Genomic DNA, 1,050,034 nt, shown 5'->3' with positions numbered 1-1,050,034 from the left:
GGGCCCCCCCCCCCGCGGCCCGGAAGAGGAAGTGGAGAGTATCGGGTGTCTGCGCGGCAAGAAGAGGCCACGCTAGTGCGCTCGGCATCGGCCCGAAGAAAAGAAGACTGCAGCGCGGCTCGGAGGAAAATGAAGAGGTTCAACTGCGGCTGATGGGACTCCGCCTCCGCGAGGGCTGAAAATGAAGAGGTTAGCGTTGGGAGGAGGCTGCTGCTGCCGCGAGTTCCCGGGGTGGGGGAGAGAGAGAGTGAATAAGCGAGCAAACACAGCTTGCTCGCTCATTCACTCTCTCTCTCTCTCCCCCACCCCGGGAACTCGCGGCAGCAGCAGCCTCCTCCCAACGCTAACCTCTTCATTTTCAGCCCTCGCGGAGGCGGAGTCCCATCGGCCGCGGTTGAACCTCTTCATTTTCCTCCGAGCCGCGCTGCAGTCTTCTTTTCTTCGGGCCGATGCCGAGCGCACTAGCGTGGCCTCTTCTTGCCGCGCAGGCACCCGATACTCTCCACTTCCTCTTCCGGGCCGCGGGGGGGGGGGGGGGGCGGGAAGAAGAGAGCACGCCCGGTGCCGCTGACTCCAGCTGTCCTGCCGCGTTCCGCCCGGGCTGACAGCATTTTAAGCCCGGGCGGAGGAGGACCGGGGAGCAGCTGGGTCAGCGGGAAAGTGTGGCGACTGTCTGCGAGCCAGATGCAGCCTCAAAAGAGCCATATCTGGCTCGCAAGCCATGGGTTCCCGACCCCTGGTGTATAGGCTTGATCCTGCTGGTAGTTGAAAGGAGCCTAATCACATACCACTCTGTCCCCTTCTACTAAATATTACAGCCAGTGTATGCTGTTTGGACTAAAACTAATTAAACTAAGTTACCTCTGTGCCTTTCCCAGCTCAGAAGGACTTTTTGCCTCTTGAAATCTCTAGGGAGGTGGCGGGGGTCTCAACAACATTTAAGCCACTGACTTATCTCATTAAAGCTTGGCACAGTGGGACAGAAGAATTTTCATACGGCATTTTCAACGGACCTGCAATTAAACTTTGCTACAACAATCTGTGGAAGTGGGTGACGGAGTGGGTCAGACAGAGAGCCTGTATAGCGGGCCCCGAGCTACCATGAGCTATTAGCAGCAGTTGGGAGGGGGGCACTGGTGGATGCTACTATGAAGTGAGCACCTAAATGCCGGATGATATCTCCTCCCCCCTTCTGGGCCCCCTTTCGTCTTCGTCAGACTCCATGAAGCTTCCTTACTGAGCCTTTGCATCTCGCTTCTATACAGATAAATCTTCATCAAGATACATTTCAGATCTATCAACTCATATTCGAGGCAGCCTCAAGCATCCTGTGGTTGGAATGGCCTCACACAGAAAAGCAGCAGACTTAAAGCAGTTTGCTTTCAGCAAATTAGCGGACGAAATTGTGCATGAGACTACAATAACTCCTTCTACTTCTCAGGGTCTATGGAATATAGGAGAAGAAACAGCTGACGTGGGAATAGGAGGCTCGGAGATTGCCCCAGGGGACCCAGTGCCAGAATTCCCCACGCGGGAAGAAATGCGTGGATGGTTTATTGAACTCCGGTCGGAAATGCGGAACCATAAAGCAGAAATACTTGCATGCATAGAGAATATGAAAGAAGATATTGCATCCCTGGGCTACCGTGTGGATGAATTAGATGGGAGAGTGGATGGACAAAGTGTCCAGATGGAGGCTTTGACAGCCCAAGCGAAGCAGTTCACGACGGAATCTTTGGGGGACAAGGTGGAAGATCTTGAGAATCGATCTCGCAGATCTAACATACGTATTAAAGGTGTTCCTGAGGAGGAGCAGTACGCGGATAGCATGCAGACGGCGTTGGCCATTTGTCAAGATCTTTGGTCCTGTTTCGGGACCCCGTCAGAGGAGCAAGATCGCACCTTTCAAGTGGACTTGGAAAGAGCACATCGAGCACTAGGACCCAAACGAAACAACCAACAACATCATAATTAAATTTCTTCACTACAAACAAAAGAAGAGATTGTTAAGCTGGCACGGGCCCATCCCCAATGGTAATGGCGCAACCTGGATATTCTCATCTACAACGATTTGGCGCCCTCAACGCTGCAAAAGAAGTTCTTACTGCATGAGGCGACAACTGCCTTGCGCCGTGCCGAAATTCGCTATCGTTGGGCCTTCCCATTTGCTCTGATTTTTCAGCATCAAGGCATCTCATATAGGTTTAAAATGCTAGAGGAGGCTGCCGAATGCTTCACTCAGGCCAGTATCAGCTTTGCTTTCACACCAGCCCCAAGGCCCGGTTACAAGCAACACCGGATATGGGTCTGCAATGGAGGAGACAGGGGCCGGGCCGTGGCAGGCTCCGCAGACGACCAGCGGACACCGGGAATTCAGCTACCGACAAAGGCTGACGGTGGCAGATAGTTCTCTGGAACTTTTCCAAAGGCCTGGGGAGCAGTGTTTAACAAAAAGTAGTTCGTGTTATGTTTAGAACCAGCAGTTCTTGGGGTTACATGTAACTGTTTCAATGTTGATGATTCTTTCAAGTTTGCGACTATTATTGGAAGCTGTGTTAAGTTCCAGGCAAATGTTATGTTAACTTTTGAAGCACATGGGTCTGGTGGGGGGGGGGGGACGGAGGCAAGAAAAGTAGCGGTACCTAACTAGCGCCAGGGGGTAGATTCGCAGATGAAGGTGAGCGAATCTTTAGTGGTTCAAGCGAAGGGGATAGTGGAGTCAGAACACCTAATTAATTCTTTCAATCTAGGTAGATCCAGCACATTCTTTTCTCATCGCATGGGGGCATTAATACATTCTTACTGTCTATCACATACCCAAGGTCCTTTAAAAGGAGGATTTTCGCAGAACAATCTCCATAAAGCTATAGCGATGACTCCGTTACTAATCGATAAGAACATAAGAAAATGCCATACTGGGTCAGACCAAGGGTCCATCAAGCCCAGCATCCTGTTTCCAACAGTGGCCAATCCAGGCCACAAGAACCTGGCAAGTACCCAAAAACTAAGTCTATTCCATGTAAACCATTGCTAATGGCAGTGGCTATTCTCTAAGTGAATTAATAGCAGGTAATGGACTTCTCCTCCAAGAACTTATCCAATCCTTTTTTAAACACAGCTATACTAACTGCACTGACCACATCCTCTGGTAACAAATTCCAGAGTTTAATTGTGCGTTGAGTAAAAAGAACTTTCTCCGATTAGTTTTAAATGTGCCCCATGCTAACTTCATGGAGTGCCCCCTAGTCTTTCTACTATCCGAAAGAGTAAATAACCGATTCACATCTACCCGTTCTAGACCTCTCATGATTTTAAACACCTCTATCATATCCCCCCTCAGTCGTCTCTTCTCCAAGCTAAAAAGTCCTAACCTCTTTAGTCTTTCCTATAGGGGAGTTGTTCCATTCCCCTTATCATTTTGGTAGCCCTTCTCTGTACCTTCTCCATCGCAATTATATCTTTTTTGAGATGCGGCGACCAGAATTGTACACAAGGTGCGGTCTCACCATGGAGCGATACAGAGGCATTATGACATTTTCCGTTTTATTCATCATTCCTTTTCTAATAATTCCCAACATTCTTTTTGCTTTTTTGACTGCCGCAGCACACTGCACCGACGATTTCAATGTGTTATCCACTATGACACCTAGATCTCTTTCTTGGGTTGTAGCACCTAATATGGAACCCAACATTGTGTGATTATAGCATGGGTTATTTTTCCCTATATGCATCACCTTGCACTTATCCACATTAAATTTCATCTGCCATTTGGATGCCCAATTTTCCAGTCTCAAAAGGTCTTCCTGCAATTTATCACAATCTGCTTGTGATTTAACTACTCTGAACAATTTTGTGTCATCTGCAAATTTGATTATCTCACTCGTCGTATTTCTTTCCAGATCATTTATAAATATATTGAACAGTAAGAGTCCCAATACAGATCCCTGAGGCACTCCACTGTCCACTGCCTTTTCTGTTCTCCACTTTATGGCATATGGCATTTGGGCCCTTCTTTCTGCAATGGCTACAGCAATTATTGTTACGGGCGCGTCCGCCACGCCGCTGACAGGCCGAGGGTTTGGGCGCCCTCGGGTACAATCGTAGGCGCGAGGAGCACGGCCGTCTCTAAAGCAGGTGGTGTGAGCCCTTGGGCCACGGCAAGAGCTAGGGAGGAGCCCCAGCCACACCGTGGGAGGGAGCCGTGCTGGCATGGTGAGCCGGGCGGGGTACTGAAGCAGGGGTTAAGGAGCGGAGTCTGACCCTCAGCCGGACCTGCACGCCCATGACAACCAAGCAACGCAATGTTGGTTGATGAATGGTCCTCCGACTGTTTCCAAGCCTTTTTGGACCTGCCGCTGGGGGTAACGGCAAAGGGCGGCAGGCCAGACAGAGGACGAGGGCAGACCAGAGTCCTTAGTACACGGAAAGACATCTTAGACGAAGGCTAGTGCAGACATCGTAGACAAGGCTGGTGCAGAGACATCAGAGGCAAGGGCTAGTGCAGAGACATCAGAGGCAAGGGCTGGTGCAGAGACATCAGAGGCAAGGGCTGGTGCAGAGACATCAGAGATGAGGGCTGGAAGGAGACATGGGCACTGTCCCTCAGGGTGTCCTAATCAGCCCACCCGCGGGACCTGAGTCGGCGGACCACCCTGTCCCATACGCGCCTACACAGCCCAGGAAGGCTGATCGCGGACCACGCTGAGAACAGGAGAGCGCAGGGAGATCCAGCGCGAGAAGGAACTCGATGCCGGGAGCAATGACATCCGAAGCCCCATCAGCTGGCCAGGAAGGGAAGCTCCAGAGCACAGGGACGAATCCCTCTGTTGGCCACTCCCGGGCCCCAACAGGACAGAAGGCTCAGGAGCCTAGGGCAGGAACATCCGGAACTGGATCAGGTATAGACATCAGGCAACACATCAAGGCAAGGTCAGGAACAGACATCAAGGCAAGGTCAGGACAAGGAGCCATCAAAGCAAGCAAGACCACGGAGGACCTGGATCGGGAGAGGCTACAGGCAACTGTAGAACCCAATCCGAAGGCCAGTAGCAAGTGAAATGACAGTCCTTTTATACTGCAGGATGTAGGCAACTCCCTGGGAGGAGTTTGCCAGGACCGCCCCTTGCTGGCCCTATAACTGGGGTGGAGAGCTGCGGGCCGGCCCCTAGGGAGAAGGGCGTGGCCAACCAGGAAGTCCAAACGCAGCCAAGCAAGCCACAGGCAGGCCTCAGGAACAGCTAGGCCTCCCAGGCCCTGGAGCAAGTCCTGGATGGTGCACAGGCGAGGCCCTGGCTTCGGAGCGGCCTCCGGAGGGAAGGTAAGATACCTCCTGTAGCGCAGCAACAGGGGGGATCGTAACAATTATATGATAAACCTACAGCCAGGGACAAAGTGAATAACGGTTATGGCCCCGTCTTTCCTATAGGAAGGGGCACTAGACAGGGGTATCCATTGTCACCCTTGTTATTTGCCTTGTATCTTGAGCCCTTGGTGATGCGGATCCGCAAAGCCAATGATATACATGGAATTCGACTGGGATCTGCAGAGTACAAGGCATCTCTGTTTGCTGACGACATTTTATTAACACTAACAACTCCGACTTTGTCACTGGAGGGGGTTACCAGAGAACTAAATAGCTATGGCAAAGTAGCCGGTCTTAAAGTGAATTTCGCTAAGTCAGAATTGCTTAATGTGACCCTGCGCCCGGACGAAGTGCAAAATATTCGCAGTAGGTTTCCATATAAATGGGCAAAATCCCAATTAAAGTACCTAGGAGTCTTTTTAACAGCTCGATTACCTGACCTGTACAATCTCAATTACACTCCCTTGATAAATATTTTAACCCTGGATATGAGTCGATGGAACAGGTGCACTTTCTCATGGCTGGGAAGAATAGCAATTACCAAAATGACCATTCTGCCTAAATTTCTTTATTTGTTTTCCTCTTTGCCAGTGGGCGTTCCACCGCCTATGATACGTCGGTGGCAAAAACGGATTTTTGATTTCATATGGCGCAGACGCCCTCCACATTTAGCACGTCAGGTGTTATGTCTCCCAAAGTCGCAGGGAGGACTGGGGGTTCCCAACCTCCTTTGGTACTATAGAGCAGCCCAGTTGCGGGCCTTAATGGATATTCACCGAAATACAGAAATTAAGCAATGGGTGTCTATTGAACACGAAATTTTAGGTCCAATGGCTTTACGGGCTATATTTTGGCAACCATGGAACTCCTGGTTGCCAATCCAGGGCATCGCATGGTCTCTACGGGTCACTCTGAATATCTGGAAGCAAAGTAGCAGGCAAATAGTCGGGGCATATAAATATTTCTATCAAACGTCCCTTCTTTATACTAGGCAGGTTCCTCAGTCAACTGTATGGAAGAAAGTGGGTGTTACCACAGTTGGCCACATGATGTCCCAAGGGTCTATCCTTTCAATGCAGGGATTAATGGATATCTCCTCCTTTAGTTCGAAAGATTTCCTGGCGTACGCCCAAGTAGTCCACTTTATTCGGGCTCTACTGCACACCAAAGTGTTACGACCAAGTCGCTCATTGTTTGAGGCTTTGGTGCAATATAGTGACAGAATAAAGGGGCTCATTTAAAAAATCTATCATGCTTTCTTCCCCGACAAGCAGGAAGCTAGCACATTTGAGAGACACTGGGCAATGGATTTGGGAGAGCAACTGAGTACTCAGACTTGGGAGGCCATACTATATTATGCCAGGAAATGCTCGATTTCAGCGGGATTGCGTGAACACTGCTATAAGATGATATATAGATGGTATCTCACCCCAGACAAAATCCACAGGATACCCGGCTGCGCCAGATTCTTGCTGGCACAGCTGCGGAAATAGGGGAACGTATTTTCATATATGGTGGAACTGTTCGAAAATTCAGCCCTTTTGGGAGACTCTTTTCACCTGGTTAAGTGCCCTGCTCCATGTACCTATTCAGGCTTCTGCTATTATGGCTCTACTGCATGTATACCCGGATGTCATACAAAAGTCTCAGCAGTGCTTTTTTTCTCATGCTTTTATTGCTGCTCGTACTTTGATAGCAGCAAAGTGGAAAACAGCTCAAGTGCCGCAATTGTCAGAGGTCATTGATAAACTCCATACGAACTACAGGCTAGCTTCCCTAACAGCCGCCAAATATGAGAGAATACCTTCGATGATTAGGGCTTGGAAACCGTTTGTGGAATATATAGATCAAATGTAAACTCACATGGGGTTAAGAGATTAGGTATCTAGGGAAAGATATTGACCCTTAACCATACTGAACGAGATTGTTCTCTTCTGTCTTCTATGGTATTTCAATATGCCTTTATTAAGCATTGGGTATACGATTGTTATAGTATAAAAGTGAATAACCATTGCATATCATAATTACTCCTAGATTTTGTAGCTGGGAAGCTATAACTCTACCGATATGGTGAGGGGAGGGTGGGTGGGGGGACTGTGGGAATGTATCCTGTATCCATATTGATATTGTAATAGCACTGTTATATTAAAAAAGTTCAATAAAAGTGTTAATTTAAAAAAAAAAATTCATCACAGGCCAAATGCACATTTTAACTCGGGAAGATATCCCTGACAGGCGCAGCCACTTACCTGGATAAGTACAGATTTTCACTGCCCCAGTGGGAAAAAAAAGCAAGAAAGAAGGAGCAGCAGTGAATGTGAAGAAAGCAAGGCATAGGACTAGGCTGTTTTCACCACTCAGTGGCAGAAAGCTGACAAGGATATTTTAGCCTGCCCCAGTGAAAATAATTCCAGAACCTTATCCGGGAAAGTGGCCAACTGCTGCTTACCCGATTATTTGCATTGAATTTCCATACAAGTGCGCTAAGTAGTACTCATATTTAGGAATACCCATTTTCTGTGTGTAAAACTCATTGCATTGGCTATGAGGTTTGCGCACAGAAAGTGCATGTTCAAGCGCAGGCAGAACGGTGCATTTAGTTTCATCAGCCTCTCAGGAAGGTACAGTCCAGATTTTTATTTAGACTTTTGGTACCTTTTATATAAAACTGCAACATCTTTACATATTCTGTGGCAAAAAAATCTTTGTTTTTTTTAACCCTGGCTTGCCTGCTCTTCTTGATATTGTAAAGATGCAGAATAGATCTCAAGTATTTTTGCCATCTATGTCTCTGGTCACCTCACTTTCTCTAGATATGGCTTCCATAATCAGCTTAATCCTTGAGCAGACAAAGCAAAGACTTTGTGTCAACAGTTAGGAGCTGATGTAATAAGCTGGCGCTAAGCCATCTGCATGTTTTTACTCCAATTTATGTCCTTTTTTTTCCAGAGCTAATCATTCTCATACATGTAATATAGGTTTTAATGCTGAAACCCTCCCCACACACACACACAAATCTGAGTAAAATCACGTGGATGAGCGGCTGCAGAACATTTTTTGGTTGGGGGCCAACCAAACTCTGCCCAAGCTCCATCGCCAGCTCTGCTCCAAGCTCCACCCACATTCCCACTGCCAGTCTTTTACTTTACATTTACAGTATTCTACCTTACATACATTCTTTGCATAAGCATAGGGGTAGAGTTTCAAAGACGCGCGGGGGCATACATGTACGCGCGCTACCCGGCGCACACACATGGATGCCCGATTTTATAACATGTGCACGTCCTGCCCCACCCCTGGATCACCCCGCCCCCTCCCCTTTTTCGAAGCCCCAGGACTTAGACATGTCCCAGGGTATTACGCGTGTCGCTGGGCCTTTATAAAGTAGGCCCGGCGTGCATACGGCTTTTAAAATACGGCCCATAGAGTATAATTATTCATTCCCAGATCAATTCAGTGCTTGATGCTAGAAAACCAGATGTAGTGGTAAAGGTGAATATATTATACTGGTCCCTAGAACACCAATATACTTCCTGTTGGGAAAGCACAATGAGCAAAACTCCTACAGATCCCAACATAGAAACTATATGCTAGCAGGAATATCACACCTTAGTCACACATGCAAAATGACCCTCAACAAATATAAAATAAGTGATTACAAATTAAAAACAGAAATGTGCAAAAACTAGAATGATAACCTCAAGAAGCCAGACTGCATGCAATGTCACACTGGAGCACTAGAAAATGCATTTCCTCCTAGTCTAAACCAAGCACAGTCATTGTTCTTGTTGGAGGGCTGTTATATTACATGACACCCCTTACAAGAAAAATGACAAATTCTTGGCAGTACTCACATAATATGGTATATTGGGACCACTGAACCTTTGTTGTTTTTCTTGTGGAATGTGGATAAGGGTGGAGGCAGGAGGGAGAGAAAACAAGAGGAGGGGGGACCAAAGGGAGAAGAGCAAGAGAGAGTGGAGATGAGGAAGATGTGGGGTGCTGGGAGGGGATGGGGCAGTGGAGTACCTAAAGTAATTAGCACCTGAAGTGGATACTTCCTTCGGCACCCCATACATCATTTTAAAATTTAAATACACAGAAAAATATACTATGTTTGCAAGTAGATTTTTTCTTTTTTCAATTTATAATTTTTATTATTTTCAATGTGAACTACAAGGGGCTCCTTAATTGCCCGCCACTATCATTGAATAAGTCACACATGTTCTTTTATCAACAAGTTTTTATTGCAACCAGGATGGCAAAGCAAGTCATTGGAAACAGACTGAGTTACTATCCCTACGCATTGTACAACAAAAAGTACATCTTTATTGCAAGATGGCAGCGATTACAGCAGAACTTCTCGATTCATTATCTAAGTTTCAGGCGATCTGGACACCGTATCTACATTGGGAGAAACAGTAGGCAATTTAGGTGTTTCTCCTAACACACTGGTATCATCCCGATATACTCTGGGACTTTTACTCCATTCTGCTCCATTGTTACCAGTGTACTCAAGGTACTGAGTCAGGCATAGTTTATAGTTTATATGAGGTCATGGATAGGAGGGAGGGGGAGAGTTGGGGGGTAACGGGGAGACGTGGGTCATGTTTTGTTGCGTGTTATCTATGTTATATTGTTATGACATGTTTATGGCTCCCTTGTATGTTCACACTGAAGATTTTTAAGAAAGATGCAGGACAATAATTCAGTGAACAGGTATTACTGCACATGTACCAAAAAATATTGTACAAAAGCTTTCAAAACAATATAGGTTCCTTCTTCAGATGTCAGATCAGAGACATTCATATCTAAAGATGGGTCCTATATTGTCTCAATAGCTCATGTACAGTAGTTTTGGATAATATTTACACAGAGCAATAAAAGCATTTAAGAATAGTTTACTCAAGAGACAAATATGCTATATTAAAAGAACACAACACCCAGGACTCAAACAGCAAGAATCCTACAACAGGAAAGAGCAGCATTGCAAATATTACAACAGGCCCTAGAAAACCAATGCACTCTTATTGACAACCAAACTATAGAGCCCTACAGAGAAACTAAACTAGCAGAATCCCTCACTTTGATCACACAGAGAGGTTCATATTCAATAGGCCGGGTAGTGGATAAGTTATCCAGCTAAGGATAGCCGGATAACTTGTCCCATATATTCATCGGGATAAACATTCCACTGAATATACCAGCCTAAAGTTATCCAGCTATATGTAGCTGGATAACTTAAAAACCTAACCAGTTATGGTTGAATATCAACGGTTAGATTTTGAAGTTATCTGGCCTCTAACTAGCTACTCACCCCGATATCTTCAGAGATATCAGGGTAAGTAGCACATTCCACAAGTTTGGTGGCCATTTTACTCCTTTGTTGCTATTTGTATGGCTGTGTGTGTTAGGATTCATGAGTTTGTGGCCCTTGGCCCAAGGTGAGGATTGGTACCACCTGTGGGGATGAGCCCCACACGTCCCCACCATCGGGAGGTGATAGGAGATTCAGTAGTGTAGAGGAATGGGGTGTCCTGCATCACTGCCATGTAATCGAAGGTGCAGTAAAAGGAGTACTGTGGGGGATCCCGAGGAGCGGGATGAAAGATACAGTTCAGGGAGAACCCACAGTATACTCGCTGAACTGGAGAACCACCTACCAAAGTAGGGTCCTCCGAGAGAGAGAAGTGCTGGGCAGGCCCTGAGGAGCGGGGAGCACAAGACAGGAACTTCTGGATGTCCGCTGCGCAGCAAGAGAGCCTCTGGCGTGGTGATGTAGAGTAATCCGCGGAGCGGGGAAGCCCGGGTGAATCTCTGCAATAGTGATGAAAGCAACCCCGGGGAGTGGGGCTGCACATGATGGAATCGCTGGCAAAGAAACAAGGCACTATCCCGAGGAGCGGAGGTGCCGAATAGAGTCACTGAAGCAGAACTAAGACGCTACCCTGAGGAGCGGGGAAGCACGGGTCCAGTCTCCAAGCAGGAGGTGTTTCCAAGGGGCGACCTTGAGGAGCAGGGAGGCCATTAGACCGGAGCTCTGGGAGGCACAGGGCTAGCCGAGGAGGAGGGGGGAAGCCAGGAGACGGGGTCTCACATGAGCGCAGCAGGGCCCCCAAGGAGCGGCTACCCGAGGAGATTCCAGAGGCAGGTAGAATAGATACAAGAACCACAGGTTCGAAAAGCCAGGAGCAGGTATCAGTAGCGAAGGAACTCGTTAAGAATCCCGGCCTGGTGATGTCATCAGCCGGGGATGGTCCTTAGGTTCCTGCCTTTGAGTCTTCAAAGGAGAGGCTGGTGATGTGCATGGCGTGCCTAGGAAGGCCCGGAGTCGGCATGGGTAGTGGTGGCGTCCCGGACGCCATGAGAAGTCCTGGGAACCCGGAGGAATGCGGCGATAGCAGCTAGCCTCAGCCGTGAGTAGGCCCAGAGACGAGAGCAGAGCAGTATATGAAGTGAGTTGCATTGGTCGCAGTTGTCTGCAACCTACAGTCATAACAGTACCCCTCCTCTTAAGGCTCCCCGGGGGTTTGAGTTTTCGAGGATGTGTAGCATGGAACTGCCGGAAAAGGTCTCTGTCCAGGATGTTGGCGGCAGGTTCCCAACTGTTCACCTCAGGTCCAAAACCCTCCCAAAACAGGTGGTACTCCCATTTTTTACCACGTTTTCTTACGTCCAGGACCTCGTGACTATGACAATAGTTAAGGCTCCGGTGGCTTTTTAGGGAAGCCAGACAGTATCAAGGGTTTTAGTAGAGAAACGTGGATGGTGTTGTGGATTTTGAGAGAGGAAGGCAGCTGGAGTCTGTAGGTGAAAGAACCCAAACGGCGGAGCACCAGAAAGGGACTAATGTACGTGCGAGCGGAGGGCAGCTTAAGTCGGATAAAGCGGGTGCTGAGCCACACTTTATCGCCGGGTTTAAACTGAGGTGCTTCGCGATGGTGTGCATCAAAGGCCTTCTTTGATCTCTGGGCAGCCTGCAGGAGAAGCTGCTTAGTGTTGTTCCAAAGTTGATGCAAGTCCTGGGCAGTTGACTGTGCTGCTGGAGAGGGCACAGAAAGTAGTAGCTGCAGTGGTGGTAGAGGCTGTCATCCATAGACCACTTGGAAGGGGGACGATCCCTTGGAGGTAGATTGATGAGAGTTCAGGGCGAACTCCACCCAAGGAAGGAGGTCGGACCAGTCGTTCTGCCATAAATTCATGTAGGACTGCAGAAATTGCTTCAAGGTTCTATTAGTCCATTCAGTTTGCCCATTGACTTGTGGATGGTAGGCTGAGGTGAAATCCAACTAAATGTTGAATTTTTTGCAGAGAGACCTCCAGAAACAAGCAGTGAGTTGAACTCCACAATCTGAAAGGATATGTTTAGGGAGGCCATGGAGCCAGAACACGTGTCGGATGAACAATTTAGGAAGCTGCAGTGCTCAAGGAAAACCAGGCAGGTCCACGAAATGGGCCATTTTTGAAAAATGGTCGACGGTGACCCAGACAGTGTTGTTGCCATTGAAGGCAGATCCACTATGAAATCCATTGCGATATGGGTCCATGGCTTACTCGGAATAGGCAGCGGTTGCAAGAGTCCCTACGGTCGACCCACAGGAGGCTTTCTGGGGGGCACAAGTGGGACAGGACTCTGCTTAGGGCTGTGTGTCCTTTCTCATGGTATGTCACCAATAAAACCGCTGGAGCGTGGAGAGTAAGGCAGTTAATAAGCAGTAGTTAGTGTGTTTATTTTTAATAGTCTGTAAGGCAGCAGAACTTAGAGTGTTTGTATATTTAAAAAAAAACCCAAAGTAGCCAGAAGCTAGAAATAAGCTAGGAGCAGTGTATACCTAAGTAAAAGGGTTGAAAAGTTCAGCACTCACCTTGGAAAGGTGTTAAGGTAGTGTGATTTGGTTTGATTAGGTACCAACATTTGTTAATCAAGAAAGCAGTGAGTCACTCTGGCTGACTAGCTGAAGTGTTAAGGTTGTATGATTGATTTGAATAGGTACCATCATTTGTTAATCAGAACAGCAGTAAGTCACTCAGGACAACTAAGGGTAGTGTAAATCTCCAAAGGTATTGTTTTGCACTAATTTACCTTAGAAGCACAATATATATTGCAAAGGAATAGCTCAGTAACCCACAATCCAGTGGGATCACTGAGAGGAGATGATTACCTTGCTGGTGGCTGAAAGGAATCAGTAAGTTTTTTCTTTGGGAATATTTACTGTGTTTGTGTGTGTTTGTGCTTTTAATAGTCAGTAAGGCAGGGAATAAACTGAAGTTATACTGTTTGTATTTTTAAATAGTCAGTAAGGCAGTTAATAAGGAGTAGTTAGTGTGTTTATTTTTAATAGTCTGTAAGGCAGCAGAAGTTAGAGTGTTTGTATATTTAAAAAAAACAAAGTAGCCAGAAGCTAGAAATAAGCTAGGAGCAGTGTATACCTAAATAAAAAGGTTGAAAAGTTCAGCACTCACCTCGGAAAGGTGTTAAGGTAGTGTGATTTGGTTTGATTAGGTATCAACATTTGTTAATCAAGAGAGCAGTGAGTCACTCTGGCTGACAAACTGAAGTTAGACTGTATTTCCCAACCCTTCCACCCCTCGCCCACCCAGCCCTAGCTCATCCGTTAATTTACAGGCAGGTGCCACTTTCACAAAAAAACCAACTTATTGAGAGTTTGATCATTCCCCTGTAGGCCACTACCAGACATATAGTGAATTCACTAATTCATTTAAAGGAAGTTAGGTAAATTCCTACTCCCATAGCAACCTAAAATTTAACTAGGAACTGAACAAATTTGAGATGAAGGCAGCAGTCCAGCAGCAAGAGGGGGGTTTCCTAGTCTTTTGCATCGAGTGTCACATGTATGATTTTTAACCCACCGGTGAGAAATTGTACATGTGCATGCGATGCAAAGAGCTCCTGTCTCTCAGAGAACAAGTCCGATCTCTGGAGGCTAGAGTGGCAGACCTGAAGGAGCTGAGACAGAGACCAACTTCAGACTGGCAGCCCTGGTGCTGCCTTGGAGGAAGAAGGTCTCATGATCGGAGAGCATCAACCTGGTGTAGCAGGAAAGGATCCTGCAGCAAGGACCTGCTCTCCAGGTGGTGCATTGTCCTTTCGCACCAAGGATGTCTCTCCCAGGGCTACGTCCCAGGAGGGAAGGGTTAGGTCAGCCATTGGAATTTCAATTATTAGGAATGTAGACAGCTGGGTGGCTGGTGGGTGTGAGGATCGTCTGATATCATGCCTTCCTGGTGCGAAGGTGGCGCACCTCACACGTCACCTAGATAGGATTTGAGACAATGCTAGGGCTGTCGTGCTAGGGCTGTCGTGGAACATGTGGGCACCAACGACACAGGAAAATGTGGGAGGTAGGTTCTGGAAGCCAAATTTAGGCTCTTAGGTAGAAAGCTTAAATCCAGAACCTCCAGGGTAGCATTCTCTGAAATGCTCCCTGTTCCATGCGCAGGTCCCCAGAGGCAGGCAGAGCTCCGGAGTCTCAATGCGTGGATGAGACGATGGTGCAAGGAAGAGGGATTCAGTATTGTTAGGAACTGGGGAACCTTTTGGGGAAGGGGGAGTCTCTTCCGAAGGGATGGGCTCCACCTTAACCAGGATGGAACTAGATTGCTGGTGCTAACCTTTAAAAAGGAGATAGAGCAGCTTTTAAACTAGAACAAAGGGGAAAGCCAACAGTCGCTCAGCAGCGCATGGTTCAGAGAGAGGTATCTTCAAAGGATACTAATGATGCATTAGAATTAGGGCATCCCAACAGAGAGGTTCCAATAATAAGAAAAGTAGTCCAAGTGCCTGTAACTAAAAACTCATCTGAGCAAAAAAAAATTCTAACTTAACCCTATCAATTAAAAAGCAGAATGAAAATACAAACAAAAAACAAACTTTGAAATGTTTGTATGCTATTGCCAGAAGTTTAAGAAGCAAGATGGGAGAATTAGAATGTATAGCAGTGAATGATGACAGCCTTAATTGGCATCTCAGAGACAAGGTGGAAGGAGGATAACCATTAGGACAGTGCTATACCGGGGTACAAATTATATCGCAATGACAGAGAGGAGCACCCAGGAGGCGGTGTGGCACTTTTATGTCCAGGATGGCATAGAGCCAACAAGATTAACATCCTGCATGAGACTAAATGCACAATTGAATCTTTATGGGTAGAAATCCCTTGTGTGTTGAGTAAGACTACAGTGATAGGAGTATTCTACCATCCACCTGGTCTAGATAGTGAGACAAACAATGAAATGCTAAGAGAAATTAGGGAAGCTAACCAAATTGGTAGTGTGGTAATAATGGGAAATTTCAATTACCCCAATATTGACTGGGTAAATGTATCATTGGGACATGCTAGAGAGATAAAGTTCCTGGATGGAATAAATGACAGCTTTACGAATCAATTGGTTCAAGAACTGACAAAAGAGGGAGCAATTTTAGATCTAATTCTCAGTGGAGCACAGGATTTGGTGAGAGAGGTAACGGTGGTGGGGCTGCTTGGCAATAGTGATCATAATATGATCAAATTTGAATTAATGACTGGAAGGGGGACAGTAAGCAAATCCACGACTCTCATGCTAAACTTTCAAAAGGGAAACTTTGATAAAATGAGAAAAATAGTTAGAAAAAACTGAAAGGAGCAGCTAAAAGGTAAAAAGTGTGCAAGAGCCGTGGTCATTGTTAAAAAATACCATCCTAGAAGCACAGTCCACATGTATTCCACACATTAAGAAAGGTGGAAAGAAGACAAAACGATCACCAGCATGGTTAAAAGGAGAGGTGAAAGAAGCTATTTTAGTCAAAAGATCTTCATTCAAAAATTGGAAGAAGGATCCAACAGAAGAAAATAGGATAATGCCTAAGCGTTGGCAAGTTAAATGTAAGACATTGATAAGACAGGCTAAGAGAGAATTTGAAAAGAAGTTGGCCGCAGAGGCAAAAGTTCACGGTAAGAACTTTTTAAAATATATCCGAAGCAGAAAGCCTGTGAGGGAGTCAGTTGGACCATTAGATGATCGAGGAGTTAAAGGGGCACTTAGAGAAGATTAGGCCATTGCGGAAAGATTAAATGATTTCTTTGCTTCGGTGTTTACTGAAGAGGTTGTTGGGGAGGTACCCGTAATGGAGAAGGTTTTCATGGGTGATGATTCAGATGGACTGAACCAAATCACTGTGAACCTAGAAGATGTGGTAGTCCTGATTGACAGACTGAAGCATAGTAAATCACCTGGACAGGATGGTATACACCCCAGGGTTCTGAAGGAACTAACAAATGAAATTTCAGACCTATTAGTAAAAATTTGTAACCTATCATTAAAATCACCCTTTGTACCTGAAGCCTGGAGGGTGGCTATTATTTAGAAAGGACTCCAGAGGTGATCCGGGAAACTACAGACCAATGTAGGAGTAAGAGTGGTTCTAAGTTAGTACTCGACTACCCATACTTTACACCCATGTTCATTCTTCTCCAGGTGTTTCTCCCCAGCTGAACGAAATTATGGTATCGGGGATAAGGAGCTACTAGCCATCAAGTTGGCTTTTGAGGAGTGGCAGCCCTGGCTTGAGGGAGCTCAACACCAGATCACAGTATATACCGATCACAAAAACCTCGAGTATCTGCACTGTGCTCAGCATTTGAACCATCGTCAGGCCCGATGGTCCCTCTTCTTCACCATATTCAATTTCCTGCTGCACTACCGACCTGCCAATAAAAATTGCCATGTCTATGCTCTTTCCAGATCCTTCGTCACAGAGGACGTTCCCGACACTCCACGGCATATAATTGACCCTGCTAAGGTCCTTCTCTGCGTTACATTTCCAGTGCCAACTGGGAAGACTGTGGTTCCTCGCCAACTACGCCAGATCCTTTGGCGAGCTCACGACTCCTTGACTGCAGGACTCACAGGTCAACCCATAAGAACATGCCATACTGGGTCAGACCAAGGGCCCATCAAGCCCAGCATCCTGTTTCCAACAGTGGCCAATCCAGGCCATAAGATCCTGGCAAGTACCCAAAAACTAAGTGTATTCCATGCTACTGGAGCTAATAATATCAGTGGCTATTCTCTAAGTCAACTTAATTAATAGCAGGCAATGGACCTCTCCTCCAAGAACTTATCCAATCCTTTTTTAAACACAGCTACACTAACTGACTTACCACATTCTCTGGCAACAAATTCCAGAGATTAATTGTGCATTGAGTGAAAAAGAACTTTCTCTGATTAGTTTTAAAATGTGCCACATGCTAACTTCAAAGAGTGCCCCCTAGTCTTTCTATTATCTGAAAGAGTAAATAATTGATTCACATTAAACCATTCTAGACCTCTCATGATTTTAAACACCTCTATCAAATCCCCCCTCAGCCGTCTCTTCTCCCAGCTGAAAAGTCCTAACCTCTTTAGTCTTTCCTCATAGGGAAGCTGTTCAATTCCCTTTATCATTTTGGTCGCCCTTCTCTGTACTTTCTCCATCGCAACTATATCTTTTTTGAGATGCGGCGACCAGAATTGTACACAGTATTCAAGGTGCGGTCTCACCATGGAGCGATACAGAGGCATTATGACATTTTCCGTTTTATTTACCATTCCTTTTCTAATAATTTCTAACATTCTGTTTGCTTTTTTGACTGCCGCAGCACACTGAACAGACGATTTCAATATGTTATCCATTATGACGCCTAGATCTCTTTCTTGGGTGGTAGCTCTTAATATGGAACCTAACATTGTATAACTATAGCATGGGTTATTTTTCCCTATATGCATCCCTTGCACTTATCCCACATTAAACTTCATCTGCCATTTGGATGCCCAATTTTCCAGTCTCAGAAGGTCTTCCTGCAATTTATCACAATGTGCTAGTGATTTAACTATTCTGAACAATTTTGTATCATCTGCAAATTTGATTACCTCACTTGTCGTATTTCTTTCCAGATCATTTATAAATATATTGAAAAGTACAGGTCCCAATACAGATCCCTGAGGCACTCCACTGCCCACTCCCTTCCACTGAGAAAATTGTCCATTTAATCCTACTTTTTGTTTCCTGTCTTTTAGCCAGTTTGTAAGCCACGAAAGGACATTGCCGCCTATCCCATGACTTTTTACTAGAAGCCTCTCATGAGGAACTTTGTCAAATGCCTTCTGAAAATCTAAATATACTACATCTATGATTCACCTTTATCTACATGTTTATTAACTCCTTCAAAAAAGTGAAGCAGATTTGTGAGGCAAGTCTTGCCTTGGGTAAAGCCATGCTGACTTTGTTCCATTAAACCATGTCTTTCTATATGTTCTATGATTTTGATATTTAGAATACTTTCCACTATTTTTCCTGGCACTGAAATCCTGAACCCTTGACTAGAAGCCATGTAGCCAAAGAAAGGAATGGTCTCTTGCTCAAAAGAACACTTTTCGAGTTTAGCATAAAGCTGATTGTTCCGCAGACCCTGGAGAACTCAGGAGACATCCTGGCGGTGGCTTGGTAAATCTTGGGAGAAGACTAGGATGTCATCAAGGTACACTACCACACATTGGTAAAGCATTTCTATGAAGACCTCATTCATAAGATTCTGAAAAACCGCAGGGGCGTTGCAAAGGCCAAACAGCATCACATGGTATTCAAAGTGGCCATCACACATGATAAACGCGGTTTTCCATTCGTCACCCTTGTGAATATGGACCAAATTTGGAAAAGATTTTCGCCCCCTGAAGACTATCGAAAAGCTTAGAGTTCAAAGGTAACGGGTAGCGGTCCTTTTGGGTGATCTCTTTTTGGCCTCAGTAATCAATGCAGGGACAAAGAAAAATCCCGCTCCTGCAGGAGACTTAGAGGGCCGAATAAAGCCTTTGGCCAGATTCTCTCATATGTATTCCAACATGGCCTGAATCTCTGTTAGTGATAATGGATAGATCCTATGCTGAGGAGGAGGCTCTGTGTTGGGCAACAAGTTGATTGCGCAGTCATAGGAGCAATGTGAGGGTAAGGTGTCCGCGGCCTTCTTTGAGAAGACATTAGCAAATGAAGCGTATTGTGGTGGAGGGCCGGGAGGAGAGAGTGAAGCATTCCGTCAAGGCAGGGGCGAGATGGACTCCAGGCAGTGATCATAGAAGGAGGAACCACAACGCGAGAGCTGTAAGGTGGCCCAGTTGAACTGCGGTGTGTATTGCTGCAGCCATGGCAGTTCCAGTACAACCGGATGGATGGCCTTGTCCAGAATGTGAAATGAAATGGTTTCAATGTGCAAAGATCCTGTATGGAGCTGAATGGGAGCCGTGGTGTGAGCAGGTAGAGGTTCTCCATGGATGGACGAGAGGGAACTGGGGAGTGGATGGTGGAGATCCGGAAATGCTCAGTAAGTTGTTTTAAATAAAGTTCCCGCCAGTCCCAGAATCCATCAAAGCCAGAGTGTGGAATTCCTGACTATCCATCTTAATGGAGACAGGTACTGTCAATGGAGGAGAAGGCGAAGTCAGGCCTAGGAACAGTCCTCCCACTGGACCTAGACCTGGGAGTTTCCCAGACAGACAGGGCAGGAGGTTATGGCATGTCCGGGTTGGCCACAGTACAGGCAGAGGCCGGATTGTTGGCAACTGTGTCGTTCCTTGGCTGAAAATCAGCTGCAGCCCATCTGCATTGGTTCATCCTCAACTTTGCTCTGGGCTGCATTCAGCCTGGGTGAAAGCGAACGTTGAGTCTGGGACAAGCCTGGCGAATATTTCTTAATTGCTCTGGACTCCTGTGAATGCTCTTGCAGACGACAGTCGATGCGACCAGCTAAGTCTATCAAAGAGTCCAGTGATACTGGTAGTTTGCGAACCGCTAACTCATCCTTAATCCGCGAACTTAGCCCTTCGAGAAAGATGGATCATAAGCAGTTGGAGTCCCAGTGAAGTTCCGACGCAAGGGTCCTGAATTCTATGATGTAATCAGTTAATGGTCGAGAACCTTGTTGGAGATGGAGAAGAGATGTTCCGGAGACAGCTCTACATCCTGGATCATCGAAGACGGAGCGAAATAGGACGAGAAAGCTCGGCAGGTCTCGCAGAACCAGGTCAGCACGCTCCCAGAGTGGTGACGTCCAGGCCAAGGCCTTACCATCCAGAAGGGATAGGATGTAGTTCGTCTTGGTGATTACATTTGGGAAGTAAGCCGGTTGCAGGCAGAAGTGCATATTACATTGATTAAAAAAAAACCTGCACATGAGGGGATTCCCCGAATAGCGAGGAGGTTCCAGCAAGGACATGGTGGGAACTGGCATAGAGGTGGAAGAAGTGAGCTTGGTAGACGTCATGGTGGCAGTCATGGTAGCGTCAAAACGAGAGCTCAAGTTATCAATGGCTGCTGCCAGTGTTTCCAGGAACTTTTGTTGCTCACTGATCCTCTGTGCCCGGCCAGGGATGGCCTGGATAGCTGAGACCTCTGCCGGGTCCATGGACTTGGTTCTAATGTTATCTAAGGTATTTACTGTAGCCTTACTCAAGATCCGTCTCTGAAACCGGAATGTGCACTGGAAAATTTTTTTTAGAAGGACGGGGGATGATTTCATATATTTATTATCCGCAACCCCCTCGGTGCCTTATCGTTTAATCATCAACACACCCTCCAACCTCCGTATTTTTATTTCAAATGAATTTTTTTAAAAGACTTTTCAGAGATAGGCATCAGTAAATTCCATTCTTTATTCTTTTTTATTTTTTATTTATATTATGTCCATTTTCTTCGTGTAAAGACACTACTGATTAATACTCCAAACCGTCAGAAATTAAGTTGTTGTACTTAGCTTTAAAATGTCTTGAATAATCCGGTTTCAGAGACGGATCTTGAGTAAGGCTACAGTAAATACCTTAGATAAACATTAGAACCAAGTGGCGATTTTGTTATGTATTAGTTATACACTTGGTGGGAATCTCTGTTTTGAAATAGGGTCCATGGACTTGGCAATCTGTTAGGATTCGTGGGTTTGTGGGCCCTTGGCCAGAGGTGAGAGTCCCCATTGTCAGGAAGCGAGGTCAGCTGTGGTAGGAGATTCAGTACTATAGAGGAATGGAGCGTCTTGCGTCACTGCCACGTGATCGTAGGTGCAGTAAAGGGAGTACTGTGGAGGATCCTGAGGAGCAGGGTGAGAGAGACAGTTCAGGGAGAACCCACAGTATCTTATTTACTTCAACATGTCCCATGCTTTCTCCCGCAGGAATTTTTCACTTCTATAAATAGCACTCTCTTGGACTTTACATGGGAAGGGAGAGTCATAAGGGTTGGCTTTTGCACCTTATGTAGGCACAAGGAGTGGGGTGGGATGGCTCTTCCTGATCTCCGGGCATATTTATGGGCAATGCGCCTTTCTGGAATTTTTACATGGTTGTATAGGGATCTTGCCTCTCCCTGGCTTGCTCTCGAGTGGCACCTAGCTGATGGCTTGGACCTTATGTCCTTGCTCTCTTGTGCCTCTATGACGCTTGGGGGCAGGAGAGCTTGTCGCAATTGTCCCCTTATAGCTTGTACAGCTAAAACATGGAGAGTGATATGCAGGGGATTGGGAATTTTGGGTGGGGGGCCTTTTGCTTTCACTCCTCTTTGTAAAAATCCTGCATTATCGATTCACATATTCAGTCTACCTGCTAAGCATTGGTGGGAGGCTGACCTTCACTGCCTGTGGCACCTTTATGATGGCGATGGGTTTTTAACTTCCTCTGATTTGCAGGATGAATTTGAGATTCCTGACTCTTTCCAATCCTACTATGATTATCTGAAGCAGGAGCTAGCAAGGAGGGAGTGCGAGGGTTGGTGCTGGTCTTCTCCTATGCCTCTGGAACTTGCTTTTATTAAGGGTCTGGTCAGGAGAAAAACATGCTCTATCCTGTACCATGCGAGAGGCAATGGGCATTGGATCTGAAGATCTCTAGAGGTCCAAAGGAATGGAAAGGGATATGGCACAGGGAGCATAAATCCTGTCTCTGTGCTAAAAGGGCAGAGTTGATGGTCTGCTGATTATGCGCACTTATAGATATCTGTTGTTTTTCTCCAGGTTCTCGGCCTCTGCCTCCCCCTTATGTTGGCTTAGCTGCAGTCAGTCTGGTTCTTATGTGCATGTATGTGGGAGCATCCTTTTATTTCTAATTTTTGGCACAGAGAGGGGCATCTCATTGGGCAAATTGTAGGCTGCTCTCTGTCAGTTAGCCCAGGGCTGTGCCTTCTGGAGCTTTGGAAGAATCAGAGGCTTGGTAAATACCAGAGATTGCTAGTGCAACAAATGCTGCATGCTGCACCTTTTATTATAGCCTGAAGATGGAAGTCGGTCCCTACCCTCAAAGACTGGAGATCCCAGGTCCATTCCATTGCCCTCTTGGAGAAACTCACTTTTATGTTACGAGACAATATACAGTTGTATAAGATTTAGGATCCATACTGGAAATTCTTCAATGCATGATAATTGATATTACCTATTGTTGTACTAATGTATTTTATTTTAGTTTGGTTTTACAATTCAGTTCTGTCCTGTACCTATTATGACACAGTTACAATAAACAGTTAAAAAAAAAAGCATCATGGCTTTTTAGTTAAGGATAGTATTACCCATGCCTTCTGTTAAGTTTAGTAATTGCCACTCCATGCAGATTACCTCCATACCTATCAGTAGTCCAGACCATAAATGTTGGGGCCATTATTGGTTATTGTCTGAATCCAAGTTCCCTTTTCCCCCACTGCCATTGAAGTGGAGGGCAATATTGCAGTTGCATCAAAAGCATTAAGGGTTATTGGTTAAGGGTAGTAATCCCCATGCCTTCTGTTAAGGGTAGTATCTGCTGCTCCAGCAGGTTATTCCCACGCACTGTAGAGATTACAATGTTTATCCCATTTAAAATTTTTAATTATTTGCATGGGAATAACCTGCCGCTTCAAGCAGGTTACTCCCATGCACTGTAGAGATCTACAGTGTTTAATCCATTCCTCTTTGAATTCTTTGACTTTTTTTGTCTTCATCACCTCCAGAAGGACATTCCAGGCATCAACCACCCTCTCTGAGAAGAGATACAGTTAATCTAGCAAACGTATTTTGCATATCTTCCTTAGGACTTTCTCAGTTTAACGCATGCAGATAAGCGGATTTTAGGAAAATATTTTTAATGAGGAAGAATAGAACATATTCCTATCGATCGACAAAGCAATTATCTGTATCGGCAAATAATATACATGACACCTCAATAAGAATGAAAGTTTCATGTAATCCTCTCACCCTTCTGGTATATTTATTTATTTATTTATTTATTGTTTTTATATACCGACATTCGATCGAGATATCACATCGGTTTACATGTAACTAAAACAAATAAGGCATGACTTGCTTATTTTACATTATAACATGGTAACTGTTTGTAACATGGTAACAGGGGGGATGGAACAAGATTATGCATGGTATTTGAAGAGAACAAAACAATAGGCTGAACATGTGGCTAACTATGTAGCAAAATCTACTTATTTACAATGAAAGCAGGAAACTGCTAACGACTAGGAAAGCGATATTTACAGGGTTGCTTTAAAATTGCATAGCAGTGGTGCTGTAAGGTGAGGCAGGGAGAGGGGGGTTGTGGGATGCTGTGGGGGGAGTTGCTTTCAGGGAGAGTTGAGTGCGGAGGGGGTGAGTTAAGTGTCTGGTGGGAAGGTTTTTTTAAAGAGCCATGTTTTGATTTGTTTTTTGAAGACTTGAGTGGAGGGTTCTGCCCCCCAAACCCCCACAAACAACCAGAAATGGGTAATTGTTTCAGCTTCAATGAGTTAACAATTAAAACTGTGCAGTCTAGAAGATAATGATATCAGATATAGGTGCCAAATATCCAAAAACCTCTTCTGATTCCTACTAGGCTTTTGTTGCACAGAGAGCTTTTCCAGAAGCAAAACTTGATGCATTTGGATCTGCAATTGCTGTAAGGTAGGGGGGATCCTCACTCATCCATTGCACCAAGAAACTTTTTAAAATTATATAGCAGGCCTTCCTAACAAATATCATAAAAAATATTGAGTAAACCCAGAGCAACATCTAACAGAACTGGGCTCCCTAATCAGGTAGAGATATGATTGAATACAGTTGTCCAAAAAAAGTTGAATGGTCGCACACCCCCAAAAAGAGTGGAAAATAATTCCCGTCCAAAATCCCACACTTTAAACATTTTGTTGGGGGAGCGCTATGGAGCAATCTCGATTCCAGAGAGATGTGTGCCCTTGGACCACGGCGCAACTGCAGAGAGGACCTCCATGGAAGCGCTGCGGCAGGCTAGACGTGTCCAAGCATGGGAGGAGCAGGCTGGCCACCGAGCTCCAACCTCTGCTGAACCTGCATGCACCGGTAGAGACCCAACAACGCAATGCTGGTCTCTGGGGTAGCCCTCCGGCCACTCGATAGCCCTTTAGGACCTGCCACTGGGGAGCGGCAGGATGGGCAGAGGTCAAGGACAGGCGATGGTCCTGGAACTTGGAACAAGATGGGGCCTCGTACTAGGCTCAAAGACTTGAACTAGAGGTTGTGGTTAGTGCAGTTAGTATAGCTGGGTTCAAAAAAGGTTTGGATAAGTTCTTGGAGGAGAAGTCCATTAACGGCTATTAATCAAATTTACTTAGGAAATAGCCACTGCTATTAATTGCATCAGTGGCATGAGATCTTCTTAGTGTTTGGGTAATTGCCAGGTTCTTGTGCCCTGGTTTGGCCTCTGTTGGAAACAGGATGCTGGGCTAGATGGACCCTTGGTCTGACCCAGCATGGCAATTTCTTATGTTCTTATGCTTGGAGACTCAGATGAGATGAGGACATGTGGAGCTTGGGACTCAGATGAGATAAGGACGCTTGGAGGCTCAGACGAGGCGAGGATGCTTGGAGGCTCAGACGAGGCGAGGATGCTTGGAGGCTCAGACGAGGCGAGGATGTTTGGAGGCTCAGACGAGGCGAGGACGGTACTTGGGAGCTCAGATGAGACGAAGACATGAGGTAACTTGGAACTCAGACGCAAGACGCTCAGATATGGATGAAGATCAGAGGTGGATTCTAGAGAGTCAGGTGAGGATCCGGATACTCCGAAGAGGACTTGGAACTTTGGAAGACTCAGACGAGGAAAAGGACTCAAGATACTCGGAGATTTAGAAAGGCACTGACCCTCAGGGTGCCCTACACAGCCGACATGGGCTAGTCGCGGACCACCAGGGACAGATTCCAGGAAAAGATTGGCCCGGGGAATTTCGGCAAAACCAGCCCAGGAGATTCCCCGTGGTCTGCTGAGTGCGGCTCTGTCATGGCCGCGCTCGGCAGACCACATGATCAGACTGGCCCACCGGGGAATGCCTAATCCCCCGCTAGGCCAATCCGACCCTGCAGACCACCCTGTCCCACTGAGCACCCTACACAACCTGAAGAGGCTGGTCGCAGACCACGCGGAGAGCAGAACACGTGCAGGACTAAGGCTCAGAACAGAAGAGGAATCCGGGGGGTGCTCGAAGACAGATCCAACCAGAAGAGGTTGGATCAGACTCAGACACCGGATAGATACAGATTTACTCCCAGGAAGGTAAGCTGGAGATGAGGACTGGGGCAAGGCAAAGCTGGACCCAGAGCTAGGGACTGACGGTACTTCAGGATCAGGACTCAGAACATCAGGGCTGGAACATAGGACATCGGATACGAAAGGACACCAGTACCTCATGACATCAAGGCGCCTGGACATATATGGCATCTGGACATCAGTGACCTCTAGAGAGGAGGACCTCAGGGACGTGTGGAACATGATGGACGAAGACATCAGAAGACAGGGACATCAGAACATCCGAAGACAAGGGAAACGTCTGGACATCCGAAGATAAGGGAGACATCTGGACATCTGGAGGCAAGGGGACATCAGGACATCTGAAGACAGGAAGACATCTGGAGACAAGAGGACGGGATCCGATGAGAGACCAGAACATGGAATGAAGACGAAGATTTAGGAACCATGGACGAAAACAAGGAGTACCAACAAGGAACAGAGTGCCTTGAAGAAGTGAAGAAGAATCACGGAGGACTCCTGGAACTGAAGATCCAGGAGCAGTCCGACTCCATGACTAAATCCTTGTGAAGGCGAAGACTGAGTGAAGGAAGGCCCTCTTTATACAGCTGAAGAGAAAACGCCTTGGAGCGTCAGCAGGAGCCCAGGAGGACAGCCCACTGCTGGCCCTTTAAAAAAAGAGAGTAGGCGTGGCCATGAGCACAAGGAAGAGGCAGGACCATGGAGAGTGGCATCCTGCTGCATAGGAGGAAGCAGGCCCTGACAACGGCGGTTCCCAGCCGCGAAGCAGGAAGATGACGGCCTCCAGGCCACATGAAGAGAAGCTCCGGGGCAGCCTCCTGGCGGCGTGGAGAGGAGCTTTGGGGTGGCCTCCAGGCCACTGAAGAGGAAAGCTGGCAGCGGCCTATCCGCAAAGAGATGGCTCTGAAGTCGGTGGCAGCTCCGGTGGTGATGGAAGGACAGCGGCGGCCTCCTGGCTGCAAAGAAGGACAGCGGTGGTGTCCAGGCCGTGAAGAGCAACAGAACTGGTGGCGGCCTCCAGGCCATGAAAGGATGATGGTCGGGCCGCCTGGAGGCCGCCACATTCACCGCCGCCCGGCGGTGGGAAGGCAGGCGTTGGCAGCCTCCAGGCCACAAGGGAACTTCGGCGGTGTCGGCAGCGGAGAGGTAAGAGGTTGCTTGTGAGCTAGTCTCACAAACAGAATTGTAACAGCACTCCCTCCTCAAAAGACCCCCTTCCCAGGTCTGTTTTTACAACAGAGATGGGTCGATGAACTGAAGCTGTAAATTCTTGATGGAGAACTGAGGCAATGAAAAATTCAAAGCTGGAAGACATGGAGCTGAAGAAATGGAAGATCAGGATTCAAGAAGACGTAGACAGACACTAAAGGCGCAGATCTAGCAGGATACGAGAATTGCAGGACAGCAAGGCAGCATCTCAAATTCTATCAGTTCAGGGTGGAAGAATTTGAAAACAAGGAGTCCAGGTTGAACAAGCAGCACAGATGAGTGGTCACATCTTGGAGTATAGTCCGGTACTTGGTTCTTAGCTGATCAAGACGGAAGTAGAAAGCACACACGCATCATTCTTTTGGTGGTAACAATGATGAAGACCAATCGAAATTCAAACTGGAATTTTGAATGCGAAAGGGATACCACTGGAGAATGGATAGATGAACTTGCAAGTTCCCACATGCCCTAGGGTAGGCATGGGTATGAGAAATGCCCAGTGGAACAAGGAATCCCATGAATATTGTCAAGGAAGGAGAACCCATCGTGGAGGCATGGATATTCCTTTCGAAGATAGGTGGTATATGGCGGAGATAAACAAGTGGAAGGAACTTCAAGGTTATTGATTCCAGGCACATGCAAAGCCGGATGGTAGAGAAGTCCTCTTAACTCAGACAAGATTATCTCTCAGAAGCGTCTGTATTTCGCATAGACTTCCAATGGTGGCAAGGCTCCTTCCAAGAGGAACTTGGTAATCAAAAGATGTCATGGCAATACTTTAATCAAGGTGTTAATTAGTTGTAAGGGATCTCCCAGATGACAGCAAGGATGAGTATTCCTCAGGTTAGAACCAGAAGAGCTGTTTAAAATAGCAGATAAGCTCTGGAGATAAGACTCAAGGATATCAGCGGGTTCTGGTGGATAATCAAGAACACTTCTCCATGGAGATGGATGGTTAAGAATATAGCCAAGGAATACCTCCAGGCAGAGGCTACTCATTGATGGAAGACACAGAGAAGCTGGTGATTGCTTTTTGTTATCTTATAGAGCCATCCAGAAGCTTCTCTGGGATGATTGACTGAAGATAGTTCCCAGCAGTTCGAGGGATGGAAAACCTGTGGAGAAAATGCTTGTAAGTGCTCTCAAGAACTCAAGGACAATGAAGTGGAATCTTGCTGGTGGCCTTCAAGGAAGACAAGGTCCTTCCTGGTGGATAAACTGCAAGGCTATACAGGCTCACCAAATTAGATGGAGAGTGATAACTGCAGTCCTTAGCTTGGCAGCTCAGAACGTTGAATGAAGGACATTGAGGACTGATGGTGGTGAGTTCAGGATATAGGACAACTCGCTAAGATGAAAGATCACCAAGACGACATCTTAGGAACTTGGAATGATGGTAAAGTTGAAATCCTGTATACACAGCAATCTGGAGCGTAGCTGTAGACTACAAGGTAACTCACCATGTTGAAGTCACGGAACAGGAAGGACAGTTAGATGACGTCTCAGAGGACCTGGAGTAGAATCCAGGGCTGGAATCACTACTTGCAGAGGCAATGACAAGGTCTTGACTGAAGATGGTCCCAGGTAGGAGCCGGAACAGGGCAAGCAGGAACTGAGTTGGAAATGCCGAGATGGAGCCAGGTCTAGGGTGCAGGCGCCTCCTGCAGGTCGTACAAACCCAAATACTTGGAGTTGCTGTGTAATACACGCGGATTGATGATATACTCCCAGAAGCTTGGAAATACTTGACGATGAAGTCGTAAGTGGTACTGGATGTGGAAACCTGGGTGCAGGCGCCTCTTGCAGGTCGTTTGGAACTCAGGAAGTAGAGCCATCATCACAGTGAGAAGAACGGAGATGGTCCCTGGAATAGTAGCAGGCACCTCCTGCAGGTCGAGGAGGTTCCAGGACTGGACTGGACTTGAAGAAGGTCTGGACGCAGGCACTTCCTGCGGGTCGTGGAATCCAAACAGCTGAGGAAAAACAGATAATGAGAAAAAAATCAGCTAGAAGTTAGATATCGAATGTCCAGGAAACTGGGAACAAACAAGCTGGTAACCAAAGCAAAAACATTTTTAGGAAAATTGGGACCAAAAAATTCTTAAGAAAATGTTCTGGGGATGAGCAGATGCTAGTGTTGTGGATCTCTTCCTGAGGAAGGAGGATTTAGCAATCTGTAATAAAACTGCTCCTGTGGAAGGAGGAGTTAGCAATCGTAATGATCTATTCCTCAAGAAGGGAGGAGTTAGCAATCTGATATGCTCAGCTCCTGTAGAGGGAATAGATAACAATGTAGGTTTTAGACTGCGGAGTTAGCAATCTGTTATGAATCTGTTGCTGAAGACTGCTGATGGGGAAGGAGTAGCAATCTGTACCAGTGGAGTGCTTGGAGAGGGCACTCAGCTATAGAGGAATGTAGATAGGTGAATCCTTAGGCCGATGGCAGATGACAGCGCCCCCAGGAGGATATCCTGTTTCATCTCAACACCTTCCACCTACCTTACAAGCACTTTAAACATTATCCACGTTGCTCTGCCTTATCCATGATGCAACTCTTCTAATTCCCTCTCCATGTCCTATCCTCTCTTCCTCCTCCCCCCTCTTCCTCTCCCTCCCTTCTCCTCCCCTCTCCCCCTTTCCCTTTAATCTATATTCTACCGTTTAAACTACCTAGTCTTTCCCTGTTCAAAATTATTATAAACTTGTTATATGTACTACGTTTCTATTTTCATAGTTATTTTATATTAGTTCATAATTATTTCTTCCATGTTCTATGTACAACGCTCTGACGTTTTGTTTTGTTTTCACTGTAAACCGACGCAATATCCTTGGATGAACGCCGGTATATAAAAACCATTAAATAAATAAATCCTGAGAGGGACCACCGGTTAGGCTCGGGTATGGAGACAGACATAGATAGTTCTTTTATTAGACAGGTTAGTAGAACCACCAGAGGTGGCAGTAGTGAGCTGATATGCCCGGCAGGACTGAAGTCCCTCAATGGTGTTCCCCATGCCGTTTTGCTTCTTTTACAGCCAGCATCAGCACGTAGCGTACTACAGCTTGCTAACTCAGCTAAAGAGACAGATACTGTTGCAAAATTTAAGCAGTAAGTAGTATAAGCTTTTGTTTTAGTTTTTCTAAATAGTACTTATAGATCTTTAGTATGTACTTACTTTAATATAAACCAAGTTTAAAACAGTAATAGTAAATAGGTGAGAAAACTGTGACCAGGTTGCAAGTTTGTGTGTTAAACTTTTTATTTCCTCTAATGTAACAAAGTAAAATGAAATAAAGCACTTCATTACTTTATGCTACTTTAGTGAAAAAAAAACAACAAACGTTTAACACAGAAACTGGCATCATGGTCACAGGTTTTCTCACCATTTATTAATTCCACTTACCTCCCCTATTCAGTACAGGTACAGACATTGCACCAATTACAAATTTCTAGTGTACCCTAAGTCCAAAATTAAGAAAACTAGGGAAATACTGCCCATCCACCCCCTCCCCTCCCTCATATACCAACAGTGAATGAATGGTGTGTGGGTGTGGGGGGGAGTGTCGTGACGGGTGAGACAGCCCCCTGAATTAAGGTGTAACCTTCTTAACAGTCAGCTGTCCTAAATCACATACTTTTTCTTCATCTTCTTTTTTATTTTATCATGGTAGAATAGATCATGAACGTGAACACGAGTCCCCACCGACCTCCTCGAAGGGTGGCAGCTGAGGAGAGGACTCCTCGGTTCAGGAAGCCCTGTTTCACGGAGGCAGATGTGGACCTCCTGGCCTGGCTCATCCTCCTGGATGAGAGGAATCTATTACACCCCCAGGCTGCAGGCCGAACCTGCAAAGGGAGACTGCAGCCTGGGCCTCTCCTCCAGGAGGAGTTTGCCAAGTGAGCTTCTTACCCTCGTGAGATCAAAGATCTCAAAGGAAGATGAGAGATAATAATGTTGTGCATATTATTATTATATTTATACAAGCCGTTAAGCCCGTTAAACAGGCTACATTAAATTTTTTTTCCAGTCCATTTTCGAACACAGCACCCTTCTACACTTTTTCTCCCTCACTCCCCCTTCCCCTCGTTCACTCACCCCCTTCCCTCCACTCAGTCTTACTCACCCCTCTGTCTCCCACTGCCTCCTTCCCCTCACTCTCACCTCCCTCCCCTTCCCTCAGTCACTCCAACCTCTCTCTCCTTCCTTCAGTCACTCCCCAACCTCTCTCAATCCCATCCCCTCTCCCTTTTTCTCTGCTTCCACAACTTCTTACCCTTCCCACTTACATCCCTCTGTCTCTCACCTCCCCCCCTCATTCTCTCTCCCCTCACTCTTCACCACCCCCTACCTCCCTCCCTCCCCACACCCTCACCCACTCCTCCCCACCCTCCCACACACTCTCTCTCCTCTCACTCAGTCCCTCCCTCCCTCTCACTCAGTCCCTCCCTCTCACTCAGTCCCACTCACTCCCTCCCCCCTCCCTCAGTCTCACTCCCTCCCCCTCAATCCCACTCCCCTCCCTCCCCCCTTCTCACTCAGTCCCACTCCCTCCCTCTCTCCCGGTCCCACTCCCTCCCTCCCTCTCCCTCTCACTCAGTCCCACTCACTCCCTCCCTCCCTCTCACTCATGTCCCACTCACTCCCTCCCCCCCTCTCACTCAGTCCCCCTCCCTCTCTCTCCTCCCCTCTCACTCAGTCCCTCCCTCCCTCTCCCTCGCTGCTGCCGCTCCTAGTCTTCGCCGCTGTGCCCGCTCCTCATCTTCGCCGCCGCTGCTGCGGCCGCTCAACGCCGCCGCTGCTGCTGCCACTCCTCATCTTCGCCGCTGCCGCCACTCTTCATCTTCGCTGCTGCTGCTCGACGCCGCCGTTCCTCGTTGCCGCCGCCGCCGTGTTGATAAACTCAGCTGACGCTCGCTGAGACCGACGTGTTTGCCCGCACATGCGCAGTAGAGCTGCTCTCTACTGCGCATTTGCGGCACGTCGGTCAAGCTTCGTTTATCTAGTTAGATTTTTTATTTGAAAATGTAATACAGCAGTAATAGTACTAGAATAGAGTAAGTTATATAAAGTTATAAGTACTGCAGTATTATACTAAAATTAATATATTTTGGAAGAACAGAAGTACTGGTAGCACCACACTAAAAAAGAAGCAGTTATCCGAAGTATTATTTGTGAAATGGTGGTATTTGAAATTTTGAATACCACATTGAAAGATAAGTAAATATAAAATAGTATTTTATATTTACTAACTTTTCTATGTGGCATACAAAATTACCTAGTAGGTCAAGGTAAATCTCGGGCATGTTTATAATTATTAATTAATGTTATTCCTTTATTTCTCTAATTCTAAGGTCATCATCTGCGACTTCATGAGGGTAAGTGGCTCAATGAGGTCCGCAGAACCCTGTCCTTGTCTTATAAGTTGTTTTCAGAATATTACTGTCACACAAATATTATTCATTCAATGTGTGTTGCTGCTGCTGTACTAAATTTTAATTGTAATGGAATTTGATATATGTTTACTAAAACAGTCATTGAATGCAATTGCCTGTGGCTGTAGTGTTACTTAATACTTACTACTAGTACGCATGAGCTCACTCCTGTGTTTAAATTTTTAACTGTTATTCTCTTAATTTGAAACTGTCTTGTACAGAACCGCATAGCAGGCGCAGCAGCAGGGATGAGGTGGGGCTTCCTGGACCTAGCTGCCACCCGAGGAGGACAGAGGCAACAACCTCAACCAGGGGGCCAGGTAATATATAGGGTGGCCCATGGAAAAGTAGCATGCCTCCAATACCAGTGCATTGGAGGCAGGCTACTTTTCCATGGGCCACCCTGTAGTAGTATATCTGTCTGAGGCTGAAAGACAAAATCATTTTTTTATCACTGTCTGAGATCAGTCAGTTATAGTGGCTGAGATGGATGTGTGTATGTAGTGACTACGAGTAGTAGTACATTGAAGTAAGGCCTAGATTTTTCATTTTGTTATAAATTTCACACGAATAATGCTTGCAATAGGAGAAGGAGGTGTGGTTAGGGTAATTTCCAAGATAGCACAATGCATGATATTTTACTGCCCACAAAACTATTTTACTGCAATGTGCGTTTCAGAGAGAGAGAGAGCCTATGTAGAAGTTCTTAGAAAAACTGAACTATATTATTTTTTATACCACTGTAAAAGTAATTTGGGGTGAGGTTTGTGTGGCAAGTTTGGGTTTAGGGGCCACTTTAAGATGCACAGTGAGACATACGAATAGCATAGCTACCTTTAGTGAAGTTTTATTGTGCTTTTGAAGAACAGAAGGAGAAATGTTGAGATTACTTACCTGATAATCTCATTTTCCTTAGTGTAGACAGATGGACTCAGAACAAGTGGGTATAGTGTGCTCGTGCTAGCAGTTGGAGACGGATCTGACGTCAGCACGGGTACATATACCCCCACAGGAAGTGAGGCAATTCAGTAATCTTCCTTGCAAAAGCTGTTATGGATATATGTGTACTGACGATCAATGAAATAGTGAAACAGGATTCCCCTGACCGATTGGTAGTAGCTGGAGACCGCCAGCATTCCCAACCGGAAGGCGTCGACACCTGGCAAAGAGGACGCTCTTATGTAAGAAAATGACATGGCCTACCTTGAATCGGTGAAACCCATGTATACCGGCAGCCGGGCGGGATGCTGAGTCCATCTGTCTACACTAAGGAAAACGAGATTATCAGGTAAGTAATCTCAACATTTCCTAGCGTGTAGCCAGATGGACTCAGAACAAGTGGGATGTACAAAAGCTTTACTCCCGGACTGGGTGGGAGGCTGCCTGAGGACTGCGTAGGACTGCCCTTGCAAATGCTGTGTCCTTCCTGGCCTGGACATCCAGACGGTAGAACCTGGAGAAGGTATGGAGGGAGGACCATGTCGCCGCTTTACATATTTCTGCAGGCGACAGCATCCTAGATTCTGCCCAAGATGCTGCTTGGGCTCTGGTAGAATGAGCCTTGACTTGTAGAGGCGGTGACTTCCCGGCCTCTACGTAGGCCGCTCTGATAACTTCTTTAATCCAGCGGGCGATGGTGGGCCGAGAGGCCGCTTCTCCTTGTTTCTTCCCGCTGTACAGGACGAACAGATGGTCCGTCTTTCGTACGGCTTCTGTCATTTCCAGATATCTGGGCAGCAATCTGCCGATGTCGAGATGGCGTAGCAAACGCCCTTCTTCTGATTTCTTCAGACCTGCCGTGGTTGGCAAGGACATGGTTTGGTTGAGGTGAAATTGTGAGACTACCTTAGGCAAGAAGGATGGAACTGTGCGAAGATGAATAGCCTCTGGAGTGATTCTAAGAAAGGGATCATGGCAGGACAGCGCTTGTAGTTCCGAAATGCGGCGTGCTGAACACACAGCCAGCAAGAACACCATCTTCAGAGTTAGAGAACGGAGAGACAGGCCCCGAAGGGGTCTGAAGGTGGATCCCGCGAGGAAATCCAAAACTATGTTGAGGTTCCACAGGGGCACTGGCCACTTCAGTGGCGGACGAATGTGCTTGACTCCTTTCAGGAAGCGGGAAACATCTGGGTGCATGGCAATAGTCTTGCCATCCCTCCGAGGACCATAGCAAGACAGCGCAGCCACCTGGACCTTGATGGAGCTGAGGGAGAGACCCTTCTGAAGTCCAACTTGCAGAAAATCCAAAACAATAGGGATTGTGGTCGCATGTGGATTGGTGCCATGAGTGTCGCACCAAGCTTCAAATACTCTCCAGATTCTTACGTAGGTAAGGGATGTGGAAAACTTGTGAGCTCGGAGGAGTGTATCTATCACTGGCTCTGAGTAACCTCTTTTCTTCAGTCTAGCCCTCTCAATGGCCAGACCGTAAGAGAGAATTGAGCCGGATCCTCGTGGAGGATGGGACCCTGATGTAGAAGGTCCCGGAGAGGAGGCAGGGGAAGGGGCTCCCCCGCAAGCAGTCTTCTCATGTCCGCGTACCAGGGTCTTCTTGGCCAGTCTGGTGCCACTAGAAGAACTAGGCCCTGGTGCTTCTGAATCTTGTGGTTAAGGGTGCCCAGCAGGGGCCACGGAGGAAAAGCGTATAGCAGGGTCCCTGGGGGCCATGGCTGAACCAAGGCGTCGATCCCGTGAGAGAACGGATCCCGCTTGCGGCTGAAGTATCTGGGTACTTGAGCATTGGACCTGTCCGCTAGTAGGTCCATGTCCGGAATCCCCCACTGATCCACAATCATCTGGAAAGCTGTGGGCGACAGCTGCCATTCCCCCGGATTTAGGCTTTCTCTGCTGAGGAAGTCTGCCATGGTGTTGTCCTTCCCGGCAATGTGGACGGCGGAGATGTCCTGTAGATTTGCTTCCGCCCAAGACATCAGGGGGGTTATTTCTAGGGACACCTGTCGGCTTCTGGTTCCACCCTGACGGTTGATGTATGCCACCATTGTGGCGTTGTCGGACACTCTGACTGCCCGGTTCCGCAGTCTGTGAGCAAATTGCAGGCAGGCTAACCGGACTGCCCGTGCCTCTAGACGGTTGATGTTCCACCCTGACTCTTCTCTGTTCCACCGCCCTTGTGCAGTGAGTTCTTCGCAGTGTGCTCCCCATCCGCTCAGGCTGGCATCTGTGGTGAGCAGAATCCACGTGGGGGAGGACATCTTCGACCCCCTGCTCGTGTGGTTGGACTGCAACCACCACCATAACTGGGTCTGCACTATGGCTGGCAGAGGTAGATGCACGGAGTAATTCCGGAAGCGGGGGCTCCATCGAGAGAGCAGGGAGCGTTGTAAAGGTCTCATATGGGCCCTTGCCCAGGGTACCACTTCCAGGGTGGATGCCATGAGGCCGAGAACCTGCAGATAATCCCAAGCTATGGGCCGGCTGGCTCCCATCAAGGACCGGAGACGCGTCTGAAGTTTTAACCTTCTCTTGGTGGTGAGACTGACTTTGCCTGGGTGTCGAACTGGACTCCCAGGTATTCCAGTGATTGGGAAGGCTGTAGGCAACTCTTGCTCATGTTGACTACCCATCCCAGGCTTTCCAGAAGGGAGATCACTCTGTTGGTTGCCCGATGGCTCTCCTCTCGTGATTTCGCCCTGATCAGCCAATCGTCTAGGTAGGGATGGACAAGGATTCCTTCCCATCTGAACGCCGCTGCTACCACTACGATCACCTTGGTGAAGGTCCGCGGCGCCGTGGCTAACCCAAAGGGCAAAGCCCGGAATTGGAAGTGGCGTCCCAGAACTTTGAAGCATATGTAGCGCTGATGATCCGGATGGATCGGGATATGCAGGTAGGCTTCTGACAAGTCTAAAGCCGTAAGGAATTCTCCTGGCTGTACTGTGGTCTTGACTGAGCGCAGAGTTTCCATGCGAAACCTCGGGACCCTTAAGTATCGGTTGACTGACTTGAGGTCCAGTACGGGCCGGAAAGTGCCCTCTTTCTTGGGTACCATGAAATAAATGGAATAATGCCCAGAATCCATTTCCCATGCAGGTACTGGGATAATGGCTTTCAAGGACAGGAGCCTCGCCAGGGTAGCTTCTAATGCTGCCTTCTTGAGGATTGGACACGGAGATTCCACAAACCTGTCCGGAAGGAGGTGATGGAAGTCCAGATAATACCCCTCTCGGATGATGGCGAGGACCCACTGATCCGACGTAATCTCGACCCATCTGGGGTAGAAGAGGGTTAACCTGCCCCCTATGGCTCCGTCCCCCGGATGGATCGGCTGATTCTCATTGGGAGGCGCGGCCAGGCCCTGAACCCGAGCCAGCTCCCCTCTTATGCTGCTTGGTCCGAAAGGACTGGTTCCTGGCCTGTGGACGAGGTGCCTGGTAGCGACTCCTATAGGGAGTGAAGCTTTGGGAGCTTCTACCTCTGGAGGGCCTCGAAAAGGCGCGCTGGTTCCTTTTGAACCTATCTTCCGGCAGTCGAGGTGCTGGAGAGGTGCCCCATGTGCTGGCCAGTTTATCAATGTCGCTGCCGAACAGGAGAGAACCCCTAAAGGGCATTCGGGTGAGGCGTGTCTTCGAAGGAGCATCGGCTGACCAATTCCGTATCCAGAGCTGCCTCCTGGCAGCTACAGAGGATGAGACCCCCTTGGCTGTTGTATGGACTAGGTCGGATGCGGCATCCATGAGGAATGAGAGAGCTGACTCCATGTCCGCTGCCGGAGCATTGTTCCTGACCTGTGACAAACAGGAACGCGTCACCACTGTGCAGCAGGTTGCGATCCGCAAAGATAGAGCTGCCACCTCAAGGTCTGTTTCAGGATGGCGTCCAGTCGCCGGTCATGAGGCTCCTTGAGGGCCGCCCCCCCCCCCCCCCTCAACTGGAATGGTAGTGCGCTTGACCACAGCACTAACCAAGGCGTCCACCTGAGGGCACGCCAGCGTCTCCTTGATTGCCGGGTCCAGGAGGTACATGCCCGTCAGGACCCGACCCCCTTGAATGAGGCCGCTGGTGCAGCCCATTCCAAATCTATCAGTTGCTGTGCTGCTTGCAATAAGGGAAAATGGTGGGCTGTAGGACGAAGACCTTCCAGCAGAGGGTTCTGCGTAGATGGCACCGTAGTGCTGGGGCCTGTAATAGCCAACTCCGCCAAGCAATGAGATACCTGGTCAGAGAGATCTTCCTTGGGAAAGAACCACCTCATGGTTCGGTATGGCTCGAACCCCGAGGGAAGTTCCCCATCCTCGGGGGGTTCGGACTCGTCCTCCGAGACATCAGGGTCCGCATGAGCCGGACTGCCCGGAGGCGGGAGCCCACGATAAGGGCGCGAAGGACCAGGGGCAGGAGCAGCTGGAGCAGCAGCAGGGTCTGGACTGGAAGCTGACTGCATCTGTACAAAGGCATGGATCCCCTTAAAGAGATCCACCCAGGAAATGGAAGCGGTCTCTAGTCGTCGGGGTACCAGGTCCCCTGGGATCCCAGGTTGTTCAAGACTGCCCGCTAGATCCGGGGTGGCCCCTGGGGAACTGTCAGCAAACCTTGGTTGAGACTGATCCTGGCCCGAGGCTTCCACTGCCTCCTCACATTGGGCACAAAGGGAGTCTGGCTCCTCGCTGTGCGTGGCTCTAAGCTGGCATGCTGAGCAGAGGCCGAGAGCTTTCACGCCAGAATCAGGAGGCGCCGCTGCAGGAGACGCCGGGGCGTTTGAATGTTCCATCGCGGCTTGCGAATGCAGCGCTGAAGAATATACGCTTAATATAATATGCGGCAGCAATATACGCTCAATACAATCTGCGCTCAATAATATGCGACAGCAATATACGCTCAATAATATACAATATGCGCTCAATAATATGCGGTCAGCAATATACGCCCAATGATATACAATATGCGCTCAATAATATGCGGCAACAATATACGCTCTATAATATACAATATGCGCTCAATAATATGCGGTCAGCAATATACGCTCAATGATATACAATATGCGCTCAATAATATGTGGTCAGCAATATACGCTCAATGATATACAATATGCGCTCAATAATATGCGGTCAGCAATATACGCTCAATAATATACAGGCGCCTATCATGGGCACTCAATACCTGAACAAGGCCGACAAAATGGCGACCTCCATGGCGTGCCGCATACAGGCAACGCCGCCGATCCTCGTACCTCGGAGACCAAAAGTAAGAGATGTACGCCTTACCTGATCCTCGGCGCTTCCCGGCTGGAACCTGGGCGGTCTCCGGCTGCGGGGGAGAGGGGAAATACCTTCACCGCCGCGCTTGAGGAAATGCACCCGCTGCCTCTAGGTCCACGCCGGGACCAAGGCGCCTCTCAGCCCGGCCCAAGCCCTTCTTGCTCGGGGGCTAGATCCCTGCCGCGATTCGGCCACCAGACAGAGGCCTAGACCTCCGAGGGATCGCGGAAATCACCCCGGGAAACTCAACTGGGGGAGGGACCCGAGGGTATCACCGCAGGAGTGTGGGGCTCGATGTTCCTGTAGAAATTTAGTAAGTAGAATATAGAAAGTAGAAAATAGAAAGTAGTATTGGAAAACACGCTCAGCGAGTGTGCAGGCTCTCCAAACTGCTTTGGAGACGGAAATTACTGAATTGCCTCACTTCCTGTGGGGGTATATGTACCCGTGCTGACGTCAGATCCGTCTCCAACTGCTAGCACGAGCACACTATACCCACTTGTTCTGAGTCCATCTGGCTACACGCTAGGAAAGAAGAGATTTGTAGTGTGTACCATCATATTCTGTCTAACTTGATGTCAGCTAGGTAGAGAGACTCCTTTAATTTCTCCTTCCAATCTTTCAAATTAAGTACTATCTTCATTGATATATATCCCTCCCCTCTCCCCCTCCAGTTATGGACTCCTCATTTTCCTAAAACCCTCTAAGTTTGTAAACTAACTGTTGTGTATGATTGTGTGTTTAATTAGATATACAGACTATGTTATTGGAATATTAACACTAATATTCCAATATTTGCTTATTTATTTGACATATATGTATTGTTCTATGTCTCGTGTTTAAATTTATTTTTTACATTTCCTTACAGGGCAAGAAGCGGCGACAGCCAGTGCCACAGCAGCCAGCACCAGCACTCAGTACACAGGTCCCCACTTTCCTGTACTTCCTGCAGGATCTCCTGCCTGCGCTTGTGCTGTACAATTTTCTATTTTGCAGGAGATCCTGCAGAAAGTATGGCAGTTTAGGGCAACGTATGACACATCCAGCTGCCCTCAATGTGCTGTTAGAGACAAATATGCATGCATTGCATTCATTCTAGTCCAAACATCAGTGGTGAGATGGATGCTCCTCTTTTTTGCCCTTGCCATCACAATCTGCATTTGAGCACGGCATTGTGTGTACAGGGAAGGAATCACCCGACAGCTAAATGTAGTTCTTGAAGGAGCTTTGTAGTAAGTGGAAAAAAATTGCATCAGTCGCTTACATCCAATATTCTCTACAATCTGCAGTGGCTGATCATCCAAATCAATCATTTCAGCAATATGCCATGTAGCCACTATGGATACTGCCTGTCTGGGACATTGCAGACACCACCCCATCTGCTCAGTGGTAGCTTGCCGCTGATGCCGGGGAAGAGGAGCAGACTCCTACTGCAGATGCACACAATCATCTGTACTATTTTCCTTCTGTGGCTTCCCTGTTGCTTTATTTGAAGCCTGATGTACACTAACAACAACAAAACCTCTATTCCCTTATTACAAAACTCATAAACTACAAACCACCAAGAGAATACCCTGATGTGTGGTGATGTGCGGTGACTATGTCTGAGATAACCACTCTGTGATTATCCCATTATATAGCTGCCATCTTTATTCTCCAAATAATGTTTTTTATTTTATTGCCTTTTCAAGTCCTTGATTTACCCTGTCCCTGGCGGTCAACCCGACCCTCTCAGACGATTTTGCTTCGTGTAAACAGTACTTATCATTATCTGTGAGTGTAGATCAATTCCTGCCACTTCTGTTGGGTTGAAGCTGCCTGCCCAACATCGGCCATGTTTCAACAACTGTCTGCCTCAGGGACCTCGGGGAGATATTATCTTCTAGCCACCTCACGGTTTCAAGGGCTTTACAATGCATTTCTTTAAAAATACAACAACTGTCATTACTATTTTTATTCTAATTGCTAACTAAAACATATGCCATACCAGATAAAGGGTTCTTTTTTTTATTTACATTTTTCCTTTAAGAAGCATTCTTGTAAGTATAGTATATAGTATAAGAATAGTATATAGTATAAGAATAGTATAGCGAAGGCGTCACTTACAAGAATGCCCTGCAAGTAACCTTGTGCTTCTACATCCTCACAGGTATTAGAAGGAGAAGCAGTATCATTCTTATTCTTCTCAAACATTTTCAGTTTCTTTCTAGGGTCTAGCAGATTGCTCTTTCTGGTAGCACTAGTATTACTAGTACTGCCTTGTAGAGGCCCTCCTACCACCAGTGCTCCTACCACCAAACATTTGCCAGCCAATACCAGTACTTTTAGTACTAGTACTTGTAGTAGTACTAAATATCAAATTTTCTTCCAGAGGGGAGTGGCATGATGATTGATTTTACTTCCTTTGCAGATCACCACGTAGACTCTGCACAGAGACTCTAAGATTTAGACCAATGCTTATTTGGCTGCACAGTGAGTGCAGAAAGACAGAGCATACACAGTACAGTACTCAGCACTGTTACAGACAGACCTCTCATGCTCAAGTTGGCTGCACAGAGAACACACACACAGCGGTCAGGTGGCAATTGCTGTAACCTCTGGTGAGTGAGTCACTGAATGACCACCAGTGCTGTACTACTACTGTCTGCCTGCTTGGCTAACCTGCCAGCCAGGAACAGTCAAAGCTGCAAGTGCAAGTCCAGCACCAACAAGCAAGCAAGCACAAGCAGCACACACCTTATAAAGAAATTATGAATATAGCTGGCATAGCAGTGCTATAGTGAGACACTACTGCTAGTTAGTTTGTTATTTTTAAAACTTTACTTAGCTAATAGCTATAAAATCAAATGTTTTATTTTGTTATTAAGTTATAACAAGTTGTTACTGGCTAGCTAACTACTAATGGTGCTACCACCCACCACTAGTGTTGAAAATAAAATAAAATCCAGAGCAGTAGACAATCAACAATAATTTTACTGAACTCTTATTTAATTTTGAAATTTGGCACTGGTCTGGTAATGTTATTGGTCCAGATGCCTCAGACCAGTGGCAACTGGAGACAGATTGTATAGCCCAGACCACAGAACAGAGGATAGGATATAGCTGATGATAGTCACCTAGTCACAGGCCACCTTGCTGTAACTACTGGTGAGTGAGTCACTGAATGACCACCAGTGCTGTACTACTAGTACTGTAATGTCTGTCTGCTTGGCTAGCCTGCCAGCCAGTCACAGTCAAAGCAGCAAGTGAAAGTCCAGCACCAACAAGCAAGCGAGCAAGCAGCATACACCTTATAAAGACACTACTGCTAGTAGTTTGTTATTTTTAAAACTTTACTTAGCTAATAGCCTAGACCACAGCACAGAGGATAGGATATAGTTGATGATTCTTGATACTAGCGATCTGTGTGGCAGCACTACTGATGACTGAATCTACAACACTAGCACCTCCAGTCCAGCAACCAACACACTAATACCTGTAAAATATTAACTCTGCAGCAGCACTCACACACTCACTGAGATGGATCACAGATCAGTATTGCATGCACTGCACAGAAAGTGCCTACCTTACAAGCACTGCTAGTGTGGGACTGGTGCCTAGACTAGGCTAATGCTACGTAGCAGTGGCTAGTAGCCAGTAGGCTAGTAGCTACTAGCTAGCTAGCTACCTAAGGGGGTTATTTTCTAAAGCTTTATCGCGTGCGTTAGGGCCCTAATGCACATGATAAGGCTATATTGCATGCGAAAAGGGCCTTTTCGCATGCGATATAATGCAAATTAGGGGGAGGGGAGGAGTCGGGCGGGGAGAGGCGGAGTCGGCGGTGTCTTCGCTGCCGTCTATATTCTGTGAAGAATGATGAATCCAGCCCTATGCTAGTAGCACTATAGCTAGCAGCTCCCCTCAACAAGACAGACTGATATTTTAGTATCAATCATCAGCTGCAGCTAACATTGATTGATTGATATAATAAAATATAATTTTTATACTCTAGTAGAAACTCGAATGGACTGAACAACGAGCTATTGTTTTCTCCTCAAACCCCACAAACCAAAAGCAACACATGAGCAGAGAATTCCTTATTATCAAGGCTGAAGGAACCACAAGGCGAGCTAGGCCTGTGCCTAGGGCACAGAGACTTAAGGGGCGCCGTGGCAGGCAGCAGAATTTTGAAAGGGCAAAAAGTGCCCTTTCAAAATTCTGCCAGCCCCCGAATCGCCCTGCCTTCTCCCCAGTGCCACCCTCCCGTCGCCCCCCTGGTGGTCTAGCGGAGGGCCCAGGAGCGATCTGCCGCTCCCGGGGCCTCGGCTGCCACTAAGCAAAATGGCGCCGGTAGCCTTTAGCCCCTACCATGTGACAGGGGCCAACCAATGGCACCGGTAGCCCCTGTCACATGGTAGGGGCTAAAGTATCAATAGCTATAGTGTATCCCTATGGGAGGCCCACCTAGTAATTCTAGGTGGGGATTAGGTTTGAGTGTAGGGGGGTTGGGGGCCACTTTCACATTCAACATGAGACGAACGAACAGAACAGTAGTCTCTTGTGAAGATTTGCTGGCCTTCGGAGTGAGGAAACTCACTCCAAGATGAGATTTGGGCAATGTTCTCTCCCCCTAGCTTGTTGTTGCCCAGGTAGAGTGTCCATCAAGCTAGGGGGAGAGAACATTGCCCAAATCTCATCTTGGAGTGAGTTTCCTCACTCCGAAGGCCAGCAAATCTTCACAAGAGACCACTGTTCTGTTCGTACGTCTCATGTTGAATGTGAAAGTGGCCCCCAACCCCCTACACTCATACCTAATCCCCACCTCGAGTTACTAGGTGGGCCTCCTATAGGGATACAAATACCTGTCTAGGGAGGAGGCACTATAGCAAGGCACTCTCTCTCTCAGCCTGCTGACATAGGCTGTCCGGAAACATTGTGAACTGCGATATATACTAGCAATGTAGCCCAAATTGGGGTAATAGTGCAACTTGCGCTAAGAGCGTTTTGCATAGCTGTTATCGCAATTTGCGATACACATGCTTATTAGCATAAGGTACGCCCCTTTTTGGTATCGCATGCGATACCAATGCGATATTGGAAAATGAGGCCCTAAGGCTTGGATTTATCAAAATGTGATAAGTATCGCATGCGATAGTAAAAGGGGCATGTTTTATGCTAATATACAGTTTATCGCAATTTGCACTAATTACCTATGTGAAGAGCTAAGTTAGCGCAAATTGCGATAACATTTTCAGACTTTGTGATAAGTGCCATACTTGTTGTATTTCTGCATTCAACCACTGGGGGACCATTGTTAATGGTCCTGGGGGAGGGGGAGGGGGAAGAGAGAGAGAGAGAGAGAGACTAGCCATAATGTCCTCTCCCTAGTTAGGTATTTGTATCCCTATGGGAGTCCCACCTAGTAACTCGAGGTGAGGTTTAGGTATATTAGTGTAGGGGGTTAGGGGCCACTTTGACATTCAACGTGAGACATACAAACAGAACAGTGGTCTCTTGTGAAGATTTGATGACCTTCGGAGTGAGGAAACTCACTCCAAAATTATATTTGTGCAAGGTTCTCTCAACCTAGCTTGATGGACTCTCTACCTGGGTAACATCAAGGTAGGTGGAGAGAACATTGCCCAAATCTCATCTTTGGGTGAGTTTCCTCTCTCCGAAGGTCATCAAATCTTTACAAGAGACCACTGTTCTGTTCATATGTCTCACGTTGAATGTCAAAGTGGCCCCTAACCCCCTACACTAATACCTAAACCTCACCTCGAGTTACTAGGTGGGCCACCCATAGGGATACAAATACCTATCTAGGGATAGGACATTATGGCTTCTCTCACTCTCTCTCTCAGCTAGGCTGGTGCTCCGGGAGATTCAAATCTACTAAAACAGGCCTTTCAGGAGACATGGTGAAATGCGCTAAAACCGTACCGCTCTGTAACGCAAGCTATCGCACAGCTTAACGCTACTGAAAAAGGTGTAGTTAAAATCGGCGTTAAGTCTGTGCGATAGCACTTCGCAGACTAGCAAACTCAACCCACTCCCCGCCCCTAACTCCTCCTCTTTTAAAAATTTGCATCGCACCATACAATACGGTGCTATCGCATGCATTAAAGACATTTTCACATTCGGTAAGGGCCTATCGCATGTGTAAACGGGGCTTTTCGCATGCAATAAGCCCTTAATGCATGTAAAACAAGAGAAGCTGTACGGTGTGGTTAGCTGACCCTTGGGAGGACAGAACCTGAAGGAAGGGTGTCATTTCGCCTTCTGATAGGAATGTGGTTTTCTTATTTAACAGTTGGGAGCATCATTTTCACCTTTAGTAAAAGTGAAAAATCATGCGGCAAGTCTGAAAGCAAGGTGCTTCTATGAGAGTGCAATGTGTATGTGAGACAGGGAGGGTGCTTCAGTATGTGTGTGGTGTACATGTGAGACAGGGAGGGTGCATCTGTATATGTGTGGTGTATATGTGAGTCAGGGAGGGTGCTTGTGTGTGTCAATGTATGTGTGCGAGAGAGATGGAGCATGTTTTTGGCTGGCTTATGGCTGTGAGATAGAACATGTGTGTGATTGAGCCTGTTTGTAAGTGAGATAGAACATGTGTGTGATTGAGAGCTTGTGTGTAAGTGAAATAGAGAGAGCATGTGTGTGATTGAAAGCCTGTGTGTAAGTAAGAGAGAGCGAGAGCATTGTGCGATTGAGAGAGACTGGCCAGAGAGGTGACGTGTGTATGCATGGGAGAGACTGATCAGGGAGATGACGTGTGTGTATGTGTGTGTGAGAGAGAGAGAAGAGACTGATTGTGGTCCCTAAGGAAGAGGACTGTGAGGACAGCTTCAGCAGCTACTGTTACTTCTGGTGTGGCCTGCAAGGGAAAGGAGTAGGAGAACTGCTGGAGAAGGTAAGTAAAGGTGGCTTTTTAAGTTCATTTTTCTTGATTGACTACCATTCTAATTATTTATTTATTTATTTATTTAACATTTTTCTATACCGACATTCGCACGAGACATCACATCGGTTTCCAGACAACAGCAAAATCAGCCAACAGGGCTTTACATTGTAACTGATATTTTAACTGGGGGGGAGGAGGGGGAAGGGGCAGGGCAGTAACTTGGAGCTAATGAGTATGCTGGGAACAGGGGAGGGGAGTACAGGGTTAATTTACAAAAAGCAGGAGTAATGTACATGCTATATACAATCTATTATGTACGTTCTATATACAAGACGAGGGAGTGGGGGGAGGGTAGGTTAAGGAGGGAAGAGGAAGGATGGGGGTGGGGGGGAGGAAGGAGTCAGGGTGTAGGGTAGAGTGGATTAGGAGGGGGGTGTGGGGGATGGGGGAAAGGTACTGGGATGGCAGATTAAGAGTAGGCGTGCGTGAAAAGCCATGTTTTAAGTTTCTGTCTAAATTTCTTTGGACAGATTTCAAGGCGTAGACTGGTGGGCATAGAGTTCCATAGCTTGGGACCAGCTAAGGAGATGGAGCGTTGTTTGGTGGAAGCGAGGTGGGATAGTTTGGGTGTAGGAGTAGGTATTGTTGCAAGGTATGGTGATCTGGTTGGCCTTGATGTCGTACGAAGGTGTAGGGTGTCAGAGAACCATTGCATGTTTGGGTTGTGGATGGCTTTGTGTATGAGAGTTAGGGTCTTGAAGATGATTCTTGAAGATATGGGGAGCCAATGTAGTTGTTTCAGAATGGGCGTGATGTGATCGTTTCTGCGTGTGCCTGTTAGTATGCGCGCGGCTGCGTTTAGAAGAAGTTGTAAGGGGGTTGTGGTATTTTTGGGAAGGCCTAGTAGTATGGCGTTTGCGTAATCTATTTTGGATAGGATGAGAGCCTGAAGCACAGTTCTGAAGTCGCTAGGATGCAGGAGTGGTTTTAGTTTTTTGAGTGTGTGTAGTTTGAAGTAGCATTCTTTAAGGGTAGTGTTGATGAATTTTTGCAGGTTGAATTGGGAGTCAAGAATTACACCAAGGTCTCTTACGTGTTGAACGAAGTCTGGGAGGGGGTGCAGAGATCTGATATTGGTGGGAGAGGGATTGAGTTGTTGGGGGGCGATGATCATTAGTTCAGTTTTATTAGTGTTTAGTGCTAGGTTGAGTTGAGTGAGAAGGCTGTTGATGGAGGAGAGGGCACTTCCCCATTTTAGAAGGGCATTGGGTAGAGAGTCTGTGATGGGAATGAGGACTTGTACATCGTCGGCGTAAACAAAATGTGGGAGACCAAGTTTCAGAAGGAGGTGGCAGAGGGGTAGGAGGTATATGTTAAATAGGGTTGAAGATAGGGAGGAGCCTTGGGGAACTCCGCACGTGATATTGATGGGTTTGGATTCATGCTTTCCGATTTTGACTTTGAAGTGTCTGTCATTGATGAAGGATTTGAACCATAGGAGGGGGATTCCTGAGATTCCAATTTCGGTCAGCCTGTCGATTAGTATGGAGTGATTGATGGTATCGAAGGCTGCTGATATGTCTAGTAGGGCTAAGATGTATGTGTGACCCATGTCTAGTCCTCTGATGATGTAGTCTGAGAGTGACGTCAGGAGGGTTTCTGTACTAAATTGTTTGCGAAAGCCGTGCTGTGAAGGTAGGAGGATTTGATGCTGGTCTAAATAATTGGATAATTGTGTGTTAACAGTTCTTTCTAGGACCTTCGCAATAAACGGGAGATTGGAGATGGGGCGAAAGTTAGTTGGGTCTGTAGGATCTAGTTTGGGCTTTTTTAGAATGGGTTTTACAATGGCTAGTTTTAGTTGGTTGGGAACGTTGCCGGAGGCCAGGGATGTGTTAATGAGGTCAGATAGGGGTTGTGCGATGCAATCTGGTATAGATAGAAGTGCTTTGGTGGGTATTGAGTCTGAGGGGTGGGAGGAGGGTTTCATTTTACTTTCATTTTACTTTATAATTATTTACTTTATAATTTCATTTTTACTTTATAATTATTGGGTAGTATGTGATGTGTCTGCTGTTTGAAATATTTTATTGGTGTTTGGTAAAGCCTTCAAAATTTGCATGAGTCTTTAATTATTTAATATTCTATTCATCAGCTGTTTTGAAATTATTGTATTTGTATGATTTTATAATTATGATTAATGATTTATATATCTTGATTGTATTGATTTGTTTCACGAGGAACGGTGAAATTTTTGTTTTTCCATTGTTACACTGTACAGAGTCTGGTGTAATGCGTTTTACAGTTCAGTTTTTGTCTGCACATTTCTATTTATACTTTATGTGCCTTTATTCTGTATTTGGTGAGGGTTTGTGTTCTGCATGCAAAGATTGAGATGAAGCATTCTTTTAACATGTGATTTCTCTGTAGGGATTTCTCTGTAGTAGCATGGCCTGTTCTGTTTTTCTGATAGGAGGTGTATTGATATTTTAGATTCTGGTGTAATAATTGTGGTATTCTTTTTCATAGGTGAGGCTGTTATTCTTTGAGTTTTGGCAAATAGTACTGTGTTGATACGGGAGGACCATACCAAAATATATCACAATAGGTATGATGCCAATGAATTCCAAGATGCAAATTTTTCTTGTTGGCATCACAACAGTGCATGAAATTATCATAACAACTTGAATATTAATTTACCTCAGAATGTCAATTTTCATGTAAAATATGTTAGAAATGCATAATTTAAAATTGTGTATGGGGAAGGGGCACCAGACTGTAAGGTTTGCCTAGGGTGCCTAATACCCTTGCACCGGCCCTGCTTATTATATAGTTACTAGTGAGAAAAAGGAGGGAAAATAAACCTATAATTGGCCAATTAAAAAATACACTTACCATGTACCTCATAAAAAAATTAAACAAAGCAGGACTGGAAAATTAAAAGTATGTGTGTGCATATACTATTTCAAAATGCCAGGACCTCCTTTTCTAAAATGTACAGGGATTGGCAAATTCAAAACATGCACTAGCATTTGATCTGCCAGTGCCTGGTAACACAAGAATAAACAATCAAATTCTATTCATGTGACGACAAATCATCACAGTAGGACTAGAACTTTTTGTCATGCCACACCATCCCCCAATAAACACAAAATTAAAAACACACTCTGTAAAACAGCACCTCAGTGAGAACCTTGGCAACATGAATAAATAACAAGACAGACAGCCAATGGGATTACATATATTCATTCCTGTTGCCAACAAAAGACTAAAAAGTGTCATTTTAATATCATTTTCTGTTACTGTGCACTAATAGCTGTTAGTGCACATTGACACAGATAGGGGCAGATTTTAAAAGGCCGGCGCGCCTATTTTGCATAGGCCGCCGGCGCGCGTAAAGCCCCAGGACGTGTGTAAGTCCCAGGGCTTTCGAAAAGGGGCGGGAGGGGGCGTGCCCGGGGGCGTTCCCGAAACGTGGCATTTCGGGGGCGTGCCCGGGGGCATGGTGCTGGCCCGGGGGCGTGGTCGAGGCCTCTGGACCAGCCCCCGGGACCGGGGCCTCGCAAAGGTAGGGGGGGTTTAGATAGGGCCGGGGGGGTGGGTTAGGTAGGGGAAGGGAGGGGAAGGTGGGGGGAGGGCGAAGGAAAGTTCCCTCCGAGGCCGCTCTGAAATCGGAGCGGCCTCGGAGGGAACAGGCAGCTCGCGCTGAGCTCGGCGCGCGCAGGTTGCACAAATGTGCACCCCCTTGCACGCGCCGACCCTGGATTTTATAGGCTACGCGCGTATCTTATAAAATCCAGCCTGGTGCGCGAACAAAATTACGCGATCGCGCAAGTATTTAAAATCTACCCCATACTGCGCACTAACGGGGATTACTGCGCAGTATGCTTCATTAGTGCATACTGCACAATAACAGTTATTAGTGTGCAGTAATCTCTGTTAGTGTGCACTAATGGCAAGTACTGCACAGTATGCACTAACGAAACATACTGCACACTAATCGTTTACAAAGAATGCACATGCCTAGTAATACGAGTCTCTTTCATTGTTCTAAGCAGATGTACTTCTATCACAGCCCAGTGGAAAAAGCGCTCCAGAGTGGAAAGGATTTGCAGTCTGAGAATCTTAAAGAACTCTGTCACAAAACGTCGGGGTCAGGAATTTTGTGACACTTAAGACTCTATATCACCTGTAAAATATCCCCTCCTCCCAAAAAAAATAGGTTGATTCAAATTGTTCAGCTGCTCTTCAGTCACCCGAGGTAAATCTATTCCCTCACAAAAGAATTCCAGACTAGCTATGTCAGGTTCTTCCCATGAATATAATTGACCATAAAACCATTCAAAATATCAAGAATCAATTTATTAGATTTGTGTCTCATGCCCTGCTCATCCTGCATCATGGGAATAAACCTCGATCCCTCCATAGATCTAACCTTGCCAAAATTTTCCCAAAGCGAAAAAATCTATGCTTTTGGTATAACAAGGTATTGAAAGTGCATTGGTGAATCAGAGTATTCCCTGGCCCTGTACAGCAAAAAATTTAACATGATTTTCTTCAGTCCTATCTCTAGCCAAAACATGATGCGCTCTAATGACTTCTCTAATTTAAGAATCTCCTTAGTCCTTTGTTTTTTACAATAAATAGATAAGAAATAATATCCCCCCCCCCTTAGCACAGCTTTCACTGTCCCTCAATAAAACTACAGTGTATCTATGTGTTGGGCATTATATCACGAAAATTCCTCCCATCAAGTGTTCAAAACTTTTTTAAAGTCAGCATCTTCCAATAAGTAGGTAGGTATAAGCCATGCATATATTTTATCCCTTCTACTAAAAGAGAAACCCAAAATCACTGGGGCATGGTCAGAAATTGTGGGGAGCCCAATCTCCACTGATTGCACTTTTGAAAAATATGTCTCTGAAACCAAGATATAGTCCAGTCTTCTCTGACAGTTATGAGCCCTAGATGCATGCGTGAACTCTTTAGCCCAAGGATGTAGGGCCCTCCAAGCATCCACCAGCCCCAATATTTGACAAAAGGAATTTTCATTGCCCAAAAACCATTCCCCAAGTCAGACTCTCGCTATCAAGGGAGGGGTCTGCTACACAGTTAAAATAATCCCCACCAATAATGAAAGGCACATCCCACACTTCCATAAGGATCACCACTAAGTCAGAAAAGAATTTATGACCATACAGATTGGGAGCATATATAGAACAAAGTATAACAGATTCCCCAAAGATTTACCCTATTCAAATAATATAATCTCCCATCTTCATCTTTTATTACTCAATGTTCTATAACAGGCAAAGATTTATATATTAGAATAGCAACTCCTGCTTTCCTAGAAATCTGAGCAGAGGCCGCATAATAATAGCCTACCCAATCCCTCTTTAACTTAGTATGTTCAACATCAGACAAATAGTTTTTTTTTTTAGTTTAATTTCTTTATTATTTTTCAACAAAGTACAAAGCAAATTGTCTTTGTAAAGAAAGTAAATGAGATCTTCACCAAATAACACAATTTCAACAAGAAAATTTCAGAAACAAGAAAAAATTAACAAGAGTCTAAACTCTGCCATCTCAATCTGGTTACACATCCAATTACAAGGGAATGTAAATACTGGAGCTTCCAAATAGAAAATATTTTCAATCCAAAAAATTTAAGAAAAAGTCGTATATATCACCCTAATTTACAAATTTACCTAGATCAATAAGGGATATCTTAAGACTTCGGACTCTGAGTTTTTCAAAAAACTAATCAATTGCTCTGGACTAAAGAACACATAAGTACTGTTTTCTTTTTTCATAAGACATCTACATGGATATCTCAATAGGAATGAAGCCCCACTGTCCAATACCTCTTTTTTCAATTTTAGGAAAGCTTTACGGCGATCCTGTGTAGATTTAGAAAAATTGTGATAGACATGAACTTGTCCACCATAAAAGGAAGTATTCAGGTTATTGAAATAGTGCTTCAATACCATATTGAGATCATGAAAAGAAGAAAACGTGACTATGAGAGTTGCCCTCTCTAGGACCTCTTCTGATGAGGACTCTAGGAATGCTGTCAAATCTCCCAGTTCTTTTGAATTAGTTGGATTCACTATTATACCTTGTTTCTTTTGGACTGGTAGAAATACATTTTTACTTAAAACAGGTATTTTCTCAGCTGGAATTTTTAAATTTTCTAAGAAATATTTTCTCACTATTACTAATATTGGTGCACTTATTACTTTAGGAAAATTTGTCATTCTTAAGTTCAAATGATGTGAATGATTTTCTAAGGATTCAATTCTTCTAATTATATTCAAACGTTCTCTAATCATTAAAGCATTTGCATCCTGTAACTTTTTTTTATATCGGTCCCCATATTTTGCATAGTGAGAGTATGATTTATTAAAATTTTCTGATGATCAGTCGCTACATAGTCCAATTTATTAGAAACCTTATCCAGAAGGTGTGATAAGTCTGACAACTCGCATAAGATCCGTAGACATATCCCAGAGTGTGTCTTATGTCACCACCGATGGTCTCTTCATAGTCTTAGGAGTATCTGGGACCGTTACTATAGCTGATGTTACAGTTCTCAAATGTTGACCTATACCTCCCAAGGGAGATGGGAGTTGTATACTCACTGCTGTTCCTTTATCCAATACAGATGTTAATATTGGGGTACTTCCCTCAGATATTCCAACCTGGTTTGATGCAATGCTTCCTTCTGTCAATGAGACAACAAATTTATTAGCTGCCTCATAAGTCAGAGCATCATCCTCAGGGATTTTTAAAAGTGGTGTTCTAGGTTCAGGTGGTGTAAGTGAAATATCCTCTGGCAAGAAAGGTACTCCACTACCTATACCGCCAATGAGGCTTACACTCTCTGGGTCTGGGGTAGATACTGGAAAATCTGTGATAGGTCATGGATCTGGAGGAAGTGAGGATTCAGAAGGAAAGATCCTTACTTTTTCCTTCCTTTTGTGAGGCATATTTTAAATAATATACAATACAAGAAAGTCCAGGAAGTAACAACTAATTTCACAGATATTATACTTCTTAAATATACTTACTTAAATTACATTCCCTTGTGGAGACTGAGTGCTGGAGGAGCCGAGGTTTCTTCTTTAAGGAAAAACTTTCAAAGTTCCAAATATAATTTTTCAGGACACTTTTTCAGGTCAAAGCCATGCACCCCTTCGGCGCGCATGGCTTAATCAGTGGGCCGGCATTTACTGCGCGCCGCTGCAGTCCAGCTTTTGTAGGCAAGTTCCCGACGTCAGGCGGATATGATGTCACAACGTCTCCGCCTGCACCCGGGATCAATGAGTCAGGTCTTTCAACTCTTTCTGCAGGGAAAAAATGTCCTCGGCAAGGAATCACCTCACCTCCCTCCGAACGGGTCAGTCCCGGTTCTCTCACCACTGCAGTCCAGCTTTTGTAGGCAAGTTCCCGACGTCGGGCGGATATGACGTCACAACGTCTCCACCTGCACCCGGGATCAATGAGTCAGGTCTTTCAACTCTTTCTGCAGGGAAAAAATGTCCTCGGCAAGGAATCACCTCACCTCCCTCCGAACGGGTCAGTCCCCATAGTTTTGTTTTTTTTTTTATAACAAAGCAAATCTTGCCTTTTATCTACACAAGGCCTGTAATATTTTTCACACACCTGCCACATTTCATGCTATGATTTTATCCTCCAGATCTCCTATTCAAAACAAAAAAACATCTTAAATACATTGAGAATACAGAAGGTTGTCGTTCCCCATCTTAAGCAACACCCCACTACAATAAGCATTATGTAGAATCCCATTTCTTCACCCCTCGATGATTACCCATCGATTTATACCTAAATAACTATCCCCATCCCAAAACTCCAACTCTATCTGTTCCCCTCCAAAAAAATCACTTAAATTTCCTTCACCCCAAGACTCACATGCACACTTCGCACATCCATACCATACAATCACAAAGATGCATTAAGGTGCCACCCTCTCTTCCATCCTTGAAATCCCTCTCACGCATTGAATCCATTTGCTCCACTTATATGTCAGCTATTGTTGTGACTGTGGACCCTTGGACCGGGACGAGGGTTAGCACTACCATGGAGGGATGGCCCTCAATGGTTCTCGTCACCAGCTGGTGGTATAGGTGAGGACAACCCAGCTAGAGTGTGGTAAATTTTGAATGGAAGTATTGAGGCTTCTACCCTTAGCAGAATTTAAAACCAGGGAATCCTGCCTTGATAAAAAATCCCACTTCCACTTCTATTTCCCTACCCTTTCTGCCTTGAGACAAAAAGTTTACTTTCAGAGGTGTGTTCGAATCTACCACAGAAATTTATTAACCATTAATTCATGCAGCATATCATGCAAAAATAAACCAGTCAGTTTATTGTAAAAATATTTTCTTTATTTCAGATAAAGAAAGGTATGAATAAATATCTCTAAATGACTAAGAAACACTTTTATGTTCAAATCTTAACTTTACCAGAGTATATCCTACAATCAATGTAAGAGCCATTAAAAAAGTAATTGAAATTATTAATATCAGATAAATGTCTATCAATGTCATCTTTTTAGAAATTAATACATTTCTAATACATCTGCCAATCTAGAAACAATAGCAATTTAAAGGTTCTCATATACTTGAATAAAAGATTATATTTACCAATTATCTGATGCACCCCGCTCTATGTCTCTCTCAATCACGTGCAAAGAAAGTCAAAGTAGCACTCCCACTTTCCCTCAGACTGCCACTGTTTTATACACTTAAGACCCTTTGATCCAGGGTAGCTGTTACTTTTCTATCAACACATCTATCTTTTAGCCTTTGAAGAACTTCATTTCTAGGGACCTTGACTGAGGTTCAATCAATTTTTCATATCAGAACATTAAAATTTAGGATTTATTCTCATTCTGTTTATAGCTTCGCCCATATTTGATTTTTAATTGGATTTCTTTTGTAGTTCTAAGAGAAAATCTTTTTCACTCCCTTCTGTCACAAGATTGACCGTCCACCTGTTTTTAGGATGCTCAATCATGCCACCTGTTTTTAGGATGCTCAATGTCATAAAATGCAGGTGTTTTCTTACTTGAGATAAGAGAAAGTGGTAAACAACTTTCTCTCAAAGTCTGAAAGTAGGGTAAAGGTGAATGCTCGAAGTCTTAAGTAGGGTAAAGGTGAATGCTCGAAGTCTTAAGTAGGGTAAAGGTGAATGCTATGTGCTGGAGCTTTTTCAGCACAGCCATGACTGATGTCATGGCTTTTAAAAGTAAAGGCTTATGGGTATTAAATGCTAACATGTTTCTTTATGGCTAATTGATTACTGACTTCACTAAATATAAGTAATTATCAATAAAGCCCAAAATATTAAGATATTTTCTGACAGGAGCTTCACCTCTACTAGCCCTCGTTCCCTGCAGGTTGAGCTCTTGGGTGCCGGGGCCGGCAGGTCTTAGGTGCGGATCACCTCGACGAGTCGGAAGTGATGGTGGGCGAAGGCAAGGTCAGGAGTCTGGGTCAGGGCAGGCAGCAAACAGACGAAGATAAAGAACCAGGCCAAGGGTCAGGACAGGCAGCAGACAAGCGTGGACGAGGGGCGAGCCAAAGTCAGAACCAGGAGATCAAGCTGAGATGGGAAGCACAGGAACTGGAGGACGAGGAGAGGGATGGAGTCAGGAACACAGGCAGGTAATCAGGAACTGGAATGCTGGGACTGGACTTTAGGAATGAAGGACTGGAACAGAAGCAGGATCAAGACCAGGATCAGAATCAGGAACAGGTTCAGGAACTGTAGGCAGGAACCAGAAGACATCAGGATACAGCAACTAGTACTCTGAGGAGATGACCTGCTGCTAAGGCAAGGAGCTGGAGACTGAGGCTGGGTTTAAAAACCCCTCAGTCTTGACGTCATCCATTGGGGCCAGGCCGAAGTATCCCACCATGCTCCCTTTAAGAGGCGGAGCCTCCCGCGCATACATGCCTAGGGAGAGCCCCACTGGAAGGAGGATGGCAACGTTCAGACCCGCGTGGGAGGCCACGGTTGGCTGGTCCCAGAGCGGGGCACGCCGCACTGGCTAGAAGAGACACTGGCTCATGTTGGAGGAGGTAGGGGGGACCATCCGTGGCCTGCCGCGGCCAGGAACCACAACAGCTATCAATATCATGAATCATTACTATACATAAATTAACTCAGAAATCAAGATTATCAAATAGCAGCAGATCACAAGAACCCAAACTTATTAATGAATATGTCGGCAGAAAGGAACAATGTCACAGAACTTGATTTAAAATATAAGAAAACATTTAGTGGCTTGTAGCGTCGGTCTTCTCTCCATGCTGAGAAAATTTTTCCAATATTATTAATTCCACTACTGAGCTCTTCTTCCAGATGGTATACTCTCATCACACTGAAGAAAGTCAGTCGCAGCACTGGAGTCCATGCTGGCATAACTAAACATAAATAAATAAACATAAAGATGACGAGACTCTAGGAGATCCAATATGGCGCCCAAATTAGAGGTCGGCGTTTTTTGAGCTCCTCGATCGTGATTTTTCTTCCCTCAAGAACTATGACCCATACCAAGAGGAAGGGCAAGGTGAGGTTGGATACCTCCATGCCCACCACATCAACCCCTTTGCAACCTCGTATTGAGGGTTTTTTTATGCCGACGAGTGTTTTCAGCCCCGGGAGACTGTCTGCTGAGCGACCGGCTATAGGACGAGAGCCGGCCCTCCAGGACGAACAAACCTCATTGAGCCCAGGAGCACCAGATACACCATCCCCTCTGAACCAAAGCATAAGCCTGGACCGGTATCTGCGACCACGGGAGTTGGATACCGAAGTGGGAATGATGTTGGAGGTCAGTTCGGGAGATATGGCAGCAGCTCTATATCCTGTTCCTGCGGCGGCCGGAGCAGGCAGGGTTGGAGGTGTGCCTGCGAATACGGCGGAGACGAGCGAGCAGAGGCTGAGCAGTGTGTCCATGCTACAGGGGAGAGGAGAGGCTTTGAAAGACGAAATCATTCAGATAGCAGAGGTCTACCGAAAAAGTGCGGTGAGTCAGAGTCTGACTGTACAGGAAATGATCCAACCCAAAGTTATCACTCTTGCCTCAATTTGGACGCTATTGTAATGTTAAAAAACTATTTCTTCGTTGGTATCTGTTGCAAATTCAACACAAAATACCATGCAATTATTGGAATCATCAAAAAAAGAGCAAGAAAATAAAATAGTGGAGGTATCAGAGAAGGTAACATCTATCAAAGAAGTACAAATAAAGTTGATACAAAATGAACAGCGAGAAAAATTGAAAATCTGGAAAATAAATCTAGATATTTAAACCTGCGGGTTTTTAAACTTTCCAAGTACAACTTTCCAAGTAAGAAATATATGACTGATATTTTGCTAATACCTGATGAAGTGATACCACCAATACCAAGTATATATTTCACTTTAACACCTAGAAAAAAGAATGATCAGCCTCAGATAGGGCCAGATTTTAAGAATTGTGTGCAGGCGTAGATTTGTGCGCGCAACCTGGCACGCACAAATCTATGCCTGATTTTATAACATGTGCACGTTATGAAATCCAGGGTTGGCGCGCGCAAGGGGGTGCACAATTATGCAACTTGCACGCGCCGAGCCGCGCAGCCTTCCTCCATTCCCTCTGAGGCCGTTCCAAAATTGGAACGGCCTCAGAGGGAACTTTCCTTCCGCCCCCCTCACCTTCCCCCTCCCTTACCCTACCTAACCAGCCCTACCTAACCCCCCCCCTTACCTTTACCTTCTAAGTTGTGCCTGCGATCCCGGGCACAGCAGCAAATGGCCGCTGTGCCTGGAGGCTCCGGCCTCACCCCGCCCTGCCCCCTCTTTCAAGCCCCGGGACATGAGCACGTCGCCGAGCCTATGCAAAATAGGCTCGGCATACGCAGGAGCGGGTTTTCGGGGATGCGCGCATAACCCTTTGAAAATCCGCCCCATAGCGTGTTCCCAGGATATTGGAGCTGACATCACTTTTTCATGAAATGTCTGTGGAAGACCAGATAGAGTTCTATGGAACTTTATTAGTATCTTTTATATTTGCTACAGATAGGGACACCGTACTTAGGCTGTTCTTACGGAATAGAAATAAGTTGTAATTGGGTCAAAAGATCTGGATTTATCCAGATTTGACAAAAGAAACACAAATGCGTAGAAAATGCTTTTTGAATATGAGCCAAGAGGTTAGAAATTTGGGGGGTCAAATGATTATTCGATATCCGTGTAAGTGTAATTTGAAATTGGGTGAAAATAAATACATTTTCTTTGACACCAACAAATTAAGACAACTGTTGGATAACCGTGCAGTGGATAACTGAGAGACCTAACTTACTAGTGCTAAATACTAAGGAAAATACTATCCTCCCCTTTTCTTTTTTGGAATTTAAATTGTAGGACGAAATTATGTCCTAATTGAAGTATTGGATCTCCCGATTTCTTTATGTTAAATTCAGCAAGGGGAATGTTGAGATTACTTACCTGATAATCTCCTTTTCCTTAGTGTAGACAGATGGACTCAGAACAAATGGGTATAGTTTGCTCGTCCTAGCAGTTGGAGACGGATCTGACGTCAGCACGGGTATATATACCTCCACAGGAAGCGTAGCAACTTAGTAATCTTCCTTGCAAAAGCTGTTATGGATGTGTGTACTGACGCTCAGTGAAATAGTGAAACAGGATTCCCCTGACCGATTGATAGTAGCTGGAGACCGCCAGCATTCACAACCAGAAGGCGTTGACACCTGGTAGAGTGTACGCTCTTATGGAAACAGATGACATGGCTTACCTTGAATCGGTGAAACCCATGTACACAGGCAGCTGGGCGGGATGCTGAGTCCATCTGTCTACACTAAGGAAAAGGAGATTATCAGGTAAGTAATCTCAACATTTCCTGTCGTGTAGCCAGATGGACTCAGAACGAATGGGATGTACAAAAGCTTTACTCCCAGCCTGGGCAGGAGGCTGCCTGAGGCCCATGTAGAACCGCCCTCGCAAATGCTGTGTCCTCCCTGGCCTGGTCATCCAGACGGTAGAACCTGGAGAAGGTATGGAGGGAGGACCACGTCGCCGCTTTACATATTTCCGTAGGCGACAGCATCCTGGATTCTGCCCAAGATGCCACTTGTGCTCTGGTAGAATGAGCCTTGACTTGCAGAGGCGGAGACTTCCCGGCCTCCACATAAGCTGCTCTGATAACTTCTTTAATCCAGCCGGCGATGGTGGGCCGAGAGGCCGCTTCCCCTTGTCTTTTCCCGCTGTGCAAGACGAACAGATGGTCCGTCTTTCGTACTTCTTGTGTCACTTCCAGATATCTGGGCAGCAATCTGCCAATGTCGAGATGGCGTAATAAACGCCCTTCTTCAGATTTCTTCAAACCCGCCGTGGTAGGCAAGGATATGGTTTGGTTAAGATGAAACTGTGAAACCACTTTAGGTAGAAAGGAGGGAACCGTCCGAAGATGGATAGCCTCTGGAGTGATTTTCAGAAAGGGATCACGGCAGGACAGTGCTTGTAGCTCTGAGACGCGGCGTGCTGAACATACAGCCGGCAAGAACACCATCTTCAAAGTGAGAGAACGGAGAGACAGGCCCCAAAGGGGTCTGAAGGTGGATCCCGCGAGGAAATCCAAAACAAGGTTGAGGTTCCACAAAGGTACTGGCCACTTCAGTGGCGGACGAATGTGCTTAACTCCTTTCAGGAAGCGAGACACATCTGGGTGCGTGGCAATGGTCTTGCCATCCCTCCTGGGACCATAGCAAGACAGTGCAGCCACCTGAACTTTGATGGAGCTGAGGGAGAGACCCTTCTGAAGTCCATCTTGCAGGAAATCCAACACAATAGGGATTGTGGTCGCATGTGGATTGGTGCCATGAGTGTCGCACCATGCTTCAAATACTCTCCAGATCCTTACGTAGGTGAGGGATGTGGAAAACTTGCGAGCTCGGAGGAGTGTATCTATCACGGGTTCCGAGTAACCTCTTTTCTTCAGTCTAGCCCTCTCAATAGCCAGACCGTAAGAGAGAATTGAGCTGGATCCTCGTGGAGGATGGGACCTTGACGTAGAAGGTCCCGGAAAGGAGGCAGGGGAAGAGGCTCCCCTGCCAGTAGTCTTCTTATGTCCGTGTACCAGGGTCTTCTTGGCCAGTCTGGTGCCACTAGAAGAACTAGGCCCCGGTGTTTCTGAATCTTGTGGATGATGGCGCCCAGCAGAGGCCATGGAGGAAAGGTGTATAGCAGAGTCCCTGGAGGCCATGGCTGAACCAGGGCATCGATTCCGTGTGAGAACGGGTCGCGCTTGCGGCTGAAGTATCTGGGTACTTGAGCATTGGACTTGTCCGCCAGTAAATCCATGTCCGGAATCCCCCAGTGATCCACAATCATCTGGAAGGCTGTGGGTGACAGCTGCCACTCTCCCGGATTTAGGCTTTCTCTGCTGAGGAAGTCTGCCGTGGTGTTGTCCTTCCCGGCAATGTGGACGGCGGAGATGTCCTGAAGATTCGCCTCTGCCCAAGCCATTAGTGGGGCGATCTCCAGAGATACTTGTCGGCTTCTGGTTCCGCCCTGACGGTTGATGTATGCCACCATGGTGGCGTTGTCGGACATCACTCTGACTGCTCTGGTCTTCAGTCTGTGAGCAAATCGAAGGCATGCCAATCGGACTGCCCGAGCCTCTAGACGGGTTGATGTTCCACGCTGACTCTTCTCTGTTCCACCGCCCTTGTGCGGTCAGTCCTTCGCAGTGTGCACCCCAGCCGCTCAGGCTGGCATCTCTGGTGAGCAGAGTCCACGTGGGGGGGGGGACATCTTCGACCCACTGCTCATGTGGTTGGGCTGCAACCACCACCGTAACTGGGTCCGTACTCTGGCAGGCAGGGGTAAGTGCGTGGAATAGTTCCGTAGACGGGGGCTCCAGCGGGAGAGCAGGGAGTGTTGTAGAGGTCTCATATGGGCCCTTGCCCAAGGTACCACTTCCAGGGTGGATGCCATGAGACCAAGAATCTGCAGATAATCCCAAGCTATGGGCCGACTGGCTCCCATCAAGTACTGGATACGCGTCTGGAATTTTAACTTTCTCTTGGTAGTGAGACTGACTGTGTCTGCCTGGGTGTCGAACTGTACTCCCAGGTATTCCAGCGACTGGGAAGGCTGTAGGCAACGCTTGCTGAGATTGATTACCCAGCCCAAGCTTTCCAGAAGGGCGATCACTCTGTCGGTTGTCCGATGGCTCTCCTCTCGTGATTTCGCCCTGATCAGCCAATCGTCCAGGTAGGGATAGACCAGAATTCCTTCCCGTCTGAGTGCCACTGCTACCACGACAACCACCTTGGTGAAGGTCCGCAGTGATGTGGCCAACCCAAAGGGCAGAGCCCGGAATTGGAAGTGGCGTCCTAGAACTTTGAAGCCTAGGTAGCGCTGATGATCCGGATGGATCGGGATATGCAGGTAGGCTTCCGACAAGTCTAATGCCGTGATGAATTCTCCTGGCTGTACTGCGGCCTTGACGGAGCGCAGAGTTTCCATGCGAAACCTCGGGACCCTTAAGTATCGATTGACTGACTTGAGGTCCAGTACGGGCCGAAAGGTGCCCCCTTTCTTGGGTACCATGAAATAAATGGAATAATGTCCAGAATTCACTTCCCATGCAGGTACTGGGATGATGGCTTTCAAGGACAGGAGTCTCGCCAAGGTAGCTTCCAAAGCTGCCTTCTTGTGTATGGGACATGAAGATTCCACAAACTTGTCCGGAGGGAGATGATGAAAGTCCAGATAATACCCCTCTCTGATGATGGCGAGGACCCACTGGTCCGACGTAATCTCGACCCATCTGGGGTAGAAGAGGGTTAACCTGCCCCCTATGGCTCCGTCCCCCAGATGAATCGGTGGATTCTCATTGTGAGGCGCGGCCAGGACCCGAGCCCGGGCCTGCTCCCCTCTTGCGCTGCTTGGTCCGAAAGGGCTGATTCCGGGCCTGAGGACGTGGTGCCTGGTAGCGACTCCTGTAGGGAATGAAGCGCTTCTAGCCCTGGAGGGCCTTGGAAAGGCGCGCTGGTTCCTTCTGAACCGACCTTCCGGCAGTCGAGGTACTGGAGAGGCGCCCCATGTGCTGGCCAGTTTATCAAGGTCGCTGCCAAACAGGAAAGAGCCCTTAAAGGGCAATCTGGTGAGGCGTGTCTTTGAAGGCGCATCGGCTGACCATTTCCGGATCCAGAGCTGCCTCCTGGCAGCTACGGAGGATGCGATCCCCTTGGCTGTTGTCCGGACTAGGTCTGATGCGGCATCCGTGAGGAACGAGAGAGCTGACTCCATGTCTGCTGCTGGAGCGTTGGTTCCTGACCTGTGACAAACAGGAACGCGTCACCACTGTGCAGCAGGTTGCGATCCGCAAAGATAGAGCTGCCACCTCAAAAGTCTGTTTCAGAATGGCGTCCAGTCGCTGGTCATGAGGCTCCTTGAGGGCCGCCCCCTCTTCAACTGGAATGGTAGTGCGCTTGACCACAGCGCTAATCAAGGCGTCCACCTGAGGGCACGCCAGCAGCTCCTGGATAGCCGGTGCCAGTGGGGTAGATGCCCGTCAGGGCCCGACCCCCTTTGAATGCGGCCGCTGGTGCAGCCCATTCTAAATCTATCAGTTGTTGTGCTGCTTGCAAGAATGGAAAATGGCGGGCTGTGGGACGAAGACCTTCCAGCAGGGGGTTCTGCGCAGAGGGTACCGTAGCGCTGGGACCTGTAATATCCAACTCCGCCAGGCATTGATCCACCAGGTCCGAGAGATCCTCTTTAGGGAGCCTCATGGTTCTATATGGCTCAGTCCCTGAGGAAAGTTCCCCTTCGTCCAGGAGTTCGGACTCGTCCGGTGAAACCTCCTGGTCCGACTGATCCGGACTGTCTAGCGGCGGGAGGTCCCGCTCACGATAAGGGCGTGAGGGTCCCGGAACAGGATCCGCTGGAGCCGCAACCGCAGCAGCCGCCACAGTCGCAGCCACAGCAGGAACAGCAGAAACAGCAGGAACCGCAGGGCCTGGACGGGAAGCCGTTTGCATCTGTACAAAGGCATGAATCCCCTTAAAGAGATCCACCCAGGAAATTGAAGCGGTCTCTAATCGCCGGGGTACAAGATCCCCCGGGATTCCAGATTGGTCTAGACTGCCTGCTAAATCCGGGGTAGCCCTTGGGGAACTGTCAGCAAATCGTGGCTGAGACTGGTCCTGGCCCGAGGGTCCCACGGCCTCCTCACATTGGGCACATAAAGAGTTTGGCTCTTCACTGTGCGTGGCTCTAAGCTGGCATGCAGAGCAGAGGCCGAGGGCTTTAATGCTAGAGGCAGGAGGCGCCCCCGCTGAAGACGCTGAGGCGTTCTGTTCCATTGAAAAGTATGCGCTTAATGATATGCAGCAGCAATATACGCTTAATACAACAGGCGCAGAATAATATGCGGCAGCAATATACGCTTAATACAACAGGCGCACAAAAATAAGCGGCAGCAATATACGCTTAATACAACAGGCGCACAATAATAAGCGGCAGCAATATATGCTTAGTATAACAGGCGCTTAATAATATGCGGGCAGCAATATACGCTCAATGATATTCAATATGCTCGCAGCAATAAGCGGTCAGCAATACACGCTCAATAGTATTCAATATGCTCTCAGCAATATGCGGTTAGCAATACACGCTCAACAGTATGCAATAGGCTCTCAGCAATATGCGGTTAGCAATATACGCTCAATGGTATGCAATATGCACTCAGCAATAAGCGGTCAGCAATACACGCTCAATGGTATTCAATATGCACTCAGCAATAAGCGGTCAGCAATACACGCTCAATGGTATTCAATATGCACTCAGCAATAAGCGGTCAGCAATACACGCTCAATGGTATTCAATATGCTCTCAGCAATAAGCGGTCAGCAATATACGCACAATGAGGGATACAATATGTGCTTAGTCATAAACATGCGCCTATCACGGGCGCTCAATACCTGAATAAGGCCCACAAAATGGCGCCCTCCACGGCGTGCCACGCCGCCGATCTTCGGTTCCTCGGAGACCAAAAGTAAGAGATGTACGCCTTACCTGATCCTCGGCGCTTCCCGGCTGGAACCCGGGCGGTCTCTGACTGCGGGGGGAGAGGGCAAGTACCTTCACCGCCGCGTTTGAGGATATGCACCCGCTGCCTCGTCCACGCCGGGACCAAGGCAACTCGCTCGCCACGCCCGAGCCTCGCCCGGGGGCTATGTCCCTGCCGCGATTCAGCCACCGGACCGAGGTCTTAAACCTCCGGGGGATCACGGAAATCACCCCGGGAAACTCTACTGGGGGAGGGACCCCAAGGGTATCACCGCAGGAGTGCGGGGTTCGATGTTGCAGTAGAAATTTAGTAAGAAGAAAGTAAAAAATAGAAAGTAGATTGGAAACACGCTCAGCGAGCGTGCAGGCTCTCCAAACTGCTTTGGAGACGGAAATTACTAAGTTGCTACGCTTCCTGTGGGGGTATATATACCCGTGCTGACGTCAGATCCGTCTCCAACTGCTAGCACGAGCATACTATACCCATTCGTTCTGAGTCCATCTGGCTACACGACAGGAAATATGCTTTTTCTACTTTATTTTTTATTTTATGTATTATGCATATAGAAATGATTGCCGATATATATGTTATGCACAAGAAATTACTTAATATGCTGTAAAAGACTTAATATTCCTTGTTTGTAATTATGAAAAAGAATAAATAAAGAATTAAAAAAAAAAAAAGCAAAAGGAATTTGAACTCCGGTCCTTCTCTCAAGACAGAGGAACCTTCATTAATATTAAAAAATCTCAATGATGTCTTTTCTTCTTCCAAAGATATAGCCCACTATACTCAATAGGCAATATTGTCAGCAATAATATTCAAAAGGCACCTTGGAAGCATAAGTAGAATAGAGAGTTAATATAGTTCTCTCAGACGGGAGCGCAAATTTCAGAGTCCTGGCAGTCAGCTAAACTCCAGCCACCAATAGCGCCATTTGACATAAATTATATATCTATCAGTTGGAATTTAGATGAAATTAGTTCTCCCAGGAATTAAAGAAAGTATTACTTTTTGGGCCCAGTTCCATTAAGCTTTTCTTCAGTGACAAAAGAAGAACAGCCAAATGCAGCTCTTCTCCTTTTATGCTAGATACACATAAGTGACCACCGTAATTATACAGCGACATAGATTAACTTCTTCTCATTAGCAACTCATACCAATCCCCTAGATTCATCAAAATGCTATAACACATAGATAATGCCCACGCTAAGAAAAAAGGGCATGTTTATGGAAACATACCACTTCGCATCGGTAGTATTGCGAGGTTCAGTAAACCTTTTGCACCGAGAGAGAGAGAGACTATCCATAAGGCCCTCATAATAGTATTTATATCTCTATAGTTCGAGATGAGGTGTTGGTGGTGGTTTAGGGTTAGGTGCCAGTTTTCCATGCAAAGGGGCAGATACAAAAAACTTGAGCTGAAAGCGGGCGCTGTGTATTCAGGGCTCACTTTCATAATGCTCCCCCAGGCACCTCTCCTGGGGGCGCAATGCAATATTTAAATTAGGGCTCACGTTGTTAAGGAGGTGCTAGGGGCGATTGCGCTCTCCTAGCACCTCCTTGACAGCGCAAGCCGGAGAGAGGTTTGCTGTTGGTGGCTGTCTGCTGGTTAAGAAAACAGACACTGAATTAATCAGCGTCCCATTTTTCTAACCAGTGCACATGCAGGGGTTAGGAAAATGGACGCTGATAAATTCAGCATCCATTCTCCCAAGCTCACTACCAGCACCAGAAGGAGTGATTAAAATCAATATTAAAGTGTCCGGCACTTAATATTAATGTATTCACTCCTTCACTTATTGCAGATTGGTCCCTTTACTGTCACATGTCAGTGAAAGGACCAATCCCCTTTCAGAAGGGGATTGCAATAGCAATGTGCAATAGCAATGTGTTACGTTATTGCACAGTGTGATATTGCCCCTCATTTTCATAAATCCCACTGAAATTCCTCCCTAATTCCGCCCTTCCCAAATTTGTATTTGCAACATTCGCTAGCATTATCGCATGCATTATGGCGTTAACGCATGTGTTAAAGCTTTATTGCATGTGTTAACGCCATAACGGATTTTGATGAATGACCCTGACAGATAAATTGAATCTGTGAGCTCCATATTCACATTCTTTCAACCCTGTCCTTATAACTGCCAGGTCAAAACTATATTCCACACAATCAAAATAAGAGTTAACTGGCTCAGAGAGCTGTATTCCAAGTCAAGTCGCTTTCCACATTGGGTCTCGCTCATCCAAAAACTCTTGCTGCAACCGCCGGAGGAAGTGGTGAAGACTAAAATTGTGAAGGATTTCAAAAGGGCATGGGATAAACACTGTGAATCCATAAAGGCTAGAGGATGGGAATGAAGAGAAGAGCCATGGGGGTGGCTTTCTAGAATGGTGGCTACTACCTAGTGATTACTACCCTTACTTAATAAGCCTTCACACAGTTAATGCAACTCCAACATTGCTTTCTGCTTCAACAGCAAGGAGAAATGTGGAAAAGAGGATTTGCATTCAGGCAACAACCAACAAGGACTGAACTACATAGTCTGGTTAGACAAATAAGCGAGGGGGTAGCTTGCTTATTGCAGTGGTTACTACCCTAAACAAATTAAGCCTGATACTTCACTTTGAATGCATATACAAGCTCTCTGCTTCAACAGCAGGGGGAAATGTGGAAAAGAGGATTTACATTTAGACAACATCCAACAAGGCATTGATCTGTGCAGTCTGGGTAAACAAGCATCGGGGTAACTTGCTGGATGTGGCGCATACTACCCTTAACCATTAAGCCTTACGATTCACCTTTGATGCAACTCCAACATTATTCTCTGCATCATCAGGTGGTGGCAGGAAATTTGAATCAGTTACCAACAAGGGCCCTGAACTTGCTGGTCAGTGAAACAATAAGTATGGGAAAATAAGAACTTTGACGACATAAAATAATCTGCCGGAACAACAACCCACCCAGGCAAAACAGTGAGTCCAGCCCACTCTACATTACAATCTGTATATACTCCACATCCTAAACTCGATCTGAGCGGATATTAGGCAGCTGCCTCACAGACCCCAGAACCAAAAAGGTGACACAGCAGAAATACCTTACCTTAGAAGAATCCCTCGTAAGAATAACTGTTTGAGATCCAACCAAAGTCATATAATATGTCCCCCAAAAATCAACCAAAGACCACCTCCACATCCAGCTACCACCATCCCAATAGACTCAAGCATTTGGTGTATATTCCAACCAAAGACACCTTAAAAAATTGACTCTACTCATCTTCCTACTCATTAAGGCCCAATCGCTAACAAAAAAATTTATACTGATCTCGGACTTGCTACAGGATCAAAAAAAAGACTTCATAGCTATAATTGAAACCTGGTTTAAAAAAACTGACACTGTATTAACTAATCAAATATCCAATAAACAATATGACCTCTTTTTCCTACCCCGAACATTACGACGATGAGGAGGAATAATGTTATTTAAAAAAAAAATGTGCTATGAAACTAATCACACACACTACCACACCAATATGAAGTAGCCCTCTGCGACTCTCCTGATCTACATATATGCCTGGTATACTGTCCACCAGGAATACTAGAAAACAATATTTCTCCACTAATCGAATTTTTCATAACAAATATCGATCACAAGAAACCCACTATAATTCTTGGAGACTTCAATCTCCACACTGATGAGACACACCTATTACACTCATGCCAAACCCTCATAGACGTCTTATCTGTTCTGAATTATTCATTAGCAGTTAACGAACCAACCCATAAAACGGGCCACACATTAGACCTAGTCTTTACCAACGACATCTATCTAAGCAACACCTTAGTATCGTTCTCACCAGTCTCTTGGTCTGATCACTACCTCCTAAACTGCCAAACTGAAATCCACTCCAAAAACAAGCTAAATGAAATCAAGAACACCAGCTTCAAATACAGACCACCTTTCCCAATAGAAGTACTACAACAAAAACTCGAAAAACATCAATCCAAAATAGACCTCTCAAATATTAACAACGCTATGCAATCCTGGATACAAATAACTTCCGAAGTCGCCAACACCATCAACCCAGAAAAAACTAAACATCTCAATAATAACCGAATAAACTCCAACCCATGGTACAACAAACAGCTGAAAGACACCAAACTCATCCTAAGAAAAAAAGAAAAAGAATGGCGCAAAAAGAAATGCCAGGTAATGCTAGCCAACTACTGCATATACTTAGCATATTATAAAAACATAATAAATAAAACCAAGTGAGAATACTACAGGAAAAAAATTAAAAAATTTTCCCACAATCCAAAAACACTATTTCATATTGTGAACAAACTAATCTCTGATAATAACCCGACTTCTACCTTCACAAGTAAAAACCTGAGCCAAGACCTGGTTAACTTCTTCAAACTCAAAATCAGCAAAATAACCGAGAACTTAAATATCCTGCAACATAACATTACATCAACCAGTAAAGTCACTGCACCATGGTCTACCTTCTAACATATCTCTTCCACCGAAGTTGAGAATTTAATTAAATCTTTAAAGCCTGCCAACCACAAACTCGACAAAATACCAACACACACACTAAAAGAAATTACACAAACCATTTCCCCAACAATATCAAAGATCATCAACAAATCCCTGGAAGAAGGAACCCTACCTGACACCCTAAAATTAGCCATAATTAAACCCATCCTAAAAAAAAAAGAATCTAGATTCTGCTGAACTTAATAACTACTGACCAATCTCCAACTTATCTTTTCTTGCCAAATTAACCGAAAAAGCTGTTCTCAAGCAACTGAACCAGCATTTAGAAATGAATGACATTCTGTACCCAACACAACAAGGATTCAGAAAACACTTCAGTACAGAAACCCTCCTCCTTGCTCTATCTGATACAATAATAAAGGACTTCGACAAAGGTCAACGCTTTATCCTTATCCTACTCGACTTGTCCACAGCCTTTGACACGGTCGACCATAAAAGCTTAATCAGCAACTATCTGAAATAGGACTCGCCGATACAACACTGAACTGGTTCTCATCCTTCCTAAGCAATAGATCTTTTCAGGTAAACATCAATAATACTAGGGATGTGAATCGTTTTTTGACGATTTAAAACAATCATCAGATATATTTTAAATCGTCAAAAATTGTTAAGAGTCGCGATACAATAGAAATTCCCCCGATTTATCGTGAAAAATCATAAATTGGGGGAGGGCAGGGAAAACCGGCACATCAAAAAAAACCCCTAAACCCACCCGACCCTATAAAACGAATTCCTTACCTTCCCCCACCCTCCCGAACCCCCCCCCCCAAACTTTTTACGAGTACCTGGTGGTCCAGTGGGGGCGCGGGGACTGATCTCCCGCTCTCAGTCCATCAGCGCCATTTTGGCTGCCACTCAAATGGCACCAATGGCCCGATAAAACCCCCCCACCTGACCCTTTAAAAACGACCCCTTAGCTTCCCCCACCCTCCCGATCCCCCCAAACATACCTGGTGGTCTAGTGGTGGTCCCGGGAGCGATCTCCCGTTCTCAGGCCGTCGGCTGCCACTCATAAAGATGGCGCTGATGGCCCTTTGCCCTTACCATATGACAGGGTATCCGTGCCATTGGCCGGCCCCTGTCACATGGTAGGAGCACTGGCTGGCCGGCGCCATCTTTAAAGATGGCCACCGCCTTCATAAAGATGCCCGCCCCCATCTTTAAAGATGGCGCCGGCCATCCAGTGCCCCTACCATGTGACAGGAGCCGGCCAATGGCACGGATACCCTGTCATATGGTAAGGGCAAAGGGCCATCGGCGCCATCTTTATGAGTGGCAGCCGACGGCCTGAGAATGGGAGATTGCTCCCGGAACCACCACTAGACCACCAGGTATGTTTTGGGGGGCTCGGGAGGGTGGGGGAAGCTAAGGGGTCGGGTGGGTTTCTTTTTTATCGGGCCATCGGCGCCATTTTTGAGTGGTAGCCAAAATAGCGCCGATGGCCCGAGAGCGGGAGATCGGTCCCCGCGCCCCCACTGGACCACCAGGTACTCGTAAAACGTTTTGGGGGGGTTCGGGAGGGTGGGGGAAGGTAAGGGGTTAATTTTAAAGGGTCGGGCCTCACTACAAAAAAAATAACGATGTGAATCGGAACCAATTCCGATTCACATCACCCACGATCAGATTTTTCCCCCCTCTAGCCGAACCCGATCGTTAAGACGATCGGGCACACGATTCACATCTCTAAATAATACCAAATCTGAATCAACCATGCTAGAAACAGGAGTCCCCCAGAAATCGGCCTTGTCAGCGACACTGTTTAACATATATCTCCTACCACTATGTCAATTACTTTCCAGTCTCAGCATCACGTACTTTATGTATGCTGATGATATCCAACTACTAATACCAATCACTGACCCACTAGAAACAACCCTCAAACTACCAGCCACATACCTCAACTCCATTAAACAACTCCTAAATAGTATGAAACTCTGTCTAAACATGGATAAGACTGAATACATCCTACTTGAATGAAAATCCACAATAAACAACCCACCGAATACCAACCACAACGAAAAACCAATCATCAAACTAAGTGAAAAGGTGGAAGATCTCGAGATCTGGATTGATCCAGAACTATACATTTCCATGAAGATAAAAAAAGGTTTCAACAAACTACTAAGTCTAAAATGCATTAAACCACTCCTAAATCCACAAGACTTTAGAACCATTCTACAATCATTGATCTTCTCGAGCTTTGATTACTGTAATTCCCTTCTATTGGGCCTTCCCAAATCAACCACACGACCCCTCCAAATACTGCAGAATGCAGCTGCAAGAATTCTAACCAGCCATAGAAAAACAGAGCACATCACGCCTGTCTTAAAAGCCCTGTACTGCCTTCCCATTGAAAAAAGAATTGAATTCAAAGTACTCTCCATATTACACAAGTCAATGTATGGAAGAGAAATCGGATGGCTAAATGCTGCAATCCAAATATACACCCCACAATGCAACACAAGATCAACAAATAAAGCACTACTATCAATACCCACAATAACATCTGCTAGACTTACATCAGTATGGAACAGAGTGATCTCTCTAGCCGGACGAAGCCTATGGAACACTCTACCAGAAAATCTACGAAAAGAGAGCAACTTAAAACTATTTAGAAAACTCCTAAAAACTTGGCTCTTCAAGCAAACATATAGAGACAGCGTAGGATAAAATACATTACCATTAATACAGTTCCACATTATCCCAAACCCCCTCATCAATTAACATGGACCATCACATATGATTTGCCTTGAGCCAAAGCAATAACAATAAGAATTCCTACACTTACAGCTTATAAAGGTTATAACAACAATTAACTATGTATCCACATTTCTATTTAATATTTTCTTACGACTCACCATAATAATACTCTCTCCCCAGTTAATCACTCACCTATAGTTCGATATGTCAACAAATAACTTTCTCTCTCATCTCCCTATAATATTCTCCAATCTATATACCCCTAAGTTTCTTGTTATAATGTAATCAATTTGTTGTTCTGCTTTATGTAAACATCTGTTATTTATATACACCTACAAGCCGTTAAGCCCGTTAAAACGGGCAACATTAACATTTTTTTTGGATCATTTCCTTCCCCCTCATTCTCCCTCCCACCTCCCCCACTCTCTCCCCTCAGTCACTCCTCTCTCTCCCCCCCTCCCTCCCTCCTCCCCTCAGTCACTCCCCCCTCCTCCCTCCCCCCTCCCTCAGTCACTCCTATCTCCCCCTCCCCCAGTCACTCCCCTCAGTCACTCCCCCCTCCTCCCTCCCTCCTCCCCTGAGTTACTCCTCCCTCCCCCCTCCCCTCAGTCAGTCACTCCCCCCTCCCCCCAGTCACTCCCCCCTCCCTCCCTCCTCCCCTGAGTCACTCCTCTCTCCCCCCTCCCCTGAGTCACTCCTCCCTCCTACCCTCAGTCACTCCTCTCTCCCCCCTCCCTCCTCCCCTCAGTCACTCCCCCTTCCCTCCTCCTCCCTCCCCCCAGTCACTCCTCTCTCCCTCCTCCCTTCAGTCGATCTCCGCCGAAGACCCGGAGCGGCGGCGGCATGCGCGCGAGGGAGGGACAGACTTCCAGGAAGTCTGTCCCTCCCTCGCGCGCATGCCGCCGCCGCTCCGGGTCTTCGGGCCGGGGCCGCTGCTGCCGCCGCTCCGGGTCTTCGGGCCGGTGCCGCCGCCGCTCCGGGTCTTCGGGCCGCCGCTCCGGGTCTTCGGGCCGCCGCTCCTGCCACTCCGGGTCTTCGGGCCGGTGCCGCCGCTCCAGGTCTTCGGGCCGGTGCCGCCGCCGCCACCGCTCCGGGTCTTCGGGCCGCCGCTCCTGCCGCTCCGGGTCTTCGGGCCGCCGCTCCTACAGCGCCATTTTTATTTTTAAGAGGCACACTGTGACCGACGTGCTCGCATGCGCGGTAGAGCTGCTCTCTACTGCGCATTTGCGGCACGTCGGTCAAGCTTCGTTTATTAGGTAGGATGGGAAGGCTTCCTCCCCATTCTATATCCCTCCCAAGTTTTTTGTTATAATGTAATCAGTTTTGCTCTGTTTTATGTAATCAGTTGTTATTTCTGTAAACCGTTGTGAAGGTCTGCTCCAAACAAAGGTATATAAAAACTGACAAATAAATAAATAAATAAGTGTGGGAGCTTGCTGGGCAGACTAGATGGGCCGTTTGGTCTTTTTCTGCCATCATTTCTATGTATCTATGTAAAATCACATGCAGATTGTGATAAATTGCAGGAAGACCTTGTGAGACTGGAAAATTGGGCATCCAAATGGCAGATGAAATTTAATGTGGATAAGTGCAAGGTGATGCATATAGGGAAAAATAACCTATGCTATCGTCGCACAATATTAATTTCCATATTAGGAGCTACCAACCAAGAAAGAGATCTAGGCGTCATAGTGGATAACACATTGAAATCTTTAGTTCAGTGTGCTGCGGCAGTCAAAAAAGCAGAATGTTGGAAATTATTAGAAAGGGAATGGTAAATAAAACGGAAAATGTCATAATGCCTCTGTATCACTCCATGGTGAGACCGCACCTTGAATACTGTGTACAATTTTGGTCGCCGCATCTCAAAAAAGATATAGTTGCAATGGAGAAGGTACAGAGAAGGGCCACCAAAATGATAAAGAGGATGGAACAGCTCCCCTATGAGGAAAGACTAAAGGGTTTAGGACTTTTTAGCTTGGAGAAGAGATGGCTGAGGGGCGATATGATAGAGGTGTTTAAAATCATGAGAGGTCTAGAACGGGTAAATGTGAATCGGTTATTTACTCTTTCGGATAATAGAAGGACTAGGGGGCACTACATGAAGTTAGCATGTGGCACATTTAAAACTAATTGGAGAAAGCTCTTTTTCACTCAATGCACAATTACTCTGGAATTTGTTGCCAGGGGATGTGGTTAGTGCAGTTAGAGTAGCTGGGTTTAAAAAAGGATTGGATAAATTCTTGGAGGAGAAGTCCATTACCTGCTATTAATTAAGTTGACTTAGAAAATAGCCACTGCTATTACTAGCAACAGTAACATGGGATAGACAATTTTTAGGAACTTGCCAGGTTCTTATTGCCTGGATTGGTCACTGTTGCAGACAGGATGCTGGGCTTGATGGACCCTTGGTCTGACCTAGTATGGCATGTTCTTATGTTCTTAGACCTCTCATGATTTTACGATTTTAAACACCTCTATCATACCCCACCCTTAGAATAATCTAAAAAAGTATTGTGATCTGTAGATTTTGTAAATAAAGTGGTCACAACATGTCCGTCCTCACTTTTTTTTTTTACTGTAACATCTAGAAAAGAGATGTGATCATGATGATTCCATTGAAAATTGTATGTGTTCTTCACAACTATTGATCCAACGATGAAACGATTTAAGATCAGCAACCATGCTTCCCATAATAAAAACACATCATCTATAAACCTTTTCCATAATTTATTATTATTTCTGAATGGTGAATAATTGATCCAAACCTCGAATTGTGACATGTATAGATTTGCTAACGATGAGGCCATCGTGGCACCCGTTGCTGTTCCGGAAATTTGTTGATAAAATACATCTTCTAAGATTAAAAAAACCAAAACAAATAATATTGTCAATGCACCACTTCGAAATTTGAATACGATAAAAAAAAAAAAAAAAAAAAAGGTGAATGTTCTATCCAATTGGCTTCAAAGGTAGCCATAAACAAATTTGCCATTGAGAGTGCCATGATAGTACCCATTACAGTACCAGAAATTTGTTAATAAAAACACATCCTTGAAGACAAAATCATTTTGCTTTAAACCACTGCAGCCAATTGTACTATGAAAGCAATGGGTGTATGATAAGGTCTGGGATATGTAGTAAGAACATATCAATTTTCCAACTCAAGTCAGTTGAGCCGCGAGGATTAAATATTTCAGTGTCAGGACTATCAGGGCTTGGTTAACAGGGGCTACACCTGGGACAGGCGATGCATATCTGGAGAGGCTAGGCCCAAGGCCCAGGGGCTGGACAGGAGTCAGGATAGAGTTATAGAGCAGAAACACTGGAATCAGATTGCAGGGAAGGAACATTGGAACAGGATTACAGAACAGGAACTGGACAGCAAGGCAAGACACAATCAGGAATCAGAGGCTAGATGAGGAGAGCTTCTATGGGGCAGAAGCTGAGAAGTTAGTTGGATTAGCACTGTATGCCTTCTGAAAGCTCATTATAAGTGGGTCTCAATAAAGGGCGTACCCACTGCAGGTCCAATAGGAGCCTGCAGAGACGAACCTAGCTCTCTCTATGACTCTCTGGAGAGACAGCAGCCTTTGCAATTCTGCATCTTCCCAGCCTGCAACTTCCAGGGCTGTGGGTCCTGTCATCCCTGACATTCATTATCATCATTGTTTATTTATATTGTGCCTTTCTGGCTAGGGAGTTCATGGTGTGTTACAAGCAATACATGGTTAAAATAACAAAAAGCAATATGTTACATAGTTGTAGCAACCACTATGATTACGGGACTAGTATGTAAAAATAATATGCAGGAGACAGAAAAATGTTGATAAGCTAAGGAGATTACTAAGGTTAATTAACTAATATAACAATTATTTAGGTTATAAAAGGAGGTACTATCAAGTAAGAAGTAAGGGGGCTATCAAAGGACTATAGAAATGTATAAAATATACAGAGATCTAAGTCTTTAAAGTCCTGCCCTCTATCAGTGGTATTGATTCTTTAAACAGGGCTCTTAGAGGAGTCATGTACAAGGATTTTCAAAGGTCATATATCCTTCAATTCAGCTGATAGTCTTGGTGGGCAGGTTAAAGTTGTTCTGAGTTTTAGATGGTGTTTGTGTTATTGATTGATGGAAAAAGCTGCTTCAAAAAGTCAGATTTTCACTAACTTCCTAAAGTAGAAGGGATCTGGGACTAATCTGATATGTAATGGTAGGGAGTTCCATAGTGCTGGGAGTGAGTCTGCAAAGGTTTTCTTCCAAGTGACTGCAAGTCTCATGGTTTTAGCTGAGAGCACCATCAGACATGCCTGAGACTGCGAGTGTTGTCGCCATGTGAGAATATAGGGGATAGGATGGTGCCATACCTTTGAGTGTTCTGTTGACCAGTGTTTTTCAAATGATGTGTCCTACGGCATACTAGTGTTCCAAGTCTGTAGCTCTGGTGTACTGCAAACGTTTTTTCCAATTGATAGCCAGCACTGTGGTGGTCTTCATCTTATCTTTCCCTTACAACAGCTGGCCTGCAGGATATCCACCTGCCAGCAGTGGGAGCCAGGGAGCAGCACTTTGCTGCTGCTTTCTCTGCTGCCTCTCTCTTACAATTGACACCGCACGAGAACTGTAGTCTCACAAATCCTGCTGGCCCCATGCATAAGAACATAAGAAATTGCCATGCTGGGTCAGACAAAGGGTCCATCAAGCCCAGCATCCTGTTTCCAACAGAGGCCAAACCAGGCCACAAGAACCTGGCAATTACCCAAACACTAAGAAGATCCCATGCTACTGATGCAATTAATAGCAGTGGCTATTCCCTAAGTAAAATTGATTAATAGCCATTAATGGACTTCTCCTCCAAGAACTTATCCAAACCTTTTTTGAACCCAGCTACATTAACTGCACTAACCACATCCTCTGGCAACAAATTCCAGAGTTTAATTGTGCATTGAGTGAAAAAGAATTTTCTCCGATTAGTCTTAAATGTACTACTTGCTAACTTCATGGAATGCCCCCTAGTCCTTCTATTATTCGAAAGTGTTAATAACCGAGTCACATCTACTCGTTCAAGACCTCTCATGATCTTAAAGACCTCTTATCATATCCCCCCTCAGCCGTCTCTTCTCCAAGCTGAACAGCCCTAACCTCTTCAGCCTTTTCTCATAGGGGAGCTGTTCCATCCTCTTTATCATTTTGGTTGCCCTTCTCTGTACCTTCTCCATCGCAACTATATCTTTTTTGAGATGCAGCGACCAGAACTGTACACAGTATTCAAGGTGCGGTCTCACCATGGAGCGATACAGAGGCATTATGACATTTTCCGTTCTATTAACCATTTCCCTTTTTTGACTGCTGCAGCACACCGAGCCGACGATTTTAAAGTATTATCCACTATGATGCCTAGATCTTTTTCCTGGGTGGTAGTTCCTAATATGGAACCTAACATCGTGTAACTACAGCAAGGGTTATTTTTCCCTATTTGCAACACCTTGCACTTGTCCACATTAAATTTCATCTGCCATTCGGATGCCCAATCTTCCAATCTTGCAAGGTCCTCCTGTAATGTATCACAGTCTGCTTGTGATTTAACTACTCTGAATAATTTTGTATCATCCGCAAATTTGATAATCTCACTCGTCGTATTCCTTTCCAGATCATTTATATATATATTGAAAAGCACCGGTCCAAGTACAGATCCCTGAGGCACTCCACTGTTTACCCTTTTCCACTGAGAAAATTGACCATTTAATCCTACTCTCTGTTTCCTGTCTTTTAACCAGTTTGTAATCCACGAAAGGACATCGCCTCCTATCCCATGACTTTTTAGGTTTCGTAGCAGCCTCTCATGAGGGACTTTGTCAAACGCCTTCTGAAAATCCAAATACACTACATCTACCGGTTCTCACCTTTATCCACATGTTTATTAACCCCTTTAAAAAATGAAGCAGATTTGTTAGGCAAGACTTCCCATGGGTAAATCCATGTTGACTGTGTCCCATTAAATCATGTCTTTCTATATGCTCTACGATTTTGATCTTGAGAATAGTTTCCACTATTTTTCCCGGCACTGAAGTCAGGCTCACTGGTCTATAGTTACCCGGATCATCCCTGGAGCCTTTTTTAAATATTGGGGTTACATTGGCCACCCTCCAGTCTTCAGGTACAATGGATGATTTTAATGATAGGTCACAAATTTTAAATAATAGATCAGAAATTTCATTTTTTAGTTCCTTCAGAGACCTAGGATGCATACCATCCGGTCCAGGTGATTTGCTACTCTTTAGTTTGTCATTGTGGCCTATTACATCTTCCAGGTTCACAGTGATTTCGTTCAGTTTGTCTGACTCATCACCCCTGAAAACCATCTCCGGAACTGGTATCTCCCCAACATCCTCATTAGTAAACACGGAGGCAAAGAATTCATTTAGTCTTTCTGCAATGACCTTATCTTCCCTAAGAGCCCCTTTAACACCTCTGTCATCTAATGGTCCAACCGACTCCCTCACAGGTTTTTTGCTTTGGATATATTTAAAATAGTTTTTATTATGAGTTTTTGCCTCTATGGCCAACTTCATTTCAAATTTTCTCTTCGCCTGTCTTATCAATGTTTTACATTTACCTTGACAATGCTTATGTTTTATCCTATTTTCTTCAGATGGATCCTTCTTCCAATTTTTGAAGGATTTTTTTTGGCTAAAATAGCCTCTTTCACCTCACCTTTTAACCATGACGAATCGTTTTGCCTTCCTTCCACCTTTCTTAATGCGTGGAATACATATGGACTGCGCCTCTAGGATTGTATTTTTAAACAATGTCCAAGCCTGTTGAACACTTTTAACCTTTGCAGCTGCACCTTTCAGTTTTTTTCTATTTTCCTCATTTTATCAAAGTTTCCCTTTTTAAAATTTAGTGTTAGAGCTGCAGATTTACTTATTGTCCCCCTTCCAGTTATTAGTTTAAATTTGATCATGTTATGATCACTGTTGCCAAGTGGCCCCACCACTGTTACTTCTCTCACCAAATCTTGCGTTCCACTAAGAATTAAATCTAAAATAGCTCCCTCTCTTGTTGGTTCCTGAACCAATTGTTCCATGAAGCAATCATTTATTACATCCAGGAACCTTATATCTCTAGCAAGTCCTGATGTTACATTTACCCAGTCAATATTGGGGTAATTGAAATCTCCCATTATTATTGCCCTGCCAAATTGGTTTGCTTCCCTGATTTCTCTTAGTATTTCATCATGTCTGACCATTTTGTCCAGGTGGACGGTAGTATACTCCTATCACTATACTCTTACCCAACACATATGGGATTTCTACCCATATAGATTCTACTGAGCATTTACTCTCTTGTATGATCTTTATCTTGTTGGACTCTATACCCTCCCGGACATAAAGTGCCACACCCCCACCAAGTTGATCCTCCCTATCATTGCGATATAATTTGTACCCTGATATTGCACTGTTCCATTGGTTATCTTCCTTCCACCAAGTCTCTGTGATGCCAATTATGTCAATCACATCATTTGCTGCTATACACTCTAACTCTCCCATCTTACTTCTTAGACTTCTGGCATTGGCATACAGACATTTCAAAGTGTGGTTTTTGCTTGTTTTAACAACCTGCTTTTCAGTTGTTTGGGATAATTCGGAAATCATTAGCTTTGGTGATTTTTTACATATAGGCATATGAACTATGTTTGCTTTTAATGGAACCTCTCTGTTGGGATGCCCCAACTCTCCTTTTCATTAGTATCCTTCAAGGATACATTTCTCCAAGCCATGCACTGCTGAGTGACTGTCAGCTTTCCCCCTTGTTCTAGTTTAAAAGCTGCTCTATCTCCTTTTTGAAAGTTAGTGCCAGCAGCTTGGTTCCACTCTGGTTAAGGTGGAGCCCATCCTTTCGGAAAAGTCTCCCCTTTCCCCAAAAGTTTCCCCAGTTCCTTACAAAGCTGAATCCCTCTTCCCTGCACCATCGTCTCATCCACACATTGAAACTCTGGAGCTCTGCCTGCCTCTGGGGACCTACACATGGAACAGGAAGCATTTCAGAGAATGCTACCCTGGAGGTTCTGGATTTCAGCTTCCTACCTAAAATCCTAAATTTGGATTCCAGAACCTCTCTCCCAGATTTTCCTATGTCATTGGTGCCCACATGTACCACGACAGCCGGCTCCTCCCCAGCACTGTCTATAATCTTATCTAGGTGACGTGTGAGATCTGCCACCTTCGCACCAGGCAGGCAAGTTACCAGGCGGTCCTCACGTCCACCAGCCACCCTGCTATCTACATTTCTGATAATGGAATCACCAACTATGATGGCCAGCCTAACCCTTCCCTCCTGGGCAGTAGCCCTGGGAGATTTGTCCTCCGTGCGAGAGGACAATACATCACCTGGAGAGCAGGTCCTTGCTACAGGATCACTTCCTGCTACACCAGGGTGATGTTCTCCTACTGGGAGACCTTTCTGATCCAAGGCAGCACTGGGGCTAACAGAATGAATTTGGGACTTGGCTACTATGTCCCTGAAGGTCTTGTCAATGTACCTCTCTGTCTCCCTCAGCTCCTCCAAGTCTGCTACTCTAGCCTCCAGAGATTGAACTTGTTCCCTGAGAGCCAGGAGCTCTTTGCACCGAGTGCACACATACACTCTCTCACCAGCGGGTAAAAAATCATACATGTGACAGTCAATGCAAAAGACTGGAAAGCCCCCCCTCTTGCTGCTGGACTGCTGCCTTCATCTTAGTTTTATTGAGTTCCTAGTTAAGTTTAGGATACTAAGGGAGTTGGAATGAGAGTACTTTAAATTTACAGGTGAATTTAGTAATTAATCAGCTAGTGTCCTACAAGGGGATGATTAAACTTTCAATAAGGGCTGGTACAATATTATGTTTTAGATAAGACCCTGATTGATGTTTAATGAGAAAGTGTATTGTGCCTAAATATCAGGGGGTGAGTGGGTGGGAAAGACAGACACTAGAATTAACTATCTCTGGCTTTCTTATTACCTCAGACACACACAAACTCTAAAGAATATACCCCTTAATTTCACCTTTCACCAAACTTTTATAAGCCCAAAAATTTCTGAAAACGATACTTACCAATCCTCTTAAACCACGGTTAAATTAATCTTCACTTAGTTAATGGAAGGGTTTGAGATTGGCGCGCGCTTCCAGTCCTCCTCTACTGTAAACCGTGCAGGACCTCTGGAAGTCAATCCCTGGATCGCTTGCAGTGACCTCTGGACTCCTCTCCCGGGGGATGCTGGGAGCAGTATGCAGATGAGCCTTCCGGACCTCCTCTACTGCAAACTGTGCAGGGGCTGTGGAAGTCAATCCCTGGATCGCTTGCAGTGACCTCTGGACTCCTCTCCTGGGGGATGCTGGGGGCAGTATGCAGATGAGCCTTCCGGATCTCCTCTACTGCAAACCGTGCAGGGCCTCTGGAAGCTGGGGCTGTGGAAGTCAATCCCTGGATTGCTTGCGGTGACCTCTGGACTCCTCTCCAGGGGGATGCTGGGAGCAGTATGCAGATGAGCCTTCTGGACCTCCCTTTGCAGTTCCATTTGCAAAGGGAAACATGCAGAGGAGGAAGAAACAGCATCAGGTAAGTGCTGCTGGTGACATCTAATGGTTCTAGGACATGAGGGAGAAAGGACAGCTGAATGTGCTAGGAAGCTGGGAGTGTTGGGGGAGAGGGAAAGAAAGAGAAAATGCTGCTGCTAGGGGTGTGTGGGAGGGAGGGCCAGAGTGTCGTTAGCACAGGGCATCTGGGGCTCGCGCCCAGAGTCCAAACTTCAGTGACAAGTCTCAGCCACACCTCCTGCCAGTGCTAAGGACAGCTCTGTAAATTTTGTTTCATTTCTCTGCCCTGTGCTGCTGTGAGCTGGTCCCTTTAAGAGGGTGCCCGCTGATAACATTGCTGGGCCTGCAGGCCCAGCTGAAGCATTTCCATCGCAGTGGGAGCTTCCCAAAGGCTCCCTGCCATTTTTTCTGCCTGCCTGTTCTGGCCCAAGTCCTCCTCCTTCACTATCAGGAAGAAACAAGGCGGCACTGCTCATTCTGGTGCCACCACCCCCCACCCCCAGCATCTGGAAGGACCACGAGAGGCAAAGGGAAGCCTCCCCGTGGCGCTGACACCTCTCCTCTCTGCCACAGCCATGTCAGACACCAAAGGGGCATGGGTGCCACTCCCTCCCAGCCTGCTAAGTAAATCTTTTAATTTTTTTAACCTTACTACATCATCCAATCTGTAGCAGCGTTTGCTGAGCCCACATGGGTTAAGGAGGCTGCAGCAGCATCAACCAGGCCTGCATGGGGAAAGGAGGAAGCTGCTGTGTTGGTGGGGCCTACTCGCAACAAGAGACTGCTGAATCAGTGAGTGGTGCAGCTAAAGAAAGAAGGCTACTGCTTCCTGCACCCTGCACCGAGAAAATGTGTGTGGGTGTGTGTGTTTATGAGAGAAAGAGGATGCGTGCCTGTGTATGTAAGAGTATGTGAGAGACAACATATGTGTATGTGAGAGACAGAGCATGCGTGTTCGTATTTGAGAGACAGAGCATGTGTGTGTGTGCATATGAGAAACAGCATACATGCGCGTAAATCCGGCCAGATTTACGCGCGCCAGCTTGCCTGTTTTGCATAGGCCGCTGGTGCGTGCAGAGCCCCTTATATTATTATATTATATTAATTATATTATATTATTAGAGCACTAATAATATGGGCATTTATAATTTCTTTAGTGGTTTATTTGGGCCTTATAATTTATTTAGTGGCATTGTCCAGTATATTGCTATTATATATATATATCTCTATTTAATTCTATATCTATTTATCTATATCTATATATGTTTGGTCATCATCACCGCCTCCCCCTAGATCAGTGTCTCTCTCTCTTCAATCACTTTCCCATCCCATCTTCACCCTCTCCCATCCAGACCAGTGTCTTTTTCTCTCTCTCCAGAAGCAGGGAGGAGCCAGAGTGCTGCATTTAGCTATTGTGATTGGAGTGGAGATGGTACATACTGTGTCAATGCACCGAAAAAAACCATCAGAAACATTTTGTTATGAGACTGAACTCACATACATTATAAGATTCACTATATACAGCCCCTGAGGCAGCCCCAATGTGGGGGCTCACCTTAAAAAGAATATGTCTCCATAAATAAAAGTTTCTAATCAGATATTTCTTGGCTTCTAATCCACTTTGTTGCCCTCATGGCTGTTTTAGATAGCCTGCCCTCCTGCTTTGTTGGTCTTTAGCTACATTCAGACAGATGCTCGAGTGGGAGCTTGTCACTGTACTTGCAACATTGCTACTGAAGAGTGGGGCCTGCCTACAGTGTGTTCAGCATCTTCCACCAGGTCTCTTGTTCCATTCTCTGCTGGCCACCGCCCTGCCCTAGCCTCCAGTCTGTGTGCTGCCAGGCTGCCTTGGCTCCTCTGTCCAGTTCTACCCCCACAGCTCATCTCCCTTGGCTATTCCTTCTTTCAATCCATGCCTGGCCACCTCCCCTCCAATGAGCTGCTGAGCAACAGAGAGGACAAGGGAACCGAGGCTGAGCAATAAAATATGGCCCTCACCAATTTTAAATTTAACAGTGCTTTACTTACTTTTTCTTTGAGATCCCACAGGGGCAAGCATTTGAGCCACGGAACAGGAAGCACAACACAAGTTACAAGTGTCACTGCAACTTGAGTAGTTACCTGTCTAACTTTGTTTCTGCCCTGCTCCTTATTTCAGTCACGCTCTATTGCACGAAGTAAAACCACCTAGTGAGTTTGCATGCTGCGGTGATGTTGGGACGCTGCACCTCCATTTTTTTTTTAGATGCATGTACTCTGGTAACTGGTTCATGTGAGGGATGCTACAGGAGTGTTTGGGGGCCATTTTTTTGCTGCCTCAAAATTTTGCCGCTTTTGGCCACTTCCTCACCCTGCCTTCATTATAGAACTGCCTCTGATCATCCAAATGAAAATCAAGCATGGCTGTTTTCTCCCAGAAGAAAACCAGTTCTGCTGATGCTTGATCAAGGAAAACAAAGGAACAACATATCCAAAAGAAAACGGAGCAGTGATATTAAATGAAATAGTCTATTGCTTCCCATGGTGCGAAAAACCACAGTCCTGAATTGATATAGAAAGGTAGTCTGCTGTCATTCCCCCTGACTTCAGAGGTAGCAAGGTAAAAGTATGAAATGTTTCCTCCACTGGCAACAGGGGAGTCATAACAGAGTGCAGCCTTGTGCTGTGCAATGTAAATCTTGAATACATGGAGTGTTTGTGATACGAAAGGAGGGTTGTACTAATCTCCTGGGCAAATATGAAAGCAGCTATGATGTAAGCCTTGGCAAGCAGGAGAATGGGTATATTCATCATGAGGGTTAGAGGTACATCTGTGGTTGTGTCCATATTCTGTGGAACATGTCCCCTGATGTGTGGTCCCCACAGCATGAAGAATATGCCCCAGGGAGGTCCACAATTTTATTGTCAACTTGATACAAATAGATAATCATGTTTAGTTTGTGGTCAAAGCATACATAAGAAAACTTCCAATTCATAGACAGGAAGTATTTCACAGCATAAAAGGACCCATTCTTAGTCACTGTCATACTGTCAGTACAAGTTGCCTACAGTGTGGCATTTTTAGATTGAAAACACCAACCTGCCTTTTGGTATACAGAGACAAGGCATAAGTGTTAGAATGGATGAGGGAACAGCAGTAGGTGCAAGATAGGTTGCTCATTTGAGAATGGAGGACTTGTTTTAAGGAACTGGAACAAATACCGAGCCAGCAGACTTCAAATGATAACATAGCCAGCCATTGGAATGGTTCAGAAACTCCTGTAATGTCTTAGGTATAAGCCAACTAAGTTTAGACATGTGGACCCAGATATGGCCATGCTACCATGAAGGGCAGGCAGATTCAGAGAGAAAGCAGTATCATGTCTCTGAAGGGCCAGAATAAATCTATCAAAGGCCCAAGGATAGAAAAGTCAGTGATTAGGTGCTTCCTGCCAATTCAGCACTGTAGGCTCTCTTATAGTGTGAAATATGTACCCATGTAGGATATTTCACAGCAGAACGTGAAGTTAACAGTACTTGAAAGGGCCCCCTCCAGCTGGATGCCAGAGAATTCTTTCATCGAAAAACCTTCAATCAAACAAAATCACCTGTTTGCATGCTTACAGGGTCCACTGGAGGAAAAGACACACGTACCTTGGAACTGAAACTCTTTGGAGCTGGGATTCTCAGGAACCAGAGCCTTGCTGAATATAAGTGCAATTTTATTTTGCTATTTACCTGTGCTTAATGTAATAGAGCTTTATATTTGCCAAATATTGTGCCTTGTCTGTTAGTGTTATTGTTTGTAAGGATTTGGGTGGACCCCTGGACTCTGTGGCTGCTGACCACTCCCATGGGGGGAAGTCCCTTGAGGGGCCACAGGTCAGGCTCAGCTTTAGAACACACACACAGTTAGATCTTTTATTAAACAGTATTGAGGAGCCACCAGAGGTGGCGGTAGTGAGCAGGAATGTAGCCCGGCTGGGCTTGTAGTCCCACAGGCTCTGGAACAGCGATCTCACAATGGCTGTGCTGTAGTGGAGAGAAACTGAGATTGTGAGTACAAGCAATATATGCAGGGTTCAGGAATAGAGCCTTGTTGGTATAGAACTCACACTCTCTCAGTATGGAGCACAGGAGCTGAAGTAAAGGCAGGCCCTCGAGGAGCGAGTACCTGGTTCCACAGAACAGCTCTCAGAGTAGATGGTAACTCACTGATGGTATGTATAGGCAGCGGTGTCCTCCAGGCAGAAGAGAAGTCCAGGTAGCGAGTCCAGGAACATGGGCCCTCGAGGAGCGAGTACCAGTTCCAGACAGCGACTTGAAAGAGACGAGAGAGAGGCCCCCGAGGAGTGGGTACCCCAAATAGAGTAGTCCAATAGTGGAGGCAGAGTAGCTAGGTATGGAGAGCGAATCCCATCCAATAGGAAACCTTTGGTAACTCGACGGCTAGCAATCGCGTAGGCTATTTGTATCCGGGATGCATGACGTCATCACAGGGGGACGCCCCTGAGGTTCACACCAAAAAAGGTTCTTGAAGCAGGGCCACACGGGCAACTGGACAGCATGGCGGAAGGCAGCGCCCAAGCCGGACCGGGGATGCTGGAAAGGACGGCAGGCAGACACCGCGGTAGCCAAACGTCCGTCAACCGCAGGAGGAGTCGCCAGAGAGGTAAAGAGGGTAGAGTGGAGACACTGGGCAGCGACACTCGTAACAGTTAGTAAGGGGCATATATGATATTGAAACCTGAAAGTGAGCTATTTTGTCTGCTTTCTAGGGCTAAGAATTAAAAAAAAAAACCAGAACAGCCAGTCTCAAGCCAGTTGGGGTGGGCTAATTGGATTTGGTCAGCCACAGTCCCTGGTGCTGGGGAACTGAAACTCTTTGGAGCTGGGATTCTTAGGAACCAGAGCCTTGCTGAATTTAAGTGCAATTTTATTTTGTTATTTACCTGTGCTTAATGTAATAGAGCTTTATATTTGCCAAAGATTGTGCCTTGTCTGTTAGTAAGGGGCAGATTTGATTTTGAAACCTGAAAGTGAGCTATTTTGTCCCAGGGGTCAATCTGATCCTTTGTGGGCTGTGCTTAGCCAGGAGACAGGAAGCACTAAAGCTTCTTGTGTCCAGCTAAGAAAAAGTTTAACTTAGTAAGCCAATCAGGGGGAGGGTCTTATCAAACTCAATTGCAGATACAGAGTCCTAAGAACAACCTTGACCAAGGGTTAACTCCCTCCCACCCACCCCTAGGTTTGCTTTTCTGATATAGTTTGCCTAAATACATAATTGGCAACAAGATAAATTAGTAAATTGGTATTTCCTTAGGTGTTATCCATCAAATAAATTTATCAAAATGAGGACAATCCAATGCAACTATTGTGGAGCCTTTATTCTGAGGGAAATCATCTGGAAAGTTAGGATTTGCCCCATTTGTTCAGAACTCTCTTCCTTGAAAAAGGAGCTGGCTGAAGTTAAAGCTGAATTAGCTGCAATAATGTTGAGATTACTTACCTGATAATCTCCTTTTCCTTAGTGTATGCAGATGGACTCAAAACAAATGGGTATTGTGTGCTTGTGCTAGCAGTTGGAGACGGATCTGTCATCAGCACGGGTACATATACCCCCACAGGAAGGGAAGCAATTCAGTAATCTTCCTTGCAAAGCTGTAGCTGACCGATCGTTTAAATGAACAGGATTACCCTGACAATTGATAGTAGCTGGAGACCGCCAGTGATCACAACTGGAAGGCGTCGACACCCGGCAGGGTGGAAGCCCTATTATAAGCAAAACATGGCTTACCGTGAGTCGGCGAATCCCCATGTATACCGGCAGCCGGGCGGGATGCTGAGTCCATCTGCATACACTAAGGAAAAGGAGATTAACAGGTAAGTAATCTCAACATTTCCTAGCGTGTAGCAGATGGACTCAAAACAAATGGGATGTACAAAAGCTACTCCCGGACTGGGCGGGAGGCTGCCCGAGGACCTTGTAGGATCACCCTCGCAAATGCTGTGTCCTCCCTGGCCTGGACGTCCAGACGGTAGAATCTGGAGAAGGTATGGAGGGAGGACCACGTCGCCGCTTTGCATATCTCTGCAGGCGAAAGCAGCTTAGCTTCTGCCCAAGAGGCCGACTGTGCTCTGGTAGAATGAGCCTTGACCTGTAGAGGCGGCGGTTTTCCTGCCTCTATGTAGGCTGCCTTGATAATTTCTTTAATCCAGCGGGCGATGGTCGGCCGTGAGGCCGCTTCCCCTTGCTTCTTCCCGCTGTGCAGGACGAACAGGTGGTCCGTCCTTCGTACTGCTTCTGACATTTCCAGGTATCTGGACAGTAGTCTGCCGATGTCGAGATGGCATAGTATTCGACCTTCTTCCGATTTCTTCAAACCTTCCGTGGTAGGCAAGGATATGGTTTGGTTGAGGTGAAATTGTGAGACCACTTTGGGTAAAAAGGAAGGAACCGTGCGAAGATGGATAGCCTCTGGAGTGATTCTGAGAAATGGATCACGGCAGGACAGTGCTTGTAGCTCTGAGATGCGGCGTGCTGAACATACGGCCAGCAAGAACACCATCTTCAAGGTTAACAAACGGAGAGACAGGCCTCGAAGGGGCCTGAATGCGGATCCCGCTAGAAATTCCAATACTAGGTTGAGGTTCCACAAAGGCACTGGCCACTTCAGTGGCAGACGAATGTGTTTGACTCCTTTCAGGAAGCGTGAAACGTCTGGGTGTTTGGCAATGGAGTTGCCGTCACTCCTGGGACTGTAGCAAGACAGCGCTGCTACCTGAACCTTGATGGAGCTGAGAGACAGACCCGTATGAAGTCCATCTTGTAGGAAGCCCAAAATGATAGGAATCTTCGCGGTATGTGAATTGGTGCCGTGAGAGTCGCACCAAGCTTCAAAAACTCTCCAGATCTTGATATATGTTAGTGATGTGGAGAATTTGCGTGCTCGGAGGAGTGTATCTATAAACGGCTCCGAGTATCCCCTTTTCTTCAGTCGAGCCCTCTCAATGGCCAGACCGTAAGAGAGAATTGAGCCGGATCCTCGTGGAGGATGGGACCTTGCCGCAGCAGGTCCCTGTGTGGAGGCAGGGGTAGAGGGTTCTTCTTGGCCAGTCCGGGGCCACTAGAAGAACTAGGCCTCTGTGTCTCTGAATCCTGTGTACAACGGCGCCCAGCAGGGGCCATGGAGGAAAGGCGTATAGCAGGATTCCCCGAGGCCATGGCTGTACCAGGGCATCGATCCCCTGAGCCCAAGGATCTCGCCTGTGGCTGAAATATCTGGGTACTTGAACGTTGGACCTGTCTGCTAAGAGGTCCATGGCTGGCGTCCCCCAGTGATCCACAATCATCTGAAAGGCTGTGGGTGACAGATGCCACTCCCCTGGGTTTAGGTTTTCTCTGCTGAGGAAGTCTGCCGTCGTGTTGTCCTTCCAGGCAACGTGGACAGCGGAGATGTCCTGGAGATTTGCTTCTGCCCAAATCATCAGGGGAGCTATTTCTAGGGACACTTGTTGGCTTCTGGTTCCGCCCTGACGATTGATGTATGCCACCGTGGTGGCATTGTCTGACATCACTCTGACTGCTCTGTCGCGAAGTCTGTGGGCAAATCGCAGGCACGTTAGCTTGACTGCCCGTGCCTCTAGTCGGTTGATGTTCCACCTTGACTCTTTTCTGGTCCACCGCCCTTGGGCGGTGAGTTCCTCGCAGTGTGCTCCCCATCCGTTCAGGCTGGCATCTGTGGTGAGTAGAATCCAGGTTGAGGAGGACATTCTTAACCCCCGGCTTAGGTGGCCGGGCTGCAACCACCACCGTAGTTGATACCGCACTCTGGTCGGTAGAGGTAGGCATACGGTGTAGTTCTGTGATCGTGGGCTCAATCGAGATAGAAGGGCACGTTGTAACGGTTTCATATGAGCCCGCACCCATGGGACCACTTCCAGAGTGGATGCCATGAGGCCGAGGACCTATAGGTAATCCCGAGCTGTGGGCTGGCTGGCTCTCAGCAGGGCCTGCAGATGACTCTGGAGTTTTGATTTTCTCTTGGAGGTCAGGCTGACCTTGTCTTCTCAGGTGTCAAATTGGACCCCTAGGTATTCCAGCGACTGGGACGGCTGTAGGGAGCTCTTGTTTACGTTGACTACCCATCCGAGGGTTTCCAGAAGAGCTATAAATCTGTTGGTTGCCCGGTGGCTCTCCTCCGGTGACTTTGCCCTGATCAGCCAATCGTCCAGGTAGGGATTGACGAGGATTCCTTCCTTCCTGAGTGCTGCCACCACTACTACTATTACCTTGGTAAAGATCCGCGGCGCGGTGGCTAACCCGAAGGGTAAAGCCCGGAACTGGAAGTGCTGATTCAGGACTTTGAAGCATAAATAGCGCTGGTGATCCCGATGGATGGAGATATGCAGGTAGGCTTCCAACAGATCTAGGGAGGTGAGAAACTCCCCTGGCTGTATTGAATTCTTGACAGACCGTAGAGTTTCCATGCGAAAGCTGGGGACCCGTAGGTGTCGGTTGACTGACTTGAGGTCCAGGACGGGCCTGAAAGTGCCCTCCTTCTTGGGTACTATGAAATAAATGGAATAATGCCCAGAAGTTACCTCTTCCGCAGGTACTGGGATTATGGCTTTTAGGGCCAGGAGCCTCTGTAAGGTTACTTCTAGTGCCACTGCCTTGATCGGTGAGCAAGGAGATTCCACAAACTTGTTCGGTGGAAGCCGAAGAAAATCCAGGTAATTTCCTTCCCGGATGATGGCGAGGACCCACCTGCGGTAGAAGAGGGTTAGCCTGCCCCCTATGGCTGCTACCCTCGGATGGGTCGGCTGATTGTCATTGTGGGTTACGGCCGGGGCCAGAACCCGGGTTGGTTCTCTTCTTGTTGTGCTTGGTCCGAAAGGGCTGGTTCCTGGCCTGAGAACGAGGTGCTTGATAGCGAGTCCTGTAAGGGTTGAAGCGCTGAGAGTTTCTACCTCTGGATGGTCTAGAAACAGAACGCTGGCTCCTCCTTGACCTGTCTTCTGGTAGACGGGGTAATGGAGAGGCACCCCATTTAGTAGCCCAGTTCTCGAGATCGCTGCCGAACAGCAGGGAACCCTTAAAGGGCATTCTTGTGAGTCGTGTCTTGGAGGACGAGTCGGCTGCCCAATGACGGAGCCAAAGCTGTCTTCTGGCTGCCACTGAGGAGGACACTCCCTTGGCTGCCGTACGTACAAGGTCGGAGGCTGCATCGGTGAGAAATGCGAGATCTGATTCCATGTCTGCCCCTTGGGTGTTACTTCTCGCCTGTGATAAACAGGAGCTCGTCACCACGGTGCAGCAGGTCGCGATTCGTAGGGACATGGCTGCTACCTCAAAGGTTTGTTTAAGAATGGTGTCCATGCGCCGGTCATGCGTATCTTTGAGGGCCGCTCCCCCCTCAACCGGAATGGTGGTGTGCTTCACTATTGCGTTAACTATGGCGTCTACCTTGGGGCATGCTAGCAGCTCCTTGGACGCCGGATCCAGAGGGTACATGCCTGTTAAGGCCCGACCCCCTTTGAATGAGGCCTCCGGTGCCTTCCATTCCAGATCGATTAGCTGCTGTGCTGCTTGTAGGAGGGAAAAATGGTGAGCCGGCTGGCGCAGGCCCTCTAACAGGGGGTTCATTTTAGGGTCCCTTGGGGTATCCTGGCCCGGAATGGCCAGCTCCGATAGGCATTGCGAGACCAGGCCTGAAAGATCTTCTCTCTGAAAGAAGCGCCTCATGGTCCGATATGGCTCTATCTCCGAGGGAATTTCACCCTCCTCGGGGGGTTCCTCATTTACCTGGGAGCAATCCGAATCCCCATAAGCGGGGCTGTCGGGTGGTGAGTGGCTGCGCCTAGGTCTCGAGGGTCCAGGGACCGGATCAGCAAGACCCATTCGAGGAGCAGACTGCATCTGGACAAAGGCGTGAATCCCCTTGAATAATTCCACCCAGGAAAGTGAAGCCGGATCTGGCCGTAGGGGCACCAGGTCTCTCAGGTTCCCTGGTTGCTCGCCGCGGCCCGCTAAGTCCGGTGTGCTCCCTGAGGAACCGCTGGGCTGGGGCCGGTCCTGTGCTGGAACTCCCATGGCCTCCTCACATTGGGCACATAGTGAGTCTGCTTCCTCGTTCTGTGTAGCTCTGAGGTTGCAAGCTGAGCAGAGGCTTAGAGCTTTCATGCTCGATTCTGGAGGTGCCGGCTCTGCGGCCGCATGGGCTCTCTTATGCTCCATTCGCCTGAAATTCGGTATCGCCCAATGATGTGCGTTTAACAGCATACGCCTAGAACAGGCGTTTTATGAATGTGCACCTATTCACGGGCGTCTTAGCAATGTGCGCCTCTCTACGGGCGGCTTAGCAATGTGCGCCTCTCTACGGGCGGCTTAGCAATGTGCGCCTCTCTACGGGCGACTTACAAATGTGCATGCGCTTATCGCGTGCGCTAACGTGCGCCTATCGCGTGCGCTAATAACGTGCGCCTATCGCGTGCGCTAACAACAAGCGCCTATCGCGTGCGCTAATAACAAGCGCCTAGCGGCGAAGGAGGGTAGGCAGGCAGAATGGCGACCTCCTTGGCGTGCTGCCTTGTAGGCAGGCCCAGCTATTCACACTTCCTCGGAGACCAAGTCAAGATATGCGCCTTACCTTGTCTTCGGCGCTTCCCAGCTGTGACCCGGGTGGTCTCCGGCTGCGGGGGGAGAGTAACTTCAACCGCCGCGCATAAGGAAGTGCACCCGCTGCCTCTAGGCCGCTCCTGAACTCGTCTTGCTCAGGGGCCAAGCCGCGCCCGAGCCCTTCTCACTCGGGGGCCAAGTCCACGCCGGGACCGAGGCTGCCTCTAGGCCGCGCCCGAACTCGTCTCGCTCGGGGGCCAAGCCACGCCCGAGCCCTTCTCACTCGGGGGCTGGGTCCCTGCCGTGAACCGGCCACTGGACCGAGGCTCTTACCTCCGAAGGACCACGGAAGTCCGTTCGGGAAACTCAACTGGGTGAGTGACCTCCAGTTATCACCGCAGGAGAGCGGGGCTTGACATCAATAGGTTTCTTCTAGTAATTTAGTCGTTAGAATTTGGATACACGCTCAGCGAGCGTGGGGTAGCTCCAAACTGCTTTGGAGACGGAAATTACTGAATTGCTTCACTTCCTGTGGGGGTATATGTACCCGTGCTGACATCAGATCCATCTCCAACTGCTAGCACGAGCTCACAAAACCCATTTGTTTTGAGTCCATCTGCTACATGCTAGGAAAAGAAAGTTTTATCCACTTTACATTATTCAGGAACTAATTCCCCATTATCACAGAAAAATGGATTTACAGTGGGCTCAGGTAGGATAAGACCTGTGACCCACAGACATCCGTTATTGACAGCTGTGCAGCCCACAAGTCTACCCCCCCCCCCCCACCAACTCACATAGGTCATTAAGAAACTAAAAAAAACACCAGGATTACAGTGGGCTCTGGTAGAATTAGACCTGTGATGCGGAGACACACGCTTTATCAAGTGACAAGTACAAAATGACTTCTTTGTATTAAATACCGAAGAAGTTCTTGAGAAAGAGATAGAAGTGGCCAGCAGAATTGCTATTCAAATAGTCAATGACAGTAGGACATTAGAATGTCACCCCTCAAATACAAATTCAAATGCAATAAAAAAGGGCAAAGTGGATAATAATGTCCACTAAATAAGTCACAGAGAGAGTCCAAGAAAAGCATTAACTTCTACCAGAATAGCTGGAAAGCTATATGCACAAATGCTCATAATTTGGGCAATAAAATCCCAGACCTGCAAGCCCTAATGGTGGAGGCAGACTTGGACATTGTTGCTGTCACGGAGACGTGGTTCATGGATTCACATGATTGGGGATACTACCATACCAGGATATAACTTATTAAGGAAGGACAGAGAGGACAGGAAAGGGGGAGGAGTGGCTCTTTATGTCAAAAACAATATCCACTCGAATTAATCTCCGCCCCGATGAGACCAGAAATATTCTCCTCAAACGCCGGCGTTTGAGGAGAATATTTATTCTGTCAAGTTCATGTGATATTAGATCCTTACATATACCTAATCCTTCAAGCCACAGTAAAAGTTTATTTGAGAATCATACAAGATTCAAGCTTTTAGATTAAGAGACTATCTAATTGTATCCAATGAATTAATGAGGAAACAAAGTTTCAAAGAGTAAAGAAGTATTTGGGTTAAACAAAGTAACCATAGATAAAGAAAAAAAGATCACTAGAAAACAGTGAAAAACATCAATAGACAATTGGAATAAGAGCGAAGAACACCTTAGCTTGACTTTTATAAAAAAGTATGGACTAATAGAGTTACATTTCTAAAAAAATTTTTGGAGACATCTTTTTTGGTGAACTTGGGGATATGGATAGAGGATAGATTGATTTACACATAATCACATTTTTAAAATTTCAAAAAAGTTTAAAAAAAAGCGAGTGGGAGGGTGGTAAGTTGATGATTATAATACAATAATTGAATCAAGGCCGTGGAGGCATGCATCAAGATATGAAACTTACCCCATTCCGCAACAAATTATTTTTACAAAAAATCATTCTTTAATAAATTGTTGTTCTATAAAACACATAATAGGGTGAGATTAATTTTTGGGCACAAAAAAATACAAGATCCAAGCATCCGAGCTACAGGGAAGATGGGGCAAAGAAGACGTGTTATGGGCCATCTTAAAAAAAATGATGGGGCATCCATTTTTATTGGCATGGTTTACAGGCCTCCAAATCAAATGGAAGTACTAGACAGAGATCTGATTGAAGACATCCATAAGATGAGTAAGAAGGGAGAAGTGGTGACTGTTGGAGATTTTAATCTACTGGATGTAAACTGGAGAATCCCTTCTGCAGAATCTAACAGTAGTAGAAAGATAGTGGATGCCCTGCAAGTGGCTCTGTTCAAACAAATGGTAATGGAGCCTAGGAGGGAGGGAGCTATACTCGATTTAGTGCTCACTAATGGAGATAATGTGTCTAATGTCTGGATGGGTGCCCACCTCAGCACCAGTGATCATCAAGCGGTATGGTTTCATATCACTAATACGATATGGAGAAGTCGCACAAAGACCAGGGTTTCGTGTTTCAAAAACACAGACTTTGTTGAAATGGGGAAGTACCTGGAGGAAGAATTAGAAGGATGGGAGAAAACGAGAGATGTGGAACAACAGTGGACCAAACTAAAAGGAGCAGTTATTGAATAGACTAATATATATGTAAGAAAAGTAAAGAAAAGCAAGACAAGAATGAAACCTATCTGGTTCACAAAGGAGGTGGCTGATAAAATAAAAGAACAGCGTTTAAGAAATATAAGAGATCCCAAAGGGAGGATCACAAGGTAAAACTGAGGGAGATGAAGAAAGTAATCAAGAAAGCAAAAAGTGAAGCTGAAGAAAGGATTGCCAAAGAGGTAAAGCGAGGTGACAAAACATTTTTCAGATACATCTGTGAAAGGAGAAAAGTCCAAAGTGAAATTGAAAGGTGAAAAGGATCAATGGGTGGAGACAGATGAAGAAATAGCAGAAATATTAAACGAATATTTCAGTTCGGTGTTCACTAAAGACCACCCCAGAGAAGGACTGAAACTTGTTAACAAGAAATTGGAGGAGAGTGGAATGGATGAAACTCCGTTTACAGAAGAGAACGAATGGGAAGAGCTAGGAAAACGGAAAGTGGACAAAATCAAGGGACCTGATGAGGTTCATCCCAGGATACTGATGGAGCTGAGATGTGCTGGTGGCTCCGCTGCGTGACCTGTTCAATAGATCCCTGGAAACGGGAGTGGTGCCGAGTGAATGGAGAAGAGCGGCGGTGGTCCCTCTTCACAAGAGTGGGAGCAGAAAGGAGGCTGGAAACTACAGGCCGGTTAGCGTCACTTCGGTGGTGGGAAAAGTATTGGAGTTGCTGCTGAAGAAAAGAATAGTGAACTATCTACAAGCAGCAGAATTGCTGGACCAGAGGCAGCATGGTTTCACCAAGGCAAGGTCCTGTCAGATGAATCTGATAGACTTTTTTGATTGAGTGATTAGGGAATTAGATCGAGGAAGAGCACTCGATGTCATCTACTTGGATTTCAGCAAAGCTTTTGATACGGTCCCGCACAGGAGGCTTGTAAATAAAATGAGAAGCTTGGGAGTGAGTGCCGAGGTGGTGACCTGGATAGCAAACTGGTTGAAGGACAGAAGATAATGTGTGATGGTAAATGGAACTTACTCGGAAGAGAGAGCGGTGATGAAAGGAGTTTTGCAAGGGTCAGTGTTGGGACCGGTCCTGTTTAATATCTTTGTGAGCGACATCGCAGATGGGATAGAAGGTAAGGTTTGTCTATTTGCAGATGATACTAAGATCTGCAACAGAGTGGACACACTGGAAGGAGTGGAGAGAATGAGACAGGATTTAAGGAAGCTAGAAGACTGGTTGAAGATATGGCAGCTGAGATTCAATGCCAAGAAGTGCAGAGTCATGCATATGGGGTGTGGAAATCCGAAAGAAATGTATTCGATGGGGGATGAAAGACTGATGTGCACAGAGCAGGAGGGAGACCTTGGGGTGATAGTGTCTAACGATCTGAAGTCGGCGAAACAATGTCATAAGGCAATAGCTAAAGCCAGAAGAATGCTGGGCTGCATAGAGAGAGGAATATCGAGTAAGAAAAGGGAAGTGATTATCCCTTTGTACAGGTCCTTGGTGAGGCCTCACCTGGAGTACTGTGCTCAGTTCTGGAGACCATAGCTTCGAAGGGACAGAGACAGGATGGAGGCGGTCCAGAGAAGGGTGACCAAAAAGATGGATGGTCTTTATCAAATGACTTATGAGGAGAGATTGAAGAACCTAAATATGTATACCCTGGAGGAAAGGAGGAGCAGGGGTGATATGATACAGACTTTGAGATACTTGAAAGGTTTTAATGATCCAAAGTCAATGACTAACCTTTTCCGTTGGAAAGAAAAATCAGCAGAACCAGGGGTCACAATTTAAAACTCCAGGGAGGAAGATTCAAAACCAATGTCAGGAAGTATTTCTTCACGGAGAGGGTGGTGGATGCCTGGAACGCCCTTCCGGAGGAAGTGGTGAAGACCAAAACTGTGAAGTATTTCAAAGGGGCATGGGATAAACACTATGGATCCATAAAGTCTTGAGGATGTGAATGAGGAGAAGAGGCATGGGGAGGCTTGCAGGAATGTCGGCTACCATCTGGTGATTAATACCCTTATTCAATAAACATACACATGGTTAATGCTCTATGCTTCAACGGCAAGAGGACATCTGGGAAAAAGGATTTGCATTCACAAATAAGCGTGGGAGTAGCTTGCTTGTTGCGGCGGTTACTACCCCAAACCAAATAAGCCTGATACTTCACTTTCAATGCATATCCAGTGTAGCACTCTGCTTCAATGGCAGGGGGAATGAAGATAAGAGGATTTATAGTCAGACAACTACCAACAACGACTGAATTGCATAGTCTGGATAAACAAATATGCGTGGGAGTAGCTTGCTTGTTGCGGCGGTTACTACCCCAAACCAAATAAGCCTGATACTTCACTTTCAATGCATATCCAGTGTAGCACTCTGCTTCAATGGCAGGGGGGAATGACGATAAGAGGATTTACAGTCAGACAACTACCAACAAGGACTGAATTGCATAGTCTGGGTAAACAAATATGCGTGGGAGTAGCTTGCTTGTTGCGGCGGTCACTACCCCAAACCAATTAAGCCTGATACTTCATTTTGAATACATATACAGCGCAGCTCACTGCTTCAACGGCAGGGGGATGAAGAAAAGAGGATTTATGTTCAGACAACCACCAACAAGGAATAAATTGCACAGGCTGGGTAAACAAATAAGTGTGGGCATAGCTTGCTTATTTCGGCAGTTATTACCCCTAACCAATTAGGCTTAATACTTCATTCTGATGCAGCTCCGGCACTGCTCTCTACATCAATGGCAGGGGTGGAAGGAAATTAGAATCAAAAAGTTACCAATAAGGGCCCTGACCTCAGCAGTCAGAGTAACAGATAAGTATGAGAAAAATAAATGTGAAAGCTTGCTGGGCAGACTGGATGCACTGTTTGGCCTTCTTCTGCCATCATTTCTATGTTACCTTCTGCCAGTGTAAAGCCAACACTCTCTGTAAGGTAAACAAATGATTCAAAATTCCTCATGAGAAAATAAGAGAGCAGTAGGTTTTTGGAATAGGACCAAAAACCATTGGCCTATCTTGAACGAGTAGATGTGAATCGGTTGTTTACACTTTCGAATAATAGAAAGACTAGGGGGCATTCCATGAAGTTAGCAAGTAGCACATTTAAGACTAATCGGAGAAAATTATTTTTCACTCAATGCCCAATAAACCTCTGGAATTTGCTGCCAGGGGATGTGGTTAGTGTAGTTAGTGTAACTGGATTCAAAAAAAGGTTTGGATCAGTTCTTGGAGAAGTGCATTAACGGCTATTAATCAAGTTTACTTAGGGAATAGCCACTGCTATTAATTGCATCAGTAGCATGGGATCTTCTTAGTGTTTGGGTAATTGCCAGATTCTTGTGGCCTGGTTTGGCCTCTGTTGGAAACAGGATGATGGGCTTGATGGACCCTTGGTCTGACCCAGCATGGCAATTTATTATATTCTTATGTTCTTAATTATCTCATATGGAGTGAGACATGTCCTTGAATGTGGTGATGCCCTCAAGGCCATCAATGCTAGAGGGAGAGCTTGTATTCTGGTTAATTTTGCTGAGGCCATTATAATACCCAGCTTTGTTTTTAGCCTACTGTTGAAATTTTCTATAAGGGTGGAGGCCTGTGGCCTATAATGGGTGTGGAACCTAAGGGATATATCCAAGGCCTTACTTAACGACACTACTATGTCATTTACAAAATGTGTCCCCTGATCACTATCAACTGACTCTGGAATCCCATACCTAGGATGAATTCTCTTAATAAAACCATAGCAATGGATATGGCATCTGCTTTATCAACAGGAAAAATCTCCCCCCATCCTGACATCAGGAAATCAGTTAAGGCATATTTATATTTTTGACACAAGTGTAATTTGATGAAGTCAATCTGGATCTGTAAAAAGGGTCTAAATGATGTTTCAAATGTGGAGATGTGACCACCAAACCCTTTGATGCTTTGTATAAATTGCATTGCATATACTGAGAACATATTGCAATGGTCAAAGCTTTGACTACTGAAGACATTCCCCAACAATGGTGAAAAAATATGGTAATCAATCCTGTAGGTGGTGCATGGGAAGTCTAATGTATTGAGAGTAAAATATTGAGCAATATAAATCGGCAGGGGTGGGGGGCACTATGTTACCATTTGGGCCGAACTACGTTTCCATCCTTTATATTTTACTGTAGCTCCTCCTTTAGCCCATTGTTTCCAATCATTCTTATCTTGTGCTTGCCAAATAATCATTGTCAAAATTAAAGTCTAGATTTTCACTAGGTAATTTTTGTAACATCAACTGGTATCCTGTGGTTCCCATAGTGTTTTAGTTAAGGCAGCATATTTGTCTGCCTAATCTGCCAGATTTTTAGCCTTGGTTATGTCTGTTACTTCTTTGCTGTGTCCAGCACACTTAACTACTGCGAATTAAGAGGGAAGCAGAATTACATCTAACAGGTCTTTAACAAATGATCCATTTTTACCCACCTTACCGGAGGCAGTTAGAAACCCCCTTATTCTCGGGGGGGGGGGGGGGGGGAGGGGCTCAAGGTAATCTGCTGTCTGAGACAAGGGAGGAAAGGGTGCCCCTCCTCTGAGATATTCCGCAAGTCAAATCACTGAGGAGACCAAGGTGGAAGTTTCCCCATTGGAATCTGGCCCTTTTGGCGATCTGAAATGCTGAAAGGGGAAATGCAGAGGTCATGGTTCCCAGAGAAATGACAGAGTACCAGTGATAATATTCCTAGGAAGCTGGTAATCTGTCACACTACTAGGAATCCTACCATCTACCTCCCACCCTTCCCCAGTATCTGCCTCCTGGGGATGTGGGAGATGGGTGAATGATGGGGCTCTGTGTGGGGTGCACTCTTTCATGCCAGTGCAAGAGTATTAGGCATCCTACAGAAACCTTATAGTCTACAGCCAACCTTCCCCTCCCTCCAGCCTTCCCACACACAGTTAAAAATTATGCATTTATTTTTAAATTCCCTGACCAAGAAAGACAGACTTTACATGAAAAAGGATATGCAATGGCCTTATAAGGTAAAAATATCAATTATAATAACATGGGTGTAGCATCCATAGTGCACAGTGGTGCATAGGCACCAACTTTAAAACAAGGTGTGCCATGCACCATCAACTGCATGTATATCCAGTAGAAACAGAAGAGGCCTACAAGACAGTAAGCAAACCCCATCCCACCAGTGGCTGAGAAGAGGAGCAGGACCAAGAGGCTGTCGGCAGACCCCACCCCGCTGGTGGACGAGAAGAGGAAGAGGCCCTTGAGGCCATTGGCAGACCCCATCTCACCAGCAGCCAAGAAGAGGAACAGGACCAGGAGGCCACCAGCAGACTCCATCCCACGAGCAGCTGAGAAGAACAGGAAGCCTGTGAGGACACCAGCAGACCAATCTCGCCAGCGGCTGAGAAGAGGAGCAGGACCAGGAGGAAATCAGCTGGCGGCCAAGAAGAGAAACAATGGTACCTAATCAAATCAAACACACAACTTTAACACTTCAGTTAGTCAGCCAGAGTGACTCTCTGCTCTCTTGATTAACAAATGTTGGTACCTATTCAAACCAAATCATACTACCTCAACACCTTTCCAAGGTGAGTGCTGAACTTTTCAACCTTTTTACTTACGTATACACTTGCTCCTAGCTTATTTCTAGCTTCTGGCTACTTTTTTTTTTTTAATATACAAACACTAACTTCTGCTGCCTTACAGACTATTAAAAATAAACACACTAACTACTGCTTATTAACTGCCTTACTCTCCAAGCTCCAGCGGTTTTATTGGTGACATACCATGAGAAAGGACACACAGCCCTAAGCAGAGTCCTGTCCCACTTGTGCCCCCCAGAAAGCCTCCTGTAGGTCGACCGTGGGGACTCTTGCAACCTCTGCCTATTCCGAGTAAGCCATGGACCCATGGTGAGAATGGCGGCCGGAGTGAAAACGGGACGGACCTGCACTTACTTACAGCACTCTCGTCCTGCAGCGAGCAGCACACTTTTATTGATTTAAATTTTGCCTGCGATTCGTGCCCGAGCCAGTGTTGAGCTTGATATCGGGTTTGTGGAAGTTTTGAGAGGCAAATCTGTTGTTCGGATAGAAGTTTCAAATGTGAGCAGCCATCTCTTCTCGCGGCAAACAGTGCCCCCCAGGAAACAAAGGAAATGTTGCTTACCTGCAAAAGGTATTCTCACAGGACAGCAGGATGTTAGTGCTCACATATGGGTGACATCACAGGATGGAGCACAAACACGGAAAACGTCTGTCAAAGTTTCCAGAACTTTGACTAGCCCCTACTGGGCATGCCCAGCATGGCTCTAATCTTGCAGCCAGCAGGGGTCCCCTTCAGTTTTATTTAAAAGCTACAGGCAGTGCCGAAAAATAAAATAATAAAACGTTACGAACCCTACACCACGGGGCAGCGGGTGGGTTTCGTGAGGACTAACATCCTGCTATCCTGAGAGAACACTTGTTACAGGTAAGCAACATTTGCTTTCTCACAGGACAAGCAGGATGGTAGTCCACACATATGGGTGAGTACCGAGCTGAGGATGTCCGAACATGCACCACATGTACCCAAAGGCGTGCAACAGGCACAACAATTGGGGTGGCATTTGGTAGAGGGCATCCTGAACCCCCACGGGGCAGGTAGAAGGGTTTTGGTATGTCACATTGTAAATAGGTTACGAAGGACAGACTGGCTGAAGATGGAATCTTGTCTTCCGGCTTTGTCCAAGCAATAGTGGGCTGCAAAGATGTGGAGAGAACTCCAGGTTGCAGCTCTGCAAATGTCAGGAAGCGGCACCGATCGCAGGTGTGCTACTGAAGTCGCCATGGCCCTCACAGAGTGTGCTTTAACACGGTCTTCAAATAGAATGCCCACTTGCCGATAGCAAAAGGATATGCAGTCCGCCAACCAGGAGGAGAGAGTCTGCTTACCCACAGGTTTCCCTAACATGTTAGGTTGGAAAGAGACAAACAATTGAGTGTTCTCCCTGTGGGCCACTGTACAGTATAGGTAAAACGCTAGAGCCAGTTTACAGTCAAGGGTATGCAGAGCCTGTTCTCTTGGGTTGGCATGGGGCCTGGGAAAAAAGGTAGGTAGTATGATGGATTGATTAAGATGAAAATCCGAAACTACCTTAGGTAAGAATTTCGGGTGAGTGCGGAGTACCGCCCGGTCCTGCAGAAGTTTAGTGTAAGGCGGATAGGTAACTAGGGCCTGCAATTCACTAACTCTGTGAGCTGAAGTGATAGCCAAAAGGAAAATCACTTTCCATGTGAGATATCGAAGTTCACAAGAGTGAAGAGGCTCGAATGATGGTTTCATGAGCTGACCTAGAACTAGATTAAGGTCCCAAGAAGGGGCCAGAGGACGTAGCGGAGGCTTGATGTGGAGCAAGCCCTTCAAAAAACGTGTTACAAGGGGGTGTACTGATATAGAGACATCCTCGACACCTTTATGGAAGGCGGCTACCGCACTGACATGCATTCTAATGGAGGAAGTCTTAAGACCCGACTCTGATAGATGCCAGAGATAGTCTAGAAATTTCGGGATTGGACAGGAAAAGGTGTCAAGGGACTGAGAAGAGCACCAAGACGTGAACCTTTTCCATTTGTAAGAGTAAGCTTTTCTCGTGGAAGGCTTCCGTGAAGCAATCAAGACACGGGAAACTGGCTCAGAAAGGTTAAGTGGTTGAAGGATTAACCTTTCAACATCCATGCCGTCAGGGACAAGGCTTGAAGATTGGGATGTCGTAGGCACCAGTCGTTTTGAGTGATCAGAAGTGGGTCCTTTCCCAAGGGAATGTGCCTGCGGATGGAGAGGTCCTGAAGTATTGGAAACCACACTTGGTATGGCCAGTGAGGTGCTATCAGGATCATGGTTCCCTTATTCTGACGTAACTTCACGAGAATCTTCGAGAGAAGAGGAAGTGGAGGGAATGCTTAGAGCAGACCGGATGCCCAAGAGAGGGAGAATGCATCTGTGGGTTGAGAGTGTTTGCTGCGAATGAGAGAGCAGTAGTTCTCCACTTTGCGGTTTTGTGGGGACACAAAGAGGTCTATCTGAGGATATCCCCATTGTTGGAAGATGGAGTTCGCTACCGAGGGGTTGAGAGACCACTCGTGCGGTTGAAAGACGTGACTCAGCTTGTCTGCCAGGACATTGTCCACTCCCGGTAACCAGGTGGCCCTGAGGTACATTGAATGGGAGAGAGCTTCCTCCCAAATCTGAGCAGCAACAGAAGGAAGGAGCCTGTCCTCCCTGTTTGTTGATGTACCACATTGCCACCTGGTTGTCCGTCTAAATCAGGATGAATTGATTTGAGAGGCAATCCTGAAAGGCCCTAAGAGCATATCTGATTGCTCAAAGTTCCAGGAAATGTATTTGGCTTCCTCTGGAGACCAAGAGCCTTGTGTCTCCAGATTGGCTACATGGGCTCCCCACCCGAGGTTGGAAGCGTTGGTGGTGAAAATGATTTGAGGGTTTGGAACCTGGAAGGGCAATCCCTGGAGATTGGTCTGATTTTTCCACCAGGCGAGAGACAGACGGAGTGAGTCGGTTATGCGGACAATGGCCGACAGAGGTTGAATAGTGTCACGGTAGGGCTCCGGTCAGGAGTTGAGAACACCACTAACAGGGGTGTCTCTGGGTGGAGAGAGGCAGGGTTGCAGACGAGTCCAGATGCTGGCTGGTGCAGGCAGGAATGAATGAACCCTATGGGCAAGTGGGAAGGTGGAATAGGCAAATGGAGTTTCACACTGACTGGGGATACCTAATATCAGATGCATGAAGGTAAGGGTGAACTTAAGTACTGATACTGCATGGAGGTATGTATGAATGTGAATGCAGGTACAGGTGTACAGGAAACTGGAACTGGGTGCTGGTAAGGATGAATTCAGGAAGCGTGCAGGTAAGAGTGATAATGGCTGGATGTATAAGTGACCGAGAAGAGAAAACAAGACTGACAGAGAACGGTACAGACAAACCAGGACAGCACTGACAATGAACATAAAACACATAGGCCCGAAGGCAGCAGAGCAGGGCAAAGGGCCCGTAGGCCACACACACACCCTGAAGGCAGAGGGCCCGTAGGCCACACACACACCCTGTAAGCAGAGGGCCCGTAGGCCACACACACACACACAGAGCAGAGGGCCCGTAGGCCACACACACACACACAGAAGGCAGAGGGCCCGTAGGCCACACAGAAGGCAGAGGGCCCGTAGGCCACACACACACACAGAAGGCCGAGGGCCCGTAGGCCACACACACATACAGAAGGCAGAGGGCCCGTAGGCCACACACACACACAGAGCAAGGCGAGTCAGGTCAGAAGGCCCGTAGGCCAAACACAGCAAGCAAGGCAATACAGAACAGGACAGAAGGCCAAACACCGCAAGCAAGGCAATACAGAACAGGACAGAAGGCCCGAAGGCCAAACACGGGAGGCTAGAGCAGGGAGCCCAAGTGAGCTCGATGCTGAAGCGCCGATGGTACTGCTAGACAGGGTTATAAAGACAAGAGTGGTGTATAGAGTAGACAGGAAGGAAGGAGTGGGCCAGCCAGAAGGACATGCTCGAGGAGGACCTCTAGTGGTGAGGCGGCTACAAAGCAGGCATAGCCATAACAGTACCCTCCCTTCAAGGTCTCCTCCCCCTCCGGGGTCCCAACTTTGCAGAGAACACCGCAGGATGGCAGATCCAAATTCCTCCTGAGGCAATGCAATAAGCCCAAACTCCTCCTTGAATCGGGAAAAAGTCACAAAACCCCCCAGGGGTGGCAAGGTAGTCCATAACCCCAGTCGAGGCAGCAAGGCGGTAGTCACAGACCCCTCCGGAGATGGTGCAACCAGTCCAGACCCTTCCTGAGGCAGGTGTGCAGGTCCAAACCCCTTCAGAGGCAACACGGTAGGTACAAAGCTCCCTAGGTGCAGGAGGGCAGGGTTAAATGTCTCCTGGGGTAAAGAAACAGTCTCGAACCCCCCCAGGGGCTCAGTGGTAAGTCCATACCCCTCCTGGGGGAACACGGCAAGGTCAAGCCCTTCCAGGGGCACAGTGGGAAATCCAAACACTTCCAGGGGCGGCGGCAGAACGACGGGCACAGGCCCCTCCAGGAACGGCAGCTGGGCGGCAGGCACCGGCCCCTCCAGGGACGGCAGCAGGGCGGCAGGCACCGGCCCCTCCAGGGACGGCAGCAGGGCGGCAGGCACGAGCCCCTCTGGAGATGACGCAATCAGTCCAGTCCCTTCCTGTGGCAGTGGAGCAGGCCCAAACCCCTCCCGAGGCAACCCGGCAGGTACAAACCGCGCTTGGGGCGGGAGGGCAGGGTCAAACCTCTCCCAAGGTAGCGAAACAGTCTCGAACCCCAGGTGTGGTAGTGTGGTAAATCCAAACCCCTCCTGGGGCGGCAGTAGCAGGTCCGGTACGGGCCCCTCCGGGGGCGGCAGCAGCAGGACCGGTTCGGGCCCCTCTGGGGGCGGCACGGCAGGTTCAAACCCCTCTTGAGGCACATTGGTAATTCTAAACCCCTCCTGGGGCACAGTGGTGAGTCCAAATCCCTCCAGGGGTACAGTGGTGAGTCCAAACCCCTCTTGGGGTGGTGGAGCGGGTTCCAGCCCCTCCGAGAGCAGCAGATCAGGCTTAAACCCTTTTTGATGCTCACTGGTAATTCTAAGCCCCTCCTGGGGCACCGTGGTGAGTCCAAACCCCTCCTGGGGTACAGTGGTGAGTCCAAACCCCTCTTGGGGTGGTGGAGCGGGTTCCAGCACCTCCGAGGGCAACAGAGCAGACTTATCCCCTTTTTCATGCACAGGAGTGAGTCCAAACCCCATATCATGGTTCCCTGAATCTGTGGTGGAAACTTGTAGTTTTGTGAAGACACAGGCAGGTTTGGGCCGTCTTGGGAAGGTGCTTGTTAGCCGTGACTGATGAGCAGCTGTGGGAAGCAGAGTTCTATTACGCTTAATTAGTTCCTCCTGCTTCTGAGGCTCTAGCGTGGAAGACAAAGACGTCTTTTTTATCAGGTGAGTTTTTGGTTTTTCTGAAAAATGACTCACCTCTTGGTCATAAGTTTTATGAAGTAATGTGTTGGAAACCTGAGTTTGCAAGGTGCCAATAGTGGAAACCTTGTTAGTTGTGCCAGAAGTAGAATGTAGTGTAAACGAGCTGGCTGAGGTATGGAGAGAAACGGATGGCCCATTAGCTGTGCAGCGGGGGCAGGGTTTGCCTGGAGGCAACAAACACGGAAGGCAAGGGCAAGTCCACCATCCTGGTGTAGGAGCAGAGCAATTTAAGCATTGCTGGTAGACGGAAACATTTCTTTTCAAACAATTACTGCAAACCCAATGTTCCTGGTCAGAAAGCTGACAAGCTAAGCAGTTCTGGTAATGTGGATAATTTAAGGTTTGACAGAGGGTGCAGGTAAAAAACCGTGGAGACTCACCATCTGCATACAGAGTCCTTTCTCTCTCACCAGAAACTGATGGCTTCAGCATACTGTCACGGTAGGGCTCCGGTCAGGAGTTGAGAACACCACTAACAGGGGTGTCTCTGGGTGGAGAGAGGCAGGGTTGCAGACGAGTCCAGATGCTGGCTGGTGCAGGCAGGAATGAATGAACCCTATGGGCAAGTGGGAAGGTGGAATAGGCAAATGGAGTTTCACACTGACTAGGGATACCTAATATCAGATGCATGAAGGTAAGGGTGAACTTAAGTACTGATACTGCATGGAGGTATGTATGAATGTGAATGCAGGTACAGGTGTACAGGAAACTGGAACTGGGTGCTGGTAAGGATGAATTCAGGAAGCGTGCAGGTAAGAGTGATAATGGCTGGATGTATAAGTGACCGAGAAGAGAAAACAAGACTGACAGAGAACGGTACAGACAAACCAGGACGGCACTGACAATGAACATAAAACACATAGGCCCGAAGGCAGCAGAGCAGGGCAAAGGGCCCGTAGGCCACACACACACCCTGAAGGCAGAGGGCCCGTAGGCCACACACACACCCTGTAAGCAGAGGGCCCGTAGGCCACACACACACACAGAGAGCAGAGGGCCCGTAGGCCACACACAGAAGGCAGAGGGCCCGTAGGCCACATACACACACAGAAGGCCGAGGGCCCGTAGGCCACACACACATACAGAAGGCAGAGGGCCCGTAGGCCACACACACACACAGAGCAAGGCGAGTCAGGTCAGAAGGCCCGTAGGCCAAACACAGCAAGCAAGGCAATACAGAACAGGACAGAAGGCCAAACACCGCAAGCAAGGCAATACAGAACAGGACAGAAGGCCCGAAGGCCAAACACGGGAGGCTAGAGCAGGGAGCCCAAGTGAGCTCGATGCTGAAGCGCCGATGGTACTGCTAGACAGGGTTATAAAGACAAGAGTGGTGTATAGAGTAGACAGGAAGGAAGGAGTGGGCCAGCCAGAAGGACATGCTCGAGGAGGACCTCTAGTGGTGAGGCGGCTACAAAGCAGGCATAGCCGTAACAAATAGCTTGAGTCCATTGAGACCTCAGAGTCCAGTGCATGAGTCTCATGGCCAAGCGGGCCATTGGTGTGACATGGACTGAGGATGCCATGTGTCCGAGGAGGACGAGAAATTGGAGTGCAGTCGCGGAGTGCTGAGACTGCAGCTGGTGAGCAAGGGATGCAAGAGTCAGTGCTTGTTGTCGAGGTAGGAAAGCTTTTGCCTGTAAGGTGTCCAAGTCTGCCCGAATGAACGATAAGGTTTGAGATGGGACTAAGTAGGATTTGTCGTAGTTGATGAGAAATCCTAGTGAAATTAGAGTGTGTAAGGTTAGATTGAGGGACGACAGAGCAGCTTGTTGAGTGGGAGCCCTGATTAACCAATCGTCCAGGTAGGGCTAGACGTGAACACCTTGGGTTCTGAGGAAGGCTGCGACAACCACGAGGCATTTGGTAAAGACTCGTGGCGCAGACGCTAGGCCGAATGGGAGCACTCGATATTGATAGTGCTTGGGGCCTACTAGAAACCTCAGGTACTTGCGATGAGCTGGAGTTATTGCAATGTGGGTGTATGCGTCCTGGAGGTCCAGAGAGCAGAGCCAGTCTCCTCTTTGTAGAAGAGGTAGAACGATTCCAAGGTGACCATCTTGAAATTTCTCATTGAAGGTACTTGTTGAAGGCCCGTAGGTCTAGAATAGGATGGACACCTCCCGATGTTTTGGGGATTAGGAAGTACCGGGAATAGAACCCTAGGCCTTTCTGAGAGTATGGAACAGGGTCTATTGCTCTTGACTGGAGGAGGAGGGAAACCTCTTGATCCAGAAGAATAGTGATCGGATGTTCTCCACGTCTGTAGAGGTGGGGAGTCCGGTGGCAGGGCGAGAAATTTCAGATGGTAACCCTGAGCAATGATTGCCAATACCCATTGGTCGGATGTGATTGAATGCCACAAGTTGTGGAAGTGGCACAATCGACCTCCCACTGGTATGTGCGACAGAGGAATCTGGCTGCTGCTCTCTAAGTGGAAGTCAAAAACCTGAAGCAGGACCTGGTTGAGGAGCTGCTTGTGGTTTTTGTTTACGGGCTTGACGAGACTGTGGTTTTTGATTAGGTCTCGTGGCATGGGATCTGGATGGTGGCGGGTAAGACTTGTTTGGGTGGAAGAATGACTTCTTAGAGTCCTTTCTGAAAAGCTGTTTTGAGGAGAAGTCAGAAGGCATCAAAAAGTTGTCTTAGGGTCTCATGATGGTCTTTTAATTCTGCTACCGTCTATTGAATCTGCTCGCCAAACAGATTATCTCCGACACAAGGCAGGTCGGACAACCGGTCTTGTACTTCTGGGTGAAGGTCAGAAGGCTTGAGCCAGGCCCACCACCTCGCCGAGATGGCAGCTGCAGACACTCTGGTAGAAGTGTCAAAAATGTCATAAGATGTTCTAATCTCATGCTTGCCTGCCTCAAAGCCCTTGTTGACTAGGGTTTGTAATTGTTCTTGAAATTGCTGAGGCAGGGAGTCTGAGAAGTCCTGTATCTGCTCGAGGTGTACTAGCCCGACACTGACTGTATTTCGGCGCTTGCCTTCATCAAGGGGCCGAATGTATGCGAGATGATTTTTGCGGCATTTTCACCAACATGGAAGTAATGCGTTTCCTCACATTCCTACATTATCTTAAGAAATTGAATGTTGTCAATCCTATGATGCGTTAAGAAATTCTGCAACAATGAATACAATGAGAATTGTCATGCTACATCAACTTTGAATTCTTTTCACTTTGGATTCATTAAGCATATAAAATTCATTTCTGACCCATAATTATACTACTGGTGTAAAAAGTTATGCTGAATAGCATTCACATCTACGCCTATGTATGAGGTCTACTTAATGATACAAAAAAACGTAATTCACTGTGATTTGTTGATATTATGTGGTACTTTAGCCTTATTATTACGAGCAATTTAAAAATGTCATCTTTGGGAATGTGCATTTCATATATTTTTGTATTTTGCTCTTTCTTAAGTATTCCACTGTTCAGAAATTTTAGTTTCTCAGGCTATTTTGGTTTTATCAATTTATAGTCTCTTATTTCTATATTAGGTAAAGATCGGTCTCTGTTTTGCCTGTGTGTGTGACTGAAATGCGGTAATTCTGCTAGTGTGTAGTTTCTCTGTAGTAGTAGTCCAGCTTGTTCTGTTATTCCAGTAGGTGATGTATTAATGTTCTAGGGCCTGGTGTAGTATTCGCATTGCTGCTTTTTCATAAGGTTGCTGTTATTTGAATCCTGAGAGTCAGTGCTGTGACTGTATGGCAAGGTTTTAGATGCCTCTTTCTTTGCAAGAGTTTGTGTTACTTCACAAAATAGCAGTGGAGGTTATTTTTTGCTGAGGTGACACCAGAATTTGAAATGTTTTTTTCATATTAAAACTAAATTCATATTAAAACTAAAAAGAAACGCGCCTAGGCCCGCCCTCAACTAGAAGGCAGCCAACCAGAGAGAGCCCGGCAGGGCTTTAAATCCTACCCTGCTAGGCGCCATCTCTCTCTTCCTCCTCCACGCGGCGACCGAAGACCTGCGCGACCGGCGCCGGAGCCCCACCGGGGGAAGGTCAGGTTAGTGTTCGGCCTCCCCACCCGGGGGACCCCGACGCCAGCCGCGATCGCCGAGGCCGATTCCGGCGAGCGAACGAAAAACTAAAAAGAAACGCGCCTAGGCCCGCCCTCAACTAGAAGGCAGCCAACCAGAGAGAGCCCGGCAGGGCTTTAAATCAGACCCTGCTAGGCGCCACGCGCCGAGCGTCGCGCGCCGAAGGAGCGCGACAAAGGGGCCTGCCCCCTTTGTTTCGCCCCCTTCGTTTTCGATCCTCACTTCCCCTAGCAGCATCGCACCAATGCTGCACTAGTACTCAGCCAGCATCCATCTTGCTTCACGTTCTTCCAGCTCTCTCCCAGCAAGCACCATACTGCACCCAGCCAGTGTCATCTCAGCAAGCTCTCAACAAGCATCCATCCTGCAAGCATTCAACAAGTGCTCAGCTAACAACCAACCTGCAAGCATTCAGCTAACAACCACCCTGCAAACAGTCAGCTAACAACCATCCTGAGCAAACAACCATCCTGCAAGCATTCAGCAAGCAACCATCCTGAACAAGCAACCATCCTGAGCAAACAGCACCCAAGCAACAGCAAAACAACTACCTCTCAGCAAACAGCAAACAGCACTCAAGCAACAGCAAAACAACTACCTCTCAGCACTCTACATTAAAGCAAAAGACTCACAAAGACTGCCTTCTCCCCCCGGTCCATCAACAGCACAAACGCAGCACCACTACAACACAAGCGCTACACACTAAAATGTTCCCCACCTTCCCAATACCTATTTTACAACACAGCCTGTCAGCAATAGGAAAACCTAACAGATCATTCATACTACAACACAAACGACAGGCGCTACACCGAAACCTTAAATCATTCACCCCAATTTTGATAACACCCATCACCCAACTCTTAGGCCTCACTGTATTCTCACTTTCACTATTCAATGCACAATCTCTGTCCAAGAAATCTCTAATCCTCAACGACTATCTCCTTGATACCAAACCAGATATATGTGCTATAACAGAAACATGGCTCAAACCCACGGACACAGCAATTATAAACCAACTTCCCACATCAACTACGAACATCTTCTCCATCCCCCGACTGAAAAAAAAGAGGAGGAGGACTCCTATTTGCTTCAAAAAAAGACCTCGGGTTCATCCAGCACCCATACAACTCAGACTCTAAGCTAGAAATGGGTCTCTTCACCTCGGAACAACTACAAATCCTACTCGTCTACGCCCCTCCGGGCCTCCTTGAGACAGACCCCTCCCCCTTAGTAGAGGAAATCACAACCCTCATCAAACTGGACGCTCCAGCAATTATCCTAGAAGATTTTAATCTGCATGTGGACAACCCCACCCCATCATCCAGCTGTGAATCCTTTCTCTCAGCCCTCTCAGCCCTGGGTTTCAAACAATTAGTTACCAAACCCACACACAAAGCAGGCCACACGCTGGATCTCATCTTTATTAACCCAGGCATCAAACATTCGTCACGCCTCAAAAATAAGAAGGTCCCTTGGTCTGATCACTCACTTATCTCAACCGCATTCTCATTGAATAAACCCTCCACCTCCAAAGGGCCCTCACCATCTTTCCCATACAGAAGATCCTGCTCTACAGAAGACCTCAGCTCCCACCTAGCCTCTCAACTTCCATCCATTGATCTCTCAAACCCGAACACAGCTCTCCGCTCTTGGAAAGCCATCACAGATTCCATAGCCGACAAGCTATGTCCGCTAGCAACCAAAAAATCACTCCCAAACGCCTCCAAAAGACAACCATGGTTCACGGAAGAACTAAGAAAGCTAAAACAAAATCTAAGACAGAAAGAGAGCGACTGGCGCAAATCCCCAAGCACCAATACACGATCCATCTACAAAGCCACCCTCCATCAATACAAGTCAACTACCTCTAAATCCAAAAGGGACTACTATGCATCCAAGATTCACCACTTAATCTTCGACGCAAAAGCCCTCTTCGCCTATGTCTCCAATCTCACCCATATCATCCCACAGGAGATTCCCAACGACCTAGCACAACCCAAAGCTGAAGAACTTGCTCTTCATTTTCACAACAAAGTCAACAGCCTTCTAACTCATCTGCCTTCTAATCCCACCGACCCTGCTCTTTACCAGTCTCTTCAACAATCATCCCTCAACAACAATGGTCTGGAAACACTTGAACCCATCTCTATCTTAGAGACACAAACTCTTATAAGAAGAATGAAACCTTCCTCCCATCCTTTGGATACTATCCCCACCAAACTGCTCCTGGCCATCCCTGACTCCATCGCTAAAACATTGTCGGACATCTTAAACTGCTCACTCTCCCAAGGACTATATCCTGACGACCTCAAATTGGCCTCCATCAAACCTCTACTCAAGAAACCCAACTTGGATCCTAAAGACCCCAACAACTTCCTTCCTATCGCCAATCTCCCATTCATAGCCAAGATTCTAGAAAAAGTTGTCAATACTCAACTCTCCGAATACTTAGAAGAAAACAAAATCCTATTCCAATCACAATACGGATTTCGCAAATCACTGAACACAGAATCCCTCCTCATCTCCATGTCTGACTTCATATTAATGGGCCTTGACAAAGGCCAATCCTTCCTCTTAATTCTACTGGACCTATCAGCCGCCTTTGATACGGTCAATCATTCCATTCTCACTTCCATTCTGGCCTCTATAGGTATCTCAGGCACCGCTCTCTCATGGTTTAAATCTTTTCTCTCCAACAGAGGCTTCAAGGTTAAGATACAGAACAAAGAATCTTCACGAATGGACGCATCCATAGGAGTCCCTCAGGGCTCCTCACTGTCACCTACACTCTTTAACATTTATCTTTTACCTATCTGCCAACTCCTCTCCAACCTTAACCTCAAACATTTCCTCTACGCCGACGACATCCAGATCGTGATACCCATTAAAGAATCTTACACAAAAACATTGGTTCACTGGGAAAACTGTCTCTTTGAAATTAAACATCTCCTGGCTAACCTAAACCTAGTTTTAAACTCCTCTAAAACAGAGCTGCTTCTCATCTCCCCAGATAACAATGCCATCTCTAATCCTCCAACTATCCCAACTACCACACAGGTGAGAGATCTAGGAGTATTAATTGATAACCGGATGAACCTTAAAGCTTACATCAACAGAACCACCAAGGACTGTTTCCACAAACTCCAAGTTCTGAAAAGAATTAGACCACTCTTCCACACTCAGGACTTCAGAACCATTCTACAAGCTATCATTTTTTCTAAGATCGATTACTGTAACTCTATCCTTCTGGGCCTACCTTCATCCTATACTAGACCCCTCCAGATGTTACAAAACGCTGCGGCAAGATTACTGACAAACTCCAGGAGGAGGGACCATATATCTCCAATCCTAAAAGATCTCCACTGGTTGCCTGTTCACTTTAGAATCCTCTACAAATCTCTTTCCATAATATACAAAACCATCCATCAACACACCCCACTCGACTTACAATTCCCATTCCAAATTTATAACTCCGTCCAGACCAACAAGAGACACACTCAGAGGATCTCTTCAAGTGCCCCCAGCCAGAACTACCAAACACATTACCTTGAGAGATCGGGCCTTTTCAACAGCCGGCCCCCTTCTATGGAACTCCATCCCACCGGACCTTAGACAGGAGCCCAGCCTCCCAACCTTCAGGAAGAGACTTAAGACCTGGCTGTTTAAAAAAGCTTTCCCGGACACCGATTAATTCTATTCAGCCAGATTCTACCACTTCCACATGTAAAAATGTTATTACTAATGTAAATACCTATACCTAATGTTATTCTCTCCCTTTTCTTCTCTCCTCCCAGTTCTTTTACCTTGTTATTTGTAACTGCTTCCTTCTACACAAATAGGTTATTGAATTGTTCTCTGTACACCCCTGTTATATGTAAACCGGCATGATGTGTTTGCAACATGAATGCCGGTATATAAAAATTTTAAATAAATAAATAAATAAAATAAATATTAGTTGTAATGTGCATTGCCCTAGTTCTGTGCTGCACCTGTTCGGATGATTAATGGAGAGAGATTACTTACCTGATAATCTCGTTTTCCTTAGTGTATGCAGATGGACTCAGAACAAATGGGTATAGTGTGCTCGTGCTAGCAGTTGGAGACGGATCTGACGTCAGCACGGGGTACATATACCCCTGCAGGAAGTGCAGCAACTCAGTAATCTTCCTTGCAAAGCTTTATGGATATATGTGTGACTGACCGATCGATTAAATGAACATGATTAACCTGACCGATTGATAGTAGCTGGAGCGCCAGTGTTCTCAACCGGAAGGCGTCGACACCCGGCAGGGTGGATGCCCTATATAAGGAAACATGGCTTACCGTGAGTCGGTGAATCCCCATGTATACCGGCAGCCGGGCGGGATGCTGAGTCCATCTGCATACACTAAGGAAAACGAGATTATCAGGTAAGTAATCTCTCCATTTCCTAGCGTGTAGCAGATGGACTCAGAACAAATGGGATGTACAAAAGCTACTCCCGGACTGGGCAAGAGGCTGCCTGAGGTCTGTTTAGGATTGCACCTCACAAATGCAGTGTCTTCCCTGGCCTGGACGTCCAGACGGTAGAATCTGGAGAAGGTATGGAGGGAGGACCACGTTGCCGCTTTACATATCTCTGCCGGCGACAGCATCCTAGTTTCTGCCCAGGAGGCCGCCTGCGCTCTGGTAGAATGAGCCTTGACCCGTAGAGGTGATGGTTTTCCCGCCTCTACGTAGGCCGCCTTGATAACTTCTTTGATCCAGCGGGCAATGGTTGCCCGTGAGGCCGCTTCCACTTGCTTCTTCCCGCTGTGAAGGACGAACAGGTGGTCCGTCTTTCGTACTGCTTCCGACATTTCCAGGTATCTGGACAGCAGCCTGCCGATGTCGAGATGGCGCAGTATTCGACCTTCTTCCGACTTCTTCAAACCTTCCGTGGTTGGCAAGGATATGGTTTGGTTGAGGTGGAAGTGTGAGACTACTTTGGGTAAGAAGGAAGGAACTGTACGAAGATGGATAGCCCCTGGGGTGATTCTGAGAAACGGATCGCGACAGGACAGTGCTTGTAGCTCTGAGATGCGTCGTGCTGAGCATACGGCCAGCAAGAATACCATCTTCAAGGTTAATAAACGGAGGGGACAGGCCTCGGAGGGGTCTGAAGGCGGGTCCCGCTAGGAATTCCAAAACTAGGTTGAGGTTCCACAGGGGCACTGGCCACTTCAGTGGCGGGCGAATGTGTTTGACTCCTTTCAGGAAACGTGAAACGTCTGGGTGTGTGGCGATGCTGTTGCCGTCACTCCTGGGGCCGTAGCAGGATAGCGCTGCCACCTGAACCTTGATTGAATTGAGGGATAGACCTTTCTGAAGCCCATCCTGCAGGAAATCCAAAATGATGGGGATTTTAGCGGCATGCGGATTGGTGCTACGAGTCTCGCACCAGGCTTCAAATACTCTCCAGATCCTTATATAAGTTAGTGATGTGGAGAACTTGCGTGCTCGGAGGAGTGTATCTATCACTGACGCCGAGTATCCCCTTTTCTTCAGTCGAGCCCTCTCAATGGCCAGACCTTAAGAGAGAATTGAGCTGGATCCTCGTGGAGGATGGGACCTTGCCGCAGCAGGTCCCTGTGAGGAGGCAGGGGTAGAGGATCCCCTGCCAGTTGTCTTCTCATGTCTGTGTACCAGGATCTTCTTGGCCAGTCCGGGCCACTAGAAGAACTAGGCCTCTGTGCCGCTGAATCTTGTGTATAATGGCGTCCAGCAGGGGCCATGGAGGAAAGGCATATAGCAGGATCCCCTGAGGCCATGGCTGTACCAGGGCGTCGATCCCATGGGAGAGAGGATCTCGCCTGCGACTGAAGTATCTGGGTACTTGAGCGTTGGACCTGTCCGCTAGTAGGTTCATGCCCGGAGTCCCCCACTGATCCACAATCATCTGGAAAGCTGTGGGCAACAGCTGCCATTCCCCTGGGTTTAGGCTTTCTCTGCTGAGGAAGTCTGCCATGGTGTTGTCCTTCCCGGTGATGTGGACGGCGGAGATGTCCTGGAGATTTGCCTCCGCACACGCCATCAGGGGGGCCTATTTCTAAGGATACCTGTCGGCTCCTGGTTCCGCCCTGTCGGTTGATGTATGCCACCGTGGTGGCATTGTCCGACATCACTCTGACCGCTCTGTTTCGAAGTCTGTGGGCAAATCGCAGGCATGCTAGCCTGACTGCCCGTGCCTCTAGTCGGTTGATGTTCCACCCCGACTCTTCTCTGTTCCACCGCCCTTGGGCGGTGAGTTCTTCGCAGTGTGCTCCCCATCCGTTCAGGCTGGCATCTGTAGTGAGCAGAGTCCAGGTTGGGGAGGACATTTTTTACCTCCGGCTCGTGTGGCCGGGCTGCAACCACCATTGTAGCTGATTCCGCACTCTGGCTGGTAGAGGTAGGTGTATGGTGTAGTTCTGTGATCGTGGGCTCAACCGAGATAGGAGGGCGCGTTGTAATGGTCTCATATGAACCTGCACCCATGGTACCACCTCCAGAGTGGATGTCATGAGGCCAAGGACCTGTAGGTAATCCCAAGCTGTGGGCCAGGTGGCGCTCAGCAGGGTCTGCAGACGATTCCAGAGTTTTGATCTCCTCTTGGAGGTCAGGCTGACCTTGTCTCCCTGGATGTCGAATCAGACTCCTAGGTATTCCAGCGACTGAGCAGGCTGTAGGGAACTCTTGTTTGTGTTGACTACCCATCCTAGGCTTTCCAGAAGAGATATAACTCTGTTGGTTGCCTGGTGGCTCTCCTCCGGTGACTTTGCCCTGATCAGCCAATCGTCTATGTAGGGATGGACGAGAATTCCTTCCTTCCTGAGTGATGCTGCCACTACTACTGTGACCTTGGTAAAGGTCCGCGGTGCGGTGGCTAACCCGAAGGGTAAACCTCGGAACTGGAAGTGTTGGCTCAGGACTTTGAAGCGTAAATAGCGCTGGTGATCCCGATGGATTGGGATATGCAAGTAGGCCTCTGACAGATCCAGGGATGTGAGAAACTCCCCTGGCTGTATTGCACTTTTGACTGACCGCAGAGTTTCCATGCGAAAGCTGGGGACCCGTAGGTGTCGGTTGACTGACTTGAGGTCCAGGACGGGCCTGAAAGTGCCCTCTTTCTTGGGTACTATGAAATAAATGGAATAATGCCCAGAATTTATTTCCCATGCAGGCACTGGGATTATGGCGTTTAGGGACAGGAGCCTCCGCAAGGTAGCTTCCAGTGCCGCCCTCTTGAGGGGTGGACAAGGAGAATCCACAAACTTGTCCGGAGGGAGCCGAAGAAAGTCCAGGTAATACCCTTCTCGGTTGATGGCGAGGACCCACTGGTACGAGGTAATCTCGACCCACCCCCGGTAGAATAGGGTTAGCCTGCCCCCTATGGCTTCTTCCCCCAGATGGGTTGGCTGATTCTCATTGTGGGGTGCGGCCGGGACCCGAACCCGAGCCGGTTCTCCTCTTGTTGGGCTTGGTCCGAAAGGACTGTTTCCTGGTCTGAGAACGAGGTGCTTGGTAGCGAGCCCTGTAAGGGTTGAAGCGCTGAGAGCTTCTACCTCTGGATGGCCTAGGAAAATGGCGCTGGCTCCTCCTTGACCTGTCTTCTGGTAGACGGGGTAATGGAGAGGCGCCCCATTTATTAGCCAGTTTCTCGAGGTCGCTGCCGAACAGGAGGGATCCCTTAAAGGGCATTCTTGTGAGGCGTGTCTTGGAGGAGGAGTCGGCCGACCAATTTCGTAGCCAGAGCTGTCTCCTGGCTGCCACTGAGGATGACACTCCCTTGGCTGCCGTATGGACTAGGTCGGAGGCTGCGTCAGTGAGGAACGAGAGAGCTGATTCCATTTCTTCTCCCGGGGTGTTGTTCCTAGCTTGAGATAAACAGGAACGCGTCATCACGGTGCAGCAAGTCGCAATTCGTAGGGACATGGCTGCCACCTCAAAGGCTTGTTTCAAATGGCGTCCATGCGCCGGTCATGTGCATCCTTGAGGGCCGCCCCCCCTCCACCGGAATGGTGGTGCGCTTCACAATTGCGCAAACTATGGCGTCTACCTTAGGGCACGCCAGCAGCTCCTTGGTTGCCGGGTCCAGGGGGTACATGCCAGATAAGGCTCGACCCCCTTTGAATGAGGCCTCCGGCGCATTCCATTCCAGATCGATTAGCTGCTGTGCTGCTTGTAGGAGGGGAAAATGGTGAGCCGCTTGGTGCAGGCCCTCTAGCAGAGGGTTCATTCTAGGTTCCCCTGGGGTGCCTTGGCCCGGGATAGCCAGCTCCGACAGGCATTGAGAGACCAGGTCTGGGAGATCCTCTTTAAGAAAGAAGCGTCTCATGGTTCGATACGGTTCTATCCCCGATAGAAGCTCTCCCTCCTTGGGGGGCTCGCCCTCTTCCTCAGAACAATCTGAATCCCCATAAGTGGGGCTTCCGGGTGGCGAGTGGCCGTGCCTAGGTCTTGAGGGTCCAGGGGCGGGGTCCTCCGGTACGTATGGGTCCGTTCGGGGATCAGACTGCATCTTGACAAAGGCATGAATCCCCTTGAATAATTCCACCCAGGAGAGCGAAGCAGGTTCTAGCCTTAGGGACACCAGGTCTCTCGGGTTCCCTGGCTGCTCACCGCTGCCTGCTAGGTCCGGGGTGTTACCTGAGGAACTGGCAAGTACGCTGGGCTGGGACTGGCCCTGGCCTGGAACTCCCAGGGCCTCTCACATTGGGTACATAGGGAGTCTGCTTCCTCGCTCTGTGTGGCTCTGAGGTGGCATGCTGAGCAGAGGCCTAGAGCTCTTATGCCTGATTCTGGAGGTGCCGGCTCTGCGGACGCATGGGCTCTCCTACGCTCCATCTCGACTGTTATCTCTATGCGGTGTGCTCCCAGCCGGAGTATGCGCTTTGTAATATGCACGAAAGATGTGCGCCTACTAATGTGCGCTTATCAACGTGCGCCTATGAACGTGCACCTAGCAGCATGCGCCTATCAGCGTGCGCCTAGCAACGTGCGCTTAGCCACGTGCGGCTATCAACGTGCGTCTATCAAGGTGTCTTCAATGCGCGCCTCTATCAAATATGCGCCCAATTATTTTCGGGCGCCCAACATATGTGCCCGTCGCCTGTGCGCTCAGTCTGGCCTAAGCGCTAGAGCGAGGCAACAAACCAAGGCATATGGTGACGGCGAGCAGGCAGGTAAAATGGCGACCTCCTTGGCGGGCTGCCACGTAGGCAGACCCCGCTAATCCTCGCTTCCTCGGAGACCCACAAATAAAGATGTACGCCTTACCTTGTCTTCGGTGCTTCCCGGCTGCGACCCGGGCGGTCTCTGGCTGCGGGGGGAGAGGGTGATTACCGTCAGCGCCGTGCTCGAGGAAGTGCACCCGCTGTCTCTAGGCCGCGCCCGAACTCGTCTCGCTCGGGGGCCAAGTCCTCACCGGGACAGAGGCTGCCTCTATGCCGTGCCCGAGCCCTTCTCACTCGGGGGCTAGGTCCCTGCCGCGAGTCGGCCACCGGACCGAGGCTCTTACCTCCGAGGGACCACGGAAATCACCTCGGGAAACTCAACTGGGGGAGGGACCCGAGGGTATCACCGCAGGAGTGTGGGGCTCGTCTTCAGGTAGGATTCTTCTATGAATTTAGTCGTTAGAATTTGGAAAAACGCTCAGCGAGCGTAAAGTAGCTCCAAACTGCTTTGGAGATGGAAATTACTGAGTTGCTGCACTTCCTGCGGGGGTATATGTACCCCGTGCTGACGTCAGATCCGTCTCCAACTGCTAGCACGAACACACTATACCCATTTGTTCTGAGTCCATCTGCTACACGCTAGGAAATTATATTTTATTGTATTTATGAAGATTTCTGGTTTTCTGTAAAGATGGTTCATGAAAGAATACATTTATTTTTGTTTTATTACATGATTGGATCTGATTGTTTTCTATACTTGTGCATTTATAAACTGCAATAAATATAAAATAAATTCTGATTAATAAGGAATTTCTAATGCTTGAAATAATTGAAGTAAATTATTTTAAAGTTTCATACATTTATTTATTTAGAACTTTTATATACCGATATTAGTGTACAACATCATACCTGTTTACATTGTAACTTAAAAGAGAGGAAAATACAAAAAGCAGTCTAATGGAAGGGGTAAACGAGTGACAACAAAGGCAGGAGGAAAAAACAGGAAAACAGAGAGGAGTAAAGAATGCATCTAACAGTGGTAACGTTAACATAGCACCAAAACTAATACATGATGCATAATGGCTGTTACAAATTACTTAGAAAGCCATTCTAGGGTGCAGTATATGCATTATTTATCAGTAAGAAAACAACTAGTAGTCCTGCATGCCTACAGCCCACCCATGTTAACTTTGGGCCCACCCAAAAAATAAATTCTGGCTACGCCACTGCTCTGGAGGAAAACGCTTCCTACTCTCAGTGGGTGAAGGTGGTGAAGGTAAATCATTGGTGTCTGTTGAAGTATCATCACCCCAGGTATCATAAGGATCAGCACCTGTTCCTCTAGGAACTAGAGGGGGACAGGGTGATTGGATACCTGAAGGTCCCAGTCTAGGCTCCGAAGGAATTGGAGGAATTACCGGAGGCACCGATGATGGCATCGAAGGCGCCGGTGCAGGCATCGAGGGCATCGATGGACGTATCGGCACTGATGGATGGGTCGGTGGCGAGGGACGTATTGGTATTGATGGCTGAGGCAGAACTCCCGATGGAGGGATGCGGAACGGTGTTTCTCCTCCCGATGATGCTGTCAGTGGGGAGGGCATCGGAGACCCGGGATCCATCGGTGGAAAAGCAGCCATAAGCGCTTCCATCCTGGATAGCAGCGGTGCCAGCGCTGCCGGAATTGGGTCGATGATCGGTTCCACAGGCGGTACAGGTGTCGGAGGAACCTGAGGACGTTGCATCGCCTTGTTGATGGCCTCCTGAACCATCCGGTCTAGTTCTTCTCGAAACCTGGAGCAAGCAGCCCTGGCTCCGGAACAGAAGGAGGCAGAGGCATAGCCAGAGGGACCACCGTTAAAGACTGAGTCGAGGCTCTCGATCCCCGATCGGGTGAGGGTTGCCTCGGTGACCTGGTCGCAGGAATGGTCGGTGCCTTTCCTGGACGGGGGGTCTCCGACAGCGGCTCGGACGATGGCGAGGTCGATGATTTCGCTCCCTTGATAGTCCGAGTCTTACGATGTCAATGGCGATGTTTTTCCCTGCGATCCCCTCGATCCTGAGAGGGAGTACAGGGTGTCGATGGCCGAGAAGTTGTCGATGCCGGTCGGTCACCGGTCGGTGGTCGATGCTGGCACGAAGTTGACAGTGCCGGTTCCGATGACGTCGATGCAGTGGACGGAGTCAGGGTTTGAGCACGGAAGAGAAGTTCCATCTTCTCCATTCTGGTCTTGCGACCCTTCAGTGTCATTAGGGCACATTTGGTGCAGGTCAAGACATCGTGCTCGCGTCTTAGGCACATTACACAGACTTTATAGGGGTCTGTGATAGACATGGTGCGGGTACAGTCTGGGCACTGACGAAACCCAGACGCCATGAAAAAAATCGAGCCGCGGTATGGTCGACGGCCAGTAGACCGCAAGGGCCAAACTCGACGGTAATCGACGGAAACAGGTAAAAACTTACCGGAATACCACGGACTGAGAAAAGATAGAGGAGGGACCCCTGTGGGGCAATTTAACTTTAAGTAATTCCGTGAGGAAAATTCCTATCAGGAATCTCTTCAGAGCTCCTTTACCGCGAGGCTACTGCGGCGCGGAAAAAAGAAGACTGAAGGGGGACCCCTGCTGGCTGCAGGGTTAGAGCCATGCTGGGCATGCCCAGTAGGGGCCAGTCAAAGTTCTGTAAACTTTGACAGACGTTTTCCGTGATTGGGCTCCATCCTGTGATGTCACCCATATGTGAGGACTACCATCCTGCTTGTCCTGTGAGAATAGTTTTTATCTCCCATCAGTTTTGTTTTCCACCTATCCCAATTATTCAGAGAATATCTCGTAGTTGGTAACATATGTGGGCAAGGTCACCACGTTTTTCTAGCCTGCCAAGGTGCAGCTTCAAGGGGCATCCCAGACATTTGTGATTGTTCAATAATCGCCCAGTGTTTAGCATCATCTATTTTGTGCCAAACAATCAGGAGTCTCAGCTGTGCCGCTACATAGTACCACGTGAGGTTGGGTATACCCAATCCCCCGTCTGCCTTATTTTGATAGAGGACAAATCTATTAACCCTGGTGGGGGGGGGGGGTGTTCCTTTTCCAAATAAAACTAAATACCCTTTTTTGCCAATGCTTTAGTATATCACTGGTTATGGGTATAGGTAGAGAGTGAAATAGATACAATAGTCTAGGAAGAAAATTCATTTTTATGGTCACTATCCAGCCCAGCCATGATAGAGGAAGGTTACATCACTTATCCAAATCCAATAATGCTTTCTTTAGGGGAAGATAATTCAGTTTAAACAGGTCCAAGGGTAACTTCATTCTTATGGACAAATGGAGAAATTACTTACCTGTTAATTTCGTTTTCCTTAGTGTAGACAGATGGACTCAGGACCAATGGGTATAGTGTGCTCCTGATAGCAGTTGGAGATGGATCAGATTTCAATCTGACGTCAGCCCTAGTACATATACCCTGCAGGACGCCATGCTCTTCAGTATTCTCCTCGAAAAGCAATTGTGGATATGTGTGTGGCTGAATAACTTGACTAACCTAGTTAACTTTAAATAACTTGCATAACTTGGTAAACTTGATTAACTTGAACTGGTTGCTGTGGTTCTAGCTGGAGACTGCCAGTGCACTCAACCGAGAAATGTTGACACCCGGTAGGCATGAGTGTCGAAATTGGAGGGAAGCTTGGCTTACCCATGTTTGTCTTGCTCTCGGGGATTGTCCCGAGGTTTCCGTGATTGTCGGCAGCCATGGGCGGGATGCTGAGTGCATCTGCCTACACTAAGGAAAATGAAATTATCAGGTAAGTAATTTCTCCATTTCCTAGCGTGTAGCAGATGGACTCAGGACCAATGAGATGTACAAAAGCTACTCCTGAACAGGGTGGGAGACTGCCCGTGGCCCACTTAGTACTGCCCTTGCAAATGCTGTGTCCTCCTGAGCCTGAACATCCAGAGAAGGTATGAATGGAGGACCATGTCGCCGCATGACAGATCTCGGCGGTTGTCAGCATCATGGACACTGCCCACTAGACTGGGCTCTAGTGGACTGGGCTCTGGTGGAATGGGCTCTAGTGGAATTGGCCTTGACTTGTAGAGGTGGAAGCTTGCCTGCCTCTACGTAGGCCACCTTGATAACTTCTTTGATCCCGCGGGCTATGGTTGCCCATGAGGCCACTTCCCCTTGTTTCTTCCCGCTGTGAAGGACGAAGAGGTGATCCAATCTTTCGTACAGATTCTCATCTTTCCAGGTATTGGAGTAGGAGTCTGCCGATGTTAAGATGGTGAAGTCGGCGAGATTCTTCCTAGTCCTTATGCTCATCTGGTGATGGCAGCAAGATGGTTTGGTTTAGATGGAAGTGAGAGACCACTTTTGGGAGGAAGGAAGGGACCGTGCATAGCCGTATGGCTCCTGGTGTGAACCTGAAGAATGGTTCTCGACAGGTCAGTGCTTGAAGCTTGGAGATGCGACAGGCCGAGCAGACTGGCACTAGGAATGCAGTCTTCAGTGTTAGTATTCAGAAGGACAGACCGCGGGTGGGTCTGAAGGAGGCTCCTGCTAAGAAGTCTAGGACTATGTTGAGATTCCATAAAGGTACCGGCCACTTCAGGGGTGGTCGGATCTGTTTGACCCCTTTCAGGAAATGGGAGACATCCGGATGAGAGGCTAGACTGCTGCCCCCCTACCTTGGCTCTGTAGCAGGCCAACACAGCCACCTGCACCTTGATGGAGTTGAGAGACAACCCCTTCTATAAGCCGTTCTGCAGGAATTCCAGAATTGTGGGAATTTCGGCTGTCCACGGGAGGATGTCGCGGTCTTCACACCAGGCCTCGAATATTCTCCATATCCCTATGTAGGTTAGAGATGTGGAAAACTTGCTTGCTCGGAGCAGAGTGTCAATCACCTCCCCCGAGAATCCGCTCTTCTTCAGGCATGTCCTCTCAATGGCCAGACCGTAAGAGAGAATCGATTGGGTCTTCGTGGAAGATCGGGCCTTGTTGGAGCAGATCCCTGTGAGAAAGTAGAGGGAGAGGACTCCCTGTCAGTAGCCTTCGCATGTCTGCGTACCACGGCCTTCTTGGCCAGTCCGGGGCCACTAGAAGTATTGGTCCCCTGTGACGTTCTATCTTGCGGATGAAACGAGAGCATCGATCCCTTGGGATTGTGGATCCCGTCTGCGACTGAAGAAGTTGGGAACTTGGGCGTTTGACCAGCTTGCCAGGAGGTTTATGCCTGGTTTTCCCCAGCGGTTTACTATCAACTGGAAGGCTGTGTTCGACAGTCTCCATTCCCCTGGGTCTAGACTTTCTCTGCTGAGGTAATCCGCAGTGATGTTGTCTTTTCCTGCGATGTGGGCGGCTGAAATCTCCTGTAGGTTTGATTCCGCCCACGCAATTAGGGGTTCTATTTCCAGGGACACCTGTAGGCTTCTGGTTCTTCCCTGGTGGTTGATGTAGGCCACTGTTGTGGCGTTGTCTGATATGACTGACTGATTTGCCCCGGAGTCTGTGACTGAACCGCAGGCAGGCTAACCTGACTGCCCGTGTTTCCAGTCGTTTGATGTTCCATCCCAACTCTTTCTTGTGCCATTGCCCCTGGGTGGTCAGTTCCTGGCAGTGGGCTCCCTACCCTCATAGACTCGCATCCGTGGTGAGCAGGATCTAGGTCGGCGGGGATAGTCTTATTCCCTTGCTCAGATGGTCTTCTTGTAGCCACCACTGTAGCTGGGTTTGAACTTCCTCTGGGAGCTGGAGTTGAACGGAGTAATTCTGGGACATCGGATTCCATCGTGAAAGTAGGGAACACTGTAGGGGCCGCATGTGGGCTCTTGCCCATGGGACCACTTCCAGTGTGGATGACATGAGCCCAAGGATTTGGAGGTAGTCCCAAACCTTGGGGCAAAGACTGCTTAACAGGTTTCGCAATTGGTTCATCAGCTTTGTTCTCCTCGTAGAGGTCACAATCGCCTGGTCTTGTTTGGTGTCGAACCGGACTCCCAGGTATTCCAGAGATTGGGAGGGCTGCAGACAGCTCGTTTGTGTTGACTACCCACCTGAGGTTCTCCAGTAGAGGTGTGACTTTGTTGGTCGCCTGATGACTTTTCTCGGGGGATTTTGCCCTGATCAGCCAAACGTACAGATATGGGTGGACTAGGATTCCTTCTTTCCTCAGTGTTGCCGCCATTACAACCATGATTTTGGTGAATGTTCCGGGTGCTGTGGCTAGCCCGAAGGGTAGTGGTGGTCCAGGATTGCGAAGCGTAGAAAACACTGATGCTCATGGTGGACTGGGATGTGCAGGTAGGCTTCTGACAGATCCAGGGATGTGAGGAATTCTCCCGGCTGTATTGCTCTTATGAACGAGCGTAGGGTTTCCATGCGGAAGTGAGGGACCTTCAGGTGATGGTTGACGGACTTGAGGTCCAGGATGGGTCGGAATGTACCCTCTTTCTTGGGGACGATAAAATAGATGGAATAGTGCCCAGTATTTTGTTGTTGCGTGGGCACCGGCATTATGGCCTTTAAGGCGAGCAATTTGGTCAGTGTGGTTTCCACTGTTCTCGACCCATCTTTGGTAGAATAGGGGAAGCCTGCCCCCAATGGCTTCTTTCTGTGGATGGGCCTGCTGATTTTCATTGTGGGGTGTGGCTAGGGCCTGGGCCGGAGCCGGCTCCCCTTTTGTTGTGTTTGTTCCGAAAGGACTGACCTCTGCCTGTGGGGCGGGAAGACTGATATTCATTTTTGTACGGTTTGAAGCGCTGTGATCCCCTGCCCTTAGATGTTAGTGGTGAGAGGCTCTGGCTTCTCTTGTTCTTGTCCTCCGGTAGCAGAGGTAGTGGGGATTCGCCCCATTTGTCGGCTAAATTTTCCTGTTCGCTTCCGAACAGGAGGGTTCCCTTGAATGGCATTCTCGTGAGTCTCGTCTTTGACGTAGCTTCGGCCGACCAGCTTCAGAGTCAGAGTTGTCTTCTGGCTTCCACGACAGATGAAACGCCTCTGGCTGTGGTGCGTACCAGGTCGGAGGTTGCATCCACGAAGAATGATACTGCTGGTTCTAGTACGATGGGATTGGTGGCGTTCCTGGTCTTAGATAAACAGGTGCGGGTCACCATGGCACAGCAGGCAGCAATCTGTAGCGATATAGCTGAAACGTCGAATGACTGTTTGAGGATGGATTCCAGACGTCTGTCCTGGGCATCCTTGAGTGCTGCTCCTCCCTCGACTGGGATGATAGTGCACTTAGCGACGGCGCAGACCATGGCATCCACTTTGGGGAATGTCAGGAGATCTTTGGCAGCGGGGTCCAGAGGGTACATGGCTGCCAGGGACTGCCCCCCCCCCCCTTTGAACGTGGCTACCGGAGACTCCCATTCCAGGTCAATCAGCTGTTGGACGGCTTGTAGCAAAGAAAAATGGCAGGAGGCCTGATTGAGTCCCTCAAGGAGGGGGTTCATCCTTGGTTCCCCTGTGGCACTAGTGCCTGGGATAGCGAGCTCTTTCAAGCTGTCCGCCACGAGGTCTGAGAGTTCGTCTTTGGCGAAGAACCTCATCATGGTTCGGTAGGGTTCCGTTCCTGGGGGATCTCTCCTTCCTCCAGGGAGTCTTGATCCTTGTCAGAGGTGTCCGTGTCCCCAAAATGGCGGTTTTTGGGAGGGCGAGGCACTTCTTTGGGTTTAGAGGGTCCCGGGATGTTAAGAGTCCTTTGGAGGAGGCTGTGGCATCGGAGGCGCCGGTTGCATGTGGACAAAGGTATGTAAGCCTTTGAAGAATTCTACCCAGGAGGATGCTGGGTCTAAATTGAGAGGCTCTGCGTCCCCGCGGAGCCCTGTTTGAAGGAGGCTCCCGGTGGGGGTAGTGAGGTCCCGTGTACTATCGGTGGATCTGGATCCCGGTACCGGCTGGGGAGGACCTTGGGCTGGAGCACCCAGGGCCTCCTTGCACTGTATACACAAGGCCGTGGCCTCTTCATGCTGCTCAGCTCTAATGTGGCATGCTGGGAAGAGGCCCTGGGCCTTAAGCTTCTTGTCCGGTGGTGCCATGGTTTGTGTGCGCTGAAACAAAAACTCCGGTTTGCGCGTTCAAGCGTATGTCAGGAGGCTGAGTTATGCGCTCTGAGTGCGCAGAAGTTGTGCGTGTAGGTCGGATGCGCGCTCAAAAGGATGTGTGTGCTGCTGTGCGCTCGGGGTTTACTTATGCACCCGGCACAGTTGAACGTGTGGCTGTGCGCCCAACGCCCTTGTGCACATCGCTGGTACTTATGCGCGCACAGCTCGTCTCTGTGTGCACAGAATGAATCGGCAGACAGGGCAGCGATCAATGGAATGGCGTCGGTGACCACACGGGCAATATGGTGACCACCTCGGAGAGTCTCCATGTGGAGGGCCCTCGTATCGGGGCCCTCCACAGTAAGTGCTACCGGGGCAGATCAACTCGGTAGCACTTACGCCAGCTGGCGATCTGTGCGGCTATTCGAGCCTTAGAGACTTTAAAAAGGTTTTCTACCTTACCTTGTCTCTGCGTTTCTCGGTCTTGTTCCGGGCGGTCTCCGGCTGCGGGGAGAGGGAAAAGTACCTTCACCGCTGCGCTTGAATTTGCACCTGCTGCCTCTCATCCGCACCCGATGCCGGGGACTAAGTGCGCACCGGTGGCTGGCTGCTGGACAGAGGCCTACCTCTGAGGAATCGTGGAAATCACCTCAGGAATCTAGACTGGGGGAGGGACCCGTAGGTATCACTGCAGGAGAGCGGGGCTCGTCTGTAGAGGTAAGTTTTCTTCTTTGTTTTTGGTTAGAATACTCTAGTGCTGTGCAAGCGTGTATAGAGTCCCGAACTGCTATGGAGATTAAGAGAATGGCAGTCACACATATATCCACAATGCTTTTCGAGGAGAATACTGAAGAGCTGCACTTCCTGCAGGGGTATATGTACTAGGGCTGACATCAGATTGAAATCTGATCAGTCTCCAACTGCTATCAGGAGCACACTAAACCCATTGGTCCTGAGTCCATCTGCTACACGCTAGGAAAATGGACTTTTATTTAATTACTGCAAATCAGTAAACTTTTATTTTAACACGCAGAGCCTGGTCCTGTTTGATTTGTCCCATCATTTCACCCCTTGGGATGCATCTACATTCTATACACACTAGAAGCAAATCACCATTGTCTGAGCCATAAGTGAGAACTTCCCCCCATAAAAAGAATCCATCATGGGATAAAGAGTCAAGCATGGGAGTTAATTGCTAGCCAGAGCAGCCCCAAAGAGAATAAATATGTTTGTGTGCCCTTGGGACTTAAACCCCCCTCAGTAAGGGTTACATAAAGCCTATGATATAGAGTCTCAGAAGGAGCCCTGGTGCATGTTTCTCAGCCTAAGTGCCACTGTAGCAGTGACCAAACTAGGAAAAATAGGAGGGGAGTTCTATTAAAATAAGGGATACAATCTCTGGGTAGCTGCAAATGAAGGATCAGAGCACCAGGATCTCAGAACTGATTCTGAATGAGCTGGAAGGAAAAGTTGGAACTACTGAGTCAAAGAAAATCTTAAATATTTCACAAAGTTTGGTTTATTCCACCCCATGCAACACTTTTCCAAGGTACAGGTTCCATACAAATGTAAGCAAAAACAATGAAGTAATGTAAAAATCACTGGTTACGGGATTTTGTTTATCTCTGCTTTCCTTTAAATTTTTAATGTGTATAGTTTTGACCTAAATATGAAATGCTTCATATTACTTGGAAAATTAAGATGAGAATATTAGGGAGCCTAACCAGAGATTATTACAGGAAAAGATATTTAAAGACATATATCTCTGACATTAAACAAAACCACTGATTTCTTGTTCACAATAAAATGAACTTCTAAACTAAACAAGCACTGGTTTCACATCAGGACAACTTGATGCACAAATTCCATTTTCCAGAATTAATCAACAGCACTGCCACTTGTTGATTTCAATCTTCCACTTTCAACCAGGATCCTGATCACATTTGAGACGTCAATTCCTTAAGTGAAAAAAAAAGGGAGCAGGGAGAGGAAGAAAAATTATAACTTCCTGTCAATTACTGTTTTAGACTAAACAAAAATATAACAGTTTAGTAGATAGCAAAGTCTTTAAGGGAAATTTCATGTTTTGAGCTAGTTTATATGTCAAGTTTTAAGTAGTCACTTAAAGATAACTGGAGTAGGACTTGAACTTCTTTTTTGAAAAGTATTGGGAGCAAATAATGCACGTACTAAAAACCCAAAACTTCTCACCCAATATGAATCTCTTGCGACGCTGCACCAACGAAATACTTAAATAATGACCTTCATAATAGGCTTCCTCGTTTAGGCTTTCGCCGATACAACTCGGCCTTATATATAATCATCGGTCATATTGTTGACAAAATTTTTTCAAGAATTTTTCTTTTGCATATTAAAATAATAAATATTTGACTGACATCATTTCTTGTATATAAAGCGTCATTCAAATGATTGAACTTATCTGATGGTGTTCACAGTTCTAACCCGTTGAAAACCATAACAGAGTTCACGGTGCTGACCCGACACGAAAACGTGTTTCGGACTGCTTTCACCATCTCCCAGTCCTTCATCAAGGGTAATGGTTCTGCGTCAAAAACATTCATTAATCAACTTTGATAACCAATCTTGCACATTCAGTCAATATTTCAGTGGACTTACAATTATAGCAGAGCGGACTATATCCTGGAAAAGTACTTACATGGTTGTCACCTAATTCAAACATGGCGCTTCGGCGTTTTTTACCCATTTCCGGGAAACCTCCCAAAGCCCTTGAATATGATGGAAAAATGACGTAATGTTGCTCCTCCCCCCTATCAGACTTGCTCCGGGTTTACCGTATACCACGTTATATCAGAGTATACCATTCTATAGAAGCATTGAGCCCTGCTGGAATCACAGTATTCAATCTAAATATCCACTGCTGTTCTTTCTTGTTTAGAACTTTATTGATGTCTCCTCCACGAGGATGGTTCATGATTTTTTCCAAAATTCTCCAACGCAAGGAATCAAAAGAATGTTGAAAGTCAATGCAGTGCTGCACCATGGGAGCAGTCCATTTTTTCGTGGTGATGCAACTCCGATGTTCAACCAGACGTGTACGAATCATTCTTTTAGTTCTGCCAACATAACAAAGTCTGCACGGACATTCAATGAGATAGACGACATGCGTGGAACGGCAATCGGTGTAATGATATGCTACATGTTTATACCCTCCAGCAGTAGTCCAAGTTTCACCAATAATTATTTGTTTACAGACTGAACAACCAGTGCACGGCCAAGTGCCATGTGGCAACACATCTTCAATAGGTTCCTGCAGAAATGAGTGCATTACCAAGTCGCCAATATTGCGTCCTCTACTGTATGCAATTATAGGATAGTCATCAAACAAGATATTGTGGGGGCGCAAGACAGCCCAATGTTGCTTGATAGAACGCGCAATGGATCCAGCCCTGTCAGAAAAAGGGATCGTGCAGACTAAAGGCGATTGGTTATCACTCTGTTTATCTAATAATAACCAACATCGTTGGGCATTTGTGGCTCTTTTCCATGCTAACTTGATATATCGTATAGGATAACCACGTTGTAAAAGTCTTTTAGCCAACAGATCTGCTTGTAGCTGAAACTGCCCTGTAGTGCTGCAGATACGCTTCAACCGCAGGAATTGGCCGATGGGTAGATTTTTTAACAAATGATGGGGGTGAAAACTTGAAAAATGCAGCAAGGTATTACGTTCACAGGATTTTCGATAGAGAGTAGTAGTTAACTTGTTTCCATTTTTTGAAATATGTAGATCCAAAAAATCTATTTGCTCTGAATGAAATGTCATTGTAAATTGTAAGTTCCTATCTAACGTGTTTATCCAACTGTGAAACTCTGCTAGCATATCTTGATCACCGTGCCACAGGAAGAACACATCATCGATATATCGGGTCCAATGCCCAACATTTTGAAATTCAATAGCATCATATAAACATGACTCTTCGAATTCAGCCACATAAAGATTTGCCAGACTGGGGGCCATAGTGGCCCCCATCGCTGTACCGTGTATCTGTTTATACCACGTGTGTTGGAACATAAAGAAATTATTGCAGAGCGCCATCTCTGTTAAAGACATCAAAAACGTGGTAGGAATACGATGGGGCCGAACACGTTTATTCAAGGTGGTCTCAATAATGTTCAATGCTGCCCGCTGGGGGATACTGGTATATAATGCTTGGATGTCCATCGTAACCAATAAGTGTTTTGTACATCGTCCATCTCATCTAACTTCACGAGCATATGTTTGGTATCCTTACAAAAGGATTTAGATTTTGACACAAAGGGTTGTAACACCACGTCCACAAATGAAGATAGGGGCTCTAGGAGGGAACCAATGGTGGTCACGATTGGACGTCCAGGAGGGTCCACTATGTCCTTATGCACCTTAGGGACCATGTAAATTGTAGGAGCCATAGGATGTTCAACAACTAGAAATCTAGCTTCACGCGGAGTAAGACAACCCAGATTGAGATATTCATTAACTATTGCCGTAATCTGCGCATATAGTTCACAGGTTGGATTTTCCCTCAGAATTTCATACTTGGTAGGATCTTGTATATGCTGTAATATTTTTGCAACATAAGCAGTTTTGTTAAGGACTACCACTGAACCCCCCTTATCGGCCTTTTTTATTATAATTGATTGATTAACTTCCAAAGATTTCATAGCTTGAAATTCCCCTTTTGTGAGATTGAATTTAGGGGCAATGTGGGTTTCCTCGATTTGAGCCACATCAAACAAAACCAATTCCATATAGGTTTTAATAAATGGATCCACTGGACCAACTGGCATCCAGTTGGAACGTGGATGCACGATAGAGCAATCCATTTTAGGGGGATTAAGCGAAAAAAATACCATGAGTTGGAGTTTACGGAAAAATCTATATAATGCTAATCTAGTATAGAACGCATCATGCCGATGATAGGGGATAAAGGATAGACCTTTTTGCAAAACTGCCAATTGATCACTAGTCAATTGGGTATCTGACAAATTTATGATGTTATGGTCCGATTCTGCGATCTGGTAACTGGTCTCTGTTCTAAATCTGGAGCTGTCGGTTGACGAGTATACCGAAAAAACCGTCTTTGTTGAGGACGAAAAGATCGGTAATTACTTCTACCCCGCATATTCTGTACAGTGCTGGTCCCTTGAGGAACCTCCTCCTCGGAGCCAGACGAGTCTTCCGAAGAGCCGGCAAAAGCTACTTTTCTCGGTTGGTTAGGAGTACGTCGTTGCCAGGGATAAATGCCCCCGGTGGCGTAATCTTTTTCATCTCGTTTAAACTTGCTAATTTTGCTGTTTTTTAATGTTACTTTTGATTGAATCGACTAATAAACTGGCTGATACCATACGTCCCGAATGTGAAGTGGCACAAACTTACTTGCAACAACATTCGTCTTTAGAAGAGTATGATTCTAAGTTACATGAGTTTAATGCTTCTATTGATAAATTTAGAATAGAATTAAAAAACAGCAAAATTAGCAAGTTTAAACGAGATGAAAAAGATTACGCCACCGGGGGCATTTATCCCTGGCAACGACGTACTCCTAACCAACCGAGAAAAGTAGCTTTTGCCGGCTCTTCGGAAGACTCGTCTGGCTCCGAGGAGGAGGTTCCTCAAGGGACCAGCACTGTACAGAATATGCGGGGTAGAAGTAATTACCGATCTTTTCGTCCTCAACAAAGACGGTTTTTTCGGTATACTCGTCAACCGACAGCTCCAGATTTAGAACAGAGACCAGTTACCAGATCGCAGAATCGGACCATAACATCATAAATTTGTCAGATACCCAATTGACTAGTGATCAATTGGCAGTTTTGCAAAAAGGTCTATCCTTTATCCCCTATCATCGGCATGATGCGTTCTATACTAGATTAGCATTATATAGATTTTTCCGTAAACTCCAACTCATGGTATTTTTTTCGCTTAATCCCCCTAAAATGGATTGCTCTATCGTGCATCCACGTTCCAACTGGATGCCAGTTGGTCCAGTGGATCCATTTATTAAAACCTATATGGAATTGGTTTTGTTTGATGTGGCTCAAATCGAGGAAACCCACATTGCCCCTAAATTCAATCTCACAAAAGGGGAATTTCAAGCTATGAAATCTTTGGAAGTTAATCAATCAATTATAATAAAAAAGGCCGATAAGGGGGGTTCAGTGGTAGTCCTTAACAAAACTGCTTATGTTGCAAAAATATTACAGCATATACAAGATCCTACCAAGTATGAAATTCTGAGGGAAAATCCAACCTGTGAACTATATGCGCAGATTACGGCAATAGTTAATGAATATCTCAATCTGGGTTGTCTTACTCCGCGTGAAGCTAGATTTCTAGTTGTTGAACATCCTATGGCTCCTACAATTTACATGGTCCCTAAGGTGCATAAGGACATAGTGGACCCTCCTGGACGTCCAATCGTGACCACCATTGGTTCCCTCCTAGAGCCCCTATCTTCATTTGTGGACGTGGTGTTACAACCCTTTGTGTCAAAATCTAAATCCTTTTGTAAGGATACCAAACATATGCTCGTGAAGTTAGATGAGATGGACGATGTACAAAACACTTTATTGGTTACGATGGACATCCAAGCATTATATACCAGTATCCCCCAGCGGGCAGCATTGAACATTATTGAGACCACCTTGAATAAACGTGTTCGGCCCCATCGTATTCCTACCACGTTTTTGATGTCTTTAACAGAGATGGCGCTCTGCAATAATTTCTTTATGTTCCAACACACGTGGTATAAACAGATACACGGTACAGCGATGGGGGCCACTATGGCCCCCAGTCTGGCAAATCTTTATGTGGCTGAATTCGAAGAGTCATGTTTATATGATGCTATTGAATTTCAAAATGTTGGGCATTGGACCCGATATATCGATGATGTGTTCTTCCTGTGGCACGGTGATCAAGATATGCTAGCAGAGTTTCACAGTTGGATAAACACGTTAGATAGGAACTTACAATTTACAATGACATTTCATTCAGAGCAAATAGATTTTTTGGATCTACATATTTCAAAAAATGGAAACAAGTTAACTACTACTCTCTATCGAAAATCCTGTGAACGTAATACCTTGCTGCATTTTTCAAGTTTTCACCCCCATCATTTGTTAAAAAATCTACCCATCGGCCAATTCCTGCGGTTGAAGCGTATCTGCAGCACTACAGGGCAGTTTCAGCTACAAGCAGATCTGTTGGCTAAAAGACTTTTACAACGTGGTTATCCTATACGATATATCAAGTTAGCATGGAAAAGAGCCACAAATGCCCAACGATGTTGGTTATTATTAGATAAACAGAGTGATAACCAATCGCCTTTAGTCTGCACGATCCCTTTTTCTGACAGGGCTGGATCCATTGCGCGTTCTATCAAGCAACATTGGGCTGTCTTGCGCCCCCACAATATCTTGTTTGATGACTATCCTATAATTGCATACAGTAGAGGACGCAATATTGGCGACTTGGTAATGCACTCATTTCTGCAGGAACCTATTGAAGATGTGTTGCCACATGGCACTTGGCCGTGCACTGGTTGTTCAGTCTGTAAACAAATAATTATTGGTGAAACTTGGACTACTGCTGGAGGGTATAAACATGTAGCATATCATTACACCGATTGCCGTTCCACGCATGTCGTCTATCTCATTGAATGTCCGTGCAGACTTTGTTATGTTGGCAGAACTAAAAGAATGATTCGTACACGTCTGGTTGAACATCGGAGTTGCATCACCACGAAAAAATGGACTGCTCCCATGGTGCAGCACTGCATTGACTTTCAACATTCTTTTGATTCCTTGCGTTGGAGAATTTTGGAAAAAATCATGAACCATCCTCGTGGAGGAGACATCAATAAAGTTCTAAACAAGAAAGAACAGCAGTGGATATTTAGATTGAATACTGTGATTCCAGCAGGGCTCAATGCTTCTATAGAATGGTATACTCTGATATAACGTGGTATACGGTAAACCCGGAGCAAGTCTGATAGGGGGGAGGAGCAACATTACGTCATTTTTCCATCATATTCAAGGGCTTTGGGAGGTTTCCCGGAAATGGGTAAAAAACGCCGAAGCGCCATGTTTGAATTAGGTGACAACCATGTAAGTACTTTTCCAGGATATAGTCCGCTCTGCTATAATTGTAAGTCCACTGAAATATTGACTGAATGTGCAAGATTGGTTATCAAAGTTGATTAATGAATGTTTTTGACGCAGAACCATTACCCTTGATGAAGGACTGGGAGATGGTGAAAGCAGTCCGAAACACGTTTTCGTGTCGGGTCAGCACCGTGAACTCTGTTATGGTTTTCAACGGGTTAGAACTGTGAACACCATCAGATAAGTTCAATCATTTGAATGACGCTTTATATACAAGAAATGATGTCAGTCAAATATTTATTATTTTAATATGCAAAAGAAAAATTCTTGAAAAAATTTTGTCAACAATATGACCGATGATTATATATAAGGCCGAGTTGTATCGGCGAAAGCCTAAACGAGGAAGCCTATTATGAAGGTCATTATTTAAGTATTTCGTTGGTGCAGCGTCGCAAGAGATTCATATTGGGTGAGAAGTTTTGGGTTTTTAGTACGTGCAAGTTTTAAGTAGTACCTGAAAAGAGCAAAATTATAGCACAGTTTTATATAGCAATTTTTAAATTAGATCACATCTTAGAACAGAATTCCTTTCACTGGAGATTTACCAAATGTGTGCCTGTTGTGTCAAACAGTGCTGTGTGATTAGCATTAAAGGGGCAATTTTTAAAATTCCTGAACTAAGGGCCTGCAAGCAAATTTTCAAAGGTAAACTCTGTAGAATTTCTCTAACAATTAGGGGTCAGCCAGCACTGCAGGTATTTCTGTACCTATGACTCTGCAGTGCCAAAAAGCATGCACAGAGATTTTAAAATGTGATTCTTTTGCACTACTAGGAACCTTTGTTTTTATTTTATTTTTTGGGGGGAATTTTAATGTTGTAACAGAAAAAAATCTGTGGAAAAGTAATTTTTCCACAGATATTTTTTGTTATAAAGGTCCCTTATGCATTCCTCCCTCTGCAGCCCAGGCACTTTTATATAAAGAGGGGGAGGGCAATTTTCAGCTGCCAATTATATTTAGAACTGCTTAGTTTGCTGGGTAAAATCATTTAAACATTCTGCTCCCTGTGACAAATGCTGTTCTACAAAGTTCTCATGTGTAATGGTAAGTTTACAAATTCTTTAGAGTTGCATCTATGAACTATATACTCTTGCTATAAAAACAATGTTCTGTCAAAATCACTATAACCTTATATTGATTTTTGGTGCTATTACTGTACACAGTTGACACACACTGAGGGGCTGGATTATGAAGACTTTACTGTACTGAATTAATAGGCATTTTTAAATTTAAAAAATCTTAGTTCCTTGAGAACACCTACAAATATAACATTTGTGGATGCTTTAATAATATGCTCCTTCACCTTGCTCTCACCAAGAGACAGCTGTATGTACAGTATCCCAATTGGGAGACATATAGGATATGGTATGCAAAAGCAACTTAGATTTTAAAAGAACAGAATAAAGAGTTTTAGTTGTGTGTATTAATATTCCAGTGCGTCTGTTTGTTTAACCCTGGTGTACAATAATTCTGCACAGGTGAAGATATTTCCATACATGCTTTACAATTAGGATTTAGGGAAAATTATTATTTGGAAACCAAGGCTCTGAGCTGCCTGCAGTAGCTACTTCCTACTGCGCACATCAGATTCAGCAGCAAAACCAGCCCAAGACCTTTGCTCATTGTGTTCCCAGCAGTAGAAGTAGACACTGCAAAGGTAGTTCAGAGAATTAATTAGGCTTCATGTACTTCCAAATAATAAATTCTGCTGTTTTTAAGTCCTATTTATATGCAGAGAACAAAAGTCAAAGGCGGCCTCACTTCTAAGAAAGCAAAGCTGCTTACCTGCAACAAGTATTCTCTGTAGATAGCAGGACAATTCAGCTAAATATACAAGTAGATGACATCATCCAATCCTGACGTGGAACATATTCTTCATACACTGGTGTTGCCACACAGCTGCTGCTGCATGAGTCTCCTCAGTCTTTTTACAAGCTAAACTTCAACTCTACAATTAGGTGAGTGGGATTTGTCCTGCTGTCTACAGAGAACACCTGTAAGCAAACTTGCTTCTCCATGAAGAAGCAGAATTTTTATCCAGAAAAATGCAGACTCCTGGCATAGGACTGCAAATGTTGAGATTACTTACCTGATAATCTCCTTTTCCTTAGTGTATGCAGATGGACTCAGAACAAGTGGGTATAGTGTGCTCGTGCTAGCAGTTGGAGACGGATCTGACGTCAGCATGGGTACATATACCCCCACAGGAAGTGAAGCAACTCAGTAATCTTCCTTGCAAAAGCTGTTATGGATATATGTGTACTGACCGATCAAGTAATTAGTGAAACAGGATTCCCCTGACAGATTGATAGTAGCTGGAGACCGCCAGCGTTCCCAACCGGAAGGCGTCGACACCTGGTAGAGTGGACGCTCTCGTGCAAGACATGACATGCCTTACCTTGAATTGGTGCAACCGATGTATACTGGCAGCTGGGCGGGATGGTGAGTCCATCTGCATACACTAAGGAAAAGGAGATTATCAGGTAAGTAATCTCAACATTTCCTAGCGTGTAGCAGATGGACTCAGAACAAGTGGGATGTACAAAAGCTACTCCCGAACTGGGTGGGAGGCTGCCTGAGCACCGCGTAGGACTGCCCTCGCAAATGCTGTGTCCTTCCTGGCCTGGACGTCCAGACGATAAAATCTGGAGAAGGTATGGAGGGAGGACCATGTCGCCGCCTTACATATCTCTGCGGGCGACAGCATCCTAGATTCTGCCCAAGATGCTGCTTGCGCTCTGCTAGAATTAGCCTTGACCTGTAGAGGCGGTGGTTTTCCTGCCTCTACATAGGCCGCCTTGATAACTTCTTTGATCCAGCGGGCTATGGTGGGCCGAGAAGCCGCTTCCCCTTGTTTCTTCCCGCTGTGAAGGACGAACAGATGGTCTGTCTTTCGTACTGCTTCTGTCATTTCCAGGTATCTGGGCAGCAATCTGCCGATGTCGAGATGGCGTAGCAAACGCCCTTCTTCCGACTTCTTCAAACCCGCCATGGTTGGCAAGGATATGGTTTGGTTGAGGTGAAATTGTGAGACTACTTTAGGTAAGAAGGAGGGAACCGTGCGAAGATGGATAGCCTTTGGAGTGAGCCTGAGAAAGGGATCACGGCAGGACAGCGCTTGTAGCTCTGAGATGCGGCGTGCTGAACACACTGCCAGCAAGAACACCATCTTCAAAGTTAGCGAACAGAGAGACAGGCCCCGAAGGGGTCTGAAGGTGGATCCCGCGAGGAAATCCAAAACTATGTTGAGGTTCCACAGGGGCACTGGCCACTTCAGTGGCGGACGAATGTGCTTGACTCCTTTCAGGAAGCGGGAAACATCTGGGTGCGTGGCAATGGTCTTGCCATCCCTCCTGGGACCGTAGCAAGACAGTGCAGCCACCTGAACCTTGATGGAGCTTAGGGAGAGACCCTTCTGAAGCCCATCCTGCAGGAAATCCAGAGCAATAGGGATTGTGGTCGCATGTGGATTGGTGCCATGAGTGTGGCACCAGGCTTCAAATACTCTCCAGATCCTTATGTAGGTGAGGGTTGTGGAAAACTTGTGCGCTCAGAGGAGTGTATCTGTCACCGGCTCCGAGTAACCTCTTTTCTTCAGTCTAGCCCTCTCAACGGCCAGACCGTAAGAGAGAATTGAGCCGGATCCTTGTGGAGGATGGGACCTTGACGTAGCAGGTCCCTGAGAGGAGGCAGGGGAAGGGGCTCCCCTGTCAGTAGTCTTCTCATGTCCGCGTACCAGGGTCTTCTTGGCCAGTCTGGTGCCACTAGAAGAACTAGGACCCTGTGCCTCTGAATCTTGTGTATAAGGGCGCCCAGCAGGGGCCACGGCGGAAAGGCGTATAGCAGGGTCCCTGGAGACCATGGTTGAACCAGGGCGTCGATCCCGTGCGAGAACGGATCTTGCTTGCGGCTGAAGTATCTGGGTACTTGAGCATTGGACCTGTCCGCTAGTAGGTCCATGTCCGGAGTCCCCCACTGATCCACAATCATCTGAAAGGCTGTGGGGACAGCTGCCATTCTCCCGGATTTAGGCTTTCCCTGCTGAGGAAGTCTGCCGCGGTGTTGTCCCTTCCAGCAATGTGGACGGCGGAGATGTCCTGGAGATTCGCCTCTGCCCAACGCCATCAGCGGGGCTATCTCTAGGGACACCTGTTGGCTCCTGGTTCCGCCCTGTCGGTTGATGTATGCCACCGTGGTGGCGTTGTCGGACATCACTCTGACTGCTCTGTTCCGCAGTCTGTGAGCAAATCGCAGGCAGGCTAAGCGGACTGCCCGTGCCTCTAGACGGTTGATGTTCCACCCCGACTCTTTTCTGTTCCACCGCCCTTGGGCGGTGAGCTCTTCGCAGTGTGCTCCCCATCCGCTCAGGCTGGCATCTGTGGTGAGCAGGGTCCACGTGGGGGAGGACATCTTCGACCCCCTGCTCGTGTGGTCGGACTGCAACCACCACCGTGGGCTGGGTCCGCACTCTGGCTGGTAGAGGTACTTGCACGGAGTAATTACGGAAGCATGGGCTCCATCGAGAGAGGAGGGAGCATTGTAGTGGTCTCATATGGGCCCGCGCCCAGGGTACCACTTCCAGGGTGGATGCCATGAGACTGAGAACCTGCAGATAATCCCAAGCTATGGGCCGGCTGGCTCCCATCAAGGACCGTAGACGAGTCTGGAGTTTTAACCTTCTCTTGGTGGTTAGGCTGACTTTGTCTGCCTGGGTGTCGAACCGGACTCCCAGTATTCCAGTGATTGGGAAGGCTGTAGGCAACTCTTGTTTAGGTTGACTACCCATCCCAGGTTTTCCAGAAGGGAGATCACTCTGTTGGTTGCCCGATGGCTCTCCTCTCGTGATTTCGCCCTGATCAGCCAGTCGTCTAGGTAGGGATGGACTAGGATTCCTTCCCGTCTGAGCACAGCTACCACTACGATCACCTTGGTGAAGGTCCGCGGCGCCGTGGCTAACCCGATGGGCAAAGCCCGGAATTGGAAGTCCCGTCCCAGAACCTTGAAGCGTAGGTAGCGCTGATGATCCTGATGGATCGGGATATGCAGGTAGGCTTCTGACAAGTCTAAGGCCGTGAGGAATTCTCCTGGCTGTACTGCGATCTTGACTAAGCGCAGAGTTTCCATGCGAAACCTCGGGACCTTTAAGTATCGGTTGACTGATTTGAGGTCCAAGACGGGTCGGAAAGTGCCATCTTTCTTGGGTGCCATGAAATAAATGGAATAGTGCCCAGAATCCATTTCCCATGCAGGTACTGGGATTATGGCTGTCAAGGACATGAGCCTCGCCAGGGTAACTTCCAATGCCGCCTTCTTGTGGATTGGACACGGAGTCTCCACAAACCTGTCCGGAGGGATGTGATGGAAGTCCAGATAATAGCCCTCTCGGATGATGGCGAGGACCCATTGGTCCGACGTAATCTCGACCCATCTGGGATAGAAGAGGGTTAACCTGCCCCCTATGGCTCCGTCCCCCGGATGGATCGGCTGATTCTCATTGTGAGGCGCGGCCGGGACCTGAACCCGAGCCGGCTCCCCTCTTGTGCTGCTTGGTCCGAAAGGGCTGGCTCCTGGCCTGAGGACGAGGTGCCTGGTAGTGGCTCCTATAGGGAGTGAAGCGTTGGGAGTTTCTACCTCTGGAGGGCCTCGGAAAGGTGCGCTGGTTCCTCTTGGACCTATCTTCCAGCAGTCGAGGTACTGGAGAGGCACCCCATGTGCTGGCCAGTTTATCTAGGTCACTGCCGAACAGAAGAGAACCCTTGAACGGCATTCTAGTGAGACGTGTCTTAGAAGGCGCATCGGCTGACCAGTTCCGTATCCAGAGCTGCCTCCTGGCTGCTACGGAGGATGATACCCCCTTGGCTGTTGTACGGACTAGGTCGGAGGCGGCATCCGTGAGGAATGAGAGAGCTGACTCCATGTCCGCTGCTGGGGCATTGTTCGTGACCTGTGACAAACAGGAACGCGTCACCACTGTGCAGCAGGTTGCGATTCGCAAAGACAGAGCTGCCACCTCAAAGGTTTGTTTCAGAATGGCGTCCAGGCGTCGTTCATGAGCCTCCTTGAGGGCCGCCCCCCCTCCACTGGAATGGTAGTGCGCTTGACCACAGCGCTAACTATGGCATCCACCTTGGGGCACGCCAGCATATCCTTGATTGCCGGGTCCAGGGGGTACATGCCAGTCAGGGCCCGACCTCCTTTGAATGAGGCCTCCGGCGCATTCCACTCCAAATCGATCAGCTGTTGCGCCGCTTGCAGGAGGGGGAAATGGCGGGCTGTCGGACGAAGAGCCTCCAGCAGGGGGTTCTGAATGGATGCCTCCATGGTACTGGGGCCTGGAATAGCCAACTCCGTCAGGCACTGAGAAACCAGGTCGGAGAGATCTTCCTTGGGAAAGAACCGCCTCATAGTTCAATATGGCTCTATCCCCGAGGGAAGTTCCCCCTCCTCGGGGGGTCCGGACTCGTCCTCCGAGACATCAGGATCCGCATGAGCCGGACTGCCCGGAGGTGGGTGCCCGCGGTAAGGGCGAGAGGGTCCGGGGGCAGGGTGAGCCGGGGCAGCAGGGCCTGGACAGGAAGCAGACTGCATCTGTACAAAGGCGTGGATCCCCTTAAATAAGTCCACCCAGGAAATGGAAGCGGTCTCTAGCCGTCGGGGTACCAGGTCCCCCGGGATTCCTGGCTGTTCGAGACGGCCCGCTAGATCCGGGGTGGCCCCTGGGGAACTGTCGGTAAACCTCGGTTGAGACTGGTCCTGGCCCGAGGCTCCCACGGCCTCCTCACATTGGGCACAAAGGGAGTCTGGCTCCTCACTCTGTGTGGCTCTAAGCTGGCATGCTGAGCACAGGCCAAGAGCTTTCACGCTGGAATCAGGAGGTGCCGCCTCTGGAGACGCCGGGGCTTTTAAGTGTTCCATCGCGTCTTGCGAATGCAGGGTGCCGGCGCTTATGCGATATGCTGCCAATAATATGCGCTCAATAATATACAATATGCGCTCAATAATATGCGTTCAGCAATATGCGCTCAATAATATACAATATGCGCTCCATAATATACAATATGCGCTCAATAATATGCAATATGCGCTCGATAATATGCGTTCAGCAATATGCGCTCAATAATATACAATATGCGCTCAATAACATGCGCCCAATAAGAGGCGCTCAATAACGTACGCTTACCAATCTATATGCTGCGTTATGCGCCTATCCATGTGCGCCTATCCGTGGACGCTCAATACCTGAACAAGGCAGACAAAATGGCGACCTCCACGGCGTGCCGCATGCAGGCAACGCCGCCGATCCTCATACCTCGGAGACCAAAAAGTAAGAGATGTACGCCTTACCTGATCTTCGGCGCTTCCCGGCTGTAACCCGGGCGGTCTCCGGCTGCGGTGGGAGAGGGGAAATACCTTCACCGCCGCGCTTGAGGAAGTGCACCCGCTGCCTCTAAGCCGCCGAACTCGTCTCGCTCGGGGCTAAGTCCTCACCGGGACCGAGGCGCCTCTCAGCCACGCCCGAGCCCTCGCTCGGGGGCTAGATCCCTGCCGCGGTTCAGCCACCGGACCGAGGCGTAGACCTCCGAGGGATCGCGGAAATCACCTCGGGAAACTCAACTGGGGGAGGGACCCGAGGGTATCACCGCAGGAGTGCGGGGCTCGTCTTCTGGTATCTTCTTAGAAATTTAGAAAGTAGAAAGTAAAAAGTAGAAAGTAGTATTGAAAAACACGCTCAGCGAGCGTGCAGGCGCTCCAAACTGCTTTGGAGACGGAAATTACTGAGTTGCTTCACTTCCTGTGGGGATATATGTACCCATGCTGACGTCAGATCCGTCTCCAACTGCTAGCACGAGCACACTATACCCACTTGTTCTGAGTCCATCTGCTACACGCTAGGAAAGTTTTGTTTTTTTTTGTTTTGTTTTAGTATTGAAAAGATTGCAACACGGAATTTCAATGTGGATGGAAAGAAAGAGAAAGCTGAAGCAATTAGTTGAACAAGTTTTTAAGTACTCTCTGGCCAAAACTACTATCCCTTTAGGAGCCATTTTTTAGGTGGATTTGCATAACAAAAGTGTGAATATAGGACCTCGTGGCAGCTTTGCATATTTCTTCTATAGAAGTGGCGCACAGATGAGCTAAGGAAGCTGAAGTGACTTGTACTTGATGAGATTTCACTTTATTTTGGTGCTTCTGTGTGTGTTTGTGTGTACGTGAGAAAGGAATGGTGCTTCTGTGTGTGACAGGGAAGGTGCTTCTGTGTGTGAGGCAGGGAGGGTGCTTCTGTATGTGTGTGGTGTATATATTAGTCAGGGCGGGTGCTTGTGTGAGTCAGTGTGTGTGTGTGCGAGAGAGGGAGATGGAGCATGTTTTTGGCTGGCTTGTGGCTGTGAGAGAGAGGGCATGTGTGTGATTGAGCCTGTTTGTAAGTGAGATAGAACATGTATGTGATTGAGAGCTTGTGTGTAAGTGAAATAGAGAGAGCATTGTGTGATTGAAATCCTGTGTGTAAGAGGGAGTGAGAGCATTGTGTGATTGAGAGAGACTGGCCAGAGAGGTGTCGTGTGTATGTGTGAGACTGATCAGGGAGATGACTGGTATGTGTGTACTTGTGAGAGAGAGAGAGAGACTCGGTGGGGAGATGATTGGTGTGTGAGAGACAGAAACTGGTCTTGAGGGTATGACTGGTGTGTGTGTGTGTGAGAGAGAGAGAGAGAAGAGACTGGTTGTGGTCCCTAAGGAAGAGAACCGTGAGGACAGCTTCAGCAGCTACTGCTGCTTCTGGTGTGGCCTGCAAGGGAAAGGAGTAGGAGAACTGCTGGAGAGTGTAAGTAAAGGTGGCTTTTTAAGTTCAGTTTTCTTGATTGACTACCATTTTAATCATTGGGTAGTATGTGATGTGTCTGCTGTTTGAAATATTTTATTGGTGTTTGGTAAAGGTTTCGAAATTTGTTTGAGTCTTTAATTATTGGATATTCTATTCATCAGCTGTTTTGAAATTATTTTATTAGTATGATTTTATAATTATGATTCATGATTTATATATCTTGATTTTATTGATTGTTTCATGAGGAATGGTGACATTTTTGTTTTTCCATTGTTGCACTGTATAGAGTCTGGCGTGATACATTTTACAGTTTAGTTTTTGTCTGCACATTTCTATTTATACTTTATGTGGCTTTATTCTGTATTTGGTGAGAGTTTGTGTTCTGCATGCAAAGACTGAGATGAAGCATTCTTTTAGCATGTGGTTTCTCTGTAGGGATCTGTAGTAGCTTGGCCTGTTCTGTTTTCCTGATAGGTGTAGTATTGATATTTTAGATTCTGGTGTAATATTTGTGGTATTCTTTTTCATAGGTGGGGTTGTTATTCTTTGAGTTTTGGCAAATAGTACTGTGCTGATATGGGAGGACCATGCAGAAATATAGGGGTGGGTACATATATATGTAAATTATATGTGTAAATTATATTGTATATGCAATTGGGTACCCATGGGCCAGTATGGAGAAAAATCCCCCCCCCCGGGCCACTATTTTCCCACAATCTGCCCCTGGCCCGATCCCCCGATAGGCTAATCCGCCCCTGATTGGGTGCTGAGAAACTGGAAGACCTGAGTTGCGATGGCATGTTACAATTGAACTTAGGTGGACTGATACAATTAGTCTTATAATCCAGACTTTGAAAGACTGAAAAAATATTGAAGCAAAGTTGTGTTTGGGCAAATGAATGGATCCTCTTTGCAATATATGTACCAATAGGAGAATCATTAGAATCATTTCCATTTAAAGTTGTAAGAATGTTTGGTAGAAGGTTTCCTTGCTGTGACTTCTAACGGAAGAAGCATATTGTGAACTAACTTGCTTTCAATAACCATGCTGTGAAGCTGAGACATCGAAAGTTTGGATGGAGAAGAGCTCCACTGTATTGCATGAAGACGTCTGGGAATATTTTTAGCAGTTGAGCAACAGTTAGGTAATGAAGCCATAAAAACTATATTTGATGTGATCAAAAGAAGGCTATTAAAATCATTTCCCCTTCGTCTTTCTCAACTTGTAGTCCTGGGGAATTCTGTGCTGCACTCTGCAAGAGAATTCCCACAGAATTCCCCTCCTGCACAGCTCTGCAGATTCTGTGCAGAATTTGGCAGGCCCCAGCATGCCGCAAGTGGGATGGCCTCTGCTCGCGGCACACTGAGGACTGTTCCATCTTTGCCATGAGCGGAAGCAGTCCTGTTCATGGCGAAGAAGAAGCAGGCCCCGGCGTGCCGCAAGCGGAGGCTGTCTCACTTGCGGCATGCTGGGGCCTGCCAAATTCTTGCGGCAAAGGAGCAGCAGGCCCCCATGAGAGTGAGGGTACCGGTGGCCTCGAGGGCGGAAAGGGTACCAATGGCAGTGAGGCTCCCGATGGCCCGGGTAGGGGCTCGAGGAACTGAGGCCTCGGTACCAAAGAGCTAATGGCACCGGTGGCCAAAGCGAGTCTTCCTCCTCGGAGGACCCAAACTATGATAATCGCTCCAGAGGGGGGCATCGGTGGATGTTGGAGCATCGAGGAACCCCCCTGACACCGGTTGTGTCGGAAGGACACAGAGAAGGATGTCCAGACGCTCACACAGAGGCGCCAACAGCGCTGGTGCAGGTTCCGGCACTGGTATGTGAGCCAGTGCCGGTTCAATGCCCTGCAGGGCTCGGAGCAGCGCACTCTACGGTCCAACTTCTCCTGGAAGTCCGGTGAAGCTAGGACTGATGGAGGGGGGATGAGGTGTCACTGGTACCTCCTCGGAGCCCCGAGGCTTGGTGCCCAGCACAGATATCGATGGGGAACGCCTGGAATTCATGAGTCTGTGAGATGATGGGGCCTCCTCACCAAGGGGTCACTTTGGTGGCGGCACAGCAGCCACTGGTGCTGCACCGAAACTGGAGCCATGCGCAAACAGTGACCAGTGATGGTGTTTGTGGGATTTCCCGCAATGCTTGGCCCGGTCTTTCCCCAGGGTTGAGGAAGCTGGAGATCCTGATGTTTTTAACAGTGTCAACATCGGAGAGGGCCTATCATCAGCAGCTCTTTCCCTGGACGAACCTGCTGGGGGAGTAGATAGGGAGCGTATCCATTGGTTCCCCTCGGTCTCCAGGAGTTGATGTCTCTGATGCCGACGCAGATGGAGTGGACTTTTGGAACCAAAGAACTTTTCCATCTTATCTAGCCGAGCACGATGGCCCTTGGGGGTCATCTGATCACACATCTGACACGCTCGGACGTCATGCAATACCCTCAGGTAGAGGAAACAAACCTCGTGTGGATCAGAAATGCACATGCTCCAGGCGCATCGGTGAAAACCAGGTGACGCCATAAAAAATAGCTGGCCAGCGGCCACCGAGGAGTGACACGCCAGGAATCGACCGCTAGGAAGGTAAAAATAACCTACCGCAGCGTAGAAGGGATACCAACCAGAGAAATGGGATCCGATGCTGAAAAAGAGAGACTGAAGAGGGACCCCATTTGGACGCGCAAATAGTGGCATGCTGGGCATGCTCAGTGTGCCAGTCAAAGCTTCTAGAAACTTTGACAAAAGTTTTCTGTGTCTGGCTCTATCTGATGAGGTCACCCATCTGTGAGGACTACCACCCTTGCTTGTCCTAGGAGAATGAGCTAACCAAAAATAAAAATTAGATGGTTATATAAAGTAAGAAACCTTATGTGCAATTAAATTACCTTTGAAAGCTGGATTTGTGGAAGCAATTTTATTAAGTGTAGCAGTCACTTCAGAAATCTCCATGTGCTTAATGCTATTAAAGAATTCCAACATGGCTTCATTTTTGTCCTTTGATGCATTTGGAAAGGCAAGTGGAATGCTTCTTGAAATATCTGAATTAGATGATGTGGATGGTTTTTGATTAGATAAAAGACCTTGGGAAGGTGAGGAAGAGATTTGCTCAGTATGTGTTTGGGAGCCTTGGTCCAGAGGTTTTTTTGAAGCAGCACTAAAGATTGAAGAAAGGACATTTTTATTCATGTCTGATGTACTAGCCTTAGCACTAGGGGTCGTGGTTGTGTTCTGTGGGGATTGAGCCTCCTGGCTGATGTTATATTTCACTGGCTGCCCTGCAAAGAAAAAAATATACAAAAGATTATTTACTACAGTACTATTTGCAATGTTAAATATATTTGATACTCACAAAAAAATAACTGAATGGCATGAAAAACAAAACAATGATCTGTATATTTTATAACTAGTGAATAGTTTATGCAGATGATAACGACATCTACAAACACCAAAGAAATGTTTACTTTTGAAAATAGCAAATAGTGCCTGCTGGGTCAGATCAAGGACCATTGAGCCCAGCGCCTGTTTCAGACAGAGGCCAGCCAAGGTCACAAGCATCTGTCAGATCCCAAATAGTTTATTTAAAAAGTCTTATATTATGCAACTTCCAATTAATTCGGTGCAAATAACTCTTACATCCATAAAATATACACATAAAAATTAAAACGCACAATTCACACATAAGTCAAATTATATAATTATATCATAAGATAGTTTTATCAAGAATTAACCTTAAAACATTTAAAGTTCCAACAGGTTAATCAACTTAAATATTGCTAAACAAGATCTGCATACACTTCCTTAAAAAACTTTTGCCTTCAATTTTTTCCTAAAAACCTTAGTATCCCTCTTCAAACATAACTCTGCAGGTAAAACATTCCACATAGTGGAAGCAACAAAAAAAAAAAAAAAAAAGCATGTCCACATGTTATCTGCAGTCTATAGTCATGCGCAGAAGGGTTAATAAGGCAATTAGAATTCTGAGACTGCAGAACCCGAGCAGGAATATGACGAGTCAGACTATTAGCAAGAGAACAAGCGCTGTTATTACTGAATTTGTGGACTATTGATTTATTTTTTGTATCTCATGCCCAGGGATGAGTGCTGGCTAATAACTATGGATTTTTCCTCAGGTACTTTGCTCAGCCCTCAGGTGGAGTATCAAGGGTGGCCAACTGAATCCTACAGAAAAGCAAATGTTGCTTACCTATAACAGGTGTTCTCACAGGACAGCAGGATGTTAGTCCTCACATATAGGTGACATCACAGGATGGAGCCCAATCACGGAAAACTTCTATCAAAGTTTCCAGAACTTTGACTGGCCCCTACTGGGCATGCCCAGCACGGCACTATCCCTGCAGCCAGCAGGGGAACCCCTTCAGTCTTATTTAAAAAGCTACAGGCAGTGCTGAAAAATAAAACAATAAAACGTTTTGAACCCTACACCGCGAGGCGGTGGGTGGGTTTCGTGAGGACTAACATCCTGCTGTCCTGTGAAAACACCTGTTACAGGTAAGCAACATTTGCTTTCTCACAGGACAAGCAGGATGGTAGCCCTCACATATGGGTAAGAACCGAGCTGAGGATGTCCGAACATGCACCAAATGTACCCAAAGGCGTGCAACAGGCACAACAACTGGGGTGGAATTTGATAGAGGGCATCCTGAAGCCCACTGGGCAGGCGGAAGGGTGTTGGTGTGTCACGTTGTAAATAGGTTACGAAGGAAAGACTGGCTGAAGATGGAATCTTGTCTTCCGGCTTTGTCCAAGCAATAGTGGGCTGCAAAGGTGTGGAGAGAACTCCAGGTGGCAGCCCTGCAAATGTCAGGAAGCGGCACCGATCGAAGGTGTGCTACTGAAGTTGCCATGGCCCTCACAGAGTGTGCTTTAATACAATCGTGAAATGGAATGCCTGCTTGCTGATAGCAAAAGGATATGCAGTCCGCCAACCAGGAGGAGCGAGTCTGCTTACCCACAGGCTTCCCTAACTTGTTAGGGTGGAAAGAGACAAACAATTGAGTGCTTTCCCTGTGGGCAGCTGTGCGGTCTAGGTAGAATGCTGGAGCCCGTTTACAGTCAAGGGTATGCAGAGCCTGTTCTCCTGGATTGGCATGGGTCCTGGGAAAGAAGGTAGGTAGTAAGATGGATTGATTGAGATGAAAATCCGAAACTACCTTAGGTAAGAATTTAGGGTGCGTGCGGAGTACCGCCCGGTCCTGCAGAAGTTTAGTGTAAGGTGGATAGGTAACTAGAGCCTGTAATTCACTAACTCTACGAGCTGAAGTGATAGCCAAAAGAAAAATCTCTTTCCATGTGAGATATCGAAGTTCACTAGAGTGAAGGGGCTCGAATGGAGGTTTCATGAGCCGACCCAAAACCAGATTAAGGTCCCAAGAGGGGGCTGGAGGACCTAGTGGAGGTTTGATGTGGAGCAAGCCCTTCAAAAAATGTGTTATAAGGGGGTGTACTGATATAGGGACCTACTCGACACCTTTATGGAAGGGGGCTACCGCACTGACATGCATTCTGATGGAAGAAGTCTTAAGACCTGATTCTGATAGATGACAGAGATAGTTCAGAAACTTTGGGACTGGACAGGAAAAGGGGTCAAGGGACTGAGAAGAGCACCATGACGTGAACCTTTTCCATTTGTAAGAGTAAGATTTTCTCGTGGAAGGCTTCTGAGAAGCAATCAAGACACGGGAAACTGGTTCAGAAAGGTTAAGTGGCTGAAGGATTAACCTTTCAACATCTATGCTGTCAGGGACAAGGCGTGAAGATTGGGATGGCAGAGGCACCCGTCGTTTTGAGTGATCCGAAGCAGGTCCGTCCCCAAGGGAATGCGCCTGCGAATGGGGAGATCCTGAAGTATTGGAAACCACACTTGGCGTGGCCAGTGAGGTGCTATCAGGATCATGGTTCCCTTGTCCTGATGTAACTTCACGAGAGTCTTCGAGAGAAGAGGAAGTGGAGGAAATGCATAGAGCAGACCGGTTGCGTCTCTGGGTGGAGAGCATTTGCTGCGAATGAGAGAGCAGTAGTTCTCCTCTTTGCGGTTTTAGGAGACGCAAAGAGGTCTATCCGAGGAGAACCCCATTGTTGGAAGATGGAGTTCGCTACCGAGGGGTTGAGAGACCACTCGTGAGGTTCAAAGACGTGACTCAGCTTGTCTGCCAACATATTGTCCACTCCCGGCAAGTAGATGGCCCTGAGGTACATCGAATGGGAGAGAGCTTCCGCCCAAATCTGTGCAGCTTCCTGACACAGAAGGAAGGAGCCTGTGCCTCCCTGTTTGTTGATGTACCACATGGTCACCTGGTTGTCTGTCTGAATCAGGATGACTTGATTTGAGAGGCGATCCTGAAAAGCCCTGAGAGCATATCTGATTGCTCGAAGCTCCAGGAAATTTATTTGGTGTTTGGCTTCCTCTGGAGACCAAGATCCTTGTGTTTGCAGATTGGCCACATGGTCTCCCCAGCCGAGGTTGGAAGCGTCGGTGGTGAGCGTGACTTGAGGGCCTGGAGCCTAGAAGGGCAAGCCCTGGAGGAGATTCCACCAGGCGAGAGACAGACTGAGTGAGTCGGTGATGTGGACAATGGTCGACAGGGGCGGAATGGATTGAGTCCATTGTGACCTTAGTGTCGGGTGCATGACTCTCATGGCCAAGCGGGCCATTGGTGTGACGTGGACTGAGGATGACAAACCCCATCCATATCCGCTCCCTCTCAGCCTAAATCCTTTCAATTTCGTAAAGCATGCCCCCTAGACACACTTGCCACGGCTTGCTCCAACATACCAAGTCACATTGACCTGGAGACAGCTGATAGTGCCATATCCTCCTGGACAGAAACTACCCAAAAAATCGCTAACAAGTTATGCCCAGTCATTCGGAAAACAATCACACAAACCAAAGCATCCAAAAAACCCTGGTACACCCAGACACTGAAAACCCAAAAAACCCAGCTCAGAGCTGCAGAAAGACACTGGCGCAAACACCCCACTCCTGCCTCGAAAACCATCTATTACCAACTCATGCATACTTACAGAAATGCCATTCAAAAAACTAAAAAAGAATACTATGCCAAAAAAATTCACCACCTCCAATTCAACCCTAAGGCACTATTCACCCTAGTCTCTAATCTCACCAAACCCAACCTGCCTTCACTCCAAATCCCCCCTTCACAGACACGATGCAATGAAATTGCCCTCTTCTTCAAGAACAAAATATCCAACATCACTGCCAAGTTTAACCCTAACTCCAAAAATTCCCCCAACACCAATAGTATAACCCCCTCCACCCCACGTACTCCCTCCTATCTCTCTTCATTCGATCCCTCCTCTACCCTAGAAATAGAAAACATTTTAAAAAAGATGAGACCCTCGTCCCACCCCTCAGAAACTATCCCCACTAAGCTCCTACTCGCTATTCCAAAAACAATAGCCACCTCACTCTCCAAAATCGTGAACTGTTCCCTGGAACACGGCATGGTCCCTACCTCCCTGAAACAAGCCGTGGTCAAACCCATCCTAAAAAAACCCTCCCTCGATCCCGCCAACCTAGCTAACCTACGCCCCATTTCCAATCTCCCATTCCTCTCCAAAATCATTGAAAAATTAGTTAACGCCCGCCTCTCCGACCACCTTGAACAATCTAACATACTCCCACCAACACAATATGGTTTCCGAAAACACCTCAGTACGGAATCCCTACTCCTCTCACTTACAGACACTATCATCAAAGGCATGGACGCCGGCAACTCCTACCTCATTGCCATGCTAGATATCTCCGCCGCATTCGATACAGTAAATCATAACATCCTCATCAACACTCTCATTAGCATAGGAATCACAGGTACCGCCCTCTCTTGGATAAAGTCCTTTCTCCAAAACCGTACATACACAGTCCTCACTGACAACTTCTCATCCCCCCCGTTAATCTCGACTGTGGCGTCCCTCAAGGATCCTCTCTCTCATCCACCCTATTCAACATTTATATGCTCCCCCTCACAAACCTCCTCTCCAACCTTGGTATTACACAATTCATCTACGCAGATGATGTGCAAATCCTCATACCGTTCACTAATTCTGTACTCACTGCTCTCCAAAAATGGAACACCATCCTCACCTCCATAAACCAACTCCTCACCGATATGCACCTAGCCCTTAACCCGCAAAAAACTGAACTCCTCCTCATCTCCTCCAAACATGCTTCCATACCCTTTCCCTCCACCCTCCACCCCCCTAACTGTCTCTCTGACAAAAGAAACCTGGGGGTCATACTTGACAACCAACTAACATTCAAACCATATATCAAATCTATCCTTAGCAGCTGCTACTTCAAACTACAAACCCTCAAAAAATTCAAACCCCTTCTCTACTTCTCTGATTTCCGCACAGTACTTCAATCTATAATTTTCTCAAAGATTGATTACTGTAATGCACTCCTACTTGGTCTCCCTGCTACCCACATCAAACCTCTACAACTCCTTCAAAACGCTACTGCACGCATTCTTACTAATGCCAACAAAAAAGACCACATCACTCCCACCCTCTTCAACCTCCACTGGCTTCCCATCCGCTCTCGTATAATTTACAAAACCCTTACCCTCATACACAAAAGCATTACTAACGAACATTACAACTGGCTAAACCCACCTTTCTCCCCTCGCACCTCTACAAGACCAACCCGCTCCTCTCTCCGTGGAACCCTTATTCCCCCCTCCATAAAATCCACTAAACTCATCTCCACCACCAATAGGGCCCTCTCCCTCGCAGGCCCCCCCCTCTGGAATTCCATGCCCCTCGACCTACGCACAGAAACCTCTACACCCACTTTCAAAAAGAAACTCAAAACCTGGCTCTTCCTCCAAGCTTACCCCCAATCATCATCATTTCCTTCTAACCCCATAACCCACACACCATCTCTCTCCAACACCTCACCACAGGACCTACACCCTACACCCTCCCCCCCCTAAGGAACTACAAACCTAAAAAATTGCCACTCAGCACATCCGCTTACATCTTCCCTCTTCAACTATTGTCATCCTGCGCTTATACAATTTTGTATATAACCTGTGTACACATCAATTGTTCCTTGTACCCCTGTATATAACCTGTGTACACATAAATTGTTCCTGGTACCCCTGTACATAACTTCTCCTTATGTATCCACCCACCATTCCCCCTCCCCTTATCCTTTGTCTCGTCCACCCCTATCCCTCCCCTCCTTTATCTACTCATTTATTGTATTTTACCTTTATAGTTATTTACTATGTTACTTTGTTTATGTTACTCAATGTTCCATGTAAAGGCTTTGCCTATATATCCTTGGTTGTAAGTTATCTGTAAACCGGCACGATGTGCAAACGGTTGCCGGTATATAAAACAAAAATAAATAAATAAATAAATAAATGTGTCCCAGAAGGATGAGAAATTGGCGTGCAATCGCAGAATGCTGAGTCTGCAGCTGGTGAGAAAGAGACGAGAGTTAGTGCTCGCTTTCGAGGCAGGAAAGCCTTTGCTTGCAAGGTGTCCAAGTCTGCCCCAATGAACGACAAGGTTTGAGATGGGACTAAATAGGATCTGTAGTAGTTGACGAGAAATCCTAATGAAATTAAGATGTGTAAGGTTAGATTGAGGGACGACAGAGCAGCTTGCTGAGTGGGAGCCCTGACTAACCAGTCGTCCGATAGGGGTAGACTTGAACACCTTGAGTCCTGAGGAAGGATGCAACGAATACAAGGCATTTTGTGAATACTCGTGGCGCAGATGCTAGGCCGAATGGAAGCACTTGGTATTGATAGTGCTTGTTGCCTACTAGAAACTTAATGTATTTGTGATGAGATGGAGTTATCGCAATATGAGTGTATGCATCCTGGAGGTCCAGAGAGCAGAGCCAACCTAAGGTTACCATCTTGAACTTCTCTCGCTGGAGGTAAGAACATAAGAACATGCCATACTAGGTCAGACCAAGGGTCCATCAAGCCCAGCATCCTGTTTCCAACAGTGGCCAATCCAGGCCATAAGAACCTGGCAAGTACCAAAAACTAAGTCTATTCCATGTTACCGCTGCTAGTAATAGCAGTGGATATTTTTCTAAGTCAACTTAATTAATAGCAGGTAATGGACTTCTCCTCCAAGAACTTATCCAATCCTTTTTTAAACACAGCTATACTAACTGCACTAACCACATCCTCTGGCAACTAATTCCAGAGTTTAATTGTGCGTTGAGAAAAAAGAACTTTCTCCGATTAGTTTTAAATGTGCCACATGCTAACTTCATGGAGTGCCCCCCAGTCTTTCTATTATCCGAAAGAGTAAATAACCGATTTACATCTACCCGTTCTAGACCTCTCTTGATTTTAAACACCTCTATCATATCCCCCCTCAGCCGTCTCTTCTCCAAGCTGAAAAGTCCTAACCTCTTTAGTCTTTCCTCATAGGGGAGCTGTTCCATTCCCCTTATCATTTTGGTAGCCCTTCTCTGTACCTTCTCCATCGCAATTATATCTTTTTTGAGATGCGGCGACCAGAATTCTACACAGTATTCAAGGTGCGGTCTCACCATGGAGCGATAGAGGCATTATGACATTTTCCGTTTTATTCACCATTCCCTTTCTAATAATTCCCAACATTCTGTTTGCTTTTTTGACTGCCGCAGCACACTGAACTGATGATTTCAATGTGTTATCCCAATGACGCCTAGATCTCTTTCTTGGGTTGTAGCACCTAATATGGAACCTAACATTGTGTAACTATAGCATGGGTTATTTTTCCCTATATGCATCACCTTGCACTTATCCACATTAAATTTCATCTGCCATTTGGATGCCCAATTTTCCAGTCTCACAAGGTCTTCCTGCAATTTATCAGAATCTACTTGTGATTTAACTACTCTGAAAAATGTTGTATCATCTGCAAATCTGATTATCTCACTCGTCGTATTTCTTTCCAGATCATTTATAAATATATTGAAAAATAAGGGTCCCAATACAGATCGCTGAGGCACTCTACTGCCCACTCCCTTCCACTAAGAAAATTGTCCATTTAATCCTACTCTCTGTTGCCTGTCTTTTAGCCAGTTTGTAATCCACGAAAGCACATCGCCACCTATCCCATGACTTTTTACTTTTCCTAGAAGCCTCTCATGAGAACTTTGTCAAATGCCTTCTGAAAATCCAAGTATACTTGTTGAGGGCCCGTAGCTCCAGAATAGGACGGACGCCTCCCAATTTTTTGGGGATTAGAAAGTACCAGGAATAGAAACCTAGGTCGTGCTGAGAGTAGGGTACGGGTTCTACTACCTTGGACTGGAGAAGGAGGAAGACCTCTTGATCCAGAAGAATGGAGTGATCGGATGTTCTGCACGTCGGTAGAGGTGGGGAATCCGGTGGCACGGAGAGAAAGTTCAGATGGTAACCCTGTGCAATTATTGCCAGTACCCATTGGTCTGAGGTGACTGAGTGCCATATGTTGTGGAAGTGGAACAATTGACCTCCCGCTGGTATGTGAGGCAGTGGAACCTGGCTGCTGCTCTCTAGGTGGAAGTAAAAAACCTGAAGCAGGCCCTGGTTGAAGAGCTGCTTGTGGCTTTTGTTTACGTGTTTGACGAGACTGTGCTTTTTGAAAAGGTCTCGTGGCACAGGATCTGGTTGGTGGCGGGTAGGACATCTTCGGGCGGAAGAAGGACTTTTTAGAGTCCTTCCTGAAGGGCGGTTTAGAAGAATAGTCAGAAGGCATCAGAGAGAGCTGTCTTAGGATCTCATGATGGTCCTTTAGTTCCGCCACCTTCCGTTGAATCTGTTCGCCAAACAGATTATCTCCGACATAAGGCAGGTCGGATAGCCTGTCTTGTACTTCAGGGCGAAGATCAGAAGGCTTGAGCCAGGCCCACCTTCTCGCCAAAATAGCAGCTGCAGATACTCTAGTAGAAGTATCAAAGATGTCATAAGATGTTCTGATCTCATGCTTGCCTGCCTCAAAACCCTTGTTTACTAGGGTTTGGATCTGTTCTTGAAATTGCTGAGCCAGGGAGTCCGACAAGTCTTGTATCTGCTTAAAAATGACCCTGTTATATTGGGTCATATAGAGCTGATAGGCGGCAAACCGGGAGATGAGCATTGACCCTTGGAAGACTCGGCGACCAATAGCATCTAGGAACTTGTGTTCCTTGCCAGGGGGAACAGAAGTGTGAGGCTTTGACCTCTTTGCTCTCTTCTGTGCAGACTCCACCACTACAGAGTGGTGATCATAAGAACATAAGAAAATGCCATACTGGGTCAGACCAAGGGTCCATCAAGCCAGCATCCTGTTTCCAACAGTGGCCAATCCAGGCCATAAGAACCTGGCAAGTACCCAAAAACTAAGTCTATTCCATGTAACCATTGCTAATGGCAGTGGCTATTCTCTAACGGCTCGATCCAGTAAGGCCGCGGTAAAAACAGTGAGGTAGTGTCAGGCGCACCCTTCCTCCCCGCACGCACAGTTCTCTTCACTAACTCCCCGATACTCTCCTCTAATCGCATGCAAATGCATGCCGCGGCTGTGAAGCGTTAGGGAAGGGTTATGCCCGCGCAACCCATTTTACTGTATAGGCGCTGTAACAGCGCCTATACAGTAAACAGCTGGTACCTGTCATTTCAAATGACATTTGAAATGACAGGCACCAGGAAGTGTAAAAAAGTTTAAAAAGTGTAAAAAACAAAAAACCTGTGTGTTATATAAAAAAATAAAACAATTTTAAATACCTGTCGGAGGACTGTGGGTCCAGGCGGCCGGCGGGCAGCCATCAGCGGCATCCGGTAGTCCCTTCTCCCTTCCTCCCTCCCTCCCCTGCCTGGATGAGCGCCAAAATCGCACGGGCGGGTCGGCAGCGGGGGGGGCGGCAGCAAGATCCGGGAGCGGCGGGTAGGCGGCAGCGGGGTCCGGGGGTGGCAGCGAGATCTGGGGAGCCAGCAGCGGCAGCATGTTCGATCGGGTAGGCAGCTAGGTGGCAAAGTAAAGATGGCCGCCTGCACGGGAAAATCGTGCAATTGGCCGCTGAAGACGTGACGTCACACCCCGTGACGCCAAACGTCGTGACGTCACGTCTTCAGCGGCCAATTGCACGATTTTCCCGTGCAGGCGGCCATCTTTACTTTGCCACCTAGCTGCCTTTCCGATCGAACATGCTGCCGCTGCTGGCTCCCCGGATCTCGCTGCCACCCCCGGACCCCGCTGCCGCCTACCCGCCGCTCCCGGATCCTGCTGCCGCCCCCCCCGCTGCGGCCCACCCCCCCCCCCCCCCGCTGCCGACCCGCCCGTGCGATTTTGGCGCTCATCCAGGCAGGGGAGGGAGGGAGGAAGGGAGAAGGGACTACCGGATGCCGCTGATGGCTGCCCGCCGCCCACCGGGACCCACGGCCCTCCGACAGGTATTTAAAATTGTTTTATTTTTTTTATATAACACACAGGTTTTTTGTTTTTTACACTTTTTACACTTACCATAGCAGGCCCGAGCCTTGCTACTTTTTCGTTTGTTTTTTTTTGCCCTGGTCCCGTCCGGTCTCCGGCAGTCCCGTCCGGTCCGGACGGGGCTGCAGGAGACCGGACGGGACCAGGGCGGGTAAGCAATGTTTTTACCCTACACTACACTACACTAACTCCTACTAGGGGGAGGCGGTAAACTAGCAGGTTAAGGCCGCGGCAGAACAGCGGGTTACGGAGGAGATAATATCAGCGCCCGTTACAGTATTGCAGGGGAATAGCTAATTCCTTCATTATACAGCTTTTTCGTTCATTTACATGCCGGGTGCGGAAAGGGTTATGCGTCTGTTTTCAGAAGCGATACGGACGCGTGAAACTGGAGACTGTATCGCCGAATTGCCTTGCGCGCCCGAATTGTGCGCTACGAGCACGTTACAGACGGGCAATCCTCAAGCGGACGATACTGGATCGACCTGTAAGTGAACTTAATAGCAGGTAATGGACTTCTCTTCCAAGAACTTATCCAATCCTTTTTTAAACACAGCTATACTAACTGCACGAACCACATTCTCTGGCAGCAAATTCCAGAGTTTAATTGTGCGTTGAGTAAAAAAGAACTTTCTCCGATTAGTTTTAAATGTGCCCCATGCTAACTTCATGGAGTGCCCCCTAGTCTTTCTACTATCCGAAAGAGTAAATAACCGATTCACATCTACCCGTTCTATAACTCTCATGATTTTAAACACCTCTATCATATCCCCCCTCAGTCGTCTCTTCTCCAAGCTGAAAAGTCCTAACCTCTTTAGTCTTTCCTCATAGGGGAGTTGTTCCATTCCCCTTATAATTTTGGTAGCCCTTCTCTGTACCTTCTCCATCGCAATTATATCTTTTTTGAGATGCGGCGACCAGAATTGTACACAGTATTCAAGGTGCGGTCTCACCATGGAGCGATACAGAGGCATTATGACATTTTCCGTTTTATTCATGATTCCTTTTCTAATAATTCCCAACATTCTGTTTGCTTTTTTGACTGCCGCAGCACACTGCACCGACGATTTCAATGTGTTATCCACTATGACACCAAGATCTCTTTCTTGGGTTGTAGCACCTAATATGGAACCCAACATTGTGTAATTATAGCATGGGTTATTTTTCCCTATATGCATCACCTTGCACTTATCCACATTAAATTTCATCTGCCATTTGGATGCCCAATTTTCCAGTCTCACAAGGTCTTCCTGCAATTTATCACAATCTGCTTGTGATTTAACTACTCTGAACAATTTTGTGTCATCTGCAAATTTGATTATCTCACTCGTCGTATTTCTTTCCAGATCATTTATAAATATATTAAACAGTAAGGGTCCCAATACAGATCCCTGAGGCACTCCACTGTCCACTCCCTTCCACTGAGAAAATTGCCCATTCAATCCTACTCTCTGTTTCCTGTCTTTTAGCCAGTTTGCAATCCACGAAAGGACATCGCCACCTATCCCATGACTTTTTACTTTTCCTAGAAGCCTCTCATGAGGAACTTTGTCAAACGCCTTCTGAAAATCCAAGTATACTATATCTACCGGTTCACCTTTATCCACATGTTTATTAACTCCTTCAAAAAAGTGAAGCAGATTTGTGAGGCAAGACTTGCCCTGGGTAAAGCCATGCTGACTTTGTTCCATTAAACCATGTCTTTCTATATGTTCTGTGATTTTGATGTTTTGATGTTTAGAACACTTTCCACTATTTTTCCTGGCACTGAAGTCAGGCTAACCGGTCTGTAGTTTCCCGGATCACCCCTGGAGCCCTTTTTAAATATTGGGGTTACATTTGCTATCCTCCAGTCTTCAGGTACAATGGATGATTTTAATGATAAGTTACAAATTTTTACTAATAGGTCTGAAATTTCATTTTTTAGTTCCTTCAGAAATCTGGGGTGTATACCATCCGGTCCAGGTGATTTACTACTCTTCAGTTTGTCAATCAGGCCTACCACATCTTCTAGGTTCACCGTGATTTGATTGAGTCCATGTGAATCATTACCCATGAAAACCTTCTCCATTACGGGTACCTCCCCAACATCCTCTTCAGTAAACACCGAAGCAAAGAAAACATTTAATCTTTCCGCGATGGCCTTATCTTCTCTAAGTGGCCCTTTAACCCCTCGATCATCTAACGGTCCAACTGACTCCCTCACAGGCTTTCTGCTTCGGATATATTTTAAAAAGTTTTTACTGTGAGTTTTTGCCTCTACAGCCAACTTCTTTTCAAATTCTCTCTTAGCCTGTCTTATCAATGTCTTACTTGCCAATGTTTATGCTTTATCCTATTTTCTTCTGTTGGATCCTTCTTCCAATTTTTGAATGAAGATCTTTTGGCTAAAATAGCTTCTTTCACCTCCCCTTTTAACCATGCCGGTAATCGTTTTGCCTTCTTTCCACCTTTCTTAATGTGTGGAATACATCTGGACTGTGCTTCTAGAATGGTATTTTTTAACAATGACCACGCCTCGTGGACATTTTTTACTTTCTGAAAGCCTGGAGCTGACTGCACCAAATAGATAGTGTCAGCTTTCCTGTGGACTGGAAGAATGGAGCCAGGATGTTCCCAGTTCTTCTTCAGGAGATCCAGAAGAACCTGGTGGATAGGAATATAGGTTATTACCTTGGGAGCATCCAGGAAATGGAGCAACTCCATCATCTGGTGCCTATCAACCTGTTCAGTCTGCAATTGGAAGGGAACCAATTCAGACATTTCCTTCACAAAGTTTAAAAAAGAGAGGTCCGCTGGAGGAGAACGCTTCCTACTTTCAGTGGGTGAAGGTAAATCATTGGTGTCCGGAGAGGAATCATCGGTCCAGGTATCGTAGGGATCAGCACCTGTCCCTCTAGGAACTAGAGGGGGACGGGGTGGTGGGGATACCTGAAGGTCCTGGTCTAGGCTCCGAAGGAATCAGAGGAATTATCGGAGGCACCGATGAAGGCATCGATGGATGGTTCGGTGGTGCCGACGAACGTATTGGTACCGATGGTTGGATCGGTGGTGAGGGACGTATCGGCATCGATAGCTGAGGCAGAACTCCCGATGGAGGGATGCGTAACTGTGTTTCTCCTCCCGATGACAATGTAAGCGGGGAGGGAACCGGAGCCATCGGAGACCCGGGATCCATTGGTGGAAAAGCAGCAATGAGCACTTCCATCCTGGAGACAGCGGTGCCAACGCTGCCAGAATCGGGTCGGTGATCGGTTCCGCAATCAGTACCGGTGTCGGTGCCGGAGGAACCTGGAGTCGTTGCATCGCCTTGTCGATGGCCTCCTGAACCATCCGGTCCAGTTCTTCTTGGAGACCTGGAGCAAGCAGCCCTGGCTCCGGAACAGAAGAAGGAGGCAGAGGCATAGCCGGAGGGACCACCATTAAAGGCGGAGTCGCGACTCCCAATCCCATTGGGTGAGGGTTACCTCGGTGACCCAGTCGCAGAAACGGTCGGTGCCTTTTCTGGACGGGGTTTCTTCGACAGCGACTCGGACCATGGCGAAGTCGATGAATTCACTCCCTCGATGGTCTGAGACTTACGGTGTCGATGTTTGTTTCTACAATCCCCTCGGTCCTGAGGGGGACTAGAGGGTGACGAAGGCCGAGAAGTCGATGCTGGGAAGTCACCGGCCGGTGGTCGATGCTGGCGCTAAGTTGACTGTGCCGGCTCTGACGACGTCAATGCAATGGTCAGAGTCGGGATTTGAGCACGGAAGAGAAGCTCCATCTTCTCCATTCTGGCCTTGCAACCTTTTGGTGTCATTAGGGCACATTTGGTGCAGGTCAAGACATCGTGCTCATGTCCTAGACACATTACACAGACTTTGAGGGTCTGTGATAGACATGGTGCGAGTACAGTACACTGTTGGAACCCCGACGCCATGGCAAAAAATCGAGCCGCAGTACGGTCGACGGCCAGTAGGCCGCGAGAACCAAACTCGATGGTAATAGATGGAAAACAGGTAAAAACTTACCAGAGTACCGCGGCCTGAAAAAAGTTAAAGGAGGGACCCCTGTGGGGCAGATTAACTTTTAGTAATTCCGTGAGGAAAATTCCTGTCAGGAATCTCTGCAGAGCTCCTTTATTGCGAGGCTACTGCTGCGCGGAAAAAAGAAGACTGAAGGGGAACCCCTGCTGGCTGCAGGGTTAGTGCTATGCCCCTGTAGGGGCCAGTCAAAGTTCTGGAAACTTTGACAGAAGTTTTCCATGATTGGGCTCCATCCTGTGATGTCACCCATATGTGAGGACTACCATCCTGCTTGTCCTGTGAGAAATAATGCACCAGTTTAAACCATTCCTGTGGCAAACAAGTTTTTCATGCTTAAAATCTGAGCAGATTCTAGCTGCAACACAGAAGATACTGGCAAATAATGACCACTTAAAGCACAAACAGGCAGCTGGGTGAATCAATAAGTAATACTCATTCCATGGTCTTTTTCCTCCCTTCCCCTGTCATTAAGGACTCTTTGAATCTGCCCTATGCATTCTTGAATTCTGCAACAGTTTTGGTACCTACCACCTCCATTGCAGGTCTGTTCCAGGTATCCCACCACCCTCTTGTACTCCCTTTTCAGACTTATTCCCTTTAGCCTCATATGACTTTTCTCCATGAGCTTTTTATCTTTTGTAAAATACTATCATCTAGTGGTTTGTCATATATCCCTTTTCCATTCTCTCTTTTAAAAGTTCACCTTAAGCTCATTAAACCTCTTTCTGCACACCTTATAGTGCATGCCATACACTATTTTGGTGGCCCTCCTTTTGAATTGCTTAAACGTCCTTTCATAGTTGTGGTCTCCAGAATTGCACATACTAGTCAAGGTAGTGTCTCACCACTTTCTATTAGTAATGCTTTTCTTTATGCACCCAAGTATTTTATTAGTTTTTCAAACTGATTTCATCTAATTGACTTGGTTACCTTGAGGTTATCAGAGATGACTCCCATGTCTCTCTCCTCTTTGGTGACTGGCAACAGTACTTCCCCAAAATGTTACATGTCCCTTGGATTTCAACATTGCAAATGCAGGGTTTTGCATTTTAAAAAAATGTAGTTGTAGGTGGTCAAGAGTTGGCATTCTTCAACTTATATTTCATCTTACTTGTCGACCTCACTGCCCCTCCATCTCAATCTATCTTGCAGACTTTCATATAATCTGGGATCAGGCACACAATTTTCTTTTAGCCCTTCCAAAATGTCACTAATGAGACACCGATGAGAACTGGGCCTGGCACTGATCTCTGTGGCACTCCACTAGTTACTTTCCCTTCACCAGAGTGGACAACACTGACTATCTCTTTGCATCATGTTGCTCAACCAACTTCTCATCCAGTTTTTTTTCTCCAAATCCTAGACAGTCTAGCTTGCTCCCAGGAGCCTTAATGAATCCAGGTAAGTCAAAATTATTGCCCCCTCGAATCCAGTAATAATCTGGTCATGTCATCAAATAAATCATTCAAAACTGTTTGGAAAGATTTTCCCCTTGGGAAAACATTGTCCATGGTTTTATAAACTACAGGCTTCAAGACACTGCACTAATCTATCCTTCAATAATATTTTCATTACTGTACCCATCACTAATAGGTCTATATTTGTTTTTGTTTTCTCATTTCCATCATCATCTGCTTATCTCGTCTCTGGCAGCCTGTTTAGGTGTCCTAAAGGTTTACTTTCCAATCTTTATAAACTTTTACATTTACACCAGGAATATCAAATCAGAAGGGATTTAATGCAACCATGGCAGTGGGATTTGGGAGTGTTGGAGGAAAATATTTTAAAGATGCTTTCCTACAAATATATAAAATGTTGATAAATGTCAATTTAAGGGAATTACAATTTGTATAGTATATAGAGCTATAGTCTCACTAATCCAGGCAGTCCATATCCATCTCAGTGTCATAAATGCTCTTCCCAGGGTACGACTGTTTCACTGTTTATGGTCATGTGTTAAAATACTGCGGTTTTGGGAATCAGTGTCTCATAAGTTAGTGATCATGCTTAACAGACCAGTTTGTCTAACTCCAGTGTTTGCCTTATTGAATTATAGTCCACCAGGGCAAATTTGGGGGTCCAGTGTGCGACAATTTGTTATTAAAGCCTGTTGCACTGCGAAATGATGTATAACTTGTCACTGGTTAGAATCTGATCCTCCTACTTTGGGAACGTGAAATGTACAAGTGTTGGTCCTTTTTGCCATGGAATACAAATTACAGCATTTATAACTAAGAAAAGTTCTGCATGCTTTCAGCAGATAAGGGGTCTGTTCTACAGCAGGCTTTCAGAGGAAATTAAGAGCATCTACCCCTTGCAGGATTTCCAGGCTGCGACAGCTCAACGGATGCCTTCAAGACTGGATTTGTGAATTTTGGTTTCCACTCAGATTCTATTTCTTCAATTCTGCTCTTGCTTTGTATGGTGGTACATTGCATTCTATCTAATTTTTTCTTGTCTCTCAGGGGAGGGTTCGGGGAGTGGGAGACTGGAAAATGCAAAATGTTACTGTTGGATCTCCTAGTGTGCTATTTCTTATGTTCTTTCATAATAAAAAGATTTCTAAAAAAAAAAAAATTGGTACTCAAGGCTGCCATTTTAACTCATGGCAGATCGAGACAAGACTGGCTATTAATTAGTATATGGTAAGACCATTCTATTATTTATCTATTTTTCTCTATCCAAGACTTGATTTTTAAATATTGTTCCTCATATGTGTAATAAAAGTATATACTTTTTTTAAGAATACATCTCTATTTGAGTTACTGAGTTGCTCTGTTCTCATAAAATAATTAATTGTTCTCACCAACACATTATCTCTAAGGAGCACCAACACATTGGGGCAGATTTTAAAACCTAAGCGTACGCCTACATTTGTGCGCACTACCTGGCACACACAAATGTACGCCTGATTTTATAATTTGTGTGTACAGCTGCGTGCATGTTATAAAATCCGGGGTCGGCATGCACAAGGGGGTGCACACTAGTGCATCTTGCGCGCGCCAAGCCCTAAGGGAGCCCTGATGGCTTTCCCCGTTCCCTCCGAGGCCACTCTAAAATTGGAGCGGCCTCGGAGGTAACTTTCCTTCGGCCCCCCTACCTTCCCCTATCTAACCCAGCCCCCAGCCCTACCTAAATCCCCCCCACCTTTATTTTGTAAGATACGCCTGCCTATGCCAGGCGTAACTTGCGCGTGCCAGCCAGTTGCCGGCGCGCGATCCCCAGGCACAGCAGCAAATGGCCACTGTGCCGGAGGCCTCAGTCCCACCCCAGCACTGCCCCCAAACCAGTGCCCCACCCACATCCCTTTCACAAAGCACCGGGACATGCACATGTCGCCGGGCCTAAGCAAAATAGGCTCGGCATGTCACCCTTTTAAAATCCGCCACATTATCTCTAAGTTTGATGTGTTAAACTTGTGTGACATGGGGATCGAAGGAGAAATCTATAAGGGAAATCCTTATTAATTTTTCCCTGTCTTGGTTCTACCTAAGACAGAACCGAGACAATTTGGCACCCAGATGGGACAACTCAATATTCTGACAAACTTAAAATTTTAAAAGAGCTCTTTTTCTTAAAAAACCTAGGTACCTAGAAAGCCCATTAAATGGCTCAACATTTTAGTGGCTGGCTGGCATTTCAACTGGAAGTTACTATGCAAGGCTATCCAGTAATAGGTGATCAAGAAAATGTTACTTTTAGAATTCAGTATGTAGGATGGGGTGCAGGTGAGCAGTATTTAACTGTTGAAATGCATACCCCTTAAAGACTACCCAACAGCTCCCTACCAACTACAAATACCTACTTGGAGAATAGTAGATAAAGAAGCAAACATAATTCTATAATTATTACTGTCACACACAGGCTGGATAGGAGGAGCTTTATATTTTCCTGCCTCAATTAACAGGCATGGATCAGTTGCTGGTGAACCTTGGACTCCGGGAGATCCTTTTTCAGAAGGGTATTTCCCAGCTACTACAGCAGTTGAGGTGGCTAATTTGAATGCTAATCAATGCAGAAATGAAATAGAATTAATGATATTTTAAGAGATATGATTAGGTTTACAGTAGGAGATGCCACTATGAGACCCGTTGCACCAACTGTAATTGCCACTTTACCAATAACTCAGATAAGGGCTGTTATTGGATCAACACCCGCTAATATTAGGGATATTGTGGTATGGCTAGGCAGCAAGATTGCTGGAATTTGAAGGAGTAGTGAATGTAAACAATCTCAATATCTGATGGAAAATAGTTAATGCACTGATTCCCAACTCTTGTGCACTGACTCTATTAGAAGCAGCTATGTGGGAAACAGCCATATCAGCCCTATATACAAGTTGATGGGTGTAGTCCCTATTTCCAGGCTTGAGGACATACTGAGAACAATATATCAGAAGAGTGAGCTAGGCATAGCCTTCAAGATGGGCCTAATCTTTACCCAAGAAAGGTTTGGGATGGTTTGGATATACTGAGAATTATAATAGCATCTCTGCATCTGGTGGCAGAAGTAAACAAGAGAATTGAGGAATATGCCACAGATGCAAAAAAAGTGGGACCATATAGAACAGACACTGTCATAAGTATTTCACATTTATGGCCTTCATCCTTTGGACCGTTCTCATGGCAAGGATCCTGGACAGTAACCATGATCTAGGGGACATACTAACCAACTTAGAAGGCGGGATCAAGAGGCAAGATGTAAAGCTAGACGTGTCCTATGACTGACAGCCTAGAGACCAGCATCAAGAGATTAAAACTCAAGGAAGGGGTACCTCTGAGATGAAACCCTTACCAAGGTATGATGTTTGCCCCAGGGTGTATGCCCACCAGCGATACAAAGCTGATCCTGTGTACCAACCTCCATCATTCAGGCGATATCCAGATAATCGTCCCCCCCGGGAATTCAAACCAGAATTTAATAGCCCGCTTCTACAGGTCCAAACCATCCCCAAAGATAGGCCTGAAGACAGGTACATAGGGAAATACTGGTCCCAAACATACAGTGAAGGTCCAGAAAATTAAAACGAAACCTGAAAAGACTATTAGTGAAGAATAATAGACTAACATGAATAGAATTATTTGTAAATATGGGAGCCATTCAGCCTTAGGACATTATGATACAATGGCAGAAATTACTTGTTTTCCCCGTCATTGGCTAAAAGAGGATACCCTGGTATTTAGCATTTTTAAAGGTTTATATTCCGAATGACATTTTGCTTAGTCTTAAAAATAGATAGGTACAATTCTGTTAGCACAATTTTAAAAGGCAAAAGTTTTTCTGGCTTTTTCACGTTCGCAGCCGTTGATACAAATTACAAGTTACATATTACACAGTCTGTGGGGCTATGCGTATCTTTTTCATTAACCCAAGCCACGTTTTTTAATCAACTCAAGCTACACTTTATTTTGGTTAGTTCATTTTAATGTGATTAGTAGTGTCTTTTGATATTATTAATACAGACTTTAGCGCGGACCCCCCTGTATTTTGATTCACATACAAATCAAGTTTAAATCTTAAGCTGCAATCCCTCACATTATTTAATATTTTACATTGATTTTTATAGTCATTTTTATGACCACATACATATACAAGTTCGTTGATACTTTGATTTAGTTTTGCACATGCTGCTGCATCACATTTCTTTGTTTTTCCATAGTACTGTTTTTTTTAGATAGTCTTGTGTCTTGATACTTTTAATCTTTTAGTGGTTGTTCTTAACATTTAATATTGAATCTAGTGGTTTTACATTTCTCATGTTTATTATTTACCCGATGGTATGAGATAATCATACATACACAAGAAATATTGCATACAGGTAAAATCATTCATTTTTCACATATTTACATCCCCTGGTCGTTAAGCTACAATTTTTATGGTGTATGTCTCAATTTATATGTTTTATTTTATATGGTCCATTTTTTACGTTACCTTTGATAAGTATTTATTGGAGAAATTACTTACCTGATAATTTCGTTTTCCTTAGTGTAGACAGATGGACTCAAGACCAATGGGTATAGTGTACTCCTGTTAGCAGTTGGAGACGGATCAGATTTCAATCTGACGTCAGCCCCTAGTACATATACCCCTGCAGGAAGTGCAGTGCTTCAGTATTCTTCCTTGAAAAGCATTGTGAATATATGTGTGACTGACTGATTGATTAACTTAATATGGATAACTTAAATAACTTTGTTAAAATGTTAAAAACTTGATTAACTTGAACTGCTTGATTGACTATAGCTGGAGACTGCCAGTGTACTCAACTGGAAAGCGTCGACACCCGGCAGGGTGGATGCCCTAGGTAAATGAAAACATGGCATACCCTTGATTCGTTGAAAAACCATGTAACGGCAGCCGAGGGTGGGATGCTGAGTCCATCTGTCTACACTAAGGAAAACGAAATTATCAGGTAAGTAATTTCTCCATTTCCTAGCGTGTAGCAGATGGACTCAGGACCAATGGGATGTATAAAAGCTACTACCGAACTGGGTGGGAGGCTGCCCGTGGCCCACCTAGGATTGCCCTTGCAAATGTGTCCTCCCGAGCCTGAACATCCAGACAGTAGAATCTGGAGAAGGTATGGATGGAGGACCATGTTGTCGCCCTGCAGATCTCGGCAGGTGACAGCATTCTAGTTTCTGCCCAGGAAACCGCCTGGGCTCTGGTAGAATGGACCTTGACCTGTAGAGGTGGTGGTTTTCCAGCATCTACGAAGGCCGCCTTGATTACTTCCTTGATCCAGCGGGCAATGGTTGCCCGTGAGGCCGCTTCCCCTTGACTCTTCCCGCTGTGAAGGACGAAAAGGTGGTCCGTCTTTCGTACTGGTTTCGACATTTCCAGGTATCTGGATAGGAGCCTGCCGATGTCGAGATGGCGTAGACTACGGGCTTCTTCAGACTTCTTCAAACCGTCCATCGTAGGTAGTGAGATGGTTTGGTTAAGGTGGAAGTGTGAGACCACTTTGGGGAGGAAGGAGGGAACCGTGCGTAGCTGAATGTTCCCCAGGGTGAGTCTGAGGAACGGCTGACGGCAGGAGAGTGCCTGTAGCTCTGAGATGCGGTGGGCCGAACACACAGCTAGCAAAAACACCATCTTCAAGGTTAACAGATGGAGGGACAGGCCTCGGAGGGGTCTGAAGGCGGATCCCGCTAGAACTCCAAGACGAGGTTGAGGTTCCACAGGGGCACTGGCCACTTTAGTGGTGGGCAAGTGTGTTTGACTCCTTTCAGGAAGCGTGATACATCTGGGTGCGAGGCTATGCTGTCGTCCTTGCTCCTGGAGCCGTAGCATGACAATGCGGCTACCTGTACCTTGATGGAGTTGAGGGACAGACCCTTCTGTAGTCCACTCTGTAGGAATTCCAGAATCACGGGAACTTTAGAGGAGCGTGGTTTGACATTGCAGTCTTCGCACCAGGCCTCAAAGACTCTCCAGATCCTTATGTATGTTAGAGATGTGGAGAACTTGCATGCTCGGAGGAGAGTATCTATTACTGCCCCCGAGTATCCACTTTTTCTCAGGCGGGCCCTCTCAATGGCCAGACCGTAAGAGAGAATTGAGCTGGATCCTTGTGGAGGATGGGACCTTGTTGTAGCAGGTCTCTGTGTGGAGGCAGGGGTAGTGGATTCCCTGCCAGTAGTCTTCTCATGTCTGCGTACCAGGGTCTTCTTGGCCAGTCCGGGGCCACTAGAAGAACTAGCCCCCTGTGCCGCTGAATCTTGTGAATGATTGCGCCCAGCAAGGGCCACGGAGGGAAGGCACATAGCAGGGTCCCCAGGGGCCAGGCCTGTACCAGGGCATCAATCCCCTGGGACTGCGGATCCCGCCTGCGGCTGATGAATCTGGGTACTTGAGCGTTGGATCTGCTTGCTAGAAGGTCCATGTCTGGAGTCCCCCACCGATTCACCACCAAGCTGTGGGTGACAGCTTCCATTCTCCTGGGTTTAGGTTTTCCCTGCTGAGGAAGTCTGCCGTGGTGTTGTCCTTCCCGGCGATGTGGACGGCGGAGATGTCCTGGAGATTTGCTTCCGCCCAAGCCATCAGAGGGTCTATTTCTAAGGACACCTGTTGGCTTCTGGTTCCACCCTGCCGGTTGATGTAGGCCACCGTTGTGGCGTTGTCCGACATCACTCTGACTGCTTTGTCTCGAAGTCTGTGGGCGAACCGCAGACAGGCTAATCTGACCGCCCGTGCTTCTAGGCGGTTGATGATCCACCCCGCCTCTTCTTCGTTCCACCGCCCTTGGGCGGTTGCTCTTCGCAGGGTGCTCCCCACTTGTGTAGACTGGCATCTGTGGTGAGCAGGGTCCAGGATGGGGAGGATAGTCTTGATCCCCGGCTCATGTGGCTGATCTGTAGCCACCACCGTAGCTGGATCCGGACTCTGGCCGGTAGTGGTAGACATACAGTGTAGTTCTGGGATCGTGGACTCCACCGTGATAGAAGTGAGCGTTGCAGGGGCCTCGTGTGGGCTCGCGCCCATGGCACCACTTCCAGTGTGGATGCCATTAGTCCGAGGACTTGCAGGTAATCCCATGCTGTGGGACGGGAGGCGCTCAGCAAGGTCTGGAGCCGGTTCCACAGCTTTGATCTCCTCGTAGGGGTCAGGCTGACTTTGTCTTCCTTGGTGTCGAATCGGACTCCTAGGTATTCCAGCGACTGCAAGGGCTGTAGGGAGATCTTGTTTGTGTTGACTACCCAACCTAGGCTTTCCAGTAGAGTTATGACTCTGCTGGTTGCTTGGCGGCTTTCCTCTGGTGATTTTGCTCTGATCAGCCAATCGTCCAGGTAGGGATGAACGAGGATTCCTTCCTTCCTGAGTGTTGCCGCCACCACTACTATTACCTTGGTGAACGTCTGGGGTGCGGTGGCTAACCCGAAGGATAGTGCCCGGAACTGGTAGTGAAGATTCAGGACCTTGAAGCGTAGGTAGCGCTGCTGTTCCTGATGGATTGGGATGCGTAGGTAGGCCTCCGACAGGTCCAGGGATGTGAGGAACTCTCCTGGTTGTATTGCACGCATGACTGATCGTAGGGTTTCCATGCAGAAGCGTGGGATTCTTAGGTGTCGGTTGACCGACTTGAGGTCCAGGATGGGCCTGAATGTCCCCTCTTTCTTGGGTACGACAAAGTAGATGAAATAATGCCCAGTATTTATTTCCCGTGTAGGTACCGGGGTTATGGCCTCGAGGGCCAGAAGTCTGGTCAGTGTAGCTTCCACTGCCGCCCTCTTGCGGGGGTCGTGGCAGGGAGATTCCACGAACTTGTCTGGAGCGGTTCGTAGGAAATCCAGGTAGTACCCCTCTCAAACGATGGCTAGGACCCACTTGTCCGAAGTTATCTCAACCCATCTGTGGTAGAATAAGGTTAGTCTGCCCCCTATGGCTTCTTCTCTTGGACGGTTCGGCTGAATCTCATTGTGGGGGTGCGGCTGGGGCCTGGACCCGAGCTGGTTCCCCTCTTGCTGTGCTTGTTCCGAAAGGACTGGTTCCTGCCCGTAGGGCGGGGCACTTGATAGTTGCTTCTATATGGGTTGAAGCGTTGTGAACCTATGCCCCTGGAGGCCCGGGGAAAGGGTCGCTGGTTTCTCTTCGTCTTGTCTTCCGGTAGGCGCGGCAATGGGGAGTTGCCCCATTTGTTGGCCAGTTTTTCTAGTTCGCTGCCGAACAGAAGGGATCCTTTGAAGGGCATCCTTGTGAGATGTGTATTGGAAGATGCGTCAGCTGACCAGCTTCGGAGCCAGAATTGTCTCCTGGCAGCCACAGCTGAGGACACTACGGTGCAGCAGGCTGCTATTTGTAGAGACATAGCGGCGACGTCAAAGGACTGTTTAAGGATGGATTCCAGACGTCGGTCCTGAGCATCTTTGAGCGCTGCTCCTCCCTCCACTGGCATAGTAGTGAGCTTCGAGACCATGCAGACCATGGCATCCACTTGTGGGCAGGTCAGGAGGTCTCTGGTCGCCGGGTCCAGGTGGTACATGGCTGCCATAGCTCGTCACCCTTTGAATGTGGACTCTGGAGCACTCCATTCGAGGTCAATTAGCTGCTGGACGGCTTGTAAGAGAGGGAAATGGCGAGAGGTCTGACGGAGTCCCTCTAGCAGGGGATTCGTCTTAGGCTCCCCCGAAGCACTTGCGCTCGGGATAGCGAGCTCCTTCAGGCTGTGGGTGACTAGGTCTGGGAGCTCGTCCTTGGTGAAGAAGCGTCTCATGGTTCGGTGAGGCTCTGTCCCCGGGGGGAGTTCCCCTTCTTCTAGGGGCTCTGCTTCCTCTTCAAAGTTGTCCGTGTCCCCATAGGTGGGGCTTCTGGGCGGTGGAAACATTTGTCTAGGCCTAGCGTGGCCTGAGGGATAAAGGTCTTCTGGTGGAAACTGTGGCTGTTTAGCCGGAGGCTTCGTCTGCATGTGCTAGGTCCAGGGTACTCACTGAGGAACTAGTGCTTGGTCCTGGGTGGCACTGGCCCTGGCCTGGATCTCCCAGGACCTTATCGCACTGGGCGCTGGCCTCTTCGCTTTGTGCGGCTCTTGTATGGCTTGCTGGGCAGAGGCCTTGTGCTCCGTTCCCGGTGGTGCCATGGTTATAGGTGCATAAACCCTTATGCGCTCCGGCGTATCTGAGATGTGTGTGCGGGTTGTGCACGTAGATGTGCGTCTAAGTCGCAGATATGCGCTCAGCCCGATAGGCGCACGATGCTCGTATATCTTATGCGCACATGTCCCTTGTTCATGTATTTTATGCGCACATGTCCCTTGTGCGTGTAACTTTATGTGCACATGTATTTTGTGCGCCTAGCTGGTCTTGTGTGCCTGGATTGAGACGGCGGACAGAGCGGTGAATAGGGCCAATATGGCGACGGTGACCACGCGGGCAATATGGTGACCACCTCAGAGGGTCTCCACGTGGGAGGACCCTTGAAACTAACCGGGGCCTGGCCCTGCTAGGGCGGTTAACCCGGCGGCACAGGTCCCGGCTGGCGACCTGTGCGACTCCTCGAACCTCGGAGACCGGAGTCTATGCTGAATATTTCTACCTTACCTTGTCTTCGGCGCTTCCCGGTTTCGTCCCGGGCGGTCTCCGGCTGCGGGGGGAGAGGGTAAATACCTTCACCGCCGCGCTCAAGGGTGCACCCGCTGCCTCTCAGCCGCACCCGAGATCGGGGGCTAGGTCCTCATTGCGATTCGGCCGCCGGACCGAGGCTCACCTCCAAGGTACCACGGAAATCACCTTGGGAATTCTCAACTAGGGGAGGGACCCGAGGGTATCACCGCATGAAAGCGGGACTCGTCTTCAGGTAAGTTTTCTTCCGACTTTGGGTTTTCTCCACTGAATTTGTTCTAACGCTGTGAGAGCGTGCAGATAGTCCCTAACTGCTATGGAGAAGGAAAATACTGAGGAGCTGCACTTCCTGCAGGGGTATATGTACTAGGGGCTGACATCAGATTGAAATCTGATCTGTGTCCAACTGCTATCAGGAGTACACTATACGCATTGGTCCTGAGTCTGTCTGCTACACCCTAGGAAACATGGGTTGTTATGTGTAGAACATTGTACAGGGTTTTGTTAGTTATACCCCATTAAGTTTACCTCTGCTAAACACACCTGTGAGGCTCTCAATTCATTAGTTGCACTTGCTGTTCCAAAAATCCTGCTCTCTTACTGGGGAACTGCCTTTACTTCACAAACATTTCGGTCCTGGGCAGAAATTAGCATCACTTTGGAATACAGTGCCCCTACTTCCCCCAAAACAGTGGCAAGGTGGAGTGGAAAAATTCAGATGTAAGAACATAAGTAATTGCCATGCTGGGTCAGACCAAGGGTCCATCAAGCCCAGCATCCTGTTTCCAACAGAGGCCAAACCAGGTCACAAGAACCTGGCAATTACCGAAACACTAAGAAGATGAGCGCTCACTAAATTGTTGAGTGGTCGTGACTTGCAGTGGTTTCTCTTAATTCCTGTAGTACAATTTGGTCTGAATAATTTACCTGACTTGGAGGGGGTTACAACGTATAAGAAAATGTTTGGTGTTGATGCTAATACCTCTTTGGATTTATTGCCTTCCCAATCCCACCCTGATGACACAGTCTGTCTCTCTTGCAGGAGTTGCTGACTTCCTTGACTGACAGTGACATTTTGCAACCCCCCTCTTCACATGTTCCTGGCCTTCTTGTCCAGGAGAGGGTATCTACCTCTTAGACCCCTATGCCCATGTTTTTAATTGTGTAAGTTAATCAAAGAACTGGTCTTCTTCTTTAATTGTGTAGCTCAATTGCTTATAGCTATTTTTTACCTTGTGATGTGATTTAAAATATTAAAATTAACCTCTCATGTAAATTTTCTCTTTTTTTTTTTTTTTTTTTTAATAGATTGACAAGAACGAAGACTGCTCTGCAGGATAAAGTGTAAAACCTGAGCTTTTCTCCTAGATTTTTTTTTTAAATCTGTTTTTAAATCTGCCTACTCTTTGAGCTCTAATGTTTAATAACTGTTTACTGTTTGTAGTTCTATGTCATTATGTGTTCTGTTTGTGTGTCATATGTTGTACATGTTACATTGTGTACAGATGAAGAGAGTTTACTGACTTTAGAAAAGTGCAATGAATAAACAATAGCTTCTGATGTCATTTAAGTGAAACAGACACTGCGGAAGTTTTATGGGCAAAATGTTTTAAATATTTATTTACTTGTTTATTTAGTTTTATATACTGTCGTTCCAAAAGATTACAACGGTTTACAGTAACATCATTTATATAACATGGTCTTCGATCATATACTGTGTCTCCACATTCCACATCTCATTCAACATCATATAATCTTGCTCATAGTTATACATATTCTAGGATATCAAAGTAGCTATTATATGAATTTATTTCATATTTCTAGTTCAACAAAAGAGTAAATACAAATTCTAATTCATATTGATACTTTTCTAGTTCAACATAACAGTGAATACAAATTCTAATTCTGTTAGCAGTACCCTTTCTATCATGCATTAACTCAGGTAATGTCGTTGCAAATATCAGCATATTGGCATTTTACATTTAATCATATGCTCTTCTGAAAAGCCATGTTTTTAGTTTATGTTTAAAATTCTCTCTTTCTGTAATCTGGCGTAAAGGCTCTGGAAGTGAGTTCCTCAGCTTGGGGCCTGCTATTGAAAACATTTGGTCACTTATTTGCATTAGGTGTGTGTTCTGAGTGGAGGGTAACAATGGAAGTCTTGTGATCTTAGGTCTTTCTTCGGTGTGTAGGATTGAAGTGTCACTCCTAATAAGCATGTGTTCTAGAGTATAATATACTAAGGGATGATAATTTTTTTTCTTTTCCCCTGTTAACTTTTGTTAAAATTCAGTCACAATCCATAAACCTGCAGGAAAGGAGGTACTGTGGGGGTTGATTTTTTGCTACTAGTTTTTTTTTTTTTTTTTACAAGTACTTCTGAAAAATTTTTCCCCTTCCCCTTTTTGGGGTTTACATTAGGTGTCATGATCTTATATGTACAGTTTTTATGAATATATGAATGAATGAGAACCTAGGTTGTTTGTCTGAATATTGTGTGTTACCTTATAGAAAAATGGGGAAACAAAGAAGGGATTGGACATTATGTAGCTGCTCCTTTGAACTATGACAAAATATTGGATATCCATATGAATAATGTATATGGGGATTATTACATACAAGAAGTTACTGATGTTTATTCTAGAGTTTATTTACTTAATTTCAGTTTGTATTCATCTCATATCAGATATTAATCCATAAACACAAACATCTGAATTAGTGATGAGATTGCAGAGGCTGGACTTCGAGGACAGGTTCTAGAATACTGTGCTGCAAGAATCGTACATATCATTTGTCATGGACTTCATTACATGAAATCATCCTACCCCTTGCCACAGAAGACATCTTCAATATTTCACTTTATGGACTGAAATGCTCAGAATTTCCTTATTCCATGGGGGTGGCCTTACTTAAGACCCTGTTTTTATTTGTTTTATGAAGCAATATCTATATCTTTTTGAAATGTAATAACTGAATATCATGATGAAATATTTTTATGATACACTTAGCTAATACCTAGTCACATTGTTACTTTCAGATGTTACTATTTTGATTCTCACATTAATGATATAGTCTGAATTGATGATTACTCCTTAGTTGCTGTTCTGTGTTAATGGTCCAGCAGAATATGCTATCTGTATGCCAATCTGACACCCAGATAGTAATATTTTTTTGTAGAAAGAACTAGAATAGATTTTTGAAATAGGAATTGCGTTTTTATTTTTTTGCACCACCGGGGGGTGGGGGAGTATGTGCTACCTGAGTTTAACTGTTTCAGATTCCTAAAAGATAAGGAGATTAGCAGGCTGTATGCTACCAGTGGAAGAGTACATTGAGCAAAGACCTGAGACAATACTTCATTGATGGGTGGAAAGGAACCCACATAACTGCGCATGTGAGGCAGGCTATACTGAGCGCAGTAGGCCTGATAATGGATAAATCAATGAAAGGTAGCCTATATATCCTGATGAGCTGGGTGTCTCCCAGAAGTCAGAGAGGCCAACCACACAACCAGCCCCATCTCACTGTGCTGGTCACACACTTGACCATATATTTCTAAACTTTTCATCACTTATCTAATAGAATCTAAACTTTTCATCACTTATCTAACTTTTCATCACTTATCTAATAGAATGACAATCACACCTATACTACCCTGGTCTGACCATTTCATTATACGTTTTTCTGTTTAACGTAACCAATCACTTACACAACCCAAAATCCCGTATACTACACTAGTAAAGCATAAACACATAGAACCTGATCTGTTTGTCAAAACGTTTTTACCATACTCAATAATAACAGTAGTGACGACCCCGATGCATTAACTAACTGGAATACCTCATTTCTGACAACCCTTGATTGCACTGCCCCTATACATACAGTAAAAGCCAATAGAAATAAATCTGCACCTTGGTTTTCTTACTCACTTATAACCCACAAACGCAAACTACGTTCCCTTGAAACAAAATGGAGAAAAAATAAAAATAATCTCTTTTTATATAAGAAAGAACTTGACTTATATCATACAGCAGTTAATGACACTAAAAAGAAATATTACACATCACGAATCGAAGCATCAAACAATCCAAAAACTATTTAGTGAAATCTATTACCAACCCCAATAACAACTCAACCCAATATCCTAATGCTAGCTCCCAATCCAAACTCTGCAATTTATTTGGCAAATTCTTTTAACAAAAAATCCAAGCCATCGTGGCCACATTTCCCATCATAAACACAATAACTACCCCTCCGAAAATATCAGAATCCTGGGAATCATTTAAAACTGTTGCCAGCACAGAAATTATAAATACTTCCAAAATGAAACCTTCTACTCATCCTCTCACCTTGCCCTTTCAGTCTTTTTAAAACAACTAAGGCTTTCTGCTTCTCTTCACATATACACCACATGTCCTATCACGAAAACTATTAGACTAGAATTCACCAGAGAATGTGCATTCTCAGTTGGCGGACCCATACTCTGGAAGTCAAACCCGCCAGAAATCTGTTTAATCTCAGTTAAAAAAATGTTCAAGAAAGCCATCAAACACTATCTCTTTATTCAGGACTTTCCCGATCTATGCCAAACTTCACAAGCAAATTAGTTATAAGAACATAAGAAATTGCCATGCTGGGTCAGACCAAGGGTCCATCAAGCCCAGCATCCTGTTTCCAACAGAGGCCAAACCAGACCACAAGAACCTGGCAATTACCCAAACACTAAGAAGATCCCATGCTACTGATGCAATTAATGCAGTGGCTATTCCCTAAGTAAACTTGGTTAATGGAGAAATTACTTACCTGATAATTTCGTTTTCCTTAGTGTAGACAGATGGATTCAGGACCAATGGGTATAGTGTACTCCTGATAGCAGTTGGAGACGGATCAGATTTCAATCTGACATCAGCCCTAGTACTTATACCCCTGCAGGAAGTGCAGCTCTTCAGTATTTTCCTCGAAAAGCAATTGTGGATATATGTATGACTGAATAATTTGAATAACTTGGATAACTTGATTAATTTGAACTGGTTGAATTGGTTATAGCTGGAGACTGCCAGTGTCCTCAACCCAGAAACGTCGACACCCAGTAGGATGGGTGTCCTAGTTGGAGGAAAGCATGGCTTACCCATGAATCACTCACTCTCGGGGATGTCACTCGATAATTCCATGAATAACGGCAGCCGTGGGTGGGATGCTGAGTCCCTCTGTCTACAATAAGGAAAACGAAATTATCAGGTAAGTAATTTCTCCATTTCCTAGCGTGTTTCAGATGGACTCAGGACCAATGGGATGTATAAAAGCTATTCCCAAAATGGGTGGGAGGCTGCCCGTGGCCCACTTAGGACTGCCTTTACAAATGATGTGTCCTCTCGAGCCTGCACATCCAGGCGGTAAAACCTGGAGAAGGATGGAGGACCATGTCGCCGCCCGACAGATTTCGGCGGGTGACAGCATCTTAGTTTCTGCCCAGGACACCGCCTGGGTTCTAGTGGAATGGGCCTTGACTTGTAAAGGCGGTGGCTTGCCTGCTTCTACATAGACTGCCTTGATGACTTCTTTGATCCAGCGGACTATGGTTGCTCGCGAGTCCACTTCCCCTTGCTTCTTCCCGCTGTGAAGGACGAATAGATGGTCCATCTTTTGTACGGATTCTGACCTTTCCAGGTATCGGACTAGGAGTCTGCCGATGTTTAGGTGGCGTAGACTGCGAGACTCTTCCGAATTCTTATGCTCATCTGGCGATGGTAGCGAGATGGTTTGGTTGAGATGGGGAGGAAGGACGGGACCGTGCGTAACTGGATGGTTCCCGGGGTGAGTCTGAGGAACGGCTCCCGGCAGGACAGTGCTTGTAGCTCGGAGATACAACGGCCCGAACAGACTGCTACCAGGAAGTCTTTCTTCAATGTTAATAGTCGGAGAGACAGGCCATGAAGAGGTCTGAAGGAGGCTCCCACTAAGAAATCTAGGACCAGGTTGAGGTTCCAAAGTGGCACCGGCCACTTTAGGGGTGGTTAGATCTGCTTGACTCCTTTCAGAAAATGGGAGACATCCGGGTGAGAGGCTAGGCTGCTGCTCTCGCTCTTGGTTTCGTAGCATGACAATGCGGCCACCTGTACCTTGATGGAGTTGAAAGACAATCCCTTCTGTAGTCTGTTCTGCAGGAATTCCAAAATCGCAGGAATTTTGACTGAGCGTGGAACGATGTTGCGGTCCTCACACCAGGCTTCGAATACTCTCCAAATCCTTATGTATGTTAGGGATGTAGAGAACTTGCGTGCTCGGAGCAGGATGTCAATTACTGCCCCCGACTATCCGCTCTTCCTCAAGCGAGTCCTCTCAATGGCTAGGCCTTAAGAGAGAATCGAGCTGGATCCTCATGGAGGATCGGTCCTTGTTGGAGCAGGTCTCTGTGTGGAGGTAGCGGGAGGGGGCTCTCTGTCAGCAGCCTTCGCATGTCTGCGTACCACGGTCTACTTGGCCAGACCGGGGCCACTAGAAGTACTGGTCCCCTGTGGTGGATGATTGCGCCCAATAGGTGCCACGGTGGGAAGGCGTATAATAAGAGTTTCCTGTAGCCAGGTCTGTACCAGGGCATTGATTCCCTGGGACTGAGGTTCCCGCCTGTAGCTGAAAAGCTGGGCACTTGGGTGTTGGACCGGTTTGCCAGGAGGTCCATGGTTGGTGTTCCCCAATGGTTTACTATCAATTGGAATGCTGTGGTCGACAGCCTTCATTCTCCTGGGTCTAGACTTTCTCTGCTGAGGTAATCCGCAGCGACGTTTTCTTTCCCCGCGATGTGGACGGCCGAGATCTCTTGAAGGTTCGCTTCCGCCCATGACATTATGGGGTCTATTTCTAGGGACACCTGTTGGTTTCTGGTTCCTCCCTGATGGTTGATGTATGCCACTGTTGTGGCATTATCCGACATTAATCTGACTGATTTGTCTCAGTGTCTGTGACCGAACCGTAGGCAGCCTAGTCTGACTGCCCGGGCTTCTAGGCGATTGATGTTCCATCCCGACTCTTCTTTGTTCCATTGCCCCTGGGCGGTTAGCTCCTGGCAGTGTGCTCCCCATCCTCGTAGGCTGGCGTCTGTGGTGAGCAGGGTCCAGGTTGGTGAGGATAGTCTCACTCCCTGGCTCCGATGGCCTTTTTGTAGCCACCATCGTAGTTGGGTCCGAACTTTGTCCAGGAGCTGAAGACGTACAGTGTAGTTCTGGGATAGCAGATTCCATTGTGATAGTAGTGAGCACTGTAGGGGTCTCATGTGAGCTCTTGCCCATGGCACTACTTCCAGTGTGGATGCCATGAGGCCGAGGACTTTGAGGTAGTCCCATGCTGTGGGGCGAAGCTCGCTCAATAGGGTTCGCAACTGGGTCATTAGTTTTGATCTCCTTGGTGTCAGGATGACCTTGTCTTGTTTGGTGTCGAACCGGACTCCCAAGTATTCTAAAGATTGGGAGGGCTGCAGACAGCTCTTGTTTGTGTTGACCACCCACCCAAGGCTCTCCAGTAGAGTTTTGACTCTGTTGGTCGCCTGGTGGCTTTCCTCTGGGGATTTCGCCCTGATCAGCAAATCGTCTAGATAAGGGTGTACGAGGATTCCTTCCTTCCTTAGTGTTGCTGCCACTACCACCATGATCTTGGTGAAAGTCCGGGGTGCTGTGGCTAACCTGAATGGAAGTGCCCGGAACTGGTAGTGATGGTCCAGGATCGTGAAGCTTAGAAAACGCTGATGCTCTTATTGGATGGGAATGTGTAGGTAGGCTTCCGACAGTTCCGGGGATGTAAGGAACTCTCCTGGTTGTATCGCCCTAATTACCGAGTGTAGGGTTTCCATGCGGAAGCAAGGAATCTTCAGGTGGCGGTTGACCGACTTGAGGTCCAGGATGGGCCGGAATGTTCCTTCTTTCTTGGGAACGATAAAATAGATGGAATAATGTCCAGTATTTATTTGTTGTGCGGGCACAGGTGTTGTGCGGGCACAGCCTCTAAAGCTAGCAATCTGGTCAGTGTAGCTTCCACTGCCATTCTCTTGGAAGGGTCGGGGCAGGGGGATTCCACAAACTTGTCCGGAGGGAGGTGGTGGAAATCCAGGTAATATCCCTCTCGAACGATGGATCCAGGTAATATCCGTCTCGAACGATGGCTAGGACCCACTTGTCTGAAGTTATCTCGACCCATCTTTGGTAGAATAGGGCAAGTCTGCCCCCTATGGCTTCTTCCTTTGGACGGGTCGACTGATATTCATTGTGGGGTGCGGCTGGGGCCTGGGCTCGAGCCAGCTCCCCTTTTGTTGTGCTTGTTCCGAAAGGACTGGCTCCTGCCTGCGGGGCGAGCCGCTTGATATGTGCTTCTGTATGGTTGAAGCGCTGTGATCCTCTGCCCAAGGAAGTTTGGGGGAAGGGTCACTGGTTTCTCTTATTCCTGCCCTCCAGTAGCTGCGGTAGTGGGGATTCGCCCCATTTGTTGGCTAGTTTCTCTAGTTCGCTTCAGAACAGGAAGGTTCCCTTGAAGGGCATCCTTGTGAGTCTCATTTTGGAAGATATGTCGGTCGACCAGCTTCGGAGCCAGAGTTGTCTTCTGGCTGTCACTACTGATGCCACTCCTCTAGCTGTGGTGCACACCAGATCAGAAGTGGCATCCATAAGGAATGATACTGCTGGTTCCAGGGCTTTCCCAGGAGTGTGATAAGCAGGCACGTGTCACCACGGCACAGCAGGCGGCGATCTGTAGAGACATAGCGGAGACATCAAAAGACTGTTTGAGGATGGATTCCAGACGTCTGTCTTGAGCATCCTTGTATGCTGCTCCTCCCTCAACTGGGATAGTAGTGTGCTTCTAGACCGCACAGACCATGGCATTCACTTTCGGACATGCCAGGAGATCTTTGGCAGCTGGGTCCAGAGAGTACATGGCTGCCAGGGCACTACCCCCTTTGAACATAGTCTCCGGGGCATCCCATTCCAGGTCAATTAGCTGTTAGATGGCTTGTAATAGCAGGAAATGACAGGAAGTCTGACTGAGTCCCTCTAGTAGGGGATTCGTCTTTGGTCCCCCCGAGGCACTTGTGCCTGGGATAGCAAGCTCTTTCAAGCTGTGTGTAACCAGATCTGGAAGCTCGTCCTTGGTGAAGAAGTGCCTCGTGGTTCAGTGGGGCTCTGTCCCTGGAAGGAGTTCCCCTTCCTCCAGCTGTTCTGATTCCTCATCTGAGTTGTCTCTGTCCCTGAAGGTGGGGCTTCTGGGTGTTGGAATCACTTCCCTGGGCATAGAGTCCTGGGATGTTGAGGTCCTCTGTCGGAGGTTGTAGCCGTATTATCAGAGGCCCCAGCTGCATGTGGACGAAGGTATGCAGGCCTTTGAAGAATTCCACCCAGGAGATAGATGCTGGGTCTAAATTAAGAGGTGCTGTGTCCCTGGGGAGCCCTGTTTGAGGGAGGTTCCCGCTGGGAGATGCTAGGTCCCGCGTACTGTTCGAGAAGCTGGAACCCGGTACCAGCTGGGGATGGCCATGGGCTGGATCCCCCAGGGCCTCCTCGCACTGTATACACATGCTGTGCAGCTCTAATGTGGCATGCTGGGCAAAGGCCCTGAGCCTTGAGCTTCTTTTCCGGTGGTGCCATGGTTTGTTGTAAAATACAGTTATGTGCTCCGGTGTGTTGAAGTTGTGTGCGTAGGATTGGTACGTGCTCAGGGAGATGTGTGCGCACAGGTCGAAGTTATGCGCCCGGCACAGTAAGCGCGTGGCTATGTGCGTCGCTTGTGTGCATGGTTCTTGGGCACGCGACGTTGTGCACACAAGGTATGTGTGTGCATGGCTTGCCTCTATGCGCACGGATCGGGAAGCTGGACAGGGCGGCGAACAGATCAAAATGGTGACGGCGACCACGTGGACAATATGGTGACCACCTCGGAGGATCTGCACGTGGGAGGACCCTCGTATCTGACCGGGGTCTAGCCCTGCTAGGGCAGATCAACCCAATGGCACTGGTCCCTGCTTGTGACCTGTGCGACTCCTCGAGCTTCGGAGACTGGAGACTTTTAAATAGATTTCTACCTTACCTTGTCTAGGCGCTTCCCAGTCTCGTTAAGGGCGGTCTCCGGCTGCGGGGGGGGGGGGGGGGAAGAGGGAAAATACCTTCACCACCGCACTTGAAGTTGCACCCGCTGCCTCTCAGCCTCACCCGATGTCGGGGGCTAGGTCCCCGCCGAGGGTTGGCCGCCAGACCGAGGCTTACCTCCAATAGATCGCGGAAATCACATCGGGAATTCTCAACTGGGGGAGGGACCCAATGGGTGTCACCGCAGGAGAGCGGGGCTCATCTGTAGAGATAAGATTTCTTCTTGTTTTGGTTTTCTTTGCTAAATTACTCTAACACTGTGCTAGCACGCATAGAGTCCCGAACTGCTATGGAGCCGGAAAATTCTAAAGAGCTGCACTTCCTGCAGAGGTATATGTACTAGGGCTGACGTCAGATTGAAATTGATCTGTCTCCAACTGCTATCAGAGTACACTATACCCATTGGTCATGAGTCCATCTGCTACACGCAAGGAAATAGCCATTAATGGACTTCTCCTCCAAGAACTTATCCAAATCTTTTTTGAACCCAGCTACATTAACTGCACTAACCACATCCTCTGGCAACAAATTCCAGAGATTTATTGTGCGTTGAGTGAAAGAGATTTTTCTCTGATTAATCTTTTTTTTTTTTTAAACATATGTTTATTGCAGGGTGGGAACAACGCATATGTAGAACAACAATAACATATTGAAAATTGAAATAAAAACAGGTACATATAGCCAACATACAGCCCGTATATTCAACAATTATTTGATGATACATCCTTCCCAGTGTTTTCTTTTATTCTTTTATATCCCAGTACCCCTCCCCCTCCCTCCCCCCTTTCAACTCTCAAAGCTTTTCGGTCATCAGTCAGGTAACCAAAACCTGTCCTTCAGATTCAAGGTATAGTGCAGTTCTTAGCACATTCCTGCATGGGTAAAGATAAGGTATTCCAATATTTGTTCCAAATCCCTTGACATTTTAGTTTTGCCTCTGGCGTTTTATTGTTCGCTGTCATGTAGTCAAACTGTAAAAGCTTGTAAAGCCGGTTCGTCCACTGTTCCACTTTCGGCTGCTCCGCCGTAATCCATTCCACCAAAATAGGTTGTAGGGCTGCTAATAGCGCTTTCCTAAGGAATAAGGAGTCCCACTCCGTGATAGAAGCCAGCAAGTCCTGAAAGTAACGCAAGAGACAGATCTCTGGTTGCAATGGCACTGTAATCTGTAGTATTTGACTTAAAACATTGGTCACTCTCGTCCAGTACTGCGCAATTATGTCGCAACTCCAAAGCATGTGCATTAAGGATCCAGGCAAGCGCTTACATTTCAGACATTGATCCGAAGAGCTGATCTTAGCGACATACAGCCGGGTTCTGGACAAGAACATACAGTGTAGGACCTTATATCCCGTTTCTCGCAACGAAACGTTCTCTGTAGCTGTCAAACACTCCAGCCATAGCTGTGCAATGGCTTTCGTGGGTAAACATATACCAGCGTGATGTTCCCATTTTTGTTGTATTTCATACAGTGTCTCTTCCTCCTTCAAATCTCGCAAGGCCTGCGTAAAGTTCGAGCAGGATTTCAAGGGCTTACCCAGTGACGAGAAAAAATTATTTAAAGACTCAGTATTTTGGTCTCTGCCCCGTTTCTCGCGCATGGAAAAGATATAATGTCTAGCTTGGAGGTATGCAAAAAAGTCCTTCGAATCTATTCCATAGGTGTTCCGTATATCACTGAAGCTCTTCACTGTTCCAAGATGGTCATCCCACAGCTGAGACACCCGTGTGAGTCCCTTACGTTCCCAAGCCTGGAAGGTTGGACTAGATAGGCCTGCTTCAAAGAGCGGGTTACCCCTAAAAGTCAAGTAAGGAAATTGCATTTCCGGGCATCCTAATTTGTCCTTGCATAAGAACTTCCACGCCCTTCTACACTCCAGGATTAACATACTATGCTTGTAAGATGATGGAACCTCCGCCGTCCCAAGAGGTAGCAAGTTTGCTGGACTATATGGATATGTCCACTCCTTGACAAAGGCATAGGGAGTATAAAAGCTTGTAGCCTGTAGCCAATCCTGCACATGTCTTAATAAACAGGCCAAGTTATAATCTCTCCAGTTGGGACAGGCCAGGCCACCTTGGTCATATGGGCGCATCAAAGAGCGTAATGATACTCGGGCCCTCCGTCCTCCCCATATATAACTACGTATAATGCGATTTATCTGTTTCATCTCCCCCCTAGTCAGCCAAAAGGGAATCTGTTGCAATACATAAAGCCAACGCGGAAGCTCCATCATCTTTAACAATCCTATTCTACCCAGGATAGATAATGGGAGAGAAGCCCACAACTTCAGCCTACCCTCCATTCTTGTAAGCAAAGGCCCGATATTTGCCCCGCTAAGGAGGCCTACTTCCCTAGTTATTTGTAAGCCCAAATATTTCATAGATTGCGCAACCCATCGTAGAGGAAATTGTCCTTCCCATCCTTCTTTGACCCCTAATCCAATGTCCATGGTTTCAGACTTCTCTTCGTTAATCTTTAAACCTGCGAACCTACCAAATGACTTCTGATAATTCAATACTTTGTTCAATGAAATTTGCGGGCTCGTCAGGAATACCAAGACATCATCCGCAAAGGCGGAAACCTTAAATTCCTGTGATCTCACCCTGTATCCCGTAATTGAACTATCTCCCTCAATTTTGCGTAATAGTGGATCAATGGTCAAAATATATAGTAACGGAGACAGGGAACAACCCTGTCTCGTACCCCGTCCCAGGGAGAAATCTTCTGATACCTGGCCGTTGGCGATAATCGCCGATTTAGGGTTATTGTATAACAGTCCAATATTGGTCACAATGTCTCCCTGGATGCCATATCTGGCCAATACCGAGAATAAGTACGGCCAGGACACTCTGTCGAATGCCTTTTCGGAGTCAAATCCCACTACTAGTGCCTGGGTACCTGTGTTTTTGCATTCCTCCAAGGCAACCAGCAACTTAGTGACATTTGTACTGATTGCCCTCCCTCTCACAAAACCTACTTGGTTTTGGGTAATGATAGTAGGGAAGACCAAACTGAGTCTATCCGCTAAGATTTTTGCAAATATCTTTGTCTCATAATTTAATAAGGATATGGGCCTATAAGACGAAGGGAACACCGGATCCTTGCTCGGCTTTTCTAAAACTGTGATATAGGCTCTGGTGAATTCAGTAGGGAAATTCTGTTGCTTTTGCGCTGCTTGAAAGAATGCCAGCATATCCGGGGTTATTAGATATAGTAAGGATTTATAATATTCAGCACTAAAGCCATCGGGTCCTGGCGCCTTGCCTCTCTTACTGGTCTTAATTGCCCCTACGAGTTCCACCAGGCTCAGCGGTTTATTGAGCTGTTCTAGTTGGCCCGGGCTGACACTGGGCAGCTTAAGACCCTGAAAGAATTCTGCCTCCTGTTCCATACCCCCCGTGCGATCCTCTGTATATAATTTTTCGTAAAACTCTCGAAAGGCAGCACAGATGTCAACGGCTCGTGTAATGGGGACACCCTGTGTATCCTTTAGCTTAGTGATGTATGATTTTCCCCTGGCTACCTTGACCATGTTAGCCATGAGCCGTCCTGCCTTATTGCCATAACGAAATAATTTATGCTCCCCAAACAAAAGGGCTTGTTGCGCTTTTTTGTGTAGCCAGTCATTTAAGGAATGCAAAATGGCTCGGTATTCCTCTCTAGCCTGTCTAGTATTAGACGTTGCCAGTCGCGCTTTAGCAGTCTTAAGTTGAGATTCCAAGCTCATGATATGCTTGTGCATATTCTTTGATCTAGCTATTTGATAGGCTAAGATCTCACCACGCATGACTGCTTTTCCAGCTTCCCAATATAGGATCGGATCATCCTTATGTAGTTGGTTATGGGAAACATATTCCCGCCAGCGACCCTTCAGGAATTCCTGAAATTTTAGATTCTCCGCCAAGTATCCTGGGAACCGCCACATGGATGGGCCCGGGCTAACCTCCCTGCTTTTTATGTCTATCCAGATAATCGCATGATCAGATATCTCGATTGGCCCAATCTCCGCTCTGCCCACCCGAGAGAAGAGATGCTCTGCTACTAAAATATAGTCAATTCTGGACATAGTAGCATGTGATCTCGAAACGTGAGTATAGTCACGTTCAGTTGGATGCAGAGTACGCCAGATATCCAGCAGATTCAATTCGGTACATAAATATTCAATTCCTTTGGGTTTTTTTCCCATGCCTGAACTTCCCGGTCCCGTCCTATCTAGCAGGGGATCACTTACGTAGTTTAAATCCCCTAACAGAACTAACGACCCCCTAGCAACTAGAAGCAGTTGCGCCACTATATTTTGTAGGAAGGAATGAGAATAGGAATTGGGAGCGTACACCGTGCAGAATGTGTACTCTCTGCCTTTAATTTTCCCCACTACAATTAAACACCTGCCTTCCTCATCACTTTGTTGGTGGGTCATCTCGAATGCTAGGTTTTTGTGGAACAATAATGCCACCCCTGCCTTCCTGTGAACTGCCGGGGTATACAAACACTGGTCCACCCAGCTGCGTTTCAATTTTGTACTTTCTGCGCTGGTCAGGTGTGTCTCCTGCAGGCTTGCAACTCCTATTTTTTTCCGTTGAAGTGCACTAAGGATTTTCTGCCTCTTGATTGGGGAACTGATACCTCCCACATTCCAGGACCCGCATCTAAGTGTCGTCATTATCTAAAGTTGGTTTTCTTCCAGGTCTGAAACTGTGAAATAATAACAATCCCTCGAGGCCTCCCAGCCTAGGCCCCCAGGTACACTGTGGTCTCAGATTATTTGGCCTTGAACCTGGTATTACCTTGTTTAGATGACCCTTGCTAGTTTCCCTTTCCCCAAACCCAGTCCTCCCCCCCCCCCCCCTTCCCAAATCCCCATATTCCCCTGATGCCGTTTGCTCCCGGGTAGAATTACACACCCTGGAGCGTCGACCAACCCCATATCCTGTGGGGTCAAGATCCATAATACGTGCGCTCAGGAGCCGCCCCCCGCCCCACAACCTTGGTATCCCCCTGCTAGGTACTGCTTCCCGTCCGACCGGGCGGATTATGGCTATTTCATGTCTAGGTCCAGTGCCTAGAGAACTATCAACTACGCTATACGGTTAAGCGCCAAGATACTGCTAACAAGAAATAGGGTAAATAATCACTCTGTTGGTAGTACACGCTCGATGCCATACCCTTGCTCTTACCCCAGCAGGCCCCAACCTCCCCCCATACCTGGCACCCTTGAGGGTCTTAACAAATAAACAATATTCCAACTGCGTGATAACAATTACAACTGAGAGGAGCATTTTCCCCATACACACCTCATAGATAACCAGTAGTAAGAAAGACAAAGAGGAAAATAATATTGCTAAAAACTTAGAAACAAAGCTTCACCGAAGCTTCCAAACCTTCCAGGCTTTCCACTGGCGTCATGTAGGTATTAGATTATGAGGTCTAGGATTTCCTCGTTCCTTCGGCAGGACAGAAAACCCATCTACTCAGGTTTTTCCTCTGCCCTGAACAATCCACTCCTCTGCTTTTTGGGGAGTATCAAAAGAAAGTATCTGTCCGTTATGCCATATCTTCAATAAAGCTGGATATTGCAACGCGAAGCGCACCTTCTGGTTAAATAGATCCTGGCATGTTTGGGAAAATATTTTCCTCTTTGCAGCAACAGCAGCAGAATAGTCCTGAAAAATTATAACTTTTTGGCCCTGATATTGCGTTGTTTTTTGCTTCCGGTAAGCGGCAAGTATGAGAGCCCTCTGGCCCCAATCTAAGAATCTGGCTATAACCAGCCTGGGTCTCTTCTCTGAATCTCTCCTCATGCCCAGCCTATGAACTCTTTCAATTTGGAGTTTACCTTCTAGGGCTGGGAGTTGCAGCTCCCGGGGCAGCCATCCTTCCAGTGTACTTCTCAAATCTCCTTCCAGGATTGCCTCCGGGAGACCCAAAAATTTTAGATTATTCCTCCTTGACCTATTTTCAAGGTCCTCTAGTTTCTCTTCCGCTGCTTTTATGGCCGATTCCATAGAGGTGACTTTTGCCGCTAATGCTAGCGTGTCTTCTTCCACAACGGATATTCTCCCTTCAGCGATTTCGATCCGATGTCCTATGTCACCCATCGTTTCTTTCAGGGCCGCTAAGTTCTCCTGCAAACTCGCAAATTTGTGGTCTAGAGCTGCTACCACCGCCGCGTTAAGTTTTTCTATCCCTCTGTCTTCAACTGCGATCGTGTCCACAGTGCTGCTGCCGTCTGCCATTTTGTCTTCGGCTCCGGCGGTTTTGAGCTTGTCCTTCTTCAATGTTTTTGAGGCCATTTTCGGGTGCTGCTTCGCTCGTTTTTGCACCGATTCGTCTCCCCTACACCTACTGCAGTTGGAGTGGTTGGTTCCTGCTCTCGGGGTAGACTTTTTCGGCGGATTTATGACACTTTGCGGGGGTTGGCTCCCGGAGCTCGGGCGAACACGTCTCGCTCGGCTCACCGCATCACGTGACCTCTTTTCTGATTAATCTTAAATGTGCTACTTGCTAACTTCATGGAATGCCCCCTAGTCCTATTATTCGAAAGTGAAAAATAACCGATTCACATCTACTCGTTCAAGACCTCTCATGATCTTAAAGACCTCTATCATATCCCCCCCCTCAGCCGTCTCTTCTCCAAGCTGAACAGTCCTAACCTCTTCAGCCTTTCCTCATAGGGGAGCTGTTCCATCCCCTTTATCATTTTGGTTGCCCTTCTTTGTACCTTCTCCATTGCAAATATATCTTTTTTGAGATGCGGCGACCAGAATTATACACAGTATTCAAGGTGTGGTCTCATCATGGAGCGATATAGAGGCATTTTGACATTTTTCGTTTTATTAACCCATTCCCTTCCTAATAATTCCTAACATTCTGTTTGCTTTTTTTGACTGCTGCAGCTCACTATCTTAGTTTAGTTTTAAATTGGGCAGACCTCTGGGTAAGTTAAACTCCAGGACCATGAAGCTTAGGTATTCTTGATAAGGGCATTCTGACCAATTGACAAGAGGGAGCAATGAGTTAATGGATTTAGATTTTCTTGCAAATATGGTAGTAGCCCTGTTCTTTTATATTTGCTAGTCCTAAGGGGACCAGTGTTTAATGCATGTATATATCCAACAAGTAATATACATTGTTCTGATTAATGCCGACACCAATATAACTATAGATTAGGAAACTTCATCCAGCAGGTATCAGTGTGAATTCTCTGAATCTAGGGGTGGATTATGTTGGAGTCATTTTTTGTTACTTTTGCTGAGAATGTACATAGAGGGTTGGCTGAATGGATTCCGAGTTTTCACCCAGACACAGACTAGTTTTGAAGGCCACAGGTCAACCTCTGAGTGAACTCCTATTTATTGTCTTGCACTGTGAAATGTTTATGAACAGGCAAGTGTGTTTATTTAGCTTTTCCAGTAGGTCTATGATAAGAAAGCAAGCAAGCAATTAACTTATACTAAAGCCTGAGAGAAAGTGAAGGCCACACAGCTGTGCCTCATATTGATAAGAAATCAGAGGGAGGTAACATTGCTGCTTTCCCAAGCAATTTAGTGTATAAGGAGAGACAGTAAGAGAGGCTCCTGGACTTGATAGCACAGGCTAATCCTTTGGAAACATGTAAGCAGTTATTTAATTTATTTGTTCTATATCCTATTGCTCAAATAAACTTACTTTCCTAAGTACCTGGAGCCATGATGTACTGAATCAAAGTTGTTTTTTTTTTAATTGACAATTTTTTTTTATTAGTGATAAAGCGTCAGCAATAACAAAATCAACAAATGATACCAGAAATATTGAAGTTAACAAACTTTAGACAACATGTAAAATGATCTATAATAGATAAATACTAGCTGTAAGGGCTATATATCCAAAGTTGACCTTCCCCAATCTCCCAATTAGCATGACCGTCTCACCCCCCCCACCTAAACCCCGCCCATCCTCCCACTTCTCCCGACCCCTCCCACCCTCACCCCCCCTCCCCATCCTCCGACCTTGCGGATACTCCAACTCCCCCATCCTATCCATACTCAGTCATGAAGGTAAACCTTGATGTGAGACCAAAGTCCTGTGAAATTTAGGAAGTGTATCTCTTCTAATTGCTGTCAGCTTTTCCATTAAGTATATATGACGTAATTTAGAAAATAAGTGGGCGCGGGTCGGAACTATGGTGGCCTTCCACTGTGCCACCACCAATAAACGCACTGCAGTAATCACGTGCATGAACAAGATCTGTTGCTCCTCTGTATACTCCTCATAGTGTATCCCCAATAACCATATCTCCACACGTAGTGGGACCTGGACTCCAAATACTCTCTCCATTAGCCTTTGGCAGTCCTGCCAGAAGGCCTGTATGTGCGGACATCCCCACCTCATGTGGAAAAAGGATCCCTCCTGGGAACATTGCCGCCAGCACAGTAGGGAGCGACTGGGCTGCCACCTAGCTAACTTGGCCGGGGAATAATGCCAGCGATACAGAAGTTTATATCTATTCTCCATCATAGCTGCCGACAGAGATTCGCCCTAAAGTTCGGAAACAGTCGTCCCATTGACCTTGGTCCCAGGTAACTCCCAGATCCCTCTCCCAAGCCATAATATGAGTTGCTAAGGAACAATCTTGCCTTATCAATAATTGATAGACCTTGGAGATAATTTTCTGTATTTTACCTGCCAGGATACAATATTCTTTAAATAGAGAGCGACCTCGTTGAAGATGAAGGTTACCCCCTTCGTGGTGATCAAATGTTTTAACTGTGCAAAGGCCATAAAATCGGTCTGAATGTTATCATAAAGTAACCGTAACTGGTCAAATGCTAATAGCCTGTTATTCCATACCTGACACAAACTAGTAAGACCCCGCCTTTCCCATCTAAGAAATACTGGATTGGATCTCCCAATAACAAATAACAAAGCTACCAGAGAGGGCCAAGAATTGCTTTCCCCTCACTAGCTTAGATCTCCAGCATGTCCATATAGTATACGTGCATTGCAGTGGCAGGGGAAGTGCCATAACCTCTGACCAAAACAGGGAATGTAATGAGGACCCTTCCATCAAGGCCTGTTCTATCTCCACCCATTGTTTAGTCAAGGTGAGATCATGACAATCGATCATATATTTAAGTTGGAACGTGACACAGTAATGCATCAAAGATGGTAAACTACCCCACCATCCCTCCGATGCTGGTACACCACCCTAGCTACCCGAGGTAGTCTCCTGTTCCAAATAAAAAAAAAAACATCTTTCGCTGTAACTGTTTCAGTTCATGTGTGGGGAGTAAACACGGCAGAGCCTGAAAAAGGTAGCCCAGTCTAGTTAGCAAATTCATTTTTATGGTATTAATCCTCCCAAGCCAGGAGAGTGATATACGATTCCACCTATCCAAATCTCCTAAAAGGCTTCGCACCAAGGGCTGATAATTACAACGAGCTAGGCCCTCCAGATCTAATCCTATATTTATCCCCAGGTACCTGATGTGTCCCTTAGTCCATTGAAAGGGAAACAACCATTTCCCTGCCTTTTCTAGTCCGATATCACGATTAACTGACAAAATTTCTGACTTTTCCGGATTCACCCTAAAACCCGAGAGGCGTCCATAGACTTCCAACTGGCGCCATACCTTATGCAAGGAGGTTAAGGGATGTGTTAAAGAAAAAATAATGTCATCTGCGTACAGTGATATTTTGTACTGTTTACGACCAACCGGGATACCATGCACCTCCTGATCTTGCCATATAGCCTCCGCCAAAGGTTCCAGACTGAGGGCAAATAAGAGCGGAGATAGCGGGCAACCCTGTCGAGTCCCCCGCTTAACCGGAAAATTCTGCGTGTATCCGTGATTAATTTTTAAACACGCCAAAGGAGCACAGGTTCCTGAACCCACTTAGAGAAGAAACCCCCCAATCCAACCTTATCCATAACCGCAAAAGAGAAAGAGCCAAAATACCCTATCGAAGGCCTTTTCTGCATCTATAGTGAAAAATAACACCGGATCACCTGCTCGATTGGAACTATAGATCAAGTCTATTAATTTCCTGATATTATCCGCTGTTGTCCGGCCTGGCATAAAATCTGCTTGGTCCGTATGAATTAACCCATCTATCCTCCCCCAAAAATGAAAAGCCAGAATTTTTGTCATAAGTTTCAGATTAATATTAAAGAAATGGGCCTATAGGAGGCACAATTTGCTGGGTCCTTCCCCAGGCTTAGGGAGAATTGTAATTCCTGCCACATTACCATAAGGTAACAATTGCCCCCCATCCCTTACATAATTAAACATTTGTGCCAGGGGACCCCTTAGAATGGCCCTATAGGTTTTATAAAATAATGGGATTAATCCATCCACTCCAGGAGCCTTGCCAGACTTAAGATCCCTAATGGCCCAATCAACCTCAAACTCAGATACGGGTTTCCCCATGAATGCTGCTCGGCTTCTGTCAGTGTAGGAAGATCCATCCCTCCCAGATAGGAGGTAATATCCTCCATTGTCACCCTAACCTCTGGAGTGTATAATTCTTCATAGTAGGTTTGAAACAGAGACCATATGGCCGCTGGATCCGAAAGCAGTCCACCAGATCCAGCTTCCAGATCCAGCTTTTATGTCGTCTTTAAGCTGCTTGGCGCGCAACCTACTGACTAATACAGCGCTTCTCAACCGGTGTGTCGTGACACATTGTGTCGCCAAGCACCGGCTGCTGTGTTGCGCGCTCCCGGTCTCTCCCGCTGCCGTTGCCACCGGGCTATCAGCACGTTCAAGCCCAGTGGGAACGGCAGCGGCGCTAGAAGAAGCTGTGCCACCCGCGGCTGGGCCTTTTCTTCTTCCCGCGCCTGCCCCCCCCCCCCCCCGTGACCCAGAACAGGAAGTGATACGCGGTGCGCGGGAAGGAGAAAGAGCCGTGCCGCGTGATAAAGTAGCAGCGGCGGCTGCAGCATCGGCCCCTGTGTAATCGAAGCAGCCGGTAATCGGGAAAGGAGAGAGCAGCAGGAGCCTCCCGCGGCCGATGGGATTCTTCTTTCATGGCTTGCGGGGGCTGGAGGAGGAGGAGGCTGCAGCTACCATTTGTGCTCGGGGAGGGGCGGGGAAGAGGAAGTGAGTGAGAGAAAGAAGCAGCCAGCCTGTGTGTGATTGAGAGCCTGCGTGTGAGTGAGAGAAACTGGTCAGAGAGCTGATGTGTGTGTATATGTGAGAGACAATGAAAGTGACTGCTCAAGGAGATGACTGATGTGTATGTGAGAGTGTGAGACATTAGTCAGGGAGGTGACGTGTGTGTGTGTGTGTGAGAGAGAAAAAGCATGGAAGTGAGAAGTCTGGGTATGTGAGAAAGCATGGGCGTAAGAAGCCTGCTGTTGGGGGGGGGGGTGGATGTGTGTGAAAGAAAGCATGGGAGTGAGAAGCCTGATTATGTGAGAGAGAGCATGGGAGTGGGAAGCCTGTGTGTGTGTACATGCATGACAGCGAGAGACTGGTTGGTAAGGTGACGGTGTGACTGGTGTGCATGTGAATGTGAGAGAGAGAGAATGTGATTCAAGGAATGAGAAGCCTGTGCACATGGAGAGCAAGCATGGAAATGAGAGAGAGACTGTTGTGTGTGTGTGTATAACAGAGAGCAAGTGATTATGGAAATTAGAAGCCTGTGCATGTGAAGAGAGTGAGCATGGGAGTGAGAACCTGGGTGTGTGTGAGATACAGCATCGGAGGGAGAAGCCTGTATATGTAAGACAGAACATGGAAGTGGGAAGCCTGTGTGTGTGTGTATGCATGAGTGAGATCATGTGACTGGTGTGTGTGAGAGAGAGAGAAAGTGATTATGGGAATGAGAAGCCTGTGCATGTGAAGAGTGAGCATGGGAGTGAGAAATCTGGGTGTGTGCGAGACACAGCATGGGAGTGAGAAGCCTGTATATCTGAAAGAGAACATGGGAGTGGGAAGCCTGTGTGTGTGTGTGTATGCATGAGAGAGATCAGATGACTGGTGTGTGTTTGTGTGTATGTGAGAGAGAGAAAGAAAGTGATTATGGGAATGAGAAGCCTGTGCATGTGAAGAGTGAGCATGGGAGTGAGAAACCTGTGTGTGTGTGAGACACAGCATGGGAGTGAGAAGCCTGTATATCTGAAAGAGAACATGGGAGTGGGAAGCCTGTGTGTGTGTGTATATGCATGAGAGAGATCAGGTGACTGATGTGTGTTTGTGTGTATGTGAGAGAGAGAAAGAAAGTGATTATGGGAATGAGAAGCCTGTGCATGTGGAGAGAACAAGCATGGGAGTGAGAGACTGGTGAATGTGTGTGAGAAAGAGAAAGTGATTATGAGAGTGAGAAGCCCATATATGTAAGTGGAACACGGGAGTGGGAAGCCTGTGTGTGTGTATGGCATGAGAGAAACTGTTCAGGAAGGTGACTGGTGTGTTTGTCAAAGACTGTTTGGGAGATGATTGGTGTGTGAGAGACAGAAACTGGTCATGGGGGCATGACTGGTATGGTGTGTGTGTGAGAGAGACATGGGCACTAAGGAAGAGGACCATGAGTATAGAGCTTAGCCTCTACTGCTGCTTCTGCTGTGTGCTTACAGCCTGCATGGAAGAGGAGTAGGAGAGCTGCTGGAGGGAGTAAGTAAAGGTGGCTTTTTAAGTTTATTTTTCTTGATTGACTGCCATTTTAATTATTTAATATTATGTGATGTGTCTGCTTTTTTTGAAATATTTTATTGGTGTTTGGAGAATTTTTAATAGTTTTTATGAGTTTTTAATTGTTGGATGTTATTCTGTTCATAGTTGTTGTGAAACATTTATTCTGCTTATTAGTATAGTTTTACAATTATTTATGTGTGGGGATCTATAGCTGCTTGCTAGTTCTGTTTTCCTAATAAGAGATGTATTGGTTTTTAGGGCCTGATTTAATATTTGTAGTGTTGCCTTTTCATAGATAGGGTTGCTCCTGTTTGAGTGTATTCCATAATACAGGTGTAACTGTGTGCGGATTAGTTTATGTGCATTACTACAGATCCTGGGAGTATGTTAGGTCGGTTCTGTGTCTGTTACCGAGATGAGATATTTTACTAGCATGTAAGCGTTTGTATCAGTCTTATTTGTTGTGTTTTCTCAAGAGGACATGCATTGGTGGTAAACTGCTGTCTTTTCATAAGTAGGGCTATTGAGCCTGGAAGTAGAAGGAGTTTGAGTTGCTGTTACTGAGATGACACCAGAACCAGAATATCTTTTTTGTAGGGTGAGTTGTATGGGGAATGTCATAATTCTGCTTTACATCCATTATTGTGGGTCAGGGGGGTTCCCGTGGATGCAAACTGTACTTTTACATCTAGCCCTGTGACAATCATGGGTCAGTGTGTCATGCATGTGAGAACCTCTGTCAGGTGTGTCCAGACAGAAAAAAGGTTGAGAACCACTGGACTAATAGCCTACTGTTCTTATCCCCAAACTTGTAATATTTTTGCTTTAGGAGATCCAACCTGTGTGCAATTGCCGCGGTATCTAATGCTGCGATTTCTGCTCGTTTCTTACTCAGGACCCGGCTCGAATAGACCCCGGATGCTAGCTAGCTTCCAATCTGGCCAGTTTGAATAATAGGGCCTCCCTTTGATAGTTCATTTGCTTTTTGTGATAAGAGCCCAGACCCATTAGGTGGGTCCTAAGAACCGCCTTCATCCCTTCCCAAACTGACATGGGAGATACCCCCCATCCTCCTTGTTTAATTGAAAGTAGTCCTCTAGGACCACACCCATCCTGTCTTGATAAGGTTTAAGTTTCAAGAGAGAATCGTTTAATCGCCAGAACCTGCGCCCCTCCTCCCCTTGGAGACCTAATAACGTCCAAAGGACCGGTGCATGGTCCGACCATGTCATACACTCAATATCTGCATCCCCTGTTCTCGCTATAAGATGTTTAGATATTAGAAACCGATCAATACGTGTGCATGAATTATGGGAATGTGAATAGTAGGTGTAATTCTGGCTATGTGGACACCTTACCCGCCAATATCAACTAATTGGCGCTCCTTCATCAATTGTTTTAAAACTTTCCTTGGTTTCCCTTGCCCCCCCAAGTACCTGAGCAGAAGTATCCAACCTTGGGTCCAATGAGACATTAAAATCTCCTGTAAGAACTAAACTATCCATAGGATATGCCTCCAGTCTTTTTCCCACCTCTCGCAGGGTCTCCGCCTGTAAGGCTGGTGGACAATAAATGCTTACTAACACCAAGGAAAAGTTATTTAGGGTAACCCGTAAAATCAGAAATCTGCCCTCTGGGTCCCTATATTGATCCTGGAGATGTACCACAAGGTGCTGAGAAAAAAGGATCCCCCACGCCTCAATATTTGTTATGGGGCGTGGCCAGGGCAAAATACTGTATAGGATATTGTTTTGAATATAGTAATCTTTCATCTCTGCATCTGAGATGGGTTTCTTGAATAAACGCTATTGATACCTTTAATCTCTGGAGCTCTTTAAAGAGCATTTGGCATTTATAAGGAGAATTTAGCCCTTTAACATTCAAGGAAATACATTTGATCTCAGCCATTCATCCCAGACTGCCTTCGTCCGTCCATGCTCGTGTCCAGCTATAAAGCAGCCTTGGCCCAATAGCCCTCCTATCACACATCATACTATTCCCCCATCCCTCCCCCCATCCTACTAGCGTCCCCCCCTCCCTTATCATCTTCCACATAGTTTTCCCCAGCCCTCCCCTCCCTCCTTGTCTCTATCCCCTCCCCCGTCCCCGCAGTCTGCCTCTCCTGATCTCCTCCTTCCCCCCCACCCCCACACATCCCTGTCCACCATTTAGATAAACCTCTAACCAGGGGAGGATAGCCCGTCTATCCCGCCTCCACTGATTATCAATTAAGCTACCTTATTCTAGTTACTAGATCAGTGATCCCTCCCACTCTCCTACCCATAACAATCCTTAAAAAAAACCAGATTAACCATAACAACAGATTAACTACAGCATATGAATTCAAGTCCATTCCTAAGAGAAAGGAAGAAACCCCCTAACGGACTCTGCACTTTACTGTGATGGATCAAACTGGGTGTGCAGCGACCTCTCTCCTCTGCTCCTGGACCAGGAAATGTCGCTGTACTGAGTTATTTGTCCAATTAGAGACTGAGATAATGAAAAATGTCTCAGGTATTACTTCCTCGCCATTTTCTCGCCAGGTATGAGAAAATGAAGTCTTAAGTTGCGATTTCATGCTGGTTCATCCAGAGTCGGGCCGCCAGTACTGGCAAGGTGCCTAGTGAAGAGACGGCCTCCCTTCCCTACCCGTTGCCACTTTGGCAGGGCCGGCATGTTGGTTTTCATCACCGGTTTCTCCCCGTTGGGCATTACTATTCCAGCCGCTTGCAGGACAGGGACCGCTTCTTCCACAGTTTTCACCTGTGTGGTAACACCATGTAAAATAAATGCTAGTCCCCAGGGATAAAGCCAGCGGTATCAAACGTTTTCTGATCGCAGTGTCTGCGTGAGAGGTTGCAAGGCCCTCCACCAGCGAAGGATAGCCGGCGCTAAGTCATGAAAGATCTGTAACTCGTGGCCCTCCCAGCTGAAGGGGCTGACCCGGCGGGCACATCTCATAACGTCTTCTTTGATCAGGAAACTATGCATACAGGCAATATCTTTAGGCGTATTTCGTGGGGAGTTCCCCAGGGCTCTGTGAGACCTTTCAATCATAATATCGGGAATTATATGTTCCTCCATACTCTGGCCCGGGCCCGAAGCTAAGAGGGCCAAGCATATCTTCTGGACCACAGACATTGTATCCGCAAACTCGGGGTTTCAGTGAGGCCGCGGATTCGAATATTGGCCCTCCTGGATCTGTTTTCCAGATCCTCCATTTTTAGCAAAGCTTCTTCCTGGTGAGTTTTTAATTCAGTGATTTCCTCTGTTAATGCCTGCAGTTCCGTGCCGTGCATTTCGAGCGCCCCTTCCATCTCCTCAACCCGATGGCCCAGGACTCTCAAATCAGCCTGAAGGTTGTCTATATTAGCCTGCATGTCATCTTTAAGGGAACGGATATCGCTCCTGATACCTTCGAACCATTTATTAAAATCATGTTTCGTTGGCGTCTCGACAGTCAGATCTGGGGACTCGTCTTCCTCTGGGCTTACCTCCTTTGGTGGTATGTGGCCTACTATGCTGGCATCCGTCGACAAGGCCGCATAGCGCGATCTTCCGGCATCATAGGAGAATTTCGCTAAATTCACAGTTTTTTTCTCCCTGTCATCATCTGTGTCCCTCTCTATGCCAAGTTCGGCAAAGTTTGCTTGGATTCTTGTGGAGCGATTGGTAAAAAAATTCGCTATTGTATCGTGGAGGAGGCAGAGAATCGGGCTTAGAGGTGACGTCACTTCCTCCTGACTGATTCTGCAAACATTTATGAATCATGAAGTGTTAATGAGAAGCAGGTAACAGTGCAAAAGGGCCACCTGGCTGGAGAGTTGCGAGAGGATCGATATGTCACTGTCAGGGATTTCCAGAAAAGTACAGGCCACAGATGCCTGGGAAGGATCCGGCTTTTGTCAACCTTTTTTTTGTTCTTGTTTTTGAACTTACGCCAGCGTAAGTTACACGCGCTAGCAGGCTGCCGGCTCGCGATCCCCTGGCACCCTGAATCAAAGTTTGTGTGTGACTCTTTGTGCAGGGGATAAGCTCCTGTGTTCAAGCCCCCAGATATGGTAGTCCTCACAAGTGGGTGAGTTCTAAGCTCCAGGCTGTCCCCGTTAGCAGAAGAGACAAACAGTTATTGAACAAGGTGCCAATGGGCACAATAATAACTGTGGTGCTTTTGGTCAGTAGGGGACTGTCTGGCTCCCACCGGGGCACAAGGCTGGAAGAGTTGGGTTCAGGTCTGGAAGAGATTGTGCAGGACGGATTGACCAAAGGCACTGTCCTGCGCCCATCCTTGTCCAAGCAATAGTGAGCCACAAACGTGTGAAGAGAACTCTACATGGCGGCCTGGCAAATTTTGACAATGGGGACTGCTCGCAGATGAACCACCAATGTCGCCATAGCCCACACAGTGTGAGCTTTAAACTCTGCTGGCCAACGGAAAGCTAGCCTGCACATAGCAGAAGGCGATGCAATCTGCCAGCTAGTTGGAAAAGGTCTGTTTACCCACCTTCACTCCCAGCCTGCTTGTATGAAACGACACAAAGAGCTGAGTGAACTGTCTATGACTGGCTGTGCGGTCTAAATAGAAAGCCCGGGCCCTCTTGCAGTCCAAAGTGTGAAGAGCCCATTCCCCTGGGTGGAAATGAGGCCTGGGAAAGAAGGTGGGTAAAACAATAGACTGACTGAGGTGGAAATCAGTCACAGCCTTAGGCAGAAATTTAGGGTGCATACGCAAGACCACATAATCGTGAAAAACCTCATGTACGGCGGGTACGTCACCAAGGCCTGAAGCTCACGGACCCTATGAGCCGAAGTAATTGCCACCATGAATATAACTTTCTAGGTGAGAAACTTCATGTCGCAGGAACGTAGTGGCTCAAAGGGAGGACGCATGAGCTGCGCCAGGACAATGCTGAGGTCCCAGGACGCAACAGGAGGTCGAACAGGGGGCTTTAGCTGGAGCAGGCCCCTCATGAAGCGACCTACTAAAGGCTGCACTGATATGGGTGTGCCAGCGATGCTTCGATGGTATGTACTCACAGAGCTGAGATGGACCCTGAATGAGCTGGTTTGAAGCCCAGACTCGGAAAAGGTGCCACAAGTAGTCCAACAGTTGGGGAAGGGGGACATGAGAATGGATTCAAGCTCTGCCCCGCACACCAGACGGAGAATCTCCTCCATTTCAAGCTGTAGGAGTTTCTGGTGGAAGGTTTCCTAGAAGCCACCAGCACCTGAGACACACTGTCTGAGAGGGTCAAGGGCTGAAGGGTTAGGTGTACAACATCTAAGCCGTCAGGGCCAGAGCTCGGAGATTTGGATTGCGCAGGGTGCTCTGGTTCTGTGAGATCACATTGGGTGCTGTCCCCAGCTGGATGCAGGGCCTGATAGACAGATCCCACAGTAGAGGGGAACCAGGTCTGTTGAGGCTAAAAGGGCACGACTAGGATCATGGTCCCTCTGTCCTGTTGAAGTTTCAGCAGGGTCTTCAGGAGGAGTGGGAGAGAACGGCACACATTTTATTTATTTAAAAACATTTCTATACCGTTGTTTAATAGTGCACCATCACAACGGTTTACAGTTAGGCATACAGCAGATCTCTCCCCCGGTGGAGGGAGAAAGCATCGCAAGTGAGATGCCCGCCACCCCCCCCCCCCCCTTGACAACAGGGAGCAGAACCTGCACACCTTGTGATTGTGTGGGGAGGTGAAGAAGTCCACATCTGGTGTCCCCTACCGATGAAACAGTGCGGCTGCTACCTCTGGGCTGAGGGACCATTCGTGCGGTTGGAAGGAGCGACTTAGTCGGTCCACCAGCACGTTCAGAGTCCCCGGCAGGTTTGTCGCATGCAACGACATCCCCTGCGACAGGGCCCAAGTCCAGACCTGCACCACCTCATGACAGAGGAGGAACGAGCCTGTGCCGTTTGTTGATATACCACATTGCTACTTGGCTGTCTGACGGATCAGGACTGCTTTATGCAACAAGCGGTCTCTGAATGCCCATAGGGCATAACGGATCGCCCAAAGTTCCAGGAAGTTTATTTGACAACAGGCTTCATGAGCAGTCAAGAGACCCTGTGTGTGGAGGCCATCCACATGGGCTCCCCAGCCCTGAGGAGAGGCATCGGTAGTGAGGATCACTTGAGGAGCAGATTGGAAGGGAATCCCCCGCTCCAGATTGGAGAGGTGTTCCCACCAGGACAGAGACGCCCGCAGAGGTTCTGTGACTGCAAAGCAAATCTTGAGGTCCTGAGAGACCTGTCGCCACTGTGACCACAAGGTCCGATGCACAAACGGATGAGAGGGGTAACATGGACGGAAGCCGCCATGTGGCCCAGCCAATGGAGCAGAAGACGGGCAGTCATCTTCTGGCTGCTGCGGACGGTGGCTGCCAGTGAGGCGAGGGCAAGATCGCCTTTGCTTGCACCGTGTCCAGTCTGGCGCCTATGAAGTCCAGCTGAGGAGGCGGGCAGAGATAAGATTTTGGGTAGTTGATCACGAACCCCAAGGCATGTAGAACCTGCACTGTCACGGCTAGAGCTCTCAGCGCCCCCGCATGAGTATCGTTCCTGATTAACCAGTTGTCAAGGTATGGGAAGATGTGCACCGCACGATGCCTGAGATACGCAGCTACCACCGCCGCCAGGCATTTGGTGAAGACGCGAGAGGCTGAGGCCAACCCAAAAGGTAGCACCTTGTACTGATAGTGCGCCTTCCCTACCACAAATCGGAGGTACTTTCTATGGCCGGGGAAATTGGCTATGTGAGTGTAAGCTTCCTTCAGATCAAGGGAGCAGGGCCAATTTCCTCTTTTGAGAAGGGGAATCAGCATACCCAGAGAGACTATCTTGAACTTTTCTCTTGAGAGAAACTTGTTCAACGTTCTGAGGCTGAGGATGGAGCATAAGCAGCCGTTCCTTTTCAGAATTATGAAATACCTCAAAGAGAACCCTCTGCCCTGCTGGGGACAAGGGACCGGCTCTACTGCCCCCATAGTGAGAAGGGTGAAGAGTTCCGTTTGAAGTATGACCTGCTGGGCGGACAAACTCCACAATGGACATGGGGGAGAGGTCCCTGGGAACTTTCGGAAGTTGAGACAATACCCTTGACGGATTATGGTAAGGACCAATTGGTCCGAGGTGACATCCTCCCAGCGATGGGCGAAGCCAACGAGCCTGCCTTCCACTGTGGGCTCTGGCGTCAGGGGTGTGCTCAACTGACTCATGCTCCCTTGCTGCCAGTCAAAACCCGATAGCTGGGACTTGCTGGGGGCGGCTCCTGGAGCTGGCACGTGGCATGCGAGCCCAGGAAACCAGAGGATAATACTTCCTCTGCCTGTAGAAAGCCTTCCAAGGAAATGTTCTTGGTTGAGAAGGGGGCGTCTGAAGCACTAGTGGAAAGCTGTTGAAGGGTGTCATGGCGATCCTTCAATTGCGCTACCTCATCCCAGACCTTATCCCCAAAGAGGTTGTCACCTGTACAGGAGAGATCGGCCAGTTTCTCCTACACATCTGGACAGAAATCAGAAGCCCTGAGCCAGGCCATCCTACAGGCATCTGATACCCATGGCGGCTAAACAGGCCACAGTCTCAAAGACATCATGGGTGGAACATACCTTGTGCTTGCCCGCCTCAAATCCTTGCAGGGGACTAGCAGAGAGCGCTGCCTGCTGCGGGAGGGTCTCTGCAAGATCCTGAACTCGCTTCCATGGGTTCTGGTTGTACTGAGTAATGAACAACTGGTAGGCGGTGATCCAGGCAATAAGCATGGCGCCCTGGAAGACCTTATGGCCGAAGGCATAAAGCTCCCTATGCTCTCGCCCTGGAAGAGCAGAGGTGTGAGTGCGGGAGCACCTGGCTTTCTTGAGAGCGGATTCTACACCCACCGATTGGAGGGGGAGGTGCCGCTTTTCAAACCCCACAGCTTGCTGTACCCAAATAGGTGGCATCTGCTTTCCTATTGACCGATGAGAGAGAGATCAGGTGCTCCCACATCCGGAGGAGGTCCTTGAAGATGTCGTGGATGGGAACTGCCACGATCTCCTTAGAAGCGTCGACAAACTGGAGTACTTCCAGCATCTTGTGTCGTGCATCCTCCTCTGTGAAGAGTTGGAAGGGGATAGCCTCTGCCATGGCCCTAACAAACCCTGCGAAGGACAAGTCTTTGGGGGGAGATTGACGCCTTTCCTCTGGCGAGGAAGGCTCTGAAAGGGGGTTGTTCGAGTAATCATCAGGAGAGTAATCATCAGGAGAGTAATCATCAGGAGACCAGAAGGACCCGGTAGAGGCTCAGGGAACCGAAGCCTCGAGAACATGGTACCGGTTGCGTCTTCCTCCACAGAAGACCTGAGGATCAAGATTTCTCCGGTGGGGGGCATCGGTAGCTGCTGGGGGATCGAAGGCCCCTCGGGCACCAGTTGCATCGGTAGGGCGCCTAAAAGGATGTCCAAACACTTAAGCATGGGTGCTAAGATAGAAGGCAGAGGCTTGGGCACCGATATGGGGGGCCAGTGGCACGGCCAGCTCGACGCTCTGGAGAGCTCTGAGCACTGCAGTCTGCACCCTGCGGTCCAACTCCTCCTGAAAGTGCAGAGAAGCCAGGACTGAAGGAGGGGGAAAGGTGTCACCGGCTCTTCCTAGGTTCTCAGAGGTGGCATGGTGCCTGACACCGATATCGGTCGGGAATGCCTGGGACATCGGAGGATGGGGGCCTCTGATGGCTGGGGTCACTTCGGTGGCGGTATGGCCGCCGCCAGTACTGCGCTGGCACTGGAGCCCTGTGCCAACGGCGATCAGTACCGATGCTTATGGGATCTCCCACGGTCCTCGGCCCAGTCTTTCCCCAGTGCCGAGGTGGCAGAGGATCCTGATGTTCAGGATATCAGTGAGACCATGGAGGATGAGTCACCGACCCCATGATTCTTCGAGGAATTGGAGAGAGAAGTAGCGAAGGGGGGCGTATCAAGGGGCTCCCTGCGACCTCTGGGTGTCGATGAGTCCGACAGTGGAGTGGGATGGAGCAGACTTGGTAGAACCAAAAAGCTTCTCCATCTTATCAAGGCACGCACAACGGCCCTTGGGGGTCATCTGATCACACAGGCAACACCCCTGGACGTCGTACGAGGCCCCCAGGCAGAGGATACAGACCTCATGTGGATCTGTGATCCACATGGTCTACGGGTACTGGGGGCACCGGCAAAAACCGGATGCCATAAAAATTACCTGGTGTGCGGTCGATGACCAGCGGTCACTGGAAGTGAAAAGCGAACAAAAATGGCAACTTTACCTACCACGCCAAGGGGGGCACTGACTGCGGAGGGGGACCTGATGATGGAAACGGGAATCAACACTTTCCTACAAAAAACAAAACAGAAAAAGTGGAGCTCTACAAGGGGGACCTCACATGGATGCATGGATAGCAGCATGCTAGGCATGCTCAGTGTGCTGGTCAAAGCTTCTAGAAACCTTTGACAAAGGTTTTCTGTGCCAGGCTCCATTGGATGATGTCGCCCACTTGTGAGGACTACCATCCTGCTTGTCCTAGGAGAAGATAAGCTCCTTAGGTAGCACCCAGGGTAGACGTCAGTGAAATTAGCTCTCCAGGTCAGAGGCTCTGGGCAGAATGCCAGGTGTTCTGAACCCAGAACACCTCTCCCATACGGAGTCACAAAGATGACACAAATGCCCATGATTTGGAAAGCATATTGCTGCATCTTTATTTCTTAACATTAATTCAATTTTGTCCCTAGGGGATTTTTGAAAAATTTGTCCCTCTGGGAATTTGTCCCTCTGGGGATTTTTGAAAAATTTTTGGTCAGCCACTGCCAACTGTTGGAGGCATCCGCTCACCTGAAGAAGAGTGAGAAGTGGTGCAAACTCACCTTAACTTTTCTTTTATTTGGGTAGTATCAACATTTAACATGGGTAAGGAGGCCTCACACGGCTGTTGGGAGGCATGAATGGCCTAAGCTCCCTCCTTTTTCAATTTCATTGTCAAAAGTAAGAAGGCCTCACCCCAACCATCAGAGCAAGTGATGGCCACACTCTCCACCACTACACTTTGCTCTATGTAAATTAATTTTAGATAAACTTTATAAAAGATACTTAATATATATGTCTGCATGGGTTTGTACAAGGCACGCAAACAACTATTAACATGGTATATCATAAAACCCCTACTGGACTACAGATCTTTTGAGGGGCACCCACATTTTTAACCTCATTGCACACTAGCGTTGGGATGTTGTGAGATCAGCCAATTTTTGAACAAGGAAAATGAGAAATTCTACTTACCTGATAATTTCCTCTTCTTTAGTACAGACAGGTGGATCCAGAATAAGTGAGTTATGCACCTCTACCAGCAAATGGAGACTGAGCAATGCCTACATCACAGTATATATATAAACCTCTGCAGTGACATTAGCCTGCCAGTACAAAAGCCAACTATGGAAAGACTAACAAAACTTGATTCCAGCACTCAGCCAATAGGAAACACTGAGCTCTGACAAAAAATGTATGAACACTAGTCTAGGGACTGGATTAACAATTACCAGTAACCCCTGGAAACACGCAATCACGTAGGAGTCAAGGGCGGGGAGGTGAACCCACTTGTCTATAGTAAAGAAAAGGAAATTAGGTAAGTAGTAATTTCTCATTTCTTAGTGTTTAGACAGGTGGATCCAGAACACGTGGGATAAACCAAAGCTACTCCTGATCAGGGCGGGAGGCTACCCGCGATCCAGTCAAAACCACACATGCAAAGGCTGCATCCTCCCAGGCCTGTACATCCAGACGATAATAGCTGGAAAAGGTGTGTAAGGAGGACCACATCGATGCGAGACAACAATCTAACTTCCGCCTATGACACTGCCTGAGCCCTAGTGGAACGAGCCCTAACCTGACTAGGCAATGGCTGCTCAGCATCCACATGCGCGGCCATGACTACCTCTTAATCCAGCAAGTTACTGTGGCTTGCGAAACTGGCTCGGTCTGTTTACTTCCACCAAGGAGGACAATCAGGCGATCTGTCTTCCTGAAAGGTTTACAAACCTCCAGATACCTCATGATATGTCTCTTGACATCCAAGGGTCGCAACAGGCGATATTCCTCTGCATCTCTCTTCCTTTCCGGAGAAGGCAGGGAAATGGACTGATTCAAGTGAAAATCTGAGACTACTTTTGGCAAAAAGGAACGAACAGTACACAGCTGTATCTCTCTCCCGGAATCACTTGAAGGAATGGTTTCCGGCAACAGAAGGCCTGTAGCTCGGATACTCTTCGTGCAGAACAATTTGCCACAAGAAACACCATTTTCAAGGTCGATAACTGCAAGGAAAGGTCATGCATCAGTTGAAATTTATGGCCCGTTAAAAAATCCAAAGCCATATTAAGACTCCACAAAGGCACTGATAACTGCAGGGGAGGACGAAGATGTTTCACTCCTTTCAAGAAACGGGCCACATTTGGATGAGCTGACAAGGGTCTACCATTCACCTGACCTCTGAAACAAGCAAGAACAGCTACATGTACCTTTCAAGGAATTAAGAGCCAACTCAATCCATCCTACAAAACTTCCAAAGAATGGAATCTTAATTGAATGAGGAACAACCCCTCAATCTTCACACCAAGTCTTAAACACTCCCCAAACCCACACATAAGCTAAGGAAGCAGAGAACTTTCTTGCTTGCAGCAAGGTGGCAATCACTGCAGTAGACTAACCAGTGAGCCCACTCAAGGGCCATACTGAAAGACAAAATCGAGTCAGATCTTCATGAAGAACAGGCCATTGCCACAGCAGATCTCTGTGCTGAAGCCGGAGGGCGGATTGTACCAGGAACTTTCGCAGATCTGCATACCATGGTCTCCTGGGCCAATCTGGTGCCACCAGAAGCACCATCTCCCTGTGAACCTCGATCTTCTGGATCACTCTGCCTAACATGGGCCATGGGGGGAGGCATACAGCAGCTTGCCCTCCAGTCACTGCTGCACAAGGGCATCGATTCCCAAGGACTTGGGATCTCTCCTGCAACTGAAGAAAAGAGGAACCTTTGCAGTATAAGAAGTTGCTAGTAGGTTCAGAAACTGAAGGCACCAGTGATCCACTATCAGATGAAACCTCTCCAGGTTGTCCTCGTTTGGCAATTCATATTCTCCTGGATCCAAACTCTGTCTGCTGAGAAAGTCTTTTCCTGCAATGTATGAGGTTGAGATATCCTGAAGATGCACTTCAGCACATTCTATTAAGCTGGGCTATTTCCTGAGATACTTGTTGGCTCTTGGTTTCTCCCTACGACTGATGTAAGCCACTGTCGTTGTACTGTCCAAGAGTATTTGGACCCTGCAAACATGCCAACCGCACTGCATGGACTTTCAGCCAATTGGTTCTCCAGAGAAACTCTTCTGGATTCCAGTGCACTTGCGCTATCAGCTCCTGACAGTAAGCCTCCCCCCCAACCCTGGAGGCTCACATCTGTTTTGAGTACCAGCCAGTCCGGTGACCTTAGGGAAATCCCTTTTCTCAGATGATCTGCCCTCTAATCACCACTGCAGGTGAGTGCAGACCTCCATTGGCAGGTGAAGCCGAATCAATAGGCCTGAGATGTGGGCTCTAATGAGACAGCTGGGAGTAATGAAAAGGACGCATATTCGCCCTCACCCACGGCACCACTTTAAAGGTCGCTGCCATCAATCTAAGCACCTGGAGATAAGACCACACTGTCTAGTATATTATGTTCATTAACAGACACACCTGCGCCATCGTCTGAATACGACCCTCTGAAAGGAAAACCCTGCCCTACTTCGTGTCAAACTGAACACTGAGATACTCCAGCGACTGAGATGGCTGAAGACTGCTCTTGGCCAGGTTCACCACCCTATTGAGCTCCTGCCACAAGAAGAGCACCTTGCGTGTCACCAGGAGGTTCTCTTCCACAGTCTTGGACCGAATCAGCCAGTCGTTCAAGTATGGGTGTACCAGAATCCCATTCTTTTTCAACTCTGCCGCTACCACCATAACCTTGGAAAATGTTTTGGGTACGATGGTCAGACCGAAAGGTAGCGCTCAAAGCTGATGACAATATCTCAAAACTGTGAATCGCAGAAAATGTTGGTGCTCTAGCTGGATGGGAATAGAATGGTACAGCTGGGACAGATCCAAGGATGTCAAACTCCCCTGACTGTATAGCCATCATCACTGAGTGCAAGGTTTCCATATGAAAATGAGTAAATGACGGTTGACCCCTTTGAGATCCAGGATGGGATGAAAAGAGTCCTCCTTCTTGGGTACAATGAAATAAATGGAATATTGGCCCGTATTTTCTTGAGACATGGGCACTGGAACCACAGCCCTCAGACTAAGGAGCCTTGACAATGTACACTCCACTGCCTATATCTCTTCTGTGGGGAGTGGCAAGGAGACACCATGAACACATCCTGAGGAACACTGCGAAACTCCAGCGCATATCTATCTCGTATCACCTCCAGGACCCACTGGTCTGATGTGATTTCGACAAACAGCATCTTCAATGTGTAGGAAATCAGAGCCAGTAACATCTCTATTAAAGAACTGTAACATAGTCCTATACAGTTCCAATCCCGGACGAATTTCCCCATCCTCCAGGGAGTAAGGATTGGCTTCATCATCCGTGCTCCTATCGGGAAGACTGGACACTGATCTAGGTGTACTTTGAAGCTTAACTGCAGCACCAAGGTGTGGGAAGTCACCACCTGCGACTCTTACCTGGCAAGATTGGTTGGGGTCAAGGACTGAGTCTGAAGAAAGGACTGCAATCCTTGAAAAAAAATTCCACCCAAGAAAAGGCAGAAGGATTCATGCCAAAACCAGGAGGCACCTGTCCTCTGCCTACTGAACTACCTTTCCTTGATGATGAAACAGTTAGGGGGTTCCAAAGTCATGTGCTCCTTCTGACACTTCTTTATCCTGGTCCACATCAGGCTGGGAAGAACTGGCTTAGTAAAATCAGATGAAGGCAATTCTCCCTGAGCCTCCAAGCAGCTCTGGCACAATTTAAGGGAAAGCCAGGCTGAGATGCCTGAATATGAGAAGCAGCACAGAGGGTAAGGCACTTAGGTTTTTTAGCTATAGGCACCATCAATCTGTCAGTATGCTTAACAAGCGACTGAAAGGTGTGTGTCCAGCTGTACTAGTGCTGCAAAAAAATAGGCGTCAAATTTAAGCATACAGCCCTGTGTCTTGATGAAAAACTGAGTGACTGTGATTGATTTTAAATGCAAAAGAAAAAAGTAAAAAAATTGAACTAAACTGGTGGAAAACTTTAACACAGTACATGATTATAATAAAGTGGTTTACATAGCTTGGTCTGTGGCATGCACCACCATATATGATACCAGAGACAGCCATTTAAGCTAATAGCCCTTTACCTTTGTTTGTTTGTTGTAGAAAAGGGTGAATCTACAAGGATTGGTTTTGTTAGTTTAATCCTTTATTATGGACAATCTTATTATTCATCACCAGTTAGAAATTCTAGACAATATGAGATTCTTGTAATTTGCGTTTCTTAAATTTTCCCATCTCTAGGTTATCAACACCTAAGGAATTTTTAAAAAAGTAATTGTGTGAAGTTATACTTTGATGAAGAAAAAGTTCCTTGCTAAGATTTCACTATCTTCCTAAGAGGAAAATAATTAGTGGTAAAGAAGGGGAAATAGATCTTTTAGGGAGCCTTGGGGTCTCTACCTTTTTAGAGGCCTCTGTTGATATATCTACTAGCGCTATTTTGTTAGTCACTTTTTCATTTCAGCAAGATGAAGATCTGGTCTTTTATAAATATATTCGATGTAAAGATGTTTCTTTCTGTGGCCAAAAGATCCAGATCTTTTAAGGGCCACTCAGGCCCCTAAGGAAGCATTTTCTCTCTTTTAAGCAGAAGATTAGATATTGGAGCAAGTTTTTTCCTTAAGTTCCCTTGTAAATGCTTGGTTACTTACCAGAATAACAAATTTGTGTTCTCTTACCCATTACATCTGGATTGTTTTCTGAATGATAAGACAGTAGGAATTCCCGAGCATTCTTAGCAACTTTAAGTTTAGGGGTAATTAAATACTGGCATATAAATATAGCTGTTAAACTTAAGGTCTCTATAATGATAATGTATTATTTTATTTCTTATATTTTGTTTCCTGATAATGCTTCTCCTACTTTCTTAATGTGAGCTAGCAAATTTATTAATTGCCTGATGTTTGGTTATATATTTCTTTTATATATATAAGAACCCAAATAGGTGAAAAAGTCAGACACCCAAGATGAAAAATCACCTATTTAACTGGTTGAGATAATGCTTTATTAATTCGTAGTATGAATTAATGGAGAAATTACTTACCTGATAATTTCGTTTTCCTTAGTGTAGACAGATGAACTCAGGACCAATGGGTATAGTGTACTCCTGATAGCAGTTGGAGATGGATCAGATTTCAATCTGATGTCAGCCCTAGTACATATACCCCTGCAGGAAGTGCAGCTCTTCAGTATTCTCCTCGAAAAGCATATGTGAGACTGACTAATTTGATTAACTTGAATAACTTCATAACTTGGTTAAACTTTATAACTTGATTAACTTGATCTGGATATAGCTGGAGATCGCCAGTGCCCTCAACCGGAAAGCGTCGACACCTGGTAGGATGGGTGTCCAAAGTGAAGGAAAGCATGGTTTACCCTTGTATCATTCGAAATTCCATGAGTAACAGCAGCCAAGGGTGGAATGCTGAGTCCATCTATCTACATTAAGGAAAACAAAATTATAAGGTAAGTAATTTCACCATTTCCTAGCGTGTAGCAGATGGTCTCAGGACCAATGGGATGTATAAAAGCTACTCCCGAACCAGGTGGGAGGCTGCCCGTGACCCAGTTAGTACTGCCCTTGCAAATGACGTGTCCTCCCAAGCCTGAACATCCAGGCGGTAGAACCTGGAGAAGATGTGGATGGAGGACCATGTCGCCGCCCTGCAAATCTCGGCGGGTGACAACATTCTGGTTTCTGCCCAGGACACTGCCTGGGCTCTAGTAGAATGGGCCTTGACTTGTAGAGGCGGCGGCTTGCCTGCTTCTACGTAGGCCGCCTTGATGACTTCCTTGATCCAGCGGGCTATGGTTGCCCACGAGGCCACTTCCCCTTGTCTCTTCCCGCTGTGAAGGACGAATAGATGGTCCATTTTTCGTACGGGTTCCGACATTTCCAGGTATCTGGATAGGAGTCTGCCGATGTTGAGGTGGCATAGACTATGAGCTTCTTCCGAATTCTTAAACTTATCTGGCGATGGTAGCGAGATGGTTTGGTTAAGATGGAAGTGTGACACCACTTTGGGAAGGAACGAAGGGACCGTGCGTAGCTGGATGTTTCCCGGGGTGAGCCTGAGGAACATCTCACGGCAGGACAGTGCATGTAGTTCTGAAATGTGACGGGCTGAACACACTGCCAGCAGTAATGCTGTCTTCAAAGTTAATAGTCAGAGAGACAGTCCGTGGCTTCAGGACCCTGCTAGAAAAATCCAGGCCCAGGTTGAGATTCCAAAGAGGTACCGGCCACTTTAGGGGTGGGCGGATGTGTTTGACTCCTTTCAGGAAGCGTGAAACGTCCGGGTGAGAGGCTATGCTGTCGCCCTTGCTCTTGGTGCCGTAGCATGACAATGCGGCCACCTGTACCTTGATGGAGTTGAGGGACAGACCCTTCTGTAGTCCGTTCTGTAGGAATTCCAAGATCGCGGGAACTTTGACTGAGCATGGTAAGATGTTGTGGTCTTTGCACCAGGCTTCGAAGACTCTCCAAATCCTTATGTACGTTAAAGATGTGGAGAACTTGCGTGCTCGTAGTAGGGTATCGATTACAGCCCCTGAGTATCCGCTCTTTCTCAGGCGAGCCCTCTCAATGGCCAGGCTGTAAGAGAGAATCGAGCTGGATCCTCGTGGAAGATCGGCCCTTGTTGAAGCAGGTCTCTGTGTGGAGGCAGCGGCAGGGGGTCCCTGCCAGTAGTCTTCTCATGTCTGCGTATCATGGTCTTCTTGGCCAGTCTGGGGCCACCAGACGTACTAGCCCCCTGTGTAGCTGTATCTTGTGAATGACTGCGCCCAATAGGGGCCACGGTGGGAAGGCGTATAATAGAGTCCCCTGTGGCCAAGTCTGTACCAGGGCATTGATCCCCTGGGACTGAGGTTCCCGCCTGTGGCTGAAGTACTTGGGTACTTGGGCATTGGACCGGTTTGCCAGAAGGTCCATGTCTGGTGTTCCCCACCGATTCACTATCATTTGGAACGCTGCGGTCGACAGCTTCCAATCTCCTGGGTCTAGACACTCTCTGCTGAGGTAGTCCGCCGTGATGTTGTCTTTCCTGGCAATGTGGACGGCCGAGATCTCCTGGAGATTTACTTCCGCCCACAACATTAGGGGGCATATTTCCAGAGACACCTGTTAGCTTCTGGTTCCCCCCCTGACTGTTGATGTAGGCCACTGTTTGTGGCGTTGTCCAACATTACTCTGACCGCTTTGTCCCGTAGTCTGTGAACGAACCGTAGGCAGGCTAGTCTGACCGCCCGTGTTTCTAGGCGGTTGATGTTCCATCCCAACTCTTCTGCGTTCTACTGCCCTTGGGCGGTTATCTCCTTGCAGTATGCTCCCCCATCCTCGTAGGCTGGCGTCTGTGGTGAGCAGAGTCCAGGTTGGTGAAGATAGTCTTGTTCCCTGGCTCAGGTGGCTGACCTGCAGCCACCACTGTAGCTGGGTCCGAACTCTGCCCAGGAGCGGTAGACGTGCGGCGTAGTTCTGAGACAGTGGTAGTGAGCGCTGTAGGGGTCTCATGTGAACTCGCGCCCATGGCACTACTTCCAGTGTGGATGCCAGACTGAGGACTTGCAGGTAATCCCATGCTGTGGGGCGAGGTTCGCTCAGCAGGATTTGTAACCGGTTCCTCAGTTTTGATCTCCTTGTGGGAGTCAGGCTGACCTTGTCTTCTTTGGTGTTAAATCAGACTCTTAGGTATTCTAGAGACTGTGAGGGCTGCAGACAACTCTTGTTTGTGTTGACCACCCATCCGAGGCTAGTTTTGACTCTGTTGGTTGCTTGGTGACTTTCCTCTGGGGATTTCGCCCTGATCAGCCAATCGTCTAGGTAAGGGTGTACGGGGATTCCTTCCTTCCTCAATGTTGCCGCCACTACCACTATGATCTTGGTGAACGTCCGGGGTGCTGTGGCTAACCCGAAGGGTAGTGCCCGGAACTGGTAGTGACGGTCCAGGATTTTGAAGCGTAGGAAGCGCGGATGTTCCTGATGGATCGGGATGTGTAGGTAGGCTTCCGAAAGATCCAAGATGTGAGAAACTCTCCCAGTTGTATCGCCCTTATTACAGAGCGTAGGGTTTTCCATGCGGAAGCGGGGAATCCTCAGGTGGGCGGTTGACCGACTTGAGGTCCAGGATGGGCTTGAACGTCCCCCTCTTTCTTGGGGACGATAAAATTAATGGAATAATGCCCAGATCTATTTCTTGTGGGGGTACTGGGGTTATGGCCTCGAGGGGCCAGTAGTCTTGTCTGTGTAGCTTTCCACTGCCACCCTCTTGAAGGGGTCGTGGCAGGGGGATTCCACAAACTTGTCCGGAGGGGTTCGTAGGTAATCCAGGTAGTACCCCTCTCGAATGATTGTTTAGGACCCACTTGCCGAAGTTTATCTCGACCCATCTGTGGTAGAATAGGCTAGTCTGCCCCTATGGCTTCTTCCCTTGGACGGGTCAGCTGAATCTCATTGTGGGGTGCAGCTGAGGCCTGCACCCGAGCTGGTTCCCCTTTTGTTGTGCTTGTTCCGAAAGGACTGGTTTCTGCCTGTAGGGAGGAGTACTTGATAATTATTTCTGTATGGGTTGAAGCGCTGTGAACCTCTGCCCCTGGAGGACCGGTGGAAGGGTCACTGGTTTTTTCTTATTCCTGTCCTCCGGTAGTTGCGGCAATGGGGACTCGCCCCATTTGTTAGCCAGTTTCTCTAGTTCGCTGCCGAACAGGAGGGATCCTTTGAAGGGCATCCTTGTGAGTCGCGTTTTAGAAGATGCATCAGCCGACCAGCTTCGGAGCCATAATTGCCTCCTGGCTGCCACAGCTGATGACACACCTCTGGCCGCTGTGTGCACCAGATCGGAAGCAGCATCCACAAGGAATGATACTGCTGGTTCCATGGCTTCCCATGGCTCCCAGGGTGTGTTGCTCATGGTCTGTGATAGACAGGCACGTGTCACCAGGTAGGGACATAGCGGCGACATCAAAGGACTGTTTAAGGATGGATTCAGACGTCAGTCATGAGCATCTTTGAGCGCTGCACCTCCCTCCACTGGATAGTAGTGCGCTTCGAGACGCGCCAGACCATAGCATCCACTTTGGGCACGTCAGGAGGTCTTTGGCCGCCGGGGCCAGAGGGTACATGCTGCCATAGCTCGTCCCCCTTTGAATATGGACTCTGGAACACCTCCATTCCACTCAATTAGCTGCTGGACGGCTTGTAACAAAGGGAAATGGCGAGAGGTCTGGCGGAGTCCCTCTAGCAGGGATTCATCATAGGCTCCCCCGAAGCACTTGTGCCTGGGATAGCAAGCTCCTTCAGGCTGTGGGTGACCAGGTCTGGGAGCTCGTCCTTGGTGAAGAAGCGTATCATGGTTCGGTGAGGCTCTGTCCCTGGGGGAAGTTCCCCCTCTTCTAGGGGCTCTGATTCCTCTTCAGAGTTGTTCGTGTCCCGTAGGTGGGGTTTCTTGGTTGTGGAAACATTTGTCTGGGCCTAGAGGGGCCTGGGGCATAAAGGTCTTCTGGTGGAGGTTGTGGCTGTTTAGCCGGAGGCTCCGTCTGCATGTGGACGAAGGTGAGTAGGCCTTTGAAGAATTCCACCCATGAGATAAGACGCCTGGATCAAGCTAGGGGGCGCTGTGTTCCTGGGGGTCCTCGTTTGAGGGGGTGTCCCGCTTGAATTTGCTAGGTCTGGAGTACTGATTGAGGAGCTAGTACTCGGCCTTTGGTGGGACTGGCCCTGGACTGGATCTCCCAGGGCCTCCTTGCACTGAATGCACAGGGTGTTGGCCTCTTCGTTTTGTGCGGCTCTAATGTGGCATGCTGGGCAGAGGCCTTGAGCCTTGATCTCCGTTTCCAGTGGTGCAATGGATATAGTCGCGTAAATCCTTATGCGCTCCGGTGCGTCTAAGAAGTGCGTGCGGGTTGTATACACGCAGGTGTGTGCCCAAGTCGCAGGTATGCGCCCAGTCCAATAAGCGCGCGATGCGCATATATCTTATGCACACGGCACTTGTGCGTGTAACATTATGCGCACATGTATTTGTGCACCTAGCTAGCCTTGTGCGCCTGGTTCGAGACGGCGGACAGAGCGGCAAATAGGGCCAAAATGCGGACTGCGGACCACGCAGGCAATATGTCGACCACCTCGGAAGGTCTCCACATGGGAGGACCCTTGGATCTAACCGGGGGTCTGGCCCTGCTAGGGCAGATCAACCTGGCAGCACTAGTCCTGGCCCGTGACCTGTGCGACTCCTCGCAACCTCGGAGACCGGAGTCTACGGAGAAGATTTCTACCTACCTACCTTGTCTTTGGCGCTTAGCGGTTTTCATTCTGGGTGGTTCTCTGGCTGCGGGGGGAGAGGGGCAAATACCTTCATCGCCGCGCTTGAGGATGCACCCGCTGCCTCTCAGCCGCGCCCGAGATCGGGGGCTAGGTCCCCCCGCGGATTGGCTGCCGCACCAAGGCTTACCTCCGAGGGACCACAGAAATCACCTCGGAATTCTCAACTGGGGGAGGGACCCGAGGGGTATCACCGCAGGAGAGCGAGGCTCTCCTGAGGGAGGAAGACTCCAGAACCAATGTAAGGGAAGTATTTCTTCACGGAGAGGGTGGTGGATGCCTGGAATGCCCTTCCGGAAGAAGTGGTGAAGACCAGATCTGTGAAGGACTTCAAAGGGGCGTGGGATAAACACTGTGGATCCATAAAGTCTAGAGGACATGAATGAAGAGTGGGTGGCTCGCAGGAATGATGGCTACTGCCTAGAGATAATACCCTTATTCAATTAACATACATACGGTTAATGCGACTCCAACATTGCTCTAAGCTTCAACGGCAAGAGGAAACGTGGAAAAAGATTTGCATTCACAAAAAAAGCGGGGAGTAGCTTGCTTGTTACAGCGGTTACTACCCCAAACCAAATAAGCCTGGTACTTCACGTTCAATGCATATCCAGCATAACTCTCTGCTTCAACGGCAGGGGGAATGAAGAAAAGTAGATCTATATACAGAAAAAACCCAACAAGGTCTGAATTATTTAGTCTTGGTAAACAAATAAACATGGGTATAGCTTGCTTATTGCGGCGGTTACTACCCCTAACTAATTAAGCTAGATATTTCACTTAGAGGCAGTTCCAACACTGCTCTCTACATTAATGGTGGGGGTAGAAGGGAAATAGAATCAAAAGGTTACTAAGAGCCAAGAGTAACAGATAAGGTCCATCAGGTCCAGAGGACGTGTATAAAGAGGCGGCAGCAAAACACTGCACGGAGCGGCAGTAGCCACAGACATATTCACGGAGCGGGATGCCAGTGGCCAGTGGTTGGTGATCCACCTTCACGGAGCGGAAGGATGGAGAGCTGCCATCTCCAAATTTAAAAAAAACAAAACCCAGGGGTGGGTAAGAATATGTAAAATTAACGGAGAGTTCAAAGGCTATAGGTATTACCAATTTTTAGGCTTATTCAATATTTGTTGATAGTTAATGTGGCTTTCAATGCATACTTCACTTTCAATGCATATACAGCATAGCTCTCTGCTTCAACAGCAGGGGAGAAGAAAAACATACTTCACGCATATCCAGCATAGCTCTCTGCTTCAACGGCAGGGGAGAAGTAAAACTAATACTTCACGCATATCCAGCATAGCTCTCTGCTTCACCGGCAGGGGAGAAGAAAAACAACCAATAAGGGCTGAATAACATAGTCTGGGTAAACAAATAAGTATGGGTGTAGCTTGCTTATTGCGGCGGTTACTACCCCTAACTAATCAAGCTTGATATTTCACTTGGATGCAGCTCCATCACTGCTCTCTACATTAATGGTGGCGGTGAAAGGGAAATAGAACCAAAGGTTACTAAGAGCCAAGAGAAACAGATAAGTATGAGAAAAAAGAAGTGTGAAGCTTGCTGGGCAGACTGGATGGGCCGATTGGTCTTCTTCTGCCGTCATTTCTATGTTTCTATGTCTGTAGTAGAGGTAGGTTTTCTTCTGAATTTGGGTTTTCTCCGTTGAGTTTGTTCTAACGCTGTAAGAGCATGCAGATAGTCCCTAACTGCTATGGAGATGGAAAATACTGAAGAGCTGCACTTTCTGCAGGGGTATATGTACTAGGGCTGACGTCAGATTGAAATCTGATCCGTCTCCAACTGCTATCAGGAGTACACTATACCCATTGGTCCTGAGTCCATCATGCTAGGAAATACAAATTTCATGATCATTATATAGAGACGCTGATATTACTCACTACTGGAGTACTGCCAAGTCTCCAAATGGGACTGCATCTGTGCTCTAATCGGTCACTGACTGTCTTATTTTAGAAGATATTTTTTCAAATGCAATTAAAATCACTTAGCTTGTATTCTTGATGTGGTTCTCGAAACAACTGCCAGACACTGTGCCAGTGTTTCATCTCTATGAATCTGAAAGAACAGTGTGTGTCAGCGCCTCTGTCTGCACCTTTGGTTCACTAAGATTCCTCATCAATTGATCCAGACCTACCCCAAAAAGCAGCGTACCTTTGAAAGGTAGCTTCCCCAAGCGAGATTTGGACCAGGAATCTGCCGCCCATTTGCGAAGCCACAGCAGCCTCCTGGTGACAACAGATAAGAACACAGATCTGGAAGAACTCTGCAGAAGAGCAAAATAATATTGGCTGATTCCATGTGAGCTGCTTCCACACTCTCTGGAAACTGTTGAATCCAGTGCAAGAGCACCCTAAGCATCATACTTGAACAAATGGAAATCTGGATTGCTAGAACTGAAGACGTAAACAAATTCTTCAAAGGGAGCTCGACCTTCCTGACAGATATTCAGAGAAGTACTCCATTCCACTGATATTGTGGTTTAGCTACTGACCAGTAATCAATGCGTCCCATCTCAGGAAATTGGAAAAGATGGTGAACCGCCATTAGAGGAAGAGGATATAGCTTTTGTAAACTCTTAATCCCTCTAAGGGCTTCAGAGTGGAATGGAAAAGCTTTGATGGGCTTATGTACCCCTTTGCTAATGGGATCTCAAACAGGGGTTTCCTTTACCTTAGAATCTTCTAAGCAGAGGCAAGAAACCATTTCATCAATCAAACTGGACACCTCCTTATGGAAAAACCAAATGATGGGGTTATTCTCTTGATCAGGCTGGAGTTCCCCTTCTTTCAGGGCAGCACAGCTGACAGTTTAAGTGCTTTCAAGGATCCTCCGAATCTTCTTCTCAAATCAGACCAGGAGAATCAGATGCTCTTCTAGGGTGTGTAGGAGGCATCTGAAGCACAAGCAGCACTTGATTATTCTCAGCAGGGGGTTTGGGGGATCCTAGCACAGAACGCCTGGTGAAGGAAGTAAAAGAACTCTGGTGAAAAATCCCCTGCGTCCTTAGGAGGAGAAGGAATATGAATGGAAAGATTCCCAACTGGAATCAGGAGTTGGGAGTCTCAGTGCCCCCTACCTCCTTGCTCCCAACGAGTGCCAAGTGGGGAATGATTGCTGCCTGTGGGAACCATGTACAAAATGGATACCACACCAGTTTTTCCCACTGCAGCCTGTATGCCCAGGCTCTCTCCACCTTCTGCATGCAATGGAGCCTTGGCCTCTGCCTGTGTATGTGGCTCAGCACCTGCTAAAGAAGAAAGCATGATCATCAAAGCACCAGCCTGAGAAGCTTCCTATGAGATTTTCGCTGCCCAAATGCAGGTCGAGTACAAAGGCCCCCATGACCTTTGCTGTGCGCCAGCCTCCACAGGCATCAAAGCGGTGGCTGCAGTCCAATTTTTCTATTGTGCAAACATGTGGGAGTCACATCAGTCACCTCTCTTTCCCACGGAAGTACTTACAAACTGCCCACAGAGCTGTTTCCCACAGAGCTGTTACCCCATTGCCCTAAGTGGGCTACGAAAGCCAGCTCTCCTCTGCTCACATCGGCCAAAGATAAATACTACTAGGATTCTCTACTATAATTTTTTTTTTTAAATTGAAGCCTCTAGACAGAGGCAAGAGGGTGAGGGAGGTAGGAGGATTTTCACCTAAAGGAGAACTTCTCAACAGGGAAAGGAGAAAAAATTATATCTTTTATAAGAGAAGTTTTAAGAAAAAGCTCTCCTCCACAGGCTCAATCTAATCCTCTCTGGTACGGAGAGCATACAAGACAAACTCGCACTGCTGGCTTACCCAGAGGCCTGTCCCTAGCCTGTTTCAGAGCTGATCCAGATATTGCTGCATCCACCAGTTGTCCTACCATCTGCTGGAGGCAGAGAACACTGGATTTCCACAAAGCTGCACCACCTCTATGTACTAATGATAATATCATACTGATTCCATCTGCTGGTAAGATATAACCCACATGTAAGGACTGGAATGCTGTAGCAGGACAAGGTAAGAACATAAGAACATACCATGCTGGGTCAGACCAAGGGTCCATCAAGCCCAGCATCCTGTTTCCAACAGTGGCCAATCCAAGTAGCTATTAAGTACCCAAAAACTAAGTATAACCCATACTACGGATGCTAGTAATAGCAATGGCTATTTTCTAAGACAACTTGATTAATAGCACGTAATGGACTTCTCCAAGAACTTATCCATACCTTTTTTAAACCCAGCTACACTAACCTCTTCCCCTGGCAACAAATTCCAGAGTTTAACTGTGAAAAAGAACTTTCTCCGATTAGTTTTAAATGTGCTACATGCTAACTTCATGGAGTGCCCCCTAGTCCTTCCGAAAGAGTAAACAACAGATTCACATTTACCCGTTCCAGACCTGTCATGATTTTAAACACCTTTAACCTATCTCCTCCTCAGCCGTCTCTTCTTCAAGCTGAATAGTCCTAACCTCTTTAATCTTTCCTCATAGGGGAGCTGTTCCATCCCCTTTATCATTTTGGTCGCCCTTCTCTGTACCTTCTCCATCACAACTATATCTTTTTTGAGATGCGGCGACCAGAACTGTCCACAGTATTCAAGGTGTGGTCTCACCATGGAGCGATACAGAGGCATAACATTTTCTGTTTTATTCACCATTCCCTTCCTAATAATTCCTAACATTCTGTTTGCTTTTTTGACTGCCGCAGCACACTGAGCCGACTATTTCAATGTATTATCCACTATGACGCCTAGATCTCTTTCCTGGGTGGTAGCTCCTAATATGGAACCTAACTGTGTAACTAGGGCATGGGTTATTTTTCCTTTTATGCACCACCTTGCACTTATCCACATTAAATTTCATTTGCCATTTGAATGCTCAATTTTCCAGTCTCACAAGATCCTCCTGCAATATATCACAATCTGCTTGTGAGTTAACTACTCTGAATAATGTCACATCATCTGCAAATTGTCATATTCCTTTTTAGATCATTTATAAATATATTGAAAAGCACAGGTCCCAGTACAGATCCCTGAGGCACTCCACTGTCCACCCCCCTCCACTGAGAAATTGTCCATTTACTCCTACTCTGTTTCCTGTCTTTTACCCATGAAACCCTGTTTCCTGTTTTTAATCCATGAAAGGACATCACCACCTATCCCATTACTTTTTACTTCTCTTAGAAGCCTCTCATGAAGAACTTTGTCAAATGCCTTTTGAAAATCCAAATACACTACAACTACTGGTTCACCTTTATCTACATGTTTTTTAACCCCTTCAAAAAAGTGAAGCAGATTTGTAAGACAACACTTGCCTTGGGTAAAGCCATGCTGACGTTGTTCCACTAAACCATGTCTTTTTATATGTTCTATGATTTCAATCTTTAGAACACTTTCCACTATTTTTCCTGGCACTGAAGTCAGGCTAACTGGTGTGTAGTTTCCTAGTTCGTCCCTGGAACCCTTTTTAAATATTGGGGTTACATTAGCTACCCTCCAGTCTTCAGGTACAATGGATGAATTTAATGATAGGTTACACATTTTTACTAAGATCTGAAATTTCATTTTTTAGTTCCTTCAGAACCCTGGTGTGAAGACCATCTGGTCCAGGTGATTTGTCAATCAGGCCTACCACATCTTCATGGTTTACCATGATTTGGTTCAGTCCATCTGAATCATTACCCATGAAAACCTTCTCCGGAACGGGTATCTCCCCAACATCCTCTTCAATCTCTTATGAGGAGAGATTGAAGAATCTAAATATGTACACCCTGGAGGAAAGGAGGAGCAGAGGTGATATGATACAGACTTTCAGATACTTGAAAAGTTTTAATGATACAAAGACGATGACAAACCAGGTCACGATTTGAAGCTCCAGGGAGGAAGACTCAGAACCAATGTGAGGAAGTATTTCTTCACAGAGAGGGTGGTGGATGCCTGAAATGCCCTTCCAGAGGAAGTGGTGAAGACCAGAACTGTGAAGGACTTCAAAGGGGCGTGGGATAAACACTGTGGATCCATAAAGTCTAGAGGACATGAATGAAGAGTGCGTGGCTTGCGGGAATGACGGCTACTACCTGGAGATAATACCCTTATTCAATAAAGATACACACGGCTAATGTGACTCCAATATTGCTCTAAGCTTCAATGGCAAGAGGAAATGTGGAAAAAAGGATTTGCAATCACAAAAGAGCGGGGAATAGCTTGCTTGTTACGGCGGTTACTACCCCAAACCAAATAAGCCTGATACTTCACTTTCAATGCATATCCAGCATAGCTCTCTGCTTCAATGGCAGGGGAGAAAGACCGATACTTCACTTTTGGGTACTTGCCAGGTTCTTATGGCCTGGTTTGGCCACTGTTGGAAACAGGATGCTGGGCTTGATGGACCCTTGGTCTGACCCAGTATGGCATGTTCTTATGTTCACGCATATCCAGCACAGCTCTCTGCTTCAACGGCAGGGGAGAAAGACCGATACTTCACGCATATCCAGCATAGCTCTCTGCTTCAACGGCAAGGGGAATGAAGAAACGTGGATATATATAGACAGCAACCAACAAGGACTGAATTATATAGTCTGGGTAAACAAATAAGCATGGGTGTAGCTTGCTTATTGCGGCGGTACTACTCCTAACTAATTAACGGGCTGATACAGTAAGGAGCGGTAGGAAGAGCTGCGTTAGTGCCGGGCGCACCCGCGTTTGCCGCATGCACAGTCCGGCTCACCTACCGCTCGATACTGTATTAAAATGGTATGCAAATGCAAGCCGCGTCCAAGAAGCGTCCATGAAGCGTTAGGCTCACGCAATCCATTTTACTGTAAAGAGCGCTATACAGAGCCTATACAGTAACCTGGGTGCGCTGGTACCTGTCATTTCAAATGACATTTGAAATGACAGGTACCAGGAAATGGACGGTTCTCCTACGCTCGGGATTGCCAGTCCTCTCTACCCTCCTCCCGAAGCAACGAAAAGCGAAAAAGGAGAAAAGCGAAACGACATGTGAAGTGTAACTTACTTTTCTTGCAGCCTTCCTCCGGAGACGCACCGCGGCTCCCCTGCCTCCCGGGAGGCAGGGGGCAGCCCTGGAGGCAGGGTAACCGCGGCCGCACTTTACTGTATTGACCTGTAAGCTCGATATTTCACTTAGATGCAGTTCCAACACTGCTCTCTACATTAATGGTGGGGGTGGAAGGGAAATAGAACTAAAAGGTTACTAAGAGCCAAGAGAAACAGATAAGTATGAGAAAAAAAAGTGCAAAGCTTGCTTGGCAGACTGGATGGGCCGTTTCATCTTCTTCTGCCGTCATTTCTATGTTTCTATATGTTTCAGTAAACACGGAAGCAAAGAAATAGAGTAGATAAGGCCATTGTGGAAAGATTAAACTAAGTGCCCCTTTAACTCCTCGATCATCTAATGGTCCAACTTACTCCCTCCCAGGCTTTCTGCTTCGGATATATTTTAAAAAGTTTACACTGTGAGTTTTTGCCTCTATGGCCAACTTCTTTTCAAATTCTCTCTTAGCCTATCTAATCAATGTCTTACATTTAACTTGCCAACGCTTATGCTTTATCCTATTTTCTTCTGTTGGATCCTTCTTCCAATTTTTAAATGAGGATCTTTTTGGCTAAAACAGCCTCTTTCACCTCACCTTTTAACTATGCCAGGAATCGTTTTGCCTTCCTTCCACCTTTCTTAATGTGTGGAATACATCTGGACTGTGCATCTAGGATGGTATTTTATAACAATTTCCACATCTCTTGCACACTTTTTACCTTTGTAGCTACTCCTTTCAGTTTTTTTCTATTATTCTCATTTTATCAAAGTTTCCCTTTTGAACGTTTTGCACTTTGCTTACTGTCCCCCTTCCAGTCATTAATTCAAATTTGATCATATTATGATCATGATTGCCAAGCAGCCCCACCACAGTTACCTCTCTCACCAAATCCTGAGCTCCACTGAGAATTAGATCTAAAATTACTCCCTCTCTCATCGGCTCCTGAACCAATTGCTCCATAAAACTGTCATTTATTCCATCCAGGAACTTTATCTCTGTAGCATGTCCCGAAGTTACATTTACCCAGTCAATACTGGTTTAATTGAAATCTCCCATTATTACTGCACTGTCAATTTGATTAGGTTCCTAATTTCTCTTAGCATTTCACTGTCCGTCTCACCACGTTGGCCAGGTGGACTGTAGTATACTCCTATCACTATACTGTTCCCCAACACAAGGGATTTCTACCCATAAAGATTCGATTGTGCATTTAGACTCAAGCAGGATCTTTATCCTGTTGAACTCTATGCCATCCCGGACATAAAGCGCCACACCTCCTCCCGAGTGTTCCTCTCTGTCATTGCGATATAATTTGTACCCCTTTATAGCACTGTCCCATTGGTTATCCTCCTTCCTCCATATCTCTGAGATGCCAATTAAGTCTATTTCATCATTCACTGCTATACATTCTAGTTCTCCCATCTTACTTCTTAGACTTCTGGCATTAGCATTCAAACATTTCAAAGTGTGTTTTTTGTTTGTATTTTCATTCTGCATTTGAATTGATAGGGCTAATTTGGAATCTTTTAGCTCAGGCGAGTTTTTAATTACAGACACTTGGACTACTTTTCTTATTATTGGAATCTCATTGTTGGGATACCCTAATTCTAATGCGTCATTAGTATGCTTTGAAAATACCTCCCTCCGAACCATAGGCTGCTGAGCGACTGTCTGCTTTCCCCTTTGTTCTAGTTTAAAAGCTGCTCTATCTCCTTTTTAAAGGTTAGTGCCAGCAGCCTGGTTCCACCCTGGTTGAGGTGGAGCCCATCCCTTTGGAAAAGACTCCCCTTCCCCAAAAGGTTCCCTAATTCCTTACACAACTGAATTCCTTTTCCTTGTACCATCGTCTCATCCACGCATTAAGACTGGAGCTCTGCCTGCTTCTGGGGACCTGTGCGTGGAACAGGGAGCATTTCAGAGAATGCTATTCTGGAGGTTCTTTGTTAGAAGCAGAAGCAGTGGCAAATGGGGAAGATACTTCAGCAGTGGTACTTGTTTAAGCTCATCCTGATTCCGAAGATGTCATGGCATACTTAAACTTAAACATGGAAAACTTAAACCAGCTTCCCACCCTTCAGACACCATTCCCACAAAATCCCTCCTCTCCATCCCGAACACTATATCCAAACCCATCGCAGACATCATAAACTCCTCCCTCTCTTCAGGCTCTGTCCCAGATGCTCTTAAACAAGCTATTGTCAAGCCCATCCTAAAAAAACCAACACTAGACCCTAAAGACCCCGCTAACTTCCGCCCTATCTCTAACCTGCCCTTCCTATCCAAAATTATGGAAAAGATTGTAAACATCCAACTTACAGAATATCTAGAAAGCAACAACATTCTGCATCCAGCCCAATACGGCTTCCGTAAATACCTCAATACAGAAACCCTCCTGCTCTCCCTCACGGACCACTTACTCATAGGCATGGACCGAGGCAACTGTTACCTCCTCGCCCTACTCGACATCTCAGCTGCCTTTGATACCATCAACCATAACCTCCTCATCAACCGGCTATCCGAAATAGGCATCTCAGGCCTAGCCCTACTATGGTTTAAATCCTACTTATCTAACAGAAAGTTCTCCGTCAAGATAGGAAACGCCAACTCCACACTCTATCCCTTGTCTCAAGGTGTCCCACAAGGCTCCTCCCTCTCCTCCACCCTTTTCAACATTTATCTCACACCTCTATGTCAGCTCCTCACAGACCTCGGCCTCAAATTCTACCTCTATGCAGATGACGTTCAAATCGTCATTCCCATTCACAACTCTCTCTCAGATGCCCTTGCCTTCTGGAACACATGTCTTGCCAACATCAATGACTTCCTCACCAACATCCACCTCGCTCTAAACTCCTCCAAAACAGAGCTGCTCCTTATCTCTCCTCACCTCCCTCCCAAACCACCGATCTCCAACGATCCAGCTTTCAACGTCATAACACCCCAACCCACAGTAAGAGACCTTGGGGTTATCATAGATCAACAACTCAATCTCAAAAAACAGATCAACTCCATCCTCAAAGAAGGTTTCTTCAAGCTTCACATCCTGAAGAAACTCAGACCCCTCCTCCACTATCATGACTTCCGCACCGTCGTCCAAGCCACCCTTTCCTCAAAGCTGGACTACTGTAATGCCCTCTTCCTTGGCCTACCCTCCTCCACCACCAAGCCCTTACAAATGCTCCAGAATGCCATCGCCAGGGTCATCACCAACTCAAGGAAAGCTGATCACATTACCCCAATACTCAAAGAACTCCACTGGCTCCCCATCGCATCCCGAATTCTCTTCAAAATTCTAACCATAGTGCACAAGTCCATCCACTCGCACAATTCCAATTGGCTGGATGAACCCTTTCGTCCTATACGCACTGAACGACCCACTCGCACTGTCAACAAAGGCACCCTCTCCATTCCCCCTTTGAAAAAAGCCCACCTCTCCTCTACTAGGGACCGTGCACTATCCATTGCAGGCCCTAAACAATGGAACACCCTCCCTACCACTCTCAGGCTAGAGCCATGTTACGCCAAGTTCAGAAAAAAACTTAAAACATGGCTCTTCCGACAAGCCTACCCTGATTAAGTACACCGACTTCCGCAAGTATCTTGCCTACGCCTTGTATATTCCTGTAAATAGTCCGTTGCAGTTTTTATTTATTGCTTTAATTCCTCCACCTCCTGCTCTTTGTATACTCCTCCTTGTTCGCCCTCCCTGTTCATTGTAATTTCTACCTTTAAAGTTACATTGTAAACCGGTATGATGTATGCATACTAATACCGGTATATAAAAGTTTTTAAATAAATAAATAAATAAATACTAAACTGAAGGAGGAAGTTTTAAGTTTTCCCTAAGGAAATTTGTGTAGTAGTTCAAAAGGGGAAAAAGGATATTTATTCTCATATTAAAACTCAATTTAGACTGCTAGCAATATTTTCTTACTCGAAATTGAGATGGGTAGCTTGTGTGTCTCAGGTGAAATATGTTATTACTGGCCTATTTTCTGCTTTAGACCTAGCTATATTTGTGACTCATAGGATTAAAGGGATAACTGGAAAACCTGAGATAATCCTCAATGCAGGAAACTGATGACTAGCTGGGTATTATGAAAAAGAACAGGTGAACAATGCCTTATTTCAGCTGAAACTTCATATATTATAGGATTTAACCCCTCATTTGAAAAAAATTAGAATGGATTCAGATTATTGAGGAAGGAAATGGATAGGGGCATTGTTTCACATCTTTTCTTATGATAAAATATACAATTTTTGATAGTAAATTAAACTAGAAAGAATGTCATGAAAGCTGAGGTACCGTAGAATGCTAGATTATTTTGGGGCTAATGTCCATTCAGTTGTTTTAGGGTTTGCACATAGAGCTTACTCAACTGCTGCTTTTCTCTGGCAGAGATATTTTGGCAACACAGAAGAATCCCTGTTCCTCATCATTCATGTTAGCATGCATGAATATTTTATAATTTGACAAGAAATGTGGTAGGACATCCCTTTATGCAAATTATCAAATGTCTATTTAGGAATGAAGATTTTTTTTATATTGTTTTTGGTTGGGAGTTGGAATTCGTAGGATATGTCACACAACTGTTATACTATTAAGGTGTATGATCACTGGGTTTAACGGGGAGAATTTATTGTACACTCAAAAATAAAAAGCTTAACATTTTTTAAAAATTGAGTCTTTTAAAATATTTTTACCAGTATATACGATTGGAGTAGGACAGCTTAGATTCTTCCTAGCTTGGATTGAAGCTTTCTTCTGAGTAGAACTGTCCATTACTTTACCAATTGGATTTGATGATACCTAAAGAAATACAAAAATGCGTTATTGATTCAATTTCAGACCGATTAAAAGTATACCTTATAAATCAATGTAAATAAGAATCCAAGGTAGTTCTTAAATGAATAAAAAATACAACAAATATGGGCTATAGTAAATCAGCTTCAAATTTGCAGAAGGTGTTGGTATAATAAATGTTGCATTTACATCCATCACGAAAAGATGTACACAGGCTGGGCCAAATCCGGTTCATATCTATGAGCCACTTCCAAAAATTTTAGGAGATTGGGGAAAGCGAAGTTGCTTACCTTTAACAGGTGTTTCATGTAGGCAGTGGGACAATTCAGCCACACAAGTTGATGATGCTATCTGACACTGCCAAAGTGGAAAAAATGCTCTGGGAGCTCAGAAAGACCGAGAATGCCTTTCTGAGTATGAATGAGCCGCCTCAGTTTTTATCACAAGCTAACTTCAACTGTATGGGGAGGAAGTTGGGATTGTGTGGCTAATTTGTCTTGCTGTCTATGGAGAATATCAGTTATAGGTAAGCAACTTTGCTTTCTCCACAAACAAGTATGACATAATCAGTCGCATAAGTTATAAAGTTAGACATAATTAAACAACTACTAAACCAGATGGAAATGGTTATCAACATCGACAAAACTGAATTCCTTCACCTTGAGAGAAAACATACTAAAATCATTCAAACACCAATAACCCTAAGAAATAACCAAAAAATTGAGCTAGCCGAAAAAGTAAGGAATCTGGGAGTAATATTGGACCCAGAAATTAACCTGAAGCAACGCATATCTATAAAAGTAAGAGAAGGCTACGCAAAACTTATGGTCCTCAGAAGATTGAAACCATTACTCACACCTGCCCACTTCAGAACAGTATTGCAAACACTTATCTTTTCTAGCACTGACTACTGCAACGCACTCTTACTAGGACTCCCAAGCACATCGATAAGACCACTCCAGATACTTCAAAATACTGCAGCCAGAATACTAACGGGAAAAAAGAGGAGGGACCATATAACCGAAACTCTAGCAGACTTACATTGGTTACCCATCGAATACAGGATAAAATACAAAGCCTTATGCACCATACACAAACTAATATATGATAAAGAAGCAGACTGGCTAAACACAGCCTTACGAGTACACGTTCCACAAAGAAACCTCTGCTCAGCAAACAAAGCACTACTAACAATCCCTTCAGTAAAGTCAGCAAAATTAACCCAAGTGAGAAAAAGGGCTTTATCATTGGCTGGGCCCATACTATGGAACACGATGCCCCCCGAACTCAGAATACAGAATAATCTCAAAACTTTTAAGAAAAATCTAAAAACGTGGCTCTTTAAAAAAGCCTTCACTAAAGAGTGTGGAGGGTAGAGAATGAAAGTACAGGGTAATGCAGATGAGAATGAATTTACTCAATCCTACATTTAAGAAGTAATATTTCAAAGCGATAGTAACTCAATAATATACCTGGACTTGACCAACATTACTCAAATAATGATTTTATTTATGAAATTGTAACTGAACTTTATTGGCACCTGTTAGAATGTACGATATCCTACATTTACTTACCTTAGTCTATGTGCCTATTTGTAAACTGTTGCGATGGTATATAACTTAGCGACGGTATAGAAAAGTTTTTAAATAAATAAATAAACATTACATGTAATTTGAAAGACTGGCGAGAGAGTTGAAGGCATTAGTTAAACTTTTAAATAATGCTTTCCCAAAATTGCTATATTGACCTAAAGCATTTTGTAGGCAGTAATGTGCAATGAAGGAACAGATGGAAGCCCATGTGGCTGCTTTGCAGACTTCTATGGAAGCAGAGTGAAGATGGCCTAAGGAGGCTGCAGTAGCCCTGACCTGACATGTTTTTACCTTTTTCTGAAGTTGTTGGTTTTACTAAGAATATCAGTAGGAAATACAATTAGATATCCATGTAGAAGGAGTGTTTTGTAACAAACTTCTTGTTTTAATGGGTTAAAAGAGAAATACTTAAGATCTCCTAGTAACACATTTTTGTTCAAACAGAACAAAAATGTTCTTCTCCAATCTAAAGTATGAAGACCCTGCTGGCTTTTAATAGCGTGTGGTCTGGAAAAAATGTTGGTAGAACACTGGACTAATTGGAATGAAATTGAGAAAGCAGGGTTGCTTACCTGTAACAGGTGTTCTCACAGGACAACAGGATGTTAGTCCTCACATATGGGTGACATCATCAGGATGGAGCCCAATCATGGAACACTTTTGTCAAATTTTCTGGAACTTTGACTGGCACCTACTGGGCATGCCCAGCAAAGCACCAACCCTGCATCCAGCAGGGGTCCCCCTTCAGTCTCGTCTTATATCAATTTTCTTATTATTGGAATCTCATTGTTGGGATACCCTAATTCTAATGCGTCATTAGTATGCTTTGAAAATACCTCCCTCCGAACCATAGGCTCAAAAGATGCACCTATACACTATTCCCACAATCAGGAATAAATCAAGAACAAAGATGCACCTATACACTATTCCCACAATCAGGAATAAATCAAGAACAAACATAAACCTGCATCTTACCATGTTGCTCGACAACAAAGGCTAATCTCAATTATGACATCTCCAATTACTCAGCTCCTAGGTCTCTCAGTATTCACGCTAACTCTATTCAACGCACAGTCACTTTCCAAAAAAATGCACATCCTCAATGATTATGTTATAGAAGTCAACCCAGACATATGTGCAGTCACGGAATCATGGCTGAAACCCTCTGACATAGTACTAACGAACCAGCTGCCCATACAAGCCTATGACCTCATCTCAGTCCCCAGACCCAAAAAAAGAGGAGGAGGTCTCCCCCTAGCTACTAAAAAACAATTAGGTTTAACTCTACAACATACAAACTCCACCACGAAACTCAAATTCTCCCTCTTTAAATCTTAACAACTACAAATATGCCTCATCTACGCCTCACCAGGAACTCTAGATTCTGACCCCTCTACTCTAATAGAGCTGATAGCCAAACACATTAACGTAGACAAACCTGCTATTATCCTGAGAGACTTTAACTTGCGCATCGACGCTCATCCACAATCCACAAACTGTGAAACAGTTCTTTCTTCACTCAGCCACTTGGGTTTCACACAAATTGTCAATAGCCCTATTCACAAGGCAGGACACACCTTGGACCTCATCTTCATCAATGACAGTTTTTCCATCTACTCCAATCCCACCTGCTCACTAGTCCCTTGGTCAGACCACCGAGTCATCTACACGACCCTTAAGATCAAAAACCCCCCACCTCAAACCATAACCAAAACCACCATCCATTTCAGGAAACCATGCCCACTGGACCTATTCAGCGAGCGGTGCTCCAAAGAACTAAACCAGCTAGACCTCTCTGACGCTACCACAGCCACCACCTCATGGATTAAACTCACCAAACAAATTGCAGATCAAATCTGCCCAACCACCACTAAAGTAATACAACCTGCACTTGACAACAGAAAACCTTGGTTTACCCCTGAACTTAAATCCTTAAAACAAAAATTAAGAAATAAAGAACAAAGCTGGAGGAAAAACCCCTCCTCTGCATCACATGCTCCCTACAAAGCCATTCTCAACACCTACAGGAACGCCATCCATAAAACCAAGAAAGACTTTTATGCAAAAAGAATCCACAATTTCATTTTTGACTCAAAACTTCTCATCACTTACCAAACCATCAAGCACTCAACAAAGCCAACGAACTTGCCAATTACTTCAAGACAAAAATCTCCAACCTAACCCGCTCTCTTACAAACCACAGCCTCACACCAACACCCCTCCCCACAACCCAGCCTCAACAGAATTTCAGCCTTGAGTTCTTCGGACCCACCTTCGCCCTGGAGATTGAAAATACCCTCAAGAAACTCAAACCATCCTCCCACCCATCAGACCCATTACCAACAAACCTGCTCACCGCTATCCCGAACCCCATCGCACAACCACTAGCGGAAATCATCAATACCTCTCTATCTCAAGGCATAGTTCCTAATCAATTAAAATTAGCAATTCTTAAACCTCTGCTGAAAAAACCAAACGCCTCTCCTACGGACCCGGCTAACTTCAGGCCCATCGCAAACTTACCCGATTGCGAAACTGATGGACAAAACTGTCAACAAGCAACTGTCAGAATGCCTTGAAGATCACAGCATACTCTCCCTGGCACAGTACGGATTTCGCAAATCTCTAAACACTGAGTCCCTTCTCCTTTCTCTCATAGACACCATCCTCCTAAACTTGGAGAAAAAACAATCTTACCTACTGGTGCTTTTAGATTTATCCTCAGCCTTTGACACGGTGAATCACACAATACTCATAGACCAACTAGCAAACATAGGCATCAAAGGTTCAGCACTTAGCTGGTTTAAGTCATTCTTGTGCAACAGGTTCTACAAAGTTAGGATAAATAATAAGGAATCTCAGTCTGTCCTGTCAGACCAGGGAGTCCCTCAAGGCTCCTCACTATCACCCACTCTCTTCAATATCTACCTCCTCCCACTCTGCCAACTACTCTCAAACCTCAAGCTCACTCATTACCTCTATGCGGATGACATACAGATTCTCATCCCAATTACAGAGTCACTTCAAAAAACCATCACCCACTGGAACGACTGCCTTCAGCCAATCAAACACCTACTTTCCAGCCTCAACTTAGTGCTGAATGCCAACAAAACGGAGATGTTACTTATTTCCCACGACTCTCCTATCAACCCATCAAGCTCTGCACAATCCACTAGCTTAAACATCGAGCTTGCCCCGAACGTCAGGGATCTAGGAGCATGGCTGGATAAACAACTAAACTTAAAACAATTCATAAACACCACCACCAAGGACTGCTTTTACAAATTACAAGTCCTCAAAAAGCTAAAACCTCTCCTTCAATGACTTCCGTCTAGTTTTACAATCCATCATCCTAACAAAACTCGACTATTGCAACTCTATCCTACTCGGACTCCCCACCAATACCATCAAACCCTTACAGATGGTCCAGAATGCCGCTGCCAGAATCCTCACAAATGCCAATAAAAGAGAACATATCACCCCCATCCTCCACAATCTACACTGGTTACCCATCAAATACAGGATCCTTTTCAAAGTTCTCACTATCATTCACAAAGCGACTCACATCATCTCGCCCATCACGTTAAGGACACAACTTCGACCGCATACATCATCTAGACCCATCAGAAGCGTATACAAAGGCACACTGTATGCCCCACCTGCAAAAACTTCACTAAAGAAGAGAGCACGATCCACTGCAGGACCTCACCAATGGAACGCGCTCCCCCCAGACCTACGACTTGAACCCAGCCTACCGGAGTTTAAAAAAAGCTAAAAATCTGGCTCTTCAGCCAAGCTTTCCCAGATACTTAATGCTACTAGGATGACATGATTTGATGCCTTAATTTAAGTGCATGATCTGATACCTTAATTTAAGTGCTATCTCCTTAAGCTCACTATGCTGATTCTCTTTATAGGCGGTACTTCTCCCCTTGCCATCCTCCTACTCTCCCCTCTTTCTCTCCCCCCCCCCCCCCCCCCCCCCAAGGTCCTCCCTTCTCTGTAGCTAACGCTGATCTCCTCCCTTCCACGTTAGTCCTTCTTCTCAACTGTCCAACCGGATCTCTCCCACTCTTTCCGTTCCTCCCTTCTACACCTCCCTTTCAATTTTGAATTTCCTTCCTGGTACTCATTCCCTCTTTGCATTCAGCTATTACTCTCCTTTTTGATCCCCCTCCACTACCCTGTTCAATTGTTTTCATTTTGATTTTAACCAGTGGCGAGTTCCTGCTTAATTTTATGTAAAGCCGTTAGGCATGCACTTAATGCCCCAGGCAATTTCCTGTTTAATTGTTAAACTGAGACTTACTGTTTTTAATCATTATATGTAAATTTAACCGTTTTATGTAAAAAGGCTTGGGCGGTTATTTAAACCCCGGGTGATTAGCCGTTCCATGTAAACTGGATTGATTTGCATTCCATACAGGAATTTCGGCATACAAAAATTAAAAATAAATAAATAAATAACAAAACGTACGTGCGAAAAATAAAATAAGAAAATGTAAATGAACCCAGCTCCGCGGGGTGGCGGGTGGGTTTCGTGCTTATCTTGTAAGAAAGCACAGTTGTTTCCCTGTAACAGGTGTTCTCAAAGTACAGCAGGATGTTAGTCCTCACATATGGGTGAGCACCGAGCTGAGGATGTCTGAGCAAAGCACCAAATGCACCCAAAGACGTGCAACAGGCACATTAGGGGTGGAAATTTGGTTAGGAGGGCATACTGAACCCTGAACGGGTCCGGTGGAAGACACCGATAACATTGGTCATGTCCATCCGTGATGGACATGACTTTGCCGCAGGGGCACGGTTTGAAGCCCGAGGGCCGTCCTCCATGTTCCTTCATCGTTGGATGTTTTTTGTAGTTTTTTTTACTCTTCAGAGCTGAGGAGGTCTGAAGCTCCATGTGCGATCCCGTGCACAGAAAAACAGACGAAGGAGAGTCGATTCCAGCCTGGGAACTCACACGTAGCCTCAGAGCAAAGCTCTGACATCACTTTGAAACTCCACCTCCCGGGCCTGATTGACGGTTCCCATGACAGCATGGCTAATTCAGCCCTGCTATCTATGGGAAACAACATACACTTAAAATAAGAATCTCTGAATCCATATTGTTGGAATAGCCAATATAATTCCACTGTACTCGACCAAATGCTTTTCAGCATTCAAACTATCATAACCTAAGTATTATATGAGTTAGGGGATAAAAGAGCCTCTAATATCTTTCTAACATTTGTCACCCATATAGGCCTTTCACAAATCCCATCTGGGCTGGAGTCACTAAGAATGGCAAAATAGAACTTAAATGATTTGCTAAAATAGAGGCTACTATTTTTATATCGATGGTGTTCATGGGTAATGATTCAGATGTAATGAACCAAATCACGTGAACCTAGAAGATGTGGTAGGCCTGAATGACAAACTGAAGAGTGGTAAATCACCCGGACTGGATGGTATACAACCCAGGATTCTGAAGGAACTAAAAAAATGAAATTTCAGATCTATTAGAAACATTTTTTAATCTACCATTAAAATAATCAATTGTATCTGAAGAATGGAGGGTACCTAATGTAACCCCAATATTTAAAAAGGGCTCCAAGGGCAATCCGGGAAATTACAGATGAGTTAGCCTGAATTCAGTGCCAGGAAAAATAGTGGAAAGTGTTCTAAATATCAAAATCACAGAACATATAGAAAGACATGGTTTAATGGAACAAAGTCAGCATGGCTTTACCCTATGCAAGTCTTGCCTCACAAATCAGCTTCACTTTTTTGAAGGGGTTAACATGTAGATAGCAAATGTTGCTTACCTGTAACAGGTGTTCTCACAGGACAGCAGGATGTTAGTCCTCACATATGGCTGACATCATCAGGATGGAGCCCAATCACGGAAAACGTCTGTCAAAGTTTCCAGAACTTTGACTGGAACCTACTGGGCATGCCCAGCATGGCACTAACCCTGCAGCCAGCAGGGGTTCCCCTTCAGTCTTATTTGAAAGCTACAGGCAGTGCCGAAAAATAAAACAACAAAACGTTACGAACCCAACACCGCAGGGCGGCGGGCAGGTTTCGTGAGGACTAACATCCTGTCCTGTGAGAACACCTGTTACAGGTAAGCAACATTTGCTTTCTCACAGGACAAGCAGGATGGTAGCCCTCACATATGGGTGAGTACCGAGCTGAGGATGTCCGAACAGCAGCAAATGTACCCAACGGCGTGCAACAGGCACAACAACTGGGGTGGAATTTGGTAAAGGGCATCCTGAACCCCACCGGGCAGGCGGAAGGGTGTTGGTACGTCATGTTGGAAGTAAGTTACGCAGGACAGATTGGCCGAAGATGGAATCTTGTCTTCTGGCTTTGTCCAAGCAATAGTGGGCTGCGAAAGTGTGGAGAGAACTCCAGGTGGCAGCCCTGCAAATGTCAGGAAGCGGCACCGATCGTAGGTGTGCTACCGAAGTCGCCATGGCCCTCACAGAGTGTGCTTTAACACGGTCTTGAAAAGGAATGCCTGCTTGCTGATAGCAAAAAGATATGCAGTCCGCCAACCAGGAGGAGAGAGTCTGCTTACCCACAGGGTGCCCTAATTTGTTGGGATGGAAAGACTAATAACTGAGTGCTCTTCCTGTGGGCAACTGTACGGTCTAGGTAGAAAGCTAGAGCCCGTTTACAATCAAGGGTATGCAGAGCCTGTTCCCCTGGATTGGAATGGGGCCTGGGAAAGAAGGTAGGTAGTATGATGGATTGATTAATGTGAAACTCCGAAACTACCTTAGGTAAGAACTTAGGGTGAGTGCGGAGTACCGCCCGGTCGTGTAGGAGTTTAGTGTAAGGCAAATAGGAAACTAGGGCCTGTAACTCACTAACCCTGCGAGCTGAAGTGATAGCCAAAAGTAAAATCACTTTCCATGTGAGATATTTTAGGTCACAGGAGTGAAGAGGCTCAAATGGTGTTTTCATGAGCCGACCAAGAACCAGATTAAGGTCCCAAGAAGGGGCCGGAGGACGTAAAGGTGGCTTGATATGGAGCAAGCCCTTTAAAAAGCATGTTACGAGGGGTTGTACCGATATAGGAACATCTCCGACACCTGTATGGAAGGCGGCTACTGCACTGACATGCATTCTGATGGAAGAGGTCTTTAGACCTGATTCCGACAAATGCCAGAGATAGTCCCAAAACCTTGGGATTGGACAGGAAAAGGGATCAAGGGACTGCGAGGTGCACCATGATGTGTATCTTTTCCATTTATAGGAATAAGATTTTCTTGTGGAAGGCTTCCGTGAAGCAATCAGGACACGAGAAACAGAGTATGAAAAGTTAATTGGTTGAAGGATTAACCTTTCAACATCCATGCCGTCAGAGACAAGGCCTGAAGATTGGGATGGCGTAGGCATCCGTTGTTTTGAGTGATCAGATGCGGGTCCGTTCCCAAGGGAATGTGCCTGCGGATGGAGAGATCCTGCAGTATTGGAAACCACACTTGGCATGGCCACTGAGGTGCTATCAGGATCATGGTTCCCTTGTCCTGACGTAACTTCACGAGAGTCTTCGAGAGAAGAGGAAGTGGAGGGAATGCATAGAGCAGACCGGTTGCCCATGAGAGGGAGAATGCATCTCCGGGCGGAGAGCGCTCGCTCCGAATGAGGGAGCAGAAATTGTCGACTTTGTGGTTCTGAGGGGTCGCAAAGAGGTCTCTCTGGGGAAAACCCCATTGTTGGAAGATGAAGTTCGCTATCAAGGGGTTGAGAGACCACTCGTGCGGTTGAAAGACACGACTCAGTTTGTCTGCCAAGACATTGTCCACTCTCGGCAAGTAGGTGGCCCTGAGGTACATCGAGTGGGAGAGCGCTTCCGCCCAAATCTGCGTAGCTTCCTGACACAGAAGGAAGGAGCCTGTGCCTCCCTGCTTGTTGATGTACCACATGGCCACCTGGTTGCCCGTCTGAATCAGGATGACGTGATTTGATAGGCGTTCCTGAAAAGCCCTGAGAGCATATTGCATTGCTCGAAGTTCTAGGAAGTTTATTTGATGTTTGGCTTCCTCTGGAGACCAAGACCCTTGTGTCTATAGATTGTCCACGTGGGCTCCCCACCCGAGGTTGGAAGCGTCGGTGGTGAGAATGAGTTGAGGATCTGGCATTTGAAAGGGCAGTCCCTGGAGGAGATTGTTCTGATCTGTCCACCAGGCGAGAGACAGACAGAGTGAGTTGGTGATGTGGACAATGGTCGACAGAGGCTGAACAGCTTGAATCCATTGTGACCTCAGAGTCCAATGCATGAGCCTCATGGCCAGGTGGGCCATTGGTGTGACATGGACTGAGGACGCCATGTGTCCTAGAAGGATGAGGAATTGGCGAGCTGTTGCTGTATCCTGAGACTGCAACTGGTGAGCGAGAGACAAGAGGGTTAGCGCTCGTTGTTGAGGTAGAAAGGCTTTTGCCTGCAAGGTGTCCAAGACTGCCCCTATGAACGACAAGGTTTGAGATGGGACTAAATAGGATTTTTCATAATTGACGAGAAATCCTAGAGAAATTAGAGTTTGTAGGGTCAAATCGAGGGACGATCGAGCGGCTTGCTGGGTTGGAGCCCTGATTAACCAGTTGTCCAGATAGGGGTAGACGTGAACATCTTCTTTCCTGAGAAAAGCTGCGACAACTACGAGACATTTGGTAAAGACTCGTGGTGCCGATGCTAGGCCGAACGGAAGCACTCGGTATTGATAGTGCTTTGGGCCTACTAAAAACCTGAGGTACATGCGATGAGCTGGAATTATCGCAATGTGTGTGTATGCGTCCTGAAGTTCCAGAGAGCAGAGACAGTCTCCTCTTTGCAGAAGAGGTAGACGCGAACCCAAGGTTGCCATCTTGAACTTTTCCCGCTGGAGGTACTTGTTGAGAGCACATAGGTCCAGAATTGGACGAACTCCCCCGGATTTTTTGGGGATCAAAAAGTACCGGGAATAGAACCCTAGGCCTTGCTGCAAGAGTGGGACGGGTTCTATTGCTCTTAACTGGAGAAGAAGGGAAACCTCCTGCTCCAGAAGGACAGAGTGGTCGGATAATCTCCACGCTTGCAGAGGTGGTGAGTCCAGTGGAAGAGCAAGAAAGTTAGGTGGTAACCCTGAGCAATGATTGCCAGCACCCATTGGTCAGTTGTAATTGATTGCCACATGCCGTGAAAGTGGCACAATCGACCTCCCACTGATATGCTTGGCAGAGGAATCAGACTGCTGCTCTCCAAGTGAAAGTCAAAAACCTGAAGCAGGCCCCGGCTGGGGAGCTGCTTGCGGCTTTTGCTTTCGGGCCTGGAAAGGCTGAGGTTTTTGATAAGGCCTCGTAGTTCGGGACCTTGCTGGTGGAGGATAGTACTTCCTTGGACGGAAGAATGACTTCTTAGAGTCCTTCCTAAAGGGCTGTCTTGAGGGGAAGTCGGAAGGTATCGATGAGAGCTGTTTAAGGGTCTCATGATGGTCCTTTAATTCAGCCACTATTTGCTGGATCTGTTCACCGAACAGATTGTCTCCTACACATGGTAGGTCAGATAGCCTGTCTTGTACTTCTGGGCGAAGGTCAGATGAGCCAGGCCCAACGTCTTGCCGAAATGGCAGCTGCAGACACTCTAGTAGAGGTGTCGAAGATGTCGTAAGCTGTTCTTATCTCATGCTTTCCTGCCTCAAACCCCTTGTTGACAAGGATTTGAAGCTGTTGTTGGAATTGGTCAGGCAGGGTTTCAGAGAAGTCCTGTATCTGTTTGAAGATGACCCTATTGTATTGGTCATATACAGCTGGTAAGCAGCAATTCTGGAGATGAGCATGGCCCCTTGGAACACTCGTCGACCAATATTGTCTAGGAACATGTGTTCCTTAACAGGAAGGGGTAGATGAGTGAGGCTTCGTCCTTTTTGCTTTCTTTTGAGCCGATTCTACCACAACTGAGTGGTGGTCGAGCTGAGATTTTTGAAAGCCGAGGGCTGACTATACTAAATAGGTAGTGTCAGCTTTTCTATGGACTGGGGCGATGGATCCAGGGTTTTCCCAGATCTTTTTGAGGAGGTCAAGAAGAACTTGATGAATGGGAATAGAAGTGATCACTTTAGGGGCATCCAGGAATTGGAGCAGCTCCATCATCTGGTACCTATCATCCTGCTCCGTCTGAAGCTGAAAAGGGACCAACTCAGACATTTCCTTCACAAAATTAATGAAAGAAAGGTCCTCTGGAGGAGAATGCTTTCAACTTTCAGTAGGAGAGGGAGGTGAAGGTAAGTCATCAGTGTCTGTGGAAGTATCATCACCCCAGGTGTCATAAGGATCAGCAGACTGACCTGTAGGACGAGAAGGGGGTTGGATACCCAAAGGCCCAAGCTGAGGCTCCGAGAAAATCGAAGGAATCGCCGGGGGCACCATGGACGGCCTGGAGGGCATCGGTGCGGGTATTGAAGGCATCGATGGCGCTGATGTGCGTATCGCCCCCGATGAATTAATCGGTGGCGAGGGACGAAATGGCATCGATGGCTGAGGCAATACTCCCGAAGGAGGAATGCGGAACGGTGTTTCTCCTCCTGATGAAGCACACCGGAGCCATCGGAGACCTGGGAATCACCAGTGGAAGGACGGTCATGAGTGCCTCCATCCGGGATAGCAGCGGTGCCAGCGCTGTTGCAATCGGGTCGGTGACCGGTTCCCAATGTCTGTGTCGGAGGAACCTGGAGCCGTTGCGTCGCCTTATCGATGGCCTCCTGGACCAGCCGGTCCAGTTCTTCCCGGAGACCTGGAGCAAGCAGCCCCGGCTCCATGACGGAAGAGGGAGGCGGAGGCACAGTCGGAGGGACCACCTTTACAGGCGGAATCGCGACTCCCAAACCCCGATCAGATGAGGGTGGCCTCAATGTCCCGGGCGCAGGAATGGTCGGTGCCGTTCCTGGACGGGGCTTCTTCGATGGTGGCTCGGATGGTGGCGTGGTCGATGATTTCGCTCCCTCAACGGTCAGAGTCTTATGATGCCGATGGCGATGTTTCTCCCTAAGATCCCCTCGATCTTGAGGGGGAGTAACGGGAGTCGATGGCCGTGAAGACGTCGATGGCGGACGGTCACCGGACAGTGGTCGATGCTGGTGCGACTTCGACTGTGCCGATCCAATGACATCGATGCGATGGACGGTCGGGGTGTGAGCACGGAAGAGGAGTCCCATCTTCTCCATCTTTGCCTTGCGACCTTTGGGTGTCATGAGGGCACATTTGGTACAAGTCAGGACATTGTGTTCGCGGCCTAAACACATTACACAGACACCATGAGTGTCTGTGATAGACATGGTGCGAGTACAGTCCGGCCACCAGCGGAACCCCAACGCCATGGCCATAGAAAAAATTGAGCCACGGGACTGACGACGGCCAGTAGGCCTCAAGGGCCAAACTCGACGGTAATCGACGGAAAACTGTCAAAAAACTTACTGGAGTACCGCGGCTAGAGAGAAGTTAGAGGAGGGACCCCTATGGGGCAATTTAATGTTAGTTAATTCCATGAGGAAAATTCCTGTCAGGAATCTCCACAGAGCTCCTAAGCCGCGAGGCTACTGCAGCACGGAAAAAAGAAGACTGAAGGGGGACCCCTGCTGGCTGCAGGGTTGGTGCGATGCTGGGCATGCCCAGTAAGGGCCAGTCAAAGTTCTGGAAACTTTGACAGAAGTTTTCTGTGATTTGGCTCCATCCTGATGTCGTCACCCATATGTGAGGACTACCATCCTGCTTGTCCTGTGAGAAAAAGGTGATTCGGTAGATGAGGTGTATTTGGATTTTCAGAAGGTATTTGACACAGTTCCTCATGAGAGGCTTCCAGGAAAAGTAAAAAGTCATAGGATAGGTGGCGATATCCATTCATGGGGATTTCAAACTGGCTAAAAGACAGGAAACAGAGAGTAGGATTAAATGGACAATTTTCTCAGTGGAGGGGAGTGGCCAGTGGAGTGCCTCAGGGATCTGTTCTGGGACCCGTGCTTTTCAATATATTTATAACTGATCTGGAAAGGAATACGACGAGTGAGGTAATCAAATTTACAGATGGTACAAAACTATTCAGAGTAGTTAAATTGTAGGAAGAACTATTCAGAGTAGTTAAATTGTAGGAAGATCTTGTGAGAGTGGAAAATTGGGCATCCAAATGGCAGATGAAATTTAATGTGGATAAGTGCAAGGTGATACATATAGGGAAAAATAACCCATGCTACAGTTACATAATGTTAGGTTCCATATTAGGAGCTACCACCCAAGAAAGAGATCTAGGCGTCATGGTGGATAACACATTGAAATCGGTTTGGTGTGTTGTAGCAGACAAAAAAGCAAACAAAATGTTGGAAATTATTAGAAAGGGAACGGTGAATAAAACAGAAAATGTCATAATGCCTCTGTATCGTTACATGGTGAGACCGCACCTTGAGTACTGTGTACGTTCTGGTTACCGCATCTCAAAAAAGATATAGTTGTGATGGAGAAGGTTCATAGAAGGGCGACCAAAATGATAAAGGTGATGGAACAGCTCCCCTATGAGGAAAGGCTGAAGAGGTTACGGCTGTTCAGCTTGGAGAAGAGACGGTTGAGGGGGGATATGAAGATGTGTTTAAAATCATGAGAGTTCTAGAATGGGTAAATGTGAATAGGTTATTTACTCTTTTGGATAATAGAAGGAGTAGGGGGCATTCCATGAGGTTAGCATGTGGCACATTTAAAACTAATCAGAGAAATTATTTTTCACTCAACACACAATTAAACTCTGGAATTTGTTGCCAGGGGATGTAGTTAGTGCAGTTAGTGTAGCTGGGTTTAAAAAAGGATTGGATAAGTTCTTAGAGAAGTCCATTACCTGCTATTAAGTTGGACTTCGAAAATAGCCACTGCTATTACTAGCAACAGTAACATGGGATAGACAGTTTTTGGGTACTTGCCAGATTCTTGTGGCCTGGACTGGCCGCTGTTGGAGACAAGATGCTGGGCCTGATGGACCCTTGGTCTGACCCAGTATGGCATGTTCTTTTGTTCTTAATGCTGAGTAATGAAATGGGGCAGTAAGAGCCCAGTTGAGTGAGATCTTTACCCTTTTCTGGAAAGACAGTTGTCACTGCCTGATAAGATTCTATAAGAAATTTACCCTTAGCAAAGTAATCATTACACATATACAGCAAAGGCTTTTGAATATCATCTTTCAATATTTTATAGAATTCGGCAGCATAGCATTCTATACCAGGTGCTTTCGATAATTTAAGCTTATTAATACTATAAACTAATTCAAAATTTGAAAGCAGTTTTTCCATTTCTTCTGTTTGAACCTCTGTTTATTTTGGAAGGGAGAGCCGCTCAAAGAAATGATTCCTAGCTTTTTCAGCAGAGGATAAAACAGAATATAATTTTCTATAGTAATCTAAGAAAACACTAGTAATATCTTTTTGGGATGTGAAACCTTGCTATTCTCAGTCTTCATACATAGTACATAATGTTTAGGTTGGACATCCAAACCATCCTAGCCAGTATTCTGCTGGCTTTATTACCAATAACGAAAAAGATGGGAATGAAAATGCAATATAGAGTGATTTCCCTTTGATACAATAAATAATTAAGGTGTATATTTTAAAATATGTGTGTGTGGTTCCCAGTGTGTGCACATTGATGCACCGATTTTATTTATTTAAAATATTTTCTATACCGTCATTAACTTATATACCATCACAAAGGTTTACATACAGGCACGTTAATTAAAGTGGTTAACTGAGTATGGTAGTACATTCTAACAAGTGCCAAAAAGGTTCGGTTACATTATGTCATAATAAATCTTATTTGTTGAATGGGGTAAGTCTTGGACTTGTATACCTGTCAGTTAATTTTTACAGGTATAAGTCTCATGTTCTATTTAATTCTATTAAGTTAGCCGTGAGGTAAACTAATAAACTACTCAGAGTACATTTTGAGACAGTGCTTTGTGCTGGTGGTCTTCTGCCTGTTCCTGCATACTTTCTATTCCCTGTTCTCTTTGTGAAAGGCTTGTTTAAAGCGCCAGGTTTTTAAACTTTTTAAAAAATGTTTTGAGTTCTCTTTGTAATCTAATCTCTAGTGGCATTGTGTTCCACAGTGTAGGGCCTGCTAAGGATAAGGCTCTTTAACTTGGGTGAGTCTCGCTGTTCTAACTGAGGGAATGGTTAGGAGGCTTTGTTGGCTGATCTCAGGTTTCTGTGTGGGACATGTACCCATAGTGCTGTATTCAGCCAGTCTGCCTTTTCATCGTGTATTAATTTATGTATTGTACAAAGGGTTTTGTATTGTATTCTGTGTTCCATTGGTAGCCAGTGTAATTCTGCTAGAGTTTCAGTGATATGGTCCCTCTTTTTTTTTTTTTTTTAAACGGTCAGTATCCATGCTGCAGTGTTTTGTAGTATTTGAAGTGGTCTTAACGTTGTGTGAGGGAGTCCCAGTAATAGGGCTTTACAGTAGTCAGTGCTAGAGAATATTAGTGCCTGGAGCATTGTTCGAAAGTTTGCAGGTGTTAGAAAGGGTTTTAGTTTTCTTAGAATCATGAGTTTTGCATAGCCTTCTTTTACTTTTAGTGATGTGTGCTGTTTTAGACTGAGTTCTGTGTCCATTATTACTCCGAGGTTCAGTACCTTTTCAGTTAGTTCTATTTTCTGGTTGTTTTTGAGTATTATTGGAGTTTGAATGACCTCGATATTTTTCCGTTCTAAGTGTAGAAATTCCGTTTTTTCAATGTTAATGACTAGTTCCATTTGGTTTAACAGCTGTTTGATAATATCTAAGTACATGTTGGCTAGGTTTAACGCTTTCTCTATTGTGTCCTCAACTGGTAGAATTAATTGAATGTCATCTGCATATATGTAATGTGTGATTCCCAGTCCTGCTAGTAGATGGTATAACGGCAGCATGTATATGTTAAAGAGGGTTGCGGACAAGGCTGATCCTTGCGGTACTCCTGTTTCAAGGTTAAATTTGTCTGATAATACATCATTTATCTGTACTTGAAAGAATGTATTATTTAGAAATGAACTGAACCAGCTTATTGTTTTGCTGTGTAGTCCTATTTCTTTTAGTCTTTTTAATAGTATTTCATGATTTACTGTGTCGAAGGCTGCAGATAAGTCTAGCATTATTAGAATGTAGTGTTTTCCGCTATCAAAACCTCTTAGAATATTGTCAGTTAGTGAGAGCAGCGATGTCTCTGTGCTGTAGTGTTTGCGAAAGCCATGCTGTGAAGGATACAGTTTATTATTATTGTCTCAGTGTTCAGCTAGTAGTTTCTGTACAGTTTTTTTCTATTAATTTAGCTATTAAGGGGAGATTTGAGACCGGGCGGTCATTACTCAAGATAAGGGGGGGTCGCTGTTTTTTTTTTTCTTTATGATTGGTTTTATAATTGCCCCTTTCAATATATCTGGCATTGATCCTTCTTCCAAGGAAAGGTTTACGATCTTAGCTAATATTGGGGAGACAATGTTGGCTATTCTTTTTTTATATCGAAGGTTGGTAATGAGTCAATTAGATGAGGAGCAGGGTTTAAGTTTTTTAGTATGGATTCTACTTCCAGATCTGATATTTCATTAAATGAAGACCATTGTGTGACGTCTCTTTTTTGCATTTTAATTTCTTGTTTGGTGGTTTTTGTAATTTTGGTTTTTAAGTTTGTGATTTTGTCACTAAATAATTTTGCTATTTCATTACATCTTTGTTCCGGTAGGTTATGAGGAGATTCTGATTTGTCATTGGTGAGGTTTGATACTATGGTAAATAAGGTTCTTGGATTATTAGCTAACTTTTCTATTTTATTGCTGTAATATTTTTTCTTTGCATCAAGGATTGTTTGTAAAATGCTAGGTGTTTTCTAAATTTAGCTAGAGTTTCAGATGTTTTGTACTTTCTCCATTCTTTTTCTTTTTTTCTGAGATTTTTCTTTGCATCAAATATTTTTTCGTTGTGCCAGGGATTATTTTGTTTTGTTTCTTTGTTACGTATTAACTTGATAGGATTTATTTCGTCTGTGATTTTGTTAGTTGTGTCTAACCAAGCTTCCGTTGCGGAATTACAATCTTTGTAGTCAAGATCCGTGAATTTCTCTTCTAGTTTGTCTGTTAGCTATTCAATATTATAAGGTGGACAATACTTGAATTCTATAGGATTTATGTTATAAAATTGGGTGGCTGTGTATACAGGGGGGGGGGGGGTGTTAAATTGTTGCAAATTACATGTGGTGACGCAATTGGGCCTTACCCAGTTCCCTCCTACCTAAACTCCCTCCTTCTTCCCTTCCCCCTAAACCCTTCCTATCTATCCTATTTTTTTTTGTTTTAAACTTACTTCAGGGCTGAGCTGAAGAACGTTGTGCATGCTGGCTGGCTGCTGGCAGACGAATCACTGGGACAGCATACTGTGGCACTGTCCCAGCCTGCCCCACCCTTTGGAGCGGCCCAGCACGTGTGCATGTACCGGGGTTTACTCGCATAGCTGGGCCCTTTTTAAAATGCAGCAGCGCGTATAAACCCCCGGTTTTATGCACGCAGACCTTTTAAAATCCAGGCTTAAGATTATTTCTTATAGTTTGCATTTGCTGGTGTACCTTTTCATTTAATGGCTTCACATGTAAAGCTTTCAAATATCTCAATTTAGAGCTTAATTGGAGTATCTCTGAATCTCTAACTTTGTTTTTATGGGCAATATATGCAACATCGCATCACCCCATATAACTACTTTCTCAGCTACCCAGAGCATATCAGGGGAGATATCAGATGTAAAATCATGGGTCATATAAAACTGTTAATTATCCTTAAATTATTTTTTTAATTCTTCATCGCTATAAAGAAAAGGATGCATACACCACTTAAATGCTTTGCTTTCTTTCTACCTTATTTGATTTAAGCTGAATGGATATTGGGGTAAGGTCAGACACTGTAAATAATCCTATGTTTGCTGAATGACTAGAATGTAAAAGCAAAGCTGAAACTAAAAACTAATCAATTTGTGAATAGTTATTGTGTGGTACAGAGAAAAATGTGAAGTCATACTCTCTAGGATGGATTATAAACTAGACATCTAACAGATGTAAATATTTCAACAGGAAGGCTATGCTTTCCCTTTTAGTAGTTAGTCTGCTGGTACTAACTGGTTTGGCATCTTTATCAGCATCTGCCACAATATTGAAATCAACCTCCCATTACTATCTGATACCCATTAATTTAACCAATTTCTATCACCAAATCTACAAAAAAGTCAATGACTATATATGTTAGGGGCATAACTATTACATGGTAAATAACTTTTATGGAATAAATTACCAGCCAAAATTACAAAACAACCTTAGTCAATTGTTTTACACTTCAAACAGAAGATCTTTTTGGATTAGTATAGGCAGTCCACTTTGTCTGCTGGATTAAGAATAATGTTGACATTGTTCTATCTAATCAATTTTTTATGTTCATCTATTAGATGTGTTTCTTGCAAATATACAATATCTGCTTCATCACATTTAAACATAGAAAGAATTTATTTCTCTTAATAAGGGAATGTATTCCATCAACATTTAATGAAACCACTCTTATATCAGACATTATTACACCATGCAATAATGAATGTTAACAAGCTGGATGTCTAGGCTAGGCTGCCCCTAGCCTAGACATCCAGATGTTATACAAAACTATAGGCACTATAACATAGTGATCAATACCCTATATAAAGAGTGCACATCCTTCCTATCCATTCGTACCATATGTAACATTAAACATTATTCCTTCAAACAAAATACAACCTCCCACACAAAGACCACATGACAAACATTAAGAAAAAAATGTCCAAGTCTTCAGTGCTCCTTTATGAAAACCACTCCGTGTTTTCATAAATGTGTCTATTTGTTCTTTTGTATTTAAGACCAGTGGTTTACAATCATAAGAACATAAGAACATGCCATACTGGGTCAGACCAAGGGTCCATCAAGCCCAGCATCCTGTTTCCAACAGTGGTCAATCCAGGCCACAAGAATCTGGCAAGTACCCAAAAACTAAGTCTATTCCATATTACCGTTGGTAGTAATAGCAGTGGCTACTTTCTAAGTCAACTTAATTAATAGCAGGTAATGGACTTCTCCTCCAAGAACTTATCCAATTCTTTTTTAAACACAGCTATACTAACTGCACTAACCACATCCTCTGGCAACAAATTCCAGAGTTTAATTGTGCGTTGAGTAAAAAAGAACTTTCTCCGATTAGTTTTAAATGTGCTACATGCTAACTTCATGGAGTGCCCCCTAGTCTTTCTATTATCCGAAAGAGTAAATAACCGATTCACATCTACCCGTTCTAGACCTCTCATGATTTTAAACACCTCTATCATATCCCCCCTCAGACGTTTCTTCTCCAAGCTGAAAAGTCCTAACCTCTTTAGTCTTTCCTCATAGGGGAGCTGTTCCATTCCCCTTATCATTTTGGTAGCCCTTCTCTGTACCTTCTCCATCGCAATTATATCTTTTTTGAGATGCGGCGACCAGAACTGTGCACAGTATTCAAGGTGCGGTCTCACCATGGAGCGATACAGAGGCATTATGACATTTTCTGTTTTATTCACCATTCCCTTTCTAATAATTCCCAACATTCTGTTTGCTTTTTTGACTGCTTCAGCACACTGAATGGACGATTTCAATGTGTTATCCACTATGACGCCTAGATGTCTTTCTTGGGTTGTAGCACCTAATATGGAACCTAACATTGTGTAACTATAGCATGGGTTATTTTTCCCTATATGCATCACCTTGCACTTAGCCACATTAAATTTAAACTGCCATTTTGATGCCCAATTTTCAGTCTCACAAGGTCTTCCTGCAATTTATCACAATCTGCTTGTTATTTAATTACTCTGAACAATTTTGTATCATCTGCAAATTTGATTATCTCACTCGTCGTATTTCTTTCCAGATCATTTATAAATTTATTGAAAAGTAAGGGTTCCAATACAGGTCCCTGAGGCACTCTACTGCCCACTCCCTTCCACTGAGAAAATTGTCCATTTAATCCTACTCTCTGTTTCCTGTCTTTTAGCCAGTTTGCAATCCACGAAAGGACATCGCCACCTATCCCATGACTTTTTACTTTTCCTAGAAGTCTCATGAGGAACTTTGTCAAACGCCTTCTGAAAATCCAAGTATACTATATCTACCGGTTCACCTTTATCCACCTGTTTATTAACCCCTTCAAAAAAGTGAAGCAGATTTGTGAGGCAAGACTTGCCTTGGGTAAAGCCATGCTGACTTTGTTCCATTAAACTATGTCTTTCTATATGTTCTGTGATTTTGATGTTTAGAACACTTTCCACTATTTTTCCTGGCACTGAAGTCAGCCTAACCAGTCTGTAGTTTCCTGGATCGCCCCTGGAGCCCTTTTTAAATATTGGGGTTACAGTAGCTATCCTCCAGTCTTCAGGTACAATGGATGATTTTAATGATAGGTTACAAATTTTTACTAATAGGCCTGAAATTTCATTTTTTAGTTCCTTCAGAACTCGGGGGTGTATACCATCCGGTCCAGGTGATTTACTACTCTTCAGTTTGTCAATCAGGTGTACCACATCTAGGTTCACCGTGATTGGATTCAGTCCATCTGAATTATTACCCATGAAAACCTTCTCCAGTACGGGTACCTCCCCGACATCCTCTTCAGTAAACACCGAAGCAAAGAAATCATTTAATCTTTCCGCGATGGCCTTATCTTCTCTAATTGCCCCTTTAGCTCCTCGATCATCTAACGGTCTGACTCCCTCACAGGCTTTCTGCTATGGATATATTTAAAAAAGCTTTTACTGTGAGGTTTTGCCTCTACGGCCAACTCCTTTTCAAATTCTCTCTTAGCCTATCTTATCAATGTCTTACATTTAACTTGCCAACGTTTATGCATTATCCTATTTTCTTCTGTTGGATCCTTCTTCCAATTTTTGAATGAAGATCTTTTGGCTAAAATAGCTTCTTTTACCTCCCCTTTTAACCATGCCGGTAATCGTTTTGCCTTCTTTCCACCTTTCTTAATGTGTGGAATACATCTGGACTGTGCTTTTAGAATGGTATTTTATTTTATTTTTTTTTTTAACAATGACCATGCCTCTTGCACACTTTTTACTTTTGTAGCTGCTCCTTTCAGTTTTTTTCTAGCAGTTTTTCTCATTTTATCAAAGTTTCTCTTTTGAAAGTTTAGCACAAGAGCCATGGATTTGCATACTGTTCCTCTTCCAGTCATTAATCCAAATTTGATCATATTATGATCTCTATTGCCAAGCGGCCCCACCACCGTTACCTCTCTCATCAAATCCTGTGCTCCACTGAGAATTAGATCTAAAATTGCTCCCTCTCTCGTCGGTTCCTGAACAAATTGCTCCATAAAGCTATCATTTATTCCATCCAGGAACGTTAGCTCTCTAGCGTGTCCAGATGATACATTTACCCAGTCAATATTGGGGTAATTGAAGTCTCCCATTATTACCGCACTACCAATTTGGTTAGTTTCCCTAAATTTCTCTTAGCATTTCACTGTCCGTCTTACCATCTTGACAGGTGGATGGTAGTATACTCCTATCACTATAGTCTTCCCCGACACACGAAGGATTTCTACCCATAAAGATTCAATTTTGCATTTAGTCTCATACAGGATGTTTATCCTGTTGGACTCTATGCTATCCCGGACATAAAGCGCCACACCGCCTCCCGGGTGGCTCCTCTCTGTCATTGCGATATAATTTGTACCCCGGTATAGCACTGTCCCATTTGTTGTCCTACTTCCACCATGTCTCTGAGATGCCAATTAAGTCTATGTCATCATTCACTGCTATACATTCTAATCTTACTTCTTAGACTTCTGGCATTAGCATACAAACATTTCAAAGTTTGTTTTTTGTTTGTATTTTTATTCTGATTTTTAATTGATAGGGATAAGTTAGAATTTTTTAGCTCAGGTGAGTTTTTAGTTACAGGCACTTGGATTACTTTTCTTATTATTAGAACCTCACTGTCAGAATGGCCTAATTCTAATGCATCATTAGTATCCTTTGAAGATACCTCTCTCCGAACCATGTGCTGCTGAGCGACTGTCTGCTTTCCCCTTTATTCTAGTTTAAAAGCTGCTCTATCTCCTTTTTAAAAGTTAGTGGCAGCAGTCTGGTTCCACCCTGGTTAAGGTGGAGCCCATCCCTTCGGAAGAGACTCCCCCTTCCCCAAAAGGTTCCCCAGTTCCTAACAAAACTGAATCCCTCTTCCTTGCACCATCATCTCATCCACGCATTGAGACTCTGGAGCTCTGCCTGCCTCTGGTGACCTGCGCGTGGAACAGGGAGCATTTCAGAGAATGCTACCCTGGAGGTTCTGGATTTAAGCTTTCTACCTAAGAGCCTAAATTTGGCTTCCAGAACCTCCCTCCCACATTTTCCTATGTCATTGGTGCCCACATGTACCACGACAGCCGGCTCCTCCCCAGCACTGTCTAAAATCCTATCTAGGTGACGTGTGTGGTCCGCCACCTTTGCACTAGGTAGGCATGTTACCAGGCGATCCTCATGCCCATCAGCCACCCAGCTATCTACATTCCTAATAATTGAATCTCCAACTATGACGGCTAACCTAACCCTTCCCTCCTGGGCAGTAGGCCTTGGGGAGATATCCTCAGTGTGAAAGGACAATGCATCACCTGGAGAGCAGGCCTTGCTACAGGATCCTTTCCTGCTGCACCAGGTTGATGCCCTCCAATCATGAGAACTTCTTCCTCCAAGGCAGCACCAGGGCTGCCAGTCTGAAGTTGGGACTTGGCCAATATGTCCCTGAAGGTCTCATCTATATACCTCTCTGTCTGCTTCAGCTCCTCCAGGTCTGCCACTCTAGCCTCCAGAGATTGGACTCGTTCTCTGAGAGTGAGGAGCTCTTTGCATCGCATGCACATGTACACCTTCTCACCGGCGGGTAAAAAATCTTTCATGTGACAATGCAAAAGACGGGGAAGCCCCCCTCTTGCTGCTGGGCTGCTGCCTTCATCTCAATTTTGTTCAGTTCCTAGTTAGGTTTTAGGCTGCTATGGGAGTAGGAATGTAGCTAATTAACGTCCTTTAAATGTATTAGTGAATTCACTATATGTCTGGTAGTGGCCTACAAGGGACTGATCAAACTCTCAATAAAGTTTTTGTTGTTTTTTGTTTGTTTTGTTTTTGTGAAAGTGGCACCTGCCTATAAATTAAAGGATGAGCTAGGGGTGGGTTGGGAAATCCAAACAGTCTAACTTCATTTAGTCAGCCAGAGTGACTCACTGCTCCTCTTGATTATCAAATGTTGGTACCTAATCAAACCAAATCACACTACCTCAATACCTTTCCAAGGTGAGTAACTGAACTGAACTTTTCAACCTTTTTACTTAGGTATACACTGCTCCTAGCTTATTTCTAGCTTCTGGCTACTTTTTTTTTTTTTTTTAAATAAAAACACTCAGTTCTGCTTACTAGTTGCCTTACAGACTTTTAAAAATAAACACACTAACTACTGCTTACTAACTGCCTTACTGACTGACCATTTAAAAATACAGTCTAACCTGTTTATTCACTGCCTTACTTATTAAAAGCACAAACACACAAAATAATATTCCCAAATAGTTAACTTTGCCCCAATACGTTTGAAAAAGACAATGTCCCAAGCAAAAGCTTACTGATTCCTTTCAGCCACCAGCAAGGTGATCCTCTCCTCTCAGTGCTCCCACTGGAATGTAGCACTCAGAAGCGAGCAGAAAATAAAAGGAAGAATTTTATTCCTCTTTTATGAAGCTCTGAGAATGTTGGGGCTAAGGTTTTTCGGGCAGCCATTACCTTTACTGAATAGTCATCGAAGAGTAGAATTTTGGCAATATCATATTCCAAAGCCTTCATTTTCTTGTAAGCAAGCATTATTTTTACTGTGTAGTTGAACAAACAGGCTATTACTGGTCTAGGCTTATTTCTGGATTCTTGAAATATCTCCAGTCTATGTACTTGCTCCACAGTAACTGTTGCTGTTTCCAACGACAGACCTAAAGCCTCTGGAAGCCAAACTTGAACTAACTGCAATAAATCAAAAGTTTTCACTGATTCTGGAACAATAATAAGACAATTATTGCATCTTCTGCGATTCTCCTGGTCATTGATTTTATCTGCCTATCTTCTATTTTCTTTTTGTAGGGCAGCAAATTAGATAGTGAATTAATCTGTTGCTATTTCCTGTGTGAGGACATGGCCCTCCAATTCAGATAAGCAAGTTTTGTGCTTCACTAGGCTCTCTCTTATTCTTCCACTGCTGTTTGAAGTTTACTCATACCATCTACAAGTATGACAGATTTTTTGAGATTTCATGTATAAACTTGTTTTCAAGTCCTAAAATAGTTGTTTCCTTTTCAGCTATCGTGGGTTTCTCTAATATGTTTTTGTCTTTTGCAGAATGCAATGACTTTATCGTCAACATCCCATCAGCCTTAAGAGGGGGACAGTCAGTACGTTAAGCAGTAACAAAAGAGCCAAGTTTGATCCTGGAGACTATAAAACTTTTGGAGATTTGATGAGATCCACACAGAGCTCACAGAAGCTAACCAGTTCACTGGAAGTCCCCCTAGAGCAGAGCTTTCCAAACTGTGTGTCGGGACACGTTAGTGTGTCGCCTGCAGTGTGCAGGTGTGTCGCGCAAGCCCGGTCAACTCTAATGCGAGTTTGGGCTTTTTTTTTTCTAGAGATTCACTTTTTTTTTTCAGTTTATGGGTTGCTTATTATTGGGTGATTTTTGCTGTCAATCGCGTTTTTTTGGGGGGCTTGGTGGGTGGAACGAGCCCAGCCATCCTTGCATTGGCTGCTGCTGCTGCCGATGAGGCCTGGCCATGAGGAGTACTGACTGCAAGCAGCAGTGTCTGGTGATCATGGAAGGGAGTGAAGCACTTAACTGGCAACAATCAAAAAGACGAGGTACATGAGTGTGGGGGCCAGACATGTGCTGGGGAGAGAGAGATGAGTGAGTGGGGGGCAAACGTGCTGGGGGGACAGACATGTGCTTGAGGGGGAGAGATATGAGTGTGTGGGGGCCAGACATGTGCTGGGGGGAGAGAGATGAGTGAGTGGGGGGCAAACGTGCTGGGGGGACAGACATGTGCTTGAGGGGGAGAGATATGAGTGTGTGGGGGCCAGACATGTGCTGGGGGGAGGAGAGAGATGAGTGTGTGGGGGACAGACAATTTGTTTTATTATTGTTTCTCATAAATTATAACAATAACATGAATCTTGGAATATATATTTTTAATATAAATTTAAGGTTTTCATGAGATAGGTTGTGTCGTGAAACATTTTATTTATGTATATATTTAAGGAAACATACATAAATTGTCGAAATATGTTTCGTTCGTTTAACCTTTAACCTCTGGTTTACTAGTAGACTGAATTACCGTGTCGTGAAATTATGTTTGTCTAAAAAGTGTGTCACCAACATGAAAAGTTTGGAAAGCTCTGCCCTAGAGCTATGATTGACCAGAACTTTAAAGCAAGGCCCTATAAAATTCTGCATGGTTAACATTAGGGCCATAATCATTCACCAGAGTTAGTGGCTCCTCATATAACATACCCTCCAGAATTATAAAATAGCCATCAGGATCTGAAAAAGATCTTTGAATATCCAAAGGAAATGTTTTGTGTAGGAAATGCATGTTGATGAGTCTATTAGTTATACCCGTGGTATACTGAAAGTAAAACGTGCTGCCAAGCCGCACATTTTACTCTCAGAAATTAACACCTGCCTAAAGGCAGGCATTAATCAGGGACAACACCAGGAAAGGTGTCCAGAAAAGCAGAAAAAACTGCTTTTCTGTTCACCCTCCGACTTAATATCATGGCGATATTAAGTCGGAGGTCCCAAAAATAAAAAAAAAATTAACCCCCCCCCCCCCCACCCAAAACTGCCCCTTGGCCCGCGGGTTGGAAAATGGACGCTCAATTTTGCCAGCGTCCGTTTTCCAAACCCATGGATGTCAGTGGGTTTGACAACGGACCCTGGTAAAATTAAGTGTCTGTTGTCAGACCCGCCGACAGCCTCTGCGCGGGCCCTAATTTAAATAAAGAAGCGCGCGCCCAGGAGAGGTGCCTGGGCACGAGGTTTATTGAATCGGCCTGTTAGTAATCCACTGCAAACCCAATGCTACCATATACTAAAAGACAAGGAAAGTGTCTATGTCCAATGAAGAAGGCCAGAATTGCAAAAATAAGTCCCAAATAAACTGCAGGTAAAGAAAAGAAATGGAGCCACAAGTCCAAAAAATGTATTCAGTAATGTTCATAGGTGTAAATCAGAGAGACAAGAGACCATTTAAGACTTCAGTAATCAGAGCCACACTGAAAAAAGCACAAGAAAAAAAGAAAAGAAGAAAGTGAGTCACTGCTCATTCCAGTGATACCAGAGCACTATCAGCTGCAATATCATGCACATATCAGCAACAAACAAAACAGGATCCATTGTCAACAGATATCATCTTCACCTTTTTTCTTTTAAGGATCTATCTGAATCGCGTTTCATGATCGTCAGAAGATTCTTAAGATAAGTTTTCTACCCCTGACGCAGGGCAGACCAAAACATTAGCTGATGTCGGGGTTTATTTCATTTGAGGCATTGCAGTGCATGTGTTTGGTTAGAGTACGGGGGACAGATATCTGAACATTATGGCTGATTTTGAACAGTGTACTCTAATTGCAAGAAAAAATACAAAAAACATTTTTTCACCTTTCTTTCACAGTTCTGTGTGGCCTCCCCTCCAGCCACACCAAACCTTTACAACTCCTACAGAACGCTGCTGCATGTATCCTTACCAACACTAGAAAAAGAAATCATATCACTCCTACCCTCTTTGATCTCCACTGGCTACCAATCCAATCTCGTATCCTGTTCAAAACTCTTTCCCTTATTCACAAAAGTATCACCAATGAAAACTACAATTGGCTCTGCCCCCCACTCCTTCCTCGCACATCCACCAGATCCACACGTCCTGCCCTCTAAGGAACACTCGGCTCCCCCTCTATCAAACCCTACAAGCTTAAATATACAATGAATAGAGCTTTCTCCCTCACCGCCCCCACTCTTTGGAACTCTCTCCCTCCAGATCTCCGCACGGAAACATCCACCCCAAAATTCAAAAAGAAACTAAAAACTCTGCTCTTTCAACAAGCCTACCCTCCCGCTACTCCATCCACATGATGTATTATACCTTTTTCCATAAGACTATCTGATTTCTCTTGTAAATATCTTGTACATATAGTTCATGTCTATTATAAAACCTGTGTTTTCTGTATCTTTTGAAATACCTTTATCTCTAATTTTATAGTTACTGTTCCAGGAAATGCTCTGCCTACCATTTGTTTCTTGTAATACCTTTTTAACTCTAATTTTATAGTTAATGTTCCATGTAAAGGCTCTGCCTACCTTTTTTGAGTTAATTGTACACCGATACGATGTGCAAACGGTTGTCGGTATATAAAAAATTGGTAAATAAATAAATAAATGATTGAGTAGACTGGGCAACCATCTTAAAGATGGTCTTACACTGGCTTCCTGACACCCTCATCTGAGAGAAATATATTAAAAGAAAATTGGTTCTTACCTGCTAATTTTCGTTCCTATAATACCACAGATCAGTCCAGACAAGCAGTTTTAGTCATCCCTACCAGCAGATGGAGGTAGAGAACAAAACTTTGGGCTCAGAAATACAAGAGTGCCACCTGCAGTCCCTCAGTATTAATCGATACCCAAAACAAGATAAGTAAAATAAAGAGTGAATGAGGCTCCCAACATGGATACTCCTGACCAACTAGATAACAATGCAGAAAACATTAAACTAAAAACTCAAAGCCAAAAAATGACAAATCTGCTTTGCAAATAACTACAGCAATAGACCAAGCAGTCTTTCAGCAGAGATCCTCAGGGCGGGCCTCTGGACTGATTTGTGGTATTATAGGAATGAAAATTAGCAGGTAAGAACCAATTTTCCTTTCCTGAACATACTCAGATCAGTCCACACAAGCGGGATGTACCAAAGCCCTCTTATACTGGTCGGTAACCCGAAAGACCTGCTCAAAGAACACTCTCCCCAAAAAGGGGCCGACTTCGGGGCCCGCACATAATACTTGGTAAAAGTGTGCAATGAGGACCACAACGCAGCTCTACAGATCTCCTGTGGAGACACCAGCTGATACTCAGCCCAAGACGTCACCTGAGCTTGAGTCGATTAGCTCTAAGCCCCACATTTTACTTTCAGAAATTAACGCCTGCCAAAGGAAGGCGTTATTTTCAGCCGGCACCGGGAAAGTGTACAGAAATGCAGAAAAACTGCTTTTTTGTACACCCTCCGACTTAATATCATAGTGATGTTAAGTCGGAGGCCCCAAAAATTAAAATAAATTAAAAATTAAAAATAAAAATCTGCCTGCGGGTTGGAAGACGGATGCTCAATTTTGCTGGCGTCCGTTTTCCGAACCCGTGGCTGTTAGCGGGTTTGAGAACAGACGCCAGTAAAATTGAGCGTCGGCTGTCAAATCCGCTGACAGCCGCCGCTTCTGTCAAAAAGGAGGTGCTAGGGACACGCCTCCTTTTACTGCAGGCCCTAATTTGCATATGGGCCGATACTGAATCGCACGTCCAGGACACTGGCCTGTGCGCTCGCCGGCTCTCCCGCGACTTTTACTGTATTGGCCCACATGTGATTATGCATGACCTTATGCATATTTATCAGCTGGAAAGTATAAGACGGGGGGAAGGGGGGGGGGGCAAAGAAGGAGGAGAGAGTGAGACTCGGAAAGAAGCAAAGGACCTCCCTGGAAGCTAGGAAGCGGATCCTAAGGGCGAAACTAAGGGTGATATAGGAAGCGAAGGACCCCCTAAAGGCTGCAAAAGCAAGAATCTGGGCCGAAGCGTCCTTGAAAACGAAAGCAGACCAGCACTCCCTGCTACTGAGAAGGGAGAAGACAAGATGTGGCCAGGAGACCGGAGAGAAGCGATGCCCTGCTCAGCTGCAGAGTGGCACAGAGTCAGAGATGGTGAGGGGCGAGAGCACGTCCAAATAACCCAGCAAGTACCAGAGCTAGAAGCAAGTCTCCTTCTAGAACCGCCTGCCGGCTCTGCTATTACCAAGCCCAGGTATCAAGTCTCTCCCCTGCCCTCATTCTCCAGACCTCCAGCCAGCGTCTGCTTCATAGGCAGACCGAGGGATATTGCCTGAAGCTGGGACCAGGGGTAAGTAAGTTAGCCATAATTATTAGTTCAAATCTGTTTACTGAATTTTCAATTTACATACAAAGTATAAATTCCAATCACAACCTGGCAATATGTAAAATCCAGAACTTTACCAATATATAAAGTCATCAAAGATCTAAGACCATAAGCGTTAACCTGTGATTCAAACTGTGTGAATGGCTGAGTGTCGTACTCTTGTACACTTCACCAGTTAGAGGATTTCTATTCTCTTTTCTTATATCCCCACAGCCACCTCCCACACACCCCTTTACCCCCTAACTTTGCACAGAGCTCGTTGCTATTGGTTTTAAAGGGAGTTCAGAATAAGGCTTCTGGCCCGATGGGAAAGAGTTGATGTAGCGTCCCCAAATCTTTAGAAATTTAAGTCTAGTTTGGTATGAGGAACGCACTGCCATAGATATAGCAAATGTTGCTTACCTGTAACAGGTGTTCTCACAGGACAAGCAGGATGGTAGTCCTCACATATGGGTGAGTACCGAGCTGAGGATGTCCGAACATGCGTCAAATGTCAAAGGCGTGCAACAGGCACAACAACTGGGGTGGAATTTGGTAGAGGGCATCCTGAACCCCACCGGGCAGGCGGAAGGGTGTTGGTACGTCACCTTGTAAATAGGTTACAAAAGACAGACTGGCCGAAGATGGAATCTTGTCTTCCGGCTTTGTTCAAGCAATAGTGGGCTGCAGAGGTGTGGAGAGAACTCCAGATGGCAGCCCTGCAAATGTCAGGAAGCGGCATCGATCGTAGGTGTGCTACTGAAGTCGCCATGGCCCTCACAGACTGTGCTTTAACACGGTCTTGAAATGGAATGCTCGCTTGCTGATAGCAAAAGGATATGCAGTCCGCCAACCAGGAGGAGAGAGTCTGCTTACCCACAGGCTTCCCTAATTTGTTAGGGTGGAAAGAGACAAACATTTGAGTGCTTTCCCTGTGGGCAGCTGTACGGTCTAGGTAGAATGCTAGAGCCCGTTTATAGTCTGGGGTATGCAGAGCCTGTTCTCCTGGACTGGCATGGGGCCTGGGAAAAAAAGGTAGGTAGTATGATGGAATGATTGAGATGAAAATCCGAATCTATCTTAGGTAAGAATTTAGGGTGTGTTGTGGAGTACCGCCGGTCCTGCAGAAGTTTAGTGTAAGGCGGATAGGTAACTAGGGCCTGTAACTCACTAACTCTGCGAGCTGAAGTGATAGCCAAAAGAAAAATCACTTTCCATGTGAGATACCGAAGTTCACAAGAGTTAAGAGGCTCGAATGGAGGTTTCATGAGCTGACCCAAAACCAGATTAAGGTCCCAAGAGGGGGCCGGGGGACGTAGTGGAGGCTTGATGTGGAGCAGGCCCTTCAAAAAACGTGTTACAATGGGTTGTACTGATATAGGGACATCCCCGACACCTTTATGGAAGGCGGCTACCGCACTGACAGAAGTCTTAAGACCTGACTCTGATAGATGCCAGAGATAGTCCAGAAACTTCGGGATTGGACAAGAAAAGGGGTCAAGGGACTGAGAAGAGCAACTTGACATGAACCGTTTCCATTTGTAAGAGTAAGATTTTCTCGTGGAAGGCTTCCGTGAAGCAATCAAGACACGGGAAACTGGTTCAGAAAGGTTAAGTGGCTGAAGGATTAACCTTTCAACATTCACGCTGTCAGGGACAAGGCGTGAAGATTGGGATGGTGTAGGCACCCGTCGTTTTGAGTGATCAGAAGCGGGTCTGTCCCTAAGGGAATGCGCCTGCAAATGGAGAGATCCTGAAGTATTGGATACCACACGGCGTGGCCAGTGAGGTGCTATCAGGATCATGGTTCCCTTGTCCTGACGTAACTTCACGCAAGAGTCAGTGCCAGTTATCGAGGTAGGAAAGCCTTTGCCTGCAAGGTGTCCAAGTCTGCCCCAATGAACAAGGTTTGAGATGGGACTAAATAGGATTTGTTGTAGTTGACGAGAAATCCTAATGAAATTAAGGTGTGAAGGTTAGATTGAGGGACAACAGAGCAGCTTGCTGAGTGGGAGCCCTGACTAACCAGTCGTCCAGACAGGGGTAGACGTGAACAACTTGAGTCCTGAGGAAGGCTGCAATGACTATGAGGCATTTTGTGAAGACTCGTGGCGCAGACGCTAGGCCGAATGGAAGCACTCGGTATTGATAGTGCTTGGGGCCTACTAGGAACCTCAGGTATTTGCCATGAGATGGAGTTATCTCAATTTGAGTGCATGTATCCTGGAGGTCCAGAGAGCAGAGCCAGTCTCCTCTTTGTAGAAGAGGAAGAAGCGAGCCCAAGGTGACCATCTTGAACTTCTCTCGCAGGAGGTACTTGTTGAGGGTCCGTAGGTCCAGAATAGGATGAACGCCTCCCGATTTTTTGGGGATTAGAAAGTACCGGGAATAGAACCCTAGGTCGTGCTAAGAGTATGGTACGGGTTCTATTGCGTTGGACTGGAGAAGGAGGGAGACCTCTTGATCCAGAAGAATGGAGTGATCGGATGTTCTCCACATCAGCAGAGGTGGGGAGTCCGGAGGCACAGTGAGAAAGTTCATATGGTAACCCTGAGCAATTATTGCCAATACCTATTGGTCTGAGGTGATTGAGTGCCATATGTTGTGGAAGTGGCACAATCGACCTCCCACTGGTATGTGAGGCAGTGGAATCTGGCTGCTGCTCTCTAGGTGGAAGTCAAAAACCTGAAGCAGGCCCTGGTTAAGGAGCTGCTTGTGGCTTTTGTTTACGTGTTTGACGAGACTGTGCTTTTTGAAAAGGTCTCATGCCATGAGATCTGGTTGGTGGCGGGTAGGACTTCTTCGGGCAGAAGGACTTTTTAGAGTCCTTCTTGGAGGGCTGTTTAGAAGAATAGTCGGACGGCATCAGAGAGAGCTGTCTTAGGGTCTCATGATGGTCCTTTAGTTCCGCCACCGTCCGTTGAATCTGTTCGCCAAACAGATTATCTCCGACACCAAGGCAGGTCGGATAACCTGTCTTGTACTTCAGGGCGAAGGTCAGAAGACTTGAGCCAGGCCCACCTTCTCGCTGAAATAGCAGCTGCAGATACTCTAGTAGAGGTATCAAAGATGTCATAAGATATTCTTATCTCATGCTTGCCTGCCTCAAAACCTTTGTTTACTAAGGTTTGGAGCTGTTCTTGAAATTGTTGAGGCAGGGAGTCCGACAAGTCTTGAAAATGACCCTGTTATATTGGGTCATATAGAGCTGATAAGCGGCAATCCGGGAGATGAGCATTGACCCTTGGAAGACTCGGCGACCAATGACATCTAGGAACCTCTGTTCCTTGCCAGGGGAAAACAGAAGAGTGAGGCTTTGACCTCTTTGCTCTCTTCTGTGCAGACTCCACCGCGACAGAGTGGTGATCCAATTGTGATTTCTGAAAACCTGGAGCTGACTGCACCAAATAGATAGTGTCAACTTTCCTGTGGACTGGAGGAATGGAGCTAGGATGTTCCCAGTTTTTCTTCAGGAGATCCAGAAGAACCTGGTGGATAGGAATAGAGGTTATTACCTTGGGAGCATCAAGGAATTGGAGCAACTCAATCATCTGGTGCCTATCATCCTGTTCAGTCTGCAATTGGAAGGGTACCAATTCAGACATTTCCTTCACAAAGTTTATAAAGGAGAGGTCCTCTGGAGGAGAACGCTTCCTACTTTCAGTGGGTGAAGGTGGTGAAGGTAAATCATCGGTGTCTGGCGAGGAATCATCAGTCCAGGTATCATAAGGATCAGCTCCTGTCCCTCTAGGAACTAGAGAGGGACAGGGCGGTGGGATACCTGAAGGTCCCGGTCTAGGCTCCGAAGGAATCGGAGGAATTATCGGAGGTACCGGCGCAGGCATCGATGGATGGCTCAGTGGCGCCGGACTATCGACACTGATGGTTGGATTGGTGGTGAGGGATGTATCGGCATCGATGGCTGAGGCAGAACTCCCGATGGAGGGATGTGGAACAGTGTTTCTCCTTCCGATGACAATGTAAGTGGGGAGGGCACCGGAGCCATTGGAGACCTGGGATCCATCGTGGAAAAGCGGCAATGAGCGCTTCCATCCTGGAGAGCAGCGGTGCCAACGCTGCCGGAATCGGGTTGGTGATCGGTTCCGCAATCAGTACCGGTGTCTGTGCCGGAGGAACCTGGAGTCGTTGCATCGCCATGTCGATGGCCTCCTGAATCAGTCCAGTTCTTCTCGGAGGCCTGGAGCAAGCAGCCCCGGCTCTGGAACAGAAGGAGGCAGAGGCATAGCCGGAAGGACCACCGTTAAAGCGGAGTTGCGGCTCCCGATCCCCTGTCGGGTGAGGGTTGCCTCGGTTACCCGGTAGCAGAAATGGTCGGTGCCTTTTCTGGACGGGGTTTCTTCGACAGCGGCTCGGTCGATGATTTCGCTCCCTTGATGGTCCGAGACCCTCGGTGTCGATGGCGATGTTTGTCTCTATGATCCCCTCAGTCCTGAGGGGGAGTAGAGGGTGTCGAAGGCAGAGAGGTCATCGATGCCGGGTGGTCAACCGGCTGGGTGGTCAATGCGGGCGCGAAGTTGACGGTGCCGGCTCTGGCGAAAGTCTAATGCAATGGACAGAGTCAGAGTTCGAGTATGGAGGAGAAGCTCCATATTCTCCATTCTGTGGCCTTGCGACCTTTTGGTGTCATTAGGGCACATTTGGTGCAGTCAAGACTTGTGCTCGCGTCCTAGATACATTACACAGCTGTCATCTCCCAATTAAATAAAAAACAAAAACAAAAACAAAACAGGGATGGGATCCATCAGGTCTAGAGGACACATATAAAGAGCAGGTAGTAAAAATACTGCACGAGCGGCATAGCCACAGAGGCATTCACGGAGCGGGATGCCAGTGGCCAGTGGTAGGTGTCCATATAAAGAGCAGGTAGTAAAATACTGCACAGAGCGGCAGTAGCCACAGAGGCATTCACGGAGCGGGATGCCAGTGGCCAGTGGTAGGTGTCCACCTTCACGGAGCGGAAGGATGGAGGGCTGTCATCTCCCAATTAAATAAATAATAAAAAAAACCCAGGGAGGGGATCCATCAGTTCTAGAGGACGCATATAAAGAGCAGGTAGTAAAACACTGCATGGAGCGGCAGTAGCCACAGAGGCATTAACGGAGCGGGATGCCAGTGGCCGGTGGTAGGTGTCCACCTTCACAGAGTAGAAGGATGAAGGCATCCATCTCCCAATTAAAAAAATAAAAGAAAAAAAAAAAAAAAAACAGGGATGGGTTCATGGGCTTATAGGTATTACCAATTATTAGGCTTTTCAATATTTGATGATAGTTAATGTGACTTTCAAGGCATTCTTCACTTTCGGTGCATGTCCGGCATGACTCCTTGCTTCAATGACAGGGGAAAAGAAAAACTGATACTTCACACATTTCCAGCATTGCCCTCTGCTTCATGGCAGAGAGCTATGCTGCCGCTTACCCAACTAATCAACTTAATATTTCACTTGGAAGCAGCTCCAGCACTGCTCTCTACATTAATGGGGGGGGTGAAAAGGGAATTAGAACATAAGGTTACTAAGAGCCAAGAGAAACAGTTAAGTATGAGAACAAATGTGTGAAGCTTGCTGGGCAGACTGGATGGACCGGTTGGTCTTCTTCTGCCGTCATTTCTATGTTTCTATGTTTCTATGTTTATGAGTCTGTGATAGACATGGTGCAAATACAGTCCGGGCACCGATGGAACCTGACGCCATGGCAAAAAACCGAGCTGCGGTACGGTCAACGGCCAGTAGGCCGCAAGGGCCAAACTCGCCGGCAATAGACGAAAAACGGGTAAAAACTTACCCGAGTACCGCGGTCTGAAAAACGTTAAAGGAGGGACCCCTGTGGGGTAAATTAACTTCTAGTAATTCCGTGAGGAAAATTCCTGTCAGGAATCTGTGCAGAGCTCCTTTACCACGAGGCTACTGCTGCGTGGAAAAAAGAAGACTGAAGAGGGACCCCTGCTGGCTGCAGGGTTGGTGCCATGCTGGGCATGCCCAGTAGGGGCCAGTCAAAGTTTCCGTGATTGGGCTCCATCCTGTGATGTCACCCATATGTGAGGGTGACATCCTGCTTGTCCTGTGAGAACATGGAATATATTGCATTGCGCCATTGCCAAAAGGAGGGTTTATCTTCACCTTGCCATACTAGCAGAATGGAACGTTTTCCTTGGGCTAAGAACTTCTTAACCAATACACCATCTTCCGTTTCTTACAATATGTAGTAAGGGCCACTTCGAATAAGATTACCTCCGCTAGTTGCGGAATTAAGCTGGACATTAGATTGTTGGTATAAATTAATATACGAGTCCAAAAAGTTTTTATGTGAGGACATCCCCAGAAGCAATGGGTTAGGGAACCCTGCTCCAGTTAGCATTTTCTACAAGTTATGGATGGCATAAGATGCATTTTGAAAGCTATGGTGGGGGAGACAAATGCTCGATGGAGAAACTTAAATAGCATCTCCCTGATAGTACTGTTGGGTGAGACACCAGGGAGGCTTTGGAAGAAGGTTGGAAGTGGATTATTGTCTGTGTGGAAGTTGCCTTCCTTCTTCCAGTGTTCCCATAAAGGGGTGACCCAATCTGCTGTTGGTATTTTCCGTAGAGCTTTATATAGTTTATAAAGAGTTTTTGTCGCTCAGCACAGAAAAAAAAGTCTATTCTGTCTACTGTGGATGCCTGTAGACTCACTGAAAAAAAGAGAATGGATATAGTGACGAAGCTGTAAGAAAGAAAATATACCTTGGGAGTGAAGGCCATACCTGTTCTTTAACATTTGAAAGGGCAATAAATTCCCCTCCTTTGATAGAACCTGATGAAGGTGTGTAATACCTTTTCCCCGCCAAAGGAGGAAATGATAAGCCTGGTAAAAAGTCAGCATTGCCTTGGATGGGCAGCTGGGATGTATATGCGGTTGGCAATCCTAACCTTTTCATCAGTGATTGCTATGCCCATCGTAGGGATGATAATAGAACATGGTGAGCCTCGATGTCGAGGATTGTAAGACAAAACCCAAGTCTAAGGGAGCAGTGAGTAATTTATCACTTTCTGGGTCTGAGAACATTGAACCTTCAAATAGCCACTCTCTGATCACCCTCAACAGGCTCACCCAATTATATTCTTCTTTCCAATTCCTTTTTTTAGCTTTTTCAGTGCTATCCTGGGCTTTTTCCCTGCCCATAAAAATTTGGACATCATTTTATTCAACATCTGAACATCCTTCCTGGCCAGCCAAAGGGGAAGTAATTGCAAAATATATAGCCACTTAGGGAAAAGTATCATTTGGCAAGATTTATTCTGCCCCCTAATGACAAAGGTAGGGGGTGCCATAGTGACAGTTTATCCCTAGTGTTGCTTAATAGTGGCCAGATATTAAGACTATAAATTCGATCCAAATCGGTGGATATATATAATCCTAGATATTTAAAAGAGCCCTTCACCCAACTTAATGGGAATTCCCCTGCCCATTCTCCTTTGAGAGAGGTTGGGTATATAATCACTTCGGATTTATCCATATTAAGTTTAAATCCTGAAAACTCCCAAAATCTTTAATGACTCGAAGTAAATATCCAAGGGATCTAAATGGGGTTAACAAAAATACTAATAAATCATCTGCAAAAGCAGCATATTTAAAAGTTGAGGTGCCCTTCTTGAGACCTTGAATATCTGTGAGATGTTGTATGGTCCATAACAAGGGTCCCAATGCCAAAATAAAGAGGAGTGGGGAAAGAGAACATCCTTGTTGGGTCCCTCTATATAACCTAAACACTTCCGAAAATTCTCCATTAACTGTAACCACTGCTATAGAGTTAGCATATAGTAATCTTATCCCATTCATAAAGAACCGTACCATACCCATATGTTCTAATAGAGTGAATAGATACTCCCATTCCACTCTATCAAATGCCTTTTCGGCATCAAAACTAACAATCATATACTGTTTGCTGGAATTACAGTGTGCTATTGCAGATAATAGACGGAGCACATTTTTAACTGCATATCGGCCCCTAACAAATCCTGCTTGGCCTGAGCCGATATATTCCGGGAGTATCAACGATAATCTGTTAGCCAAGATCTTTGCCAATAAGTTTTGATCATAATTGAGCAAAGAGATTGGCCTGTAAGAAGTTACTGAGTCAGGGTCCTTTCCAGGTTTGGGCAGGACCGTGATAACTGCTTTATTCATTCGTTGTGGATATTAACCATTCTCAATAAGGGCCATGAATACTTTACTCAATATGGATGGGATATGATCTAGTAGCATCTTAAAGAATTCAGCGCTGACCCATCAGGACCTGGCGCTTTTAATAGCTTTGCGGATTGTATGCCACCTCTTATCTCCCCTTTTTCTACTGGGCGGTTTAGTCTCTGCAGATGTGTTTCAGTGAAGGATGTCACCCCGATTTTCTCTAGAAAGACCTGGCATCGTACCATTTCTACCTCGCCCGAACTATATAGGCTAGAATAGTACTGTGCAAAAGCCTGGAGGCTGTCTGGTGTTTTAGATGTAGTACCCCTATCAGATTTCTTAATCTGTGAAACATATTTCGTGCCTCTGTTTTTATTAGGCAAGATAGCAGTTTCCTCACTTTGTTGGCATGATGGTATATTTTATATTTATAGTAAAGTAAAGTTTTCTTCGCCCGAAGATGGATAACCGTATTTAAAGCTGCCTGCGTAACTATGAATTCTTTCCTATTTTCTATATTATTGGTTCTAAACAGTTTGGTTTTGCAATGCTTTACTGCTTTATCTAATTCTAAGATCCGTTTTGCTAACATTTTATGTCGCCAGGCCAGGAAGGATATTATATCCCCATGCATAACCACCTTTGCTGTATACCAAAACAAGGTTTTGTCATTGACAAAATGACAGTTATTGTTGGTTGCATAGTCCAACCACTTTTCTTTCAGATACTCCTGGAATGCTGAGTCTGTATAAAGGTAGTAGGGGAAGCGCCACCCTTTTAGGGGTGTCCTCCCACCCACTCCACGTAATGTTAACCAAATTGGTGCGTGGTCGGATATCACTAAATTTCCGATACCTGCGCCATCTACCTGTGTAAAGCTTCATTCAGAGATTAAGAAGTAATCCAGCCTGGAATATGTATCATGAGCTCTAGAAAGATGGGTGAAATCTTTTACTGCAGGGTGAAGCGTTCTCCAAACATCTATTAACTGAAGTTCTGAAATAATGAAAGGTATCCCTTTCCGTGTGCTCACTGTTGTCCCTGCCGGGGCATGAGATCTATCCAATAAAGGATCTGCGACGAGGTTAAAGTCTCCTCCCACAATTACGGTACCCTCTAATCTAGGCAATAATTTCAGAATGATATGGCAGAAAAAAAGAGTGGTCATATTGGTTAGGCACATATAAGTTGCAAAAGATATGTTGAGAGCCAGCTTTGGAGCCTTCCAGGATTATGTATCTTGCCTGGGGGTCCGAATATACTTGGGTAAAGAAGGGGAACATTTTTATGTACTAAAATTGCGACTCCAACTGATCTGGTGGTGGCTGAGGCATAAAACAATTGCTCCACCCAGTCTCTATGGAGTTTGGCATGTTCTTTATCGTTCAGGTGTGTTTCCTGTATGAAGGCTATATCCGCACCCTGTTTCTTCAGTGCATCTAGGATTTTTTGGCGCTTTATTGGTGTATGGATGCCACATACATTCCAAGAAACTAATTTCAAGGCATTCTTACTCGGCATGGTAATCTAAACCAATAGAAAGTGTTGGATAACTTAATTGTAAGGTGAACACTCCCCCAGCTAGAGTGGTCACCTATACCATTAGAGGACCAATGAGACTTTGTTTTAGTGCCTACAATACATAGCAATGACTTCTTTATACTAGAGAACCCATAAACCCTTCCCCCCTTCCCGCCCCCTTAATTAAACAAGTAGCCAGCCGGCTAGAGATCACCGTGCCTTTACTTCCCAACCTCCCGCATCTACCTCCACCCCCCCATGAGTCTTTTGCGTTGGAAAATCCCCCCAAATAATAACAGCAAAAAAGAAAATTATTCCTTACCTGCTAATTTTCGTTCCTGTAGTACCATGGATCAGTCCAGACGGTGGGTTATGTCCCCCGTCCAGCAGATGGAGTCAGAACAGAGCTCGAGGGCACTGCCTCCTATACCAGCGCACCCTCTGCTGGAGCTCAGTATCATGAATAACCAAGCCCAAAAGAGCACAAAACAAACAATTTGGATCAAACAACTCTGACGTAAAGCAACATCAAGAACCATTAAGAGGCAAGACCCAGAACGAGGTCGCCCTAGTCAACTTGTGAGGAGCTGTACAACTCTGATAGAGAACCAGAGAGAGAGAGAGAGTAAAAAAGAGACAGAAACACTAACCTAAATCCGAGCAGGGGCGCAGTATCCCAGAGTGGTGGGCATCTGGACTGATCCATGGTACTACAGGAACGAAAATTAGCAGGTAAGGAATAATTTTCTTTTCCCTGTACGTACCAGGATCAGTCCAGACGGTGGGATGTACCCAAGCTTCCCTAAACCGGGTGGGCCCCTGAGAGCCCTGCTCGGAGAACCTGATCGCCAAAAAGCCCAGGGGCTGAAGGCGGCAGGTGTAACCGATAATGCCGAGCAAAGGTATGCAACGACTTCCATGTCGCCGCCCGGCAGATTTCCTGTGGCGAGACGGACTGAGACTCCGCCCAAGACACGGCTTGTGAGCGTGTAGAATGAGCTCTGACGCCTGTAGGCGGAGTACGACCAGCTCCGATATAAGATGCCGCGATGGCACCCTTGATCCAGCGGGCAATCGTTGTCTTCGATGCGGAGGAGCCTTTCTTAGGTCCCGACCAGAGCACAAACAGGTGATCGGAAACTCGGAAATCATTGGTAGCCTCCAGGTAACGGAGCAGAGCCCGTTTGACGTCCAAATGACGAAGTGACCTTTCTTCCCCTGGAGGGAACGCCGGAAGTTCCACCGTCTGATTCAAATGGAAGGGAGAAACCACCTTCGGAAGGAAGGATGGTACGGTACGTAGAGAAACCCCCGCCTCAGAAAGGCGGAGGTACGGTTCCCTGCAGGAAAGAGCCTGTAGTTCCGAGATGCGACGAGCCGAAGAAATTACCACAAGGAAAACCGTCTTCATAGTGAGGTCCTTGAGGGAAGCCTCCTGTAGTGGCTCGAAAGGGGCGCCCGCCAGGGCCCGGAGAACTAGGTTAAGGCTCCACGACGGGCAGGGATCTTGAACCGGAGGCCGAAGATACTTGACCCCCTTTAAGAAACGAGCGATATCCGCTTGGAGAGGTAGCGAAACCGCTGTCTGTAACAGGGCATTCAGGGCCGCCATTTGTACTCGGAGAGAATTGTATGCCAGGCCCTTATCCAATCCGTCCTGCAAAAACTGAAGGATTAGGGGAACCGTTGCTTCCGTCGGACGGGTCCCATGACCGACACACCAGGACTCGAAGACCCTCCACACTCGCCCATAGGCAACAGAGGTCGAGGGCTTACGAGCCCTAAGCATCGTTAAAATCACCGCCTCCGGATAGCCCCGGCGGCGGAGTCGGCGCCGTTCAAAAGCCAGGCCGCAAGACAAAAGAGTGCCGCCTGCTCGAAAAATACCGGACCCTGATGCAGAAGCCGTGGAAGATGACTCAGACGGACCGGACCGTCCACCGCCATGTGTAGTAGATCCGCGAACCAAGGCCTCCGCGGCCATTCCGGGGCCACTAGGATTACGGGACCGCAGTGGTTTTCGATTCTTCGGAGGATCTTGCCCACCAATGGCCAGGGGGGAAATACATAGAGGAGCTGACCTGTCGGCCATGGTAATGCTAGAGCGTCCACCCCTTCCGCGCCCCGCTCCCTTCTGCGGCTGAAGAAGTGTGGGGCCTTGGCGTTGAGGGCTGTAGCCATCAAGTCCAACCGTGGCGGTCCCCAGCGCTGAACCAGGAGGTCCATCGCCTCGGTGGAGAGAGACCATTCGCCGGGGTCCAACCGCTGGCGACTCAGGTAATCCGCCTGGATGTTGTCCACCCCGGCGATGTGGGAGGCTGCGAGACGTACAAGGTGGAGTTCCGCCCATGCCATCAGGAGCGTGGTTTCCGCGGAGACCTGCTCGCTTCGCGTTCCGCCTTGACGATTGATGTAAGCCACCGTCGTCGCGTTGTCTGAGAGAACTCGTACCTCCCTGTCGCGAACCAGGGGGAGGAAATGCTGAAGCGCCAAACGTACCGCTCTGGTCTCCAGATGATTGATCGGCCACTTTGCCTCCTCTGGGGACCACATCCCCTGTGTGGCGCTGCGGCCGCAGACGGCGTCCCACCCCACGAGGCTGGCGTCGGTTGTCACTACTACCCAAGAGGGGACCTCGAGCGAGACGCCGCGGGCCAGGTGAGCCGGAACCAGCCACCAGTTCAGACTGTCCCGCGCCGACTGAGGGAGGGGCAGAATCACCTGATACTCCTGCGACACAGGTTTCCAGCGAGATAGAAGGGACGCCTGCAGTGGACGCAGGTGTGCGAACGCCCAGAGCACCATGTCGATGGTGGAAGCCATCACTCCCAGAAGCTGAAGATAATTCCACGCTGTAGGGTCCGACAAGGCCGCAAAGCGATGGATGTGTTCCCTCAGGGAGAGAGCCTTGTCCGGACGCAGGAACACCATGCCCAGTTGTGTGTCGAAGGTTGCTCCCAGGAAGTCCAAGCGTTGAGATGGAACGAGGAAACTCTTGGGGAGGTTCACCACCCAGCCCAGGGAGCGAAGCACCTGCAAAACTCTGGCCACCGAGTCCTGACCATGCGAAAAAGACTTTGCCCGCACCAGCCAGTCGTCCAGGTAAGGGTGCACTAGTATGCCCTCCTTCCGAAGGGCCGCTGCCACTACCACCATGATCTTGGTGAACGTCCGCGGAGCCGTTGCGAGTCCGAATGGTAGGGCCCGAAACTGAAAGTGTTGACCGAGAATCTTGAAGCGTAGGTAACGCCTGTGGTCCGGACGTATCGGGATGTGCAGGTACGCCTCCGTCAGATCCAGGGAAGCCAGGAACTCGCCCTGATGTACTGCGGCAATCACAGATCGTAGCGTTTCCATGCGGAACCGATTGACCCGCAGCGAGCGGTTCACCTCCTTCAAATCCAGTATGGGCCGGAACGAACCGTCCTTCTTGGGCACTACGAAGTAGATGGAATAATGGCCCGAGCCCACCTCTGCGAAGGGAACGGGTACAATAGCCTCTATGGCTTGCAGCTGGTCTAGTGTCTGTTGAACCGCCACCCTATTGAGGTCGGAGCCGCAAGGAGAGAAGAGAAACCTGTCCCGAGGGAGGCGGACAAACTCCAAGGCGTAACCGTATTGGATGGTGTCCAGGACCCACTGGTCTGTAGTAATCTTTGCCCACTCCTCGACGAATTGTGTGAGTCGGCCTCTGATGGGCGGGCAGGAGGAGTGGGCCGGTCTGGCATCATTGAGCAGATTTGGCGGGGGGGTTCCCCTGCCCCGAGCCCTCCCTCGAGGACCTCCGCCCTCGAAAGGAGCGTGACCACGGCTGCGGTCTACTTGAAGTTGTACGAGAACTTGGCTGCCGGTACGATCTGTAGCGCCGCTGTGCCCGAGCCCTGGTTCTGGTGGAGGCAAAAGGCCGGTAAGGTCTCTGCCGATCCTCGGGTAGACGATGCACCGAGTTTTCCCCCAGGGACTTGATGATCTGATCCAGGTCATTTCCGAAGAGGAATTTCCCCCGAAATGGAAGGGATCCCAGGCTCGACTTGGAGGAGGTGTCCGCAGACCAATTCCGGAGCCACAGGAGTCTACGAGCCGCCACCACCTACACCATGGACCGGGCCAGGACGCGAAAGAGGTCATACAGGGCATCCGCCCCGTAAGCGATGGCAGATTCCAGGCTGTCGGCCTGAGCAGCTTCTTCCGGCGGCAACTGCTGCGACGTTAGGAGCTGCTGGACCCAGACAAGACTGGCCCTCTGGGTCAAGGAAGTGCACATGACGGCCCGCATCCCCAAGGCCGAAACCTCAAACGCCTTCTTGAGGAACATCTCCAACTTGCGGTCTTGCGTGTCCCGTAGGGCCGTTCCGCCAGTAACTGGGATCGTAGTTCGCTTGGTCACTGCCGAGACCGCCGAGTCCACCTTTGGAAACCTGACGAGATCCAGGAAATCCTCCGGCAACGGGTACAATTTCTCCATGGCCCGGGCGACCTTCAAAGATGCCTCCGGGACGTCCCATTCCCCGGTGAGGAGCTGAAGAAACGACTCATGGACCGGGAAAGCCTTAGCCCTAGGCCTGAGGGCAGCCAGAACCGGGTCCCCTTTTTTGGAGCACGTCGCAACCGCTGGGGCCACAGGTGCCGGAGGATCCGGCGGTGGATCGAGATCGAGCTCTTGCAGGGTCCGTTGCAGTAAGTCCTCCAATTCCTCCTTGTGGAAGATGCGCAGAGCTCGCGGATCGTCGCCTTCGGCCTGCCCCTCAGAATGCGCAGGATCCGGAGGGTCCGAGGGATCAGGACCCGAGGGAAAAGCCGCTCCCACCGCAAGCGACTGGGATGGCAGAGCTGATGTTCCTGTGGCCGTCCCAGGTGAAACCAGGGACCCGGGGGCGGGGACCGCGAGCTTGGAGATCTTGGGCGCAGGAGGTCCCGCGGGAGCACCCCCCGGATCCGCCAGGCCCTGTAAATAGGCAGTGTGCATCTTCAGAATGAAGTCCGGTGAAAAAAACGGCAGACCGGGCGAAGCCGCAGCGGCAGGATCCCCCTGTGGAGTCCGGGCAGGCAGGCCCTCCTTGGGGCCCCTGTGCAGGCGGGGGGACTCCCCGAACTGCGTCCTTCGAGAGTGGTCCGCGCTGAACTCCTCTTCTAAAATGGCCGCCGTTCCCGCCATTGCCGAGAACGTGGCCGGCCCTCGCTTCCCTGGCTGCGGAGAGGGGGCGCTGGGCGCGAACCCGAGCCGTGCGCAACGCCTTCCCCGTCGGGGAAGGCGTTGCGCTATGCCGCCGCAGGTCTCGCAACGAGACCAGCGCGGCATAAATAAAGAAACGCCGCCGCGATGGAGCCTCGGGGGGGGGGGGGGAGGCCGAAAATAAAGAAGCAGCGCAGGGGGGCCTGAGGGCCGACACAACCCGCCCGACTGGTCCTTAGGCGCCGGCGGGAAAAACCGCTGCCGGCGCGCCCAGGCCCAAGGTAAAAGTCGCCGGGCCGCAGGACCGTCGGAGGACTGCAGAAACCGGTTGTCCCGGCAAACGAAGAGGAAAACAGCTGAAATGGAAATAAAACAACACTTACCCCAAGCGTAAGTAAAAGCAAGCTGCAAGAGGAGACGGAACAGAGCAAGAGCACCCCTCCTCAAAATTACTGACAAGAAAAATTTCCTTTTTACTTTTTTGTTTTTTGTTTCAATAACTTGATCCAAATTGTTAGCACCAAAAGAAATGACAGAAGAGACTCAAAGGAGTAAAAATAAAACTCAAAATCTGTCACTCTGGGGAAGCACTGATTCCCCAACTCACATCTGCTGGAGTCAGAAAGATACTGAGCTCCAGCAGAGGGTGCGCTGGTATAGGAGGCGGTGCCCTCGAGCTCTGTTCTGACTCCATCTGCTGGACGGGGGACATAACCCACCGTCTGGACTGATCCTGGTACGTACAGGGAACCTGTATTTTGTGCACATTTGACATGTTCACAATTGTGAACCCAGAATCTAGTCTCCGTCGCAATGCTATGCAGAAGGTTCTTCAGCTATGGGCGCCTTCTAATTATGTCCCACAACAGCAGGAGGTCCCGTGAAGTACTTGTACTGCTTCTATTTTGACCAAGCCCAAGGTTCTGTGTTCCAGGTACAGACCTCAGACAGTTTCTATTTGGACCTAGTTCCTGTCCTGCAAATATGCTCTCTTAACTGCTGTCCATGTTGTCTGATCTAGAATCTGTCATCCCAGCAACCCCAATCGGTGGACTCCATATAAATTATAAGGTGGATTCCGGATCGAAGAAGGAAATCTCCATTATATAGTTCTTTATTCGCGGGTTTATTAATCTTGTTATCAACAAGGAAAGATGTTGGGCTGCATGAAAACCATGAGGTAGGGAGTTAAGCTTCCATGGTGATGCCTGGTTGTTCCACTTCCAAGCGGGAGAGCAGAGTCGCCGTCTCAGTCGTTGACTGACACCAGTGTGATCCATTTGGTTGGTGAATCTGGAGTTTTGCTGGATACAACAGCGTGAATTTTACTCCCAGCTTATGGAGCCGGTTGCAGTAGGGGGAAAATTCTCTCCGAAGGGTCGAGAGTCGCGAGGAGTAATCTTGTTATCAAAATCTTAGGGGGGTGGCTGAGGACCTGAAAATGAATTGGGAAGAAGGTGCAAGGCTGAAGGACCTAAGGAAGTGGTTCCTGAACCTAACCTGGGGATCCCTAGCTACTCAGCTTTTCAGAGCACTGCAATGAATAAAGTTTGTGTGGGAGAAGGTTCAGGGCTGCCTAAGGGGCTGTGGGTGCAAGATGGCTCACAGACCCTGTGCTGATTTTAAGTTCCTGCAGTTATTGCTGATGTCGCATGCAGAAAAATCTTTAGCACTGCAAGCCCAAGGAGCATGTGGGGAAGAGAAGGAATGAAAGGGGATGTCTGGGGCTGCCACTAGGCAAGGAGGTGAAGGAGGAACCGATGAAGAGACTGTTGCTAAGCAGGAAGTTGGGGAGCAGGGCTACTGCTGGTGGGTAGAGGGATGGCAAAGAGGGGGCTGCATCTGGATATGGGGATTAAGGAGAGGGGACTCCTGCTGCTGGGCAGAGAGGTGGGGGGAAAGGGGGCTTCTGTTGCTGAAAAGGTGGTTGTGATAAGCTGCTGGGTGTGGATAATGGAAGAGGAGGCTTCTGCTGGGCAGGGATGAGGACGAGAGGAAGAAAGCTTCTAGGCAAGGTATGCTGCAGATGGAGAGAAAGGGGAATGCTGGACAAGTATTAGTGGTGGGGAGAGGGAAAGAAAATGGGGGACCATGGCAAATGGGGTGGAGGAGGAAGAAGAGGGATGCAGGACATGGAATGGAGTGGAAGGATTGAGGGAGAGAAAGAGGGGGATGTAAGGCACCGTGTAGATTCAGGAATGCAGGGGAAGAGTAGAGGGGAAGAGAAAAGAGATGCTTGGCAAGGGTGGGGGAAGAGAAAAAGGGAGATGCTGTTTAGGAGAGGAGAGAGAGTATGGGTTCCCTGCTGGAGCTGAAGGCATCAGAGGGACAGTTGTGCCTTTGCTGCCAAGGAGAAAGGGTTGTGCTGAAGCAATCAGTGATAAATCGAGAGGTGGAGGGCCATAATTCTTAATATCAGCCTTGAGGGCAGAAAACCTGGTCCAGGCACTGTACATCCACTCCCTTTCTGTTAGTTTTTCAATATTTTTATCCACATACCTTGTCTTCTGGGTCATTTGTGGTAGAATTGCTGTCTGCATCATTCTGTAAAATAAGAATACTCAATTTCAGTTAAACGTTTGTAGCTGCACCAGCATCCTGACTCGTACAAAGAAACTATATAACTATCTTGAAAGCACATTTTTGTCCAGCTCTAAAGAGCCATACTCCCTTCATCTGGTCACTAAAGAATGAGCTAAGTACAATGTTGCAGACATATACAAATAAAGTGAGGCTTGGATTACATTATTGGTGTTTGTTTAAGAACATAAGAAATTGCCATGCTGGGTCAGACCAAGGGTCCATCAAGCCCAGCATCCTGTTTCCAAAAGAGGCCAAAACCAGGCCACAAGAACCTGGCAATTACCCAAACACTAAGAAGAACCCATGCTACTGATGCAATTAATAGCAGTGGCTATTCCCTAAGTATAATTGATTAATAGCCATTAATGGACTTCTCCTCCAAGAACTTATCCAAACCTTTTTTGAACCCAGCTACACTAACCACCTCCTCTGGCAACAAATTCCAGAGCTCTATTGTGCGTTGAGTGAAAAAGAATTTTCTCCGATTAGTCTTAAATGTGTTACTTGCTAACTTCATGGAATGCCCCCTAGTCCTTCTACTATTCGAAAGTGTAAATAACCGAGTCACATCTACTCGTTCAAGACCTCTCATGATCTTAAAGACCTCTATCATATCCCCCCTCAGCCGTCTCCTCTCCAAGCTGAACAGTACAAAACAGTAAAGTGTTCTAAGTAAAAGAATGATGATTTTTTTTAAAGGCATGAACTAGATGAGGACTAACATAACAAGCAGGATGGTAGTCCTCAAATATGGGTGAGTACCGAGCTGAGGATGTCCAAGTATGCACCAAATGTACCCAAAGGCGTACAACAGGCACAACAACTGGGGTGGAATTTGGTAGAGGGCATCCTGACCCCCACCGGGCAGGCGGAAGGGTGTTGGTACTTCACGTTGTAAATAGGTTACGAAGGACAGACTGGCCGAAGATGGAATCTTGTCTTCCGGCTTTGTCCAAGCAATAGTGGGCTGCAAAGGTGTGGAGGGAACTCCATGTGGCAGCTCTGCAAATGTCAGGAAGCGGCACCGATCATAGGTGTGCTACTGAAGTCACCATGGCCCTCACAGAGTGTGCTTTAATATGGTCTTGAAATGGAATGCCTGCTTGCTGACAGCAAAAGGATATGCAGTCCTCCAACCAGGAGGAGAGAGTCTGCTTACCCACAGGCTTCCCTAACTTGTTAGGGTGGAAAGAGACAAACAATTGAGTGTTTTCCCTGTGGGCCGCTGTACGGTCTAGGTAAAATGCTAGAGCACGTTTGCAGTCAAGGGTATGCAGAGCCTGTTTCTCCTGGGTTGGCATGGGGCCTGGGAAAAAAGGTAGGTAGTATGATGGATTGATTAAGATTAAAATTTGAAACTACCTTAGGTAAGAATTTTGGGTGAGTGCAGAGTACTGCCCGGTCCTGCAGAAGTTTAGTGTAAGGAGGATAGGTAACTAGGGCCTGCAATTTACTAACTCTGCGAGATGAAGTGATAGCCAAAAGGAAAATCACTTTCCATGTGAGATATCGAAGTTCACAAGAGTGAAGAGGCTCGAATGGTGGTTTCATGAGCCGACGCAGAAGTAGATTAAGGTCCCAAGAAGGGGCCGGAGGACATAGCGGAAGCTTGATGTGGAGCAAGCCCTTCAAAAAACATGTTACAAGGGGGTGTACTGATATAGAGACATCCCCGACACCTTTATGGAAGGCGGGTACCGCACTGACATGCATTCTAATGGAGGAAGTCTTAAGACCTAATTCTGATACATGCCAGAGATAGTCCAGAAACTTCGGGATTGGACAGAAAAAGGGGTGAAGGGACAGAGAAGAGCACCATGATGTGAACAGTTTCCATTTGTAAGAGTAAGCTTTTCTCGTGGAAGGCTTCCGTGAAGCAGTCAAGACACGGGAAACTGCCTCAGAAAGGTTAAATGGTTGAAGGATTAACCTTTCAACATCCATGCCGTCAGGGACAAGGTTTGAAGATTGGGATGTTGCAGGCCCCCGTCGTATTGAGTGATCAGAAGCGGGTCCTTTCCCAATGGAATGTGCCTATGGATGGAGAGGTCCTTGGAAACCACACTTGGCATGGCCAGTGAGGTGCTATCAGGATCATGGTTCCCTTGTCCTGATGTAACTTCACGAGAGTCTTCAAGAGAAGAGGAAGTGGAGGGAATGCGTAGAGGAGACCGGTTGCCCAAGAGAGGGAGAATGCGTCTCTGGGTTGAGAGTATTTGCTGCGAATGAGAGAGCAGTAGTTCACCACTTTGCGGTTTTGCGGGGACGTAAAGAGGTCTATCCGAGGATATCCCCATTGTTGGAAAATGGAGTTCACTACCTAGGGGTTGAGAGACCACTCGTGCGGTTGAAAGACGCGACTCATCTTGTCTGCCAGGACATTGTCCACTCCCAGTAACCAAGTGGCCCTGAGGTACATCGAATGGGAGAGGGCCTCCGCCCATATCTGCGCAGCTTCCTGACACAGAAGGAAGGAGCCTGTGCCTCCCTGTTTGTTGAAGTACCACATTGCCACCTGGTTGTCCATTTGAATCAGGATGATTTGATTTGAGAGGCAATCCTGAAAGGCCCTGAGAGCATATCTGATTGCTCGAAGTTCCAGGAAATTTATTTGGTGTTTGGCTTCATCTGGAGACCAAGAGCCTTGTGTCTGAAGATTGGCTACATGGGTTCCCACCCAAGGTTGAAAGCGTCGGTGGTGAGAATGATTTGAGGATTTGGAACCTGGAAGGGCAATCCCTGGAGGATATTGGTCTGATTTTTCCACCAGGCGAGAGACAGACTAAGCGAGTCGGTTATACAGGCAATGGCTGACAGAGGCTGAATAGCTTGAGTCCATTGAGACCTCAGAGTCCAGTGCATGATTCTCATGGCCAAGTGGGCCATTGGTGTGACATGGACTGAGGACGCCATGTGTCTGAGGACGAGGAGAAATTGGCGTGCAGTTGCAGAGTGCTGAGACTGCAGCTGGGGAGCAAGGGATGCAAGAGTCAGTGCCCATTATAGAGGTAGGAAAGCCTTTGCCTGTAAGGTATCCAAGTCTGCCCCAATGAACGATAAGGTTTGAGATGGGACTAAGTAGGATTTTGTCATAGTTGACGAGATATCCTAGCGAAATTAGAGTGTGTAAGGTTAGATTGAGGGACGACAGAGCAGATTGCTGAGTGGGAGCCCTGATTAACCAATCGTCCAGGTAGGGGTTGATGTGAATACCTTGGGTTCTGAGGAAGGCTGCGACAACTACGAGGCATTTGGTAAAGACTCGTGGCGCAGACGCTAGGCCGAATGGGAGCACTCGATATTGATAGTGCTTGGGGCCTACTAGAAACCTCAGGTTCTTGCGATGAGCTGGAGTTATCGCAATGTGGATGTATGGTCCTGGAGGTCCAGAGAGCAGAGCCAGTCTCCTCTTTGTAGAAGAGGTAGAAGCGATCCCAAGGTGACCATCTTGAACTTTTCTTGTTGAAGGTACTTGTTGAGGGCCCGTAGGTCTAGAATAGGATGGACACCTCCAGATTGTTTGGGGATTAGGAAGTAAAGGGAATAGAACCCTAGGCCTTGCTGAGAGTATGGAACGGATTCTATTGCTCTTGACTGGAGAAGGAAGGAAACCTCTTGATCTAGAAGAATGAAGTGTTCGGATGTTCTCCACGTCTGTAGAGGTGGGGAGTCCGGTGGCAGGGCGAGAAAGTTCAGATGGTAACCCTGAGCAATGATTGCCAATACCCATTGGCGGATGTGATTGAATGCCACATGTTGTGGAAGTGGCATAATCGACCTCCCACTGGTATATGCGACAGAGGAATCTGGCTGTTGCTCTCCAAGTGGAAGTCAAAAACCTGAATCAGGTCCTGGTTGAGGAGCTGCTTGTGGTTCTTGTTTAAGGGCTTGACGAGACTGCGGTTTTTGATAAGGTATCGTGGCATGGGATCTGGATGGTGGCGGGTAAGACTTTTTCGGATGGAAGAATGACTTCTTAGAGTCCTTTCTGAAAGGCTGTTTTGAGGAGAAATCAGAAGGCATCAAAGAGAGCTGTCTTAGGGTCTCATGATGGTCTTTTAAATTCTGCTACAGTCCGTTGAATCTGCTCGCCAAACAGATTATCTCCGACACAAGGCAGGTCGGATAACCGGTCTTGTACTTCAGGGCGAAGGCCTCGCCGAGATGGCAGCTGCAGACACTCTGGTAGAAGTGTCAAAAATGTCATAAGATGTTCTAATCTCATGCTTGCTTGCCTCAAAACCCTTGTTGACTATGGTTTGTAATTCTTCTTGAAATTGCTGAGGCAGGGAGTCTGAAAAGTCCTGTATCTGCTTATAAATGACCCTGTTATATTGGGTCATATAAAGCTGATAGGCGGCAATTCGGGAGATGAGCATGGCCCCTTGGAATACTCGGTGACCAATGTTATCTAGGAACTTCTGTTCCTTTCCAGGAGGAACAGATGAGTGAGGCTTTGACCTCTTCGCCCTTTTTTGTGCAGACTCTACAATGACCAATGATCAAGCTGAGATTTTTGAAAACCTGGGGCTGACTGTACCAAAAAGGTAGTTCAGGTTTCCTATGTACTGGAGCAACTGATCCAGGGTGTTCCCAGTTCTTCTTGAGAAGATCAAGAAGGACCTGATGGATGGGAATAGATGTGATTACCTTGGGGGCTTCCAGGAATTGGAGCAATTCCATCATCTGGTGACTATCATTCTGTTCAGTCTGCAATTGGAAGGGAACCAATTCAGACATTTCCTTCACAAAGTTTATAAAGGAGAGGTCCTCTGGAGGAGAACGCTTCCTAATCTCAGTGGATGAAGGTGGTGAAGGTAAATCATCGGTGTCTGATAAAGTGTCACCACCGAAGGTGGTGACACTTTATCAAACAGCACCTTATCAGATCAGCACCTGCTCCTCTAGGAACTAGAGGGGGACAGGGTGGTTGAACACCTGAAGGCCCCGGTCTAGGCTCCGAAGGAATCTGAGAAATTATCGGAGGCACTGATGGCATCGAAGGCACCGGTGCAGGCATCAAGGGCATCGATGGATAGCTCTGTAGTGCCGGACGTATCGGCATTGATGGCTGAGGCAGAACTCCCGATGGAGGGATGTGGAACGGTGTTTCTCCTCCCGATGATGCAGTCAATGGGGAGGGCATCGGAGCCATCTGAGACCCAGGATCCATCGGAGGAAAAGCGCTCATAAGCGCTTCCATCCTGGATAGCAGCGGTGCCAGCGCTGCCGGAATCGGGTCGATGATCGGTTCCACAGACGATGCTGGTGCTGGTGCTTGTGCCGGAGGAACCTGAAGACGTTGCATCGCCTTGTCGATGGCCTCCTGAACCATCCGGTCCGGTTCTTCTCGGAGACCTGGAGCAATCAGCCCAGGCTCCGGAACAGAAGAAGGAGGCAGAGGCATAGCCGGAGGGATCACCGTTAAAGGTGGAGTCGCGGCTCCTGATCCCCGATCGGGTGAGGGTTGCCTCGGGGACTCGGTCACAGGAATGGTTGGTGCCTTTCCTGGACGGGATCTCTTCGACTGCGGCTCGGACGATGGCGAGGTCGATGATTTCGCACCCTCAATGGTCCGAGTCTTACAGTGTTGATGGCTATGTTTCTCCCTGCGATCCCCTCGATCCTGAGGGGGAGTGGAGGGCGTCGGCCGAGTAGTTGTCGATGGCGGTCGGTCACCAGTCGGTGTTTGATGCTGGCGCAAAGAGGACGGTGCCGGTTCTGACTACGTCGAAGCTATGGACAGAGTTGGGGTTTGAGCATGGAAGAGAAGTTCCATCTTTTCCATTCTGGCCTTGCGACTCTTCGGTGTCATTAGGGCACATTTGGTGCAGGTCAAGACATCGTGCTGGCGTCCTAGGCACATTACACAGACGTTATGGGGGTCTGTGATAGACATGGAGTGGGTACAGTCCAGGCACCGACGAAACCCCGCCATGGGCATGGAAAAAAAATTGAGCTGCGGTACGGTTGATGGCCAGTAGGCCACGAGGGCCAAACTCAAAAGTATTCGACGGAAAAAACAGGTAAAAACTTACCGGAGTACCACAGACTGAGAAAAGTTAGAGGAGGGACCCCTCTGGGGCAATTAACTTTTAGTAATTCCGTGAGGAAAATTCCTGTCAGGAATCTCTTCAGAGCTCCTTTACCGCGAGGCTACTGCTGCACGGAAAAAAGAAGACTGAAGGGGGACCCTTGCTGGCTGCAGGGTTAGTGCCATGCTGGGCATGCCCAGTAGGGGCCAGTCAAAGTTCTGGAAACTTTGACAGAAGTTTTCCATGATTGGACTCCATCCTATGATGTCACACATATGTGAGGACTACCATCCTGCTTGTCCTGTAAGAAAAGAAAGTAACATTTCAATACATTATTTCTATCAGAATGAAAGGCAAAATTCACCAAAAGAGAACCTCTTTTTTTTTTTTACTTCAAAAGATTGTGATAATTCCAAGATAGTTGTAATATCCAATGATTGATATTGAGCTTGAGCGCCATCTTCTATATCTTCAGTGGTAGATGGCAAATAATAAGCATTTGTTATTATCGGCATAGCTTCTTTAGGAACCTTCAGTGCTTGAATAATATAATTCTTAAAGAGTTCAATAGGTGAAATCATCCGTATTATAGGAAAATTCAGAACTCTTAAGTTCAAGCTTCTAAACAAATTTTCCAAATTCTCCAGCTTTTTTGCATGAACTTGCTTTGTTTTTCTACCAGAGTCCGGGATTCAAAAGTTTCCAGGTTAGTTGCGATTTTAGTTATAGAAACAGTATTTATTCGCATTTGATTGTGTCAAGAAAAGCTTTCGTTAGCGAAGTAATAGAGGCCTCCAAGGTAACCAAGGCATCCCAGACCGATTCCAGAGTGATCTTAGATAGTTTTATAAGAGGTGGTTTGGTAGAAATATTCACCAGCTCACTAGTACCCCCCTAAAAACTCTCCACTTGCAATGTCTAAGGAGTACGGATTAGAAGTTGAAAAATTCGAACCAGATCCCAAATGTCCGTTAGAAAGGCTTGCTACACAAGCAGCCCTAAGCTGCTTGTGTAAATTTTCAGGTAAAATTCAGGTAAATTTTCAGGTAAAATTCAGGTAAATTTTCAGGTAAAATTCTTCTACTTTCTCATGCCTTCCGCTCAGAATTCAAATCCCCCCGAATTTCCTCATGGGGGGTTGATGAGCCTTCAGGTGTCATCAGGAGGGAGGCATTGGAGTGCTCGGTGCTCGGGGGATTAAGGAGATGGCCTCGGCCAGCGGAGACGGTGTTCGCTCCCCACCTGTCTCTGCAGCAGCTTATGCACCTGTTAATATTTTTGGCGTTCCTGCAAAAAATGTTTCAATCCGCAGTTGATTGCTCTCCAGTGAGGGAGAGCTAGCTATAATCTCCCTCAGCTTAGCCTTCCGCTTCATATGGGGCATAACAAACAAGGAAAAATTGGCAGTGAGGAAAATGGAGAGAGACGTCTTGCAGGAACTCTCAGTGAGCAGCTGTCTTGTTCCCCCATATTTATACTTTGTTTATAAATGTACAGCTTCATAAATTTATAAACAAGGGCTTATAAACTCACAATTTTTATTATCTACTACATGTACCCGGCCATGCGTTGCAGTGGCTCAGTCTGGTTAAATGGAAAAGAAAGAAAAGAGAAAGCGCACGTTTCGAATATGTTTAATTTCACAATGCTTGTGGGTATACAATATTTTTTGTTGTTCCATTGTCTGTGCAGATATAGAGATTGTCTGGTTTGCAGACTCTAGAACACGCAACATATAATTGTCCATGTGAGAAGCAATCCATGTCTAGATGTAAACCGCATAATTCTAGAAATGAAAAAGAATGAAAAAAGAAAAAACAAACTATACTCACTAAATGAACGGTATGGTAAACGACACAGCTCAATTCCAACACAATGTCACATGAAATAATTAAATCAAAATGAAAATAAATCGAAATCTATGAAAATTCAATTTAACAATGAAATCGGAAACATTGAAATGGAATCGTTAAATATTTAGTCCAAGCCGTTAAGCCCGTTAAAATGGGCGAGATTTTTGTCCCCTCTCCTCCTACGTCTTTGCTCTGCTCCGCTCCTCCCCCCCCCCCCCCGCACCACGAAGGGCCAGAGGCGGCGGCGGTGGTAGGAGCTGCAGCGGTGGCTGAGGGGGATCTCGCGAGGCATAATGGTCCTGCCATCCCAACTCCTTCCCCCCTTTCCCGGTGGCGGAGGGACAGGCTCAATCCCCTTTCACTCTATCCTTACAGGCCCCAACTCCTTTGCTCTCCCATTCCCCTCTACACTGAACCCCTTTCTACTGTAACCTATAAGTGGAGAGCTGGGGGGGGGGGTAGAGAATCTCTCTCTCATAGAGCCCCCTACATAGGCTTCCTCTCTCTCTCTCTCTCGCACATACACTCTCCCTCTGTCCTTCACATACGCACGCACAATCCCTCACGTAGTCTCCCTCTCTCTCTGGCATTCACACTCGCCTTCAGCGCACATTACCACACTTCTCTCTCACACAGTTAAAACGGGCGGGATTTTTGTCCCCTCCCCACCTAAGTCTTTGTACTCGCAAGAGCTTGCAAAGTTCCCATGCCAGTTGTGTCTGTGTGAGGAAAACACTCCGCCCCCCCCCCCCCTTGCAAGGACAGGCAGCAGGCACTGCAACAGATTTGGGAACCTTGTCTAGCTTACTTTGCTTTTTCTGGGAGACCTGTGCCTTTAAGAAATCCAATCGGGGGCTTGAGAGGGAGGAGGGAGCAGGGCTCTGGTTTTCACTTTCGTCATGGTGCTTTGCTGGAGTGGGGGTGGAGTGATGCCTATGTAAACTCTTCCCGTGTCTTTCCCCTCCCCCCCCCCCCCCCCGCAGTTGTGGGATATTTACTTGGCTTCTCCTTATTTGCGTGACTCAGGGGGGCGGGGGAGGAGAGCGAGCTGTTCTCTGTTCAGCTCTTTGCACTTTGGCTGCTGCAGGCTGCAGCTGCTTGTGATCTCTTCACAGCCGCTTTCTACTGCATTTGCTCTGCTCCGGCCGTCCCAACTCCCTCCCCCCCTTCCCCAGCGGTGGATGGACTGGCTCGGCGACTCTTCTACCTTTTCCTCCTCCTGTGTGTAAATTGTCCGGCAGTCCCTACTCCCTCCCCCCTTCCCCAGCGGGGGAGGAATGGGCTGAGCCGTTTGTCGGAGCAGCGACTCGTCTGCCCTTTCCTCCTCCCCTCTGTGACACCCAGCACGTAGCGCAGAGCTCAATGGTCCGCACATGCGCGGTACAGCTGCTCTCTACTGCGCATTTGCGGGCCGGTCAGAGCCCATTTATATTGTAAATAGCGTGTGTTGCTTGTACGTCCAACAGATGGCGCTGTTTTTCCAAAAAAGCATGTTTTTACCTGTCACAGGTGTGACATCTATATAATATAGGTATATAAAAACATGCGTGTATTCGAATGCAACGTTGTGTCAAAATTTCAAAGCAATCGGTGAAGAACTTTCGGAGATTTAAGATTCTGAACAATCGAACATTTACATTTTTATTTATATAGATATATAGATAGAAGAAGATAGAAGATAGATAAATAGAAAGATAGATATAGAAGATTTATGTTAGGCTGGCTGTATTCCCACTCTTCCTGTTCATAAGAACATAAGAAAATGCCATACTGGGTCAGACCAAGGGTCCATCAAGCCCAGCATCCTGTTTCCAACAGTGGCCAATCCAGGCCATAAGAACCTGGCAAGTACCCAAAAAATAAGTCTATTCCATGTAACCATTGCTAATGGCAGTGGCTATTCTCTAAGTGAACTTAATAGCAGGTAATGGACTTCTCCTCCAAGAACTTATCCAATCCTTTTTTAAACACAGCTATACTAACTGCACGAACCACATTCTCTGGCAACAAATTCCAGAGTTTAATTGTGCGTTGAGTAAAAAATAACTTTCTCCGATTAGTTTTAAATGTGCCCCATGCTAACTTCATGGAGTGCCCCCTAGTCTTTCTATTATCCGAAAGAGTAAATAACCGATTCACATCTACCCGTTCTAGACCTCTCATGATTTTAAACACCTCTATCATATCCCCCCTCAGTCGTCTCTTCTCCAAGCTGAAAAGTCCTAACTTCTTTAGTCTTTCCTCATAGGGGAGTTGTTCCATTCCCTTTATCATTTTGGTAGCCCTTCTCTGTACCTTCTCCATCGCAATTATATCTTTTTTGAGATGCGGCGACCAGAATTGTACACAGTATTCAAGGTGCGGTCTCACCATGGAGCGATACAGAGGCATTATGACATTTTCCGTTTTATTCACCATTCCCTTTCTAATAATTCCCAACATTCTGTTTGCTTTTTTGACTGCCGCAGCACACTGCACCGACGATTTCAATGTGTTATCCACTATGACACCTAGATCTCTTTCTTGGGTTGTAGCACCTAATTTGGAACCCAACATTGTGTAATTATAGCATGGGTTATTTTTCCCTTATGCATCACCTTGCACTTATCCACATTAAATTTCATCTGCCATTTGGATGCCCAATTTTCCAGTCTCACAAGGTCTTCCTGCAATTTATCACAATCTGCTTGTGATTTAGCTACTCTGAACAATTTTGTGTCATCTGCAAATTTGATTATCTCACTCTTCGTATTTCTTTCCAGATCATTTATAAATATATTGAACAGTAAGGGTCCCAATACAGATCCCTGAGGCACGCCACTGTCCACTCCCTTCCACTGAGAAAATTGCCCATTTAATCCTACTCTCTGTTTCCTGTCTTTTAGCCAGTTTGCAATCCACGAAAGGACATCGCCACCTATCCCATGACTTTTTACTTTTCCTAGAAGACTCTCATGAGGAACTTTGTCAAACGCCTTCTGAAAATCCAAGTATACTATATCTACCGGTTCACCTTTATCCACATGTTTATTAACTCCTTCAAAAAAGTGAAGCAGATTTGTGAGGCAAGACTTGCCCTGGGTAAAGCCATGCTGACATTGTTCCATTAAACCATGTCTTTCTATATGTTCTGTGATTTTGATGTTTAGAACACTTTCCACTATTTTTCCTGGCACTGAAGTCAGGCTAACCGGTCTGTAGTTTCCCGGATCGCCCCTGGAGCCCTTTTTAAATATTGGGGTTACATTTGCTATCTTCCACTCTTCAGGTACAATGGATGATTTTAATGATAAGTTACAAATTTTTACTAATAGGTCTGAAATTTCATTTTTTAGTTCCTTCAGAACTCTGGGGTGTATACCATCCGGTCCAGGTGATTTACTACTCTTCAGTTTGTCAATCAGGCCTACCACATCTTCTAGGTTCACCGTGATTTGATTCAGTCCATCTAAATCATTACCCATGAAAACCTTCTCCATTATGGGTGCCTCCCCAACATCCTCTTCAGTAAACACCGAAGCAAAGAAATCATTTAATCTTTCCGCGATGGCCTTATCTTCTCTAAGTGCCCCTTTAACCCCTCGATCATCTAACGGTCCAACTGACTCCCTCACAGGCTTTCTGCTTCGGATATATTTAAAAAAGATTTTACTGTGAGTTTTTGCCTCTACAGCCAACTTCTTTTCAAATTCTCTCTTAGCCTGTCTTATCAATGTCTTACATTTAAATTGCCAATGTTTATGCTTTATCCTATTTTCTTCTGTTGGATCCTTCTTCCAATTTTTGAATGAAGATCTTTTGGCTAAAATAGCTTCTTTCACCTCCCCTTTTAACCATGCCGGTAATCGTTTTGCCTTCTTTCCACCTTTCTTAATGTGTGGAATACATCTGGACTGTGCTTCTAGAATGGTATTTTTTAACAATGACCACGCCTCTTGGACATTTTTTACTTTTGTAGCTGCTCTTTTCAGTTTTTTTCTAACAATTTTTCTCATTTTATCAAAGTTTCCCTTTTGAAAGTTTAGCACGAGAGCCTTGGATTTGCACACTGTTCCTTTTCCAGTCATTAAATCAAATTTGATCATATTATGATCACTATTGCCAAGCGGCCCCACCACCGTTACCTCTCTCACCAAGTCCTGTGCTCCACTGAGAATTAGATCTAATATTGCTCCCTCCCTCGTCGGTTCCTGAACCAATTGCTCCATAAAGCTATCATTTATTCCATCCAGGAACGTTATCTCTCTAGCGTGACCCGATGATACATTTACCCAGTCTATATTCAGCTATCTAGCTACATTGCAGTTTTATTTATTTATTTATTTATTTATCATTTTTATATACTGGCATTCGTAGGACACATCATGTCGGTTCACAATTAACTGAGAAAGGAAATTACATAGAACAGGGGGGTTTAAACTGGGAGAAATTGGATAATAATTGGATAAAAAGATTATTTATTTATAGTTTATTTTACTAGCTTAAAGTTTCAAATAATTAAATACTGACTTCTAAACTTTAAAAACTTGTTGCTCTTCATTTATGGCAAATCATAATTTAACTATTAAGAAATTTTACTGGGCTGTAGTCTGGGATACCTGCCAGGTCTTCTTGCTGCATTCAGGTAGTCTCGAGAAAAAGTCACAGTTGTTCCCATTAACAGTTTGTGAGAAATTATATTATCTCCCTATTACTCATCTTTGTACACCTCGGAGTGAAGTGAGATCCCATATCAGAGGTTTCTGTCTGCATTCCTCTGCTCTGTACTAAGGATGAATTAACAGATAGTATTATAGTCTTAAATGGTAATGGGTTTCTTAATATTAATGCTTCAGATTCTTGTGACAACATAATTTACAATGACAAAAACAAAGAAAATTGTGTAGTGGTTGAACAATAAAGAAAAAACATAAGAAAAAACATATAGAGGAGAGACAGCATTACACAACCCAGTCCACATCTAGAAGGGACATTATTCATAACAATCACATTAGTGTCACTGCTTCAGCTGCTATGCAGTCTCCTCATGTCAAGATTCCACATGCTGTGCAACCTTCCCTCCACCAGGGGTCCTCAGTGAGCCTTGCAAATAGCTCTGCCAGTTACTTCCTCGCGGGTCACACCATACCTTAGCCCTATTTAACCCAGCTGCTTCAGTCCCTCTTTATTTAGTCACTTTGGCTTTCTGACCTGACTTCTCTTACGTTGTTATTCTGCCTTGCAGCCTACCTTGGCCTCTTAACTTGCTCTGGGCCCTTTCAGGCCTTCTGTCCTTGCTCTGCGGCCTCTCAGGCCTTCCTGTCTTCCCGTAAAGCCTTCGGACGTTCTAGGTTTGCCTAGCCTGCCTTGTGCCCTGTTGGGCTTTCTTATTTCTATTGCCTGTACTTGTCTAGTCTAGTCTTGTTCTTATCTCATCCAGTCTTGTTCTTGTCCGGTCTCTGTCTAGTCCACCTCTAGCCTATGCTCTGTGACCAAGCCCAGTCCATGCTCTGTACCCAGCTCTGCCCTATCTCATCACCCTGGTCTAACAAAGGCAAATCCTACCAGCCCCCAGAACCCACAGGCTCAACCTGTGGGGGAGGGGATTGGTTAGGCAGAAGATCAGCTCCAGTCCTGACCTGTAGCCCTGTAACACCGTTGTGGGGGTGCTCTTGTCTCCAGCCTGCCAGTCCTTGACAAGTAGAAGTCAAAACTCAACAAGAAGAGGAAATAAGCATTTATAAACCTACTTATAATCCACCGCTGCTTCTAACTAGTTCTGTCTTCCCTCTTTCTCCCTTAGAAAAATCTCCAAATGTGAAGGGTCAATAATATAAATTCATTCTTTTGAAAACAAACTAAGCATTTGCAGGGAAACTTAAAAAAGAAAGCTGCCCTCTAGGTCCTCTATTCTCTGCCTCAGTAAAATAAATTATTTTCTACGACACTCAGTAGTATAGGAAACATCAGGAAAAACTTGTGCCTTCTGACCGCAAAATGACATATCCTTAAGAAAATACTTTTGAAACACCAAATCTGTCAGATTCTAAACAAGGATCACCAGGAGGGTAGCCCTATGTTAGGAAGATGGCTTGTGGGATGGCCCTGTGAGCCTCTGTACTCACCTCGACCACCGCTGAGAGCAGCTCAGGATGCCACCAACACTCTCCCACAGTTGGGATGCCACTATCTTCCGAATGCCGCCAAGCGCAGCATTGCAGACCACCATGCTCCATTACTCTGGCCCCTATTCCTCCTAAGCACGCACCCATCTCACCACAGTATAAAGAGTCTACAGCAGTGATTCTCAACCCTGTCCTGGGGACCCCCGCAGCCAGTCGGGTTTTCAGGATATCCACAATGAATATGCATGAGAGAAAATGTGCATGTTATGGAGGCAGTGTATGCAAATTTTCTCTCATGCATATTCATTGTGGATATCCTGAAAACCCGACTGGCTGGGGGGGTCCCCAGGACAGGGTTGAGAACCACTGGTCTACAGCAAGAAAGCTGCTTTGGCACCTCCTGATGACATGTTCGCCTGATCCCTATTTAAGGCTCCCTCTGAGAAGAAGGCATCACTTCAGCAACGGGTCTCTTGCCTTGGCAGTGTGTGTTGCTTTGAGTTCCTGATTCCTGCCTCATCTAGCCTTCCTTGTCTAGCCTTGCCTCATCCAGTGTCTTCATCCATCCTTGGCCTGACTTATGGATTCAGATCTCTTTCTTGCTTGGACCTGACCACAACTGTCTGCCATCTGGACCTGACCACGATTGCCTGCTGCCTGCCCTGACCTTGACCCCAGAGTGCCCTTGGACTTGCTTATCAGACCGATCCAGGGACCCACCTAAGCCCTGTTGGCCGCCAGAACCCAAGGGCTCAACCTGTGAGGGAGGTGGCTGGTATAGATGAAGCTCCAGCCTGTCCTGCTACAGGGCACGTTCACCAGCTGCTGGCGAAGGCCTCATAGGTCCACCTAAGAGGATGCATCAACTACGCCAAAGCAATAAGGGCTCACAACCACGCCACTCATCACACAATATAAGAAATAACATCTAGGGAAGACTCCAGAAATTCAGATAAATTAGAAGTATCAGAGATATGTAATCCATGGCTCTTCTACAGCATTAACACTTCTTGTGTTCTTAGCAATATAATATAATATATCTTAATACTTAGTACTGGTGCTTTTTGTTCAGACAGGCCAAGAATTTCACGTACATATTTCATAAACATTTTGTTGGGCGATATCAATTTTGTCATATGGAAATTAATAAAACAAAGATTATTCCTTCATTGAAAGTTTTCAATATTCTCCAGTTGGTTATGGACAGACAAACTGTCTTTAATTGAGAGACTATTGTCTCTTGATCTAATGCTACCTGAGGTTTCAATGAAACTATAATCCTTTGCAATTGCCCCCAAACAAAATTCATGATTTTGAAATTTCTTAGTAGTTTCTAAAGAAAACATATTTAGTAGTGGATTGTGCTAGAGTACTTTCCATTCTAGACACTATTCTCAACACATCAGTTAGTGAGATTTTCCTCAACTCCAAGTTGTCATCAAGAGAATCAAATGGTGACTGAATTGGAAATGGTTTAAAACAACTTCTGAAGCTAAATCATTATCAAAATTAGCAACATACTGTCCATCAGCAATAAAATTACCCTTCACCACCAAACTAGCGATAGAAGAACTTGCCAAATTTGTTCCATCCAATAACTGCACCACAGAGCGATTCTCCAGTGAACTCAAATTCTTCATATTCTCAACTTGATTCGGTATGGAGTCCTCCCTGAAATACGACAAAATACCACTGACACCATTCCCACTACTGGGAGTCAGAGTCAATCTATCTGGTAATTCCACATAAGGTGGTAGGCTTTGGCCCAGGCTAAGGGAGGCTCCTGAACTTGAAGGAGACCCCCCCCTTTCCTTGCCCTTGATGGCTTCACTATTGAGCCACACAATGTGAGAGTCCATGGAGCTGTGAGAACGGACAGAAGATGGAAACAGTCTTACCCTTTTTTTTTCTTCCCATAGGAAAAAACAGATGAGATTTTCAACATATTTTCCCAAGGGGCACACCCCTTAGACATTCAGCTTGAGAGCACTGAAGGTATACTGCTTTTAAGGTTTTGGTCAGCTCTGAAATGACATCAAGTAAGTTACAGAGAGAGGGGAGGGCAGAAGTTGCAGCATCTTAGCCCTGCAAAGATTTTTCAGTGGCAGACCTTCTCCTTGCACACACAGATACCCCTTCTCTCCAAGCACAGGCATGAGATTTTTAAGGTCTCAGTTGACGCCAATATGTCAGTGAACCTTAGAGAAGGGGGAGGACAGTAGTTGCAATGTCTTGGCCTGTAAAGATTTTCCAGTGGCAGACTTTCTCCTTGCATACAGAAGGTACTCCCGAGGTCCTACACCTCTGAAAAGCCCGAAATAGGCAGCACTGGTCAAAGAGATACTTATAGGAGATGATATCATCACGGAGGGCAACCAAAATAAAGAGGATGGAACGATTCATCTATGAGAAAAGGCTAAAGAGGTAAGGGCTCTTCATCTTGGAGAAGAGATCACAGAGTGGAGATATGACAGAAGTCTATAAAATAATGAGTAAACTAGCATGGGGAAAGGTTTTGAAAAAAAGTGCAAAGACTAGGGGACACGCAATCAAGTTACAGCAGAGTTGCTTACCTGTAACAGGTTTTTCCCAGGATGCCATGGGCATGCACAGAGCATGCCCAGGATGCCATGATCCCTGTAAGCTGGTATGGGTAGCGCAGCTGCAGGGGGAGACAGGATAGGCATTACTGGCACTTCCACATTAATTTGTGGTGGCTCAGTTCCCAGCACCGGTGTCGGTGGGGAACGCCTAAGTGCACAGGAGCATGGAGATTCGTGAACCCGGGCCCACTTCGCAACTGGCTCAATGGACATTGATGCCGGCACAGTATGAGTGTCGGCACCGAACGAGGAACCACGTCGGTGCTGGCAACGATGATTCCAACGGTGCTTGGCCCGGTCATTCTCCAGCACCGAGGAAGATGCCCTCGCTATCTCGGATGGCATTGGTGACGGACTGTCACTGTGCCTCCATTGCTCCTGGCATTGTTTGTCGCCCAAGGATTATACGGGCTCTGGTTTAGAACCCGAAGTATGGAGCGTTTTCTTTAGTTGAGGGCATTGACTGAGGTATAGATGCTTCGGTAGTATCGACAGTATCGATGGCGGCATTGACGGTATCGGCGGCGACGAGAGTGGCATAGACATGGGCATTGGCGGCACCGATGGAATCGATGTGAGTATCAATGGCATCGACGGTGGCCCTGGCGGCACCAATGGAATCGATGTGAGCATCAATGGCATCGACGGTGGCCCTGGCGGCACCGATGGAATCGATGTGAGCATCAATGGCATCGACGGTGGCCCTGGCAGCAACGAGAACCGTGGACGTCCCTATCCCTCTAGCCCCAATGAACCCGGTGGAAGATCACAGGAAGAATACTCGCGGGCATCATGGGGCGGACCGAGGGTGATAGACAAAGGGAGAAAGAAGGCCGCAATTCAGTTGGTAACCCGGGGAAACCAATAGTGAGGTGACAGGAACCGACCGAAAATCAGGGCATAGTACTCACCAAGCGTCGATGAAATGTACGCGAAGGGAGACCCGTGTAGGGAAAAATTATTTGTGAAGTAAAAGTGTTTCCGTGAGGATAAGTAATACATTTATGATAAACAGGATAATTTTTTTTTTAAATCAACACATAATTAAACTTTGGAATTCATTACTGGAGGATGTGGTAAAGGCTGTTGGTGTAGCTGGGTTTACAAAAAGGTTTGGATAAGTTCCTGGCAGAGAAGCATGGAATCTATCGGCTTTCTGGGATCCTGCCCAGTACTTGTGACCTCAATTAGCAATTATTAGAAACAAGATACTGGGCTTGATGGACATTTGGTCTGATCAGGTATATTTATAGCTTTTTTTATACCGACATTCGTTTGCACATCACATCGGTTTACATGGAACAGATAGATAGCATAACGAAGAGAGAGAACAAGGAGAAAAAAGAAATTACATCAAAAATATTTAAATAAAGAGTTACAATTTCAACATAATTCCCAGTTATGTATTTAGTGTAAAAGTAAGGGAGAGAACAGGAAAACAAGGAAAAGTAAACTATGTACAGGAAAATTATACACTATTTTTATGATTTGACGAAGGATTTGGTGGAGAGGGGAATTATGCAAAGGCCTGTTTGAAGAGCCAGGTTTTCAATTTATTTTTTAATTTCTGTATGCAGGGTTCTAGTCGTAGATCGGGGGGCACTGAGTTCCAGTTATAGGGGCCAGCAATAGAAAGAGCACGTTCTCTGGTGGAGATTAGATGTGTAAGTTTAGGTACAGGTATGTGAAAGGTTCCATTGTAGGCAGATCTGGTGGGTCTATTTGGGGTATGGAAGTGGAGGGAGGTGTTAAGCCAGTGTACATTTTGATTATGTAGGGTCTTGTGTATTATAGTAAGACTCTTAAAGAGAATTCTGAAAGGGATAGGGAGCCAGTGGAGGTCTTTTAGAATTGGAGTGATATGATCATTTCTGCGTGTGTTTGTGAGGACTCTGGCAGTGACATTTTGTAACATTTGGAGGGGTTTGAGGGTTGTTGCAGGGAGGCCTAGAAGTAGTGAGTTGCAGTAATCTATTTTGGAGAAGATTATTGCCTGAAGGAGGGTTTGGAAATCATTCAGATGAAGGAGAGGTCTTAGTTTTTTTAAGACGTGTAATTTGTAGTAGCATTCCTTCATAGTAGAGTTTATGAATTTTTTTAGGCTCAGTTGGCTATCCAGGATGACACCTAGGTCTCTTACCTGGTGCGTGATTGGGTGTGTGGGATTATAGAGGTTGGTGTCAGTAAGAGTAATAGTGTTAGGGTTATGGGATATGAGAAGGAGTTCTGTTTTGGAGGTATCAAGGGAGAGATTTAAATTAGTTAGGAGTTTGTTGATCGATATGAGACAGTTTTCCCAGAGTTGGAGGGATTTAGGAATGGATTCTGTGATAGGGATTAGAATTTGGATGTTGTCACTGTAAATGAAGTGAGTGAGACCTAGATCGGAAAGGAGTTGGCATAGGGGCAGCATGTAGATGTTGAAGAGCGTAGAGGATAAAGAGGAACCTTGGGGTACGCCTCGGGTTAATTTGATAGTTTCAGATTCGCTATTTCCTATTTTGACCTTGTAATGTCTATTATCAAGGTAAGATTCAAACCAGCGAAGGGCTGTGCCTGTTATGCCAATTTCAGTGAGTCTGTTTAGCAGAATTTTGTGGCTTATGGTGTCAAAAGCTGATGAGATGTCTAGCATTGCTAGGATGTAAGAATGGCCATTATCTATACCTTTAAGTAGTGTGTCAGCGAGGGCGATAAGTAGGGTTTCGGTACTAAAGAAGTTGCAGAAGCCAAATTGAGAGGGCGATAAGTAGGGTTTCGGTACTAAAGAAGTTGCAGAAGCCAAATTGAGATGGGAATAGAATGTTGGGCTTCTCTAGGTGTTTGGTAAGTTGGAGGTTTACTACTTTCTCAAGGAGTTTTGCTAGGAAGGGAAGAATGGAAATTGGTCTAAAGTTGGCTGGTTCAGAAGGGTTCAGCTTGGGTTTCTTTAAGATAGGTTTGACTCCTGTGCTGTAGTAAGCGGTGTTGAAGATATATTGATAACCCCTTTTAGCTGTGATCCTGTCATTTGTTCCTGGTTTGTCTGGTGCGACCGTATGGTCGTCTGGTGCTGTTTTGATTGTCCTTTGTTCGTTTGTCGTCCTTGCGGCCCGAAGCCTGCCCTAAAAAATGAGTGTCTGTTTCTGTGCCTGGATCTTCTCTGGATCTCTCAGTCGTGCGTTTCCCTGATCTTCCTCTGAGGAGTCATCTGAGGAACCTGCAAAGGTCACTTTAGGTTTCCGATATCTCTGGTTCGACATCCAAAGGTATACGTTGCCTTTCTTATAGTCGCCTTCATCTCGTGTAAACTTGGTTAGTTTAAATTGTTTCAGTTCCTCTCTGAACTTATCCATTTGTTCTTGAAGGTCCTTCAGTGATTGCTGGTATTTCTCGTCAGGTTCCTCAAGTTGGAGCTCCTCTAAGCTTTTATCAATCTCTTCCTTTGTTTGAACTGCTGTGGTTTGTGCTTTCTCAATTATGAGGATCATAAGATCCAATGAGCACTTGTTAAGTATTTTATTCCAGTTCTGTACAAACTCTGGGTCTTCTGCGTATAGTCTTGGTTCTTTTTGTATGCGTAACCCTCTTGGAATCCGCTGTATGCGGCAATACTCAATCAATCAATCAATGAAACAGATTTTCTTGGGTTACGCGTGTAGCCTTTGAAAATCTGCTCCTAAGTAAACTCGATTAATAGCCGTTAATGGATTTCTCCTCCAAGAACTTATCCAAATCTTTTTTGAATCCAGTTACACTAACTGCACTAACCACATCCTCTGGCAACAAATTCCAGAGTTTTATTGTGCATTGAGTGAAAAAGAATTTTCTCAGATTAGTCTTAAATGTGCTACTTGCTAACTTCATGGAATGCCCCCTAGTCCTTCTATTATTCGAAAGTGTAAATAACCGATTCACATCTACTCGCTCAAGACCTCTCATGATCTTAAAGACCTCTATCATATCCCCCCCTCAGCCATCTCTTCTCCAAGCTGAACAAGCCCTAACCTCTTCAGCCTTTCCTCATAGGGGAGCTGTTACATCCCCTTTATCATTTTGGTTGCCCTTCTCTGTACCTTCTCCATCGCAACTATATCTTTTTTGAGATGCGGCGACCAGAATTGTACACAGTATTCAAGGTGCGGTCTCACCATGGAGCGTTATAGAGGCATTATGACATTTTCCCTTGGGTAAAATCCATGTTGACTGTGTTCCATTAAACCATGTCTTTCTATATGCTCTACGATTTTGAACTTGAGAATAGTTTCCACTATTTTTCCTGGCACTGAAGTCAGGCTCACTGGTCTATAGTTACCTGTATCGCCCCTGGAGCTTTTTTTAAATATTGGGGTTACATTAGCCACCCTCCAGTCTTCAGGTACAATGGATGTTCTAAGAGACAGTGTGGGGCCTTAGGGGAGGCTTCAGCTGGAGCAGGCCCCTCATAAAGTGCCCCATGATAGACTGCACAGAGATAGGTGAACCATCCACACCCTCGGTGGTAGGCCCCAATAGCACGCAGATGGTCTGACGGAGTTGGTCTTTAGGCCCGTCTCCAAGAGGTGCAGAAGGTAATCCAGAAGCTTCGAGGTGGAGCAGAACGGATCGAAGCTGTGGAGCTCACACCAAATGGGAGAACCTTTTCCACTTCAGATCATAACATTTCCTAATGGAAGGCCTCTTGGACTCCACCAGGACCAGAGATATCTCATCCGAGAGATCCAGGGGCTGCAAGGTTACCCTCTCAACATCCAAGCTGTGAGGGACAAGACGTGAAGGTTGGGATGGTGCAGCCTACCCTGATCTTGCGTGATGAGGTCTGTGAAGGTCCCAAGACTGATTGGCTCCAGTGGGGAGAGTTCCTCAAGAGCAGGAACCAAATGCCTCAGCCAGTAAGGGGTGATGAGAATCATGATTCTCCAGGCCTGTTGAAGCTTTAGGAGAGTCTTCGACACTAGAGGAAGCAGAGGATACACATACAGGAGGCCTTTGCCCCAACGGCAGTCAAAGGCGTCTGATGCCGGCTTGCTGCTCCCCCTGAATAGGGAGCAAAACTAACTCACCTTGCTGTTGAAGGGAGAAGTGAAAAAATCCATATCCAGGGTTCCCAAGGGAAGGAAGATCGAATACACAACTTCCTGCTTCAGAGACTACTCGTGTAAGCAGAAGGAATGATTCAGATCATTCGCCACCAGATTCTCTGGCACTGGTAAGTACATGGTGTGGAGCAGGTTGCTCTGGGACAGAGCCCATGACCAGATCTGGACCGCTTCCTGACAAAGGAGGAACAATCTCGTGCATCCCTGCTGGTTCAGGTACCACATCACCACCACATCTGAACAACTTTGTTTGGCAGGCGATCCCGAAACGCCCAAAGTGCATACCAGATTGCTCGGTGCTCCAGGAAGTTTATGACATTACTCCTCCTGCATTGACCACTGACCTTGGGTGTGGAGACGGTCTACATGGGCACCTCAACCCAGGTGGGAAGCATCTGTGGTGAGGATGACTTGAACAAGGAAAAGCTGAAAAGGAACCCCAATCACTCAGTTGGAAAGGGTCCCCCACCACAACAAGAACTCCAGGAAAGGTGGAGTAACCCTGATGAAAGGTGGAGTAACCCTGATGAAAGGAGTAACCCTGATGAACTCCAGGAAAGGTGGAGTAACCCTGATGAAACTAAAGACATGGCTATTCTGCCGAGCCTTCCCCGCCAGTAGCCCAACAGTCTGATTTAGAACTTTCAAATCGCTTATGTAAATAAACAAACGCTAATCATGCTCACAGGTCATCATGAGGTCAGCTCCTTGCCTCCCTCCCATATTCCATTGTATATAGTAATTTATCTTCGTTCTCCCCCTCTTTTTTTTCCTTCTCCCAGTTAAGGCATCCTTGTTATAATGTAACTTTATGCTCCTTTAAAATTGTCACTTGTTGATTGGTTGGTTATAGTTCTGCGTAGTTCGATGTAAACCAAGTTGATTTGATTTGTATCAAGAAAGTCGGTATATAAAAGCCTTAAATAAATAAATAAATAAATGTGCACCCAAAAGTCCTGGGTGGCCTGATGCCATTGGGTGCTTAGAATCTACTGCACCCTGCGCATATGCAGACGAGCAAAGGGAGTGACATGGATAGTCACAGCCATTTGACCCAACAGATGCAGCATGTGGGGTGCGGAATCTCGGTGACTCAGAGATCGCTCTCGCCAGGGACACCAGTGCGAGTGCCTGAGGCTGGGGTAAGAACATCAGAGCCTAAGCCGTGTTGAACCAGGCACAAATAAAGTCCAGCTGCGGGGACTGAACCAGCTGAGACTTCAGGTAATTTGTCACAAAGCCCAAGGACTCTAACACTCCAATGGTGGAGTGTAGAGACTGTAGCGTACCCTGCCTCGTGGTGCCCTAGAGCTAGTTGTTCAGGTAGGGAAAGACCTGCACCCGTAGTCTCCTCAGGTGAGCACCCACCACCACCAGGCACTTTGTGAAGACTCGAGGAACTGATGTCAGGCCGAAAGGCAGCACCCGGTACTGAAAGTGGTCCTTGCCTACCACAAATCAGAAGTATTTCCAATGGGTATGGGAAATTTTGATGTGGGTGTAAACATCTTTTAGATCAAAAGAGAAAAGCCAGTCCCACCTCCACAGAAGAGGGATTAGGGCACCCAGTGAGACTATATTGAACTTTTCCCATTCTAGGAACGTGCTCAAGGCCCTCAGGTCCAGAATAGGACGGAGGCCTCTTGTTTTCTTTGGAATCAGGAAATACCTGGAGTAGAAGCCGCTGCCCCGCTGCTTTGGCGGAACAGGCTCTATCACCCTGTCCATTAGAAGGGTGGAGAGCTCCATGAACAGTATTTGCTGAAAATCCCCACAAGGGGCATGGAGGACAGTCTGAAGGGATCCGCTAGAAATTTAACTGGTACCCCTGAATGATGGACAGTCCGAGGCGATAGCTGGCCAATGGTCTGCAAAGAACTGTAGCTGGCCCCTGACCAGGGGATGCATCGTTAGGGGTACGGGTGGCTGGCTTACACTCCCTTGCAACCAGTCTAACCCCATGGCAGGGCTCTGCTGGGGTGCTAGCTGTGTCCGAGGAGTACACGACTGCTGAGGGCACGTCCTAGGCCCCACCCATTGAGACCTTGCTCTGACCCCCGGAGGGTTGCTTTTCCTCAGGTGGTAAAAAGGGCAACTGGGTCCTTGCCTCAAGGACTTCTTGCCAGTGGACCTAATGTGCTGGCTGAAAGATGCTGAAGGGTCTCATGATGATCCTTCAGCTGTGCCACTTCCTCCTCAATTTTCTCTCTGAAGAGATTATCTCCAGTGCAGGGCAAGTCCGCAAGATGCTCCAGTACCTCTTGACAGAGATCGGAGGTCCAAAAGCCAGGCCATGCACCAAGCATCTATGCCTACTGCAGGTACTCTCACACCCATCTCAAACACATCATAGGTGGACCTGACCTCCTGCATCTCACACTGTAAGCCCTGCTGCACCACATTTAGGAAGTCCTCCTGCAGTTGCTGCAGGAGGCTTTCCACCATATCTTGAACCTGCTTCCAGAGGTTCCTGGACTGGCTCATATACAATTAATAAAAGGCAATATGGGCCGCCAGCATGGAGCCCTGGAAGACCTTTCTTCCCAGGGCAACCAGTACCCTATGTTTGTGGCCTGGGGCAGCTGAAGTGTGGGTCCGAGACCTCTTTGCCTTCTTCAGGGTGGATTCTACCACAGACTGGTGCGGAAGCTGAAGCCGCTCAAAACCCATGGTAGGTTGCACCAAGTATGCAGCATTAGTCTTCCGGTTCATCGGGGGAACCGAAATAGGGTGCTCCTAAAGCCGGACAAACAATTCCTTGAAAATATCATGTAGCGGCATCCACAAATTGGGTGACCTTCAGCATTTTGTGCCTGGAGTCCTCCTCTGTCAGGAACGGGACTGACTCTGCCATGGCCCACACAAAACCAGCAAATGTCAAGACCTCAGGAGGATATCTACATCACTCCTCCATAGGTGATGGCTCAGAGGGCAGGTCTTCGGAATCCTCTGAAGAGGACATGGATGCCTCATCCCCCCAGTGATCATACATAGTGTCGTCCTCACTCAGGCTGCCCGCGTCTCTGGTAAAGGAGCCCTAGTAACACCTTTAGGCCAGAAGCCTGAAGGGCATCGGGGGCATGGAAGGCACCGATGGCACAGTGGGCACCGAGGACACCAATGGCACCGGAGCCCCCAAGGAACCTGACAGGGCCTGCCACAGAAGCGGGACCAACTGCCCTGAAGGCCCTCCCTCATCCGAAGAATCGGCCACAGGAATAGCTTCTGCTCGAGGCACCATCAGTGTCCCTCGGCGCATCGAGGGCATTTGGGGCACTGGCAAGGGCTGTATCGACAGCGCACCTAGAAGCAAATATAAGTGCTCCAATAATGGTGCCAGCATCGATAGAGCGGGTTTCGGTGGCGGCTCAATCATGGCCTGCGGCTCGATGCCTTGTAAGGCCCGGCCAACCACCAGCTGTACTTTGTGCTCCAACTCCTCCTCAAATGCTGATGAAGACAAGACAGCGAGACCAGGTCCCTTTCGGAGACTTGAGGGGAACCGGTACCCAGCACTGGAACCGGTGGGGATTGCCTCGGGCACTCGATGGAGGGTGGCGCCTCTTCGGCCAGGGAGCCACTTCGGATGATGCCTTCCCAAGCTTGGATTCATGTGAGGATGGCAACCGATGGTGCTTGGCCCAGTCTTTTCATGGGGCCGAGGGAGATGGCGATGAATCTGACCTGGACTGAGAGGATATAGAAAAAGGCCGGACCCCAGCACCCAATTCGACCAGGGAACCCGGCAGTGGAGAAGCTAACATGGAACCTGTGGCCACCAGCCCCTCCTTGCTCTGAGGCATCGATGCCCTGATGCCGAGGGCTCAGACTTCCTGGGACCGAACAGCTTCTCTATTTTGTCGAGGTGCATCTGGCGCCCCTTGGGGGTCATTAGGGCACAGAATGCACATCCCTGGACATTGTGCGATGCCCTCAGGCACAAAATATAGACCTCGTGGGGGTCTGTAATGGACATAGTCCGGGGCACTGTTAAAAGCCTGACGCTGCCAGCAGAAAAAAACAGCCTGCGAGAAGTTGATGGCCGGCTACTGGGAGACGGCAAAGTTGGAAATCGACCACTAGGAATATAAAAACTTACCATGACACCCAACCAGGGCTGGAAGATCGAGGGACCCGGTGCGATGAACCAAGAAAAATGTACTTGATTGTGGAAATTTTCCATCAAAAACCGTATGCGCTCCACATCCGCGAGACAAACGCTCCGCAGTTCTAGAAACTTTGACAAAAGTTTTCCTTGCTGGGCTCCATCTGATGATGTCACCCATACATGAGGACTACCATCCTGCTTGCCTAGGAGAAAAACCGATCCTAAAAAATAAGACTGGTGGAACTGACAATAGGGACAATTATCGTCCAATAACCAACTTGCCATTTGGGGGTCATCAGGGCAAAGGGGTCTTGAGAAAGCAGTATTATCCCAACTTGCAAATCACCTGGAAGATCAAAATATTCTCTACCCAAATCAATTTGGATTTAGGAAACATCACACAAATGAAACATTACTCTTTTCATTAATGGACTCGGTTTTACAAGGGCTTGATGTAGAAGAATCTTATTGCCTTGTGCTAACTGACCTAACACCTTTAACACTGTGACCAAAACATATTATGCCATCAGATGAGAAACACAGGGATTGACAGCATAGTTCTCAGATGGTTCATGTCACTTCTATTGATTCCAAGTCAAACTGGGCGATCATATATCTGACACTTTCCAATGTGATATGGGGCCCCTCAAGGCTCAGCCCTCTCGGCAACACCATTCAATATTTACATGCTCCCACTGTGTAAATTACTGACAAATCTAGGAATTTTTCTTGTACAATGACAGTTTTATATCCCACTCTCCAAATCATTTGAAAACACAGCTTCGATACTCTATCTATACGACAGCAATACAACACAAACTATCACAACTTAAACTGACATTAAACCCTAAAAAGACTGAAATCAGTTGGCTAAATAGAAACTCATCAACAGTTAAACCCACCTTCCCTTGACCTGGGTAATTTTCAAATTAATTCCTCAAATCAAGTACGAGATTTAGGTGTACAGCTCGATGAGAACCTCACAATGAAAACGCACATCAGTAAATTAAGACAGGTTACACCAAGTTACGTATACTACATCGGCTGAAACCATTAACTTTTACAGACTTCCGTACTGTATTGCAAACTAATCTTCCCAAACCTAGCCTACTGTAACTCCTTACTACTAGATCTTCCAGCAAGCCACTTAAAACTATTACAACTACTACAAAATGCTGCAAGACTATTAGGATTTAGGAAATATGATCATATTACTCCCTCACTAATAATGTAGGGAGATATCTAATGTTTTGCCCCAGAAAGCAGCAAATATGAATCATAATAGCCAAGAAATATTTTTATTTATTATTTTATTTGCGGTTTTTACATACCGACATTCGTTTAGTAACATCACATCGGTTCTCAATCAACAATGCTTAGCAACAGTGCTATATAAATTAATGACTAGCAGCAGTGCTTTACAATTGAATATTTTAACTTAATAGAGTAATGATAATGCTTTACAATTGAAAAATGTAACTTAATAGAATTTAACTTAATAGAAATTAAAAACAAGAAAAACAAAGTAAAAAAAAAAACAAAATCACAAGGGTAATTACCGCTAGAGGAACTAAATTAAATGGAACTATGTTTAAAGAAACTAAACTAATGGTATTACATCTGGAATTACATCTATAGCAGCAGAGTAAAGCGCAATTGCATATCCTAATAAAAGTGTTAAATGCATACTACAGAGTCCAGTAAAGTGATACAAATATGAATAAAAGATTGCAGCTAAAACAACTCCGGGGCTAGATATAATGATAGAGAATAGAAATGGCATAGCACATGCTAGGAAGGAAAGTGTCAATGCAAAAGAGAAAACCTGAACGTTAGATTGCAGTTATAAGAGCCAAGCGAAAGGAGGAGGGAAAATAGAGTAAGAAAATTGCAGGACTGCAATTGCAAAGACGTTATGTAAAAGCTTGCAAGAAAAGCCATGTTTTGAGTTTTTGTTTGAATATTTTTGGGCATGTTTCTTGACGTAGATAAGGGGGCATTTTGTTCCAATGTGAAGGCCCGGCTATGGACATAGCACTTTTCTAGTTGCGTCGAGTAGTGTGGCTTTATGAGGGCGTGTGTACTGCGGCAGCATGTTGCATTCTGGGTGGTCTGGAGTGTTTGCAGAAGTGTAGGATATTATTGAGCCAGAACATGTTTTCGGTGTGTAGGGTTTTATGAATTAAGGATAGTGTTTTGTACATTATCCATTGAGCAATGGGGAGCCAGTGTAAGTCTGAGTATGGGAGTAATGTGTTCTGATCTACATGTATTGGTGAGTATGCGGGCTGCTGCATTTTGCAGCATTTGCAATGGTAAGATGGTGGTTTTGGGGAGGCCAAGAAGGAGGGAGTTACAGTAGTCAACTTTTGAAAATATGAGGGATTGTAGGACGGTATGGAAATCATGTTGATATAGCAGTGGCTTTAATTTTTTTAGTTTATGTAATTTAAAGTAACCATCTTTTATTGTATTATTAATATGTTTTTTTAAAGTTAAGATGGTTGTCTATTGTGACTCCGAGGTTTTTTATATGTTGCGTGATGGCGACTGTGGGGAATTGCGTATAGACAGATGTATCAGCAGTATTGCCTTTCTGTGGGGAGATGATCATAATTTCTGTTTTGTCAGGGTTGATGGCCAGGTTAATGCTCGTAAGAAGTGCGCTAATAGTTGCAAGGGCTGTGTCCCATGTTTTGAAGGCAGTGTTTAGGGTGTCATCAGCGTATATGAAATACATGAGGCCTAGTTCGGAAAGGAGGTGACAGAGGGGGGAGGATGTATATATTAAAAAGTGTGGATGAGAGGGCGGAACCTTGCGGCACTCCATGGCTTAGATTATATAATTGGGATTCTTTGTTTTCAAACTTGACTTTGTATTGCCTACCTTGAAGGTAGGATTCAAACCAAGGAGTGGGGTGTCTGCTATGCCTATTTCCTTAAGCCGGTTGATGAGTATATTATGGTGTCGAATGCAGCCAATATGTCGAGCATGGCCAGTAGAAAGGATTGCTCTTTGTCTAGCCCAGTGAGGAGGGAGTTTGTGAGAGATATAAGTAGGGTTTCGGTACTGAGATGCTTATCAAAGCCAAATTGTGAGGGTGAAAGAAATTCATGTTTTTCTAGGTGATCCGTGAGTTGCGTGTTTACAATTTTTTCCAGGATTTTTTCCAAGAAGGGTAGGTTGGAAATCGGACGGTAATTGGCCAGATTGGAGGCATCAGATTTGGGCTTTTTCAGTATAGGTTTGATGATGACTTGTTTGAGCGAGGTGGGGACTTCACCAAATGCAAGGGAGCAATTGATGTCAGCAATGGGAGGTGCTATAATTTGAGGGATGGACAGTAGAAATTTTGTTGGTATGGTGTCACTGGGGTGTGTGGCAGGTTTCATTTTTTTATGGTAGTTTCAATTTCTAAGGAGGCGGTGGGTTCAAAGGCACTGAAGGTAGCATGTAGGATTTGAGGAATATTTTTGGTTGGGCGATTGTTAGGAAAACATGTCATGATTTTAGCTATTTTCTCATGAAAGAATTTAGCTAATTCATCACTCCTGTTTCTGGCATCGTTGTCAGGGGTGGGTGTAGGGGTGCTTTTAGTCATTTCAGCTACATATGCAAAGAGAGCATTTGAATTAAATTGTAAATCATGAATTCTCTTTGCATGGTAGTCCTTTTTTGTATTGTGGGTTTGCTCACGGTATTTATGTAAGGTTGCCCTGTATAAATTGAGTCGTGCAGGTGAGGGGTCATTATGCCGGTTTTTCTCCAGTTTTCATCTTATTTAATTCAGGCATATACCAAGCTTTTTTTGTGTGTTGGGGTGGTTGATTTTTTTTGTGCGTAAAGGGCATATTTCATTGGCAATATTATTGGTAAGGGAATTCCATGATGCAACTGCAGTATTAGTGTCTGATAGGTCAAAGTTGTGCAATTCCTTATTGAGCGCATCAGTAAGGTCGTCTCTCGAGCATGGTTTGCGAACCTGTATGGTATTGCATTCTGGGAGTTTTATTTATTTATTTAAAGTCTTTTCTATACCGTTGCTAAGTTATATACCATCGCAATGGTTTACATGTAGGCACATAAGTAATTTTGGTGATGGGGTATGTATAAAGTGGTGATCAAACCAGGGAACAGGAGTGCAGGTGGGGGCACTTGCGGAGATGGTATCATTAATGAAAATCAGATCTAGGGTATGACCTGCTTGCTGTGTAGGGTTAGATAGGATTTGAGTATAGCCCATAAAAAGGTTTCACAGGAGGGTGAGAGTGGTAGTGCATCAACACGAATGTTGAAAACTCCCAGAATAATAGCTGGTGTGTCTATGTTGATGTTTTGTGTGATGAATTCGATGATGGGAGAGAGATTTTTGTCAAATATGCCTGGGGTATATAAACAAGACAGATTTGGAGGTGTGGGGATTTAAAAAGCCCAATTTCAAATTTTGGTGCAATTTGGATAGGATAGGATATCCGTTTTAATTCATTTTTTTGCAGCGAGCAACAGCCCTCCTCCCTTTTTTTTGGGGTCTTGGAATAGAATAGATATCGTAGGTGTGGTTGGGGAGTTGACTGAGTAGGACTGCATCAGTTTCTTTCAGCCAAGTCTCTGTGATAGTGCATAAATCTGGTTTGTCATCAAGTAGCATATCATGGAGTATGGTGGTTTTTTTGGTAACAGATTGCTCATTGAAAAGTATAACGGCTAGGGTCGTGAGGCACAGAAGTTGTGTGAAAAGTGTAAGCATGATTGGGATGAGTTGCCTGGTAAGTTGTTGAAGTTTGGTGGGTGCGCGTATGAAGGGTTGATAATGGTGTTTGAGAATAGGGATAGGGTACCCAAACATGTTGTAGAGGACAAGGGGAAGTTGTAAGTGAAGGATTACTCAAAAGGAGTAGAAGATAGCTATGCAGGATGGATTGTGGGGAAAAAGATGGAAAGGGAGATGGTAAATAAATTCACAGAGGTGGCAAGGAAAGTGATAGTCTGTATAAGGGGAACGCTACGGTGCAACGCAAAGGGGCACAACATGCTAAGGGGCACAACGCTAAGGGGCTCCTTCATGCGCGCGACGCCAGGGGTCCGCTGCACTTTAAATCAGGACCCACCGTTGCGTTGCTGACATCGTCCGGACGACAATGTCTCAGTGGAAAAAGAAGAAAGCTTGCCTTGATGAGAACTTTACACCGAAGGATACTTTATCTAGATCTGCCTGTTTGTATGCTCCTACGTAAATAAAAAGCAAGGCGGAGGGATAATGCAACAAGCTCATAAGGCAGGGACCAGCCAAGGCAAGTAAAGAGGTCGGTAAGACCCCCACCCTTGGAAGAGATGGGGGGGCAATCTGAGATAGAGAAAAACACTTTAGCATAACAGCTTGGCATACAGATGTGGCATTTCTCCCCCCCCCCCAAAGAAGTGGGGAGGGGGAAAAAGGACCTGCAATGTGGCAGGACCCCCCCCCCCAAAAAAAAAATGGGGAAGGAGGAAAGACCTGTAATGCTGCAAAGACCCTCCACCAACCACGTGATTATGCATGTCCTTATGCATATTTTTCAGCTGAAAAGTATGTCAGGGAGGCAAATAAGGAGAAAGGAGAACCCTGGAAGCGAGACTTTGAAAGGGGAGCGAGACACTGAAACCAGAGAAGGGACTCCTGAAAGAAAAGGAACCAGAACAACAAAAGGGGAGTCTTAAGTAGACCAGCACCCCCTGCTATCGAGGAGGGAGAAGACTAAGTGTGGCTAAGAGACTGGAGCAGTAGACCAGAGAGAGAAGACACCCTACTCAGGTGCGAAAAGTAACACGGAGTCCAAGACAGTGAGAGGTTAGAGCAAGCCCCAGACAGCCTGGCAAGTACCACAGCCAGAAGCCAGTCTCCTTCCCTGATCACCGCAAGCTCTGCCAGTACCAAACCCAGGAACCAAGTCCTTCCCTGTATACATTCTCCTGATCCTGAACAGGATGCTGGGCTTGATGGACCCTTAGTCTGACCCAGTATGGCATTTTCTTATGTTCTTATGACCTCCATCCAACATCTGCTTCAGAGGTGAACAGAGAGAGATCGCCTAAGTTGGGACCAGGGATAAGTGAGATAGCCATAAGTATTGATATATTAAGCAGGCTAAGGTTTATGGCACGTCTTACCACCAATGATACAGAATTTTTTTTTTTTAGGGAAAACTGGTGCTTATTGGCCAGGATGTTAGAGACAGGAATTGTTTTTATTTTCTAAATGCTACATCCTGCCAAATCTGATAAATAAAAGTCTGCTTCTGAGGGGAACACATTGTCTTTTTTCTGACTTAAGATCGTGAAGTAAGATGGGAAGGCAATTGGAAGTGTCCTGTAGCAAACGGGTCCCTGCACCCCTAAACTTGCTTACAGTAACACTACATTGGTTACCAGTACTATCCAGAATCCACTATAAAGTATTAACGATAATATTCACTTCAACACCAACAGCTTATTAGGAGTGACATTACTCAATGAACCCTAAAAACTCAAAATAAAGGACTATTGTCTATTCCCACAATTTGGTGCACACATCTGATACAAATAAGAGATCAAGTGTTTTCAAAAGCAGGTCCAAAGCTCTGGAATTCCCTGCCCGAGGCATTACGCATTCTACCAGAAAGAAAAAGATTTAACTATGAACTAAAAACATGGCTATTCAGAAATGCATACCAACTTATAAACATCAGAATATACCTTACCATAAAAATAAGGACAAAAAAATATAACAGAATCATGAAGAATAAATCAAATGAGAGAATGGAAGATTCTCAAAACAACTCACTGACTATGACATGAAAACTACCATTTCATTTATAATTATCCTTACTCTTTGCTCTGCATCCATGTACTTATACCTCTATCCTGCCGTTAAGGATCTCTATGTTCATCTATTGTTGCTGTGTTAACCTTTTTTCCATACTGCACTACCGTTATCCCTTCCCAGTTCCCACCCCCTGTTATAATGTATTTTCTATTCTGCAGTTCAAATGTAAACCGGTATGATGTCCCCACTAACACTGGTATATAAAAAACTTTAAATAAATAAATAATAATAATGTACTAGATCAATTTTAATATGTACTAGTAAATTTCCCTTGATAGATATCAATGCTTGACTGTGAATATCTCCTCTGTAACTAATCTATGGGTGTTTGTTGGTTGTGTTATAATTACAAATGTAAATTTGTAATCCATTGTGATCTACACATGGAATGATGGTATATAAAATGTCTAAATAAATAAATAAATAAATATCTTAATACAATGGCCCCACATTTCCTTTCCTCAAGCTTCTGTTACCATTTCTTTCACCAGTACTGAATTAACAGCATTTTTCCAAATGCACAATTATCCCTAGCTAGAGAATTTAGTACCCTATGTACAAACAGCCTGAGCCATCCCCTCTCATATGGATGGCAATATTAGTTCTGCCATCTCTGACTATACACTTTCCAAAGATGCACTTGCACACTGCATCATTGAGATAATAAAATTTATTAGAGGCATCTGTTCAATAGAAAGGTACCAGAGAGAGCTTCTTGTGATATTTAAAACTACCAAGAGATACCAAATGTATCTCTTGGTAGTTTTAGATATCACATGAAGAGCTGTAAAACATGCATGTCTTCAAGGTTAGTTAGGATTCCCAGGCCATTTAGGGATGCTAATGTTAGCAAATGTCTTCACCTTGTAATCTTAAATCAAAGAAGTGTTTGTAATAACATCCTGGGCAAAAGTGTATTTAAGTGAAGTCAATTGGATACCTGATTAAGTCGGACTCTGCAACTTTAAGAGCACATAAGAATAAAAAAATTCTGAGAAACATACAGTCTCTGTTGTTGTTGTGTCCTTGGTATAACTTTGTATATTACAGATGGTGCATTGGCCAGGAATCGAAGAAGGGAAGATGCCAGCTGACCTGAAGCAGGACAGCACAGCCCGAGAGCCCTTCTTTTGATTCGAATGGAATACAGGACACAGGATCCCTGAAGGCATTTTATCCATTTTCTCCTTGTTCTTTTGTGCTATGCCATTTGTATTGCACTAACATTGAGACCCTTCAAGGGAGATGTGCTTACTTAATATTTTGCACTATTATATGGAGACTAGTGTATTCCTCTGAATTACACGTAAGATTAAGGTCTGATATAGCCGGCGGATTAATTCAGAGAGCAGGACTCCAGGAAAGGAATTTAGGGAGTTTGACTCCTGGGAAAATACTGGGCTTGGTGGATTACAATGAGGTGAAATCCCTGGGAATACAGCCTAAGTAAATAGGCTGGGATAAGTATGGGAAGTGCACCCCTGCTTATGATATAAAAAAAAAAGACAAAAGCAAAAACAGAGAAAAAGAGAAAAATATATAAATAATAATAATGAGAAGGGAACCCCTGATCCCATTCCTGCTTGGGAGATCTTGAATGCATAGAGCGTCTGTGATACGAAAGGGGCTGTTTGTTGTCAAGCATGGAAGAACTACCCAGCAAGGAGCACCATGCTACTAAGGGAGATATTTCCAGCTGAAGGTACTTTCGAAAAACTGTAACAATTAAGAGGTATTTTTTCTGTTAGATGGTTTCTGTACAATCTCCACAGTATTAGTTACAACTCCTGCATACAGGGAAATGGTGTCTATTATGATGCAGGGTATCTTAGATCACTGCTCACCTATCAATTAGGAAAGTGTTGTGCCAATAAAACTAGTGGTTGAAGAATAAAGTGAAATATTTTTCATCTATTAGAAATTCTAGAGTTGCTTCTGCAGTAAAGAAGCGTTTTTACTATTTGCCTTTATTTTGGATAATATCTATCGGCATTCCTGCTCTGCACTACAGAATTGTGGGACATGTTTGTGCAAAATGTGCTCATCTGACGCTATTTTCATATAACAATTAGATTTAGAAAGGCTATGAGTATTTAATTTATCAGAAAAGGATATATTGCTTTTCCTTGTTTTGGAATTAAAAATAATTCCAAGGAGAATTAATGATTGATTGTTAAATAGAGTTAAACATATTCAGAAAGTGACAAAAAAAAAAAAGCACTTCTCCCAGTGACCAGGCTTTTGATAGCATGTTACAAACAGTTTAATGTTCCAGCACAATTACAGAACCAAATAGACACTGTAGATTTAAGGGAACTTATAGCATTAGGACAAAATTCTGATTTGATTTCAGAAATCGTTAACTGTCTTTTCCAGAGAAGGGTAGCAAATGTCAGGAACTGTTTGGGGAACATGGGGGCTCCTCTATTGGGGATATTGACAATTTGACTGCTGAATAATTACTAGTGTTGAAGTTTAGAACTTGAAAGGACAAGGCAGTTAAGGGGTTAGCAGCAGAGATAAAGGGGGGGGGGGGGGGGGCGAGTTGGGGATGCAGGAAAATGTTCCTCAGGTGAAGGCACAAAGGGAGGAGAAAACTCCATTCAATGAATTAATCTTTCAGTTTCAAAACAGACTGAGGAATTAAAAGATATTTTTAAAAAATGTTTAATTTTGTTCACGATGCATTGAAATCTGTATCTTGTCAGTACAGGGAATAAATACAGAATGGAATGAGGTCTTCCTTTTTGGAAAGAGTTTTGTTTTACTTGAACAGAGGGTTACTACTGTAAGTTGTTTTTTTTGAGAGTGCGAGTAAGTAATTGATGGAGTAAGTTATGACATGGTAATGTTATATATATATATATATATATATATATATATATATATATATATATATATATATAGCTAAAGTATTTGTCAATTAAAAATGATGTCATATCCTAATAATACCAGATGTATCACAACCCTGTTTTTCTAAGTGTCTATAATTAGAGTTAATCACACAAAAATGAATCCTGGCCAGTATTAAATTTAAGGATTAGGATTAACCATGACTTATAGTATTTATAGTTTCATATATTCTACTTCAACTGACAGTTATCTCCAGCAGTTAAGATACTTCAATATGTTAATGATCTTCTTGTATTGTCTTACCCAGTTTTGCCTAGCTGATACTGAAGTAGAGCTGTGTTTCCTGCATTCATTAGGTCTTACGGTATTAAAAGGTAAACTTCAAATGTGTCAATTATAAATTCAATATTTAGGTCTGTCTCTGTCTAAGGGGAAGAAACACATGTCCACTGAGCAAGTTGAAGATGTTTTAAAGGTATAGGTCCCTACAACATTAAAGAAGTTACGAACAGCTCTGCAGTTCTGGGTATGGTAAATTTTTGTAGAATGTGGCTTCCTGATTTTACAGCCTTGGCTAAACCTCTGTACCAAGTACTGCCAGAGGAGAGATAAGCCACAAAGCAGTCATTAATCGTATCACCTTTTGCACCTCTGCTTGCCACATGCTTCATTCACAATTTTAACAATGAAAGAATCCTGGTAATTACCTTAGAACGCATGACAAAATATGAACTTCTCTTACAGTCAGGGAATATTATCTTTCACCATTGTTCTGCTCTCACCCCTGCTACTTTATTGCCAGAAATAAATTGACTTAGAAAGTCCCTGACCATGATTGTGCAATGGTAATGGAATATTTATTTATTTAAAAGTATTTATATACCACTTTTAAAAATAAATTTTGTCAAAACGGTTTACAAAGGTATAAAAATAAACGAAATTAAAAAATTAAAGAATAAAATACATAAGTTGGTATATAGCTAATTAGGTAGCTAGTCTTAACAAAAATCTTAATATGAAGGAGCTGTGCCGTAGATCAGTTTATGGAGTTGGGGGGTGGGGTGGGGGAGGGAAGGCTTAAAGGATGTCCCCCTTTCTATCGCTGACACAGTTTATTTTGTAGATGGCTCCGCTGTGCATGATAATACAGGTTCATTGAAGATTGGATACGCTGTATGTACCCAGTGGGAAGTGGTGGAAACTGGACCCATCACTCATGCTCGATCAGCACAAACGGCAGAATTAGTAGCCCTTACTAGGGCTTGTTCTAAGGAAAGGGATTACGTCTCACTGTTTATACAGATTCTTGTTATGCCTTTGGGGTAATCCATGATTATGGGGTATTATGGAGAATGAGGGGGTTCTTAACAACTAATGGGGACATGATTAAAAATGGATCCTTTGTTAAAGATTTGCTGGAAGCAATTCAGCTACCTTGTGAACTGGCGGTAGTTAAATGTGCTGGGCACAACAAAGAAGATTCAAATATGGCCAAGGGAAATAACTTGGCAGATCAGGCAGTTAAGCATGCGGTTCTGACCAGCTATACTCTCGGGGTTGCTGGATACCCCTTAATGAAATGAAAACTTTAATATCGAAAAATTATTGGAAACTATGGGCTAAAGGAGGGGCCACAGTAAAACTTCAGGGACAGAATAAATTGTGGTTTGGCCCGAATGGCGAGGTAGTGGTCCCCCGATTTTGTATTACCCATACATCAGGCATCTCATGCAGCTTCTTCAGCGTTATTTGTTATGGGGTTTTTTTTAGCATTGGAGGGGAATGATTTTAGTGGTCAAGGCTTTGGCCACTACAACTACGCTATGTCCTCAATGCATACAATGCAAAGGTTTTGTTATCACACCTGCACATTTAAAACACCCCCTAGGTCCTTTTTACAAAACTAAATTGATTTCATTGAATTACTTTTATGTCAAAAATAAATATGCATTAACAATGGTTTGTTATTTCTCAGGATGGGGGAGGTTTTCTCAGTGGTGAAAGCAGATGTGCAATATAGTCTATGTCTGATAGTGAAGATCTATATCTTGCTACAAAGGGGAGACTAGATTAAAAGAAAATTCTTCTGGTCCTGAATCAACAGACTGAAATGCCTGTCACGTGACTAAATTTGTTCATAAACTGTTATAAGCTTCCTTATCTTATTGCTTTTTGCTTCAAAAAATTAGAGGGATTTCCTCCTATTATATAATTTCCACATTTTCTTGCTTTATTTTTTTTTTGTGAAGCAATATTTCTCTATTTGAAATGTAATAACTATCATGATGAAATATTTTTATGACACACTTAGTTAATACCTCATTACATACATACATACATACTTGCAGATGCCACTATTTTTTTTAATATACACAACAATGTCTGAATTGATGCAGTTTTATTAGTTCTTAGTTGCTATTCTCTGTGTTCCTGGCATAAGCTGTCTGTATGTACCCAACATTCAGAGAATACTTTTTCTTTGTAAGAAAGAATCAGGATAGATTTTTGAAACAGAGGTTTGCTTTGTTTTTCAGCTTGTATCACTGGTGGGTGGAGGAATATATGCCACACCTGAGTTTAATTGTTCTGCAAAGCTAAAAAGAAAAATTAGCAAGCAGTGGGAGACCGGACTTCATCACAGGGTGGAGAAACATCTAAATAACAGCACCTGTGGAGTTTTTGTTATGCAGGTTGCACTGAGCACAGTGAGCCTGACATTGAACATACAATGAAAGCTGGCCTATGTACTCTGACAAGCGGGTGGCCCCCAAAAGTTGGAATAGGCTAACCATTTGTACAAGTACCTGAATGGAGATTGTAATGGATGACAGAAGAAACTGTGGCGCTCCTGGCAAATTAAAGGTACGCTTCGCAATTTTAAATTGGCCAGTTTACTTAGATGGGGTTTAGGTAATTGATGAAGTCATATGACCAATTACACAGAGATAGCAATAGACTAATATACTGTGCTTTTCCTCTTTAGTTAAGGTACTTTTGTACATTGCAGATAGACATGTTAGATCTAGTTGTCTGTAATCAGAATTAATTCACAAGCGCTAACAAAGTAGAAACACAAAAAGTCCTATGCTGCATATTCTTGTTCCATCTCTATTTTTTGGACTACCTTTATGAACACTCTATACAAAAATGCTTTATTTGATTGCTTTAAAATTTTGATATTGCATTTTTAAATGCTTAGTATTAGAATCATTCACAAATATCACATGGTATGATAATTAAGGTAACATGCCATGCATACACTAGTAAGTGTGAAATAATTCAACCCTTGAGATATTATTGACCTTTCTTAATATTTCTTAATTATGCCATCTCATGTTTGGTATATTATAGAACGTACTATATCATTAGCTCTAATGGCTAATTGTACACATAGGGGCGGATTTTAAAAGGAGCGCGAATAGCCTACTTTTGTTTGCGCTCCAGGCGCAAACAAAAGTAAGCTGGATTTTAGTAGATACGCGCGGAGCCGCTCGTATCTGCTAAAAACCTGGATCGGCGCGCGCAAGGCTATGGATTTTGTATAGCCGGCGCGTGCCGAGCCGCGCAGCCTACCCCCGTTCCCTCCAAGGCCGCTCCGAAATCGGAGCGGCCTCGGAGGGAACTTTCCTTTGCCCTCCCCTCACCTTCCCCTCCCTTCCCCTACCTAACCCACCCGCCCGGCCCTGTCTAAACCCCCCCCTTACCTTTGTCGGGGGATTTACGCCTCCCAGAGGGAGGCGTAAATCCCCCGCGCGTCAGCGGGCCCCCTGCGCGCCGGGACGCGACCTGGGGCGGGTCCGGAGGGTGCGGCCACGCCCCCGGGCCGCAGCCACGCCCCCGGGCCCGCTCCCGACACGCCCCGAAAACGCCGCGCGTTCGGGCCCGCCCCCGACACGCCCCCCGACACGCCCCCTCCGAAAACCCCGGGACTTACGCGAGTCCCGGGGCTCTGCGCGCGCCGGTAGGCCTATGTAAAATAGGCTTACCGGCGCGCAGGGCCCTGCTCGCGTAAATCCGCCCGGTTTTGGGCGGATTTACGCGAGCAGGGCTCTGAAAATCCGCCCCATAGTATTTTCCTGTCAAGGGGATATAAATTTAAGTTACTATCCCTTTTGACTGAAAGGGAAAATGTATGCTTACCTGCACATTGTCTTTCCAGACTTGGAATGAGTTGATAAAACAAGGAGGTAGGCGATCTAAGAAAGCCATGAGGAAAATACACACAATAGATGCCTAAAAAATGTCCGTTGAAAAGCTTTATTAAGGAGATTTACAGGTCCAATGCACAATATGCCCGACTCAGGCCGAGTTTCGCCCCCCTCGCAGGGGCTGCCTCAGGGGCTACAATAAATAAATGTCAATTATTGACAATACAATACAAAAATCACATGACTCACACAAATAATAAAACCAAATAAATACTTAAAAGATAACAAATAAATATGAGACATGTATAAACATTAAAATTTAATATGTTCATTGATCTAATGTTATTGTTTTAAATTATAAGACCAGTAAACGTGATATAAGTATAGATGATTTTACATGTGTAAAAAATCTTTGATGCGTATATGGATGATCTTACTACCATTAGATTTTCTTCTGAAAAAGTATGACTGTATAAGAAATATATAAACAGACTGTGAACTGTGTGCAAACTAACACCACATATATATTGGAAATAAATGAAAACATGGAGAAGGTAAGGAAAAAAGAGGTGGAAATATTGACAAATAGAAAATTACATGAAATGAGAGTAACTATGCAAAAACATGAGAACAAAAAATGTGAAACAAAAATGAAAAACTCTTAAGAGAGTGAATAGATAATTGCATGTGTCAAAAACCAGCATTATGTGATATTAAAAAACAGAGAATTATGTGTAAGAACATAATTGCATAGGTGATAAGACAGAAATAACTAAATAAGCTTGAGATGAACGAACCAAAATGACTCCAATGTCTACAGCTGTCATAATAAATCCCAAAAATGCTTACTTCAAGTATGACACTTAGTAAAATAAATAAGGCCTTCCACACGAAGTGTCATACTTGAAGTAAGCATTTTTTGGATTTATTATGACAGCTAAAGACATTGGAGTCATTTTGGTTCATTCATCTCAAGCTTATTTAGTTGTTTCTGTCTTATCACCTTTGCAATTAGGTTCTTACACATAATTCTCTGTTTTTTAATATCACATAATGCTGGTTTTTGACATATGCAATTATCTATCTATTCACTCTCTTAAGCGTTTTTCATTTTTATTTCACATTTTTTGTTCTCATGTTTTTGCATAGTTACTCTCATTTCATGTAATTTTCTATTTGTCAATATTTCCACCTCTTTTTCCTTACCTTCTCCATGTTTTCACTTATTTCCAATATATATGTGGTGTTAGTTTGCACACAGTTCACAGTCTGTTTATATATTTCTTATACAGTCATACTCTTTCAGAAGAAAATCTAATGTTAGTAAGATCATCCATATACGCAAAGATTTTTTACACAGGTAAAATCATCTATACTTATATCACATGTTATTGTTTTAAATTAGAAGACCAGTAAACATTAGATCAATGAACATATTCAATTTTAATGTTTATACATGTCTCATATTTATTTACCTTTTAAGTATTTATTTGTTTTTATTATTTATGTGAGTTATGTATTTTTTGCATTGTTACACTTGTTCCATTGTTACATCCATCCCATATTGATTAAGGACCATGTTCCATTTTTAAATGTTTATACATGTTTCATATCCATCGCTACCTTTTAAGTATTTATTTGTTTTTATTATTTGTGTGAGTCATGTGATTTGTATTGTATTGTCAGTAATTGACATTTATTTATTGTAGCCCCTGAGGCAGCCCCCACGAGGGGGGCGAAACTTGGCCTGAGTCGGCATATTGTGCATTGGACCTGTAAGTCTCCTTAATAAAGCTTTTCAACAGACATTTTTTAGGCAGACTTGGAATGAGAAATGCACTTTTGTAGTCCTATATGATTCCGATGACGTTCTTTTGCTAGAAGTAGCTAGGTACCTTGCTACCTAAACAGGCTACAATGCAAGGTCATACATACAAAGTGGAAACATGATTTAAGAAAACCACTTATTTTGAGTGTGACAGGAGATTGCGAATCTAATGCAAACAGCCCTCTTCTAGTGCTGAGTTCTAGAATGAGTTGATAGCTTTTCAAGATTAGTAATAAACTGAATGCTAAGTTTTATGAATACATTTTAGTTTGTTGCACTCACATTTTTAGACATGGATGTATAGAAATTGAAAAATAGGATTGAGTCGAGGTTTGTGTCCATAATTTTAGAATTATTTTTGCACATTACAGTGGAATCACAGAAACATATTCAGTTAAGAGAAATAACTGATTAGCACTATTTTTAATGTTAATACCACCATGTGGCTTATACCATAGGGATTTGGGGGTCAAAGGTTACTAATGATAGTTATAACTGTAGTAGTATTCCTTCTTGTTTTGTGTGCATCAATTCAATGTATCTTAATGTTATGTAAGAGAAGCATTCCTAAAATCATGCTCTCGGTGACACTTGCAGTACTCCAGAATGTATTTTCAGATGAAGAATTTAATAGATTAATCACTATGAGTGACTGTATATTAGAAATCTTTTAGGCATTGCCCCTGGACCTCAAGGAGGAAAAGTACCAGAGAGAGCTCCAGGAAGCATTGCTAGGTCTTGAAACAGTCTCTAAAACTGTCTCACATTTAGACAACGAAAAGACAAATACAGTTCTTTGTAGTTTTAGATATCACATAAACAGCTGTAAAAAAAAATACGCATGTCTTCAAGGTTAGTTAGGATTCCCAGCCCATTTAGGAATGCTGTTAGCAAATGTCTTCACCTTGTAATCTTAAATCAAAGAAGTGTTTGTAATTACATCCTGGGCAAAAGTGTATTTAAGTGAAGTCAATTGGATACCTGATTAAGTTGGACTCTGCAACTTTAAGAGCTGACTTACTTATGCGCTTAAGAATAAAAACTTAATTCTGAGAAACATACAGTCTCTGTTGTTGCTGTGTCCTTGGTATAGCAGAATTTGCTTACCTGTAACAGGTGTTCTCACAGGACAGCAGGATGCTAGCCCTCACATATGGGTGACATCACAGGATGGAGCCCAATCACGGAACACTTTTGTCAAAGTTTCTAGAACTTTGACTGGCACGTACTGGGCATGCCCAGGATGGCACTAACCCTGCAACCAGCAGGGGTCCCCCTTCAGACTTGTTTAAAATGTAGAGATTACTTACCTGATAATCTCGTTTTCCTTAGTGTATGCAGATGAACTCAAAACAAGTGGGTATAGTGTGCTCGTGCTAGCAGTTGGAGACGGATCTGACGTCAGCACGGGTACATATACCCCCGCAGGAAGTGCAGCAATTCAGTAATCTTCCTTGCAAAAGCTTTATGGATATATGTGTAACTGACCGATCGATTAAAGAACAGGATTACCCTGACCGATTGATAGTAGCTGGAGACCGCCAGTGTTCTCAACCGGAAGGCGTCGACACCCGGCAGGGTGGATGCCCTATATAAGAAAACATAGCTTACCATGAGTCGGTGAATCCCCATGTATACCGGCAGCTGGGCGGGATGCTGAGTCCATCTGCATACACTAAGGAAAACGAGATTATCAGGTAAGTAATCTCTACATTTCCTAGCGTGTAGCAGATGGACTCAAAACAAGTGGGATGTACAAAAGCTACTCCCGGACTCCCGGACTGGGTGGGAGGCTGCCCGAGGTCCGTTCAGGATTGCCCTCGCAAATGCTGTGTCCTCCCTGGCCTGGACGTCCAGACGGTAGAATCTGGAGAAGGTATGGAGGGAGGACCACGTCGCCGCTTTACATACCTCTGCGGGCGACAGCGTCCTAGTTTCTGCCCAAGAGGCCGCTTGCGCTCTGGTAGAGTGGTGGTTTTCCCGCTTCTACGTAGGCTGCCTTGATAACTTCTTTGATCCAGCGGACGATGGTTGCCCGTGAGGCCGCTTCCCCTTGCTTCTTCCCGCTGTGAAGGACGAACAGGTGGTCCATCTTTCGTACTGCTTCTGACATTTCCAGGTATCTGGACAGTAGCCTGCCGATGTCGAGATGGCATAGTATTCGACCTTCTTCCGACTTCTTCAAACCTTCCGTGGTAGGCAAGGATATGGTTTGGTTGAGGTGGAAGTGTGAGACTACTTTGGGTAAGAAGGAAGGAACCGTGCGAAGATGGATAGCATCTGGAGTGATTCTGAGAAATGGATCACGGCAGGACAGCGCTTGTAGCTCTGAGATGCTGCGTGCTGAGCATACGGCCAGCAGGAACACCATCTTCAAGGTTAACAAATGGAGGGACAGGCCTCGAAGGGGTCTGAAGGCGGGTCCCGCTAGAAATTCCAAAACTAGGTTGAGGTTCCACAGGGGCACTGGCCACTTCAGTGGCGGGCGAATGTGTTTGACTCCTTTCAGGAAACGTGAAACGTCTGGGTGTGTGGCAATGCTGTTGCCGTCACTCCTGGGACCGTAGCAGGATAGCGCTGCCACCTGAACCTTGATTGAATTGAGGGACAGACCCTTCTGAAGTCCATCTAGCAGGAAATCCAAAACGATAGGGATTTTAGCGGCATGTGGATTGGTTCTGTGAGTGTCGCACCAGGCTTCAAATACTCTCCAGATCCTTATATATGTTAGTGATGTGGAGAACTTGCGAGCTCGGAGGAGTGTATCTATTACCGGCCCCGAGTATCCTCTTTTCTTCAGTCTAGCCCTCTCAATGGCCAGACCGTAAGAGAGAATTGAGCTGGAACCTCGTGGAGGATGGGACCTTGCCGCAGCAGGTCCCTGTATGGAGGCAGGGGTAGTGGATTCCAGTAGTCTTCTCATGTCTGCGTACCAGGGTCTTCTTGGCCAGTCCAGGGCCACTAGAAGAACTAGGCCTCTGTGCCGCTGAATCTTGTGTATAATGGCGCCCAGCAGGGGCCATGGAGGAAAGGCATATAGCAGGATCCCCTGAGGCCATGGCTGTACCAGGGCATCGATCCCCTGGGATAGAGGATCCCGCCTGCGGCTGAAATATCTGGGTACTTGAGCGTTGGACCTGTCCGCTAGTAGGTCCATGCCCGGCGTCCCCCAATGATCCACAATTATATGGAAAGCTGTGGGCGAAAGCTGCCATTCCCCCAGGTTTAGGCTTTCTCTGCTGAGGAAGTCTGCCGTGGTGTTGTCCTTCCCAGCGATGTGGATGGCGGAGATGTCCTGGAGATTTGCTTCTGCCCAAGTCATCAGGGGGGCTATTTCTAGGGATACCTGTCGGCTTCTGGTGCCGCCCTGTCGGTTGATGTATGCCACTGTGGTGGCGTTGTCCGACATCACTCTGACTGCTCTGTTTCGAAGTCTGTGGGCGAATCGCAGGCATGCTAGCCTGACTGCCCTTGCCTCTAGTCGGTTGATGTTCCACCCCGACTCTTCTCTGTTCCACCTCCCTTGGGCGGTGAGTTCTTCGCAGTGTGCTCCCCATCCGTTCAGGTTGGCATCTGTAGTGAGTAGGGTCCAGGTTGGGGAGGACATTCGTGACCCCCGGCTCATGTGGCTGGGCTGTAACCACCACCGAAGCTGATTCCGCACTCTGGCTGGTAGAGGTAGGTGTACGGTGTAGTTCTGTGATCGTGGGCTCCACCGAGATAGGAGGGCGCGTTGTAATGGTCTCATATGAGCCCGCGCCCATGGTATCACCTCCAGAGTGGATGCCATGAGGCCGAGGACCTATAGGTAATCCCAAGCTGTGGGCCGGGTGGCGCTCAGCAGGGCCTGCAGACGATTCCGGAGCTTTGATCTCCTCTTGGAGGTCAGACTGACCCTGTCTTCCTTGGTGTCGAATCGGACTCCTAGGTATTCCAGCGACTGAGAAGGCTGTAGGGAACTCTTGTTCAAGTTTACTACCCATCCTAGGTTTTCCAGAAGAGATATAACTCTGTTGGTTGCCTGGTGGCTCTCCTCCGGTGACTTTGCCCTGATCAGCCAATCGTCCAGGTAGGGATGGACGAGGATTCTTTCCTTCCTGAGGGACGCCGCCACTACTACTATGACCTTGGTAAAGGTCCGCTGCACGGTGGCTAACCCAAAGGGTAAAGCTCGGAACTGGAAGCGTTGGTTCAGGACTTTGAAGCGTAAATAGCGCTGGTGATCCCGATGGATTGGGATATGCAAGTAGGCCTCTGACAGATCTAGGGATGTAAGAAACTCCCCTGGCTGTACTGCATTTTTGACAGACCGCAGAGTTTCCATGCGAAAGCTGGGGACCCGTAGGTGTCGGTTGACTGACTTGAGGTCCAGGACGGGCTTGAAAGTGCTCTCCTTCTTGGGTACTATGAAATAAATGGAATAATGCCCAGAATTCATCTCCCATGCAGGCACTGGGATTATGGCTTTTAGGGACAGGAGCCTCCGCAAGGTGACTTCTAGTGCCGCCCTCTTGAGGGGTGAACAAGGAGATTCCACAAACTTGTCCGGCGGGAGCCGAAGAAAGTCCAGGTAATACCCTTCTCGGATGTTGGCGAGGACCCACTGGTCCGAGGTAATCTCGACCCACCTGCGGTAGAAGAGGGTTAGCCTGCCCCCTATGGCTGCTACCCCCGGATGGGTCGGCTGATTGTCATTGTGGGGTGCGGCCGGGACCGGAACCAGAGCCGGTTCTCCTCTTGTTGTGCTTAGTCCGAAAGGACTGGTTCCTGGCTTGAGAACGAGGTGCTTGGTAGCGAGCCCTGTAAGGGTTGAAGCGCTGAGAGTTTCTACCTCTGGATGGCCTAGGAAAAGGGCGCTGGCTCCTCCTTGACCTGTCTTCTGGTAGACGGGGTAATGGAGAGGCACCCCATTTATTAGCCAGTTTCTCGAGGTTGCTGCCGAACAGGAAGGATCCCTTAAAGGGCATTCTTGTGAGACGTGTCTTGGAGGAGGAGTCGGCCGACCAATTACGTAGCCAGAGCTGTCTCCTGGCTCCCACTGAGGATGACACTCCTTTGGCTGCTGTACGGACTAGGTCGGAGGCTGTGTCAGTGAGCAACGAGAGAGCTGATTCCATCTCTTCTCCCGGGGTGTTGTTCCTAGCCTGTGATAAACAGGAACGCGTCACCATGGTGCAGCAGTTCGCAATTCGTAGGGACATGGCTGCCACCTCAAAGGCTTGTTTCAGAATGGCGCCCATGCGCCGGTCATGTGCATCCTTGAGAGCCGCCCCCCCCCCTCCACCGGAATGGTGGTGCGCTTCACAATTGCGCTAACTATGGCGTCTACCTTGGGGCACGCCAGCAGCTCCTTGGTTGCCGGGTCTAAGGGGTACATGCCAGACAAGGCCCGACCCCCTTTGAATGAGGCCTCTGGCGCATTCCATTCCAGAGCGATTAGCTGCTGTGCTGCTTGTAGGAGGGGAAAATGGTGAGACGTTTGGCGCAGGCCCTCTAACAGGGGGTTCATTCTAGGTTCCCCTGGCGTGTCATGGCCCGGGATAGCCAGTTCCGACAGGCATTGAGAGACCAGGCCTGGGAGATCCTCTTTCAGAAAGAAGCGTCTCATGGTCCGATATGGTTCTATCCCCGAGGGAAGTTCTCCCTCCTCGGGGGGGGGGGGGGGGGGGGGGGGCTCATCGTCTTCCTCAGAGCAATCTGAATCCCCATAAGCGGGGCTTCCGGGTGGCGAGTGCCCGTGCCTAGGTCTTGAGGGTCCAGGGGCCGGGTCATCCGGTACTTATGGACCCGTTCGGGGATCAGACTGCATTCTGACAAAGGCATGAATCCTCTTGAATAATTCCACCCAGGAGAGCGAAGCAGGATCTGGCCTTAGGGGCACCAGGTCTCTCGGGTTCCCTGGTTGCTCACCGCAGCCTGCTAGGTCCGGGATGTTCCCTGAGGAACTGGCAAGTGCGCTGGGCTGGGACCGGTCCTGGCCTGGAATTCCCCGGGCCTCCTCACATTGGGCACATAGGGAGTCTGCTTCCTCGCTCTGTGTGGCTCTGAGGTTGCATGCTGAGCAGAGGCTTAGAGCTCTTATGCCTGATTCTGGAGGTGCCGGCTCTGCGGACGCATGGGCTCTCTTATGCTCCATCTCGTCTGTTATCTTCTCCCAGCTGGAGTCTGCGCTTTGTAATATGCGCGAAAGCTGTGAGCCTGCCAATATGCGCTTATCCACGTGCGCTTATCAACGTGCGCCTATGAACGTGCGCCTAGCAACGTGCGCCTATCAACTTGCGTGTAGCAATGTGCGCCTAGCAACGTGCGCCTAGCAACGTGCGCCTAGCAACGTGCGCCTATCCACTTGCGCATAGCTCTGTATGCCTATCAACGTGCCCTTAGTAACGTGCGCCTGTGCGTAGCGACGTGCGCCCAGCAACGTACGCCTATCCCAGGAACGTGCGCATTTCAGCATGAATCCAGGCGACTGCAATTTCTCTCGAATATGCGCCCAAGCATGTTTCGGGGCGCCTAACCTATACGCCCTTTGCCTGTGCGCTCAGTCTGGCCTGAGCGCTAGAGCGCGGCGACGAACCAGGGCCGAAGGCGACGGCGAGTACGCAGGCAAGATGGCGACCTCCTTGGCGGGTTGCCACGTAGGCAGACTCCGCTGATCCTCGCTTCCTCGGAGACCAACAAGTAAAGATGTACGCCTTACCTTGTCTTTGGCGCTTCCCGGCTGCGACTCGGGCGGTCTCCGGCTGCGGGGGGAGAGGGTGAGTACCGTCACCGCCGCGCTCGAGGAAGTGCACCCGCTGCCTCTAGGCCGCGCCCGAACTCGTCTCGCTCGGGGGCCAAGTCCTTGCCGGGACCAAGGCTGCCTCTAAGCCGCGCCTGAGCCCTTCTCACTCGGGGGCTAGGTCCCTGCCGCGAGTCGGCCACCAGACCGAGGCTCTTACCTCCGAGGGACCACGGAAATCGCCTCGGGAAACTCAACTGGGGGAGGGACCGAATGGTATCACCGCAGGAGTGCGAGGCTCGTCTTCAGGTAGGTTTTTTCTATGAATTTAGTCGTTAGAATTTGGAAAAACGCTCAGCGAGCATGAGGTAGCTCCAAACTGCTTTGGAGACGGAAATTACTGAATTGCTGCACTTCCTGAGGGGGTATATGTACCCGTGCTGACGTCAGATCCGTCTCCAACTGCTAGCACAAGCACACTATACCCACTTGTTTTGAGTCCATCTGCTACACGCTAGGAAAGCTATATTAAGTGCCAAAAAATAAAATAGGAAAACGTAACGAACCCAACACCGCGGGGTGGCGGGCGGGTTTCGTGAGGAATAACATCCTGCTGTCCTGTGAGAATTCCTGTTACAGGTATGCAACTTCTGCTTTCTCACAGGACAAACAGGATGGTAGTCCTCACATATGGGTGAGTACTGAGCTGAGAATGTCCGAGAAATGCACCAAATGTACCCAAGATGTGCAATAGGCACAAGGACTGGGATGGAAATTTGGTAGAGGGCATCCTGAACCCTAACGGGTAGGCGGAAGGGTGTTAGTATGTCACGTTGCAAATAGGTTGCGCAAGACAGACTGTCCAAAGATGGAATCTTGTCTTCCAGCCTTGTCTAAACAATAATGGGCTGTAAAGGTATGGAGAGAACTCCAGGTAGAAGCCCTACAAATATCAGGAAGCGGCACAGAGCGTAGGTGCACTACTGAAGTTGCCATGGCCCTGATAGAGTGTGCTTTAACACAGTCTTGAAGTGGAATGCCTGCTTGCTGATAGCAAAAGCATATGCAGTCCGCTAACCAGGAGGAGAGAGTCTGCTTACCCACAGGTTGACCCAATCTGATAGGATGGAAAGAAACAAACAGTTGGGTGGATTTTCTATGGGTAGCTGTACGGTCTAGATAGAATGCTATAGCATGTTTACAGCCAAGGGTATGCAGAGCCCGTTCCCCTGGATTTGAATGTGCCTGGGAAAGAAGGTGGGTAGTATAATGGATTGATTGATATGAAACTCAGATACTACCTTAGGCAAAAACTTAGAGTGAGTGCGGAGTACTACCCTATCATGCAGAAGTTTAGTATAAGGCAGATAGGTGACTAGGGCCTGTAACTCACTAACTCTGCAAGCGGATGTGATTGCCAGAAGAAAAATCACCTTCCATGTATGATAGCGAAGATCACAAGATTGGAGAGGCTTGAATGGTGGTTTCATGAGCAGACCCAAAACCAGGTTGAGGTCCCAAGAAGGGGCCAGAGGGCGCAGTGGACGTTTGAGGTGGAGCAAGCCCTTCAGAAAACGTGTTACAAGGGGTTGTACCGAAATGGGAACATCTTCAACACCTTTATGGAAGGCAGGTACCACACTGACATGCATCCTGATGGAAGAAGTTTTTAGACCTGATTCTGACAAGTGCCAGAGATAGTCTAGAAACTTCGTGGTGGAACAAGTGAAAGGATCAAGGGACAGTGAGGAACACCATGACTTAATCCTGTTCCATTTGTAATAATATGATTTTCTCATGGAAGGCTTTCATGAAGCAATGAGGACACGGGAAACTGGTTCGGAAAGGTTGAGTGGCTGAAGAATTAACCTTTCAACATCCAGGCAGTCAGGGACAAGGCTTGAAGATTGGGGTGGTGTAGGCACCCGTCGTTTTGAGAAATCAGAAACGGGTCCTTCCCTAGGGGAATGTGCCTGTGAAGAATCAGAAACCACACTTGGCATGGCCAGCGAGGGGCTATCTGGATCATGCTTCCCTTGTCCTGACATAACTTCATGAGAGTCTTTGAGAGAAGTGGAAGTGGAGGGAATGCATATAGGAGACCGGTTACCCAAGAGAGGAAGAACACATCTCTTGGTACTGAGTGTTGCCTGCATGTGAGAGAGCAAAAGTTCTCTACTTTGTGGTTTTGAGGTGATGCAAAGAGGTCTATGTGGGGGTAACCCCAACGTTGGAATATTGAGTCCGCTACTGAGGGGTTGAGGGACCACTCATGCGGCTGAAAGGTGCGACTCAGCTTGTCTGCCAACACATTGTCCACTCCCAGCAAATAGGTGGCCTTGAGGTATATTGAGTGGGAAAGGGCCTCCGCCCATATCTGTGCAGCTTCCTGACACAGGAGGTAGGAGCCCGTTCCTCCTTGTTTGCTGATGTAACACATGGCCACCTGGATGTCTGTCTGAATCAGGATGACCTAGTTGGAAAGGCGATCCTGAAACACCCTGAGAGCATATCTGATTGCTCGTAGTTCCAGGACATTTATTTGGTGTTTGGCTTCCTCTGGAAACCAGGTGCCTTGAGTTTGCAAATTGGCAACATGTGCTCCCCAGCCAAGGTTGGAGGCATCGGTTGTAAGGGTTATTTGGGGGTCTGGAGCCTGGAAAGGAAGGCCTTGGAGGAGATTGGACTGATTCTTCCACCAAGCCAGAGATAAGCGAAGTGGGTTGGTGATGTGGACAATGGCTGACAGTGTTGAGATGACTGTATCCACTGTGACCTTAGAGTCCACTGTATGACTCATGGCGAGATGAGCCATTGGAGTGAAATGTACCGAGGACGCCATGTGTCCTAGCAACACTAGGAAGTGATGCGCAGTTGAGCGTTTTCGAGACTGAGATTGATGGGCAAGAAGTGAGAGTGAGCGCTCGCTCTCGAGGAAGAAATGATTTTGCTTTGAAGGTGTTCAAGTCTGCTCCTATGAACGACGGTTTGTGATGGGACTAAGTTGTACTTTGGGTAATTGATGAGAAACCCTAGGGAGATCAGGGTATGCAAGGTGAGACATAGGGACGTCGGAGCAGCTTGCTGGGTGGGAGCCCTGATCAACCAGTCGTCGAGGTAGGGGTAGACATGGACACCTTGAGAACTGAGGAATGCTGCTACTACTAAGAGGCACTTGGTGAAGACTCGTGGTGCAGATGCCAGGCCGAATGGTAGATATAGTATACTTGGATTTTCAGAAGGCGTTTGACAAAGTTCCTCATGAGAGGCTTCTAGGAAAAGTAAAAAGTCATGGGATAGGTGGCGATGTCCTTTCGTGGATTGCAAACTGGCTAAAAGACAGGAAAAGAGAGTAGGATTAAATGGGCAATTTCTCAGTGGAAGGGAGTGGACAGTGGAGTGCCTCAGGGATCGTATTGGGACCCTTACTATTCAATATATTTATAATGATCTGGAACGAATACGACGAGTGAGATAATCAAATTTGCAGATGACACAAAATTGTTCAGAGTAGTTAAATCACAAGCAGATTGTGATAAATTGCAGGAAGACCTTGTGAGACTGGAAAATTGGGCATCCAAATGGCAGATGAAATTTAATGTGGATAAGTGCAAGGTGATGCATATAGGGAAAATAACCCATGCTATAATTCACAATGTTGGGTTCCATATTAGGTGCTACAACCCCAAGAAAGAGATCTAGGTGTCATAGTGGATAACACATTGAAATCGTCGGTGCAGTGTGCGTGCGGCAGTCAAAAAAGCAAACAGAATGTTGGGAATTATTAGAAAAGGAATGATGAATAAACGGAAAATGTCATAATGCCTCTGTATCGCTCCATGGTGAGACCGTACCTTGAATACTGGGTACAATTCTGGTCGCCGCATCTCAAAAAAGATATATTGCGATGGAGAAGAGGTACAGAGAAGGGCTACCAAAAATGATAAGGGGAATGGAAACAACTCCCCTATGAGGAAAGACTAAAGCGGTTAGGACTTTTTCAGCTTGGAGAAGAGACGACTGATAGAGGTGTTTAAAATCATGAGAGGTCTAGCACCGGGTAGATGTGAATCGGTTATTTACTCTTTCGGATAGTAGAAGACTAGGGGGCACTCCATGAAGTTAGCATGGGGCACATTTAAAACTAATTGGAGAAAGTTTCTTTTTTACTCAACGCACAATTAAACTCTTGAATTTGTTGCCAGAGGATGTGGTTCGTGCAGTTAGTATAGCTGTGTTTAAAAAAGGATTGGATAAGTTCTTGGAGGAGAAGTCCATTACCTGCTATTAAGTTCACTTAGAGAATAGCCACTGCCATTAGCAATGGTAACATGGAATAGACTTAGTTTTTGGGTACTTGCCAGGTTCTTATGGCCTGGATTGGCCACTGTTGGAAACAGGATGCTGGGCTTGATGGACCCTTGGTCTGACCCAGTATGGCATTTTCTTATGTTGTTATGTTCTTACTCTGTATTGATAGTGCTTTGGGCCTACCAGGAATCGCAGAAATTTGCGATGAGATGGAGTTATTGCGATGTGTGTGTAAGTGTCCTGGAGGTCTAGAGAGCAGAGACAGTCTTCCCTTTGCAGAAGGAGAAGGAGGGAACCCAAGGTTACCATTTTGAACTTTCCTCTTTGTAGGTACTTGTTTAGGGCATGGTCTACTATTGGGTGAACGCCACCTAACTTTTTTGGGATTAGAAAATACCGGGAATAGAAGCCGAGGCCTTGTTGAGAGTACGGCACTGGTTCGACTGCTCTGGATTGAAAGAGTAGGGAGACCTCCTGATCCAGGAGTGGTGAGTGATCGGATGTTCCCCACATCAGCAGAGGTAGGGAGTCCGGCAGAATGGTGAGAGAGTTGAGATGATAACCTTGAGTAATTATGGCAAGAACCCACTGGTCTGAGGTAATTGTGTGCCAGATATTGCTGAAGTGGCACAATCGACCTCCCACTGGTATATGCAGTCGTGGAGGCTGAATGCTGCTCTCTAGGAAAGTGTCAAAAACCAGATGCTGGGCCTGGCTGAGGGGTTGTTTGTGGTTTTTGCCTGCGAGGTTGCCTGGCCTTTCTGGTAAGGTTTAGTAGAGCGACCTTTGGACGGTGGAGGATAAGATTTCCTTTGGGGGTAGAAAGACTTTTTGGGATCCTTTCTGAATGTTTGCTTAGCAGGATATTCAGAAGGCAACAAGGAGAGATGGCTAAGAGTCTCATGGTGATCCTTGAGCTGTGCCACTGCTTGTTTATTTATTTTTATTTAAAAAAATTTCTATACCGTCGTTTACTTAAATAACCATCACAACAGTTTACAGAAGGGCACGATATAGAGAAATATGGGTGGTATAGATTACAAATTACTCATGTGCCATCATAGTAGGGTAACAATTTAAAATAATAAACTAAGTGTGTAAGTTAAACCTTATTGTTAGGAACAAATTAGGAAGTTTGATTTTAACATTAATATGTTTATGTAGGTTACTAATAACTTCTAGCTTGGTGCATCATTATCAACTATTTTTCTCCTTTTCTTTATCTTTGTAAAATGCTTGTTTAAAAAGCCAGGTTTTCAGATTAGTTTTGAATAATTTCAGATTTCTCTGTAGTCTTATTTCGAGTGGCATGGTGTTCCAGAGTATGGGACTAGCCAGTGACAGTGCTCTTTCCCTTACTTGCGTGAGATGTGCTGATTTGACAGAGGGGACAGTTAGTAGAGCCTTATTTGCAGATCTCAGGTTTCTTTGTGTTACGTGCACGTGCAGTGCCATGTTAAGCCAGTCGGCTTTTTCATCGTGGATTAGTTTATGGATTATACAAAGTGCTTTATATTGTATTCACTGTTCAATTGGAAGCCAGTGGAGTTCAGCAAGTGTTCCTGTAATATGGTCACTCTTTTTTTTTGCCTGTCAAAACTCTGGCAGCGGAGTTTTGCAATATTTGCAGAGGCCGAATTGTAGATTGAGGTAGTCCTAAAAGCAGGGAGTTACAATAATCTGTGCTAGCGAATATCATTGCTTGTAGAACTGTGCGAAAATTGTTAATCGTTAGTAGAGGTTTTAGTCTTCTCAGGATCATTAGTTCTGCGTATCCTTCTTTTATTTTTTGTGAGATGTGTTGTTTCATGTTTAGCTCAGGGTCAATTATTACTCCTAGATTCCTAACTTTTATTGCTAACTCGGCGGTTTGAATATTTTTGATTGTGAATGTTGGTTGTGTGTGGTGTGTGTTTTTACGTTCAAGGTGTAAGAATTCAATTTTGTCAATGTTTATTACCAGTTCCATCTGGTTTAGGAGCTGTTTGATTATTTCTAGGTACATATTGGCTAGTGCTTGTTTTATCTGTTCACCAAAAAGATTGTCACCAGTGCAAGGCAAGTCAGATAGTCTGTCCTGGACCTCAGGTCGTAGGTCCGAAGACTTTAGCCAGGCCCACCACCTTGCAGAAATAGCTGTTGCTGATACCCTGGAAGCGGTGTCAAAAATATCATAAGCTGATCTTATTTCATGTTTGCCCGCTTCTAATCCTTTCTGAGCCAGGGCATGTAATTGCTCTTGAGATTGCTGAGGCGGACTCAGCAAAGTCCTGTATTTGTTTAAAGAGGACCCTGTTGTACTGGGTCATATAAAGTTGGTAAGAGGCAATGCAGGATATAAGCATTGACCCCTGAAAGACACGCCGACCTATGGCATCCAGGAACTTTTGCTCCTTCCCTTGAGGGAAAGCAGAGTGAGGCTTAGAGCGTCGGGCTTTCTTTTTGGCTGATTCAACCACCACTGAATGGTGATCCAATTGGGTTTTTTGGAAACCTGGAGTTGACTGGACTAGGTATGTGGTATCCGCCTTTCGGTTAACTGGTGCCACCGAAACAGGATGCTCCCAATTCCTCTTCAGAAGATCCAAGAGGACATCATGGATAGGGATATAGCTGATTTCTTTAGGAGCATCCAGAAATTGCAGAAGTTTCATCATCTGGAGTCTATCATCCTGTTCTGTCTGAAGTTGAAATGGAACTAATTCAGACATTTGCTTCACAAAATTAATGAAGGACAAGTCCTCTGCATGAGAACACTTCCTTTCAGTAGGAGAGGGTGGTGATGGTAAGTCATCGGTATTCTGGGACGAATCATCGGTCCATGTGTCATAGGGTTCATCACCAGAACCCCTAGGATCCTTAGAGGGACGGAATGATGGTAATTCCTGAAGGTCCTGGTTAAGGCACCGAAGGCATCGAGGGAGTCATTGGAGGCATCGATGGGCGGATCATCGGCACTGATGGTACCGTGTTTCCCCGAAAATAAGACAGTGTCTTATATTAATTTTTGCTACCAAAGATGCACTAGGCCTTATTTTCAGGGGATGTCTTATTTTTCCATGAAGAAGAATTCACATATATTGTTGAACAAAAAAATGAACATTTATCATATTCTGAATAGTTGTCTGGTTATGCTGGTTTGTGATGACAACTAACTGTGAATCCTGCAGGGTAAAAAAATCACTGCTGCATGCTCTGGTGTTCTGTGCGACGGGCATGCTCCCAAATAAAAACTTTGCTAGGTCTTACTTTCGGGGGAGGTCTTATATTTAGCAATTCAGCAAAACCTCTACTAGGTCTTATTTTCGGGGGATGTCTTATTTTCGGGGAAACAGGGTAGCAAAGATGCTATCGGTGACTTCGATGGCTGAGGCATCGGTAGGACTCCCGATGGAGGAAGTAACGATGTTTCTCCTTCTTCTGTCGATGAAAGAGGAATTGGGGAGGAGGGCACCAGGCCCATCGGTGCCCCCGGATCATTCGCAGGAAAAGCGGCGAGCAGCGCTTCCATCCTCGTTAGTATCGGTGCCAGCGCTACGGGAATGGGATCGGTAGCCGGTTCAGAAATCGGCACCGGCATCGTAGGAATCTTGAAGCCTTACATCGCTCTGCCGATGGCCTCTTGATTCATCTGATCCAACTCCTCTCGGAAATCTGGAGCCCCGATGCCGGAGGAGGCGGCGTAGCTGGAGGGACCACCGTTGGAGGTGGAATCACGGCTCCTATCACCGGTCCCAGTGAAGGTTGCCTCAGTGACCTGGAGCCAGATAGGGACAATGCCTTTTCTGGATGGGCTTTCTTCGGCGGTGGTTCAGACAGTGGCGACGTCGAGGGCTTGCCTGCGTCGATGATCTGAGACCTCCGGTGTCTATGCTTTACTTGACGATCTCCTCGGTCCTTATGCTGATGAGGAACAGAGGGTGTCGATGGCCGCGGAGTTGTCGATGCCGGTCGGACACCGATCGGTGCACGATACTGGCGCGACGTAGACTGAGTCGGTTCGGATGACATCGAGGCTATGGATGGCATTGGAGTTTGTGACCGAAAGAGAAGTTCCATCTTCTCCATTCTAGCCTTGCGACCTTTTGGCGTCATAAGGGCACATTTGTGCAAGTAAGGACATCATGCTCGCTCCCTAAACACATTATTCAGATCTTGTGAGGGTCAGTAATGGACACTGTGCGAGAGCAGTTGGGGCATCGACGGAACCAGACGCCATGGCCTTTCAAAAAATGTAGCCGCGGTGTGGGTCGACAGCCAGTAGGCCGCGAGGGCCGAACTCGACGGGAAGCGACCGGAATCGGTAAAAAACTTACCGGACCACTGCGGAAGCAAAAATTGAATAGGGGGACCCCTGTGGGGTAGTAAATTATGAAGTAATTCCATGAAGAAAATTCCTGTCAGGAATCTCTGTAGAGCTCCTTAACCCGCGTGGCTACTGCTGCGCGGAAAAAAGAAGACTGAAGGGGGACCTCTGCCTGTTGCAGGGTTAGTGCCATCCTGGGCATGCCCAGTAGGTGCCAGTCAAAGTTCTAGAAATTTTGACAAAGTGGAGTGATTGGGCTCTATCCTGTGATGTCACCCATATGTGAGGACTACCATCCTGCTTGTCCTGTGAGAAAAACTATTTATATTACACCATCTACACCCCTCCTTTGCTACAGCTCTTGCCTGAGGATAATGGCCTGAGATTTTTCATAATCTGCAGAAACACTCTTACAATTATTTTCTTGTAAAATTAAGTGCCATCCATTTATAAATAATCATCATCATAAAGGAAACTAAACTGGTAGATACAGATTTTTCATATTAAAGTTATCAAGCTTTAAAAACATCATTCAGATGATTAGTCTAATACTATTCCTAACTGCAAACATAAATGATCCAGTTTTCTGAACTAGCTGTTTCCAGGAAATTCCAGCAAAAAGCTTCAAAAACAGAACATGGGATGCTGAAATACTTCACATGCCACACAAACTACATTTAAAATTCAAAAGTAAATCACATAAAAATGCACCAACACAATTGCTTACCTTCACCTTTTCCCGATACTTAATTAATGCATCTGTAAACTTCTGGGTAACTTTTAGGACGAACACCGCATCATCATTGCACGATATCTTAAAGTTTTGCTTTAAAGAAAACCAGAAAATTAGTTTTATTTTTATTAATTTTTCTTTTTCTTTATTGTTTACAATGTAGAAATTACTTACCTGATAATTTCATTTCCTAGTGTAGACAGATGGGACTCAGGACCAATGGGTATGGTGTGCTCCTGATAGCAGTTGGAGACGGAGTCAGATTTAATCTGATGTCAGCACTACATATACCCCATGCACGAGGCTCTGATCCTCAGTTTTTTCCTCGAAAAGCAATTAAGGATATATGTGTTCATTTAATTTTAATATGGATAACCTAAAAATCCATTTAGTTCAACCAAATTTTTTTTTTGCTCCGTTGACCTTCTATAAAAATGTACTTTCATTTGTTTTTTTTATTTTTTTATTTTTATTCTTTATTTATCAAGTTTCAAATTAATACATACAAATATCACTTGCATCTAGAATTACAGAATATTGTGTTAAAAGAATTAAGTAAATATAATATATAACCCCTTACTACCTCACAATAATCTGTATATCTTGATAAGAAAATAAGAAAAGCATTGTCTACTTAATGAGCGCAAACAAGATGTAATACAACTATAGAAACGTAAGGTGCTCACCCCTTATTCATTTACCTACTGCCTGCTCCTCAATCCCCAACAGGGTTCTAAGATGTTCAGGGTTTGTGAACTGATAGTCCTTCCCTTTAAATTTCACATCACACCTGCAGGGATATTTCAACAGGAATTGTCTCCCACTATCAATTACATTTTTTCTAAATGCTAAAAACCTTTCCTCCTAATTTGTGTGGACCTAACTAAATCTGGGTAAATCCAGATTTTTTGCCCATATTCCTATTCCTGAAAAAAATCCAGATTTTTTGCCCATATTCCTATTCCTGAAAAAATACTTTTGAATATTTTCTCTATCAGAAACAAATGCGAAGGTTACTAACATTGTACCTCGATTTTCAATATGTATTTCTTCCTGGGATTTCATCAGGAAATCTGATATATTCATAACTAAATCTGGGTAAATCCAGATTTTTTGCCCATATTCCTATTCCTGAAAAAAATCCAGATTTTTTGCCCATATTCCTATTCCTGAAAAAATACTTTTGAATATTTTCTCTATCAGAAAGGTTACTATCTATCTATCTATCTATCTATGCGAAGGTTACTAACATTGTACCTCGATTTTCAATATGTATTTCTTCCTGGGATTTCATCAGGAAATCTGATATATTCATAGATTGTTCTGTACCTATCTTCAGATCCCTATCTACAACTTCCTCATTGTCTACCACTTTTCCTCTTTTTACTATTGCTTTTGCGTTTACAAAGAAAGCTTTTGTTATTGTGGGTAAACATTGTTCTGGTAGTTTTAACACTTGAATCACATAGGACCTAAACAATTCTACCGGACTCATTTTCTCGATTTTGGGAAAATTTATAACCCTTAAATTCAGTGCTCGTGTATAATTTTCTAGATTTTCAATCTTTTTCTGCCCTTAATTTGCAGATTTTGTATTTTTTCTACTTGATCTACCCTTTTTTCAATACTAAGGATCTGTTTTTGTTGACCTGCTAAAATATCAGAATTTTTTTTCACATTTGTTTCTTGTACTACATCAGCGAGCTTCAAAATAGAAGAATCAAGTTTAGCAATGTAATTCCAAAGAGTCTCCATAGTGATAATACCAGGTTTTATAATTATTTTCTGGGGATTCTTTTCTTCCACATTTCCTTGTAATAAATGTAATGGTCTCTCTTCCAATTTCTTTTCATTTTTTGGTGTACTGCCCTCTTTAGGTATGAACTCTTGAACCTCAGGACCTCCTGATTCAGAAGATATAGTTGAAACTTGTAATCCTTCTGACATCTCTCGGACCTGAAGGGGAGTGCTTGGTAACTCTTGGGGTCTTCCCCCATTTTTACCAGGCGAGGATGGTATCTCAGGCGCCCCCGGACTAAGTGTGATGTCATCAGCCAAAAGGGGAAGTTTCCGCTCCAAATCTTCCCCTATCGCGGCCCCCTCTACAGGGGTATTTAGGGGTGAGTTTAACCACTCAGCAACAGTTCTCTGATTTGAATCTGCATTCATACCAAGAGGAGGCTTAATCTTTGCCTTTCTCTTGGTGTGGGGCATCTCACAAAGATTTAAAATTAAAGGTAATAAAAATCAGGTTCTGAATTATGAATGGTTCCTTATACCATCAATCAATGCTTTACTTAGAAGGCACTAGAGAGATAAACCCAAATCCTACCTGAGGAGTTATCCGTAAAGGTCCATGAAAAGTCCAATAGAACACTTGAAATTTTCAATTACTCCCAGTAGAATCCAGCGAAATCCGGTCGAAGCCGGTGAAAGGCGCACGGCTTTGGCAGCGCGCCGTCGGCAGCTACGCGCTGAAGGGGAGCCCCTTTTACCTCCGCTTCCGGCTCCTCCTTCTTACGTAGCCGCAGCTGATTGGTGTTGGTCCGACGGGGCAGATTGGCGTCTACCCCTGGGGTTTCCCACGGAGCAAATCTCAAAAGTAATATCAAGTCCGCGTGCACAAGAAGAAATTGCCTCCACAGGGTAGGATAGAATTTCTCTCTCTGCCTCGGGTACTTTCATTTGTTATCTATCTATCCTATCATCATTCATTGTAATTTCCTTTCACCGTTACCTGTAAACCGACATGATGTGTCCTACGAATGCCGGTATATAAAAAGCTTTAAATAAAATAAAAATAAAATGTGTGTTTGGATAATTTTGATTAGTTTGGTTAACTTGATTAACCTGATACTTGATTACTCGGATTGGTTGACATGGTTTCTAGCTGGAGACCGCCAGGGCACTCAACAGAGAAGCGCAGACACCTGGTAATATGGTGTCAGAACTAGAGATAAGGGTTGGCTTACCTGTGCTTGTGTTGCTCTCAGGGGGAGGTTCCCCAGAGGATTCTTGATTGCGAGGCAGCCATGGACGGGGTGCTGAGTCCATCTGTCTACACTAAGGAAAATGAAATTATCAGGTAAGCAATTTCTACATTTCCTAGCGTGTAGCAGATGAACTCAGGACCAATGGGATGTACAAAAGCTACTCCCGAACCGGGTGGGAGGCTGCCCGTGGCCCATTTAGTACTGCCCTTGTGAATGCTGTGTCCTCCTTGGCCTGAACATCCAGGCAATAGAATCTCGAGAAGGTGTGGATGGAGGACCACGTTGCCGCCCAACAGATCTCTGCGGGTGACAGCATCTTGGTTTCTGCCCAGACACTGCCTAGGCCCTTGTGGAATGGGCTTTGACTTTTAGAGGTGGAGGCTTGCCTGCCTCTACGTAGGCCGCTTTGATTACTTCTTTGATCCAGCGGGCAATGGTTGCCTGCGAGGCCACTTCCCCTTGCTTCTTCCCGCTGTGAAGAACAAACAGATGGTCCGTCTTTCGTACGGGTTCCAATCTTTCCAGGTATCAGACTAGGAGTTTGCCGACATTCAGGTGGCGAAGAAGGCGTGAGTCTTCCGAGTCCTTATGCTCATCTGGAGATGGCAGCAAGATGGTTTGGTTTAGATGGAAGTGAGAAACCACCTTTGGCAGGAAGGAGGGTACAGTGCGCAGTTGTATGGATCCCGGTGTGAATCTGAGGAACAGCTCCCGGCATGATAGGACTTGAAGTTCGGAGATTCGACGGGCTGAGCGGATTGCCACGAGGAACGCAGTCTTCAAGGTTAGAAGCCATAGGTACAGACCTCGAGTTGGTCTGAACGAAGCTCCCGCTAGGAAGTCTAACACTAGATTGAGATTCCATAGAGGTGGCCAAATGTGCTTGACCCCTTTTAAGAAGCGGGAAATGACTGGGTGTTGAGGGACAACCCTTTCCTCTCGTTGTCCTGTAGAAATTCCAGGATCATGGGGATTTGACTGTCCGTGGAAGGATGTCGCGGTCCTCACACCCAGGCTTCAAATATTCTCCATACTTGTATATATGTTAAGGAAGTGGAGAACTTGCGCGATCGGAGCAGTGTGTCAATCACTGGACCCGAGTACCCACTCTTTTTCAGGCGAGACCTCTCAATGGCCAGACCGTAAGCGAGAATCTCGTTGGGTCTTCTTGAAGGATCGGTCCTTGCTGGAGTAGATCCCTGTGTGGAGGTAGGCGTAGAGGGTTTCCCGCCAGTAGTCTTCGCATGTCCGCGTACGATGGTCTTCTTGGCCAGTCCGGGGCCACTAGACGTACCAGCCCTCTGTGGTGTTCTATCTTCCGGATGATTCCGCCCAGCAGTGGCCATGGAGGGAAGGCGTACAGTAGGTCCTCCTGAGGCCAGGTCTGGACGAGGGCGTCGATTCCCTGGGACAGCGGTTCCCGTCTTTGGCTGAAGAACTTGGGAACCCGGGTGTTGGACCCGGTTGCCAGAAGATCCATGGCTGGGGTTCCCCAGTGGTTTACTATCTGCTGGAAGGCTGCTGTAGACAGAGTCCATTCCCCTGGATCCAGACTCTCTCTGCTGAGGTAGTCTACAGTGACATTGTCTTTTCCCGCGATGTGGGCGGCTGATATCCCTTGTAGGTTTGATTCTGCCCATGTCATTAGGGGCTCTATTTCCAGAGACACTTGCTGGCTTCTGGTTCCCCCCCTCGTGGTTGATGTAGGCCACTGTTGTGATGTTGTCCGACATGACTGACTGATTTGCCCCGGAGTCTGTGACTGAACCGTAGGCAGGGTAGTCTGACTGCTCGAGCCTCCAGTTGGTTTATGTTCCATGCAGACTCTTCTTTTTCCCATTGCCCTTGAGCCGTTAGCTCCTGGCATTGGGCTCCCCATCCATGGTGAGCAAGGTCCATTCCGGTGGGGATAGGCTTGTTCCCTCGCTCAGATGGTCTTCTTGTAGCCACCATTGTAGTTGGTTCTGAACCTTGGCCGGTAGCTGGAGGGGGGTGGAGTAGTTTTGAGACATCGGGTTCCACCGTGAGAGTAGGTAATGTTGTAGGGGGCCGCATGTGGGCCCTTGCCCACGGGACGACTTCCATGGTTGATGCCATGAGTCCAAGGACTTGGAGGGAAGGTGGAATTCAACAATGCTCATAGTTGTTCCATCAATCTCCTTCTCCTTGTAGGGGGAAGGGTAACTTTGTTTCCATTTGGTGTCAAACCCGACTCCCAGGTACTCTAGGGATTGGGAGGGCTGCAGGTGGCTCTTGGGTGTGTTGACGACCCACCCAAGGTTCTGCAGTAGTTCCTTGACTCTGGTGGTTCCTTGATGGCTTTCCTCTGGCGAGTTCGCTCTGATTGTCCAGGTATGGATGCACGAGGATTCCTTCTTTCCTCAGTGTCGCCGTTACTACCACCATAATCTTGGTGAACGTTTGGGGAACCATAGCTAGCCCGAATGGTAGGGCCTGGAACTGGTAGTGATGGCCCAATATCGCAAAGTGTAGGAAATGCTGATGGATGCGATGGATCAGTATGTGGAGATAGGCTTCTGAGAGATCCAGGGAGGTCAGGAATTCTCCCGGTTGTACTGCCTTTGTGACTGAATGCAGGGTTTCCATGCGGAAGCGGGGTACCTTCAGGTAGCGATTGACAATCTTGAGGTCCAGTATGGGCGGAATGTTCCCTCTTTCTTGGGCACGATGAAGTAGATGGTATAGTGCCCAGAATATTTTTGGTGCGGGGGCACCGGTGTTATTGCCTTTAGGGCGAGAAGTTTTGATAGTGTGGTTTCCACTGTCTTCCTCTTGGAGATGTCACGGCACGGGGAAATCACAAACTTGTCCGGGGGGATGTTGTGGAAGTCCAGGTATCATCCCTCTTGGATGATGGATAGGAACCAATTGTCTGACGTTATTTCGACCCATCTTTGGTAGAATAGGGCAAGCCTGCCCCCTATGATCTCTTCCTGTAGATGGGTCTACTGATTCTCATTGCGTGTTGCGGATGGGGCCTGGTCCCGAGCCGGCTCCTGTTTTTTTGTGTCTGTTCCGAAAGGACTGCCCCTTGCCAGCGGGGTCGGGGGCTTGGTAAGTGGTATTGTATGGTCTATGACGCTGGGATCCTCTGCCCTTGGGTGCCCGGGGAGAGGGGCATTGGTTCCTCTTGCTCCTGTCCTCTGGTAGATGGGGTACTGGGGACTCGCCCCATTTGTCGGCTAATTTGTCCAGGTCGCTTCCGAATAGGAGTGTTCCTCTAAAGGGCATTCTCGTGAGCCTCGTCTTAGAAATCGGAGCCAGAGCTATCTTCTGGCTGCCACTATGGACAAGAGGCTCCTGGCTGAGGTCGCATCTGTGAGGAATGATATTGCCGGGTTTAATGCCTCGATTGGCGTAGTTGCGTCCCTGGCCATAGCCAGGCAGGCGCGAGATACCACAGCGAAGTAAGCAGTGATCTGTAAGGTCATAGCTGATACATCGTAAGACTGCTTGAGGATGGATTCCTGCTGTCTGTCATTGGCATCCTTGAGTGAAGCTCCTCCCTCGACTGGTATGGTAGTGCGCTTTTTGGTGGCGCAGACCAGGGCGTCGACCTTGGGAAACCTCAGGAGTTCCTTCATCGCGGGGTTCATGGGGTAGATAGCTTCTAGGGCGACCTCCCTTAAAGGTGGCCTCTGGCGCGTCCCATTCCAGGTCGATCAGTTGTTGTACGGCCTGTAGTGTAGGGAAATGGTGCGAGGTCTGGCAGAGCCTGGCCAGGAAGGAGCTTGCCTTGGACTCTGCTGTGTTGTATGTGTCCGGGATGGCCAATGCCTTCAGACTCGTGGCTACGAGATCTGATAATTTGTCTTTTGGGAAGAAGCGCATCATGGTGAATACGGTTCCGTTCCTGGAGGGATTCGCCCTCTTCCAGAGGTTCTGATTCCTCCACTGAATCATGTGTGTCCCCGAGGGGGAGGTATTTGACCAGGGGAGGCTCATCTAATGGAGGCTGGGAGGGGCCTGGGAGGTTCTGGACCACTGGCGGGGATTGTGGTTGTGCCGCTGGTGGCCCTGTCTGTGCGTGGATGTAGGATTGCAGCTTCGCGAAGAATCCTGCCCAGGTGAAGTTGCCTGGGACCGCATTGGGTCTGATGGTGCTCCCCGAGGGCCCCCACTGTGGAGGGGCCAAGTCAGGAAGAGAGAGGTCCGTGGTAGTCCCGCTGGTAGATCTGGAGACCTCTATAGGCTGAGGGGGAGCTTGTCTCGGCTTCCCCCGAGCTTCTTCGCATAACAGGCACAGAACGGAGGTCACCTCGGGCTGTGCCTCTCCCAGGTGGCATGCCGGGCAGAGGACTGGGCCTTTAGCTTCTTGGACGGCGATGCCATGATTTGCGCGTGAATCCTGTACAGATGCGCGTGCCGGGAGGCCTGGTTACGTGTCCTGGGTGCGCCTACGTTGTGTGCATAGGAACGGAAGATGTGTGCGTGGCTGTGCGCGTGGGCCTAGTTGTGCGCTGTGCACCTGGCCCCGATGTGCGCATACCGCTTTGTGCCCAGCGTAGATGCGCACACCGCTATGCACACGGCTCGGTTGTGCGGACGATGCGGCGACCAGGGGGGAAAAGGCACCGGCGACCACGAGGTAAGATGGCGGTCCTCCAGGGAGTCTCCACATGGGATCGGGGTCTAGCCCGGACAGGGCTGCTCAACCCGAATGTACAGACGCTGGAGGGATGATCTGTGCGGCTGTCCAAGCCTCAGAGACCGGAGACTTCAAAAAAATTTTCTACCTTACCTTGTCTCGGCGTTTCCCGGTCCTCTGCCGGGAGGTCTCCGGCTGCGGGGGGAGAGGGAATTACCTTCACTGCCGTGCTCTGTTATGCACCCGCTGCCTCTCAGCGGCTCTCTTTTCAGGGGGCAAAGTCTAAGCCAGGTCGGCTACCGGACCGAGGCTGCCTCTCAGCCGCACTCTTTCCCAGGGGCTAAATCTACGCCGGGACAGAGGCTTACTTCTGAGGGATCTCTGAAATCACATCAGGAAATCTCGACTGGGGGAGGGACCCTTAGGTATCACGGCAGGAGAACGGGACTTGTTTTGGAGTTAAGTTTTTCTTTGTTTCTTCTTTAAATTTGGAGTTTAGTTTTCTAACACTGTGCAAGCGTGTGTGAAGTCCTGAACTGCTATGGAGACGGAAAAAACTGGGGATCAGAGCCTCGTGCATGGGTTTATGTAGTGCTGACGTCAGATTGAAATCTGACTCTGTCTCCAACTGCTATCAGGAGCACATTATACCCATTGGTCCTGAGTCCATTTGCTACACGCTAGGAAAGATGACAATTTTTCAAAGATTACCACTCTTAAATTAGACATAAAACCAGCATAAAGACAATAGACTTTAGTTTAATTCTTTTCTATCTAAGAGGACATATCAAGTAGGGTGGATTCAAAAGCTTTCAGCTGTTCATTAACTTGTGTGGCATCCTGCAAGGGGCCATTCTTTCACCCACTCTGACATTTACTGTTGTGTTCATAAGTTTACTACATACCCCTCGCAGAATTTATAAGATATGTTTTCTTAAAATGCTACACAAGTGATGAGATAAAACATTTGTTATTTTTAATATGTTTCAAATTAAACTATTATGCATCACAGAATAGCACAATCATTAAACAAACCATTGCAATAAGGGAAATAGTAAAATAGTCCTGTTTAAATGTTTGCATACCTGTAGTTCTTAATATTGTGCATTGCCCTCTTTTGCATCAATGAAGGCTTGAAGTCTTTAGTGATAGTTGTGAATGAGGCCCTTTATTTTCTCATGTGGTAAAGCATTCCTCTTAGCAAAAAGCCTCCAGATCCTGTAAATTTTTTGGTTGTCTAGCACAGTGGTTTTCAACCCTTTTTCTGTCAGGACACATCTGACAGATGGTTCTCACATTTGTTGCACACTGAACACATGACTATCATGGGGCTAAAAATAAACTTACACTCATGTCCATAGGATCCCATGACCCACAACAATAAGAATCTCGAACATCTACATCAAGCTCAGCAGCTTAATACAAGACAGGCCCATTGGTATTTGTTCTTTACTCGCTTCGATTTTGAATTACGGTATCGCCCAGCACTCAAGAATCAATGGGCAGATGCCTTCTCGCATTCTTTCCAGACTGAGGATGTCCCAGAACCTCCCTAACACATCATTGATCCTGCTAAGATACTTATGGCTACTACAGTACCCGTTCCACCAGGGAAGACTGTCGTTATTTCAAGATTCCATGCAAAGGTATTAAATGGGCCCACGACTCCTGTGTTGCAGGTCACCCTGGACGGGCATGAAACCTTATATTGTTTCAATGAAACCAGTGGTGGCCTCAGATGAAGCAAAATGTCATGGCCTTTGTTGATTTGTGTCCCACATGTACACAGCAAAAATGTGCTGCATGGCCGAGCCTCGGGACTGTTACATACATTGCCAGCCATCAGGGAACCCTGGGATCCACTTGTCCACAGATTTTATCATGGACCTCCCCGTCTCAAATGATGACACCATGATTTGGGTGGTGACTGATCGGTTCTCAAAGATGGCACACTTCATTCCATTACTGGGCCTTCCTTCTGCACCAGAATTAGCTTGTCGCTTCACCCTCCATGTAGTTCGCTTGGATGGCCTACTTTAACAGATACTATCAGATAGAGGAGTTCAATTCACCGCCAGATACTGGCAATCTGTTCGCAAGAAGTATGGTATCGCCTTCGACTACACTACAGCCTATCACCCACAAGGCAATGGATAAACAGAGTTCCAACTGTACTCTCAAGACCTTCCTCTACTCCTACATCAATGAGTGCCAGGATAACTGGGTCCCTCTCCTACCCTGGACTTAATTCTCTCATAACACTGCAATGCAGCCACCAGCTCCACACCTTTTCAGTTGGTCTTTGGGAAACAGCCTCTGCCTCCTCTATTACTGCCAGTGATAGTCCCATCTCCAATGGCTTAACTCTCCATCCAGGAATTGCACGAACCATGGGAACGGAATAATCATTTGACTTGAGAAAGCTGTTGCCTGAGCCAAGAAAAAAGAGAAGATGCCCATAGAAGATTGGCCCCTCATTTTAAAGTAGGAGAGAAAGTCTGGCTTAGTACTGGGCCTACAACTCCCATCTATTTGTGCCTGGCACCATGTTATTATTGAATCTTTCTATGTGCTCAGCAACTAGGCCCTGTCACACATCAATTAAGATTACCACCCATGCTGAAGATCCACAGCGTATGTGTGTGTCACTGCTCAAGCCAGTAATACTCTTTTGGCCGTCGAGAGTACCGCCAGTGCCATAAGATGTGGTCTCTGATGAAAATGCCATATATGAAGTCCAGGAGGTTTTGGATTCTTGCCGCAGAGGCAGAAAAATTGAATATTTAATGTCATGGAAGAACTATGGCCCAAAAGAAAATTCTTTGAGCCAGCCTTCAACATCTCGGACTGCAATTTCTTAAGAAAATTTCATCTACGGTACCCCAAGAAACACAGAGCCTCTGGGAGGGGGCATAAGAGGGGGGTACTGCTATGTTTAGTGTTCTGCAGGCTGCTTCTGTGGAATGCCACACTCATTCTCTTGGTCAGGCCACTGGCCCCCTACATACCCGAGACCCTCCTGCTCGTCCCACAGCAGAATGAAGCACTCCAATGTGGCAAAATACGGTCCAACCTCCACATGGCAGGATGCAACTGACCAAACCACCGGCGCTTCCCCTTAGGCACACATACACCTGACACTGCCTGAATTAAAGGGTCTGCTGTGGGAAAAGCCCTGTGGCACCCTGGATGACATCAGACACTGAGGCCTATAAAAGGCCCTTGCTGGCTATGCTTCAATGTCTCAGCAATAGGTTCACCTACTCCAGAGCAAGTTGCTCCAGCATCCTTCAGTTCCAGCCCTGTCTTCAGTCTTCATCTCCTGCCCCTTGCCTGATCTTGGATATGCTTGAGCGCTGCCTGCCTTTGATCACTGCCCAGAACTTGGACTTGCTTAACCTCCTCCTGCCTATGACCCAAGCTATCTAAGGACCACAACTTCTGCCATCAGGAGAAACCTCACCTAAGACTTGCTGGCCCAGCACCCAAAGGCTCAACCTGAGGGTAAAGAGTGCATAGGTAAAGGTCCCACCGGCTCTCTACTTCACCTGGATCCGCTTACTGACACTGGGAACCTGCAGGGACGCTAATCCTGCCTCGGCCCAAGGGTCCACAGACTTAATACAAACTATACAAATTAACATAAGAATAAATAAAATGGAGCAACAATCACAGCATTGGCAATATCATTAAAATCAAAAGGAAGAAAAAACTAATAAGCTAAAAATAAAAATAAGTTCCTGTATTAAATTAACTCATGAAAATCTTGATTTAAAAAAGGTTTTACAGCCTTTCTGAATTTTAAATAATTTGTTTCCATAAGAATATCATTAGGCAGAGAGTTCCACATAGAATCATAGAAGGAGGTGGAACATTAAGAAAACTGATCTGAGAGGAGTGAATGGCGCATATGGGAGAATAGGGAAATAGTTTTGATATACATAATAGCAAACCAGATCTAAGAGCATAAAATGGACAACTTTGAATCTGATTCTAACAATGAGCATAACTGGCAGATATAACAGATAAAAAAACATCTTGTAACTATAGTGGAAATATACATAGTCATTGTGTGTATATTTTGCTTCACCTGTCTGAATCGATCAATAAATGCCAAGTTTGTCCTCATAGTCATGCTTTGTTTCATCAGTTAATACAACCCACAATGAGGAGATCATCCACTATTGACTCAATACTGCTAAGCCCTTCTAACAGTTTGTGATGCTTCTGCTGATAAAATTCTGGTGCTATTGTTCTTGAAAAGTTAAAGTGGTTGCCAATAGAACAACTAATTCATGCATGACAATTTTCAGACTTTTAAGTCTGCCCTCTTGTTCATGGTTTAATGCATTACTTAAAATATATAAACCTTCTCGTGAGTTGCCCGTTTCTCTGTTACACGAGAGTTTGCTTTCTCAGTTGCTGCACCAACACTCTGGAATTCTTTACCTTTTGAACTTCAGCTAGAAGACTCCCTCAAAAGATTAAGACTTTCTTTAAAAGGTATTTGTTAAAGCAAACTTTCTATTAATGCACCTGCAAGATTTTCTTTATGAAAACCTTATCTGCCGTTTAAATTTATGTTTATGGTTTTATTTATATGATTTTTATTTATTTGTGGTTTAATTTTATGTTTTTTATGTTTTTAATTTGTATGTTTATCTTATCCATTTTTATGAATGTGTAATTTGGAAAATCGCTTAGGCCTATTTTGTGTTAAGCGATTAATACATTTTAATAAAATGAACAAACAAACAAAAATGAGATCCATATATTAGTTTGAGCCATTGTTTCTCTGCCCCAGGGAGCCTAGAATATTGCCATGAAACTGCTTTTCTCATCTAACTTGCATTGCAGGAATGTATCCTGCGCATCAACAAGCGTAAACACATGAGCCTTAGGCAGTTTATGTAAAACATCTTCAAATGTTTACATGATGTAATGAGATGATCTCAGTGCTAGGTTAGAAACCTTGGATCAGAACAGTTAGTCAACAGTGCATGGTTCAGAGAGAGGTATCTTCAAAGGATACTAATGAAATAGGAGGCTTAGGGCATCCCAACAGATTCCAATAAAGGAAAAGTAGTCCATTTGCCTATAAGTAAAGAATCACTAGAGCTAAAGGATTCCAAATTAGCCCTATTAACTAAAAAGCAGGTTGTTAATACAACAGTTTGAAAGGCCCTGTTGGTTAGGAGAAATGCCATGGCTAAAGTTGTGTCTAACAGAATATCTGTAAATTCCAGTTACAGCCATCAGAATGGGTAGGCAGTTTAAGGGCCTCATTTTCCAAGGAGTTACCGCGTGTGATAATTCCGCAAACCGCGCTAACAGCAGTTAATGCGATTTGCGAATGCAAATTTTTAATTTCGTATTCAGGGGGCGGAGTTGGGGCGGAGAAAATGTAAAGTAGGGGGGATTTATCGTGTGCCGCAAAACAGCCACACTGTTAGCGCGGCTCCTAACGCGGCCAATAACTACACCTCTTTCATTTGCGTAACGTTGTGCGCTACAGGCCGGTAAAGGGAGAGAGAGAGAGAGAGAAAGACTTGTCATAGTGGCTCCTCCCTAGACAGATATTTGTATCCCTATGGGAGGTGCACCTAGTAACTCAAGGTGAGGTTTAAGTATTAGTGTAGGAGGTTAGGGGCCACTTTCACATTCAACGTGAGACGTACGAACAGAACAGTGGTCTCTTGTGAAGATTTGATGACCTACGGAGTGAGGAAACTCACCCAAAGATGAGATTTGTGCAATGTTCTCTCCACCTAGCTTGTTGTTACTCAGGTAGAGAGTCCATCAAGCTAGGTTGAGAGAACATTGCACAAATCTCATCTTTGGGTGAGTTTCCTCACTCTGTAGGTCATCAAATCTTCACAAGAGACCACTGCTCTGTTCGTACATTGAATGTGAAAGTGGCCCCTAACCCCCTACACTAATATGTAAACCTCACCTCGAGTTACTAGATGGGCCTCCCATAGGGATACAAATACCTGTCTAGGGAGGAGGCACTATGACAGGGCTCCCCCTCCCCCTCCCTCTCTCTATCCCCGAGCCTGCATCATACTGAAACAGGCCTGTCGGAGACATCGTGAACTGCGATATACTGGCAATGTAGCCCAAATTGGGCTAATAGCGCAACTTGCGATAACAGCCTTTCGCATAGCTGATAGTGCAATTTGCAATACACATGCTTATTAGCATAAGCTACACCCCTTTTTGGTATCGCATGCGATACCAATGCGATATTGGAAAATGAGGCCCTAAGATGCTGTGTTCAGATCACAGACTTTTCTGGAGGTGTGGATTCAAATTCCACGTCTGAGCTCCAGCCTCAATGTATTGCTGAGACAATGGGGCACAGAAGAGGGCTTTAGTTTTGTTAGGAACTCAGCAACATTTTGGGGAAGGGGGAACCCTTTGGAGGGAGATGTCTTCGAAGGATACTCAAGAAACAGGGGAGCTGGAGCATCCCAATAGTAAGGTTCTAGTAAAAGCAAAAGTAGCCAATGTACCTATAAGTACAGACTGAATTAAAAGATTCCAAATTATCCTTGTTAATTGCTAGGAAAACTGAATATACAAATTAAAGGCACACCTTAAAATGTCTGTATGCTAATGCCAGAAGTCTAAAAAGTGAGATAGATGGGTGTAGTACTGAATGGAGAGGTAGACATAATTGACAACTCAGAAACCTGGTGGGAGGAGGACAAAGGAAAACTGGTTCTTACCTGCTAATTTCGTTCCTGTAGTTACCACGGATCAGTCCAGACTGCTGGGTTTTGCCTCCCTTCCAGCAGATGGAGACAGAGAAAAACTTGTAGAGCACCCCCCTCTTAGCCCGGTGTGCTACCTGCATTATCTCCTCAGTATAAACAGTATCAAAGCATAAAAAACAACAAGAAATTGCATATTAAAAAACTGCAGATCAAGCAAAAGACAAAACAGGGAACTGTTGAACTGGCTAAAGAAAAAGCCAAAAAACAAAATAAGAATAAACATGTAGCCGCCTTCTGTTTTCTTCAGCAAAATACCACCACTAGAGCAGACTCTGAAGAAGAAAAAAAGTGATAAACCTCCTCAAAGGGAGGGAATCTGGACTGATCCGTGGAACTACAGGAACGAAAATTAGCAGGTAAGAACCAATTTTCCTTTCCCTGTATGTACCCAGATTGGTCCAGACTGCTGGGATGTACCAAAGCTTCCCTACGCAGGATGGGACATTGAGAGTCCCGCTCAAATAACACTCCTGCCAAAGCTGTTGACATCCAGAGCATGGACATCCAAACGATAGTGATGAGCAAAAGTGTGTAATGTCTTCCAGGTCACCACCCTCCAGATTTCTTGCAGCGGAGAGCAAACTGACACTCAGCATGACGCAGCATGAGATCGCAACGAGTGCGCCTTCAAACCCCTCAGGTATCGGCCAGCCACGACAAATGTAAGCAGAAGAAATAGCCTCTTTTAACCATTGGGCAATAGTTGCCTTGGATGCTTGGTGCCCTTTTTTTTAGCGCTATGCCACAAGACGAATAGATGATCCGAAACCCGGAAGAATTTGTGCCTCCGATATTGCAACAGAACCCTTCTGACAACCAAACGCTTCAACTTCCTAGCATGCTCTGAGTTGATGTGAGAAAAAAGCCGGAAGCTCAACAGACTGATTCAAATGGAAGGATGAGACCACCTTTGGCAAAAAAGATGGGACTGTCCGAAGAGAGACCCCCCGAATCAGAATTTGCAAAAAAAGGCTCCCTGCCAAGAAAGGGTTTGAAGCTCAGACAACCCTGCGAGCTGAACAAATAACCACCAGAAACAGAGTCTTCAGTGTGAGGGTTCTTTAATGTAGCCTGCTACGGGGTTCCAAAGGGGCTTCACACAAGACCCTAAACACCAAATAAGGCTCCAGGAGGGACACACAGGACAGACAGGAGGATTCAAATGCTTCGCCCCTCGAACGAAGTGGACGACATCTGGATGCAATGCCAGAGTCCTACCCATGAACCTTGCCTAGGAGACACCCAAGGCTGCAACTTGGACCTGTAGGGAATTAAAGGACAACCCTTTGGTTAAACTTTTTTGAAAGAATGCCAGAATCTGTGCCATGGAGGATCGGCGGGGAAGAATGCCCTGCTCTGTACACCATAACGCAAAACCTTCCATACCCTAACATAAGTCATTGAGGTAGAGGGCTTTTGCGCTTGCAGAAGAGTAATAATCATTGTCCTCCTGATAACCTCTCTTTATCAATTGCCTCCTTTCAAAAGCCAGGCCGCTAGACAAAAGCAATCCGCCTGAATGAAAAATATAGGACCTTGACGCAGTAAATTCGGAAGATGACCTAACCTCAAGGGACCATCCATGGCGAGATTGAGTGCTGAGGCCACTCCGGAGCCACCAGGATCACTTTCCCTGGGTGGACCTCTATCCGGCGAAGAATCTTGCAGGCCAGAGGCCATGGAAGAAAAGCATAAAGGAGTACCATGGTTGGCCACAGAAGTACCAACTCGTCGACCCCCTTCTGCTGCGTATTCCCTTCTGCGACTTGCCTTGGCATTCCTTTGAGTTGCCATCAAATCCGGAAGGGAAGACCCCCATCTGCGAGCGACGAGGTCCACTGCCTCGTTGGAGAGTTCCCACTCTCTGGGATCGATCTTTTGCTGACTCAGATAATCCGCTTTGTACCTTGTCAGTGCCCATAACGTGCGATGCCGCCAGAAGGGCGAGATGCCTCTCCGCCCAGTCCATGAGTTTGCTCCGCTTCGGCGGCAACTGACTGACTCTTGGTTCTGCTCTGACGGTTGATTGTAGGCCCACCGTCGTCGTATTGTCGGATAAGACTCGGACAGCCCAGTTGCGCACCAGCGGTAGAAAGAGCTGTAGCGCCAAACGAACTGCTGTTTCCAGGCGAATGATGGACCAGCTCGCCTCCGATAACGACCATGGTCTTTGGACTGCTCGTGACTGACAGACTGCTCCCCAACCGGAGAGACTGGCATCCGTGGTCACAATCACCCACTGAGGAACCTTGAGGTCCACCCCGCGACCCAAGTGCTCCGGAAGTAGCCACCAGCCAAGACTGGATCTAGCGGACACTGTGAACGGTAATGGGACCTGAAACTCTTCCGACTTCAGATTCCAACGGGAAAGAAGCGCTTTCTGTAATGGTCTCATATGAGCAAATGCCCAAGGGACTATATCCAGAGTGGAGGCCATGGAAACGAGGACCTGCAAATAGTCCGAGACCTTGGGGAGAGGAAGCGAAGACACTGGACTTGCTGCATCAATTTGGAGATCTGGTCCGCCAGGAGGAACACTTTCCCCCACGCGGGTGTCGAACCTGGCCCCCAAGAGGTCCAGTACCTCAGACGGGAGAAGGTTGCTCTTGGTCTGATTGACAACCCATCCTAGAGATTCCAGGAGACTCACAACCCTGGTGACCACTGCCTCGCAAATGGCTCTCGACTTCACTCGGATTAACCAGTCGTCCAGATACAGTTGAACCAGCACACCCTCCCTCCGACGAGCTGCTGCACAACCACCATTTACAACTCGGTGAACGTACGAGGTGTTGTCGCCAGGCCAAACGGCAGGGCCCAAAATTGGAAATGTCTGCTGAGGATCATGAACCGAAGGAACTTGGGATGATCCTTGTGAATGGCTATGTGTAAATATGCTTCCATCAAGTCCAGGGAAGCCAGGAACTCGCCATTGCAGACCGCCGCAATGACTGAACGCAGGGTCTCCATCTGGAAATGCAGAACCTGGAGGGCTCTGTTCACCTTCTTCAGGTCTAGGATCGGCCGCAAGGACCCCTCCTTTTTTGGAATGATGAAATAGATGGAGTAACGCTCCATTGACCACTCCGTCCGGGGGACAGGGACTATGGCCCCCCAGACAAATCAGCTGGTCGAGGGTCTGTATCACAAGCTGTTCTTTCATGCGAGATCCACAAGGGGAGCCTAGAAAAAGGTCTCGGAGAGGCCAAGCAATTCCAACTCGTAGCCATGTTTATGACACTTAGAAGAGACTGGTCCGAGGTTATCCTGAACCATTCCTCATAGAAATCGGACAGCCGTCCTCCCACCCAGGGAACCGAGGAATAGGCTGACCGCATTTATTTATTTATTTATTTATTTATTTAATTAAAGTCTCTTCTATACCGATAGCCGTTCGCACATCGTATCGGTTCACAAAAAACAAAAACTTTTGGGCGGAGCCCTTACAAGTAACCAAAGAATACAATTAACAGGAAGAGTGGATAATACTGAAAAGGCATAACATAACATAGCATCTCATTGAGTGGACCTGGATCCCAGCGGCGCAGAACTGGCACCATCACGAGTGGGTCTCCCGCCCCGAAAGGAATGAGACTAGGCTTGCGACCTGCCCGCCGACTGCCTCTGACCCGAAACCAGCGCCCTACTCTGCCGGAACTTCCGCTGAACCCGAAAATGAAAGTGGGCCGGCGAGAAGCCTCTGGAAGGTTTAGGCTTGTCTTCCGGAAGCCTGTGAACCTTGTTCTCACCCAGCGACTTGATCAACTGCTCCAAGTCCTCACCAAAGAGAAACTTCCCCTTAAAGGGCAAAGTACTCAATTGGGCCTTGGAAGAGACATCGGCCGACCAGTTGCGTAGCCACAGGAGTCTTCTGGCTGAGACTGCCGATGCCATGGTCCTGGAGGAAGTACGCAGTAGGTCATATAAGGCATCCGGCCCCATATGCTACCGCCGCCGCCTCCAAGCACTCTGGCCTGAGCGGATTCCTGAGGCGGGAGGTCCTGTGAAGTTAACTGCTGAACCCAGCGAAGGCTCGCCTGGAGCATAAAGCTATTGCACATGGCGGATACCCAGAGCCGAGATCTCAAAAATTCTTTTTAGAAGAACTTCAAGCTTCCTATCTTGGAGGTCCTTGAGGGCCGCCGCTCCTGCCACTGGGATTGTGGTTCGCTTCGTGACCACCGACTCGGAAGCATCCACCTTGGGAAACCTCAGGAGCTCCAAGGTCTCTTCAGTTAATGGATAAAGCTTGTCCATTACCCGTCCCACTCTGAGGCCTGCCTCCGGTACATCCCATTCCCGAGTCATCAACTACTGAAGCATGGGATGAAAAGGGAAAGTCTTGGACGGGGCCCTGCAGCCCCGCCAGGACCGGATCCACTGAATCCTGGGGGAGGATTTCTTGAGGAAGCTCCACACCAAACTCTGACAAGACCCATGGAATGAGCGGGTCCAATTCCTCCCTGTGAAACAGGCGAACCACTTTAGGATCATTGCCCTCCAAATGTGACGCCTTGCCCAGGTCACATTTGCCCAGGGGCGGAGGGACTGATAAAACATCCGCAGGACCAGTGCCAGCGGCGGCCGGTATGGGGGTCCCATCCCTGGAAGAGCCCCGAATCTTCTTGACCCGAGAGATCCCTTTGACTCCTGACATTTAGGAACTTTACTAGGGGGCCCTTCAGATCACCTCTGCATAGAAACTCTGGGTAGCAAGAAATGCTATTTATTTATTTATTTAACATTTTTATATACCGGGATTCATACAAGATATTGCATATCGTCTCGGTTTACACTGAAACTGAACACAAGCATGAGAGCATGCTAATTACATAGAACATAAAATGCTGATAGAACGCTGATAACATAGAATGCTAAATGTGCATTAAAAGCACAAGTCCAAGGAAAAATAGTCAGGACTGCCCCCCCAACCCCCAGCAGGGGATCAGGCTCGACATCGAAACATCCTGGGACTGATCCTGCAGGTCCTCAGGGCTGCCGGGGACGAGTAAAAGATTGGGCGGGAGATCCCCTCCCCCTGACGTTCTTGACCGCGCATTTGCAACTGTTTCCAAAATGGCTGCCGTTCCTGCGCTCAGTGGGAATGGGTCAGTCTGACTGCCCTGACTGGCTGGACACTTAAGAGCTCCGCGGGACTTAGGCTGCCAATCAGAGGTGCCTTCCCCGCCGGGCAGGCACTTAACACAGAGTGGGAGAGCCATGAAGCGGACTCCCCGCAGGCCACATAGCGTGCTGGACGCAGCATGGGGGGGGGGGGGGCGAGAAAACAGAGAAAAAACGTGCGCCCTTGCAGACTGAGCGATCCCACAGGAAAACGCCACTGCTCTATCAATTTTAACCTGCCCTGAACCCCCCCAGGCTTGACTGATCGCTGCTGCTTCCCTCTTCTGAGAAAAAAAAACGCAGCAGCCACCACAGCAGGAACCCAAAAGAAGGCTAACAGGCTGCTTCTCGAAACTCCTGGGTTGTTTTTTTTTTTGTGATCAGACTGGGACTGAGGGGGAGGGACCGGACTACCGGTATCCCCCCTGGTGCCTTACCGCCCAGGAGCCCCGCAGGGTCACCAACCCCAGCTCCTCACACCTACGACCAGGGGGGATGGCCCCACCGGGACTTACCTACCCCCTGGGAGGTCCTCCTGTTGTCTTGTTTGATCCTGAATTTAAGAATAGTCTTTTCTTTTCTTTTTTTTTTTTTTTTAAGTGAGATTTGCCAACACTTCAAAAAAAGGTGAAGACTGCAGGTTTTGCACTACCTCCATCTGCTGGAGACAGAGAAATACCGGGGAGATGCAGTAGCACACCAGGCTAAGAGTGGGCGCTCTACAAGTTTTTCTCTGTCTCCATCTGGTGGAAGGGAGGCAAAACCCAGCAATCTGGACTGATCCGGGTACGTACAGGGAACCAATGGGATAGAGCTACACAAGAGTACAAATTATATCACAGTAATAGAGTGGATCAACTTAGGGGTGCAGTGCATTATGTTAGGGGTGGCATTGAGTTCAACAGAATAAAGATCCTGCAGGAAACTAATGCACAGTAGAATCTTTATGGGTGGAAATGCCATGTGTTGAGAAACAATATAGCAATAGGGGTATATTACTTTCCACCTAGCCAAAATGAATAGATGGATGATGAAATGCTAACAGAAGTTAGAAAAGCTAATCAATTTGGCAGCACAGTAATAATGGGAGATTTCAATGACCAGAAAACTTACTGAGTAAATGTCACATCAGGTCTTGCTAGGGAGGTAACATTTCTACATTAAATAAATGACAGCTTCATGCAGCAGCTGGTCTGGGAACCAATGAGAAGAGATATTTTAGACCTAATTCTCAGTGGAACACAGGATTTGGTGCAAGAGGTAACGGTATAGGGGCTGCTCGGCAGCAGTGAGCATAACGCGATCAATTTTGATTTAATGACTGGAGGAAGGATATTAAGTAAATCTACTGCTCTAGCATTTAACTTTCAAAAGGGACACTATGATAAAATGAGGAAAATAGAAAAAAAAACAAAAAGGTGCAACTACAAAACAGTTTACATCAGGCATGGACATTGTTTAAAATCACCATCTTGGAAGCCCAGAACAGATGTATTCTACACTTTTAAAAGGGTGGAAGGAAGGCCAAATGACTGCCAGCAAGGTTAAAGGGTGAGGTGAGAAAGGCTATTTTATCCTTAAGAACTTATTTCCAAAATTGGAAAAAGGATCCATCTAAAGAAAACACGAAAAAGCATAAGCATTTGCAAGTTAGACATAAAACACTGATAAGGCAGGTAAAAAGAAAAATTTGAAACAAAGCTGGCCATAGAGGCAAAATCTCATAATAAAAACACTTTTAAATCTACCCAAGATATCGCGTGATGAATAGGGAAGGCTAAATGCTTGCCTTGCTATGGGTGCTGCCCAGCCCTATCCCTCTACATTGGACCTTTTTAGACAAAGACATCTGGCAATATAAGCTGAGAAAATATTTCTTATTAATTTTTTCATCTGCAATAAGACCACCAGAGCCACCAAAAAAAGAAAGAAAGGGAGGCCTAGTCAACAGAAGATGGTGACATGGGTTGAGACTCAGTTCCTCTGAACCCTGCTATGAATGCGGAACTAACAGTGGTGGTAGTAAGGGTCTTGGATGCTACATTTGAGAAAATGTATGATAAACTAGAAAAAATGATGACTGTTGCAACCTTTAATCACTGAATCTCAGAGCTGGTGCAGTATCTCTTGGATGATCAGCAAAATTATACAGAGCCTTTGATATAGCTGCAATCTACAGTGCAAAAATGAAGGAGAAAAGGTCCCATCGAAATAACAGACTTGTTGTCATGTCTGAATCTCTCTTGGAGGCTTAACTTCAGGGATTCCTGGAAGCCTAGATACTGCACATCACATCGAGGAATGAGACATTCCATCGTTGAAGCAGTCTCGCCTTGTTGAGACAAGGGGAAGATATTTCTTAGTTGACGCTCCAATACTGTGGAGCTTTTTCCCTGAACAGTTGCATATCAGACTGCACAAAAACATTAAAGAGTCTATTGAAAACCTATCTATTTAGGAAGGCTTATTTCTAACGGGCTGCTTGAGTTGCACTTTTTTCCAGCATAAGTGTATTGTAGTTTTATGTTTTATTTTATTGAACATATAAGTTGGATATTCTATATATTCTGTTGTACATAACCAATAAAGAAAGATAAAGCTACCTATATACTTTACAACATAACATTCTGCTGCACACAACTATATACACAATGTTTTTATTTTGCTACTCATTGGAAATTATATGCAAATTTTTTTTAAACTATCCAATTACATTTTATATTTATACATATTCACCTCTCATTATTTAAAAAATGTTATGTTAAAATCTAAAGCTTAGATTCTGTCTTAGCATAAAACAGTATGCAAAAATAAAACATAATACATACCACATAATCAAGCAATTCTTTGTTGCTAGTAAAATCAGTAGAAGTGGGGTCCGATTCATTTTGTTCCTACAATTCAGAAAAAGGAATAAAAGAACATGGTTGAAATTGGATAACACTGTCTTTTGGTATATACTTTTCATACATGTGACACATGGTATATCATATATAAAAACATAAGAAATTGCCATGCTGGGTCAGACCAAGGGTCCATCAAGCCCAGCATCCTGTTTCCAACAGAGGCCAAACCAGGCCACAAGAACCTGGCAATTACCCAAACACTAAGAAGATCCCATGCTACTGATGCAGTGGCTATTTCCTAAGTAAACTTGATTAATAGCAGTTAATGGACTTCACCTCCAAGAACTTATCCAAACCTTTTTTGAACCCAGCTACACTAACTGCACTAACCACATCCTCTGGCAACAAATTCCAGAGCTTTATTGTGCGTTGTGTGAAAAAGCATTTTCTCTGATTAGTCTTAAATGTGCTACTTGCTAACTTCATGGAATGCCCCCAGTTCTTCTATTATTTGAAAGTGTAAATAACCAATTCACATCTACTCATTCAAGACCTCTCTCATATCCCCCTCAGCCATCTCTTCTCCAAGCTGAACAGCCCTAACCTCTTCAGCCTTTCCTCATAGGGGAGCTGTTACATCCCCTTTATCATTTTGGTTGCCCTTCTCTGTACCTTCTCCATTGCAACTATATCTTTTTTGAGATGCGGCGACCAGAATTGCACACAGAATTCAAGGTGCGGTCTCACCATGGAGCGATATAGAAGCATTATGACATTTTCCGTTTTATTAACCATTCCTTTCCTAATAATTCCTAACATTCTGTTTGCTTTTTTGACTGCTGCAGCACACTGAGCCGACGATTTTAAAGTATTATCCACTATGATGCCTAGATCTTTTTCCTGGGTGGTAGCTCCTAATATGGAACCCAACATCGTGTAATTACAGCATGGGTTATTTTTCCCTATATGCAACACCTTGCACTTGTCCACATTAAATTTAATCTGCCATTTGGATGCACAATCTTCTATTCTTGCAAGGTCCTCCTGTAATATATCACAATCTGCTTGTGATTTAACTACTCTGAATAATTTTGTATCATCTGCAAATTTGATAACCTCACTCGTCATATTCCTTTCCAGATCATTTATATATATATTGAAAAGCACCGGTCCAAGTACAGATCCCTGAGGCACTCCACTGTTTACCCTCTTCTACTGAGAAAATTGACCATTTAATCCTACTCTCTGTTTCCTGTCTTTTAACCAGTTTGTAATCCACGAAAGGACATCGCCTCCTATCCCATGACTTTTTAGTTTTCTTAGAAGCCTCTCATGAGGGACTTTGTCAAACGCCTTCTGAAAAGCCAAATACTGGTTCACCTTTATCCACATGTTTATTAACTCCTTCAAATAAATGAAGCAAATTTGTTAGGCAAGACTTCCCCTTGGGTAAATCCATGTTGACTGTGTTCCATGAAACCATGTCTTTCTATATGCTCTACGATTTTGATCTTGAGAATAGTTTCCACTATTTTACCCGGCACTGAAGTCAGGCTCACTGGTCTATAGTTACCCGGATCGCCCCTGGAGCCTTTTTTAAATATTGGGGTTACATTGGCCACCTCCAGTCTTCAGGAACAATGGATGATTTTAATGATAGGTTACAAATTTTAACTAACAGACAGAAATTTCATTTTTTAGTTCCTTCAGTAGCCTAGGATGCATACCATCTGGTCCAGGTGATTTGCTAATCTTTAGTTTGTCAATCTGGCCTACTACATCTTCCAGGTTCACAGTGATTTCGTTCAGTTCGCCTGACTTATCACCCCTGAAAACCATCTCTGGAACTGATATCTCCCCAACATCCTCATTAGTAAACAGGGAAGCAAAGAATTAATTTAGTCTTTCTGCAATAGCCTTATCTTCCCTAAGAGCCCCTTTAACCCCTTGGTCATCTAATGGTCCAACCGACTCCCTCACAGGTTTCTTGCTTCGGATATATTTTAAAATGTTTTTATTATGAGTTTTTGCCTCTATGGCCAACTTCATTTCAAATTCTCTCTTCGCCCAAAGGATTACAAAAGACTTGCTATTTGTATTATTATTTAATATTTGCTGCACTGAGTATAAATTAGGATGATCAAATTTACTATGGGCTAGATATATACAAAATTAGGATTTAAAACAATTTCCAACATAATAAAACAAAACTGCATACCTTGGAAAAGTCACAAATCCTCTTATGTGGTGTTTTGGTGCACACACAGCTTTCGGACTACCTAGAGGAACACAAAATCCTATACCCCTCCCAGTACGGCTTCCGTAAGTCATCTAGTACCGAAACCCTCCTCATCTCTCTAACAGACCTCATTCTCATGGGCCTAGACAAAGGGATTTCATTCCTGCTTGACCTCTTAGAAATCTCGGCGGCATTTGACACCGTGAACCATAACATTCTTCTAAATCGTCTTGCAGACATTGGATTATCCGGATACGCCCTCAAATGGTTCAACTCCTTCCTCAATAACAGAAGCTTCAAGATCACAACCAATAATAAAAATCTCCTAATTTCAAATCCACTTTAGGCGTACCCCAAGGCTCTTCTCTATCCCCTACCCGCTTCAATATCTACTTACTGCCCCTCTGCCAGCTACTCACAAACCTTAACCTAATTCACTACCTTTACGCAGACGACGTTCAGATATTGATCCCTATAAAAGAATCCCTTCCAAAAACGCTCTTTTACTGGGAAGACTGCCTTAAGTCGTTCAACCGCCTACTCACCAGCCTTAACTTGGTACTCAATGCAACCAAAACAGAAATCCTTCTTATCTCTCCCGACCACTCAACCAGCCCTGATCAGACTGCGTCAAACCCTCAGACCACTCAAGTTAGAGATCTAGGAGTCATCCTCGATAACCATTTGAACCTAAAGAAATTAATCAACAATGTTACGAAGGACTGTTTCTACAAGCTTCAAGTTCTGAAAAGACTCAAACCCCTTCTTCATCTCCAGGACTTCAGAACTGTCCTCCAGTCAACACTGTTCTCCAAAACGGACTATTGCAACACTCTCCTCTTAGGGCTCCCGATCTCTGCCACCAAACCTCTACAGATGCTCCAGACCTCAGCAGCCAGGATTAGTTAATCCCTTAGTTCTATGTAAACCAGTCTGATATGAAGCTTGTCATGAAGTTCGGTATAGAAAATGTTAAATAAATAAAATAAAAACTTCATTTTCCTGTGGATGAATCTATATAATGCTGGCAACAGAGGCAGAGAGGAATCACCTCAACCATACCCACTAAGCTTATGTTGCAGAGGAGGAAGTATATTAATTAAAACATGTACTTTTCAAAAATGTATAAATTTATTCAGTCTAACTAAAATTTATTTTTTTTAACTTTTATTAAAATTAAATTTTATTAAAATTTTATTAAAAAATTTTTAAAATTTGATATATCTTGCAATAGTGAATCATGCTATTCAGATATAGGTCTGTTGATCTTAACATAGTAAAATAGTAATGATGGCAGTAAAAGACCATCTGGTCTACCCAATCTGCCCATCAAGTTTAAGTTTTTTATGGCCGTAATTGCTGCTCCATGCAGGTTACAGGTTATCCCTATGTTTCTGTTAAGGTAGTAACTGTTGCTTCATGCAGGTTTCCCCCAAGACTTATGTTAAGGGTAGTAATATTAATAATAAAAAATAAGCAATTATCAAACCCATAACAAAATAACTGCTGGCAACATTTTTACAGGGTGAGCAACCTTCTTGATATTTCAGACAATGCTGTTTGAACATGTTTTGCTTTTGGACTTGGCCACAGAAACAGTCCTGCGCTTTTTCCCTAATGTTTGTGTATCAGTACCTCGGACCATAAAAGTCAGGGCTCAGAATTGGCTTCTTCTGAATCCAATTCCCCTCCTCCCCCCATACCATGAAATGGAGAACGAAGTTGCAGTTGTGTCAAAATCATGTAAGCTAATTGATTAATTAATTAATCTCCATGGCTTCCGTTAGGGGTAGAAGCTGCCGCTCCTTGCAGGTTACACCATGCCCTCTTTTCTTAATTTCATCTCCAACCTTTAGTGATCCACAATGTTTATCCCATGTCTTTTTGAATTCATTTACTGATGTCATCTTTACCACACTTCTTCCGGCAGGGAATTCCAGGCATCCACCAACTTCTCCATGAAGAAATATGTCCTGATTTTGGCTCTGAGTCTCCCCCCCCCAATACCCGGAGTATCATATTATGATCCCTAGTTCTACTGTTTGCTTTTCAATGGAAAAGTTTTGAGAACCGTGCACCATTAAAACCTTTCAGGTATATGAAGGTCTGTATCAGGTCTCCCCTGCACCATCTCTCTTCCAGGGTATACATATTCAGATCCTTCAGCCTCTCCTGAAAAATCTTCCAATACAGACCACACAGCATTTTGGTCACTCTTCTCTGGACTGCCTTCATTCTGTCTCTATCCATTTTGTGATACGGTCTCCAGAACTGAACACAGTACTCCAGGTGAGGCCTCACCAAGGACCTATACAAGGGCAATATCGCCTCCTTTTTCTTATTGGTTATTCCTCTCTCTAGCAGCCCAGTATTCTTCTGGCTTTACCTATCGCCTTGTCAAATGGCTTCACCATCTTCGGATTACCAGACACCATCATCCCAAGATCCCTCTCCCAGTCTGTGCAAATTAGACTTTTACCCCCACTTCCTTCACACACAGTTCTTTTGGATTATCATACCCCACATGCTTGACTCTACATTTCTTGGCACTATATCCTAGTTGCAGAGTCTTCGACCACTCTTCAAGCATTTTTCATTCTCTCTAGTCCTTCAGGCGTGTCCACTCTGTTGTAGATCTTAATATAATGCGCAAACAGACAAACTTTACCTTCTAGCCCTTCCGCAATGTCACTCAAAAAAGATATTGAAAGAACTGGTCCCAAACCAGATGCCTGTGGTACTCCATTTAACACCATTATCTCTTCAGAGTAGGCTCCATTTACTATTACATGCTGTCTCCTGTCAACCAGTTTGCAGTCCACTCCATCATCATGACATCAAGTCCCAAGCTTCTCATTTTATTCACGAGTCTCCTATGCGGGACTGAATGGAAAGCTTTGCTGAAATCCAAGTAAATCACATGTCACATGCTTCCTTGATCAAATTCTCTAGTCACTCAATCAAAAAAGTCAATTCAATGGCCTTGTCCACTTTCAGTTTTCCTAGCTCTTCCCATAAATTCTCTTCTGTAAATGGATTTTCATCTACCCCATCTCCATCTATTGTTTTCTCAACCAGCAATGGTCCTTTTCCAGGGTTTTCTTTAGTGAGTACCAAACTGAAGTATAGGTTTCATATTTCTGCCATTTCTTTATCTTTCTCCATACATTACTCAATTTTTCTATACCATTTTGCGCTTCCCTTCTTTCTCTGATATATCTGAAAAATGTTTTGTCATTTCACTTTACTTCTTTGGCAATCTTTACTTCTGCTTGACCTTTTACTTTCCTGATTTCTTTGTCTCCATCAGCTTCACTAGGTATTCTTCCTTGTGTTCCTCTTTTTGAGATCCTTTATACTTCTTGAATGCTGTTCTTTTTATTTTTTCCAGCCACCTACTTTGAGACCTATATCAGTTTCTTTTTTTCTCTTACTTTTGTTTATTTTCTAACACAGATTTGTTGTCTTTATAATAGCTCCTTTTAGTTTGTCCCACCTCACCCATTTTCTCCCAGTCCTAGTTCTTCCTCCAGAAAATCCCCATTTTTAAAAATTCTATATTTTTTAATTTCAAGCCTCAGGTCTTTGTGTGACTTCTCTGAATCTTATTTGTGATATAAAATCATACCGTTTAATGATCACTAATGCTCAGGTGGTCACCTACATGGACATTAGAGACATTATCCCCATTCGTTAAGATCAAATCACTTAGTTAAATTAGCCGCTAAATTAGCTTTCCATGCTAATTAATTGTTTTTTGCTATTTCGCATTAATTTTAGAAGCGTTATGTTAATCTAATTCTTTTCTTTCAATTGTCCTGAATTGTACTCCCTGTTCACTGTAATTTTCTTTCTGTTAATTATGGTTTCCCCTGGTTTTGCTGTAAACCGGTACGATAAGACTTTGTCTTGAGCATCGGTATTTTAAAAGAATTTAAATAAAATAAATAAATTTGTGAGGACTAGGTTGAGTATCACACCATCCCTCGAGGGTTCCATTACTATTTGTTTGAGCAGAGCCTATTGAAAGGCATCCAGTACCTGTCTACTTCTTGTATGTTCTGCAGAAGAGATACTCCAATCTGTAGTCGACAGATTAAAATCTCCAACAAGCAACACTTCTCCCTTCCTTCCCATATTTGGGAAGTCTTCAACCCAACTATGTCTCTGTCCAGCTCTTCTGTCTAAATTGGAGGCCTGTAAACCACATCAATGTAAATGAAAGCACTATCTTCTTTCTTTAGGACAGCCAATAATGCTTCTTCCCTAACTGACGACCCTTGCATTTCAGTTGCTTGGATATTGTTTTTGATATAACGAGCTACTCCTCCCCCCCTTTCCTGTCCTCTCTGTCCTTCCTTAAGTTATAGCCTGGAATGGCCGTATCCCAGTCATGAGACTTAGTGAACCATTTCTCCGTAACAGCAATGATGTCTAAGTCTGCTCTTCCTAGCACCTTTTTGCTTTTCTGAGCTGATTGATTTTATTTTCTCCTCTCACTTCCCTGTTAGGGTACGCTAGGAGAGTGGTCCCATTTCCGAGGAGATTGTGTGCCCTTGGACCTTGGCACAACCCCAGAGGACTCCAAGCAGAACCGAGGCTGGTGAGACATGATGGCCTGGGCTGAGACCAGGAAGTCAGGCCCCTGCCGACCTGCACAGCCTGAGTGAGGCCAACCACGTAAGGTTGGTCTCTTTCGGACCTGCCACTGGGAAAGGCAAAGGCAGCAGGCCGGACAGGAGACAAGGGCGGACGAAGGCTCTGGAACATGACTCAAGACGAGGAACTTGGAGACATGAAGACACAGACGAGAAGCTTGAGCATGAAGAATCAGGATCTAGGTTCAGGAACAAAGTCTAGTACTGGGTTGAGGCTGCGACGTATTACGCCCTACACAGCCCACCACAGGGCAGACCCACAGGACTGGTCACGGACCACGCTTGAGTGCGAGGCAGACTCCAGACGAATACGTGGAAGTTGAAGCCGGAACATGACGAAGATTCAGTAGAAGCCTGTATCAAGGCGCGCCTTACACAGCCGCCCATGGCTGGTCACGGACCATGCTGGAATCACACAGATTTAGTCAGTCTTAGACCTGGACGGAGCAGCCACAAGAACATCCGAGGGTCGAGACGAGATTCAGGATAGGGGATCAAGACGAGACTTGGCTTCAGGCATGAGACACGGGACCAAGATGAGATTTGGCTTCAGGCATGAGACGCGGGACCAAGGCGAGACTTGGCTTCAGGCGAGGATGTTTCTCCGGAGGCTTGTGCTGCGAAAGAGAAGACAGGCCCATGCCACAAGGTGAGGAGACACGACATGGCACGCCAGAAGAGATGGCAATGAGGAACAAAGGGTCCAGGAAGCAGAAACAGAGACGAGGCATCAGGAAGGAACATCACGGAACATCAGGAAGACCAGGGAACATCAGAGACAAGACGAGGGATATCCAGAAGAGACCAAGAACATAGAACAATGAGAGATCCCACGAAGAACAAGGATTGCCAGCAGGACTGAAGATGAGAAGTCCCAGAGAGGACTAACCCCTTGCAAAGGCAACGAAGGACTGGAAGCTGGAACCTTATATAGGGCTGAAGATCAGAAGACGCCCAGGGAGGAGTCCAGGTGGGGCCCGGGGCATATCCGGCCACGGGCCCTTTAAATCTGTGGAGGCGCGGCCCATGCCTTAGGAAGCAGGAAACAGGAAGGTCAGCACTGTGGGCAGCAGCCATGCTGCTGCCACGGTGCAGGGAGAAGCTGAGCCTCTGCGCAGACCCTGATGATAGTGGCGGCATCCAGGCCGCAGAGGACAAACTAAGGGTGGCCCACGCCGCATAGGCAAGGCCGGGCACTGCGGCCTCTGGGCCGCGAAGCAAGACTGGGGTCTATGGCGGCTCCGGCCGCATTAAGGCCCCAAAGTCAGCAGCTCCCTGCCGCGGTGAAGAGAACAGCTGACTGCGGCTCCCGCCTTGAAGAACGTCGGTGGCTCTGTGCTGTGGAGTTAAGCACCTACTCGCGGCTAGGCCCGTGAGTAGGAGCGCAGCACTTCCTGTATCACTTGGTGGTGACATGCTAATTTCATTGACCACCTCCTGCCATCCCCACCCTCTAGTTTAAATACCTGATAATCTCTGATCTGAATTTCCACTTAGCATCCGCTTTCCTGCTGTGACAAATGTAGGCCATCCTTACCATATAACCGTTTACCTCTCCATACAAGGCACCAGCCTCCAATGTATCCAAAACCACTTTCTTTACACTATTTTTTGAGCCACAAATTCAAGTTATCTATATGGCACAGCCTTTCCTTCCACTTTCCATGAACAGGTAACACTTCTGAAAAGGCAATGGTCTTTGTGATGTGTCTAATCTTCTCAGGTTTTGGAAATCTTTCTGTGCTTTAAGGATACAATTTCTAGCAAGGTCAATGTCCCCGATGGATGTTAACATTGATACTGGAGTCTCTACTTGCTTCTGTTATTGCATTGACTATTTATTTATTTATTTTATTTATTACCTTACCACCCTCCTCACCAACCTTGGTATCAAACACTTCGTCTACGCAGATGACGTGCAAATTCTCTTCCCCTTCTCTGACTCCCTCCAATCTGCTCTCCAAAACTGGGAATCCTGCCTCTCTTCCATCAATCACCTCCTCACAGACATGCACCTTGCTCTCAACCCTCTAAAAACTGAACTCCTCATTATCTCCAACAAACATCAGTCTCCCCCTATCCCCCCTCTCTCACTCCACCACTCCTTTCCCCTCCCACACACGTAACCTGGGTGTACTTATTGACAATCAGCTCTCTTTCAAACCATTTATTAATTCCATCCTAAGGGACTGCTATTATAATCTACAAACGATTAAAAAACTCAGACCTTTACTTCATTTCTCTGATTTTCGCACAGTACTACACTCTATTATTTTTCCAAAATAGACTACTGTAAAGCTCTCCTCCTCGGCCTCCCCTCCACATACACTAAACCGTTACAACTCCTACAAAACGCTGCTGCACGTATCCTTTCGAACTCCAAAAAAAAGAGAACACATTACACCTACGCTTATTGAACTTCATTGGCTATCTATACAATCACGAATACTATTCAATGCTCTTTCCCTCATCCATAAAAGCACTATAAATGATAACCTCCAATGGATCACTCCTCCTCTCCTTCCTCGCACATCCACAAGACCCACTCGCCCTGCCCTACAAGGTACACTCCGTACCCCCACCTTGAACAGAGCTTTCTCTCTTGCCGGCCCCACCCTATGGAACTCCCTTCCTCCAGACCTTCGTACATAAACCTCCACGCCTAAATTAAAAAAACCCAACTAAAAATATGGCTGTTCCTCCAAGCCTACCCTTCACTTTCTTCCCTCTCTGAGAAGAATTCCTAAATTCCATGTAGTTGAACCTATTATTTGATAGCTACGTCACTCCCCCTCCCCCCATTTCCCTTTACCATCAATTTCCTCTGATGAACCTTTTCTGTCCATTTATTTATCTGAGCTCCTCCTTGATCCCCCCTCAATTTCTTTATGTCACCTTCCTTTCAGCATAGACTTATCTTATGGCCCTGTAAATATTCCACGAGCGTCGCTCTGGAACGACCAAGAGTTTCTGTATCTTTGCACTTATAGCTCACCGTATCTCGTTCTTATTACTACTCTAGAATAATATATTATAAGTTTTTTTTTTGTTTTTTTTTTAGTATTATAGAATTTTATGTATTATAAGTTCCCCGTATGCTAACATATAGTTGTTTTTACTGTTCCTTTCCCTCATATAATTGTTTACTGTTCATTGTAAGGGCTCTGCCTAATTGTTCTTGGTTACATGTAAACCAATACGATGTGCAAACGGCTATCGGTATAGAAGAATTTCGAAATAAAATAAATAAATAAATAAATAAATATCACACCAATTCTAAAAATACTTCACTGGCTACCCATTCGCTACAGAATTCTCTTCAAGACACTGACCATCATTCACAAAACCATATTTCTGCAATCCTCCCTCCAACTCACCATACCCCTCAAACCACACTCCTCAGCAAGACCAACCAGATCTGCATACAGAGACTCCCTCCAGGTTCCACCGAACAAGTCCGCTATACATAACGCCATTGAAAAACGAGCGCTATCAACTGCTGGTCCGCATCACTGGAACTCTCTCCCGCCAGATCTCCACCAGGAACATTGTCATATCACATTCAGAAAAAAATTAAAAACATGGCTGTTCGCCCAAGCATATCCTTGAAGAAACTTTATGGTAACCCACACGGACCAACACTCCTCTGTTGCGTCCTCTTTCCGCCTCACAAAGGAACTGTTTTCTGCTAACTGCGCTCTTATATAACTTGCCTAATCGACTCTTCGGTGTAAATTGTATATAATTTTACCATGTAAGCAACTGCTCTCTGCTTACATGCATGGCTCTCCAGTTAGAAATTGTTAATCTATCCCTTTTTTTCTAACAGCCCCGTTCTACATTCCCCGTTGTAATGTAACTTTCGCTTTCAGTGTTAACTGGTTTACCCCCTAGTTTATTGTAAACCGGTACGATAAGACTTGGTCTTGAGCATCGGCATATTAAAAGAATGTAAATAAATAAATAAATAATATACAAGATGGTAGATTGGTAATTAGATATTATTCACTAATTTTTCCCAAAGAATTAGGTTAAGAAGAAAACACTCAGGAGTGAGTGGGTGGTAACAAAAGAACTTTTGTAGATACCAGTCCTTTTTAAAAATTAATAGTTACTAAAATATATATATTAGCAAGAATTAAAAAAAACAACAAAAACTATAAATCTAGGACAACTATATAGAGTTTTCAAAACATACAAAAACATAAACGCAGAAGAATAAGTCAGCAAGAAATCAATCTATATTGTGGCGAACAAATTAAAATTCAACTTATCTTGTTACAAACTTAGTGGATTTGTGTCTCTCTGGAGAGGCATCTCTGTGATTTATTTTACTTAAATTCTAGATCATTTCCTAGCATGTAGCAGATGGACTCAGGACCAAAGGGTATAGTGTACTCCTGTTAGCAGTTAGAGACGGATCAGATTTCAATCTGACGTCAGCCCCTAGTACATATACCCCTGTAGGAAGTGCAGCTCCTCAGTATTTTCCGTCTCCATAGCAGTTAGAGACTATCTGCACGCTCTCAGAGCGTTAGACCAAAATTTAAAGAACAAACCGAAATTTAAAGAAGAAACCTACCTGAAGACGAGCCCCGCACTCCTGCGGTGATACTCTCGGGTCCCTCCCCCAGTTGAGTTTCCCAAGGTGATTTCTGTGGTCCATCGGAGGTGAGCCTCGGTCCGGTGGCCGACTCACGGCGAGGACTAAGCCCCCGATCTCGGGCGCGGCTGAGAGGCAGCGGGTGCACCCTCTCGAGCGCGGCGGTGAAGGTATTTGCCCTCTCCCCCCGCAGCCGGAGACCGCCTGGAGCAAAACCGGGAAGCGCCGAAGACAAGGTAAGGTGTAAATCTTCTACTTAATCCGGTCTCCGAAGATCGAGGAGGAGCACAGATCGGCGTTCAGAATCTGTGCCACCGGGTTGATCCGCCCTAGCAGGGCCAGGCCCCGGCTGTTCCAGGGTCTGCCCACGTGGAGACCCTCCAAGGAGGACGCCATATTGCCCGCACGCTCGCCGTCGCCATCTTGGCCTTGTTCGCCGTGCCGCACGATCCGAGCGTACAAATTAGGCTACGCGCACAAAATTATTTGTGCGCATATTCTTAGGCACACATAAAACCTTACGTACACAGTACAAGGCGCACATCTACGGCTAGACGCACACGTGCGCGCACATATCAGATGCAATGGAGCGCATAAGAGCTTACGCGTCCACAGAAATGGCACCTCCAGAAAAGGGAATAAAAGCTCAAGGCCTCTGCCCAGCATGCCACATCAGAGCCGCACAGAGCGAGGAAGCAGACGCCCTATGCGCACACTGTGAGGAGGCCCTGGGAGATCCAGGTCAGGGACAGTCCCATCCAGGGCCCAGTGCTAGCTCCTCAGGGGACACCCCGGACCTAGCAGGCCCCAGTGAGTCCATCCCACAGACGGGGAACCCCAGAGAACCGGCGCCCCTCAACCTAGACCCAGCATCGATCTCCTGAGTAGAGTTATTCAAGGGGATTCACGCCTTTGTCAAGATGCAGACTGAACCCCGGGCGGAACAGCCATATGCGACACCGGAAGACCCTCATGCCCCAGGACCCTCGAGGCCTAGGCACAGGCTCCCACCACCCAGAAGCCCCGCCTACGGGGACACGGATTTCTCCGAGGAAGAAGTCGAGCCCCTTGAGGAGGGAAAACTTCCCTCGGGGACAGAGCCACACTGAACCATGAGACGCTTCTTCTCAAAGGATGAACTTCCGGACCTTATATCCCAATGCCAATCGGAACTCGCTATCCCGGGCCAAGGCACCCCGGGGGAACCTAGAATGAATCCCCTGCTGGAGGGCCTTCGACAGACGTCTCGCCATTTTCCTCTTCTACAGGCTGCCCAACAGCTAATTGATCTGGAGTGGAATGCGCTGGAGTCCTCATTCAAAGGGGGTCGAGCCTTATCGGCCATGTACCCCCTGGATCCAGCAACCAAGGAGCTTCTGGTGTGCCCTAGAGTGGACGCCATAGTTTGTATGGTCGCTAAGCGCACTACCATCCCAGTGGAGGGAGGAGCGGCGCTCAAGTATGCACACGACCGGCGCCTGGAAGCCATACTAAAACAAGCATTTGAGGTGGCAGCCATGTCCCTGCAAATTGCGCCCTGCTGTACCGTGGTGACACGTTCCTGTTTATCCCAAGCCAGGAACAACACCCCGGGAGAAGACATGGAATCAGCACTATCATTCCTCACTGATGCGGCTTCCGATCTAGTGCGCACAGCAGCCAGAGGAGTGTCATCCACAGTGGCAGCCAGGAGACAACTCTGGCTTCGAAATTGGTTGGCTGACACCTTCCTCCAAGACACGTCTCACGAGAATGCCCTTCAAAGGATCCCTCCTGTCTGGCAGTGAACTAGAAAAACTGGCTAACAAATGGGGCGACTCCCCATTACCTTGTCTGCCGGAAGACAAGGCGAAGAGAATCCAGCGCCCCTTTCCCAGGTCCACCAGAGGCAGAAGCTCACACCGCTTCAACTCTTACAAGAACAACTATCAAGCGCCCCGCCCTACGGGCAGGAACCAGTCCTTTCGGAACAAACACAGCAAGAGGGGAACCAGCTGTTGTCCAGGCCCCAGCCGCACCCCACAATGAGATTCAGCCGACCCATCCAAGGGAAGAAGCCATAGGGGGCAGGCAAACCCTATTCTACCGCAGATGGGTCGAGATAACTTCGGACAAGTGGGTCCTAGCCATCATCTGAGAAGGGTACTACCTGGACTTCCTTCGAACCCCTTCGGACAAGTTCGTGGAATCTCCCTGCCACGACCACAGCAAGAGGGCGGCAGTGGAAGCTACACTGACCAGACTTCTGGACCTCGAGGCCATAACCCCAGTACCTACTCGGGAAACAAATACTGGATATTACTCCATTTACTTCATCGTACCCAAGAAAGAGGGTACATTCAGGCCCATCCTGGACCTCAAGTCGGTCAACCAACACCTAAGGATCCCACGCTTCCGCATGGAAACCCTACGATCGGTCATACGTGCAATACAGCCAGGAGAGTTCCTCACATCCCTGGACCTGTCGGAGGCCTACTTACACATCCCAATTCATCAGGAACACCAGCGCTACCTACGCTTCAAGGTCCTGAATCGTCACTACCAGTTCCGGGCACTACCCTTCGGGTTAGCCACTGCACCCCGGACATTCACCAAGGTAATAGTAGTGATGGCGGCAACACTCAGGAAGGAAGGAATCCTCGTTCATCTTTACCTGGACGATTGGCTGATCAGAGCAAAATCACCAAAGGAAAGCCACCAAGCAACCAGCACAGTCATTGCCCTACTGGAAAGCCTGCAATGGGTAGTCAACACAAACAAGAGCTCTCTACAGCCCTCGCAGTAGCTGGAATACCTAGGAGTCCGATTCGACACCAAGGAAGACAAGGTTAGCCTGACCCCCCAAGAGGAGATCAAAGCTGTGGGACCGACTCCAGACCTTGCTGAGCGCCCCTCGTTCCACAGCATGGGATTACCTACAAGTCATCGGACTAATGGCATCCACACTGGAAGTGGTGCCATGGGCGCGGGCCCACATGAGGCCCCTGCAATGCTCAATCCTATCACGGTGGAGCCCACGATCCCAGAACTACTCCGTACGTCTACCACTACCAGGCAGAGTCCGGACCAAGCTAAGGTGGTGGCTACAGACCAGCCACATGAGCCGGGGATCAAGACTATCCTCCCCAACCTGGACCCTGCTCACCACAGATGCCAGCCTCCACGGGTGGGGAGCACACTGCGAAGAGTTAACCGCCCAAGGGCGGTGGAATGAAGAAGAGGCGGGGTGGAACATCAACCACCTAGAAGCACGGGCGGTCAGATTAGCCTGCTTGCGGTTCGCCCACAGACTTCGAGACAAAGTGGTCAGAGTGATGTCGGACAACGCCACGACAGTGGCCTACATCAACCGGCAGGGCGGAACCAGAAGCCAACAAGTGTCCTTAGAAATAGACCCTCTGATGGCTTGGGCGGAAGCAAATCTCCAGGACATCTCTGCCGTCCACATCGCCGGGAAGGACAACACCACACCTCAGCAGGGAAAGCCTAAACCCAGGAGAATGGAAGCTGTCACCCACAGCCTTCAAGATGATAGTGAATCGGTGGGGAACTCCAGACATGGATCTTCCAGCAAACAGATCCAACGCTCAAGTACCCAGATACTTCAGTCGCAGGCGGGATCCGCAGTACCAGGGGATCAACGCCCTGGTGCAGGCCTGGCCACCGGGGACCCTGCTATACGCCTTTCCGCCGTGGCCCTTGCTGGGCGCAATCATTCACAAGATTCAGCGGCACAGGGGACTAGTTCTTCTGGTGGCCCCGGACTGGCCAAGAAGACCCTGGTACGCAGACATGAGAAGACTACTGGCAGGGAATCCACTACCCCTGCCTCCACACAGAGACCTGCTACAACAAGGTCCCATCCTCCACGAGGACCCAGCTCAATTCTCTCTTACGGTCTAGCCATTGAGAGGGCCCGCCTGAGAAAGAGGGGATACTCAGGGGCAGTAATAGATACTCTCCTCCGAGCATCTCTAACATACATAAGGATCTGGAGAGTCTTTGAGGCCTGGTGCGAAGACCACAATGTCAAACCACGTTCCTCTAAAGTTCCGGTGATCCTGGAATTCTTACAGAATGGACTACAGAAGGGTCTGTCCCTCAACTCCATCAAGGTACAGGTGGCCGCATTGTCATGCCACGGCTCCAGGAGCGAGGGCAACAGCATAGCCTCGCACCCAGATGTATCACGCTTCCTGAAAGGAGTCAAACACATTCGCCCACCACTAAAGTGGCCAGTGCCCCCTGTGGAATCTCAACCTCGTCTTGGAATTCCTAGCGGAATCCGCCTTCAGACCCCTCCGAGGCCTGTCCCTCCGTCTGTTAACCTTGAAGACGGTGTTCTTGCTGGCCGTGTGCTCAGCCCGCCGCATCTCAGAGCTACAGGCCCTGTCCTGCCGTGAGCCATTCCTCAGACTCACCCCGGGGACCATTCAGCTACGCACGGTTCTCTCCTTCCTTGCCAAAGTGGTCTCACACTTCCACCTTAACCAAACCATCTCACTACCTGCGATGGACGGCTTGAAGAGGTCGGAAGAAGCCCGTAGTCTGCGCCATCTCGACATCAGCAGACTCCTATCCAGATATCTGGAAATGTCGGAACCAGTACGAAAGATGGACCATCTTTTCGTCCTTCACAGCGGAAAGAGACAAGGGGAAGCGGCCTCGCGGGCAGCCATCATCCGCTGGATCAAGGAAGTCATCAAGGCGGCCTACGTAGAAGCGGGAAAACCACCACCTCTACAGGTCAAGGCCCATTCCACCAGAGCCCAGGCGGTTTCCTGGGCAGAAACTAGAATGCTGTCACCTGCCGAGATCTGCAGGGCGGCAACGTGGTCCTCCATCCATACCTTCTCCAGATTCTACCGTCTGGATGTTCAGGCTCGGGAGGACACAGCATTTGCAAGAGCAATCCTTAAGGGACCACGGGCAGCCTCCCACCCAGTTCGGGAGTAGCTTTCATACATCCCATTGGTCCTGAGTCCATCTGCTACACGCTAGGAAATGGGGAAATTACTTACCTGATAATTTTGTTTTCCTTAGTGTAGACAGATGGACTCAGCAGCCCACCCTCGGCTGCCACCATACATGGTCCTTCAACGATTCAAGGGTAAGCCATGCTTTCATTTACCTAGGGCATCTACCCTGCCGGGTGTCGACGCTTTCCGGTTGGGCACACTGGCGGTCTCCAGCTATAGTCAACCAACCAGTTCAAGTTAATCAAGTTTTAACGTTCTAACAAAGTTACCTAAGTTAATCATATTAAGTTAATCAATCAGTCAGTCCCACATATATCCATAATGCTTTGCAAGGAAGAATACTGAGGAGCTGCACTTCCTGCAGGGGTATATGTACTAGGGGCTGACGTCAGATTGAAATTTGATCCGTCTCCAACTGCTAACAGGAGTACACTATACCCATTGGTCCTGAGTCCATCTGTCTACACTAAGGAAAACGAAATTATCAGGTAAGTAATTTCCTCAATAGTGTCTTCAGGTTATGTTTTTGAGGGACAATCCCAGGTAGGCATTCGGGGGCTTGGAGGGGTCTTTGTAGCTTTCAAATCTGAGATACCATTTACTTGGTGAGCTACAGTAGGTAAAACAAAATATTGTTTAGAAATAGGAAAACAAGGCACTCTCTGGAAAGCTATGTACACTAATGCTAAATAAAGTCTCGGATCCAGAGGCAGTTATGGAAGAAGCTTATTTAGAAGTAGTGGCTGTCATGGAGACTTGGTACACAGAAAACCATAATTGGGATGTAGTTAAACCGGGTTACAATCTCTTTAGGAAGGACCGGGTTGGAAGGAAGGGAGGGAGGGATGGAGAAGGCATGGCATTTTATATAAAAAATATTATGAAAGCAAAAGAACTGCAGGGGTTACGAAGTAAGGAAGAGGTACCTTGGGTTAATCTGGAAAGAAGGAATGGAACATCTATTTATACCTATTGCATCACAGACAGAGGAAATGGATACAGATTTAATGGAAGATATTAACAAAATTGCTATGAAAGGGGAGGTGCTTTTGTTAGGGGATTTCAATCTGCTGTATGTTGATTGGGACACTCCAGCTGCAGTGCCTTGCAGAAAGCAAGGAGATTCTAGAATCTCTTCAAGGAATACAGTTCTGTCAAATGCAGCAACACTGGTAAACTCGCAACCTAAATCAGGGAAACATCAGTTTAATAATAGATTTCCAACAAAGATCACCTGTGTGGTTATATTCAATTAAATGACCTCTGGAACTTCAGACGCTAACACAGCATTGAAAAGGTCTGCCAGTGTTGCTAATGTAATTACATCCCAGCTATTCAAACAGCTCTATATCTCTTCACTAATAGTACATTAGAGAGAATTAGTAATCAAGAGGAAAAGTCCTCAGCACTGGAGGAAAACACAAAGGCTGAGTTCTCAACCAGCAGATGTAATCATAGGTCAACAAAAATCTCTTACATTTAATATTCCTCTTTCAATATTTTTTTAATTTAATATATTTATTCTTGTTTTTAGATTTTTAAAAAATGCTTGAGATTTTTGTTGACCCGTGATTGCACCTGCTGGTTGAGTATTCAGCCTTTGCGTTTTCCTCCAATGCTGAGGTCTTTTCCTCTCAATTAATAATTTTCTCTAATGTACTAATAGTGAAGAGATATTGTAGAGATTACTTACCTGATAATCTCGTTTTCCTTAGTGTATGCAGATGGACTCAAAACAAGTGGGTATAGTGTGCTCGTGCTAGCAGTTGGAGATGGATCTGATGTCAACACGGGTACATATACCCCCGCAGGAAGTGCAGCAATTCAGTAATCTTCCTTGCAAAAGCTTTATGGATATATGTGTAACTGACCGATCGATTAAAGAACAGGATTACCCTGACCGATTGATAGTAGCTGGAGACCGCCAGTGTTCTCAACCAGAAGGCGTCGACACTCAGCAGGGTGGATGCCCTATCATAAGAAAACATGGCTTACCGTGAGTCGGTGAATCCCCATGTATGCCGGCAGCCGGGCAGGATGCTGAGTCCATCTGCATACACTAAGGAAAATGAGATTATCAGGTAAGTAATCTCTACATTTCCTAGCGTGTAGCAGATGGACTCAAAACAAGTGGGACTTACAAAAGCTACTCCCGGACTGGGTGGGAGACTGCCCGAGGTCCGTTCAGGATTGCCTCGCAAATGCTGTGTCCTCCCTGGCCTGGACGTCCAGATGGTAGAATCTGGAGAAGGTATGGAGGGAGGACCACGTCGCCGCTTTACATATCTCTGCAGGCAACAGCATCCTAGTTTCTGCCCAAGAGGCCGCTTGCGCTCTGGTAGAGTGAGCCTTGACCCGTAGAGGTGGTGGTTTTCCCGCTTCTACGTAGGCTGCCTTGATAACTTTCTTTGATCCAGCGGGTGATGGTTGCCCGTGAGGCCGCTTCCCCTTGCTTCTTCCCGCTGTGAAGGACGAACAGGTCGTCCGTCTTTCGTACTGCTTCTGACATTTCCAGGTATCTGGACAGCAGTCTGCCGATGTCGAGATGGCGTAGTATTCGACCTTCTTCCGACTTCTTCAAACCTTCCATGGTATGCAAGGATATGATTTGGTTGAGGTGGAAGTGTGAGACTACTTTGGGTAAGAAGGAACCGTGCGAAGGTGGATAGCCTCTGGAGTGATTCTGAGAAACGGATCACGGCACGACAGCGCTTGTAGCTCTGAGATGCGGCGTGCTGAGCATACGGCCAGCAGGAACACCATTTTCAAGGTTAACAAACGGAGGGACAGGCCTCGAAGGGGGCTGAAGGCGAGTCCCGCCAGAAATTCCAAAACTGGGTTGAGGTTCCACAGGGGCACTGGCCACTTCAGGAAACGTGAAACGTCTGGGTGTGTGGCGATGCTGTTGCCGTCACTCCGGGGACCGTAGCAGGATAGCGCTGCCACTTGAACCTTGATGGAATTGAGGGACAGACCCTTCTGAAGTCCATCTTGCAGGAAATCCAAAATGATAGGGATCTTAGCGGCATGTGGATTGGTGCCGTCAGTTTCGCACCAGGCTTCAAATAGTCTCCAGATCCTTATATATGTTAGTGATGTGGAGAACTTGCGTGCTCGGAGGAGTGTATCTATTACCGGCCCTGAGTATCCTCTTTTCTTCAGTCTAGCCCTCTCAATGGCCAGACCGTAAGAGAGAATTGAGCTGGATCCTCGTGGAGGATGGGACCTTGCCGCAGCAGGTCCCTGTGTGGAGGCAGGGGAAATGGATTCCCTGCCAGCAGTCTTCTCATGTCAGCGTACCAGGGTCTTCTTGGCCAGTCCGGGGACACTAGAAGAACTAGGCCTCTCTGCCGCTGAATCTTGTGTATAATGGCGCCCAGCAGGGGCCATGGAGGAAAGGCATATAGCAGGATCCCCTGAGGCCATGGCTGTACCAGGGCATCGATCCCCTGGGATAGAGGATCCCGCCTGCGGCTGAAATATCTGGGTACTTGAGCGTTGGACCTGTTCGCTAGTAAGTCCATGCCCGGCGTCCCCCACTGATCCACAATCATCTGGAAAGCTGTGGGCGACAGCTGCCATTCCCCCGGATTTAGGCTTTCTCTGCTGAGGAAGTCTGCCGTGGTGTTGTCCTTCCCGGCGATGTGGACGGCGGAGATGTCCTGTAGATTTGCTTCCGCCCAAGACATCAGGGGGGCTATTTCTAGGGATACCTGTCGGCTTCTGGTTCCGCCCTGTCGGTTGATGTATGCCACTGTAGTGGCGTTGTCCGACAACACTCTGACCGCTCTGTTTCGGAGTCTGTGGGCAAATCGCAGGCATGTTATCCTGACTGCCTGTGCCTCTAGTCGGTTGATGTTCCACCCCGACTCTTCTCTGTTCCACCGCCCTTGGGCGGTGAGTTCTTCGCAGTGTGCTCCCCATCCGTTCAGGCTGGCATCTGTAGTGAGCAGGGTCCAGGTTGGGGAGGACATTCTTGACCCCCGGCTCATGTGGCCGGGCTGCAACCACCACCGTAGCTGATTCCGCACTCTGGCTGGTAGAGGTAGGTGTGCGGTGTAGTTCTGTGATAGTGGGCTCCACCGAGATAGGAGGGCGCGTTGTAATGGTCTCATATGAGCCCGCGCCCATGGTATCACCTCCAGAGTGGATGCCATAAGGCCGAGGACCTGTAGGTAATCCCAAGCTGTGGGCCGGGTTGCACTCAGCAGGGCCTGAAGAAGATTCCGGAGCTTTGATCTCCTCTTGGAGGTCAGACTGACCTTGTCTTCCTGGGTGTCGAATCGGACTCCTAGGTATTCCAGCGACTGAGAAGGCTGTAGGGAACTCTTGTTCAAGTTTACTACCCATCCTAGGCTTTCCAGAAGAGCTATAACTCTGTTGGTTGCCTGGTGGCTCTCCTCCGGTGACTTTGCCCTGATCAGCCAATCGTCCAGGTAGGGATGGACAAGGATTCCTTCCTTCCTGAGGGACGCCGCCACTACTACTATGAGCTTGGTAAATGTCCGCGGCGCGGTGGCTAACCCAAAGGGTAAAGCTCGGAACTGGAAGTGTTGGTTCAGGACTTTGAAGCGTAAATAGCGCTGGTGATCCCGATGGATTGGGATATGCAAGTAGGCTTCCGACAGATCTAGGGAAGTGAGAAACTCCCCTGGCTGTATTGCAGTTTTGACAGACCGCAGAGTTTCCATGCGAAAGCTGGGGACCCGTAGGTGTCGGGTGACTGATTTGAGGTCCAGGACGGGCTTGAAAGTGCTCTCCTTCTTGGGTACTATGAAATAAATAGAATAATGCCCAGAATTCATCTCCCATGCAGGCACTGGGATTATGGCTTTTAGGGACAGGAGCCTCCGCAAGGTGACTTCTAGTGCCGCCCTCTTGAGGGGTGAACAAGGAGATTCCACAAACTTGTCCGGCGGGAGCCGAAGAAAGTCCAGGTAATACCCTTCTCGGATGATGGCGAGGACCCACTGGTCCGAGGTAATCTCGACCCACCTGCGGTAGAAGAGGGTTAGCCTGCCCCCTATGGCTGCTACCCCCGGATGGGGGTAGCAGCCATAGGGGGCAGGCTGATTGTCATTGTGGGGTGCGGCCGGGACCGGAACCCGGTCCCGGCCGCACCCCACAATGACTAATGGCGTGTCGCTACCAAGCACCTCGTTCTCAGGCCAGGAACCAGTCCTTTCGGACTAAGCACAACAAGAGGACAACCGGCCGGGACCGGAACCCGAGCCGGTTGTCCTCTTGTTGTGCTTAGTCCGAAAGGACTGGTTCCTGGCCTGAGAACGAGGTGCTTGGTAGCGAGCCCTGTAAGGGTTGAAACGCTGAGAGTTTCTACCTCTGGATGGCCTAGGAAAAGGGCGCTGGCTCCTCCTTGACCTGTCTTCTGGTAGATGGGGTAATGGAGAGGCGCCCCATTTATTAGCCAGTTTCTCGAGGTCGCTGCCGAACAGGAGGGATCCCTTAAAGGGCATTCTTATGAGACGTGTTTTGGAGGAGGAGTCGGCCGACCAATTACGTAGCCAGAGCTGCCTCCTGGCGGCCACTGAGGATGACACTCCCTTGGCTGCTGTACGGACTAGGTAAGAGGCTGCGTCAGTGAGGAACGAGAGAGCTGATTCCATCTCTTCTCCCGGGGTGTTGTTCCTAGCCTGTGATAAACAGGAACGCGTCACCACGGTGCAGCAAGTCGCAATTCGTAGGGACATGGCTGCCACCTCAAAGGCTTGTTTCAGAATGGCGTCCTTGCGCCGGTCATGTGCATCCTTGAGGGCCGCCCCCCCTCCACCGGAATGGTGGTGCGCTTCACAATTGCGCTAACTATTGCGTCTACCTTGGGGCACGCCAGCAGCTCCTTGGTTGCCGGGTCTAAGGGGTACATGCCAGACAAGGCCCGACCCTCTTTGAATGAGGCCTCTGGCGCATTCCATTCCAGATCGATTAGCTACTGTGCTGCTTGTAGGAGGGGAAAATGATGAGCCGTTTGGCGCAGGCCCTCTAACAGGGGGTTCATTCTAGGTTCCCCTGGCGTGTCATGGCCCGGGATAGCCAGTTCCGACAGGCATTGAGAGACCAGGCCTGGGAGATCCTCTTTCAGAAAGAAGCGTCGAATGGTCCGATATAGTTCTATCCCCGAGGGAAGTTCTCCCTCCTCAGGGGGCTCGTCGTCTTCCTCAGAGCAATCTGAATCCCCATAAGCGGGGCTTCCGGGTGGCGAGTGGCTGTGCCTGGGTCTTGAGGGTCCAGGGACCGAGTCATCCGGTACGTATGGATCCGTTCGCGGATCAGACTGCATTCTGACAAAGGCATGAATCCCCTTGAATAATTCCACCCAGGAGAGTGAAGCAGGATCTGGCCTTAGGGGCACCAGGTCTCTCGGGTTCCCTGGTTGCTCACCGCAGCCTGCTAGGTCCGGGGTGTTTCCTGAGGAACTGGCAAGTGCGCTGGGCTGGGACCGGTCCTGGCCTGGAATTCCCCGGGCCTCCTCACATTGGGCACATAGGGAGTCTGCTTCCTCGCTCTGTGTGGCTCTGAGGTTGCATGCTGAGCAGAGGCTTAGAGCTCTTATGCCTGATTCTGGAGGTGCCGGCTCTGGGGACGCATGGGCTCTCTTATGCTCCATCTTGTCTGTTATCTTCTCCCAGCTGGAGTCTGCGCTTTGTAATATGCGCGAAAGATGTGCGCCTACCAATATGCGCTTATCCACGTGTGCCTGTCCATGTGCGCTTATCAACGTGCGCTTATGAACGGGCGCCTATCAACGGGCGCCTAGCAACGGGCGCCTAGCAACGGGCGCCTAGCAACGGGCGCCTAACAGTGTGCGCCTATCAACATGCGCCTATCAACATGCGCTTAGCAACATGCGCCTATCAACTTGCGCGTAGCTACGTACGCCTATCAACGTGCGCTTAGCGACATGCGCTTAGCAACGTGCGCCTATCAACTTGCGTGTAGCAATGGGCGCCTATCAACTTGCGCATAGCTACGTACGCCTATCAACGTGCGCGTAGCAACATTTGCCTATCAACGTGCGCTTAGCAACGTGCGCCTGTGCGTAGCAACATACGCCCAGCAACGTATGCCTATATCGAATATGCGCCCAAGTATTTTCGGGCGCCTAACCTAGACGCCCTTCGCCTGTGCGCTCAGTCTGGCCTGAGTGCTAGAGCGCGGCGACGAACCAGGGCCGAGGGCGACGGCGAGCAGGCAGGCAAGATGGCGACCTCCTTGGCGGGTTGCCACGTAGGCAGACTCCGCTGATCCTCGCTTCCTCTGAGACCAACAAGTAAAGATGTACGCCTTACCTTGTCTTCGGCGCTTCCCGGCTGCGACCTGGGCGGTCTCCGGCTGCGGGGGGAGAGGGTGATTACCGTTACCGCCGCACTCGAGGAAGTGCACCCGCTGCCTCTAGGCCGCGCCCGAACTCGTGTCACTCGGGGGCCAAGTCCTCGCCGGGACCAAGGCTGCCTCTAAGCTGCGCCCGAGCCCTTCTCACTCGGGGGCTAGATCCCTGCCACAAGTTGGCCACCGGACCGAGGCTCTTACCTCCGAGGGACCACGGAAATCGCCTCGGGAAACTCAACTGGGGGAGGGACCGAATGGTATCACCGCAGGAGTGCGGGGCTCGTCTTCAGGTAGGTTTCTTCTATGAATTTAGTCGTTAGAACTTGGAAAAACGCTCAGAGAGCGTGAGGTAGCTCCAAACTGCTTTGGAGACGGAAATTACTGAATTGCTGCACTTCCTGCGGGGTATATGTACCCGTGCTGACGTCAGATCAGTCTCCAACTGCTAGCACGAGCACACTATACCCACTTGTTTTGAGTCCATCTGCTACACGCTAGGAAAAGAGCTGTTTGAACAGCTGGGACCTAATTACACTAGCAACACTGGCAGATCTTTTCAATGCTGTGTTAGCGTCTGAAGTTCCAGAGAACATTTAATTGAATATAATTTTAGATTTCTATGCTGGCTTTATAACCAGTCAGCTATTTCAAAGCAGATCACATTTAAAAATTAGTGGAAATTGACAATTGATATTGAGAAAATTATCTCTATTTGTCCTCCAGAGGCTACAGATATTTAGTGTGAATCAAGCCCAAAGTTTAGGTAATAGATCCGGAATTAATTAGTGTGTGAAAAACAATGAGTCATAATCCATTAATGGACCACCACTCACCTGAATTATTTGGTCTCCACTTTTTTTGTGTGTCATATTCTTATCACTGCAAATAATTAAAAAAAAAAAAATCAATCAACTGTATTCAAACTATCTAAATTATTTCTCTTACAGATACCTAGTTAAAATGCAAATACTTCCATAGTAAATAATGTCAGCAAATATCCCTCAGAGAAATCTGAACTCCAACCCCATGCAAGTATTTCAACGGATGTGGTGAACTGGATTCAGTTTTACTCCTTGAAGATACACATAGTAAAGTTGTCCCTTACACATAAAATCCTATTTTATATTATACTTTTAAACTGTAATGTAGGAGGTCACGTGATGCAATGTACGGGGAAGACGTGATTTCCCTTCGCAGCACCAGCCCTCCATAATCCAGCCTCATCCACCAGCTAAATCGCAGTCTTTTGCATCCGGAATCTTGACGGAGAGTACCCTGACACTGGTCCCCTGGCGGTAAGGGCGATGGCATCCAGACTGAAAAAACCAGAAAAGGAGAAGGAAGCTCCGGAAGCATCACCTAATATGGCGCTGGATCCCCCTGCACTGCCACCAACGGCGGCGATCACGGACATCAAGGCGGCGATTTCTGAGTTGCTGGGCCCAGAATTAAAAACTATCTCGGCGAAACTCACAGAGCTTAATGTGGCGGTCGCAGGCTACTAGACCCGTTTTTCAAAGATCGAGCATGTGTCTGATCTCCAAGATGGCTGCCAAATCTCCTGGGATGACACTGCGGTGATCAAAGCTACACTGGAAAAACACACTGAGAGGTTTGAGGACCTTGAAAATAGGTTGCGGAGGTCCAACCTCTGCTTCCTAGGGCTCCCGGAGACTGGCTGAAAGGGAACTGCCGTCATTCGCCGCTGATGGACTGCGCGGAGCTGAAGTGAGATTTTGAGGGCAACCAGAGCAGGGAAATCCTTAAAGTATCAAAACCAGAGAATCTTAGTCTTTCAGGACTTCTCGGTGAATCTGGCCGCAAAAGTCGCACTATGGCTCTGCTATGCACACAACTCATTGAGGCAGGGTTTCGTGCTACTCTGGTTTATCCAGCCCGGCTCCGGGTCGCTATGAGGGACGGCATGTGCTGGTTTACCGAGGCTGAGGCCATTAGGAATTTTATGCGCTCTTCGCCTTCTTCAGCTCTGCGCAGTCCATCGGTGGCGAATGACGAGCAGGGGTAATGGAATTGGCGGCGGGCTTCGACACAAATTCCGACCTGGTTGCCTGCTACTTCAGATGTACAGCTGCTACTTGATTTTGCGCGGTTTTCTCCCAGTTTTACCCTTCCTAAGATGCCGACGGGACAGTGAGGAGCATTAATCTGCTGCAGCCTATAGTTCTGTCGGAGCCGTGGGACACTGATCCCAGGGGCTCTGCCCTATTAAAACTTTTCAGTGTACTCTGCTGTTTTGGTGCAATGCATTTTGAGGAGCTCTCATCTCATGCATTCAGTATATGCTGCGCTTACTATTATTGTTCTTGTTGCCAAATTTCTTGTTGTGGATGTGGCTGGAAGGGAAGGGGGGGGAGGGTGAGCGTCTCTGTTCATGGTGGTGACCTTCACTTTGTTAACTGAGGAACAAATAGGGTGGGGGGGGGGGGTTGAGGGGGAAGTGTAGGGTTGGGGGCCTGTTTTGGGTTTGTACAATATTCTGTTTTTATTCCATGCTGTGTAGTCTGCAAGCTGCTGTGCTCAGAACCTGTGTTTCAGTGACATGTGGGAGCCTTGGCTGGGTGGGTTCCTACGCTACCGAAATGATTTTGCCGGGTTTGACCCACTTTGGTCGAATAAATTGCTTCTAGTGGTGGCACTAGACTCCTATCCTGGAATGTCTGCGGAATAAATTCACCTATTAAGAAATCCAAAATTCTTAGTCATTTAAAGAGGAAACAAGTTGATATCGCCTTCCTCCAAGAGACCCATCTTACGGACAGTGAACACAGGAAACTGAAGGAGCTGGGTAGGGGACGTATATTTTGCCTCAGCCTCCTCTAAATCTGCTGGCATGGCGATATTGTTTAATAATCAGTTGCCCTTTAAGATCAAAAAAGAGACTGAAGACCCCCAAGGGCGCTGCCTTCTTTTGGTCACTCAAATACATGATCTCACACTGGTGTTATGTAATGTATACGCCCCTAAAAATTATACTCCTAGTTTTTCCCCGAGACCTCCAGTGTTTGTTGCTTCCATACTTGGATGATTTAATTATCCTGGGGGGTGATTTCAATGCAATTAGGGACTTGCAATTGGACAAATCTAAAGCAACTGCCAGAGATGCTGGAGCTAATAAGGGCCTGCTGCAGCTTGAGCGTTCGCTACATTTGGTGGATGCTAGGCGAGTGCTCCACTGTACAGGAAAGGACTTTCTGCATCTTTCACAGGCTCATGACACGTGGTCCCGCTTAGACTGTTTGTGAGTGCGTCCCTGTTTGCAAAGCTTGGTGATGCCTGTATAGGGGAGACACTTTTATCTGATCATGCTCCCATATGGCTGGACCTTCAGCTCTCTTCTATTCAATCTTCTAAACGTATCTGGCGATTTCCATATTTTTTAGTGGATGACCCTCAGTTCCAGGATTATTTAAGATCCAAATGGAAGGCTTAAGTGAGCTTTAGTGAGGAGCATACGATCAACCCCGTGCTTTTTTGGTACACTGCAAAGGTTGTTTTATGAGGTGATATCATCTCATATGAGGCGCAAGGCGCAAAATTCTAGATAAGAGACTTCTTGCCTTAAGCAGCCAATTGAAGAAAGTTAGAGGTTGGCTGGCTCATTTGAACCTCCCCGTAGATCGGGAGAACTATAAGACATTTGAAGGGGCGGTCAACTCTTTGCTCCACCAGAGGGCTAAAGAGAGTCTGCTTTACTATATCAGTTTCGCCTCCATCAATTTGGTAATAAGTCTGGGAAGCTTCTGAACAATATGCTTAAAACGGCACATCATTCCCGTCATATTAAAGACGTCAAGTCCCCAGGGGGACTGTTATTACTGACACCAATGGGATCCTTTCTCAGGTTCGTCAATTTTTCTCCACGCTCTATACCTCAGAGGGCTGGGATCCCGCAGCATGTCACCAGTTCTGTGCAAGATTTACTTTGCCTAGTCTCTCTGCAGCACAGAAAGAATAGCTAAATCGTCCCCTGGGGTGGAAGAGGTGCAATTGGCCATTAGGCAGGCAAAACGATTTAAAGCACCAGGCCCAGACGGCTTCACTGCAGAGTTCTATAAATGTCTGAGTGATCTGGTGGGGCCATTATTGGCCCGCACCTTTCCCGATTTAATCACCTTGGGGCATATCCAGCTCATGTCAATACGGCCCACGTTACCCTTATTGCCAAGCTGGGGAGGGATGCCCTTTCTTTGCCCTCCTATCGGCCGATTTCTTTGCTCAATGCTGATCAAAAACATTTGCTTTCTCACAGGACAAGCAGGATGGTAGCCCTCACATATGGGTGAGTACCGAGCTGAGGATGTCCGAACAGCAGCAAATGTACCCAACGGCGTGCAACAGGTACAACAACTGGGGTGGAATTTGGTAGAGGGTATCCTGAACCCCACCGGGCAGGCGGAAGGGTGTTGTTACGTCATGTTGGAAATAAGTTACGCAGGACAGATTGGCCGAAGATGGAATCTTGTCTTCTGGCTTTGTCCAAGCAATAGTGGGCTGCGAAAGTGTGGCGAGAACTCCAGGTGGCAGCCCTGCAAATGTCAGGAAGCAGCACCGATCGTAGGTGTGCTACTGAAGTCGCCATGGCCCTCACAGAGTGTGCTTTAACACGGTCTTCAAATGGAATGCCCGCTTGTTCATAGCAAAAGGATATGTAGTCCACCAACCAGGAGGAGAGAGTCTGCTTACCCACAGGCTTTCTCAACTTGTTAGGGTGGAAAGAGACGAACAATTGAGTGCTTTCCCTGTGGGCAGCTGTACGGTCTAGGTAAAACGCTAGGATCACGTTTACAGTCAAGGGTATGCAGAGCCTGTTCTCCTAGGTTGGCATGAGGCCTGGGAAAAAAGATAGGTAGTATGATGGATTGGTTTAGATGAAAATCTCAGATTACCTTAGGTAAGAATTTAGGGTGAGTGCGGAGTACCGCCCAGTCCTGCAGACGTGTACGGCTGATAGGTAACTAGAGCCTGCAATTCACTCACTCTGCGAGCTGAAGTGATAGCCAAAAGGAAAATCACTTTCCATGTGAGATATCGAAGTTCACAAGAGTGAAGAGGTTCGAAAGGCGGTTTCATGAGCCAACCGAGAACCAGATTAAGATCCCAAGAAGGGACCGGAGGACGCAGTGGAGGCTTGATGTGGAGCAAGCCTTTTAAAAAGCGTGTTACAAGGGGTTGCGCTGATAATGGGATATCCCCGAAACATTTATGGAAGGCGGCTACCGGACTGACATACATTCTGATGGAAGAGGTCTTTAGACCTGATTCTGACAAATGCCAAAGATAGTCCAGAAACTTCGGGATTGGACAGGAAAAGGGGTCAAGGGACTGAGAAGAGCACCATATTGTGACCCTTTTCCATTTGTAAGAGTAAGATTTTCTCGTGGAAGGCTTTCGTGAAGCAATCAAGACACGGGAAACTGGATCTGAAAGGTTAAGTGGTTGAAGGATTAACCGTTCAACATCCATGCCATCAGGGACAAGGCTTGAAGATTGGGATAGCGTAGGCACCCGTCATTTTGAGTGATCAGGAGCGGGTCCTTTCCCAAGGGAATGTGCCTGCGGATAGAGAGATCCTGAAGTATTGGAAACCACACTTGGCGTGGCCAGTGAGGTGCTATCAGGATCTTGGTTCCCTTGCCCTGAAGTAACTTCACGAGAGTCTTCGAGAGAAGAGGAAGTGGAGGGAATGCATAAAGCAGACTGGTTGCCCATGAGAGGGAGAATGCATCTCTGGGCTGAGAGTGTTCGCTGCAAATGAGGGAGTTGTCCATTTTGTGATTCTGAGGGGACGCAAAGAGGTCTATCTGATGATATACCCATTGATGGAAGATGGAGATCGCTACCGAGGGGTTGAGAGACCACTCGTTCAGTTGAAAGACGCGACTCAGGATGTCCACCAGCATATTGTCCACTCCCGGCAAGTAGGTAGCCCTGAGATACATCGAATGGGAGAGGGCTTACGCCCAAATCTGCGCAGCTTCCTGACACAGGACGAAGGAGCTTGTGCCTCCCTGTTTGTTGATGTACCACATGGCCACCTGGTTGTCCATCTGAATTAGGATGACCTAATTTGACAGGCGATCCTGAAAGGTCCTGAGAGCATATCTTATTGCTTGAAGTTCCAGGAAATTTATTTGGTGTTTGGCTTCCTCTGGAGACCAAGAGCCTTGTGTCTGCAGATCGGCTACGTGGGCTCCCCACCCGAGGTTGGAAGCATCGGTGGTGAGAATGATTTGAGGATTCGGAACCTGGAAGGGCAAACCCTGGAGGAGACTGGTTTGATTCTTCCACCAGGTGAGGGACAGATGGAGTGAGTCAGTGGCTTGGACAATGGTCAACAGAGGCTGAATAGCTTGAGTCCATTGAGACCTCAGAGTCCAGTGCATGAGCCTCATAGCCAAGCGGACGATTGGTGTGACATGGACAGAGGATGCCATGTGTCCCAGGAGGACTAGAAATTGGCTGCAGTCGCAGTGTGCTGAGATTGCAGTTGGTGAGCAAGAGACACAAGAGTCAGTGCTGATTGTCGAAGCAGGAAAGCCTTTGCCTGTAAGGTGTCCAAGTTTGCCCCAATGAACGATAAGGTTTGAGATGGGACTAAGTAGGATTTGTCTTAATTGACTAGAAACCCTAACGAAATTAGAGTATGTAAGGTTAAGACTGAGGGACGACAGAGCAGCTTGCTGAGTGGAAGCCCTGATTAACCAGTCATCCAGATAGGGGTAGACGTGAACACCTTTTGTCCTGTATCTGCTTAAAGATGACCCTGTTATATTGGGTCATATAAAGTTGATAAGCAGCAATTCGGGAGATGAGCATGGCCCCTTGGAATACTTGGTGACCAATGTTGTCTAGGAATTTTTTTTCCTTACCAGGAGGGGTAGACGAGTGAGGTTTTGACCTTTTTGCCCTCTTTTGTGCAGACTCTCCCACGGCCGAGTGGTGATCAAGCTGTGACTTCTGAAAACCTGGGGCTGACAGTACTAAATAAGTAGTGTCAGCTTTCCTGTGTACTGGAGCAATTGTTCCTGGATTTTTCCAGTTCTTTTTGAGAAGATCAAGAAGAACCTGGTGGACGGGAATAGAGGTTATTACCTTGGGGGCATCCAGGAATTAGAGCAACTCCATCATCTGGTGCCTATCATCCTGTTCCGTTTGCAATTGAAAAGGAACCAATTCAGCCATTTCCTTCACAAAATTTATAAATGAGAGGTCCTCTGGAGAACGCTTTCTTCTCTCAGTGGGTGAAGGTAAGTCATCAGTGTCTGATGAGGTATCATCTCCCCAGGTATCGTAAGGATCAACACCCTTTCCTCTAGGAAGTAGAGGGTGACAGGGTGGTTGGATAGCTGAAGGTCCTGGTCTAGGCTCCGAAGGAATCGGAGAAATTATCGGAGGCACCGACGATGGCATTAAGGGCATCGATGGATGGATCGGTGGCGCCGATGAACGTATTGGCACCGATGGTTGGATCGGTGGCAAGGGACGTACAGGCATCGATAGCTGAGGCATAACTCCGGATGGAGGAATGCAGAATGGTGTTTCTCCTCCCGATGATGCTGTCAGTGGGGAGGGCATCGGAGCCATCGGAGACCCAGGATCCATCGGTGGAAAAGCAGCCATAAGCGCTTCCATCCTGGATAGCAGCGATGCCAGCGCTGCCAGAATCAGGTCGATGATCGGTTCCACAGTCTTTGCCGGTGGAACCTGGAGACGTTGCATCGTCTTGTCGATGGCCTCCTGAACCATCCGGACCAGTTCTTCTCGGAGACCTGGAGTAAGTAGCCCTGGCTCCAGAACAGAAGGAGGCAGAAGGAGGCAGAGGCATAGCCGGAGGGTCCACCGTTAAAGGCGGAGTCGCGGCTCCCGATCCCCGATCAGGTGAGGGTCGCCTTGGAGACCCGGTCTCAGGAATGGTTGGTGCCTTTCCTGGACGGGGCTTCTTCGACAGCGGCCCGGATGATGGCAAGGTCGATGATTTCGCTCCCTCGATGGTCCGAGTCTTACGATGCCAATGGCGATGTTTCTCCCTTCGATCCCCTCGATCCTGAGGGGGAGTAGAGTGTGTCGATGGCCGAGAAGTCGTCGATGCTGGTCGGTCACCGGTCGGTGGTCGATGCTGGCGCGAAGTCGACGGTGCCGGTTCCGACTATGTCGATGCAATGGACGGAGTCGGGGTTTGACCACGAAAGAGAAGTTCCATCTTCTCCATTCTGGCATTGTGACCCTTCGGTGTCATCAGGGCACATTTGGTGCAGGTCAAGACATCGTGCTCGCATCCTAAACAGATTACACAGACTTTATGGGTGTCTGTGATAGACATGGTGCGGGTACAGTCCGAGCACAGCCGAAACCCCGACGCCATGGCAAAAATTTAGCCGCGGTACAGTGGACGGCCAGTAGACCGCGAAGGCTAAACTTGACGGTAATCAACGGGAAACGGGTAAAAACTTACCGAAGTACCGCGTACTTATAAAAGGTAGAGGGGGGACCCCCGTGGGGCAATTTAACTTTTAGTAATTCTGAGGAAAAATCCTGTCAGGAATCTCTTCAGAGCTCCTTTACTGCGAGGCTACAGCTGCGCGGAAAAAAGAAGACTGAAGGGGGACCCCTGCTGGCTGCAGGGTTAGTGCCATCCTGGGCATGCCCAGTAGGGGCCAAAGTTATGGAAACTTTGACAGAAGTTTTCCATGATTGGGCTCCATCCTGTGATGTCACCCATATGTGAGGACTACCATCCTGCTTGTCCTGTGAGAAAACCCCTATCTTTTGATCAGCTTTGATGCAGAGAAAGCATTTGACCTGGTAGAGTGGGATTATCTATTCTACGAGTTACGGGCTATGGGGTTTGCGGGTCTGTTTTATGATACTGTGCAGCTCTTATATCAGGATCCCAAGGCGGTAATTATTGCCAACCGGTCGCAGCCTGAGGAATTTTCAATCTCTCGCGGTACCCAGCAGGGCTGCCCGCTTTCAACTCTGTTGTTCCTATTGCAGTTGAAGTCTCTTCTTTTATCTATTTTACATACCCCGAGGGTGAGAGGTATCAAGATGCATTCGGAAGTGTTTAAGTATGCGGCTTTCGCAGATGATATTCTGATATTTCTGGCGGACCCACCCCGCTCCCTTCAACCCTTAATGCAATTATTTTTGGATTTTGGCCAGTTTGCGGGTCTGAGTCTTAATTACGACAAGTCAGAAGCCCTGGCCTTTCCGGATACTCTCAGGGAGTAGTGGCCTGGATCCTTCCCGTTGCAATGGGCGGAAGGCTCTTTTTGATATCTTGGGAATATCATCCCAAGTACTCCCAGTAATTTGTATAATCTGAATATTGCTCCCCTGCTTAAGCGGTCTGTGGAAAAATTGCACACCTGGCGGGGATTGCCCCTTTCATTGGGAGGCAGGGTCAATTTATTTAAGATGCTGTTATTACCTAAATAGTTATATGTACTACAAAATGTACCTTTATCTCATAGATGTCAAGACCTGCTCTATTTTGATAAAGAACTGCGTGGTTTCCTCTGGAGAGGAGGTAAACCTAGAATACCCTTGGCGGGGCTTCAGGAACGATGGGGGGCGGGTGGACTGGGGCTTCCAGATCTAGGTCTGTACAATGTGGCGGAGAATCTTCGTATACTTAGGGATTGGCTTTTGGGGCAGACTAATCATGTACAAATTTTGGCTGAGCAAACCTTGGTAGCACCTCTGGCTCCCTTCGCTGCTCTCCCATCATTTTTAGTTCACTCTCCCTCGATCCAACCCCTATGCCTCGCTTGGAGGGCTGTGATCAAGATATTGTAGATACTTTGGCTGTGCGCCTACCTGTTGCCAATTCAGGACAATGTCTGGCTCCCAAACAGCGGGCTTCCGGCTATGGCAGACGCATGGAATTTCACAATTGGGTCACTTAATCAATAGCGATGGGCAACTTTTACCCTTTTCAGAATTGCGGGTAATGTATCAGTTGGGGATGGACCAGGTCTTCTATCTCCAGATCCAACATTACCCCCTACGTCCCAGTCCTCTGTGGTTTTTCATTCTTTGGACAAAGATATTTATGTTAGATAACCAACATTCTCTTTCTTTGTCCCAATACTATAGAAAGCTTAAAGCCCTTACTCGGCAAAAAACATATGCAGTACTGGTTGATCGATAGAATGGGTATGGAGTGTTTGTTCTTATTGCGATGTGTGTAAGCGTCCTGGAGGTCTAGAGAGCAGAGCCAGTCTCTCCTTTGTAGAAGGGGGAGGAAGGAACCTAAGGTCACCATCTTGAACTTTTTTCTTTGGAGGAACTTGTTTAGGGCCCGAAGATCTAGTATCGGGCGAACGCCACCTGACTTTTTTGGGATTAGAAAATACCGAGAGTAGAATCCGAGGCCCTGTTGAGAGTAGGGCCCTGGTTCTATTGCTCTGGACTGGAGGAGGAGGGAAATCTCCTGTTCCAGGAGTGGCGAATGGTCTAATATTCCCCACGTCAGCAGAGGTGGGGGAGTCCGGTGGAATGGCAAGAAAGTGGAGATGATAACCTTGAGTTATAATGGTGAGCACCCACTGGTCTGTGGTGACAGAGTGCCAGATGTGGCTGAAGTGGCACAATCGGCCTCCCACTGGTACATGCATTAGTGGAGTCTGAATGCTGCTCTCTAGAAAAAAGTAAAAAACCAGATGCTGGACATGGTTGAGGAGTTGTTTGCGGTTTTTGCCTGCGAGGTTGCCTGGACCTGCCTTTCTGGTAAGGCTTAGTAGAGCGACCTTTGGACGGAGGAGAAGATTTCCTTTGGCGGTAAAATGATTTCTTGGGCTCCTTTCTGAATGTTTGCTTAGCAGGATATTCAGAAGGTACCAAGGAGAGTTGGCGAAGAGTCTCATGGTGATCCTTGAGTTGTGCCACTGTCTTTTGTATTTGCTCACCAAAAAGATTATTTCCAGTGCAAGGCAAATAAGACAAATTTAGCCAGGCCCATCGCCTTGCAGAAATGGTTGTTGCTGAAACCCTGGAAGCGGTGTCAAAAACATCATAGGCAGATCTTATCTCATGCTTGCCTGCTTCTAAACCCTTTTGAGCTAGGGCATGCATTTGGTTTTGAGACTGTTGAGGTAGGGACTCAGCAAAGTCCTGTATTTGTTTACAGAGGACCCTGTTGTACTGGGTCATATAAAGTTGATAAGAGGCAATGCAGGATATAAGCATTGCCCCTTGAAAGATACGGCGACCTATAGCATCCAGGAATTTGTTCCTTTCCTGGAGGATAGGAAGAATGAGGCTTGGATCTTTGGGCTGACAACCACTGAATGGTGGTCCAATTGGACTTCTGGAAACCAGGAGTTGACTGGACTAGGTATGTAGTGTCAGCTTTCCGATTGACTGGTGCCATAGAACCAGGATGTTCCCAATTTCTTTTGAGAAGATCCAGGAGGACATCATGGATGGGAATAGATGTTAGTTCTTTAGGAGCATCTAAAAACTGAAGAAGCTCCATCATCTTATGTCTATCATCTTGTTCTGTCTAAAGTTGAAAAGGAACCACTTCAGCCATTTCCTTCACAAAATTAATGAAGGACAAGTTCTCTGGTGGAGAATGCTTCCTGCTTTCAGCAGGAGAGGGTGGCGATGGCAAGTCATCGGTATCCTAGGATGAATAGTCAGTCCAGGTATCGTAGGGATCATCTCCAGCACCCCCAGTATCCTTGGAGGGACGAAAAATTGGTATACCTGAAGGTCCCGGGCGAGGCACCGAAGGCATCGATGATGTCACCGGTGGCACCGATGGTGGCACCGAGGGCATCGATGGATGCGTTGGTGGCACTGATGGAAACAAAGATGCAATCGGTGAAACCGATGATCTAGGCATCGGAAGGATTCCCGATGGCAGAAGGGTGTTTCTCCTTCTTCTGTCGATGAAAGAGGAATCTGAGAGGAAGGCACCGGGTCCATTGGAGTCATCGGATCCAGAGGAAAAGCAGTGATCAGCGCTTCTATTCTCGTAAAAGTGCTAGTGCTGCTGGAATGGGATCTGCTACCGGTTCACGCATCGGTACCGGTATCGGCGTCAATGGAACCTTGAAGCCTTGCATTTCTCTGCCGATGGCCTCCTGAATCATCTGAACCAGTTCCTCCCAGAAACCTGGAGCATGGAGCCCCGATGCCGGAGGAGGCGGAGGCGTAGCAGGAGGGACCACCATTGCAGGTGGAACCGCGGCTCCTATCACCGGTCCCGGTGAAGGTTGCCTTGGTGACCCTGAACCAGATAGGGACAGTGTCTTTTCTGGACGGGCTTTCTTCGATGGCGGTTCAGATGATGACGACGTCGAGGCCTTGCCTGCGTCGACGGTCTGAGACCTGCAATGTTGATGCCGATGCTTTTCTCGGTCACCTCTGTCCTTTTCATGAGGGGGAAACAAAGGGTGTCGAAAGCGGTGGAGTCGTCTATGCTGATCGGTCACCGGCCGGTGCCTGATGATGGTGTGACGTAGACGGTGTCGGTTCAGACGACGGCGATGCTATGGACGGCGTCGGGGTTTTTGACCGAAAGAGAATTTCCATTTTCTCTATTCTAGACTTGCGACCTTTAGGTGTCATGAGGGCACATTTGGTGCAAGTAAGGACATCATGCTCGCTATCCAGACACATTACACATACCTGGTCAGGGTCAGTAATGGACATTGTGCGGGTGCAGTCCGGGCATCGACGGAACCCCGACGCCATGGCCTGTGAAACAATTTAGCCACGGTGTGGTCGACAGCCAGTAGGCCATGAAGGCCAAAGTCGATAGGAATCGGGTAAAAAACTTACCGCGGACGTAAAAATGAAAGAGGGGGACCCCTGTGGGGTAGAAAGTTGAATAGTAATTCCGTGAGGAAATTTCCTGTCAGGAATCTCTGTGCAGCTGCTTAAGCCATGTGGCTACTGCTGCGCAGAAAAAATAAGACTGAAGGGGGACCCCTGCTGGTTGGAGGGTTAGTGCCACCCTGGACATCCCCAGTAGGTGCCAGTCAAAGTTCTAGAAACTGTCAAAAGTGTTCCGTGATTGGGCTCCATCCTGTGATGTCACACATATATGAGGATTACCATCCTACTTGACCTGTGAGAAAAGTTTTTATGGCGGGTATATGTGTCCGCCCATATTGCCTGTCATTCAGGAATTTCCGTGTCAGCTCTGTGTGGCAAGTGTAACAGGGTCATTGGTACTTTGTCCCATTCTTTTTGGGTATACCCGCCTCTATGACGATTTTGGGGTTGTATCGCCATCTATCTTATGGCCTTTACAGGGGACTTCCCTCCCCATCACTCCTTTGTTATTTCTTTTTGGTTGTCTCCCCAGTCTACCGATGAGGAGGAGCCCTCGCCTATTTATTCTGAAAGCATGCTTAGTGGGAAAGAAAGTGATATTACTACACTGGCGGGGTACTGAGTGCCCTTCTTTTGGACCTGGCGTAACCAACCACATGATGCGAATGGATGATTTGAGTTTGCGAGCCTCCCCTCGGCTACGCAGAAAGTTCTTGATCATATGGGATCCTTACTTGCAGGCACTGCCGCACAGGTCTAGGAGTTTGATCCTTAATGACTGATTTGCTATTCATCCTTCGACCTGAACTTGACCTCTTTGCTGGGGACGTCTTGGAGCTTGACTGCGCAGCATGGATTTCTTGAAGTCATTGTTTGGGGTGAGTGGGAGGGGGGAGGGGAGGGGGCATGTAACTGGCTTAGTCTCATGGACAGATTATCAATATTTGTGGCTTTTGTCTGGAGAGAGTCAAGAGTTTCAGCTCTCCCGAACCGTTTTGTTTATTATGTAATCTGCCTTAAAAACTAATAAAAATGTTTAACAATAAACTATAACGTTTGTGTATACCTACAAACAGCATGAATTTTACTGGTTATGTGATATATACATTTTTTTAATAAATTTACTGCGCTCATCATTTCTTCTAATACTCAAAAATAAGATTAAGCAAAGGCAAATTTGCAAACCCTGAATTCTTTTAGTTGATCTTCAAAAATGTACCACACTGTACATATCCTCATTTATTTATTTATTTAATCGTTTTTATATACCGAAGTTTAGCTAAATGCCTTCACTCCAGTTTACATTTGGAACAACACAATACATGTAAAGAGACCATAGGAACGCAATACTGTAAACTGTCAGAGAAGGGAGTTATAAATAATGATATAGTAAATAACGTAAAATTACGTAAAATAAGTAAAAATGTGCGCATTGGGCGCACTTTTTTTTCGGATCGTGGGAATAGATAATAGCCTCATCAACAGGCATTTACATGTGAAGCACTATTGGAGAAATTACTGACCTGATAATTTCGTCTTCCTTAGTGTAGACAGATGGACTCAGAATCAATGGGTATAGTATACTCCTGATAGTAGATGGGAGACGGAGTCAGATTTCAAAGCTGACGACAGCCTACATATACCCGTGCAGGAAGCTTAGCTCTTAAGTATTCTCCACGAAAAGCAATTGTGGATATATGTGCGCTTTAATAACTTGATTAATTTGGTTAACTTGATTAATTACGACTGGTTCAACCGCCAGTGCACTCAACCGAATAACGCCAACACCCGGCAACTATCGGTGTTTGGAACTAGGGGTAATACCTGGCTTACCCATGTTTGTCTTGTTCTCGGGGTTTGTCACCATAGGTTCCCAGATTCTGGGGCAGCCGTGGGCGGAGTGCTGAGTCCATCTGTCTACACCAAGGAAAACGAAATTTATCTATTTATTTATTTATTTAAGTCTTTTCTATACCGTCGTTTAGTAGTTTCCATCACAACTGTTTACAATAGGCACAAACAAATAATGATGCTGAAACGTTACTTTACACAAGTGCCATATCGGTCCGGTACATAGTTTTTTAAAATAAGATAAATGTAGTGTGATAAGATACTGTACAGTGTTTTTTTTTCCGGAATTAAAAAGCAATGCTAACTTTATCAGTGTCACTTTATCTTATAGTGATGGATGATCAAACAAAGTAACAAAATAAATAAATAAATAAAATACAGCTACACACGTATCGCTTGTGGTGTTGTGTGTTTGATTTTCATTTGTTCATATCTCGCACTTCACCGGCTTCACTATTCAGGTAAGTAATTTCTCCATTTCCTAGCAAGTAGCCAGATGGACTCAGGACCAATGGGATGTACAAAAGCTACTCCTGAACAGGGTGGGAGGCTGCCCATGGCCCACTTAGTACTGCCCTTGCAAAGGTTGTGTCCTCCCGGGCCTGGCCAGGTGGTAAAACCTGGAGAAGGTATGTATGGAGGACAACGTCGCCGCACGACAGATCACAGCATCTTTGTTTCCGCCCAGGACACTGCCTGGGCCCTTGTAGAATGGGGGCTTCCCTGCCTCTACGTAGGCCGCCTTGATTACTTCTTTGATCCAGCAGGCTATGGTTGCCTGCGAGGCCGCTTCCCCCTGTGAAGAACGAATAGGTGGTCCGTCTTTCGCACAGATGCCGATCTTTCCAGGTATCGAACTAGGAGTCTGCAGACATTTAGATGGCGAAGACGGTGTGAGTCTTCAGAGTCCTTATATGTTCGTCTGGAGATGGCAGCGAGATGGTTTGGTTTAGATGAAACTGAGAAACCACTTTCGATTCCTGACAGGAATGCACTTGAAGCTCGGAGATGCGACGGGCTGAACATATTGCCACTAGGAATGCAGTCTTCAAGGTCAAGAACCATAGTGACAGACCGCGTGTTGGAAGTTCCCGCTAGGAAGTCTAGTACTAGATTGAGATTCCATAGGGGCAACGGCCACCTTAAGGGTAGTCTGATTTGTTTGACCCCTCTCAGGAAGCGGGAAACATCTGGGTGGGTTGATAGACTGATGCCGTCCACTTTAGCTCTGAATCAGGCCAGCGCGGCCATCTGAACCTTGAGGGAGTTGAGAGACAACCCCTTCTTCAAGCCGTCCTGCAGAAATTCCAGGATCATGGGAATTTTGACTGCCCGAGGAAGATCTCGCGGTCCTCACACCAGGCTTCGAATTCTCTCCATATTCGTATGTAAGCTAGTGATGTGGAGAACTTGCGTGCTCAAAGCAAGGTGTCAATTACTGCCTTAGAGTATCCGCTTTTCTTCAGGCGAGTCCTCTCAAGGGCCAGACCCTAAGAGAAAATTGAGTCAGGTCTTCGTGGAGGATTGATCCTTGCCGGAGAAAGTCCCTGTGTGGAGGTAGGCACAGAGGGTTCCCCGCAAGAAGTCTTCGCAAGACTGCGTACCATGGCCTTTTTTTTTTCATTTAAATTTTATTGGCAACAGTACAAATGTCATGGCAATATAATCCAAAGAAATATACATTTGTAACCTTCAATAAACCTTTTACAACATTTTGGCTTGCCTTTCCATTTTTTCTTTCTTCCCCCCCTCCCTCATGGTGTATGAGAGCTCATTCTGTAGAGGTGAGAGACACCGCTTTCTCAGGAAAATCTAAGAATGTTTGCCATGCATCCCTTGTCCATGCTGGTTCAGTCACAACAGTCCTAGCTCTCTCTTTTATGCCTACTGATCCCAATGGGTCTGTACTCCCATCTACCCGTGTTCTATTTTCCATCATCATCTCAATAATCTTTATACCACTTTAGAAAGGGTTCCCAAATTAAAACATGTCTTGCCACCGTATCCTGCTGTTGAGCCCTCAGATAATACCAAGAATGCATGAGCCATAGCCTATGTATGACAGATAGCGCTGCTGGTGGTCCATCCTGTCGCCAGTGAGCCGCCAACTCCTGCCGGGCAGCACTAAGCACGTGATGTATCAATGTCCTCACTTTCATTGGCCACGTCCCTGGGTAGTCGGACAGTAAAAAAAAACCTCCGGTTCAAAAGCCACTATAATATGTAACATTTGTAATATCAGCTGCTGTATCCACTGCCAATACGGTACGATCCTGCTACAGTTCCACCAAATATGTAGGTATGTTCCCACTTGTTTACACTTCCTCCAGCACCTAGACTCCTGTGTAGGATAAATGGAATGCAGTTTAGCAGGAGTAAGGTACCATCGAGACAGCACTTTATAATTAGTTTCCATTATGTTAGCAGAAATAGATCTTTGGGATAATTGGAGAAAGCATTGTCTCCATCTTGTCGCAGTCCATTGTATATTTAAGTCCCGCTCCCATTCCCGCTGGAACCGATACAGGGTCTGGCCCGGCTTTGACAGCCAAACATAAATATTTGAAATAGTGCCTTTCAAATCCTCCAGATTATTGCACAGACTTTCAAAGGCCGAACGCTGCCTACTCACATTCTCCTTGATATATGGATCCTGGAGACAGTGTCGCAATTGCAAATAATGATAATACTCCACATCTGGAAGACCATGTCGACGTTGCAATTCCTCAAATGCAAGAATGTTGAGTCCTGTATCAATTGTCCATAACCCCAAATCCCCCATTTATTCCACATAAAATAACCAGTACCCCCTTGTTTTACCCAACACCTTTGTTTATAGAAACCAATGGGTAAGAGTGGTGTAACCAACTCTTTCCCCGACAATATGATCCTGCACTTCTGCCATATCCTTCATTTCTCCATTTCCTTGTCCTTGACTTTCAGTGGGAGCCCCCAAACTGTACAATACATGGAGTCTCCACTACCCGTGGTTTGCTCTAACTTAGCCCATGGTTTAAGTGTTCTCCCTGCGGACCATTCTGGGATTACACATAATTGGGCTGCCTGATAATACTTAAGAAAATTTGGAACAGCAAGCTCCCCTTCCTCACGAGCTCTATGCAGCACCTGCCTCGCAATTCGCGGTGGCCTCCTGCGCCATATAAAATGAAAAACCTTGGCCTGTAGGGTTTTCAAGAATTTAGTGGGCAACTCTATCGGCAGCGTTTGAAAAAGATACAGCCACCTCGGTAGCACATTCATTTTTATCACTGCTATTCTCCCCACCCATGATAGCCTATAAGGATACCAAATATCGAGGTCTCTAACCATTTGCTCCATCAATGGGGTATAGTTAAGTGTGAATAACTTTCTCCAGGTCACGCTCATATTAATTCCCAGATATTTTAATCCCTGCTTAGCCCATTTAAAGGGGAACTGTTCTTGGAGTTCATGGATCTGCGTGTCCAGCAACGTAACGTTCAGGATCTCCGTTTTAGTCATATTGACCTTAAAACCAGATATAGAGCTAAACTTATCTAATTCTCGGACCAATACTGGCAAAGTGAGTTGAGGATATGCAACCGAGAACAAAATATCATCAGCAAATAATGTTATTTTGTATTGTTCTCCCCCACTTGCAATCCCCTTAATATCCCCATTTTGTCGTATTAATGCAGCAAAAGGTTCCATAAACAGTGCAAATAGAAGTGGGGATAGGGGGCACCCCTGTCTGGTACCTCTCCCCAAATCAAACTGGGTGGAGTAAGAACCATTGACTTTTATACAGGCTTTGGGTGTGGAATACATGGTCCTAATCCACTGTTGAAAATTATTACCAAAACCGACCTCTCTCAGGACCCCAAATAGGAACCCCCAATGAACCCTGTCAAAAGCCTTTTCTGCATCTACTGCCATTAATACCAAGGGGGTTTTATTCCTTCTTGCAGTCCACATCAAGTTCACCACTTTTCGAATATTGTCCCCTGCTTGTCTACCCTGTATAAATCCAGATTGGTCTGGATGTATAAGCAAAGGCAATACCATATTTAGCCTGCGCGCCAACACCTTAGCCAGTATCTTTAAATCTAAATTAAGCAGGGAGATAGGGCTATACGATCCACATAGCGACTTATCCTTTCCCGGTTTAGGCAACACCGTAATACCCGCTAAACTCATAGAAGCGGGTAAAGTGGATGTCTTGAGAAGATCATTATATACCCCTTGCAGATATGGAATAAGAAGGTCCTTAAATTTTTTATAAAATAACCCTGTAAAACCATCAAGGCCCGGGGCCTTATGAGGTTTCAAGCTAGATATTGCATCTGAAATCTCCCCTCTGGTAATAGGCTTATCCAAAATTCTGGATTGATCTTCATTTAAGGTTGGCATGGTGATCCCTTTTAAGTAATCATCAATTTGTTCTACCTGTATATTATTCTCAGCAGTACATAAATCCTGATAATATTGGGCAAACCTGTTCCGAATGCCTGCATTATCCATGATATAAGTTCCAACTGGATCCTTAATTTTTAGAATGGTACTTTGCGCGATTTGCTGCTTCAATTGCCGCGCCAGCAATTTACCCGGTTTATTACCCTCCAAAAAATAGGTTCCCCGACTTTTATCGAGCTTATCCAAGATTTCCCCATCCAACAGTAGGCGTAGCTCATTACGTTTTTGGTCCAATTCCCGAAGGGTACGCCAGGCCCCACCTCTCTTGTGTTTCATTTCTAGTTTACCAATGGCATTAGTCAACTCAAGCTTAGTCTTCCGCGCCTCTTTTAAACACGCCGCCTCTTTAGCTATCAACCTCCCCCGAATAACTGCCTTGAAGCAGTCCCAAAGCGTTCGGGAGGGTACTTCCCCATTGTCATTACAATCAAAATAATCTACAATATCTGTCCGTAGGGACTCACATATTTGCGCATCCGCCAGTAAGTTATTGTTTAAGCGCCAGTATTTAACCCCCATTTCATCCGGTAGCAAAATAAAGGATCCCTGAATGGGAGCGTGGTCTGACCATATTATTTGTCCTGTCTTAGATTCTAGACATCCCACGTACCATTGTTTACTTCCTAACCACATATCAATGCGGGAATAAGACCCATGAACTCTGGAAAAGAAAGTGTAGTCTCTATCTTTGGGGTGCTGCTTTCGCCAGAGATCCAGCAGACCCCAATGTTCCATCAAAATTTTTAACCTATCTCTATGGCCTTTAGATCCCCCTCCCCTCCCGGTACTATGGTCCAGTTTAGGGTTCAGGATAGTGTTAAAATCCCCTCCCATTAGTAAAGGCCCTTGTATAAAGTCACTTAACGATTGCTCCAATTGGGTAAAAAATGTCCCTTGGTTCTGATTAGGCGCATACACATTAAGTAATGTCCCACTGATGTTAAACATGAGTCCAAAGGGATAGAGCCACCTGTATCTCACATTTTCTGCTCTCAGGGTATCAGTAATATTTTTCATCGCCCGCCGCTTTTGCAGTGTAACTGCGGACAAGTCATTAAATATTTGAATCTCCGACCCCCTCCACTCAATGCGCCCAAGTGTACGCGCCTTATTCATTATTAAGTCCTTGATGGGGAAATTGTGGAGACATGCCACTATATCCCGTGGCTTATTATTAAGGGGTTTACCCAATGCCCTATGGGCTCTATCGATGGTGAATGGCTGCCCAAAAGGTTTCGCCGCCTCTGTATTTAAAATTGACTTACACAGGCCCTGCACTAAGGCCACATAGTCTGTGGTTTCTTCTGCCTCCAGTATGCCTCTGATTCGGATATTAGATCTCCTTTGCCGGTTTTCCAGATCCTCTATTTTATTCATCAGGTCCTCCGTAGTCTGCTGCGTGATGGCTGCCGCCTGCTCATCCACGCTTTGTTCCACCACGTGAACTCTCTCCCCTATCTCTTCCACCTCTATACGGAGAGCCCCCATATTTTCTTTTATTTCTAATTTTAAGGTTTCGATGATTTCTTTCTTAATGTCTTGGAGCCAGGTTTGAAGCTCCTGTTTGGTTGGGCTGGGTTCGTCCTGCCACGCGATTGTAGTCGCCGTCTCTGAAGCCTGCCCAGACGCCATTTTATCTTCTTCCCCCGGAATCGGTAACCTCGGCGCCTCAGTGTTCTCACTATAAGCGAATGCTGATAGATTGATTATTCGTCGCCGCGCAGCCATACGCTTCCCCCCAACCGCACTTGTTTTAATATTCTTTGGGGTGCAGTTTCGCCGATTTTACATGCGTTTGTCTCCCGCGGCTACACGGAGCCGAAAGATCAAGCTACCATTCACGCGGGATGATGTCACTTCCTCCGTACCATGGCCTTTTTGACCAGTCCGGGGCCACTAGAAGTACTAGTTATAGTACCCTGTGGTGTTCTATCTTGCTGATGATCCTGCCCAGTAGTGGCCATGGGGGGAAAGCATACAGCAGATCTTCCTGTGGCCAGGTCTGGACGAAGGCGTCGATTCTCCGGGATTGCGGTTCTCGTCTACGGCTGAAGAACTTGGGAACTTGGGCGTGGGACCAGGTTGCCAGTAGATCCATGTCTGGGGTTCCACAGCGGTTTACTATCAACTGGAAGGCTGTGGACGACAGTATCCATTCCCTTGGGTCTAGGTTCTCTCTGCTGAGGTAGTCCGCAGAGATGTTGTCTTTTCCCGCAATGTGGTAGGCTGAGATCCCTTGCAGGTTTGTTCCCACCCATGCCATGATGGGGTCTATTTCCAGGGAAACCTGTTGGCTTCTGGTTCCTTCCTGCCTGTTGATGAGGGCAACTGTTGTGGCGTTGTCCGACATGATTCTGACAGACTTGCCCTGGAGTCTGTGGCCGAATCGTAGACAGGATAGTGTGACTGCTCGGGCTTCCAGTCTGTTTATGTTCCATCCCGCCTCTTCCTTGTCCCATTGTCCCTGGGCTGTCAGTTCCTGGCAGGGGACTCCCCACCCTCACAGGCTTGCATCCGTGGTGAGCAAGATCCAGTTCGGCTGTGTAGGATGCACTCCGGGACGCACTAAGGGGCGGGCCCCTTTGTCACGCTACTTAGGCGCGCGACGCCAGGCGTGCAACGCCTGGGGCCGTCTCCTGCCCTATCAAGGGCTCTGGGCGGCCGAGGTTACGTCACTTCTGGGGCAGGCTTACAGCCGCATTAGTTTTAAAAGTTGGTTGTGGTCCCTTCCCTTTCCTTTCCTTTCTTTTTCTGTTTGAGTTTTTGCTTTTCGTTTTCCCCGGTTAAGGGGGGGGGGGGGGGGGGCTCCGTCCGCGTCGGGGGGTGGCTGTATGCCTCACCTGCCTTGCGGAGATGGTGGCTGCCGGTCTCGATTCGCCTCCCCTGACCCCGACGGATCCGCGCTGAGAGCGCAGGGAGGGTCGACCGGGTAGCTGAGCATGGGGCCACTGTGACCAACACTAACCATGTGATTGCTGGGACGGTGGCTGATCTGTCCACATCTGCCACAGGGCAGGATGGGATCTCTTCAATGGGCTGGTTGGGATCCCCAGACACCCCCTACACCTTGGCATCCGGAGATCTTGTCCCCTCCCCCCCCTCCACCGCCACTGGTGTGGCTTGCAGAGCATCAAGAATAATCATCTCTCCTTCCTCGCAGTCAGGTGCAGGAGCAGCAGCACCGCCCAATGGCCAGAAGATGCAGTATCGCCCTTCCCTCCGTCTGAGCAGGAGTATAAGTGGCACAGGATGCTAGGAGGAAGAGTATGGTGGGCCCTGGGGCTGAAAGAGAAAGCTGTTACTCATTATGGTATCCAAGCATCTTTTTTGCTTTTCTGGTTGGCATCACAGCACAGCACACAAAAATAAACATGCTATTAGTGATATTTTTACCTCAGAAGGTTGCATTTTGAATTTTCTTTGCATGTATTCCAAACACAATTTTTGTGTGGTGAAGGTGTGACTGTTGGGGATGGGAAGCACAAGACTTTAAGAAGGAGAGTGGAGCCAGCGAGAAACAAGCCCCCTATATTTAACAGAGTCTCCCGGTTCATGCTGTTTAAGCTTTCCTCTGAGCCATAATGAAAAACCAAAGTAACATGAATCTTACCCACTCCACCCCCCACACCTCTATGAGCTGTGAAAAGCCCATAGATAGGGGAGGTACGTTTCCGATGTGTGAGTACCAGCACACCTAAAGTACTAAGCAGTGCGTCAATAACGAGTAACCTGTTGAACATTCTCCCCCCCCCCCCCCAAAAAAACCAACTGGTGAGTTATGTCTGTGCTCGTTTGTCCGCCTTGTCCAATCGTCTCTGGAGAGGAGATTAAGACCAAAATGGAGTTCGGCACGTGTATGCAGGGGATTCCAATATTGGACCTGCAGAGCTGACCCTGCTTGTGAGCGACAATGTTACGATTTGCACTATCTGCTGACTGCCATTAGATCAGTTTTAACCAGCGATGAGTAGATAATTGTCCGGGAATTAAGAAGGAAGGGCTGGAATGTACACGCAGGATCAAATTGTACCTGCGGGCAGGATGACATCATGCCTCACGTTTGTAGTTTACAAGATCGTTTCACCCGCTGCAGATATGGCAAGTCCATGCCTCGTGGACTGGAGAATCGAACCTGCCGAATGCCGGAAGATTAGTTGGCAGAAAGACGGCAATCACTTTAGCGCTATCTCCGCCTGTTGAGCCGAAAACGTAAATGTCTCTGAGGTGGATCCAACGCTGCATTGATGGAATTGGAGGTGGGGCTCCCTCTCTTAACGTAGCGGTTCCATGGTGCCATCTGTAGTTCACATATTGTTACGGCAGAGGTGACATCGGTGAGAGTCCAAATGAGCTTTATTGAGACATCCCATAGCGTAAAATCTAACATTCATAGCAACCAGGCTAATAACTCCATTTTCCAAAAAGTAATTGTCAGGTAAACCTTTTTTTTTTTGTTAAACTTATTATTGAACTTACTTGCGGCCGAGTTGACCCAGTGTCCTTTCCTGCTTCACTTCAAGCCAGACCATCAAAGAAAGGTTTGCGCTTGGGTGGGCTCATCAAAAAAATGAATAGTGTTAGCGTTCCAAACCTTTAATTTAGCCGGAAATTGAAGCGAAAACTTGATTTGTCTTGCAACTAAGACAGAACACACTGATGAGAATAGTTTGCGGCTTTGGGAAACAGTGGCTGATTAATAATCTTGAAAAAGCCGAACTTGGGTACCCTGATATTTGAGCTCCCAATGCGGTCTGTGAGATTTTAATATTTCTTGTTTGTGGGCTCCATTTAGAAATCTGGCAATAGTAATTCTGGATCGGGAGTCTTCGGGCTTTCTGGTACCCAACCTGTGAGCTCTCTCAATCTGTAAAGGGGTTCCCAGCGGAATCAGCTCCAAAGCCTCAGGTAGCCATTTTTCCAGCACAGTAGCTAAGTTAGCCTCTGCAATAGACTCCGGGAGACCTGTGAATCGCAGGTTGTTGCCAGAGATCTGGTTCTTCCAGATCGTCGAGTTTTTCACGGTATGCTTTGAGTTGATTTTCCAGTGCTGCTAGCTGCCTTGCTGCCGAGTTAGAATCATCCTCCAGGATTGAGACTCGTCCCTCCACTACTTCCATTCTCAGTTGCAGTTCATCCAATGAATTTTGTAAAATAGAAACCTGGGAGGAGAGGTTGTCAAATTTAACATTCAGAGCCACCACTACTGCTGAAGTAACTTTTTCCATTAGGACTTCTACTGAGGCTCGTGAGAGAATTGTTTCCACAGGGTTTCCACAGGGTCTCCACGTTCTGGTGCTTGTCTTTCTGTTGCAGGCCTCAATTTTTCTTTGGTCTTTCTTTCTTCCCTTAAGAGACAGTGTGCTTGGCGATTTGTGCATATATTTATCTATTGACATAAGCTTTCAGGGTTCTTGAAGAATTTGGAGATGAATTCTTCAAGAATTCAACTCCCTACCCAGACTTAAAAAAAGAGGAGGCAGAATACTGTTAGCCGCAAAAAAAAGAACTGAGACTATCACATCAAACGTTGAAATCAACGACTAAACTAGAAATTGGATTATTCAAATCCAATCAGCTGCAAATTTGTCTAATATACGCCCCACCTGGGCTTCTAGAGTTTGACCCCTCTCCGCTCATAGAAATTATTGCCAAACACATCAACACGGACTCCCCAGCCATCATCTTAGGAGATTTTAACATCCATGTTGACTCCCCATCACCTACTCCCAACTGTGAAGCCCTCCTATCGTCTTTCCAGGCCATGGGGCTTCAAGCAAATTATAAATAAACCCACCCATAAAGCAGGCCACACTTTGGACTTCATTTTCATAAATGAATCCATTTCGCCCAATGCCCCCTCTACTTGTACCCCCATCCCCTGGTCAGATCACTTGTTGATATCCACGTAACTATCAATAAGGAAAAGACTGACTCCCTTCATCCCCGAATCATCAATACTTTTCAGAAAACCATCCTCCATGGACGACTTCAGCACCAGCCTTGCCAAGGACCTACCCAATTTGGATCTCTCCAACGCCGACACTGCTATGACGTCATGGCTTAACATTACTCTCTCAGTAGCAAATAAAATGTGCCCCTTGACATCCAAAGAAATCAATCCAACTCATTCAAAAAAAAAAAAAACCCTGGTTCTCAACAGCACTGAAAAAGCTCAAACAAGACCTACGACATAAAAAGCAACGCTGGCGTAAATATCCATCCCCCGCCCTTCAAGCCAACTATAAAACCGCCATGAACCACTACAGGACCGCCATATTACGCACGAAGAGAGATTTCTATGCCAAAAAAATACATAGCTTCCTGTACGACCCAAAAACACTATTCTCATATGTATCAGTCCTCACTACACCCATTCCACCAGCCATCCCAGAAGAAGAAGCCCAAAAGAAATTCATAGAATTGGCATTATTCTTTGAGAAGAAAATCAACAACTTACTCGCACCGCTGACTACTTCAAACACCCAGCCTCCACCGATCTACAAACCATCCCAATCCACACACAAACCGCTACTAGAATCATTTGAACTCACATCCTCCCTGGAAATTGAATCCTTAATTAAGAAAATGAAGCCATCGTCACATCCAATTGACCAAATACCTACCAAACTCTTACTGACCCATCCCTAACACCATAGCCAAACCACTAGCAAACATCATAAATTGTTCCCTCGCTCAAGGATCTGTCCCGGACTCTTTAAAAACCGCCTCTTTAAAACCACTATTAAAGAAACCTAATCTAGATCCAACCAACCCCCGCAAACTTTCACCCCGTCACAAACTTACCATTCATCGCCAAACTAATGGAAAAATTAGTCAACAACCAACTTACAGACGTCTTAGACTCTCACAACATTCTCTATCCTTCCCAATACGGTTTCCGGAAACGCTTAAACATGGAGTTACTCTCGTTAACAGACAACATCCTAATGGGCCTAGACAAAGGTCAATCCTACCTTCTGGCCCTTCTCGACATCTCCGCAGCGTTCGACACGGTAAACCATGCAATCCTCATCAACCGTCTGATAGAAATCGGCATCACAGGCTCGGCACTCAAATGGTTCAAATCTTTCCTCAATAATAGGAAATACAAGGTGAGAATAAACGATAAAGAATCCCAGCTCATCCCTTCCAACCATGGCATACCCCAGGGATCCTCGCTATCCCCCACCACTGTTTAACATCTATTTGTTACCCCTTTGCCAGCTCCTAGAAAGCTTAAACCTAATTCACTTCATATATGCTGACGATGTGCAGATCTTAATCCCTATCATCGATCCCACCTCCAGCACCCTGCATTTCTGGAACAACTGCCTTCGCTCCATCAATAGTCTACTCTCAAGTCTCAATCTGGTTCTTAACACTTCCAAAATAGAACTGCTAGTCATCTCCCCCAATGACAACAACCCCCTCAAAACTGACAAACTAAAGAGTAGCAAATCACCTGGACCGGATGGTATGAATCCTAGGGTTCTGAAGGAACTCAAAAATGAAATTTCTGATCTATTAGTTAAAATTTGTAACCTATCATTAAAATCATCCATTGTACCTGAAGATTGGAGGGTGGCCAATGTAACCCCCAATATTTAAAAAAGGCTCCAGGGGCGATCCGGGTAACTATAGACCAGTGAGCCTGACTTCAGTGCCGGGAAAAATAGTGGAAACTATTCTCAAGAACAAAATCGTAGAGCATATAGAAAGACATGATTTAATGGGACACAGTCAACATGGATTTACCCAAGGGAAGTCTTGCCTAACAAATCTGCTTCATTTTTTGAAGGGGTTAATAAACATGTGGATATAGGTGAACCGGTAGGTGTAGTGTATTTGGATTTTCAGAAGGCGTTTGACAAAGTCTCTCATGAGAGGCTTCTTCGAAAACTAAAAAGTCATGGGATAGGAGGCGATGTCCTTTCGTGGATTACAAACTGGTTAAAAGACAGGAAACAGAGAGTAGGATTAAAAGGTCAACTTTCTCAGTGGAAAAGGGTAAACAGTGGAGTGCCTCAGGGATCTGTACTTGGACCGGTGCTTTTCAATATATATATAAATGATCTGGAAAGGAATACGACGAGTGAGGTTATCAAATTTGCGGATGATACAAAATTATTCATAGTAGTTAAATCACAAGCAGACTGTGATACATTACAGGAGGACCTTGCAAGACTGGAAGATTGGGCATCCAAATGGCAGATGAAATTTAATGTGGACAAGTGCAAGGTGTTGCATATAGGGAAAAATAACCCTTGCTGTAGTTACACGATGTTAGGTTCCATATTAGGAGCTACCACCCAGGAAAAAGATCTAGGCATCATAGTGGATAATACTTTAAAATCATCGGTTCAGTGTGCTGCAGCAGTCAAAAAAGCAAATAGAATGTTAGGAATTATTAGGAAGGGAATGGTTAATACAACGGAAAATGTCATAATGCCTCTGTATCGCTCCATGGTGAGACCGCACCTTGAATACTGTGTACAATTCTGGTCACAGCATCTCAAAAAAGATATAGCTGTGATGGAGAAGGTACAGAGAAGGGCAACCAAAATGATAAAGGGGATGGAACAGCTCTCCTATGAGGAAAGGCTGAAGAGGTTAGGGCTGTTCAGCTTGGAGAAGAGACGGCTGAGGGGGGTATATGATAGAGGTCTTTAAGATCATGAGAGGTCTTGAACGAGTAGATGTGACTCGGTTATTTACACTTTCGAATAATAGAAGGACTAGGGGGCATTCCATGAAGTTAGCAAGTAACACATTTAAGACTAATCGGAGAAAATTCTTTTTCACTCAACGCACAATAAAGCTCTGGAATTTGTTGCCAGAGGAGGTGGTTAGTGCAGTTAGTGTAGCTGGGTTCAAAAAAGGTTTGGATAAGTTCTTGGAGAAGTCCATTAATGGCTATTAATCAATTATACTTAGGGATAGATTTTCAAAGGGGTACGCGTACCCCCCGAAAACCTACCCCAAACCCCCTCCTGCGTGCGCAGAGCCTATTTTGCATAGGCTCGGCGGCGCGCGCAAGTCCCGGGGCTTGCATGGCGGGGCGTGTCGGGAGGCGTGTCGCGAGTGACGCGGCCCCCGGGTCGAGACCACGCCTGCGCCGCTGCCCCTTGACCGGAACATGGAGCGCGGCAGCCGGCCCGGTGCACGCAAGTTCCGCCTGCTTCTAGCAAGCGTAACTTTGTCGACAAAGGTAGGGGGGGGGGGTTAGATAGGGCCTGGGGGGGGGGGGGGTTAGGTAGGGGAAGGGAAGGGAAGGTGCCGGGGGGGGGGGGTGGAAGGAAAGTTCCCTCCGAGGCCACTCCGATTTTGGAGTGGCCTTGGAGGGAATGGAGGCAGGCTGCGCGGTGCGCGCAGGGTGCCGATTTTGGGCAGCCTTGCGCATGCCGACCCTGGATTTTAGCGGCTACGCGCGTATCTATTGTAATCCCGCGTACTCTTGTTCGCGCCTGGTGTGCGAGCAGGGGTACGCGTGTGCGCAGATTTATAAAATCTGCCCCTTAGGGAATAGCCACTGCTATTAATCGCATCAGTAGCATGGGTTCTTCTTAGTGTTTGGGTAATTGCCAGGTTCTTGTGGCCTGATTTTGGCCTCTGTTGGAAACAGGATGCTGGGCTTGATGGACCCTTAGTCTGACCCAGCATGGCAATTTCTTATGTTTTTATATATGATATACCATTTCTTATGTTCTTATTAGCAACCCACTCTCATCATTAGTAAACCAAGTGAGAGACCTAGGAGCGACTCTTGACACCAGAATGAACTTCAAAAAGTTCATTAACTCCACCACCAAGGAATGCTTCCATAAATTACATGTCCTAAAACAACTAAGACCCCTCCTACACTTTCAGGATTACCGTTCAGTACTACAAGCCATACTGTTTTCAAAGATCAACTATTGCAACGCGCTTCTTCTTGGCCTTCCGTCTTCATCAACAAAACCACTACAGATGCTTCAAAATGCTGCGGCCAGGATCCTTACAAACTCTCACCGTAAAGACCACATCACACCAATCCTTAAAAACTTACACTGGTTACCCATCAAATATAGAATATTATTCAAGACCCTGCCCATCATCCACAAAACCATATATCATCAATCCACACTCCAACTCAAAGTACCACTCGAACTCCACGCTTCCACAAGACCAATCACATCGGCTTACAAAGGATCTCTCCAGGCTCCCCCTAATAAATCCACTAGTCACACCTCCATTCAGAAACGAGCCTTGTCCACTGCTGGACCTTATCAATGGAATCTACTTCCCCCAGAACTTCGCCAGGAACAATGCCCTTTCTCCTTCAGAAAGAAACTGAAAACTTGGCTGTTCATTCAAGCCTTCCCTTGATGGGTCTGTCCACCACTAGCGTAGACTCTCATCCCTTATCTCACAGTTTCCCCCCCTTTCCCCTGGATCGTTCCTGCTACAGTTCAATATACTTAGCAAACCTTTGTCTAAGCTAGTATCATGCGTCGTTTGTCACATACGTTTCTCTTGTTAGAATTAATCTAATATCTTTCGCTCTTAACTCTCCCGTACTGTAAATCCCTGTTTATTGTAACTTTATCTTCTATTTCATTGGTTACCCCTGGTTATGCTGTAAACCGGTACGATAAGACCTTCGTCTTGAGCATCGGTATATTAAAAGAATTTAAATAAATAAAATTTAGAACGGATGGCTTTTATAAAAGCAGACTGAAGGTTGCTGGTGCTTGGAGCTCAGGAAGGCACGTCTTCTTAGCTCATCACATCAAATGACCTTTCTCTTCGATTTGTTTTAAATGAACTCCTTGCTAACTTCATGGTGTCCACATGGTCCTATTATCTGAGAGAGTAAATAACCGATTTACATTAACTTTTTCAAGTCCTTTGATGATTTTGTAGACTTCTATCATATTCCTCCCCTCAGTCGTCCCTTCTCCAAACTGAACAGCCATATCATTTTGGTCGCCCTTCTCTGCACTTTCTCCAGTGCAGCTATATCCTTTTTGAGATGTGGTGACCAGAATTGCAAACAGTATTGAAGGTGCGATCTCATCATGGAGTGGTACAGAGGAATGACGACATCCTCTGTTTTATTTTCCATTCCCTTCATAATAATTCCTAACATTCTGTTTGCTTTTTTGATCGCCACTGCACACTAGGCTGACGATTTCAATGTATAATCCACTATGACGCCTAGATCTCTTTCCTGGGTGGTAACTCCTAAGAAAGAACCTAACATTCAGGCCAATACAGTACAGGGGGGGGGGGCACACTGTTAGCCCAGGTTTGGACGTGCGTTTTCGATGCGCTAGCTTTACCCCTTATACAGTAAGGTGTAACAGCGTGTCGAAAACGCGCGTCCAACCCCCCCCCCCCCCCCCCCCCCGAAACTAATAGTGCCCGCAACATGCAAATGCATGTTGATGGCCCCATTAGTTATTCCCGCGCAATACAGAAAGTAAAATGTGCAGCCAAGCCGCACATTTTACTTTCAGAAATTAACGCCTGCCCAAAGACTGGCATTAATTTCTGCTGGCGCCGGGGAAGTGTACAGAAAAGCAGAAAAAACTGTTTTTGTACACCCTCTGACTTAATATCATAGCAATATTAAGTCGGAGGTCCCAAAACTAAAAAAAAAAAGGTAAACAATTTTAAAAAAAAAATTAAAAATCTGCCTGCAGGTCGGAAGACGGACGCTCAGTTATGCCGGCGTCCGTTTTTCGAGCCCGTGGCTGTCAGCGGGTTTGAGAACAGACGCCGGCAAAATTGAGCGTCGGCTGTCAAACCCGCTGACAGCCGCCGCTCCTGTCAAAAAGGAGGCGCTAGGGACGCGCTAGTGTTCCTAGTGCCTCCTTTTACCGCAGGCCCTAATTTGCATAGGCCACCCTCCTGAATTGCGCGCCCAGGAGAGTGGCCTGTGCGTGCCGGTACAGCGGGCGCGCGCCAGCTCTCCCGTGCGTTTTTCTGTATCGGCCCGATTGTGTAACTACAGCAAGCGTTATTTTTCCCTACATGCATCACTTTGCACTTGTCCATGTTAAACTTCATCTGCCATTTCATTTGGAAGCACAATCTTCCAGTCTCACAAGGTCCTCTTGAAATTCATCACAACCCACTTGAGATTTAACTATCTGCATAATTTTGTGACGTCCGCAAATTTGATCACCTCACCCGTCGTGCCCCTTTCCAGATCATTTATAAATGTATTAAAAAGCACTGGTCCAAGTATAGATCCCTGTGGCACTCCACTATTTACCTTTTTCCACTGTGAAAACTGACCATTTAATCCAACTCTCCATTTCCTGTCTTTTAATCAACTTGCAATCCACGAAAGGACCTTCGCCTCCTATCCCATGTGAGGAAATGCACGTCTACCATCTGCTGGAGATGGCGAATACTGGCAGGCTGAGGTCACTGCAGGTGTATATGTACTGTGATGTCAGTTTGCTCTATTTCCATCTGCTGGTAGGAGTGCATAACCCACTTGTTTTGGATTCATCTGACTGGACACTAAGAAAGGAAGCTTTTATCAGCTGGGTCAATACCATGTTGAAGACCCATGTCACAGCAGGAGGCTGCAAATGAAGAAAGCCCACATTGATTGGACAACTAAAGGCTGGACAGAGATGGCTCTTCTTTCTATATGATGGCAAGCACCAACTACACTGAGATGGTCTTACGACCAGACTACAAAAGACGCAGAAGATAATCAAACAGTTTTTGTGTGAAGCAGGAGAAAGGATCTAAGGCCTTTCCCTTAAATCACAAGGTAAACTTTTCAGTTCAACAAACTGGACTTCCTCATGGAGTCCTTCCTTTAAGCCAAAATAATACAGGTCACATTCTCAGAAAGATTCTGAGGTTGCAGAGCTACCTTCTCAACATCCAGGCTTTGAAGGCAACGGACCCAATGTTGGAATGGTGCAAGAGCACCAACTTTGAGTAATGAGTTGGAGAATTCCCCAGCCTGACTGGAACCCTGAACAACATTTCCTACAGGAGTGGGAACTAGATCTATTGTGGCCAAAAATGGGTTAAGAGGATAATAGTCCCCTGGTCTTTTCCAAGTTTTAACAAGGTCTTGCAATGAGAAGAATTAAGAAACATGTATAGTAGATCCATGCCTCAAATTTACAGCAAAGTCATGCAAGTATAGTTTGCCTTGTGTCCCCTTCCTACAGCAGATGAGCAGGACCTATCTGTTCAGATGTAATACAAAGAGATCTATCGTAAGTGTGCGCCATATGCAAAATATTTGGTTTTCCACCCCTCTGTCCAGGGATCATTCATAGAGTTCCTGAATTCAACACAATCTGTCCACCAAACATTCTCCTTTGGTGGCTCTGAGGACCATTCCTTCAGACTTGACCTAATCTCCTGACACCGGAGGTATGATCCTATTCCTCCTTGCTTGTTGATGAAAAATATCACTACTTGGTTGTCCTATAAACTCCAACTGAGATGATGAGCTCAAATGGGACAGACAGTTGAAAACTCTAATAATTCTAAAACCCAGATGGTTTTGCCCATTGATTCTGAGGCACCGCCGTAAGATACGCTCTTGACCAACCAATTGTCCAGGTAAGGCACACACGTACCCCCAATTTGCATAGATGCACCGCCACCACTGAAATAAATTTGATGAAACATGTGTGTGGGTGCTAGGTTGAAAGGAAGTATGCAATATCAGAGGTAGTGATTCTCTACTGCATATCTGAGAGGTTTTCTGTGCACTAGAAATATCACTATGGATTCTAGAGAGTATAACCAGTTCCTTTTATTGAGAAAGGGAATCAAGGTACCCAGGGAACCATCTTGAAATTTTGCTTCTTGAGGAACTTCAAGGCCCTTACGTCTAGAATAGGTCTTTACCTGATGTCTTTGGGATCAGGAAATACTTGGAAGTAAAATCTCAACTCTCTTTCCTCTGATGGAAACAGCTTAGCCACTCTGGTCTCTAAGAGCTCTAGCTGCAGCAGTTTATGGTGGATGATTTGGAGGGATGACTTATAGGTGACTTTTTTCATATTATACAGAGGATCCAAGTGTCTGAAGTTATTCTTAAACTACAGCCTTGCTCTGACAGAAAGGTCCTCTGGTATAAGTATTGGGATTTCAGCCATGCTCTCAACAAATCAGTCAAAACACCATCTCAGGTTTTGGCTGTGACTTGGGGGCTCTCTGCTGCCTAGAGCAAACACAAGGACCTGTGTTGACAGGACTAAGAGAGTGGAGGAAAACATCTCCTTGGCTGATAGAAATGCTGCCTTGGTGATCTGCTCTAACTCCTGGTTTAGGTAGGTGAATCTGGAGAGACAGTGGAAAAGGTCTGGAGTGTCATATAAGTTTTTTTTTGTTTTTTTTAAATCTGAGCCACCGCTTACTTCACCTTGTAACCCATGAGATTCACTCCATTGCATGGTGTGTCCACAAATATTTCCTGTATATCTGATCAGAGGTTTGAGGGCCTCAACCAGGCAAGTCTGTAGGTAACTAATCCTCACAGAAGAAATTTTCAATGCCATCTTGAAAATATAAAAGGTCAATCTTTTTGTTTTCTACACTCCAAATCTTTGTTCAGTAGTGACTCGCAGTCATACTGTTTGAGGAAGCTGTTCTACTTCTTCTTTCAGTTTCTTCAAAATGTCCCACAAATATTGGCAATTGAAGAGCTGATAGGACACTATGCAGGCACTGAGAATAGCTCCCTGAAACACATTCCTCTCAAGAGATTCCAAGGTGTGAGCATTCCTCCTCAGGGCACCAAGGAGAACGCTTGGCTTTCTCGAAGGGGGATTAAATTACAACAGATTGGTGTGGCAGCTGTTGCTGCTTTTCAAATCCAGGAGCTTTCTGGATGCAATATATCACATTCACCTTATTTACTGCAGCTGCAAGGAGGATGGCCCTCCCACACACATCTGAACTTCTGGGACTGTCACGATATCCTGAGGTGGCTCTTAGTTCTAGTTGATGACTCTTTCTTCAAGGTAAATGGAATGGCTTCTGCCATTCTCTGGACAAAGCCAGCAATGGAGAGGTCCTCAGATGAAATCACCTCCAATCCTGTCAAGGAGATGGTTCAGAAGGGAGACCTGTCAATTCCTCCTGATCAGAGAAGTTACATTCCATAGCCATATCCACAGAAATATTCTGAATCTAAGCTAGGCTGGAGACATGGACCTGGATCTTGCCTGGCTAACAGACAAGGCCTCAGACAGCAATACATTTGTCTGTTGGGCTGTAGATCCTGATGAACCTTTGCATCTCTGGGAAGCTTCCTTCACCAATGAACTAATAATTATCAACAACAATTTACTTACAGGAAATCTTACTTACAATTTACTTACAGGAAAATCAATTTACTTACAGGAAATCTCAATTTCCTGTAAGTAAATTGATTTTCTTACAATCAAGTAAGAAATTTCTTACTTGATTATAAGAAAATTTCCTGTAAAGTAATTTCCTGTAAGTAAATTGATTTTCTTACAATCAAGTAAAAAAAACAATTTACTTACAGGAAATCTCAACAACAATTTACTTACAGGAAATCTTGCTCCTCAGATGACCTCCACAAACACCTAGTCTTAGAACTCCCCCTCATAGACGTTTCCACTCCTAATTTAGCCCTCCACTCATGGTACAATATAACAGAAACGGTGGCAAACAAACTCTGCCCACTGACAACTAAAAAATTCAAACACAATGCTTCTAAAAGACAACCAAGGTTTAATGAAGAACTTCAAAATCTCAAACTTTTACTTCGACAGAATGAAAGCAAATGGCGCAAAGCACCAACAGCGTCCTCCCTCTCCGCGTACAAACTTGCCCTCCACCGTTACAAGAGCTCCACGTTAAAAACAAAAAGAGACTTCTGCGCTCAGAAGATCCATCACCTTATTTTCAACTATAAAGCCCTTTTTGCCTACGTATCCAACCTAACACAAATCAATGTACCGGACATTCCACTTAAAACAAGCTCAAGTAAAAGCAGATGAGTTGCCCCTCTTCTTCAGCAATAAAATCTCTAACCTTCTAACACAGTTGACGCCTAATACCTTTTCTCCATCCAGCACCTATCTCCACCTTAACAAAGATATCTCTCTCAAATCGTTCGAACCTATCACAACTTCAGGGATCCTAACAGTACTAAAAAAATGAAACCCTCGTCTCACCCATTCGACCATATCCCGACCAAACTGCTTCTGCTAATTCCGGACACCATCTCCAAAGTTCTGGCAGACATTATCAATTGATCTCTATCCCAAGGAATCTATCCAGACGACCTTAAAATGGCCTCTATCAAACCGCTCTTAAAAAAACCAAACCTAGATCCTGAAGATCCTACCAACTTTCGTCCAATCTCCAACCTCCCTTTCATAGCCAAGGTCATGGAAAAACTAGTTAACTCTAAATTATCAGTCTACCTCGAAGATCACAAAATTCTCTTCCCCACTCAATATGGCTTCCGGAAAGCATTAAGTACCGAATCACTTCTCATATCCTTGCCAGATTAGCTCATCATGGGCCTCGATAAAGGTCATGCCTATTTATTGATCCTCTTGGACCTCTCAGCTGCTTTTGACACTGTTAACCACTCTATCCTCCTAAATCAGTTATCGAACATCGGCATAACAGGCACGGCACTGGCCTGGTTCAAACATTCCTTAGGAACAGAGGCTACAAGGTCAAAATACACAACAAAGAATCTCAGCGTTATCCTTCCTCTCTAGGAGTCCCGCAGGGCTCCTCCCTCTCACCTACACTCTTTAACATTTACCTCCTCCCTCTCTGCCAGTTATTAACCAAACTGAACCTAAAACACTATTTATATGCCAACGATGTCCAGATAGTGATCCCTCTTAAAGAATCCATCAAAAAAAACCTAGACTTCTGGGAAAAATGCCTTCTAGAAATCAACTGCCTCCTCTCCAGTCTGAACTTAATCCTAAATTCTTCAAAAACCGAACTTCTTCTCATATCCCCGGATAACAGCAACATCACCACAAATCCTCCAGCAAACTTACAAATAGCTCAAGTAAGAGACCTAGGAGCGATCATTGATAATCGGCTAAACCTAAAATCTTTTATAAACCAAACCACCAAGGACTGCTTTCATAAACTTCATGTCCTAAAAAGAATAAAACCACTGTTCCACGCTCATGACTACAGAACAGTCCCACAGGCAATAATCTTCTCTAAGTTAGACTATTGCAACTCTTTATTATTAGGTCTCCCCTCATCGCACAGTAAACCTCTTCAGATGGTTGAAAACATGGCAGCCAGAATACTGACAAATACACGGAGAAGAGATCACATTTCTCCAATCCTCAAAGACCTACATTGGTTGCCAATTCATTATAGAATCACATATAAGTCCATTACCACAATCTACAAAACTACCCATCAATATGCTCCGCTTAATCTACAAATCCCTTTCAGAAAACATACCTCCTCCAGACCCATAACAGAGTACTATAAAGAATCTCTACAGGTACCTCACCTCACTCCAAAACCTCCCATCATATATCCTTCAGAGACAGGGTATTCTCCACAGCAGGACCACCTCTATGGAACTCCATCCCACCGGATCTGCGGCAGGAACCCTGCCTCCCAACATTCAGGAAAAGACTCAAAACGTGGTTATTTAAAAAAGCCTTTCCAGACACCGAATGAACCCTAATTCACCACTAACCAACTTTCAGTCATTACCCTAACGCAGTAAACTATAACATTGCAAATGGCATAATCTAGTAAATACCATAAATTCAGTAAATGCATTCTGTTAGAGTTTGGTAAATGTATTCTGTTAAATTCCTATCGCCTCTCTCTGCTCCCAGTTATGCATTTCCCTGTTTTATTGTAACTGCAATTGTTTCGCTCTGCACCTGTTATTTGTTCTTTTTTATTGTAACCTATTATTACACCCCCTTGTTTATTGTAAACCGGCATGATGTGATACTCATCACGAATGCCGGTATAGAAAAATGTAGAGATTACTTACCTGATAATCTCCTTTTCCTTAGTGTATGCAGATGGACTCAAAACAAATGGGTATAGTGTGCTCGTGCTAGCAGTTGGAGACGGATGTGACGACAGCACAGGTACATATACCCCCACAGGAAGTGTATCAATTCAGTAATCTTCCTTGCAAAAGCTTTATGGATATATGTGTACTGACTGATCGATTAAATGAACAGGATTACCCTGACCGATTGATAGTAGCTGGAGACCGCCAGTGTTCACAACCGGAAGGCGTCGACACCTGACAAGGTGGATGCCCTATATAAGAAAAACATGGCTTACCGTGAGTCGGTGAATCCCCATGTATGCCGGCAGCCGGGCGGGATGCTGAGTCCATCTGCATACACTAAGGAAAAGGAGATTATCAGGTAAGTAATCTCTACATTTCCTAGCATGTAGCAGATGGACTCAAAACAAGTGGGATGTACAAAAGCTACTCCCGGACTGGGCAGGAGGCTGCCCGAGGACCGTTTAGGATTGCCCTCGCGAATGCTGTGTCCTCCCTGGCCTGGACGTCCAGACGGTAGAATCTGGAGAAGGTATGGAGGGAGGACCACGAAGCCGCTTTACATATCTCTGCAGGCGACAGCATCCTAGTTTTTGCCCAAGAGGACGCTTGCGCTCTGGTAGAATGAGCCTTGACCTGGAGAGGCGGTTGCTTTCCTGCCTCTACATAGGCTGCCTTGATAACTTCTTTGATCCAGCGGACGATGGTTGGCCGAGAGGCCGCTTCCCCTTGCTTCTTCCCGCTGTGAAGGACGAACAGGTAGTCCGTCTTTCGTACTGCTTCTGACATTTCCAAGTATCTGGTCAGCATTCTGCAGATGTCGAGATGACGCAGTATTCGACCTTCTTCTGACTTCTTCAAACCTTCCATGGTTGGCAAGGATATGGTTTGGTTGAGGTGAAAGTGTGATTCTGAGAAACGGATCACGGCAGGACAGTGCTTGTAGCTCTGAGATGTGGTGTGCTGAACACACAGCCAGAAAGAACACCATCTTCAAGGTTAACAAACGGAGAGACAGGTCTCGAAGGGGTCTGAAGGCAGATCCCGCTAGAAATTCCAACACTAGGTTGAGGTTCCACAGGGGCACTGGCCACTTCAGTGGCGGACGAATGTGTTTGACTCCTTTCAGGAAATGTGAGACGTCTGGGTATTTGGCAATGGTGTTGCCGTCACTCCTGGGACCGTAACAAGACAGCGCTGCCACCTGAACCTTGATGGAGCTGAGGGACAGACCCTTCTGAAGTCCATCTTGCAGAAAATCCAAAATGATAGGGATTTTAGTGGCATGTGGATTGGTGCTATGAGTGTCGCACCAGGCTTCAAAAACTCTCCAGACCCTTATATATGTGAGCGATGTGGAGAACTTGCGTGCTCGGAGAAGTGCATCTATTACCGGCTCCGAGTATCACCTTTTCTTCAGTCTAGCCCTCTCAATGGCCAGACCGTAAGAGAGAATTGAGCTGGATCCTCGTGTAGGATGGGACCCTGCCGCAGCAGGTCCCTGTGTGGAGGCAGGGGTAGCGGATTCCCTGCCAGTAATCTTCTCATGTCTGCATACCAGGGTCTTCTTGGCCAATCCGGGGCCACTAGAAGAACTAGGCCTCTGTGCCGCCGAATATTGTGTATAATGGCGCCCAGCAGGGGCCATGGAGAAAAGGCATATAGCAGGATCCCCTGAGGCCATGGCTGCACCAGGGCATCGATCCCCTGGGATAGCGGATCCTGCCTGCGGCTGAAATATCTGGGTACTTGAGCGTTGGACCTGTCTGCTAATAGGTCCATGCCCGGCGTCCCCCACTGATCCACAATCATCTGGAAAACTGTGGGCGACAGCTGCCATTCCCCCGGATTTAGGCTTTCTCTGCTGAGGAAGTCTGCCGTGGTGTTGTCCTTCCCGGCGATGTGAACGGTGGAGATGTCCTGGAGATTCGCTTCCGCCCAAGTCATCAGGGGGGCTATTTCTAGGGATACCTGTTGGCTTCTGGTTCCGCCCTGTCGGTTGATGTATGCCACCGTGGTGGCGTTGTCTGATATCACTCTGACTGCTCTGTTGCGAAGTCTGTGGGCAAATCGCAGGCACGCTAGCCTGACTGCCCGTGCCTCTAGTCGGTTGATGTTCCACCTCGACTCTTCTCTGTTCCACCGAACTTGGACGGTGAGTTCTTCGCAGTGTGCTCCCCATCCGTTCAGGCTGACATCTGTAGTGAGCAGGGTCCAGGTTGGGGAGGAAATTCTTGACCCCCAGCTCATGTGGCCGGGCTGCAACCACCGTATCTGATTCCGCACTCTGGCTGGTAGAGGTAGGTGTGTGGTGTAGTTCTGTGATCGTGGGCTCCACCGCGTTGTAATGGTCTCATATGAGCCCGCACCCATGGTATCACCTCCAGAGTGGATGCCATAAGGTCGAGGACCTGTAAGTAATCCCAAGCTGTGGGCCGGATGGCGCTCACAGGGCCTGCAGATGATTCCGGAGCTTTGACCTTCTCTTGGAGGTCAGGCTGACCTTGTCTTCCTGGGTGTCGAATCGCACCCCTAGGTATTCCAGCGACTGAGAGGGCTGTAGGGAACTCTTGTTCAAGTTTACTACCCATCCTAGGCTTTCCAGAAGAGCAATAACTCTGTTGGTTGCCTGGTGGCTCTCCTCCGGTGACTTTGCCCTGATCAGCCAATCGTCCAGGTAGGGATGGACGAGGATTCCTTCCTTCCTGAGTGCCGCCGCCACTACTACTATGACCTTGGTAATGATCCGCGGCGCGGTGGCTAACCCGAAGGGTAAAGCTCGGAACTGGAAGTGCTGATTCAGGACTTTGAAGCGTAAATAGCGCTGGTGATCCCGATGGATTGGGATATGCAAAAAGGCTTCCAACAGATCTAGGGAGGTGAGAAACTCCTCTGGCTGTACCGCATTCTTGACAGACCGCAGAGTTTCCATGCGAAAGCTGGGGACCCGTAGGTGTCGGTTGACTGACTTGAGGTCCAGGACGGGCCTGAAAGTGCCCTCCTTCTTGGGTACTATGAAATAAATGGAATAATGCCCAGAATTTATCTCCCCTGCAGGCACTGGGATTATGGCTTTTAGGGTCAGGAGCCTCTGCAAGGTAACTTCTAGTGCCGCCTTCTTGAGAGGTGAACAAGGAGATTCCACAAACTTGTCCGGCGGGAGCCGAAGAAAATCCAGGTAATACCCTTTTCGGATGATGGCGAGGACCCACTGGTCCGAAGAGATCTCGACCCACCTGCGGTAGAAGAGGGTTAGCCTGCTCCCTATGGCTGCTACCCCCGGATGGGTCGGCTGATTGTCATTGTGGATTGCGGCCGGGACCAGACCCCGAGGCGGTTCTCCTCTTGTTGTGCTTAGCCCGAAAGGGCTGGTTCCTGGCCTGAAAACGAGGTGCTTGGTAGCGAGCCCTGTAAGGGTTGAAGCGCTGAGAATTTCTACCTCTGGATGGTCTAGAAAAAGAACGCTGGCTCCTCCTCGACCTGTCTTCTGGTAGACGGGGTAATGGGGAGGCACCCCATTTATTAGCCAATTTCTCGAGATCGCTGCCGAACAGTATTTATTTTATTTATTTATTTAGCATTTTTTATATACCGAGGTAGAGCAGAGTAGCCTTCACTCCGGTTTACAATTATAACAACCTGATACATAAAACTATTGAAGACATTGAAGAAACAACAGCATTTAACAATCTGAGAACTGTCATGTCAAACATATGGACAAGGCAAGCTATCCCAGAGGATAGGCATATTGAAAATAAACCAGATAAGGTGTCCCAAAGCAAAGGTACATTGAGTAGACAGAGGTCAAGTATAATGATAAGATAGTCTTAGATATCTGTAGGAAACAGGATGATTAGACAGAGGGGGGTAATAAATGACAAAATATGGATCCCTTAAAGGGATCCCTTAAAGGGCATTCTTGTGAGGCGCGTCTTGGAGGAAGAGTCAGCAGCCCAATTACGTAGCCAGAGCTGCCTCCTGGCTGCCACTGAGGATGACATTCCCTTGGCTGCCGTACGGACGAGATCGGAGACTGCGTCCGTGAGGAATGCGAGAGCCGATTCCATGTCTTCTCCCGGGGTGTTGTTTCTAGCTTGCGATAAACAGGAATGCGTCACCACGGTGCAGCAGGTCGCAATTCATAGGGACATAGCTGCTACCTCAAAGGCTTGTTTCAGAATGGTGTCCATGCGCCGGTCATGTGTATCCTTGAGAGCCGCTCCCCCCTCAACCGGAATGGTGGTGCGCTTCACAATTGCGTTAACTATGGCGTCTACCTTGGGGCACGCCAGCAGCTCCTTGGACGCCGGGTCCAGAGGGTACATGCCTGACAAGGACCGACCCCCTTTGAACGAGGCCTCCGGCGCAGTCCATTCCAGATCGATGAGCTGCTGTGCTGCTTGTAGGAGGGGAAAATGGTGAGCCGTTTGGCGCAGGCCCTCTAACAGAGGGTTCATTTTAGGGTCCCCTGGGGTGTCCTGGCCCGGAATAGCCAGTTCTGATAGACATTGTGAGACCAGGCCTGGGAGATCCTCTTTCCGAAAGAAGCGTCTCATGGTCCGATATGGTTCTATCTCCGAGGGAAGTTCTCCCTCCTCGGGGGGGCTCATCTTCCTCGGTGCAGTCCGAATCCACATAAGTGGGGCTTCCGGGTGGCGAGTGGCCGTGCCTAGGTCTCGAGGGTCCAGGGGCCGGATCATCCGGAACAGAAAAGCCCATTCAAGGAGCAGACTGCATCTGGACAAAGGCGTGGATCCCCTTGAATAATTCCACCCAGGAGAGTGAAGCCGGATCTGCCCTTAGGGGCACCAGGTCTCTCGGGTTCCCTGGCTGCTCACCGCGGCCTGCTAAGTACGGGGTGTTCCCTGAGGAACCGCTAGGCTGGGACCGGTTCTGTACTGGAACTCCCATGGCCTCCTCACATTGGGCACATAGTGAGTCTGCTTCCTCGCTCTGTGTGGCTCTGAGGTTGCATGCTGAGCAGAGGCTTAGAGCTCTTATGCCTGAGTCTGGAGGTGCCGGCTCTGCGGACGTATGGGCTCTCTGATGCTCCATACGCTTTGCAATATGTATCGCCTACTAATATGCGCTTACCTTATGAGTGTGCGCTTATCAACCTGCGCTTAGCTGCATGCGCCTATCAACGGCGTCTTATGAACGTGCGCCTATAACGTGCGCCTATCAACGGCGTCTTATGAACGTGCGCCTATATGTGCGCCTATCAACGGCGTATTATGAACGTGCGCCTATATCGTGCGCCTATCAACGGCGTCTTATGAACGTGCGCCTATAGCGTGTGCCTATCAACGGCGTCTTATGAACGTGCGCCTACCAACGGCGTCTTATGAGCATGCGCCTACCAATGGCGTCTTATGAATGTGCGCCTAGGAATGTGCGCCTATCAATACACGCTTATGGACGTGCGCCTATGCTATCTGTGTGCGCCTAGCCAGCTTGCGCCCGCTTAGCGATGTGCGCCTCTCAGCATGCGCCCAGCAACATGCGTCTAGATAGTGAAGGCGAGTAGGCAGGTAAAATGGCGACCTCCTCGGCGGGCTGCCACGGAGGCAGGCCCCGCGACTCCACACTTCCTCGGAGACCACAGTAAAGATGTACGCCTTACCTTGTCTTCGGCGCTTCCCGGCTGCGACCCGGGCGGTCTCCGGCTGCGGGGGGAGAGGGTGAGTACCTTCACCGCCGCGTCCGAGGAAGTGCACCCGCTGCCTCTAGGCCGCGCCCGAACTCATCTCGCTCGGGGGCCAAGTCCTCGCTGGGACCGAGGCTGCCTCTACGCCGCGCCCGAGCCCTTCTCACTCGGGGGCTAGGTCCCTGCCGCGAGTCGGCCACCGGACCGAGGCTCCTACCTCCAAGGAACCATGGAAGTCAGCTCAGGAAACTCAACTGGGTGAGGGGCTCGTCTTCAGTAGGTTTTCTTCTAGGAATTTAGTTGTTTAGAATTTGGAAACACGCTCAGCGAGCGTGAGGTAGCTCCAAACTGCTTTGGAGACGGAAATTACTGAATTGCTACACTTCTTGTGGGGGTATATGTAACCGTACTGACATCAGATCCGTCTCCAACTGCTAGCATGAGCACACTATACCCACTTGTTTTGAGTCCATCTGCTACATGCTAGGAAAACTCAAATAAATAAATAAATCATTGGTGCAGCAGTTTCCCATCTCAAGCCCCCTTCATAGATGCTGATCCACTGAGCGGCTGCAAAGACTCCAGTATTGGCTGGACAGCTATCTGCACAGACCCCGATGCCATTGATGCCATGTCACCAACATGATGTATTACTCTGTCCCAGACTTGCTAGATCTTCCAATCCAGCTTTTCTCCATAGACTGCCGGATGCCAACATAGTGTAGGAGGTAGTAGGTGAGACACATTCTCCTGGGACACCAGAGGTGTAATAGTGACTGATACTTGCACCCTTTGGAGACTGATACGATTCTCATGATTTAATAGAGGTTGAGCTCTCCTCACCACGGGAGGATTCAAAGCTGCTGCCAGAATGTCCTGGCTCCCATCATCAGGCCTTGACAAAGACCAATGTTAATGCTACTTGGTCTTCATTCAATTCATTCACTCCTCAGTCCCAGAATCAACAAGACTAAATCCTTTGCTTATTTGGGTGGGAGGGGACAATGAATGGTCCATCCACTTGATCCCTCTACTGCTTAATGTCTAGAGGGATCGATGCCCTCGCAATGCCAATGCCCCAAAAGAAGCTGATACAGCTACTTAATCCTTCAATGTCAATCCTCTTATGCAGATTCCAATGGGTTGGACTTATGGATCCCAAAGTGTTTTTCCATGAGGTCAAGCCAGCATTAACATTCTCTAGGGGTCATGGTTGCACAGACAGGAGACCCCCAGAAATCATGGCTGGCACCCAGGCAAATAACATACCTATCATGGTTTCCATTAAAAACATAACCCTCTTGCAGAGGGAGTGCCTGCCAAAGCCACTGGCCTTCTCCAAGACAGATATCAATAAAAAAAAAGTGCAGCAAAAAGAAACAACTCTGTGACAAAACGATGATTGATGCAGCTTAGATGCACCGGTATCGGCGCACAATATGGCTGACAAAAAAAAGAGAGAGAATTTAGAAAACAATCTAAAACCTACCTGCTTTCCTTCCTGGGGAAAGAAGATGGGGCTCCCATGTGTCATAGCATCTAATCTTACCATACGGATATAGTTAGTTGAAGACTCAATTTTCCACTTCTCCATCCCCACCCGGACATAAGACTAGAGGGCCCTCTTTCTCTTCCCCTATAACATTAGAAAGGACCCCCGGTATCTGGTTGCAACAACCCCACATCCCTGTCAGTCCATTTCAAAATATATATTTCTCTAATTTAACCCAAAATTGAAATGAGTTTGACACTCCTGACATAGGATGTTCTCTTGTACAAGAATATACCAGGTTAGGGTTACATTTTTTGTCCTAATAAATGATGACATTCAGAGAGTCAAGACCAGAAAACAGTGGTTTACAAAATCAAAATTAGTAATGTCTTATATTACTATATCTGTTAGTGTAAGTGAAAATAAAAATTTCTTGGCTAAAGCATTTGTCAAGTTTTTTTACTTTAATTTACCTAGCAAAGTCCTGATGTCCTAATATTATACATAATATGGAATAATTAATATTTCTTCAATTAAGGACACACTAAAATCCAAGTAATTTTCATGAAATTTTATGTATTACTGAAAAATTCTGTAAAAACAAATTACTGCAGCCACAAAACTATTTCAGTTTCTTGTTCAAACAAAGAAAATGCTAGAGATTACACTGAGGAGGAAATGAGGGCAATCATAGTAAACTCAGTTGGGTCATAATATATGCTTTAGTCTTTGTCTCAATCTCAACAAAAAGAAAACAAAACTGGAAATATTACCAATATAAAACTTAATAAGCCTATAATGATTTTTCGATATTTCATGTCTGTTAAAAATTCATTTTAGAAATTAAAACTAAGATTTCAAGTTTACCTCATCTCTTTTTCTGTTATTTTTGATTCGGGTAGCAATTTCACCATTTCAGCATAAGCTTCTTTCAGTTCTACAAAGAAAATAACAATGAAAGAGATGCTGTTAGATTTACTACTGAAATCATAAATATTTATGCGATTTACCCTTTAAATGTGAATGTTCAGCTTTCCTGGAATTGAAGCAGTCACTGCTACTGCCTAAGCTTTAGAGAGTAAAACCTGTCCGTGTGCAATTTCATTGTTTAAGGAGAGTTAAGTTATAAAACTGAAGTCATTTTATTTATATGTTTTATATTCTGCTGCCTCCAGAAAATCTTTGGTGTGGATAACAGAGTAGATTACCTGTAACAGGTGCTCTCCGAGGTCAGCAAGATGTCAATCTTCATTTATGGGTGACATGATCTAATGAAGCCTGCCATGGAAACCTTAAGTCAAAGTTTCTAGATCTTAGACTGAGCCTCACCGAGCATGCCCATAGCATGCAATATACCACACATCCATGCAGAGTCCCTTGAGTCCAATAATCCAGCAAAGAAAAGAAAGGGGTGGAGGAGTAGTCTAGTGGTTAGAACAGCAGGCTTTGAACCAGGGACAACAGGGTTCAAATCCTACTGCCACTCCTTGTGTCCTCCTTTATCCTCCATTGCCTCTGGTACAAATTCATCAAAATGCGTTATGCTGGGAATAGGGAGGAGTTTGGGCGGGATTTATGAAAGGAGGGGCAATATCGCACTATGCATTAGCAAGATGTCAGTCTTAAGAGTTATAGAGTCCATCAAGCTAGAGAGAGATAACATAGTAGAAATGACATCTTTGTGAGACTTTACTTACTCCAAATGACATCAAATCTTCACCAAAGTGTACTGTGCTGTTTGTATGTCTCTCTATGCATGAAAAACTAAACCCTGAACCACCACCAACACTTCACCTCAAGCTATTAGCTGCACCTCCTATAGAGATATAAATACTTAACTACTATGAGGGCCTTATAGATTAGGGATGTGAATCGTTTTTCGACGATTAAAATTATCGTCTGATAATTTTAATATCGTCTTAAACCGTTATGGAACACAATACAATAGAGATTCTAACGATTTATCGTGAAAAATCGTTAAATCGTGAGCCGGCACATTAAAACCTCCTAAAACCCACCCCGACCCTTTAAATTAAATCTCCCACCCTCCCGAACCCCCCCCAAATGACTTAAATAACCTGGGTGTCCAGCGGCGGTCCGGAACGGCAGCGGTCCGGAACGGGCTCCTGCTATTGAATCTTGTTGTCTTCAGCCGGCGCCATTTTCCAAAATGGCGCCGAAAAATGGCGGCGGCCATAGAACAACACGATTCCACGGCAGGAGGTCCTTCCGGACCCCCGCTGGACTTTTGGCAAGTCTTGTGGGGGTCAGGAGGCCCCCCCCAAGCTGGCCAAAAGTTCCTGGAGGTCCAGCGGGGGTCAGGGAACGATTTCCCGCCGCGAATCGTTTCCCGTACGGAAAATGGCGCCGGCAGGAGATCGACTGCAGGAGGTCGTTCAGCGAGGGTTCCGGCGCCTCGCTGAACGACCTCCTGCAGTCGATCTCCTGCCGGCGCCATTTTCCGTACGGGAAACGATTCGCGGCGGGAAATCGTTCCCTGACCCCCGCTGGACCTCCAGGAACTTTTGGCCAGCTTGGGGGGGGCCTCCTGACCCCCACAAGACTTGCCAAAAGTCCAGCGGGGGTCCGGAAGGACCTCCTGCCGTGGAATCGTGTTGTTCTATGGCCACCGCCATTTTTCGGCGCCATTTTGGAAAATGGCGCCGGCTGAAGACAACAAGATTCAATAGCAGGAGCCCATTCCGGACCGCTGCCGTTCCGGACCGCCGCTGGACACCCAGGTTATTTAAGTCATTTGGGGGGGGTTCGGGAGGGTGGGAGATTTAATTTAAAGGGTCGGGGGTGGGTTTTAGGAGGTTTTAATGTGCCGGCTCACGATTCTAACGATTTTTCACGATATTTACCCCCCCCAAACGGCAACAATACGATTCCCTCCCCCTCCCAGCCGAAATCGATCGTTAAGACGATCGAGGACACGATTCACATCTCTATTATAGATAGTCTCTCTCTCAGCATGAGATGCGAAATAGGAAGTATCATGGGGCGTGAAAAGTTTACTGCACTATGAGAAGTGCTATTACCGCTTGGTGCTGTAACTCTAAAATTACCCTAAACACGCCCCTTTTTCTTATCAGGGGCATTAGGCCTGTGACATTACAGCATTTGATGAATCTAGGGGTTAGACTGCGAGCCCTTCGGGGGACAGCAGAGTAGCTTACCTGTAACAGGTGTTCTCACAGGACAGCAGGATGTTAGTCCTCACACATGGGTGAGATCATCAGGATGGAGCCCAATTACGGAACACTTTTGTCAAAGTTTCTAGAACTTTGACTGGCACCTACTGGGCATGCCCAGCAATGCACTAACCCTGCATCCAAGCAAGGGTCCCCCTTCAGTCTCGTGTTATAGTAAAAGTACATGCGAAAAATAAAATAAGAAAACGTAAATGAACCCAACTCCACGAGGTGGCGAGCGGGTTTTGTGAGAACAACATCCTGCTGTCCTGTGAGAACACCTGTTACAAGTAAGCAACTCTGCTTTCTCACAGGACAAGCAGGATGGTAGTCCTCACATATGGGTGAGTACCAAGCTGATGATGCCCGAGCAAAGCACCAAATGCACCCAAAGAAGTGCAACAGGCACAACAACAGGGGTGGAAATTTGGTTAGGAGGGCATCCTGAACGGGTCGGTGGAAGGATGTTGGGAAGTTAAACTGAAAACAAGTTGCATAGAATGGACTGGCCAAAGATGGAATCCTGTGCGCCAGCCTTATCTAAGCAATAATGGGCAGCGAACGTACGGAGAGAACTCCAAGTAGCAGCCTTACAAATATCAGCAAGCAGCACCGAACGGAGGTGCGCTACTGATGTCGCCATGGCCCTGACCGAGTGTACTTTTACACGGTCTTGTAGTGGAATGCCTGCTTGCTGGTAGCAAAAGGAAATACATTCCGCCAACCAGGAGGAGAGGGTCTGCTTTTCCCACAGGATTTCCCAATTTGATGTTATCAAAAGAAACGAACAATTTAGTGGATTTCCTGTGGGCCGACAAGCAGTCCAGATAGAAAGCTAGAGCACATTTGCAGTCCAAAGAATGCAGAGCCTGTTCTCCTGGGTTGGAATGGGCCCTGGAAAAGCAGGTAGGTATGATAATAGATTGGTTAATATGAAATCCAGACACTACTTTCGGCAAAAATTTAGGGTGACTGCGGAGCATTATCCTGTCATGCAGAATTTTAGTGTAAGGCGGGTAGGTAACTAATGTCTGTAATTCACTAACTCTGCGAGCGGACGTGATCGCAAGAAGAAAAACTACCTTCCAGGTGAGATAGCAGAGATCACAAGAGTGGAGAGGCACAAACGGAGGTTTCATGAGCTGACCCAAAACCACATTAACGTCCCAAGCAGGGGCAGGAGGGCGCAGTGGAGGTTTTAAATGGAGCAAGCCTCTCATGAAACGTGATACTAAGGGTTGCGTTGAAATGGGGACATTTCCTAAACCCTTATGGTACGCAGACACTGCACTAACATGCACCCTGATAGAGGAAGTTTTTAGTCCTAACTCTGACAGGTGCCAGAGGTAGTCCAGGAACCTCGCAGTGGAACAAGCGAAGGGGTCTATGGACATGGAAGTACACCAGACCGTAAAGCTCTTCCATTTAGAGTGATAAGATCTTCACGTTGAAGGCTTTCGTGAAGCCACAAGGACTTGGGATACAGACTCTGAAATGTTAAAAGGTTGGAGTATTAACCTTTCAACATCCAGGCCGTCATAGACAGAGCTTGGAGTGACGCAGATACCCTTCGTTCTGAGTGATTAGAAGGGGATCCTTCCCCAGAGGAATGTGTCAGCGTACTGATGGATCCTGGAGGATTGGAAACCACACCTGGCGTGGCCAGTGGGGAGCTATCAGAATCATTAATCCCTTGTCCTGCCAGAGCTTCACAAGAGTCTTTGAAAAGAGAGGAAGTGTGGGGTACACATAAAGGAGACTGGTGGTCCAGGAGAGGGCAAAGGCATCTCTTGGTTGTGAGTGGTGACTGCGAATGAGAGAGCAGATGTTGTCTACTTTGTGGTTGTGGACTGACACAAAGAGGTCTATTCGAGGGTAAACCCAATGTTGGAATATCAAGTCCGCTACCGTGGGGTTGAGAGACCACTCGCGTGTGGATGGAAAGTGCGACTCAGCTTGTCCGCCAACACATTGTCCACTCCCGGCTAGTAGCTTGCTTTGAGGCACATTGAGCGGGAAAGAGTCCATTATCCATATCTGTGCAGCTTCCTGATACAGGAGGTAGGAGCCCGTTTCCCCCTTGTTTGTTGATGTACCATATCGCAACCTGATTGTCGTTTTGAATCAGGATGAATTTGTTTGATAGGCAATCCTGAAAGGCCTTGAGGGCATACCTGATTGTCCATAGCTCCAGGAAATTTATCTGGTGTTTGGCTTCCTCTGGAGACCAGGTTCCCTGAGACTGCAGGTCGCCTACGTGTGCACCCCACCCGAGGTTGGATGCGTCTGTTAAAATAATTTGAGGATGGAGGTCATGTGATGTGGTGAAGCTGGAAGGACGTGCTTCGTGCCAGCTCTAAGCACCATCCACCTTAATCCACCGAAATCTGCCTCCATAGACTGGAAAAAGTATTCTTTCTGCAACCGATAAGTGCTGTACATGTCGATCGATAAATTTATGCTTAAATCGGCAACTAGCATGCCCTTGAGAGGGGGAAAAAAAGAAAAAGATAAAGCTAAGGAAACCTCAGACAAGATGGCACTGGCACCAGGCCAAAATCCCCCCTCCCCCCAAGCCACAGAGCAGCATAGAGACATTATGCCAGATTTAACAACTCAAGTTACAGAAGCGGTGGTGAAGGCTTTAGACTCCCGATTTGCTGAGTTGGCCTCTCAGTTTCAGGAACTTAAAAACACCATCAGCGAACTTCCACCTCGCTTAGACCATGCGGAGGCTCGTATTTCCAGTTTAGAAGATGACAATCTTTCCCTGACTACAAAAATCCTCACACTGGAAAAGAAAGTAGAGGAACAAACAAATAAACTTGATGACCTTGAAAACAGGTCCAGAAGAAATAATATCAGGCTAACAGGCTTACCAGAGTCCATAGAAGAGCAAACTATGGAACAGTTTCTTGAAAAATGGTTACCAGAGGCACTGAGTTTAGCAGAATTAGAAGGAAAACTACGAGTTGAACGTGCGCACCGCTTAGGTAAAAAAAAGGATGGGGAACCCCGACCAAGAATGGTTATTGCAAGGATCATAAATTGGTCCCACAAACAAAAAATACTACAAACCTTCAGAACTCAGGGGAATCTTAAGTATCAAACATCCCAAGTGCGCTTGTTTCAAGACTTTTCTGCACCCCTTACTCTAAAGCGGAAAATCTTCAGTCCGATCTGTACAGCACTCTATCTGAAAAACATCAGATTCCAACTTCAGTACCCTGCCACGCTGAAAATATGGCACGCTGGAAAAGCTCACTTTTTCTCCGAGGTAGAAGCAGCAAAAGTCTTTGCAGAAGGAATTGAATAATATATATGCTAATACTGGCAGTTTACCTTAAACAAAACTTTGAAGGAAAGGAAACACCACCAGGGACTCCTCAGCAGGTCACAGTAGAATTAACCGTCAGGAAGATTTCAAGTTATGAAAGTTTAATTCTGATAAAGAAAATGTTTCCTGTTCATTAACCACACAGAATAAAGTTTCAGTGGTTTGTTTGTTTTTTTCCCTATGATGTCAGCACGTTGCAGATAGAGGGAGAACCATGTAATTTGAGAGCATTCTGGGATCCTGCGATGCAGAGGTTTATGCACTGCTTTTTTCTTCGGGCTGGCTGAATACAAGAGCTTGACACTGAGGAGAGACCCCAGCCACCTGGTATCTAATCAGTGACTCATCCAGGAGTGAGAATAGAGGGAGTGTTCAAGCATTTGTTTTGTTTATACCCTCAAGCAGCATCTGAACAGTTGCAGCTTTGGTAACATTTTCAGTGCTGAAGGGATCCTCTCTTTCTTCTCTTAAAGTCTGGTAAAATGTTGTTTGTGGGGTTTTTTTCCTGTTAAAAGTTGTAATAATGTTTTTTTTACCTGGTGGATGGTGCTGAAACACATCAGAACGTGTCCTCTTAACTACCCCTAATTTTAGAGGTAGTAACTTTACTAATGTGTTTTAGAAGGGATGGGAAATGGGAGGAGGGGGGAGGGGGAGAGAAGGGAGGGCAGAGGGGGGGTTCAGGAGAGAGGGGGTGGGAGTCCTAGCTGGAGAATGGAGAGAAACTGGTCTGGCTGTTCAGGTATTGCTTCACTATTATTTAAACTGTCATAACATAGTATGGAGATGGATCTCCAAGTCTGTGAGCCTAGGCTGGGGGGCTCATAGACTCATTATAGCAGACATCACACTAGGTATTACAATTGTTTGTAAAATTAGGTAAGTTAAGATACGATTAGCAAGCTTAAATGTCAATGGGTTGGGGACACCTATTAAAAGAGCAAAAGTTTTACAGGCTCTCCGGAGGGTGAAAGCAGATATAACATGCTTACAAGAGACCCATCTGAATTCAGTCGAGAGTAAAAAATTGCACCGTGAATGGGTAGGTCAAGTATATTTTTCTCCGGCACAAGGGAAGAAAGCTGGGGTTGCAATTTTATTTCACAAAAATGTAAGTTTTCAACTTGTTACCGAAATTGCAGACCCAGAAGGCAGATATACCATACTTGTAGGAACATTAGAGGGGAAAGAAGTTACGATATGTAATCTGTATGGTCCTAACTCCATGTCTCCGAGTTTCTTCCAAAATATAAGAAACCTCTTGCTGACCCACAGACAAGGCTGGCTAATTATTGCAGGGGATTTTAACACAGTTTTGGATCCCCTATTAGACAGATCCACAACACCATATCAGGGAACAGTATGCCCATCCAATACTTGTCTAGCAAACCTCTGCAAGGACCTACAGGTTCTGGACCCCTGGCGGCTCCTACACCCAGAAGAAAGGGATTACACACACCTTTCTAAGGTCCATAAAACCTCCTCCCGTATTGATTACATTTTGGGGGCCCAGGAGATTTTTCCATTTGTTTCCGATGCCAGCATAGGGCATGCGAGTGTCTCGGATCATTCCTTGATATGGATGGACCTCAACATAGGGGTTCGGGCACAGCAAACGCACTGGTGGCGTTTCCCCGCATATATGAAAAATGACCCAGATTTTCATCAATTCCTCCGCTCTAAATGGCTTCTTTTTAAGGAGAGTAATGCACAACACCTGGAAAATGCCCAGCTTTTTTGGGAAACCAGCAAACCGTGCTACGGGGGGAAATAATATCTTACCTGCGACAAAGAAATAAGAAACTAAATGAAAACATTTTACAATTAGAAGGAGAATTAGTACAAGCCAAAAAGCTGATGATTCAACACCCTTCTGAAATCCATATGACGCAATATCATACCATTCTTAGTACATTACAAAATTATTTACATCAGAGAGCAGTTAAGAAACTCCAATTTGCTGAACATAGTTTCTTTCAGTACGGCAACAAATCCGGAAGGTTACTTGCAAATCTGGTCAGATCACGCCGTAGCAAGACATTTATACAGAAACTACGAACCCCTATGGGTACTTGGGCGACTCGGGAGGCGGAAATAGGGGAGACTCTCCGTGCTTTTTATGCCGCTTTATACACTGATGACAGGGGAGGGGGGTAACTAGAGGAAAATGAGTTCTTTAAAAATATTCAGTTACCTCATTTAACTCCCCAACAACTATTAATCTTGAATCAACCCATCATGCCCTCAGAGGTCTCACAGGTCATTAAAAACTGCAAGGTAGGCAAATCTCCGGGCCCAGATGGGTTCTCCTATGACTATTATAAAATACTTGAGAACCAAGTACAAGAGCCTTTATGTCAATTCTTCCAAGCTGGCCTAGCCCAAGGGTTTTTCCCCCCAGACTTTAATAAAGCATATATAACAATACTTCCTAAACCGGGGAAGGATTTGATCCAACCAGCATCTTACCGTCCAATTTCCTTACTTAACTGTGATTTGAAACTGTTAGCTAACATTTTGGCCACTCGGTTGAGTGCTATCCTTCCTCATTTGATATCTAATCATCAAGTGGGTTATGTCAAAGGCAGATCGGCAAGTCTACATATTAATAAACTTATCACAGCCATGGCTTACTGTAACAAACATAAGATACCATCATTAGTGGTCAGTTTCGACTCCGAAAAAGCCTTCGACCGGGTTTCATGGCCTTACCTTTTTTCAGTTTTAGAACGCTATGGCTTTTCGGGGGCAATTATTCAATATCTGTCTCTTCTCTATTCAGACCCTACGTCACATTTGTTGGTTAACGGCATGATCACAGATGCCTTTCTTCCTGGAAGAGGAGTGCGGCAGGGCTGCCCTCTTTCACCACTCCTCTACATATTATCCATCGACCCGTTATTGCGGGCTATTGCTGAGGATAATGACATCCAAGGCTTGGAAATGGGAATACACTCTTTTTGTGTAGCGGCGTTTGCTGATGACGTCTTAATTTTTCTTACTACCCCCCAACACTCATTGCCTAAAGTCTTAGAACATCAGCATAAATTTGGTAGTTTTTCCAGGCTCAAAATAAATAGGGAGAAGTCAGAGGCCATGGCAGTGCACGGTAACCTCCAGCAAAATTGGGGCACGCACTTCCCGCTTAGATGGTCAACTACTCACCTCAAATATTTGGGGGTGATCATCCCTACAGAAGTTGACAAACTTTACCATAGTAATATACTCCCAATGCTGAAGAAACTTAAATCTCACAACAATGGGCATCTCTGCCCTTATCTCTGACGGGAAGAATACATTTTTCAAAATGATTGAGCTGCCCAGATGGTTGTACGTAATGCAGATGCTTCCTCTATGGTTGCATAAGAAGGACCTCCAAGAAATCCACAAATGCCTTCGTCACTTTATATGGGGAGGAAGGAGGGCTAGGCTGGCATTTCATTGGTTAGGAGCACCCTCTCGAGAGGGAGGTTTGGCATGTCCAGATTTTAGGAAATATAATGTTACATGTCTAATGGGACATCTGAAAGACTGGTTCACAGGCACGACATACTGCTCACCACATACCCATCTACAGACTTGGTTCCAGGGCTATGAACTGGCTACTTTAGTTCAGATACCACCCTCCTCGGTACCTAGCGAACTTAGGAATTACATGATTTTGGAATCTGGAAGACTAGCGTGGAAATTCGTGTGCAAGCTCTTCGGGCTAAGGTCCACACTTACACCCTTATTAACCATTCAGGGAAACCCCCAATTTGCTCCCGGATCAGATTCAGCAATATTTCGTCAATGGGCACAGAAGGGGTTAGTTACCATCAGTCAGATTCTCATGCACTCACCAGCGGCTCTATACACTTTTCAGGAATTACAGAATAGGTACCAATTATCCAGCAGAGACTTTTATGCTTATTTGCAACTTAGACATTATGTGATTACTTGGAATTTGCATACTTTCCCTGAAAATCACCTTACCAAGTTAACAAGCATTTTCTCAAATACACGCTTAGGTAAGATATCTTGTTCGCACTATGCTAAAATGTTTAGGGACAATATACCAAATAAACTTTATTCGGAGGTTGTAGCACGATGGGCACACTATCCACTATTCGACCTCTCAGAACATGATGTTAAACAATACATACGACACATTCACAAGGTGTCTGTTAATGCAAACCATAGAGAATTACTATTTAAATTCATTTGGCAACTTTACTACGATCCTGCCACTGCTTTTAAGATGAAAATATGTCAATCAACACTTTGTCTTAAATGTAAAATATCTGAGGGAGATTACCTCCACTGTTTTTGGTATTGTCCAGTGATATGTTCCTTCTGGTCAAAAGTTATAGCTTTATGTTCTACTCTGTATCCTCACTCTATTTCGGCAGACCCCAAGGTATGGTTGTTGGGGCAGTTTGTGGTGGACCAATCAAGATCTGGAAATTCACAAAAACTATTTCTGTGCAAGGCTGCCCTGGAGAAAGCCCCGGAATTTCAACACTGGACAAACAAGATGTTGAAAATGGCTATTTTCGAAAGCAAGACAATTAACCCAGCTCATGGACTTCGTTGGAAAATCACAAGGGAGATATGGACCCCATATATACAAAGCCATACCACGGAGATTCAACAAATGTTTAGGACTTTCTTGGCCTAACTGCTAAGCTACAAAGAAGTGAGGTACTAACCACAGTCTAATGTAAATGATAGAGCGTACTCCTATCTCTATATCTATCTTTTTACTTGTTTCTTCCTGTTTACCACTATGTTACCATTTGCTCACTGCTGTACTGTTGTACTTTGAGGGGGTACACGTGCAGAGGCAATATCACACTGTAACAGATCATAGTATAAATAACTGGAATTTAAAGACAGTCGCAATACAGTCTACATAGAGTCTAAATACAGTTTAAATATAGTCATAAACATAGCCTACAAAACAGACTAGCAACATACCAGCAGGGCGGGGTGGGAGGGGAGGGATGGGGGGGGGGGGGCTAAATGAAGGGGGAAGAGGGGAAGGGTAGAAAAAGAAGCTGGCTCAGAGAAGGTTCAGCTTTCACACTGGGCTGGCAACACTTAATGACTCTAATGACTCTTTTCTGTAATTCAATGCCTCTCTAAAATAGTTTGTTATGCTACTGTTACTGTTTATACAATACGCACATTAAACTATGTATGCATTTCAACTTAATAAAAAAGACATAGGAAAAAAAAATAATAATTTGAGGATCTGGAGCCTGAAATGGAAGGCCTTGAATGAGATTGGAGTGGTGCATCCACCAGGATAGTGACAGATGGAGCTGATTGGTAACCTGGATAATGCTGGACATTGGCTGACAAGCTTGAATCCACTGGCATTTTAAGGTCCACTGCATTACTCTCATGGCTAGGCGAGCCATCAGAGTGACATGCACCAAGGACCGCCAAGTGACCCAGCAGTATGAGGAAGTGACGAGCAATTGAAGATACCAGACTCTGTAGTTGATGCGGCAGAGATATTATGGTGAAAGCACGATCCTGGGGGAAGAAGGCTTTCACCTGCATAGTGTTTAGGTCAGCCCCTATAAAGGATAGGGTTTGGGATGGAACTATCTTGGATTTGGGATAGTTGATTAGAAACCCTAAGGAGATCAGGGTGTTGATAGTGAGACACAGGGAGATTAATGCGCCCTGCTGAGTCGGAGCCCTTATCAACCAATCATCGAGATAAGGGTAGACATGCACACCCTGATTCCTGAGGAAGGTTGCGACCACCACCAGGCACTTGGTGAATACTCGTGGAGCGGACACCAGGCCGAATGGTAGTACACGGTACTGGAAATGACGAGGGACGGCCAGGAATCGTAGGAACTTGCAATGAGAATGAGCAATTGAGATGTGTGTGTAAGTGTCTTAGAGATCTAGAGAGCATAGCCAATCTCCTCTTTGTAGAAGAGGAAGTAGAGAGCCCAAAGTTACCATTTTGAATTTTTCTCTGTGCAAAAATGTGTTTAGTGCGCGGAGGTCCAGTATTGAGTGAACGCCACCTGACTTTTTTGGTATTAGAAAATACCGGGAATAAACCCCCTGCTGGGGTTGAGGGGCTCTGGTTCTATTGCTCGTGATTTGAGAAGGGATGAGACCTCCTGTTCGAGCAAGGGAGAGTGTTCGGCTGTACCTCACTTTAGCAGAGGTGGAGAGTCCACTGGAACAGTCAGGAAATTTAGGTGGTAACCTTGAGTGACTACTGCAAGTATCCACTGGTCTGTGGTGACTGTATGCCAATCGCTGCTGAAGTGGCAGAGCCGACCGGTATGGATGGAAGAGGAGGTTGGCTTACACTCTCTAGGAAGGAGTCAAAACCCTGACGCTGGTCCAGGCTGAGAAGCTGGCTGAGACTTTTGAGGCCGAGTCTGCCTGGATTGACCTTTTTGGTAAGGTGTGGAAGGGCGTCCTCTAGAAGCCGGAGGATAAAATTTCCTTGGCTTGTAGGAAGGGAACTCCACCCCTAAGAGGGGTGGAGTTCCCTTCCACCCCTCTTAGGGGTGGAAGGGAACTCAGATGGCACAGAAGAAAGTTGGTGCAGCATTTCATGGTGGTCCTTCAACTGCGCCACAGTCCCTCGGATCTCTTCCCTGAAGAGATTATCGCCCACACAGGGTAGATCTGCTAACCTGTCTTGGAGTTCTGGTCTTAAGACCGAGGATTTGAGCCAGGCCGTCTTCTTGCACTAATCCCCGCTGCAGACACTCTAGAGGCATTGTCAAAGATATCATATGCAGCGTGGACCTCGTGCTTTCCAGCATCTAGACCTTTCTGAGCTAGAGTATGAAGTTGAGTCTGGAGTTGCTCTGGTAAAGAATCAGAGAAGTCCTGGATCCTCTTAAAAAGGTCTCTGTTATACTGGGTCAGGTATAACTGGTAAGATGCAATGCAAGTTATAAGCATTGAGCCATGGAAGACACGCCTGCCAAAAGCATCCAGGTATTTTTGTTCCTTCCCTGGAGGTATGGAGGAATGAGGTTTTGAATGTCGTGCCTTCTTCTGGGCTGATTCAACGACCACAGAGTGATGATCCAACTGTGACTTTTGGAACCCAGGAGCTGACTGCACCAGATATGTGGCATCTGTCTTGCGATTGACAGGTGGGACGGAACATGGGTGTTCCCAGTTTCTCTTCAGGAGATCAAGCAGGATTTCATAGATAGGTATAGACATGATTTCCTTAGGAGCATCAAGAAACTGGAGTACTTTCAGCATCTTGTGCCTAGAATCCTCTTCTGTCTGAAGCTGAAAGAGAAAGGTTTCAGACATTTCCTTGATGAAATTAATAAAAGACAGATCTTCTGGTGGAGAGCGTCATCTTTCATCTGGGGAGAGGGCTCTGATGGTAGATCATCTGTATCCTGGGACGAATCATCGGTCCAAGGATTATAGGGTTGATCTCCAGCACCTAGTGGGTCTCCAGCAGGGAGAAATGGTGCTAATCCTGAAGGACCAGGTCTAGGCATCGACGGCATCGGAGGTGGCACCGACGGCATCAATGGAGGCACCGAAGGACGAGTCTGTGGTAAGATCCCAGATGGTGGAACGGGTATCGGTGTTTCCTCCTCATCCGATAATGGAATCAGTGTAGAAGGCACTAGACCCACCAATGCTCTCTGTTCCATCGGAGGCAGGGCACCGATCAACGCATCCAGTCTACCCAGCAGCGGTGCGAGCGCTACAGGAATTGGATTGGTGTCTGGCTCGGGGGCCTGTACCGGCGTTGATGGAGGTTGGAAGCCCTGAAGTGCTTTACTGATGGCCTCTTGGATCATCTGATCCAATTCCTCACGGAAGCTTGGGGCGTGAAACCCCAGCACCGGAGTAGGAGGCAGCATTGGCATAGCCGGCGGGTCCACCGAAGGTGGAATTGCGGACCCCGGCACCACTGAAGGTGGGGAATGCCTCAGTGACCCAGTCACAGAAGAGGATGGGGTCTTTTCTGGACAGGGCTTCTTTGTCGGTGGCTCTGTCGACGTCGATGCCGAGGACTGGCCTGGATCGACGGACTGAGCCTTCTGATGCCGGTGTCGACGCTTTTCACGATGTTCTCCTCGGTCCTTTTCTTGAGGAGGCAATCGACACCTTTGGAATCGTCGATGCCGGTCGACCAGCAGCGGTGTCTCTGTGCTGGCGAGAAGTCGATGGCACTGGCTCGGACGACGTCGAAGCTATCGATGGAGTCAGGGTTTTTAACTGAAAGAGAAAGTCCATTTTCTCTAAATGAGCCTTGCGGCCCTTCGGTGTCATTTGGGCACATTTGGTGCAAGTTAGGACATCGTGGTCGGACTCCAAACACATAACACAGACCCCCATGTGGGTCAGTGATGGACATTGTACGAGTACAGTCTGGGCACTGATGAAAACCCAACGCCACGGCTCCGACAAAAATTTAACTGTGGTGCGGTTGATGGCCGGTAGGCCCCAAAGGGATAACTCGATGGGAATCGACCGCAACAAGGGTAAACCTTACCTTTCGACTGCGGAGTATGGATATCGATAGGCGGACCCCTATGAGGTAAAATGTTTTGAAATTTTTGAAAGAAGTTCCGTAAGGAAAATTGTCAGGATTATCAAGAGCTCCTTAACCCGCATGGCTACTGCTGCGTGGAAAAAAGAAGACTGAAGGGGGACCCCTGCTGGATGCAGGGTCAGTGCATTGCTGGGCATGCCCAGTAGGTGCCAGTCAAAGTTCTAGAAACTTTGACAAAAGTGTTCCTTGATTGGGCTCCATCCTGATGATGTCACCTATATGAGGACTACAATCCTGCTTGTCCTGTGAGAAAGAGAAATAACTACAATACCTGAATGTAATCTGCTTTGAAGTGCTGAAAAACATAATATAAATAAATAAATGAAATAAATAAAAATAAAGTACCCATTTCATGGGGAAGCAGGTGAATATTGTGAGGACCAGCATCCTTTTGTCCTCAGAGAACACCTGTTATAGGCAAGCAACTCTGCTTTGTCAGAGGATAAACATTATGGGAGTTCTCATATATGGGTAATCCCTAGTTACAGGTAGCCCCCAACAAAAAAATGGGGGAACAAAAAAGTGCCAACATGCACAACAATAACAATTAATAATCCTTTTTTGTAACATATCTTACACACCCTAAAAAGGGGGCAGCATGGAACAAGAACAGGCGGCCCAAGGCAGGGAGGGAGATGGGTTCCATACCTCAAATAAGCTCCGAAGGACAAACTGGCCAAATCTCCTGTCACATCGGCCATCCCTATCCAAGCAGTAAAGTGATGTGAATGAGTGGAGAGAACTCCACGTCGCAGCCTTGCAGATCTCCTCTATGGGAACTAATCTCAAGTGAGCCACCGACACTGCCATGGCTCAGACAGAATGAGCCTTGACATGGTTCACTATAATCAAGCCCGCCTGGGCATAACAGAAGGAGATGCAATCTGCTAGCCATTGGAGAGCATCTATTTGGCAACAGCGATGTTCATCTTATTCAAATGAAAAGAAACAGAGCTGAGTGAATTTTCTATGGTATTTTGTCTGCTCTAGTTAGAAGGCCAAGGCTCTCTTGCAAGGCTTGTTCACTGTAGTGGACATGTGACCTAGAGGAAAAAAAAAAGGATGAAAGGACTATCAACTGATTAAGATGAAATTCTGACACCATCTTGGGCAAGAACTTAGGATGAGTGCGTAAGACCACCCTGTCTTGATAAAACTTAGTATAAGGTAGATAAGTTACTAAGGCCCGAAACTCACTAACCATGCGCACTGAAGTGACTGCCACCAGAAATACAACTTTCCAGGTCATTTACTTCAGGTTACAAATATGCAGTGTCTCAAAAGGTGTTTCATCAGCTGAGACAACACCACACTGAGATCCCATGACACCGCAGGAGGTATGATGGGAGGATTCAAATGAACAGATCCAACATGAAATGTTCAACATAGTGACTGTATGCACCAATCGCACTAAAATATACTCTGACTTAGTTGGTCTTGCGACCAGCGCCAGATAGATGTAGAAGGTAGTCAAGCAGTTATCGTGTGAAGCAGGAGAAAGGGTCTAGGGACTTTTGCTCACACCACTTGGCAAACCTCCTCCGCTTCAGTCCATAGGACTTTCTAGTGGAAGACTTCCTTGAAGCCAAAAGATCATGAGACATCTTCAGGGAGATCAAGAGGGTTTGCAGAATCCACCTCTCAACATCCAAGCAGCAAGCGAGACAGACTACAGGATGGGATGTCACAACCTGCCCTGCTCTTGAGTGATGAGATCTGGGGAAACCCCCAGCCTGATCGATTCATGCTTCCACAGGAGTGGAAACCAAATCTGTTATATACTCTTTCGGACAATAGAAGGGCTAGGGGGGCACTCCATTAAGTTAGCAAGTAGCACATTTAAAACTAATCAGAGAAACTTCTCTCTAACTCAACTCACAATAGCCAGAGGATGTGGTTAGTGCAGTTAGTGTAGCTGGATTTAAAAATGGTTTGGATAAGTTCTTGGAAGAGAAGTCCATTAACTGCTATTAATCAAACTGACTTAGGGAATAGCCACTGCTATTACTGGCATCAGTAGCATGGGATCTATTTAGTTTTTGGGTACTTATCTGGATTGGCCACTGTTGGAAACAGGGGCTAGGCTTGATGGACCCTTGGCTGACCCAATATGACAATTTCTTATGTTCTCATGTCTTGGCCAGTTGGGGGCTATGGGAATCATGGTCCCTCTGTTCTCTTTGAGCTCCAAAGTCTTCACCACCAGCAGGATTGGAGGATAGGCATACAGAAGACCTTGACTCCAATGAAGGGCAAAGGCGCCTGAGGCTAGCTTGCCTTGTGCATAGAAAAGAGCAATACCTTTCTGTTCCAGGGAGACAAAAGGATCCACCTCCACGAGTGCCCCAGAGGCAGAAGATACGATCCACCATTCCCTGGTTCAGGGATCATTCATGGGGCCTCAAGGACTGACTTAGTCTGTCCGCCAACATGTTCTCCACGCTGACCAGGTAACTGGCTTGAGCAATATTCCATGAGAGATGGCCCAGCTCCACAACTGGGCAACCTCCTAACATAGAATGTACGAACCCGTACTTCCCTGCTTGTTGATGTAACCACCACTTGAATGTACCTCTGAACAAGGACAACTTTATTGGACAGCCAATCTCTGAAAGCCCATAGAGCATACCAAATTACATGGATCTCCAGGAAATCTATCTGGTAAGGACATTCCTAGGTGGACCACGAGCCCTGGGTGCAGAGTCCATCTACATAAGCTCCCCAGTCCAAGGTGGATGCATAATAAGGATAATCTGAATTGGAGAAATTTGGAAAGGAATTCCCCATACTAGATTGGAATTGTCCCACCACCAGAATAGAGAGACCCAGAGCAGCAGAGTGATGCGGATGCACTCCCCCAGGTCCTTAGTGCCTGCAATCAATCTCAACAGGTGCCAAGCTGATGTCTGCAGACTCATCTGGACCTCTTCTGCTAAGTCACTCAAGGTTGCGGCCCATTGCTGAGGGAGGAAGGTTCTTGCCTGAGTCGTGTCTAGCAGAGCTCTGATAAACTCCAATTGAGGTGACGGACTAGTTAATGATGAACCCTAGTAACTCCAATACGTGGATAGTCACGTGCATAGACTCCTCGGCTCCTGCCCAAGACACGCTCTTGACCAGCCAATCATCCAGTTAGGAAAAATATGTGTACTCCCAGCCTGCACAGCTGTGCACCTATCAAAGCCAGGCATTTTGTGAACACACGAAGGGCGGATGCAAACCCAAATGGCAGAACACGATACTGGAGGTGTTAGTTTCTCACCACGATTCTGAGATATTGCTTGTGAAAAACCTTCCCTCTAAGTTGTGTGCATGCTCACCCACACACAACTTCTCACACTGATGCACACTTTTCTCCCTCAGCGCAGGAAGGATGGAGGGGTCATGGTGAAGCTCATCTCACCGTGGCCCACAGAGCTGAGAAGGTTTGCACTGCTACTGTGGAATTCATCTTACCAAAGCCCAAAGAAAAGAGGAGGCCAGAGGGGCTGTGATACAGCTCATCCTACCATGGCCCAAAGAGAAGAGGCAGCCAAAGAAGCTGCAGTGGAGCTCAAATCACGGAGCCCAAAGAGAAGAGGAAGTCCTGAACGTGGGTGTGAGAACCTGTGTACGTGTGTGTATGGGAGAGCCTGTGTGTTGAGTATAGGCTCTCCCAGGAACATTACACACACACACACACACACACACACACTCACAGACACACGTGTATGCAAAGGAGAGAGAGAGGGAGCGTGTGTGAAAACAAATATGTTGGATAGTGTGTGTGTGTGTGTGAGAGCAAAGAAAGTCTGTGTGGTCCTACCTCCCCCAATCCATGACAATCCCCCCCCTCTGCCAGCTGCTAACAAACCTAAAATTAATACATTATCTCTATGTGGACGACATACAGATTCTGATCCCCATAATAGAATCCCTCTCAAAAACACTCATATTCTGGGAAAACTGCCTCCAATCCATCAACCTTCTTCTCACCAGTCTGAACTTGGTCCTTAACGCTGTCAAGACAGAACTCCTTCTCATCTCCTCCGACCACACCGTTCCCCCTCTACAGTCCCCTCACACTAACCAGATCACACAAGTAAGAGACCTCGGTGTAATCCTCGACAACCGTCTGAACTTAAAGAAATCCATTAACACAACCAAGGACTGCTTTTACAAACTACAAATTCTAAAAAGGCTCAAACCCCTCCGTCATTTCCATGATTTTAGGACAGTCCTCCAAACCATGCTCTTTGCCAAGATAGACTACTGTAACGCCCTCCTCCTTGGTCTTCCCATCTCCACCACAAAACCACTACAGATGCTCCAGAACGCGGCAGTCAGATTCTTGACTAACACCAACCGCGGAGACCACATCACTCCCATCCTCCGGAACCTGCATTGGCTGCCAATAATCTACAGAATCTTACACAAGTCCCTCACCATAATCCACAAAACCATCCACAAACAGCTCCAGCTCGACCTTCAGATCCCATTCAGACTCCACACCTCCACTAGACCCATCAGAGAAGTGTACCAAGGAACCCTGCATGTCCCCTCCACCAAAGCCACATGTCGCACAGCCACCAAAGAATGGGCATTCTCGATAGCGGGACCTGCCATTTGGAATACCATGCCCCCTGACCTCAGACTGGAACCCTGCCTGCAAACATTTCGGAAAAAACTCAAGACTTGGCTATTCCTCCAAGCCTTCCCTTAAACGTTCCGAACTATGGAATTCTCCATTTAACCATACCTCGCTATTTAGGTAGCTAGGCACCGCCCATCCACAGTTTGCTAAGTTTTTCTCTCTCTTCCTCTTTCCTTGGTTCCTGCTACTTCAGATTCCAAATGTAACTTTGCCTCTTGTCAAATGATTTGTTAATGTTAACCTCCATGTTCTTTGTAAACCGATATGATATGATCCGTATCATGAATGTCGGTATAGAAAAGAGTTAAATAAAAATCTTAGGGTGACTGGAAATCAAAAGATTACATCTTTGTACTACTTGATTTATCATTAGCATTCAATACCACTGACCATAGACTTTTAATCCACAAATTGAAGGACATTGGTATCGCTGATGCTGGGCTTAAATGGTTTTGCTCTGACCGCCAACCACTCTGTGAAGAAATATTTTCTGATGTTGGCTCGGAGATGTTTTGCCTGAAGTTTCATATCATAAGCCCTAGTTTTGCAGTTTCCTTTCCAGTGGAAATAGCTTGTTTGTGCATCTTTAATACTTTTCACGTATTTGAAGATTTGTATATCTCCCCTACACCTTTTCTCATTCAGGGTATACATATTCAGGTCATTTAGTCTCATCTCATATGGCTTTTGTTGCAGACCCCACACCATTTTGGTCGCTTTTCTCTGGACTACTTCCATCCTGTCCTTATCCTTTTTGAGAGAAGGTCTCCAGAACTGAACATAGTACCTTCCAGGTGAGGTCTCGCCAAAGAACTGTACAAGGGCATTATCACCTTTTTCCTGCTGGTTATTCCCCTAAGTAGCCCAGCATTTCTCTGTCACATTGCTTCATTGCCTTCAGATCACCAGACTTACCCTAATGTCCCTCTTCCAATCTGTGCACATTAGTCTTTCATCCCCAAACTCATACTGTTCTTTTGGATTACTGTTCCCTAAATGAATGACTCTGCACTTCTTAGCACTGAATCCCAGCTGTCAAACCTTCAACCAGTCGTCCAAGACTTCTTAAATGACCTTTCATTCTCTCTACCCCTTCAGGTGTGTCCATTCTGTTTCATATCTTAGTGTCATCTGCAAAAAGACAAACTTTTCCTTCTAACCTTTCTACAAAGCCACTCATGAAGATATTGAACAGAATCAATTCCAAAACTGATCACTGAGGTATTCTCCACTTAACACTGCTCTCTCTTCAGAATGAGTTCCATTTCCCATTACACACTGTCGCCAGTCAGTCAACCAATTTATAATCCATTCCACCAATTTATCACCCACTCCCAGGCTTCTCATTTTATTCATGATCCTCTAAGTGGGAGTGTAACAAACGCTATGCTGAAACTGAAGTAGATCACAATGAGCACTTTTCCTTGATCTAATTCTCTAGTCGCCCAATCAAAAACAAACAGATTTGACAGGACCTTCCTCAGGTGAAACCTTGCTGCTTCGGATCCAGTAAGCCGCTGGATTGTAGACAGTTCGCTATCCTTTCCTTCAGCACAGCCTCCATTAAATTTTCCCACCACCAAGGTAAGGCTAATTAGTTTATTATTTCCCACCACCAAGGTAAGGCTAATTCGTTTATTATTTCTAGCCTCTTCTCCCATTCCCAGTGTGTATTGGAGTTCCCTTAGTATCTAGGAATGTACCTCAAACAGCCCCATGGCCTTTTCTTCCCATCCTCGTCTGTAAATGGTGCTGCATCTACACCACTCCCACACATGGTCTTGTCAACTAACATCGGTCCTACTCCATGGTCTTTTTTAGTGAACATTTAACTGAAGTATAAGAAAATTATTCCTTACCTGCTAATTTTCGTTCCTGTAGTACCATGGATCAGTCCAGACGGTGGGTTATGTCCCCCGTCCAGCAGATGGAGTCAGAACAGAGCTCGAGGGCTCCGCCTCCTATACCAGCTCACCCTCTGCTGGAGCTCAGTATCGTGAATAACAAAGCCCAAAAGAGCAATAACAAAACAATTTGGATCAAAACCCTGACGAAAGTCAACATCAAGAACAATAAAACAGGCATGACCTAACAAAAAGAGGTCGCCAACGTCAATTTGTGAGGAGCTGTACAACTCTGATAGAGAACCAGAGAGAAGAAAGAAGAGACAGTAGATAACAATGAATCCGAGCAGGTCGCAAGATCCCAGCGTGGTGGGCGTCTGGACTGATCCATGGTACTACAGGAACGAAAATTAGCAGGTAAGGAATAATTTTCTTTTCCCTGTACGTACCAGGATCAGTCCAGACGGTGGGATGTACCAAAGCTTCCCTACTATGGGTGGGCCCCTGAGAGCCCTGCTCGGAGAACCTGATCGCCAAATTGCCCAGGAGCCGAGGGCGCCAGGTGTAGGCGATAATGCTTAGCGAAGGTATGCAGCGACTTCCACGTCGCCGCCCGGCAAATTTCCTGTGGGGAGACGGCACGAGACTCCGCCCAAGACGCTGCGTGAGAGCGTGTAGAATGAGCTCGAACGCCCCTGGGCGGATCCCGACCGGCCCCGATATAAGACGACGAGATGGCATCCTTGATCCAGCGGGCGATGGTCGTCTTTGAAGCCGAGGAGCCCTTCTTAGGTCCCGACCAGAGCACAAACAAATGATCGGAAACCTGAAAGGCATTGGTAACCTCTAGGTAGTGGAGTAAGACTCGCTTGACGTCCAAGTGACGAAGAGACCTCGACTCCTCTGGAGAGAACGCCGGGAGTTCCACCGTCTGATTCACGTGAAACGAAGAGACCACCTTCGGGAGGAAGGAAGGTACTGTACGCAGCGAGATCCCCGCCTCCGAAATGCGAAGGTAGGGTTCCCTGCAGGAAAGAGCCTGCAGCTCCGAGATTCGACTGGCAGAGCATATTGCCACGAGAAAAACTGTCTTCATAGTAAGATCTTTAAGCGAAGACTCCTGTAGAGGTTCGAAAGGAGCTCCCGCTAGGGCCCGGAGAACCAGGTTAAGACTCCACGACGGACAAGGGTCCCTGACCGGCGGCCGTAGATGTTTGGCCCCCTTCAGGAATCGGGCGATATCCGCCTGGAGAGGCAGGGCGACCGGTGTCTGTACCAGAACATTCAGGGCCGCTACCTGCACACGTAGGGAATTGTATGCAAGACCCTTATCCAGCCCGTCCTGCAAAAATTGAAGGATCAGAGGTACCGACGCCTCCGTGGGTCGGGCCCCATGATCGGTACACCAGGCCTCGAAGACCTTCCACACTCGCACATAAGCAACAGAGGTAGAAGGTTTGCGGGCCCGGAGCATCGTAGAGATTACCGCCTCCGGGTAGCCTCGTCGGCGGAGGCGGCGCCGTTCAAAAGCCAAGCCGCAAGACAAAAGAGTGCCGCCTGCTCGAAAAAATACCGGTCCCTGCTGCAGGAGCCGAGGAAGATGACTCAGGCGTAACTGTCCGTCCACTGCCATGTGAAGCAGGTCTGCAAAGCAAGGACGACGCGGCCACTCTGCAGCTACCAGAATCACGGGACCGCTGTGAGTTTCTATCCTGCGGAGTATCTTGCCCACTAAGGGCTAGGGAGGAAAAACATAGAGCAGTTGATCTGCCGGCCACGGCAGCGCTAGAGCATCCACCCCCTCCGCGCCGCGCTCCCTTCTGCGACTGAAGAAGCGAGGGGCCTTGGCGTTGAGGGCGGTCGCCATCAAGTCCAGTCGCGGCGTTCCCCAACGGCGAACCAGGAGCGTCATCGCCTCGTCGGAAAGGGACCATTCGCTGGGGTCCAACCGTTGACGACTCAGGTAATCCGCTTGCACGTTGTCCACGCCGGCGATGTGGGAAGCCACGAGCCGAACCAGATGAAGTTCCGCCCAGTCCATCAGGAGCGTGGTTTCGGCGGAGACCTGTTCACTCCTCGTCCCGCCTTGACGATTGATGTACGCCACCGTGGTGGCGTTGTCCGAAAGAACCCGTACCTCTCGGTTCCGAATCAGGGGGAGGGAACGTCGAAGTGCGAGGCGTACTGCTCTGGTCTCCAGACGATTGATCGGCCACCTCGCCTCCTCCGGGGACCACGTCCCCTGTGTGGCGCTTCGTTCGCAGACCGCGCCCCACCCCACGAGGCTGGCGTCGGTGGTCACGATTACCCAAGAGGGAACGTCGAGGGAGACGCCTCGGGCCAGGTGAGCCGGGACCAGCCACCACTCCAGACTGTCTCGAGCTGACTGGGGGAGGGGTAGAACCACCTGATACTCCTGTGACACCGGTTTCCATCGCGACAGCAGGGACGCCTGCAGTGGACCTAGATGAGCAAACGCCCAGGGCACCATGTCAATGGTGGACGCCATCACTCCCAGAAGCTGTAGATAATTCCAAGCGGTGGGTTCCGACAAAGACGCGAACTGACGGACGTGCTCCCTCAAGGAGAGTGCCTTGTCCGCCCGCAGGAAGACCATGCCTTGCTGAGTGTCGAAGGTCGCCCCCAGAAAATCCAAGCGTTGGGATGGGACGAGGGAACTCTTGGGGAGATTCACAACCCAGCCCAGAGAGCGAAGCATCTCCAAGACTCTGGCCACCGAGGCCTGTCCATGCGAGAAGGACTTCGCCCGCACCAGCCAGTCGTCCATGTAGGGGTGCACTAAGATCCCCTCCCGCCGGAGGGCCGCCGCCACCACCACCATGATCTTGGTGAAGGTCCGCGGAACCGTTGCGAGCCCGAAGGGTAGGGCCTGAAACTGAAAGTGCTGACCGAGGATCTTGAAACGTAGGTAGCGTCTGTGGTCCGGACGTATCGGAATGTGCAGATACGCCTCCGTCAGATCCAGGGAAGCCAGAAACTCCCCCTGGTGTACCGCAGCAATCACTGAACGCAGCGTCTCCATGCGGAATCGGTTGACCCGCAGAGAGCGGTTCACTTCCTTCAGATCCAGTATGGGCCGGAACGAGCCGTCCTTTTTGGGAACCACGAAGTAGATGGAATAATGGCCCGAGCCCACCTCGGCGAAAGGAACGGGAACGATAGCCTCTATGGCTTGCAGACGGTCTAGTGTCTGTTGAACCGCCATCCGTTTGAGGTCGGAGCTGCACGGAGAGAAGAGAAATCTGTCCCGAGGAAGACGGACAAATTCCAAGGCGTAACCGTATTGGATGGTGTCCAGGACCCACTGATCTGAAGTAATCTTCACCCACTCCTCGACGAAATCTGTGAGTCGGCCCCCGATGGGCGGACAGGAGGAGTGGGTCGGTCTGGCATCATTGGGTAGATTTTCCGGGGGGGTTCCCCTGGCCCGAGCCCTCTCTCGTGGGCCTCCGCCCACGAAAGGACCGCGACCACGGTTGGGATCTACTGGGAGCAGTGCGAGGATTGGACTGCCGGTAGGATCTATAGCGTCGCTGTGCTCGAGCCCTGGTTCTGGTGGAGGCAAACGGCCTATAAGGCCTCTGCCGATCTTCGGGTAGACGATGCACTGCATTTTCCCCCAGTGACTTCATGATCTGATCCAGGTCGTTCCCAAAAAGAAACTTCCCACGAAAAGGAAGGGATCCCAGGCTCGATTTGGAGGAGGCGTCCACAGACCAATTCCGGAGCCACAGGAGGCGACGAGCCGCCACCACCGACACCATGGAGCGGGCCAGAACGCGAAAAAGGTCATACAGAGCATCCGCCCCGTAAGCGATGGCAGATTCCAGGCTGTCGGCCTGAGCTGCTTCTTCCGGAGGCAACTGTTGCGACGTCAGGAGTTGCTGGACCCAGAGCAGACTAGCCCTCTGGGTCAAAGAACTGCACATGACAGCTCGCATCCCTAGGGCCGAAACCTCAAACACCCTCTTGAGGAATGTCTCCAATTTGCGGTCCTGTGTGTTCCCGTAGGGCCGTCCCGCCCGTCACCGGGATCGTAGTTCGCTTAGTCACCGCTGAGACCGCCGAGTCTACCTTAGGGAAACGGATGAGATCTAAGAAATCCTCAAGCAAGGGATATAATTTTTCCATGGCCCGGGTGACCCTCAATGCCGCTTCAGGGACGTCCCATTCCCCCGTGAGGAGCTGGAGAAAAGACTCATGGACCGGGAAAGCTTTAGCCCTAGGCCTAAGGGCGGCCAGGACCGGGTCCCCCTTCTTGGAGCACGTTGCGACCGCCGGAGCCACAGGCGCCGGGGGGTCCGGTGGATCCAGATCTAGCTCTTGAAGGGTCTGGTGGAGCAGGTCTTCTAGTTCCTCCTTATGGAAGATCCGCAAGGCTCGCGGGTCGTCGCCCTCCGTTTGCCCCTCCAATTGCGCCGGATCCGGAGGGTCCGAAGGGTCAGGGCCCAAAGGGGGAGCCGCTCCCGCCACTCGAGGCTGGGATGGCAAAGCCGAGGAGCTTGTGGCTGGCCCAGCCGAGGACAGGGGCCCGGAGGCTGGAAACGAGAGCTTGGGAACTTTGGGAGCAGGAGGCCCCGAGGGGGCTCCCCCCGGCTCTGTCAGGCCCTGCAGGTAAGCCGTGTGCATCTTTAAAATGAAGTCCGGGGAAAAAAACGGCAGGCTGGCTGAAGTCGCAGCCGCAGGGGCCCCTTGCGGTGGTCGGGCCGGTAGAGATTCCTCTGGGCTTTGGTGCAGGCGGGGGGCACCCCGAACTGTGTCTGTTTCCTCCGGAGCGTGTTCTGAAGGAAAATCCCGCTCCAAAATGGCCGCCGTTCCCGCCATTGGCGAGGACGTGGCCGGCCCGCTCATCCCTGGCTGTGGTGAGGAGGGCGCTGGGCGCGAACCCGAGCCACGCGAACCACCTTCCCCTTCAGGGAGGCAGCGCGGGCAAACTCCCTCCTTTGAAAAACGAGACCCTGCCTCACCGCAGGTCTCGCAGCGGGAAAAGCGCGGCATGAAGAAGCCGCTATGAGAAATCGCCTCAGGGGGGGCCAAAAAGGAAGCGCACCGCGGGGGGGCCGAAAGGCCGACACAACCCGCCTGACAGATCCGTAGGCGCCGGCGGGAAAAACCGCTAGCGGCGCGCCCAGGCCCGAGATAGCGTTCGCCGGGCCACAGGACCGTCAAGGACCGCGTGAGAGAGCCGGGTGTACCGGCAAACGCCGACAAGTGAAGAGAAAAGCTGCAAGAAAAACCACACAGAAAATAACACTTACCCCAAACATAGGAAAGTGACACTGCAGGAGGAGGCCGAACAGAGAAGCACGCCTCCTCAAATCACTGACAGAATAAAAACTTTTTTTTTTTTTCTCAATTAACTTGATCCAAATTGTTAGCTAGCAAACAAAAGACAGGTAGAACTCAAAGAAAAGTAGAAAGAGACTCAAAAACCTGTCAGACTGGGGAAGCATTGTTTCCCCAACTCACATCTGCTGGAGTCAGAAAGATACTGAGCTCCAGCAGAGGGTGAGCTGGTATAGGAGGCGGAGCCCTCGAGCTCTGTTCTGACTCCATCTGCTGGACGGGGGACATAACCCACCGTCTGGACTGATCCTGGTACGTACAGGGAATTAATATTTCTACCGCCACTTCTGGCCTTCCTCATTTCTCCGATATATTTGAAAAATGTTTTATCATCTTGCTTGGCTTTGGCTATCATTTCTTCCGCTTGCTTGATTGTTTGCTTTCTTGATTTCTTCCCTCATCTCCTTCAGCTTTACCAAATATTCTTTTCTGTGTTCCTCTTTTTGAATGCTGTTCTTCTTGCCTTTCTTATCCACCTTTTGGATGTTTTCATGTAGATCTCTGATGAATTCTTCTGTTTGAGTTGAAGCCTGCAGACCATTCCAGTGTAAACTGAAGTACCATCTTATTATTTTTTTTTTTTTAAGACAGCTCATAGTGCTTCTTTTATGCCTCATTCCCCTTGCGTTTCAGTTGCTTGGATATTAGTTTTGACATAAAGAGCTACTCCTCCTCCTGTCCTCCCTTAACAGGTTATAGCCCAGTATGACCGTATCCCAATCACTGAACCATGTCTCAGTAATAGTAATAACGTCTAAGCAAAACAAATTATGCAGAACTCACAGTAAGAAATAAAGCAAGCTATAGTATGACAGGGTTAAAATAAAGACTAGCAAAAGATTCTTAACTTTTATACAATCAAGAAAAAAAAGATTTTAAACCAAGTAAAACACAAATTATGCATAAGCTGGAAGGAAGAAAAAGCAAGCTATGACAGGGTTAAAATAAAGTTATTAGAATTGTTTTAATATTATGATTTTCTCTCTTCCTTTTATTGCTTGATGTTTTGTGAAGAATAATGTCTCTGTTTTCTACCGTTGCACTACATACTATTGTCAAGGCTTGTTGTGGTTTCCAGTATAGTTTTGTTGGCATGTTTCTATGTATATTTTATGGTCTTTCTAATTCTATATTTGGTGAGGGTCTATCTGTATTTTAAAGATTCAGTTCTTGTGTGACTAATACTTGCTGTGAAAATGAAGGTACTTATCACTGGCTTTTACAGCATTATGGTCATCTCTTCCTCATGCCTATTTTAACAAGTTTGTTTTTTTATTTCATTTGCATACAGAAAGCTGTTTTGAATGTTCTTACAGAAAATATCTTTTCATATACAAATTTTATTATAACTGCTGTTAGTAAATTCTTTTTCACTCAACGCACAATAAATCTCTGGAATTTGTTGCCAGAGGATGTGGTTAGTGCAGTTAGTGTAGCTGGGTTCAAAAAAGGTTTGGATAAGTTCTTAGAAGAGAAGTCCATTAACTGCTATTAATCAAGTTTACTTAGGGAATAGTCACTGCTATTAATTGCATCAGTAGCATGGGAACTTCTAGGTGTTTGGGTAATTGCCAGGTTCTTGTGGCCTGGTTTGGCCTCTGTTGGAAACAGGATGCTGGGCTTGATGGACCCTTGGTCTGACCCAGCATGGCAATTTCTTATGTTCTTATGTAAATTATTTTAAGGTATGGATTTAGCCAATGTTCCTCTAAAGATTGGGTTGCTGGTATCATGTACATTTTATGGAGGAGCAGATAATAAATGCTAATAAACAAATAAGGAAAATAAATAAATAAATGGGCATTTTGCATCAAAGAAAGTAATGCCCAGTCACAGGCAGTGTTTTCTTTAGAGGAAACACTGCCTGTGAGTGGGGAATATCTTAATGTGCGTATAGGCATCCTTGAGATGACGAGAGCAGAGCCAGTTCCTTTTTTGAAGAAAAGGAATTAAGGTGCCCAGGGAAACCATCTTGAACTTTTCCTTCTTGATGAACTTGTTTAAGGCCCTTAGGTCTAGGATGGCACAGTTTCCCTCTGTTTTCTTTGGAATCAGGAAATATTTGGATTTAGCCAATGTTCTTCTAAAGATTGGGTTGCTGCTGTGAGCATATACATTTGAATCCCTGCCCCCTCTGTCCTGCTGGAACGGGCTCAACTGTTCTGGTCATTAAAAGGCAGGAAAGCTCTGTGAGAAGCAGTTCCTGATGTGGAGACTGGCTCCAAGATGGGTTTGAGGAGACAATTTGGTGGGACACCCAACAGGTTCAATTTATACCCTCTCCGAATAACGCAGAGGACCCATTAGTCCAAGATTACGTTGGACCAGCGGCTAGTGTAGAACTGCAGCCTGTCACCGACTGGCAGGTCTTTTTACACGGTTACAGAGATCCTGGCTATGCTCTCTGTGGTCTAGTCATAATCCCATCCCAGATGTTGGCTAGAACTCTGTCTGGAGCTCAGGCACCCTCTGCTGCCTGGAACATTTACAAGGGGCCTACTGTACCCAGGACCAAGGGGTGCAGGGATAGTGCTCCTCAAGCAGAAGACATGCTTCCTCTGCCTCAACCTTGGAAACCTCCTAGAGGAAGAAGGTGGATCGGGAATGAATGTGCAGAGCTATTGGAGTGTCATACAAAGATCGCGGATCTGTGCCACTGCATCCTTCTCAATTTCCGAAAAGATTCTCTCTAGAACATGGCACATCAGCAAGTGTTTTCTGCACCTCTGGGCAAAGAGAGGCATGCCGTCAGAAGAGTCTGCACACTTCTAGCCCCATGGCAGAGACTCTCAATGATGCCTCGAAAACATTGTAGGATGAAAGGACCCTGTGTTTTCCATACTGGTCCCTTGGCCACCAGTGGCTGGAATATGTTTTGCTACTTTTGAGGAAGCTGCCCAGCCACCTCCTGCACCTGCTTCAGGATCTCTCATATATACTAATGAAGATCTAGCAGGCTGCTATGCAGGCAACATGTATAGTGCCCTGAAGTACCAACTATAACACTATCAAAGGAAGTGGGGACCATTGTGGTTGTGGCGTGGTTGGTGCCACCTGAGTGCACTAACTAGGCTCACGCCAGTAGCTGATGGAGAAGCCAATAGGCAGGACCGGCTGGAGTTTCACCTATACCAGCTACTACCCCCACAGGTTGAGCCCTTGGGTTATGGAAGTCAGCAGGACTTAGAAGAGGCCCTGGGGCTATGCTGAGTGAAAGTCCAATCTGAGCAAGGGTCATGGCAGGCAGCAGAATTGGTAACAGGCCAGAGGTCGAGGAAGGCAGTAGACAGTGGGAGGTCAGGAGCCAGGCCAGGGTCAGGTTCCAAGTAGCCAGTCCGGAACAAACAGGACAGACAAGGCCAAGAGGACAAGCCAGGAAGGAAACAAGCAGGGCCAAGAACAAGGGCAGACAGCCAAGGAACCAGACAAGGAATAGAGCACAGAGGAGGTAGGAAAACACAAGGAATAAAGACAAGGAACACAGATCAAGGCACATGGCAAGAAAGAGACAAGGAAAGCAACACACAAACGCAAGGGCACCAGGAGACCTATTGCTGAGGCTCTGGCTGGTTGCAAGACACTTCCTTATATACTCTTGGAGGAGGTGACATCAGCCAGTGCCACCTGGTTAGGGCACCTATAAAGGTAGTCCAGAGTTGAAGGAAGTTCTATCCTGGGTCCTTGGAAGAGCATGCTGCCAGAGGTTATGCCAGAGTTGCTTCGGATCAGAGGTGAGAGGCTTAACACTTTCCTCCCAAGAGTATACATGGTTCTAGGACAGGGGTGGGCAGTTCCGGTCCTCGAGGGCCACAAACCAGTCTGGTTTTCAGGATATCCCTAATGAATATGCATGAGAGAGATTTGCATGCACTCTGCCTCAGTTGTATGCAAATCTATGTCATGCATATTCATTAGGATATCCTAAAACCTCGACAGGTTTGTGGCCCTCGAGGACTGGAATTGCCCACCCCTGCTCTAGGATCCCTCCCCAGGGGTACAACAGAGTAGGTCTTAGAATGCTTGGTCTTCTTGAGAGCATATTCTAACACCATACATTGGTGTGATAACTGATGATTGTCGGATCCGGGAGCCTTTTGGACGAGATAGATCGTATCTGCCTTCTTATTCACAGGTGTCACTGGAGGGGTTTCTCCCACATCCTCTCTGGGATTGCCATGATTTCCTCAGAAGGTTTCGCATCTTATTTCTGGACTCATCTTCTATCAGCTAGTAAAATGGGATGGCCTCAGCCAATTGCCTGACAAAACCAGTGAAGGAGAAGTCCTCAGGCGCAGACTTCCTCCTCTCTGGTCGAGGTGAGAGGGGTTGGAGGGGAGACCCATCGACAACCCATCATCAGAAGCATTGGAGTCATTGCTGCACCCTTCCCTGCAGATCCCTCTTTACTGTCATCTGCAGGGGAGGGATTCTCTCAGTGCTCTGTCACTAGCAGGTGGGTCAGTGACAGGTGCAGCTGGCTAGTAGACCCAGGATCCCGAAGACTCCCATCACTTCGGGGAAGATTCCTCTCCCAAGACGTCCGAGATAGTCAATGGGCGGCTGCCACAAACTCCGATGCCCTCCAGTTCTCAGCAACAGGCCAGGTATAGGCATTGACACCGGTGCCAATATTGCACCAGCAAGCACCTGTAGGGAGTCTAGCAGTAGCTTAAGAAATAATGATGCCACCTCAGTGCCGTCAATGCTCTAGCATTGAGGCCTTGCAGTGCCTTTGCCATAGACTGCTGGATTTGTCTCTCCAACTCTTCCTCAAAGATTGCTGATGCTAACCGCCTGGGAGGCAGAAGGGGTAGCCATGTCCTCTTCTGAGAGGAAGGTCGGTGGCAGACACCAGGACCGGTGGGGGCAGGATTTACTCTCCTCATCGCAAGGCCACATCAGGGGGGTTTCTCAGATTCTGCTGGACTATCCTCATGCTTGACACCATCCACTGATGGGGACAGAAGTGTCTTTGGCATCCCTCGATGTCCATCACGAACCTTCCCTGGTGCCGAGGCCTAAGAGGCAGAATCCAATATCTTGTTTGAGCAGGAGGAGCTAGATGATGGCCTTTCTCTGGGTTCCCTGCCAGCCAGCAAATTCAAAGGAACCAATGAACCCCATCATCCCTCCACCATCGGTACAGCTCCATAGTCCATCATTGTCGATGCATCGGTCTTCCAGTACCCAAACAGATATTCTATCAAATCCAAGCAGGACTGACATCCTTTTGGGGTTATCTCAGTGCACTTGTGATAACACCAGATGTCATGTAATGCCCTCAAGCAGAGGATACATCTATTATGCGTATCAGTGATAGACAGTGCTCTTCCATCAAGGGCACCAGCAGAACCCTGAAGCCATGTCGGAGCAAAATAAAAGGGACACAAAATTGAGCTTGATGGCAGCAGTTGGTTGATGTCCAGTGGGCACAGATAGCACCAATGTCCAGAAGGAAACAGCAGCAAACCGAAACTTAGCAAAACCTCAAAAAATCTTATCCAGGGACTACTACAGGGAGACCGCAACACTCCGCAAGAGGTGAGGAAAAAAGATGAGCAAAAAAGCACCAATTTGTTGAGAAAAAATTTAGAGAGGCTCAAACCATGAACGCTATTGCTCAGCAAAAAAAGAAAGACTGAAGGGACCCTTGTTTGGGGGGGGGGGGGGAGGGGGAGGGATATTGTATGCTGTGGATGTGCTCAGTGAGGCTCAGTCAAATTTCTAGAAACTTTGACATAAGTGTTCCGTGCCAAAGTCCATCAGATGTTACCTATGTGTGCGGACTGCTATTTTCCTTGCCCCTCAGAGAATTTAAAAACATTCTCCTTATAATCATATTAAAACATTAAACATACCATCCATGAGCTAAAAACTTTTACAACATAAAATAATTGATTAAATACATACTATTGACAAGCTTGTCTAAAAAGCTTTTACCTTTCCTAAATTTTTTCCAACTCTGTATTATTCTTAAGGTCAGTTGGTAAAACATTTCACAATACCGGCACACCATAAGAGAATGCTCTTGATCTAATTTTTTGGAGTCTATAATTTGCAAAGAAGGAATGGTCACATAAGTATGACCAGATGAATGCAATGAACGAGCTTAAATCTCTTTTAGCCTGTCTTATCAATATTTTACATTTAACTTGCCAATGCTTATGCTTCTTCCTATTTTCTTCAGATAGATCCTTCTTTGAAAGAAAATATTTTGGATAACAGTCACTTTCACCTCACCTTTTAACCATACTGGCAATTGTTACGCCTTCCTTCCACCTTTAAGTTTGGAATACATCTGTCCTGCATGTCTAAGATTTTTTTTTTTAATATCCATGTCTATTGTAAACTTGTAACCTTTGCAGCTGCTATTTTTCTCATTTTATCAAAATTTCCCTTTTGAAAGTTTAGTGCTAGAGCCATGGATTTACTTATTGTCTCTGATCCAGTCACTAATTCCTATTGCCAAGTGGCCCCACCACTTATCTCTCTCACCAAATCCTGCGTTCCACTAAGAATTAGATCTAAAATAGTTCCCTTTCTCGTCAGTTCCTGAACCAATTACTCCATAAAGCTGTAATTTATGCCATCCAGGAACTCTCTCTCTCTAGCATAACCCAATGTTACATTTACCCAGGCAATATTGGGGTAACAAATCTCCCATTACTGTACTACCAATTTAGTTAGCTTCGCTAATTTCACTGTCCATCTCATCATTCTGGCCAGATGGATGGGCTATACTCTTCCAGATCATCAGATTCCCCTGGTCCACACCGATTCTAAGTCAGCTGCTAGGTGTCAGCTGAGGCAGAACACCATCGCTGGGGTAATCCACAGGAAGGATAATGACTTGCAGCCAGAGTCACCAACAGCCAGGGGCAGCACCTCATCCAGCTGCAGCATATGCCCATTCATGAGTCACACTCCAGCCTGACAAACACACCCTTAGAGCACATCCTTATCCCAAAGTAATGGATCTGACTTGTCAACTTCCTTTACCTATGTTGTTCTAACATGCCAGAAGCTGTTAACATTGGAGACCTCCTGTGGATATGGGTACAGACCAGAGCAAATTTACAACCTCTCCCCCGGATTTTCAAGGACTCTTAAGAGCTCATCGGATGCCATCAAAAACACAATGCTTTCTAAGGCTCAGGCTCCTCTCTCGGGGTAAACCTATTCCAGGGCACCCTGCACTTTCCAAAGGAGGAGAAAATACTGCTTAACTAATAATTTCCTTTCCTCTAATGAAGGGAGACCAATTCCCACAAGTGGGTTATGCGCCTCTACCAGCAGATGGAGTAAAGCACAGTTGCTTACCTGTAACATGTGTTCTCTTAGGACAGCAGGATGTTAGTCTCACAGATGGATTCTGGCACGGAGCATGCCCAGCCTGCTGCTATCCGCGCGTCCATGAGAGTTCCCCCTTCAGTCTCATAAGATAACAAAATACAAGCGAAAAAATAAAAAAATAAAACAATAAAATGAAGGTGAACCCAACATTGTGGGGAGGCTGGCGAGATTCTTGAGGACTAACATCCTGCTGTCATAGAGAACACCTGTTATGGATAAGCAACTGCGCTTTCTCCTAGGACAAGCAGGATGGTAGTCCTTACATGTGGGTGGATTACAGAGCTCCAGACTGCCCCTGTGAACAGAGGGACCCACGTTGGCCGAACAAGGTGCCAACAGGCACAATACAACTGCAGCATTGTGTGAAACAGGGACAGTCTGGCTCCACTGAGGCACGACGAGAACGGTTGGGTTCAGGATTGGAATAGATTGCTCAGGACAGACTGGCCAAAAGTGTTATCCTGGTGACCATCCTTGTCGAGACAGTAATGGGCTGCGAATGTATGGAGCGAACTCCAGGTCGTGGCCCTGCAGATTTCGGCGAGAGGGACCGCACGCAAATGGCCCACTGACGCCGCCATAGCCCGCACAGAGTGAGCCTTCACCCTGCCAGCCAGCTGGAGGCCTGCCTGCTCGTAGCAGAAGGCAATGCAATCCACTAGCCAGTTGTATAGGGTCTGCTTCCCCACTGCTGTTTCTAACCTGTTGGTGTCAAAGGACACAAAGAGCTGGGTGGACTGTCTGTGACTCGCTGCACGGTTTAAGTACAAAGTGAGTGCCCGCTTGCAGTCTAGGGTGTGTAGAGCACGTTCCCCCTGGTGAGAATGAGGCCGTGGGAAAACGTGGGTAGGATGAATGACTGGTTGATGTGAAAAGCAGTCACCACCTTGAGCAGAAAATTTGGATGTGTGCGCAGCACTACACGATTATGGAAAACTTTTGTGTAGGGAGCGTACGTAACCAGGGCCTGGATCTCGCTAACCTTGCGTGTGGACGTTATTGCCACCAGGAACATAACTTTCCAGGTAAGGAACTTCAGGGCTCAGGATTTGAGAGGCTCGAACGGATGCAGCATGAGCCTCGCCAGGACGACATTGAGATCCCACGAGGTTGCCGGCGGGCAAAGCGGGAGCTTTAGTTGGACTAGGCCCCGCGTACTGAAATGGGTGCCCCAGCGACCCCCTAGTGGCAGGCACTGAGGTGTACTCGGACTGAGCTGGTCTGGAGGCCAGACTTGGACAGGTGCCACAAGTAATCCAGCAAGTGGGGGCGCGGGCAGGAGAAAGGGTCCAGTCCGTGGCCCCCGCACCAGGTGGAGAAACGCTTCCACTTTAAGCTGTAAGACTTCTGAGTGGAAGGCTTCCGGGATTCGATCAAAACCCTGCAAACCCCAACCGAGAACTGCAGGGGCTGGAGGACCATGCGATCAACATCCACGTCGTGAAGGACAGGGCCCAGAGGTTCGGGTGGCGAAAGGTACCCTGGTTCTGTGACAGGAGGTCAGGGGCCGTCCACAGTGGAACCGGTGCGCTCATGGACAGGTCCTGGAGCAGAGGAAACCACACCTGCTTTGGCCAGGAGGGTGCCACCAGAATCATGGTCCCTCCGTCTTCTCGCAGCTTCATCAGTCTTCGAGAGGGTGGAATTGGGGGGTAGACGAACAGGAGGACATGTTCAAAGTGAAGGGAGACTGCGTGGCAGGCCGGATGGTCCTTCCCCGGGATCAGAACATGCTCACCTTGTGATTGTGGGGAGAGGTGAACAGGTCCATGTCCGGCGTGCCCTAGCAGCGGAATAGGCTGGCTGCTACCGTCGGGTTCAAGGACCACTTGGGCAGCTGGAAGGACCGGCTGAGGTGGTCTGCCAATGTGTTTAGGTGGCTCGCAGATGCATCCCCTTGGAGAGGGCCCAATCCCAGACCTGCAACGCTTCCTGGCAGAGGGGGAAGGAGCTCGTGCCTCTCTGCTTGTTGATGTACACATCGCCACTTGGTTGACCGTTCTGATGAGGATAACCTTTGAGGAGAGCCTGTCCTGGAAGGCCTTGAGGATGTAGGCCATCCATGTGAGCCCCCACCCACCTGAGGTGGGGCGTGCTGGAATGGGAGTCCTATCTTCAGATTGGACAGGGCTTCCCACCAGGCTAGAGAGAGATGGAGAGAGTCTGTGACCGTCACTGGCGCTTCCAAATCCTGGTATGCCTGCCGCCATTGACACCACAAGGCCCACTGCGGGTCCCTCATGCGGAGGTGGGCCAAGGGGATCACATGGACAGGGGCCGCCATATGGCCTAGTAGGCGGAGCAGCAGACAGGCTGGTACTGTGGCTTTATTGAGAAGGAGAGTAGCCAGTGAGGAGAGGGCAACCGCTCAATCCCTGGGCAGAAAAGCCTTTGCTTGTATTGTATCCAACCTGGCACTGATGAAGTCCAGCCATGGAGACGGATTGAGATGTGACTTGGAGAAGTTGATAAATCCCAGAGTCTCCAAGGTGATGACCGTCAAGGCTAGAGCGTTCATGGCCCCAGAGTGTGAATTGCTCAGGATCGGCCAGTCGTCCAGGTATGGAAAGACGTGGACTGAGTGACATCTGAGGTAGGCAGCCACCACCGCCAAGCATTATTGAAGACGCATGGGGCTGATGCCAGCCCAAAGGGCAGCACTTTGCATTGAAAATGTGCCATCCCCACCAGAAAGTGGATGTACTTCCTGTGGCTGGGAACAACTGCAGGACATGGGGGAGCGGTCTCTGGGAGCCTGCTGAAGTTTAGGTGGTAGCCCTGGCGGACAATGGAGAGGACCCAATGGTCTGAAGTAATCGCTTCCCAGCGACGGGCGAAGCAGAGGAGTCTGCCACTGACTGGGGGATCGGCTGCCATGGGAAACGGTGTTTGGTTCGTGCCCCCTCGCCGCCAGTCAAAAACCTGCGGACGGAGCCTCGGTATCCGCTGTCGGCCTCGGCCCCTGGGCCTGGGCTGAGGTGGCAGAGTGTGGGCAGCTGGAAGTATTTCATTGGCTGATAGAAGGGCTTGCGAGGACCCGGCCTGGAAGACCTTCTGGCAGAGGGGCTGGCAGAGAATTGCTGAAAAGTATCTTTTTTTTATTTATTTAAAAACTTTTCTATACCATCGCAACGGTTTACAAATAGGCACATAGACTAAGGTAAGTAAATGTAGGATATCGTACATTCTAACAGGTGCCAATAAAGTTCGGTTACAATTTCATAAATAAAATCATTATTTGAGTAATGTTGGCCATGTCCAGGTGTATTATTGAGTTACTATCGCTTTGAAATATTACTTCTTAAATGTAGGATTGAGTAAATTCATTCTCATCTGCATTACCCTGTACTTTCATTCTCTACCCTCCACACTCTTTTAGTGAAGGCTTTTTTAAAGAGCCATGTTTTTAGATTTTTCTTAAAAGTTTTGAGATTATTCTGTAATCTGAGTTCGGGGGGCATCGTGTTCCATAGTATGGGCCCAGCCAATGATAAAGCCCTTTCTCTCACTTGGGTTAATTTTGCTGACTTTAATGAAGGGATTGTTAGTAGTGCTTTGTTTGCTGAGCGGAGGTTTCTTTGTGGAACGTGTACTCGTAAGGCTGTGTTTAGCCAGTCTGCTTCTTTATCATATATTAGTTTGTGTAAGGTGCATAAGGCTTTGTATTTTATCCTGTATTCGATGGGTAACCAATGTAAGTCTGCTAGAGTTTCGGTTATATGGTCCCTCCTCTTTTTTCCCGTTAGTATTCTGGCTGCAGTATTTTGAAGTATCTGCTGTAGTCTTATCGATGTGCTTGGGAGTCCTAGTAAGAGTGCGTTGCAGTAGTCAGTGCTAGAAAAGATAAGTGTTTGCAATACTGTTCTGAAGTGGGCAGGTGTGAGTAATGGTTTCAATCTTCTGAGGACCATAAGTTTTGCGTAGCCTTCTCTTACTTTTATAGATATGTGTTGCTTCAGGTTGATTTCTGGGTCCATTATTACTCCCAGATTCCTTACTTTTTCGGCTAGCTCAATTTTTTGGTTATTTCTTAGGGTTATCGGTGTTTGAATGATTTTAGTATGTTTTCTCTCAAGGTGAAGGAATTCAGTTTTGTCAATGTGGCTAACCAGTTCCATCTGGTTTAGTAGTTGTTTAATTATGTCTAGGTACATGTTAGCTAGATTTAATGTTTTTTCAATTGTGTCGTCTATTGGTAGAATTAATTGAATGTCGTCTGCGTAAATGTAATGTATTATCCCTAGGCCTGCCAGCAGATGACATAAGGGTAGCATATATATGTTAAAGAGGGTAGCAGAAAGCGCTGAACCCTGAGGTACTCCTGTTTCAAGTTTAAATTTTTCTGATAATGTGTTTTTTATCTGGACTTGAAAGAACCTGTTGTTTAGGTAGGATCTGAACCAGTTTATTGTTTTTTCACATAATCCAATTTCTTCAAGTCTTTTTAGTAGTATTTTGTGGTTTACTGTATCAAAGGCTGCAGATAAGTCGAGCATTATAAGGATGTAATGTTTACTGTTATCAAAACCTCTTAGTATGTTGTCTGTTAGTGAGAGAAGTAATGTCTCAGTGCTGTAGTGTTTTCGGAAGCCGTGTTGTGAAGGGTACAATATGTTATTATTGTCTAGGTGTTCAGCTAGCTGTTTCTGTACTGTTTTCTCTATTAATTTAGTTAATAATGGGAGGTTTGAGACTGGGCGGTAGTTAATGAGGATTAATGGGTCACTGTTTTTCTTTTTGATGATTGGCTTAATCATTGCCCCTTTTAGTGTATCTGGCATTATTCCTTCAGTTAGGGATAGGTTTATGATATTAGTGTTGGGGTTATTACATTGGTCATCTTTTTTATCTCAGTTGTTGGTATTGTATCGATTTTGTGTGGAGCAGGGTTTATATTTTTTATCATTGATTCAACTTCTTGTTCTGATATTTCTATAAATGAGGACCATATGTTAACATCTCTTTTTTGCATTACGATTGCTTGTTTGCTGTTTTTTGGAAGTTTGTTTCTTAGGTTTAATATTTTGTCACTAAAAAATTTAGCTAATTCATTGCATTTTGATTCAGGAAGACTTTGAGGTGATTCTTGTTTGTCATTTGTGAGATTCGTTACTATGGAGACTAAGGTTCTTGGGTTATTGGCAAACTTTTCTATTTTATTGGAATAGTATTCTTTTTTAGTATTAAGGATCAGTTGTTTGTAGAAAGCTAGTTGTTTTCTGAATTTGGTTAGGTTTTCAGTTGTTTTGTGTTTTCGCCAGTTTTTTTCAAATTTTCTGAGCTTTCTTTTTGCATCTTTTATTTTTGCATTATGCCAGTGGTTATTTTGTTTTGTTTCTTTGATAGTTATTGTTTTGATGGGGTTTATTTCATCGGCTATTTTTGTAGTTGAGTCTAACCAGAGTTCCGTAGCTGAGTTACAATCATTAAGTGTTATGTCTTTTAGTTCTTCTTCTAATTTGTCCTTTAGTTCATCGTTGTTATAGGGTGGTCGATATTTAAATTCTATGGGATTAAGAGTTTGTATGGTCTGAGGATTGAGAATAGTAATATTGGACTGAATAAGGAGGTGGTCAGACCAAGGAATTTGTGTGTAGCTTGTTGCTAAGTGTTCTAGATAGTTGCTATTTATGAATGTTAGATCAAGTGAGTGTCCAGCTCTGTGTGTTGGTTTATCGGTTATTAGTAAAAACCCTAGTGCTGTCATGGCATCCATTAGTGTCTGGCATGTTTTAGAAAGGGGTTGGATATCCTTCAATTGCACCATGACCTCTTTCATCTTGTCCTCGAACAGGTTGTCTCCTGTGCAGGGGCGGTCCGCAGGTCTGTCCTGCACCTCCGGGTGGAGGTTGGAGGCTCTAAGCCAAGCCAGTTGTTCCTGGCGGCTAGGGGGGCTGCGGTCTCAAAGACGTCATAGGTTGACCTGTCCTTGTGTCTACCTGCTTCCAGGTCCAGCATAGTGAGGGCAGTCAGGGACTCCTGCTGTTGCTGGGGGAGGTTCTCTGCAAAATCTTGGACCTGCTTCCACAAGTTGCAGACATAGTGTGTCATGTAAAGCTGGTAGGCCGCAATACGGGCCACCAGCATCACTCCCTGAAACATCTTTCTCCCAATGCCATCGAGCTCCGGTGTTCACGACCACGAGAGGGGGGGGGGGGGAGAGAAGCATGTGTCCTGGAGCGTGTGGACTCCACCACCGCTGATTGGTGGGGAAAGTGCCGCTGTTCAAAGCCCACTGCCTGTTGAACCAGGTAAGTCGCATCAGCTTTCCTGTTCACCGGGGCCACCAACATCGGCTGTTCCCACATGCGGACGAGGAGCTCTTTAAAGATGTCGTGGACTGGCACCGCCACTACCTCTCTGGGAGCATCGATGAACTGGAGGACCTCCAGCATCTTATGAAGGGAGTCCTCCTCCATCAGGAGATGGAAGAAGATGGTCTCTGCCATTGCCCTCACAAAGCTGGAGAAAGATAGGTCCTTGGGGAGGGAGTGATGCTGTTCCTCCGGAGGGGAAGGCTCCGGAGAGGGGGTCGTCTGAGAACTCGGACGATGCATCCGAGGAGTCATCGCCCCATGGGTCATAGGGACCTTCCCCCTCACTAAGGTCCGGGCGCAGAGGGTGGGGACCGGGAGGGGCACCAGGCCTGGGCCCCAAAGGCACGGAGGGTCGTGGAGGCACTGACTGCATTGATGGGCCCTCAGGCATAGAGGGGAGCATCAGCCGTGGTATACCGGAGGGGAACCCGTAGCGGCCCAGGGAACCATGGGCATGGGTGCCCGGTCCCCGTGGCCTCATCCTCCTTGGAGGAATCGAGAATGCTCCAGTGGAGGGCATCGGGGGGCCTCTCAGGCACCAGTTGCATTGGTAGGGCCCCAAGAAGGACGTCCAGACACTCTAGCAGGGGTGCGAGCTTGGAAGGCAGTGGCTCGATTACCGGTATGGGGACCGGTGGTGCTGGCAGCTTCAGGCTTTGAAGTGCTTTGAGCACCGCCGATTGCACCCTGCAGTCCAACTCCTCCTGGAAGTCCTGTGTGGTGAGGACTAATGGAGGAGGACGAGGCGTCGCGGGCACACCCTCTGAGAAACCATGAGAGGTCCCGGCGCCCAGCACTGTTGCCGGTGGGGAACGCCTTGGGCTGCCTGGGGCACCGGAGGATGGGGCCTCTAGTAGCCGGTACCGCTTCGGTGGTGGCTCGGAGGCCGCCACCGATGCCGTTCCGGATCCGGAACCATGTCGAGACAGTGTCAATGCTTCTTGAGCTTCCTGCACTCGGCCTGGTCTTTCCCCAGCACCAAGGACGATGACGACCCCGAGGTCATGGGGAGGGGAGTGACCACGGAGGATCGATCTCCCTCTCCGTGATACTTAGGGGTACTGGAGAGCGGGACCGCCAAGGGGAGAGACGGTGACGGTTCCCCATGGTCGGGACTGCCAAGAGGAGACGGTGACGGTTCCCCGTGGTCCTTAGGTGTGGTGGATACTGATGCTGAAGTGGATGGTTTTGGAGAGCCAAAAAGTTTCTCCGTTTTGTCCAGGCAAGAACGACACCCTTTGGGGGTCATTTGGTCACACAAACGACACCCTAGGACGTCGTGCGAGGCCCCCAGGCAGAGGATCCGTGATGGATATGGTCCACGGGCACCGTCAAAAACCAGACGACGCCACTGAAAAAGAATCCGGCGCGTGGTCGAAGGCCGTCAGAGACCCAGAATGGGAGTTGGGAATCAATTGCGAATTGCGGAGGCAAAAGCCAAGGGTACCTACCGGGAACCAAATACTAAGGGGACCTGGCGCAGAAGAAGAACTCCCGAAAAACGCAAATCAACACTGCAAGGGAGCTCCATAACCACGAGGCTACTGCACCACAGAAAAGAAGAGAATGAAGGGGGACCTCATGTGGATGTATGGATAGCAGCAGGCTGGACATGCTCAGTCTGCCAGTCAAAGTTTCTAGAAACTTTGACGAAAGTTTTCCAGGCCGGCCTCCAAGTGATGTCGTCACCCACATGCGAGGACTACCATCCTGTTTGTCTTAGGAGAAAAGCTATCATCATAGACATATAGCCCTGCCCCATCAGCCCACCAGTATTCTCTGGAAAAGTCAAACTGTGGAAAAACTGATTATACTCGACCATGATTATTAACAATCAACCAACCACTCATGCTTCCAACCAATAGGGAATACTGAAGACTCACCAAACAATGAACAGTCACTAAACTGAGGGGTTAGGTAAGACACTTACAATCTTCCAACGAATAGCAGGAACACCACTTTGCATTATCTGCACCTAAAGGGTGAACCAAAGGCAAAAATCAGCAGCCAGGGTAGGTCAGGGATTGGCCTGCCTTCATTAGAGGAAAGGAAGTTGTCAGGTACCAAAGCTACTCCTGAACAGGGCAAACGGCTTCCCGCGGTCCAGTCAATACCGCCCGCATGAAGACAGCATCCTCCAGAGCCTGAACGTCCAAGCAGTAATGCTTAGAAAAGGTGTGTAAAGATAACCACGTCACTGCTCGACAAATCTCCACCCATGATACCGCCAGAGCCCTCATGGGATGTGGTCTGACCTGCTTTGGGAAATGAATGTCAACATCCACATAGATAGCCACGATGACTCCTTATCCCAATGGGCTATAGTTGTCTGCGTTGCTGGTTCACAATGTTTACCTCCACCATGAAGCACAAACAGTCGATCAGACTTCTGGACAGGTTTAGTACCTTCCAAGTACCGTGTCAGATGTTGTTTGACATCCAGGGTACACAAAACATGATACTCACTCTCATTTCTATCCCTACCCAACATGAGCAGGGTAACAGACTAATTGAAATGAAACTCCGAAACCACTTTCAGCAGAAAGGTAGATACAGTGCGAAGCTGTACCACCCCCAGAGTCACACGCAGAAAAGTCTCAAGGCAAGAAAGAGTCTGCAGTTCGTAAACCCAACGAATGGAACAGATTGCCATTAAAAAACTATCTTTAAGGTAAGCAGGTGCAAGAAGAGGCCACGTATCAACCGAAAAGTAGGACCTGCCAAAACATTCAGGACCAGATTAAGATCCCACAGAGGCACCGATAGCCGCAAATGAGGATGAAGATGGTCAACTCCCTTCAAAAACCAAGACACATCTGGATGGGAAAACAAAGGTCCTATAAAGAAGTGAGAGCGGCCACTTGAACCTTTGAGGTTTTAAGGGCCAAGCTTTTACATAATCATTCTGAAAAAAATTCCAGAATTAATAGAATTTCCAATTTGAGAGACTGAGAACCTCGCTCCTCACATCAGGCCTAAAAAACTATCCAAACTCTAATGTAAGCCAGAGATGTAGAAATGTTTCTGGCCTGAAGCAAAGTGGAAATCACTGCAGCAGAATACCCACACTTCAACAACTAAGCCCTCTCAAGGACACAATCGTCATGTAGAATGGGTCCCTGCCGCAGCAGATCCTTCCAAAGTGGCAGTCTGAGGGAACTGCCCATCAGCAGTCTCTGCATTTCAGCATACTAAAGCCTCTGTGGCCAACCCACAGCCATCAAAACTACAGCTTCGACCCTAACTGCAATCTTCTAAACAATCCTGCCTATCAGATCCCAGGGCAGGAAGGCATGAGACTCCCTGCCCTGCGGCTACACCTGAATGAGAGCATCGATGCCCAGCACTTTTGGATCACTTCTGTGAATGAAGAACAGAGGACCTTTCACATTGCCGCAAGTTGCCAGCAAATCGAGATACGAGCGACCCCACTGGTCCATTATGAGCTGAAAGGCTTTGGCCGCTAACTCCCACTCTCCTGGGTCCTAGCTCTTCTTGTCCTTTTTGCCAGTGTGGGAGATGGATATGTCTAGCAGATGGTGCTCTGCCCACACCATGATCGCATCTATCCCCTCCAATAATTGTTGGCTTCTACATATGTCCCGATTATGGATGTAGGTTACCGTATTCACATTATCCTGACTGCCTGTACTTTTCTGTATCCTTAAACAAGATTCACATATACAACTTATAACCTGAGATCTATTTAAACTTATGTGAATGAAACTGTGTATTCATTTAATATATCCCATACAGGTTATAGATATCTGTTTTATTCGGTTATTTTTAATTTAATAATATATTTCATAAATATGTGCCTACACACAAAATAAATTGTCTTACAGACAGGCACCTAATGCAGATGCTTCACTGATCATTAGTGTGCGTCAAATATGACTGACACACGAACAATCTGTGCTTGATTCCTAAAAAGAAAGGTAATTACAACAATTCTATTGATAAAAAATATTTAAAAAATATATGTTTAATTGAGCTTTTGATAAGATATGGGTCTTATTAATTAAAATAATAAAAATTGTTTTCCATTTTTTGATTTTTATAATAGTTTTTTTAATGTGTGCGAAAAAATATATATTTGTCATGTATATAGCCTCCTACACATTTATCCCCTTCTTTGTAGATGCACCACTTTCGATTCTTATACTACTTTTATGCTCTTGTTCCACATTTGTCACCATTTTAATTATAATATTTTAAGTCTGTTTTTATTTGCCTTTTATTGATTTAAGTTATGTTATTTATATATTTTGTTTGTTGTGAGTACTGATATGTATGTATTTATTATTTTTATGTCATTTAGTTGTAGCCCCTGAGGCAGCCACTTGAGCAGTGGCGGGCATTTTAATACATCTCCACCATAATAAACATTTTCAAAGGACATCCGGCATATATCTTTTTTGTTTACACTGAAACTGTTAATGACATCCCAGAATGGCAAACTGCAGGAACAGTTAATGTTCCTGGTGAATGGGAATATACAGATGTGCTTTCTTCAGATCCAGAGACGTGAGATATTCCCCTGATTGTACTGCTCTCATTAAGGAGTGCACAGTGTCCATTAGGAAGACAAACGTCGACTGACTCCTTTGAGCTCCAGGAAGGATCGAAAAGACCCCTTTCTTCTTTGGTATAAAAAACTACATGGAATAGCAGCCCATATTTTCTAGCGATTTGGGAATAGGAATTATGGCCTTCAAATCCAATAGCCTCCTTAAGGTAGTCTCCACTGCCACCCTCTTCTGAGGGGAGTTGCATGGAGAAATCAGAAAGGCATCCAAAGGAATATGAAGGAATTCTACAGCCACCACTCGTTTTCAGGACTCATTGGTCCAATGTGATCTGGACTTACCTCTGATATAAGCAAGATAGGCATCTGCCTTTCTCCTGCACCAGAAGATGAGACTGCAAACCACTGAGAAGACTGAGAGGCTCAGCTCTCAGAGCCCGTATCCTTCCAAGGCCTTCTGTGGCTTAGACACCATTCCCACCCGAGTACTTAAGGAAATTGCTTATCCATTAGCCCCAACAATTGCAGCAATCATCAACAAATCGCTCGAGGAAGGCGAGCTGCCTCCCAAGTTAAAAATTGCCACTATCACAACTTTATTAAAGAAAAAAAACCTCAACCCAGATGACCTAAACAATTACCGCCCAATCTCTAACCTACCCTTTTTTGCCAAAATGACGGAGAAAGCAGTTCTGAAACAACTCAACGAACATCTAGACAATAATAAAATACTTTACCCCACCCAATTTGGATTCAGGAAAAACCACAGTACCGAAACCCTCCTACTCAACCTTTCCAATATCATCCTAAGAGGATTTGACAACAAAAAAGGATACCTTCTGATTCTTTTGGACCTCTCCGCAGCCTTCGACACAGTGGACCACAAAATACTTATTTCCAGTCTTGAATCCATTGAGCTAGCGGGTAAAACTCTTAATTGGTTTACATCTTTCCTTAAAAATAGATATTTAAAAGTCTCCTACAACAATATATCATCAAACCCTATCCCCCTCGAAACAGGTGTGCCACTTGTTACATTTTATTCAACATCTACCGCATTTTATTCAACATCTACCTTATTCCTTTATGCCATCTCCTATCAAGTCTTGACATAACGTATTACATGTACGCCGATGATATACAAATCCTCATTCCAATTTTCTCCTCCATAGAAGATGCAATGTCAAGAGCAGCCTCACACCTTGATGCAATCAGAAACATGCTAATCCATCTCAAATTATGTTTAAATATGAGCAAAACTGAATGTATCCTAATCGCCAGAAAAAACCCTGGACAAAACACGATACCACCCTTCCATTTTGACAATACCCTCATCCAACTTAAAGAGAACGTAAAAGACCTGGGCTTTTGGTTAGACAATGATCTAAACTACAAAAAACACATCTCTACAAGAATAAAAGAAGGCTTTCACAAACTACAAGTAATCAAACACCTAAAACCACTGCTTCACCCCCATGATTTCAAAACTGTCCTACAAGCCCTCATCTTTTCCGGTTTGGACTATTGCAACTCCCTCCTGATTGGCCTACCTAAAACGCCCTTAAGACCCTTACAGCTACTTCAGAATGCTGCTGCCAGAGTCCTAACGGGTAAAAGAAAATCTGATCACATTACACCTGTTCTTAACCAATTACAGTGGCTCCCAATAGAGAAAAGAATAGAATTCAAAGTTCTCTCAATACTTCACAAAGCAATCTATAAAGCCGACTACTCTGCCTTTGATGACATTATACATATACATTGCTCTCAACGCACAACAAGAACAACTAGTAAACTTCAACTAGTGATTCCCTCACTTCCACATGCCAAACTATCCTCCACCAGAAACAGAGCCTTCTCCATCATTGGCCCAAAGTTATGGAATTCATTACTTCATTACCTCACCGCTCAAGAAAACATAAAATCCTTCAAAAAAGACCTAAAAGCCTGGCTACTCAGCCAAACTCTTAAGGACAGCTCTCAATGATCTTAAATTATAATCCCATAGCCTGCTAACATTCAATCTCCCCCTTTGACAATCTCTCCTGCTTCAAGCTACAGATGCCTCCTTTTATGATTAGAACTCAGATATTTCTGTTTACCTATTCAGTGTACCTATCCTGTGTACATCTTGTTCTGTTTATACTATTATATGCCATTTCTCATTTTATTGTTAAATTTAAATTTTAAAATCTTTTAATGTAACAAGTTGTTATAAATGTAAACCGGAGTGAAGGCAACTCTGCTATACCTCGGTATAAAAAATGCTAAATAAATAAAAATAAATAAATAAATAAAGGCCTGAGAGCTAACCGAAGGGATGAGGTCTCTGAGAAGATGCCCCCCTATAAGGACGAAATCCATCTGTAGTCTCAAGAACGGCCACTTGCCTGAAAACACGTGAAGTTGGTTTCTTATCCTCCAGCAAATGAGGGTCCTGAGCTTCCCCGCATCTATTTGGAATCTTTTCCAACTTACTGACAAATAAAAGAGAATCCTTAAAGGGCAGGAGGATGTGACGTCATCCCAGCAAATGGCTGGTTAACCCTGAGGCTCTCGCTTGACATCAGATATATCGATTAACATCGGGCGACCCGCATAGCGTTTTGTGGCACAAAGTCTCCTTTTATCCTCGGGATCGCCGGCAGATGTCGAATCGGCGGAAAATTGTAGACTTAAAAAAGTTTTCCTACAATAAATTGCCGTTGGACGAAGAGCCCCCAGGCGGCAACATGGCGTGCGGCGGACCCGAGGCAGTGGATTTAGGGGCGGAGGATACGGCGGCTCGAGCAGAAGAAAATGAGATTCCCACTAAGGGGGAGATGAAGGGCTGGTTCGCTGAAATCAAATCGGAAATTGCGGCGAAAACCGAGGTAATCATGTCCTCCATCGAAGAGCTCAAAGGAGACCTAGCAGAACATGGCCGCCGCCTTTTTGAAGTTGAAACTAGAGCGGAGGCGAATAGTGTAGAATTGACAGCACAGCAAGGCAAGCTACAGACTATGCAGGAGGATGTGGACCGCCTGCAAGATAAATTGGAGGACTTGGAAAACCGGTCCAGGCGTCACAACCTCCGTTTCAGGGGCATACCGGAGGGACCTGATTACATCGATTGTATGGGCACTGTGGCCAAAATCAGCGCCATGCTTCTCACTGCAGGCGCGGGAACAGCTACTCCGGAGCAGGAGGTGGAGGTAAAAATAGCGCGGGCCCATAGAGTCTTTGGTCCCCGGGTGAATAATCTGCCCAAAGACATCATAGCTTGCTACCACGAATACGCTATTAAAGATAAAATTGCCTCCATAGCTCGACAACAACCCAGCTGGAAATGGGAGGGCCATGAGGTCATGATTTTCTTAGACCTCTCACCTACCACGATAAAGAAGCGGCGGGACTTTAAGCCAATTACGGATCTACTACGAAAAGAAGGCATACGGTACCGCTGGTTATTCCCATTTGGGCTCAATTTTACTTTGAAAGGAGACCCATACAGGGCGAAAACGCCAGCGGAGGCTTCCATTATACTACGTGAAGCAGGGTATCCTGAGCTTGTGGGTTTATCTGCCCCTCCTAAGCCTCACGGGCGGAAGGAGGATCCACCCCGTTGGCAACGGGTGAACAGAGGAGATAAAAGATTGCGACGGCAGCCCGATTCCTCTCCGCAGCGCTGAGATTAGGCTGGATGAGACATTTGGAGACGTGCCAAGGGATCACTACTTTCGTTGCAACTCAGCAGCCTGGCAGTTCTAAAATGGGCTAAACCTGGATAAATGGCACAGGCTTCTGCTTGTGAGGTTCTATCACAGGCTTATCTGTTAGTTGGGTTTCATACTATGATCTATGTTTGTTTGTTTACCTGTTTTGAAGGAATGTTTTGAGTTCCCTAGTTTACAAGTTGGGGCTACCTATTGTGCTCGATACTCTTCTTTCATGATTCTAAGATGTCACAGAGGGAAGGCTATGATGGGATGACTGACTCCTCCCTTATTCAGACGGCATGGCCCTGGCACAGGGGACAGGCTGTGGGGGAGGTGGGAAAGCGGGGGGGGGGGACGTTGGAGAGTAGCACTTATTTTAGATTTCTAGATATAAGGGATGCCAGGCTAATAAAGGAGAAACATAGACATTCTGGCACAATAGAGTGGTTGGGACAGCAGATGACGCTCCAGGGGCTTCATGCACCTGGTTTCCTTCTGCTATGTCAACCTTCAACATTCTGTCCCTAAATGTAAAGGGACTGAATTCACCTTTTAAACGGCAAGTTTTGTTTGATGATTTGAATTTTCATCACACTATGATAGCCATGGTTCAGGAGACCCATTTAAAGCGGAGATATGAGCGCTTGCTTAAACATCCTAGTTTTCCTAGACAATACTGGGCTGCTAGGCCTCTGGCCCGGAAGTACTTGGGAGTGGGCATTCTTATGCATAAGGATTTGATATATGAAGAAATCTTATGCCGGATGGATCCAGAAGGTCGTTACTTATTACTGGTTATTGCCATAGGGGGGGACAGGTATACCCTCATTAGTTCATATGCACCTAATGTGGGGCAGGGTGCTTACTTGGAAGGCCTCTCGCAGCTTATTGATCTGTGGGCTGAGGGCCATATTATCATGGGCGGGGACTTTAATCTGACAGTAGACCCGCGCTTAGATAACTCCCACCCTAACTCACCGGCTAGACGCTTGGATCGCCAGGCATTTCGCCGCTTCCTGCGGCATCATGGCCTGGTAGATGTGTGGCGGGTGTGGCACCCTAAATCCCGGCATTATACTTTTTTATCAACAGTGCATAAAACATACTCACGTATTGACTATTTGTTGGTAGATAAGGGATGCTGCCATCAAGTTCTTAATCCATCTCTGGGTCCTATTACCTGGTCCGACCATGGTCCCGTATTTATGGATTTCCATTTCTCCGGGTATGATAAAGGCCACAAATACTGGAGACTTAATGACAGTCTCCTGGAGGACGAGGAGTTTTGTACCCAATTATATGGGGATATCCAAGAATACTTTCAGCTTAATGATACACCTAACATTGGCCCCACTGTCCTCTGGGATTGTCTAAAAGCGGTGATCCGTGGCAAGCTCATTGCTCGGGGAGCCTTTGTAAAGAGATGTAAACAGCAGGAAAAGGTTGATATTCTTATGCACCTGCAACGGCTGGGGCGTGTACACGCAGTTACTGGGGACGAGCGCCTCTTGGAGCAACTAGATAACTTGCGTAAGCGTTTGGCGGACCTGGAAGCGGCCCAAATAGCGTTTAACTTGACCCGCAGTAAACAGCTTTATTATGAAGGGGGTAATAAGGCGGGTAGACAGTTAGCCCGAAAACTGAAGGTCCAACAGACCCAGTCAAATATTGTAAAGTTAAAAGATGAAAGCGGGAGGCTTTTAACATCAAATACGGCCATCAGGACTCGGTTCCTTCGCTTTTATAAGGAACTCTATGCTCCTAACACTGCCATCCTCCCCGATGACCTTGAGGCCTATTTTCACCAATTAGCTTTACCGCAAGTCTCCCCCGAGGCCCAATTATTTTTAACTCGGGACATTACTGCCGCGGAAGTGACGTGGGCTATCAAGACGCTGAAATTAGGCAAGTCCCCTGGCCTCGACGGCTATACGGCCCTATTTTACAAGAAATTTATGCCGCTCTTGGTGCCCCCGCTGGTTACATTATTTAATTCTCTACAGGGGTCGGTCTCCATTTCTCCGGAGGACAACAGGGCGGGGGTCACCCTGTTGGCAAAGCCAGGTCGAGATCCCACAGTGTGTGGCTCTTATCGCCCCATATCGCTGATTAATCTGGACTTGAAACTCCTGGCCAAAATTCTGGCCCATAGACTTAATGTTTCCCTCCCAGGATTGATACATCCCGATCAATCTGGATTTATTCCAGGTCGAATGGCGTCGGACAATGTCCGCAAGACGGTTGCCGTCATGGGGTGGGCTCGTTCGCAAAATGTCCCTCTGCTACTTTTAGCAATAGATGCCGAAAAGGCTTTTGACTATGTACATTGGCCATTTTTGTTTCATACATTGCGCTTATTTAACTTAGGGGATAAGTTCATTACCTGGATTCAAAAGTTATATGAAGCACCCACTGCTTGCTTAAAAATTAATGGAGGGTACTCCTCAGCCTTTGCAGTGGGTAGAGGCACGAGACAGGGGTGCCCGCTTTCCCCTTTGCTTTTTGCGCTCTTTTTGGAGCCTTTTGCCCACCGCATTCGGAATAACCCATTAATAACTGGAGTGCGGGCTGGAGACTTTTCCACAAAATTATCTCTTTTCGCCGATGACATTTTGTTTACCCTCTCTGACCCGCTACAGTCCTTGCGGGCCGTTTCGGCAGAACTGGATGCTTTTACCAAGGTTTCGGGGTTTTCGGTCAATTGGGAAAAATCGGAACTGTTAAATATCAGTGCCTCCCCTTCCTTGTTGGCACACGTAACAAGGGAATTTCCCTTTAAGTGGGCCAACCGTAAATTAAAGTATTTGGGGGTATACCTGGGAGTGGAGACTGACCTCTTTCAATTGAATTATGTACCGCTGATGGGGAAAATATATAAGGACCTGGAAGAGTGGGATAGGTATCATATTTCATGGCTGGGGAGGTTGGCCGTGTTGAAAATGAACATTCTGCCCCGGATTATGTATTTAATGCAGACCTTACCTGTAGTCCTTCCTGATAAACTGTTGGATAAATGGCAAAAGAGGCTAAATAAATATTTATGGAAAGGGAGACGACCCCGGATTGCCCAGAGGACATTGTTCTTGCCCAGATACAGCGGAGGGTTGGGAGTACCTAATCTTGCCCGTTATCATGGAGCGGCTCACTTGAAAGCCGCGGTGGAGTGGCATGACTCCAAACATAGCAAACCATGGGTACGTTTGGAGCAAGCTCTGCTGGGTCGCTTTCCCCTCACAGCCTTGTTATGGCAAGCCCAGGCCTCCCGGTGCCCCAGCCAGACCTTACCTGAGACAGTACAAGCCACTCTATCCGTTTGGGAGCGGTGGAAGAAAAAATTAGTGGGGTCTCAACGCTACTTCCACAGTACGCACTTATTTTATCACAGGGAGTTCCGGCCGGCTGGCAACCCGGCGGCGTTTAAATCATGGATGGACAAGGGTATTCTGAAATGGGAGCACCTCTGGTCCCCGGGGGGTTTGGTTCCCTTCCCTACCCTATGTTGCAGATACCAGTTGGGCCCAGATGATTTATTTCGCTTTCTTCAAGTACGCCATTTTTTTCTCAGACATGGGATAGAGGTTGATTTAGCCAAGGGTCTCTCTTCCTTTGAGAGCATGTGTCGACAGGCACATGGGTTTACCAAACATATCTCTAACCTTTATAGTTTATTAAGTGATGACTTTGCGCTGTCTGCTTCTCACATACGTGCTTGGCACGAAGATTTACAGTGTGATTGGACTAAAGAGGATTGGTTGCGGATTTTTCAACTTCTTAGGAAGGGACTGATATCCACCCAGCATATTGAAAATGGATACAAATTGTACTATCGATGGTACGTCACTCCCTGTCTCATTCAGCGCTATTCGCCAAATACAACGGGTCTTTGCTGGAAACGTTGTCAGGAGCGAGGTACTTTTTTCCATCTCTGGTGGCAATGTTCCAAAATTCAACAATTATGGTCAGCTATATCGACTTGGCTTTCTACGATTTTGCATACCCACATAGAACTGACTCCACCACAGGCATTACTGAATGAGGAACTCAAAGACAGGTCACGATTCCATAACAATTTTATTAAATTTGTGGTTACCGCGACCAGATGTGCCATAGCGCGTACCTGGAAGGACCCCACTGTACCAACGGTATCAGCAGTACAAATAATGGTCCTCCACACGCATACTCTGGGACAGATCACGGCGTTTCGTAACAAGACGACCCAAAACTTTCATAGGGTCTGGGGTCCATATGAACGATGGCTACGAATTTCTGCTGTTCAGTAATGGCGGATGCCTGCTGCTGCTAGACCCGGGGAACCTGGATGCCCACGGACTCGCTCTGGGATAACAGCATTAAATGGGACTTTTAAAATACTGTTGTGCTGCTGTTCTACCACGGAGCTTGTCATTAACCATGTCTTTCTTTCTCTGTCGCTTGATTGCATGTTCACTGTGTACCTGGTGTCTTCATGTTCTTTATCAGCTACCTCTATGGGGAGGGGGGATTATCGGGGGTAAATATGAGAAAAATGGCTTCTAGCTATGCAATGTAGCGTATCTGCACTCTGTGTTTTATTATGGTTGCATTTTCTTCTGTATCTGGTGCTTTACTGTTACATTATATGCCAATAAAAGCTTTAAATGAGAAAAAAAGAATCCTTAAAGGGCAATCTAGTGAGATTGGACTTATAAATGGTGTCTGCAGACCAATTTTGAAGCCACAACTGACGCCTAGCTACTATCACGGAAGCAATTCTTCTGACAAGGTCACAGCCTGCATCAGTTAAGGTGGTGACTCCCAATTCCATTACTGCTCTGCAATCTGAACTTGTTCCCTCAGACTCCTGATAGAGTCACAGACTAGCTCGAGCCATCAGGGAACAATGAGAAGCAATTTGCAGATTCATCGCCATGGCTTCAAAGACTTGCTTAAGGATAGCTTCAATCCTGATATCCTGATCATCCTTTAGAGCTGCCCCCTCCTACCACTGGAATGGTGGTTTGCTTAGTAACAGAACACACGAGTACATCCAACTTTGTGAAACGCAACTGCTCTCTTGCCCTCATTTGCAATGGATACAAACCTGCCAAGGGGTGCCCTCCTTTAAAGTTTGCCTTTGTTGCAATCCATTCAAGGTCAATCAACTCTTGAATCGCATCCAGGAGGGGAAAGAAAAGATACTTTGTGTAGAATGACCAACATGGGGTTTTTCTTCTGCGCATTCATAGAGTCAACTCCCAGCTACCCCAAGCATCTTCAGTGTCTGAGATAACAGACCCAGCAACTCATCTCTATGAAAGAAATGGAGCAAAGTTTTGTGTGGTTCTAAATCTGGGGGAATTTCCCCTTCCTTGAGATGGGAGAAAACCAAATCATCGTCAGTGTCATCTTGATCTACCATCCTCCCCATCATCATTAGGGACATCTGGACCGCGCCATTTGCACATGGTGGCAGACAAGTGGGGATCCCAAGTATGTGATCTTGATTTAGGAGGCATTACTGTCTCTGAAGGGTGCCCCTGTAGAAAAAGTCTATAGTCCCTGGAAAAATTCCACCCAGGAAAAGGAAGATGGGTCCACATCAGGCCCAAACCTGATGTCCTCTGAGCGAATATCTCCTGAAGACGTGTCTGCCATTGGATCAACCGAAGAAGGGGACACCCTCATTCTGTTGCCTATATTCCCACTTCTCTCTGACCGAAGGGATGGACTAGTGTCAGCAAAATCAATACGTGGCAAATCACCTCAAGCATCCAGGCAGTGCTGACACAGACTCCAGGGAAGCCCCGGCTCTATCGCCCTTATATGATAAGCAACACAAAGAGTTAAGTGCTTAGACTTCTTTGACACAGATGCCACCTATCACCATGTCTCCTCTGGGCCTCCCTAGGTGTGCATGCGTGCTACATGGCTCCTCTTATGGACACCAGGGCGGGAACCTCAGGGGCGTCTCCCCGTGATGACATTACTAACCCTGGACTCTTAAGCTCCATCAGGGCCTGGCCCTAATTGGCTTGGCAACAAGTTCCTTCCTTGCTGAATCCTACGGATCTCTCTATGGACTTCAGCTCCTGGTTCCAGTTCTTCCTGGCGTGAGACACTCTTGGGTACCCGCTCCTCGGGGGCCCTGTTCGTCTCCGGCTATCCGCTCCTCGGAGGGCCCTGCGCCTTGGACTCTGCCTTCCAGCTTCCACGCTTCTTGGGATTGCCCTGGAACTACTCTGCCTTGTGAAGACTCTACGTAAGTGTACCCCGCCCTGCAGGCCACTGCCTTCCTACCCTGCTTCGTGGGATCTACAGAGGTGTACCCTGCTCTGCGGGCCATTGCCTTCCTACCCTTCTTCGTGAAGACCATCGGAGGTGTATCCCATCCTGCGGGCTATTGCCTCACTACTCTGCTAGTGGAGACCACCGGAGGTATACTCCGTCCTGCGGGCCATTGCCTCACTACTCTGCTTCGTGGAGACCTACGGAAGTGTACCCGACTCTGCGGGCCATTGCCTTCCTTTTGTGACTGTGTCGCACGCCCTGCTCCTCGGGGCAGCACGTAGTGTAATTGTGAATGTGCCACGTTTCCCCGCTCCTCGGGGTAGCTCTCTATCACTGCCAGAGGCCTCTGGGCTTCCCCGCTCCTCGGGTAAGCATACGTCATACCTTCTGTGCTGACGCTCTCCATGGCTCTGCCCCTGAGGATGCTCTCTCTCTGCACTCCACCATACTCAGCCTGCATCCCCATGCCTCAGGGCATGCCCAGCTCCTCACCACCAGGGGGACCTATTTTGACAGCTGCATCCACATCCCTCCCTCTCCACTCTCTGGGCTGTGTCACCTGTTGCCGCTGACCTCGCCTCCCAACGGTGAGGCCCTGTGGGGCTCCTCCCCGTGGGCGGTACCATCTCTCATCGCAGGCCAAGGGTCCGCTAATCCATGAGTTCTAACAGATTGCCAAGTCCATGGACCTGGCAAAGGTCTCTGCACTCCAGGCCATTCCTGGTCTGGCACAACGAATTTCTTGGAAACACTGGCAGCAACCATAGATAACCTGAGTACTAGGTTGGACTCCGCCTAGACATCTGCCAAACCTACTCCTGCTACTCACATACCTATTTCCCGGCCTACTGTGCCCTTGCCGGCACCCCCACATTTCTCAGGAGACCCTCTTATGTGCAGGGGTTTCCTAAATCAGTGTAATATGTACTTTTGCCTACAACCAGCATATTTCCCAGATGTGATTACCAAGATATACATACATCCTGTCACTCCTGGACGGTAAGGCCTTGGCATGGGCGTCACCACTTTGGGAGCAAGCAGACCTGGTTCTTCCAGATTTGCTTGGCTTCTTCGCCTTTGACGATCCTGGTCGAAGAACCGTATTGGGTCTTCCCTTCTTCAGCTCCAAAAAAGCGCTAGGTCTTTGCCCGACTATGTCATTGAGTTCAGGACCCTCTCGTCTGAACTGCATTGGAATTTGGACTGCCTACGTACTATCTTCCTTGAATGTCTCAGCCCACGGATCAAGGACGAGCTGGCGGCCCGGGAAGTACCTGAACCCCTGGACTCCTTGATAGACCATTGACCGCCGCCTTCGAGAACATTCTCAAGAGGCAAGGGCATCCAGAAGGATGGCACCGAGCTCACCCCGAATTCGATGTACGCACTCTCCCAAGCCCAACGTCACTCCGAATAAAGAAGTGGAAGAGCATATGCAGATGGGTCGAAGTAGGCTATCTCCGAAAGAAAGATGCCACCAATCAGGCCTCTGCTTGTATTGTGGCCAACCTGGACATGCTATTTCCTCATGTCCTGTCTGTCCGGGAAACTCCTAGGCCTAGGTTCAGCTGGAGGACTACTCCTAGGCCTGACCTCACCCTCTCCTCCACTAACCCTGCCAGTTTCCATCAACTAGATGCACAAGGCTTTAGTGGACTCTGGGGCTGGTGGGAATTTTATTCTGAGGCAACTTGTGGAACATCTTCAAATTCCCACCATCCGCTCCCCAGTGTCCTTATTATTCTCTTCCATTCATGGCGAACCTTTGCCAGGCGAGGTTACTCATTCCACAGTTCCTATCCAACTCCATACAGACTCTCTACATGTGGAGACCATATCTTTTTTAGTTCTGGACAAAGCAATTCACCCTGTGGTGTTGGGACTGCCATGGGCTACATACTCCGCAGTTTGATTGAGTCACATTACAACTGTCTCAATGGAGTAGATCCTGCCACGACAAATGCTTGGAGACCATATCACCCGTATCTTGCCTAACCGCTTCTGCTTCTCTTCTGGGCCTTCCGCCGCAGTATTCCTCATATGCGGACGTCTTCTCCAAAAAGATGGCAGACACCCTACCCCCACATTGCTCCTTCGACTGCGCAATAAATTTGCTACACAACACAGAGCCTCCTCAGGGTAGGATTTACCCACTGTCCTTGACCGAGACACAAGGCATGTCGGAATATATTCGTGAAAATCTAGCCAAGGGCTTCATCCAGCCCTCCAAGTCTCCCGCTGGAGCAGGCTTTTTCTTCGTGGAGAAGAAAGATGGCTCACTCCAGCCGTGCATTGACTATCGTGGCTTGAACGAGATCACTCTGAAGGATCGCTACCCTCTACCCTTAATTTCAGAACTCTTTGACAGACCTTCAGGGAGCTAAATCTTCACCAAATTAGACCTTAGAGGGGCCTACAACTTAGTCCGAATTCGCCAGAGTAATGAATGGAAAACCGCATTTAATAAGCGTGAAGGCCACTTTGAATACCTTGTGATGTTGTTCGGCCTCTGTAAAACTCCAGCAGTTTTTCAGAATATGATGAACGAGGTCTTCAGAGACGTGCTCTACCGATGGAGACCTACGGAGGTGTATTCCGCTCCGCAGGCCATTTGTCTTCCTTTTGTGACTGTGTCACGCACCCTGTTCCTCGGGGTAGCACGTAGTGTAATTGTGACTGTGCCACGCTTCCCCGCTCCTCGGGATAGCTCTCTCTATCACTGCCAGAGACCCCTGGGCTTCCCCACTCCTCGGGTAAGCCTACATCATACCTTCTGTGCTGACGATCTCCAAGGGTCCGCCCCTGGGGACGCTCTCTCTCTGCACTCCTCCATACTCAGCCTGCATCCCCATGGCTCAGGACCTGCCCGGCTTCTCACCACCAGGGGGATCTATTCTGACAGTTGCATCCACAACCCTCTCTCTGCACTCTCTGGGCTGTGTCACCTGTTGCCGCTGACCTTTCCTCCCGACGGTGAGGCCCTGTGGGGCTCCTCCCCATGGACGGTACCATCTCTCACCGCGGGTCAACTGTCCACCCACGAGTTCTAACAACCACTGAGCCTCTCTTGGCCCCAACAATTGCTTTTTTATTTTCTATGTCCACTTCGGAAAAAGGCTACCAGACTCAAGGCACTCAACTGAGGGGGGAACCCACCAGTATCACCTCAGGAGACAAGCGTCACTATTTACCTTCTCATTTTCTCCTGAAATCCTCCACTTTTTTCCTTTTATACACTACAAGCAATCCCCAGTAGAGAAATGCATGTCCACCATCTGCTAGAGACAGAATACTGGCGGGCTGATGTCCGTGACGTAAGCTTTTACTCTGTCTCCATCTCCTGGTAAAGATGCATAACCCACTTGTGGGTAGTGGCTTGCCTGAGTGTAGAGGAAAAGACAATTTGACCTGGGGCTCCCACTGGCTTATCTGGGATCATTTGCGCTAACGCACTGGATACCTTGCAACGTCCAGTTTGAGACTAGAATGAGATTGTTTTGGCGCCAAGACATCTAAATCATTTGCTTTACCAGATAAAACTGGGGACCAGTCTGAGCACCAGTTATCTTGAGGGAAGCTTCAGAGGGAGTTAGCTACTATATGGTTCGATTAGTTTTTTGCCCCTATAACCAGGTCAGATAGCTAATTTGCAAATCAGAATTACTATATACCACTAGAGTTTCCCCTGGCTTTGCCCTGCCCAGGCACAGTTTATCATCTTTCAGGTCCTACCAGGCACACTCAAGCTCTACCTCCCCGAGAGGGCAGGTGAGATGGGCCAGTGGTGTGGTTGCCACTGGAATGCAGCAGGATCCAACTTCAGCTGGCACATGCCAGTTCTCAGCATTATGCCATAGGGTTTCGGTAGGCCCTCCGACTAGTGTGCATATTAGATTCCTTGGTCTGTGTTTCAAGACAGGTCAGTTAGGTCACAGAAATTGCCATGCACCCCTGGTGCTCAATGGGAATCTCTTTCATCCATTCATGCGCGTCACTAATTAGATGAGGAGGCATTTGGCTACCTTTAAGGGAGTCATAGTTATTCCCGCAGTTTGGCCACACTTCAATGAATTTCTTCACTTCGCTATAGATCCTTGGTGCTCAGCATGGGCATCACTGCCCAATGGCGCAATGCAGTCGAGGAACAATGAGGACAATCCAACAGTTTATTTATTGGATTTATATCCCGCATGATCAAATATATTCGGTGGGTTACACACAACATATGTACATAAAATGATACGACAAAATATCATCTATAAAAACAGGATTAGATGAAAAATAAAAAAACCTCAAAGGATAAAAAAATAAACATAAGAATTTCTCACATTGTTTAGTAGCATGTTGCAATCAAGTTTTTAGAGAGGTAAATACTTGTGAGCAGTAAAATGCTTTTATCTGTTTCCTGAAAGCGCAACAACATATGTTAAACATTTCATTGGATAAGCTATTCAATATAGTTGGCCCTGTTATGTAGAAAGTTCTCGCTTGGCGGACAATGAAGAAAAGAAAATTGTTATAAATACCAAAAATTCTATGAAGGACTAGCTGGCTTTAGGTGAAAGGTCTGAGAAAAAAGCAAATTTGAAATTAAGAGGGGCCACCAAACAAAAACAAAAAAAATTTTGCTGTTAAGAATAAACCACATGGAATTAAAGAGGGAGTGGAGAGGAGAAGCCATGGGATGGAAAAGTTGAGTCCTGGCACAGAGGAGGAGGAGCATAAGCAGACTGCGGTATATTAAGAAAAGCTATGGAGGAGAGGGACAGGGTGGATAGTGGTAGAGACAGCAGTAAAAACTGGAAGAAAAAGAAAGTAGGGTTTTATGCAGCATTTTCTGGAACACATGACTATGATAAAATTCACCTTACATGAACATTTAAGGTGCCACCAATAAGATGATGCTCTTGTTTCCTTCATCTTAAATTGTTCTAGCACCTAGCTGTACAAAAGGGTATAGGTATACTACAAATACTATATATGTACTTTGATGTTCATCATAAATTAATATGAAAACAAAAACTGGTAACTATGACAGGAACATATGAAAAATGATGAAGAATGTAATAAAAGTGTACAGATGTTTCCTCTGTAGGTTTATAAGTTTTCAAAATATTTTTTAGCTCACCTTGAAAAGACAGATTTTCAGGAGTAGCCTGTTTAGTAGGAGGAGGAGATACCTTCTCAGTGAAACTTCCATCCACTTCATCGCTGGTGAAATCTATTTTTGCTATTTTGCTATCCGCATCATAGTGTCCACCTGTATTGTGAACAGAAAAAGTAGGGAGGTAAAGTAGGTAGTATTTGCACAGATTATAAATGTTTATATTTTCTTTTTCTTCTGGTTTTGTATTTTATTATATTTTGCAAGAAATATACAATGAGATTATGAGTGCTACGTTTGTTAATTAAGTCTGTACTGGTGCTTTGATCATTCACGTTTTCTTAAAATGCTACACAGCTTACAAATTCTGTCAGAGGTATGAAACAATTATGAGAACAACTGTATTTAGTCATTCCTTTTTTGTAAATTTAATGACTGAAATACGACAATTTCTTGACTACCAGATGATTTTGGGTAGAGATTTCAATTTGGTAGTGGAGCCTGATAGATATTAAACCAATCTGACCTAATACATCTCTTAAGCAAAGGGAAAATAAAGCCTTCCTCAAAGAACCTCAACTACTTGATGTTTAGCATATTCTCCATTCCTTATAGTATGATTTTTCTTGTTATTATAAACCTCATAACAGCTACTCACGAATTACTTGTTTACTTCAATCTTTTTTTTTTTCCTTTACAAGTGCTTACTGCTGATATTGGGACATCTGTCTTGTCTGATCACGCTCCCCCTCTTATTTTGAAGAACAATGTGTCTCTTTAAACTGTTAAATGGCACATACATCCAATATTGTCCCATGATAATGAGTTTAGACTATATCTAAAACGAAGATGGAAGGATTAAAAGAGTTTTAATAAGATGCTGGAAATACCTCTTGAAGCTGTTCTGTGAGGAGATATTATTGCCCATGTAGCCCACAAAATAAAGTTAAGACAATGAAATTGTACACTCAGTTAAAGCACTTAAATTGTACTCATGTAAAAGATATGGATCCTGATGTTCAATTACAAATGAATAATGTCAGGAAAAGTCTATTTAGATATGGCAGTAAGGCTAGTAAATTATTAGCAAGAATGGCACATTAATGTTAAGTCTATACATTATATAGTGACTATGAAAGACCAGCAAGAAACACAAAATTCTCATGATATAATTGGTATATTTTTGGAATCCTATAAAAAGAGACTGTACTCTGTTTCTCCCTTGTCAATCCCAAATCGTGAATTTTTTCTTTTTTTTTTTTATATATTGCCTCTTCCTCAATTTCTTGAAAGCCTTGTTGCTCATTGGAAATAGTCAACTATTAAGAAGCTTCGCTTTGTGAAGGAAATTGTAATAGATGCTTTCAGCCTGATCTTGAAAATTTTAGAGATCACTTGTTAAACAAGAACGGCAGCTACCTTTCTAAGGGAAGTTTTCCTACTGATGTTAATCATGCCTTGATAAATGTCTTCCCCAAAAAGGGGAAGGATCTTTTATATCCAGAGTCCTTTTGATCTCTCTCTTTGATTATCAATCCTAGCAAACTTTTGTGTTCTGATGTTTTGTTGATTTTGTTTGTAATTTTCTTTTGATTTTGTGTCATGTTATTTGTTACTTGTAAGACTATGTATGTGAATTGTAATCCACCGAGATTTTCAGATCAGCGGAACATAAATTGGTTTAAATAAATAATGTGGATATAAAAATTTTAGCCTCATTAACAGCACAAAGATTGAGTTTAATTTTACCTACTTTAATAGCCATGAATCAAACAGGGTTTGTACAAGGATGACATGGCATAACTAATGTCTTCAAATTATTTGAAGTGCTGTGGTCCACTGACTCAACTAACTCTCAAGGCATGAGTATTCGTCTAGATCAGTGGTTCCCAACCTTTTTTGTGTCGAGGCACACCTGGCATTGAGCTCACTTCATCATGGCACACCATCACCTTCCCTATCCCCCATGTCCCTAGCTTCATTCTCTCTTTTCTTTCTTCTCTTCATCCAACCCCTGGCAACATCATCTTCCCTTCACTCTTCCCCACATCACTTTTTCTCTTTCCCCTTCCACTCCTCACATCATCGCCATCTTTTCCCACTCTCCCTTCACTCCACTGCAATCCTCATCTTCTCTCCACTACCCTTGGCATCATCACTTTTCTCCTCCCTTCCTTCTCCCCCCACCACTCCTTGTATCATCACCTTCTCCTCCCATCTTTCTCCCCCAGCAACATCACCTTCTCTTCCCTTTCTCTCTACTTCTTGACATCATCTTCCCTCTCCCCTCACCCCCTGGTATTATCACCTCTCCCCCACTCTCATCATTACCTTCCCTTTTCTTCTCTCTCTCCCTACTCCCTCCCCCACTGCATCATCACCAGCACCTTCCTCTCCCTGATCTTTCCCTCCACCCTCCTGGCATCATAACTTTCATACTTTCTCCCTCTACCCCCTGACATCTCATTCTACCACTCCCTTCCATCACCTTCCCTTTCCTACCCTCTCCCTTCCATGGCATCAGCACTTTCTCTTTACTTCTCTCTCTCTTCCCCCCCCCCCCCACCCCATCACCTTCCCTTCCCTCTCCGCCAACACCCCAGTTTCCTAGCAAATTCAGCTGCCTCTTCCAGCAGCACTACCTAGTTGTGCTGCTTTCTCCTCTGCAGTGGGAAATGCATCTGGCCAGCAGGACTTGTAAGCTTACAGGGCTCAGTGCAGTTTCAATTGTAGAGGAGAGCCAGCAGAAAGGAAAACAGAAGCAGCAGCAAAGCTCTGCTCTGACTCCTGCTGGTGGGAGGATATCCTGCAGGCCAGCTGTTGTAGGGGGAAAAAAAAACTGAAGATTGCCACGGAACACCAGAGATACAGCTATGGCATGCTGGTTGGGAAACGATGGTCCAGATATTCAAAAAGCATGACCAATGGGATATGTTTGAGTGATACAAAAATTTGGGTTTCATGATTCATTTATTGTTTGGATACAGTTGCTATATCATAATCCCCAAGCAAGACCTAATATTAATGGACAGGAATGGAGAAATTACTTACCTGATAATTTTGTTTTCCTTAGTGTAGACAGATGGACTCAGGACCAATGGGTATAGTGTACTCCTGCTAGCAGTTGGAGACGGATCGGATTTCAATCTGACGTCAGCCCCTAGTACATATACCCCTGCAGGAAGTACAGCTCTTCAGTATTTTTCTCGAAAAGCATTGTGGATATAAGTGTGACTGACTGATTGATTAACTTAATAATTTGGTTAACTTGAATAACTTCATAACTTGGTTAAATGTTAAAACTTGATTAACTTGAACTGGTTGATTGACTAGAACTGGAGACCGCCAGTGTACTCAACCGGAAAGCGTCGACAGCCGGCAGGGTGGATGCCCTAGGTAAATGAAAACATGGCTTACCCTTGAATCACTGAAGGACCATGCGTGACGGCAGCCAAGGGTGGGATGCTAAGTCCATCTGTCTACACTAAGGAAAACGAAATAATCAGGTAAGTAATTTCTCCATTTCCTAGCGTGTAGCAGATAGACTCAGGACCAATGGGATGTATAAAAGCTACTCCTGAACCGGGTGGGAGGCTGCCCGTGACCCACTTAGTATTGCCCTAGCAAATGCAGTGTCCTCCCGAGCCTGAATGTCCAGATGGTAGAATCTGGAGAAGGTATAGATGGAGGACCATGGTATAGATGGAGGACCATGTAGCCGCCCTGCAGATCTCGGCAGGTGATAGCATTTTAGTTTCTTCCCAGGACACTGCCTGGGCTCTGGTAGAATGGGCCTTGACCTGTAGAGGTGGTGGCTTGCCAGCTTCTACATAGGCTGCCTTGATGACTTCCTTAATCTAGCGGGCAATGGTTGCCCATGAGGCCGCTTCCCCTTGTCTCTTTCCGCTGTGTAGGACGAAAAGGTGGTCCATTTTTCGTATGGGTTTGAACATTTCCAGGTATCTGGATAGGAGTCTGCCGATGTTGAGGTGGCGCAGACTACGGGCTTCTTCCGAATTCTTCAAGCCATCCGTCATTGGTAGCGAGATGGTCTGGTTAAGGTGGAAGTGTGAGACCACTTTGGTGAGGAAGGAGGGAACCGTGCGTAGTTGAACGGACCCCGGGGTGAGCCTGAGGAATGGTTCTCGGCAGGACAGTGCTTGTTGTTCCGATAAGCGGCGGGCTGAACACACTACAAGCAAAAACACCGTCTTTAAGGTTAACAGGCGAGGGACAGGCCTCGGAGGGGTCTGAAGGCGGTTCCCGCTAGGAAGTCCAAAACGAGATTGAGATTCCACAGAGGTACCGGCCACTTTAGTTGTGGGCGAATATGCTTGACTCCTTTCAGGAAGCGTGACACGTCCGGGTGAGAAGCTATGCTGTCGCATGACAATGCGGCCACCTGTACCTTGATGGAGTTGAGGGACAGACCCCTTCTGTAGTCCGTTCTGTAAGATTCCAGGATCACGGGAACTTTAAATGAGCGTGGCTTGATGTTGTGGTCTTCGCACCAGGCTTCAAATACTCTCCAGATCCTTATGTACATTAGCGATGTGGAGAACTTGTGTGCTCGGAGGAGGGTGTCGATTACCGCCCCCGAATATCCGCTCTCTCTCAGGCGGGCCCTCTCAATGGCCAGACCGTAAGAGAGAATTGAGCTGGGTCCTCGTGGAGGATCGGACCTTCTTGTAGCAAGTCCCTCTGTGGGGGCAGGGGTAGGGGATTCCCTGCCAGCAGTCTTCTCATGTCTGCGTACCAGGGTCTTCTTGGCCAATCTGGGGCCACCAGAAAAACTAGTCCCTTGTGTAGTTGTATCTTGTGAATGATTGTGCCCAGTAGGGGCCACGGCGGGAAGGAGTATAGTAGAGTCCCGCGGGCCAGGGCTGTACCAGGGCATCGATCCCTTGGGACTGCGGTTCCCGCCTGCGGCTGAAGTATCTGGATACTTGGACGTTGGATCTGTTTGCCAGAAGGTCCATGTCCGGTGTTCCCCACCGATTCACTATCATCTTGAAGGCTGCGGACGACAACCTCCATTCTCCTGGGTCTAGACTTTCCCTGCTGAGGAAGTCTGCCGTGATGTTGTCTTTCCCAGCGATGTGGACGGCGGATATCTCCTGGAGGTTTGCTTCCGCCCACGCCATCAGGGGGTCTATTTCCAGGGACACCTGTTGGCTTCTGGTTCCCTCCTGCCGGTTGATGTAGGCCACTGTTGTGGCATTGTCCAACATTACTCTGACCGCTTTGTTTCGAAGTCTGTGAGCGAACCGCAGGCAGGCTAGTCTGACTGCCCGAGCTTCTAGACGGTTGATGTTCCATCCCGCCTCTTATGCGTTCCACTGCCCTTGGGCGGTTAACTCCTTGCAGTGTGCTCCCCATCCTCGTAGACTGGCATCTGTGGTGAGTAGGGTCCAAGTTGGGGAGGATAGTCTTGATCCCCGGCTCATGTGGCTGGCCTGCAGCCACCACCGTAGTTGGGTCCGAACTCTGCTCGGGAGTGATAGAAGTACGGTGTAGTTCTGGAACCGTGGGCTTCACCGTGATAGAAGTGAGCGCTGTAGGGGTCTCATGGGGGCTCTTGCCCATGGCACTACTTCCAGTGTGGATGCCATCAGCCCGAGGACTTGCAGGTAATCACATGCTGTGGGACGAGGATCGTCCAGTAAGGTTTGCAGCCGGTACCACAATTTTGATCTCCTTGTGGGGGTCAGGCTGACCTTGTCCTCTTTGGTGTCGAATCAGACTCCTAGGTATTCCAGCGACTGTGAGGGCTGTAGGGAGCTTTTGTGTGTGTTGACCACACATCCTAGGCTCTCCAGGAGAGTTATGACTCTGCTGGTTGCTTGGTGGCTTTCCTCCAGTGACTTTGCCCTGATCAGCCAATCATCTAGGTAAGGGTGAACGAGGATGCCTTCCTTCCTCAGTGTTGCCGCCACCACCACTATTACCTTGGTGAACGCCCAGGGTGCTGTGGCTAGCCCGAATGGTAGTGCCCGGAACTGGTAGTGACGGTTCAGGACTTTGAAGCGTAGGTAGCGCTGGTGTTCCTGATGAATTGAGATATGCAGGTAGGCCTCCGAAAAATCCAGGGATGTGAGAAACTCTCCTGGTTGTATCGCCCTTATAACGGATCGTAAGGTTTCCATGCGGAAGCAGGGAATCCTGAGGTGGCGTTTGACCGACTTGAGGTCCAGGATGGGTCTGAATGTTCCCTCTTTCTTGGGGATGATAAAATAAATGGAATAATGACCAGTATTTATTTCCTGTGGAGGCACTGAGGTTATGGCCTCGAGGGCCAGTAGTCTGGACAGTGTAGCTTCCACTGCCGCCCTCTTGAACGGGTCGTGGCAGGGGGACTCCACGAACTTGTCTGGAGGGGTTCGTAGGAAATCCAGGTAGTACCCCTTCCGAATGATGGCTAGGACCCACTTGTCCGATGTTATTTCGACCCATCTGCAGTAGAATAGGGCTAGTCTGCCCCACTATGGCTTCTTCCCTTGGATGGGTCCGGCTGAATCTCATTGTGGGGTGCGGCTGGAGCCTGCACCCGAGCTGGTTCCCCTCTTGCTGTGCTTGGTCCGAAAGGACTGGTTCCTGCCCCTAGGGTGGGGGGTTTGATAGTTGCTCCTGTAAGGATTGAAGCACTGTGAACCTCTGCCCCTAGAGGACCTGGGGAAGGGTCGCTGGTTTCTCTTCGTCTTATCCTCCGGCAGGCGCAGCAATGGGGATTCGCCCCATTTGTCGGCCAGTTTCTCTAGTTCGCTGCCGAACAGGAGGGATCCTTTGAAGGGCATCCTTATCAGGCACGTTTTGGAAGATGCGTCAGCCGACCAGCTTCGGAGCCAGAGTTGCCTTCTGGCCGCCATCACAGATGACTCTCCTCTGGCCGCTGTGCACACCAGGTCGGAAGCAGCGTCCGCGAGGAATGATACTGCTGGTTCCATGTATTCTCCAGGGGTGTTGTTCCTGGTTTGTGATAAACAGGCATGTGTCACCACGGTGCACAGGCCGCAATTTGTAGAGACATAGCGGCTACGTCAAATGACTGTTTGAGGATGGATTCCAGACGCCGGTCATGTGTATCCTTGAGCGCAGCTCCTCCCTCCACTGGGATAGTGGTGCATGTAGAGACCGCGCAGACCATGGCATCCACTCTTGGGCATGCAAGAAGATCTTTGGTTGCCAGGTCCAGGGGGTACAGGGCTGCCAAGGCTTGTTCCCCTTTGAATGTGGACTCTGGAGCACTCCATTCCAGGTCAATCAGATGTTGTGCTGCTTGTAACAGAGGGAAATGTCGAGAAGTCTGTCGGAGACCCTCCAGCAGGGGGTTCGGTTTAGGTTCCCCCGAAGCCCTGGGTCCGGGATAGCGAGCTCCGTCAGGAATTGGTTGACCAGGTCCGGGAGATCATCCTTTGTGAAGAAGCGTCTCATGGTTCGGTGAGGCTCCGACCCCGGGGGGGAGCTCCCCCTCTTCTAGGGGTTCGGCTTCCTCTTCAGAGATGTCAGAGTCCCCATAGGTGGGGCTTCTGGGTAGTGGAAGCCTGTGCCTAGGTCTTGAAGGGCCTGGGGCATGAGGGTCCTCCGGTGGAGCATGTGGCTGGACAGCCAGAGGTTCAGTTTGCATTTGAACAAAGGTGTGAATCCCCTTGAAGAACTCCACCCATGAGATTGAAGCTGGGGCAAAGCTGAGGGGCGCTGGATCCTTGGGGTTCCCCGTCTGTGGGGAGGTCCCCCTGGCTAGGTCCGGGGTACCCCCTAAGGAGCTAGAACTCGGCCCTGGGTGGGACTGACCCTGAACAGGATCTCCCAGGGCCACCTCACACTGGGTGCACAGGGCGTCGGCCTCCTTGCTTTGTGCGGCTCTGATGTGGCATGTTGGGCAGAGGCCTTGAGCTTTTATCTCTGTTTCTGGAGGTGACATGGCTGTCGGCGCGCAAACTCTTAAGCGCACCGGTGCACTTAAGGTAAGCGTGTAGTTGTGCGCCCAGCCGTAGATATGCGCCCGGTCTATGCGCGCGTAACGTATGCGCCCAAGACCTGATGTGCGTGCAAGGCTATGCGCACACGTGCTTTGTGCGCCTAGGTTGGGGTCGTGCGCTCAGGCCAAACGGCGAATGGTGCGGCAAATAGGGCCAAAATGGCAACGGTGAGCACGCGGGCAATATGGCGACCCCCTCGGAGAGTCTCCACGTGGGTAGACCCTTGGAAATAACCGGGGCCTGGCCCTGCTAGGGCGGATCAACCCGGTGGCACTGGTCCTGGCCGGCGACCTGTGCACTTCCTCGATCCTCAGAGACTGGATTCAAGCAGAAGATTTCTACCTTACCTTGTCTTCGGCGCTTCCCGGTTGCGTCCCGGGCGGTCTCCGGCTGCGGGGGGGGAGAGGGCAAATACCTTCACCGCCGCGCTCGAGGATGCACCCGCTGCCTTCTCAGCCATGCTCGAGGGTCGGGGGCTAGGTCCTCGCCGCGATTCGGCCGCCAGACCGAGGCTTACCTTCGAGGGAACACGGAAATCACCTCGGGAATCTCAACTGGGGGAGGGACCCTAGGGTATCACCGCAGGAGAGCGGGGCTAGGCTTCAGGTAGGTTTGTTCTTTAAAATTTGGATTTTCTTCTTTGAATTTGTTCGAACGCTGTGAGAGCGTGCAGATAGTCCCTAAGTGCTATGGAGATGGAAAATACTGAAGAGCTGCACTTCCTGCAGGGGTACATGTACTAGGGGTTGACGTCAGATTGAAATCTGATCCGTCTCCAACTGCTAGCAGGAGTACACTATACCCATTGGTACTGAGTCCATCTGCTACACGCTAGGAAATCTGCCTATTTTGATTTTATTTGCAGCTTTTATATACCGACATTCGTTTAGTAACATCACATCAAGTTTACAATTAACAATGTCTAGCAATGCTGCTTTACAAATGAACAATTGAGCTAATTAGAATAATAAAACTAGTTACATCTAAAGAACAGTTGAAGAAGTTAGAAAAGTACAAACTAGTTAAGACAGTGATTAATTAAAGATCAAAACACATTTTAAATAAAGTAAGATAAAATACAAGTTGCAAACAAGTTGAGAGGTTGGGAAACATATGATTAAATCTCATACTACATATTGTGAAATGAAAAACAAATTGAAAATATGAGCAGAAAATTTGCTATATGTAAGACAGGAAGGTGGTACTCAAAGTTATCCTCTCTCCCTTTTAAAAATAACGCTATTTGACATACAGTCTATTTTACAATAGACTAAGATACTTATAAAAATCTATTTGCCTTTTAAAGTTATTCAAAACACAATTACCGCCTTATTAATGGAGAAATTACTTACCTGATAATTTCGTTTTCCTTAGTGTAGACAGATGGATTCAGGACCAATGGGTATAGCAAATGTTGCTTACCTGATGTAACAGGTGTTCTCACAGGACAGCAGGATGTTAGTCCTCACAAATGGGTGACATCGAGGATGGAGCCCAACCACGGAAAACTTCTGTCAAAGTTTCAGGAACTTTGACTGGCCCCTACTGGGCATGCCCAGCACGGCACCAACCCTGCAGCCAGCAGGGGTCTCCCTTCAGTCTTGTTTCAAAGCTACAGGCAGTGCCGAAAAATAACATAAGAAAAAACGAACCCAACACCGCGGGGTGGTGGGCGGGTTTCGTGAGGACTAACATCCTGCTGTCCTGTGAGAACACCTGTTGCATCAGGTAAGCAACATTTGCTTTCTCACAGGACAAGCAGGATGGTTGTCCTCACAAATGGGTGAGTACCGAGCTGAGGATGTCCTATCGTGCACCAAATGTACCCAACGGCGTGCAACAGGCACAACAACTGGGGTGTAATTTGGTAGAGGGCAACCACACCCTACTGGGAAGGTGGAATGGTGTTGGTACCTTATGCTGGAAAAAGGTTTCGCAAGACAGACTGGCCGAAGATGGAATCCTGTCTTCCGGCTTTGTCCTAGCAATAATGGGCTGCAAATGTATGGAGGGAACTCCAGGTGGCAGCCTTGCAGATGTCAGAAGCAGCACCAATCGAAGGTGTGCTACTGAAGTCGCCATGGCCCTCACAGAGTGTGCTTTAACACGGTCTTGGAAAGGAATGCCAGCTTGCTGATAGCAAAAGGAGATGCAATCCGACAACCAGGAGGAAAGAGCCTGCTTACCCACAGGTTGCCCTAACTTGTTAGGATGGAAAGAGATGAATAATTGAGTGCTCTTCCTGTGGGCAACTGTACGGTCTAGATAAAATGCTAGAGCCCGTTTACAGTCAAGGATATGCAGAGTCTGTTCCCCGGAGTTGGAGTGGGGCCTGGGAAAGAAGATAGGTAGTATGATGGATTGATTAATATGAAACTCCGAAACTACCTTAGGTAAGAATTTAGGATGAGTGCGGAGAACCGCCCGGTCCTGCAGGAGTTTAGTGTAAGGCGGATAGGTAACTAGGGCCTGTAGTTCACTAACCCTGCGAGCTGAAGTGATAGCCAAAAGGAATAACACTTTCCATGTGAGATATTTTAGGTCACAGGAGTGAAGAGGTTCGAAAGGTGGTTTCATAAGGCGACCAAGAACCAGATTAAGGTCCCAAGATGGGGCCGGAGGACGTAAAGGTGGCTTCAAATGGAGCAATCCTTTAAGAAAGCGTGTTACAAGGGGTTGTACTGAAATAGGGATACCCCCGATACCTTTATGGAAGGCGGCTACCGCACTGACATGCATTCTAATGGAAGAGGTCTTTAGACCTGATTCTGATAAATGCCAGAGATAGTCCAAGAATTTGGAAATTGGACAGGAAAGGGGATCAAGGGACTGAGAAGTGCACCATGATGTATACCTTTTCCATTTGTAGGAATAAGATTTTCTTGTGGAAGGCTTTCGTGAAGCGATCAGGACATGAGAAACTGAATCCGAAAGGTTAAATGGTTGAAGGACTAACCTTTCAACATCCATGCCGTCAGGGACAAGGCTTGGAGGTTGGGATGGAGGAGGCATCCGTCGTTTTGAGTGACCAGATGCGGGTCTTGTCCCAGAGGAATGTGCCTGCGGATGGAGAGATCCTGGAGTATGGGAAACCACACTTGGCGTGGCCAGTGCGGTGCTATCAGGATCATGGTTCCCCTGTCCTGACGTAGTTTCACGAGAGTCTTCGACAGAAGAGGAAGTGGAGGGAATGCATAAAGCAGACAGATTGTCCACGTGAGGGAGAATGCATCCCTGGGCCGAGAGTGCTGGCTCCGAATGAGAGAGCAGTAATTGTCCACTTTGTGGTTCTGAGGGGACACAAATAAGTTTATGTGGGGATAACCCCATTGCTGGAAAAGAGTGGTTGCTACCAAGGGATTGAGGGACCACTCGTGTGGGTGGAAGACACGGCTCAGTTTGTCTGCCAAAACATTGTTCACTCCCGGCAAGTAGGTGGCTCTGAGGTACATGGAGCGGGAGAGGGCTTCTGCCCAAATCTGCGCAGCTTCCTGACACAAAAGAAAGGAACCTGTGCCCCCCTGCTTGTTTATGTACCACATGGCCACCTGGTTGTCCGTCTGAATCAAGATTACGTGGTTCGATAGGCAATCTTGAAAAGTCCTGAGAGCATGTCGTATTGCTCGAAGTTCCAGGAAGTTGATCTGGTGTTTGGCTTCCTCTGGAGACCAGAATCCTTGGGTTTGTAAATTGTTTACATGGGCTTCCCAACCGACGAGCCATGGGAGTCACATAAACTGAGGAGGCCATGTGTCCCAGCAGAATGAGGAATTGTCGAGCTGTTGCTGTGCGTTGAGACTGCAACTGGCAAGCTAGGGACACAAGGATTTGGACTCGTTGATGAGGAAGGAAGGCTTTTGCCTGTAAGGTGTCCAAGTCTGCCCCAATGAAGGATAAGGTCTGAGATGGGATTAAGTAGGATTTCTCGTAATTGACAAGAAACCCTAGAGAAAGTAGAGTTTGAATTGTCAGGGTCAGGGAGGACCGAGCGATTTGCTGGGTTGGGGCCCTGATTAACCAATCGTCCAGATAGGGGTAGACGTGGACACCTTCCTTCCTGAGAAATGCTCCAACTACCACGAGGCATTTGGTGAAAACTCGTGGTGCGGATGCCAGGCCGAAAGGGAGCACTAGGTATTGATAGTGATTTCGGCCTACTAAAAAACGGAGGTATTTGCGATGAGGTTGAGTTATCGCAATGTGAGTATAGGCGTCTTTTAGGTCTAGAGAGCAGAGCCAGTCCCCTCTTTGCAGCAGAGGGAGAAGCGAGCCCAGGGTTACCATCTTGAACTTCTCTCTGTGAAGGTACTTGTTGAGGGCCCGTAGGTCCAGGATTGGTCGAAGTCCTCCTGACTTTTTTGGGATCAGAAAGTACCTGGAGTAGAACCCTAGTCCTTGTTGTGAGGGAGGAACGGGTTCTATAGCGTTTGACTGGAGGAGAAGGGAAACTTCCTGCTCGAGAAGAACAGAGCGATCGGTGAGTCCCCACGCCTGCATGGGTGGGGAGTCCGAAGGGAGAGTCAGGAAGTTGAGGTGGTAACCATGTGCAATTATCGCTATCACCCATTGATCTGTGGTGATATGATGCCATTTTTCTAGAAAGTGGCTTAACCGACCTCCTACTGGTATGGTTGGAAGAGGGATTTGGCAACTGCTCTCTAATTGAAAGTCAAAAACCCGATGCAGGGCCAGGTTATGGAGCTGCTGCGGGCTTTTGTTTTCGAGACTAGCGAGGCTGAGATTTATGGTAAGGCCTCGCAGACCTAGACTTGGTTTGTGGGGGATAATACTTCCGTGGATGGAAGAAGGACTTTTTTGGGTCCTTCTTGAACGGCTGTTTAGAAGGTAAGTCAGAAGGAATGGATGAGAGCTGTTTAAGTGTCTCATGATGATCCTTCAATTCAGCAACGATTTGCTGAATTTGCTCACCAAACAAATTATCCCCTAGACAGGGCAGGTCAGAGAGCCTGTCCTGAACCTCTGGACGAAGGTCAAATGACTTAAGCCAAGTCCAGCGTCTTGCGGAGATGGCCGTAGCAGAAAGTCTGGTGGAAGCATCAAAGATGTCGTAAGCTGTTCTTATCTCATGCTTCCCAGCTTCAAACCCTTTATTTAGTAGGGATTGAAGTTGTGGTTGGAACTGCTCTGGTAAGGTATCTGAGTACTCCTGTATCTGTTTAAGAATGACCCTATTGTATTGGGTCATATATAGCTGATAAGAGGCTATTCTGGAAATTAGCATGGCTCCTTGGTATACTTTCCTACCTATACTATCTAGGAATTTATTTTCCTTAGTAGGAGGTATGGAAGAATGTGGCTTTATTCTTTTAGCTTTCTTTTGAGCTGATTCTACCACAACAGAGTGGTGGTCTAGCTGAGGTTTCTGAAAGCCAGGTGCTGACTGTACAAGATAAGTAGAGTCAGCTTTTTTGTTTACTGGAGCAACAGATCCAGGAGATTCCCAATTCTTTTTTAGAAGGTCCAGAAAAACCTGATGAATTGGAATAGAAGTGATGACTTTAGGGGCATCCAAGAATTGGAGCAACTCCATCATCTGGTGCCTGTCATCTTGCTCCGATTGAAGCTGAAAAGGGACCAACTCCGACATTTCCTTCACGAAATTTATGAAAGAGAGGTCCTCAGGAGGAGAACGCTTTCTACTTCCCGCAGGAGAGGGTGGTGAAGGCAAATCATTGGTGTCTGTGGAGGTATCATCACCCCAGGTGTCATAAGGATCAGGTTGCTGACCTGTAGGACCATGAGGGGGTTGGATACCTGAAGGTCCCGGTTGAGGCTCCGAGAAACTCGAAGGAATTGCCGGGGGTATCGCGAATGTCCTCGATGGCATCGGTGCCTGTACCGGCATCGAAGGAATCGGTGTGGGCATCGAAGGTATGGGTGCAGTCATTGAAATTCTCGATGGAGCTGATGTGCGTATCGCCCCCGTGGAATGTATCGGTGGCGAGGGACGACATGGTACCGATGGTATTACCTCCGAAGGGGGAATTCAGTACGGTGTTTCTCCAGCCGATGAGATAGCTGTCGGAGACCCGGGTATCACCGGAGGAAGGGCAGTCATAAGCGCTTCCATCCGGGCAAGCAGCGGTGCCAGTGCTGCTGGAATCGGGTCGGTGACCGGTTCCACTCTCGGTGCCGGAGGAATCTGGAACCGTTGCATCGCCTTGTCGATGGCCTCCTGGACCAGCCGGTCCAGTTCTACCCGGAGACCTGGGGTAACAATACCCGGATCCACGGGAGGGGGAGGCTGAGGCTGAGCCGGAGGGACCACCGTCACCGGTGGAGTCGCGGCTCCCAAACCCCGAAGGGGTGAGGGTTGCCTCGGTGTCTGCGAGACAGGAGTGGACGGTGCCACTTCTGGTCGAGACTTCTTCGGAGGAGGCTCAGACAGTACTGAGGTCGTTGACTTCGATTCCTCGACGGTCCGAGAATTGTGACATTGACGGCGATGTTTTTCTCTCCGATCCCCGCGATCTTCGGGGGAAGGGACGGGAGTCGATGTCCACGGAGACATCAATGGCAGGCGGTCACCGGGAGGCTGTCGACGATGGTGAGACTTCGAAGGTGCCGGTTCCGATGACGTCGATGCAATTGATGGCGTCGGAGTGTGAGCATGGAAAAGGAGTCCCATTTTCTCCATTCTGGCTTTGCGACCTTTTGGTGTCATTAGGGCACATTTGGTGCAAGTCAGGACATCATGCTCACTCCCTAAACACAAAACACAGACTCTATGTGGGTCTGTGATGGACATAGTACGTGTACAGTCCGGGCACCGACGGAACCCCGACGCCATGGCCATAGGCCAAAAATTTAGCCGCGGGACGGTCGACTACCAACAGGCCTCGAGGGCCGAACTCGACGGTAGTCGACAAAAACAACGGCAAAAACTTTCCGAAGTACCGCGGAGCAAAATTTGAAGAGGGGAGACCCCTGAGGGGCAAATTTTTCTTCAAGAAATTAGTTGAAGAAATTCCTGTCAGGAATGTGGTAAGAGCTCCTTAACCGCGTGGCTTACTGCTGCGCGGAAAAAAGAAGACTGAAGGGAGACCCCTGCTGGCTGCAGGGTTGGTGCCGTGCTGGGCATGCCCAGTAGGGGCCAGTCAAAGTTCCTGAAACTTTGACAGAAGTTTTCCGTGGTTGGGCTCCATCCTCGATGTCACCCATTTGTGAGGACAACCATCCTGCTTGTCCTGTGAGAACAATCATTTTGAAACTCCGGCCGGAGATGACCGAGTGGACGTCGATGGAGATGGCAAAAGTTGAAGATGGAACAAGTGTTCCATCTTTTCTTGACGCGCCTTATGACCCTTCGCGGTTATCTCAGCACATTTTTGGCAAGATGTTATATCGTGCCATTGGCCCAAGCAAAGTACACACTCGAGGTGTGAGTCTGTAATGGACATGTTCCAATTACAATTGGGACATTTCTTAAATCCCGTGGCCATGTTATTGTCAACAGCCGTCAATGAAAATGTGAAGACATTTTGTGTACTCGAATGAGTCGGAATTAGAAATCTTTTTAACTCACCAGCCGGTGGTAACGAGGGAGACCCCGATAAGGGGGAGAAATTATCAGTTTTAGATCTGATTTTTAGTCAGAATTATGTGAAAAAACTCACACAGGCTCCTGCTCTGCGATGCCAAAAGCAGCGTGGGAAAACAAAGACTGAAGGGAGACCCCTGTGGCTGAGAATATCATGGCATGCTGGGCATGCTCAGTGGGCTCAGAGTGCCAGTCAAAAGTTTCTAGAAACTTTGACAGAAAGTTTTCCACAATAGGGCTCCGTCAGTGACGTCACCCGTATGCGAGGACTAGCATCCTGCTTGTCCTGGGATAATCTGTTTTTCGTGCGGGAAGGCACGCGCAGCCGCACAGAGCAATGCTCTGAACTCTACTTTGGAAGCTCCGCCTCCCGGGTCCTGATTGAAAGTTCCCATGACAGCATGGCTAAGTCAACCCTGCTATCAATGGGAAATATACTCCTATCACTATTCTCTTACTGAATACACATGAGATTTCTACCCATATAGATTCTACTGTGCATTTATTCTCTTGTATGATCTTTATCATGTTTAACTCTATGCCCTCCCGGATATAAAACACCCCCCCCCCCCCCCCCAGCTATCCTCCCGATTATTGCAATATAATTTTTACCCTGATATTTAAAGCTTTTCTATACTGTCATTTAGTAGTGCACCATCACAACGGTTTACAGTTAGGCACAAATATGTGGTTTCTAAATTATCCATGGGGTGCATTATTATACGGTTACATAGTTCAATAATATACTCTAATTGGGGAATGGGTGTGGTTACCATTTACGATTAACTGTCTCTCATTTAATACTTAATTGTGAGGAGATAATAAAAAATAAGCAGTTCTGCTTTTTCTTGGTGACTTTCTGCTTTGTGTATGTGTTGTTATTCCGCTACCTCATTGTGAAATGTTTTTTTGAAGAGCCATGTTTTTAAGCCTTTTTTGAAGAGTTTTAATTCCTTCATTAGTCTTAATTCCAGTGGTAATGTGTTCCATAGTAATGGTCCTGCCAAAGATAGAGCTCTCTCTCTAACTTGGGTCAATTTTGCTGTTTTGACTGAGGGTATGGTTAGCAGAGCTTTATTGGCCGATCTGAGATTTCTTTGAGGGACATGTAATCGTAATGCGGTGTTTAGCCAGTCAGAATTTTCGTCATTTATTAGCTTATGAACTGTGCATAATGTTTTAAATTGAACTCTCTGTTCTATTGGGATATAGCACTGTCCCATTGGTTATCCTCCTTCCACCAGATTTCTGAGATGCCAATTATGTCTATCTCATCATTCACTGCTACATGCTAACTCTCCCATCTTACTTCTTAGATTTCTGGCATTGGCATACAGACATTTACAAGTGTGTGCTTTTTGTTTGTATTAACAATCTGCTTTTCAGTTGATAGAGAAAATTTGGAATCCTTTAGTTCATATGATACTTTATTTACAGGTACATGGATTACTTTTGCTTTTATTGGAACCTGTTGGGATGTCCTAACTCTCCTGTTTCATTAGTATCATCTGAAGATACCTTCCTTCGAATCATGCACTATTGAGTGACTGTCGGCTTTCCCCCTTGTTCTAGTTTAAAAGCTGCTCTATCTCCTTTTTAAAAGTTAGCGCCAGAAGCCTGGCCCCACTCTGGTTAAGGTGGAGCCCATCCTTTTGGAAAAAAGGATCCCTCTTCCCCAAAAGATTGTCCAGTTCCTTACAAAACTGAATCCCTCTTTCCTGCAGCATCGTCTCATCCACGCATTGAGACTCCAGAGCTCTACCTGCCTCTGGGGATCTCCTCAGCACCGTCTAAAATCCTATCTGTGACGCATGAGGTCCACTACCTTCGCACCAGGCAAGTAAGTTACTAGGCGGTCCTCACATCCACCAGCCACCCAACTATCTACATTTCTAACAATCGAATCACCAACTGACGGCCGACCTAACCCTTCGCTCTTGGGCAGCTTTTCTTGAAAACTCTGGAAGCATTCAACAATGCAATACCCACTTGCTTGCTATTGGAGAAGCATTAATTCAATTGGTCATAAAAACTAACTGGTTATTTTCCAGCACTTACCATCTTCATATTTTCTTTTCCATCCTTGGTAGTCCATTACAGTCTATTAAAAACCAAAAACACAAATTAACTAACCAGAGTAATTATTAGACGAACCAATTATTACATAATTCTTATTTGGTTGAGACTACTTATTATTAAGGACAACAGGGAACCTCCATCAAGTGATGAAGATACAAAAAAAACCAAACATAAAACCCTCCAAAGTCTTATTTATGAGAAATTCATAAATTTAAGTTTAATTGAAAGCTGTTGTGATATACTGTAACTGTTTAAATATTACAATTAAAAACAAAAAACCATCTTGTGTGAAAAGATAGAAGTATTAAAATAATTACCTTATGCTCAAAGTAATTTTAAATTTTGAGGGAATAGACAACCGTGGTAAACAATGACAACTTCTTTCACTGTCCAACTTCAAGTCTCAAGTAACTGAAGTAAGGACCAGATATTTGCAGGAGTCCTGTTAACATTTTACTATGGTATTGTAATTTCTAGACTAGTCAGATATCAAAATAATATGCCTCTAAAAAATTGATGTTTGTTACTGCTTGCAGTGTAACCTGCAGTTAGAACATAAAATAGTGACACCTAGAAACTCAAGTTTGAATCCACTTTCACTATATAGTAAATAATTCTGATGAAACCAGAACGGAATGGGAGAGAGAGGTACCTATGAGTTTTATGTTTTTATGTTTTGATTTGGTTAGGAGCTGCAAAGTGGATATGTAGTAACTAGAGTTATTGCAAAAAAGATGCTTAGAGAACCATGTATTCTACAAAAACAACAAAATAAAATGTTAAATATTAAGACATCAATTTACAAACTTCTTTCATTGCTACAAAACCCACAGGTACTTTTCATACAATCTCTGTTGAGAGAGAAAAGCTTTCCCCCTTGTATGGTGTCCAGGCAAGCTCCAATGAAATCTAATACATGTTTAGATAGGTTGTAGATTGGTTTTCGGGAAATTGATGATGAACCCAAAGACTCAAGAATCTTTATTATAGCAAGAGTGGTTCCATGCGCTTCCTGAAACGTCGTGCTGGATATAGCAAATGTTGCTTACCTGATGTAACAGGTGTTCTCACAGGACAGCAGGATGTTAGTCCTCACAAATGGGTGACATCGAGGATGGAGCCCACCACAGAAAACTTCTGTCAAAGTTTAACAGAACTTTGACTGGCCCCTACTGGGCATGCCCAGCACGGCACTGACCCTGCAGCCAGCAGGGGTCTCCCTTCAGTCTGATTTTCAAAGCTACAGGCAGTGCCTAAAAAGTAAAAATAAAACGAACCCAACACTGCGGGGTGGCGGGCGGGTTTCGTGAGGACTAACATCCTGCTGTCCTGTGAGAACACCTGTTACATCAGGTAAGCAACATTTGCTTTCTCACAGGACAAGCAGGATGGTTGTCCTCACAAATGGGTGAGTACCGAGCTGAGGATGTCCTGACTTGCAGCAAATGTACCCAACGGCGTGCAACAGGCACAACAACTGGGGTGGAATTTGGGAAAGGGCATCCGCACCCTACCGGGCAGGTGGAAGGGTGTTGGTACATCACGTTGGAAAAAGGTTACGCAAGACAGATTGGCCGAAGATGGAGTCCTGTCTTCCAGCTTTGTCCAAACAATAGTGGGCTGCAAATGTATGGAGAGAACTCCAGGTTGCAGCCTTGCAGATGTCAGGAAGCGGCACCGATCGAAGGTGTGCTACTGAAGTCGCCATGGCCCTCACAGAGTGTGCTTTAACACGGTCTTGAAAAGGAATGCCAGCTTGTTGATAGCAAAAAGAAATGCAGTCCGCCAACCAGGAGGAGAGAGCCTGCTTACCCACAGGTTGTCCTAACTTGTTAGGATGGAAAGAGACGAATAATTGAGTGCTCTTCCTGTGAGCAACTGTACGGTCTACATAAAAAGCTAGAGCTCGTTTACAGTCTAAGGTATGCAGAGTCTGTTCCCCGGAGTTGGAGTGGGGCCTGGGAAAAAAGGTGGGTAGTATGATGGATTGATTGATGTGAAACTCAGAAACTACCTTAGGTAAAAACTTAGGGTGAGTGCGGAGTACCGCCCGGTCCTGCAGGAGTTTAGTGTAAGGCGGATAGGTAACTAGGGCCTGCAATTCACTAACCCTGCGAGCTGAAGTAACAGCCAAAAGGAATAACACTTTCCAAGTGAGATATTTCAAGTCACAGGAGTGCAGAGGTTCGAAAGGTGGTTTCATTAGACGACCAAGAACCAGATTAAGGTCCCAAGATGGGGCCGGAGGACGTAAGGGTGGCTTCAGATGGAGCAAGCCCTTAAGAAAGCGTGTTACCAGGGGTTGTACTGAAATAGGGACACCCTCGATACCTTTATGGAAGGCGGCTACCGCACTGACATGCATCCTTATAGAAGAGGTTTTAAGACCTGATTCCGATAGATGCCATAAATAGTCCAAGAATTTCGAGATTGGACAGGAAAGGGGATCAAGGGACTGAGAAGTGCACCATGATGTGTACCTTTTCCATTTGTATGAATAGGACCTTCTGGTGGAGGGCTTTCGCGAAGCTATCAGGACACGAGAAACTGAATCCGAAAGGTTAAAAGGCTGAAGGACTAACCTTTCAACATCCATGCCGTCAGGGACAAGGCTTGGAGGTTGGGATGGAGGAGGCATCCGTCGTTTTGAGTGAGGAGATGCAGGTCCTTTCCCAAGGGAATGTGCCTGCGGATGGAGAGATCCTGGAGTATGGGAAACCATACTTGGCGTGGCCAGTAAGGTGCTATCAGGATCATGGTTCCTCCGTCCTGGCGTAGCTTCACGAGAGTCCTCGACAAAAGAGGAAGTGGAGGGAATGCATAAAGCAGACCGGTTGCCCACTTGAGGGAGAAGGCATCCCTGGGCCGAGAGTGTTGGCTCCGAATGAGAGAGCAGTAATTGTCCACTTTGTGGGTCTGAGGGGACGCAAAGAGGTCTATGTAAGGATAACCCCACTTGTGAAATAGAGAGGTCGCTACCAAGGGATTGAGTGACCACTCGTGTGGTTGGAAGACACGGCTCAGTTGGTCTGCCAATACATTGTCTACTCCCGGCAGGTAGGTGGCCCTGAGGTACATAGAGTGGGAGAGGGCTTCCGCCCAAATCTGCGCAGCTTCCTGACACAGAAGGAAGGAGCCTGTGCCTCCCTGCTTGTTTATGTACCACATGGCCACCTGGTTGTCTGTTTGGATCAAGATTATCTGATTCGATAGGTGAGCTTGGAAAGTTCTGAGCGCGTAGCGGATTGCTCGCAGTTCCAAGAAATTTATCTGGTGTTCGGCTTCCTCTCGAGACCAGAGTCCTTGAGTTTGGAAATCGTCCACATGGGCCCCCCAACCGATGTGGGAAGCATCGGTGGTTAGGATTACTTGGGGATCTGGTGGAAGAAAAGGTAAGCCCTGAAGGAGGTTGACTTGAGTCGTCCACCAGGTTAAAGACAGGCGTAGCGCTTGTGTAATTGTGACAATGGAGGACAGAGGCTGAAGAGCTTGAATCCATTGATGTCGCAGAGTCCATTGGGTAACTCTCATGGCTAGTCGGGTCATGGGAGTGACTTGAACCGAGGATGCCATGTGTCCTAGGAGAACGAGGAATTGGCGAGCCGTGGCAGTGTTTTGAGACTGGAGCTGGCGAGCTAGGGACATGAGAGTTTGGACCCTTTGATGCGGAAGGTAGGCCTTTGCCTGTAAGGTGTCCACGTCTGCCCCAATGAAGGATAAGGTTTGAGATGGGACTAAGCAAGATTTCTCGTAATTGACAAGAAACCCTAATGAAAGGAGTGTGTGAATTGTCAATTTTAGGGAGGATTGAGTAATCTGTGAGGTGGAGGCCCTGATTAGCCAATCGTCCAGGTAGGGGTAGACGTGGACACCTTCCTTCCTGAGGAATGCTGCTACCACGACGAGGCATTTGGTAAAGACTCGTGGAGCAGACGCCAGACCGAAAGGTAGTACCCGGTATTGATAATGGTTTCGGCCCACCAGAAAACGCAGATACTTGCGATGGGATTGTGTTATCGCAATGTGGGTATAAGCGTCTTTGAGGTCGAGAGAGCACAGCCAATCCCCCCTTTGCAGCAGAGGGAGAAGCGAGCCCAGGGTTACCATCTTGAACTTTTCTTTTTGAAGGTACTTGTTGAGGGCTCGAAGGTCCAAAATGGGACGTAGCCCCCCTGATTTCTTTGGTATTAGGAAGTACCTGGAGTAGAATCCCTTCCCTTGTTGAGAGGGAGGGACGGGTTCTATAGCATTTGATTGCAGAAGAAGGGATACTTCTTGTTGTAAATGAGTCAAATGGCTGGTTAGACTCCATGCTTGAAGAGGCGGGGAGTCTGCCGGAAGAGTAATGAAGTTGAGGTGGTAACCCTGTGCGATAATTGCTAGTACCCACTGATCGGAGGTGATCTGTATCCAGTGGTGTAAAAAGTGGTACAGTCGACCTCCCACAGGGATGTCTGGAAGAGGGGTTTGGCATGTGCTCTCTACAGGGAAGTCAAAGGCCTGCCACAGGCCCAGGGGGTGGGGCTACAGCAGGTCTTTGCTTCCGAGGCTGGCGTGGCTGAGCTCTGTTGGAGGACCGTGCAGGTCGAGGCTTAGCCGATGGAGGATAATAACGACGTGGCCGAAAGAACGACTTTTTAGAGTCCTTCTTAGATGGTTGTTTGGAGGACACCTCAGATGGAGTGGATGAGAGTTGTTTCAACGTCTCGTGGTGATCTTTTAATTCAGCTACAATTTGCTGAATTTGTTCTCCAAACAAATTGTCCCCTAAGCAGGGTAAATCAGATAGACGATCCTGGACCTCTGGGCGAAGGTTGGATGACTTTAACCAAGCCCAACGTCTGGCTGAGATGGCTGTGGCTGAAACTTTTGTGGAAGCATCGAAGATGTCATAGGCCGTTCTAATTTCGTGCTTCCCTGCCTCAAATCCTTTGTGAAGAAGGGCTTGAAGCTGTGGTTGGTATTGTTCCGGCAAGGTGTCAGCGTAGTCTTGCATCTGTTTAAGGATGGCTCTGTTATATTGAGTCATGTAAAGTTGATAAGAAGCTATGCGTGAAATCAATATAGCTCCATGATACACTTTCCGTCCCACACTATCTAGGAATTTGTTGTCCTTGGTAGGTGGAGTGGAAGAGTGTGGCTTTAGACGCTTGGCCTTCTTTTGCGCGGACTCAACCACAACAGAGCGATGATCCAGTTGAGGCTTCTGAAATCCTGGTGCTGACTGGACAAGATATGTCCAGTCAGCACCAGGATTATTAACTGGTGAAACAGATGAAGGAGATTCCCAGTTTTTCTTTAAAAGATCCAGAAACACCTGGTGAATAGGGATGGAAGCGATGATTTTAGGAGCATCCAGAAATTGGAGCAGTTCCATCATCTGGTGCCTGTCATCGTTTTCAGATTGTAGCTGAAAGGGTACAATTTCCGACATCTCCTTCACAAAATTAATAAAGGAGAGATCCTCAGGAGGAGAACGTTTTCTACTCTCTGTAGGAGATGGTGGTGAAGGTAAATCTGTGTCAGAAGATGTATCATCACCCCAGGTATCGTAGGGATCATGTGGGGCTTGAAGCCCTGAAGGTCCTGGTTGAGGATCCGAGGACATCGAGCGAAATCTTGATGGCATCGGTGCTGCAGGCGGAACTGGGAACGGCGTCGAGGGCTTCGGTGCTGCCGATGGAATCGGTGCCGGTTTTGGAATCGATGGAGCCGAAGGATAAATCGTTGGAGAGAGACGAGAAGGCACCGATGGGACCACCCCGGAAGGGGGAATCAGGAACGGTGTTTCTCCTGCCGATGAGAATCCTGTCGGAGACGGTGGTGTTGTCGGTGCTACTGGAAGCACCGATGGAAGGGCCGTCATAAGCGCCTCCATGCGGCGCAGTAGCGGTGCTAGAGCTTCCACCAGAGGCTCGGTGGTCGGTTCCCTCCTCGGTGCCGGAGTCGGTGCCGGTGGAGGTTGGAACTTCTGCATCGCTTTCTCGATGGCCTCCTGGACCAGCCGGTCCAGTTCTGCCCGGAGACCAGGGGTAACGATACCCGGCTCGACGGGAGAGGGAGGCTGAGGCTGAGCCGGAGGGACCACCGTAACCGGTGGGATCACGGCTCCCACACCCGGAAGGGGTGAGGGTTTCCTCGGTGCCTGCGAACGAGACATGGACGGTGCCAGGTCTGACCGAGGCTTCTTAGTCGGTGGCTCGGCCTGTACGGAGGTCGATGGTTCTGGATCCTCGACGGGCCGAGACTTGTGCCGTCGATGGCGATGTTTGTCTTTCCGATCTCCTCGCCCATCCGGGGAGGGGACAGGAGTCGACGGCCGAGAAGTCATCGATGGTGGACGGTCACCGGAGGGTTGACGGTGATGGTGCCGGTTCCGATGACGTCGATGCTATCGATGGCGTTGGGGTGCGAGCATGGAAGAGGAGCCCCATCTTCTCCATCCTGGCTTTGCGACCTTTGGGTGTCATTAAGGCACATTTGGTGCAAGTCAGGACATCATGCTCGCTACCTAAACACAAAACACAAACCCTATGGGGGTCTGTGATTGACATAGTCCGGGTGCAATCCGGACATCGACGGAATCCCGTCGCCATGGCCTTGGGCCAAAATTTAGCCGCGGGATCGGTAATTGCCAACAGGCCTCGAGGGCCAAAATCAACGGAAGTCGATGAAAATCGGCAAAAAACTTACCGGATTTCCGCGAAGTTGAAAAAAATTTGTCGAAGGGAGACCCCTGAGGGGCAAATTTTCTTCGGAAAGAAAGAACCGAATTCCTGTCAGGAACGTGGTAAGAAGAGCTCCTTTCGCCGCGTGGCAACTGCTGCGCGGAAAAAAGAAGACTGAAGGGAGACCCCTGCTGGCTGCAGGGTCAGTGCCGTGCTGGGCATGCCCAGTAGGGGCCAGTCAAAGTTCTGTTAAACTTTGACAGAAGTTTTCCGTGGTGGGCTCCATCCTCGATGTCACCCATTTGTGAGGACAACCATCCTGCTTGTCCTGTGAGAAAAAGCCAGTTGTCTAAGTAAGGCAACACAAAGATATTGTTTTTCCTTAAAAAAGCCATTACTACTGCTAGACACTTTGTGAATACCATGGGCACAGCTGAGAGGCCAAAGGGGAGCACATGAGACTAGCATTGTCGAGTTGCTATAGTGAAGCAGAAATTTCCTGTGATCTTTGTTAATCAAAATGAGCATCCTTGGAGGAAGTGGCATCATCCTGCTGAATGGCTGCTTAGGGACTGAGCTGATTTAATTGAGTTCTGTATATGCCTGAATGCTTACTCCATAACTCAGCGAATTGCACAATAAACATCCCAGCATCAACAGATGTCTTTGCGGAAGTAATCTATGGACTTGAAACAATTTTCCTTTGTGAACATTACCTTGCTGATGGAGAAGGACCCTAGTGAAGGCAGGGAAATGGAGGAAAACCTAAAGGAGGTAGGCCACAGTAAGAAAAATGATTCACCCACTATTACAAACTCTGACACACTCACTCGTGATTTTCAGTGGTGGTTCCAGGAGTTGCACCAAGATATGCCCGGGATAAGAAAGATACTAGACACAGTTGCTGAGCTTTGGAGTGATTTTACAGTTGTAGGCAGATGAATTGAATAGGCCGAGTCACGGCTGGATGAGCAGGACACTGCTATCACATGGTGGCAGAGTCAGCTGATTTACTGAAAACTAAAACAGGATTGAACTAGCGCCCAGAAGATTTTGAGAATGAGGGAACCTTCAATTTCGTGAGGTTCCAGAGGGGACCAAATTTGGGGACTGTACTCAAATAGTGACTAGAATCTGTACCACTTTTCTGAGCTCTAATGAGTGAACAGCAGAACTACCCAGTATTCAGTTAGACTGAGCACACAGATCTCTTGGTCAAACCCATGGAAACTCTCTGCAACATATCGCTTGTTTCAACAAGCGATATGTTGCAGCGATATACTTAAGAAAAAATCATTTATCAACACACAATTAAGCTCGGGAATTCATTGCCAGAGAATTTGGTTAAAGAATTACTGTAGCTGGATTTAAAAAAAGATTTGGATATGGTCCTGGAGAAGTCGTCCAAAAACTGCTATTAATCAATTGGGGATAGCCACTGCTTTTGCCAGAATTAGTTGCATGGATTGGCTACGGCTGGAAACAGAATACTGGGCTTGATAGACCCTTGGTCTGACCCAGTATGGCATATTTTATGTTCAAGTCAGGAAGATAGGTCAAATTACCTGGAAGGTCATCAATTAGAAGTGCTGCAAGATCTCTTATCCATAATGATTTAGAAGAGGAGAGACTTTAGAGAAATGACAATCCTGCACAACGGTGATCTTGCACTGGCTCTTCTCGTTTGGATTCTGCTTTTCTATTAGTGCAAGTTCCTCACATATTAAAATAGTGGAAGAGGCAGGCAAGATCTTGAGCGCAGCAGGGCTTTTGCCTCAAAAGCAAGCTTCTCATGTAGATGGGCTCAGCACTCAGGGTCCCTGGTCTTCCTAGGAAAGCTGTTGCCAAATTAATTTCCTGTCCGTTCCATAGTAGTCCATATTGGGGAATGATCTAACTGTGTAAGGGATTTTCCCTGACACAGATGAAAGAAGACCCAACTAAGTAGCAGCAAGTACCGCATGGCAGGTGGTGGATAAAACTGCAATCTGGAGGCTCCTCTTCCTCAAAGGAAACACTCACATTATGTGTGACTAGAGACCAACCTGACTGATTCTGTATTTTTGTAGTTTATGAATGGGCGATTCCACACCCAAAGCTGATGTGAGGATCTATGTTTTAATGAGACTGTTTTCTTTATGTTGAAATGCATCAATGTAGACTATAGTATTCAGAAGGGAATTTAGGTTTTCATAAAAGATGTGGAGCCTGGATTCCTCTGAATGGGAACATTGGGCTTGATGGAGTTATTCTCCTGGATGGAGTGTTTCCATCAGTTGGATGGGTGGATAATTATGTGAAGAGATGGTTTGGGAGGGGGGAGGTAGGAATGGGTGGGAAAGACTAAGAAGAGCTTGCTCTGTAGGTTTAGGGAACTGTATGGAACTAATGTAACAGGGTTTGTACTGGACTGCCAGAGGTTTTATGTAAAGTATTATTAGATGGGATATGGGATTCACAAAGTTGATTGTCATGTGCTATATAATGTCAGTATGGGATTAGGATGGCTCGATTAAAAATTGTATCACTAAATGTTATAGGACTGAATTCCCCACATAAGAGGAGACTAATATTTAGGGAAGCATATCAGCTGAGAGCAGATTTCTTATTTTGTCAAGAAACACATCTATGTAAAAGAAACGAAAGGATCTTAATCTTGGGATCTTTTTCCACAGCAATTTTTGTTTTTTTTTTCTAATGTTAAAAAAATAGAGTGGGGTGGTTTCTTATTTTCTAGAAACTTGGTAGTAAGAAGTTAGATCAGTCATTAGGGATCAAGAGGGGGACTATATCATGATGAAAATAGGATTGCATAATGAGATTTATACTTTGGTGAATCTCTATGCACTCAATGTGGCTCAAAGACCCTTCTTTGACACTCTAACAAAAGTACTTTCTGAGTAGGTAGAAGGGTATCTTATTATAGGGGGTGATTTAATTTAACTAAACATCCCTACCTAGATAATTCCAGTGAGTGGAGAATGCCCTCTTTTCAATATAGGCTTTGGTTAAAGAGTTTGATATCTGAATAGGGACTGGAAGAAATTTGGAGATAGCAAATGTTGCTTACCTGTAACAGGTGTTCTCACAGGACAGCAGGATGTTAGTCCTCACATATGGGTGACATCATCAGGATGGAGCCCAATCACGGAAAACTTCTGTCAAAGTTTCCAGAACTTTGACTGGCCCTACTGGGCATGCCCAGCATGGCACTAACCCTGCAGCCAGCAGGGGTCCCCCTTCAGTCTTATTTGATAGCTACAGGCAGTGCCGAAAAAATAAAACAAGAAAACTTACGAACCCAACACCGCGAGGCGGCGGGCGGGTTTCATGAGGACTAACATCCTGCTGTCCTGTGACAACACCTGTAAGCAACATTTGCTTTCTCACAGGACAAGCAGGATGGTAGTCCTCACATATGGGTGAGTACCGAGCTGAGGATGTCCGAACATGCACCAAATGTACCCAACGGCGTGCAACAGGCACAACAAATGGGGTGAAATTTGGTAGAGGGCATCCTGAACCCCACCGGGCAGGCGGAAGGGTGTTGGTACGTCACGTTGGAAATAGGTTACGCAGGACAGGTGGCCGAAGATGGAATCTTGTCTTCCGGCTTTGTCCAAGCAATAGTGGGCTGCGAAAGTGTGGAGAGAACTCCAGGTGGCAGCCCTGCAAATGTCAGGAAGCGGCACCGATCGTAGGTGTGCTACTGAAGTCGCCATGGCCCTCACAGAATGTGCTTTAACACGGTCTTGGAAAGGAATGCCTGCTTGCTGATAGCAAAAAGATATGCAGTCCGCCAACCAGAAAGAGAGAGTCTGCTTACCCACAGGTTGCCCTAATTTGGTGGGATGGAAAGAGACGAATAACTGAGTGCTCTTCCTGTGGGCAACTGTACGGTCTAGGTAGAACGCTAGAGCTCATTTACAGTCAAGGGTATGCAGAGCATATTCCCCTGGGTTGGAGTTGGGCCTGGGAAAGAAGATAGGTAGTATGATGGTTGATTAATGTGAAAGGAGCTACTGCAAAGGCAACAAACCTATGTTAGAAAAAGAAACAAGAGTAAGAGGAAAAAGAAACAGATCTGGTTTTCTAAAGAGGTGGCTGAAAAAATAAAAGTAAAAAGAATAGTGTCCAAGAAGTATAAAGTATCCCCAAAAAATGTCAAAACTGAGGAAGACAAAGAAAGAAATAAGGAAAGCAAAATGTCAAGTGGAAGAAAGGACTGCCAAAGAAATATAGTGAGGAGACAAAACATTTTTCAGATATATCAATGAAAGAAGGGAGGTCAGAAGTGGTATAGTGAAATTGAAAGGTGACAAGGAGCAATGTGTACAGAGTGGCAAAGAAATGTTAAGATTACTTACCTGGTAATCTCCTTTTCCTTAGTGTATGCAGATGGACTCAAAACAAATGGGTATAGTGTGCTCGTGCTAGCAGTTGGAGACGGATCTGACGTCAGCACGGGTACATATACCCCCACAGGAAGTGAAGCAATTCAGTAATCTTCCTTGCAAAGCTGTTATAGCTATATGTGTACTGACCGATCGATTAATCAACAGGATTACCCTGACCAATTGATGGTAACTGGAGACCGCCAGTGTTCTCAACTGGAAGGCGTCGACACCCGGCAGGGTGGAAGCCCTATTATAAGCAAAACATGGCTTACCGTGAGTCAGCGAATCCCCATGTATACCGGCAGCCGGGCGGGATGCTGAGTCCATCTGCATACACTAAGGAAAAGGAGATTACCAGGTAAGTAATCTTAACATTTCCTAGCGTGTAGCAGATGGACTCAAAACAAATGGGATGTACAAAAGCTACTCCCGGACTGGGCGGGAGGCTGCCCGAGGACCGTGTAGGATCGCCCTCGCAAATGCGGTGTCCTCCCTGGCCTGAATGTCCAGACGGTAGAATCTGGAGAAGGTATGGAGGGAGGACCACGTCGCCGCTTTACATATCTCTGCAGGCGACAGCAGCTTAGCTTCTGCCCAAGAGGCTGATTGTGCTCTGGTAGAGTGAGCCTTGACCTGTAGAGGTGGTGGTTTTCCTGCCTCTACGTAGGCTGCCTTGATAACTTCTTTAATCCAGCGGGCGATGGTCGGCCGTGAGGCCGCTTCCCCTTGCTTCTTCCCGCTGTGCAGGATGAACAGGTGGTCCGTCTTTCGTACTGCTTCTGACATTTCCAGGTATCTGGACAGTAGTCTGCCGATGTCGAGATGACGTAGTATTCGACCTTCTTCCGATTTCTTCAAACCTTCCGTGGTAGGCAAGGATATGGTTTGGTTGAGGTGAAAGTGTGAGACCACCTTAGGTAAAAAGGAGAGAACTGTACGAAGATGGATAGCCTCTCGAGTTATTCTGAGAAATGGATCACGACAGGATAGTGCTTGTAGCTCTGAGATGCGGCGTGCTGAACACACAGCCAGCAGGAACATCCATTGAGAGACCTCACTGCACAATGTTAATATCCATAAAGAGACATCACTGCACAATGTAAATAAGTTACCTCTGTAAATTTTACGCTACTATCCTTATTTCCTTCCTCTCCCAGTTCTACAACCTTGTTTTATTGTAACTTTTGCTTCCGTTGCACTTGTTAAAAGAACAGTTTTTGCACCCCCTGTTATATGTAAACCGGCATGATATGATCTTATCATGAATGCCGGTATAGAAAAACCTTAAATAAATAAATAAATAAATAAAAATCTTCAAGGTCAATAACCAGAGCGACAGGCCTCGAAGGGGCCTGAAGGCTAATCCCGCTAGAAATTCCAACACTAGGTTGAGGTTCCACAAGGGCACTGGCCACTTCAGTGGCGGGCGAATGTGCTTGACTCCTTTCAGGAAACGTGAAACGTTTGGGTGCTGGGCAATGGATTTGCCGTCACGTCTGGGACCGTAGCAAGACAGCGCTGCTACCTGTACCTTGATGGAGCTGAGGGACAGACCCTTCTGAAGTCCATCTTGTAGAAAGTCCAAGATAAGAGGAATCTTAGCGGCATGTGAATTGGTGCCGTGAGAATCGCACCAGGCTTCAAAAACTCTCCAGATCCTGATATATGTAAGTGATGTGGAGAACTTGCGTGCTCGGAGGAGTGTATCTATCACCGACTCCGAGTATCCCCTTTTTCTTCAGCAGGGGCCATGGAGGAAAGGCGTATAGCAGGATCCCGAGGCCACGGCTGTACCAGGGCATCGATCCCATGAGCCCGAGGATCTCGCCTGCGGCTGAAATATCTGGGAACTTGAGCATTGGGCCTGTCTGCTAGTAGGTCCATGGCTGGCGTCCCCCATCGATCCACAATTATCTAAAAAACTGTGGGTGAAAGTTGCCACTCCCCCGGGTTTAGGCTTTCTCTGCTGAGGAAGTCCGCCGTCGTGTTGTCCTTCCCGGCAATGTGGATGGCGGAGATGTCCTGGAGATTTGCTTCTGCCCAAATCATCAGGGGAGTTATTTCCAGGGACACTTGTTGGCTTCTGGTTTCACCCTGTCGGTTGATGTATGCCACCTTGGTGGCGTTGTCTGACATCACTCTGACCGCTCTGTTGCAAAGTCTGTGGGCAAATCGCAGGCACGCTAGCCTGACTGCCCGTGCCTCTAGTCGGTTGATATTCCACCTTGACTCTTCTCTGGTCCACCGGCCTTGGGCGGTGAGCTCCTCGCAGTGTGCTCCCCATCCGTTCAGGCTGGCATTTGTGGTGAGCAGAATCCAGGTTGGGGAGGACATTCTTGACCCCCGGCTCAAGTGGCCGGGCCGTAACCACCAGCGTAGTTGATTCCGCACTCTGGCTGGTAGAGGCAGGTGTATGGTGTAGTCCTGTGATCGTGGACTCCATCGAGATAGAAGGGCGCGTTGCAATCGTCTCATATGAGCCCGCGCCCATGGCACCACCTCCAGAGTGGATGCCATTAGGCCGAGGACTTGTAGATAATCCCGAGCTGTGGGCCGGCTGGCGCTCAGCAGGACCTGCAGATGATTCCGGAGTTTTGACAGTCTCTTGGAGGTCAGGCTGACCTTGTCTTCTTGGGTGTCGAATTGAACCCCTAGGTATTCCAGCAACTGGGATGGCTGTAGGGAACTGTTCTTTATGTTGACTACCCATCCTAGGCTTTCCAGAAGAGCTATAACTCTTGTTGGTTGCCCGGTGACTCTCCTCCGGCGACATTGCCCTGATCAGCCAATCGTCCAGGTAGGGATGGACGAGGATTCCTTCCTTCCTGAGTGCCGCTGCCACTACTACTATTACCTTGGTAAAGATCCGCGGCGCGGTGGCTAACCCGAAGGGTAAAGCCCAGAACTGGAAGTGCTGATTTAGGACTTTGAAGCGTAAATAGCGCTGGTGATCCCGATGGATTGGGATATGCAGGTAGGCTTCTGACAGATCTAGGGAGGTGAGGAACTCCCCTGGCTGTACTGAGTTCTTGACAGACCGTAGAGTTTCCATGCGAAAGCTGGGGACCCGTAGGTGTCGATTGACTGACTTGAGGTCCAGGACGGGCCTGAAGGTGCCCTCTTTCTTGGGTACTATGAAATAAATGGAATAATGCCCAGAAATTACCTCTTCCGCAGGTACTGGGATTATGGCTTTTAGGGCCAGGAGCCTCTGTAAGGTCACTTCTAGTGCCGCTGTCTTGAGTGGCGAACAAGGAGATTCCACAAACTTGTTCGGTGGAAGCCGAAAGAAATCCAGGTAATATCCTTCCCGGATGATGGCGAGGACCCACTGGTCCGAAGTGATCGCGACCCACCTGCGGTAGAAGAGGGTTAGCCTGCCCCCTATGGCTGCTACCCTCGGATGGGTCAGCTGATTGTCATTGTGGGTTACGGCCGGGGCCAGAACCCGGGCCGGTTCTCTTCTTGGTGTGCTTAGCCCGAAAGGGCTGATTCCTGGCCTGAGAACGAGGTGCTTGATAGCGAGACCTGTAAGGGTTGAAGCGCTGCGAGTTTCTACCTCTGGATGGTCTGGAAACAGGACGCTGGCTCCTCCTTGACCTGTCTTCTGGTAGACGGGCTAACGGAGAGGCACCCCATGTAGTAGCCCAATTCTCAAGGTCGCTGCCGAACAGTAGTGATCCCTTAAAGGGCATTCTTGTGAGTCGAGTCTTGGAGGACGAGTCGGCCGCCCAATTGCGTAGCCAAAGCTGTCTCCTGGCTGCCACTGAGGAGGACACTCCCTTGGCTGCAGTATGGACGAGGTCGGAGGCCGCGTCTGTGAGAAATGCGAGAGCCGATTCCATGTCTTCTCCTAGGGTGTTGTTTCTTGCCTGTGATAAACAGGAGCGCGTCACCACGGTGCAGCAAGTCGCAATTCGAAGGGACATGGCTGCTACCTCAAAAGCTTGTTTCAAAATGGTGTCCATGCGTCGGTCATGTGCATCCTTGAGAGCCGCTCCCCCCTCCACCGGAATGGTGGTGCGTTTCACGATTGCATTAATTATGGCGTCTACCCTGGGGCACGCCAGCAATTCCTTGGCTGTCGGATCTAGAGGGTACATGCCTGACAAGGCCCGACCCCCTTTAAATGAGGCCTCCGGTGCCTTCCATTCCAGCTCGATTAGCTGCTGTGCTGCTTGTAGGAGGGGAAAGTGGTGAGCCGTTTGGCGCAGGCCCTCTAGCAGAGGGTTCTGTACAGGAAACCCTGAGGGGTCCTGGCCCAGAATGACCAGCTCCGATAAGCATTGTGAGACCAGGCCTGGCAGATCTTCTCTCCGAAAGAAGCGTCTCATGGTCTGATATGATTCTATCTCCAAGGGAAGTTCATTCTCTTCGGGGGGGCTCCTCACTTACCTGTGAATAATCCGAATCCCCATGATTGGGGCTGTCGGGTGGTGAGTGGCTGCGCCTAGGTCTCGAGGGTCCAGGGGCTGGATCAACCGGGACGGAAATACCCATCCGAGGAGCAGACTGCATCTGGACAAAGGCGTGAATCCCCTTGAACAATTCCACCCAGGAAAGCGAAGTCAGATCTGGCCGCAGGGGTACCAGGTCTCTCGGATTCCCTGGCTGCTCGCCGCGGCCTGCGAAGTCCAGTGTGGTCCCCGAGGAACCGCTAGGCTGGGACCGGTCTTGTCCTGGAACTGCCATGGCTTCCTCACATTGGGTGCATAGGGAGTCCGCTTCCTCGCTCTGTGTAGCTCTAAGGTTGCATGCTGAGCAGAGGCTTAGAGCATTCATGCCTGATTCTGGGGGTGCCGGCTCTGCGGATGCAGAGGCATTGTTATGCTCCATTTGCTTTAAATGCAGTGGCGTCCTACGATATGCGCCTCACACGGGCGCTCAACAGCATGCGCCTAGAATGGGCGTCTTATCAACGTGCGCCTACAGCGGGCGTCTTATAAACAGTGCCCCTATGAACGGGCGTCTTATAACGTGCGCCTATAGCAGGCGTCTTATAAGCAGTGCGCCTATAGCCGGGCGTCTTATAAGCAGTGCGCCTATGAACGGGTGTCTTATAAGCAGTGCGCCTATGAACGGGCGTCTTATAAATGTGCGCCTATAGCGGGCGTCTTATAAACGTGCGCCTATAAACGAGCGTCTTATAAATGTGCGCCTATAAACGGGTGTCTTATGAACGTGCGCCTATCGCGTGCGCTAACCATATGCGCCTATCGCGTGCGCTAACAACATGTGCCTATCGCGTGAGCGTTTAGCAAGCAAAAGCGCTTAATTAGAAAACAGATGTAGGCAGGTAAAAATGGCGACCTCCCAGGCGGGCGGCCTCGTAGGCAGGCCCAGTCAGTCCACACTTCCTCGGAGACCAAGTAAAGATGTACGCCTTACCTTGTCTTCGGCGTTTCCCGGCTGCGACCCGGGCGGTCTCCGGCTACGGGGGGAGAGGGGAATACCTTCACCGCCGCGCTCAAGGAAGTGCACCCGCTGCCTCTAGGCTGCGCCCGAACCGCTCGGGGGCCAAGTCCACGCCGGGACCAAGGCTGCCTCTAGGCCGCGCCCGAACCGCTCAGAGGCCAAGCCGCGCCCGAGCCCTTCTCACTCGGGGGCTGGGTCCCTGCCGCGAACCGGCCACCGGACCGAGGCTCCTACCTCCGAGGGACCACGGAAGTCAGCTCGGGAAACTCAACTGGGTGAGTGACCGCCTGGTATCACCACAGGAGTGCGGGGCTCGTCTTCAGTAGATTTCTTCTATGAATTTAGTCGATAGAATTTGGAAACACGATCAGCGAGCGTTGGTAGCTCCAAACTGCTTTGGAGACAGAAATTACTGAATTGCTTCACTTCCTGTGGGGGTATATGTACCCGTGCTGACGTCAGATCCGTCTCCAACTGCTAGCACGAGCACACTATACCCATTTGTTTTGAGTCCATCTGCTACACGCTAGGAAATGACAGAAATATTAAATACTTCAGTTCGGTCCTCACTAAAGAAGACCCTGGAGAAAGAGAGTTGCTGGTTAATACAACCATAGATGGGTTTGGAGCAGAAAAAACGCCATTTACAAAAGAAAAAGTATAGGAGGAGCAAGGCAAACAAAATGGACAAGGCCAAGGGGCTGGATGAGATACACCCCAGTTTACTGAGAGAGCTCAGAGATGTGTGGGCAGGTCTGCTGAAGGACCTGGTTCAATAGATCTCTGGCAACAGGAGTGGTGCTGCAGGATTGGAGAAGAGCAGTAGTAGTCCTGCTTCACAAGAAAGGTAGCTGAGAGGAGGCCGGAAACTACAGACAAGTTAGTCTCACCTCAATGCTGGGAAAATTAATGGACACTCTGCTGAAGGAAAGAATAGTGAACTATCTACAATCTGGTGGGTTGCTGGACCAGAGGCAGCATGGATTCACCAGGTGAAGTTCCTGCCAGACAAATCTGACTGATTTTTTTTTTTTGATTGGGTGACTAGAGAACTGGATCGAGGAAGAGCGCTCGATGTGATCTACTTGGATTTCAGCAAAGCTTTTGATACAGTCCCACACAGGAGGCTTGTGAATAAAATAAGAAACTTGGGAGTAAGTACCAAGGTAGTGGCGTGGATTACAAACTGGTTAATTGATAGGAGACAGAATGTAATATAAAATAGAACCTACTCTGAAGAGAAAACCATTTCAACTGGAGTGCCACAGGGTTAGGTTTTGGGACTGATTCTGTTCAATATCGTTATAAGTGATATTGCGGAAGGCATAGAAGGTAAAAATTGTCTATTTGCGGATGATACTAAGATCTGCAATTGAATGGACATGCCTGAAGGAGCAGAGAGAATGAAAAGGGATTTAAAAAAGCTGGAAGAGTGGTCGAAGATTTGGCAGCTGGGATTCAATGCCAAGAAGTGCAGAGTCATGCATCTGAGGTGTGGTAATCCAAAACAGCTGTATGCGAGAGGGGGTGAAAACTGATGTTCACAGACTAATGCAGGGATCTTGGGGTAATTCGGCTAGCTAGACTGGAATTTGGCTAGCTTTGCTGGTGCTTTAGCAATTGTGAGAAACGGAAAGCCATTCACAGATGGGGAGTATGCCAAAACATTCATGCTTGATGTTGCCAATGAACATTTTGATGACTTTTCGGATAAAGACAAGATAATCAAACGAAAAAAGACATGTCTCTGTCTGCAAGAACTGTTCATGATAGTACCATCATGATGGCAAATCAAATTGAGGTGACACAAGTGAAGGACATAAATGCAGCACCATTCTTTTCTCTCTCTTTGGATGAGTCAGACGTAAGCCATTTATCCCAGTTCAGCGTGGTTGCAAGGTATGCTGTCGGTGACTCACTACGTGAGGAAAGTCTTGCTGTTTTGCCTATGAAAGGGACAACAAGAGGGGAGGATTTATTCAAGTCTTTCACTGAGCTCGCTAAAGAAAATAATCTACCGATGGATAAACTTATTTCGGTGTGTAATGATGGTACTCCGTGCATGGTGGGGTAAAACAGAGGATTCGTAGCGCTTCTTCGTGAACATGAAAAGAGACCCATCCTAAGTTTTCACTGCATCCTACATCAGGAGGCGCTTTGTTTGTGCTCAGATGTGTGGCAAGCAGCTTGGTGAGGTGATGTCGCTGGTCTTTCGGGTGGTCAACTTTATTGTTGCCCGAGCTTTAAATGATCGCCAGTTTAAAACACTGCTGGATGAAGCTGGGAATAATTATCCTGGTATGCTTCTGCACAGCAATGTGCGTTGGTTGTCAAGAGGGAAGGTGCTCAGCCGTTTCGCGGCTTGTCTGAGCGAAATCAAGACTTTTCTTGAAATGAAAATGTTGAGCATCCTGAGTTAGCTAACACTGAGTGGCTCCTGAAGTTCTACTATCTCGTGGACATGACTGAACATCTGAACCAGCTCAATGTGAAAATGCAAGGTGTTGGAAATATAGTCTTACCCCTTCAACAAGCAGTGTTTGCATTTGAAAACAAGTAGAACTCTTCATCGCCGACATTGAAACAGGTCGTTTACTACACTTTGAAAAACTGGGAGAGTTTAAAGATGCATGCACAGCAAGTGACCCTGCTCAACATCTTGATCTTCAGCAGCTAGCGGGCTTCACATCTAATCTCCTGCAGTCATTCAAAGCGCGCTTTGGAGAATTTTGTGAGCACACTCGTCTTTTTAAGTTCATCACCCATCCACACGAGTGTGCAGTGGACAGCGCCGACCTGAGTTACATCCCCGGTGTCTCCATCAGAGATTTTGAGCTACAAGCTGCTGACCTGAAGGCCTCAGACATGTGGGTGAATAAGTTCAAGTCACTGAATGAAGATTTGGAAAGACTTGCACGACAGCAAGCAGAGTTGGCGAGCAAACACAAGTGGGGAGAAATGAAAAAACTTCAACCCGCGGACCAGCTGATTGTCAAAACTTGGAACACGCTTCCCTTTACATACCACACACTGCAGCGTGTGAGTATTGCTGTACTGACAATGTTTGGCTCTACGTATGCATGTGAGCAGTCTCTCTCACATCTAAAGAACATTAAGACCAACCTACGATCTCGTTTAACGGATGGAAGTCTCAACGCCTGCATGAAGCTTAACCTCACCACATATCAACCAGACTACAAAGCCATCAGCAAAACCATGCAGCAACAGAAGTCACATTAATGGTAAGAAGTACTTTATTCATCATTGGTTAGCAACAGCATAACAACGTTATTAAAAAGAATTCAGAGACTTATTGTACTTTAAAAGTGTTGGTCTTACATAAAATGCACACATTTACTTGAATTTAGTTTTAAACATATTGTATAGTTCATGGCTCTCTCATCCAAAAAGGTTCCCGACCCCTGATCTAGAGTGACGTCAGCTTTTAAACCTGATTCCTTCTCCATCTGCTAGCAGGGGAACACACGACCCATTGGTCCTGAGTCTATCTGTCTACACTAAAGAAAACAAAATTATCAGGTAAGTAATTTCTCCAATTTATTTATTTATTTATTTAGCATTTTTATATACCGACTTTCCAATAACAGAATTACTGATCAATTCGGTTTACATTTTAACAGAACAATAACATTGACAAGTAAATGTCTTACAAAGAACAGGTCGATATAACTTGGATAAGTAAATATGGGGTTAACCAGTAAAGATACATTGCCTAATATAGGTATAAGTAAAAGATACAGTGCCTAATGTAGGTTAAATAAACAGTTGCTAATTATAAGACTAGGTTATGTCTTCGACTGCCATAGATTAAGTGAGTACTATAGATGATCTAAATAGCTCTCAGGTGGGTAATCATTGGCCGAGATGTTCCACAGGAAGCTGTTATGGGAAAGCTTGGTTTACAGCATTTAGGGGACAATTTTCAAAACTGTGAGGGTAGTTGCAAAGCCCATGGGTATTTTTCCCCATGGACTTCACACCAGTTCACAAAGGGAAAGTATATCTGAGATTTGCACTTGCTTTTTCTCTGTGAACTGCACAAGTCTTTCTTCTGCCCAGGCAAAAGGACACAATTTTTACTCTGTTCCAGCTGCTTGTTCTTTTTTGTAACTATCATTTTTTTTCTTTTCCTGTCATCTGTTTGTTTGTTGTAGCGTGTCTCCAAATAAAATTAGTATAGAATTTTTCTTATTTGCTATGGTGCACAAAAAATTGAGTTTCAAAGGATGCTCCAAATGTGATTTAAAGATGTCTATTCTAGATCTTCATGAGAGCTGCCTGGGGCCATCAGACAATGTCTTTAATTGGGCTGCCTATGCCCAAATATTACTCAGGGCACTTCGTACAGAGATTTTAAACTTAAAGAATATTTAAGCTCTTCTCAGAGTCCATCAGCATGTCAAAGGAAATATCTACATGAAGGACTAGTGCCTAAGACTCTTGGAAGCCTCAGCACAGACATCAGTCCTTGGAGATCAGATGTCCTGTCTGGCACAGAGTCAAACCCAGTCCATGCTGACAGCTACTCGGCCTCAAAGCCGCCCCAGCACCATCACTCCTCAGAATTGGATGTCTGCGCAGACCAAACTAAAACATACAATTCTAAGAAGTCTATGCTGATTTTGATCCTGGAATTGGAGAGTTTGTCACCTTTTTGTGAGGAGGATGTGGCTAGACTTTGTACAGAAATATTTTATGTACGTTCCTGAATGTCATCCTCATCCATCTCAGCATGTATTACCTGTACTGTAATCCTTAACCCTGAAGGCAGAATCTCAATTTAGCATGCCGCCATATATCAGGCCAGGCAAGGACAACTTAATCCTCCCATCAAATCTCAAAAGTTCCCATTCCTCTAAGTATAGAACTACCAATACTATCAGACTCCTAGGAAGAGTCTATCATCATATGGGTCTTTATCATATCGTTCCGAAGCTGACAAATCAACTGGTCTACCACCAAAACCCTTCATATCAACCTATGAGAAGTACATCTCCACCAGAGGATATGTCGTATCCAGCTTTTCTACAAAAAGATGGCAAAAGGTGTTCCTTTTATATTACATGAAGCAGCAGAGCCTAGGGAGGATATATTTGGGATACTAAAATACATACATATCCCTAAAAAGAACTTTCAGTTCCAGGACCTAAGGCAGGGGTCGGGAACCTTTTTGGCTGAGAGCCATGAAGGCCACATATTTTAAAATGTAATTCGGTGAGAGCTACACAATATGTTTAAAACTAAATACAAGTAAATGTGTGTATTTTATGTAAGACCAACACTTTTAAAGTACAGTAAGTCTCTGAATTCTTTTTAATAACGTTGTTATGCTGTTGCTAACCAATGATGAATAAAGTACTTCTTACCATTAATGTGACTTCTGTTGCTGCATGGTTTTGCTGATGGCTTTGTAGTCTGGTTGATACGTGGTGAGGTTAAGCTTCATGCAGGCGTTGAGACTTCCATCCGTTAAACGAGATCGTAGTTTGGTCTTAATGTTCTTTAGATGTGAGAAAGACTGCTCACATGCATACGTAGAGCCAAACATTGTCAGTACAGCAATATTCACACGCTGCACTGTGTGGTATGTGAAGGGAAGCGCGTTCCAAGTTTTGACAATCAGCTGGTCCGCGGGTTGAAGTTTTTTCATTTCTCCCCACTTGTGTTTGCTCGCCAACTCTGCTTGCTGTCGTGCAGGTCTTTCCAAATCTTCATTCAGTGACTTGAACTTATTCACCCACATGTCTGAGGCCTTCAGGTCAGCAGCTTGTAGCTCAAAATCTGACGGAGACACCGGGAATGTAACGCAGGTCGGCGCTGTCCACTGCACACTCGTGTGGATGGGTGATGAACTTAAAAAGACGAGTGCGTTCACAAAATTCTCCAAAGCGCGCTTTGAATGACTGCAGGAGATTAGATGTGAAGCCCGCTAGCTGCTGAAGATCAAGATGTTGAGCAGGGTCACTTGCTGTGCATACATCTTTAAACTCTCCCAGTTTTTCAAAGTGTAGTAAACGACCTGTTTCAATGTCGGCGATGAAGAGTTCTAGCTTGTTTTCAAATGCAAACACTGCTTGTTGAAGGGATAAGACTGTATTTCCAACGCCTTGCATTTTCACATTGAGCTGGTTCAGATGTTCAGTCATGTCCACGAGATAGTAGAACTTCAGGAGCCACTCAGTGTTAGCTAACTCAGGATGCTCAACGTTTTTCATTTCAAGAAAAGTCTTGATTTCGCACAGACAAGCCGCGAAACGGCTGAGCACCTTCCCTCTTGACAACCAACGCACATTGCTGTGCAGAAGCAGACCAGGATAATTATTCCCAGCTTCATCCAGCAGTGTTTTAAACCGGCGATCATTTAAAGCTCGGGCAACAATAAAGTTGACCACCCGAAGGACCAGCGACATCACCTCACCAAGCTGCTTGCCACACATCTGAGCACAAACAAAGCGCCTCCTGATGTAGGATGCAGTGAAAACTTAGGATGGGTCTCTTTTCATGTTCACGAAGAAGCGCTACAAATCCTCTGTTTTACCCCACCATGCACGGAGCACCATCAGTACACACCGAAATAAGTTTATCCATCGGTAGATTTGTTTCTTTAGCGAGCTCAGTGAAAGACTTGAATAAATCCTCCCCTCTTGTTGTCCCTTTCATAGGCAAAACAGCAAGACTTTCCTCACGTAGTGAGTCACCGACAGCATACCTTGCAACCACGCTGAACTGGGATAAATGGCTTACGTCTGACTCATCCAAAGAGAGAGAAAAGAATGGTGCTGCATTTATGTCCTTCACTTGTGTTGCCTCAATTTGATTTGCCATCATGATGGTACGATCGTGAACAGTTCTTGCCGACAGAGACATGTCTTTTATTCATTTGATTATCTTGTCTTTATCCGAAAAGTCGTCAAAACGTTAATTGGCAACATCAAGCATTAATGTTTTGGCATACTCCCCATCTGTGAATGGCTTTCCATTTCTCACAATTGCTAAAGCACCAGCAAAGCTAGCCGAATTCCAGTCACCTTGTTGGGTCCAAACACGGAGTTGCTGCTGACTAGCTTGCACTCTGCACAGTAGCTCTTGACATGCTTTCTTCCTGCTGTCCCCCGCAGGATATTTCGATGCAAATGTAGTATGGCGTGTGTCGAAGTGCCGCTTTATATTTGACCGTTTCATCTATGCAATTTTATCATTGCATATTAGACATACTGCAGAACCTGCTCTCTCCACAAAGGCGAATTCCTCTGTCCATTCCTGCTGAAAAGTACAATACTCCTCATCTTTTTTTCTTTTAGCCATCTTCTTCGATAAAAGGGTTTCTGCAATTAGTTAGCTGACTACTTGATTAAAAGGAGGGAAGTTTACTTCCTGACCTCACAACGACTGTGTACGTTACGCATTATCCAATAAAAATTTGGTGTTGTCCCAGAGGACAGCTGTGATTGGCTCCAGCCACCCGCAACCATGAACTTGAGCGGTAGGAAATGAATGGATTGAAATACATGAGAATGTTTTATATTTTTAACGTTATTATTTTTTTTATTAAAGATTTGTCTACGAGCCAGATGCAGCCATCAAAAGAGCCACATCTGGCTCGTGAGCCATAGGTTCCTGACCCCTGCTCTAGATATACCCCTGCAGTGATCTCAGCCATTCAGTATTCTCTTCCAAAGCCACTGTGAACATACTACTGAAAAAACTTAATTTGAACTTGGATACAACATAATACTTGATTAAAAACATGATTAAAAAACTGGAAACCGCAACTGTACTCAACCAGGAAAGTGCTGGGTCCCAGCAATACTACTGATGCCCTGATCTAGGGATAGGGCGACGGCTTACCTGCAACCTCATGGAATCAAGATTCGCCTCATGGGTAGCCATAGGCAGGATGCTGAATCCATCTGCCTATACTAAGGAAAACAAAATTATCAGATAAGTAATTTCTTCATTTCCTAGCATGTAGCCAGATGGACTCAGGACCAATAGGATGTACAAAAGCTACTCCCGAATGGGGCAGGAGGCTGCCCGTGGTCTGGTTAGCACCGCCCTCACAAAGGCTGCGTTCTCTCGGGCCTGGACGTCCAGGCGGTAGAACCTGGAGAAGGTGTGTAAGGAGGACCATGTCGCTGCTAGACAGATGGCGGGAGACAGTAGCTTAACTTCCGCCCAGGATACTGCCTGGGCCCTGGTAGAATGAGCTTTAACCTGGAGGGGTAAAGGCTTCCCTGCCTCTACGAAAGCTCCAGTGATCACTTCCTTGATCCAGCGAGCTATGGTAGGTCGCGAAGCCACTTCGCCTTGGTTTTTTCCCCCATGAAGAACAAACAAGCGATCTGTCTTGCGCACCGGTTCTGAATGTTCCAGATACCGCACTAAAAGTCTACCAACTTTAGATGGCGAAGAAGACGGTAGTCCTCCATGTCCTTGCATCTATCCATGGATCGTAAAGAAATGGATTGGTTCCTGGAGTAAATCGAAGGAACGGTTCCCAACATGACAGCGCCTCTGGTTCAGAGATGAAATGAGCCAATCATATCGCCACCAAGAATACAGTCTTTATTTAAAAATGTATTTATTTAAAAGTTTTTCTATACCGTCATTAAGTTATTTACCATCATAATGGTTTACAAAAAGGCACATATAGTAATAAATAGCTTAAACTTTACAAAAGGTGCCATTAATAACCGGTAACAATTAATTCATTATATACTATTTGATTTCTGACTTAAATTGTCCTTTTATACATGTCTCTTAGGGGATTAATTGCGGTTCGTTCTCAGTATTTAATTGTTATTTACGTATTCGTTGGGATAAAGATAATTTCCAGGTAGTCACTTGCACGCAGATTCAGTATTTAAATGAGGTGCGGCGGTAGAAACGGGCAAAAGGAGACGCTAGGGACACTAGCGCGTCCCTAGCACCTCCTTTTTGACAGGAGCAGCGGCTGTCAGCGGGTTTGACAGCAGACGCTCAATTTTGCCGGTGTCTGTTCTCGAGCCTGCTGACAGCCACGGGCTCAGAAACCGGACACCGGCAAAATTGAGCGTCCGGTTTTTGACCCGACAGCCGCTGGCCGACTTCTTTTTTTTACTCTTCGGGACCTCCGACTTAATATCACCATGATATTTAGTCGGAGTGCGCACAGAAAAGCAGTTTTTACTGCTTCTCTGTGCATTTTCCCAGTGCTGGAAGAAGTTAAGGCAGGCGTTAATTTCTGAAAGTAAAATGTGCGGTTTGGCTGCACATTTTACTTTCTGAATCGCGCGCGAATACCTAATAGGACCATCAACATGCATTTGCATGTTGAGGGCGCTATTAGGTTTGGCGGGTTGGACGCGCGTTTTCCGCCCCTTACTGAATAAGGGGTAAGGGAGAACGCGTGTCTAATGGCAGGTTAACAGTGCGCTCCGTCGGAGCGCACTGTACTGTATCGGCCGGTTGGAGATTATGTGCTGGGTGCTCTGTGCCGTCTTATCCTTACATACTTTCACCGTTCTCTTTGTAAAAAGCCTGTTTGAAAAGCCAAGTTTTGAAATTTGTTTTAAACATTTTGAAATTTTTCTGTAGTCTTAGTTCTAGGGGCATAGTGTTCCATAATATGGGACCAGCCAGTGATAGTGCACGCTCTCTGACCTGGGTTAGTCTAGCTGTTTTTACTGATGGAATGGTTAAGAGCGCTTTGTTTGCTGATCTTAAATTTCTATGTGGTACATGTACTCTAAGTGCTGTGTTCAGCCATTCTGCTTTTTCGTCGTGGATCAGTTTATGTATTGTGCAAAGTGCTTTGAATTGAACTCTTTGTTTGATAGGTAGCCAATGTAGTTCTGCTAGTGTATCTGTAATGTGATCTCTTTTTCTTTTGTCTGTGAGAATTCTAGCCGCTGAGTTTTGTAAAATTTGCAGTGGATTTATCGATGTATAAGGTAATCCTAATAGTAGTGCGTACAGTAATCCGTGCTCGCAAATATTAATGCTTGGAGCACTGTGCGAAAGTTTGATAATGTCAGTAATGGCTTTAATTTCCTTAGTGCCATTAGTTTAGCATACCCTTCTTTAACTTTTAGCGAAATTATTATTATTATTTTATTTATTAACTTTTATTTACCGACATTCGTGAAACACATCATGCCGGTTTACAAAGAACTCAGGCGGGAAATACAATAAAACAATATAACAATATAACAGTAAAACATTAATAACAGAAACAAAATTCAGAATACAAAATGAACCAAAAATGGAGCAATAACAAAAGGGGGGAAGGAAGGGGGAGGGGGAGGTGGGGGAGGGTGGGCAGGGGACAGGTCATGGGGAGGGAGGGAGGGTAGGGGGGGATGGGAAAGGGGGATGGGGAGCGGGAGGGGAAAAGGCATATCTAGATGAAGAATAAAACAAAGATAACATAGAATAGAGGGAGACTATGTACAGTAGAAATATGTACAGGTACTATTAACTTAAGTAGTACTACGGAAGTGTTGGAAAAACCGGCCATATTAAAATGGGCGACGGTATTCACTATGATATGGTTTATTTAACGGGATGCTGGGGGTGTAAAGGGAGAGAGGAGTACTGGGGGAGAAGGTGGCGGCCGGATGGCCCAGGGATCTAAGGAGGGCTGGGGGGGGGAGAGGGGAAGGGGATGGGTTGGGCGAAAGGGGTAATTGCTGTTGTGCTGTTTGAGGGTAAAAGGGGTAATTTGTTGTGCTGTTTGAGGGTAAAAAATTGTTGTGCTGTTTGAGGGTAAAAGGGGTAATTGATATGTGCTGTTTGAGGTTCAGCTCAGTGTCTATTATGACACCTAGGTTGCGCGCCTTCTCGGCTAAAATGATTTTTTTTATTTTTTTGAGCATTATTGGAGTTTGTATTATGTTTATATTCTTTCTTTCTAAGTGTAAGAATTTGGTTTTGTCAATGTTAATTACCAATTCCATTTGGTTTAACAGCTGTTTGATTATGTCAAGATACATATTGGCTAAGCTTATTGTTTTTTCAATGGTGTCTTCAATTGGTAGGATTAATTGAATGTCATCGGCGCAAACCTAGTGTATGATTCCTAGACCTGCTAGGAGATGGCATAGTGGTAGTAAATAAATGTTAGAGTGTTGCTGATAGGTCGGATCCTTGGGGTACTCCTGTTTTTAGTGTTATTTTTTTGGATAAGGTGTTATTGATTTGTACTTGAAATATTCGGTTATTAAGATATGATCTAAACCAGGGGTCAGGAACCTTTTTGGCTGAGAGAGCCATAAACGCCACATATTTTAAAATGTAATTCCATGAGAGCCATACAATATGTTTAAAACTAAATACAAGTAAATGTGTGCATTTTATGTAAGATCACACTTTTAAAGTACAATAAGTCTCTGAAAATATTACACCAGGCCTTAAGACACCAATACATCTCCTATTAGGAAAACGGACCAAGTCAGGCTGCTATAGAGTCCTACACAGAAACTACACGCCAGCAGAAAACCTCACCTGAATCACGTGCTGTCCCTCACCTAACATAGAATAAAGAGACCAAAACGCATAACAAGAAGCATGCAGACAAAAACTGAATTGGAAACTGCAACAAGCCAGAGTCTCTGTATGCAGTGTAACAAAGGAAAAAAGAAACATCACACATCCTTATAAAACAAATCAAGAAATATAAAATCATCAGCAGTAAAACTGTACTAACAAAAAGAACATATTTCGAAACAGCTGATGAGTGGAATATCCAATAATTAAAAACTCATATAAAACATTTCCAGATACCAACAAAATATTTCAAATAGCAGACACAAAGATCCAGTAATGAAAAATAATAAGGATACAAAAATTTTTTTGCTCTGCATACCTGGGAACGTTTGATATCCAGGTGTCCTGAGATTGTTCTGAATTAGCAGGAGGTGGGGTGGTTTGCTTGGAACTTTCTCCTCTCTCAGTCACATACCAGCGCTCTCTCTCACACTGGCTCTCAATGACACACCTATACACACATGCTCTCAGTCACTCACATATACAAATGTTTTTTCTCTCTCACTTATATAGGCTCTTAATTACACATTTACACACATGCTGTCTATCTTTTCACGCTTACACACACACAGGCTTTCAATCACATAAATACATGCTGTCTTTTTCTCTCACACACAGACTCTCATTCACATGCTTACAAACATGTCCTCTCTTTCTCTCATTTACACACAGGCTCTCAATCACATACTCACATGCTCCCTCACCTAAATCAGCTCTCAATCACACACAGACACACATGCTCTCTCTCTCTCATTTAAACACAGGCTCTCAATCACATACTCACATGCTCCATCACCTAAACCAGCTGTCAATCAGACACAGACACACATGATCTCTCTCTTACTTATACACACAGGCTCTTAATCATACATACACATGATCTCTCTCACACACAAAGGATCTCAATCATACACACATACTCTTTCAAACAAACAGGTTTTCAATTACAAACTTACACATACAGGTTCCCAATGGTAAACTTACATTCATGCTCTCTCTCTCACAGGCAGGATCTCAATCACAGACATACTCTCTTTCACATATACAGGCTCTCAATCATTCACATACATGCAATCTCTCACTCACACACACAGGATCTCAAACACACATGCTTGCTCGCTCATTCACTCTCCCCCCCCCCCGGGAACTCGCGGCAGCAGCAGCCACCTCCCAACGCTAACCTCCTTCATTTTCAGCCCTCGCGGAGGCGAAGGCGGAGTCCCATCGGCCGCGGTTGAAGATTTTCATTTTCCTCCGAGCCGCGCTGCAGTCTTCTTCCCGCGCAGGCACCCGATGCTCTCCACTTCCTCTTCCGGGCCGCGGGAAGAGGAGAGCATCGGGTGCCTGCGCGATGACTCCAGCGCTGGCACCCGGCTGACACCCGATGACTCCCGCGCTGGCACCCGGATGACTCCAGTCGGCGTGCTCTCTTCTCCTCCCCCCCCCCCCCCCCGCGGCCCGGAAGAGGAAGTGGTGAGCATCGGGTGCCTGCGCGGAAGAAGAGACCACGCTAGTGTGGTCTCTTCTTCCCGCGCAGGCACCCGATGCTCTCCACTTCCTCTTCCGGGCCGCGGGGGGGGGGAGGAGAAGAGAGCACGCCGGTGCCGCTGACTCCAGCTGTCCTGCCGCGTTCCGCCCGGGCTGACAGCATTTTAAGCCCGGGCGGCGGAGGACCGGGGAGCAGCTGGGTCAGCGGGGAACCGCGAAGTATGGCGACACGTGTCTGCGAGCCAGATGCAGCCCTCAAAAGAGCCATATCTGGCTCGCGAGCCATGGGTTCCCGACCCCTGATCTAAACCATGTAATTGTGTTAGTGTAGTCCTATTTCTTCTACTCTTTTGATTGGCATTTCTTTAGTGTTAATAGGCGTAGCGACAGACTGCGCAGTGGTCTGAAGGAAGGCTCTGCAAGGAAGTCCAATACTAGATTGAGATTCCACAGGTAGACTGGCCACTTTAAGGGTGGTCGGAGGTGTTTGACTCCTTTTAGGAAACGGGCTAAGTCCGGATGCGCTGACAGGAGGGTTCCATTCACCTCGGCCCTGAAGCAGGAGAGGGCCGCCACCTGGACCTTCAAGGAGTTGAGGGACAATCCTTTGTTCAGACCATCCTGTAAAAATTCCAGAATCATGGGGATCTTGGCGATTCGCGGGGGCACACCACATTACTCGCACAAGGCATCAAATATTCTCCAAATCCATACTTATGCCAGGGACATTGAGAACTGCACGGAGCAAAGTGGTGATCACAGCCGTCGAATATTCACGCTTCATCAAGCGAGCTCTCTCAAGGGGCTAGATCATAAGAGAGAATAGAGTTGGGTCTTCATGGAGAATCAGGCCTTGCTGGAGAAGGTCCCTGTGCGGGAGGAGGCAAAGGGGACTCTCCACAAAGAGCCTCCGCGTGTCTGCATACCACGAGCAACTGGGCCAATCCAGGGCCACCAGAAGGACTAATCCTCTGTGGCGTTCGATCTTGTGGATGATCTTGCCCAGTAGAGGCCACGGAGGGAAGGCGTACAGTAAGTCCTCCTCTGGCCAGGTCTGGTCGATGCCTTGGAAGTGTGGATCTTGTCTGCGACTGAAAAATCGGGGAACTTTCGCATTGTGAGATGTAGCCAATAGATCGGTGGATAGGAGGCCCCAGCAATCTACGAGGAGCTGGAAGGCTATGGATAACAATGTCCATTCGCCCGGATCCAGGCTTTCCCCGCTGAGAAAGTCAGTTCTGACGTTGTCTTTTCCCACGAAATGGGAGGCCGAGATCCCTTGTAGGTTTAACTCCGCCCATTCCATAAGGGGGTCTATCTCCAGAGACACTTGATGGCTTTTGGTTCCTCTCTGGCAGTTGATATTGGCAAACGTTGTTGCGCTGTTCAACATCACGCAGATTGCCTGTCCCTGGAGCCTGTGGCAGAACTGCAGGCATGCTAATCTGACTGCTCGCGCTTCCAGGCGGTTTATGTTCCAGCTCTCCTGTTCCTTGGTCCATCTCCCCTGGGTTGTCAATTCCTGACAGTGAGCTCCCCACCCTTGAAGGCTCACGTCTGTCGTGAGGACGATCCAGCTCAGTGGGGATAGGCTTACACCCTTGCTCAGGTAAACTTCCTATAGACACCACTGGAGGCAAATCGAGTAGTCTTGAGACATTGGGTTCCAACGTGACAGCAGGGAGCATTGGAGAGGCCACATGTGTGCCCTCACCCACAGTACTACTTCCAGGGTTGACGCCATGAGGCCGAGAACCTGCTCTATACTCTGGGGTGCATTGTGTTTGTCAACCAAAGCACTTAGTCCATCAGTTTCCTTCTCCTCGAGGGAGGGAGGAAGACCTTGTCCTGCTTGGTGTCAAACCGGACTCTCAGGTACTCTAAGGACTGGGAGGGCTTGAGGCTGATCTTATCCATGTTCACGACCCAACCGGGTTCCTGTAAGAGCAACCTGACCCTGCTGATTACCTGGAGGTTCTCTTCCAATGATTTCGCCGGGATCAGCCTGTCGTCCAAGTAAAGGTGCACCAGGATCCTCTCATTCCTCAGTGCCGCCACAACGACCACCATAATTTTGGAGGATGTTCTGGGTCCGGTTGCCAGGCTGAAGGGCAACGCCTGGAACTGGTAATGGCAGCCCAGTACCACAAAGCTTAGGAAACGCTGGTGGTCTTGACGGATTGGAATATGAAGTTAGGCATCCGAGAGGTCCAGGGAGATTAAGAACTCTCCCGGTTGCACAGCCATTATGACAGAATGAAGAGTTTCCATGTGGAAGTGAATTATCTGCAGATGATGGTTGATGCTCTTGAGGTCCAGGATGGGTCAGAATGAACCCTCTGTCTTGGGTATGATGAGGAATAATGCTCCGTATTTACTTGGGGTGTAGGTACCGGGGTTATAGCCCTCAGACTAAGGAGCCTTATCAGAATGGATTCCACTGCCAGTTTTTTGTGCTGGGAGTGGCCAGGTGATATCATGAACCTGTCCCAATGGATGCTGCGAAATTCCGGAGCATATCCTTCTCTTATGATGTCCAGTACCCATTTGTCTGACGTGATCTTGACACACCACTGATAGAAGAGGGATAGTCGGCCCTCTATCTCCTCGTCCCATGGATGGGAAGTTCAGGTTGAACCTGAGGATGTTCCTCTTTTTGGTTGTCGGTTCCAAAAGGACCCGAGACCTTCCCGAGGGCCAAGATGTCTGAAATGACGAGTTTCTGTAGGGCCGGAAGCACTGGGAGCCCCTGGCCCGACCCCTCATAGCTGAGGGGTGCTGCGACTTCTTTTTCTTATCTTCCGGTAGCCGGGGCACTGGAGATTCACCCCACTTACTGGCTAGCTTCGCCAATTCGCTTCCAAATAGCAGGGATCTCTTAAAGGGCATCTTTGTGAGGTTCGCCTTAGAAGTTGCGTCCCTGACCAATTTCGCAACTGTAGCTTTCTCCTGGCTGCCACCACTGAGGCCACTCCTCTGGCCGAGGAACGCACTAGGTCTGAGCTTGCGTCCACTAGGAAGGCCACCGCGGGCTCAACCGCCTCTTTGGAACATGCCCCTGAGCTATCTGCCTCTCTCTCGAGAAGCAGACACGAACGAACCACCAGGGTACAACAGGAAGCAATCTGCAGTGTCATTGCTGTCACGTCAAAGGCTTGCTTAACGATGGACTCCAACGCCTATTGTTTGCATCCTTCAAGGCCGCTCCTCCCTCTACTGGGATAGTTGTTCACTTCGAGATGGAAAGACCACGGCGTACACTTTCGGGAAACAAGGTGTTCCTTGACCGCCGGGTCCAGAGGGTACAAGGCTTGGATAAAGGGGAGGTGGTTCAGAGGGTAAGACTACTGAGGATTGGGGGCTGGCAGAGGAGAGGAAGAGACTGCTGGAGACAAAATGTTGAGAGAGAAAGAAAAATACTGCTGGTGATGAGGAGGACAGGGGAGGAGATTGCTGGGGACAAGGGAGAACAGAGAGGAGGAGGAGGAGGAAGTACAGAGAGAGGAGGAGACGGAGACTGTTGGAGATAAGGGGGACTAGAGAAAGAGGGCAAATGCTAGGAAAAAGAAAAATGAGAGATAGAGGTCAAGACAAAGAGAGAGACTGCTAAGGAGGAGGGAGAGAGAGACAGACTGCTGGGGGACAAAGGAGGAGGTAGAGAGACAAACACAGATAGGTACAAGGGGAAGGAAGAGAGAAAAAGGGAGATGAATTCAAGCTGAAAGAGAGAGAGAGACTGCTGGAGATCAGAAGGAGTTTGGAGAGAGGAAGACCACTGGGGAAGGTTGAAAACTGCTCTCAAGTCACTGGCCCTTTCTTTGGCTCTTCCCTCCTGCTTCCCTATCAGATCTAGATACTACAGCCAAAGAAAGTTATGTTTCGTGATAGAAAGTTAAAAAGAAATATTACCTCTATTTTTTTCCGTCCTTCCCGCTTCTCAATTTCCATTGCAATTTGACTAAGTCGTTTGCTCAGTTCTGATCCCTTACCACGAATTGCACTAGAATTTGCTATGGCAGGATGATGTTTTTTCTGAAAAATAAACAAAGCTTGTGTAAACAGATGATACTTCTAAAGATATAAGGATCTGGAGGAGGGGAAAAAAGGAAGTTGAAGAAAAGCCAGTTTGCTTACCGTATACAGTATTCTCCATATATTGCAGGACGAATTAGCCAAGAAATGTGGGTGACATTTAATGGCACCAGACAGACCACTCTCTAGCTCAGTAGAGCTTTTATTACTGAGCATGTGCAGGAGGCCCCTTGCACACAATGACTCGTGAGCCCTACAGTCAACATTACAATTAAATCTAGCTAGGTTGGTGACTCTCCAGAGAGATGGGTAGGTATTAAAAGTATGGATAATTCATCATGCTGTTTATGCAGAACACCATTTACAGTAAGCAAACTTGCTTTTTCCAATGATCAGCAGGGATGAATTAGCCATGACACATGAGGTGTCCCAAGGTGAGGAATGCAGCAGACAACTTACTGGAAAGCAACCCAGACCCTACATGGACAGTGGAGTACTGGTGAACAGGATTTGCCAAATTGCTTGTCTGAAAATAGTCTCTTCTAGATAGGTGGTCAAGACAGTAGTGGGATGTACAGATGACCAAGTTGTAACTTTGCAAATGACTGCAATAGAGAGAGCTCTCAGGAAAGCAATAAAAATGTATGGCTCTGATTTGATAAGCAATAAAAAAAAACCCCTCTGTAATCTGAAGACCTGCTAATGCACGGCAGCATGCAATACAGTCCACTAGCCAGCTGAACAAGGAATGAATGGCCAATGCTACTACCAGACAGATGGGTTTGTAGAACAGACACATGAGGAGCCTAACATGGTAGAGTTCTCATCCAGTAATATAGCACAGCCCTCTCAAAAAGGAAATAATGAAGGGCTTTCTGTCCTCAATGCATGCAACATGATTTCAGTGAAATACAGAGGGCACTTGAGAAGAAATTCAAGATGAGTGTGATGCGCCACTCTTTTATGAAATACTGCAGTCACCAACTCGTCTAGTCAAAGAAATCACAAATAGGAATACCACTTTCTAGATAAGACACTTCAAGAGCCAGCTCTAGCAGCTTGACCATAAGGTTACATAAGACAGGAGGTCTTGAAACTGAAGGTTTTAAGTGTCAGAAAAATATCTATAAGTTGTAATGAAGTGAGAACAGAATTTCCTGTACTTGAAAGAAGCAAGCCATGATGGCAGTAAGGCACCAACCTCATTGATTAAGCATTGAAACTTGCTGCCGAAAGAGGGATGTACTGACACAGATTCTTAGAACAGGTGAAGAGAAACAGATGTCCTGGTACCTTGATGAGAAAATCTGCTGTGTAAACTTTGATGTCAAATAAGAGACGCTCGGGATATCTTTGAACAATAGAAGGAGAAAATTATCAAGCACTGAATTCCCTTGCATTCAAGTTGAGAGAGGGGAAATTCATAAAGTATAGATGACCTGCAGCAGGAGTGCATCCTTGACCCTTAGGGGAGGGGGGGAATTGAAAGGAGCAGACTACTGGATGAAATATGAAAACATACCCCTGTGGATTATGTTAAGATAATGAGGAAAACTAGCCCAATTTAAAAGACTTTCTGAACTACTAACCACAATTGTGGAAATGCAGAGCGTAGGATGGAACCAACTACTCCACTTTCTTGATGCTTTTCAATAGAAAAAGAAAAAAGGACAAGGGCTCAAAGGACAACCGATCTGTTATGTTGAAAGACCCTTTGAAGGTGCCCATTAATGAGTTGGCGACTCTAGAAAAGTCTGTTCTGTGAAGGGTGGCTTTGCGATTAAGAGTTCATACCTAACAGGCTGAGATTCTCGGCAGAGATTCATGGACTCTTTGCCTCCTTACTTGCTTTCATACACTGCCATTTGACTATCTATTTGGATGGTAGAGTACCTCTAGTGCAAAACAGAATGGTTTGCAACTCCAAGAGGTTTATCTGGGAAAAACATGATCTGTAACAAAGAACCAACAGCATGGGATACAGGAGAATCCTGAAAATGGAGCATTATCTAGTCCAACACAATTAGCCTGGAATAAAGAGATATGTTCCTCATCGAGGAATTAATATATACAGAGTAACATAACTATGGCAGAAAAAGATCAAATGGTCCATCCAGTCTGCCCAGCAAGATTCCCAAGGCAGAAAATGCCGCTCCATGCAGGTTACCCCCAGGCCCACTACCCCCATGCTTTTTTTCCCCATTCTTTCCAATCCTCTAGCCTTTAGTGATCCACAGTGTTTATTCCCTTGCCCCTTTGAAATACTTCACGGTTTTAGTCTTCACCACTTCCTCCGGAAGGACATTCCAGGCATCCACCACCCTCTTCATGAAGGAATACTTTCTGACATTGGTTCTAAGTCTTCCTACCTTGAGTTTCAAATCATGACCCCTAGTTCTACTAAATTGTTTCCTATGAAAAAGGTATTTTGTTGACCATGGATCATTAAAACATTTCAAGTATCTGAAGGTCTGTATCATATCACCCCTGTTTCTCCTCTCCTCCAGGGTATTCATATTCAGGTTCTTCAACCTCTCCTCATAAGGCATTCGATGGAAACCACCCACCATTTTGGTCACCCTTCTCTGGACTGCCTCCATCCTGTCTCTGTCCCTTTTGAGATACAGTCTCCAGAACTGAACACAGTACTCCAGGTACACTAAGGACCTGTACAAGGGAATTATTAATTGCTCCATTTAGTTTGGCCCACTGTTGTTCCACCTCTCCCATTTTCTTCCAGATTTCAAGTTCCACCTCCAGGAATTTTTCCATTTCGGCAAAGTCTGCATTTTTGAACTGTAAAACTCGGGTCTTCGTGTGTCTTCTCCGTAACCTATTTGCAATATCAAACCAAACTGTTAGATGATCCACTGGTGCTGAGGTGGGCACCCACCTGGACATTAGAGACATTATCTCCATTAGTGAGCACTAAGTCTAGTATAACTCCCTCCCTCGTGGGTTCCATTACCATTTGTTTGAACAGAACCCATTGCAGGGCATCCACTATCACTCTACTTCTGTTAGATTCCACAGAAGGGATTCTCCAGTCCACATCAGACAGATTAAAATCTCCAACAATCAACACATCTCCCTTCCTTCCCACCTTTTGTATGTCTTCTATCAGCTCTCTGTCTAGTTCTTCTATTTGAGGAGGAGGTCTGTAAACCATTCCAGCAAAAATGGATGCACCATCCTCTTTTTTTAGGATGGCCCATAATGCTTCTTCTCTACCCCCAATCCTTGGAGTTCAGTTGCTTGGATATTGTTTTTAGTAATTTTTTTGCAGAAGAAACCGGACCCTTATCTGAGCATTGCTTGAACAGTATTTGACAACACCGACCCAACCCGATACGTGTTTCATGGGCTTCATCAGGGGTGGAAAACATATGTGGTGTCTATATACAAAAAACAAGACATTATACTTATCTTTTGATAAACTTAAAAAACAGCCCAAGACTTTATGCAAGCTGTCTCTGTCTTTCTGCACTGCAGAAAGACAGAGTCAGAACATATGTCAGCTTGCATAAAGTCTTGGACTGCTTTTTAAGCTTATCAAAAAGATAAGTATAATGTCTTGTTTTTTGTATTATAGACACCGCATATGTTTTCTACCCCTGATGAAGCCCACGAAACACATATCGTGTCGGGTTGGGTCGGTGTTGTCAAATATTGTTCAAGCAATGCTCAGATAAGTGTCCGATTTCTTCTGCAAAAAAATACGAGTTAAAATTCAAAAACAAAAAGACAAAGATAGTGTGGTCACCAATGATTATAAATTAAGGGCACAGTCTAAGTAAAGTTAATAGACATGCACAGCAGCCTTCAAAACGCTGCACAACCTTAACGTGAGGTATTCAGTGATAAGCCCACGTAAATTTATGAGGTGTCCACACGATTAAAATACATTATTTTTCAGCTTATGTATATGTTGTTATAGTGAGTTCATTGTTTGAATATACATCATACCGAATCAGTTTTTGTTTATATAAGTGGATATTGTTTTTGACATAAGGAGCTATTCCTCCCCCTTTTCTGTCCTTCCTTAAATTATAACTTGGTATGGCTGTATGCCAATCATGAGATTCCGTGAACCATGTCTCCGTAACAGCAAGAACATTAAGGTCCGCCTCCACCATTAAGGCTTGCAGGTCTGGCATTTTATTGCCCAATCTGCGAGCATTAGTGCTCATAGCACTCCAGTTTTGATTGATCTGATTGATGCTTTTCTTAGGCTTGGTTTTTGCCTTATTCAGCTGACCTTTGTTATCCCCTTCATCCTTCTTTGTTATTGTATTTGTTTTTGTTGTTCGGGGGTGACACTCCAATCTCCTCCTGCCATCCCCATTTAATTTAAATGCCTTATGGCATAGGATTTGAATTTATCCCTTAGTACCCATTTTCCTTCCAAAGACAGATGTAAGTCAACTTGCACACAGAGACCTATTCTATTCCATAAATTACCCCAGCCTCCAATATATCCAAAACTTTGTTCCTTGCACCATGTATTGAATTTATGTATATTGCTTAGTCTCTTTCCACTTTCCATGAACAGGTAAGACTTCTGAAAAGGCAATGGTGTTTGCCATGTGACCAATCTGCTTCGCCAGAGACTGGAAGTCTCTCTGTACCACTTGGATGCTGTTTCTAGCAAGATCATGGTTGCCAGATGGATGATAATATCAACTTCAAAGTCTTTGCCTTCTTCTTTGATTGCAATGACTATTTGAATAGCGTTTCTACCAGCCGAAGATCCCAGAAAGCTTTTGACTATACTGTTCCCCTCGAAAAGAGTTCCCAAATTAATGCCTCTTAACTGAACTCCTAGCATAATGAGCTTGGTCTGATGGCTATTGTTTGTTTGTTGGAATGTTTGCGGGTATTAGATTTCTTCCTTCTTGTCAAATGCCTCTTCAATCTCTCTCACTTTAGCTTCTTCATTATGTAGTACAGAGAAGGCATTTTGTATTTGTGTCACTTAAGAGGGCGTCTCTTCCCTCATCGCAGGTCTTACTCTACCAGAGCACACAATCCATTTTATGTCCACCCAATTTACATTACTTGTAAATTGGGTGGACATATGGGCTTCAGACTTGTGAAGGATGAGTGTCTATGGGTACATGTCTCGTCCTACCTGTGCCCACTGTAAACCACCTTTTCATGGGCTTTTGAGTTCTCCTTGGTAATGGTGAAACAGTTCCTGAATTATACTTTAGAGTGGGTGTGGATTCCTCGTTATTTTCTGATATTCTCTTTATTGCAGTTAATTCAGCTTTAAAGGTGAGCTAATTCCTCTTTCATGGAAGAGAGTTCTGAACAAATGGGGCAAGCTCTAAGTTTCCAGATGGTTTGCCGCAAAATAAAGACTCCACAATTTACATAGGATAGACCTCATTTTGTTCAATTGATGTGATGGAGAACCTAAGGAATTGCTAAATTTCTAAATTATCTTGTTTCTAATTCTTTATTCAATTGGACTATATTAGAAGGACAAGACTAAGGGTGGGTGGGAAATTAAACAATGGACGCTTTGTTTTCAAGTTACTTTCAACAGCAACCCCAACTTATAGTAGAACCAACATTCTGAGTTCCTCAGTTCAATAACAGACTTAGAAATTAAAAAATAACTTGCTAATCTGCTGCTGAGCTCTTTTAAAAAGCCTCTGGTCAGTCTTGCATCCAGGACAACATATGATTAGAGAATCTGTCTCCAATACAAGTAGCTGTACACCCCTCCCCCAATTAACTAGATGGAACCAGTTTTTATGGCACTCAGTGACTTTTATTCAAAAAATTTAAAGCCAGTGTCAGTTTACTCAGCCAACCAACACTAAATTCAAACAGTAAACCAGAGGAAAGACTGCAAAGAAAGAACAGTATCTAAATAAAAGCATATATATATATATATATATATATATATACCGTATTTTTCGCTCCATAAGACGCACCTGACCATAAGACGCACCTAGGATTCAGAGGGGGAAAATTTAAAAAAAAAAAAATTGTGCTAAACCGGCTCTGCGTCTGGGCGTCTTATGGAGCAAATTAGGGGAGTGCATAGCTTTTTTTTTTCTCCCCATTTTGTTTTCGGGTCTGGGGAGGGCCATTTCGGTCCACTCCCCAGATCAGAAAACTTTTCTTTCTCTGGGAACCCCCAAACCCCCATCCCAACCCAACCCTACCCTTTAAATTAACAACCTCCACCCCCCTGACCCCCCAAGACCTGCCGAATTAATTTCCTGCAACCCCCCACCCTCCTGACCCCCCCCAAGACCTGCCAAACGTCCCTGGTGGTCCAGCGGGGGTCCAGGAGCGGTCCGGGAACGATCTCCTGGGCGTGAGCCGTCGGCTGCCAGTAAACAAAATGGCGCCGACGGCCCTATGCCCTCACTATGTCACTGAGACCGACCAATAGCAGCGGTCGGTCTCAGTGACATAGTGAGGGCATAGGGCCGTCGGCGCCATTTTGTTTACTGGCAGCCGACGGCCCACACCCAGGAGATCATTCCCGGACCCCCGCTGGACCACCAGGGACGTTTGGCAGGTCTTGGGGGGTCAGGAGGGTGGGGGGTTGCAGGAAATTAATTTGTCAAGTCTTGGGGGGGGGTCAGGAGGGTGGGGGGTTGTAGGAAATTAAGTCGGCAGGTCTTGGGGGAATCGGGGGGGGGGGGGTTTGTTAGATTTTTTTTTTTTTTTTTTATATTCGCTCCATAAGACGCACATACATTTTCCCCCCACCTTTGGGGGAAAAAAAAGTGCGTCTTATGGAGCGAAAAATACGGTATACGCATATATTTATTTATTTGTTTATTTTTTTTTTTTTTTTTGTAAAGCGTATTCAATCACACCTACAGCTTACAGCACAACACAAACTTGTAAACTAATGAAAAAACTGCTTGCCAGCAAAAGCAATCCTTCCAACCTTACAATGAGAAGAGAAACAAAAGAGTTAGAAGGTAGATTAATTACACTAGTCTACATTTGGAAAAAAGTTTTCTGCTGACCTAATTATTTTTGCTGATTTTACCCAAATGAAATGTGCTGATTCCAAATATGAAATAAAAAAATATGCAATACATCAAATTTTTTCACAAATGAGAAGTTTCATTAAAGATTATAAAGTCGAATATCAAGGGTAATAAGTTCTGAAGAAGCGATAGCACGCAATATATTTGTTCCATGCAAAAACATAGTCTATCGTATAACCAAGAAAGCAATAGTTGTGTACATTTTAATTGTTAGGGAGAAATTTTCTCTTTTTGGATGCTCTGGAACAGTTATGATTAGGGGTGTCACGCCATAAATACTAGCAGTAGTCTGCCATCATGTTTATGTTCCGTCTGCCTTGATATCTATGTTCCATGGTCTTGATGTCTTGGTGGAAGCGTTCTCCTTGTTCTTCACTCATAGCTCCAAGATTTGAGGGGAAGTAGTTCAGGTGGCTATCAAGGAAATGCAATTTGACATTCATGTTTGCTCCCAGTCCTTGAAAAGCAAACAACAAATTTTGAACTAAAAGGTTAGCCCTCCTCATCTCTATGACTGACCACATCATCCTAGGATTAGACAAAGGACAAGCCTTCCTTCTGATACTACTCGACCTCTCGTCTGCATTTGATATGGTCAATCACTCCCTTCTCATCAACCAATTATCAGCCATAGGTATTTCAGGCACTGCCCTATCATGGTTCAGAACCTTCCTCAGCAACAGAGGTTATAAGGTCAAGATTCATAATAAAGAATCCTCTCTACACCCCGCAGCCATAGGAGTCCCTCAGGGCTCATCCCTGTCTCCTACCTTGTTTAACATTTATCTGTTACCCTTATGTAAACTTCTCACTGACCTCAATCTCAAACATTTTCTCTACGCTGACGATATTCAGATCCTGATCCCCATCGAAGAATCGCTCACAAAAACAATGTTGCACTGGGAATCCTGCCTCCAAAACATCAAACAACTTCTTACAAGTCTCAACCTGATACTAAATTCATCAAAAACGGAACTTCTACTCATCACTCCAGAAAACAGCTCCATCACATACACTCATCCTACCGTACCAAGCACTACACAAGTGAGAGATCTAGGAGTTCAAATTGACAATCACCTAAATCTGAAAGCTAACATCAACAAAACCACCAGAGACTGCTTTTACAAGCTCCAAGTGCTGAAAGAATACGACCTCTCTTCCACACACATGACTTCAGAACGATCCTACAATCAATCATTTTCGCAAAGCTGGACTATTGCAACACCATCATGCTTGGTCTCCCTTCATCACACACCAAACCATTACAAATGGTACAAAATGCCTCCGCCCGTATACTCACCAACACCAGGAGAAGAGAACACATAACACCTATCTTGATGGACCTCCATTGGCTGCCCATCCACTTCAGAATAATCTACAAGGCCATTCTCACCATTTTCAAAAACATCCATCAATTAGCCCCAATCGATCTCCATATTCCCCTCCGATTACACCATTCCACAAGACCGACAAGAGATGCTTACAAAGGATCACTTCAAGTACCTCCAGCCAAGACTACCAGACACATCACGCTTAGAGATCGGGCATTCTCCACAGCCGGTCCAACATTATGGAACTCCATTCCCCCGGATCTTAGAATGGAACCCAACATCTCAACATTCAAGATAAGACTCAAAACGTGGCTGTTCACGCAGGCCTTTCCTAACTCCAACCCCATCTAATCTCCCTTCACACAACAAGCTCCGCTAGTATTAACGTTAACAGCCACCTTTCAAAATGTTATTTATACTTATATTTTACTATCTAATCTTCATTTCCCTTCTCATTCCAAGTTATTGTTTTCCCTTGTTTTATGTAACTGCTTTTCTGCACTTTTGTTAAATGGTAAAGTTTCACCCCTGTTTCTTGTGAACCAGCATGATGGGACCACCGTCTTGAATGTTGGTATATAAAAAAACTTAAATAAATAAATAAATAAATAAATTTGCAGGCCAATTGTTTAATAAGCAGTCTTCCTATTGGTTATACTGATTGCGTATTCAGCATGTCTTTCGCGCATTATCTTTTTGTGTATTCAACATACCTAAATAATAATGTTACATTATTGCTATAAGAATTTATGAGTAGACAGCGTTTTGCGGAAAAAATGGACGTGACTGGAGAAACTGTTGTGATTTTTGGATTCAGCACACTAAAAGAAAATAGATGGCGCAAAACCCCCAACAAAACAACCCTTTCAACATACAAGGGATTCTTACATCACTACAGGACCGCTATTCTACAGAAAAAAAAAGGAATACTATGCAAACAAAATACACCATTTTCAGTATGATGCCCAGGCCCTATTCGCTTACGTAACACAAATCACTAAATCGACCTCCCCACCTATTCCAGATGAACAAGCTCTTTCCAAAGCTAATGAACTCGCTTCTTTCTTCCAACAGAAGATTTTAAATACCCTCGCCCTCCTTCCTACAAATACAACTCCCCTCAAGTCAGGCGAGAATTCCAATTCTCTAAATAGACCCAAATTTGACTGTTTCGAATCAATCTCCACCAAAGAGATTGAATCCCTTCTAAAAAGACAGAAACCATCTAGCCATCCGGCTGATAATATTCCATCGAGACTCCTGCTTCTCATCCCAAACTCGATCTCAGGACCTCTGACCAGCATCATAAACAGCCTCCTAACCCAAGGAAGCTACCCAGACAGTCTAAAAACCGCTTCACTCAAGCCCCTTCTCAAGAAACACAATTTAGACCCAAATGTACTAGCTAATTTCAGACCCATCTCTAACCTCCCATTCGTCGCCAAACTAACGGAGAAACTGGTAAACACCCAGCTTTCTGATTAGCTGGAAGACCACAAGATCTTTCACCCTTCGCAATATGGTTTCCGTAAATCACGCAACACTGAAACCCTCCTCATTTCACTAACAGACCATATTATTATGGGGTTAGACAAAGGACACTCCTTCTTACTAGTCCTGTTAGACATCTCGGCGGCTTTCGACACCGTCAACCATACCATCCTGTTGGATCGCCTAGCAGATATCGGCATCTCCGGATCTGCTCACAACTGGTTCAAGTCCTTCCTCAGCAATAGGTCTTTCAAAGTCAAAATCAACAATAAAGAGTCACCCCTAACAAAATCTAATCTTGGTGTACCACAAGGATCTGGATGAAAACAACATCCTTGCCCCCTCACAGTTTGGCTTTCGCAAACACCATAGCACAGAGACCTTACTCATTTCACTCTCCGACCAAATATTGAAAGGTCTTGACAAAGGTCTCTCACACATCCTCATTCTCCTAGACATATCCGCTGCATTCGACACCATTAAGCATCAAATCCTATTAGAACGTCTTAGCAGCATTGGTATCTCAGGCCTGGCTCTACAATGGTTCCACTCATACCTAGCTGAAAGACAATTCAGCGTACAAATGGGAAACTCCACCTCCAAGCTCCACAACCTCGCTCAAGGAGTACCACAAGGTTCATCTCTATCTTCCACTCTTTTCAATATATATCTCCTCCCCCTCTGCCATCTCCTTGCCAAACTTGACCTCCCGCACTTCATATACGCCGATGATGTGCAGATACTTATTCCGATTAAAGACTCAATACACAAAGCCATTGAAACCTGGAAATCCGCCCTCTCTGAAATTAGCAGCCTCTTATCCAACAACTTTCTCGCCCTCAACGCTACTAAAACAGAACTTATCCTAATACCACCCCCCAACATATCTCCCACCCTACTTATGACCCCCACACTCACACACAACAATGACCCTGCCACTGACCTCACCTTCCCCACCCATGTACGAAGCCTCGGCGTACTCATTGACTGTCATCTTAACTACAAGAAATTCATCAATAACACCCTCAAAGACTGCTTCTATAAACTGCACACCCTAAAAAGACTCAAACCACTCTTACATCTCAGCGATTTCCACACCATATTACAAGCCCTCATATTATCGAAAATAGATTATTGCAACTCCTTATTACTAGGTTTGCCTAAAAACACCATCCAGCCCTTACAACTCCTCCAAAATGCAGCTGCCAGGATCCTTACCAACACCCACAAAAATGATCACATAACCCCTGTACTCAAACATCTACATTGGTTACCTGTCGCATCTAGAATTACCTTTAAAGCCCTCACCCTAATACACAAATCCCTTCACAACAAGAACATGCACTGGTTCAAAGAACATTTCTCCTTTCACAACAGTAATAGACCCACCAGAAAACAATATCTAGCCACACTACACACCCCCTCACCTAAGCTTACTAAACTCCGCACCACAAACGAAAGAGCCCTCTCCCTAGCAGGTCCGTTGCTCTGGAATAAACTACCCACTTCCCTCCGCCAAGAAACCTGCCCAAAAATATTCAGGCAAAACCTGAAGACCTGGTTCTTCAGACACTCATACACTTAACACTCACACACTTACCAGCACCCCCCTTACCAACCTCTAACCTCCCCCCTCCTCTCTCCCCCCCCTTTCCATCCCACCTCCCAACCACCCCCTTTCCACTTTACTTAGCAATTAGCCATCTACCATGCATCCCATAAAGCTAATTTATCAGGACAGCAGAGTGTAAATAAGAACATTTTATTCACAAACGTGTATATATCCCTTGACAACAAATGTAAATACAAATATATACCTCCTACAAATGTTGATGTCCATCCCATTTATCAGAATCTCCCTGCCCCCCCCCCTTTTTTAGATAACCCCAATCATGTATCCCACCTAGTTAATTATTATTTGTATAATCCACCCTATTATTTATATGTTATTGTTATTATTATTATTATTATAATTACTTTTCCTCTTATAATCATGTGATAATTGTAAAGCCTGTTGCTAAGTTCTGTTCTCTGTAAACCGACGAGATGTTCCCAACGTTCGTCGGTATATAAAAGATATTAAATAATAATAATAATAATAATAATAATAAATAATAATAATCTTCTTTATCCCCAACCCTCTTCAACATATACCTCCTCCCCCTCAGCCAACTGTTAACAGATCTCAACCTAATTCATTATCTGTACGCAGACGACGTGCAGATTCTTATCCCCATAACAGAATCAATCTCAAAAGCGCTCACCCATCACCAATCTACTCAACAGCTTAAACTTGGTCCTCAACGCCTCTAAGACAGAGCTTCTCCTCATCTCCTCAAATGATAACAATATCTCCCCACCATCTCCACTCAACTCTCACATTACCTGTAAGCAGGTTAGAGATCTTGGGGTGATTTTAGACAATCGACTAAACCTAAAGAAAATGGTCAACACAACAACTAAAGACTGCTTCTACAGATTACAGGTTCTAAAACGACTTAAACCACTCTTATTCTTCCATGACTTCAGGACAGTCCTCCAAGCGCTACTGTTCGCCAAATTAGACTACTGCAGTGCCCTTTTCCTAGGACTCCCCAAATCCACTACCAAACCTCCGCAGATGATACAAAATGCGGCAGCAAGATTGTTGACCAGTACCAACCGCTGCGAACACATCTCACCCATACTCAGGAACATACACTGGTTACCAGTGAATTTCAGAATTCTATACAAATCAATCACCTTAATCCACAAAACCATCCATCATCAACTTCAACTTGACCTGGAAATACCATTCAAACTCCACTCCTCTAACAGACCAACTAGAGATATTCACAAAGGCACTCTGAATGTTCCCCCCACTAAAGTCACACACCTCACTACGACCAAAGACAGAGCTTTTTCGATAGCAGGCCCATCTATCTGGAATAACATCCCATCAAATCTCAGACTGGAGCCTTGCCTTTTAACTTTCAGAAAGAGACTCAAAACCTGGCTCTTTCACCAAGCCTTCCCTGAACCACCAGACAATTACTAGTTGGCCTTCACTCCTACCCGGTCTGGCACCCTTATTCACGAAAAAATGGACTCTGAGACTTTCAGGTTAAAGCACAGTTTTTAATTCATACACTCTATGGTAACAATACTTTTATTACCAGCCTTTCTTCTTTCCAGCTTGTTGTAAGCTTCCAAGTTCTCTCCCCCTGTTGATTGTAACTTTGACTTATTCCTACCTATTGTTATCTTTCGTTTATTTGAATTGTTACTCCAGTTTTTCCCTTGTTAAACTGTAAACCGATCCGATATGGTTATTTACTATGAAGGTCGGTATAAAAAACTGTTAAATAAATAAATAAATAAATAAATAAATAAATAAAATACATAAAGATCAATTTTGTTGACTACAAGATAATGTGATGTAAACCAGTGTTATGTATTCTTAAAACTTATCTGCTGCTGAGCTCTTTTTAAAAGCCTCTGGTCAATCTTGTATCCAGGCAACATATAAAGTATAACTATATATCATAATGTCTCTATCGGTCCATGATGCGACTTCATCTTGAGTATTGGGTGCAGTTCTGGTCACCACATCTCAAAGATATAGCAGAATTAGAAAAGGTACAGAGAAGAGCGACCAAAACGATAAAGGGGATGGAACAATTTCCCTATGAAGAAAGGCTAAAGAGGTTAGGACTCTTCAGCATGAAGAAGAGACGGGTGAGGGGAGATAGGATAGAAGCCTACAAAATGATGAGTGGAAAGGAACGAGTAAACATTCAGTTGTTTTGAAAAAGCTCTTTTGAAAAGTACAAAGACTAGGTGACACATTGAAGTTAAGTAATACATTTTAAACTAATAAAAGAAATTATTTTTTTTATGTTAATAATCTTTATTAAATTTTTCAAGATTACAACTACTAGAAAAAACTGATTATCTATTATTTGGTCCTTTGTCTGGTATATCTTTGACAACAGAAAAGCATGCGTAAAGACATCATGTAAAAAGCATTAGTATGGTACACCACATCCACATAAGTATACATAGATGTACATAGCAATTATGGCTCCCCGCAATATTTATCTAGAAACGCATTTACATCTAGCAGTACAACTGTCTCAGCCCAGGGGCTTGGTTCAACAACGAATTCCCCCAAATCTCTAGTATTGAGTGAAAACTCGACTGTATTGTAATCCCACCCACCCCGGTTCCTCAGTGCTATCAAGAGATCTACAAAAACCTTACAGAGGGCTGTCTGGTATACTCAGTGAACAGAATCTCCCTGGCTCTACCTCAAGGGCCGTTCGTAATAGAAAAGCCTCATAGTTTCGGAAACTAGAAGAGAATTACCCCATGATCGTTTAAGTGTTGAGAGATTAGTTGGATGAGCTGGGGACGTTAGGTGCAGTATAGTTCATGAATCCTCACCAAATCCTCTAGGTTTTAAGAAAAGCCTTCTTTGTGCTGTTTTTGGCTGCTGTGTATTCAAAGGTAAAAAGCTTCACCATTTGTTTAAACCACTATAATTTTCGTGGAGGCTCTGGGCTTATCCAATTAATCAATATTACCATTTTCCCTATTAAACTAGCTTTTTTCAAGAAGAGGCCTTCGGCTAATGAGAAAGGAGATGAATTTAGTGGCAGCATTCCCAACAACCAGAGCTGGATATTGTTAGGGAGCTGTTTCTTCAGCATGTTAGTGCAATCTCCAGCTACCTGAGTCCAGAAAACTATTTTATAGCATTCCCAGAAAACATGTGTATAGTCCCCAGTTATTTGTCCACATTTAGGGCACATGAGAGAGGCAGTCAGTTGGGCCTGGTAAGCTGGGTTTCCCTTAATTCACTGTTAGTGGTGAGATACGTAATGTCCTCAAATAGTCCTTTAAACTTAGAGAATTGTAAGAGTGGGATCCTGCACAGTTGCTACTTTCTGAAGAGAGGCTGTAGGCAATCTTCATATTGGAATTTATAAAGGAACCTCATGTAACCAGCAATACTCGGTCTTTGAGTATTATTATTAAAAAAAGATCTTCCTCAATCGGGTGATCGCTGAGATGTCTCACAGATGTGTATCCAGCGAGTGAACAAAATGTCTGATTTGGAGATATGCATAAAAGTCTGCCTGGGAGAGAGCGAATCTAGTTTGCAGGTCACAAAAGGATATGAATGATCCAGACGTCTCATTGAAGGGGTGAAAAAAAATATACAACAGGCCGTGTTCTTTCCACATATAAAAAGTGCTCCTTTGGAGACCAGGACGGAAGATCGGGTTGTCCGCAATTGATAGTAAGGTTGTAAGTCTCCCTGGTAACTTTAGTATGGAACCCAGGGCTGCCCATGCACTCCTGCAGGATTTAATTAATAGATGAAAAGAAAAACGTGGATAGACCCCCTCTCCGGCTGTTTCTAAGATGAAATTGAGAGATCTTTTTTCATACCAGCTAATAAGGTGTAGTCTTGGACAATAGTGCTCTTTCTCTGTTATCCATTCATTGATGATACGTAGTAAATAGGCTAAGTTTTAAGTTAGCGCAACCGAATCCACCTTTGTTCAGTGGGATAGTTAGAGTGTGTAGTGAAAGATGTGTCTTCTTCCCGGCCCACAAAAAGAGCCTAAGGTTCTTCTCAACTTGTTTATGGTCCTTTTTCAGTATCCAAAGTGGAAGCATTTGGAGAATGTACAGCCAGTATGAAGGAATCATCGGTTTATAAAGGTATCCCCCTTTGTCCCCATTATTTATCCCCCATTAGGGATAAGGGCAGAGATTTCCATTTGGCGAGAGATCGGGTTGTCTGCTGGAGTAGCAGTGTGATGTTTGCCTGGTATAATAAAGTCAAATTTTGTGGGATTTTTACTCCAAGAAATTTTATTTCTTGGAGTAAACAGCGGGAACTGTCCTTGCCATGATCTTTGCAGTCTACCCGTAACATCCAGGGCCTCTGATTTCTCCTGGTTTATTTTGAGTCCTACAAAACTTCCATACGTTTTCTTAACTGTAAGAGAGGGGTTATCGATCGTGTTATGTCCAAGAGAAAAATCAGCAAATCATTCGCAAATGCTGCGACTTTGAAAGTGTGATTTCCTTTAAGGAAGCCACGGATATTTGGATCCATATTTATTTTCTGTAGAAGCGGGTCTATCGCCAAGAGATAGAGTAGAGGGGAGAGGGGACAGCCTTGAACTCTTCTCCCAACCAGAAACTTGTTTGATTTATGTCCATTTACAATGATTATAGAGAAGGGATTGCCATAAATTAGCTAGAAATATGATATTATGGGTCCCTGAAAACCATATTTTTTTTTCCAAAATAGTTTTTAACAACAGCAAGAATCCACGCCCATGCGCAAGACATAACAGTGTAGTACTTCAAAGCCAACAGGGCAAATCCAAACCAATATCATAGCACCATGAACAGCAAACACAGCCCGATCGGCTGGATATAGGTAACGCAGATCTTGCCTTATTTGTTATAACCCACACTCATATACCTATCCGCACCCCTACTTTCAATCCAGCACCCATCCTACACACTCCCACAGTCACTCCTAGCACCTCCTTCATTCAACCATTCATACCCCCCCCACTCAAGCAACCCGCAATAGCTACACTCCATCCCCCCCACCCCCCCGAGAGCAGTGAAAATCAATCTCATTGATTAGTATAGCCAATGTCCAACAGACTAGATTGGAAGTCCATAGGTACTAGCGTAAAACACCTCTGCCAACACTCCTCATACTTATCCTGTTTGCGATGCCCAGCAGTGCAATCCCTACACTCTAGTTGCAGGTACGTCGCCAACCTGTGTTGCCAGGCTGCCACAGAGGGAGTTGTTACGGGTTCCACCCACCCCGACAAGATCATACGGCATGCCAACAGGACGGCCATGCACCCAAACTTAGCTTTAGAATGGTGGCCGGGTGGCAGCATACAGAAAGGGTGAGTCAGCAAAATCTCGCCAGTTGCCTATGTAGCAACACTGGCACAGCGTGCGATAGTGTCCAATGTAAGCACCGTGTAAGCTTTTGACAATGGAGAAGACTATGTGCCAGGGAACCTTCCTCCAGGCCACATTTGATACTAAGTGTGGAGTCCGTGAGAATCATCTTGAACCATCATACATCATCATAATAAGCCAAGTGAAGAATCTGAAACTGTAATTCGTGGAGCACCACATCCGGATTTTGAGTATGTAGAGTTTTAAAGAAGTTCATCAGCATGTAAGCCTCCAGGATATCTCGGTTCAGAATGACAGACCACCGCCTCAGCAACGGGTGCAAAAAATCTTGTGCCTTGCGAGCCTGACCAAAGCCCTTCCACTTAAGAACGTAAGAACATGCCATACTGGGTCAGACCAAGGTCCATCAAGCCCAGCATCCTATTTCCAACAGTGGCCAATCCAGGCCATAAGAACCTGGCAAGTACCCAAAAACTAAGTCTATTCCATGTTACCGTTGCTAGTAATAGCAGTGTCTATTTTCTAAGTCAACTTAATTAATAGCAGGTAATGGACTTCTCCTCCAGGAACTTATCCAATCCTTTCTTAAACACAGCTATACTAACTGCACTAACCACATTCTCTGGCAACAAATTCCAGAGTTTAATTGTGCATTGAGTGAAAAAGAACTTTCTCCGATTAGTTTTAAATGTGCCACATGTAATTTAAAGGAGTGCCCCCTAGTCTTTCTATTATCCGAAAGAATAAATAATTGATTCCCATTAACCCATTCTAGACCTCTCATGATGTTAAACACCTCTATCACATCCCCCCCCTCAGCCATCTCTTCTCCAAGCTGAAAAGTCCTAACCTCTTTAGGGGGAGCTGTTCCATTCTTCTTATTTTGGTCACCCTTCTCTGTACTTTCTCCATCACAACTATATCTTTTTTGAAATGTGACGACTAGAATTGTACACATTATTCAAAGTGCGGTCTCACCATGGAGCGATACAGAGGCATTATGACATTTTCCGTTTTATTCACCAATCCCTTTCTAATAATTACCAACATTTTATTTGTTTTTTTTGACTGCGGCAGCACACTGAACCAATGATTTCAATGTGTTATCCACTATGACGCCTAGATCTTTCTTCGGTGGTAGCTCCTAATATGGAACCTAACATTTTGCAACTATAGCATGGGTTATTTTTCCCTATATGCATCACCTTGCACTTATCCACATTAAATTTCATCGGCCATTTTGATGCCCAATTTTCCAGTCTCAGGTGGTCTTCCTGCAATTTATCACAATCTGCTTGTGATTTAACTACTCTGAACAATTTTGTATCATCTGCAAATTTGATTACCTCACGTATTTCTTTCCAGATCATTTATAAATATATTGAAAAGTACGGGTCACAATACAGATCCCTGAGGCACTCCACTGCCCACTCCCTTCCACTGAGAAAATTGTCCATTTAATCCTACTCTGTTTTCTGTCTTTTAGTCAGTTTGTAATCCACAAAAGGACAACCCCACCTATCCCATGACTTTTTATTTTTCCTAGAAGCCTCTCATGAGGAACTTTGACAAAAGCCCTCTGAAAATCCAAATATACTACATCTACCGGTTCAGCTTTATCCACATGTTTATTAACTCCTTCAAAAAAGTGAAGCAGATTTGTGAGGCAAGACTTGCCTTGGGTAAAGCCATGCTGACTTTGTTCCATTAAACCATGTCTTTCTATATGTTCTATGATTTTGATATTTAGAACACTTTCTACTATTTTTCCTGGCACTGCAGTCAGGCTAACTGGTCTGTAGTTTCCCGGATCGCCCTGGAGCCCTTTGTAAATATTGGGGTTACATTAGCCACTCTCCAATCTTCAGGTACAATGGAGGATTTTAATGATAGCTTACAAATTTTTACTAATAGGTCTGAAATTTCATTTTTTAGTTCCTTCAGGACCCTGGGGTGTATACCATCCGGTCCAGGTGATTTACTACTCTTCAGTTTGTCAATCAGACCTACCACATCTTCTAGGTTCACCGTGATTTGGTTCAGTCCATCTGAATAAACACCCATTGAAATCTTCTCCGATAAGGGCATCTCCCCAACATCCTCTTCAGTAAACACGGAAGCAAAAAAAATCATTTAATCTTTCCGCGATGGCCTTATCTTCTCTAATTACCCCTTTAACCCCTTGATCATCTAACAATCCAACTGACTCCCTCACAGGCTTTCTGGTTCGGATGTATCTTTAAAAGTTTTTACTGTGAGTTTTTGCCTCTACGACCAACTTATTTTCAAATTCTCTCTTTGCCTGTCTTATCAATGTCTTACATTTAACTTGCATCGTTTATGTATTATCCTATTTTGTTCTGTTGGATCCTTCTTCCAATTTTTTAATGAAGATCTTTTGGCTAAAATAGCTTTCACCTCCCCTTTTAGCCATGCCAGTGAACGTTTTGCCTTCTACCCACTTTTCTTAATGTGTGGAATACATCTGGACTGTGCTTCTAGGATGTTTTTTTTTGTTTGTTTTTGTTTTACATTTGTAGCTGCTCCTTTCAGCTTTTTTCTATTTTTCTCATTTTCTCAAAGTTTCCCTTTTGAAAGTTTAGCACGAGAGCCGTGGATTTGCTTACTGTTCCCCTTCCAGTCATTAATTCAAATTTGATCATTATTGCCAAGCGGCCCCACCACCCTTACCTCTCTTACCAAATCATGTGCTCCACTGAGAATTAGATCTAAAACTGCTCCCTCTCTTGTCAGTTCCTGAACCAATTGCTCCATAAAGCTGTCATTTATTCCATCCAGGAACTTTATCTCTCTAGCATGTCCCAATGACACATTTACCCAGTCAATATTGGGGTAATTGAAATTACCGCACTACCAATTTGGTTAGCTTCCCTAATTTCTCTTAGCATTTCACTGTCCGTCTCACCATCTTGACCAGGTGGACGGTAGTATACTCCTAGTCTTCCCCAACACATAAGGGATTTCTACCCATAAAAATTCGATTGTGCATTTAGTCTCATGCAGGATGTTTATCCTGTTGGACTCTATGCCATCCCGGACATAAAGCGCCACACCGCCTCCCAGGTGCACATCTCTGTCATTGTGATATAATTGGTACCCTGCTATAGCACTGTCCCATTGGTATCTCCTTCTACCATGTCTCTGAGATGCCAATTAAGTCTATGTCATCATTCACTGCTATACATTCTAATTCTCCCATCTTACTTCTTAGACTTCTGGCATTAGCATACAAACATTTCAAAGTTTGTTTTTTGTTTGTTATTTCATTCTGCTTTTTAATTGCTAGGGTTAAGTTAGAATTTTTTTTAGCTCAGGTGAGTTTTTAGTTACAGGCACTTGGACTACTTTTCTTATTATTGGAATCTCACTGTCGGGATGCCCTAATTCTAATGCATCATTAGTATCCTTTGAAGATACCTCCCTCCGAACCATGCGCTGCTGAGCGACTGTGATCTTTCCCCTTTGCTCTAGTTTAAAAGCTGCTCTATCTCCTTTTTAAAGGTTAGCACCAGCAGTCTGGTTAAGCAGACTGAAAAATTAAGGTATCTAATTGAAGGATGAGCAATAGTGTTGTGGAGACAGGCGACATCAAAACCTTTTTGGCAAAATCAGTCTCTGCAGCCACTGCCTCCGGCATCCATCGAAAGGACTGCACATAATGGCGAGCTTGTAGGAATGTGAAGAAATGGCATGGTGAAAGGCGGTAATCCTTAGTCAGAGTTTGGAAGTCTAGCATGATGGGGGTCCCCAGGTCATATAAGTGAAAAATAAAAACCACTCCACAACTGGCCCACTGTTGAAATATGCTTCCAGATTCCCGGCCAGACAAAAAAATCCAAATTGCCCATGAGCGGCATCAGCAATGAGGTGGAGTCCGCCAATCCGTGGAGCTTTCGCAACCACCTCCAGGTGCGGATACAAGGGTTCAGCAGCCATTTGGGGAAGTCCAGGGTACTTAGCTGCGAGGGTCGAAGATGGAGCAAACAGCGGCAACCAAGGTGCCGTCATTCGGTGCAAGTAATCCCTTTTCACAATAATTTAATTATCAGTCAGCCATTCTCCCACGAATCTCAACTGACAGGCCACATTGTAAAGCCGAAAATCCGGCATTCCGCAAACGCCAAATCTAGGATGTTCAAGAGTGGTATATTTAATGCGGACGGCCTTACCTCACCACAGAAAGCCAGAGATATACGATCTCAGTCGTTTTAAATCACTGACCGTAAGCAAACAGGGAAGCATATGCATCATATATAGAATTTTAGGGAGAAGTACAACTTTTACCAGTGCACACCTGCTGAATAGAGAAAGTGGGAGAGATCGCCAGGCTGATATCTGCGTTTGTAGTTTATTTATGATTGCAGAAAGGTTTAATTTGTACAGTAGGTTCAAATCCCTGGGAATCCAGACCCCCAAATACCTGAGCTTGCCTGGGGCCCATGAGAATGGAAAGGGCCTGCCCCAAGTTTCTGGTAGCGCTGGATCCAATGCGAGAGCCTCAGATTTTGAAAAGTTAATCTTCAGGCGGCAATATTCTGGAACTGCTCAAAAATGTGGATAATCACCGGGATACTATGGCGTGACGTCTTACAAATAGCAAAACATCATCAGCAAAAAGTGCAATTTTTAAGGGGTGGCCGCCGATGCTAAGTCCCCAAAACTCCCATTCTTCCCGCAGTCTAATGGCCAGGGTTTCCACTACCAATAGAAATAAAAGTGGTGAGAGCGGGCATCCCTGCCATACGTCACACTAAGTCAAAGGGTTCCATAAGGGCGCCATTGAGCAAAATACAGACACTAGGATTATGATATAATGCTTCAAGCCAGGTCACAAATGGCCCCATGAAGCCATATTGCCGCAGAGCCCAGAACAAATATTCCCACGATATGGAGTCGAAAGCTCTCTCAGCATCTAAGCTCAAGATCATGGCATACATCGTGGGCCATTAAGTGCAACTATAAGGCACAGCACATTCCTCACACCTTCCCTCCTTTTAATAAAACCGGTCTGGTCCGTTTCAATCAAGGTAAGCAGGAGCCCATTTAAGCAGCCAGCTAGTATAGCCACTAATATCTTAATATCGACATTGATCAAAAATATGGGACGGTACGAGCCAACCTCCAAAGGGTCTTTATTAAGGATGTGCAGAAGGGACGGATTCGTCCGATTCGGTATTCGTATTCATCGGGGGCCAAATACGTTGCATTCGTTCAATGGCTGCCTCAATCCATTGATACGTTTCATTTGTTTTCCGATTCCCAATAAAGTCAATGGGGGAAGTATTTGCAGCCTATTTTTGGCTGCAGAATTGCGGTTTTATCATCAATTTTGATGAAACTTCTGGGGAACAATCATTAGAACAAGAAAAGAGATCCAAGGTACTTAGACTGTGGCCCCAATGGCCTAAGGTACTTTAAAGGGGCAAAGGGGTACCAGGAATGGCAAGAATGCTTTAATAGAGGGGCAAAGCAGCAGCGAGAGTGTCAAAAACACACCACAGCTTCAAAAGAGAGCACCGATAACAAATGCATGAACCCTCGAAGGCAGCACGACAGGCAACGCGGGAAGACAAGTGGCATCAACATCCTACAGCACAATGAAGGGGGAACATAGCAAGCAGAAAGACTAGCACCAACACAATGAGGAACCATGATAGTGGCAAGAACACAACAAGGCATTGAGTGAGACACTTGGTGTATGGCAGCAAGGCAGAGTGGCAGAGGGTAGATACAGGCTGGCTACACCCGGGGAGAGTTCCCTTTCCTTTGCGCAGGAAAGGGCTCCCTAGAATGGGTTCGCCCCTAGAGTGGGGTGTTTCCATTGGCATCTAGCGAACTCTCGCTGGTTTTTTAAAATCTGGTGGAGTTAACAGATATACAAACGAGAATTTTCAAGGCCGAGGCGGAGGAGGTTTCCATGTAAACAGCGGTTCAACATGGATCAGAAGGTAGATACAGGCTGGCTACACCCGGAGAGAGTTCCCTTTCCTTTGAGCAGGAAAGGGGCTTCCTTGGAATGGGTTGGCCCCTAGAATGGAGCACGAGCCTTCAAAAGTGTGGCGACGTGGAGCAGGATGCCATGTGAACAGCGGTTCAACATGGGTAAACAGGTGCTAAGAGATAGGCTGGCAGTGGCTACACCGGGGAGAGTTCCCTTTCCTTTGGGCAGGAAAGGGCTTCCTTGGAATGGGTTGGCCCCTAGAGTGCAGCATAAGCCTTCAAAGTGTGGCAACGTGGAGCATGGTCTCACTGTGAGCATGGTTTTACTGTGTTTGCCACAGTGTAAGTACCTTGGAGCTCTTTTCTCATTCTGAAAATGGGTCAACAGGTACTAATAGATAGGCTGCTACACCCGGGGTTAGTTCCCTTTCTTTTGAGCAGGAAAAGGCTCCCTGGAATGGGTTGGCTCCTAGAGTGTATAATGGTAAAAATTGTTAGGATTTAAGCATTTGCAAACATATCATGACTTCATGAGCAAGACGGAGGAAGTTCTCTTCTCTGCCCTGAAACTAAAGAAAATTGTTTGTTTTATTTAAGGATCCATGCTGTGAAGAATTAGTAGTTTGAATTGCCAGAGACTGAGGTTTCCCATTGCAACAAGGGTTCAGCAGTTAGGACCAAAAGAAGCGCTGACATCATCTCCCGCCCAAATCTACAATATCAACCTATGTTGACTTTCTACCCTACAGTGCCAGTGTAAACTATGGAAACACAGAGGATGAACGAGTGTGCCACTACCACCAGTTTTTGATAGTACTAGAAGAAACATTAATGCTGACACCTAGGGATTTAGGGAACATGGCCCATATTATGAAGGTCATGAAAACTATTGAGTATATGAAATAAGCAAGCTCCAAAATTCTTGTCAGCTTTTTATGTTCGTACATTCCAAATGTGGACGGACAGGCACAGTTTTTGAGGACAAGCCCTTGTAGGGACATAAGGCCTGGACGAACAGGCACAGCATTCGAGGACAGAGATCAAACCCTTGTAGGGACATAAGGCCTGGAAGAAGAGGCACAGCATTCGAGGATAGAGGTCAAACCCTTGTAGGGACATAAGCCCTGGACGGACAAGCACAGCATTCGAGAATAGAGGTCAAGCCCACGTAGGGACATAAGGCCTGGACGGACAGGCACAGCATTAGAGGTCAAGCCCTCGTAGAGATGTAAAGCCTGGATGGACAGGCACAGCATTAGAGGATTTCCTTTGTGTAGGTATAGAAACATAGAAATGACGGCAGAAGAAGACCAATCGGCCCATCCAGTCTGCCCAGCAAGCTTCACACTTCTTTCCTTTCATACTTATCTGTTTCTCTTGGCTCTTAGCAACCCTTGGTTCTATTTCCCTTTCACCCCCACCATTAATGCAGAGAGCAGTGATGGAGCTGCATCCAAGTGAAATATGAAATATCAAGCTTGATTAGTTAGTGGTAGTAACCGCCGCAACAAGCAAGCTACACCCATACTTATTTGTTTAACCAGACTATATTATTCAGCCCTTATTGGTTGTTTTTCTTCTCCCCTGCCGTTGAAGCAGAGAGCTATGCTGGATATGAGTGAAGTATTAGATTTTCTTCTCCCCTGCCGTTGAAGCAGAGAGCTATGCTGGATATGAGTGAAGTATTAGATTTTCTTTTCCCCTGCCGTTGAAGCAGAGAGCTATGCTGGATATGAGTGAAGTATTAGATTTTCTTCTCCCCTGCCGTTGAAGCAGAGAGCTATGCTGGATATGCGTGAAGTATTAGTTTTTCTTCTCCCCTGCCGTTGAAGCAGAGAGCTATGCTGGATATGCGTGAAGTATTAGTTTTTCTTCTCCCTTGCCGTTGAAGCAGAGAGCTATGCTGGATATACATTGAAAGTGAAGTATGCATTGAAAGCCACATTAACTATCAACAAATATTGAATAAGCCTAATTATTGGTAATACCTATAGCCTATGAACTCTCTGTTAATTTTATATACTCTTGCCCACCCATGTTTTTTTGGTTTTTTTAAATTTAATTTGGAGATGGTAGCCCTCCATCCTTCCGCTCCATGAAGGTGGAACACCAACCACTGGCCACTTGCATCCCGCTCCGTGAATGCCTCTGTGGCTACTGCCGCTCCATGCAGTGTTTTGCTGCTTCCTCTTTATACACGTCCTCTAGACCTGATGGATCCACAATGTTTATCCCACGCCCCTTTGAAGTCCTTCACAGTTTTGGACTTCACCACTTCCTCCGGAAGGGCATTCCAGGCATCCACCACTCTCTCCGTGAAGAAATACTTCCTGACATTGGTTCCTAGTCTTCCACCCTGGAGCCTCAGCTCGTGACCCCTGGTTCTGCTGATTTTCTTCTGGCGGAAAAGGTTTGTCGTTGTCTTTGGATCGTTAAAGTTTTTCAAGTATCTGAATTGTGGTTTGACTTGTCACTTTTTCCTGAACTGGTTCACTGCCAAAAGAAAATGGCATCTTTTTCATTTCTGAAAGATAATTCAACAGAGGATGCTTTTAGAGAACATAAGAATATAAGAAAATGCCATACTGGGTCAGACCAAGGGTCCATCAAGCCCAGCATCCTGTTTCCAACAGTGGCCAATCCAGGCCACAAGAACCTGGCAAGTACCCAAAAACTAAGTCTATTCCATGTAACCACTGCTAATGGCAGTGGCTATTCTCTAAGTGAACTTAATAGCAGGTAATGGACTTCTCCTCCAAGAACTTATCCAATCCTTTTTTAAACACAGCTATACTAACTGCACGAACCACATTCTCTGGCAACAAATTCCAGAGTTTAATTGTGCATTGAGTAAAAAAGAACTTTCTCCGATTAGTTTTAAATGTGCCCCATGCTAACTTCATGGAGTGCCCCCTAGTCTTTCTACTATCCGAAAGAGTAAATAACCGATTCACATCTACCCGTTCTAGACCTCTCATGATTTTAAACACCTCTATCATATCCCCCCTCAGTCGTCTCTTCTCCAAGCTGAAAAGTCCTAACCTCTTTAGTCTTTCCTCATAAGGGAGTTGTTCCATTCCCTTTATCATTTTGGTAGCCCTTCTCTGTACCTTCTCCATCGCAATTATATCTTTTTTGAGATGCGGCGACCAGAATTGTACACAGTATTCAAGGTGCGGTCTCACCATGGAGCGATACAGAGGCATTATGACATTTTCCGTTTTATTCATCATTCCTTTTCTAATAATTCCCAACATTCTGTTTGCTTTTTTGACTGCCGCAGCACACTGCACCGACGATTTCAATGTGTTATCCACTATGACACCTAGATCTCTTTCTTGGGTTGTAGCACCTAATATGGAACCCAACATTGTGTAATTATAGCATGGGTTATTTTTCCCTATATGCATCACCTTGCACTTATCCACATTAAATTTCATCTGCCATTTGGATGCCCAATTTTCCAGTCTCACAAGGTCTTCCTGCAATTTATCACAATCTGCTTGTGATTTAACTACTCTGAACAATTTTGTGTCATCTGCAAATTTGATTATCTCACTCGTCGTATTTCTTTCCAGATCATTTATAAATATATTGAACAGTACGGGTCCCAATACAGATCCCTGAGGCACTCCACTGTCCACTCCCTTCCACTGAGAAAATTGCCCATTTAATCCTACTCTCTGTTTCCTGCCTTTTAGCCAGTTTGCAATCCATGAAAGGACATCGCCACCTATCCCATGACTTTTTACTTTTCCTAGAAGCCTCTCATGAGGAACTTTGTCAAACGCCTTCTGAAAATCCAAGTATACTATATCTACAGGTTCACCTTTATCCACATGTTTATTAACTCCTTCAAAAAAGTGAAGCAGATTTGTGAGGCAAGACTTGCCCTGGGTAAAGCCATGCTGACTTTGTTCCATTAAACCATGTCTTTCTATATGTTCTGTGATTTTGATGTTTAGAACACTTTCCACTATTTTTCCTGGCACTGAAGTCAGGCTAACCGGTCTGTAGTTTCCCGGATCGCCCCTGGAGCCCTTTTTAAATATTGGGGTTACATTTACTATCCTCCAGTCTTCAGGTACAATGGATGATTTTAATGATAAGTTACAAATTTTTACTAATAGGTCTGAAATTTCATTTTTTAGTTCCTTCAGAAATCTGGGGTGTATACCATCCGGTCCAGGTGATTTACTACTCTTCAGTTTGTCAATCAGGCCTACCACATCTTCTAGGTTCACCGTGATTTGATTCAGTCCATCTGAATCATTACCCATGAAAACCTTCTCCATTACGGGTACCTCCTCAACATCCTCTTCAGTAAACACCGAAGCAAAGAAATCATTTAATCTTTCCGCGATGGCCTTATCTTCTCTAAGTGCCCCTTTAACCCCTAGATCATCTAACGGTCCAACTGACTCCCTCACAGGCTTTCTGCTTTGGATATATTTAAAAAGTTTTTACTGTGAGTTTTTGCCTCTACAGCCAACTTCTTTACAAATTCTGTCTTAGCCTGTCTTGTCAATGTCTTACATTTAACTTGCCAATGTTTATGCTTTATCCTATTTTCTTCTGTTGGATCCTTCTTCCAATTTTTGAATGAAGATCTTTTGGCTAAAATAGCTTCTTTCACTTCCCCTTTTAACCATGCCGGTAATCGTTTTGCCTTCTTTCCACCTTTCTTAATGTGTGGAATACATCTGGACTGTGCTTCTAGAATGGTATTTTTTAACAATGACCACGCCTCTTGGACATATTTTACTTTTGTAGCTGCTCCTTTCAGTTTTTTTCTAACAATTTTTCTCATTTTATCAAAGTTTCCCTTTTGAAAGTTTAGCACGAGAGCCTTGGATTTGCACACTGTTCCTTTTCCAGTCATTAAATCAAATTTGATCATATTATGATCACTATTACCAAGCGGCCCCACCACCGTTACCTCTCTCACCAAGTCCTGTGCTCCACTGAGAATTAGATCTAAAATTGCTCCCTCTCTCTTCGGTTCCTGAACCAATTGCTCCATAAAGCTATCATTTATTCCATCCAGGAACGTTATCTCTCTAGTGTGACCCGATGATACATTTACCCAGTCTATATTGGGGTAATTGAAGTCTCCCATTATTACTGCACTACCAATTTGGTTAGCTTCCCTAATTTCTCTTAGCATTTCACTGTCCATCTCACCATCTTGACCAGGTGGACGGTAGTATACCCCTATCACTGTAGTCTTCCCTGACACACAAGGGATTTCTACCCATAAAGATTCAATTTTGTATTTATTTATTTTATTTATTTATTTTAAGTTTTTCTATACCGGCATTCGCGATGAGTATCGCATCATGTCGGTTTACAATTAACAAGTGAAGAGGTAACAAGAGGTCATAAATAACAATAAATAACAAAAATTAAAAAAGGTAGTAGTAATAGTAACAATATACAAGTGAAAGTTAAGGGTTGCAGTTACAATAAAACAGGGTAGTAATAACTTGGAACAGAGAAAAGAAGCTGGGGTTTTTAACTAGATACATATGATACATATATGCATATCAATGCATTTGAGGTAATAACGAATTGCCCTAATGCTGTGGAGTTAATTTCTATGTTAAGGTAAAGTCAGAGTGATTAGTCAAAGACTGATTAAAGTTCAGTTTAGGTCAGGAAATGCTTTCATAAAAAGCCATGTTTTGAGTCTTTTCCTGAAAGTGGGGAGGCAGGGTTCCTGTCGCAAATCTGGTGGGATGGAGTTCCACAGTGATGGTCCTGCGGTGGAGAAAGCCCTGTCTCTGGCTGTTATGTGTCGCATAGTTTTGGAATGTGGTATTTGTAAGGATTCTTTGTAGGACTCTCTGATTGGTCTATTTGAAGTAAATATTTTGAGAGGAATTTGAAGGTTGAGCTGAGAGTGTTGATGTATGGTTTTGTAAATAATGGTAATGGACTTATAAATAATTCTGTAGTGAATTGGCAGCCAATGTAAGTCTTTGAGAATTGGTGATATGTGATCTTTTCTCCGGGAGTTTGTTAATATTCTTGCAGCCGTGTTTTGAACCATCTGAAGGGGTTTAGTGTGAGAAGAGGGAAGACCTAATAGTAAGGAGTTGCAGTAATCTAGTTTCGCGAATATTATTGATTGAAGAATTGATCTATAGTCTTGAAAGTGAAACAGTGGTCTTATTCTTTTTAAGACTTGGAGTTTATAGAAACAGTCCTTAGTGGTTTGATTTATGAATGATTTAAGGTTTAGCTTATTATCAAAGATAGCTCCTAGGTTTCTTACTTGTGGGGTTTGTAAATTCGGTGGAGGATGTGTGTCTGTATTACTGTTTTCGGTGGAAATTAGGAGGAGTTCGCTTTTTGAAGAGTTTAGTATTAGATTTAGGTTGGAGAGGAGTCCATCAATTTTTTGAAGACAAGATTCCCAGAATTCAAGAGTTTTAGTATAGGATTCTTTGATGGGGATGACTATCTGGACGTCATCTGCATATAGATAGGTTTAAGGTTTAATTTGTTTAGAAGTTGGCAAAGAGGGAGCAGGTAGATATTAAAGAGCGTTGGTGAGAGGGAGGAGCCCTGCGGAACTCCTGAAGAGGAAGCGTAGTGCTGAGATTCTTTGTTGTGTAGTTTAACTTTGTATTTTCTGTTTCCTAAGTACGATTTGAACCACGATAGAGCTGTTCCTGTTATTCCAATATTTGCTAGTTGAATTAGTAAGATGGAGTGGTTAACCGTATCAAAGGCAGCTGAGAGGTCCAGGAGGATTAGCAAGTATGCTTGACCTTTATCCAGGCCCATGATAAGGTAGTCAGTCAGGGAGATTAGTAGTGATTCTGTACTTAAGGATTTCCTGAAACCATATTGGGTCGGGAACAGAATTTTATGTCTCATGCAGGATGTTTATCCTGTTGGACTCTATGCCATCCCGGACATAAAGCGCCACACCTCCTCCCGACTGCTCCTCTCTGTCATTGCGATATAATTTGTACCCCGGTATAGCACTGTCCCATTGGTTATCCTCTTTCCACCATGTCACAGGATTGACCGGCCCACCGGGGGAAGCCCGATCCCCCGATAGGTCAATCTGCCCCTGTTTACAAGGGATGGCTTACTTTCGGGGGAGGTCTTATATTTAGGAATTCGGCAAAATCTCTACTAGGTCTTATTTTTGGGGGATGTCTTATTTTCGGGGAAACACGGTATTATTTTAAGGTTATTGCGCCTACCTCTGTTTTCTTGGTCCTCTATCTTATCCACAAGATCTCTGTGCAGGGCTTCTAGCTCTGCCACGCAGCGCTCCGAGTCTGCCAGCTGATCTCCATGATCAGACATCACCTGCTCTGCCTGATCCAGCCTTTTTTCCTGACCTTCCAAGGGTGCCCTTTAATTCATCCATTGATGCCTGGATTTTTATAAGATGCGCATCCAATGCTAAGGAAACACTCTGGGAGATCTGGTGAAGGACTTCTTCCGAGATCCCCGACAGCATCTTCGGAGCCTCCGCCGTGGCTGCCATTTTGTTCCCACTTTGTCTCTGCTCCACATTGCTCCAAGTGGGCCGTTGCAGCATATCACCCACGGCGTCAAAAATTGCCTACAGGAGCCCAAGTGCTAGAGAAACCCCTCGGGGTCAAACCATGCAGATTTCACCACATTTTTTAGGGGTTTTGTGAGGGAAACGAGGAGGGGGATCATGGAGCTCAGACGCCAAGCTTCCGTCCCGATTACGTCATCGCTGGAAGTCCCTCATATTTTTGTTTTTTGTTTTTTGTTTTTTTTAACACCGAGAAGAGGTAGGGCCATACCACTCTATCGAATACTTTTTCTGAATCAAATCCTATGGCAAGCGCTGAGGTGTTGGTTCGTTCACATATCGCCATTGCTGTTAGGAGTTTAAGGATATGAGTGTTGGCTGCCCAATTTTTTACAAACCCTACTTGGTGCGAAGAGATGAGTTGAGGAAGTACCGCCCCCATCCGGTCTGCGAGCACCTTCGCCAGTATTTTAAGGTCGGTGTTCAGGAGAGATATTGGCCTGTAGGATGATGACAGTTGAAGATCTTTTACCGGTTTTGGGAGAACTATGTGTGCTGTGTTGAAATTGGGCGGGAGCTCATTATTTTCTAAAGCCGTCTTGTAGAATGTGGCAAGATAGTCAGCCAGTTGGTCTTTCAAGATTTTATAAAAGTCATATGCAAATCCATCTGGTCCAGGTGCCTTACACGCTTTACTGAAGGATATAACTTGGAAAATTTCTCTCTTTTCTATCGGCTTATTAAGAAAGGACAGTTAAGCCTCCGTCAGAGTTGGCAGGGAGAGATCTTGGAAAAAGGTGTCTTCGTGTATTGGAGACCCAGTTGCATCATCAGTATAAAGATTTTCGTAGTATGTGCAGAAAATCTCACAAATTTCTGCGATTTTCGTTGTCTGTTGACTGTTGCTGGTAGTCATACTCTGAATATAGGATTTCGATTTATGAGTACGTACTAGATTGGCCAAGAGCTTTCCAGCCTTATTACCAAATCTGAAGAAATTGAGCTCCGAGGCCTGTAGGGCTTTAAGTGCTCTTTGATGTAAGTTAAAGTTCAGCTCTCTTAATATTCCAAAACATGCCTCCCCCATCTTACTTGTAGGGTGTATAGCCATAGCTTTTTTGGCTTCTGTAAGTTTCTTCTCCAAGTCTAGGATGGATTTGTTAATCCTCCAATTACGTTTTGCTACATAGGCAATGTCTCCTCTTATTACCGCTTTTTCAGCTTCCCAGAATAAAAGAGGCGAATCCAAATACTGTACACATTGAAGGTCACATAATCAGTCCACTTTTCTTTCAGATAGGAATAAAAGTCTACGTCATCTTTCAGGTAACTAGGAAACCTCCAAATAGTTTCCCCAGGGTTCCATGTGCTCAGCTGGAGCTCCACCCATATTAGGCAGTGATCTGAAATGGCCTGCGGTCCAATTTCGGCATGTACAGTAAAGTCTCGGTGGGATGCAGCATGCGCCATGGGTCCACTAGGTTGAATTCCTTACATAAAAAAGTGACTCCTTTTCCTTTAACTTTGCTGTATGTGGATGCCAGAGGATCTTTGTCTAAAGTGGAATCCAGTACAAAATTAAAGTCCCCCGCCACTATGAATGTGCCCTGGGCATGTGAGACCAATTGGTGTAAGACAAAAGTAAAAAAAGAATGCAAGTATGAATTCGGGATGTACAGTGAGCACACAATGAGACAGGGTGGCCCTTCAGCAAGCCTGTAACCAAAAGAAATCTACCCTCCTCATCACGAAAGGACTTCTGTAGCTGAAATTGAAGGTTTTTGTGAATGAGCATGGCTACTCTTTTTTTTTACCCTTCGCTGCTGAATACACACATAGGCCGACCCAATCTCTTTGCAGTTTTTTAGATTCTATTTCAGATAGACAGGTCTCCTGAATACAGGCTAGCTTGACTCCCCTTCAGATGTTGTAACACTTTTCGCCTCTTAATAGGAGAGCCTAGTCCATTCACGTTCCATGAGGTGATACGTGTGTGTTCTCACCAGGCATTATAGGAGAGTACATATGGTGTGAATGCAGAAAGGAATGCAATAATTTTATGAGCGATGGGACCCCCAGCTAGTCCCACCCATACTCCTCCTTATCACTATCCTTTCTAGGTGATAGTTATATGTTCCACTTCCCTGTTGGTTTACACCCTTCACATCTTGTGCATTCTCTCTCCGTGAACTACGTACAGGGAATCTGAACACTGAATAACACTAAACATGATAAACAAAGCTGTGGAAGTCATGCTTCAAACCCTTAGTTTTTCCTCCCCCCCATACTGTGTAAAGAGACCCCAGTCCATGCGGGGTATCTGGGTCAATACAGGACATGCTCGGGTGCCCCTCTCCCCTTTTATCCAGCCAGAAACAACCATATCATTTCAGATCATCCCGTTGTATCCAAAGCTCCCAGATATCGAGAGAGACAATTTTACTTTCATATGTGGGACTTGGGTTTAGCCAAAGCCCTGGGTAGCCTAGTTCTGCTGGCCCTGGGAAGCTCTTAGGTAGGAGTCACTCACTTGTTAAACTTGCATAACAGGGGAATATAACCTCCTCTGCTCCTACGATGTTAGGCCTGTGCCACCCTGTACAGTACCTCTACCGTTCCCTCGTTTTCATAATGGGCCTAGTCAAGGCAAGTCCTAAAAACTCCTGCAGAATCCTGAAAAGTCCTGAGAAAGGAACCATGATTTTGTATCTCAACTGTTCTTATTCTGCAGTCCAAAGGCTCTCCCGGCTCCCAGCAGGGTGGTAAATCACAGCCATGTACTCTCTAGTATATGCTTGGCCTGAAAGAAAATTGCCCCAATAAGTTTATTGTCTGCAATGTCGAAGAGTCCATAGTCTTGCTACAGTCCAGCGTTATTTGCAAGTGCTTCACGATCTAGATGTGATTAGCTGCCACATAGCTTTGCGCCTCCTGAAGCTAATCAAATACCTTAGTCTGTCCGTCTTTCCATATTTTCAACTTCGCAGGGAAGAGCAGGGCAAATTTGACCTGCCACTTGAATAGCTGGTCACAAATGGGAGTGAGGTTTTTCTGCAGGGCCATGTCACGGGCCAAACAGTCCTGGAAGATGTGGACTTTCTGTTGATTGTAATGCAGGTCTGGGTATTTTCAGTATGCCTGCATAATGGCTTGCTTATGAGCGAAGTTCAACATTATTGTGATCACTATTCTCAGTCGCAGCTCTATTTCTTTGCGAGGCCCGAGTCTGTGTGCTCTTTCAATCGCAAAAGCCTGGTGCAGGTCGGGTAGATCCAAGCTTTCCAGGAGCCAGGACACTAGAAAAGTACCCAGATTTTTATCCTCAATAGTCTCCAGGAGTCACAGGAACCGTAGATTAGACCGTCTGGATCTATTCTCCAAATCATCTAATTTATCTTCGTACGAAGCAACCATTCTCTCTAGGGCTGCCATCTTAGCCTCTTGTGCCGTCATGTCGTCCTCGAGAACAGAGATTCTACCCTCCGCCTGTTCTATTCTAGGGTTGATATTTGCTATAGCTTGCTTTACTTCTTGCAGCTGGGGGGCTATACCGGTAAGCTTTTCTTCCAGCGCCGATAATACCACATCCTGAATGGCTGCTAAAACTGCATGGTTTATATTCATCGGCTCCCGGCAGGGACACCATTTTGGATTCCGTGCCTCGAGGTTTTTCTCTCTTTTTTCAACCCCCGTACGGGCAGACCTGATGGAGACACGTGCCCTGATAGAAAACCAGGGTATAATGCCTGAAAAAGTTCTTTAAATAGCCAAGGCACCCGGAACCCAAGAAGAAATGTCCTCTCTATCTCATCCCGTCATGTGACACCCCCCGGAATTATTTTTCTACTCATTGAATAATTAAGCTCTGGAATTTGTTGCCAGAAGATGTGAAAGCTATTAGTGTACCTGAATTTAAAAAAAAGGTTTGGGAAATTTCCTGGAGGAAAAGTTCATTAAACATTAAGATAGAGTTGCAAAAATCCACTGCATATTCTCAGGTTAAGCAGCTTGGAATCTATCAGCCTTTTGGGATCCTGCCAGGTACTCGTGACTTGGCTTGGCCACTGTTGGAAACAGGATACTGGGCTTGATGGACCTTTAGTCTGACCCAGTATGGCAAGTCTTATATTCTTATGCAAGTTAACATGACCAAATTCAGTGAAAGCTGATGGAGAGCTTTCAGGTTTATGGGCATAAGGGGACTTCAAGCCGTGTCGACACCATATGGCTCAAAAGAAGTATAAGTGACCCAATCTGATGGAAGAACATACATTCCTTCATCAAAGTTTTCATGTCCTGGAGAGATAACATTTAAGTACTGACTTTATCACATCCTGTCACCAGCCATTCATCTCGACATGAGCAGATACATACGTAGACCACGGGGGAAAATGTAACTAGTGAAGATCTTTGGACAACGAAAAAGCCAGAAGTAGCAAGCCATTGGCTTTTGAGCATTCATCCACCCTCCTGCTTTGAAAAACGTGCCATACTGGAGTGCATGTTTCCCAGAACAACGCTTTGAACACTCTGTGTAAAACTGAGTAGTCTGTGTTGGGCCTTTCTGTGTAGAATGCAACTGTTTTATATCCTTAAAGATAAAAAGGAGAGCAGGAATATAACCATGCGCTACAGCTGTTGGGAAGAAAAAGCTCTAATGTTCATTGGTGAAGGAATGACTTACCCTCAAGATGCAATCGGGGCATCCAAGTTGGTCCAAATGATCAATGATAATGTGCTAGAACATGGAGGAAGCATTAACTGTAAGCATGTTCTATAACCTTCAGGACTCGACGGTCCTTCAATAATTTTCTACAAGGAACAGTGGAGAACTAGCCTCCATGCGACAGAAATGCTCAGAGCCCCATCAAAAATTGGGGCCAGGTGCTGCTCCTTAAGTCTTTGAAAGAGAATATCACTGGAGGAGGCGATATCAGTCCACCTACTATTGACATGCAAGCACTGAACCATATGAGGCTGATAAGTTGCTATATGAACATTCCAGCGAGGGTTATGGAGAATGCTGTTCCTCAATATCAATGAAGAAAGAAAAAGGGCTTTTTCATTACTATGTTGTCTAGCATATTAAAATGAACCAAGGTGGTCAGTGAACCACCATAGGATCAGGATTACTGCTAAAACTAAAAGAATCTCATCTGAATGACTCCAATCACCTTCAATCAGAACTCTGGGGTAAGAGGGCCACTCACAGTCACAAGAGTTCATCTGATCAGGGAAGAACAGGGTTTCTTTAAAATGGAGAAATTACTTACCTGAATTTCGTTTTCCTTAGTGTAGACAGATGGACTCAGGACCAATGGGTATAGCGTACTCCTGTTAGCAGTTGGAGACGGATCAGATTTCAATCTGACGTCAGCCCTAGTACATATACCCCTGCAGTAAGTGCAGCTCTTCAGTATTCTCATCGAAAAGCATTGTGGATATATGTATGACTGAATAATTTGAATAACTTGATTAACTTTATAACTTGGATAACAATTAATTTGAACTGGTTGAATTGGTTATAGCTGGAGACCGCCAGTGCCCTCAACCAAGAAACGTCGACACCCGGTACGATGGGTGTCCTAGATGAAGGAAAGCATGGCTTACCCGTGAATCACTCGCTCCAGGGGATGTCCCCCGAGAATTCCATGAGTAACAGCAGCCGCGGGTGGGATGCTGAGTCCCTCTGTCTACACTAAGGAAAACGAAATTATCAGTTAAGTAATTTCTCCATTTCCTAGCGTGTAGCAGAAGGACTCAGGACCAATGGGATGTATAAAAGCTACTCCCGAACTGGGTGGGAGGCTGCCCGTGACCCACTTAGTACTGCCCTTGCAAATGCTGTGTCCTCCCGAGCCTGAACATCCATGCGGTAAAACCTGGAGAGGGTGTGGATGGAGGACCATGTCGCTGCCCTGCAGATCTTGGCGGGTGACAGCATCTTGGTTTCCGCCCAGGACACTGCTTGCGCTCTAGTAGAATGGGCCTTGGCTTGTAAAGGCGGCGGCTTGCCTACTTCTACGTATGCCGCCTTGATGACTTCTTTGATCCAGTGGGTTATGGTTGCTCGTGAGGCCGCTTCTCCTTGCTTCTTCCCGCTGTGAAGGACGAATAGATGGTCCATCTTTCGTACGGATTCTGACCTTTCCAGGTATTGGACTAGGAGCCTGCCAACGTTGAGATGGCGTAGACATCAAGCTTCTTCCGAATTCTTATGCTCATCTGGTGATGGTAGAGACATGGTTTGGTCGAGATGGAAGTGAGAAACCACTTTCGGGAGGAACGACGGAACTGTGCATAACTGGATGGTTCCCAGGGTGAGAGTCTGAGGAACGGCTCTCGGCAGGACAGTGCTTGTGGCTCAGACATACGACGGGCCGAACAGACTGCCAGCAGGAAGGCTGTCTTCAATGTTTATAGTCAGAGAGACAGGCCACGGAGAGGTCTGAAGGAGGATCCTGCTAGGAAATCTAGGACCAGGTTGAGATTGATTGATTTATTTATTTATTTATTTATTTATTTATTTAACAGTTTTATATACCGACCTTCATAGTAAATAACCATATCGGACCGGTTTACAATAAACAAAGAATATAACTGGGGTAACAATTCAAGTAAACAAAAGTAAACAGTAGGTAGGAATGAGTCAAAAGTTACAATTACCAGGGTAAGCGAACTTGGAAGCTTGCAATAAGCTGGAAAGAAGATAAGGCAGGAAATAAATATGAAGTTATATCATAGGGCGCACGGGTTGAAGCTTAATGGTGCTTTAACCTGGAAGATTCAGAGTCCATTCGTGAAGTGTAATCACCATAACGGGTAAGCGTGAGGACAACTAGTGATTATCTGGTGGGTCGGCGAAGGCTTGGTGAAAGAGCCAGGTTTTGAGTCTTTTTCTAAAAGTTAACAGGCAAGGCTCCACTCTAAGACTTGAAGGGATGCTATTCCATATGGATGGGCCAGCTATCGAAAAAGCTCTGTCTTTGGTCATCGAGAGGCGTGATGCTTTAGTAGGGGGAAATTTCAGGGTGCCTTTTAGAATATCTCTAGTTGGTCTGTTAGAGGAGTGGAGTTTGAATGGGATTTCCAGGTCGAGTTGAAGATGATGATGGATAGTTTTATGTATTACGGTGATTGATTTATATAGGATTCTGAAATTAACTGGTAACCAGTGTAGGTTCCTGAGGATGGGAGAGATGTGTTCGCCACGACTGGTACTTGTCAGCAATCTCGCCGCTGCATTTTGTAACATCTGTAGTGGTTTGACAGTGGATTTGGGGAGGCCTAGGAAAAGGGCACTGCAGTAGTCTATTTTGGCGAACAGTAGCGCCAAAATAGACTACTGCAGATTTCAAAGAGGCACTGGCCACTTCAGGGGTGGTCGGATCTGCTTGACTCCTTTCAGAAAGCGGGAGACATCTGGGTGAGAGGCTATGCTGCCGCACTCGCTCTTGGTTCCCTAGCATGACAATGCGGCCACCTGTACCTTGATAGAGTTGAGAGACAATCCCTTCTGTAGACCGTTCTGCAGCAATTCCAAAATCGCAGGAATTTTGACAGAGCGTGGTATGATGTCGCGGTCCTCGCACCAGGCTTTGAATACTCTCCAAATCCTTATGTATGTTAGGGATGTGGAGAACTTGCGTGCTCTGAGTAGGGTGTCAATTATTACCCCTGAGTATCCGCTCTTCCTTAGGCGAGTCCTCTCAATGGCCAGACCATAAGAGAGAATCAAGCTGGATCCTCGTGGAGGATCAGTCCCTGTTGGAGCAGGTCTCTGTGTGGAGGTAGCGGCAGGGGGCTCGCTGTCAGCAGTCATCGCATGTCTGAGTATCACGGTCTTCTTGGCCAGTCCGGGGCCACTAGATGTACTGGTCCCCTGTGCTGTTCTATCTTGTGGATGATTGCGCCCAATAGGGGCCACGGTGGGAAGGCGTATAACAGAGTCTCCTGTGGCCAGGTCTGTACCAGGGTATCGATTCCCTGGGACTGGGGTTCCCACCTGCGGCTGAAGAAACTGGGTACTTGGGCATTGGACCGGTTTTCCAGGAGGTCCATGGTTGGTGTTTCCCAACGGTATACTATCAGTTGGAATGCTGTGGTCGACAGCCTCCATTCTCCTGGATCTAGACTTTCTCTGCTGAGGTAGTCCGCAGCAACGTTGTCTTTCCCGGCAATGTGGACGGCCGAGATCACTTGAAGATCCCATGACATTAGGAGATCTATTTCCAGAGACACCTGTTGGCTTCTGGTTCCTCCCTGATGGTTGATGTAGGCCACTGTTGTAGCGTTGTCCGACATTATTCTGACCGCTTTATCTCGGAATCTGCGAACGAACCTTAGGCAAGCTAGTCTGACTACCCGGGCTTCTAGGTGATTGATGTTCCATCCCGACTCCTCTTCGTTCCATTGCTCTTGGGCGGTTAGCTCCTGGCAGTATGCTCCCCGTCCTCGTAGGCTGGCATCCGTGGTGAGTAGGATCCAGGTTGGTGAGGATAGTCTCGTTCCGTGGCTCAGATGGGCTTCTTTTAGCCACCATCGTAGTTGGGCCCGAACTCTGTCCGGGAGCTGAAGCCGTACAGTGTAGTTCTGGGACAGTGGATTCCATCGTAATAGTAATGGCACTACTTCCAGTGTGGATGCCATGAGGCCAAGAAGTTGTAAGTAATCCCATGCTGTGGGGCAAATTTCGCTCAACAGGGTTTGTAACTGGGTCATCAGTTTTGGATCTCCTGGTCAGTGTCAGGATGACCTTGTCTTGTTTGGTATCGAACCAGACTCCCAAGTATTCTAGAGATTGGGAGGGCTGCAAGCAGCTCTTGTTTGTGTTGACCACCCACCGAGGATCTCCAGTAGAGTTTTGACTCTGTTGGTTGCCTGGTGGCTTTCTTCTGGGGATTTCGCTCTGATCAGCCAATCGTCTAGATAAGGGTGCACGCGGATTCCTTCCTTCCTCAGTGTTGCTGCCACCACCACCATGATCTTGGTGAACATCCGGGGTGCAGTGGCTAACCCAAAAGGTAGTGCCTGGAACTGGTAGTGAAGATCCAGGATTGAGAAGCGTAGAAAATGCTGATGCTCTTGATGGATCGGAATGTGTAGGTAGGTTTCCGACAGATCCAGGGATGTAAGAAACTCTCCCAGTTATATCGCCCTTATTACAGAGCGTAGGGTTTCCATGTGGAAGCAAGGAATCTTCAGGTGACGGTTGACCGCCTTGAGGTCCAGGATGGGTCTGAACATTCCTTCTTTCTTGGGGACAATAAAATAGATGGAATAATGTCCAGTATTGATTTGTTGTGGAGGAACCGGTGCTATAGCCTCTAAAGGCTAGCAATCTGGTCAGTGTAGCTTCCATGCCATCCTCTTGGAAGGGTCGTGGCAGGGAGATTCCACAAACTTGTCCGGAGGGAGGTGGTGGAAATCCAGGTAATATCCCTCTCGAATGATGGATAGGACCCACTTGTCCACAGTTATCTCGACCCATCTTTGGTAGAATAGGGCAAGTCTGTCCCCTATGGCTTCTTCTTTTGCATGGGTCGGCTGCTTTTCATTGTGGGGTGTGGCGGGGCCAGAGCCCGAGCTGCCTCCCCTTTTGTTGTGCTTGTTCCGAAAAGACTGACTCCGGCCTGCGGGGCGGGCTACTTGATATGTGCTTTTATATGGGTTGAAGTGCTGTGATCCTCTGCCCCTGGAGGTTCGAGGGAAGGATCGCTGGTTTCTCTTATTCCTGTCCTCCGGTAGCCGCGGCAGTGAGGACTCACCCCATTTGTTGGCTAGTTTCTCTAGTTCGCTTTCGAACAGGAGTGTTCCCTTGAAAGGCATCCTTGAGAGTCTCGTTTTGGAGGATGCGTCGGCCGACCAGTTTTGGAGCCAGATTTGCCTTCTGGCTGGCACGGCGAATGACACTCCTCTAAGCTGCTGTGCGTACCAGATCAGAAGCAGCGTCCGCGAAGAATGATACAGCTGGTTCCAGGATCTCCCCAGAAGTGTTGTTCCTGGGTCTGTGATAAGCAGGCGCGTGTCACCACGGCACAGCAGGCCGCGATCTGTAAAGACATAGTGGAGACGACAAAGGACTGTTTGAGGATAGATTCCAGAATTCTGTCTTGAGCATTCTTGAGTGCTGCTCCTCCCTTCACCGGGATAGTAGTGCGCTTCGAGACCGTGCAGACCATGGCATCCACTTTCGGAGATGCCAGGAGATCTCTGGCGGCTGGGTCCAGAGGGTACATGGCTGCCAGAGCCTGGCCCCCTTTGAATGTAGTTACTGGGGCATCCCATTCCAGGTCAATTAGTTGCTGGACGGCTTGTAATAGTGGGAAATGGTGGGAGGTCTGACGGAGCCCCTCTAATAGTGGGTTCATCTTAGGTTCCCCCGAGGCACTTGTGCCCGGGATAGCAAGCTCTTTTAAGCTGTGTGTGACCAGGTCTGGAAGCTTGTCCTTGGTGAAGAAGCGTCTTATGGTTCGGTGGGGCTCTGTCCCCAGAGGGAGTTCCCTTCCTCCAGGTGTTCTGAGTCCTCATCTGAGTTGTCCGTGTCCCCGAAGGTGGGGCTTCTGGGCAGTGGGATCACTTCCCTGGGCAGAGAGGGTCCCGGCATGTTGAGGTCCTCTGGTGGAGCCTGTGGCCGTATTATAGGAGACCCTGGTTGCATGAGGACGAAGGTATGCAGACCTTTGAAGAATTCTACCCAGGAGAAAGCTGCTGGGTCTAGACTAAGGGGCGCCATTGTCCCTGGGGAGCCCCGTTTGGGGAGGGGGGGGGTCCCGCTGTGCAATGCTAGGTCCAGGGTACTGCTCGAGAGGCTGGAGCCCGGTACCGGCTGGGGAGGGCCATGAGTTGGATCTCCTAGGGCCTCTTCGCACTGTATACACAGGGCTGTGGCCTCCACATGCTGTGCAGCTCTAATATGGCATGCTGGGCAAAGGCCCTGAGCTTTGAGTTTATTTTCCAGTGGTGCCATGGCTTGTACGCGTAAAATACAGTTGTGTGCTCCGGTGCGCGCAGGTCGAAGTTATGCGCCCAGCACAGTAAGCGCGTGGCTGTGTGCGTCGCTTGTGTGCCCGGTACTTGGGCACGCGATGTTGTGCGCACAAGGTATTTGTGCGCAAGGCTCGCTTCTGTGTGCACAGATTGAAACGGCAGACAGGGTGGTAAACAGAGCAAAATGGTGATGGCAACCAGGCGGACAATATGGCGACCATTTCAGAGGGTTTCGGATCTGACCGGGGTCTAGCCCTGCTAGGGCAGATCAATCCAGTGGCACTGGTCCCGGCTGGTGACCTGTGCGGCTCTTTGAGATTCGGAGACCGGAGACTTAAATAGATTTCTACCTTACCTGGTCTCGGCCCTTCCCGGTCTCGTTCCGGGCAGTCTCCGACTGCTGGGGGAGAGGGAAAATACCTTCACCGCAGCGCTCGAGGTTGTACCCGCTACCTCTCAGCCTCACCCGATGACGGAGGCTAGGTCCCGCCGAGGGTCGGCCGCCGAACCAAGGCTTACCTCCGAGGGATCGTGGAAATCACCTCGGGAAATCTCAACTGGGGGAGGGACCCAATGAGTGTCACCACAAGAGAGCGGGGCTCGTCTGTAGAGGTAAGATTTCTTATTTTGGTTTTCTTTGGTAAAATTACTCTAACGCTGTGCGAGCGTGCATAGAGTCCCTAACTGCTATGGAGACGGAAAATACTGAAGAGTTGCACTTCCTGCAGGGGTATATGTACTAGGGTTGACATCAGATTGAAATCTGATCCGTCTCCAACTGCTATCAGGAGTACACAATACTCATTGGTCCTGAGTCCATCTGCTACACGCTAGGAAATTTAAGGTTAGAGGGATCATGATCCTGATAAGATGGTAAGCAAGATGGGACCTTGCTGATATTGGATGAAGAACAGGGACTCCCCTGAAAATACGCCTGTCATCTTCTAATGCCTCTGACACTTTGAGGATGCCCCAGATGTACAGTGTCAAGTAAATAACATTGACAAGGCTCTGTAAGCGTATACGAAACAAGATCCCTCACTGAGATAGGGTAGACTTCTATTGAGACCATAAGGGAAGGTGGACCCTATGCTGTGGTGCAGATGGCACAACCTACAGAACAAACCTCCTAAGTTCATACCAGCAGCAGGCAGATGAACCTTGGGACAAGACTGGACAGGAGCTTCACCTATACCAGTTAGTTGGGATCTGGGGGCTGGCAGGAATTAAATCAGAATAAATCAGGATATGGAAGATGGAGAGTCCGGGCTCAGGCTAGGTCAGGGCAGGCAGCAGATGCGAGTTGTCAATATCAGTGTCCAAGCTAAGGTCAGTGGCAGGTAGCAAGCAAGAAATGGTCAGTGTCCAGGCTAAGGTCAAAGGCAGGTGACAAGCAAGAATGGTCGATAACCAGGTAAGGTCAATGACAGGCAGCAAGTAGACAAATTATAGTTAAGGTCCCGGCAGAGGTCAGACCCAAGTAGTCAGTCCGAGGGGAAGCATGGAGCACAAGAACATGGATGAGACACAGCAGCTAGAGAGATACTGCAAGGCAGAATAGACATGATGAGGCGGGGAGAGGCTGGAAAGATGAGACAGGATAGGTTGGACACAATGAGGCAGGGCAGACAGGTCAGAGTAAAGCAAGGAAACAAATGTTGGCAACACGCACTGCTTGGATGGCAGGAGACCCGATTCTGAGGCATCTGCTGGTTCTCCAAGGAAACCTTATATAGGAGAGAAGACACTCTACAAAGATTGCTGACTCTGAAGGCGATCGTCCCCGTGCTGTCGGAGGAATGGGGGAAGGGATGGTACTCCATGTATTTCGTGGTTCCCATAAAGGAGGGCACTTTTCGACGCATCCTGGACCTACAGAAGGTGAATTGCTGCTTGAAGGTGCCCCGTTTTTGAATGGAAACACTTCGAGCAGTCATTGCAACGGTGCGAAAGGGAGAGTTCCTTGCCTCCTTGATCTCACCGAGGCATATCTACACATCCCGATTCGCAGCACTCACCAGAGATTCCTATGATTCAAGATCCTGGGTCAGCATTTTCAGTTCCGGGTACTGCCGTTCGGACTGATGACAGCCCTGCACACCTTTACCAAGGTGATGGTCGTGGTGGCGGCGGCCCTCCAGAAGGAAGGGATAATGGTCCACCCTTACCTCGATGATTGGCTGATTCGAGCCAAGTCAGAAGAGGAAAGCGAGAAGGAGGAAGTGACGTCACGCTCCATGCACGCAGCCTAAACCTTAGGCTCCGTGCCCCGCGGTCCCTGCAAAGCCGGCAAATAGCGACGGGAGCCTCGAAAAATCAAAATAATTAGCTTACCGGCAATCGGAAGTTGGGCTGCAGCTTATTATAATGACGGCCAAGAAAAAAATACCGGACCTGCGGCGCTTCTCATATCTGCAGGAGCCGGAGGAGGAAGCCACCAAAATGGCGTCTGAGGTGGAGGTAGAGGAAACGGAGGGGGCTGTGCACGCGGCGCGGGAACGGGACTGTGACTGCCCTTCCAGGGCTGAGATGCGCGGGTGGTTTGTGGAACTGCGGCAAGACTTAAAAAATTATAAAATGGAGGTGACTGAGATGATTGCAGATCTCAGAGAGGAGACTGCAGAGCAGGGGAGGCGCCTGGAAGAGCTGGATGTGCATTTGGATACGCAGGGGGAGAGCTGGCTGCAACTTAAGAAAGATCAGGAAAATTTACAGCTACAATCCCAAGCCCTGGTGGACAAACTAGAGGACATAGAAAATAGAAGTCGACGCTCGAACATCCGCATACGGGGAGTGCCGGAGACGGAGGATTATAGTGACTGCATGGCTGTTGTGGAGCGGCTCTCCAATTTCTTTTTGGATCAGGATGCCACGACCAGCGAGGAAGAAAGACCTACGGTGCAGATAGACAGAGCGCATAGATCGCTGGGGCCTAAGCTGGCTAACAGACCTCGGGATATAGTGGTCTGCTATCATCAATTTGCACAGAAGGATCGAATCTTCATGATTGCCAGGAAGCAGCGCTCGTGGCAATGGGAGGGCCATGAGATCGGGGTCTTTGCGGATTTGGCGGCACTGACGCTGAAGAAGAGACAGGAGTTTCGATGCGTCACTACTAAGCTTATAGCAGCTAATGTACGGTATTGCTGGCTTTTTCCCGGGGGCATCTCCTTTCAACTACAGGGGGTGACCCATAGAGCTATTACTGTCTCTGAAGCGGCAGGGATCCTGAGAGACAACGGCATGCCAGTAGATTTGCCAGCTACGGAGGTTCGTACAGCGCATCCTGTGAAGCCAGCTACCTACCTGCCTACCCGGTGGCAGAGGGTCCAGAATGGGAAGAGGAGGTTGCAGCGAAGCTCCGCGGGACGAGATCGGATAGAGCCGCCAGCTTGAAGCTTCTCCGGAGTGAAGACGGATTGCAGTTGGACACTTCAAGATCGGTTTTGTTATGCACTGTCGTTGGATTTCTACAGTGAAACTTTCTTGTTATAAAGGTTCCCGGTTCCGTTCTAAAGTTCAGGTTGGAACTGCTAGCTGGCATTTAATGTGACATTTTGATATTCGACCGCAGGGGCGGAGGTGGGGGTGACTATGCTTCCTCCTGATTTAATTCTTGGGATGAGGGCTTTATCCCTGGCAACTGGAGTTGGGGGGGGGGGGGGGGGAGGAGGGAGGGGGGAGGGGAAAATGTCTTTACACACACTGCTTCTTTGTTGTGGGGGGCAGGGGGGCATGCAGGGGCCGGTTCTGGCAGTTACAGCACACCGTCGCAGGATCTACGTCTTTGGAGGCTTGATTTTTGGGGCTTTAAAATGGTATACTATCTTCATGAATGGCTCGAAAGGTTGGAGAGGGCGATCAGAGTCACTTGGACTGTGCTGTCCGGGTATGGGACGGAGAGGTGGGTGTATAGATGGCGACGCTTAAGTTTCTATCCCTGAATGTAAAGAGACTTAACACACCCCGCAAGAGACAGCTACTATTTAAGGAATTAGGGCGCCTTCACACAGATGTGATATTCTTACAGGAGACACATCTGAGAAAACACCATCAGCGATTGCTAAAGTCTAACAAATATCCACATCAATATTGGGCGGCGGCTACCCCCACTCTGAAATACACAGGGGTAGGAATCCTGTTACACAAGGACGTGCCTTTTGAATTCCTCCTATCTAGGTCGGACCCAGAGGGGAGATACGTAGTGGTTAAGGTACGAGTGGGTGGGGAAATATTTTCCTTAGTTTCGATTTATGGACCCACGGTGCATAAAGATACCTTTTATACTGACCTGAATGAAACCCTATCCGCTGTTTTGGAAGGCCAGACGGTGATAGGAGGGGATTTTAATATCACGGTGAATCCTAGATTGGACACATCTAAGGGCCAGAGTACAGATCCCAAATCGGCTAGAATAGCATTGAAAACCTTCATTAAGGATCAGGGGCTGGTGGATATATGGAGGCATAGAAATCCAACTGATAGAAACTACACCTTTTATTCGACACCTCACGAGAGCTACTCCAGATTGGATATGATTCTGAGTTCTAGAGCCACCTATAATAGGGTGGATGGGGCAGACATAGAACCTATAGTGTGGTCAGATCATGCCCCCATCTGGGTATCCCTACGCCTCTGCGATGAGGATAAGGGTCATAGATTCTGGAGGTTTAACGATTCCATCCTTCATGATGAGCAGTTTGTTTCCCAAATCCAAGAGGAGATAGGGGATTACTTAACTATTAATGACAATGGGGAGGTGAATGCGATCACTGTTTGGGAATGCTTAAAGGCGGTCCTTAGGGGGCGTTTTATAGCACGGGCGGCTTTCCTCAAGAAAAAGAGGGAACAAACACGGGCTACACTCATTCTTCAACTTAAAGGGATGGAACGCCTCCATAAGGGTACGGGTCCTCGACGGGTGTCTTATTCACAGATTGCCACCCTTAAGAGTCAAATAGCAGCTATCGACAATGCGACCCTGGCTCATCAATTGGAGTTTATGCAACAAAAATATTTTGAAGGGGGCAATAAGGCGGGGAGGCTGTTAGCTCATGTACTCAAGAAGAGACAGGCTCAATCGATCATAACTAAGGTCAAGCTGGAGAATGGTTCCATGGTAGGGGACAACAAAGCTATTAGACAACGGTTTTTACAATTCTATGCCGAACTATATGCACAGGACGATACTATCAATTCAGAGGGTATTTTGGGGTATCTGGCCTCGGTTCCTTTACCGGAATTAACGGCCGCACAACAATTTATACTGGATAAGGAGGTTTCCGAGATTGAAATTTTAGCCGCTATTAAAGCTTTAAAATTAGGGAAATCACCGGGACTTGACGGTTATACGGGGCGCTTTTATAAGGTTTTCGCACAACAATTGGCGCCAATCTTGGTCAATTATTATAAGGCGTTGCGGCATGAGGGTGTTCTTTCCTCGGCAGCTAACACTGCGGGGATTACGGTGCTACTTAAGCCAGGGCGAGATCCCACACTTTGTAGTTCCTACCGGCCCATTTTTTTAATTAATTTGGATCTCAAAATATTGGCTAAAATCCTGGCCATCAGACTGAACGGTTTTATAGCAGACTTGATCCATCCCGATCAGGCGGGATTTATCCCAGGGCGGCAGGCCAGTGATAATATCCAAAAGATCATGGATGCTATATGGTGGGTGAAAAAGCAGGGCTCTGCGGCTCTGGCGTTATCTGTCGACGCAGAGAAAGCCTTTGACAGGGTCCACTGGCCCTATCTTTTTTCTGTATTGCGGAAAATGAAATTTGGGGAACCTTTTCTGCGGTGGATAGAGCAATTTTATACGCAGCCTTGTGCTCGTATTAAAGTTAATGGCGGCTATACGGCTGCTTTCTCGGTAAGGAGAGGTACGCGACAGGGTTGTCTGTTGTCCCCCCTATTATTTGCTATTTTCCTTGAACCGTTGGCTATTAAGATACGGGGTACCGCTCATATTAAAGGGGTAGATGTGGGCCAGCTATCAGCCAAAATGTCTCTGTATGCTGACGATATTCTGTTTACTATCACTGACCCGGAGTCATCACTACCTCCTTTGATTGATGAGATGGAAGCCTTTGGACGGGTATCAGGTTTTCGGATGAATTGGGATAAATCCGAGATTCTGAATATTAATGTCGAGCCCTCATTAGCGACCAAGCTCCGCAGACAGTATAAATTCAAGTGGGCACAACAAAAAATAAAATACTTGGGTATATATTTAAGTGTAGACATGAATATGTTTCAATTAAATTATGAGGCGTTATGGGCTCGAATATCTCTTGATCTGGAGGAGTGGAACAGATACCGGATCTCATGGTTGGGACGCATTGCGGCAGTTAAAATGATGGCGTTACCTAGGCTATTGTACTTATTCCAATCTCTACCTATTCCAGTACCGAAACAGTTTCTCCTTAAATGGCAAAATCGGATCTTGAAATATATATGGGGAGGTCAGAGACCGAGGGTTGCAAGGTCCACCCTATATCGGTTTAGGGGACAAGGAGGGTTGGGAGTTCCCCATCTGGAACGATATTATTTAGCGGCTAAGTTTAAACTGATTGTAGACTGGCATAGAACACAAGAATTAAAACCTTGGATACAACTTAGTCAGCAACTTTTAGCTGATATTCCCCTCACTAGCTTTATATGGCAACCATCCACCACATGGCGGCTGCGCCCAGGAGAGGTGTTACCGCCCTCCATGAGACTTCTGTTGCAGGTATGGGAAGCTAATCGACACTTATTAGTGGGTACCAAGGCTTATCACCAGAGAACCTATTTATATGCGAATAGTACGTTCCCAGCTGGATTTACTAACCCAGCATTTAGGGAGTGGAGACAGAAGGGAATTCTTACTTGGAGTTCCTTATGGGGTGGAAGGGCTTTTTTATCCTTCTCAGAGTTGCAGACTAACTTTGGTTTACCATCGGAGGGTATCTTTCCATACCTACAATTGCGACACTTCGCACTAACTCATATGTTACCAGCTGTGTTTCTCCAAGGTAAATCAGCTTTTGAAAAATTGTGTGTACAAGCGGACAACGCTCCGCATTTGATGTCTCAGATTTATTCCTTATTGGGTACTCAGCTGTTCAGCAAAACAAAACAAATGCTGGCTTGGGAAACTGATCTCCAATACCCACTTACGCAGAAGGAATGGGAGGGGATTTTTGGGAGATTAGGTAAGGGGTTAATAGCGGCCTCCATGAGGGAAAATGCTGTTAAGTTACTATATCGCTGGCACTATTGTCCGGTACAATTACATAAGATGAAACGTCTACCCTCTGATATATGTTGGAGAGGGTGCCAGCAGAGGGGTGATTATTTGCACATGTGGTGGACCTGTCCGAGGATTGTCGATTACTGGCGAGAAGTTGAGGAGTGGCTAGGGAAGCTTTTCTCGGTGCCGATACGATTGACCCCGGGCCAAGCGCTTTTGGGGCAGGAGGCGTGGATACTGGGTGGTTATGACAATCGCCTGCTCTCCTTCATTTTAACTGCAGCTAGATTACATCTTGCACAATTGTGGAGGGCAGAGCACCTTCCCACGCTTCGGGGAGTACAAGACAAACTACAAAAAATATATACCCTAGCTGAAATAACGGCGTTTATACACAAAACATATGGGACATTCCTACGAATATGGCGTAACTACAGGCGGTGGCAATTATCTACCTAGAATACCATAGTACAGGTGGCTATCTAGACATTTGCTCAACAGAGAACTTTATGGGTCACAACGATGGAGTGGTGTGGGGACAGGGGGGATATCAAGGTAAGGGGGGGGGACAGAGGTGGGGGGAGGGGAGGGAACAGATCAGTAAAGAGACGCATAGCTGGTGTTAAAAAGTTTTATTGATTGTTTACTTTCGCGTACAACTTACAAAAGTCTGAATTGTATGTATGATTACACCTAATGTTGTCATTTTTCAAGCATTGCTCTGTTAATATATCATACATACAATAAAAATTTAAATAAAAAAAAAAAAAAAAAGAAGAGGAAAGCGAGCGGACAGTTCTTGGTGTATTCCATTGTCTCCAGTCCCTAGGCTGGGTAATCAACGAAGCAAAAAGTCATCTGACTCCATCACAGTGTCTGGAGTATTTGGGAGCTTGTTTCGACACCCTACAGGGCAGAGTGTTTCTCACGAACGGCAGGATGTAGAAATTGCAGCAACAAGTGCATCTTTTGTTACAGCTTCCAATTCCCGGAGTGTGGGATTACCTACAAGTTCTGGGGATCATGGCTTCGACGTTTGAATTGGTGCATTGGGCCTTTGTTCACCTGAGACTGTTGCAGAGAGATCTACTGTCGTGGTGGGACCCAGTGTCGGAGCAATACCAGTTAACCCTGCCTTTGTTGCAGCGAATCAGGTCCAGCCTTCTATGGTGGCTGTCGGAAGACAACTTACAGAAGGGGATGCCCCTCGAAGTCCCGGATTGTGTGATCGTGACAACGGATGCGATTCTTCAAGGCTGGGGAGCAGTGTGCCTTGGTCATGCGGTGCAGGGAACCTGGTCCTTACCCAAACGGTCATGGTCTATCAATCACCTAGAGACAAGGGCAGTCTGCAAAGCGTTAACGTTCCAGTCCCTGGTGCAGGGAAGAATGGTTTGAGTCTTCTCGAACAACGCCACCATGGTGACATATCTCAATCGCCAGGGAAGAACCAGGAGCCCGGCTGTGGCACAGGAAGCACACCTCCTCTTCCTTGGGCAGAATTTCATCTGGAAGGCATTGCAGCCTCTCACGTGGCAGGTGTGGACAACGTGCAGGCGGACTTCTTCAGCTGTCAACAGCTGGATCCCGGGGAGTGGGAACTATCCCGGGAGGCTTGGAATCACATTTGTGCCCAATGGGGAGTTCCCCAACTGTACCTCATGGTGACCCTTGTCAACGCCAAGACAGACCGGTTCTTCGGCCGAAAGAAGGAAATTGGGGCAGTAGGAGTAGATGCCCTAGTCTGCAAGTGACCAATCGGAATCTTCCTGTATGCCTTTCCTCCATAGAAACATAGAAATGACGGCAGAAGAAGACCAAACGGCCCATCCAGTCTGCCCAGCAAGCTACGCACTTTATCCATTTTTATTTCCCTTTTTCTCTCCCATCTGTTACTATTGGCTTCCAGTACCCTCCAGCCCTAATTCCCCTCCACCCCACCACCAATTTAGAGAGCAGCGCCGTATCTGCATCCAAGTGACATCCAGCTCAATTAGGGGTAGCAACTGCTGTAACAAGCAGGCCACACCCTTGCCCCATACTCTTACCCACCCCTGTTATTTTTTGTTTTTTTTATTTTTTTTTTGGAGATAGCAGCCCTCCATCCTTCCGCTCCGTGAAGGTGGAACAATAACTACTGGCCACTGGCATCCCGCTCCGTGAATGCCTTTGTGGCTACTGCCACTCCGTGCAGTGTTTGAATGCCTCTGTGGCTACTGCCGCTCCGTGCAGTGTTTGAATGCCTCCACTTTATTCACGCCCTCTAGACTTGATGGATCCACAGTGTTTATCCCACGCCCCTTTGAAGTCCTTCACAGTTTTGGACTTCACCACTTCCTCCGGAAGGGCATTCCAAGCATCCACCACCCTTTCCGTGAAGAAATACTTCCTGACATTGGTTCTTAGTCTTCCTCCCTCTGTGCTTCGCGAGCTTCTGAGCCAGAAATGCTTCATGCACATGCAGCACAAATTCAGTTGAAAATTCCCCCGGTCCCGTCTCGTCACTGCTAGAATCAGTGTCCGTGTCTCTCGATTCCTAAGGTCTCGGAGTCCGCGCAGTGGAGGACAGCGGGGGAGGGCCATCCTTGGAGACCTTTTCTACAGGGTGCGCAGTGGGGGTTGGGCTCCTTCCATTAGACCCAACTGCCGAGCCTGACCTGCATGCAGACTTTTTAGGTTTGGTCCTCTTGTCTGAGGCCCCTTCCCCACCCAGTGCACACTCCGTGCACAGTGACAGGGTGTCTAAATAAGCTGACCATACCCCACAAGCCTTATAGGGTTCCACCAGAGGAGTTTCTGCCATGTTCCTCCTGCAAAAAGAAGCATACAACTCCCTCATGGAAGAAGACAGGTGCTGCCACCCAGCCCTGGTGACCCCCACGAAAAACGCCGCAAAAATCGGCCCCATGAACGCTGGGGAGCCGCATGGGAGGTCAAAAAAACAAAATGGCCACCGCAGTAAAAATAGCTCTGGATCCAGCGGTAAAAATAAGGCAGAGATCCTAAAAGCGTCCTCGGAGGTTCTTACTAGGGCTGAAACACTCTCCTCTCCTCTTCAGGGGTCTGCCTGGCTCTGCACCACCAGGCAAACTGATTTCCGGGAGCCACAGTGAACAGGAAACTTGGAGCTGTTTTTTTTTTACATAAAAACTTTAACTTCTAGTAACAGAAAAAAATAAAGCCTAAGCTAAGAATAAAAGAAAAAAATCCCCAAAGGGGCTAATTCCCTGTACTGCACACACTGAGGGAGAGCCTTCGGGTCGCTGAGGGAGCCAGTCTCCTGGCTATCAGGGGACCCGGTACCACACAGGCTAGCACCACCGGCTCTACACTGAACCTAGTACCTCAGGGAGCAAGAAAAATCCATCTCACACAGAGCTGCAGGTATACACGACCACCATCTGCTGGAGTCAGAGAAATATTGATGAGCTGCAGGTGGCACACTTGGGATACCAGTGCCTCAAAGCTTTGCTCTCTGATTCCTGCACTATTGTTGCATGAAAATTCAAAGAAAACATATGAAAATATGAGATATAGTGTGACTAATGAAGAAACAGCACTGTAAGTGCAAGAATTGCACTGTGCTATATGAAGTCACCTTTTCTCTTTCAATAAATATTTAGGGTCACAATTGTTTAATATATTGTTGATAATCTGGTGCAATATTTGCTCTTTCAAAGTTACCACTGCTCCTTTGGTTCCCTTCCTGCTCAGTCTTCCAGTTTGGAGGTACAGCCTGATCTAGCAGGATCTTACTAGTACCAAACTGAAGAAACAGCAAGGAAGGCTGTCTAACAAAGCCGTGAGGGTAGCAAAACAGGATTAGCAGCCAGATGTCCAAACTGGATTTCTTTATTGAGCAGTAACACAAATACGTAAACAAGCCCGACTCTGACTGGTTTTGTATGCGCAAATACGGGACAGAGGTGCTACCGCTGACGCTTGCCACCGCAAGTACATCCAATAATATCGGCACATGAATCCCTGTGCATTTGTGAGTGAATGAGAGGCAGGGGCACCACTGCCCGTACGTGTTTTTCAAAGTCTGTTTAATAATCAGCAGCTATAGAGTCTTATTTAAGACCTGGATATTTATTAATCAAAACACGACACAAGTTGAGCCCCTGATGTAGCCCCATTGAAAGAGGGCGAAACTCGGTCAGAGTCGGGCTTGTTTACATATTCGTGTTACTGCTCAATAAAGAAATCCAGTTTGGACATCTGGCTGCTAATCTTATTAGTACCATACATCTTCCATTTCTTTATAATCATCTTGACCATGATCCGAGAAATATTGAAAGACTTTGTAATTCTTACACACCTATCCCCAAGAACAGTGCACACCTGAACATTCCACTCCTCAAATCCATCCCCGCCACCCTGTCCAAAATAAGAGGGAAAGAAAGTGTTGCTTACCTGTAACAGGTGTTCTCACAGGACAGCAGGATGTTAGTCCTCACATATGGGTTGACATCATCAAGATGGAGCCCAATCACGGAAAACTTCTATCAAAGTTTCCAGAACTTTGACTGGCCCCAACTGGGCATGCCCAGCATGGCACTAACCCTGCTGCCAGCAGGGGTCCCCCCTTCAGTCTTATTTGATAGCTACAGGCAGTGCTGAAAAAATAAAACAACAAAACGTTGCAAACCCAACACTGCGGGGCAGCGGGCAGGTTTCGTGAGGACTAACATCCTGATGTCCTGTGAGAACACCTGTTACAGGTAAACAACACTTGCTTTCTCACAGGACAAGCAGGATGGTAGTCCTCACATATGGGTGGAGTACCGAGCTGAGGATGTCCGAACATGCACCAAATGTACCCAACGGCGTGCAACAGGCACAACAACTGGGGTGGAATTTGGTAGAGAGCATCCTGAACCCCACCGGGCAGGCGGAAGGGTGTTGGTACGTCACACTGGAAATAAGTTACACAGGACAGACTGGCCGAAGATGGAATCTTGTCTTCCGGCTTTGTCCAAGGAATAGTGGGCTGCGAAGGTATGGAGAGAGCCCCAGGTGGCAGCCCTGCAAATGTCAGGAAGCGGCACCGATCTTAGGTGTGCTACTGATGTCGCCATGGCCCTCACAGAGTGTGCTTTAACACGGTCTTGAAAAGGAATGCCTGCTTGCTGGTAGCAAAAAGATATGCAGTCTGCCAACCAGGAGGAGAGAGTCTGCTTATCCACAGGTTGCCCTAATTTGTTGGGATGGAAAGAGATGAATAACTGAGTGCTCTTCCTGTGGGCAAGTGTACGGTCTAGATAGAAAGCTAGAGCCCGTTTACAGTCAAGGGTATGCAGAGCCTGTTCCCTTGGATTGGAATGGGGCCTGGGAAAAAATGTAGGTAGCATGATGGAATGATTAATGTGAAACTCCGAAACTACCTTGGGTAAAAACCATGGGTGAGTGCGGCGTACAGTCCGGTCCTGCAGGAGTTTAGTGTAAGGCGGATAGGTAACTAGGGCCTGTAACTCACTAACCCTGTGAGCTGAATTGATAGCTAAAAGGAAAATCACTTTCCATGTGAGATATTTTAGGTCACAGGAGTGAAGAGGCTCGAATGGAGTTTTCATGAGCCGACCAAGAACCAGATTAAGGTCCCAAGAAGGGGCCGGAGGACATAAAGGTGGCTTGATATGGAGCAAGCCCTTTAAAAATCGTGTTACGAGGGGTTGTACTGATATAGGGACATCCAACACCTTTATGGAAGGCGGCTACCACACTGACATGCATTCTGATGGAAGAGGTTTTTAGACCTGACTGACAAATGCCAGAGATAGTCCAAAAACCTTGGGATTGGACAGGAAAAGGGATCAAGGGACTGCGAGGTGCACCATGATGTGTACATTTTCCATTTATAGGAATAAGATTTTCTTGTGGAAGGCTTCCGTGAAGCAATCAGGACACGAGAAACCGAATCTGAAAGGTTAAGTGGTTGAAGGATTAACCTTTCAACATCCATGCAGTCAGGGACAAGGCCTGAAGATTGGGATGGCGTAGGCATCCGTCGTTTTGAATGATCAGATGCGGGTCCGTTCCGAAAGGAATGTGCCTGCGGATGGAGGGATCCTGGAGTATGGGAAACCACACTTTTCATGGCCAGTGAGGTGCTATCAGGATCATGGTTCCTTCGTCCTGACGTAGCTTCACGAGAGTCTTCAAAAGAAGAGGAAGTGGAGGAAATGCATAGAGCAGACCCGTTGCCCACGAGAGGGAGAATGCATCTCTGGGCTGAGAGCGCTCGCTCCGAATGAAGGAGCAGTAATTGTCCACTTTGTGGTTCTGAGGGGACGCAAAGAGGTCTGTTTGGGGGTATCCCCATTGGCGAAAGACTGAGGTCGCTAGCGAGGGGTTGAGAGACCACTCATGTGGCTGGAAGACGCAACTCAGTTTGTCTGCCAAGACATTGTCCACGCCCAGCAAGTAGGTGGCCCTGAGGTATATCGAGTGGGAGAGCGCTTCCGCCCAAATCTGCGCAGCTTCCTGACACAGGAGGAAGGAGCCTGTGCCTCCCTGCTTGTTGATGAACCACATGGCCACCTGGTTGTTGTTCTGAATCAGGATGACGTGATTTGATAGGCGTTCCTGAAAAGCCCTGAAAGCATATCGCATTGCTAGAAGTTCTAGGAAGTTTATTTGATGTTTGTCTTCCTCTGGAGACCAAGATCCTTGTGTCTGTAGATTGTCCACGTGGGCTCCCCACCCGAGATTGGAAGCGTCATTGGTGAGAATGAGTTGAGGATCTGGCACTTGAAAAGGCAGTCCCTGGAGGAGATTGGTCTGATCTTTTCACCAGGCGAGAGACAGACAGAGTGAGTTGGTGATGTGGACAATGGTCGACAGAGGCTGAACAGCTTGAATCCATTGTGACCTCAGAGTCCAATGCATAATTCTCATGGCCAGGCGGGCCATTGGTGTGACATGGACAGAGGACGCCATGTGTCCTAGCAACTGGAAAGCGAGGGCCACGAGTGTTAGCACTCGTTGTCGAGGTAGAAAGGCTTTTGCCTGTAAAGTGTCCAAGTCTGCCCCAATGAACGACAAGTTTTGAGATGGGATTAAATAGGATTTCCCGTAATTGACAAGAAATCCTAGAGAAATTAGAGTGTGTAGGGTGAAATCGAGGGATGACCGAGCGGCTTGCTGGGTTGGAGCCCTGATCAACCAGTCGTCCAGATAGGGGTAGACGTGCACACCTTCTTTCCTGAGGAAAGCTGCTACAACTACGAGGAATTTGGTGAAGACTCTTGGAGCAGACGCTAGGCCGAAGGGAAGCACTCGATATTGATAGTGCTTTGGGCCTACTAAAAACCTGAGGTACTTGCGATGAGTTGGAGTGATCGCAATGTGTGCATATGCGTCTTGGAGGTCCAGAGAGCAGAGCCAGTCTCCACTTTGTAGAAGAGGTAGAAGCAAGCCCAAGGTTACCATCTTGAACTTTTCCAGCTGGAGGTACTTGTTGAGAGCACGTAGGTCCAGAATTGGACGAAGCCTCCCGGATTTTTTGGGGATCAAAAAGTACCGGGAATAGAGCCCTAGGCCTTGCTGCGAGAGTGGGACGGGTTCTATTGCTCTTAACTGGAGAAGAAGGGAAACCTCCTGCTCCAGAAGGACAGAGTGGTCAGATACTCTCCATGCCTGCAGAGGTGGTGAGTCCGGTGGAAGAGCAAGAAAGTTTAGGTGGTAACCCTGAGCAATGATTGCTAACACCCATTGGTTGGTTGTGATTGACTGCCACATGTTGTGATAGTGGCATAATCGACCTCCCACTGGTATGCCTGGCAGAGGAATCAGGCTGCTGCTCTCCAAGTGAAAGTCAAAAACCTGAAGTAGGCCCCGGCTGGGGAGCTGCTTGTGGCTTTTGCTTTCGGGCCTGGTGAGGCTGAGGCTTTTGATAAGGCCTCGTAGTTCGGGACCTTGCTGGTGGAGGATAGTACTTCCTTGGACTGAAGAATGACTTCTTAGAGTCCTTCCTAAAGGGCTGTCTTGAGGGGAAGTCGGAAGGTATCGATGAGAGCTGTTTAAGGGTCTCATGATGGTCCTTTAATTCAGCTACCATTTGCTGGATTTGCTCACCGAACAGATTGTCTCCTACACAACGTAGGTCAGATAGCCTGTCTTGTACTTCTGGCCGAAGGTCAGAAGATTTGAGCCAGGCCCAACGTCTTGCCGAAATGGCAGCTGCAGACACTAGTAGAGGTGTCGAAGATATCGTAAGCTGTTCTTATCTCATGCTTTCCTGCCTCAAACCCTTTGTTGACAAGGATTTGAAGCTGGTCTTGGAATTGTTCAGGCAGGGTTTCAGAGAAGTCCTGTATCTGTTTGAAGATGACCCTATTGTATTGGGTCATATACAGCTGGTAAGCAGCAATTCTGGAGATGAGCATGGCCCCTTGGAACACTCGTCGACCAATATTGTCTAGGAACTTATGTTCCTTAACAGGAGGGATAGGTGAGTGAGGCTTCGTCCTTTTTGCTTTCTTTTGAGCCGATTCTACCACAACTGAGTGGTGGTCGAGCTGAGATTTTTGAAAGCCGGGGGCTGACTGCACTAAATAGGTAGTGTCAGCTTTTCTATGGACTGGGGCAATGAATCCTGGGTTTTCTCAGTTCTTTTTGAGGAGGTCAAGAAGAACTTGATGAATGGGAATAGAAGTGATCACTTTAGGGGCATCCAGGAACTGGAGCAACGCCATCATCTGGTGCCTATCATCCTGCTCCATCTGAAGCTGAAAAGGGACCAACTCTGACATTTCCTTCACAAAATTAATGAAAGAAAGGTCCTCTGGAGGAGAACGCTTTCTACTTTCAGAAGGAGAAGGAGGTGAAGGTAAGTCATTGGTGTCTGAAGAAGTATCATCACCCCAGGTGTCATCAGGATCAGGAAACTGACCTGTAGGACGAGAAGGGGGTTGGATACCCGAAGGCCCCGGCCGAGGCTCCGAGAAAATTGAAGGAATCGCCGGGGGCATCGAGAACAGCCTGGAGGGCATCGATGGCGCCGATGTACGTATCGCCCCCGATGAATGAATCTGTGGCGAGGGACGAATTGGCATCATAGGCTGAAGCATAATTACCGAAGGAGGAATGCGGAACGGTGTTTCTCCTCCCGATGAAGCTGTCAACGGGAAGCGCACTGGAGCCATTGGAGACCCGGGAACCACCGGTGGAAGGGCGGTTATGAGCGCCTCCATCTGGTAGAGCAGCGGTGCCAGCGCTGCTGGAATCGGGTCGATGACCGGTTCCACAATCGGTGCCGTGTCGGTGCTGAAGGGACCTGGACTCATTGCATCGCCTTGTCGATGGCCTCCTGGACCAGCCGGTCCAGTTCTACCCGGAGACCTGGAGCAAGCAGCCCCGGCTCTGTGACAGAAGAGGGAGGTGGAGGCACAGTCGGAGGGACCACCTTTACAGGTGGAATCGCGACTCCCAAACCCCGATCGGGTGAGGGTGGCCTCGATGCCCCGGTCGCAGGAATGGTCGGTGCCGTTCCTGGACGGGGTTTCTTCGATGGTGGCTCGGACGGTGGCTTCGCTGCCTCGACGGCCCGAGTCTTACGATGCCGATGTTTCTCCCTACGATCCCCTCGATCCTGAGGGGGAATAACGGGCACAGATGGCCGTGAAGACGTCGATGGCGGATGGTCACCGGACGGTGGTCGATGCTGGTGCGATGTCGACGGTGCCAGTTCCGATGACGTTGATGCGATGGACGGCATCGGGGTGTGAGCACGGAAGAGGAGTCCCATCTTCTCCATCCTTGCCTTGCGACCTTTGGGTGTCATGAGGGCACATTTGGTGCAAGTCAGGACATCATGTTCCCGGCCTAAACACAATACACAGACGTCATGAGGGTCTGTGATAGACATGGTGCGAGTACAGTCCATGCACCAGCGGAACCCCAACGCCATGGCCATAGAAAAAAAATCAAGCTGCAGGACGGACGACGGCCAGTAGGCTGCAAGGGCCAAACTCGACTGTAATCGACAGAAAACTGTCAAAAAACTTACTGGAGTACCGCGGCTAGAGAGAAATTAGAGGAGGGACCCCTGTGGGGCAATTTAATGTTAGTTAATTCCGTGAGGAAAATTCCTGTCAGGAATCTCCACAGAGCTCCTAAACCGCGAGGCTACTGCAGCGCGGAAAAAAAAGAGGACTGAAGGGGGAACCCCTGCTGGCTGCAGGGTTAGTGCCATGCTGGGCATGCCCAGTAGGGACCAGTCAAAGTTCTGGAAACTTTGATAGAAGTTTTCCGTGATTGGGCTCCATCCTGATGATGTCACCCATATGTGAGGACTACCCATCCTGCTTGTCCTGTGAGAATATCGATTCCAGGCAGTGATTGACATGCACTTCAGTTTTGTTTTTTGTATTGTTTTTCCCCAAGCATTTTACTACCATGGCTAGATTAGTGTGGCAAAAATTTAATGTGCACAGGCTAAACGTATCGCGTAGCAAGTTAAGCACAGTTATACCATCTTAAAATTATTATTATTTTTTTTTAACCATGACTTATTGCAAAGGTCCACCAATATTGTAATGTGCTGGGAGAACTTATGGTAAGAAAAAGTTTGGCTGCTACAAGAGTACATACATGAATTCTTTTAGACTTTAACACTGATATTGAAGAGAACTACACTTCACTGACTTACCAAGTATGCCAGTCTGTGTTTAGCACCACCAACATGCATGAACATATTAGTCAATCCTGCCTCACATTCACATAGCTTACAGTGGTATATTGTAGGAGAGTTGTTCCTTGACCGATATTCAACTATATACTCAAGACCTGTAGGAATAAGAAAAAACAGAATGAGCTCTTTCAAACTATATATACTCCAAGTCATATGTATAGTATGATTACATATTCCACATTCTTACATCTCAGTTTTTGATTTTTGAAACAATCCTCTCTCGTTTAATTTCATGTCAACATTTATATACCACTAACCAAAGATGCTTGCAGTAATATGCTATATGTATATGTATGCAAGTCTGATCCAGGAGAGCCACAAACAGGATTAGTTTTCAGAACATCCACAATGAATATGAATGAGATATTTGCATACAATGGAAGCAGAACATGCAAATATTCCTCATGCATATTCTTTGTGTATATCCTGAAAACCAGAACTGTTCAGTTGCTTATCCCTAATGTAGAGATTAACATGTTAAATTTTGACACACAAGCATAAATTCTGCAGTGCAACCTCTATTTCAGAGTGCTCTCTTCACAATTCTCGTCAGTCAATTTTAACCACAGCATCCTGTTGTTCAGAATAATCCATTAAGTGGTTTCCATGAATTGGAAATCAGTATAGATTGATGATCCAAATGCTGCTTTATTGCATTTGTGTGGATAAGTAGTGCTTCCAGTGGAATGATTACACAACATACTTTTCATGCATAATGACAACCCACAACAGCTATCATTCACATGCATAAAGCAGTAAAAATATTTGACCAATTCAGCAGTCTAGAAGAGTGTGCTGCGTCACTAGAATGAAAGGAAACACACATGCCTTGCTGATAGTGGTCATTAGGATTACTAAGATCTTACTATACTTGAGCCTTGCATGTGTTGTGGCCATTAGAGACAGGGATGAATATGAATATAGACTACCTGTTCCCAACTGTTAAGGAAACAGGTATCTAGAATCTAGAGCAGAGCTTTCCAAAGTGTGTGTCGCGACACTTTGGTGTGTCGCCTGAGGTGTGCCGGTGTGTCGCGCAAGCCCGGTGCATGTGACACACCAGCAAGTGGGAGCCAATGCGGCCGCCGGTGGAGCTCATCCCACTGGTGGCTGAGCAGCGAAGAATCGTTGTGCTGAAGATCGGTAAGGCCGTGGTGAGTTCACGTCACCACGGCCCGAAGAAAAAGGGCACGTCTAAACGTGCAGGTGCTCCGCCTCCTTCCTGCCCACGCGGCCCCGGAAGAAAAATGTTGCCGGAGCCGCACGGGCAGGAAGGAGATGAAGCAGCCGCGTGCAGAAGAGGAGCCGCGTTGTTGCAGCGGGCGAGAAGAGGCCCGGTAGCAGGACCCCCACCGCGGATCGGATCGGCCCGAGAAGATCAGGGCCGCTGCAGAGCCGATCCTGCAGCGACCCGTGAAGAGGAAGCCCAGAGGTAAGAGAGAGGCTGAGGGCCCGTAGAGTGCGTGTATTAGCTGAGTTGAGAGATTGGGTGCCTGTATGAGCTGAGCTGAGTTGAGAGATTGGGTGCCTGTATGAGCTGAATTGAGAGATTGTGTGCGTGTATGAGATGAGTTGAGAGATTGGGTGCCTGTGTGAGTTGAGAGATTGGGTGTGGGAGTGAGGATCTCAATGTTTGCAGAGACAGCATGTGAGAGCCTGTGTGTGTGTGAGAGAGAGACAGCATGTGACAGTGAGAGCCTGTGCATGAGCAAGACAGCATGTGGGAGTGAAAGAGAGCCTGGGTGTGTGTGAGTCAGACAGCATGTGCAAGAGAGAGACTGTGTATGAATGATTGTATGAGAGAGAGAGCATGTGAGAGTGAGAGCCTGTGTGTGTGTGAGAGAGAGAGAAAGCATGTGAGAATGAGAACCTGACTGTATGTTTGAGGGAAGAAGATAGATGGAGAGAAAAGAAATAGAAAAAAAGACAATATGAAATGAATTGGCAAAAAAATAAGAAAGGGGAGGTGGAACAAAAAAGCCTGGGACCAACCAATTAGAAAACTAAGATCAGACAGCAAAGGTAAAAAAAAAAAAGAAATAAATTACTTTTTACTGATTGGCACATGTAATCTTTGTTAATGTCAAGAGTAGCACTTTCTCTATGCGGATCTCACAATGTACGAGATCAACATGGAGGATCTGGAAACCCACAGGACCTGCACAGAGGAGGCAGCAGAATGGGCTTCAGTGCCAATAGCAGCAATCAGCGCCTCCCCAATAGCCATGCGGCATCAGTGGCAGCAGAGGAATGAGAGAGGCTCCGAGGTTGCTGGCAAAAGAAAGAGAGGGGGTCTGCCTTTAGTGTGTGCATGTGTATGAATGGGTGCCTGCCTGGGGGTCTATGTGTGTGAATGGATGGGTGCCTGCCTGGGGGATGGTGAGGGAGTGGTGTGAAAATGAATGGGAGCCTGCCTGGGGGTCAGTTTTAGTGTGTGAGAATGACTGGGAGCTTGCCTGGGTGTGTGTGTTTGTGTGAGAATGATTGGGAACTTGCCTGGGTGTGTGTGTTTGTGTGTATGTGAGAGAGCCAGAGAGAGTGTGTATGAGAAAATCCAGGGGAGTAAGAGTGTGTGTGTGGGGTGTGTGTGGAGGGGGAGAGAGTGTCTTAGAGCCTGAGAGTGTGTCAGTGTCTGTGAGAGCGAGAGGTTATGGTGGGTATAAGAGCATGAATGTTTATGTATGTGACAGTGTATGTGTGAGAGAGAATGGACATGTGAGTCTGTGTGAGAGAGGATAACCTCTGGGAAATTGTAAAAAATGTATATGATTTTAATTAATAGAAATTCTATTTATCAGTAGTTTTAAAATATTCTTTTATTAGTATGGTTTTACTATTATAACTGATGCTTTATGTTTCTTGATTTTGTTTGTTTTATGAGGAATGATGGTTCTGTTTTTCCATTGTCAATACACAGAGTCTGGCTTCTTGGAGTTTCCATTTCAGTTTTTGTCTAATTTGTGCTCCTTTATTTTGTATTCTGTATTTGGTGAGGGTCTGTCTCTGCTCTGTGTGCATGACCATGATGAGAGATTCTGCTAGCATAGGGATCTATAGCAATCGGGTTTGTTTTGTTTCCTCAGTAGGTGGTGTATTGGTATTCTAGGACCCAGTGTAATATTTACCCATGCTTTTTCACAGGTAGGGTTATTGTTGTTTGAGTCCTTGGTGTTATTACTGTTATGTTACAATGGGATTGCAGTATAGATTTTGAGTGTCTTTTTTGCGAGGTTTTATTTTAGTTCACAATGTGCCTGGCAGTGGAAGGTGTTTGTGCTGCTGTTACTGTGAGGTGACACCAGCATTTGAAAATATCTTTTAGTATGATAAGCTGTAAGGGAAACATCAAAGCTCCATTGTTTGGGGGAATTTCAGTGGATGCACAGAGTTACAGAACAGGAGGTGCAGGATTTATATTGACATTCTGTCCCTTCCTATAAATTCCAGATTTCACTCTCATAGCCATATAGAATTAGTTGAATGAGGCTATCAAATAATGATATAGTGTGAAACTGGCCAGCTTTTTAAAATTATGCAGAAGACCCTTTGGACTTTTTTATTAACACCAAATATTCAAAAGCTGTGTTCATCCCATCAAGCTCATATATCTCATTAAAGAGGTAAATTGAATAACACAATAACTTTGTTTTATTATTGTTACTCATAAATTATAACAACAACATTAATCTTGGAATATTATATATTTTTAATATAAACGAAAGGTTTTCACAAGATATGTTGTGTCGTGAAACATTTTATTATGTATATATTTAAGGAAACATACATAAATTGTTGAAATACATTTCGTTCATTTAACCTTTAACCTCCGGTTTGCTTGTAGACTAATTACTGTATCCCGAAATTATGTTTGTCTAAAAAGTGTGTCACCAACATGAAAAGTTTGGAAAGCTCTGATCTAGAGAGATGCCTGTTTGCTTACAGGAACAGAAATCTAGTTATTTTTCGGTTAGGATTGCCAAAAACAGATCCATCTTTATTTATTTATTTATTTAGGATTTTTATATACCGACATTCTCGATACAGATATCAAATCAGGTCGGTTTCCATAAAACAAAACTGTCGCGGTTAAAGCGTTACATTAAACATAGTTTCTGCACATAAGAACGTAAATATTAAATATTAATATTAAATAGACAACAACTCGTCAAACAGCGTGAATAAATATATAAGAAAAAAAGAAAAATAGCTAAGAATAAATGGTAAGCTAAATTGGGGTAAACAGGTAACAGTGAACAATGTTGGTGGGCCTAAATATGCGTAGAGCATGAGTTAATGAGCTAATGCATCAACAAGGGGTCTTACTATTTTGCTCTTAGGTTCTCATTTATCTGAGGAAAATCATTTTTGCTGCCACTTGTGAGGTCCCAGCAAATCTCAATTTGGTATGTTTACCAGAAAGTTCTCTCTTTCTTTCAGGTGCAAAGCCAAAAGGGTCATCCTAATACATACCATCCTAAAGAGCCTCCTATAACAAGAGGATGAATTTGGTATACAAGTATGAAGACAAATACTTTTTGTTAGCCTGAAGATTTATGAAAAGCTACAAAACATTCAGGACAGGTTCTTTTCTCAAAACATCATGTGATATCATGTGATATCTGGTTACTGAATGAATCAAGAGACCCTGGACATGGTTAGAACACAAAGTACAGAATTTGAGAAGCACTAAATGAAATTGGAAAGAAATTGCTATCGGGTCAGGTTGGTCCTTGCCCATTTAAGATCTGGATGCCAGCTGACTGAGTGGCCTAAGACCAAAATAAAAATAGTACCTATTTGGCTTTTTTCATATGGTGACATTTTCTGGTAGTAAACTGCACTGTTGGTATCACATCTAGCCTTGTAATGATGGACCTAGATAATGTTTCAAACACAGAATTGTGTTCTCTATGTAGATCTGATGTCGTGGAATCTTGCTTCAGAAACATAACTCCTAATTTGACTTGAGTCTACTCTCTATTGCTTCTTCCTTTCCATCTTCCCTCCCCAACCCCTTTCCTTTGCTCCTGTTGTTTCAAGGCATGCGGCCAAAATATGGCACTTATGTTTAGTTTTGTTTGCATATGATATTTACTGTCTTTGGTGGTTTAATTTTATTATTTTGTAATTCTTATATTATTTATTTTATAAATTATGTATGTTTTTATTTAAACCGTTTTGATCAAATTTACTTTTGTAAAGGCAGTATATAAACAATTTTTAAATAAATAAATAAATATTTGTTTTAGAAGTTGCTTGGCTGCCTATTGCCAAAAAGAGATTCCTGTACTATAGAGTCTGCAACTCTGAGTTCCTACTGGCTGAAGAGATTACCACCAAAAATGCCAAAAGCAACGGTTAATATCTAAGGCGACAGACCCAATGGGCTCAACTGTGCTCCTGCCAGGAACAACATTAGAAACAAATCCTGCGAAGGAACAGGAACTCCAGCACAGGCCCAAATAGCTAAACTCCTTTCAAGAAACGCGCTATGGGCTGGATTTTTAAAGGGTTACGCGCGTAACCCTTCTAAAACAGCCCTGCGCGCACCGAGCCTATATTGCATAGGCTTCCGGTGCACGCAAAGCCCCGGGACGCTACAAAATGACTCAGCCTCTAGCTTGCTAATCACCCATATGTGAGGACTAGCATCCTGCTTGTCCTGGGATAAAGCAAAATTGCTTACCTTGTAATAGGTGTTATCCCAGGACAGCAGGATGTAGTACTCACGAAACCCACCCGCCACCCCGCAGAGTTAAGTATGTTAGCTTTTATTATTTTATTTTTAGCTAAAGCTTATTGCTAAATACGAGACTAGAGAGAGACCCCTGTGGCAGAGAATATCATGGCATGCTGGGCATGCTCAGTGGCCTCACAGGGCCAGTCAAGTTTCTAGAAACTTTGACAGAAAGTTTTCCTGCAATAGGGCTCTGTCAGTGACATCACCCATATGTTAGGACTACATCCTGCTGTCCTGGGATAACACCTATTACAAGGTAAGCAATTTTGCTTTCCATTCCACCCCCGCCATCGATGTAGTTAGCAGTGCTGGAGCTGCATCTAAGTGAAATATCTAGCTTATTGGTTGGGGTAGTAACCGCCGTCATAGCAAGCTACTCCCACGCATGTTTATCCAACCTGTACAATTCAGTCCTTGTTGGTGGTTGTCCAAATATAAATCATCTTTTCATCATTCCCCCTGCTGTTGAAGCAGAGAACTATGCTAGATATGCATTGAAAGTGAAGTTTCAGGCTTATTTGGTTTGGGGTAGTAACCGCTGCATCAAGCAAGCTACTCCCCTGCTTTTTTGTGGATGCAAATCCTTTTCTTCACATTTCCTCTTGCCGTTGAAGCATAGAGCAATGTTGGAGTCACATTAACCGTGTGTATGTTTATTAATCTCCAGGTAGTAGCCGTCATTCCTGCAAAGCTGCTCCCATGCCTCTTCACTTCATTCACATTCTCTAGACTTTATGGATCTACAGTGTTTATCCCACGCCTCTTTGAAATCCTTCATAGTTTTGTTCTTCACCACTTCTTCTGGAAGGGCGTTCCGGGCATCTACCACCCTCTCCGTGAAGAAATACTTCCTGACATTGGTTCTGAGGCTTCCTCCCTGGAGTTTTAAATCGTAACCCCTGGTTCTGCTGATTTTTTTGCAACGGAAAAGGTTTGTCGTTGTCTTTGGATCATTAAAACCTTTCAAGTAACTGAAAAGTCTGTATCATATCACCTCTGCTCCTCCTTTCCTCCAGGGTGTATATATTCAGATTATTCCAGGACAAGCAGGATGCTAGTCCTCACATATGGGTGATTAGCAAGCTAGAGGCTGAGTCATTTTGTAGTGAAGCAACAGTGAAGAATTGTTGTCGAAAATGAGACAGCCGAAGATCACAGCAGGTTGGATGTAGAAGGAGTTGGGATTATACTGGAAACAAGTTCTTTAAGACAGATTGTCCATAGGCTGAAACTTGTCGTCCTTCTTTGTCTAAACAATAATGAGTGGCAAAGGTGTGAAGAGAACTCCATGTTGCTGCTTTACATATGTCAAGGATTGGCACTGAATGATAGTGTGCTACTGAAGTTGACATTGCCTGTAATGAATGTGCCTTTACTCGCCCTTGGAGAGGAAGGCCTGCTTTTTCATAGCAAAACTGTATGCAATCTGCTAACCAGTTGGATAGAGTATGTTTACCCACTGCTTTACCTGGTTTGTTTGGATCATAAGATACAAAGAGCTGAGTGGATGTCCTGTGGACTGCAGTGCAGTCTAAGTAAAATGCAAAGTCCGTTCTCCTTGGTGAGAATGGGGCCTTGGAAAGAATGTGGGTAAAACTATGGATTGGTTCAAGTGGAATTCTGTAACTACTTTGGGAAGGAATTTTGGATGTGTACGGAGAACCACTCTGTCATGTAGAAAGTTTCTTCTGTTGGATCCTTCTTCCAATTTTTGAATGAAGATCTTTTGGCTAAAATAGCTTCTTTCACCTCCCCTTTTAACCATGCCAGTAATTGTTTTGCCTTCTTTCCACCTTTCTTAATTTGTGGAATACATCTAGACTGTGCTTCTAGAATGGTATTTTTTATTTATTTATTTATTTATTTTATTTATTTTTTTTAACAATGACCACGCTTCTTGCACACTTTTTACTTTTGTAGCTGCTCCTTTCAGTTTTTTTATAACAATTTTTTTCATTTTACCAAAGTTTCCCTTTTGAAAGTTTAGCACGAGAGCCGTGGATTTGCATACTGTTCCTCTTCCAGTCATTAATAGAGAAATTATTTACTTGATAATTTCGTTTTCCTTAGTGTAGACAGATGGACTCAGGACCAATGGGTATAGTGTACTCCTGTTAGAAGTTGGAGACGGATCAGATTTCAATCCGACGCCAGCCCCTAGTACATATACCCCTGCAGGAAGTGCAGCTCCTCAGTATTCTTCCTTGCAAAGCATTGTGGATATATGTGTGACTGACTGATTGATTAACTTAATATGATTAACTTAGATAACTTTTGTTAGAACGTTAAAAACTTGATTAACTTGATTAACTTAAACTGGTTGGTTGACTATAGCTGGAGACCGCCAGTGTGCCCAACCGGAAAGCGTCGACACCCGGCAGGGTGGATGCCCTAGGGAAATGAAAGCATGGCTTACCCTTGAATCGTTGAAGGACCATGATTGGTGGCAGCCGAGGGTGGGCTGCTGAGTCCATCTGTCTACACTAAGGAAAACAAAATTATCAGGTAAGTAATTTCCCCATTTCCGAGCGTGTAGCAGATGGACTCAGGACCAATGGGATGTATAAAAGCTACTCCCGAACTGGGTGGGAAGCTGCCCGTGGTCCATTAAGGATTGCTCTTGCAAATGCTGTGTCCTCCCGAGCCTGAACATCCAGCCGGTAGAATCTGGAGAAGGTATGGATGGAGGACCACGTTGCGGCCCTGCAGATCTCGGCAGGTGACAGCATTCCAGTTTCTGCCCAGGAAACCGCCTGGGCTCTGGTGAAATGGGCCTTGACCTGTAGAGGTGGTGGTTTTCCCGCTTCTACGTAGGCCGCCTTGATGACTTCCTTGATCCAGCGGGCAATGGTTGCCCGCGAGGCCACTTCCCCTTGCCTCTTCCCGCTGTGAAGGACGAAAAGGTGGTCCGTATTTCGTACTGGTTCCGACATTTCCAGATATCTGGATAGGAGTCTGCCGATGTCGAGACTACGGGCTTCTTCCCACTTCTTCAAGCCATCCATCGCAGGTAGTGAGATGGTTTGGTTAAGGTGGAAGTGTGAGACCACTCTGGGGAGGAAGGAGGGAACCGTGCGTAGCTGAATGGTCCCCGGGGTGAGTCTGAGGAATGGCTCACGGCAGGACAGGGCCTGTAGCTCTGAGATGCGGCGGGCCGAGCACACGGCCAGCAAGAACACCGTCTTCAAGGTTAACAGACAGAGGGACAGGCCTCGGAGGGGTCTGAAGGCGGATCCCGCTAGGAATTCCAAGACGAGGTTGAGGTTCCACAGGGGCACTGGCCACTTTAGTGGCGGACGAATTTGTTTGACTCCTTTCAGGAAGCGTGATACATCTGGGTGCGAGGCTAAGCTGTCGTCCTCGCTCCTGGAGCCGTAGCATGACAATGCGGCCACCTGTACCTTGATGGAGTTGAGGGACAGACCCTTCTGTAGTCCGTTCTGTAAGAATTCCAGGATCACGGGAACTTTAGAGGAACATGGTTTGACACTGTGGTCTTCGCACCAGGCCTCAAAGACTCTCCAGATCCTTATGTATGTTAGAGATGTGGAGAACTTGCGTGCTCGGAGGAAAGTATCTATCACTGCCCCCGAGTATCCCCTCTTTCTCAGGTGGGCCCTCTCAATGGCCAGACCGTAAGAGAGAATTGAGCTGGGTCCTCGTGGAGGATGGGACCTTGTTGTAGCAAGTCTCTGTGTGGAGGCAGGGGTAGTGGATTCCCTGCCAGTAGTCTTCTCATGTCTGCGTACCAGTGTCTTCTTGGCCAGTCCGGGGCCACCAGAAGAACTAGCCCCCTGTGCCACTGAATCTTGTGAATGATTGCGCCCAGCAAGGGCCACGGCGGAAAGGCGTATAGCAGGATCCCCGGTGGCCAGGCCTGTACCAGGGCGTCGATCCCCTGGGACTGCGGATCCCGCCTGCGGCTGAAGTATCTAGGTACTTGAGCGTTGGATCTGTTTGCTAGAAGATCCATGTCTGGAGTCCCCACCGATTCACTATCATCTTGAAGGCTGTGGGTGACAGCTTCCATTCTCCTGGGTTTAGACTTTCCCTGCTGAGGAAGTCTGCCGTGGTGTTGTCCTTCCCGGCGATGTGGACGGCGGAGATGTCCTGGAGATTTGCTTCCGCCCAAGCCATCAGAGGGTCTATTTCTAAGGACACCTGTTGGCTTCTGGTTCCGCACTGCCGGTTGATGTAGGCCACCGTCTTGGCGTTGTACGACATCACTCTGACCGCTTTGTCTCGAAGTCTGTGGGCGAACCGCAGGCAGGCTAATCTGACCGCCCGTGCTTCTAGGCGGTTGATGTTCCACCCTGCCTCTTCTTCGTCCCACCGCCCTTGGGCGGTTAACTCTTCGCAGTGTGCTCCCCACCCGTGTAGGCTGGCATCTGTGGTGAGCAGGGTCCAGGTTGGGGAGGATAGTCTTGATCCCCGGCTCATGTGGCTGGTCTGTAGCCACCACCTTAGCTGGGTCCGGACTCTGCCCGGTAGTGGTACTCGTACGGTGTAGTTCTGGGATCGTGGGCTCCACCGTGTTAGGGGTGAGCGTTGCAGGGGCCTCATGTGGGCCCGCGCCCGTGGCACCACTTCCAGTGTGGATGCCATTAGTCCTAGGGCTTGCAGGTAATCCCATGCTGTGGGACGAGGGGCGCTCAGCAAGGTCTGGAGCCGGTCCCACAGCTTTGATCTCCTCGTGGGGGTCAGGCTGACCTTGTCTTCCTTGGTGTCGAATCGGACTCCTAGGTATTCCAGTGTAGGGAGCTCTTGTTTGTGTTGACTACCCATCGCAGGCTTTCCAGTAGGGCTATGACTCTGCTGGTTGCTTGGTGGCTTTTCTCCGGTGATTTTGCTCTGATCAGCCAATCGTCCAGGTAAGGATGAACTAGGATTCCTTCCTTCCTGGGTGTTGCCGCCACCACCACTACTATTACCTTGGTGAATGTCCGGGCTGCAGTGGCTAACCCGAAGGTTAGTGCCCGGAACTGGTAGTGACGATTCAGGACCTTGAAGTGTAGATAGCGCTGGTGTTCCTGATGAATTGGGATGTGTAAGTAGGCCTCCGACAGTCCAGGATGTGAGGAACTCTCCTGGCTGTACTGCACGTATAACCGATCGTAGGGTTTCCATGCGGAAGCGTGGGATTCCTTAGGTGTCGGTTGACCGACTTGAGGTCCAGGATGGCCTGAATGTGCCCTCTTTCTTGGATACGATAAGTAAATGGAGTAATGTCCAGTATTTTGTTTCCCGTGTAGGTACCCGGGGTTATGGCCTCAAGGGCCAGAAGTCTGGTCAGTGTAGCTTCCACTGCCGCCCTCTTGCGGGGGTCGTGGCATGGAGATTCCACGAACTTCTCCGGAGGGGTTCGAAGGAAGTCCAGGTAGTACCCCTCTCGGATGATGGCTAGGACCCACTTGTCCGAAGTTATCTCGACCCATCTGCGGTAGAATAGGGTTAGCCTGCCCCCTATGGCTTCTTCCCTTGGATCGGTCGGCTAAATCTCATTGTGGGGTGCGGCTGGGGCCTGGACCCGAGCTGGTTCCCCTCTTGTTGTGTTTGTTCCGAAAGGACTGGTTCCTGCCCGAAGGGCGGGGCGCTTGATAGTTGTTCTTGTAAGGGTTGAAGCGCTGTGAGCTTCTGCCTCTGGTGGACCTGGAAAAAGGACGCTGCTTTCTCTTCGTCTTGTCTTCCGGCAGGCGAGGTAATGGGGAGTCGCCCCATTTGTTAGCCAGTTTCTCTAGTTCGCTGCCGAACAGGAGGGATCCTTTGAAGGGCATTCTCTTGAGGCGTGTTTTGGAGGAGGCGTCAGCCGACCAATTTCGAAGCCAGAGTTGTCTCCTGGCTGCCACTGTGGATGACACTCCTCTGGCTGCTGTGCGCACTAGATCGGAAGCCGCGTCAGTGAGGAATGATAGTGCTGATTCCATGTCTTCTCCCGGGGTGTTGTTCCTGGCTTGGGATAAACAGGAACGTGTCACCACGGTGCAGCAGGCCGCAATCTGCAGGGACATGGCTGCCACCTCAAATGCTTGTTTTAGAATGGCTTCCAGGCGCCGGTCGTGTGCATCCTTGAGCGCCGCTCCTCCCTCCACTGGGATGTAGTGCGCTTAGCAACCGCGCAAACTATGGCGTCCACTCTAGGGCAAGCCAGAATCTCCTTGGTTGCTGGATCCAGGGGGTACATGGCCGAAAAGGCTCGACCCCCTTTGAATGAGGACTCTGGCGCATTCCACTCCAGGTCAATTAGCTGTTGTGCTGCCTGTAAGAGAGGAAAATGGCGAGACGTCTGTCGAAGGCCCTCCAGCAGGGGGTTCATTCTAGGTTCCCCCGGGGTGCCTTGGCCCGGGATAGCGAGTTCCAATAGGCATTGGGATACAAGGTCCGGAAGCTCATCCTTTGAGAAGAAGCGTCTCATGGTTCGGTGTGGCTCTGTCCCCGAGGGAGGTTCTTCCTCCTCAAGGGGCTCGACTTTCTTCGGAGAAATCTGTGTCCCTGTAGGTGGGGCTTCTGGGTGGTGGGAGCCTGTGCCTAGGCCTCGAGGGTCCTGGGGCATGAGGGTCTTCCGGTGTCGCATATGGCTGGTCCGCCCAGGGTTCAGTTTGCATTTTGACAAAGGCGTGAATCCCCTTAAATAACTCTACCCAGGAGATCGATGCTGGGTCTAAGTTGAGGGGCGCCGGTTCCCTGGGGGTCCCCGTCTGTGGGATGGACTCACTGGGGCCTGCTAGGTCCAGGGTGCCCCATGAGGAGCTAGCACTGGGCCCTGGGTGGGACTGGCCCGACCTTGATCTCCGAGGGCCTCCTCACAGTGTGCGCATAGGGCGTCTGCTTCCTCGCTCTGTGCGGCTCTGATGTGGCATGCTGGGCAGAGGCCTTGAGCTTTTATTCCTGTTTCTGGAGGTGTCATTTCTGTGGACGCGTAAACTCTTATGCGCTCCATTGCGTCTGATATGTGCGCGCAGATGTGCGCCTAGCCGTAAATGTGCGCCTTTATACTGTGCGCGTAACTTATGTGCGTAAGGTTTTATGTGCGCCTAAGGTTATGCGCACAAATAATTTTGTGCGCTTAGCTTAATTTGTGCGCTCGGATCAGACGGCGGGCGGCGCGACGAACAAGGCCAAGATGGCGGCGGCGAGCATGCGGGCAATATGGCGACCTCCTTGGAGGGTCTCCACGTGGGCAGACCCTGGAACAGCCGGGGCCTAGCCCTGCTAGGGCGGATCAACCCGGTGGCACAGATTCCGATCGCCAACCTGTGCTCCTCCTCGATCTTTGGAGACCGGATTAAGTAGAAGATTTCCACCTTACCTTGTCTTCGGCGCTTCCCGGTTTTGCTCCGGGCGGTCTCCAGCTGCGGGGGGAGAGGGCAAATACCTTCAATCAGCCAGCCGCCTCGAGGGGTTGCACCCGCTGCCTCTCAGCCGCGCCCGAGATCGGGGCTAAGTCCTCACGCGATTCAGCCGCCGGACCGAGGCTGCCTCTATGCTGCGCCCGAGGATTCGGGGGCTAGGTCCCTGCCACGAATCGGCCACCGGACCGAGGCTCACCTCTGAGGGACCACGGAAATCACCTCGGGAAACTCAACTGGGGGAGGGACCCGAGGGTATCACGCAGGAGTGCGGGGCTCGTCTTCAGGTAGGTTTCCTCTTTAAATTTCGGTTTAGTTCTTTAATTTTGGTCTAACGCTCTGAGAGCGTGCAGATAGTCCCTAACTGCTATGGAGACGGAAAATACTCGGGAGCTGCACTTCCTGCAGGGGTATGTGTACTGGGGGCTGGTGTCGGATTGAAATCTGATCCGTCTCCAACTGCTAACAGGAGTACACTATACCCATTGGTCCTGAGTCCATCTGCTACACGCTAGGAAATTCAAATTTGATCATATTAGGATCACTAATGCCAAGCGGCCCCACCACCGTTACCTCTCTCACCAAATCCTGTGCTCCACTGAGAATTCGATCTAAAATTGCTCCCTCTCTCGTCTGTTCCTTAACCAAATGCTCCATAAAGCTATCATTTATTCCATCCAGGAACGTTATCTCTCTAGCCTGTCCCGAAGATACATTTACCCAGTCAACATTGGGGTAATTGAAGTTTCCATTATTACCGCACTACCAATTTTGGTTAGCTTCCCTAATTTCTCTTAGCATTTCATTGTCCGTCTCACCATCTTGACCAGGTGGACGGTAGTATACTCCTATCACTATAGTCTTCCCCGACACACAAGGGATTTCTACCTATAAAGATTCAATTTTGCATTTAGTCCCATGCAGGATGTTTATCCTCTTGGACTCTATGCCATCCCGGACATAAAGCGCCACACCGCCTCCCAGGTGCTCCTCTCTGTCATTGCAATATAATTTGTACCCTGGTATAGCATTGTCCCATTGGTTGTCCTCCTTCCACCGTGTCTCTGAGATGCCAATTAAGTCTATGTCATCATTCACTGCTATACATTCTAATTCTCCCATCTTACTTTTTAGACTTCTGGCATTAGCATACAAACATTTCAAAGTTTGTTTTTTGTTTGTATTTTCATTCTGCTTTTTAATTGATAGGGATAAGTTAGAATTTTTTTTAGCTGAGGTGAGTTTTTAGTTACAGGCACTTGGACTACTTTTCTTATTATTGGAACCTCACTGTCAGGATGCCCTAATTCTAATGCATCATTTGTATCCTTTGAAGATACTTCTCTCCAAACCATGCGCGGCTGAGCGACAGTCGGCTTTCTCCTTTGTTCTAGTTTAAAAGCTCTTCTCTCTCCTTTTTAAAGGTTAGCGCCAGCAGTCTGGTTCCACCCTGGTTAAGGTGGAGCTCATCCTTTCGGAAGAGACTCCCCCTTCCCCAAAAGGTTCCCCAGTTCCTAACAAAATTGAATCCCTCTTCCTTGCACCGTCTCATCCACGCATTGAGACTCCGGAACTCTGCCTGCCTCTGGTGACCTGCGCATGGAACAGGGAGCATTTCAGAGAATGCTACCCTGGAGGATCTGGATTTAAGCTTTCTACCTAAGAGCCTAAATTTGGCTTCCAGAACCTCCCTCCCACATTTTCCTATGCCGTTGGTGCCCACATGTACCACGACAGCCGGCTCCTCCCCAGCACTGTCTAAACTCCTATCTAGGTGACGCGTGAGGTCCGCCACCTTCGCACCAGGTAGGTATGTTACTAGGTGATCCTCACGCCCACCAGCCACCCAGCTATCTACATTCCTAATAATCGAATCACCAACTATGACGGCCGACCTAACCCTTCCCTCCTGGGCAGTAGGCCTTGGGGAGATATCCTCGGTGCGAAAGGACAATGGAACACCTGGAGTGCAGGTCCTTGCTACAGGATCCTTTCCTGCTGCACCAGGTTGATGCCCTCCAATCATGAGACCTTCTTCCTCCAAGGCAGCACCAGGGCTGCCAGTCTGAAGTTGGGACTTGGCTACTATGTCCCTAAAGGTTTCATCTCTATACCTCTGTCTGCCTCAGCTCCGCCAGGTCTGCCACTCTAGCCTCCAGAGATCGGACTCGTTCTCTGAGAGCCAGGAGCTCTTTGCATCACATGCACATGTACAACTTCTCACCGAAGGGTAAAAAATCATACATATGACACTCCATACAAAAGACGGGGAAGCCCCCCCTCTTGCTGCTGGGCTGCTGCCTTCATCTCAATTTTGTTCAGTTCCTAGTTAAGTTTTAGGTTGCTATGGGAGTAGGAATGTGTCTAATTAACGTCCTTTAAATGTATTAGTGAATTCAATATATGTCTGGTAGTGGCCTACAAGGGACTGATCAAACTCGCAGTAAGTTTTTGTCGTTTTTTTTTTTTTTGTATGTTTCTATCCTGTTACATCTGCAAGCCATTGGTTGGGAAACAGTGCTGTAGAGTATTCACCAATTTTTTCTCTTTCTTTTTTTTAGGATACTCAAAAGAAAGAAAATAATGCGAATTGGAGAAAAATAAAGAAAAAAAATATCACTTTGTAGAAAAAACTGTGGGCAGTGGAAAACACCACTAGAACATTTTGATGCAATGGTGCAAGAAAATTGACTGAGAAAACCTGTGTGCGATAATTTCCATGCATACTCAAAGTCTTCTTTTTGGGATACCTGAGAGAGCATGCCCATGTTAGCGCTCTTAGAACTGTAATTACTGCATTCAGACTACAGAAAAATCATGAAGTGATTGTCTATGATTTTCAAAAATGATACTACTCACAGAAAATGCAATACATATTGTATGAGAAATTAAGCAAAAGCAACAGATTCCACTTCACTCTGCCTCTAGATATATTTTACAACTGTTTTACTTTAATCACTAAAATACAAAATTTACTCACCAAGAGCAGGTTCTGTTCCTTTGCAGGATGCAAGCCATTCATTCAAACTCCGCGACTCATGTTTTGGAGTCTCAGTTTCAACTTCTAAGCAAAAACACATTGGTTTATATTTTCTAACAGAACTGGGGCAAAATAAAGTCTCAAACAAACCAGAATTACAAGCAACAAGTCCTGATATATCAATACTCCTGGGGTATTACATTAACAAATTGCTGAGGGCGGGCAAACTTATTTGTGCTGGTGCCACATTACAAGATATTGGCTGCAACAAGGGCTGGAGGCAGGGCGGGGGGCTCTTCAGCATGACAATTAAATCCCCAGCATTTACTGAAAGCATTTCAGTACAAAGCGTGCCTAAGCACCATCATTTTTAGCTCCTGAGGAGCTCCTTCAATCATGGATCTCAGCCTCTACCTAACGGGCCGATACAGAAAACTTCGCGAGAGAGCAGGCGAGCACTCGCTCTCCCGACCAGCACCCAGGCAACTCTCCTGGGCACGCGATCCAGTAAATAACTTTATGTAAATGAGGGCCTGCAGTAAAGGATACTAGCACGTCCCTAGCACCTCCTTTTTGACAGAAGCGGTGGCTGTCAGCGGGATTGACAGCTGACGCTCAATTTTACCGGCGGCGATTCTTGAACCCGCTGACAGCCACGGGTTCGGAAAACAGACACTGGCTAAATTGAGCATCCGTCTTTCAACCCTTTGGTAGGCGTTATTAATTTCTGAAAGTAAAATACGTGGCTTGGCTGCACATTTTACTTTCTTGATCGCGCTGGAATAACTAATAGGCCCATCAACATGCATTTGCATGCTGAGGGCGCTATTAGCTTCGGGGGGGGGGCGTGTTTGGCTGCGCGTTTTCAACACGCTATTACCCCTTACTGTATAAGGGGTAAAAATAGCACGTCGAAAACGCGCGTGATAACAGTTTACTGTATCGGCCTGAAGATCAGCAAAACTTTCAACTGACAAGGCATTTTCCCAGCTAGCAGAATTCCTCACCTAAGTCACAAATGCAGAACAGTGATGGACTCTCACCAAATAAGAATAAAAAGACCATCAAGTATAAATAGAAAGGTGCAAACAAAAAACTGAACTGGAAATCACTAAAAGCTGGACTCGTACAGTGCAATAATGCAAAAACAGAAATATTACCATTCCTCAGAAAACAAAAATTAAGAGATATAAAATCAATGATAGTAAAAGTAAACCATACTAATAGAAATGTCAAAAGAAATGAAGAATAGAACATGTAATAATTAATAAGAATAAGGATAAATAAACATTTGCCAAAAAACGAGTATTTCAAAACACAGACATATCAAACACCCAATAATTTAATCAGTCACCCTGAGAATGTAGTGGATTACTGGAGGGGAGGAACATACAAATTTTCTCCTCTCTCTTTCATACATACACACATAAAACCTTCTATCCTCTTATTCCCCTCCCTCCCCCTTCCCTCTCACATTTCTTTCATTCACCCTCACGCCTCCACTCCCTCCCCTATATCAGTCATTCACCCTCCCACTCAATCCCCTAACCCTTCCATCTCCATCATTCACCCCTCACTCAGTCACCCTCTTCCCTTCCATCTGTCATTCACCCCTCTCCCATTCACTCCCTAATCTCCCCAGTCACTCACCCTACTACTCAATTCCCTTCCCTTCTCGTTTTTACCCCTTCTGTTACTGCCCCCTTCTTCTCTCTTAATCACTCCCCCTCCTTCCCACTCACTCTCTTCCCTCCCAGTCACTCCCCCTCCCTTCCCTCTCAGTCACTCTGCCTCCTTCCCACTCCTTTCCCTCTTACTTCCCTCCCCCCACTCATTCTTCCCTCTTACTCTCCCCTTCCTCCTTCCTCTTTTCCATCACTCCTCACTCTGCCATCCTCTCACTCCTTTCCTTCATTCTCCCTCCCTCAATCCTTTCCCTCTCAGTGACTCTCCCTCCCTCCCATTCACTCCTTTTCCTGTTATTCTCCCTCCCCCACTTCCTCCCTTTCCCTCTCAGTTACTTTCCTTCCCCCAATAACTCCTTTTCTTCTTACACACTCTCCCTCTATTTATTTGTTTGTTTTTATATACCGACATTCACCCTGGGTATCAGATCGGTTTACATGATGTATGTGAGATAGTGTGGTTATAGGCCACACTATTTTATAATACAAAACATGGAGTAATTACATCAAGGTGATCAATACATACATAAAATATACATACATATAATGTAGAGATTACTTACCTGATAATCTCGCTTTCCTTAGTGTATGCAGATGGACTCAAAACAAGTGGGTATAGTGTGCTCGTGCTAGCAGTTGGAGACGGATCTGACGTCAGCACGGGTACATATACCCCCACAGGAAGTAAAGCAATTCGGTAATCTTCCTTGCAAAGCTGTTATAGCTATATGAGTACTGACTGATCGATTAATTAAACAGGATTATCCTGACTGGTTGATAGTAGCTGGAGACCGCCAGGATTCTCAACCGGAAGGCGTCGACACCCGGCAGGGTGGATGCCCTATGTAGTAAAACATGGCTTACCTTGAGCCTGTGAAATCCCATGTATACCGGCAGCCGGGCGGGATGCTGAGTCCATCTGCATACACTAAGGAAAACGAGATTATCAGGTAAGTAATCTCTACATTTCCTAGCGTGTAGCAGATGGACTCAAAACAAGTGGGATGTACAAAAGCTACTCCTGGACTGGGCGGGAGGCTGCCCGAGGTCCGTGCAGGATTGCCCTCGCGAATGCGGTGTCCTCCCTGGCCTGGACATCCAGACGGTAGAATCTGGAGAAGGTATGGAGGGAGCACCACGTCGCCGCCTTACAGATCTCAGCAGGCGACAGCATCCGAGTTTCTGCCCAAGAGGCCGCTTGCGCTCTGGTAGAGTGAGCCTTGACCTGTAGAGGTGGTGATTTTCCCACGTCTACGTAGGCCGCCTTGATAACTTCTTTGACCCAGCGGGCGATAGTTGCCCGTGAGGCCGCTTCCCCTTGCTTCTTCCCGCTGTGTAGAACGAACAGATGGTCCGTCTTTCGTATTGCTTCGGACACTTCCAGGTATCTGGACAGTAGCCTACCGATGTCGAGATGGCGTAGAAGTCGACCTTCTTCTGACTTCTTCAAACCGTCTGTGGTAGGTAAAGAGATGGTTTGGTTAAGGTGGAAGTGCGAGACTACTTTGGGAAAGAAGGAAGAAACTGTGCGAAGATGGATGGCTTCTGGCATGATTCGGAGAAACGGATCACGGCAAGACAGTGCTTGTAGCTCTGAGACGCGGCGTGCGGAGCAAACAACCAGCAGGAACACCATCTTCAAGGTTAACAAACGGAGGGACAGGCCTCGAAGTGGACGGAAGGCGTGTCCCACTAGAAAGTCCAAAACTAGGTTGAGGTTCCACTTCAGTGGCGGACGAATGTGTTTGACTCCTTTCAGGAAGCGTGAAACATCTGGGTGTGTGGCGATGCTATTGCCGTCACTCCAGGGACCGTAGCAGGAAAGTGCTGCCACCGCGTAGCAATAGGCGGGACACTTCAGGTATAAGATGATGGCGAGCAGGCAGACGATATGGCGGCCTACTTAACTGGCTGCCCCAGAGGCACACTCTGCTTCTCCTCGGAGACCAACAAGTAAATATATTCGCCTTACCTTGTCTTCGGCGCTTCCCAGCTGCAACCCGGGCGGTCTCCGGCTGCGGGGGGAGAGGGCGAGTACCTTCACCGCCGCGCTCGAGGAGGTGCACCCGCTGCCTCTAGGCCGCGCCCGAACTCGTCTCGCTCGAGGGCCAAGTCCACGCCGGGACAGAGGCTGCCTCTAGGCCACACCCGAGCCCTTCTCGCTCGGAAGCTGGGTCCCTGCCACGAGTCGGCCACCGGACCGAGGCACCACGGAAATCACCTCGGAAAACTCAACCGGTGGCCGACTGACTGGTATCACCGCAGGAGTGCGGGGCTCGTCGTTAGTAGATATCGTCTAGGAATTTAGTTGCTAGAATTTGGAAGAACGCTCAGTGAGCGTGAAGGAGCTCCAAACAGCTTTGGAGACGGAAATTACTGAATTGCTTTACTTCCTGTGGGGGTATATGTACCCGTGCTGACGTCAGATCCGTCTCCAACTGCTAGCATGAGCACACTATACCCACTTGTTTTGAGTCCATCTGCTACACACTAGGAAATATACATTTAGTGTGCTTATAGTTCTCACCATTTTATAGAGTAATTACAATGAGGTACGGTATCGTTACATATATATATATATAATACTGATAAAGCGAGAGAGGCGAACTATTGTTTACCTTGTCTATTATGTTGAGAGGTTTAAAGGATAAAGCAAATTTTGCTTTCCTGTAACAGGTGTTCTCACAGGACAGCAGGATGTTAGTCCTCACATATGGGTGACATCACAGTAATCCTGTAACTCTCATTCCTCCTCCTCATTCACTCCCACCCCTTTCTGCCATTCCTCCTCACTCACTCCCTTCCCTCTGTCATTCTTCTCCTTCTCACTTTCCTCTCTGTCACTCCCCCTCATCACACTCACTCCTTTACTCACTCCTTTCCCTCTCACTTAACTTCCACCAATTGCTCTTTCTCTGTTCCTGTCAATCCCCCCATTCACTCCTTTTATTCTGTCTCTCCCTCTTCTCACTCTCACATTTCTTGGTCACTCTCCCACCCTCCCCTCTCAGTCACTCCCTTCCTCTGTCACTTCTCTCCTTCCCCCTCATTCTCTTCCTTTTCAGTCATTTATCCTCTCCTTTCACCCTCAATCAATCCCTCCCCCCACTCACTCCATTCCTTCCTCTGTTACCCTCTCCTTCCCCCCCACTGACTCTCTTCCCTTCTCCCCCCCCCCCCCCCTTCCCTTCCCCACCCACCATGTCACTCAACCCTCTTTCCCCATATCATCTTTGGAATCCTGGTTGGCAGGTCAACTTCGGCCCAGATTGTTACTGTCTTCGTCCTACTGGATGGGTTCTGAATACCTGGCAAGTCAGCTTTGGGCATAGACTGTCATCTTTGACCTACTGACTGGGTACTGGAAGCCCGCCAGCAGGTCAACCTCAGGCCTATCACCATGCAGAACCTGTTCTTGCTGATGGAGTGGAAAACCCACTAGCACATCATTCTACAGCACTGTGGGACATGAGAACCCTGCCAGCACGTCACTCTATGGGATCTCTTCTTGCTGGTAGGGAATGAGAATCCTGCCAGCATGTCATTCCAGGCGCACAGTGTAGGTCCTCTTCTTGCTGGTGGGGGGTGGAAACCGCACCAGCATGTCAAATAGCACCAATGCTGTGACCTGCCTCACATCAATCAAGGCCCAACTTCAGCGGGTATGAAGGGAGACACATCAGCAGGCCATGTGAGCGGGCTGGAAGAATAATGAAGGGCCATAGTTTGCCCACCCATCCAGAAAGTAGGCACTGACTAGCTCCCACTTTTATTTTATGAGGTATTTTGAAAGAGTACAACATTAGGGTTACCCATTGAGAAATCCAATCCATTTACCACAATAATAGGTTGTGCTCCACATTTCATGGAGATACACAACCAAATCTGTCTCTGAACAGCCATAGTCAGTCAATTCACAAAATGGATCTAGTAGAGATTTTAAAATGAAGTATTAACAAATAGTAGTCAATGATTTAAGGGAAAAAAATAAAAGCATGGAATGTCAAATTTTATTTTTGCCAAGCAGTTTCCTACTGCTTATTTTGGTCTTCTAGCTCAATTAGAACCTGCTCTAACTGGGATTACAGCATCATGAACCTTTATCTGCAGATAGCCAGGGATTTTTCTCATTATTATACCCTCTCCTCTTTCTCCTTCTAGTCCAGCCACCAGAGCAAGATGGACTGCAGTTTCCTTCAAATAGAGTTTTTGAGGAATTTTAGTTTGGAAGGCTCAAGGGCTCAATGAATGTTTCTAAGCTGCTGATAGCTGTGGCAGCACAGCAGTTTCAGACTGCTAAAACTTGTGTATTTACTGTAAGCAAAACAAGTCATAGTGCCTCATCAAACTCTAAGTCAAGCCAATTAAAAATCCAATAAAATAAACAGGACCCCTGGTGGGTTATGTGATGCGGTAAACCTGAGTGGACATTTTCCTTTGGGCTCCCGGTGCCATCCTCTCATTTCGGCACATATCTACAGCATCCTGTGTACTGACCTGCTTTTGAAGCTACAAGTAGCCTTAATGAACATTGGCAGATGGCTGCAATTGCCAGGCCCGCTTCACAATGCATGGTGGACAAAGTAGCGTTGGCAATGATTAATGAAGTTGTCTCAGAAGCGATCAGAGACAAGTTAGGGGAGATTTCTGAACAGATATCAGAGGTAAAAAATATTTTGATTGATTTTGATCCCCGAATGGAAGCGATGGAAGGTCAAATATCGCTTACAGAGGACGAGACCCTAGCACTGATGAGTAAAGTTCAGAAACTTGAGAAATTGGTGGAGGCGCACGGAAACAAAATTCAAGAGCTGGAAAACAGATCAAGGCACAATAATTAGCACTTCCCTGGCTTCCCAGATGAGCTGAACAACAGTAAATTAGCAGTGATCCTGGTTGCATGGCTCCCTGATGTTTTAAGTTTGGCAGACAAAGACACGCCGATTATTAAAAGCGCTGACAGGTTGGATCCGAAAAAAATCTGGTGATCAGAGGCCTCGTGTTATCATTGCGAAATTCCTGAACTGGGATCACAAGCAAGTGGTCTGGCAGGCTTCAAGGAGACAAGCCTCGTGGCTTTATCAAAATACCCAGATACATATTTTCCAAGATTTTTCCTACCAGATAGCAGTTAAAAGAAAGGCATTTGGGCAAATATCTGCTAAGCTGGTAGCACAGCAGGTTCATTTCACGCTAGAGTTTCCAGCTACCCTACATGGCTGGAAAGACAGAACTCAGCATTCTTTTGACTCTGCAGTTGCAGAGCAGAAATCTGTGGATGTGCTGGCCATGGACTAAAGGAGATCTCCAATAGATCACAGCCAATATAGTGACTGGCGATGAGGCTGGATTGAAAGCTGTATCTCAATTTAAAAATAACTTGTTGCTTTAGTACATTTATGTTCAGGTTCTACACTTTCATTTTTCTTCCAAAAAGCATAGAACTTGTTGGCACTCCATCGCCTTGTCGATGGCCTCCTGAACCAGCCGGTCCAGTTCTTCTCGGAGTCCTGGAGCAAACAGCCCCAGCTCCGGAACAGAAGAAGGAGGCAGAGGCATAGCCGGAGGGACCACCGTTAAAGGCGGAGTCGCGGCTCCCAATTGCCTTTCAGGTGAGGGTTGCCTCGGTGATCCAGACACCGAAAAGGTCGGTGCCTTTTCTGGATGGGGTTTCTTTGATGGCAGTTCGGACGATGGCGAGGTCAATGATTTCGCTCCCTCGATGGTCCGAGACTTCCGATGTCTATGTTTCTCTCTACGATCCCCTCGGTCTTAAGGGGGAGTAGAGGTGGTTGAAGGCCGAGAAGTCGTCGATGCTGGACTGTCACCAGTCGGTGGTCAATACTGGCGCGAAGTTGACGGTGCCAGTTCTGACGACGTCGATGCAATCGACGGTGTTGGGGTTTGAGCACGGAAGAGAAGTTCCATCTTCTCCATTCTGGCCTTGCAACCTTTTGGTGTCATTAGGGCACATTTGGTGCAGGTCAGAACATCGTGCTCACATCCAAGACACATTACACAGACTTTATGAGGGTCTGTTATGGACATGTTGCGACTGCAGTCCGGGCACCGACGGAACCCTGATGCCATGGTCATGAAAAATTTGAGCCACGGTACGGTCAACGGCCAGTAGGCCGCGAGGGCCAAACTCGACGGGAATCGACTGAAAACGGGTAGAAAACTTAACAGAGTACCGTGGCTTGAAAAAATTGAAGGAGGGACCCTTCTGCGGTAAGAAAGGTTGTAGTAATTCCGTGAGGAAAATTCCTATCAGGAATCTCTGTGGAGCTCCTTAACCGCATGGCTACTGCTGCGCGGAAAAAAGAAGACTGAAGGGGGACCCCTGCTGGCGGCAGGGTTAGTGCCATGCTGGGCATGCCCAGTAGGTGCCAGTCAAAGTTCTAGAAACTTTATTTATTTATTTAACAGTTTTATATACCGACCTTCATAGTAAATAACCATATCGGATCGGTTTACAATTAACAAGAATAAAAAACTGGGGTAACTATTCAAGTAAACGAAAGATAAACAGTAAGTAGGAATGAGTCAAAGTTACAATCAACAGGGAAGAGAACTTGGAAGCTTGCAACAAGCTGGAAAGAAGATAAGGCGGGAAATAAATAAATAAATAAACTTTGACAGAAGTGTTCCATGATTGGGCTCCATCCTGTGATGTCACCCATATGTGAGGACTACCAACCTGCTTGTCCTGTGAGAACAATGTTTAGAGATAGTTATATCATTTGGGGTTTTACAAAGATTGTAAAAATAATAAAGTGGACTAACTAGGGTAGGCTAACTAATGAAGGCGTTATGTAAGTAGTAAAAAGTTATATAAGCTTTATATTGTTATATAAACAATATATATAGGTATTCAATGTACTAAACTAATGTAAGCATTATAAACAGCAATATACGGTGAGCTAGAATGCGTAAGCATTAATTCATTTGGATCGTCGGCTGTTTTTTGTTTTGTTTTGGGTTTTTTTTGGGGGGGGGGTTTGTTTTGGGTTTTTTTTTTTTTTTTTAGAAGATTGAGGGTTGGCTGATCAGTTTTTGTGACAGTTGTAGTGGGGATCATGGTGTTAGTTGTCGGTTGGGTAGGCATTTTTGAATAGCCATGTTTTTAGTGATTTCTTGAAGTTCTGTAGTGAAGGTTCTGTTCTGAGATCTTCTGGTAGTTTGTTCCATAAAGTGGGGCCGGCTATTGAGATTGCTCGTTCTCGGGTTGAGACGAGGTGGGCCATTTTGTTGGATGGTATGGAGAGTAATCCAGTGTTACTGAAGTGCAGGTTTCGTTGGGAGGTGTACGGGCGAAGGGTGTCTTTTAGCCAGTCTGTTTTTTCATTGTTGAGGGATTTGAGTATGAGGGTGAGGACTTTATATTGAATTCTGTGTGTGATGGGGAGCCAGTGGAGTTCTTTGAGTACTCGGGTGATGTGTGTGGAGCATTTGCTGTTTGTGAGGGATCTGGCTGCTGCTTTTTGGAGTATTTGGAGGGGCTTGAGGGAGGAGGATGGAGTTGCAGTAGTCAAGTTTGGAGAAAATGAGGACTTGGCTCGAATCAGCCAATCATCCAAATGCAGGCACAAGGCCACCACTACCATCAACATAATTTTGGAAAGTGTTCTGCGAGCAGTGGCGAGACCAAATGCAGTACTCGAAACTGATAGTGGTGCCTCAACACCGCAAAGCGTAGAAAGCATTGGTATTGCAATCGGATGGGAATTTGAAGTAAGCCTCTGACAGATCCAAGGAGGTCAGAAATTTCCCAGACTGCACCGCCTTTATTACAGAGCTTATTGTTTCCATTCAAAAATGAGTCACCTTCAAGTGACGGCTGACCCTTTTGAGATCCAAAATGAGACGAAAGGAGCCCTCCTTCTTCAGCACAACAAAATTAATGGAATATCGCACCACACTTTGAGATGTGAGCACCAGATCCACAGCTGTCAGTCTGAGGAGCCTTTGAAGCGTGAACTCCACTGCCTGCTTCTTCTGCGGGTAGTGGCAAGAGGACACCATGAACACATCCCAAGGAATACTGTGAAATTCCAGTGTATCACCCTCCAGGACACACTGGTCCGACGTGATCGCAACCCACTTCCAATAAAAGACAGAGAGACGTTACTCTATTTCCTGTTCCAGGTGGTAGGTTGGCAAACCTTCATTGGGAAGCTCGGGAAGGTCCAACACCTGAGCCTGCTCCTCTCTTGGGCTGCCAGGGAAGAAAGGACTGAGACCTACCAAAAGGCAGAGTCCGCTGAAAGGTCATCCCTCTGTAGGGATGAAAATGCCTGAAACTCAGGAAATGACCCTTCTTACCCAAAGGGTGCTGTAACTGTTTCTTGTCCTTCAGCAACCAAGGCACCAGAGACTCGCTCCACTTCCTGGCCAGTTTCTCCAACTCGCTCCCAAACAAGAGCTAGCTTTTAAAGGGCATCTTAGTAAGATTGGCTTTGGAAGCTGTGTCAGCTGAACAATTTTGCAACCAGAGCTGATGCCTGGCCACTATCAACAAAGCAACTTCTCTGGCCAAGGTGTGAAACAAATCATCGCCTGAGTATAATAAAAAGGCAGCACAGGGCTCTGTTAAGGATCGAAGCCTCCGTTGTACAGCTCCACCACTCCTCTGGCTCCCAGGTCCCCTCTCCTTCCTGTACGCCGTCCAGACACTTGTAAACTCCCAGGCCCTGGTCCCAAACTGCACGGCCCTAGCTTGGCCTAAGCCCAGCTTAGAAGTGGGTGGTAAAGCCAGCCCAGCTCCAAAATAGCACAAACACAGTTTTTACAAAATAGTTTATAATGCAATTCAAAAGTTCTGCCTCCTCTCTTCTTCGCATGAACACCCACTAGTTCTCAGGAACACAGCAACCATCTCTTGGCTCTCAAGCTAGTCACTACTACTCCCTCTGGGGAAATGCACAACTCTCCCCAACTCCCCTCAGTTGTGCTGCGGTTAGTGGCCTTCCCAAAACAAAACAGCTTATGTACAGCAGATTTTCCCCCACGTGAGGTAAAAAAACATTCCTTTAAACTACAGGTAATATCCCATCCCCCATGTCAGGTCACTTACTCAGTCTCCATGGCAGAACCTGAGGATTCCTTCGTCCGGGAGTCTACCTCCATATCCTGCTGTTCTTCCTCTGAGAAGCTGGGCTTTTCTGCCCACCTCCACCATTCCGGCACACCCTCCTCCTCTACTGCCTTCGATTCAGCTGTGTCTGCATCACTGCTGCTAATTCAGGAACCTGTTCCAGCTCTCCCTCGGACCACGTATCAGATGGTACTTCTAAAAACCTGGGAGTTGTAGTCCACCTTAGCCCCTTTAGCGCCCGCTGCTGCTTACCAAGGGTTTGGTTTGTCTGTTTCTTATTGTACCTCCCCTTTTCCTGGCACTGGCTGGGTTGTGCTGCATTACAGGCTCATAATTGTTTCCAATGTCCAACCCCCTTTAAAGTTTGCCTCTGGGGCATCCCATTCCAGATCAATAAATTCCTGGGTGGCATCCATTAGCGGAAAAAAAACCAAGAGGTTTTACATAAGGAAACCAAAATGGGATTCTTCCTCTGATATGACATAGGATCTGAACCAGGAACACCCAGTTGTTTAAAGGTCTAGGAAATCAGGGCCAGCAGTTTATCTCAATGAAAGAACCACAATATCGGTCAATACTGTTCCAGCCCTGGAGGAATTTCCCCATCTTCCAGGGAATCTGGTTGGCACCGATGAGGTTGATCCGGATTCCCTGGAAGATGGGGAATTCCGCCAGGGCTGGAACCATATCTAACCATGTCGCGGTTCTTTCATAGAGATATAGATAAACTGCCGGCTCTGATTCTTTTTCACTCAGCGATAGTTAAGCTCTGGAATCCACCCATTGCCTCCTTGCAATCCTTTGACAGAATGTCATGGGCCTACTCCAGGGAGTGGACTTGGGACATTAATAAGTAATAAATAAGTAATTAATAAGCAACAGTAGCTTGTGATTATCTAATGTTTTGGGTACTTGCCAGGTACTTGTGACTTGGATTGGTCACTGTTGGAAACAGGATACTGGGATGATGGACCCCTGGTCTGATCCAGAATGGCATATCTAATGATATTATGTTCTAGGATGCCAGGGCAAGCCCCGGCGCTTAAGCATAGGACTGGTAGAGGGAGGGTTTATGCAGAAGTTTAGTGTAAGGCGGGTAGGTAACTAATGCCTGTAATTCACTAACTCTGCGAGCACTCTTGATCACCAGAAGAAAAACTACCTTCCAGGTGAGATAGCGGAGATCACAGGAGTAGAGAGGCTCAAACGGAGGTTTCATGAGCCGTCCCAAAACCACATTAAGGTCCCAAGCAGGGGCAAGAGGGCGCAGTGGAGGTTTTAAATGGAGCAAGCCTCTCATGAACCGTGATACTAAGGGTTGGGTTGAAATGGAGACATTACCTACACCCTTATGGTATGCAGACACTGCACTAACATGCACCCTGACAGAGAAATTTTTTAGTCCTAACTCTGACAGGTGCCAGAAGTAGTCCAGGAACCATGCAGTGGAACAAGTGAAGGGGTCTATGGACATGGAAGTACACCAGACTGTAAACGTCTTCCATTTAGAGCGATAAGATCTTCTCATTGAAGGCTTTCTTGAAGCCACCAGGACTCGGGATACCGACTCTGAAAGGTTAAGAGGTTGGAATAATAACCTTTCAACATCCAGGCCATCAGAGACAGAGCTTGGACGTTGGACTGACTGAGATACCCTTCTCCCGGCCACAGCTCTACGCCCCACGCACCTCGGCGCTGACCTGTCGGGGTCCTGGGCCGGCTCCTACCCACGCGGCGATCCCGAACCAACGAATCGGCCACCCCCTCCACCGGGCTCGCTAAGGACCGCCCACCGCTGACCTCACTCACCGCAAAAGGAGATCCCTTTTAAGGCAAGTCGCAGGTGCCCTCCCCTTTGTACTATCCCTTCGTGCGATCCCCACCACATGCTCACAAATTCCACGATCTGCCTGCAGCGCAATACCAAGAATGGCTATCGCCACACCCCCAACAAACAAAGAAAATGGATCCATCAAAGATGTAAGAAACCCAAAAACATCTAAAGAAAGAACATGAAGACCAAGGAAAGAAAGTGAGTACTACCACCACATAAACATCACATACAACAAACAGAGGAGTTCTCCAAATACATTCTCCTATCATTCATACTCAATGTTCAATCCACAGTGAAGAAAATCCCCATAATCACCGATCTACTCAACGACTCAAAACCAAACTTCATAGCTATCACGGAAACATGGATTAAAAAACGGACAATATTTTAATCAACCAAATAAACAACTCCATCTATAAAACCTTCTCAATCCCCAGACCAAAGAAAAGGGAGGAGGAATCATGTTAATGCAAAAAAAAAAACCTACAGATGAATGCCATCCATAAAAAATATCTCGCCCCTTCGAAATCGCCCTTTTCGACTCAGCTACACTTCAGATCTGCCTAGTATATTGCCCACCAGGCTCCCTAAACCAGAACTGCTTCACATTAATAGAATTCATTATCACCAACTTAACACTAAACAAACCCATCGTTATTTTAGGGGACTTCAACATCCACATGGACTCCCTCCTCCACACACCCACTTGTACAACAATAAAAGATGCACTATCAACCCTAGGCTTAAAACAAATCATTTCTGCACCAACACACAAAGCAGGACACACCCTAGTCCTCATATTCCTCAATTCCGACACCTGAGCAACACACCAAACTAACAAATGAAATTCCATGGTCCGATCACTTTCTAATGCAGTCCTTCCTCACACTCAACTCCAAACTCACAATAGGAAAAAACCTCCCAATAACAATCACTTACCATCCGCCATTTGATATTGAAACACTACAACAGAAACTACAACAGCAACTAAGACATAGACCTAACCAACTCGGAAACAGCCACAGCATCTTGGAACAATATTACCAAATCGATAGCAGTCAACATCAACCCCACCATCGAAAAAACAATAAAAAGCACTAAGCATCAGAACCAATGGTATAACATCAACATAAGGACAGCCAAACGTGAACTCAGAAGAAAAGAGAAAGCCTGGCGTAAGAACAAAACAACCCAACTGCTCAACACCTAGCAAACTACAAAAACCTCATACACAAAGCAAAGAAAGAATTCTACTCGAACAAAATAAACAAATTCCAACATAACCCCAGAATGTTATTCTCCATTGTGCAAAACCTCACCAAAACCTCAATTGCACAGAAAACAACGTACACCAAAGACAAATGCAATGAATTTGCAGACTTCTTCAATGAAAAAATTAAAAACCTATTAACACCCTCTCTGTTAATCCTCAAAACAAAAATTCAACCTAAACCAACAGCAAACTGGTCAAACTTCGACCCAGCCTCCTCCCTGGAAGTACAATCAATAATCAAAAATATGAACCCAGAAAATCACCCCATCGACACCATTCCCATAACAATTAAAAACTATCGAAACCTCAATAACCAAAACATTAACTGACATTGTAAACCTTTCCCTCGCAGAAGGAAATTACCCAGAATGCCTAAAATCAGCAATAATCAAACCTATAATGAAAAAGAACAACCTTGATCCGGAGAACCCACTAAACTACTGATCCATATCAAACCTACCATTCATCCCCAAAATCATTAAAAAGATCGTCCACTCTCAACTCACAGACCACCTAGACAAGAACAACATCCTATTACCCCACACAATTCGGCTTCAGGAAACAACTAAGCACCAAAACACTACTCCTATCATTAAATGACATCATACTCAGAGGATTTGACACCAACCAAAGCTACCTACTGATACTCCTTGACTTATCAGCAGCATTCGACACAGTAAACCACCCAATCCTAATCGACAGGCTAACCGAAATAGAAGCAACTGGTAAAACTCTACAATGGTTCTCATCTTACCTATCACACAAAAGCTACCGGGTAAAACTCAACAATATCCTTTCAAAGAAAATAAACCTTAATACAGGAGTCCCCCAAGGATCAGCACTATCTGCAACAGTCTTCATTATCTACCTACTCCCAATATGTCAACTACTAACCAGTCTTGATCTGACTCACTTCCCCTCGCAGATGACATTCAAATACTAATTCCAATTCAGAACACTTTAGAAGAAACTTACAAAAAAACATCCATTTATCTCAAAGAAATTAAACAAACACTAACCAACCTGAAACTCATAATAAACATCGACAAAAAAGAAATACCGTATTTTCCGGCGTATAAGACGACTGGGCGTATAAGACGACCCCCAATTTTTCCAGTTAAAATATAGAGTTTGGGATATACTCGCCATATAAGACTACCCTTCTGTGTCACTACATAACCATACTGTATGTGGTACCCAGTATACAACAACCAGCCAATCACGGCAAGCGATGTACCTTACCGGCGATTGGCTGGTTGTTGTATACAAATCCTGCTTGGATTGGTCAGCTCTCCCTGCCTGCCCAGCCCTCCCTGTCTCCAAGACTATCAGAGCGGTAACGCATCCCTCTGGCCCACCCTTGTATCCTACTACCGGTACCTCCTTCTCTGCCTCTCAGATCTCGCTCCTGAGGACTGCAGTGAAGCGGCGCAGACGTGCATGTGAGAGATCTGAGAGGCAGAGAAGGAGGTACCGGTAATAGAGATGTGAATCGGAACCGGAATCGGTTCTGATTCCAGTTCACATAGTGGGGGTTTTTTTTCGTCCGGCCCGATCAGGTTTTTTTTTGGGTTTTTTTTTTGGTTTTTTTTTATCGGCTGCGCCCGAGCCGATAAACAAAAAACCCCACTCTGACCCTTTAAAACTAATCCCTCAGCTTCCCCCACCCTTCTGACCCCCCCAAGACCTGCCAAATTAATTAAATACAACCCCTCACCCTCCTGACCCCTCCACAAGATCTGCCAAATTAGTTTTCTACAACCCCCCACCCTCCTGACCCCTCCAAGACCTGCCAAAAGTCCCTGGTGGTCCAGAGGGGGTCCAGGAGCAGTCCGGGAGCGATCTCCTGGACTTGGGCCGTCGGCTGCCAGCAATCAAAATGGCGCCGACGGCCCTTTGCCCTTACTATGTCACAGGGGCTACCGCTGCCATTGGTCGACCCCAGTGACATAGTAAGGGCAAAGGGTCGTCGGCGCCATTTTGATTGCTGGCAGCCGACGGCCCAAGTCCAGGAGATCGCTCCCGGACCCCCGCTGGACCACCAGGGACTTTTGGCAGGTCTTGGAGGGTGGGGGACTGTAGTAAATTAATTTGGCAGGTCTGGGGGGGTCAGGAGGGTGGGGGGTTTTGTTAGATTTTTATTTTTCTTTTATATTCGCTCCATGAGACGCAGACATTCCCCCCCCCCCCCACACACTTTTGGGGGAAAAAAGTGCGTCTTATGGAGCGAAAAATACAGTAATTATTCGCCCTATAAGACAACACCCGGCGTATAAGACGACCCCCGACTTTTGAGAAGATTTTCAGGGGTTAAAAACTCATCTTATACGCCGGAAAATACGGTAATCTTTCTAGACAGAACAGCACTCCACTCCCACCACCACTCAAAACAGAGAACCAAAAGACAATGATCTCCCCAGTCACACATGCCCACAACCTAGGAGTAATCATCGACAAAGAACTATCCTTCAAGACCCACATCACCAACAAAATCAAAGAAGGATACCACAAATTACTAACACTTTGTCAACTCAAGCCCTTCCTGTCCCCAGACAACTTCAGAACAATCCTACAACTACTCATCTTTTCCAACCTCAACTACTGCAACTCCTTATTATTCGGATTACCACTCAACACCGTACGCCCACTCCAAATCCTACAAAACACAGCAGCCAGAATACTAACAGGAGCAAAAAACCACGAACATATTACTCCAACTCTCATATCCCTTCACTGGCTCCCAATAAAATATCGAAAACACTACAAAATATTAACCATACTTAACAAACTTGTCCATGGAATTCAAACAGACTGGCTAAGCAAAGCGATAGAACTCCACACACCTCAACGAAACCTCCGCTCAACCAACAAAGGTCTCCTAAAAGTTCCACCTGCTCGATCCACACAATTAACCTCAACTCGTGAAAGAGCCATAACTATCGGAAGCCCTAAACTCTGGAACACTCTTCCACCCGAACTAAGAACCCAGTCGAACCTAAAAACCTTCAGGAAAGAATTGAAAACATGGCTCTTCACTAAAGCCTACCTTAACATCCTCTGACTTCCATCCATCCCCCAAACCTCACACCACCTCACTGGCCCCCACCACGCTCACCCATCTTCCAAACAAACCTAGAAAACTAGATCGTTCATTAAGCTGAACAAAACAAACCACAGCCCTCCTCATGACCTCTCTCCTAAAAGTTTCCTAGCAACCCTCTCAAACTGTAACACTTACAGCAAATATGTACAACTAACCCAATAATTAAGAGCCTACTCAGTCTCTTTAAATGTTTTTATTATCCTAATCTCTATGTTCCTTAGACCTTTCTTTCTAGCAGTCTTGGCTTCCAAGTTTACTACCCCTGTTGAATGTAACTTTATCCTTCCTGTTTTTTACCAACGGTTTGTTACAGTTTCCCCCTTTCGATGTAAACCGATCTGATATGGTCCTCAACCATGAAGGTCGGTATAGAAAAGTGTTAAATAAATAAATAATGCATTCACTGTTATTCCATTCCTAATGTATGTTAACTCCTTAACTAATGTATCCCATCGAAAATTATAAACCGTTGTGATAGCAAAACTGAATGACTGTATATAAAACTCAATAAATAAATAAAAAATAAATAAATAGAAGGGGATCCTTCCCCAGAGGAATGTGTCGGCGTACTGATAGGTCCTGGAGGATTGGAAACCACACCTGGCGTGGCCAATGGGGAGCTATCAGAATCATTAATCCTTTGTCCTGCCGGAGCTTCACAAGAGTCTTTGAAATGAGAGGAAGTGGAGGGTATGCATAAAGGAGACCGCTGGCCCAGGAGAGGGCGAAGGCATCTCTTGGCTGGAAGTGGTGACTGCGAATAAGAGAGCAGAAGTTCTCTACTTTGTGGTTGTGAACCAACGAAAGAGGTCTATGCGAGGGTAACCCCAGCATTGGGGTATCGCATCTGCTACCGTGGGGTTGAGAGACCACTCATGCGGATGGAAAGTGCGACTCGGCTTGTCTGCCAACACATTGTCCACTCTTGGCAAGTAGGTTGCTTTGAGACACATCGAGCGGGAAAGGGCCCATGCCCATATCTGTGCAGCTTCCTGACACAGAAGTTAAGAGCAGGTTCCCCCTTGTTTGTTGATGTACCACATCGCAACCTGATTGTCGGTTTGAATCAGGATGGCTTTGTTTGATAGGCAATCCTGAAAGGCATTGAGGGCATATCTGATCGCCCGCAGCTCCAGGAAATTTATTTGGTGTTTGGCTTCCTCTGGAGACCAGGTTCCCTGAGTCTGAAGGTCGCCTACATGTGCACCCCACCCAAGGTTGGATGCGTCTGTTAAGGTGATTTGAGGATCTGCAGCCTGAAAAGGAAGGCCTTGAATGAGATTGGAGTGGTGCATCCACCAGGCTAGTGACAGACAGAGCTGTTTCGTAACACGGACACTGCTGGACATTGGCTGACAAGCTTGAATCCACTGGAATTTTAGGATCCACTGCATCACTCATGGCTAGACGAGCCATCGGAGTGACATGCACGGAGGACGCCATGTGACCCAACAGTGAGATCGATACTGTAACTTGCGGTTGAAGATTTCCCGTCTGTAACGTGCTGTGAGCGCACAATTCAGACGCGTAAGGCGATCCAGCGATACAGTCTCCAGTTTCACGCGTCCTTAGCGCTTCTTAAAACAGACGCATAACCCTTTCCGCACCCAGCATGTATATGATATGTAAATGAACGAATTAGCTGTATAATGAAGGAATTAGCTATTCCCCTCCGATACTGTGACGCGCGCTCAGATTATCTCCTTTGTAACCCGCTATTTTGCCGCGTCCTTAACCTGTTAGTTTACCGCTACCCTCTACTTGGTGTTAGTGTGGTGTTAGTGTGGTGTTCGAAAATTAATACGGGAATAAAGTGTAAAAAATGGGGGTAAAACCAAAGGGAGTAAAGTGTAAAAAACCATGGACGACCTCCATATTAACATTGCAGCGTAAGTTGTTTATATATATGTATAAATACCTGTCACTTTCCTGTCACTTTCCGAATCCCCCAGGCGTGCGGTCAGCAAGGCGGCGGTGGTGGTGGGAGCCGGCGGGCGGGTGGGCACGCGTTGGATCCAGGCGGCGGTGGGAGCCGGCGGGCGGGTGGGCGCGTGTTCGATCCAGGCCGCGGCCGGGTGGGCATGCATTCATCCAGGCAGAGGGGGCCGGCGGCGAAAGCGGCCTCCGGAGGCCGCTGGCTCCCGCTGCCTGGATGAATGCACGGCCCCCGCCGGCAGTGAATGAATGCCCGTGCGATTTCGGCGCTCAAGGCGGCCGGGTGGGCGTGCATTCATCCAGGCAGCGGAAGCCGGCGGCGAAAGTGGCCTCCGGAGGCCGCTGGCTCCCGCTGCCTGGATGAATGCACGGCCCCCGCCGGCAGTGAATGAATGCCCGTGCGATTTCGGCGCTCAAGGCGTGACATCACTACGCTTGACGTCACGCCATGTGACTGCCTTGAGCGCCGAAATCGCACGGGCATTCATTCACCGCCGGCTCCCGCTGCCTGGATGAATGCACGCCCACCCGGCCGCCTTGAGCGCCGAAATCGCACGGGCATTCATTCACTGCCGGCGGGGGCCGTGCATTCATCCAGGCAGAGGGAGCCGGCGGCGAAAGCGGCCTCCGGAGGCCGCTTTCGCCGCCGGCTCCCTCTGCCTGGATGAATGCACGCCCACCCTGCCGCGGCCTGGATCAAACACGCGCCCACCCGCCCGCTAGCTCCCACCGCCGCCTGGATCCAACGCGCGCCCGCCCGCCGGCTCCCACTGCCGCCGCCTCGATGACCGCACGCCTGGGGGATTCGGAAAGTGACAGGTATTTATATATCATATCCAAGTTATTTTTCATATCCAAGTTATATTTTATCATATCCAAGTTATTTTTCCATGTTTTTTGTAACTTTCTCACATCCAAAATATTGTTATAATATTTGTTAAGTTTCATACTATATTTGTTCTTGTATTGGGAAATGTTCTTTACTTTGTTACTCTCTGCCTTTACTCACATTGTTAATTGTAAACCGGGTTGATGTGATTCCTATCATGAAACTCGGTATAATAAAAATAACAAATAAATAAATAAATAAATAAATAAATATATATAAACAACTTACGCTGCAATGTTAATATGGAGGTCGTCCATGGTTTTTTACACTTTACTCCCTTTGGTTTTACCCCCATTTTTTACACTTTATTCCCGTTTTAATTTTCACCCTGCGCCTTACTTCGGGAGGGGGGGGGGAACCATCCACTTCCTGGTGCCTGTCATTTCAAATGTCATTTGAAATGACATTTGAAATGACAGGTACCAGTGCACCCAGGATACTGTATAGGCGCTGTATTAGCGCCTTATACAGTAAAATGGGTTGCGCAGGCCTAACGCTTGCCTAATGCTTCGCAGCCGCGGCATGCATTTGCATGCAATTTGAAGAGAGTATTGAGCGGTAGGTGAAGAGAACTGTGCGTGCGGGGAACAAGGGTGCGCCCGGCACTGCCGCACTGTTTCTACCGTGGCCTTAGAGTATCAATCTGAGTATGAAGAAGTGTCGAGTAGTTGCAGATACTTGAGACTGTAGTTGATGGGGGAGGAAGGCTTTTGCCAACATAGTGTTTAGGTCGGCCCTGATAAAGGATAGTGTTTGGAATGGAACTATCTTGGATTTGGGAAAGTTGATTAGAAACCCTAAGGAGATCAGGGTGTCGATAGTGAGACGCAGGGAGGTTAGCGCGCCCTGCTGAGTCGAAGCCTTTATCAGCCAATCGTCAAGATAACACCCTGATTCCTGAGGAAGGCAGCGAACACCATCAGGCACTTGGGGAATATTCGTGGAGCAGACGCAAGGCCGAATGGCAGTACAGAGTACTGAAAATGCCGAGGGCAGACCAGGAGATGGTGTGATTGCAATGTGTGTATATGCGCCCTGAAGATCTAAAGAGCATAGCCAATTTCCTCTTTGCAGAAAAGAAAGTAGAGAGCCCAAGGTTACCATCTTGAATTTTTCTCTGTGCAGAAATTTGTTTAATGCACGGAGGTCTTGTATCAGGTGTAGCCACCTGACTTTTTTGGTATTAGGAAATAGCGGGAATAAAATCCCTGCCCCTACTGGGAGAGGGGTAATGGTTCTATTGCTCGGGATAGGAGGAGGGATGAGACCTCCTGCTCGAGCAAGAGAGAGTGATCGGACTTTCCCCACATCGGCCGAGGTAGAGAGTCTGCTGGAACAGTCAGGAAATTTAGGTGGTAACCTTGGGTGACCACTGCAAGTACCCACTGGTCTGTGGTGGCTGTATGCCAAGTGCTGTTGAAGTGGCATAGTCGACCTCCGACTGGTATGGATGGAAAAGGAGGTTGGCTTACACTCTCTAGGAAGGAGTCAAAAGCCAGACGCTGGTCTGGCTGAGAATTTTGAAGCTGAGTCTGCCTGGATTGACCTTTTTGGTAAGGTCTAGAAGGGCGTCCTCTAGAAGCCAGAGGATAACATTTTCTTGGCTTGTAGTTTGGCCTCTTAGAATCTCATATGAATGTCCTCTTAGACGCGGAAGGGAACTCAGACGAAAGTTGGCACAGCGTTTCACGGTGGTCCTTCAACTGTACCACCATCTCTTGGATCTTTTCCCCAAAGAGATTATCTCCCACACAGGGTAGGTCTACTAACCTGTCTTGGATTTCTGGTCTTAAGTCTGAGGATTTGAGCCAGGCCCATCTTCGTGCACTAATCCCCGCTGCAGACACTCTAGAGGCAGTGTCGAAGATATCATAAGCAGCACGGACCTCGTGCATTCCAGCATCAAGACCCTTCTGAGCCAGAGTATGAAGTTGAGTCTGAAGTTGCTCTCGTAATGAATCAGAGAAGTCCTGGATCCTTTTAAAAAGGTCTGTTATACTGGGTCATGTATAACTGGTAAGAGGCTATGTGAGACATGAGCATAGAACCATGGAAGACACATCTACCAAAAGCATCCAGGGATTTTTGCTCTTTCCCTGAAGGTATGGAAGAATGAGGTTTTGAACGACGGGCCTTCTTTTGGGCTGACTCAACAACCACAGAATGATGATCCAACTGAGACTTTTGGAACCCAGGAGCTGACTGTACCAGATAGGTGGCATCCGTCTTGCGGTTGACAGATGGAACTGAAAGCATAATTGCTTACCTTGTAATAGGTGTTATCCCAAGACAGCAGGAAGTGGTCCTCACATATGGGTGACGTCACTGACTGAGCCCTATTGCGGGAAAACTTCTGTCAAAGTTTCTAGAAACTTTTGACTGGCAGCCTGAGGCTACTGAGCATGCCTGGCATGCCATGATATTCTCTGCCACAGGGGTCTCACTCTAGTCTGGTATGTAGCAATAAGCTTTAGCAAAAATAAAATAATAAAGGGTATGAGACCCAGCTCCGCGGGGTGGCGGGAGGGTTGCGGGAGGACTACATCCTGCTGTCCTGGGATAACACCTATTACAAGGTAAGCAATTTTGCTTTATCCCAGGACAAGCAGGATGCTAGTCCTCACATATGGGTGATTAGCAAGCTAAAGGCTGAGTCATTTTGTAGTGAAGTAACACTGAAGCATTATCGTTGAAAATGAGTCAGCCGAAGGTTACAGCAGGTTGGATGTGGAAGGAGTTGGGATTAAACTGGAAACAAGTTCTTTAAGACAGATTGTCCATAGGCTGAATCTTGTCGTCCTTGTTTGTCCAAACAGTAATGAGCTGCAAAGGTGTGAAGAGAACTCCATGTTGCTGCTCTACATATTTCAACAAATGGCACTGAACGATAGTGTGCTACTGAAGTTGGCATTGCTCTTACTGAGTGTGCCTTTACTCGCCCTTGGATAGGAAGGCCTGCTTTTTCATAGCAAAACTGTATGCAATCTGCTAGCCAATTGGATAGAGTATGTTTACCCACTGCTTTACCGGGTTTGTTTGGATCATAAGAAACAAAAAGTTGATTGATTTCCTGTGGACTGCAGTGCGGTTTAAATAAAAGGATAGAGCACGTTTACAGTCCAAGGTATGTAAAGCCCGTTCTCCTCGGTGAGAATGGGGCCTTGGGAAGAAAGTGGGTAAAACTATGGATTGGTTCAAATGGAATTCCGTGACTACCTTGGGAAGGAATTTTGGATGTGTACGGAGAACCACCCTATCATGTAGGAATTTTGTGTAGGGTGCATATGTTACAAGTGCTTGTAACTCACTAACCCTCCTAGCTGATGTAATGGCTATGAGGAAGATAGTCTTCCATGTGAGAAATTTAAGGTCACAGGAATCTATGGGTTTGAAAGGAGAACGCATGAGTCTTGTTAATACCAAATTCAGATCCCATTCTGTGACTGGTGGCCGAATTGGTGGTTTAAGTTGAGTTAAACCTCTCATAAATCTACTGACGAGAGGTTGTGTGGATATTGGTGCATCTCCCATCTTGTTATGGTAAGCTGAGATTGCACTTAAATGGACTCTTACAGATGAAGTCTGGAGACCAGAATCTGAAAGATGGTATAGGTAGTCTAGTAGAGAAGTAGTGGGGCAAGTGAAAGGATCAATAGATTTCTGTCTGCACCACAAAGTAAATCTCTTCCATTTGGAGAAATAATTCTTCCTAGTGGAAGGTTTACATGAAGCTGTAAGCACTTGAGATACATTGGTTGAAAGGTTGAGCGGTTGTAAAATTAAGCTTTCAACATCCATGCTGTCAGGGATAGGGATTGAAGGTTGGGATGTCGTAACCGACCCTGATCCTGAGTTATGAGAGTGGGAGCTACACCCAGGCAAATGGGATCCCTGATCGAGAGGTCTAGCAGTGTGGGAAACCATACTTGTCGAGGCCAATACGGGGCTATGAGTATCATGGACCCCTTGTCCTGTTGTAGCTTCACAAGAGTTTTGGTGATGAGCGGTATTGGAGGATACGCGTATAGTAGGCCTGAGTTCCAAGGGCGAGCAAAGGCGTCCTTGGCTTATTGGTTCTCGTGTGTATGTAGAAAGCAGAAATTGTCCACTTTGTGATTCAGATGTGACACAAAGAGGTCCGTTGTTGGTTGTTCCCAATGCTGAAATATCCTGGTCGCCACTGAGGGATCCAGAGACCATTCGTGTGGTTGGAATTGACGACTGAGTCGATCCGCCACTACGTTGTGAATACTTGCCAGATAAGTAGCCCGAAGGAGTATTGAGTGTTTCAGGGCCCAGCCCCTAATCTGTGCAGCTTCTTGGCAAAGGAGGTACGAGCCCGTACCTCCCTGTTTGTTGATGTACCACATGGCTACTGTGTTGTCCGTTTGGATGAGAACAGTCTTGTGTGAGAGGCAGTCAGAGCATAACGTATAGCTCGAAATTCCAGGAAGTTTATCTGAAATGTTGCTTCGAGCTTTATCCAAGTCCCCTGGGTTTGGAGATTGTGTATGTGAGCTCCCCAACCCATCTGTAGTTAACGTTATCTGTGGAACTGGTGGCTGGAAGGGTAGGCCCCTGCGCAAATTGTCCCTGTTCACCCACCAAAGTAGAGAGGAACGTAGTTGGTGTGTGACTTGAATTGTAGAATGTAGTGGTTGAAGGGCTTGGATCCACTGTGATCTTAAAGTCCACTGGGTTATTTGCATGGCTAGTCTTGCCATGGGAGTAACATGAACTGTGGAGGCCATGTGGCCTAGTAAAGTTAAAAACTGATGAGCTGTGGCTTGTGTCTTTGAGTGAATGGAGTTTGCCAACAGAGATAGCGTTTCTGCTTGATCTTCGGGTAGAAAGGCCTTTGCAAGGATGGTGTTCAATTCTGCTCCTATGAATTGGAGTAGATGAGAAGGAGTAAGATGGGATTTTTGATAACTGATTAGAAACCCCATTTGGTGAAGTACAGCAATTGTGCTATTTAGAGATGTTAGAGCTCCCTGTTGAGATTGACTTCTGATGAGCCAGTCTAGATATGGGAAAACATGAACACCTTGTTTGTGCAAGTGTCCTGCTATGACTGCTAAACATTTGGTGAAAACTCTGGGAGCAGAAGCAAGGCTGAATGACAGTACTCTGTACTGGAAATGTTGCTGGCCTACTGTGAAGCGCAGGTACTTGTGATGAGGAGGGAATATTGGGATGTGAGCGTAAGCATCTTGAAGATCCAGAGAACAAAGCCAATCTCCTTTTTGAAGAAGTGGAAGCATGGTTCCTAGAGAGACCATCCTGAACTTTTCCTTTTTTAAGAATTTGTTGAGATTTCTGAGATCTAGGATGGGACGTAGGCCTCCGGTTTTCTTTGGAATGAGGAAATAACGGGAATAGAATCCTCTGCCTTGCTGAAGCCGGGGCACTAGCTCCACAGCCCTGGCTTTCAGAAGAGTGGATAATTCTGTTTGTAATTGAAGTATGTGATTTTCGCTGAGATGCGAATAACTCGGTGGAAAATCCTGAGGGAGTGACGTGAAATTGAGGCGATATCCTTGATTTATTATTGAAAGGACCCATTGATCGGATGTTATTGACGTCCAATTGTTGTAAAAGATGGACAGTCTTCCTCCCACTTGTAATGTTGGCTAACGATTGGAATAAAGGCCTTGTTCCCTGGATGTGATTTCAAAATCCAGTGGCAGGTCCAGTTTGCGGAGCTGGTTGGGGCCTAGCTGTTCTTTGTTGCCTCTATTGAGGTCTTTGTTGAGACCTGGGAGGCCCTGGTCTAGACGTGGGAGGATAATATCTACTTGGCCTGTAGAATGGACGTTTAGTCTCCCTGCGTGGGGGCCTGCGGCTGGTATGTGCTGCAGGGTCATGTGGTAGAGGTGACAATTGTCTCAGTGTTTCTGAATGTTCATGTAATTGTGCAGCTGCGTCCTGTACCTTGGTACCAAACAAATTATCTCCAAGGCAAGGAAGGTCAATAAGTTTATCTTGCACCTCTGGCCGTAGATCGGAGGCTTTTAGCCAGGCCCATCTCCTGGCACTAATGCCCGATGCAGCAGTTCTTGAAGCCGTCTCGAAGGCATCATAGGCGGCCCTGACCTCATGTTTTCCTGTATCCAATCCTTTATTAATAATATTTTGTGCTGCCTCCTGATATTGTGCAGGCAGGGATGGCACAAACTCTTCCATCTGTTTCCAGAGGTTTCTCTGGTGCTGGGTCATATATAAGTGGTATGCTGAAATTTTGGAGTTCAGCATTGCTCCTTGAAAAATTTGTCGACCCATTTGATCCAGGAACCTGTTATCTTTCCCTGGAGGGACTGATGAATGGGTCCTTGTTCTCCTAGACCTCTTCTGTGCTGATTCCACTACCACCGAAAGGTGATATCCCGGTGCAGATATCCCGGTGCAGATTGCACGAGATAAGTGGAATCTACCTGCTTGTTCACTGCAGGAACTGTGCAGGGATGTTCCCAGATGTGCTGTTGAAGTTGCAAGAGCACCTCATGGATGGGAATTGTAAGATTGTGCTTGGGGGGATCCACAAACTGTAGTATTTCTAGAGTTTGTTGTCTGTCATCTTTTTCTGCTTGTAGTTGGAAAGGGATAGAATCCGCCATTTCCTGTATGAACGATGGAAAAGAAAGGTCCTCTGGAGGTGACTGCTTTCTGCACTGAGGTGGTGAAGGATCGGACATAAATTCCTCTGATGAGGCATCGGAGGTAGTGTCAGACCAAGTGTCATAGGCTGGTGTTTGGTACTGAGCAGGTGTAGCCTTGTGAAGTAGAGGTACACCTGAAGGTCCAGGTAGAGGGTCATCATGTAAAATTTCCTCTACATCCTCCTCCTCTACTGGATTGGCAGGCAAGGAAGCTAAAAGCTCCTGATATCTTTTAGTCAGGAGGCTATGTAGTGCTGCTTCTGCCCCAAGAGCTTCAGAAACTGCAGTTGGAGGTTTTGTCATCGAATGTTTAAGCTTTCCAGATGACTTGTGCTTCGATGTCGATGCCTTATGGAGGTAATGTTGGTGCCATCGTGTAAAGAGCCCTAGACTGTGAAGTAGATGGGATGGTCGATGTCGATGCAGTGAGAAAGGAGAACATCGAGATTGGAATCATCGATGAAACGATCGGCGGTATCGATGGAACCGGTAACATCAACAGATGTGGACACCGATGGTTCCGATGACAGACGTCTGAGGAGGCTCCGCCATCGAGGTGGTCACCGATGTCGGTGACATTGTAGACATCAGCGCGACTGCCGGCATAGACGCGACTTCCAGCATCGGCTCACAGCCGGCATCGGCGATGTCGCCGGAACCTGTGCCTGTAAGGCTTCGGTGACAATTTGCTTTATGAGGACGGTCAAGTCCAGCATAGACGTTAGCAAATGAGATGTCTATGACGTCGATGTCAACGGTGCCAACAATGGAACCAAGGGCACAGACGTTGATGGCACCGTACTCTGCTTGTGGCGCTTCACCGCCGGTTCTTATGGTGGGGGAAACGACGGGGACACCGCGGATCGATGACATCAGTGCCTATGCTTAGGCCTCGATTCAGACACTGACCTGGTCGATGAAGTCGACGGGACTGGTGAAGTGGCATCCCCGGACCCCTCGAGGCGTCGTTTTTTTAATGAGAAGTTTCTTCGTGACTCCAACCGGTGATTATTTTGTCGAAGTAGACGGTGAAGGCACAGATTGAAGTTGAAAAAGTTGTGCCATTTTTTCTTGCCTGAGTTTTCTCCCTTTCGGGGTCATCTCTTGGCACTTTTGGCATGAAGATATTTCATGCTGTTTCCCTAAACACATCACACATTCTAAATGTGGATCTGTTACCGACATGGTCCGATTACAGACCGGGCATTTTTTGAAGCCCGAAGCCATATCTCTATAGACAGCCGTCGATGAAAACCTGAGAGAAAACATTGAAATTGGGAAGTCAAAAATTACATTTTCTGTCACCATCCGGTGACAGTAAAAGTGAGACCCCAAATGGGGAAAAATATGAGAATATCAAGTAATTTTTTTAGTCAAAATTTGTGAGAGAACTCACAGGCTCCTGTCACCGCGATGCTGAGGGCAGCGCGGAAAGACGAAGACTAGAGTGAGACCCCTGTGGCAGAGAATATCATCGCATGCCGGGCATGCTCAGTAGCCTCAGGCTGCCAGTCAAAAGTTTCTAGAAACTTTGACAGATGTTTTCCCGCAATAGGGCTCAGTCAGTGACTTCACCCATATGTGAGGACTAGCATCCTGCTTGTCCTGGGATAACTTGGGTGTAACCAGTTTCTTTTCAGGAGATCAAGCAGAATTTCATGATTTCCTTTGGAGCATCAAGAAACTGGAGTACTTCCAGCATCTTGTGCCTAGAGTCCTCTTCTGTCTGGAGTTAGAAAGGAATGGTTTCAGACATTTCCTTGAAAAAGTTGATAAAAGATAGATATTCAGGTGTAGAACGTCATCTTTCATCAGGGGAGAGGGCGCTGATGGTAGACCATCTGTATCTTGGGACGTATCATCGGTCCAAGGATCATAAGGCTGATCTCAGGCACCAAGTGGGTTCCCAGCAGGGAGAAAAGATGCTAATCCTGAAGGACCAGGCCTAGGCACCGATGGAGGCACAGAGGGAACCGGTGACATCGATGGATGAGTCTGTGGTAAGATCACAGACGGAGGAATGGGAATCTGTTTCTTCCTTATCCGATGACAATGGAATCTGTGTAGAAGGCACTGGACTCACCGGTGGTCTCAGTTCCAATGGAGGCAGAGCACCAATCAACACATCCAGTCCCCTAGTAGCGGTGCGAGCGCTCCAGGAATCAGATCAGTGATCGGCTCGGGGACCAGTACCGGCGTCAATGAAGGATGGAAGCCCTGAAGTGCTTTTCCGATGGCCTCTTGGATCATCTGATTAAATTCCTCGCGGAGACCTGTGGCGAGTAACCCCGGCTCCGGAGAAGGAGGCAGCACTGGCGTAGCCAGAGGGTCCACCGGTGAAGGAGGAATCACAGATCCCTGCACCACTGAAGGTGGAACATGCCTCGGTGACCCGGTTTCAGAAGAGGATGGGGCCTTTTCTGGACAGGGCTTTTTTGTCGGTGGCTCTATCGACGTTGATGCCGAGGCCTTGCCAGGATCGACGGACTGAGCCTTCCGATGCCGGTGTCGATGCTTCTCACGATGTTCTCCTCGGTCCTTTTCCTGGAGGCGGCAAGTAGGCTATCGAACTTTTGGAATTATCAACACCGGTCGAACAGCAGCAGGATCCCAGTGCTGGCGAGAGGTCAATGGCACCGGCTCTGATGATGTTGAAGCTATCGATGGAGTCGGGGTTTTTAACTAAAAAGAAAGTCCATTTTCACTAAACGAGCCTTGCGACCCTTCAGTGTCATTTGGGCACATTTGGTGCAAGTTAGGACATCGTGGTCAGACCCCAAACACATGACATAGACCCCATCCGGGTCAGTGAGGGACACTATCCGAGAACAGTCAGGGCACCGACGAAAACCCAACGCCATGGCTCCGAGAAAAATTTAGCCGCGGTGCGGTCAATGGCCGGTAGGCCCCAAAGAAATCGACCGCAAGAAGGGTAAAACCTTACCTTTCGACCGCGAAATATGGATATTGATAGGGGGACCCCTATGGGGTAATTTTTGAAACGTTATTGAATGAAGTTCCGTGAGGAAAATTCCTGACAGCAATCTCGGAGAGCTCCTTAACCCGCGTGGCTATTGCTGCACAGAAAAAAGATTGAAGGGGGACCCCTGCTGGATGCAGGGTCAGTGCATTGCTGGGCATGCCCAGTAGGTGCCAGTCAAAGTTCTAGAAACTTTGACAAAGGTGTTCCATGGCTGGGCTCCATCCTGATGATGTCACCCATCCTGCTTGTCCTGTGAGAAACCCAGCTACCGTACCAAGGCACACCTCTGAGTGACCACTCAGAAATTCTCAACTGGGGGAAGGACCTTTAAGAGAGCGGGGCTTTCTTTTCCTGTATTTGAATTTTCAGAAGGCATTTCACAAAGTCCCTCATGAAAGGCTTCTAAGAAAACTAAAAAGTCATGGAATAGGAGGCTATGTCCTTTTGTGGATTACAAACTGGTTAAAAGACAGGAAACAGAGAGTAGGATTAAATGGTCAATTTTCTCAGTGGAAAAGGGTAAACAGTGGAGTGCTTCAGGTATCTGTACCTGGACCAGTGCTTTTTAATACATTTATAAATGATCTGGAAAGTTATACGAATGAGGTAATCGAATTTGCAAATGATACACAATTATTCATAGTAGTTAAATCAAAAGCAGATTTTGATACATTCCAGGAGGATCTTGCGAGACTGGAAGATTGGGCAAATGGCAGATGAAATTTAATGTGGACAAGTGCAAGGTGTTGCATATAGGGAAAAATAACCCTTGTTGTAGTTACACGATGTTAGGTTCCATATTAGGCGCTACCACCCAGGAAAAAGATCTAGGTATCATAGTGGATAGGGAGTGGACAGTGGAGTGCCTCAGGGATCTGTATTGGGACCCTTACTTTTCAATATATTTATAAATGATCTGGAAAGAAATACGACAAGTGAGAATCAAATTTGCAGATGACACAAAATTGTTCAGAGTAGTCAAATCACAAGCAGATTGTGATAAATTGCAGGAAGATCTTGTGAGACCGGAAAATTGGGCATCCAAATGGCAGATGAAATTTAATGTGGATAAGTGCAAGGTGATGCATATAGGGAAAAATAACCCATGCTATAATTACACACTGTTGGGTTCCATATTAGGTGCTACAACCCAAGAAAGAGCTAGGCGTCATAGTGGATAACACATTGAAATCGTCTGTTCAGTGTGCTGCAGCAGTCAAAAATGCCAACAGAATGTTGGGAATTATTAGAAAGGGAATGGTGAATAAAACGGAAAATGTCATAATGCCTCTGTATCGCTCCATGGTGAGACCTCACCTTGAATACTGTGTACAATTCTGGTCGCCGCATCTCAAAAAAGATATAATTGCGATGGAGAAGGTACAGAGAAGGGCTACCAAAATGATAAGGGGAACGGAACAGCTCCCCTATGAGGAAAAACTAAAGAGGTTAGGACTTTTCAGCTTGGAGAAGAGACAGCTGAGGGGGGATATGATAGAGATGTTTAAAATCATGAGAGGTCTAGAACGGGTAGATGTGAATCGGTTATTTACTCTTTCAGAAAATAGAAAGACTAGGGGGCAATCCATGAAGTTAGCATGGGGCACATTTAAAACTAATCGGAGAAAGTTCTTTTTTACTCAACGCACAATTAAACTCAAATTTGTTGCCAGAGGATGTGGTTAGTGCAGTTAGTATAGCTGTGTTTAAAAAAGGATTGGATAAGTTCTTGGAGGAGAAGTCCATTACCTGCTATTTTCACTTAGAGAATAGCCACTGCCATTAGCAATGGTAACATGGAATAGACTTAGTTTTTGGGTACTTGCCAGGTTCTTATGGCCTGGATTGGCCACTGTTGGAAACAGGATGCTGGGCTTAATGGACCCTTGGTCTGACCCAGTATGGCATTTTTTTATGTTCTTAATACTTTGAAATTGTTGGCTCAGTGTGCTGCTGAAGAGGTTAGGGCTGTTCAGCTTAGAGAAGAGACGGCTGAGGTCTTTAAATCATGAGAGGTCTTCAAGGAGTAGATATGAATCAGTTATTTACACTTTTGAATAAAGCGCAGTTGCTTACCTGTAACAGGTGTTCTCCTAGGACAGCAGGATGTTAGGCCTCACATGTGGGTGACATCATCAGATGTCCAGCCTGCTGCTATCCACACGTCCACAAGGGGCCCCCCTTCACTCTCATAACACAGCAAAATACGAGTGAAAAATAAAACAAAACAAGGTGAACCGAACACCATGGGGAGACGGGCGGGATTCCTGAGGACTAACATCCTGCTGTCCTAGGAGAACACTTGTTACAGGTAAGCAACTGCGCTTTCTCCTAGGACAAGCAGGATGGTAGTCCTCGCCTGTGGGTGATTACAGAGCTCCAGACTGTCCCCTGTGATCAGAGGGACCCACAGTAGCCAAACAAAGTACCAACAGGCACTACACAACTGCAGCACTGTGAGAAAAAAAGGGACAGTCTGGCCCCACAGAGAGACTGGTGAGAACAGTTGGATTCAAGACTGGCATATATTGCGGAGGACAGACTGGTCAAAAAGCACTGTCCTGGCGACGATTCCTGTCAAGGCAGTAGTGAGCCACGAATGTGTGGAGGTCGCGGCTCTGCAGATTTTGGCAACAGGGACCATTTGCAGATGGGCCACTGATGCTGCCATAGCCCGCACAGAGTGAGCCTTCACCCTGCCAGCCAGCTAGCCAGTTTGATAGGGTCTGCTTCCCCACTTCTGCTCCCAGCTTATTGGTGTCATAGGACACAAAGAGTTGGATGGACAGTCTGTGCTTCGCTGTACGGTCCAAGTAGAAAGCGAGAGCCCGCTTGCAGTCTGAAGAGCAGGTTCCCCCGGGTGAGAATGAGGCCATGGGAAGAACATGGGAAGGATAACTGACTGGTTGATGTAGAAAGCAGTCACCACCTTCTACAAAAATTTTGGATACGTGTGCAGCACTAAACGATCATGGAAGAATTTCATGTAGGGAGCATATGTAACCAGGGCATGGATCTCGCTGATCTTGTGAGCAGAAGTGATCGCCACCAGGAACATAAAACTTTCCAGGTGAGGAACTTCAGGTCACAGGATTTAAGAGGCTCAAATGGATGCTGCAGGAGCCTCGCCCTGACAACGTTGAGATCCCATGGAGTTGCCGGAGGGCAAAATGGGGGCTTCAGTTGAACTAGGCCCCGCAGAAAATGCTCAACCAGTGTCTGGACTGAGATGGGCGCTGAGGTGTACTCGGATCGAACCGGTCTGGATGCCAGACTCAGACAGGTGCCACAGATAATACAGCAGGCGGGAGATCGGGCAAGAGAAAGGGTCATAGTCCCCCTGTCCTCCTGCAGTTTCGTCAGAGTTCTCAAGAGAAGCGGAATAGGGGGGTACGCGTACATGAGACCTTGTCCCCAGTGAAGGGAGAACGAGTTGCAAGCTGGGAGGTCTTTCCCCTGAATCAAGGAGCAGAGCATGCTCACCTTGTGATTGAGGAGAAAGGCGAATAGGTCCATGTCCGGCGTGCCCCATCGACAGAATAGGTTGGCTTCCACCGCTGGGCTCAGGGATCACTCATGTGGCTGGAAGGTCCGGCTGAGGTGGTCCGCCAGCGTGTTCAGATGGCCCAGCAGGTATGTGGCACATAGGTACATCCCCTGGAGAGGCCCAATCCCAGACCTGTATCGCTTCCTGGCACAGGGGGAAGGAGCCCATGCCGACCTGATGAGGATGACCTTGGAGAAAAGCCTGTCCTGGAAGGCCCACAAGACAAACTGGATCGCCCAAGGCTCCAGAAAATTTATCTGGCAGCGGGACTCGGCCGCAGTCCAGAGGCCTTGAGTATGCAGGCTGTCCGTGTGGGCCCCCCACCCCTGAGGCATCGATGTGGAGGGTCACCTGGGGTGGCGCGGGCTACTATGGGAGCCCGAGTTCCAGACTGGACTGGGCCTCCCACCAGGTTAGGGAGAGATGGAGAGGGTCCGTGAACGACACCGGTGCTTCCAGATTCTAGGATGCCTGCCAACACTGGGAACCGCAAGGCACACCGCGGGTCCCTCATGCGGAGGCAGACCAAGGGGGTCACGTGGACCAGGCTGCCATAAGGCCTAGCAGGCGGAGCAGCAGATGAGCTGGTACCTTCTTTCTGTTGCGAACGAGGGTAGCCAGTGAGGCGAGGGTCACCACTCGATCCCTGGGCAGGAAAGCTTTCGATTGTGCCGTATCCAACCTGGCACCGATGAAGTCCAGCTGTGGAGATGGATGGAGATGTGACTTGGGGAAGTTGATAACGAATCCCAAGGTCTGTAAGGTTAGAACCCTCAAGGCTAGAGCATTCACGGCCCTGAAGTGTGATTCGCTTTGGATGAGCCAATCATGGAAGACGTGGACCGAGCGACGCCTGAGGAGGCAGCCACCACCACCAAGCATTTCGTGAAAAGCATGGGACTGAAGCCAGCCCAAACGGCAGCACTTTGTATTGAAAATGTGCTATCCCCACCAGAGCGCGGAGGTACTTCCTGTGGTTGGAGACAAGTGCAATATGGGCGTAAGGCTCCTTTAAGTCGAGGGTGCAGAGTCAGTCTCCTCTTCGGAGGAGTGGGATCAGTGTGCCCAGACAGACCATCTTGAAATTTTTCTCTTGCAAGAAAACGGTTTAATGCCCTGAGGTCAAGAATAGGGTGCAACCCGCTATTCCTCTTCGGAATCAGGAAATACCTCGAGCAGAAACTATGGCCCCACTGCTCATGGGGAACTGGTTCTACCACGCCCGCCACTAGAAGGGCAGAAAGTTCCGATTGAAAGTTGACCTGATAGGCGGTTATACCCCACAATGGACATAGGGGAGCAGTCTCTGGGCAATCACTGAAATTCAGGTGGTAACCCTGGCGGACAATGGAGAGGACCCAACGGTCCAAAGTGATCATCTCCCAGTGGCAGGCGAAGCAAAGTAGCCTTCCGCCAACTGGGGGCGGGGGGAATCAGCCGCCATGGGAAACAGTGTTTGGCTCTTGCCCCTTCGCCGCCAGTCAAAAGCCGACAGACGGGGCCTGCTGGGGGGCTGGATGGGCCTCAAGGGCTGTACTGAGGTGGGCGAATACGGGCAGCCGGAGGAAAGTATTTTTTTGACTGGTAGAAGGACTTGCAAGAGCCCGGCTTGGAGGACTTCCCTGTGGCGGAAGGCCTTCTGAGGGACTGGTGGAGAGTTGCTGCAGACTATTATTTATTTTATTTATTTACGGATTTTTATATACCGGGGCACGTAAGTAACATCACCTCGGTTTACATTCAAACATTAATTCAGCATAGCGCTTTACAGTATCTACCTTATAAATGGCCTGTGACCGACGGCCCGCAAATGCGCAGTAGAGCACAGCTCTACTGCGCAGGTGCGGGCAAGGACGTCGGTCAGAAAAAAAAAATGGCAGTGGGGCCGCAGGAGCAGGAGGAGAAGCAGCGCGCGCGGTGCCGCTACTTCTCCTCCCCAGATCTGCCGGCAGATCTCGGGGGGGGGGGTCACTGCCGCGCGCGCGGGAGTGACACCCCCCCCCCCCCCGAGATCTGCCGGCAGGAGCGGGAGGAGTTAATGGAGCCGGGTGAGGGTTGCGGGAAGTCGCGCTTACGGCGCCGGGAGGAAATGGAGGTGGGTGTGGGCTGCGAGGAGTCGCGAGTACGGCGTCGGAAGGAAATGGAGGCGGGTGAAGGGAGGGACTGAGTGGGAGGGAGGGAGAGGGGGACTGAGTGAGTGGGAGGGAGAGGGGGACTGAGTGAGTGGGAGGGAGGGAGGGAGAGGGGGGGACTGAGTGAGTGGGAGGGAGTGAGGGAGAGGAGGGAGTGAGGGAGAGGGGGGAGAGAGGGAGGGAGGGACTGAGTGAGAGGAGAGGGAGGGTGGAGAGGAGTGGGTGGGGGAGGGGGGTGGTGAAGAGTGAGGGGAGAGAGAATGAGGGGGAGGTGAGAGACAGAGGGATGTAGCCCGTTTTAACGGGCTTAACGGCTTGTAACATAATAACTGAAAGAATACAAAACCATGTATAACTTTGTATTAAGAGAATAAATATCAATATATGAGTGTCTGTGGAAAAACTAGAATGAATAGAATAGAACTCGGTTCATTAATAGTAGGCTTTTTTGAATAACCAGGTTTTTAGGTTTTGTTTAAATTTTTTGTGGCAAAGTTCCTGGCGTAATTCAGAGGGCATGGTGTTCCATATTGTGGATCCAGCAATGATGAATGAACGTTCTTTCGTAGTAGAAAGATTGGTCAGATTAGGAGCGGGGATCTTCAGTTTAGCTAGATGCTGGAATCTGGTTGGGCGGATTGATGTTTTGAATTGTAGGTGATCGGTGAACCAGTGCATATCTCTTGTTGTGAATGGCTTTATATATAAGCGTCATGGATTTATATATTATCCTGGAAGCCACGGGTAGCCAGTGCAATGACTGAAGTGCAGGAGTGATGTGCTCGTGGCGGCTTATGTCGGTGATGATGCGGGCAGCTGCATTTTGTAACATTTGCAAAGGTTGAATTGTAGTTTTAGGTAGACCTAGTAGCAGTGCATTGCAGTAATCAATCTTTGATAAAATAGTTGCTTGTAAGACTATGCGGAAGTCACATTGGTATAAGAGAGGTTTAATACGTTTTAGGGTGTGTAGCTTAAAGAATCCATTTTTAACCGTATCCGCAATGAATTTTTTAAAGCAATCATTGAGATTTCTGTCAATGATGATGCCAAGGCTGCGTACTTGTTGTGTCATAGTAGAGATGTCTTGTGTAAGACCAGTGTTGCTCAGTGTCGCATTTTTTGGAGGTGAGATAATGATAAGCTCAGTTTTATTGGTGTTGATAGCCAATTGGTTGTCCGTGAGAATTGTTTTAATTTCTAATAAGGCTGCATTCCAAGTATTCAGGGCATTTGTGATTGTGCTGGTAATAGGTATGAATATCTGAACATCATCTGCGTAGATGAAGTGTTGAAGACCCAGCTTTGAAAGTAGCCGGCATAGTGGTGTAAGGTAAATATTAAACAATGTAGAAGAAAGAGAGGATCCTTGGGGGACTCCTTGAGAGAGATTTCTTGGCTTGGATTCACTTCGTCCACTTTTAACACTGTAAGTTCTGTTGCTCAGGAATGACTGGAACCATAGTAGTGCCGAGCCAGTAATACCTATTTCAGAGAAGCGGATTATGAGGGTATTGTGATTTACACCATGTCGAATGCTGCTGATATATCAAGAAGGGCGATGAGATATGAGTTTCCAGCGTCTAAAGCTTTTAGTAGCACCTCTGAAAGTGATATTAAAAGCGTTTCCGTGCTGTGGTACTTTCTGAACCCATATTGGGATGGAAGAGTAGTTGATGTTCATCTAGGTAATCAGTGAGTTGTTTGTTGATGACTCTTTCCATTATTTTTGAAAGGAAGGGTAGGTTTGATACTGGGCGAAAGTTTGCTGGGTCAGATGAATCTAGGTTTGATTTTTTCATCATAGGAGTTATGATAGCATGTTTGAGTAGAGAAGGAACTATGCCTGTGGTGATGGATTTGTTAAGAATCTTTGCAATGGGTTTTGCTATTGTAGAACGTATTGAAAGAAGAGTCTTAGTGGGCATAATATCTGTGGGGTGGAGAGCTGGTTTCATTTTCTTTAGAATTGACTCATCTTCAATACCGGTAGTGATCTCAAGATTAGTAAGCTTTGTTTCGGATTTATTTTGAGTGGCTGATGTAGCTTGGTTGGTGTGTGTAGAAGCGGTATAGTAAGGGGGATTTGCTGATGTGGGTGGAGTTGAAGTTAAAGTTTGAGTTCGGTGCAATTTGTGTCTTAAATCGCGTTACAATAGATTGTATTTTGTTATAGAAGTACGTAGCTAGTTCCTCACATTTTGAATCATCGTCATTGTTTGGGCTAGTGTGAGCTGGAGCAGTTACGAGGTTTTTGACATATTGGAAGAGTGCGTGAGGGTTGAATTGATATTGATGGATTTTGGCAGCGTAGAAATCTTTCTTCGTTTTATCGGTGGTTTGGCGATATTTGTATAGCAATTTTGTGCTGATCTTTCAGCTGCGCCATGATCTCTTTCACCTTATCCCCAAACAGGTTCTCTCCTGTATAGGGGAGGTCCATGAGCCTATCCTGAACCTCTGGTCAGAGGTCTGGAGCCAAGCTAGCCATCTAGTGCCAACTATCGGTAGCTAGGTGGGCAGCGGTTTCAAATATGTCATAGGTAGACCTGACTGTTTCCACCAGCATCGAGTTCCAGCGAGGAAATGGCTGTAAGGGACTCCTGTGTTGCTGGGGAAGGCCCTCCGCAAACTCCTCTACTTGCTTCCATAGGTTGTGGTCGTATTGGGTCAAATACAGCTGGTAGGCCACAATACGGGCCACCAGCATAGCCCCCTGGAGCATTTTTCTCCCTATGCCGTCGAGCTCCCTGTGTTCGCGTTTTGTCTAGGAGCGTCTGGCTTTCTTGAGCGTGGACTCCACCACCATACATCGGTGGGGTAGGTGCTGTCGTTCAAAGCCCACCGCCTGTTGAACCAGATAAGTTGCATCAGCTTTCCTGTTCACCAAGGCAACAGAGACCAGGTGTTCCCACATATGGAGGAGGAGCTCTTTAAAGATGTTGTGGAGCGGCCCACCACCACCTCTTTTGGAGCATCGAACTGGAGGACCTCTAGCATCTTATGACGGGTATCCTCCTTCGACAGGAGCTGGAAAGGAATGGCCTCTGCCATGGCCCTCACAAAGCTGGCGAAAGACAGGTCCTCGGGCAGAGCGTGACACTGCTCTCCTCTGGAGGGGAAGACTCCAGAGGGGGTTGTCTGAGAACTCTGATGTTATTCTCCATTGTGCAAAACCTCACCAAAACCTCAATTGCACAGAAAACAACGTACACCAAAGACAAATGCAATGAATTTGCAGACTTCTTCAATGAAAAAATTAAAAATCTATTAACACCCTCTCTGTTCATCCTCAAAACAAAAATTCAACCTAAACCAACAGCAAACTGGTCAAACTTCGACCCAGCCTCCTCCCTGGAAGTACAATCAATAATCAAAAATATGAACCCAGAAAATCACCCCAAACGCAGAGTTGCTTACCTGTAACAGGTGTTCTCACAGGACAGCAGGATGTTAGTCCTCACATATGGGTGACATCATCAAGAAGGAGCCCAATCACAAAATACTTGTCAAAGTTTCTAGAACTTTGACTGGCACCTACTGGGCATGCCCAGCAATGCACTGACGTCCTATAGTAAAAGTACGTGCGAAAAATAAAATAAGAAAACGTAAACGAACCCAACTCCGCAGGGTGGCGGGTGGGTTTCGAGAGGACTAACATCCTGATGTCCTGTGAGAACACCTGTTACAGGTAAGCAACTCTGCTTTCTCACAGGACAAGCAGGATGGTAGTCCTCATATATGTGTAAGTACCAAGCTGAGGATGCCCGAACAAAGCACCATGCACCCAAAGACATGCAACAGGCACAACAGGAGTAGAAATTTGGTTAGGAGGGCATCCTGAACCCTGGACGGGTTGGTGGAAGGATGGTGGGAAGTTAAGCTGAAAACAGGTTGCGCAGAATAGACTGGCCAAAGATGGAATCCTGTCTGCCAGCCTTTTCTAAGCAATAATGGGCTGCGAAAGTATGGAGAGAACTCCAGGTAGCAGCCTTACAAATATCAGCAAATGGCACCGAACAGAGGTGCGCTACTGATTTCGCCATGGCCCTGACCGAGTGAGCTTTTACACTGTCTTGTAGCGGAATGCCTGCTTGCTGGTAGCAAAAAGATGCATTCCGCCAACCAGGAGGAGAGGGTCTGCTTTTCCACAGGATTTCCTAATTTGATGGTATCAAAAGAAACAAACAACTGAGTGGATTTCCTGTGGGCCGACGTGTGGTCCAGATAGAAAGCTAGAGCATATTTGCAGTCCAAAGAATGCAGAGCCTGTTCTCCTGGGTTCAAATGGGGCCTGGGAAGAAAAGTAGGTAGGATAATAGATTGGTTAATATGAAATTCCGACACTACCTTCGGCAAAAATTTAGGGTCAGTGCGGAGCACTACCCTGTCATACAGAATTTTAGTGTAAGGCGGGTAGGTAACTAATGCCTGTAATTCACTAACTCTGCGAGCAGACGTGATCGCAAGAAAAACTACCTTCCAGGTGAGATAGCGGAGATCACAGGAGTGGAAAGGCTCAAACGGAGGTTTCATGAGCCGTCCCAAAACCACATTAAGGTCCCAAGCAGGGGCAGGAGGGCGCAGTGGAGGTTTTAAATGGAGCAAGCCTCTCATGAAACATGATATTACGGGTTGCACTGAAATGGAGACATTTCCTATACCCTTATGGTACGTAGACACTGCACTAACATGTACCCTGATAGAGGAAGTTTTTAGGCATAACTGACAGGTGCCAGAAATAGTCCAGGAACCTCGCAGTGGAACAAGTGAAAGGGTCTATGGACATGGAAGTACACCAGACTGTAAACCTCTTCCATTCAGAGTGGTAAGACCTTCTCGTTGAAGGCTTTTGTGAAGCCACCAGGACTCGGGATACCGACTCTGAAAGGTTAAAATGTTAGAGTATTAACCTTTCAACATCCAGGCCGTCAGACACAGAGCTTGGAGGTTGGGGTGTCGCAGATACCCTTCGTTCTGAGTGATTAGAAGGGGATCCTTACCCAGAGGAATGTGTCGCTGTACTGATAGGGCCTGGAGGATTGGAAACCACACCTGGTGTGGCCAGTGGGGAGCAATCAGAATCATTAATCCTTTTTCCTGCCGGAGCTTCACGAGAGTCTTTGAAATGAGAGGAAGTGGAGGGTGCGCATAAAGGAGACCACTGGCCCAGGAGAGGGCAAAGGCATCTCTTGATTGCGAGTAGTGACTGCAAATGAGAGAGCAGAAGTTGTCTACTTTGTGGTTGTGGACCGACGCAAAGAGGTCAATGCGAGGGTAACCCCAACGTTGGAATATCATGTTCGCTATCGTGGGGTTGAGAGATCACTCGTGCAGATGGAACGTGTGACTCAGCTTGTCCGCCAAGACATTGTCCACTCCCGGCAAGTAGGTTGCTTTGAGGCACATCGAGCAGGAAAGGGCACATGCCCATATCTGTGCAGCTTCCCCCTTGTTTGTTGATGTACCACATCGCAACCTAATTATCGGTTTGAATCAGGATAGCTTTGATGGATATGCCCTCAAGGCCTTTCAGGATTGAATATCTGATCGCCCGTAGCGCCAGGAAATTTATCTGGTGTTTGGCTTCCTCTGAAGACCAGATTCCCTGAGTCTGCCGGTCGCCTACATGTGCACCCCACCCGAGGTTGGATGCATCTGTTAAGGTAATTTGAGGATCTGGAGCCTGAAATGGAAGGCCTTGAATGAGATTGGAGTGGTGCATCCACCAGGTTAGTGACAGACAGAGCTGTTTGGTAACCTGGATAATGGCTGACAAGCTTGAATCCACTGGCATTTTAAGGTCCACTGCATTACTCTCGTGGCGAGGTGAGCCAACAGAGTGACATTCACCGAGGACGCCATGTGACCCATCAGTATGAGGAAGTGATGACCAGTTGAAGATACTCGAGTCTGTAATCGATGTGCCAGAGATGTTATGGTGAAAGCACGATCCTGGGGGAGGAAGGCTTTCGCCTGTATAGTGTTTAGGTCGGCCTCTAGAAAGCATAGGGTTTGGGATGGAACTCTCTTGGATTTAGGATAGTTGATTAGAAACCCTAAGGAAATCAGGGTGTTGATAGTGAGATGCAGGGAGATTAGTGTGCCCTGCTGAGTTGGAGCCCTTACCGATAAATCGTCGAGAAAGGTAGACATACACACCCTGATTCCTGAGGAAAGCTGTGACCACCACGAGGCACTTGGTGAATACTCGTGGAGGAGACGCCAGGCCGAATGGTAGTACAAGGTACTGGAAATGACGGGGGCCAACCAGGAATCGCAGATACTTGCGATGAGATGAAGTAATTGAGATTTGTGTGTAATCATCTTGGAGATGTAGAGACCACAGCCAATCTCCTCTTTGTAGAAGAAGAAGTAGAGCGCCCAAGGTTACCACTTTGAATTTTTCTCTCTGCAAAAATTTATTTAGGGCGCGGAGTTCCAATATCGGGCGTACGCCACCTGAGTTTTTTGGTATTAGAAAATACCAGGAATAAAACCCTTGCCCCTGTTGGAAGAGGGGCACTGGTTCTATTGCTTGGGATTTGTGGAGGGATGAGACCTCCTGTTCGAGCAAGGGAGAGTAGTCTCACGACCCCCACGTCAGCTGGAGAGTCCGCTGGAACAGTCAGGAAATTTAGGTGGTAACCCTGAGTGACTACTGCCAGTACCCACTGGTCTGTGGTGACCGTATGCCAAATGCTGTTAAAGTGGCAGAGCCGACCGCCAACCGGAATGGAAGGAAGAGGAGGTTGGCTTAGACTCTCTAGGAAGGAGTCAAAAACCTGATGCTGGTCTAGACTGAGACAGCACAGAAGAAAGCTGGCACAAAGTTTCATGGTGATCCTTCAACTGCGCCACAGGGATCTTTTCCCTGAGGAGATTATCGCCCACACAGGGTAGATCTGCTAACCTGTCTTGGACTTCTGGTCTTAAATCCGAGGATTTGAGCCAGGCCCATCTTCTGGCACTAATTCCCGCTGCAGACACTCTAGAGGCCATGTCAAAGATATCATATGCAGCGCGAACCTCTTGCTTTCCAGCACGTAGACCTTTCTGAGCCAGAGTATGAAGTTGAGTCTGGGGGTGCTCTGGTAAAGAATCAGAGAAGTCCTGGATCCTTTTAAAAAGGTCTCTGTTATACTGGGTCAAGTATAACTGGTAAGAGGCAATGCGAGATATGAGCATGGATCCATGAAAGACACGCCTGCCAAAAGCATCCAGGGATTTTTGTTCCTTCCCTGGAGGTATGGAGGAATGAGATTTTGAATGTCGTGCATTCTTCTGGGCTGACTCAACCACCACAGAGTGTTGATCCAACTGTGATTTTTGGAACCCAGGAGCTGACTGCACCAGATAGGTGGCATCTGTCTTGCGGTTGACCGGTGGGACCGAACATGGGTGTTCCCAGTTTCTCTTCAGGAGATCATTCATGAAATCCTGCTTAGGTATAGATATGATTTCCTTAGGATCATCTAGAAATTGGAGTACTTCCAGCATCTTGTGCCTAGAGTCCTCTTCCGTCTGAAGCTGAAAAGGAATGGTTTTAGACATTTCCTTGATGAAATTAATAAAAGACAGATCTTCTGGTGGAGAGCATCGTCTTTCATCTGGGGGAGAGGGCTCTGATTGTAGATCATCTGTATCCTAGGACGAATCATTGGTCCAAGGATTATAGGGCTGATCTCCAGCATGTAGTGGGTCTCCATCAGGGAGAAATGGTGCTAATCCTGAAGGACCAGGCCTAGGCATCGACGGAGGCACCGAAGGGACCGGTGACATCTATGGACGAGTCTGAGGTAAAATCCCAAACGGTGGAATGGGTAAACTGTGTATCCTCATCATCCGATGATAATGGAATCTGTGTGGAAGGTACTGGACCCACCGGTGCTCTTGGTTCCATCGGAGGCAGGGCACCAATCAATGCATCCAGTCTACCCAGTAGCGGTGCAAGCACTATGGGAATCAGGGACCGGTACCGGTGTTGATGCAGGTTGGAAGCCCAGAAGTGCTTTACTGATGGCCTCTTGGATCATCCGATTCAATTCCTCACAGATGCCTGGGGCATGGAACCCCGGCACTGGAGTAGGAGGCAGCACTGGCATAGGGGGAGGATCCACTGGTGAAGGTGGAATCGCGGATCCCGGCACCATTGAAGGTGGGGAACGCCTCGGTGACTCAGTCACAGAAGAGGATGGGGCCTTTTCTGGACGGGCTTCTTTGTCGGTGGCTCTGTCGACGTTGATGCCAAGGACGTGCCTGGATCGACAGACTGAGCCTTCCGATGCCGGTGTCGATGCTTCTCACGATATTCTCCTCGATCCTTTTCTTGAGGAGGCAATCGACACCTTTGGAATTGTCGACGCCGGTCGAACAGCAGCGGTGTCCCGGTGCTGGCGAGATGTCGATGGCACCAACTCAGACGACATCGAAGTTATCAATGGAGTAGGGGTTTTTAAGTGAAAGAGAAAGTACATTTTCTCTAAACGAGCCTTATGGCCCTTCGGTGACATTTGGGCACATTTGGTGCAAGTTAGGACATCGTGGCCGGACCCCAAACACATAACACAGACCCTGTGCGGGTCAGTGATGGGCATTGTTCGAGTACAGTCGGGGCACCGACGAAAACCCGATGCCATGACTGACAAAAATTTAGCCGCGGTGCGGTCGCTGGCCAGTAGGCCCCGAAGGGATAACAACGGGAATCGACCTCAACAGGGTAAAACCTTACCTTTCGACTGCAGAGTATGGATATCGAGTATGGGGACCCCTATGGGGTAGAAATTTTTGAAAGACGTTCCGTGAGGAAAATTCCTGACAGGAATCTCCAGAGAGCTCCTTAACCCGCGTGGCTACTGCTGCACGGAAAAAAGAAGACTGAAGGGGGACCCCTACTGTATGTAGGGTCAGTGCATTGCTGCGCATGCCCAGTAGGTGCCAGTCAAATTTCTAGAAACTTTGACAAAAGTGTTCCGTGACTGGGCTCCATCCTGATGATGTCACCAATATGTGAGGACTACCATCCTGCTTGTCCTGTGAGAATTCCAGGATCATGGGGATTTTGACTGTCCATGGGAGGATCTCGCAGTCCTCACACCAGGCTTCAAATACTCTCCATATTCGTATGTAAGGTAGTGATGTGGAGAACTTGCGTGCTCGAAGCAAGGTGTCAATCACTGCCTTAGAGTATCCGCTTTTCTTCAGGCAAGTCCTCTCAAGGGCCAGACCGTAAGAGAGAATCGAGTCGGGTCTTTGTGGATCATCGGTCCTTGCCGGAGAAGGACCCTGTGTGGAGGTAGGCACAGAGGGTTCCCCGCAAGATGTCTTCGCATGTCTGTGTACCATGGCCTTCTTGGCCAGTCCGGGGCCACTAGAAGTACTAGACCCCTGTGGTGTTCTATCTTGCAGATGACCCTGCCCAGTAGTGGCCATGGGGGAAAGGCTTACATCAGGTCTTCCTGTGGCCAGGTCTGGACAAGGGCGTCGATTCCCCAGGAATTGCGGTTCTCGTCTGCGGCTGAAGAACTTGGGAACTTGGGCATTGGACCGGGTTCAGAGTAGATCCATGGCTGGGGTTCCCAAGTGGTTTACTATCAACTGGAAGGCTGTGGTCGACAGCGTCCATTCCCCTGGGTCTAGGCTCTCTCTGCTGAGGTAGTCCACAGAGATGTTGTCTTTTCCTACGATGTGGTAGGCCGAGATCCCTTGCAGGTTTATTTCCACCCACGCCATGAGGGGGTCTATCTCCAGGGACACCTGTTGGCTTCTGGTTCCTCCATGGCGGTTGATATAGGCAACAGTTGTGGTGTTGTCCAACATGACTGACAGACTCGCCCCGGAATCTGTGGCCGAATCTTAGACAGGCTAGTCTGACTGCTCAGACTTCCAGTCTGTTTATGTTCCATCCCGCCTCTTCCTTGTCCCTGGGCCTCGGTTCCTGACAGTGGGATCCCCACCCTTGCAGGCTCGCTTCCGTGGTGAGGAAGATCCAGTTCGGTGGGGATAGTTTTAATCCTTTGCTCATATGGTCTACCTGTAGCCACCATTGGAGCTGAGACCGAACCTCTGCTGGTAGCTGGAGGTGAATGGAGTAGTTCTGGAACGTCAGGTTCCATCGTGATAGTAGGGAACGTTGCAGTGGGCGCATGTGAACCCTTGCCATTGGAATGACTTCCAGGGTTGATGTCATGAGACAGAGGACCAGGAGGTAGTCCCATACACTGGGACGAGCATAGTTCAACAGTTTTTGCTGCTGACCCATCAGTTTCCTTCTCCTTGGAGGGGGAAGAACAACCTTGTCCTGCTTGGTCTCAAACCGGACTCCCAGGTACTCCAGCGATTGGGAGGGCTGCAGGCAGCTCTTGGCTGTGTTGACGACCCACCCGAGATTCTGCAGCAGATTCTTGACTCTGGTGGTCACCTGGTGACTCTCTGGACATTTTGCCCTGATCAGCCAATCGTCCAGGTAAGGATGTATGAGGATTTCTTCTTTCCTCAATGTTACCGCTACTACCACCATGATTTTGGTGAAGGTCAGAAGGGCGATAGCTAGTCCGAAGTGTAGCGCCCGGAACTGGTAATGATGGTCCAGTATCGTAAAGCGTAGGAAGCGCTGATGGTCGTGATGGACCAGGATGTGGAGATAGGTTTCGAATAGATCGAGTGAGGTCAGGAATTCTCCCGGCTGTACTGCCCTTATGACTGAGCGAAGGGTTTCCATGCAGAAGTGTGGTACCCTCAGGTTACGATTGACGGTCTTGAGGTCCAGGATGGGCTGGAACATTCCTTCCTTCTTGGGAACGATAAAATAGATGGCATAGTGACCAGTATCTTGTTGGTGCGTGGGGAACGGGGTTATCACGTTTAGGCTGAGTAGTCTTGCCAGTGTGGTTTCCACTGCCGTCCTCTTGGAGTGGGAGTGGCATGGTGATCTCACAAATTTGTCTGGAGAGATGCTGTGGAAGTCCAGGTAGCCTCTCGAATGATGGTTAGGACCCACTTGTCAGACGTTATCTCGACCCATCTTTGGTAGAAGAGAATAAGACTGTCCCCTATGACTTCTTCCTGTGGATGGGTCTGCTGATTCTCATTGTGGGGTGCGGCCGGGGCCTGTAGCTGAGCCTGCTCCCCTCTTGTGTCTGTTCCGAAAGGACTGAGCCCTGCCTGTGGGGCGAGGTGCTTGGTAGTGTGTGTTCTTGTACGGTCTAAAGCGCTGAGCTCCTCTGTCCTTGGTTCTTCGGGGGGAGGGGGGAGGAGCACTGATTTATTTTGTTCCTGTCCTCCGGTAGATGAGGTACTGGAGATTCGCCCCATTTGTTGGCTAGCTTCTCCAATTCGCTTCCGAACAAGAGAGATCCTTTAAAGGGCATCCTTGTGAAGTTCGCTTTGGATGTCACGTAGGCTGACCAATTTCGGAGCCATATGTGTCTTCTGGCTGCCACTGTCGAGGAGACGTTCCTGGCTGAGGTGCGCACTAGGTCTGAGGTCGCTTCCGTGAGGAAGGATATCGCAGGTTCCATAGTCTCACCTGGAGTGGTTGCGTCTCTGGAGAGGAGCAAGCAAGAACGTGCCACCAGGAAGCGATCTGAAGAATCATTGCTGCTACATCAAAGGACTGTTTAAGAATGGATTCCAGTCTGTCCTGTGCATCCTTTAGTGGGAATGGTTGTACACTTGGAGGTTGCGAAGACTATGGCATCCACCTGTGGGACCTGCAGGAGTTCCTTAGCCACGGGTTCCAGGGGATATAGGGCTTCTAGAGCCCGTCCGCCTTTGAAGCTGGCCTCTGGGGCATTCCATTCCAGGTCAATCAGTTGCCGTACGGCTTGCAACACTGGAAAATAGCATGAGGCCTGACGGAAGGAGACCAAGATGGGGTTTATCTTTGGTTCCGCTGTGGTGTCCGTGCCTGGAATATCCAGCATCTTCAGGTTCTGGGACAGGAGAGCTGGTAACTCATCTTTGGAGAAGAATAGCAGCATGGTTCCGTATAGTTCCATTCCTGGGGGGATATCTCCTTCCTCCAGGGAGTCAGCCTCGTCCTCCGAGGTGTCTGTATCCCTGGTAGGGAGGCTCTTGCTTAGGAAGGGCACGTCTAGATGGGACCGAGAGGTGCTTGGAATGTCTTGCACTTCTGGTGGCGACTGGGACTGAGTCGCAGCCGGTACTGAGTATGCTTGGACAAAGGTTTGTAGCCCTATGAAGAATACCACCTAGAAAAAAGTCCCTGGGTCCATGTTGATTCCAGGAGGCGTTATAGTGGAGATTCTGGATGTGCCTTCCTGTGTAGGTGCCGAGTTGGAGATACAGAGGTCCAGGGTACTATCATTAGTGGATCCGGATCCCTCTACTGGTTGTGAGGGACCTTGCTTTGGTTCCCCCTGAGCCTCTTCGAACTGCTGGCATAGGGAGGAGGCACCTTCAGGTTACGCAGCTCTCAGGTGGCAGGCTGGGCAGAGGGCTTGTACCTTGGCCTTCTTGGCAGGCGGTGCCATGGTTTGCGCTCGTGTGGATGTTCAAAACCCGTCTGTGCGCGTAGGAGTGTGCGCCCCGGGTGCGCCAAAGATGTGCGTGCGGAGTGCATAAAGATATGCGCGAAGGCTATGTTGTGCGCCTGGCTGAGATGTGCGCATGGCAATATTTGTACACGCGGCACAGTTATGCACGTCGCTGTGCACACGGCACCGATGTGCGTGCCGCTGTGTGCACAAGTCAGTCGTGCGCGCCGCTGTGCGCATGGCTCAGTTGAGCGGACAATACGGCAGTCAAAGGGGGGAAATGGCACAGATGACCACGCGGACAAGATGGCGACCCCCCCCACCCGCCCCTGGGAGGGTCTCCACTTGTGTGGACCCTCGCACCGGATCAGGGTCTAGCCCAGACGGGGCTGCTCAACTGATTTAACTGACGCCGGAAAGGACAGTCTGTGCGGCTAATCGAGCCTCGGAGACCGGTGACTTAAGAGAGGCTTCTACCTTACCTGGTCTCGGCGTTTCCCGGTCTCGTGCCAGGCAGTCTCTGGCTGCGGGGGGAGAGGGAGTTACCTTCAACGCCGTGCTCGATTCTGCACCCGCTGCCTCTCAGGCACCCTGAGAGCTAAGTCTACGCCGGGAGCCAGCTACCAGACCGAGGCTTGCCTCTGAGGGATCTCGGAAATCACCTCAGGAATTCTCGACTGGAAGAGGGACCCTTAGGTATCACCGCAGGAGAGCGGGGCTCGTCCCCTAGAGGTACATTTTCTTTCTTCCTTGGTTTAAAATTGCTAACACTATTCTAGTGTGTGTAGTGTCCCTATCTGCTTAGGAGACTGAGAAATACTGAAGAGCTGAGCTTCCTGCACGGGTAGGCTGACGTCAGCTTTGAAATCTGACTCCATCTCCCTTCTGCTATCAGGAGTACACTATACCCATTGGTCCTGAGTCCAACTGGCTACACGCTAGAAGTTAAAATTTCTCCTTTCAAAAAGCTCAAAGCAATCCCCATAGGGAGGTGTGTGTCTACCATCTGCCCCAGACAGAGAACTGGCAGGCTGGGGTCACTGTAGGGTTATGTATACTGTGATGTCAGGTTGCTCCATCTCCATCTGCTGGCACGGGAGGATAAACCCACTGGTCCTGAGTCCATCTGTCTACACACTAGTAAATTAAATATTGCCCCCCTTCTGGTCATTAGTTCAAATCTGATCAGGTTATGATCACTATTGAGAAGCTGCTCTACCACCATTACCTCTCTCATCAAATCCTGTGTTCCACTAAGACTTGGATCTAAAATGACTCCCTGTCTCATCAGTTCATTAACCAATTGCTCCATGAAGCAGTCATTTATTCCATCCAAGATATTTCTCTCTAGCATGTCCCAATGTTACATTTACCAAGTTAATATTGGGGTAATTGAGTGACTGTCTGCTCCCCCCCCCCCCCCCCCCCCCCCGTTCTAGTTTAAAAGCTGTGCTATCTCCTTTTTAAAAGTTAGTACCAACAGCCTGGTTCCACTCTGGTTAAAATGGAATCCATCCTTCCCCAAAAGACTGCCAGTTCCTTACAAAACTGAATCCCTCTTCTCTGCACCATTTACTATTTTTTTCAGCAATTTTTTTTTTATGTTGGTCTACTCCTCATCATTTGAAAGTGGATCTTTTTATGTTATGAAAAGAATATACTAAATATTTTTATTTTTGTTTCATAGCTTTGTTTTTTCATAACCTCATGCATTTGTATGAGCTTACATATTTAAAAATGTAATAAGTATTAATAAAAAGAAAACTTTAAAAAGTACCAAAAAACCTAACTAGGGCAATAACGGGGAACAAATACTCAGGTCGATACAGTTATGCCGCGTTAGAAAGAGTGCGGCAGTGCCGGGCGCACCCTCGTTCCCCGCACGCACAGTTCTCTTCACATACCGCTCGATACTCTATTTAAATTGCTTGCAAATGCAAGCTGCGTCTGCGAAGCGTTAGGCGAAGTGTTAGGCCCGCGCAACCCATTTTACTGTATAGGCGCTTAATACAGCACCTATACAGTATCCTGGGTACGCTGGTACCTGTCATTTCAAATGTCATTTCAACTGCCATTTGAAATGACAGGTACCAGGAAGTGGATGGTTTCCCCCCTCCCGAAGCAAGGCGCAGGGCGAAAACTAAAACAAAAGTTGTTATATATATATATATATATATATATAAATACCTAGATGTCACTTTCCGAATCCCCCATCTCCACGCGCGTTTATCCAGGCGGCGGGAGCCGGCGGGGGCCCGTTCATCCAGGCAGCGGCGGGAGGGCGCGCGTTTATCCAGGCAGTGGCGGGAGGCGGCGGGCGGGAGGGCGCGCGTTTATCCAGGCGGCGGCGGGCGGGGCGCGCGTTTATCCAGGCGGCGGCGGGAGGGCGGCGGGCGGGAGGGCGCGCGTTTATCCAGGCGGCGGCGGGCGGGTGGGCGTGCATTTATCCAGGCGGCGGCGGGAGGCGGCGGGGCGGGTGGGCGCGCGTTTATCCAGGCGGCGGCGGGCGGGTGGCGTGCGTTCATCCAGGCGGAGGGAGCCGGCGGCGAAAGCGGCCTCCAGCAGCCCCCACCGGCAGTGAATGAATGCACGCCTGTGTACGCCCGTGCAATTTCGGTGCTCGACACTTGACGTCACGGCATGCGACTGCCTTGAGCACCGAAATTGCACGGTCGTACACAGGCGTGCATTCATTCACTGCTGGCGGGGGTTGCTGGAGGCCGCTTTCGCTGCCAGCTCCCTCCGCCTGGATGAACGGGCGCCCACCCACCGGCTCCCGCCGCCGCCCGGATGAACGGGCTCCCGCCGCCGCCCGGATGAACGGGTGCCCACCCGCCCGCCGGCTCCCGCCGCCGCCCGGATGAACGGGCGCCCACCCGCCCGCCGGCTCCCGCCGCCGCCCGGATGAACGGGCGCCCACCCGCCCGCCGGCTCCCGCCGCCGCCCCGCCCGCTCCCGCCGCCATCCGGATAAACACGCGCCCACCCGCCCACCGGCTCCCACCGCCACCTGGATGAACGGGCGCCCACCCGCCCGCCGGCTCCTGCCGCCGCCGCCTGGATAAACGCGCGTGGAGATGGGGGATTCGGAAACTGACATCTAGGTATTTATATATATATAACAACTTTACCAAAAGCGGGGCTCGCTGCAAATGTTTGTATATATGGATCTAGCATTATTGTTTTAAATTAATTTAAGGAATCGCATGTGTAGTGCAATGATTTGAGAGAAAGTTTGCCGTCTACCATTGCCCCTGCCTGTAACGCAGGGGTAGGGGTAGGTGGTAAGTTAGCAGGTTAAACACGGGGCAAAACGGCAGGGTAAAATAGCGATAGTCGGGGCGCGCGTCACTGTATGGGAGGGAATAGCTAATTCGATCGTTTACATCTGATATACATGCCGCGTGCGGAAGGGGTTATGGGTCGGTTTCAAGAAGCGCTAAGGACGCGTGAAACTGGAGACTGTATCGCAGGATCGCCTTACACGTCCAAATTGAGCGCCCACAGCGAGTTACAGACGGGGAAATCTCCAGCCGCACTTTACAGTATCAATCTGACTATTAGGACAAACTGACTCCCAAAATAAAAGAAAAATATGCTCTGCGGACGAAGAAAGTTATCCTTGAGGGGCAAAATACATCCATTTCTGACAACAGAAACAAAAAAAAAAAAACAACAAAACTGGAGCATGCTGGAGAAAAAGGAAGGGAGTGTTTTTTTGCAAAGAAAGTGCTGGAAAATAATCTCTGTGCATTGGCAGCAGCAGTGATCATAGTAACCAAATACATATCAAAATTCAAGAATGCTTGAGACAAATACAGAGGGCACTGGTAAGAAAGGAAAATATGGTGGATAAGGTTAAAAAAAAAAAAAAAAAAGGAAAGTCTAGTTTGCAATGTTAATTATATTATGAAATAATGTATTTACTTCTTTCTTCTTTGGAAATGCAAATAATTTTAAATGATTAATTGCTAACTACTGTAAACCGATTTGATATGCTTGCATGAAAAGTCGCTATATAAAAATTATTAAATAAATAAATAGGATGGAACGGCTGAGGGCTAAAAGGCAGAGCTGACAAAACCTGCTTATACCAAGGAGCAGTTCAGCCGCATTACAATTCCTAGGAGAGGTAGCAAGGTCAAGCAGCATGGAGATTTGGAAGGGTTTTAGCATGGTCTCACAAAAAGGGAGAAGTGGCAGATAGTTTAGTATGGATATTTGGACACACTCCCAAATAATGACAGAAAAAATAAGGAATTACAGTCTACAGTTGATCAAGCTTGACTGGTCAACAGTTGAAGATGTCCTCAGCACAGAGGTTTATAATAAAAGGAAGAATTATAACCACAGATAATATGATGCAGACAGGGGAAATTTAAGAATACTGGGTGGGCCAAATGGTCCTTACCTGCCAACATTTAATATGGTAGCTATCATATTTGCATGTCAGAGTAGTCAGAGCTGTCTTCAGAATCCCAAGCCAGTACAGGAATAGTACAGAGTCTTATATGAGCATAAGTGGGAAGAAACCAGGGCACACATAGAAAATCTCTAATTTCTAAATAACCAAAGTAAATATTAGCTTACCATCATCTGGCGTTTCATTCATTGGTTCTTCATTCAGTGGGTTAATGGATTTAACTAAAACAAAATAATAATAATTAATACATGAACAGAACAGCATATTCCAAATAAGTAAAATGGGCTAACTACTTTATGGTTTTCAAGAAGGCACAAACAGGCCAATGCAATACCATGCACTCAGGCTAGCACACAGGTTAACTCAGTTGGACATGTGTTTTGGATACACATCCATAACCCGTTACGCAACAAGGGGATAAGCGCATCCAAACCAGAGCGTAGGTAATAGCGCTTATCACATGTAAATGCCATTTTGATGAGGCTATTTGCTATTACCCCTTATGTAAAAAATAAATGTGTGCTCGATGCATAGATTTTTACCCTCAGAAATTAACCCCGGAGCATCATAAGTTAACAGTAAAGCAGAAAACACTGCTTTTCTGTAGTTCCTCCACCTTAATATTGTGGCGACATTAAGTTGGAGGAAACGAAAAAAGGAGTAACAAAAAATATACGCCGGGTATAGTCTTATAGGGCAGCTCTTCTCACCTGTGTGTCGCGTGCTCCCGGTCTCTCCCGCTGCTCTTCCTTCTCTGCTGCCATTGCCGCTGGGCTATCAGCACGTTCAAGCCCAGCGGGAACGGCAGCGGTGGGAAAAAAAGAAAAGCTGTATCATCCGGGGCTGGCCTTTTCTTCTTCCCCGCCTGCATCCCCCCCCCCGGACCCGGAACAGGTAGTGATACGCGGTGCGCGGGAAGAAGAAAGGCCGTGCCGCGTAATAAAGTAGCAGCGGCCGCTGCAGCATCGGCCCCCGAGCAATTGAAGCAGCCGGTAATCGAGAAAGGAGACAGCAGCAGGAGCCTCCCGCGGCCGATAGGATTCTTCTTTCTTGGCCTGCAGGGGCTGGAGGAGGAGGCTGCTGCAGCTACTATTTGTGCTTGGGGGGCGGGGGAGGGGAGAGGAAGTGAGTGAAAGAGAGAGAAGCAGCCAGCCAGCCAGCCTGTGTGTAAGTGAGAGAATGTATTTGATTGAGAGCATGTCTGTGATTGAGAGAAACTGGTCAGAGAGCTCATGTGTGTGTATATGTGAGAGACAATGAAAGTGACTGCTCAGAGAGATGACTGATGTGTATGTGAGTGTGAGAGAGAGAGAGAGAAAAAGCATGGAAGTGAGAAATCTGGGTATGTGAGAAAGCATGGGAGTAAGAAGCCTGATTAAGTGAGAGAGAGCATGGGAGTGGGAGGGCTGTGTGTGTGTGCGTGCATGAGAGAGAGACTGGTTGATAAGGTGACGGTGTGTGTGAGAGAAAGAGACTGGTGTGTGTGAATGTGAGAGAAAGAATGTGATTCAGGGAATGAGAAGCCTGTGCACGTGGAGAGTGAGCATGGAAATGAGAGAGAGACTTGTGTGTGTGTGTGTGTGTGTGTGAGACAGAGAAAGTGATTATGAGAGTGAGAAGCCTGTATATGTACGGTAAGCAGAACATGGGAGTGGGAAGCCTGTGTGTGTGTATGGCATGAGAGAAACTGTTCAGGAAGATGACTGGTGTATGTGTGTCAAAGACTGTTTGGGAAATGATTGGTGTGTGAGAGACAGAAACTGGTCATGGGGGCATGACTGGTATGGTGTGTGTGTGTGAGAGACATGGGCCCTAAGGAAGAGGACCATGAGTATAGAGCTTAGCCACTACTGCTGCTTCTGGTGTGTGCTACGGCCTGCATGGAAGAGGAGTAGGAGAGCTGCTGGAGGGGGTAAGGAAAGGTGGCTTTTTAAGTTTATTTTTCTTGATTGACTGCCATTTTAATTATTTAATATTATGTGATGTGTCTGCTTTTTTGAAATATTTTATTGGTGTTTGGAGAATGTTTAATAGTTTTTATGAGTTTTTAATTGTTGGATGTTATTCTGTTCATAGCTGTTTTGAAACATTTATTCTGCTTATTAGTATAGTTTTACAATTATTTCTGTGTGGGGATCTATAGCTGCTTGCTAGTTCTGTTTTCCTAATAAGAGGTGTATTGGTTTTTAGGGCCTGATTTAATATTTGTAGTGTTGCCTTTTCATAGATAGGGTTGCTCCTGTTTGAGTGTAAAATTATTTTTTTTCTTAAAAATATGTATAAAAAAGGGGGGGGGGAGGGTCGTCTTATATGTCCAGTCGTCTTATACGCCGGAAAATACGGTATTTAAAAAAATGTCTTGCCGGCAGTCAGGTTAGGAAAATGGACGCTTGTAAAATTGAGCATCCGTTTTACTAACCCGTGCCCAGCCACTTCTTCTGGGCACTTGATACCATGGATGCGCTAGGGATATACAATTATATCCCTAGCACGTCTTTTTAGCACAACAGCTCATTTTGCCTATTGCACTGAGCGCCCAGGAAAGGTGATTGTGCATGCATTAAAAAAAAAAGCTCGCCCAGTTAGGTCGCACATTTTTAGTGAGTTGGTATTCAATCAGCCTGAAAGATAAAGCTTTCAATCTGTGTAATAAGCGAGTAAGGTAAAAATAATATTAATTTACTATTAGTTATTAAGATAAAATCAAATTAGCAATAATAACCAACTGCAATAAGTTTAGACAGATCCAAAATCATAGTTAAGTATTTATCACCCAGGCGGGTCAAGATGGCGGCATGACTCGCCATGAACGCGCTACCTGTTTTTTTCTTCTCACCGTTTCTTCCTGCTATGTCTACGAAATGCAAAGGGAAAATTTGGGTTTTCCCTTCAGAGCCCTTCTTTCCCTCTGGGCAGCATTTGATGATAGACTTCATGGCGGTTGCATCCACAGGGAAGGGTGAGATTCCCGTTGTAGGGCTAGTCAAAGGAGAGTCTGCCCCGGCTGGGGAAGAGGTTTCCCTCTGCCCTCCCGACGCTTGTTTACTGCCAGATCAGCGTCTTCGGGACCAGATGTGGTTAACTCCTGTGCTGCTTTCTACCTCAGAGGGAGAATCTGGAATCCGATGGTTCCTCTCAGTTGGAGATTTCTAATCGACCCCTTGTGCCTCTGACTGAGGCTGGAGCTTCGGCGTTTGTGGCTCCCAGGCTGTTGTTACCAAGGAGGCTCTATGGGACTTGATTGTGTCCACTGGCCAAGCTTGTGCTGTATGCTCTTCCAAAGCGGATGAAGTTTCCTTGCGTTTGGATTCTGCATCGGATGCCTTTCAATCTCAGTTCATATCAAGATTTTCCTCTCTTAAGCGTAAGGTTTCTAATATTGAAACCCTTCAATCAACTTTAATACAAGCGAGGAAGAACAGTCTCCAATGCAGGACTGAATTCCTGGAAAATAAATCCCATTAGTTAAACTTAAGATTCACCAATTTTACTAAGGTTATGGGAGGGCTTCCCAGGATGACTCTATGGCACTATTTCCTTCAAATTTTGAAGATTCATGAGGAGACTATTCCTGCTCTGAATAAAGTATATTTCATCTCGTCCATGAGTTCTCAATCACAGGCTTTGGGATTGGACTTAAGTGTCTTCCTACAGATATCAAGTCTTGAGGTTGTGGGAAGATTTACCCTTTTAGTTACTTTTTTCTCTGAATCTGATTTGAATTTTGTTATGAAGATTTGCTTTTAGAATATTACCGCCTCTTTTATGGGCTTCGTAGTAAGGATTTTTCCCAATTTTTCTCATGCTACTCAGACTCTGAGAAAAGCTTTCTTAGCTTTACGTAAAGATGTATTAGCACTTGGTGCTAGTTTTATGTTAAGGTTTCCTTGTAAATGCTAATGAAAGCTTTATATTTTTTGTACCAGATCAGCTTCAGGTTTTTGTTAACTCTAGGAAGGCTTTAACTTCTAGTCCTATGGAACCTCCGTAGAACATCTATTGAAGTAATGATACAACCTTTAATCATGTAATGTCTTTTCCTATTATTGTTTATATCCTCAATGTATCTCGTATATTTCTGTCCCTCTTGTATTTCCTTGATGGTGGACAAATTTAAATATTGTTTTCCTTTGAGTTTTATTATTCTTTTTGCCTTATCTTTTTCCATTTTTCGGTACAAAGTGTATTCTGCAATTATTGTTAATAAACTTATAAAGAATTAAAAAACAAACAAGTAATTATCACCCAAGTACAGAAATTCCTCAGAAAACACTACCTATATTGCTACAGGCTATATTGCTTACATAAATACAGTTTACTGATAACAGCAGGGGCGTAATCATCAATTGTGCACAGTGGTGCACAGGCACCACCAACTTTAGAAAGGTGTGTGCCCTGCACCACCAATTTTAAATACCTGTAGCCACTGGGAGATCCCAACCCGCCCAGTGGCCAAAGTGAAAGAGGTCAGTGAAGGATCGTGTCAGGCTTGGCAGTCCAAGTGGAGGAGGCCCCATGGTCACAGGAGATCCTATCCTGCTCAGTGGCCAAACTGCAGGAGGTCCGTGATGCATGAGTGAAAAAGGCCCAAATGGCGGCACAAGTGAAAGAGGCCCCTCGGTCACTGAAGGACTGCACCAGGCTCGGCAGCGAAGGGGAAGAGGCCCGGGGATCTCGTCCCTCTCAAGCGTGTCTGTCTATCCTGTCTGATTTAATTAATTGGGTGTTATTTGATCTGTATGATGTTTTGAAATATTTTATTGGTATTTGGGAAATGTAAAAAAATAATGTTGAGATTACTACCTGATAATCTCCTTTTCCTTAGTGTAGACAGATGGACTCAGAACAAATGGGATAGTATCCGCGTGCCAGCAGTTGGAGACGGATCTGACGTCAGCACGGGGGTGTATATATCCCCACAGGAAGCGTAGCTATTCAGTAATCTTCCTTGCAAAAGCTATTATAGATGTGTGTACTGACGCTCAGTAAAAAGTGAAAACAGGATTCCCCTGACCGATTGATAGTAGCTGGAGACCGCCAGCATTCCCAACCGGAAGGCGTCGACACCTGGTAGAGTGTACGCTCTTATGGAAACAGATGACATGGCTTACCTTGAATCGGTGAAACCCATGTACGCAGGCAGCTGGGCGGGATGCTGAGTCCATCTGTCTACACTAAGGAAAAGGAGATTATCAGCTAGTAATCTCAACATTTCCTGGCGTGTAGCCAGATAGACTCAAAACAAATGGGATGTACAAAAGCTTTACTCCCAGCCTGGGTGGGAGGCTGCCTGAGGCCCATGTAGTACCGCCCTCGCAAAAGCTGAGTCCTCCCTGGCCTGGACATCCAGACGGTAGAACCTGGAAAAGGTATGGAGGGAGGACCAGGTCGCCGCTTTACAGATTTCCGCAGGCGATAGCATCCTGGATTCTGCCCAAGATGCCGCTTGTGCTCTGGTAGAATTAGCCTTGATCTGTAGAGGCGGAGACTTCCCAGCCTCTACGTATGGTGGGCCACGAGGCCGCTTCAGCTTGCTTCTTCCCGCTGTGCAGGACGAACAGATGGTCCGTCTTTCGTAGGTCTTGTGTAAGTTCCAAATATCTGGGCAGCAATCTGCCAATGTCGAGATGGCGTAATAAACGCCCTTCTTCAGATTTCTTCAGACCCGCCGTGGTAGGCAAGAATATGGTTTGATTAAGATGAAACTGTGAAACCACCTTAGGTAGAAAGGAGGGAACCGTACGAAGATGGATAGCCTCCGGAGTGATTCTGAGAAAGGGATCACGGCAGGACAATGCTTGTAGCTCTGAGATGCGGCGGGCTGAACATACAGCCAGCAAGAATACCATCTTCAAGGTTAGAGAACGAAGAGACAGGCCCCGAAGGGGTCTGAAAGTGGATCCTGCGAGGAAATCCAAAACAAGGTTGAGGTTCCACAAAGGCACAGGCCACTTCAGTGGCGGACGAATATGCTTGACTCCTTGCAGGAAGCGAGAAACATCTGGGTGCTTGGCGATGGTCTTGCCATCCCTCCTGGGCCCATAGCAAGACAGCGCAGCCACCTGAACCTTGATGGAGCTGAGGGACAGACCCTTCTGAAGTCCTTCCTGCAGGAAATCCAACACAATAGGGATTGTGGGTGCATGTGGAGTGGTGCCGTGAGTGTCGCACCATGCTTCAAATACTCTCCAGATCCTGATGTATGTGAGGGATGTGGAAAACTTGCGAGCTCGGAGGAGGGTATCAATCACGGGCTCCGAGTAACCCCTCTTCTTCAATCTAGCCCTCTCAAGGGCCATACCGTAAGAGAGAATTGAGCCGGATCCTCGTGAAGAATGGGACCTTGATGTAGAAGGTCCCGGAGAGGAGGCAGGGGAAGAGGCTCCCCTGCCAGTAGTCTTCTCATGTCCGCGTACCAGGGTCTTCTTGGCCAGTCTGGCGCCACTAGAAGAACTAGGCCCCGGTGTCTCTGAATCTTGCGGATGACAGCGCCTAGCAGAGGCCACGGAGGAAAGGCGTACAGTAGAGTCCCTGGAGGCCATGGCTGAACCAGGGCATCGATTCCGTGTGAGAACGGGTCGCGCTTGCGGCTGAAGTATCTGGGTACTTGAGCGTTGGACTTGTCCGCCAGTAAATCCATGTCCGGAATCCCCCAATGATCCACAATCATCTGGAAGGCTGTGGGCGACAGCTGCCACTCTCCCGGATTTAGGCTTTCTCTGCTGAGGAAGTCCGCTGTGGTATTGTCTCTCCCGGCAATGTGGACGGCGGAGATGTCCTGAAGATTCACCTCTGCCCAAATCATCAGAGGGGCGATCTCCAGAGATACCTGTCGGCTTCTGGTTCCGCCCTGACGGTTGATGTATGCCACCGTGGTGGTGTTGTCGGACATCACTCTGACTGCTCTGTTCTTCAGTCTGTGAGCAAATTGAAGGCATGCCAATCGGACTGCCCGGGCCTCTAGACGGTTGATGTTCCACGTTGACTCTTCTCTGTTCCACCGCCCTTGTGCGGTGAGTTCTTCGCAGTGTGCTCCCCAGCCGCTCAGGCTGGCATCTGTGGTGAGCAAGATCCACGTGGGTGAGGACATCTTCGACCCCCTGCTCATGTGGTTGGACTGCAACCACCACCGCAACTGGGTCCGCACTCTGGCTGGCAGAGGTAGGTGCGTGGAATAGTTCCGTAGACGGGGGCTCCAGCGAGAGAGCAGGGCGTGTTGTAGAGGTCTCATATGAGCCCTCGCCCAAGGTACCACTTCCAGGGTGGATGCCATGAGACCAAGAACCTGCAGATAATCCCAGGCTATGGGCCGACTGGCTGCCATCAAATACTGGATATGCTGCTGAAGTTTCATCTTTCTCTTGGTTGTGAGACTGACTGTGTCTGCCCGGGTGTCGAACTGTACTCCCAGGTATTCCAGTGACTGGGAAGGCTGTAGGCAGCTCTTGCTGAGGTTGATTACTCAGCCCAAGCTTTCCAGAAGGGCGATCACCCTGTCGGTTATCCGAAGACTCTCCTCTCGTGATTTCGCCCTGATCAGCCAGTCGTCTAGGTAGGGATGGAACAGAATTCCTTCCCGCCTGAGTGCCGCCGCTACCACTACTACCACCTTGGTAAATGTCCGTGGCGACGTTGCCAACCCGAAGGGCAGAGCCTGAAACTGGAAGTGGCGGCCTAGAACCTTGAAGCGTAGGTAGCGCTGATGATCCGGATGGATCGGGATATGCAGGTATGCCTCTGACAGGTCTAATGCCGTGAGGAATTCTCTGGGCTGTACTGCGGCCTTGACGGAGCGTAGAGTTTCCATGCGAAACCTCGGTACCCGTAAGTATTGATTGACTGACTTGAGGTCCAGGACAGGCCGAAAGGTACCCTCTTTCTTGGGTACCATGAAATAAATGGAATAGTGTCCAGAATTCACTTCCCAGGCAGGTACTGGGATGATGGCTTTCAAGGACAGGAGCCTCGCCAGGGTAGCTTACAATGCTGCCGCCTTGTGTATGGGACATGAAGATTCCACAAACCTGTCCGGAGGGAGTTGATGAAAGTCCAGATAATATCACTCCCGGATAACGGCGAGGACCCACTGGTCCGACGTAATCTCGACCCACCTGGGGTAGAAGAGGGTTAACCTGCCCCCTATGGCTCCGTCCCGCAGATGAGTCGGCGGATTCTCATTGGGAGGCGCAGCCAGGACCCGAGCCCGGGCCCGCTCCCCTCTTGCGCTGCTTGGTCCGAAAGGACTGATTCCTGGCCGGAGGACGTGGTGCCTGGTAGCAACCCCTGTAAGGAACGAAACGCTGGGAACTCCTGCCCCTGGAGGGCCTTGGAAAGGCGCGCTGGCCCCTTCTGAACCGATCTTCCGGCAATCTGGGCACTGGAGAGGCACCCCATGCACTGGCCAGTTTATCAAGGTCGCTGCCAAATAGAAAAGAGCCCTTAAAGGGCAATCTGGTGAGGCGTGTCTTAGAAGGCGCATCAGCTGACCATCTCCGGATCCAGAGCTGCCTCCTGGCAGCTACGGAGGATGAAATCCCTTTAGCTGTTGTCCGGACCAGGTCAGATGCCGCATCTGTAAGGAACGAAAGAGCGGATTCCATGTCCGCCGCTGGAGCGTTGTTTCTAACCTGTGACAAACAGGCACGCATCACCACCGTGCAGCAGGTGGCGATCCGCAAAGATAAAGCTGCCACCTCAAAGGCCTGTCTCAGAATGGCGTCCAGTCGCCGGTCATGAGGCTCCCTGAGGGCCGTCCCCCCTTCAACTGGAATGGTAGTGCGCTTGACCACAGCGCTAATCAAGGCGTCCACCTGAGGGCACGCCAGCAGGTCCTGGATAGCCGGTGCCAATGGGTACATGCTCTTCAGGGCCCGACCCCCTTTGAAGGCAGCCGCTGGTGCCGCCCATTCTAAATCGATCAGTTGTTGTGCCGCTTGTAAGAATGGAAAATGGCGGGCTGTAGGACGAAGACCTTCCAGCAGGGGGTTCTGCGCAGAGGGTACCGAAGCGCTGGGACCTGTAATATCCAATTCCGCCAAGCACTGAGACACCAGGTCGGAGAGATCCTCTTTAGGGAAGAACCGCCTCATGGTTCTATATGGCTCAGTCCCTGGGGGAAGGTCCCCCTCGTCCGGGAGTTCGGACTCGTCCTGTGAGACCTCCTGGTCTGACTGATCCGGACTGTCCAGCGGTGGGAAGTCCTGCTCGCGATAAGGTCGTGAGGGTCCAGGAACCGGATCCGTAGGAGCCGCCACTGCAGTAGTCGCAGCAGCCGCCGCAGGCGCAGCCACCGCAGGAACCACAGGAACAGCAGGAACCGCTGGGCCTGAACGGGAAGCCATTTGCATCTGTACGAAGGCATGAATCCCCTTAAAGAGATCCACCCAGGAAATTGAAGCAGCCTCTAATCGCCGGGGTACAAGCTCCCCCGGGATTCCTGATTGGTCGAGACTGCCCCCTAACTCCGGGGTAGCCCCTGGGGAACTGTCCACAAATCGTGGCTGAGACCGGTCCTGGCCCGAGGGTCGCACGGCCCCCTCACATTGGGCACATAGAGAGTCAGGCTCATCACTGCGCGTGGCCCTAAGTTGGCATGCAGAGCAGAGGCCAAGGGCTGCAATGCCTGAAGCAGGCGGCGCCATCGCTGAAGACTCTGCTGTTTTCTGATCCATTGAACAATATGCGCTGAATAATAGTATGCGGCAGCAAGAGGCGCTCAATACAACAGGCGCTCAATAATAGCATGCGGCAGCAAGAGGCGCGTAATAAACAGGCGCTCAATAATAGTATGCGGTAGCAAGAGGCGCTTAAGACAACAGGCGCTCAATAACAGTATGCGGCAGCAAGAGGCGCTTGATACAACAGGCGCTCAATAATAGTATGCGGCAGCAAGAGGCACTTAAGACAACAGGCGCTCAATAATAGTATGCGTCAGCAAAAGGCGCTTAATACAACAGGCGCTCAATAATAGTATGCGGCAGCAAAAGGCGCTGAAGACAATAGGCGCACAGCAACAATATGCGGCAGCAATAGGTGCTTAACACAACCGGCGCTCAACGTGTGCACAGTAATAGGCGGCCAAAAAACCAGCTCAATGGTATGCAATAGGCACTCAGCAATATGCAGGTAGCAATATACGCACAATGGCATTCAATTGACTCTCAGCGATATGCAGTTAGCAATAGACGCTCAATGGCCTTCAATAGGCTGTCAGTAATAAGCGGGCAGCAATAAACGCACAATTTGCATTCAATAGGCTGTCAGCAATATGCAGCTAGCGATAGACGCTCAGTGGCATTCAATAGGCGCTCAGCAATTCACAGAAACAAAGCCATATACGCACAAGGAGGAAGAAAGCCGCGCCTATTACGGGCGTGGAGTACCTGAGCAAGGCCTCAAAATGGCGTTCTCCACGGCGTGCCACGCCGCCGATCCTCTGTGCTTCGGAGACCCGTAGGAAGAGATGTACTCCTTACCAGCTTCGGCGCTTCCCGGCTGGAACACAGGCGGTCTCCGGCTGCGGGGGAAGGGACCACCTCACCGCCGCAATTGAGGATATGCACCCGCTACCTCGTCCACGCCAGGACCGAGGGCCTCGTATGCCTCACCCGAACTCGCCCGGGGGGCTGTGTCACTGCCGCGCTTCGGCAGGACCAAGGACTTCCACCGCCGGGGGAGCACAGCAATCACCCCGGGAGCTCAACTGGGGGAGGAACCCTGGGGTATCTACCGCAGGAGCGCGGGGCTCTGAAGTTGAATAGACAGGAAACACAAAGTAGAATCTAGAATGATAAGAAAAGAGAAAAATTAAAGTAGTCTTGGAAAGCACGCTCAACCAGCGTGCAGGCACTCCAAACTGCTTTGGAGACGGAAATTACTGAATAGCTACGCTTCCTGTGGGGATATATACACCCCCGTGCTGACGTCAGATCAGTCTCCAACTGCTGGCACGCGGATACTATCCCATTTGTTCTGAGTCCATCTGGCTACACGCCAGGAAATGTGTGTTTTGTTCTGATGTTCTGTTCAGTTTGTTCTGATATATTAATTCTTTTTATTAGTTTATTTTACTATTATAATTGATGCTTTAGATTTCTTGATTTTACCACTTGATGTTTCTGTTTTTCCATTGATACACTACATACAAAGTATGATGTGATTTCCAGTTCAGTTTTTGTCTGCATGCTTCTATTTATGGTCTCTCTATTCTGTATTTAGTGAGGGTCTGTCTGTGTTCTGCATGTGTGACCAAGGTGAGATATTTTGCTATCATGTAGTTTCTGTGTAGTTTCTATAGCAGCTTGATTTGTTCTGTTTTCCTGATAAGTGATATATTTGTGTTTTAAGGCCTTGTGTAATAATTGCTGTGCTGCCTTTTCATAGGTAAGGTTGTTGCTGTTTGAGTGCTGGCAGTTAGTGCTATTTTGAATGGGAGGTTTATTATTATATTGTAATTGTATTTCAGTTTGCTGTTCATATGCATTATAATAATCCTAATAACTTATGATCCAAGTGTCTTTTTGGTTTTTATGCTGCGTTTTCTGGTTGACACTAATAGCAGTGCATGTAAATATAGTATACATGTTGTGATAGTTTTATTTCAAAAGACTGTACTTCGAATGTCCTTTTTCATGTAAAATCTTATATTATAAATGCATAATTTTAAATTGTGTGGGGAGGCACAAAGTTGTAAGATTTACTTAGGGTGCCTAATACCCTTGCAGTGGCCCTGATTAGAAAAAGAAAACAAATTAAACATTTAAAAAAAATAAAACAAAATGAGACGGGGCCAGCATGGTAATTGTTCACACAGGGTAACAAAAAAGCTAGCACTGGCCCTGCTCAGAGGCGCTCTGTGGTGATACACTGGAAGGGTTCCCATTCCTCCCCAGTGAGAAAAGACCCCATGTGGTAGTGAGTAGGAGGGATGGGTTGAGTGACAAGAGGAAGATATGGGGGTGAATGGCAGGGAGGGTTGAGAGGGAAGAGAAGGGGTGAATGGGAGGGAAGGGTTGAGTGACAGAGGGAAGGGAGAATGAGGAAGTACAAGGAGTAAGAAGAAGAGAAGGTAGAAGGGTCTTGTGAGAGGAGAAAGTTTGTGTGTTCCCTGCTCTCCTCCACTTCTTCTTCACTAATCCACAACAATCTCAGGGTGACTAAAAATCAAAAGTTCCCAGGTGTTACTTCAAATGTTTTCTGGCACTGAAAGGTGTTTGTGTGGCTGTTATTGAGGTAATGCCAGAATTTGAATTTTGTTTTGTATGGTGAGTTGGTATGGGCTGCTTCTTGGAGAGTGCATCTCTTCTGAGTACCTTAGCAGGGGAGGCAGCGGAGAGGGGTATCTCATCCTATTCTATCCCTCGCCTCAAGCAGTAGACAGCCATGAGCTATTCCTAACTGCCAGCATCAGTTACCAATAAAGTAAAGCTCTGCTCCTGTTCTGGCCTGCCAAGACTCTGAGCTACCTCCCCATAGCTTGATATTATCATCATCAATGTCACATTTTAGCATGTAAAAGGAGACACTTTGAGCCTAGTCTTTACTGATGACAGGCTGGAGAAGCAACTCAGAGAGTTGGTCATATAGCAGCAGCAAATTTTCTGATGCACTACCAACTTCAGCAGTCACCCTATGCCCCTGGATAACACCAGATGTGGTTAGAGCAGGGGTCGGGAACCTATGGCTCGCGAGCCAGATGTGGCTCTTTTGATGGCTGCATCTGGCTCGCAGACAAATCTTTAATAAAAAAGTAAAAATCTAACAAAACCCCCCACCCTCCTAACCCCCCAAAGACCTGCCAAAACTCCCTGGTGATCCAGCGGGGGATCAGGAGCGGTCCGGGAGCGATCTCCTGGACTTGGGCTGTCGGCTGCCAGTAGTCAAAATGGCGCCGACGGCCCTTTGCCCTCACTATGTCACTGGGTCGACCAATGGCGGCGGTAGCCCCTGTGACATAGTAAGGGCAAAGGGCCGTCGGCTGCCAGTACTCAAAATGGCGTCGACGGCCCTTTGCCCTTACTATGTAACAGGGGCTACTACCGTCATTGGTCGACCCCAGTGACATAGTGAGGGCAAAGGGCCGTCGGCGCCATTTTGACTACTGGCAGCCGACAGCCCAAGTCCAGGAGATCGCTCCCGGACCGCTCCTGGACCCCCGCTAGACCACCAGGGACTTTTGGCAGGTCTTGGGGGCGTCAGGAGGGTGGGGGGTTTTCGTTAGATTCTTACTTTATTAAAGATTTGTCTGTGAGCCCTGGACCCCCGCTGGACCACCAGGGACTTTTGGCAGGTCTTGGGGGGGTCAGGAGGGTGAGGGGTTGTAGTAAATTAATTTTTGAGGTCTTGGGGGGGCGTCAGGAGGGTGGGGGGTTTTGTTAGATTTTTACTTTTTTATTAAGATTTGTCTGCGAGTCCTAGACCACCAGGGAATTTTGGCAGGTCTTGGGGGGGTCAGGAGGGTGGGGGGGTTGTAGTAAATTAATTTGGCAGGTCTTGGGGGGCGTCAGGAGAGTAGGGGGTTGTAGTAAATTAATTTGGTAGGTCTTGGGGGTGGGAGTCAGGAATTACATTTTAAAATATGGGGGTGGGAGTCAGGAATTACATTTTAAAATATGTGGCGTTCATGGCTCTCTCAGCCAAAAAGGTTCCCGACCCCTGGGTTAGAGCATGTATTTTATTAAGTCCAATCTTTTTATTTGAGAATGTTTGTGATATTTTATTAACTGTGATTATCTTAATTATTTTATGTTGTATCTTCCCTTGAGTGATTTTTTACAATAGTAAATATGATGAAATAAAAAATTCTTTCCCTATTGCTGCCATAAGAATTATTATGTATAAAATTTAACACTGGAAAAAATTATGACAGGTAGATCTGTAACACTAATACTGGTTTCAGTGAATAGAAGGCTGGAGAAAAGAAAGCTGCTTCTCCAGGGAGACAGAGGAACCAATTTGGGGAATCATTTTCATGAGGATGCAAGACTTAATTGCCTTTCAGGATACTCAGCCAGATAGTCAATGCACTTACAGAAGAAAGTAGAGACTCTAATATCAATGTTATCATTCATTTGGGGACCAATCACTTTGCTATAAATGACATCTCTGAAGCACAGAAAGATTTCTAAAATCTAGGGAAGAAGGTTAGACACATGGCAAAGACCATTGCCTTTTTGGAACTATTACCTGTTCATGGAAAGAGAAAGACTCTGCTATATAGATAACTTCAATTTCTTCTGGCACAAAAAATAAATGTAAAGAAAGTGGTTTTGGAGTCTGGGGGTATATAAGGAGCAATAGAAATATATATGGTAAGGCTGGCCTACATTTATCCTTACAACCACTCAAAGGGAAATTGTAATGAATGTGTTCTTATGTTCGATAACACTTAACCTCATGAAAACAGCTGTTGGGTTATCTTTTATGTTAGTACATACCGTTTTTTATTTTAATCTGAATTTTTTAATATACATTTTTTTTTCTTTAAAAATCTTCTAAATTATATACCATCCAGGCTCTCCTTTTCGGTTTGCTAGACCCACTCAATTTACTTTAATTATATACCAAATTACTTAGCTCCATTTTTACTGTGGACCTTGGTCCTTTTTCTTTTTTACTGCTTTATCCTTACTCCGGTCCGACTGCCCCGACATCGGCCATGTTTCGAACTCTGCTTCAGGGACGTTGAAGAGCCCTGTCAAAAGTCTTTCTATTAATCTATTTGAACACATCCACCAATTTTAAAATGTTTCTATTTCTACTCACATCCACGTATGGTATTCCTCCCTCTACTGGAACCGTCTTCTTTTTGATGTTACAAGGTGTCCCTTTCCTCCTTACTCATATTTAAACTCCCATTAACCAATCTCTACGAATTCTTCCCAACCGAGGCTGTGACGTGCTTTTCTTATACGTTCCCTATCACGTCCGATCTAAATATATCCCTGGTTGCCTCCTACCAACCTAAGGCCAACTGTTCTCATTTTTCTATGGCATGCCTACCTAACTCGACCTCTCACTACTTTGCATTCTTATATATCTAACTCTTTCACAACTTGGGATTCTTAAAACCTCCCCGTTGCTGTCTTTGTGAATAGCGGACCTGATTGAAAACCCTAGGAGCATGTTGTAATTGCTGCATGCAGACCTAGTTGAAAACATTATGACTTGTGTTATGCTCGCCGATAGTGGGCTTAATCTAAAATCCCTCGGCCTTTCTTCTTAATCGCACATGTCAAATTTAGTTATTGTCACGTTTTTCTACATTTTCCAATATTGTTAGAGGTGATCCTTCTTCTGTCTGCGCACAAACCTTTTCAAATGTTTTACTTAAATACCTCGATTTGCTTGGAACTCCTCATTATCGCTTTGTTACTGATTGTGGACCTGGTTGAAGACCTGCAAACTTGTAGTTACCTCTACCCACGGACCTGATTGAGAATGGTGAACTTCATACTGAGCCCACTAACCGCGGGCTTGATCACAAGACCTTGACTTTATTGCTTTATCACTGACAGCATATCATTATACTAACGTTCTATGAGAGATATTCCTATCATACTACCACATTGATTGTACAGTGTTCTCACTGGTTCTGTCATCACTACAGATTAATAGTCAACTGTTCTTGCTTTGTCTATGTTGTCCTCACATGAGATCTCCCGTGTTATATTGCTAGAAAAATAGTGTCCAATCAATTTCTCGATTAAGCCCCTGTTCAATTTGTGTTAGTCTCAAATTCTCATCCCCTCCTCTTGGTGCTTTTTCTAACTGAAATAATGCCGCAACTCAATTCCTCGGCTTGTTGCCCTGCCTGTTGCAATGTTCCACTAGAGGGGCTCCTTCTTTTTGTGTCATGAAGCGGCTCATATGGTTCTGTATCCAGATTTTCAGCTTACGAGTAGTTTTCCCAATATATATTAGTGAGCATGAACACCACAGCACATATATCACTCCTGTTGAATCATATGTGAAATGTTGATAAAAGGTATAATTCGTCCTCCCTGGAATTTTCAACTGTAGCCCTTTGTATATATCTGTGGACAAACATTACATCATCCACCGGACCCCGGTGGAGCTCGATTCTCCTGAGGATTTTCCCCACCAGAGGCCACGGGGGAAACATGTACAGAAGGACGTCCGCTGGCCAAGGCAGAGCCAGAGCATCCACGCCCTCTGCGCCGTCCTCCCTCCAGCGGCTGAAGAACCGATTGGCCTTGGCATTGTGCAGAGTCGCAATGAGATCGAGGTGAGGGGGACCCCACCTGTCCACTATCAGAGCCATGGCTGCATCCGAGAGTTCCCACTCTCCCGGATCGAGTGACTGCCGGCTGAGGAAGTCGGCTTGAACATTGTCTTTGCCTGCGATGTGAGAGGCCGCAAGGCACTGTAGGTGACGAGGAGACGGCTGGCTTCTAAGGCTACCAGGGGGACTGCGAGTGCCCCCTTGGCGACTGATGTAGGTGACTGTGGTGGAGTTGTCAGACAGGACTCGTACCGCCTTGCCGCGGACCAGGGGAAGGAACTCCTGAAGAGCCAGGCGGACCGCCAAAGTTTCCAGTCAATTGATGTGCCAGCGTGACTGAGTCTGCGACCAAGTTCCCTGGGTGGACTGAGAAAGGCAGACCGCACCCCAGCCCAACAGGCTGGCGTCCGTGGTCACTATCGTCCACTGTGGAGCTTGAAGAGGCATCCCTTGCAGAAGATGAGGAAGAAACAGCCACCACTGTAATTCGTCGGCAGTAGAATCCAAGAACGTTAGGACTATGTGGAACTGCTCTGACACTGGCTGCCAACGGGACAGCAAAGCTTTCTGCAACGGACGCATATGAGCAAAGGCCCAGGGGACAAGGTCGATGGTAGAAGCCATGGATCCCAGGACTTGGAGATAATCCCAGGCTGTAGGAGAAGTAAGCACAATCAGATTCCGGACCTGATCGATCAGCTTGAGGGCGCGCGCCCATGGCAAGGAAACCTTGCCTACTCGGGTGTCGAAGTGAGCTCCCAGAAATTCCAACTCCTGGGAGGGCTGAAGCTTGCTCTTGGAAAGTTCACTATCCACCCGAGGGAGGCAAGGAGCTCCAAGACGCGATCCACCGCCCGCTGGCAAGAGGTCTCCGACTTGGCCCGAATGAGCCAATCGTCCAGATAGGGATGGACGAGAATTCCCTCCCGGCGCAAGGCCGCCGCTACTACTACCATGACCTTCGTGAAGGTGCGAGGAGCGGTCGCGAGGCCAAAGGGGAGAGCTCGAAACTGGAAGTCTTGGTTGAGAATGTGGAATCGGAGATACTTCTGGTAGTCGCGGTGAATGGGAATATGAAAATATGCTTCTGCGAGATCGAGGGAAGCAAGGAACTCTCCGGGACGGACCGCCGCAATGACCGTCCGCATGGTTTCCATGCGGAAGTGGGGGATCTTGAGGGCCCGGTTGACCCTCTTGAGGTCCAGGATGGGGTGGAAGGACCCGTCCTTTTTGGGCACGGTGAAGTAAATAGAATACTGGCCGGCGCCAAGCTCCCTCTCCGGGACTGGGACCACCGCCCCCAGATCCAGAAGCTTGGAGAGAGTCTGGACCACCGCGTCCCTCTTGGCCCGTCCGCAAGGCAAAAAAAGAAAGAGATCCGGCAGTTCCCTGACGAGCTCGAAAGCGTACCCGTCTTTGATAATGTCGAGGACCCACTGATCCGACGTGATCTTGACCCATTCCTCGAAGAACAGGGAGAGGCGGCCGCCGAGGTAAGGGACCGAGAAATGGGTCAGCTGAACTTCATTGCGTGGCAGGTTTGGTGGTGGCACGCACAGGCTGGCCCTCGCGAAAGGGCCGCCTGCCACGAAAGGACTGCGACCAGGACTGAGCACAAGCAGACCCCCTCGCAGAACCGCCCCACCCCCGAGAAGCAAAGCGACACTGGCACCTGAAGCGAGAGCGGGAGGACGCAAAGGATCGGGAAGACTTAGGGCGGTCCTCTGGAAGCTTATGGACCTTGTTGTCAGCCAAGGAGTCCATAAGCTTCTTGAGATCCTCGCCAAAGAGCATCTTACCTTTGAAGGGCAGCGTGCCCAGCCGAGTCTTCGAGGACTGATCAGCCGACCAGTGGCGTAGCCAAAGGAGCCTCCGGGCAGTGACTGCCGAAACCATCGCCTTCGCCTGCACAGGGACCAGATCGTAGAGGGCGTCCGATACGTAGGCGGTTACCGCCTCCAGAAGTTCGGCTTGTTCTGCCTCACCTGGCGGAAGATCCCGGGCGCAGAGTAACTGTTGAACCCACTGAAGACCCGCCCACATCATGAGGCTGCTACAGCAAGACGCTCGGACCCCGAGGGCCAGAACGTCGAAGATGCGCTTCAGGTGAGCCTCCAACTTACGATCTTGTGGATCCTTCAAAGCTGTGGAACCTTCCACCGGGATCGTGGTGTGCTTGGCCACCACAGACACATAGGAATCTACCGAGGGATGTCGCAGCAGCTCCAAGCCCTCTTCCGGGAGGGGATAGAGCTTATCCATCGCACGCCCCACCCGGAGCGAACCCTCAGGAGCCTCCCATTCCCGAAGGATCAGAAGCTTGAGCATGGGGTGGAAGGGAAAGGCCGAGGCCGGAGCCCGGAGCCCCCCCAGAACCAGGTTCATATCCTTAGGGAGCGAGGCCATGAGATTATCCACGGAGGGACTATCCAGACCCAGCTCCTGCAACACAAAGGGAAGGAGGGGCTCTAATGCTTCCTTACGAAAAAGACGAAGGGCTCTGGGGTCATCCCCTCGGGGGGGGGGGGGGGCATCCGCCGAATCCGAGGAAGCAGCGGGGTCCGAGGACCCGGGGGACACCGGGGGGGGAGGAAGGGGGGCACCCCTGGGACCACCTGCACCCGAACTGGTCCCTGGGGCTCCGCAGCCGGTCCAGCGGTCAACGGCACTGAGTGAGGGATTTTTGGTGGGGGGGGGGCTTTCGTCCTGCTCATGCAAGCTAGCTAAGACAGACTTGTGCATGAGGAGGATGAAATCCGCTGAAAAAGGGACCCTAGATTTGCCGGGGGGGGGGGGGGGGGGAAGGGGGGCGAGGGAAGGTCAGGACCTCCCTCCTGGGAACCCGCAGGGGCCAAATCGGGGGTTAAATCAAAAAAATCTGCCCCCCCCCAGCCCCAGGGAGCACTGAAATCGGCCCAGATGAAAAATCCAAGATGGCGGCTGTTCCCGGGCTCTGCCGACCCGGGAAAGGCCTGGCCATGCCGGGAGGAGTGGAGCCCTGGGCTAAATTTGCTTGTCCTGCCGAGGAGGGACCTTCCCCACCCGGCAGGCAAGCATTGCAGAGATCCTGACGCGAAAAACGCGAAGAAGGCAGCCCACAAGAAAGGCAGGCTGCCTGCTGGGAACATAGCTAAGCTGTAGATGAAGAAGAAAAAAAAAAGCTGAAAAAAAGCTTGATTGTCAGCCTGCACAGCAGGAGAGAGCAGGTGGGAAACCTGCTGCCTTCTGCTTGTCTGGCTGCCGGTTCCAGGCCTACTCTGACCAAAAAGAAAGGAAAAAAGCTGGTCAACTGCTGCCAATAAGTTAGAGGTAGGTGAGTACCTGCAACTTATTTAAAGTTTGAAACTAATGTGTTTTTTTTTGGGGGGGGGGGGGTTTACTCCCTCTCAGCAGCCAGATGGGGGGGGGAACGAGGCCCAGAGAGCGTCGGTCCCCACACCTGGAAGCGTCCACGGACTCAGGCTATGCAGGGAACCCCCTCCTGCAAAAGGGGCAAAGCCCCCCTGAGCCAGGCAAGAGCTGGGAGACGGCACCATCTCCCACACAGAAACAGGAAAAAATCACTAAAAAGAAGGCAAAATTCCCTTCTAGTTTTTTTGGTTTGTTTTTTTTACAAGAAATACTTGCTTGAGCCTAGCAAAGGAAAGAAGGAAAAGGCTGACTAGCCTACAACAGAGAACAGAAGGGGAGATGCTGCACCTGCTGGAGACAGACGAATACTGAAGGGTTAGAGGATAGGCTCTGTCCTGATATAGGCATCCTTCAAGTTTTAGTCTGTCTCCACCTGCTGGAAAGGGGGCTCAACCCACTGTCTGGACTGATCCGGGTACGTACAGGAAAATAATATCTAACACAATATAGCTTAAAAAGTTTTGATAAATGGTGTGTGATAGTTGTGTTCTTTGTTTATAGATAATCGTTGAGTCCCCTGAAGAAGGCATGGCAACACACCGAAACATGGCCAATGTTGGGAGCAGAATAGTGGGACCACCTCAGCGGGTAGTTTTAACGATATTAGGCGGTATAGATAGAAGAAGAATCAGCAACGGTAAGCGAAGCCAAGCAAAGATAAGTTAAATAATGGGAAAGTAGGATAATAAAAGTGAAACTAAGTTTAAAAAAAAAAGGTCAAAGTTAAAAAATAAAAAAATATTATATGGGAAATAGTAAATGATGTAAAATCTAGTGCTTCTGCATGATACTGGTTGAAGCCCATCGTGGACAAGAGCCTGGAGATTGAATTGAAAAGAGCACTTCTAATTCTGATACTAATTCCCTATATAATAAAAAAAAATGTTCTTTGTATAAAAAAAGAATCTTATAGAATTAATATTGTTCTTCATGTTTGGGTGTTATTTTGGCATATAAATAATATGAAATAAATGGGAATTAATATTTCCACCAGCATGGAGAAGTTATATCATATAAATTATCATCCCTTACTGAAATAGTTTAAAAAGAATAGTTTGCATTAGAAAAGGCTCTGTGTTAGCTGGTTGCAAAGGACCAACACAATCAGGATGAATTGGTTACCCAGAGTTTTCTTATTTAATATGCTGTAGGCACTGCTACCTTCACTTTTTCATTCCCTTAACAAGATTACTGGTCTACTGTGGAACAAAAACATTCCTAGGATTAATTTGAAGACTCTACAGAAAACTAAAATAGATGGGGGTATCAATCTTCCTAACTTTTGTGCCTCTTTAGCTTTCTTTCTAAGTGAAATAATTCCAGTGAGAACCAGTATTGGACAACTTGAAAAGAGGGAACTGGGCACTAAACAGGGATATCATCCATGGGGTTCAACACCTGCTAAATATGCCATTTGGTTTTGCAATTATTTCAAGAAAATGGTGTTCTTTTGGAAATTAGGAAAGGATACACATATCTTGGGAGTAACCTCTAAACTGGGTTGTCAGGAAGTATGTACCATTAGGGATTCTACCATCTGCAATATTATCCTGCATTCAAAATTGAAGACTTTCTTCCAGCTTTTTGAGGATGGAATTTTCTGTACATCAACTGACTTCAAAACTGAATTTGGAGAATTTTCCCTCTTTTTGCTTTTTTCAGTTCAGGGATATACAGTAGCTACAAAATCAAAGTTGAGGAATGTTACTGTGAAAACAATTTTCTTAAATAAAAATTCTAAATTTTATGTATTATTTTAATGTATTTACGAATGTTGAAATTGTAACCCACATTGATCAATTTGTAACTGGATATAGTGGCTTCTAGAAAAAGTAAAAAGTCATGGGATAGGTGGCGATGTCCTTTCGTGGATTACAAACTGGCTAAAAGACAGGAAATAGAGAGTAGGATTAAATGTACAATTTTCTCAGTGGAAGGGTGTGGGCAATGGAGTGCCTCAGGGATCTGTATTGAGACCCGTATTTTTCAATATATTTATAAATGATCTGGAAAGGAATACGATGAGTGAGGTAATCAAAGTTGCAGATGATACAAAATTGTTCAGAGTAGTTAAATCACAAGCAGGTAAGACGCTGCGGCTCGGGAAGGCGGCGGAGCAAGATGGGTTTGGATCTGAGTATTATAAGATCCTTAACTTTGGGGTGCTTGCTCTGTTGCAAGCTTATTATGCCGGTTGCAAGCTTATTACGCCGGTTTACAAGTAACTGAGTTACTTGTAAACCGGCGTGATGTGCCTCACGAACGTCGGTATATTAAAAGTTGTTAAATAAAAATAAATAAATAAAAGTAGACACTCTTTCACCCGCCTCTAATCAGTCTGTTATTGTAGTCCTTCCCAAGCCGGGGAAAGATCCTTTGGAGGTGGGATCCTATCGCCCCATCTCGCTGCTCAATGTAGATATAAAGATACTAGCTTCGATCTTAGCGGCTCGTGTGTCTGCTATCTTACCAAACCTCATTCATGAGGATCAGACTGGATTTATTCAGGGTCGACAAGGGGTGCGGAATGTTCGGCGATTGCTGGCCACACTGAGTTACCAGTCCGAAGCTGAAGCATTGATCTTAAGCCTAGACGCTGAAAAAGCGTTTGACTCTATTTCATGGGAGTATATGTTTTGGGGTTTTGCGAAGGTATGGTTTTTTCAGGGGCTTATTTACAATGGTTGCATATCCTGTACAAAAACCCTAGCGCCACTCTTTTACTCAATGGGATACCTACCAAAGCTTTTCCTATTTCCCGGGGAGTTCGCCAGGGGTGCCCCCTATCCCCTTTGTTATTTATTATGGCACTGGAGCCCTTGGCCACTTGCCTCAGACGTGAGAGGACCATTAGTGGAATCAGCTTGGATGGTCACCCCCTAAAACTGGCTCTGTTTGCCGATGACCTCCTTCTATTTGTAGGGAAGCCGCGCACCAGCGTACCGGCCATTATTAATCTGTTTGACCGCTTCCATTTAGTTGCCGGTCTAAAAATAAATTATGATAAATCCAAGGCTTTGGCCTTACGGGCCGATCTCCCAGCTACGTGGGAAGGGGAGTTTCCTTTTCGTTGGGCCTCGGACAGGCTCAGGTACCTGGGGGTATGGATTCCGAGGGACTTACAGAAGTTGTATTCCCTAAATATAGCCCCCTGTATTGCCAAATTTCAGGCGCAATTAGATATGTGGAAGCTGCTACCGTTATCCCTCTTTGGCAGGAGCGCCCTTGTCAAAATGGTGTTGGTCCCTAAACTATTGTATCTCCTCCATATGCTCCCCTGCTGGCTGACGGTGGCTGATGCCCGTCGATTACGCTCCAGCATTCAACGTTTTATGTGGCGGGAGAAACGCGCCCGTTTAGCCTATGTAACTATGGAATATCCGAGAGAGTGGGGAGGGCTCAATCTGCCGGACTTCCGGTTGTATAACGTAGCCTGTCAAATGAGGTTTATAGGAGAATGGTTGACGGGCACTTATCGCTACTGTGAAGAGGGGCTGTTGGGTTGTATGTCGACCCCGGGGTCACCTCTAAGCCTTATACAAGTGCGGGCTGGGCAGCGTCGCAGTGCTTACTATCCCAAGGTCCTTTTAGCGCCCTGTATCCGCGCTTGGCGATGGATACGGAAAAAACATAACCTATCGGGAGGGCGGTCCCTGTTGCTGCCTTTTTTGAAAAATGTAGAATTTCTCCCCGGTCGTGAGAGTGGCCTGGTGTTTCGCACTTGGGCGGACCATGGGGTGCTGTTTGCGTTTCATATGTATGATTCTATTTCAGGTGTGCTACTGGACTTTGCCACGCTGGCACGCACCTTCCAATTGCCCACAAAGCACCTTTACGCTTATCTCCAAGCCCGCCATTACTTGACTGCTTGTGTCTGGACGAAGTCGGAGTCGGAGGCGGAGCTGAAATTTGCCAATACCATTTTTGACACTGCCTATTTGCGAAACACTATTACCTGCTGGAAAAAGCTTGGCCAGAAACTTGGCGATGCTGTGCCACTCCGTAGCCTGACTAATCGATGGTCCACTGTTTTGGGATCCCCTGTTACTGAGCGGCAGATGGCGAGCTGGTGTCGCGGCATGTATAAGCTATTACCTGACTTGGGCCTACGAGAGCTTCAATTTAAGCTTTTTCACTGTCTGTATTATGACGATGTCCGTAGGTTCCGGATGAAGCTGGTTCCATCTCCTGACTGCACTAAGTGTGGGACTGCTGCGAGTACGTTGCTCCACAGGTTGATAGAATGCCCATTACTTCGTCCCTTTTGGCAGGCCGTGTTGATGGTGGTAGGAACTTGCATAGGCGAGCCCATCCGTCTCACCGGCTGGTTGCTACTTACCTGTACTGCACCTCGACGCACGCCGGGGAGTGGTTCTAAGGCTCGCTTTGAGCGAGTGGCTGTTTTGATGGCATGTCGCTCTATTCTTGCTGTCTGGACAGAGCCTTTGGTGATGCCTACGCTTGCAGCTTGGCATGGACGAATGGCCTCCCTGGCACAAATGGAACGACTGGACTACCTGGCTGGCAGGAGGCGGCCTGATAAGCATTATTGCACTTGTTGGGATGTTTGGTTTAACAATCTTCCTAAATCTCTTCAAGAGGACTTACAACACACTGGGTAAACTACGCAATGGTCATCTAAAGATAGGGGGAAAGGGAAAGGGGGGGTTAAGGTATGAATGGAGAATGCATGTGTTGTCTGGGGGGGGGCTGGGGTTTGAGACGGGGAAAGGATATTGGGGTGAAAATACAAAAATTACGGTGGGAAGTATACTGTGACTATGGTTGTACTGTGTTATTCATGATGTTATGGTTCCATTTTGTACTATATTCTTGCTTGGGTGGCGGAGGTCACTTCCCACCTGTTAATAAAAAGTATTTTGACAAAAAAAAAAAATAAATAAATCACAAGCAGATTGTGATAAATTGCAGGAAGACCTGGAAAACTGGGCATCAAAATGGCAGATGAAGTTTAATGTGGATATGTGCAAGGTGATGCATATAGGGAAAAATAACCCATGCTATAGTTACACAATGTTAGGTTCCATATTAGGAGCTACCGTCATAGTGGATAACATTGAAATTGTCGGTTCAGTGTGCTGCGGCAGTCAAAAAAGCAAACGGAATGTTTGGAATTATTAGAAAGGGAATGGTGAATAAGACGGAAAATGTCATAATGCCTCTGTATCGCTCCATGATGAGACTGCACCTTGAATACTGTGCTGCGATGGAGAAGGTACAGAGAAGGGCGACCAAAATGATAAAGGGAATGGAGCAGCCCCCTATGAGGAAAGACTAAGAAGGTTAGGACTTTTCAGTTTCAAGAAGAGATGGCTGAGGCGGGATATGCTAGAGATGTTTAAAATCATGAGAGGTCGAGAACAGGTAAATGTGAATCAGTTATTTACTCTTTCAGATAATAGAAAGACTAGGGGGGCACTCCATGAAGTTAGCAATCGGCACATTTAAAACTAATCGGAGAAAGTTCTTTTTCACTCAACGCACAATTAAACTCTGGAATTTGTTGCCAGAGGATGTGGTTAGTGCAGTTAGTATAGCTGTGTTTAAAAAAGGAATGGATAAGTTCTTGGAGTAGAGGTCCATTACCTGCTATTAAGTTGACTTAGAAAATAGCCACTGCTATTACTAGCAACAGTAACATGGAATAGACTTAGTTTTTGTGTACTTGCCAGGTTCTTATGGCCTGGATTGGCCACTGTTGGAAACAGGACGCTGGCTTGATGGACCCTTGGTCTGACCCAGTATGGCATGTTCTTATGTAATATAAGTACATCAAATAAATAAATAGAGGCCGTATAAGTAAAATTTCTAAAGCTACACATTGACTCAAAGACAAAGTTAAACATATGGGATGTGTGGAGCAAAGAGACAGGAAGATAAACCCACAGAAGAACTAGGATCAAATCTTAGATGAATGTGGATTTGTTCCAGGTCTCTGAATATTGTGGAACAACATACTGTTATCTACTCCTGGGAGAATTGTGTGCACAAAAATTTAAAATTCTGCACAAAAAAAAAGTAAAGTTCTGCAAATTTCTGCATACTTTATATTAGTCAAAATAAAATATACATCAGTCTGAGTAATTAATGTAAAATAACACAGAAATGTTATTACTCAAAGATGCAATGTTTTAAATATTTTCAGCATAATTCTCCACTCTAATGGTCCCTTCCACTCTCTCTCCCTACTCCTCTGGCCAGGCCCTTTTCAATATGCCCTTTCAGGCCCCTCAACTCCTCTGCTCCCCACTAACTCTCTCTCCCCACACCCAGAAGGCTAAGCCACCTTCTATTCTATCCCTACCACCAGCCCTCCACTGCCAAAGTTTGACCCCTTTCACAGGTTCCTCTGTCCCTCTCTCAAATAGACACACCTTCACACAGGCTCAAACTCTCTTGTGCACACATACCCCCCCTCTCTCTCGCCCACACACACACACCCTCACTCAGGCTCCCTCTTTCACACATATACCCTCCCTCTCGCTGGCGCACACACCTCTGCTAGCGAGAAAGTCTATATTAGACCCTCACACAAGCTCCCTTCTCTCTGAAACATCAGGTGTGTTCAGTTCTGGAGCCCTTATCTCAAAAGGGATAGAAACAGGATGGAAGTGGTCCAGAGAAGGGCTACCAAAATGGTGTGGGGCCAGTATCAGAAAACCTATGAGGAGAGGCCAAAGGATATGAATATGTATACCCTGGAAGAGAGGAGGCACAGGGGTGATATGATACAGACCCTTCAGATACCTAAAATGTTTTAATGATGTGCAAATATCAAACCTTTACCATTGGAAAGAAATCAGTAGAACTAGGGGTCACAAAATGAAACTCCAAGGAGGACACCACAGAACCAATGTCAGAAAATATTTCTTCACGAATAGGGTAGTGGATGCCTAGAATGCCCTTCTGGAGGAGGTAATGAAAACCAAAAACAGTGAAAGAATACAAAAGGGCATGGGAAAAATACTGTGGTTCTCTAAAGGCTAAAAGATGGAAATGAAGAAAAAAGTACATGGAGTAACTTGATGGTGCAGCGGTTATTATCCTTAACCAAGAAGCCTTGACACTGTTGATGCAACTCCATCATTCCTTCAATGGCAGGGGGATAAGAGGAACTGGATTCGTTCAGCAACCGAGAGCCCCAACTTTTACAGTCTGGGGAAACAAGTATGGGGGTAACTTGCTGATGTGGTGGTTACTACCCTAAAACGATAAGCCAGAGACTTTGATGCAACTCAAACATTGCTCTCTGCTTCAACAGCAAGGCGTAACAGGGAATTGGATTCAACAGCAATCAACAAGGGCTAGTGTGGGAAACAGATAAGCACACGGGTAAGAGGGAATTGGATTCAAACAGCAACCGAGGGCCCTGACTTTTATGGTCTGGGAAACAGATAAACATGGGGTAACTGGTAACCTCCACAGCACAGAAGATTCTACCATAAGCTTACCTGGCAGACTGGATGACCCTTTTGGTCCTTTTCTGCCGTCATTTCTCTGTTTCTCCCACAGGCTCCCTCTCTCTCTCTCAAACACACACACACCCCTTCACACAAGCTCTGTCTCACACACAAACATCCCATCCCCCCCACCACCATACACACACACACACACAACCACCCTCACATGCACACTTACTGTTTCTTTTACATAGACTCAGCTGTCAGCTCTCTCAGTCTGCTGCAGGCACGCAGCTATCCTGGGTCTCTGGTTTTTCCCTCCTGGCCTAATATTTGCCCGCGAGCAGGAGGTGCTCGGCTTGCAGCCTGCTGCCAGATCTCATCTATCCTTGGCCACAAGCAGGATGGGTTCTGATCCTCCCAGGAGTATGTATCTGCATACAGATCTATTTGACATCAACATGCTTGAACACCATAGATCCAAGGAAACCAGCAGACTGTTGGAGAGCTGTGGTATCAAAGGAAACTTATCGCACACACTCTTTTCATGCCCTAGAGGCAATGTTAGAAATGCTGTTGCAGCGATGACAGGTTACAGATTCCAGAAGACCCAGGATTTTTTTTTTCACTATTTTACCCTCTGCGTTGGGTGATACGACTACAAGAATCAAAGAAATTCTTAACAATTTGAAGGAGAGTGCTTTTAAGATGACAGAAGAAAATTAACCCACCCTCTATAAAGGATTGGTAACAAGTGCTATGTTTTGGGGTTGAAATGTAATTACTTATAGCTGAACATAAAGGAAAATATTCTAAGGTCCAAAAAGAATGGGAGCAGGTTTTTAAGGAATTGAAGGATTTCACTATTAATTTCTAGCATAAACATTTAGTGTGATTTTTTTTTTCTTTTTAGGATGCTATAAGTTCTGTTGCATCTCACTCTTGAGCCATGGGAGGGAGGGTTTGGGGGAAGCAGGTTCGATGGGTTGGGTTGAGGTTTGAGAAATTTGGATTCGCCTTGTTGGATGTATATAGTGTTTAAAATTGTGTGTTTGATTAATGTTATAAATGTATGGTTTTGCTGTAAAACAAACTTCTTGAAACATGGATGGTAACAATTGTATCCCTTTATCTTAATAAAATGTTCTAATATATTATATCAACCTAATAAACGAAGGTTGACAGACGTGCTGCAAATGCGCAGTAGAGAGCAGCTCTACTGCGCATGCGAGCACGTCGGTCACAGTGTGCCTCTTAAAAATAAAAATGGCGCTGTAGGAGGGGTGGCCCGAAGACCCGGAGCGGCGGGAGCGGCGGCGGCACCGGCCCGAAGACCCGGAGCGGCAGCGGCACCGGCCCGAAGACCCGGAGCGGCGGCGGCACCGGCCCGAAGACCCGGAGCGGCAGGAGCGGCGGCCCGAAGACCCGGAGCGGTAGGAGCGGCGGCCCGAAGACCCGGAGCGGCGGCGGCAGCGGCCCGGAGCGGCGGGAGCGGAAGCGGCGGCCCGAAGAGCGGCAGCGGCGGCACCGGCCCGAAGACCCGGGCAGGAGCGGCGGCAGCGGCGGCCCGGAGCGGCAGGAGCGACGGCCCGAAAACCCGGAGCGGTGGCGGCATGCGCGCCAGGGAGGGACAGACGGACAAAAGGAAGTCTGTCCCTCCCTCGCGCGCATGCCGCCGCCGCTCCACGTCTTCGGGCCGCCGCTCTGGGTCTTCGGCGGAGATCGACTGAGGGGAGGAGGGAGGAGGGAGGAGGGAGAGAGGAGTGACTGAGGGGAGGGGGGAGGGAGGGAGGAGTGACTGAGGGGAGGAGGGAGGGGGAGAGAGGAGTGAGGAGGGAGGAGTGACTGAGGGGAGGGGGGAGGGAGGAGGGAGGAGTGACTGAGGGGAGGGGGGAGGGAGGAGTGACTCAGGGGAGGAGGGAGGGGGAGAGAGGAGTAACTGGGGGGAGGGGGGAGTGACTGAGGGGAGGAGGGGGGAGTGACTGAGGGGAGTGACTGGGGGAGGGGGAGATAGGAGTGACTGAGGGAGGGAGGAGGGGGGAGTGACTGAGGGGAGGAGGGAGGAAGGGGGGGAGAGAGAGGAGTGACTGAGGGGAGAGAGTGGGGGAGGTGGGAGGGAGAATGAGGGGGAAGGAAATGATCCAAAAAAAATGTTAATGTAGCCCGTTTTAACGGGCTTAACGGCTTGTATATAAATAATAGAGCAGATCAAACAGGTAGTGGTGTGGCATTATATATTAAGAATGAGAGAAAATCAGGTAAATGTTCTGCAGAAAACAAACCACATACTGTAATCTCCATGGAACAACTTGAGAATTCCCAGGCACACAGAAATTTCACCATGGTGCCCAGGATTCGCATGCCCAGACACAGCAACAACTGTTGCTGTGTCTAGGCATGGGAACGCCCCCAGACTAGCTATTCCATCAGCAACAACTGTTGCTGATGGAATAGCTAGTTCATTCCTGTTAGCGCTACTCAGCTCCTAAGGCATTTGAATTATGTGGAGACTGAATTTTCATAATCTCAGTCTTGAGATTATGAGACCAGCATGGGAATTCAGGCAATGCATGTCTCAAATTCACTAAGAGACATGCATTTATGGAAGAATAATTCTGGAGTAGGCAACAGCAGTGGTTAAAGGTTAACCGTGTTTTCAATTTTTTATTTTTCCTGGGAATTCCAATGTTACAACCAAAAGCAAATCAGTGAAAAAAGGACTTTTCCACTGATTATGCTATTTGTTATAACAAAGTCATTTTTCAAATGATTTTATTTTCTTATATAACACTGAAATTCTCAGGGAAAATTTAAAAAAAAAAATGATAATGAAGGTCCCTAGATATAGTGTGTTTGAATGGTATTTGATACAGTCTATTATGAGAGAATTCTCAGGAAATTAAAGAGTCATGGGATATGAAGCAATGTTCTATTGTCAACTGTTAACTGGTTAAAATTAACAGACGACAATACATTGGAGATTCCATTGACTAAATGTAGATATTTGGGTGGCTGGTGGGCGTGAGGATCACCTGGTAACATGCCTACCTGGTGCGAAGGTGGCGGACCTCACGCGTCACCTACATAGGATTTTAGACAGTGCTGGGGAGGAGCCGTCTGTCGTGGTACATGTGGGCACCAACGACATAGGAAAATTTGGGAGGGAGGTTCTGGAAGCCAAATTTAGGCTCTTAGGTAGAAAGCTTAAATCCAGAACCTCCAGGGTAGCATTCTCTGAAATGCTCCATGTTCCACGCGCAAGTCACCAGAGGCAGGCAGAGCTCCGGAGTCTCAATGCGTGGATGAGACGATGGTGCAAGGAAGAGGGATTCAGTTTTGTTAGGAAATGGGGAACCTTTTGGGGAAGGGGGAAGTCTCTTCCGAAGGGATAAGCTCCACCTTAACCAGGGTGGAACCAGACTTCTGGCGCTAACCTTTAAAAAGGAGATAGAGCAGCTTTTAAACTAGAACAAAGGGGAAAGCCGACAGTCGCTCAGCAGCGCATGGTTCGGAGAGAGGTATCTTCAAAGGATACTAATGATGCATTAGAATTAGGGCATCCCGACAGTGAGGTTCCAATAATAAGAAAAGTAGTCCAAGTGCCTGTAACTAAAAACTCAACTGAGCTAAAAAATTCTAACTTATCCCTATCAATTAAAAAGCAGAATGAAAATACAAACAAAAAACAGACTTTGAAATGTTTGTATGCTAATGCCAGAAGTCTAAGAAGTAAGATGGGAGAATTAGAATGTATAGCAGTGAATGATGACAGACTTAATTGGCATCTCAGACACATGGTGGAAGGAGGACAACCAGTGGGACAGTGCTATACCGGGGTACAAATTATATTGCAATGACAGAGAGGAGCACCCGGGAGGCGGTGTGGCGCTTTATGTCCGGGATGGCATAGAGTCCAACAGGATAAACATCCTGCATGAGACTAAATGCACAAATGAATCTTTATGGGTAGAAATCCCTTGTGTGTCGAGGAAGACTATAGTGATAGAAGTATAGTACCGTCCACCTGGTCAAGATGGTGAGACGGACAGTGAAATGCTAAGAGACACTAGGGAAGCTAACCAAATTGGTAGTGCGGTAATAATGGGAGACTTCAATTACCCCAATATTGACTGGGTAAATGTATCATCGGGAAACGCTAGAGAGATAACGTTCCTGGATGGAATAAATGATAGCTTTATGGAGCAATTGGCTCAGGAACCGACGAGAGAGGGAGCAATTTTAGATCTAATTCTCAGTGGAGCACAGGATTTGGTGAGAGAGGTAACAGTGGTGGGGCCGCTTGGCAATAGTGATCATAATAGGATCAAATTTGAATTAATGACTGGAAGAGGAACAGTATGCAAATCCATGGCTCTCATGCTAAACTTTCAAAAGGGAAACTTTGATAAAATGAGAAAAATTGTTAGAAAAAAACTGAAAGGAGCAGCTACAAAAGTAAAAAGTGTGCAAGAGGCTTGGTCATTGTTAAAAAATACCATTCTAGAAGCACAGTCCAGATGTATTCCACACATTAAGAAAGTTGGAAAGAAGGCAAAACAATTACTGGCATGGTTAAAAGGGGAGGTGAAAGATGCTATTTTAGCCAAAAGATCTTCATTCAAAAATTGGAAGAAGAATCCAACAGAAGAAAATAGGATAAAGCATAAACGTTGGTAAGTTAAATGTAAGACATTGATAAGACAGGCTAAGAGAGAATTTGAAAAGAAGTTGGCCGTAGAGGCAAAAACTCACAGTAAAAACTTTTTAAAATATATCCAAAGCAGAAAGCCTGTGAGGGAGTCAGTTTAATCGAAGGGTTAAAGGGGCACTTAGAGAAGATAAGGCCATCGCGGAAAGATTAAATGATTTATTTGCTTCGGTGTTTACTGAAGAGGATGTTGGGGAGGTACCCATACTGGAGAAGGTTTTCATGGGTAATGATTCAGATGGACTGAATCAAATCACAGTGAACCTAGAAGATGTGGTAGAACTGATTGACAAACTGAAGAGTAGTTAAGTCACCTGGACTGGATGGTATACACCCCCGAGTTCTGAAGGAACTAAAAAATGAAATTTCAGAACTATTAGTAAATATTTGTAACCTATCATTAAAATCATCCATTGTACCTGAAGACTGGTAACCCCAATATTTAAAAAGGGCTCCAGGAGCGATCCGGGAAACTACAGACCGGTTAGCCTGACTTCAGTGCCAGGAAAAATAGTGGAAAGTGTTCTAAACATCAGAACATATAGAACAGTGGTTCTCAACCTTTCTAATGCCGTGACCCCGAAATACAGTTCCTCATGTTGCGGTGACCCCTCGCCCCGCCCTCGCCCAGCGAGGGCGGGGCGAGGGCGGGGCTTTGGTCATATGGGGGCGGGGTTATGGATGGGGTTGGATTTTAGTGCATACTTATTTATTATGACATTTATAAACAGAACCACCATTCCTCATAAAACAATAAAATTAAGAAACATAAAGCATCAGTTATAATAGTAAAACCATACTAATAAAATAATATTTTAAAATTACTGATAAATAGAATTTCTATTAATTAAAATCATATACATTTTTATAATTTCCCAAACACCAATAATATTTCAAAACAGCACATATATCAAATAACACACAATAATTAAAACTAATAAGGATTTTAAAAAGCCCCTGCTGTCCATACATGGGAGCTCTTGATTTCCAGTCACCCTGATATTGTCGAGGATTAGGAGGTTATCCTCTCTCTCTCACACATACACTCACATGTCCATTCTCTCTCACACATACACTGTCACATACTTTCACATTCATGCTCTTATATCCACTATAACCTCTCACTCTCTCAGACACTGATACACTCTCAGGGTGTAAGACACTCTCTCCCCGTCCCCCCGCCCAATCACACACACTCTTACTCCCCTGGATTTTCTCATACACACTCATGCTCTCACTCTTACTGGCTCCCTCACAACCTCAGAGCCTCTCAGATAAAACTCTATGCAGCAGAAATAATGCTGAATGTTGAGAATTGTGTTATGCAGACTAATCTGGAAAATGCACTAATTTCTACATGAGTCATAATGAATCAGTCCTCAGCTGCAGGCATCAATTGATTATCCTGGCTCCCTTTATGTTTGCCAAATATGTGTAACAGCAATCCTAATTCTCCACCAGATCAAACTGATTTCACATCCCACTTCATACTTTGTCACCTCCAGCTGAGTCAAACAATTAATCTAATTACTGCCACTGCTGCCACGTGGCTATTGGGGAGGCACTGATTGCTGCTATTGGCACTGAAGCCCAAACTGCTGCCTCCTCTGTGCAGGCCCCGTGGGTTTCCACTTCCTCCATGTTGATCTTGTACATTGTGAGATCCGCCATAGAGAAAGTGCTACTCTTGCACATTCCCAAAGATTACATGTGCCAATCAGTAAAAAGTAATTTATTTTTTTTTTACATCTGCTTCCCTTTCTAATTTTTTGCCATTTCCTTTTATATTGCCTTTTTTTCTATTTCTTTTCTCTCCACCTGTCTTCTTCTCTCAAACACACAATCAGGTTCTCATTCTCACATGCATTTCTCTCTCACACACACATACACAGGCTCTCACTGGCACAGGCTGTCTGAGTCTCACAAACAGGCTCTCTCACACCCCCACATGCTGCCTTGCTCAAGCACAGGCTCTCACTCTTACATGCTGTCTCTTTCACACACACAGAGGCTCTCACATGCTGTCTCTGCAAACACACACAGTCTCTCAACTCATCTCATACTCGCACACACCTCTCTCTCACCTCTGGGCCTCTTCTTTACGGGTTGCCACAGGATGGGCTCTGCAGTGGCCCTAGTCTTCCCGGCCCCGCTGCTCCTCTTCTGCACGCGGCTGAAGCGCCTCTTCTACCCACGCGGCTGACGCGCCTCCTCCTTCCTCCCCGTGCGGCTCCGGCAACATTTGTCTTCCGGGGCAGGGCGGGCAGGAAGGAAGTAGGAGGAGCACCTGCAGTGGCTGATACACCTCCTTCCTGCCTGCGCGGCTCCAGCAACATACGTCACTGCGAAGTGCTAGCTTTTTGGGCCATGTCTCTTCCCTTTTGGGGTTGGAGGAGGCAGGTCGCCAGCTTCGCCCCGCCTCCCCGCAGCAGCCGCGGCGCCGTGGACCGGCAAAAAACCCCAACGGCCCGGTACTGGTCCGCGGACTGGTGGTTGGGGTCCTGCTTTAGGCGACCCCTGCGTTTTGGTCGTTCGACCCCCGCCGGGGTCGCGACCCACAGGTTGAGAACCGCTGATATAGAAAGACATGGTTTAATGGAACAAAGTCAGCATGGCTTTACCCAAGGCAAGTCTTGCCTCACAAATTTGCTTCACTTTTTTGAAGGAGTTAATAAACATGTGGATAAAGGTGAACCGGCAGATGTAGTATACTTGGATTTTCAGAAGGCGTTTGACAAAGTTCCTCATGAGAGGCTTCTAGGAAAAGTAAAAAGTCATGGGATAGGTGGCGATGGCCTTTCGTGGATTGCAAACTGGCTAAAAGACAGGAAACAGAGAGTAGGATTAAATTGACAATTTTCTCAGTGGAAGGGAGTGGGCAGTGGAGTGCCTCGGGGATCTGTAGTATTGGGACCCTTACTTTTCAATATATTTATAAATGATCTGGAAAGAAATACGACGAGTAAGAATCAAATTTGAAGATGATACAAAATTGTTCAGAATAGTTAAATCACAAGCAGATTATGATAAATTGCATGAAGACCTTGTGAGACTGGAAAATTGGGCATCGAAATGGCAGATGAAATTTAATGTGAATAAGTGCAAGGTGATGCATATAGGGAAAAATAACCCATGCTATAGTTACACAATGTTAGGTTCCATATTAGGTGCTACTACCCAAGAAAGAGATCTAGGCGTCATAGTGGATAACACATTGAAATTGTCGGTTCAGTGTGCTGTGGCAGTCAAAAAAGCAAACAGAATGTTGAGAATTATTACAAAGGGAATGGTGAATAAAACGGAAAATGTCATAATGCCTCTGTATCGCTCCATGGTGAGACCGCACCTTGAATACTGTGTACGATTCTGGTCGCCGCATCTCAAAAAAGATATAATTGCGATGGAGAAGGTATAGAGAAGGGCTACCAAAATGATAAGGGGAATGGAACAGCTCCCCTATGAGGAAAGACTAAAGAGGTTAGGGTTGTTCAGCTTAGAGAAGAGACGGCTGAGGGGGGATATGATAGAGGTGTTTAAAATCATGAGGTCTAGAATGGGTAGATGTGAATCTGTTATTTACTCTTTTGGATAATAGAAAGACTAGGGGGGCACTCCATGAAGTTAGCATGTGGCACATTTAAAACTAATCGGAGAAAGTTCTTTTTTACTCAACGCACAATTAAACTCTGGAATTTGTTGCCAGAGGATGTGTTAGTGCAGTTAGTATAGCTGAGTTTAAAAAAGGATTGGATAAGTTCTTGGAGGAGAAGTCCATTACCTGCTATTAAGTTCACTTAGAAAATAGCCATTGCTATTACTAGCAACGGTAACATGGAATAGACTTAGTTTTTGGGTACTTGCCAGGTTCTTATGGCCTGGATTGGCCACTGTTGGAAACAGGATGCTGGGCTTGATGGACCCTTGGTCTGACCCAGTATGGCATGTTCTTATGTTCAGTCAATGGAATCTCCAATGTAACAAGATACACTAGGCTGTGACACATCAGCACATGGTTCTGAAAATTATTTTTGTGCATAGAACTGAACCTCCAATGCTGCAAGGAGATTTATACACAAAAAATTGGTGTACACAGCTTAGTGCTCTTTCATACAAATTTTATGTGCATCAAGGCATTAGCTATTACTCCACAGTGCAGAGAGATGGGTAGACTTAACTCATGCTTTCTTAATGTTGGAAATTGAACTCCTGGTTTGAGGTGAAGTAAAGTTTCTGGGGTTAGTATTCTGCTATGGAATTAAACCTGGACTTTGTGGTGTTGGGATTCTGTATTCAGCGTTTATGCACAAAATGTGTGTGTTTTGCGCACACAACTTATATGTACAGAAATTCTGGTTTATGTTCCTAAATTATGCTTTGGCCACAAAAACCATGATTTATGTGCATGCAAAAAACTGTATTCATAAACATGTTTTGTCCACTTAAGTCAAGTTTTGTGTGCATTAAAAGGATAACTAAAACAAGCGCAACTGCACCCATATACGCAGCTAAATGGATAGCGTGCATGCAAGCACATGTATTTTATATCACGTGCGCAAATTTAATCTGGGTAAGTGGCATACATCTGCTATGCATACATATTTGTGGCTCCTAATTTTAAGCAATTACATGAGGAAATTTAACTCACATTTTCCCCAGCACTTGTCAGCTTTTATGCATGGGGTAACCTGTACGGCGTGGTAGTTACTACCTTTAATAGAACACATGCATGATGCAGCAGTTACTACCATAAGCCACTTGATGGACATACAAACGGCACTTCAAAGTGGATTACATTCAGCATACTGTATACATGCACCATTTCCCACAGATTAAGACCAAATGGATGGACCATTTGGTTTTTATCTGCAGTCATTGCTATATTATGTTACTATATATGCATGGGTCTTCTAAGAAACTATAAGGAGGAATAACAATTGGGAGCCTGCCTGTTTAATCTAGGAGATTTTTGGAGGTACATAAAATATTTGGAACATTAATAAGGATAGCTTGAATGTAGTAAATTACTGAGAAGTAACAAAATACTGGAGTCTGATAGGGGTGATGGTTTTCAAAAGTTCTACCATTTTAAGTGTAAGCTTTTTGTCCTTTTTTGCCTGAAACTTTAATTTGGCCCTAAATTATTAACCTCTTATTTTTTAAATGTTATTTTCAAAAAGTGATCATCTCCTTAGGGAAAGAGTTCTATCACTATAGTAACTGTCTTTAATCTCATCACATGCCTTTCACTGTGACTTCCAAACATTTAAATTGAAAGCAGTTTTATGACAGAGCCCTCTAATTGGTCACTGCTGTTTAAACACAGACGTGTGAACTCCTGTGAACAGTACAGAGAATAGATCAGGGGTTGGCAACATATGGCACGTGAGAGCATTTTTACTGGCATGTGGCAGCATAACTGCGGCGGCACAACAACATGCTTGTGCAGTTCCCAACTTCTGAAGGCTGAAGAAACACAATTATCCCTGGGCACATTCCTCATGGGTGAGTCAAAGACCCGTGCACTCTATCAAGCTCTATTTTAGGGATCTCCTTCCTTCCCTCCACATCATTCAAAATCAGGTCGCAGATATCAGACACCACTATCACACAGTCAGAATAAGCAGCTTTCTCGGGGCTACCTGTGATCTTCAGGTTCCCTCTTTGAGACCTGTTTTCTAGGTCTTCCACCCATTCTTTTAAAAGAAAATTGGTGCTTACCTGATAATTTTCGTTCCTCTAGTACCATGGATCAGTCCAGACTCCTGGGTTTTGCCTCCCCTCCAGCAAATGGAGACAGATAAAGTTTTGACAAACTCTGCCTTATATGCCAAGGTACCACCCACAGTCTGCCAGTATTACACAATGTCAAAGCAAAATGGTTAAAACCAAACTATATACATGAATCGCAGACACTGACCCCAACTATAAACCAGACCCTATAAAAAGGATAAACGACATTATTCTGCAGACCAAAAATAAACAAAATGCGGAAGTAGCGGACTCTCCATTACCTTTATGCAGAAGCGGGCAGGACTCTGGACTGATCCGTGGTACTACAGGAATGAAAATTATCAGGTAAGAACCAATTTGCTTTTCCCTGTACATACCCGGATCAGCCTAAGACTCTTGGGATGTACCAGAGCTTTACTTACCGGGGATGGGATCCGGTGAGACCCGCTCGCAGCACACCTTCTCCAAAATTTCCCTCCCTTGGATCCTGGACATCAGCCTGTAATGCCTCACAAAAGTATGCAAGGATTTCCATGTAGCTGCTCTGCAAATTTCCTATGAAGAAATCTGTTGACACTCCGCACAGGAAGCCACCTGAGAACGAGTGGAATGCGCCCGAAGCCCCACTGGTAAGGGGCGACCATGCAGCAAATATGCAGAATTTATCGCCTCTTTTAGCCATCGAAAATTGTTGGTAACTTCCAGATAATGCAGCTGAGCCCTGCGAATATCCAACTTCCTCAACTCCTTAGAGAGAGGATCCGACCTGTTCAGATCTGAGAAGAACGGGAGTTCCACGGACTGATTCAAATGAAACTACCTTTGGGAGAAAGGAGGGAACCGTCCACAAAGAAGTACCCGAATCTGAGATCCGCAAGAAGGGCTCTCTGCATGACAAGGCTTGCAGTTCAGAAACTCTACGAGCAGAGGAAACTGCCACGAGAAACACCACCTTCAACATAAGATCTTTCAATGTTGCCCTTTTCAAGGGCTCAAAAGGTGGGGCACACAACGCCATAAGGACTACATTCAGATTCTAGGACGGACATGGCGAACTCACCGGCAGACGCAAATGCTTCGCCCCTCTAAGGAAGCGAGAAATATCAGGATGAGCCTATAACGGCATGCCCCGAATGGCCCCGAGCAAGCATCCAAGAGCTGCCACTTGAACCTTCAAGGAACTACAGGATAAGCCCTTAGTTAACCCCACCTGAAGAAAACATAAGATCTCCAACATGTACGCCCGGGTGGGTACAATACTCCAGTCGACACACCACGACTCAAAAACCTTCCAAACCCGAACATAAGAGAGTGAAGTAGAGGCTTTACGCGAGCTCAACAGAGTAGTCACTACTGCGTCAGAATAGCCTTTGCTCTTTAGACGCTGCCTCTGAAAAGCCATGCCGCTAGACAAAAGCGATCGACCTGGTCGAAACAGACAGGCCCCTGATGAAGCAGGTTCAGGAGACACAGGAACCGCAGAGGGCCCTCCACCACAAAATTGACCAGATCCACAAACCATGGCCGGCACAGCCGGGTGCATCTCTATTCGCCTGAGCACCTTGCCAATTAGCGGCCAAGGAGGGAACACGTAAAGTAGAACGGTCGTCGGCCAGGGCTGGGCTAGCGCATCCACGCCTTCTGCACCTATGTCCCTGCAGACTTGGAATTCTTGAACGTTGCCATCAGAACCTTGCAAGGCGTGCCCCATTTGTCGCAAATGAGTTGAAAGGCTCTGTCCACCAGCTCCCACTCTCCTGGATCAAGCTGATACAGACTAGAAAATCCGAGTGCACATTGTCGACCCCGGCTATGTAGGACGCTGCTATGCTGACAGGTTTCGCTCCGCCCAGCGGATTAACCGGTGAGCTTCTAATGCCACCGGCCGACTCTTGGTTCCTCCCTGGCAATTGATGTAAGCCACTGTGGTCGCATTGTCGGACAGCACTCTGACTGATTTTCCCTTGACGAGAGGAAGAAAAGCTTCCAACGCCAGTCGTACTGCTCTGGTCTACAGACTATTGATGGACCATCGAGACTGCTCGGGAGACCATCTACCCTGCACCGACTTCCGCAGACAAACCGCTCCCCAACCAGAAAGGCTGGCATCCGTGGTGACTACCATCCATTGCGAAACCACCAAGGGAACGCTCAAATTGTCCGAGAGCAGCCACCAATCCAGACTGGACCGAGCGGACTCTGTCAACGGAAGGAGTAGATGGAATTGTTCGGAAATTGGACTCCAACGGGAAAGTAATGCTGATTGCAATGGCCGCATGTGCACGAAAGCCCATGGAACCAGTTCCAGAGTCGAGGTCATGGAACCGAGAACCTGCAAATAATCCCAAACGTTCGGCGGACGTTTAGACATGAAAATCCTCACTTGTCCCTGAAGTTTGATAATGCGATCAGACGTCAGGAAAACTCTCCCCTGTCGAGTGTCGAACAAAGCTCCCAAAAATTCCAACGATTGGGAGGGGATCAGATGACTTTTGGCACTGTTGACCACCCAGCCAAGTGTATTCAGCAACTGCAGCACATGCTGGATTGCTGCCTGGCAAAGAGATTCCGGCTTCGCCCGAACCAGCCAATCGTCTAAGTATGGATGCACCAACAAGCCTTCCCGGCGTAGTTGCGCTGCCACTACCACCATTATTTTGGTGAACGTCCTGGGAGCTGAAGCAAGGCCGAAAGGAAGAGCTTGAAATTGGTAGTGCCGCCCCAGAATGGAAAATCTCAGAAACTTCTGATGATCCACCCTGATCCCGATATGCAAGTACGCCTCCATCAGATCCAGAGACGCCAGGAACTCTCCAGGATGAACAGAGGCGATGAACCGATCCCCCGCCCGAAGACACTTGTTGACCCACTTTAAGTCAAGTATGGGCCAAAAGGACCCCTCTTTTTTGGGGATGACGAAGTAAATGGAGTAACGACCCCTTTGCTGTGCTGATGGAGGAAACGGAACAATTGCACCCAAATCGAGCAGACACTGCAAGGTTTTCTTTACCACTTGATGCTTTTCGGCGCACCCACATGGTGAGATCAGGAAGCGCGGACAGGGCCGGCGTGCAAAATCTAACGCATAGCCGTGTTTTATCACAGATAGCACCCATTGGTCTGATGTGATTTTGGCCCATTCCTCGTAAAACAGAGACAGTCTGCCCCCTACCACTGGAACCGAGGCTGGCCATCATTGTGAGGTGTTCCCGCCTGTGGTAGTCTGGGAAGAACCAGGTCTGCCGAAACGCCTCCCACGAAAGGAATGCGACCATGATTGCTGTCTTCCTGAAGATTGATGAAAGGAAGGAGCGGGTGCGCGGGGCGCTCGAGATCTTCAATTCCCGCGGCATCGAGACCTAGAAGAAAAAGTTCCTCTGGACCTTGGTCTATCTTCCGGCAGGATGTGAACCTTATTCTCGTCCAAGGACTGAATGTCTTCCAGCTCCTTTCCAAATAGTAAGTTGCCCTTAAAAGGCAAGGAGCCCAACTGGGACTTGGAAGAAACATCAGCAGACCAGTTCCGCAACCACAATAATCTCCGTGCCGAGACCATGGAGCGAGCGGACATATGTAAAACGATCATAAAGGGCATCAGCACTGTAAGCAACCACTGCCTCAAGGCGGCCTGCCTGAAGAGCTTCTTCCTCAGATAGCACTTCGTTGGCTAGTAGCTGTTGTAACCTAGCACAGTCCCACTCTCAAACCAAAATTGCCCACAGCCGCTCTGACCCCCAGTGCAGAGACTTCAAAGATCTTTTTAAGCTGCATCTCAAGCTTTCAATCCTGCAGATCCTTGAGGGCCATGGATCCCGTGACTGGGATAGTGGTTTTCTTCGTGACCGCAGAAACTGCGGCATCCACTTTCGGATCCTTAAGAAACTCCAAAGCCTCCTCCGGCAGAGGATAAGGCTTATCCATAGCCTTCGTAACCTTTAACCCCAAGTCCGGGGTGTCCCGTCCCCGGTAGAGCAGGTCTGTAGCTGAGAAATGGAAGGGAAAGGATGTAGGACCACCCCCTGAGGCCCAATAACACAGGGTCCATAGACCCTAAGCGTGACTCTTCTGGAGGCGCCTCAATCCCTAATTCCCCCAAAATGGCGGGAATGAGAGGCCCAAGTTCCTCCTTGCGGAACAGGCGGACCACCTTCGGGTCATCTGACGACAGGGGACTGACGAGCAGCCCCCTGCTGCTGATCCCCGTCACCCTCTACCTCCTCGGGGGTTGGGCGGATATATCTGGACTCTCCTGGTCTGGGGAATCAGAGGAGTTTCCGAATCCTCGGGTGGTGCCACGGACCTTAAGGGATGCTTTGATTTTGAAGATCCCCCTCACTCCTCAAACCGGGGCTGCTTTTTTTCCCTTCGAGAGTGGTACCGAGAAACCCCCGATTTTAGACGCCTGTCATTTTGTAGTTTTCCTGGCCTTATAGGCCTTATGCATTGCTAAAATAAAATCCGATGAGAAAGAAGGGAAAGACTCCTCAGAATCTGCCCCGTGTCTTCCCCCTGTGCTATGGGATCTGTCCTGGCAGGAGTAATAGGCTGCGGAGCAGGCTGCTGGGGTGACAGATGGGGCGGGGAATTCCCTTCCCCTATCGTGACTGGAACCTCTGAGGAGACTGAGCCTAAAATGGCGCCTGTTCCCGCGCTGCATGGCAAGGGCCGTGAGGCAGGAGCCAGCACTCCCCCCCCCAAACGCGATCGCCACTGATCTGTGCCGAACCAACACTCCCCCGACTGGCTCAGACGTCCCTTCACCTCCGGGGATGTAGGCTGAACACACCCCTCGAGAGGCATGCATAGCCAGAGCCACACACCCGACAACACGGACCGCGTGGCATGGGGAAACCAAAAGAAAACTTTTTTTTTACACAAAAACGGAGAACACAACGGTGCTCTGCGCTGATCGACCGCCGCGGCAGCAAAGGGAAAGGAACGCCCTGAAACCCACCAACAGCTTTTAGATATTTATTTTCTATCCAACCCGTCCGGCGGTATATGGGTCCGGGTCCTGATGTGGTCCTGTTGGGGTGAGAGATCCGGGCTTCCTGGTATCACCCCAAGCTGGGCTGTAAGAAGGGCCCTCGATCCTGAGCCCCAGCTGCCTCTAAGACCAGGGGGGATGGTCCCCTCAGGACCCGCCAACCCCCTGGGAGGCTGAAGGACGGACTCCTCGCACTTGTTGCTCCTTCCCCCCCCCTTTTTTTTTAATCAACTTAATAAAAAACCTAACAAACTAATCCTGTCTTCTAGTTGGTTTTTTTTTTTGTTTTGTTTTTTTAAAGAATCAGTACAGACTGAGTGTTGCACCCCCACCATCTGCTGGAAACAGATTAATACTGGCAGACTGTGGGTGGCACCTTGGTATATAAGGCAGAGTTTGTCAAAACTTTATCTGTCTCCATCTGCTGGAAGGGAGGAAAAACCCAGGAGTCTGGATTGATCTGGGTACATACAGGGAATAAAGCATTATCCTCTTGTAACTGCTTCACCTCCCGCTAAAGGTGCTCACAGGCCCCCTTCTGATCATCCAGCCTGTGCTCGGCTGCATCCACCCGGTCTCCCAGTTCTGCACACTCCCAACGCAACTTATTAAATATATGCGCCCAATAATAAAAATATGCGTTTTCTCCCCTTATTATGCTCCAAGTTTTTTTTCCCCATGTATTCTGATCCAAGTTTTATGCCATGTTCTATGTAATTTGCATTCTCACATGCCTGTTTTTCAGTTACAATGTAAACCGAGATGATATGTAAAATTTTACATGAATCCCGGTATAAAAAAAATGTTAAATAAATAAATAAATAAAATAACTCTCCCACAATCGATTTGATTTGTTTCAGGGAGCTCATACCTGCCCTCAACTCACTAAACCAGAGTTGAAAATCATCTCTGGAGAGAGGCAGGTCTACTTGCCGCTGAGTAATCTCCAACAATGCACTCCCTCCATGTGGCCCGACTCACAGCCATCATTGTTCTCCATCCTCCTCCACTACTGGGGCTTCCAATTTTTTCACTGCCACCGCTTTGAATAAAAATTGCTTCAGGTTCACTGATTTTTTTTCTGCCTGACATCTCCAGAGCTGCCCGATTTAAAAAAAAAAAAAAAAGGTACTCACAACAAAGGTCAGCAGCCCAATAAGCAGAACTACAGGACAGGAAAGATTTTAAGACCCAGGTCGGGAGAACTGTCTCTAAGCAGCCATTCGGCTGCGTGGCATCACTTCATCTTATAGTCTTATGAGAGAGCGTGCGTGTATGTGATTGCATGCAGGAAACAGCGTGCATGTGTGTGACTGCATGTGGGTGACAGCGTATTGTGTGTTTGTTGGAGAGTGTGTATATGTGAGAGAGGAGAAAATTTGTGTACACTGTCTCTCACTCCAACTAATTTATGACAATCTCAGGGTGACTAGCAATCAAATGTTCCAAGATAAGGACAGCTGTATTATTATTATTATTATTTCTTTTTTTTTTTTTTAAATCATTCTAAGTTTCAATTATTGGGTTTTTTTTGATGTCAGTGATTTTTAATATTTTATTGGTGTTTGGGACATTTTTAAAAATGTATTTATGAGTTATTGGATGTTATTCTGACAGCTATTTTGAAATATTTATTCTTTTTATTGGTATGGTTTTACTATTAAAATTGATATTTTATATTGCTTAATTTTGTTGCTTGATGTTTTGAGCCATGGTGATGTTTCCATTGTTACACTGCGTACAGAGTTTGGTTTGTTGCAGTTTCCAGTTCATTTTTTGTCTGCATGTTTCCATTTCTAATTTTTTATAAATATTTTACTTTGTATTTGGAGCGGTTCTGCATGTGTTAAATGAGATATTCTGATAGCCAGCATGTAGTTTCTGTGTAAGAATCTATAATAGCCTGGCCTATTCTGCTTTCCTAATATCGGGGTGTATTGGTGAGGGGAGGGAGTAAGATTTTGCACTGCTCCTTTTTATAACTGTTTTCATGTGAAGAAAAACACATCTGATTCAATCATATTTTTACATCTCAAATATTTTAACAAAAAATTAAAATTAATATTCAAGAGTTGTGTGAGAGGAATCTGGCGGATCAGGATGCCATCTGGCTTGTGGCACTCAAGGACCAGCATTACACTTCCGATTTAAACCTTGGCACACCATTTCAAAAAGGTTGCCTACCCCTGATGGCACTATGTCTGCCACTCCACAGATTTTAATGTACAAGATTATTTAAAATGATTTATAAACCATCAATGCAATTTATTTTTCATTACATAATGAAATGTGAAATCTCAAAAACAGTATATACAATCAATTCTACTAAACTGGAATCTAGATATTTATTCATCTTGTTGAGCAGTCAAAATATATTTCTCTCTTTTACTCTGTTAAACGTAACAATATCACACAACTTACCAATGCCATGGGCTTTAAGAGCTTCTTCAACCTGGTTTCAGCATTATCACATTTTTCCCAGAGACAGAGAGAAAGAGAAATTTAAAAAAAAAACAAAACAAAACACAATTATACTATACATTGTTCAAAGATAGGACAAAGAAATAATCTCCCTTGATAAAATATAATCATCATCCACCAAAAGCTAATTAGCATGGGCAGCTCCAGTACAGGCATTTCCACTGAAAACTATGTTAATTTTCATCAATATTTTGCAGACAATATTTTTGCATAACTCAGTTTTCAGGACACCAGGTGCATGATATTAAAATTCTGCTCCCAGGAAAATGAGAACTTAAACGAGATGTAGCTACTGGGTAATATAAGGCCACATACTGCTAAGCCTGACCTCCTTATGCAGGAGATACTGGCTGTTGTTAAGGTAGTGAAATAAACATTTTCTTTTATAAAGTAAGAGAAAGTTGCTTACTAGTGATAGATGTTCTCCAAGAACAGTAGGATATCAGCCCTCACAGGGGAATGATATCTCCTGACGGAACCCAGCCTGGTGCACAGCTTCCAAAGATGTCTTCTTGCTCTAATGAGCAAGTATGGGCTTGTCCCATCATCAACACATTACACAGACTTTATGAGGGTCTGTGATAGATATGGTGCGGGTACAGTCCGGGCACCGACAAAACCCCAAAGCCATGGAAAAAAGTTAGCCGCGGTATGGTCGACGGCCAGTAGGCCGCGAAATCCAAACTCGACGGTAATCGACGGGAAACGGGTAAAAACTTACCGGAGTACTGCGTACTTATAAAAGGTAGAGGAGGGACCCCTGTGGGGCAATTTAACTTTTAGTAATTCCGTGAGGAAAATTCCTGTCAGGAATCTCTTCAGAGGTCCTTTAACGTGAGGCTACTGCTGGGCGGAAAAAAGAAGACTGAAGGGGGACCCCTGCTGGCTGCAGGGTTAGTGCCATGCTGGACATGCCCAGTAGGGGCCAGTCAAAGTTCTGGAAACTTTGACAGAAGTTTTCCGTGATTGGCCTCCATCCTGATGATGTCACCCATATGTGAGGACTACCATCCTGCTTGTCCTGTGAGAACACAAAAAACATCCTCAAAGACTTGGAGGTTGTAGAATTAACCTCTCAACATCCAAGCTATGAAGGCTAGGAACCAGATGTTGGGATGGTGCAGCAGCCCTCAATCTTTCACACGAGTAGGAAATAAATCTGTTTCAATTAAAAATGAGTTAAGTCCCCAGTCTTCTCTAAGATACAGCAAGGTCTTCGCAACAAGAGGAATTGGAGGATGCACATACAGTAGACCCTGCTCTCAATTCAGAACAAAGGCATCAGAGGCTGGTAAGCCTCCAGTCTCTCTCCTGGAGCAGAAAAATGTGACCTTTCCATTCAAAGGGAATATAACATTTAAATGGGAGTGCCCCACTCACAGAATGTCCAGTTCGCCTGCCCCCTAGCCAGAGACCATTTACGGAGTTCCATGATTGCACTTTGTCTTTCCACCAGAAAGTCTCCTCGCCTGCCAGATATATGGGTCTGAGTACTAAGAAGAGGCCTAGTACCACTCCTGGACAGAGATGGTACAACCTTGTTCCTCCCTGATTGTTGATGTGAAACATCACCCCACTTAATTATTGGTTAGGACGAGAATGAATTTGTTAGCCAATCGATCCCTAAAAGCCTTCAAAGCAAACCAAACAGCCTGAAAACTCTAGAAAGTTGATATGATGAAGCTTTTCCAGATATGACCAAAGGTCTTGAGTGCAAAGCCCTTCTGCATGGACTCCCTACCCCAAAATGGACACATCTATGGTTATGACAATTTAGACTGGCAGAATTTGGAAGTATATATCCTTGAACAGATGGTTATGAATCAGCCACCAAGACAGAATCCTCCAAAGTTGAGGGATTCAGATGCTGTCCCAAAGATCCAAGTGGCTTGATCCCACTGGGATTTGAGGGTCCACTGGGCTCCACTCATGAAGATGTGCCTAGAGCATAACATGAGGCATATCATCTTCAACATATCCCATGCTGACACCTACTGACTCAACTGTATCCTTTTCACTGTGGAGATCAATATAATAATCCCCTCCTGTAGGAAGAAGACTCTTGCTTGAATGTCTAGCAGCACGCCTATAAATTCCAATTTAGATGAGGCTCAAATGGGACTTTGGTTAGTTTATCATAAATCCTAGAACACCAACACCCAGATGGTTTTGCCCACCTCCATGAAATATGCTCTTGACCAACCAATTACTGGTAGGGGAACACATGCATCCCCAATTTGCGTACATGTGCCGCCAACACTACAAGACATTTTGTGAAGACACAGTGAGCTGATGCTAGGCCAAAGGACAGCAAGTGATGCTGAAGATGGTGTGATTCCCTGCTATGAATCTGACCTATCTTCTGTGACCAGAAAACATCACTGTGTGAGTGTAGCAGAACAGAAGATGTGTTAAATCAATTGCACCCATCTGCAGACAAAATTGTCTTAATAAAGGAGCAAGTCCATTTATTTGTAAACAATCCAATCAAAACAAGCAGTTTGAACCTTTTAAAACTGAAAAATGTATAGTCCATTTACAGCGCCACTGGTCCCCCGACAGAGGCTGTGTTTTGCAATAGCTGCATCAGGAGGGACAGAGTAGAACGACGCAGGTCTTCAGAATAGTAAAAATTTTAATCTATAATCAATACATTTATAAAAGCTTAGCAGATGAAAAACTGACTCCAGTAAGACCAAGAACAGGTTCAAAACATACCTTTAAACCAGCATATTCCGTGCTTAAAACTGTGGTATAAGAAATGCTGGCAGGGCAGTTAAATACACTGAAAGCATGCCAAAAGGGGAAACTAACATCAAACCCGCCCACAACCAAATTACATCATGAGCATAGTGCTAATCAGAGAGGGAGGTAATAGTGATGAAAAATAAACAATAAGAAACACAAAATGAAATAATGTATTATAAGAAAACAAATTATTCAATTTCTTTATTAAGTCCTGACAGGGAAAGAGACCCCAGTTCAAAAATCCACCACTGTTCATGGCATATCAAATGGGTTACAAAATCTCCTCTTCGAGAAAAAGGATGTTCATTCTCAATAACGAAAAAACAAAGGTCTGAAATAGAGTATTTTCTCAAGCCAGGGCGATACCATAAGTCCCTCAGTCTTTGATTGGCGTATACAAGAACAGCATTCAAAGATTGTTTTAATCTTTCTAATTGTTTTGCCCACATAGATAAGTGAACAAGGACAGGTAATGACATTCACAACCCCACAGGAATTACAATCTGAGCAATGTTTGAGAGGGTATCCTTTATGGTATCGAGAGTATATGAAAATAGACATTGACTCTGATAAAGAACATGCAGTATAATGGCCACATGGAGTGTGGCCGGAATTACTCCCAGTCAAAACAGAAGAGGTAGTTTTTCTGAGAAGATCAGAGCTTACAAGAACATCACAAATATTTCTACTTCTCCAGAAAGCAAACAGGGGTTCTTCACTGAAAACTGAATGTGGTGTAAAAACTGACCAATGGTGTTTACTGCTGGCACACACCTCACCAATTCTTCTGGAATAGGATAACACACAGGTTAATCTTTCTGTGGGTGAAGTCCAGATGGATAGAAATAAGAGGACTCTGTTTATATAAAGTGCATATTTATATGCCCTCTTAATGATGCATGTCAGGTAGCCCCTGGGTAGAAAATGTGCCTTCATAGTCTGGGCTTATGTAATGTAATGTAATCAGAATGTGACGTGCAAAGTCTTCTTAACCGAAGGAATTGGCCAGTGGGGATGTTGACGCTCAACATGCACGGATGGTTGCTTTCATAATGCAGTAAGGTGTTTCTATCTTTAGATTTACGAAAGAGATGTAGACAATGAGCCCTCACAAACAGTAACCAAAGTATCTAAGAAAGATATTTTAACTAAATCTAAACAGTAAGAAAACCGAAACTTAGAATCATGGATGTTTAACCAATCCATAAATGTGAAGAATTGCACATTAGTGCCTGAACACAAAAGGAAAATATCATCTATAAAACAAAGTCATATTGGGATGAACTGATGGAAAATATTATTGTATATCCACTAAGCTTCAAACTAGTAGACATAAGCAAGTTATGTTGGGGGCCATGGTGGCCCCCATAGCAGTACCCTTAATCTGTTTGTACAAAAACACCTTGAAAACTGAACACATTTTCAGTTAATGCAAACCTGGCTAATTGAAGGAGAAAATGGGTGGGATTATGCGAGTCAGGAGGTATCTGGTTTAGAAAGAACTCTATTCCTAAAAGAGCTTGGTCCTGGGGAATATTGGTGTATAATGATTCAATATCAAGAGTCACCAAATAAAAACCTTGGAGAGGTAACTGTCAATCTCAAAGGATAGTAATGAAATGTCTGGAATCCCGGACATATGAAGAGATACTTGGAACAAAGGGCTAGATACATTTTTAAATGAACTTAGACAGGGCTTCCAAAAGAGAACGAATTCAAGAAACTATGGAGCAACTTGGTGGGGTCTGTAAAAACGTATGTATTTTCAGTAGAATGTATATAACTGGTGTGGTAAGGAATTTTTCCAAAAGAAAATCAGCCTCATAATTAGTTAAATAATGATTCTCTAAACCATCCTAAACAAGTGTGGAAATTAATTGTTGTAATACTGGTGTAGGATTGCTCGGTAAAGGTTGGTAAAAATCAATATTTCATAATTGCCTTTGAACCTCAGTGATATAGGCTGTGGTATTCATAACCACGATACCACTACCTTTATCAGCTGGTTTAATCATGATGGTATCATCTCTTGATTTCAGAGCAAGTTTGTGAATTTTGGAAAAATTATAACGGCATTGTTGTGTCAGGGGTAAAAGGGATGTGACATAAAATCACTCTCAAAAGCCGCAATCAAAACCTCAGTAGGACCAGGAGATGATCAACGAGACTTATGAGACTATGTAAGTGTAAGCATCCTTTAGATCTAGAGAGCATAGCCAGTCCCCTTTTTTAAAAAGGGAATCAAGGTGCCCAAGGAAATCTTGAACTCTTCCCTCTTGAGGAACTTGTTCAAGACGCTTAGGTCTAAGATGGGACTAAGTTTCTCCTGTTTTCTTTAGAATAAGGAAATACTTAGAGTAAAATCCCCACCCCTCTTTCCTCTGGTGGAACAGGCTCAACTGCACTGGTCTCTTAAAAAAAAAAAAAAAAAAAAAAAAAAGAGGTACAGTTGCAGCAATTCCTGATGCTGAGAAATCTCCCAAGCAAAATCTGGTGTTTAGAAGAACGTCCAATGGGTGTAATTTATATTTTTTTCATATTATGCTGAGAACCCAAGTGCCAACTGTTTACGTAAAACCTCAGTCTTCCTCCAACAGGAAGGTCTTCTGCTATAATTGCTGGGACCTTGGCCATGCTTTCTAAGACCCAGTCAAAAACCCATCCCAGGTTTTGGCTGAGATGCCAACTGTGGCATGGGGAAACTTTGATGCCTAGGGCAAGTACAAGGACCTTGCTATTGATGGGACCAAGGAGGCAGCAGAAAACACCTTCTCAGCTGATGTTGTCTCAGTGCCCTGCTCAAGCACACATCATGGCTGAGGAGGTAGATCTGGAGTGGCAATGGAGATTGTTTGGAGCATCACACAGTGATCTCAGCCATCACTTTCTTCACCTTAACTCCAAAGAGATTTGCTCTATTGCATGAAACATCTGCAAATCTTTCCTGGACATTGGTCAGAAGTGTAAGTGCCATACAGATCGATACTCTAAGGCCGCGGTAGAAACAGTGCGGCAGTGTCAGGCGCACCCTCGTTCCCCGCACGCACAGTTCTCTTCACCTACCTCTCGATACTCTCTTCAAATTGCATGCAAATGCATGCCGCGGCGGCGAAGCCTTAGGCAAGCGTTAGGCCCGCGCAACCCATTTTACTGTATAGAGCGCCTATACAGTATCCTGGGTTCGCGGGGCTAACGCTTCACGGCCGCGCTGGTATCTGTCATTTCAAATGTCATTTCAAATGACAGGTACCAGGAAGTGGACAGTTATGTTCCCCGATACTCGGCAAACTTTCCCCCAGCCCCTGCTCACCTGCCCTGGCCCCGTCTGGTCTCCGGTGCAGCCCCAGTCCTGTCTCCTCCTCCCGAAGCAAAAAAAAAAAAAAAAACCCCGAAAAAGTAGCAAGGCTCGGGCCTGCTACGATAGTCCCTTCTCCCTTCTCCTCTCCTCCCGATTTCGGCGCTCAAGGCGGCCGGGTGGGCGTGCATTCATCCAGGCAGAGGGAGCCGGCGGCGAAAGCGGCCTCCGGCTCCCTCTGCCTGGATGAATGCACGGCCCCCGCCGGCAGTGAATGAATGCCCGTGCGATTTCGGCGCTCAAGGCGTGACGTCACGTCATGTGACTGCCTTGAGCACCGAAATCGCACGGGCATTCATTCACTGCCGGCGGGGGCCGTGCATTCATCCAGGCAGAGGGAGCCGGAGGCTGCTTTCGCCGCCGGCTCCCTCTGCCTGGATGAATGCACGCCCACCCGGCCGCCTTGAGCGCCGAAATCGGGAGGAGAGGAGAAGGGAGAAGGGACTACCGTAGCAGGCCAGAGCCTTGCTACTTTTTCGGTTTTTTTTTTTTTTTTGCTTCGGGAGGAGGGGACAGGACTGGGGCTGCAACGGAGACCAGACGGGGCCTTGAGCGCCGAAATCGCCCCCATTTTTTACACTTTATTCCCGTTTTAATTTTCGAACACCACACTAATACCACACTAACACCAAGTAGAGGGTAGGCGGTAAACTAACAGGTTAAGGACGCGGCAAAATAGCGGGTTACAAAGGAGATAATCTGAGCGCGTGTCACAGTATCGGAGGGGAATAGCTAATTCCTTCATTATACAGCTAATTCGTTCATTTACATATCATATACATGCTGCGTGCGGAAAGGGTTATGCGTCTGTTTTAAGAAGCGCTAAGGACGCGTGAAACTGGAGACTGTATCGCTGGATCGCCTTACGCGTCCGAATTGTGCGCTCCCAGCACGTTACAGACGGGAAATCTTCAACCGCACGTTACAGTATCGACCTGATAGTCAGGTAAGTCTGTGGATGCCAATAACCACAGCAGAAGCTCTCTATGCCATCTCGAAAAAAAAATCAAAGTTTGATCTGACCATGAGTTTTCCACACTCCAGATCCTTGCACACTAGTGTCTTGAAGTCATCATGCTGCTTCTGAAGATGCTTCTCTTCCACTTCTTTCAGCATTTTCAGAATGTCTTGCATATATTGGTATGTTAAGAACTGTTAGGACGCTATGCGGAACAAAGCTCCCCGATACAATTTTCTCCCAAGAGATTCCAAGGTCGCAGCATCCCGGCACAGAGGAGTGGGTCCCAGACCTCTTGGCCTTCTTGAGAGTGGATATGACTGACAAAATGGTCAGACAGATGATGAAATGCTAAGAGAAATCAGGAAAGCTAACCAATTTGGCAGTGCAATAATAATGGGAGATTTCAATTACCCCAATATTGACTGGGTAAATGTAACATCAGGACTTGCTAGAGACAAAGCTCCTGGATGTAATAAACGACTGCTTCATGGAGCAAATGGTTTAGGAACCAAGAAGAGAGGGAGCTATTTTAGATTTAATTCTTAGTGGAACGCAGGATTTCGTGAGAGAGGTAACGGTGGTGGGGCCATTTGGCAATAGTGATCATAACGATCAAATTTAAACTAATTGGAAGGGGGACAATAAGTAAATCTACAGCACTAACACTAAACTTTCAAAAGGGAAACTTTGATAAAATAAGGAAAATAGTGTGAAAAAAAAAGAAAGGTGCAGCTGCAAAGGTTAAAAGTGTTCAACAAGCATGGACATTGTTTAAAAATACAATCCTAGAGGCGCAGTCCAGATGTACTCCACGCATTAAGAAAGGTGAACATCACTCCCCCCCACACTTTTTTTTTTTTTTTTTTTTTTTTATTCGGTCTCCCCTGCCTTCCCCATCCACTCCCCCCCCCCCTCTCCTCCCCCCCCCCATAACTTCATTTTAACTATCTAATTGCATGTAGCCTATGCCCCTTTTCTCCCTTCCCCCCTTACTTCCTTCTCTCTCCTTCTTTCCACTACATTACGCAGCCCCTCATGTTTCAACTGTAAATATAATTTAAGATTGTTTCTTGCCCATGTATACATGTTCTTCAACTGTTATATAACTGACATGTAATGCATTCTATTCACAGTCCCCCTTTCTATTTTTGCATTCCCTTCAGTATTATTACCCTATGTTCCTTGTTCTTTGTAAAGCCTGTTGCTGCATTATGTTTAATGTAAACCGATAAGAAGTTCACAACGATTATCGGTATATAAAAATCTTAAATAAATAAGGCTAAACGATTACCGTCATGGTTAAAAGGTGAGGTGAAAGAGGCTATTTTAGCCACAAAAAAAAAAACTTCAAAAATTAGAAGAAGGATCCATCTGAAGAAAATAGGATAAAACATAAGCATTGTCAAATTAAGTGTAAAACATTGATAAGACAGACGAAGAGAGAATTTGAAATGAAGATGCCCATAGATTCAAAAACTCATAATAAAAACTTTTTAAAATATATACGAAGCAAAAAACCTGTGAGGGAGTCGGTTGGACCATTAGATGACAGAGGGGTTAAAGGGGCTCTTACGGAAGATAAATGTTGAGGCTGGGATTAGTGGACCCTTGGGCCGGCCGTGCGGATGAAGATTAGATGAGAAGAGAACTCTGCTGAGATGATACGACCAGGAGGCGGCAAGGAACCAGGAGACCAATCAGGAGCTTCGCCACTGGAAGCCCGCGATCCCTCCGGGAGAAGCCCGTGAGGATCCGGGCCTCTGGGACTTAGGAGTGGTCTCCCGTAGCAGAAGTCCAACAGAGTGGAGAACAGTCAGAGGATTTGAACTGGCAGCAGGCAAAAGAAACAGTGTACGAACCAAAACAGGAACCAGAAAATCAGTCAGTCCGAGGGCTGAAAAGCAGAAACTGAAGTGGACTGGAACTGGCAAGGAAGCAGGATCAGGAGTGGAAGCTGAACAGAAGAGCAAGCAGGATCTGGAGCAGAGGCTGGAACTGGCGAGCAAACTGAATCTGAATTACAGGACCAAGGACAGCAACAGTCACTCCTTTGAAAGAACACTGTTGCAAAACAACAACTTCAGTCAGATGCCGGATTAAAATATTCTGCTGACGTCTGACGTCATCTCGGCACCCGGCCTCGATTTCATTCCCCTGCACTTCCAACTGCTTCCCCTTGTGTCTGCGCGTGCCTAAGGGGGGCGGAGCTCTGAGACGCTGCCGTGGAGAGGACCAAGGTGGCCTGAAAAACAATTGTGGGACCCCAGAGCGGAGGAAGGTAAGAACCCGGTTGCAAGTCCAGCAACCAGGACTGCAACAATAAGACCATTGCAGAAAGACTAAATGTTTTGCTTCCGTGTTTACTGAGGATGTTGGGGAGATACCAGTTCCGGAGATGGTTTTCAAGGGTGATGAGTCAGAAGAACTAAACCACATCACTGTGAACCGGGAAGATGTAGTAGGCCATATTGACAAACTAAAGAATAGCAAATCACCTGGACTGGATGGTATGCATCCTATGGTACTAAAGGAACTTAAAAATTAAATTTCTGATCTATTAGTTAAAATTTGTAACCTATCATTAAAATCATCCATTGTACCTGAAGACTGGAGGGTGGCCAAAGTAACCCCAATATTTAAAAAGGGCTCCAGGGGTGATCCGGTTAACTATAGACCAGTGAGCTTGACTTCAGTGCTGGGAAAAATAGTGGAAACTATTCTAAAGATCAAAACCGAAGAGCATATAGAAAGACATGGTTAAATGGAACACAGTCAACATGGATTTACCCAAGGGAAGTCTTGCCTAACAAATCTGCTTAATTTTTTTGAAGGGGATAAAGGTGGACCGGTAGATGTAGTGTATTTGGATTTTCAGAAGGTGTTTGACAAAGTCCCTCATGAGAGGCTTCTAAGAAAACTAAAAAGTCTTGGGATAGGAGGCGATGTCCTTTTGTGGATTACAAACTGGTTAAAAGACGGAAACAGAGTAGGATTAAATGGTCAATTTTCTCAGTGGAAAAGGGTAAACAGTGGAGTGCCTCATGGATCTGTACTTGGACTGGTGCTTTTCAACATATATATATATATATATATATATATATATATGTGTATGAATATGATCTGGAAAGGAATACGACAAGTGAGGTTATCAAATTTGCGGACGATACAAAAGTATTCAGAGTAGTTAAATCACAAGAGGATTGTAATATATTAAAGGGGGACCTTGCAAGACTGGAAGATTGAGCATCCAAATGGCAGATGAAATTTAATGTGGACAATTGCAAGGTGCTGCACATAGGGAAAAATAACCCTTACTGTAGTTACACGATGTTAGGTTCCATATTAGGAATTACCACCCATGAAAAAGATCTAGGCATCATAGTGGATAATACTTTAAAATTGTCGGCTCAGTCTGCTGCAGTCAAAAATGCAAACAGAATGTTAGGAATTATTTGGAAGGGAATGGTTAACGGAAAGTGTCATAATGCCTCTGTATCGCTCCACGGTGAGACCGTACCATGAATACTGTGTACAATTCTGGTCACATTATTTACAGGAGCTATAAAAGAGGGGGTTCTCCCACATTCTCATCTGAATTTCCTGAAAAATCTCATATCATTCTTAGGGAGCTCTACAAACATCTCAGTTCACTCTTCCTCCTGCAAAGTAAATGGAATGGCTTACATTACCTCTGAGCAAAGCTAGTAAAGAAGAGGTGCTTAGGCAGAGACTGCCTCCGGTCTTGCTCAGGAAAGGGGTCAGCACAGAGACCTGTTAATTACTTCTGGTCTGAGAAATCTTCAGATTCATAGCCATACCCCTAAAAATATTCCAAATCTGAACCTCACTGCTAGACCAGGGGGTGGACCTGGATCTCTCCGGCCAGCAGACAAGGCCTCAAGAGATGGAAACATTTAGGCCCTAGATTCCAACAAACTTCTGAGTCTCAGGGAAGTTTCCTCACCTGATGAACGAGAAATTGCCATCAGTACAGTGGTTTTCAATGTCATCTCCTCTCCAGGAACTCAAAAGCAGGAAATGAAATCACAGCCACCTAAGGTGTATCAGTGGCTGTGACCTAAGACATTGAAGGCTGTTGCCATTCCCAAGAATTTCTCAAGTGTAAGTTGCCCTCTCTGCAGAGATGCTTGGGATAACATACAATTAGTGCCAGTATCTCCCTGCTCTTTACATTGTGCCCCAAGGGGACCAAAGTCAACACCTCTTCATCTTCGCTCAATGCTTATTGGTTTCCCTCAATGCAGCAGAATCCTTCACTTATCGCAGACAAGTGAAGCTAGATGATTGTCCATCAACATGTCATCTATCGTTGCTCAGCCTTGAAATATGCTTCCTCTATGTTGATGCATCGCCACCATCCAGTGCAGCTCCCGGCGCTTCTATGTTAATGCCCTCAGTGCCAGTTCAGAAGACCCAGAACTCTAAAAGGGACCAAAGGCTCAAAAGACTCTTCCTTACATGTGGAGCACCCCAAAGTATTGTAGTTGACCTCCAAATGAAGCATACATCTGTCATGAGGATCAGTGACAGATTATAATCAGTTTACATGGGGGGGCACTTGCTGAAGCCACTGGCACTCTTCTCCTTGCAAGGCAATGGATGACAAATATTTGCAGCAAAATCAAAAACTCGATTTTAACAAAGTTGATCTATGCCACTCAATGCACAGAAAGCAATGCACTATGCGGTAATGCAAAAGTAAGATGACGAAAAACGTATCTAAAAAGTTTAAGAGGGTCAGAGAAGGTTGAACTGAGGAAGACCAAACATGCAAAAAAAATAGAAAAAAATTCTTACCATTGAGAAAACAACCATTAGGCTCTATTTAATAAATAAGTCACAATAGGAAATAGTGAATCCGATCCCATCAAATTAACCAGTGGCGTACCCCAAGGCTCCTCTCTATCCTACACTCTATTCAACGTCTACATGTTGCCCCTTTGCCATCTACTATCTAATCTAGGCCTCACTCATTTCATCTACGTGGACGATGTCTAAATTCTAATCCCCATCACCGAATCTATCTCCAAATCCCTCCAAATAGGGGAAAACTGTCTTACCTCTATAAACCACCTCCTAACTAATCTAAACCTTGCCCTTAATACCTCAAAAACAGAACTCTTCCTTATTTCCCATAACCAGACCATCAAACCTCCCACTTTCACCAACTCCAATCACCCCACACCCCCAGATCCTACATCATGTAAGAGACCTTGGCATCATCCTAGACAGCCAACTTAACTTTAAAAAATTCATTAATTCCACCATGAAAGACTGCTACTACAAATTACATGTACTTAAACTCAGACCTCTCCTACACCTTAACGACTTCCGTACTGTCCTCCAGGCAATAATCTTCTTCAAAATAGACTACTGCAACTCCCTCCTCCTAGGCCTCCTCGCTACCACTCTCAAACCCCTTCAAATGCTGCAAAATGCTACTGCTAGAGTCCTCACTAACACTCGCAAAAACGATCATATCACCCCAATTCTAAAAGACCTCCATTGGCTCCCAATCCCAAAAGACCTCCATTGGCTCCCAATCCCCTTCAGAATTATCCATAAGAGTCTCTCAATAGTCCACAAGACTCTACATAATCAAAATATACACTGGCTAAACAGCTCCCTCCACTTCCATACTCCAAATAGACATATCAGATCTGCCAACACTGGCACCCTACATATCCCCGCACCTAAACTCACACATCTAATCTCCACCAGAGACAGAGCTTTTTCCATTGCTGGCCCCTCTCACTGGAACTCGATGCCCCCTAATCTACGACTAGAGCCCTGCACTCAGAAATTTAAAAAGAAATTAAAGACATGGCTCTTCAAGCAGGCTTTCACTTAACTCCCCTCCCCCCTCTCATTCTTCCGCCATGAAACAACTTTAAGCCTCCTGTACATAGTTTCCTTGTAATTTAATTTAATCTTGCTGTTAATTTTTAATTTTGTAATTTACTGTTTCAGGTTCCTTGCCCTATCTTTTTTCTCCCCTTTACCTCTTATCTTTTCTAAACACTAAGACTTTAACACTCCTTTTTATATTGTTCGATGCATCCTGATTACATTGTTTTATGTAACTTGCTTCTCATCTCTTTCCTGGTCAACCTTGCTATCTGTTAAATGTAAACCGATGTGAACATATGAACTTCGGTATATAAGAGCTATACATAAATAAAACTAAAAGGGCTCCATGCAATTGCCATGATGCAGAATGGCCTGCACAAGCTCAGCAGAGCATGAAAAAAGTTCTGGAATTTGTGAAGTTCCATCAGATGATATCACCTACCTGTGAGGAAAAAGATCCTGCTTGTCCTCACTAAAACTTAGTTTATACTGGAGATTCTTTGTTAAGAAAGCCCTCACTACACTAAAAATAGATATCACCATGTTTTGTTAAAATGCCTGGTAAACCATTTGAAAGATTTTTTTTTATTTTATATAAGAGTATTAACTAAAAACCAGTCAATTCTCAAAAGTGGAAAAAAGTGCACAGTATATATAAATTGTTAACATCTATTAGCACTCTTGGGATGATGTATAGCATGGAAATACAATGCACTCCCTCTGTATCACCCATTCATATTTCCTCTTTTAGGGAATTTCAATTAATTTCTTACAAATACATTTAAAACCTGAGAAAACAAAACAAATCCTCTCCAAAGATTATCTACTTAAGGTGGAGAGGAAGTGGCCAGACAGGGGTCTTTTTCATATATGATTGATTTGTCCAGTTATACAAGCATGATTGAAAGAGATCACATCATGGATATTCGAGATTACAGATATATTAGTGAACTTTGACAATCAAATTTGGTTTTCTTGCTTCTAAGATCCACCTGATGTGGAAACAAGTATCCAATATTTCACCTATTTATTTATGCATTTGATATGTGGATTACAGTATAATAAAGAAAGCTCAATACAACTTACAAATTAAAACAATTAAATACACAAAACAAAATCACTACAATAAAACCAAGTAAATTAGACAAAAAATAAAAATTTATTTATTTAAATCTTTTCTATACCGTCGTTAAGAAGGATCCGTCACAACGGTTTACAATAGGGCACATAAAGTAAGGATGCTGAGATATATTAATTTACACAGGTGCCGTAATGATTCGGTACATAGTTTTCTCAATGATATAATTGGTATGTGATACAATACTGTCCAGGAATTATCAGTTTAAAAACAATTCTAACTTTATAAGTGTATGGTTTAGATAGGCCATAAGGCAAAATTTTGGACTTAATTTCCTTTCCTTGAGTCCTGCCAGACAAGTCCAGACATGTGGGGTTTTTTTCCTACCTGCAGATGGAGGTAGAGAAAGATATTCTTTGAACTGATGCTTTCCTCTATACAGTCTAATGTCTCAGGGGAAGCCGTCCGTAAACTCTTGCCAAGCCATGGGTGCGCTTCTCAGAAAATCTTTGTGAATCAGAACTCAGCCTCTCTTTCCCCTTATTTCCAAATTTATTTATTTATTTTTTAAACAGACAATAATACACCTTGCCATTCTTCCTTCCTTTTGCTGAATCCCAATTTGTTTGTATATACTGCCTACTCGCTTCCCTTTTCTTCACAGTAAGAGAAAAGAAATAATTTTGTATCATCCTCCAGTACCTGCCATTCAACCTGGCACTTGTCTTTTCTTTTCTAATTCAGGGATGGTTTCTGGATTCGCCTGCAGACCTCAAGAATATTAAATAATAAATCCCAGATTTCACCTTCTTTGTTGTTCAGCCAGACCAATCAAGACACATGGGATGTACCCATACAGTGTCTATTTTGAGCGGGAGTCGGTCAAAACCGCCTTGAGGACACTGTCTCCTTTCACCTGCAGGTCCAACTTGTTCTCCTAGGACAAGCAGGATGGTAGTCCTCACGTATGGGTGACATCATTGGATGGAGCCCAGCATGGAAAACTTATGTCAAAGTTTCTGGAACTTTGAATGTGCATACTGAGTATGCCCAGCAAGCCCTATATCACACATCCATGCAGGGTCCCCTCTTCAGTCTTTTTTTCCCCCAGAGCTTATGATTCGCAGTGAAGTGAGCTTGTGGCTTTTCTTTTGGAAACTGCCTTGGAAACTTTTCCACCAATAATCTTTGGGTTTTTCATGTGTTTTCTTCTTCAGGTCCCTCTTCGGTTCCCCATAGCCTCTTAGTCAGGTTTTTCGGCAGTTTGGTAAGTTTATTTCGTTCTCCCCATAGCAGCGGTGCCTCAGTGCCCACTGGCGGTCACCCACCATCACCTGTCATTTTTTCCCTCTGTGATTGTATTGGCATGGCCTTGTAAAGTTTCCGTCTGTACTCCCAATGCCCAAGGACTAGGTCCAAAATGGACCCACACGATGTGTGCATCCTCTGCCTGGGGCATCGCATGACATCCCAGGTTGCCGCTTGTGTGACCAGATGACTCCTAAGGGGCGTCAAGTTCAACTCGACAAGATGAAGAAACTGTTCAGGTCAAGAAAATCCGAGCCATAGACATCATCAGCACTGAAGGACCTTGGAGCCGCACCGATAGACACCGAGCCAATAACATTGGTAGGGCCATCAGTCCCGTTAATGCTGCCAGTGGATAGGGGTGCCGGAGACCAGCCCATGTTGGTCTTTTCCAGAAGTAGGATGACTGGTTCAGCATGGTCAACCTCTTCACTAGGGAAAGACCGGGCTAAGCACAGAGGAAGCATCGGCACCAGTCACCTTTGATGTATGGTACAGGGCTCGGGACAGTGCAGTGAGGAGTGCCCATCCTCCATCGATGCCGGGGGTCCACGATGGTCTCCACCGGTCCTGGTGTCAATCACCTATCCACCACCTTGAGGATCTGAGGAAGACCTGGCTACCCCTCCTGCCTCCCAGTGTTTTGGCATTGGCAACTTCAATTGAGTTGGAACTGGCGGCCGAGCAGACCTTGCGGTGCATCGAGCCGGTAGCACCAAAGGTGCCGTTACCCACACTCTACCTGCTGGAATGGCTCAATGTCCTTATCGGTGTGTTACCGACCCAGTTGGCGTCTGTTCCCAGGAGGCCATCAATGCCCGGCAGGGTACTGATGCTTCCCCCAACCAATCCAGTGCTCATTGCCGGTTCCTCTGAGGAAGCTCCAGAGAGACCAGCAGGGGCACCAAGGATGCAGCCCCCTGTCCAGCTTTGCCGGGGTCTGTGCCAGTGCCACCGGTGCCTCCAGACGAAGACTGAGCAGCTAGGGCCCCATCCTCTGTAGATTACAGTGAGGATGAGGCCCCGTATGACCCCAGGGAGGATGACTCTGCAGAATCCTCCTCCGAGGACTCAAAGGGTCTCCCCTCAGAACAGTCTCCTCCAGAGGAACAAAGGAAGTCTCTACCAGAAAACCTGACCTTCACAGGTTTTGTGAGGGCGATGGCTGAGGCCATCCTCTTTCAGTTGATGATGGAGTACGCTGCCAGGCACAAGATGCTGGAAATCCTCCAGTTCATGGAGGCTCCTAAAGAGATCGTGGCAGTCCCGGTGCACAAGATCTTTAAGGAGTTGCTGCTGAGGATCTGGGAGCACCCCTTCACAGTGCCTCATGTAAACAGGAAGGCAGATGGGGTTTACCTCATCCAACAGGCTACCAGATTCTAAAAAGGTGTCAGCTGTCACACCAATCGGTAGTGCTCGAATTTGCTCTCAAAGAGAGCCAAGCGCTCTTGGACCCATGCCTCGGCACCCCCGGGGAAGGATCATAGAATGATGGACTCTCTTGGGAAGAAAGTATGCCAAGGAGCCATGATCACTGCCCGCATCACCTCTTGCCATCTCTACATGAGCCAATACTTGTGCAACCTCTGGAAATAGGTGCAGGAGGCGGCTGAGCGGCTGCCTCAACAGCATCAAGATACCTTCTTGTCACAGGTGCATCAGGACCTAGAATGTGGAAAACACTGAGTTCAATCAACCTTCGATGTTTTTGAAGCAGCAGTGAGAGTCTCTGCAGCAAGAATCGGTGCCCGCAGAATAACAAGGCTGCAGGCCTCGGATCTCCGACCAGAGTCTCGCTGACCTGCCATATTCAGGAGATAATCTCTTCAGAGATAAGTTGAGGGACACACTGGCCCAGTTGCGGGATCACCGTAAGACGCTCCAATATCTCTCCACCAGCACTTAAGACCTGCTGTCCTCAGCCAGGAGGTCTGTGAGGCAGAGTCAGAGAAATTACTATCCTCTGGTCCCTTGTTCCCGTCAGCAGAGGATGAGTTCTTGTGGCCATCCCAGGCAACACAGAGCTCCCAAGCCCCAGCCAGCTCTCCAGCCAAATCCTAGGACAGCATTTTAACTAGATCGTAGGGAGCAAGAACCAGCCACCTGTACCCAAGACGCTGGAAACCCCAGTCGGGGGACAGGCTACGGTTCTTTCTGGATCGGTGGCCCAGTATAACCTCGGACCAGTGGGTGCTGTCTATCGTCCATCAAGGGTACCAACTGAACCTATTGGATGTCCCGACAAATTACCCTCCATGCCCATTTTGGGGGCCAACAGCACATCAGGAGGTACTGTTACAGGAGCTCTCCACTCTTATTTATTTTATTTATTTCAACAGCTTTTATATACCGCGAAATGGTCAGGGTCTGGCCATCTAGGCGGTTTACAATAAAAACACACATAATTTAAAAACAGTATACAATTATTCATAACTAATGCGATAAAATTATTAGTGTCCTAATAAAAATAAAATTCTAACAAACTAGTTTCTTCAAGACCTAAGAAATATTGAATGTTTAAAACCGATTATTGATACAAAACATTTCAATCAAGAATTGACACTTAGCTGCGGATGGAGAAAGATAAGTAGTAACAGTTGATATATAAAACTGTTTGGATGTATAGAACAGATTGATCCGTTAACTGGGGTTGTAGGACACTTAAATAGATATGTTTTTAGGTATTTTTTGAATTCTCCAGTATTTTGTATTAATCTAATATTTTCTGGAATAGAGTTCCATAAATGGGGGCCTGAAACTGAAAAAGCCATTCTCATGTCATAACCAGTCTTGCATTTTTTATCGAAGGAACTTCTAATATGCATTTGTCCATGGAATGTAATTGTCTTAAGGCTTATATATCCTAAGTAAAGAGCAAAGCCATTCAGAATTTGCATTATATAATAGATTGTGTATCATGATAATTTTTTATTTTAATCTATCTTTATTAGGATTTTTAATATCAAACAACTTTACAATTTAGCTATAACAATGCAAAGACAGCTGAAACATTGAACCCCACAAACCCCATTTCCCCCTGCAGCAGGACAAATAGTACATTACCAAAGATAAAGGTATCTCCCTCCATTTGAGTACTTTGTAATTAGGCACTAGGCGCGTAGTCTCCCTGTATTTGTGTTTAATGAGTTTTTGTATAATCTCTCTCTTGGAAACTGGAAGCGACCACCAAAATTTATTCTATATGGATGAACACTCAGTCTGTTTCCCCACTTTCTGCGTAAACGCCGTCCTAAGTTCATGTTGACAAAGTTTCAAGCCTAACTTGCCAAAGCTCCCCCGTAGGTCTTTCCGTTGAGATCCATCTTGACAGGATAACTTGTACTGCTACAAGCAGTGCTTTATGCAGGAATTGTTGATCATAGTCTGACAGCGTTTTAAGTGAATCATTTGGCAAATGCAACAGACACAGTGTAAGATCCTTAGGTATCTGAATACCCATAATCCCTCCCAACCTGTCCAGCACCTCCCCCCAAAACAAACCCAACATACTGTGCAAAAATGTGCCTTTATGAATTTGACACTTAATACATAAATCTGAGTCAACTAATTTTGCAGTATACAATTGAGATTGAGAAATATATATACAGTGCAGAATTTTATACCTCATTTCACAAAGAATCACATTTTCTGACAGCAGATAACTGTTTTGCAAGAGGCTCATAATGGACGATAATGATAAGTAAACATCAGCGTGAATTACCCATTTATTTTGTATATAGATCCCACCGCTGAGGTGTTGTTCAACCCTTTTAAGGCTCGAGAAAACACAGAGCAAGAATGCCGTGTTTTACATCCTGGGTCTATGACATCATCTAATTTGTCCCATTGATCCCTATGTATCTGAAGCCAAAACACCCGGGACACATAGTGTCTGATCTGCAAATAAGCAAAAAAATCTCGTTTATGTAACTCATACACTTCCTGGAGTTCCGTAAAGCTCCTTAATATCCCAGTCTGGGGAGCGTATAGCTGGTATACTTCTTTCAGTCCCTTCAGCCCCCATTTTGAGAACACCGCACTTGAAATCCCCGGCATAAACTGTGGGTTCCCCCTCAGCGGAATATGAGGAGTCAAACAAGTTCCCAATTTTAGTTTATTTAGGCATAAGAAACAGATCCCAGAATCTGTACAAGGGCTGCTGGGCTGTAAGGACTAAGGAAAATCAATTGGTGTGTATATGCCAGTTCCATCCAACCAGTCTCGTATGTGTCGTAGCAGGCAAGCAAGATTATATTCTCTCCAGCTCGGGCACACCAAACCCCCTTGATTTCTGTCTAGTTGTAATGTATCGAGGGAGAGCCTAGCTTTCCGTCTCCTCCATAGGAACTTCTGTATTGTCCTATTAATACTGTTTAGATCTCCAGAGGTTAGCCATATTGGAATCTGTTGCATAATGTAAAGCCATCGCGGGAGTTCTAGCATCTTCAATGGGGCAATTCTCCCTATCAAGGACAGCGGCAAGGCCTCCCACATTTTAAGCTCGTTAGTCATATTGGTCAACAGCAGGCGAACATTTACTTCATACAGTTTAGCCGGGTTTCTAGTGAGGAGAAAACCCAGGTATTTCATAGTCGTGTTAACCCATTTTAAAGGGAACTCTCCCTGCCACTCCGCCCTCACTGCCGCAGACAATTCCATAGCCTCTGATTTTTCAACATTGATCTTTAGACCTGCAAATGTCCCGAACAGTCTCTGATGTTGTAATACTCGTTCTAGTGACCTTTGCGGGGAGGTCAGAAATACCAGGACATCGTCTGCAAAAGCCGATATCTTGAATTCCCAGCCCCTCCATCGGAACCCCTGTATCTGTGTATCCATTTCAATTTTACGGAGAAGGGGATCTATTGACACTATGTATAATAATGGGGACAGTGGACACCCCTGCTGCGTACCCCTGTGTAAGCGAAAGTCTGCAGAGACTTGGCCGTTAGCCAAAATCACGGACCTGGGATCGTGATACAGCATCCTTATGTTGCGTAAGATCTCTCCCTAAAACCCATACCTTTGAAGAACTGCCACGACACCCGATTGAAGGCTTTCTCCGAGTCGAAGCCTACTAGCATTGCCGCAGTTCCTTTATCTTTACATTCTTCCATGGCCAGTAACAGTTTTGTCATATTGGTACTAATAGCCCTCCCTTGGACAAATCCCACCTGGTTGTGTACAATAATATCGGGGAAGACCTTACCCAGTCTATCTGCCAGAATTTTAGCAAACAATTTAGCCTCGAAGTTTAGCAATGAAATTGGCCTATAGGCCGCCAGCGAGGACAGGTCTTTCCCAGGCTTTTCCAACATATGCCTTAGTTGTTTCCACCGGAAAGTGCCCTTTCCTCTGTGCCTCTTGGTAGAAGCGCAGGAGATCCTCTCCTACTTGGGGCACCAAACATTTGTAGTTCTCTGCACTTAACCCATCAGGTCCGGGGGCTTTATTACTTTTACTCCTGAGAATTGCCCCTCGGAGCTCCTCCATCCCAATCGGGCTGTTCAGAAATTCTAACTGTTGTGTGGTAATTTGTGGAACATGTAACCCATGAAAGAATTCCTCTTCCTGAGACTTCCCCCCCCTATCCTGTCTTCCGTATATAGACTTGTATAGAATTTGCGAAATTCCGCACAAATATCCGACCCCAACACCAATGGACTGCCATCAGCCCCTTTCAACTTATCTATAATAGTAGATCCTCGTGCCAGCCGTAACTTGTTGGCCATGAGTTTCCCCGACTTGTTCCCAAATCAGAAAAATTTCTGATTCCCTCCCCGCAACATCTGTTGAGCTTGCTCATGGAGAAGCGTATTCAATGCTCTCAAAATAGCATAATATTCCGCTTGAGCTAATGATGTGTTTTGCTGGGCCAGGCTTCGCTTTGCCAGTCCCAATTGCCTTTCCAGGTCTAGTATATTCTTGCTCATGGCCTTAGATTTCGCTATCAAATAAGACGTAATGGCCCCCCGCATCACCGCTTTGCTGGCATCCCAATAAAGCCCAGGGTCCCCCTTGTGCGCTTTATTATGCTGTTCATACTCCCTCCATGTACTCTTCAGGAAATCCCTACATTTTTTATCCCCGCTTAAATGACTTGGAAATCTCCAGAGGCGTCTACCATTTTCCCTTGCTCCATCATTAATATCCACCCATATCAATGCATGATCCGAAATCTCTATTGGTCCTATTGTTGCCTGAGGGACTCTAGCAAATAGAGAGGTCGAGACCAGAATGTAATCAATCCTAGATAATGTTGAATGAGCTTTGGATACATGTGTGTAATCCCTTTCAGTGGGGTGCGTGGTCCGCCAGATATCAAGCAACTGGAGCTCAGAACATAAATAGGCAACCCCCTTACCAGCTAAATCCGGTAAAATATTCGGTGGATGAGATTTATCAATACTTGGGTCACTGACACAGTTAAAGTCCCCCATCACAATTAGGTGACCTTTCATGTTAGTGAGAATCCGACTTACTAATTCTCTGAAGAAGGAGTGTGTATACACATTCGGCGCATACAGAGTACATATGGTAATATCCCGACCCTGTAGCTTCCCAATTAGTATCAGGTACCTGCCCAATTTATCCACAATTTGGGTAGAGTTCAAATTTCAAGGATTTGTGAATCAGCACTGAAACCCCTGCCCTGCGACTATTTGCCGGAGAGGAGTAACAATAACCGACCCACTGTCTCTTCAATTTAGAACTTTCAGCAGCTGTTAAGTGGGTTTCCTGCAGTGCAGCTATTCCCACTTTATGCCGTTGAAGGGCACTCAAAATTTTTTCTCGCTTAATGGGTGAACCAATACCTCCCACAATCCAAGAGATATAGCGTATCTTACCTATCCGGTCACTAAGGCTGCATAGAATGTTGTTACAGACATATTCCCTATGTGTGGTGACAGCTCCCCAGCCTGGGCCATCACCCACCAACCGACTGAAATGAAAGGAATATACCCCTGTACTCCGCTGCATATGTTGAAGCCCTATACCCAACTACCCTTCCCTCCCCGTCCCCCTCCCTTCACCTCCCCCCTATAAACAACCAAAAACACATTATAGCCCTTCAGAAAGTGGGCTTGAGGTCGACATACATGTGCTCAGGTGCTGAACCTCCTCTAAGCTCTGCCTCTTAGCTTGCATTAAACAACAAACAAACTCAATGTAGTTGATTCCTCCCAGTAAAACCTGTTGAAGAGCTGAACAACAATAACAATATAAGATGGTCATAGAATATGATTTCTATCACAGTTACTCTTCAGAATTCGTGTGCAGCTTTAAATCTCTCCGCCTCTATGGTATACGCCTTATACCATACAGATTACTGTGAAACCCAGACCTACTGTAATACCAAGGTGGGTTTGGTGAATTCTTGAGCCAGGCAGCCGCTTTATCCGGGTCTTCAAATGTGAATACAGTCCCCTCTTTCCAAATGCACAATGTGGCAGGATATTGCAACGCGAACCTGATATTTTGATTGAAGAGCTCTTTACAAATACCAGAAAAGAGGCGCCTCTTGCTTGCGACGGCCGTTGAGAAGTCCTAGAAAATAACCACCTTGTGATCCCTTAAAGCTCAGGTCTTTGTTTTTGCGGAAGGCTGTGAGAACCGTCGCCCATTGTGCCCAATTCAGAAACCTCGCTCTCACCAGCCTCTGGCGTCTGTCAGAGTCCCTCTTAGGGCCAAGACGGTGAGCTCTTTCAATCTCCATTTTCCCTTGCAGATTTGGCAGTTGGGAGCCAGTCCATCAGTAAAGCTTGGAGATCCCCCCCTCCTGCACTTCTTCCGGGATGCCCGGGAATTTAAGATTATTTCTGCGGGCCCGGTTTTCCAGGTCATCTAGCTTAGTTTCCGCCATTTTTACAGAGGATTCCAACGCTGTTACACGTGCAGAGAGAGCCTGCTGATCTTCCTCCACCGCAGACAGCCTTCCCTCCGCTATGTCAGTCCTGCGACCTATATCACCCAAAGACTCCTTCACAGCCGTGAAGTTGTCACTTATGCCCTCAAATTTATGTTCCAAGGCTGCTACCACTGCCACAGTCAGCTTCTCCACCGCCACATCGTCCAGCCCTGCCCCGTCAGAAACTCTGCGTCCGTCGGCCATCTTGGGCTCAACACACAGCGTTTTTATTTTTTTGCGCGGCGGTTTCGCGGTCATCTCCGGCTTGCAGAGGAACAGCAAGAGGCTGTGTACCCGAGACGCAGGCTAAGGCTCCACCTGTAATCCAAATGAGGTTTGAAAAACTACTTTTTTTTTTACCGGTTTCGGCGGTTCAGCACCCAGAGCCCCAAGTGAGCACGTCTCTCCGGGCTCACCACATCACGTGACCGTGTATCATGATAATTTTATAGGAAATATGGTAAGATATAGTACGCCAATGAAGCTGTTGTAGAATTGGTTATATATGATCTCGGCATGTTAAGTTATATAGAATACGAGCTGTCGAGTTTTGGATGCGTTGTAATGGTCGAATGGTAGTATTGGACAAACCTAAATACAGTGCGTTGCAGTAGTCTAGACTTGATAGAATTAATGCCTGAACTACCGATCGGAAATCAGTTGAAAACAGTAGAGGTTTAAATTTATTTTTTTTTTTTTAAACATATTAAGCTTGAAAAATGGCCAGAGTGGTCAAACCTGTCCCAAAGAGGGCAGGGATCCTATTCCTGATTCCAAAGAGAACCCCCCTATTCTCTCCCATCCCAGACCTGAGGGCCTTGAACATATTTCTCAAAAAAGAAAAGTTCAAGATGGTTTCCCTGGGCACCATGATTCCCCACCTGCAAACAGAGGACTAGTTATGCTCCCTCAATTTAAAGGACGCATACACTCACATTGAGATATTCCCAGGTCACAAGAAGTATTTAAGATTTGTGGTGGGAAAACAGCACTTCCAGTAAAGAGTGTTGCCTTTTGGGATAGCGTCAGCCCCATGAAATATCTGGCCGTGGTGGGGGCTCACTGCCGCAGACTGGGAGTGCATGTTTTCCCTTATTTGGAAAATTGGCTAGTCAAAAGCACCTGACAGGGGCAGATTGGTCCTTGTGCTTGACCATTCAGGAGTTGGAGTCACTAGGGTTTGTCAGTAACTACCCAAAGTCCCATCTCAGCCCATCGCCTCAATTGGACTTCATAGGAACCCTGCTAGAAACAGCCACAATCCAGGGCAGTCACCTTGGCGACCATAGCACCGGCGATTCAACAGAGCCAGCAGGTTTCAGCTCAGCACACTTACACATGCACAGAGCCCAATGGATCCTGAAGTCACATAGGCGTCAGGCCATGCAGAGCCTCTGGGCTCGCATCAGAGTCATTCTGTCTCTTCGGGACTCTTTGTTCTGGTGGCGGGTTCTCTCGAATTTGGAACAGTTTTCCAAAATCCCCCTACCCAAATTGTTCTAACCATGGGTGTGCATTCAACCTTGAAGTGGGGAACTCATGTAGAGGGCCCCCACACCCAGGGGCTATGGTCCGCCCAGAAAGCACAGTGTCAAATCAATTCCTGGAGCTCCAAGCGATCAGGTACATGCTATGGGCTTTCAGAGATCGGCTGTCCAACAAAATTGTCCTCATCCAAACAACCAAGTTGTGATGTGGTATGTCAAAAAGCAAGGAGGCACAGGGTCATAACTCCTGTATCTAGAAGATGTCCAGATCTGGACCTGGGGCCTGTCCTTGGGATGGTAATCAAGCCCATGTATCTAGCTGGAATGGAGAAAGCAGAGTTGCTTACCTGTAACAGGTGTTCTCCCAGGACAGCAGGATGTTAGTCCTCACATATGGGTGACATCATCAGGACATCAACAGATCTTTGACTGGCACACTGAGCATGTCCAGCATGCCACTAACCCTGCATCCAGCAGGGCCCCCCCCCCCCCCTTCAGTCTCGTTTGTAGCAAAAAGTACGAGCGAAAAATAAAATAAGAAAACGTAAGTGAACCCAACTCCACGGGGTGGCGGGCGGGTTTTGTGAGGACTAACATCCTGCTGTCCTGGGAGAACACCTGTTACAGGTAAGCAACTCTGCTTTCTCCCAGGACAAGCAGGATGGTAGTCCTCACATATGGGTGAATAGCGAGCTACAGGATGCCAGAGTACAGTGAACTAAAAGCACCCAACGACGTGCAACAGGCACAACAACAGGGGTGGTTCTGGGTATGAGGGCAGCCTGAGTTTCACAGGAAGGAAGTTGGGTTATTAAACTGGAAACAAATTACGCAGGACAGACTGGCCAAAGATGGAATCCTGTCTGCCAGCCTTGTCAAGACAATAATGAGCTGCAAAGGTGTGGTGAGAGAGCTCCATGTGGCAGCTTTGCAGATGTCAGCAAGAGGCACAGAACGGAGATGCGCTAATGACGTTGCCATAGCTCTTACTGAATGCGCTTTCACGAGTCCTTGTAACGGAAGGCCTGCATGTCAGTAGCAGAAGGTAATACAGTCCGCCAGCCAGGTGGACAGGGTCTGCTTGCCCACCAGAACTCCCAGTTTGGTTTTATCAAAGGAGACAAACAGTTGGATGGACTTCCTATGGGCTGTAATGCTGTCCAAATAAAAGGCGAGCGCACGTTTACAGTCCAAGGAATGCAGGGCCCGCTCACCTGGGTGTGAGTGAGGTTTCAGAAAAACTGTGGGTAGCATTATGGATTGATTTAAGTGGAAATCGGCCACTACCTTTGGCAAAAATTTAGGGTGAATGCGGAGAACCACACAATCATGGAGAAATTTTGTGTAAGGTGGGTATGTTACCAGCGGCTGTAGCTCACTGACTCTGTGAGCCGATGTTAAGGCAAGTAGAAAGAGCACTTTCCAAGTGAGATGACATAGCTCACAGGAGGGCAAAGGCTTGAACGGAGGTCGCATAAGTCGTGCTAGTACTACATTGAGGTCCCATGCCGGAACCAGAGAACATAGTGGAGGCTTCAGTTGGAGCAAGCCTCTCATAAAGCGTCCTACAAGCAGTTGCACCGAGATCGTGGCATCTCCTATACCTTTGTTGTAAGCGGCTATGACGCTGATATGCACTCGGATGGAGGAAGTTTGTAGACCAGACTCCGAAAGGTACTAGAGATAGTCTAGGAACCTTGTTATTGGGCAGGAAGAGGGATCTATTTCCTCTGTCGAGCACCACAAGGAAAATCTTTTCCATTTGGAACGATAAGATTTCCTAGTAGAAGGCTTTCATGAAGCTACAAGGACCTGGTACACATTGTCAGAAAGGTTAAGGGATTGTAGTATCAACCTTTCAACATCCATGCTGTCAGAGACAGGGAGTGGAGACTCTGATGACGCAACAGTCCATTGTTCTGCATTATTAGAGTTGGATCTGTGCCAGGCGAATTGATTGAAGGACTGAGAGGTCGCGTAGGATGGGAAACCAAACCTGCCGCGGCCAGTAAGGGGCTATGAAGATCATTGTGCCCCAGACTTGTCACAACTTCATGAGAGTCTTGCTGATGAGTGGAAGTGGAGGATAGGCATATAGAAGTCCCATTGTCCACGAGTGGGCAAAGGCATCCCTTGAGGTGCCTTGTGGCTGCGGTGTAGAGAGTAAAAGTTGTCTACTTTGCAGTTATGAATCGACGCAAAGAGGTCTATGTGCAGGCGGCCCCCCACTGGTGGAAAATTTGGTTCGCTACAGTGGGATTTAGGGACCATTCGTGGGGATGAAAGGTCCGGCTGAGATTGTCCGCCATCACAAGTCCACCCCTGCCAGGTAGGTTGCTTTCAGTAGCTTGGAAAGGGAGAGAACCCAGGCCCAGATCTATGCCACTTCCTGGCATAGCAGATAAGAGCCTGTGCCCCCTTGCTTGTTGAGGTACCACATCGCTACCTGGTTGTCTGTTTGAATTAGGATTACCTTGTTGGATAGGTAATCCTGAAAAGCGAACAGGACATATCATATTACCCTGAGCTCCAGAAAATGTATCTGGTATTTTAATTCCGCTCTGGTCCAGGTTCCCTGGGTTTGGAAGTTGCTGACATGGGCTCCCCAACCCAGATTGGAGGCATCTGTTAGTGTAATTTGAGGTTCTGGAGATTGAAAGGGTAGACCTATCTGAAGATTGGACTCCTGTATCCACCAAGCTAGCGAAAAACGAAGCTGGCTGATGATGTGGACAATGTGGGAGATATGTTGATATGATTGAGACCATTGGGACTTTTAAGTCCACTGTGTTACTGTCATGGCTAGACAAGCCATTGGGGTAATGTAAACCATGTAACCTAATAAGGTTAGTAGATGACGAGCTGTGGTGGTTCAGAGAGTCTAACTGCTTTGGCCAAAATTGATAATGTGCGTGCTCGTTCCTTTGGGAGGAAATGTTTGGCCTGAATGGTGTTTAAATCTGCTCCGATAAACGAGAGCGTGTGTGATTGAGTCAGATTTGACTTGGGGTAGTTTATGAGAAACCCCAAGGATTGCAGCAGGCTGATGGTAAAATGGAGGGATTGAAGTACTACCTCTTTGGATGAACCTCTGAGTAGCCAATCGTCTAGATACAGATACACGTGGATGCTGCGTTGTTGCAGGTAAGCTGCTACAGCTGCCAGGCATTTCGTAAATACTCGGGGTGCTGACGCCAGGCCAAACGGCAGCACCCGGTATTGGAATTGCTTTCGGCCTACTATGAATCAGATATTTTCAGTGAGGAGGGGATATGGCTATATGGGCATAAGCCTCCTGAAGATCTAGAGAGCAGAGCCAATCTCCCTGTTGCAGGAGAGGGAGCATGGTGCCAATGTTACCATCCTAAACTTTTCCTTGCGGAGTTGTTTGTTTAGGGCACGAAGGTCCAGAATAGGACGAATGCCGCCTGACATTTTTTGAATTAGAAAGTACCAAGAGTAGAACCCTGTTCCTCGCTGCAGTCGGGGAACCGGTTCCACAGCATTTGTTTGCAGGAGGTCGAGAGTTCTGCCTCGAGAAATGGAGTATGGTCGGTGAGACTCCAAGCCGGATGTGGTGGAGAGTCCAATGGCAGGGTAAGGAAGTTTAGATGGTAACCGTGGGTCACTATGGAAAGGACCCATTAGTTGGTGTTGATTGTATGCCATATGTTGGCAAAGTGGCACAGGCAACCTCCCACAGGCAAAGTGTCTGGAAGGGTGTTTTGACTTCTGCTCTCTAGAATGGAGTCAAAATCTGAAGGCTGGACCAGTCTGAGGAGGTGGTTGGGTCTTTGGGGGTTTATGTTGACGAGCCTGACCTCTGAGGGGGTCTGGTGGGAAGAGAACGGGATGGTGGAGGGAAATACTTACGTGGTTTATAGGATAACCTCCTGGGTTCATGTCTGAATGGTTTTTTGGAGGAAGACGAGAAGTCTGAAGAAACAGTGCACAGCTGGCGCAGAGTCTCATGGTGGTCTCTTGAGTTGCGCCACTGCCTCCTGAATTTTCTCGCCAAACAGATTTTCTCCTGTGCATGAAAGATCTGCCAACCTGTCCTGGACTTCTTGGCGTAAGTCAGAAGATTTGAGCCATACCCAGCGCCTGGTGCTTATTCCCGCTGCTGACACACTGGAGGCAGTCTCGAAAATGTCATACGCTGCCTTGACCTCATGCTTCCCAGCATCAAGCCCTTTTTGGAGGATGGTAGTCAGTCCCTCCTGAAATTCTTCTGGCAGGGTCTCGGAGACGTCTTGAACTTGGTTTCCAAAGATTGCTTGAGTATTGAGTCATGTATACCTGATAGGCATATGTGCAGCCGAAGGAGTCTAAGGATTTCTGCTCTTTGCCAGGAGGGGCAGAAGAATGAGGCCGGGACCTCTTAACCTTTTTCTGAGTGAACTCAATCACTACGGATTGGTGAGGTAGCTGGCTTTTTTGAAAACCTGGAGCTGACTGAACCAGATAGGTAGTATCAGTTTTTCTGTTTACTGCTGGCACTGTACCAGGGTGTTCCCAGGTGAGGTTAAACAAGTCTAGCAGGACTTCATGGACAGAAACTGCCATAACCTCCTTGAGGGCATCCACGAACTGGAGCACCTCCAGCATTTCATGCCTGGCATCTTCTTCCGTTTGTAACTTGAAAGGGATGGTTTCAGACATCTCCTTTATAAAGTTAGCAAATGTGAGGTTCTTCAGGATGAGAGCGACGGCGTTCTTCTGGGGGTGAAGGCTCTGATAGAAGGTCCTTGGAGTCTTGATTGTCCGAGGAATAATCACCCTAGGGGTCGTAAGGTGGATCCCCTCCACCTTGCAGCCCCTTCAGATGGAAGTAGAGGTCCAAATCCAGCCAGATCAATAGGTGGCACTGATGGAAATGCTGGAGGCACAGAGACAGGTGGAGGTGGCATCAGGGACGGCAGTGGCACCAATGGTATCGCTGTTTTCGATGGTCGCCGTGGTGGAGGGAATCACGACTGTCCTGGAATCTGCTCCGGCAAGGGCTTCTTAGTCCAACGACAAAGGAATTGGGGTCAATGCCGGGCATTCGGAAGGAGCGGGCACCGATGGAAGTGCACCGATAAGGGTGTCTAACCTCTCTAGCAGTGGAGCCAACATCGTAGGCAGCGGGTCAGGCCTCGGCATGGGAACTGGTGCCGGTGGCGATTGAAAACCTCGAATTACCTGTAGGACTGCCTCTTGGACCATCCGGTCCAATTCCTACCGTAAGGCTGGTGTGAGTAACACAGCTGCCGGGATTGGAGGCTCGGTAGGCATTGCCAGAGGGTCCACAAGTGTTTGTGGAATCTCGGCTCCTGGCACAGATACAGGTGGGAAACGCCTCGGTGTCCCGGGTCCAGAAGAGGATGGGGGCTCCTCTCCCCGGGACTTCTTTGATGGAGGTTCCATCGATGCAGATGTCTTTTCGATGCAGGCACCGGAGGAAGTATCTCGTCGATGTTATTCTCAGTGCTCGGCCCCATCCTTCTCCGATGCCGAGGATGAGGATGTCGATGCCTTTGAGCGTGAAGATGTCGGTGACTGATGGTCACCTGTGTCTCGATGAGTTGAGATGTCGATGGCGAAGGGGGGGGGGGGGGGGGGTCGATGACGACGGTTTCCGACTTGATGCACTCTTGGCGGGAGTAGATGGAGACAAGCGCTTAGATTTGAAGAGGTGCTCCATCTTCTCCAAGCAGGCCCTGTGGCCTTTAGGGGACATTTGGGCACAGCTGGTGCACCATTGGACATCGTGGGAAGGCCCCAAGCATAAGACAAAGACATCATGAGGGTCCATAATGGACATAGCCCTCGGGCATTCGGGGCACTTCCGTAAACCGGTTGCCATTTTTTGAAAAATAAGTGTGGCGCGCGGTCAGTGGTTGTCTGGCACAGATGGAAGCACCGCCGGGAACAGACTGCAAAAAACGAGGTAAAAAACTAACCGGCATCTGCAAACGTCGATGGTCGATGGGGGACCCCGGGATGGAAGAAAAAGTTTTGAAAATTTGAAAAAATAATTCCGCGAGGAAAACATTGTGAGGAATTCTCACAGAGCTCCTGAGAACTGTGAGGCAACAGCTGCGTGGAAAAAAGTTTTGGAAACTTTGACAAAGGGTTCCGAGATAGGGATCCATCCTGATGTGTCACCCATATGTGATGACTACCATCCTGCTTGTCCTGGGAGAAAGTGATAGACAGACTGAATCAGGCCTTCAGACCCTATGAGAGGTCTCTGGACCAGGGGTAGTGAACTAGGTCTTCTGCCTCTGGGGAAACCCGGAGGTGGATTGGTTCACGTCCCCCTGAAACAGGAAGGCGACTCAGTTCTTCTCCCTGTACAGGTCAGACGGCAAACCAGCCTCAGACGCCTTTGCTCGGCATTGGGGCAGGCGTCTTCTGTACACATATCCTCCGATTCCTCTAGTCACGAAGACTCTCTTGAAGCTTGAGGACCAAGGGACTATGATCCTCATAGCCCCCTCACTGGCAGAGAAAGGTCTGGTTTCCATTCCTTCGGGAGCTGTCCATCTGGAGGCCAATCAGTCTTCCCCAGATCTCATCACGTCACATCAGGGCAGACTGCGGCACCCCAATCTCCAGGTCCTGTTGCTCACAGCCTGGATGTTGAGAGGCTAATTCGGTAGTTGTTTGAACTTTCTGATGTTGTGCCATGGGTTCTGGTCGCTTCCAGAAAGCCTTCCACTAGAAAGTCCTATGGACTGAAGTGGAGGAGGTTTTCCATATGGTGTGAGCAGAAGACCCTAGATCCGTTCTCCTGCTCCACACAAACTGCCTGACTGGCTTGGGTCTGTTAGAGTTCATCTCAGTGCAACTGGCGCATACCACCAAGGTGTAGATGGTGCACCCATCTCTGTACAGCCAATAGTTGTACGCTTTATGCAGGGCCTACTTCATTTAAAGCCTCCCCTAAGGCTTCCCCTTCTGTGTCTTGGGACTTTTCAATGTAGTGCTAGCTCAGCTGATCAAAGCTCCTTTTGAGCTGCTGTGTTCCTGTGACCTTAAGTACCTGACCTGGAAGGTCATACTTTGGTGGCAGTCACTTCAGCACACAGGGTCAGTGAGAGCTCCAGGCCTTAGTGACTTATTCACCTTACACCAAATTTTGTCATGATAAGGTGCTTACACAAGACCATCCTATGTTCCTGCCTAAACTGGTAACAAATTTCCATCTTAACCAATCAATCATCCTGCCAACATTCTTTCCCAGACCCCATTCGCACCAAGGCGAATGAGCACTGCACAGTTTGGACTGCAAGAGAGCCTTCGCCTTCTATCTGGAGATGACAGAAGCCCATAGACAGTCCACCCAACTTTTTATTTCTTTTGACAGAAATACGTTGAGAGTTGCTGTTGCCAAATAGACACTATCCAATTGGCTAGCAGATTGCATCTCCTTATGTCAAGCCCAGGTGGGACACAATCTTGAGGGTCATGTCAAGGCTCATTCTTTCAGAGGCATGGCAATGTCAGTGGCCCACTTACAAGCATTTCCCATGGAGATCTGCAGAGCTGTGACATGGAGTTCTCTCCACACATTCACATCTCTGGATAGAGATGGCCGACATAATAGTAAGTTTGGCCAATCTATCCTTCGGAATCTCTGAGCTGTAGAACTCAACTCTCCCTGCCAAGGCCAATTGTTTGGGTTCACACTATCTCCCCCTCTGTTACAAACAACACTGTGGTTGTTGTACCCATTTACACCTGGTTGGTGCTTGTTGGTCCCCTATTGTATTGGGGAGCAGCCTGTAGCTAGGGATTCACCCATGTGAGGGCTACCATCCTGCCTGTCCTAGGAGAAAGCACAGTTGCTCTCCTATAACAGTTGTTCTCTTAGCACAGCAGGATGTTTGTCCTCACAAAACCCACCTGCCATCCCGCAGAGTTGGGTTTCCCTAATTTTTTCTTTTAATTTTTATCATAATTTTATGTTATGAGACTGAGGAGGAATCCCACGTGGGCATGTGGTATAGGGCATGCTCAGTGTGCCTAGTCAAAGTTTCAGAAACTTTGACATAAGTTTTCCATGCCAGGCTCCATTCAATGATGTCACCCATGTGTGAGGACTAAAATCCTGCTGTTCTAGGTAAACAACTGGTAAGAGGTAAGCAACTCTGCTTAATGGTTTATGAATGAATGCAGTGAGGTCCACAGTGCTGCTTTGCAGATACACTCTGGCCATGCCACCTGTACTTCGCCCAGGATGAGACCTGCACCCTTAAGCCTTACTTTCCTTTCATTATGTACACTGAAGCAATCACGCTTCCTTAATCCAGCTGGTGGCTCCCTTACAGTACAGAAAACCTGACTTTCAAAATGGATTTGTGACATTCAGGTAACACAGCAGCACCCTTCATACATTAAAAAAAATTGACATCTTCTTATGTCCTATGCATTCTACTGCCCTAAAGGCAGGGAAGGAAATAGTCCGATTTAGATGGGATCCCAAAATCATTTTAGGTAAAAAGGCTGGTATTGAGAGAATAGCCACCTTCTCTTTTGAAATTACCAAGTATATGTCTCAGCAGGACAGTGCCTGGGGCTCTAATATTCTAGCTGATCATATGGCTACTAAGAACATGACCTTGAGCACGAGATGTTTCAAAAAGATTTAAAAAGGGCCACTGCCAAAGTCTTCAGAAGTAAATTTAGGTCCCCATACTGGGATCAGCGGATGAACTGGAGGATGGAAATGTTTTACTCCCTTGAAGAACCAAAATATATCTGGGGATGATGCTTCAGAGCTCCTTTCAACCTCTCCCTATAGCACTCTCAGCAAATTCAGGGCTAAATTTTTATCCATTCCCTCTTGCAGGAACTCAAGAATTGAAGACAATTGTGTTTTCATTGAAGCAAATTTTCCCTAAACGCCAGTCTTTAAAGATTCCATACTCTGATGCACCCCAAGTAGACTTTTTCCTTGCCTTCAGTAATGTTGCTTTCACTGCTCCTGAGAAACCCCTTCTTAGTAACCTTGGCCATTCATGAGCCAGATCCTCCAGAGGAACTACACCCTGGTGGAGGAGACTACTGACCTGCATAAACCTCAGTGACTTCTCGCTTCATAGTCTGACCAATTTCGCATATCACAGCCACTTGGCCCAATCCGGGCCCATCACTACTACTGCACCCAGATCATCCACAATCCTCTGAAGAATTCATCCTATCAGAGACCATGGAGGAATCCTGGGGCCATTATCACAACAGAGCATCCACTCCCATTGAACCTGGTTCTTTTCTGTGTCTGAAAAATGTTTCTGCCTTGGTGTTCCACCTAGGTCACCATTAGATCCCACTGTGGGTGACCCCATTTAATTCACAATTTGTGCAAATGGTCCTTTGGCTAACTCTTATTCTCTAGGATCTAAGGTCTGCTGGCTTAGAAATTATCTGCGTCTAAATCGTTCCTGCAATGTGCACGGACGACAGATTTCTGAGGTGATCACGCAACACGTTAGCACTTCCACTTCTTTTGCTACTTGTGTAGCCTTGCCCATTGACATAGGCGATTGCCATGGCATTTTCCGACAAGCCTTTGACTGTTTTCTCTCTTATTCTCAGCAGGAAACTGCTTAGGGCTAATCTGATAACTGATTTCTAGCCTGTTTATTGACAACCCTGCTTCCATGGTGGACCATAGTCTCTGTGACATTTCTCATAAAAACATAAGAAATTACCATGCTGGGTCAGACCAAAGGTCCATCAAGCCCAGCATACTGTTTCCAACAGAGGCCAAACCAGGCCACAAGAACCTGGCAATTACCCAAACACCAAGAAAATCCCATATTACTGATGCAATTAATAACAGTGGCTATTAGGGATGTGCAGAAGGGACGGATTCGTCTGATTTGGTATTCGTATTCATCGGGGGCCAAATACGTTGCATCCGTTCAATGGCGGCCCCGATCCGTTGATACGTTTCATTCGTTTTCCGATTCCCAATAAAGTCAATGGGGGAAGTATTTGCAGCCTATTTTTGGCTGCAGAATTGGGGTTTTCTTATCAATTTTGATGAAACTTCTGGGGAACAATCATTAGAACAAGAAAAGAGCTCCAAGGTACTTAGACTGCGGCAAAGTGGCCCCAATGGCCTAAGGTACTTTAAAGGGGCAAAGGGGTACCAGGAATGGCAAGAGCGCATTACTAGAGTTGCAAAGCAGCAGCGAGCGTCAAAAACACACCACAGCTTCAAAAGAGAGCACCGATAACAAATGCATGAACCCTTGAAGGCAGCACGACAGGCAAAGCGGGAAGACAAGTGGCATCAACATCATACAGCACAATGAAGGGGGAACATAGCAAGCAGAAAGACTAGCACCAACACACTGAGGAACCATGATAGTGGCAAGACCACCACAAGGAGTTGAGCGAGTCATCTGGTGCATGGCAGCAAGGCAGAGAGGCAGAGGGTAGATACAGGCTGCCTACACCTGGGGAGAGTTCCCTTTCCTTTGCTCAAAAAAGGGCTCCCTAGAATGGGTTGGCCCCTAGAGTGGAGCATGAGACTTCAAAGCGTGGAGTCATGGAACAGGGTGCCATGAGAACAACGGTTCAACATGCGTCAACAGGTACTAAGAGATAGGCTGGCAGTGGCTACACCGGGGAGAATTCCCTTTCTTTTGAGCAGGAAAGGGCTTCCTTGGAATGGGTTGGTTCCTAGAGTGGAGCACGAGCCTTCAAAGCGTGGCAACAGGGAGGATGGTCTCACTGTGTTTGCCACAGTCTAAGTACCTTGGAGCTCTTTTCTCGTTCTGAACATGGGTCAACAGGTGCTAAGAGATAGGCTGCTACACCTGGGGAGAGTTACCTTTCCTTTGAGCAGAAAATGGCTCCCTGGAATGGGTTGGTCCCTAAAGTGTATAATGGTACAAATTGTTAGGATTTAAGCATTTGCAAACAGATCATGACTTCATAAGAAAGACTGAGGAAGTTCTCTTCTCTGCCCTGAAACTAAAGAAAATTGTTTGTTTTATTTAAGGATCCATGCTGTGAAGGATTAGTAGTTTCAATTGCCAGAGACTGAGCTTTCCCTTTGCAATGAGGGTTCAGCCGTTAGGACCAAAAGAAGCGGCGACGTCATCTCCCACCCAAATCTACAATATCAACCTATGTTGACTTTGTACCCTACAGTGCCTGTGTAAACTATGGGAACACAGAGGATGAACTAGAGTGCCACTACCACCAGTTTTGATAGTACTAGAAGAAACATTAAAGTTGACACCTAGGAAAGATTTAGGGAACATAGCCCATATTATGAAGGTCATGAACACTATTGAACATATGAAATACGCAAGCTCCAAACATCTTAAGTCAGCTTTTTATGTTCGTACATTCCAAATGTGGACGGACAGGCACAGTGTTTGAGGTCAAGCCCACGTAGGTTCATAAAGCCTGGACGGACAGGCACAACATTCGAGGACAGAGGTCAAGCCCACATAGGGACATAAGGCCTGGATGAACAGGCAGGCACAGCGTTTCAGGTCAGGTACATGTGCTGAAGGGCTTATATTATCTGGAGCATAGGAGGCAGTTGGAGCTTCTGCAAGGCTTTCAATTGCTTTTATTCATCTTACCATTCACAGGGAAAATTTGGAAACCAAAGCAAAGGCAGGTTTACTTTCAAAAACACTAGCATTTCCATCAACTCTGGTGCCAGCCTTGAGCAGTGAGGGCTCATATCCCCTGTCACTGAAAAGACACGTTCACTGGGCACACTGGTTGGTGGACATGACAGATATCGCTGAGCCACTTTGGCTAGGTGTGGCCAGACAGTGGACTTGTGTGCCCAATATGCCAGCAGATCTGTCTCCATGTTCTCTGTGGGCTCTGAGAGATACTATGTCACTGACAGCTGTGCTGGTGTCTCCTTTGCTTGGATGGGCTGAGAGTCACTCATGCCAGCTGCTTTCTCTCTAGCTCATAGCACAAAAGATTAATCTTTATGGGCAACATGCCTTTGGCGTTCTGAAGTGGAGGAGGAGGAGGTACTAGCTGTCGCTGACAGAGTGCTGCTCCTGCTTCGGTTAGCACAACTCTCTGAAGTGCCCGCTGTTTCCTCCTCTGCTTCACGCCTAATCTGTCTCTGCCTAGGGCCCTCCTCTTCACGGACTTTTGCTAACAGCAGGTCCTTCACCAACAGGAGACAATTGTACTGTAGGGCAAATTTCCCTTTCACACGGGGATCACAGACTGTGGTGAGCATGTATGTGTTCTCTTCTGTTAAAGGCCTTAATCTAACTGCTGCTGCAAAATGTCCAGACAATGCAGCACCTCAACTGTCATTCCCTATTCCTGTTTAAAGGCCTCCAAATTTTCATCCAGGTAATTAACTATAGGGATGATGTCAGCCAAGGTGGCACTTCTGGAACTCAGCTCCTCCGTGACATCCTTGAAGGGCTGCAGGATATTTACCAGCTGACACATGACTAACCAATCATGATGCCCTAGGTGATTCTGCACACCTATGTCCATTGAACAAGAAAGTTCATGAAGGGTGTCTGCAGATCCACTAACCTCTGCAGCATCATAAAGGTGGAATTCCACCAGGTGGCAATTTCTGGAATGAGACAATTGTGAGGCATGTCCAAATCAGTCTGCTTTTGTCGGAGAACCTGCCCCGCCTTCACACTTCTGTGGAAATGGGCTGCTATGTTCCTGCACTTCTGTATTAACCTATGCAGGTATTCATTCTTTTGGTCATTGGACTCCAACCCCAGAGCTGACTTCACTACCAGGTGCAGAGTGTGTGCAAAATATCAGATGTTCTTAAAGCGTCCGTCCGTTATTGCCTTAACCATGTTTGCACCATTGTCTGTGACAAAGAACCCTGCCTGAGGATTCCTGTCTCGCTGGTGTAGTTGCCAGCCCTCCAGCATCTGTCTGATGCATGCTAGAATTTTGGCTGCGGTCTGGGCCTGGTCCGTCAGGTGGGTGTGCAGTAAAGCCCACCTCCACCCAGATACTTCTTCAGTAATAGAGCTCCTGCCTGCCCCTGCCTCAGACAGGTCCCACCAGTGGGCTGTCAGGGAGAGGTAAGAGTGCGCAGCAATCATGGCGGTCCAGATATCCCAGGTGAAATGCATACTCCACTCTGCCTTAGCTAGCAGCGCTTGGATGCGACTGCGACACTGCTTGTACAGGCTAGGGATGACCTTTCTGCTAAATGTGGTTCTGGAGGGGACTTTGTAATTTGGAAGTACGACCTTCAGAAAATGCTTGAAACCCACATTCTCCACTATCTGCAAGGGCTGGTCATCAAGGGCAATCATTTCCCCAATGCTCCTGGTTACAACGTTTGAGGCTGCCTGCCTCCTACCCCGGGATAGCGTTACCGCACTCCACCCCATTTCCTCCATGGTGGGTTGTCGCTTCTGCCACATGTCAGGGGATTGCTGGCCTGCCACCGAACTACTAGAAGGGGCTGAGGGCGTGGGGTGACTCTGCTCCTTTTCAACCACTTTACGCTGCTTGGAAGGGGGTCCCCTGACTGGTACTGCCACCATCCCCAGATGGCAGTACTGTTGTTGGGTGTTGCCTCTTCATATGATGCATCATACCAAAATTAGATAGATGTCCCATTTGCTTGCCTCTGCTAATAGCCCTGCCACAGTAATTACACCGAGCAAAACGCGGGTCCTCCGTCACTTTAAAGTGGCTCCAGATCGCAGATGTCTTTTGTAATCCTCCCTTCTGTATAGCCTTGGGGGTGGATGCTGGCACTGGAGCTGAAGTAATGGGTGCACCCTGAGAAGCAATGCCAGGGGCATCAGTCACACTCTGCGCCTGCGCTGACTGCTCTTCCTCCTCATCATCAGATTCATCTCTCCCCTGCTGCACTGAAGTGGAGGCTAAGACAGGACTAACGAATCCTCCTAAATCTTCGTCAGCTATTACTTCTTCCATTTCTGATGAGAATCCCACACAAGATGATTCTTCATCAGAATCAGAAGCAAACAGTGCCTGCGCTACATTCTCAACACTAAGTTGAGACTGCTGTCCCACTGCTGCTTTTGGGCATCGCCATTTTGTCTTGAATGACTCAGCCTCCCCTTCCCTCACCTCCAAAACTACAGTGTCAGAAACAGGTGGTGGCGATGCATCTAAAGGTAATTTCCTGAGCACAACCCATATTATTCTTAATTATTGTTTGTTACCGAACCACAATGGCACCATCCATGTAAATTAGGATCTACACTTTGATATAGGTGCCTTATTGTAAACCGTTATGATGGTAAATAACTTAATGATGGTATATAAAAATTCTTAAATAAATAAATGTTTAGATTTCATTTTTTTCCGGATGGAACTGCCTGCCACTCCAAAGAGTTTAGATTGCAACAGGTCCCTTTTTAACTTTAATAGGGGACTGGCACTAGTGCCTTTTGATGTGCCTCCTCTGCCAGTCCCAATCACTCAACCACTTCTAGCTTTCCCTGACATTATGGATTTAATGTCACTGCCTAGTGCCTACTAGGGATTTCAATTAAAAGAATTATTTCCAAAAGAGGCCCACTGGGGATTTGGCTTCACAGACCACTGCTGTCCCAATATACTTGAGTCTGCTAAACTGCCTGGCCACAGGCAGAGTGCCTTGATGTGCATTAATGTACTGTGTGTGCACACACCGAGCTTGTAACTACAAAAGAGGCCCACTGGGGATTTGGCTACACAGACCACTGCTGTCCCAATATACTTGAGTCTGCAAAATTACCCAGTGCCCACTGACACTGATGCCCAGTGCACAGAGAGACTGACTGAGTGAGTTCAATTAAAAAATGCAGTTAACAAAAAAGCTGGAATTGGCACAGCAGGAAAATCGATTAAATATATTTTTCAATGGAAATTCTAGCAAACTAGCTAGAAAGTGAATACATCTCTCCCACCCATAACACCCAAATGGTGCTTGCAACCTACGCTGGGGGTGAATTAAGCAGCAAAATGCCACTGCTAGCAGCTTCTCTCCGTGGCACAGAGAGACCATCTTATAAGTTCACTTAGAGAATAGCCACTGCCATTAGCAATGGTTACATGGAATAGACTTAGTTTTTGGGTACTTGCCAGGTTCTTATGGCCTGGACTGGCCACTGTTGGAAACAGGATGCTGGGCTTGATGGACCCTTGGTCTGACCCAGTATGGCATTTTCTTATGTTCTTATGATCAACTTAAAAAAGTGCTTAAAAAAAAAAACCCAGAGCTAGCTGGCACTACAGCCAAATGCAGAACAAATAATAAGTAGCTAGCCTAGCTAGCAATTGAATACAGATTTGAGAACTCAGACTACCTCTGACTGCAGCTATCTTCCACAGAGACAGACAACCTCCCGGCCTCCCCAGATCACCCCTGCAAAGAAAGTGCGTGGCACGCCGCGTGCTTAAGTATATATAGTGCTGGGTCATCAGCAAAAGCGTCACCGACCACTGAGTAGTCGCTGAAACGCTGCACTCTGGTCTCCTTGCCAACCTGACTGACCCACTCTGACAGGGCTGGGAGGTCACTGATGACTCACAGGAAAGGGCTGGCTTTTGGCTATGGATACACCCAAATGGCGTTCTCCTATTTGAAATGGCCGCTAAGAAATCACTGCAAGTGTGCCAAACGTATAGAACGGATGATATGTTATATTCATGGGGAATCGCGATACGTTTCGCGACCCCACGAATACGGACATAACGTTGCATATTGCCAATACCTTGCAAACGAATGCACACCCCTAGTGTGCATTCCCTAAGTAAACTTGATTAATAGCCGTTAATGGACTTCTCCTCCAAGAACTTATCCAAACCTTTTTTGAACCCAGCTACAGTAACTGCACTAACCATATCCTCTGGCAACAAACTCCAGAGCTTAATTGTGCATTGAGTGAAAAATAATTTTCTCTGATTAGTCTTAAATGTGCTACTTACTAACTTCATGGATACCCCCTAGTCCTTCTATTATCCGAAAGTGTAAATAAGCGCTTCACATCTACTTGTTCAAGACCTCTCATGATCTTAAAGACCTCCATCATATCCCCCCTCAGCCGTCTCTTCTCCAAGCTGAACAGCCCTAACCTCTTCAGCCTTTCCTCAAAGGGGAGCTGTTCATGAGCCAGACCATCCCCTGCCAGCCGATGGAGATGTCAACTTGCTCCATCACAGTATATATACCGCTGCAGTGACCTCAGACCGCCAGTATTCTCTTCAAAAGCAACTGTGAACAGACTACCAAACTTGATTAGAAAAAAAAGAGTCAACCATTACTGTACTCAACAAGAAACACTGAACTCAAGTAAGAATGTATGTACTGCAACTTGGGGACTGAATGTACATCTATCAGTAATCCCCTGGCATCCGAAGCCTCACAGGAGGACCACTGACACAATCAATCGGCAGGCGAGGGCAGGAAGCTGAGTCCATCTGTCTGCACTAAGGAAAACAAAATTATCAGGTAAGTAGTAATTTCTCCATTTTCTAGCATGTAGACAGATGGACTCCGACCAGTGAGATGTACCAAAGCTACTCCCGAATAGGGTGGGAAGCTGCCCGCAATCCATTCAACACCATACGTGCAAAGGCTGCGTCCTCCTGGGTCTGCACATCCAGACGATAGAACATGGAGAAAGTGTGAAGGGAAGAACACATCACAGCTCAGCAAATGTTGATGGGAAACAACAATCTAACCTCCACCCATGAAAATGCCTGAACCATAGTGGAATGAGCCTTAATCCGAGTGGGCAACGGCTTTTCAGCATCCACATATGCAGCCCTGACTACCATCTTAATCCAGCGAGCTACAATGGCCAGCGAAACTGGTTCACCCTGCTTCCTCCCACCATGAAGGATAAACAGGCGATCTGTCTTACAGAAAGGTTCAGAAACCTCCAGATACAACATGTCTCCTGACATTCAAGGGACGCAAGAGACAATATACCTCTGTATCCCTGTCCTTATCCAAAGACGGCAAAGAAATGGACTGGATTTATGTGAAATTCCAAAACCACCATAGCCAAGGAGGGAAGAGTACGCAGTTGTATCGCCCTAGGAGTCACCCGAAGGAACGGCTCCCAGCAAGACTAGGCCTGTAGCTCTAAAATTCGATATGCAGAACATATTACCACCAGGAACACAGTCTTCAAGGTCAACAACCGCAAGGAAAGGCTATGCAGTGGTCAAAACGTAGGGCCCGCCAAGAAATCCAACACCAGGTTAAGACTCCATAATGGAACCGGTAACCTCAAGGGAGGCAGAAGATGCTTCACTCCCTTCAAAAAACAGGCCACATCAGAATGAGACGACAAGGGGGGTCACCGTTCACCTGGCCCCACAAATAGGCAAGAGCCGCAACCTACACCTTCAAAGAATTAAAGGCCATTAATCTAACCCATCCTGTAAAAACTCCAAAATAAGCAGAATCTTAACTGAATGAGGAAGACTACTGCGATCCTCACACCAGGCCTCAAACACTCTCCAAACCCATACATAGGTTAAGGAAGTGGAGAACCTTCGAGCATGGAACAAGGTTGCAATCACCGCAGAATATCATCCACACTTTGACAGGCGAGCCCTCTCAAAGGCCGAACCATATGACAGAACAAAGTCAGATCCTTGTGAAGAACTGGTCCCTGCTGCAACAGATTCTTATGTGGCGGAAGACGAAGGTATCCACCAGGAGTGTTCACAAATCTGATTACCATGGTCGCCTGGGCCAATCCGAGACCACCAGAAGCACCATCCCTCTCTTGCCTTCGATCCTGCAAATTATTCTGCTCAACATGGGCCACAGGGAAAAGGCATTTCCAGCCAGACCTGTAAGAGCATAGAAACCCAGGGACCACGGATCTCTCCTGTGACTGAAGAATCTTCACACTATGAGAAGTTGCCAGCAGGTCTAAGAACGGAAGGCCCCAGGCCCACAACACCCATCCTCCTAGGTCCAGATTCTCCCTGCTGAGAAAATCTGCTCTTATGTCATCTTTTCCTACAATGTGAGGTCAAGATCACCATGAGATGCCCTTTCTGCCCATTCCAGAAGTTAGTCTTCTTCCAGCGACACTTGCTGGCTCTTGGTTCCTCCCTGCCGATTGCTGTAGGCCACCATCGTAGTGCTGTCTGACATCACTCAGACTGCTTGATCCCACAGTCTGTGGCTGAAATGCAAGCATGCCAACCGGACAGCAGAGCTTCCAGGAGATTGATGCTCCAGAGGGACTCTTCGGCCACTTGGCATTTGTCATGAAAATCAACCAGTTCGGAGAGGTCAATGAAACCTGCTCTCTCAGATCTTCTTGCAACTACCACTGGAGGCGAGAGCAGATTTCCATCACAAGTAGAGCCAAACCGAATAGTCCCGAGACTGTAGGTTTCAATGGGAGAGCTGAAGAGAACGCATATTTATTTATTTATTTAACACTTTTTTATACCGACCTTCATAGTAAAACCATATCGGATCGGTTTACAAAGAACAAGGGGATAACTAAGACAAATAACTGAGGATAATAACAATAGAGGTGAATAAGGCAAAGTTACAATTAACAAGGAGTAAAAAACTTGGAAGCTTAACGCTGGAAGAAAGAACAGATAAGAAAGAAGACATGTAGGAAGAGATTGCTACATGGTACAATAGTGCAATACAGATTATTGTATACAGTACAGTATCAATGAGGGTTAAAGCTAAAGATGATTAAAACTGGAGGTGCCAAGGTGCCAAGGTGCCAAGGTCTGCCGATTTTTGAAGGTGCCAAGGTCTGCCGTTTTGGAGGTGCCAAGGTTCATCGTTTTGAGGGAGCCAAGGTCCATCGTTTTGAAGGATAGAGGACCGAATTGGCCAAGAAAGTGTAGGCGATTAGTGATTGTCTGGGGGATCGGGGAAGGCCTGGTGAAAGAGCCACGTCTTGAGTTTTTTTCTGAAAGTTGAGAGGCAGGGTTCCAGTCTGAGGTTTGAAGGGATGTTATTCCAAATGGATGGTCCAGCTGTTGAAAATGCTCGGTCTTTGGTCGAGGAAAGGCGTGTGGCTTTCATGGGGGGGAAATTTAAAGTGCCTTTATGAATATCTCTAATAGGTCTGTTGGAGGAGTATAGAGTTAAGGGAATTTCAAGGTCGAGTTGGAGTTGATGATGAATGGACTTGTGTATAAGAGTGATTGATTTGTAGAGGATTCTAAAGTTCACTGGTAACCAATGAAGTTTTCCGAGGATGGGAGAGATGTGCTCTCCGCGGCTGGTGTTTGTTAGTAGTCTCGCTGCCGCATTTTGTATCATCTGCAGAGGTTTGATAGTGGATTTAGGGAGGCCTAGAAGAAGGGCACTGCAGTAGTCTATCTTGGCAAATAGCAACGCTTGGAGGACTGTCCTGTAGTCTTGGAAAAATAGTAGTGGTTTGAGTCGTTTAAGGATCTGGAGTCTGTAAAAGCAGTCTTTGGCTGTGGTGTTAACTGTTTTCTTTAGGTTTAATCTGTTATCCAGAAATACTCCAAGGTCTCTCACATGCTTGTGGGAGAAGTACGAGTTGTAAGGAGATGATGAGGTAAAATTTTCTTCATTTGAAGAGATGAGGAGGATCTCTGTCTTTGCAGCGTTCAAGACCAAATTTAATCTATTGAGTAGATTGGTGATGGATACAAAGCAGTTATTCCAGTGGGCGAGCGCTTTTGAAATAGAATCTGTGATAGGAATTAAGATCTGCACGTCGTCTGCATACAGATAGTGAATTAGATTAAGATCAGTTAGCAGTTGGCAGAGGGGAAGGAGGTAAATATTGAAGAGGGTTGGGGATAGGGAGGAACCCTGAGACACACCAAGATTGGATTTAGTTAAGGGTGATTCTTTATTATTAATTTTAACTTTGAAGGTTCTGTTACGGAGGAAGGACTTGAACCATCTGTGAGCTGCTCCTGAGATACCAATGTCTGCTAGGCGGTCCAGGAGAATGGAGTGGTTGACGGTGTCAAAAGCCGCCGAGATGTCTAGCAGGATTAATAGAAAGGAGTAGCCTCTGTCGAGACCCATCATGATGTGATCTGTAAGTGAGATGAGGAGGGTTTCCGTACTGCGCGATTTGCGGAAGCCATATTGCGAGGGGTATAATATATTGTGATCTTCAAGGTACTCTGAAAGCTGGGTGTTTACCAGTTTCTCTGTCAGTTTGGCTAGGAACAGGAGATTGGAGATGGGTCGGAAGTTGGCTAGTTCATCAGGGTCTAAGTTGTGTTTCTTAAGAAGAGGTTTGAGTGCTGCGGTTTTTAGGCTGTCAGGGTAACTCCGTTGGGTTAGAATGCAATTAATGATACTTGTCAAAGGACCTGAAATCGTGTTTGGAATGAGGAGAAGAAGTTTCGATGGAATATTATCTGCTGGATGACTAGATGGTTTCTGTCTTTTTAGTAAGGATTCAATCTCTTTGGTGGAAATTGATTCGAAACTATCGAGTTTGGCACTTATGAGGGAGTGAGGATTCTCTTCTGATGTGAGAGGAGCAGTGTTAGGAGGGAGAAGAGCGAGGGTATTCAGAACCTTCTGTTGGAAAAAAGAGGCAAGTTCATTGGCCTTGGAAAGTGCTTGTTCGTCTGGAATAGATGGAGGCGTAGATTTCGTGATTTGAGATACGTATGAGAAGAGGGCTTGGGCATCATACTGGAGATGATGTATTTTATTGGCATAGAATTCCCTTTTTGTTAATAGTATAGAGGTCCTGTAAAGATGTAGGTAACCTTTGTACTTTGCCAAGGACGCTATGTTGGGGGTTTTACGCCAAAAGTTCTCCTTGTGTCGTATGACCACGTGAGCCCCGGCAGAGGGTATCAGGAGGAGGCCGATGCAGGAGGAATAGTGGCGCGAAAAGGGAGCTGCCGCCGATAGTCTCTAAAATTTAAAGGGCTTCTCCTCTTGCCCTGATTGGCTAGCGTCTCTTTCGGGGGCGCGGCTCGGAGGTTACTCACTGCTTGCTGTAGCCGGGCTTCAGGCGATTCCCTCGTAGCTGATCTTCGTTTAGAAGCTGGGATTTTCCTCCCTTCTTTCTGTCTCCTCTACACGGCTCGCGGTATGTGGCGAGCGGGCTCAGGCCTGGTATGACCACGTGAGCCCCGGCAGAGGGTATCAGGAGGAGGCCGATGCAGGAGGAATAGTGGCGCAAAAAGGGGATGAGGGCATATGTGCCCTCATCCGTGGTACCACGTCTAGGGTCATTGCCATTAAACTGAGCACCTGTAGATAGGACGACGCGGTCAGGTGTATAGTGTTCACCAGAAGATACACCAGCAACATCAACTTCTGAATTCGAACATCTGGAAGGAAAATTTTGCCCTGTCTCGTGTCGAACCCCAGATACTCCAACAACTGAGAAGGCTTAAGACTGCTCTTGGCCAGGTTCAACCACCAAACGAGCTCCTGCAACAAGGAGATCACCTTGTGGGTCACCAGGTGGCTCTCTTCCAGAGACTTGGCTCGAATCAGCCAGTCGTCCAAATATGGGTGTCTTAGTATTCCATCTTTTCTCTACTCTGCCACCACTATCACCATAACCTTGGAAAAGGTTCAGGGAGTGGGGGCTAGATCAAAGGGTAGTGCTCGAAACTGATAATGACATCCCAACACCGCAAAACGCAGAAAACGCTGGTGCTCCAAACAGATGGGAATATGAAGGTAGGCCTTGGACAGATCCAGGGATATCAGAAATCCCCCCGCTTGCATGGGCCAGTATCACTGAACGCAAGGTTTCCATGTGAAAATGAGTCACTCACAAATGACAGTTGACTCCACTGAGATCCAGGATAGGACAAAAAGGAATCTTCCTTCTTGGGCACAACAAAAATGGAATATCACTTTCTTGAGACGGAGCCACTGGGACCACAGCCTTTAGACAGAGGAGCCTTAATACCGTAGATCCCACTGCCTGCTTCTACTGCGGGGAATGGCAAGGAGACATCATGAACAATTCACGAGGAACATTGCAAAATTCAGATGCATATCCTTAAGAACATGCCATACTGGGTCAGACCAAGGGTCCATCAAGCCCAGCTGTTTCCAACAGTGGCCAATACAGACCATAAGAACCTGGCAAGTACCCAAAAACTAAGTCTATTCCATGCTACCGTTGCTAATAATAGCAGTGGCTATTTTCTAAGTCAACTTAATTAATAGCAGGTAATGGACTTCTCCAAGAACCTATCCAATCCTTTTTTAAACACAGCTATACTAACTGCACTAACCACAACCTCTGGCAACAAATTCCAGAATTTAATTGTGCATTGAGGGAAAAAGAACTTTCTCCAATTAGTTTTAAATGTGCCACATGCTAACTTCATGGAGTGCCCCCTAGTCTATTATCTGAAAGAGTAAATAACCAATTCACATCTACCCGTTCTAGACCTCTCAGGATTTTCAACACCTCTCTCATATCCCCCCTCAGCTGTCTCTGCTCCAAGCTGAAAAGTCCTAACCTCTTTAGTCTTTCCTCATAGGGGAGCTGTTCCATTCCCCTTATTTTGGTAGCCCTTCTCTGTACCTTCTCCATCGCAATTATATCTTTTTTGAGATGCAGCAATCAGAACTGTACACAGTATTCAAGGTGCGGTCTCACCATGGAGTGATAGAGGCATTATGACATTTTCCATTTTATTCACCATTTCCTTTCTAATAATTCCCAACATTGTTTGCTTTTTTGACTGCCGCAGCACAATGAACCGACGATTTCAATGACGCTTAGATGTCTTTCTTGGGTGGTAGCACCTAATATGGAAACTAACATTGTGTAACTATAGCATGGATTATTTTTCCCTATATGCATCACCTTGCACTTATTCACATTAAATTTCATCTGCCATTTGGATGCCCAATTTTCCAGTCTCACAAGGTCTTCCAGCAATTTATCACAATCTGCTTGTGATTTAACTACTCTGAACAATTTTGTATTATCTGCAAATATGATTACCTCATTCATCATATTTCTTTCCAGATCATTTATAAGTATATTGAAAAGTAAGGGTCCCAATACAGATCCCTGAGGCACTCCACTGCCCACTCCCTTCCAGTGAGAAAAGTATCCATTTAATTCTACTCTGTTTCCTGTTTTTTAGCCAGTCTGTAATCCACGAAAGGACATCGCCACCTAATCCATGACTTTTTACTTTTCCTAGAAGCCTCTCAAGAGGAACTTTTCAAACGCCTTCTGAAAATCCAAGTATGCTACATCTACCGGTTCACCTTTATCCACATGTTTATTAACTCCTTCAAAAAAGTGAAGCAGATTTGTGAGGCAAGACTTGCCTTGGGTAAAGCCATGCTGACTTTGTTCCTTTAAACCATATCTTTCTATGTGTTCTGTGATTTTGATGTTTAGAACACTTTCCACGATTTTTCCTGGCACTGAGTCAGGCTAACTGGTCTGTAGTTTCCCATATCGCCCCTGGAGCCCTTTTTAAATATTGTGGTTACATTAGCTATCCTCCATTCTTCAGGTACAATGGATGATTTTAATGATAGGTTACAAATTTTTACTAAAAGGTCTGAAATAAGAAAATTATTCCTTACCTGCTAATTTTCGTTCCTGTAGTACCATGGATCAGTCCAGACGGTGGGTTATGTCCCCCGTCCAGCAGATGGAGTCAGATCAGAGCTCGAGAGTGTCACCTCATCTACCAGCGCACCCTCTGCTGGAGCTCAGTATCATGAATAACAAAGCTCAAAAACGAGCAAGAAACATAAAACAATTTGGATCAAACAAACTGGCGTAAGTAAACACCAAGAACAAGAACAGGGACGACCCATAACTAGGTCGCAACAGTCAAACTTGTGAGGAGCTGTACCAACCCCCATAGCAAGAATATAGAAAGAGACAGCTACAGACACAAAGCCGAGCAGAGGCTCCCAGTCCCAAAGCGGTGGGCGTCTGGACTGATCCATGGTACTACAGGAACGAAAATTAGCAGGTAAGGAATAATTTTCTTTTCCCTGTACGTACCAGGATCAGTCCAGACGGTGGGATGTACCAAAGCTTCCCTAAACCGGGTGGGCCCCTGAGAGCCCTGCTCGGATAACCTGCTCGCCAAAGTGCTCAGAAGCCGAAGGCGGCAGGTGTAGCCGATAATGCCTAGCGAAGATATGCAGTGACTTCCACGTCGCCGCCCGGCAGATCTCCTTTGGAGAGACCGCACGAGACTCCGCCCAGGACGCAGCTTGAGAGCGTGTAGAATGAGCTCTGACGCCCCTAGGCGGATCCCGACCGGACCCAATGTAAGACGCGGAAATGGCATCCTTGATCCAGCGGGCGATGGTCGTCTTTGATGCGGCGGAGCCCTTTTTAGGTCCCGACCAGAGCACAAACAGGTGATCGGAAACACGGAAGTCATTGGTAACCTCCAGGTAGTGTAGGAGCACCCGCTTGACGTCCAAATGACGCAGAGACTTTGCATCCGCGGGAGAGAACGCTGGAAGCTCCACCGTCTGATTCATGTGGAAGGAAGAAACCACCTTCGGAAGGAAAGATGGTACCGTACGAAGCGAGATCCCCGCTTCTGAAATGCGTAGGTACGGTTCCCTGCAGGAGAGCGCTTGCAGTTCCGAGATGCGGCGGGCAGAGCAGATCGCTACCAGAAAAACGGTCTTCATAGTGAGGTCCTTCAGCGAGGTGCCATGTAGAGGCTCGAAAGGCGCGCCCGCCAGTACCCGAAGAACCAGGTTGAGGCTCCACGACGGACAGGGATCCCGGACCGGGGGCCGTAAATGTCGAACTCCCTTCAGGAAACGTGCGATATCCGGTTGGAGAGGCAGGGAGACTGTTGTCTGTACCAGGACATTCAGAGCCGCGACTTGCACTCGGAGAGAATTATATGCCAGTCCCTTATCCAGCCCATCCTGCAAGAACTGAAGGATCAGTGGGACCGTCGCCTCCGTGGGACGGGCTCCATGGTCGACACACCAAGACTCGAAAACCTTCCATACGCGAACGTAGGCTACGGAAGTGGAAGGCTTGCGTGCCCGGAGCATCGTGGAGATTACCGCCTCTGGATAGCCTCTGCGGCGGAGGCGGCGCCGTTCAAAAGCCAGGCCGCAAGACAAAAGAGTGCCGCCTGCTCGAAAAATACCGGTCCCTGTTGCAGGAGCCGGGGAAGATGACTCAGACGGATCGGCCCGTCCACCGACATGTGCAGCAGGTCTGCAAACCACGGCCGACGCGGCCACTCCGGCGCCACGAGAATCACGGGGCCGCTGTGATTCTCTATTCTGCGAAGTATTTTCCCCACCAAGGGCCAGGGAGGAAAAACATAGAGCAGCTGACCTTCTGGCCATGGCAGAGCGAGAGCGTCCACCCCCTCTGCCCCCCGCTCCCTTCTGCGACTGAAGAAGCGCGGGGCCTTGGCGTTGAGCGCGGTCGCCATCAAGTCCAGGCGGGGGGTTCCCCAGCGACGAACCAGTAGAGCCATCGCCTCGTCGGAGAGAGACCACTCGCCGGGATCCAGCCTTTGTCGACTCAGGTAATCTGCCTGAATGTTGTCCACGCCGGCAATGTGAGAGGCCGCGAGCCGAACCAGGTGAAGTTCCGCCCATGCCATCAGGGGCGTGGTTTCGGCTGAAACCTGAGCGCTCCACGTTCCTCCTTGACGATTGATGTAAGCCACAGTAGTCGCGTTGTCCGAGAGAATCCGTACTTCCCTGTTCCGAAGCAGGGGAAGGAAACGTTGGAGCGCGAGGCGCACTGCCCTGGTCTCCAGACGATTGATCGGCCACGTCGCCTCCACCGGAGACCATGTCCCCTGTGTGGCGCTGCACTCGCAGACGGCGCCCCACCCCACGAGGCTGGCGTCGGTGGTCACCACCACCCAAGATGGAACTTCCAGAGAGACGCCGCGAGCCAGGTGAGCCGGGACCAGCCACCACTCTAGACTGTCGCGAGCCGACTGAAGAAGAGGCAGAATCACTTGATACTCCTGTGACAACGGTTTCCAACGGGAGAGCAGGGACGCCTGCAGCGGGCGTAGGTGTGCAAATGCCCAGGGAACCATGTCTATGGTGGATGCCATCACTCCCAGAAGCTGTAGATAATTCCAAGCGGTGGGTTCCGTCAAAGACGCGAAGTGTCTGATGTGCTCCCGCAAGGAGAGGGCCTTGTCCGCTCGTAGGAAGACCATGCCCTGTTGAGTGTCGAAGGTCGCCCCCAGAAAATCCAAGCGCTGGGAGGGAACTAGGGCACTTTTGGCCAGATTCACCACCCAGCCGAGAGAGCGAAGCATCTCCAACACTCTGGACACCGAAGCCTGTCCATGCGAGAAGGACTTTGCCCGCACCAGCCAGTCGTCCAGGTAGGGATGTACTAATATCCCCTCCCGTCGAAGGGCCGCCGCCACCACCACCATGATCTTGGTGAAAGTTCGAGGCGCCGTCGCGAGACCGAAAGGTAGAGCCCGGAATTGAAAATGCTGATCCAGGACTTTGAAGCGGAGATATCGTCTGTGGTCCGGACGTATAGGGATGTGTAGGTACGCCTCTGTCAGATCCAGAGAAGCCAGGAACTCCCCCTGGTGGACTGCTGCAATTACCGACCGCAACGTCTCCATGCGGAACCGACTGACCCGTAGTGAGCGGTTTACTTCCTTTAAGTCCAATATGGGTCGGAACGAATCGTCCTTTTTGGGAACTACGAAGTAGATGGAATACTGGCCCGAGCCCACCTCGGCGGAGGGAACGGGAACAATAGCCTCGATGTCCTGGAGCCGGTCCAACGTCTGTTGAACCGCCTTCCGCTTGAGATCGGAGCCGCAAGGAGAGAAGACGAACCTGTCTCTTGGCGGACGGACAAACTCCAAGGCGTAACCGTGTTGTATGGTGTCCAGCACCCACTGGTCTGAGGTTATCTTTACCCACTCCTCGAAGAATGCCATGAGCCTGCCCCCGATGGGCGGGCTGGAGGAGTGGGTCGCTCTGGCATCATTGGGAAGGCTTGGTGGAGGTATTCCCCTGTCCCGAGGCCTCTCTCGCGGGACGCCGCCCGCGAAAGGAACGGGACCAAGGCTGCGATCTACTGGGAGCTGCGCGAGAACCAGGCTGTCGGTACGACCTGTAACGCCGCTGTGCTCTAGCCCTGGTTCTAGTGGAAGCAAACGCTCGGTAAGGACGCTGTCTGTCTTCCGGCAGGCGATATACCGAGTTCTCCCCCAGCGACTTGATGATTTCGTCGAGATCATTGCCAAATAGGAACTTCCCCCTAAAGGGAAGGGATCCCAGGCTCGATTTGGACGAGGCGTCCGCAGACCAATTACGCAGCCAGAGGAGTCTCCGAGCCGCCACCACCGAAACCATGGATCGAGCCAGTACCCGGAACAGATCATACAGGGCATCCGCCCCATAAGCAACAGCGGACTCCAGGCTGTCGGCCTGGGCGGCTTCCTCCGGAGGCAACTGCTGGGACGTCAAGAGCCGCTGAACCCAGAGAAGGCTGGCCCTCTGAGTCAAAGAAGTACACATGACGGCCCGCATTCCCAAGGCCGAAACTTCAAACACCCTCTTGAGAAACGTCTCCAGCTTGCGGTCTTGCGTGTCCCGTAGGGCCGTTCCGCCCGTGACGGGAATTGTCGTCCTTTTCGTCACCGCTGAGACCGCAGAGTCCACTTTCGGAAAGCGAATGAAATCCAAGAAATCCTCCGGCAAGGGATATAATTTTTCCATGGCCCGGGAAACCTTCAACGACGCCTCAGGGACGTCCCATTCCCCTGTGAGGAGCTGCAGGAAAGACTCATGTACTGGGAAAGCCTTTGCCCGAGGTCTGAGAGCGGCCAACACTGGGTCCCCCTTCTTTGATGATGTCGCGATCGCCGGAGCCACCGCTGCCGGAGGGTCCGGTGGGGGATCCAGATCCAGCTCCTGCAGGGTCTGCCGAAGGAGATCCTCCAGCTCTTCCTTATGAAAAATTCGCAAGGCGCGAGGATCGTCGCCCTCCGCCTGTCCCTCCTGGGGCGAAGGGTCCGCAGGATCCGAGGGGTCAAACCCCAACGGGGAAGCCGCTCCTACCAGCCGTGGCTGAGATGGCAAGGCCGAGGTCCCGGGAACTGCCCCAGCCGGAGGCAGGGACCCTGGAGGGGCGAGCGCAAGTTTAGGAACCTTAGGCGCCGTGGGACCGGCTGAAGCACCTCCCGGATCTGCCAAGCCCTGCAAATAGGCAGTATGCAGCTTTAAAATAAAATCCGGAGAAAAAAATGGCAGCCCGGGAGGCGCAGCAGCCGTAGCCGGGTCCCCCTGATGCAGATGAGCAGGCCGACCTTCTTCGGGGCATCGGTGTAGGCGAGGGGGCCCCTTAACTGCGTCCTCATCCTCCGGCGAAATGGCAGCGCACGGATCCTCATCTAAAATGGCCGCCCTTCCCGCCCTCGGCGAAGAGGTGGCCGGCCCACGCTTCCCAGGCTGTGGCGAGGATGGCGTCGGAAACGCCCCCGAAGTGTGCGCCTCACCTTCCCCATCGGGAAGGCACCGGGGGCAGAGTCCCTCCCGCGAAAAGCGAGACCCCGGGTCTCCACAGGACTCACACCGGGAGAATCGCGGCATAGCCGTGCCGGCGAAAAGCAAAGCCTCGGGGGGGGCCGAAAAACAAGATCGCACCACGGGGGGGCCGAAAGGCCTCTCCCTACCCGACAACGAGTCCCCCTGCACCGGCGGGAATCCCCCTGCCGGCGCGCCCAGGCCCGCGAGAAAGTTTGCCGGGCCGCGGGACCGAAGTGCTCAGTGGCCGGTAAAGCCGACCAAAACAACAAAGCAAACAGCTGAAAAGAAAAAAAACCACACTTACCCCGAAGTATAGAGAGGAAAGCGCAGAAGGAGGCAGAGCAGAGGAAAGCACGCCTCCTCAGAAATTAAACTACTTTTCAACTTTTTTTTTTTTTTTTTTTTAACTTGATCCAAATTGTTAAAGACACAACAAAATGACAGGAAGAACTGTTGATAGAACGAAAATAAACCAAAAACCTGTCACACTGGGGAAGCACTGAATTCCCCAACTCGCATCTGCTGGAGTCAGAAAGATACTGAGCTCCAGCAGAGGGTGCGCTGGTAGATGAGGTGACACTCTCGAGCTCTGATCTGACTCCATCTGCTGGACGGGGGACATAACCCACCGTCTGGACTGATCCTGGTACGTACAGGGAATTCATTTTTTTAGTTCCCTCAGAACTCTGGGGTGTATACCATCCAGTCCAGGTGATTTACTGCTCCTTAGTTTGTCAATCAGACCTGCCACATCTTCTAGGTTCACCGTGATTTGGTTCAGTCCATCTGAATCATTACCCATGAAAACCTTCTCCAGTACGGGTACCTCCCCAACGTCCTCTTCAGTAAACACCGAAGCAAAGAAATCATTTCATCTTTCTGCGATGGCCTTATCTTCTCTAAGTGCCCCCTTTAACCCCTCGATCATCTAACGGTCCAACTGACTCCCTCACAGGCTTTCTGCTTCGGATATATTTTTAAAAGTTTTTACTGTGAGTTTTTGCCTCTACAGCCAACTTCTTTTCAAATTCTCTCTTAGCCTGTCTTATCAATGTCTTACATTTAACTTGCCAACGTTTATGCATTATCCTATTTTCTTCTGTTGGATCCTTCTTCCAATTTTTGAATGAAGATCTTTTGGCTAAAATAGCTTCTTTCCCCTCCCCTTTTAACCATGCCGGTAATCGTTTTGCCTTCTTTCCACCTTTTTAATGTGTGGAATACATCTGGACTGTGCTTCTAGGGTGGTTTTTTTGTTTTGGGTTTTTTTTTGGGGGGGGGGGGGGGTTTAAAACAATGACCACGCCTCTTGTACACTTTTTACCTTTGTAGCTGCTCCTTTCAGTTTTTTTCTAACAATTTTTCTCGTTTTATCAAAATTTCCCTTTGGAAAGTTTAGCACGAGAGCCGTGGATTTGCTTACTGTTCCCCTTACGGTCATTAATTCAAATTTGATCATATTATGATCACTATTCTCAAGCGGCCCCCACCACTGTTACTTCTCTCACCAAATCCTGTGCTCCACTGAGAATTAGATCTAAAATGGCTCCCTCTCTTGTTGCTCCATAAAAATGTCATTTATTCCATCCAGGAACTTTATATCTCTAGCTTGTACCTATGATACATTTATCCAGTCAATATTGAGGTAATTTAAGTCTCCCATTAATACTGCACTACCAATTTGGTTAGCTTCCCTAATTTCTCTTAGCATTTCACTGTCAGTCTCACCATCTTGACCAGGTGGACGGTAGTATACTCTTATCACTATAGTCTTCCCCGACACACAAGGGATTTCTACCCATAAAGATTCAATTGTGCATTTAGTGTAATGCAGGATGTTTATCCTGTTGGACGCTATGCCATCCCAGACATAAAGCGCTACACCGCCTCCCGGGTGCTCCTCTCTGTCATTGCGATATAATTTGTACCCCGGTGTAGCACTGTCCCATTGTTTGTCCTCCTTCCACCATGCCAATTAAGTCTGTCATCATTCACTGCTATACATTCTAATACTCCCAACTTACTTCTTAGGCTTCTGGCATTAGCATACAAACATTTCAAAGTTTGTTTTTTGTTTGTATTTTCATTCTGCTTTTTAATTGATAGAGATAAGTTAAAATGTTTTAGTTCAGGTGAGTTTTTTGTTACAGGCACTTGGACTACATTTCTTATTATTGGAACCTCACTGTTGGAATGCCCTAATTCTAAAGCATCATTAGTATCCTTTGAAGATACCTCTCCCCGAACCATCCCTCCTTCTCATATCACCTCCAGGATCCACTGAACTGATGTGATCTTGATTCACCTCTGATAAAGGAAAGATGTCCCCCTCTCTCTTGTTCCTGAAGGTGGGTCGGCAAACCTTCATTGGGAGGCTCGGGTGGATCCACTACCCGAGCCCGCTCCTCACCTGGGCTGTCTGGGATGAAAGGACTGAGACTACTGAAAGGCCAAGTCCTCTGAAAGGTCGACCCTCTGTAGGGACAAAACTGCTTGTAAGCTCGAAGATGACCCCCCTCATAACAAAGGGGCACTGCAACTGCTTTTTATCCTCCAGGAACTGAGGAACCAGAGATTCCACATACTGGACAGTTTTTCAAACTCGCTCCCAAATAAGAGCTAGCCTTTAAAAGGCATTTTCGTAAGATCAGCTTTGGAGGTTGCATCGGCTGACGATTGTAGCAACCATAGCTGAAGTCTGGCTGCTACCACAGAAGTCACTCCTCTAGCCGAGGTATGTACCAAATCGCAGCCCGCATCAGCTAAGAAGGCAGCAGGTTCCATAACTGCTCTGGAATTCACTCCAGAATCATCAACTTCTTGTGAGATGAGCAGACAAGAGCAAGCCAATAGAGTGCAACAGGAAACCCTCTCTCGAGTTATCGCCACTACTTCAAAGGTTTGCTTATGGATGGCCTCAATCCTCCTATCATGCACATCCTTCAAGGCTACTCCTCCCTCCATGGGGAGACAGCACAGACAAGCACATCCACTTTCGGAAAACGCAAATGCTCCCTCACCACCGTATCCAGGGGGTACAGACCTTCCAAAGCCCGACCCTCTTTGAAATTTGTCTCCAGAGTGTCCTATTCAAGATCAATCAATTCTTGAACGGCTTCCACCACAGGGAAAAAACAAGAGGCTTTACATAAGGAAAACAAAATGGGATTATTCTTTGGCTCAGCCATGGAATCTGCTCCAGGTATACCCAGCATCTTCAAGGTCTGGGAAAGAATTGCAAATGGACAAATATAGTTCCAGTCCCAGAGGAATTTCGCCATCTTCCAGGGAGTCAGGATCTGCCTCATCATCAGAGCCACCAGGGTTCCTGTTTGGGATACCCACATCTAACAGAGGCATGGCTGGCGCTTAAACATAGGGCTGGAAGAGGAAGGGGCTACACCAGCTACGGATCTGACCTGACAAGACTGGTTAAAGCTGAAGACTGCACCTGAAGAAAGGACTGCAATCCTTGAAAAAACAAAAAACTGTACCCAAGAAAAGGCAGAAGGATCCAGGCCAAAACTAGAAGGTACTGGAGTGGGGCCCACTGACCTGCACCTCCTGTAGAGGAACCAGTCAAGGGAGTTCCAAGGTCTGGTGTACCTCCAGACAAATCCTTAGCCAGACCATCATCAGGCTGGGAGTACCCAGGCTTAGCAAAATCAGAGGAAGACAATTCGCCCTGAGCCTCTAAGCAGTGCAGACATGTTAGAGGTCTCTCCAGGGTGAGACGCTGAATATGACAAGCAACACAGAGAGAAAGGTGCTTAGGTTTCTGGTTCACAGGCGCCATTAATGAACAGCCAGTGGAGAATGTGCATCCAGCTGGCTCGCACTGAATAGTTCAAGCGCACAAACACGTACAAGCTGTGCACCAAATCTGGGCGCACCGCGGATACACTTAAAAATGTGCGCACAAAAGACATGCCCAAAACGAAGCTCACAACACGTATGCAGAGCCGGATGCACTGCGCACACCGATATTCTGATAGAGGGCACTCAAGCATGCAGAAAAGTGCACAGAAATGCTGCCTCAACGAACAACACAGCATGCGAGGAAAAGCCTAACTGCGGGGCCCAGCCCACCCAGGCTGCCCACTTCCACTAACCCCCACAGGAGCAGGAACAAACGTCGGGACCAGGTCCTGGAAATTCCTCTACACTGTCTCTGCCTGAACTTTTAAACTTACAAGAGCTCGGCCTTACCTGGCTGAGTACAGAGACGATCTCCGACTGCAGGGGGAGAGGGCATGTGCTGTCACTGCCATGCTCAGCTTCCTGCACCAGCTGCCTTTAAGCTGTACAATCAGCTAAGTCCATGCCAGCATAAACCAAGGCACACCTCTGCCAGACCATAGGAAATCACCTCAAGAATTCTCAGCTGGGGGAGGGGCCATTAGGTAACACCGCAGGAGAACAAGGCTTTTTGTATTTCTTTTCCAAAATTCTCCTTCCAAATCTGAGGTGATCTCCATAGGGAGATGAATGTCCACTACCTGCTGACGACGGAGAATACAGGCAGGCTGAGGATCCCTGCAGCCTCTCATAAGAAGGCAGGCCCCAGAAGGGTGGAAGAGGCCCCAGGGAAAAGACAGGAAGCCAGCCTATGCCAGAACTATATATATCTTTGAATGTTTCATTTTCTAGCATGTAGACATATGGGACTCCGGACCAGTGGGTTATGCTCCCCTGCCTATAGATATATAGATAGAGAGATATATATGTGTGTTATCAGGTTGCTCCACCTCTATCTGGTTAAGCAGGTTGATGCAGCGCTTAGCAAGTAAGAAGAAAGATGGAAGAAAAATTGATGGAATAGTATATTGGTGAGCTGAGATGAGTTGGGGGTAAGCAGTTTACCCTGAAGATGTTTTGAAACCTGGCCATATCGGGCTAAAACACTACCATGGACTGTTTTCTCAGCGGCTCATTTAACAGAGTGGTTTGAGCTAAGTATTCTGCGATTGTGTTGAGAATAACAAATGGGAAGTGATTAATGTTTAATGAAAACTTTTACCTTCTAAAACATTCAAGTGGTGAACTGTTCCCATTCTTTAGACAAAAATTCACAATGAATTCTGAAAATTTTTTGAGAAAATAATGAATATATAAATATAAGGTGGTCGGTGGTTTGTTTATGATTAAAAGCAAGAGCGAGGGTAACCTGGATGGTACTCCTTGATGTTTATGAAACAGCCACTTTCCATCACAAAAAAACTTTTGAAGAAGGATTTTTGTCTATACAGAATATTTGTGAATGTTTACTCTTGTTTAGAGATATATAATGTAGAACTAAAAAAGATAAGAAAAAAAGAAGAAAAGAAAAAATTTGCAAGTGGGTGTGGGTTTTTGTATTTCAATCTCTTCCCCAGCTGGCCCAATACAGCAAAGAATATAGAGCTTCTTCCTGCTGACCCCAGAAGAGCACCAGTTGAAAGCGCTGTGACGCCCGCCTCAGAGCTAGTGGTGGCATCACTTGCCTCACCCATCTTGCCGAGTCCTGGAGCGCCAATAACCCCCTCCCCTCAACGAAGCACCCTTTGGAGTGAAAAAATCTGAGGAACGTCTTGAAGCAGGACATTCTTCCTCGGATATTGAGGAGTTGAATCCATTGGGTGAGTCGGCAAATCCCGAAGTAAGTGGGAAAATCAACAACATTCTCCACAATGCAAGTCAACTCACATCAGGGAGGGAGGGAGGACGCCAAGAGTTAATGGTGTCGACTCCTCGAAGGAGTAGGAGGAACCGCCAATGGACACAGTATTATGGGGATCCCTGGTGCTACAAGCTTGGTATGTGCTATTCCTAAAAAAATTCAAAAACCTTCCGTTATTACATTGGATTCTGTTTGGACAGCTATTATGACCTTGGAACCGTCAATTTCGTCTTTGATTACTGTGGTAGCTGATATTAATAGACGTTCACAAATATCGGAGCAACAAGTACCTTTACATACTGTTAAATTGGATGAAATGGAGCAGAAAATGATGTAAGTACAGAAGGTCCAAACTGATCTTCTACAAGGAGAAATGGCACAGTTAAAGAAATTAGAAAAAGGTGAGAATGAATTAAGGTTTCTTAATTTAAGGGTACCAAATTTTCCTCAGATTCAGTATATCACTCCACGTGAGCAATTTAAAAAATATCTTCAGATTTTAAAAATAAATCCTGAAGCTGTGCCACCTCTTGCAAAAATATTCTTCATTTCCTTTGATAAAGAAGCAGTACCGCAAGAATAAAGTATAGCACCAGAACCTTTAATATCTAATTTATCTGTCTTGTTGGAATGATCTGGTGAAGAGCAAGTACTTAGGCATGGAACTTTATTGGTTAAGTTTATTTTTCCTTCAGACAGAGATTTAGTGCTTAAATTGTTTATGCGTAATAGACAGGCTCTATATTATGGACAAAAATTATGGATTTTTCCCATAGTCAAAGCTACACAGCAAAGGAGGAAGGAGTTCTTTGCTCTTTGCCCACAAGCTAGATGCTTGTAAATGTATTGTTAGGTTTAATAACGCAAAATATATTTACTACAAGCCATCGGATTTGAGATCTTTTCTGGCGGCAAAAGTTTTGATTGGGAAAACTACAAACTGGAGAAATTACTTACCTGATAATTTCGTTTTCCTTAGTGTAGACAGATGGACTCAGGACCAATGGGTATAGTGTACTCCGCATAGCAGTTGGAGACGGATCAGATTTCAATCTGACGTCAGACCCTAGTACATATACCCCTGCAGGAAGTGCAGCTCTTCAGTATTCTCCTCGAAAAGCATTGTGGACATGTGTGTGACTAATTTGATTAACTTGAAAAACTTCATAACTTGGTTAAACTTTATAACTTGATTAACTTGATCTGGTTGAATTGGCTATAGCTGGAGACTGCCAGTGCCCTCAACTGGAAGGCGCCGACACCTGGTAAGATGGGTGTCCAAAGTGAAGGAAAGCATGGTTTACCCTTGTATCATTTGAAATTCCATAACTAACGGCAGCCAAAGGTGGGATGCTGAGTCCATCTGTCTACACTAAGGAAAACAAAATTATCAGGTAAGTAATTTCTCCATTTCCTAGCGTGTAGCAGATGGACTCAGGACCAATGGGATATATAAAAGCTACTCCCGAACCGGGTGGGAGGCTGCCCGTGACCCACTTAGTACTGCCCTTGCAAATGCCATGTCCTCCCGAGCCTAAACATCCAGGCAGTAGAATCAGGAGAAGGTGTGGATGGAGGACCATGTCGCCGCCCTGCAAATCTCGGCGAGTGACAACATTCTGGTTTCTGCCCAGGACACTGCCTGGGCTCTAGTAGAATGGGCCTTGATCTGTAGCGGCGGTGGCTTGCCTGCTTCTTTGTAGGCTGCCTTGATGACTTCCTTGATCCAACGGGCTTTGGTTGCCCACAAGGCCGCTTCCCCTTGTCTCTTCCCGCTGTGGAGGACGAACAGGTGGTCCTTCTTTCGTACGGGTTCCGACATTTCCAGGTATCTGGATAGGAGTCTGCCGATGTTGAGGTGGCATAGACTATGAGCTTCTTCAGAATTCTTCGACTCATCTGGCGATGGTAGCAAGATGGTTTGGTTAAGATGGAAGTGACACACCACTTTGGGAAGGAATGAAGGGACCATGTGTAGCTGGATGGTTCCCGGGGTGAGCCTGAGGAAGGGCTCACGGCAGGACAGTGCTTGTAGTTCCGAATGCGGCGGGCCAAACACACTGCCAGCAGGAATGCTGTCTTTAAAGTTAACAGGCGGAGGGACAGACCTCGGATGGGCCTGAAGGAGGCTCCTGCTAAGAAATCCAAGACCAGGTTGAGATACCAAAGAGGTACCGGCCACTTTAGTGGTGGGCGGATGTGTTTGACTCCTTTCAAGAAGCGTAAAACGTCCGGTTAAGAAGCTATGCTGTCGCCCTCGCTCTTGGAGCCGTAGCATGACAATGCGGCTACCTGTACCTTGATGGAGTTGAGGGACAGACCCTTCTGTAGCCCATTCTGCAGGAATTCCAGGATCACGGGAACTTTAATTGAGCGTGGTATGACAGGAGAGGAGCACCCGGGAGGCGGTGTGGTGCTTTATGTCCAGGATGGCATAGAGTCCAACAGGATAAACATCCTGCACGTGTTCATTGTTAAATACCATCCTAGAAGCACAATCCAGATGTATTCCACACATTAAGAAAGGTGGAAAGAAGGCAAAACGATTACCGGCATGGTTAAAAGGGGAGGTGAAAGAAGTTATTTTAGCCAAAAGATCTTCATTCAAAAATTGGAAGAAGGATCCAACAGAAGAAAACAGGATAATGCATAAGCGTTGGCAAGTTAAATGTAAGACATTGATAAGACAGGCTAAGAGAGAATTTGAAAAGAAGTTGGCCGTAGAGGCAAAAACTTACAGTAAAAACCTTTTTAAATATATCCGAAGCAGAAAGCCTTTGAGGGAGTCAGTTGGACCGTTAGATGATCGAGGGGTTAAAGGGGCACTTAGAGAAGATAAGGCCATCGCGGAAAGATTAAATGATTTCTTTTCTTCGGTGTTTACTGAAGAGGACGTTGGGGAGGTATCCGTACTGGAGAAGGTTTTCATGGATAATGATTCAGATGGACTGAACCAAATCACGGTGAACCTAGAAGATGTGGTAGACCTGACTGACAAACTGAAGAGTAGTAAATCACCTGGATCGGATGGTATACACCCCAGCGTTCTGAAGGAACTAAAAAATGACATTTCAGACCTATTAGAAAATATTTGTAACCTGTCATTAAAATGACCCATTGTACCTGAAGACTGGAGGATAGCTAATGTAACCACCATATTTAAAAAGGGCTCCAGGAGCGATCCGGGAAACTGCAGACCGGTTAGCCTGACTTCAGTGCCAGGAAAAATAGTGGAAAGTATTCTAAACATCGAAATCACAGAACATATAGACTGCTATGGAGACGGAAAATACTGAAGAGCTGCACTTCCTGCAGGGGTATATGTACTAGGGGCTGATGTCAGATTGAAATCTGATCCATCTCGAACTGCTATCAGGTGTACACTATACCCATTGGTCCTGAGTCCATCTGCTACACACTAGGAAATAGGCTGTTATCGCAAATAAGAGATAAACCGGGATATCCTCCTCATTTCTTTTCTACTGTGTTTTGTAAAAATAGCTCTTTAAAATCTTGGCTCCCCTGATTACATAGTATAAAGGATATTAGATATAAAATATATTCTATTTTATAATTAAAACTAGGAGATAAGTAAAATGCTGTATTAGTATAACATGGTATTGAGAATATTGCTTTGTATTTGAAATATGGCTTTTTTGTTTTTATGGATGTTAATAATATCCTTGTCATTGGCATGAATTCTTGTCAAATATTGATATAATTAATAAAGAGTAAATGACTAGATCTGGCCTTCCTTTCTAAGAAAAAAGTGTTTCAAGTGCTTTTTGCTTTTTTCTGCCATCTACACTACAGCATCCTATTTTCAAAATACTTTGTTCCATTCAGCACTTATGACAACATATTTTGAAACCAGGACATGAGTTTGGAAATGCAGAACAAGAAACATTACTACAACATTCAAAACGGTATTAAATAATTTTTAAGCATTCTCTTTCAGACATAACACTATAACATTGTTTACCTTCTTGTGTTTATATCCAAGGAAGTGGGTCTGCAAGTTTAGCGCAGATGCACAGGATATTTTGCAAATCTAATTTAAAACAAAAAAACAACAATCTTTATTTTAAGCAAAAACACAAGGAAACAATTTGTCAATTAAAGCTACATATTATAAATAATTCGTTTTATAAGATAGTAGTTTTAGTAATAATTATTAATACGGTATTTATTAAAGCCATAAAGAGATGCACAAACCAAGAAAAATACATACTGCTAAACATCCATCTATATATGTATACAAATGCATCTATATCTCTATATAGATACTGCCAAAAAAACAGACGTTTTAAAGTTTTATGTAATTATACCTTAGGAAATAAAATATGTACACTTATGGGTGATATCACTTAAACTGGATGAAAAAGCCAGTTCATAACTTACTGCTCAAAGCTGTAAGCATAACTCACTTGTTGTTGTGGAGCCACCACGCTTAACAGGAACTGTAAACATAACTGGTAAAGAATATCCCAATATTATTTAAGAATCATTCCCAAACTGTGATTTGTGGTGACCCAATCACCAATAAGAAATAATGTGATATTTAACATAAGCTCAATGTCCAATGTGTTCAATGGAGCTATAGAAATTCAAGTTTTGAACTGAACACAGTTTTAAATTAAACTGTAGTGAACGGTGACATGCGCCACACACAATACAAACAAAACATTTTCACTATATTCTCCCCAAGCCAACGGGAAGGAGTACAGCATATACGGCGTGATAAATCTTCCTCCCCCCCCATCTAGACAAGTAAAACAAAATGCTGAAGATGAGTAGCTGATATGTGTAAAGGGAAAATCATAGGAAGATTAGCATAAGAATAGAGAGAAAGCATCAATTCAAAAACCCAGTCTCCAAAAGTAGCGACATAGCAAAGATATTACAACTGCAAACCTTTCAATACCAAACTTTGAATATTAGCAGGTACTTCCTGTGCTTAATAGACTGACCTGTAGCCATTTTTTCCCGTAAAGTGTGGAAAGCATTCCCTCCATACCCAAACATTTGGAGCCTCATCAGATTTCTGCATCATGAGAATGCTTTTCTTCCCAATGAGACAAGCCTTACACTGAAGTACCCTGTTTCTTTTACCTTGAATTTGTAATGAAGCAGGGTGATCAAAAAGAATCCCTTCTGGGTAGAAAACAATATTTTGTCCAAGGATTAATTCAAAAAAGTCTTTAATTCCATCCCAGAATTTTTAATTACCTCACAGATCTAAAAAAACATAGCCAAGTGTCCCCCTGTCGATATTACATCTTTGACAGGTATCAGTTGCTGCATAACCCGATTTGAAGGCCCTAACCAGAGATATATATATGCATGTTTTAAAATTTTAAATTGCATTTCCCATAATCCCTCATTAACTATTAGATTTTTAATGGGTTTAAAACCCCCATGCAATTGGGCAGCTCTAAGCATAATAGATAGATCTCCAATTCCACTGATCTAGCAGAAGACCAGGGGCAAGCGAATGGCAAGGATTTATACAACTAGAAACTCTCATCCAGTTATAATCCCTAATCTGAAAAAATTCCAGATACATTCGATGCAAAAAGCCTGTGAGGGAGTCAGTTGGACCATTAGATGATCAAGAGGTAAAAAGTGCACTAACAGAGGTTAGGGCCATAGTAGAAAGATTAAATGATTTCTATGCTTCAGTTTTTACTGAGGAGAATTGAAGGCAGATACCCATGCCAGAAGTGATATTTAAAAGTTATGAACCAGAGGAAATAAATTTCAGTGAACTTGCAAGGCAAACTGACAAACTAAAGAGTAGCAAATCACCTGGACCGGATGGTATCCATCCTAGAGTGCCGAAAGAACTGAAAAATGAAAATTACAGACCTATTAATCTGTAATCTATCATTAAAATCAGCTAAGATTGGCCATCCTCCAATGTAACACCAGTTTTTAGAAAGGGTTCCAGAGGAGATCCAGGAAAGTAAAGACCAGTGAGCTTAACATCAGTGCCAGAAAAAAATTATCGAAACTACATGGTGGCCCATGGAAAAGTAGCCCACCTCCAATACTTTTCCATGGGCCAAGATTGCTGAAGATATAGATGGTCATAGTTTCATGAGACAAGCCCAACATGGGTTTAGCCAAAGGAAGTCTTGCCTCACTCGTCTGCTACATTTTTTTGAAAGTATGAATGAACATGTGGATAAAAGATGAGCCAGTTGATATAGTGCATCTGGACTTTCAGAAAGCATTTGAGAAAGTACCTCATAAGAGCCTCTTGAGGAAATTAAAAAGTAATGGGATAGGAGGTAATGTTCTATTGTAGATTGAGAATTGGTTAAAACAGAGAAAACAGGGGGGGCGCTCTCGCTGCGGAGCAAGATGGCCGCATGACCTCGAGCTCCCGCCCACCCCGAGCCTTTTTGCAGCTTTTTCGCAGCGTTTAACCCGGCGAACCTGATTAAAATTAGCAGCGATCATTCTCCGCAGCATTAGCGATGGCTCAGAAAAAAAAGGGGCCGGATCTGAAGCAGTTTGCCTATGTTACCGACGACGATGCTGCTGGCGGGCCTAGTGATGTTTCTGAAGCCCCGGACACGAGCAAACGCCATTCTGGTGAGGAGCGGGATCCGGGCGAGACAGACGCAGCACCCTCTACTCACCCAACACGGGAGGAATTCCGATGCTGGTTCGGGGACCTGCGCCGCGAAATTAAAGAATATAAACAGGAACTGCAGCAGGCTATGGCGGAGATTCGAGAGGAGATGGCAGAGATCGGGCGGCGTACGGATGAATGTGATGTGAGGCTGGAGGGGCATGCCATCAAGCTTAAGGAGTTGCAACACAATTCGGCCCAAACCCAGGCGGATTATTCTGCACTTGCTGCAAAATTAGAAGATCTTGATAACCGCGGGAGGCGTCATAATCTGCGGTTTCGAGGTATCCCCGAAGATGAGAAGTACGCTGATTGTGGGGCCACGATTCAGAGATTTTGCTCCTTTTTATCTGCTCAAGATGGCGGCGGCACTGCAGAGTTATCAGCAGATACTATTGAATTGGACCGGGCTCACCGCTCCCTGGGACAAAAATTACCCGGTAAGCCTAGGGACATAATCGTCTGTTTCACTAAATATACTATTAAAGACAGCATTTTTCAAATCGCTAGAAAGCGCAATTCCTGGGCGTGGGAGAATAACAACATACAAATATATGCCGACTTGTCCCCCATGACTCTCAAAAAACGGATGGAATTTAAGGAAGTCACGGCGGTGCTGCGCAAGGAGGGTTTCCGGTACCGCTGGTTATTTCCTTTAGGTATTGCGATTACCATAGATGGTTCGACAACGAAAACGGAGACAGTGGATGGAGCGGTGGCAGTACTAAAAGCAGCCGGGCATCAGGTGCAGCATACTGCTCCTGCAAAGAAGCCATCCAATTCTCTGATGGAAACTCCCCGCTGGCAAAGGGTGAGACATGGAGGCAAACGTCTGAGGAGACAATCAGGAGACCGTGTTCCTGCCCAGGATAAAGGAGCGGGATGAGCGGTATATCCCAGTTCCAGGGATGTACATACTTGGCTGGACTCGTGTTGCGGAGTGTGAGAATGTCTCATATTTTGGGACTGAGCTTGATACCATTTCTTGTTAATTTGATTGTTGGTTATATATATATATATACAGGTTGCCTGGTAATGATTGAGGCTCGGGGGTGGGTAGGGGTGGGCTCTGCAGATGATACTGCCCTTCATAGCTTTCACAGGGGTGTTTTTAGCACATATCTGTAGAGTGCGCTGGGAATTGGGGGGGAGGGGGGGAGTGGGGGGGGGGAGGGCAAGTGGGAACAGAAAACACAACAACGTTTCAGTTGCACGTGTATACAGAGCGATTGGGAGTTACTGTTCTATCTGTTTCTGATCCACTGCATTATTCTAATGATGTTTTCACCCCACAGGGTCCCCATGGGGAGAGTGCGGGATTTCGCGATGCCAGTAGATGCCCAGTCAGAGTTTTTTTTCGGGGGGGATGGCCGAGTGGAGCCGCTTTTATTTTTTATCTCATGGCCAAACTAACCATATGGTCTCTCAATGTTAAGGGGCTGAATAATCCTCACAAGCGGCGGATTTTCCGCAATGATGTACAGCGGATGGGAGCTGATATCTTGTTTCTTCAAGAAACTCATCTTAGGAAAAGATATGAGCATTTACTCTCTTGGGCTCAATACCCACATCAGTTTCATGCTGCTGCCTCTAAATCTGCGAAATACTCAGGAGTGAGTATCTTACTCCACAAAGATATCCAGGGCACGGTTACTAAATCGGTGGCTGACCCTTTGGGGCGATATGTGGTTTTACAATTGTTGGTGGAGAAGACCACCTACACCTTTTTCAATCTCTACGCTCCCAATACTAACCAACACGCTTTTATAGCTAAGCTCGGAGAGGTTTTGAATAATCTAGCCCCTGAGTACCTCATATTAGGGGGTGATTTCAATCTCACTTTACAACCTCATGTAGATAACTCAGCGGGTGGGGGAGGAGGTACATCGCACGATCGTAAATCCCTCCGCAAGTTCCTTCGCGATAGAGATTTGATAGACATCTGGAGGCACCGAAATATTAATGTGAGGGATTACACTTTTTATTCTTCTCCCCACAAAACTTATTCTCGTATAGACTACTTCTTAATAGATAAGGTATTGAGTCTACAGGCTGTGAAACCAACGATAGGTCCTATCACTTGGTCCGATCATGCCCCTATAGGTTTAACATTGCATCTACATAATAAAAAGGCGGGCCTCCGATTTTGGCGCCTGAATGACACCCTGCTAGCTGATGAACCGTTTTGTCAAACCTTAAAGGATGCTATAGCGGATTATCAGCAATTTAATTCTCCACATTCTCATTCACCGCCAGTATTGTGGGACTGTTTAAAAGTGGTGTTGCGCGGCAGATTAATATCACAAGCTTCCTATCAGAAAAGGGTGAAGGGCGACAAAATTGATGCGCTGTTGTCTGAAATTGCATGTCTCGAAAAACAACATAAAGCCACGTTATCCACCAGGGTCTATGCTTCCCTTCAACAAGCTCGTAACGCTTTAGACCTGTTGCGAGCTGGAGAAATAGCGCACCAGTTGCAACTAGCTCGTCAGGAACATTTTGAGTGGGGCAATAAGGCGGGACGACTGTTGGCTCGGAAATTAAAACGCCAAGTTGCACAATGCCAAATTACACGCATTAAAGCGTTAGATGGCTCTATGTTGGATTCTGCTGAAGCTATTCAACATAGATTTCAACAATTTTATGGTACCCTATATTCAGCGGATACTCAAATAGTAGACGCTAATATTGATGCTTACTTAGCGGATACCGACCTCCCGACACTTTCTGAGGCTGAAAGGTTGAGGTTTGAAAGTCTTGTTACACCCATGGAAATATTACATGCTATCAAGGATCTTAAACCTAATAAGGCCCCAGGGTTGGACAGATATACTGGTTCTTTTTATAAAAAGTTTGTTTCTCAGATTACCCCTTATTTACTGGACGCTTTTAACGCCCTGCAGGGGGAGGCAGTACTGCCATCTGAGGCGAATGTAGCGGGTATTACCATATTGGCCAAACCTGGGAGGGATCCTGCGGATTGTGGGTCATACCGACCGATCTCTTTGATCAACATAGATTTAAAAATACTTGCGAAAATTTTAGCCAATCGCCTCAACTCAGTTATGAATAAATTGGTTCACCAGGATCAGGCTGGCTTTATTCCAGGGCGGAAAGCGGCAGATAATGTACGGAAAATTATGGATCTCATCGAGCAAGTCACTCGGACTGAGTCTCCAGCGCTTTTGTTGGCAGTCGATGCTGAAAAAGCATTCGACATGGTCCATTGGCAATTTTTGTTTAAAACATTAAAGAAAATGAATTTTGGCCCAAAATTTCTCAATTGGCTTCTTAAACTCTATGATCGGCCGAGAGCCAGAGTTAAGGTTAATGGCGTATATTCTGATCCTTTCCCAATTGAGAGAGGAACAAGACAAGGATGTCCGTTATCCCCCTTATTATTCGCCTTGTTTTTAGAGCCTTTCACCTCTAAAGTTCGGGAAGCGGGGACTATTATGGGAGTCCGTGTAGGAACAATGGATCATAAGTTGTCACTTTTTGCGGACGACATTTTATTTACCTTAACTAGCCCGGCACAGTCATTACACGGGGTGGTGGCTCATCTTCAGGAATTTAGTTTGGTTTCTGGCTTTCGACTGAACCTCGCTAAATCGGAGGTGTTGAATGTTTCTATGCCCCCAGACCAAGTGGTCCCGTTGAAACAACAGTTTCCTTTTAAGTGGGCGGGTGCCAAGATAAAATATTTAGGAATTTTTATTGGACCTAAGCTGACTGACTTGTTTCGCTTGAATTATACTCCCTTGGTGGCTAAAGTGTTTCGGGATTTAGATATATGGGATAGTCTCCCAGTCACTTGGACGGGACGCATAGCTATTTTAAAGATGTCCGTTCTACCCAAATTTAATTATCTATTTCAATCCTTACCTATACCCATTCCGACAGCCCTACTAAAAAGATGGCAGAGACGTTTCTTTGCATTCCTCTGGAAGCGGAGGCCCCCTCGGGTAGCGAGGGCGACATTATACAGACACAGATTGAGAGGAGGGATGGGGGTACCAAATCTACAGTGGTACCATGCCGCTGCTCAAATTAGTTGTATTCTGTCTTGGTATAAAAAAGCTGAGCGGCCTGGATGGGTGGCCATCGAGCAATCCTTATTGGGCACCATACCCCTACAAGCCCTTCTTTGGCAACCTAGATCGACCTTGAGGATAAGGGGCAGTATTATTACTACTCCTCTACAAACGACTCTTCAGTGCTGGGGGAAGTGGAAACCTCTTATTATAGGACGCAGACAATATTCTTGCCACACTCATTTCTATTACCACACTCGATTCTCTCCCGGTTGGGATTCGACCTCTGCTCATTATTGGAGGGAGAGGGGTCTGCATACTGTGGGGCAGATATGTGGGGGGGATGGTGTACTATCTTTCTCACACCTTCAGGAGACATACTCTATTCCACTTTCTACCCTTTATTATTACTACCAAATTCGACACTTCCTGACTAAGGAACAAATCCTGGTAGAACTTCAAAGGGGGAAGTCCCAATTTGAGGGTTGGTGTGACCTAGCTGACCGTATCAAGGGTGGACTGTCCAAGATATACATGATTTTGCAGGGTGCATTGCCAGGGAAACCCGCATATACTCACAAGTGGGAGGTGGAGCTCTGTCGGCCATTGGCAAATGAGGAGTGGGATCAGATATTTTCAAATACTAAACGTAGTTCCGTTGCAACCTCCCTTACAGAAAACGGATATAAAGTTCTATTTCGCTGGCACCTGACACCTTACAGATTGCATAAAGCAGGTCTTAGTTCTGATGCCCACTGTTGGAAGGGGTGTGGCTCAATAGGAACTTTTTTTCATTTATGGTGGGAATGTGTTCATGTCCAGAGACTGTGGAAGGATGTTATGGATACCATTTTCTATACTTTGCATAAAGAGGTCACTCTAACCCCTGTTCAGGGATTACTCAATATGTCCGTTGATGGTTCCAAATATGAGTGTCTGTTAATTAATCAATTTTGTATAGCAGCGCGATGTACCTTGGCGGCTTCCTGGAAACAGGACAGAGTCCCTGATAGAGAAGTTCTTTATCAGAAACTTGATGCTATGTGTTCCCTGTACAAGATCACAGCTCAAAAGCGGAGTCAGTTGCTACAGTTTTATCGGTTGTGGCAACCGTATCTTACTTGGAGGGAGGACATGCTGACGAAGGTTGGGTCTCATGCCTCTTAATGTTGATTTTTGTCCCCCAGCTGTGTTAACCTAATTTCAATGCCGATTTGTTGTATTTTGCTTATTTCTTTTTTCTTTTTTGTAACAGAGTATTATGTACATTTCTGGGATATCAGTATTTGGGTATTAATGATGGGAGTCACTCACACATCACTGCGATCTGGTATGATACGTAGTTGCCTAATCCAACTGCACATACTCCCCTTTGCACTTTATACCTGGGGTCTGGTATGTAGCGTAAACTACGCATTCGACATATGTTTGGTTTTCTAATGTACAGTGGACTACCTTTAATGGGTTCTTGATGAGATCTTATCAGTGACTGCCTTTCGAGTAAGATATACGATTGTATATGTATGTGCTTTCACTAGCGTTGTTTGTATACACACTTGTACTGGTTGTATTGCTGTTCGCATTGTTCAATAAACTTTACATTACAAAAAAAAAAAAACAGAGAAAACAGAGTAGGGCTAAATGGTAAATCAAGCAGTTTTTGTGTGGAGCAGGAGAACGGATCCAATACAGAAAAGCTCCTCCACTTTAGTCATTAGGACTTTCTAGTGGAAGGCTTTCTGGAAGCCACCAGGACCAGAGAGACACATCCTCAGAAAGATCAAGCGGTTGCAGATTTAACCTCTCAGCCTCCAGCTATGAGTGACAGAGCCTGGAGATTGGGATGCCGCAACTTGCCTCAGACTTGCGTGATGAGCTCTGGGGAAGTCCCCAGACCTGGTGTCCACTCCCGAAGAAGTGGACACCAGATCTGTCTCAGCCAATGAGGGGCTATTAGAATCATAGTCCCTCTGTCCTCGCAAAGCTTCAAGAGAGTCTTTGCCACTAGGGGAATCAGAGGATACACATACAGAAGACCCTTGCCCAATGGCGAGCAAAGGTGCCCGAGGCTGGTTTGCCATCTATTCTGCACAGGGAGCACAACTGAATCACCTTTCTGCTGTGGGGAGTTCGAACAGATCCACATCTGGACTCCCCCAGAGGAGAAGGTCCAGAGACCATTTGTTGGGTCTGAAGGCACAACTCAGTATGTCCACTATGACGTTCTCTGTTCCAGCCAGATACATGGCCCTGAGCACCCCACCCCTCCCCGTGGGACAGAGCCCAGGACCAGCTCTGAATCGCTTCCTGACACAGGAGGTATGACCCTGCGCCTCCCTGCTTGTTGACATACCACATAGCTACTTGGTTGTCTATTTGGATCAGGACAACTTTGTTGAACAGCTGATCTCTGAAAGCCCACAGCGTGTACCCAATCACCAGGAGCTCCAGGAAACTGATTTGACAACGTGCTTCCTGGGCGGACCAGAGATCCTGGGTGCAAAGCCCCTCTACATGAATTCCCCAACCACACGGTGGACGCATCTGTGGTAAGGACAATTTGGGTAGGGGGACATTGGAAGGATATTCCCCGTTCCAAATTTGAGAGTACCTGCCACCAGGACAAAGAGTCCTGGAGAGACGGGGTGATTTGGATGTGATCCTGGAGGCTCTGCATGGCCTGGTACCACTGTGACCGCAGGGTTCATTAGGCTCTGTGCATATGCAAATGTGCTAAAGGAATAACGTGGATGGTTACGACCATGTGGCCCAACAGCCTCAACATATGCAGAGCTGATACCTGCTGATTCTATTGAATCACTGCCGCTATGGATATCAAGGTGACCAACCTGGATTGCAGCAGGAAGGCTTTTGCCTGTGCTGTGTTTAGCAGGACTCCTATGAAGCCCAATTAAGGTGATGGGCTGAGATGGGACTTCAGGTAGTTGATGAACCCAAGTGACTCCAACACCCGGATAGTAAAGTGCATGGACCAAGTGGCTCCTGTATGAGATGTGCTCTTGACCAGCCAATCATCCAGGTAAGGGAAAACATGCACTCCCAGCCTGCTGAGGTGCGCCCCCACCAAGCCAGGCATTTTGTGAAGACACATGAGTCCAACGCTAGCCCGAAAAGCAACACTCTTGTGCTGGGGAAATGGCACTTCCAGTACAATCTGAGACACTTCCTGTGACTTGGGAAGATCTCAATGTGAGTGTATGCGTCTTTCAAAGAGGGAGCACAGTCAGTCCCCTTTTTGCAGGATAGGAATCAGGGTGTCCAGGGAAACCATCTTGAACTTTTCTTTTTTGAGAAACGTGCTCAAGGCCCTCAGGTCTAGGATGGGACGAGTCTCCCTGTTCTCTTTGGAATCAGGAAGTATCAGGAATAGAATTTCTGCCTTCTTTGCCTTAGTGGGACAAGTTTGACCGCTCTGGCTGTTAAGAGGGCAGAGAGCTTCCTTATTAGTACCACCCTCATGCAATACTGGCCCCCAAAAAGGGGACAGAGTAATTTGGCAGGATACCCAATAGGTTAAATTAGTACCCCTGACGAACAATGGACAGAACCCCTTGGTCAGAGGTTAAACTGGACCACTAATCCGTGAAGAACTGTAGCCTGCCCCCAACCAGGTGATCCAGGATCTCTGGTACAGGTGGCTGGCTTATGCTACCTATGATCCAGTCAAAACCCTGTCCCGGGAGTTGACTGGGATGCCGGCTGGGGTTTGGGAGCTCACCCACTGCAAACGGGAGTGAGGAGGCATTGGATAGTACTTCCTCTGACCCTGTCTTGCCGACCCTCCTTGCTGAAGAGGGTGGGTCTGAAGTGCTGGTGAACAGGTATTGGAGGGTCATATGGTAGTCCTGCAACTGGGCTCCTACATCCCTCACCTTATCTCTGAAGAGATTCTCTCCCATACATGGCAAATCAATGAGACTTTCCTGTACCTCTGGTTAGAGATCAGGGGCTCGCAGCCATGCCATTCCGCAGGCGTCAATTCCCGCTGCAGAGACCCTCGATGTCGTCTCAAAATCTTCGTAGGTTGTACGAACCTTGTGTTTTCCGCACGCCAAGCCCTTATGCACCAGTGACATGAAGATGTCTTGCTGCTGTTCAGCCGCCTCCTGCACTTGCTTCCAGAGGTTCCACGACTATTGGTTCATGTAAAGCTGGTAAGAGGCAATGCAGGCAATGAGCGTGGCTCCCTGGAATATTTTGCTCCCCAAGAGCATCCATCGCCCTAAGATCCTTTCCTAAGGGCATCAAGGAATGGGTCAGAGAGCGCTTGGCCCTCTTGAGGGCAGATACGATCACTACAGTTTGGTGTGACAGCTGACATTTCTCAAATCCAGTAGCCTTCTGGACAAGGGAAATCCCATCCGCCTTCCTGTTTACGGGAGGTACTGTGAGGGAGTGTTCCCAGATCCTCAGCAACTCCTTAAAGAGATTGTGGCAGTCCCAGTGCACAAGATCCTTAGGAGCCTCCATGAACTGGAGGATTTTCAGCATCTTGAACCTGGCATCCTCCTCCATCAACAACTGAAAAGGTATGGCCTCTACTATTTCCCGCACAAAACCTGAGACGATTAAGTCCTCTGGTGGATTCTTCCTTCGTTCCTCTGGAGGAGAAGGCTCTGAGAGGAGACCGAGTCCTTGGAGGAGGAATCTGCAGTGTCATCCACCCAAGGATCATGTCCACAGGGCATGAGGCCCCAGGTGCTCAGCCTTTGTCCAGAGGCATGGGCACCAGTAGCACTGGTGCCATCCCCGGCAAAGCTGGACGGGGGGCTGCAGGCCTTGTGTCCCTGCTGGCCATGATGGAGTTTCCCCTCCTGGGAGGAACCAGCAACGAGCACCGTATCAGTCAAGGGAAGCAGCGGTACCCTTCCGGGCATCAATCGACTCCCCGGAACTGATGCCAGCTGGGTCGGTAACACATTAATGAGCACATTGAGGCATTCCAGCAGTGGTTCCAGAATGGAAACGGTAGGCATCAGCACTGTCCGTGTAACTGGCACAATGCCCTGCAGTGGTTGTTCTATTGCCAGCTGGACTCTCCTCTCCAGCTTCCCCTCAAAAGTTGCCAATGCCATCACTGGAAGGCAGGAGAGGTGACCAGATTTTCCTCAAACCCCCAAGGTGGATTGGCAACTGGCACTAGGACCGGAGGAGACCGTTGCGGACCTCTCGCAGATGGAGGATGGACACTCCTCACCACGGGATTGCTTCAGGGGCATCACGGCATGAGCCAGCGCCTCCCCGAGCCCGGCACCGTACATCAAAGATGACCAGTGTCGATGCTTCTCAGTTTCCCTCGGTGCTGGCCCGGTCTTTCCCCGGAGTAAGGCTCCATTTACAATTACAAACTGTCTTCTGTCAGTCAAGCAGTTTGTAATCCATTCCACTGCCTTGGAATGGATTACAAACTGGCAGTGGAATGGATAGTTTATCATCATCTGATTTAGGTTTTTGTTCATATTTTTGGGTTTTCCTTTCCCTCTCTTTTCTTTCTTCTGCAACCCAGATTAGGTTCCTTTGCCCAGATCCCAGCTCCAACGCAGCTCATCCGTCCATCGCTAGTCTTAGCAGCGGTTATTTCACCTGATCAGGCAGCAGACTGCGAATTTTAGGTGCCCATGTTTTTTCTACCCCTCTATTTACACAAACATACATATGCTACCTTTGTTTTTGTAATAAAGACAGTTACATACTCACATTACACCAATAAGGATTCAGATTTGGGTTCTTCACACTCAGTTCCTCATCCATGCTGATTATGAAGAAAATGATACACGCAAACCCAGCAATTCCTCCCTTACTCTGATCAAGAATGTTGAAGCTTCCAAGAACTGCTGAGAAAAGTTGAAAAACAAAAGATTATTTGGGAATCAAACTACTGTAAATCCAAGAAAAGCTTGCAATCACCGACAATGTTCAGATAATGGAATTAATAGTACTAGGCAGAGCTCACTTAGTCCAGATTTAAGGCTAGTCCCAAAAATTGTCCCCTTTCCTCTCAAAGAATAGTCAAAAAAAAAAAAAAAAAGCACATTAAAGACAAATGACGAGATTCTCAGGATGAGGAAGGAGGCCTTCCACTGCACTCCAGTCCTCCCTGGGACATCTGCCTGACCTCTGGCTGCCTTGAAGACACAAGAGGAAGGAACTATGTTAAACTAAAAGAGATGCCCAGCGGCGCACCGCTACCAGCATGCCTCAACCCACACTCCCACAGAGCTATCAGACATCCAGGATTCAAAAACCCAGAATCAATTGGATAACAGTAGGTTCTGGCAGAATAAGACCTGTGATGGACATGCAAAGTGAAAATAACAATCAGCTCAAAAAAACAGAAAGGGTTCCTAGGAAGTGCAACATAGCAAGGGAGAAAAATTGGAAAGCTATGACTACAAATGCCCGCAGTTTGGGCAATAAAATCCCAGACCTGCAGGCCGTAATGGCGGAGGCAGACTTGGACGTTGTTGCTGTCACGGAGACATGGTTCACGGATTCTGATGACCGGGATACGGCCATACCGGGCTATAACGTGTTAAGGGAATGACAAAGGACAAAAAAGGGGAAGGAGCAGCTTTATGTCGAAAATAATATCCCAGCAACTAAACTGCAAAGAAAGTGGGATAGAGAAGAAGCATTATGGCCGTCCTAAAAAAAGATGATGGTACATCCATTTTCACTGGACTGGTGTACAGGCCTCAAACAGAAGAACTAGACAGAGATCTGATCAAAGACATTATAAAGGTGGGAAAGAAGGGGGAAATGTTGATTGTTGGTGTCTTTAATCTGCTGGACGTGGACTGGAGAATCCCTTCTGCTGAATCTAACAAAAGTAGAGAGATAGTGGATGCCCTGCAAGGTGCTCTGTTCAAACAAATGGTAATGGAACCCACGAGGGAGGGAGTTATACTTGACCTAGTACTCATTAATGGGGCTAATGTCTCTAATGTCCAGGTGGGGTGCCCACCTCAGAACCACTGATCATCAAACAGTATGGTTTGATATTGCAAATAGGATCCAGAGAAGTGTCACAAAGACCCGAGGTTTGAACTTAAAAAAAACAAAAACCAAAAAACAGACTTTGTAGAAATGGGGGAAATATCTGGAGGCAGAACTTGAAGACTGGGAGAAAATGAGAGGTCAAACAGTGGGCCAAACTAAAAGGAGCAATTACAAAAGCAACAAATCTGTACGTTAGAAAAGTAAACAAAAGTAAGAGAAATAGGAATCCAATCTGGTTCACAAAGGAGGTGGTTGATGTAATAAAAGCAAAAAAAGCAGCTTTTAAGAAATATAAAGAATCCCAAAAAGTGGAACACAGGGAGGATTATCTGGCGAAACTGAGAGAGATGAAAAAAGTAATCAAGAAAGCAAAAAGTCAGACAGAGGAAAGGATTGCCAAGGAGATAAAGCGAGATGACAAAACATTTTTCAGATATAATCAGAGAAGGGAGAAAGGTACATAGTGGTATAGTGAAATTGAAAGGGGATAAGGATCAATGCGTGGAGAGAGATGATGAATTAGCAGAAATATTAAACAAATACTTCAGTTCAGTGTTCACTAAAGAAGACCCTAGAGAAGGACAGTCACTTGTTATCAAGACTGTAGAAAGAGGTGGAGTAGATGAAACTCCATTTACGGAAGATAATGTATAGGAAGAGCTAAGAAAACTGAAAGTGGACAAAGCCATGGGGCCTGATGAGGTTCATCCCAGAATACTGAGGGAACTCAAGAGATGTGCTGGCGGGTCCACTGTGTGACCTGTTGAATAGATCTTTGGAAAGGGGCGTAGTGCCTAGTGACTGGAGAACAGCAGTGGTGGTCCCGCTTCAGCAAAGACTTTGCACTCACAAACAGACCAATACATTACAGTGCACTCCAGCGAAGCGCACTGTTATCCTGCGTTTCAACGCGTGTTTTCGACACGCTAGCTTTACCCCCTTATTCAGATGAAATATAATGTGGATAAGTGCAAGGTGATGCATATAGGGAAAAATAACCCATGCTATAGTTACACAATGTTAGATTCCACATTAGGTGCTACTACCCAAGAAAGATCTAGGCGTCATAGTGGATCACACATTGAAATTGGCGGTTCAGTGTGCTGTGGCAGTCAAAAAAGCAAACAGAATGTTGGGAATTATTAGAAAGGGAATGGTGAATAAAACGGAAAATGTCATAATGCCTCTGTATCGCTCCATGGTGAGACCGCACCTTGAATACTGTGTACAATTCTGGTCGCCGCATCTCAAAAAAGATATAATTGCGATGGAGAAGGTACAGAGAAGGGCTACCAAAATGATAAGGGGAATGGAACAACTCCCCTATGAGGAAAGACTAAAGATGTTAGGACTTTTCAGCTTGGAGAAGAGACGGCTGAGGGGGGATATGATAGAGGTGTTTAAAATCATGAGAGGTCTAGAATGGGTAGATGTGAATCGGTTATTTACTCTTTCGGATAATAGAAAGACTAGGGGGCACTCCATGAAGTTAGCATGTGGCACATTTAAAACTAATCGGAGAAAGTTCTTTTTTACTCAACGCACAATTAAACTCTGGAATTTGTTGCCAGAGGATGTGGTTAGTGCAGTTAGTATAGCTGTGTTTAAAAAAGGATGGGATAAGTTCTTGGAGGAGAAGTCCATTACCTGCTATTAATTAAGTTGACTTAGAAAATAGCCACTGCTATTACTAGCAACAGTAACATGGAATAGACTTAGTTTTTTGGTATTTGCCAGGTTCTTATGGCCTGGATTGGCCACTGTTGGAAACAGGATGCTGGGCTTGATGGACCCTTGGTCTGACCCAGCATGGCATGTTCTTATGTTTGGAATTGGGGTATGCAGTTACTCCCAATTGTCGTAAGATAACCCATGTAGTATATCTTGTCCAACCTATTGAGCACATCCCCAAGTGCTGGGGTCTCCAGCTTTTTCCACCAGTATGCTATCTCACACCGTGCCGCTATTACCAGGTAGTGCCAATGTCAGGCACAATGTGTAGCAAACATATCTTGGGATCTGAAATCACTGGTATCTCCAGTACCTCCTGAAGGTATTCTAAGACTGCTGCCCATGTTCGCTCAATTTTAGGGCATGTCCACCACATGTGATAAAATGTGCCTGTGAAACTGCACTCCCTCCAGCATGCCTCAGTATTCCGTAAAGACATTTTATGTAGTCTTCAGGTGTCTGATACCATCGGTATAAGAGCTTATATCCATTTTGCTTAATAGTCGCAGACACTGAACTTCTACTTATGCTAGCATGACAGCCATCCCAATCAGTCTCAGACATTAATTCCGCAAAATCTGTCTAGATGCGGGAAATTGGTCTTTTAAAAATGGTAGCATTTTCACAATATTTGACAAAGATGGTTTTCCCCTGCTTTAGCTCTCCTGCTATTCTTTGCCTGATAAAGAAATGTGACAGCTGTGAGTATCTGTACTTCTTTTTTAAAGTAAAAAAAAATAAAATAAACTCGGCAGACCGCCGAGTTATGAAGACCAAAGCTGGTAAACTCTGCGTCTGTTTTCATAACCAGCCGTCTGCCAGTAATGAAAATGGCCACCGATAAACAGCTCGATACTGTAAGGTGCGGTTGGAGATTAACTCGCTGTGGGCACACAATTGGGACGCGTAAGGCGATCCTGCGATACAGTCTCCAGTTTCACGCGTCCTTAGCGCTTCTTTAAACAGACCCGTAACCTTTTCCGCACGCAGCATGTATATGATATGTAAATGAACGAATTAGCTATTTAATGAACGAATTAGCTATTCCCCTCCGATACTGTGACGTGCGCTCCGATTATCTCTTTTGTAACCCACTATTTTGCCGCGTCCTTAACCTGTTAGTTTACCGCCTACCCTCTACCTGGTGTTAGTGTGGTGTTCGAAAAGTTACGTACCGGACTGCACCATGGACGACCTCCATATATACTAACATTTGCAGCGTAAAGTTGTTACATATATATATATATATATATATATATATATATAAATACCTTGTCATTTTCCGAATCCCCCATCTCCACACGGGCGGGCATGCGGTCATCGAGGCGGCGGCGGGAATCGGCGGGTGGGTGGGCGCCCCTTCATCCAGGCGTTTGATCCAGGCGGCGGCGGAAGCCAGCGGGCGTGCATTCATCCAGGCGGAGGGAGCTGGCGGCGAAAGCGGCCTCCGGCAGCCCCCGCCAGTAGTGAATGAATGCACGGCCGTGCGATTTCAGCGCTCAAGGCAGTCACATGCCGTGACATCAAGCGTCGTGACGTCACGCCTTGAGCGCCAAAATCGCACGGCCGTGCATTCATTCACTGCCGGCGGGGGCTCCCAGAGGCCACTTTCGCCGCCGGCTCCCTCCGCCTGGATGAATGCACGCCCGCCGGCTCCCGCCGCCGCCTGGATCAAACGGGCGCCCACCCGCCCGCTCCCGCCGCCTGGATCAAACGCGCGCCCACCCACCCGCCGCCTCCCACGGCAGCTTGGATCAAACGCGAGCCCACCCGACCGCTCCCGCCTGGATCAAAAGCGCGCCCACCCGCCCGCCGGCTCCCGCCGCCGCCTGGATCAAAAGCGCGCCCACCAGCCCGCCGGCTCCCGCCTCGATGACCGCACGCCCGCCCGTGTGGAGATGGGGGATTCGGAAAGTGACAAGATATATATATATAACACTTTATTCCCTTTTGTTTTAATTTTCGCCCTGCACCTTGCTTCGGGAGGGGGGGAACCATCCACTTCCTGGTGCCTGTCATTTCAAATGACATTTGAAATGACAGGCACCATTTGAAATGACATTTGAAATGACAGGTACCAGCGCACCCAGGATACTGTATAGGCGCTGTATTAAGCGCCTATACAGTAAAATGGGTTGCGCGGGCCTAACCTTCGCCTAACGCTTCGCAGACGTGGCTTGCATTTGCAAGTAATTTACATAGAGTATCGAGCGGTATGTGAAGAGAACTGTGCGTGCGGGGAACGATGGTGCGCCCGGCACTGCCGCACTCTTTCTACCGCGGCCTTAGAGTATCGACCTGAAAGTCAGCAGCCGTTTTCATTACTGGCGGTCAGCGCCCGCTTTCCCGAACATTAAGGTCGATACTCTAAGGCCGCGGTAGAAAGAGTACGGCAGTGCCGGGCGCACCCACGTTCCCCGCACGCACAGTTCTCTTCACATACCGCTCGATACTCTATTCAAATTGCTTGCAAATGCAAGCCGCGTCCAACCCGTGCTCAACGGGCGTCCATGAAGCGAAACCCCTTTTACTGTATAGGCGGTATATTCAGCGCCTATACAGTATCCCGGGGTGCGCTGGTACCTGTCATTTCAAATGTCATTTCAAGTAACATTTGAAATGACAGGTACCAGGAAGTGGATGGTTCCCCCCCTCCCGAAGCAAGGCGCAGGGCGAAAATTAAAACAAAAGGGAATAAAGTGTAAAAAAAAAAGTAAACTTGCTGGCGGGAGCGCGTTCGATCAGGCGGCGGCGGGAGCTGGCGGGCGGGTGCCTATTCATCCAGGCGGCGGCGAGAGCCGGCAGGCGCCCATTCATCCAGGTAGCGGCGGGAGCAAGGGTTACACACACTCACTCACACACCACACACACACACTCACTCAGCAGCCAGGCTGCAAATTCAAACAGCCCCTTCTCCAACTATGCCTTCCCCCCCTCCCTCCCGAGTACAGAAATAGACTCATGCCGCCCTTCCCCCACCGACACATGCACGCCCCCCCCCCCCAACCGAAGAGAGAAAGCCAAATTGGCAAGCGGTAGCTGTTTGCCAACACGACGACCTGGCTTCGCACAAGCGCTGGCTTCTTCAGGGGGAGGATATGTTTGGCACCCCCCCCCCTTGCCCCCTTAAAGCTCGCACCTGCTAGACGTCCTCAGCTGTGCCCTCTTGCACAGCGGCGCTGCTCGGCGCCCTTTTCCTCCCACTATTTTGCAGGAGACGAGGCTGGCTACAATTCCAGCTCGTGTCAGGTCCTTGGTTCCCTCCGGTAAGGGACAGATTCTGAACTAACCCCGGATCGATCGGCTCTCGCTAACTTCTTGGGTCGCAGAGGGAGGGAGGGAGAGAGGAGGGGGGGGGGGGGGGAGTCCGTGGGCTGTTCATCCAGGCGGCGGGAGCGCATTCAATCCAGGCAGCGGCGGGAGGGTGGGCGTGCATCCCGCCGCCGCCTCGATGACCGCCCGCCCGCCCATGTGGAGATGGGGGATTCAGAAAGTGACATCTAGGTGTATATATATATATATTTAGCATTTTATGAGAACTGTAATTTTTTTTGTAAGCCACTGTCAGCTCCCATACGGAACATGCGGGATGAAATAATTTAAGCAAATAACTAATGCAATCGGAGTTCCGTGCAGCATCGTTCATGCAAAAAGAAGGGCTGAATGCAGTTTGAAAGTGGGTTAGTATATATGGAGGTCATCCATGGTGCAGGACTAATACCAGGTAGAGGGTAGGCGGTAAACTAACAGGCTAAGGACGCGGCAAAATAGCGGGTTACAAAGGAGATAATCGGAGCGCGCGTCACAGTATCGGGAGGGAATAGCTAATTCCTTCACTTAATAGCTAATTCGTTCATTTACATATGATATACATGCTGGGTGCGGAAAGGGTTATGCGTTGGTTTCAAGAAGTGCTAAGGACGCGTGAAACTGGAGACCGTATCGCAGGATCGCTTTACGCGTCCCAATTGTGCGCCCACAACGAGTTGCAGACGAAGAATCTCCAACCGCACTTTACAGTATAGACCTGATTATTGCATCGGCCCCTTAGATCTACTGCTTGCAGTGTTCAAGATTAAAGGAATACTATAACTACCTGATCTAAACAAAAAAAAAAAGTTTCTGCACACAATATATAGGCACTCAGGGTGTACATTGTGCGTGTATATTGGGCAAAATCAACTGAAGAGGGATAAAAGGGACGCACGTACTGAGCACTCGTGGCAATTGCGGGTGCATAGCAATGTCTCCTGGGCACACGAGGAATTTGAGCACTAGGGACACACAATTCATCCAGAATATTTATATTTATTTATTTAGAACTTTTCTATACCGACTTTCCAATAACAGAATTACTGATCAATTCGGTTTACATTTTGAACAATAACAGTGACAAGAAAATGTCTTACAAAAAGCAGGTAGAAATAACTTGGAGATAAATATATAGGGTTAAATAACAAAGAAATACAATATACAAAGCCTAATATAGGCTGAGGCAGATAACATCGGTGTGGGGTTGTGTAAAGAGTTTAGGACTGACAATAGGTAGGGAATTACATATTGGACTTTTGAACTGCCAAGGAGTTGGAAAAATTTTTTATTGGGGAGTTCCTTGAGTTATTATATGGGGTATTCAATGGGGATTCAAAGAATTTTTTTTAAAGTTGAACTTGTCTAGATCTTGTATAGTTCTCTTGTAAGTTGTTGAAATTAACTGAAGTTCTTATATAGTTCTCTTATAGTTTGATTGAAAGTGACCTAAAGGGGACCTTGGCAGAGATTGTTGTGCAGTCTGATGTTATGGAAAAGCTTGGTGGAAGAGCCAAGTTTTAAGTCTTTTTTTTAAAATAATGGGGCATTGCACTGATTTGAGTTCTGGCGGGAGCGTATTCCAGATTTTGGGACCAGCTGTGGAGAATGCTCTTTTGCTTAACGCTGATTTCATTGGTGGTATCTGGAGATTGTTTCGGTAGGCTTGTCTCACTGGTCTAGTAGAGGTGTGGAGTTGGAGAGGGAATTTGAGCTTGAGTGGGGCCAGGTTGTGTAATGCTTTGTGTATTGATGAAAGCACTTTGAAGAGTATTCTGAAATTGACAGGTAGCCAGTGTAGGCTTTTTAAAATGGGTGAGATGTGGTCTCTTTTGTTGGTCTTGGTTAGGATCCTTGCCGAAGCGTTTTGCAACATCTGTAATGGTTTTAAGGCGTTTGCGGGTAGGCCTACTAGAAGAGAGTTGCAGTAATCTATTTTCGTGAGTATGATTGCTTGTAGAACCAATCGGAAATCTTGAAAATGGAGGAGTGGTCTAAGTCTTTTTAAGACTTGTAATTTGAAGAATCCGTCCTTTACTATATTATTGATGAGAGCTCTGTAATTCATTTGGTTATCAAGTATAACTCCTAGATTTCTGACTTGTGGTGACAATGTTATTTGGGTGGTGAGCTTGGTGCTGGGAAGTGAGTAGGTTCCATCTTGAGAGATGAGTAGGTATTCTGTTTTGTTTTGATTAAGGATAAGATTTAGGCTTGTGAGTAAGTTATTGATGGCTTGTTGGCATGTGTTCCAGAAATCCAGAGTTTTTTGGAGAGATTCGGTGATTGGGATTAGGATCTGTACATCGTCTGCGTATAAGTAGTGGATGAGATTGAGGTTGAGCAGGAGTTGGCAAAGTGGGAGTAGGTAAATATTGAATAAGGTTGGTGAGAGTGACGAACCCTGAGGGACTCCCCAGTCGCAGGAGATTGGTTGAGATTCTTCTTTGTTGACCTTGACTTTATATTGTCTGTTCTTGAGGAACGATTTGAACCAGTTGAGAACTGTATCTTTAATTCCAATATCTGACAGACGATCTATTAATGTGTTATGAATGACCGTATCAAATGCTGCTGATAGGTCTAGTAAGATGAGTAGACAAGGACATCTTTTTTCAAGATTCAGTAATATGGAATCCGTTAAGGAGATTAGGAGGGTTTCTGTGCTTCTAGATTGGCGGAAACCAAACTGGGCTGGAGAGAGAATGTTGTTATCGTTTAGGTATTCTATGAGTTGTTTATTTGCTACTCGTTCTAGGATTTTAGCGATGAAAGATAGATTAGCTATTGGGCGGAAGTTGGATGGGATATCTGGTGAAAGATTAGGTTTTTTTAGGAGTGGCTTTATGATTGCCATTTTGAGAGAGTCTGGGACTAGCCCTTGGGATAGGGAGCAATTGATGATTTGTGCAATGGGTTTGGATATGGTTTTAGCGCATGACATGAGGAGACTGATAGGAATGGTATCCTGAGGATGTGAGGAGGGTTTGATTTTTTTTAGGATATTTTCTCTCTCTAAAGAGGCAGTCATTTCGAATTCTTTCAGGCATGTCTTTTGTGATGGGAAGGTAATATGTGGTATAACTGGCGTATAATTGTTGTTACTCTTGGACTGCGTTAGTAGGTTTGGGATCTTATTTTTGAAGTAAGTTGCAGGTTCTTCTGCTTTGCTTGCCGCTTTATCATCTGGTATGTCTGTTGATGGAGGTTTCGTGAGGGATGAGATCAGTGAGAAAAGCGCTCTGGGGTCAAAGATGAAGTGGTGTATTTTTTGTGAGTAAAAATCTCTTTTTGCTTGGAGGATGGATGTTCTGTATATGTGCATCGTGGACTTGAATGTCGAGAGGTTAGAAGATGTTGGATTTTTACGCCAATGTAGTTCTTTTTTTCTGAGCTCCTGTTTTATGGATTTTAGTTTTGGTGTGTACCAGGGTTTTCTGTTGTCTTTATTTGCTCGGGCAGCTTTGGTGATAATTGGGCATGAAGAATCGGCCACTTTTTTGGTGATGTTGTCCCAGGATAAAATGGCTGAGTCCGCGTTTGTGAGGTCCAGATTGTTAAGTTCAGTAGTTAGGCTGTTGTTGATTGTCTCCTGGCTGCATATTTTCCTGAATTGGATAGTGTTATTTTGCTTTTTTGGGGGAGTAGGTAGGTTTATTTTTAGTACAGTGTTGATCAGTTTATGGTCCGACCAGGGGATTGTGAGGCATGTGGGGTGGGAGGAGGAAGAAAGTTCTTGATTTATGAAAATTAGGTCCAGCGTATGACCTGCTTTATGGGTAGGTTCATTAATTAGTTGTTTAAAACCCATGAAGTTTAGTGCATTTAGGAATGTTTCACAGCTCTGAGAGTGAGGAGATACATCCACATGAAGATTAAAGTCCATCCACATGAAGAATATGTCCTTTTTTAAAACATTGAGAGCCCAGGAGACGTGGCTGAGTGCGCATTAGGAAAATGGGCACTTGTCATGCGTGTCTGTCTTATGACATCGGCCCCTTTCTTTTACCTGAATCAGTGAAGTCACGAGAGTGGCAGCGGAATTTGAACCCATGTTTCCCCTGGTCCGTAGCCTGCTGCTCTAACCAGTAGGCTACTCCTTCACTCATTAACTGATCAGTTATGAAAGATGGAATAGAAATCAAAAAAAGTAAAATCCCAAATACAGATCAGTAGTAAATACAGATCAATGTAAGGATCGTTACTACATTAAAGATTTGTGGGAAAAAAAGCACTCCTTCGGCCTTTTATCATGCATTTTCTATTACAAAACACTTGCCTCCTGTACATTTACTTATTCATGTAACTCTCATCCGAACTGTTCTCTACGAATCTACCCTTTTGGCACTCCATGAGCGATCAGTAATGAATAATAATCCAGAAAACGCGGGTCTGTGTGCGACAAAAGTAAACTAGATTAGACACACGAGGAATAACTAATACTGAATTATAAATAAGCAAATAGAAAATGTTGTTTTAGCTTGACCGTTTCCTCTTGTTTTTTTCCTCTTTTGGGCTTTCCGTTAAACAAGAACAAGTCTCTACTGGGCCTACGACTCCCATGTACAGGGCTTTTACAGCACTAACTCCAGCGTTAGCAGAGGCAAAAAGCCTGCCCTACCCCTACTGGACCTAAAACGGGAAAACAACTCCAGAATTCACACGAGGATTGTGTGCTCGCAAGAGAGCCGGAGGCCTGAGTACTCTGACGCAACTGAATTGCGCGTGTCGACCACCAAAACCTCTAACGCTCTGCCTGGCCTAGCGAGGGACAATAAGTTGCGTAGGCGGGCAGTAAAAATGAGCACCGGAGCTCTCAGCTACTGTACTTAGCGCGACCCGGCGACGCTTACCCTTACTATTTTATATTAGCACTTCTTTTTGTTCTACTCACCGAAGTCGTAAGGAAAAAATACACAACAAAACTTTCCAGGAAACGACGATGGACAATTACTTCCACTACTATTCGACCTCAGCAACAAACACTGTACATGCGCGCGCCTCACGCTGACGCATGCGCTGAAAGCAGCTGCGATTCTTCTCACCCCTTCCGGCAGGAAAAAAAGGATGACGTGGAGCGAAGGGAGCAGGACGAACAATGCCTTAACAGAAACTGTGAGAAGGCTACAGCCGCCCTGCGCGACTCAGCGCACAGAAAGTGTCATTTGTGCAGGGGGAAATGAGGGTTACCTGTACTTTCTGCAATGTAAGTTAGGAGTGTTCTGTGTAATTGCCCGGAGCAGAGTTTTACAAACCTGTCTGTGGATGGGACAAAGCTAGGCAGGTTTTTCTCTCATGCCTATTTATCATTGGTATCCTGAAAACCTGAATGGTTGCGGAATCGCAAGGACTGATTTGCAGTGCAGTGATTTCTGTCGCTTCGGGGAATCAGCGAAACGTTGCTCACCCTGAGCCGGCGGAATGTACTGTTGGGCTGTGTACACACTGCTTGTGCACTTTTGTGTTTTGCCGGTTGAAAGTGAAACGGGAGATTTTCAGTTCCTTAAAAAATACCACACAAACACACACGATCTGGTGTGTGGTACCTATAGTGTGACACATTTTCTGCCTGTATGCCAAATCATAAAGACACAGAGACAGGGAAGTAAACAGCCCTAAAGCAACTGAGAAACATCGGTATGGAGCTAATGCACCCACTCTATTAGTCAGGACCAGGATCCACAATGATGGAAAAGTGGAGGGAAGGAGGGGGTGAAGAGAGAGATGAGAAAGGGGGAAAAAGATGAAAAGGAGAGCGATGATCAAGAAGATAGTTGACAGGGGAGGGGATAGGAAGAGAAAAGGGAGAAAATGAAGAAGACAGTAGGGAAAGAAGTGAAGAATATATGATAGTATGTGAAAGGTGAGGAAGGGCAAGGCCAGTTCAAGTGTATTCAGATCCAGTGCTAAAATTTTTGCTGTCTTGTGCCCTGTTTGTTTTTTTGTAACACATTTTTGTTGTTTTCCCCAATAATCAACATACTATAGAAACCGTCAGTCTCACGCTCTGTCCCAAACTCCCTATCGCAACTGAAAAAAATAAACCTTGTTCCCTCCCAACAATCCAAACTCAAAATTGACACCCCCCCACCCGCACCTATTTTACCCTATCCACAGGTCCAAAATTTCTAAATTGTGCAGGAATTATTCCCTGGTGCTCCTGCCCCACCTACCAGTATATAAAATTGGTGCCGCTGGGCCCTGTAGCGGAGCACCAGTTTGTTGTACAGAAAAACATGCATTGCTATGATGCCACCCAGAAAACCCTGCAAAAACAAGATACTTGGAACCCTTATAGCAGAGCTTTCCAAACTTTTCATGTTGGTGACACACTTTTTAGACAAACATAATTTCGGGACACAGTAATTACGTCTACTAGCAAACCAGAGGTTAAAGGTTAAACGAACAAAATGTATTTCGACAATTTATGTATGTTTCCTTAAATATATACATAATAAAATGTTTCACGACACAACCTATCTTGTGAAAACCTTTCATTTATATTAAAAATATATAATATTCCATGATTAATGTTATTGTTATAATTTATGAGTAACAATAATAAAACAAAGTTATTGTGTTATTCAATTTACCTCTTTAATGAGATATATGAGCTTGATGGGATGAACACAGCTTTTGAATATTTGGTGTTAATAAGAAAGTCCAAAGGGTCTTCTGCGTAATTTTAAAAAGCTGGCCAGTTTCACACTATATAATTATTTGATAGCCTCATTCAACTAATTCTATATGGCTATGAGAGTGAAGTCTGGAATTTATAGGAAGGGACAGAATATCAATATAAATCCTGCACCTCCAGTTCTGTAACTCTGTGCATCCACTGAAATTCCCCCAAACAATGGAGCTTGAATGTTTCCCTTACAGCTCATCATACTAAAGATGTTTTCAAATTCTGGTGTCACCTCACAGTAACAGCAGCACAAACACCTTCCACTGCCAGGCACATTGTGAATGAAAATAAAACCTCGCAAAAAAAAGACACTCAAAATTTATACTGCAATCCCATTGTAACATAACAGTAATAACACCAAGGACTCAAACAACAATAACCCTACCTGTGAAAAAGCAAGGGTAAATATTATACTGGGTCCTAGAATACCAATACACCACCTACTGAGGAAACAAAACAAACCAGATTGTTATAGATCCCTATGCTAGCGAATTTCTCACCATGGTCACACACACAGAGCAGAGACAGACCCTCACCAAATACAGAATACAAAATAAACGAGCACAAATTAGACAAAAACTGAAATGGAAACCCCAAGAAGCCAGACTCTGTGTATTAATAATGGAAAAACAGAACCACCATTCCTCATAAAACAAATAAAATCAAGAAACATAAAGCATCAGTTATAATAGTAAAACCATACTAATAAAAGAATATTTTAAAACTACTGATAAATAGAATTTCTATTCATTAAAATCATATACATTTTTTACAATTTCCCAAACACCAATAAAATATTTCAAAACAGCACATATATCAAATAACACCCAATAATTAAAACTAATAAGGATTTTAAAAAGCCCCTGCTGTCCATACGTGGGAGCTCTTGATTTCCAGTCACCCTGATATTGTCAAGGATTAGGAGGTTATCCTCTCTCTCTCACACATACTCACATTTCCATTCTCTCTCCCACATACACTGTCACATACATACACATTCATGCTCCTATACCCACCATAACCTCTCGCTCTCACAGACACTGACACACTCTCAAGCTCTAAGACACTCTCTCTCCCTCCACACACACACCCCCCCCCACACACACACACAAACTCTTACTTCCCTGGATTTTCTCATACACACTCTCTCTGGCTCCCTCACATACACACAAACACACACACCCAGGCAAGTTCCCAAACATTCTCACACAAACACACACACCCAGGCAAGCTCCCAGTCATTCTCACACACTGAAACTGACCCCCAGGCAGGCTTCCATTCATTTTTACACCACTCCCTCACCATCCCCCAGGCATGCAGACATTCATTCTCACACACACACAGACCCCCAGGCAGGCACCAATTCATTCTCACACACACATACACCACACACAGGCCGGCACCTATTCTCACACATACAAACCCCAGGAAGACACCCATACATTCTCATACACAGACACACCCTCAGGCAGGCACACACTAAAGGCAAACCCCCTCTCTTTCTTTTGCCAGCAATCTCGGAGCCTCTCTCATTCCTCTGCTGCCACTGTCACTGATGCCACATGGCTATTGGGGAGGCGCTGATTGCTGCTATTGGCACTGAAGCCCATTCTGCTGCCTCCTCTGTGCAGGCCCCATGGGTTTCCACTTCCTCCATGTTGATCTCGTACATTGTGAAATCAGCATAGAGTAAGTGCTACTCTTGCACATTACCAAAGATTACATGTGCCAATCAGTAAAAAGTAATTTATTTCTTTTTTTTTACCTTTGCTGTCTGATCTTAGTTTTCTAATCGGTTGGTCCCAGGCTTTTTTGTTCCACCTCCCCTTTCTTATTTTTTTGCCAATTCCTTTCATATTGTCTTTTTTTCTATTTCTTTTCTCTCCATCTATCTTCTTCCCTCAAACATTCAGTCAGGTTCTCATTCTCACATGCTTTCTCTCTCTCACACACATACAGGCTCTCACTCTCACAGGCTCTCTCTCATACAATCATTCATACAGTCTCTCTCTTGCACATGCTGTCTGACTCTCACACACCCAGGCTCTCTCTCACACCCACATGCTGTCTTGCTCAAGCACAGGCTCTCACTGTCACATGCTCTCTCTCATACAATCATTCATACACACAGGCTCTCACTGTCACATGCTGTCTCTCTCACACAAACACAGGCTCTCTCACATGCTGTCTCTGCAAACATTCAGGTCCTCACTCCCACACACAATCTCTCAACTCACCTCATACATGCACACAATCTCTCAACTCACCTCATACACGCACACAATCGCTCAACTCACCTCATACACGCACTCTACGGGCCCTCAGCCTCTCTCTTACCTCTGGGCCTCCTCTTCACGGGTCGCTGCAGGATGGGCTCTGCAGCGGTCCTGATCTTCTCCGGCCGATCGCGGCGACGGCAGCAGCCCTGATCTTCTCGGGTCGATCGCGGCGGCGACGGCAGCAGCCCTGATCTTCTCGGGCCGATCCGCAGTGGGGACCCTACTATTGGGCCTCCTCCTCTTCTCGCCCGCTGCAACAACGCTGCTGCTCCTCTTCTGCACGCGGCTGACGCTCCTCCCCCTTTCTGCCCGTGCGGCTCCGGCAACATTTTTCTTCCGGGGCCACGTGGGCAGGAAGGAGGAGGAGCACCTGCACGTTTAGACATGACCTTTTTCTTCTTCGGGCCGTGGTGAGGTGAGCTCCACCATGGCCTTGCCGATCTTCCTGCTGTGTGTCTCCGGCACACAGCACAGCGATATTTCACTGCTCAGCCGCCTGTGGGATGAGCTCCACCGGCTGCTGCAATGGCTCCCACTTGCCGGTGTGTCACGTGCACCGGGCTTGCGCGACACACCGGCACACCTCAGGCGACACACTAAAGTGTCGCGACACACACTTTGGAAAGCTCTGCCTTATAGTATTAAGCCTATTGTAACACGTGTTAAATGTGAGTTTGGCCCTTGGATAGCCTTGAATAAACTAAATGACAGCAATATAGTAACATTTTTCATCGATAAGCAGGCTGAATTAGCCATGTCTGGGTGACGTCATCTGACAATGTTCATCTGGACTCTCTCTCTAAGAATTAAGAGCTTTTGCTCTGCTGTGCCTACGCAGTACTTCCCGTGTGAAGCATTTCTTCAATCTCCTCAGTCTCATTTTTTTCCGCGCTTTCTCATGGATGTACCTTTCTCTTCTCTTGTCTCCTTGTAGTTTTCTAGGCCTAAAACTATTTTCTATTCGTGTTAGCAAACCCACAAAAGTACATTTTAGTGCAACTGTCGCAATGTCCAAAAAATCGGACTTCAAATACTGTCAGTGCGGACACATAATGTGCATCACTGACGATCATAATTACTGTTATATTTGGGCCTGGATCATAATCAAGCATCGTGCCGCAACTGCGGCCGCATGTTACCTTGGGCCCAGAGACAGAGAGCAGCCAAAATTACCTCCCTGAAGGACAGTGATGGGGCATCTTTGGTGTCTAGCAGTTATGTGCTGTCTCCAAGACATTTGGCACAATTCGCCAGGCCCAAAACAGCGCCACCAAGACACATAAAGAAAATCAACATCCATGGAGCCACAGGCAATGTCCAAACATAAAACTAAGCCACTTGCCCACCAGGCACACAAGTCGGTATCAGGAATGAGTAGGGCTTTAGGGAAAAAGGTTACATCAGTCCCTAAAAAACCCATGTCGAAATCTGTGGAATGCTCGCACCATGCATCGATGGTGGAACAGTCATACGTTGGCTAAAGATGCACATTGACGCATCATAGAAACATAGAAATGCCAGCAGAAAAGGACCAAATTATCCACCCAATCTGCCCAGCAAGCTTATGCCCGTAGCTGCTGCACTGTGCAGGTTACCCTCATGCTTATCAGTTTCCCAGACCGTAAAATTCAAAGTCCTCAGGTGCTGTCCGAATCCAGTTTTCCTTAACCCCTGCCATGGAAGCAGAGAAGAATGATGGAGCTGCATCAAAAGTATCAGGCTTAATGATTAAGGTTAGTAAAAGCCGCCTCAGCAAATTACCCCCTTGTTTATTTGTTCCCCAAACCATAAAAGTCGGGGCCCTCGTTGGTTGCTGTCTGAATCCAATTCCCTTTATCCCACTGCCATTGAAGCATAGAGCAATGATGGAGTTGTATTAAGCCTTGATACTATTATTTGTTAAGGGTAGCAACTGCCACACCAGGAAGTTACCCCCATGCACTCTTTTCTGTAATGCCATCCTTAGTCTTGAAGCATGCCCAAATGCAATGACGTGAAGCAAGTGCACAGCAGCTAAAACCTCAACAAAGCCAGAGGCATACAGCTCAACAAACAACTTCTATGATGCATGCATTATCTCCACAAAGAAATAATCACAAGGCTGCCTCCTCAGATCGGATTGAAAAGTCCCCCGTTTCACATACCCCAAGGCATAAAAGGAGGAGGGAAGACACTTCCAGGTTTCTTCACCAACGATGGGACTTAGATCCAATTCCGGACATTTTAACACACCCACCTTGGACTTCTCCTTCCAAGCCTCTCTCAATAAGTTCAGTGTCCTACTCCTCACAGGAAGGCTGGAGAGTCTTCTTGGACCTCTCCACACATTCCCGCTATAGAGACTCCAACCTCCAGGAGGAGCTCTCCCCAAGGGATAAATGAACTGGCCTGGAGAGAGGTTCACAGGTCCATGTTCAGCCACCTTAAGACATACTGTTGGTGGCTATACGTCCGCATGGTAGACGTCCTTTATCCAACACTTCTCTTGAAAGGGAGCAACAGGAAATTCCCACAAGGTCTCCACAAAGTTGCTCATACCAAGCCATGCAGCAGATTTCATCCATCATCAGAAACCTTTACTCCTCCTTACATCTGGATACCCCCTCAAATTCTTGAGTTCACTGAGGAAGAGGAATGACATACCCCAGTCATCCAAGATTTTCTCCAGAGAGGCCTATATCTCCAGGACCAGACAAATTGGGAAAACCACTTCCGCCACAATTACCTTGGTCGGAACACCAAGGTTCCCCTCCAGATCAATCAACCAGTTCAACAGGCATCTCATCAGACCCACCGGAGGAGCCCCTAAATAATTCTTCTCTGGCGGAGGACCTCACTTATTCCCACTTCATTGAAGAGTTGGGCACTTTGCTAAAAGTGGAGGTCCGAAAGTTGTCAGCCTCCTGAGCAGAAGGTTTTGGAATTCTGAAAATCCTGAAAGTTCTGGCAGAACTTCAGCATTTACTTTTCACACGGTTCTAGATACAGGGCTCTCTAAAATCTGGGAGTCCCCTCACTCGAATCTTCCTGTATCTAGGAAACTGTACCTTAAATTATGGCTATGGAAGTCCTTAAGTTATGGAGTATTCCATCTGCCTCACGCATCAGTTGTCGTGGAGTCAGCGATGAAGAGGGCAAAAAAGTCGACGTTACACTCCTGGCGTTGCAGAGGAGTGCAACTTCCTGGATGACTTTGGCAAGAAAGTCTTCCAGAGTGCCATGTTAACCTTCCGCATCCAGCAACATCAATTTTACATGGTACAATACCTGTATGAATATTTGCAACAATTAAAGCCTTTCATATGTTCAGAGTCAGGCCAACAAATAACTCCTCAGCCTCTTTTTGACCTAGAGGAAGGATTGTGGCATCTGCTCGGAGCAATCAATAAATCATTCAAAACATTTTCTTGCACTTTGGCTACATCCATTGTAGCCCGACATATAGCATGGTTATGTTCCAGTTCCATCAGGGAGGACTTTCAAGATAAGTTCCATGTGATCCATGATGCGATCCATGTCATGAAAGCCGGTATAGTAAAAATAATAATTAAAAAAAAAAAAAAAAGTTAGCAGGACATCCCGTGTTCGGTGACAACCTGTTTGGAGATAAACTAAAAGACACAGTATCTCAAACCAAGGAACAGAACGTGGCAGTATCAGCATCACTGGATTCCCAAGCTACATCTAAGCGGTTCTACACCCAATATTGTGAACCATATATTTATTTATTTATTATTTTTATTTTTTTTATTTAACGTTTTTTATATACCAAGGTATAGCAGAGTTGCCTTCACTCCGGTTTACATTATAACAACCAGTTACATTGAAATTTGACAAATTACATTAAACAGACTGAGAAACTGACATATAAAATTAGTCTAAACAAAAACAAGATATACTATAAGTTAGGTATACTGAAAAAACAGGGTTCATAGATAATAGGAGATATCTGTAGTTAGTAAGCAGGATAAATTGTCCAATCAGGAGACTGATAGTTATGAGATCAAAAGTCCGAGCTGTCAGTAAGAGATTGGCTTAGTAGCCAAGATTTTAGTTCTTTTTTAAAAGATTTAGGGTTTTCTTGACCAGCGAGGTACTGAGGTAGTGAGTTCCATAATTTTGGGCCGATGATGGAAATGGCTCTATTTCTGGTGGAAGAGAGTTTGGCGAGAGGGAGAGATGGAATCACAAGTTGTATTTTACTAGTTGTTCTTGTAGTGCGTAGGGAGTGGTGGATATGTATGACGTCATCAAGAGCATATTTTACATTTACATTTATTAAAATTTATGAATTGCTTAACACTAAAAAATAGATCTAAGTGATATTACCAGAGAAAGCCGTCAAACAGTAGGATTAAATGGACAATTTTCTCAGTGGAAGAGAGTGGACAGTGGAGTGCCTCAGGGATCTGTATTGGGACCCTTACTTTTCAATATATTTATAAATGATCTGGAAAGAAATACGACGAGTGAGATAATCAAATTTGCAGATGACACAAAATTGTTCAGAGTAGTTAAATCACAAGCAGATTGTGATAAATTGCAGGAAGACCTTGTGAGACTGGAAAATTGGGCATCCAAATGGCAGATGAAATTTAATGTGGATAAGTGCAAGGTGATGCATATAGGGAAAAATAACCCATGCTATAATTACACAATGTTGGGTTCCATATTAGGTGCTACAACCCAAGAAAGAGATCTAGGTGTCATAATGGATAACACATTGAAATCTTCGGTTCAGTGTGCTGCGTCAGTCAAAAAAGCAAACAGAATGTTGGGAATTATTAGAAAGGGAATGGTGAATAAAACAGAAATTGTCATAATGCCTCTGTATTGCTCCATGGTGAGACCGCACCTTGAATACTGTGTACAATTCTGGTCGCCGCATCTCAAAAAAGATATACCGTATTTTTCGCTCCATAAGACGCACCTGACCATAAGACGCACCTAGGATTCAGAGGGGGGAAATTTAAAAAAAAAAAAAAAATTGTGCTAAACCGGCTCTGCGTCTGGGCGTCTTATGGAGCAAATTAGGGGAGTGCATAGCTTTTTTTTTTCTCCCCATTTTGTTTTCGGGTCTGGGGAGGGCCATTTCGGTCCACTCCCCAGATCAGAAAACTTTTCTTTCTCTGGGAACCCCCCCCCAAAAAAAACCCCCATCCCAACCCTTTAAATTAACAACCCCCACCCCCCTGACCCCCCAAGACCTGCCGACTTGATTTACTACAACCCCCCACCCTCCTGACCCCCCCAAGACCTGCCGACTTAATTTACTGCAACCCCCCACCCTCCTGACTCCCCCAAGACCTGCCGACTTAATTTCCTACAACCCCCCACCCTCCTGACCCCCCCAAGACCTGCCGACTTAATTTCCTGCAACCCCCCACCCTCCTGACCCCCCCAAGACCTGCCGACTTAATTTCCTGCAACCCCCCACCCTCCTGACCCCCCCAAGACCTGCCAAACGTCCCTGGTGGTCCAGCAGGGGTCCAGGAGCGGTCCGGGAACGATCTCCTGGGCGTGGGCCGTCGGCTGCCAGTAAACAAAATGGCGCCGACGGCCCTATGCCCTCACTATGTCACTGAGACCGACCGCTGCTATTGGTCGGTCTCAGTGACATAGTGAGGGCATAGGGCCGTCGGCGCCATTTTGTTTACTGGCAGCCGACGGCCCTATGCCCTCACTATGTCACTGAGACCGACCAATAGCAGCGGTCGGTCTCAGTGACATAGTGAGGGCATAGGGCCGTCGGCGCCATTTTGTTTACTGGCAGCCGACGGCCCACGCCCAGGAGATCGTTCCCGGACCGCTCCTGGACCCCCGCTGGACCACCAGGGACGTTTGGCAGGTCTTGGGGGGGTCAGGAGGGTGGGGGGTTGCAGGAAATTAAGTCGGCAGGTCTTGGGGGAGTCAGGAGGGTGGGGGTTGCAGTAAATTAAGTTGGCAGGTCTTGGGGGAGTCGGGGGGGGGGGGGTTTGTTAGATTTTTGTTTGGTTTTTTTTTTATATTCGCTCCATAAAACGCACATACATTTCCCCCCCACCTTTGGGGGAAAAAAAGTGTGTCTTATGGAGCGAAAAATACGGTAATTGCGATGGAGAAGGTACAGAGAAGGGCTACCAAAATGATAAGGGGAATGACTAAAGAGGTTAGGACTTTTCAGCTTGGAGAAGAGACGGCTGAGGGGGGATATGATAGAGATGTTTAAAATTATGAGAGGTCTAGAACGGGTAGATGTGAATCGGTTATTTACCCTTTCGGATAATAGAAAGACTAGGGGGCACTCCATGAAGTTAGCATGGGGCACATTTAAAACTAATCGGAGAAAGTTCTTTTTTACTCAACGCACAATTAAACTCTTGAATTTGTTGCCAGAGGATGTGGTTAGTGCAGTTAGTATAGCTGTGTTTAAAAAAGGATTGGATAAGTTCTTGGAGGAGAAGTCCATTATCTGCTATTAAGTTCACTTTGAGAATAGCCACTGCCATTAGCAATGGTAACATGGAATAGACTTAGCTTTTGGGTACTTGCCAGGTTCTTATGGCCTGGATTGGCCACTGTTGGAAACAGGATGCTGGGTTTGATGGACCCTTGGTCTGACCCAGTATGGCATTTTCTTATGTTCTTATGTTCTTAAACAGTACCAACAGCCACATCCACAATCCCAACCTGCAAAACCTAGGGATTGTCAAAGGGACCGCAGATAGCAGAAATCATCACAGTCATCTTCCCCTAAGCCCTTGCAATATTTTTTATCCCAGCTACAGCCTCTTCTCCCAGTAGGAGGCAGACTGCCATTTTCTCTCAGAATGGGAGCAGATAACATTGGACATGTGGGTCTTCAAAATCATTCGCTGGGGTTATCATCTAGATTTCAAAATCTGTACCCCCTTTCCCACCTCTCTGTTCCTCTAAGACATCTCCCAATCAGTTTTGCTGGGCCAGGAGGTGCATAACTTGCTTCAGCAGGAAGCCATTCATCCAGTGGCAGATCACCGGATCAACACCGGCTACTAATCCCAATACTTCCTGATTACAAAATGCTCAGTTGAACTCAGGCCTATCCTGGCCCTCAGGTCCCTGAACAAGATGACTTCCCTCAAATCGATCCTACTGTTCATTCAGCAGAATGATTGGATATGCTTCCTGGATCTCAAGGATGCCTACACTCATATTCCGATCCACCCTTCCTGTTCATGATACCTTTGCTTCCAAGTAAATTTGAAGCATTACCAATTCAAAGGCCTCTCCTTTGGTCTGTCTTCTGCCCCCAGAGTCTTTACCAAATGTCTGGCTGTGACTGTAGTTCAAAACGACAGGGAATACAGGTTTTTCCCTACCTGGACAACTGGCTGATAGTTTCCCCCAACCAATTAATGCTACAGACAGACCTCCAGATGTTACTCGTTTGTTTGGAATCTCTAGTTTCCTCATCAACTACGAGAAATCAGTACTCAGACCAGCTCAGATACTGCAGTTCATAGGAGCCAGGATAGACTCCATACAATCACGAGCATTCCTACCAAAGGACATAATCTTAAGAATACATTGCCTCAGGTCACAGCTACTCCAAGATCAGTAGTGGCAGTGCATCAGGTGCTAGTGCTGCTAGGACACAAGGCAGTGGCTATATATGTAGCTTCCAACACGCACCTATATATATGAGATGCCTTCAGTGGGGCTTGAAGTCTCAATGGGCTCAATACTACCAACCACTGAATTCAAGAATAATCTTGTCAAACTCTGTGTGGGGGGCATAGAGTGTTGGTTAAGGTTGGGGGCACTGACAGTGGAGCTTCCCTCCAGCAGATCCCACACAAGCTGATCCTCACCACCGATGTGTCTATACAGGGCTAGGGGCCCATCTTCTTCATTACAAGATGCAGGGCCTTTGGACAGCGGAAAAGTCGTCCCATCAAATCAGCTTCTTGGAGCTCTGTGCCATAAGAAACACTCTGGTCACATTCAGCCACTTGCTGCACAGCCAGACCATAATGATCCACACAGACAATCAGGTTGTCATATTCTATGTGAACAAGCAAGGGGTTCGGGCTCCTGGCTTCTCTGCAGAGAGGCAGTCTGCATATGGGAATGGCCATTGAGCATTCAATATCTCTGGCAAGCAACATACCTACCCGGCGTGGCAAACACACTGGTGGACCACCTAAGCAGGGACTTCTATCCCCTCGAGTCATCCCTCAACCAAACATGGCTGACAAGATTTTTCAATAATGGGGTCGGCCTTGGATAGACCTGTTCATGTCAGAACATAATCAAAAGCTAGCTCGATTCTACTTTATGCATTTCTTCCAATACCACTCATATCGAGGATGATCCAAAAGGTCTTTCAGGACAGGGCTCGAATTATACTCATAGCCCCTGCATGGCCGAGGCATCCATGATATGCATATCTACTACAGTACTCCAAAAGGCAACCAATATCACTGAATCAGGATTCAGAGCTCTTAACTCAGGAGGAAGGTACTCTCCTTCACCCTCTCCATTCCTCCTTTTGCCTGGCAGCTTGGATGTTGAATGTGAATTTTTGCAAGACTTAGCTCTTCCAGCTTCCATTCAGGAAATTATCGTAGTGGCGAGGAAACCTTCAAGTCGACAAAACTATTTGTTCAAATGGAAACATTATACAGGCTGGTTTAACCGCCACGACATCAACCCTTTCTCTTCTTCCCCGCAGCAGTTACTCAACTAATTACTCTTCCTCTCACAATCTGGCTGAGCAACATCTTCCTTAAGAGTATTCTTGAGTGCCATAGCCGCTTATCACAACAAGAATAGTAGCTCCTCAATTGCATCCCATGCTCTGATATCTCAATTTATGAGAGGTCTTTTTCATCTCCATCCTTCTTTGAAAAAAAATCTCCCATTCCCTGGGATTTGAATGTCATCTTGATGGCTCTGATGAAAGATTCTTTTGAACCATTGCAGTTAGTTTCTCTAAAGTTTCTAACCTGGAAGGTGATCCTTCTCTTTGCTATCACCTCGGCACAACGAGTGAGTGAACTTCAAGCCTTGGTGCATTTCTCCCCTTATTTATAATTCTGCCATTACAAGGTGATGCTCAGGACACATCCGAAGTTTCTCCCATTCTGTATTTTTTTTTCCTAAACCACACAGTAATGAATGAGAAAGACTCTTGCATACTTTGGACTGACAAACTATAAGCAAAAAACGCAGCCATACAGATACAAATCACAATTATTCGTCTCTTTCAATCCCAACACGTTGGAGGTGGCAGTAACTAAGATGACTCTATCAAACTGGATCTCAGACTGCATGCAATACTGTCACATGTCAGTGCACACACCACTAGCCAGTGTGGTCAAAGCACATCAGGTGTGAGCCATGGTGGCCTCAGTTGCATCCCTCTGAAATGTTGCCACTGAGGACATTTGTAAAGCAGCCATATGTTCATCTATCCATACCTTTACTTCTCACTATTGTCTAGATCAATTAGCAGCCTCAAGACAGTGCACTGGGGTACACAGCACTAGCAAGCATGGTCAGTCAGAAAGGCCTATCCATAAAGGGGCGGGTAGTAAAAAAAAAAGGCGGGGGGGGGAAGTGAAGGAATATTCACCCTACCAATTCTTTTTACAATCCCAGACAGCATGACTAATTCAGGCTACTTATTGATGGAAAAAAGCAAGTTTGCTTACCATAAACTGTGTTTTCCATAAATAGGATGAATTAGCCATGCGTACCCTCCCTCTTCCCTGGACATTCCTTTCTTCCTTTCCACACCACAGTGCTGGCCATGATATTTAATTATAGACTGAGAAGACTGATGATTTGTGCAGGAAGTGCCACGCAGGCGCAGCAGTTATGATCCCTGCCGTGGAGCTATTCCCACGAGCAGGCATTTTACATTTTCGCTGCGTTTTCCTTTGCGGCACGTTGCCGCCGTTCTCGGGCCTCCCGCGCGGCCGGAGCCACGGACTCAAGTTCTCTCTGCGGCCCGGAGGCCGCCCTACTGGCTCGTCTTCACTGCGGCCGGAGCCGCGGACTTCCTGTCCCTCTTCGCGGCTGGAAGCCGCCACCGTTGTCGCTGACATCTTCGCGGCCTGGAGGCCGCACCCCCGGGCTAGAGTAGCTGCTGGAGCCGCCCCCGGGTTCTCCTGCAGCGGCTGGAGCCACTGCCGTCATCGGGCCTGCTTCTCAGGCCAGCCCTGCTTCTTACGCGACGACGCTGTGCAGGCTGCTGTCCACGGTCCTGCACAGTTCCTGCTTCCTCCCTCTAGGTGCGCGGCCGCGCCTCTTCACAGAATTTAAAGGGCCAGCCACAGGAAGTGTGGCTGACCCCACTTAGGATTGGATTTCCTGCCTAGCCCTATAAAAGGGCTGTCTTCACAGTACGTCTTGGCCTTGCATCGGAGTTACTTCACTCTGGAGGCTCCTGCCTGCCAGAGCTCCGTCAGGTCTTCTATCTTCTCCATGGAGTTCCTCGTCTCATCTGTTCCTTGTCATGCCATGTCTTCGTGCCTGAGGTCCTCGTCCAGGTGTCCTGGTGTTTCGTCTCCTGGTGTTTCGCTTCCTGGTGTCCTGCCCTCCTTGGTGTTCACGTCAGCGCTCCTGAGCCTTCTGGTCCTGTCGGTCTTTCTCCCTCGGACGACGTCTTTCCCGGGTTGCAAAGGCCTGCAGGTGGACTGGTGTCCTGTGTTCCTGAGCAGTCTCGTCCTGCCAGCCGTGTTGGTGCTTCGGATGACATCGGCTTCGTCATGAGTCCCACCTCGACTGGATCCTTACCTGCGCTTGTCCCATTGTCAGCGTGGTCTGTGACCAGCCTCCTCGGGCTGTGTAGGGCACGCAGTGGGACAGGGTGGTCTGCGACCAGCTCATTGGGTCCGCCCATGAAGGTGGGCTGAGTAGGGCGCCCTGAGAGACAGTGCCAATGTCCTCCTGTCCTGCGTCATGTCTTGTTTGGATTTCAAGTTCCTCGTCATGTCTGCACTTCAGAGTCTTCTCCCTGACACCATTGCATCGACCACCCGGTCCGTGATGTCTTCGCTTTAGCCCTGGTGTTATGTCTTCCATAGTCCTGGTGTCATGTCTTCAAGAGCCCTGGTGTCACGTCCTCACCTTCGTCATAGTGTCACATCTTCATGTCAAGGCCCGTCTGCCCTCATCCTCAGGCCAGGCCTGCTGCTCCATGCTGTTCCAAGCGGCAGGTCCGAAAGGGCTCGGAATGGTCGGAGGACCATTCACATTCCAATGTCATCCTGTTGTTGGCCTTGGGAGCTTGCAGGCCTGGCGGCGGGTAAGACCGTCTGCCATAGTGGAACACGCCGTCAACCCTCGGTTCAGTCCTGGATCTGTCTGGGGTCGGACTGAGGCTCAGGGGCACATGAAAACACCCCGTTTCATATAACAGAATGCAAGGCCATGTGCCCGACAGTGGTGCCCCGCCGATGGATCTGACTTGTTTGTTCCTGGATTGCTTATGGGACCGAAAATTTTTTCAGGATATTTTTAACCGACCTGCTGGAGGCGCCAGCTTTGCCATTATTTCGACCTGCTGGAGGCGCCAGCCTTCTGGATAATACAACCCACAAGAGTCGCCTGCATCCAGATTTTTTGTCATGTTGGCCAGATTTGGGTTTTTACGACCTGCAGGATGCGCCTGCACCCCTACTGGTTTGCTGGTTTTGTTTACCCGCCCTGGGTTCCCTCCCCCAGGTCTTCTTGGTGTTTCTTGGTGCTTCTGGTTGATTCTTGCTTGTTTCTGCTTTTGTTCTTTGGTTGTTGCTTGTTTGTCTTGTTCTCCGTTTGTTCCTTGTTTGTTTTGTTTTCTGCTTGTTGCTTCCTGGTTGTGTGTTTCCCGTCTCCTCATTCCCGTTTTTCGTTTCCTCGTTCTCCTTTCCTTCGCTCTTTGCTCCTTCGCTTTCTGCTGTCTCGTTCTTTGCACTCTTGCTCTTTGCGCTCCCTTGCTCTCCGTTTCCTTGCTCCCTCTTTTGTTTTTGTTGTGTGTCGTTCGCGCAGTCACTGTTCGCTCGGTCCCGTTCGCTCGGTCCCCGCTCGCTCGGTCCCCGTTCGCTCGGTCCCCGCTCGCTCGGTCCCCATTCGCTCGGTCACCGCTCGCTCGGTCTCGTGATCCCTCGATCTCGTGTTCCCTCGGTCTCGTCTTCTCTCGGTCTCGTGCTCTTTGGTTTCTCGTCGTTGTCTTCTTCTCCTTCTGCTGTTCTTGCTTTTTTCATGCAGTCCCCGGAATTGTCAGCTTCCGTTTTTTGGACCCTTGAATACCTCCATCCAGTATGGACTGATACCTTTATCGTCAGACTGTTGATAGGAGGTTTGAGGAGGGGGTCTTTGAGGAGGGGGTACTGTTATGATCCCTGCCGCGGAGCTATTCCCCACGAGCAGGCATTTTACCTTTTCGCTGCGTTTTCCTTTGCGGCACGTTGCCGCCGTTCTCTGGCCTCCCGCACGTCCGGAGCCGCGGACTCAAGTTCTCTCTGCGGCCCGGAGGCCGCCCTGCTGGCTCATCTTCACCGCGGCCAGAGCCGCGGACTTCCTGTCCCTCTTCGCGGCTGGAAGCCGCCACCTTCATCGCTGACATCTTCACAGCCTGGAGGCCGCACCCCAGGGCTGCAGTACCGGCTGGAGCCGCCCCCGGGGTCTCCTGCAGCAGCTGGAGCCGCTGCCGTCATCGGGCCTGCTTCTCGGGCCAGCCCTGCTTCTTACGCGACGACGCTGTGCAGGCCGCTGTCCACAGTCCTGCACAGTTCCTGCTTCCTCCATCTAGGCGTGCGGCCGCGCCTCTTCACAGAATTTAAAGGGCCAGCTACAGGAAGTGTGGCTGACCCACAGGAAGTGTGGCTGACCCACAGGAAGTGTGGCAGAATTTAAAGGGCCAGCCACAGGAAGTGTGACTGATTTCCTGCCTAGCCCTATAAAAGGGCTGTCTTCACAGTACGTCTTGGCCTTGCATCGGAGTTACTTCACTCTGGAGGCTCCTGCCTGCCAGAGCTCCGTCAGGGCTTCTATCTTCTCCATGGAGTTCCTCGTCTCATCTGTTCCTCTCATGCCATGTCTTCGTGCCTGAGGTCCTCGTCCAGGTGTCCTGGTGTTTCGCTTCCTGGTGTCCTGCCCTCCTTGGTGTTCATGTCAGCGCTCCTGAGCCTTCTGGTCCTGTCGGTCTTTCTCCCTCAGACGACGTCTTTCCCGGGTTGGAGAGGCCTGCAGGTGGACTGATGTCCTGTGCTCCTGAGCATTCTCGTCCTGCCAGCCGTGTTGGTACTTCGGATGACATCGGCTTTGTTGTCGGAGTCCCACCTTGTCTGGATCCTTCCCTGCGCTCGTCCCGTTCTCAGCATGGTCCGTGACCAGCCTCCTCGTGCTGTGTAGGGCGCGCAGTGGGACAGGGTGGTCCGCGACCAGCTCATTTGGTCCGCCAGTGAAGGTGGGCTGAGTAGGGTGCCCTGAGAGACAGTGCCAATGTCCTCCTGCCCTGCGTCTTGTCTTGTTTGGATTTCAAGTTCCTCGTCATGTCTGCACATCAGAGACTTGTCCCTGATGCCGTTGCATCGACCACCCGGTCTGTGATATCTTCGCTTCAGCCCTGGTGTTATGTCTTCCATAGTCCTGGTGTCATGTCTTCAAGAGCCCTGGTGTCACGTCTTCATCTTCGTCATAGTGTCACATCTTCATGTCAAGGCCCGTCTGCCCTCATCCTCAGGCCAGGCCTGCTGCTCCATGCCGTTCCAAGCGGCAGGTCCATTCACATTCCAACGTCATCCTGTTGTTGGCCTTGGGAGCTTGCAGGCCTGGTGGAGGGTAAGACCGTCTGCCATAGTGGAACACGCCGTCAACCCTCGATTCGGTTCTGGATCCGTCTGGGATCGGGCTGAGGCCCAAGGGCACACAAAAACACCCCGTTTCATATATCAGCAGCAGAGCAAAAGCTCTTAATTATTAGACAGTGTGTCTGGACGAGCACTGTCAGATGACAGCATGGCTAATTCATCCTGCTGTCTACAGAAAACATCATTTATGGTAAGCAAACTTGCTTTTCCCATACACATCAGTACTAACTGCAAACACTCAAAACAGGAACAACCCTGTCTATGAAAAAGTAAATATTGCACAGACCCTAAAACACCTCCTATTAGGAAAGTAGAACAAACGAGTCTGCTCTAAATTTATTTATTTATTTATTGGTTTTATAAACTGTCATTCAGTATTCTATCACAACAGTTTACATAATGCTAAAATGATAAAAATAAATACAGTAATTACATAATCATAAAGTAGTAAAACAATTAATTACAAACATTAAGAACATAAGAAATTGCCATGCTGGGTCAGACCAAGGGTCCATCAAGCCCAGCATCCTGTTTCCAGCAGAGGCCAAACCAGGCCACAAGAACCTGGCAATTACCCAAACACTAAGAAGATCCCATGCTACTGATACAATTAATAGCAGTGGCTATTCCCTAAGTAAATTTGATTAATAGCCGTTAATGGATTTCTCCTCCAAGAACTTATCCAAACCTTTTTTGAACCCAGCTACACTAACTGCACTAACCACATCCTCTGGCAACAAATTCCAGAGCTTTATTGTGCGTTGAGTGAAAAAGAATTTTCTCCGATTAGTCTTAAATGTGCTACTTGCTAACTTCATGGAATGCCCCCTAGTCCTTCTTTTATTCGAAAGTATAAATAACCAAGACCTCTCATGATCTTAAAGACCTCTATCATATCCCCCATCAGCCGTCTCTTCTCCAAGCTGAACAGCCCTAACCTCTTCAGCCTTTCCTCATAGGGGAGCTGTTCCATCCCCTTTATCATTTTGGTTGCCCTTCTCTGTACCTTCTCCATCGCAACTATATCTTTTTTGAGATGCGGCGACCAGAATTGTACACAGTATTCAAGGTGCGGTCTCACCAATGAGCGATATAGAGGCATTATGACATTTTCCGTTCTATTAATCATTCCCTTCCTAATAATTCCTAACATTCTGTTAGCTTTTTTGACTGCTGCAGCACACTGAGCCGACGATTTTAAAGTATTATCCACTATGATGCCTAGATCTTTTTCCTGGGTGGTAGCAAGGGTTATTTTTCCCTATATGCAACACCTTGCACTTCTCCACATTAAATTTCATCTACCATTTGTATGCCCAATCTTCCAGTCTTACAAGGTCCTCCTGTAATGTATCACTGTCTGCTTGTGATTTAACTGCTCTGAATAGTTTTGTATCATTCGCAAATTTAATAACCTCACTCATCGTATTCCTTTCCAGATCATTTATTGTTATCTTGTCTGCTAGTAGTTAGCAATCTGTTGTCGGTTGGACTGCGGAGTTAGCAATCTGTAGACGGAACCACTAAGAATTAGCAGTCTGTTAGGGTTTGTTCCTCCCAAGGGGAGGAGTTAGCAATCCTGTAGAGCTTTGCTCCCCCAGAGGGGAGGAGCTAGCAATCTGTTAACGACTCTGCTAGGGTTAGCAATCTGTTGGCAAACTGTTATGGAGGTGCTCCCCAGAGGGGAGAGGTCAGCAACCATATAAGATCTGTTCTTCCAGAAAGGAGGAGTTAGTATCTGTTATGGATCTCTGCACAGTGTGGCAACCTGATATACGAGAGTTCCCCTGAAGGGAGGTGTTGGCTGTCTGTATGGTTCCTGCTAAGAAGTAGCAATTGGTTATGATACAGTTCCTGAGGAAGGAGATGTTAGTAACAGTTGAGGATAGACTGCAAGGTAGCAGTTTGTTGTACTCAGCTCTTGAAGTGTGAGAGATGAGCACTCTAATGTGGAATGGTGAATCCATGGGCCGATGGCAGATGACAGTGCCCTCAGGTGGATATCATGAGAGGGACCACCGACTAGGCTGGAGTATGAAGACAGACACAGATAGTTCTTTATTAGATAGGTAGTAGAACCACCAGAGGTGGTAGTAGTGAGCTGATGTGCCCGGTAGGGCTGAAGTCCCTCAGATCCTGGAACTGCTATCTCCAGGTTTGCTGAGCTGTAGAGAGAGACTCATAGTGAGTAGACAGGGAATGCTGGATACATAACCAGAAGTAGATGATACACTCACATAGATTAACAAGAAGGCTCAGTAGCTGAAGAGAGTTAGGCCCTCGAGGAGCGAGTTCCTGGTTCCAAGGACAGCTCTGAGAGAGCGATGGTAACTCACAGTTATCTATCTCTGTAATGGTTTCTAGGCAATAGAGAATAGTTAGTATATTCAGGAACAGGAGCCTCTAGGCGAGTACTGGTTCCTATATCTTGTTTGCCTACTCCTCCCGCTCCCACCCTATCCTTCTCTACCCCTTACCTCCTTTTCCCCCCGGAATAGGTTTCCACCTCTTCCCACCTTTATCTCCGCTACCAGACACCTGCCTCACCCCCTCGCATTTTGCACCCAACTGTAAGTCTCATAAATATCATGTGTGCTATTCTAAAGTATATATGCTGAATCTGATTACCGTTTTATATTGCTCATGCTGCACTGTACTCCTGCTATCAGTTTGGACAGACTGAAATATATTCTGTATAACCTGCACCATATAGCCGGCAATATAAGCTGCATTGTATACCCTGCATTACAATACCTTTCATTGTTCAGCTGCTCCTTCTCCTAAATAACTGCTCCCAAGCAATTGCTCTGTACCACTTAATTGCCCTGTATTACTTAACTCTGCTTGTGCCTTGCCCACCTGCAACCCAACCCTCAGTCTCACGTATCCAGACCTATCCAAATTCTATCCTCCTCCTCCCACTCAATCTCCTACTCACCATGACCACCCACCAGATCCACTGCATTCATCTTCCTCATAACAGACGCCCCCGCCTCCCCTTCCTCACACCATCCCCCACTTACAAGTCCCTCCTCCCCATTCTCACCACCCCCTTGAACCAAATTCTAGGACTTACAACCCTCTCAATTATCCTATTCAATGCCCAGTCCCTCTCTAAGAAAACCCCCATCCTGAATGATCTCCTCAATGACTGCAAACCAGATATCTGTGCCATCACAGAAACCTGGCTCAAGGAAACTGATATAGTCCTCCTCAATCAGCTACCGTCACACTCCTATGAAATCCTATCTATCCCAAGACCAAAGAAAAGAGGAGGAGGTATCCTCCTAGCCTTCAAGAAGCACCTAAATCTCAAGCTCGCTCACACCACCTCACCCCCCAAATTAGAAATTGGCCTTTTCAATTGCCCTACACTACAGATCTGCCTCATATACGCCCCCCCCCCCCCCCCCGGCTCCATCGACCAAGATCCGTCCCCCTTTATTGAATTCATATCCGCCAACATCAACATTGAAATCCCCTCCATCATACTAGGAGATTTCAATCTTCATGTCGATGCCATTCCTCTCTCCCCTTCCTGTGAAGCATTCCTCACCGCCCTCCAAGCTCTTGGCTTCCGACAAATTGTTTCCTCCCCTACCCATCAAGCCGGACACTCCCTCGACCTCATCTTCATCAACCACTGCTTTCTATCTCCCCACCCCCCCACCTGCTCCCCAGTACCCTGGTCTGACCACTTCCTCATAGAAGCCTCTCTACCACTCACTACCCCTGCCAACCCCGCCCCCCCGAGCAACACTACCATTACCTACAGGAAACCCTGTCCAGGAGAAGAACTTGCTCTGGCAATCTCTAATGCTGTCACAAACCTTGACTGCTCCAACCCTGAAGCTGCCATCACATCCTGGTCCAACATTACCCTTGAAATTGCTGACAAGTTATGCCCCATGTCCAGACGAGAAATACGACCATCCGCAAAAAACCATCAACCATGGTACTCAGCAGAGCTAAGAGTCTTAAAAAACAACCTTAGGCAGCGCGAGAGAATCTGGCGTAAAGCTCCCTCTCCCCAACTTGCCTCAAGCTATAAAACTGCCCTCCATCACTATAGAACTACAACGCTCAAAATCAAGCGAGACTTCTACTCTACTAAGATCCACCAATACATGTACAATCCGAAAGCCCTCTTCGCCTATGTATCCGACCTCACCAAGCCCTCCCAACCCCCAATCCCTGACAATGAACCCCCGCTAGGAGTGAAGAAATCGCCCAACACTTCCTCTCAAAAATCTCTAACATCCTCCTCAGATTCCAACACCCCTCCCCATTAACCCCTCCCCCTTCCCCCCCGCAGCCCACCCCTGCCAACAGTACCCTTCACACCCTTGACCTGACTTCTACCAAAGAAGTGGAATCCATCCTCAGAAAACTTAGACCGGCAACCCATCCCTCAGACACCATACCCACTAAAACCCTCCTCTTAATCCCAAACTCTATCGCCAAACCCATTGTTGACATTATCAACTCCTCTCTCTCCTCAGGCTCCGTCCCAAATGTCCTCAAACAAGCGATAGTAAAACCCCTCCTTAAAAAACCCTCACTAGACCCTAAAGACCCCTCCAACTTCCGTCCGATCTCAAACTTACCCTTCATCTCCAAAATCATGGAAAAGATCGTTAATACCCAACTCACTGAATACCTTGACAATAACAATATTCTGCATCCTACCCAATTCGGTTTCCGCAAATCCCTTAACACTGAAACACTCCTACTTTCTCTCACAGACCACATACTCAGAGGCATGGATCAGGGCAACTGCTATCTCCTTGCTCTTCTTGACATCTCAGCTGCCTTTGATACCATCAATCACAATTACCTCATCAACCGCTTGGCTGAAATAGGTATCTCTGGCCTAGCCCTGCTCTGGTTCAAATCCTACTTATCTAACAGAAAATTTGCTGTCAAAATAGGAAATGCCAAATCTGCTCTCTACCCCTTATCCCAAGGTGTCCCCCAAGGCTCCTCCCTCTCCTCTACCTTATTCAATATTTACCTCACACCCCTCTGTCAGTTCCTCACAAACCTTGGCCTTAAATTCTACCTCTACGCAGACGATGTGCAAATCCTTATCCCCATCCACAACTCGCTATCTGATGCCCTTGCTTTTTGGAACACCACCCTTGCCTCTATAAATGACTTTCTCTCGAACATCCACCTTGCATTAAACTCCTCCAAAACAGAATTGCTTCTACTCTCTCAACACCAACCCCCCAAGCCCCTGATTTCCAACGACCCAGCATTCAGCGCCACATCATCCCAATCCTTTGTTAAGGATCTTGGAGTAATTTTAGACCAACAACTTAATCTAAAGAAACAGATCAACTCCATCCTCAAAGAAGGTTTTTTCAAGCTCCATGTTATAAAGAAACTCAAACCCCTCCTACACTATCATGACTTTCGCACTGTTATCCAATCTACCCTCTCCTCTAAACTTGACTACTGCAACGCCCTCCTCCTCGGACTACTCGCCTCCACTACTAAACCCCTACAAATGTTCCAAAATGCCATCGCCAGGATTATTGCTAACTCACGGAAATCGGACCACATCACTCCCATACTTAAAGACCTCCACTGGCTCCCCATAACATCCCGCATCCTCTTTAAAACCTTAACCATAATACACAAATCCATCTACTCCTACAACTCTAACTGGCTAGATGAACCCTTTTGCCCCGTACGCTCTGACCGATCCATGCGCTCTGTCAATAAAGGTACTCTAACAGTACCTCCCATCAAAAAAGCCCACCTCTCCTCCACAAGGGACCGCGCTCTCTCCATTGCAGGCCCGAAGCAATGGAACTCCCTCCCGACTACACTCAGACTTGAGCCATGCTACTCCAAATTCAGAAAAAAACTAAAGACATGGCTCTTCCGACAGGCCTTCCCAGAATAATCTGCCTCCACCTGCCTACTCCTCTCATCCCTCCCGAACAATCCTCACACAAATGACACTTAAATTGCACACTATTGATAGCTTTCTGTAATAGCTTTCTGTAAATATTGTACATAACCCTTTGTAAATAACTCCCCTTTATTTACCTCTCAAAGTTGATGTTCCCTTTCCTTTCCTACTGCACTTTGTATTTACTCCCTCCCTTTTCCCCTCCCTGTTAATTGTATTTTCCATCTTTCAGTTACAATGTAAACCGGTATGATGTTTGCATACTAATACCGGTATATAAAAGCATTAAATAAATAAATAAATAAATAAATATGCAAACTAAAATAAGAACTCACAATATCTGTATATGAAATAACTTCTGAAATAGAAGAGGGTCTTCGGAGGGTTTTAGGAACAAGGGCCCTCGAGGAGCGAGTACCGGTTCCTATCTGCAATCTCTAAATAATAACTCACGATCTCCGTACCCGTGATAGCGTCTTAGACAGAAGAGTTCTAGGAACATGGGCCCTCGAGGAGCAAGTACCGGTTACTATATGCAACTGAAATAGAAACTCACAATGTTCACATCTGCGATCGCTTCCAGGCAATAGGGAGTCTTCTGAGCGTTCAGGGACATAGGCCTTCGAGGAGCGAGTACCGGATCCCATCTTAGCCTAGATCTTTTTCCTGGGTGGTAGCTCCTAATATGGAACCCAACATCATGTAACTACTGCAAGGGTTATTTTTCCCTACATGCAACAACACCTTGCACTTGTCCACATTAAATTTCATCTGCCATTTGAATGCCCAATCTTCCAGTCTTGCAAGGTCCTCCTGCAATGTATCACAGTCTGCTTGTGATTTAACTACTCTGAATAATTTTGTATCATCCACAAATATGATAACCTCACTCGTCATATTCCTTTCCAGAGCATTCCTGGCAGCTTCGAGGCAGGTTAAAGCATCAGGATCAGGAACAAGGATTAAGACAGACCTCAGTGCTGGGACAAGGACATCTGGAACAGCAGGAACACGGATACTGGAACAGGAGACACACCTCAGGGCTGGAACATGGACATCTGAAACAGCAGGAACATCAGGACTGGAACACAAGTATTGGATCAAAAGACAGACCTTGGGACTGGAACGGCAAGCAGACATCAGGACTGGACGAGGAGCTCCAACAGGTAACAAGAAACACAGGACCTTGCAGAAGTGCTGGAACACGGACGACTTCCTGGAGCGAAGGATCTCAGGAGTGACCAACTCCTTGCGAAGGCAAAGACAGACTGAAAGCTGAGCCCTTTAGTAGGGCTGAGGTGGACAACGCCCAGGGAGGGGTCAGCAGGGGGCCACACCTGCCTGGCCCTTGAAGAGGAGCAGAGAGACGCGCGCTCGCGCCCTAGGGAACTGGAGAGAAGAGCTGGAAGCTGGTGGCGTCCTCAGCCACATGGAAGGCCAGGGAAGCAGTGGAGCAGCCCTGGGCTGGAAGGACAGAAGCAGGAAGAAGCAGAGAGAGGTAAGGCTAGCTGCAGGCACCGGCAGAGAGAACAGAGAGCTGCAAGGACTGAAGCAGGAGAAGGGCTGACTGCAGGAACGGCTCCATGCCGTGAAGACAGCCCCAGGAGGAGAGGTAAGACTGCAGGCAGAGTAGAGAGCTGTAGCAGGCTGCAGGCACTGGCAGGGACGGCTTCCCAGCCAGGCAAGGACCCGGGCTGTAGCAGGCACCAGCAGAGATGGCCTGCTGACTGAAGGGCCCGGGATCGCAGCAGCATGTCGGGGGAAGGCAGGAACAGAGAAGCCGGCCGCATGGGAACAGCTGCGGGGAGCCCCAGCTGATTCAGGGAGAAAGCAAGCAGCAGCGTCAGCAGCCCGACTGGCTGTCTGTGAGAAGGTAAGAGCCTGCCCACGCTTCTTGCGGGCAGGAGCATAACATGTACTGTGGACAAGCTGGTCACGATGTCCCAACATGCCCCATTTGTCTGGAAAACGGACGGGCCTAAGTCCTGCAGGAGGACTGTTCTTACTACGCCTTCTCCTCCACTCTCTCTACCAGTCTCCCTGACTTGCGGACCATCTACAATCCAAACTCTTGCCCTTGTGGATTCGGGGGCAGGGTGCAACTTTATACTTCGACGCCTAGTGGAACATTTGAGGATTCCCCTCGCTACTTTAGAAGCTCCACTTCTCTTGTCTTCCATCCATGGAGAGCCTTTGCCCGGTGATGTGACTTATCGCACCGAACCAGTGACTTTTCGCACCAGAGCCCTCCATATGGAGACAATCCCCTTCTTTGTGTTAGAGAAGGCCATGCACCCTATCGTTCTGGGGTTACCCTGGTTGCTGTTGCATCAGCCTCAATTCGACTGGTCCTCCTTGGAACTCTCACTCTGGGGCCCAGGTTGTCATGGCAGATGCCTGAAGGAAGTTTCTCCTGTTCTCTGCATGCCTACAACTCCAGTGATGGCAGGACTGCCGCCTCAATACGTGTCATTCAGTGATGTGTTTTCCACACATCACTGAATGACGCGTATTGAGGCTGCATCCTCACTCCACACAGATCTTACGACTGTGCCATTCAGCTGAAACCAAACACTGAACCTCCTAAGGGACGAGTCTATCCACTCTCTGCAATAGAGAATAAAGCTATGTCTGAGTACATCAAGGAGAATTTACAGAAAGGTTTCATTAGACCTTCGAAGTCGCCAGCCGGTGCAGGATTTCTTTGTGGGGAAGATGGAAGGTACCTTACGTCCTTGTATCGACTATCAAGGTCTGAATGAGATTACGATTAAAGACCGCTACCCCCTGCCTTTAATCTCAGAGCTGTTTGACCGGCTTCAGGGGGCCAAGATATTTTCGAAACTTGACCTGAAGGGGGCCTACAACTTAGTCCAGATTTTCAGTGGCGACGAGTGGAAAACGGCTTTCAACACTCGAGACGGTCATTTTGAGTCTTAGTAATCCCTTTCGGCCTGTGCAACGCACCCGCCGTGTTCCAGAACATGATGAATGACATTCTGTGGGATTTGTTGTACAAGAGTGTCGTAGTGTACCTAGATGACATCCTGATATTTTCTCAGAATCTGTCTACTCATCTAGAAGACGTCAAGCAAGTTCTACTAAGACTCCGTGAACACCGACTCTACGCCAAACTATCCAAGTGCGAATTCCATAAAGATTCCTGCCTTTTCTTGGCTATATTGTGTCTAAAGATGGCTTCCTGATGGATCCCAAAAAATTAGAAAGTATCAAGAACTGGTCCCAACCTACTAGCCTGAAGGCCCTGAGATGATTTTAGGGGTTCACCAATTACTCTAGGAACTTTATAAATAACTATTCTTCTTTAACGGTGCCCTTGACTGCTATGACTCGGAAAGGGGCCAATGCTTCTAAATGGTCTGCGGAGGCCATTTCAGCGTTCGAAGAATTAAAGACTGCCTTTTACACGGAACCATACCTACGTCATCTGGACCCAACAAGCCATTCATCGTAGAGGTCGACATCTCTGACGTCGGTGTGGGGGCTGTTCTGAGCCAGACTGGAGATTCCAAGTCCTTACATCCCTGCTCTTTCTTCTCACGACGTTTCTCTCCAGCAGAGAAGAATTATGAGATTGGTGACAAAGAGGAATGGCGGCCTTGGCTCGAAGGCGCTCAACATCAAATTACCGTGTTTACGGACCTTAAGAATCTAGAGTATCTCCGCCATGCGCAACGTCTTAACCATAGACAAGCTAGATAGTCCTTATTTTTCAACCGCTTTGACTTCGTGCTCAAATATCGCCTCAGAGACAAGAATACCAGAGCTGATGCCCTAACATGCTCTTTCCTCTCGGAGGATATTTCGGAAGAGCTGCAGCACATAATCGACTCGAAGAAAGTCGTCTTAGCGGCTACTCATTTTGTGCCCGCTGGTAAGACCATCATGCCAAAACATCTCAGAAAGAAAGTGCTCTATTGGGCGCACGATTCCAAACTGGCTGGCTGGCCATCCTGGTCAATGCCGTACCCTGCTGAAGGTACAGAAGTATTATTGGTGGCCAACTATCAAGGAAGATACACTCTCCTATGTGTCATCTTGTGCCAACTGTGCCAAGCACAAACCTACTTCTGGCCAACCGTGGGGATTGCTGCAACCGCTTCCAGCTCCGGAACAGCCCTGGACGCATATTGCTACTGATTTTGTAGTTGATCTACCCCTTTCTGGAGGTATGAATACCATCTGGATCACAGTCGACCACTTCAGCAAGATGGCCCACTTCGTGGCACTGCCTGGCTTACCTTCAGCCTCGGAACCTGCAAAGCTCTTCATAATCCATATCTTCTGCCTCCACGGCCTACCGAAGCACATAGTCTCGGATCAAGGATCACAGAGACTATGGCAAGATTCTGAAAGGCCCTGTGCAAACTCTTTGACATTTCTCTAGATTATATGTCTGCCCATCATCCTCAATCTGATGGCCAAACAGAACGGTTGAATAGAACACTGAAACAGTTCTTTCGGGCCTATGTGAGTTGCCGTCAGAATAACTGGGCCGAACTGTTACCATGAGCTGAATTCACCATTAATTCTCATCCAGCAACATCAACCGGATCAACACCATTTGAAGTGGTATATGGACGTTCACCATCACCGCCACTTCCACTGAAGCTCTCAGTGACGTCCCCAGCAGCACAATCCACTGCTGAAGAAATCCATCAATTATGGACTCAGACGAAAGCAATGCTACTCAAAGCGAGTAATCGAGCCAGAAGGTTTTATGACACTAATCATTCCAAAGCACCTGTCTTTCAACCTGGTGACAAAGTCTGGCTATCCAGTAAGCACCTTAGACTGAAGTTACCCTCCTCTCGATTTGCTCCTTGCTATGTTGGACCATTTCCAATCCTCCGACGTCTTCGCAGTGTTACCTACAGTCTGAAGTTACCACCTGGATTGAACATCCATAACGCTTTTCATGTTTCACTTCTGAAACCACTCATCAGTGAATTTTCTTCCAAATCTCTGGAACCATCTTCCATCAATGCAGAAGATGACCTAGAATACAAGGTCGAAGCCATTCTTGATGTCCGCAAACGAGGCAAAATCTGGGAATACCTTCTATCATGGGAAGGTTTTGGCCCCGAAGAAAATTCTTGGGAGCCTCTGGCTAATATCCTTGACAAAGAGATGCTCCATCAGTTTCATCTCTCACATCCTTGGAAACCAAAACCTTGTACCCGCAGAGGAGACTGCCCTTTGAAGGAGGGTACTGTTGCAACCGTCCCTTCCCGACGGCTGCACTCCTCCTACCTCTCTCCATTTGCTCCTCCTCTTGCTGTTAATGGACGTCTGGCTGCCGCAGCGTCTGGCTGCCGTCCCCGGACCTGCTGCCTCCCGCCTGCTCCATCTGTACCTTAGGGCGTGCGCCCCACGTGGCCCTCGTTCGTTCCCTACTTGGCGCGAACCTCAGGGGTGTCCCCCTGTAATGACGTCACACTGCCCGGATATTTAAAGTCTACACTGTTTGCTAGCCTTTGAGTTAGCAATAGGATTCTTACGGATGGGATTCGCTCTCCGTACCCAGCTACTCTGCCTCCAATCGACATTGGACTCTTAACGCTAACAAGGTACCCGCTCCTCGGGGGCCTCACTTGCTTTTCAGGTCGCTATCAGGAAACCGGTACTCGCTCCTTGAGGGCCCATGTTCCCTGACTTGCTGCCTGCTCCTTCTGCCTGGAAGGATTCGCTATCTTCAACACCAGTGAGTACTACCATCTCCACCTCAGAGCTTTCCCTGGAACCAGGTACTCGCTCCTTGAGGGCCTGGCTCTGTTCCAGCCCTGGTGCCATCTCCTATGTGGAACCGCTGTGTGGTACATCTCCTACAAGCCTCTCAGCTCTCAGGGATCAGGTACTCACTCCTCGAGGGCCTGCTCTTCCTATCCTGGGGTTCATATTCCACTGTACTCATTATTCTCAGTTCTTTCCACTACAACACTGCTACCGGAGGAGTCACTGTTCCAGCGCCTGAGGGATACTAGCCCAGCTGGGCTACTTCAACTACTCATCACTGCCACCTCTGGTGGCTACACAACATTGTTTAAATAAAGATCAAATCTCTGTGTTTGTGTGTCCTCAGCTGAGCCTCACCTGTGTCCCCTCACAGGACTGCCCCCTGTGGGCGTAGTCAGCTGCCACAGTGTCCAAGGGTCCATCCAAACCTCACTAATTATAACAACATCCAGAAGCAGTGATGGCCAAAGGGACCTGCTTCAACTGTGGAGAGAGGGGGCACTTTGCTCGGAACTGCTATCGAGTGGAGGATGAATTGATGGACGTCAATTTGGTGGCCCCTGACTCCTGCTCGTTTGTGGACATTCCCCGCTCGGGATTTTCAACCTTCATGGTTCCGGTGGAGCTAGATGGTGACCCGACCCAAGCCTTAGTAGACTTGGGAAGTGCAAAAACTCTCATTCGGAGGGAACTGGTCAAAAGAACACAGATTGATTATGAACAGACAGTGACCCTCGCTTGCGTACATGGAGACCAGAGACAATATCCGACCAGTCAGGTCCTGTTGAAGACTCCAGTGGGACAAGCTACAGTAGAAGTGGGCGTGCTCCCCTGGATACCATATCTGGTGATACTGGGACGAGATTATCCAGACTTTGGGACTCTTTGGGCCCGGCTCATGAGGGGCCCAGATGACTTCAATGAGGAAGAGACCTCATTTCCGGAGGTCTTTCCGTTAGAATACATGGACTTGTATATTAATAATCCTAAGACACCCAAACCTCGTAGATAACGTAGAATAGAAAAGCATAATTATTCCCAAGGTTTAGAGGCAGTTGTGGAGTTAGAGGGGGTGCCCCAACCCATAGAGGTTCTGTTGCGTCCATCGGTCTCAGACGGCTTCAACCTTTGTGCCTCACCTTTCTTTCTGCTCTTCCCACTAGCCTTGGGAAGATGGCTACCGCCGCGTCTGCATGCTGCTCTCTCCGGTGTCCCTGGAACGGCAATGGCAAAGCCTCACGCCATGTTTCTCCTAAGGGCCTCCTAGGGTGCACATGCGCACGCCACCCACATCTTTATCCATGTCATGGCGGGAACCTCGGGGGCATCCCCGAGAGACGTCACGCCATCCAGGAATTTAGCCTGCCCTTGTTTGCTAGCTAACCGAGTTAGCAAGGATCGTGAATGGATGGAAAGCCTCCAGTTTGAGCTACTCTGCTGCTTCCTTGCTGCTGCTGGAAACTCTCTCTGCCCTTTGGGGTATTTCTCTAACTTGGGTACCCGCTCCTCGATGGCCCTTTGTTTTCTTTCAGGTGCCTATCTCGGATCAGTACTCACTCCTCGAGGGCCTGCTCTCCCTGGCTCAGTGCCTGTATTCAACTACTTCTGCCTACTGGGGATCTCCACCTATACAGCTACCAACTTAGTGAGTAATCTAACATTGTCAGTCTGTCTCATCTACAGCTCTGCTGCATTGGGAACCTACATTCGTAACTCCCTATACTATCTGTGAGACGGGTCTCCTCTGCCGAGGGTCCCTGGACTGCTACCTCTGGATCACCTCACAACTGCCACCTCTGGTGTTATCTCTCAGCTGTATAATAAAAGACAAATCTCTGTGTTTGCGTGTCTCGAGTCTAGCCTAGTACTGTTGTTCCTCATGGGGCTCATCCCCATGGGAGTGGCCATCACCACAGTTCCCAAGAATCCACTCAAACACCTCAAAACCATAACAGGATACTCTCAGACTGGATAGGCGAGGGAAACCCCAGGAATTTTAGGCGGGCCCAACAAGAAGATGGGACACTAAAAGGGGCCTGGGAGAATATACAGATGGTAGATGAGGAATTAGTCTCTGGGGTGGAGGGTCAAAAGCCAGCCCCCCCTTTTTTGTACTCATGAAAAATCTAGTATTCAGAGTAGCAAAGGGAAATCTGGAGGGTGAAACAGTTGGGCAGCTTTTGGTTCCCCAGCAGTATCATCAGCCAATGTTGCAGCTCACCCATAGTCATCTTTTGGGGGGCCACCTAGGGGAAGAGAAAACATGAGAAAAGATTTTAGCCCAGTTCTATTGGCCTGGCTTGTATCGACATGTTCAGGACTACTGTTAGTCCTGCCCTACCTGTCAGCTGACCAGACATGCAGCAACGCACGTAGCTCCCCTAGTGCCCATGCCAATTATAGAGACACCTTTTGAGAGGGTCGCTATGGACTTGGTAGGCCCCTTAGAGAGGTCTAGCCGCAGAAACAAATATATCCTGGTCATTCTCAACTATGCAACCAGGTATCCCGAAGCTATTCCCCTACGAGATATGAAGACTCAAACAATAGCCACAGCCTTGGTGGAGGTGATTTCCCAGATGGGGTTACCCAAAGAGATATTAACCGACCAAGGGATCCCGTTTGTCTCTAAAGTGATGAAGCAAGTTTGCACATTATTGCAGGTAAAAACCCTGTGGACATCAGTTTACCATCCACAAACTGATAGGCTCGTGGAACAGTTTAACAAAACTCTCAAGCAGATATTGAGGAAGTTCATCACGGAAGATGGCAAGAATTGGGACTTACTCTTGCCATATATATTGTTCGCCATTCGAGAAGTCCCTCAAAGTTCGATGGGGTTTTCACACACCAGCTCTGACTCCAGTGGCATTGATGTCTGACTTGGCCAGCCCTGGGATGTCCGGTCTGTCAGCGGCTGAGCTATCACTCAGCCAGGATGATCGCGTTATGCCTCCTTCCCCGGGTGTCACTACTCTGCGGCTGAAGATATACTGGCGCATGTTGATAGATCCAGTGCCTCAACTGCATCATCAGTCAGCGTTTCTTTTTATTAATTATTTATCTTAGATATGGTTTCCTTTCGCCTTGTATCCCTCAATGTGAAAGGACGTAATTCTCCTTTCAAGAGGCATTTCTTTTTTAAAGAGATGGAAATTTTGAAAACAGATATTATATTTGCCCAGGAGACCCACTTAAAGGCCAGGTTCGAATCACTATTGAAATCCCCTAAATCCCGCTTACAATATTTTGCTCCCAGCAGCAAAGAGGCAAAATTTGCAGGGGTTTGCATATTGTTCTCAGGGAACTTTGTTTTTGACTGTCAATTGGGTGTTAAAGACCCTTTGGGACGCTATCTTATAATACAAATATTGGTCAGTGGCATACAGTATACCCTTGTTAACATTTACACTCCCAACATTGATCAGGGTGGCTTTTTGGCCAAACTGCACCAATTGCGCCTTGTTTACGGCATGGGTAAAATAATAACTGGAGGTGATTTTAATCTTGCCAGATCACCTACTTTGGACACATCCAAAGGTAGCATATCACCAGCTCCTTCTAATAGACTTATATTGAAGAATTTTATGGAGGATTGGCAATTGATGTATCCTTCTTCTCGGTCATATACCTTCTATTCTCACCCGCACAATTCTCATTCGAGAATAGACTATTTTTTGCTCGACAAATTCATAGTCAATAGAGCACTGGGGTCAGGTATCTCCTCTATTACATGGTCTGATCACGCTCCAGTTTGGGTCGATCTTGCATTTGATCATTATGATATGTGTTACGATCCTGCTTCTGGGATAGGCCCACAAGCAGTCCGTTTCCTCTCCGCTGCCATCGCTGATTTCTGGGCCTTCTCCTCGCGGCCTGGAGGCCACCACCATGGCCACCAACACTGCAGGCCCCTCGCGACACAAGCCACCGTCAACCAGGTCTCCCGCGGCCTGAGGCTGCTGCCAGCAACATCCCTTCATGGCCTGGACGCCACCACTATCCTTCTGCGTGGCCTGGAGGCTGCCGCCGACCCTGCTGCTCTCCTGAGGCCTGGGTGCCACCTCCTTCATCTCTTCGCAGACTGGAGGCCGCCATCGAACATCGCCATCTCTCTGCGGCTTGGCCGCCACCAAAGCCTTCCTCTTCAGCAGCCTGGAGGCCGCCCCGAAGCTATTCTCCACACAGCCAGGAGGCCACCGTCATCCGGGTCTTCTTCAGTAGCCTGGAAACTGCCCCGAAGCTCTCCTTCCATGGTCAGGCGGCCGCCGTCGTTCTCGTCTTCTTCCATGGCCAGGATACCGCCCCCGGAGCTCCTCTTCATGCAGCAGGGAGCCAACATCAATCTTCTTTCTTCGCGGCAGGGAGCCACTCAAATCGAGGCCTTGCTTCCTCTTCGTAGCAGGACGTCGCTTTTCAAGGTCCTGCCCTCTTCCTTAGGTGCGCGGCTGCACCTCCTCTCTTCTCTTAAAGGGCCAGCGGTGGGCAGTCCTTCTGAGCTCCTCCTGCTGACGTTCCAAGGCGTTTCCTCTTCAGCCCTATAAAGAGGGCCTTCCTTCACTCAGTCTTCGCCTTCGCAAGGAGTTGGTCATAGAATCAGACTGGTCCTGGATCTTCAGTTCCAGCTCTTTGTTCCAGGAGTCCTCCGTGATCCTTCTTCACTTCTTCAAGGCACTCTGTTCCTCGTTGGTACTCCTTGTCTTCGTCCATGGTTCCTGAACCTTCGTCTTGATCTTCGTTCCATGTTCTGGTCTCTCGACGGATCCCGTCCTCTTGTCTCCAGATGTCCTGATGTCTCTGTGTCTCCAGATGTCCAGATGTCTTCCTGTCTTCAGATGTCCTGATTTTCCCTTGCCTCCAGATGTCCAGATGTTTCTCTATCTCCGGATGTCCTGACGTCCCCTTGTCTTCGGATGTCCAGACGTCTCCATCCTCAGATGTCTTCGTTCGTCATTTTCCAGATGTCCCTGAGATCCTCCTCTCTAGAGGTCCTTGAGGTCCAGATAACATAGATGTCCTGATGTCCCGAGGTACCAGTGTCCTTTCGTATCCAATGTCCTACGTTCCAGTCCTGATGTTCCAAGTCCCGAGTTCCAAGTCTCGATCCTGAAGTTCTTTGTCCAGTTCCAATCCTGAAGTACCGTCAGTCCACAGCTCTGGGTCCAGCTTTGCTTTGCCCTGAACCTCGTCTCCAGCTGACCTTCCTGGGAGTAAATCCGTATCTATCCAGTGTCTGAGTTTGGTGGCTGGAGCCCTCTTCCGGTTGGATCTGTCTTCAAGCACTGCCCGGATTCCTCCTTTGTCCTGAGCCTCAGTCCTGTACATGTTCCGCTCTCTGTGTGGTCCGCGACCAGCCAGGTTGTGTAGGGTGAGCAGTGGGATAGGGTGGTCCACGACAGCCGACATCGGCTGTGTACGGCGCCCTGAATGGCAGTGCTGTCTAAGTCTCCGAGTATCCTGAGTCCTTACTCTGGTCTGAGTCTTCCCAAGTTCCAAGTCATCATCGGAGTATCCGGATCCTCGCCTGACTCTCTAGAATCCACCTCTGACCTTCATCCACATCTGAGCATCTTACTTCTGAGTTCCAAGCCGTCTTGTTCAAGTCTTTGAGCCTAGTCCAAGTCCAAGGTTCCGTCTTGTTCCAAGTTCCAGTACCATCACTTGACCTCGATCTGTCTATCCTGCCGCATCTGCTGCTCCCCAGTGGCAGGTTCGAAAGGGCTATCGAGTGGCCGGAGGGCTACCCCAGAGACCAGCATTGTGTTGTTGGGTCTCTACCGGTGCGTGCGGGTTCAGCAGAGGTTTTGGCTCGGTGGCCAGCCTGCTCCTCCCATACTTGGACACGTCTTGCCTGCCGCGGCTCTTCCACAAGAGCTCCTCTCTGCAGTCGCGTCGTGGTCCATGGGCACACAACTCCCCGGAATCGGGAGCACTCCCTCAACAATATGGGGCTCAGGTTCTGGCATCTAAATGATTCTTTACTGTCAGGTGATTTTAATAAATCTTTATCAGGCCACATTCAGGAATTCCTGACTAGAAATGACACGGGGGACTCCCCTCCCACTGTTGTCTGGCACTGCTAAAAGCATACCTGCGAGGCCTTCTAATTTCGAGGGCTTCATATGTAAAAAAAACCAGAGAGATGAGAAATTGCGCAATTTGCACCAGAAAATTCAAACCCTCTCCCAAGACCACATGTCCACTGGCTCAAAAAAAACATTGACCCAGTTATCCCTAGCCAGAGAAGAGCTAATGAGACTTGAGTCAGCTTGTTGTGTCCGTCGGACTCGGACGGCTTCGTCCCACATGCCTCACCTCAATATTTGCTTTCTCCACCAGCCTCGGGAAGATGGCGACCTCCCCATCTGTTTGCCGCATTCACCAGCGTCCCCGGAACGGCTATGGCAAGGCATTCCTCCATGATTCACCTGAGAGCCTCCAAGGGTGCGTGCGCGCACCACTCACGTCTTTATTCCAGCATTGGCGCAAACCTCGGGGGCGTCCCCCTCGAGTGATGTCACATCATCCGGGTATTTAGGTTGCCCATTTGCTGACTGACTTTGAGTTCTACTAACTTGGGTACCCGCTCCTCGGGGGCCCTATGCTTCTTTCCAGGTGCCTATCCAGTATCCAGGTACTCGTTCCTCGAGGGCCTGAGTTGTCTACCTTGGTGCCTGCTACCATTACTTCTATCTGCTGGGAACTCTACCAATACAGCTACAAGAGTGTGAGTAATCTAACATCTGCCAGTCTGTCTCACCTACAGCTCCTCTTTGGAAACCTGCATCGGAGCTCCCTACACCACCATTGTGGAATGGATCTCCTCAGCTGAGGACTCCAGACTGCTGATGCAGGAATCTACTCACTACTGCCACCTCTGGTGAACTCTACAAGCTGTATAGTAAAAACAATCTCTGTGTTTGTGCACCTGAGTCTAGCCCGGTACTGCAGTTCCCCACGGGGCTCCTCCCCGTGGGAGTGGTCATCACAGCAGCACCTAAGAATCCACCAAACGCCTCAAAACCCTAACAAGTTGCTAACTCCATGGATTTGGCTCAGCTCACCGCATTGCAGGCCTGGCCCAGCGAATCTCCGAACAGAACTCGCTGGATAGCTTGACTGTGGACTTTAATCTACTGCACTCACAGAGGAACGCTTCTACCACCACAGGTAAAGAAGAAACACCACCAGAAGTGACGGTTAAGACTGTTGTACCTCTCTCCGCTCCTACATGCTTCTCAGGGGAAGCTTGGAGATGTAGAGGACTTATCAACCAATGCTGCATGCATTTTGCCCTGCAACCTAACCAATTTCCCACAGCTTATGCCAAGACCACATATATCCTGTCTTATCTGGACGGAAGAGCACTGGTTTGGGCTTCCCCGCTGTGGGAGCGAGATGATCCCATCTTGAAGGATCTTACCGGGTTTTTGGAACTGTTCAAATCTGTATTTAATGACTCTGCCTGGTATATGACAACAGGATCTACCTTGGTTCATCTGAAGCAAGTTAATAAACCTTTACCACACTGCCATAGAATTTAAGACTATGGCTTTAGAGTTAAAATGGGACTCAAGATGTCTGAAGACACTCTTCTTTGAAGGCCTGAACTCTCGGCTAAAAGGCGGACTCGGGGCTCGAGAAATGCCTGAGACCTTGGAGGACCTGATGAAGTTGGCCACAAGGATTGATCACCGATTTCGGGATAAGGTTCAAGAGTTCCAGGAGATCTAGCCAGGGAGAAACCTGAGTCAAAACCATATCTAAGCCTATTCAGTCTACTCCTGTTGCTGGCGAAGAAGAACCAATGCAATTAGGCCGCAGTCACCAGACTTCTAAAGAGAGAAGAACACGAAATCCTGTGAGAGGACTCTTCTTAGGTCTAACTGCACCCTCTCCTCCACTCTCTCTTCCAGTCTCCTTGATATGCGGACCGCTTGACTAACAGACTCTTGCACTGGTGGACTCCGGGGCAGGAGGAAACTTTATTCTAAAACATCTAGTGGAACATCTGCGGATCCCCACCACTACCATGACGTCTCCGCTACTGCTATCCTCTATCCATGGAGAGCTGTACCGGGTGAAGTAACCCTACTTACTGAACCAGTAAGTTTAAGGACAGGTGCTCTTCATACAGAGACTATTTCCTTCTTTGTGCTAGAGAAAGCTATGCACCCCCTAGTACTTGGGTTACCGTGGCTGCAAAAGCACATGCCTCAATTCAACTGGGCTACTCTGGAGCTTTCACATTGGGATCCAGATTGTCATGGCAAGTGCCTGATGGAAGTCTCTCCAATATCCTGCATGCCAACGACCCTGTTGTTGCCTTGGTTGCCGCCTCAATATGCATCTTATCAGGATGTATTTTCTAAAGAAGCTGCTGATGTATTGCCTCCACACAGATCCTATGACTGCGCTCTCAACTTGAAACTGAATACTGAACCACCCAAGGGAATGGTCTACCCCCTCTCTGTGGTAGAAAATAAAGTGATGTCTGAATACATCCAAGAAAATCTTCAAAAGGGTTTCATAAGGCCATCCAAGTCTCCTGCTGGGGCAGGCTTTTTCTTTGTGGGGAAGAAGGACGGAACCTTACGTCCATGCATTGATTATCGTGGTCTAAATGAGATCACGGTCAAAGACCGCTATCCCTTACCACTCATCTCAGAGCTATTTGACAGACTACAGGGAGCCAAGATATTCTCCAAGCTTGATCTTAAAGGAGCATATAACCTTGTTCGTATTCGTTCAGGCAACGAATGGAAGACAGCTTTTAATACCAGGGATGGACACTTTGAGTACTTAGTGATGCCCTTCGGCTTGTGCAACGCCCCGGCTGTCTTCCAAAACATGATGAACGACATCCTGCGAGACCTACTCTACCAATGTGTCGTTGTGTACCTAGACGACATCTTGATATTCTCTCAAGACCTGAATACCCACAAGAAAGATGTCGACTGCGGGAGAACTGTCTATACGCAAAGCTGTCCAAATGTGAATTCCATAAAGAGTCTGTATCTTTTTTAGGGTACATAGTGTCTAACAAAGGGTTCAAGATGGATCCTCAAAAGCTTGAGAGCATTCAGAAATGGACTCAACCCACTGGTCTAAAAGCTCTTAGACAGTTTCTGGGATTTATTAATTACTACAGAACTTTCATTAAAAATTACTCCTCACTAACTGTGCCATTAACAGCTCTGACAAAGAAAGGTGCCAATGTTGCCAATTGGTCTATACAGGCTGTCACCGCATTTCAAAAGCTGAAGGACGCTTTCTCTAGTAAGCCATGTCTCCATCATCCGGATCCCGCACCCCCCTTCATCGTGGAGGTTGAGGCCTCAGATGTTGGCGTAGGGGCTGTGCTAAGTCAGACCAGTGACTCCAAGATCCTGCGTCCATGTTCCTTCTTCCCCAGATGCTTCACGCCAGCAGAAAGGAATTACAGAATTGGAGATAAAGAACTACTGGCGATAAGGATGGCGTTTGAGGAGTGGCGACCCTGGCTTGAAGGTGCTCAACATCAGATCACGGTTTTTACAGATCATAAAAACCTAGAATATCTTTGCCATGCGCAGCGCCTCAACCATAGACAGGCAAGATGGTCCCTGTTCTTTAACAGGTTTGATTTCGTCTTGAAATACCGACCTGGAGATAAAAATATCAGAGCGGATGCCCTATCTCGCTCCTTTGTATTTGAAGATGTACCTGATGCTCCGCAACATATCATTGACCCAGAGAGAGTCATTCTATCTGCTACTCACCCAGTGCCCTTGGGCAAGTCTGTTGTGCCTAACAACCTCCGGAAGAAACTACTAGCATGAGCTCATGACTCTAAAGTGGCTGGACATCCTGGTCAACGGAGAACTCTGGCGAAGCTACAGAAATACTACTGATGGCCGTCTATGAAAGAGGACACTTTTGCTTATGTAGCAGCCTGTGCCAACTGTGCCAGACAGAAACTTCCGCCTGGATGACCTTGGGGCCAGCTTCAACCCTTGCCAGTACCAGACGAGCCCTGGACTCACATCGCCACGGACTTTGTGGTGGACTTACCACTCTCTGGAGGCAACAATACCATCTGGGTAACAGTGGATCGTTTCTCAAAGATGGCTCACTTTGTGGCGCTTCCTGGCTTATAAACTGCTAGTGAACTTGCAAAGCTTTTCATCAGCCACATTTTCCGCCTGCACGGAATGCCTAAACACATCGTCTCAGATAGAGGTGTACAGTTCACAGCCAAATTCTGGAAGGCTTTGTGCAAGACGTTTGATATCACTCTCAACTTCACTTCATCTTACCATCCTCAATCAAATGGTCAAACTGAGAGGATGAACCTTACCCTCAAGCAGTTCCTCCATGCCTACGTTGGTTCATGTAGAATGACTGGGCCGAACTGTTACCATGGGCCAAATTTTCCATCAACTCACATCCAGCTACATCTACTGGATCAACACCGTTCGAAGTGGTATATGGACGACTACCTTCACCACCTTTGCCACGTCCCTGGCAGCTCAAGCTACTGCCGACGAGATTCAACAACTTTGGAAGAAGACCAAGGAGATGCTCATTAAAGCCAGAATCCGAGCTATAAAGGGATATGACGCTCATCACTGCAAGGCTCCTAACTTCAAGCCTGGTGATAAAGTCTAGCTGTCTACAAAACACCTTAGACTCAAGCTACCATCAGCTCGCTTCGCTCCACGCTATGTCGGATCCTTTCCCATCTGCCAACATCTGGGCAATCTCTCGTACAGTTTCATACTTCCCCCAGCAATGAAGATCCATAACGCGTTTCATGTGTCTCTATTGAAACCTCTCATTCTCAACAAATTCAGCACCAAGACACCAGATCCCCCTCCTGTTGACGCAGAAGAGGACATTGAGTATAAAGTCGATGCAATACTTGATGTAAGGAAGAGAGGCAGAGTTTGGGAATACCTCCTGTCATGGAGGCTATGGACCAGCAAAATAACTCGTGGGAACCTATGACTAATATCTTGGACAAAGAGATGCTGAACCAGTATCATCTATCGCATCCTCGGAAACCTAGACCAGGTAGGGGGTTCAGAGGAGGTCCTTTGAAGGGGGTACTGTTGCGTCCGTCAGACTCAGATGGCTTCATCCCACATGCCTCACCTCAATATTCGCTTTCTCCACCAGCCTCGGGAAGATGGCGACCGCTGCGTCTGCCGCACTCACCGGCGTCCCCGGAACAGCTGTGGCAAGGCATTCCACCATGATACACCTGAGGGCTTCCTAGGGCGCACGCGCCACTCACGTCTTATTCCAGCATTGGCGCGAACCTTGGGAGCATCCCCCTCGAGTGACGTTACATCATCCGGGTATTTAGGTTGCCCATTTGCTGACCCACTTTGAGTTAGCAAAGATTGGATTCGTCCGGTCTAAGCTGCTCTGCCGCTTCTTGCTGCTGCTGGAAGCTCTCTCCACCCTCCGGGGTTCTACTAACTTGGGTACCCGCTCCTCGGGGGCCCTATGCTTCTTTCCAGGTGCCTATCCAGTATCCAGGTACTCGCTCCTCGAGGGCCTGAGTTGTCTATCTTGGTGTCTGCTACCATTACTTCTATCTGCTGAGAATTCTACCAATACAGCTACAAGAGTGTGAGTAATCTAACATCTACCAGTCTGTCTCACCTACAGCTCCTCTTTGGAAACCTGCATCGAAGCTCCCTACACCACCATTGTGGGACGGGTCTCCTCAGCCGAGGACCCCAGACTGCTGCTGCAGGAATCTACTCACTACTGCCACCTCTGGTGAACTCTACAAGCTGTATAATAAAAACTATCTCTGTGTTTGTGCATCTGAGTATAGCTCGGTACTGCAGTTCCCAGCAGGGCTCCTCCCCGTGGGAGTAGTCATCACTGCAGCACCTAAGAATCCACCAAACACCACAAAACCCTAACACAGCTAAGCTAGCACATATGCTTGAGCTCACTAAGCAGGAATTCTTTGAAGGGGGCAATAAAGGTGTTGTGCTTACTGGCCCCAGGAGACCGCGGCCAGCAGCCCTACCTCCAGCCCCGGAAGCCTGGCCTTCCACGTGGTCCTCTGTGCGGCCTCCTGTCCTGACCAGGCCGGTGCGACTGCCTTGATGCCGGCGTCCCTCTGGGTCTCCCAGGCGCATGCGCGATCCACCCCGCCTTTTAAAGGGCCAGAGGCGGGAAAAATTCCAGCGGGCCACTGATGACATCAGGACTTGGGGCCTATTTAACCCTGGCCGAGCCCATGGGACCTCGCCTCGGCAACAGGTCTCTCTCTGGAGTGTTGGTTGTCTGCTTCCGGTTCCCACGGTCCTGGTTCCTGTGTTCCTGACTACTGCGTTCCTGATTTCTGGTCCTAGTCCTGTGTTCCTGATTCCTCCTCCTGGTTCCTCTTCTCCGCTCCTGTCTCCATTCCCTCCTTGCCCTCTCGGACTGATCTCCTGGCTCTGATCCTTGCTTCACCCTTGGATTCAGCTCGTCTGCTGCCTGCCTCAACCATCTGCCGGTTTCCGACGTTCCTAGACTGCTGCCTGCTCTGACCTCTGGTACGTCCGGCCCCGCTTCTTCACCTCTCCTCTGGGAGAGTTATTCTGAGTGACCCGCACCTAAGTGCTGCCGGTGCCGGTACCCAAGGGCTCAACTTGCGGGAATGAGGGCTGGTAAACGTGAAGCTCCTGTTGGATCGTCTCTTCACAGCCACCTTCGACGACGAGGACCTGCAGGGGTCTTCCCCTGGAGGTAGCGTCAACCTCGTCTCGGCCAGGGGTCCACTGAACAACAAAAGGGGGAAAATTATTAGCTAACAAATTTAAAAAATGCTTGCTTCAAAACAATGTCCTGAAAATTAAAGATGTCTCTGGTAACATCCTCACTTATAATGCTGACATCCGTTGGAGAATTCTCCAGTTTTATGGGACATTATAAAGTGCAGATAAGACCATTACTCCTGAGGCAATAGATAAATACCTGCTTAATATCTCACTTCCGGTCCTGTCGGAGGACATGCAGATGGAATTAGATAAAGAGATTTCTAGTGCTGAAATTCTAAATGCTATACAGTCCCTCAAGATTGGAAAAGCTCCCAGTCCTGACTGTTGCGATCCCGGTCGCCAGGCTAGCGACCGGGCCCTTACCTCCATGCCGGGGGTCCCGGGTCCGCCGCGCTCCGCTGCAGTTTCGGGCCTGGTCGGCCGCGTGGCAGCGGCGTCTCCCTCGTGGAGACGCCGTCGAGCCCGATTCTGACTCCTCCCCTCTGCCGGGTACGCGCGCGCGCGAAGGGGTGGCTCTTGAAGGTCCAGCACCCGGAAGTGCTGAACCGCCCCCTTTCTGACGTCGGAGCTCAGCTGGCTATTTAAGGCAGCCTCAGTTTCTGGTTCCCTGCCTTGCAACGAGGTCGCTCCTTTTGAGTGCTTAGTTGCGTTCCTGGATTCAGCTTGCTTGTTCCACTGCTTGTTCCTGCTTGTTCTTGTGATTGCTCCTGAGATCCTTGCCTTGTTCCGTTCCTGCTTGTTCCAGTTCCCACTCCGTTGAATCCACTCCTGCTTGACTCTTCTCGTCTGCCGCCAGCCTTGACCCTCGGATTCCTGCTTGACTCTTCTCGTCTGCCGCCAGCCTTGACCCTCGGATTCCTGCTTGACTCTTCTCGTCTGCCGCCAGCCTTGACCCTCGGATTCCTGCTTGACTCTTCTCGTCTGCCACCAGCCTTGACCCTCAGACTTCTGCTCAACTCTTCTCGTCCTCGGCCAGCCTTGTACACCGGTTCTCCTAAGTCCCAGCGACCCGGACCCCTACGGGCTCCTCCTGGGGGGGTCTCGGGTTTCCAGGGCGAAGACTCTCTACTCCACGCCTGATCCATACCGCCTCCCGGCTCTCTTTCCACCGTCTGGACCCCATCGTTCAGACAGCCGGGCCAAGGGTTCACTAAACAGACTCTCCCACAACACTGACGGTCTAATGGCTAAATTCTATAAGCAATTAAGCACCTTTATTGTTGCCTATCTACAAAAAGTGTTTAATTTTATAGGAAATGGCAGATCATTACATTGTAATTCTGTCGCCGGCATTACTATTAGTGTTAAGCCAGGTCGTGACCCAGCGGCTTGCAGGTCTTACCGCCCCATTTCTCTTATCAACCTCAACCTTAAATTATTAGCAAAAATTCTGGCCGATTGCCTAAACACATTTATCCGACAGATCTTACATCCTGATCAAGCTGGCTTTATTCTGGGAAGACTGGCTGGTGATAATGTTCGTAAGCTGGTCGATCTCATGTGGTGAGCCCATTAGGGATGTGAATCATTTTTGAACGATTAAAATTATCGTCAGATAATTTTAAAATCATCCAAAATCGTTAGAGTGCACGATACAATACAAATGCCCCCAATTTATCGTCAGGGGCATTTGTATTGTATCGTTAAATAGGGCGTGGGAAAACCGGCACACCAAAAAACCCCTAAAACCCACCCCGAACCTTTAAAACAAATCCCCACCCTCCCGAACCCCCCCAAAATGTTTTTAAATTACCTGGGGTCCAGTGGGGGGTCCCCGACGCGATCTCCAGCTCTCTGGCCACGGCTGCGTTGAGAAATGGCGCCGGTGGCCCTTTGCCCTTATCATGTGACAGGGCAAAGGTAGCGCCGGCGCCATTTTGGTTCCTGGCTCCCGACGTCACGCGTGCAGGAGATCGCCCCCGGACCCCCGCTGGACCCCCAGGGACTTTTGGCCAGCTTGGGGGGGTCCTCCTGACCCCCACAAGACTTGCCAAAAGTCCAGCGGGGGTCCGGGAGCGACCTCCTGCACGCGGGCCGTATTGCCAATCTTCAAAATGGCGCCGCTACCTTTGCCCTCACTATGTCATACGGGCGACGGTCGCCCACCAGACCCACTCTCTCTGCGATGCGAAACAGACCACAATACCTGGGTGCCAACGTCCGCAAGGGCACTCGAAGGTGGAGGTTTTTTGCGCTCAACCAAACCTTGTCACCAGGTAGGAAGACTGGTGCTGGTCGGCGGTGTCAGTCAGAGGCTCTCTGCGCCAGACTGGCCGCCTTGGTGAGTTTCTGTTGTACGGAGCTGCAGAGGTTATGTAACTGCATGGCCAATAGTTCAGCCACTGGAGAGGGAACGGGGGTTGGCAGAGGAACTGAAGGCCAGTGGTGCCATCCAAAGACTATCTGAAAAGGGGATCTCCCAGTAGCAGAGTGTGTATGATTGTTATACGAGAATTCGGCCCAGGGAAGTAGCATAGTCCAGTTGTTTTGCCTCTCTGTGGCAAAGCTACGGAGGAAGGTCTTCAATGATCGATTCATTCGCTCAGTTTGCCCATTGCTCTGAGGATTAAAGGCTGTCGATAGATTTAACTGCACCCCGAATTTCTTGCATAATGCCCTCCAATATCGTGCAGTGAACTGGGGCCCGCGATCGGGTACAATGCTCTGTGGACGACCGTGAGCACAAAAGATGTGTTGAGAAAAGAGTAGGGCCAGTTTGGGGGCAGAGGGGAGCTTTGGCAGTGGAACCAGATGAACCATTTTAGAAAAGCGGTCCACAGTGACCCAATGTTCGTGTTTCCCTCGGAAGCTGGCAGGTCTACCACAAAGTCAGTGGCTATATGCGTCCAGGGTTCTGTGGGTACCGGCAAGGGTTGTAAGAGTCCCCAGGGCCGACCATTCAATGGTTTTCTGCCTGGCACAGGTAGGACAGGAATCCACGTACAGCTGGACATCTAGTCACAAGTTCGGCTACCAGTAGTATCGATTAAGGAGGTCAAGGGTTCTCTCTCGGCCCGCATGGCCACCTGTGAGAGAGTCATGGGCCCAACTTAAGACTTTCTTGCGATCTCGACGCGGAACGACAGTCCTTCCGTGAGCAGACACCGTAGTACCTGACAGATTGATCTTGGCCGGATTTATGATGTATTGTGGAGGTTCGTCATTCTCTTCTAATACAGAGTTGCGTGATAAAGCGTCGGCTCTGGACATTCTTAGAGGCTAGGCGATATCGAAGGACAAATCAAACCGATTAAAAAGAGGGACCAGCGAGCTTGCCTGGATTCAATCGTTGAGCCTGACACAAAAACTCTAAGTTCTTATGGTCGGTATACACCGTGATGGGATGGGTGGCTCCCTCCAGCCACTGTCTCCATTCTTCAAAGGCTAGTTTGATGGCTAACAACTCCTTGTCACCTATACTGTAGATGCACTCCGTGGGTGGTAAACTTCTTGGAGAAATATGAAAGGGTAGTAGTCATCTGGTACTGGAGCTTTGGTACAGCACTGCCCCTACTGCTGTATTCGACGCATCTACCTCCACAAAAATGGTCGAGTGGATCCGGATGGTGTAAGCATGTCTCAAGCAGGAAGGCCTCTTTGAGGTTCTCAAAGGCTTGACAAGCCTTGCTGGACCAATCTCGAGCATCCGCCCCCTTCTTGGTCAGGGCGGTCAGCAACGCTACTAACCGCGAATATTGAGGTAAGAAGTGTCTATAGAAGTTTGCAAACCCCAGAAAGTGTTGCAGGGCCTTCAGGCCTGTAGGGCGAGGCCACTTCCTAATGGCTGATACATTTTCCGTGTCCATATGAAATCCAGTGGCTGAGATGAGGTATCCCAAAAAAGGCAAAGACTCCCGCTCAAACATGCATTTCTCCAATTTCGCGTATAAGTGATTGTCCCTAAGAAGCTGTAACACTTGTTTGACATGTTGACGGAGAGAGGCCAAGTCACGGGTGTAAATGAGGACGTCGTCCAGATACACGATTACTGAGGAGTACAACATTTCGCGGAGTACTTCGTTCATCAAGTGCTGGAAGACTGCTGGGGCATTGCACAACCCAAAGGGCATCACCAGGTATTCATAATGACTGTCCTGGGTGTTAAAGGCGGTCTTCCACTCATCCCCGGGACTGATCCGGACAAGGTTGTATGCCCCTCGTAGATCTAATTTGGTGAAAATTCTGGCTCCTTGAAGTTTGTCCAGGAGTTCAGGGATTAATGGAAGTGGATAACGGTCTTCTTGGTAATGGCATTTTAAGCCCGGTAGTCGATACAAGGCCTCAGGGATCCGTCCTTCTTTCCTACAAAAAGAATCCCGCCCCGGCAGGAGAGTTGGAGGGACGGATGAACCCCTTGGCTAGGTTCTCGGTAATGTACTCTGACGTCACCTGTGTCTCTGGTCGTGACAGAGGATATACCCTTCCTCGGGGTGACGTGGTTCTGGGCAGAAGTTCCATGGCACAGTCGAACGGGCGATGCTGTGTCAAGATCTCCGCTTTCTCTTTTGAAAAAACATCCGCAAACTCTTCGTAAGGTTTCGGTAACAATACGTCAGCGTGCACCAGCGTTATTCGTTGAACCAAGGGTGCCCTGATACAGTTCTTGAAGCAATGAGAACTCCATCAGGCAATCTGAAGAGACTCCCAATGGATCACCGGGGAGTGCTGTTGCAGCCAGGGTAGTCGAGAACCACCGGATGTACCGCTTTCTCTAAAATCAGGAAGGAAATCTCCTCAGAGTGCAGAACTCCGGTCTGTAATGTGAGCGGCGTGGTGACAGTTGAAATGCTTCCAGGAAGGACAGTACCCTGGATGGATGTAATCAGCAGCGGAGGCTCGCGAGGTAGTGTGGGAATCTGGAGCTGTTGCACCAAATCATGGAGAATAAAATTTCCACCTGCCCTGGAATCGATGAAGGCTAAGGTCTCGAAAGACACTCCTGGGTACCTCAGGGTTACTGGTACAGTACATTGAGGAGCAGTGTTGACAAAGCCTAGGAGTAGCTCCCTGGTTTCCCCTAGGCTTTGATGTTTTCCGCCCTTTCCTTACATTGGGCCAGGAAGTGTCCCTTCCCGCCACAATAAAGGCAAAACCCCAAGGCTCGACGACGACGCCTCTCCTCGGGGGATAGAGACGTACGACCCAGTTGCATGGGTTCCTCCGTTGAGCTTTCCGGAGGCGTAGAAGCAGTCCTGGTGGAAGGTGTCAGTGGTCTGGAAAAGGCCGGAGCCAAAGGAGCCATCCGACGCGGAGGCCGCCCCTCCCTAGTCCTCTGCTGAAGATGTCGATCGATGCGCCCAGCTATGTCAATTAGCGCATTGAGATCCTCTGGGAGATCCCTGGTGGCTAGCTCGTCCTTGATCCTTGCCGAGAGGCCCTCAAGAAACACTCCGCGTAGGCAGTCATCGCGCCAACCGACCTCCAATGCCAAGGTATGAAACTCAATGGCATATTCCGCCAACGAGCGATTTCCTTGGCATAGCTGGAGCAGCTCCGAGGTAGCGGTAGCCATAAGTGAAGGTTCATCGAATGCCAGCTTAAAGTTCTCCACGAACAGAGAAAGGTTATTCAACATGGAGTCACTCCACTACCACATGGGAGACGCCCAGCTCAAAGCCCATCCATCTAAAAGGGAGAGGATGTAAGCTACCTTGACCGAATCTGTGGGGAACTGCCCAGGAAGTAAGGAGAACCATATAAAACACTGGTTCAAGAACCCCCGAAATGCTCTCGACTCCCCTGAGAAGCGAGACAGGGTAGGTAATTGGGTCAGAGTGTTAACACTCACCACCGGGGGTGGAGTTTGCACCCGGGCCGGTTCTGGCGGTGTGGTTTCCAGCCGGTTAGCCAAGTGCTCTACCGTCGCTGTCAAGACGTCCAAACATTGCTGTTGATGCTGTATACGCTGAGCCATTCCGGTAATGGCCTGGAGGCCTGCGAGGTCCACCGGATCCATGGCCTTGCAAACTGTTGTGACTGGGAAGGTGGATCCTTGGTCCGACCAGATGGAGATGAGATGGAAGAAGTCTCTGCAGATGGAGCTCGGTCGGAAGGCGGTACAGCAACTGAAGACTGAGGATCTTCACCCTGGAAGCCCGTGACCCCTCCAGGAATCCTGTGGAGGTCCAGGCTGCTGGGACTTAGTTGGCTTCGCCCTGCAAGCCGAGATCCCTCCGGGAGGAGCCCGTGGGGATTCAGCCGCTGGGACTTAGGAGAACCGACAGAAGACGTAGACGAGAAAACGTATCAGGATCGGGGCAGGCGGCAGGAGACAGACAGGAAGACAAGCCGAGGTCAGGACCAGAAGACAATCCGAAGGCGGGTTCCAGAACTAGGGACTGGAACAGGCAGGCAGGACCAGGCTGGCAGGAACAGGAACAGCAACTCCCTACTCAAACGAGTCGATCGCGTTGCAAGACAGGGAATCGGGGTCAGATGCCGGGTTTAAATCCCCTCTGGCGTCTGACGTCAGCACAAGGGGCCGGCCCTGTTTTCGCGCCAGAGGCCCTTTAAAAGAGTTCCCTCTGCGCGAGCGTGGCCCTAAGGGGGCGGGGTCAGGATAGCGTTCGGCGGCGTCTCCCTCGTGGAGACGCCGCGGTGTAGGCCCGAGCAGGCCAGAGGAACCTGCGGCTCCCGGAGGCGCTCCCCCCGACCGGCAAGGTAAGGATCTGGTCGTGAGGGTCGCAACCGGAACCGCAACATTATAAGAACCTAAAAGCCAGTGTCCGAGTCAATGGGGGCTACTCTGATTATTTTTTTGTGGAGAGGGTAACTCGCCATGGATGCCTGCTCTCTCCTCTATTATTTGCTTTTATTTGGAGCCTTTGGCTATCTCTGTAATCATCCTGATATAATGGGTTTTTGTTTAAATTCCCAATCTTCTAAACTTTCACTCTTTGCTGATGACATTATGTTCGCCTTAATAGACCCCTATAGATCTTTGCTAGCGGTAGAACATATGCTCCATACATTTAGCCGAGTATCAGGATTCAAGATCAACTGGGAGAAATCAGAACTTCTGAATATTACATGTAATCCAAATTTGGTTGGGCAACTTCGTGAGGCCCATCCCCCTGCCTTAGTAGAGAGGTTCTCTATAAATCTAAAGCTGAAGGGGGTTTGAGGGTGCTTAACCTAGTGTGGTACTTTGTAGCTGCCCAACTTCGAGCTCTGATTGCCTGGCATGAAACTCGTACTATTAAACATTGGATGCTAATTGAACAATTTCAGATGTCGGATATGCCCTTGACGGCAATCCTTTGGCAAGAAAAAAATACATGGTGTTATGCGCGCCAGCCGCAGCAGATCTGCAGCTCTGCCCCTTCACCTCTCTCAAAGTGATCCAGCACCTGGTCCCTCGTCTCTGGCGGCTGTGGGCCGCCGGCTCCATCCTCGGGCCGCCCCTGGGGCCTCCGGCTCTGCTACAGCTCCTGATGCTCCGTGTCGGGCCTCTCCGCGTGGCCCGTGGAGAGACGCCGTCACGACCAGCACCGCGCCCCTCCCTAAGGGCGCACGCGCACAGCTGATCCTTTAATAGGGCCCACGGCGGGAAACTGGCTGTGGCCCCGGATGATGATGACGGCTGAGCTCCAGTATATAAGCCTGGGGTCCGCTCTCTCAAATTGCCTTTGCAACAAGTCCCCTCGCTGGTCGAGTACTCATTGCCTCCTGTTCCTGATCACCTTTGTTCCTGTTTCCTTGTTCCTGAGTTCCTGTTCCTTCGTCTCTCTTTTGGCTTGCTAATCTGCTTTGACCTCTGCATTGCCTGACTATTCCGTTGCCTCTCTCCAGCCCCGGACTCTGCATCGTCTGACTACTCCGTTGCCTCTCTCCAGCCCCTGACCTCTGCTTCACCTGACTACTCTGTTGCCTCTTTCCTGCCCCGGACCTCTGCATTGCCTGACTACTCCGTTGCCTCTCTCCAGCCCCAGACCTTTGCATTGCTTGACTATGCCGTTGCTTCTCTCCAGCCTTGGACTTCTGCTTCATCTGACCATTCTTTTGACTCTCTCCTCGTTTAGACCTCAGCCTTGCTTGCCACTGCTTCCAGACTGCCACCAGCCTTGATCCCAGCTGGCTTCAAGATACCTCTTCAGCCTTTGTCCTGGACATGGTTCACTCAGGCTTCAGCCTGCTCTTATTCGGGCGCCTTCTGTCAGACTGTGTTCCTATTGGCGCCTGGGTCTCCGGGACTCTGCCTCGTCCAGTACAGATGATCACTACACTAGTTGCTGCCTCTGGGCTAAACTCACCTCCATCCATCGACAACCACTGACGGAGGCCACCCAAGTCCAGCCGGCCCTGGCACCCAAAGGCTCAACCCGCGGGGAACGAGGGCTGGTAATGGTGAAGCGCCAGCTGGCCTCTATCCATCAGCCCTATCTGCCTGCCGATGGTGGGGAACCATAGGATCCCTCCTACGGGTAGCGTCAACCCCACCTCGGCCCAAAGGTCCACCTCCATCGCAACAGATTGCAAAGGCATGGACTCGGCGGAGCCGCTTGCCCTCCAGGCTATTCCTGGCCTGGCCCTAAAGGTACAAGAACAGCAACAGTTTATCGAGGCTTTGGCCTCTTCCCTCAAGCGTCCGCATACACAGCTAGATGCCATGTCCAGCAACTCAGTTCTAGTGACGGCTTCCTCTCCACCACAGCCGTCTACTTCCTCCTCCAGAGCCCTACTGGCTCTGCCAACCCTGCCTCTTTTCAACAGTGACTCCAAACTGTGCAGAGAGTTTATTAACCAGTGCTATGTGCAGTTTGCTCTTCAATCCTCCATCTTTCAAGACGAATTAACCAAGGTCACCTTCATCTTGTCTCGCCTAGAAGGGAAGGCGCTGGCGTGGCTTCTCCCTTGTGGAAGTGATCGGACTCCTATGAGAACTGTCTCGGTTTGTGGCCGTGTTCCAGCGAACCTTTGATGATCCTGGGTGGCGTGCCGTGGCAAGTACAAGTCTATTACAGCTTCGACAAGGCCAATGAAGCCTCTTTGACTACACCATTGAATTCCAGACCTTAGTGTCTGAACTCGCTTGGCAGGAGGACTGCCTGCGAGCTATCTATCTGGACGGGCTCGCCCCGCAACTAAAGGATGAATTGGCAGCACGAGAGCTCTCTTCCTGTCTTGAGGATTTTGTCGATCTAACAGGCCGAATTGATCATCATCTCCAAGAGCGTCACCGGGAGAATCGGATGCCCAAGAAACCCGCTCGGATCCGTTCCCACTCGCCATCTGCTACCAACCCTACTAGTGGTAGGAATTCTGCTGTAGCTAAGACCGACGAACCCATGCAGTTGGGTCGTGGGTGCCTGTCCCTGTAAGAGCACCTCTGGCGGAGACAAACAGGCCTGCATTTGTACTGTGGAGCACTTGGCCATCATCTACAGACTTGCCCAGTCCGTCCAGGAAACTGCCCGGCCTAAGTTCAGTTGGGGTCCTGAACTTGGGCGTAATGTCCCCGGCCCCTCAACTATCCATGCCTATTTCGATAGTCTGGGACTCTCGATTGTTTCCCATCCTTGCTCTGGTGGATTCCGGAGCAGGTGGAAATTTTATCCTTTAAGACTAAGTTCAACTCCTGGGTATCAATACCCGTCCTCTTGAGACTTCCTTAGGCATTGCTTCAATCTATGGAGAACCATTGCCCGGGCAAATCTCCTTAACCACAGAGCCAGTTCGACTCCTTACTGGTGCTCTCCATTCTGAAGAAATTGAATTTTTGGTTCTAGAGAAATCCATCCACCTGGTAGTTCTGGGACTACCTTGGCTCCAATGTCACTCCCCCTAATTTGATTGGGGGTCTCTCCAGCTGACAATGGGACTCCGCTGGTCACCAGACTTGTCTTCTTAAAGTGGTGCCTCCACCAATGGTTCCTCTGGCAACCACTTCCTCAGGCATACCTGCTCCCTATGCAGACTTCGAAGACGTGTTCTCAAAGCAGAAGACAGACTTCATACCTCCTCTTTAGAAATTTGATTGTCCCATCAATCTTCTGCCTGGAACTACACCCCCTCCCCCCCCCCCCCCCCCCCCAGGGCGTACCTATCCGCTGTCTCTTCCCGAGACCAAAGCCATGACAGAATACATCTGGGAGAATCTTGCGAAGGGGTTCATTCGCCCCTCTACTTCCCCTGCTGGCGCAGAGTTCTTTTTCGTCACAAAAAAGGATGGATCTTTAAGACCGTGTATCGATTACCACGGTCTGAATGCGATCACTCTCAAGGACAAGTACCCTCTGCCCTTGATATCTGACTTGTTTGATCAGCTACACGGAGCTTCTATCTTCACCAAGTTAGACCTTGCGGAGCCTACAACTTGGTGCGTATTCGCCCTGATGACATCTGGAAGACTGCATTCAACACCAGAGATGGACAATACGAATATTTAGTGATGCCCTTCGGCCTTTGTAACACACCTGCAGTTTTCCAGCGAATGATTAATGAAATCTTCGGGGATTTCTTGTACATCGAAAGTTGTGGCTTACCTGGATGACATTCTTATCTTCTCCAAGTACCTGGCCACGTACCGTACTGACGTTCATATGGTACTTCAACGGCTTTGGGAGAACCACCTGTTCGTGAAATTGGACAAGTGCCTGTTTGAAAAATCGAGCTTGCCTTTCTGGGATACATAATCTCCCAACAAGGGTTCTCGATGGATCCTGTGAAATTAAAAAGAATTCAAGACTGGCCACAACCTGTGGGCCTGAAGGGTCTTCAATATTTTCTAGGATTCACGAATTATTACCGCCACTTTATACCGCACTAGTCTACGATGGTGGCTCCTCTTACAGCTTTAACCCGTAAGGGGCAGGACACCCGAAACTGGACCCCGGAGGCTATCTCTGCCTTTCATCGCCTAAAAGAGGCTTTCTTAACTGGATCCTGTCTCCATCATCCGGACCCTAATCGTCCTTTCCTGGTTGAGGTAGATGCCTCTGTGATTGGAGCGGCGCAGTCCTGAACACACGCTCTGCGTCCGGATCTGTAATCCCGTGTTCCTTCTAATCATGCAAATTCTCTGCTGCAGAACAAACTTACAGCATTGGAGACTGCTAGTTACTCACCATCAAGCTGGCTTTGGAGGAATGGCGCCCATGGCTAGAGGGTGCCCAACATATATTTAGTGTTTACAGATCATAAAAATCTGGAACACTTCAGCCAAGCCCAAAGTCTTAATGCCCGTCAAGCCCGATGGGCTATATTCTTTTCCAGATTTAACTTCGAGCTTCGCTACTGCCCGGCAGAGAAAAATCTCCGGGCAGATGCCCTATCACGTTCATTTGAACCTGAAGACAAACCTGATGAACCCGGTCACATCATTGACCCAGCCTGCATTTGTCTTTCGGCTACCCATCCTGTTCCTACTGGGAAAACTGTGGTGCCCCGTCGACTCCATGAAAGAGTTCTCCGGTGGTCACATGACTCTAAGTTTGCTGGCCACCCAGGACAAGCGCGAACCCTAGCGCTGCTCCAGCAGTTCTTCTGGTGGCCCACTATGGTCTCTGATGCTAAAGTGTACGTCGATTCCTGCAGCACTTGTGCTCAACAGAAACCCCCAGTCGGGCGACCTTGGGGTTTACTCCAGCCACTTCCAGCTCACGAAGAACAGTGAACACACCTTTCCACGGATTTCATCGTGGATTTGCCACCATCCAAAGGCCACATGGTCATATGGGTTACAATTGACAGATTCTCCAAAATGTCCCCTTTTGTTCCACTACCAGGCCTACCATCTGCACCCAAATTGGCACGCCTGGTCTTTCGTCACATCTTCCGTCTACACGGCTTATCCAAGGACATTGTTTCTGACAGAGGCCCACAATTCATCACCAGATACTGGCGTGCCCTTTGTAAAATGTTTGGCATTAACATCAGTTTAACAACAGCATACCATCCTCAAGCCAATGGACAAGCCGAATGTACAAACCGCTCCTTGAAGTCCTTCATCTGCGCATATATAAACGATCATCAGGACAATTGGTTGGAGCTTCTTCCTTGGGAAGAGTTCTCCCACAACTTCCACATTGCCACTGCCACAGGTATGTCTCCCTTTTCCATCGTTTACGGGAAACAACCACAACCACCACTACCCATTCCATTGTCAATGCCTTCTCCTGCTGCGCAAGCCACTGCCGATGCCCTGAAGGCACTTTGGAACCAGACGAATCATCGCTTACACCAAGCCGCTTCCCAGGCCAAGAGATCTGCTGACAGCCATCGACGCTCGGCTCCTGAGTTCCTTCCTGGCCAGAAAATCTGGTTGAGCACCCATTATATTCGACTCAAGATACCTTCTCAGAGGTTTGCACCAAGGTATATATGACCTTTTCCAATCATTCGTAGTGTCGGACCAGTAACTTACCAACTCCGGCTGCCGCCTACATTGGGAATCCACAATACGTTCCACGTATCACTCCTAAAACCTGTGGATCTATCCTGGCCTTCATGAAAGGCTCCTGCACCTCCTCCGCTGGTCGCAGAGACCGACATCACTTATAAGATCAATGAAGTCCTTGATGTCTGCCGTAGGGGCCGCCGGTGGGAATACCTCCTTTCCTGGGAGGGTTTCGGCCCTGGAGAAAATTTGTAGGAGCCAGCCTGTAACATCCTGGATAAGAAACTCCTCCTCCAGTTTCATCGTGCCCATCCAGGCAAACCCAGACCTCCATGGGGGGGGGGGGCGTAGAGGAGAGGGTACTGTTATGCATGCCGGCCGCAGCAGACCTGCAACTCGGCCCCCTCACCTCTCTCAAAGTCATCCAGCACCTGGTCCCTCATCTCTGGCGGCTGTGGGGCGCCGGCTCCATCCTCGGGCCGCCCCTGATGCTCCACGTTGGGTCTCTCCGAGTGGCCCGTGGAGAGATGCCGTTCCCGACCAGCGCCGCGCCCCTTCCTAGGCGCGCACAGCTGATCCTTTAATAGGGCCCACGGCGAGAACCTGGCCATGGCCCCGGATGATGATGTCAGCTGAGCTCCGGTATTTAAGCCTGGGCTCCGTTCTCTCAAATTGCCTTTGCAACAGGTCCCCTCGCTAGTCGAGTACTCGTTGCTTCTCCTGTTCCTGATTCCTGATCCTGATTGCCTTCGTTCCTATTTCCTTGTTCCTGAGTTTCTGTTCCTTTGTCTCTCCTTCAGATTGATAACCCGGTTTGACCTCTGCATTGCCTGACTACTCAGTTGCCTCTCTCCAGCCCCGGACCTCTGCATCGTCTGAGTACTCCATTGCCTCTCTCCAGCCCCAGAACTCTGCATCGCCTGACTACTCCGTTGCCTCTCTCCAGCCCCGGACCTCTGCATCGTCTGACTACTCCATTGCCTCTCTCCAGCCCCGGAACTCTGCATCACCTGACTACTCCGTTGCCTTTCTCCAGCCCTGGACCTCTGCTTCGTCTGACCATCCTTTTGACTCTCATTTAGACCTCAGCCTTGATTGCCACTGCTTCCAGACTGCAGCCAGCCCTGATCCCAGCTTGCTTCAGCCGTTGTCCTGGACGTGGTTCACTCAGGCTTTGGCCTGCTCTTGCTCAGGCGCCCTCTGTCACACTGTGTTCCTATTGGTGCCCGGGTCTCCGGGACTCCACCTCATCCAGTACAGACTGATCACTACACTAGTTGCTGCCTCTGGGCTGACCTCGATCCATCCATCGACGACCACTGACAGAGGCCACCTAAGTCCAGCCAGCCCCGGCACCCAAAGACTCAACCCGCGGGGAACAAGGGCTGGTATTGGTGAAGCGCCTGCCGGCCTCTGTCTATCTGCCTGCCGACGGTGGGGACCCGTAGGATCCCTCCTACGGGTAGCATCAACCCCACCTCGGCCCAAGAGTCCATCTCTGTTGCAACAAATTGCAAAGGCCATGGACTCGGCGGAGCCGCTTGCCCTCCAGGCTATTCCTGGCTGCCGCGCCATCGCGGTCTGGAGACCACCGCTGCAGTGTTCCACAACCGGGACCAGCTCTCCTTCCACGGCGGCAGGCCACCGCTCTTACGGCCGCCGGCCGCAGTGGTTCACAACCGGGGCCAAACACTTACCTGCGGCGTCGGGCCGCCTCCGAGGCTCCTTTCGCGGCCGTTGCCGCTGCTAAACCTGGCCGCATGACTCCTTCTCTACCGAGCTGACTCTTCCTCCTCCGGGTTGCATAGAGCCATGCGCGTGGCTGAAGTCTAGATTTAAAGGGGCAACGACAGGAAGTTGTCGTGGCTCCTCCCTGAAGACTCCTCCTTAGCTCTGGTATTTAAGGCAAGGGTTGCTCCTCAGTCCTTGCCTTGGTATTGAGGCTTCTAATCTGGTTGATTCCTGGGCTCCGAGTTCCTGGTTCCCCGCTTCCTGGTTTTGTTCTTGCTCTTCTGTCCTGCTTCAGCTCTCCTTTCTCGTTGGACTGATTCTTCTGGACTGACTCTTGGACCGGCCTCCGAACGTGCTCCTGGCTTGACTTTGGACCGTCTTCCGACCATTCTACTGGCTTGCTACTGGACCGGCTTCTGACCCTTCTCCTGGCTGGACCTTGGATTGGCTTCCGACCCTTCGCCTACTTGGACCATTGGACCAGCTTTGCGACCATTCTTCAGCCTCCACTCCTGGACTGACGTATGACCTGCTGGAGGTGCCAGTTGTCTGGAATCCACAATCTGCAGGAGGCGCTGCATCCAGAACTATCTTCAGTCTTCAGCAATTCTCCTAAGTCCAAGTGGCCCGGATCCCTACAGACTCCTCCTGGGGGGACCACGAGCTTCCAGTGGCAAAGTACTCATTCAACTGCTGACACACCTGGCCTTGCCTTCTGACGGTGGGGACCTAAGAGGGTTGATTCTCTCCTAGGTAGCGCTAACTCTACCTCAGACCAAGGGTCCACCTCCAGATTTGTAACAGAATACCAAGGCCATGGACCTGGGAGAGGCTTCAGCTTGCCAGGCCATTCCTGGACTGGCCCAGAAGGTTATGGAGCAGCAATGGGTATTAGAATCCATGGCGTCTTCCTTGGAGCGACTCAACGCCCATCTTGATTCTGTAGTGGCGGCTCAGGCAGCTCCTCCATCATTACCACTATCATCTGTGATGCAGGGAAATAACCATTCAACGATTCCATTACCTATTCCTCCATGTAATTCTGGCGACCCCTGCTTGTGCCAGGGATTCCTTGACCAATGCAGCATGCACTTCCATCTTCAAGCCTCCCTCTTTCCGGATGATCTTATAAAAATTACATATATCTTGTCTCTGTTAGAGGGTAAGGCTCTGGCCTGGGCTTCTCCCTCCTGGCGATGGTCTGACCCAGTCCTGCAAAACCTTTCTAAATTCCTGGAGCTGTTCCAAACAGTATTTGACAATCCAGGAAAGCAAGTAGTCGCTGGTTCCAATCTTCTACAACTTCGACAAGGTGGTCGGCCACTGGCTGATTACACCATTGAATTTAGAACACTTGCTTCCAAACTCCATTGGGAGGAGAGCTGTCTCCGGTCGATATTTTTGGAGGGTTTATCACTCAGAATTAAGGACGAAATGGCAGCCCAAGAGTTACCTCGCTCTTTGGATTCTATTATTGAATTAGTAACCAGGATCAACCGCCACGTACAGGAAAGAGCTCGTGAGGGATCGAGCATGAGAAGGCGCAAGCCAGTCACTACTCCTCGCTCCTTTTCTTCCATTTCTCGAACTGCATCCACCACAGAAGGGACTGTCGAAGAACCGATGCAGTTAGGTCGTGGTCCTCTCTCTCCTGAGGAATGGCAAAGATGCCGTAAGGCAGGCCTCTGTCTATATTGTAGAGCAGCGCTTCTCAACCGGTGTGTCGCGACACACTAGTGTGTCGCCAAACACCGCCAGGTGTGTCGCGTCTCCCGGTGTCCCACTACCCCGTTCTACTTTCCTTTTGCCTTTTTCCAGCACACGCGGGCCAATTGGAAGCCTTCGTTCTTCCTACCCCTATTACACAATGGGAAGCCTCCTTCATTCTGCCTGCCCCCGCGCAGGCCAATCGGAAGCCTCCTCCCTACCAGTGGGAGTAGGAAGAAGGGAGGAAGCCTTTGATTGGCCGGTGAGGCAGGCAGGGAGGAATTTTGAACTCTGACGAAGCAAGATCGCGCAGTGAAGAAGAAACCCGACCCCCGACGAAGCAAAGCCGCCATGGGAGCCCATTCCCATGGCGGCGAAGAGGAGACCTGACCCCGACAAAGCAAGGCCGCCACAGCCTGTGGCGGCGAAGAGGAAACCCGACCGAGGCCACCACGGGAGCCCATTCCCGCGGTGGCGAAAAAAGAAGGCCCGCCGGAGTAAAGCCGCGGCGGAACTGGAGCCCATCCCTGCAGCGAAGGAAGAAGAAGTTTTTGGTGAGAGCGGGTGCGTCTGTGTGCGTGAATGAGTGCCTGGGTGAGAGCGGGTGCGTCTGTGTGCGTGAATGAGTGCCTGGGTGAGAGCGGGTGCGTCTGTGTGCGTGAATGAGTGCCTGGGTGAGAGCGGGTGCGTCTGTGTGCGTGAATGAGTGCCTGGGTGAGAGCTGGTACGTCTGTGTGCGTGGATGAGTGCCTGGGTGAGAGCGGGTGCGTCTGTGTGCGTGAATGAGTGCCTGGGTGAGAGCGGGTGCGTCTGTGTGCGTGGATGAGTGCCTGGGTGAGAGCGGGTGCGTCTGTGTGCGTGAATGAGTGCCTGGGTGAGAGCGGGTGCGTCTGTGTGCGTGAATGAGTGCCTGGGTGAGAGCGGGTGCGTCTGTGTGCGTGAATGAGTGCCTGGGTGAGAGCGGGTGCGTCTGTGTGCGTGGATGAGTGCCTGGGTGAGAGCGGGTGCGTCTGTGTGCGTGGATGAGTGCCTGGGTGAGAGCGGGTGCGTCTGTGCGTGGATGAGTGCCTGGGTGAGAGCGGGTGCGACTGTGTGCGTGAATGAGTGCCTGGGTGAGAGCGGGTGCGTCTGTGTGTGAATGAGTGCCTGGCTGAAAGCTGTTGTGAATGGGTGCCTGGGTGAGAGGTAGTGTGTGTGGGTGTGAATGGGTGCCTGGGTGAGAGGTGGTGTGTGTGGGTGTGAATGGGTGCCTGGGTGAGAGCTGGTGTGTGTGGGTGTGAATGGGTGCCTGGGTGAGAGCTGGTGTGTCTGGGTGTGAATGGGTGCCTGGGTGAGAGCTGGTGTGTCTGGGTGTGAATGGGTGCCTGGTTGAGAACTGATGTGTCTGTGTGTGAATGGGTGCCTGAGTGAGAGCTGGTGTGAATGGAAGCCTGGGTGAGAACTGGTGTGAATGGGTGCCTGGGTGAGAGCTGGGGTGTCTGTGTGTGAATGAGTGCCTGGGTGAGAGCTGGGGTGTCTGTGTGTGAATGAGAGCCTGGGTGAGAGCTGGTGTGAATGGGTGCTTGGGTGAGAGGTGGTGTGTGTGGGTGTGAATGGGTGCTTGGGTGAGAGCTGGTGTGTGTGGGTGTTAATGGGTGCTTGGGTGAGAGCTGGTGTGTGTGGGTGTGAATGGGTGCTTGGGTGAGAGCTGGTGTGTGTGGGTGTGAATGGAAGCCTGGGTGAGAGCTGGTGTGGGTGTGAGAGCATTTGTGTGTGATTGAGAGCTTGTATATAAGAGACCATGAGTGTGATTGAGAGAGAGACTGGTCAGGGAGGTGAGAGAGACCGAGACTGTTCGTGGGGTCTAATTGGAGTTATGTGTGTGAGTGACTGGTTGTGGGCGCTAAGGAAGAGGACTGTGAGGACAGAGCTTCAGCAGCCCTTGCTGCTTCCTGTGAGTGCTATTGGCCTGGAAGGGAAAGAAGTAGGAGAGTTGCTGGAGAGGGTAAGAAAAGGTGGCTTTTTAAATTTATTTTTCTTGATTGCCATTTTAATTATTGGGTATTATGCGATGTCTGCTGTTTTGAAATATTTTATTGATATTTGGACATGTTTTAATAATTTTTATGCGTTTTTAATTGTTGGATATTCTGTTCAGCAGCTGTTTTGTAACATTTTTAGTAAAGCTTTACAATTATTTCTGTGTGGGGCGCTATAGCTTGGCTTATTCTGTTTTCCCAATAGGAAATGTATTAGTGTTTAGGGCCTGGTTTAATAGTTGTGTTTCTTAGATAGGGTTGTTACTGGTTGAGTGTGTTCCATAATACAGGTGTATCTTTGTGCGGGTTAGTTTGTGTGCATTATTGCAGACCCTGGGACTATGTTAGGTGCTATATTTCTCTTTCCATTTCTCTAGGTTTGCACTGCATGCAGAGTGGCTTTTTTGGTTTTCCATTCCAGTTTCTGTCTCCATATTTATAATGTGTGGTCTTTCTGTACTTGGTGAAGGTCAGTTCTGGGTGTGTGACAGAGGTGAGATATTTTACTAGCATGTAGGCTTTTGTATCAATCTTATTTGTTGTGTTTTCTCAATAGGATATGCATTAGTGGTAAATTACTGTCTTTTCATAAGGGCTATTGTGCCTGGTAGTAAAGGGAGTTTGTTTTGCTTTTACTGAGATGTCATCAGAACCAGAATATCTTTTTTTGTATGGCGAGTTGTACAGGGTAATGCCCTAGATCTGCTCTGCACTCATTGCGGGGGGTTGAGGGGATTCCTGTGGATGCAGAGTGCATGTTTACATTTAGCCCCGTGACGGTCACATGCTCAGTGTGTCACGCATGTGAGAACCATCTGTCAGGTGTGTCCCGGCCAAAAAAAGGTTGAGAACCACTGTTGTAGAGGATCAGGCCATCTCATTGCTCGTTGCCCAACACGTCCGGGAAACTCCCAAGCTTAGGCTCCATTGGGGGAGTAACCCTAGGCATCACTTCTCCGGCTCCCCCACTAACTCTGCATGTCACCCTGTTTTTCAGAGATCACTAGTTCTCCACTCTGGCTTTAGTAGATTCTGGGGCCGGAGGAAATTTCATCCCGCAAGATGTGGTAGAACAACTGCACATTCCTACTCGTCTGTGTCCAAAGCTGTTAATTATATCTTCCATCCACGGAGATCCCCTGCCAGGGAGAATAACTCATCACACGGTTCCGATGGAGTGCCACATTGCACCGAACCACACTGAACGTATCACTTTCTATGTCATCCAGAAAGCCATTCATCCAATAGTTTTTGGTAATCTGTGGTTGCAACGTCACAATCCACAGTTCGACTGGACATCTTTAAAACTTATCCACTGGGGTCCGGCATGCCATAAGACCTGCATTAAAGGATCAAACCCCTCCTGTAGTTTCATATGCACCTCCCATCTTGAGGGTTTGCCTTCACAGTACAGTCAGTTTGCAGACATCTTCTCCAAAAAAGCTGCGGATATTTTGCCTCTACACTGAGAATTTGATTGCAGTATTAATCTGATTCCTGGAGCTACCCCGCCTCGTGGTAGGGTCTATCTGTTATCCTCCTTGGAGACCCGTGCTATGACCGAATATATCCAAGACAATTTACAGAAGGGATTTATTAGGCGATCCAAATCTCCAGCTGGGGCCGGCTTCTTCTTTGTTGGGAAAAAAGATGGGACTCTGCGTCCATGTATTGATTTTCGTGGGCTTAACGCCATCACTATCAAAGACTGATATCCATTGCCGCTAATAGCTGAACTCTTTGACTGGTTACAGGGGCCAGGGTGTTCTCTAAGTTGGATCTTCAAGGAGCATATAATCTTATCAGGATACGGGAGGGTGATGAGTGGAAGACGGCAGAGATGGACATTATGAATATCTAGTCATGCCTTTCGGATTGACTAACGCTCCGGCAGTATTTCAGCATCTCATCAATGAGATATTCCGAGACCTGCTTTATGTCTGCGTTGTAGTCTATCTAGACGACATTTTGATTTTTTCTTCCGATTTACAGACACATTGACAACACGTTACTCAGGTTTATGATGCCTAAGAGAAAATCATCTCTATGCTAAGATCGAAAAATGCATTTTCGAACAAGAGTCACTACCATTTCTGGGGTATATCATCTCCAAACAAGGCTTCCTCCAAGAACTTATCCAAACCTTTTTGAACCCAGCTACACTAACTGCACTAACCACATCCTCTGGCAACAAATTCCAGAGCTTTATTGTGCGTTGAGTGAAAAAGAATTTTCTCCGATTGGTCTTAAATGTGCTCCTTCTATTATTCGAAAGTGTAAATAATCGATTCACATCTACTCATTCAAGACCTCTCATGATCTTAAAGACCTCTATCATATCCCCCCTCAGCCGTCTCTTCTCAAGCTGAACAGCCCTAACCTCTTCAGCCTTTCCTCATAGGGGAGCTGTTCCATCCCCATTATCATTTTGGTTGCCCTTCTATGTATCTTCTCCATCGCAACTATATCTTTTTTTAGATGCGGCGACCAGAATTGTCACAGTATTCAAGGTGTGGTCTCACCATGGAGCGATATAGAGGCATTATGACATTTTCCATTCTATTAACCATTCCCTTCCTAATAATTCCTAACATTCTGTTTGCTTTTTTGACTGCTGCAGCACACTGAGTGGACAATTTTAAAGTATTATCCACTATGATGCCTAGACCTTTTTCCTGGGTGGTAGCTCCTAATATGGAACCTAACATCGTGTAACTACAGCAAGGGTTATTTTTCCCTATATGCAACACCTTGCACTTGTCCACATTAAATTTCATCTGCCATTTGGATGCCCAATCTTCCAGTCTTGCAAGGTCCTCCCTGCAATGTATCACAATCTGCTTGTGATTTAACTACTCTGAATAATTTTGTATCATCCGCAAATTTGATAACCTCACTCGTCGTATTCCTTTCCAGATCATTTATATATATAGTGAAAAGTACCGGTCCAAGTACAGATCCCTGAGGCACTCCACTCTTTACCCTTTTCCACTGAGAAAATTGACCATTTAATCCTACTCTTTTGTTCCTGTCTTTTAACCAGTTTATAATCTACGAAAGACATCGCCTCCTATCCCATGACTTTTTAGTTTTCTTAGAAGCCTCTCATGAGGGACTTTCTCAAATGCCTTCTGAAAATCCAAATACACTACATCTACCAGTTCACCTTTATCCACATGTTTATTAATCCCTTCAAAAAAATGAAGCAGATTTGTTAGGCAAGACTTCCCTTGGGTAAATCCATGTTGACTGTGTTCCATTAAGCCATGCCTTTCTATATGCTCTACGATTTTGATCTTGAGAATAGTTTCCACTATTTTTCCCGGCACTGACGTCAGGCTCACTGGTCTATAGTTACCAGGATTGCCCCTGGAGCCTTTTAAAAATATTGGGGTTCCTGTACGTACCCGGATCAGTCCAGACAGTGGGTTGAGCCTCCTTTCCAGCAGGTGGAGACAGACTAAAATTTGAAGGATACCCTATATCAGGACAGAGCCTATCTCTAACCCTTCAGTATTCGTCTGTCTCCAGCAGGTGCAGCATCTCCCCTTCGGTTCTCTGCTGTAGGCTAGTCAGCCTTCTCTTATGTCTTCTTAGGCTCAAGCAAGTACTTCTGTTAGTTCTCTTTGTAAAAAAAAAAAAAAAAAGGGAAACATTGCTGCTTTTCCTTTTTACTGATTTTTTGTGTGGGAGACGGCTCCGTCTCCCAGCTCTTGCCCGGCTCAGGGGGGCTTTGCCCCTTTTGCAGGAGGGGATTCCCTGCATAGCCTGAGTCTGTGTATGCTTCCAGGTGTGGGGACCGACGCTCTCTGGGCCTTGTTCCCCCCTCTGGCTGCCGAGAGGTTTTTGAACCCGCTGCTGCGCTCAGTAAAAAAAAAAAAAAAAGTTTTAAACTTCAATAAGTTGCAGGTACTCACCTACCTCTAACTTATTTGTAGCAGTTGACCAGCTTTATTTATGTTTTTCTGGTCATAGCAGGCTCTGAACCGGCAGCCAGACAGGTAGGAGGCAGCAGGTTTCCCTCCTGCTCTCTCCGGCCCTGCAGGCTGTCAATCATTTTTTTCTCTGCAGCCTTTTTTCTTCTCAGAGCGGCTTTATTTTTGCCGCGAGCAGGCAGCCTGCCTCTTTGCTGCCAGCCTCCATCGACTTTTGCCGTGGGGGGTTTCTTCTATGCCTCCCTGCCGGGAGGGGAAGGTCCCTCCTCGGCAGGGAAGGCAAATTTAGCCTGGGGATCCCTTCCCCTCAGCTTGGCAAGGCCGTTCTCGGGTCGGGAAGCCTGGGAACGGTGGCCATTTTGGATTTTTTAGCTGCTCCGTTTTCGGAGCTCCCTGGGGCTGAGGGGCCAATTTTTTTGCAGATACCTCCCAATTTGAGCCCCCCAGGAAGTGTTTTTGGTCACCCCCTCGCCTCTTCCTCCCCCTCCCGGGATTTTTTGGGCTTGTTTTGTTCTGGATTTTCCCTCCTCTTGCTTAGATTTCTTTTAGTGAGCGTGCAGGAGGAGGTGGAAGGTACCCCCTTTGCCCCCCCCGGGACAAATCGATTTAGATTAAAAAAAAAATTAAAAAAAAGAAAAAAAAAAGTCAGTTCAGCCGGCTGCGGAGCCCCCGGGGTCCCTTGGGGCGTGGGTGGTCCTGAAGGTGACCCCCCTCTGCCCCCCCCCCGATGGATCCTGGTACTCCCGAATCCTGTAGCCTCCTCGGTTGCGTTAGTTAGTCTCCCTGGTGCAGCCCCTTGTCCACGGAGATGGCCCCAGTCCTGGCGGATTCCTGGTTTCGGCTAGCGCTTTCTCCGCCCAAGCAGTTCCTCCTGCTGGTTTGGCAAGCCGGCCGGGCGGTGCCCTGACCGAGCTCACCCTCCCGGCAGCATACTTGTAAAAAAAAAAGAGGAGGAAACCCCATAATCACTACATGGACGGCTCCTGCGGGTGCGTCCAGGAGGGGTTTCCCGGTTTGCAGCGGCCCCGGTATGCCTGCTTGAGGCTCCTTTGTGGCGCTCTCTCATGTCCTAGCACCGGGGATGGGTCCCACTTTTTGCTGCAGTTTCCTGCTGTGGGCTGGTCTCACATGCGGTCATCATCAGAATCCCTCTGCGCCCGGGACCCCCCGTGCCCAGAGGCTGCGCTTTCGACCCTTCTCTACGTCCAGCCAGCGGCAACTGCCTCGGTGTGGTCTACCACATGGCTCCTCTAGCTGTGCCACTGTTCGACCGCTCGGTGAGGTACGTTACCAGTCAGAGGTAAGCTGCTCCTTGTTCAGGACCTTGAGATTCTAGGCATTCCTTAGGGAACGGTAGGGGCCATCAGCCCGGTGGCCTGTCCAAAACCATCTTGGTCCTCTATACCCTCTAGTCCACGTTTTCGGGGCCAGACTCGGTACACCCCACGCGAGCCCGGTGACTCCTCAGTGAGGCTTGTCCTTCCTGTTCGCAGTCCCTCACGTTCTTGGGAGTTTCTTTCTTCGGTCCCCCTCTGTGGCGGTTGCTTCCCGCCTCTCCGCGGTCTGGGTCCGGATCCGGTCGGACCAGGGGGGGGGGGCCCTCGATGTTCTCCGACATGGTTATGTCTTTGCTTTTCTCGAGTTTGTCGGGATCCTTTTTTGTTTCCCCCTGGTGCTTGTTCCTGAGGCATTTGGTGGGGAAAACCCCACCAAGCCCCTGTGTCTGGGCGTGGAGGCCCCGGTCCCAGCCAGCGTTCTTGCCGCAGGCCACTATCCTATTTTCTTCATTCACTCTTAGTCTTCACAAGGGTCACAGGGTGTGCATGCTTCCTCGCATGCACACCCTGGGTGCATACTCGTGCCATCCTGCCCCGGGTCATTCCTCGTCCCACTAGTTTCTCTCAGTGGCATATTCCCTTTTTCCGTTTCATCGGGGCTGCCATAGTCCGTTCGTGTTCGCAGTCCTCTGCCGGGCCTTCGAGTTCTGAGCGCTCCCTTTGGTCTCGCAACGGGTCCTTGCCTCTTCGCCAATGTCTGGGTGTTGATGGCAGCAGCTCTCCGCCGGGTAGCTCTTTTCGTCTACTCTTACCTAGGCGTCTGGCGCGTCTGGACCCTCCACCACGACTACCTGACATATCTTCCCTTCCACATCCTCAATCAGGTTTTCCAGTTTCGGGCGCTTCCCTTCGGCCTTGCGACCGCGCCCCGCACTTTCACAAAGGTCAGGGTAGTAGTAGCGGTGGCTCTGCGCCGGGAGGGGATACTTGTCCACCCCTATCTGGACGACTGGCTCATCAGGGCCAAGTCGGCAGTTTCTGCCAATTGGCGGTGGATCACGTACTGGCTCTCCTTCCCTCCCTCGGGTGGATAGTGAACTTCTCCAAAAGCAACCTTCAACCCTCCCAGGAGTTGGAATTCCTGGGAGCCCATTTCGACACCCAAGTAGGCGAGGTCTTCTTGCCGCGGATGCGTGCCTTCCAGGTAATTGCTCAGATCCGAACCTGATCGCCCTACCGTCCCCGACTGCCTGGGATTATCTGCAGGTCCTGGGATCCATGGCTTCCGCCATCGACCTCGTTCCCTGGGCCTTTGCTCATATGCGCATTTACAGAAAGCTTTACTATCCCGTTGGCAAGTAGTGTCGGAGCAGTATCACATAATCCTTCCGTTCTTGGACTCTACTGTTGAAGATTTACAGTGGTCGCTTCCTCTTCCTCACCTTCTGCAAGGGATGCCCCTTCCAGCTCCACAGTGGACGATAGTGACCACGGACGCCTGCCTGTTGGGCTGGGGTGCGGTCTGCCTCTCTCAGTCCACCCAGGGCGCCTGGTCGCCGACTCAGTCTCTCTGGCACATCAATCGCCTGGAAACCCTGCGGTACGTCTGGCTCTTCAGGAGTTCCTCCCCCTGCTTCGCGACAAGGTGGTAAGAGTCCTGTCCGACAACTCCACCACAGTGGCCTACATCAGTTGCCAAGGGGGCATTTGCAGTCCCATGGTAGCCTTCGAAGCCAGCCATCTCCTCTCTTAGGCGGAGCGGCATCTACAGTGCCTTGCGGCCTCCCACTTCGTGGGCAAGGAAAATGTTCAAGCCGACTTTCTCAGCCGGCAGTCGCTCGATCCGGGAGGGTGGGAGCTCTCTGACAAGGCCATGGCTCTGCTAGTGGACAGGTGGGGTCCCCCTCGCCTCGACCTCGTGGCGACTCTGCGCAACGCCAAGGCTAATCGGTTCTTCAGCCGCTGGAGGGAGCACGGCTCGGAGGGCGTGGCTGATCTGGCGCTGCCTTGGCCAGCGGACATTCTTCTGTATGTGTTCCCCCCGTGGCCCCTGGTGGGGAAAGTTCTCAGGAAAATCGAGCTCCACCGGGGACCAGTGATTCTCGTCGCACCCGAGTGGCTGGGAAGACCGTGGTTTGCGGATCTCATCAATCTAGCGGTGGACGGGCCCCTACGCCTCTGGCATCTTCCTCGTCTCCCCCGGCAGGGGCCTGTATTCTGCGACCAGGCCGATCGCCTTTGTCTAGCAGCCTGGTTTTTGATCGGCGTCGCCTAAGAGGTAAGGGTTATCAGGAGGAGGTCATCTCCACCCTGCTGCGAGCCCGAAAGCAGTCGACTTCCCTGGTCTATGTGCGCATTTGGAAAGTTTTTGAGTCCGTGTGTGCGGAAGCGGGTGTTCCGGCGCGCTCCGCCTCGATCCCTTTGGTTCTTTCTTTTCTTCAGAAGGGTCTCTCTAAGGGCCTCTCCTTCAGTTCTCTACGAGTTCAGGTCTCTGCGCTCGGTTTTCTCCTGGGTCGGGTGGGCGGTCAGACCTTAGCAGCTCATCCGGAGGAGATTCGTTTCCTGAGGGGTGTTAGACACCCCCGTCACCCCTCTCGTGCCACGTGCCCGACAAGGAGTCTCAACTTAGTCCTTCGTGCTCTCTGTCTGACTCCCTTGAACCTCTTCGCCACGCTACGCTCAAGGACCTCACACTCAAGACGGTCTTTTTGGTTTCCATTTCTTCCGCTCGCAGGATTTCCGAGCTTCAGGCGCTGTCCTGCTGGGAGCCCTTTTTGTGTTTTTTTTTCTGATTCTGGGGTCTCTCTCAGGACGGTCCCTTCTTTCTTGCCTAAGGTTGTCTCCACCTTCCATGTCAACCAGTCGGTAGAGCTCCCCGCGTTTCTCCGGCAGAGATCGCGGGTACGGCGGGTGGCGACCTTCGTCAGCTGGACGTCCAACGGGTCTTGCTTCGCTATCTTCAGGTTACCAACGACTTTCGTGTGTCAGACCATCTCTTCGTTCTCTGGAGTGGTCCTAAAAGAGGTAAGCAGGCTTCTAAGACCACGATTGCGCGGTGGTTAAAGGAAGCCATTTCTTCGGCAAATCTTTGCCAAGGTCTTCCACTCCCGGAGGGTCTGAGGGTCCATTCTCTACAGTCTCAGGCTACCTTGTGGGCGGAGAGTCAATCTGTCTCCCAGCAGGAGATTTGTAGGGCCTCCACTTGGACGACCCTACATACCTTTGCTCGGCACTACCGTCTGAATGTTCACGCTCCGGTTTTCGGTTCCTTTGGGCGTCCAGTGCTTCGAGCGGGACTGTCTCGGTCCCACCCTGTTTAGGGAAGCTTTGGTACATCCCACTGTCTGGACTGATCCAGGTACATACAGGAAACGAAAATTAGTTCTTACCTGTTAATTTTCGTTTCTGTAGTACCACGGATCAGTCCAGACGCCCTTCCCTGTCTGTTTTTCTGTCCTCTCGAAGCTTGTTTTCTTGCAGGTTCGCAGATTTTTCATTCTTCAGATTGGTGCAAGATTACTGAGCAATTACACCGGAAGCCCTGGTCGTTGTTTTATACCAAATTTATGCAAGGGCGTATAGGTATGCTATGTTTCTGCATTATTCTATAGTTGCTCCATTGAGCTTTATGGTTACTTGCTTGATCCTGTTCTTGGGTTTGTTGTTTTCTGCTTTGACATACGTTATACTGAAGGGTTAGAGATAGGCTCTGTCCTGATATAGGGCATCCTTCAAATTTTAGTCTGTCTCCACCTCCTGGAAAGGAGGCTCAACCCACTGTCTGGACTGATCCGTGGTACTACAGGAACGAAAATTAACAGGTAAAAACTAATTTTCCTTTACATTAGCCACCCTCCAGTCTTCAGGTACAATGGATGATTTTAATGGTAGGTTTCAAATTTTAACTAATAGATCAGAAATTTCATTTTTTAGTTCCTTCAGTGCCCTAGGATGCATACCATCCGGTCCAGGTGATTTGCTACTCTTTAGTTTGTCAATCTAGCCTACTACATCTTCTTGGTTCACAGTGATTTCATTCAGTTCGTCTGACTCATCACCCCTGAAAACCATCTCCGGAACTGGTATCTCCCCAACATCCTCATTAGTAAACACGGAAGCAAAGAATTCATTTAGGGCCTCATTTTCTAAAGTATCGCAGGCCTGCGATACTTTAGAAGATGAGGGGCGGGGGGCCGAAATGGGGGGCGGGCCTGCGCTAGCCGGCAGGGATCGCACCGTCGCAGTGCGATCGCTGCCGGTTTCACACCCAATAACGCCACCATAGGAGGTGTAGCTATTGGGAGCGAAATAGGCAGTGAAAAGGCACCTACCTTTTCACTGTCCGCGACGTTGGCGCAAAGTCAGCCCCGGTGACGCCCCGACTCCTCTTTCGGGTCCGACTCCGCCCCCATCCTGGTATCGCACGCGATAAGGGACTTTAGAGCTGCAGATTTACTTATTGTCCCCCTTCCAGTTATTAGTTTAAATTTGATCATGTTATGATCACTGTTGCCAAGTGGCCCCACCACCGTTACCTCTCTCACCAAATATAGAAACATTGAAATGACGGCAGAAGAAGACCAAACGGCCCATCCAGTCTGCCCAGCAAGTTTTGCAATTTTTTTTTCTCATACTTATATGTTACTCTTGGCTCTTAGTAACCTTTAGGTTCTGTTTCCCTTCCACCCCCACCATTAATGTAGAGAGCAGTGTTGGAAATGCATCTAAGTGAAATATCTAGCTTAATTAGTTAGGGGTAGTAACCGCCACAATAAGCAAGCTACACCCATGCTTATTTGTTTACCCAGACTATGTAATTCAGTCCTTGTTGGTTGTTGTCTGTATATAGATCCATTTTTCTTCATTCCTGCATTCCACTAAAAATTAAATCTAAAATAGCTCCCTCTCTTGTTTGGTTCCTGAACCAATTGCTCCATGAAGCAGTCATTTATTACATCCAGGAACTTTATGTCTCTAGCAAGTCCTGATGTTACATTTACCCAGTCAATACTGGGGTAATTTAAATCTCCCATTATTATTGCACTGCCAAATTGGTTAGCTTCCCTGATTTCTCTTAGCATTTCATCATCTGTCTGACCATTTTGTCCAGGTGGACGGTAGTATACTCCTATCACTATACTCTTACCCAACACACATGGGATTTCTACCCATATAGATTCTACTGAGCATTTAGTCTCTTGTATGATCTTTATCCTGTTGGACTCTATACCCTCCCGGACATAAAGTGCCACACCCCCACCAAGTTGATCCTCCCTATCATTGCGATATAATTTGTACCCTGATATAGCACTGTCCCATTGGTTATCCTCCTTCCACCAACTCTCTGCGATGCCAATTATGTCAATCTCATCATTTGCTGCTGTACACTCTAACTCTCTCATCTTACTTCTTAGACTTCTGGCATTGGCATACAGACATTTCAAAGTGTGTTTTTTGTTTGTATTAACCTGCTTTTCAGTTGTTAGGGATAATTCGGAAATCATTAGCTTCGGTGATTTTTTACATATAGGCACATGGACTATGTTTGCTTTTAATGGAACCTCTTTGTTGGGATGCCCTAACTCTCCTGTTTCATTAGTATCCTTCAAGGATACATTTCTCCGAACCATGCACTGCTGAGTGACTGTTGGGTTTCCCCCTTGTTCTAGTTTAAAAGCTGCTCTATCTCCTTTTTGAAAGTTAGTGCCAGCAGCTTGGTTCCACTCTGGTTAAGGTGGAGCCCATCCTTTCAGAAAAGTCTCCCCTTTCCCCAAAAGTTTCCCCAGTTCCTTACAAAACTGAATCCCTCTTCCCTGCACCATCGTTTCACCCACGCATTAAAACTCTGGAACTCTGCCTGCCTCCGAGGACCTGCACGTGGAACGGGAAGCATTTCAGAGAATGCCACCCTGGAGGTTCTGGATTTCAGCTTCCTACCTAAAATCCTAAATTTGGCTTCCAGAACCTCTCTTCCACATTTTCCTATGTCGTTGTTGCCCACATGTATGACAGCCAGCTCCTCCCCAGCACTGTCTATAATCCTATCTAGGTGACACGTGAGGTCTGCCACTCTCGCACCAGGCAGACAAGTTATCAGGCGGTCCTCACGTTCACCAGCCACCCTGCTATCTACATTTCTAATAATCGAATCTCCAACTATGATGGCCGGCCTAACCCTTCCCTCCTGGGCAGTAGCCCTGGGAGATTTGTCCTCAGTGCGAGAGGACAATACGTCACCTGAAGAGCACGTCCTTGCTACAGGATCACTTCCTGCTACACCAGGGTGATGTTCTCCTACTGGGAGACTTTTCTGATCCAAGGCAGCACTGGGGCTGCCAGACTGGATTTGGGACTTGGCTACTATGTCCCTGAAGGTCTCATCAATGTACCTCTCTGTCTGCCTCAGCTCCTCCAAGTCTGCTACTCTAGCCTCCAGAGATCAGACTTGTTCCCTGAGAGCCAGGAGCTCTTTGCACCAAGTGCACACATACAATCTCTCACCGGCGGGTAAATAATCATACATGTGACACTCAATGCAAAAGACTGGAAAGCCCCCCTCTTGCTGCTGGACTGCTGCCTTCATCTTAGTTTTATTGAGTTCCTAGTTAAATTTAGGATACTAAGGGAGTTGGAATGAGAGTACTTTAAATTTGCAGGTGAATTTACTAATTAATCAGCTAGTGTCCTACAAGGGGATGATTAAACTTTCAATAAGGGCTGGTACAATAGTATGATTTAGATAAGACCCTGATTGATTTTTAATGAGAAAGGGTCTCATGCCTAAAAATCAAGGGTTGAGTGGGTGGGAAAGACAGACACTAGAATTAACTATCTCTGGCTTGCTTATTACCTCAGACACACACAAACTAAAGAATATATTCCTTAATTTCACCTTTCACCAAACTTTTATAAGCCCAAAAATTTGTGAAAGCTATACTTACCAATCCTCTTTAACCAGCGTTAAATTAATCTTCACTCAGTTAATGGAAGGTTTTGAGATTTGCACGCCATCAGATTTTCTCTAAAAGGGCAACAGTTCCCTACAGACCAGGTGAAGACATCGTTCATCATTTTGTTGTTAGACGGGAAGGCCTTGGCCTGGGCTTCCCCGCTCTAGGAACGCGGAGACTCCATCTTGAGTGATCCAGTCCTCCTCGATTGCAAAGGGTGCGGGGCCTCTGGAAGCTGGGGCTGTGGAAGTCAATCCCTGGATCGCTTGCGGTGACTTCTGGACCCCTCTCTGGGGGATGCTGGGAGCAGTATGCAGATGAGCCTTCCAGTCCTCCTCTACTGCTAGTTTATAAGTATACAATGCAAGAGGATCATATATTTTAATTTTGTTTTATGTATTATTCTATTTTTCACGTTTAATGTTATATGTGTTGTGGCACCCAGCCGCGCTTGCCCTCGGCCAGGCCCCCCATCTTGGTTGGTCCGCCGGCACAGGGTCCCTGCCGATGCGGCCAGTCGCGCTATACAGCGCTTTCTTGGCTTTGCCAATTTTTACAGGAATTTTATTCCACAATACTCTCATATTGTAGCACTGATTACAGCTCTAACCAAGAAAGGGGCATATCCCAGAAGATGGTCTAGTGAAGCCGTAAGGGCTTTCGAAAGACATAAAACAGCATTTTTACAGAAACCATGTCTCCACCACCCAGATCCCACTCGGCCATTCATAGTGGAGGTAGACAGCTCTGAAGTAGCTGTTGGGGCAGTCCTTAGCCAACACTCCGACCGAGGTACCCTACTCCCCTGCTCTTACTTTTCCCGTAAATGTTCTCCCGCCGAAAAGAACTATGGTATTGGCGATAAGGAGTTGTTGGCCATCAAAATGGCTTTCGAAGAATGGAGACAATGGTTGGAGGGGGCACATCACACTATTACGGTATATACTGACTATAAGAACTTACAATACCTTAACAAAGCTCAGCGTCTGAACCCACGCCAAGCCCGCTGGTCACTATTTTTTAGTCGCTTTATTACGCTATCGTCCAGCAACCAAGAATACCCGTGCGGATGTCCTTTCCAGATCTTACAAGACGGAGGACACACAAGAAACACTCAGCTACATTATAGATCCAGCTAAGGTAGTTCTTGCCACTACCGGCACCACACCACCAGGGAAGATGGTGGTTCTGCTTCGTCTTTGCCCCAAAGTTCTATCCTGGGCACACAATTCCCTTACAGCGGGTCATCCTGGGAGAGCATGTACCCTGGAACTGCTATCTCGCCCAAATTGTGCCCAACAAAATCGTTACCAGGCCGACCCTGGGGCCTCCTCCAGCCCCTACCACCTCCTCAAGAACCCTGGACCCATATATCCACTGACTTTGTAGTGGATCTTCCTTCTTCATCCAGGAATCAGGTAATATGGGTCATAGTCGAACGATTTTCCAAAATGGCACACTTTGTACCGTTGCCCAAATTACCATCTGCCCCTGAATTGGTGGGTCTCTTCTCTCTGCACATATTCCACCTGCATGGTCTCCCACTCCACATAACTTCGGACAGAGGTCCACAATTCACGGCCAAATACTGGAGTGCGCTATGCAAAAAATTCGGCATACAGTTGGATTTTACCACAGCCTTTCACCCCCAAGGGAATGGGCAGGCGGAACGGATCAACAGAAGATTGAAGATGTCTCTACGCCTTTTCGTGAACCACCGCCAAGATGATTGGTCCACACTTTTACCTTGGACCGAATTTTCACATAATTCCCATGTACACTCGGCTACTGGAAATTTTCATTTCAGATCATTTTTGGCAAGCAGCCTCGGCATCCACTTCCCCTGCCCCTTACGGTCGCCTCCCCGGCGGCTCAGCTTTCGGCACAACAGCTACATGAACTTTGGGAAGTTACGAATGCTCGACTTCTACATGCGGCCGAGATTGCGAAACGGATGACAGACAAACTTCGTCGACCTGCTCCACAGTTCAATACGGGAGACCGGGTCTGGCTCAGCACGCGCCATTTATGCCTCTGGGTTCCTTCAATGCAGCTCGCTCCCAGATATATTGGACCTTTTCTCATCAGTAAATGCCTGGGGCCGGTGACCTATCGGTTGCGTCTTCCCACCAGCCTTTGCATCCATAACTCATTTCATGTTTCCCTGCTGAAGCGATTGATTTCCTCTTCTTTCCATGCTATTCCACCCCAGCCTCCTGCCGTCAAATCGGATGAAAACCCCATCTACCAAGTACGTGAAATTCTGGACGTCCGTCGTAATCGTAGATGGTGGAAGTATCTGATTGCATGGGAAGGTTTTGGTCCGGAAGAGAACTCCTCGGAACTATCATCGAATATCTTGGATAAGTCTTTACTCAACACTTCCATCTTACATATCCTGGCAAGCCAGGTCCTTCCAAGAGGGGGCGTAAGAGGGGGGGTACTGTTGTGGCACCCGGCCACGCTTGCCCTCGGCCAGGCCCCCCTACCTTGGTCGGTCTGCCAGCACAGGATTCCTCCCGATGCGGCCAGTCATGTATGGTTCGTGGCGCGACTGCTTCTAAACGTTGGGGAACAGCGTCGGGGAAAGCGCGGCAAACTCCGCCCCTTAAAGGGGCCGCAGCGCGAAAACCAGGCCAACCCCGGAAGATGACATCATCAGCCAGGGAGATATAAACCTCTCCCTGAAGCCAGAAAATCGCCTTTGCAACAAGGTTCCAGTAGTTTCCTGCTTTGTTTCTTCTGGATTCCTTGTATTCTGGCTTGACTCGGACTGGTTACGGATCTCGTTGCTCGCTGGCTGCCCCGGACCTTTTGGCTTGGATTCCCTGTCTTCTGGCTTGATTTGGACTGGATACGGACTTTGTTGCTCGCTGCCCGCCTCGGACCCCTTGCCTGGACTTTGACTTTGCTGCTCGCTGCCTGCCTCGGACCCCTTGCCTGGACTTCGACTTTGTTGCTCGCTGCCTGCCTCGGACCCCTTGCCTGGACTCTGACTTCATCCACTTCCGCTTGCCGGGCCCAGTGGTTTGATTCTCTGGACTGGATTGTGTTCATCTCGGCCTCCAGTAGTACGTCACCAGTTCCAGCTCCTCGGGGACGCCCTGATGCTCCTGGTCCATCTTCCCTGTGAGGGCCCTGGTAGCTCTGAGGAGCTTCTCGTAGCAGTGCTGTTGGCCATTCCACCTTCCGGAGACAAGTGCACCTGGGTGCTACCGGTGGGTATCATCCCTCGTCCCGGACCAAGGATCCACTAACATAACAATATGTTAATTGTATTATGTGTTATTTAAGAAAACAAATGGCGCAAGGCCCCCTGCCCCAGCATGTTAGCTGCCTACATATCCTCCCTCCGTTTCTATAGGAGCTCCATCCTATGAACAAAAAGAGACTTTTACGCTCGTAGAATTGACGACCTCGCATTCAATGCCAAGGCCCTATTCTCCTATGTAACTGAACTCACGAAAATCACCACCCCGACCATCCCAGACGAACAAGCTCAATCTAAGGCCAACGAACTCGCAACCTTCTTTCAGAGCAAAATCTCCAACCTCTTAACACTCCTTCCCCCCAGCACTACCTCATCTCCTATCTCCTTCTCCTCATTCTCAGATATGGGAGCCACCCTTGACTCCTTCGAACCTACATCCTCCCTGGAGATTGAATCCGTACTAAAGAGAATGAAACCCTCTACCCATCCATTCGACCAAATCCCAACTAAACTACTCCTATCGGTGCCGGACACTATCTCCAAGCCTCTGGCTGATATTATAAACTGCTCTCTATCGCAAGGAATCTTCCCTGATGTTCTAAAACTCGCCACCCTCAAACCCCTTCTTAAGAAACCGAACCTAGACCCCAGAGAACCCAACAATTTCCGTCCTATTTCCAATCTTCCTTTTGTTGCCAAGATTATGGAAAAATTAGTCAATACTCAACTTTCAGAATATCTTGAAGACCATAAAATCCCCTACCCAACTCAATACGGCTTCTGCAAATCGCTAAGCACCGAAACCCTACTCATCTCCCTCACGGACCACCTCATCATGGGCCTAGACAAAGGACACTCCTTCCTGTTAGTACTTCTCAACATCTCGGCGGCGTTCGACACGTTGAACCACTCCATCCTCCTAAATCGACTATCAGACACTGGGATAGCAGGAACGGCCTTCAGATGGTTTGATTTTTTTCTCAGTAATAGAGGCTATAAAGTCAAAATCAACAACAAAGAGTCCCCGCACATCAATTCTTCACTAGGAGTACCCCAGGGCTCTTCTCTGTCCCCCACCCTCTTCAATATCTACCTCCTACCCCTCTGCCAGCTGCTAACAAGCCTAAAACTAAAACACTATCTTTATGCCGATAATGTACAAATCCTGATCCCTATAACTGAATCCCTAACGAAAACACTTCAGTTCTGGGACAACTGCCTCCAAGCTATCAACCTCCTCCTCACCAGCCTAAATCTTGTACTTAACTCAGCCAAGACGGAACTCCTCCTCATATCTCCTGACTACAGCGATATCCCTCAGCAGACCCACCCCAACACCTTGGTCACCCAAGCAAGAGATCTTGGAGTGATAATTGACAACCATCTGAACTTAAAGAAGTTCATCAATCACATAACCAAGAACTGCTTCTATAAATTACAGGTGCTAAAAAGACTTAAACCTCTTCTACATTTTCACGACTTCAGGACTGTCCTCCAAGCCATTCTATTTTTCAAGATAGACTACTGTAACTCCCTTCTGCTGGGTCTCCCCGCCTCCACCAAACCTCTTCAGATGCTCCAAAATGCGGCCGCTAGAATCTTGTTAAATACCAACAGAAGAGACCACATCACGCCCATCCTCAGAAATCTGCACTGGGCTACCAATAAGCTTTAGAATCCTACACAAGTCCCTCACCATCATTCACAAAACCATTCACAACCAGGTCCCTATTGACCTTCAATTCCCAATCAGACTCCACACCTCTTCAAGACCTATCAGAGAAGCTTACAGAGGATCTCTGCATGCCCCTTCAACCAAATCCACCCATCATATAGCCACTAGAGAATGGGCCCTCTCAACAGCGGGTCCAGCCATCTGGAATGCTATCCCTCCAGATCTCAGACAGGAACCCTTCCTGTTGACTTTCAGGAAAAAACTCAAGACCTGGCTGTTTCAACAAGCCTTCCCCTAACCCAGGCCCGTCTCAGCTATTCCATATACTAGTGCCACCTAATCAGTGCACTCCATTTCTGACCCTATATATTATTTGTTATAGTTACCAAGTTTATCTTCTGCTTCTGGCTTCTTCATCTCCCTAGTTTCCTTGCCCCTGTTTTATTGTAACTTTGCCTCTTCTTCTATGTTAATGTTATAACCCCTTGTTCCATGTAAACCGATATGATATGATCTGTATCATAAATGTCGGTATAAAAAAGATCTAAATAAAATATAAAATACATTTTCTGTAAAACTCTTGAGCAATTTTTTTAATTCTGGAAAGGGAAATTCATAAATAATTCTAAATAAATAAAATAATGGATTGGACCCTGGGGCAGAGTGGGCCAGCGGCTGACAGAGAAAGAGAAGCTGGAGACCTAGTGGAAGACATTGAGTAGGGTGCAGGCCTTGCTCTTTAGTAGCAGTGCTGCACTGACAAACTTCTGCTGGACCCCTGAATGTTGCCAAATGCAGCAGCTCCTGCCCCTACTGGAGAGAAAGAGACATTGGTCTGGGCAGGGGGGGGGGGGAATAGTGCCTGAAGAGACAGAGAGACTGGTCTGCATGGGAGAGAGTGATAGAGATTGACGAGACAGAGAGAGAGAGGTGACAGTGACTGAAGAGACAAAGAGAGCAACTGGTCTCAGGGAGAGGGTGACTGACTATAGAGTCAAGAGACTAGTTGGGGGAGGCAGTGACAGTGACTGGTGAGAGAGACTGGGGTAGCGGGGGTCACTGGTGAGAGAGTGAGACTGGTCTGGGAGGAGGAGGTGATAGAGGCTGGTGAGAGAGAGTGTTATGGTTTGTGGATCCCTGGGATGAGGGGGAGGAACCCCACATGTCCCCTCCATCGGCTGGCAAGGCCAGAAAGAGCAGAGACTCCGCTAGAGCTTCACCACTACCAGCCCACATTCCCCTCAGGTTGAGCCCTTGGATACCGTGGCTGGCTGGAATTACTTGGGGTCTCTGGCACAGGCTGAGGCTGGCGGTGAATCTCGTGGTCAGTCGTACCACAAGGGTCACGGTGGTGGCGAGTCTTGTGATCCATAGAACAGGTTGGGGTCTTGGCAGGCAGCAAAACTCATGGTCCGAAGTACAGGCTTGGGTCTTGGCAGGTGGCGAAACTTGTGGTCCGAAGTACAGGCTTGGGTCTTGGCAGGCGGTGAAACTCGTGGTCCAATAAACAGGCTAGTCTAAGTAAAGGTCAAGATCCGAAGAAAACACAGAATGCAGGAACAGGAACCTCCTGGAACGGAAGCAGGAACTAAGAAGCCAAGGCAAGGTCTGCAGGCCAGGCCAGGCCTTGCCTAAAATAGGCTGGAACATTGCCTCAGGAGGGAGGGGCCGTGGCAACCTCCTGCCGTGATCCCTTTAAATTCCGGGGGGCAGCGCATGCACGCGCCTAGGGTGTCCAGGGCACGAGAGAGGTCCTGGACAGCGTTCAGCCACGTCCCGGCCGGAAGGAGGGCGGGCGGTGGCTGTCTGGCGGGGAGCCTGCACGAGGGGGCCATGTCTGCCGCATCTCCCCACTCTCACTAGGTTCCTGGGGCTGGCTTGGGCTGCGCCTCAGTGCAAGTAAGTGCAGGGAGCTGGTCGCAGCCTGCAAACGTAACAGCACTCCCTCCTTTAAGCTCCCTTCCTGAGGGTCTAGGCTCTTATCAAGGATGTTGGTGGAGGGTTCCCAGGGATTTTCTTCTGGGCCAAATCCTTCCCAGGATAGTAAGTATTCCCATCTCCAACCTCTCCTCCTAACATTAAGAATTTCCCGGACTTGGTACGTCGTCTCATCTTCGGCGGAGAGTTATGGAGTTTTCCGGAAACGCCAGGAAAGTACCAGAGATTTTAGGAGTGAGGCATGGAAGGAATTGTGCATCTTCAGAGAGGCTGGAAGGTGGAGCTGATACGTTACGGTCCCTAGTTGCCAGAGTATAGGAAAGAGCCTGATGTAGCGAGGGGCCAACTGCATGGATGAGACCCTCAAGCGAATGTGGCGGGTGCTAAGCCACACTTTTTCTCCCTGCTGGAATTGAGGTGCAGGTCTTCGATGGCAGTCAGCAAACCTCTTAGCCGACTGGGCCGCCTCCTGGGTCATCCGTTGGGTGTGGGTCCATAGTGTCTTCTATTTCTCGGCCGTCATCTGGGCAGCCGGAGATGGAATGGGCAAGGGGAGAGGTAAGGGCGGAAATGGCTGTTTCCCGTAGACAAATTGAAAGGGTGAAGCCCCCGTCACGGTACAGGAGTGCAAGTTATGAGAGAACTCGGCCCAGGGAAGCAGGTTAGCCCAATTGTCCTGACAAGCGATGACGTAGGTTCTCAGGAATTGTTTTAAGGTTCAATTAGACCGTTCCGCTTGGCCATTCGCTTGGTGGTGATAGGCGGTAGTGAAATCCAGGGCAACATGGAATTTTTTGCAGAGGTTCTGCCAGTATTTAGTGGTGAACTGGGGGCCTCGATCCAGGGGCGGATTGTGGGAAAATAGTAGCCCGGGGGATTTTTCTCCATACTGGCCCATGGGTACCCAATTACACATACAATTTGGTGAGTCACCAAATACAGAATAAAGGGACCATAAAATATACAGAGAAATGCACAGACAAACTGAACTGGAAATCACAACAAGTTAGACTGTATGTAATGCAGCAATGGAAAAACAGAAAATACCATCATTCCTCATAAACATCAAACAATAAAATCAAGAACTATAAAACATCACAATAGGAAAATCATACTAAAAATATATATTTTAAAACTGCTGATGAATAGAACCTCCAGTAATCTAACTCAGGGAAAATTTAAAAATTTGTATATAACACCAATAAAATATTTCAAAAAGAGCAGACATCAAATAATATTCAATAATTCAATTAAAACTAATAAGGATTTTAAAAAGCCCCTGCTGTCCCCTTCTGTGGGAGCTCTTGATTTCCAGTCACCCTGATATTGTCGAGGATTAGGAGGTTATCCTCTCTCTCTCACACATACTCACATGTCCATTCTCTCTCACACATACACTGTCATATACATACACATTCATGCTCTTATATCCACCATAACCTCTCGCTCTCACTGACACTGACACACTCTCAGGCTCTAAGACGCTCTCTCCCCCTCCACACACAAACTCTTACTCCCTTGGCTTTTCTCATACACACTCATGCTCTCACACTCACTGGCTCCCTCACATACACACAAACACACACACCCAGGCAAGCTCCCAGTCATTCTCACACACACACACTGACCCCAGGGCAGGCTCCCATTAATTTTCACACCACTCCCTCCCCATCCCCCAGGCATGCACACATTCATTCTCACATACACAGACCCCCAGGCAGACACCCATGCATTCATACACATACACCCCCAGGCAGACACCCATGCATTCATACACATACACCCCAAGGCAGAGTCCCATTCATACACATGCACACACTAAAGGCAGACCCCCCCTCTCTTTTGCCAGCAACCTCGGAACCTCTCTCATTTCTCTGCTGCCACTGTCACTGCTGCCACATGGCTATTGGGGAGGTGCCGATTGCTGCTACTGACACTGAAGCCCATTCTGCTGCCTCCTCTGTGCAGGCCCCGTGGGCTTCCACTTTCTCCATGCGGATCTCGTACATTGTGAGATCCGCATAGAGAAAGTGCTATTCTTGCACATTCCCAAAGATTACATGTGCCAATCACTAAAAAGTAATTTATTCTTTTTTACCTTTGCTGTCTGAACTTAGTTTTCTAATTGGTTGGTCACAGGCTTTTTTTTCCACCTTCCCTTTCTTATTTTTCTTGCCAATTCCTTTTATATTGTCTTTTTTTCTGTTTCTTTTCTCTCCATCTTCTTCCCTCAAACACACAGTCAGGTTCTCATTCTCACATGCATTTCTCTCTCTCACACACACACAGTATCTCTCTTACACATGCTGACTCTCACACACACAGGCTCTCCCTCACTCCCACATGCTGTCTTGCTCAAGCACAGGCTCTCACTGTCACATGCTCTCTCTCATACAATCATTCAAACACACAGTCTCTCACTGGCACATGCTGACTCTCACACACACAAGCTCTCTCTCATTCCCACATGCTGTCTTGCTCAAGCACAGGCTCTCACTGTCACATGCTCTCTCTCATACAATCATTCATACACACACACACACACAGGCTCTCACTGTCACATGCTGTCTCTCTCACACACACAGAGGCTCCTCACATGCTGTCTCTGCAAACATTCAGGTCCTCACTCTCACACACAATCTCTCAACTCATCTCATACACGCACACACACACACTCTACAGACCCTCAGCCTCTCTCTCACCTCTGGGCCTCCTCTTCGCGGGTCGCCGCAGGTTGGGCTCTGCAGCGGCCCTGATCTTCTCGGGCCGCGGCGGCCCTGCTACCGGGCCTCTTCCTCTTCTCGGGCCGCTGCAACTTGGGATTTGCGGTGGCCCGTAAGCGGGGCTCCTCTTCTGCACGCGCTGATGCTCCTTCTCCTTCCTGCCCACGCGGCTCCGGCAATGTTTAATTCCGGGGCCGCACAGGCAGGAAGGAGGAGGAGCATCAGCGCGTTTAAACGCAATCTTTTTCTTCGGGCCGTGGTGACATGAGCCTCACCACAGCCCTGCCGATCTGCCTGTCGCAGCGCCGCATGAGCCTCCCTGCGCCCGGGGGCATTGGCTCCCCTCGGGATACCACTGCTCGCAGCGCCCCAGGCCTAGTGCTTCCACCGGCCCTGCCCGCAGGTTTGTCTTCGGGCCGCAGTGCCAGCAGACCCTCTTCTTGTCTTGGCCGGGAAGTTTAAAAAAAAAAATCACGTGATGGCAGTGACTGGCCCACCGGGGGAAGCCCGATCCCCCCGATAGGCCAATCCGCCCCTGCCTCGATCCGAGATGATATATTGTGGCAGGCCATTTAGCCAGAAAATGTGCTGAATGAATACTTGTGCCAATTGTGCCACCGAAGGAAGGTCGGGCAAGGCTGTAAAGCGTGACATTTTAGAAAAGTGGTCAACTACCACCCAAATGACAGTGTTGCCCTCCAAGGTGGGTAGGTCCACAATGAAATTCGTGGATATGTGTGTCCAAGGTTCTCTTGGGGCTGGTAGCGGGTACAACAAGCTCCAGGGTTTACCCACGGGGGTCTTCTTCTGGGCGCAGATGGGGCTGGAGTCTGCGTATGCCCAAACGTCTTTATGCATCTCTGGCCACCAGTAGAACTGTTGGAGTAGGGCCAATGTCCAGGCCCGCCCAGGGTGGCCGGCGACGTGGGATTCATGGCCCCATCTTAAGACTTTGTTATGAAGTCTTTGGGGAACGACCGTCTTACCTGGCAGCACGGTCTGGGTGGTGGTAACGATGATTCGGGCAGGATCTATGATATGTTGCGTCGGCTCTACAGGGTCTTCTGAAGAGAATGACTGGGAGAGAGCATCTGTCCGAAGGTTCTTGGCCACAAGGTGTTTGAGGTTTTTATGGTCCGTGTAGACCATAATCCAATGTTGCGCCCTGTCCAACCATTGGCGCCATTCGTCGAACGTGAGTTTTACAGCCAAGAGTTCCTTGTCACCGATGGCGTGATTTTGCTGGGCCGGGGAAAACTTCCTAGAGAATAAGGAGCAGGGGTACAGGGTTCCTGAAGAGTCCTGTTGGCTGAGCACTGCCCCTACTCCTTTGGAAGAGGCGTCCACTTTCACCGTAAATGGGAATCTGGGATCCAGGTGCCGGAGACACGGTTTGTGCAGAAAGGCTTCTTTGAGGGCTCAAAAGGCTCCCACTTTTCAACAGGCCAGTCTTTGTCGTTGGCCCCCTTGCGCGTTAGTGCTGTGAGTGGTGCGGCCAACTTGGAGTAGTTCCTGCTGAAACTGTGATAATAGTTCGCAAAACCAAGGAATCTTTGAAGGGACTGCAAGCCACTGGGTTGCGGCCAATCCTGGATGCACTTAAGTTTAGCTGGATCCATTTGGAAGCCGTGGTTGGAAACTATGTACCCCAAAAATGGAAGGGAGTTTTTCAAATATACACTTTTCTGGTTTCGCATTCAAGCAATTCTCCATTAGACGTTGTAGGACTCTGGCCACATCCTAGTGATGAGCGTGCAGGTTTTTGGAGTAAATCAAGATGCCGTCAAGGTACACACCTACACAATCGTAGAGAAGATCACGGAACACCTCATTCATGAGGTTTTGGAAGACGGCGGGGGCATTGTTAAGTCCAAACGGCATGACCAGATATTCATAATGTTGAATGCCATCTTTCATGCTGTCTTTCATTCGTCACCCTCCCGAATCCGAACTAGATTTTAGGCCCCTCAGAGATCTAATTTCAAGAAGACCCTCGCCCCTTGAAGACGGTCAACAGCTTGGCTATGAGAAAAAATGGGTACTGATCCTTCATGGTGATGTAATTTAGGCCACAGTAATCAATACAAGGGTGAAGGGTCCCGTTTTTCTTGCCCACAAAAAAGAAGCCAGCCTTGGCTGGGGAGGTGGACTGATGGATAAAACACTTTTGCAGATTCTCCTGGATGTAATCTGACATGGCGTGGATCTCCAGCAGGGATAAGGGGTAAACCCTTCCCCGAAGGGGTGTTGAGCCTGGTACAAGATTGATGGCGCAATCGAACTCCCGGTGAGGAGGCAGAGTATCAGCCACCCTTTTAAAAAAGACATCTGCAAATTAGTTATATTGAGGAGGTACTTCTTCAGGGAGTGAGGTACTGGAACAACAAGCTGAATCCGTGACCTTGTCTGGCAGGTCTTATGGCAAGTAGGCCCCCATTGAGTAAGCTGTAATGAGGTCCAGTCAAACTGAGGGTTGTGCTGTTGTAGCCAGTGTATGCCAAACACCACTGGGTGGATGGCCTTCTGAATGACGTAGAAGGAAAGGTGTTCCTGGTGGTGCGATTCAATGCGGCATTCCAACAGGATGGTAAGGCGCGTAATTCTCCCTGAAAAGAGATCTCCATGGATGGAGGAAAGAGTCAGCGGGACCGGACATGGACGAGTGAAGATTAGTAGTTGCTCTACAATATGCTGCATCAAGAAATTTCCTCCTGCTCCGGAATCTACTAGGGCTAGTGTCGGGAAATCACGGCCTCCCACAGAGAGTGTCACAGGCAGGGTTAAGGAGGGAGCTGGCGTGGTCAGACCTAGGGTCACTCACCTGGTGAGACTTAGGCCTGGGAGTTTACCGGGCGGACAGGACACTGGGCGATGAGGTGCCCAGAGGCTCCACAGTAGAGGCAGAGGCTGGCCCACCGATGCCTCTGGTGTTCTTCGGAAGACAAGGGTCCTCGGCCCAATTGCATAGGTTCTTCAGTTGGGCTTTCCGAAAAGAAGTGGGGCCGTGAAGCGGATGAAGGATTTCTAAGGCAGCTCCTAGGTCCTAGGTCTAAGGCAGCCTCCTAGGTCCAGGTAGCTCAAGTGCCCTCTCCTGGAGACGGTGATCAATTCTGCACGCCACCTCGATAAGGGCAGGAAGCTCACAGGCCACCAATTCATCCTCCCAATGGAGTTCAGTGGCCAGGGTTCTGAACTCAATGGTGTAATCCGTCAGAGAGCGTCCTCCTTGACAGATGTGCAGAAGCTTGGTGCCTGCAGCTGCCAGTCTTCCAGGTTTTTCAAACACAGTTCAGAACCGGTCCAGGAACCCGGTGAGATCTTGGAGAATAGGATCTGAGTGCTCCCACAAGGGGGATGCCCAGGCCAGGGCCTTACCCTTGAGCAAGGACAGGATATACGTAGTCTTCGTAAGGCTGTCGGGAAACGTGAACTGAAGATAGAAGTGCATATTGCACTGATTAAGGAATCCCCGACACTGCTGGGGGTCGCCTGCATAGCGAGGTGGAGCAGGCAGCGAAATGACCGGTCGTGAAGATAGTGCTGCCATAGGAGAGCTCGATGTAGGTGGGGTAGCAGTACCTGTTGAGGTACTGAGTCTAAGTGAGCATTGAGGCATTCCATGCCTCAATGACTACAGGACCCAGTGACTACAGGGCCCTCTGCTGTTCCAAGATCTTCTATACCCAGGATGGCTTGTAGGACGGAGGCCTCCGCCGGATCCATGGCCTTGGCTTGCTGTTATGGGTCGTGCATCCCTGGGCCGAGGGGGAGTTGGCGCCACCTATGGGGAGGAGCCCCACAGGTCCCCTCCGTCAGACCCCGATGGAGCTTCACCACTACCAGCCCACGTTCCCCTCAGGTTGAGCCCTTGGGTCCGGGGCCAGCTGGACTTACGTGGGGTCTCTTGCACGGGCTGAGGCTGGCAGTGAATCTCGTGGTCAGTCGTACCGGCAAGGGTCATGGTGGCAGTGAGTCTCGTGATCTGGGACTTCCGGACGGTCCTCCAAGCTACCGTGTTCTCAAAAATTGACTATTGCAACTCCCTCCTCCTGGGCCTCCCTGCAAGCACCACAAAACCCCTACAGATACTCCAGAATTCCGCTGCTAGAATCCTAACAAACTCCAAAAGAGGTGACCACATCACACCCATACTTAAGAATTTACATTGGCTCCCCATAAGCTTCAGAATCATCTATAAGTCCCTTACGATCATACACAAAACGATCCACAATCAGCACTCACTCACACTAAAATTCCCACTCTGATTCCACACCTCAAATAGACTGGTTAGAGAGGCCTATAAACAAACCCTCCACACACCCCCCTCCCCCACCAAATCCACCATGCACTCCCACACTAACAAACGGGCCTTCTCCATAGCTGGATCAGCTCTGGAATGACATGCCCCCGCGACCTAAGCCAGGAAAGCTGCCAACTGTCCTTCAAGAAAAAACTTAAGACCTGGCTGTTCACTCGAGCCTTTCCCTAACATCACAAACGTCTTTAGATATCCAACCTAATCATACCTAATTCGATACCCCGCAAATGTCAATTTTACCCTACCATGTTATGTATGTTACTCGGCTGACACTATAACGAATGCTAATGTATCATGTTGATATGTTTCTCAATTTCAATATTTCTAATTCCTAGTTATAACCTCCTCGTTCTTCGTTCCTCTTCGTTAAATGATTAGTTTTTGGTTAATCCATCTCTGTTTGATGTAATCTATCTCGTTCAATATAAACCTTCGTTTGATGTAAACCGATGCGATATGACTTGTGCCATGAACGTTGGTATAAAAAAAGAACTTAAATAAATAAATAAATAGTACAGGTTGGGGTCTTGGCATGCTGCGAAACTTGTGGTCCGAGGTACAGGCTAGGGTCATGGCAGACGGCGAAACTTGTGGTCTGAAGTACAGGCTTGGGTCTTGGCAGGCGGCGAACCCATGGTCTGATAAACAGGCTAGGGTCGAAGTCCGGGTGAAGGTCAAGGTCTGAAGAAAACACTGAATGCAGGAACAGGAACCAAGAAGCCAAGGCAAGGTCTGCAGACCAGGCCTTGCCTAAAATAGGCAGGAGGGAGGGGCTGTGGCAACCTCCCGCCGTGGACCCTTTAAATTCCAGGGGATGGCATATGCATGCAACTAGGGCGACCAGGGCACTAGAGAGGTCCCGCACGGCGTTCAGCCGCGTCCTGGCCAGAAGGACTGCCAGCGGTGGCCGTCTGGCAGAGAGTCTAGGTTCCCGGGGCTGGCCTGGGCTGTGCTGCGGTCCAAGTAAGTGGAGGGAGCCGGTCATGAGCCTCTGTGACTGGCGAACGTAACAGAGAGAGAAAGAGAGACTGGGATGGGGGGAGGGGTGACTGTGAGAGTTTCCAATTCAGTATTTGCACATTTCTATTTATGCTTTATGGTCTCTTTATTCTGTATTTGTTCCTATACCTGTGGTATAAGAACATAAGAACATGCCATACTGGGTCAGACCAAGGGTCCATCAAGCCCAGCATCCTGTTTCCAACAGTGGCCAATCCAGGCCATAAGAACCTGGCAAGTACCCAAACACTAAGTCTATTCCATGCTACCATTGCTAATGGCAGTGGCTATTCTCTAAGTGAACTTAATAGCAGGTAATGGACTTCTCCTCCAAGAACTTATCCAATCCTTTTTTAAACACAGCTATACTAACTGCACTAACCACATCCTCTGGCAACAAATTCCAGAGTTTAATTGTGCATTGAGTAAAAAAGAACTTTCTCCGATTAGTTTTAAATGTGCCCCATGCTAACTTCATGGCGTGCCCCCTAGTCTTTCTATTATCCGAAAGAGTAAAAAACAGATTCACATTAACCCATTCTAGACCTCTCATGATTTTAAACACCTCTATCATATATTTTGTGCAAATATCATCTGAATAAGATCTTGAATCCATTTTTTAAAATTGCTGAAGCAGTGTTATAAGAAAATTATTACTTACCTGCTAATTTTCGTTCCTGTAGTACCATGGATCAGTCCAGACCGTGGGTTATGTCCCCAATCCAGCAGATGGAGTCAGCCCAAAGCTTTGAGGGGGCGTCACCATAAGTACTAGTACCCCCTCTGCAGGAGTTCAGTATCGAGTATATCAGAGCCCGAGTAAACAGAAAACTCCCAATTGGATCAAGTTGAAACAAGACGGCAACAATAAGCCGCTGAAGTGAAATAGAGAAAAACTGGAACCATCCCACCAACGGGTGGGGGTCACGAATATAGCGTGTCAACCTCCATCAACAGTGAAGACGGGACACACGTGAAAAACAACAACAGGAAGACACTACTGTAACATGAAGAACAGCTGAGGAGAATCAGCCCAAAAGACAGCAGAGCAGGAGTAGAACCCATATGCGGTGGGCGTCTGGACTGATCCATGGTACTACAGGAACGAAAATTAGCAGGTAAGTAATAATTTTCTTTTCCCTGTACGTACCTGGATCAGTCCAGACCGTGGGATGTACCCAAGCTTCCCTAAACCGGGTGGGGTCCTGCAAGGCCTGCTCGGAGAACCTGTTCGCCAAAGTGTCCATGGACGGACGAGGCGAGGTGTAGTCTGTAGTGTCTTGAGAACGTGTGCAACGATTTCCAGGTGGCCGCTCTACAGATTTCCTGCGACGATACCGAGCGGCTCTCCGCCCAGGAGGCCGCCTGAGAGCGTGTAGAATGCGCCACAATACCGGGTGGGGGAGTCCTCCCCGTCCCGATGTAGGAAGCGGCAATGCCGGCCTTCAGCCATCTGGCAATAGTCGTCTTCGAGGCCTGGGACCCTTTCCGGGGACCAGACCAAAGGACGAAGAGGTGGTCCGAAGTCCGAAAATCATTCGTAGCCTCCAGGTAGGACCGCAGCGTACGCTTGACGTCAAGGAGACGGAGAGACCGCGGTTCAGATGAAGAGAAAGATGGCAATTCCACCGTCTGATTCACATGGAAGGCGGACACCACCTTCGGGAGGAAGGAAGGCACAGTACGAAGTGAAACGCCCGAATCGGAGAACCGGAGATAAGGCTCTCGACAGGACAGAGCCTGCAGCTCCGAAATACGCCGAGCGGAACATATGGCTACCAGGAACACCGCCTTGAGAGTGAGGTCCTTGATCGTCGCACTCCTCAGAGGTTCAAACGGAGGTCCCGACATGGACCGTAGTACCAGGTTGAGGCTCCAAGATGGACAAGGATCCCGCAATGGAGGCCGCAAGTGCTTGACACCCTTGAGAAAACGGATGATGTCCGGATGTCGTAACAGAGATCCCCCTCCCCGCAGGAGGGAACCAAGAGCGGCCACTTGAACCCGAAGTGAGTTGTAAGCGAGCCCCTTGTCCACTCCCGCCTGTAGGAACTGGAGAATCTGCGGGACAGCCGCCTCCGTGGGTCTTGTGTTCCGGTCGGTACACCACAGCTCGAACACCTTCCAAACACGGACATAGGCCACCGACGTTGAGGTCTTCCGAGACCGCAGTAGAGTTGACACTACCGCCTCCGGGTACCCCCGTCGGCGGAGGCGGCGCCTCTCAAAAGCCAGGCCGCAAGACAGAAGAGTTCTGCCTGGTCGAAAAATACCGGTCCCTGGTGTAGGAGGCGAGGAAGATGTCCCAGCCGGATGGGTCCGTCGATTACCAGGTGGAGGAGATCCGCAAACCAAGGACGTCTTGGCCACTCTGGCGCGACGAAGATCACAGTTCCCTGATGAACTTCTACTCGTCGGAGTAGCCGTCCCACCAGCGGCCAAGGAGGAAAAGCGTATAGTAGCAGATTGGTCGGCCACGGGAGCGCGAGCGCATCCACGCCCTCCGCCCCCCGTTCTCTCCGGCGACTGAAGAAGCGAGGCGCCTTGGTGTTCTGGGCGGACGCCATGAGATCGAGGTGGGGGGATCCCCACCGCCGGACCACCAACTGCATGGCTTCGTCGGAGAGGGACCACTCTCCGGGATCCAGAAACTGGCGACTGAGGAAATCCGCCTGGACGTTGTCTACTCCCGCGATGTGCGAGGCCGCCAGATGGCCCAGATGCCGTTCCGCCCACTGCATTAGCATCGCTGCCTCTAGCGCGACCTGCGGGCTGCGAGTGCCGCCCTGTCGGTTGATGTAGGCCACCGTTGTCGCGTTGTCGGACAGGATCCTGACGTCCCGATTCCGAAGAAGAGGCAGGAAGTGAATGAGCGCCAGCCTGACCGCTCTGGTTTCCAGACGGTTGATGGACCACCTCGACTCCTCCGCGGACCACGTCCCCTGCGTGGCGCTGCGGTCGCAGACTGCTCCCCAGCCTACGAGACTGGCGTCGGTGGTTACCACTATCCAATTTGGAAGATCGAGGGACACGCCGCGAGCCAGATTCTCCGGGACCATCCACCAGGAGAAGCTGTTCCTGGCAAACTGGGGCAGCGGGAGAATCACCTGGTAGTCCTGCGAAAGAGGTTTCCAACGCGAGAGGAGCGCTCGTTGCAGAGGTCGGAGGTGCGCAAATGCCCAAGGGACCATGTCGATGGTGGAACCCATGACTCCCAGGAGCTGCAGATAGTCCCAGGAGGTGGAAGCTGGTAATGCAGAGAACCGCTGTATGTGCTCCCGTAGGGCTTGCGCCTTGTCCTGGCGTAGGAAAACCGCGCCCAGATGGGTGTCGAAGGTCGCCCCCAAGAAATCCAAGCGCTGCGAGGGCACGAGGGAGCTCTTGGAGAAGTTGACCACCCATCCCAGGGACTGCAGAAACTCTATCACCCTGGCCACCGCAGCCTGACCATGCCGAAAAGACTTCGCTCTGATGAGCCAATCGTCCAGATAGGGGTGGACTAGAACACCCTCCTTCCGAAGGGCAGCCGCCACGACTACCATGATCTTGGTGAAGGTGCGCGGGGCCGTTGCCAATCCAAACGGAAGCGCCACAAACTGGAAATGCTGGTCCAGGATTTTGAAACGTAGAAGCCGATGATGCTCCCGGCGGATGGGAATGTGCAGGTAGGCCTCCGTCAGGTCCAAGGAGGCCAGAAACTCCCCTCGGTGTACCGCTGCGATCACCGAGCGCAGCGTTTCCATGCGGAACCGTACCACCCGCAGGGATTTGTTGACCTCCTTCAAGTCCAGAATGGGGCGGAAGGACCCGTCCTTCTTCGGTACCACGAAGTAGATGGAATAATGGCCCGAGCCCACCTCTCCGGAGGGTACGGGCACAATGGCGCCTATCTCCCACAATCTGTCCAGCGTCAACTGCACCGCCCTTCGCTTGACGTCCGAGCCGCAGGGAGAGAAGATGAACCGTTCCTTTGGAGCGCGGGCAAACTCCAACGCGTAGCCGTGTCCTATGGTGTCCAGTACCCACTGGTCCGAGGTGATCCGCGCCCACTCCTCGTAGAAGAACGCCAGCCGCCCCCCAATCCTGGGGACGGCGGAGTGGGCGAGCTGAACATCATTGAGAGGACTTGGGAGAAGGTTGTCCCGCCGTAGGAGCGGAACGCGCGGGGCGGCACCCACGAAAGGAGCGCGCCCAGGGCTGAGACCTGGAGGCAGAGGGCCTAGCCGCCGCCGGCCTGTAGTTCCTGTATCGCCTTTGCGCCCTGGCTCTGGTCCGGGAGGACGAGAATGCCCTGGTGGATCGATATCTATCTTCCGGCAGGCGATGGACCGCGTTTTCCCCCAGGGATTTGATGATCTGGTCCAGATCCTCTCCGAACAGGAACTTACCCCTGAATGGCAGGGAACCCAGACTTGATTTGGAGGACTTGTCCGCCGCCCAGTTGCGTAGCCAGAGGAGTCGACGTGCCGCCACCACCGAGGCCATGGAGCGGGCAAGGACCCTAAACAGATCATAGGAGGCGTCCGCCCCGTATGCCACCGCCGCTTCCAGTCTATCCGCCTGAGCGGCCTCCTCGGGCGGCAACACCTGCGAAGTGAGCAGTAGCTGCACCCAGAGGAGACTGGCCCGCTGGGCAAGCGAACTGCACATTGCCGCCCGCAGCCCCACTGCGGAAACCTCAAAGACCCGCTTGAGGAAAACTTCCAACTTGCGATCCTGCGTGTCTCTTAGCGCCGCACCACCCGTAACCGGTATGGTCGTCCGCTTCGTGACCGCCGACACCGCGGAGTCCACCCTGGGTACCTTGATGAGATCCAGGAAATCTTCCGGCAGCGGATACAGCCTCTCCATGGCGCGGGTGCCCTTCAGAGCAGCTTCCGGGGCATCCCATTCCCTGGTGAGAAGTTGCAGGAACGAATCGTGAATGGGAAAAGCCCGAGCCCTCGGACGAAGGGCTGCCAGTACGGGATCCCCCTTCTTAGAGGAAGTGACGACCGCGGGCGCAACGGGAGCTGGCGGGTCCGGAGGGGGATCGAGGTCCAACCCCTGAATGATTTGCGGAATTAGGTCATCCAGCTCTTCCCGCTGGAAGAGGCGCAGCGTGCGTGGATCCTCTCCCTCTGAAGTAGAGTCCCCTTGTCCCGAAGCTGCAGGATCCGCCCCAGGGGAAACTGGGGCCGACCCAGTCCCCCCCGAGGCCACAGGGAGCCGGGCGTGTACGGGGAGCTGTGGGGCCCCCACGCCCGCCGGAGCGGGGGGGGCCGTGGAGAGGGCCGAAGGTCTCGGTTGCTTTGGTGGGGGCCCCGTGGGATCAGCCAGCTCCTGCAGGTACGCTGTGTGCATCAGGCGGATAAACTCCGGGGAGAACCCCGGCCTCCGCGGGGGGACCCCCGCGGGTGGGGGCCCCGGGTGACCCTGCCCCTGCGGGTCTTCCTCCGGATCCGTCTCCGGTAGCAAATTCGGGGGGGAGCCCTCTGAGGCTTCCCCATCCCCCAGCGCTGCCTGAGCTCCTTCAGGGTGCAGCGCATGTAAAATGGCCGCCGTTCCCGCCAGGAATGGGGGAGGGGCCGGCCCGCGCCGCCCGGGCAAGGCTGCCATATGAGTGAGGGTCCGAGACGTGCCTTCCCCCCCGGGGAGGCACCTAGCGCAGATCCCCTCCCTCGACACGCGCGATCCAGGCTCGCCGCAGGCCAAGCAACGCGCCGGCCGCGGCATCGAGATCGCGATGAAGAAACAGTTCCCGGCAGCTAAAAACACCCAGGGCCTCGGGGGGGGGGGGGGGCCGCGAGATGAAACGCCGCTGCGGGGGGGCCCGGATGGCCTGCGCTACCCGCCGACGAAGAAAACGGCGCCGCGGGGGGGCCTTCCTGGCCGCACAACCCGCCGACAACTATCTCCCTGCTCCCCGCTGCAGCCCACGTGGAGCCACAAAATGGCCGCGGGAGAGGGAGAAGACGCTGGTAGGCCGGTCCCACCGGCAACCGCGTCCACCTGAACAGAAAATAAAATAACAGCAGCAAAAAAAAGCAACTTACCCCGGGGAGACGACTATCGCCGGGAAAGGAGAGAGAGAGAGACAGCGAGGGACAACAAGAAAGCCACGCCTCTCCAATTAAGCAATTAACTTTTTTTTTTTTTTTTAAAGACAGACAACTTGATCCAAAATACAAGTGCTAACAAAAGACAGAGAATAAAAACCCCAAAACCAGGGAAAGACAAAAGGGTTATGGGTGATCGGGACCAAGCCCAGATTCCCCTACTCGCATCTGCTGGAGTCAGAAGATACTGAACTCCTGCAGAGGGGGTACTAGTACTTATGGTGACGCCCCCTCAAAGCTTTGGGCTGACTCCATCTGCTGGATTGGGGACATAACCCACGGTCTGGACTGATCCAGGTACGTACAGGGAACAAACAATTTAAAAAAAGCTTTGCTGGGTTATGTAGAATTGGCCAGGGCTTCTTTGGAGTTTTTCTTGCAGTGTCTTATAGCCAACTTGCCAGATACAATTGTCAGGCCAAGATATGCATAATCTATTAATGTGCTCTACTTCTTGGTTATTTAGACAAAATTAAAAAATTTGTGTTGGAGAATTTTTGGCTCACTTCTATTGATGATGTGTGATCCAGGGATACATGAACGATAGAAAATGAAAAAATGACTTTATGTTGTCAATGCAGCATTTCTATATCTAGAGAATGTGAATTTCTATGGTCAACACTGGATTAGCAGAGGTGGGGAATGGGGAGGGTTACTCTGAGGAAACGCTGTGCGTGTTGCTACAAGCGGATTTGGAGAAAAATCTTACGAAAATAAAAATTTCTACACATCGAGAGCCAATGAGGAAGCAGCTGACGAAACACGAGCCGTGTCTGGCAGCTCGCTGTGCTACATGTTTGCAATATCGCATTGGCTACAATCCAGCTTTCCTTGATTTGATAAGTGCTATTTTGTTTTTATAACGTTAAAGCACATAAACAAAAACGTTTAAGAATGATTGCTTGTTCACAAAATTTAAAAAATTGAGGGTCTGGACCAATGATTATAATTGTTGGATGGCAAAATTGATATGCCAACATAAATTGTGCTGTGGAATTTACCACGTGAAAATGTGAGTGCATATTTGTGTACTCTGCACTGTATTATATGAGGTCTTTACCTTCTATACATAAAAATAAATTTCTGGGACATTTTTAGGTTCCTACCAGCATCTGATTGTGTTGTTGTGTATTTAGATGGATACGCTAGAGACACACAATTTATCCCTAGCACGTTCTTTTTAGTGTGGCAGCTCATTTGCCTATTGCATTGGGCACCCAGGAGAGGGGATGTGCACGTGTTGAAAAAACGTGTGCCCAGTTTGGACGCACGCTTTTTCACGTTTGGTATAACATCAGCCCCTGTGACTATTCTGAAGTGGGGAAGCTGCAGTTGAGGTAGCTGCAACTGCACACCGTTATTGAGTGTGTCTTTTGAGTGTTGGGGGAGGGAGCAGCATCTCCTTTCTCACTTTAGGCAGCAAGTTACCTTGAGTCACCCCAGCAGCCTTTAGCCCAAAAGCACCCATCCACTCATCTAAACACCTCCCCCCAAATTCAGTCCCTCTCTCCCAAGTTATTTTATGTCTGACTAGTGTACTATTTCAGCTCGCTACTCATATTCGGGCTGATACAGTAAAGCGCGGCCGTGGTTGCGTGGTTTTTAACCCGTTGTGGACGCACGTTTTGAGCTCGTAAGACGGACGTGCGATTCAGTTTCGGCTTTTACGTGTCCTTAGCGCTTGCCGAAAAAGACGCGTATCCATTTCCGCCCGCTGCATGTATTTCGTATGTTAATGATCGGATTATCTATTCCCCCCAATACAGTAACGCACGCCCAAATTATCATGTCTTTAACCTCTATATTTACTGCCTACCCTGACCCTGGCATTAGTGTTGTTTTCAGTCAGCTTCGGACCGGACAGCGTCATGGACAACATGTATATATTGGCTCTGGCGATCTTTATCATTCGGTTGAGAAACAGAATAAGAAATGCTCGGCAAGCAAATTCTAGAAGGCAGATTGGAGAGGCCAACAGGGGAGCCCAGCAGCAAGGAGAACCCAGCCAACCCAGCCAACAGGAGAACCCTGCAGCAAGCATCTCTGAGGCTCCGGGGGTCCAGCGGAGACACGGACGCCTCTATGGACGCCGGAGAGATGGGAGCCGTGCCAGGCGTTCCTCCGGTGTCTACTAGGTGTCCGGAGGCTCTGGGGGTCCAGCGGAGACATGGATGCCTCTATGGACACCGGAGGGATGGGAGCCGTGCCAGGCCTTCCTCCGGCGTCTGCAAGGTGTCCTGAGGCTCCGGGAATCCAGCGGAGACATGGACGCCTCTACGGATGCTGGAGAGATGGGAGCCACGCCAGGCCTTCCTCTGGAGTCTACTAGGCGTCCTGAGGCTCTTGGGGGGGGGGGGTCCAGCGGACGCCTATACAGACGCCTTCCTCCAGCATCTAGAATTAGGCATCCCTGAGGCTGCTGATTGTAGTAAAAGCTTAAATAAGAACGCATAGCTCATTTAAGAATACAAACTTGAGAATCCACAGTGTTGCATATCCATGTATATACTGTTAAACGATTTATATGTGTTGATTAGCATTTAATTTGATTTTCTTGTGTTTGCCTCTGTTGTATTCCATGCAGGCACAGCACTGGGCCATCGGCAGGCCAGGACGTTTCATTTGCACACGGACAACTCTCTTTGGCATGTGTGAGCGAGATGTTGTCCGAACCTACCAGCTGAGCTCATGGGCAATCCTGTTCCTCTATGAAGATCTGGGCTTCGACCTTGACCCCCTGGCCAATCGCCACCATGCTGTGCCAGTGTTAACAAAACTTCTTGGTGCCTTAAATTTTTTTGGTACCAGAAGTTTTCAAAACCCCGTATCGCTGCAGGTACGACACAGGCCTCCATTTCACGGCATCTGGCACAGGTGTTGAAGGCCATGATGAAGCGGATGAGGAAGTACATCATCTATCCTACGGATCCAGCGGAGCTGCAACAGATCCGCAGTGGGATCATGGGTATTGCGGGGATGCCGAACGTGTTGGGTGCTATCAACTGCACTCATATTACGTTTACCCCCTGGTCAGAGGAAGAGAGTTCGTTCCGGAATTGCAAGCACTTCCATTCAATGAATGTTCAAGTCGTTTGCGATGCACACCTTCGGATTCTAAATGTTGTAGCGAAGTATCCTGGGAGCTGCCATGATGCCTATTTTCTCGCACATTCATCTCTGGGGACCCAATTCCCAGAGGGAAAGTACGGTGAAGGTTGGCTACTTGGTAAGTGACAATGGCTACTGCCTGTGATTCTATCTATCATGTTTGCAGGTCTGGGATGTTAGGGATGTTAGGTATACAATTATGTTTATGATGTTAGGCGCTGTGAAGTTGTTTTTGATGCATTCTGGATTATTCCTCCTATAGGTGATGGCGGCTATGGCTGTAAGCCCTGGTTGCTAACTCCACTCCAGTCCCCACGCACAGCGGCCGAAAAACGCTACAATGAGAACATAAGAACATGCCATACTGGGTCAGACCAAGGGTCCATCAAGCCCAACATCCTGTTTCCAACAGTGGCCAATCCAGGTAATAAGAACCTGGCAAGTACCCAAAAACTAAGTATATTCCATGTTACCGTTGCTAGTAATAGCAGTGGCTATTTTCTAAGTCAACTTAATTAATAGCAGGTAATGGACTTCTCCAAGAACTTATCCAATCCTTTCTTAAACACAGCTATACTAACTTCACTAACCACATCCTCTGGCAACAAATTCCAGAGTTTAATTGTGCGTTGAGTAAAAAAGAAATTTCTCTGATTGGTTTTAAATGTGCCACATGCTAACTTCATGGAGTGCCCCCCAGTCTTTCTATTATCCAAAAGAGTAAATAACCGATTCACATCTACCCGTTCTAGACCTCTCATAATTTTAAACACCTCTATCATATCCCCCCTCAGCCGCCTCTTCTCCAAGCTGAAAAGTCCTAACCTCTTTAGTCTTTCCTCATAGGGGAGCTGTTCCATTCCCCTTATCATTTTGGTAGCCCCTCTCTGTACCTTCTCCATCGCAATTATATCTTTTTTGAGATGCGGCGACCAGAATTGTACACAGTATTCAAGGTGTGGTCTCACCATGGAGCGATACAGAGGCATTATGACATTTTCCGTTTTATTCACCATTCCCTTTCTAATAATTCCCAACATTCTGTTTGCTTTTTTGACTGCCGCAGCACACTGAACCGACGATTTCAATGTGCTATCCACTATGATGCCTAGATCTCTTTCTTGGGTTGTAGCACCTAATATGGAACCTAACATTGTGTAGCTATAGCATGGGTTATTTGTTCCTATATGCATCACCTTGCACTTATCCACATTAAATTTCATCTGCCATTTTGATGCCCAATTTTCCACTGGTGTCAGCACTATATGACACGGTGGCCCTCCACCGGTCCTCTTTGCTGACGTGTTAATTTTTGAGGCCTTCTCTTTCACCTCTTTTCTGGTGTCGTGCCACCGGTGCTGCACCTGTTTAACATCCCTGGGAGTGACCGAAAGGGAGCTCACATCCTGTGTGATCTTTTCCCAAATCCTTTTCTTCGTGGAGCACGAAACCTTGGACTGGAAAAGAACTTTATATTTTTCACACATGGCATGACACAATAATTCCTTTTCTTCATCCATGAAGCGAGTGTTTCGGGTTCGCTTTATGGATAGCTGGCTAGAAGTAGTGCCTTCCTGTTGTTCATAATCAATGACATGCTCCTCAACCTCAGCAATTGTGCGTTTTCCCGGCATATTAATACCTGAATGGCAAAAAATAAAGGGTGATTAATGAATGGGAAGACAGCATAACGGAAATTAATAAAATCTGTATAAATAAAATATACTAGAAACTAGAGCGACCCATGGACAACATCAAGCAAGAGCCTGAAGTGCCCTCCAGTAGTGGTTGCCGATCTCCGGACTCCGCCTCTACCCGTGCAATGCAATGTTTTCCTGGCATCATTGTCTGAATCAGAGAAAATAACAAGGGGAAAAGGGTTCAATGACTGTAATGAAAATTAACAAAAGAATGACAACAAAGGAACAGGGGCACATGGAGAGCATACAGCCAAGAGTCTAAACCCTGAAAGAAGAGGGGCACATATATACAGCGACAGTGAAAATCATGAACATCAAAAACAGAATAACCGGAAAGAAGAGGGGCACATATACAGCTAATAGTTACAGTGAAAATCAAGAACATCTAAAACAGAATTACCGGAAAGAAGAGGGGCACATATACAGTGACAGTGAAAATCATGAACATCAAAAAACAGAATAACCGGAAAGAAGAGGGGCACATATACAGCTAACAGTCACAGTGAAAATCATGAACATCAAAAACAGAATTACTGGAAAGAAGAGGGGAACATATATTGCAATCAGGAAAATGAAAAACAGACCTGCCACCATGGATGTCGAGGCCATGGAGGGTGGCGAGAAAAAGGCAGGAACGTCCATGTTCGCCGGCCATGTAGCCTTCCAACGTCCATGGCCTGCGGCGGAGGGGCCGCAGCCTTGAACGCCTGAAAGGTTTGTAGCAGTAGGGACATGGCGAACCAAAGGGACGCCTAATTCTAGGCTTCAGCCTTGAGCGCTTGAAAAGTTTGTAGCAGTAGGGATGTTATGAATCCTGCCCGCGGGATTCCCCCGCGAGCAGGCTCCTCACCTTTGCTGCTTGCTGTTCCCAATGCGGCCGGACGCTGCCGACGTCGGGCCTTCTGCGCGGCTGGAGCCACGGACTCAGTTGGCCTCTTGCAGCCCGGAAGCCGCCCATCATGTTCCTCTTCTCAGCGGCGGGAGCTGCGGAATTCGGGCCTCCTCCCCGGCATGGCAGGCCTGCCGCCGTGATTATTCGTGGCTGGAGCCGCTGCCGACATCATAGTCATCTTCGCGGCCAGAGGCCACAGTCCTCGAGCTTGCCTGGCGGCCGGGGCCACCCTCAGATCCTCCTGCAGTGGCAGGAGCTGCTGCTGATGTCGGGGCCTGCTCCTCGGCCCAGCCCTGCCTCTGCTGCGTCGACGTCGGTGCAGGGCCGCTGTCCACGGTCCTGCACAGCTTCCTGTTCCTGCTCCTAGGCGCGTGGCCGCGCCTCTCTGCAAGATTTAAAGGGCCCATGGCTGGATATGCCCTGGGCCCCACCTAAAGACTTTCCTGTATCAGCCCTATAAAAGGGCTGCTCCTGCATTCCACCTTGGCCTTGCATCAGAGTTACTTCACTCCTGGAAGTTCCTGTCTTCCAGCGCTCCATCAGGTCTTTCATCGTTGGAGCTCCATGTCTCGTCTGCTTCTTGTGCCATGTCTTCGTCTCCTGAGGTCCTCGTCCAGGTCTCCTGATGTCTCGTCTCCCGCTGTCTCACTTCCTGATGTCCCAGGTTCCTTGATGTTCTTCTCCAGTGCCTTCCAAGTTCTCCTGCGCTCTTGAGCTTTCTTGTCCTGCCAGCTCCATGGTTCTCTGGGTGATGCGTCTCCGTCAGTGGAATTGCCTGCAGCTGGATTCATGTCCTGCGCTCCTGAGCCATCCTGACCTGCCAGCTCTTGGGTTCTCCGGATGACATCAGAGTCTCGCCTCGGCTGGATTTCTTCCTGTGCTCGTCCAGCTTTCCTCGTGGTCCGTGATCAGCCTTCTCAGGCTGTGTAGGTCGCGCAGTGGAACAGGGTGGTCCGCGACCAGCCGATTGGGTCCGCCCGTGTAGGTGGGCTGTGTAGGGCGCCCTGAGAAGACAGTGCCAATGTCTGACCTCCCCAGCTTCTCGTCTCGTCTTGACTCTTCCAAGTTCCTCGCCTCGTCTGTGATGTCTTCGCATCAGCCCTCGTCTGTGATGTCTTCGCCTTAGTCCTAGTCCAAAGTCTTTGTGTCACAAGGCCTCCATCTGCCCTCATCCTCAGTCCGACCTGCTGCTCCATGCCGATCCAAAGCGGCAGGTCCGAAAGGGCTGGGAACGGTCGGAGGACTGTTCATCTACCAACATCATCTTGTTGGCTCCGGGAGCATGCAGGTCCAGCAGAGGGTAAGACCTTGTCTCCGCCATGCTGGGACACGCTGCCAACCCTCGGTTCGGTCCGAGATTCGTCTGGGATCGGGCCGAGGCCCAAGGGCACACGAAAAACCCCTACATAACAGGGACATGGCGGAACCAACGGGACGCCTAATTCCAGGTTTCAGCCTTGAGCGCCTGAAAAGTTTGTAGCAGTACGCACATGGCGGAACCAAAGGGACGCCTCAATGGACACTGGGAGCAGGTGGCAGGGCGCTTGCATGTGCAACACCGCGCCCGGACAGCCATTTTGTTAATGCTTTGCAAGATGCCAAGGAGACTTCCTAATTTTTCTGGAGGTGATGTGAGGCTGCTGGCCTCCCTAATCATCGATGAGGAACGGCACCTGTACTTCAGCCCTGGGTGCCCGCGGGACCAGGACCGGGCCAACGAGGCCTGGCGGGTGCTAGGGGCCCAATTCAATGCCCAGGCTTCATACCCGAGGGAGGTAAGTTCGTAGGCCTATGTTTCTTGTAATCTTCTAGCACGCAGGCAAAAAACCAAGTAAAATTACATTCACTATTTTGGGGGTTGTTTTGTATTGCTGTGGGTGACAAAAGGAAAACTGACACTTGACTTGTTTGTGCCAAGTAAAATGGCATTGGTATTTGGGTGGTTGTTTTGTATTGTTGTGGGTGACAAAAGAAAAACTGACAGTTGACTTGTTTGAACCAAGTAAATTACATTTAGGATTTGGGTGGTTGTTTTGTATTGCTGTGGGTGACAAAAGGAAAACAGACACTTCATTTGTTTGTTTTGAATTTTTTTTTGCCTCAAAAGCAAAGTATTTATTTATTTTAAATCTTTTCTATACCTTCGTTAAGCTGGGTACCGTCACAACAGTTTACAGTAAGGCACATAAAAGTAGTGATACTAAAATCTGTCCGTTTACACAGGTGCCATAAGGTTCGGTAACATAGTTTGTAATCAATATTAATTGTTAAATCATGTCCAGGTCTCTATCAGTTTTGAGTGCAAAACTAGTTTTATAATTGTAACTTATCCTTTAGTGATGAACTATCAATTAAAAACTACACACTTAGTGAGTGCTGTAGTGTGTGCGGGTGTTCAATTGTTCGTACCTTGCACTTCCCTGGGTTCTATTCTCCCTTCTCTTTTTGAAAAGCTTGTTTAAAGAGCCAGGTTTTTAAATTTTTTCTAAAGGCTTTGCTGTCTCTTTGTAAACTTAACTCCAAGGGCATGGAGTTCCATAGTATTGGTCCTGCCAAGGATAGCGCCCTTTCTCTTACTTGTGTTAGTCTTGCTGTTTTGACTGATGGAATAGTTAGGAGTGCTTTGTTGGCTGACCTTAGGTTTCTGTTAGGGATGTGTACGCGAAGGGCTGTGTTTAGCCAGTCTGCGTTTTCGTTATGTATTAATTTATGTATGGTGCATAGTGTTTTGTACTGTATTCTTTGTTCAATGGGAAGCCAGTGTAATTCAGCCAGTGTTTCGGTGGTGTTGTCTCTTGTGTTTCCTATTTCTATTGTATTCCCACCAGGTTGAGGCATTGAAAAAGCGGGCAAGGCGAATCCGGAGAGAGGAGCCCGAGTACCGGCGGGCCCACCGCAGAGCGGAAGGTATGTGCTGTTAGCAATTGTCATGGTTGACCTGCAAGCGGCAAGGTCTTCTTTACTAATGCCATGAATAAATTGAACATTTGTACCATTCTGGATCTTTGCATGCACAGCTGTGACAATTTTTCTATTTCTGTTTTCAGAGAGCACCATGGATGAGACATCCAGCAATGCTGAATCAGCTCCTCCGGAAGAACACCAAGGTGAGCCTTTAATAGCATCAGCATAGTTAAAGTATGTGGATGCTTAATGCCGTTTGGCATGCCTATCAAATGTGCATTTGTAAATGTCATACTCACTGTAATGCTAGAGATTATGTTCCTGTTTAAAATCTTGCTAAGTTCTCCCTCCTACTGTTCTGGATGTTTGCATGTGCGACAGCAGTAACGCTTTCACTTTTTCTCTTTTCAGACACATCGGCAGAGGAGGAACGGGAGGACACATCACCACCCTGCATGTCCCCCCAACACATTGAGCCTGTTATTGTACCCCCCCCTTAAATGAGCCCCCACCAGTTATTTTGCCACCCCCCCTCTCCTGCCCCACCTGCCATGGGAGACGAGGAGGACATCGTCATTGACGTCGGTCCTGTCTCTCCTGGGCTTCCAGGGGCGAGTCGACGGCCAGAGGCTGGCACAGCAGCCGGGGAAGGGCCCTCAGCCCTTGAGGGGCGCCTGGACGCTATGCTGCTCCTCCTGGCACAGATGATCCGCAGCCTGGAGGTCCAGGAGGGAATGGCAGTGCAGGCGGTTACCATCCTGCATGATCTGCGTCGTGGCCAACAGGAAATAATTGAGCTCCTGCGCACAATGGCAGGAGCTCAGTCCCTGCTTGTCATGGCGCGGGCTCCAGCAGGACGGGCACCGTCTGAGGAACATCAATGACAATGATCCTCCTCCTCCCCCATGGCATGGTCCCTCCCCCTTTTTTCCCCACGCCCTCCCATACAAAAATTGTAAATAATTTCCTAAACTTTTGTAAATAGTTAAAATACTTAAAAAATATATATTTATTTTTGTGTTAAAAAATTGTAAGAGTTTCATTTCAACAATTCACTGCATTAAACTTCGGTGGCGATAAACTGTGGCGATAATCAAGAACAGAATGACTGCCAAGGATGAGGAGCAAATGCAGAGCATACAGACGGAATACAAAGGGAGAATCAACTAAACAGAAGAGGAGCACATGGAATACAAAGGGAAAATCACCCAAACAGAAGAGGAGCACATGGAATACAAAGGGAAAATCAACCAAACATAAGAGGAGCAGATGCAGAGCTTACATATGGAATACAAAGGCAAAATCAACCAAACAGAAGAGGAGCACATGGAATACAAAGGGAAAATCAACCAAACAGAAGAGAAGCACATGGAATACAAAGGGAAAATCAACCAAACAGAAGGGGAGCACATGCAGAGCTTACAGATGGAATACAAAGGGAAAATCAACCAAACAGAAGAGGAGCACATGGCATACAAAGGGAAAATCCACCAAACAGAAGAGGAGCACATGGAATAAAAAGGGAAAATCAACCAAACAGAAGAGGAGCAAATGGAATACAAAGGCAAAATCAACCAATCAGAAGAGGAGCACATGGAATACAAAGGGAAAATCAACCAAACAGAAGAGGAACACATGGAATACAAAGGGAAAATCAACCAAACAGAAGAGGAGCACATGCAGAGCTTACAGATGGAATACAAAAGGAAAATCAACCAAACAGAAGAGGAGCACATGGAATACAAAGGGAAAATCCACAAACAGAAGAGGAGCACATGGAATACAAAGGGAAAATCAACCAAACAGAAGAGGAGCACATGCAGAGCTTACAGACGTCAGGAAAGGCAGTGGGGCCTTTCACTCATGGACGTCCGGAAAGAGGCGAGAACGTCAAGGCAGCGGTCATGGACGTTCGAAGGCAGCGTTTCCGTCTCTTTCTGGGCGTCCATGCTCGAAGGCCCCGACCTTGGACGTCCGGCCGGGCACTCAAGGCAGCGGCCATGGATGTTGCAAGGCAGCTTTCCCATCTCTTTACGGGCATCCATGCTTGGAGGCCCCGACCTTGGACGTCCGGTTGGGCGCTCAAGGCAGCGGCCATGGATGTTGGAAGGCAGCGTTCCTGTCTCTTTCCGGGCATCCATGCTCGGAGGCCCCGACCTTGGACGTCCGGCCGGGCGCTCAAGGCAGCGGCCATGGACGTTGGAAGGCAGTGGGGCCTCCCCTCCGATCATGGACGCCCAGAAAGAAGTGGGAACGTCCATGAACGGAAGCCACGACCTTGGACGTCCAGCCGGGCGCTCAAGGCAGCGTCCATGGACGTGGAAGGCAGCGGGGCCTCCGATCATGGACGCCCAGAAAGAGGCGGGAACGTCCATGAACGGAAGCCCCGATCTTGGATGTCCATGTGGGGTCTGTAGAAAAGAACCATCCACCTACCGCTGGAATGATATTTTAAATGACATTTGAAATGACAGGTATGGCACCAGCGCACCCTGGATACTGTATAGGCGCTGTATATTTTCAGCCAGGCCTTCGCGGGGAGATAATCCTCCCACTGTAACATGCTCGCTAGCTAAGTCAGCTCTACTGTTACCCATCAGATACTCCAGTTTTTCCCCTTATTTTGGCGTTCCCTAAGATTATTTGGAAGTTTCATCATGTATAGCCCTATGTTTATTATACTTAAGTATATTTCTATTGTACCACATGTTCTTGGTTTCTTCATGTTCATTATACCTCATGTTCATTGTATTCGCCCCTCGGCCACAGTTGTTTCTATGTAAACCGGTGCGATATGTATCCTATACAGGAACATCGGTATATAAAAGTTAAAAATAAATAAATAAATACCGCTCTATACAGTAAAATAGATTGCGAACGCCTACCGCTTCATAGGCGCGCTTTTGACGCTCCTTTGCTGCCGCTTGAATTTGCATCTAATTTGAATACTGAATCGAGCGGCTTGCGAACAAAAATGTGCGCGCGTCAAATGCGCGGGCGCCCAGCACTGCCGCACTTTTTTTTACACGTCGGTACTGTATCAGCCTGATTGTGGGTAACATAAGGCAGGCTTAGCGTATTTTTGTATGAGGAGTTAACTCGTTTTTCGTGTAAATGATGAAAATATGCTCTAAAATTTAGCAAGTTTTTTACTAATGTTTTATTACATCGGCCTCTTAATTACTTTAATATTTAATGTCAGTGCTTTTAGCTTTATCATACGGGAACCTGTACATTTATGTTTAGATGGGGCTAGAACTTGCATACATGGTGGCCGATTGAATACCATGGGCTAGCCACTGTGCATGGCCTAACACGCAACTGGACGTGCGTCTTGGATGTGTGGCCATATCCCAGATCCAATAAGGGACTTAGCGCATCCAAATCTCCATATAGCTAATAGTGGTTAAGATGAGGCTATTAGCTAACCCTGCAATTCAATACATTTTCTCCATGGCCAATGCGTTCTTGCAATGTGGCACATTTTCGCTTGCATAAAGTTATGCCACGCTTAAGGGCGCATTGAAAAAAAAGAAATATCCTGCTTTTTGAGATTCCTCATAATAGTATCGTAGGGATACTATGTAGGAGGAACCAAATAAAGCAGTATTTATTTTAAAAAATAATTTGGATGTCTAATACACACATAAGATACACGGTCCAGACCCTGTATCTTGTCCGTGTATATGGCCGTAGCGGGAGAAAACCGACGCTGGTAGATTGAGCCTCTATTTTCCCAACCGGCTTGATGGCCACCTCTCCTGTGCCCCCGATTCCGAGGAGGCGATAGGGACACATCTGTTTTGTGCGCACATTGCATCGGCCGCATGTTTTGTAAACTTTTTAACAAGAAACAAGTGCAACATTGGTAAAAATTAAAAAATAAACATGGAGAGCTGGCAATTGAGAACTCCAAGTGCAGAGCAAGTCGACCCATCCGGAGTTGCAGATAACTCTATGCCGCCTAGGACAATCAGATCCACTTCTAGTGGTGCTTCGTTCTATGCTTGAAGCCGTAGTTCTTTTCAAAAATCAGGATAGTTCCGGGCATGCTGAGGTTGGGGTAACATCAGAAGCGGATCACACTCTGCGAAGTGGCATGGAGTTACTAGATAAGCCTCATCGAGGCTTCTCTATAGAATACCGCTCGTCACCTCTATCCATGCATATGTGTGTGCGTGTATGTCTGTGCATGAACCGGAAACACATGCCACTTCCTCCCGGCCCGGGCCGCTGGAATCTGGGCCACAGTTTGTAGGTGGCCGAGCCTGTACTGGGGAGGAAGGGCTGTTCGGCATGCACATGACTGAAGATCCCTGCATGGCAGGAGCTATTAGGGGAGAAATGAGTTGCCCCCACCTTTGTTTTGGCAGGACGGGGGCAGCGGTGGTGTAGGAAGGAGAAGCGGAGGCCAGAAGGGGGACCTGTATGATTGGGGTGGGGGGGAACCGTGCTGCTGCCGCTGCTCCTCCTCTTCCTCACCGGTGCCCGGGAGCCTGGGCGCGTGCGCTTGTCTTTGTCCCAGCTCCTGCCCTCCGCTGCAGCAGCAGCCGGGGACCCTGCCGAGCCCCGGCCCCATGCACCAGAGCCCGGTAGGATCGGTTCAGATTTGTGCTGCGGTCGGGATCTAAGCGTGCACTTTGAAACAGTGATCATCCCTTCACCTCTTCCTTTTTCTCCACCTCTTCCACTTCTTTTAGGGCTGCTTATACTTTTTTTTTTTAAGTTCAGTTTTTTTTTTAAAGCGACTTTAATTATACAATAAACAGTTTTTGCTACAATCTATTAACTAGCATTAGGTCATGACTGAAAGGAATGGCACTGATGTTGGACGCATTTTACTTTTTTAAGTTTAATTTTTGTTTTATTGATTTTTAATTATGCAATCAACAGTGTACACTACAACCTGTCTATAGTAGGTATTAGGCAAGGGCTGGAAAAAAGTGCACTAATGTAAGGGCTGCTTATATTTAACTTGTTCTCCTCTGAGTCCTTCAGAGACGCCTCAAGAATGTATTTGTTTGCGAATCAACGTGCGAGCTTCCAGAGCTAAATTGCCTTTCTTTAACAGTTTAATGCTAGTGTTAAGAAATAAATTAGTGGAAAAAATTAGGGTGGCAGCAGGGTTACAAAGAGCTAGATACAATAGTTGATTATCACCAACTGGAAATTATTTTAATGCCCATTCTGTATTGGGGGAGGGGGTGATATTTTCTAATTTTCATATTGGTCATCAAATTAATAGATGTAAATGCACACAATACTTTTAATTCTGTTTTTCACCCCCCATTCCTTGCCTGCCTATCACAGATAATATGCCCAGATAATTCTGAGGAGCACTTGCTGCCCCCTGGGACTGACAGGGGCCAGCAAGGAATCTGTAGTGCTGGCCCCTGTAACATTTTATATAAACTCAATTCTAATTCTTTTAATTTTCAGAAAATTGTATGTACTCAAGGGCCTTGTTTAATAAGGAATTTTTCCACAAGAAAAAATGTGATCAAATGTATAGTGTACATGATGAAATGGGTCTTAGATTAATAGGTGTCAGCATTTGCAGGCTTCTAGTAACATAGTAAATGATGGCAGATAAAGTCTGTCCAGCAAATCAAAAAAACTTTTTTAAGGGTATTAGCAACTGACTTTTCAGATGGGGGTTCTATTACTTGACTGCCAGTGCCACCTAAGACCTTTGTTCCACAGGTTCAGTATTTCTGCTGCAATTAAATCCCCAAACATTTTTGCTCAGAAACCAAGGCACATTTTTTTATAGTAAAGCCTAGGTATAATTTTATAACTTTGTACAGTGTTTATTGAAAAAGTGTACTTTTTTCATGGAAAATTATTATGGAAAATCTTTTATTATGATATTACAAAAAATGAAGGAATACTTTGAAAAATAGGATTCCAGCAGGGTTTTCAGCACATGAGAATGAAAAATCATTATCTTGGATCACAAAATCAGTATCCCACTCACATTCTAGGTATTTACAAGGTGGTTTTCTCTACAACTTGTGTTTTTTATGGTCTGAGTACCTTTTTTTTTTTCTTTACAGGGTTGGACCAAGGGCTTCAGTTGTGTGTATATATATGTATGTGTGTGTGTATATCTGTATTTAGTAAGCTGAAAAAGATATGTTTGTGTAGACACAGATATATACACACAGATATATAGGGAGATAAGAGCAACAATCTCTGAAACATCACAGAGGGAATCCCTGGACTGACTTATCTGTCCTCCCAGGCCATCGGGAGGGGATGCCTTGGCTCATGCCACTCCTCCTGGGGTTCAGGGAGGGGGTCCTCAACCCTGTACTGACCATGTGCACATGCATTGGTTGTCAGCAATTTTATAGCAGTCACTGTAACAGTTGCTGCACATACCAATTATTTTCTTTCATTTTTAGACTGTATACATCGCATGTTCACCCCTGTCACCCCGAAAGCACTTATTTTTGGCAAAGATATGACTTTTACTCCTCAAAGATACCTCAGCTTTGTGTATAGAGTAACTGGAAGTGCTTTAAGCATCCATAAAAACATGGTACATTCTTTATTATTGTGTTATATGTTTTGGATGTACATACTAGTAACGAATGTACTATGTTTGGGTGGCACAATCCATCTTAATAATAGCTTGCACCTTTTTGAAGGCTCTTCCTTCTAGGATTTTTTTGGTGGATCAGTCAGGGTCCCTTATGTGAGATGCTAGTGTACTATTGTAATTAAATAAATAAAGCACCATATATAAGATATTTATTGATCACACAGGGAGTTTTGCAAGTGAGTCGACTTTTTTTAGTTAGCTAAATTGTAATGCTTTCTAAGTAGGTAATGTTCTGCACTCCTGTATCTGCTTGTTTCACTCTCTCATTAACAGTTCACACCCTCTCAGCTTTAGTTAAATTCAACAGATTATATTGGCATGTAATGTCTGTAATTTGTATTATCATTAAAAAAAAAAAAAAATCTATCTAATGAACAATTTATTATCCCAGATTTCAAGAGTACATTTTTTCTCTCAACCTTCTTCTAGCAGATGGCCTTGTTATTGATATAGCATTTATTGCAATGTACAGTACCTACCTATAGTCCTTATATAATGTAGGATTAGAAGTAGGTATACATATTTCAATTATGGTTTATTTTGGCTGAGTAATAATAGATATTAGCCTGCATGGATGTATCATAGGACTCTGATTTTTGCATCAAGAAAATATTATTGGTGTACTGCATTATGACAAAATAAATTTAGATTTATTGGCTAAAGATAAAATAGGTTTAAAAAGTTTAGGAAAGCTGTTATCTTGTTGTAGGTAACCTGTGTAAGGCTTACCAATACTCATTCTGCAAGACTTTTTCTGGAGGGACCTTTTCTAAGGATGAGAGCATGGGTGTGTTTCTATTGCTGTAAAATACTTGGGCTCACTTTTTTGATGACCAATTGAGACAGCTGTCAGTGCATTTTGGTAATTTCTAATGGTTTGTATAATATGGACATCTATAGATCCAAAACTTTACTGAGCCCGTTTTAGAAAGTCAAATGAAGAGCTGATAATGAGCTGTAATCCTGGCATACGGATTTCATGTGAAGGTATTTTACTATAGAAAGAAAATGTGCAAAAAATCAGAGCTGTCTTGGTTGCAAAGTGACTGGTGACTTACATGCTTGTTACCTTTATAATGTAAACCGAGATGATATGTAATATTTTTACATGAATCCAGGTATATAAAAATGTTAAATACATAAATAAATATTTGACCCTTTGATTTTAATGAGCTGATTATGTAATTATAGAAACATAGAAACATAGAAATGACGGCAGAAGAAGACCAAACGGCCCATCCAGTCTGCCCAGCAAGCTTCACATTTTTTTCTCATACTTATCTGTTTCTCTTAGCTCTTTGGTTCTATTTCCCTTCCACCCCCACCATTAATGTAGAGAGCAGTGATGGAGCTGCAACCAAGTGAAATATCAAGCTTGATTAGTTAGGGGTAGTAGGGGTAGTAACCGCCGCAATAAGCAAGCTACACCCATGTTTATTTGTTTTACCCAGACTGTGTTATTCAGCCCTTATTGGTTGTTTTTCTTCTCCCCTGCCGTTGAAGTAGAGAGCTATGCTGGATATGCGTGAAGTATCAGTTTTTCTTCTCCCCTGCGGTTGAAGCAGGATATGCATTGAAAGTGAAGTATCAGGCTTATTTGGTTTGGGGTAGTAACCGCCGTAACAAGCCAGCTACTCCCCGCTTTGTGAGTGCGAATCCTTTTTTCTTCTCCCCTGCCGTTGAAGCAGAGAGCTATGCTGGATATGTGTGAAGTATCAGTTTTTCTTCTCCCCTGCCGTTGAAGCAGAGAGCTATGCGTGAAGTATCAGTTTTTCTTCTCCCCTGCTGTTGAAGCAGAGAGCTATGCTGGATATGTGTGAAGTATCAGTTTTTCTTCTCCCCTGCCGTTGAAGCAGAGAGCTATGCTGGATATGTGTGAAGTATCAGTTTTTCTTCTCCCCTGCCGTTGAAGCAGAGAGCTATGCGTGAAGTATCAGTTTTTCTTCTCCCCTGCTGTTGAAGCAGAGAGCTATGCTGGATATGTATTGAAAGTGAAGTATCAGGCTTATTTGGTTTGGGGTAGTAACCGCCGTAACAAGCCAGCTACTCCCCACTTTGTGAGTGCGAATCCTTTTTTCCACATTTCCTCTTGCTGTTGTAGCTTAGAGTGATGTTGGAGTCACAGTAACCATGTGTATGTTTATTGAATAAGGGTATTATCTCCAGGCAGTAGCCGTCATTCTGGCGAGCCACCCACTCTTTGACGGCCTCTTGATTTTATGGATCCACAGTGTTTATCCCACGCCCCTTTGAAGTCCTTCACAGTTCTGGTCTTCACCACTTCCTTCGGAAGGGCATTCCAGGCATCCACCACCCTCTCCGTGAAGAAATACTTCCTGACATTGGTTCTGAATCTTCCTCCCTGGAGCTTCAAATCGTGACCCCTGGTTCTGCTGATTTTTTTCCTATGGAAAAGGTTTGTCGTTGTCATTGGATCATTAAAACCTTTCAAGTATCTGAAAGTCTGTATCATATCACCTCTGCTCCTCCTTTCCTCCAGGGTGTACATATTTAGATTCTTCAATCTCTCCTCATAAGTCATTTGATGAAGACCTTCCACCTTTTTGGTCACCCTTCTCTGGACCGCCTCCATCTTGTCTCTGTCTCTTCGGAGATACGGTCTCCAGAACTGAACACAATACTCCAGGTGAGGTCTCACCAAGGACCTGTACAAGGGGATAATCACTTCCCTTTTCTTACTCGATATTCCTCTCTCTATGCAGCCCAGCATTCTTCTGGCTTTAGCTATCGCCTTGTCACATTGTTTCGCCGACTTCAGATCATTAGACACCATCACCCCAAGGTCTCTCTCCTGCTCCGTGCACATCAGCCTTTCTCCCCCCATCGAATACAGTTCATTCGGATTTCTACTCCCCATATGCATGACTTTGCACTTCTTGGCATTGAATGTCAGCTGCCATGTCTTCGACCACTCTTCCATCTTCCTTAAATCCCGTCTCATTCTCTCCACTCCTTCCGGCGTGTCCACTCTGTTGCAGATCTTAGTGTCATCCGCAAAAAGACATACCTTACCTTCTATCCCTTCCGCAATGTCGCTCACAAAGATATTGAAAAGGACCGGTCCCAACACCGATCCCTGCGGTACACCGCTTAAAACCGCTCTCTCTTCTGAGAGAGTTCCATTTACCATCACACACTGTCTTCTGTCCGTCAACCAGTTTGCAATCCAGGCCACCACCTCGGCACTCACTCCTAAGCTTCTCATTTTATTCACCAGTCTCCTGTGCGGGACAGTGTCAAAAGCTTTGCTGAAATCCAAGTAGATGACATCGAGTGCTCTTCCTCGATCCAATTCCTTGGTTACCCAGTCAAAAAAGTCAATCAGATTTGTCTGACAGGATCTTCCAATGGTGAATCCATGCTGCCTCTGGTCCAGCAATTCTCCCGACTGTAGATAGTTCACTATTCTCTCTTTCAACAGTGACTCCATTACTTTTCCCACCACCGAAGTGAGGCTAACCGGTCTGTAGTTACCAGCCTCTTCTCTGTTCCCACTCTTGTGAAGCGGGACCACCACCGCTCTCCTCCAATCATTCGGCACCACTCCCGTTTCTAGGGATCTATTGAATAGGTCACACAGCGGACCTGCCAGCACATCTCTGAGCTCCCTCAGTATTCTGGGATGAACTTCATCAGGCCCCATGGCTTTGTCCACTTTCAGTTTCACCAGCTCTTCCCATACATTTTCTACTGTAAATGGAGTTACATCTACTCCATTCCCCTCCAGTTTCTTGTTAACTAGTGTCGGTCCTTCTCCAGGGTCCTCTTTAGTGAACACAGAACTGAAGTATTCATTTAATATTTCTGCCATTTCTTCGTCTCTCTCCACGCATTGATCCTTTCCACCTTTCAATTTCACTATACCATTTTGAACTTTTCTCTTTTCACTGATATGTGAAAGTATTGATATGTACTGATATGTGAAAGTACTGATATGTGGAAGTATTTGTTCCATGGTTGTAGACTAGTTCAGAGCAGTGAGCCAAATTGAACCAAGGCCTATCTATCAAATATGCAGGTTCTGGGTCTGCCAGAATTTCAGGGTGAACCTGGCCTTCCAGAGCTATTGGGCCTGGAACTGCATCAACACCCAATTCTCATGGAGCATGCTTATCGGGTGGGCCCTTTCATTGATAACGTTGCCCGACTTAGGCAAGTGGATATTCGCTTTCAAAATTTTATGGATAAGATGAAAATTTTGAATTCATATAAGAAGAAAGGGAGCTTAGAACATGAGTCTGCTAAGCTGTTGATGTTCCCTGACTATTTTGCAAAGGTATAGGTGCTGCGCAAAGAAATCTCCCCTTCTGTTCTCAGCTATTTTGCAAGAATATTAAGTTTTTGCTGCAATACCCTGTTAAATTGAAAGTTTTCTATGAAGAGGACATGAGTGTCTTCGCTTTTAAAGAAGATGTGAAAAATGCTAAGTCATCTCTGAGTTTGGGAAGACTTATTGCATCTTGGTTGTCCATGATTTGCCATGGAGCTTTTGGTTTTTGAGACTTCTTGATCTGAGTTTTTGATCTCCAAGAAACTCATGATCTCTATGAGGTGTTCTCTATGAGGTGTTGGTATAATTCTGGAAGGCTCCTTGAGAATGGCCACTGTTTCCTAGAGCGTCCCTTGAAGCCTGCACATCTTCCATCCAAATGGGGCTAAAGACAGAAGATCTCATGATGGATTTTGGTTTTCTTGCTTCTTAGAGGGATATGAGCTGTTACTTCAGTTTGATAAAAATTGTTTGGGAGGGAGGGGAGTGTGGTGTGTGTGTGTGTCGTAACGGACAGACCCGCAACTTGCCCTGAACGCTGCAGACGTGACTGCCACGCAACCATGCTGCCTCCCTCTTGGCCCTCCCCTAGACGCATGCACATGTGTGCATGATGCACCAATTCTTGAGGACTCCATGGCAGGAAACAGGTCACCGTCGCCTAGTGAAGATGTCATGTGAATGGAGTATTTAAACCCCAACCGTGTTACATACTTTGCCTCAGCAACAGGTCCTCCTGCAGCCTTGCCTCGCGTGTTGCTTTGTCTCATCTTCTTGCCTTATCTTGTCTACCTTTCCTGATTCCCTTGCTTGCCTTGCTCATTGTTATCTTTTCCTTTCCAGTAGTCCCCGTTTCCCGCCTTGCCTCCTTGTGCCTTCCCCTGCCTCATCCTGCTGGTCCCTCCTTTGTCTTGGTTCTCAGTGTCTTGTCTTGTCTGTTTTGACCTGATTCCTGGTCCTGACCTCTGCTATGGATACTACCTTCTCTTCTGGATTGCCACCTACCCTGACCCCAGCTTGTACCTGGATATAGTCTGCTCCCTGCCATCTCTGACCGTTGCCCGAATATTGGCTTCACTTGACTGCTCCTTACAGGACTTTCACCTGTTTTACCGGCTCCTGGAACCCAAGGGCTCAACCTTTGGGGAGGTATAGGTGAAGCTCCAGTCTCAGTAAGAGTGAATCCACCAGCTGTCAGTGTGGGCCTGGCAGGTACGACTGCTAAGCTAATTCAACCACGTCACAGCACAAGGGTCCACATCCATGACAGTTTGCTGAGGCCTTGAACTCTGTGATCTCAGGATTGGCCCTTCAGGTCCAGCCATAGCAAGATCAACTCAACAACATAACCAACATTTCTTCAAGGCCTCGTGACCCAAAATGGAGTCTATGCAGGGTCATGCTCCTGCATTTGCACTGACGCTTCCTCCCAGCCATTCCTTCTTGGAAACTGGGACCCATGCTGCTTCTCCCACTGCTGCCCAGGTATGAGGGCAACCCCCAAGGGATGCCAAGGATTCATCAACCAGTATGGAATGCATTTGAACTACAGGCTGCCAGCTTTCCTTCGGATTGCACTAAAGTGACTGTCTCTGTTGGATGGCCCTGTCCTAGCCTGGGCATCCCTGCTCTGGAAACGGAATGAAACTTGAGCTACCACCTCCACCAGTTTCGGCAGGCCTCTTCTGCAGCTACAGAACTGCTCTGCATCAGGCAGGGCAGTCTCACTGAGGGTATTCAGTTTCTGACCCTGGCCTCATAACTTTGTTAGGGCGAAGATAGCCTGACCACCATCATCTTTTGGCAGGGCCTGGCGGAGCATATAAAAGATGAGTTAGCGGGTTGGGACTTGCCGTCCACATTAGAGGACCTCATCGCCCTGGCCATACTGATGAACCTCAATTTCCAGGAGTGAACTTAAGAGAGGGAACTGTCCCACCGGCACTTCCGCTGATGTCCAAGTTCCAGCAACCTCTGATTACCACATCTGATGCTTCTCCTCAAAAAGAGCCCATGCAACTCAGTAAGTCCCTCCTCAGTGAGGATGAGAAAGAGACATAGGTGTCTTAACCTCAGTCTCTATTGTGTAGCGAAGGGGAACTTTGCCAGCCGTGGTCCTGCAAAGGCGGGATAACTTCTGAGCCTAGGGTTGGTCAGAGAGGCAACCCTAGGCCAGCCTTTACTCTTTCCTCAGGTAATGGAACCAGTTCACCTTCTCTCACAGGATCCTGAGGTGCAAATGGAGGCCTTCTTGGATTCAGGAGCTGGAGGGAACTTTATAGATGAAGCCTTGGTCTACTAGTATAACCTCTCTACAGTGATCCTGGACAAGGTGATTACTATATTCTCTGTATATGGTGGGTGCCTGTCCATGGCTACCCTACATTTCACACTCCAAACGGGGCTCGTACATAAGTCGAGAATTTCCTTCTACATTTTATCCAAGGCCATCGTTCTTAGATTGCTCTGGCTTATGCTCCATAATCCATCCATAGATTGGGAGGCCCTGCAAATAACCTGCTGGGGTTCTTCCTGCTAGCAGCATCTCACTTGGGTCATGCTACTGGTAATCTTAGCCTGGACTCAGATCTCACACTTTCCAGGCCTTCTCCCTCAGTACATGGTGTTTGCTGATGATTTTAATAAACAGCAAGTGGTAACCCTGCTGCCTCACATATCTTGTTTGTCCAATTGACCTGTTCCTGGGTAAGATGCCCTCTAATGCAGGGGCTATCCACTCTCAGCCCCCGAAACTGTAGCCATGTCACCTACATTCAAGAAAACCTGGAGCAGGGCTTCACCCACCTTTCCTTGTTTCCTGCAGGGGCAGGATTCTTATTTGTGGTCAAGAAAGATCACTCTTTCAGATTGTGTATTGATTATAGAACCCTAAATGCCATAATCCACAAGAATTGATTAGTTCTGGGGGAATTCTGCGCTACTGTGGAGCACAGAATTGCCAAATTCTGTGCAGAAAATGGCAGAGGAGACCCCTGCATGCCGCGAATGGAGCGCGTGCCGTTCACGGCGAAGATGAAGGTGCCATTTGCGGTGAAGATGAAGGCCCCGGTGAGAGTGAATGTGTCTGTGGGGGTGTGAGAGAGGGGAAGGGAGGGGGAGAGGGTGACAGGGGGAGGGGTGTGAGAGAGAGAGCAGGGGGGTGTGAGAAGGGGGAGGGGTGAGAGAGCAGGAGGGGTGTGCTTGAGTGTGGATGCCAGAGGGAGGGAGCCTATATGAGGAGATTGTGAAGGAGTGTGTGTGAGAGATTGGGATCCTGTGTATGTGAGGATGCTAGCCTGTGTGAAGGGATTGTATATGTGTGAGAGAGAACCTGTGTGAAAGGGTACATGAGAGAGAGACATAGGTAGCTTGTGTGAGGGTGTTTGCGTGAGAGAGAAAGGGAGCTTCTGTGGGTGTGTATGCAAAAGAGAGGAACCCTGTAAGAGGGTGTGTGTATGTGCACTAGAGAGAGGGAGCATGTGTGTGAGAGAGGGAGGGACAGAGGGAGACTGTGTGAGGGGCAGTACTGAGAACGGGATCAAACTCTGGGAACGGCGATATAGTGGAAGGGGGGTTGAGCCTAGAGATGAGGGGAGAGATACTGGCAGGTGGAGGAGTTGGAGCCTGAAGAGGGAAAAGTGGCCAGGGGAGTAGGGAGAGCGAATGACAGGGACACTCTTTCAGTTAATTTCTTGGAAAATTCTTTAAGTAATAACTTTTTTTCTGTATTAAAATGTAATTACTTAAAAATTGTCATGTAAATTGTTATTTTTACCAGTATAAAGTTTGCATAATTTTGCATAATTTTAAGTTTTTGTGTACAGAATTCCCCCGGTAGTAATCAATATCCACTGTCTCTTATTACAATCACCTGTGAGGAGCACGAATCTTCACCGTTAGATCTCAGAGGAGCCTACAAGCTCATAGATACAAGAGGGTGATGAGTGGAAAATGGCATTCAACACCCAGGATGGCCATTATGAATATCTGGTCATGCCATTTGGCCTTTTCAGTGCCCCTGCCATCTCCCAACATATGTTTAATGAGATCTTCAGGGACCTCCTGTACTCTCATGCTGTGGTATATCTGGATGATGTTTTCATCTTTTCATGCTCACTGGCACAGCATTGTGAGCATGTGAAACAAGTATTACAGAGATTTTGAAAGCATCACTTATATGCTAAACTCAAAAAGTGTACTTATAAACAGGAAAGTCTCCCAGCATGGTCTGCATATGGACCCAGAGAAGGTGAAGGCCATTCAAACTGGCCCATTTGGTTTTCCTTAAGTGATAAGAATTTTTCTTATTATTTTTTGTTGATTTTGTCTTTTGTTTCTGTGCAAAGTGGATTATTTGTAATTGTTAAAAATTTAATAAATATAAAGTGAGAAAATTAATTGGCTCCCAGTTTGTCAGTCTCAAGGCCTTGTAACAATTTCTTGACTTTGCCAGTTATTACCATCAGTTCGGGCATGGCTGCTTCTATTACCACTCTTTCAAAGAAGGGCACCAACACCAAACAGTCTAAAGAGGTGGGCCAAGCCTTCTATTTCAAGCAAGCATTCTTCAAAGACCCCTGTCTCCACCACCCTGATCTGACTAAACCCTTTCTTATGGAGGTAGATACCGCTGCCACTGGGATAGGGGCTCTCTTTGTTCAGCAAGGTATGAGGAGAACCCTCATACCTTGCTTCTTTTTCTCCAAGATGTTCACCCCCATGGAAAATTATACCATTGGGAATGGAGAACTCCTAGCAGTAAAGCTGGATCTGGAGGAGTGGTGCCACCTATTGGAGGGGGCCTGATATCCAATCATGATCTTCATGGATCATAAGAATTTACAATATCTCCCACCAGCTTAATGCTTAAACCCATGTCAGGCTTGGTGGTCTTTATTCTTCAACTGTTATGATTTCAAACTTTGGTACCGTCTGGCATAGAAGAACCAGCGGGCTGATGCTCTTTCACAGGTCTTCGAGTTAGAGGATGCTACAGAACCCCCTTGCCATATCATTGGCCTGGCAAGGATCGTGATTACCGTGGCAGTGCCTGTCCCACCCAGGAAGATGGTAGTTTCTAAACGCCTGTGGGAGAGAGTACTTAAATGGGCCAGTGATTCCCACCTGGCAGGTCATCCTGGGGTCGTCAAGACCATGGAACTGCTTCTTTGCCACTACTGGTGACCACAAGGAGGGCGTGATGTGCAGTGCTATGTACAGTCCTGTCCCAATTGTGCCACTAATAAGAGCCTCCACACTTGCCCTTGGGAGTTGTTATAACCCTTTCCAGTCCCCGAGAAACCCTGGGTCCACGTAGTCATGGACTTTGCCATTGATTTACCTCTAATGACTGTACTTCCATCTGGGTTGTGGTGGACCAGTTCTCCAAAATGGCTCACTTCACGCCACTCCTTGGGCTTCCTTCCACACCAGAATTGGCTCATCTTTTTCTAATATATCTTCTGTCTCCATGGGTTACCTGAGCACATTCTCTCTGATGCACAACTCACTTTTGGAGAAGCCTATGCAAAATATTTGGATTTTCTTTGGATCTTTCATCCATGTACTGCCCACAAAGTAATGGACAGATGGACAGAATCAACAAGATCCTCAAGGGATTCCTGACGGTCTACATCAATAAATGGCAGGACGACTGGGCATCTCTCCCCTGGACAGAGTTCTGCCACAACAACCATGTTGAGTACTCCTCAGGATTGTGTTTAGCAGACATTCTCGGGTGCTGCTGCCCATTCCAGTAACAGTTCTATGCCCCACAACTGACCTCATGAGCCCAAGCCTCAAGGAACTATGGCAAAAGACCCATTGACTCCTTACAATGGCCGCAGGAAGATACAAAAGACAAGCGGACAAAAGTCATTGGCCAGCCCCCCATGTCAAGCCGGGGGACTTGTTATGGTTGTGTACCCACAGCCTACAGCTCAGAGCTTCCTCTACTGAGTTCTCACCAAATTTCATCAGGCCATTTCCCATCATTTGCTAGATCAGGCCAACAACTGTCAGCTAAAACTGCTACCTACCCTCAAGGTTCACAATTGTTCCATGTCTTCCACCTCAAGTTTTTAATCTTGTCGAGGCCCTAATGACTCCCTCCTAAACCAATGGAGGTAACATCAGAAGAAGATACAGAGTATGATGTCCAGGAGAATCTGGAACAGGCTCCACTACTTCATCTCATGAAAGGGCTTCGGTGCTGAAGAAAACATGTGGGAACCTACTTCCAATATTCAAGCCCCTTGAATCACTGTGGAGTTCCAACGATGTTTCCCCCAGTAGCCTAAGCCAAGAGGCCTGTGGAGGGGGCTTAGAATTGGGGATACTGTAAAGTTTGGCTGGCCACAGGATGGCCCTGTGACTGGCCACACTTTCCCTGAATGCCACCAATGTCATGCTCTCTCGGCCTGGATTGCTGCCTGCCCTGACCTCTGCTTGGACCCAGATACTGATTAGTCACTGCCTGCCCCAACCTTGGCCTGTACCTGGATACTGCCTGCTTGCTGCCTGTCCCGACTGCCACCCAAATCTTGACTTCACATTACCACTCCTCCTGGGACTTTTGTGTGAGCCCTGCCAGCCTCTGGAACCCAAGGGCTCAGCCTGCAGGGCTGGCATAGGAGAAGCACCAGCTCAAGTCTTACTAAGAGCGAGTCCACCAGCTGTTGGAGTGGGCCTGAAAGGTTTGTCTGCTAGACTGCTTCAACCATGCCACAGGCCAAGGGCCCACATCTGTAACACATGTATGCATTTTCTGTTTTGTTGTTTTTCTCTATAAGGTGATAGTATTCAATTGCTTCTCTATTTTTCTTTTTTAGGCAGGGATTTTGGCTGGGGATTCCTGTCTTGGTTTACGTGGTTGATTTAGTTTTGTCATTTTTCTCATTTCTGAATGATGACTGTGAGGAAGTATACAAAAGACTCTCTCAAATCACCTTAAAACACAGGCTAGAGCCATCTATACTGGACGCTGTAAAGCTACAGACCCGCAAAGGATTCTAGGTCCCGGGAGGATCCCTTCCTAATAGTATAAAGGATCAGGGCTCAGAAGGGTTAGGAAGGCCCCAGGGAGCTGCTTAAAGCGAAATGTATGTACGTATGGAGTATGTTTAAAGCGAGGTGAGCTACTGGTTTGTTTTGCTGTTTCTTTGAACTCCTGTAAATTAACCTTTGTTTCTGATCAGAACAGCCAAGTCTTGGCGTCTTCCTTGGCTTTTCTAGACACTGAGGCCGACCCAAAACACTGCAATGGCTAATATTAATTTGTGCTCTTTCAATATTGATGGACTTCACTCTCTTATCAAACACAAAAGGATATTGAATATTTCGTGAGAATAAAGCTAACCTTAACGACAGTGAACATCAAAAACTATGTTGGGAATGGGTGGGTCAATGTTTTTTTTTTCTGATAGACAGCATGAGGTCGCAATTTTGGTACATAACAAAACACCTTTTGTTTTGGAGTGTCAATTTTTGGTTATCCAGGAAGTTTTGTGATCATTTTGGGTTCTCTTTTTGGTATCAAGGTCTTATCGGTCAATTTTAATGCACCTAATCAGTATTCAGAGTTGGGTTTTGTTTTTTTTCTCTCTAACTTAGGGCTTTTCTCTCATTCTGTGTCTATGGGAAAAATGCTTAGTAAATGAGGCCCCATGATTTTTCTATGGGAAAATGCTTAGTAAATGAGGCCTCGTATGTTCTTATGTTCTAAGATTTCATCATGGGAAGGGTACACAAATTTGGGGTTTTTTTGGAGGGGGATGATTTACATATTATAGACAATCCCATTGTGGATAATCGACCTTCTAAGACCCCTAAGAAAAATCAAGCAAACTTGGGGATTGGGTTTTTTGTTCTGAGCTGTATCTTCTGGACGCTTGGCATATCAACATTTGGAAGAAAACAAATTAACATTTTTCTCTTCTGTTCATAATGTGTATTTGCATATAGATTATATTTTGATGCCAGAATCTTTCTTCACAGAGTTGATAGATGCAGATATCATTGAGCTTCCTTTTTCAGATCATTTGATGGTGATGATACAGTCTTTTCTTGGCATATATTACTATTGTTGTATGAAGATAAGGAATTTGTAACTTTTTTGGATAACAAATGGGAGGAGTATGAAATGGTAAACTTGACAGATGTGTGTCCTGTAATTTTTTGGAATGTTGTAAAAACTGTTATGTGACCATATAATCTCTTACCAAACTCATAAGCATAAACAAAGGAATGAGAGAATACAATCTTTTTTTATTCCAGTTGGCTAGTTTCCGGCACACTCATATAATTATCTTGTCTGATGACACTAAAAAACAAATTACATCAGTGTGGACGGAATTAAATACACTTTTGAGCATTCAAGCTCAAAAAAATGTATTATTGTTATAAATTGTATCAATGGGGGGACAAAAGTGGCAAATTGCTTGCTAGGATGGTGAAAAATGCAGCTTCAAGAACTCTTCTAACACATTACTTATCATGGTAATACATAATACCTCTACTATTGCACAAGCTTTTGAAGATGTTCATGTGAAATTTTATTCTGCTGATCATTTTTCTGCTGAAACTTGTTGGGAGTTTGTTTTTTTTCAAATTTAAATCTAACTCAGTTGAGTGAAGAATGTAAAATCTTTCTTTCTGGAGACTCCTATATAATTGGAGATTCAGAAAATTATTGGCCTAATCCCCAGGACCTGATGGATTTGGACCTGAATTTATTCTTTTGCTAGAGATCAGAATCTTGCTATAGTAATTTACTCCTTAAGCCGGGCAAAGATTTAAACTACTCAGTCTTTTTGCTCGATTTCACTTTTAAATCAAGACATAAAATATTAGCGGTAGTATTGGCAGCTTTGCTTAACATTATGATCTCTTCTCTTGTGAATCCTGACCAAATGGAATTTGTGAGGAGCAGACTTTCTAATTCTAATATTTTAAAGGCCCTATTGGCTATTCAGTCTGCTGTTAGAGGGAGTTCTGAGAGCCTTCTGATTGGATTAGATGCCAAAAAAGCCTTTTATACAGACCTTCTGCATTGTGTCTTAGAGAAATATAATTTTGGAGAGTTCTTCACTCAGTGGATACAATTTCTAGATAATAAGATGATAGCTCAAATATGGCCCAATGGTGTATTATCTCAGCAATTTGTTTTGAAACAGAGAACATGTCAAGGTTGTCCCATTTCCCCTTTACTTTTTGTTCATTTTTTGGAACCACTTGCTATTAAATTAAGATCATTGGATAATTTTCAGGGAATTACAGTGGGTAATGAGAACTTGAAGCAAATAAAATTATTTGTTAATGATATGCTTTTGTTTGTGGGGAATCCTCGTAACTATGTCCCTTCTATACTGCAGGTGGTTTTAGACTTTGGGAGGTTTTCTTGTTTAAAATCTGAGGCCTTTCCTTTGGATATATCATTTAAAGATAAATGGGAGGGAATTGTTTTCTTCAAATGGCACTGACTACTAATATGTGTTATCTGGGAATTGTCTTAGCCCATTCACTTACCGCATTATGTAATTTAAATATTATATCATATTTATTTATTTTTAATTTTTATATACCGATGTTCCTGTATAGGATACATATCGCACCGGTTTACATATAAACTGAACAATTGCCGTGAGGCGGATACAAAGAACATGAGGTATAATGAACAAAAAGGCAACAAAGAACATTTGGTACAATAGAAATATACTGAGATAATATAAACTTAGGGCTATATAGGATGAAACCTCAAAATAAACTTAGGGGAATGCCATGATAATGGGAAATACTGGAGTAGCTGATGGATAACTGGTAGAGACGATTCAGTCTTTATTGGATAGATAACCGGTAGAAATGATTCAGTCTTTATTGGATAGATAACCGGTAGAAATGATTCAGTCTTTATTGGATAGATAACCGGTAGAAATGATTCAGTCTTTATTGGATAAACAAAATTGCTTCCATTGACCCTTTTAGGCATTAGTTAAAATGGTGATTCTCCCAAAGATTTTGTATCTGATGCAAATGATTCCCTATAGGTTAAGGACCAGGATGTAAAACTTTTTTGATGTTCTCTTTTTTTTCCTGTGGAAATCCAAACCAGCAAATCTACATTAAGATATTTTGGTATTAAAGAAAAATTTGGGAAGCCTGAAATTACCCGATCTATGGCTTTGATTAGATTTATTCAGGATTAGGTCTCTAGTGGTCAGAAATATGATATAGAAGTTATTGGAAAATTGTCTCTCTCCTTACAGATTTACCAATGTCTTGTACTGGTCAAGATCTAAATGGTCTGGTTTTTTGTTTTTTTTTCTCTTCTGCCTTGTTTTTGGCTGGTGGATATACACAGGGCTTGGAAGTAGTAGAGACTGCATCTCGACCGCAGTAATCTTGTTTCCCCTTTTTAAAATATGGTGGGCAATGTGGATTTTCCTGCAGGGTTGGGAAATACTATATTTTCAAGATGGGACATGCAAGGACTTTTCCTCTTTGGGTCATTTGGTGGATCCTGATCATAATTATTTTTTTTTCAAAACCTAAGAGAAGAGTGGGATTTACCAGCTCACAGCTTTACATTTTTCTACAAGTGTGTCATTATTGTCTTTATGTAAGGTAGATTTTACTCCTTTAATTTTTGCAAACACAGAGGAATCTTTGCGAGATATAATGTCCAAACACAATAGACTTCCTGTAGGGCATTTGTCGCTATATGATAATTTGGAAACTTCACATCTAATCAAATTAGCTTCTATTTGGAGTTAAGATCTGAGGTGTCCTTTGGATCTGTCCCATATTATTAAAGCGTTTATTGGTGTTTATCGTACCTTAGCATTCATGAGAGAAATACATTTTTAGATTATTCACTGCCTGTATATCACAAAGAGAGAAAGGGGGACTAAAATGTTTTGGGACTGATCTCTATCGTAAGTGTAATGTTTCAGTGGGGAATTTTTGTCACATGTTTACTAATTGTTACACATTGTAATCTTATTGGCAGCAAATTTTTGCTTTTCTGGAAAGCATATTGAAAATGTAATGTAGAATGGTTTTCTTTGTTAATCTCTTTACATCTTTTTTTCACACTCTTATGTACTCCCTTCTGGGGAGAAGAAATTTGTATGTTTTTGTTATTGGCAAAAAAAGTTGTTCTGTTAAATTGGAAAGGAGGTGATTTACCTACTTTTTAGCAGTGGAAGCTGGAGATAATCTTGCTGTGTTGGAATTAAGAAAAAAAGAACTTTGTAATGGGGGTTGCATTTCACTATCATTACTTTTGTTATTGGGAAGTGGTTCAGACTGCACTTAGCTGAGATAGTTAACAGTATCTGTATTCTAATCTTATGTACTTTTTAAATTCTACTGTGTTATCAGTTTATGTGAAAATGTATGTGTGTCCAGGGGATTAATATTATTGGAAAATAGTGCAAAATGTGGTATATTATTTTTGTTTTCAGTACTTGTTTTATGATACTACTTTGATTGTCCATTTTGTTGTTGGCTCAATAAATAAATAAAAAAACCCAAAAGTGGAAGTAAGGAGGCAGCTGGAAATCACAGGCTGGTTAGTTTGAACTCTACAGTGCATAAATAAATGAAATCACTGCTGAAACAGAGGATATTGCAGTTCCTGGACTACAATATATTACAAGATCTGAGGCAGCGTGGTTTTACCAGAGTTAGGTCTTGTCAGGTGTATCTGATCAATTTCTTTGACTAGATGACCAGAGATTGGATCACAGGAGAGCACTAGATAGTAAATTTCAGTAAGGCCTTCTTAATTTTTTTAAACTCTTTATTTAATAACCTTTTTCAGCATACATAAAATCTTAGTGCAGTCCTAATATATGGCTCACAGCTATTTGAAAATAACAGAGACAGTCATATATAGCTACAGATACATGCAGAAATGAAAGTATGGCAAAGCTAAAGTAAACAAACTTTACACTAGCAGCATAAGGTTGCGCGTAGAATTCCATGTATGGACCCCAAATTTGTTGGTATTTAAAGTTTGCATTTTTAAAATCATAACGTAACTTTTCTGTATCAGCTACCTGTTTCTGCCAATAATCAACAGAGGACTGGATTTCCAGAAGATGGCAATAGTAGATACAGCCACTAATAGTAATTGACTAACCAATTAATGACTCCTTGTGGTACTCCCCTGTTTTGAGAGAGTTAATTTTCCTGAAGTCTAGGACCCTTGCCTTAGAAAGTCTTAATATTGAATCACACTATCTGGAGTTCATTGGTTCCCAGATGATCATCCACTACAACATCAGAAATATTGTCCCTATTGGTAAGCAACAGTTTCAGTATTGCCCCCTCCTCTGTGGGTTCTGTTACTAGCTGACAGAATAGTTTTCCTTGCAGAGAATCCAGGATCTTCCTGCTTCTAGAAGATACTGCAGTTGGGATGTCCCAGTCAACATCTGGAAGATTAAAATTCCCTAGCAGAAGAACCTTCCCTTTTACAGCAATCCCGTGAATATCCTCCATTAAATCGCTGTCCATCTCCTCTGTCTGTGATGGAGGTCTGTGTATTACACCAATATAAATAGATGTTCCATTCCCTCTTTCCAGATTAATCCACAGTGCCTCATCCTTACCTCCTATTTTGTTCCAATTGTGCTCTTGATGCAGAGTGGGGGTGTTATGTATGAATTGACTCTCTGCTTGGTTATGAAATAATAAATATCCATTTTATTGTAGTAATGCATTGATTATGTGTGTAAAATATTTGTAAGCTTTCCATTCTAAATAATTTAGAGCTATACAAGCTATGGGGCGGATTTTCAGAGCCCTGCTCGCGTAAATCCGCCCAAAACCGGGCGGATTTACGCGAGCAGGGCCCTGCGCGCCGGGAAGCCTATTTTACATAGGCCTCCCGGCGCGCGCAGAGCCCCGGGACTCGCGTAAGTCCCGGGGTTCTCGGAGGGGGGCGTGTCGGGGGGCGGGCCCGGTCGACGCGGCGTTTCGGGGGCGTGTCGGCCGCGTTTTGGGGGCGGGTACGGGGCGTGGCTACGGCCCGGGGGCGTGGCCGCGCCCTCCGTACCCGCCCCCAGGTCGCGGCCCGGCGCGCAGCAGGCCCGCTGGCGCGCGGGGATTTACGTCTCCCTCCGGGAGGCGTAAATCCCCCGACAACGGTAAGGGGGGGGTGTAGACAGGGCCGGGCGGGTGGGTTAGGTAGGGGAAGGGAGGGTAAGGTGAGGGGAGGGCAAAGGAAAGTTCCCTCCGAGGCTGCTCCGATTTCGGAGCGGCCTTGGAGGGAACGGGGGGAGGCAGCGCGGCTCGGCGCGCGCAGGCTATACAAAATCGATAGCCTTGCGCGCGCCGATCCAGGATTTTAGTGGATACGCGCGGCTCCGCGCGTATCTACTAAAATCCAGCGTACTTTTGCTTGAGTCTGATGCGCAAGCAAAAGTAGGCTGTTCGCGCGCCTCTTAAAATCTACCCCTATTTGTTTCTGTTTTAGTATCGTGTGAGTTTAAGATTTAGGTGAGAGCTTTTTATTTGTTTAGGTGTGGCCAATTATTTCAGTGTTTTATTTAGGTGTTTTATATACCATTGTTCCAAAAGAAAGATCACAACGGTTTATAAAATCTGTATTCATATTCTTGCTCGACATTCACGTTCTGGTTCAACATTCATTCAGCATTGTAGCAAATACATATTCTAGTCACTATGTATGAATATGCACTAGAATCTAGTGCATATTCATACATTTTCTATGTCAACATGATTGTAAATACAAATTCTGATTCTATCATTTCACAATACGTCCAGCGCATATTGTTCTTTATGCTATCATTTCTGTTAGCGGCAGTGTGATTATCAGCATTATCAGTTCATGTTTAAAACTTTCTTTCTGTTATCAGACGTAAAGATTCTGGAAGAGAGTTCCAGAACTTGGGACCCGCTATTGAAAACATTTGGTCTCTTATTTGTGTTAGGTGTGTTTTCCATGTTGTAGGCACCTTTAGAAGTCCTTTTTTTGTGATCTTGGTGGTGGTGTGTATGGTTGAAGTGTCACTTCAGTTAAGCATGAATTAATGTTGTTGATGACATTAAAGATTAGAGTTTATAACAAATTCTGTATTGTAGAGGAAGCCAGTGCAGGGCTATCAGCAAGGGAGTGATATGGTCAATTTTCCTTGTCCCTAGTAAGAGTCTGGCAGAGGCATTTTGTAATAATTGAAGTGGTTTTAATAGTCCTGAGGGTAGGCCTAATAGCGAGTTGCAATAGTCTGAGAATGTTTGTACAGTGTGGCAGTCTTGGGTTGTTAGTAATGGTTTCAGCCGATATAGTATTCTTAACTTGGAATATCCTGTTCTAATTAATTTGCTTATATGCTTTGTCATTTAAGTTCTCATCAAGCTGTATTCCTAGTTTCCGTACTTGATCTGAGGGAGTAATGTTAAAGATTCCTAGGTCTAGGGATGATGGTTTGATTATCATTGAATTTCTCTGTAGTCGCACAATTTCAGGTTTTTTTGGATTTAGTTCTAGTTTCAATTGAGAGAGTTTATTTTGTAATGCCTTCTGTATGTTGACAGCATTGATGTTTTTTCAAGTGTTTTGTTGAAGGGGATGTAGAATTTGTCATCTGCATAAAGAAATTGATTCCTAGATTTTCTAGTAGGGTACATAGTCGTAGCAGATAAATGTTGAAAAGCCTGTTTGAGGAATGTTCATATTCCACTGCTCTAATCATTGAGTAATCTCCTCTCCTACTTTTCATTGTGATCAAGGCAAGCATTTTGTTGGTACTTTTCTTATTCGTTTATTTAAAAAAATAACAGCAAATAGTGCTATTGATCTTTACCCTCACATGAGGAATACATTTACCTACAGTACCGGAATGTAATCCACTTTGAAGTGCTGAAAGGCGGAATATAAATCAAATCAGATAAAACCATCAGAGAATGGATAGATAGCTTTACATCTTTTAGCTCTTACACTGAGTTTACTCCAGCTAATATAAAGATTCCTCCACTCATCAGATATCAGATAAAGCACCCAGCTTTACTGCTACCTGAAACAAAAATAAAATCAATGGTACTATAATTTGATAAATATACTAGCTGCACTTCATTGGACAATTCAACTGAGAATTGTGTCCCCTACCTCCCCAGCCTGCCACTTTCCACCTTCCTATGTCTCCAGCTATTGGAGTCCTGTTTCTGCCTGCACTGTTGTATTTCCTTGTGGCTTTGCTCCATTAAAGTGTACACATTATAGAGGCCAGCATACTCTTTCTACTTATCTGTCCTACTGCCCCATGGTTTTGTTTCTGGTCACACACAGGAGTGTAGTATTTATTCTTATATTAATTTGATTTTTAGCCCCTTGGATTGAAAAAAATGCTCCCCTTAGGTAACAGCAAAATATATAACACATTTAGATGTACATTATTTTAAATTGAGCAATTCAGAATAAAAATGCAGTATGCATATTCTAGATCATGGAGCACTCCCTAGCAGTCAGGGCCGGTAGAGCACCAAGAGAGAGATACCATGGTTTTCATCATTAAGGGTATAGAGTGTTTTGTAGCACCAGACTAGACTCTAGAATAGTCAAAGATGCTCCCACATTTCTTTTAACACTCAGCTTAATAAATGTAGTTAGAGATTTCACCTTGGACAATAATGGTTATAGGACATCTATTACCTCCATCTTTATGACTTTTTAATATGGCTAGAAATGTATGCCTGTTGCATTACCCACTGTAAAGGAAAAAAGAAACCCATATTTCATGAATCTTTTTGTTTTTGTCTACTTTCTTAGTATGCCAGCTTCTCCAGACCAAAGCACACCTTCATTTCTCTTAACAATAACACAGTAGTTCTACTTTAATAAAGGTGTGTAGGTAAGCCCATTCTCCATGAAGTAAGCATTTGTGATGAATTTGGGAAACAGAGTGGCACTGGACTGCTAGAAAACTTGTCATCGTAGCTCAGTAAACTTTGGATCCATTTTGTTAAGGGATTTTCTTCTATTTTGTGTCTTTTTATACATTGGACCCTTTTTTTGCTGGTGCATATGTTCTGTAAACAGGAAATATTTTTAAAAGAGGGAAAAAATTATGTAAACCTGATTGATGTAATCGCAGACGAGCTTGTTTTCGAGAGTCGTCATAATATTAAAACAGAGCCTGGCACTGAATTTTTAATATGAATGTGGAACCCAAGTGATGTGTACTGTACAACTTAAAGTTGAATAGGTCTACAACACCAGGACTACATGATCCTGGGGAAGGGCAAGGATCACAGATGCTAGAGCTGATTTCTGTACAGGACTAAGTGGACATATTTTGAGACACCATGGGGGAATGGAGCCTTTTTTTTTTTTTTTTCTTTCATAGCTGCTATTATTGTTCTTTCTCTTATTTTCTCTTCCATCTCTCTGTTGTATTTTTTTTTTGTCTCTTATTATTCACTACCTCCTGACCCCCCATTTAAAAATCTGGACATTGCATGGGCTAACTGAACTTGTTGCTTATGGCTGTTGCAATATGAAGCTTAGATTTACACAGTAAACACCTCTACATTGAGGGAAACTGTCTTCCACTGTATGAACTGAGCCACAGATTTGAAAAAGCTTGAACTTTAAGATGCACACGTTTCTTTTACAGGAATTTTGTCTTGCTGGAGAAACCTAGTGGAAAATGCAAAACAACGAAATACTCAAGCCTGCCAAATACTTCTCAGAACTAGAGAAAAGTGTGCTGCTTGCATTAGTTGAGAAGTACAAGTATGTTCTTGAATGTAAAAAAAGTGATGCGAGAACCATTGCTCTGAAACAGCGCACATGGCAGGCGCTGGCCTATGAATATAATTCACAGCCTAGTGTGTCGCTAAGAGATTTCAAGCAGCTAAAGAAATGTTGGGAAAATATCAAAGCACGGACCAAAAAAATAATGGCACATGAAAGGAGAGAAAAGGTTAAGTGGAGTGTCAGTCCTGCTATGAACAGTCACGAATCCTTGAAAGAGAGAGTTGCCAGCATGATTCCAGAGCAGATTTACTTTCTGCAGAATCCCCCAGAGGAAGAGTCTGAGTTCCAACAGGAGACTTCTAACCAAGGTATAAATGTCTGTATGTGTGTGCATATGAGTGGGGGTCAGCTGTGGGGTTTCCAATGGCGAAGCCCCAGAGGTAATGCAAAAAAAGCTGTCTTCACTCTTACATTTTATGCTTATTGCTGATTTGCAGAGGGAAGGTGAAAGGTAACATAGCTGTTTTTGCATTTGATACTAAAACGAGCATTACATAAATCAGTGGAAATCCAAAAGCTACTGAAGTGTTTGGGAGAAAGAGGAGTCTTTTGTTTGTATTTTGAACCTGGCATTGTTTCCTCCTGCTCCTTTGGGCTTCCATCTTAGTTGGACTTGGCTTTTGTTGGGCTATAGTTTCATGAGCTTTCATTTGAAGCTAGCTGTGGGGGTTTTTTTTATTCCTGATTTTATTTCTCCCTACCCGCTCAGCCCAGCCAATGCAGTGACAGTCCTCAACCTAGGGCCACATATTGCATCTCGCTCCAAGACCTAAGTCTGGTCACTAGATGTCACTATTGAGCAATAACTGGGACTCTCTCCCTCCAGGTATTGTAAATACCGTCTCCACAGCATCCCTGGCTAACTCACAAATTGAACTTGGGTTCCCTGCATTGTAGTGTGGATACTTGCTGCTCAGCCACTAGACCGGCTGTTGAACCAACAATTGTGATGAACTGTAAAGATGTAAGTCATGCACCAAAGGCAGAAAGTAATAAAAACATACATTGGAAGGGTGGGTTTTAGAGACATTTGAATTCAGGAGGAGGAAGAACTTTGGCATCCAGATAGACAGTAGAGTTAAAATGAAGTGAGGGGACTAGCAAGTCATCAGAACTTATAGGTGCTTAAAATGGCTGCTGATCATTTGATCTAAGATCCACACTACTAAGTGAGCTTTCAAGGCCACAAAGGACTTTTCTGATGGAGCATTGGAGCCTACAAAGAATCCATGTATTTTTTTTATCCAGGACCAATACAACCACTAACACTTTGCATTCCAAAATCTTTAAAACTCTGTAGGTGCTGTTCTCATAATTAGTTGGCTCTGAATGCAGTCTCCCCAGCCGGTCAGGCCAAATCCTCATCCATATGAAGTGTGACTGCATCTCTCTGCTCTTCTCCTCTGACATTGCTCTTGTCAGCGTGTTAAATTAAGACACAGAAAAGGGGCTCACAGGATCAGAGCAAAATCCCATCTATTTAAATGTCAGGGATAGCCACAGCTGCATAATAATTTTTGAATTAAAAGGACTTCATTCTGTTAGACTCATGATTTTATTTTAAGTTTCTATGTGTTTGCATGCTGAAATAATGCTGTGTTTAAAATCAGTACATATTTCTGTGTCATGAAGTTCTGGCTTATCTTCTCCTATATTACACGTAACTAAGGGTCAGGTTCCTGTTTGTTTTTCTCTAGTAAATCAAAGTTGACATGATTGGGTGCAGAGCTCTTTTAAACATTGCCCTATAAAATAGTACTTGATCTGTTTAATAAATCCTCATAACCCCTGACTTTCTGCTGAGCCTTTTGCACATAAATATCACACATCTTTCATTAAAATGTTGCTCAGAATCTTGTTGGCTCATAAAAGTAAAAAATATTGACCAAACTCTGAGAGTTAGGATAGCTACATATGCCATCTAAATAGAAATGTTTGTGACAAACATAATCTTTCCAAACAAAACTAACATTAACTGGTGGTGTGCAGAGTCATTGTGTGCTTGGCTTTATTCATTTTGTAGTCAGGCAGAATATATATAAAGTAATCAAGTCTTAACACTTTTGAAGATGTGGAGGCCCATGGTCCTAAGGCTTGTTAGAACAGCACTGTCAGGCAGGGGCTTGCTTTCTGTCAGCTGGCTACAGATTCATGAGTGGACCTCAGACTTCCAGTCTCCCACCCCTAACACAGCTACAGGGCCCTGTTTAGTGCTAGTAGTATTTGCACAAAAATGTATGAAGGTTAGTGGCCACAACATTTGAACATTTTATTGAGAAACTATGAATGAAATCGCCAAAACGTTTGTTGGACTGAACAATAACAAAAACAGCAATCAATCATGAATTGGAAGGTAATATAAATAAAAACTGAGGTATGAGAATATGTGCTACATGAGGAAAAAAACACTGAAGTTATAAATCATAGAAGTTTATCATTAGCATGTCCAATGTCAGCTATAAGTTCAATAAAGTTCAAAAACCCAAATCCAAATGCTTGCACCCTAAGTCATTAGTTGTTATAAAAATTGTATATGTCACTCGTAAAAGTCCTGTACAGATTGGATATCACTTGGGAATAGATGTCTGGGCCTTTAAATGGTGACTCCTGGCACAAAATTGGTGGGTGCCTTTATTGACTAATGGTAAAATAACATGACTGGATTTTCAGTATGCTTATATTGCACAGGTGTAAGTTACTTGGCCTGCTTTAAAGGGCATGCATAAGAGTCTTTTAGTGAATGTCATCATATGTTATGGCTAATTTCAGAATTGTATTTATTACAGCAATTTATATTCCACCTAATTCCCAGAGCATCATCTGTTTTAGGCAGATTACAAAATATCATAAGTAATTTAAAACCTGCAAACAAATAACACACAATAATAAAACTATACAGCGCAAACAAATAACACACATCAAAGAAATAAAAACAATACAAATAGCATATACATTGATAAAACAAAATATAAAACCGAAACATCTGCTCAGTACATTAAAAGCTTCTCAGAATAAGTATATTTTCAGTGTTTTCTGAAGGAGCATAATAAAAATAAAATATAAGTAACTCATCTGCTCAAGACACCAAAAGCTTCTCCAAATAAGTAAACTTTTAGCATTTTCCGAAAAAGCTTTATAATTCTGTACCTGACATAGAGGCAGAGGAAGATTAATCCACAGGGCTGGAGCTATCCTAGAAAAAGTACGATTATAGTTTGTCTTTTAATTGTTCAGATCTAATACTAGGGACTGTTAATAACTGTGAGCTTGCAGACCGTAATGTACAGACAAAAGATTTTAAATAAATTAGTCTCTCATCATATAACAAATGAAATTCTAATATCAAGATTTTAAACTTTAACCGCTTCTCCATAGAGAGACAGTATAGATTTTGTAACAGAAGGGATATATGTTCTAAGAGGATAACCCAAAATCAATCTGACTGCTGCATTGAGTAACATTTGCTTGGCTCTTAACTGATAGCCCAATAGCATTATAATAATCGAGTATAGACAGAGCCGGATCTAGGGCAAATGGCACCCTGGGTGAAAACTGTCCCACCGCCCCCTGGCCTGTCTTTGGCCACGGTGAGATGGTATCCATCATGGCCCCACTGCTGCAAGATGGGTGATGCTGGCAGTATCCAGGGTGCCCATAAGTTCATGTGCCATAGGCAACTGCCCATCTCTCCCTACCCAAACACTGTCTCTGAGTGTAGATAATACAGATGACCGGACACCTTATGTTCTTATATCAGAAGTTGCCATATTGGGTCAGACTGAGGGTCCATCAAGCCCAGCATCCTATTTCCAACAGTGTCCAATCCAGATTACAAGTAACTGGCAAGTATTGAAACAGAACTCATGCTACTAATGGGATCTTTTTCTAATCTTCTTGAGGCATGCTATCCTTTCTTTTCATTTCTTTCTAATGACCTCATTTATTTTTTATTTTGTATATGTGATTTTATGTTTTTATTATGAGTGTATTTTTGTAAACCACTTTGATATAACTCCATTGTATAAGTGGTATATAAACACTTTTAAATAAAATAAAAATAATGCCAGTAATAGCAGGGGCTATTCCCTAAGTCAACTTGATTAATAGCAGTTTATGGACTTCTCCTCCAGGGACTTATCTAAACCTTTTCTATTCCCAGCTACACCAACTGTCCTATCCACATCCTCTGGCAATTAATTCTAGAGCTTAATGTGCATTGAGTGAAAAAATAATTTTATCCAATTTTGTTTTAAATGTGCTATTTGCTAACTTCATGGAGTCCCGTTCCCCCCCCAATATTCTTCTGTTATCTGAAAGAGTAAATAACTGATTCATGTTTACCCATTCTAGTCCTCTCATGATTTTATAGACCTCTATCATATCTCGCCTGAGCTGTCTCTTCTCCGAGCTGAACAGCCGTAACTTCTTTTTAGCCTTTCCTCATAGGAGAGCCATTCCATGCCCTTTATTATTTTGGTCACTATTCTCTGTACTTTCTCCAGTGCAACTATATCTTTTTTGAGATGCGGTGACCAGAATTGCACACAGTATTACAGGGTTGGTCTTACCACGGAGCGATCTAAAGTCACACCTGTCCAGGACATATCAGTTTTCTTGATTTGACTACCGCATTTACTTGAGAGCGAAATGTAAAAGTCAATTCAAAACAAAAACCCAGATTTTTAACAGCATCAGAAAATGGTATTGTAGTATCTTTAAATGAGATTTGCAGAGGCGGAGTAGCAGATGAAGTATGAGAGTTTTATTTATTTATCTGATTTTTATATTCTGCTTTTTGGCACTTCATCATTCAGCAGGAGATTATTTTCCCTCATTCATGACTTCATGTGCCCCAAAACTGGAAATATTGAGTGAGTGCAGCATCTATAATTGAACTGACAGGAAATCATAATTGTATGTCATCAGCATGCACTTAAAATAAAGCCCCCTAAATGCGCAAATATTAAAAGGAATCGTTGATAGGGAGTAACCTTTGGTATCCAAGAAGACATCTGCTGACCCTATCTCACTTGCTGAAACTTATCCTTAAAAAATGATTGAATTCAGCATCCAGCAGTACCCTTAATCAACAATCTCCTGCACTGATAAAATGTCCTGGGACTAATCCCTCCCCTACCATCTTCATTTTGCTTTAAGATAAAAATGTACATTTATTTTTTTAAAATCTTTCTATATTTTACCATCTCAATTGAAATTTCTGAAGTGCTAGAGGGCATTGTTTAAGCTGTCTTGATTTTTAACACCTAATTAATGTGCATTAAGAAAGTCAGCATTTCCCAACCTTTTCAAATCTAAGGCACACCTACATTAACAAATATGATGTGTAGTACACCACCCTCCACTAAGTAGGAAATGTTGACATGGCGAGAACTCATATGGAGAAACAAGCTGCAGAAATACTGAAATTCCCACCAGTCTTTTTTCCAAATTTTAAAAGGGGAGGGGACGGAAACACACACAAACTCCTCACAATAGACCAGATCCCTCCTATATACAAGTGCAGCGAAAATTGTCCATATGGAGCAGGCAGCCGGCTCAGTTACGTTGGCTTGCAGAGCTCCTTCACTGTTGCTTCTGAAACTCAGTGAGTCATATGCAGGGCTCAGTGCATGCTGCCTTACCCAGCCTGTGGATAGGACAGAGGCTGGAAGGATTCAAAAGAGGAGCTCAAGAGAGGTAAGAGGAGGAGGTGTTGTATAAAAGATCTGGCATCCATATTCTGCATGCTGCCCATTAATTACTCCAGAACTCATGCTGTAGCTACGAAGAAAAAGGGATGCATGATTACATGCTCTCAGAAAGGAGTTCCTACACATTTAAGAGCTACTGCAGATGTCTCTTGTTGCTGTGAGGTGCTGGCTGGATTTGAGCATCAAGCAGTGATGATTTTACTGTTGCACACCTGATCAGGTATGAAGGCACTACCAGTGGTATATTGGTTGGGAAATATTGAAATAAGCATCAACCTGTGATTGTATGCACTAAAGAATTTCAGCATGCATGTTCTGCTCTTCAGGTACAGATATCCTTTAAATTATACAGTCTGAGATGTTTTATTAAACTTACAAAATGTTCTGAGATCCAAAAGTACCCAGAGATTTAGCATGTTGGGTTTTTTTTTTGTTTGTGAGCATTAACAACTCATTGGAGCTAGTTTCCCCCCCTTTTTTTTTTTTTATATCCTTTATTTATAACTTGTAATCTTTTCACATGATGAAAACAAGCAATGCACACATAGCAATGCATTATCAAAACCGAAAATTTAACTTCCCGCTGCCACCCACTCCATCGTCCCTATTTGTTCGTCCATTTCCAATGCTCCTGAGCAACTTCCAGAGTCCTCTGCAGGAGTCCAGTTTTTACCATTTTTTCAATGTTTTCCAATGGGTCTTTTTATTCGGCATACGCATACATAACGTTTAATTTTAACACTGTTCCTATGGCTTTTAAGCTGTAAAGGTGGATGTCAAAGATCTGCATCTAAGTTGTTATTGCAAGGAGGTTGCTGCAAACTTTAGCGTTCAGAGACATGATATAGGGCTTCCAAATGTTTAAAAATTCCTCATACTTCTGACTAGACAAAGACGTGTCTGGCAGAAACATGATCAAACACTACCAGTCTGTCAAGTTTTAGCCGCCAGTATGTAATGGAAGGTTGTTCCTTTGTAATTCATTGTGCTAATATTGTTTTCTTAGCTAGTAGAAATGCTTTCACCAGAAATAAGTGTTGATGCAAGACACCCAGGGTACATTGGCTTGAGTGGGATTCTATAGGCAGAGAGATGATGATAGAGGAATAGACTTGCCCATTAGTTTCTGAAGGTACCTTAGAATGAGGGTCCAGAATAGCTGTATTACGTCACAAGACCAGAAACAGTGAAAATACATCGCACTACTCACATTGCATTTCTGATATATATCAGTTGAGATCATCTTGAAACGAAAAGCTTTGGCTCAAGGAATATATAGTCGCTGTAGAAATTTAAATTGAGTTTCTTGGAGTTGAACATTCTCCAAAACCTTTATGTGAAGACAAGTGGAAGTCTAAGTCCTTGTTCCAGCACTCCACTAGGTCTGCAATGTAATCAGTTATCCAGCAGTGTTAGCTTCTTCCTCATGGAGGCACAGGTCACTTGTTGCTTTTGGCTTGTAAAGAAAATTCTGGAATCCTCTGTTATTGGTGAGTCCTTAGGAAGATTATGGTCTATAAAATGTCGCACTTGGAGGTATGCGTAAAAATGACTGTTTGGTAAAGCGAACTCTACCTGCAGTTCCAAGTAGGATTGAATATGGCCATTATTGCCTGAGAGGAGCTGCCGAAAGTTAGACAACCCTTTTTGAGTCCATAATAAAAAAAAAAATAATTTGGTTCTCCAGACCCAGCTGAAAGGTTGGGTGGCCTGTAATTTATTTATTTATTTATTTATTTTATTTATAGTTTTTATATACCGGGAGTTCCTGTATACAATACATATCACTCCGGTTCACAATTAACAGAAGAACTACTGCCGGGAGGCAGTTTACATGGAACAAATCTTGGAACAAGTAAGAACAGTTGATCTAAATAAATAGGAAAAAACAAAACTAAGCTCACTTTAAGTAAATAAATAGGCAATAGATAGTCTTGATTAAATAAGGCAGAAAAACCGTACATTAAAACCAAAGGACAGGGTTGTTAAATCTTCTAGTTCTTAGCTCTCAGGGAATGCTTGCAGGAAGAGCCAAGTCTTGAGTTTTGCCTTAAAGGTAATATGGCATGGCTCAAGGCGGAGGTCTGGTGGTAGAGAATTCCAGAGAGATGGGCCCGCAGTTGATAGAGCGCGTTTTCTCAGGGAGGATTTTGCAGGCTGGGTAATCAATCTGTTTTGGTATGCTCTTCTAGTCGGCTTATCCGAAGTATGAATTTGTAGCTTGAAGGTTAAGTTGAGTGGGGATATGTTATGTAGGGCCTTATGAATCATCATGCTGCTTTTGAACTGTATCCTGTATTTAATGGGGAGCCAGTGGAGGTGCTGGAGGATTGGGGTGATGTGGTCTTTTTTTTTAGCGTTGGTGAGAATTCTTGCTGTGGCATTTAGGACCATCTGGAGAGGTTTGGTAGAGCATGCGGGGAGTCCCAGCAGAAGTGAATTGCAATAATCCAGTTTCGGGAGAATGATGGCCTGGAGCACTGTGCGGAAATCTCTGTAGCGTAGAAGTGGCTTTATTTTCTTTAAAACTTGTAATTTAAAGAAGCATTCTTTGGTGGTGGTGTTAATGAATTTATTGAGGCTGAATCTGTCGTCTAGAATTACACCCAGATCTCTGACTTGCGGTGAGGTGGAGTATCCTGAGGTGTTTGGAGAGTTGCTGGAGGTAGTCAGGGTAGATTTTTCCGGTGCTATTATAAGGATCTCCGTTTTATTGGTGTTTAGAACCAGGTTGAGGCTGGTTAGAAGCTCGTTGATGGTTGAGAGGCATTTATTCCAGTAGGCCATGGTCTTGTGTAAGGTGTCTGTTATAGGGATTATAATTTGAATGTCATCCGCGTATAGGAAATGGGTAAGCTTGAGGTTAGTGAGGAGGTGACAGAGTGGGAGAAGATAAATGTTGAAAAGGGTGGGGGAGAGTGAGGATCCTTGTGGTACCCCCATTTTGGCTTGGATGGGATGAGATTCCTTGTTGTTTATTTTGACTCTGGACATAAATGGTGATGTTATTTTGACTCTGGACATAAATGGTGATGTTATTTTGACTCTGGACATAAATGGTGATGTTTCCCAAGGCACTTTGAATTTGCCACAGAGATGTTTCCAGACTGTACGGCAGGTTTCCAAGAATGGAAAGGACCGCAGAGAGGCAGGCAAGGCATTCACTCATATATAAAGCAGGTTTGTTAGAGTATACGGTTTGCACCATTCTTGTAAGAAGTCTACAGGGGAGTACACTGCAGCCCCAGTTATCCAATCATAAACATGTCGAAGGAGACAGGTGATGTTGAACTCCTGTACATTGGGACAAGCTAGGCCTCTCCTGTGTAACGGTTTCATCATTTTAATTAAGCTTATTCGTGTTCTTTTATTCCCCCATTGAAAATATCCCAGAGCCCTATTCAATTCAATGATATGTTTCCTCTTAATCCACATAGGTAAAATTTGTAGCACATAAAGCCATCTAGGTAGTCCCAGATAATGTGAGAGGAAGAGAAGTCCATTCTTTTAACTTTTGTTTAGTTTTGGCCAGTAAGGGGAGGATATTAGAGTCCTAAATATTTTGTATGTCTACAGGTATCTTAACAACTAGGTACTAGTGTGTACCCATCGTAGTGGAAAAGTGCCTGGCCATGTCAACTTCAGGGTCCCTGTTACATCTAATGTTTCAGATTTATCTCTATTTTGAGGCTGAAAAATTTGCCAAATTGAGCTTGTAAATCCAGGACTTCAGGCAGGGATTACATATAGAAACATAGAAATGATGGCAGAAGAAGACCAAACGGCCCATCCAGTCTGCCCAGCAAGCTTTCGCACTTTTTTTTTCTCTCTTTTGTTTCTCTTGGCTCTTAGTAACCTTTTTTATTCTATTTCCCTTCCACCCCCACCATTAATGTAGAGAGCAGTGTTGGAACTGCATCTAAGTGAAATAGCTTAGTTAGGGGTATTAACCACCGCAATAAGCAAGCTACACCCATGCTTATCTGTTTATCCAGACTATGTAATTCAGTCCATGTTGATTGTTGCCTGAATATAGATCCACCTTTCTTCATTTCCCCCCTGCCGTTGAAGCAGAGAGCCATGCTGGCTATGCATTGAAAGTGAAGTATCAGTGTTGCTCCCCTGCCGTTGAAGCAGAGAGCCATGCTGGCTTTGCATTGAAAGTGAAGTATCAGTCTTGCTCCCCTGCTGTTGAAGCAGAGAGCCATGCTGGCTTTGCATTGAAAGTGAAGTACCAGTCTTGCTCCCCTGCTGTTGAAGCAGAGAGCCATGCTGGATATGCATTGAAAGTGAAGTATTAGCTTATTTGGTTTGGGGATTGAACTGGGTCTTGCAGAAAAACAAACACATCATCGGCAAAAGCTGCGTCTTAAATTGGACATGGCCAAACCTAATCCCTTTAATAGCTGGGTTGTCATCAAAGGCTCGTAGTAGGGGGTCTAAGGATATATATATATAACAGTGGGGATAGAGGGCACCCCTGTCTTACAAAACGTTTAGGCATACATCTGTTTCCCAAAATGATGGAACTAGGCTGCTGATACAATAAAGCGATATTGGTCATTATAGCTCCCTTGAACCCATATCTGCCCGATACTGAGAAGAGATATTGCCATGATGCCCGATCGAAAGCCTTCTCTGCATCAAACCCCACCACCAATGCAGGTATTGAAGAGGTCTTACAATGTAACATTGCTAGCCATAAGCGCAAGATGTGCTTGCCAGCGGTTCTGCCTTTTACAAAGCCCACTTGACTCCCTGAAATCAGCGAGGGAAGGATGTATTCATTCTATTTGCTAATATTTTTGCGAACAGCTTCAGATCAAATTTTAGTAATGAGATGGGTCTGTATGATGCTAGCAACAGAGGGTCTTTATCACTTTTTGGTAAAATAGTGATATAAGCTGTCTTGGCCTCTATGGAAAATCCTACCTGGGATGCCCCATTAAAATATGCCCTCAACGTGTCCCCCAGGTTACTCTTTAGTACCTTATAAAAATCTGCACTTGGCCCATCCGGGCCAGGTGCTTTGTGAGGTGGACTTGAGTCGATACCTTCCAACACCTCCTGAACCCTCAATGGTGCATTTAGCCACTGGAGTTGGGCGGAGGTTAGTCTGGGAATCTGAAGTTTTTGAAAAAAAATTTCTCTGCCGCAGCGGCTGAGGTTGGGCATTCTTTTGAGAATAAATTTGCATAAAAATCTCGAAAAATTCTGCAAATTTCTATAGTTGCCGTTTTGTCTTTTCCCCGTATGATCTTTTAGAGCATCTATGAAATTGCTACCCCTTCTTATGTTGACTAGATTTGCTAGGAGTTTACCTGCTTTATTTCCAAATTTGTATAAATTGTGGGCCAAAGACAACAGGTTTTGTTAGGTTTTTTGGTGTATATGACAATTTAACGTGTATAGAATGTCCCTGTAATTTTTCTTGTTAATTACTGAAGGGTGTGCAGTTAACTGGGCCTTTGCTTTTTGCAGAGCTTTTCCAAGCTCCATTATCCATTGGTTTGTCAATTTTTGCTGGCGAATTAAGAAAGATGTAATCTCTCACCACATGGTTGCCTTCCCTGCCTCCCAAAATAGTGTTGGATTATCTTTGTGCTGGTAATTGTGATTCTCATATTCTTTCCATTTGGTTTTTAAAAATTTTTGAAAGTCAGTATTTTGAGACAAATGGCAGGGAAATCGCCAGCGTCGTTGGTCAGCTTTGGGGCCCCCCAGCTTCATCTCCACCCACACCATTGAGTGGTCCGAGAACGCTGATGGCCCTATTTCTGCTGCTTCTAATTTTGGAAAAACATTCCATGGAGGTTAAGATATAATCAATGCGTGACATGGATAAATGGGCCCTAGCTATGTGAGTAAAGTCCTGGAGTTCTGGATGAAGAATCCACCAAGGGTCTACTAGCTGGAGTTGTTGACATAAATAGGGGATTCCTTTGTGTTTTTTCTATCCTGTAGTGGCCACCTGAGATGATCTGTCTACCCTCAGATCTGCCATGCAATTAAAATCACCAGCCACAAGGGCATGCAGAAGTATAGTCTGTGCTAGGTTAATAAAAAAAAAGTATGGTTGTAAGTGTTGGGAGCATATACGTTGCATAGAGTATCTTCTGCGCCAAACAGTTTCCCTCACACTATAACATAACTTCCTTCTACATCAGTGATTGTTTGCTCCACTTCAAATGCTACCTGCTTCCTTAGAAGAATTGCTACTCCTGCTTTCCTATTCACTGCTTGTGAGTAAAAGACCTGTCCCACCTAGTCTCCTCGGTTTCTTTGTTTCCTTAGCAGATAGGGTTGTTTTTTTTTGCAAGAAACACACTTATTTTGGCCCTCTGCCTGCGCAGGGATTGCAATATCTTAGCTCGTTTTACTGGAGAGCCCAGGCCTGCAATGTTCCTTGAGATAACACGAAGTGCTTCAGCCATATTTGTGCCAGTAAAACCATAACTGCAGTTTCATAGTGTTAAGAGAAAACATATTCATGCTATTCCTCCCCCAGCCTAGAAGAGCAGCGATACTGACCCATCTATTATTCCTCTTTACACAGAGCACCAACAGTACATAGCAGACAAAAACAGTGTGGAAATGAATATAGTTATTAATTATGAGTCCCTGTCCCTCCTCAACCCTTCCCTGTTATCCCCAAATAAGCCAAATTTAACCAATCCGCTTTTAGAGCCTCTATAACATGGAGGTAGAGAGACCATTTGATACATCCGTACCGGTTCCCCCTCCCCACTCTAGAACAGCAACAATACTCGTTACCCGCGAGAAAGACAAACATGAACATTTTAACAACTGAAAGGTATACATTAACCAAAAAGGAACAAGATTTATATTATAGTAGCCGAATTATGCCTGCCTGCCGATCTTTGCATCGTGACCCTTCTGTTGAGGGTCAAAGGAGAATATGTGGCTAGCTGCTCCGATCTCTGACGCATCTTTTAAAAATTGCTTCACGTCATGCGCAGATTCAAAGATTCTCCAAGTCCCCTTGTACTCTATGCATAATCTTGCTGGATATTGCAATAAAAATCACATTTTGCGGTTAAACAATTCAGCACAGATTGGGGAAAATGCTTTTCGCCTTTGCAATATTGCAGCCGAGTAATCTTGGAAAATCCTAATCTTGTTTCCTTCATAAGCCAATATTGTAGTCTTCCAATAAGCCTGCAAAATGGCAGTTTTATGGGTAAAGTTTAGAAATTGCGCAATGACTAAACGTGGCCGGGTGGTTCCCTGCATTTTTGTGCCTGGCCTGTGCGCACGCTCCATAATGCAATGTCCCACTAAATCTTCCAGGCCCAGAGATGTCAGTAACCAGTTACACAGCTGTTAATTCTTTGTCTGGCAGCGACTCAGGGAAACCCATAAACCTTAAATTGTTTTTACGTGATCTATTTTCAAGATCATTCACTTTAGATTCCAGCATTAATATTTGATTAGTGAATGTGTCTTTAGCTTGCAATAGGGTCTGAGTTTCTGTTTCAGTATCGGCAAGTTGTTGCTGGGTATCTTCTACCTGACATTTGATTGCATTCAGGGTCTCATTACCTGCTGAAATTTGTCGGGATAGTTCCTGAAAGCGTGTGTCCAAGGCCTGCACGTCTGCTTTAGTTACCTCTTTCACGAGCAGTGCGTTTGCCGACATTGAGCATGGGCTCGGAAGTCTGTCGGCCATCTTGGCTTCCAGTGGCTTTCCTGCCTGTTTCTCTTTTCGCTGCCGTTTTAGCGACATCGCAGGGACTTCTGTGTGAAAAAAGTGATCTATGTGTTGTTGGAGTGATCGCATCGACACGATATTTGTTTTGTTCCCAAGTTTGTCTTAATGGAGAGGGGGAACCGGGAGCAAGATCAGCAAGCAGCTTACCCGCTCATCAGATCACGTGGTCCTCTTCTAGTTTCCCCTATTTTTATCCCCTCCACACTTTTAATCCAGTCATTGCAATGACCATCCTTTCATAGGGGCCATGGAGCACTAGGCATTGCTGTTGTGTGATAATGGCTCCTCCTTCCTTTGCTTCTACAGCATTCCCAGCCAGATATCTCTGGGGAAGAGATTTAGCATTTAATATAAATAAGTTAACTTTTATGCCCCTCTAATTTCTGGGTAAGAGCTGTCTTAGTTAATGAATCAGTGAGGCAAGGTCACGTTTCCAAATCATTAGACATTGTTTAAAGCTATTTTCATGTTAATGCCTCAGTAAACACACCAGACGGTTTGTGTTCACTCAAAGGCCCACCTTTTCTTAATCATCTTACAGATGCTTTTATTATATGCCTTCCGATAGTTAAATCACTGACTTGGGGCACCAACACATCAGAGTGATAGATATACACATATTTCAAGTGTTATGACTAACTCATTGAGATAATGTGCTCTCTAGTTATGGTTATTGTCATCATGTCTTAGAAATCACTATACACTCTTGTATTTCTGAAATCATTGTTTATATATTTATAGATATGTAATCTAAATGGAGCATGTTCTGCACTTATGGACAGAGTCTTCCTAAATGCACCTTAGAATTAAAATACAGATTGTAATAAGCTAGTCTATTTAAAAAAAATAGATAAATACAAATATATATATAGTGTGTTTTTTCTTTTTAAACTGTGGCTTAACAAAATATGGAAGGAATAAAATAATGCTTTCATTTGAATTTTTGGGGATTGAGATCAGTGCACTTCAGCTCAAAAAAATTACAAGTTTTTATCTTCTTATGTCTGATCATATTTTTCATAACTGTAGAAAATAAAAAGTAATTAATTATATTCGCAAACTAGCAATTTTATCCTTACAAGTGCCAAAGCAAAGCAGTCATTCTGTGAGAAACAAGTAGGATGGCAGTACTCGCACATGGGTGACATCATCAGATGGAGCCCCGACATGAAAAACTTATGACAAAGTTTTTAGAATTTTGACTTGCCACAAGTATGCCCAATATGCCCTATACCATGCATCCACGCAAGGTCTCTCTTCAGTCTCTCTTTCCTCAGAGCTACAGCATTGCATTTGGTGAGCCTCATTCTTTTTTGGTCTTTTTGGCCTATTTCTTGAATGTGGGTCCCTCTCGGTCCTCCCTCTAGCATTTTTAGTTAGGCGTTTTCGAAGTTCATTGGTAAGTTTCTTAGCTTTTTGAAAGGTGGATCCATAACAAGTGGGTTATGCACTTCTACCAGCAGATGGAGAGGGAGCAAAGCTGACATCACAGTATATATACTCCTGCAGTGACATCAGCCCACCAGAATTCTCTGCCTCCAGCAATTGGTGGATGTGCATCTCTCTACTGGGGATTGCTAAAAGTTTTCAGAAGGAAAAAGAAGAGAGAAAATTAATTAGCCCCGCTCTCCTGTGGTGATACCGCATGGTCCCTCCCTCAGTTGAGAATTCCTGAGGTGATATGTATTGGATTTTCCCTCATGAGTGCCTTGGGTCCGGTAACTGATTTTCAGCCAGCATGGACTTAGCTGTAAACGACAGCTTGAAAGGAATGTGGGTGGAGGAAGCTGAGCGTGCAGTGATAGTATATGCCTTCTCCCCCCACAGCTGGAGACCAACTCTGCTCAGCTGGGATGGGCTGAGCTCAGGTAAAGTAAAAAAAAAACAAAACAAAAAAACAGAGGAGGGTTGTTTGTAGGGATTCCTCCTTCCTCCAGTCTCCGTGCTTGGCGTGCCGATCCGACATTCGTTCCTGTCTTTTAGGGAATGTGGGTAGCCTTGTGGGTTGAGCAACCTTTTTGGGCTAGGCTCCTCTCTTAGGCTAATCACTCTGCTCTGCGTGGTAGGATGGCGGCATGTTTGCACATTTTCCTGCGCATTAGACTACCCTCTTCAGGACCGTTGGTTTGTGCGAATGGGTTCAGTTGTGCACTCAGTTTTTGGATGCTTAGCTGGATGCCTGCTTGGGCATTCAGTTGGTAGCGGTATTTGAGGTACACTCTTACCTATATGCACAATCTGAGCAGCTATCGGGGCGTTCAGTTTTTGGGTGTTCATCGAGGGACAGGGTTGTATGCTTAAATTTTGGAAGCCTATTTTATGCAGAGCAAACACAACTAGACACACCTTTCAGTCGCCTCTTAAGCGTACTGACAGACTGATGGTGCCTATAGTGAAGAAACCTAAGTGTCTTACCCTCTATTCAGGCATCTCAGCCTGGCGTTTCCTCTAACTTGTGCTAGCGCTGCTTGGAGGCTCAGGGAGAATTGCCCTAGTCTCATTTTACTAAGCCCGGTTCTTCACAGCCTGATGTGGGCCTGGCTAAAGACTTGTCAGAAGGGATCCCTGACTATGGAACTCCCTTAATTGGTTCATCAGCGGGAGAAGGTAGTTCAGTGGGAACAGGACAGGTGCCTCCTAGATTTGGTATGGATCCTTCTGCCTTTTCTTGGGTGGAAGGTTTTCAAGGATTGCAGTCCTTTCTTTAGGTGCAGTCCTCAGCTCTGACCAATCTTGCTAGGTCAGAGTCGCAGGTGGTAACCTCCTGTACACCTGGTACTGCGATTAAGTGTTGAAGTACACCTAGATCGGCATCCCTCTTCCCGGCTCTGATTTCCCAGATATTAAATATGCTGGGAGTCCCTGGGACTGAATTCATGTCTGAGCCAAAGAAAGATCCCATTTTAATTTCTTTGCATAAAGCCTCTTGTTTTTCCTCTGTTATGGAGGCCATTCAAGAATTGACTGATCTTGAGTGGGGCGCCCTGGAATCTAATTTCAAAGGGGGACTAGTCTTGGAAGGACTGAACCCCCTGGATCCAGTAGTGAGAGAGCAGTTATGTTTTCTGAAAGTGGATGCGCTTGTGTGTGCCATCACCAAGTGGATGGCTATCTCCGTGAAGGGAGGAGCGGCCTTTAAGAATGCGCATGATAGGAGGATTGAGGCCATCCTTAAGGAAGCATTTGAAGCAGTGGCAATGACTTTACAGATAGCTCCTTCTTGTTCCCTGGTGGCTCGCTCCTGTTACTTCTCTCTCTCTGGAGATCAATGAATATGGTGTGAATTCCAGGGCAATCATGGAGCCAGCAGCCACCTTTATGGCAGATGCAAGCTGCGATTTGGTCTGCACCTCAGCCAGAGGAGTGGCTTTGGTAATAGTGGCCAGGCATCAGATATGGTTGAGAAATAGGTTGGCCGATGCGACTTCCAAGTTTATGTTACGAAGTTGCCCTTTTTTGGGCGTGAGTTGGAGAAAATGGCCAATAAGTGGGGCAAGTCCCCAGTTCCTCAATTACCAGAGGATAAGAAATGGACTCCATGCTTGGGGATCCAAGCATTTTCGACCCTACAGAGGAGCAGCCTTTCAGAGGACTCGACCTTTCAGTAAGTCCTCAGTCCTTTTATGCCAGACAGCCCAGACGGGGCACAGGCTCAGGTAATGGAACCCCCCGCCCCCCCCCGATCATCCCAGTGAATGTATGCTGACTCGCCCCCAGGAGCAGGAGATAGGGAGGTCGCCTCTCTTGCTTTCAGAGGTGGGTTGAAATCACGTTAGACCAGTGGGTCCTGGAGGTGATACGAGATGGATATGTGCTGGAGTTTTCCAATGTTCCTCAAGATGTATTCATTTTGTTTCCCTGTCATTTCCCACAGAAGACACAGGCAGTGGAGTGTACATTGTCAAGGCTTCTCAGTCTGAGGGATGTGGTTCCAGTGCCCTCGTCTCAAGAAAATACAGGCCAATATTCCATTTATTTTGTTGTGCCCAAGAAGGGCGGCTCTTTTCGTCCCATCATGGATCTCAAAGGGGTCAAACATCATTTGCGGGTGACTCATTTTTGTATGGAAACCTTGCAATCAGTGATAATGGCTCTGCAGTCGGGGGGGGGGGGGGGGGGGGGTGTTCCGACATCCTTGGATCTGTCTGTGGCGTACCTGTATATTCCCGGTTTTGTTAGAGCACCAATGTTTTCTGCATTCGCGGTTTTGGGATGTCATTTTCAGTTTCGAACGCTGCCTTTTGGTCTGGCCACCGTGCCTAGAACTTTTTCCAAGTTTATGGTGGTGGTGGCCGCAGAGTTGAGAGAGGATGGGATTCTGGTACACACATACGTGGACAACTGGCTGATTTGGGCCAAGACTCTGGAAGAGAGCCTCCTGGTGCAAGGTGATCTTGTTGCAGGAGCTTGGTTGGGTAGTGAACCTTGCCAAGAGCAGTCTTCAGCCATCTCAGTCGCTAGAGTACCTCGGTGTTCGGTTTGACATGAAGCAGGGCATGGTTTTCCTGCTGGAGGATTGCATTCAGAAGTTGATAGTGCACTATATGACCGACAGTGTGGTACTTGGATTGATGACAGTGATCCTGGAAGTGGTGCTGTGGGCGAGGGTGCATATATGTTGTCTTCAGTGTTCCCTGCTGGCCACAGTCTCAGTACTATTTGATTCAGCTTTTCCTGTCAATGGATGTCTGCACTCACCTGCAGACTCATCTGAGAAAGGGGGTTTCCCTAAGCTCACTGGACTAGCTGGTACTCACAACAGATGCAAGCCACCAGGGTTAGGGGTCTCACTGTGAGGAGCTGACAGCACAAGGTCACTGGAGTCCAGAAGAGTTCCTCTGGAGTATCACTTGGTTGGAAGCCTGTGTGGTCCAGTTGGCATGCTTGCAGTTCGGTGACTGACTGCAGGGTCAAGTGGTCCGAATACTGTCAGACAATGCAATGGCGGTGGCTTTTATCAATCGGCAGGGAGGAACCATGAACCAGCAAGTATTACAGGAAACAGCCCATCTTCAGGAGATCTCAGCCTCACACATTGCAGGAAAAGACAATGTAAGAACAGACTTTCTCAGCAGACAGAGTTTGGATCCAGGAGAATGGGAATAGTCAAATGAGGCATTTCAGTAGATAGTGGATCGCTGGGGCCTTCTGTTTCTGGACCTACTAGTGACTTCTTGCACTGCAAAGATTTCTCATTTCTTCAGTCGCGGGAAAGCTCCAAAGTCCTTGGGAATCGACACCTTCATGCAGGAGTGGCTGGAGGGCGAGCTGTGGTATGCCTTCCCCCCATGTCCCATGTTGGGCAGATCGATCTAGAAGATCGAAGGTCTCAGGGGGATGGTGCTTCTGGTGGCACCAGATTGGCCCAGGAGACCATGGTATGCAGATCTGCAAGGCTCCTGGTAGCCTTCCCCCTCCGGATTCCTCTGACTCAGTTTTGAGAGGGCTTTCTTGTTGAAGTGTGGATATTCTACTGCGGTGATTGCCATCTTGCTGCGAGTGAGAAAGTGCTCCACTTCCTTAGCTTATGTGCAGGTTTGGCAAGTGTTTAAGGCTTGGTGTGAAGATCGAGGGGTTCTTCCTTGTTCAGTTAAGATCCTGCTCATTTTGGAATTTTTGCAGGATGGATTGAAAAAAGAGTTGGTCCTTAATTCCTTGAAGGTACAGTAGTGGCCTGTTTCAAGAATCAGGTGATTGGTGGACGCTTGTCGGCTCATCCAGATGTGGCCTGTTTCTTGAAAGGAGTGAAATATCTTCGTCTTCCCTTGTGGTTACCGGTGTCCTTGTGGAGTCTTAATCTGGTTTTGGATTTCTTTCGACCAATGCATAACCTTTCCTTGTGGTTATTGACCTTGAAAATGGTGTTTCTTGTGGCAGAGTATCTGCGCATAGAGTATCCCAAGCTGCAGGCCTTGTCTTGCCAGGAGCTGTTCCTTTGAGTGACTATAGGAGCAATATGGCTGCATGCTGTTCCATCCTTTTTGCCAAAAGTGGTCTCGGAATTTCACTTTAATCAGTCCATTTTCCTGCCGTCTCTGGATAGGGAGAGATATGTGGAGAAATATCACTTGTTGCGACCCTTGGATGTCAAGAGACATATTGTGAAGTATCTGGAGGTTTCTAAACCTCTCAGGAAGACGGGTCGCCTGTTTGTCCTCCATGGTGAAAGTAAACAGAGCGAGCCAGCTTCACGGGTTACAATAGCTCGCTGGAATAAGCAGGTAGTCACGGCTTGCATGTGGATGCTGAGCAGCCATTGCCTAGTCAGGTTAGGGCTCATTCCACTAGGGCTTAGGCACAAATTAGATTGTTGTCTCCTGTCGACATTTGCCAAGCTGCGACATGGTCCTCCTTACACACCTTTTCCAGGTCTGGGAGGACGCAGCCTTTGCACCTGTGGTTTTGACTGGACCGCGTGCAACCTCCCGCGCTGTTCGGGAGTAGCTTTGGTTCATCCCAATTGTACTGGATCCACCTGTCTAAATGCTAAGAAATGAGAAATTACTACTTATGTGATAATTTCCTTTCCTTTAGTATAGACAGGTGGATCTACCTTCCCACCCTTCGCTGCCAGCAGGTTGTGCTATTGTCGTCCTGCCTGGCTGCTTGAGTCCAGATTTTCTGGTAGGTGTTAATCCAGGCACCTAGACTAGTGTTAATACATTCTTTGTCTGATCTCTGTGTTTCTTGTTGGCTGAGTGCTGGAATGGTTATCTGTTGTTAATCAAGTTTTGCTAGTCTGTCCACAGTTGGATTTTTCAGAGAATACTGGCAGGCTGATGTCACTGCAGGGGTATATATACTTTGATGTCAGCTTTGCTCTATCTCCCTCTGCTGGTAGGGGTGCATAGCTCACTTATTCTGGATCCAGCTGTCTATACTAAAGAAAAGGAAATTGTCAGGTAAATAGTAATTTCTCATTTTCTTTCGCAGTCAATTTCCTGCAGCTGCGGTGCTTCTGTGTTCGCTGGTCAACTACGCTTGTCTCCATTGAGTTTGATCTTGCCTCCTTTTTCTTTCGTTCCGTCATGGCTGCGTCTGGTTTTAAGTGATGCCCATGGTACCCGAGGATCATGTCCATCACTAATTCTCATGAAAAATGTGTCCTCTACCTGGGGGCATCGCATGATGTCCAGGGTTGCCGCAAATGTGCCCAGGTGACCCCCAAAAGGACGTCGACTTCAGCTCAAGATGATGGAGCACTTTGAGCTGAAGATGTCTGAGGCATTGGCAGCTTCGAAGGACCTTAGAGCCTCACCGATGGACACAGAGTACTTGAATATAATCCATTTTGAAGTGCTGAAAAAAGTGTGAAAAGTGGAATATAAACATCTAAATAAATAAATAACATTGGCGGGACCGTTGGTTGATAGTGGCGCTGGAGACCAACTATTGTCGGGCTCCTCCAGGCCGAGGACATCAGGTTGCTGCTCATTGACCTCGGCATTGGGGAAAGACTCTGGTGAGCATCAAGGGAAGCCGAAGAAGCATCAGCATTGGTTCCCGTTGATTCACGGTGCCAGGGACGGGGATTCACCAGCTCATTTTGTGATGCCCCCAAAGCGACCCTGCGGCAAGGAGTGTCAGTCCTTCATTGGTGCTGTGGGGTGGTGGCTATCTCCATCAGACCAGGTGCCAGTCACCGATTCTGTTTTCGAATCCTCCTGTCTCCAAGTTGGTATTGACATCAGCAATGTTTTAGAAGAAGCTTGAGAGACACGTACAGCTGGCAGTTAAGCAGTCGATGCAGGACGTTGGTCCTGCGGCACTGATTGCACCAGAGCCAGTACAGTCTGTCTTGGAACCGCTGTTGGAGTCTCTCTGTGGGCACATTGGTGCGTTACTGACCCGGTTGGTATCTATACCCGTTGGGGCACAGCATCCCTCCCTGCCAATACAGTGGTCATGGCCTGTTCCTCAGAGGAGGAAGCTCTGCTGAGATGCCGAAGCCTGCAGCACCCTGTCCAGTCACGTTGGTGCCTGTTCCACTGAGTTAACCCTGAGCACCCTGGGCCATATCCCCTATTGGTCAGTGGTCCTCCACTGATCACTCTAATGGTCTCCCCCCAGACCCATCTTCTCTAGAGGAGAGAAGGTCTCCACCTGCGGACCTAACCTTTGCAGGTTTTGTTCGGTTGATGGCGGAGGCCATCTCTTTTCAGTTGTTGACAGAGCAGGGTGCCAGGCACAAAATGCTTCAAATCTTCCAGTTCATGGAGCCTCCTAAGGAGGTTGTGGCGGTCCCGGTGCACAACATCCTTAAGGAGTTACTGCTGAGAATGTGGGAACACCCCCTCACAGTGCCTCCTGTGAACAAAGAAGGTGGATGAGGTTTACTTCGTCCAGAAGGCTCCTGGGTTCGACAAGTGCTAGCTTCCCCATCAATCGGTGGTAGTCAAAACCCCTTTCGAGAGCCAAGCGTTCTTGGACCCATTTTTTGATGCCTCTGGGGAAGGGTCACAGAGCGATGGATGCTTTTGGAAGAAAGCCCTCTGAAAAACCTATGCTCGTTGGCTGCATAGGTTCCTACCAGCTCTACGTGAGCCAGTACTCGCTAGACATCTGGAATGGGTTGCAGGAGGTGGCCGAGCAGTTGCCTCAGCAGCAGCAGGACACCCTTATGTCACTGGTGTACAAGGGCCTAGAGTGCATGATACATGAGGTCCGAGTGATCTACGATGTTTTCCAAATGGCATCGAGGGTCTCTGCAGTGGGAATTGGTGCCCACAGAATGGCATGGCTGTGGGCTTCAAATCTTGACCAGAGGTACAGGAAAGACTCGCTGACTTTCCGTTTATGGAGATAGGGCGAAAGATGCGGTGGCCCAGCTCCAGGACAACCATGAAACCCTCCAACAACTCTCCACCAGCACTCTGGACCCACCCTCCTCTGCTAAGAGATTGGTGAGATCAGGGCAGAAGAAGACTTTCGTCAGAGTAAGAACTACCTTCCACCCCCTCGCGCCCATCAACAGCATCAGAGCTCCTGCAACCGTCCCAGGTAGCAGGAAGCTCTCAAGGCTTAGCCAGCATCTGTCAACTTCAGGGACAGAGTTTTGACTGGGTCATAGGGAGTGTAGTCCAGTTACTCATGCCCAGGGCAATGGATCTGCCGGTCGGGGGAAAGCTGTGGTTCTTTGCGAACCAGTGGCCCATTATATCTTCGGACCAGTGGATTCTTTCCATCATCTGCTAAGGGTACCATTTGAACCTACTGGGTGCCCCACAGAATTGCCCTCTGAGCCTGTTTTGGGGGCTGGTAGCGCATCGGGAAGTACTACTAATTGAGCTCTCCTCCCTCTTAATTGCCAGAGCTGTTGAGCCTGTTTCATTAGGGCAAAGAGGGCAGGGATTTTACTCCAGATACTTCCTGATTCCAAAGAAAAAGAAGGATTCCGTCCCTTCCTAGACCTTAAGGGCCTTGAACAGATTTCTCAAAAAGGAAAAGTTCAAGATGGTTTCCCTAGGCAGATCCCCCTTATGGAAAAAAGGGGACTGGCTGTACTCTCCCAATCTGGATGACGCATATACCCACATCAGGATCTTCCCAAGTCACTGGAACTATCTTCGATTCATGGTTGTGAAACAGCACTTCTAGTATAGGGTGTTGCCATTTGGGCTTGCATCAGTCCCACATGTCTTTAAAAAATGCCTGGCCATGGTAGTGGTGCACCTCCGCAGGCTTGGGAGTGCATGTTTTCCCTTATCTGGATGATTGGCTGGTCAAGAGCATCCCTCAGGCAGGGGGGTCTGGTCCATGCGCTTGAGCATCCAGTGTTGGAGTCTAGGGTTCTTCATCAATTACCTGAAGTCCCATCTCAGCCTGTCACCTCAGTTGGACTTCATAGGACCCCTGCTAGACATGTCTTAGGCCAAAGGCTTTTTGCCTTAACAAAGGGCCATCATACTCATGACCATCGCAGCAGTGCCCAGCAGGTGTCAGCCTGGAACATGTTGAGGTTGTTTGGCCATATGGCCACAACTGTTCACGTCATTCCCTTGGCACAATTGTAAATGCACAAAGCCCAATGAACCCAGAGGTCACAGTGGCGGCAGGCCACGCAGAACCTCCAGGATCGCATCTGAGTCATCTTATCACTGCAGGACGACTTGTTCTAGTGGCGGGTACTTTCAAATCTGGAACAGGGGCTCCGCTTCCAAAGTTCCCCTACCCAAAATGTTCTAAGCAAGGATGTGTCCACTCTGTGCTGGGGAGCTCATATAGATGGGTTCAGCATGAAGGGTATCTGGTCTGCCCAAGAATGCTGTTGCAAAATCAATTTTGTGAAGCTCCGGGCGATCAAGTACGTGCTATGGGCTTTCAGAAATCGGCTGTCCAGCAGAGTTGTCCTGATTTAAACCAACAACCAAGAAACGATGTGGTATTTTTACCAGAAGGAAGGTACAGAGTCATACCTCCTATGTAAGAAGTGGTCCAGATCTGGTCATGAGCCCTGTCCCATGGGATGGTGCTCATGGCTATGTACCTCCGAGTACCGAAATAGTGCTCATCAGCAGTAAAGTTACTGAAAAATGTTTTTTCAGTAACTCCATTTTTTCAGTAAAATGGAGTCTGACATTTTATCTTGTGCCCCATCGTACAATATTCGACACGAAGCAAGAGATTTGGGCTGTGTCCTTGATTCAGAGCTGAGTATGAAAGTGTCAATAAAAGCTATCTCGAAAGATGGCTTTTATAAATTACAAATCTTAAAAAATTGAAGCTGCTATTGCATTCAAACGATTTCCGCATTGTAGTGCAGGCCCTGATTCTACCAAAACTGGACTATTGCAATGCTTTATTACTAGGTGTGCCATTGTCAACCATTCGACCTTTGCAGTTATTGCAAAATGCCACAGCGCGGCTTCTATCCAATACAAAGAAATTCGATCGTGTTTCCCCTGTTTTGATGAAATTGCACTGGCTACCAGTTCAGTTTTGAATTCAATATAAATGTCTGACTTTAATTCATAAAGCTGTTTACGGTAACAACACTGAATGGTTGAATGCATCACTTCGTATTTATGATCCATCCCGCAATCTGAGATCACTTGGTCAAGCTTTACTGACAATACCATCACCAAAATTAGCCCATCTAGGTTCAATGAGGGAAAGATCATTGTCTCTGGCTGGGCCCAAGATGTGGAATTCACTCCCCCTTCATATTCGTACAGAGACAAATATTAATAGCTTTAGGAAACTGATAAAAACCTGGCTATTTGAGCAGGTGTTCAGTCAAGCTAATTAACATCTATACATGGATTCCCCTTTAGGAATATTTACTTATCCTAGTATATTAACGACTACTTATTTTAAGGCTGTTTTATTTTATTTTATGATAGGAGTTATTTAAGTCTAGTTTTATGGATAAGTAATAATTTTAGTATTAAGGTCTGATATATTTTTTTTTATTTTAGAATTACTGATTAATGGTAGTGTATTATGTTTTAGTATAACACTGGTCTATGTAATATGATAGGTTTAATTGCAATTTTGTTAATTGACATGTTGAATTTTGTTATTGTAAACCGACGTGAAATGAATTTGAATGTCGGTATATAAAATTGACTAAATACAAATAAATAAATAAATGTACCTGGCTAGGGTGGAGAACGTGTTAGCGGACAGTGTCGTGCCTTCAGACCCCACAAGTAGTCTTTGTGTCAATGGTTTGCGGATTGGATCTTCCACTTCTGGGGGAGCCCAGATGTGGATCTTACCATGTCCCCTTGCAATAGGAAGGTACCTCAGTTCTGCTTCCTATACAGGACAAATGGCAAACCAGCCTCAGACGCCCACTCCTGGCACTGGGGCGAAGGTCTTCTGTACATGTATCCTCCGATTCTATGATTTTCATAGTCTCTTATTGGCCAAGACAAATCTTGTTTCTACTACTGCGGGAGTTGTCCATTCAGTTGCCGATCAGTCTAGAGACTTCCCGAGATCTTATCACACAAGATCAAGGCAGGTTGAGACATCCCAACCTCCAGGCCCTGTCGCACACAGCTTGGATGTTGAGAGATTAGTTTTGCAATCACTCAATCTCTCAGAAGATGTGTCTCGGGTCCTGGTGGCTTCTAGAAAACCTTCCACTAGAAAGTCCTATGGACTGAAGAGGAGGAGGTTTTTTGTGTGGTGTGAACAGAAGGTCCTAGATCCGTTTTTCCTGCCCCACACAAAAACTGCTTGACTACCTTCTACACCTGTTGGAGGCTGGCTTGAAGACCAGCTCCGTTAGAGTTCATCTGAGTGCAATTAGCGCATACCACCAAGGTGTAGATGGTATGCCCATCTCTGTACTGCCTATAGTTGCACATTTCCTGCAGAGCCTACTTTAATTGAAGCTTCCCCATGGCCTCCCGCAGTGTCTTGGGACCTTAACGTGATAGCTGATGAAAGCTCCTTTTGAGCTGCTGCGCACCTGTGACCTGAAGTACCTAATTTGTAAGCTCATATTTTTGCTGGCATTCGCCTCAGTGCACAGGTCAGAGAGATCCAGGCCTTAGTGACTATCCACGTTACACTAAGTTTTCTGATGAGAGGGTGGTCTTGCGTAAGGACCTTAAGTTCCTGCCTAAGGTGGTGACTGAGGTCTATCTTAACTAGTCCATTGTCTTGCCAACATTCTTTCCCAGGCCCCATTTGCACAAGGTGAACAAGCCATGCACAGTTTGGACTGCAAGCGAGCCTTAGCCCTCTGTCTGGAGCGGACAGAAGCCCATAGACAGTCCACCCAATTTTTTATTTCTTTGATCGAAATAAGTTGGGCATTGTCATTGCCAAACAGACACTATTGAATTGGCTAGCAAATTGCATCTCCTTCTGTTATGCCCAGGTGGGACTGCATCTTAGAGGTCAATGTCGAGGCTCATTTCGTCCGAGCCATGGCAGCGTTGGTGGCCCTCTTGTGATCGGTTGCCATGGAGATCTGCAAAACTGCAACATGGAGTTCTCTCCACAAATTCATGTCTTGCTATTGCTTGGATAGGGATGGCTGACAAGATAGTAGGTTTGGCCAATCTGTCCTTCGGAATCTGTTTGAGGTGTAGAACCCAGTTCTCTCCCGCCTAGGGCCCGTTGTTTGTGTTTAGGCTATCTCCCCCTCTGTAACCAACAACACCATTGTTGTTGTGCCTGTTGGCAACTTTTTTTGGGTGTTTGTTGGGCCCCTTTTAATTTGGGGGGCAGCCTGTAGCTAGGGATTCATCTACTTGTGAGGACTAACATCCTGCTTGTCCTCGGAGAACGAAGTTGCTTACGTATAACAGGTATTCTCCAAGGACAGCAGGATGTTAGTCTTCATGTAACCCGTCTGCCACCCCGCGGAGTTGGGTTTCTTCTGGTTTTTCATTTTTAATTTATGTCTAATTCTATGTTACAAAACTAAAGGGGGACCCCATGTGGACACATGGTATAGTGCATGCTGGGCATGCACAGTGTGGCAAGTCCAAGTTCTAGGAACTTTGACGTATGTTTTCTGTGTCGGTGCTCCATCTGATGTCACCCATGTGTGAGGACTAACATCCTGTTGTCCTCTGAGAACACTTATTACAGGTAAGCAACTCTGCTTTAACCAATAGTCAACCATAATAAATGGTTCAGAGTAATGAGTCGGTAACTAGTTTAAAATAACGTTACTGTCTTAGATATTTTGCTTGTTATTCATTATTGCTTTTCCCTTTGGTGTTTTGTGCCCTCCCCCAAAATCTGTGATGCAGACCTCTGAGTCCTCTTCAGCCTGACCAGCTCTTTGCAACTTCCAAACTACTTAGTCTTCCACTTGTGAGCATTGCTTCTGTTTCACTATTACTGCATAATAATGTGCCATTTTTTACAAACATGGTCTTGCCACATATACTACAAATAGACACTGTAAAAGTATCTATATATAACATGAATGCCTTCATAGTAGTGAAAACATATATTTTCACAACTTGCCAATGAGTTATTTGTGCAAAGGGGAACCTAGTCCTATAAAAAATATATGAACTTTATTATTATTCTACATCTAAAATATTTCTGAAATGTTAAAGCTTGGCACAGAAGCACATTAAATGGGATCTAGTCCTTTAAAGTCCATATGAGGCTTCGGATCACCTTCATATAGAGGTATTTTTCTTCCAAAAATATTGCAAAATTCAGACTGGAGCATTTATTATTTTGACTTTCAAAAACATGAAAATGCTTTCAACTTTGGCTACAAGGAATTAACTTCCACAACTTTAATTGTAACTGACTCTAAAGTTTCATATTTGTTTATAGCATAAGGTGTTAAAGATGGCCCAAGTTATTTTTTAAGTCCATTTGGTTGCTGATCAGTCTGGAGACTTCCCCAAATTTTATCATACAAGATCAAGGCAGGTTGAGACATCCCAACCTCCAGGCCTTGTTGCACACAGCTTGGATGCTGAGAAATTAGTTTTTGCAATCACTTAATCTCTCAGAAGATGTGACTCGGGTCTCGGTGGCTTCTAGAACTGGTTGCATGGTAAGATCTTGTGGAGTTGACATCCCAGTTTCTGCATTGCTCTAAGGAATTTCTTTACTGGTATATTTTTATATACAATGACATTTTTTTCCTTCTGCTTTTCTCTTATAACAATTTGTTCAGTACACATGTTCCAGATTTCCTGTAGAAGACATTTTTAAGAGAACACACAAGATGGGAAAAGGACAGGTGTGCACACCATGTGCTAAAAATAGTTATTGCCCAAGCAAACATTATATTTTGACCTCAAATATTGACTGGTCTTTTACAGTTTAATAAATGGATCGGTAAAAGCATGTGTTTGCTCCAACATATACAATTGTATTGGGAGAAAGTGGCAAGACAGTGATTTGAGTATTTGGAATTCATTACTATATAGAACATTATTGATTTATTAAGGCACTATACAAATTATATTTTGATTTAGAATGACTTAATGAGTAGATACTGTTACTAAGCTCTCTTGGTTTTTTTTTTGGTTTTTTTTTTAATTTTAGATCCTGATTGCAAGAAAAATGTCTTGGATCTCGAGCTATTTATTGATGAAAAAGGCAGGATCCAAACCAAAACATTTAGGAGGACACCTGCAACAAACTCAGTGTTATTTGATGGAAACTCCCCTCCAAGATCTTTAATTAAAGGTACCCCAAAGGAATACTACTTAAAGGGAGACTGCTTAAAATGTGTTTTCATAATTACTGTCTCAGGCATTCGAATCAAACGAGTCAAATAAATGTGATACACAATAGAGAACTATTAAGCATGGGTTTCTTTTACAGAAAAAAAAGCATATAGAAATGAAAGATCAAAATGCTTATATTGGCACTTTGTGATGATAGGTAATATTCAGGCTAGTGAAATTTACCAGAAAACTCTGAGAGGTATTGAAATACAGTTCATTTGTAGGCTTGATCACAGACCCTCTTGCTTTCTAATATCTAATTTAAGACATCTTACAGTTTTGAAAGAGTTAGGAGTAATAGATTTGTTCAAGGAAACGAGATCAGAGAAATAGAGCATGGTACCATATAGACATAAAGGTAATTTTAGATGCAATAGTTATAATGCATATAAGCATCGGAGAACTTCTTAAAGAACCTCTGAGTTCTCTACATTTCAAACACTTGAAGAGTGTTTGAAATGTGGGTCTATTGGTTTAAAGTTTCTTCACTGATGCACGGAGAAAGGGAAATATTAGGAGGCAGAGAAAAAAATAAGATTTTTTTTTTTTTGTATTTGAAAATGAGGAAGTTGATGTCTCTAGAAAATCTATGATAAATGTTTGTGATTATGCTGTTGTCTGTCACTTTTATTACAGACATGTTAGTAATCATTAAAACCTGAAATGTGGGAGAATAAGTAGATATTGATGACGCCATTTCCATTTTAGAGTTAAGACTTTGCCAGATGGATATGCCATCAGTCTGCTTGGATAGAGCAAGGACATCACTGTCATCGTAGCAATAAAATAATGGTATTAAGGGATGGGTATTTTACTGAAAGTAAACTTTTGGACAAACAAGTTAAATTGTAAATTATTTTATTAATGTTTTTTTTCCAAAGATCAAAATATTGTGGGACCTTAATTTGTATTCTTATTGATATATTTGAATAAGCACAGTCACAATGTATAATATAGTTTTGATAACTCCATTGGAGGTTAACTAATAATTTCTCAATCAGCAAGCAGGGCTAAACTAGCCATGACATGTGTGATATCCAGAGATGCTGAATAGACCACTCTCTCTGAGCTCTATAGTTCTGCTCTGCTGAGTATGTGCTGGAGTTCCCACATGAGTGCTGCCTTGTGAACCCCCCTCAGTCAATTTTTGTCCATACTGCTTTCTAGATGTATAACCTTTCTATCATGTTTTTTCTAGAAACCCATTCCACCTTCTTTTTCTTCTGCCTCAGCAGCCCCCACAACAGCACTTTTCAGTGCAAATCGAAAAAAAAATATTTATGAAAATTACTTCTGCTAAAGAATGCCAGGACAGAAGAAGCCCACTTATAAGTGGGTTCAAAGACTGCATCTGAGGGTGCAGAATATCCCTACCATGATTTTTATGAAAGGATGTTGCTGAGATTCCAAAAAGAATCATACCTACAAGATAGAGCTTTGGGGCTGACAGAGTCCTCCTTCCTCTGCAAGATTCTGGAGGGATGAGTCGAGTTATGCTTCCTGGTCATCCAAATCAGGTTCTGAGTCAAGCGGCTCAAAGTACTCCTGGGATTCCTTGGCACAGGAACCTGATGCATCAGTGCAGGCCACAGGCCCTACTGCATCGGAAGCATCGTTGCAGCAACTGGCATCTGTGCAGTCAGTGTAATTGATGCATTCAGGATCGTTGCACTTGACTCCATCAGGCCATTGATCCCGGCTAAGTTGGCGCCTTTGACACTGATGATGACACAGTTGATACAATTGGCTCCAGTCCCGCAAGGAAGACCAACACTGTGCTGTTCATGAAAAAGAATCAGCATACAACACGGGCAATGTCAGTGCCATCAACATGTTGGCACCAGCAGCCAGAATCATTGAAGTAGGATCCTAAGGTGAAGCCGTTTCCTGCTTCTGGCGATGACTTGTTACAGATTCCGTCTTTTCTACCCTGGTCCAACGCTTCAGTGGCACCAGGGGGAATCTTACAACTTACGGCATTGGTAGCTGTGGATTCTATCTTTACCAGCCCAAAGAGTGCAGGGAGATCAGAATAGGAAGTTCAATCTGGGGCCCTCCATAGAACTCAGGAAGCACCTCTGTGTGATGACCTCATTTTGATATCAGAGATAGATGTTTCTGTTGCAGCCCCTCTTCCAGACGCACAACCTTCAATCCACCTCATAGAATTGTTCAAGACTATCTATATATTGATAGCTACAGCCAGTCAGAGCGCTTTGCAGCCATTATTGTTTCAGCTTCACGTTCAGATAGGAGTCCCAACACCTAGCCTCCCTGTTCTAGGCATTAGTCTGAAGGAATCTACAGTATGAGGGACTTCGGAGGAAGCCTGTAAGAAGGCATTCAGCTCAGAGGAGTTGGGTCTCATGCTGGGTTGTCTCCCTCAAGGTTCCCCACTCACCTCCCCGGGTTGCCCTGGTCATCCTCAGGGTTGTAGGTAAGTTTCCCTCGCTGTTCTGAGTCGTCAGAGGAGACAAAATGTGTGCCTTCTGACCCTCTACTGGGCCAAAGCATTCATCTCCCTCAAAAGACTTGTCTTACTCCAAATTTCTCAACAAGCTGGGAAAGGTTCTTAACAATTCTGTAGAGAGAGACAAATATCCCCGAGCAGATGTTTTCGACCTCCTGCACGTACTGGAAACACCACAGCGGTTCTGCTGCTTCACAAAATCTTTGTGGAGCTTCAGACACGGAATGTGGGAGTTCCCAGCTTTGTACATGCCTATAGCACATAAATTGGACCTGAAATATACGGTGTAGCAGGTCCTGGGATTTGGGTTGGTTCAGGTTCCTCACCAATCGGTGGTTGTGGAGGCCACATTAGATAAGACCAAGAAGATTAGATTTTATTCCAACTCTCTTCCTAGGAAGAACCCGAAACTCCTAGATGCATTTGAAAAGAAGTTCTAGAGTGCCATGCTGAACACTCATACAGCTATTCATCAGCTATTTCTAGTCCCGCATAAAAGACTAATAAAATAAGAAGCTTGGGAGTGAGCGCCAAGGTGGTAGTGTGGATTACAAACTGGTTGACGGATAGAAGATAAGTGATGGTAAATGGAATCTACTCTGAAGAAAGAACAGTGTTAAATGGAGTGCCGCAGGGATCGGTGTTGGGACTGGTTCTGTTCAACGTCTTTGTGAGCGACATTGCGGAAGGGATAGAAGGTAAAGTTTGTCTAAGATACTAAGATGTGCAACAGAGTGTACACGCCAGAAGGAGTGGAGAGAATAAGATGTGATTTAAGGAAGCTTGAAGAGTGGTCAAAGTTATGCAACTGGGATTTAAAGCCAAGAAGTGTATTCATTTGGGATGCGGTAATCCGAAAGAACTGAATGCGATGGGGGGTGAAGCACTGCTGTGCACAGATCAGGCGAGAGCTCTTGGAGTAATAGTGTCTATCGATCTAAAGATGGCGAAGCACTGTGACACAGCAAAAGCTAAAACTAGAAGAATGATGGGCTGCATCGAGAGAGGAATATCTAATAAGAAAAAGGAAGTGATAATCCCCTTGTACAGGTCCTTGGTGAGGTCTCACCTGGCGTGTACTGTGTTCAGTTCTGGAGATTGTATCTCAGAAGGGACAGAGACAGGATGGAGGCGGCATAGCGCTTTATGTCTGGGATGGCATAGAGTTCAACAGGACAAACATCCTGCATGAGACTAAATGCACAATTGAATCTTTATGGGTAGAAATCCCTTGTGTGTCGGGGAAGACTATAGTGATAGGAGTATACTACCATCCACCTGGTCAAGATGGTGAGACGGACAGTGAAATGCTAAGAGAAATTAGGGAAGCTAACCTAATTGGTAGTGCGTTAATAATGGGAGATTTCAATTACCCCAATATTGACTGGGTTAAATGTATCATCGTGACTGGGTTAAATGTATCATCGGTACCTGTTAGAGATATAAAGTTCCTGGATGGAATAAATGACATTTTTATGGAGCAATTGGTTCAGGAACAACAAGAGAGGGAGCAATTATAGATCTAATTCTCAGTGGAGCACAGGATTTGGTGAGAGTGGTATTGGTGGTGGGGCCGCTTGGCAACAGTGATCATAATATGATCAAATTTGAATGAATGACTGGAAGGGGAACAGTAAGCAAATCCACGGCTCTCGTGCTAAACTTTCAAAAGGGAAACTTTGATAAAATGAGAAAAAATAGTTAGAAAAAAACTGAAAGGAGCATCTACAAAGGTAAAAAGTGTGCAAGAGGCGTGGTCATTGTTAAAAAAAAAAATACCATCCTAGAAGCACAGTCCAGATGTATTCCCACACATTAAGAAAGGTGGAAAGAAGGCAAAACGATTACCGGCATGGTTAAAAGGGGAGATGAAAGACGCTATTTTAGCCAACAGATCTTCATTCAAAAATTGGAAGAAGGATCCAACAGAAGAAAATAGGATAATGCATAAGCGTTGGCAAGTTAAATGTAAGACATTGATAAGACAGGCTAAGAGAGAATTTGAAAAGAAGTTGGCCGTAGAGACAAAAACTCACAGTAAAAACTTTAAAAAATATATCCGAAGCAGAACACCTGTGAGGGAGTCAGTTGGACTGTTAGATGATCAAGGGGTTAAAGGGCTCCTTAGAGAAGATAAGGCCATCGCAGAAAGATTAAATGATTTCTTTGCTTCGGTGTTTACTGAAGAGGATGTTGGAGAGGTACCCGTACTGGAGATGGTTTTCATGGGGAATGACTCAGATGGACTGAACCAAATCACGATGAACCTAGAAGATGTGTTAGGCCAGATTGACAGACTGAAAAGTAGTAAATCACCTGGACTGGATGAAATTTCAGACCTATTAGTAAAATTGTGTAACCTATCATTAAAATCATCCATTGTACCTGAAGACTGGAGGATAGCTAATGTATCCCCAATATTTAAAAAGGGCTCCAGGGGCGATCTGGGAAACTACAGACCGGTTAGCCTGACTTCAGTGCCAGGAAAAATAGTGGAAAGTGTTCTAAATATCAAAATCACAGAACATATAGAAAGACATGGTTTAATGGAACGAAGTTAGCATGGCTTTACCCAAGGCAAGTCTTGCCTCACAAATCTGCTTCACTTTTTTGAAGGTGAACCAGTAGATGTAGTGTACTTGGATTTTCAAAAGGCATTTGACAAAGTTCCTCATGAGAGGCTTCTAGGAAAAGTAAAAAGTCATGGGATAGGTGGCAATGTCCTTTCATGGTTTACAAACTGGCTAAAAGACAGGAAGTGAGAGTAGGATTAAATGGACAATTTTCTCAGTGGAAGGGAGTGGGCAGTGGAGTGCCTCCGGGATCTGTATTGGGATCCTTACTTTTCAATATATTTATAAATGATCTGGAAAGAAATTCGACGAGTGAGGTAATCAAATTCGCAGATGATGCAAAATTATTCAGAGTAGTTAAATCACAAGCAGATTGTGATAAATTGCAGGAAGACATTGTGAGACTGGAAAATTGGGCATCGAAATGGCAGATGAAATTTAATGTGGATAAGTGCAAGGTGATGCATATAGGGAAAAATAACCCATGCTATAGTTACACAATGTTAGGTTCCATATTAGGTGCTATCACCCAAGAAAGAGATCTAGGCATCATAGTGGATAACACATTGAAATCGTCAGTTCAGTATGCAGCGGTAGTCAAAAAAGCAAACAATGTTGGGAATTATTAGAAAGGGAATGGTGAATAAAACGGAAAATGTCATAATGCCTCTGTATCGTTCCATGGCGAGACCGCACCTTGAATTCTGTCTACAATTCTGGTCGCCGCATCTCAAAAAAGATATAGTTGCGATGGAGAAGGTACAGAGAAGGGCAACCAAAATAAGGGGAATGCAACAGCTCCCCTATGAGGAAAGACTAAAGAGGTTAGGACTTTTCAGCTTGGAGAAGAGACGGTTGGTGGGGGGGCATGATAGAGGTGTTTAAAATCATGAAAGGTCTAGACCAGGTAGATGTGAATTTATTTACTCTTTCGGATAATAGAAAGACTAGGGTGCTCTACATGAAGTTAGCATGTGGCACATTTAAAACTAATCGGAGAAAGTTCTTTTTCACTCAACGCACAATTAAACTCTGGAATTTTTGTTGCCAGAGGATGTTATTAGTGCAGTTAGTGTAGCTGTGTTTAAAAAAGGATTGAATAAGTTCTTGGAGGAGAAGTCCATTACCTGCTATTAATTAAGTTGACTTAGAAAATAACCACTGCTATTACTAGCAACAGTAACATGGAATAGACTTACTTTTTGGGTACTTGCCAGGTTCTTATGGCCTGGATTGTCCACTGTTGGAAATAGGATGCTGGGCTTGATGGACCTTTGGTGTGACCCATTATGACATGTTCTTATGAGGCAGTCCAGAGAAGGGTGAACAAAATGGTGGTGTGTCTCCATCAAATGATTTATGAGGAGAGGTTGAAGGACCTAAATATGTATACCCTGGAGGAGAGGAGGAGCAGAGGACCTATGATACAAACCTTCAGGTTTTAATGATGCACGATCAACAACAAACCTTTCCACTGGAAAGAAACTGAGAACTAATGTCAGGAAATATTTCTTCACGGAGAGGGTGATGGACGCCTGGACTGCCTTTCTGGAGGAGGTGGTGAAGACAAAAAGGGTGAAAGATTTCAAAATGGCATGGGATAAATACTGTGGATCCCTAAAGGCAAGGGGGAGGGGAATGTAGTAAGAGACATGGGGATAATTTGCTGGTGTGGCAGATACTACCCTTAACAAAGAAGCCTTGATATTGTTGATGTAACTCCATCATTGCTCACTGCTTCAACAGCAGGGGAAAGAGAAATTGGATTCAGACAACAACCAACAAGGACATTGAACTTTATAGTCTGGGAAAACAAGCATGGGGGTTACATGCTTGATGCGGCGGTTACTACCCTTAACCACAAAGCCTGATACTACACATCTGATGCAATTCCAACATTGCTCTCTTCTTCAACGGCAGGGGATGAAAAGAAATTGGACTCAGACAGAAGCCAACATGAGCCCTGATCTTGGTGGTCTGAGTAACAGATAAGTATGGGAAACTGATAACTATGGGAGCTTGTTGGGCAGACTGGATAGGCCATTAGGTCCTTTTCAGCCATCACTTCTACATTTCTATATTTCTGTGGTCCAATACCTGCATGATTGCATTACCAGGATGAGGTTATAATAGATTTCCTGGGTGAGGAACATGAGGTGGATCACAATGTTTACGATGCAGAAGAGTGTGAGCATCTCCCGATTCGCTTTGCATATGAGTCCTTTGACATAAGAACATAAGAAAATGCCATACTGGGTCAGACCAAGGGTCCATCAAGCCCAGCATCCTGTTTCCAACAGTGGCCAATCCAGGCCATAAGAACCTGGCAAGTACATGGCCACTAAGGATTTGGCTGCCATTGTCGGGGCACAAAGGATGGTGTGGCTCTAAACCATGAGCTATAAGATGATGTTCACAGTAAACTGACAGATGTCCTGTGTTCGGGGGACAATCTATTCGGTGAAAGGGTCAGAAAGACTGTCTTCCAGATAAAAGAACAATATATGATTCTCCAATCTCTTATCTGCTCTGGATCAGCCTTCAGCATAGCATAGACCATTTTCTTGTACAAAATATTACCAGTATCATCCATTTTGGAAGTACCAACGCTACCAGAATCCTCTGATAGAACAAACAGCAGATTGTCGTTGTTAGGGGACATTCTAGAGAATGATGCCAGCAGAAGACTACATAACCTCCTCTTGCAAAGGGAGGCCTGAGGTTTTCTTTAAACTTTTTATTTTTATTTGAACAACCACCACAACAGTAAACAGTTACATCATGTAAGAGAGTTTACCAATTTCCACCTCTATCTCGACAGATAAAACATACTGTGCGCATAATACTATCTGCATCATTTTGCCCTAACGAATCCTTAATATTCCACGTACACATGTAGTGCTGGCGAACAGCCAATCCCATCCATTAGAGTTATTGGGATACTGCTGTAGCACTATACTACAACCCATAAGCCTGCCCCAGATAAGTCATACCCATGGGCAAAACAATAGCTACCGCTTCTGGTCCGCCCAGGAAGGTGCCCAGTTTCTATCGTAAAGAGACATCTGCCTATGACATATATAGGTAAGATTTTCCACTAAAGCAATGGTATGTGCCTGCCGGCACCAGCAAGCAATCATAGGCATTGATTTCCATAGTGTATCAGCTGATCCGCAAGCTGGCGTTTTGCTGTACTTGTGTATACACCCCACCATCCCAAGAGACGAAGTATTGGTTTCAGGTGAATGTCCACTCTCAGAATCCTACAAATCTTCATTCTGACCTGTTACCAATCATACATGCATGTACGTACCTACCTGCCCACTTCTGTGGGGCTCCGGGTTCCAGGGGATAACTTATAAGTGTTTATCCAGTCCCTAGCATGGGGTACATACATTTTTGAGTTCAGTGTTTCTTGTTGAGTACAGTAATGGTTGACTGTTTTTAATCAAGTTTTTGCTAGTCTGTCCACAGTTGCTTTTGAAGAGAATACTGGCAGGCTGAGGTCACTGCAGGAGTATATTGTTGAAATTTAGATTTCGTGGACCCTTGAGCCGGCTCAGACAGATGGTGGCGCACTGTGTGAGGACCCACAGTGGAGGTTGAAGCCAGAAGGCGGTACGGGGCAGGAGATCGGTTGAATCTTCATTACTGGAAGCCGAGGTACCCCCGGGAGGAGCCCTTGAGGAACTAGGCCGCTTGGACTTACGTGCGGTCTCCTGTGGGTGAGTCTTGAAGAGGAATCCAGGAATCTTGAGGAGTACCGAAGCTGAAGCCAGGAGGCCAACTGGAACTTCACCACTGGAAGCCCGAGGTCCCCCCCAGGAGGAGCCCGTGAGGATCCGAGCCGCTTGGACTTAGGCGAGACCTCCTGGATGAAGTGGAACAGGACACCGAGAGCAAGTAGAAGTCACGGACCAGGAGCAGAAGCCGAAGTCAGAAGCCAGTGGACGAGCCAAAGTCAGAAGCCAATGACAGGAACCAGGAACAGCAACTAGCAACCTCTGGACAGAGAGAACCTCTATGCAAGGCGAGGAACAGGACTGGCTGCAGGGTTTAAATCCATGCTGGCGTCTGACATCCTTTGGGGGTGGAGCCGCCGGTTCCCGCGCTGGTCCCTTTAAAAGTTGTGCTCCAGTGCGTGCGTGTCTAGAGGGGCAGAGCCAGAGGACGTCGGCGGCGTCTCCCTCGCGGAGGGAGCACCGCGAAGAGAAGCCAGCCAGGCTCGAGCAGGCCTCACTGATGCCGCTGCTGTCACGAGGCAACCCACGGTAAGTAGGGAGCCAGCCCGCGGGGGTCGGCAGGTCAGCAGCACAACAGTACACCCCCCTTTCTACACCCCCTTCCTGGGGGTTTCGGCTTAGCAGGGTGGCGTAGATGAAACTGGTGGAGGAGAGACTTATCCAAAATATTGGAGGCAGGTTCCCACGTATTCTCTTCAGGAACATAGCCTTCCCAAGAAAGGAGGTATTCCCAATGTCTATGATGAAACCGCACATCCAACACCTCTTTTACTTGATAGATGGTAAGGCTGGCGGGTTCAGGGGACTTGTTGTGGAAGACTGACAAGACCAAAGGCTTGAGCAGGGATACGTGGAAGACGTTATGAATCCTTAGCGTGGATGGAAGGCAGAGGTGATAGGAGACGGTGCCCACCCGTTCTGATACTGCAAACGGACCAATGTACCTTGGAGCTAGGCGCATAGATGGAACCCGCAGGCGGAGGTGTCTGGTACTTAGCCATACCTTGTCCCCAGGGAGAAATGCAGGAGCTGGGCATTGTAAACGATCAGTGTATTTCTTTGCAGTGGCTGCCGTGTGTTGTAGTTTCTCTCGAGTGGAACCCCACAGATTCCTTACTGTTGGGCAGAGAGTTGTACGGCTGGCGATGGCACCGCCAAAGGCAGGGGAAAAGGAGGTCAGAGTCGTCTCCCATAGACTATCTGGAAGGGAGACATGTTGGTGGCAGAATGCCTATGATGAATGTAGAAGAATTCTGCCCATGGCAATAAAGTCACCCAGTCATCTTGTAGGTCTCCCACAAATGCTCGGAGGAAAGCTTTCAAGGTCCGGTTCGTGCGCTCCGCTTGGCCATTGCCTTGAGGGTGAAAAGCTGTTGTAAAGTCTAACTGGACCCCAAATTTCTTGCAGAGTGCTCTCCAGTATTTAGCCGTGAATTGCGAGCCCCACTGGGAAGCAATATGGAGAGGAAGTCCGTGCAGGCGAAAGATGTGCTGGGTGAATAGACTTGCAAGCTCGGGCGCCATTGATAATTTAGTGAGGGGCACGAAATAGGCCATCTTTGAAAATCTATCAACCGTGACCCATATCACAGTCTTCTCTTCCGAGGGTGGTAAATCCACTATGAAATTGGTAGACAAATGGGTCCAGGGCTCGGTGGGAATGGGTAAAGGTTGGAGAAGCCCCCAGGGACGGCCAGGCAAAGGCATCTGTCGGGCACAGGTTGGACAGGAACCAACATAAAGACGGACATCGTTTTTGACCTGAGGCTACCAGTAGTATTCTGACAGGTCCAAAGTCCCGAGCAACCCCCAAATGACCTGCGGTTAAAGAATCGTGGGCCCATGACAAAACCTTCTTGCGCAGACGGACCAGTACCACTGTCTTACCCTTAGGGACTGCCCCCGAGGCAGCTAACAGGACCTTAGCAGGGTCGAGGATATATCGAGGCAGATTGGGGTTATCCTCTGTTTCCGCAGTGCGGGAGAGGACATCTGCCCGGACTTTCTTAAAAGCAGGTCTGTAACAGAGGAGGAAGTTGAGTGGGCTAAAGAAGAGTGACCATCGGGTTTGTCGAGGGTTGAGCCGCTGGGCTCGGCACAGGAATTCTAGGTTCTTGTGGTCTGTATAAACAATCATGGGGTGCTGAGCCCTTTCCAGCCACTGGCGCCACTCCTCCAAGGTGAGCTTAATGGCTAATAACTCCTTGTCTCCTATACTGTAATTCTTCTCAGCAGGTGAGAACTTCCAAGAGAAATAGGAGCAAGTTAGGGGTTTACCCCTCGTGGAAATCTGGCTCAGGGCAGCTCCTACCACGAGGTCGGATGCATTTACCTCTACAATGAACTGACGCTAAGGATCAGGGTGATGAAGGCAGACATCTAGAAGGAAAGCTTCCTTCAGCTCCTGAAAGGCCTTTAACACTGCCGGAGACCAGTTCTTGGCGTCTGCACCCTTCTTGGTAAGGGCCGTGAGCGGAGCCACCATTCGGGAGTAATGGAGTATGAACTGGCGGTAGAAATTGGCGAAGCCAAGGAAGTGTTGTAGCGCTTTGACCCCTATGGCCGCTACCTTATCTGGGTCCATATGGAAGCCCGTGGAAGAGGGTAATATATCTGAGGAAGGGTTAACTATTCTTGTTCGAAACTCACACTTCTCTATCTTGGCGAAGAGACTGTTTGTCCCGAAGCTTCTGTAACACTTGTCGCACATGTGTGCGGTGCGTGGACAGGTCCTTAGAATAAATCAATACATCATCGAGGTACACTATGACAGAGGTATGCAACATATCCCGTAATATCTCGTTCATAAAGTTCTGGAAAACTGCAGGAGCGTTGCATAAGCCAAAGGGCACGACCAGATACTCGTAATGCCCGCCATTCGTCGCTGTGTCATATCCTTACCAGGTTATGCGTGCCCCGGATGGTCCAGCTTGGTAAAGCCTTTAGCTCCTTGCAGCCGGTCTAGCATTTCGGGAATCAGAGGCAAAGGATATCTGTCCCGTTCGTGTGGATGGCGTTGAGGCCACGGTATAGTCTATACAGGGTCGGAGTGACCCGTCCTTGGCAACAAAGAAAAACACTGGCTCCAGTGGAGGAGTTGGAAGGCCGATTGAAGCCCCTCTCCAAGTTCACCTGGATATAAGAAGACATGGCTCGGGTCTCCGGGTGCGACAAGGGGTAAACCCGCCCCTTGGGAGGCGTAGTACCCGGAACCAGGTTTATGGCACAATCAAAGGGCCGATGTTCGGGGAGCAATTCTGCCTTCTCCTTCGAGAAGACATCCCAGTAATCTTGATATTGCGGGGGAAGCGACATAAGCGTGGTCAGAAGTGTCACACTGAGTCGAGAGATTGTAACCAGGCAAAGAGGTAAAACAGCATGGACCTCAAGATGCGATCTGGAGGGTGTCCCAGTGGATGACGGGGGAGTGCTTCCAGAGCCAGGGTAAGCCCAAGATGATGGGGTGAATGGATCTCTCCAGGACGAGAAATGAAATTTCTTAAGAGTATAAGAGACCAGTACGTAGAATCAAGGGTTTGCGAGATCGGATCTCATCCCAATTGCATGGATTCAACCCCTTGGGCGCTGGTGGAAGCAGGTGGAGTGGGTACAGGTTGAGGAAATGTAGACCCCGAGTTACCGGTTCTATGGCCGGACTTCCCTTCTCGAACCGATGTTGTTGGCGGTTGACCCGTCCTGCCAGGTCGATCAAGCTATCCATATCATCTGGAAGGTCCCTTGCTGCTAACTCGTCCTTGAGACGTGAGGACATTCCTTCCAGGAATATACCATGTAAACTGTCGTCCCTCCAGTCCAGTTCGGCAGCCAGCGTACGGAATTCAACCGCGTAATCTGTGAGGGAACGAATACCTTGACGTCACTTAAGTAACTCTGCAACCACTGTAGGTCGGTGGACAGGCTCATCAAAAATGTGTCGAAAGGCATAAACGAACTGTTCCGGGTTTCCAAGAATTGGGATCCTTATGTTCCCACAACGGGGAGGCCCAGGCCAGGGGCTTCCCGTCAAGCAAGGACACTATATAGCTGGTCTTTAGTAGGTCAGTCGGAAACTGAGAAGGCAGTAGGGTGAAGCATATGTGTAGCACTGGTTGAGGAATCTGCGATACTGTTTCGCTTCCCCTGAGTACCTCGGCGGTACCGGTAGTTGTGTGGAGGTCGCTGGTCCGGAATCGAGCAAGGAAACCAGTGCAGGAGGCGTGGCGTCCAGGCAGTTGGCCAGTCTCTCTATTATTGCCGTCAGGACATCTAGGCAGAGCTGCGGCTGCTGTAGATGCTGGGCAATTCCGGGGATGGCCTTTAAGCCAGCCACGTCCGCCGGGTCCATGGCCTTGCAAACTGTTGAAATTACATTTCGTGGACCCTTGAGCCGGCTCAGACAGATGGTGGCGCACTGTGTGAGGACCCACAGTGGAGGTCGAAGCCGGGAGGCAGTACGGGGCAGGAGACTGGTTGAATCTTTACCACTTGAAGCCAAGGTCCCTCCGGAAGGAGCCCTTGAGGACCCAGGCCGCTTGGACTTACGTGCAGTCTCCTGTGGGTGAGTCTTGAAGAAGAATCCAGGAATCCTGAGGAGTACCGAAGCTGAAACCAGGAGGCCCGAGGTCCCCCCAGGAGGAGCCTGTGAGGACCCAAGACACTTGGACTTAGGCGAGACCTCCTGGATGAAGCAGAACAGGACACCGAGAGCAAGTAGAAGTCACGGAACAGAAGCTGAAGTCAGAAGCCAGTGGACGAGCCAGAGTCAGAAGCCAAGGTCAGGAACCAGGAACAGCAACTAGCAACCTCTGGACAGAGAGAACCTCGTTGCAAGGCGAGGAACAGGACTGGCTGCAGGGTTTAAATCTCTGCTGGCGTCTAACGTCCTTCGGGGGTGGAGCCGATGATTCCCGCACTGGTCCCTTTAAAAGTTGTGCTCCAGCGCGCGCACGCCTAGAGGGGCGGACCCAGTGGACGTCGGCGGTGGCTCCCTCGTGGAGTGAGCACAGAGAAGAGAAGCCGGTCAGGTCCCGAGCAGGCCTCACTGATGCCACTGCTGCCGTGAGGCAACCCGCGGTAAGTAGGGACTGGCCTGTGGGGGTCCGCAGGTCGGTGGCTCAACATATATATACTGTGACGTCAGCTTGCTCCGTCTCCATCTGCTGGCAGGGGAGTATAACCCACTGGTCCTGTGTCCATCTGTCTACACTAAGGAAAACGAAATTATCAGGTAACTAGTGATTTCATAAGAACATAAGAAATTGCCATGCTGGGTCAGACCAAGCATGGCAATTTGGACCATCAAGCCCAGCATCCTGTTTCCAACAGAGGCCAATCCAGGTTACAAGAACCCATGCTACTGATGCAATTAATAGCAGTGGCTATTCCCTAAGTAAACTTGATTAATAGCGGTTAATGAACTTCTCCTCCAAGAACTTATCCAAACCTTTTGAAACCCAGCTACACTAACTGCACTAACCATATCCTCTGGCAACAAATTCCAGGCTTTATTGTGCGTGAGTGAAAAACAATTTTCTCTGACTTAGTCTTAAAATGTGCTACTTGCTAACTTCATGAAATGCCCCCTAGTCCTTCTATTATTCGAAAATGTGTAAATAACCGATTCACATCTACTCATTCAGACTTCTCATGATCTTAAAGACCTCTCATATCCCCCCTCAGCCGTCTCTTCTCCAAGCTGAACAGCCTACCTTATTCAGCCTTTCCTCATAGGGGAGCTGTTCCAGCCCCTTTATCATTTTGGTTGGCCCTTCTCTGTACCTTCTCCATCACCACTATATCTTTTTTGAGATGCGGTGACCAGAATTGTCCACAGTATTCAAGGTGCGGGTCTCAGCCTGGAGCAATCTAGAGGCATTATGACATTTTCCATTTTATATAACCATTCCCTTCCAAATAATTCCTAACATGTTTGCTTTTTTTGACTGCTGCAGCACACTGAGCCGACGATTTTAAAGTATTATCCATATGATGCCTAGATCTTTTTCCTGGGTGGTAACTCCTAATATGGAAAACTAACATTGTGTAATTACAGCAAGGGTTATTTTTCTCCCTATATGCAACCCCTTGCATTTCTCCACATTAAATTTAATCTGCCATTTGGATGCCCATCTTTCTCCATTCTACTTGTTTACTACATAATGATATCCTATGCACCGCTTTTCAAATATCTTCACAGTGGTCAGCGCTTAGATTGTTATAGATCCTGTTTCTCAATGTGCCTTGAAGTATAGGGGGGAGTTTTACTTCATCTGACACTAACACCTGCCCTATAGAACCTGGATATTTCCTGCCTTGGCATATCTTCTTGTGCGATTACTTTCTCGATAGGGTTAAGAATCCTCTGTTCCCACCCCTTTCTCTGAAATCCTTCAAGCTCCTCCATTCATCTTATATGAAAGGGCTCAGATTCTCCTGACACCACTTGTTCCTCTCTGAGGTCCTGAAATTATTTCATTTGTGTATCCTCCTTCTCCCAAACTTGGCCCAAAAATTTCAGGCCCAACTTCTACCAATCGGTCGCCTTTCTCCATATGGGCATAATGCCATACAGCATCTGTTGGGGGGGAGCCCAGGTTCTTATTCACTGACCTCCATACCTTTATAATGTGTGACATGTATGGGCTCACACAGCTGGCTTTCTGGTGACCCTGGCATGAACTCCGGCTGTAATAGCATAGGCAGGTCTATTCCCCCAGCCAGATGTGCTTCCAAAGAGTACCAAAGGGACACTTCTTCTCTGTGCAACCATACTAGGGCTCCCAGGATTCCCGATGCCCAATAATAACTATATAAGTAGGGAAGCGCTATACTCCCTGTCTCCTTTGGCCTCCATAGCTTCTGAAGCTTAATATGAGCTGCCTTCTTGTTCCATATGAATTTTTCTCCAGGGAGGAGAAAAAACCCTCTGGCACGTAACACGGAATATGCTGAAAGAGAGATTAATCTTGGGAGAACATTTATTCTGCCAGCCCTGGAAAGAAAACGATCATCCCATATCGCCAAGACTTTCTGTATGTGATCTACCACTTCTGCATAATTATACTTATATAAGCCAGCCACCTTCTTTGCTATCCATATTCCCAAGTATTTAATTCTATCCTGCGCAGTTTTAAAATTTGAAAAATATGGGAGGATGTCACCTATGCTCATATCACCTATTGTGAACACTTTGGATTTAGAGAAGTTTATCTTATATCCAGAAATCTTACTTATAAGCAAATAGTTTGCAAGCAGCTGAGGACTCTATTTTCGTGGGTGTGTCAAGAAAAATAGCACATCATCAGCTTATAGTGGGATAACATGCTTTCTACTACCGGTCTGAAAATCTGCCAGCACTTCTATTGCCAGATCAAACAGTAGTGGGAATGGAGGGCACTGTTGAGCATTCATGAAGGCAGACTTGTTTTGGTGAAGCTCCTCTCTCCTGGGAGCTGATCCCCTAATAAAACCCCAATTATCATAGAGGACAGCTTTTAGGGTGTAAATGGTGGCGTTAGTAAACCCCGGTGAAGATTAGGATAAGGAGTTTTTACTTTTCTTTCCGTGGATAAGATCGACGTTGGGGGGGGGGGGGGGGGGGGGGGGTGATGGCTTTCTTTTCCGAAAGGATGGGCTCCACCTTAACCAGAGTGGAACCAAGCTGCTGGCACTAACTTTCAAAAAGGAGATAGAGCAGCTTTTAAACTAGAACAAGAGGGAAACCCGACAGTCACTCAGCAGTGCATGGTTCGAGAGAAATGTATCCTTAAAGGATACTAATGAAACAGGAGAGTTAGAGCATCCCAACAGAGAGGTTCCATTAAAAGCAAGCATAATCCATATAACTATATGTAAAAAATCACCAAAGCTAACGATTTCCGAATTATCCCAAACTGAAAAGCAGGTTGTTAAAACAAACAAAAAACACACTTTGAAATGTCTGTATGCCAATGCCAGAAGTCTAACAAGTAAGATGAGAGAGTTAGAGTGTATAGCAGCAAATGATGAGATTGACATAATTGGCATCACAGAGAGTTGGTGGAAGGAGGATAACCAATGGGACAGTGCTATATCAGGGTACAAATTATATCGCAATGATAGGGAGGATCAACTTGGTGGGGGTGTGGCACTTTATGTTCGGGAGGGTATAGAGTCCAACAGGTTAAAGATAATACAAGAGACTAAATGCTCAGTAGAATCTATATGGGTAGAAATCCCATGTGTGTTGGGTAAGAGTATAGTGATAGGAGTATACTACCGTCCACCTGGACAAAATGGTCAGACAGATGATGAAATGCTAAGAGAAATCAGGGAAGCTAACCAATTTGGCAGTGCAGTAATAATGGGAGATTTCAATTACCCCATTTTTGACTGGGTAAATGTAACATTAGGACTTGCTAGAGACATAAAGTTCCTGGATGGTAATAAATGATTGCTTCATGGAGCAATTGGTTCAGGAACCAACAAGAGAGGAAGCTATTTTAGATGTAATTCTTAGTGGAATGCAGGATTTGGTGAGAGAGGTAACAGTGGTGGGGCCACTTGGCAACAGTGATCATAACATGATCAAATTTAAACTAATAACTGGAAGGGGGACAATAAGTAAATCTGCAGCTCTAACACTAAACTTTCAAAAGGGAAACTTTGACAAAATGAGGAAAATAGAAAAAAAACTGAAAGGTGCAGCTGCAAAGGTTAAAAATGTTCAACAGGCTTGGACATTGTTTAAAAATACAATCCTAGAGGCGCAGTCCATATGTATTCCACGCATTAAGAAAGTTGGAAGGAAGGCAAAACGATTACCGTCATGGTTAAAAGGTGAGGTGAAAGAGGCTATTTTAGCCAAAAATAATCCTTCAAAAATTGGAAGAAGGATCCATCTGAAGAAAATAGGATAAAACATAAGCATTGTCAAGTTAAGTGTAAAACATTAAGACAGGCAAAGAGAGAATTTGAAATGAAGTTGGCCATAGAGGCAAAAACTCATAATAAAATCTTTTTAAAATATATCCAAAGCAAGAAACCTGTGAGGGAGTCGGCTGGACCATTAGATGACCGAGGGGTTTAAAGGGGCCCATTGCAGAAAAAATTAAATGAATTCTTTGCTTCCGTGTTTACTAATGAGGATGTTGGGGAGATACCAGTTCCGGAGATGGTTTTCAGGGGTGATGAGTCAGACGAACTGAACGAAATCACTGTGAACCTGGAAGATGTAGTAGGCCAGATTGACAAACTAAAGAGTGGCAAATCACCTGGACCGGATGGTATGCATCCTACGGTGCTGAAGGAACTCAAAAATGAAATTTCTGATCTATTAGTTAAAATTTGTAACCTATCATTAAAATCATCCATTGTACTTGAAGACTGGAGGGTGGCCAATGTATCCCCAATATTTAAAAAAGGCTCCAGGGGCGATCCGGGTAACTATAGACCAGTGAGCCTAACTTCAGTGCCGGGAAAAATAGTGGAAACTATTCCGAAGATCAAAATCGTAGAGCATATAGAAAGACATGATTTAATGGAACACAGTCAACACGGATTTACCCAAGGGAAGTCTTGCCTAACAAATCTGCTTCATTTTTTTGAAGGGGTTAATAAGCATGTGGATAAAGGTGAACCGGTAGATATAGAGTATTTGGGACAAAGTCCCTCATGAAAGGCTTCTATGAAAAATAAAAAGTCATGGGATAGGAGGTGATGTCCTTTCGTGGATTACAAACTGGTTAAGAGACAGGAAACAGAGAGTAGGATTAAATGGTCAATTTTCTCGGTGGAAGAGGGTAAACAGTGGAGTGCCTCAGGGATCTGTACTTGGACCGGTGCTTTTCAATATATATATAAATGATCTGGAAAGGAATACGACGAGTGAGGTTATCAAATTTGCGGATGATACAAAATTATTCAGAGTAGTTAAATCACAAGCAGACTGTGATACATTACAGGAGGACCTTGCAAGACTGGAAGATTGGGCATCCAAATGGCAGATAAAATTTAATGTGGACAAGTGCAAGGTGTTGCATATAGGGAAAAATAACCCTTGCTGTAGTTACACAATGTTAGGTTCTATATTAGGAGCTACCACCCAGGAAAAAGATCTAGGCATCATAGTGGATAAACCTTTAGAATTGTCGGCTCAGTGTGCTGCAGTAGTCAAAAAAGCAAACTGAATGTTAGGAATTATTAGGAAGGGAATGGTGGGAAAATGTCAATGCCTCTATATCGCTCCATGGTGAGACCACACCTTGAATACTGTGTACAATTCTGGTCGCCACATCTCAAAAAAGATATAGTTGCGATGGAGAAGGTACAGAGAAGGGCAACCAAAATGATAAAGGGGATGGAACAGCTCCCCTATGAAGAAAGACTGAAGAGGTTAGGGCTGTTCAGCTTGGAGAAGAGACGGCTGAGGGGGGTATATGATAGAGGTCTTTAAGATCATGAGAGGTCTTGAACGAGTAGATCTGAATCGGTTGTTTACACTTTCGAATAATAGAAGGACTAGGGGGCATTCCATGAAGTTAGCAAGTAGCACATTTAAGACTAATTGGAGAAAATTATTTTTTTATTCAACGCACTATAAAGCTCTGGAATTTGTTGCCGGAGGATGTGGTTAGTGCAGTTAGTGTAGCTGGGTTCAAAAAAGGTTTGGATAAGTTCTTGGAGGAGAAGTCCATTAATGGCTATTAATCAAGTTTACTTAGGGAATAGCCACTGCTATTAATTGCATCAGTAGCATGGGATCTTCTTAGTGTTTGGATATTTGCCAGGTTCTTGTGGCCTGGTTTGGCCTCTGTTGAAAACAGGATGCTGGGCTTGATGGACCCTTGGTCTGACCCAGTATGGCAATTTCTTATGTTCCAGATGCACACGCAGCATCTAGGACAGGCCTTTAACATATTTCTATGGTGAGGCCGTTTAACCTGAGGAGATGTAGGTGGATAGGATAGATAGGACAGATGGAAGTGAGAGCCACAGTCAAAATAATGAACATGATGGCTAAAATCCTAAGTGAGATAAGAGAGTTTCGAGCTGAGGGAGCTAAGGACATGGGCTCTATGAAAGCCTTGATGGCAGAGATCAAGGCACAAATGGACTCTGTGGGCCCCAGAGTGGAGGAACTGGAACATCGAGTGTCTGCGATGAAAGATTGGGAGTCCACAGCTGCTAATTCTCTCTTGGCTCTTAAAAAGCAGGTAAAAGTCCTGTAAGAGAAGATGATAAACTTGGAGGATTGTTTCCGCCTCTCCAGTGTCGGGGTGGTGGGAATCCCCAAGCAAGCTGAGGGCCAGGATGCGAGAAAGTATTTAGAAAAATTCTTATGTGATTTGCTTGGTCCCTGAGAAGGCGACCTGTCACAGAGTGTCAGGGCAGAGCAGGTTAGATTCTAAAATACAGCGTGCCTTTATTATTACATTTCATAGCAATCAGAAAAAAGAGTGAGTGCTGCAGAAGGTGCGGGAATTAGGTCCACTCACTTACCAGGGAAATTGCCTGGCCGTATTCCCTGACTACAGCGTGATAACGCAGAAAAAAAGAGCAGAATATGAGTGAGTAAAAAAGACCCTGCGCTTAAGGCAGATAGAATTCAGGCTTCTATATCCGGCAAAATTAATGGTATGGGTGACTGAGCAGGAAAGATCTTCAACACTATGGGCGCTGCAATGTTGTTCCTAGCAGGCTGGAACAAAGATGGCATGGTCTCTCTTTGCGTCGAGATCAGCAGTAGCAGGGAGGCTTGGGAGAAGGCTGAGGAGGGATAAATGGCAATAGCCCAAGTTCCAACGCCAGTAGTCGAGGGAGCCCGAGCCACCGGATTCTGGCCCTCGGTAACATAAAAGAGTGGCCCAGCTTTTGGCATGCAAGGGCTCGCTCACAGAGACACTGGGTAGGGCCCATAGAGCAGACAAGGGAGAGTTGGCTAAGCGCAGCGCTGAAAAAAATTGGTCGGGCATGCTCCTCTGCAGTTCAGCCTGATTGGGGTGGCAAGGACTGAGGTGTGTGCAGCTGGATGGAATAGGAGATCCTCTTGAGACTTGGCAGAAACTCAGGCACTACCTGGAAGGGACACAATGGATCAAGGGCCTAAGGCTGCTAAATATCCCTTCATATTGCTTTAACAGTGGAGTACAAGCTTGGAGGGGGGTAGTTTGGAGTACATATTTTTTAGATGGGAGCTGGATCAGGTTTTGGGGGGGATTGAAGGAAGATGGGATTATTCAAGGGAAAGAGGGGACAGAGTAAGGAGGGAGAGTGGGAAGGAAGAGTGGCAGGGGATTGGTTTAGCATGGATTTTCCTTGTCACTAGCTTGTTTCTCGCATGCTGGGAGTCTGTACGGCTTTCCCTCAGTCAACATTGGACAGAGGAATATATAGAGTGCTCCCACAGGAAGGTCGAGAGGAGAACCTGCATTGCTGGCACACTCTGGACAGAGTCTAGTTGGGCAGAGATGGACACTGGAAGCATGGGACATGGGGGTTGCAATAGGTTGAGATGGATCTTGGCGCCTCTATACTAAGGACAATAATAGATTATGTAACAAGGTCTAGTGGCAAGACAGCAGGATATATTCGGGTAGAGGAAGGGACCTGGGGAATCCAGCAGATGGAAAGGGAGGGAAAGAAGGGGGATGGGAATAAGCTAAGTTTAGAAACCTCTGGACACATGCAGTTTAGGTTTGGGCATGGAGTCTAAGAGCAGAGGGTAGGGGAAAGGAAGGGATATTGATCTAAGAAGTACAGGGGGGCAATAAGAGAGCTTATATCCCTCACATCTTCTTGTGACAATTTGGGAGGGATGAGTTGGGGGAGGGATGGGGGTGTTGAGTCTACTACAGAAGGAAAGTGCATGTGATCAGCATTTCAGTAAGCAATGTCATAAGTTCCAGAATGCGTATGGCTAAAACAGAGGTCAATAACATAACTAAATGTCAGAGGCATCGGTACCGCAGAAAAGTGCAAGCACATCCCTGACCTTTTCAGAAAACGCAACACGAACATAGTGCTGCTCCAGGAGATGCATCTGAATGATAAGGTGCATGCCAAGCTTCTGCGAGAGTGAGTTGGGCAGGTTATTTATTCCTCCTATAATATGAAAAGCAGAGGTATGTCCCATATCCCTCCTTAATCCAGATCTTAGCAAAGATTCTCCAAATGAGGTTGGAGTATATAATACCTTATCTAATCAGAAAAGATCAAACTGGATTTATAAAAGGATGCCTCTAGACTACAAACACAAGGAGGCTCTCTAATATTATTGCTATGGCCAAGTAGGCTTGTATAATGGGATTGGTAGTGGTCCTAGATGCAGAAAAGGCATTTGATCGCCTTCATTGGCCTTTCTTGTTCATGTTACTGGAAAAGGAAGGCCTACCAGCTGAGTTTAGAGCATGGGTAGGGGCCTTATATGCACAACCTAGGGTAAAGGTATTGACAAATGGCTACTGCTTGTATTTCTTCCACTTAGCCACAGGCATCAGGCAAGGATCCCCCCCCCCCCTTTCTCTTGCTGTTTGATCTACGAGATTGCTGGGAAGTAACGGGGTTCCAGGTGGATGACATGAAGCATATAATATCTCTTTATGTGGATGATGTTCTGGTTTTTTCCTAACAAATCCGAGAGTATCTGGGCCAAAACCTTTAGCCCTTTCGTTGAAATATAGCAGAATATCTGGCTATAAGATAAACCATACTAACTCTGAGGTTTTTCCTATTGGGCCTATGGCGATGGGGGACATTCCTTGGTGCTTCTCCGCCTTTAAGCAGGTGAAGGAAGGCTTTTGTTTAGGAATTTGGATTCCACAGAGAGTATCGGACATATATCAACTCAATTATGCGCCAGTGATTAATAAATCAGGAAAGATCTAGAAGACTGGGATGATCATTTTTTCTTGAGGGCAGGCATGATTAATGTCCTGAAATTGATTATTTTACTGAGGTTAATGTACTTGTTTGAGCAAGTTCCTGTTATCTACCAGATGGGTTCTTAACAGCGTTAAATGGAGCAGTGATTAAATTTATCTGGCATCATAAACTGGCACGAATTAAACTGCACATATTGTAACGGCCAAGGGAGGTAGGTGGCATGGCTCTCCCAGATCTGCAAAGCTACTATCGGGCTTGTGGTCTCACGAGGGCAGTGGTTTGGCTCCACAGGGAATTAACAGTACCCTGATATTCTTTGGAAGCCAAGCTCGTTGGGGTGCTATATCTACCAATGCTTTTGCTCCTGTCGGAGCTACTAATTTGAGCATGGAAAGCTAGGGGAGCAAGCCCACACATCTCACACACCCTAAAAATTTGGATGGTCGTGGTTAAAAAATTGGGATGGACCCTGCAACCTCTTTCAGTGATGACCCAAATAAGAATTAATTTCGGAATGCAGCGTCGGTGATGTACAAGGATGCAGTTGAATGGCGGAAAGTGGGTTTAAATTTCTTGGGGAAGTTGTGGGAGGAAGATAAAACACAGCTTAAATCTTTCCAAGATCTACGAGAGGCATTTGGGGTCATGAGAGTGTCTGAACCTTTGTGGAGGAACTTGATATAGGAGTAGGGGATGGGAACCTCAAGCAATGGGTCCAGTTGTAAAAGTAATTGTACAAGAGGATATACCAAGGAGAGATATCACCCTATATTATAAGGCATTGTAAAGATGTCAGTTGTAGCGCGACCTGGACCTGATACATCAATGGAACAGGGATCTCCAAATAGATAAGACCTCTAAGGCCTGGGAAGATCTATGGAAGAAGGCACATAGAATCTCGATTTGCAGTTGCAGAATTGAGCTAATGGTTATGCTTCACCACAGGACATATAGATAACCCACTCTTCTAGTCAGTTTATACTGTGCTTTTCAGGTCTTTGCTGGTGTGGCTGTGGACAGCTGTGCACCTTTCTACATGTGTGATGGACATGTCCCCTAGTAATGAAATTCTTGGCTCAAGTTAAGGCTGAGTGCCAAACAATTCTGTGAGTTGCAATAGATATTATGCCAGAATTGTGCCTTTTAGGGAAATGGGGAGAACATACTCTTAGTACATCCCAGTACCACTTGGTGAATCAAATGATACAGCCAGGTAGGTTTATGATAGCCTAGTTATGGAAATTTGCCCCCATACTGAGCTGCTGGAAATGGCAGGTTTATGAAGTAGCCTTGGTTGAGAAGCTTACCCATCTATTGAAAAGGAACATACTGATATATGACTAGATCTGGTCATCTTATTGGGCCTACTGGGCAGGCCAACATGAGTAAAAGGATGGTACTGTTTGTTAATTTATTGATCAATGTAAGGGAATACAGAATTTCTCCCTGATCTGCTGTGATGGAAAGAGAAGAAATAATGTTCTGTAATATTTCCTTCTGTGGGGTTTTTGTTTGTAGTTGTTTTTGGAAAGATAAATAAAAAGTTTAAAAAAATAAATAAAGTAGCGGGGAAAGAGGACACCTTTGTGTAGTGCCCCATAAAACTGAAAAGGAGCTCACACAGCATTGATTAGTCAACACTTGGGCTCTGGGGTGTGAATATAGTGCCCTAACCCAAACTCTCAAATCTCTGGAAGTCCCACCTTCCCAAGCACCTGTAAAGGGCCAGCTAAGCCAATTTAATGCCTTTTCAGTGTCCAGTGCTACCACTAAGCCCACCCTCTTGTTCTGTTTAACTGAGGCCAAGATGTTCATCAACCGCCTTGGTTTTCAATAGATAGTCTGCCATTAATGAACCCTGATGGTCATTTCCTATTAAGGTAAGATCATTTCCAACCTTAATTGTAGGATTTTGGCCAGTATTTTAGTATCTGCATTAAGGAGAGTGATTGGTTGATAAAAGCTAGGCTCTAGGCTGTCCCAGCCCGGTTTATGTAAAACTATAATGGTTGCATCCGTCATGGTATGATCAGTCGGGTGTTCCCTGAGGTACTTAAACGCTCTTCTCAGTAGGGGCATCTTGGGAAAACCGCTTGTAAAAGTCAATATGATACCCATCAGGCCCAGACTTTTACCATTCAGGAGACCTGCAATTGCTGTATAAATTTCCTGAACAGATACCAGCACAGCCAACCTGGCCGCATGCCTCAATGTCCCGTCCCCCCCCCCCCCCATCTGGATCCATAGTACTCATCTCAGCTTCAATCCAAAGTGGACAACTTTTTATTTTGACAAGCAATAGAACTAGTTCTGCCTTCAAAGCAGAACAAGAGGTTCCATTCTGGATACTTCCTTATTCCAAAGATATTGGAAGGTCTGAGACCAATCCTAAACTTGAAAAAGGAGAAATTCAAGATGAACTCCTTCCACACCATGAACCCTTTCATCCAGCTGGAAAACTGAATGTGCATATTGGACCTGAAGGAAGCTTACACCCATATCTCCATCCATCCCTCTCTCCAGCAGTGCCTCAAATTCAGGGTGGGCAGCTTTCATTATCAGTTCAAGATTCTTCCATTTGGGATTTGGAGGCATTGAGTGTGTTCACAAAGTGGAGGCAGTGCACCTTTGTCTTCAGGGAATATCAGTTTTTCCCATCTGGATGATTGGCTGGTGATCGGTCTTCCAGGTCGATAGTTTTAAGTTTGCTGGAACAGACAGTTCAGTTGTTCCAGTCCCTTGGTTTTTATGGTCAACTTAATTAAATCTCATGTCATCCCCATTCAGAGGATTCAGTTTATTGGAGCATGGATAGACACTGTCATGGACAGGGCCAGCCTCTGGAGGACAGAGAGAGCCGTCTCCTAAGTCTAGTGGAGAAGTTACTCCTAAGTGATCAATTCATAGCCTACATGACACTTGTCTTACTAAGCCACATTGCTGCTTTGATCCATATGAGACCTCTCCAGTGGTTGAGTCACAATGGGACCAGTTTTTCAATCCTGGTCTCCGATCAGGGTACTGAGGGGGTTGAAGTCATTCCACTGGTGGCTGAAACCAGCAGTCCTCCTTTGTGGGCTCTCCATTGAGGGCCCTTCTTCATCACATGGTGCTGGTAGCAGATGCCTCTACTGTGGGATGGGACACTCATACAGATCCTCATTAAATTCAAGCACTTGATCTTTGAGGGAGGCCAGTTGCCAGATAAACTTCCTAGATCTAAGAGCAATCTATTATGCTCTCCAGATGTTCACGCATCTTCTACAAAGAAGGCAGATTCTAATGCAAATAGACAATGAAGTGGTGATGTTTTAGATCAACAAATAGGGCAGAACAGGTTCCTATTTTCCTCTGCAGGGAGGTGAAGAGGATAGGAAGTGAGCTCTGTGTCAAGGAGCTTGCCTTTAGGCTTCCTATCTCCTGGGAATATCCAACAAGCTAGTGGACCATCTCAGCCGGATTTTTCAACTACACAAATGGTTGCTAGACCCGGAGGTAACAGAAACTCTGATCTCCTGGTGAAAGCATCCAACCACGGATTTTTTTTACATTTGGAGGTGAATCGGAAAGTAGAGAAATTCTGCTCCATTCTTCTGAGTGAGCTCAGATTCTCAGCAGATACTTTTATAGAAACATAGAAATGACGGCAGAAGAAGACCGAATGGCCCATCCAGTCTGCCCAGCAAGCCTCACACATTTTTTCTCTCATTCTTATCTGTTACTCTTAGCTCCTTGTTCTATTCCCCTTCCACCCCCACCATTAATGTAGAGAGCAGTGATGGAGCTGCATGCAAGTGAAATATCTAGCTTGATTAGTTAGGGGTAGTAGGGGCAGTAACTGCCGCGATAAGCAAGCTACACCCATGCTTATTTGTTTTACCTAGACTATGTTGTACAGCTCTTGTTGGTTTTTTTTTTTTTTTTTTTTTTACTTCTCCCCTGCTGTAGAAGCAGAGAGCCATGCTGGATATGCATTGAACGTGAAGTATCAGGCACATTTGGTTTGGGGTAGTAACCGCCGTAACAAGCCAGCTACTCCTCGCTTTGTGATTGCGAATCCTTTTTTTCTTCACCCCTGTTGTTGAAGCTATGCAGGATATGCGTGAAGCATCAGTTTTTTTGTTTTTGTTTTATTTTTCCCCCTGCCGTTGTTTGTTGTTTGTTTGTTTGTTTGTTAATTTTTTTTTACCCCTGCCGTTGAAGCAGAGAGCTATGCTGGAAATGCGTGATGTATCAGTCTTTCTCCCATGCCGATGCAGCAGAGAACCATGCTGGATATGCATGGAAAGTGAAGTATCAGGCACATTTGGTTTGGGGTAGTAACCGCCGTAACAAGCCAGCTACTCCCCGCGTTTTGAGTGCGAACCCTTTTTCTTCTCCCTTGCCGTTGTAGCAGAGAGCTCTGCTGGATGTGTGAAGTATCAGTTATTCTTCTCCCCTGTCATTGAAGCAGAGAGCTATGCTGTATATGCATTGAAAGTGAAGTATCAGGCATATTTGGTTTGGGGTAGTAACCGCCGTAACAAGCCAGCTACTCCCCTCTTTGTGAGTGCAAATCCTTTTTTCCATTACCTCTTGCTGTTGAAGCTTAGAGCGATGTAGGAGTCACAGTAAGCATGTGTATGTTTATTTAATAAGGGTATTGTGTCAATAGCCATCATTCTGGCGAGTCACCCACTCTTCATTGGCGGCCTCTTGACTTTATGGATCCGCAGTGTTTATCCCACGCCCCTTTGAAGTCTTTCACAGTTCTGGTCTTCACCACTTCCTCCGGAAGGGCATTCCAGGCATCCACCACCCTCTCCGTGAAGAAATACTTCCTGACATTGGTTCTGAATCTTCCTCCCTGGAGCCTCAAATCATGACCCCTGGTTCTGCTGATTATTTTCCTACGGAAGAGGTTTGTCGTTGTTTTTGGATCATTAAAACCTTTCAAGTATCTGAAAGTCTGTATCATATCACCTCTGCTCCTCCTCTCCTCCAGGGTGTACATATTTAGATTCTTCAATCTCTCCTCGTACGTCATCCTATGAAGATCCTCCACCTTCCTGGTCGCCCTTCTCTGTACCGCTTCCATCTTGTCTTTGTCTTTTTGTAGATACGGTCTCCAGAACTGAACACAGTACTCCAGGTGAGGCCTCACCAAGGACCTGTACAAGGGAATAATCACTTCCCTTTTCTTACTCGATATTCCTCTCTCTATGCAGCCCAGCATTCTTCTGGCTTTTGCTATCGCCTTGTCGCATTGTTTTGCTGTCTTCACATCATTAGACACTATCACCCCAAGGTCCCTCTCCTGCTCCGTGCACATCAGCCTTTCCCCCCCCATCGAGTACAGTTCATTCGGATTTCCACTCCCCATATGCATGACTTTGCACTTCTTGGCATTGAATCTCAGCTGCCATATCTTCGACCACTCTTCCAGTTTCCTTAGATCCCGTCTCATTCTCTCCACTCCTTCCGGCGTGTCCACTCTGTTGCAGATCTTAGTGTCATCCGCAAAAAGACAAACCTTACCTTCTATCCCATCCGCAATGTCGCTCACAAAGATATTGAACAGGACCGGTCCCAACACCGATCCTTGCGGCACACCACTTAAAACCGCTCTCTCTTCAGAGAAGGCTCCATTTACCATCACACATTGTTTTCTGTCCGTCAACCAATTTGCAATCCAGGTCACCACCTCGGCACTCACTCCCAAGCTTCTCGTTTTATTCACCAGTCTCCTGTGCGGAACCGTATCAAAAGCTTTGCTGAAATCCAAGTAGATGACATCTAGTGCTCTTCCTTGATCCAATTCCTTGGTTACCCAGTCAAAAAAGTCAATCAAATTTGTCTGACAGGATCTTCCCCTGGTGAATCCATGCTGCCTCTGGTCCATCAATTCTCCAGACTGTAGATAGTTCACTATTCTCTCTTTCAGCAGTGACTCCATTACTTTTCCCACCACCGAAGTGAGGCTAACCGGTCTGTAGTTGCCTGCCTCTTCCCTGTTCCCACTCTTGTGAAGCGGGACCACCACCGCTCTTCTCCAATCACTCGGCACCACTCCACTTTTCTGCTCACATGGGATAAACGTCTTCTGTACACTTTTCCATCTCAGCCATTAATAGCCAGATCAGTCCAGAAGATGATTCAGGATTGCACAGAATTGATTCTGATTTTACCAGCCTGCCTCAGACAAGTATAGTTTCCATTCATGGTTCAACACTCCACTCGGTGGCTGTCCCAGCTGGGAACCTGGTCGTTCCTGCTGACTCAAGGGGGTCAGTTGCAGCACCCAAATTTTCTTCATCTCAATCCAGTGGTATGGAGATTTGAATGTGTGGTGATTTTTCAAAGAGGTAGAGGATATGGTAATATTTGCAAGCACCTCTGTGAAGGTGCATCTTAGTGCAATTGCAGCTTGTCATCCTTATATTAATGGAAAACCAATTTCCAATCATCCAATGGTCTCTAAATTCATATAGAGATTATGGCATTCCAAACTTCTGGTGACAAATCTGGCAGTCCCATGGAACCTCAACGTAGTTCTTGCACAGCCAATGAAAAATCCTTTTGAGCCTTTGGATTCTGTACTGCTAAAGTACCTAACCTGGAAGGTGGCCATCACATCAGTGAGTCAGACTAGTGAATTGTAGGCTCTGGTCATACTCTTCCTTCTTTGCAATTCTTTCACAACAGAGCGGTGTTTTGTACTCATCCCAAATTTCTCTCAAAGATTGCCTCTGCTGTCCACGTTAATCATCTATTGTATTACCGATTTTCTTCTTGAGAATTCACACCCATCAGGACTGTAATAGCCCTGGCATACTATCTGCAAAGAACCCAGCCTCAAGCAGGCCTCTCAACTGTTTATTTCTTATGACTCTATAAGACTGGGTACAACTGTGGCAGCGCAAACTCTGTCCAACTGCCTGGCAGATTGTATCACGCATTGCTATGCTCTGGCTAGACATCAAATTACAGACACAGTCAAAGCTCATCAAATATCAGCAGTGGCAATTTCTATGGCCTATCTGAAGATAGTTCCCATCAAAGACATCTATAAGGTTGTGACTTGGTTGTCTGTGCACACTTTTACATCCCACTATTTTCTTGATAATCCTTTCCAAAAAAAATGACAGTAAATTCAGACAGGAAGTCTTGAACAACCTGTTTCTCAATAGTCTCCTTTCCAAGGTGGATCCAGGTTGCCTTTTCAGATGGAGGATAACTTTAAAACATGCGCCTTCTATATATGTCCTGTTCACGTGCCAGCTTTCATCTTTCCCCCTCGACCTTATTAGCTCAGCAATCATGCAGAATTATACATCTGAGGGGATTAGGAGTGGATTTTTTTTTTTTTTTTTTTGCTAAAATACTATGTCCACCTGAATCACAAAAAAAAAAAAGATAGAAAAGCAGGCCTACTGAATTCAAAACGGGGATGGCTAGCCAAGGTAAGGATGTCTCACCTTAAACCACTGTAATGGTGGAGCTCACTCAGCTGTGGTCATGGCCCTGGACTCCATATTCATGTAAATATTTAATAAACTGGATGAGGTGTCCTCAACTATAGCAGTGTTCAATCAGCAGATCTCAGATGTAGGGAGCAGCATGTTGGCGCTGCAGGATGAACATAGGCAGCAGGGCCCTGGCACTATGTGCGCTGTGATGCAAAAGCTCGAAGAAAAAATGAAAGATATCGAGAACTGGTCACGCCAGGATAATCTCAGGTTTGTTGGTTTGCCTGAGTTGTTATTGGATGCCGAGCTCCATGGCTTTTTAGAAAACTGGTTACCGCAGGAGTTGGGCCTAGGGAGAGAAAGAGAGGGCCACCTCCACATATAAATGTGCACATAGAGTGGGTCTGAGGAAGGAGGCAACAAGCAGACTGCATGTAGTAATTGCGCAGGTGCTGAATTTTGCCCATAAAACAGCTATTTTAAGAGCAGTTCATGGAAAGAAAGAACAAATATGATAGGGCTGTATTGGTCTTTCAAGATAACTCTGCCCAGCTATCCACCCAGTGCCAGGAATTTTTGCCATTGGGAGCCAAGCTTTATGCTCTAAAAATGCAGTGCAGTCTGCTATACCTAGCAAAACTGCATTGTGGTACATAATGGAGGAACATAGTGGCTCACTTTTGTGTCAGAAGCAAAAATGTTTATTGCCCAGTTAGAGCAGGATCTGACGGCATTGCGGTGCCTGCAGCAAATTCTAGATGAATGGAAAGACAGTGTCACCACAGAGCTATATGTGTTTCCATTACAGTTACAATTGTTGTTTTTGGTGGACATAGTCATTCACAGATTTTCCATTTTCTTTTATTATTTTACTATTGTGGTTTGTTATGTGAAAGAAGATACTAGGCTCTTAGAGGATAAGGTGCATGCCGCCTCCATATCTTAAGGGCCATTGTTGTATCGCTACGATGCCTTTCTTGTGACTAAGTACAACAGCAAATTGTCTTCACTTCTACTAATTTTGTCTCTGATGTTGGGAACAAGAAAACATTGGATATATGTTCAGTAATTTTAGTAATGCAGATTCCTTATGATTTTTAATTGATCTTTGTATTTTTTTTTTCTCTTCCTTTTTCTGCAAAGATTACTGTTTACTACAATGTTTCTTTTCCTATCATCAACTCTGCAGCTACTCTTTCCTCTTTTGATTCTTCGTCCTCCAAGGAACCCTCCGCACTCCGACTATCAAAACTATCAAACTTACCTCTACCATGAATAGAGCATTCTCACTTGCTGGCCCTACCCTATGGAACTCCCTACCCCCTGATATACGCACTGAGACCTCAACTCCTAAATTAAAAAAAAACTAAAAACCTGGTTGTTCATACAGGCCTACCCACATGCTCCCCCCTCCCAATGAAGAAGACCCTACAACAGGATATCCCAATGAAGAAGACCCTACATCAGGATATCGATAGGATAACCCATGCTTCTGACTCTCACCCCCCTTAGCGTTTTCTGCTACTCCCCTAACCCAATGGCCACCCCCTTGTAACTCATGACCCACCCCTCTCTCCTACCCCTTTGTACGCCCTCCTTTGTATTTTCCCTCATCCTCCTTTTCTCTCCCACACCCTTTTACCTCCGTTATGCTATTTTCTCCCCGACCCACCCTTTGAATCTCTGATTTACTCAGCTCAACACCGCTGTTTTTACACTTTCTCATGACAACCTTGTATGGTTTAAGGTTATTGTTTTGCTAGTATCATGACCCCTACATCATAATTGTTCTCTTTAAGATATATTTATTATTATAGTTGTCTAAGAAACCCTCTTTCATACTCCCTGTTATTATATACATATTTATCCCTTGTATATTGTTGCATAGAGCGATTAATTACACATATATCTCTTGTATATTTGTTTTTCACATTCTTTTTACTGTTCGTTGTAAGGGCTACGCCCACAAGTTATTAGTTGTATGTAAACCGATACGTTGTGCAAATGGCTATCGATATATAAGAAACCCCCCCCCCAAAAAAAAAATGTTTACAGTGGTTTCAGGTTGACTTTGGTGTTGTGGAGCTGGGAATTTTAGGTGATGTAGATTATAGGCTGGGATCTAGATTGGGGTGGGGAATGGAGGGGGTTAGTATCCTTATGCATCAATAGTGACTGGTCCTCATTATGGCTGGCAGCCAAGTTGGAGCAAAAATGTGGGTAAGGAAGTTTTGGGTAAAAGAGGGATTGGTGGGAAATATAGGGTTAAGTGAGTGTGGTAAGGGCTGGGGGAGGATTGGGGAAGGTTAAGGACAGACATTCTATGGAGTGTGGGGCAGCTGGATTATTGGGAGTTCCATAGTGGTGGGAGTCCAGGCTGGTGGGGTCCCCGATTACTAACTTGTTTGGTAGAAGGTACCTGTTCTGGGTGGCCTGTATTACTTCTGTGGGATGACTAAAATACTTTCCTTGAATGTGAGAGGTATTAATTCTGCAGTTAAGTGGCAAAAAATTCTTAGTTATTAAACAGAGCTAAAACAGATGTAATATTACTGCAAGAAACACATCTTAATGACTGAGCGTTTGAAGCTAAAGCGATGATGGGTGGAGTAGGTGTGTTTTTCCTCTGCATTCTCCCAAGAGAGCTGGAGTAGCCATCTTGGTATACAAGGCCCTCTCGTTGGAAGTCTTTTGAGTGATCAAGGATCCATCAGGCCATTTTTTGATACTGGAGGCTAAACTATTTAATCAACCCTTTGTTTTATGCAATATTTATGTGCCAAATGTATATGACCATTCCTTTTTTTCCTGGTCTTGTAAACCAAAAACTGTTTCTTGGGGGAGAGTTCAACTATGTGCATGAAACTGAATTGACTAGGTTGTCATCTTCCCATGCTGAGAAACCCACCCATAGGAAGGGGATTCCCTTTTTGCTGGATTCTCTTCGGTTGCTGGATGCATGGCTGATGCCTCCATTTGAAAAAGACTTTACCCACTTGTCCCGGGCTTATTTTACTCTCTCAAGTCTTGACTATCTTTTGATGCTATCTGAGTGTTTTTCTAAAATAAAAGACAGAAATTGGCCAGATAGTAATTTCTGATAATGCCCCAGTTTGAGTATTGTTCAGTTGGGGGTCTCGATTCATCTCAGTTCAAACAATGACATTTTCCCCTACATCTGTTGAGTGATGAGGCATTACCAGAGTTTCTTCGGAAACAATGGGATTTATTCCTAGGTGTCAATAAACAACTGAAAGATCCCCATCTTATTTTGGGAAAGGGGAAGTCCTTGCTTACTCTGTTAAACAAAGAAAATATCTAGATGCTGCCATTTTGAAACTAGAAAAACAATTAGATACAGATAAAAGTAAATTGGTGAGGAATAAATCTTGAGCCCTGCATGAGCAGTTCCTGGCTACCCAGTCTTCATTAAATTCCTTGCTGCATCAGAAATATATGGTACTATAAGTACAAATTGTTCTAGATTGGGGACAAATTTAAGAGAATTTATTTATTTATTTATTTATTTAGGATTTTTCTATACCGACATTCTTGAACCAAATATCAAATCATATCGGTTTCCATATAACGGAACAGTCGCGGCTAAGGCGTTACATAGAACATTTGGGCAATGAACATAGAACAAGTCAACAATAACAATGAACATAGAACAAATCAGCAATAACAAGCAACAGTAAAATAATTCTTCAGTGAATAACATAATAAATAGAGCCACATAATAACATAATTTATAGAGCCACAGCAACTGGGGCGGCTGTGGGCGTAACATACTATAATACTTTTAATGGAATATCATTGTGGGACTGCTTCATAGGTAGGGCGTGGCGGGGGCTTTAAGGCATAGCGTGGCAAAGAGGAATTTGGCTGGAGGAAAGAGGGAAGGGGGGGAAGGGAGGGGGAAGGAGATGGGGCATAGAGTCATGATCAGAGGACTCTGTTAAGGAAGTAGTGAGTGCTCAAGTATCTCTTTAGAGTCCTGATATGTCTTAAGTCCAGGGGTTCCCTGGTGGCCTGTTAAGTCTATTGACCAGTGTCCGAGTAATGTTGAGATTCTGGGAAGGCTTGTCTGAAAAGCCATGTTTTGAGGTGTTTTTTAAAAAATTGGAGAGAGGGTTCTTGGCGAAGCTCGGGTGGTAGCGAGTTCCAAAGGCTGGGCCCGGCTGTGGAGATAGCACGTTTTCTTAAAGTGGTTTTGGTCGGAGGTGCGTATAGGGATCCTTTATAGGCGTTTCTGATTGGTCTAGCTGATGTTTGAGTGCGGAGTTGAGAGCTTAGTTTGAGGTGGGCGATGCCGTGGATGTCCTTGTGAATCATCATTAGTGTTTTGAAGGTGATCCTGTATTTTATGGGAAGTCTTGCCTGATTAGCTCTAGTTCTAGCTCCAAATATATTACTACTTAAAAAAACTCATAGTTGTATTTGTCATTCTAGTTCTGCGATTCTCAAGATTTTGGATGAGTTTTACTGGGATTTATGTATTGCTCAGGGATGTAATATGGACCGATGTATCTCTTTTCATAGAGATAGAACTCTTTCTAGGCTAACACCAGAGCATTTGACAAAGCTAAATGCACCACTGACTAGAGAGGAAATTATGGCTGGTATTCATAAAGCCAAGGATTGTAAAGCACCAAGCCTCGATGGATTTAGGACAGAGTTCTACAAGGTATTAGTGGATAAAATGATGAACCATCTATCGTCTTACTTTACTGCTTTGATTAATGCTGGGCAATTCTCCCTTTATGCAAATACTGCCTGGATAACTGTTGCTCCCAAGCCTGGTAAGGATCATGTCATTTGATCTCATTGATAAACTTTGAAGTGAAACTTTGGGCAAACGTATGGGCAGATAGGCTAGCTCTTATTCTTCCCAAATATTTGCCTAGTCAAGTGGGTTTGTACAATGCAGATTCTCCACAACTAATGTCTGGAACATATTAGTAACAATGGAGTTTTGTAAGTTCATTGGGACTCCTTCTCATATGATCACTTTTGATGCTGAAAAGACATTTAACAGGGTAGAATTTTGGAGTGTATCCCTTTTTTTTTTTTTTAATGTTTTGCTATGTATGGGAGTAGAAGGCAGTTTCCTCCAAGTCTTAAAGTTGTTATATGCAGAAACTTCAGCAATGAATGTAGCCAATGGGCAGAGGTCAGATTTATTTCAGTTATCCAGGGGTACTTGGCAAGGCTGTCCGTTGTCTCCTTTACTTTTTATTATCTCTTTGGAGTCTTGTTATGGTATATTCAGGGAGATTCCCTGATAAAAAGGGTCGTTTGGCCCTGTTGTGTCCATTGGACTCAGACGGCTTCGTCCTCTGTGCCTCACCTTTTTATCTGCTTTCTCCACTAGCCTTGAGAAGATGGCGACCGCCGCGTCTTCTTGCTGCTCTCCCCGGCGTCCCCGGAACGGCTATGGCATGGCTATCTGCCATATCTCTCCTAAGGGCCTCCTAGGGTGCGCGCAAGCACGCCACCCACATCTTTATTCTCATCATGGCGCGAATCTCAGGGGTGTCCCCCTCGAGTGACGTTACGCCATCCGGGTATTTAGCCTTCCCTGTATTACTGACCAAATTAAGTTAGCAAAGATCGTGATAGGATTGGAAAGCCTTCGGTCTGAGCACATTTGCCGCTTCCTTGCTGCTGCTGGAAGCTCTCTTTCTGCCCTCCGGGGCTGTCATTGCTAACTTGGGTACCCGCTCCTCAGGGGCCCTTCTGTTTCCTTCCAGGTGCCTTATTGGGGATACCAGGTACTCGCTCCTCGAGGGCCTGCGCTCCCTGCCTTGGTGCCTGCAACTCTACAACTTCTGTCTGCCAGGAATTACATCTATACAGCTACCATCTACTGTGAGTAATCTAATCTTTCTCAAGTCTGTCTCACCTACAAATCAGCGCTGGGAGCCTACATCCTGGACTTTCTATCTTAGCTCGTGCTGCCTGTCATTTATCCGGAGTGAGACTGGACGCCTCTGCCGAGGGTCCCTGGACTTCCACATCTGGGTTACCTCACTACTGCCACCTCCTGGCAGAACCACCAAGCTGTATAATAAATTCTATCATCTGTGTCTACGTGTCCGAGTCTAGCCTAGTACTGCGGCTCCTCACGGGGCTCCTCCCTGTGGGAGTAGTCATCGCCACAGTACCCAAGAATCCACTCCAACACCTCCAAAATCATAACAGTCCCTGAATATTTAAAAACAGTGGCATTTGCAGATGACTTCCTGGTTTGCTTGACAAAGCCTAGTACCTCCCTAAATCACCTATTGGACAATCTTGCTTGATTTTGCATAATATGGACAAGTCTGAGGTCTTTGCCTTCCCTGATCAACTCTGTGAGGTGTGGACTGAGGATTTTTGATTGAAGTGAGCAGATGGAGCTTTTACCTATCTAGGGATTAAATTAACTAATAATTTGAAGGATCTTTATGAAACCAATCTCTCTCCTTTTTTGGAATATACTAAGACAAAACTTGGCCAGTGGCAACACCTCCCTCTTTCTCTGTTGGGTCATATTAACTTGTTCAATATTATGATTTTTCCTAAATGGTTTTATGTATTACAAACTCTCCACATCTGGATATTACAAAAAGGTAATATCTAGTCAAATTGGACAGGCTGCTTTCCACATTTATCTGGAGAACTTCGAAACAGAGAGTGAAGGTATAGTGGTTAAAACAGGTTTAGAAATTGGGTGGTTTGGTAATTCCAGACATCTGGCATGTATTGTGTGTATTATTTGTGACTGGTTCTTTGAGTCATCTATTTACATTAATTGTAAAATAGAATCCTCCTTCATTGCCCCTCTTTCTTTGAGTTAGGTGTTGCATGCCTCAGAAAATAAATTACCCGAGGAGCTGGCTTTTAGATCCTCTACATCAGACATAGTGACAAGTTTCAAAGATCATAGGGCGTTATTCCACTACCTCCCCTTTTATTAGATTTTCCAGCAGGAGACCAAGATAAAACGTTTCATACTTGGGCGTGTTTGGGTATCTCTAGACTTCGTCACATAGTAGGAGATGGTGTTGCTGTCCTTTCAACAGTTGCAGGAACAGTACCACCTGAGGGGAAAGGATGTTTTTGCCTACTTGCATCTGAGGCATTAGGTACACTCTCTAGATTCTTCCAGATGCTTTACAGGGGGTGATTAAAATTGAGAACTTTTTCTTGGTAGAAGAGTTAGTAAAAGTTACTGTCTCAGCCCTTTGCAAATCCCTTAAGGCATCTGCATGAGATTCTTATTCTGCCTTGCTATCTGGGTTTGGTGCCTATCGCTCAGGGACCCCGGGGTGCTTTAAAAGAACTGGACAATTGAGTGGTGGTCAAGCTTTGAGAGCGATGCATTTCAAATTTCTGCGACGAGCTTATTTTTCACCAGCTTTAGTGTACAGGGCTGGGATGAGTGAGTCTGCTGCTTGTTTGAAATGTCTTTTGAAATTATTCCTTGATTCAAGAGTTTTGACAAAAAATCTCCAGCTTTCTTAGGGGTGTAATTGGACAAATTATTGTGCCTAATCTTGAGGCTGTTTTCTTTGGTGATGTTTCTGCCTTGCAATTTAGAAGCAAAGGAGAGAAGATGTTACAGAAAGCATACCTCTTGGGGAAAGAAGACCATTTTATCAAGATTGAGGTCCATTTTTGCCTGTCCTTTTGGCACTGGCGCACCTTGCTTCACCAGACCATACAGATAGAGAATGAGGCTATTGCAACAAAGTTTCAAAATCATAGATCCTTTCTAGAAGTCTGAAGCAGTTACATTCAACAGCTGCTGGCATGTGCTTGCAGTTTGATCTTAAACTCTTATGGCCGAATTTTAAAATGCGCATGTGCATAAAATCTGGCAAATTTGTGCGTGGTTGGGCCATGTGCTCACCGAGTGTATTTTAGAAATGGTCCCGCCACGCACGTATCTGCCGGTACACACAGAAGTGCTGGCAGATCGAAAAGGGGTGGGGTCTGGGCGGGGAGGGGGCCGGCCGGGTCAGCGGCCATTAGGCCCTTGTTTGAGTCCCGACACGCCCTCACATGTGCGCGTGGGAACCATATTTTATTACATGCATGTGCCGACATGCGCATATTATAAAATAGCCGCATCTATGTGTGCATGCCGGGAATCTTTTAAAATCAATCTCTTAGTATTTTGCTGCTGGACTCTTTTATGCTTTCAGTTCAGGACCCCTATGTAGATGGGTTTTAATAATGGACCCATGCTGCCTGCTGAGAGATCTGAGGGTTAGGAAAGGATGAGGAAGTTGGGGGGAGGGGAGTTTTGAAATTTGTATCTAATATTTCAGCCCTTGGGATAAGTGGGAGAGGGGAAAAAAATTAAAAAGTTTACAAATTGTATTTTTATAATGGGCTCAGTTGCATAAGAAATAAATGCAAACAGAGTTGTTTGTATTTTTAAATGACAGTAAAAATGTTTCTCGTAAAAAAAAAATTAAATTTAAAAAAAAAAAAAAAAGGTGAATTATATTATTGCACTTATCCAGGCCATGTTCGAGTTATCCGGATAAGTAGTGGCACTTATCTGGCTAAGTAGCATCAAAGCCAATATTTATCTGGCTAAGTCACATAGCCAGATAAAGCTAAAAAGTGCTATTTATCTGGCTAAGAAAAATAGCCGAATAAGTAGCACATTTTAGGCTTATCTGGCTAATTGACTAACCTAGATAAGTAGTGTTTTAAGACTTATCAACATAAGTAGTGCCTTTGTTGCTACTTATCCAGATAATTTGGAACTTGTCCAGATAAGTGCAGATTTCAAGATTTAGCTAGATAAATTGGAATTTACCTGGATAAATAGCATGCAATTGCTATACTCCTGTATTTTTACATCTAACTTTAAAAACATTGGCGTGGAGATTTTACCTGTGTAATTAACACACATTTACCCCTTAAGTTGGCTTTTACATGTGTAAGTCGGGAGGTTTTCTAACATGCATGCATAAATGAAATCACCAAGTTTACTAATTAGACTCCCATTTCGCCCAGATCATCTGCAGGTCATCGAGACCCCACTGGGTCTTTAGTCTGAAATCCCTCCATTTCAGCCAGATCCCCCACCCAGTCAGTATTTCACTTTACGACATTTACAATCACTTACTCTAGATATAGAGCAGGCGTAAATATATGCGAGTAAGCTGTCAAGTTTACATGCATAAATTGCTTATAAAATAGCAACTTACTCACATAAATGTTGACCCCACACCAGAATGTCCCTGGCCTACCCCTTTTTTACAAACACAAATTTACTTGTGGAACTTTACTTACAAGTGCATGTTGAGGTTTATAAAATAGCAAATATGTGAATATTCTGTTCAGTTTCAGAGCTCTCTCAAAAACATATCTGTTGAGTTTTACTTACGGAACTTTTGAAAATTTACCTTTAAGGGCTCTGCCACAACATTCAGTTTCAGACTCCTCACATGTTCTGGCTAATTCAACCCTGCTTGTTAACAGAGAAAGCAAGGTTGCTTACAGTAAACGGGGTTCTCCATGACAGCAGAATGAATTAGCCATGCTTAATAACCTATCCTCCTGCCTAAAGAGATGATTACTTGGCATAAGTTCTGCTATGGAAATGGACTGAGAGGGGTGTTCATGAGGCAGTGCTCGCATGGGAATTCTAGCATATATTCAGTAGAGCTCAGAGAGCCACGTGTCATGGCCAATTCATACTGCTGTCGATGTAGAATCCCGTTTATGGTAAGAAAACTTGCTCTATTTTGTAGATAATGATCCTTGCAGACATGAATATAGATTTACAAATATTTATTTGTGTGTTTACAATGGTGATGTTATATTGAATTTCCTGACATGGAACAGGACTCAACAATCATAAATCTCAAGTTAAAAATGTAAAGCATCTTCAATGAACTTTTGTCCTCAAGCTGGAGAATGGCATACCAGAAACTGAAACGGCTGTTTTCCTAGCATGTAGCCAGATGGACACAGGATCAGTGGGTTGTGTGCTCCTCTGCTAGCAGATGGGAGACTGAGTCAGATTTCAAAACTCATGTCACCCTAGATATACCCCTGCCGTGACCTCAGCTCATCAGTATCTCTGTCTCCCTAGCAGATGTGAACAGTATCCCCTCGCTAGCACAGTGCTAGCAGGATTACAAAAAAAAAAAAAAAGCATTTTACCTTAAAGAAGATTTAGCCCCGTTCTCCTGCGGTGATACCTAAGGGTCCTTCCCCCAGTCGAGAATTCCTGAAGTGATTTCCGATCCCTCAGAGGTGCCTTGGTCCGGTAGCTGGTTCCCAGCGTGGACTTAGCTGCTGAAGTGGCTGAAAGGCAGTGGGTGCAAAGCCGAGTGCGGCAGTGAAGGCCAAAGCCCTCTCCCCCCATAGCTGGAGACCGTCTCTGCACTCGGCCGGTAAGCACTGAGAACAGGTAAGTTTTTAAAATCTTAAACCCAGAGAAGAAGAAGGACTCCGGCTAGTCTTCTCTGGTCTCCTTTCTCGGCGCACCATACCGACTTTGTCCCGAACTCGGCGAGGTAATAAGGGGAGGCTCCGAATGGGTTGAGTAGCCCCCGATGGGCTAGGCCCCGTTTTCAGATTGGTGAGTCAGCCACGTGGCGACCCCAGTGACACCATCTAGCACGCGATGTGCACAGCCGCACGCACAACTGCGCGGATAACTACGTGTACAGCCGCGCACATGCATACCCAGGCACAATACCTGTGCGCGCTGGATACCAAGTACACAGAGGTGATGGCCCTGGCGGCAAAGAAGCCCAGACGACACTCCCTTTGCGAGGCCTGCCACATCAGAACAGCACAGCCTGACCTGGAGTCCTACCTCTGTCAACACTGTGTGGAAGCCCAGGAAGGACTAGGGTTCTCAAACGTTTTCCAAGTCTGGTCCATCCCAGTCAGAGGACGGGTCAGCAGTGATGTTATCAGACAGTGCCTCGGAGCTGAGCAATTCCGAGATGACGTCCTCACCACGAGAGGGCTCTTCAGTAACCCCTACTCCAGCACCCCAAGGGATAAACATGGACCCAGGGGCCTTCTCTTGGTTGGAATTTTTCCAGGGACTACAAGCGCAGGCGCAGTTGAGGCGCAGTCAGCCCCGGTCACGACCCGGGTGGAACCCCAGCCGGGGGGCACCTGATACCCTCGGCCCTGTCTGGGGACCTCGAGACATGCCTCGCCTCACCAAGAGTATCCCTGACAGGGACCCAGATATCACAGATGACGATGAGGACTCACTGGAGGAAGGGGAATTCCCTCCAGGCCTGGAACCATACAGAACCATGTTTCGCTTCTTTCACAGGGATGAATTGCCAGCCCTCGTCTCCCAGACTCTGAAGACTCTAGGGATCCCAGGCACGGACCCTATGGGGAAATCAAGGAAGAACTCCATCCTGGTGTCCCTTCGTAAGGCCTCTTTCTATTTCCAGATGCTGGAAGCCATCCAGGAACTGGAATGGGATGCCCTGGAGGCGAGCTTTAAAGGAGGGTGGTCCTTGGAACCTCTGGAACCTGCGACCAAGGAACACCTGCATTTCCCGAAAGTGGACGCCATGGTTTTTTATTTTATTTATTTTTATTTGTATGTTTTTATATACCGAAGTTTAGCTAGAGGCCTTCACTCCGGTTTACATTTGAAACAACATATTTCCTAGCGTGTAGCAGATGGACTCAGGACCAATGGGTATAGTGTACTCCTGTTAGCAGTTGGAGATGGATCAGATTTCAATCTGATGTCAGCCCTTAGTACATATACCCCTGCAGGAAGTGCAGTGCTTCAGTATTTTCCGTCTCCATAGCAGTTAGGGACTATCTGCACGCTCTCAGAGTGTTAGATCAAAATTAAAGAAGAAACCTACCTGAAGACGAGCCCCGCACTCCTGTGGTGATACCCTCGGGTTCCTCCCCCAGTTGAGTTTCCCGAGGCGATTTCCGTGGTCCCTCAGAGGTAAGCCTCGGTCTGGTGGCCGATTCGCGGCGGGGACCTAGCCCCAGGATCCTCGGGCACAGTGTAGAGGCAGCCTCGGTCCGGCGGCCGATTCGCAGCGAGGACTTAGCCCCCGATCCTTGGCGCGGCTGAGAGGCAGCAGGTGCACCCCCTCGAGCGCAGCGGTGAAGGTATTTGCCCCCTCCCCCCGCAGCCGGAGACCGCCCGGAGCGAAACCGGTAAGCGCCGAAGACAAGGTAAGGTGGAAATCTTCTACTTTAAGCCGGTCTCTGAAGATTGAGGAGGAGCACAGGTCGGCGATCGGAACCTGTGCCACCGGGTTGATCCGCCCTAGCAGGGCTAGGCCCCGGCTGTTTCAGGGTCTGCCCACATGGAAACCCTCCCAGGAGGTCGCCATATTGCCCGCATGCTCGCCGTCGCCATCTTGGCCCTGTTCGCCGCGCCGCCCGCCATCCGTTCCGAGCGCACAAATTAAGCTAAGCGCACAAACCTACTTGTGCGCATAATCTTAGGCGCACATAAAGCATTACGCGCATAAGTCATGCGCACACAACAAGGCGCACATCTACGGCTAGGCGCACATCTGTGCGCACATATCAGACGCAATGGAGCGCATAAGAGCTTATGCGTCCACAGAAATGGCACCTCCAGAACAGGAATAAAAGCTCAAGGCCTCTGCCCAGCATGCCACATCAGAGCCACACAGAGCAAGGAAGCCAACGCCCTATGCGCACACTGTGAGGAGGCCCTGGGAGATCCAGGTCAGGGCCAGCCCCACCCAGGGCCCAGTTCTAGCTCCTCAGGGGGCACCCCGGACCTAGCAGTTCCCAGTGAATCCATTCCACAGACGGGGACCCCAGGGAACCGGCGCCCCTCAACTTAGACCCAGCGTCGATCTCTTGGGTGGAGCTATTTAAGGGGATTCACGCCTTTGTCAAAATGCAAACTGAACCCCGGGCGGAACAGACTTATTCGCCACGGAAGACCCTCATGCCCCAGGACCCTCGAAGCCTAGGCACAGGCTCCCACCACCCAGAAGCCCCACCTACGGGGACACGGATTTCTCCGAAGAGGAAGTTGAGCCCCTTGAGGAGGGGGAACTTCCCTCGGGAACGGACACACCGAACCATGAGACGATTCTTCACAAAGGATGAGTTCCAGATCTGGTATCCCAATGCCTATTGGAGCTCGCTATCCCGGGCCAAGGCACCTCAGGGGAACCTAGAATGAACCCCCTGCTGGAGGGCCTTCGACAGACGTCTCACCATTTTCCTCTCTTACAGGCGGCACAACAGCTAATTGACCTGGAATGGAATGCTCCGGAGTCCTCATTCAAAGGAGGTCGAGCCTTGTCGGCCATGTACCCCCTGGATCCAGCAACCAAGGAACTTCTGGCGTGCCCCAGAGTGGACGCCATAATCTGCGCGGTCGCTAAGCGCACTAGCATCCCAGTGGAGGGAGGAGCGGCGCTCAAGGATGCACACGACTGACGCCTGGAAGCCATACTAAAACAATCATTTGAGGTGGCAGCCATGTCCCTGCAGATTGCGGCCTGCTGCACCATGGTGACACGTTCCTGTTTATCTCAAGCCAGGAACAACACCCCGGGAGAAGACATGGAATCAGCACTATCATTCCTCACTGGCGCGGCTTCTGATCTAGTGCGCACAGCAGCCAGAGGAGTGTCGTCCACAGTGGCAGCCAGGAGACAACTCTGGCTTCGAAATTGGTCGGCTGACGCCTCCTCCAAGACACGCCTCACGAGACTGCCCTTCAAAGGATCCCTCCTCCTTGGCAGCGAACTGGAAAAACTGGCCAACAAATGGGGCGACTCCCCATTACCTCGCCTGCCGGAAGACAAGACGAAGAGAAACCAGCGTCCCTTCCCCAGGTCCTCCAGAGGCAGAAGCTCACAGCGCTTCAACCCTTACAAGAGCAACTATCAAGCGCCCCGCCCTGCGGGCAGGAACCAGTCCTTTCGGAACAAACACAGCAAGAGGGGAACCAGCTCGGGTCCAGGCCCCAGCCGCACCCCACAATGAGATTCAGCCGACCCATCCAAGGGAAGAAGCCATAGGGGGCAGACTAACCCTATTCTACCACAGATGGGTCGAGATAACTTCGGACAAGTGGGTCCTAGCCATCATCCGAGAGGGGTACTACCTGGACTTCCTTCGAACCCCTCCGGACAAGTTCGTGGAATCTCCCTGCCACGACCCCCGCAAGAGGGCGGCAGTGGAAGCTACACTGACCAGACTTCTGGCTCTCGAGGCCATAACCCCGGTATCTACACAGGAAATAAATACTGGACACTACTCCATCTACTTTGTCGTACCCAAGAAAGAGGGTACATTCAGACCCATCCTGGACCTCAAGTCTGTCAACCGACACCTAAGGATCCCGCGCTTCCGCATGGAAACCCTACAATCAATCATACGTGCAATACAACCAGGAGAGTTCCTCACATCCCTGGACCTGTCGGAGGCCTACCTACACATCCCAATTCATCAGGAACACCAGCACTACCTACGCTTCAAGGTCCTGAATCATCACTACCAGTTCTGGGCACTACCCTTCGGGTTAGCCACCGCACCCTGGACATTCACCAAGGTAATAGTAGTGGTGGCGGCAACACTCAGGAAGGAAGGAATCCTCATTCATCCCTACCTGGACGATTGGCTGATCAGAGCAAAATCACCGGAGGAAAGCCGCCAAGCAACCAGTAGAGTCATAACCCTACTGGAAAGCCTAGGTTGGGTAGTCAACACAAACAAGAGCTCCCTACAGCCCTCGCAGTCGCTGGAGTACCTAGGAGTCTGATTCGACACCAAGGAAGACAAGGTCAGCCTGACCCCTATGAGAAAATCAAAGCTGTGGAACCGGCTCCAGACCTTGCTGAGCGCCTCCCGTCCCACAGCATGGGATTACCTGCAAGTCCTCGGACTAATGGCATCCACACTGGAAGTGGTGCCATGGGCGCGAGCCCACATGAGGCCCCTGCAATGCTCACTTCTATCACGGTGGAGTCCACGATCCCAGAACTACACCATACATCTACCACTACCGGTCAGAATCCGGACCCAACTACGGTGGTGGCTACAGATCAGCCACGTGAGCCAGGGATCAAGACTATCATCCCCAACCTGGACCCTGCTCACCACAGATGCCAGTCTACACGGGTGGGGAGCACACTGCGAAGAGCTAACCGCCCAAGGGCAGTGGAACAAAGAAGAGGCTGGGTGGAACATCAACCGCCTAGAAGCACGGGCGGTCAGATTAGCCTGTCTGCGGTTCGCCCACAGACTTCGAGACAAAGCAGTCAGAGTGATGTCGGACAACGCCACAATGGTAGCCTACATCAACCGGCAGGGCGGAACCAGAAGCCAACAGGTGTCCTTAGAAATAGACCCTCTGATGGCCTGGGCGGAAGCAAATCTCCAGGACATCTCCACCGTCCACATCGCCAGGAAGGACAACACCACGGCAGACTTCCTCAGCAGGGAAAGCCTAAACCCAAGAGAATAGAAGCTGTCACCCACAGCCTTCAAGATGATAGTGAATCGGTGGGGGACTACAGACATGGACCTTCTAGCAAGCAGATCCAACGCTCAAGTACCCAGATACTTCAGCCGCAGGCGGGATCCGCAGTCCCAGGGGATCGATGCCCTGGTACAGGCCTGGCCATCGGGGACCCTGCTATACGCCTTCCCTCCGTGGCCCTTGCTGGGTGCAATCATCCACAAGATTCAGCGGCACAGGGGACTAGTTCTTCTGGTGGCCCCGGATTGGCCAAGAAGACCCTGGTATGCAGACATGAGAAGACTACTGGCAGGGAATCCACTACCCCTGCCTCCACACAGACCTACTACAACAAGGCCCCATCCTCCACGAGGATCCAGCTCAATTCTCTCTTACTGTCTGGCCATTGAGAGGGCCCGCCTGAGAAAAAGGGGATACTCGGGGGCAGTAATAGATACTCTCCTCCGAGCACGCAAGTTCTCCACATCTCTAACATACCTAAGGGTCTGGAGAGTCTTTGAGGCCTGGTGCGAAGACCACAACGTCAAGCCATGCTCCTCTAAAATTCCCGTGATTCTGGAATTCCTACAGAGTGGACTACAGAAGGGTCTGTCCCTCAACTTCATCAAGGTACAGGTAGCCGCATTGTCATGCTACGGCTCCAGGAGCGAGGACGACAGCATAGCCTCGCACCCAGATGTATCACGCTTCCTGAAAGGAGTCAAGCACATTCGCCGACCACTAAAGTGGTCAGTGCCCCTGTGGAACCTCAACCTCGTCTTGGAGTTCCTAGCGGGATCTGCCTTCAGACCCCTCCGAGGCCTGTCCCTCCGTCTGTTAACTTTGAAGACGGTGTTCTTGCTGGCCGTGTGTTCGGCCCGCCGCATCTCAGAGCTACAAGCACTGTCCTGCCGTGAGCCGTTCCTCAGACTCACCCCGGGGACCATTCAGCTACGCACGGTTCCCTCCTTCCTCCCCAAAGTGGTCTCACACTTCCACCGTAACCAAACCATCTCACTACCTACGATGGACGGTTTGAAGAAGTCGGAAGAAGCCCGTAGCCTACGCCATCTCGACATCGGCAGGCTACTATCTAGATATTTGGAAATGTCGAAACCAGTACAAAAGACGGACCACCTTTTCGTCCTTCACAGCGGGAAGAGGCAAGGGGAAGCGGCCTCACGGGCAACCATTGCCCGCTGGATCAAGGAAGTCATCAAGGCTGCCTACGTAGAAGCGGGAAAACCACCACCTCTACAGGTCAAGGCCCATTCTACCAGAGCCCAGGCGGTTTCCTGGGCAGAAACTAGAATGCTGTCACCTGCCAAGATCTGCAGGGCGGCAACATGGTCCTCCATCCATACCTTCTCCAGATTCTACCGTCTGGATGTTCAGGCTCGGGAGGACACAACATTTGCAAGGGCAGTCCTAAGTGGGCCACGGGCAGCCTCCCACCCATTTCGGGAGAAGCTTTTATACATCCCATTGGTCCTGAGTCCATCTGCTACACGCTAGGAAATGGAGAAATTACTTACCTGATAATTTTGTTTTCCTTAGTGTAGACAGATGGACTCAGCATCCCACCCTCGGCTGCCGTCATATATGGTTTTTCAACGAATTAAGGGTAAGCCATGTTTTCATTTACCTAGGACATCCACCCTGCCGGGTGTCGACGCCTTCCGGTTGAGTACACTGGCGGTCTCCAGCTATAGTCAATCAACCAGTTCAAGTTAATCAAGTTTTTAACGTTCTAACAAAGTTATTTGTTATCCATATTAAGTTAATCAATCAGTCAGTCACACATATATCCACAATGCTTTTCAAGGAAGAATACTGAAGCACTGCACTTCCTGCAGGGGTATAGGTACTAAGCGCTGATGTCAGATTGAAATCTGATCCGTCTCCAACTGCTATACCCATTGGTCCTGAGTCCATCTGTCTACACTAAGGAAAACGAAATTATCAGGTAAGTAATTTCTCCATCACATTTGTAGAAACCATTAGTAAAGCATGGCAGTAAACTGGTAAACCTATGAGCTATGAGTTACATAAAACGAGAACTTATATAAAGCATCATATGATAAATAACAGATGAGGCCAGGAAATGACTTTGGTTAAGACTACAGATGCTTATGGGTTCATGTTAGCAGCTTTTTCTAGCGGCAGATTAGGTTTATCGTTGGTGGGGATGTGTTTGCCAGTTTGTTATATGGTTTAAATATGTGTAATGGCATGAGTTAAATATTTATAAAGTTAAAATGTCTATAAAAGTATGGGGTGATAATTGTGGTATGGGGTAATAATTGTGGTGTGGACGATTAGCCGATCCCGTCTTTGAAGGTTTGTTTGAAGAGCCATGTTTTGAGTTCTTTTTTAAATGTTTTCGTTTTATTTTGTAATCTTAGGTTTTCCGGTAGTGAGTTCCAGAGGTGAGGGCCTGCTATGGAGATGGCTCTGTTTCTTACAGTGGTATGTTTGGCAGTTGAAATTGACGGTATGTCGAGATGTAGTTTGTTTGTTCTTGTGTTGCGTTGGGAGACGTGTTTCTGGATGATATTATTTAGACCTGTGTTATCATTGTTGTGAATTGCGCTGTGTATAATGGTAAGAGTTTTATGTTCGATTCTCTTTTCTACTGGTAACCAGTGTAGGCTTTTTAGCACTGGAGTGATGTGGTCAGATCTTTTGTGACCGGTTAGGATTCTGGCTGCTGCATTCTGTAGCAATTGGAGTGGTCGAATGGTGGATTTGGGTAGGCCAATCAATAGGGAGTTGCAATAGTCGAAGCTGTTGAATATGAGTGATTGGCGAATGGTTCTGAAGTCAGGGTAGTGCAGTAGGGGTTTTAGGTGTTTGAGGATTAGTAACTTGTGGAAGCCTTCTTTGATTTTCAATGTGATGTGTTTTTTTAAGTTAAGTTCTGGGTCTAACCATAATCCAAGATCTTTCACGTTGTCCTTTAATTTGTATGGTGTGATTCGTATTAATTCCTGAGTGGTTTTTTTTTCGAGTAGTAAGCACTCAGTTTTGTCCATGTTTAGACATAGCTTCATGTGGCTTAGCATAATTCTTATGGTGTTGAGGTTTTTGGCTGAAGTTTTCATTGCGTTTTCTATTGTATTAGTTACGGGTATGATTAGTTGGATGTCGTCTGTGTACAATGTAGTAAGTTATGCCGAGACTCGTGAGAAGGTTGCAGGGGGCAGAAGGTAAATATTGAACAAGGTGGTTGATAGTGCAGATCTTTGAGGTACTCCAGTTTCAAGGGGCTTGGCTTCAGAGTAGTGGTTGTGGATGTTTACTTTAAGTGTCTGTTTTTAAGGAAGGATGTGAACCAGTCCAGAGTTTTGCCGGATAGGCCAATGTGTGCTAGTCTGGAGATTAGGATTTTGTGATCTGCTGTGTCAAATGCGGCGGAGAGGTCGAGTAGGATGAGGATGACTTTATGGCCGTTGTCGAAACCTCTTATTATTGTGTTTGACAAATTGAATAGTAAGGTTTCTGTGCTCCGGTTTTTCTGAAATCGTGTTGTGAGGTGTGTAAGATGTTGTTGGTTTCGAGGTGATCATTGAGCTGTTTGAGTGCTGCTTTCTTGCAGGTCGATACAGTTACGTGCGGTTAAAGATTCCCCATCTGTAACGTGCTGGGAGCGCACAAATACAGACGAGGTAAGGCGATTCAGCGATACAGTCTCCAGTTTCACGCATCCCTAGCGCTTCCTAAAACAGACGCATAACCCTTTCCGCACCCAGCATGTAAATGAACGAAAAGCTGTATAATGAAGGAATTAGCTATTCCCCTCCGATACTGTAACAGGCGCTGATTTATCTCCTCAGTAACCCGCTGTTTTGCCGCGGCCTTAACGTGCTAGTTTTACCGCCTCCCCCTAGTAGGAGTTAGAGTAGTGTAAAAACATTGCTTACCTGCCCTGGTCCCGTCCGGTCTCCGGTGTAGCCCCAGTCCGGTCTCCTGCAGCCCCCGTCCGGTCCCCTCCTCCCGAAGCAAAAAAAAAAAACAAAACGAAAAAGTAGCAAGGCTCGGCCTGCTACGGCAGACCCTTCTCCCTTCCTCCGATTTCGCACGGGCATCCATCCATGCAGAGGGAGCGGGCGGCGAAACGGCCTCTGGTTCCCTCTGCCTGGATGAACGTACGGCCCCCCGCGGAATGAATGCCGTGCGATTTTGGCGCTCATGCCATGAGCGCCAAAATCGCACGGGCATTCATCCAGGCAGAGGGAACCGGGTGGCGAAAACGGCCCACGGTTCCCTCTGCCTGGATGAATGCACGGCCACCGGCAGTGAAGGAATGGCCGTGCGATTTCAGCGCTGAAAGCAGTCACGGCATGTGACTGCCTTCAGCGCTGAAATCACACGGCCATTCATCCAGGCAGAGGGAGCCGGCGGTCGTCGGCTCCGGGGGGTGGGTGGGCCTTGGGCGGCGGCAGCGGCGGCGGGATCCGGGGGGACCTTGGGCGGGTAGGCGCGTGTTCGATCGGGCGGGTAGGCGGCAGCGGCGGGATCCGGGGGGGCCTTGGGCGGGTAGGCGCGTGTTCGATCGGGCGGTTAGGCGGCGGGATCCGGCTGGGCGCGTGTTCAAACGAGGCCGCGGGCCGGGTCACACAGGCGCGCATTCATCCAGGCGGAGGAGCCGGTGGCGAAAGCAGCCTCCGGCAGCCCCCACCTGCAGTGAATGACTGCGCGCCTGTGCGACCCGTGCGATTCGGCGCTCAAGGCGTGACGTCACGACGCACCGAATCGCACGGGTCGCACAGGCGCGCATTCATTCACTGCAGGTGGGGGCTGCCGGAGGCTGCTTTCGCCACCGGCTCCTCTGCCTGGATGAATGCGCGCCTGTGTGACCCGGCCCGCGGCCTCGTTTGAACACGCGCCCAGCCGGATCCCGCCGCCTACCCGCCCGATCGAACACGCGCCTACCCGCCCAAGGCCCCCCCCGGATCCCGCCGCCGCTGCCGCCACCCAAGGCCCCCCGGATCCCGCCGCCGCTGCCGCCTACCCGCCCGATCGAACACGCGCCTACCCGCCCAAGGCCCCCCCCGGATCCCGCCGCCGCCCAAGGCCCACCCGCCCCCCGGATCCCACTGCCGCTGCCGCCTACCCGCCCGATCGAACACGCGCCTACCCGCCCAAGGCCCACCCGGATCCCGCTGCCGCCTACCCGCCCGATCGAACACGCGCCTACCCGCCCAAGGCCCACCCGGATCCCGCCGCCGCTGCCGCCTCCCCGCCCGATCGAACACGCGCCTACCCGCCCAAGGCCCCCCCCGCCCCCCGGATGCTGCTGCCGCCTACCCGCCCGATGGAACACCCGGCTCCCGCCGCCGCCCGCCTGGACCCACGCGGCCCTCCGGCTCCCGCCGCTGCCTGGATGACCGCACGAAAGTGACAGGTATTTAAACTTTTTTTTTTTAACACTCAGGTTTTTACATATTTTTGGTTTTTTGGGTTTTTTTTACACTTCCTGGTGCCTGTCATTTCAAATGTCATTTGAAATGACATTTGAAATGACAGGTACCAGCGCACCCAGGTTACTGTATAGGCGCTGTATTAAGCGCCTATACAGTAAATTGGGTTGCGCGGGCCTAACCCTTCCCTAACGCTTCACAGCCTCGGCATGCATTTGCATGCAATTAGAAGAGAGTATCAGGCGCTAAGTCAAGAGAGCTGTGCGTGCGGGGAGGAAGGGTGCGCCTGACACTGCCGCACTGTTTCTACCGCGGCCTTACTGTATCGACCTGTTGGTTAGTTTGGCAAGGAAAGGCAGGTTAGATATTGGGCGGTAGTTGTTGAGATCGTCTGGGCTGAGGTGCTTTTTTTTTTTATTATGGGTTTGATTGTTGCAACTTTTATCAGGAAGTTCGCCTTTTTCGAGAGATTTATTTATTATAGCAGTAATGGGTGGGGCAATGATATGTGCCAATTCCTTGAGGGCACGAATTGGTATTGCATTGAGTTCATGGCATGCTGGGTTTAGGCTTCTCAGTAGTTTCTCTATTTCGGTTGTTGAGATGGGTTCAAATGTGGGCCAGGGTATCACATTTTTGAGGGTTGGTAGGACGCCTAAACTTGTGTTATTGTTGAAGTTTTTTGTTATCTTGCTGATTTTGCTCTTGGAAAACAGTGCAAGATCTTGGCTGGGATTTTTGGTTTGAGGTGTGGGACTGTTGTTGTTTGATATAAGGTTGTTTACTATGTTGAAGACTGATTTGGTGTTTGCGGAGGTTTTGATTTTTTTTACTGCAGTAGTCTTGTTTGGTGGTGTTAATCATTTTTTTGTATATCGTCAGCTGTGTGCGGTATCTTTCCAGTGTTAGTGGGCATTTGTTTTTTCGCCATTCTTTTTCTTTTTTCCTTAGTGTAGATTTGGTGTCTTTCAGTTGATTGTTAAACCAGGGGTTTGCGTTTTTTCTTTTGTTGTTGATCTGTTTTGTTCTTTCCGGGTTTAAGTTGTTGGCGTATTCATCTGTGAGTTGGTGCCATAGATCTAGATTTGATAGATCTAGATTTGATAGATCTAGATTTGTAAGCTGTTTTCCGAGTTCTTGTTGTAGTGTGTCCGGTTGGAAGGGTGGTCGGTATTTAAAGGAGTATGTTTCGTTCGTTTTGTCCGTGTTGGTGCAATTTGCTTGCGTCTTGCATTGTAGGAGGTAGTGGTCGGACCATGGGACTGGTGTGTAAGATATTGTTGTGTTTGATAGGAAGTCATTTGTGAATATCAGGTCCAGGGTGTGACCAGCTTTGTGTGTTGGGTTTGTTACTTGTTTGTGCCGTCTTGAAGCGAACAACCATTCCTGTTGAGGGAGGGGCAGCATTGAAGGATGCTCAAGATAGACGATTAGAATCTATCCTTAAGCACGCATTCGACGCAACAGGAATGACATTGCAAATCGCTTCCTGCTGCGCTCTAGTGGCTCGCTCCTGCTTGCTTCTCTCAAGAGAGACAGATAGTTCCGGAGCATACGCCGGAGAGGCAATCGAGCCTTCTGCAGCCTTCCTGGCAGATGCAAGCTCAGACCTAGTGCGTACCTCAGCCAGAGGAGTAGTCTCTGTAATGGCGGCCAGAAGGCAATTATGGTTGTGCAACTGGTTAGCAGATGCGACCTCTAAGGCGAACCTCACAAGAATGCCCTTTAAGGGATCTCTTCTATTCGGAAGCGAATTGGAGAAACTAGCCAGTAGGTGGGGCAAATCTCCATTGCCTCGTCTACCAGAAGACAGAGGAAAGAGATCCAAGCGTCCCTCTCCCAGGAGAGCCCGGGGCAGAGGCTCCCAATGCTTCCGGCCCTACAGAAACCCATCCTTCCAGACAGCACGACCTCCGGGAGGTCTCAGTCCTTTTGGAACCGACAATCAAAAAAAGGAATATGTCAATGCTGTGAGGAGGCGAAGGCAGCAGCTCCCGGTATGGTGAGATCCTTGGAGAGTTTTATTCTTTTTGCGATATTACCTGGATAGATGCCTCACACGAAAAGGAAGGCGCGTGTGAGAGAGCCCACGTTGCCATCGGGAATGGATCCGCGGCAGCCAGGGATAGAAGCTGCCTTCGCAAAAACGCCGACAACATTGCCTGGAGGCGGAGCTGCTGGGGACGGTAAAGAGCAGTTGCCAAGCCCCTTAGTTCATGAGATAAGCCCGGGCGCCCCAACAATCCCAGATCCCCCAATGGCAGCAGAAGTTGGAAGCCCTCCTTTCTGAAGGGCTAAAACAGACACCAGCCTGAAAAACCCTAACTCACAGAGAGGAGCTTGAAGGATCTACTGCTGCCTCTGAGAACCTGGAGAATCTAGGTTCCAGGAGTCAGGGTCAAGAGCCACAACAGCGCCAGGAACATCTAGAAGGCCTCGACGAGGTAGGAACTGAGAATGATGACTATTCTGTTATTTGCTCAACTCCCATTGCAGCACCATCTTTACAAGAAATAAAAAAAAATTCTGACTTCCATGCAATCATCTATCAATAATTTGACTAAGACTGTTCAAGAGGCCTTAACAAAGACAAAGAAAACTGAAGAAAAAGAGGAGAATGTGGAAAAACAGTTAAATATAATGGAAGGGAAAATGAAGGGCTTTGAGAAGGTTCAAATAAATTTGATAAAATCAGAGGAAATACATGAAAACAAATTTGAGTTGTTTGAAAATAAGATGAAGAGGGCGAACCTCAGAGTTTTGAATTTCCCAAAAATAAAAATGCTATCAGCATTTGATATGTTTAAGAACTATTTGGTAAATATTCCTAAGTACCCGGAGAATGCCATCCCAGCTATTTCCAAAATTTATTATATATTCCAGCAAACTACTTCAGAACAGAATGTGCCAGCACAAGAAGAACAAATGGATATAAATCTGAATTTGACAGACTTTTTAGAGAAATCTCAAGATATGGATATTAGTTTAAGATCTACTCTACTAGTTCAGTTTGTATTTGTTTCAGAAAGAGATGCAGTTTTAAGATCCTACTTTAAATATCAAAAGGCGAAGTATTATGGTTATCCTGTACAAATATTTCCTGATATAGCCAAGATTACCCGGATAAAAAGGAAAACATTTATTGCAATGAGGGAGGAGGTAACTACAAGAGGGGCGAAATTCATATTACGTTATCCCTGTAAATGTATGCTTTTTCATAATGATTCTCGATATGCATTTAACGACCCTGAACAATTACGTCAATATTTAGATACGCATTCTCAGTCCTAATGGATCCTCGCCAAGGAGTTGGATAAGAAAAGTCGGAATCCAGCATGGCTAGAGATTTTATTTTGTTTATTGCCTTTGATACTGCTTGAATTTGATTGGCTCCCCTCTTTACTTAGATAACAGTTCAATGTGGTATAGATTAGAATTATAATTTATATTTCTTATAGTATATAAAGGATTATAAAGAATATGGTCTTGTAATCATTGTTAATGGGATTGTTTCTTCCTGTCATAAACCACATTGTATGATTGTCTTTAATTTGTTAAAATATAATAAAAATAAAATTAAAAAAAAAAAAACAGGACTATGTCCGGGTGCAGGCTCGACCCGAAATTCCCAATGAGAATGGGCAGACCCATTCACAGGAAGAGGAAATAGGGGGTCAACTCTCCCTCTTCTACCAATGATGGGTCGAGATCACGTCGGACAAATGGGTTCTAAACATCATACGAGAAGGCTGTGCTCTGGAGCTTCACAGCGTTCCTCGAGACAAATTTATGGTATCACCCTGCCACTCTCACCTCAAAAGACTGGCAGTGAAATCCACACTGACAAGACTAATCAGTCTGAAGACTATAACACTGGTGCCTACACCCCAGCTGGCGTTATTCCATCTATTTTATCTGCCCAAGAAGGAGGGTTCATTCCAACCCATCCTGGACATCGAGCGTCAACAGTCATCTATGGATGACTCCGCATGGATGACTCAACAGTCATCTACGGATGACTCCGCACAGATGACTCCGCATGGAAACTATCCGTTCCGTTATAATGGCAGTGCAACCGGGAGAGTTCCTAACCTCCCTGGACCTCTCCAAAGCCTACCTTCACATTCCAGTCCATCAAGACGACCAGCGTTTTCTACATTTTACGGTACTGGGCCGCCATTACCAGTTCTGGGCACTACCCTTTGGACTGGCAACCGCCCCCAGAACACTCTCCAAAATTATGGTAGTCGTGGCGGCAACACTGAGAAAAGAAGGGATCTGTTTCCTAAAAGGGATTAAGCAACTCCAACCACCCCTGAAGTAGCCGGTTCCCCTATGGAATCTCAATCTGGAATTGGATTTTTTAGCAGGACCTTTTTTCAGGCCAATGCGCAGTCTGTCACTACACCTTTTAACGCTAAAGACAGTCTTCTAGGTGGCAATATGCTTGGCCCGTCGCATCTCGGAACTACAGGCACTATCCTATCACAATCCATTCCTCTGTTTCACTCCAGGAGCGATACAACTTCATACTGTCCCCTCCTTCCTACCAAAAGTGGTCTCGGGGTTTCACTTGAATCAATCCATCTTCCTACCATCACCAGAGGGACATAAGGACTCTGAAGACTCCTGACTTCTTTGCTACCTAAACGTCAGCAGACTCCTAGTACGATACTTAGAACTATCAGAGCCGGTGCGCAAAACAGATTGCTTGTTTATTCTTCACAGCGGGAAGAAACAAGGCGAAGTGGGCTCACAAGCGACTATAGCTCGCTGGATCAAGGAAGTAATCAAGGCAGCTTATATAGAGGCAGGGAAGCCTTTACCCTTGCAGGTTAAGGCTCATTCTACTAGGGCCCAGGCAGTAACCTGGGTGGAGGCCAAACTACTGTCGCCGGCCGACATCTTCCCTACATACCTTCTCCAGGTTCCACCACCTGGATGTCCAGGCTCGAGAAGACACAGCCTCTTGCCCCGTCTGGGAGTAGCTTTTGAACATCCCACTGGTCCTGAGTCCATCCGACTACGTGCTAGGAATTGGAGAAATTACTTACCTGATAATTTTGTTTTCCTTAGTGTAGTCAAATGGACTCAGCATCCCACCCATGGCTGCCCAGGAGAGGCACCAAAGAAAAGCCTGGAAAGCGAACCTCTATGCTATACAAATATGGGTAAGCCATTACCCTACCCATAGTTCAGGGCACCCACATTAGGAAGGGTGTCAGCGTTATGTTGGTTGAGTTCATTGGCGGTTTCCACTTTTAATCAATTTTAATCGAGTTTTACTCAAGTGTTAATCAGTTTTTAATTAGCCAATATAAACATCCACAATGGCTTTTCAAAGAGAATACTGACAAGCTGAGGTCACGGCAGGGTTATATCTAGGGTGACATCAGCTTTGAAATCCGACTCAGTCTCCTATCTGCTAGCAGAGGAGCACATAACCCACTGGTCCTGAGTCCATCTGTCTACACTAAAGAAAACAAAATTATCAGGTAAGTAATTTCTCCATTTTGCATTTTAGGCAGTATTTGCTGCGTAAAAGGCACTGTTAGCATACAATCTCTATTGAAGCATCCATTCTGCCTTCCATGTTCCTTGGATTACTAGTCAAACATTTAGGTATTGAATTATTAAGTTATTAATTCAAAGACCTGAACTGCAATGCCACATTCATTTAACCCAGGGATTCCCATTCTGTGAGTTGGGACCATAAATTAGGTCACAAAGCCTTGAGTTGGAGTCAAGTGCCTCAAACAGCAGCGCTCTTCAGGTGCCAACAGCTGCAACAGCATTAGTAGCGGAGGTGAGCTTGGGGCCTGTGAGACAGCACACACTCACAGACCCTGCAATGGTCTTGCCATGGCATGAGTTTCTGTGGTAATAGGAAGTCTTGTGTGAGGAGAGATCAGGGCCTATGAGCCTGCACTGGTTGATTTTCAGGCCCCACGCTGACTTTCATTACTAATAATGCTTCTGTTACTTGCAGATCACTGTTGGGTTTGGGACCAGCCATGAGACGAGGGGACAAAAGAAGATGGCTGAGTGTGCATAGGCCAGAGGAGATTGCCACTGGTCCGCTCTCCTCATCCACCACTGAATCTACTCAGGAAAAAATGTTGCCTCTATTGACAGCCTGCCCTCAATTCACATCATTTGTTATCCATCTTTGGACTGGGGCCCAGATGGAGGAGGGGCTGTTTGAAGGCAGGCATCAGATGCAGGAGGGGTTTGAGGGTTGGATCAGGTGGAGATGAATATGCTGTGGAAGGTGAGAGAGGTGGAATAACTGACTGGGAGATGTAAGTGGAGCTTGGGGGAAATATGAGAGAAGAATATGGCAAGGTTGGGAGTTGAGGGAGGGGGATGTGGTTTGAATATTAGAAGGGGATGGGGTGGGAGTGAGGAGATGACACGTGTTATAGGAAGGGCTTGGGGTGAGAACATAGCTTGGAGATTTCAAAAGAGCAGGAGAGATTAAGAGAGAAGGGATGGGTGATATAAGAGAATATCAGTTGCAGGAGCAGAGGATGAGAGAGAGGATCAACTGGCGAGGGTGAAATTTGAAATAGAAGATAAACTGCCATATGAGGAAGGTGACCCAGTGTTGGAGAAAGTCTAGAGCCCTGCTAATTTGTTTTGTTGTCCTATGGGGTCACTTGAATTTTCAAGTGCTAAAATCACACTGGCTAAAAGTTTGGGAATCCCTAGTTTAACCAACATCATTTAAATGTTTTATAAGAAATTTGGTGGAAGGAAAGGTCCTTCACAGGTTAATGCATTAACCTTACATCTCTAAAGATTCTACTTTTCTTATTCAATTCTGTGAAGTTCATAGCTTCAGCCCAAGTTAAAAAAAAATTCAAAAGTTTGGTTGGTGTTCACCTAGATCCAGTTTTAACATTTGTTTACACCTCATTATTTTCCCACAGTTTTGCATGTTATAAGCTGAAGGTGATTGACATTGTATGCTCAGTAGAGGTTTTGCCTAAAAATAGTGCTGGTCAACATATCCATATATATGGAAGGTTTGTATGCTTAATCTTTGATTTTGTTTGTTCATAAGAATGACTGGCTGGTATTACTAGTGGAAGCCTGATATGCTACAGGCAGATACTGTATGAGTTGGTCTACTATTCTACAGCCAGCATACCTACAGCCAGTCAGCTTGCATTGTTTAGCAGAACATGAAATACCATCTGTCTGAGCAGTGGGACTGGGATATGGTTTCAAAGTCAGAAGGGTGGCAGCACTGAAAAAGCTTCCAGTGATGTGATATGCATGCAGTAAAGAACTGAATTTTCCAACATTTAGACCACTTACTTTTCCATCAATAAACAGGTTGAATTAGCCATGATCTGTGGGTGGCAGTACTGAACAGACGTGTCTCTACTAGCTAGTAGAGATTTGAGCTACACTGAGCATGTGTGGGAGTTTCTGTGCAAGCATTGACTCGAGAACCACCTGTCATTTTTTTTTGTCCATACACAGCACGGACGTGTGCTCACTCTCCAGATTTTTTTTACAGAATACTTTAAACTTTTTGTTTCTTTTTCATTTTCTTCTTCAGTTTGCTTAACTTTTAGTTGCCTTGCTGCACTGCAGCACTTTTCAGTGCTACAAAAAAAACTTTTACCTCCTCAAAATGGCAGAAGAACTGCATCCATGGTGAGGTGAAGACCCTCATGGAATGCCTGTGGATAAGTGTCCTACTTATCAAAATTCCAGGACGCCACACACAGCGGAACTACGAAAGTGGCTTAGAAGTGGCAATAGATCCTTCTCCTGCAGTGCAGCATCATCTGCCTTGCAGGGAAATGAGTTGAGTAGGAACTCCTTGAGAACTTCCCCCATTGACCTAAATCAAAGCCATGGGGTTGAGTGTTACAATTGCCCTGATTCAAACTGGAGCCTGCATCAAAGAAATGTAAGTCAACATCGGCACAGTCAGTGCGAGGTGCCTTGGCAGTCTCAGTATACGGCGCACTGATGGGATCAATGAGTGTTCTCGACACCCAGCACACCGATAGGTGTGCTCAAACGGGTGAGACACTTGATGTGCAAGAAGCATCAAGGTGCTCGATGCACAGGTGCAGACCACGCAAGGTCTGTTGCTGAAGAGCTTATCTGCATCCACCAATTCCCACAGCCCTTGTTCTTTCTAGATTGATAGCAGAGGGCTTCTGATTAGAGACTCCAGCTCCTCCAAAAGAAAAAAAAAAAGGAAAACATTCTATTTACTAGCATGTAGCCAGATGGACTCAGGACCAATGGGTATTGTGCTCTACTGATAGATGGGAGACGGAGTCAGATTTCAAAGCTGATGTCAGCCTACATATACCCGTGCAGCGTGCTTAGCTCTTCAGTATTTCTCCGTCTCCATAGCAGATGTGGACACTATCCCAAACAAGAATAGTGTAACATTTACAAGCAAGAAAGAAGAAAATTTACCTTAAGAGAGCCCCGCTTCTCCTGCAGTGAAACCTGACTGTCCCTCCCCCAGTCGAGACTTTCCTGAGGTGACTTTCGGTATTCCTCAGAGGTGAGCCTTGGTCTGACGGCCGATTCCCGGCATGGACTTAGCCCCCAGGGTGGCTGAAAGGCAGTGGGTGCAGATTCGAGCACGGCGGTGAAGGTATTTCCCTCTCCCCCCACAGCTGGAGACCGCCTGACACGCGACCGGTAAGCACCAAAACCAGGTAAGGTAGAAGCCTTTACTTCTAAGTCTCCGGTCTCCAAGGCTCAAATAGCCGTACCATCATTCCTCCAACAAGGCTTTAAAATCGGGTTGAGCAGCCCTCCTTGGGCAGGCCCCAATTCGGTGCGAGGGTCCACACACGTGGAAACCCTCCGGGGGGGGAGGGGGGTGTTGCCATCTTGCCTTCGGGGTCGTCTGTGCCATTTTCCCCCCTCGACCGGCGGTACGCATGGGCCGGAGGCCCGAAGTGCCTAACTTAAACGCTTATCTACGGGGTGAGCGTACAGCGGCGCGCACATCTGGGTTGTGCATACAGCAACACGCACAACTAGGCCCTACGCATAACTGTGCCGCGTGCACAAACTCCGTTGCCCGCATGCGCAACTTGTGCGCACTTCGTGCGCATAACTACTGCACATCTGACACACAACTAATCACATCCGTGCGCATAACTCTACGCACGGGTGAGTCCCTAATCCCTACACGCGCACAAATAATGGCACCCACCATCCAAGAAAGCCAAGGGACCCTTCCTTTGCCCAGCCTGCCACTTAAGAGCCCTGCAGCCTGGATTGGAATCCCTCCTGTGCAACAGTTCGAACAGAACCAGGGAGAACCAAATCAAGAATCTAAAGCCAGGAGAGGGATCCGATACCACTGATGATGGCATCCCGGACCTAAGTATTTCCAACTTGGCGCCCCCGCAGGAAAATTCCTCTGGGGCTACCACTGCAACCCCTCCTGGGATCAACATGGATCCAGGAACCTTCTCCTGGGTGGAATTTTTCAAAGGGCTGCAAACCTTTGTCCAGGCACAATCAGCTCCTGCTGCCCACCCGACTCAAACCCAGTCGGAAGCACAAGTCATTCCGGCACCCCCTGGGCTTCTCGAGAGATGCCTCTCCTAACCAAGAGCCTCTCTGGGGATCCGGATACCTCAGAGGATGAAAGAAGAAGAAATTCCCCCAGGGACGGAGCCATACCGGACCATGCTCCGATTCTTCCACAAGGACAAATTACCAACCCTAGTGTCCCAGACTATGAAGACACTGGGTCTTCCAGGCATGGAGCCCACAGCGGAACCAAAGAAGAATCCCATACCTCCGTAAGGCCTCATGCTATTTCCCTATGTTGGAGCCCATTAAGGAACAGATTGACAAGGAATGGAATGCTCCAGAGGCCACTTTCAAAGGGAGGCGGGCACTAGAAGCCCTATACCCGCTGGAACCCATGGCTAAGGAACTTCTATGTTTCCCAAAGTGGATGCTATGATCTGTGCAGTCTCAAAACGCATTACGATCCCAGTGGAGGGGGGAGTGGCAGTGAAGGACGCACAGGATAGAAGGCTGGAAGCCATCCTTAAACAGCCTTTAATGTTTCAGCAATGATGCTACAAATTGCTTCCTGCTGCGCATTAGTGGCACGTTCCTGTTTGATCCTTGCCAGAGACGCAACCATGCCCGGAGAAGCGATGGAGCCTGCGGTCTCCTTCCTCACCGATGCTACCGCAGACCTCGTGCGCACCTCATTCAGGGGTGTCGCTGCACAGTGGCGGCAAGAAGACAATAATGACTCCGGAATTGGTCGGCTGACGCAACTTCCAAAGCGAACCTCACAAAAATGCCTACGTCTCTTGACCTTAAAGACAGCGTTCCTGATCGCAATATGCTCAGCCCGGCGCATCTCCAAACTTCAAGCATTATCCTGTCTGGAACCGTTCCTCAGGTTCACCCCAGGCACCATACAGCTGCATACGGTGCCATCCTTCCTTCCGAAAATGTTTTCCCAGTTCCATATGAACCAGACCATATCCTTACCATCTCCAGATGAGCGCAGGGATTTGGAAGACTCGCGCCTTCTCCGCCACCTGAATGTTGGCAGAATCCTAGTCCGATACCTGAAGAGATCGGAATCTTTGCGCAAAACTGACCACCTGTTCGTTCTTCACAGCTGGAAGAAACAAGGGGAAGCGGCATCGCGGGCCACCATAGCCCACTGGATCAAAGAAGTAATTAATACTGCCTACATTGAGGCAGGAAAACCATTACCTCTACAGGTCAAGGCGCATTCTACAAGGGCCCAGGCAGTCTCCTGGGCTGAAACTAGACTGCCTTCGCTAGACAAGATCTGTTGGGCGGCAACGTGGTCCTCCCTACACACCTTCTCCAGGTTCTACCATTTGGATGTTCAGGCCAGGGAGGATACAGCCTTCGCAGGGGCAGCACTAAGTGGGCCACAAGCAGCCTCCCACCCTACTGGGGAATAGCTTTTGTACATCCCATTGGTCCTGAGTCCATCTGGCTACATGCTAGGAAATGGAGAAATTACTTACCTGATAATTTCGTTTTCCTTAGTGTAGACAGATGGACTCAGCATCCCGCCCACGGCTGCTCCAGAAATAGAGAACCTCGGATATCAAATCTCGAGACTGAACAAGTACGGGTAAGCCACAGCCTACCTCTAATCCAAGACACTCGCAGTTGCCCAGGTGTCAGCGTTTATTGTTTCAGTGCACTGGTGGTCTCCAGTTTCAAATGTTTTATATATATATATAATCAGTTGAACCAGTTCAAGGTTAATCAAGTGTAATCAAGTATTAAGCAACATATATCCACACTGGTTTTTCGAAGACAGTACTGAAGAGCTAAGCACGCTGCACGGGTATATGTAGGCTGATGTCAGCTTTGAAATCTGACCCCGTCTCCCATCTGCTATCAGGAAAGCACAATACCCATTGGTCCTGAGTCCATCTGTCTACATTAAAGAAAACGAAATTATCAGGCAAGTAATTTCTCCATTCAGGTGCAGGAATCTATTTTTGTCCTCGGAGAGGATGTTCCACCAGCTATGCCAGGTCAGAGGACCTATCAGTCGTTTGACCAGACCGCAGAACTAATGAGAAATTTATTTGCCTCATCTTTTAAAGAGACAAAGAATAATTCAGCCACTCCTCTTCAGCATTGCTGTAGTGATCCCTCAGATCAGAGTCCCAGTATCACTCATTGAGGTGAACACAACCTGAGAATCCTTGATATGGTGTTTCTGATCTTCTCAATGGCAGTGGAGTAGAACTGTTTTAGTGGTGGTTGACCAGGGCATTTCCTCTCTGAAGTAATTGGAAGAGCACCCTGGTTTGCCTTCGTCATCATTGGGGTCCTGGGTTAGTAAAACATCATGTTGAAGAGAGAGTTCTACATATACACCTTCTAACCCTTTTCCAGATATGCCTAACATTGCATATTCAAAGTTCGTGGAATAGGTGGCAAAATGCTTAGAGCCTGATTTTCAAAAGGTTTTCACGCTTAGAACTGGGTTCTACATGTGCAAATGCACTTTTCTCGTGTTAAGTGCCCTTAATGCAGGTAAATGGCTTTTGAAAATTGCTACAATATGTTAATGTAATATGTAACTCCTTTGAAAATTCACCTGTTAGTGTCAAAGACCCCTTGCTTAGAAATCTTCGGGTTCCACCAGATATTGGACACTCTGACAGAGCCAATGGCTCTTCAGTCTACAATATTCTAAACTGATGCAGACGAGCATGTGGGAATGCCTGTCTCTGGCATTTCTTTGGCTACAAAGCTGAATCTCAAATGCAGAGTCCAAAATCTCTGGGGTTAGGAGAGTGAACTCTGCCATCACTGTTGGGTCCACCCTGAATAAGGCTGCTAAACATTCCTGGCAATGTAGTCATCAAAAGCTCCATGCTTACGGCCCATATCTCTGTGCACCAGTTCCACATGATATGTAGTATTCTTATGACTGTATTCAAAATCTGAAGGCTTTTCTACAGCCTGCGGAAAAAGGGTCTTATTACTCACTGCCGCTTTTGAAGGCAGAAAGGTGCATTCTTCACCTTCTCTGTTCTGTCTAGGAACTTTTCAGCTCTTTTTCACATATTAGCTTTGATTAGAGCTTATTTATTTATTTATTTATTTATTTATTGTTTTTGTTATACCGAGTTTCATGATAGGCATCACATCAACCCGGTTTACAAATAACAAGGAGTGTAAAGCATAACGTAACATAAAAAACAATATTTTCAATAAGAACCTTGAACTTTAAATACAGTGAATCAGAAAAAGGGAGAGGGAAAGTTACAAAAAACAAGGAAAATAAACTTGGGATGGAAGGGGAGAAATTGAACAGCACAATATTTACATTTCAGCCTATTGATACATTAGAATAGCAAGTGAAAAATGAAACGGTACATAGGTAATCAAATGAATAAATATGACAGTTGTGAATGGTAATAGTATGATAAATATTCAGCAGGAATTAGTGAGAGAGGGTTTGAGGTTGGTTGATTCGTGTTTACATTCCATTATTGCATACGAGTTAGTGCTAGTGAGAGGAGGTTTTATTCAAGGCTTGGAAATGCTTTTTTGAAAAGCCAAGTTTTAGTCTTTTCCTAAATGTTAAAGAGCATGGCTCTTGTCTCAAATCAGGTGGGATCGAGTTCCAGAGAGCTGGACCTGCTGATGAGAAGGCTCTGAGACTCAAGGATTTATGTTGGTAGGTTTTGGCCTTTGGAATTTGGAGTGACTCTTTGTAGTGTTCCCTGATAGGCCTGGCGGAGGTGAATTTTTTAAGTGGTATTTGTAGGTCAAGTTGCGTGTGTTGGTTGATAGTTTTGTATATGATGTTAATGGTTTTGTACATGATTCTATAGTGGATCGGAAGCCAATGGAGGTTTTTGAGAATAGGTGAAATGTGGTCAATTTTCCTGGAATTTGTAAGGACTCTGGCTGCAGAGTTCTGAACCATTTGTAAAGGTTTGGTGTAAGAAGCTGGGAGGCCTAATAGTAATGAGTTGCAATAATCTAGTTTGGAAAAGATTATTGCTTGCAAGATTGTTCTGAAGTCCTGAGTGTGAAACAGCGGTTTTATTCTTTTCAGGATATGTAATTTGTAGAAGCAATCTTTGGTGGTTTGGTTAATGAATGTTTTGAAGTTGAGACGATTGTCTAGGATGGCTCCTAAGTCTCTTACGTGGGTTGTTTGAAGGAGTGTGGGTGGTTTAGGAAGTGTGTTATTGTTTTCCGGTGATATGAGCAGGAATTCTGTTTTCGAAGCATTGAGTACAAGGTTTAGACTGTTGAGGAGAAGTTTAATTTCTAATAGGCAACTGTCCCAGTATTCCATTGTTTTTGAGATTGATTCTTTTATAGGGATTACGATCTGTACGTCGTCTGCAAAAAGGAAATGTTTCAGGCTTAATTTTGTTAGTAGTTGGCAGAGTGGTAGCAGGTAGACATTGAAAAGGGTGGGTGAAAGTGATGATCCTTGCGGCACTCCTCTATTAGAAGGGTGGTATTGGGATTCTTTATTATGAATTTTGACTCTGTATCCTCTGTTTTCTAGAAATGTTTTGAACCAGTTTAGTGTGGCACCTGTTAAACCAATGTTTGCCAGCTGTTTTAGAAGAAGGGCGTGGTTGACGGTGTCAAAGGCCGCCGAGAAGTCAAGGAGGATTAGAAAATATGCTTGGCCTTTATCAATACCAGAGAGTAGGTAGTCCATGAGTGAAATTAGTAGCGTTTCGGTGCTTGCGGCTTTGCGAAAACCATATTGGTTTGGGGACAGAATACTGTGGTCCTCTAGGTAGTTGGATAGTTGGGTGTTTACCAGTTTTTCCATGATTTTAGCTATAAATGGTAGGTTGGAAATAGGGCGGAAGTTGTTGGGATCACATGCATTTAGATTTGGTTTTTTTAGCAGTGGCTTGATTGAGGCAGTTTTTAGGTCATCTGGGTAGATGCCATGTGATAAGGAGCAGTTTATAATATCTGCTAGGGTTTTTGCTATTGTGTCCGGGATAAGAAGAAGCATTTTGGTAGGGATTTGATCAAATGGGTGTGATGACGGTTTCATTCTTTTTAATACATTTTGTATCTCTGTGATTGTGATGGGTTCAAAGGCATTAAGCTGGATGTCTTTATTTTGGGGACGATATGTGTTATCTGGAGACGTAGTGTTTGGAATCAGCTGATTAAGGAGATCCGATATTTTTTTGTTAAAATGAAGAGCCAATTCGTCTGCTTTAGTCTGGGCTTGTTCGGGTGGTATATCTGGAGTGATAGGTTTAGTGAGGCTGGAAACGAAGGCGAATAGAGCTTTTGAGTCAAAGCTGAGATGATGAACCTTTCGGGCATAGTAGTCTCTTTTGATTTTCAACGTGGTACTTTTGTAAAGATGGAGTGATCGTTTGTAATCAGAGAGCTTGATATATGATGTGACTCAGAATGAGTAGCGTCCAAGTTGATGTTCATGAGAAGTCACCGGATGTACCTGGGCTCTGTGACAAATCTATAGTCCCTAAGTACCTTCTACACTTAACATTGACCATACTTTCATAGGATTCAATTCCGGTCTTTTTTGCAGTACCACTTACCACCTCTTCCGGCCCAATATTACCAACCACCTTCAGCCACACCCCGCACCTGAGTGCCATCAACCTAAGGCTACACAACAGGCCCAGTTTTTCATCCTTCTTAACTCTTTTCCAGAGGGAGACAGGACCCAAATCTTCTTGGAGGTGTGGCACCAGATAACCAAGGACTTCTAGTGTAACTGTTTTAGTTTGATAAGGAATAATTCACAGACACCAATTTAATAATAATTTTTAATAAGCAAATTGGTAAAAGTTGATTTGCTATATCCTTTTTAATGTTGCTTTAGTATACACTTAGAATATACAGTAAAGTATATAATTCCTTATCCAGTTATCTCTAGGGATCTTTTCAGAGATAATGAAATAAACGTAGAGACTTTCCCATTGATATCTATACTTGATTAATATTGTATCAAATACTTACGATGTAAGTTGTAGCTGGCCAGGCTATTGATACTCACAGTGGGGAGGGAATGTAGCACTGTGATACAGGATATCTTCTGGGCATGTGTTTCTCTCTGCCTCCAAAGCGATGATAAAGTTTTACTCTGTTTTATAATGTCCCAAGTGAAATCCAAGACAAATGTTCTTTTCTGATTGGTCACAAATTGGAGCTCTTTTCCTCAAATATGGTTTTGTACCAGAATAACCAAGTTCTCTTGTCATATATGGTTTTGTGCCAGAATAGCCCCAGCCAACTAAGATTCACTTATTAGCATGGCTCTTCCCTATAGAAACAGTTGTTCCTTTCTATTATAGAAACAGTTGTTTTGGAGTTATTTCTGACCCCAACCAATCAATGACCACAGCAATGACTATATCCAGGACTTCAGCTCCGGTTGCTAGACAGACTCCAAATGTACTCTATTTTAACTGACTCCATACGTTGTTGTCAATCTTCCAATCCAGCATCTCTGAGCAAAATGCGAAGTCAGCAAAGCTTCAGCCTGTCACTAGTAGCTGGTTTACTAGTTAAATCCACTGTATCCAATACAATATTAATTCAAATAAGGAAATCAAAGAAATAATCTCCCCATCATCCCACACTAGGTTCTCCGAATCGTGGAGTCTGGATGCCTTTTGTGTTTCTCCTGTCTACTAATCCCTTCATATTGTTGGAATCTTGATCCACATCTGTCTTGCTTGACACAGTGTCACCGAGAAGTGTAATCACTTCCTCACCAACAAACAATATAACCAGTCTCTGCATCCCTGCATGGACTGGGTTTGTACTCCCCATATTTTCTAATCTCCAAAAAATTAGGAGGAATGTCACCCATTCTGGATCTGAGGCCTTTGAACAAACATCTATTTCAGTAGGAATTTTATATGATTTCTATGAGTATGCTTCTCCCTTATATCAAAAAACAGAAATGAATATGCACTCTTGAGCTGAAGAACACATATGCTCATATAGCCATCATTCCTTCTTATTGGTGCTAGATTATTCCCACTTTCAGTACATGGTACTCCCGTTTGCCTTATTGGAAGCTCTGAGAGTCTTATCTAACGCCTTACTGTAATAGCTGTATGCCCCTGTCACCAGGGGAATCCAGTTCTTTCCCTGCACCTGGACGACTGCTAATCACAGTGAGCTCTTGAGAATAAGCATTGCTTTTCCTAAACAAGATGGCCCACCTGCTACAAAATTTGGACTTTTCTGGTCAATTTCGAGAAGTGAAATCTATTATCTACTCAGAAATTGGAATCCATTAAAGCATGGATAGACTCGCTGCAGGAGAGAGCATTTCTGATAGATCAAGCGTACACTAACAGATCAAGCTCATACACAAACTATTGACCCGCACAGTGACAACTGGCAGTCATTGCACGTGGTCCTACTAACCCACCTACACTGGGGTCTCCACTCTCGGTGGGATCAGCTGATCCAACCATTATCCACCACAATCCAGATTTCCATGGCGAGAGTTATTCCAGTAGTAAAATGCTCTTACTTATCAAGTCTCGCTAGTGACAGACACCTCCTTGAAATAGGGGTGGGAGGGCGTGTGGTGTGCACATAGGATCATTCAATCCCAGGATACATGGTCCCGCGATCCACTATCAGATCATTCTGCTGGAATTAGAGACGGTCAGATGCTCTCTATCAATGATCACTCATCTTCAAGAGAAGAGCATCTTAATTCAAACAGCCTATCGGTTTGCTATGTTTTTGTCAGCAAACAGGGAGTCACAGAATCATGGCTACTCTGCATAGAAGCGTTAAAGATTGGAGAACGCACAACTAGACATTGGCCTGTTCTACAAGCCACCTATCTTTTGCTAAATGTTATTCTTTTGCTAAATGGCACATTTAGCAAATGTGCCATTTGCTAAATGTTATTTTTACCTTCAATGTTCCTTGTAATAATGTTTAATGGTTGATTGTTATTGTTCAATGTTTAATGTTCTATGTACAAAACCCCGGTCTAACCTCCCAGACCAGGGCAACCTTTTCGTTACTTGTAAACCGGAATGATTTGTATTGCATACAGGAATTCCGGTATATAAAAATTAAAAATAAATAAATAAATAAATAAATCTTCTAGGAATCTCCACCACACTGCTGGATCGCCTCAGCAGAGTGTTCTGAGTGGTCTTTGTGACATCCAATGAACTATTCATTTTAGGGCGTTGACCTGTTTGTATTGGAACAGAATAGAAAACTAGTTCAATTTTTGCTCAGTTCTAACCAACAATCTCAGATTGACTCAAAGAGCTTTCCTCCTTGATTGGGAGACAAGCCTCATTCAGATGCCCAATTTTCCAGTCTTGCAAGGTTCTCCTGTAATGTATCACAATCCGCTTGTGATTTAACTACTCTGAATAATTTTGTATCATCCGCAAATTTGATAACCTCACTCATCGTATTCCTTTCCAGATCATTTATATATATATTGAAAAGCACCGGTCCAAGAACAGATCCCTGAGGCACTCCACTGTTTACCCTTTTCCACTGAGAAAATTGACCATTTAATCCTACTCTCTTTTTCCTGCCTTTTAACCAGTTTGTAATCCACGAAAGGACATTGTCTCGTATCCCATGACTTTTTAGTTTTCTTAGAAGCCTCTTATGAGGGACTTTGTCAAACACCTTCTGAAAATCCAAATACACTACATCTATCGGTTCACCTTTATCCACATGTTTATTAACCCCTTCATAAAAAATGAAGCAGATTTGTTAGGCAAGACTTCCCTCGGGTATCGATGTTGACTGTGTTCCATCAAAACATCTCTTTCTATATGCTGTACGGTTTTGATATTTAGAATAGTTTCCACTATTTTTCCCAGCACTGAAGTCAGGCTCACTGGTCTTTTAGCTTCCCGGATCGCCCCTGGAGCCCTTTTTAAATATTGGGGTTACATTGGCCACCCTCCAGTCTTCAGGTACAATGGATGAATTTGTTGCCAGAGGATGTGGTTAGTGTAGTTATTGTAGCTGGGTTCAAAAAAGGTTTGGATAAGTTCTTGGAGAAGTCCATTAATGCTATTAAGTAGCATGGGATCTTCTTAGTGTTTGGGTTATTGCCAGGTTCTTGTGGCCTGTTTTGGCCTCTGTTGGAAACAGGATGCTGGGCTTGATGGATCCTTGGTCTGACCCAGCATGGCAATTTCTTATGTTCTTATGATTTTAATGATAGGTTACAAATTTTAACTAATAGATCAGAAATTCCTTCAGTACCCTAGGATGCATACCATCCGGTCCAGGTGATTTGCTACTCTTTAGTTTGTCAATCTGGCCTACTTCATCTTGGAGGTTCACAGTGATTTGGTTCAGTTCATTTGAATCATCACCCTTGAAAACCATCTCCGGAACTGGTATCTCCCCAACATCCTCATTTGTAAACACGGAAGCAAAGACTTCATTTAGTCTTTCTTCAATGGCCTTATCTTTCCTAACTGACTCCTCTCACAGGTTTCTTGCTTTGGATATATTTTTTAAAGTTTTTATTATGAGTTTTTGCCTCTACAGCCAACTTCATTTCAAATTCTCTCTTCGCCTGTGTTATCAATGTTTTACACTTAACTTGACAATGCTTATGCTTTATCCTATTTTCTTCAGATGGATCCTTCTTCCAATTTTTGAAGGATTTTTCTTTGACTAAAATAGCCTCTTTCAATTCACCTCATCTTTTAACATGCCGGTAATCATTTTGCCTTCCTTCCACCTTCCCTAATGCGTGGAATACATCTGGACTGCGCCTCTAGGATTGTATTTTTAACAATGTCCATGTCTTTTGAACGCTTTTAACCTTTACAGCTGCACCTTTCAGTTTTTTTTCTATTTTCCTCATTTTATCAAAATTTCCCTTTTGAAAATTTACTGTTAAAGATGTGGATTTAGTTATTGTCCCATTTCGTTATTAGTTTAAATTTCATCATGTTATGATCACTATTGCCTAGTGGCCCCTCCACCTTTACCTCTCTCACCAATTCCTGCGTTCCACTAAGAATTGAATCTAAAATTGCTCCCTCTCTTGTTGGTTCCTGAACAACTTGCTCCATGAATCAGTCATTTATTACATCCAGGAACTTTGTCTCTAGCAAGTCCTGATGTTACATTTACCCAGTCAATATTGGGGCAATTGAAATCTCCCATTATTATTGCACTGCCCTGTACTGATCCGCTTCTGGAGCCAACTCCTGAAACTGCATTCACTTAGAATGAGAAAGAGAATCAGCAATAGTATTAGTCTCACCAGGCACATGACAAGCCCAGACAGTAACATTCAATGACATACACTGCAAAATGAACTTCTGCGATAGGTCAGAAGCTGCTCTTTTGTTGATAACCTTGACTACCCCCAAATTATCGCACCAGAAAATTACCTTCTTATTCCAAGGCAGAGAACCCCAAAGATGCAAGGCCACCACAATGGTTAACAGTTCCAAAAAAGTAATATTTTTCAAAACCTGAACACTTTCCATACCTCTGGCCATGTGTTAGCACACCAGGATCCCTGAAAATAGATCCTGAAACCACAAACTCCAGTAGCATCTGTTTAAAGCTCTAGATCATAACTACATAGAGCCTCAGATTGTTGAAGTCAACCAAAAATCTAGACCATATCTCCAAATCCTCACATATTCTGCATGTTACTCGAATGTGATGATTTTTCCTTACCACACCAGACATAGCCACAGACAGTCTCCTCACAAATACATGCCCCATGGGAATAACCTTGCAAGCAAAATTCAGACTACCCACTAAAGACTGCATCTTCTGCAAGGTCTTTTTTTTTTTTTTTTTACTGTGCAATGCCGCCTCTACTAACTCTCTCAACTTGACCACCTTATCTAATGCAAAAGGGAAAACATTTCCAAGGAATCCAACTCAATACCTAAAAATACTAAAGACCTGCATGGACCTTGTGGGCAATCAGAACCCCAAAGTCTGACACTATCTTTAGAAAACAACGCGTAATTTCAGTGCAAACATCAGACCCAGCCAGTCTCACAAAGAGAAAATCATCCAAATATTGAATGATATTCCCCAAACCAGATACTTGCTTCACCACCCAATGCACAAAAGAACTGAACATCTCAAAGTAAGCACATGCACTTATCAAAATAATAACTTCCCTTGAAAACAAGCCCCCAAAAAAGAAAACTCTCTGGATGAATAGGCAACAACTGGAACGCTGACTCAATATCGACTGTAGCCATAAGTACACCACAACTACAACAATGCATAAGCCGAACCGCAGAATCAAAAGTCACATAGTGCACTGTGCAAAGCTCCCTGTGGATAAAATCATTCACAGAAGATCCTTCAGGAAAAGATAGGTTGTGAATCAACCTGAATTTACCCAGTTCCTTCTTAGGTACAACCGCCAAAGTGGATAAAATCATACCTTGCAAAGGAGGTGTAGGGCAAAGGGACCTGCTTTCTGACCCAAATCCAACTCTACTTGCAGCTTCGTCTGGACAACAGCACTCAATTTCCTCATAGAAGGCAATTTCCTCTCCTCCCACATTTCCCGAATGTAAACAAGGGATCCTAAAACCACCCGAAAATCCTCTAAATAAAATAAACACCGCGTCCTTCCTAGGGTAATCCCTGAGCTATGGCTCCATCACCGTCACACTAATAGGTGTTGGAGTCTACACCATCAATTCACTTCACAGAACTCCCAGTGCTTGTACCTCCTGAAGTCCCTCCCTCTCCTGAACATTTAGGACATTTGCTAGCTGAGTGATTGGCTCGACTTGAAGAACACAAATGTCTGAATTTACAGTCTGACAAGTTGCAGGCTGTTGAACCTCTACCATACATCCGACAAACCTGCATTCCCTGAACTCCCTTTAACTGTGCTGTTTGGTGCGGCAGCCCTTCGTAAAGGCTTCCCTGTAGCCCCCCAGCAGCACTGGCCAAATTAGTCATCAATGAAACTTCTACCTTATTGGATATCTGAGTCAGCCATAAACCTATGTCTTGTGTACCCCAAGACATACATTTTTTTCCCGCATGCCCAACCTTCATAATCCTTGCTGGCAGCCAATATAGCATCGGCATATGCCAAGAATGGCCCGTACTGAGCCGAATCATAATTCCCAACAACACTTGCTAAGCGAAGAAAGCAATGCATCCAATTCAAAATAGTGTGCGGCACCCTCTGTTGCTTCCCGTAAAGAAGCTCCTTTCCCTTTTCTTTTTACCAACTTTTGTCCCAGCCCTATGCCCCCTAAAAATTGAAAATATCAATATACTTATGTTTCTTAATCTTCTTCCTCATAGAACGTGACACCTCCTCCCACAATTCCGAAAAAGGCACTAAGGCAGGGGCTCCCCTATCCCCTTTTTTACCCCCGCCACCTGAAACTAAGGATTGCCTAGGAGAAGCAGAACTGGAAGAGGAAGAAGATGAACTAGAGGAACTGCATCTATCCCTCCTCCTCTTACATTTAGACTTACCTCTGAGACTTAGCCCCAGCAGACTGACCCTCAGACTCTGCATGTCCCCCACTCGCAGCAGCCTCCTCTAGGTGCTCCCCCTGGCCGCAGAAGAACTCATCTGCACATCAGTGACATTCCCCTGCAATACAACCTCTCCCAACTCTCTGCTCTGGAACACCAGAACCTTGAACTGACATCCGAGCCGCATTCTGCTCAGCAAGTAAAGGGTCGCCTCTCCACTCCTTCTGGCTAGAGGTACCCGGACCATCCAAGTCTTGCCACGCTTCAGGTTCCTGCAGACGCAGTACCAGGAACGACAGACCCTGGGACAAACCCCATACCACCTGCAGATCCAAACCAGAAAAGAAATTAGCAACGCCAGTCCCACGACCCACTCACCCCTGCAAAACCAATCCATGGGTCCAAACCAGTAGTCCCACCAATAGTAGGTCAATACCTGGTAAGTATCCCCAATTACTCGCGCTTGCAGGAAAAGAACCCACTGGGATAGGCAGCACTTAACCAAGAAGCTGCGTCAGTGTCAGAACCACTAGGGAACTGCTGTCTAACTCCCCTAAGACCTCCCTGCATGCTGCCATCCTGACCACACATACCCATCCCCCAAGCATGAGGCAACTCACCATCACCCAGAGAAACATTTCCATCAACATTTCCACCAGCAGCTGCCATACTCCCCCTTGTCAAACATGTATCACTAGCATTAAAATCCCCACCACCAGGCACCACGAGCCCCTGCACACCTCTCTGCTCAAAATCAAAGTGAGGCAGAGACGTGTGACCAACTGACCCCTGCTCAGACACTTCGCAGAGCTAACCTGCACGCCACTTGCACTAATGGCCATCCTAACAGCACAGACACCTTCCCCTTCACTGTGCTGCTGCAATAAATTGCCTTCAACTGCTCCACTTCTGTCAGGTGCCAGCCCTCTGCGCTGAAATACACCCTGCCCATGGCACCTGCTTCTCGCCCATGCACCCCTTGCCCCAACCGACGACCCGGGCGCAAGGCACCCTCCCCGGACCAATCCACCTCCACTGCTCCCACCATCGGTGATGCTATGACCAAACTTGGCAGCAGAAACACCACAAGGAAGAACAGAGACATGCGAAGAACCTAGCACTAGGCACTCACATTTCACAATTTTCCACACTCACCACTTTAGGCCCTGCCAACCTCTGAACACCTTCCGACCCTCTCGCCAAAACAGCAGTTCCTGATGCGACAGCCTCCCGGTTCTGTTCTTGCTCGTCTCCAGAGCCATCATTGCTTATCGCCACCGCCATCTCTGACTCAGCTAACAAATCCAGCGCCTCAAATTCCCTGGACTTCTCCATCCGATGTGCCATCGCCGCGGAATAGTTTCTCACAGCAGGGACAAAACGGGACATGAGCACCTAATGCTTCACCAGTCTAGCTAACCCAGACTCCTCCCTGCATCACTAATCCCCAACCAATTGCATTACGAACTGGCCCAATTCAAATCCTTACTAGCGTAACCATCGTTCCCGACAATTCTCTCCCCCAATCTTTCCCCCCTTGGCTGCTTGAGACTGAGACTGGCTCCCATGTTATATCGTGCAGCCAGGAACTCTGTCCTGGCCGCCCTTCCAAGAACTCTGTGCTAGAACTAAAATGGCATGTGGTTTGTGAAAAAACAGAAATTGCCCCATCCTCTGCTATCAAAGGTCTACAGGTGAGAGCATAATTTAGATGTATGTCTATAACCAAGTCTTGCTGAGTACTTTTGTACATTATCTAGACTAAATCTCAGCTTGGTGGCGACTACTATTGAAAAATGATAGGAAGGAAAAAGAAAAATTCACACTGGCCACACACTGCCCAGGATGAGATGGTGCCGATCCTTAGCCTAAGCACTTGAGTGTTATTTCTGAGTCTTCAGGAGAAGATGAGAATGTGGGTGCAGCTATAGGCTATGGTGAACTTGTTCATGGATCCACTACAGCAGTAGATAGACCACTGAAGATAATGTAAAAATTAAGATGATTACGGATGGTTAAGTGGAACCTTGAAGATAAAAAGCAGATAATGTACTGTACTCTTATGCCAAAATCTCTGTTTTTAAAACTAGAGCGTATGTAAATAGAGGGCACCAAAATAATGAAAGGAGAAGGAAACATATCAAAGGAAAAGTTCTAAAAGGTAACTAATAGAAACCTATCATCATTAATGGGTGAAATCATAAAAAGTAAGTACTTAAATGATGATATCTGAACAAAGTTGAAAGTTGATGCTGGAAGAGAGAGAACTAGAGAAAGAGATGCAGAAAGGAACTCCAGGGGAAAATTGTCTGAGCAGTTAACAAGCATTATAGTAAAGGTGCTAGAGAGGCCGCCAACCATCAGAACAAAGGTGCCTGAGCAGATGAAGACCACCAGAGCAAAGGCACCTGAGCTATTGAGGACCATCCGAATAAGCATGCCAAAATATCTACAACAATTGGAAGCGCAACTGTTGCGATTCCAGAAAAAGTTAAGGATATAATGCTGGAGAATGAGAACAATGCAAAACAGGCCAAAAAGAAGAGGGAAAAAGGAAAGGAATCGGGCACCTGGCAGACAAGGGCCACCAAAACAAAGGTGCCTGAGCAACCAGAAGAGTAAAAGATAAGGATGGTATTGCAGGAGGATGTGAGCCAGGTAAGATGGGCCAGGAGGCAGAATGAAGAGGAAAGGAATTTGGAGCCTGAGGAATTTGTGGTTGAGCTCCTGATTTATGTAGAGAGGGGAAGACTACTTAAGGTAAATCTGACATCCAGAGTTAAAAGCATAAGTGAGATGAATAAGGCCATAATTTGTATTAAGGAGCCATCTATTGATATCACAAGCATAAATCGGGTACAATATTGTGCAGCAAACATTATTACTGAGAGCTTTAACAACAAGGAGACGAGACCAAAAAAAAGGAGAAAGATAATTCTTTGGGAAAAAAATACATATAAAAGAGAAAATTAAAGCACTGCATGGAGTTGCCGATCGACGCGTACCTCAAAGGGTTGAGGACACTAAAAATGAGAAAATCCAAAACATAAACGGGCAGATTTTAAATGCCCGGAGCGATTAATTCCGGCCGACTGGCTGAGGGCACGCGCAATTTACTTCAGCTCGGGAGCTGAAGAAAGTTGCTCAACACAGGTAAAAAAAAAAAAATTGGATTTAGGGGTTGGGGAGGAGAGGGGAACGAAGGTTAGGGTAGGGGGTAGGGAAGTTCCCTCCCAGTCCGCTCCTTAATTGGAGCGGACTGTGAGGGAACTAGGTAAAGCCGGGATGCGTCGCCTCACGGAGTTTGCATTATTCACCCTCCCTTGCATGCACCGCATACATGCACGCACATGTGTGCTCGGCCCCGGATTTTATAACATGCGCACCCATGTTATAAAATCGGCACGTGGACGCGTGCGCGCTTCTTTATAAATCTGCCCCACAGCTAAGCTATGCTATACTAAGGGAGTAGATTTTAAAACCCTGCGTGCCGGCGCGCCTATTTTGCATAGGCCGCCGGCGCACGCAAAGCCCCGAGAAGCGCGTAAGTCCCGGGGCTTCGTAAAAGGGGCGGGAGGGGGTGTGTCCAGGGGGCGGTCCGGGGTGGGTCCATGGGCGTGGTGACGGTTCGGGGGCGGGCCGGAGCGGCCTCAGAGGGAATGGAAGCAGGCTACACAGCTCGGCGCGCACAGGCTGCCGATTTTACGCAGCCTTGCGCGCGCCGACCCCAGATTTTATAAGATACGCGTGGCTACTCGCGTATCTTATAAAATCTTGTGTACTTTTGTTCGCGCGCATATGTTTTGAAGATCGACCTCTCAATGAATTAGATCTTAAATTCATACCGAATAAAGCCATTATGATGAGCAGTATAAATAGTTATAACTTCAGTGTAGCATGGATTGACTATAAGAAAGCCTTTGATAGCATCCCACACTCTTGGATAATAAATTGCCTTGAAATGTACAAAGTGAGCAATGTACCTGATTGACTACATAAAGTTCATCATGAAAATGTGGCAGACTACATTCCACCTGAATTATATGAACATAAGAAATTGCCATACTGGGTCAGACCAAGGGTCCATAAAGCCCAGCATCCTGTTTCCAACAGTGGCCAATCCAGGCTACAAGTACCTGGCAAGTACCCAAACACTAAGTAGGTCCCATGCTACTGATGCCAGTTATAGCAATGGCTATTCCCTAATGGGCAAATTTTAAATCCGTCCCTCCTGCGCGTTGCCGGGCCTCGCCCATGCACGCATTTTAGAAGGGGCCTGGCCGCACGTGTAACTTGTTACACGCACAAGAGCCAGGCCTCACAAAAGGGGCTATCTGGGGGGCAGGGGAGGGGTGGTCCATGGAGCGGAGCTGGAGGCGACCGATATAGTGGCTATTTGCTGCTGTGCTGGGGAATCGTGCGCTGGCAGCTTGCCGGCACATGCAACTTACACCAGCTCAGGAGCTGGAGCGGACTGGAAGAGAACTGGGGAAGGCTGGGTTGCGTCGCCTCGCAGAAATTACATAATTCTCCTCCCCCCTTGTGTGCGCCACCCCGGATTTTATAACAGGCGCATGCCGGTGTGCACGTTATAAAATTGGCATGTCCATGTGCGCATGTGCGTACGTTTAAAAATCTACCCCAAGTAAACTTGATTAATAGCCATTAATGGACTTCTCCATGAACTTATCTAAACCGTTTTTAAACTCAGCTACACTAACTGCACTAACCACATCCTCTAGCAACAAATTCCAGAGCTTAATTGTACGTTGTGTAAAAAAGAATTTTCTCCAATTTGTTTTAAATGTACTACTTGCTAACTTCATGGAGTACCCTCCTAGTCTTTCTATTATCTGAAAGAGTAAATGACCGATTCACATTTACCTGTTGTAGACTTCTCATGATTTTAAAGACCTCTATCAAATCCCCTCCTCAGCCATCTCTTCTCTAAACTGAACAGCCCTAACCTCTTTAGCCTTTCCTTATAGGGGAGTTGTTCCAGCCTCTTTATAATTTTGGTTGCCCTTTTCTGTACCTTCTCCATCACAACTATATCCTTTTTTGAGATGCAGCGACCAGAATTGCTACCATCCGTCCTCTACAGATACTACAGAACACAGCCGCCAGAATTCTGACTGGATCAAAAAAACACAAACACATCACACCAACCCTCATCTCCTTACACTGGCTCCCAATAAAATACCATATAGAATACAAAGTACTTACAATCCTGCATAAAATAGTCCAAGAACAGCAACACAACTGGCTAAGCAAATCCATTGTAATCCACACTCAAAACGGAACCTACGCTCAACGAACAAAGGCCTCCTCATAATTCCCCAGGCCAGAACCACACTACTGAACTCAACCCGTGAGAGAGCAATATCCATTGCCAGCCCCTCTCTGTGGAACTCATTACCTAGCGAAATAAATAACCAAATATAAAAACTTTCAAAAAAGACCTGAAAACCTGGTTTTTCATCAAAGCCTACTCAAACTCACTCAACCAACCAGAACACCAATCAACCACGCAATTTCAGACTCATTGCTACATTAACATCCCTAGCTAAGTTGATTGAATCAGTAGTGTTATCTCAATTATCAAATTATCTGTCAGAAAATGACATACTACATACAAACCAACATGGATTTCGCAAGGGTCACTCCACTGAAACTCTTCTGTTGACTTCATTTGACACTATATTTCGGGCTTTTGATTCTTACACAGATCACATCATTGTTTTCTTAGATATTTCCGCGGCTTTTGATACTGTTGATCACCAAATTCTCATCTCCATTCTCAAATCTATAGGTATTTCGGGTGCTGTATTACAATGGTTTATTTCATTTCTGTCTGATTGCATTCAACAAGTCAATATAAACAATCATTCTTCTGAACCATACTCTATTGCATCGGGTGTTCCACAAGGTTCTTCTCTATCCCCTATTCTCTTCAACATCTATTTACTACCTCTTTGCCGCATCTTAGCCTCACTAAACATACAATTCAAAATCTACGCCGATGACATACAGTTTATGGTACCATACAACACCTCTTGGACTCACACACTATCCTTAGTATCTTTATACCTCACGACTATTGACACATGGCTCTCTCACAATAGACTAAAACTAAATCCAAAAAAAACAGAAATAGTCCACCTCTCATCAATTACAGATTCATCCATAGGTGTCCCCCCTCAATTAGTATTTAACGGTATCACTATCCCCATCTCCAAATCTGCAAAAAATTTAGGTATAACCATTAATTCAGATCTTTCATTAAAACAACACATATCCATAATTACCAGAAATTCATTTTATAAGCTTCAACTCTTGAAACGGCTTCAACCTCTACTTTTCTTTCACGATTTTCGGACTATACTTCAATCACTCATCTTTTCGGGGCTTGACTACTGTAATTCTCTTTATATAGGTCTCCCAGATAACACACTTCACTCACTTCAACTGATCCAAAACGCAGCAGCACGTATTTTAACAAACTCTTCCATAAAAAATCACATCACTCCGATACTTCAATCATTACATTGGTTACCAATTAAATACAGAATACAATTCAAGATCCTGTCCATTATACACTCTCTCATATACACTCCGAATTCAATTACCTTATGTTCCATTCTCCGGATTTACAAACCCACCAGACATCTAAGATCACTGGACAAAAACCTCTTAGACATCCCATCACCACGACAGGCCCGTCTTGACATCACCAGAAAAAGATCATTCTCTGTCATTGGACCAATCTTATGGAACGCATTACCAGACTCTTTAAGATCCATATCCAACTCCAAACACTTCAAAAAATCCCTAAAAACACATTTATTTCAATCTGCTTTCCATATATCACACACTAAAATAACATAACTACTTCTCCATCACACAGGGCACAACATTATTATATATTGATTTATTTTTTATGTAAACTATTCATTGTTTTAGATTTTTATTTTTATTGTATATTTTTGTAATTTTGAGCTTTTATAATTTGATAATCTTTATGTTCTTTTAAATTTAAATCTTTATTTACATTTGGTTTTTCATTTAGTTATGTAAACCGTTTTGATAAAACACTGTTTGTAAAGACGGTATACAAACACTTTTAAATAAATAAATAAATAAACCCAACATTTAAAAAAAAAGCTCCGTCCCACTATCAATTAAATAACTCCCACCATCTGAACACCTAAGTTAATGTACAACTGATCTCACTGATTACCGCTATCCTAAATATAACAACAATTTTTTCTTCATATGTATCAACACTACTGTATTTATTAACACTGCTGCTATATACGTTTGATAACATGTGATAATATGAAGTTTGTCCAACTATAAACCGGAGTGAAGGCTTTCTGCTATACTTCGGTATAGAAAAGAATATAAATAAATAAATAAATAAAATGTAATAATACTTTTATATGTAATCTAATGCTCAAACCCCAAAATTTTTCTTGCTATATGAAATTTTGCTGCACTAATGTTTGTAACCAAATTTTTATTTCACAACTACTGTAAACCCTTCTGATGGCGAAACCGAATGACGGTATACAAAATATGTCAAATAAATAAACTATTAGTACTCAAGGTGTGGTCTCATCATGGAGGGATACAAAGGCATTACGACATTTTCCATTTTATTCTCCATTCCCTCCTAATAATTCCTAACATTCTGTTTGCTTTTTTTATTGCCGCAGCACACTGAGCTGATGCCTAGATCTTTTTCCTGGGTGGTAGCTCCTAATATGGAACCTAACATCGTGTAACTACAGCATGGATTATTTTTTCATATATGCATCATCTTGCACTTGCCTACACTAAATTCCATCTGCCATTGGATGCCCAATCTTCCAATCTCGCAGGTCCTCCTGCAATTTATCACAATCCACTTGTGATTTAAACTACTCTGAATAATTTTATATCATCTGCAAATTTGATTACCCTCACTTGTCGTATTCCTTTCCAGATCATTTATAAATATATTGAAAAGTACAGGTCCAAGTACAGATCCCTGAGGCACTCCACTGTTTACCCTTTTCCACCTGAGAAAATTGACCATTTAATCCTATTCTTTGTTTCCTGTCTTTTAAACCAGTTTTGTAATTCCACGAAAGGACACAGAAGCCTCATGAGGGTCTTTGTCAGCCTTCTGAAAATCCAAATACAGTACATCTACTGGCTTAACCTTTGTCCATATGTTTATTAATCCCTTAAAAAAAAAAATGAAGATTTGTGAGGCAAGAATTGCCTTGGGTAAATCATGCTGACTGGGTTCTATTAAACCATATCTTTCTATTTTGCTCTGTGATTTTGATCTTTAGAATAGTTTCCATTGTTTTTTCCTGGCACTGAAGTCAGGCTCACTGGTCTATAGTTTCTTGGATCGTCCCTGGTGCCCTTTTAAATATTGGGATTACATTGGCCACCCTCCAGTCTTCAGGTATAATGGATGATTTTAATCATAGGTTACAAATTTTAACTAATAGATCTGAAATTTCATTTTTTAGTTCCTTCAGACCCCCTGGGGTGCATACCATCTGGTCCAGGTGATTTGCTACTTTTTAGCTTGTCAATCTGGCCTACTACATCTTCCAGGTTCACAGTAATTTAGTTCAGTTCATCTGAATCCTCACCCTTGAAAACCATCTCTGAAACCGGTTTCCCCCCAACATACTCATTAGTAAACACAGAAGAAAAGAATTAATTTAGTCTTTCTGCAATGGTTTTATCTTCCCTAAGAGTCCCTTTAACCCTTTCGTCATCTAATGGTCCAACCAACTCTCTCACAGGTTTCTTGCTTCTGATATATTTTTTAAAGTTTTTATTATGAGTGTTTGCCTCTACGGCCAACATCATTTCAAATTCTCTTAGCCTGTCTTATCAATGTTTTACAACTTGACAATGCTTATGCTTTTTCCTATTTTCAGATGGATCCTTCTTCCAATTTTTGAAGGATGTTTTTTTGGCTAAAATAGCCTTTTTTACCTCACCTTTTAACCATGCCGGTAATCATTTTGCCTTCCTCCTACCTTAATGCATGGAATACATTTGGACTGCACTTCTAAGATTGTATTTTTAAACAATGTCCACACCTGTTGTACACTTTTAACCTTTGCAGCTGCACCCTTCAGTTTTTTTGTAACTATTTTCCTCATTTTATCACAGTTTCCCTTTTGAAATTTAGTGTTAGAGCTGTAGATTTACATATTGTCCCCCCTCCAGTCATTAGTTCTAATTTTGATCATGTTATGATCACTATTGCCAAGTGGCCCCACTGCCATTACCTCTCTCACCAAATCCTGTGTTCCACTAAGAATTAAATCTAAAATAGCTCCTTCTTTGATTGGTTCTGAACCAATTGTTCCAAGAAGCAGTTATTTATTCCATCCAGGAATTTTGTCTGATGTTACATTTACCCAGCCAATATTGGGGTAATTGAAATCTCCCATTATTATTGCACTGCTAAATTGGTTTGCTTCCCTGATTTCTCTTAGCATTTCATCATCTGTCTGACCATTTTGTCCAGGTGGACGGTAGTATACTCCTATCACTATACTCTTACCCAACACACATGGGATTTCTACCCATATAGATTCTACTGAGCATTTACTCTCTTGTATGATTGTTATCCTGTTGGACTCTATACCCTCCTGCACATAAAATGCTACACCCCCACCAAGTTGATCCTCCCTATCAGTGCAGTATAATTTGTACCTTGATATAGCACTGTCCTATTGGTTATCCTCCTTCCACCAGGTCTCTGGGATGCCAATTATGTCTATCTCATCATTCACTGCTATATATTTTAACTCTCCCATCTTACTTCTTACCCTTCTGGCATTGGCATACAGACATTTCAAAGTGTGTTTTTTGTTTGTATTAACATCCTTCTTTTCAGTTGATATAGATAATTTGGAATTCTTTAGCTCATATGATTCTTTACTATAGGCAAATGGCTACTTTTGCTTTTATTGGAACCTCTCTGTTTCATTATTATCTTTCAAAGATACATTCCTCCAAACCATGCACTGCTGATTGACTTTCAGCTTTCCCCAGTGTTCCAGTTTAAAAGCTGCTCTATCTTTATTTATTTATTTATTTAGTGGGGGGGTTTTATACCGGCATTCACGATAGGCATCACATCATGCCGGTTTACAGTTAACAAGGGGTGAAAAAATGATAAAATAGAATAAAACTTTAACAAGTGCGGAGCTAAAAATGTTGCAGTTACAATAAAACAGGGATGTACACAACTGGGAGCAGAAAAAGAAAAAGGCAATAGGATTTTAACAAAGAGCAATTATTTACAATGTTATGGAATTTACGAAGGTAATTGTAATTGTTTATAGTGTAATGGTAAAGTCTGATAGTAAATAGTAACTTTCTTTTTGAAAGTTAGTGCCAGCAGCTTGATTCCATTCTGGATAATTTGTCATTCCTTATATTAAGATCCAATAAGGAGTTCAGATGGATTCCTTATCACCACTAAAACTGAGTAACTCCTTGGGTTATAGAATTAGCCTTAATCCTACCAATGACATCTCACCTACTGTTTGTAGATGGACATCATGTAGCAGAACAATTTCAGGTAGTGCAGTGTTTCTCAGATGGCATCAGATAACATTTGGCCTGGACAAATGTGCTAAGGCGACTTTCCTTAGAGGAAAATTAAGCAAAATTGAAAAGATCTCCCTGATTGATGCTTGCAATATAAAGGAACTGGAGCAGGAAGGTATATATAAATACCCAGAAGTAGAAAAAGATGTAAAAATTTGGCATAAAGTATTGAGAGAAAAGATTAGTATAAAGTACTATAGGAGACTAAAGCTGATACTGAAAGGTGCCTTAACACACAGAATAAGATACCAGCTATTAATCAGCTTGTAATTCCTGTGCTACTATTCCAGCTTTGGAATAGTAGACTGGCCCCATAAATATCTAGAAAAACTGTAAGTAAAAACAAGAAAGCTCCTCCATGCCCATCAGGTAATATATAAGAACCCCAGTGTATTCTGAAATTGTATTCCCTAGAGCTGAAAATATGAGTATTTTGTAATTGATTACAAATATATAGAGCACCCCAGATGCATGACTCTGCACTTCTTGGCATTGAATCCTAGCTGCCTTCAGGCATACTTAATGGCATCAATAGATCCAAATGCTCAAATAGTGCAGAATATGAAAACGAGCAAGCATTATCAGTCTTGGACAATCATTCCGGTGAATAAAAGGAATGACTGAAAATCCACCAGCACACAAAGGGAAAGTAGTTATTGAATTAGCAAAACTGAAAAAAACTCTTTAAAAAATTAGGCTAGCAAACAAGGAAAGATAACTGGCAGATGCACAAATACAGTGGGAAATACAGAGAGCTACTCCAAAACCCAATGTCGATCAAGATTTGACACAGCAGTGGTTAAGGAGAGGTGATGTCAAAATGGTTCACAGCCAACATAGAAAAGAATGGTAAAACATCAGGAGCACAACACTGCAGTAGAAGAGAATAAAGAAGTTGTAATCACCTGGGACATTGCAGTTCCAACCAATAGGAAGATCGATGCTAGAAACCTGGATATTGTGATAAAGGAGAAAAACACAAGAACGGCATTGTTGTAGAGGTGTTAGTACCTAGCTACTATTCTATAGATTGTATGGAGAAAGTGAAGATCCTTAAGTTATAGATATTGTATATTAATTTGTTTGCTTTCTTGCTATTGGTTTGCTTTAAGATTCCAGAGACAAAAAAACCATCAAAAAACCCCCATTCCAGCATATCAATTAGTATCCTTCTCTTATTGTATTTAGTTGTCACTATTAATCTCTGTTTAGATACTAATATTGGGGCATAAAGTGCTGTGGGATCATTTAATAGCGAAGGACAAGTAAAGTTCCAGAAAGTGTCCTGCTTAAACCAGCTTGGGTGTGGCTAACTCAGAGGCTGGGGGTAGCTAATTCTGAGAACTAGCAAGTCATACAGATTCAGTGTGCACAGCCAGGAGCCAGTGCAGATAAGATACAACTGTTTTATTATTTATTATTACATCTGTGTATAATATATTGCTCTGTGCTTTCATTTCATTATCTCTTTCTCTTCTAGTTATAGATTTTGTATATTAATTTGTTTCCTTTCTTGCTGTTGGTTTGCTTTAAGATTCCAGAGACAAAAAAACCCACAAAAAAAAACATTCCTGCATTTTAATTAGTATCCCTATCTTATTGTATTTAGCTGTCACTATTAATCTCTGTTTAGATACTAATATTGGGGCATAAAATGCTGTGGGATCATTTAATAGCTAAGGACAAGTAAAGTTCCAGTAAGTGGCCTGCTTAAACCAGCTTGACCAAGGTTTAACTGTTTAACTCCCTCCCAGTCTCCCACCGACCCCTAGGTTTGTTTTTCTGATATAGTCTACCTAAATTCATAATTGGCAACAAGATAAATTAGTAAATTGGTATTTTCTTAGCTGTTAACCATCAAATAAATTACCAAAATGAGGACTATCCAATGTAGCTATTGTGGAGCCTGTATTCTGAGAGAAATCATCTGGAAACTTAGGGCTTGCCCCATTTGTGCAGAACTCTCTTCCTTGAAAAAGGAGCTGGCTGACGTTAAAGCTGAATTAGCTTCAATAAAGAAAGTCTCACCCATTTTACATTTTTCAGGAATTAATTCCCCATTACCACAGAAAAACCAAAAGTCAAGAAAAAAGAGATATACAGTGGGTTCAGGTAGGCTAAGACCTGTGACCCAGAGACACCCATTCTTGACAGCTGTGCAGCCCACAAGTCTACCCCCCCCCCCCCTCACACAGGGCATTAAGGAACTCAAACAACAGTATTACAGTGGGCTCTGGTAGAATTAGACCTGTGATGCAGAGACACACATTATATCAAGTGCAACAAGTACAAAAAGCCTTCTCTGTATTAAATACTGAAGAAGTTCTTGAGAAAAAGATTGAAGTGTTATCTGAGAAGAGAGAAGAAACCCAATGCATACAGAAATTCCAGATCAGTAACCAAAGGAAAAAGCTCATTTCGCTGGATGACTCTGGCATCAGAGGCAATAATCTTTTCCTTTGCACAATTGCAAAGGGAAAGGGTGAAGTGAATAACAAAACTCAACTAAAGTCACAAAAGGAGTCCAGGAAAAGCAGTAACCTGAATGAGAAAAGCTGGAAAGCTATGAGCACAAATGCTCGTAGTTTGGGCAATAAAATCCCAGATCTGCAAGCCCTAATGGTGGAGGCGGACTTGGATATTGTTGCTGTCACGGAGACGTGGTTCATGGAATCTCATGATTGGGATATGGCCATACCGGGCTATAACTTGTTAAGGAAGGGCAGAGAGGACAGGAATGGGGGAGGAGTGGCTCTTTATGTCAGAAACAATATCCAAGCATCTGAGCTGCAAGGAAGATGGGGCAATGAAGAAGCACTATGGGCCGACCTAAAAAAAGATGATGGGGCATCCATTTATATTGGAGTGGTTTACAGGTCTCCAAATCAAAAGGATCTGGTTGAAGACATCCAAAAGATGGGAAAGAAGGGAGAAGTGGTGATCGTTGGAGACTTTAATCTGCCGGATGTAGACTGGAGAATCCCTTCTGCTGAATCTAACAATAGTAGAAAAATAATGGATGCCCTGCAAGGGGCTTTGTTCAAACAAATGGTAATGGAACCCACGAGAGAGGGAGCTATACTCGATTTAGTGCTCACTAATGTAGATAATGTCTCTGATGTCCAGGTGGGCACGCACCTCAGCACCAGTGATCATCAAATGATATGGTTTCATATCACTCAAAGGACACGTAGAAAAAGCATGAAGACCCGAGTTTTGCAGTTCAAAAACACTGACTTTGATGAAATGGGGAAGTACCTGGAGGAAGAACTAAAAGGCTGGGAGAACAAGAGAGAGATGAGGATCAACAGTGGACCAAACTAAAAGGAGCAGTTATTAAGGCAACTAATTTATATGTTAGAAAAGTAAAGAAAAGCAAAAGAAAAATGAAACCTATATGGATCTCAAAGGAGGTGGCTGACAAAATGAAAGCTAAAAGAACAGCATTCAAGAAATATAAAGGATCCCAAAGGGAGGAGCGCAAAGTCAAGTGGAAGAAAGGATTGCCAAAGAGGTAAAGAGAGGTGACAAAACATTTTTCAGACACATCAGCGAAAGGAGAAAAGTTCAAAGTGGTATAGTGAAATTGAAAGGTGAAAAGGATCAGTGTGTAGAGAGAGACAAAGAAATGGCAGAAATACTAAACGAATACTTCAGTTCGGTGTTCACTAAAGAGGACCCAGGAGAAGGACCGTCGCTAGTTAACAAGAAACTGGAGGGGAGTGGAGTAGATGTAGCTCAGTTTACAGTGGAGAATGTGTGGGAAGAGCTGGGAAAACTGAAAGTGGACAAAGCCATGGGGCCTGATGAAGTTCATCCCAGGATACTGAGGGAGCTCAGAGGTGTGCTGGCGGGTCCGCTGCGTGACCTGTTCAATAGATCACTAGAAACAGGAGTGGTGCCGAGTGATTGGAGAAGAGCGGTGGTGGTCCCGCTTCACAAGAGTGGGAGCAGAGAGGAGGCTGGAAACTACAGGTCGGTTAGCCTCACCTCGGTGGTGGGAAAAGTGATGGAGTCACTGCTGAAAGAAAGAATAGTGAACTATCTACAGTCGTGAGAATTAATGGACCAGAGGCAGCATGGATTCACCAGGGGAATATCTTGTCAGACAAATCTGACTTTTTCGACTGGGTGACTAGGGAATTGGATCAAGGAAGAGCGCTCGATGTCATCTACTTGGATTTCAGCAAGACTTTTGATACGTTCCCGTATAGGAGGTTGGTGAATAAAATGAGAAGCTTAGGAAAGAGTGCCGAGGTGGTGACCTGAATTGCAAACTGGTTGACGGACAGACGACAATGTGTGATGATAAATGGAACTTACTCTGACGAGAGAAGTGTTAAGCAGAGTGCCGCAAGGACTGGTGTTGGGACCAGTCCTGTTCAATATCTATGTGAGCGACAAAGCGGACGAGTTAGAAGGTAAGGTTTCTCTGTTTGCGGATGACACTAAGATCTGCAACAGAGTGGACATGCCGGAAGAAGTGGAGAGAATGAGAAGGGATTTAAGGAAGCTGGAAGAATGGTTGAAGATAAGACAGCTGAGATTCAATGCCAAGAAGTGCAGAGTCATGCATGTGGGGTGTGGAAATCCGAAAGAAATGTATTCGATGGGGGGTGAAGGGCTGATGTGCACGGAGCAGGAGAAAGACCTAAGAGTGATAGTGTCTAATGATCTGAAGTCGGCGAAACAATGTGACAAAGAGATAGCTAAAGCCAGAAGAATGCTGGGCTGCATAGAGAGAGGAATATCGAGTAAGAAAAGGGAAGTGATTATTCCCTTGTATAGGTGCTTGGTGAGGCCTCACCTGGAGTACTGTTCTCAGTTCTGGAGACCGTATCTCCGAAGGGACAGAGACAAGATGGAGGCGCTCCAGAGAAGGGCAACCAAAAAGGTGGATGGTCTTCATCGAATGTCTTATGAGGAGAGATTGAAGAATCTAAATTTGTACACCCTGGAGGAAAAGGAGAGCAGGGGAGATATGATACAGACTTTCGAGATATTGAAAGGTTTTAATGATCCAAAGTTAACGACAAACCTTTTCCGGCAGAAAAAAAATCAGAAGAAACCAGGGGTCACGATTTAAACTCCAGGGAGGAAGATTCAGAACCAATGACAGGAAGTATTTCTTCACGGAGAGGGTGGTGGATGCCTGGAATGCCTTTCCAGAGGAAGTGGTGAAGACCAGAACTGTGGACGTGGAATAAACACTGTGGATCCATAAAGTCTATAGGATGTGAATGAAGAGTGGGTTGCTCGTGGGAATGACGGCTACTACCTGGAGATAATACCCTTATTCAATAAACATATATATGGTTAATGCGACTCCAACATTGCTCTAAGCTATACCAGCAAGAGGTAATGTGGAAAAAAGGATTTCCATTCACAAAAAAAGCGGGAAGTAGCTTGCTTGTTACTGCGGTTACTCCCCCAAACCTAATAAGCCTGATACTTCACTTTCAATGCATATCCAGCATAGCTGTCTGCTTCAACGGCAGGGGAGAAAGTCTGATATTTCACTTTCAATGCATATCCAGCATAGCTCTCTGCTTCAACGGCAAGGGAGAAAGACTGATACTTCACTTGGTTACTGTGGTTACTACCGTAAACCTGATAAGCCTGATACTTCACTTTCAATGCATATCCAGCATAGCTCTCTGCTTCAGTGGCAGGGGGAATGAAGAACAGTGGATCTATATACAGACAACAACCAACAAGGACTGAATTACATAGTCTGGGTAAAGAAATAAGCATGGGTGTAGCTTGCTTATTGCGGTGGTTACTACCCCTAACTAATTAAGCTAGATATTCACTTAGATGCAGTTCCAACACTGCTCTCTACATTTATGGCGGGGGTGGAAGGGAAATAGAATCAAAAGGTTACTAAGGGCCAAGAGTAACAGATAAGTATGAGAGAAAAAAAAAGTGTGAAAGCCTGCTGGGCAGACTGGATGGGCTGTTTGGTCGTCTTCTGCCATCATTTCTATGTTTAAGTACCAGGAGATGTAATTGTAGACTAAGAAAATGTAGCAGAAAGATACAGAAATAGAATTATATTTGGTGCCACTAGAAGAGTTTCTCAAAGGCACCTTGATATGTTGCCTGTAAAGATTACACCCTAGGAGTTCCAGAAGGAGACTCTCATAGAAATATAGAAATGATGGCAGAAAAGGACCAAATGTTTTTTTCAATCTGCCCAGGAAGCTTATGGTAGTATCTGCCGTGCCATACAAGTCACCTCCAAATTTATCTGTTTCCCAGACCATAAATATCAGGGCGCTTGTTGGTTGCTGTTGGAGTCCAATTCCCCGTTACCTCTTGCCATTGAAGCAATGTTGGAGTTGCATCAAAAGTGTCATGCTTATTGGTTAAAGATAGTTAACAGCCACATCAGCAAGTTACCCCCATGCATAGTTGTTTTCCCAGACCATAAAATTCATTGTCCTTGTTGGCTGCTGACTGAATCTAATTTCCCTTTTCTTCTTTTCTCCCTGCCATTGCAGCAAAGAGTAATGTTGGAGTTGCATCAACAGTATGAAGGCTTATTGGTGAAGGATAGTAACTGCCACACCAGCAAATTACCCTCATGCACTCTTTTCTTCATGTCCATCCCCTTGCCCAGTGGTTCTCAACCTTTTTTCTGTCGGGACACACCTGACAGATGGTTCTCACATGCATGACACACACTGACCCATGATCGTCACGGGGCTAGATGTAAAAGTACAGTTTGCATCCACAGGAACCCCACTGACCCACAATAATGGATGTAAAGCAGAATTATGACATTCCCCATACAACTCACCCTACAAAAAAGATATTCTGGTTCTGGTGTCATCTCAGTAACAGCAACTCAAACTCCTTCTACTTCCAGGCTCAATAGCCCTACTTATGAAAAGACAGCAGTTTACCACCAATGCATGTCCTCTTGAGAATACACAACAAATAAGACTGATACAAACGCTTACATGCTAGTAAAATATCTCATCTCGGTAACAGACACAGAACCGACCTAACATACTCCCAGGATCTGTAGTAATGCACATAAACTAATCCGCACACAGTTACACCTGTATTATGGAATACACTCAAACAGGAGCAACCCTATCTATGAAAAGGCAACACTACAAATATTAAATCAGGCCCTAAAAACTAATACACCTCTTATTAGGAAAACAGAACTAGCAAGCAGCTATAGATCCCCACACAGAAATAATTGTAAAACTATACTAATAAGCAGAATAAGTGTTTCAAAACAGCTATGAACAGAATAACATCCAACAATTAAAAACTCATAAAAACTATTAAACATTCTCCAAACACCAATAAAATATTTCAAAAAAGCAGACATCACATAATATTAAATAATTAAAATGGCAGTCAATCAAGAAAAATATACTTAAAAAGCTACCTTTACTTACCCCCTCCAGCAGCTGTCCTACTCCCCTTCCATGCAGGCCGTGGCACACACCAGAAGCAGCAGTAGAAGCTAAGCTCTAAACTCATGGTCCTCTTCCTTAGTGCCCATGTCTCTCACGTACACACCATACCAATCATGTCCCCATGACCAGTTTCTGTCTCTCACACACCAATTATCTCCCAAACAGTCTTTGACACACACCCACCAGTCACCTTCCTGAACAGTTTCTCTCATGCCATACATACACACACACAGACTTCCCACTCCCATGTTCTACTTACATATATGGGCTTCTCACTCTCATAATCACTTTCTCAGTCTCACACACACACTCACCAGTCTCTTCACTCCCATGCTTGTTCTCTCCACATGCAGAGGCTTCTCATTCCCATAATCACTTTTTCTCTCTCTCACACACACAAACACACACCAGTCACCTGACCTCTCTCATGCAAACACACAGGCTTCCCACTCCCATGTTCTCTTTCAGATATACAGGCTTCTCACTCCTATGCTGTGTCTCACACACACAGGTTTCTCACTCCCATGCTCACTCTCTTCACATGCACAGGCTTCTCATTCCCATAATCACTTTCTCTCTGTTACACACACACCAGTCTCTCTCTCATTCCCATGCTTGCTCTCCACGTGCACAGGCTTCTCATTCCCTGAATCACATTCTTTCTCTCACATTCACACACACCAGTCTCTTTCTCTCACACACACCGTCACTTTACCAACCAGTCTCTCTCTCTCATGCATGCACACACACACAGGCTTCCCACTCCCATGCTCTCTCTCACATAATCAGGCTTCTCACTCCCTTGCTTTCTTTCACAAACCTCCCCCCCCCCCCCCCCCCGGAACCAGGCTTCTTACTCCCATGCTTTCTCACATACCCAGATTTATCACTTCCATGCTTTTTCTCTCTCTCACACACACACATCAATCACCTCCCTGACTAATGTCTCACACTCTCCCATACACATCAGTCATCTCCCTGAGCAGTCACTTTCATTGTGTCTCACATATACACACACATCAACTCTCTGACCAGTTTCTCTCAATCACACACATGCTGGCTGGCTGCTTCTCTCTTTCTCTCACTCACTTCCTCTCCCCGTCCGAGCACAAATGGTAGCTGAAGCAGCCTCTTCCTCCAGCCCCCGCAGGCCAAGAAAGAAGAATCCCATCGGCCGCGGGAGGCTCATGCTGCTGTCTCCTTTCCCGATTACCAGCTGCTTCGATTGCTCGGGGGCCGCTGCTGCTGCCGCTGCTATTTTTACACGTGGCACGGCTCTTTCTCCTTCCTGCGCACCGCGTATCACTTCCTGTTCCGGGTCACGGGGGGCGGCGTGGGAAGAAGAAAAGGCCAGCTGCAGGTGCCACTGCTTCTTCTACCACTGCTGCCGTTCCCACTGGGCTTGAATGTACTGATAGCCCGGTGGCAACGGCAGCAGGGAAGGAAGAGCAGCGGGAGAGACCGGGAGCACGCAACATACCTGCCGGTGCTTGGCGACACACTGGTGTGTCGCGACACACCGGTTGAGAAGCGCTGCTGTAGCCTTTAGACATCCACAGTGTTTATCCCATGCCCCTTTAAATCTTTCACTGTTTTTGTCTTCACTACCTCCTCCGGAAGGGCATTCCAGGCATCCAACACCCTCTCTGTGAAGAAATATTTCTTGATGTTGGTTCTGAGTCGTCCTTCCTGAAGTTTCATTTCGTGACCCCTAGTTCTACTGATTTCTTTCCAACGGAAAACATTTATTGATTTTGTATCATTAAAATCTTTCAGGTATCTGAAGGTCTGTATCAATCTCTCCTATTCCTCCTCTCCTCCAGGATATACATATTTAGGTCCTTCAACCTCTCCTCATAAGTCATTTGATGGGAGACCACCCACCATTTTGGTTGCCCTTCTCTGGACCGCCTTCATCCTGTCTATCCCTTTTGAAAACAGTACTCCAGGTGAGGCCTCACCAGGGACCTGTAAAGGGGATTATCACCTCCTTTTTCTTACTGGTTATTCCTCTCTCTATGCAGCCCAGCATTCCTCTGGCTTTAGCTATCAACATGTCACATTGCTTCGCCATCTTCAGATCACTAGACACTGTCACCCCAAGGTCCCTCTTTTGCTCTGAGCACAACAGCCCTTCACCCCCATCACATACAGCTCTTTTGGATTACCGCACCCCAGATGCAAGACTCTGCACTTCTTGGCATTGAATCCCAGCTGCTATATCCGACCACTGTTCTCTGCAGGGGCAGGGGAGAAAGACCGATACTTCACGCATATCCAGCATAGCTCTGTGCTTCAACGGCAGGGGAGAAAGTCTGATACTTCACGCATATCCAGCATAACTCTCTGCTTCAACGGCAGGGGGAATGAAGAAAAGTGGCTCTATATACAGACAACAACCAACAAGGACTGAATTACATAGTCTGGGTAAACAAATAAGCATGGGTGTAGCTTGCTTATTGCAGCGGTTACTACCTCTAACTAATTAAGCTAGATATTTCACTTAGATGCAGTTCCAACACTGCTCTCTACATTAATGGTGGGGGTGGAAGGGAAATAGAACCAAAAGGTTACTAAGAGCCAAGAGAAACAGATAAGTATGAGAAAAATAAAGTGCAAAACTTTCTGGGCAGACTGGATGGGCCGTTTGGTGGTCTTCTGCTGTCATTTCTATGTTTCTATGTAAATCACAACCCATGCTCTCTACTTCCAGCATGTCCATTCTGTTGCAGATCTTAGTATCATCCGCAAATAGACAAACATTATCTTCTATCCCTTCTGCAATGTTGCTTACAAAGATATTGAACAGAACCGGTCCCAACATCAATCCTTGTGGCACTCTGCATAACACTGTTCTCTCTTCAGATTAGATTCAATTTACCATCACACACTGTCTTCTACCCGACAACCAATTTGTAATCCATACCACCACCTTGGCGCTCACTCCCAAGCTTCTTATTTTATTAACAAGCCTCCTGTGCAGGACCGTATCAAAAGCTTTGCTGTCTTTGGTGCAATGTTACTAAGAACATTATCAGTAAAGTTGAGAGATTCAGATCATTCCCAACATACCCAGGGTTACGAATCAGTTTCATTTATGTCAAGGTATGCACAAAACAAACTCATTTGGAGAACCTGCCCAGGGAAAATCTACTGTATACGTGTAAAGGTCTACTTACTCTCCAAAAACCTATACAGCTTTCAGGCTGTATAAGTTCCTGCCAGGCAACAAACCCATCTTTCGGTTCTATACAATCCTGCCAAAGGCTCTGCACAACTACTGATTGTGTAATAAGAACTGGTCTTTCTGAGCCAGCAGCACTTCCCAGTTTACCTTAGTGCTTCTTTCAGGAGAATGAAGTGCTTCCCCCCCATTTGTGTCCCTCTTCAGCACATGCTATCTCTCTTTTAGCATTAGCCTCCCATTATTTATTTATTTATTGAGTTTTATATACCGTCATTCGGTTTCGCCATTACAACGGTTTACAAAGTTTTGATGTTTAACAGTGATCAAACATTCATGTGCTTGTTAACATAGTTATTGGAGGCGTTATTAACATGGTTCGGTTGTTAAATTGCACAGGTTAAAATACGTGCTTTGGATTGGATTTAAATGTTTATATGTGGCGGGAGTGAGGGGGGATTATAACATAGTCATTGGGTGTTTTGGTAGGCTTTGGTGAACATCCAAGTTTTGTTAATGGCAAGTGATGATTTGGGCATCATGCTGAGGAGAGGAGTGGCAGGGAGAGAAAAGCGAGGAGTAGAGCAACACTCTGGTAGTAAATGAAGCTAAATACGCAGCAGCCATCTGATCCCATGCTATAAGCTTTATGCTCAGTTGAGTGTATTTTGTTTTTTATAGATCAAAAAAACCCATATCTCAGTATGCATTATAGACTTAGAAAAGAAACACACAGGTTTAAATAGCTCCATTAAATAAAAAAGAAAGGATTAGTGGTTGTATGTACGTGTGTGTACATATATAGAGAGTATATATAGATATTAGGGATGTGAATCGGGCTTCGGACGATTGAAAATATCGTCAATATTCAAAATCGTCAGAAATCGGGGGCTCCCCAAAACGATAGGAAAACCCCATGATATTGATCATGGGGGTTCCCTTATCGTTTTGGGGGAGGGCGGGAAAAATGGCACACACAAATAACCCCTAAACCCACCCAAACCCTTTAAAACTAACCCCTTAGCTTCCCCCACCCTCCCGACGCCACGTGCACCTCATTCATTTGTATCAGTTGCAGCTGGGGGGAGAGAGAGAGAGAGAGAAAATTGTGCATACATATATAGATGTGTGTATATATTGATTGAGAGAGATGTGTATGTATATTTTTTTTAACATAACCTTCTTTCCTGGATTGTTTTTAGAGTCACTTGAGAGAGAGCTTTGTGATGAAGACAGAGAGATAACAAACTTGCCAGTTTGTGAAGGCACCTCCCAGCCTGAACCCTCATGTTCAGCTGCCAGGACAACAGCTAACAAAAACTACAGAAGTAAAGCCACCCAGGAGGGTGTATTGAAAAAGATGCATGAGGAAGAGCATCAGCAGCAGATGTCCATTTTGCAGCTGCAACTGATACAAATGAATGAGGTGCACGTGGCCAAGATGCAGCAAATAGAGAGAGAGTGTGAGATGGCAGAAGAACAGCATCGGATAAAAATGGAAGTTCTAAATAAAAAGAAAATGTACTGGGAGAGAAAACTGCAAACCATAACAAAAGAGTGGCCTGTGTCCTCATTTAATAGGCCTTTTCCCAGCTCTCCCTAGATGTCAGGGTGGCACTGCTGGGAGAAAAGCAAGAGCAAGTGGTCCATAAGTTGCCTTGGCAAGAGGCCTTCTTAAAAGGGCCTGCAAGCCAGTGGGTGGTCTATCAGTTCAAACAAATATTCACCACAAAACATCAAGGAAAATAGGTAGGAACGAGTCAAATAAAAGATATTCCTCCATGATTTGGGCTGAGAAAGCAGTCTGCCTGGTTGCTAATTGTGTGTTTTTTATTATATTGTATTCTGGTTTGAATATTTGTTTAGCGAAAGAAGTGGTTTCCTGCACTCTGAATAAGTCTTGAGGAAGAGTAAAAAATACATGGGAATTAATTCCATGCAAGATGTGCTAAGATAGCATTTCATCTTTTTTAAAAGAGTGAAAGAAATAAAGTTTGCCGCGTTCTGTCTAGCAGAGTAAAAAACACATCTTATGACGTGATCTACACGTTCATTTTTCAGTAAATTACCTCATGTAGAGTTTTGATCTTGTGTAGCATTTCTTATGGTACACCGTGTGGAGAAAGGAATATATAGACACCCAGTTTCTTGTATGCTTGAGTGAAGTGTGCAAAATCTATGTAAAATCTGGGCAGTTATTGAATTAATGAACAGAAAACTATGGTCCAAGAGGAAGGAATTGTGATTTATATTTCTCTAAATTTTAGGATAATACTTCTGGAGGCTAGGTTTCAAGTCTAAGGAGGTTGGTATTCTTAGCTGTTATTGAATGAATATGACTACTTGTTATTGTTTTACTGTTCTAAAATATGCAAGTGTGATGAGCAGGATCAGAAGAACCCCAGGTGCCTAAAATTTGGTGCCTAGTGCCTGCTTGGGCAGAAGAACCACTACTGCAGCTGAGCCTTAGCCGAGATAATCTGCCACAGCTGGACTCAGACAACAGCTGAAGGCAGGGGAAGAGAGGAGCACAGCTGGAGGGAGGAAAAGAAAAAGATATTAAAAGGAGAGCAGAGTGTCAAATGTGTTTTGGGGGGGAAGAAGCAAAATAAAAATGTACCAAAATATGAGAAAAATAGGAAAACAAATTAAGGAAAAAATTCACTGGCTCCTAAAATGTGACTAGTGCCAAAGTTTTCTAAATATTTTCTGCTTTTCCTTTTTTATTGATACTTTCAACTACTAATGGATATGTAGTTCATTTTATATTTATTTACCTGATCTTGTCTGTTCAAAAGGTTGTAAGTGTGAGGTGTATGAAATCTGACATAACTGCCATACTGGATCAGACCGGGGGGGGGGGAGGGAGGTGGTCCATCAAGCCTAGGGTCCTGTTCCAACAGTGGCCAATCCAGGTCGCAAGTACCTGGCAGGATCTTAGATAGATTCCATGTTGCTTACACCTTGACATAAACAATTGCTTTCCTCAAGTCCACAATTTATAGACTTTTTCCCCCAAGAACTTGTCCAAATCTTTTTTTTTTTTTTTTTTTTTTTTTTTTTTTAATTCTGCTACATTAACTGCCTTCACCACATTCTCTGGCAATGAAGTCCAGAACTTAATTGTGTATTGAATGAAAAAGTATTTTCTGTGATTTGTTTTAAATGTGCTATTTAGTAGCTTCAGGGTGTGTCCCTAGTCTTTTTATTTTCTGAAAGAGTAAACAACTAATTTGCATTTACCTGTTCCACTCATGATTTTATAGACCCCTTAGCCGTCTCTTCTCTAAGCTGAAGAACCTTACCCTTTTTAGCCTTTCCTTGTAGGAGAGCCATTCCACCTCCTTTATTGTTTCAGTCGCCCTTCTCTGTACCTTTTCTAGCTTCACTATATCTTTTTGAGATGTAGCAACCAGAATTACACACAGAACTTTAGGTGTGGTCACATCATGGAGCGATACAGAGGCATTATGACATCCTCTGTTTTATTCTCCATTCCTTTCCTAATATTTCCTAATGCTTATTATTATTATTTTTTTTTTATCTAATCATGCATTTCAGTAGTCCCACAGAAAAATGGGTATTTCAAGAATGTGACTGGACGTATTTGATGCACAACACAGTTTTTGTATGTATTTCATTTGCAAAAATAGAAACAATATGAATGGTTTGAAAATGTTTTTTTTAAATTGCCCATTATCCAAAAAAGTTAGTGTACATCATTAAATTACGTAACATATAGTACTTCATAAGAAACAGAGTATGATTTAATTCATTCATACTTAGTCTGATTTATAGGTCCCAGTTTTGTGTTATATTCCACTTAATTTAAATAATTCTATGAGTAATACATTGTATAATTTGATGTACAGTTAAACTTATTTTTAAATGGACATGTTACATTTTTCAGCTACTTGTGTTTTTTTCTGATTTAGAGTGAATATTATAGGCTTTTGTAGTTTTGCATATTTGCCTTGTGGAAAAGAATACACTCTGTGCAAATAAAAATATATACAAGGAATACATTGTGTGTTGAATATGCCCAGCCACAAGTTTAAACAACTCACTTTTCTCTGACTGTATTACTTTATAAAATTTGTTTATTACAGCCTGCATTGTATTGCTCCTCTCAGATGGTCAAGATAAGTGTGTAGCTTTGCCAAGTGATCAGTCTTATTAGTGTATATACCTGTTTGAGTTTAGAAATTCACTAGCATTCACAGCCCTCCCTGAAGGGGGAAAACCCCTCTTATTATGCACAAGTGCTGTGCATGGACTATAGCTGTGATGATTGGATTAGAAGGAGTAAAAATGAGATGAGGGGGACAGGGTATATTGGATAAATGTGCAGGAAGACTTATGATGCCATAGTCCTAGTAGGTGCTAGCTTTGGAGGAAGTTACAGTTACACAAATAATTTCTATTTTTTTCTGGATCAAAATATAATAGTACAGTTGACTAGAATGAGTGAGCATGAACAATTTTCTTAAGCTTTTTTTTTGTTTTAATTTGAAAATGCATCTCTTTCTGCCTGAATGTCTGTTGTTTCTAGATCTGTCCCTCACTGTCTATGTTTCTGTGTCCCCCCCCCCCTTTTTTTTTCTTTTCTACTGCTTTCTGTGTCCTTAGCCCCTAGATACCTTCCTTCCCTTGCAGCTCTTGCAGACTCACTCCTGTTAAATGTTCTGCTTAGAGCAATGTTCTTGTGCTGCCTACCAGTGGAGGTAAGTGAAAATGGCCAGAAATTGTAGGCAGTGTGGGAGTTGCTTAATAGAGAATAGTGCAGGGATTTCCACATCAATCCAAGGGATTACACATCTGGTTGGGTTTTCAGAATATCCACAATGAATATGCATGGCAGTTTGCATACACTGGTGACTCTATATGCAGTATATTTCCTGCATTTATTGTGAATATCCTGAAAATGTGACTGGCTGCGAGATCCCTAGGACAGTGGGGGAAACCCTGGAATAAAGGAAACATACGATTTTACAATATCTAAGTCTTCTGCTGCTTATTAACATGACAGCTCATTAGGGTCATATATGCTGGCAAAAGGGGTTTTTGGGTATCTGTTTATTTGTTACTATCCCTGGGTTTACTCTACAGCTGGTGAACACATCCAGTGTGTTCTCTATTGGGCGTGTGCTGAAGAGACAGAAATTACAAACTGGACATGTTTTCATATGCA

General features: G+C 46.5%; 2 protein-coding genes across 10 annotated transcripts; one reads left to right on the top strand and one right to left on the bottom strand.

Moving 5' to 3' along the window:
• Positions 1–127,653: 127,653 nt before the first annotated feature.
• On the bottom strand, positions 127,654–792,577 carry LOC115084722. 8 transcript variants are annotated; one of them, XM_029589954.1, is made up of 20 exons: positions 792,434–792,517; positions 788,325–788,335; positions 786,661–786,662; positions 781,185–781,321; positions 768,775–768,843; positions 705,886–705,916; positions 661,132–661,185; positions 608,909–608,992; positions 592,801–592,937; positions 533,508–533,630; positions 500,063–500,105; positions 482,489–482,620; positions 423,127–423,196; positions 378,807–378,852; positions 354,133–354,198; positions 331,794–331,892; positions 274,193–274,237; positions 226,832–226,937; positions 146,043–146,432; positions 127,654–128,110 (listed from the first exon to the last, which is right to left on the bottom strand). In XM_029589954.1, exons 4-20 carry the CDS (start codon positions 781,236–781,238, stop codon positions 128,031–128,033), a joined length of 1,629 nt encoding a protein of 542 aa, XP_029445814.1. In that variant the 5' UTR covers positions 781,239–781,321; positions 786,661–786,662; positions 788,325–788,335; positions 792,434–792,517; the 3' UTR covers positions 127,654–128,030. The 8 variants fall into 8 exon arrangements, with proteins under 8 accessions (XP_029445814.1, XP_029445812.1, XP_029445813.1 ...); XM_029589952.1 differs by lacking the exons at positions 786,661–786,662; positions 788,325–788,335 and adding an exon at positions 791,806–791,918 and having other exon boundaries at positions 792,421–792,572; XM_029589953.1 differs by lacking the exons at positions 786,661–786,662; positions 788,325–788,335 and adding an exon at positions 791,806–791,918 and having other exon boundaries at positions 781,185–781,318; positions 792,421–792,572.
• Positions 792,578–898,468: 105,891 nt separating this feature from the next.
• MSANTD3 (Myb/SANT DNA binding domain containing 3) lies at positions 898,469–1,047,691 on the top strand. Of its 2 annotated transcripts, XM_029589948.1 has the most exons (5): positions 898,469–898,877; positions 920,977–921,050; positions 921,824–922,274; positions 950,395–950,538; positions 1,046,046–1,047,691. In XM_029589948.1, the coding sequence occupies exons 3-5, from the start codon at positions 921,857–921,859 to the stop codon at positions 1,046,444–1,046,446; spliced, it is 963 nt and encodes a 320-aa protein (XP_029445808.1). In that variant the 5' UTR covers positions 898,469–898,877; positions 920,977–921,050; positions 921,824–921,856; the 3' UTR covers positions 1,046,447–1,047,691. The 2 variants fall into 2 exon arrangements, with proteins under 2 accessions (XP_029445808.1, XP_029445807.1); XM_029589947.1 differs by lacking the exon at positions 920,977–921,050 and having other exon boundaries at positions 898,470–898,877.
• Positions 1,047,692–1,050,034: the final 2,343 nt, after the last annotated feature.

Source organism: Rhinatrema bivittatum, chromosome 2 (genome assembly GCF_901001135.1).
Source record: "Rhinatrema bivittatum chromosome 2, aRhiBiv1.1, whole genome shotgun sequence".
NCBI classification, from domain to species: Eukaryota; Metazoa; Chordata; class Amphibia; order Gymnophiona; family Rhinatrematidae; genus Rhinatrema; species Rhinatrema bivittatum.
This window is presented reverse-complemented; position numbering and strand designations above follow the sequence as displayed.

Excerpts from the sequence above, each read along its gene's own strand:
- LOC115084722 (XM_029589949.1), bottom strand. The coding sequence starts at position 781,238 with ATGGATGAGGAACTGAGTGTGAAGAACCCAAATCTGAATCCTTATTGG. Across the intron at positions 423,197-482,488 it reads TGAAAATCTGTCTTTTCAAG|AACTGAAAGAAGCTTATGCT; the intron begins GTGAGCTAAAAA and ends TTTTCTTTGTAG. Across the intron at positions 378,853-423,126 it reads ATAACAGAAAAAGAGATGAG|TGATAAGAATATGACACACA; the intron begins GTAAACTTGAAA and ends AATTATTTGCAG.
- MSANTD3 (XM_029589948.1), top strand. The coding sequence starts at position 921,857 with ATGCAAAACAACGAAATACTCAAGCCTGCCAAATACTTCTCAGAACTA. Across the intron at positions 922,275-950,394 it reads ACAGGAGACTTCTAACCAAG|ATCCTGATTGCAAGAAAAAT; the intron begins GTATAAATGTCT and ends TTTTAATTTTAG. Across the intron at positions 950,539-1,046,045 it reads TCCAAGATCTTTAATTAAAG|AGTCACTTGAGAGAGAGCTT; the intron begins GTACCCCAAAGG and ends GATTGTTTTTAG.